Here is a 1,153,433-nt window from a genome sequence, read left to right as displayed (position 1 = left end):
CATTCTAGGGTGCTGGAGGGTATCATTTCCTGAACACTTTTGGAATTTTTGTGAAATATGACTATGACTAAGGTTTGACTCCAAAACAAACTGTCTTGGTTGATTGTTCATTCATTCATTTATTTACTTTAAAAAAATTTTAATGAACACCTTCCTGTTGTCTACCGTTTAAAGCAATAGCTTTGCATTTTTTGTTCCCCAAGGAAAGTATAAATCAAAGCTGACAGAAATGTAACATGAAATGGGGCTGGGAGCCAGTTTATTTATTCAACCAAGCTCAAGAGATGTTTGATACACCCTACTGTGTGCCAGGTACTATAGACACAGGTGTGTAAGGGCAAGAACACAGTGGTCTCTTTCCTTGGTAATTTCTCTGGAGTCTCATAGGGTTGAAGTGGTGGGGAGGTGCGCTGGACCAACGTGAGACTAAGGTTTGAATATGGGCCTCACCATACAAAAGTAGGAGACCTAAGGAGGGTTTTGGAATATTCTGTAGGCTCAGTTTCCTCATCTGTGATAGAATACATAAGAACATTTCTTTCTTTTTTTTTTTTTTTGATACAGAGTCTCGCTCTGTCACCCAGGCTGGAGTACAGTGGCGTGATCTCAGCTCACTGCAACCTCCACCTCTCAGGTCAAGCGATTCTACTGCCCCAGCTTCCTGAGTAGCTGGGACCACAGGCAACCACCACCACACCTGCTAATTTTTTGTGTGTTTTTAGTAGAAACAGGGTTTTGCCATGTCGGCCAGGCTGCTTTCGAACTCCTGACCTCAGGTGATTCCCCCACCTAGGCCTCCCAAAGTGCTGGGATTACAGGCGCGAGCCACCATGCCTGGCCTAAAACATGAGAACATTTCTGAGTGCCATTCTACACACTGTGCTAAGCACTGCACATGCATTACCTCCTTTGATCCATGTAACAATCACGTGAGGTAGGTTCTTTCTTCTCTCCATTTAATTGACGCAGAAACCGAAGCTCAGAAATGACAAGTGCCACTGGCATTGCAATCCTGCAGAGGGCTCCCCTTCATTCTCCAAACTCCGAGGATAGGCACCTGACAGGAACCTTAGAACCATTGGACAGGGTGGTCTCTAAACCCTTCTGGCTGCTCATCTCTCTCAGTAAATATATGAAACATGTCCTCATCAATCATATTTATTTAGAAACATATATGTGTTCTGCCAATAATTTGTATAGCAGGCCGGGTGCGGTGGCTCATGCCTGTAATCTCAGCACTTTGGGAAGCAGAGGTGGGTGAATCGCTGGAGTCCAGGAGTTCAAGACCAGCCTGGGCAATATAGCAAAACCCTGTCTCTAAAAAAATTAACCAGGCGTGGTGGTGCATGACTGTAGGTTCATATGCTGTGGAGGCTGATGTGGGAGAATCACTTGAGCCCTGGGAGGTTGAGGCTGCAGTCAGCTGAGATTGTGCCACTGCACTCTAGTCTGGGTGACAAAGCTAGACCCTGCCTCAAAAAACAAAATTTATATAGCAAATACTATATTTTTGTTATACTTTGTTTTAATACTAAAGGTTAATTTCTTATCTTGGATAAAATGAAATATACATAGATAAGATTAAGAATACAAATATAAATAAAATTACTACCTACCCCCTGATGTGTCATGGAGCACTTGGAGATCACTCACCTAGACTGTTTTACAGAGGAGGACACAGAAGCCCAGAGAGGCCAAGCAACTTGTCCAAGTTGCTCATTTGGGATAGGCCAGTGGGGAGGTTTGTCCTCCAGACAATGTAGGGCAATGTCTAGAGACATTTATGTACAGGAAGGTGAGAGTGCTGCTGGCATCTACTGAGTAGAGGCCAGGGATGCTGCTAAACATCTTATAATATACAGGACGGGTGACATGGTTTGGCTGTGTCCCCACCCAAATCTCAACTTGAATTGTATCTCCCAGAATTCCCACATGTTGTGGGAGGGACCTAGAGGGAGGTAATCGAATCATGGGGGCTGGTCTTTCCCGTGCTATTCCCATGCTATTCTCATGATAGCACTCCATTTTAAAAGGGGAATAGAGAATAAAAGTTCAGAAAATTTGCAGCCTGATGATGCAGTAGAAAGGAAAACTCCATTTTTTGAGGAGGAATTCAAGCCAGCTGCAGAAATTTGCGTAAGTGACAAGGAGCCTAATGTTAAGTCTCATGAGATCTGATGAGTTTATCCAGGGTTTCTGCTTTTGCTTCTTCCTCATTTTCTCTTGCTGCCACCATGTAAGAAGTGCCTTTTGTCTCCTGCCATGATTCTGAGGCCTCCCAAGCCATGTGGAAGTGTAAGTCCACTTAAACCTCTTTTTCCTTCCCAGTCTTGGGTATGTCTTTATCAGCAGCATGAAAATGGACGAATACAGTCATTTGGTACCAGTAGAGTAGGGCAGTGCTGAAAAAGTAGCTGAAAATATGGAAGCGACTTTGGAATTGGGTAAAAGGCAGAGACTGGAACCGTTTGGAGGGCTCAGAAGAAGACAGGAAAATGTGGGAAAGTTTGGAACCTCCTAGAGACTTGTTGAATGGTTTTGACAAAAATACTGATAGTGATATGAACAATAAGGTCCAAGCTGAGATGGTCTCAGATGGAGATGAGGAACTTCTTGGGAACTGGAGTAAAGGTGACTCGTGTTATGTTTTCACAAAGAGACTGGCAACCTTTTGTTCCTGTGCTAGAGATTTGTGGAACTTTGAAGTTGAGAGAGATGATTTAGAATATCTGGCAGAAGAAATTCTTAAGTAGCAAAGCATTCAAAAGTTGACTTGGGTGCTGTTAAAAGCATTCCATTTTAAAAGGGGAACAGAGAATAAAAGTTCAGAAAATTTGCAGCCTGATGATGCAGTAGAAAGGAAAAACCCATTTTTTGAGGAGAAATTCAAGCTGGCTGCAGAAATTTGCGTAAGTAACAAGAAGCCTAATGTTAATCCCCAAGACCATGGGGGAAAATGTCTCCAGGCCATGTCAGAGACCTTCATTGCAGCCTCTCCCATCACAGGCCTGGAAGCCCAGGAGCAAAATGTGGTTTCATGGGCCAGGCCCAGGATCCCCGTGCTTTTTGCAGCCTAGGGACTTGGTGCCCTGTGTTCCAGCCACTCCAGCCATAGCTGAAAGGGGCCAACATAGAGCTTGGGCTGTGGCTTCAGAGGGTGGAAGCCTCAAGGCTTGGCAGCTTCCACATGGTGTTGAGCCTGCAGGTGCACAGAAGTCAAGAATTGAGGTTTAGGAACTCCGCCTAGATTTCAGAAGATGTATGGAAATGCCTGGATTCCCAGGCAAAAGTTTGCTGCAGGGGCAGGGTACTCATGGAGAACCTCTGCTAGGGCAGTACAGAAGGGAAATGTGGGGTTGAAGCCCCACACTGAGTCTCCACTGGGGTACTGCCTAGTGGAGCTATGAGAAGAGGGCCACCATCTTCCAGACCCCAGAATGGTAAATCCACTGACAGCTTGCACCATGTGCATGGAAAAGACACTCAACGTCAACCTGTGAAAGCACCCAGGAGGGAGGCTGTACCCTGCAAAGCCATAGGGGTGGAGCTGCCCAAGACCATAGAAACCCACCTCTTGCATCAGCATGACCTGGATGTGAGACCTGGAGTCAAAGGAGATCATTCTGGAGCTTTAAAATGTGACTGCCCCACTGGATTTTGGACTTGCATGGGCCCTACAACCCCTTTGTTTTGGCCAATTTCCCCCATTTGGAATGGCTGTATTTACCCAACACCTGCACCCCCATTGTATCTAGGAAGTAACTAGCTTACTTTTGATTTTACAGGCTCATCAGTGGAAGTGACTTACCCTGTCTCAGATGAGGCTTTGTACTGTGGACTTTCAGAGTAATGTTGAAATGTGTTAAGACTTTGGGGGACTGTTGGGAAGGCATGACTGGTTTTGAAATGTGAGGATATGAGATTTGGAGGGGCCAGGGGCAGAATGATGTGATTTGGTTGTGTCCCCGCTCAAATCTCAACTTGAATTGTATCTGCCAGAATTCCCAGGTCTTGTGGTGGGTACCCAGGGAGAGATAATTGAATCATGGGGGCCGGTCTTTCCCATGCTATACTTGTGATAGTGAATAAGTTTTACAAAATCTGATGAGTTCATCAGGGATTTCCACTTTTGCTTCTTCCTCATTTTCTCTTGCTGCTGCCATGTAAGAAGTGCCTTTTGTCTCCCACCATGATTCTGAGACCTCCCCAGCCATGTGGAAGTGTAAGTCCAATTAAACCTCTTTTTCTTCCCAGTCTCTGGTATGTCTTTATCAGCAGTGTAGAAACAGACTAATACAATAGCCTTTCACAACAAAGAATTATTCAGGTCAAAATGTCAACAGTGTCAAGCTGAGGAGCACTGCTATAGACCCTAAACTTGGACTGAGATAAGGGTATGGTATCTTGGGCTAGATGTTATGTTTGGATCTGATCTCTGCCACTTACTTCTGACCTCCAGTGTTTTCCACCACAAAAGGGTTAATAATACCACACTGGGGAGGTTGTAGCATTAAATTAGATCCTTTCTGTGTGAAAGGCCAAGGGTTAATTCTCTTCCTGTTCTCCCATGCCCTTCTCCTCAGTGACCTCAACTTTTTCGTGAAGTTGACTTATTTCTCAGAGTGACTGTGAAGGATCGGCTAAAAGCCATCCAGATTTGGGAGCCACAGAAGCATGCTAAATGCCGACGATCCAGACCAACAGGGTTGAAGAGTTCTAGAGCTGGTTTCAGCCATTTGAATACCTGAGTTATCTAAGTTAGGGTGTGAGTGTTTGTGGAAAGGATAAATTTCAATTTGTCTACAAGAGGAATCTGAAATCTCACTCACCTCTGCAGCCCTTCCTTTTCTTTGAAACTTTCCTGTTCCACTACTTGGAAATCTTTCCTTCCTCCAGCCTCCTCTCCTTTCTTTTTTTCCTTCTTTACTCCTTCTTTCCAATGAACAAACTTCAGACACAGAAGGAAAACACTCCCAGCCATCTGTGGCTGGGAGACAGACATGTAAACTGTCAGTTACAATCAGGTGTCCCAGGTACAGAGAGGGCACCAGGATGAAGGTAGATGATGCTATCTGAGAATGGAAGGAGCATTTGAGAAAAGGTTCTTGGGGGAGGTTGCTAGAGCTGCAAGTCCGCCTCCTCCCACCCATTTCTAACCAGGTCAGATGCTTCTGCTACTGGTTTTTCAGTAAACTGTAAGCATCATGTGGTCAGGGACTTCTATTTTGTTCCCCAATATAGCCTCAGAGCCTAGAACAGTGCCTGCCACATAGTGGGTACTCAATAAATATTTGTGGAATCAATCAACAGTATTTTGAAAAGTCACTAGGGATTCACAGAGCAGACCTAGAAGGGAAGGGAAGGGCATTCCAAGCACAGAGAACAGAATGAAAAAAGGCAGAGGAATGATGAGAATTATGAAGGATACAACAGGAAATGACATGGGGTGTGGTCAGCTGGGGAGATGGGACCACATGTGAACTGGTGGAAGGGGGCCTTGTGTGTGCATGACAAGGCATTTGAAGTTATCTCTGGATTAGATAATTTGTTTGCAGGGAAAGTTTCGATTGAGAATGAAAATGTCTAAAGAGAGCATGACAGCATTCATTCAGCAATATTTATTGAGTACCTACTAAGCACTAGGCACTGTGCTGGCCTCTAGTTCTTGAGAGGGTTATTGCATTAGTCCAGAAGAGAGATAGAAGGGGCCAGAAACAATGAGGATGCAACCCAGCAGATAGACTTACCCATTACTGCGCACTTGCTCGCTACCTAAACTGGAAGTCAGGTGGGAGGGGGGCTTTCAGGGGAAAGGACATGACAAAGAGGACTCTGAGGTTTTAAACTATGGTAACTGACAGGGTGCTGGAGTCAACAATGAAAATAGAAACTACAAAAAGAAGAGTTTGAGTAGGAAGGGACTGTACAATCTTGAGCCAAGTCCTTCTGTGAGCCTCAGTTATTATTTTTAATATTAACATTAAATCATGATTATATGCCAGGCATGTATGAGTGCAGGGATTCCCAATCCTGGTCGGTGGCCTGTTGGAAACCAGGCCACACAGCAGGAGGTAGGTGGTGGGCCAGTAAGCATTTACAGCCGTATTTACATCTGTATTTACAGATGATCCCCATTGCTTGCCTGAGCTCCGCCTCCTGTCAGATCAGTGACGGCATTAGATTCTCATAACAGAGTGAACCTTATTATGAACTGCATGCAAGGGACCTAGGTCGTGTGCTCCTTATGAGAACCTAATGCCTGATGATCTGGCACTGTCTCCCATCACCCCCAGATGGGACTGTCTAGTTGCAGGAAAACAAGCTCAGGGCTCCCACTGATTCTACATTATGGTGAGTTGTATATTATTTCATTATATATTACAGTGTAATAATAATAGAAATAAGGTATATAGTAAATGTAATGAACTGAATTCATCCTGAAACCATTCCCCTACCCCAGTCCGTGGAAAAATTGTCTTCAACAAAATTGGTCCCTGGTTCCAAAAAGGTTGGGGACCTCTGTATTAGGGGCTTTACATACCCCATTTCATGTAATCTTTATAACAGCCTTGTAAAGGAGATATTATCTCCCTCAACTTACCAATGCCTCAACTAAGGCACAAAAGTTTAAAGAATCCAAAATTATGGAGCTCATGAGGGGGTGAGGGAAGGGGCAGTGTTATTGATGCTAGGTCTATTGACTCCAAACCCCTTCCTTTCTCCCTATACCCAGCTCAAAGAGGGCGGCTTCTGGCACTGGCCTCTGGCTACCAGCTTTAATTCTGAGCTGTCCATACTGTTTCTTGACCACCCTCCAGGCTCTCTAGGTCTGGTCTGGGGCAATGGGATAGGGACACTTTACTGCTGAAAACCTGCATTGTTCTCAGGGAAGATATTCCCCACAAACCATTCTCTCAGTTGAGCCTTGAATGGAGGTCAAAGCCAACTCTTGCACTTCAGTCAGGAGACTCCTTCTTATAAGTGTGAAGCCTTAACCCAGATGTGGCTGTGCTGGTCTCTAAAGCGGGGGTGATTAATAGTACATCTCAAGTTTGTTAGGAGGATTAAATATGTATTGCACGTAGAACATCTGCATTGTGCCTGGTACATAGTAAGCACTTAATACATGTATGAGGCAGTAGAGTGGGATGTCAAGCACACAGGGTCTCTGGAGGCAGTTTGCTTGTCTTCAAACCCCAGCTCAATCACAAGTTCCATCTCCCAGCTTACTATCTATGAAATTTAGGCAGATCTTAACTTCTTGGTGCCTTTGTTTCCTCATGTGTAAAACTTGTATAATAACATCATCTACTACATAGGGTAGTTGTAGAGACTAAATGAGTAGAGACTAATGACATACAAAGCACTTAGAATACTGCCTCTTACCCCCTCCTTACTTTTGAGGTTTGGATCCTGATCAAGCAGGAATCTGCCTAGGACTTCTGCCCCATGCTGTTCTCAGAAATCAGTACCTCTATGAAAAGGAGTTGCCAAGAGCAGGTTTGGATAGAGGAGGTGACTAGCCTGAGAGGAGGCATTGATTCATTTTTTTCTTCCAGCATTTTGCTGGGTGTTTAATTTGCACCATGTTAAATGCTTAGGTGCTAGGGATGCCACAATGATTAAAAGATCAACACCCTCCAAAGAGCTCAAGGTGGAAAAACGGGGGAGACAGGAGGGAGAGAGCAGTTGCAATGCTGCAGTGCATGCGAGGAAGACATGTTACGGCCTCACAGAACACAGAGGAGGGAAAGTTTAATCCTGCCCGGAGGATAGAGTGACCTTTGACCTCAGCCTGAAGGCCTGGTGTATTAGCGTGGCAGGTGGGAGAAAGGGGCAGGAGTGTTGGTTAGGAGAACAGCATTTGCAGTGATACTGAGAGTTAGCATGCTCGCTAGCATGTTATTTGCATTCGCTAATAGGAAGTGGTGGGTTTTAGTATCACGATGATGGATGATGACAATAATAAAGATAATGCTATCCTTGAGAATGGCTCCAGGACATGGAGGTGAGGAAAGCAGGAAAGATCTAAAATCGGAAGGAGGAGCCAAGATGGCCGAATAGGAACAGCTCCGGTCTACAGCTCCCAGTGTGAGCAATGCAGAAGACAGGTGATTTCTGCATTTCCATCTGAGGTACCGGGTTCATCTCACTAGGGAGTGCCAGACAGTGGGCGCAGGTCAGTGGGTGCCGTGCACCGTGCGCGAACCGAAGCAGGGCGAGGCATTGCCTCACTCGGGAAGCGCAAGGGGTCAGGGAGTTCCCTTTCCTGGTCAAGGAAAGGGGTGACAGACGGCACCTGGAAAATCGGGTCACTCCCACCCGAATGCTGCACTTTTCTGACAGGCTTAGGAAACGGCACACCAGGAGATTATATCCCGCACCTGGCTTGGAGGGTCCTATGCCCACGGAGTCTCGCTGATTGCTAGCACAGCAGTCTGAGATCAAACTGCAAGGCGGCAGTGAGGCTGGGGGAGGGGCACCCGCCATTGCCCAGGCTCACTTAGGTAAACAAAGCAGCTGGGAAGCTCGAACTGGGTGGAGCCCACCACAGCTCAAGGAGGCCTCCTGCCTCTGTAGGCTCCACCTCTGGGGGCAGGGAACAGAGAAACAAAAAGACAGCAGTAACCCCTGCAGACTTAAATGTCCCTGTCTGACAGCTTTGAGGAGAGAAGTGGTTCTCCCAGCACGCAGCTGGAGATCTGAGAACGGGCAGACTGCCTCCTCAAGTGGGTCCCTGACCCCTGACCCCCGAGCAGCCTAACTGGGAGGCACCCCCCAGTAGGGGAAGACTGACACCTCACACGGCCGGGTACTCCTCTGAGACAAAACTTCCAGAGGAACAATCAGACAGCAGCATTCGCGGATCACGAAAATCCGGGGTTCTGCAGACACCGCTGCTGATATCCAGGCAAACAGGGTCTGGAGTGGACCTCTAGCAAACTCCAACAGAGTGCAGCTGAGGGTCCTGTCTGTTAGAAGGAAAACTAACAAACAGAAAGGACATCCACACCAAAAACCCATCTGAACATCACCATCATCAAAGACCAAAAGTAGATAAAACCACAAAGATGGGGAAAAAACAGAGCAGAAAAACTGGAAACTCTAAAAAGTAGAGTGCCTCTCCTCCTCCAAAGGAACATAGTTCCTCACCAGCAATGGAACAAAGCTGGATGGGGAATGACTTTGATGAGTTGACAGAAGGAGGCTTCAGACGATCAAACTACTCCAAGCTACAGGAGGAAATTCAAACCAAAGGCAAAGAAGTTGAAAACTCTGAAAAAAATTTAGAAGAATGTATAACTAGAATAACCAATACAGAGAAGTGCTTAAAGGAGCTGATGGAGCTGAAAGCCAAGGCTCGAGAACTACATGAAGAATGCAGAAGCCTCAGGAGCCGATGCGATCAACTGGAAGAAAGTATCAGTGATGGAAGATGAAATGAATGAAATGAAGCAAGAAGGGAAGTTTAGAGAAAAAAGAATAAAAAGAAATGAACAAAGCCTCCAAGAAATATGGGACTATGTGAAAAGACCAAATCTGCGTCTGATTGGTGTACCTGAAAGTGACGGGGAGAATGGAACCAAGTTGGAAAACACTCCGCAGGATATTATCCAGGAGAACTTCCCCAATCTAGCAAGGCAGGCCAACATTCAAATTCAGGAAATACAGAGAATGCCACAAAGATACTCCTCGAGCAGAGCAACTCCAAGACACATAATTGTCAGATTCACCAAAGTCGAAATGAAGGAAAAAATGTTAAGGGCAGCCAGAGAGAAAGATCGGGTTACCCACAAAGGGAAGCCCATCAGACTAACAGCGGATCTCTCGGCAGAAACTCTACAAGCCAGAAGAGAGTGGGGGCCAATATTCAACATTCTTAAAGAAAAGAATTTTCAATCCAGAATTTCATATCCAGCCAAACTAAGCTTCATAAGTGAAGGAGAAATAAAATACTTTACAGACAAGCAAATGCTGAGAGATTTTGTCACCACCAGGCCTGCCCTACAAGAGCTCCTGAAGGAAGCACTAAACATGGAAAGGCACAAGTGGTACCAGCCACTGCAAAATCATGCCAAAATGTACAGACCATTCAGACTAGGAAGAAAATGCATCAACTAACGAGCAAAATAACCAGCTAACATCATAATGACAGTATCAAATTCACACATAACAATATTAACTTTAAATGTAAATGGACTAAATGCTCCAATTAAAAGACACAGACTGGCAAATTGGATAAAGAGTCAAGACCCATCAGTGTGCTGTATTCAGGAAACCCATCTCACGTGCAGAGACACACATAGGCTCAAAATAAAAGGATGGAGGAAGATCTACCAAGCAAATGGAAAACAAAAAAGGCAGGGGTTGCAATCCTAGTCTCTGATAAAACAGACTTTAAACCAACAAAGATCAAAAGAGACAAAGAAGGCCATTACATAATGGTAAAGGGATCAATTCAACAAGAAGAGCTAAATATCCTAAATATATGTGCACCCAATACAGGAACACCCAGATTCATAAAGCAAGTCCTGAGTGACCTACCAAGAGACTTAGACTCCCACACAATAATAATGGGAGACTTTAACACCCCACTGTCAACATTAGACAGATCAACAAGACAGAAAGTTAACAAGGATACCCAGGAATTGAACTCAGCTCTGCACCAAGCGGACCTAGTAGACATCTACAGAACTCTCCACCCCAAATCAACAGAATATACATTTTTTTCAGCACCACACCACACCTATTCCAAAATTGACCACATACTTGGAAGTAAAGCTCTCCTCAGCAAATGTAAAAGAATGGAAATTATAACAAACTGTCTCTCAGAGAACAATGCAATCAAACTAGAACTCAGGATTAAGAATCTCACTCAAAACCGCTCAACTACAGGGAAACTGAACAACCTGCTCCTGAATGACTACTGGGTACATAAGGAAATGAAGGCAGAAATAAAGATGTTCTTTGAAAGCAATGAGAGCAAAGACACAACATACCAGAATCTCTGGGACACATTCAAAGCAGTGCGTAGAGGGAAATTTATAGCACTAAATGCCCACAAGAGAAAGCAGGAAAGATCCAAAATTGACACCCTAACATCACAATTAAAAGAACTAGAAAAGCAAGAGCAAACACATTCAAAAGCTAGCAGAAGGCAAGAAATAACTAAAATCAGAGCAGAACTGAAGGAAATAGGGACACAAAAAACCCTTCAAAAATTAATGAATCCAGGAGCTGGTTTTTTGAAAGGATCAACAAAATTGATAGACTGCTAGCAAAACTAATAAAGAAAAAAAGAGAGAAGAATCAAATAGATGCAATAAAAAATGATAAAGGGGATATCACCACCAATCCCACAGAAATACAAACTACCATCAGAGAATACTACAAACACCTCTATGCAAATAAACTAGAAAATCTAGAAGAAATGAATAAATTCCTCGACACATACACTCTCCCAAGACTAAACCAGGAAGAAGTTGAATCTCTGAATAGATCAATAACAGGATCTGAAATTGTGGCAATAATCAATAGCTTACCAACTAAAAAGAGTCCAGGACCAGATGGATTCACAGCCGAATTCTACCAGAGGTACAAGGAGGAACTGGTACCATTCCTTCTGAAACTATTCCAATCAATAGAAAAAGAGGGAATCCTCTCTAACTCATTTTATGAGGCCAGCATCTTCCTGATACCAAAGCCGGGCAGAGACACAACCAAAAAAGAGAATTTTAGACCAATATCCTTGATGAACATTGATGCAAAAATCCTCAATAAAATACTGGCAAACCAAATCCAGCCGCACATCAAAAAGCTTATCCACCATGATCAAGTGGGCTTCATCCCTGGGTTGCAAGGCTGGTTCAATATAGGTAAATCAATAAATGTAATCCAGCATATAAACAGAACCAATGACAAAAACCACATGATTATCTCAATAGATGCAGAAAAGGCCTTTGACAAAGTTCAACAACCCTTCATGCTAAAAACTCTCAATAAATTAGGTATTGATGGGACGTATCTCAAAATAATAAGAGTTATCTATGACAAACCCACAGCCAATATCATACTGAATGGGCAAAAACTGGAAGCATTCCCTTTGAAAACTGGCGCAAGACAGGGATGCCCTCTCTCACCACTCCTATTCAACATAGTGTTGGAAGTTCTGGCCAGGGCAATTAGGCAGGAGAAGGAAATAAAGGGTATTCAATTAGGAAAAGAGGAAGTCAAATTGTCCCTGTTTGCAGATGACATGATTGTACATCTAGAAAACCCCATTGTCTCAGCCCAAAATCTCCTTAAGCTGATAAGCAACTACAGCAATGTCTCAGGATACAAAGTCAATGTACAAAAATCACAAGTATTCCTATACAGCAATAACAGACAAACAGAGAGCCAAATCATGAGTGAACTCCCATTCACAATTGCTTCAAAGAGAATAAAATACTTAGGAATCCAACTTACGAGGGATGTGAAGGACCTCTTCAAGGAGAACTACAAACCACTGCTCAAGGAAATAAAAGAGGATACAAACAAATGGAAGAACATTCCATGCTCATGGGTAGGAAGAATCAATATCATGAAAATGGCCATACTGCCCAAGGTAATTTATAGATTCAATGCCATCCCCATCAAGCTACCAATGACTTTCTTCACAGAATTGGAAAAAACTACTTTAAAGTTCATATGGAACCAAAAAAGAACCTGCATCGCCAAGTCTATCCTAAGCCAAAAGAACAAAGCTGGAGGCATCACGCTACCTGACTTCAAACTATACTACAAGGCTACAGTAACCAAAACAGCATGGTACTGGTACCAAAACAGAGATATAGATCAATGGAACAGAACAGAGCCCTCAGAAATAACGCTGCATATCTACAACTATCTGATCTTTGACAAACCTGAGAAAAACAGGCAATGGGGAAAGGATTCCCTATTTAATAAATGGTGCTGGGAAAACTGGCTAGCCATATGTAGAAAGCTGAAACTGGATCCCTTCCTTACACCTTAAACAAAAATTAATTCAAGATGGATTAAAGACTTAAATGTTAGACCTAAAACCATAAAAACCCTAGAAGAAAACCTAGGCATTACCATTCAGGACATAGGCATGGGCAAGGACTTCATGTCTAAAACACCAAAAGCAATGGCAACAAAAGCCAAAATTGACAAATGGGATCTAATTAAACTAAAAAGCTTCTGCACAGCAAACGAAACTACCATCAGAGTGAACAGGCAACCTACAAAATGGGAGAAAATTTTTGCAACCTACTCATCTGACAAAGGGCTAATATCCAGAATCTACAATGAACTCAAACAAATTTACAAGAAAAAAACAAGCAACCCCATCAAAAAGTGGGCAAAGGATATGAACAGACACTTCTCAAAAGAAGACATTTATGCAGCCAGCAGACACATGAAAAAATGCTCATCATCACTGGCCATCAGAGAAATGCAAATCAAAACCACAATGAGATACCATCTCACACCAGTTAGAATGGCAATCATTAAAAAGTCAGGAAACAGCAGGTGCTGGAGAGGATGTGGAGAAATAGGAACACTTTTACAGTGTTGGTGGGACTGTAAACTAGTTCAACCATTGTGGAAGTCAGTGTGGCGATTCCTCAGGGATCTAGAACTAGAAATACCATTTGACCCAGCCATCCCATTACTGGGTATATACCCAAAGGACTATAAATCATGCTGCTATAAAGATACATGCACACGTATGTTTATTGTGGTACTATTCACAATAGCAAAGACTTGGAACCAACCCAAATGTCCAACAATGATAGACTGGATTAAGAAAATATGGCACATATACACCTTGGAATACTATGCAGCCATAAAAAATGATGAGTTCATGTCCTTTGTAGGGACATGGATTAAATTGGAAATCATCATTCTCAGTAAACTATCGCAAGGACAAAAAACCAAATACTGCATGTTCTCACTCATAGATGGGAATTGAACAATGAGAACACATGGACACAGGAAGGGGAACATCACATTCCGGGGACTGTTGTGGGGTGGGGGGAGGGGGGAGGTATAGCATTAGGAGATACACCTAATGCTAAATGACGAGTTAATGGGTGCAGCACACCAGCATGGCACATGTATACATATGTAACTAACCTGCACATTGTGCACACATACCCTAAAACTTATAGTATAATAATAATAAAAAAAAATTTTAAAAAAGATCTAAAATCGACACCCTAACATCACAATTAAAAGAACTAGAAAAGCAAGAGCAAACACATTCAAAAGCTAGCAGAAGGCAGGAAATAACTAAGATCAGAGCAGAACTGAAGGAGATAGAGACACATAAAACCCTTCAAAAAATCAATGAATCCCGGAGCTGGTTTTTTGAAAAGATCAACAAAATTGATCGACTGCTAGCAAGAATAATAAAGAAGAAAAGAGAGAAGAATCAAATAGATGCAATAAAAAATGATAAAGGGGATATCACCACTGACCCCACAGAAATACAAACTACCATCAGAGAATACTATAAACACCTCTACACAAATAAACGAGAAAATCTAGAAGAAATGGATAAATTCCTCAACACATACACCCTCCCAAGACTAAACCAGGAAGAAGTTGAATCCCTGAATACACCAATAACAGGCTCTGAAATTCAGGCAATAAGTAATAGCCTACCAACCAAAAAGAGTCCAGGACCAGACAGATTCACAGCCAAATTCTACCAGAGGTACAAAGAGGAGCTGGTACCATTCCTTCTGAAACTATTCCAATCAACAGAAAAAGAGAAAATCCTCCCTAACTCATTTTATGAGGCCAGCATCATCCTGATACCAAAGCCTGGCAGAGACACAACAAAAAAGACAATTTTAGACCAATATCCCTGATGAATATCGATGAAAAATCCTCAATAAAATACTGGCAAACTGAATCCAGCAGCACATCAAAAAGCTTATCCACCACGATGAAGTTGGCTTCATCCCTGGGATGCCAGGCTGGTTCAACATATAAAAATCAATAAATGTAATCCATCATGTAAACAGAACCAAAGATAAAAACCACATGATTATCTCAATAGATGCACAAAAGGCCTTTGACAAAATCCAACAGCCCTTCATGCTAAAAACTCTCAATAAACTAGGTATCGATGGGACATGTCTCAAAATAATAAGAGCTATCTATGACAAACCCACAGCCAATATCATACTAAATGGGCAAAAACTGGAAGCATTCCCTTTGAAAACTGGCACAAGACAGGGATACCCTCTCTCACCACTCCTATTCAACATAGTGTTGGAAGTTCTGGCCAGGGCAATCAGGCAAGAGAAAGAAATAAAGCTTATTCAATTAGGAAAAGAGGAAGTCAAATTGTCCCTGTTTGCAGAAGACATGATTGTATATTTAGAAAACCCCATCGTCTCAGCCCCAAATTTCCTTAAGCTGATAGGCAACTTCAGCAAAGTCTCAGGATACAAAATCAATGTGCAAAAATCACAAGCATTTCTATACACAAATAACAAACACACAAACAGAGAGCCAAATCATGAGTGAACTCCCATTCACAATTGCTTCAAAGAGAATAAAATACCTAGGAATCCAACTTACAAGGGAGGTGAAGGACCTCTTCAAGGAGAACTACAAACCAATGCTCAGTGAAATAAAAGAGGACACAAACAAATGGAAGAATATTCCATTCTCATGGATAGGAAGAATCAATATCATGAAAATGGCCATACTGCCCAAGGTAATTTATAGATTCAATACCATCCCCATCAAGCTACCAATTACTTTCTTCACAGAATTGGAAAACAACTACTTTAAAGTTCATATGGAACCAAAAAAGAACCCCCATTGCCAAGTCAATCCTAAGCCAAAAGAACAAAGCTGGAGGCATCATGCTACCTGACTTCAAACTATGCTACAAGGCTACAGTAACCAAAACAGCATAGTACTGGTACCAAAACAGAGATATAGACCAATGGAACAGAACAGAGCCCTCAGAAATAATACCACACATCTACAACCATCTGATCTTTGACAAACCAGACAAAAAGAAGAAATGGGGAAAGGATTCTCTATTTAATAAATGGTGCTGGGACAACTGGTTAGCCATATGTAGAAAGCTGCAACTGGATCCCTTCCTTACACCTTATAAAAAAATTAATTCAAGATGAATTAAAGACTTGCATGTTAGACCTAAAACCATAAAAACCCTAGAAGAAAATCTAGGCAATACCTTTCAGGCCATAGGCATAGGCAAGGAGTTCGTGACTAAAACACCAAAAGCAATGGCAACAAAAGCCAAAATTGACAAATGGGATCTAATTAAACTAAAGAGCTTCTGCACAGCAAAAGAAACTACCATCAGAGTGAACCGGAAACTTACAGAATGGGAGAAAATTTTTGCAATCTACCCATCTGACCAAGGGCTAATATCCAGAATCTACAAAGAACTTAAACAAATTTACAAGAAAAATCAAACAACCCCATCAAAAAGTGGGCAAAGGATATGAACAGACACTTCTCAAAAGAAGACATTTATGCAGCCAACAGACACATGAAAAAATGCTCATCATCACTGGCCATCAGAAAAATGCAAATCAAAACCACAATGAGATACTATCTTACACCAGTTAGAATGGCGATCATTAAAAAGTCAGGAAAAAAACAGTTGCTGGAGAGGATGTGGAGAAATAGGAACACTTTTACACTGTTGGTGGGACTGTAAACTAGTTCAACCATTGTGGAAGACAGTGTGGTGATTCCTCAAAGATCTAGAACTAGAAATACCATTTGACCCAGCCATCCCATTACTGGGTATATACCCAGAGAATTATAAATCATGCTACTATAAAGACACCTGCACACATATGTTTATTGCAGCACTATTCACAATAGCAAAGACTTGGAACCAACCCAAATGTCCATCAATGACAGACTGGATTAAGAAAACCTGGCACATATACATCATGGAATACTTTTACAGCCATAAAAAAGGATGAGTTCATGTCCTTTGTAGGGTCATGGATGAAGCTGGAAACCATCATTCTGAGCAAACTATCACAAGGACAGAAAATCAAACACCACATGTTTTCACTCATAGGTGGGAATTGAACAATGGGAACACTTGGACACAGGGTGGGGAACATCACACACCAGGGCCTGTCGTGGGGTGGGGGGAGAGGGGAGTGATAGCATTAGGAGAAATACCTAATGTAAATGACGAGTTAATGGGTGCAGCAAGCCAACATGGCACATGCATACATATGTAACAAACCTGCACATTGTACACATGAACCCTAGAACTTAAAGCATAATAAAAATAAATAAATAAATAAAAACCCAAGCATGTGCTCTTCACCACATAATTTGGCCCCCTCTTCCCCAAACCGGACTTCCCTCACCCAGCCCTGTCTCCTTTCCAGATCTCATCTCCCATGGCCCCTCCTTATGTCTTGCTATGCATCTTTATTTTTCCAGGCCTTTGCACGTGCACTTCCTTCTGCCTGGAATACATTTTCCTTTCTACTATGCTCATCAAAAGCCTTCCCATGTGTGGATATCAGCTCAGCAGCTCCTGCTCTTGGAGCCCCTCCTCCAGATCCTGGCTGCTGTTTGCTCCCCTCCTCCTCCCTCCTGTAGTAGCAGGTGTGGTTGGCAGTGTGTGGGCCATGGTGTGTGCCAGGCTGTGGGTGGCTGAGTCTGTGCCAACATTCAACTACCTTCTCTACCTCTTTATCAGGCCCCTGTTAGGTGCCAGGCCCTGGGCTGGGATCTAGGAACACAGAGGTATAAGCAAAAAAAAAAAAAGGCATGTCTTGGCCTTTACAGGGCTTGCAGAGGCTGAGTCCTGTGGTGGAGCATTGTAAGGGGCTGTGAGGTCTCCCAAGAGAAGCCCCTATCCAGGACTGGAGCCCCTATCCAGGATTTGGAATGTCCAGCAGGGCTTTGTGGAGCAAGTGATAGCAAATCTCAGTGGAGCTAGTCAAGCCTTGAGAGGATTAAGAGGGAAAGCAATGTCCTCAACAAAGGGAACAGCCTGTGTGAAGGCCCGGGGGTGAGAGAAAGCTGAGCATGCTCTAGATAACACAGAGATTAGCATGGCTGGAAAGTCAAGTGTGCAGGGCCAGTGTTGCAAGACTACTCTGCAGAGGCAAGCTTTGGTCATTTGACCATGAAAGATTGCATAAGCCATAGGCAGGAATTCTGCTTCTCTTTCATATGTCTATGGGCTCCAGGTGTCTTTGAGGACAGTCTGGCATGGTGGCTAAGAGCCTGCCTTTGCAGGCAGCAGACCGGGGTTTGACTTCTCCATCCACTCTGAGGGGGCTCAGCAAGCTACTTACCCACTCTGGGCCTTACTCTCATCTTTTAAATAGGATTAATAATAGCCACAACTTCCTAGGGTTTGGGAGAAGACTGCATAACTTAATAGAATGAACACACTCCTGGGCACATAGGAAAAGCTTAATTCATGTGATTGTTATAATGATAACAATAATATCCTGTATTATTGTTACCACTGTTACTGTTCTCACTATTTTTATTATTGGATCTGAATAATCTCTGCCTCTCTAGTGGTGGCACCCAGAACACCTGCCCACATCTTGGTCCTGGGGAAAATGGGCAAAGTCCAGCATTAGAGAACAACTCCTTTGCCCTCCACAACTCTGTGTGGGCCAAAGTATGAAATATCTGTGGCTGGGTGGAATATTCTGGCAGATGCACTGAACACAGGACCTGGATGCTATGTGAACACGGCAGCCTGGCTGGGAAAGCTGCCTGTCAGCCAGGCTCACTTCTCCCCTTAAATGGCATTCTCTTTCTTGGGGAAGAGTTTACCCACTCAGCGTTAGTGATTCCTATTCTCCTTGCAGGATGCTTGGACACATGCTGTGTTGCTAATTCCTTTTTGTGGTCCTTCCTATTCAATCCATTTTACTGCCCTTCTTTGAGGGCCTTGAGCCCTAGAGAGCTAATGCCTAAGAACTATAATACATCACTCAGACTCCCTTATCCACTAATTTCTAGCTGGATTTGGTCAAAGGGAAGCTTTGGTGGGAGATAGGAGGCTGGGAGGAGAGAGAACCCAGGGGTCTATGCCTCCTTCCTTCCTGAACTCCTTTCTTGCTGCAGTCCCTGCATTGGCTGTGACCAGTATGGTGGTAACTCCCGGGGCGGGGGTGGGCAGGTTCTCTTTCTTAGCTCCAGCTCTCTCAGCCATCCCAGAACACATTCCTTCACTTCCCCTTCCCCCATAGAGAGGTACGGGCTTTCCACTGTTGCTAGCTTGGGAGTGCATCAACTTCTCTTGCTGGCTTCCTTCACCTTGCCCTGACCTCTAAACACAATCCTGTTACTAAATTCTTTTCAACTAAGCCCTTCTGTGTAAGACTTGTTTCCTGCCATGATTCTGATCAGTACTTCCACGGAGGGTCTGCAAAGTACCTTAGAGACACTCCACCCTCGCCAAGAGCAGAACACAAGTCTGCCGCTCTCTTTGCCCCCTGGTATCTTGGTGCCTTCCAAGAAGACAGGCAGAGGTCCCATGTGGGCACTTCTCCCATAGGCCCTGCCTATTTGACTGCAGAGCTGCAGAGGAAGCAGGCTCCATCACAGGGGGCCTCAGGGGCCATGGGGGTGGGGAGGTTGTGATTTTATTGCAAGAACAAAGACAAGTCATGGCAGATTTGGGGGCTGGGAAGTGCCATTATCTGATTAGTAATTTTAGAAAGATCGTTTTATCTTTCAAGAGCAGAGCAGGTTCTAGAGAGTGAGTGCAGCCCAGGGAAGATATTTAGGAGACTGATGCAATAGTTTCTATTTGAGATTATGGCATGGCCACCATCAGAGACATCTGCCACCTCCATCATGAAGCCTCTGCCAATCACTCCACTTTGAATGAAATTCCTCCTTCCTTTTGTGTGCCCCAAACTTTGTTGTAGCATCTATCGCAGTCAGCCCCTGAGACCCTCTCCTCCTCTCTAGGGTGAGTTCCTTGACCTCAGTGCTCACTCACTCCCAGGGTTCTAAGCTTACTGGGCAACGACATATCACTAAGCTGGCTGGTACTCTCTAGGCAAATGCAAATGGCTCAGAAGGTATAACACATTATGCCATCATCAACTATTAATATCTAATATCAGATCAGCCGGCATCATCTTGTCAAACTAGAAAAGAAAGTAAACTTCTGCCAAACATCTGCCATGTGCTGGGCCACCTTCCAAAGATGCCTCATTCAATCCACCAGCAACCTGGGCAGTAGGCACCACTGTTCTCATCTCACAATGTGGAAACCAAGGCCCAGAGGAGTGGCTGCCCAGCTTGTGAGTGACAGAGCCTGACTCAAACCCAGGTCTCCCTGTTTATTACAGAGGCAAATCAAGAAACATGCTGTCAGAAGAATGGGCCAAGGCTACTGAGGAAACTGGGCCTAGAAAGGTTAATTTGGATAATAACAAACAATTACAAATGGACAATAATGATATCTAGCTTCACACACTTTGTTGATGCCAACTGTCACCCACTGCTACAGCAGAGGGGCATGCTCCTGAGGCTGGGTTCCTCACTATTAGCTGTGGGACTGCACATGCACTTTACACTGCCTACTCAGGTTAAACATTACCTCCTCTAAGAAGCCCTCCTGGACCTCGCAAGTCCTGGATAGGTACACATGTATTTGCCTACATAGGCCCTTGTAGTTGCCTCTACATACTTACATATGAGTGTATATAAATATACCTTACACTCTCTCTTTCTTCATATGTATGGGATACATATACACATACATATATAGATATATACATACACATATACACATACAATATACATACATATATATGTATATTGTATATATATGTGTGTGTATATATAGTATATATGTATATTGTATGTGTATATACCTAACTAAAGCCTCAAGACTTCTGTTGACACCTCAAAGAGGGCTTGAGAGCTGTCCTCTATGCTGAAGACTGCAGAGAGGTGGAGGGTATAGACTTGTTTTCAGTGTTCTTGAGGGGGAAGGCCCAATAGGTGAAAGCTGCAGAGACATCAATTTTGATTCAGCCCAAGGAAAAACTTTCTAGTAGCGAGAATTTCCCCAGGATGCAGCAGGCTCCCTGGGGGAGCCTATGAGCGTGGGCTGGGAGAGGCAACTATGGAGAAGGCTACACTTTAAGTGGTGTAGGGAGGAGTGGGAACTGGATCCCTCTAATGGGGTCTTCTAGTTTCGTGATTAGGGGCTCTTTTACCATAACAAAACCATTATTTATTAACCTTCTATGAAGCGCTTAGCTCCTTACAAACATGAATTCATTCAACCTCACATTGGCCCTGCAAGGTAGATATTATCCAGTTCATGGATAAGGAAATGAGGCTCAGAGAAGTGGTGTAGCTTGCTCATTAGAAATTGGCATAGAAACATGAGCTGCATCTTACACTAGAGCTCCGTAGAATAAACCAGCTGCCCCCACTTTCCTCCAGCAGTTAGGTTCATACAAGTTTTACCCATGTCAGCAGCACAACAGAGTTCATTTGGTTTTGTTTTCATGTTCCTTTACTTCCTCTCCAGTATCTCTACCTTTTTTATGCTGAAAGTTGGCCAGCAGTCCAGACCATCAGATCTAATCTGCTCTGGGGGAGTAGGGGCCTGGCCTGGGTCACAGGCAGTCCCCAGACTGGGTGGTGCCTCCTGAACCCTCTTTATTCCTTCTAGAAGGAATACACTGTTTACTACCTTGTTCCTGGACCTCTAGACACATTTATAAAGCCACAGAACCTGGGAGGGGTAAGGAGGTTACATGAAGCGTGGCAGCTACAGCTGACAGAAGGTTTCAGAAAGTCCTGTCGCTTCAGTTTCAAGTCTGACGAAAGAAAAAAAAAAAAAAAAAAAAAAAGCTAAGCAAAGCCCAAGGAGGCTGCCTGCCAGGAGTCTGTGAAACATGGCCCAGGCCAAAGCCAGTGTCAGCCAAGAGGGAAATTACAGGCCTTAAATGGCAGACAAGCCTGCAAAAGCCTCCTAGAGTTGTGTTTGGCAAATGTTTGTTTGCATACATGTTTGTTTGTGTGGATGTGTTTTTCAGCATGTTTTTTTTTTTTTTAGTTATGTATTTAGCTCTAAGATCGTTTTTAAAAACAATGTCAAAATTGTACTTTAAAATAATTTATTCCTGGTGAATATTTGGAGCAATTCCATTCAGTTTAGTTCAAGTCAGCAACTATTTACTGACAGTCTATTCCATGCCAGGCACTGAGATTGGCACTGGGCATCCTGGGTTGCTAAAGGGGCTGCCCCATCCTGAGCTAGCTCAGTGGCTGCTTTAGAAAAAAGTCATCCCAAATGCCCATCGATGATAGACTAGATACAGAAAATATGGTACATATACACCATGGAATACTATGCAGCCATAAAAAGGAATGAGATTATGTCCTTTGCAGGGACATGGATGAAGCTGGAAGCTATTATCCTCAGCAAACTAACACAGGAACAGAAAACCAAACACCGCATGTTCTCACTCATAAGTGGGAGCTGAACAATGAGAACACAAGGACACAGGGAGGGGAACAACACACACTGGGGCCTGTTGGGGGAGGGGAGTGGGGAAAGCATTAGAGAAAAGAGCTAATGCATGCTAGGGTTAACACCTAGGTGAAGGGTTGATAGGTGCCACAAACCACCGTGATACACATTTACTTATGCAACAAACCTGCACATCCTGCACTTGTACCCCAGAACTTAAAAGATAAAAAAATTAAAAAATTAAAGCAAACAACAAACAAACAAACAAAAGTGATAATCAGGTGAGAGAATGAGGAAGAGGAATAATGTTTTCTAAATGAATATAATAGTTGGCTTTATTTTACAGTAAACATGTAGTTTCAAAAATATTAAAAACAAAGCACAGACAACTTGACAAATTACCATTTGTTCCACCACCTAGAATTAACTAATTTTTATATTTGTCATATTTGAATTATACATTTGTATGTGTATAAACATTTTTGAAGTGTTATTAATAAAGCTGTGGTTCTCCTCCAAGAAAAAAGAGAAAAAGAAACATGCATGGATAAGAATCCCAGAGGACCCTTGGGCCCAGATCATTTCAGTCTGGTGTGGCTGGGACAAAAGAGGGAGAAGCCTTAGTTCTTGGGGGAGAAGGAGTCAAGTAGGACTTTATAGGCATACAAAGGTCTGGAGGGGGCCCTTCCAGGTACAGGAAAGAAACCTAGGGGAGCTCATCTGAAGGTCAGGGATGGATTACTTGCTCAAGGTCCCACAGCTAGAAACTGGCAGCCTGAAGATTTGAACTCAGGTCTGTCACATTCTTCTCCACCCCAGCAAATAAACCTGAATGTGAAAGCTGTGTGATTTGGCTGGAGGGCTATGTCCAGCCTCTTTAAATCCTTCCCACCCCTTAAGGACTAGCCAACTCTTACAAATTCTCAGTAGGCTAATCTAATATCCACTGCTGAGTTCCTAGAAAATATGTGCCTCAATATTGCTCGTTATCTTTTAATGAAGCTATGCTTTTCTCTTCAACAATATAAATACATATAAACATTTATTTCATTTTTAAAAAATAAAATAAAGATTTGTGGTTTTCCACTCTATGTCATGACAATGTTTGGCAAAAGAGATAGGAAGAATGATAAAGCCATCTTCATGGGTAGAAATAATTTTAAATTCTGTTTTACTTCCCGTCACACACAGCAGGTACTCAATAAATACCTGCAGTGCTGGCCTGGCTAGGCTGTACTTTTTTATGACAGTGTATTAGTCAGATATTGCCACCATCATGCTGGGTAACAAACCACACGAAACTCAGTTGCTTACAACTACAAGCATTTATTTTTCTCACTGAGAGTTGGCTGGATGCCTCAGGTTCAAGGTGCAGGCCCAGGGCTTTGGGTCAGTTTGAGTCTGCTTCTTTTGTCTCATTCTGGGGGCCAGGCTGAAAGAACCTCTGACTTGCTCTTTTCATGGTGGTAAATGAGACATGAGACAGGAGCAGAAGCAAGAGATAAGTAGAAACAGATCAAGCTTCTTGAGGTCTCAGCCCAGAACTGTCATGCTGTTGTTTCCACCCCCATAACTTTGCCCAGGGCAAGTCAATGGTCAAGCCCAATATCACTGCACAGGAAGACACATTTGCCCACTCTAGGGGGATGCACAGCAAAGTCAAATGGCAAAGGGTATAATTCTAAAAGAAACAGAACACGAAGAACTGAAGAAAGATTCTAGGATTTGAAGGTAGACTTGACTTCAAATCTGAATTATCATTTACCTGCTTTGGAGACTAGAGAAATCGCTTAACCTTTTTGCATCTGTCTCCTCATCTGTTCTTACCTCTCCGGGGTGTAATAAGACTATTTCCCATCCTCACTTACTGAGTGCTGACAATGTACCACTCACTGAGCTTAGCGTTTTATGAACATCATCACACATAAGACAGGTAAGGTAGGAATCCATCTCCCATTTAATAGATGAGGAAACTGAGATTGATAGATGTTAAGTGACTTGCCCAAAGTCACACGGCTGCATTCAAAGTTTCATGCCAGGTCTGTGTCACTTCTACTTAATGTAAATAAGGCGTGTACACTGTCTGCCACATAGAGGGTCCTTGTTTCAGGTGAATTTCTGTATCTTTCCCGCTTAGAGAGTCCTGGAAACTTCTAGGTCGCTGGACTTTTACTTTCTGATGAACTTCACCCAAGCTGATGTGACCAGCTACCATCACCCAAGTTTCAAAGTTCATTGTTGCTTAAAAAAAATAAGGCTATTATTAGCAGCAATCAGAGGGCAATCACATTTCCCAGTCAGGAGTCTTTGGGAGGAAGGATGTTTGAAGCAATGCCTGGATGGTGTTTGTGGTGCCACATGTCTGGTGTGGAGGCAAATTTCGTAACGGCCATGCCTGTCAGGTGATGCCGAGACCTCTGCTCAGAACAGATATCTTTCCAGTCGGGAGTGGCTGCTCTGACATCGCTGGGGAAGGACAGCTGGCAGCTGCTCTTTTGCAAGACTTGATTCATACAGCATGGAAGATACTAGTAAGAGCAAGTCTTTAGATAAGAGACCTGATTTAAATCAGGGTTGTGCCTCTGACTGGCTGGGTGGCCTTGGCCCCTGGTGATGCTGTTTCCTCTGCCTGCACACCTCCTCAGGGCCAGCTCTCCACCTCAGTGTCACTTCATCTAGGAGATCTTCCCTGACATTCTCAAGCTAACACACTGGACACCCCCAGGCCCTGCACTTAGGTGATCTTATTTGCTTGTTTAATTGGCTGTCTGCTACTAGGATAAGTGTTGTTTGAGAACAAGCCCTGATCAATGTTTGCCACTGAAATCCTACTTCCCAGAATGATGCCTAGTGCATAGTAGGCACTGTAGGAACATTTATTTATCTAATGAATTCAGTAATAAACTACTAAAGCATACTGTTGATTTGTAACCTTTTGGTGGTGGATCCAAGATTGTCTGTGCTATGGAAGCCCCTTGGCTCTAAATCCTTGCTAATCAAAGTATGGTCCTTGGATGGACCTACATCGTCTTAGGGCAGCCCAGTAGTTTTAACTGTGCAGATCCTGAAGAGGTACTGGTACTGCTTGAACAGTATACCATTCATTGAGATGGACAGATGATGATCTATTTGTTAAGAAATAAGTTGTCAAAACCTTTCTAGTAACTAGCTTAAAGAGCATGCCAGATGCCCCATGGTCCCCAGGGCGATTTTTTTTTTTTTTAAACTATCTAGCAGGAGAAGGGGATGAGCCAGTGCTTATTGTCTAGTCTCACTTCTGGTCTGTGAGGCAGATATTATCATCTCCACTGTATGCAGGAAGAGGGTGAGGTCCAGAGAGATTAAGTCACTTGCCCAAGTTCACACAGTTGGGAAGAGGCAGAGTGGGGATATCCCCTGTGCATCAAGCTGACTCTCCCAGGAAAGCTACACTTCTAACTCTGACAGTAAAACCTCTGCCTTATTCCACATTCTGTCCTTAAATCCTCTTCCCACAGGAAAAGCTACATTCTCTGAAGCACGTGAATGGGCCCTTCTGGATCTTCTACTAAATATATACCCCATGGCTCCCTCCATTCTAGCCATGATGGCCTGATTTCTGTCTCTTGAATACACCAGCTGATGCCTGTCCCAGGACCTTTGCAGTTCCTCCTGCCTGCAGAGTGTCCCCCAGATCTCCCCATGGTTGCCTGCTTCTCATCATTCAGGTCTCACTCTGTGTCACTGCTTCAGAGAGACTTTTCCTAAACACTCTAGGGAAAGCAGTCCTCCTCTGCCACCAACAAACATTCATTCTCATTCCCATTTTATTTTTTTTTCCATATCACTTAATTTATGCTAAATTACCATGGGCATTCATTCAGATGTCTTTTTTCTCTCCATTAGAGTGGATGTTCTTTGAGGTCAGAGTTCTTGTCTGGTTTGGGTTTGCACTATTCCCAGGCTAGTGAATTGCAAGGATGATTCTAACACATTCTTGTGTTGAGATGTTTTTGTATCCAGTGAATTTATATCAGGGCTTGCATTGGCTTCTTGTCTTCAGAAGGAGAGCAGACCCTTGTCCAAGTGTCCAATCATGCTTCAGCGTGTCAGAGGGGCTCTGATTAGCTGTTTGGGTGGGGTCTTATCAGGGTGCATGCAATTATCCATGCAATTCCTGACCCCAGGAGGAAGTGATCCTTTTCATCATTTGCACCCTGATAGGACCCCACCCAAACAGCTAATCAGAGCCCCTGTGACACCCTGAGGCATGATTGGACACCTGGATAAGGGGTCTGCTCTCCTGCAGATGAGAAGGCAATGCAAGCCCTGACATAAATCCACTGGATACAGTAATGTCTCAACACAAGAATGTCTTAGAATCATCCATACAATTCACCTGAATTTGCCCTTGAGTCTATGCTTTCTGAGGGGAGGGATAGTGTCTACTTTCCTTACTGTCAGCACATGTCATCTGCCTACCTCCTTAGAAGGGAGCATCTGGTAGGTATTTGTTCCTTCTCTGACCTCTCTGGGTCTCAGCTGAAAATGTTAACAATGATAGACATAACTTTTGAATGCCTTCGTGTTTTTCTCTGCTTGAGTCAGGTACACAAAGGAAAATAAAATTAAACCAGAAAGGAATGGAGGGAACCCATCTTTTCTTTCTGTTTGAGTATGCCAAAGCCCAGACTTGGGATCTTGACCTGGAGGAAGCCACCCAATTGCTGGACTCAGAATGACCTGATTTCTGCTTTTTATAAATAGGAAGTCCCATTGTCCATTTAGGCCTCAGCATTGTTGAACTGCCCCGTTATATCCACACCTACTTCTTCTGTGGAACGTCCAAAGTGATACAGAACTCTGTACACCCCACTGAGTGGGCATGGAACCCAGCTGTACACCTCCATTGCTAGTCTTGAATGAGTTAGCTCATAGAGATGGAATTTGCAAACTAGTCTCTGAACATAGTCTGGCTCCTAATAGACCACCTTTCTAAATGATGTGGAGTTCTGAAGCATTTCTTGGACAGTTTGATCCACGTTGAGTGGAGAGGGACAATGGGTTGGTCCTAGAAGGTACTGAGGGCCCACGCTCTGTGAGATACTTTGTATACATGATCTTTAATTCTCACAATAGCCTTTATTATGCTATGCATTTTACAGATGAGGAAGCTGACGCCCAGAGAAGCTAAGTTACTGCCTCACTGCCTCACAGCTAGTAAGCAGCAAAGCCTAATGCTTGGTCTTCCAGTCCAGACTTAAGTTTAGAGCTGAGGAACTCCAGCTTAGATGCTAAGTGGCTTGGCTGAAAGGCCACATCTCCTATTCCCCTGATAAGTGGCAGAACCAGTATCTAAACCCAGATGCTTTATTCCCAGACTCTAAGCTGCCTGTTACCCTACACCACCTTTTCTTTGTAATAATGTGGGACTCAATTTGCCTAAAGTCACATGGAGAATCAGAGGGAGCTTCAGGACAGGGCCAGCTCTCTTGACTCCTGGTTTAGTGTTTCTTCCTGAGACCACATCACCTGTCTGCCCTATGCACTGACATGGAAAAGCATTTCCAGAGAACGGTCTCAAGGCTGATGCCAGAGGACAAGGCTGATCCCTGAAGACTCAGGCTTCTTTCAAGGCCAGTGGAGTCACCCTACGAAGGCTTTTCACCCTCCTCTAAAGCACTGTTCCTGTGTTTAGTCTGGTCTGCCTCCAGGGGCAAGATGATGGAATGGATAATTGCCCTGGACAGTTTCTGTCACTTGAATGCCAATCTGCCATTGTGTTTTCCCTTTGCCAGAGAGTCTTCATAGCTGGAATAAAACCTATGACATAGGCACTGGAGGAAAAGAGAGACTGTCTACAATTCACACCAAATAATTGAGGGGATGGAGTGACTTCCCTAGGAAGCCAGACTGAATAGTTCCTACAGTCTCTAAAATCAGGGAATTGCAGTCTTGGAATGATGCTTAGCAAGCTGCCTTAGTTCAGCTGCTATAACAAAAATACCATAGGCTAGGTGGCTTATGTTATTTCTCACAGTTCTGGAGGCTGTAAAGTCTAAGACCAAGTTGCCAGCAGACTCAGGGTCTGGTGAGGGCCCACTTCCTGGTTTACGGACCGCCATCTTCTTGCTGTATCCTCACATGATGGAAGGGATAAGGGACCTCTCTGGGGTCTTTTTTATAAGGGCACTAATCCCACTCATGAGGATTATTCCCTCATGAGGGTCATGCCCTCTTGACCTAACTACCTCCCAAAGACCCCACCTCCTGATACCATTACCTTGGAGTTAGGTTTTAACACATGGATTTTGGAGGGACACAGACATTCAGTCTACAGCAAAAGCCTAAGCAATTGCAGCTTAATAGCTAGAGTCAGGTCTGAGTTCCAATATTCTTCTGCCTCTTCCCACTTACTAAATTATACCTGTAAGTATAATAATAATAATACTGACTTCTTAGGATTGTTGTGATTTTTAACATGAAATAATATATGTGATATGCCTGGCCCAGAGAAGACAAGCAATAAAGAGCAGTGTGTGTGTGTGTGTGTGTGTGTGTGTGCATGTTTGTGTGTGTGTCTTCCTCCTTACCACTTCACTGTGTGTACAGAGAAACTAGAGCCAGAGACAGAAGTTGTGACATATACAGACACGTGGGAGTTAACAGCAGAGCCAGGACTTGAAGACTTATCTCCAGTCTCCCAGGCCAGTGTTCTTATTTCACATCATAATAACAAGGTTGCAGTTTGTTAAACATATCCCTAAATTGTGGGCCTCAGAAGCATAAAAAAGACAATTTTCAGAGAGCATAAAGGGAATATATCAAAATGAAATTGTTCTTCAAGCATTCTGGCATCCAGAAAGTACATTTGAGTGGTATTCCTGTATGGTCAGGGCAACAGGAATGTGGCTAGATTTGATTGTTTTCACTCAATAGAGAACTAAACTCAACAGTTTCCTTGTACCCACCTCCACTCCCAAGACCAAAGGATTTTAGCCAGATGTGGTCTGAGAGAAAGTCAAGAGCAGAATATAGGCACACCATGTACAGGCCCTGGAGCCAGCCGGGGCAAGCTTTATCTATGAGATAAGGACTGTGAGTACACCTTGTAGGCTTCAGTCATTTTGTTCTTATTAAAAGGAATATTCCAGAAATGACTTTATTTTTCAAGGCACACAGCTTTTTCACTGGTCTCTGAGAACACTTTAGAGGATGACTGTCTTACAAACCCATGGATAATTTATATCACATCACAATATAAGAATGCAATTTGTTAATCATATTCCCAAATGGATAATTGACATTTGAGAGTCAGGGACAGGGCCACAGAATACTGTGCCTTCTGAACAATCAATGAAAGTGTTAAACACAGCTTCTGTTGGCTCATTGACCTTCAAATCTTCCTTCAAATGATGCCTTTTCAGTGTGGTCTTCCCCGGCCTCCCTATCTAAAATTGCAAACCCACAAGCATACCCTATCACCATTCCCTGATTTATTTCTTATCTTCAACAGTTAATATTGCGGGATATGCTATATATTTTACTTACTTTGCTATTGCCTGTGAAACTCCACTATTCATTTAACAAAACTCATGTGCTTTAACTGCTTTACAAATATCAGCTCATTCAATCCTCACAATAGCTATAAAAGAGAATACTACTATTGCTCCTTTAGATAGATGAGGACACTAAGGCACAGAGAGATTAGATAATATGTCCAAGGTCACACAGCTCACAAGTGGCAGAGTTATGACATGATCCCAGGAATCTGCCTCCTGAGTTCTTATTCACACCCACTGTACTGTTCTGCCCAATACAATGTGAATTGCAGAAGGGCAGGGGTTTACCTGTTTGATTCATTGCTGTATTAGTGCCTAGAATAATACCTGGCATACCATGGTGCCCAATAATTATTTGTTAAATTAAAAAATGAAGGAATGGTTAAACAGAGCTTATTGTATTCCACTTCTTTAAAGCTCTTCATCCACAGATACTACACATAGACAGCCACTCTCTATTAAGCAAATCTCCGGATTATAGGAATCCAGAGGGACAGGTGGAAACAGCATGGGCTTTGGTGTCAGCAAAAACAGGGGAGTCAAAATCCCAACTCAACAATCACACGTAGTATTACCTGAGCTGTGTGACTGTAACAAATTCACCTCATCTCTTTCAGCCTTGGTTACCTCATCTTTACAATAGAGAAAATAGTGTGTTCCTTGTAGGATCATGTCTTATGGTGAAAGGTAAATGTAGATAAAGGGCAAGCACAGAGCAGGTATCAGTAAATATCAGCTCCCTCCTGCATTGGGAAGGGATGGAGGGAAGAGAAGTGAACTTCATCTCTTTTGCTGAGCAAGCACTTATTTTTCAGAGTGAATATATCAGGGTTAGGGGAGGGGAAAGCAAAGAGGATCAAGAGATGGAAAAATTTCACTTTTCTTCTCTACTACAATTAAGACTGGAACAATGTCAGCCTAAATGAACAATCTATTTCTTTGCATTCCCAGATAAAGTCATATTGACATCACTCTTTTCTCATCTGTTATCTTATTAAATTTGGTTTCCTATAACATAAAACACTGGCTCTTCTGAAGTAGTTTTCCATATTATTGAGCAGGCAGGGGGATTTTAATCTATCTTCCACCAGAAAACAAAGTCTGCTTTTAATTAGGGAGGACAAAGGTACACATCTCACATTCAAGTTGCCCATTCTTCCTAATTTGTAGGCTTAGCTCTTAAAACTCTAATTATTTGTCTTACTTTTAAGACTGTTTCCTTCTAGTCTTAGTCAGAGATTCTAATGTGAAACTAAGAGTCCCAGGCTCAACAAGTTATTTCTGCTTTCTGGATTTGGTGAGCTCCTTGACATCAGATTTGCACTGGAGACTTCCACAAATGACCACAAGAAAGATGTTTCTCTTTCTGCAGGGGGAGGCCCCAGGTCCTACTATATGCTCTGTCCTCTTTCTGGGGCCCTTCTGCTGCTCACACGTGAACATTGCATGGCAGCCCCAGTCAATTAATTCTAAATCTCTGAACCAACGCTCAATCTTTGCACATGCTATTCTTTCCTCCTGGAACACCCTTCCCTTACCTCCTCTGAGCACAGAGACCAACTTGATCCTCAAGATTCAATGTGGATCTTCATCTGGGATGACACCTCTGAGGGGCCTCTGAGGTGTTCCTTCCTAGCATATCACCTTTCTTATAATCTCCAAAAGTTCATGCTTTTCTCTGTGAGCTCCTTCAGAGTAGGCACTGTGTCATTCATTTAAGTATGTTTAAGCCTCACATAGGCCTGGTTTATAGCAAGTTCTCAGTGAATGATTTAAAGAGACATGCCAAAATTTAACCTTGATGTTCCAATGAACAGGGAGCGGAGTTCTCAACAGAAAGCAGTAGGATGGGGGGGATAGGGTGTTGACGGTTTCCTGGGGGACCCTTTGGGCTAATCTGATCCAGCCCCCTTTATTCTGAACATGATGAAATGGCAGCTTAGGGACATCCCGGAGGCTGCAAATGTTGTTGGCAGAGCTGAGGTTTTCTGATTCTCAGTCCAGTACTCAGCCATGATATCAGGGTGGCCCTCACCCTCATGAGGCAGCTGCAACAAAGACACAGACAATGGAGTGGGGAAAGCCGTCGAGGGACAAGAGACAAACTGGGTTTGAACAGAAATCACTGGAGTGAGGCCTGCTGTCTTGGCAGCAGACTGCCTGGCAGACTGGAGGGTGCTAATGGCAAGAAACCCACAGGGAGGATGATGGGGAAGAGCTCTGGGATGGCAGACTTGAGCTTTGTGGGTCAGACCCATTGGCCTGAGTCAGCACAGGAACCAGGAGAAAGCGCCACAAAAACGCCCTCAAATCAAAGGATTCTTACTCTTCGCAGCTGGCCATCTGGCCAGACGTTAAGAAAAGTAGACCTTGCAAAAACTCTCTAGTAAGAGGAAGTGGTTTGAATTTCCTCCTTAAAGGAGGATGCTTCATTTAAATAGAATTCAGTGGAATTAAGTGCAAGAGGGAAGCACACTGAGCCCTCTGCTTGGACCTTGAAATTGACTTCTTGCAGCAAAGAAGGATCCAGAAATGACTTCCCAGGGAACTAGAGGATGATTTTTACCAAAGGATCTCAACTAGGGTAGGAATGGGTATAACGGAACATTTCCACCCATTGAGCACCTGTTCTGTGCTGGATGCTTAACTCAGTTAGTCCTTCTGACATTCTCACCAAATCCCAGTAGAAACTCAGGCCCTCGGAAGGTAAGTGATTTACCTTACAAAGAACACACAGCCAGGCAGATCTAGCCCTGAGATGAACTCCACCAGACTGCTGTATGAAAGTTTGCTCCCAAAGCCAGCCAACACTTTTAGAACTCTCCGGGCCTCAGTCTAAGGGAGCTTCTCTTATCTGTGAGCTAACACTCACCAGCCTGTCCCCTCCTCTGCTTTCCAAAGCTCAGTTTTGCATAGCTAACTTCTTTAGTAGCTTAGAGAGATCAGACCATAAGTGCCCTGAGAAAAGGAGCTGGTCCCATTTATCTCTGTCTTCTTGGTACCAACTCAGGCAAGTGCAAGGGATCACAGAGATGTTTGGAAAATAATGCCTTCTCCTGCACCAGGGTCTTTCTGAGTAGTAGCTCATCTTACTCTTACACCAAATCAATGGGGTAGGTGATGTCATCTCCATGTTTGAGATGGGGAAACTGAGACCCTTGAAGGGATTGATTTTCTTCAGTATGTTGTTTGATTGCCTTTTAAAAATAAAAGTATTTCCTGAGCATGATGTAGTTAAGATATTTTATGATGCTTTTGTGCAAAAGTGTCAGGTTTATGTGTTTTTCTAAATCAAATAAATCTGGCTTGCCACCTCCACCCCCAATTTGGTAGGAAACTCTATCTGTTATATGGGGTAGGGGTTGCCCCAAATCCTGGGGACTTACAAAGAATGGAGTTTAAGATAAGGGTCTGTCTTTAGTCTTCAGCATAAAGATGTCCCAACTATAAGGGTGACATTAACAAGCTTATACTTCTGAATCCTTCATTGCACAGGCTTCTTCTGAGGGGGATCCTAGCAATGTGTCCATGCTGTCAGATATTATTATAAAATTTGCCAAAATATAATATTTTAGTCTCTAAGAGTGAAGATTGCCATCTCCTTCCACTCCTACATTGTCTCCATCACACTTCCCCTCCTGCTGAGTAACGGAGTGGCCATAGGCATTTTGTATTTGTAATTGTTTTCTGAAAGAAAGCTCTCCAAATTGTATATGCTTCAATATCCTGGCCACTGAGATAGACATTAAAGCCTTAAGCAATAAAAAGGAAAAAAAAATCCATGCTGGGTATGCTGGCTCATGCCTGTAATCCCAGCAATTTGGGTGTAAAATGTTTAAACTGCTTAGAGCCATGGGAGGCCAAAGTGGGTGGATCACCTGAGGTCAGGAGTTTGAGAACAGCCTGGCCAACACAGTGAAACCTCATCTCTACTACAAGTACAAAAATTAGCCAGGTGTGGCAGTGTGTGCCTATAGTCCCAGCTACTCGGGAGGCTGAAGCAGGAGAATCGCTTGAACCCAGGTGGCGGAGGTTGCAGTGAGAAGAGATTGTGCCACTGCACTCTAGCCTGGGCTACAAAGTGAGACTTTGTCAAAAAAAGAAGAAAGAAAGAAAGAAAGAAAAAACAGAAAAGAAAAGAAAAAGAAAAAGAAAAAAAATCCAAATTCCCAAAGCAATAATAACACATGGTGACCCTGAATTCTTATACATTGGCTCACCTAGAGAATTTTCTTTAGGATAACAGATTCTCTTTATTAAAATATATCTGTCCTATATTCAAAAGTCTGTAGCCAAGGGGGATTGTATGAGAATGGAGAGTCTACATCTACTCCTGCTGTGCTGTGCTGTGCCCCATTTAAAGGGGACAGTTCTCCTAGCCCTCCTGCTGTGCTAGTCAAAGGCCAAGGGCAGCTTTCCCTGTAACTGCTAGAACCACATCTCTGCATGTGAAGTCTTTTGGCTTTTTCTTTTGCTTTTCCGGAGGTTCTGCCCCTTCTGGGTTGGGATGCTATATGGTAGTAGGATGCAGTTCCCCATCTTTGGAAACAGCAGCCACTGTAGTTTATTTTGCCATCTTGGAGAATCCCTGCCAGATACGGGCCATTCCACCTTTTCAACCTTAGCACCAGTCTTGGCCTACCCTTCTCCTTCTGGAATAATGGATCTCTCTTTAAGCAGAGTAATAAGGGAGAGGATATGTAAGCATTGTTTAGACCGTCAGAAAGACAAGAGTGTCCTCCTTCTCTTGGAGAGTTTGAAAAGGACATTCTTGCCATGGAATATAAGCAAGCAGACCAAAAACTAAACATATAAGCCAACAGCACAAAAACACCATTCCTTTTTTTTAAAAAAATTTTATTTTAAGTCCCGGGACACATGTGCAGGACATGCAGGTTTGTTACATAGGTAAACATGTGTCATGGTGGTTTGCTGCACCTATCAACCCATCACCTAGACATTAAGCCCCGCATGCATTAGCTATTTATCCTGCTGCTTGTCTTCCTCCAAACCCCTGACAGGCCCCAGTGTGTGTTGTTCCGCTCCCTGTGTTCATGTGTTTTCATTGTTCAGCTCTCATTCATGAGTGAGAACACGTGGACACCATTCCTTTTTAAAAAATCACCTGCCTTGGTATCAATCTTACTGGGAGCTTAAAGACACCACTTTACAAAGACATTGAGAGGTTTGTGTTAGGGTCATCGTTTTACCTGTGAGTTTAGCAGAGGATGCTGAGGCTAGAAAGAAAACACCCAAGGAGAAGGGCACACAGCTGGAGGGGAGCGTGCTGCTGCTCTGCCCAGATGCGTCTGACTCCACTACCCAGGAGTTTCCTTTCCCCACACTGGGAAGCATTGTTCGTAGATGAACAGCCTTCCTGGAAGAGGTGACACTTGAGCTAAGTCTTAAAGAACAGAAGGCTTTCTGCTGGGTAACAGTGGTGGGAAGGCCATGATTGAAAAGGGTTAAAAAGTGTAGATGCTTTTGTAAACACAGCCAGGCAACAGGGTCAAGCAACAGGGGTGAGGCCAGTGGTGAAACAGCAGACGTGGTGGATGTGGTTGTTTTTAGTCTCTTGGATGAAGTTCAAAGCAAAAGTCCCTGATATCCCCTGGAGAGAGAACATCCAGGTTGTGTTCCTGCCCAGAGCCGAGTAAACAGGATTATTGGAACCTGCGGTGGCCTCAGCTGGACACACTGGCTGCAGCCTGGCTGGCGCAGAGGGAGAGAGTGACAGGGAAATGGCTGAGATTAGGAACTGCCCTTGCCTCTGGACTTGGGTCTCTGAGGAAATGCCTCTGTTGGGATAACCTGTCTTGGGCACTTGGAATCTGTATTTCAGGTCAGAAAATATGCATAGCCTTTGACCCACCAATTCCACTTCTAGGAATACAAGAAGGAGAAATAGTTGCTGATGTGTGAAAAGATATATGTACAAGGATGTTCAACGTAGTATTGTTGATAATAAAAAAAAATTGGAAGCAACTTAAATATCTCAGGAAACTTATAGTACATCTATATGACAGAAAAATTTTAGCCTTTAATAATCATGTGGTAAAAGACTATTCGTTGATATGAAATATTTAGAATATTTTGCCAAGTTAAAAAAAGGTTATAAGACAGTATGCACCATCTGCTCTCAATTATGTAACTATTTATCATGATGACATTTACTGAACACTTGCCATGTGCCAGCCATGGCTCTAAGCAGTTTAAACATATTTGATCATGCAACAAGTTTATGGAGATTTCTTATTATCTCTATTTTACACATAAGGAGACTGAGACACAGAGCGTTTAAGTAATTTGTCTAAAATCACAGCAGTAAGTGGCAAAACCTGCACGTGAACAAAGCATTCTAGCTCCAGAGCCCAAATGCAAACAGCTAAGTTGCCATACTCTCTTCCTATGTGTGTCCACATTTCTGTGGTTTCTTTGATTTTCTTTCTCTTTCTTGGAGACTTTACACCCAAACGTTAGCTGTGTGTTAAGTAATCCCCTCCTAGGGCAAGAGCAGACAAATATTTTCATGATGGAAGTGAATATTGCTGCCAGTATAGGCTCCAAAGGACATTTACACCTTGACTGCAGAGAACACACTACATGCCACTTAAGATCTTGTACAGGACAAACACAGCAGTTCCCCAGTTCACTTATTCAGCAAAATAATGATTAAGTGCCGGTTCTGCGCAGGCTCTGTTCTAGGCTCTGAAGATCAGCAGTGAATAAGGCAAGGGACACAAGGCCAATTCTCCAATAAGACTTCCATCCTCATGGGGGAAGCAAGGAGGTAACCAGTAAATAAACAGCCAAGAAAAATATCAGCTGGAGTTCAGTGTTCTGTAGAGTACTGCAATTGGAATGGTGCCATAGGGTGGGATCGTGGGCTTAGGAAGATGACCTTTAAGAGGAGACATTTGAGCTAAAACTTGAATGACCAGCAGTAGAGACACACACACACATACACACACACACACACACAGACACACACACAGGGTGGCAGGGAAGCAAATCCAGCAAAATGTTAACATTTGGGAAATCTGGATGAAGGGTACAACACAATTTTTTGTATAAGTGTTGTAACATTTCCATAAGTTAAATAATTTTGGAATAAAAAGTTAAAATATGTCAAAATAAATATATTACAAATACAAAGAATCACTCTACATCTAAGGAAATAGAGTTGGTAGAGCTTGCTGGTGAATGCCATGTGGTGGGTGAAGAAATCAAGAGGAAATAGATGATGCTGGTGCCTTTGACTAAAGTAGGGTGAGGCTGAGGTATGAGGTATGGGGAGAAAAAGCAAACACCCTTTTCTTTGACCCAATAGTCAGTTTGCAAACTACCATACACTTATCTTCTCAATGGGTCTTCTCCTTTTTTTTTTTTTTTAGAGATGGAGTCTTGCTCTGTTGCCCAGGCTGGAGTGCAATCTCGGCTCACTGCAACCTCCGTCTCCCGGGTTCACGTCTTCTCCTGCCTCAGCCTCCAGAGTAGCTGGGACTATAGGCACCTGCCACCATGCCCGGCTAATTTTTTGTATTTTTAGTAGAGACGGGGTTTCACCGTGTTAGCCAGGATGGTCTCGATCTCCTGACCTCGTGATCCTCCCACCTCGCCCTCCCAAAGTGCTGGGATTACAGGCGTGAGCCACTGCGCCTGGCCAGTGGGTCTTCTCTTACCCTCCTTTGAATCAGGTAGGATTTTTTACTGATGAAGAAACTGAGACCAAGAGTGGGGAAATGATTGTATGTGGTGTCATGGTGACTAAGTAGCAGAGTTAGGTGCCAAAGTCAGATCTTCTGAATCCATGAAACTAACAATCTCCAAGGCTAAGTGACAGGAGATACATCATGTATATTTTCCACTACTCTAAAGTAGAATAAATGTTGAATAGGCTGGGCAATAATTGGCCCGTGGAAGACGCAGGTAACTCAATCTGACTATGTTGTAGAGGGTTGGTTGTAACACTCTCTTTCTTAGAAACTATCAAGGATTCCCAGTAACCCATGAACCATTTTAGTTCCCAAGAGATAGTACAATGCTGTAGACTGCAACTTGACTTATTGTGACGCTAAGTTATTATTCCATTTTTATTATTTTATAATTATTATTAAAAATAGAGGTAAACCACCTACTCCTCTCAAAAGGTAGTTAGGAGAATCAGCATCCAAAGGAAATAGTGCAAATGAAAGGGTTTGTGGTCTTCAACACTCGGTTAGACGACCTCCTGATGGGGTCTTAGGGTCATGTTCATTATCTCTGAGTACATTGCAAGTGCTTCAGGTTGCCTTTGGAGGTCACTCCTGTGACTGGCTCAGCTTCTGCCAATTTGGAGACCAATTTAAAATTCCAAGACATCAAGAAAACAAACCCAGGATCTTAGAGAAAGGGAGTATCAACTAACACTAAAGTAGTACCTGCTAAGTGCAATTTAGTGACATTTATCACTAAGTAGCACCATTTGACCCCCCACTCCAACAGCCTCTTGAGGGAGCCCCATTAACTCAGTTTTAAAGGAGGAGAAAACTAAGACTCGAAGTATTAAACAATGTGGTCCCATGCTAGCAGTGAGCCTACAATGTCTAAGCCAGAGCTTGCACCCCTTTCATGGCACTACATGGCCAAATAGGCCCTTTCTGGTCCCAGAGATGAAGGTTAACCAATGTGCAAAAATAAGTTGCCTTGGAATCCACCCTGCTTACAGGTCCTCATTACCCTAAATCAATGATCTGCATGATTTCATTGGGATGGTATGTGTGCTTGATTTATATTGGCACAGATCAAGCCATAAATTGTGCCTATGGACCCATCAAAGTCTTTTCTCACATTGAAGATGTTTATAGAAACAGGAAACATGGCCTTTGCATGAACATACTGGTCCTCTCTATGTCAACATCATCATAAATAGACGTATCCAGGATCTCTGCCTGGACTGTTTTCCATAGATACTCAGCAAACCCATGAGCTAGGTCGTTATTACCAAGGAGGAACAAAGAGACCCTCCCTTGTTCCTAGAACTTATCCTGACAAGAGGCCCTCTTGACTGAAGACCAGAAAAAATGCCATGGCCCACATTCCACCCCTCTCTGTTGTTAGCAGCAGTGCCTGGTCCTTTAAGATGTCCCTCCATTCTTACAGCTTTGAACTTCAGGCTCCTAACCTGGGAGTCCAGAGTTGTAGAGCTGTTCTTTGCTTCTTGTAAAATGAATCTACTCTGTGGACTCAAAACACCTTCAGTCTTACTGTTTTTCCCAGTTTGCAAAGCTGTCCCACCCTTTATCACAGTGGACTCTGGCAAGACTGTATAAGGGGGGCTGTTGTCAGTATCTCATTTTGCAGATGAAAAGAATGAGGCAGAGAGAGAGACAGAAGGGTCTATTACTCGACTTTGAATTTCTCACACAGCTGGCATTAAATTCCTCTTCTCAAGAAACTTAAAAGTAGTTGTAGATTATTATCACCAGAGCTGTCAATATCTGTATCTGCAAGAAACTGCCAGAAAACAGCCAGTATACCTGTAAAGGGTTCAAGCTAAATAGAATTTATAAAGACACTATTACAGAGGTATAGGCAGAGTTAGGAACTGGCACCCAGGAACTCACAATAGCAGGGAGCCGTTAGCACCTGCGATGGGCTGAATCATGTTCCTCCCAGACTCACAAGTTGAAGCCCTATCCCCCAGTACCTGATAATGTGACTGTATTTGGAGATAAGGTCTCCATACGATAATTAAATTAAAATGAGGTCATTAATGTGGGCCCTAATTCAGTATGACTGGTGTCCTTTAAGAAGTAGAAATGTGGACACAGATATGTAGAGAGGAAAGACTATGTGAGGACACAGAGAGAAGATAGAGGCCTCAGAAGAAACCAATCCTGTCAACATCTTGATCTCAGATTTCCAGCCTCCAGGGCTGTGAGAAAATAAATTTCTATTGTTTATGCACCCAGCCTGTGATATTTTGTTATGGCAGCCCTAGTAAACGAACACATTCCCTTCTAAGCTTGAAAGTCAGAGAGAGGAATTAATGGCTCACCCCTCTCCTCCCAGCCTCTGATCTCCTGCTAAGGCTTCCCATGGGCTGAACCCAACTGAAAACCAGATAAGGGTACAATTAGGATAGGATCACAGCAAGAGCTCTGGATAAGGGCTAAGCAGATTCTTTCATTCATTCAACAAATATTCATCAAATACCTGGTGCAATTGTACCAGGAGCTATTCTGGATGCTGTGGATATAAAGATAAATAAGATAGAGTCCCTTGTCTTCAATGGTCACAGTGTGACATAGAAGGAAGATTCTGCTATGTGTTCTACTATGTAAGTGCCCCACTGTACAATGTAGATTACATGCTGATAATTGCTGTTTGAGCATGATGCTATGACTGCAAAGAGGAGGGGTTACTCACTCAGTCAGGGTGGCAGGAAGACGGCCACAGAGGAGGTACACTCTAGTTGCCCCTTGAAGGATGTGCGAGATTTTACGGAGAGATGGAGGGGAAGGTCATGCTGGGTGGAAGGACATGCAAAAACCCAGGGATGTGTAAAGCGAGGAATCCCTTTGGAAAGAGAGGCTGAAAGATAGATGTAAACCCTATGTAGTTAAAATCACTTCCTAACTGTGCCACCTCACAATGCTATGCTGTCTGTGGTTGGGGCACTAATTTATACCTGTTGGCCACATGGTTCAGTGGCAAGAACAGGGTTCTAGAGCCTTGGGCTCAAAGTCCATTGCCAGCAACTGTTCACCATGTGTGGCTTAGGCAAGACACTCAACCTTTCTGAGCCTTTGTTTTCTCTCTGGTCAATTAATCAGCCAGTATTATTGTGTGTCTTCTCTGTTCCAAGCCTCAAAGCTATAGGGATGTTTGGTGCTGCCCTTGGGAACCTATAGTGGCGGAGGAGGCAGACTCTACACTGAGCCCCTCTGTGCATATGGAGTGGCTTCCAGGGCTGGGCTCAAAGTGCTCTGGGAACACACAGGTTAACGCACTTCCTCCGTACTTCCCAGGGATTTGGAGGGAGTTTGGAGAAATAACAAAACAGGAAATGCTTGTAAACTGCTTCTGTTATTGGGTGGCAGTCATGGTTGCTGACATTTAGGTGAGGGTTGTTTCGTTTAGGCATTCTCATTGCACTCCCTCATCATCCCTGCCTTTGCACCTTGGCTCACACTATGTCCACTTTATACTTCTCTGACTGTGTAAATCCTATCCATCTTCATGATCAAGGTCCAGACCCAACTTCTCCAGGAATCTTGTCCAGAGCATCACAGGCCATAGGAATAACACCCTCCTCTTAACTCTGCTACATTTGCAGGCTCATTAGGCATTTATGCATTAGTAAAAGACAGTTTTGTGCCATTCCAAGAGTGGTCTAAAAACTATCTGGATCAGAGAATTCTGGAGCTGGATGAGACCTTAAAAGGCCATCATCAAGCCTCTAGTCTTATTCCAAGCTAGTACACATGGCAACTAGAGTGAGCATCCTATAATACAGATTGGAGCATATGTCTCTCCTACTTTAAACAAGGTGACTCTGCAATTGATTGCCCAAATGGGGATACTTTCGAGGGTGAAAGGTAATGCTGTTATTATAATGCTTGGACAACAGGCCTAAACTAGGATGACACCAAGGGCTAAACTAGGATAACACTAAAATTTGGGCACATAGTCCCTGTGTGACCTGCTGACCTCTCCTGTACTCCAGCCAACCTATAGTTTCCCAGCATCTGATGGACAACTAGTAGTTAACCAAATGTTCCTTGCTTGTTCTGGCCACTCTGCCTGGGACATGCTGTTCCCTTTGCCTGAAATGCCATCCTCCTCACTCCATCCATTTCATCCTTAAGTCTCAGGCTAAGGGTTGCCTCCTATGTGAAGCCTTCTGACCCCTGGGCAGAGGCATCTGCTTCCAACATATTTTGTTAGGTCTCCTAGCATGTGGCATAGTTATCTATGAGCCAGTCAGCTGCCACCACTGGACTTGGAGCCCTCAGAGGCTGTGTCTCATTATGGTTGTCTCCCCCATTGCTTGTCCAGGGTCTACATCTGACCCACTGTAAACACTAAGTATTTTTTCATTAATAATAATGACAAATGAAATACAAGATTATGACACATGAGATAGTGCACCTTTGCATTTCTTCTTCTGGATTGTCACTTCTTTCTTTTCCTATTGAACTTCGGGTATGTAGGTCAGACACCCAGTGAGGGCAAACTTCTCAAGCATATCACATCGTGAAGACTAAGGCTTATTCCAGGGAAGCTGCTATGGCTCCAGCATTTCCTGGAGCTTCAGAACCCAAGGCATGTGTCTCCTAGAGGGGCAAATATTCACCTTGTAAGTCTACATACATTGTGTAAAACTAGTCAAAACTCTTTCAGAACCAGGTGAAGAGGATGAGTGATGGAAACAGGGACTGGCTCATAATGGGTGCTCTAGTCCATGTTTGTTAAATAAACCAGAGCAAGAAGACATGGAGGGAAGGAAAAAAGGAAGAAAAAACAAGATGAATTTTCTTATTTGGCTCTTAGACTAAACTTAAATGTCACTTTACAAAAAGGGAGTTGGCAGAGAAATAGACAGAATCATAAGAGAAGGAAAAGGAACCAGCTTTTGTTGGGTGTTTATAATGTGTTTAATGGACCAGGCATTTTGTTTATGTGATCTTACTTTAATTTAAATGTGATACCACCCCACCAGAGCAGATATTATCATCTGAGTTCTACAGATGAGAAAATTTGAGCGCAGAGAAGTTAAACAGTTTCCCAAGGCCTTATAGGTTTAAACTGTGGGTCTAATGAAATCAAAACTAGACTTAAACCCTTAAACCGGAGTCTCTGTGACTTCACCTCCCCTGATTTCCCCACATGAGTGAGATGTCTGGAGTCTCCCAAAGGGACTTCTTACAAGAGTCACACCCATTTGGATCCATGTATTCTGAGTGATTTTGTTTTTAGAAATCAGTCTCATTGCTTCATAATCACAGTTTATAGGTGCCATGAGGACAAGGGCTGTGCCTTATTGATCCTAGTATCCCAAGACACTATCACAGTGCCTTTCCCCACCAGGAATGCTCAGACCATATTTACTGAAGGCCTTAAGTCAGATTCTCTGGCTTTATATAGTTGATCCACCCCAACATGCTCAATTCTCTGAGTCTTCTGATTTCTTCCTCCCTTCTCGCCCCTGGCTTGTCTACTTCAGTTAGTGTGGGCCCCTAGCATGGCCTCCTGAAAGATCCCCACACCCAATCTAGTGGCATATTGAGACTGTCTCTCAGGGTCCTTACCATGTGTTAAATCCTGTGTAACACTACCGAGTGCTCCCATATCAATAAATTCTCCATTATTCGACTGTCTATACCATCACCACCACCCCCTGCCCCCGCCCCCACCCACCACCCCCATGTCACCCATCTTGGATCCTCAGGATCCAGTTCTAGACACACACTCCTGGCTCCTGCCGGTGCAGGTTGGCTAGGCCCTACAGCTCCTTCAGGGTCTAGTTCCTTTCCTGGAAGCCCAGCAAGTCCCTGGCAGAATTATGTTGTGACTCGATCCTCATTTTTGGTCTGTTGGCCTGGAAGGGGAGCAGAAGTGTTCTACCTTGCCAGGCAGAGTCCTCTCTGTCATCTTCAAGCAAGGAGGAAGAGTTAGCCCATAATTGGGAAGACTGAGCCACTTCTGCAGCCCAGGAGGTACAAGCAGAGCTGGAATGTCAACATTCTCAGGTTCTCAAGGGCTTCAACCCAGATATTCTTAGCCCACATCTAAGGGTCCCACACCTCCTGACCAGGGACCTGGCCTTCGTCTGTCAGGATGGTAAATTAGACTTTCATTGAAACTCTGCTACCCTTGTAATTAAGTCATGGCCTGATTCTCAGCTTTTCCTGCCCTCCAACTGCAGGAGATAAGAATATGCTGTCAAGGAGGCCCTCTGACTTTCACACTTTGTCTTAAATTAGTGAATAATCACTTCAAGCCTGCACGACTTTCTCCAATACACTGATAGCACTCAGCAGCAGCATCTCATTCCACCATCTTAATAATTGTGCTTTCCTCCATAGCTCTTGAATATCTGATATATTACACCTGTGGGTGCCTTTCCTTTCACTATAACCCCATCTCAGCTCCCTAAAAGTGAAAATTCTCCCATTTGTCAGGCTATAGCATGCCAGGTTCTATCAGTACTCTCCCTGCTCCAGAGATGGGATTTTAGTTGCCAGCCAGACAGCAGGTGATTCAGCTCCAAAATCCCAGTGTAGAGCCACTCTTGGTACCAACTGTCTTAGGATGAGGTTCAGTGCCTTGGGAAACAGACTCTAAGGCAGATATTTGCATGCAGGAAGTTTACTGGTGAGTGCTTCCAGAAACACCAGCCATGAGGGAGTAAGCAAAGTAGGATTAGGTGGAGGGAGAAGTTGAGCTGGGATGCAGCAGTCAGAGGCTCTGCAGTTTGGATGGTGCTTCTGAATTGTCACAAATTGAGGCCAGGGGACCAGGTTCTTGTACCTTTGACATCAGTCCATGATGGATATGGACTGCCAATAGAAACCAGGCATAGCTTTGCTTGGGGGAGTACCATTCAACCAAGAGTAAATCTTGAACAAGAAGAACTGTGAGCTGTCAGTTACCAACACTATTGGCAATTAGGGGAATGATCTTAGTTGGGCATCTGGGCAGTACTCTACAGCATTCTCTACACTGGATGAATAGATGGATGAATGAATGAATAATGAATGAATGAATGTTCTGCTTGTCTTCCTAACTACTTTGGAAATCCTGAGAAAAGGACTTTGATATTCTGTGGTCTTTTTAGACCCAGCAGTGCTGGTTGCCCAGTTATTATAATTGTTGCTTTAGCCTTAGAAAGAACCTTTGAAAATGCCGCTGTAATTTAATTTACTTATTTTCCAGATTAAAAAAAAATCAAGGTCTAAAATGATTAAATAATTTGCCTAAAGCTCCACAGTAAGTTTGTGATTCAGCCTAGACTTCATAAGTATTTTATCAGACTCAGAAACAGAGGTTTAAGCACATGAGGATTTCCTCTATTGTACAAAAGAAGTCCGAAGTCCCAGCGTTGGTTGAAGGCTCTATGGTTATCAGGGACACCCCCATTCTATCACATGGCTTCCATCCTCAAAGTCACCTCAAGGTCCAACATGACTTCAGAGATCCATGAAACACATCTGGTTTTAGCTTAGCAGCAGGAGAAATCAGGAGAAAGCAAAAGGACACTTTACTATTCCTTTCGAGGAGCCTTCCCTGAAGCCCCACTAGCCCCTTCTGACTACACCACCCTTGAGCAGAACTTTGTCCTGTGACTTCTCCACCTGTAAGGAGAGCTAGGAAATGTAGCTTTATTCTAGATGACAATTTGCCCAGTAAAGAATAGGAGTTCCGTATTGCAACACAAAGGGGAAAACAAGTATTTGGTAGGTAATTTACAATCTCTAACATATTGGTTATTGGGCTGTTACAGAAAAGCATACATTTCGGAACCATACCTGGATCGGTCTCCTCCTACGTGTAAGACTAGCTTAAAGTTATTTAACCTCTAGACTTTTAGTTTCTACATGTGTGAAACAGACAACAATCCTTATCCTCACAGATGTATTGTGCACGAATGTGTGGAAAGCACCTAGCACAGTGTCAAGTATTTGGATTGGTAGAATGTCTATCCCTCCTACTCCCACATTATTGAATAACTTGGTTAAAACTTAATGGCATTACACCCCATTGTCCTGTTCAAATAAACCTGAAGAACAGTTACTATTTTGTTCTTGGAGCATAGTGTGATTGAGACACATGTCCAAGCTTTCCACCCATTTGCTGGGTATAGTTTAAGGGGGAAGAATAGAAAAGTCTGTTTCGATACTTTCCACTGACTTTTCCTTGCATTCAGGTGGAGGCAGACAGACAAAACAAAAACCGTTCCCAGAGAATTTTTGAAATAAAAGCCTTTCTTCTCTATTTTATCCCATTCAGGAGACCAGATCTGAGTTCACTTGCTGGGCAGATCCTCCCCATGCAACACAGCCACTGCTTCCTCTACGCAGACCTCCCTGCTCCTTTGGGTGGCTCAGCCCCTCAGAGAGTTTATAGTTACATTACTGAGTTAGACCCTGTGCAAGAAGCTGGGGATATAGACATGTGGAAGTAAAGGTTTCTGCTTTTGAACAACCCCAGTCTAGTGAGAGAGACCAATATGTGAAGAGATAATATCACTTACTTTAATTGGATGCTCTATAAAAGGACGTAGGGGGTACAGAGAAGCTCCTAACCCAACTTGGAGCAGGAAGTTCATTGAGGACTTCTCAGAGGTGGTTATGTTTAAGCTGCATCTTAAAGGATGAAGAAGAGGGCAAAGCAGGGAGAGAGTATCCAAGGAGAGAGAACAGCAAGGACAAAAGCTTGGTAGAATGACACAGGAGTGTGTTAGAAACTGCAAATTGTTTCATAATAGTTAGATTATAAATGAGGACATAGGGAGGCTTCATTATTGGAAGGGTCATTGGGTCTGACATTTGAAGTACCAATGCTTTGCCTCCAAGCCACCTCTCTTCATGAACTCTGGAAAGCAGTGACCTCCGACATCAGTGTTGGTATTCAAGCAGTGGCAAATGGCAGGGGATACAGCATAGTAAAGCTGCTGTAATCATTCTGTAATTGATCATTGCTAGAGTCACTTTTAGTTTTAGGATTCTGTGATTCAGGATGCTGCCAGAGCACTTTTTTATAGATGTGTCATCTGAAAACATCTGGCCTTGAGTTTCTTTGTATTCTCTTGGCAGTTCCTAATTTTCTTTAAATAGAAAATACACAAGAAAATAGATGAGCAATTTTGAACACCTACATTGTAATAAACAGCTACTTTCACATGCCAGCTTCTGTAAGCCTCACAGGTAATTGTGATAAAAATGACTAGCCTACATCTTAATAGATAATGAAACTGGCCCAGAGAGGTTAAGTGACATGCCTAATGTTACACAGCTGGTGAGTAATGGCATGGGGAGTTAAACCTAAGAGCACCTGACTCCAAGTCTCTGCAAAACTTAAGATGCACCATCTTGGCTGGGCGCGGTGGCTCACACCTGTAATCCCAGCACTTTGGGAGGGCAAGGAGGGCGGATCACGAGGTCAGGAGATGGAGACCATCCTGGCTAACATGGTGAAACCCCGTCTCTACTAAAAATACCAAAAAAAAAAAAAACATTAGCCGGGCGTGGTGGCAGGTGCCTGTAGTCCCAGCTACACGGGAGGCTGAGGCAGGAGAATGGCGTGAACCCGGGAGGCGGAGGTTGCAGTGAGCCGAGATGGCACCACTGCACTCCAGCCTGGGTGACAGAGCGAGACTCTGTCTCAAAAAATAAATAAATAAATAAAAGGCACCATCTTAATGTCCATCCTGGGTAAGACGGAACTTCATTTTACTCCTCTCCTTCCCTCCTTTCTTCAGTTTTAAATCATTGCTCTTTGGGAAATTTTTCCTGCACTCTCACCTTGAAATTGAGACAGTAACTGAGAATTCCAAAAGAGACAGCCTGAACATGCTGAGGTTCAGTTTTCCCTAGGAGACTGGGGATTTATTTCATAATTCACTCTTTTGTTAGCAAATTCTTGCCACAGATGGTTTTTAATGTCTCAGTATCATAGAAGGTTGGACTTCGGTCTACTGTAAACCAACCCTCATTTTTGTACATGTGAGGACATCAAGGCTCAAAGTGGAGCAGAGGGTTACACATGGTCACTCAGAGAGTAAGCAGAATTTAATGTAATTTCATGAGAATGTTGCTTTTGGATTTATTGTCTCCCTTTTTCTAGTGGATTTTTGGCTCCAGGAAAAGATGCAATAAGCGAGGCATGAGCCTAGACATGCAGACTTTTGGCAGGAGTTGTTGTGCTAGTTCAGAAACTGGTATAAAAACTTTAAAGGGGGTGGGAGAAGATCATCAGGTTTCTGCTGACTTGGGATCATCAGAAAGTCAACTCTTCTCAGCATGAAGCACTGTACCGAAGGAATGTGTAGGACCATGTGGGTATTGCAGAGAATTTTATGTCTCCAGGAGGAAAAGAAGCTTATAGACCATTAAGTACAATTTTCCAATTTTGCAAATGAGCAAACTGAGGCTCAGAGAGGTGAGGTGACTTTTACATAGTCATAAAGCTAGGGAGAGGCAGAGCCAGGATTCAAATCCAGTCCTTATGAGCCAGAAAGGCTCTGCATCAGTCACTAGAGCACCAAACACTTGGGTTCAGTCTCTGGTTCTGCTGCTTTCAAGCTTTGTGTCTTTAGTAAGTTGCTTAACATCTCTGAACATCAGCCACCTTGTCAATAAAATGAGGTCAGTGGTCTATACTCAGAGTGTTGCTGTGAGAATTAAATATTACTATTACATAGGTGGAAGTGTCTGGTACATAGCAGCTATTCATTCTGTGCCAGAGCCTCCCACCCCACCCTGAAGCCTTGGAAATATTCCTTTGAGGCAAGGGAGATAGTGAGTTGTCACCGGTTATTTTAAATATAAAGGTGTCAGTTAGGAAGTCAGTGTGTGAAAATGCCTGGTGTTTTGAAGAAGAAAGAAGCAGCACAGTGTTTCTGGAGCATAGGTGTGAGCAGGAGTCCATGGGGCTGGAGGAACCAGCAATGGGCAGAGCCTGGTGGAGTGTTTTGTTGTTGTTTGCCATGTGAAGTAGCTTACACTTGGTCCTCTATGTGAAGGAAAACACAAAAGGTCTTAACCCAGAAGAATACCTGGATTTGCATGTTTTAAAGGGCCCCATAGAGACTGTGTGTCTAGGTGAGAGCGGATATCAGGGAGCTATTAAGAAACTATTATAATTGTCCAGGAGAGAGGCAGTAGGGCCTGAACTGGGGCAGAAGCAGTTAATGTGGCCTAGATGGCAGAGACAGGGTTTGGAAATCTAGATCAATAGGGTTTGGAAACTAACTTAATGTAGAGGGTAAGAAAGAAGAAAGTATTTACAATGATTCCCTCTTCTGGCATTAAAACATAAAAACTTCCACAGACCAAAGTTACGATAAACAAAGTGAGAAAGACAAGAGACAAATGGGGAAAAGTATTTGCTACGTATATGAAAGATAATAGACTATATACAAGTATTAACTAAGAATATCAATAAGAAAAAGATTTTTAAAAGTCTAACAGAAAAGAACTGATATAAACAAATAAATCCAGAAGAAGAAATATAAATGGGCAGTAAACTTTGGAAAAGAAGCCCAATATCACTAGTAATCAGAAAAATAAAACACTGAGGTGTCACTTCATACATATTGTCACATACTGAAAAATCTAATGATACCAACAGTTGATGAGCACAGGAAACAGTGAAAAGACTCAGACATTGCTGGTGTAAGTCTAAATTGTTACATCATCACTTTGGAGAACATTTGGGCATTATTCAGTAAATTTGATGATAGGTATACTCTGTATCTCAGCAATTTCACATTTAAGTATATATTGTGGATAAGCTCTGCATATATTCACAGAGAATATGCAGACAAAACCCAAGAGCGTATCAATGGAGAAATGCATTGTAGTATATTCATCTCATGTAAGACTTATAACAGTTAAAAATAACTGAGCTGGGACATTCTGGTTTTAGCTAGTGAGCACACTCTAATCTGTCTCTCTTACTACTGACAACTAAAAAGCCTGGAGAGAATACATAAGGAATTATCTGAGGACTCTGACAAGTAAACAATAACAGGTGGGTTGGGAAGGGAAATAAAAACTAAAAGCACAACTGATACAGGGGTGTAATTAGTCAGCATTCTCAAGAGAAAACCAATAGGATGTATATATATATATTTTTTTCTTTATGTGTGTATATATATATACACACACACACATAAAGATATATGTACATATATACACACATACAGATGTATCTATAGATATATATCTGTCTATAGATATAGACAGATATATATCTATATATCAAGAGAGATTTATTGTAAGAAATTGGATCATGTGATTATAGAAGCTGAAAGGCCTCAAGATCTTCAGTCAGTGAACTGGAGGCCTAGGACAGATGGTGGTATAGTTCCATTCTGAATCTGAAGGTCTGAGAACCAGGAGAGCCACTGGTGTAGAACCAGTCCACAAGCTGGTAGCCTCAAGACCTAGGAAGAGCTGATGCTTCAAGTTTGAAGGAAGGAAAAAAACAATGTCCCAGCTCGAAGTCAGTCAGGCAGGATGAGCTCCCTCTTATTCATGGGAAGGTCAGTCTTTTTGTTCTATTCAGGCCTTCAACTGATTGGATGATACCCATACACACTGGGGAGGGCCATCTGCTTACTCAGTCTGTCAATCTAAATATTAATCTCATTCACAAAAAACCTTGTAGACACACCCAAAATAATGTTTGATCAAATGTTTGGGTACCCCAATGCCCAGTCAAGTTGATACATAAAATCAACCATCACTGGGGGGTTAAGTGTCCTGAGGTTTTCTCCTGCTGCTATATCTCCTAGCTTAAACGCTAGGGCAGCCTGGATCTCTGAAGTGTGCAGTAAACATGGACAGAAAAACATCAAGATGAACTCTCTCTTTCTGGCTGGAAGACTGGGAGGGCGGGCCCTTCAGGACAAAGACTGTAGGGGTACTCTCATTTCATTTTACTTTTTTTATTCTCCTAGCTTGGTGCCAAAGCCAGACTTAGTCATGAACTATACTCCTGCAGCAGTGGTGGCAACAGTGGTTCTTAGGCAATAAAAAGTGTAAGAGAAAATTCTTCCCGCTGACCAAAGGAACTGGGAAAATAGACCCCTGTAGTCTAAAGACTGTGAAGCAGTCTCCATTATTTTGTTCCTCCTTTTTCTAACTGCTTCATTCTCAAAGTGGACACAGTTGTGAAAAATGTCTGACAGCACAGGAGGCTAAAACCCTGGCTTTCTATCCAGCACAACAGGAAAATGTGACCCTGCATAAGGAAGAGTGGGGAAATCATAGAGAAGAGGGAGATGGAAAAAGAGATCTCTTAAATCTGGGTATGAAATCCTGGGCTCACTCGCAGGATTCACGTACAAGGAACTGACCCACAACAGTATAATGAAGGCTTTGAGTCTGAACTACAATGTGAACCGTTTCCTAGGCCCCAGACCAGCCCCTGGATAGTGTCCACATGGGGCAGACCCTAATAGCACTGCAAAGGCTTTGAAAATGAAGCTAGCATTAGAACCTCATCCCACAAAAAGTAAGTTGGGAGTTGGGGTATGAGCCTAACTCTTTTAATTGCTTTAGAAAAAAATCAACATTCTTCAGAGAATTTTTTTTTTTTTTTGAGACAGAGTCTCAGTGCAACACCCACACTGGAGTGCAATGGAATGATCGCAGCTCACTCCAGCCTCAACTTTCCTAGGCTCAGGTACTTCTCCCATCTCAGCCTCCCAAGTAGCTGGGACAGCAGGTGCACACCACCATGCTTGATTAATTTTTTGTATTTTTTGTAAAGACAGGGTTTTGCCATGTTTCCCAGGCTAGACTCAAACTCCTGGGCTCAAGTGACCTACCCATCTTGGTCTCCCAAAGTGCTGAGATTACAGGCAAACCACCACACCCAGCCTCTTCAAAGAATCTTAACAGGACCTAGAGAATTATACATAATTCAAATGTCTAAGATACAATTCAAAATTAATCAATACACAAATAACAACAACAACAAAAAAAAAACAAGAAAATCTCACCAACTCTCAAAGAAAAAAGACAATCAACCAATCAACAGACACCAACACCAAATTGACCAAGGTGCCAATGGTGGAATAAACAACGACTCTAAGAAACTGTTATACACACACACACATACACACCTCCTCCACACACACACAAATATAATTAAGCTCCATGAAGTGGGAGAGAACATTAGTGAATAGTGAAACGAAAAGATGGACACTTTCAGCAAAGAAAATAGAAGCTATTGAAAAAAATGAAAATTTTATAATGAAAAATACAATGATAGAAATAAAATAATTCGCTGAAGGAGATCAGTAACATAATGGAGATAGAGTCAGTGAACTTGAAGATGAGGAATTAGGCTGGCCATCTTTTCCTGTAAAGGAACAGATAGTAAATATTTTAGAATTGAATGACCATAAACTATGTCATAACTCCTCAGCTCTACAATTATAGCATGAAAACAGCCATAGATCATATGTAAATTAATGGAAATAGCTGTTTCAATAAATCTTTATTTAATGAACAGGCAAGCTAGATTTGTCCTGTGAACCACGGTTTTCTGACCACTGAGATAGATCAATAGAAGCTATCTAATCTGAAAAATACAGAAAAGTAACTGAAAAACAATAAGCAGTCTCAGGGACAAGTGGCCTGATATCACAAGATGTAACATTCATGTCATCAGAGTGAAATGACAGAATGATAGAAAAGAGAAGAAAGAGATTAGTATTAGAAAAATATTTGAAGAAATCACGGCTAAAACTTCTCAGATTCAGGGGAATTCATGTGGAGGTCAAAGTGGAAACAGGTGTGAGAGGTCCAGCAGAAGAAAACACGGCTGCCAAAGTGTTTGAGTCCATAGGCAAGTTTGGCCTGCTCTAAGCTGTTGCAGGAGGCGTGGTGAACTCTGCCTTATATAATGTGGATGCTGGGCACGGAGCTGTCATCCTTGACCGATTCCGTGGAGTACAGGAAATTGTGGTAGGGGAAGGGACTCACTTTCTCATCCTATGGGTACAGAAACCAGTTATCTTTGACTGCCATTCTTGACCACGTAATGTGTCAGTCATCACTGGTAGCAAAGATTTACAGAATGTCAACATCACACTGCACATCCCCTTCCAGCCCATCGCTAGCCAGCTTCCTTGCATCTTCACCAGCATCGGAGAGGACTATGATGAGCGTGTGCTGCCATCCATCACAACTGAGATACTCAAGTCAGTGGTGGTTTGCTTTGATGCTGGAGAACTAATCACCCAGAGAGAGCTGGTCTCCAGGCAGGTGAGCGACAACCTTACGGAGTGAGCAGCCACCTTTACGCTCATCCTGGACGACGTGTCCTTGACATATCTGACCTTCAGGAAGGAGTTCACAGAAGCAATGGGAGCCAAACAGGTGGCTCAGCAGGAAGCAGAAAGGGCCAGATTTGTGATGGAAAAGGCTAAGCAGCAGAAAAAGGCAGCTATCATCTCTGCTGAGGGTGACTCCAAGGCAGCTGAGCTCATTGCCAACTCACTGGCCACTGCAGGGGACGGCCTGATCGAGCTGCGCAAGCTGTAAGCTGCGGAGGACATCGCCTACCAGCTCTCACGCTCTCAGAACATCACCTACCTGCCAGCGGGGCAGTCCGTGCTCCTCCAGCTGCCCCAGTGAGGGCCCACCTTGCCTGCACCTCCACGGGCTGACTGGACCACAGCCCTGATGATATTTAACATCGACTTCCTTCTGCCCCCACCCCAGAAATCACTGTGAAATTTCATGATTGGCTTAAAGTGACGGAATTAAAGGTAAAATCACTTCAGATCTCAAAAAAAAAAAAGAAAAATTCTCAGATTTGATGAAAGTCATAGATTTACAGTTTTAACAAGCTCAAGAAACCCCAAACAAGATAAATTCAAAGTAAAATACACCAAGACACATGAAGAAACTGAATACAATGAAAAACATCTTGAAAGAAACCAGAAAACATTGGGGAACAATGATCGCATATTTCTCATCAGAAACTGTGGAGACCAGAAAACAGTGAAACAACATTTTTAAAGGCCTATGGGAAAAGAGCTGCAAACCCAGAATTCTATATCTAGTGAAAATATCCTTCAGGAGCGAAGACAAAATTAAGATATTCTCAGATAAAGGAAAATCAGCAAAATGTTTACTAGTAGACCTGCTGTAAAATAAATGCTAAAGGAAGTTCTTCAGGTGGAGAGGAAATGATAAAACAACAAAAATACTTGGACTTTAGGAATGAAGAAAGCATAAGATAAAAAGAGAAAAGATATAATTTACCAATATCTGGAACAAAAAAGAGGCTATCACCACAGAACTCACAGATTTTAAAGGATAATTGATATACTATAAATAACTCATAAATTTGACAGCTTAGATAAAATGGTCCATTTTCGTAAAATACACAAACTACCAAAACTCACTAGTGAAGAAATATATGACCTACGTAGTCCTATATTTACTAAAGAAATTGAGATTATAGTTAAAGACCTTCCAATGAAGGAAAGTTTAGGTCCAAGTGGTTTTACTGGTGAATTGCACCAAACATTAAAAAAAAGTTAATTGTATATAAGCTTTCAAAAAATAGGGAAAAGGAACATTCTCAACTCCTTTTATGTGGCCAGCATTATCCTGATACCCAAACCAGACACAGCACAATAATATAAAATAAAATTAAACAAAATATTAGCAAATCAAATCCAGTAGCATATGAAAAGGATAATAGCTCACAACCAAGTGGGATTAATATGAAGAATGCAAGGTGATTCATCATCGAAAAAAATCAAAGACTGTAATCCACCCTATTAACAGACTAAAGAAAAACTACATGATAATAGATGCAGAAAAAGCAATATCTATCTATGGCAGACTCAGCAAACTAGGAATAGTAGGGATCTTCCTTAACATGGTAAATGGCAACTACAAAAATAGAGTACATAATTCTACATGAATAAATCCCAAAGATAAAATGTTGACCAAGAAAGAAAATTGCTGGATATTTATAGTATGATATCATTTATATAAAGTTTTGCTATATGCAAAATTATTACAATTGCTTATGGATAAAGTATAAATGTTTGCAAGGGAATAGCAAACATTAAAATCAGAATAGTGGCCACATCTGGGGAGTGACAGAAGGGAATAGGATTGGAGATTGACACACAAGGAGCCGCAGCTTTACTGTAATGTTCGAACTCTTCTTAAAAAATCTGAATCAAATATGACAAAATGATAAGATTTGAAGAGCAAAATGAAAGAGACATGACCATTCATTACATTGTCTGTATTTTCCTGCATAGTGAATATTTTATAGTTTATTTTATTTTATTTTATTTTATTTTATTTTATTTTATTTATTTTTGAGAAGGAGTCTGGCCCTGTCACCCAGGCTGGAGTGCAGTGGTGCAATCTCGGCTCATTGCAACCCTCTGCCTCCTGGGTTCAATGATTCTCCTGCCTCAGACTCCACAGTAGCTGGGATTATAGGCATGCACCACCACGCCCGGCTAATTTTTGTATTTTTAGTAGAGACAAGGTTTCGCCATGTTGGCCAGGCTGGTCTCGAACTCCTGACCTCAGGTGATCTGCCCGCCTCAGCCCCCCAAAATGCTAGGATTGCAGGCATGAGCCACTGTGCCCAGCAAGTTTTTTAACTATGTAAGCACTATATATTTAAAATATATGAACACTCTCATAAAAGCGTCCTCAGGATCTTACGGAAGCACAAAGCGTAGGGGAGGAGGAAAGAATAGGTCTTCGAGGGCTTCCCGCAGGTGATGCTAGTAATTCTTAAACAGTTACCACATGCCAGGTAATGCTCTAACTTCTAGAAGTAGTAGCTTACTTATTTTACACAACAACCCTATGAAGCTTGCACACCTATCCTCAGTTAGAGATAAATTGAAACCCAGAGAGGTTAAATAACTTGCTCCAAGTCAGAAAGCTAGAAAATAAGAGTTGGGATGAAAACCAGGCAGCCTAGACCCAAATCCTGAACTGGTCAACCACACGAACAATCCACTGCAATGCTTTACTTTAGAGCAATTACTCTGTTTGCTGTGTGGACAACAGTGTAGACTCAGGCAAGGCTGAAGGCAGGGCGATAGTGGGCCCTTTTTGCTTATTGATTTTCTTACTAAATTATTTATTTATTTATTTATTTATTTATTTATTTTGAGACGGAATCTTGACCCGTTGCCCAGGCCGGAGTGCAATGGCAGGATCTTGGCTCACTGCAACCTCTGCCTCCCGGGTTCAAGTGATTCTCCTACCTCAGTCTCCCAAGTAGCTGGGATTACAGGCCTGCGCCACCATGTCCTGCTAAGTTTTGTATTTTTAGTAGAGGAGGGCTTTCGCCATGTTGGTCAGGCTGGTCTCAAATGTCTGACCTCAGGTGATCCACCCCCTCGGCCTACTACAGTGCTGATATTACAGACGTGAGCCACCGCACCCAGCCTCCCTACTGGAATCTTATATATTCTTAATGCAAACCTTTGTGTATTTTATATATTTAGCAACTACTTTCCCATTCATGCCTCATCTTTTCTCTTTGTTTGTGGTGGCTTTTGTATATAGAAGTTTTTACTTCCCTCTGGAAAATGGAACCTGATTCAGGGGTGAAAGAGAGGAAAATTCAAGAGAGGTTATAAAAGTGGAGGAAATGGTGAGGTTTGGTGAACATTCCGACCTCCTTGTTTGCAAAGCAGGCTGGCTAAGCAGCGAGAACACTTAATTCTCTCTGCCGTGTCCATGACTAAATTTGTCTTCTGTAGTTTTTGAAGGCAGCCTCACGTTTGGCTTTGCATTTCCCACGACACCTACACAGCACCTGAGGGCCTGGGAGGCTGGTTTACTCCACACCTAGAAGCCAAGGACTGGCCATAGTTTGAGACATGATCCTCACTACCGGGGCAGGGAAATGAGGAAAATACTGGCAATGGAGTGGGGTTCTTATAAAGCTCAGTTTATTCAGTTGAATAAACTTTCTTTTATCATGCATGTGTGTGTGTGTGTGTGTTTTTCCAAAGGGTATGTGGTTAAAATTTCTTTTTATGCAGGGATAGTGGCATTAGATCATAAATTAATTGATTTCCAATGTTCTCATTTTGCCAAATAAAAAGTTGGCAACACTCTATCGATGCCTCGAAATTATTTTTATATTTTTCTGCTCAGTTAAATTAAAAAAAATATTTGAGAACAACTGTCATAGACAAAAGAGCTTTTAAGTCTCAAAAACATGTGTTTTCAGTTGGGTCACATATATATTAGTTCTATGACCAGAATGCAAGTTACTGAACTTTGGAGAATATTGGTTTCTTCACTAAAATGGGATAATTACACCCACCTTAGGGAGATTGTAAGGATCAAATGAGAGAATATCAGTAAGGGGCTCAATTTCACATATGGTTCACTTCTGGTTTATTTTTCTGCCCTCTCCCTTCCTGGCAGGCAGGGACTAGATTTTACTTGCATGCTCTGACAATCATTCAGTTTAGACCTGGATCATAGTAGGTGCTCAAAAAATAGTCTGTTAAAAACCACCATGAGATGCCATGTCACAGTCATTAGAATAGAATAACTACCATCAAAAAGGACAATAACAGAAAATAACAAGTGTTAATGAAGATGTAGAGAAATTGGAATTCTTGTGCCTTACTGGTGGAAATGTGACATGGTGCAATTACAGAACAAAACAGTATGGTAGTTTATCAAAAAATATTGGATTACCATATGATTCAACAATACTACTTCTGGGTGTATACCCCAAAGAAATGAGAGTAGGGACTTGAACAGATATTTGTACACCCACATTCATAGAAGCATTATTTATAATGGAAAAAAGGTGGAAGCTACTCAAGTGTCCATTAACAGATGAATGGATAAACAAAATGTGGCCTATACATACAATGAAATATTATTCAGCCTTAAAAATGAAGGAAATTCTGAGATATGTCACCGCATGGATGAACCTTGAGGACATCATATTAAGTAAAATAAGCCAGTTACAAAGGGGGCAAATACTGTATAATTCCACTCCTATGAGGAGCCTAGAGTAGTCAAGTTCATAGAAACAGGAAGCAGAATGGTGGTTTTGAGGAGCTGGGGAAAAGGAGAAATGGAGAGTTATTGTTTAATGAGTATGGAGTTTCAGTTTTGGAAGATGAAGAATGTTCTGGGGATGGATGGTGATGATGGTTGCACAACAGTGTGAATGAACTTAACGCCATTGAATTGCACACCTAAATATGGTTAACATGGTAAGTTTTATGTCTATTTTTCAACAATTAAAAGTAAAAATTTAAAATTTAACAAAAACGTTTAATTGTCTGTTAAATAAAAGAGCTAATGAATGAATGAGGAGAAGGATAGAGCCAAGAGGATGCCTAAGGCAAGAAACTTCCAAGCAAGGAAATAGCAAGTGTGTTTGCTCAGCCAAAACCAGCTAAGGGGTTTGCTCACCTGCTGTAGGTAAGAGAGGGGGATGGCAGAGGAAATGAGGGCTGAGGTGTTGCCAGGGGGCAGATCATGCAGGGCTGTACAGGATTTTGCCTTTTATCTTAACTGAATATGATGGGATGTGATGGGAGGAAACAGGTAAGAGAGTAAATGAGTCAATGGAAGTGAGGAAGGAGTACTAGAAGTCCAGAAGTGTGTCCAGATGCTGAGGGCCTAGAGCAGAGGTTCTGTGTCCTCCACTCCCCAAGCACACACCTGCTCTCAGGACTGAGTTGACCCCTGGAACATCCCAGAACCCTGGATTATCTGATCAGACCCCTCCACCCTGGCATGTCCTAAGGATGATTTTGCCTGAACAGGGGAACATGTGTGTCTTCCCCAGTGATGGCTGGGGCTCTGGCACAAATGCAGATCATTACTCTTGGTTTCTAATGTGGGAGGAGGAAGGGTGAAGGGTGGAGGAGGTGTTTCTTTTATCACACAATTAGATTAGAAACTGGCTGGCTGCTCAGGGCAGGGTTCCACCCAAACTAGGCCTACAGGAGAGTTGTCCTGCTGGGTGGCCCCATCTCACTCTTCAGGGGCTTAATGTTTTTAGACCTGACTTCTTCACTGTTCAAATTCTTGAGAAAAGGCATATAGTGTGGTTCACATGAAAACTCAAACCAGATTCCAAAAACTCACTTTGAGTCCTCATATCATTCATGTATTCATTTATTAATTCATTCACTCATCCAACATTTACTGAGCACCTACTATGTGTCAAACACTATGCCAGGCATTGGGAATACACACATAGACTCTAACCTTGAGTTGCTCACAGAATCAATGGTGGAATAAAATAAACCTTGAATTATACTACAGTGAGTTAAGTACTATGACAAAACGGTAATAAAAAAATAAAACTAAGTTAGCCAATATTTATTCTTACTACATACTTACTATATGCCAGGCATTGCTTTAATTGATTAGTATATATGGACTTATTTTTTCCCTAGGCAAACCCTATGTGGTGGGCACTATTATCAGCCCACTTTATAGATGACGATAATGACTTACCAAGAGTATTAAGTGGCAGGCACACAATGCAGCTAGAGACTAGGGCAACCAGGAATAGCCCTGCTTATAACTCTCTGCTGCTTCTAGAGGTATGGGAACATAGAGAAGGATTGGCTAGGTATGTTTCACAGAGAAGGTGATGACTGGCCTGATTGTTGCAGGATGAGAAGTTGGCCAATCAGAGGAAGATGGGGGCAGAAGATTGGTGAGGATTTTCACCCATCGAAAGTTTCAAACAGAACTGTAAGTGAAAAGCAGGGAAGCATGACAGGGCATGTGCATTCCAGAGAATGCAAGAAGGGGAGAAGCAGGAGATGAGCTGGGAGAGAGGGCCTGGGCCAGGATGCCTGGTGAGAAGGGAGCTCATTTCTTTAGGCACTAGAGTCCAATGTGCTTTTTTACACCTGAAGTGATGTGATCACAGTCACCACTTTAGGATTTTTGCAGGAGATTTATTCATGGTTTGGGTGGACTAATACTAGCCCATATGTGAATCACAATAAATTCTCTCTGACCTGGTGATTCTCCGTTTGTACCCCCTTCCCAACCAGATCTGTTCTCTGGTCTGCACTGTGCCATCTGCACTGTGCCATAGAGAGGTTAATGCCCCTGATTGCCTCGGGGAACTCCTTTGCCTCCTATCTTCCAGTTGGGTTTAGCCAGTGGTAGGCATCGGCAAGAGATTAAAGGGTGGGAGGAGAAAGAGGTTGGGAATTTCCTCCAGCTCTTTCCCTGCTTCCGTGCCAGGGTCTGCCAGTGGCCGGGTTCCTCTGCAACCGTCGTTCCTGCCAGCAGCCCCTCCTCCATGGCTTCAGCAACATCTCGCCCTCTTCCTGACCTTGCAGATTCAGGGTAGCAATGGTTCCCTGGTGTTGCAAGTCTCTGAGTGCTTCAACATCTCTTATTGGTTTCCTTAGCTCTGTCCCTATCCCTATAAATTGTTGTCCCTTCATCAAATCCCACTTCCAAGTCCGCGCTGCATGAGCCTTCTTTTTCTTGATCATAACTAGTCATGCTGAGAACTTACCTGATACCAATTACCATTTATTGAGTACCTACTGTGTACTTGGGGCTTCAAATGCATTTTTTTTTCCATTTAATTTTCACCACAGCTCCATGAGTTATAGACCATTTATATCCATTTCAGGAATCCCAAAAACAAGGCAGGCATACATTTAACATAGATGTTAAGTAACTTGCCCAAAATTATATAAGCCTTTTGTCCAGAGTTACACAGTTAGTCAGGAGCAAAGTTAAAATTCAAACCCAGGTCTCTGGACTCTAAAACTCATCCTCTTTCTGTTGCTCTGCGGTCACTGAGTCAATTCTTATAAATGCTTAATTTGTCAGACTCTGGAAAACCAGTAACGGTAGCAGTAGTAAAATCTCTAGAGGAAGAGGGGATAGGGTATTCCGTGGAGACTATAGGTCGTCTTGAGGAATGGTGGATCTTTAAGTAAAAGTTCCAGAACTTTGCCATTCCTGCATTGGTGGAAAACACAATGGCAGGTGATTCACCAAAATATCCCTTGCTTCACAATGTGCAGTTCCTCTGTGGAGGGGAACTTAGCCCTTACTGAGTTCAGAAAGAAGAAGAAACTCATCCATCCAAGACCCACAGCAGAAAGCATAAGGGTTTATTTAGAGAGAAGAATTTTATTATTTTTAAAAATCACTTGTGGGCTTCTGCACCAAAGCGTAGGAAAAAGCATGTGTTGGTTGCCAAGGGTCAAGGGAAACCACCTTGTTTTCTTGACAGCGCTGTGGCTGAAACAGCCCTTCCCAAAAACAATACGTGGGGGGAAGAAAGGCAAAACCAGTGGGAGGCCTGAAAATGCTGTGGTTTGCTTTTTATTTTATTTTTTTCCAGTGTCTTTGGGGCTGAAAAAGGCAGTGGAATGAATACTACAACTAGTTTAAAATGCAGTGCCTCTTGCACTGGGAGCTCCGGGGGCTGCCCTCACATGACTCATGCCTTCCCCAACTCACCTCAGACCTCTCGTCCAGGCCCATCTGTCAAGGATAATAACAACAACACAGAAGTGATGCTGCCTTCACCTCCACCGTAGACTACAGCGGCTCTTTCTGTTTCCTAAAACTCTTTCATAGTCTAACAAAAATGGCTGCCTTTCTCCTAAGTGCCAGGCTCCTTACTCTTAGGATTTTATCTCATCTGAACCACAACCTTTTGGAGACATCATTGTTATGCTCATTTGACAGATGAAGAAAGCCAGGCTCAGATGATTAAATACCATGCCCCAAATCACACAGCAAGGAGACAAGCTGAGATGTGAAGTTGGTGGTCTTATGCTTCAGAACAGTTCTGGGAATTCACGTTGTCTTCTCATTTTCCAGAGGAGAAAACCAAAGTAGAGAGGTGGAGAGGATACTACAGACCAGGGCTCAGGGTGGCCCAGGCAGTGCTATCTCCAGGCACATGGTTCTGTCTCCTGAGGCTGTGACTTATGACGGTGCCAGACCATCAGCTAGACAAACCACCACCCAATGGGCCACTCCAGCCAATTGCAAACCTTTGGCTTCAGAACCAAACATGTGTCCACATTGGCTCGGATATATCCACAGCCTTGCCTTGTAATGCCATCGGGCCCTCTGTATATTTTAAAAGCAGAGGCCTCAGACCTCCAAAAGGCCAAGGGTTGCTTCTTGAATCTGACCTAAAAGGGCCTAACCTCAAGGACAGATCTGAATTCACCTGACATACAGCCCCAGGAGGAATCACAGAGAAAATGCTCTTACCTGGAACACCTCTACACAGACTGTTGCTGTCCTGCATGCTGCTTGCATTGAACTATGTCATTCACCAGCTGTGTGTCCCCAGACAAGGTACTGAACCTCTCTGAGCCTCACTTTCTTCAGAGGACCAGTTTAAGTTTTCACAGTCAGGAATTCATTCTTTCTAAAAACCTGTGCTAAGGAGACATGGCAAGATGTTCTGGGTCTACAGAGACATGGGCAGAACTGGGTCAGAAGAGCAAAATGGATACTAAAGCTCTAAACCTGCCCACCAAGGTTCATAGTTTATTTTAAATTGGGGCTGTTTTGTGTCATTGCAAAGGAGGGTGAATATGCTTACAGTTATAAAATTCTGCTCTTCTTTCACAGAATTTCAGAGTAGATGGGTTGGTACAAGCTATCTTGTCTGACCACCTCCACATGGTATAGAGATTAAGGCCAGGAAAGGGAAGCCCTGGCTTGATACCTCACAAGGGCTTGAACCCAGACACAGTGCTCTTTCCAGTAAGGGTCACTGCCAATCTAAAGAATTCTCTCATCTGCATATTGGACTAGGAACCTCTAACACATAGCACTTTTCTGAGGATAATAAGAAAAAAGGGATAGGAAAATGTTTTGTACACAAATGCAGTACATGTCTGACAAGAGGTATTATTAATTTCAAATAGTCATGTGATGCTTCTTCAGTGACGCTGAAGAAGGGACCTGTGGCAGGGCTTCTAGGAGGTATGGCTCAACAAGTGTGCTTTAATTTGTCTTTAGTCAGTATACTGACATTATTTAGAAAGTTTAATCAACGTTGAAGGTAGAGAATATCTGATTTGTTTGTCAAAATGAGTGCCTGCATGTTGAAAGATATGGGTTACCAAGAGTCCCCAACCTGCATGTCTATAGGAACCTGGAGATTAAAGCCTGAAAGTGAGTGGTAAGAATTAAAATCTACCTCCTTCATTATGTTGATGGCTATTTTTTTTTTTTTTTTGAGACGGAGTTTTGCTCTTGTTGCCCAGGCTGGAGTGCAGTGGCGCAATCTCGGCTCACTGCAACCTCTGCCTCCTGGGTTCAAGCAATTCTCCTGCCTCAGCTTCCCGAGTAGCTGGGATTATAGGCATGTGCCACCACGCCTGGCTAATTTTGTGTTTTTAGTAGAGACATGGTTTCTCCATGTTGGTCAGGCTGATCTTGAACTCCCAACCTCAGGTGATCCCCCCACTTTGGCCTCCCACAGTGTTGGGATTACAGGTGTGACCCACCGTGCCCAGGCGGCTATTTTTTTTTTTTTTTTTTTTTTTTTACTGCAGGGATGGGCTTCATATTTTCTATAAACCTTGGGTGAGCCCATCCAAAAATGTATCTTCAAGTCTGATCTAGCCTGTGGGCCACCTCTACTATTGTAGGTGTTCATATCGTGTAGTTTCTTTCCTCTGCACTATTGGCATCTTCTTCCCTTTGTCCAATGGACACCATGACCATGTTACCATGACTTAGCCCTGAGACCAGGGTGGCAGGCCAAAGATGTTGGAAGGCAGAAAGAACACACACCCGTCTGGTGGCTTAAGGATGGATCTCAACTCTGCCTGCCATCTACTAGCTGAGCAAGGGACATAAACTCTCTGATCAAGCCTCGGTTTCATTTGTAAACATATATATATAATACCCACCACCCAAGGTTGTGGTAAGGAATAAATGAGATGATAGGTATGAAAGGTTCAGCCCATAGAAGATGTTCAAATATGGTAGCTTCTTTCTACTTATTACAAATCCTACCTACTGTTCAAAACTCGATACAGGCTGCAGCCTCTCCAGCCTTCTCTGACCTCCTCAGCTCACGGGGCACTTTCTCTTCTGAATTGCATTTGCCCTTCATGGCTTGTGAATTAGTAAACAATCCTTGGCATTACTAGGCAACTTTTCATGTGTATGTGTGATATATTGCCACAATTTGGTCATCAGCTCCTTAAAGGCACTTTTCTCCTTCTCATGAGCTTAATTCCTTATCTTTTACTGTTGAGTAGGCACTGCCTTGTGCGAAATTTTCTCATAACAACCATGTAAGGGAGAGGGCATGCACCATGAACTGGACACTCCGATGAGGCAACTGGCTCACAAAGTTGGATAGCTGGAAAGAAATCAGTAAACATATAGTGTTCACGGTCACCAAGCAGACCAAGCAAGATAGTGTGGATGATCAAACTTAATCCCACTTCCACTTCCGTAAAAATAATGCAAAGTGCAATTTTCTGAGGGAAAGTGCGGTTGGCTAAAAAATGTCCCCCTAAGATATCAGGTCCTCATCCCTGAAAGCTGTGATTATTTCCTTAAATGGAAAAAGGTGTGATTAAGTTAAGGAGCTTGAGTTAGTGAGATTACTTTGAATAGTCCAGAGGGGTCCTAAATGCAATCACAAATGCCATTTTAAGAGATAGGCAGAGGGAGATTTGACACAGACAGAAAAGAAGGCAATGTGTGGAAAGAAGCAGAGAGGGAGATTAGACTGCTCCAAAGCAGCCATGGGTGCTGAATCAGAGAAAGAGATGCTACGCTGCTGGCTGTGAAGATGGAGGAAGGGGCCATGACCCAAGGAATACAAGGAATGTATCTCTAGACACTGGAAAAGGCAAGGAAATTGAGTCTCCCCAGGAGCCTCTGCAGAGAGTGCGGCCCTTCCAACACCTTGATTTCAGCCCAGGGACACTGATTTCAGACCTGTGACCTCCAGAACTGTAAGAGAACAAATGTGTGTTGTTGTAAGCCACCAAGTTTGTGGTAATTTGTTACAGCGTCAATAGGAAACTATGACATCAAGTGAGGGGGAAAAAATAGCAGAAATAAAGAAATAAGAATGAGGCATGGAACTAATGTGGGGGATTTGAAATAACCCTGCACAAAATCTCCACAGACCTGAGTGCTTGTCTCAGTAATTTCACCAGCTGGCTATTTCATCTTGAGCAGATCACTTCACCTCTGTGAGCCAGAATCTCCTCATCTGTAAAATAGGATAAAAACCTACCTGTCATATGTAGATGCTCGAAAAAGGGCAGCTGCTATTACATTAATATTAAAGAATGACAAAACATGGCCGGGTGGTGGAGGTGGATTCTAACTCTCCTTTCGTGGAACGCAATAGCTGAACCGATGTGACCCACTGATGAAATTCAGTAGGAACCCTCTATACTCTACAAGGAGAGAAAGAAGTCAAAAGATAGAGATGTATTAATTTTATGTTTTGCCTTCATACTTTTTCAACCTTATACTTTCATTTAGGTCTTTGGCTTTTGCCCATCCCAGAAACCTGTTAAGATGGTATGCGACTTAGCACAAAATTATACATTTAGTCATTTCAAGTTTAAAAAAGAAAATATTATGCCTATAGGTGATATTCTGCAGTGACCACCAAGACCCCAAGACTCTTCCCATGAACCTGTCTTTGAGCCACTGGTAGAACCTAGCTGACACTCTGAGATTGTTCTGCCACCTACTAGCTGGGTGAGCTTCGGGAAGATCGTCATCTGCTCTCTGACTCAGTTACTTCGTCTGTAAAATGGGAATACCAGCTTCCTCAAAGGGTGCTTTTGTGGAGAGGTTAAAATAACACAGAGAAAGCACTTAGCTTGAGCATATATAGTCAGTGCTCATTAATTAGTAATTTCTTAGCACTATGATTGTTATTATTGTTACTCAGCTCTCAGGGAACCTAATTAACTGTAGTAAAATTTCGACTCCTGTATTTTTCAACCAGTTAGCTTCTGTAGGCAGGAACCTTCTGTTACTCAAACAGCAGAGCTTAGTGATTAAGAGAAATGAAGGTAGAGGCTGTAGTTTGCATTCTATTCTCACCGTTTATTGTGTGGTACTGTGTGATACTGAGCCAATCACGTAAACTCTGATCCTCCGCTTCCTCATCCTCATCTGTAATATGAAATGATAATGGTATTTATCTCACAGAATTGTTATGCGGAATATATAATACAGTGCTTTTGAAGCTGGCATACGCAGGTAGTAGGCACTCAGTCAATATTCAATGAATTAAATTCCTTCACTTGAATTTCCATTTAAAAACACAGAAAAAAGTCTACAGATCTGAAGCAAAGAATGTTATTGGGCTCTTCACCACATGTGAAAACTGCAGCTTGGTGCCCCACCCCTGTGCTCATTTTATAAGGCACAGGGTTTTCAGTTATTCTCAGTGTTTCTAGGAGGTTGACTTCTCAGGAAACGGTACCTGTCTCTCCCAGAAACCTGAGGTGTTTGCCTGGAGAAAAATCCCTTAGCCAAGAGACCGTTGTGACCTTTCACAGGCAAATTTACTCACAGCCTAGGGCGGGAAGAGGCCTAGGGAGCTCCCCTTCCAAGGGCACCGGGCTATGGGAATTTCCTCCAGGGCCTTCCTGGGCCGGCCCTGGCCGCGCCTCACTGAGCTCCTTGCAGTTTCTGTCAGCGCTGAAACTGCTGTGGAAAGTTCAGCTCGAGAAGAGGGAACTAGGGTGTTTTGCTTTTTTCTTTCTTTTTGAAAGTTGAACAACCCTAAGACTTGATTTAGAAATCTTAACTCAAGCCAAATGCTTTTCTGATGGGTGACCACCCCAAGGAGCAACCAGGCAGGGTACTTTGACTTTGCAAGGACACTGACACTGGCAGGAGCCAGATCTCTCCAGAAATCAAACGGCGCAGGTTCACACGCCACCAGGGACGTGTGCTGGAATGTTGCTTTGTTTTTGACTCTGAATTTACAGTCTCACTCCTCCTTCCCCGCCCCCTGGAACGCGATTTATTATTGTGCAGACCTACTGGCTTTTCTCCAACTTTATTTCTTTTTTCAGAAATGAACAAGGGTTTTACAGCTCCATAACCTCTCCAAAGTTTGTTTATTCTTCCCTCTGTATAGTGTGGGCCATGTTCGTTCCCTGGGAAAGTCTCTTCCCTAATTATTTTCACATTTCAACAGCTTTTGTTTCTTCTTTCTGTGAGGTTTATGAAAATGCTGATGGTGGATTTGCTTCAGGCTAAATTGTACCGTAAACATTTTCTCCTAGGCACATGGGAGCCTCGGTGACTGGGGACCATGTTGCTATTCCTTATTGTGTACCATGCCAGAAGGAAATTTTAAAATCCTGAAATACTCTTTTTGATGGCTGGAAGAAAAATAAGTAAATTGGTAATACAGAGAAAATCTGCTAATCTTGTACAAGGAATTTTGGACAATATCATGTAGGTAAGAGCCAGCTGTGAAAAGGGCTGCCTCAAACGCTGAGCTTTCATTTTAGGTTGAGCTCTTTCTGCCTCCAACCACAGACTGAAATTTGTTGTGTTTTAAGGAAATAAAGATTTTTAAAATGAAAGGCTAGTATGTTTTAGCAAAATCTTGGGATTCTGGGATAGGTAAATGTTTGTTTCAGGCAGAAGGTGTAAACCTAATCTTGATGTCTGCATATTCGGTTTGAAGACTGAAGAATCTTTCTACCAATAGCAATCCTGAGTTCTAGGAGACATGGAGGCTCAAAAAGATGGTGTATAGTTTCTTTCTCTCATCGTTATATGGTTCTCAGTGCCTCGCTTGTTTCTGTACAACCTCTCCCTCCATCCACCTCTGGATAGTGCTACCACCTATGGCTCCAGGAGCTCAGATTCATGTGTCCAGGCTGCCATAGCATCTCACCTGATATCAGACAGAAACCTCAAACCCACTCTGTTCAAAATGGAATTTTTGCTCTTTTCCCCAATCTGTTCTCTCTCCAAATTCCCCACCTGGTGACACCATCATCCCCAAAAGCCCTTGCAGGAAGCCTGGAGTCCTTCTAACTCTTTGCTGTCTTATCTGATCAGGCCTTGAGTTCTGTTTATTCTATCTGCCCAATATCTCTCAAATTTGTCCACCTTTCTCTTTCCCCACAGCCATTTGCCTCATTCAGACTCTTACTGCCTCTCACCTAGACCAGTGCTACAGCCTCCTTGCTGGTCTCCATCAAATCTCACTCTCTCTGCCCCCCATGAAAAGAATCTCCTCCAGAGCTACAAGAGTGTTCTGACCGCAGTATCATTGCTTCCCTGCTCAGAAACCACCTATGTTCCTCTCACCCTATGCAGCTGGTCCAAGACCTGGAGCGTGGCACTCAGAGCCCTCCCTAAGCCAGTCCCAGGCTTGCTCTGCCACTCAATGGCCACATCCACATGGCCTTTGACATGTGGCCACTCCCTGAAACACTTGCCATGCTCTTCTGTGCTTCATGCTGGTCCCTTGACTTAGGGTGCTCTTCTCCCTCTTCTCTAGCTGAAAAAACAAAACAAAACAAAACAAAAAAACACCCTCCTTATGCTTAAAGGCCCGATTCAAACCCCAGCTCCTCTATGAAGCCTTCCTGAATTCCCCTAAGCAGAGTGCTGCTCCCTCCAAGTGTTTCTGAAGCAGCTGGTACACATCTTCACACTATATCCCTTCTACCCATTGTAGAGTCTGGCCTATGGGAGAGACTTAAGACGGACATAGGAGGCCTTACTGAGCCTGTTTCAAGAGAGGCCCATGTGGGGATGTGCTCATGGTGATGAGGGTGAACACATGGCTTCCAGTATTGCTTAGAAAACCATGGATAGAGCTTTGTCTAGGTCTAAGGGTGACTGAGGAGACTGGAACAGGGCAGGGGCTGCTATTATAGGCAGCAAATTGTGTCCCCTTCAGAGATCCCCTTGGAGAATAAAAGGGAAATCAGCTTGGACCTCCCTTAACTCCAGGTGCCGCGGATTGTCTGGATCCTCCTGCCACCAAGTACCTCCATCCCCTTGGACCCATGTAGGGTCAAGCCTAAATTTGTCATGTCCCTTAAACATGAGGAATTAAAGTAAGGGCCAGCCTGGCTCAGGCTCCCACCTCCCCCGACTCTGATCTGGCCCTGACTCAGCTTCTGTTGCATAGGTGGAAGTCCCAGGATGCTTCCAAGATGATCCCACTTGTGCCTGTTGGCACATGTTTCATTTAGGAATAGGATAGCAAAGAGGCTCTGGGGTTGAGGGCAGGGGTCCCCCTGCTAAGACTTGAATGAGACAGTAAGGATTCTCAGGTCTGAGAGGCCTAAATTCCAGTGCTTGATTCACTCATGAAAACTCACTCTTCAGAGAGCCTATTCTATGCCAGGGATTGAAGCCAGCATCCTTGTCGTACAAGAACTCTTAACTCTGTGTGGGAGGTGACTTCAGGGGTCTACCCAACCCCTGTCTGTATGATAGGGATTAGCACCCTTGCTCTGTTTGCAGTACAGGGGTGTGAGGACCTGCTCTGTAGACCCCTGGGTCAAAGTTAGGGATGCGACATGTGCCAGGTGCAGTGTCTAGCACACTGTGGATGCTCAATAAATATCCGTTGAGAGCATGAGGATAAATGAATGGTTTCTGCTCTCAGCCTTATTGGGGAAGGGCATGACCATTTACAGAACACCCGCTGTGCTTCACTGATGTCACAGCAGCGGGCACACAGCTACAGCTAGGCCTTCCACCACACTGTCTCCCTCTGGGTCTTTGTGTGCCTCTGATGTCTTTTTCTTGCTCTCATGATCTCTTTTCTCTTTGCCCACTTCACTCTCACTCCTATGCAGGTGTCCACCTCTCTCTCTCTCTCCCTCTCTCTCTCTCTCTCCCCTCTCGTATTTAAAAGTGAAACAGCAGGGCCAGGCGTGGTGACTTATGCCTGTAATCCCAGCTGCTCGGGAGGCTGAGGCAGGAGAATCACTTGAACCTAGCAGGAGGAGGTTGCAGTGAGCCAAGATCGCACCACTGCACTCCAGCCTGGGCAACAGAGCGAGACTCTATCTCAAAAAATAAAAAATAAAAAGAATAAATAAATAAATAAAAGTGAAACAGCTTTGGGGCTGACTGGAGTTGGATGTAACCTGGAAGTTCTATGATTATACACTCCTTTGAGGGCTAGGATCCAGGTCAGTTTGTTCACCACAGTGTGCCTGACACCTAGCATTAGAGGCCATATTCAGTAGGAACCCCAAATATTGTTGCATAAACACATCGGTTTATATATATATGGGTGAGGAATGTATGCTTGGGAATGCTGAGGGGACCGGCACAGAACCAAAGAACACTGAGCAAGAAGCTACAGTTTTGCTCTAGCTTGGGTCTAAGCTTTAAGAGATGGGTTGAAAAAATTCCTTGAGGTTTTTAGAATGTCCAGCCAAGCTCCCTGTGTGAGAAATCTGACCGAGATTGTGAGTAGAAGCTTCTCTCCGGAATGAAGAGGCTGTGTCTAGAAGCACCATCTCTGGGTTTTATCTCTTAGAGACATGAGGACCTGGGGAGCAGGGGGCTCTACAGAAGCCTAATGTTTTAGGAGCACGTAATGCAACATTCCTGACCTCAAGCAATAGTCAGCTCATAAAGATCTTAACTGTAATAGGGGTCCCTCCTCCTATTCTGCTCTGGTTGGTCGCATCAACCTGCACAAGTCCCCACTCTTTAAGCCCTATCCATCTGTTAAATGAAGGGTGCAGGTTAGATGATCCTTAAGGCTCTGCTGCTCTTGGATTTGTGAAATTAGCTGACGGATGAGCTGGGGATTTAAATAGGATTCCATGCCAGGGGCTTTTACCTTCACAGGACAATGGAAAACTAGGCTCTGATTGATTTCATTGCCTGCAGCACTGAATATGCCTGAGTTGCAGGCTGACTCATATAGGCCCTTCTAGAAGAGCTACTGGCCCAGAGAGGACGCTGCCTTCACTCTGAGGGTGGTCACCAGTACATGTGAGTATGAGCGTAGAAATCCAGGTCTCTGCAGTACAAGTGTCCATAACGGGGGAAAACCCACAAATATTTCACAACTGTCAGAAAAATAGTACTTGGTAGCCTATGCATGTTTATATTTCCCCCTTCAAGTGGTCCTCCCGCCTCACAACACACATACATGCATATGACCACAACTAATGCGATCAGGCAGTGTATACCTCCTAAACCACACACGTCCACATGCGCTCTTGTGGACATGCAACATACTTACATGTGTTACTTGGACACATGCTTTTGACATATATAGAGATTCTATGTGTTCCACACACATGCATATCCTGCATATTCAGACATTCCATTTCTGCCCTCACCTACTAGCATGTCCCAATCCCTGGAATGTGGCAAAAGGGAATAAAGGATGCAGATGTAATTAAGGATGCTAATCAGCTGACTTTATCTGAGTAGGCCTATGTAATCACAGGAGTCCTTAAAAGGTGGAGGAAGGAGGCAAAAGAATCAGCATCCAGAAGAATCAATGTCCAAATGTGATGTGAGAAAGACCCCACCAGCCTTGGCTGACTTTGAAGATGAAGGAAGGGGCCATCAACCAAGGAATGCAGGCAGCCTCTAGTTGAAAAGGCAGGAAAATGGATTCTTCACTAGAGCCTCCAGAAAGCAGTAAAGCCTCCCGCTGACTTGATTTTAGCCCAGTGAGACCTGTGTCCAACTTCTTACCTCTGGAGCTGTAAGATTATTAATTTGTGTTGTTTTAGGCTGTGAAGTTGTGGTAATTTGTTACAGGAGTGATAGGAAGTGAACACCCACAGAATCAGACAGAGTCCCAACCTCATGAGTCTATGGTCTGAGAGAGGAGACAGGCACGAAACCAGGTGCTAGACGACAGAGTAAGAGAGGCCGCAAAAACACAAAGGAGGAATCCCCAACCTACACTTGGGCATGGAGGGAAGATTTCCTCGTGGAAACTCCATAAAGGCAGGGACCAGTATTGACCCAGGTCAGCAACACTGACCACTGTATCTGCACACACCTGATGCCGATAAGTGTTTGCTAGGGGAAGGAAGGAGGGAGAGAGGAAGAAAGGCAAGAGAAAGGCCAAAACTAGGACCCAATAGATAAATAGGATTTGAGGTGGGCGAATACAAGGTGGAGTGAACTGTCTCAGGCAGAAGACCTAGGGCTATTTTGAGAACTAAGTAGAGTTTCCTTTGGCTGGGACACAGTGCCCCACGGGGAACAGGGAAAGATGAGTAGGCAGGGCACAGATCAGGAGGAGCCTTATCAGCTATAATTAGACATTTGGCTCGTATCCTACGTGCAGTTGGTGCATGCTCACTCTCGCTCGCTCTCGCTCGTTCTCTCTGGTTCTGTCTCCCCACCCCCACCCACTTGGGTGATATTTTAACATCTTTTAAATGAAGCATGTTTGTTTGATCTCATTTATGCTAAACAATGCTTATGGAACTATTTCCTCTTGTTCCCCAGGCCATACTCTTGTCCCTACCCTTCAACAATGATTGAGGACCTAGCTCCTCGGTTATCATTTTGGGTAAGATGGGCCCAGCCAGTGGACAATAAGCACTGGATCTGTAACCACAGCCATCTGGGTTTGAGTTCATACTCCTTCATTTCCCAGCTAATGCTTACCTCTTTCATCCCTGGTTTCCCTGTCTGGAAAATGGGTCCAGGACAGTGCCCACCTTAAGGGCTTGTTGCGAGAATCAAAAGAGCTAGTTCATAAAAGTGCTTTGAAAGGGCCAGATGTATCCTGAGTAGTCAATGGCAGTTGTCTACCACAATCGACACTCTTTGTATAGTTATTATCAACCAGCCATAACTATTGTTACATGTTACATGAGTTTCCATGGCTCTCCAGATCTCCCTACCCTTCTGTACCCACCTCTGCACCCTAGGAGGCCGATCTGCATGGGCCCCATCAATGATCTCCCTTGCCTTCTAGCTCCCAATTGTGCCCAGCCTTTGCAAGTTACCAGCAAGAGATGCAGGGAGTGGCAGGAGAGTGAGGATGGGGGATTTTTTCTCCCTGCTCCCTCCTTTTAGGATTTTGCTAGGGCTTGGCTGCTTTCTTCTCATGAAGGCAGCCTCTTTTTGGGGAGCCCTCTCCCTACAACTCCCATCTTTTTGTTCCAGGAACTGCTCCCTCTTCTTGCATTTTAAGAGATAGGGAAGGTAATGACTCCCTGCTGTTATAAGCCCCAGAGTTTCCTTTGCATCTAAGTAAATGATCTTTTCCTTAAATTCCCTCCAAGTTACACAGTTTGAGTGTACCATCCATTTTTTGCTAGAACACTGACTGAGACAACTTTTTTTTCAAATACTGGGACTGCTGGCTTCACAGACCGAGACTTCATCCAGATAAGGAAGCCCTTGTCCCTTGTCCCACTGGTTAGCTCTAGAACATTCAGCAAGGTGATCACATTGTCACAAGACCACTTCTTTTTCATTCTGCATGAAACTGAAAATGTCAAGAAAATTTCTAAGTTTAATAGACAACATGATCATACTCCAGACTAGAAAATGAAACCAAAACCAATTGACCTAGGCAGAAAGTTAGGTTGTAACGGGTTTCCTGCAGCCAAAGAGCCATGAGTCACAGCAGCTGGCTCAAGGCTGCGAGGGGAAGTAAAACACTAAATCTAAGGACCACTCTATTCACCCTACAGTGACTGCTCTTTTTCCCTCCTGCCACGGTCCAGGGTAGGAGATACTTCTCCAGGCTCTCACTTATGGGGGCTTTCCTGCTCGCTACATCACTGAAATGGAATCTCCTAGTGGCCCTTCTCCCTCTACAGCTCTGGTGTTACACTGAAAAACTAGAAGGTCAGTCCCTTTTATATTTACCCCCATTAAGGTTGCAGGAGCCCAGCATGTCCCCATAGGCCTCCTTCTCCATTCTCCTCTTCCCCTTGTTTTGTGCCTGGTTTGTTTCCTGTCCAAATTGGGTCCTCCTTTTCTAGACCATGAGCTTGCTGAGGTCAGGGAATGAGTCTTCATATCTTTAGTACCCAGTTCAGAGCCTGCCTTTAGGGAGTGTTTACTCTAGCACTGTGGTTAGGCAAAGAGATGTGAGTTTGAGTCTTGGTTTCCTTAGTCTTTTATCACTCACTTCTCAAATTAAGCCATTTGTATCTTTTTTCTCTCTCTCTCTCTTTAGAGACAGGGTCTCACTCTGTCACCCAGGCTGGAGTGCAGTGGTGCAATCATAGCTCACTGCAGCCCTGAACTCCTGGGCTCAAGCCTTCCTCCTGCCTCAGGCTCCCAAATAGCTAAGACTACAGGTGCACATCAATGCCTCTGGATAATTTTTTTTTTTTTAATTTCTGTAGAAACAGGGTTTCACTATGTTGCCCAGTCTGGTCTCAAACTTCTGGCCTCAAGCAATCCTCCTATCTCAGCCTTCCAAAGTGCTAGGATTATAGGCATGAGCCACTACATTCAGCTACTGCTTGTATCTTCTGATTCTTGTTTTGATACCACTGACCTTAGGTAGGGTATTTTATCTTCCTGAATTTTATTTTTCTATGTGTATAAAGGAGATTAAATTATCCTTCTAATAGGCTTGTTGTGGGGATTAAGTGAAATAGTGTATACAAAGTTCTTAGCATACTTTGAAGCTATTATTTTTCTTATTATGCTAGTAAATAAAACTTTCTGGAATTAGAGACTCACATGCCTGTTTGTCTACAGTTTCAAAACAGACAAGGGAAAAAGAGAAACATCAGAAAGTCTGATTAAAGTAGAAGCATCATATTTCATATTTCTATCAACGTATCCACTGTGCTTGGTAAGTGGCAGTCTCTCGTCCTGTAAGAGACTTGGGCTTTGAAAAGGGCTTTGGATCTCAGATCTGTCGACATGGGCGTTGTCATGAACCTCAGCTTCCTCATCTCCAAAACTGCTATAGGCCAGGCAAGGTGGCTCACGCCTGTAATCCCAGCACTTTGGGAGGCCAAAGCAGTTGGATTGCTTGAACTCAGGAGTTTGAGACCAGCCAGGGCAACATAGTAAAACCCCATCTCTACCAAAAATACAAAAAAAAAAAAAAATAGCTGGGTGTGCCTGTGGACACAGCTAACTGGGAGGCAGAGGTGAGAGGATTGCTTAAGCTCGGGAGGTGGAGGCTGCAGTGAGACAAGGTCATGCTACTCCACTCCAGTGTGGGTGACAGAGCGATACACAATCTCGAAAAAAAAAATGGTATAGTAATAGCCTCTGCTTGAGGTTACTCTTTCACTGAATGATAAGTGAGCACCTACTGTGTGTCAGACATTACTCTAAGCTGTAGATACAGCCTCAAAAAAGACAAGCTAACCCCTGCTACCATGGGGCTTATATTTTAATTGGGAAAGGGGCTGGAAAAGACAGACAATAGACAAATCAATAAATTCATTAAAAAGCTAACTTCAGGAATTGATAGGTGTTATGGGGAGAATGAAAGAGGACCCTGGGATATAGAATGACTTTGTGGGGGAATCAGGTTGGGATCCCTGGGTCAGGTGGTCAGGGTGGGACTCTCAGAGAAAATGACTTTTGAATTTAAATAAGAATGAAAAGAAAAAGCCAACGGTAGGCAGACCTGGGGACAGCCAGTGCAAAGGTCAGAAGTGAGACAAGGTCATAGGGTAACGAGGGTTAAAATAAGGTGGTGCGGCCTAACTGGCCAGAACAATGCCTGACAAAGGTGCTACTTTCCCCAATATCTTCAAATCCTTAAGGATCTACTGTGTGCTGGTGTAAGATGCAGAAATCAGTAAATCATGCTACTATCTCTAAGAAACTCATGGTGTAATATAGGAGAAAAAAATACACCATCAAAATAAATGAATCAAGACCAGGCAGATGAACATAACTGAAAACAAGTGATAGCAACCTGGGAGATGACATAGACATGGATATGGATATGGATATGGATATGGAAATGGATATGGATATGGGTAGATATGGATGCAGGTACAAATGTGGATAAAGGTGGGGATGTATGTTGGGAAAGGCAGTCTCTTGCATGCCATCTTTCCACCCCTGCTTGGCCACCTAAGAATGCGCGTTGGGCCTGGAAGACTTCCTTACCAAGAAATAAAGAATCCTCAGCCTGTGCTGGACTTATCACCTTTTGTGGGAATATCTTTTTCTGTTTGTACTCTTTTGCTTTGCTTAAGGGCATGCATCATATGGCACTTAGAAACTTCGCTACTGTATCAGTCCTTTGCAGGCAGGGGATGGGCCCTTCTGCTGCAGCATAAGAGGGGTCATTCAATGGCCTGTGTCAGCTACTGGGATGGACCTGCTGTCCATGGGATACTGACACCCACTAGTGAAGCAGATCTTGCTCTGTCTCTTCTCTGTGTGAGTAAAGTCCTGTTCCATCCAGTGCTTGACTGTGTTGTGTTTTTCGTGGCAATTTCAATACCAACATGCAGTGGGCACAAGCGCTTAGACTTCTACTCCGGTTAATAGGAAACAGATACCACTTGCTTGCCAGTTGGATGTGGATATTGGATGTGGATAGATGTAGATATCAATTAAAAGAACAAATGAATACGTGATTGAATGAGTGAATACATATAAGGAGGGAGAGGGTTGGGTCAGGGTAGATGAGAAGGGGGCTGAAGGAGGCAGAGGTGGGCAGAGGTGGTGATGTAGAAGAGGTGTTCACCACTGGGAAAATTCCAACTGGGCTGGAGCAGAGGATCCTTGTATGGAAATCATGTCTGGAAACTAGCAGAAGACCAGTTATGGACAATTTTGGCTTTGCTTTGTGGGCCTATCATGCTATTTATACTTATATGATTAACAGACATTTCTATAACATACCAGACCTGACAAAGCTGCTACAATACACCTGAGTTCATATAAGTATGTATTGTTTCTCCAGTTTCCATTGGTAAAGGTGCAGTGCAGAAAATCGTTTTCTGCCCTTTCTCCGTGGCCACTTTGAGGTCAGAGATTGTGTCTTAAATTCAACAAGAACAGAACTGGGATAGTAGAATCTTGTTTTGTTGTGTTTTTGTAAAAAACATAAAAAGGCTCATTTTAGGCTTTAATAAAAGAGGGGGCCTGGAGGCATCACTGGTGATGGTAAAAAAAAAAAAAAGCCATAATTTTATGTCTTTATAAGATTTTAAAATGTTAAAATCAAATTATGAGACATAAATCAGGATGTTCAGAAAAAATCATAAGAACCCTCATGATGTTTATCAATGAATGATCCGTTTGATTCTGTGCAGCCTCATGGCCAAAACCAAGCACAGAGTTAGTCAGATCACTGATCTCCTTTACACATATGATCTTCTTGGGGGACTCTGTTTGGCAAAGGAAGCTTTGGGGAAAGCTCATATAAACCACTGAGTATAGTCGAATGATTTAGACCTGAACACTTTTTAAAGTAGGAGTTATCTGTCCACTAATAAATATTTTAGTAAAGTGTCATGGAACATGCAGTTTTTTTTTAAGGTGGACAAATAATTTTATTTTGTGCATGCAAATACACGTCAAGTACTGCAAACTTTTTCCATCAATTTTCTCTCAAACACTGAAAATCATGATGCCCTATTTTATGAACAGCCAAAGCTAGTATCTCTTCACTTCAGTGCCACAGCAAAAACATACAGAATTCACTCTTTGCTATTCACTATCATCATAACCCTCGTTGTTTCATCTCTGCCCTCCCCTCTTATACAGCCCTTATAAATTCTAGTCTTATCCCATTTAATCCTATTCCTATAGCACAAAGGCAAACATTACAATTTGGAAATTCAAATTGAAATAAATGGCATAGAATTTATTCCCATATATATCCCCCATTTCATTATACAGAATTATTTTAAGTTATAGTTAAAACTATGACTATAAACATGCAGTTTTGAGCGATATAACTTGCCAATAAATATTCCAGGTTAAATTAGTTGCCAATTATATTACTAAAGTTACCAGGAAAAGAACTTGAGCTATTGTAACGGTTATGGGCTATGAGACACTTACGTTTTTGTAGTTGCCAGCTCAAAATAAAGTTTCAGAAGTATTGATAGTAAGCCACCCTTGCTGCCAATAATTTGATAGACTATCACTTATCCATTTAAGTAATAAGTTTAGTCAGAGGGAAGATTCTTTTTTTATCATCTCTGTGGGAATGTGGGATGGGACACCTTTGTGACTTATTATACAACCACGATAGGTAGGAACCAGTGCTGGCCTTTGTAGTCTCAGGGTCTATATGAAGACAGCCTCAAAAAATGATGCTTGTTGGTGATGCCAACAGAAGGTTGCAGCTCTTCAAAAAAAAAAAAAAAAAAAGAATAGGTCTGGGCATGGTGGCTCATGCCTGTTATCCCAACACTTTGGGAGGTTGAGGAGGGAGGATTGCTTGAGCCCAAAGTTCAAGACCAGCCTGGGAAACATAGCAAGACTTTGTCTCCCCCCCCCACAAAAAAAAAAAAATAGCCTGGCATGGTGGTGTATGCCTGTGGTCCCAGCTACTCGGAAGGCTGAGGTGTGAGGATCTCTTGAGCCTTGGAGGTCAAGGCTGCAGTGAGGCATGATTGCATCACTACACTCCAGCCTGGGTAACAAGGCAAGACCCCCCTCCAAAGAAAAAATAATCAGGAAGTGAGTTTATTTTGCTTTCCCCTTGTGTAGTCAAATTGATTTGTGTTTGAGGCATGTGAAAGCTAAATGCCTGGCCCTGTATAGGTCATGAGTCATCCCTATATCCTACAGTTTAACAAAAGACAGCCCTGCCTGTTCCCTTCCCCTCCCCATGCCCACCACTGAAATCATTGTAGAGGTAGTGGTCTTCTAGTATGTGACCCTTGGGCTACAATATCAACAGGTTCTAGGCCATATTTCCTTCACATCCACGTAATGAGCCCCGAAACCCAAGTGTCCTATTTTCCTTGAGGACATCTAGACCCAAAGCATCCTCATTTTGGAAGCCCAGGGACTGTGGAGTGGGAAAATATGCCTCCATTCCTCTCCTTCACATGTGTTTTTAGGTTAAAAAAGGCAGGTGCAAATCACAACTGAATATGAAGCCTCAAAAGAGGCCAAAGCAAATCAACTTAACAAAAATAACTTCTTATCACCAAACCTGGAGAAAAACTTCAGCTGTGGCACCTCCAAGCAATGACCACGTCCCTGGCTGACTTAAAAGCCCCTTCAGGACCTCATGTTGATTGAATCCCCATGATTTAGCCTCAGGTGAGGGCTGAGTGGGCTGTTCTTGAGCCAAGTGTCTGTGGTTGTGGATAAATATATTAATATCCTAGCAACTTGCAAAAGCCAAAGTACCTTAGACAGAATTTGTCTTGCATTCTCTTAACAGGAGAGCAGGTTTGAGATGGAGATCTGAGGATATTCTGAGCCAAGCAAAGAGGTTCTTGGTAAATACACAAATTCATTTCCTTCTGGTCATGCTTGGCTGCCCCTTGCAAATTGGAGTCATTTTCTCGTGCGGCCTTCTAGTGTTCTTCTGAAATTTGAGGTTTGCTCTCTGTTTTCAAAATGTAGAAACCCATCTCAGTCATCCACCAAGCTTTCACTGAGCAACCAGATGCAGGCATTGTGCAGGGTTATGAAAGTGGAGATGTTTAAGACATGGTTTCCACCTTCAAGAAGTACACTGTCTAGTCAGGAAGACTCACTGCAACATCCAGACTCAACTTGCTACACCCCACCCTGGTGTCCTCCCACTTGCCCTTTCTTCTACCTTGATGGAATGCCCTTGGCTCTCTTCCTCTTCTCTTGGAGGCTTCTCTCCACCCCCACCCACAGCTGAGTTGCCCACACCTCTGGGATTCTCTGTACTTTGGTCACACATACATTTCACATTTTCACCGAGCATGAGATTATCTGATATCCCATTTATCACTTCTTCCAGACACATTCCTTCAGCCTGTAATGGTTCCTGGCACGTGACAGGCACACGATCATTATTGGTGGAATGAATGAGTGAATGAATTCACAAGAAACATATGGCACTCAGAAACCTCAGGACCTCAGCTTAAATTCTAGCTCCAATGCTCATGTGTTGAGTGAAACTGACTGAGTTATTTAAGCCTCCTATGACTCATTTTTTCTATTTGCAAAATGGGAATAAGGGTTGTTGTGATGATGAGCAAATTCTTGTTTACTGCTTATCAAAATGACTGCCAACTGGTAAGCGCTTCATGAAGAGTAGCCATTAAAACAGTTATCACTAACAGACATCTACTGAATCCCGACTGTGTGCCAGATAATGTGCTAGACACTGAGGCTACAAAATGAATAAAGTAAGATGTGTGCTTTCAGTGAACTCCCAGCCTGGTTGGGAAGATAGATGTTAACAGAAATTAAAAGGCTATCTTACTAAGTAAGTGGGATGTTGGGAACATGAGGTGGGGCACCTAACCCAGGCTGGACCAGATCAATGAATTCACAAGAGAAATGGTACTGGGGATCATGAGAGCTAAATGGAAAAGTCAGAGTCAGAATCTTTAAGGCCTTCCCCAAACCCTGCTCTAAATATTCCAACATGCCTAAGTGTTTTCCTTTCCTTATAAATCCCTTCCTCTAGCCATATTGCTGATTATTCTTATTCTGTGAATTACATAAGTGTATTGTTTTACAATTTACAAAAAATTTCCACACACCGTGTGTCACTGGATTCTCCCAACTTCCCTATAAGACAGATAAAGCAGATAATTTAATATTTAATTCATGGGTGAAGAAGCTGAGGCTCTGAGAAGTCACACTGCTTCTAAATGATACTAGCTAGACATAACCCCAGGGGCTGACGCTAATTCTGATGCCCTTTCAGCTCCCACAGCCTGGACACTCATAACAAGCCAGGAGCCCACCACCTCTGTTCCTTTGCCACACAGTGCCCCCTACCTGGAATGCCATCCCTCATCCCTCGTGTTTGTCTAAATCTTTCTCTTCTTTGAAGTCTCTGTTCAAACCTTAACTGCCTCCCCCTGCCATCTAGTCTCTCCCCTGTCCAGACAGCCTATAGGGGTCTCTTGAACTCCTAGAAGGCCCACTCTCTAGGCTGAAATAGGACTCTGACATCCTATGGCGGCCTGTTTATGGTTCTTTTCATGTGCCCATGTCTGCCTCCCCAACCTGGCTGTGAGCCCCTGGAGGAAGAAACTGTGTCTTACTAATCTCCATGGTTCGGATATAGGAGATACTTAGTAAGTGCCTGTTGATTAAATGAATGGTATCAAGGTTTTTGGTCAATCTTCTGTTTAGGCTGACAGAAACATACTTGTGAGAGAAGGAGACTAGCTTTTACTAGACAGTTAGGCCCTGAGTGCAGAGATGAAAGACATAGTCTCTGCATCAGGAAGCACCAAGTCTAATCAAGAGACAGCAAGTACATAGATAATAACTGTACATATTGGAAAGTTTCAAATACAGTACAAAGTACAAGGTGCAATTGGAGAACAAAGGCCATGGGGGAGGAGGGAGTAGAAGGAGGAGATGAAAGCAACAAGAGGAAAGAGGGAAAGGTGAGGTCTGAAGAAAGTCTTATAGCGTGAGTAGAAATTGACCGGGGGTACAAAGGGTGGCAGAGTACAAAGTACAAGGTGCAATTGGAGAACAAAAGCCATGGGAGAGGAGGGAGTAGAAGGAGGGGATGAAAGCAACAAGAGGAAAGAGGGAAAGGTGAGGTCTGAAGAAAGTCTTAGAGCGTGAGTAGAAATTGACCAGGAGTACAAAGGGTGGCACGATGGGATATAGAAAGGGGCTCCATGGTCTAGAAGAGTAACAGCAACAAGAAGAATAAAATAGCCCAGAGGCATGAGAGGAACTGAAATCAATATAAAACTTTCTTGGGGGATTATTTAAATACCATCCTGAAGTCCAGATAGATTCTACCTCCTGGATGGTTGGATGGACGGATGGATGGATGGATGAATGAATGGGTATTATGAACATTCATGTAACAAGAGTAAAGAGGGTATAAAGAGGACGCATAGGTAAAAGATGAGCTCTTGATTCCGAATATTAGAATTGTTGTTATTAATAGCTATGCTTTTGTGTTAACAAAAGCAATATAAGTTTATTATTAAATAACCAGGAAATAAAGGTAAGTGATTTTTAAAGTTGCTGTTAATCCCTCCATCCAGATATAACCACTATTAACATATTTATGTTGGCCTTTCCACGCTTTCTTTGGTGTCTTTCTATCTTAATCATTTGTCTGTCCATCTAACTATACATTTGTTTACATATCGATGATCTTTTTATTCATCCACCCATTCATTTATCCATCTATACTTTTCCAAAACAAACATAGGCTCATTTGGTGCTTTACATTTTGTAACCAATTTTTCTAACCAATTTATTGTAAGAATCCAGTTATTTCTACCTATTTTTAAGTCAAATGTTAATAGCCACATAATATTCCATCCTATGAAAGTACTACACTTGGTTTAATCAATCCTTTCCCCCTTTTGCAGTTATCAAACATATTTTAATGAAGATTGGTGCTCTTCTTTTGGGCCAAAGTAACAGCAAAGGGGTTACCTTTCTCTAAAGTTTATGAGGCTCTGAGTTGATTGACCAAAACTTGAACTTGATATAGGGTCATATTAATCCTCTGACATAAATCAGCTGCCTCCTGAAGTGACGTCTCTATCTCCACTGTACCTTTCCCTGGAAATGCCAGACAGGGCAGAAGGGCCTCCCCGACAGTGCAGGTAAATTAGTGCAACCATCAGCAATCACAGGTTATCTTCTGCTGATGGAGTCTGACAGCACCAGCTTTCCCACATCTTCACAGAGCTGGTGATGCAGAGCTGTCAACTAACACAGCTGCACGGAAATGCCAACGGTGGATTTATGGTGTGAGGCAGTAACTTTGTGACCCCCAGGTGGAAAAACAGATGCCTTTGAAATAAGATCAGTCAATGTGGCAAAATGGGAGAGGGAGGCACTTACCTTATAGTAAAAGAGAATCCATCCTACCACTTCCTTGAAACTTCAGATCTTCAATGGCTCCGTATTACTTACAGGAAAAGTCCTAAGCTTTTCAGTCCAGCAAAGAAGTAATGAATGTAGTGGAACAAGGACTGGCTGGAAAGCCAGAAGCTATAGATTCTAGCTGCTGTTTTGCTACCCACCAGTAGTGTGACCTGGGCAAGTCACCAGTTCTTGAGTTTATTTTCCTCCATCTCTAAAATGATCATACATAGATAATGTCAGAGTGTTTTGACAAATGAGTCAGTAAAAAGTCATGCATCATTCAAAAATCATTTACTGAGGGATTTAATGTGCTGAGGGTGGAGTTGAGCAAGATAGACCAGCCCCTGACTAGGGAACTTGCACTCTAGGAAGTAGGAGTCAGAACATAAAATAATCAGTAGACTATGGAACAGTGATCAAGTGCCGTGTTGAATACAAAGTGTTGGGGATGGTAGAGACCAACGTAGTGCCCGGGTTGGGTTGGGTGGTCAACAGATGATGACCTAGCAGCTATGGTTGGATTGAGAAGCTAAACAAGCCACAGAGAATCTGGGGAGAAAGAATTCAGGCTGAGGGATAGCATAAGGCCCCACAGGCAAAGGTGAGCTTGGTGTTCAACTAACTAAATGCATATTTACTAAGTGTCCTTCTGCTAGATTCCAGGGATTCAAGGACAAGAATACCAGAGTCTCTGCCCTCACTAAGCTTAGGGTGGCCAGGCGCAGTGGCTCACGCCTGTAATCCCAACACTTTGGGAGTCTGAGGCGGGAGGATCACTAGGTCAGGAGATCGAGACCATCCTGGCTAACAGGGTGAAACCCCGTCTCTACTAAAAATACAAAAAATTAGCCGGGTGTGGTGGCGGGTGGCTGTAGTCCCAGCTACTCAGGAGGCTGAGGCAGGAGAATGGCATGAACCCAGGAGGCGGAGCTTGCAGTGAGCGGAGATGGAGCCACTGCACTCCAGCCTGGATAACAGAGCGAGACTCCGTCTCAAAAAAAAAAAAAAAAAAAAGCTTAGGGTGAAGGAAGCAGATGATTAAACAGATAGACCTTTTGCAGTATGATGAGCACTGTGATGATGAAGCAGAAATTTGGAATGCTTCTGGGAAAATGTGACAGGAGCTTCTACCTTAGCCCAGGAAGCTCAGGGAAGCCTTCCCTGAAGAGGTGCCCTGGAAGCTGAGATCAGATCAAGCAACATCAATTTTTTTTCAAAGCCATCATGGGACTTGAGTTCTAACCTACTGATGGTCTACCTGCCCATGCACATTCTTTGGCCACACCTGGGATTCTGCTGAACCCTAAGTGACTTTGCAGAAATTCTTTACTCATTTGGAGGAAGCCCAGGGCATTGCAAGGAAAATAGATAAGGTTCATTAAAGCATTCAAAAAAATATGTTGTCATATTTATTATCACTTACTGGTGTAGTTCTCAAACTTGAGCGCACATCGCAGTCCCTGGAAGTCTTGTTGAAACACAGATTGATGGGCCTCATCCCCTGAGTTTCTGATTCAGGAAGTGTGTTAGTCCATTCCTATGCTGCTATGAAGAAATACCCAAGACGGGGTTATTCATAAAGAAAAGAGATTTAATTGACTCATAGTTCTGCATGGCTAGGGAGGCCTCAGGAAACTTACAATCACGGCGGAAGGCAACTCTTCACAGGGTGGCAGTAGAGAAAATGAGTGCAAGCAGGGGAAATGCCAGACCCTTATAAAACCATTAGATATTGTGAGATGCACTCACTATCACGAGAACAGTATGGAGAAAACCACCCCCGTGATTCAATTACTCTACCTGGTCCTGCCCTTGACACGTTGGGATTATGGAGATTACAATTCAAGGTGAGACTTGGGTGGGGACACAGAGCCAAACCATATCAGGAGGTCTGGGTAGGGCCTGAGAATTTGGTCAAGCAAGTTCTCAGGTGATGTAGATGCTGCGAGTTGGGAAACCACACTTTGAGAACCACTGACTTTGAGTGCTTGGCATTTGGGACATAGAGGTGGTTTTCTAATTCCCCTTAAAGCTGGTGGAGGGGAACAGAGAGAACAGAGCTAGGGACTGGAGCTCCCAGGCCCGTCCACTTGAGGCCCTCTCCAGCCTGGTTTCTCCTTCAGAGATTTTATAGCCAGCAGACCCCAAAGTACAACATCTAGCCTTGCTTTGGCATTTGTGTTCTAATGTGTAAATAAACTTGAAACTTTTCCTAATCTTCTGAGGAAAAAGTAGAGGGGTGTTTGCCAAGTACTGTGGTCTGAATGTTTATGTCCCCCAAAATTCATATTCTGAAATCCTGACCCCCATGGTAATGCTATTAGAAGGTGGAGCCCTCAGGACTGGGATTAGTGCCTTATAAAAGAGGGCCCAGAGAGCTAGCTAGCCCCTTGTACCATGTGAGGACACAGCTAGAAGGCTCTACATATGAATAAGAAAATAGGCTTTTGCCAGACATCAAATCTGCTGGCACCTTGATCCTAGACTTCCCAGCATCCAGAACCATGAGAAATAAATTTAGTCTATGGTGTTTGTTACAGCAGCCCAGATGGACTAAGACTCCAAGCCAAATAAACAAGCTCCAAATGCACATTCTCATCTTGTCCTCTTGGGTAGTTTTCTCTCAGTTATTTTTTTCTCAGTCAGGGAATTGCCAAAGTCCATACTGATCCCCTACTGGGTCACACTCCTCAAATACCACTCTGGTCCAATGTGGCCTCTGGACTCTGATGACATCAGGATAAACCCACACAGGTATCTTGTTGTGAACAAAACCCCAGCCTTGCAATCGCATAATTCTCAGTCTGAATTCCAGGACAACCGCTTAGCAAGGATCCTTTGTGAGAGCTACTTGAAAGCTCTTTGAGCCTTAGAATAGTGCAGGGAGGGGCAGCAATAGCTCCACAGGATTGTTGGGATAATTACAGAAGACTATGAATGTCATACCTTTGGGTATAGTAGGTGCTCGGTAGGTTAGGGATGCTTACAACAGTCTGTCATTTAAAGTGGTCCTCGACATAGAATTGCTAGCTCCAGGCCCACCACCTTCTCCCATATTTCCCCAGGCCTCAAGGGTCCTCAATGGGTGATGGTGGGGTTATCCTGCCATGCCTACTATGCTTTCTTCCAGGACACAATTGCAGGCCCTTGACATCTTTTGCCTGGGTTATTGCAACAGCCTCCAGAAGGACTCGTCTGTCTCCATGATACCCCTCCATCCTCCTCTGCATCATCACCAAGGGAATCTTTGTAAAGCAAAGGCATGATCATGCTTATCACCTGGTGGAAACCCTTCAGAGACTCTCCACTCCCCAGAGCAGGCACCACATCCTTAGAGTCTACAGAAGGCAGGAGGAAACAGAAATGAGTGCCAGGTCCATAGGTAGGCAATGGGGAGCAGTGGGGATTGCGGTGAAATGGAGCTTGGCTGTCTAAAGGCATGCAAACTCAGAATTCTGTAAAACCTTCTATGGGCCAAATAAAGTTTGTCCTGAGATTCCGTGCCTGGCCTTGAGTACCAGTGTGTGAGAGCTGGCCTGGCAAATGAGGTATAAGCTCCTTAGCCGCGCTAACCAGTTTCAGCCTCCTTCTTGCTGTGCCCCACCTCACTTAAAATTCATATAGCGACCAAACTGTCTGCAGTACCTCCACACCTGCCATGCTGGTCCTCAGCCATGTCCTTTGATCAAGTCTGGAAAGCCCTTCCCTTGCTCTTCACTTGGTGAATGAAGAAGTCCTGCTCATCCCTTTAAAACTCAGTTCAGGCAACACCTCCTCCAGGGAGCATTGTTTCGCACCTATTCCCAGTTTTTCCATATGGATATGTATCTTCTCCTCGTGTCCCAACAATATCTGTTGCCTTTCTTCATCATTATAAGTGGCAATGGCAATATAATTGTCTCTTTTGTTGCCTCTGTCTCCTCTGCTAAGGTGTAAGCACCTAATATCAGGGACCAAGTGTTAATGACCTTTGTGTCTAGCAATAATGAGGTGTTCAATGATTGTTAAACGAATGAATGGAGAGGCAGGTCCCCCTGCCACCGCGCCTCCACTCTCCCATGAGGTAGGAAGCGATCTGAACAGTGAGTGGCACAGCAGCCACCTGGGAGAGGCATAAGACTGGTCACCTCTCTCTCCCTTTCCACCACAGGAATGTGTTGAGGACAGTACAAGCAATAAGAATTGGGGAACAAGAACGCCTTTGACTTCATCTCTCAGCTGTTACAAACTGTCCCCTATTGACGGTTCAAATTTCCAAGAAAGATTCTGATCATCCAGTGAAATCACCCAGGCTCCAGTGGGGCAGTGGACCACACAAGCTCTCCCCAGCTGCCTGCCAGACTTCCATTGGCTGCTTGTAGGCAGAGGCCCTTCTTTGCTCCAATGAGGACAGGTGCATCTGCCAGAAAACATGGCACCTTCTATGGATAGAAACTCTATCTTAGTCGGTTTGGGCTGCTATGACAAAATATCATAAACTGAGAGGCTTATAAACAACAAATATTTATTTCTCTCAGTTTTGGAAGCCGGGAAACCTAAAATCAAGGTGCTGGCAGATTCAGTGTCTGGTGAGAGCCCTTTCCTCATAGATGGCACCTTCTATACATCCTCACATGGCAGAAGAGGCAAAGATGATCCCTTGGTCCTTTTGTTTTAATATAAAGATACTAATCTCATTTATGAAGACTCTGTCCTTGTGACCTAATCACTTCTAAAAGGCCCCATCTGCTAATACCATCACATTGGGGATTAGGAGTTCAACATATGAATTTTAACCAGGGGAGGACACAAACATTTATATCATAATATTCTCTAGGAAGGTCTTTGACTGGCAAGTGTTACGCAGCCTGGGTGGTGTAGGACTTAGGGCCAAGATTAGGTAAGCTGAGTGAGGGGTCTTGGGTGCAGAGTTTAAGGAGGGGTCCTCTTAGAGTCATGTAGGTGCCTCATTTGCCTCATCCTAATTTCACCCCTAACGGCTAATTTCATGCATGACTTGAAGGCAGTCACTGTCTCTCTGACCATTAGTTTCTTAACCTGTAAAATGAAGGGGTCAGAAGACTATAAGGCCTGTTAGGTTCTCTGGGTTTGAAACTGCTGCATTGTTCCATAGCTCCTGAGACACAGCTCACCCTCTCCATCCTACCCACTGGACTTTTCCCCCTTTGTCTTAGGGGGCTGCTCATCTGTGTAGTTAGTTTCCCCAGTCATGCCTGGCTTCACTGTCAAGGGCTCAGTTCACAAGCCACTTAGCAAAGGCAGTCATGAAAGAACAACATAGCGTCTGTTCTGGGCTTTCGCGGAGGACGTGCTCACATTCCTCCCCTCAAAGCAAAATTGATCGGCCATGACCTGGGGCCACACCAAAGAGAAGGAATCATTGGGGGCTGGGGTGCCATTCGGTGCCCAGATGAGGTCAGTCACCACATGGTCCTCAGTAGCCTCGAGGAATGAGAGATATTTGACTCCCCTATTAATCACCTGGAAGAGTTATGAATATCTTGGGTTAAAGTGACAGTTTGCCTCTTGACAGGAAAGGGGCCTAAGTTCTGACTCCCACTTAGAAAAAGTTCATGTAGTTTTGTTCCTCCAAGATAGAAACAGAGGACCATAGAGATGGGGAAGGGGAGAAATTGAGAAGGAGCGAGAAGGCGAGAGGGTGTTGTTTATCCAGTTCAATCTCAGATCCCACACTTGAGCCCAAGCTCAAAGGGTTCAGTCAGTCATCCTGAATATGGAGACTTCTCCAAGGGGAGCTCTTTTGATTGTTGGGTAACAAAAATTATTAGAAATATTTTATTTTTATGTATTATATCTATAAATATAAATCTATATAAATACAGATGTGATATATAATATAAATATATTAGTCAGTGTGAATGAGGAACAGGTCAATTTCTCCTCCAAGTAGTTGCCCTTAAAATCTTTGAAGACATTATCATATTCCTCCTGAATTTCTTATTCCCCATACCAAAAAAAAAAAAAAAAATCCCACAAGGTCAGGAGCTTGAGACCAGCCTGGCCAACATGGTGAAACCCTGTTTCTACTAAAGAATACACAAAAATCAGCCAGGCATGGTGGTGTGCACCTGTAATCCCAGCTACTCAGGAGGCTGAGGCAGAAGAATTGCTTGAACCTAAGAGGCGGAGGTTGCAGTGAGCCAAGATTGTGCCACTGCACTCCATCCTGGGCAACACAGTAAGACTCTGTCTCAAAAAAAAAAAAAAAGACTTGTAATATAAGGAAGGGGCCAGGTATGGTGTCTCACGCCTGTAATCCCAGCACTTTGGGAGGCCAAGGTGAGCAGCTCAGTTGAGGCCAGGAGTTCAAGATCAGCTTGGCCAACCTGGTGAAACCCTGTCTCTACTAAAAATACAAAACTTAGCTAGGTGTGGTGGTGCACACCTGTAATCCCAGCTACTTGGGAGGCTGAGGCACGAGAATTGCTTGAACCCGGAGGCAGAGGTTGCAGTGAGCCAAGATGTCACCACCACACTCCAGCCTGGGTGACAGAGCGAGACAAGTCTTCCAGGCAATCCCAACCCCTCTGTTTCACCTGGTCCCCTTCTTCTGGAATCACAGTGTATCAGTGACCTTCATACGGTGTTGGTCCAGAACCATACATGGTTATGCAAGCATGGAGAACAGAGCAATCATCTCTGCTTGCAGATGCCATTGGGTGATGAGAGAGCCAGAACAGAGTCCCATTCTGCTGATCCCCAGGCACCTGGGATGATGGAGAAAACACCAATAAGCCAGCAAGAGAAGTGACTAGCCTTCCCAACATGCAAACACTGTGTGTGGAATTTACCATGTTTGTATCATCACTCAGGGACCACAGACCATGCATCTAAACACCACCAGTATGTCCATAGACGCAGAAGCACTGACCAAATGGATGTACTATCCCCTGACTCAAACCAGTGAAAATTACATGGCCAATCTTTTAAAAAGCAAGTAGTGGGCCAGGCATGGCAGCTTACGCCTGTAATCCCAGCACTTTGGGACGCCGAAGCAGGCGGATCACGAGGTCAGAAGTTCAAGACCAGCCTGGACAACATGGTGAAACCCTGTTTCAACTAAAAATGCAAAAATTAGTCAGGTGTGGTGGTGGGTGCCTGTAATCTTAGCTACTCGGGAGGCTGAGGCAGGAGAATCGCTTGAACCTGGGAGGCGGAGCTTGCAGTGAGCCAAGATCTCACCATTGCACTCCAGCCTGGGCGACAAGAGTGAGACTCCATCTCAAAAAAGAAAAAAGAAAAAAAGCAAGTAGTTAGTAGCGTAGGGGGAAAGTCCTGGATAAGAACTCATGCCTCTTTGATTTATACCTGTGTTGCCTAAACTGTCTTCCTTTCCTTGATGACTAATATATATGTTAGCTGCTCAGCTTTTCTTTATACTACATTTTCAGGAGATGCACACTCTTCCCTCACTTCCCTTAGCCTAAAGTTCTGGAATAATTATCCCTTCATTTCATGTGATACCAGATTTTGCATACTTCTTTTAGTGATCCAATGATTCCCTCTTTAAGATATATATTAGTTCTATAAATATTACACAATATTGCTATGGAAATGGAAAAAGACTGTTCTTAACTTGTCCCAATAGTTTCAGCTCTCAAACTATTTATTTGACGTCTCCTGAACTTTTATCCTAAACCTATATCTGAAGCTTATATCCAAAATTGTCAGCTACCCCTATCCAAAGGGACCTCTCCCTTGGGGATCCCACAGGTACCTGAAATTCATCATCTCCCCTCCCCTATCCATTCCTCGAATTATTTGCCACAATCAATGGTCTTACGACCACTGCTGATCATAGCACTGGACAGTTGAAGGAGAAAATTCACATTCCTTGAGCATCTACCATGAAGGTTAACAACCTGCAGTGAAAATATCATCCTTAGTTCACAAATAAGAAAACAGGGGCAGATTCTGTCATGCCCCACATCTAATTCTCCAACAAATGCAGTGGGAACTCATACAACTCAATAGCAAAAATACAAATAAACTGATAAAAAAACAAACAAAAACCTAATAGAGATTTTTCCAAAGAAGATCTACAGATGTACAACAGGTGTATAAAGGTGCTCAACATAACTAATTATAAGGGAAATACAAATCAAAACCACAATGGAACATTAACTGGAATTTGTTAGGATGGCAATTATAAAAAAAGACAAGAGTTAACAAGTGTTGTTGGCAAGATTGTGGAGAAAAGGGAACCCTTGTATATTGTTGATGGGAATGCAAATTGGTATAGCCACTATAGAAAACAGTATAGAGGTTCCTCAAAAAATTAAAAATAGAATTAGCATATGATGCAGCCATCTCATTCTAGGTATATATCTAAAGGAAATAAAATCACTATCTCAAAGAGGTATCTGCACTTCCACATTCATTCCAGCATTATTCACAAGAGCCAAGATACGGAAACAACCTTAATGTCTGTCAATAGATGATGGATTAAAAAAAGACATGCTATACAAATTTATACAATGCGATGTTACTAAGCCATAGAAAGAAGGAAATCCTGCTATTTGTGACAACATGGATAAATGTTGAGGATAATATGCTAAGTGAAATGAATCAAACACATAAAGACAGATATTATGTGTTCTCACTTATATGTGGAATCTAAAAAATTGACCTCTTAGATGTAGTGAGAAGAATGATCACTGCCAAGGCCTGAAGGGCGTGAGGGAAATAGGGAGACATTTGTCAAAAGGTACAAACGTTTAGTTATAAGATGAATACGTTCTGGGGATCTCATGAATACCACAGTGACTACAGTTGATGATACTGCATTGCATACTTGAAATTTGCTAAGAGGATAGATCTGAGGTATTCTCACCACACACACACACACAAACAGTAACTACGTGAAGTGATGGATATGTTAATTACCTTGATTGTAATAATCATTTCATGATATATATTAATACATACATCACATCATCACTGTGTACACCTTAGATTTATACGATTTTTATTTGTCAAACATACCTCAATAAAACTGGGGAAAAATACAAACAGAAAACCAAATGCAATGAACTCCACTTTCCAAGTGCATCTAGAATTTGTGTGCATCTTCATTTCCAGCATAGCCACCTTGGTTCTGGCACCGTCACCTCTTGCTGCAGTCATTGCAATCACTCTCCCACAGCTTTGTCTGCTCCCATCATTGTTCCTCTAAAAGCTCAACTTTGCAGAGCCCCAGAGAGAAGTTTTCAGGGGATTTAAATCAACTCTGAACTGGATTTCCATCTTATTTAAAGCAATGTCCTTTCCACCGGACTCAAGGCCCTGCATGATCTGCCTCTAGTTGTCTTGGAGCTCATCTCCAATTGCTCCTTCTCCTGCCTCCTGGTGCTGCCTCAGACTCTCCAAAGTGCTCTTGCCTAAGGGCACTTGTACCTTGCTTCTCTTCTTCACCTGGAACACACTTCCCTCAGACAGCCACATGGCTTGCTCCCTCATTTAATCCCCCTGCTCAAACTGTGGTCATTCCCCTGACCACACTCTACATAAATTGTCTATCCTCTCCTTTCCTTCCCTCCTCATCTCCCCACTGAATTTTCCTCCATGACACATCAACAGCTGACATATGTAGTACATTTTTGTTTGTTGTTCAGCTCCCCTCATCAGAATGTAAACCTCATAAGCTTATAGTCTAGTGAAAAAAACTGTTTCATGTGACAACTAGTAGGTGCTCAATAAATAGTCAATGAATGAATGCATAGGAGGCAACTGGAAAAGCAGGGAGTGTCCAAAATAGTATGGGATTCAGAGACAATTTCCAATAACAATTATTGGAGGGAAATTCAACTTGGAAGGCAGCACTAATTTGTAGAACAAGGAAGGGAGTCATGAGGACTGACTTCAACTGCTTGAAGAGCTGACATACAGAGTAGGAGCAGACTCACTCTGCATTTTTCATAAAGTAAAACTCCTAAGTAGTTTTCCAGGCCAACAAAGTGGGTGTGGCAGGCATTCAAGACACAGAGAATCATATGAGCCCTGTGTCGAGGCTGAGATTTGGAAAGACGTGGCTTGTATGTTAAATACCAAATTAGTCATATGCAGCTGGAGGGGAGTGGTGGTCCATGAGGTCAGAAAGATAAACTGGATGGGCTTTTATTGCATTCATTTATTAATTCATGAGAGTATCAAATGCTCTACATTTAATTAGCACATATTATCTCCCAGGCTCTGTGCTAGGTCCTGGGGATATAAAGCCTGTAATTTAGAAATCCTGTTATTGAAAGATAAGAATGAACATTTGTCAAGGCCTTAAAGGTCTCTGTATATAATAGGTACTCAAAAAAAAAAAAACTGGATCCCTGAATGCTGGTGTCTGAGTCCATTTGGCTACTATAATAAAATACCTTAGACTAGGTAATTTATAAACAATAGAAATTCATTACTCACAGTTCTAGCAAATGGAAAGTCCCAGATCACAGACTTTATAAAGGTGTCAGCAATTCAATGTCTGGTGAGAGCTCTCCACTTCATAGATTCATAGGGAGCTTCATAGTGCTCTCTACTTCATAGATTCATAGGGAGCTTCATAGCGCTCTCTACTTCATAGATTCATAGGGAGCTTCATAGCGCTCTCTACTTCACAGATTCATAGGGAGCTTCATAGCGCTCTCTACTTCATAGATTGCACCCTCTTACTGGGTCATCACATGGTGGTGGAAAACAAGCCTCTTTCTATGAGGCCATTAATCCCATTGATGAGAGCAGAGTCGTCATGACCCTATCACCTCCCAAAGGCCCTGCATCTTAATACTATCACCTTAGGAGTTAAGTTTCAACCTATGAATTTTTGGGGTGGAGGGCACACCAACATTCGAAGTATAGCAGGAGGCTATGTTTTTCTAGTTAATAATCATATTAATCCTATGAGGCGAATATAATTATGCCTGTTTTAGAGGTAAGGAAACTAAGATTTAGTTTCCTGACTTCATATAACTCATATGATTCTGGGCCATGCTATAAATCTAGCTCTGTCTCACATCAAAGTTTTTGGGTTTTTCCCCGCCCCACTATGTCCTCTTGTCTCCTCAAAACAGCTCAAACTCTTAGAAATAACTTCCTAGACCAGAGAAGTAAAAACAGGAGGGATGGATCCACTCTACTCATACAGGAAGGTTTTGAGTGGGGGCCTTAAAGGATGAGTCTCTTTAATCTCCCTGGCCCAGTAGTTACCAGAATTGCCTTGCTATCAATCCCTGGGGAGCAATAGGCACTGTTGTTAAGTGTGCCAGCCTTGGGTTGCACAGTCTGGAATTTGAATACGAGTTTTCCCCTTGATTAGCTATATGACCCTGGGCATATCACTTAATCTTGTTAAACCTCAATCTTCTCATTCTTAAAATGAGGACTAAAAATTATACCTCTGGGGTGCCCCTGTGGCTCACATTTGTAATTTGAGCACTTTGGGAGGCCAAGACAGGAGGATTGCTTGAGCCCAGGAATTCAAGGCTACTGTGAGCCATTACTGCACTCTAGCCTGGGCAACAGAGCAAGACTCTATCTCAAAAAAAAAAAAAATTACACCTCTAATAGAAGATCACTATGAAATTAAATTGGATAAATCATGCAGAATATTTAGCAAAATTTCTGGCACAAAATAAATGATCAATGACTCTTAGCCATGGGATGAAGAAGATAATGGTGATGAGGATATTCTGGCTCCAGGTGACAAAGTCAAGGACATATCTGGCTGATAAAGTCAGTTTAGCAGCTTCCATTAAGAAGTTATTCAGAAAAAAAGCTGGGACCCTGTCCTTTACAATCCCACAGTGAAATGTACTGTACTTAAGGAAGGGCAAGGAGGAAGGAGAAGTTCCTATCCACACCACAAAGCGAAAAAACCCAAGAAGAGTTTGGTTTTGCTCTGTTCTCAGTCCTTTTTAACTGAGTTTTCCTTTTTAAAAAAATACTATGGCCTTTGCCTGAGGCCTAATCAGGATGCCTATAAATGTGCATATTTATGGATGTTAATATAATACACCTTATAAAGTTCCCTTTGCTTTCAGATGCTGGTCTGCATTTTGTGCATGTCTCAGCTATGTGCTGGGTGGCTGCTACAATATTTCTGCTGAGGCAGGCAGAGTACACCCACCCAAATGCATTTCATCTAAATGTAGTTTGGTCTGGGACATCTTGGTAATCAGGGAAGACAAAGCAGATTCAAATCATGTGAGAGGCCACTTTCCCAGCGAGCTCAAACATGCTCTGCTGATAGAAACCACTCCACACAGGGCATGGGGGTGTGACTTTGTGGGGAAGAGGGGGAGGTGGAAGGATTGGGGTCACGTTGTGACAAGGAGGTGAAGGTTTGTTCCAGCCAAGGGGTCTGTCTGGGATGCCAGCCACGAGGAAAGCAAGCTTCAGCACAGATGTCTGTGATGTGGAGTAACCCCACGTATATTTCAAAACGGATTTCCTGGGGGAAATTTTTTGGGAATTCACAATATGTTGTTAAAACCAGGCAATCCTTTGAGGTTTGTTATTCTTCTTCTAGGACTCTGTAATAGTCACCGGCAGGAAAACCCAAGGGAATGACTACTATGACATCTGATGGTGAGACGGCGGCGTTGGTTGAGGGGAGTGAATGGGTTATATCTATTGAAAATCTACTATGGGTTTTTCTTCTTTTTTCTCTGATTATCACAGAAGAGGTTACTAAGTTTCAGAAAGAGGCAGGAATTAGTGCTTGGAGACCCAAACATCCTAGAAGGACCCTGGAGATCCTTTGTGAAGTTGAGAAGGAGGGAGATTATTGTTTAAGGTAGCTTCTGAGTTGTGCGCCAGGCATTGGAAACTAAGCCAAGGACACAGCCAGCCAGTGAGCAAGGCCTGCTCCAGATCATTCCGGGGAGTTCTGCTCTAGTTTAGAGGGTTGTTCCAGGTTCCCTCAGTGGTGATTTTGGAGGCTTCAAAGGACTTCCCAGTAGAGATGAGCAAAGAGAGGTCATCCCCATTCCCTTGAAACTGATTCAGCCACGCCTTTCATGTCAACCTTCTGCACCAGTTGAGCAAAGCAGTAATCACACCCATTCAAGTCTTCTAAAGGGAAAGAAATCACCATCACTTGTCCTTATTCTGTTGCACTGGAAATAGATTTGTCAGATAAAATATAGGATACCCAGTTAAATTTGAATTTCAGATAAATGATAAAACTTTTTTGGAATAAGTATGTCCCACATGTTGCATGGGACACACAAACTTGATCTGAAATTCAAATGTGACCAGATGTCCTGTACTTTTATTTGCCAAATCTGACAATTCCTTCCACAAGTCACTAGAAACATCTCATAATTGTGCCCCCCTGCAGGTGGTAGGAGGTACCATGTCATAGCACAACCTGCAAAAAGTGGTTAATGATAGAACATGGCACTGAGGGGTAGTGAGCCTCTTGTCACAGAGAGCTTACCTGGCTGTTTTCATACCTTCCCTGCACTTTTAATCCCTCACTCCTCAGCTCCTAGGTATAAGGAGCATGAACCCTGAGGGAGGTTGCTTGGATATGAATGCTGGTTAGCTGATGGCCTTACATTAAGTAATATAACCTCTCTGTGTTTTCTAGTTTGCTCATCTGTAAAATGGGGGCAAGAGTAGCAATTACCTTGTAAAGTTGTTCTGAAGCTTCAAAGTGCTTAGTTCAGTGCTTGGCCCATGGGGAAGGAAGAAAAGATATTAATTATTACTGTTATTATTCCCTGGTACCTACATACAAAAGGAGTTGGGCTATTGAGAATCATGTGATCATGTCAAAGCTGGGGCAGAATTTAAGGTCTCAGAAGCCATTGCTGAACCACTGCCACTCAGAGAAGAAAAATATTTTGGGAGCATTTAGAGGAACTCTCTTGTTTTAGAAATGAAAACTCAGGCCAGAAAGGCCAAATGGTTCGTTCCAAACTTCACAGGTGGTTGAGAATAAGATCTTGGGGTAGAACGGCAGATACAGATAAAATAACCCAAAGGAATGGTGGAGAGCCTTTTGCTAGGACTCAGTAATTTAAATCACAGAATTACAGGATTTTAGAGCTACCAGAAGTAGGCAAGAGAGAATTTGCCCCAGGGCCGGCCTAAAGCAAGACACAGACATAGGAGTCAAATGTTATTGGGGTTCTAGTCCCAGTTCTGCCCTGGTGTTTCTTACACATCTTTTGGCAAGTCCTTACCTTCCCTAGCCTTCAGTTTCCCATCTGTACAACGGAGATAATCATCTGAGCTCTGTCTGCTTCCTCTGGCTATTGCGAAAGCTTTGGAAGGAATGACACCTCGGCTGCCTCCCAGGAACTAACCATCCCACTCTGCCCTTGTGGCCTCTCCCCAGCTTGTCAGATTGCTGCCTTCCTTCACGTCCTTGGCTTCCAGCCCTCACAGGCATGGGATATCTGGGCCCCAACTGACTGATGACCAGCAGATTCCAGTATGTGGGGTGAGGGTGGGGAAGGTTCATTCTTGCTTGACTGGCCTGCATTGCCCATCAGCCTAGATTCAAGCCACGCAAAGAAGGCCTCTGAGCTCAGCTCTCAACTGATGCTTTTTGAATTGAGCAGAGTGACCTTGCTGAAAAGTAAGTCTGATCATGACACTCACCAACTTAACCCTTGCCTACAGGTGTTAACCTGGTCCCCCATCTGCGTTACCACTTATTATCTCTCACTCAGACTATTAGACCTCAGCTTTTCTGTGCCCACTACCCCTGCTCAAATCCATTATTTGCATAGTCACCAAGAGAGCCGTCTAAAATAAAAATCCAATGAGACTGCCTCCCCTCTTAAAACCCATTATTCACTGCAGGGATTCTTTTCTTGTGTTTTCTTTTTTGAAACAGAGTCTCATGGTGTTGCCCAGGCTGAATACAATCGTGCAATCATGACTCTCTGCAGCCTTGACATCCTGGGCTCTTCAAGCAATCCTCCTGCCTCAGCCTCCCAAATAGCTGAGACTACAGGCACCCACCACCACATCACACTCTACAAAAAATTTCTGTTTTTTTGTAGAAATGGGGTCTTGCTATATTGCCCAGGGTGGTCTCAAACTCCTGGCTTCAAGTAATCCTCCTGCCTTGGCCTCCCAAGGTGCTGGGATTACAGGTGTGAGCCACCACACCTGACCAACTGCAGGGATTCTTTATTTGAAGATCATGGATAGGTTTCAGGAAATATGTGAACACCCTGAAATGTATACCCTAGTTCTGTTTGTGTAAGTATTAACTTTGATCAGATTTTCAGAGAGGTCTGTGACCAACCTGCTGCACTAAAAAATGTTTACAAACCACTGCTCCACAGGATAAAGTTCAAACCTCTCAGTCTAAAGGAAATGCAAAGCCATTCATGACACAGTTTTTACATACACCATCTTCATTTTGGATTTCTCAGCCCCAATTGCTCAAACATATCTTGCCATTTCTTATCTCCTTGCCTTTGCTCAAGCTGTGTCCTCTGTCTTGAAGATCCCCTTTTTCTCATTCTTTCCAGGGACCTCCCTCCCTTGGTTAAGTCCCAGTTAACTAGTATAACTTCATTCAAGAGTTTCTTCTTCCAGGAGCTTCCCAATATGATTTGGCTGTGGGCCCCACCCAAATCTCATGTTGAATTGTGATCCCCAGAGTTGGAGGTAGACGTGGTGGGAGATGGTTGGATCATGGGGGTGGTTTCTAATGGTTTAACACTGTCTCCTAGTGTTGTTTTGTGACAGAGTTCTCACAAGATCTGGTTGTTTGAAAGTGTGTAACACCTCCTACTTCGTGCACTTTCTCTTTTTCCTGCTCCACCATGTGAAGATGTGCCTGCTTCTCCTTCACCTTCTGCCATAATTGAATGTTTCCTGAGGCCTCCCCAGCCATGCTTCCTGTATAGCCTGCAGAACGGTGAGCCAATTAAACCTATTTTCTTTATAAATTACCCAGTCTCAAGTATTTCTTTATAGCAATGTGAGAATGAACTAATACACTTCCTCTGACCCTCTCCTCCACACCCATGCTGGGGAGATGTTCTTCCCTGGGATCCCACAATGGACATCCATCTGGCTCTCTAGAATTGCACTGTTCACGTAGTGCTCACAGAGATGAAAGCTCTTTGAGAACAAGACCACACATTATCGCTTTCTTCCTCTCCTTTTCTCAAGCAGTGGTTCTTGGGGACTGCAGCATCTCACCTTCATAGAAACTCAACACTCAGACCTCACCCCAGACCTACTGAAACAGAAACTCTGAGGTTGGGGCCAGTGAGCTGTGCTTTAACAAGCCCTGCAGGTGATCCTGATGCCCGCTGAAGCCTGGGAACCATAGTCCTGAAAAAACGTCCCTGGCTCTTGTCTGTTCTGTTGTGATAGCTCCTAACTGGGCTTCCTGCTTCCTCCTCTGTCACCTTCCAATCTATTCTTCATCCTAGAGCCAGAATTATCTTTCTACAACATGGAAGGAAGGGCCCTCCTCAAGAGCCTTCAGTGGCTTCCATTTGCACCTATAATTAAATCCTGATCCCTCACCATGACCTACAGGACCCTGTGTGACTTGGCCCTGCATCTCTCCTATGCTGACCCCCTACCACCAGGCACGATGGTCTGCTTTCAGCTTCTCAGGTCAACCATCCCTTCTTGCCTCAGGCCATGTGCTGGGATGGGGAGAGGAATATGGGTGAGTCATCTTCTCCATCCTTGAGGAGGTATAGTCAACTAGGGGAGACAGATATGGACACAAATAGACATGCAGTTCATAGAAAGCAAAGTAGCAGGGCTGTGCATATGGTACAGAAGCAGCAAAGACTCATTCTGTTTAGGGACTTTTGTTTTGCAGTGATTTCCAACTCTGCTTCTAAAGTTTGAAGGTGTAGTTTTTCTTATTCGAACATTCCAATACTAGGCATTCCATTGCCCTGAGCCTCAGTCCTGCTACTGCCATTCAGAAGCTATGCCCACCATGCAGTGGCATTGGAGGGAGTACACGAGGATATACATCAAACGTGCCAAGCGGAGGGCAGGGTCTCTGCAGGGATCAGGGACTCCCATGTTTCTGGAGCAGATTCAAGTTTTGATGTTGTGGGGACTTACCCTTCCTGAGCTTCAGTGGGAAACTAAGTATCCCCTGAAAAAACTGAGGTGTTAAGGAGGAGGCTTGAGGTTGGGCCTACAGCAAAAGAAAAGTTCCCCTCCACTTTAAGAAATCTCCCTCCTGTGGGTGTGGTAGTGAATGTGAAAGTAGAATCTGCCTCCTGGCCCCTGCACTTACCAGAAGGGGCAGTGGTACTTGCAAAGGAGTTACAGAAAGAGCAGCAGCTGAACAGGAACTGGGGCCACCGGTTCTGGGAAGCTGGGGCTTTGGGGGCAGCACCTGGCAGACCCCAGTGTTTACAAACTTCAGGAGCACCTGAACCCCAGCCTGTGTTAGGCACAGAGCAAATTGTGGTGAGCTACTGGCACAAGTCCTCTGGAGCCAGAAAGTCAGACAGAAAGCCAGGATAACTCCTCTAGGGCCCAGGGCTCACAGTTCCCTGGACAAACAGCCTCACTGTGGCCTCTGGGAAAAGGTGGGAGGCAGAGCAGGCTGGTGGGTTAGATATTCATTCATTCATTCCCAATTTCCTCATCTGTGAAATGGGGAAAGAAATTCCTTCCATGTCTACTTGGATTGTATATAATGGGGAAGGGTAGAGAACGGGTTGCTATGGAGACCAAATGAGATAATACATTCAGTTATTCATTTAATATACACTAAGCACCTGCTACGATAAAAATAATAATGGGCACTTATTGAGTACCTAGTGTACGCCAGGCACTATGCTAACTACTTTAATCCTCACAATCATCCTCCAAGGTAGCTGCCCTGATTTCCATTTACAGATGAGGAAACTGAGGCTCAGAGAGATGACTTGCCCAGATCACACAGCTAGTCAGTGGTGGATCTGGGATTTGAGAGCCACAGTGTTAAATGGGGCTCAAGTCTCAGCTCCTGCACTAGAGTCAGGGATCTGCAAGGTCAGGAATTATCATTTACCAATCTCTGAATCTTCAGTGCTTAGGCCATGGCCTAGCACATACTAGCTGCTCACTAAATGTGGGTAGGCCTCTTGCATATCTACAAGACAAGGTGAGATGAAGCAGTCTGGTGGGGAAGTCAGGGAAGCAAACCAGCAGCAGGTGATGTAACAGGATCTATAGCAGATGTGCCTTCAGAGAGCTCCCTGAGGTTTGTGCTGGGTCACACTGTGTACCAATCAGGGTCCCAACAGTCTGACAGCTCCCAGGAAATAGCAGATTTCAAGGAAGGATTATATGCAAAGGTGCAGATATAGAAGAATCACAAAAGAGAGAGTAGGCACTTAATAGCTCCTGAACTGTTCTCACAACTCTTTTTTTTTTTTTTTTTTTTGTTTTGTTTTGAGACGGAGTCTCGCTCTGTCGCCCAGACTGGAGTGCAGTGGCGCGATCTCGGCTCACTGCAAGCTCCGCCTCCCGGGTTCACGCCATTCTCCTGCCTCAGCCTCCCGAGTAGCTGGGACTACAGGCGCCCGCTACCACGCCCGGCTAATTTTTTGTATTTTTAGTAGAGACGGGGTTTCACCGTGTTAGCCAGGATGGTCTCGATCTCCTGACCTCGTGATCTGCCCGCCTCGGCCTCCCAAAGTGCTGAGATTACAGGCGTGAGCCACCGCGCCCGGCCTCTCACAACTCTTAATAGCTGCTGAACTGTCCTGCAGAGTTGCTTTCCTTAGGAGGAGCAGTGAGGAACATGGCCAGTTCAGTGACGTTGCAAACAGTGTATTAAAGGAATATCATACTCTCTCCCTTCCTCTTTTCCCTCCCTCTGGTCTCCTGTGGCTCCCTGTTGGCCAAACCCAACTAGAAACAGAAGGTTCAAGAACCCACCAATTCAATCCCCATAGATCAACTTCTTGAATACAGAGCAGATGAGGAAAGGTAATGTATGGATCTAGAGGGGCAAATGAAAGGTATTCTGCATGGACCATGATATAGTGTGGATGTGTGTCCCTGCCCAAATTTCACATTGAAATGTATCCCTTATGTTGGAGGTGGGGCCTGGTTGGAGGTGACTGGATCATGGGGGTGGATTTCTCATAAATGATTTAGTACCATACCCTTAGTTCTGTCTTCATGATAGCAAGTTTTCACATCTTGTGAGAGATGTCATTTAAAAGTGTGTGGCATGCTCCCCACTCTCTCTCTTGCTCCTGTTCTGGCCATGTGTTGTGCCTGCTCCCCCTTCGCCTTCCACCATGATTGTAAGTTTCCTGAGGCCTCCCCAGAAGCCAAGTAGATGCCAGCATCATATTCTCTTTACAGCCTATGGAATCGTGAACCAATTAAACCTCTTTTCTGTATAAATTACCCATCCACAGGCATTTCTTTACAGCAATGTGAGAATGGCCTAATATGGACTGGAAGGATATGCAGACTTTTCCTGGAAAGCAGAGTTGAGGAAGGACATCCCATGGAGGGAAAGAATGTGCAATCTTTTTGTGTGGAATGCTTAGAACATTCTAAGTACTTTGGCATAGCAAAGGCATAGGGAATGAGAGACAGCATGGTAGGAAATAAAAATGTGTTCAGAGAGTGGCAGGGGCTGGCTCATGGAGAGCTAAGGCAGGGAGCACTATTCTGCAGGCACAGGGAACCATGAAGGGCAGTTAAGTATGGACTTCCTATGACTGCAGAGTGGGTAACGATTCAAGGAAAGGGAAGGGGTCTAGAGGCAGGGGTCTCCTTGGGAGGCTACTGCAACCATCCTACAGAGATGAGGGTGAGGGTCAGAAGAAGCAGAAGCCTACCCTCTCTTAAGCAAGATGAAGACAAACCAGACCCGTGGGCTCCATGGAGGCTGGATCTACATCACCATAATGCCATTGCCTTCCTTCAAGGGCAAGTGAGGAACAGGTATGGCTGCTGGTCAGCCCTTGCACTGGGCTAGTGCTCAAGACCAGAGTGAGGTCTTAGTGTCCTGGGGAGAGTTCTGGATTAGGTTTCTTTTTGGGTTGAGGGAGGTTGTGAAGGGGACTTTGGGAGAGATTGCAAATCTGTAAATGGGCAAGGCTGCCTTGACCACTGAGAGAGGAAGAGAAGGATACAAGAGATCAGAAGATTAGAAGGAGCTGGCTTTGTTCTTAGAATATGTGGGAGGCCATGCTCAAGAGAAGAAATGGATGCCGAGAAGGGAAAGTGTGTGCATCTGACACTAGGAAACAAATTGGAAGAAAATTGGTAGATTGCTTTGATTTTTTTTTTCTTTTGCTAGTGTTAAAAATCATGGAGAACTGGGAGAGAAGGAGGGGAGTAGGGGAGACTGGGAGGATCAGAAGCAAACACTTCTGAGGTAATAAACAACCTGAAATGCAGAGAGGCTGGGAGAATAAGCAAAGATGAAGGTGTCTGCATTCAGAGCACATCACAGAAGGGCTGATGTTTTAGAGGTGAAGCATTTTTTTAGCTTCCAGGGATTATTTTGGGGGTTATGGTTTTTTCCAACATTGAAGTATAATAATGTCTGAATTTCTTGCAATAAGTTAGGTGACAAGTAATAACACGGGAGGTGGCATAGAAAAAGTAATACTTTACTTTAGTACAGCAACAGAACAACACCTTACATTGGGGCAGATTAGAACTGGGGTGAGGCTTGCAGATCTTACTTCTCCTTCTAAGTGGGGAAACTGAGGTCCAGTGAACAGGAAGTATCTTGCCCCAAATTATATATATACACTCCCACCTTCATTTGACCCTCATAAAGTATTTGGTTGGTACAAAGGTAATTGCAATTTTTGCCATCACTTTCAATGACAAAAACCACAATTACTTTTGTACCAACCTAATACTTTAGGCCAATATGGAGAGGAGACAGTATAGCTGAGGGGTTGGCAAACATTTTCTCTAAAAAGACAGATAGCAAATATTTTGGGCTTTGGTGGGGGGGGTGTCACATATGATCAGTGTTGCATATTCTTTTTTAAAAAAAAACAATCCTTTAAAAGTGTAAGAGCCATTTTCAGCTCACCAGCCATACAAAAATCAGGCCATGCAAAAACAGGCTGTCCAAAGAAAAACATGGTATTGAATTTTGACCTGGGTTTGAATTTTGGTTCTGCTGTGAACAGGTCATGTAACTTTTGGCAAGTTAATTAGACTTATTTTCCTTCTCTGTTAAATGACCACATCTACCTCACCAGCCTCCTAGGGAGACAGAAAGAGATATGTCTGGTCTCAAATCCTAGCTCTGCCATTTGTTTTCAGTGTGACTCTCGCTAATTAAACTCTCTGTCTCTCAGTTCCTTCATCTGCAAAATAAAGATAATAGTAGTACCAACTTTATATGACTGATATGTGGATGAAATGACCTATGTGTAAAACTCATAGAATAGTTTCTGCCATGTAGAAGTGTTTTTTGTTTTTGTTTGTTTGTTTGTTAGTTTTGAGACAGAGTCTCGCACTGTCGCCCAGGCTGGAGTGCAATGGCATGATTTCGGCTCACTGCAACCTCTGCCTCCCAGGTTCAAGCGATTCTCCTGCCTCAGCCTCCCAAGTAGCTGGGATTACAGACATTCACCACCACACCCGGCTAATTTTTTGTATTTTTAGTAGATATGGGGTTTCCCTATGTTAGCCAGGCTGGTCTCGAACTTCTGACCTCGTGATCCGCCGGCCTTGGCCTCCCAAAGTGCTGGGTTTACAGGCGTGAGACACTGCACCCAGCTGCCATGCATAAGTTTTACATAGTAATAAGTATTTCTTTTGTACCAGGTACGTTATATGTTCATATAACATTATTAGTATAACATAATATTTATATTATATTAAACACATATTTATATTGATATATTAATATATGACATTATTATAGGACATATAATACATAATAAATATATACAAATATTTATATATGGTATATATGGTAAATATATACTTCTATATTTATTAGGAGCAGTGAGGAACATGGCCAGTTCATCAAATTACCAATATTTGATCAATTTTGACCTACAAAAATGGGAACTTCAATATATATTATAATATATACAATATATTATATAGTATAATCAACACATTATATAATTAACACATAATTATATATAATATATAATACATTATATAATTAATATATAATGTATTGATTATACTACATAATGCATTTTATATCTTACAATGTATTTATATTAATATTATATCAATATAAGTATAAGTGGATATTTATATTAATATTATATTAATATAAATATAAGTGGATATTTATATTAATATAAATATATGTGGATATTAATATTATATAAACACATAAAGTACCTGGTGCAAGACAGATACTTGGCAAATAGTAGCTAACCGCTGGGCGTGGTGGCTCACGCCTGTAATCCCAGCACTTTGGGAGGCCGAGGTAGGCAGATCACCTGAGGTCAGGAGTTCGAGACCAGCCTCAACATGGAGAAACCCCATCTCTATTAAAAATACAAAATTAGCCAGGCGTGGTGGTGCATGCCTGTAATACCAGCTACTCGGGAGGTTGAGGTAGGAGAATTGCTTGAACCTGGGAGGTGGAGGTTGCGGTGAGCCGAGATCACGCCATTGCACTCCAGCCTGGGCAACAAGAGCAAAACTCCGTCTCAAAAAAAAAAAAAAAAAAAAATAGTAGCTAACCATGGCAGCCACTCCCAAATGAGAAATCAGACTTTAGAAAATTAAGGAAGGTTGGGCCATATTGTAATGGCCTGGTCACGCCAGAGTTCACCTACAGTTCACTCTTAAGTCTGTCCTGTAAGATGCAGCAAGTAAGAGCAGCTGCATGAAAGTAAGCTCTGTTTCTCTGCCCATGTGCGGGGCTCCCACCTCCATCAGATAAGCACTTGTGTAACCTAAATCTATTTTGATCTCAGTAGAGATCTGTGTACACATGCACACATTTGGCAGCCATGGGCTACAGCCGTGGTGCTCTTGCTTGCGATTCGAGCCATGTTATCAATACTTATGTGTGTAAACTTGAGAGATCAAAGCTATCTTGGTTGGGAAGGCTAATATTTAAATTCCAGACTTGCAGGCACAGCACTGAAATTCCATGGCTCAAGATCAAGTTCATGTATAAAATCAAGTCAAGCATTTGTTTGACACAGTTGTAGGGCTCTGGAGTGTGGGTGAGGTTTGAATTCAGGAGAAATTTAGGGGCCTGCCCAGAATGGAATTCTGTGAAATTCTAGCTGTGGATAGTTTTTAGGTTCAGTGATTTGTGTGATCGTAATTAGAGCAAACACATCTTCACGGCCCAGCTTTGGTAATCACAGAGATGTTTACAGTTTAGAAATAACACAAATCTGTAGCTCTCAAGCAGTAAGATCTGGAGATACCACCACTTACCTTGCAAGGCAATAGAAAAACTAAAGATACTGGACATAACTTTCGGAAACCTAATAGGCTCTCAACAAATGAGAGCTTTGTCTTTATAATTGTCCCTGCCATTCCCATTGTTCCGTGTCTCTCACCACCCTGGAACTTGTAGTCCTTGCAGACCAAGGACTACATCCTTTTGTGATAGCAAATTATCTTTTGTCTTCTGCCTACCTCAATGAACCTTTGGTGAGTACATTTCACAGGCTGAGTAGAATGTAAGGCTCATTGTGAGGGCAAAGGTGATTAAGATAGGCCCTCAAGGAGATGTGTCTGGCCATGGGTCACACATACTCTACTACTTATAATGCCATACAAATGACTTGGAAGCAGAGTAAACCCAGGTCTGTAGATTCACAGGAAAAGGAAAGATTCAGTCTTCTGGTAGTAGTGGATTAGCTTTCAAAGGGGAGCTGAACTCTGACTCCTTCTGTAACATAGTGTAACAAATGGCCAAGAAACCCAGGTTCAATTCCTGGCTCTGTCACTTTTTGAACTGTGTCATCTGGAGCAAATAGTTTAACCTCATTGAAACTTTAGTTTCTTTGTCTGTAGAATGGGGATGTAATTATTAGTACCTACCTCATGGAAGTGTTGGAAGAAAAAAATGAGATAACCCATGTAGCACTGCTCCCCATAAAGTTAGCACATGCTAACCCTATTTGGCTACCATCATTATAAAAGGGAATCAACTTAACCCTTCATCTTAAAAACATGGTTTTCTTTTCTTATTCTGCTGACTTGAAATCAAATTAGTCATATTTTACATCCATATAACACCTTTAACACTTTTACATTAAGTGGAAATATATAAAATTGCCAATATTTGATCAATTTTGACCTACAAAAATGGGAACTTCATAATAGCTCTCCAAAGCACCCTCTTCTGCAATGGCTCATTTGATCTCCACAACAACTCTGTGAGTGTGTTGACTCCTCTGGGATTTCCTCCAATGACGTTTTTCTAAAAGATTCTCCTCCCCTACTTCACACAGATGCAAAGACATTATCACAGTCAATAGTTACTACTGTTTGGTCCAAGGGTAAGCATATGGCCTAGCTGGACAAATAAGTCCCTTCCCTGAGATTTTACTTGTTTTTCTCATTAACTCATTTTATTTTTTGAGCAGAACCCTAGAGAGTTTTGTTAGCTTTTTTCCAGGAACTAAAGTTGTTGGATATTAAACACTGAATAAGTTGGTTGCTATGTTTTCTACCACTGATTTATGCAATTAATATTTATTGAGCACCTTCTATGCTCCAGGCACTTCACTGGGTGCAAGGGATACAGAAATGCATAGGATTTTTGCCTTCAACATATTTTATTGTACTGAGAGACTGAAAGTAAGCAAGAAAACAAATAAATAAGTTAATACAGAGTGTGATAAATGCTGCGCTGGGACTATGTGGAAAGAACCAGGCTGTATTGAGAGTGAAGAATATCAATACACTGATAGAGACAGAGATGAAGTTGGAAGGAAGACTAGTGAGAATTGAGCCTCTGGCTCCAGCAGCACCTGAGGTCCAGCTCTGTTGCTGTCCCTCCAGCACCTGGATCATTTTGTTCTTCCATGGATTTCAAGAGCTGCCAAGATATTTCCCTCATTGTTATAGTTGCATTGAGTTAGGTTTCTGCCATTTGCAATCATAACAGTCCATTCTGATACAGCAATCTAGATGGGAGCGCTTCTTCTTCTCCCTGTATAAATGGTGCAAGTAAGGACTTCTTTGGGGAAGTGGGTATGAAACTTGAGCTGCATCAGATACTTTTTGGATATGATGCTTAAATGTAAATCATAAATAAAATGTAGCCTGGGATGTTGCATGGGATTAAAAAATAGTTCAACTATAGCTGGGGTCATTGCTGTCATCAGCGTCTTTGACCATTTTTTATGGTCAACAATATTGAACGGCTGATAGGATCAGAGTATATCTGAAAGCTGCAAAGGACTTTAGGGATCATTAAATCAGATCTCATTTTAGAGATATTGAGAGGGAGGCCCAGAGCCCACACATGACATATTCAAAGTCACATAGCTTGAGAGCAGCCAGGTAAGATTTGAACCCAGGATGCCTGACTCTCAGTTTATTCTCAGGTTACTATTGACTGATCTATTCATTCATTCAACAAACATTTTGAGAGCCTATTGTATGTCTAGGTGCTGGAGCCACAGCGGTTCCTGCTCTGATAGAGTTCATTCTGACTGGGGGAAGAGAGACAACAAATAGAAAATCTGGTGGTGCATGTTGGGAAGAACTTGAAACAAGATGATATGAGAGAGTAAGACTCTGTGTACAGAGGGGAGGGAGGTCATGTTATTCCAAATGGAGCGGTCAGGAAAGGCTTCTCTGAAGAGGTGTCATTTAATTCAAGATCTGAAAGTACAGGTGAGTCAGCCATGTGAAGACTGGAGGGAAGCATATTCCAAAGGGAGGAAATAGGTGATGAAAAAGCTCTGGCAATGGAATGATTTGCCCAGTTCGAGGAACAAAAAGAGCGCTGGTGTGGCTGAAGCACAGTGAGAAGTGGAGAACGGGATGGTACCAACTGAAGTTGGAGAAGTTAGCAGGGGCCAGAGTGTTGCTACCAGGGCCAAGGTAAAGGCCTGACTTTTTATCCCACGTGCAGCAGGGAGCCATTTGGGCATCTTTGAGCAAAGGAGCAACATGATCAAATTTGTTTTAAAACATGATTCCAATCACTTGCTGGACAACGGAGAATAAAAATAAAGAGTTAGCGGTGCAGACAAGAATGCTGGGAACCTGGACCATGGAGGTAGAGAGAAGAAGATGAATTTGAGGGGTGTCATGCAGGTAGAATGGATAGGACTTGCTGATGGCTTGGGTCTAGAGAAAGACAGACTCATGATCAATTGCTAAGTCCCAGGCTTTTTTGTCTTAAGAAATTAAATGGATGGTATTACCATGCACTGTGGGTAATTGGGGAAGATGAAAGTTTGAGGAGAAAATATAAATCAAGAGTTCTGCTTTGCATATCACTCTACACCCTTGTGGTCTATATTTAAGGTCAAAAACAAAACAAAACAAAAAACCTGAAAAAGAATCACTAGAAAACCTTAGAGGATAGAGATCATGGACTGCTCTCCATTACAACACAGCTAGCCATCTGGTTTTCTTATCTGCCACTAATTAATCAATGTGAAGCAGCCAGATAAGTAATAATTACCATTATAACAAACCACAGAAAGGTATCCAGAGATTGCCAAGAGGTCCATCCTAGTGTTAGAAGCAACCAGGTCAAACCCCATCAGAAGATGCCTAGTCAGACTGGGAGGGACATTCCAGGCAAAGGCACAGCTTGTATTCCAGAAGCTCAAAAATGGGCAGGAGCACAGTGACCTGGAACAGAGAGATAAAGGGATGCTCATGAGAGATTTACACTGTAGGATGATAGATCAGCATTTTATGTTGTAAGTGAGAGGCAAGTACAGGGAAATATCATCATGTGAAACAGCTGGGAAGAAAAACAGACTCATTCATTTGTTCATTCATTCATACATTCATTCAACAAATTCTTATGGAGCCCAATCTTTGTGCACAACTGTTCTAGGTACGAGAACTAACAATGAACAGAACAAAGGGGTGTGTGATCCAGTCCTTGCTCTGTTCACTGAGCTCTGCCCAGCGGCTGGTTGCTTTCACACGAGGAAAACCTTTTTTTCTGCTCTCTTGGCACAAATTGCTGGAGCTGAATGTACCAGGGTGGGTGAAGGGGAGGATGAGGTCAGAGAGGTAACAGGGCCAGGCAAGCCATTGTCAGGATTTTGGATTTTACTGTGTACGGAATGTGTTTGCCAGAACAATGCGGGAGTTGCAGAGAGAGGTGTCCTGTGTTTGTTCCCAGTCTTCCTTCATTCACCTGCACCTGCCCCTGCCCTGCTTTGGCCAACATGTTCTATGCAGGTAGGTAAAAAAGTTGGAAATTTCATTTCTTTCCCTGTGTCTCTAAGATGACATCTATCAAACCTCTGATTCTCTTTTGGTTCTTTACAGAAACCCCACTTGAAATTTTCAGGTAAGATGGGGAGAAGGGCAAACCTATTGTTTCCTTCAAACCTAGTAATGTCGAAATGAACCCTCTCTATCGGCAGGGTGGTTTTGCTGATGAGACAGCTGCGGTTTGGGGAGTGTGATATCAAGGAAAGCAGTGTCTTGAGTCTGTCACTTTCTCTCTCTGTCCCATTGGGTAAGTCGGTTCTCCTTTCTGGTTGAGAAGGAGAGGGTTTGGGACTCAAACTTTATTCTTGTTAGTTTCCTTTCTCCTCTAATATTCCTTGAACACTTGTCAGTTTTTTCCATCTCAAAAGTTCCCCTCTTCAGGCTTTGAAATGTGTGAACTGTTGAAAAAGACTGGGAGGTGCAGAGTGAAGAGGGAATGGGGGCTGGGCAGGCCTAGAGGGGTCCAGCACCAAAGAGCAGCCAGAGCCCCGGGGGGCCGTCTTGGTGACTGCTGGGGAAAGTACTAGCTCTCCTCGCAGAGGGAGCTCTGACAGGCTCAATCCAAACCAGATGTGCAGCAGAGAGAGCACAGCCTATTACAAAGTGTTGTGAAATGGCCCAGGGGAGGTAAATAAGCAAAAACAGGCCAGTTGCCTAGCAGCACATACAACAAAACAAGCAGCCAATCCATTCACATTGGACAGGGCAGAATAGCTTTCTGCAGTAGGGAAAAAGAGACAGGGAGGGTTTGAGTCTGATGAGGACCCAGGAGATCTGCTCTCCAGCAACCTGTTCCCACTCCCTCCAGGCCACTCCTATGCTCCGGGGTGGCAGGGCTGCCACTGGACCTGCTCAGCCTGGTTCCACAGCCTCGGGGGCTTTGCACCTGGCTAACCCACAGGGTCATGGTCAGGGCCTTCTCCCCAGTGGTGGATGGTTGGGGTGAGGGCTGTCTGCACCCACTCCTGAGAATGGTGCTTGGCTGTATCCACTAGGAGGGGACAGGACTACAAAAATCTGCTAAAGTTCTTTGACAAGGTGCTTTACATGTGACTCTCCGTCATTCATTCCTTCATACGCCATGTATTTCTTGAGTACCTTCTATGTACCAGGCACTGTGACTGACTCCAGGAGGAGACGTAAAGGAAGAAAATAGAAACACTCTTTGCTCTCTAGGGATCTACAACCTATAGGAGGAGACAGAAATTAATAAGGAATTGCACAATCAAACGCATGATTGTAAATCATGCTAAATGCTTTAAAGGAAAAGAAAGGGGTTGAGGAGTTGGATTCAAACAAAGTATTCTGGGCAGGCCTCTTTTAGGAAGGTAAGTTGAAACTTAAAGAATGAGCAGGGATTAGCCAGGTAAAAAGAAGAGAAAGGGAGTCCCCAGAAGCAGGCAGGCAAAAAGGCCTTGAGGTGGGGAAGAGGTGGCTGCTTGGGGTAAATTACAAAAAAGAGAGTGGGGCTGGAGAACTGTCAGTGAAGAGGGTGGTGAAGTAGAGAGGGAGGCAGGGGCCAGATCATGTAATCCTTTCCATGAGAAAAGGATATGAGATTTTGTCCTAAGTACAATGAGAAATCTTTGGGGTTTATTTACTGATGACAATATTGAGGAAGCTTCAAGAGTCCTGAGTTGATCAGATTCACTTTTTAAAATTAAAAAAAAAGTTGTGAGACAGGGTCTCTGTTGCAAGTCTGGAGTGGTCTGATCATAGTTCACTGCAGACTCGAACTCCTGGGCTCCAGCAATTCTCCTGCTTCAGCCTCCCGAGTAGCTGGGACTACAGTCATGCGGCACCACACCCAGTAGATTAACATTTTTAAAAGATTGCTCCTGGGTACGACATGGCAATTCTGAAAGGGAATGAGAGAGGGGACAAGAGGGAGGGGTTAGGAGGCTAGGATTTTAGCAAAGTAAAAGTGTAGAAGTCCATAAACTGGCCCAAGGTCACAGGCAGAGCTGAGATCCAAGCCTGGACCTATGTGGTAACCACCAAGCTAGTGTCTCCAGGTTTCTGCCTCCCAAGACTAACTTGCTGGAGCTGTGGAAGCCACCTCAGCTCCTCTCCCAAGGAGTAAGTGTGTGTCTCCATCAGAGCTGGGGGGTAAGCAAGCACTGGCCTGGAAAGAACTCATTATGACAGTAGCTAGCCATGCCTTGCTGTCTGCCCCCCTCTGTCTGTCTCTCTCAAGCGCTGTCTCTCTCTCATACACACACACACACACACACACATGCACACACACACACATATACACACACAAATACTCTCCCTTCATTGTGACTCTACTCCTCCTACTCTCCCAGAACCTGAATTGAAAAAGCACTTTTTCTCCAGCTTCTCAGAATTTTCGGTAGTGTCAAATGTTCTCAGGGAATTCTTTCAGAGAAGAGCTCTTTGCAAGCACAGAATACATCCCAGTTGCTTTTGTAACCTCAGCATGAACTAGTGGTGACAGGTGACAGATGGACCATGAGTCTGGGAACTCAGTTTTGATTCAGGCTTTACAATGACTAGGTGTGCCTTACAAACTTTTTAAAGTGGGGACAAAAATGCTACTTGCTTTTCAGGATTATGAGGATTAAGTGAGACAATGTAGTATAGGAAAAGGCTTTGAAAATAGCAAAGCTGTGTATAAATATTCATTGTGATATTGACACAGATTCTGATCAATCAAAAGTTGCACCTGAATGGATTGGTGTTTTCCTGTCTCCCCACCTGTGACACACCTGTGCACAGAGTCAGGGGTGCAGCCCTTCCTTCCAGCATACACCTAATCCAGCTACCTGTCTATACATATCCTGCAGATGTTAAGCACATACAGGACTAGCCCTCCTTTCTTACCATGCACACCATCAGCTTCATCCTCTGCCTGCTTCTGTTCATATCCTGGCAAAGGGAAATGAGAAAATTCTGGTCATCCCATAGCATCAAAGGCTTCTTTCCATAATATTACAAAATTCTACTAAATCGTGATATGGTAAGATATAATAATAAAGTGTTGTATTTGGATTATCTCGATGATTCCAAGATATTAGTCATTTTTGCTCCACCTTTGTTATTTTTGCCATATATGGGTATCATCATGTTATATTGCCGCCGATGCGCTTCAACGTCATTCAGTGTAGATTCAGTGAGCTCTGCAAGTCTGTGTCAGCGTATTAGTCCATCCATTCTTTTTTTTTTTTTTTTTTTTTTTTGAGACGGAGTCTCGCTCTGTCGCCCAGGCTAGAGTGCAGTGGCGCAATCTCGGCTCACTGCATAGTCCATTCTTACATTGCCATAAAGACATACCTGAGACTGGGCAATTAATTTTTTTAAAAAGAGGTTTAATTAGCTCATGGTTCTGCATGCTGTACAGGAAGCATGGCTGGGAAGGCCTCAGGAAACTTACAATCATGGTGGAAGGCAAAAGAGAAGCAGGCACGTCCTACATGGCCAGAGAAGGAAAAGAGGGTGAAGGGGGAGGTGTGATACACTTTTAAGCAACCAGATCTCATTAGACTTACTCACTATCACAAGAACAGCAAGGGAGAAATTCAACCCCATGATCCAATCATCTCCCAAACCCCTCCTCCAAAACCGGGGATTACAATTCAACATGAGATTTGGGCAGGGACACAGACCCAAACCATATCAGTTTATTTTATTCTACACCATGGATGTCTAGTGACCCTAAGCAGGAAAACACACTGCTGGAGTATTAAGCCAGCATTTACTCAAAAGGCCACTCCAGAGCCATTTCAGTTACTTTCATCTCTGTTCAACACCAGAAGTTTTATTAGTTATCATAATAGAAATTATAAATAGGGCTTTGTTAATGAAATTAATGATTTTAAAGATACGTGGGTTAGGAGATTGTTTTGTTTTGTTTTGTTTTGTTTTGAGATGGAGTCTCACTCTGTCACCCAGGCTGGAGTACAGTGGCATGATCTCAGCTCACTGCAACTTCCACTTCCTGGGTTGAAGCAATTCTTCTGCCTCAGCCTCCTGAGTAGCTGGGACTACAGGTGCGTGCCACCATGACTAGTTAATTTTTGTATTTTTAGTACAGACAGGGTTTCACCTGCAGGGAGCTTTTTACCCTTCACTCTTTGGAATGATGACTGAAGCTTAATCTTTAAACAGTTGAGTCCAGCCACTGATTTAGAGCATTCTAATTGCTGCTATGGTGGCCATGACAATGGGCTCCTCAGATCTCAAACTACATGGAGCATAAGTGCCCTCATTGCTGGGCACTGGAATCCATCTCTGCACCTGCATCTGGGCCATGCTCCCACTGCTGCTCCCAGCCAATCACTGAGCACTCTGGGAGTACTAAAATAGGTCAGGTCCTGGGGAGATCGGGGGCTCCTCTGATGAGCCAACATTAGCTCAGGCCTCCCCAACAACATTGCCACACTTCTCTTAGAGGTGCACTGCAATCTAGACCCTTAATGCCCAATTTCCCTTCACTAATTCCCCCTCTCTTCTGCACTTGCATCACTTGCATTCTCTCCCACACTCCCAACTTCCTTTCCCTTGTGTCTCGTAGGCACTTTCCCTAATAAATTTCTCACACATTGAAGCCTATCTGGTGTCTGTCTGTTTCTCAGAGAACCCAGATGAGTGGTCCCTGGAGTGATCTGAGAAAACAATAAGATGATGCAATGGTCTGAATATTTGTGTCCCCCAAAATTCATATGTTAAAACTTAATTATCAAGGTGATGATATTAGAAGGTGGGGCCTGTGGGAAGATGATTAGGTCATGTGTGTTCCACCCTTACAAGTGCCCTTATAAAAGAAACCCCAGAGAGGCAGCTAGACCCATTTCTACCATGTAAGGACACAGCTTCCAGGGTGTCAGCATCCTGTCACATGGCAGTGAATGCCCAGTGGTGGCAGGGTCACCAGCAACATTGTAATAGATTGTTCTTGACCAGCATTGGGCTCTGCTTGATATCCAAGCCTCACCTTTGTGCCTTCTTGTTGATTCTGTAAGATAGATACAGGGTGTCCTAACACACATAGTGCCTTTGTATGGGTTTCTTAAAGGCACGTCCCTCTTAGTAGATCATTAGAAAGAAGCAAACCTTTCTTCAAGCTGAACACAGCTTTCACTCACCCTCACCCAGGAAACTTTCTGCTGGACAAAACCTGCACAACTCTACTTGGTATCACTAGCTATGCAAATACCACTTCAATTTATTTTTTTCTGTTGAATTCAACAAGAATTTGTTTGTTTGTGGCTGCATTTATGTGTTCACCCAACCTCACTTCCTTTTCATCCTGGACACACAGCTGACTACATTTCCCAGCCTGCCTTGCAGTTCTTTGGCTCTGTATAACTGAATTCTGGCCAATGGAATATGAAAAGAAGTGATGTACTTCCAGAGCTAGCCCACAAAAACTTCCCACTTCATCAGCTATTTGCTCTCTTTCCCCAGCTGCTCACTGATGTCACTTAGAGGAAGGCAGGGGCACAAGATGGGAGGACCCAGAGCTCCTGGTTCTTAAGTAAGTACATAGAACACAGCCCCTCCTGCCTCGCAGTCCCTTCATGCCGAGAAATAAAGTTGTACATAATGTCCAAGCATTGACACTTTGTGTTTGCCTGTTAAACATGTTAACCTACCATGACAAATACACTGTTTGCAAACAAGAATCCTGATTAGTCCTGGTCTCCTTAGGTTACTTAATTTTGTCCGTGTCTTGTCATCTCAATTAACTTGTAAGCGCCTTAGAAATGAGAGCTAGGGTTTGAAATATACAGTTTTTCTTTATTTAATACCTAGCTCAGGGTATGCCTGTGGGTAAATTAGAGCCAGAAGATTATTTAGAAATATGTATTATTTCTCTCTGCCCCAGTTTCCTCTCCAACAGCATATATTTCACTAAAAAGGAAGACAGAAAGAGAAACAAACTAAGGTTTGGAGAAAGTAAAATCTTAGAAACTGAAAGAATATCAATGGAATATAATTATATACAACTGCTGGTTCTTAAATCAGTTTTCTATATTCACTGATTAGGAAAATAAAGTTGGAAAAATATTTTCTTTTCATCCTTCCATAGTTTCTCAATAAAAGAAACTTCATTCGTCTTCTATCGCTGCATAACAACTTACTCCAAAACTTACTAGCTTAAAATAACAAACGTTTTTAATCTCAATTCTGTGAGTCAGGAATCTGGGTGTGGTTTGGCTGAGTGTCTCTGACTTAACGTCTCACAAGGTTGTAAGCAGTCAGCTGAGGCTGCAGTCTTATCTGAGGGCTATCAGGGGCAGGGATGGTGATCTGCTTCCGAGCTAACTCATGTGTTTGCAGGCTGTGGCCCCACAGTATGTGGGTCTCTCTATAGGACCACCTAATAATCCGGCAGCTAGTTTTCCCCAAAGTTGGCAATACAAGAGAGAGTACCTAAGATGGAAGCTACAGATTTTTTAAATAACCTAATCTTAGAAGTGGCATAATCAATCCTGCCATGAATGCTAGCATGTAAGTATCATTGGGGGCCATCACAGAAGCTACTTACCTTAGGAACGTTCTAGAATTTTTCAAAGAACCTTTATAAAAGACTATTGGAGTTTCCTGAGCTCTTTTCTATACCAGTTCTCCTCCTATTTCTTCTCCAAACCTAGCCTAATATGTCCATTTGTGCAGTGGTTCAGGATACAGAAAAAACACTTCGCTTACCTTTAAGAGAGAATTTGACATAAAGAATTGTTAACTAAGTGCTAAAGAACTATAATAACAAAAAGAGTAACAAGTGTTAGCAATTACAGGAAATAGTTACAACCCCTACTGCTGAGGAAACAAAAGGAGAGGTTAGAATGATTAAAAGGCAGAAACTTGAAGGATTAGCCCCAGAGCACTCGAATACAGGTCACAAATGCATAGCAATTGCTCAGCTGGTGCTGAGGTCTCTGGGCTAGGAAGAGGAGTTCTGTGGAGCTGGAAGCCAGACCTCTTTGGAGGAAACTCCAGCAGCTATGTTGGTGTCTCTGAGGGAATGCAACAAGGCTGCTCCTCCATGTATTGGAAAACTGCAAACTGGACTCAACTGGAAGGAAGTGCTGCTGCCAGTGTGAAGAAGCCAGCCTGAGGTGACAGAAACGGAAGCAAACAGGAAGCAGCCAGTCTTTTCTTCCTCCTGCTGTCATACGGTCTCTCTCGAGCATCCCTTGGTTGGCAGGGCCTAAAAGGGAGCTGCTGACAAAGAAGGAATTTGGTTTGTAGAGTCCCAGCCCAGTGTCTCAAAACAGAGTATGGGGGTGAAAGAATTTGTAACTGAAACTGAGAGATAATATCCTCATCACTTGTACATGAAGCCATCCCCAATTCAAGTGACAGTAATTTGGAATATTCTTTAATTTCCTTTAATGCCTCATAATAATAATGTGTTGACATCTGTACGTCTCAATACAGTACTTTCAAGCCGTTATCTTGTTTAATCTTGTGAGAATGACAAAAATCATTCTTTCCCCATTGAAGACAACAGTGCCCAAAAATGTCAATCACTTGCTGAAAGATGAACAATATACAAATGGTAGACTTGGGATTCAGTCTCTCTGATTTCAAGCCCGGGATCTTTTTACTATATCGTACTGTCTCCTCAAAATGTTCATCAAGAGCCCTATCCTTATTAGTAAATCCTCAATAAACCAGAAATGAATTCATGCAAACACCTTTACTTATGATCATTTAAATTCTCCTTGAGTGATAGAAATTTCTAGGATTCTCATTCATTCAACAAGTATTCAATGAGCACATTCTAGGCTATAAACTCCTAGGAGAAACCATTTAAAATAGGATAGGGTATATGCAAGAGCAGAGTCTGCATCTGGCCCTCTCACCTGCATGCTTGAGGTGGCAGAAGATAAAATCTCCCTCTCTCCTGTGTACCTTGGGCTAAGGATTCTTCTCTGGATAGCCAGGACCCAGTTGATCCTGAGCCCCCATTGCTAAAGAAATTCTCATTGTTCTTGGTTCCATTAGGTCACTCTTTGATGTCACAGGACATTTTCTAGGGAAAACATGCACCAAACTTTCCCCCTAGTAAGTGGGCAATGGCCCCACAGAAAGATTAAAGAGGAAAAAGCCCCTATTTGGAAAGCCCCAGGTGACTAGATTTCTGAGCCTGTATTTTCATTCTCCCTTCCTTAGCTCTGTGAAGATCCCTTTCTGAAGTCACCATAACCTCTAAATCCCCATAGAAGAATACAACACAAAGAGCTCTGGTCCTCCACTTAATATGCCCAAGCTTGCCACCTTGTCATCTACCACACTGGGGTGTTGCAGTGACTTTGAGCTAGAGAAGAAACTTTAACTCCTTCCAGAAAACATACTGGAGGCACACTGGGCAGGGACAGCTGAAGGCCGTAAACTTTTTTATGGGTCCTCATATTCTTAAGTACTTTGCACCATTAACAATAGTTCTTTTGGGAGGTAGAGTTACCAGGGCGCTTCCACGTTCTGTGTTTTTATATTTCTGTATTGTTTGATGGTTTAACGACCTATGATATGTGTAATTTAATAAATGTGTATATAAGCATATATTTAAACCCTTTGGAGCTGTTATTGTTACTAAGAGAGTATGTGATACACGGAGACCAGGAGTGGGAGGGAGCTTTTGAAATCATATATAGGCCCTACTACTCCAACTGTGTAGCAGCATTAGCTTCACCTGGGATTCTGTTAGAAATGCAGAATCTCAGGACAACCCTGGACCTACTGAATCAGAATCTGCATTTTAACAGATGCTCAGGTGACTTATATACATATTAGCAGTTGAAAAGCCCTCATGTCATCGAGCCAAATTCTGGATTTCACTGTGAAGGAAACAAGAGGGGTAGAGGGAATCACTTGCCAAAAGTTCACACAGCCTATCAGCACCAGAAGTAGGACTCCAGTTCCCATCTTTAGAATCCCAATAATCATGACTTCAGGCTGCCTCTCCAGCTTGCAGTCTTCCTAGAAGCCAGGCTTATTTTTCTGTGCTTTATAAGAAAATGTCTTCTAAGTCTCAGGGTAACATGGAAGGTGAGCCTTAGTCCTTTAATACAGCTCAATATGGCTAGGTAAGTTAAGGCACTGGCAGGCTGGGAACTGGGCTCACCAGCCCTGGATTAGGCCCCGAATCATATTCTCATAGTGTTTGAGAGAAAGCTCAAAGTGGATTTAGGAACAAGTGAGGGTGGAAAAACAGGTAAAGCTAGTGATGTCAGGGCATCTCTGGAAATTCAGGGAGGGGCAGAGGAAAGGTTTGGGAATCCCTTACGTATCGCTTTGCATTTATACAGGTGGCAGATGAGTCAAATGGTGGCTGGTGTGTTATGGAGAAGGGAATTGCCTATAATTGAGTTGCGAATGCTCGTACAAATGCTAAGCAGGCCAGCTGTTTACAGAGTTTGAATTCTGCTCCCTCACGCAGATGGAATCATCCCAGCTTGTTGGCATGTCTGGGGTCTATAGTGTTGCCCCCTCCTCTTGATCTGAAAACATGCTCAGATTGGGGTATGTCTGATTCAAGAAAGGGCTGAGTTCAGCATCAATCAGCAAAGGGGCCAGAACATAAGAGGGCTCCCCAGGGCCCCAGAGCTGGAGTTGAGTCTTTGCCTGAGACGTTGGGAGATACCAAGGCCAAAGGTGCAGGCTGAGTGAAAAATACACAGTAAAGGCAAAGTACTAAGCATCAGAAGTTCTGCCTGAAAATTAGCTCACAGGGCAGGGAATGTGCACCAGGGAGAAGCAGCCAGTAGGCAAGAATGATGTGGTTAATAGCTAAGAGGTGGGTTATGGAGAAAAGTGCAATTCTGGCTTCACCAGCCTCTGGCTATGTGACCTTGGGTGAGTGACTTCTTTCAAAGGCATCACACATCCAATTAATGGATAATTATCTCAAGGTAATGTCATATCTTTTTGTTTAATGAAACACTGACTCTTGTAAAAAGTTGAATGTAAAGTCACTCCCTCTTTTCTGAAGCACAGTTTTGTTTTTTTTTAAAGGGGGAAAAAACAAAAACAAATGTTGCCTTTTATTCAGACACACAGATGAACTTACTCAAGGTTTTAGTTAATAAGTGATAGAGTGGGATTCAACACAGTCTCACATCAGAGTCCAAATTCAAGCACAAAGCTATGGTGTGCATCATCATCAGGACTAAGTTTAGGCATCACCTGCCCAGGCCTTCCCTGAGCAGCCCAGGCCTTCCCTGAGTAGCGCATCCGCTTCCCCATGCGTATGTGTGGCCCCTGTGAGCAGCCCTGCTCTGCCTTCCCCAGAGCTGTGGGCTTCCCTCTGTAAGGAAGGAAAAATGCCTTTTCCTCACCATCCTGGGTTCAGGACTGAAGCTCCTCTAACAAAAGACGGATTACAAGAGAAAAACATACTCATTTATTTAATGTAATTTATATATATTTATCAATATATTTAACATTTTATGTGACATGGCAGCCTTCATAAGGAAATGAGGACCCAAAGAAACAGTTAAATCTGAATAATTTTATGCTAGGCTTGATGAAGTATAGACAGCCATAGAGAAATATGATAAGGCAAAAATGGTATGATCTAATGGGAATAAATTGAGGAAACTTATCAAGGCTGGTTGTTCAGATTCTTCTCTGTATCCCTGTGTCTTCAGAAATCAAAATGTTCCCTTCTTCCAGGTATAAGGAAGGCACCTCTCACAGGGAAGTCTTATGATTTGCTTAAGTGAAGGCCAAAAATTCTTTCCTAGGTTTTAAGACCCACTTCAGGGGAGAAGAGCACAGGAAAGTCAGAGTCCCCTTCCTGCCTTTGCTGTTTTCTTCAGTATGCCCAGGTGCCATATTTTGGGGGTAGTGTGTCCTGAATCCCATCACCTCACAGAACTTAGCACACTGAGTTGTAAATTGCATAGATGATCCTTTGAGGGTCAACTGTGTCAACTGAGCTGTAACCACAGCACTTAATGCTGCAGCTGACACATAATAAATGCTCAAAAATATCTATTGATTAGCTATATACCTTCGGGATTTGAAAAGTTTACTATGCCAGATATGGTGGATTGGCAGTCAAAATACATCTTATCTTCTTTCTAGTATGTATCCCCAGTGTGAAATCTAGAGAGAAATAAGATATGTCCTAGACTCTCTCACAGCTAAGCCAGCTAAGCAATGGGTGAGAACTAGGCTTGGCCAGTCAGATGCAGGAGCACAAATTCTGGAATGGAGGAGTGAGGGGACACACTTCTGCTGCCTCTACTGCACCTGTGGCCAACATAGTTGTGAGAGTGATTGGTTTTTCTGCAGCCCCATCAGTGGAGGGCCCAGTGCTGGGTCACTTGCTTTGTGGGGACCAGGAGGCAAGGCACTGAACATCCATTCTGTTGGTACAGACTGTATCATACATAACATAGCTCTTCCAGGTTAGGGCAGTGCTGAGGTAGTTTTGGAACCAAAGCTTCCATTTCACAGAAGGTCCAAGGAAAAAAATAGAAGATCCCTGTATTGCCCAGGGCTTTGGAATGATTTATAAAAGCTCAATTCTACAAGCTATTTTAATACTAATATATTTTAATTAGGACATTGTGTTGGCTGACTTACCAAGATAAATAATGGACACTTAAACAAAGTAAAAGTTTTTTTCTCTCTCACATAAAATTATAAGCTGGTAGGCAGTCCAGGGGAATATAGTAGCTCTATCTCCCAAAGATATTCAATGACTTAGTTTTCTTCTTTCTTGGTGTCCTATTAACCTCTAGAGTGTTTCCCACCTGAAGCTTTTTCCCACCACCAGATCCCATCATCCAGTATGTGGGAAGTAGGGGAGTAGAAATGGAAGGCAAGCAGCCTCCTTTTAAGGAAATGACTTAACACTTATGTGTTACTTTTACACACATCCCCTTTGCCATAATTTATCCACAGGACCATATCTATCAGCCAGTGGATTGGCAAATGTAATTGCAATGTAGGCAGCCACATAAATGCCCAGCTAAAATGTGGAAGGGGATAAAGTCCTAGTCTTGAAAGGAAGGAAATGGATATTGGTGAATAATAGTCTCCTGCATAGTTGACCAAAAAAAAAAAAAAAAAATTCTGTCCACCTTAAACTAGCTAGAAGAATTAAATATACTCTCTGTAACTGAAAACTGTTACAGTTACTTAAACTGATATCAAGAGGGGCTTTCACCTTGTGTTGGGCTAGAATTAAGCAGTAGATGTGGAGCCCACTTTGTATCCTAAAAGTCTCATTAGCAAAATGAAAAGTAACATAGAATTAAAATGTGGCTTTTGAGAAACATATAATGCAGTTGAAAAATCTAAGTTAACACACAAGAATGGCCTTGCAAAAAAAACAAATAAAAAAACTGAGTGTTACACCTGAAGGTGAGGTGAACAAAGAAGTCTTAGCCTGACATGTAAGTAGTGTTGATAGAAAATAAAGATTTCAGGTCATGGGATACTGCATAACCAATTCTATTTTGGAAGAGGGTGACAGAAAATATAGGCAGCTCCTTGTTACAAGTAAAATTTAGCTGAGAGGCAGGTGCTAATATTTGTCAGGTGCTTATATTTCCAAACACAGTTCAGTAGTCCCCCCTTATTTGCAGTTTTGCTTTTTGGCAGTTTCAGTTGTGGTCCAAAATATTACAAGGAAAATTATATAAATAGATAATTCCTAAGTTTTAAATTGTGTGCCATTCTGTGTAGCATGATGAAATCTCACGTAGTCCCACCTGGGTCTTGAATCATCCCTTTGTCCAATGTATCCACACTGTATATACTTCCTGCCTGTTAGCGACTTAGTAGCCATCTCAGTTATCAGATCAACTGTTACATTATATCACAGTGCTTGTGTTCAAGTAACCCTTATTTTTCTTAATAATGGCATCAAAGTGCAAGAGTAGTGATGCTGGAATATTGTTATAATTTATTTTATTACTAGCTATTACTGTTAATTTCTTACTGTACCTAATTTATAAATTAAACTTTATCATTGATACATGTGTATAGGAAAAACTCTAATATATAGAAAGTTCAGTAGTATCTATGGTTTCAGGCAGCCACTGAGGATCTTAGAATGTATTTCCCAAGGATAAGGGGGGACTACTGTCCTACATATTCACTTAAGTTTGTATTTTTCCATTAGCATCTGTGAATATGAATACCTCAATACACCCTCCAGCACCCAATAAAGAAGGCATTATTATTACCATTATAGTTGAGGAAGCTGAAACAATGAGAATAAGCAAAGCAACTTTCCCAGGGTTATCTGGGTCATGTAAGTGGTAGGGCTGGGTTTCACACCCAGGCAATCTGTAGCCTATGCTCTTCAGCACTTCTATATATGTGTTCCATGCTTACCTGTGACTACAGTTTCCCTGTTTTGTCCCCTAAGACAACCACTACCAGCTCCAGATAGAAGACTTGAAAATGCACCAAAGAATCTGGACAGTCTGTAGGTGACCTTGTATATGACTAGTTACTATGAATAAAAAAGCAGCAAGACTTCATCAACGCCTATTCTTTTCTTTTCTTTTTTTGAGACAGAGTTTCGCTCTTGTCACCCCAGCTGGAGTACAATGGTGCGATTACAGCTCAGTGCAACCTCCACCTCCCAGGTTCAAGTGATTCCCCTGCCTCAGCCTCCCGAAGTAGCTGGGATTACAGGTGCCCGCCACCACGCCCAGCTAATTTTTTGTATTTTAACTTGAGACAGGGTTTCACTATGTTGGCCAGGCTGGTCTTGAACTCCTGATCTCAGGTGATCCACCCACCTTGGCCTCCCAAAATGCTGGGATTACAGGCGTGAGCCACCACGCCCAGCCCATCAATGCTTATTCTTTGCCCATTACTATACAAAGCCTATAAGATGTGGTCCCTGCCCTTGAAGAACTTAAATATTCCCTAAAAGTAATATGAGGTACACAACCATTAATCTGGGGGCTAGATAAAAACCTACAAATTCCTTAACAAATAATTAAGGAGTAATGACTCTATACCAGTCCCATGGTTTTATGAGACAAAAAAACTGACAGGATTTCTGCCTTCCTAAGGCTCAAAATGCAATGGCTGAGATAGATATTTAGTAGTTACAAATAAAACACGCAAGTGCATTAAATTGTATGTAAATAGTTACAGTGTGCAGTAAGAAAAATGGCAGGGGGGTGTTTGCTTAGACTTTTAGATGATGCAATAAAATAGATAAAAATAGATATTTCAAAGCTCAAAAGTTAGAGAAGGGAAAATCCTACATTGCATCAATAAAGGTCCAGCCAAGAGACAGAAATATCAGAGAATGGAAAAGGTATGTTTAGTCTCAGCTTTGAAAAATGAAGAGGAATTAGACTGAGAATTGGGGAAGAAGATTTTGTACCAAGGGAGCAGCAAGTCTAGAGTCCCTCAGGTGGCACAGAGCTCTGTGAATTTAAAGAACCCCATGAGGGCTGCTGTAGCCAGGATATAGCAATTGAGGGAAAGAGTGGTTTAGGCAAGGCTGGAAACATTGGAAACCAAACAAGGTCTTGCAAACCGATCAAGGAGTTTAAGTAGTTGTAAGTGCAGTAGGAATCCATTGTAGGTTTAGAAAGAGAAATGATTTACGATTAAGACAATCACTCTGGTTGCAGTAGGCATGGTTTATAGATTTAAGACTGAAATAAGGAAAACCAATTAAAAGCTTTTGCAGTACTCCAGGTCTTTGGATGCTAAATTTCAGATACTTTTCACAAACCACAATGTGTACTTCGAGATGCTGCAGCTAGAACACTGCAAACCACATTTCAGCTTGACTAGCTAGTTACCTGCTGAGCTCAGCCCATGGGGGCCACAGCAGGAGGCTGCACACCCGGAGGAGAGAAAGAAGCGATTGTTCCTTTCTGTTTGCTTCCTCCTTTCTGTTTACTTCCCGTTCCTATGTTCATGAGCAATGTCTCTTCACCGTGGCAGCAGCAGTTGTTTCAGGAGCAATGGTTAAATCCAATTTGCAGTTTTTCTAACACTCACAGAAACAGCCTCATTGTGCCCCCTCAGTGACACTAACCAATCTGAGCCCCCTCCTCAGAGATCTGGGTCCCAGACCAATGAGACTTGTCCTTCGAACTCAGAAACACTATCATCAGCCGGGCAGTGTCCCTTCTCAGAATCTGAGTTTCATCTCTGCAGGGCCTTCTCTCCCATATTTCTAAGTTTTAATAATGCCAACCTCTTTCTTTGGTTGTCCCAGTCCCAGAGGCAGCTGCTTCCTGTAATTGTTGGCTCCATGATACCTTAGCATTCTCTTTTTGCCATTTTGGTTGTTGAGTTCCCAGGCAGCAATTCTCTATATTAAATTCTCCATGTTAAAATAACTGGTATAGTTTCTCTCTCGGCTGGACCTTTACTGATGCAATGTAGGATTTTCCCTTCTCTAACTTTTGAGTTTTGAAATATCTATTTTTATTGTATCATCTAAACGTCTAACCAAATAAAAGGGCAGACCCAGCCATGGAATAAGTATAAGTTTTGTAATCAGAAAAACAGCAGAGCTACTTACTGGAAGTATGACTGTGGGTCTGACCCTTAACCTTTATAGTCTTAGTTTCTGCATCTATAGAATAGGTGCAGTAAACCTCTACTTCAAATGGTCATTGTGATGGACTGGCACAGGCCAGGCACATATTAGGTAAACAATTTGTGGCAGCTATTATTATTAAAGTATCTCTCATAGAAAGTGTTTTATTTTAGATAATTTATTCAACAAATATTTTAGAACATGCCCTGTAAGTGTTTTCTTCCTGTTCTCTCCTGCCCCCCTGCAGGTGCCTCTGACTCATGACTTCCTCTCTCATAAGTGTTCCTCGAAGTTTCCTCCCTACACGTTTACTTGCCTCCATGTCCTCTCTCCAAAACCAGAATCTTCACAGGGTCAGGAAGAAAGCACTCAACACAATATCCAACATTTTGTATAGATCCAATCATCATTTGTTGACTAACCTCTGCTTGCTAACTGTTCACTACGGCTTTGTCTGGCTTCATACATCCTCTGAATACCTTGGCTTCCCTTGGGATACCTCATGATGGGGCCAAAGCATCAGGACAAAAGAGCAGAGCAGAAAACATGCAAAGAAGACACTTCCCACCACACTCCACGGCTTCCTATTCTCAAGGCCAGTGGCACTTCAGCAACCTGCTTCCCTTTAACTCTGTCCAGCTGGAGCCCTCTTCTCAGCCGCCCAGGGCTGGTAGCGAAGGCCCATTTGCAGTTGATTAAGGAGTAATTAGCAAGCCCAGTCAGGATCATTAGCATTTCTATGTTCCCACTTGTAAATAATAACTGGTTTGAGTGAGGTGATTAAAAAAAAAAGAACAGCTGGTGGGAGATTTTAGAAATTTACCTACAGGTCCAGCTGAAGTGCCCCCTGGGAACCCTTGGGAGCCTCAGTAGTCCAAACACCAGACAGATGCCCTCTCCCTGCCCCAAAACTATCCTTAGAGGGAACAATTGCAGAGACCTCTACACCCTCCCTATAGCACGAAAGTACAAATGTCTCCTCTCCTAGTAAGAGAGGGCATGGTCATAATAGAGAGGGAAAAAAAAAAAAAAGGAAAGAAAAGAAAAGAAAGAAAAAACCCAGATTTTGGAGTTAGGCAGACATGACTTGAAAACTCAGCTTCTACACTTACTAGTTTGGTGACCTTGGGCAAATATCAGCTTCTTTATCAGAAACATACTCTTTGTCCTTATGGATGGAGTCTTTCTTTCTTTTTTGTAAACAAATCAAGACGGTATTCAACAGTAAACAGATGAGTAGTTTGTTCAAGGAAAAGAAAGGAGAGATGAGCAGGTGGAGCCCATGGAATCTTTAGGGCAGTAACACAGTAATCTATATGATACTGTAATGGCCAATACACAACATCATGCATTTGTCAAAACCCATAGAATATATCCAAAAGAGAGTAAATCATTTTACCAAAAAGACACATGTATGTTTATCACAGCACTATTCACAATAGCAAAGATATAGAATCAACCCAGGTACCTACCAATGGTGAATTGGATAAAGAAAATATGGTACATGTATACCATGGAATACCACACAGTCACCAGAAAAAAGAATGAAATAATGTCCTTTGCAGCAATATGGATGCAGCTGGAGGCCATTATCCTAAGTGAATTAACACTGGAACAGAAAACCAAATATCGCATGTTCTCACTTATAAGTGGGAGCTAAATATTGGGTCCTCATAAAGAAGGCAACAATGAGGCTGGGCACGGTGGCTCACGCCTGTAATCCCAGCACTTTGGGAGGCCGAGGCAGGGGGATCACGAGGTCAGGAGATCGAGACCATCCTGGCTAACACGGTGAAACCCTGTATCCACTAAAAATACAAAAAATTAGCCGGGCGTGGTGGCGGGCACCTGTAGTCCCAGCTGGGAGGCTGAGACGGGAGAATGGCGTGAACCTGGGAGGCGGAGCTTGCAATGAGCCGAGATCGCGCCACTGCACTCGAGCTTGGGCGACAGAGCGAGACTCTGTCTAAAAAAAAAAAAAGAAAGAAAAAAGAAGGCAACAATGGACACTGAGGACTACTAAAGAGGGGAGGCATGGAGCGGGGCAAGGACTGAATGTCTATTGAATCCTATGCTCACACCTGGGTGACGGGATCATATGTATCCCAAACCTCAGCATTATGCAATATACTCATTAAATATACCTGCTCAAGTACTCCCTGCATCTAAAATAAAAGTTGAAATAATTTTTTTAAAACAGAGAAGAGATTGTGTAAGTCATTGTAGTTGAGGAAGAAAATATATTCATTTCAATTAAGAGATCTAGCCTTAAATTTTGCCTTTGCTAGTTGGCAGCCTTGTGACTTTGGACAAGTTAAATAACCCCCCTGAGCCTCAGTTTTCTCATTTGTAAAATTTAATTAGAAATACCCTCAATTATCTACTTTCACGGGGTTATTACAAGCTTTAAGTTTTATAATGTACCTTAAATTTTAATAAATTGTAAAATTTACACCTCAAGAAAACCCACAAAAAGCCACAGGATGTACATCACAAAGAGTGAGCCTCAGTGTAAACTATGGACTTGACTTAGTAATAATGTAATATTGGTTCATCCATTGTAACAAATGTAGTACACTAATGCAAGATGTTTATAATAGGGAAAACTAGGTGAAGGTAGAGAAGAGTATATAGGAACTTTATACTTTCTGTTCAATTTTGCTGTACACCTAAACCAGTCTAGAAAAAAATCAAGTCTACTAGTGATTCTTTTTTTCAAGGAATACTTGACTATTCCTTACCCCAAATAGCCTAGCCCAGTGCCTTTCAAACTTTAACGTACATGTTAGTCACCTGTACTGCAGGTGACTTTGTAGGTCTAGAGTGGTGCCTGAGATTCTTTCTGCCTTTCTAACAAGGAACGCTACTGATCCATAACAACACTTGGAGTAGCAAGGCTCAAGATTGAAGCAGTAATTGTCTAAGTAAAGCGACTGGAAATGATGGGTACTCCACAAAGTGGGACACTTGCTAATAGGATTCCCTTCCCTACCATTGTTCAGTAACCTTAGGATCAAAAGAGACCCTAACACTGGGCTCTGCGATTAGCTAAATGAATACCCCAAACGTTAGGGACTTTGCACTTAAAAGACAACTGAATCCATTTAGGAATAATTCCCAGATAAGATTCAAGTCACAGACAGGTGTGGTGGCTCATGCCTGTAATCTCAGCACTTTGGGAGGCCGAGGTGGGGGGATCACAAGATCAGGAGTTCAAGACCAGCCTGACCAACATGGTGAAACCCCTGTCTCTATTAAAAATACAAAAATTAGCCAGGCATGGTGGTGCTCACCTGTAATTCCACCTACTCCAAAGGCTGAGGCAGGGGAATCGCTTGAGCCCAGGAGGCGGAGGTTGCAGAGAGCCGAGATCCTGCCCCTGCACTCCAGCCTGGGCGACACAGCAAGACCCCGTCTCAAAACAAAACAAAACAAAACAAAACAAAAAACAAAAGATAAGGTCACCCAGTTAAATGTGAATTTCGGATAAGCAACAATAATTTTTTAGTATATGTCCCACATAAGCGTGTTCCCCCAGGAACCAATTCACTTAACCAAGAGAATGCCTCTTTTTGGTCACTTTCTTGTCCTCCCCTTCTTCAGGAGCAAGTGACCAGTAATGACCGTGTGAATGGAAATACTGAGCATGTACAGGAAATGCTGCTATTCATTTCTATCAAATTACTATTAGCATGGTGTACCTGACTTCATAGTTTACAAAACACTTTTACATCTTTTAGTCTAGTGTTTGTCAAACTTTGACATGTATGCAGATCACCTGGGGGATCATGTTAAAAATGCAGATTTGGGCTCAGCAGTTCTGAGGGTTCACATCTCTAACAAGCTCCAGGGGGTCTGATATTGCTGTTCTGTGGCTCATATTTTGAGCAGCAAAGGTTTAGATATTCCCAGATGATAGATAGTCTGTATCACCCCCATTTTATAGTTAAAGAAACTAAGGCTTAGATTACATAGACATTCTCAGGTATACGCAGAGATGGAGGAGGAAGGGGCGTGGAGCGAAAGCGAAACTCACCAAGATGTATGTCAGGCTCTACCATATATCTGCCTCTGCAGAGGAGAGAAACCCTGGGTCTGCATCCCTTTTCAGTCCTTCGCAGGCTGCGTGATCTTGGAATAATTATTTGGCCTCTCTGAATCTCTGTTATCTCAAAAGTAAAGAGGTAGGGTAAACCTCTCAAAGGCTTCCGTGAGAGGCTAATGAGATCTGTGAAATGTTTATATTCTGTAACAGGATACAAGCGGTAATAATTGTTTTATTATTATTATTAAATCCTGAATACAGCCCTTTAGAAGGTTGTTCTAAGTAGTTTACATGTATTCACTACTCCTCACAACACCCTTGAAAACTAGGTACTATTGCTATCATCTGCCTTTTACAGTAAACTGAGTCATATAGAGGTTATGTGAACTGGCCAAGGTTACAGAGCTAGTAGGAGCAAGATATGGACTCTGGCAGTCTGCTTTAAAGCCTATGCTCTTAATCTCTAGCTATGTTACTTCTCTCTGGGAGTTATCCCCATCTCTCCCCCTGCTGGTTTTATAGATAAGGAAAACGAGGTTCAGAGAATATGATTTTTCCAGTGGTCAGTCATATAGCAAGACTGTAAATGTGATGAGAGCTCAGGCCACAGACAAGTACCTACTGAGTGCCATGCAGCACTGAGGGAGAGGTACCTACTGTGTGCCATGCAGCACTGAGGGGGAGGTATCTACTGTGTGTCATGCAGCACTGAGGGGAAGAGGAAGCCTGGATCTACAGAATGAGGGAGTAGAGATGGGTTGGGCAAGGGGAGAGGGGCAACGACTCAATTTGGCAACTTTAGTATAACCTTCTTTGTCAGGCAACCCTACTGATGCTTTGGGAAAGGTAACCAGTGACTTCCGAATGACTATGAAGCTCTGAACCCGCTTTCAGGAGGTGAGGTTGGCAGGACATCAGACTCTAGGAAGGAGTGACTGAACTGAACAGATGAGCTGCTCAGCCTGGTCAGCTGGTGTTTGCAGGGTGATCTAGGAAAGAGTTCCTGACTCCAACCATGCTAAGAGCAGTGGACTCAGACAGACTTGTGTTTGAGTCTTAACTCTCCCTCTTATTACTAAATGACCCTGGGCCTGTGACTTGACCTCTCCATGCCTTGGTTTCCTCATCTGTAAAATAGGGATAACAATTGCACCTGTTCCAGAGTTCTTGGAGGATACATGCGATCACTCATTTATTATTATCGTGAAATAAGAGATCTCAGGAAAGCATTTACCATGGTGCCTCAAGTAAGCTCTCAATCAACAAGGACTGTGGGTCAGAAGGATAAAGGAAATACATTTCTGTAGTAATGGAGCGGTGGGAGGAAAAGACCAACTGGCTGAAGCCATTAAAACTCACCGTCAGTAAAAGTGATTTGCCTACTCAAATCTTAGAGTTGGGAAACTGCCATTTCCCTAACAAGAAGATGCAAATCAGTTTATTTGCCTGTGGGGACTGCATTTCTTTCTTCTTCTCCTTCCCCAAAGACATCTGTTGTAGGAGAAGAAATCTCAAGTATGCTGAGTAACTGCTTTGTGTCAGGTCCTGTATGGAGATCTTTCTTTTATACCCATCTAACACCTTTTCCAGGATGTAAATTCTACTAACTCCATTTTATAGAGGAGGAACCAAGTCTCAAGAGAGTTTGAGAGCTACATCCAACATCCTAGGCTCTGGAGTGATACATCCTGGATTCAGATCCACTTCTGTTGAGCCAACATCAAGACTGGTGGGCTCCTTCCAAGGAGTCAAAGCTCTCCCTGGGCCCAGCCGGTACTCACCAAGGCTTCTGCGATGATACCACTAGGTGCCAGATGGTCTTGAAAGCACTTCATCTATGGGCACTCAGTCATTTTCCCATAGGCCAGGTGGTTACGTTTTATTAGCCCCACTTCACCCCTGAGAGGAGGCAATTGAGTTAATTATTTGAGCTGAGAGCCCCTTGGTGGTATCAGCTGAGATAACTATCGCAGCTCCTGGCTGCCAGCCCTAACCAGAGCTTTTGTTCATTATCTTCCCTCAGAGAAACTCAGCACTCAATTGCTCATTAACATGATTTGGATAATTTTCTCAACAGCCCTCCAGTGGAGCAGCTAAAGGAGAAACTGTAAAAGCCTGTGCCATTCAGATTGCCCCCCACCCCCAACCTTGCTCTTTCTTTCTTAAGTAGTGGAGAAAGACAGATCTGCATTTGAATTCTGGCTAGGACATTCACTTGCTGGGTGATCCTTATTATTTCCTCTCCCTAGGCTCCCCATTCCTCATTTGTAAAATGAGAATATAAATACCACTTGCTTCATGAGTTGTTTCAAGGACTAAACCAGAAGGAAGTTAGCAAGAGGGAGGGAGGTTGGTTGGTTTATGGAGTGCCTAATGGGGAACAGAAAATGCAAGGACAATATTATTTGATCATCACAATGATCCTATGAAATTAAGAAAAGGAAACTGAGTGACAGAGCGATTTACTCAAAATTTTACAGCTAGCAAGTATATGTAAGGGCAATGATTCAAACGCAGTCTGGGTGACAAAAAAGCCTAACCTATCACTCTCATTTGCTCTTCTTCAATGTTCCTTATTCAATTTTTTGGTTCTTTATTCTCTTTCATTCTTTCTCATTCACTCTTATTTGCTCCCTTTCTTTCATTCTTAGTCTTTCCTATTTCCCTATATAACCAGCTAGAAAAAAGGAAAGATAAAAGATTGGACAAAGATATAGCAGTCCGGGTAGTAGATGAGAGGTCTGAGCCCTGGTCTTTTGTGTAGACTCTGAGACTGAGAGAGAGACAATTAGAGATTGGGTGGGTTAGGAAAGCAAAGAGAGTCTTTCCTGTATGGATTTACATTCCGAGGGTCAAGGCCAAACCCAAGGTGAATATTTAACCCCTGCAACAACTCCTGTAAGTAAAAAAGAAAACTCCCATCTTTTTCTTCTATCTCAATTTCATAGGTGAGGCTCAAATCTCACTTAGAGCCTGAGTTCAAAGCTCTGGCTCTGCCACTTTAGCAATGAGACTTTGGACAAAGCCCTCCACATCCCCTGAGTCTCAGTTTCCTCCCCTGGGCATGGTAGAAACATCCCTGCCCCCAGGATTTAGGTGAGTATTAAACTAGATCAGGCAGGTGCAATGCTCAGCGCCCTGCTTGGCACCCAACAAGTGCTTGGCAGTACTAGTCTTTTCTGCCCTCATTAACCCAGTGACTAACTTATAACCCTGCTTTCCTCAAAACTCTTCTCCAACATAAAGGTCTTTTGTAAATGTGAACTTTTCCCTTTCTGCAGACTTCCCATGGTGATCTGGCCCCTTTAACTACAGAGATGTCAAGGAATCTTTGTGAATCAGCCGTCAAGTGTGGGTTGCTTGACGTGACTGTGGGGTTAACTTACAAGTGACTAATTTTTGGAGGCGAGATTTTGTACCCTTCCCACTGGTAGCACCGTGGCTGGGTGTAATTACTTAGCTGATGAGTTTACTGAGGGGCTCATTAAAGTTTCAGTATTAATATCCATATGAATACTTTCAGCAAAACCTTTTGTTCTTGGAGTAGGGGATGTGGGAGGTAGTTACAGGAACTGTCTTGCTTTTCCAAATTTAATTGTCTAAATACAGTGCTGCCTCAGCAATCCAGGACATTTTTCTCACTCTTCTTTCTTAACAGACCTCTGCCAAAAGCCTACTTTGGCAACAGGAATGATTAGTTTGTGTTTCAGTAAACTTGCTGCATCAGAGTCACTATCCCAGCAGGGGCAGGGGGAGTTGAAATGTGCTCTATTTAACCAGTTTGAACTGTTATTTATTCGAATTGAGTCTGGGGCAGATGTTGTGGGAGTTTTTGATAAGAGGAACTTAATGGCTCATAAGCAAGTCATCTCTCTTTTAGCAGATACTTTGGACTACACATGAATGTCCTAATCACAGTCTCCCTAAAGGTAGATCAGCCCCCTTTCCAGAGTCTGCTGAATTACTCACATTGTTCAGAGCACTCAGCATTCTGCAAAGCTTTGTTAAATTAATCTTCACAACAACACCCAGGAGGAAGAAGTATCATCAGCACTCTCATTTTGCAGGGGGGAAACTAAGTCTCAGAGAAATTAAGGAATTTGCCTAAGTTCACATCGAAATAAAGTGGGAGCATCAGCATCTTACCCGGGTTTGTCTGATTTCAGAGCCTGCGCTCATACTCCTCTGGTATTTGCAGCAGTTTTGGGGCTTCTGGCACACCACTCTCAGGCTTGCACAGGACCATGGATTTTATAACTGGAGGGGACCTGTAGTTAGGGCAACCAACCGTCCTGGTTTGCCTAGGAATGATGGGGTTCCTGTGACGTGAGACTTTCAGTTTTCAGGACCAGTCAAACTAGGATGAGTTGGTCACCCTATGGGATGAAAGGCTGCTGAAACTACCAAAAGAGATAAAAAGTGAAAAAGCTTCTAGACTAATATGAGGTATTCTTATTACCTTTTCCCCTCTAAATTTGCAGATGAGAAAACTGAGGCTCAGAGAGGAAAAGTGACTTACCCAAGGTCACGCATCTTATGAGTAGATGGAGCAGTAATTGGAAAACAGATCTTGGGATTCTCAAATCATTTCTCTTTTCCAATAAGGGAGGCTGCAGAGTTCAAGCCAAGGAGCACCTATTGAGCTCCTACTGCATGAGCAGTGAAGCTGTGGGTTAGCAAATACCCAGGAGAAATAGGAGGTGTCCAGGTAATGCTGTCAAGTAGAACTTTCCATGATGACGAAAATGTCCAATATCAATGCTGTCCAACACACTAGTCACTAGCCATATGCAGCTTCTGAGTACTGAAATGTGGCTAGAGTAACAGATAAACTGAAGTGTTCTATTTAATTTTAATTAATTTTAATTTAAATCGTCATGCATGACAAGTCGCTACCACATTGCAAAGCACTGGTCAAATGGATATGATTAGTATTTCAGAAGCATTTTATTTCAGAGAACAGATTCTGTAGTGTGCACATTCTTGAAGAGGAAATGCTTTTTTTTTTTTTTTTTTTTTTTTGGAAGGGAAGATGGGGCAGAAAAGAAGTACCATTCATGGATGGCATACTGACATACTGAATAGCAGCACTGAAGTTAACATTGCTCCCTTAGTCTTCCAACAAGCTTGTGCAATGGGCATCATCTTTCCTAGTTTATGAGTGAGGAAAGTGAAACCCACAGGAATTCAGTAAACTGCCCAAGGTCTTATTTGTAGAATGGGAATTTGAACCCGGGTCTGAATCTAAATCATGTCCTCTATCCCATGCACTACCAACTTGAATGTACATATGAAACATCTGCAGATCTTGTTGAAGTTCTGATTCTGGAAGACTGTGACTGGTGATTCTTCCTTTATAACAAGCTCCCAGGTGATGCGAAGTCTGTGGCTCATGGGCCACACATTAGCCAGAAAAATTCTCTCTCTTTTAATAAACCAAAACTTCCTCCCTTCCTTAACAATCAAGAAACACCAGATACCTACAGAAAGGAGGATAAATTACAAGTTGTAAAATAATGATTAAAGTTCTGAGAAAGAAAGTGTGCCCTTGTTGACTTGAAAGAGGGCACCTTCCCCATTGGGCAGTGGAGTGGCTCTTCACCAGGCGAGGTTCACCTGCCATCCAGTCACATCTCAGTTTCATCAGATAATGCAAAATCAGCCAGGAAAGGGTTTTTAATCCAAAGGGTGGGGTAGTCTAAAGAACATGTGTTTTGGAATGAGGCTGGTTTGGGGAAGAATCCCAGTTCTTCCCCTCTCCAGTGATATGACTGTGTATGAATCATCCATCCCTCTGAGCCTCCATTTTCACCCCGGGGAAAATGAGGATGAGCATTTGTAATTCATGGAGATGTATTAATAGTAAAGACCAAGAGAAATCCTATGTGTAAAGTGCTTGACAGAGCGCACACTTAATAAATGAGTGTCTCCTCTGCCCCTCTTTCTCCCTGGCCCTCTCGCTCGTTCCCACCCTTCCTGTTTTTCTCACCTCTTTTAGGAAATCTTCTCCAAGGGCAACTCTGAGTGGTGAAGAGAGGATGGAGTCAGTTGACTATAGACCTTGTCCCAGTCTACTACTTTCTACTATGACCTCCAGCAGGGCTGGGAGCTACACAGGCCAGGGACTTTGTTTTCTTCCCGGTCTTCCCTCAGGGCCCATCACAGAAATGCCTTTAGGCCCTCTTCACCACCTCACATCTGCATCTCAACTCTAGGTGGGAAACACAGAAAAGAGAAAGAGAGAGTGTGTGTGTATGCGAGAGCACTAGTCTCATCACTAAATTGTCGGTGCTGAAATCCAAATAACTTTAATTTTAAAAATTAATTATGTGATCTCTTTGACAGGCAGCAGAGTTCATATCAAGGGCCCATGTTTTAACTGAATATAACGATTTTTTTTTTTTCACCTTGGAAGAGTCTTAGAGGCAAGATTAGAATGTTAATCTAAAAGGAGTGCAAATTTCTTCAACCATTCCCACAGAGGAAGGTGAGCTCAGACTCACTTTCATCTGTCCCTCTCCCCCATGTGCTTGGCCAGGGAAAGGGACCGCAGGAGGGCCCCTCAGTCTCCCAGACAGCTGACTCTCCCTGTGTAAATAATTCTAATGCTCTCAGTTATTCACTACTCATCTGAGCCACCTATTGAACTATAAGCTTCAGAATTAGCTTTGTACAACCCACACCCAGCACAGGGTCTGGCATTTATATGTGTTCATAAATGCAACAAATAAACATTAATTAAAATGCATTGATTTGTTCAGTTTTGTTTATACCTCTGTGGTGGATTGCAATATTGATTCCAATTCTACAACCCACCCACTGCCATCTTTTCCACAGCTAAGCCCCCTCCACGCTTCTACCATCCATACACATGCACTTTCTGATGCTGTAGGTTTCGGGTGAGACCAGAAGAACCTCAATTATTAAAAAAAGAGCTTTAAAAATGCCCCCCTTTTTTTTTCCTCTTTTAGCTTCCCCACAAATACCCCACCCTCCTTTTTTTTTTCTAAATTTGAGACAAGGTCTCACTCTGTTGCCTAGGCTGGAGTGCAGTGGCACAATTTCAGATCACTGTAACCTCCACCTCCCAGGCTCCAATGATCCTGAGTCAAGCAATCCTCCTACCTCAGCCTCCCAGGTAGCTGGAGCTACAGGTGCACACCACGGCACCCGGCTAATTTTTGTATTTTTTTTTTTTTGTAGAGATGGAGTCTCACTACATTACCCAGGCTGGTCTCGAACTCCTGAACTTGAGCTATCCTCCTGCCTTGGGCTCCCAAGGCGCTAGGATTACAGGTGTGAGCCACTGTGCCCAGTAGTTTTCACCTTTAAATTTTAAAGGTTAATGTTGCAGGCCTCAGGCATGACGGACAATGAGCAGGTGAAAAACCAATAGAAAAGTGTTCAAAAACTCCTGTGTTAACTAACAGGCTTCTGAATGTATCACTGTGGTCCACAGAGAAGGCTGGAGAAAGTAGCAAGAAGATGCTATGTCAACTACTACAGCCTTAAAACAAAGGTGGTGTCTATGTAGCTGAAATTTTTCATATGTAGCTTGTGTTATTTTTGTTTAATCAAGCAAATAAGAGGGTTTTTCCATGGCAAACAAACAAACTCCAATGCATACCTTCTTTTCTTCTTTTTAACAATGAATAAAAAAGGAAAGAAGGTACAGTTCTAAATTGACCCAATTTATTTTTCTTTTCTAAATGAGATTAAGATAAAAGTTGGAGAGAGGCCACTCAGATATGCTCAGAAATGATAGCTCAGCTTCTAACGGTTACTCAGCTTACATCTGATTAAGGTTTTCTGTAAAACAAAATTGTTCCTCATACCAGGCCGACTGGACCTGGACAGCCCTAGTCTGGGTTCTGGCCTCACAGTGCTGGGTCTCTCCGGGGCCCAGGCTAGGGACTGGAGATCCTGAGCTCCTGTCATTTCCCTCCCCTCCTTCCTTCCTTCCTTCTCCCCTGGCAAAGACTGTATCCTGTTGCTCTGAGCAAGGCCCAAGAGAAAGGCCAGCAACAGGTTATTGTGCTGGGAAGGAAGACAAATGAGTCCCTTTTCTGTGGGGCTCCTGGCATCCTGTTGGAGGAAGGAAAGGACAATGCTTTGAGGGAACTGGCTTTGCCGACCCCCTCCTGGCAGGCTCTCCCCTCTCCTTTCCGGTGTACCGTTTGTCAGCCCCAAAGCCTCCACTTCCTGAGTAATCACTAGATGCACGTGTGAGGTATGTGGTTCCCCCATGCCCAAGGCAGATTCCTGGCCCCACTTCAGGAAGTGCAGCTCAAAGAGCCCTGGACCAGGACCCTGAAACAAGGGAGAGTCTTGGCTCCTCTCTCTCTACCAGGGTAGCTATTGCCAGATCATTTCACATCTTAGGGCCTCTGTTATGGCAATTGTGTAAGTGCCTTCTGCACACTTGAAAATGCCCCCTGCATCAGGGATTCCCACACCTGCCTGTGCATCTGAGTCACCTGGGGAGCTCTGTTGCCATGCCTGGACTCCAGGCAAAACAAGCAGACACTCCATCCCCAGAAATGTTCTGTGGTAATTCCAGTTCCCCTGAAATTAAAAACAAAAAACAAACAAACAAAAAAACTACCCTTCCTATCCTCTTACCTAGCTCTTTCCTATCCCCCTTCAATAAAGTGGTGGATTGATAGGTACACAGATACAAGAAGCAGTAAGGAGTAGTGACTAGGAGAGTGAATTTCAGAGACAGACTTCCAGCAATCAAAGCCCAGATCCACCACTAGATATGTAAGCTTGGGTAGAACTTCGAACCATTAGGTGCTTCCTTTTACTTATCTGTAAAATGGTAATAATAATAATATTACTTTCTAGGACTGTTGTAGGTTTAGGCTAATATGTTCAAAGCCTTTAATATAGAATTTAGCTGATCAAGGATACTATATAATGGTTAACTATTATTATTATTATCCCAGAGGTTCATTGAACATACAATGAACTTTTTTTTTTTTCTGGACCTAATATCAAGCCAAGCACTGGCGACTTAGGAATGAATATGACACATTTCCTGCCCTCAAGAAGTTTTCAGGTCAGTAGGGAAGTCAGACTTATGAAGAACCAATTCTAACAAAATATTGTTACAGGATGGATCCCCCTAGGAAGCAGGCTCAGAAGGTGTTTAGCACTCAGGATGTTCTCAGGGAATGCCTTGAGATGAACACTTGTGGAAGAGGAAAAGGCCACAATCAGGACTGGCAGAGCGAGAAGGCAAAGCATGATGCAGGCTCTAAAACTATCTTGGCCAACCCCACCAACAGCTCTGGAACTAAAATGACCCTTCAGAGTTGTCAAAAGTGAAGCCAAGAAAGCCAGAGCTCTTTATACTCCTGTATCAGTCACTGGATGTAGGTTGCTACAGGAAGGAGTGTGACTTGGGATCAGCCATCTCTTCCCTAAAGGTTGACAGTACCTCAGGAACTAGATTAACAAGTTCTTGATTGAAAAGGGATCTGGAGCCAGATGCAGTGGCTCACGTTTGTAATCTTAGCACTTTGGGAGGCTGAGTTGAGCGGATTGCCTAAGCCCAGGAGTTCGAGACCAGCCTTGCCAACACGGTGAAACCCTGTCCTATCAAAAATTACAAAAATTAGCTGGGCATGGTGGCACTTGCCTGTAATTCCAGCTACCTGGGAGGCTGAGGCAGGAGAATCACTTGAAACCAGGAGGTAGAAGTTGCAGTGAGCCAAGATCGCACCGCTGCACTCTAGCCTGGGTGACAGAGTGAGACCCTGTCTCAAAAAAAAAAAAAGAAAGAAAAAGAGAGAGAGAGAGAGGAAGGAAGGAAGGAAGGAAGGAGATATGGGAGATGCATCCCAGTGTCCACCTCAAATCTATAAGGTCAATTTTGATGAAACAACAAAAAGTACAGAGAAGAAGATGAGTAGCTAATAATATATATTTAAAACCCTGATATTTCTATGGCATTTTATATTTTTCAAAGCATTCTCTTAGACAAAAGCTTACTCATGACTTCCAGTCTAGGGTCTTGAGGTAGGTTGGGAAGCCATATGTTGTAAAGGAGAAAGCTTTGGATTTGGAGCAGAGAGGACACCGTGAATTGCAGCTCTGCCGCTGTCTAGCAAGGAGTCTTATGCATGCCTCTCATGTTTTCTAGGTCTACTCTGTGAAAAGGAAATGATCATACATAATTCACACATTTGCTGTACGGATTTAATTAAATGATAGACAAAAAGTAGAGTGGCACAAGTCAAAAAATAGTAACAACAAAAACAATTTCAAAATAAGCAACAGCAATAAATGTTACCTACTATTTTACGAATGAAAATATTGAGACCAATAAAGGTAAGATACTTTCTTAAGAACTCACAGTCAAATGTAGGTACATCCAAGACTGTAACTCACATACTGAGATCAGTTTCATGTGACCTCATAGCTTGTCATCTTACCTATAGAACCCACAGAAGTTGATGAACCTCTGAGGGATTGATTCAGGTGTTTTGTTTGTGATTAACATTGGAAGGAATCTTAGAGATCATCTTGTCACCTTCAGAAATCCGGAGCTTCATGTGGCCCAGTCTTTGCATTGACTAGAATATAAAGAAGCATAACCCAGTAGTAATTAGAAACAAATTCTCATTTTCTCTTATGTCCTTTGAAAACTTTAAGAAAGCTCAATTCCCAAAAAACATGTCTCAAGAAATCTTTCTTTCCTTACTAATTTATTGAATTTGACTGTTGTTGCAGGACCACATCCTCAGCAAACACACTGGCACTCTTTCTCAAACTTCAGCCTTCAAGGTGCTATTTTCTTTCCTATATCTCCTCTCAATTCTTTATAATGTAGATGAACTGAGTTTCTGTCTTCTGCCTTGTATGGACTACCTCTCCTGCTTTTGTCTACGCATATTTCACATAAAGCACCACAAAAATCAAGGACTCATATTAGCAAAGATAGAAATCTCCATAGATGGACTGGGTTCATGAGAGAGGAGGAAGGAGAATGGGGCAGAAATGGTACTCAAAATTATTAACAATGGATATAGTAAAGTGTATTAGTCCATTTTCACACTGCTGATAAAGACACACCCGAGACTGGGAAGAAAAAGAGGTTTAATTGGACTTACAGTTGCACATGGCTGGGGAGGCCTCGGAGTCATGGCGAGAGGCAAAAGGCACTTCTTACATGGTGGCAACAAGAGAAAATGAGGAAGAAGCAAAAGCTGAAACCCGATCATATCTCGTGAGACTTATTCACTATCACAAGAATAGCATGAGAAAGACCAGCCCCTGATGGTTCAATTACCTCCACCTGGATCCCTCCCACAACACATAGGAATTCTGGGATATACAATTCAAGTTGAGATTTCGGTGGGGACACAGCCAAACCATATCATAATGATACCTATGAATCAGAATAGATTAGCCAAGGAATTGGATTAGGGTCCTCAAGGCCCTCTAATGTCCAATGACTTAACCACTGGGCGGCTGACTCACAGCGGGGTATGGAAAATCCTGGAGTAGAGTCTGGAATGGCTGAGGTAACAGAGAATATTCAAGGGACTCAGGGCAACAGAAATCTATCAATTGGTATAAAAATATTTCAATTTTTACTATTTTAACAACTGGTGCAGCCTTACAGGTACATTGCAAACTCTCTCCAAAGCCTGAGCTCTTACCACCACCCCACATTCCCCAAAATGCATGCAAGGAGTCTGACTAGGGAAAACCGTAGCACGTTTCCTCTCTTCTCTCTCTCATAGGCATTATAGTATACGTAGCCTTGGAATCAGAAGACCAAGAACATACAAGAGAACATAGCCTTGGAATCAGAAGACCAAGAAACAATTTAACTCTGCCCCTCTAGAGCTCTGAGAACTTGGGCAAGCCTTTTACCCTCTGTGAGTTTCAGTTTCCTCATTTATTTAATTGAAATAATAATACAGATCACCTGAAATGTAATGAAAATTAAACATCCTTATGTAGGTGAAACCAATTGGCAGCATGCCTGGAATATAGTGAGTGCTCATTTGGTCTCTTGTATTTTCTTTCTATACCCTACTTCTGTTCCCTTGGATTCATACACCTGAATTGGAAACACCCAAAGTCAAAAAGAATAAGAAAAATCTTTAGAAATGTAGCATATTACCAAGATCTGCAAATTTCTGCCCGGAGCAGATGGTTCTAATAAAGAAAGTCGGATCTTATGTTGAGTTCTTTTCTGTCCAAGAATAGAAGACCTTCCCTCTTCTCCAGTAGTGAAGAATAGGATTCATCAGCCTTGGGGGCAAAGTTAAAAACTTGCTCTAGAAAGTGGCCTGGATAGTCAGAAACTGCTTAGACTCACTCCATCTGTTCTATACACATACACACACCTTTGTTTGTCAGTAAAATATTCAATGAGACTTGATAGTCCAATCCTTTGAAACCAGAATAATATTTGAAATTTTGATGATTTTGTCTAACTGCTAATATCACTTGCAGGTCATCAGTGTTTTACATCCAACAAACTAATGGTCATTTGCTGCTTTATAAAGAGCCGATATAATTTTGTCTTCCTTGTTATTAAAGGATCAAGCAAGGGTGTTTCTGTACCAGTTCAACTTTCCTTATTTACTTATTAGTCAGTAATATTCAAGAAAATCCTAGTTTTAAAAAATGTCATTACATGTTAAACTGTGGAAAGAGTCACCATCATTTGAATAAATCTTGAGTAAGCCCACTGTATTAGTCCATTTTCATGCTGCTGATAAAGACATACCTGAGACTGGGAAGAAAAATAGGTTTAATTGGACTTACAGTTCCACATAGCTGGGGAGGCCTCAGAATCACGGCAGAAGGTGAAAGGCACTTTTTACATGGCAGTGGCAAGAGAAAATGAGGAAATGCAAAAGCAGAAACCCCTGATAAAACCATCAGATCTCATGAGACTTATTCACTACCATGAGAACAGTGTGGGGGAAACCACCCCCATGATTCAAATGATCTCCCACCAGCTCCCTCCCACAACATTTTGGAATTATGGGAGTACAATTCAAGATGAGATTTGGTTGTGGACACAGAGCCAAACCACATCAGCCACTCTACTATCATGTTCTTAAAAAGTTATGTTTGTGACACCCACGTATGCAGAATTACTCTATCAGTTAAGTGTATTTTGTAGAAAAGTCAGTAAGAAACCTGCTTTACTAAGAACAGAAAGAGTCATCTGTAAATAATAATATGATCATTGTCATTTACTGAATACTTATTATGTGCCAAGCTACTGCTATTGTGCAATTGAGTTATTCTTGTCTGCTTCCCAGAAAAGACAATACACTGAAAACAGCAGATGTTGCAGCAGAGAAAGAGTTTAATAATCACAGGGCAACTGAATGAGGAGGACAGAAGATATTTCTCAAATTTGCCTCCTTGAGAAATCAGAAGCTAGGGTTTTTCAAGGATGGTTTGGTGGGCAGCAGGGCTAGAGAATAGAAAGTGTAATTGGTTGGATCGGGGATAAAATCATAGGGTGTCAAAACTGTCTTCTTGGCTGGGTGCTGTGGCTCATGCCTGTAATCCCAGCACTTTGAGAAGCTGAGGAGGGTGGGTCACCTGAGGTCAGGAGTTCGAGACCAGCCTGGCCAACATAGTGAAACCCCCGTCTCTACTAAAAACACAAAAGTTAGCACGGTGTTAGTGGCACACACCTGTAATCCCAGCTACTAGGGAGGCTGAGGCACAAGAATCGCTTGAACCCAGAAGGCAGAGGTTGCAGTGAGCCGAGATCATGCCACTGCACTCCACCCCGGGTGATAGAGTGAGACTCTCTCAAAAACACCAAAAAACTGTCTTCTTGCACTGAGTCAGTTCTTAGATGGGAGTTACAGGACCAGTTGAGTCAGTTTCTTCGCATGGGTTACCAGTCCAGGTGGTGCCAGTTGGTCCATCAGAAAGGAAGGTCTAAAAAATATCTCAAACACCCGTCTTAGATTTTACAATAGTGACATTATCTAAAGGGGCAATTGGGGATGTTATAAATCTTATGACCACTGGCTATGTGACTCTTGAGTAATAAGCAGTTCCAAAAGGCAGATTATAAAACATAGCCTGGTTACAGTTTAACAATACCTGCATCTTAGCAGGAGAAACAATGACCAATTAGAGTTTATGCCTACATCTCAGCATAATTGAGGCCCCCACCATAATTCTACCTTGTGGCCTTTCATTAGTTTTACAAAAACAGCTTCAGTCACTGAACAAGAAAGGGGTTAGTTTTTGGAGGAGGCTATTATCATCCTTAGTTTAAAATTAAAATGTAAACTAAATTCTTCTCATAGTTAGCTTGGCATACAAGTAGGAAGGAGAAAAGGTAGCTTGTGAGGTTAGAAGCAAGACTGAGTCAGCTATGTCAGAATTCTCTCACTTATAATTCTGCAAAGGTGATTTCACTACCCAATATTAGTAGTGAAGGGTGTAGTAATGGAATGAGATAGAGAAATTTACTTAATGGAACACCTTTCAGGTGGGCTCTGTGAGTTTAGAAGGAACTTTAATAGGTGGCTTAGCGTGGAGGCAGAGCTGAGATCCCTAAAGAGTTAAACAGCTTCTAAGGAGGCTCTGCTAGTTCATGGAAGCACTTTGTGTTTGTTGAGTAGGATGTGTGAGTTTAGATGTAAAATTCAGTCAAGACTAAGAAGCGGTGAGAGACTGAAAGGATCCTGGAAGAATTTGAAAGTTGGAGAATGGAGCTTTGCATGGTAGACAGATGAGCTAGTTTAGGGGCAGCACAGAAAATAGATTTAGTAAGTATATGAAGAAAGATAACAGAGGATTCCAAGTTCTTGATCTGGAATGTGGGATGTAAATTACCTCTTCTGTCTCCCTGATAAGATCTCCAGCAAAATCCATTTTTGGTAGAAATGAATTTCTTCTGGAGAGTGGAAATTAGCGCTGAGACCTGCATAAAGTTGAGGCAAGGGTGGGGCTGCAGGTGTGCACTGCCTACATTTGGGAAATAATAATTAAAATGATAACAGTAGCAGCTTCATTGCTGAGCCCTCATTAAAGTTAGGATCATTGTAGATCTTATCACAGTTAATCCTCATTGCCACCTCTTAGTTCAGTGGATTATCCCTCATAATATAAATGAGGAAACTACAGCTCAGAATGTTTAGGCAACTTGCTTAAGGACATTCAGTGGTATGTGGAAAAGCTAGAATGAGGACAGAGTCTGTCTAACTTTAAAGTTGTCTGCTCCTATTCACTGCTTTGTTTCCTCGTTAAAGGTGGAGGTGAGGGGCAGGCATATAGATTAAGCAGTAGCTTTTCCAAGATGTACCTGCTATGTGGGACAGTCAGAGTGTTTGACTACTTCCATTCCTGGATCCCTGGTCTCTGGTGTCCCAGGAGAGCCTATTGATTTCCAGGTACCTTCCTTATAGGTTCTTGGGAAGATTATATAAGTTAATGCATGTAAAATATGCTTAAAACAATGCATGGCATTGGACATTCCCAATAAATGTTGTTCATTATTACGAAGAACTTTACAGACATATTCTCATTTAATTCTCACAAATGTATGAGGTAGAAACTATTATCGCCATCTTACAGAAAATAAAACTGAGAGGCTAAGTAATTTGCCTAGGTTCACACAGAAAGAAGGCTATAGAGCATGAATTTAGCCCCAGATTGAAGGATTCCAGACTTGTCACTATATCCACTGTTCTCAGCTCCTTCTCTCTGACTCTAGCTCCCAATGTTTCTGAAGTCCACTTGTGATTCAAGCATTCATGCCAAATTAATGTACAAATTGTGAACTTCTAGATCCTGCTTCACTCCATATTCCAAGGAGCCGGAGGCTGAAGCCAGCAAGTCAGGCTCCTCTAACATCCCACCTTCTGGCATGAATGTGAGCATGCAATGTTTAGTCTATTGTTGGTTTCCAGCAAGTCTGAATTTCAAGTCCTTTTGCTGGAGGATTACAACTTAGGAATCCAGAACGAATGGCTTTTCCAAAGCACTCCTGGTCACATCTTCTGCACTTATTCATGCTAAGATATTTTATCATGTTACTTATCTCACGTGATGCAAGTAAAAATCTCTGTTATCATGACATCTGAGTTTAAGTAACAGGCGACTCAGAGGTGTGGTGTGCATAGGCATGTGAATCACATTCTCACCTCCCAAAAATTTGTTTTGAAGTTCAGAACTGTTTGCAATGACCACACTGAATATTCAAAACTATACACTATAGTTACAGTTATTCTAAACTTTGAAAAGGACACTTGGAGGTATGTGATAATGGATTCTGGAGTCTAGTCATTGACTTTAGGAAGATGAATCCCACTTCCTTCACTTACTAGATGTGTCACCTGAGACAATTAACCTTATCTCTTGAGGCCTCCATATCTTCATTTTCAAGAGAAAATAATAATAGTAGTAATATTCTTCTTAAGGCTATTGTGAGGCTTAATGAGCAAGTGCATGTAAATGCTTAGACACATGATAATAGCTTGATACTGATTGTCTGTTATTAGGAGCCAATAACCCATGATTCCTCTGGGAACTTAGTAATTTGGATAAAAACAACTAGCACAATGTTTGGCACAGAATAACTACTCAATAAATGTTTGTTATCAACAGTGTTGCTGTTGTGGTTGATCTTATCATTAAACCTGAATTCTTTTACCTTTGATTGATTGATTGATTCATTTGTTCCTAAACCTGAAGTGCCTTCTCTGTGTTAGACATTTCTCTTGACATTGGAATGGGTCAGTCATCATTCCCGGTATCAAGAAGTTCACAAAATCATGAAGGAGAAAGATCAATGAAGAGAGAAAGGTCTTAGATGCCTCAATTAGAATGAAAGGGTATACTGGGGTCAATCAGGGAGGGAGATTGGTAGACATAGTAATTTCTGTATCAGGAAGAGAGACCAGGAAAAACTCCACTAAAGAAGGCACTGAGCTAAGGTTGAAGGAAGTGTGGATGGTCACTGGAGACAGGGTAAGGGGGAGGGCCACTTCTGGTGGGCAGCCTTGAAATGTAAAGCAGCACGTGTTGAAGTTGGCAAACAGCAGAAGGTCCAGACTGACTTGTATATAGGTACAAAAACATAGTAAAAGACTCAAATGAGAATATATCTGGATGAAGCATAAAAGATCCAAGGGTGAAGGCCCTCTGTGCACAACAAGGACTGGGGTTCCATCCCAAGTGGAGAGACATTGCCTAAATTAAAGCTGGGACATGAAGTGATGGTCTCTGTGATGGTCTCCACATTCTAGAGAATGGGTGGAGGATGGGTTGGAGGGGTCCAGATGGGGAGAACAATCCTGAGAGATGAAGAGGACCAGTGCTAGGGCAAATAGAGCAAGGAGAAAGAGGGGAGAATAGACTTCCCAGGCTTTGCTAACTGCTGGAATGCAGGATATGAGGCTTAGGCAACTAAATGGATATTCACACCATCTACAGGGAACACAGGAAGGCAAAAAGCAGGTCTCATTTAACAGTGATGAGTTCAAGTTGGAAAATATTAGGACAGTAATGCCCAGGAGACAACCACCAGGCACTGATGTACAGTAGCATCCTGGGAGCATCCAAGTCATAGACAGGTTATCATCAGCATGTAGGTAGTTTGAAGCTGAAGCTAGCTGAGGTTATTTAAGAGGAGACTGCTGAGTTTATGAAGAAGAGACATGAAGATAAAACCTTAGTGAATCCTGATATTTGCTAAGCTGGATAGAAAGCAATGCCCACAAAGGAGACTGATGAAGAAGGATTGAGAGTGGTTGGAGAGAAAAGTTGGGCATGATGGCATGGAGCCCAACTAAGGCCATGGTCTTGGGCATCAGATAAGAGTAGACTTGAGTCTAGGTTCTGCCACTGTGAACTCTGTGAGCTTGTGCAACTTAGTTCACATTTGAGCCTCTATTTCCTCTTTGGTAAACGGAAACAACAATGGCATCTAGTTTATAAGATCGCTGTGAGGATCAAGTGAGATGTTGCAAGTAAGATTAAAAAAAAAAGTGTCCTGCAATTACTAAGAGTGTGGTAAATGTTAATGAATCAGGAGAATGTGTCACAGAAACACAGAAGGGAAAGAGTTTTGAAAAACTGACCGTCAATACTAGAGATGTCAGAGAGAAAAATCAAGTGAGAAGAGGCCTTAAAAGTAACCAGTGGTGACAGGTTCTGCTATACCCTACACCTCAGCATCAGGCAATATATCTTTGTAACAAATCTGCACATATACCCCCAATTCTAAAGTAACAGTTGAAAAAGAAAAAAACAGGCTGGGCATGGTGGCTCACGCCTGTCATCCCAGCACTTTGGGAGGCCGAGGCAGGCGGATCATGAGGTCAGGAGATCGAGACTATCCTGGCTAACACGGTGAAATCCCGTCTCTACTAAAAATACAAAAAAATTAGCCGGGCATGGTGGCAGGTGCCTGTAGTCCCAGCTACTCAGGAGGCTGAGGCAGGAGAATGGTGTGAACCTGGGAGGCAGAGCTTGCAGTGAGCTAAGATCATGCCACTGCGCTCCAGCCTGGGCGACATAGTAAGACTCCATCTAAAACAAAAAAAGAAAAAGAAAAAGAACAAAACACAACAGAGGCCATGAGGTTCACTCTGCCTCTGTGGGAGGAGCTGCAGTCACATGGTCCAGAGAAAGGTGAAGAACTGGTGCCACTTCTTTAAGCTGCCATCTCACATCCACAAACGGCTGCTACAGTCAGTTCATAGTGCAAGATGGTGGAACACACTCAGTACACTTTAAAAATAACAATATTCCTCCCCTGACTCTAAAAGTAATACATGCTTATCATGAAAAAGTATGAAGGGGAAAATGAAAATCACCATAATTCCATCTCCTCACATGATCCCTGTTCGGATTTTGCTGCATATCCTTGCAATGTGCACATCGGGTTACGTGCTCAAATAAACAAAAGCATAGATTTATATATAATGAAAGTGAGAGCATTCTTTATTTGGTTTTGTATACTACCTTTTTCACTTAATCTAATTTTATGAGCTTTTTCTTGCAGGAGTAAATATTCTTATCGAATAAAAAATTAAATAAATAAAATGTAAAGTTTAAAAAGGTGACCAGTGGATTGGGCAGTTGGAAGGCCAGTTAATGATTTTAGAGAGGACAACTTCAGTGGCACCGCACCCATAGAAGCCTGTTACAGTGGTTTCTAGGAGTAGGGAAAGGAGCTTCAGTGAGACCTAGTTCCTCATTGTAGCTTTATTATTAGACACAGGTAGAGTATATGTCCTACCCTGATTGGAATCACTCCATCCCTGGATGATTGCAAATAATCCCACCAACCTCCAGCCCAAGTGCCTGCCCTCCCCTCCCATAGCTCCTCCCCATGTCCTAACCCCATCATGTTTCTGGCTACTTGTCCAATGCCACCCTCCCTGCTAGAATGTAAGCACCACAAGAGCAGCAGCTGTGCAGGCCTTGTCCAATCTGTGATGGTTAATTTTATGGATCAACTTGATGGGGCCGTGGTGTGCCCAGACTACACATTATTTCTGGATATGTCTGCAGGAGTACTTCCAATGAGACTAGGATTTGAATCAGTGGACTTAGTAAAGCAAACAGCCCTCCCCAGCCTAGATGGGCATCATCTAATCCACTGTGGGCCTGAATAGAACACAAGGCAGAGGAAGGAAGAATTCACCCCTTTTTTTCCTCCCTCTCTGCTTGAGCTGGAAGCTGATCTCCTCTTCTCCTGCTCTCAGACTGGGAATGACACCATTGGCTCTCCTGGATCTCTGGCCCCCAGACTTTTAGACTGAATTACACCCCCAGCTGTCCTGGCTTTCCACCTTGCAGACAGCAGATTATGGGACTTCTCCATCTCTGTAAGCACTTGAGCCAATTCCTCATAATAAATCTCCTTTCATATTGGTTCTGTTTCTCTGCAGAATCCTGAATAATAAAATATCTGGGTGCAGAAGACAATGAGTAAGAGAATTCCAGCTAGAATTTCAGCTAGTGATGAAGGTTGTGAAAGAAACCTAAGGGTGAAATGGGGTAGAGAGGGGTCTGGGGGTGGAGGAAAGCATTAGCTGTTGTGGGCAAGAAAGACCTTGGTGAGGAGGTTGCTTTTAGCTGAGAGAGGCAGCCATGCAAGGCTCCTGAAGGAAAACATTACAGACTCTGAGACCAACAGGCTCAAATGTCCAGAGGTGGGGACCAACAGGACCTATTTATGGAGAAGAAGGAACCAGAGAGTAGAAGGCCACGAGAGAGGTAGGAGACAAGTCTGAAGGAGAGGGGCCAGGCCTCATTACTTCTGTCATGGGCTCTCAATTTCCTTGCAGTGGGAATGTCCCAAAGGCCACTGATACACGGACTGAGCGGACTTCACGGACGTCACATCAAGTGTCACCCCTAGCAGTGGAAAGTCTCCTCGGCTCCGTGCTGATAGCTGCAGACTCACACCCCTGACCATCCACTGGCTTTTTGGCTTTAAGGACCCAAGGCATGTGACAAGAGATAAGCATTGCACTGAAGGTCTTTGTGTTTCACTCTATAAATGGAAAGAGGAAGAAAGACTTTCCCCCCACTTTTTATTTGTAAAAGTGTCAAAGCTACAGAAAAATTGCATGGATAGTACAATGAGTACAAGTTCATCAAGCCACCAAGCAGCCCACCAAGGGTTCACACTTGGCAACATTTGCGTGCTCTCTCTCTCCTGTGTGTATGTGTGTGTATTTATTTTCAATTTTTTTGCTGAACCATTTTAATACTAGTTGCAGTCATGATACTTCGATCCAAATACTTCAGCATGGAGCTTCCAAGAACAAGGAAACAAGAATATTCTCCCACATAACCACAGTTTTCACACCCAGGAAACTTAATACAATACTATAATCTAATACACAGTCCAGATGCAAATTTCCCCAATTGTCCTCAAACTGTCCTTTAAAATTGTTATGTTTATCCAGGATTCAATCAAGCATCATGTATTTTAACTATCATTATTTTTAGTCTCCTCAACTAGAATTCCCAGGTTGTTGTGTTTGTTTGCCTTTTGTCTTTCATAACAGTAAAATGTTTGAAGAGTCTAGGCCAACTGACATGAAATATCTCCCTCAGTTTGGATTCATCTGCTTATTTCTTCTTGATTCGATTCGGGTTAACCCATTTGGGCATGAATACTAGATAGGTGATGTTCCTTCTCAGGGCCCGACAGTATGCTCTATCATTGGTGATATAAATTTTGATCACCTGGCTAAGTGATGCTCACCAGATTACTCCACTGGGGATGTAGCTTTATGCCTTTGTAGTTGATAAGTAATCTGTAGAGTACTATACTTGGAGACGGTATGAATATCCTGTTTCCCAGCATCTTTTCATGCAATGGTTTTAGCTCCATTGATGATTTTTGTTTGAATCCAGTATGATAGCCATGCTGATTTTCTATTTTTAGAGTTCCTGCTACATTTCCATATTGATATTCTTTAGTAAGAAAGAGCTTTCCTTGTCACCCACCTCCAGAACATATCCATTCTTGCACTCTTCGTGCTTGGGTTACACTGTTCAAGATTCAAGTTCCATCCAAAATCAAAGTCCAGTTGGTCCAGTTTAGGAAAGGGTGATACAACTTAAATGGACAGTTCCACTAAGTCTGGAGGAAGAGGTCATTCCTCAAAGAAAACGTGAAGTGCAATTATTAAAATCAGGAGAAAGGGAAGCCAAGCAGACAAAAGCAACAGCTGTCCTTAGAGCAAGGAGTTAATATTAGCGGGACTTCTTCCCATCACTGTGTGAGACATCTTAGTTCTCAAATAGCCATAGTTTAAAAAGGATAGGGGTTTAGTGCTCACAGCATCCCAGACTGTTATCTTATGCTTCCTTGCATGTGGCCTTCATTCCCAAAGTTACTTCATGGTCCCCGATAGCTCCTCTAGCTGAAGTTTTCACCCCCGTATTCCAACCAAAGGGAGGCAGCGGAAAAATGGGAGAAAAAGAAGGCCATGCCTTGGTACTTTAAGGATATTTCCTAGAAATTGGACATGCCATTTCTGCTGACCTCCCGCTGTGCAGAACATATTCATGTGGCTATCCCCAACTACAATAAAAACTGAGGAAATGTTGTCTTCATTCCAGACAGTTGTTTGCTCAGCTAAGAACTAAGAGTTCTATTTGTTTTTGTTTTGTTTTTTTGTTTTTTTTTTTTTGAGTTCTATTATTATAGAGGAAGGAGAAAACTAAACTGGGAACAATTAGCAGTCTCTTCCCTGGATTCCACAAGAAACATGCTAGTAAGCTCATTTTAAAGGTGAAAAAAAAGATAAAGCTTAGTGAAATTAAACAACCTGAAAAAAGTCACACAGAGAGTAAATTATTGCATCTGATTCCAAAGAACTCTGTGCTAGAGTAACTCTAATTTTTTTTACATTCAGTCCACATCCTGAATCTACATATCAGTATAGTTTTGTTAAATTACCCTCTTTGGGGATTGAGTTGCAGCCTCATGACATAATGACTGGTGATATCAGGTCCTTCTTAGAAACGTGCTGTTCATTTCTGGCTAATGTTCCCTAGACAATCAGCACAGATACTGAAACCCTGATACATCCATGGCAGTGACAAAAGATGCAGATGGAAAGTAGAATGACAGTGGGTGTGTGCTGGAAAGCACCCCAGCCTGGAAGGCTGGATACCAAGGTTCCCGTCCCAGTTCAGTTACTCACTAATTATATGATCCTGGTCAGATCATGATCCACTGTTCCCCAGTTCCCTCCTTCATGTATTCCCTCCAGTTCTGATTCTGTCTCATTTTAGGTAATATCTGCTTGCGTGATGAGTCAAACTGGGATCTGGATCATAAAAGTATTTAAAGCCTTCACTTTTCTATGCTATGCTATTATAGAATCTGTTGAAATTCCAGGGCCTGGCTTGCTAATTGGGTTTACATTTTGCTTTTATAAAACCCCACATGATAAATAGGAAAGGTTCATTAACCAGGAGCTTTATAACAGCAGGAATCATGTTTGGTTTTCTCATCATTATATCCCCAACAACTGGCGCAGCCCCTGGTACACGATGAACTCCAGAATATCGATTTACTTATTGACTGACACAGACAATGTTATTGCTAGATGTATGTAACAAATTATTCTCTTTCTCTCCCTGCCCAAGAGCAAGCATGAGCTTCAAGGGAAGGAATAAGGAAACCAGGATTAACACAGCACTTATTCTGCAATTTACCTCATTTACTTTTCATAAAAAGTCTTCAAGAAAGATATTACAATCCCCTTTTTGATTGATGAGAAATCTGAGATTCAGAAGGATGAAGTAACTTAAGATTACATAACTTTAAATTAGAAATGTTCAGAAATTATATGAAGAAAACTAAAACACACCTAAAAGACATAAAAGTAGACGTGAACAAATAGAAAAATATCTCTGTTCTTGGTTCAGACATCTCAACATTATCAGTCAGCCAGTCTACCCTAAGTTAATTTATTAATTTATTGTAATTCTAATAAAAATACAAAAAAGCTGTTTTTCCTGAAGCTAAACAAGCTGATATTAAAGTTTGTATAAAAGGCCAGACGCGGTGGCTCACACCTGTAATCCCAGCACTTTGGGAGGCCAAGGCAGGCGGATCACGAGGTCAGGAGATCAAGATCATCCTGGCTAACATGGTGAAACCCCGTATCTACTAAAAATACAAAAAAATTAGCTGGGCATGGTGGCGGGCACCTGTAGTCCCAGCTACTCAGGAGGCTGAGGCAGGAGAATGGTGTGAACCTGGGAGGCGGAGCTTGCAGTGAACCAAGATTGCGCCACTGCACCCCAGCCTGGGCGACAGAGCGAGACTCCATCTCAAATAAATAAATAAATAAATATTTGTATAAAATAAGAATGCAAAAAATGGCTAGGAAAACACTGAAGGAAACTGCTAGAAGACGGCACTAGCCCTACCAAATATTAAAACATCTATAGGTTAAAATAGTGTAACACTGCTATGTGAATAGGCATACCAATAGACTAGATTAGGAAGTCCAGAAATAAACCTAACCACATATGAAGTTCAAGAATATAATGAAAGTAATAACTCAGATCATCAGGACAAAAATGGACTTTTTTTCAAACTTTTTTTTAATGATCAGAAAAAAATTGACTTTTTAATAAGTGGTATTGGAACAATTAGTTAGACATTTGAAAAATATAAAATTAGATCTATTCCTTGTACCATAGGAAAAAAAAATTCCAAATGCATCAAAGATCTAAATGTAAAATAAGTGAATAATACAAGTATTAGAAGAAAACATGGACAAATTTCCTATAAGCTGACTGTTGAGAAAGGGTTGCTAACTGTGACGCAAAGTCAAGATATGATAAAAGAAGAAAATTGATAAATTTGACTACTTAAAAGATTCAAAAAACCTTTTGCATGGCAAAATACCATAAGCAAAGGCAAAAGACAAATGACAAATTTGGAAAAAGTACTTACAATGCAAATCACAGATAATTTCTAACATATAAAGAGATTTCAAATCTCAAGGGGAAAAACAAAGATTGTATGTAAAAAAACATGAATAGATGCCAGAGATATATGCATAAATGAGCCACTCCTGCTAAGAAATGCTGTGGTAGGGAGCCTCTAACAAGGTGTCAATGATCTCCACCTCTTGGTATTCACACCCTTATATAATTGCCTTCACTTGATTGTGAGCTGGACCTAGTGACTGTCTTCTAATGAGTAGGATATTGCAAAAGTGATGGGATGTCACTACTCAGATTAGGTTACAAAAAGTCTGTGGCTTCTGTTTTGGGTACCTCCTCTCTTTCTCTAACTCATTTGCCCTGAGAGAAGCCAGCTGCCATGTTGTGATCCACCCTCTGGAAAGGCCCACAATGTCTCCAGTTGGCAGCCAGCAAAAACTTGAGGCCTTCCAACAGCCACATGAATGTGCTTGGAAATGGATAGTCATCTTTGAGATGACTGCATCCGCAGCAGACACTTTGATCTGCTGTTTTGAGAGGCCCTGAGCTAGAAATACCAGCTAAACTATGCCTGGATTCCTGACTCACAAAGACTATGAGATAGCAATCTTTTAATGTTTTAAGCCACTACATTTTGGGACAATTTGTTATGTAATGATAGATAACTAATACAAATGCAAATTAAAACTACAGTGAGATACCATTTCTCACACATCAGATTGGCAAAAATTCAGAAGCAAAATTCAGTAATCCTACTTCTAGAGTTTTACCCTAAAGATACACAACCAATAATACAAAAATACATATGCACAAGGTCATTCACTGAGGCATTATTTGTAATTGCAAAAACTACCTAAATGCTCAAATGTGGGAGATTAAGCATACCTACAGTGGCATACTATTGTTTCAGTTATCCATTGCTTGGTAACAAACCACCTCAAAACTTACTGGCTTTAAACTACAACTTATTATGCTTCATGATTCTGTAAGTTGACTGGGCCCAGCTGGGTGGTTCTCTTGGCCATATGAAATAGGTTGAGGTCACTCAGCTGGTGCCGGAACACACAAGATGGTCTCTTGTTCTCCAGGACCACTCTGCATGTGACCTCTTATCACCCAGTGGCCTATCCTGAGCTTCTTTACAATATGGTAGGTGCCTTCCAAGAGTGAGAAAACAAAATCCAATGGTCCTTTTAAGGTCTGAGCATAGAAGTCCCAGAACATCACATGTACCACACGCTATTGCTCAAACAGTTCACAAGGCCATCCAAGTTCAAGGGAGAGGAAATAGACTCTACCTCTCCCTAGGAGGAGCAGCAGATAATTTGTAGCTCAGAGGAGCAGCAAATAATCTACCACAAATACGCAAGTGTAAAAAAAAATAAGGAACATTTCTATGAGTGCACCTGGAGTGATTGCCAGAAAAAAAGCAAAGCGCAAAAGTATACATATAGGATGCTACCTTTTGTGAGAAAAAAAGAAGAAATAAGAAAACTCATATGTATCTATCTCCTTACTTTTGCAAAAAGAAACACAGGAATGATAAATCAGGAAACAATAAAATTGGTTACCTGCAAAGCTTGAGAGAATGAAGGGAGAACAATTCTCTGAGTACACCTTTTTGTATAGCTTGACTTTGGAAGAATGTTAATATTCTACAGATTCAAAAAACAAAGTTAAATCAACAAGGAAAAACATAAAACTGAATACAAACAGAAACAAATATACCAAATAATTACTTCAGATACTGGAGAAAAACAAAGGCTACTGTAAAAGACACTATTGGTACAATTTTAAAAACTAGAATATGACCTATATATAAAAGTGTTCTATTAATTTTAAATTTCCTGAAACTTCACTGGGGTTATATAAGAGAATACCTTTGTTCTTAGGTAGTATATACAGAAGTATTAAAAGGTATGCTATATGGAGCATGATATAGGCAACCTACTCTTAAATGGTTCAAAAAATACATTATATATTATTATATAATTCAGTCATGCGCTGTAAATGATATTTCAATCAACGGTTAGCCACATACATGATGGTGTTCCCATAAGATTATAATACTGTTTTTGTTGTGGTTGTTTTTTGAGACAGAGTCTCGCTCTGTCACCCAGGCTGGAGTGCAAGGTTGCCATCTCAGCTCACTGCAACCTCCGCCTCCCAGGTTCAAGTGATTCTCCCTGCCTCAGCCTCCCGAGTAGCTGGGATTACAGGCACCTGCCACCATGCCCAGCTAATTTTTGTATTTTTAGTAGAGACGTGGTTTCACCCTGTTGGCCAGGCTGGTCTCAAACTCCTGACCTCAGGTGATCCACCTGCCTCGGCCTCCCAAAGTGCTGAGATTACAGGCATGAGCCACCTCTCCCAGCCTATAATACAGTATTTTTGCTGTATCTTTTCTATGTTTAGATACACAAATATTCACCATTGTGTGAAAATTGCCATGTATACAACAGTACAGTGACATGTTGTACAGGTTTGTAGCCTAGCACCAATGTGCTATACCATAAGCCTAGGTTCACAGTAGGCTATACCACATAGGTTTGTGTAAGTACACTCTATGATGTTCAAACAACAACAAAATTGCCTAATGCCACATTTCTCAGAACATACCTCCTTCGTTAAGTGACACCTGACTGTATTACAGAGTGTCCCACACGTCTTAGTGCAGATTTAACTTTTAAAGTTTTCAAAATATAAATGCTACAACTCACAAACAGTATCATTTTGAAATTTACTTGTTTCTTTTAATTCAGTTTTGTGACTTCTGAATAACCTTTTTATTTTAATATTTTTATTTCAGTGAATTTTTGCCACCTTCAATGAGAAAGACTGAAACAAAAAACTCAGAAGAAAGAAAGAGACTGAGATAGCAAATATGACAAACCATTAAAAATTCGTGAATCTGTTATGGAATACTATGCAGCCATAAAAAAGGATGAGTTCCTGTCCTTTGCAGGGACATGTATGAAGCTGGAAACCATCATTCTCAGCAAACTAAAACAGGAACAGAAAACCAAACACCGCATGTTCTCACTCATAAGTGGGAGTTGAACAATGAGAACACATGGACACGGCGGGGGTGGTGGGAACATCACACACTGGGGCCTGTCAGAGGGGAGGGGGCTAGGGGAGGGATAGCATTAGGAGAAATAACTAATGTAGATGATGGGTTGATGGGTGCAGCAAACCACCATGGCATGTGTATACCTATGTAACAAACCTGCATGTTCTGCACATGTATCCCAGAACTTAAAGTATAATAATAAAAAAAGAGATTAAAAAAATTGGTGAATCTCGGCAAAATGTACACAGGAGTTTTCTGTACTGTTCTTGCAACTTTTCTACAGATTTGAAATGTTACAAAATTAAAAGTATTTTTAGAAAAAGAGTATACAGTTGGAAGTGACTGAGGCATGTGTGTTTTTGTACCTAGGGTTGTCTGATACCAAAGCTCAAGTTCATTCTACTTCGTGGCACTGCCTTTCATTTTGAGCAGGAGAATCGGGTTTGCACAGACTCGTGCTTTCTCTAATCATTAAGACAAAGGATCATAGGCACAGTGGCCAGGATTGGGGAGTCAGTTTGCAGCCTTGGAGAAAATGAAGGAAAAAGGCCCCCTCCCACCACCCTTTGTCTTTCAGGGACTCACTCTTCAATCCACTGAGCTAACCAACTCCAGACCTTTCCCTAAAGAGAACCATGTAATAGGCATGTAAAGCGATGAAGGGATTGTTTTGGAAACTTGTGTAAATAGCTCTTTGGGCAGGAGAAAGATTGCCAACACCTGCTATTTGTTTTCTGGTATTTATTAGAGCCACCCTGTGAAGGACCTCTAAGCTTCCTGGATCTTATTCATTTATCTGAGTTCACTCTTGGTTCAGGGTCAACATTTTTCAGGGCCTGGAAAAAGCTGGCAAGGATCAGAGGAGGGTCACTGACTCCGGGCTTTCAGTAGGTGAATATGGTTCAAAGAATGCCAAGTGGATAACAGTGATCTTGAAGCCAAATTTGGTTGCTCATGATGCTTTTCCTAACCCATCACTTTCTATTCCCTTCTCCTTATAGTTATTTATTAATTCATCCATCCATCTATCCATCTATTTACCCACTAGAGTAATAATTATAATTAGGCGGCCAGGCACAGTGGCTCATGCCTGTAATTCCAGCACTTTGGGAAGCCAAGGCGGGCGGATCACCTGAGTTCAGGAGTTCAAGAGCAGCTTGGCCAACATGGTGAAACCTCATCTCTACTAAAAAATGCAAAAATTAGCCAGGTGTTGTGGTGCACACTTGTAGTCCTAGCTACTCAAGAGGCTGAGGCGGGAGACTCGCTTGAACCCGGGAGGTGGAGATTACAGTGAGCTGAGATCACACCACTGCACTCCAGCCTGGGCAACAGAGCAAGACCCTGTCTAAATAAATAAATAAATAAATAAATAAATAAATAAATAATAATTAGGCCCACATCAAAAAAGGCATTGTGCTAGATGCTGGGAATACAGTGATGAATAAGACTGCTCCATGCTCTAGGAAGAGAGAGGGACAGACAATTTTGTACAGCAAGGTAAGTGCTGTCATAGTCATAGGTACAGGGTACCATAGAAGAGGGGTACCCAGCCCAGCCTGGCGAGGTAAATCCAGGGACATCTTCAGAGCTGGGTCTGAAAAATGGTGGGACTGGTGGGTTAGAAAGAGAAATACCATGAGCAAAAGCATGGTAACCTAAACCGTTGCCTTTTCAAAGTGTGGTCCATTGATCAGCAGAATTAGCATTACCAAAACTTATCTAGAACTGTTAGAAATGCAGAATCTTGCCCCCCTCAGACCTCCTGAATCTTATCCTGAATATTAGTAAGATCTCCCAAGGAATTCCTAAGCACATTAATGTTTGAGAGGCATTGGTCTAAACACCATTTCTTGGGGAAATTACCAGTGGCTGATAGGCATCTTGTTCTCAGTCCAGGGCTCTCTTCCCCCAGCCACTGTTATCTCCTACTGCTGACTTGAAGATTCAGCTCTGGGCTCTCCCTCCACTCCCTAACTTGCTTCAGACACCAACATCCCAGCCACCTTCAGATTTCTGAGCAGTGAGTTCTTCCCCCTGGGAGAGTTGCTAAGTCTAGTTTTCTTTTAGTTATAACACTGTCTGTACTTTTTGACCCAGTAATTCCATTCTGAGGACATTAGCCCAAAGGGAAAAAAAAAATCCAAAAGAAAATAGTCATTTGTAGTCAGATGTTAAATGTTTACCACTGTGTCATCCTCAAGCACAAACAATCAAAGGAGAAACCTCCCAAATGCCAAGCAAGCAATGGTGTAGGGGTGGGGTGGGGAGCTGGTTGTTTCCTAAGCACTCTCAGGAATAGCCAGGGCTCAGGTCATGATGTCATGGGAAGTGTCCTGGCTGGGAAGACAGAAAACCTGGGTCAAGTTCTAGTTTTGCTACTCCAGAACGGATCCCCTGGGGTAAGCCCATTCCTGTCTGAGGGTTTCAGGTTCGTCTGTGATCTCTAAACTTTAACATTCAGTCTGTGTGCATTGGTGGCCCCAGATCCTCCCAATATATGCCTGCCCTTCCATGCAGAAGGGCAAGTCTCAGAGCACAGACCCTGGGAGAGGCGACCTAGAGACAGAAATGCAAGCGAAACTGGCAATAACTGCAGGGAGAGAGCAGAAAAAGAACACGTACTGAAGCCTGTGCAGACTCTGCGATACTAATAAAAGCTAATGTTCACTCAAAGCTTACTGTTTGCCAGATGCTGTTTTAAGTGCTTTTGTATGAATTAACTCACTTAATCTTCAGATCAACACTATAAAGTAACAATTATTATTCTCCCATTTTCCAAATAAGGTTCAGAAAGGTTCAGGAACTTGCCCAAAGACACTCTGCTAGAAGGGGCAGGGCCCAGGGTTGAACTCTCATGGTCAGGCCCCAGAGCTCACACACTTGACCTCTAACCTTGTGCTCCTCCTCACCATGATTGCTGGACCAGCATCATCACCATCCTCTGGAGACTTGCTAGGAAGACCATGCTCTCCAACCCACCCAATCAGAAAGTGGGGGTGTGGTACAGTGGGGCCCTCTGGTTTTTTATATTTATTTTATTTTATTATTATTATTATTATTTGAGACAGGATCTTGCTCTGCTGCCCTGGCTGGAGTGCAGTGGTGTGATCATGGCTCACTGCAGCCTCTACTTCCTGGGGTCAAGCGATCCTCCAACCTCAGCCTCTCAAGTTGCTGGGACTATAGGTGCAGGTGCACACCACCAAACCCAGCTTTTTTTTTTTTTTTTTTTTTTTTGAGAGACTGGGTCTCACTACGTTTCCCAGGCTGGTAGCAAACTCCTGGGCTCAAGCAATCCTCCTGCCCCAGCCTCCCAAAGGCTTAGATTACAGGCATGAGCCATTGCATCTGGCCTAGATCTATTTTAACAAGCTTCCCCCACTCCTCAAGTGATTATCATGTATGATACATTTTGAGAACCTTGCTCTAGATACTAACTGCTTTCAGTAACTCATAAAATTTTTTATAATTAAGGATAATTAACACCACTATTTCACTGAGGCAACTGAGCCTCAAAAGGGTCTCATGCTCATGGGTCAAACAGCTAGAAAATAGTACAGCCAGGATTTCAACCTGAGCCCCCTATGCCCAAACACTGGCTTTTTTCACTATACCATGCCCATGTTCAGTACCTCTGCAGAAATCAGTTTATCCAGAAGTAGAAGAGAGGGAGAAAAGAGAGTGGGAAGGCACTGGCCCTGATACCAGAGGAGGGTGAAAAAAGAGGATACATGTGGAAAAATTGGCCAAACCTCATCTCTTTGGTCATCATGCCCCTAAAGTGGTGGTGGCAGCTTGGTTCTGCCTTGTTGGGCAACCTCATGTGTGCTGGGCTGCTGATTTTCCTGGGCCCCATGCATCGGACCTATTTTTAGCTCAGCCCCGATGGGACATGTTTGCTGGGTATTGCCAAATCACAAGAACAATCACACCCTAGTAGCAGGCAGGCTATGCTTGGCTCACAGACCATGCAGGGCTGTCTGGGCATGTACCCAGCCTCCGCCCAGATGCTGGTCCCACCTGGACCAGCCCTAGGTGGGAAGAAAGAGATTCCAGGGGAATCCGGGCCATTGCAAATCCTTTCTCTAGTCACAAGATGCTGTTGCTGAACAGGATCTCAAAAATCCAAGAGGCCCACAGGGGCACTGTAACTTATTGCTGGTCACCCAGACAGTGGGTGGTAAGGTGGAATTCAGAATCCCAGTCTTCCTGACTTCTTTTCCCTATGCCGTACAATCTGAGTTCTCCAATATGTTTGTTTATTTGTGTTCTGTCTGCTTCTGCTAACCAGAAAAAAAAAAAATTAGCCAAAGAATGCCAATACCCATTGTAACAGATGGAACCTCCCAGGAGGCAGTTTGCAAATGGAGACAGCAAACTGGCGACCCCAGGAGGTGGTTTTTTATGAACAGCATTAGGGATCCAGTGGCACTGGTAAAAGGAACAAAAAGTATGCCTCACAATTGTAGGCAGCACTTTTATGCTAATTTCCCCCCCCCGCAAGTGTTAAACGTTTGCTTTCCTTTATTAGCTAATATCACAAGTTACTCAAGAGAGAAGAGGGGCCAGATGTTTCATTATTATTAATTATAAAGATATAAGTAATGATAATAACTGCTGTCTTTGGTGTCAGGCTTTGTGTTTTACATTCATCAGCTCATTTAAACCTTACAATAATGTCGTGAGGTGAGTAATACTAATATTAGCTTCATTTTACAAATGGAGAAATGAAGGCTCAGAGAGGGTAAGTCACTTGCTCAAGGTCATACAGCTGGTAAGTGTCAGAGCCAGGCCCAAGAGCTCCAAAGTATGTGAGCTTAAACTTATGGAACACCCCTTTTAGAAAAGAGGAGACTGGTTGGGAAAGCAGAAGACAGATGGACAAACAGATGTGACAGCTGCCTTCACATAGCAAATGCTTTATTTTGTAGAATGAAGAATAAGCAAGACCTGTTTCCTGAAAACACCAGAGCAGCTACATAGAAGTTACAGGGTTGCACATGTCATTCAGTGTAATAAATGACCACTGTTGACTCACAGAGAAAGTTGTTCAGATGGTAGCCCCCATCTCTGGAAACGCACATCATAATTGCACTAGGTGACTATCTAGTCCAGGCCTCTCTTCTACTCCATTGTAAATGAAGTAGAGAGAGGCCTGGACTAGACAATCCCTAAAATCCCTTCCAGCTGGGGGATTCTACAGTTTGTGAGCATTTAAGCATCTTGAGGGTAGATATGGCATTCAATAACTCTCCATGCTCCCCAGAGCATATGGCACAGGCCTACATAGGCAGTGGTAAGAAAATGTCTGCTGGTGTTCCAGTAATATAATCACTTTCCTCTGCCTGGTCCTCAAAATGGGAGATCAAGGAGATCTCTCTTTGCCACGCTAGCAGGTCTCAATTCCAGCAAGTGGCAATAAAGCCCTCATTTCTCAGTCTCCCTGAGCCCTAGCCCTGGCAATTTGAAACACAGAGGAGGACAAAGGACTAATATCTGGCTAATGGGACATAAACAGAACTGCAGTGTACAAATTCCAGGAAGTGTCCTTAAAGGGGAGAGGGTACCCTTCCCCAGCCCTCCTGTGCCATGCTGCTGTCTGAAAAACAGATATGACTAAAGCTTGAACAGCAGCCATCTTCAGTGATGAGATGGAAACCAAGAGTTGAGAAGGGCAGAGCAATAAGATAGAAAGAGCCTGGATCTGACAATCAGGGAGCTGCCATACTAGGCCTGTGCTGCCTACAGGATGAGACAGAGAAGGAAGCTTACCATTATTTTAGGTGTTCTGTTACTCCCAGTGGAATCCAATTCTAATTCTTATAGAGTTGAAAAACATTCTGAACAACCAAATGAGCGAATAATTGTGAAAGTAAATCTGAGTAGGCTATTGAGATGTACATAATTATAGAAGAAGGGGAGAAAGGGAAAGGGAAGGAGAAAGCAAAGAGAAGGAGGAGAAGGGTAGAAGAAGAGGAGGAGGAGAAAGACTAGGAAGAAGAAAAGGAAGAGGAAAAGAAGGAGGGGGGGAAGGAGGAGGAGATGATGATAATGACAGGCATATGTCTTGCTTACAACCAGACTACAATATTCCTGGAGTCCAAGGTAGAAAGAATGCTACATTCTCACTGCCACATTACATCATCATTACATCTCACCTGAAATGTTGGGTCGGCTATTTGGTGTTTGTCTATAGTCTTCTTCCCTCTCCTTGATCCATTCTGCCAGCTATTGCCCAAGTCTTCAATATCACTCCCTTGCTCAAAATGGGTCCAGGCCGACTTTGTGTTTCAGATGAGAAAAGGAGCCCTTATTCTGACGTTTGCCAAAAATCTATCATTTCTGCCTTATACCTACTTCACACCCCTAGTCCTCTCACAAATGGTCTGTTTCAGGAAGAGTAAATTATTCACTGCTCCCCAAATGTACCTGCTAAATTCCTGCCTCTGTCCCTTTGCTCCCACTGGTCCCTCCACCTGGGATGTCCTTTGTCCTCTGAGTGCTGACAGCTCAACTGTCCTTCACAACTCTGGTCAAATGCCCCCTTTTCTATCAATAACTCCCAACTCTCCTTGCCCCAGCTGGAGTCAATCTCCAAAGCCCATACATGTTTTAGTATGCATGACTGCCTCTTTGGACCCCCACACTAAAGCCTGTCTGTAGCAGGAGGACACAACATCAGCAGAAGGAGGAAGTGGGGGAGGAGAGAGTGTCTTTCTCTGGGGCTAATGATTATGACTGGCCACCACTCCAACTCCATCTGGGATTCCTCATTGCCTCTTAGAGAAACAGTCATCATCTAGCCTTATCTTTCTCTTTATTACTGCAAAGATATCCCTGGTCAGGTAAACTAAATTATATATCCTAAGATTTTTCCCATTCGACATTGTGTATTGCTGTGGCCTCCATATGTAATCTTCTCTTCCACCCTGAAGACTATTCCCATTTCTCAAGGATCTACTCCAGTTTACCTTCTCTGTGGAACTCTGAGCTATCTCAGTCCTCTATGAGCAATCTTCTCCATAAGATATTATCTCACTTTTTTGAATTACCTCTTATCTTACAGAGGATTTATTATGTTCTTATATTCTTTCCTCCATAGTATATATCCGAGTTTTTATATTTGCTAGACAGTAAAGAACATGGAGCTTTGAAATTAGACAGACTCATCATTGGACAAGATATTAACTTTGCTCAGGCTCAGTTTTCCCATCTGTAGAATAGGGATTTTAACACCTGCCTCGCAGAGTAGTCATGAAGATTAAATAAGAGAGTCTGGTACTCAAAGCAAGGTTAGCAGCACCTGCTCATGAGAATGCGGCAGAAGCACAGAGCCTGACGTGAAGGAGGTCTTTACCGGGGATGGGGAATTACTGAGCTGTTGAATTGGAGGCTCCTGCTGGAGTCTCTGAAGTTTGCTGGGTGTCACTGTTTGCAGCTGTACAAGTTAAGTGAGTGTCACTGTGATCTTGAAAACACTTGAACAGGATGGGCTTGGCTGTAGTGGAAGAGAAACCCTGTAACTTTCAGAGATAACCTCAGGGAAGAAGCTTCTCCTATGCTCAGTGAAGGCCCTGGGACAGACTCACGTTCTGGAATATCCCAAGCTTCCTTGTCACCAGGAAGCTGAGGAGAGCCACATGGAAGTCCTCCTTAATGTGGGGAGGCTGGTCTAATAAGAGACAGTCGAATGGGAGGCCTCAGGGGAAGTGGGTTGACTGTTGCCCAGTACTCTGTGCTGGTCAGTCTCCACTCAAGGAGTCAGGTTCTGTCAGTGCCACATGCTGGAAGAGGGGCATGGATCCATGCAAGGCTTTAGAAGAGGAAGGCAGCCTGGGGAGAGGATTAAGACACCATCCTTTGGAAAAATGTATTGAACGAGGCATTAAGTCTAAAAAGAGGAAGTTCAGCGAGCATGGGTTCTACTGACCATATTTGATGTCCACATGGGCAGTCATGTGGACATAAACATGTGAAGTGGGCCCAATGCAGGAGACAGCCGAAAGTGATGAAAACAGACTCAGAGGCTTCTCAGCACATCTGACTCTTACACGTAAGGATAGGGGTCTGGTGTTGCAAGATCCTCCAACTTTTCTAGAGAATATTTACCTCTGGGTTAGTTTGTTTGTTTTTCATGAAACCTCACAAGTTTCATTTGAGTAATTGATTCAAAAGCTTTCATAGCTCTGCACCAGCCAACACTGTGCAGACCAAACAAATCATATCTGTAGGAAATGAGTGGATGCCTGGGCTAACAGTTCACAATCTTTGGATGAGATGCCCTCTAGGGTTGTTTCTAAATTGTACTCTCTAGTTATAAAATAACCCACAAATTTAAAATTGATTGACTCAAATGGCAGGTGTTGGCATCATGTGCCTTAGGAAAAGATGCTCTGTGGTATTTCTAGTGTCCACCATTACTGTTGCCATCAGCCAAGGCAGAGAGATTGAGAGCACATGTTCTGGAATCAGACAGACTCGGGTTCAGATCCCAGCTCTGTCACTTTCTAGTTCTGTGATCTTGGACAAGTGATTTAGCTTCTGAGCTCAGATTCCTCAGCTGCAGTTGAAATAGTAGCTGAATTTATTGTTTAAAATGTGCCACACACTGATGTAAGTAATTGCTAAATTTTAATCCTATAAACAACCCTCTAAAAGTGGACAAAATCATCATTATGTTCATTTCACAGATGAAAAAACAGGCACAGAAAAATTCAGGGATCACGGCTAATAAATAGAGAGCTGACATGCAAATTCAGACACTCTACCCCCAGGTTTGTGCTTTCAACTGCTTTACTCTACTGGCTGGAATCAAAAATAAGGGTGGTAGTGGGAGTGTTCCCCGGGGTTCTCATGAGAATAGAAATGATGATATACGTAAAAGAACTAGCTCAATGCCTGAACATACTAACAATACATTTAAAAGATGCCTACTATTATGTTATTAACCATTTCCTATGTTCATCCTTATTCCCTCCTCCTTTAATCTACCTTTGACCCAGTTTCTCTGTCTCTCCATTTCTCTTCTCTATTCTAATTATTACAGTAAGGATCATTTTAACACCCAGCTCTGAACAAATGCCCTCTTTATTTACGACCAAGCTATGGCTTATTCCTGTTCACCTTTCTGCTTCCTTCAATCACTCCCTAGCCCCTCCCCAGCCTTTTTTGTTTAATCCCAAGGATTATTTAGCAGGTAAATCTATCATTAGGTAATGTTTTAATAATATGTTTCCCATCAGATAAATGGATATTACGTATTCCCTATAACCAGCCATGCTCTATGGTAAATATTACCTTAAAAAGGAAATTCATGACTCATGATCAACTGAACACCCAACTGGGAAGCTGGGGAGCTCCCATCTATGAAAATTATTATTGTTTGATAGATTTTTAGCCCACCTGCTCCCTGAGGGTCCTCTGAGTCATGCTGTACACATGAGTAGCATGCAAACTGGCAGGGGCTGGTTAGTTAGGGATGAAGTCAGGGTTATTTAATAACCTGTATTTATAGTATCTACTTACAAGGGAAAAATCTCCTCTGTTTTATGCAGGTACCTCTAATCAGGAATTTGCTGGCAACACACACACACACACACACACACACACACACAGAGACACTCACACTGGAACCCACACTTCACCTGCCCCAGCAGGCCAAGGGTGATGGTTCTCAGTTGCCTTCCTCTATCCCACTAGGGAGCTATGGGAAAGATGCTCAGGTTTGGCAATGGTTTATGCCTAGTATGAACCCGCCTCCCATCACTTACTTGCTGTGTGACTCCAGACAAGTAACAAACCCTCTAAGCCTCAATTTCCCTGCCCACAGAGCTATCATGTGGATTAGATCAAATAAAACACTTGGTACATAGTAAAGTGCTCAAATTTTGGTCCTGCTTAGGGGGACATAGAAGAATGTGAGCCTTGGGGAAATTCTGCTCCAGGACAAGAGCAGCCATATTTTTGAGATCATGTCTGGAGAGAGATTAGGGTCCAAACATTCTAGAACCATCGGTTGTCTGTCTACTTTGTACTGATAGGACTGGAAACAACCTCTCCTCCATCATCAAGGCTGAAATTCAAGTTACCTCTCCTTGAGCACTTACTGCTTACCAAGGACTGGGATCGATAGGTGTAGGGTCATTTAGAGATGAATATCATAGTTTCCTTGCTACCACAGAGCTCAGAGGCTAATCAGTGATTCCCTAAGTTATGTGTGATGTCTGGATCACCCGTCTCAGAGTCACCCTGATTCCTGGGCCCCTACCCCAGACTTCTTGAATTACAGTCTCTGGAGGTGGAGCCTCTGGGTCTGCATTCTCACAAGTTCCCCCAATTAATTTTATGTACACTAAGGTTTGAGAACAACTTGCCAGCAGCTGGAAGCATCTAAGATTTATTATGGATTGACTGTTCATTCCTTCATTCAACAAATATTTGTTGAATGTATTTCTCTGCTAGGCACTGTGCTAAGTGCTTTATGTGCATTGATTCATTTAATTCTCTCAACATATCTATACAGCAGGTGCCATTAACTCTATTTTTCTAGCCCAAGAGCTAAGAAAAGTACATACTTAACCTGACTATGTTAAGTATCATAACAGAGATACATAAAATGTGCTCTGGAAATTCCAAGAAGATAGAAATTGCACTTAATTAAGAAAGGTAGTGCAAGCAAGGAAGATTCTAAAACAGGACAGATCAAATGTCATTCCAGCTGAGTGGCATGGTTTTAGATTCCTTCAGGGTGGGTAAGTCGCTACCTCACAAAAAAAGCCAATTTACTCACAGGCACAATGGTTACAGATGCCTGTGAGCCATTCCACAGAGATATTTCTATGTTCACAAGGCCTTTCAGTATCAGGTAAGTTTCTCAGACACATTTGAGAGTTGAATAAAGATATTCATATGCACTGTGAGGGAAGTATTTAATTCTTCCTTTTGATTATGAGGGGAAGTGAGGTGTTTTTAAAACAAGATGTCATTCTTCAACTATTTCGAATAAGAGAAATTAATTTTCTTTAAATAAAACGAAGTTAGTAAGTACCATATTTGTTGTTACAGAGCTATAAATGTGATATCAGGTAGACAAGGATTACAAAGAGAGGAAGAATGTTGGAAAGGGTGCGGTGAAATGGACATTCTCAAAACTGCTGAAGTTGATGAAAGGGTAAATTGTTACACCATTGCTAGGGGTTATTTAGCAATATGAATCAAGAACTCAAATGAATATTCATATCCTTGACCTTTATGATTCCCATTCTGGGAAACTCTCCTAAAGAAATAAGCAGAGACTAGGATACATCGAGATTTACAAATCAGAATGCTCTCCCTCACACTGTTAATTTTTTTTATTTTTTAAAGTCATTAAATCAGAAGCAGTTTAAACATCCTACAACAGAGATTTGTTAGGTAAATTATTGTAAATTCACATGATAGATGTGAGACAAAATGTAAGCTCCATCGGAGCAGAAATCTTTGTCTCTTTTGGTTACTGCTTTATTTCCAGAGCCTATCACAGTGCTTGGCACAGAGTAGACACTCAGCAAATATCTCTTGAGTGAGTATAACATCATAGTTAGGCATGAGTACTTTGAAGTTGGACCTTCTGTCTCTCAATCTACAGTTGTGGCAACTTTTCCTCAGTAGCCTCATTTGCGAAATGAAGGTGAACATACAACCTTTTTCATAGGATTGTGTGGAGGACTGAAGGGCATGATAAATACATAAGGTGGCATGAACACAGAGATATTAAATAAATGTTAGTTGCCGTTATTATCCATGGAGTCGTAACATTCTCATGGCTAGTAAAAACTTGTATGTCAACTGTACTCAGGGAGATTCAAAATTTGCAATAGAAAAGTACAAATATATTTATATTTAAAAGACTAAATGGATGCCTATTAAGCATGGTTATCTGTGGGCCATGAGGATCACCATAATTTTCATGAGCAGATAGACAGTGTGCCTCTGAAAGGTCTCTGGCTAATGCCTAAGTTTAATACATCTATACCTTAGTCTCTACATTCATAATCTCAGGAGGAATCAAAGCAATTCAACAAAACGTGGAGAAAAAAAAGAATTGTGCTGTAAGCAATTATTGGAATGGAAAACAGAAGGGCTTTAAAAACTTTATTTACATCAAGCCCCATGTTTAGTGTTGATTCTTGATCTTTGTCTGCTCGCTGATAAGAGGCCCATAAAATGAAATTTCATCCTTGGCATGCTTCTAGCATTTGTAGATAACATCTGTGAATCTCAAGGAAAGTCTTATCATTTGCTATTTCCAGGTTTTTCCTTAAGCAATTCTATGGCTCTAGACAGAGCACGCACCCAGACCACCTTTCCAGAACTTTGTCTAACAAATTTGATTAGATCTTGTCAATCTAAAGATTCCAAAGGATAATTTGCATTTTTAGGACTTGCCACAAAACTTCCTGGTGGCATGAGCAACTTATAGTAACCTGTAGTTCAGAGCAGTGGTATTGTCTGCGGTGACTTAGGGCTTTAAGGAGTTACAGACAGACATCACAATATGAGGTTATTTTTCCCAGGCCACCAGCTTTAAATGCAATCTGGGAACCCCAAGGAAGGCTTATGACAAAACTGTAGTTTTGTAGTTCTGCCCGTACTGCAGCATTGTGGGGCTGGTGGTCCAAACTTTCCTTGTGCTCCAAGTGTGGGCTGTGGGGATAGACTGGGAGATAGACCAGTCCTGCACAAAGAATTCAAATGTCAATTACTGAAATCAAGGGTGAGAGACCTCTGGCTTAAAGGACATTTATTAGAATATACCTAGGTAATTTAGTAACCACAAAACAAGCAGCATTTTTTTTGGTCTGTCTTCAGCTGTCTAAGAATTCGAAGTAGGGAAAGTTTGGTGAGGGGACGTGCTAGTTGAAATACAGATTACCAGGTCCCAAACCAAGACATTCTTCTTCACTGGATTTGGTGTGGGCACAGTTGTTTGCATTTTTAGTAAGGGTGCCAGGTGAAACACACAAATCTAGGAAAACTTTCTGTAAGAAACTAAATGTTCTGCTAAAAAAGTCACTCCAGTTGGCTTTTGGGGCTATGTAATTATAGGTGCTGGGGCTCCTCTTGATGGGAAAGGGCAAGAAAGGATGAGATTTACATTTTTCCCTTTTACAACATAATAGGACTAGAGAGTTTTCCCACCGTCAGCTCCTGTCAGAGTCTTATGTCCTTGAATTGGGGAGAGAAAGGAACAAGAGCCCAGCCCAATGGAAGCAGGCTGCAGCCAAGAGCGAAGGGGGCAGTGAGTCACTGCCTTCAAGGGGCGGAGGATGACTACCACTGACATGCTGTCTGACATTTAGTCTTAATTGTTTCCTCTCCTGTGATGTGACTTTCCTCTTTTATCACCAAAACTTTGGTAAAATGCTCTGTACAGAGCAGTGTCGTGTTGGTGGTGCATTGGGAGGTAAAAGAGAGAGGAGCATGCAGGGATTTTCTGGTGAAATATGCTAGAGAGAACTGGGACAGCCATGAGAAGCAGGGATGAGGGAGTGAGAAATGGGTGAGAACTGAGTTGGATGAGTTCATAGGGTGAGCTCCAGAAACTTGAGTGCACCTCTCTTGGGAACTCTTGGGAAGCCTTCTGGAAACTTTGGGTTTGTGGAATATCATTTATATACAAAAAAGTGTTCCCATTTTAAGTGTATGGTTGAATCATTTTTGACAAATGTATATACCTATGTAATCACCACCACAATCAAGAAAGATATCCACCATTGTCACCTAAAAATTATCTTTCTATCTAGCCAGTTGATCAACCCTAGCCACAGACAACTGCCAAACAACTTTTTAGCACTGTAGATTAGATTTGTCTTTTCTAGAGTTTCATATCAATAAAATTATACGGTATATACACCTTTGTATCTAATAGTATTTTAGGTTCCTCCATGTGGTTGCATTTTTCAGTAGATTGGTTGGTTGAATTATTTGATGAGGAGTAATGTGTTTACCCATTCACCTGTTGATGGTCATTTGGTTGTTTCCAGTTTGGGAACTGTATCAATAAAGCTGTTATGAACATTTGTATACAAATCTTTGTGCGGACATACGTTTTTATTCTCTTATGTAAATAACTTTAAGTGGAATTGCTGGGATGTAAGATAACCACATGTTTCACTTAACAATTTCCCAGAGTGGTTATACTGTTTTAGTTACCACCAGTACATATGAGAATTTTAGTTGCTTTACACCCTTGTCAAAACTTGGTAGTATCAGTCTTTCTAAATTTAGCCATTTTAATGGATGTGTCCTGATGTTTCGCTGTGATTTTAATTTTCATTCCTCTGATAACTAATAATATTAGGCACCTTCTCATGTGTTTATTGGCCAATCATATATCTTCATTTGGAAAGTGCCTGTTCTAAGTTTTTGCCCACTTAAATTTTTTTTTCAGTCTTTTGATGAGTTGTAAGAGTTCTTTATAAACTTTGAATACTTGTCCTTTGTCAGATTTATCTATGACAAACATTTTTCCCAGACTATGAAATGCCTTATTATTCTTTTGATTCTGTCTTCGGAAGAGCAGTTTAAAATTGTAAGTCCAATGTTTTCATATTGCCTACTTTCCATTGAAATATTTGCTAACATAAAGATTGTAAATATTTTGTTCTGTATTTTCTCCTGGGAATTTCTAGTTTTAGATATAGATATAGATTTAGATTTAGAGATTTAGATTCAGATTTAGATCTATGACCCATTTCAAGTAATTTTTTGTGTTGTGATGTAAGATATTAAGTTGATGGTCGTGTTCCTGATCTTAGGATGAAGGCATTTATTTAGTCATTCACCTTTCTGTATGTTAGTGGGTTTTTCACAGACACCCTTTATTAGGATGAGGAAGTTCCCTTCTATTTTTAGCTCTTGAGTGGCTTGCCTTTTTAAAGTAATAAATGGATATTGAATTTTATAGAATGTTTTTTCTGCATCCATTGCAGAATTTTTCTCTTTTTTCTGTTAATATGTCAAATAACATTAACTGATTTGTAAATATTAAACCAACATTGTATTTCTGGAAGAAACCCTAGTTAGAGGTGGTATATTGTCCTTTTTTATATATTGTTGGATTTTATTTACTACTCTTTAAAAGGATTTTTACATCTAGGTTCACAAAGGATATGTTTGTAGTTTTCTTTTTTTCATAAATTCTTTGGCCTTGATAGTAGGGTAAGGCTAGCTTCATGAAATGATTTGTGAAGTGTTCGCTCCTCCACTCTTTTGTGAAATAGTTTGTGTAGGACTGGTACTATTTCTTCCTTAACTGTTTCATAATTAACCTTGGAAGTCTTTATTATTATTTATGGAAAGGTTTTAATAATGGTAACAAATTCTATAATAAATTTAGAGCAATACAGATTTTCTGTTTCATCAGGAATCAGTTTTGGTAGTTAGTCTTCCAAGGAACTGATACGTTTCATGTAAATTGTTTAATTTTTGGCACAAGGTTGTTTATACTATTACCTTATCATTTTAATTTCTGTAAGATGTGTAATGATGGCTCCTTTTTAATTCTTTTTATTGAACATTCATATCTTCTTCCTCTGCTAGTTCATGACTCTACTAGAAATGTATCAATTCATTTATCTTTTCAAAAACTCAGCTTTAGGATTTGGATTCATTGATTTTTTTTCTAAGTTTTATAGTCTCTTTTTTTTTTTTTTTTTGAGACAGGGTCCTACTCTGTCACCCAGGCTGGAGTGCAGCGGTGTAATCATGGCTCACTGTAGTCTCAACCACCTCCCAGGCTCAAGCCATCCCCCATCTCTGTCTCCCAAGTAGCTGGGCTGAGACTACAGGTGTGCACCACCACACCTGGCTAATTATTTTTTATTTTTTATTTTCTGTAAAGATAGGGTCTCACTTTGTTACCCCGGCTGGTCTTGAACTCCTGGGCTCAAGTGATCCTCCAGCTTCAGCCTCCCAAAGTACTGAAATTACCATGTGAGCCACCATGCCCAGCCAATTTCTGTTCATATATGTATTATTTTCTTCAAATGTGTAATGATACACACTTGAGTTTAAGTCTATCTTCTTTTTCTAGCATCTTAAGGTTGGTCATTGATTTTGGACATTTCTAATTTTCCAATATAAACAAAGCCATAAACTCCCTGGTCACTGTCTTAGCGGCATCCCACAAATTATAAAGTGAATTTTCGTTTTCATTCACTACAGTGTGTCTTCTAATATTCTTTGTGATTCATTTTCTGATCATTAGTTATTGAGAACTATCTTATATAATTTCCAAATATTTGAGGATTTTTCCAGACATGTGCCTAGAAATAGGATTTCTAACATATTCTTACTGTGGCCAAAGAGCATACTTTAAATAGTTTTAATACTCTAAAATTTACTGGGACTTCTTTTATTGCCTTGCATATAATATATCTTAAGTGTTCCATGTGCACTTAAAAAGAAGGTATATTCTGATATTGGTGAAATTTTCTATAAATATCAATAATATCAAATGGTTAATAACTTTGTTAGAGTCTGCTATATTCTTGCTGATTTTCTTTATATCTATGATATCAATTACCGAGAAAGAAGTATTGGAATCTTCCAGATATTATCGTAAATTATCTATTTCTTCTTTCTGTCAGTTTTTGCTTCATGAATTTTGAAGCTCTGGGGTGGGATTTAGGATTATTGTATCCTTCTGATAAATTGATCCGTTTATCATTATGAAGCATCTCTCTTTATCTCTGGTCATGTCATTTATGCTGAAGTCTACTTTGTCTGTTATTATTATAGCCATTCCAGCTTTATTATTATATTTTCACAATATGTTTTTTCCACCCCTTTATTCTAAGACTTTATATTTCAATAGATTTCTAATAGACAACATATTGTCGAGCTTTGCTTTTTTATCTGATCTTAAAATATCTGTCCTTTGAGTGTTTCAACTAAGTTTAATTGAATTTAGCAATACTGTGGCGCTTCACATTTAATATATTTAGCAATGTTGTGGTGCTTCAGTGTACCATCTTGCTTATTTGTATTTTTATTAGTCCCATCTGTTCTTTTTTCTTTCCTTGTTTTTTCCCACCTTCCTTTGGATTGAAAGTTTTTGTATTATTCCATTTTATTTCTACTACTGTCTTATTAGCCCAGTATTTTATTTTATTTTACTTTTAGTTCTTGCTCTAAGGCAGGGGTTAGCAAACTAAAGGCTGCAGTCAAATCTGACCCATCGCTTGCTTTTATAAAGTTATATTGGAACACAGTTGCACTCATTCATTTATGTATTGCCTATGGTTGTCTATCTAGCTGACGAGTTTCATGCTGCGATGGCAGAACTAAGTAGTTGTCACAGAGACCATGTAGCATGCAAAGCCTAAAATTTCTACTATCTGGCTCTTTACACAAGTTTGCCAGTCTCTGCTCTAGGGTTTACTATAGGTTTCCTTAACTTATTACAATCTACCTTCAAATAATATTATACCACTTCACATATAAAAACCTCTCCTGTCTTTTGTTCCACATTTTACTTCTGCATATATTATAAGCTTGCAAATATATTATTACATTTGTTTTGAAGGGCCCATTTTACATTTCCTTGCACATTTACCATACCTTGCACTCTCCATTTCTTTTCTATATCTAAGTTTCCATCTGCTGAAATTTCCTTTCTGTCTAAAGGATATTCTTCAATATTTCTTATAGTTTAAGTCTGCTGGCAACAAATTACCCCAGCTCACATTTGTCTCCAAGTATTTATTTAATTTTATTGCTGAGGAATATTTTTACTGGATCTAGAAATCTAAGCCAACAGTTTATTTTGTTCTTTCATTCAGCACTTTAAATAACATGGTCCATTGTCTCCTTGCATAGTTTCAGATGAGAAGTCCGTGCTTATGTTTTATCTTTGTTCCTCTATACATAATGTGTCTTTTTTCCTTTGGTTACTTTTAAGATTTTCTCTAAATTGTTTGTTTTCAAAAATTTGGTTATAATGTGCTCCGGTGGAGTTTTTGTTTTCCTATTTGAGGTTCATTGAGCTTATATTTTTCATCAAATTTGGAAAATTTTAGCCATCATGTCTTCAAATATTCTACTGTTTTCCCTTGCCCCAGCCTCTCCTTCTGGAACTTTATGTTACATCACTCCAAATTGTCCTACAGGTCACTGAGACACTGTTCATTATTTTTTGGATCATTTTCTTGCATATGATTCATTTTGGATAGTTTCTATTACCAGACTTTGAGTTTACTAATATTTTCTCTTGCAATTATACTTTCAATCTTTCCAGAAGATGTTTCATTGGCATATACTGTATTTTTTTAATTTCTAGAAGTTTCATTTTGTCTTTTTAAAATATATCTTCCATTTATCTCTTTACTACATATATGTTTATTTTTTATCATTTCGACAGAGCTTAACAGCTGTTTCAAAGTCTTTATCTGCTGATTCTATCATTTCTATGATTTTCTGATTGATTTTTCTTCCTGATTATAGATCACATTTGCCTACTTTTTGGCATGTCCAGTAATTTTTTATTGGATACTGAATATTGTGTTTTGAGCATCTGGATTTTCTTGTTGTCCTTTAAAGACATTGAAGTGTTTCCTGCCAGTTAGACAAGTTACTTGTTGATCGGTTTGATCCTCCCAAGGCTTGTTTTGAAGATTTTTAGGGCAAGTCTAGAGAAGCAATGACTCTAGGGATAATCCCACCACCAAGTTATGACACTTCTGTGGTCTCTACTGAAGGTCCAGGTGATCCGTGAGGACGTTCCGCTCCTGCTGGTTGGAGTTTACATGTCTCTCACTGCTGTGATTTTTGGGGATTATTCAGTCTCCAGCTCCCCATTCATTGCCTGGCCTCATGGAGTTTTGCCCTAGGCATGCATGACCTAATATTCAGTAAAGACTCTGAAGTGTTTTTTCTATGCAGCTCTCCTCTCTGAAACTCTGCTCCACTATTTTGAGTCACTTCAGCCTCCCTGAACTAAATCTCTGTCCTCAACTTAGTGAGACTGCTGAGCTCTGCTGAGGATTCCTCAACCTGCCATGGGGTACAGAATGAGATCCCAGGCAGAAGGCCAAGGGCTTACCTCACTTTTCCCCCTTTTCTTAGGAATCAAAGTATTGCACTATCTGTTGTCCAACATCTGAAAACAATTGTTATGTCATTTTCGCCCAGTTTTCTTTTTGTTTATGATGGGAGAATATATCTGGACTTTTGTCATTCCATCATGGCCTGAAATGGAAGTTCCACTATTACACTTTTATTTATACATAAGAGAGAAGGGCAAGCCTCAAGACTGGAGGCAGAGATAGTCATGTTACAACAACCAAACAAGATGAAAAAGCTAGGTTGGTCTGCATTAATAGAGGTATGGTGTCTGAAACAAGGAAGGTGATCATCCCACTGTTCTCCACACATGACTGGACTTGTTCATTTATTCATTTATTCCATAAGCATGCTTTGACTGCATGCTTTGACCACCTCCTTTGTCAGCTTCTGTGGTAGGCACTGAGGATACCATGTTGCATGAGATATAGCCTTTGTCATTAAGAAACTCATAGACCAGAAAGGAATAGGCAAATAACATGGAAATAACAATGCATCATGATAAGGATTGCAGTAGAGATAAACCCAGAGGTTATGAGAACCCGAAGTGGAGGATACCTATTCCAGCCTGAGCAAGGGTAGGGGAATCAAGATGAACTCTGTGGGTAAGGATGGCTTATGAGTAAAGTCCCAGTGGATGAGTAAGAAAAAAAGCATCAACTGAAGAAATTGAGGGGAGTTAGAAGTAAAGCACACATATGCAAAAGCTAATTTAATTTCTTCTGGGAATTGGAAGCATTTCAGTGTGGCTGAAGTGCCACAAGGGTAATAGAGGAATGGGGTGAGATTAGGCTGAAAGGAGATGTAATGGATGAATAACATAAGGTCTCATTAAAATTTTAAACTTTATCCTAGGAGAACTGAGAACTATTGAATAGTTTGCCCAGGTAAATAACATGGTCTCATTTATGTTCTGGAGAGATGTCATGGAAAGATGTTTGGAAAATGAGGCTCTAGGGGGGAAATAATAATCCATCAGGCAGCAGTAGCATTAATGCAGGCAAAAGATGACATGGGCCTGAGCTATGTTATTGGAAATGGGAATCAAGAAAAGTAGATGAATGAGAGATATTTACAGCATAGTCAACTAAGCTGGAAGACTGATTGGATATAGAATTAAGGAAGAGGTAGCCATCATAGATAGCACCCAGGTTTTGACTTGGAAAGCTAGAGTATTCTATTAAGAAATACCATATTCCTTGGTTTTGTTAGGATCGACTCTTGTCTTGCCATCTATGTGATTTCAGGCTCTTCGTTGCCCCGACCTATGCACTTCCTCTGGATGTGTGAGTTTGTTTCCTGTTCTTAAAGTTGCCTTCCATCTCTTTCCTCTTCTCACAGTCAGAATCTGTGTGAGCCAAGCTCATGGCTTCTCTCCTGGCTCTGTCTGGGTCACCATGTCAGGTTCCTTCTTGGGTCTGTCTCCCCAGCTGTGTGCTCTGGACTCTAATCTCCACTGTTACCATATTTCTTCCTATGACTCATGGAATGTTGTGACATAGAACTGACAAAATAATACTTGGAGATCAGAGCTAGAAGGGAGTTAAACCTTTTTGTGGTACAATATACCAGTTTTTCAATTGAAAAAAATGAAAACATAGTTCCATCATGTCATTCCTACATTCACTGAGCATATGTTGATTTTACTACCCTGCCTGGGTCAAACAGGAATAATCAACAATTATAACTCTCCCATATAGAGGTGGATCTGTAGGTTCTTACAGCCCTGTGTGAGGTAAGAAAGATGGTGATTTCCTTCTATTGTGGATATTAAGAGTAGGGAATAGAAGGTTCAAGCTATAAAAAATAGACATAAAAAACAGGAGAACTGATCATGAAAGACTGATGGGACTGTGGCAAAGACTGCCAATCATCCTATAATATTGGTCCTCCTCTTTTTTAGTAAAACAGCCTTCAGTTTTTAGGTTGAGTACACGGCCCATAATAAAATCCTTATACTTAAATGGATGTGTCAAAGTCCGCACATAGTATAGATGATATATTCAAAGTAGAATAACTCCAAGAAGATTGATTTATAAAGGGGCTAATGACTGAGATTGGGTATGGAGAAACTTTAAGAGTAGTGTAGTAAGCAAAGCTCATGTCAGTGAGGCTGTTGTTAACTACTTTGGGGCCTCATGGGATGGAGAGAAGGAAGAGTTACCAGAACCTGGAAAAAGAGAGAGTCAAGTAGTGTCATTCATTTTGCACGGATCAGTTATCTTGAGTTGAGGGACAGAGCCAGCCAATGCAACCTTAATGGGAGGGATCCAGAAAAATAAATACCCTGACCTCACTCTTCTCTTTTTCTGATCTCCTGCTAGAATCCCTACTGTCTGAGCTAGAACCATAGAAGCCAAAGGTTACAATAGCCCACTGATGTGGTTGACACATGCCAACCCACAAAGACAGACAGCAGACGATGAGGAGTAGGCAGTGCATTTGGGGAGGCAAATGGAAGATAATTGGCATATGGGAGTTATGTAACTAAGCAGAAATGGTGTGTTCAGCTTCTGGGATACATCTTTAGAGGGAGGAGCATGTCTTCCTCCTTCCTGTAAGCTAGAGTAATGACATGATGCCTGAAATTTGAGCAGCCATCTTGGTCCACAAGATGAAAGCTCCATCCTGAGACTGGTGGAACAAGAATCCCTGAGGGAACCTGAATCCCTGAGAACTAGGCAACTAGACCTGGTTGCCTACATTCCATTGAGAGAAATAAACTTGTACTCTTTTTAGGCCATCGTTATTTTGGATTTTCTATCACTTGCAGCTGATGCAAATCCTAACCAACTCAGAGACAAAACAGGAAATTCTTTTGGACTACATTGGTCATAATTTTTTTTTTTACTTGTAAGCATCTAAAATGGACTTCTTTTGCTTAAGCAAAGGAAACATTTATTGGAAGAATGCTGGGGGTGTCTCAGAGAATCAAAGGAAATGCTGAACTACCAAGATAGGAGGACCCAGGGCAATTCTGGTTTCTTGAAATTCTTCATGGTCTCTCTTTCACCCTTGAGGACTGCCACAAACATGACTCTTTCCCCAGCAACTCCCAATCTCTTCAGCAACTCATTTCAATTTTCATATTTCTATTAAAGAGAATCTGACTAAGGTAGCTTGGGTCAGGCTCTGGTGTCTCTGTGGGTTAAGAGGTCACAATACAGACAGGGCCATTGCAGGGGCACCTGAAATTCTTAAAGCCATGGATGCGTAGTGAGTCGGTCACCCCAGGAGGTGTGATTCAAAGTGAAAAAGGCACCAACCTCTAAAACATTTGTGTAAGTATAGTGTATCTCCACAATGAAGTCACAGCTCTTTGAGAGCACGTTTCATGCTTTTTCTGGAAGCAACTTGGACAACAAAAATGCCTGGTTTATAGTAGATGCTGAATAAAGGATCATTTCCTTTCACTTTCCCCCATAATCCCTGATATTACAAGTCTCATTACAGGAATAGGGGTGGCAACAACTGAAAGCCAGAATGTTTTGTAAATTTTGTGCAACCAGATTCACCAAAATTCTCAATATCTACCATATGCCAGGCGTATATTGAATACAATTGACAGAAGAAAATAGTAAATGTTTTTAAGAGCTCACAGTCTGGCAGGGAAGAGAAGCATGTAGATGACTCACAATAATAGTGAGTTATATGCTGTAGTAGAAATAAGTATAAGATGCCTTAAGAGTATAGGGGAGAGAGCAACTGAGAGAGTTGGAAGAAGTGACATTTGAGGTGGTGTGTGTGGATGAGTAGGAGTCCTGCAGGGATAAAATGGATGAAGAGAATTCTAAACCAAAGGAATAGCATGTTCAATGGTACTGAGGCATAGAAATGCTGAGCTGTCTTCAGGAAACAGCTAAAACCTTCATGTGAATAGACTCCTAGGCATAGACTAGAACCTTATTTAGTCATTTGATAATAACAATTGAGTACCTGTACTGTGCAGGGTTACTAGGGGGTCAAGGAAAAATGATAAAGAAAATGTGGTATATATGCATAATGGAATACTAGTCAGCCAAGAAAAATAATGAAATTATGTCTTTTGCAGCAACATAAATTGGAGGCCATTATTTTAAGTGAAACAACTCAGACACAGAAAGAAAAATACTGCATCTTCTCACTTACAGGTGAGAACATAATAATGTGGACTCACGGGCTTAGAGTCTGAAATAGTAGACACTGAAGACACAGAAAGGTGTGGGGTGGCAGGGGGGTGGATAATAAGAAATTACTTAATGGGTACAATGTATGTTATTCCAGTAATCGATACACTAAAAGCCCAGACTTCACCACTACACAATATATCCATGTAACAAAATTATACTTATACTCCATAAATTTATACAAATTTTGTGTAACTTTTGTACAAATTTTGTATAAATATCAGTGCCAGGCACTGTGCTATGGATTTTACATGTTATCTCATTTAAACTGAGGCTGATCTACAATTCTTACAAAGAAAAATGAGATGTACTTCTCACCTTCAGTGGGAAGGGCAACCACAATGACTATGATTAGATGAGTGCAATACCAGATGGGGACAAAAACTTTCCTGTGAGTTTTTGGGGGAGTTTTAGGGGAGGGGACATGATCTATGGACTCAGGAAGAGGAGCCCAGAGCTCTAGGCATGGGTTGGAGATTTGAATGCCATGCAAAAGCTGCTTCAGTTTCTTTATCTTGCAGGTCATGGTGCCCTCTAAAATTTTTCATACATGTTTGTTAAGCAGGAAGGCTCATTTGCAGAGGTTGCTTTAAAACCTTCTGTCTCAAAAAAGGACAATCCCATTTGTTTTATACTTGTTTGCCAGGCACTGTGCTGTGGATTTTACATGTTATCTCATTTAAACTGATGCTTATCTGCAGGTGGAGAGGGCTGTGTGGCCAACTTTGGAGGTGAGCAAGGCAGAGAACAGAGAAGAGTGCTGTGTAGTGTCGGTGGGGATGGATGGGCATGTTAATGCTGTTTTATGTGTAGGGTGCAGGGAATTAAATTCTCACAGTTCAGAGAAAGGTTCCTGCCTTGATCAAAATGGCTGCTATTCATTGAGTATGTATGATGAGTCAAAGCCTTAATTACTCCATCAGCCAGAAATATGGTGAGCTGCAAATCACTTCAACTACCTACAGTCCACTTGTCTCAAGCTGTGAGGAGTCCAAGAAAAGCAGTCCAACAATACCACCAAAGACCCACTCATCGTTATTCTAAGACAGCTGTTGCATCTCCAGGTCTCTTTTCCCTATTCCAAGAAGGAAGAAGAGGAGAAGAAAGGCTTTTACCAAAAAGGTTTGGCTTTCTTATTCAGGACCAGATACCCTTCCCTGAGACTTATGCTTACATTTCATTGGCCAGAACAATGTCATGTGGCCACCCCCAGGTGCTAGGGAGACTGGAAAATTGAATGTTTTAATAGGGCATATGTGCTGCCTCCTCCACCCTAAATTAGGCATGAGTCACTAAGGAAGAAGGGGGATATGGGTAGCAAGTAGGCAACATATATAATCTCATTCCATGCTTCCAACAGTTCTGTGAAGTAAAGTTATCTACATTCTACAGATAGGAATATGAATGCAGAGAGGAAAGTAAATTGCCCAAAGTCACCCAAATAGTGAGTCATGGAATAGAGATTTTAAAACAGGCCTATATCATTCCAACTGAAAGGATTATTTTATGATATCATCCTGTCTCCCTTAGCTGTGTGACCTTGAAGAATTTACCAAACCTCCCTGAGCCTCAATTTAAGATCTGTAAAATTAGAATAATCATCCCTGACTCAAAGCTTCTTGAAGCATCAAGTTACATGCAAAGGGTTGGAAAGGATTATATCAATGGGACCCCAATTATTATTGATTTACCGTTTGCCAAAATGTCTCATCTAAAGTTGACAAGCAATGAAGGTTCTCTGAACACAGCTTGAACTTTGGTATTTGGGGTTGGCACCAGTAAAATCTCTTCACTGGCATTTCCTATTTGGGCCTCATTATGGATTCCCAGGAATTTCCACTGGCTGGATTTCCTTTGTCCACCTCAATAGCTGCATATGCAGATGAGTTATGAGCCACATTCCACAGCAGGTCAGATGAAAACAATGTGCAAACTATCCATTGTAGCTTTCTTGCCTTCTTTCCCCATGGCTGCTCCCCAACTAGAGCTAAACCCAGGCTGTTCCTTAGACTGTGCTTCTGGTGCCCCCTCCCAAGATGGAATAAACTGTCTGAACACCAAGGAAGTCATCCTGCTGCAGACGCACCACAGCTCACATGGTTTCGTGCCTCTCGGATTGGGCTCTTGTGTGCCTCTGCCTGGAAGGCTTTGCCGTCATTGTTCTCCCAGTCAAGGCCCAGGCAAAATCTCAGGTCTCCCATTTCAGTGACACCTTTCCCCGCTCTTCCTGGTGGGATTTTGTTGTTGTTACATTTTTTTCTCTATTACCAAAGGGCTTTGTCCATACTTGTGTTACACATAACACTGTCATCACATCAAGAGTCTGGCTTTGCTTTTACTGGACACCAGGATTTTGAAAAAGAACAAATAAAGTAACAGTGATAACCCCAAAAAATGTGTCGCTGTGGTATGAATGTTTGTGCCCCTAGCCCCCAAAATCATATGGTGAAATCTTGACCTTCAAAATATTAGTATTGGTATTGGTATTAGTATTGGTATTAGGAGGTGGGGACTTTGAAAGATGATTAGGTCATGAGTGTGGAGCCCTCATGATTAGAATTAGTGTCCTTATGAAAGAAACTGAAGAGAGCTCCTTTGTCCCTTCCACCATGTGAGGATACAGTTAGGAGGTGCGATCAATGAGGACGCATGCCCTTGCCAGACACCAAATCTGCTGGCATTTGATCTTGGACTTCCCAGCCTTCAGAACCATGAGAAATAAATGTTTGTTGTTTACAAACTACCTAGTTTATGGTATTTTTGTCATAGCAGCCCGAACACACTAAAACATTCATGTACATTATAATAGAAGAAAGGAAGGATGAGATGGGAATCAAAAATGTAAATGAAAAAAATTATATTCTCCTTTCCCTTCCCATCTGTATCCCTGACAGCCACTTAGTTATTTCTCTGGTGTGGCACAAGCAAGGACCAATCCAAGCAGGCAAAGAGCTAGAGCAGAGTGCTAGAGGCCTCCTGTGCAGCCAAGGTTCATTTTCTTAGGGCTAGAGTCTGGTCATCTTTTTGTGTCAATACATACAGACCTATTCTATTTGTTTTCGTTGCTCCCTAACTATTGCATGAATATACCATGAAATTTTTAGGCCATTTTCCTACCTTGGAAGCATCCAGTGTTTCACTGTTACAAATGTTGCTGGAATGAATCTGCTTGAAAACATATTTGTGAGCACACGTGCTGGTATTTCTGAGTGATAGAATCCTAGAAACAAGGTTTGGGTGGAGACTCCAAAGTTGCACTCCCACTTAATAGGACATAAGCATACGCGTTTCCTCAAAGCCCCACTGAAATCAGATATTGTTGATTGTATTAACTTTTGTAAACGTTGAAAAACTATCTCATTACTTAGTTTGAATTTCTTTAATGATCAATTCAGTTCAGCTTTGTTCTATATGTTTATAGGGGTTTTATTTTTCTCCTGTGCTGCGACTACTAGCATCAGGATCTTGATTGCAATAATCAGGGAGTTCCCCTCAGTCCTGAGGCCTGACTCCAACAATACCCCATGAAATTTTTCAACACAAGTGTATGTGAGAAGAACACAAGAATTTGTTAACAATGGCTGAGCCAGCACTCTGGGATTAGAGCCCCAAGAAGTTTTCCTTTGCCGTTTACTGGGCATATCCATGTGTGACAATCACATGTACCATTCACTGAGGTTCTAGTGGCAACTTCTAGACCAAACACTTTAAACATGTATTAAGGGTCTTCTGCTTAGGTAGGGAAGGGAAGGGTCTTACGTTTTCTAGTTTGGGGGCTTTTGGGGCTTTGCAGGGTTTTCTGTTATTTTTTTGGTTGTTGTGTGCATTGCTGTTGTCTTTGCTTTGTGCCAGTCTGGCAGAGTATCTTCCATGTGAAATGATGTCTAGCTCTGCAACATTCTGATGGGGGATGTCACCTTCTCAATTCAGAGCCTTTTCTATTAAATACGGTCCATTGCCTTTGCATAAGAAGTCAATTTTATTTCATTTCAAATTCAAGGAGCACCTACTCTGTGCTAAACTTTGGGAATACAAAATTAGATCACACTAAGTCCCTATTTCAGGAAAGCCTCCAGTCTGGTGGAGCTGAAAGGGAAATATCATGGTCATATAATCAAGACGGAGTGATGCTTGGGATTCTCTGGGAAGATAGGACCAATGCCCTGCTTTCCAGTTGCTGTGATCTGAGTGTTTATGTTCTCCCCAAATCCATATGTTGAAATCCTGACCCCCAAGGTGATGGCATTAAGAGGTGGGGCCTTTGGGAGGTGATTGTATCCTGAGGGCACAGCCCTTGTGAATAGGATTAGTCCCTTATAAAAGAAATCTGGAAAGATTTCTCACTTCTTCCATTCTTGTGAGTTTACAGTGAGAAGATACCCATCAATGAGAAAGCCTTTACCAGACACCAAATCTGCAGGCACCTTAATCTTGCACTTCCCAACCTCCAGAACTATGAAAAAAAAAAAGTTTGTTGTTTATAAGCCACCCCATTTATGGTATTTTGTTATAGCAGCCCAAACTGACTAAGATACTAGTGAGCAGGTAATAGAAACTCTATGTGCCTCAGTTTCTTCATTTGTAATACATAGAACATAATAACACAACTGATAAAGTTATTACGAGTACTAAATGAATTATCCAAATAAAGTACCCAGAGCATGTCGTGTAGTAAGTGATCAATGTGTTAATTTTTAGTGTTATTATCACTGTTTTTCTTAAGTATTATTATTATTATTATTATTATACTACAAAAAGGGATCTCACTCAATCTAGAGGTTACTGGAGAAGGTGCTGGCAGGGTCAAGTTTTGAAGAGCAGAGAAAGTGGATTTAGCCTTGATTGAGAGATGAAATGTTTTATTTATTATTTTGAGGTGCACAGTGACAACAGGTTGGACATTTAACCTCCATGATCTCATATACAAATGACAATGCTCAGACAGAGAGGTCACATAACTTGTCCAAGGTTACATAACTAGTTAACTGTTGGTGTTAAGACTTGAATGTATAGTATTTTTATTTCCTCTATTTTATAGATAACAGTGAAGTGCAGAGAGGCATTGGGGATCAAAATTTAAATCCATGTTTCTCAAAGTCCTGAATCCATGTTCTTCCCACTACCCTAAGCTTCCCACCTAGCGGAATATATTCATCTTGTTTCTTTCAGATGTTGCAACAAGACATTAGGCTTCTTTACGATTTGGTTTTCTTATTTCTAAATCGGGCCTCTCCACACCTCTCCTCTCTGCAGACTGCCCCTGTTTCAGCCTCCAGGAGAGTCTGTGACAAGGAGTGGGCTCCCTCTGCAAGGTGCTTGGATTCCTCTGAAGAAAGAAAGCAAGGAAACATGAAGTATGGTGATGGTGGCATTTTCAAGGGCGGGTGATGAATGGAAACTTCCTGACATTTCAAGCGACAACATCTGAAAGGAAATGGAATTTTCCTGAAGCACAGGCAGGAGGTCTGTGTCACAAGCTATTGATTTGGTGTGCACATCTTGCATTTAATCTGGTGATTAATTTGGAGGGAGGCTGCATGCATGCTGGGCTTTCATTTAGTGAGTTTAAAAGCCCACAACTTCTGATTTATTTTGCTTCATTCATGAGGAGCTGTTTTATTGCGAAGGGTTGAATGACAGGTTTCCTGGCAGGCTGTAAAGACAGGTAAAATTTAAATAAGGAACATAAAAACTTTCAAGACACTCTATTTATCTTTTGTAACTTATTGATCATACCTATTGAAGGCTGGTTGACCCTCCGGGAATAGTTCAGCAAAGAAAAACTATTGAGCATGTTAAGCTTGCCAATCCCTTGCTTTTCTTTTTCTTCATTTAGAGATGAGAAAACTAAGGACCTAAAATAAGACTTCACTTGCTAAGTCATACCATGAGTTGGAACTGAAATTAACTCCTAGCTCTGCCCTGTGACTTCAAGACCACCAAAATACAAGAAGTATGTGTAGAGCTCGAAATATGTTCCTAAAATATTCAAAGTATTTTAATAATAAATTGAGAATTAACATAAGCACTCTCTAACTAACATCTTATCAATGGCTCCCCATTGCCTGAAGAACAAACTTTAAGAGCCAGCCTCCACTTACTTGGCAAGTTCCATTTCTTTTCCCCCTTGAACTCACCTCCATCCATATGAAATGACTTTACCTTTTCCCAAGTAGAATATGGTCCTTCTTATTGCTGGGCTGATGCAAATGCTGTCCACTTGCCTGGATGTTTTTCCTGGAAGGAAGTAAAGAAGGGAGAAAGGGAGGAAGGGAAGAGGGAAGGAAGGACCGAGAACATGGGTTTACAGCTCATTTTATTAGCAGGCATTGCCTCTTTGGGTTGGTGCTCATTCCAGCAATTCAAACTACCTCTGACCCACAAGAATTTTAATTTCTCTACTGTGACTTTATCATTTACCTGAGGTTCTCCCATTGTAATCTTTGGGTATGACATGGCTCCACTTATTCCAAGAAGTTACCATATTTCTCTTGGCTAAAGCTCCCCAACTCCTAAAAACCCAAGAAACTCTCTCTCTTTGATTCCTTAGTAGGTTGGAAAAAATCTCCCCCATCTATAACACATGGATTCCAAGAAATCAAACCAAAACTATACTGAGAGGTTCTGAAGGGGGAAAATGTAAGTGGGCCTCATTATCTTGAAGGATGGTGCAAACTCAAACAGCAGGCATTTCCCAAAGGGGCTGGGGACACATGCAGAACATGATATAAAAATGTCAGATTATTAAAGAGTAGCTAGAGATAACAGGGTCAGGGTTAAGGGTGAGCATGGAAAACATGTCTTAGACTGTGTGTTGGCATCATGGAAAAGAAAATTCTAAGATAAAGAGTGGAGGAATGGGATATTGGAAGAATTGAAGAACAGGGCACTTTGTTCATTTAATAGCACATTTTATTGAGCACCTACTATGTAACAGGGCCTGCTCTGTGAGCTCAATATGCAGGAGGAAAGAAAATGTGATCAAAAGACAGCTTTTAATGGAATTCAGTCTCATGGAAATCTGGACTTCAACTTCAGTTCTGTCACTCATTACCTTTTTGACCTCACATTGTTTGTTTCAGTTTCCTCATTTGTAAAATATGTGTACTCTTTTCTGTGTCTTGATGGCCTGCTATGCTGTTGTACCAGGAGCCGTGCTAAACCCTGGACACAAAACAGTGAACTAGACAGACACAGTACCTGTGCACGCCTACCCTCACCCACCAGAAGCTTATTGAGTAAAGGCAGGGACTGACATGTTACCACAATAAAGCATTTGCTGTGGGAAGATCTAGCAGAGCTGAGATGGCATTTCACATACATGGGCTCTTAGGATTCAATTAGATAAATGATTTTAATGGGCCACCATGATTTCTACAAGAGCACAGGCTCTAGAACCAGACAGCATGAGTTCAAATTCCAACTTCGTTAGTAAATCCCAATTATTTACTAACTATATCATGTAAGGAAGTGTCTAAGTCTCTCTTTTTTCTCATCAGTAATAAGGGGATAATAAGAGTAATTAATTCATGTAGTTGTTAAAAAGATTAAATTAGTTAATATATGTAAAAAGTTTAAAATAATATCTGGCACAAAAGTACACAATTAATAATAATTATTATCTTTATCATTATCATTGACACAGACCCTGGCTCATGGTGGGTGCTCACAATTGCTAGTTCCTGTCCTCTGCTACATGGCTCTTCTTAAAATCCCATAGGCCTAGCAGAACAGTGGCCCATGTTTCATATTTCATCATATGTCAAAGGCCCAAATTGGTAACTACAGAAAGGATTGTTCTCAGTATCACTTATAATTTATTCCTGTCTGAGCAAGTTGCCTTGTTGAGCCTTTGAAGAGCACAAGGGTCTTCCCTGTAGGGTGGACTAGAGACTAAAGTAAGATTGTCAGGGAATTAGAGCCACAGGAACAAGAGAACCTGGAAAAAAAAACTTGGGTCCCAGATGGATGACAGCTGGCTGTCTTCAAGGAGACCCTTGGAGGAAAAGGCCACATTTTGTCATTCAACCACAAGCATGGTATTTGGAGTCTTATACACTTGGGGTCACTGCTTGACTCCACACTTACAAAGCCATGTAGTCTTCTGGGTCATTTGAGAGTTGGGAAGGATCATGTCTACATCATATGATTGCTAGGAAGGTTATATGGAATGACTAGTTTTTAAATGCCTGGAAGTTAATAGAACTATTGTCCAGCCTTGTCATCAAATAATGATGCTGACATTATCCTTAGCACTGAGTGGTACTTATGGTACTGATGGTCAAACAAACTTCCTCCTCCAATGCTAGTAAGACTAGTATACCCTACAGAAAATAAGGTCTCAGAATTAGGGACCCAAACTCCATGAATACAGGAACTGGTGAGTCTTGTTTCTTGTTGTATCCCCCAGATGATCCTCAGCGTTCAGCAGTAATGCAATAAATGCTTCCTGAATGGATAAACTGTAAGAGGGACAGGCATAAAAATGTAGCATGTTTGGAAAGAGGCCAGCATGGTAATGGGACTCAAAACCACATTGTATAAGGCACATTGGTGGAAGTCGGGCCACACAACTAGTGATGGAAGACTGGGGCATTGAGGTCTTCCGAAAGACGGTTGTATCAGTCAGGGCTTAACCAGCAAAGCAGAATCACAGGAGAGATGGTTGGTTGATTGACTGATTGATTGACTGATAGATGAATGAAAGGATGAATGATAGATAAATGCATAGATAATTAAATAAAATTAAATAACTTATCATTATTATTGTTTCAAGTATTATTAATTATCCTATGCAATTTGGGAAGCTGGCTAAGCCACAGGGAAAACAATCAGGAAGGGAAGACGCACAGGGAAGAGAGAACAATTGCAAGTCCAGCTGCACTTGACACACTCAAAATCAACTGAATAGGAACTTTAATTACATCTGCAAATCCCCTTCACTGCAGCACCTAGATTAGTGTGTGATTGAATCCCTGGGGGATGGTGTGCATATGCTATAAAGTGGCCTCTGCCTCCCATCCAACCTGCAACTCTCATGGAAGACTATTTCTTATGGCCCACCCTAACCAGAAACAGACAAGAGAGGGAATTCTGGTGTGGGTGGCTCGGCCTAGCCAAGCTGATGTTTTTCCTCTATGTCCCAAAACATTGATGTTTTTCCTCTATTTCCCAAAGCCCTCACAGTAGTCATAAGGAAAAGGGAGCAAATTCCTGTTCCTCAAAGACAGAACAAGGCTTAATGGGTGGGAATTTTGAGGAAAAGATATAGACCCATTTGAAGAAAGAACTTCATAATAAGTGAGAATAGGTGGCTAGAAGAGGTGTGTGAGCAGAACTGAATCCTTGATATTGGCAGAATGGTTGGGAAGGTGACCTGTAAAGAATCCTCCCATTCCCAAGACTCTGAGCCCACAAATCAGAGACATAGGCTCTAGGGCTGATACCACTATTCACAGGCAGGCTCAGACACCATTGTATGACCCTCTGCGTGCCAGGCACGGTGATAGGCACCATAAGACCTTAGGCAGGAAGACCAGATGATGCCTGACTCACTGGTTTCAACATCTAATGAATCTTTTCCTAGGGATTGAGAAGGTGCTGCCCACACTCTTAAAATTACATCTCAGCAAAGGCATGACAGTTAAAATCATGTATGCCAATCTGAGGCAGCACCAAATTGGTGGGTCACATGGCCTAGGGAAAGAGCTTAGCCTGCACCTCTTGGGCAAACACACAGGCAGCTTGATTGCATGTGTCAGTCTGCAGTGAAGCAAGACTTCTAAATTCTGTGTGAGGATATTGATTCTCTCCAAATTTCAAAAATAGTTTCTACGCCCCTTTCACCACTCAATACGTTTGCACCTGCTGTCATTTCCTCTTCCTAAACTGCTCTTCTAGCCTGTTCTAGGTATCTACTGTCGTGTAACAAGGCACCCCAAAATGTGGTGGTTTAAAACAAACAAACAAAAAAAGTCATGTATTTTGTTCAAAAATCCGTGGTTCAGGCAGGCTGAGAGGGAACAGCTGACACTCAGTGTCAGCTGCGGTGGCTCAAAGGCTGGGGGCTGGAATTATCCACCATCTCCATCTATTGCTGTGATTTCTCCATGTGGCAGCTACAGGGTCGCTGGACTCCTCACATGTTGGCTCAGGGTTCCAGAGGGGTATATCCTGAGAGAGAAAGAGCTAAGCAGAAGCCTTATGGCCTTTTGGTGACCCAGCCTCAGAAGTCTCATGCATCATTTCTGCTACACTGTCTGGGTGGAAGGAGTCACACGCCCCCACCCAGATTCAGGAGAAGGGAACACAGACCTCCACTTCTCTGTGGGAAGCATGCCGGTCCCATTGTAAGAGCATGTGGGATGGGAGATATATCTTGGTGAGTCCATCTTCGGAAAGTACAATCTGCACCTACTCTTTTTCTATCTGAAAAACACTTCTTATATTTCAAGACCTAACTCAAATATCCCTTCTTTAAAAAAAAGCATCCCTAGCTCTCCCAGAGCAAGATACCTCCTCCCTGCAGCCCTATAAGCACTTTGTATGTCTGCTTTCAAAGTACTTTGTACCCTAAAATGGCATTCTTTGTCACTTTCTGGAGACTGTGAACCATGAGCTCTTCAAGGTGTGTGGTGGTATTTCTATATCCCAGGCTTTCAGCATTGGGATAATGCTTACTCAGGAAATAGTTGTTACTGCAGGCTAAGGTTTCTCGTACACCCTGGACTATCTACATCAGAATGCCTGAGTGCTTGCTCAAAACACAGACTCCTGGGCCCACATCCCTCTAGGTTAGACCCAGGTGAGACTCAGTGCCCTATGTCTCCCTTAAATGGCTCAGTCCCCTGGAGGAGGTGGCAGAGGCCATAGAAGGGAGAGAATCCTGGTGGTTGCAAAGTTGGTACATTATTTTACCCTCTACCAGCAGGCTCCTTCACCATCCCCACCTCCTCCTTGGCTCTCCCCACCCCCTCCTTGGCTCCCCCAACCCCCACGCATCCTGTCACATCCCAGATCAGAACCATTCTGGAAGCAGTATTTGCTAGTTTGACATTTCAAAATAGCATCATGGAAGCTAAAGATAGCTAGGTTACAAGGGAGGTTAAACATCTTGCCAAATGACACTGAGCAAATTAGGTCTTCTCCATGTTGATCCAGAGAGTACACTGATGTTTTTCCTCTATTTGGAGGAGTAGAAGCATTGGACGAAGAGGAGAAAAGAGATTGAACCAAGAGCCAAAGCGCAGAACCTGTCTCAATTCAGTGGACAGTAAAGGAGTGCATGTATTTCAAAGTCTCAGTTACCAGACTCTGCTTTCTCTAGTTGTCTGAGACAGAAAGCCTGACATAGTAAAACCCTGCTCTCCGGACTATCTATACAGCCCCTGTGTTCTCTTGTGCATCTGGCTTCTGCTCAGACAAACATAGCCAGGAGTTATTTGAGTTGAGGAAGCAGTTTGTGCATCTGAGACAGTTAAGAAAAAAAGTCACTACCCTTTTACTTCCTTTTCTTTTCTTCCTGTCTCACCACATTTCAACTAAATTTTCCAAAGCCACAAACATATGACTGTGGATGTGCAGAGTTGGAGGCCAGAGCCTGGGGTCTATGGAGAGACACGGTGTTCCCCAGAGATCAAGCATTTACGAAGACGTCAGCTTGTATAAATAATAACACATACCATTTAGGAACTGTTCACCATTTGCCAAGGACTCAGCTAAGCCTTTCACATACTTTACTGCATTTACTATCACAATAATCCTACGAGTTAGGTAGCATTATCCTCCCATTATAGAGGAGGGATTGAGGATCAGGGAGGTTAAGCAACTTGCTTTGGGTGCCATAGCTAGTAGACTACAGAATTGAGATTCAGCTCAGCATGTCTGACTCCAAAGCCTGCTTTCTTCCCAACCATGTTAGATCATCTTCCTTTAAAAATGTAGACAAGGGGCTGGGCGTGGTGGCTCACACCTGTAATCCCAGCACTTTGAGAGGACAAAGCAGGTGGATCACTTGAGGTCCGGAATTCAAGATCAGCCTGGCCAACATGGTGAAACCCCGTCTCTACTAAAAATACAAAAACTAGCCAGGTGTGGTGGTGTGCACCTACAGTCTCAGCTACTTGGGAGGCTGAGGCAGGAGAATCACTTGAACCAGGGAGGCGGAGGTTGCAGTGAGCCGAGATCATGCCACTGCACTCCAGCCTGGGCGACAGAGTGAGACTCTGCCTCAAAAAAAAAAAAAAAAAAAAAAAAAAAAAAAGAGAGAGAGAGAAAAGAAAAAGGTAGACAAGGGATATCCCCACTGCATGCTGTGAATTAAATCCATTCCAGGAATCACACTGGCCTCAGAGAGGGGAAGAGACGCCCCTTGAGATAGATAGGCAACCTCAGGTAGAGTGGAAGGCAGGGAAACTCACTCTCAATGACTCAGCAGCCCAGCCCACTGTCTGGCCTTTTCCCCATATCACTGATATCTACTGAAAGGATGATCCCTGCTTGTGTCCTGAAGCCCCAGGGGTAAGTGGCAACCTGAGTCACAAGGGACAGATAGAATGTCAGGGTTGAAGTGACTCTCTGCCTCACCCACTCTGAATGTGACTGCCCCTGCCTATGCAGTGGTGGTGGTGCTGTCACAGCCGGAACATGTTGGCAGAGAGGTGGGCAGAGTGCCTGAGGGGGCAGGGTGCTGGTCATCTGGCTAAAAACAGGGGCTGGGGGTAGGGAAGGCCACTCAGTTATGCCTTCCTTTGGTTCCAAGCTCTATAATATGATTCAGGGGCCTCCCATGGCCCCCTGCCTTCCCAGCAAATTCACTAAAAGCAGAGGGAGGAGGCACTAATGGTTTCCACATTTAGGGCCCTCTGCAGTGAGGCCTTCCAAGCTCTGGGGCAAAGAAATCTAACCTCACCAGCGCTCTGAGTAGATCCCTGCTCTGTGGAGTGCAAACGTGTTCATGGAGTACCTCTTAAAGGTGAGGGTCTTAGACCTTGTGGGCAAGACCCTGAGAAAATGACAAACCAGCAAACAGAGAAGCAGCCTGCCCAGAGCTTACAGCCGGTGGCAGAGACAGAAAACTTACCAGAAAATTACAATATGGGGTGAAGAGGACTGTGGGTGCAGTAGCAACAGAGGAAGGCACCTCTTCCTCTGTTAGGGGTTTGCCCAGCATGGTGGCTCACACCTGTAGTCTGTAATCCCAGCACTCTGGAAGCCAAGGCAGGCAGATCACTTGAGGTCATGAGTTCAAGACCAGCCTGGCCAACAGGGTGAAACCCTGTCTTTACTGAAAATACAAAAATTAGCTGGGTGTGGTGGTGCATGCCTTAATCCCAGCTACTTGGGAAGCTGAGGAAGAAGAATTGCTTGAACCTGGGAGGCGGAGGTTGCAGTGAGCCGAGATCATGCCACTGCACTTTAGCCTGGGCAACAGAGGGAGACTTCCTCTCAAAAAAAAAAAAAAAAAAAAAAACAAACAGGGGAGGGCTCAAGGGAAGCATCTCTGTGTTAGTGACTGAGCCCTGCAGGCTGAAAAAGAGTTACGGCAGGGAGGGGTTTGGAGATGCAGGCAACAGGCACAACAGCACATGGAAAGAGCCAGGGAAGGTGGGTGGGTGAGGATGAGGTGGCCAGAGCACAGGGTACAAGGGCACAATGTGTGAAGAGGTGAAAGGAGAGCCAAACAGTCGGAAAAATCTTCAGGTCTTGAAATCCATCAAGGACGGCAATGGAAGAATTATAAGCAGGCCCGAGATAGGAGATCCATTTAGAAATACCAATCTGGCTTCTGAGAACAGCTGGGACATAACAAGATACATGCAGGGAGAGCTGTTAGGAGGCTGAAGCAGTGATTTGGGGCAATAATAGTGGTGTTCTGGAGGAGGGCGGCGGCTGTGGAGATGGACAGGAGCATGAGGGTAAAGGGTGTGACGAGGCCAAATCAACAAATTATATGGTCCTTGCTTTCAAGGAGAAAAAAATTTTAGTTGAAAAAAATCTTTTCTCTCTTAATTCATCCCAGTTTTCTGTGACTAGAAGGACACTTAGAGGTCACTTAGTTCAATTTTCCCCTTGCAAGAAGTCCAGGGATTTTGAATTCCTTCATGCACACAGGGAGTGGGTGAATATTAGGCAGCAGGGGGAATACTCTGGGTGGGCAGCTGAATTGGACACAAGCTTTCTCAAAGTTCCAGAAATTTCCGGACATAGAAGTGTGTATTCTGCTGGCCAGGCCCATGGCTCCAGGCAAAGGGGTGGTTTTGAGGTGACACTTCCTCTGCTGGCTATGATGGAGCACTCTCCTGCCCTCCCCAGGCAGAACCCCCAGCAGGGGTGGGGGGGCACAGAGGCTGGCATGAGGCTGAGGGCTCCTTTCTGCCAACAGACCCAGCCACAAGTGCTTGCTGAGTGACTGCCCTGTACCCAGCCTTGTTCCTGGAAACTGCTGTGATAACACTCTCTGGGTGAGAACCAAGATTCGCTGACCTTTTACATAGGCTGAATCTCCAGGAAAAGGTCATTCTTTTTGGAGGTTGTTGAAAATTTAATGACAGCAATTCCTTAGGCTTGTAAAACCCTTTTAATGTTCTCAAAGCACAGACAACAGCATCTTCTCTTACACTGAGTGGTGTTTTACAGTGTAAAGCACTTACACAGTGACATGCTTGATCTACAGGAAGCCCTGGGAGGGACGCAGAGATCATGGGCCCTAGAGCCCAAGTGACTTCAGTTCAAATCTTTTTTATTCTACGCCTCGAGGCTGTGGGGGTGTGGGCCTTGTTTTACCTCTTTGAGTGTCTTCCTCTGTAAGATACATATAATATACAGTCATGTGACAGTTAACAACGAGGATTCATTCTGAGAAGTGTGTCCTTAGGTGACTTTGTCGTTGTGGAAGCATCATAGTGTGTACTTACACAAACCTAGATGGTATAGCCTACTACACACCTAGGCTACAAATCTGTACAGCATGTTACATTACTGAATATTATAGGGGATTATAATACAATAATATTCATGCATCTATAAATTAATAGAAAACATATTATAATCGTATAATCATAAAAATATGGTACTATAATCATGTGGGGCCACCATCATATATGCAGTCAGCCATTAACCAAAACAGTATGCGGCACACGACTGTACCTATTTTGAAATGTTACTATAAGCATTAAATAAAATGATGCTGCCTGGCCCAGTACTCAATAAAGGCTAGCTTCCTCCAACTTGTTTCCCACCCATTCCCATATTCCAGACAAGGACATATCTAGGGTTGCCACACTAGAAGTGGTACCTGGCACATAGTGGGTCTGAAATAAATGTTAGTTTCCATTTTCCTCCCTTTAAAGCCCTAAACTAAAGCTATTTCTTCCCTGGGTTTTTCCTTACCCAGCCCCTGGTATTTCCTGGAAAACCCCTTTGACAATATCACAGAGCCATGGAGCCTCTCCTTTGAGAAACGCCCATATATATATAAAGAGGCACCACACACACCCTCTCACCCACACAATTTTGCTTATGATTTTAAGAAGTTCAGATTCCCTGAAGCTTAATTTAGAAGCCTGTGATAGCACCCATATGACACAAAATATCTTCTGCCACAAAGTACAGTTCTTCAGTTATCTGATTTCCGTTTGTAGATTAAAAATTACAAGGAGTTGGAGACCAGCTTTTCTTCTTGTCCAAGTCTGTGTTCTATATGGTGACTGGAGGGTGATAAATACACGGTGAATGTTAATTTAATGCCTGGGTGGACAAATGGATGGATGAATGGAAAGGTGGGTGGGGAGGTGGATGGGTGAGTAGGTAGTTGAAGGGATGGTAGTAGATAGGTGGGTAATTTGGGTGGCGGAATGGATAGGTGGATGGATAACGTAGGTGGATAAGATGGTAAAGGGGTTGCCAAGCTCAGAGAAAGGCCCAGGCAAGCAGTGAGAAGATAAATTAGTGGTCATGGGGGATCTTAACACTCCTGGCAGAATACGTCTGATATAATCAGTAGAAAGCATGGGATCTGGAGGGTTCAAAGCAGAGAATGAGTGGAGAAAACAATGTATTAGCAGGTTGGGTCTGAAGCAGGGCTCTTAGCTGGGTGGAACAGGAAGAATCTGAGTCAGAAAGCCAAATAGGAAACAGGGCAGGAGATAGGGGAACTCCTAGCCAAGAAAGCAGTGCTGATGCTGAATGGAAAGCAGAAGCTGCAAGACCTGTTTCTAAGGAAAAGTGGAGAGTGGACAGGATCCAGGGGGTAAGGGAGAGGACTGAATAGAGACACAGGAATTCATGGCATGTGGGATTCTCTGAGTCATAAGTTCAACGATCATTTGTTGAGTTCTTCCTGTGTGTCAGGGGTTGTTTTAGGCACCGAGGATAAGTCCTTGGTGTCAAATAAGAAAGACAGAAACATTAATAAAAGTTGAGATTTACGGAGCATCTGCTATGCACCAGACACTATTCTAAGGGTTTAATGTGTCTCTTCCAAGCAACAATTGTATGAAGGAGGTATCATTATCATCATTGCTTAACAGTTAAGGACACTGAGGCACAGAGATAGTAAGTCACTTCCCCAACACAACTAGTTAAGTATCAGAGCCAGGATTTGAACCCAGTTTCTAGGGCCTATGTGCTTCTTTGCTGTGCTATTCTGCTGCCGTTAAATGAATAATTAAACAATAGTTGTACTGCAGGGTGATGAGAGATATGATGGCAGTCTTTACTGGTTACTGCGGGACACAGAGCGGAGGTGGTAATTGACTTCGGTTGAATGGGTCTAAATGGGTTTTAGGGAGAAGACTCTTTGAAGCTGGATTTTGGAAAATGAGTTTCTTAGGCATCCCGTAAATAAGGGGTGAGGTTTAAAGATGAGGAAATGAGGAGAAGGGCATTCCAAGCAGAGCAACCAGCCTGTGCAAAGTGCACAAGCACCGAGGCATGAAACAGCAGGGACCTAGGCAGGAAACCATTAGTAGTTCTATCAGGCTGTTTTGCAAGGCTAAGAGCTGCCAGGAGGAAAGACATGCTGCCTACTGGGAATAATGCTTAGGAATGTTCCCCTCAGCCTTTATAGAAATATATGGTGTTGAACAGGCTTTTTATCTCTTTTATCATCCTGAATAACCCCAACAAGTAGGAAAGTCAAATATTAAGACTATTCCTATTTTGGGACTAAGAAAACAGCTTGGAGAAGTTAAATGACTGGTCTAAGATTACACCTCCAGTGTGTAGCAGAGGCCAAACTAGATCCTCTGACTCCTAACTTTAATAATCTGGACACAATGGCACACAAAACATTTTGATGAGTGCTGCTAGTACAATGAAAAATAAGATTGAGTTCTCAGTTTTCTGCTACAAAGGCAATGATGAGGCAGCTCAGATCTGCAAAGGACTGGATATGAAGCCTTGACAGAAAAGTAACCACCAAGATTAATCAACATGAGCGCAGCACTTCACAGTTTGCAAAGCACATTTACATACAGAATCTTAGTTGACATTTATGGAGACACTGTGGCAGATTGTACAAATAATGTTCTTGTTCCCATTTTTCAGATGAACTAGATATACTAATTGATTTGTTTAAGTCACACAGCCTGTAGGTGATAGATTTAAGACTCAAATTCAAGTCTTTCTAATGCCAAATGTATAATACCCATGGGGGCTGTTAATATAATGGCCAATATTTATTGTGTGATTACTATGTGCTAGTTGCTATGTTAAATGCTTACATGCAACATTTCATTTCCCTTCTACAAATATGCCATGAGGTAGATACCTGCTTTAAAATAAAGAAAATTGAAACTCAAAACAGTTAAGGTCCCGTAGCTAGGATGACCAGCCAGCCACCACTCAAAGCCCCCTGCTTCTAGCACTATGCAATGTTGTCTCCATTGTCTTTAGTCTAGTCCACCCGAGCTAAAGAAAAAAATACTTTGAGCTTTTCACAAAACTTGTGTAAAAGCAGGTACATTTGAGGATAAAAAGTTTAACTATTTTATTCAAAACTCTTTATTCCCTTTGTGAATGGTCCAGTGAAAAAGGCCAAGCTTTCCATGTTACCTGCGAGGAAGGCCCAGAGAGGTCATGAGACCTAATCAATAACACACAGCAGCACCAAATTCCTAGTTCAGTGCTCAAAACTTTAAACCCCAAAAGCCATTCAACTCCTCCTCCCTCCCCTCTGTCTTCTTTATGACCTGGCCTTGTAGGGTAATGGGAATGAGCATGGAAGACAGTCAAGCTGGGATCTGAATCCTGGACATAGAATTTACCAGTTTTAAGCACTTGGACAAGTTGCTTTGTGTCTCAGCCTCAGTTTTCATAGCTATAAAATTGTTATATAACATTTTTTTTTCTTTTTTTTTTTTTTTTGAGACGGAGTCTCGCTCTGTCGCCCAGGCTGGAGTGCAGTGGCGCGATCTCGGCTCACTGCAAGCTCCGCCTCCCGGGTTCACGCCATTCTCCTGCCTCAGCCTCCCGAGTAGCTGGGACTACAGGCGCCCGCTACCACGCCCGGCTAATTTTTTGTATTTTTAGTAGAGACGGGGTTTCACCGTATTAGCCAGGATGGTCTCGATCTCCTGTCCTCGTGATCCGCCCATCTCGGCCTCCCAAAGTGCTGAGATTACAGGCGTGAGCCACCACACCCGGCCTATAACATTGTTATATACTATTATTCAACTTGAGGGGGGAATTGAAAAGGTTAAATGAGGTAATGTCCATCATTCTATGTCATTATTTTGTTTTAATTCCTTCCTAGCATTGAACACTACTTATGATTATTTTATTTGTTCATGAGTTTATTGACTTTCTACCTTTGTCTTTCCATAGCTGTTCTCCAAGTGTCTAGAATTGCAGTGATTAGCACAGTGGCCACTAGCCAATGTGGCTATTAAGCATTTGAAATGTTCCTAGCAGGAATTGAGATGTGCTGGAAGTGTAACATACATACGAAGTTTCAAAGACACAGCATTAACAAAAAAAGTAAACGTAAAATATTTTATTGATAATTTTTATATTGATCACATATTGAAATAATATTTAGGGCATATTGGGTTAAATTATTAAAATTACTTTTACCTATGTCTTTTTACTTTCTTTAATGTAGCTGCTAGAAAATTTAAAATGTCGTATGTAGTTAATATTATTGCCATCGACCAGTGCTAGTCAAGAACAATGCTGGCACATACTAGGTGCTCAATAAATAGTTGAATGACTGAATATTTTTCTTTGAATGAGTGAGTGGCACAAAAGTGAAAGTATGTGAATAATAGTTTATCTCAAGTAGGTGACCTCCATAGGATAAAGCTGTCTGCTTTAGGTTAATAAACTAATTCTGGTTGAGGTGTTAATAGCTGATAACAGCTTAACTTGTTGGCATGAATCAAGGTAAGATGTACATTTTAATTGCAACTCTCTAGAAGTCAGATAAAAGTAGGCTTTTTAATTTTACTGTGAGGTCTTCCAGAAGCAAGGTTCCTTCAGATTAAATTAAAAAAAAAAAAAAGAAGAAGAAGAAGAAGAGGGAGGGGACAAATGCTGGGAATGGGGATGGAACAGAGGAGGGAGGGAGATGCGGAGAAACTTCAGAGCGGCAGGTGCCTTTGTTTTCCGTTACCTGCTAAGTCTAGTCCCTTCCAGGGCACACAGTGGGCGCTTAGTAACTGTAGAAAGAAGTCGAACGAAATCGGAAGGGGGAGAGGCAGAGGCCACAATCAAGACACGGAAACGACAGTCAGTCGAGGCAGCAGAGAGGGTTTCACGCGGGCCAGCGGAGGCGCAGGGCAGTTGGGAAGGGAACTTGCCACGGGGCGGAGGGGCCGCGCTCCCCACCAGCGCGGCGCGGGGGCTGCGAGCAGCGGGAACGGACCTGCCCCGGGTCGCAGCGGTTTTTCCCGGGCGGGGCTGAGGCTGCAGGGAGGCGGGCGTGCCGGCGGAGGGTCACGGCCTCGCCGCCGGGACTTTCCTGGGGTGGAGGTGGGAGCACGTAGGAGCCCTGGCCTTTCCAACTTCCCAGGTCAGACTGGGGCTGGGACCACCCTGCGCGCCCTTTGATGCAGGGAACCAACCCAGTGCTAGTCCGCCCTCGCAGGGACCTGTCCTCTCGCCTGACCTATGAAGTCCGTCCCTGCCTCCAAGGCTCCAACAAAGTCCTTCTTTCCCCCAGAGTAGCAGTTCTCAAACTTGAGTGCATCAGCATCACCCAGAGGCTGTATTCAAACACGTTGCTGGCTCCCTCCATGGTTTCTGATTCTGTGGGTTTAGGGTGGTGATGCTGATTCCTCTGGTCAAAGGACCATCCCTGGAGAGCCACTGCCCTTTAGGTAACGATTTTCCCCTCATTTTTCTTCTGAACTCGGTCAGCACCTTGTTCAGCCTCCCACTGAGCCTGGAACCCTTGACAGCTGGGGAAACAGGTGCGTTGCTGCTAAGCCAGGAGGACACCTAGGAATCCCAGCTTCCAATCCAGGGCGTTTTCCTCTGCATTCACTGCTTCTTTTACTCTCTTGGGAGCCTATGTGTGGGATCCAGAACAGGGCAGAACCCTGAGTAGTAAAAGCTGAACGGGAAGCGAGGTTAGTTAAATCCAACTGCAGGAGAGGAAAAAAGAGTCCTTTTCTTCAGGAGAGGAGAGGGTACACAGAGGATGCCTGTCCATTGACCAAACCTGCCCTGAGCATCACCATTGACGCTTTCGTTCATTCAAAAAACTAAGTTAATTGAGCAGGTGCTCTATGCCAGGCACTGTCTTGGTATGGGGTATAATGAAGGAAATAAAACCGAGATCCCTGTCTTTGGAGAACATACTTCCTAATAGGGAGATTAACAGTAAACACAATAAAAGGTAAATCATTGAACATGTTAGAAGGTAGTAACAGTTACAAAAAGAAAAACAAAAGAGTAGGGTAAAGGAGTGCAATTGGAGTTGCAATTCTAAATAAGATGGTCAGGTAGGCCTTACTGATGAGGTGAGTTAAGATAGTAAGCCATAGGATAGCTAGGGGAAGAGTGTTTCCAACAGGGGGAACAGCCAGCGCGAAGGTCCTGAGTCAGGAGCATGCCTGGTGTGTTTGAGGCTCACCAAAGAGGCCATTGTAACTGGAGTAGGGGCAGGGATGGGGAAGAAGCTGAGTAGGAGATGAGACCAGAGAGGTAAAAGGGCGGGCAGGAAGATGTTAGAGGGCTGGCCCAGCCATTGTTAAAGGATTGACTTTTACCCTGAGATGTTCCTCCAATTTGATTTACTGTTTTGCCCTAATGATTCTTGCCTCGTCCTTCTACAAAATCTGCCTCAAAAACAGCCATTAACCATCCCCTGGCTCACAGCTGGAGCTTGTTTTGAGAATGATACTATTTTCATAAGTTGGTGGGCCCCAACCTCTCAGATTTGGGGCTTGCAAAGGTTGCAATGACCCTTTCTGACCTGCAGATTAGAGAGTTGGTAATTCATATTTGCTTTCAGCATTTTTTTTTAAATCTTCTCTCATCATTCCCCATACCTCCTCTGGGTTCTTGTTCCCCTGACGTACCTGCTCCCTGAAGCTTCCCAGATTTCTAGAGCAGCACTGTCCAATCAAAATATGATGTGAGACACATAATTAATTTTAAATTTTCTAGTGGCCACATTAAAAAAAGTAAAAAGAAACAAGTAAATTTAATATTAATTACATATTTGATTTAACCCAATATACCCAAAATATCATCTCAACATGTAATCAACATAAAAAGTTAACACATTATCATACATATTTTCTTCTATACTGTCTTGAAACCTAGTATGTATTTTACATTTATAGCCCACCTCAATTCAGCCTAGCCACATTTCAAATGTGTCATAGCCTCATGTAGCTAAGGATTACCTGGCCAGCACAGTCCTAGACTACTCATGTTCCTCCCCAACTCCCTCTCCTTAATATAATTTCTGCTTCCAGACTGAGCTGACACTTCCTTCAAGAAGCCTTCCTTGATCTCTCTACTTCCTTCATATGCCTATGAGAATGAAATGAGTTAATATATGTACATTGCCTAGGATAGGTACTGGCACATAGTAAACAATGGAAGTGTAGCTATCATTATAATACCATTTACTATGGTTGTAATAAACTGATCAGTTGTGTAACTATTACTTCACATTTTTCTCTCCCTGTTATGCTCAATGGTCCACAAGGAGAAAGGACCCTGCCTGCCTGTCTTTTTCGTTGCTCTTTTTTTGGGACCTGGGTCTGGCACAAACAGATGAATATTCAATATAAATGTATTGAATGAATGAATGAATATAAGGAAGTATGCTTGGGGTTAAGCTTAAGCATTCTAATTCTAATGTTGCAATGGATTAAAATCATAATCCTGGATGACAATGGTATCAGATTCCATGTTTATAGAGGTTCAGACTAGATCCTAAAGAGAAATGAAATCTGGTCTCAAAAAGTGAAAGAAAAAAAAAAAAGACAAAAACAGGATGGTGTGGCAGAAAGGGCCCAGACTTTGAATTCAGATACACCTGGGTCTGAAGGCCTGCCACCTCACCTACTATTTGTATGGCTTTGGAGATGTTACTTAACTTCTCCAAGTCTCAGTTTTCCCATCTGTAAAATGGGATCTGATCATCTCGTTGCGTTATGTACCTACATGTACAGTAAGTTTGTAAGTGGCAACAACACAGGCCCTAATCTCGGCTCAGGCACACTCAGTGAGGCTACTTAAGCTTTCTGTACCTACTGTGTGTGTGTGTGTGTGTGTGTGTGTGTGTGTATTCTTTTAGTAGTTAATGAGATATGATACTTTACATGTAATATTTTCTTTAATTTTCATTCAACAGCATGTGATCTTTCTTTTTTTTCACTCCACCTTTCCCCCATCAAATGAGGAAGGAAAGCTCAAGCAGTTTACTATTTTGGGGAAATTGTGCCATCGTGCCTAGTACATAGTGTGTATCAGACTTAAGAAAAGGACAAGAATGAAACTATTAAAAAAATTTCTCCAACTGGCAATTAAAAGACAATGGGAAAACTGCTTCTATGTTTAAGAAAAAATAATTTAACTCTTAATTTTATTGCCACTTATCTACTTTTGACCATATATTGAGGACTCCCCCCACCTTCCACCACCAGTGGAACTGGGGAATAAAACAACAAAGATTGAAGATGTGATGGAGAAAAGAGTGGAAACAACTCAAGACAGTGATGAAGGGGAATCTCATGAAATCATCTGTGTTGCAAATCTAGAGAGGTATGATGTACCGCAGTGGAGTAACTGGATGGATGGAATTCACCTAAAAGGAGATATTCAGGGAAAAACAAAACAAACAAAAAACAAAAATAAAAACAAAAAATGCTCAAACTATTACACTAGGTTATATATATACATATATATTTTTTTCTTTTTCTCTTCCTATTTTCCTTTTCCATTTTACGTGTTTCAAATTTACAAATAAAAATTGTAGATATTAAAAAAAAAAGAAAGAAAGAAAAGGCCCTTGGGGAAAACTGTAAAACTTGCCACTTTAGTCTCCACACCCTTTCAGCCTTCTTCAGCCTTCTTCCAGAAAGCCCTCTCTTGTGCCATGTTGGTTCCTGGAATTTTCTTCTCTCTCTAGTTCTCATAGATGAAGTAGTTCCCAACCACACTCTATGAATTTTGCTGCTTGTTGAAGAGGAATGCCAGACACCTAAAAAGGGTTGGCACTTGCAGCTCAGCAATCTCAAAGCTCTCTATAAGAGTTAAAAGCACTCTGCTACAGGGCTTTTTCCATTACATCCTTAATGTCCTTTAATGCATTTTTCCCACTAGACCCCTGAATGTTATGGGCAGATATAGCCCATGTCTATCTCTGGATCTGAGCCGTTAGCAATCAGCTGCACACACAGTAGGTGTGGCTAAACCTGTGCTAAATGCATATGTGAATGCATGATGCATAAGTGACTGTGATTGCTTCCCCACCAAAATGCACAGAAGACTGACAGATGTGTGCGGTGAGAAGCTAGAATGGGAGGAGGTTAGTTGCTTGTTTAAAAATGAAACTGAACAGGCTGAGAAGCTTACTCACGCATCTGCTTTCCTTCAGTGTCCTCTGGGGAGGAAGGGGAGGGAGAGGGGGAGTTGGGAGCCTAGGAGGGCTGACAAGGTGCCCTCTTCAGCACTGAGTCAGCAACACCCGGCCCTGTGGACACAGGATGATCCTGATTTCAGGGGCTGAGTCACATGAATAACTGGAATAGTTGTTTAGATCATAATGAATTCCCAGAACCTTTCCAAGCCAACCAGCAGGCACAGGCTCTCTCCCTACCCGCAGCACTTTCCAGCTTTGTGACTTAGCAGAAAGAAAGAGGCCGAGCCTGGATCCTGGGAGGGGACAGGCTGCAAGGGAGTAGGGCACAGGAATCCTCACCGCTTCCATTGCCAAGCACTGCAGGTTGTTTCTGGACCTTTTTGTGTTTCAAGGAAGATGCTGAAAGAGACTGGTATTGCAGGCATGAATCCTGCACAGAGTGCACAGCTGTTGTGTTGCCGGGCAAATGTATGGGCCAGGGCCCTGGCACCTTACAGTGAGTGGTTAGGGTGTCAGTGATACTAAATGCCCTGGGAGTCCAGTAAAATATCCTCTGTGAAATGTCATTAGAGGTCTGTGTACCTTGGATGAAACAAGATATCTAAACTCTAGCCCTAGAAGAAACTGTATATGAGAGGGGGACGGCTAGCCTCCAAGGGATTTGGGAATGATGCAGGATTCTACAGGTTGCATCTTCTAAGCTGCAAGTCAAGAGCTCAGCATCTCCCAGAAATGCCTGTTCTGAGCTCCATGGAAGTCCTACGTGAGTGCCTTGTCCAAAATATTGGCTCAGTTCAAAATTTATGTCTCAGTGTTTCCTTCCTGAGAGTATCCAAAGAAGATCTCAGCCTTCTATGATTTTGCTCTCCCCTCCTTGATATCACATCCACTATGAATGTCTCACCTAGGCCAGTGAACAGACCCTATTGCCACATTATTCATGTTTATGTTTGCTCTAGGGCAGTGGTTATCAAGCTTGAGCACACATCAGAATCATCTGGAAGACTTATTAACACAGATTTCTGGGTCCCACTCCCAGAGTTTCTGATTTAGTAGGTCTGGGATAGGCCCTACATTCCCAATAATACCCAGGAGATGCTGATTCCGCTGGCTCCAGGATCACACTTTGAGAACCCCTGCTCTAAAGCAATGTTCACAAGTGTATTTTTAGATCAAAGACCCATTGGAGAATCTGTTGAAAAGCTTTTCTACCACTTCCCAGTAAACAATACACAAATGCTAAAAAATCATTAAAATTTCTTTACAATTTCAGGGTTCACTAGATTTGCAGAAATTCATCCATGAACTTCTGGGTTAAAAATGAAAACTTCTGATTCTGGCCCAAACCAGAATTAATAAGTGGGATGAAGATTCATAAGGTACAGGAAAGCAGATTTTAACACTAATCAGAGGAACTGATTGAGCAAAGTAAGCATTTGTTTTGTAAAACTAGACTACCTGGTTTCAAATCCTGGTTCTGCCATTTGCCAGCTGTGAGCTGTGCTGCAGTTTTTGCATATGTAGACTTGGAATGACAATAGAACCTACTTAGTTCGTACATGCAAAGTGCATAGAATAGAGTCTGGTGCATAGTATAAAAGCAATAATTGTTCCCAATTTCTTTAGCTTGATTGACTCCTATTGAGTCAACTTCCTGATATATTCCAGGACTTCTCTACACCATCCCAGCATCCATAGATCTAGTTTAGGTACTATGTCTAGTCTACTATATGGCAATATCCTCCCAAGTGTTCCCTTTATTCTGTTTTCTCCCCTTCTCAATGCGTCCTCCAGACAGGATCCAGAATGACCCTTCTAAAACTCATCTGCTATAGTTTGGATGTCTGTCCCCAGAAACCTGTTAAAATATGATCCTCAATGTTGGAGGTCAATGTTGAAGGTGGGCCTAATGGGAGGTGTTTGGGTCAGGGAGGTGGATAGCTCATGAATAAATTAATGCTCTCCAGCATGGAGAGAGGTGAATGAGTTTTGCTCTGTTACTACTGCTCTGAACTGGTTGTTTAAAAGAGTTTGATCACTCCCCTCTGGCTTCCACTCTTGCAATTTGATCTCTGCACATGTAGGCTCCTTCTTGCCTTTCACCATGAATAGAAGCAGCCTGAGGCTTTCACCAGGTGTCCAGTCTTCCAGCCAGCAGAATCATAAACCAAATAAACCTTTTATTTATTTATTTATTTATTTATTTATTTGAGACAGAGTCTTGCTCTGTCACCCAGGCTAGAGTGCAGTGGCATGATCTCGGCTCACTGCAAGCTCCACCTCCTGGGTTCACACCATTCTCCTGCCTCAGCCTCCGAGTAGCTGGGACTACAGGCGCCTGCCACCACACCTGGCTAATTTTTTGTATTTTTAGTAGAGACGGGGTTTCATTTCACTGTGTTAGCCAGGATGGTCTCGATCTCCTGACCTCATGATCCACCTGCCTCGGCCTCCCAAAGTGCTTTTGTTTGTTTTTTAAGAAATTTCCCAGTCTCAGGTACTTCTTTATAGCAATACAAATGGACTAAAACACCATCTCATTTTGTTGTCCTTCTGCATGAATCCTTCCAAAGGTCCCCCATCACTTAGGAGAAAGTCTGGGCTCTTGAGCATGTTATATGAGGCCTGCCTTGACCTGGGCCCTGCCCCCACTCAAATAGCATTGTTCACTCTGCTCCTTTTTCTCCCTTCTGTTTCTTGTCTGGAAGTGCAGGATGGTTCTACGTGCACTATGCTTGCCTTGTCTAACACATAAGTTTACTCTGCCCTAAATGTCCTTTAGCCCTCTTTAAGGCAGACTTCTACAGGATATTCTTCAAGGCCCAATCTGAGTGTTTTCTCTGCACTTTGTTTGAATCTCCAGATAGAACTGGTCTCTTCCTTCTTTGTGACCTACCGTGCCTTACATAGTGTGCATAAGTTTGTGACAGACACTGTTAGATATTCCCCCAATATCCACTCTCATCTTCTATACTATGAGTCCATTTTCCAGACTTCCTTGCAGATAAGGTTCTGGATGCAAATTAAGTTCCACCAACAGTTACACACATACAGGATATGAAGCAAAGCAAAGTTTCTTGCTGCTTCAGATATTTTCTATTGGTGAACAGAGTTGTGGAGACATGAATTTTTTTTTGCATCATATTCTAGCAACAAATCGACACTTTTACAGTTGTCAAGAGTTAGTTTTAATAGCAGCAGTAACAGCTTCCTATGCTGGATTGCTGATTCTTAGAATGCAAGTATGGGTATGTTACAGATTCAAGAATCTAAAACTCAGTAGTTCAACAGTTTTGGGCTACTACAGTCTCCCTTCCTGATGGAGCACAGGTAGTAGCTGTCTCTGGAAGTCCTTGCTAGAGCCTACAATCCACTCTTCCAGCCCTTGGGATGATTTTATAAATATCTAATCCCCCTGTTAAAATCCTTTCTGCTTGAAATACCTAGAATGGCTCCCATTTCTTTGGGAACTAGTAGTAGGCCAAGACTGTGACTCATTTATCTTGGTATTCTTAGTATTCAAAATTGTCAAGACAGGCTTCTGGGAAATGAACCCCTTATTCAAAATTGCCAAGAGAGGCTTCTGGGAAGTGAACCCCTTAAAGAAGTGGGCAGACTGGCCAGGCGCAGTGGCTCATGCCTGTAATCCCAGCACTTTGGGAGGCCGAGGCGGGCGGATCACAAGGTCAGGAGATCGAGACCATCCTGGCTAACACAGTGAAACCCCATCTCTACTAAAAAATACAAAAAATTAGCTGGGCGTGGTGGCGGGTGCCTATAGTCCCAGCTACTTGGGAGGCTGAGGCAGGAGAATGGCATGAACCCAGGAGGAGGAGCTTGCAGTGAGCTGAGATCGCACCACTGCACTCCAGCCTGGGCCACAGAAGGAGACTCCATCTCAAAAAAAAAAAAAAAAAAGAAGAAGAAGAAGAAGTGGGCAGACCACTAACCTAAGTTGGAGAAGGGCTTGTCAGTGGACTCAGGGCAGGTCATTTATCTTCATTCACCAAATGAAATTTGAGTACAGAGCTGCTCTCAGACCAACAAACCAGCAAACATACACACCACCAGCAAAACAAAAAAAAATAGGAATTGAAGGAATGACTGGAACCAGCAGTCAGGAAGACTCAGACCCTGCTCCTCATGGTGGGAGCATGGTAAGGAGGTACTGTCCTCTACAAGGGCCCATGACCCTCAGGGGACCTGTCAAGAGTCCAGGAGAGGAGAGGGAAAACTCCACCTCCCTAAGGAGTAGCTCCAACCAGCTTATGAGTCTCTTCAGAAAAACTGTGAAGAATGGAGAAAACAAGTATGGATGGGCCTAGCACAGCCTCAGGGTCTGACGCACACATAGCTGGAGACCAGAGGGGTTGCTAAAAAATCCATGCAGGAAAAAATCCATGCAGGAAAAAATCCATGAGCTTTGGATTGTGATGAAATCCTAGGTCTGTACAAATCACTTTGTTATCTGAGACAAATTCTCCAAACTCTGTGAGCCTCTATCCCCTCACTCATAAACTGAAGATTATAATCTTTATTCCAAAGGACTGTCATGAGGGTTGAAGGGGAAGATGTGTGAGACTAGGCCTAGCATAGGGAGGGCCTGGCACTTTCTCAGCCCTCAGCAAGTCCTCTTTCTTATCCTCACTCTCTGGATGTGCCTTAAACTCTGTCTGGTATTATTTCTAGTCTTCCCACTTTGCTCTATAAAGTATTAATTTACTGCAAGGCACAGTGGCACATGCCTGTAGTCCCAGCCACTTGGGAGGCTGAGGTGGGAGGATCACTTAGGCCTAGGAGTTCCAGGCTGCACTGAGCTATGATTGCACCACTGCACTCCAGTCTGGGTGACAAAGCAAGACCCTGTCTCAAAATTTTTTAATTTAATATTTTATTTTGTTTTTTTGTTATTTTGTTTTGTTTTTTCGTTATTTTGTCTGAAGGTAAGGCACTGAAGTTTCTGTGAAGGGTAATTTCTCAATCCACTCATTTGTCTGAAAAGGTTTGGGGCAGGAAGTAAGATTCCCGGAAGTTTTTAAGCACAGAGAGGATGGGAGGTAGAAGGGAGCTGTTCCAGGAAGATTGCTCCTGCCAGCTGGAGAGAGAGTGCATAAGTTGTCCTCGCAGTCTCTGTGTATTCATGTAGTCTATGCTCATCAGCAGGGCTATTAGCATTTGAGTCTAAGCCAGTCTTTCTGTGGCGTCTTGCAGGACTCTGGGTTTAATGCAACTTCTCCTTCCATTGTGCCCTTTGTAATCTATGCCTTTTTTGTGTGTGAATTTCTCCACAAAAGGAACTAGATTTCCACTTAGTGAGAGAAATGGCTGTCTCACATATCTCACTGACCTTTTCAGTACAATATTTCTCCTCAGAGTAGAGAATACCAAAATTCTACGGAAAAGGCCTAAGCCCCAAAACACTAGGAGGACAATGCATTTTTGTTGTTGTTGTTTTAAATGAGACTATGATATTCAAGGACCCCTTGGACCCTTCTACAAAGCCAGCTGTTGGGCTCGTCCAGGATGGGTAGGCCTCAGGGAATGAGCCTCACAGGAATTAAAGGCATGAAGAAGTAGCCCCTGGGAGGACTGTAGTGATGACACATATAAAACCTCAGTGACATCAACCACAGAGCAACATCAAGAGATGGCCCCAATACCTGTTTGAGGGTGGAAATCAGAATGAGGAAGAAAACCACCATGACAGGGCATCCATTACATGCACAGCATTGTATGGCAGGGGCTTTTGTAGCTCATGCAGACTGGGCATAAAACAGTTAAGCTGTCAAATCCTGAGCTTCTGCAGCCACCGGGAATATTTGATGTTACTGCACAGGAAGCATAACCTAGAGTGAATAATTCCCGCACAGCAGGGGAGCCTTTTTTCAGGTTGAACCCCGTCTGGAAGCTGCTCTTTTCTTGTCAGAGAGCCAGGGGCAATAGCTATTGCCCGAGTCTCCCAACCCTGCCCTTCCCCCACCAAGAACACAGCAAAGGCAGTTCAGCTTCCATGGAAACTCACGGGAAAGAGTAGAGATCCAGAGAGCTACTACTAAGCTTTTTGCACAATGGAGGGAAACAAACCTTCTTGTTAGCTGTTGATGACCATCTGTATCTTAAGCCCCTGCGGACAGAGAGACTGGGAATTCTCTACCATTGCTTTAAAAAACAACACACATTTTTTAATGACCATTTTGTTTTTGTTTTTGTTTTCTGTCTGAGCAAGATATAAACAAGGAGGGACTCAGAAAGGGATGAGGGCAGTGGGAAAAAACAGGATGTCCAAAGAAGAGGAGCCTCAGATCAGAGGGTTCCTGAATCCCTGGTGAGAGACTGGTACCACAGCAGGTAGTATTGGGGTGTGTTTATGTATAATAAACCTCTTTCAAAAAGTGTATTTAAGGCTGGGCATGGGGGCTAATGCCTGTAATCCCAGCACTTTGGGAGACCAAGGCAGGCGGATCACTTGAGGTCAGGAGTTCAAGATCAGCCTGGACAACACGGTGAAACCCTGTCTCTACTAAAAATACAAAAATTAGCCAGGCACGCTAATTTTTAATTAATTAATTTTTAATAGGTAGCACACTCCTGTAGTCCCAGCTACTGGGGAGGCTGAGGCAGGAGAATCACTTGAACCTGGGAGGCAGAGGTTGTGATCTTGGCAGTGAGCTGAGATCATGCCATTGCACTCCAGCCTGGGTGACAAGAGCAAAACTCCATCTCAAAAAAAAAAAAAAAAAAGAAAGAAAGAAAAACAAAAAAAAAAGAAAAGTGTATATATTGTATGTACAAAAGGGAAGAAGAGAGAAAATAGGAAATAATAAGCACAATGCCACTCTAGATATTTTACATGAATATCTGGCATTGAAGGGATTCTAATCATTCTTACATTTGTTAAAGAAGAGTGTTTTGCTTATTTTTTATAGAAATACTAGGAGGTAGGTTCACTAGGTCCACTTTACAGACAAGTTACCTTAAAGCTTAGGAACATTAACTGAGTTGCCCAAGGTGAAATAATTTATCAAGCAGTGGAGCTAGAATTCATGTCCAGATATACCTGATCATTTCCAAACTTGTGCCCTGTCTACTAAACCACGTGTACCTCCTTCATATATGTTGTAATTTGTAGAATATCCTCTTTGAGAAAAGGAAGCAAATTCCAAAGGGAAGAGCTAGAACCAATAATAACAATAAAATGAAACTACCAAATGTAGATAAAAGGGACAAAATATTTGAAGAAGCAAAGAAGAAATGTAGATGGCAAACAAGCACTGAAAGGATGTCCAACATCATTATTCATTAGAAAAACACCAGTTAAAATCACAATGAAATACCTCTGCATACTTGCTAAAATGGCTAACATTAGAAAGACTAATTATATCAAGTGTTGGTGAGGATACAGAGCAACTGGAACTCTCAAACACTGCTGGTGAAAATGTAAAATAAAACAACCACTTTGGCAAACCATTAAGCTGTTTCTTAAGAAGTTAAACATACACCTACCATGCAACCCAGACATTGCATTGCTAGATATTTATTTAAAGTACATATTTACATAAAGACTTGGACATAAGTATTCACAGCAATTATAATTGTGCTGTGATGTATACCACCATACATAGGAGCAGTCATATAATGAAATAATAGTTACATATAAAAACAAATTATTGATCATAGATGGATCTCAAAATAATTATGCTGAGTGGAAGAAGACAGAAAATAAAGAATATATACTGTATGCTATCAATTACATAAAATTCTCAAAAATGCAAATTGATCTATAGTGACAGAAAGGAGATCAGTGATCACTTAGGGATTGGAGTGAAAAGGGAAAGGGATAGATTACAGCAACATGAGAAAAGTGTGGGTGGGGAGTAATGGATATGTTCCTTCTTATCTGAAGTGCAGTGATGTTTTCATGGATGTAAACATATGTCAAAACTCATCAATTTGAACTGGCTGTTGTATGTAAGTTGCACCTCAAAATATTGGTGGAAGTAAGCTGCCAAGAAGATGCAGTAGTAGGAGATAGGAGGGGGAAAAAAAGCAAAATCCTGTAAGTTACCTAAAAAGAAATACAGTATAGTAGGTAAGAACCCAAACCATAGATTCTCAGTTCAACTTTAAGCAAGGCACTTAACTGCCTATTTAAAATGCAGATAGTAATAGAACCTACTTCATCAGATAGTTGGGACAATTAAATGACTCATGAACACAAAGCTTTAGACCAGCGCCTGGCATATAGTAAGGAATTAATACATATTAGCTATTATTATTGTCACACAAATTACTTCATTTCATCCAAAGTCAATAGTTTCCCAATAGGAGAAAACTTAAATCCCCATCCAGCTGCCGACTCCAGATGCCAGTGATTTTCAAGCCAAGTTGTCTGGTGAATGCTGATTCTTCCTCTTTAACATAGCTCACTGAGACTTCTTGAAATTTTGCAGCCTACATAATAAATAATGCACCCAATAATAACTACCCAATATATTAATTATCCAAAGGTCATGAAAATAAAGGATACGAAGACTCTCTTAATGAGGGCCGGGGAAGCAACATGATACTGAGTCACCAGGACAGAGTGTCCTCTGGATTCTGTTGGATCACTCACTCTCATTGATATCTGTTTGTTCCTTGACCAGTCATTCAGGCCACCCTGGGTTCTACCCCCCTGGGAAAACTTCCTTTGGCCAGTGTCAATCAGTGCCCAAACCAAGAGGAAAATTGAGGAGGATTTCATTATAGAAGACTATACCACCTGAGTAATTCATTTCTATTTGGATCATGAATGTGGACTAAGGGCAGCTTTAATGTTTGAACAAACAACCACAGGTCTCTGTTTACCAAGCTTGAACATTTCTTGCAGTACAATTGTTTTAAGTCCTTTGTCATCCAGACCTATTGATTGCATGGGGAGGGCACAGAAGACACATGGACTCAGTTTGCTGGCAGCCAATACCAGAAAAATTAGCAAAGTTTCATTTTTGAATTTGGATCTTACTTTTGTAGCGTCAGTTTCTCAGCATCAAATCTGAGGACTCTGTACATCTCTCTAACTCTTAGCTTATTGGCCTCTGCCTCTAAGTTTGAAGAACAAAAGGCTGGAGTAGTGGGGCAAAGCTAATATTTCCTACCATGTGGCTGCTGTCTCCATTTCACTATTCATCTAAATGTGCATTTTCAACTTTTCCAGACACAAGGATACAAGAGCAGAGTGCTGAAGCAATCTTGGAGCATCAGGTCTCCTTGATTCTTCTGAATCCTCCCAGACATCCAATATCCTAATCGATGCACTAACAAATATTGAGGCTGTATTCTTAAGGCACTTGCTTATCTGATTCTATGGTTCAAATTGCCAACTACAGGCAGAAACAAATTAATTCTTTAAACAAAGCTGTAAACCTACCCAGCTATTCTCTATCTGCTATCAAATGAGCCAAAATCAATAACTTATTAGAAGTAGGAAATATTTTGACATTTTCTATCAGGTCACCTAATGTTCCTATTTTATGAATAATGCTCTGAGTTCACAAAACGCAGAGTTTAGCAGACAACTGACAATTCTTTAACCAACTGATTTTCATACCACCTAACAAAGATGGCAAATATCCCAATTCCATATGGCAGCATCCTAACAACTCCCTATGGGGGGCTGTCAGTGGGAACGTTCCACTTCCAGTACCCATTTCTCTACTAGTCAAAACTCCTTTGATGGGAAGTGACAAACACCCATCTGAAATAAGCTTAGGTAAAGGGATGACTTATTAGAAGGATATAGGAGACCATATATACCTGAAGGGGGAAAGCATAAGACCTCTGAGGGCAGTGACTCCCAGCTTAGTCCATTGCTCTATGCTTGATGCCTGGAATCCAGCCTGTTCAACGTTAAATGAATGAATGACCAAACTGCAGTAAAGGCAGGGTTGCCACTTAGCCTTGATAATAGCCAAAACTAGCACTGAATGCCTCAAGAAGACAGAGGAGATAAGACTTTATGATAGATACTTTCTGGGTTGTCTCCCCAGCCCCTCTATTCTCAGAACTCCCCTGCTTCATCATATACATGATGTATGGGGATCAGCCCCAAGAAGCCAAGTTCATACTCTGTGATCCTTCTGTGATCTGCACAGAGCTGGTTGTTACACCACTGGGCACAAGATCCAAGTGTGGCCAATCACATCTACTCTTGTAGAAATTTGTATTGGCTTAAGATTCAGTCTCTTCCCTGGTGGTTAAATTTGTTACATATAAATATAGATGATGACAAAGTCTATTTTTCAAAGACTTTGAAAAAAAGTCTGTTTTTTCAAAGATAGAGAAGTATGAAGCACACAGAACAGCAAACATTGGAGAGAAACAGATTGCCAAATGCATTTGAGATCTTGGTTTTAGGCCACTGCAAGGCTCAGCTAAATTCCTGTATTTATAATAAGGGTGTCATGAGACACCCTTATTCCTATAACAGTTGCCTCTCATTCTTACAAGTTAGCTTCAGTTCTTTTCTGATACTTTCAACCAACAAATACCTCCCACTAATAAAAATATGAACACTAAGAATTCTGGAAGTAATAAGATTTGCCTGTTGTCTTAGGCTAAGACAAAGATAGTCTTAGCTTGACTGCCACTGGAACAAAATACTTTAGACTGGGCAATTTATAAACAACAGAAATTTATTGCTCAGAGTTCTAGAGGACGGGAACTCCAAGATCAAGGTACTCCTCAGTTTGGTGTCTGGTGGGATCCCATTTCCTGGTTCATAGATGGCACCTTCTATGTGTTGTGACATGGCGGAAGGGGTGAGGAAGCCACTTCAGGCCTCTTTTATAAGAGCAGTAATCCCTTTCATGAGGGCAGAGCCCTCATGACCTAATTAAGAGGCCCTACCTCTTACTGCCATCACCATAGGGGTTAGGTTTTAACATATGGATTTTGGGGGGACACAAACATTCAGACCATAGCACCTGTTCATTAGAAAATGGACAATAAATATCATAGTCTTTACTGCACTCTCACTCCAGAGAAGTACAGAATATTAGAAGTGGTTTTGGCTACAGATAACAGAATGTCAACTAATAAAATCTTAAGAAACAGAGAATTTAAGTATTGAATTTAGGAGTGGGGAGGCAGAGAGCTCCCAGATTTGATGCTAGCCCCAACAGAATTCCCAAGTATCCAGCCACCCTCAACTTACTGGTTTTCTATTTTTGTGCCTCTGGTCCTAGAGGGCCACCACAGATCTGGGCATCCTGATCAACATTCAGTGGCAAGCCTGGAGGGGCAATGCTTGCCTCCTGTTGTATGGCAGGCCAGATATGTTCCTGGCCCATCAGAAGCCTTCTTCTGGATGCAGTCTATAAGCCACTGTGATGGATGAGAAGAGCCCAGGATGGAGGTGAAAGTCTGGAACTGGAATCTGAGCCCTTATTTTTCTGACTCACTGTTTTACCTTGGAAGAGTCACTGAAGTTTTCTGCATCTCTGTTTCCTCATATGTTTAAAAAAGAAAGCACTTAACCTTGGTGGATGTGAAAAATAAATTAAATAATTTCTAGAAATGTGCCTAGTTCAATACATTGAAACCCACCTACATTAAAACCTTTCTCAAAGTAGTTTGAGCCTTTTCTTCTTTCTTCCTTTCTACATCCTAGTTCAAGGCCAGTTCAATAAAATCATGGGCTTTATAGTCAGGCAGATTTCATTTCAAGTCCTGGCTCTAACATTTATTAGCTATCTGACTCATTCAAAAATACTTACTGGGCACCTACTACGTGCCAGGCACTGTTCTGCCTGCTAAGGATACAGAAAAAAAAAAAAAAAAAAAAAAAGAAGGACACAGTTCTTGCTCTTTACAGCTTAAATTCTAGTTTGTTCATTTTAAAATAAGGATAAAATCACTTACATTCTATTGTTGCTATAATGATTAAATAACAACATTTATGAGGAAGATTTATGAATAATAAATGCTCCCCAATAAATGCTAATTCTCTTCCCTCCTTCTCTTTTCTAAACTTTGAAGGATGCTGGGAAAAGTATTAGGTTGGATGTTAGGAACCTGGCATTCTAACCCTAGCCCTGCCATTAACTAGCTGTGTGATCTCAGGCAAATGTCTGAGCCTTTCTGGATCACAATCATTTCCTCCATAAAAGAATAATGTTGTACTAAATAATTTGTAAGAAACCGTTTGTTAGGATGGGATTCGGTACTTCTCAAAATTAGTCATTAATCTTGATACACTGTGGAAGAGTAGGTATATTAGACTGTGTTGTGATTCAAAAACAAATTTATAGCTAGCATTCTTCAAGGGCTTACTAGGTCCAAGCTGTCCAAATCCTTAAAGCTTTTTGCTTTAATCTCACAACAACTTCATGGGGCAGGCATTCCTACCTTCATTTTATATGAGCAAACTAAACCTCAGAGAAGTGAATTTGGCAAAGTCACCCAGCAAGTCAGAGGCAAAACTGGTATTGACACCAATGTCTGACTCAAAAAGCCATTCTCTGTGCCCTCCACTGTTACTGGATAGTTGTCAGAGCTTGTCCTAAGACCAATCGAACATACTTAGTGGCTCCATAAATTAATCAGTATGTCATGTGGGCAAAGAGTGACTCCTGCATGGTTCATCCACGGGAGACACAGAACATAAGCCTGGCTCCATTCTGTTCTCCGGCTCCTATTCTTGGCTTCCCCACAGCTGCCTCTCCCTACAGCCATTTCTGTGGATGAGTCCACGTGATTGATGGGAAACCAAACATTATTGTTCAGGAATGATGTTTTTTCAAATTGGACAGCTGCTGCTTGTTTGGCTGGGAGTTTGGCAAGTGTTTAAGTATTTCAATTTGTCATGGTGGTCAGACCTACAGGAAATAATTAGGTGGTCATGGCAACCAGCATCCCAGGCACACCACAGTGACACCCAGGAGGAAGCATTGAATGGAGAGTCCAGACATTGACTCTGCCCTGAGTACTCTGGCCTCAGGTTCCTCAGCAGGGCTGCCCCTTTAGGTCTAAAATCTCTCAATAGGAGAATGAAATACCTAATTCTATCCTGAAAGATATAGGTCTTAAGGGACATGAAGACCAAAACTCACACTAAGCTGTTAAAGACTAAGGAGTGGGGACAGAAAAAAAATCTCAAGTGAAACATCTGTTATGTGCCTGGAGCTGTGCTGTGTGCTTTATACTATTGTTGCAGTTAATCCTCACAACATTCTCCTTTGGACAGAGGAAGAAACTGAGGCTTGGAGAGGTGAAATGACTTGCCTACGATCACATAGCTAGATAGTAAAGGAATTAGGATGTGAACATTGGTCTAGCTGATCCTGAAGCCTTGCTACAACACCTATACTAAGTGCCATTAGGACCTTTCCCAGAAGCACCTGCTGCTTGAGGTATAGAAAGGGGCTGGGTGGAAGACACTAAAGTGTCTGAAAGGTGATGTCATTATTTGATGTCCCCTCCTCTACACTGCCCACCTTGGTGGGAATCTGGCTTCTGGTGTAGCTCCTAAATCATTCTTGCGTAGGCTATACCTCTCTTCTTCACCTCAGTTATTTCAAACCCACGGTCTCTCTACAGTATTTCTGAAGTGTCCTAGGCAGTACATTGAAATTGGGTCTGAGCCCAACTCTTTCTTTCTTTGCCTTATCGGAAAGATGACAGAATCTGCCTGATGTTCTCCAATTCCTGGATTATATATCTTACCTCTGACTCAGAAGATGAATTGATTGTTACCTTATAGATCTTTGAAAATTACTGTGCCTCATGGGCAGGTTCAGAAAAATCCCAATCATCAGTGATTTTTCTCCCTTTTCTGAATTCCTGCAATTTATTTAGAGTCTCATAAGATTATCCTTTACGGGGTGAGGGCAGCTCATCTGCCACTTCATGCCCAGTAAGCTCTACACCCCCAAACATCTGAGGTTCCCTAATAGAGGAATCAGAGCACCTGCCCTTGACTCCCGTTTCCACCACTAACTCATGGTATTACCTTTGAAAAGCCAATGGACATGTGTGAAATAAAATTCTGTCAAACTACTGAAAATGTCTTTCAATTCTAATATTTGGTAATTCAAGTCTTCCTTCTAGTAAGCAAAATTTCAAATTCTATTTGAAAATTAAGATTATTCAACCCATTCCTCACTTCAGAATGAAGAGTATCACCTCTGAGATTGATACAAATTCACAGAATTTTGCCCCAAGGTTTTGATTTTTCTAGCTCACATTTTTTTTCTCTGTGTTCTGCAGAGGTAATTTACAGATTTCTAGAGAGCTGTCTTTCTGCCTCCTGATGAATAGGATACTAGATGAAGGGCAAATAAAAATGGTGATGATGCCAGTGAAGAAAGTAAACAAGTTAAATGATACCTTTAAGGAACTGAAGACAAGGGTTGCCTGAGTCATGCTGCCCTTGCTATTACTATATTTCACTGTGTTTTGGCTGCATTGGATGACGGTGTCATAGGAAGGGCATAGCCTTTGGATCTGGCTCTGTCTCTTCAGTAGCTGCATAATCTTAGACAAGTTACCCAGCACTTCCAAGCCTCAGTATCCTTTTCTGTTAAATGCGAACACTGGTATCTTGATGGTTGTTGTGAGGATCAGGGATTAGATAAATACAGTGCAAAGCATTGAATCTTAAGAGGTATGTGCTGATGTATTTACAGGTGAATTGACATGATGTTTGGGATTTGCTTCAAAGTAATTGGTGGAGATAGACAATTGATTTTCCTTCTGTTTTTTTTTTTAATTTAACTTCTTTTTTTAACTTCAGAGGTACATGTACAGATGTGTTACACAGAAACGTGTGTCATGGGGGTTTGTTGTACAGATTATTTCATCACCCAGGTATTAAGCCAAGTACTACTAGTTATTTTTCCTGATCCTTTCCTTCCTCCCACCCTCTGCCCTCCGATAGGCTCTAGTGTATATTGTTCCCCTCTATGTGTCCATGTGTTCTTATCTTTAGCTCCACTTATAAGTGAGAACATGTAGCATTTGGTTTTCTGTTCAAATTTTAATTTGCTAAGGATAATGGCCTCCAGCTCCATCCATGTTCCTGCAAAGGACATGATCTCATTCTTTTTTATGGCTGCATAGTATTCCATGGTGTATATGTACTACATTTTCTTTATCCAATCTGTCATTGATGGTCATTTATGTTGATTCCATGTATTTGCTATTGTGAATAGTGCTGCGATGAACATACGAATGCATGTTTCTTTAAAATAAAAAATTTATATTCCTTGGGGTGTATACCCAGTAATGGGATTGCTGGGTCCAATGGTATTTCTGTTTTCAGGTTTTTGAGGAATTGCCACACTGTCTTTCACAATGGTTGAACTAATTGACACTCCCACCAACAGTGTATAAGCATTCCTTTTTCTCTGCAAGTTGCCAGCATCTGTTATTTTTTGACTTTTAAGTAAAAGCCATTCTGATTGGTGTGAGGTGATATCTCACTGTGGTTTGGATTTGCATTTCTCTAATGATCAGTGATGTTGAGCATTTTTTCATATGATTGTTGCCTGCATGTGTGTCTTCTTTTGAAAAGTGTCTGTTCATGTCCTTTGCTCACTTTTTAATGAAGTTGTTTGGGTTTTTTCTTGTAAATTTTTTTAAGTTCCTTATAGATGCTGGGTAATTAGACCTTTGTCAGATACATAGTTTGAAAAAGTTTTCTCCCATTCTGTAGGTTGTCTGTTCATTCTGTTAATAGTTTCTTTTGTTGTGCAGAAGCTCTTTAGTTTAATTAGATCCCATTTTTCATTTTTTGCTTTTGAACACAATCCCATTCACAATTGCCACAAAAAGAATAAAATACCTAGGAATACAGCTAACCAAGGAGGTGAAAGATCTCTACAAGGAGAACTACAAAACACTGCTCAAAGAAATCAGAGATGAAATAAACAAATGGAAAATCATTCCATGTTCATGGATAGGAAGAATCAATATCGTTAAAATGGCCATGCTGCCCAAAGCAATTTATAGATTCAATATTATCCCTATTGAACTACTATTGGCATTCTTCACACAACAAAAAAAAACCCTGTTTTAAAATTCATATGGAACCAAAAAAGAGCTTGAATAGCCAGGGCAATTCTAAGCAAAAATAACAAATCTGGAGGCATCACACTACCTAACTTCAAACTATGCTACAGGGCCACAGTAACCAAAACAGCATGGCACTAGTACAGTAACAGACACATAGACCAATGGAACGGAATAGAGAATCCAGAAGTAAGGCTGCACACCTGCAACTATCTGATCTTCAACTAACCTGACAAAAACAAGCAATGGGGAAAGGATTCCCTGTTCAGTAAATGGTACTGGGATAATTGGCTAGCCATATGCAGAATATTAAAACTGGATCCCTTCCTTACACCATATACAAAAATTAACTCAAGATGAATTACAAACTTAAATGTAAAACCCAAATCTATTAAAACTCTGGAAAAAAAAAACCTAGGCAATACCATTCTGGACATAGGAACAGGAAAAGATTTCATGAGGAAGATGCCAAAAGGAATTGCAGCAAAAGTCAATTGAGTTTTCAATAAGAGAGTCAAGAAAATTCAATCATTTAAAATAATATTCTTTTCAACAGATGGTGCTGGGACAACTGGATGTGCCCATTCAAAAGGATGAGGTGGGACCCTTACCTCATACCATGTACAAAAATTAACTCAAAATTCATCAAGAACTAAATGTAAGAGCTAAAACTATAAAACTTTTCTTAAAAATCAAAGGCATAAATATTTGTGATTTTGTATTAGGCAAGTATGTGTTAGATATGACACTACAAATATGAGCAACAAAAGAAAAAATAGATAACTTGGAATTCTTCAGAATTAAAAACTTTTGTGCTTCAAAGAACACCATCAAGAAAGAGAAAAGACAACCCATAGAATTGAGAAAATATTTACAAGTTATGTATCTGATAAGGGACTTGTATCCGGAATATATAAAGAACTTATACATCTCAATAATAAGACAACCAATATAAAAATGTGCAAATTATCTAAATAAATATTTCTGCCAAAAATATATACAAATGGCCAATAAGCATAACACAAGATGCTCAGCATCCTTAGCTACCAGGGAAATGCAAACAAAAATCACAAGGTGATGCCACTTCACAACCACTAGGATAGCTATAATTAAAAATACAGATAATAACAAGTTTTGGAGAGAATGCAGAGAAACCAGAACACATGTACACTGCTAGTAGGAATGTAAAATGGTGCAACCACTGTGGAAACCAGTCTAGTAGTTCCTCAAAAGATTAAATAGATATACTATATAGTGCAGAAAATTCTCTCCTAGGTATATACCCAAGATAAATGAAATATACCCACTTGTATATGAATGTTCATAGCAGCCTTCATCATAGCCAAAAAGTGCAAACAACCCAAATGTTCATCAACTGATAAATGGACAAATAAAATGTAGTTTATCTGTACAATGGAGTATTATTCAGCAATAAAAAAATGAAGTAGATATATGCTACAACTTCAAAAACATTATGCTAATTGAAAGAAGCTAGTCATATATGCACATGTATGTTTATTGCAGCACTATTTACAATAGCAAAGACTTGAAACCAACCCAAATGACCATCAATGATAGACTGGATAAAGAAAATGTGGCACATATACATCATGGAATACTATGCAGTCATAAAAAAGAATGAGTTCATTTCCTTTGCAGGGACATGGAGGAAGCTAGAAACCATCATCCTCAGCAAACTAACAAAGGAACAGAAAACCGAACATTACATGTTCTCACTCATTAAGTGGGAGTTGAACAATGGGAACACATGGACACAGGGAGAGGAATATCACACACTGGGGCTTGTTAGGGGGTGAGGGGAAAGGGGAGGGAGAGCATCAGGACAAATACCTAATGCATGCAGGGCTTAAAACCTAGGTGACAGGTTGATAGATGCAGCAAACTACCATGGCCCATGTACACCTATGTAACAAATCTGCACATTCATCACATGTATCCCAGAACTTAAAGTACAATTAAAAAAAAAAAAGAAGCCAGTCATAAAAGACCACATATTATATGATTCTATTTATGTAAAATGTCCATAATGAGCAAATCTATAGAAACAAAATAGCTTACTGGTTGCTTAATACTAGGGGGAGGGAACTGTCATGGGGGTAATAGAGGATACAGGATTTCTTTTGGGGAAAATGTATGCTCTAAAATTACAGTGATGGTTGCACAACTCTGTGAATACACTAAACACCATTGAATTGTACATTTTAAATAAATAAATTGTATATTATGTGAATTATGTCTCAGAAAAGCTGTTCTTAAAATAACCTGGGTAAGGGTGAGACAGGGGAGTGTAGGTGAGCAAATAAAGGAAACAAGATTGACTAGGATTTCACCATGCTGAAGCTTGTTAATAGTAAATGCAGGTTCATGATACCATTCTCTCTACTTTTGTGCATGTTTGAAATTGCCTGTAATAAAAATAAATATAAATAAAAAACAGAAGACCATATTAGACTGTCAATAAATGGCATTGTTATTGTTACATCACAGAGCCAAGCACCAAATTTAAGAACTGAGGCACATACCCCTGAATAACCTATCATACAATTCCCAGTTTTCCTTTAACTTGCCTAAAGTCTCTTTGCAGGATTTGTCACTTTTCTTTCCATCCTGGCTCCAGAGGGACAGAGAACAACTGGTCATAGACATAGAAATAGTTCATAACCCTGACTCAGCCCCTTCTTTATCTCTCTGTGGCCAGTCAGCCACCCACTCTTGCCAATTTTCCTTCCAAAAGACCGTTATGTTTACCCATCCTTCATACCCACTGCCACTTATCTAAACCAAGCCCTTTGCAAATTCCACCAAGATCACAGCAACAGCTGGTCTTCTCCACAGCCTCACGTAGACTCCCAGTCCCACATCCAGTGCCCATCTCTCCTGCATACCACCAGCAGACTCTTGGCATGTGTGCCTGTATGTGTTCCTCTCCCCTACTCAAACATTTACAGGCTCTGTATTTCTTATGGGTTTCCATCATCTGATCTCATCCTATGAATCCAAACATTTTTCACCATTTCATAATTTGTACCCATTGCTCTGACTAGCACTTCCACCCTCTGTGTTCATTCAAGAAACCACGTGCTTCAGGAAAGGTGAATCTTGTTTAGCCTTACTGAACTATGTTATTCCATTTTTCTTCCCAATGATTGGTTTGGGAATGAGGGTTGGATGGAATTCTGGAGAGTAATGCATGAGAGGGGGAAACTCTTCTCTCTGGACAGTAATGCGTGAGTTGGGGAAAACCACTTCTCAGGAAAAAAAATATTGCTCCTAAGAAAATATGGAAGAAGAGACAGAGCCTTTCCCCTGCCCCCCACCTTCAGATCTTTTGGCATTGAGGAACAAAATACGATGCGTGGAACTGCTGCAGTCCTCCTGTGACCATGAAGACAAAGCCAAGAGAATGACAGCGATGTTGTTGATCTGGAGTCACAAGTCACTGAACTGCTGAATTAAACCAGTCCTGGAACTGGGCTACCTCTGCCCATCTTGCTAAATGAAATAATAGCTGTCTTTATTATACAAGGCAATTTTACTTCAAATTCTAAAACTTCTGTGAGCCCTCGCATTCCATAGTCCTGTGACTTCAGTTTAGGAGTCAGTCAGGCTCTGATTTCCAAGCCTCACTCTGCCCCTCATTAGCGCTGTGAACTTGGCAAGTTACTCACCTTTAATAGTCCAGAGCGTCTCAAACTTTGGCTTGCATCAGAGTCACCAGGGGGGCTTATTAGAACATAGATTTCTGAACACCACCCCTAGAGATTCTTATTCAATAGGTTTGTGGTGGAACGGGAGAATTTGCTTTCTGACAAATTCCCAGGCAATACTGTTGCTCAGAGGACCACACTTTGAGTAACACTGTCCTGCACTTAAGTTTGCCCATCCATAACATGAACGTGAGAGGTATTCTGTAGCAGGTTTTATGAGGATCAAGCGTGATAAAATAGGTACAGTGCTTGGCACAGTGTCTGTTGCAGAATTATGGCTCAGAGATGGTAGCTATTATTATTAACTTGGGAAAATGTTCATCTTGAAGTTGAGGGCTTGGTTTCTGCAAATTCTAGGTACAGACTCATTTTTCTGGTGTTCTGGGGCCCTGTGTAGCAGCCTTTCCCAGACAAAAGAGCCAAAAGAAACCTGTTGACTGGGAATATTAACTAGGTGGCTGTGGGAGAATGACATGAGTGATTTGCTGGGATTATTGAAAATCATCCGAAATACTGCTGGTTGAGAAGCAGACGGGAGGAAAAATGGCCTTCACTTATCAGCCCCCCATTAAAATGTTTTGTAGTGTGTCTCAGCATTATCCAAATGATTAAAGAGGTGAGACCTTGAAAGGGGGTGGGGGTGGGAACAAGACTGGCCAGCTTTAAAAATGAGGAGGCAATAAAAGATTAGTTATTAAATAAATGAAGTTCAGGAAATGATCCAATGTCTTGGGAGTGTTCAATCACAGGAGATGGGAGGCTTCTAACCTTGTAGAGTCAAAGTAAATTCACAGAGAAGCACATTACCTGAGGCATGCCGTTCTGTTGTAGTTTCTCAGGATAAGGACAAATTTAAAAGTCTGAGAAACACGAACTTTATCATTTTTTATGAATTCTTCTTTTCTCTAAAATGCCTGATATATCTTACCTTTTAAAAAATTTCCCAGCAGTAATGTTTCTATTGCTGTAGTCATTGATATCTGTCATAAACACAGCCACTTACAGAGTCCTTAATGCATGCGAGGCACTATGCTAAGCATTTAACTACATTATTTCATTTAATCCCCTTAACAATTCTATGACACAGGTTCGTCTTCATGCCTTTCACAGATGAGTAAACAGCTTCAGAAATGTGAAATCATTTGAGTCATATGGCTAGTAAAAGTGACTTTAAGCTGGACCCAAATGGTACTTTAACCTTTCAAATTATTTGTATCTGTATTTTCTCAATTTATTCTCCCCAGGAAGTCAGGTAGGTATTTAACAGTCCCGTTTTACAGATAGGGATCAAAATATTTAGAGCATTTAAATGACATCTCCAAATGTAACTATGGATTTGAAGTTGTGAAATCAGAATTAGAACTCAGGGTACTCTCTCTACTATATCATACTGCCTTAGAAATTGTTTTTAAAATTATTTTTAAAGGTAATTTGCATGATACATATATTTATAATTCCTTTCCCATGAATAAATGAGACAAAAGAGTTTCCAAAATCTTTTGTCATATGTCGGTTTCTTATAGAGTTCACCTCCATTTTCATTTTCTTTCTCTATTTCTATTTCCATTTCCGTTTCCTTCCATTTCCAGAGTAGGTTTTACCCCTCCAAGCAGGTCGTTTTCTGACTTTCCTGTGTATTTCAGGAGAGCTTGAATGACTGAGTCATAGATCTTTCTCTTCTTTTTTTTCCCCTATATTTCTTTTTAATTAGTCCTCACCACCTGTGACTTGCAAGAGGTCAGGTATTATTATCTCCGTGCAAAAGATGAGGAGATTGAATCAACAGAAAGGTTAAGAAACTTGTCCAAGTCCACAGAGTTAGTGAGTGTTCTTCCTGATCTTAAAGCCTGTACCCTATTTAATTATTTACTTTGAATTGGCCAGAAATCTGACTTTGAGAACAGCCTGTTTCTGCCCAAGATCAGAATAATCTTAAGCAAATTTCTTATTTTCTCTGGTCTCAGTTTCCTCTTCTGTTAAATGGAATTTCTCTAAAGGTTAAATGAGATAACGTGTGTAAAGTATTTGCCACTGTGCCTTCAGTAGAAGACATCAACAAAAGTAGATTGTGTGTGTGTGTGTGTGTGTGTGTAGATATTACATACGTATGTTTATATATCTTTATATATACCTATATAGTCATTATCATTATGTATTGTCATTATATAGTGTTGTATGTTTTATGAGCCTCATTTGTTTTAGAGTTTAAAAGACTTTTAATTGAAGTATAATATACATACAGAGAAGTACACATATAAAGATATGGCTTGATGAATTTTCACAGAGTGAATAAATCTTAGCAATGAGCACTCAGATGAAGCACCCCGGGGCCCCTTCATGCCTCCTTCCAGTCACTATTCACCATCACCATGCCACTAACCTAACCTCTAGCAGCATAGACCACCTGTGTCTACTTTTGTACTTTATATGTGTATAATCATGCAGAATTATTATACTCTTTTATGTCTGGCTTCTTTCATCAACATTATGTTTGTGACATTGCATAGAATTATAGTCTGTTCATTCACATGTTGTATAATATCCATTGTGTGAATATACCTCCATTTATTTATTCTTCATGGGCTGATTTCAGACTTTCAAAACACCCTGTGAGCTAGAAAGCAAAGTACTGCTATCCTCACTTAATAGATGAAGAAACTGAAGTTCAAAGAGGCATTTTCATTTGTGAAAGTTCAAGTAAATCATATGAGGGCCAGGCCCAAAACTCTTGCCTCCTAATTTCTAAATCCCAATTTTCAAATCCCATGCATTGAACCACACATTTCCATTAGGTGTGCAGACTCACCCTCCAGATAAGCCCCCTTGGTACTCCTGAGGATGAGTTATCCTCCAGCTGCTGATTCAGGGAGAGTTTGGGAAAGTCCTTAAGGGATGCTTTTGTTGATTTTCACATATAGTATTAGGTTGTTAAGTAAGAAGGGGCCGGGACTGGGCTAATGGAGAAACTCATTCTAATTCTGCCGTTGTCACATTGCTGTGACTCACTGGACAAATGTTCTCATTTTGGGGGGGCCTTTGTTGAAAGGAGAAAATGTATGTGAAGACCTTTATCAAGGGGAAGTGAGTAAGGGAAAGGGAAGACAGTTTGCATTTGCTGGCCCTGATCCTGCTCTGGAACAGGGACAACCAGGGTGAGCAAAACATCATCCCTGCCTTCAAGGAGTTCTGCCTGGTAGAAGAGAGTGAGAAGTTATGACACCTGCAATACAGTGTGAGAACTACAACAGGGGCCTGCAGAAACCCAGAGCCTGGGTGCCAGACCCAGCCTAGCAGGTGGCATCAGGGAAGATTTCTTGGGGGAGGAGATGCCTGAGCTGAATTTTGAAGAATAAATGAACTAACTAGCCAGGCTCTGACATGTGGGAAATTATATTCTAAAGTAGTGGCTATCCATTCAAATCATCTGGGAAACTTAAAAAAATACTAATGATTGGGTCTTCTCCAGAAGAGTTTCTAATTTAATTGGTTGTGAGTGGTACCCAGGCACTAGTATTGATTTGAGCTCTCTGGCTGATTTTATTGTGTAATCAGGGACCATGAAGATCAGCAGAAGAAACTGCTTGAGTACATTCAGGTTGGCTAAACCACCTTCCTCTTTGGGAAACTACTAGAACTTACTTGTTCCTGAAACAAGAAAGGTAAAATAGAAGGAGTTATGAGATGAGGATATACACAGGATCAGATGAAGAAAGTCCTTGTCTGTGAGCTAAAGACAAGGTGATGGGACAACATTAAGGATTTTAAGCAAGGGAATAACATACCAGATTTACATTTTTATGTGGTCAAATATATATAATAAAGTTTCTCATTTTAACAATTTTTAAGTATAATATTCTGTGGCATTAAGTATATTCACATTATTATACAACCATCACCACCATCCATCTGCAGAACTTTGTCATCTCCAGCTGAAACGCTCTACTCATTAAACACTAATTCCCCATCCTCCCCTCCTCCCAGCCCCTGGAAACCACAATTCTACATTCTGTCTCCATGAATTTGACTACTATAGGTACCTCATGTAAATGGAATCAACATTGTTTCTTTCTTTGTGACTGGCTTATTTCACTGAGCACAATGTCCTCAAGATTCAACCATGTTGTAGCCATGTGTCAGAATTTCCTTCCTGTTTAAGGCTGAATAACATTCCATTATACATATACCACATTTTCCATGTATTCTGTAATTGTGTGTATACCACATTTTGTTTATCCATTCATCCGTCTGTAAATACTTGAGTTGCTTCCACCTTTTGGTTATTGTGAATAATCCTGCTGTGAACGTGGGTGTACAAATATCTGTTTGAGTGCTGCTTTTAATTCTTTTGGGTGTACATCCAGAAGTGAAATCTCTAAATCACATGATAATTCTATGTTTAATTTTTTGAGGAATCACCATACTGCTTTCCGCAATGGCTGCACAATCTACTTTCCCACCAGCAGTGCACATTCTAATTTCTCCACATTCCCACCAAACTTGTTATGTTCTGGATTTTTTCTTTTTTTCTTTTTTTTTTTTTCTGGAGCGCAGTGGCACAATCTCGGCTCACTGCAATCTCCGACTCCCTGGTTCAAGCAATTCTCCTGCCTCAGCCTCCCAAGTAGCTGGGATTACAGGCATGCACCACGATGCCCAGCTAATTTTTTTATATTTTTAGTAGAGACGGGGTTTCACCATGTTGGTCAGGATTGTCTTGATCTCCTGACCTCATGATCTGCCCACCTCGGCCTCGCAAAGTGCTGGAATTACAGGCATGAGCCACCCCACCTGGACCTATGTTCCGAATTTTTTTGATTTTGTTTGTTTGGTTGTTTGTTTGTTTGGTTGGTTGGTTGGGTTTCGTATACTAGCCATCCTAATGCGTGTGAAGTGATATCTCATCGTGGCTTTGATTTGCCTTTCCCTAACATTTAGTGATATTGAGCATCTTTTTAAGTGCTTATTCATTTTTTGAATATCTTCTCTGGAGAAATATTTATTCAAGTTCTGTGCCTAGTTTTAAATTGGATAGTTGTTTTGTTGCTGAGTTGTAGGAGTTCCTTATATATTCTGGACCTTGGTTCTTTATATGATGTAGGATTTGTAATTATTTTTTCCCATCTTATATGTTGCCTTTTTACTCTGTTAATAGTGGCCTTTCACACACAAAAGTTTTTAAATTTTGATGAAGTCTAACATCTATTTTTTCTTTTGTTGTGATTTTGAGGTCATATCCAAAAAATCAATGCCAAATCCAATGTCGTGAACATTTTCTCTTATGTTTTCTTCTAAAACTTTTATATTTTTAACTCTTTTGTTTAGGTCTTTGATCAATTTTAAGTTTGAATATGGTGTAAGGTAAGGGTCCAGCTTCATTTTTTTGAATGTGGACAATCAGTTTTCCCAATACTATTTGTTGAACAGATTGTCTTTTCCCCCATTGACTGGTCATGACACCCTTGTTGAAAATCACTGGACCAGATATGCAAGGGTGTACTTCTGGGCTCTCTATTCTACTCCATTTGTCTATGTCTATCTTTATACTTTTATAAGAGTACATCACTGTTTTTTGTATGTGCTTTTTTTTTTTTTTTTTTTGAGACGGAGTCTCGCTCTGTCACCCAGGCTGGAGTGCAGTGGCGCGATCTCGGCTCACTGCAAGCTCCGCCTCCCGGGTTCACGCCATTCTCCTGCCTCAGCCTCCCGAGTAGCTGGGACTACAGGCGCCCGCTACCACGCCCGGCTAATTTTTTGTATTTTTAGTAGAGACGGGGTTTCACCGTGTTAGCCAGGATGGTCTCGATCTCCTGACCTCGTGATCCGCCCGCCTCGGCCTCCCAAAGTGCTGGGATTACAGGCGTGAGCCACCGCGCCCGGCCTGTATGTGCTTTTTGTTTGTTCATTTTTTTAAGAGACGAGGTCTCGCTCTGTTGCCCAGGCTAGAGTGCAGTGCTGGGGGTAGCTCACTGCTGCCTTGAACTCCTGGGGGATCCTCTTGACTCAGCCCCCCTCATTGATGGGACTACAGGCATGAGCCACCACCCTTGGACTCACTGTTTTGATTACTATAGTTTACCATAAGTTTTGAAATCAGGAAGTTGAGACCTCCAACTTTGTTCTTCTTTTTCAAGATTATTTTGACTAGCTGGGTTCCTCAAGATATCAGACACATTTTAGAACGGATTTGTAGGAAAAACATCCAAAAAATTTCTGCAAAAAATGTCATTGAGATTTTGTTATAAATTGCATTTAATCCATAAATTGCTTTGGGTAGTGTCAACGTCTTAATAATAGCAAGTCTTCCAATCCATCAACACAGGCTATCTCTCCATTTATTTGTGTCCTCTTCAATTTCTTTCAGCAATGTTTTGTAGTTTTCAGTGTGTATGTTGTTTGTTTCCTTGGTCAAGTTCATTTCTATTTTATTATTTTTGTGATGCTACTACAAATAGAATTGTTTCTTAATTTCTTTTTCAGGTTACTTATGTTGAGTTTATAGAAATGCAATTGATTTTTGTGCATCAGTTTTCTATCTGGCAACTTTTCTGATTTATTAGTTCTAGCAGTGTCCTGTGGAATTCAGAGTTTTCCCTAAATCAGTTCATATCTCATCCACTAACAGATACAATTTTACTTCATCCTTTCCAATTTGGATACCTTTTATTTGTTTTTCTTGCCTAATTGCTCTAGCCAGGAATTCCACTTCTATGGTAAACAGAAGTAGCAAAAGCAGGCATCTTTCTTATTCCTGATCTCAGAGGAAAAGCTTTCAGTTTGTCACCACTGAGTACGAGGTTAGGTGTGGGTTTTTCATGTATGGCCTTAATTACGTTGAGGTATTTTTTTCTATTCCAGTTTTATAGTGTGATTTACATTTACAAAAATACTTTGGCTGTCAAGTAGAGAATGGACTGGGTGGAGATGAGCTGATAGTTGAGAGACCTTTTAGAAGCTGTCGTAATAGTTTAAGCAAAAGATGATGTAGTTACCAATTAGAGTAGTATTAGAAAGAAATGGAGAGGAGGAAATAGTTATGAGAAACTTTTAGGAAGTAATGTTAGTAGAATGTAGTGACTAATTGGATATGCTAGAAGGTAAGGTTCAAGGATGCTTTCCAGGTTTCTGACTTGGGAAACTAGAGAGGGGTTGTTTTATGAGGAATGATGATGAGTTAGTTAAGGATGAAGCACTTGGGGACAAGCAATTAGAAGAGTCATGAGCTTGAAGAGAAAGGCATGGTCCAGGGATGGAAATTTTTGAAATATTTCCACCCAGGTAGTGGTCAAAACCATGTGTAGGGATGGGTTGAGCAAGAGATACAAAAACAAATGCCTGGAGGGGCCAGACAGGCAACAAGCATAGTGGATGGTGGCTGATGCAATACCCCAGGGGAGCTTACGACCTGGGGCAAATGAGTTTGCAGGCCCTAACCAATGCAATCAGCCAAGCAAAGCAGACTGCTGGTTTCTGTCCTGGCCCCATCCCGTTCCATTGTTCTCCCTTAAGAACATAGAGGGAGGCCGGTGCGGTGGCTCATGTCTGTAATCCCAGCACTTTGAGAGGCCAAGGCGGGTGGATTACCTGAGGTTGGGAGTTCAAGACCAGCCTGACCAACATGGAGAAACCCTGTCTCTACTAAAAAATACAAAATTAGCCAGGCATAGTGGTGGCGCATGCCTGTAATCCCAGCTACTTGGGAGGCTGAGGCAGGAGAATCACTTGCACCCAGGAGGCGGAGGTTGCGGTAAGCTGAGATGGTGCCATTGCACTCCAGCCTGGGCAACAAGAGCAAAACTCTGTCTCAACAACAAAAAAAAAAAAAAAAAAAAGAAAAGAAAAAAAAGAAAAAAGAAAAAGAAGAACATAGAGGATAGGTTCCATCATCTTAATGGAATTTCAGGGAATATGTCAGACCACTGGAGAGGTAATTTGAGTCAAGAGAGGCCTCCCTCTCCTCAGCACATTTGACGTCATCACAGAGGCAGACGTGGCTCCAGTTGCAATTGGCTCTGCTCTTCACTGTGTTCCTTAGCAGCATTGCTCAGAGCAGTGACCGCCAGGAGCTAAAGTTGAGGAGCCTGGGGGGCCTTAATAGGGAGAGCCAAGAGATCTCAAGGCCAAGGCCAGCAGGCCTGGCTCCTGTTTCAGGGCCTGGAAGCTTAGTCCTTCAAAACGTCAACATATTAATGACCTGCTGAAGGCTTGGCTTTCCATACATGGGACATTTGGAAAGAAAAGGTTATTTTTGTTGTTGTTTTTAATACATAAATAACACAATCTGACTTTTTAGCACAGCAGAGAGGTCTGAGCAGCCAGAATAGGAAGACCCCCCACAGGGGTGAATTTCTGAAGCCAGTTCTTGCACGAGCCTGAAGCTCCAGGGGGACTCAGGCCCGAGCAGCCAGAGGTCAGCATCTCTGTTTCCATTTTTCCTATAAATGGCAGTCCAACTAGGGCAGGGGAGCAAGGCAATTGGCCTGGATTGTTGGAGTTGTTTGTTTGACCTGCTGGATTGAACAAACTTAGCATGTCTGTGATTTTGCCCTTTCGATGGCAAAATCTATGTGGACCAGACAGGAGATTTTAGGAGGCCCTTTCTGGTGGCAGAAACAATCAGCTCTATTAAGCAACCAGCAAGCAAACACACTCATTCTTCAAAGCCTGGCTCAGATGTCATCTTCTACATTCAAACCTTTTCCATCTCATGCCTTTAGGACCCCATAACATTTATTTGTGTTATGTGCCTCACTGGGCCTCACTTTGAGCTTCTCAAAGGCAGGAAGGGTCTGATTCTAATTCTACATGTATGTGCTTTAGGACCAAGCTAGGTGCCTTGTACACACCCAGTGTTTGAATGAATTAATGCATGGCTTAACATTTTATTAATGTAGTGTTCCTTCCTTCACACTGCCAACTTCCTGTGGCTCCTATGTAATCTTTCTTTCTTACAGCTATTGTATTAGTTTCCTAGACATGCCATGACAAAGTACCACAAAGAAGATTGGCTTAAAGAACAGGCATGTATTGTCTATAGTCCTGGAGATGAGAAGTCCAAGGTCAAGGTGTCCATGGGGCTGATTCCTTCTGAGGGTTATGAGGGAGCATCTGTTCCAGGCCTGCCTCCTAGCTTCTGGTGGTTTGCTGGCAACCTTTGGCATTCCTTGGCTTATTGATGCATCTTTCCAATCTCTGCCTTCCTTCATGTTCATGTGGCATTCTCCCTGTGTGCATGTCTAAATTTTCTCTTTTAATAACGACAACAGTCATATTGGATCAGGGCCAACCCTATTCCATTATGACCTCATCTTAACTCATTACATCTGCACTGACCCTATTTCCAAATAAAGTTACATTGTAAGGTACTGGAGGTTAGGTCTTCAAATTCTAAATTTGGAGAGGACACACACCTACTCATAACAGTCATGATTTACACCTGGCAATTTTCAAAGAGCTGTCCACTCTCACAGCCTTCTTGAGGTTAAGGATTACATCCTATTCTCATGAGGCTGAGGTATCTTAGAAGGAGATCTGCTCTAAAAGGACAAGTGACTCCTATTTCTTTGCCTCAGTTTTCTCATATTTAAATCACAAAGTTAGAGTAAATAATTCCTTGAGCCTCTCTTAGATCTGAGATCCTTGGATTTTTCTGGAAATCAGTGTCCCAAGGCATGCTGTCTTTTCTAGGAGTTCTCTCATCTCTAACTAGCAGCAACCTGACCACTAGAATACCTTGCTCTTTCTTTTGCTAATCTGTTTTATGTCTAAAACTTATATCCTACCCCTTTCTTGGCCTCCTCGCTCTGGGGTTCTCATTGCCCAAGATTTCACAACTTAGTTAATAAAAGTACACTTGTTGGCATTGTCATTGATCAATGGTATTTCTCATTTTTTATTCAGTAATGTGGACAATCTCACACAGTTTGTCAATTTACGATTTTTGCTGTGTGTATGCAGAGGTGCACTCATAATTTAATTTTGAAAAACCTTGAAGAAGATGTTATCCAAACGGACGAAAGGGAGTTCATGGTTGTAAAAATAATGATCTAGCCTTCTCTGACTCTCTGCTGTTTTAAAGAACTACTACATCTGGCATCTGTCCAGTATTGGTGTGGCCTGAACCCATTTTATTCACCCATATGAGCCACTTCTTTTCTTTATGCATGTTTCATTACAGGCACATTGTATATATCTATGTGTGTTTTTCTGTGCATATTAATATTGTCAAAAGACAAAATTACAACAAATTTAGAGATCCTAATTGACTTTCGTTTGTTTCCAGAATTGGGCAACACCTCATTCTACAAAGTAGTTTCAGTGTTCCCATAAGCCGAGCAGAAGATGGTTTTATAAACAGAAAGGGGCCAAGCAAAGCAGAAACAGAAAACAAAAAGCAGATTGGTTGTTTCAAAGTTACTTTCCTTATAAAGGTCAAAGCTGGCCTTATAAAGGCCAGCTAAAACTAGCTTGTTTGAGGGTTTGGCTATTATTTCTCTCTCTGTTGATTTATCAGAAAGTCAGATAAACAATTTTGTCTCAGCTTGGTGATGTGGAACTTTAACATGAATGATTCCATTTTGGTTTGGTCTTTTGGACCTGGTACAGGAGCTCAGTCCAAACCAATGGCCTCCTATAAATTTTATTTAAAATTATCCATTTCTCCCTTTATGCTTTTGTTTTTGATACACTTTACTCCTGACACATGGCCTTTCTCCATCATCTCCTACTCATCTACTAAGACTCAGCTAAAATGCTACCATCTCATGAAGCTCCCTCTTACCTCCCCAAGCAACAGAACTTACGCCATTGCCTGAATGCCATTGTACTGTATCTGTACTTTTCTCTGGCACTTACTCACTTTCTACTTTGTACAAGCGCACTCAGCTTCACTACTTTTCAGCTCTAACTCTCAGTAGGTCAGTTAAACTCTCAAGCCTCAGTTTATTCATCTGCATGATGGGAACCATAATACCAACGTCTAGAGTAGTTATGAGAATTAAGACAATAAATGTGAATGTCCTAGAACACAACAGATTCTCAATACATATTAGTTCCCTCTCTCACCCCCCGTGTCAGGGTTTGTGTATTTGCTCAATTCTGCATCCCCCATCACCCTCTAGAATAGCTCCTGGCATTTTTCTGCATGCTTAATTCGAGATGGATAAATTAATGGATGGAAGGTAAATTACATGGCCTATGAGAAAAATTGCTAATACTTTGGGTTAATACTTTTACCCAAACAATATCAGATTTGAGTCTTCATCAGTGAAAATCCTAATCTAATTAGTAAGTAAATGAAAGCACTTTATGGCCTCTACTTACAGTCCCCATCCCCCAACCCCACCACACACATATACTTTATTTTTTCATTCACTCCTGCCCAGATACTCAGCTGCCTCTTGGATGCTTTATTCAAGCCTGTCTTTCTCCCTGGACTTAACTTATTCTCTATATTTCCTCTTCTTTCTCTCTCCATGTCTATCACAATTTACCTGTTTCCTGTGCTAATCACTTATAGCTCCAATTATCACAAAGAAACGTCTTTATTTGGTGTTAGGAAGGGCTTAATGATGTGGTAGCCAGCCTCCAAGAGGGATCCTAATGAGCATCACTTTCTGGAGTTTATGCCCTTCTATAGTCCCCTCTCATATTGAATAAGGATTACTTTATGGCCAATAAAATACTCAGAAAATGACAGTGTGTGATGTTGAGGCAATGTCATAAAATACATTGCTGCTTTCACCTTGGGCTCTAGGATTGCTCCCACTGGGGGAAGCCAGCCACCATGTTGTGAGGACACCCAAGCAACCCTGTAGATAGATTAATACACAGAAAAATTAAGGCCTCCTGCCAACAGCCAGTACCAACTTGCCAGTCACATGAGAGAACCACCATGGAAGTGGATCCTCTAGACTCAGGCAACCCTTCAGATGACTATAGCCCAGTCCAACACCTGATTCAATCTTATTAGAGACTTCAAGCTTAAACCACCAGCCAAGCCACTCCCAAATTCTTGAGCTACAGAAACAGAAATAATAAATATGTATTTTTGTTTAAGGCCACTGTGTTTGGAGGGGATTTGTGGCATAGCAATAAATAACTAATATATTGGGTTACCCTGATGCTACTGAGTCCAAATAGTAAAATTCCTGGATTCCAGGAAGCATAGGTCCAGTGAGGGAGAGATTGGGAGCAGATGGAACTATCAAAGCCTCTCATGTCTCCACAAGTTAAAAGTAGGAGATCCTTCAACCACTTGGTTAAACTGCATGGCAGTATCCACAGGAGGTAAACATGTACAAATCCTAACACTCAGAAATTCCACTTGCAGGTATGTACCCAGTGGAAATGGGTTCGCCAAAGACACATGCAAGAATGTTTGTTAACAGGATTATTGATAATAGCCAAAACCCAGGAACAACCCAGATGTCCATCAACAGTAGAATGGATAAATACATTGTAGTGTATTCATGAAAACACTGTATAGCATTGAGAAGAAGCAAGCAAGCTATAACTACAAAAAACAATATGGATAAATGTCTCAAATAGTGCATAGAGTGAAAAAAAAAGCCAGTTATAAAGAATATCTATTTGTGATTCTACTTGTATAAAGTATAAAACAGCAAAATTAGTCTATAATGTAAAATACCAATTATACTTAGGGGACATAATGAAAGGGGTTTCTAGGCTCTGAGAATCTTCTGTTTTTTGTTTTTTTGTTTTTTAACTGCTAATAGCCTGGAGACAGATTCTCATTTGAAAAAAATCAGTGAACTACACACTTAGGATTTGTGTACTTTTCAGTATGGATATTATACTTCAATAAACAATTTACTTTAAAAATCTTACCAAGTTTTAAAAAGAAATAGGTGTGCCTGAGAGCAGCACATGTTTCAAAAGGGTCTTGCTTTATATTGAGGAAGGAAGTAGGGGATGAAAAATTCCTAGTTTACTATTAACTTGCTTGGGCCTCACTTGCCCAATAATAATAATAATAAAATAAGTTAATATGTATTATGTACCAACTATACTTAAAGCATTATGTCTGGCAAATAAGTATGGCATTTTATTTAATTTCAAAACAATTTTTTCAAACAGGTAATATCATACTCATTTTACAAATGTGGAAGCTGAAGTCAAGAGAAATTGAATAACTTCCCAGAGTTACAACATGTACCAATGTCATAGGCTACACTTGAACCCCTATCTCTGGTTCCTAAGACTTCATTTTTTTCAACAATTTCATTATTATGCTAAAAAGAGGGAGAGTAAGTAATGTTTTACATTCCTTTAGTACATGATTAAGATCTATGCATATTAAATCTATATGTGCATGTATGTATATGTATATATTATGTATGTATGTACATACCTGCTTATAGGTGTGTGGGTGTATATGAGTGCTCACATAGTAAATTATGTAAACTAGGCTCTGCCGGCCCAGTGCCAAGATCTACAGGGAAACAAAAAAATGTAAAGATTTGCTAGAATGGCTCGAATATTTGACTTTTGGCGTTGTGTAATTCAAACACCTGAATAAACTCTCTGTCTGATTTTCACCCATATATTTACTCAGTACAGATACTAGCTCTGGCTCAGTGATCCAGTGGGTGAACTGATCAGCATTCCTTCCTGTAATGCTCTCCTTGCTTCTGCTATTTCTGCTTCTGAACTTAGAATAATAAAACTACCAAATGGAAGCTGGGCACATGGTCACCCAACTGGAGACTCCATTTTTCATCTTTCCTTGCAGTGTGGGGATGTGACGTAGGGTAAGTGATGCCTGAAACCTCCAGGTTACCCTCTTTAAAAACAAAGTCCCTTATGCTGGACTTGCTTCTTTTTCTCCCTGCAGGCTGGAAATGGAATAAGACAGTAACCCAGCCTCAACCAGAGATGAAGCCAACACTGTAGGAATGGTGCAGAAACAAGTTGGAAGTCACCTGGGGTGCCCTGTGGAGCAGAGCCACCCCACTCACCTGACTACATTCCTCTGGACTATTAGGTAAGAGAGAAATAAAGTTCTATTTCACATAAGTCCAGTGTAGGGATCCCTGGTACACTTACCCCGTACCCTACCTAATGCTTGTGGCTTTACAGGGCGGGCGTTAATTCACACCAACACACGAACAGGCACCTTGGGCAAGAACTCAGTCCTCAACAGCCGACTGAATTCCCAAGTGAGAGACTGCTCTGCAGGAAGCAGCCTCAAAGGGACTGATAACGTCCCCGTCATAGCTTACAACAGTCTCATATCCACCTTCTTCTTTGATCCTCGTCACAAATATATACAGTAAAAATTAACTATATTCTCATTTTGTCCAAGAAACCAGTTCTTGAACAAGTTTCTTGCTTATCTGAGTAAGGGACATGAAACAAAGCTTGCATCACTCCTGGTCTCCCCAAACAAGGAGCTCCGTGGCAGCGTGAGGCTACATGAAGGGAATCCTGAGAGTGATGCCCTTCCCCTCTTGTTGCAAAGCAACAAAGTTCACAGTCAAACAGCCTCAACAATACTAATGTAAAATGATACAGGAATTTAAGTGACCTTACTTTAAATCAGCCTAGCTCTCTCTCCTTTGCCAACTTTGGATTTAAGTTGGCATAACCAGGCAGCCTTATGCCTGTAGCCCAGATTTTGCCCATTGAAGTCATATTTTTATATAATTTCCTAGCCTGCAGCACACTTACATTCTCATTGTTGTCTTAGGACAAACCTATGAGGTAAGTATTTTTCTTTTTCCCATTTTTTTACAGATGGAGAAACTAAGGCTCAGAGAGGTTAAGCAACTTGCCTCTGGTAACACAGTAAATATATGAGATCATCAACATTAAATACTCAATATCTTGCCTGGCCCTTCTGAAGTGCTTAATAGCATGTTAGTTACTGCTATGAGTAGTAGGAAGGGATGTAAATTGAAGTCCCCTGGCCTTAAATCCACTATTCCACTGGGCCTCTGTCCTGCCTGTTGCTTTCCCTCCTGTACTTGAGTCTGCCTTGGTAACCTACCCAGCAATTATGATGGCCTCCCTTACATGGTACTTTTCCTGTGCCAGGAACTGTTCTACATGCTTTCCAGTTATTAACTTACGTCCATGCCCTCCAGCCAAAAACCACCAGGAACAAAACTGTAGTTGAACAAAATTGAGCTTATTGATGTGTTGCAATGAGGGAGAAATCACGTCATAGAGATTCATGGGGTGCCTCAGTAGAGGGTATTAGAAAGCACTTACATGATGTGAGCTTGAGTTAGGTGATAATGGAGAGAGTTTAAGGAAGTGGGGGTTTGCTCTGTATTGGGTGCTGCCAGGAAATGGGGATGATCCTATGATTGAGTATTTTAATGAATCTTATCTAGAGGGAGAGAAGACTAGAAGGAGGCCTAAGAAGTCCTTAGTAAAGAAGCAGCAATCACTCATATTAGTTGGGAGATGCAGATATTTGGTATTTTTGTGGTTTGCACAGTGACCCTGTTTTTGTCTGTGCTTGGCAAAAAATTATAAAATAGTCTTTTTAAAAATTTTGTATCACTTGTGAGATTATTCATGTTCCATGGGAGAACACCTCAACCTAGCCATGAGTGCCAGGCCAGCACCCAACATGGAGGCCTAGCTTTCAGTGCTGGGTCAGTTCATAGTCCTGTGAGAAGTCAGGGAGTGCTTTTCTCTTTCTCATTTATTTAATCTCCATAACGCATTTATGGGTTCAATTCTATTAATATCTCCGTTAGATAGGTGAGGAACATGAGACACGGAGGACTTAAGTAACTTGCCAAGGACACACAGCTAAAACCTGAGAAGCTCAGGTTGGAACCCAGGTGATGTGGCCTCAGAAATCTTCTCTCTTAACCGCTATGATACCCCGGACCTCTGCAGTTACCCCAAGAGGGGTCCTGCTTGATTCTTTCTTGGCCTCATTCCATCTGTGAGCCCTTATCATCTGCCCTTGGTGGGGCACACCTGCCTATTGTGGACCATATGCTGTTGAATCTCTGGCTTGCTTGGGTACACACATAGCTGGATTCCAAGATCCACAGTGGGTCAGACTTATCGTCTGGAAAATAGCTGAAATTCCTGACACTGACAGCCTGCCTGTAGCATTCGTTCCTTCCCATCCCAAACTCTCTGCAAACCTACTCCACCCGCTGTGTTGGATACCCCCACCACCACCCCTCATTACTCCCCAGTGACCTCCCCACCCTGGTGAATGAGAATTCTTTCTGGAGGGGCTGAACTTTAGGCCTGCCCAGCCCCAGCTGCCTGTTATGACATCCTAAAAGAATCTGACTAAGGCCCCCGGGGTGTATGTTAGACACTGCCTGCAAGCTTGGAGGCAGTGTGGCCTAGAGGATGAGCTAGCTGAGTTCCCACTCAATAGATAGTTACTCAGCAAGTTACTTAACCTCTCTGAGCTTCACCAGCTGCAAAACTAAGGGCAATTGGTGTTCATCTTGTAGTGTTGGTGGAAGGGTCAGATGAGACAATGTATATTTATGTGTAAAGGCATATTTGGGGAAGATCTCCTACACACAAATGCTCTGTATGCAGTATTTTTTTTTTGAGGGGGTGGGAAATGAAAAAGGGATTAAGTTTCACCTCTGTGTTGATATGGAATACAGAATGAGCAAGGGAGGGCATAACAGCTATAAACTGTGCTATGCAGGAGAAGTCCTCTGTAAATACTAATCTGCTCCTCTTCCTATAAGATAGAAGTAGCATCCGATTAGGGGCTACATCCTAGTGATTAGGAGTGTAGACCCCGGAGTCAGACTTCTGTGGTTCAAATCCTTATCCCATCCAATGCTAGTTGTGTGACCTCAGGTAAGTTACTTAATCTCTCTGGGCTTTCGTTTTTCTCTTCGCATATGAAGCAGGAATAACACCGTGCTTTGCACAAATGTTGTGAGCATGCAGGGAGCTGACTTCTGTGGAATGGTTGAACCATGACAGGCTTTCAGTCAATGTGGGTTCCCTTCTTTACCCCCCTACCCTGCTAGGGTATTTGCATTTTAAAAGAGACTGAAGGGAAAAGGGCAGCCTAACTCCTAGGCATGAAGTGTTAACAAAGCAATTTCACGCTGCAGGGGACTCAAGGAAGGCAGCTACTCCTTGACCATACCACAGTGTAATCACCTATTGTGAGCAGTACAGTGTGGGGCTAAATCCTGCCAACATGGGATCACTGGGGAGTTTCAGTCTCTGAAACACCTAGTAATGGAAGATATTGAATTTCATGGAAAGTGTTTTGGAGTTAACATCAGAATATCTGCGTTCTTCATATGATGCCACCATTTTGTGGCATTGAGCAAGTCACTCAACCTCCATCATTTTCTTCTCTCCCTCCTCAATAGCAGAAAGAAGTTTCTATAACCCAGAGGTAAGGCACTTTACTTTTGTTTAGTCCTTACAATAGCCCTCTCCAGTATGTAATATCATTAACCCCATTTTACAGATGAGAAAACCCAGGCTTACAGGGCTTGAGGGGCTTGTCCAAAGACACGCAGCTAATGAGCAGCTGGGCTTTGAACCTATGCAGTCAGACTCTAGTGCCTGTGACTTTACCACGAGTCCAAGCAGCATCTTAAGGTTTCCATGTCCTGATCCAAGCCCTGGAGAATACTTGCCCCCTGTTTTCTCCCAGGTAGTTCTAAAATGAGATAGGCCAATGGATATGACCATGATGTACTTTGTTAACTGCGAAATGTATTGCCGAGATGTGATGCTGTCCTGCTTACCGTGGCTATGAAGGGCAGCATTAGCACAGAAGCCTATAGCATGGATATTTTAGAAGGGCAGATTTCAGATATAAGTGAAGATGGTCTTGCCACAGTGAGACCATCTTGAGTGAGCTGGGCTGTCCCTACCTCCCCCAGCAAAGGAAAGCAGCAGGGGGATTCATTCATCATGTATACAGGACCTGAAGTTCTTAGACCCTGAAGCTCCTAGCACAGGGCTGGAATCAGGACAGGTGCCCAGTTCAGTGAGGTCCCCTCCTCTTCCTCTCATTGGATGCTCTCCAGCCACTTCACGTTTCCACTTCATATTCAGTAAATTCTCATGTTTCTGTGAGGTTACCAGAGCCTGACTTGACCTGAATGTAGTTTAGCCAACTTTATCACAGCTCAGGGGCTGGGGTGGATATGTAGAGAGAACATTTTTCCTGAACTCTGGCTCAGACTCCTTCAACATCTGTTGAAAACAAGGGAGTTTACCACACAGCCCTCTCACAACCAAGTACTCAATTAATGCTTGGCTCCCCAGAGCCACTTTTCTGAAGAAAAATACCAGTGTTTAATTTTTCTTCACCTCTGTCCATCTTTCTGAGAGAAGGACTCCTGAGGCCAATCATGGAGAAAGAGTCTTTGGTGTCCCCCCTGCTGTTTGTTGTTCTAATAACCTGGGCCAAAGCATGCAGAATGGGCTACTCAATGCACCCCAGTGTGACCTCTACCCTATAGGAGTGGGGGATGGAGGAGGGACTGGGGTATGGAATGATTAACAAGAGAACAGAGGCTCTTCATGAACTTCTGTGTCACAGCCTTGCTCTGAGAGGGTAGGAGAGCCCTATTTTCCCAGGAAATGGTATGTTGGGGCATGATGGGGGAAGGGGGATGCTATGATTGCCACCAGGACTTTCTCAAACTTTTAAGATCTTTCGGGTTGTAGATGTGGTCAACCCAAAGTGTGGTCCACAGACCAGAAGCACCACCATCACCTATGTGCTTGAGATCATTTGGAGTGCAGAATCCCAAGCCCCACAGCAGCTAACGCAATCAAAATCTGCACCTGATCAAGACCCCCAGGCGATGCTTGGGCACACTCAAGTTTAAGAAGCACGATCTAGACAAGATTGACTCAAAGCTCCCAGCTGTGTTCCATGGAAGTTCAAAGCCCTAAAGTGGGTTCCATGGAAGTCCAGATCCCTCCCCCAAATGTCTGTGAACTCCCAGGGGGCTTGCAGTCTTGTAGTTTCCTCTGGAAACAACTGCCTTTCTGCATGGGACAGTGTACAGCTTGTGTTGCCCTCCCCATTCACTTGCTCTGTCTATTCCATGTCAACCTGGATGGAAAACTAACCTCTTCTTCAGTTACCACCAAAAACCAACTCATACAGAGCATTTATGTATAGGAGATTTTCCTAAAATGTGCTAAGAAGGAAGAGTGAAACAAAATATGCACTTTAACCACTTTATATTGAACACAAAATACCTCTGTTCTTTGACCACAATACAATAGACAATTTTCACTGGCCCCTTCACCCCAGATAATCCCTACCCTTCCCCACCTCCCTGGATCATCTCTCACCACCTCTCCTTTTTGGCCCCTCTCCATTCTTCTTTCCCTGACTCCTTCAGGAGCAAAACTCCCCTCATTTCCTCATACAGGGCAGTAATGAAATCTTTTTTATTGTCTTTACAACATGCTCTCAGGGTCCCCCTTCTGTCCTCTTTGCCTCAAAAAGACAACGCCTCACACCCATGCTCTGAGGCATGATTCACAGGGGCCAAGAGGTGGAAGCAGCTGGAGTGTCCATTGACAATGAATGAACAAACAAAATGAGGTCTGTATACACGAAGGAGTACTATTCAGCCTTAAAAAGGAAAGAAATTCTGACACATCCTACAGCATGAATGAACCTTGAGCACACTACGCTAAGTGAAATAAGCCAGACACAAAAGGACAAATATTATAGGATTCCACTTATATGAGGTACCTGGAGTGGTCAAATCCATAGAGACAGAAAGTAGAATGGTGGTTTCCCAGGGATGTGGGGTGAGGAGAATGGGGAGTTAATGTTTAATTGGTACTGATTTTCAATTTTGCAAGATGTAGAAGTTCTGGAGATTGGTTGCACAACAATGTGAATATATTAAACACTACTGAACCATATACTTAGAAGTGGGTAAGATGGTAAATTTTATATTATGTGGGTTTTGTTCACCACAATTTCAAATTAAATTTTTTTAAAAACTTGGGCAAGGTGTTTATTCCTTTGAGTCTTAGTTTCCTCACTTCTACCTTGGAGATGAATGTGTCTATTCTCCTCTAACTACAACTCACAAGGCTGTTTTCAAGCTCACATGAAGTGATATTACTGAAACACAAGAACAAAGGGATTTCTTTCTCAAGAGCAATTCCAGTGCTGAAGTTGAAGATAACTCACTTTTCTTTATAGCTAATGTGGCTTCCATTTCCCCTGCCCATCCTTCCCAACCTCCCCCACACTTCTTTTCCTCTACCATCACTTTAATGTTGTTGAGTCAATGTTTATTCCCTCCCTCTTTTATGCTGCTATTCTCCCTGGGATTTCACTGAATCTCAAAACTTCAAGTACCATCTGTGGCCAGATGAACAACAATATGTAACTCCCATCTAGCTCTCTTTCCTAAAATTCAAACTAATATATCCTACTGAATTTATCCCCTATGCACCTCAACTCAGCATGCTCAACATTGAACTCAGATGTGTTATTTTTCAAAGGTTCATTTCTCTCTTGTGTTGTTGTCAGAGGCAGCAACAGTGTGTTCATGGCTCTACTCCATGTATCTTCTTCATTCCAAGACCCAGGTTGAAGGAACAGCCCATATTTGGGACATGCTATTATTGTGGAAGAGAAAAAAAAAGACATGGCTGAACCTTGCAAATGGTTCTTAATGTTTCTGCTTGTACTTGGCCTAAATCATTCCCATTTAGGTACCATTGGCTAAAACAAGTCATATACCCAAGTCTCGTGTCAGTAATATGGAGAACTACATCCCTCCTCCAGAGAAACACTGAAAGTCACAGGGTCAAGTTTAGGATGCAAAATTCTTTTACCAGGAGGAGGAGTAAAGAATAATATCCAATCACTACGGACACACTGCCTGTGTGTGAGGCTAGCTCCATCTGCAGAAGGGCTACAGTTAGAAGAGTACCCAGATCTCCTCCAGCAGGAACTTGAGGAGGTGCTGACCTCCTGAAAGGAAGAAACTGAAGGCTTGTGGGAAAAGTGCTGATCTCATGGGAAAAGAATATCTGAAAGAGAATCCTGCCTCAGCCACTCCAACATTTAAAATGGCTTAGGAAAATAATTTCATATTCTGGGCCTCCTCTGGAGTGTCTTTCACTTGCCCATGGCCTTCCTACAAGAATCTACAGGAGTGAGTTCCCAGCAGCAATGTTAGTACATTGTGACCTCACTTCTTGACAATGTTTGATTGGATTAGGGGAAGGCTCTTGACCCAGGCTAGTCAAACCAGAGGTCCATCTGTGGCAATGCAGAATCCAAAAAGAGAGGTACAAGTTCAATCTACCCTGTGGTTGGCATAATAACATATGAATTTGGGAGCCTGCCATTCCTCCAACTATATGTACTGAGTAGCTGAGAAAGCCAATCTGCAGAGAAAAATAACTAAAGCTAAGTAGAGAAAAGGGGAGAGAAGAAGAGAGGCCACATTGCTTGGGTTCCCTATGGCTTTCTTTGTTGCAGTTGTTGTCATTTTCGGGGCTCTTCCCTGTAACTCATTCATGAACTTCAGTTTGATAAGTCATACTTACATCTTATGATGAATTTCTCTATTTAGTTTATACTAGCATTAGTTGGTTTCTGTTGCTTGCAACCAAAGGAACTTGGAGCAATTCACATTCACCTTTCTGAGCATTAGTTTGTTCACCTGAAAAATTACGATAGTGATGCTGAGTTACAGGATTGTTGAAAGCATCAAATGGATGTGGGAAATGCTGTAAAATGGAATATTATTGCAGGAAAGAGATACCATGGATGGAACAAAATGGCTGAGAGAGAAATTTTGCTCTAAACTTTTTAAAGGCTGATTAGAAAAATAATGATAGAAACTAACCAGTAATTTATCAGAATATACCAGACACTGTTTTAAGTATTTCATTCATGTTGACTTCTTTAATATTCACATCAAGTTCATTTTGCACAGGTTTTATTCTTATCTTCCATTGTGCAGTTGAGGAAACTAAAATGTAAAGGAGGTTTAATAATAGGATGTAAAAAAAAATTAACTGGGCGTAGTGGCGCATGCTTGTATTATCAGCTACTCAGGAGGCTGAGGCAGGAGAATTGCTTGAACCTGGGAGGCGGAGGTTGCAATGAGCCAAGATTGTGCCACTGCACTCCAGCCTGGGCAACATAGCAAGACTCCAACTCAAAAAAATAAAAATAGTAAAAATAATAAGATGTAAGAGGGACCTAAAAGCCAAGGTCACATAATACTAAGTGGCAAAGTAATATTCTTGGCATTTATATCTATTTTCTAATCAGTAAAATGGCACAAATAATAGATATTCCGGGATGGTGCTTTGAGAATAAACTAAGATGTCTTCATGATATATATGGCCCATAATAAGAGATAATTAAATAATCACTTTCATAAGAATAGTCATCATAAAGCTATTTCCTTGTTGCATTGCAAATGAAGAAAATAAGACATGAAATTATGAAGAGATAAATTTCAAATAAATAAAAGGCAATTATGTTTACACAGCGGGAGATGGACTCTTAAAGCCAATTAACCCAAGTGAGGAATAGGCTTGAAAATCTGTAGTACTTACCATGAAACATGGCCTCAGGCAACCTCAGATTAACAGCTCTCTGGCTGACTCTTTCTAGGGCAATGAATACACCCAACTCTGCAGTACCTGTTGTCAATACAATCTGTTTTTTCTTTTATTCTCAGCCTTGAAAATGGCATGTCTCCACTGATATAAAGTAGAAGGAGACAAAGACACTGAGAATTACTATATACTACTGTATCTTGGAGGTTCTGTGGGCATGATGTCATGTTATAAATGAAAAATGGGAGCTCTAAGAGGTAAAGGAACATGGCTTCAGTCTAACAACCAGTCAATGGAAGAGTTGGATATCAAATACAAGTCTTTACAACCTCAAAGTGCCAGCTTTCCTACCCTCATACCTTGCGATTCCTTGTTAGGTACCTTAGCTGCTTACCAAGTTATCTAATGTCAATAATTCAAAACAACCATAAACATTTATTATCTCACAGCTGCTGTGAATCAGAAATTCAAGAGCAGCTTAACCAGGTGGTTCTGGCTTGGGGTTTGTCATGAGGCGACAGCTGAGATATCAGTCAGGTCTACAGTCATCTGAAGGCTTGACTGGGGCTGGAGGATCTGCTTCCAATTGATATGGCTGGCAATTTGGTGCTGGTTGTAGGAAGGAGGCCTTGGTTCCTCTCCATGTAGGCTTCTCCATAGGTTGCTTGTTTCCTCACAGCATGGAGGCTGACTTGCCCCAGAGCAAGCAACTGAAGAGAAACAGTGCCAGGTGGAAGCTATCCTTTTTATGACCTAACCTCAGAAGTCACATAGCATCACTTCCACCACATTTTATTAATTAGAAATAAATCTCTAAGTCTGACCCACATTCATGGGAGGGAAACTAGGTTTTGCCTTTTTAAAAGGAGGAGAATTATGGACTTGATTTAAGACCACCACACTTCGCAACATGAGAATGAACTGGCAGCTCTGGAATGAGTTACCTGTCCTCTGCTTTGAAGGAGTCAGAGGCTTCCAATATGTGTCAGGTTAAAGATCAAAATCCTCAGCATGGCCAACAAGGTCATGCATGCTCTGCCCCTTGCATGCTCTTAGTCTCAAACGAGGTCTTTCCTCACTTTCTATCAACACTTGGACTACTTTTATTTATCCTAAAATGCCATGCTTTTCCCTGCCTGAAGGCCTCTGCAGAGATGTTTGCTTGGCCCTCTGTGCCCTCTCTTGACTTCCTTTTGCCTTGTTAACATTCACACATCCTTCAGATCCTGTCAGAGGCTTTCATAAATCTTTGGATTGTTCTAATAACATTTTTTTCATTTACAGTTAGGTATAGGTGTGATCATTTGACCCATTTGTTTTTCCTACTAGTTTTTAGTCTGTATTGAGACTGCATCTATTTTTTACTCACTGTTATATCCTCAGGATTTTGAATACTGCTGAGCACATAATGTATATTCAATCAACTAAAAATGTGTTGAATGAATGAATGCCTAGACAGCGTTCTTCTCATAGCTGGAGGTGTGCAAACACAAATGGTCCCATCTCTTTACAAGTGTGTTTCAGGGGAGATTTTACCATCCAATCAGGGTTGACTGGATGACTTTTGAGGTTCCTTTACTTCAGAAGAGTATTTGAAATTCTGTTAGTCTGTGATCCTCTAGTCTCCACTCACTGGCCAGCAAACTCTGCCTCCTTGGCTGACTCACCTGTGGCCCAGCTCTTCCCGCTCCAAAGACACACCCTCTCATGAGGTAGCATATCTTAGGCTGAGCTAAGATAGGGTCACATCAAGCACAAGGAAAGGCTGTTTTGGAAGCCTCTGGGAACAGCTGCCTGGTGCTCTGAGGGGGCTGAAGTGATTGGGTCCTCTGTGACTCCTTTAAGAAACTTTACAAGGTTAAGCTTTGTTCTAAAAATAAGCCCACAAGGCTTTTTTAAAAGCTTCTAAAACCATATGTCCACAACAGCCATTTTTTGAAGGGCCAGTGAGCCTTTAAAACCTTCAAAACCCACTACTTGGCCTGCCTCCCATAGTGGGGAAAGTTCAATATGTGGTGTATTTAAAAACAGACCTGCTTTTAAGTCTCTAGAATCTGCACCTGAAACATTCTGCTCCTATCAAAGTGGTTCAAGATGGAGATCAGCAAGTATGAGGCTTGTTTCACATTCATCTGGAGGCCACATTCATCCCACAGTGAACAATGACCCCAAATAGCCACAGAGCTGCAATTAGTTGCCTATAGAGAGATTAGTTCAAGTCATTCTTTCCTGTTGACTCTCTTCTCCCATAGATATCTTCATACTATAGCATGTTGTGGACAATTCCATTAAGTGCATAGGCACACATACACATACACACACACACACACACACACACACACACACATACACGAACCATGGTGTGTCCAAGAAAAATGTCCACCCAGATGGAGTGCTTATCTGATTGTCAGTAGCAAGTAGGATGGAGCATTCATGTGTTAAATTGCTTTCTCCCTTTCTTTCTTCTCTCCCTTCCTCCCTCTCTTCCTTCTTTCCTTCCTTCATTTCTTCCTTCATTTTTCTCTCTCTTTCTTTTTTTCACTTCTTTCTTTCCCTTTCATTTTTTGACTAATGTAAGAGCCAATCATGTGCCACATACTGAAAATCTACATTTTGATGGGAAAGCAGGGATTAGAGGTTAGTGGGGAGCAGTAGAAAGGATATCTTGATTAATCAGAAATGCACCCTCCCCAAAGACATGTTACGATTTGTAGAGGGTTGGAGAGGGGTGGGGATGTGGTACGCCATATTCCAGGCTCCTTGAATGCTTCAAATCTCAATAAGGAAGTTTTTAAATAGATAAGGAAACTGAGACCCAGAAAGGTTAACAGTATTGTGGATGATCCCTCGGGTCTATTAGCCTCTATGTATACATGTCTTGCTGCTTCCCTAGCAGAAGAAATCTAGCCATTTATAAACAGCTTACCTAGAGTGGGGACAGGGCTCAGTGTTAAGAGAGGTATCAGTATGACATCATATGGGTGTGCAGAGGAAAGCAAAATCCCTTCCAGCTAACAGGACCAGGGAAGGTCCTAATGTAGCTCACTGGGGCCATGGTAAGGTGGATTATCTCTTCCCTAAACCAGAGAGCTCACTTCAGTCTTCTTTCTGTGCAAGTGAAATATCTCCGGTTTCTTAACAAACATCAAAAGTCAGGCTGGGCACAGTGGCTCATGCCTGTAATCCCAGCACTTTGGGAGGTCAAGGCAGGAGGATCACTTAAGGTTAGGAGTTCGAAACCAGCCTGGCCAAGATGGCAAAACTCTGTCTCTACTAATAACACAAAAATTAGCTGAATGTGGTGGCGGGTGCCTGTAAGCCCAGCTACTCGAGAGGCTGAGGCAGGAGAACCTCTTGAATCCTGAAGGCAGAGGTTGCAGTGAGCTGAGATCATGCCAGTGCAGTCCAGCCTGCGTGACAGAGCAAGACTCCATCAAAAAAAAAAAGAAAAAAAGCCACCCAAGAGAGATGATTGCCTACTTACTTCCACTCAGTTAAAGCATCATCAGAGGGAAGGTACCAATCCTTCTTCTATGACATTTTGACAGATTCTCACCCAGCTTGTGCTCACATCCCCAGTGACAGGGACCTTACTACCTCATAAGGTAAGACAGTTCTGGGCAATTTAGACTATTACTGACTTATTCTCTCTGTCAAGCCACAATCTGTCTCCCTGTGTTTCCACCCACTGGTTCTATATTCTGCAGCTGGAACATCAAACTGGTTGACTCCTATGATCATAATAGCCCTACAATACATGAAGACACTTTTCACTTGCTCCCTGGATGCTTCTCTTCACCAAACTAGACATCCCTGATTCATCCTGGTATAAAGAGGTAGTATGATGAGGTAGAAAGTACATTGATTCCAGAAAGGGACTTAATATTGAGGCATGAATCCTGGCTTCACCACTTAAGAATTATAGATCTTTGGGCAATTTATTTCACCTCATGAAGCTTTAGTTTCCTTATCTGCAAAACAGTGATAATAGTATCTATCATAGAGGGCTACTGCAGAGATAAATTGAAATAATCTATGTGAAACTATTATCAGAATGCCTGGAGTAAAGGAAGCATATAGAAGATGTTACCTAGTGTCAGAGGGAAATCCTGAGAATTGAAGTATTTCTTCCGTTTGGGTGCAGAAAACAATGAGAGGAGAACTCACTTTAAAGAATCATGGCACTGAACAGGTTCTTGGGAACCCACAGCAGTTGTGTGTGGACTGAAAGTCTCAGGTGCATTCTTTGTTTTTTTTTATTTTTTGAGACGGAGTCTGGCTCTTGTCCCCCAGGCTGGAGTGCAATGGTGGGATCTCGGCTCACTGCAACCTCCACCTCCTGGGTTCAAGCGATTCTCCTGCCTCAGCCTCCCAAGTAGCTGGGACTACAGGTGCCCTCCACCACGCCCAGCTAATTTTTGTATTTTTAGTAGAGACAGGGTTTCATCATGTTGGCCAGGCTGGTCTCGAACTCCTGACCTCGTGATCTGCCCGCCTCGGCCTCCCAAAGTGCTGGGATTACAGGCATGAGCCACCGCGCCCGGCCAAGTCTCAGGTGCATTCTGAACTAGCCCCAAGAGCAGAGATTCTCAAATTTTAGCATCCACCATAATCTCTTGGAGGGCTTGTTAAAACAGAGTGCTGGGACCACCCTCAGAGTTTCTGATTCAGTGAGTCTGGGGTGGGACCTGAGAATCTGCATTTCTCACAGTTCCCCAGATAAAGCTGATGCTGCTGGTCCAGGGACCACGCTTTGAGAGCCACTGTCCTGGAGCTTAAGAGGAGATATGTAAGAAGTTCACAAAAATTTTCCTGAGCACTGTGCATGTGCATTTTATATCTTATCTCAACCAGTCCCCCAAACAGTCCTTCAATGGACCTATGTAATCACTTCCTCTTTAGAGAAGAAGAAATTAACATTGGAGGTTCATTAACTTGCCCTTTTGACACAGTCAGTAGTGGAGCTGAGGTTGAAATCCAACACTGACTGCCTCAAAATCTGTGCTCCTAATGCCCATTTAGCAAAGGAGTAGACTGAGGCACAGAGAGGTTAGATCTTACCTAGGTCACATATGTAATAGGTAGTTGAATTGGTTTTTAATCCAGGTCTGTCTGACTTCAAAATCCAAGCCCTGAACACAAGCTTCTGTATGATAAAGAGTATGTTGAAGGCCATATTCATTCCAGCCTGGAGCCTCGACGTGTACGCTGGTACATGATTTTCATTTTGTCCTTTCCTCTTTGCTTGACTTCTTTAGGTAATTGACTTCTTTCTTGAGGTACTTGATGGGGCAAACCTGGTCTTCCTGGTGCTCGAATGACCACAGAAGAATAACTTAGAACAGGCAGTTCTTCATTCTTCCTCAGCTGGTGTTTTTCCTTCAGCGTCTGGAAAGAAATTCGGCCTCTGCACACTTTAAATTGGACTATCAATTACTTGTGCTTTGAATATGCAGAGCTCATTAGGGCTGTGTTGGCCGCAGGAGAGCACCTGGACAGGGAAAAGTAAACTTGCCTCAGCTATTTCAATCTGTGCCGCCCCTCCGGAGTGGAGCCCAGACTCAGGTTGCCAGGCAGTAATGCAACCAATTATTTCTGTCCTCAGTTACTAGGTCATAAATCCTGCCCTGGCATGAAGTCCCTGATTTCTTATGGAAGAAGGTTTAGTTTTAGGAATGACTCTGCTTTCTCAGTATGGGGTTGTACAGACATGCAGTGGTTAGGACTCTTGGACTTGAAGTCAGAGTGTTGCTGAGACCTCATTATGGCCCTGTCAATAACCAGCTGCATGTAACCATCACATTCTCATTCTATTCCTCAGCTATAAAATGGGGCCAAGTACCTCCTAAGTTTTGCTCAAGTGACACTTGTTCGAGAAAAGAGGTTAGGCATCTGTAAGAGACAACTGAGGATAGTTGGGTTTATGTGAAGTCCCTGGTTTGGTTTTCTAAAGGGAAAGTGCTTCTAGAATCCCATACTCTTTTCTGCTCTGGGGCCTTTGCACATACCTTACCCAGAATGTTCTTCCTTCAGCCCTTTGTATACCTGAATTATTCACACTCTTCTCTTAACCCTTCAAATATCACCTTTTCAAAGATGCCTTCCCCAGTATCCTATCCAAAGCTTCCTTTTCTCTCTGTGTCCCAGTTACTCTCTAAAACACCACCCTCTTTCTATCCTTTTCAACATAAAACACAACATGTGCTTATCTTGTTTATTTCTTTGATTGCATGATTGTTATCTAATGATTTCATGTGCTACCAGGTTGTTTATATGCGACCTTCTGAATGAGCATTTGCCTGCCCTCTCAGTGAACTGCACTCTCCTGAGATTGAAAGGCCTGCTCTTTAAAAGCTGTCTTGTAACTGCTCATCTGGGCAATTCAGGTTTTTCAAACTGAACCACCAAAACAAAATGCAGAAGAAAATTGAGTGTTCTGGGTGACACCTGATCTAAAGGTCTTGTATTCATTAATCTAGCTTTATTGTTTTTATTCATGGTCATTACGTGCTATAAATTTGATCTATTGTTTTAAAAATAAGTAGCAGGGAAAATTAAATGAAAAAAGATAATCCTTGCTTTGAAGGAACTCAGTCTAAGAGGCGAGATACACAAAGTAGCAGACAATCACAGGGCAATTTGGTAAGTTTGCTGATAAGCGTAGCAAAACTACATAGAGACTTTCAAGGTGAAGAAGCATGGAAAAAAATAGCATGAGCAAAGGCAAAGGTGAGAAACAGCATGGCATGGTCAGAAACTTACAAGTAGCTCAGTGTCTGCTCAGTGTAGTGGAGGGAAATGGAAAGGAATGTGTTTCAACAGGTCATCAGGAGCAGATGAACAAATACCTCCAGGCCTCACCTCTCCATTGTGACTTTGGGTTATGGCTGTTTGTTTACTTGTGTATAGTCTGGATTCCAGCTTCTGGGTCTGCAGTACCAAGAAGAGTGCCTGCCCAGAATCAACACTTGGTTATTTGTAGAATGAGTTTTGAATAAAAGGACCAGTTCTCAGGGTTTAGGGAACAGGTGCAATGAAGGCAGCAGGTGGCAGAGATATCTGCATGGTTGGCGACAGGGACAACCATACTGGGGAGAGATGAAAGGAGTTTGCACTTTGATTGATGTGTAAATACTTCACAAGACTTGGCCCAACAATTTGGCCAAAATAGCACTGAATGTAGAATAATAATCCTAGCTTTACAGGTCATAATCAAATATCATTAAAATCTGGTAGATAACACAGAATAAAGGAAAGTTAGAGCTATGATTTTGTAATTCCCCCAAAATGTTATTATTATATATATCAGCATCTAGGTTCAGTTGTCTACCACAATTTAATGGCTTTACTAATAAACAACTAAATGAACAAAAGGATCTTTTGGTAACGAAGGTTAAAAATTCAGGATTTGGAATCAAATAGATTCAATTTCTGAATACAGTTTTGCCACCTTCCATGTGACTTTGAGACAAGCTAACCTTTCTGACTTTCAGGTGTTCTTTCCATAAAATAGGCTGAAAATACAAATTTTATTGTGGTAATTAAGTGACGTATATTTCTATTATCTGCTGCTGCCTATCAAACCACCCTAACATTTAGTGGCTGAAAACAACAATGAATGATTAGCTCTCATAGTTTTGTGGGTTGGCTGAGCTCAGCCAGGCAGTGCTTGCTTAGAGTCTCTCAGGTAGTTGCAGTCAGATGTTGGCTGGGGCTGAAGTCATCTGAAGGCTCGACTGAGCTACATGTCCAAGATGGTGCACTCATCTGGCTGGCAGTTGGTGCCAGCTGGGAGGTCAGCGAGGCCTACGAACTGAGGCACTTAAACATCGCCGTTCTATGTGTCATGGATTGGATTGCCCAAAGCACTGGGGCTGAGTTCCAAGGAATAGTATTACAAAGACCCACACGAAAGCTTCAGCTTCTTGTGAGCATGCCCTGGCTCACAGATCATTATTTCTCCCATGTTCTGGTGGTCAGGTAAGTCACTGAAGCCAGCCCAGAGTCAAAGGGAAGACTTAAGTTAACTTCACCTCTTGATGTAGGAACTGGGAGCAGTCATCTGTGGATACTACCAACCACAAAGCACATGGCATACCATACACACAATGAATATCAGTTCACTCTGCCCAATTTTTACTTTAACTCATTACTTTTAAAAAACCTTCAAATATGTATTTTTAGAAAGTTCAAGCTGAGCAAAATTGGACTTTAAAAATGGTCTAAGAGAGTCTTCTCTTATTCTACAGATGGGAAAACTGGAGCCCAAAGGATGGAAATACTGAACCCATGGGCTCTGTCACTAGACTGCATCCCAGGGCCTCAACATAATATATTCTTAGTAAGTATTTGGTCATGAAACAAATAGTTCTGCAATTTCTTTGCTGTTTTAAAGTATTTCCACATATACTACTGAAAGGTAAAGTGAGAGAATGGAAAGTTCCCAGATTTTGAAATGAATAGATTTGAATTAGAATTCTAGCTCTTTTTACTTCATGATTTCAGGCAAGTTGGTTAACTTCACTCAGCCTCAATTTTTCTAACTCTAAAGAAAGTCTAATAAAACATAGGTTACCAGGACACTGTGTGTGCTGAGGTCAAATAGCTGATACAAAACAAATGCTCAGTTTTGGCAGCCATTTTTATTTTTTAAGTTTCACAAAAGCCCTGTGAGGTGGGCATTGGAGTCCCACTTTACAGATTGGGAAACTGAGCTTTAGAAAGAGTGGGTGGTTTGTTTTGTATCACACAGCTAGCAAATGGCAGCTGTAAGATTCGAAATTGAGCTTTGATTCAACTGGGGAAGTACCTTCCTACCAATCAACCCCAGACTCACTGCCCACACACCCACCTTCACGGTCTTCTTTAAGAAGCAGAACAGAGATCCTGGGTAGAAACAATTTTCTAAGCAAATTCATATTCAGGATTTTTTCCATGAAGGGAATGCAAATTTCCAAATATCATAGTCTGCCCAATAATCTAACACTTTAGAATTTTTAGTTTCCATGTTTCTTTGATCTTCAATAGCACATGAGATAGGAAAGGCAAAGATTATCATGACTATTATATAGATGAGAAAATTGAGGCTTAGTTTTAGCAAAAGGACTATGGCTATATGACTATGCTGGGAAGAGAGTGCTGATCATACTCTTTGCCATTGGATACATAGGAAATGAAAAATTAAAGGGAGCACAGAAGATTTTGACTATAATCCTTTCATCCTCATTAAACTGGTATCATAACTACCTTTGATAAGCCAGTTGTGAACCTTGTCAAAAATTACAACAGCCCTGGAGGGAAGGACATAAACAGTGGGTAATTAGAACAAGAGTGAGGCAGAAACCATAGGGGAAGGAAAAGGAAACTAGCTACTCAATGGACAGGCTCTGGCCAGCCCCCAAAGGAGCTGCCCTCCTTAATCCACTGCGCAGGGAAGGATTACTCCCTGGTCCCCCACCCACCCACTCACCCACCCCTTTTAATTGCTGATCCCACTCTTCATGCAGATGTTAACATCTGCCCCTGAACTCAACAAGGGGCCAGTCATTGGAAAGAAGGCTACTCCCATCTGTGCATGGCACAGGTTTTAGAAAGGTTATTTGGAAATATGTGCTCTAGGTCCCATGAGAGAGTCACTTGAGAGGAAAGTCAAGTCACTTGACTTTGTTGTTTTTGCTGATTGTTTTTTGGGTTGCTTTCCTCCCCATCTACCACCCCTTCCCCTACTACCAAGAAAATGCACTTGAGAGTCTCCCTTTTCCCACCCTTTTTCCTCAAAGCAAAATCAGTAATTTCAACAGTTTCCCATTTTCAAAAGGTGAAAAAGCAGAATGATGGCCAGGCGAGTTCTCTGGCCAGGAAGAAGCCCAGCTGGTATACACCATTTTTCTGCACTTCCCCCGGGCAGCCAGATGACTAGGATTCAAGGACCAGCCTACCACTTTCCAAGCTGTTTGCCTTGGACAAATGACTTATTGCCTCTGAACTTCACTTTACTCACCTGTAAAATGAGGAGACTCCAGAAGAATGAGAAGATTCCATGAGATGACTCCAGCAGATCCATTTCAGAAAATACTCTGCATGTGAAGTTATTACAAGGAACTTGGCAGGCACACTCCCCTTCACCTATGGGGCTTTTCTTTTTTCTTCCATGAGAGCTTCTACCCAGATATGCAGATAGAAGAAATGTATTGGTCCCAAAGACAACAATGTCTGTGTAGCAGGATTCAAAGAGATGAAGGGAGGGGAGAACAAGCCTTTCAAATTATAGCAAGTGGGTGGTCTTCAACTGCTTTTGCTTCTTTTTAAAATTCCAGATCATACTGGGGTAACCTATTATAAAGAACCCTGTCCTGGAATCCTGGAAAAGAGGCCCTGCTAGGAGCTGACCTTGGACAAATCACTCCCTTCTCTGAACCTCACTGTTCAGGGGGCTAAGAACAGAGGGTCCCTAAGGAAGAGTGTTGTATGAGAACAGTCTCCTCTCTTGACCCAAGTAAACCTGGCTTCAAATCTCAACTCCTGTGGCTGACTAGCTGTATGACCTTGACCTTTCTCAGTTTCCTCATCTATAAAGCAGGATTAATAAAAGGTACCTATCTAATATGACTGTTCTGAGAATAAAATGAAATAAACTACATAAGTGATTTGACATTGTGCTTGGTTTACAGTAGGTGTTTAATAAAAAGAAATTGCTATATTATTAAAACTGTCATCATCATTATTGTTGTTAGTCTATAACCTGGAATTTCAAAAAGGCTCTACTCCTGAGTTTTTTGTGCTCTTTAAGTTGAGGTCAGTCTCAGCAAGGTGTGTTCTGAATGGCTACATTCTCCCCAAGGGTCACACACCACCACCGGAGAGGGTGTGCATCCCATCTGGTGCACAACTTAAGAAGGGAAATCATGCCCTCCTGTGTCCTTTCTCCAGAGCCTCCTGTTTTCCTCCTAGCCTTGCTCTGCTGGCCCAGGTTTAGGAGCTGGAGCTGCTGTGCTATGGGCTTACACTGGTCAGGCAGCCAGGAGGAAGAGGAAACCAGAATAAACATGTTTTGCAAGACTAAGTTTGGTTTAAATGAAAGCAATTCTAAATAAGGACAATACAGTCTTATAGAGCCAGTGCCTGGGCCGCCTGTTGGCAGCTTCCTCTAGAGGGGTTTGCCATGGAAAATCAAAGGTCAGACTGATAAGCTGAAACTGCCTGCAGCCAGGCTGGCAGGAGGCTCATGACAAGACCTCCTCATCCGGCATTTGAATCCATCCCAGGCCAGAGGATGTGATTACAGAGGCAGGGAATCCAAGGACCCAGTCTGGCCTCCAATCCTAGCTCCTCACTCACTCTCTATTGTAAACTAAGGCAATGATAAACATTGCCTATCTATCAAAAAACAAGAAAAAAGAAAATTGTTCTGGGTTCCTATGAAAATAAAAAGAGATATTATGTCAATGTGGTTATAAACTGTAAAGTGATTTGCAAAGCTCAAGAGTTAGAAATAGGTTTTAATAGTTCCCCTGCCTGCTAGCTGTGTGACCCTGGGCAAGTTCATTTATTTTTCTGAAACTCAATTTCCTGTTTTGTGTGTTTCGTATTTCTCCTGAATTCTAATGATTCCAGGATTCATCAAAACAGGAAAGTATAATAACTTGGTTTATTAGTTTCCTGTGGCTGCTGTAACAAATTACCACAAACTTGTTGGCTTAAAACAATAGAAATGTATTCTCCTATTGTTCTGGAGACCAGAAATCAGTTTCACTGGTCCAAAATGAGAGTGTCTTCCCAGATACTCTAGGGGAAAATCTGTGCCTTGCCTTTCTCAGCTTCTGGTGGCTGCCAGCATTTCTTGGCTTGTGGCTGCATCACTTTGACCTCTACCTCCATGTTCAAGCTGTTTTCTCTTCTGTGTGTAGTCAAGTCTCCTTCTGCCTCTCCCATATAAAGACAATTGTGATTTCATTTAGGACCAACCTGGGTGATCCAGAACTAACTCCTCATCTCAAGACCCTTAACTTAAATCTACAAAGTCTTTGCTAACAAGGTAACTTACAGGTCCCACAGATTAGGACTTGATACCTTGGAGTTCCATTATGCACCCTTAATGAACTTCCCTTTGATTATTAAAGAGATGGAGAGTCTCAAAAGGATCTCATCATTTAAAAAAATCTCGAGATGGAAGCTGAGAATCAGGAAGGGACTATTGAAGCATGTCAGAAATAATAATGTTGAAATTCTTTATATTATCATGCCTTGAAGAGAACCCCATCTTAGTTATCTCTTTATCCCAACCAAGAGACCTAGCAGAGACACTCAAAAAATAAATGAATGGATGTATGGAAATATATGCATATATTTGCACTTCATCTTGAGTATGGCAGAGTGGTTGTGTGAACAGATTGAAATTAGATGACCTGAGTGAAACCCTTGCTAGTTGTGAGACTTTGGACAAGTTATTTAATCTGAGAGGCTTTAGTGTTCTCCCATATAAAATAAAAATAATTGTATGATCTACCTGATAGAGTTTTGCAAGGATAAATGAGGTGATCTGTGTAAAGGAATTTGCACAGTACCTGGCATGTTATAACTTTTATATATTAATTAGATATTATTAACTTTAAAAGTTCAAGTTTAACATATCATTTGTATATACCAAGAATTGGCTAATTTTGGAGGAGAGGGGAAGATGACTAATTTAGGGAGAAATAAGGGGACTAGAAATATATTTTCAGACTTACGCTAAACAATTCCACGAATTGTTTTCCATTCCATCTTCAACCCAGATTCTACCAAGACCAAGAATGAGTTTTGTCTCTAGGTTTTATTCCTTGGTAAAAGACTTCGATGAACTGAAGTCTTTATTTTAGGAATCACTTCATGCAATAAATATATTCTGAGTACCTATGACCAAGAACCTTTCTGAACTCTCTTCTTCTGGAATGATAGGAATAAGGCAAAGGCTGGACTAGACATTAAGAGTGCCATACAGCTACTGTATGGTATGGCTCTAAACCACAATTATGGCCCAGGTGGTCAGATGGATTTGGGTGAGTACAAGATTGGCAAATGAAAGAATCGTATCTTCGGGAGTGGCTGGCAACATGGCCGAATAGGAACAGCTCCGGTCTGCAGCTCCCAGCAAGATCAGTGCAGAAGGTGGGTGATTTCTGCATTTCCAACTGAGGTACTCGGCTCATCTCGTTGCAACCGGTTAGACAGTGGGTGCAGCCCATGGAGGGCGAGCCAAAGCAGGGTGGGGCGTTGCCTCACCTGGGAAGCACAAGGGTTGGGGAACTCCCTCCCCTAGCCAAGGGAAGCCATGAGGGACTGTGCGGTGAGGAAAGGTGCATTCTGGCCCAGATACTATGCTTTTCCCATGGTCTTAGCAACCTGCAGACCAGGAGATTCCCTCGGTGCCTACACCACCAGGGCCGTGGGTTTCAAGCACAAAACTGGGTGGCCCTTTGGGCAGACACCAAGCTAGCTGCAGGGTTTTTTTTTTTTTTTTTTCATACCCCAGTGGCACCTGGAATGCTTGTGAGACAGAACCTTTCACTGCCCTGGAAAGGGGGCTGAAGCCAGGGAGCCAAGAGGTCTAGCTCAGCAGATCCCAGCCCCACAGAGCCGAGCAAGCTAAGATCCACTGGCTTGAAATTCTTGCTGCCAGCACAGCAGTCTGAAGTCGACCTGGGACCCTTGAGATTGGTGGGGGAAGGAGCGTCTGGCATTACTGAGACTTGAGTAGCAGTTTTCCCCGCACAGTGTAAACAAAGCCACCAGGAAGTTCGAACTGGGAGGAGCCCACCACAGCTCAGCAAAGCCACTGTAGCCAGACTGCCTCTCTAGATTCCTCCTCTCTGGGCAGGACATCTCTGAAAGAAAGGCAGAAGCCCCAGTCAGGGGCTTTTAGATAAAATTCCCATCTCCCTGGGACAGAGCACCTGGGGGAAGGGGCGGCTGTGGGAGCAGGTTCAGCAGACTTAAACGTTCCTGCCTGCTGGTTCTGAAGAAAGCAGCGGATCTCCCAGCACAGCACTTGAGTTGTGCTAAGGGACAGATGGCCTCCTCAAGTGGGTCCCTGACCTTCGTGTCTCCTGACTGGGGGACAACTCCCAGCACGGGTCGAGAGACACATGATACAGGAGAGCTCCGGCTGGCATCTAGCACAAGTCCCTCTGGGATGAAGCTTCCAGAGGAAGGAACAGGCTGCAATCTTTGGGGTTCTGCAGCCTCCCCTGGTGATATCCAGGTAAACAGGGTCTAGAGTGGACCTCCAGCAAACTCGAGCAGACCTGTAGCAGAGGGGTCTGCCTGACTGTTAGAAGGAAAACTAACAAACAGAAAGGAATAGCATCAACATCACCAAAAAGAACGACCACACGAAAACCCCATCTGAAGGTAACCAACATCAAAGACCAAAGGTAGATAAATGCACGAAGATGAGGAAAAACCAGCATAAAAAGGCTGAAAATTCCAAAAACAAGAATGCCTCTTCTCCTCCAAAGGATCACAACTCGTTGCCAGCAAGGGAACAAAACTTGACAGAGAATGGGTTTGACGAATTGGCAGAAGTAGGCTTCAGAAGGAGGGCAATAACAAACTCCTCCAAGCTAAAGAAGCATGTTCTAACCCAATGCAAGGAAGCTAAGAACCTTAAAAAAAGGTTAGAGAAATTGCTAACTAGAATAACCAGTTCAGAGAAGAACATAAATGACCTGATGGAGCTGAAAAACACAGCACGAGAACTTCATGAAGCATACACAAGTATCAATAGCCAAATCGATCAAGTGGAAGAAAGATTATCAGAAATGAATGATCAACTTAATGAAATAAAGTGTGAACCCAAGATTAGAGAAAAAAGAATGAAAAGGAATGAACAAAGCCTCCAAGAAATATGGGACTATGTGAAAAGACCAAACCTACCTTTGGTTGGTGTACCTGAAAGTGATGGGGAGAGTGGAACGAAATTCAGAGCCGAATTCTACCAGAGGTAAAAAGAAGAGCTGGTACCATTCCTTCTAAAAATATTCCAAACACTAGAAAAAGAAGGACTCCTCCCTAACACATTTTATGAGGCCTGAATCACCCTGATACCAAAACCTGGCAGAGACACAACAAAAAAAGAAAATTTCAGGCCAATATCCCTGATGAACATCGATGCAAAAATCCTCAATAAAATACTGGCAAACCAAATCCAGCAGCACATCAAAAAGCTTATCCACCATGACCAAGTCGGCTTCAGCCCTGGGATACAAGGCTGGTTCAGCATATGCAAATCAGTAAACATAATCCATCACATAAACAGAACCAATGACAAAAACCACATGATTATCTCAATAGATGCAGAAAAGGCCTTTGATAAAATTCAACACCCCTTCATGCTAAAAACTCTCAATAAACTAGGTATTGATGGAATGTATCTCAAAATAGTAAGAGCTATTTATGACAAACCCATAGCCAATATCATACTGAATGGGCAAAAGCTGGAAGCATTCCCTTTGAAAACCAGCACAAGACAAGGATGCCCTCTCTCACCACTCCTTTTCAACATAGTATTGGAAGCTCTGGCCAGGGCAATCAGGCAAGAGAAAGAAATAAAGGATATTCAAATAGGAAGACAGGAAGTCAAATTGTCTCTGTTTGCAGATGACATGATTGTATATTTAGAAAACCCCATCGTCTCAGGCCCAAATCTCCTTAAGCTGATAAGCAACTTCAGCAAAGTCTCAGGATACAAAATCAATGTGCAAAAATCACAAGCATTCCTACACACCAATAATAGATGAACAGCCAAATCATGAGTGAACTCCATTCACAATTGCTACAAAGAGAATTAAATACCTAGGAATACAACTTACAAGGGATGTGAAGGACCTCTTCAAGGAGAACTACAAACCACTGCCCAAGGTAATAAGAGAGGACACAAACAAATGGAAAAACATTCCATGCTCATGGATAGGAAGAATCCATATTATGAATATGGCCATAATGCCCAAAGTAATTTATAGATTCAGTGCTATCCCCATCAAGCTACCATTAACTTTCTTCACAGAATTAGAAAAAACTACTTTAAATTTCATATGGAACCCAAAAAGAGCCTGTATAGCAAAGACAATCCTAAGCAAAAAGAACAAAGCTGGAGGTATCACACTACCTGACTTCAAACTATACTACAAGGCTACAGTAACCAAAACAGCATGGTACTGGTACCAAAACAGAGATATAGGTCAGTGGAACAGAACAGAGGCCTCAGAAATAACACCACATATTTACAACCACCTGATCTTTGACAAACCTGACAAAAACAAGAAATGGGGAAAGGATTTCCTATTTAATAAATGGTGTTGGGAAAACTGGCTAGCCATACGCAGAAAACTGAAACTGGACCACATCCTTATACAAAAATTAACTCAAGATGGATTAAAGACTTAAACATAAGACCTAAAACCATAAAAACCCTAGAACAAAACCTAGGCAATACCATTCAGGACATAGGCAAGGGCAAAGACTTCATGACTAAAACAACAAATGCAATGGCGACAGAAGCCAAAATTGACAAATGGGATCTCATTAAACTAAAGAGCTTCTGCACAGCAAAGGAAACTATCATCAGAGTGAACAGGCAAACTACAGAATGGGAGAAAATTTTTGCAATCTATTCATCTGACAAATAACTAATATCCAGAATGCACAAGGGACTTAAGCAAATTTACAAGAAAAAACAAACAATCCCATCAAAAAGTGGGCAGAGGATATGAACAGACACTTATTTTATTTATTTACTTTTTTTGAGATGGAGTCTCGCTCCGTTGCCCAGGTTGGAGTGCAGTGACATGATCTTGGCTCACTGCAAGCTCCACCTCCTGGATTCTTGCCATTCTCCTGCCTCAGCCTCCCGAGTAGCTGGGACTACAGGAACCCGCCACCACGCCCGGCTAATTTTTTGTATTTTTTAGTAGAGACGGGGTTTCACCATGTTAGCCAGGATGGTCTCTATCTCCTGACCTCATGATCCGCCAACCTCAGCTTTCCAAAGTGCTGGGATTACAGGCGTGAGCCACTGTGCCCAGCCCAGACACTTCTGAAAAGAAGACATTTATGCACCCAACAAACATATGGAAAAAAAGCTCATTATCACTGGTCATTAGAGAAATGCAAATCAAAACCACAGTGAGATACCATCTTATGCCAATTAGAATGGCAATCATTAAAATGTCAGGAAACAACAGATGCTGGAAAGGATGTGGAGAAATAGGAACTGTTTTACACTGTTGGTGGGAGTGTAAATTAGTTCAACCATTGTGGAAGACAGTGTGGCAATTCCTCAAGGATCTAGAACCAGAAATACCATTTGACCCAGCAATCCCATCACTGGGTACATACCCAAAGATTTATAAATCATTCTGCTATAAAGACACTGTATGTGTATTGCAGCACTGTTCGCAATAGCAAAGACTTGGAACCAACACAAATGCCCATCAATGACAGACTGGATAAAGAAAATGTGGCACATAAACACCATGAAATACTATGCAGCCATAAAAAAGGATGAGTTCATGTCCTTTGCCGGGATATTCATGAAGCTGGAAGCCATCATTCTCAGCAAACTAACAAAGGAACAGAAAACCAAACACCACATGTTCTCACTCATAAGTGGGTGTTGAAAAATGAGAACACATGTACACAGGGAGGGGAACACCACATACCAGGACCTGTCAGGGGTGGTGGCCTAGGGGAGGGATAGCATTAGGAGAAATACCTAATGTACATGACGGGTTGATGGGTGCGGCAAACAACCATGCCTCGTGTATACCTATGTAACAAACCTGCACCTTCAGCACATGTATCCCAGAACTTAAAGTAAGGTAAAATAGTGTACCTAAATCAAAAAAAAAAGAAAAGAAAAGAAAAGAAAGAATAGTATCTTCATCAAGGAGAACTAGAAAAGATAGCAAAACCTAGATACCAAATCCCAAGGGAACAGAAGGCCTTAGAAATGACAAGAAGTTGGATGAGATGAAGCGCCTGGAATCGTTGATGTTGTTGTGTGGCTTTTTATGTGCTTGATTTGTTTGAAAGAGCAGGCTGCATTTAAAGGACTTATTTTTCAAGATTGTATGCTCTACCAAGAAAACAGACATGTACACAATGAATTTAAGATGCACTATTAAAAAATGTCATTTTAGAGATGCAACAGGGCAAGGATAAAAAGCAAAAAAAAACCCAGCTCAAAAAGAGAGAAAGAGGATGAGTTAGCGAGAGTGTTCCAAAGAGAGTTACACTGTTTCTTGTAACCTTTCAAACCATCCTTTGAAGAATCAAATATGAGAGGCCTCGAGAGATCATCTGACTTACACTTCTGCCTTCAGGGGCCTGGTTATCCCCATTTTATAGATAACATTGCTGAGGTGCAAAGAAGCACAGGAAATGGTGTTGGAGTGAAAATGATACAAAGGTCTTTCTGCTTCTTGGTACTGTTTCCTTCAAGACAGGATAGATAAGGAGAAAATACAAATTTTAAAATCATAATTGTTAGATCCCTTGTCTCAGCTAAAGTATAATTTGAGGGTGACAGAAAAGACAAATAAAAATGAGATAAACAGATAGAAATGTATTTCTGTGTTGTATAAAAGAAATTTAGAGATACTTGTAGACAAATGTTTGTATTTCACAATACCTAAAATGTGGAAACAACCCAAACGTCCAACAAATTAATGGATGATCAAAAGGTGGTATATTTATACCATGGAATATTATTCAGCCATAAAAAATGAACAAAGTACTGATACGTGATATAATGTGGATGAGCCTCAAAAACATGCTAACTAAAAGAAAACAAACTCAAATGGTCACATATCATAAAATTCTGTTTGTATGAAATGTCTATCATTGGCAAATCCATAGAGACCCTGGAATTGAACAGAGGTGACATCTGTACAGTATAGTACATACATTAAATGCACTGAATTGTGCACTTTGAAATGGTTAATGGTTAATTTTATGTTATGCAAATTTTACCTCAATTAAAAGAAATCCAGAGGTGAGAAATCAGAACTGACAGGCAGCTTTCTGAAAACGCTGGGGCAGGGGGCATCCAGGCTCTTTCTGTCTCGAAATTCTGCCATCGACAGGTTTTAGCTTCTACCTCATGGTCCAAAATGGCTGCTCAGACTCTAAGAATAGCAATTGCATTTCAGCCATCAGGGAGGAAAAAATAACAGCATGGGGAATGAGGGAAGGATTCTGAAGAAGTGCCGTAAAAATTGAGATTTTGAAGAATGTGAAGGAATTAGCCAAGGGAAGAATGGCAAGGAAGAGCTTCCCAGAAAAAGAAGTGAGAGGGTGCAGGTCTCAGTTCTGAGAGGGTGGTGGGTGGAGGAACCAAGAGAAGCCCAGCAGGGCTGGCACATGGGGAGTGAGGGGGAGAGGTAGGCATGGACTGGATGACCCAGCCAGCAATAGACCCTGTCTGGCTCTGAAAATCTATTACATTTCCTCTCACCATCTTAGTTCTTGGTCATTTTTACCACACTATACTTCTGAGCCTTAAGGAAATTGATTCAATTAAAAAAAAAACTGAATGAGAAAAGAGTTTGGAGATGGCCTTTGGTATGCATAAAAGCACACATTTTATCTTCCAGGCAAGTACTTTTTGAAGTTATTTACCTCTCAAAGACAGCTGCCAAGGACCCTATGATTCAAGGGTTCTCTCCTGCCTCCTGACAGTGTGTTTTACTGCTGCCCTTCCAGAGGTCTTCTGCACTGTCTCCCTCTTTCAATGACCTCATTCTCAGTGCCAGTGAGAGCCAAGGTAAATCGTGCAGACTTACAATCAGGGCCAGCAGCTGAGATGTGAACTGGCCATTTGTCTCCCCAGGACCCAGGGGAATGGCATTTGGTAGAATGAGGAGGAGGAAGCTACTGCCTTAGGTCACCCATGCCCACTACTCTTTTTGTTTTGGCTTTGACAGGATCTTTAATTTTATGTGCCAGGGGGCACAGCTGGGGCTAGCCTGCCCTGGCTGAACCTTGTAGGGCTGAGGAGAGAAAGCAAGGACTGGCTGAGCTCATCTGGGGCTCTAGGACACTTTGGCATGCCCTGAAGATGTCACAGTTTGTTGTGATGACCAAGAATGGCTGAGCTGGAGGACTGGAGTCTTGGATAGGTAATAAGATTTTCCCAAGGGCAGACATTGAAGTTTGAGGTACCCTGGTCAGCTCAAGAGTTGCAGGTGATATCATTAAATGTTTTTTTGTACTAACCCAAGAGAACTCCCTCCAAATTGCTGGATTTTCACCAGAAAATTTGAAGACAGAGGATTAAAGAAGAAATAAGCATGCAAAAATCAATAGAGGATGAAGACTCTATTGGGGCTATGTATAAGACAGTGTTTTCCAGTGAGCTCTCATCTGAGAATAATAGCTTCTACCAATTGATTGCTAACCATGTGTTTAATCCTAAGTGCATTATATGTTTAAATTCATTTTGTCATTGGCACAATGCTGTAAAGTATTATGATTGTCTCCATTTCACCAGTGAGAAACTAAGGCTTAACAGGTGATGGGACTTGCCCAAAGTCACCCAGCTATTAAGAGATGGAACCAATATCAAAACCCAGTTATGTATATCCTCAAGGTCCATGTTCTTAGTCAATATCCTTTACTATTTCCCTTTAAACTCTACTAACCAGCATTCCCCTCTTCAGGTAGACATAAAATCATTTTTCATAGTGCTGGAAGAGATTTGAAGAACTCACCAAATTCCCATTTGATTAAAAATAGAAACAGGGTAGCTGAAGACCTGCGATGAAGGTTGCCAATTGACAGAAGGTCAAGGAGAAGCACAGCCTTCTACCTCCTGCCACCTCGCAGTGGTCTGCAAAGCTCCTGATATAGGCTGGGTAGTTTCCATTCGCTCCTGCAAATTCACTCTCCAGCCTCAGTCTCTGTGGGGCCCAGGAGCCTACCACCCATACACCACATCAACTTTCTGGATTCCAGTCCAATTTGGCATAGGGAAGGTATCCTCAAGAGAGCTGAAGGCAAGAGAGAGAGAGGTTAGGGTCTGTATTCCCTGGTCTCCTTGTGTGGGGCCACAGGTTCTCAGTGGCCATGTTCCTCTAACAAAGGCCTTGACTCCCATCAAGCAGTCCTCTGCCAAATCCCCAGCATAGCTCTTGCGCTCTCTAAGGGCTCTGCTACCCACCCCTGGTACTTCACCATCCTGTGTTTATTTCCCTTAATTCCATCCATATGTTTGTTAATAGTCCCTTCATCAAACTCTTCTCAGTAACCTCATTTGAGTGGGATGTTTCCTGTTAGGACACAGGGTAATTCAATACTAGAGTTTTAGGTGTGGAAGGGATGTCACAGTCTTCTACTCCTGTGGTTTTCAAACATTTTATTTTTACCTGCATAAATCTGGTAAGAACCTCAGTTGTGAAATCAATAAAGTTCTGGAAGGCTGTGGAACCCTGCCTGCCTAGAATTCCACCCAAAACACCCCTCTTCCCTGACTCCCCCAAACTCCTCTGTGAAACCCAAGGATTATAGAGCAAATGCTCCAAAACCGGCTGACCTAATTCAAATCCCTCACTGTATATGAGGGGAGAAGGCAGTTGGCAAAGTTTCCAAAGTGTCCTTTGTTGGCCTGAGTGGGTCTGATTTATGCCCTAGGCCTTCAGCAACAGTTTGCCTCAATATCTTCCAAAGTGTAAAGTCCCGTAAATCTTCCCTGAGAGCAACAACTCGACCGCCAGTTCATGTTATACAAACACACAGAAATGTCATTAAGGCAACAAACAGCCCTGCTGGCCCCGGCAGAGGCCTTTTCTGCCAGGCTCAAGTTACTTAAAATCAATATTTGAACAAGGACAAAACCACATGTTTTCAAAACCAAATTAGAAGGGTCTAATACCAGGCCTGGAGATGTGGTTACATCACGCGCATTCCAGCTGGCCCCTTGGGCCTCTGCCGTTGGGCCTGATCAGCCTGCCCAAGCTCCTACCCCCTGATACAGTCACTGGACTTATTTTTCCTGAGCATCTGACCTCACCAGACAGGTGACACTGAGGAACAGAATAAGCAAGAAATAGCAACTTTCACAGAGCCAAGCACAGGACCTGAGTTTACAAACCAAAGCAAGTTAGCTGTGTTCACTCATTCAATCCTGTCTTTTATTCCAAACCTGCATGAGACTCTACACTAAGATCTGGGCATCCAAAAGTGTACCAACTCATGACACTCTGCTCTCAGGGGATTCGCAGTATAGTGTGGAAGGCAGAGAACGCAACGGGACATTTCAATGCAGTAAGACAAGTGCCAGTGTTTCAGGTAAGTTCAGGGAGCTGTGTAGGCACAGGGCAGGGACAGGTAACCAGGGCCTGATTGAGGAACTGTCCGAGAATGTTTCCCATAGCAGATATGCCCAAAGGAACTCTGTCTAACCTACTATTCTGGCTTTGCTATATGTCATGTCAGGCCTGGTGGAGGAAAGGGTGGATGAGAAGAGAGAAAACCTCTGCCTTCTCCCAGAAGGACCAGGTGTGTGAAAAAGAGTTTTAGCTTCTACCTGGGAAGAGCACCTGATCCGATTGGTGAATTGGGATGAGAGCTGAAGCATGCCCAGCTCAGCATCTCTGCCCACTCTCTTTTCAGAGCCAGCCGGTCCAGAGAACCCCCAACACTGTCATCCCCACCACCCATCGTCTGCTTGAGTAAAGGTGGCTGTGAGTACAGGCTCCATGGCATAAGCCTCTGGCATGGCCCATTCTCAAACAAAATTCTCTTTGAGCCACATCAGGCTCTTCAGGTTCAGCATTCAATGACTCAGCAATGGAGTCATCATCTTTCTTAGGATAGTATTCCGGGCCTTCAGGATCCTGCAGGTGACTGCCACCTGTCTGTGCTCTTCACTTGCCCAGCTCCACTGTGTTTCAGGACACGTCTTCCCTGATGAGTCAGTGAGCTCTCTTCTGTCTCCATGCCTGCACACACATCAGTCCCTAAGCTGGAAATGCCTTCCCCCATCCACAGCATGAACCCATGCTCTCCTTTAAGACTCAGTATAAGTGTCCCTTTCCCCAGGATGCTGTCCCTGGTTTTCCTCCACTTTCCCCAGGCAAAATGTACATGTTCTATCCTCCATGCTCATTTAGAATTTAGCTATTAAAGTATTTGACCCTTTGCTATGGAACTGCTTATTTACTTGCCTGTCTCTCATGGGTGTAAGAATTGTATTTTGTTCACCCACTTGTTTCTTCAATCACTCATTTCATTAAACTAACTTTGATTGAGCTCTACTCTAGGCCAGGTACTGGACTCTGGAGGTACACAAAGAAAAAGACAATGATCTCACCTTCAAAGGATTTCTTGTCTAATAGAAAAAATTAAGACACATTTCTCTCCCACAAAATAGAGAATACACGAAAGGAATCTACCTAGAGGAGTGAGATGGGCTTCACAGAAGAAGATTTCATTTCAGCTTAGTGGTGAAGGGAAGGTAGAATTTAGCCAAGCAGATTCTTAAAATTGCAAAAGAAAAACAAAGAAAGAAAGAAAGAAAGAGAGAGAGAGAGAGAAAGAAAGAGAGAGAGAGAGAAAGAACGAAAGAAAGAAAGAAAGAAAGAGAAAGAGAAAGAAAGAAAGAAAGAAAGAAAAAGAAAGAGAAAGAAAGAAAGAAAGAGAAGGAGAGAGGGAGGCAGGAAGGGAGGGAGGGTAAGGAGGGGAGAGAGAGAGAGAAAGAGAAAGAAGGAAAGAGAGAAAGAGAAAGAAAGAAAGAAAGAAAGAAAGAAAGAAAGAAAGAAAGAAAGAAAGAAAAAAGAAAGAGAAAGAAGAGAGAAGAGAAGAGAAGAGAAAGAAAAGACCTAAGCAGAATTAAATAGCAGCCATGACCCAGAAGCCTGAAATAGTCCATCTTATTTAGGAACTTGCAAGTGTGTAGTTCAATATGGTTGTGGAAGCAAATGCAGGGAAGTGGGACAGAGCAGGTCAAGTACGGTGGGAGGAGAACAAGGAGAAGCCATAAGCAAGGGCTAGGCCTAAGCTGGGTCACGGAGGGTGAGCCAGGTTGTGTGCATGCCACGTTAGGGAGCCTGTACTTTCTTCAGTCAGTTGTTGAAGGCTTTCAGGGTCCTAGCTAGATCTGTGAGCTAGGAAGATCATTTGCCTCTGTTTCCCCAGTGCCAATAAGACTAAAAGTTTTATAAACATTTGATGCTGAATCTGAACATTGTCACCTGTCCCAAGACACTGCAATTTTCAAGAGGCCAGGCCACTCTGCCATGGTGGGGAGCAGTCACCTTCCTCTGGTGGGATCAGAACTACAGGCAGTCCTTGCCTTTAACAACTTGAATTCCATTCAAAGTGCTGCTTAATTAACACCCAATCCTCAGTTCTCACTATGATTACCTAGACCATACATGTATTAGTCAGTTTTCATGCTGCTGATAAAGACATACCTGAGACTGGGTAATTTATACAGAAAAGAAGGGTTTATTGGACTTACAGTTCCACGTGGCTGGGGAAGCCTCATAATCATGGTGGAAGGCAAGAAAGAGCAAGTCACATCTTACATGGATGGAAGCAGGCAAAGAGAGAGTTTGTGCAGGGAAACTTTGCCTTATAAAGCCATCAGATCTCATGAGACCTATTCACTATCACTAGAACAGCACGGGAAAGACCTGCCCCCATGATTCAATTACCTCCCACAGGTCCCTCCCACAACATGTGGGAGTTCAAGATGATATTTGGGTGGGAACACAGCCAAACCATATCAATATATTACCCAAATAAGGACAGGCACAGCAGAAACCCTTTCTTACCCTTTTACCCTCTCCCTCTGTTCATCAATCAGCACCTGAAATTTCCATGTATTCATCTCCCAAATCATCCCTTTCCTCAGCATCAGGCTGTTTCTGTCAGATGTTAGTCTTCTGTGATAGGCAGAGTATCAGAGTTCCCCAGAGAAATAACAGGGCATATATGTGTATATTTGTATGTGTGTGTGTGTGTGTATACATGTGTGTGTGTCTGTGTGTGCATAGAGAGTGAGAGAGGAGAGAGAGAGCATTTTTTTTTAACTTTTATTTTAGGTTTGGGGGTACAAGTGAAGGTTTGTTACGTAGAAAAGAGATTTTGTATAAGGTATTAGCTCACACAATTATGGAGGTGGAGAAATCCCACCATCTGCCATCTGTAAGCTGGAGACTCTGGCAAGCTGGTGGTATATAGTTTGAAGACCCTAGAACCTTAGAGCCAAGGGTGTAGATTCCAAGTCTGAAGGCCTGAGAACTAGGAGCATCAGGGGCAAGAGAACACCAGTGTTCAGCTCAGTCAGTCAGACAGAAGGCAAATTCTACCTTCTTCTACTTTTTTGTTCTATTCAGGCCCTCAAAAGATTGGATGACTCCCACTCACTTTGGGGAGGGCTGTCTGCTTTACTCATTCCACAAATTCAAATGCTAATTTCCTCGGAGACATCCACAGAGACACAACCAGAAATAATGCGTAACCAGCTATTTGGGCACCTCTTGGCCCAGTCGGATTGACACATAAAAGTAATCATCCCAGGCAGCTTCTGAAATGGTTCCCAGTGACCCTTTGTGTTAGTTTACTAGAGTTGTCACAACAGAGTCCCACAGGAATTGAGTGGCTTCAGCAATAGAAATTGACTGCCTCATAGCCTGGAGGCCAGAAATCCAAAATCAAGGTGTTGACCTTCTGAGGTCTGTGAGGGACAATCTGTTTCAGGCCTCTCCCCATGGCTTGTAGATGGCTGTCTTACTGTTTATATGTATGCATTGTTCTCCTTGTATGCAGGTCTGTCTCTAAATTTTCCCTTTTGGTAAGGATACCAGTCATATTGGACTAGGGCCCACCCTAGTGACCTTGTTTTAACTTGATTACCTCTGCAAAGACCATATGTCCAAATAAGGTTACATTCTGAGCTATTGAGGTTTAGGACTTCAACATATGAATTTAGAGAATTAGGCACAAAGTTCAAACCACAACATCCCCCTCGTATTTCTGCTCGTGTATAAATCCCCCTCCCTTGAGTGTGGGCTGGACTAATAGACTTGCTTCTAAAGAATAGAATATGGCAAAAATGAGGAAATGTTGCCTCCAACATTAGGTTATAAAAGAATATGACTTCCATCTTTTTAGCATGCTCTCTCTCTCTCTCTGGTTCTTCTCACTAGTTCTGTTTCAAGGAATATATCACATTATGAGCTGCTCTCAGGCCACATGAGAGCACCTAGCCACATGACAACAAGATGGCCTCCAGCCAATAGTCAACAAGCAACTGAACCCTCCAACCATGTGAGCTTAGAAGGCTCTTCTCTTCAAGTTGAGCCTTGAGATGACTGCTGCCCCAGCCAAATCTTGACTGTAGACTGTGACAGACCCTGACAGATCCAGCTAAGCCACCCATTGATAAGCCAGGCCTGGAGGAATGTTGTTGTTTCAGTCCACTAAATTTGGGGTGATTTGTTATGCAGCAATAGACAACTGATATATTCTCCATCACCTCAGACCCAGCTTCTCTCTCTCTCTGCCTCCACCCTGCACCCTTTGTAACCTCTTTATGACTTACAAATTTCCCCAATTAAAAACGTGTTGTAATTCACCACTGCTCTCAGGATAAAGAGCAGTCCCCATCTTCATCTTTAGCTTTGAAAGGCAAGATAATTTGCTTTGAAGAAGACAAAATTGGGTTCAAATTATGGCTCTGCTATTTACTATTAGTGTGACTTCTGTGCTCTATTCCTTGTCTGTAAAATAGGGATACTAATTTCTTATTGAACAAATACTTATTGAAAGCAGGCTATCTACAGGATTATGCTAGGTGCAAAGGATGCAATAATTAATAAGAAATAGTCTCTACCTTCAAAGAACAGAAACAAACAGTTTAATTTATAACTACCATAGAGTGCATTATGTGCTATGACAAAGAAAATAAAACAGACTAAGAATAATTAATGTGTACTGAATTCTTACTGTACAAATACTTTAGATGTATTTATGATGTAATCACCACAGCTGTCCTATGAGGTACTGTTAACTCCATCTTACAGATGAACAAACCGAAGCTGAGAAAAGTTAACCAACTTGCTCAAAGTCACACAAATAGTAAGTAGGGAGACTAGATTCAAACTCCGGTTTATATCACTCCAGAGCTCTCACTTTTTTTCTAATATGCTATGCCGTCTGTGATTGATCTCACAGTTGGGGCCTCAAGAAGCAGACACCAAGATTAATTTTGGAATACAAAGTGTTTAGTAGTAATGAGCACCTGTGCAAGGAAGAGGAAGGAAGCAGGATTGAGCAGAGGGAGAAGTTGAACCTTGAAGCAAGCTTAACCAAGGCTTAGCTAACACAGCAAGGGACTCCAGTGCTAACTGCCCAACGGTGAAGTTTTCCTCAGGCTAAAATGGTTAAGCCTTCATGCCGCTGACTTGCTCAATACCAGTGGGTGCAGGTGCGTGATTCCAGGAAAAGCATTTTTCTGTAGCTCAAGCTGACCCTGGAGGAGCTGACAGCTGTGATGCCTGCTGACCATACTCCTGGCAACGGGACAAGCCCATGCAGAAGTCCATATATATCACAATGGGTGGGCACATAAATCAGATACAGGGGCATAGGGAGGACTTCTAGGGGTAGATGACACTGACTCCTGAAGGAGTGGGGGAAAGGCATTCAAAGCTGAGAGGTAAAACCAGGATAAGAGTAGGTATTTGAATGGAGAGGGGAAAAAAGATAAGAAGCAAATAAAGGGATAGCCACAATACTTCTCTACCTTTCTGAACTCCTGCGCTTTCTCTTGTCATCATAATCCTGGAAAGATGAAAGCCTTGCCTTTCACATCGCTGTCCCCTCTTCATTAAGCTCACTTCCATGAGGGTCTCCTAAGTGCTCCCTCAGGACTTTTTGTCCTGCACAGCCCAGACTCCATATAGGATGGGTCTGGAAAAAATCAGCAAGCTGGGCAGATGGCGAGGAGCACAGTTTTCAGAAAGGCCCTTTCTGGGTGGACAGGTGCCAGGAAATAGGGCATCGAAAAATTCTAGAGGAGGTTCAGTCTGCTGGGTGGAACTATGAGACTCTGAGAGACTATGGTGACAGTAGGTCATAGTCTAGAAAAAAGAATGTTACAGGTTCTGGCACTTAGCTGAGACTTAATAATTATTTGTTGATGAATTGATGTCCATTTGCGAATTCTTTGACAAGGAAGGGATGGCACTGACAAGTGGATAAGCCTAGAGATTCACAGCATCAGGAGATACTAGGATGCCTAGGTCAGTGATCAGCACCAGATAGGACTCTCTGCAAATAACTGAATCCCTGTCAATATTTGAGTTCAGGCTCCTGGGGTTCAAGACAGTGACCACATCTAGGAATAAAGAAGAAGCACGATCATAACTGTGGTGCCAGGGGTCAGAATAGGAGCAAGTCATTCATTTGTTACACCATACATCCTGCCTGCATTTATTCAGCCATCCAGACACCCATCCCTTCATCTGTACTTGAAATCTTTACATGGAAGATAACACTTGCTATGGCCTGAATTTTGTGTCCCCTGAAAATTTATATGCTGAATCTTAATCACCAAGGTGATGGTATTAGAAGGTGAGGCTTTTGGGAGAAGATTAGGTCATAAGGATGGAGTCTTCATGGATAGGATTAGTGCTTTTGTAAAAGAGGCCCAGGAGAGACTCTTGCCCCTTTTGCCATGTGAGGACACAGCAAAAGTCAGCAGTCTTCAACCCAGAAGACAGCCTGCACTAGATACTGAATCTGCTGGCTCCTTGATCTTGGACTTCCCAGACTCTAGAACTGTGAGAAATAGATTTCTGTTGTTTAGAAGCCACCTAGTTTATGATATTTTGTTATAGCAGCCTGAACAGACTAAGATAGCATTTTACTTCCCCTTCACTCCCTTCTTTCTCCTGCCACAGATATTTTACAGAGAATAGATTATTAGTAAGACAGAATAAAGACATACAGGCTGTAACAGCACAAAAATCCATGGAAGGTTGCTGAGAAAGTTGGTCAGTGTTGACAGGAAAAATGCTGATTTGGTGTGTTGATACACCTAAAGCTTTATAGATCTAACGCTGCCCCTCCAGGTTGAAGCTCAGATTCCAGGCAGAGAAAGAAGTAGAGGTAAGAAGTGGGTACAGAAAAAGAAGGGGAGATACAGAGAGGAAGAAAAGCCTCAAATGTCTGTGTGAATTGGGCTCAGAAGTGGAAGATAGTGAAATGAAAAATAAATGTTTCACACCATCGCTATGTATTACCAGATTTAAAAAGGATTTTCACTCTGATTATGAGATATACCCACAAGCTCTTCTAGATCTTTTGTCCATAACTAAGACCAGCCTTTGCTGGGCACTGCAGATACTGACATGGATTAAGATGCAGTCACTGGGCCAGGCGTGGTGGCTCATGCCTGTAATCCCAGCACTTTGGGAGGCCGAGGCAGGAGGATCACCTGAGGTCAGGAGTTTGAGACCAGCCTCGCCAACATGGTGAAACCCCCATCTCTACTAAAACTACAAAAATTAGCCAGGCATAGTGGCACATGCCTGTAATCCCAGCTACTCGGGAGACTGAGGAAGGAGAATTGCTTCAACCCAAGAGGTGGAGGTCGCAATGAGCTGAGATTGCACCACTGCATTCCAGCCTGGGCAACAGAGTAAGACTCTGTCTCAAAAAAAAAAAAAAATGCATTACTCTTCTAGGGTCACTCACAGTCTAAGGGAGATGGCAGACAAGCAGATAGGGAAGTGTAAGGGAGGATGGCTGTGATGATAAGTCGTGCACCATACCTAGACATGGACTTTCAGGAAGACTTCGCAGAGCAGGTGTGATGGCTGGGGAAATGAGTTTTTGAAAGATGGGTTGGCGTTATCCAGACAATGAAAAGAAGAGGTAATAAGACAAGAAGAATAAAATCCTTTTTGGCAGAAGAATCAGCTTGTGAAAAGAGCAAGGGGCATGAAAAATTTGTGGTAGTTTATTATGGTTGAAGAAAAGGTATGAGTGAGAAGGACAGACAGAAACTACGGCAAGAACTAGATCATGAGGGACCTGTGTGCCAGACTAAGAGTTTAAACTTTATTCTGAATGCTATGGGGAGCCACTTAGAGAATATTCCACGGAATTGTGATCTTAAGTCACTGAGATGGAACTACTGGAATTTCTTGGATGCCTCCAACAGCTTACCTCTGGGTCCTAGTTTCTGATGTCTGGCCTGAAATTCATGCAGTCTTTGGCTTCATTCTTCGCTTTGGGATCAGAGAGTGGACTCATTTCCATGGTGCTGGGCCATTGGGTGGAGCCTTTATAGGTGGGGCCTTCCAGAAATGGGTGACACCCATGATGTCAGAGGGGTGGGGCATGGGGGGAATGGAATGGGGTGTAAACAGCTGCTATCACTATCCCCCCTTCTTTCTTAGTGAGAAAATACAAACCATTTCCCATGCTGCTGAGCAAGGATTCCTTTCAGTTCTGGAGAAGTTGACTCTTTTTTAATACCCAGATTATTTATAGAGACTGCAGAGTTGTGAAAAGACCTCAAGCTTCATGGTCAAGTGATCTAGATTTGAATCCTGGCCTGGTTATATGCTGTGAGAACTTTAGCAAGCTAGTTACTTTCTCTGAGCCTTAGTTCCCTTAGCTTTAAGATGGAGATAATAATGTCTCTCTCACAGGGCTAATAAGAGCATCAAAGAAGAAAATATTCATAAATTTTTGGCACTACATATTAGTTCTTCCTCCAGATAATTTTCTTCTTGTGGTGTTTTTCTCTCTTATTGGACATCCAGGGCCCACTGAGTCCAGCTTTTCTACCCCAATGATAGAATTTTTAAAACATTACATGAACATTTGAGTGTCATTGACCAAACTAAAAAAAAAGTGGCTCATTTCTTCGTTTATTTTAGTAAACTGCACTAAGTCAGGCATCATGGATTTATGAAGTTGCAAAGAACCTGATACTCAAAGTAGAAAGACCTGATCTACTATCTCTGTCTGCACCTTTGGCCAAGTCACTTTTCTGAAAAATGAAGTTCCTTCCAGTCTTGACGGTGTCCAGAACAAGCTAATAAACTATCAGATTCCAGGAAGTTCAGTTTACTGGGGGAACAGGAGGCTAAGAACCAAAGGGTGACCTCTTTATCAGCTAAGTTCTGTGAGTTTCCAAGCAGGCCTGCAGATAAGGAAGAAGAAATTCTTCCATGGGAAAAGAGTTAAAAAGTTTATGCTTCAAGAATGAATCTTAAAATATTCCAAAAATGTCAGAGAAGAAACATACCCCAGGGGACCCCCCAGGACGAGTGATAGAGGAGAACAGCTGGACTTGCCACATGCTGAGCCCTGTGCAGTCCCCAGACCGAATTTCAAAGAGCTGCTATGTATGGTGCAACACCAGGGTAGGCCTCCTCCTGTGTTGTGTCTCTCCCTGCTTTCTAGGTGCAGAAGGCCTTTCCCAGGGCAAGCCTATTGACATTGTATCCAACTTCTGCTTAATACATAAGAGAGCTACCTTTGGAATCACACAGACATGGATTCAAAACCCAATTCTGCCACTTACTGTGTGACTTTGATGAGTTAGTACATCTCTCTGATCTTCCATTTATTCAACTATCAAATGGGAATACATATTTTTTCCCTGAGATTTTTGAAAGTGAGAACTCAATGAAATAATGTTATAAATCCTTTAGCCCAGCATCTTAGGAGGAGCTCCATCAATGGCAGTGAATAATTTGGGAGAGGACAGCTGGGTGGAATGGCCTTGTGCTTCATGCATGGCTTAGGCCCTTTCTGAATCACTCTGTGTCCCAATGGATATATCTAAATTATGAAGTTAGCTTTTGTCTGCTAGACTAGAGGTCTCTAAGACGGTGGGAAGAGAGGCATCAATTTCTCCCAGCAACATAAAGGGAGAATGGGAGCTTCCAATAGGCGAAGCTGCCAAGAAAGTAGGCCTGGCTACTGAGCCTGAATATCGTGCTTCAGCTGGGCCGGTGCTGGGAAGATAGGGTGTGAGGGGAAGCTCTATGAGATTCTTTCGGCAATCATTCAACAGCTCTCTACTGTGCACCTGCTACATGTCAGCCACTGGTTCCAAAAACTTGAGATACAATAGAGAACAAGTCATTGTCCTTGCCTGCTTAGAGCTAACTTTCTGGTGGAGGAACAAAAATTAAACAAAAATAAATAACTGGCATCTTTCAGGTAATACTTATTTGCATGAATCAGGCAAGTAAGTTCTCAGAATTCTGAAGGGAGACGGCAGGGCAGAAGGCCTGACAGAGACCACAGGTTGGCAGCAGCTACTAAGAAATCTGTCCCTGGGTGGGCATTGGGGCTGGCAGCAGGAGAAATTCACAGTTACTGGGGTTGGAAGTACAGTTACTGATGTCAGACAGCTTGAGTGTGAGACTTTGCTCCACTAATTACAAACAGTGGGCCTTGGGCACATTACTTAACCTCTTAGAGCTTTAGTCTCTTGCTCTGTAAGAGACTAAAACACAATTTACATCTGTGGTTACTATGAGGATTAAATGAGATGATCGATACAAGCATTTAGTACAACACCTAGCACAGAGTAAATGCTCAATAGAGGTTGACTATTAATTATATTGTTATTATCCTACTAAATAAGCATGGCCAGAATATTCAGGTTTGTCTGGACTGGGATCCTAATAAAAAGAGTGGCCAGGTGCATGGCAAGGATCCCATGACTAGAGCAGGAGCCCAGTCCTAGATCCAGAGGTGAGTGGGAGAGGGTGGATGTGAGGGAGGAAAGAAAATGGGATTCCAGTGGTTAGTGCTAAATATGAAAACTGGGTTCATTTGGCAGCAGAGCAAACAGGAAGAATTCACTGGCAACCTAGGGTATAGAAAGAGAGAGTGGAGATTCAAGACAAAGAGAAACTAGTTATAGCTCATGTTGATTGAACACTTCTTTGTGCTAATCCTTGTGTAAGTGTCTGACATGCATGACACCATGTAATAATAAAGCAGTTCTCTGTGGTGAATATTACTATTCTTCATTTTACAAATGAGGAAATGGACTCAAAGAGAGTGTAACTTATCTAAAGTCAACCAACAGGCAAATGGTTTTGAACCTGGATTTGAACCCAGATTTAGCTAACGTCAAAGCCCAGGTTCTCAGCCAGAAAACCATCATGTTCTTCCCCAAATCCACTTGACCTTCTTCCGTCAGGTTGGTTGTCTTCATTCAAGTGACAAACATTTACTAAGCATCTACTTTGTGGCAACTGCTTGCAATGGGCTGACCTGGATTGGAATCCTCAGTCACTCTTGTCAATATAGAGAGGAAGATGACACAATTGAAAGAGCCCTGCCTCGGGAGTCAGACAGACCTGGTGACTAGTAAGGTGACATTGGCAGTCCTTGACACTCTGTTTTCTGAAAACCTTCCTCAAAAGATATCATGCAGGCCAGGCGCAGTGGCTCACACCTATAATCCTGGCACTTTGGGAGGCCAAGGCGGGCAAATCACGAGGACAAGAGATTGAGACCATCCTGGCCAACATGGTGAAACCATATCTCTACTAAAAATACAACAAAATTAGCTTGGTGTGGTGGCATGCGCCTGTAGTCCCAGTTACTCGGGAGGCTGAGGCAGGAGAATAGCTTGAACCCAGGGGGCGGAGTTTGCAGTGAGCTGAGATTGTGCCATTGCACTCCAGCCTGGGCGACACAGCGAGACTCCATTTCAAAAACAAAAACAAACAAACAAAAAAACAAACAGATACCATGATACCATGCATATCTAGGTATGCTGAATTGTATTGAAAATGGTGTCAAATAAAGAATCTAGGCCTCTGAGTTAGAAGACCTGATTATAAGTTTCAGATAAATAATTTAGTCTGCCAGAGCTTTAGTTTCCTCCATTATAAAACCAAGGCTTAGAATTAAAAGCCCAAAGACACCCTTCAAAGATGACAGAATGACCTTGAATAAAAATCTTTGAATTTAAGTCTCACCTTTACTGCAAATCTGCTCTGAGTTTGGATGATTCACCCCTTACCTTCTACCCTATTCATCTTTCTTAATTTCTTTGCTAAATAGAGAGAATTGATTCTTCCAACATTCAGTAAATGCCTCAAGTTGTGACTGTTTCCTTTCCTACATCCCTTGAATCACTGGAACTGGGAGATCCATTATGTATCCTCCTTCATGCATTCTACCCACTGCCTCTGCCCTCTCTAAAAATTTCCCAGCTTGGATTCTCATCAGACACCTGCCAGCTAACAGAATGAGTGCCTCAATCCTAAACAGGGGATCTTCAGGGACAATACATCATCCTCTACAGTTGTACTACTCAGATTCACTGGCTTTATATAATAAGTTTAACCCAACTTGGAACAGATCTTCTGGGATTATGATTATTTTCTTTTCCCAGGAAAGCTTACAAGAGAAAGACGAGTAGGATGAGCAAGTCCCTGCCACTGCAGTTGGTCTCCCAGCTGCCACAGATACTCATCAGTTTCCTCTCCTTACTCATTTCATATGCCCCTCACCCTCTTGCACCTCTGCTGATATGGATGGTTTAAGTGGGAGGGCAAGGGTAATCCAGACCCTCATCCGCGAGGATTCTGAGCCTCTGGTCATCATATCTACTTAATGCCAAAATTGAGCAAGGAGTACAAAAGGATGCCGCAGTGAATCCTCTGGGCATCCAACCTATTCTTCCCTGCCGACATTATGTAAAAGCAGCTCTACTTTCTACTGATGGTCAGTCAAAGAACCATGACTAAGGTCGTGACTGCTTTCCTTGCCTGCTGGTCTTTTGGTGTAAGGAGCCCAAAGTGACCATAAGATTGTGAGAGCTTAAAGTTTAATGGGATTCTTGAAGTGTACCTGGAGGGAAACCTTCTTCCTTTGGAAACCAGAACCTCCAAATCTTCAGAGTCCAGAGTAGGGGGGATAGAAAGCACAAATTCTCCCAGTTGATCATTAGAGGCAGTGGTAAGAAAGATGCTCCTAATTTTACTCCTTGGCTCATGGAGCCATGAATTCTACCTACTGGGGACATAGTACCTATAGTTGTTATTGATGTAGCATGTTCATTGCATTCTGGAAGATGATGCTCAAAGGTCCCATCTGAAGTATGGCACCACAGAAAATTCTCCAAAAAGCCACTCCTTCATTCTATCAGAGTGACAGCTTCTAAGTCATACAGTATATGATAGGACTAATGAATCCTATCATGTGCCACTGCCTTCTCTCCTTTGCTATTAAGTGGGTTTCTCAGTGTAATGTGATATTATGCAAAATCCCTTGTTGATGGATCAAACACTCTGGAAATTCTTGAATAGTAGTTCTGGCCAAAGACCTACAAGCAGAAAAGACAAACCTATACTTAGAATACATGTTGATTCTAGTCAAGATGAATCTCTGCCCCTTCAAACTTAGCACCAAGTGGCTGGGTGGTCTTTTCAAGGACTGATGCTATATCAAGGCATCAGGGTTGGTCTCTGATGCTATCTAGTTGGACGTTTGGCAGCAGCAATAGCTATATCAGACTTTGTGAATGAAATCCCATACCATTGGACAAGACTGATGAATTAAATGGGGTTATGATGGAGGTCGCCACCCCGGCCTTCTTCAGGTTTTCAAGGATGACTCTAATTTTCTCTATTGTTCCTTATCTTCTTGGGATAGAATATTGTTTTAGATTTACTACCTTGGCCAACAGGAGGTTAGTTTCAGAGGCTTTCACTTAGCCTTTCCCACTTTGATAGCTTATTCCACAAGCCAAGAACCCAATGTGGGGATTTTGCCAACTACAAATTACACTCATTCCAATTATACATTCAGGGACCAAGAAAATAGGTACCATATGGGTCTATGGACCCAGTGGACATACTGCGAGCTGAACCTGGGCCAGGACTCCATTTATTCAATAGTGGTCTCCATATGCCCCTACTTTAATAGGGAGGCCTTGATAATGCTTCTGATTCCAGGGTGAAAATGTCAACCCATAACTGTGATCAACAGTCTCTGAAATACCTGCATATTCCCCTGTTCCCAGTATATGGTTACTTAAGTAAAAGATTGTAGTTCCCTTTGGAGAGGTTCTGGGGAAATCATTAACAAATGCACTTCTTTAGTATTGCAGGGATTTTTTTTTTTTTCCTCTCAAGGATCTGGCCTTTTCTTTAGTCAGTGGATTCTGAATCTGTGTATTAACTCAGATTGAGAAACTCTGATCATTCATCCTTGACTCTTCTGAGTACATATTGAGCAATATAAGTATTGCCTGTGCATCTGTCTTGTTTCTAAAAATACTGTGTTCTATTAACTGTTTCTATGGCTCTTTGCAGGCTGATCCTCCTGATCTTGCTACAACAACTTTGCTTCTGATGGTTAAGCATCACCAAGTGATACCTGTTATTTGAGGATTCTATCATCCCCATTGCTACCAGGGAGCCAAGTTCTGTGACACCATCTCCTACCATTAGCTCAGACCTACGTAGAACAGCCAGCTGAGCTTTTCAATAATGTATTTCTTCCCATTGCCTTGGTAAACAGAGCATATTCTGATTCCTTCTACAAAATATAATTGGCTGGGGGCTTTTCTTGACTTACTATGTCCACTCCAATATACCCACTTCTTTTTGATCCTTCTTCTACCATCTTCCATGGCTGTTCTGTTCTTTCTACTTTACGTAGTGTTGCCTGACACTTGGATGAAGCTTCTAGACCCATGATAGCAGGATCTTAGTATCATCTCCTAGGGTCCTTCCCAGAGTATTAAATTCTGCACAACAGTATAGTATTCTCGTATCAATAAGCTATCATTTTCCCACTTTATGTTCTTCTTTCCTTGATCCATCATTCTTTGGATCTAGGTCTAAATGTCCCCTTCCAGTCCTGCTGGTTCATATTGTCTGAGATCTTTAACTCTTTCTAAGATATAGTACCTTCCCTCCCTAAGCATACCTAGCACATCCTCAGCTTGGTTATGCTATGACTGGAATCATTACTGGCCTGGTGGCCATAAGGAGAAGAGGAGGTAGATTTTTGTGGGCAATGGGGGATGGGGAGATTTCATCTTACAAGGCAGAGGCTTCTGTATTATCTTCAAGTGAAAATGGAGCACTATCCTTTAACAAAGAAAAGTGTTCCGGCCGGGGGCAATGGCTCATGCCTGTAATCCCAGCACTTTGGGAGGTAGAGGTGGGTGGATCATGAGGTCAGGAGATTGAGACCATCCTGGCTAACAAGGTGAAACCCCGTCTCTACTAAAAATACAAAAAATTAGCCAGGCATGGTGGCATGCACCTGTAGTCCCAGCTACTCAAGAGGCTGAGGCAGGAGAATCACTTGAACCCAGGAGGTGGAGGTTGCAGTGAGCCGAGATCACACCACTGCACTCCAGTCGGGACACAGAGCCAGACTCTGTCTCGGAAAAAAAAAAAAAAAAAAAAAAGGAAATTGTTCCATTTCTACAGGCCAAGAGGATCCAGAGACATTTGGGGTTTCTAGGTTTTAGTGTGCATTAACTACATTAACCTAGATGTTTTCAACCCAAGTCTCCTTCCCAATCAAGGGCCTGACCTTGGTGTAGCCAGCTTACTGTGGTTGAGAATCCAGTCTCCTCTAGAGCTCTGCTACCTTTATAGTTAAGTCCCAGGCCGGAGCCTCAGTTTTTTCATCCTCTGGCTGCAGTGAGTGTTGCTTCATATGCTGCCAAGAAGGACTTCTGACTTCCACATTTTGTCATACACTGGTGATTAATCACCCCCAGGCTTCATTATGCATTTTTCCAATGCATTAATTACACACATCCAATTCCATTGTCCTTATAATTACTCTTTCACCCAAACTTGTTAAATGCCTGAGATATTGCAATGACTATTGCATTCCCTTCCACTGGTATCCTACGCGTTTCACCACTAATTAACAATTGCACCACTGGAGCATGCCAAGGCTATCAGGGCTTCACATACCATCAGTGATAGGATCCTCAATGCCACCCAGGATGCCCACTCAGGGTTATTCCCATTGACAGAAGGGGTCGGGTCTTTAAAAACCTGCATCAACAGTCAGTGGATGTGAACTGCCCCTGGAAAGTAGGGACAAAACTTGATTGAGACAGTTCCTTCAGTTGAGGGCAGTTCCAGCGAAGGGGTGCAGCTTCCAGAAGCTGAGGGAATAAATGCCTGGGTCCTGATTAGGCCAAACAACACATTAGCTATAATCCCTTGAAACTATAGGAACATGCTCACCACCACCATCCAAACTGCAAGTGTCTGTTCCGAGGTTATCCTGCCAATAAGCCTTCTGCTCGGCACTTTCTGTTCCCCTTACTCAGCTGCATTTTTCTCCCCAGCACTTACCTCCATGCGAAACTCGTGTTTACTATTTATCTCCTACCATTAGATTGTACACTCGAGGCTTATGGTACCATACCACCTAGGGGAGGGCTTGGCACAGGGTAGGTCCTCAACAAACAAAGGAAACCAAATATCTGTTATGTACCTACTACATGCACCTCACTGGAATTGCTGTGAGGATTAAAATAAATCTCACATGTGAAGGTCTACACATAGACACTCAATATAAATATATATATATGCAAATGTAAGTAAAGAGACATTTGTGCATATACACTACAAGTAGCATTGGAATAAAGAAAAGGACTTTTCTTTGCAGAAAAAAATACTGAAATTTGAGCAACTCAGCATCAGTGAACAGAGGCCAGAAGAAATGGCTTGCACTTGTAATTTCAATACTGTGGGAAGGCAACACAAGAGGATTGCTTGAGGCCAGGAGTTTGAGACCTGCCTGGCAACACAGGGAGACCCCATCTTTACAAACAATGTAAAAATTAGCCAGGTATGGTGATGTGCACCTGTAGGCCTAGCTACTCAGAAGATTGAGGCAGGTGGATTGCTTGAGGCCCAGGAGTTTGAGGCTGCCACTGCACTCCAGCCTGGGCAATGGAGTCTGTCTCTCAAAAAATAAGACTCTGACTCTCAAAAAAATAGTAAAAAAAATAATAAAAACAAAAAATAATCGGCATCAGTGAAAAGAGACTGAACTTCTTGCCCAGAGATTAAGTGCAGGCCTTGACTCTCTGTAAGGTAGGAACATTTAGGACTAGCTTTTATTTCTTCCAGCACCAGCATTTAATTGCTGACTTAACAGGGGCTCAGGCCTATAAAAGATTCACCTTGTTTCTCTGAATGTATACATTATTTACCGTAGGGTCTATAAAATATTTACCCATTTTCTCAGCCGGCTGCACTCTGCTCAGCCTTGACTACCACACTGCTGCCTGAAGTTGATCAAATAGATGGCTGGCACCTCTCCAGAAACAGACCGAGCAAGCAACTAGAAAGGGACCATATTTTATGCATTTGTCAGAGCACATAGCAATCAAGGGTGCTGAAAGGCTTTCTGAAAGTACTGGGGAGCAGCGGGGGAGGGTGCTTAATCCTGTCCCACCTCACCCACCACCTCTACAATGGGACTGCCTCTGCCACATCCAGTACATTCATCTATTCAAAATGCACTTACAGAGCACCTATTGTGTTCTATAGATCTTGGGCAGATGGTTAGGAATAATGAAAATCTATATCCCCTTGATGGAGGAAACAAAAACGATGATAAATTATCAGGATGAGAAGAGCACCCAGGTATTGAGCTCTCTCTGCATGTATCTTGTGTAAAACACACGGCCTTGTGAGCCAGATTTTTGGTTGAAATTCTTTCTAACTATCACTCATGAGTGTATATCCTTGGGCAAGTTCTCCAACCTCTTTTTGGCCCAGTTTCCTCAGGATATTAATAGTTCCAATTTCAGGGGATTACTGTGGGGATTACATGGATATTAAGCACTGAGTATATGGTGCCTGGCATGCAGAAAGCACTCAGTAGAAGTTAGAGATGAGGAGGAAGGGGAGGAAAATCCTTAGGACAGTCCCATGTGGTAGATGTATTGTGCACCCCCTTTTACAGATGAGAAACTGAGATTTAGAAAATTAAATACTTTGCCAAAATTCACTTATATGTGGTAAAAATCAAAATTCAAGCTCACATCTGCCTAATTACAAAGACTGTACTTGTATCCACTGTTCACATACACATACACAAGAACACATACACACACTGATATGGTTTGGCTGTGTTCCCACCCAAATCTCATCTTGAACTGTAGCTCCCATAACTCCCATGTGTTGTGGGAGGGACCCGGTGGAAGACAACTGAATCATGGGGGCAGTATCCTCCACACTGTTCTCGTGGTAGAGAATAAGTCTCATGAGATCTGATGGTTTTATAGGGAGAAAACCCTTTCACTTGGCTCTCATTTTCTCTCTTGCCTGTTGCCATGTAACACATGCCTTTTGCCTTCTGCCATGGTTGTGAGGCCTCCCCAGCTATGTGGAACTGTGAGTCCATTAAACCTCTCTTTCTTTATAAATTATCCAGCCTTGGATATGTCTTTATCAGCAGCTTGAAAACAGACTAAGACACACACATATATGAAAATGTGGCATAGCCATCATGTGTACCATGGTTTGAGTGACACTCCCAAGCCCCAATGACATTAGATTTTCTTATTTGCCCTTACAGAACCCCTTTCAATGTCGCCATCATGATTATAATAATTTATTAATTTGATTATTATTTGCTGATGTCTGAGTCCCTCCCTACACCATATGTGGGAGGTAATATGTATTCCCAGTTCCTGAGTGAATGTTTTACATGTATTGTAATTTATCTTTTGCAACAACGCCCATATATAAAAAATATTTTTCTCCCATTCTTTACTAACAAAACTGAGGCTCAGATAAATGAAATAACTCATCCAGTAACAGCTAAAAAATGGGAGAATTCAGATTTTAACCCAGATCAGTCTGATTCTGAAGCCCATGCCCTTTCCATTGGACCTCATTGTCTCCCTGAGAAAAGAACAAGCCCAGGGGCAAGGATAGAAGAACAAATTCCTATAAATTAAGGGCCACCATGTCAGACATTATGTGAGATTCTTGGTCAACACTGTGTCTTTTACTCCTCACCACAAATTTGTGTTCAAAATAAGGTTTCTTTGCTAAAACAAGGTTCTTGCAAACTCAGGTGCAAGCTCTGCTGGAATGAGCTGGTAAAAAGCAAAAAGAGGCTGTCTCCAAGCATGAAGGACATCAGGGAAAGCAACAAGGAATCAAAGACCTTTAATGTGTCTATTCTCTTCAATAATGGTGTGCAAAGAGTACGGCCAGCTCAGGTGGGGATCAGGTGAATGCCGATGTCAAAAGCCCAGTCCACGGTGAAGGAGTGTAAGGGAGATTGGGAATGAAGAAGGATGTTTTGACCCCACCACTTTGACTCTGACTCACGTCATACTTCTTCCTTGCTGTAGTAATGCTCTCTATCCTTTGCTTTAAGAAAGCACAGATGCTACTTCTCAGTCTTATGTTCAATGACTTTTGGATCCTTAATGAACACTACTGGTAGAAATACCTGATGCAAAATATAATGGATGAAAATCACATGTAGTAGAATGTTATTGACTATGAATTAACAAAAATATCAACTCTTCCTAAACAAGAATAGAATTTGAAACTGAATTTTATAGAATTAATGTTCACAAAAGAAAACCTGAAGGGACAGAAGCTATACTCAGTTCATCATGTAAAAAATACTGATTAATTCATAAAATATTTCTTTCACAAATTATAAAGAAATATTTTATTATAATAAAATTAAAATGGGAAAAATCAGAAATGGCGAACTGTGCTGTACAGAAATTCAATCAAAAATACAAACTGAATCAATCATAGTTACTCCAGAAAGTATTTGATTCATCAATGTGAATATAATTTTCATGGAATAATTGTCTTATGAAGTCAGAGACAATCTTGGAGCCAAAACTAAGGTCTCCAGACATCTTATTTATCTTACTCAGGGTCTTGTACTGTGCAGGGAGCTTTGCTTATGTTATCGCTAATTCTTATAACAATACTTTGTTGTTGGTTTACAGTCTCCCAATTTGTAGATGAGTAAAGTGAAATCCAGAAAGGCTAAGTAATCTGTCTAAGGTCATACATGATTTAATACTACAGCCAGGATTATTTGTTAATCAAAACAGAATACTCTTCGCATGAAGTGATGGTCATTTGCATCTTCCTTCCTAGAGTTCAGGACATTTTGCAAGGGGTTGGGGAAGATGTTGAGACAGGCATGGCTGTGCCTCTTTCCAGGTGGAAATGCTGAGACCCCAGGAGAGAAATGAACTATCCTAAGGTTTCAAATTTTATAAAAACCCTGAGCTTTTTCTGACCCCCAGTCCACTACCCTCTTCATTTGATGAATTGGTCTGGTCATTAGTTTTGTGGTGGTGTTTTTTTACAAAAAGAGCAGACATAATATAATGCCATGTTTTAAAAAGCAACCAGAGGCAGGGAGCCACCTGCTCCAAGAAGTGTAGATTTGTATGGGATGCAAAGTGATTTATTCATAGCATTTAGAGAATTTTGTCTCCCCTTTCCCCCAACCACCTTACCTAAAGTAAAACTATAGTGCAGAAATGTCCAAAGTAATATATCCTTCCAAGAATAGCCTCTGCTCCTTGAACTTGCCATTTAGCACTCAGAGAGTAAAGGGAAGGGATATAAATTGGCCATTTAACATCATAATACAATGTTTTTATCTCATCACCAGTTTCTTCATGAAACAAATATCTTCTGTCTATTCAATAACCAGCTAAACTTGGGGATTCATGAGGAAGAGCCCCAGACACATTTCAGGCCTCTGGGGGAAGGCAATTGAGTGTTTTCAACATGATATGTATTTGTTTTAACCCAAATCAGTAAATCTTACTGATTTTATTCATGTACCTGTCATGATACTTAGTGTTCTGTAATGTGGGAACAATTTTACAGGAATTCTTGAGTGACCAACTGCCCTTGCAGACAGGACTGAAGGGTCTTCTAGCATGTTGTGCTTTCAGTTTTAAAACTGGGACAGTCTTTGGCAAACTGAAATGGTTGGTCACTGTCCTTGTTCACCTTGTATTACTAGCACCCAGGCCAGTACCTGCTATTCCCACTAGATTTCTCAGTGCCTTGATTTCCTTTTCTATGGAATGGGAACAAAAGGGACTTGTACTTGTCCTGTCTCATTCACAGGGCTACTATGCTGTATAGTAAAGCTGAGGAAGGATTGTTGTTGTTGTTGTTGTTGTTATTTTTTAATGTCTTCCAGTAAAGTCAAAGAGAATTTAAATAATCTCCAAAAACTACAGTTCAGATTGTTCAGTTTTTGATTACTAGAACCACACTGTATTGTAATGCAGCATACAGCACAATGCCTAGCAGAAAGAAGATGCTCAAAAACACAGATGAATAAAAATAAATAAATAAGAATAAAAGAATAAGTAAATGGATAGTTAGGTTAGCAACTATATGAATGAGTGTAGAGTGATTAACTAATTCTGTAGAATTATTTTCAGAGCCAGAAGTTTATTTAATCCAACCACTACATTTTTCAGAGCGCACAGTCAAATAACAAATTCTTGGCAGGGTCAAAATTAAAATTTGGTCATCTCAATATATTAAAATATGGAAACATCTCAGCAAATTTTCCTCATTTTCCCCATTGAATCTTTTTCCCAGCACAAGAAACTTCAAGTCAGCCAGTAGCTTACAGCTCTTCTTCCAACAGAAGCTTGAAGGCCTCTCTAACAGTAAAGCCATTTGGTTTGAGTCTCCCTATATGCCAGGCCTGCTCTCACCCAGTTATTGGATCTTGAACCAGCTTCAAAGAAATAGCTGAGGAACTAGAGGAGATCACCTAGCAGCCTGAGTCATTGACAGACATAACCATCAGCATCAGGAAATTGCAAGTGTGTTTTGCCAGAAGGCTGCACCAGCTAGAACTCTCAAACTGATGTTTCTTCTCCCACCCTGCCTTTCTTAAATTCAGTCTCTTTCTATGCCCCTATCGAACTATCCTCTTGTCTTCATGATTCTTTGGTTTCTGTCATAGCTGAGATTCCATCGACTATGAGCAACTTGCAGACAGGGACCTACTACTCTGTTCATCTCTATATCCTAGCAACTTAGCAACGTGCTGGTAGAAAGTAGGAATACAATGAGAGAAAGAAGAAAGAAAGAAAAAAAGAAAGAAAGAAAGGAAGAAAGGAACAAAGAAAGAGGAAGAGAGAGAGAAAGAAAGAGAGAAAGAAAAAAAAGAAAGAAAGGGAGGAAGGAAGAGGGGAAGGGAAGGGAAAGGAAACGGAGGGGAGGGGAGGGGACGGGAGGAGAATTTTATGCCTCAAAGTTCCAAAAGACACAAGAGTCACAGCATCTGTGCCTAGCCCAAAGTATAATTTCAACAAATGTTGAATAAATGTGAAATAATGAATAAATGATTGATATAAATAAGTATCATTAATTGATTACTGATTATGTACCAGACACCAGCTAGGAACATTGTATATGTTCTTATTTAACCATTTCAACAACCCTGCTCTATCTTTTTCTCCCTAGTGCTTAGTACTATCTAACATACCAATATTTCACTTATTTACTTTATTTACTATTGATCTGTCCCTCAAGAATTTAACCTCCATGAGGGCCAAAATCTTTGTTTTGATGCTACCCCTGTCTACAAGAGTACCCGGAACCAAGTAGATATTCAGTAAATTTTTGTGGAATGAATATTATTATACACTCCTTGCAAAACAACAACAATAACAACAACAACAACAAACCTGAATTTAGAGTTGCTTAAAAACAAAAAATCCCTGCTGTTGTGTCAGGCACTCCAGAGATTTCCATACTTTTGCTGAAAACTGGTGACTACATTGCAAGAGAGGTATTATCATTATTCTAGTATGGTGGACACTGAGACACAGGAAGAGGAGGTCACCAGCTTGAAGTCAGACAGCAGCTCATTTGATAAAGACTGAATCACCATTCAAGCCATGGGGAACGTGGCTAAGAAGCCCTTGCTCTCCCTATGACCTCAATCCACCTTGCAATGAAAAATGCTGAATCAGAATATTCATGTAGAAGATGTTGTCAGCCACCTGAAAAAACAGGAAGAACCCATCACAACCCAAGTCAACTCAGCAAGACCTCATTGAGCAAAGAGCATCCCTTTCACATTAACAGTGCAATACATGCTGAATGCAGGAGATTAAAACAAAGTTATTAGGAGGAGAAAGACATGCCAATGACTTGAGCACTTAATGAGATGCCCATCGTATCTAGAAGTAAGCAGTTTCCCAGAGGATTATTTGATGTGAAAGGAATAGTAAGGAGCTCCTTAGTGGCACACAGACACATCCTCTCACGTACACACCTGCTCAGGGCTCAGCAAAAGACAGTGCGTAAATGTCTGGAATATTACATAAAAGCTGTCTGCCCAACCAGTCAAAGCTATTAAAATCCATCTCGCTGAAATGAACCCTGAGAGCAGGTCAAACAAATCTAATTTTTATTGTTCCTTAAGGACATGGCTGTGTCGGAGACAAAGGAGAGAGGCAGGAGGCCAGTTAGAAAGAAAAAAAAAAAAACCCTAAGAGGCCTTAAAAAATTAAATGTTCAAAAGAGCCGTGGCAGGCAAGATAAATGATATATTACACTGCTGGTTTAAACCTAATTGATGACTAATGTTGTAATGCATCTGAACCTACACTGATCTATTATCCGTCTGGTCCAGGCTGAAGGGACACTGCAAGGAGAAAAATTGCTAACCATTTTAACCTGATGGAACTTTAAAAAAATAACCGGTCCAGTTACTTTAAAAGATAAATGACTGGGTGGTGACCTTTTAATGTATATCAGGGTCTTGCAATGCAAAATCAAATGTTAATTAAATAGAATCCAGTGCTGGGACAATGCAGAAAAAGTGTGTTTTAGAGCTCAAGAGGCCATGGGGAATTGTGTTGTTGGGTTCTTACAAAATTTTTCAAAGAAACTACCAATAGAGAAGAAATAATGATAGATCACATAGCAATCATTGAAAAAGCAAATATACACACAAACACCATTTGGATAACACCTACATATAGGTTACATAAAATAGCATGTTGACACAGCTAAATTACAGTCATTGAAAGGGCAGGGCGACCAATAGAGTTGCTTAAATTCACTGGGATAGGTCAGAAAGGCTTTATTTTCCTGATCTGCCATAGCTTCCACACAATTTTCAGAAGGAAAAACAAGCAAATAATGTAAGAACATTTCAAAAGGATTCAGTGGCCAGCTTGAAAGGATTTTCAGTGGCCATGTCTAGCGTAATGTTAGCCACAAAATCGTGAATATAAAAATTATAATCAGACACTAAAGTTAAGTATCTATGAGTTCATACTGATATAAAGGAATAAACATATGAATGAATGAAAAATGAGAAGGAAAATCTCTTTGTTAGAGTAGAATTCTAACTAAGAAATGTTTAAGAAAGAAATGAGGAAAATAGAAATCACTATTTGGCAACCAGAAAGTAATTATTGTTTCAGGCAAGCATCTTCAATAGATACTAAAATTAGTGAACAACAAAAAAATGATGAGAAACAGAATCTTCACAGAGGCCCACAATATCTCCACTTTGACAGCACCTTAATGAAGGGATCATAGTTAACATCACCAGTAATGGGACAAATGGACACCATGTGCCTTCTGATATAATGCATTTAGAAAGACACAACATCATTTCATCATATTCTTGCTAAAAATGCAAAACCAGAATTTAATTATGAGGAAACATCAGACTAACTGAGGAACAATCTACAAAATGGTCAGTTCTCAAAAGTATTAAGTCATATATTACATATCAAGTCAAAGAATGACTCAGGAAATGTACCAGATTAAAGGTGATCAAGGAGACATCACAGTGAAATATATTGTGTGATACTGGATTGGATGCTGAACCAGAAAAAAAGGATATTTGTGGGACAACTGGAGAAATTTGCATTAAGGCCATAGATTAGATACTAATATTGCATCAATGTACTTTTCCTAAATTTAATTATTATACAATGGATATGTGAGAAAGAAATTAACATTTGGGGAATTTGGATAAAAAGGTAGACAGGAAAGTTCTATTTCTGAAACTTTTTTGTTAGTCTGAAATTATTTCCAAATGCAAAGTTAAAATTAATATGTAGAATGCCATTGTTATGCTTTCTTGGAGGACTCACACCCAGCTTCATTCTTCCAGGAGCCGTTCTCTTCAGAGGTGGGAAGAGGCAGCACCAAAGCCAGGATGCCCTCATTCAATTGGGAAAGGAAGGAACCAGGAGCAGAAGGAGGTAATCACTTTGAATCAAGTTAATCAGAGAAGGTTAAATACCATAAAGAGGCGTGAGCAACTGCAAAGCTGCTTTTGCTCATGTGGTAAAAGTACAGGGGCTGAAAATGGGCCCACTGAGAACAGCTCTTTTCTGACAGTGCCTCTGGAGAAGGAATCATCATTAGGAATTAGAATCATAATTATACCTTTTATTTTGCACTAACTCCGAGATTAGTCCTTGTGTTAATGTCCTTCATATATTTTCTCATTTAATTCTTATAAAAGCCTCTGAGGGAAGTATTATCCACATTTAAAGAAATGGAGAGGAAACACACTTGTTTTCTAAAGTAGACTGGTTTTGCTAAAAGACAGGTTTTGCAATTTGGCAATGGGTGGAAGTATTGGCTCTAGAGTCTATGCTTATTATTATCATTATTTTTTAAAGAGACAGGTTTTTACTCGGGAGTGCAGTGCCAATAATAGCTCACTACAGCCTTCAACTGCTGGGCTCAAGCTATCTTCTGGCCTCAGCCTCCTGAGTATCTAGGACTACAGGTGTGCACCACCATGCCCAGCTAATTTTTATTATTTTTTGTAGAGACAGGGTCTCTCTATGTTGCCCAGGCTGGCCTTGTATTCCTGGCCTCAAGCAATATTCCCACCTCCACCTCCCAAAGTGCTGGTATTACAGGTGTGAGCCACTATGCCCAGGCTCTGTGCTTATTACTCTTCACCCTGGTGTACTACACAGCCTCAGCAAGAATACAGAGCCCAACTCCAAGTGACTTTCAAGAATTCCAATTAGATCTGAGCTAAAGCTTAGGGTAAAAGTTGAAATGTGAAAAAGAATAAAAAGAAGAATTTCTGAGCCAAACATACAAGTATATAGGCAACGATATTGCAGGGCCATTTCATCTGCATAGGAGACCAATCATTTTTAGCACTTAGTTAGAACTTCACTTATTTCACACTATTAATGTGCTAATTGCTAACAATCCTCCTCTTAAGTTAACAAAGATTTAGTGAATGTGTTCTTCTGAAAAAAAAAAAAAAAAAAAAGCTAGGCCTCTGAAGGGTAGAAGGATAAAAGTCACCCATTTGGACCTATCGTGGGCAAGCCATGTCAAGATCCACCATAGCAGTATCTCCTTTTCACTTTCCTCTCTTTCCTCTTTCTCCTCATCTTTCCTCTCCTCCCCACCTCCTTTTCCTCTTCATTTTCTTCTTCTTTCTCCCTATCCTCCTTCTCTCCTCTTCCTCCTTCGCTTTTTTCTCCTCCTCCTCCTTGTCCTTTTTTTCCCCCAAACTGGAAACACAAAAAGGGAAGAATTAATTTTAACTGAAAGATTAGGAAGGCTTATAGGGTGAATGGAGTCTTGAACAAGGAGTGGGAACTTGACATGCAGGGATGAGAGAAAAAGCTTTTCAGGCAAGGAACTCAACTCACTGGAACAAAACTATACGAGTGGAAAAGTTCAAGGAAATAGGAACTAGTGTGCCATGGTCAGGATGTATGTACATGGGATGATGAAGGGAAGGAGTAAGGAACAAGGAGCACGGGGGAGAGATGACAGTGACAAAATTAATGAATCTTTGGTGAGGTAGGCTGGGGTCTATCCTGGAGAGGCTATTAATTTCTTCAGGAGGAATCTGCATTTGACCTTCTGAACCAAAAAGAAGGTCACTTGTGGGAGGGGTAAGTGCTGAATAGGTAGATGCCTTATCGTCCTCGATGACTTGAATCCCATTCCTGAAGGTCTGGCTCAGGAATCTATGTTTAAACACTTCAGGAGAGTCTTACAAACACTAAAATGACCCCATGAGACCTCTTGGGCACAGAATAATATTGTTACATGGCTTCTAAAGTAAAAATTATATGTGCTGTCCTTTAAAATTCCCTGTAATCCAAACCCGTTTTAACTTAAACTGGTTGTCTCTCTGCTTTGTAAGAATCAGTAGGGTTTACTCATAACGGCTCTTTTCCATGATATATTTTGACGAAAAATGGATGATATGAGTGCCCAAAGGTAACAAAATAAGAACAAACAGTCTAGAGAAGAATTATTAGCTTTCCTATTGGTGTGGGAGCTGACAAATGAGCTGCCCTGCACAGAGGCACTGGCCACTTTCCACACTGGCCATGACCACTCCAGCTCCTGGACCACTGGCTGGAAAGGTCAAAGTCATATTTTATGAAGCTCAGCTAGTTCAACGAAAACAACTTGTTGAAAAACCTCAAGTACTCTGTAAATAGATTTCTAGGGTTTTCTTGAAAGGTTTATGAGAACACCATGGATTTGTACTGTTATGTGAGTAAAAGGACCAGAATGCACCCTTTGAAGGGATATACGTGACTCTTTGTAAATCTGTGCTTAGCTACCCAGATAAGAGCACAAGCTTTGGGGTCAGGAAGACCTGGATTCAAATCACAGGTCTTCCATTTATTGGCTGTATGCAGAAGCAAGTTTCTTAATTCCTCTAAACCTGTTTCCTTGTGGTTATAATGCCTAGTTCTCAAGGTTACTTGGAGGACTGTTTTCCCCTGGTATTTGTACAGCTCACACCCACACCTCTCTAGGTATTCATTCAATTGTCCTTCTCAAAGAGGCCTTCCCAGCCTCATATTGAATACTGCAAACAATCCCCCACTATCCCCTAACACTTCTTATCCTCTCCTCATGCTTTCCTTTTCTCCTTAGCAGTTACCACTATTTTAATACACTATAGATTTTACCATTTTTATATCCTTTATGTCTATCTCCAACACTAACATTTTAACAACACAGGGGCAGGAATGTTTGCCTGGTCTGTTTACTGCCATGTTCCTTGTGCCTAGGACAGTGCTAACATCATAAGCTGAAAACATCTTTGTTGAATGCATGGATGGGTGATTAAATGGCTAATCAAGGGAAACATTTCTGGCTTAGAGCTTTTGGTCAAGGTGGCTCAGTGCATTCATGCTTCCACTGCCTTTGAGTGTCAAATATTCAGTACAAAAAAGAAAAAAATTAAAAACCTAACTGTGTTATATAAGATGTTAACATTAGGATAAGTTGTGTGAAAGGTATATGGGAACTTTCTATACTATCTCTGAAACTCTTCTGTAAGACCAAAATTATTTTAAAATAAAAAGTTTCTGAAAATCACAGTTAAAAGTAAGATAAGCACCTCTGTGGTCTATAAATAAAAGAAAACACATAGCACTAATCAGGAAGCCAAAGGTGTGCTCTGCAAGGCTCTTCACCTAACTATCCAAGACAGCTGGCACTTGAATTTCTGGGGCATTGAGAACCAAATGTGGCAGGGAACCAGACTGACTATCGTGCACTAAAACTGAACTAGTTTTAGTCCTAGGGGAGAACTCTCCTATCCACAAAAGGAGGCTTAATGTCACACCACCTGTTGCCCAGGGTTGGGGTTTCTATAAAGCTCCAGCAGGGAGCAGAACAGCTGTGCAACTAGGACTTGAGCCAAGCTAACTATGATTGGCTCATAGAGAAGGGTAGAAAAGCAGTATTTGAAAAGACAATGAATGAAAATTTTTCAGCATAGAAAACAGACCACTGGACTGAGACTGAAAACACAAGAGGGCCAAAAGATAAATAAAAATAGAACTATACCGACATAAAAAGTGCACAATATCATGGATAGAAAGAATATCTTCTAACCTACTATAGATAATGGACAAATTACCTACCACAGAATGACAGTGAGTCTGACAGCAAGTAATTCATTAGCAGCAATCTCTGCCAGAAGAAAACAGACATCTTCAAAATGTTTGAGAGGAAAATATTTGACTTAGACTTCTACACCCTGTATTACTGTCATTCAAGAGTGTATGAGTTTGCTAGGGCTGCTATAACAAAATATCACAGACCAGCTGGCTTAAACAATAGAAATTTATTTTCTTACAGTCTTTCAGGTTAGAAGTCCAAGATTAAGGTGTTGGCAGTTTGGGTTTCTCCCGAGGCCTCTCTCCTTGGCCTGCAAATGGTTGGATTCTCACTGTACCCTCATATAGTCTTTTCCCTATGTATGGACATCCCTGGTGTCTGTTTATGTGTCCAATTTCCCTTTTCTTAAAAGGGCACTGGTCATATTGGATTAAAATATGGTCATATTGGATTAAAACAGCCTCATTTTAACTTAATCACCCCCTTTACAGGATCTAGCTCTAAACAGTCACATTGTAAGGACTGGGGGTTAGAACTTCAACATATAAATTTGGGGGTGGGGGAGAAACACAGTTCAGACCATAAAAAGAAGTAAGAAAAATAAAATCATATTCAGATTCACAAAAGAAGAGTATTTTCTACCTATAAAGACTTGTTTTAAGAACCATCAAATGATATTCATTAGTAAGAAGAAAAAAGAAATAAAATGGTAAAAATATATTCAAAAAGTAGTAATCAAAATAATGGTAAATGAATTAAATTAATTTATTAAAAGCTAGAGATTATCACATTAGATTTTTAGGTCTTTTGGCTATACACTTCATGAAAGGGACATATTCAAAACAAAATGGCCCAAAGATTGAAACTAAATTGTATGAAACAAGATGTAACATATGAATCAAATAAAGCTGGTAACGATATTAGTATTTGACCAAAAACAAATTAAGAAAAAAAGCATTAGTAAAAATAAAAAATACTAGATAATAATGAAAAGAACCTCCTCCAGGAAGATATAACAATCATAAACTTGTATTTACCTAATATTGACTAAAAACTTATAGGACAAATACTGACAGATCAGCAAATCTGTAGTCATAATGGGAAATTTAAAATCATATCTCTCAGAGATGATTTAACAATATTCCATATGTATACATATGTTCAATCTTGAATATATATATATGTATATATATTCCTATGTGTATACACACATACACAGATATGTGTAAGTATCTAACATGCACTTCCCCTAGAAAGTTCTCTCTGCCTTTTGAATCTGGTATATGCCTTTCCAACTTCAAGGTTGAATTCTTCTTGGCTCTCTTGGACAAAATTAATCATTGTAACACTGAGGTCCCTTATTATCTTCTACATACCTCACATAGGACTCATCGCCATATTTGTAGAAAAGTACCTATTGATTTCCACTAGACTCTGTTGTCAGGTACTAGTGTGCTAACCATCTCCGTAAATCCAATGCCTGGCACATAGTACATGCTTGGTAATTGTTTGTTGAATGAATGAATTCATAGTCCTTGCCCTTAAGAAGCTCACAAGGTAGAATAATAAGCAGCTGATAGCCACTGAAAAAATCTAGGTACTGAGCATTATTTTTTCTTTTTTTTTTACCTTAAGTTTTGGATACATGTGCAGAACATGCAGGTTTGTTACATAGGTAAACATATGCTATAGTGGTTTGCTGCACCTACCAACCCATGATCTAGGTATTAAGCCCCGCATGCATTAACTCTTTGTCCCGATGCTCTCCCACCCCTTGCCGCCCATGACAGGCCCCGGTGTGTGTTGTTCCCCTCCCTGTGTCCATGTGTTCTCATTGTTCAGCTCCCACTTATGAGTGAGAACATGTGGTGTTTGGTTTTCTGTTCCTGTGTTAGTTTGCTAAGGATGATGGCTCCCAGCTTCACCCATGTTCCTGCAAAGAAACATAATCTCATTCCTTTTTATGGCTGCATAGTATTTGATGATGTATATACACCATGTTTTCTTTATGCAGTCTATCACTGATGGGCTTTTGGGTTGCTTCCATGTCTTTGCTATTGTAAATAGTGCTATAATAAACATACATGTGAATGTGTCTTTATAGTAGAATGATTTATACTCCTTTGCATATATACTCAATAATGGGATTGCTGGATCAAATGGTATTTCTGGTTCTAGACCCCCGAGGAATCACTACACTGTCTTCCACAATGGTTGAACTAACTTACATTCCCACCAACAGTGTAAAAGTGTTCCTATTTATCCACAGCCTCGCCAGCATCTGTTATTTCTTAACTTTTTAATAATCGCCATTCTAACTGGCATGAGATGGTATCTCATTGTGGTTTTGATTTGCATTTCTCTAATGATCAGTGATGTTGAGCTTTTCTTCATATGTTTGTTGGCTGCATAAATGTCTTCTTTTGAGAAGTATCTCTTCATGTCCTTTGTCCGCTTTTTGATTGTTTTTTTTCCTGTTAATTTGTTTAAGTTCCTTGTAAATTCAGGATATTAGACCTTTATCAGATAGGTAGATGGCAAAAATTTTCTCCCATTCTGTAGGTTTTCTGTTCACTCTGATGATGGTTTATTTTGCTGTGCAGAAGCTCTTTAGTTTAATTAGATCCCATTTGTCAACTTCAGCTTTTGTTGCAATTGCTTTTCGTGATTTCATCATAAAATCTTTGCCCATGCCTATGTCCTGAATGGTATTGCCTAGATTTTCTTCTAGGGTTTTTATGGTTTTGGGTTTTACATTTAAGTATCTAATCTATCTTGTGTTAATTTTTGTATAAGGGGTAAGGAAGGGGTCCAGTTTCAGTTTTCTGCTTATGGTAGCCAGTTTTCCCAGGTGCTGAACATTATTCTAAGTGCCTTACAGGTAATATCTCATTAGTCATCCTTATGTTAGCCACATGCATCAGGAATAAGAATTCCTTTCCCTCCCTTGTCCAGGTGTGTGCTCACCATTGCTCCATCTGTGAGGGTGCACCCTTCTATAGAAGTAAATTGCCTTGCTGAGAAGAAAAAAGAAAATTTGATATTCTAGTGCTATTTCTTTTGTGGCACTGAAACTTTATAACAATTATGAGGTAGGAGAAAAAGATTATCTCCCTTTACAGACATAAAAAACTGAGACCAATAAGCTTTTATAACTTGCCCAAAGTCATGTAGTTGATAAATGGCAGAGCCAGGATTTGGCCCCAAATTCTCTGATCTCAGAGTCTGAGCTCTTCACCATCATACTATACTACTCACATTTTGTATATAAAAACACAATCACTAACAGAAAGCAGTATTTGCCAAGTACCTATTGAAATGAGTAGATAATAAATCCGATGCTATTATGCTAAAAAGATTAGGTGCATAAATTCTTTTTTTTTTTTTTCAAGATGGAGTCTTGCTCTGTCACCTAGGCTGGAGTGCAGTGATGCAATCTTAGCTCACTGCAACCTCCATCTCCCAGGTTCAAACAATTCTCCTTCCTCAGCCTCCCCAGTAGCTGGGATTACAGGCACTTGCTACCACACCCAGCTAAGTTTTTGTATTTTTAGTAGAGATGGGGTTTCACCATTTTGGCTAGGCTAGTCTCAAACTCCTGACCTCAAGGGATCCACTGGCCTTGGCCTCCCAAAGTCCTGGGATTATAGGCGTGAGCCACTGTGCCCGGCCTACATGCACAAATTCTTATCTTGACAAACTGTGAAATGACTCTCACACCTTTTTCCTTTCCCTGTGTCCTCTCCCACTTCTCTGGAAGAATATGTTGAACAGGAGATGAGGGAGGAAGTCAAGTGACCACTTTCCTCAGAGTCCAGCTTCTCTGTGGGCCTGGGGTTTACTCCAGAACCCTACTGGCTGCCTTACAATTCTACAGTCTCAGCAAGAATTTTAGAGTGATGCCTGTGACTTTCAGACCATGAGCTTGCTGCTTCTCAGTGTTTTTAATAGGGACAGGAGGGATGAGTGGTACTAAGGGTCCATGTAGACAATTGGGCGGCTGCTACTCTCATCTGTATTGTCATGTTATCCAGAAAGTTCAGCTGTAAGTCAATAGATGGATTCTAAGAGGGAGCCAAGAACGCCATATACTTCTAAACTCTCATCATAAAAACATTGTGAAATACTTTATATTTTTTGGTGCCTGGATTATATAAGTCATAAACTAGCTTATATAAATACACAGACATAGAGATACACAGTTGACATCTGAGGTTATTCTCAATGAAATCAAGAAGAAAACAGTACTTTATTTGAGCAGATATGTATCAGTTTCTCTGAGGCCTGGGAGCCCTCGCACTCCATCCCAGCATCACTGAGAAATTATTATACTGCTTACAATGTCTATTGTGTTGTTTGATGGTACATTTGATCACAGTTTATGAGACAATTCACCACTGAATAATTTTCATCCCAATGTAGAATCTGAAGATGGTCTAATTTATGCCTAACTTCAAAGCTGGAGTGGTTGAGGGCTGTAGCTGTGGAATCAAGCAGTTAGCGGAATGAACATTGTAAAGACTTTGATTGTAAAATTTGGAGTGTGAATTCCTGGCCAGCAATTTAACATCAATGATCTCTTTTTAAGAAACTCTCAAAAAGCCCCTCTGGTTTTTTAGGTAGACCTTTCAAAACTCAAAATTGGTGAGAGTGATAATAATCAAAATAGCAATTCTCTGTTTGGGGTAGACAGAATTATAGTATGTATTACCAGTTTAATCCTGACAAGCCCTTTGCTACAGCTTTATTCTTCCCATATCACAAATGAGAGAAATAAAGTTCCCAGAAAAGAAATAATTTATCTGAGCAAAATCTTATAGTTGTTAAGAAGCAGTAGAGACAAAACTTAAACCTTGATTTTCTAGTATAATCTAACACCCTTTCCACTATAGTAGAGTCTGTCTCTGTCTTGTACCCTACTTTGTGGTTACTTCTAACTGCCTTCAGATGTGGGTCCCTTAGCCAAAAAAGTAGAATCTCTGCTGTTTCACAAAAGCAGAACAATTAGAAGATACTCGAGTTGACAAGAGTCTTAGAGAATATCTGGTGCTATCCTTTTGCTTTAAGATGAGAAAACCAAGGCCCAGAAAGGATGACTTGTTGAGAAGAGAGCCAGCATCAGAATCTAGACCTCATTTTTGGTCTTTCTGCTTCTCTCTGACATTTCATCAGAAATGTTTTGCCTCCAAACTCCTGACATTGTATGTATTTACTTGACCTACATTTACTCATCACTTGTTATGGGACATTACTCACTGGGGAAACGAAGATTTATAATACAGGAACTCTGTATTCTCTAGGAAAGATAGATGCATAAATAATTATACTTGCTAAATTGGAGGTTTACACAGATGAAACGGATTGGCAAAGAAGCCACAATTAATTAGGCCTATGGAACAAGGGAAGACTTACCAAAGAAAAGCTGAGTTTTCAGGGAAGAGAAGTTTGTTAGCCAGATAATGCAGAAAGGGGTTTTGCATGAAGAGGGAGTTATTTGTGTAAAGGAATGAGGGCTGTGAGAAAACACTGAAAGAATAATGCAAGTTCTGAGGTATGGCTGATCACAGGACACTCAGAGCAGAGTGGAATGAGAAGAGAGTGGGGTCAGTTGAAGGCCTCATGTGTCAGACCAAGGGACGCGGGCTCTCTCTGCAAGAAAGTAAGAAACTATTGAAACATAAAAGGCAGAAGATTTAATTCACAGACCAGCTCTTTCAGGTAAATATTATTGCCCCCAACTTTGGAGATGTGGAAACTGAAGCTAACAGCATAAATAACATGCTCAGGCCACCCCACCTTTTTGAGTGAAAGCCTGGACCAAGACTCAGACACTCTGAATCCAAGTTCCAAGTTTTTCAGATGTCAGCATGCTGTCTCCTAGAGCAACCACTTTTGAAAGCAAGAAACTCAGTCCTGAGGTCATTCCAAAGATGTACGACATGGAGCATACAGAGGCCCAATAGGACTCCATCCCCAAGGACACGATCAGCCTGGACATTGCTTACTTCCCATAGCCTTTTATTCTCTTGGTCTGCAGTTTTTATTTATTCTCCCTCTGGCTTCTGAAACACAAACAAACAAAAACAGACACACTTTTTCCTCTGCCTATGACCCTTGGGGGGTTTATGTTGACAGGAATGATACTAAAATGCAGTGGGAAGAAGGGGTACTCTCTCCAGACCTTAAAAGAATAGCTCAATAAATTACAAAAACACCCTGAACTATTTCTCTCTCTCTCTCTCTCTTTCTCTCTCTCCCTCTCTCTCTCTCTCTGATTATCTTCCAGAAAGGACTTTTATGTCTAGATTCCTTCCCAGGAGTGAACATTGCAAGCCTGCCCATTCTACCTGATTCTGGGGCACAAACCAAATTTTGTCTACCCTTTCTGCTAAAAATAAAAAGTATTTATTTTATGCTTCCTTTCCTCTGTGACATAATGTCTAATTTCTGCTTTTTTTTTTTTTTTTTTTGGTCATAGAAATGAGAGACAAAGAACCCAGATCAGAAATGAGTTTTAATAGCAACTCAGTCCAATGTTTTGTATCTACAGCACCTAGCACAATCATATGCGGGCAATTCATTGACAGAGCTGTCTAACCTAGGGAAGATACTCAATACTTGTTAGCTAAATCACCCAAATGCTTGATTCCCTCTTCTAACATCTCAGGTAAAAACTGGAAGAAAAATATATACAGAGAGAGATTATAATAGTCATATATATATGAGAGAGATTATAATAGCGATTCACACGTTATTGCACAACTTTTTAAAAATGTAGGAAAATACAGTTTAGAAAATAGTAATTACTGGACTCTAGCCAAGATGGCCAAATAGGAACAGCTCCAGTCTACAGCTCCCAGCGTGAGCGACGCAGAAGACGAATGATTTCTGCATTTCCAACTGAGGTACTGGGTTCATCTCACTGGGGACTGTCAGACAGTGGGTGCAAGACAGTGGGTGCAAGACAGTGAGTGCAGTGCACTGAGCATGAGCCGAAGCAGGGCAAGGCATCGCCTCAACTGGAAAGTGCAAGGGGTCAGGGAATTCCCTTTCCTAGCCAAGGAAAGGGGTGACAGATAGCACCTGGAAAATCGGGTCACTCCCACCCTAATACTGCACTTTCCGACGGTCTTAGCAAATGGCAAACCAGGAGATTATATCCCATGCCTGGCTCGGAGGGTCCTATGCCCATGGAGCCTCACTCGTTTCTAGCACAGCAGTCTGAGATCAATCTGCAAGGCAGCAGTGAGGCTGGGGGAGGGGCGCCACCATTGCCGAGGCTTGAGTAGGTAAACAAAGTGGCCGGGAAGCTCGAACTGGGTGGAGCCCACTGCAGCTCAAGGAGGCCTGCCTGCCTCTGTAGACTCCACCTCTGGGGGCAGGGCATAGCCAAACAAAAGGCAGCAGAAACCTCTGCAGACTTAAATGTCCCTGTCTGACAGCTTTGAAGAGAGTAGTGGTTCTCCCAGCATGCAGCTTGAGATCTGAGAACAGACAGACTGCCTCCTCAAGTGGGTTGCTGACCCCCGAGTAGCCTAACTGGGAGGCACCCCCGAGTAGAGGCAGTCGGGCACCTCACACAGCCAGGTACTCCTCTGAGACAAACTTCCAGAGGAATGATCAAGCAGTAACATTTGCTGTTCACCAATATTCGCTGTTCTGCTGCCTCCGCTGCTGATACCCAGGCAAGCAGGGTCTGGAGTGGACCTCTGGCAAACTCCAACAGACCTGCAGCTGAGGGTCCTGACTGTTAGAAGGAAAACTAACAAACAGAAAGGACATCCACACCAAAACCCCATCTGTACGTCACCACCATCAAAGACCAAAGGTAGATAAAACCACAAAAATGGGGGAAAAACAGAGCAGAAAAACTGAAAATTCTAAAAATCAGAGCACCTCTCCTCCTCCAAAGAAACACAGCTCCTCACCAGTGACGGAACAAAGCTGGACGGAGAATGACTTTGACGAGTTGAGAGAAGAAGGCTTCAGACAATCAAACTTCTCCGAGCTAAAGGGGGAAGTTTGAACACATAGCAAAGAAGTTAAAAACCTTGAAAAAAGATTAGATGAATGGCTAACTAGAATAACCACTGCAGAGAAGCCCTTAAAGGACCTGATAGAGCTGAAAACCACGGCACAAGAACTACATGACAAATGCACAAGCCTCAGTAGCCAATTTGATCAACTGGAAGAAAGGGTATCAGTGATGGAAGATCAAATGAATGAAATGAAGCGAGAAGAGAAGTTTAGAGAAAAAAGAATAAAAAGAAATGAACAAAGCCTCCAAGAAATATGGAACTATGTGAAAAGACCAAATCTACCTCTGATTGGTGTATCTGAAAGTGACGGGGAGAATGGAACCAAGTGGGAAAACACTCTGCAGGATATTATCCAGGAGAACTTCCCCAATCTAGCAAGGCAGGCCAACATTCAAATTCAGGAAATACAGAGGACGCCACAAAGATACTCCTCAAGAAGAGCAACTCCAAGACACATAATTGTCAGATTCACCAAAGTCGAAATGAAGGAAAAAATGTTAAGGGGAACCAGAAAGAAAAGTTGCGTTACCCACAAAGGGAAGCCCATCAGACTAACAGCTGATCTCTTGGCAGAAATTCACCAAGCCAGAAGAGAGTGGGGGCCAATATTCAACATTCTTAAAGAAAAGAATTTTCAACCCAGAATTTCATATCCAGCCAAACTAAGCTTCATAAGTGAAGGAGAAATAAAATTCTTTACAGACAAGCAAATGCTGAGAGATTTTGTCACCACCAGGCCTGCCCTAAAAGAGCTCCTGAAGGAAGCACTAAACATGGAAAGGAACAACTGGTACCAGCCACTGCAAAATCATGCCAAGTTGTAAAGACCATCGAGACCAGGAAGAAACTGCATCAACTAACGAGCAAAATAACCAGCTAACATCATAATGACAGGATCAAATTCATACATAACATTATTAACCTTAAATGTAAATGGGCTAAATGCTGCAATTAAAAGACACAGACTGGCAAATTGGATAGAGAGTCAAGACCCATCAGTGTGCTATATTCAGGAAACCCATCTCACATGCAGAGACACACATAGGCTCAAAATAAAGGGATGGAGGAAGATCCACCAAGCAAATGGAAAACAAAAAAGGCAGGGTTTGCAATCCTAGTCTCTGATAAAACAGACTTTAAACCAACAAAGATCAAAAGAGACAAAGAAGGCCATTACATAATGGTAAAGGGATCAATTCAACAAGAAGAGCTAACTATGCTAAATATATATGCACCCAATACAGGAGCACCCAGATTCATAAAGCAAGTCCTTAGAGAGCTACAAAGAGATTTAGACTCCCACACAATATTAAAGGGAGACTTTAACACCCCACTGTCAACATTAGACAGATCAATGAGACAGAAAGTTAACAAGGATATCCAGGAATTGAACTCAGCTCTGCACCAAGCGGACCTAATAGACATCTACAGAACTCTCCACCCCAAATCAACAGAATATACATTCTTCTCAGCAACACACTACACCTGTTCCAAAATTGACCACATAGTTGGAAGTAAAGCACTCCTCAGCCAATGTGAAAGAATAGAAATTATAACAAACTGTCTCTCAGACCACAGTGCAATCAAAGTAGAACTCAGGATTAAGAAACTCACTCAAAACCACTCAACTACATGGAAACTGAACAACCTGTTCCTGAATGACTACTGGGTACATAACGAAATGAAGGCAGAAATAAAGATCTTCTTTGAAACCAATGAGAACACAGACACAACATACCAGAATCTCTGGGACACATTTAAAACAGTGTGTAGAGGGAAATTTATAGCACTAAATGCCCACAAGAGAAAGCAGGAAAGATCCAAAATTGACACCCTAACATCACAATTAAAAGAACTAGAGAAGCAAGGGCAAACACATTCAACAGCTAGCAGAAGGCAAGAAATAACTAAGATCAGAGCAGAACTGAAGGAAATACAGATACAAAAACCCCTTCAAAAAATCAATGAATCCAGGAGCTGGTTTTTTGAAAAGATCAACAAAATTGATAGACTGCTAGCAACACTAATAAAGAAGAAAAGAGAGAAGAATCAAATAGAGGCAATAAAAAATGATAAAGGGGGTATCACCACCAATCCCACAGAAATACAAACTACCACCAGAGAATACCATAAACACCTCTATGCAAATAAACTAGAAAATCTAGAAGAAATGGATAAATTCCTGGACACATACGCCTTCCCAAGACTAAACCAGGAAGAAGTTGAATCTCTGAATAGACCAATAACAGGATCTGAAATAGAGGCAATAATTAATAGCTTACCAACCATAAAAAGTCCAGGACAAGACGGATTCACAGCCAAATTCTACCAGAGGTACAAAGAGGAGCTGGTGCCATTCCTTCTGAAACTATTCCAACTAACAGAAAAGAAGGAATCCTCCCTAACTCATTTTATGAGGCCAGCATCATCCTGATACCAAACCCTGGCAGAGACACAACAAAAAAAGAGAATTTTAGACCAATATCCCTGATGAACATCGATGCAAAAATCCTCAATACAATACCAGCAAACCAAATCCAACAGCACATCAAAAAGCTTATCCACCATGATCAAGTGGCCTTCATCCCTGGGATGCAAGGCTGGTACAACATACAAAAATCGATAAACATAATCCACCATATAAACAGAACCAATGACAAAAACCACATGATTATCTCAATAGATGCAGAAAAGGCCTTTGACAAAATTCAACAATGCTTCATGCTAAAAACTCTCAATAAATTAGGTATTGATGGGACGTATCTCAAAATAATAAGAGCTATCTATGACAAACCCACAGCCAATATCATACTGAATGGGCAAAAACTGGAAGCATTCCCTTTGAAAACTGGCACAAGACAGGGCTGCCCTCTCTCACCACTCCTATTCAACATAGTGTTGGAAGTTCTGGCCAGGGCAATCAGGCAGGAGAAGGAAATAAAGGGTATTCAATTAGGAAAAGAGGAAGTCAAATTGTCCCTGTTTGCAGATGACATGATTGTATATCTAGAAAACCCCATCGTCTCAACCCAAAATCTCCTTAAGCTGATAGGCAACTTCAGCAAAGTCTCAGGATACAAAATCAATGTGCAAAAATCACAAGCATTCTTATACACCAATAACAGACAAACAGAGAGCCAAATCATGAGTGAACTCCCATTCACAATTGCTTCAAAGAGAATAAAATACCTAGGAATCCAACTTACAAGGGATGTGAAGGACCTCTTCAAGGAGAACTACAAACCACTGCTCAATGAAATAAAAGATGATATAAACAATTGGAAGAACATTCCATGCTCATGGGTAGGAGGAATCAATATTGTGAAAATGGCCATACTGCCCAAGGTAATTTATAGATTCAATGCCATCTCCATCAAGCTAGCTAACAATGACTTTCTTCACAGAATTGGAAAAAACTACTTTAAAGTTCATATGGAACCAAAAAAGAGCCCTCATTGCCAAGTCAATCCTAAGCCAAAAGAACAAAGCCGGAGGCATCACGCTACCTGACTTCAAACTATACTACAAGTAACCAAAACAGCATGGTACTGGTACCAAAACAGATATATAGACCAATGGAACAGAACAGAGCCCTCAGAAATAATGCCACATATCTACAACTATCTGATCTTTGACAAACCTGACAAAAACAAGAAATGGGGAAAGGATTTCCTATTTAATAAATGGTGCTGGGAAAACTGGCTAGCCATATGGAGAAAGCTGAAACTGGATCCCTTCCTTACATCCTATACAAAAATTAATTCAAGATGGATTAAAGACTTAAATGTTCGACCTAAAACCATAAAAACCCTAGAAGAAAACCTAGGCAATAACATTCAGGACATAGACATGGGCAAGGACTTCATGTCTAAAACACCAAAAGCAATGGCAACGAAAGCCAAAATTGACAAATGGGATCTCATTAAACTAAAGAGCTTCTGCACAGCAAAAGAAACTACCATCAGAGTGAACAGGCAACTTACAGAATGGGAGAAAATTTTTGCAACCTACTTATCTGACAAAGGGCTAATATCCAGAATCTACAAAGAACTCAAACAAATCTACAAGAAAAAAACAAACAACCCCAACAACAAGTGGGAGAAGGATATGAACAGACATTTCTCAAAAGAAGACATGTATGCAGCCAAAAGACACATGAAAAAATGCTCATCATCACTGGCCATCAGAGAAATGCCAATCAATACCACAATAAGATACCATCTCACACCAGTTAGAATGGCGATCATTAAAAAGTCAGGAAACAACAGGTGCTGGAGAGGATGTGGAGAAATGGGAACACTTTTACACTGTTGGTGGGACTGTAAACTAGTTCAACCATTGTGGAAGTCAGTGTGGCGATTCTTCAGGGATCTAGAACTAGAAATACCATTTGATCCAGCCATCCCATTACTGGGTATGTACCCAAAGGATTATAAATCATGCTGCTATAAAGACACATGCACACATATGTTTATTGTGGTACTATTCACAATAGCAAAGACTTGGAACCAACCCAAATGTCCAACAATGATAGACTGAATTAAGAAAATGTGGCACATATACACCATGAAATACTATGCAGCCATAAAAAAGGATGAGTTCATGTCCTTTGTAGGGACATGGATGAAGCTGGAAACCATCATTCTCAGCAAACTATCACAAGGACAAAAAACCAAACACCACATGTTCTCATTCATAGGTGGGAATTAAACAATGAGAACACATGGACACAGGAAGGGGAACATCACACACTGGGGCCTGTTGTGGGGTAGGGGGAGTGGGGAGGGATAGCATTAGGAGATATACCTAATGTTAAATGACGAGTTAATGGGTGCAGCACACCAACATGGCACATGTATACATATGTAACAAACCTGCAGGTTGTGCACATGTACCCTAAAACTTAAAGTATAATAAAAAAAAAAAGAAAACAGTAATTACTAGGTCAAAGTCGAGTTAAGAAAAATAGAATCACTCCAAATAATTCAATAGAGGAAATGTAATTTGAGGAACTAATTCCATATGCTTTCAGAGAGCTAAAGGTGCAAACATGGAATAGAGGGGCAACCCAGAGACCCACTGTCACCCTTAAGGGTGGCAGGATGGATGAAAGAAGTGCTATGATCACTAAGAAGCTACCAAAGCCACATAGAGGGAGATGAAAACATTGAGAAGACACAGCCTGGACATGCTGCCTAAGTAAGCAAATCCCATTCCCAATCTCTTTCCTAGTGCCTTCTGTTGGCCATTCCTCATGGAGTGACAGAAAGGAGGAATGCATGAGAAATATAGTTTGCAGGGTTCAGCCCCTTGCAATACAAAGAAGATCACAGCAAGTGGTGAATGGATCCAAGATCAAGAAGAAAATGGCAGAAATCGATATTTATAACTTCACTTTGAAAAGAGAGCCACAGTTGACATTCTGGCATATTTACCTTTCATCTTCTTTTTATATATTTTTCATGTGCATAATGGAGGTCATACAGGTTTTGCAAGTCGATGTTCTTTTTTCTTCACTCAGTATTATTTCTTGTGTTTTTCCGCATCATTCAAAATTTTATGAATTTGGATGCATACTATTGCATTTTATGGAGGTACTATAATTTATGTAGTCATTTCTTTATTATTGGACACAAAAAATGTGTCCATCAAAGCAATCTTTTAAAAAAAGACCAAAATTGGAATACTTAACAGATTTCAAGACTTATTATAGAGCTACAGTAATTAAGACAGTGCAGTTTTGGTATTAAGTTAGAAAAACAGAACAATAAAATAGATTATAGAGTCCAGAAATAGATCCCCACACATAGGGTCATTTGACTTAAAGCTTTGCAATTCAGTATGAAGAAGACCATCTTTTCAATAAATAATGCAAGTTTTCCTTATTTTCTACATTGACACTCAGTTTACATTTATATTGAATTTATATTGAATATCAGTGTGGAAAATAAAGGAAGCTTGATCTTTACCTCAGGCCATGCACAAAAATTAATTTAAAGTAGATTAAGAACCAAAATGTGACGTCCAAAACAGTCAAGCTTCTAGCTGAAAATATAGAAGAATATCTTCCTGGCTTTGATATAGGTAAAACGTATTAAATAAGACACAAAAAGAATTTACCCTAAAAGAAAAAAATTATAAAATTGATTTTATTAATGTTGGGAATTTCTGTTTATCAAAAAGCAAATAGGCAAGGCACAGAGTTAAAGGTGCAAACAGAGGCTAGAGAAGCAACCCAGAGACCCAGGTTGGCATTATTTATAATACATATATCCAACAAATCACTCATACTCAGAATGTATAAAGAACTCCTTCCAAAATTAAATAACAAAAACACAACCCAATTTTACAAAGCAAAATTATCTAACAGATATTGCACAAAAGAGGCTGTTCAAATGGTCAAGCAGATGGAAAGGTGTTCAATTTCATTAGCTATAGGAGAGAAATTCAAGATAAACCCACAATTAAAAACCATTACAAACCCACCAGAATGGCTAAAATTAATAAGCCTGACAATATCAAGTACTGTCAAAGATGTGGAGTAACCGGAACTCCTCTTATAAATTAGTGATGTCATTGTAAATTGGTTCAAGCGCTTTGGAAAATAGTTTTTTAGTATCAATTAAAACTTGGATACAGCAATTCCAATTCTGGTATTTACTTATGAAAAATAAAATGATATATTCATTAAAGACATGCACAAAAATATTTAGCAACTTTATCATAATGGCTGCATACTAAAAACAACATGAGTATCCGGCAGGAGGATGAGTAAGCAAACTATGATAGATTCATACAATGAATGACTGATTCATACAATATAATAGAACACAATAATATAAAAGAACAAGCTATTGTTATACACCAAAAATGGATGAGGCTTACAAACATTAAGCTTGATGAAAGGATTAGTCACAAGAGAAGGCCTACTATATGATTTTCTTTATATGAAGTTCTTGAAAAGGCAAAATTAATCTATGTTGATGAAAATTAGATAGTAATTACTTCTAGGTATGGACTATTGACAAGAAGGAGGCATATGGAGTACTGGAAAGGTCCTATAGCTTGATATGGGTGGTGGTTACATGGGTATATTTATATTTAAAAATGTATTGAGCTAAACACTTTAAATTTATTGAGCTAAACACTTAAGATTTGTGCACATTGCTGTAAGTAAATTTTACCTTTAGAAGTATAAAAATATTTCCCAGGATAAATAATATGTTAATGCCTACCTTTGTGCATAGATCTTAACCCATATATCTGCCTACATAAATGGTGAGGCAGTGTAGTATGGTATTAAGTGAGCCAACTCTGAAGTTAGACTGTATGGGTTTAAATTCTAGCACTGCAAATTGCTACCTGTGCAAGTGTAGGCATGACATGTCAACTCTACTTTCCTTGCTTTTTTCCTCATCAGTAAAATGGGACAATAATAGTACCTACCTCACAGAGTTAATGAAGTTTAACTGTTCAACTACCTGTAAAGCACTTAAAATAATTGCCTGTACAGACTGTACAGACTACGCACTGAGTTGTGTTAGCTATTAATCTCATTTTTAGTGAAATTCTGAGATTAAAGAATAAAGTTTGAAGTTTCTTGATATGTCACAAAAGTTCTTTCCAAATAGTTTATACTTTAATCAGCAACCTCTGGAGGCCCTGGCAGATTATCAAATGAAACAAAGTGTGTTCAGGTATTACTGAATGCTAATGTAAAACAACAAATCATTTTAATTAGGAAATAACCACTCAGACTTGAAGCTTTTAGGCAAGCACAAAACAATGCTGAAGGCGGCTAGATATGGAGATTTAAAACTAACTTGCTCATGTAAACTTTTTGTTTCACAGATTCCATCTTGAAATTGCTGTCACTACTTTGGCACTTGCTTTTCATTCTGAGCCCTGTTCCTGTTGATTTTCTTCCCCAGTCCCCTCCAACTTCTACTACTGCTTCCTGGCCATCCTCTTATCTTGCCCGGCACTATTCATATGCAGTCTCTATAGCTACTATCAAGTCTTTTTCTTAAATAAATGGTGAAAAAGGGAATTCCAGGCAGAGGAATTAGCACAAGCAAAGATACAAAGGAGAACTTTTATTAAAGCTCATATTATAACTAATCTAGAGACGACTTAAAGTATATGGAAGGATGTGCATAGGTTACATGCAAATACTACACCATTTTATATCAGGGACTTGAGCATCTGCAGATTTTGGTGTCTGAGGGGTCCTGGAACCAAACCCCCATGGATAACAAGGGCCAATGATACTTAATAAGTATTTGCCAAATGAATGAGGGGTGTGTGTGTGTGTGTGCAAATGCACATGACTGTGTGTGCATGTGTACCTAGGCCCCTTGAAAAATTATAAATGCCAGATGTGCTGGTTAATCTCCATTTGCCCTCTCTCCCAGATCCATTCTTTCTGGGGTTTTTTGCCTAGCTCTATGTTTTGGGAGGCTAACTTTGTCAGGTTACATCACATTTGCAATTGGCTTCCAGTTGAGTTCAGCCAATGGGAAGCACCAATGGAAAACAGGAAAACCAGAGCAGAGAGAGGCTGAGACGTTTCTTTGCTGCTCCCTCCTTGCTTTGGTGCCCTTTTTCTGGCAGCAGCTGTGACCCTCTTCGTGACCCTCTGCAGCTCTTGCTGAAAAGGTGCCTCTCCATGCTTACTGGCTTATCATACGCTATTTCTTCCCTGCCCCCTTTGGCTTTAAGGGACACAATGGCTTCTCACCATTAATATTCTCAGGGTACCTCAAAATCCATTGTTTACTTTCTTAACTTTGCCTTTATTAGTCCTTCATTACAGTCTCTCCCTTTAGACCATAGGAATGAATTCTGATTCCTGCAGAGAACCTGACAATGCACTTTAAAAATGAAGATTGTTTGCCTCTCCACCCCCCAGCTGCCAGCCCTAGTTTAGGGGGACTCCCTGATGCCCAGCACTTACTGCTCTACTTACTGATCTCTCTTCGCCTACTGGACAGTGAGCATCTTGAGGGCAGAGAAAACATCTTCTCTATCTCTGCATCCCCAGGCTCTAAGAGAGTGCCTGGTCTACACTAAATACTTAATGCAATAGTTATTGGTCCCCCATCTCATCTGTAACATGAAAGCACTTAGGCTGAACCATCTCTAAAATCATTTTTAAGTCTTCTTAAGCAAATAAGGCAAAGAAAATATTCTTTTCTCGATCCCCCCAACCCCACCCCCACCCTTCTGGAAGCATTGCCCAAGAAGATGCAAACACATTTGCCTTTTCTGGGATGATGTTGAAGTTGTCTCTCAGGGAGTAGATGCCTTAGGAAGTCCATACTGAGCAATTTATATTGGAGAAAAGATTTACCACAAAATATCACAGTTCAGATCAGATTTAATAGACCCATAAATGGCCGCTTAACAAGGACATTTGGTTACTGTTACATTAAGTTTCCTAAGGGACTTTGTTCTGTTCTACCAAAAGCCTGCAAAGAGCTATAAAGCACAAGCCTTCCAAATTTGATAAAAGAAAATTCAGTTCTTTTTGGAAATTGTTATTCTTAAGTGACAGTATGAAAACAAGCCTCAAATGTTTTCTTTTCCAGGCACTTCCTTCATGTATTTTGGAGAAAGTTTGGCCTAACTTACAAGGAAACCCCTTAATTGTCCCTTAAAAGTAGAATTGCGTCATTGTGGATAAGACATGGTGTTCAAATAGCTCCCTGGGGGCTGAACTGTGGAAACTCAGCAGGATTTTAATTGTAAGCAGACAATTTGTTTTGGATTGTATGCAGAGCATGAAAATGTAACTGCTATAGGATCTAACAACATATAAGGGGATTAAAGTCTAGTGTTTCTCCACTGCTTTACTTCTTGGTTCCAGCCATCTTTGAGTGATGAACTCATCCTCTAAGGTTATTCTGGGTCCTTTTGAAAATCTGAAATATATCACTTATTAGATCCTGAGCACTCTGAAAGCAGTGCCAGTCTTACTCCCTCCTATATGGCCAGTGCCTAACGCTGTGCCTGGATCATCTGTACCCAATAAATTTAGTATAATTCAGCAACTTTAAGACATACTTCTTTCTATAGTTTAAAAACTCTAAAATGGGAATGCCTCATAAAGTTTATTAATCAGCTTCTCCTTTCTCAGTGGTACATGAAATCATGATGCATATTGCAGTTGATGATATCTTAGCTTCTGCGAAATGTGGAATGCTGAAAGCCTATGGTGAGCCAGATTCTGTGTCAAGTCCTTTAATGCATTATTCATTACACCACAGGATAATAACTCCCTATGGTAGGTATTATTATCTCCATTTGAGAGATAAGGCTCAGAGTAGCGTAGTCAATAGCCCAACCTCACAATTTCTGCTTGGAAAAATGAACTCAAAGTCTGCTACCGAGGCCCATAATCTTTCTATTAGATTGTGCTGTCTCCCAGCGGAAACTTTAGATAAATATATTTTAGAATCAATATGTTAAAATCTAGGATCCTTCATTACAGTTTTAATTTCATTTACCCTGGTGATCAACTCAAGCAATAAATGCCATCCCAATGGGCTCTCAAAAGTGGTCAACATATATTAACCAGTTTGTGTTCTTAGTGACAGAGTGACAGAAACCCATCTTAAACCAAATAAAACAAACGTAGAATGCACTGAAGTATCCATGGGTATCTCACAGTTCCAAGGCTGGGTGAAGGTTGGATATAGTTGGGGCTCAGGAACAACTGAAACCTGACAGCTGGCAGGTTGACCATGTTGACAGGACAATATCTTATTTCTGCTTCTATGTACAGCTTCATTCTTCTCTTTTGCTGTAGGCTTATGTTTCACACAAATCAAATCCATGGCTCTTGACAGCTTCAGAGAGCTGTATCTTAGAGCTTCATCTATAGGAAACAGGTTGATACAACTCTTTCTAACCCAAACCTAAAAACCCCAAGGAACCCACTCATTGGCCCAGGGTCCAAGTCTATATACCCCTGGACCAAGCAATGAGGCCTCAGCTGTAGTCACACTTCATTAAGGTGGTCAATCTTACAGTAACTATGTGAAGGGAGGAGGGGGAAAGAAGGGCAAGTCTCAGAAAACAACAGTAGTAGGCAAAAGTCCCTGAATGTCTGTTTTTTGAAGCCACTAGGAATGTCTGGAAGCCATGTTTATAGATCAGCAAAGAAAGGAAAAGTATTTCCATCTGTGGAGGCTGGTGAGAAATGGAATTTAAGATAGGCCGTAAGGATGGTTAGGATTTGGCTATGTGGAGATGGGAGGAGGGAACTTGAAAATAGCATGACAAATAGTCATGATAACCACCCAAGGAAATATGTGCATAATTATAAATTAAAATCAGTGGTAAGGAGGAGATATATATAAGTTAGGGGCAAGAAGACTTGACTTTGTCTGAGGGATTAGGGACAGCTGTCTTGAATAAGTGACATTGAACAGGCAATCACAAGGTGAAGACCGAGATGCTGGAAAGAGCAACTCTAGGCGGAAGGAAGACATGTGACAAAGATCCTGTGGTTGAGGGACCATAGCAAGACTGTGGCTCTAAAAGGACCAACCTACTTCTAATCTTTCTGGGTCTCAGTTGAAGACCACAAGACCCCTTTGTGCCATCCCAATCAGGTAACTTACCTGCTTACAGCTCTTCTCTTACTCCCTACCTACCACCTACTGCAGCACTTCCCAACTGCCCTAGCATGCACTGCCCTGCCACAAGGGGCTTACAGTCGCTTAAGATACCAGTCTTCTCCCTGGGGCCAAGCATCCTTCTCCATTTACTCTGGTGTACCCTACAAAACCAAAAATACAACAATTTTCTATGTGTACCATAGTGGTTCATTTTATGTGTGAACTTGACTGGGCTAAGGGATGCCCCAAAAGCTGGTAAAACGTGATTTCTTGGTGTGTTAGTGAGGTTTATTTTTGTTTTGTTTTGTTTTGTTTTTAGACGGAGTTTCACTATTGTTGCCCAGGCTGGAGTGCAATGACGCTATCTTGGCTCACTGCAATCTCTGCCTCCTGGGTTCAAGCAATTCTCCTGCCTCAGCCTCCTGAGTAGCTGGGATTACAGGCATGTGCCACCATGCCTGGCTAATTTTGTATTTTTAGTAGAGATAGGTTTTCTCCATGTTGGTCAGGCTGGTCTCAAACTCCTGACCTCAGGTAATCTGCCCGTCTCGGCCTCCCAAAGTGGAGGGTTCTTCCAGAAAAGATTAGCAGTTGAATAGTAGACTGAGTAAAAAAGATGTCCCCTCACCAGTGTGGGTGGCACCATCTAATCCCTTGAGGGTCCAAATAGAACAAAAAGATGGAGGAAGAACAAATTTTCTTTTCCTTCTTGAGCCGGAACATCCATCTTCTCCTACCCATGAACATTGAAGCTTTCGGTTCTCAGGCCTTCAGACTCTGGGATGTGGACCAGTGAGGGCACGCTCCCTCCTCCAATTCCATCCCCATTCCCTGGGATGGTTCTCAGGCCTTCAGCTTTGGGCTAGGAGTTATCACATCAGCTCCCTTGGTTCAGGCGTTCAGACTTGAACTGAAGTACTGAATTACACTACCAGCTTTTCTCAGTCCAGCTGGCAGACAATATATCTTAGGACTTCTCAGCTTCCAGAACTACATGAGCTGGTTCCCCTATGAAATATCCTCTTCTATCTATCTATCTATCTATCTATCTATCTATCTATCTATCTATCTATCATCTATCTTCTACTGGTTCTGCTTCTCTGGAGAACCTAATACTTGTACCATGATGTGATAAAAGCTGAGAATCACTGAAGAAAATAAAACTCAAATACCTAGTTTACAACTTAGGTTTCCTCTTTAATTTCACTTCCAGGCATATTCATCACAATCTTTTAGTTCACCTTCCTAATGTAAGAGAAGTATATGAAACTTGATGATGACCTAGTATAATGCACCTTTGACCCACCTTCTGTACTTGCTTTGAGATTGACATTTCTAGGTGCCTCACAAACTAATTCCTGGTGATACAGACCTTTGTCTACACTCTCCTCTTTTCTATGCACAACAGCCATAACAAATTTCTTTCATATTTTTCTCCCAGAACGCCCACCACAACATCCCCATCAAACAAAATTATTTTACACATCTGTACCTTTGTACTTATTCCCCCTTCTTGGAATGCCCTGATCCAAAGCCCTTGGAGCCCTAGTGCTGAGGAATATTAATAAATATCATGAAAAAATAATTAAATATTATTGTATTTGTGAACAAAGAAGATTAGGCCCTAGGTTGAACAGGGTTAAATGGTGCCTTCACCACAGAATTTCTCAGAGCTATAGACAGGGTACGTTGCAGTGTGAATTTCTAGGAAGGGTATTTGGTATCCTGGGTTTCTCCAAACTACTTAACCACAAAGTCATTGTCGGTAGAACATCTGTGGGAGTAGAAATGCTCCCAAGGTCACATAGATGAGAATATGTGGATATGTGGGATTTGAATTTAGGATGGAAAGAAGTAGAGAAGAAAAAGGAAAAAGAGAAGGAGACAGCAAAGGCAGACGAGAAAAAGGAAGAAGAGAAAGATGAAGAGCCCTCTCCAAAATCTGGAAATTTGCCAAGTTGTCCCTATCTATAAGTAATTATTTTCTTCCTTGGCAGAGTCCCCCAGGGTTGGGCTGTGTGTGGAGGGTGAAAAATACGCAAACAAAGCCTGTCCTACTGCCAATCAGAGGCAGGCCTTGTTAGTAACCATCCTAGTGGGTGAGGAGTGAGTCTCTGCTTTCCTGTCAAGTTCCCAGCTGCAGGAAGGATTGCCGGCACTTACAACTTGGCTGTGATGATGCCTTTTGCAGCACCTTTCCTTCCTAATCTCAAACAATAGCCCTTCTTGCACTGATCAGAGTTCACTTAAAGAATAAGATTTAAAAAGCAGGTGACCGTTCGCATTATTACTTGATTATTTTACCAGAATTGTGTTTGCCACCAAGTTGAAATTAGTGTTTTAACCACTAGAACCAATAATATATTAATTAATGTTATTAGTCATGATTACCAAATATTAAGCATCTTCTATGTATCAGGAACAGTGCAAGGTAATGTGCTTAGTGAGTATTCAAACAATGGTAGCAAGATTTTTATAAGTATGCTTTCTTTGTCCTCATAACTGTATGACCTGCTTTACCAACTTGGGGTTCAATTAATGTCACATTATTATTATTTAAAATTAAGATGAGCTTAGCTCAGACTCCCCTCTCTTTTTGCTTCCTCCTTTTAAATTGCTTTCTTAATCCAAAAGCCCAGTACTATTTGTAACACCCCTGTCATCAGAAGACTGATAAGGTTCATAAATTTTAAAAGGAGAGCTTTATTTTTCATAGTGTTGCAGCCTACAGGGTGGACACTCTGACAGGCTGAGAAGTGTAGCCTCTGGTCAGAAGCCAGAAACAGGCACCTTGAGAGAGAGGCAACGGGAACAGGAATTTATGCTGAGCAGAGTGACAAAATACACATATTTAATAAGCTGTTGGAGGAGTCCTAAATACTTATGAAAGGAGAAGTGTGTGCATAGCAAGTAAGCTTCATGCTTCCCCAGGGAGCCCATGTTAAAAAGGAAATGGTTGTGTTTGCATGATCTGAGGGTGGAATTTTCAGCCCTCTGACATTAAAAGGTGAAAAAGAGGATATGAAAAACCTTACTGCGCGTTCTCCATAGACTGGCCAGAACCACTCTATGGTTCTCTTATCATGCCAAATATAAGGGGCAGTGTAATGCAGTTGGTTATCAGTGATGGAGTCTTTTAAAAGCGCTGGTTTCTGCTTAGCCCTTAGAAAAGAAACCCTAATGGCAGTTAGCAAGGGAGGGCATATAATGAGGTGTGCCTGACCTCCCATCCCAAGTCATGTCCAAAAACTCAGTTTTCAAGGTTTCTCTGGGGTTTACTTGGCCAAACAATGGTCCTTTCAGTCAGTTGAGGGGCTTAGAATCTTATTTTTATTCTTAGTCCTCACAGGGAAGTTAGGAGAGTCTGGTCTGTCTATGAGTGGCTCTATTTTCAGTAACTTTAGCTTCTGACACTATTACATGAGGTCATCATCACAGTCTGGTCCTTTCTAGTTATTTTCATTCTCACTTTCTGCCTCAGTGATATCCAGCTTAGTCCCATTCAAAGGTGCAGGAGATCTTTTAAAGAAGGACAATACAACTTTCCCAGTGTTATTCTTGGCCAAAGGTGCTCCACACAGATGCTCCCAACTATCCTCAAATCATGCCCACCAGCAGAATCACAGGCCACATATGTGGTTGAAATGAATCTTCTTTTGTGACCATCTAAGTGCTGGTATTAAACCTGTATCATCAGTTCAGAAATGTCCTCATAGGTAGATCCTGTTAGGAAACCTCTGTGTCCTTTGTGCCAGTAGACTTCGGCTGGGGCCATCTGTAATTATTGGAAAGAGTGTAATAAATTTGAGAATCCAAAGAAAAGTCCAGATCTCAAGTCTTTCATGCCCAGGACCATTTGGGTTTCTATGCAAATTTGCCTACTTCTATCCAAGTGATCCTCTCAGCATAGCAAGGCAGGCAGCCTGTCTAAGCAATAGAAGATGATTCTTACAGAATTCCTTCCAGTTGTGGGTCCCCACTGCCTTATGTTTGCAACTTAGAAGGGCCATCAAGTGAAGGCACTTTTCTAAGAACAAAGAAGAAATGACAGTTTATTTTTAAAAATCTATTTTGTATCCACCTAATCAGGCACTCCACTATAGTTAGACTTCTATCCTCTGTCTGGCTTACTGGCTCTTTCTCTTTTTCTAATGCTCTAAATGTGAGTTCATAACCCTCTGCTTTTTTTTCTTTCACTTAGCAACTGAATCCCAGCTCCTAGCATCGAATGTGACTCTACAAGTCTCATTCCCTTCCCTGAGCTCTGTTGTGTACCACCCTCCTGGAGTCTGTCACTTAGATGGTACCTGTATTAATCCATTTTTGCATTACTATAAAAGCCTCTATAGTCTCTATCTGAGACTCTAGTAATTTGTAAAGAAAATAGGTTAATTGGCTCATGGTTCTGCAGGCTGTACAGGAACCCTGGTACTAGCATCTGCCTGTGATGAGGGCCCCAGGAAGCTTACAGTCATGGCAGAAGGCAAAGGGGAAAGCAGCACATCTCCTGGGTAGAGAGGTAGGAAAGAGAGAAAGGGGAGGTGTCACGCTCTTTTAAACAATCAGATCTTGGTGAACTCAGAGTGAGAACTCATTCATTACTGTGACAATGGCACCAAACCATCCTGACGGATTCACCCCTATGGCCCAAATACCTCCCACCTCCAAGACCAGGGATCATACTTCAACATGAGATTTAGAGGAGACACATATCCAAACCATATCAGTACCCAATACACTTTTATTGAATACATTCCTTATCTCTAAATGCCAAAGAATGTCTTCCATTTGTATACCCCTCTTTCATCAGAAACTAAGCCTGTCTAAAACAGCTTTTCTTCCGATAGATATCGACTCTTTCCAAGTATAGTCAGTGGTGCCACCAATTTCTCAACCACATTGCAAGTCTGGAGGAGCATCTTGGTCAATTCCTCCCTTCCACCTACTGATCTACTCTGGCCAGTTTCCTTATCTGTAAAGTGGGGAGAATATCTACCTCCTAGGACTCTTGTTTAGACTAAATGTGTTAACATGTAAAAAGCACCAGAACAATACCTAATATATAGAAGCCAATACATGATAACTATTATTATTTTTATATTTAGAAACCAAAATTACTACATATGGTGTGACATGGAACTTGTTATAGACACCCTGAAGATATAGGATGGACCCCCACCCAAAATGTGGTTTGCACAAGAGTGATGGCATCACACATGCCCCAAGAGGGAATGAAAAGGTTTGTAACTCATATAATGAGGCTTTCTTGGGAGGGCAGATTACCTTCAGGCAGGTAAGAAAGTGGCTTGAGAGAGAAGGAAAAGGAGACTTGGGGTTTATATGGTGGCTGGGGTGTGGCTAAGGTGAGGGTTCCCATGCATGGTTTGAGTTTCCCACTGTGGCAAAGCAGGGGTTACTGGTCTTTCTTACCAGCTTGCCCAGATGTGAGAAAAAGGAGAAGAGGGAGGATAAGGCTTAAAAGCTGTCAGCAGTGTTAAAGTTTATGAAAGGCCATTGTTTTGGACTGAGCTTCTGCACTGTTCCAACAGACCAGACCAAACCAGAAAGGATGCATTCATGTAAGGTGCCATGCAATCAAACTAAACTCTGAAATAGAGCAGTTTAAACAACAAAACAGGAGAATCATAGCAACCAACCAGAAGGAGCCATTTACCTGAGCTGCATAATGGAGTCCCTCTAATTTAATCCTATAAGAAAATAACTTTGAAAGGACCAATTCTCTTTTCATTCTCTTTTCCTGCTTTCTTCAGCCTTTTTCTGCCCATAAAACTAACCCCCTCTGCTCAGTTCATCAAAATTCTACATTCTAGAATCATAAATAGAAGCCGATTCAATCTTTAAATTTGTTGCAATTTTGTCTTTTGACAACAATCAAACATTACAAAAAAGTAGAGTCAGACTCTTCGTCACAGAAATAGTAGGGCAGATCACAACCAATCAGCTACAAGATATTTTCAATTTTTCATTTGAATGGTCTTTAATATGCATTTCCTCCTTCCCCTTCCCATAATCTTGATTGAAGATCCTAATCATTTCAACTATAAGTAACACAAACTCTCTGGCTTCTCTATCTCTATTTGTCCTTTCTTCTCTTGCCCTTCCTGCTCTCAACCATCTTTTTGCCAACGTAATAGCTCAAAGATGAGTTTTCCTTCTCTCTGCAAAGTTTAAAGTGGTTTCCCATTTGATGGTTTTGAAACACACTCCAAAAATTCTTTGACACCCTCCCCGGAAAGAGGCAAGGTCTATGTCCCCTACCCTTAATTCTGTTTTAACCAATGAGGTACAGTAGAAGGAATGTATGTGATTTTCCAAACTTGGTCAGTAAAGGCCATGTAGGTCTACCTGATTTTCTTAGGATTCTTCCCCTGGGGGAAGCCAGATACCCTCTAAGAGGTCTGACTCCCTGAGATCCCCATGTTATACCGGGTATGTGCAGGGTCTCCTGTTGATAGCCTCAGCTGAGCTCCCAGCCGGGAGCCAGCATCAACTACTGCCATGTGAATGAGCCATCTTGGGCATCCAGCCCAATCAGCCTTTAGATGGTTATAACCTCAGCAGGTATCTGACTGCAATCTAGGAGAGACCCAAAGCAAAAACTTCATAGTAAGCCCTTCCCAAAGTCTAACCTACAACACTAAGTAAGTTAAATGGTTACTGCTTTACATTTCTAGTTTTAGGTAATTCATTATGCAACATTATAACTGAAACACCCTTATTTAGGCATGAAAAAATTAGGACTGCCAACATATATATATATTTTTAATTATAGAGAAAAATAAAGTGAACACATGTCCAAGATCAATCTAATTCATGAATGAAAAAGCACATTTGTAAAGATCATCTACAAAAACGTGTGAGACACTGGTGTTTATATGCACTGAAGAAGGAATGCTGGATGTGTCTTTATAATAGAAAAATTCATGTTCCTTTGGGTATACACCAAGTAATAGGATTGCTAGGTTGAATGGTATCTATATTTAGGTCTTTGAGGAGTTGCCATATGGTCTTCCACAATGGTTGAACTAATTTACACTCCCACCAACAGTGTATAAGTGTTCCTTTTTCTCCACAAACTTGCCAGCATGTTATTTTTTGACTTTTTAATAATAGCCATTTTTATGGGTATGAGATGGTATCTCATTGTGGTTTTGATTTGTATTTCTCTAATGATAAGTGATGTTGAGCTTTTTTCCACATGATTGTTGGCCACATGTATGGCATGTCTTCTTTTGAAAAGTGTCTGTTCATGTCCTTTGCCCACTTTTTAATAGGGTTGTTTGGGATCTTTTTCTTGTAAATTTGTTTAAGGTTTTTATAGATGCTGGATATTAGACTTTTGTCAGATGCATAGTTTGCAAACATTTTCTCCTATTCAGTAGGCTGTCTGTTCACTCTGTTGATAGTTTCCTTTGCTGTACAAAAGCCCTTTAGTTTAACAGATCCTACTTGTCACACATGTATGCATATGTTCACTATGGCACTATTCACAATGGCAAAGACATGGAGTCAACTTAAATGACCATCAATGGTAGACTGAATAAAGAAAATATAGTACATATACACCATGGAATCCTATGCAGCCATAAAAAAGGAGATAATGTCCTTTGCAGGAACATGGGTGGAGCTGGAAGCTGTTATTCTTAGCAAACTAACACAGGTACAGAAAACCAAACATTGCATGTTCTCATTTATAAGTGGGCTCTAAATGATGAGAACACATGGGCACATAGAGGGGAACAACACACACTAGGACCTATCAGAGGGTAAAGGGTAGGAGGAGGGAGAGGATCAGGAAAAATAACTAATGGATACTGAGTTTAATATCTGGGTGATGAAATAATCAGATAATAAACCCCCATGACTCAAGTTTACATATATAACAAACCTGCACATGTATCTCTGAACTTAAAATAAAAGTAAAAAAAAAAGTTGGAATAAAATTGCTGGGTTAAACACAAAACTTGTCAATGTCCTACAGGGAAATAAAATCTTAATCTTTGCGGTTACTTTCTTCCAAATAAAATTATTTGCACATGTGCTGGAAAAAATCTATAAGTTATGTTTCTTCACAGACTCTGGACCTTAAACAACAGAAAACACTGAGTCAAACAATAGTGCACTTCCACAGAGAATTAAATAATCCTTGGGTATGGCTATTACACAATGCACTCCAATGTAATATTGAAAGAACACACAGCTAACAATTTGTCTAAGTTTTTAATATTTTTAATAGGATCTACACTAGATCTCACCTTTTCATAAAGGTCTTTTAAAGGTTGAAAACAACCCAGGTACAAGTGGTGAAGCAGTGGAGATTCAATCTCCGTGACAGACAGTGAGAAAGAGATTTTTAAGGGAGGAGTCTATCCTAGCACCTTCAAATGACATCATGACATCACCCGTCTCCTCCTTGTATTGTGACTGTCATTTAGCAAAATTTGTGGTTTTCAAATATTTTGGGGGTTGGAGAACCAACTGGGTATCTTTCCACTGGAAATAATGGGACTCTTAATAGTGAAGAAGACTGTGTTTGGGAAATGTCCTTAGAATTGGATTTTCAGATTCCATCACGGAGTGATGTATTTAATCTAAGCAGGAAATATTTGCATGGAAAAGCAGAGCATGCACAGGACTAGAAATCCCTTTTTCAAGCTACCACTTAGTAGCTGAATCACTTCATCTCCCTAAAAGCTGGTTTCCTGAGCTGCGAAATGGGGCCAATAGTACTTTTCTTACTCAGAGAGAGCTTTGGAAATGGGACAGCTCTGTTCACAAGTAAAGGATTACTATTATTACCTATGTGAAAACACAAATGGTAGAAAAGGAAAAAATTCATTCAAGTAGCTTGCTGTGTCAATGCAGCCCCGCCCAACTGGCTAGACCAAAAATTTTTAGTGTAACTGACTACTACCCATGGAATTGCCTGAATGAACATGTTGTTTTGACATCTACTGACAGGGGTAGCTCCAGAAATCCCCTCTTTACCCCAGCAATGACTCATAAAAAGGGCTCAGAAAAAAAACAAGAATGAGCTGGGGAAGTCTCCTGAGGCTTTAGCAGACTGGGTCAAAAATTGAGCCTCCAGGAAGGAAGGAAGTGCTAAGGCAGGCTTTGGATTTGCACAGAAGTGAACTGAAACATTGGCTCTGCCACTGTGTGGCCCTGTGATTAGGAAAGTGCCATACTCTCTCTGAGTTTAGTGTCCTCACCCAAAAAAATGAAGAAAATAAAACTAATTTCAGTGAATTGATGGGAAATTTGAAATGGTGACAGAAAAATATCAGAGATTTCTTCATACGGTAGTTAATTAAGGAAAAACCCAAATTCCCATCGGTGGCAGAATGAGTAAATGCATGTTGGTATATTCACATAAAAGAATATAATCAGCAGCAAAAGAAATAAAGTTCAGCTCTACGCGTCAGAGTAACTGAATCTTTACAATGTAATAATAAATATACATGTCTGAATTATGCATCCAACAAAGGAGTAACATCCAGAGTCTACAAGGAACTCAAACAAATCAGCAAGAAAAACAAACAAACAAACAAAAAAAAAACAGCAAAAAAACCCCCAAATAAAGCTATTGAAAAGTGGGCAAAAGACAAGAATGGACATTTCTCAAAAGAAGATATACAAATGGCCAAGAAACATGAAAAAATGCTCAACATCACTGATCATCAGGCAAACGCAAATTAAACCCATAATGAAATACTGCCTTATCTCAGCCAGAGTGACCATTAAAAAGTCAAAAAACACTAGATGTTCTAATGCTATCCATCCCCCCTCCCCCTACCTAATGTAAATGACGAGTTAATGGGTGCAGCACACCAACATGGCACATGTATACATATGTAAGAAACCTGCACGTTGTGCACATGTACCCTAGAACTTAAAGTATTAAATATATATATGTATATACACAGACAAAAAACACTAGATGTTGGTGTGGCTGTGATGAAAAGGGAATGCTTATACACTGCTGATGGGAATGTAAATTAGTACAACCTCTATGAAAAACAGGATGGAAATTTCTCAAAGAACTAAAAGTAGATCTACCATTTGATCCAGCGATCCCACTACTGGGTATCTACCCAAAAGAAAAGAAGTCAATATATCAAAAAGTCACCTGTAAATGTATGTTTATTGCAGTATAATTCACAATTGCAAAGATGTGGAATCAACTTAAGTGCCCATCAACTGAAGAGTGGATTTAAAAAAATGTGGTATATATATATATATATATATACACACATATATATATATATATATATATTCCATGGAATACTACCCAGCCATAATAAAGAACTAAATAATGTATTTTACAAACTGGAGGCCATTATTCTAAGTGAAGTAACTCAGGAATTGAAGACCAAATGCCTCATGTTCTCACTTATATGTGGGAGCTAAGCTATGGGCACGTAAAGGCAGACAGAGTGATACAATGGACATTAGAGAATCAGAAAGCAGGGGGATTAGGGAGGTATAAAAAATTACTTATTGGGTGCAATGTACACTACTTGGGTGATGGATACATTAAAATCCTAGACTTCACCACTGTACAATCCGTCAGTGTAACCAAAAACCACTTGTACCCCTAAAGCAATTGAAATTTTAAAAATTTAAATAAAAATAAATAGTATATATATTATATATGTGTCTGTGTATATATACACAAGCATATATACTTAGTATATGTATATGGTCTATGTAATAGTATGTCTGTATAAATGGTATATTAAAATAAGGAGATAGACATAACAGGAGTTAGGAGAGTTAGAAAAGGGGTTAATTTGAATGGGAAGACAGAGAGAATGGAAGAAAAGGAACACGTGGGAAAGTAGAAGTACGTGCCAATGTTCTAGTTTTAATGTTTGGTGGCAGGTTCATCAAATACAATATTTATGTTATTATTAATAAAATAAAAGGTGCACATAATGAGAGTATATCATGAACTAAAAGTTGCAATTAATTCAATTCTGGTGCAATAACAACACAGAACAGTCATGCTAAAAGTACTGTTGTTTCCTTTCTGCGTTTCTTCTCCTAGAATTTTTTTTTTTAAGGAAAAGTACTTTTTAAAATGTAGTTCATTTTCTCCACACTGTATCCACAGTCTTTTGTCCCGTAAGTCTTTAATTAAAGCTAAGACAATCATTGGTTTAGGCATATTTAATGGTTTCTATCTTTGAAAACTGCATTCTTTATAAAGTTGTTTGCTTCTCATCTTCATAATCAGTCTTTCTAACTCCTATTTCCCACTTGTTTATATAATGGAATAAGGTAAAATGCAATAAGATATTCAAATAACTGAAAAGAAAATGATATTGTACAGGCAAAATAAAGTCAAGAGCAGAGCCTACACATAGGTCCTTCACAGTCTCACCCTGATATGGTTTGGATGTTTGTCCCTCCAAATCTCATGTTGAAATGTGATTCCCAGTGTTGGAGGTGGGGTCTGCTGGGAGGTGAGTGGGTCATGGGGACAGATCCCTCATGAATGGTTTAGCACGATTTTCTTGGAGATAAGTGAGTTCCTGTTGTAATAGTTGTTTAAAAGAGGTTCTTTAAAAGAGTGTGGCACCTCCCCCTGTTTCTTGCTCTCACTCTGTGATTCGTTGACTCTCCTTCACCTTCCACCATGATTGAAAGCTCCCTGAGGTCCTCACCAGAAGCTGAGCAGATATTGCTTCCATGTCTGTACAGCCTGCAAAACTGTGAGCCAGTTAAACCTCTCGTCTTTATTAATTACACAGTCTCAGGTATTCCTTTATAGTAACACAAAAATGGACTAATAGAAACCCCAAACTCAGATTCATCTCTCAACACAATTTCCGTCTAGTCTAGTCATACTGAAAGTCTTACTCTTCCCAAACACATCATAACAGTTTATGCCTCTATTCCAGCCCCCTCTGGAATGTCTTTATCACCATTTTTTTTCTCTCTCAGAAAATTCCTACTCTTTGTTGAGAACCACACTTAAATATTACTTCCTCTGTGAAGTATTCCTGAACGCCCCCAGGAGACTTTGTTGTTATCTCCTCTATGCTGCTATATTACTTGAAAAATACCACTATTGTAGCCTTTAAGACAGTTGTTGTAATCATTTTGTTCACACTTGGCCCCTCTAACTCCTGTAAGGAAATATTAGAACTACTTCACTCAGAAGCGTCGACACTTTACAGAGTATAAACAAAAACTTGGGTGACTGAGTGATTATTATATTAAATATTGCATACCTCTTCTTCTTGCTGGCAATTCTTCAACTGTGGTGTGGTGCTAACTGCAAGTGCTCAAGAGATCAAATGTCCAAGAGGAAGTTTCTTGGAGAAGGGTTTTTTGTTTTTTGTTTTTGTTTTTGAGACGGAGTCTCGCTCTGTCCGCAAAGGCTGGAGTACAGTGGCGCGATCTCGGCTCACTGCAAGCTCCGCCTCCCGTGTTCATGCCATACTCCTGCCTCAGCCTCCCAAGTAGCTGGGACTACAGGCGCCCGCCACCATGCCTGGCTAATTTTTGTATTTTTAGTAGAGACGGGGTTTCACCGTGTTAACCAGGTTGGTCTCGATATCCTGACCTTGTGATCTGCCCGCTCGGCCTCCCAGAGTGCTGGGATTACAGGCGTTAGCCATCGCGCCTGGCTGAGAAGGAGGTTTTATGTGGAGCCTTGGAAGATAAGAAATACATATATAGAAAAGGGAGAATCCCCTCTGCTGACTCTATCCGTCTCTAGTTGTTATCTTTCTTCATCTCTGTCTGGAAGACTCATCTTCATCCCAGCAACAAACGTAACTGAGTCCAAATAGGGAACAGATTACTGGCTTGTGAGAGAGCCTCACAGGAACCATGCAAGCAAATACTTGTAGACACAACTTTTGCTGGCCTGGGAAAAGCTTCCGGAGAAGGAAAGCTGCAAGATATTTTTAGGTTACTTCTATTTGATGAAATATATTGCCTCTTCTGAAATGTGTATGGATGGGAAGGAAGGGAAGTCAGTGTAACTAATTCAGATAATAAGAGGGGTCAGTTAGGCAGTGAATGCTATGGGAGCTCCTATTAAATAATATCCTGCTATTCAAGGTGAAGCATACTCATGAGCAAATGCTGCAGGCTATTAAGAAAAGATAGCATGGTGTAATGACTAAAGTTCGGGAGTTGGTATTATATCTGAGCTCAAATCCATGTGTCAGATACCTAGCCAAACAACCTCATAAGTAACCAAACTTTTTTGACTATTTAGTTCATCATTGATTAAATGGGAAGGAAATAACATCTACTTCATAGAATTGTTGTAAGATTAAAGGAGATATAAAAACAATCAGTACATTAGAAGTGTTCAGTAAATGGTAGCAATTACTGTTATTTAAACTCTGAGTTTCTGTTTCCTGGAGAAGAAAATATGGTGAGGGGCAGACAATATTACTTACTTCACAGAAGGGTTAGATGAAGAAATCTTTAGTTAAAATATTTAGGATAGTATTTAGCACATAGCTCAGCATTCAGTGAATATCTGAATGAAGATAAAATGAGGAAATTGATCTAGGGTTTCTTAATTTTTTCAGGAGTATAAAGCTAGCTGTGGACCATTTCTCTCTCTCTCTTTCTCTCTCTCTCTCTCTCTCTCTCTCACACACACACACAAAATTTTGAATAAAATTTTAGTGACTCTCTGAATTCTATTAAAAAAAATGGCATCCCTGGATACCCAGGTTTAAAAATCTCTGATTAAAATAAAGATATAAAATACAGGCTACAAGAAATGAAGACTGTGTAGGTGATTGTTTCTTCCTTTGTTTTAAGAGAATGAGTCCATTATTCATTTTTAAAACTCAATTAACTGAGTTAGGCACAGCCTTAAGTGTAAATTAATAAACCCCTTTTGTGGAGGACGCAGGAAACAATGGCAAATATTCAATCTTTACTCTTCAAAGTTGGACTGGTTTATTTTCTGCCCTTTTTGAACGTGCTATAGATTTTAATCCCCTTTTGGCCTTTTCTTTTGAAGAGAGCTAATGGAATTGTACCCCCTCTGTCCTCATTTTCCATTCCTCAACATGTCTGGGCTTTTGCCTCCAAAGGTTAACATTGCTATGAAGTAATGTAATTCTTTATTGCTATTTAGACAGATTTATTCAGAGCTCTATCTCCACAGACATCTGTAAGCATAGTGAATGTGACATCCAGAATTTCCCATTGGGGCTGGTATTATATTTATAGTAGCCAAACTCAAAACTAAAAAACAAAAGTCCTCAAAACCTCCATAAATTTGGATTTAACTAGAATTGAACAACAATGTGTTTCAAATATTTTTCTAATTAGGATAGGAAAATGCCTCTGAAGTAAGAAAGTTAGGCATTGGTCTAGCCACACATAGAGATGAGCTCAGTTTCAATTAATTTGCCTTACATTGGAGCACTGAAGTTAACCTTACCCATCATTTCTGGGTTGGATAAAATGTGCAGATTCATAGAGTCACAAACACTGAGGTTTAAGAAAGACATTAAAATGGCATTCATGTGCTCATAGCAAGCATCAGTAATTGATCACAGCACAATTTCTTCCTGAAAGAAAGGTAGCCACTATCAATCATTTGGAACTGCCATGGGAGTAGAAACCTATTTGCCATATCTGGTATTCTAAGGAATGCACTTAGGAAATATTCTTGTCACCATCTCCACAGTCAAGACCCTCTTATGAAAAGGACCTACCAGTGGTCTGTTCCATCTTGGGGCTGTAGAACTTTCTTATATTCAAACATCAAAATCTACCTACTACTTTAAAACTGATTTCCTCCTGGGGGGAGAGGGGGACAAAACACATCTAATCCCTCTCCCAGTTAACATTCGGCAGGCTCTTTAATTAATTCCTTCATTTACTATTTCTTGAGCATTAACTATATCATAGGCACTATGCCAGACAGTTGGGGTATCATGATGAGCAAGATAGATCCCTGCTGTCACAGAGCTTCTAACTCCCCAGGGAAGAAGAGATTTGACGACAGCCATGATTCTTCTGGTCTCCTGGCTAACCACTCCCAATTCTGTAAACACTTGTATGAAGTGCCTTCACTGTCCTGCTCAGGCTCCTCTAAATTTGCTGTAATTGGTCTAGGACCCTCTCAAGGGGTGTAGCCTAAATAACACCAGGAGGAAGGCTGGGAAGAGTAAGGCTTGTCACTTCTGGCCCAGATTAAGTAATTTTTCCTGTGAGTTCCTGAAGTCCTCCTCCTCATCAACCTTTTATCTGATTCCCCAGCTGCTCTATGGGTAGGAGATGGAGGGCAATGACTAGACAATCTGAATGATCTGGAATGGTTATCAGTTTCAGCCTGATTTAGGGCATTCCCATTATAGGTATACTTACTAATTGAGACCCTGGACTTCCAAGACCAACAGACCTGTGCTTGAGTCTCAGCTTTTCCACTTACTAACTTAAGCTAGCAAGCCCAACTTTGTGAGTTTGTGACCTGTGCAGTCATATGTGGTTGGGGGTGGGGGTAGGTGAGCAAGCTCAGGAGAATTCTGAATTTGGTTTAGTGCTCTGCTATCACTGTCTTGAAATTTCTAATAATTTGCTAACATGAGGCTTTGCATTTTTATTTTGCACTAGGCACCACAAATTCTATAGCTGGTCATGTAAGCAAGTTACTTAATGTCTCTGAGATTTAATGTCTTCATCTAAAAAACAGGGGTGATGATGCTACCTACTACACAGGTTCTAGTGAGTTTTATATGCGGCAATGTGTACTATGCCTTTCCCTAGTAATCCCCCCACCAATGTAAGTCAATGGAATTTTTATTTAGAATATCTGACATGAAATATTCTGAATTTAGTATATATGCTGCCAAAGTGAGTATTTCTAAATTCTATGTACCATTAATTACTTTTTTTTTTTTTTTGTACTTCTTCTATTCTCCTAGCTATATAATAGATGTTTGGGAAAGAGGAGTTAACTTTTCTTTTTAACTGGGCATCTGATTTCTTTGGTTGCCTGTGACAAAAATGGCTTCTGGCTAACTTATGCAAAAGGGAATTTTTGGAATGATAACATAATTGCAAAACAGACAAAAACAATAGCAACACTGGAGAATCAGGCTTGGAGAGACAGCTTCCTTCCGAGGCGGAAGAGTTTTGGCAGCGGTAGAAAGCATGAACTCCTACCATTTTCAGTCGCTTTGTCACTCTGCTGAAGATTCACATTCCAGAGATGGGTATCCATGGCATGGCTTGGTTCACATGCTCACCTCCAGGCTAGGAAAAGGCTGGGCATGTAATTACAGCAGTCCTATAGACTACGGGTGGAGGGGACTCACCAAAATATAAATGACAGGCTGATATGAAGGGGAAATAGGTCCAGAAAAATAAAAACAAAATAACAAATCTTCTGAGTGCCTGCTATATACCTGGTGCTCTGCTAGGGGCTTTCATAGAGTATTCATTTACCTGACATACAGTGCCTAATATGAGTTGAGCACTCTGTAAACACTTGTTGAATACACGAATGAGTGAGTGAATTACTGAACCCTCGCACAACTCTTAGAAGTAGATATTAGTCCCATTTTACAGAGGAAGAAACCGAAACTCAGGGAACTTAAATAGTTTGCTTAAAATTATACAACTAGCACGTAGCAGAGTTGATATTGAAACCCGGTTCTCATTCCAAAGCTTATGATTGTTATGCCACTGCATGCTGGCAGCCTTTCTTAAGGTATATGTGGGGACTGCTTTAAACCTCTGTACCTTCTGCTGTGCCTCCCCAAATCACAGGAGCTGATGGATTCTAGAAAGTTTATCTGGGCCGGGGAAGGTTCATTTTGTGGTTCTCTACTAATTTCAGAAAGGAATGTGTCACAAGGCATGTGACTCTGAGTAAGACACCTGAATCTCCTCAACATTAAGTGGGTATAATATAATAATGGTTATCTCCCCATAAAGTTTTCAGTAGATTGGTGAAGAGTATGTTTATAAAGCTCTGGTATAGTTCCTATACATGGAAAGCCCTCAGAAATGACAATTAATCGATAGTTTCAAAAAAAAGTATAGAGAAACAGGAAGAAAGTGCTGGGGGAGGCATCAGGTTTCAGAAAGTTAAGACTCCACTAGATAAACTATCATTTTACATATATCTTAGAAAGAAAAAGCATTGTCAATTCAACTATGACATACTGTATTACTTCATTTCCATTTTGTATTATTAATACTGAGAAAATATTTTTTAGACTGTAGACATAACTTTTAAAATGAAAATCTCTTTTAGACTTTTTCAGACATATACTCTAATCATATATCGCCCCTTTGTATATGTAAAAAGGAAAATGTAAGCAAAATTCATTAAGACTAAGACTTCACATTTTGAATGGTTCACCTCTTCTGAAGCACTTTTTAACTCAGTTATTGATGTGTTTCTCCTCACAATATTGTCAACTGAGCCATCAAAAGTATTGAAGAATGCAGAATTTCTTTAAGGAGTGCTACACTGTTGTCTTGGGAATGTTCTGTCAAGCCACTGGTATCAATTCACAAAATTTGATGCTGATGCCATCTTTTTTTATTTTACTCTAAGATACCAGTGGAAGTTTTCCAGACAGTAACTGTAACTTGCATTTGTTTCTCCAAAGGTCTATAGGTGGTTTGTTGATTAAAACATCAATGGCTTTAGTTGTCTAGTCATTCTGTCCAAGAATTATAACCAAGTACTTGTAGGCAGGTAGTGACGCTATAGCATTGGTAATTTGACATAATCGATTATAAGGTATGCCCTGATTTCAACTATGTTAAATGTTAAGTAAGAATGTGTATCTTAGTCCAGGTGTGGTGGCTCATGCCTGTAATCCCAGCACTTTGGGAGGCTGAGGTGGGTGGATCACCTGAGGTCAGGAGTTCAAGACCAGCCTGACCAACATGGTGAAACACCGTCTCTACTAAAAATACAAAATTAGTCGGGCATGGTGGCACATGCTTATAATCCCAGCTACTCAGGAAGCTGAGGCAGGAAAATTGCTTGAACCTGGGAGGCAGAGGTTGCAGTGAGCCGAGATCACACCATTGCACTCCAGCCTGGGCAACGAGTGAAACTCAATCTCAAAAAACAAAAAAACAAAACAAAACAAAAAAAATGTGTATCACAGAATACATGAAATATGGCTGTAGAAAAGTTCTGGGAATTAGATGTTTTCAGGACTTGTATTCTATATCTTGCTTTGTCACACTAGCTTATGACTTCAGAAAATTTTCAAATGTTTGAAGGTATAACCTTGCTGAATCCCCTCACTTCACAGATAAGAAAACTAAAGTGCAAAGAAGTGTTGCAACTTAAATTATCCAAGGACACTCTGAGTAGGATAGGCTGACTTGGGTTCCTCTGTCCTGTTCATTCTGCTTCACTGTTTCCATGAAAAAAGGATTATTCCAGAAGAGTACAAAGTATTGGCAATAATTTGCGCTCTATCTAGAAGCTCCACAATGTTCTCTAATCACTCACTATCTATTCTGGGCATCTCCAACTGCTTTAGTCTTTCTTGGCCTTTAAATCCCAAATCAAATGTCACCTCTGTTGGGATGTGTTTTTTTTTTTTTTCAAGAGCCCTTCCCATTCTTTATCTCCCCAAGCAAGTAATTGCTCCAGGTTTTGTGGTTCCACAGCACTTAATTCCTAATACTCTCATAAAAATCACCACATTGTTAGATTTTAATTTGTTTCAAAATCTTTTTTAAAAACTTATCAAAAAATCTCAAACATATGCAAAGTAAATAGAATAGTTTAATTAACCTGTGTTCCCATCATACAACTTCAACTATAAACTTCCTGCCATTACTAATTCTTCTATACATCCCATCACTTTTTATCCCCAAGTAAATTATTCATTTGATGTAAAATTTATATATAATGAAATGAACAATTACAAATAGATATGTTCATGTAACTCACAAACCTATCCATGTTTTGAACATTTTCAATACTCCAGAAAGTTTTCTTATGTTCCTTCACAGTTTGGCTCCCCCAACCTCTTCTACTCTCTCAAGGCAATTCTCAAATGACTTTTTTTCCACTATAAATTAGTTTAGATTGGATTAGACTTCACATAAATTATAAATTTAAATTAGTTTAGATTGGATGAAAACATCACATAAATGCAATCACATAGATATGTGCAAAGAATTTCATTAAGATGCTTGCATAGAGGCACCCAGAACTGGTGTTGTCCACGAAAAAAGGACCAAAGCAAAAAATAGATAACCAGACTTCACATAGGACATCTAAAGGAGAACACTGGAATTCAGCAAGGAACTGAGAAAGACCCTTCGAGGCATAGAAACTTGAGATAGCAACATAGAGAGGGAAGTGAAGCAGCTAGACAGAAGCAACTCTGAGGCAAGAGAGACTCCTCATAGCCAGAAGAGGTAAGTGGGAGATCCCTAGCAGTCCACATTCCACCACATATGCCTGCAATTCTGAGTTAAGAAGAGTCTTCCAGCCCTCAGAGGTCATGAGCCTAGTATAGGAAGCTGCCTGGAGTCCACATGACTGCAGTCCCAAAGAAGAAATCAACACTGCACCCCCATCCTCTGGGGCCCAGGCTGCTGCAACATGGCATTATTTTGAGAACAAAGCCACCACTAAATCCTGCCCTGGGGCTCAATAGCTCTAGCACTTCCACATCCCTGGGGAACACTCTGACATCCCCCCTAGAGATACCCAGAAGGATGCAGCATCACGAAACCAGCTGGAATCAGCAGTGCAGATGTGACCTTGGCACCTGACTCCAGGCAGTACCCTACATCCCAGTGCAAAGGCAGTTCAGTACATCAGGGGGATTGCCCCAGGACATAAAGACCTGAAGTACACATTCCCCAGAATCTGAGCGGTATCTCTCCACTGACAGTGGCCCTGCACCCTACAGTGGCAGGGCTGCTGCATGCCTGCATGTGCCATCCAGAGACCCAAAGACCAGACTGCCCAGGGCCCACTGCACTGTCCAGGACTTAAAGACCAGCCCACCTGGGGCCTAATGCCACCACCTGTGAACCTGCCCCCTTCAGGGGCAGGGAGACCACATACCCATGCGTGCCCCTGAGAAACACAAAGCCCAGACTGCCTAGTGTCCCTGTCCGCAGCAAAAATGCTTCACAGCCTTCACAAACAACCACAGCCTAAGCCACTAAGAAGCTCATAGGTACCACTGACATTTATTATAGATGAAAAAATCATACAAAGACTATACTGCACCCACCCAGATCCAAAGCCAAAGTACCCTACTCAACTGACACTATAGATACATCTACAGGAAAAGAATCATCCCCTACAAAAGGTACTCCATAAAATTGGAAGAAGCAACTGTTACATCAGATGTATAGATATCACTGCACGGATATAAGAAACATAGAAAAACAAGGAAACATGATACTTCCAAAGGAACACAGTAATTCCCCAGGAGCAGACCCAAAGAAAGGAAAATCTATGCAATTCCTGAAAGGAAATGGAAACTAATTATCTTAAGGAAATTCAGTGAGATACAAGAGAACACAGATAGATAATACAAAGCAATAATAAAAACAATTTATGACCCAAATGAGAAATTCAACAGAGACAAATATCATAAAAAGGAACCAAAGAGAAATCTTGGAACTGAATAATTAAATGAATAAAATAAAGAATATAATTGGGAGTTTCAACAATAGATTAGATCAAAAAGAATAATTTCTGAACCCAAAGACAGGTCTTTTGAAATAACTCAGTCAGACAAAAAGAAAAAGACAAAGGAATAAAAACACATGAAGAACACCTACATAACATATGGAATATCATTAAGTAAACAAATATTCAAACTTTGGGAGTTCCAGAAGAAGAAGAAGAGATGGGAAAAGAGAAGAGATCTTAGTCATAGTCATAAATTCTTTGCTTGACCAATGTCCAGAAGAGTTTTCCCTAGGTTCTCTTCTAGTATTTTTAAAGTTTTGTGTCTTACATCAAAGTATTTAATCCATCTTGAGTTGATTTTTGTATATGTTGAGAGATAGGGGTTCAGTTTCATTCTTCTGCATATAGCAATCCAATTCCTCCAGCACCATTTATTGAAAAGGGTATCCTTTCCCCAATATAGGCTCGTCTCAGTATTCTTTGTCAAAGATCAGTTGGCTGTAAATACGTAACTTTACTCCTAGGTTCTCTATTCTATCCCATTGAACAATGTATCTATTTTTATACCAGTACTATTCTGTTTTAGTTACCATTGCCTTGTAATATAACTTAAAGTCAGGTAATGTAATGCCTCCAGCTTTGTTCTTTTTCCTTAGGATTGCTCTGGTTATTCAGGCTCTTTTTGGTTCAACAAATTTTTAAAAATCAAATAATATCAGTGAAATAAAACTAGAATAAAATAAAACTGGACATCAGTAATAAGAAAAACTTTGGAAACTGTACAAATATAAAACAATTAAAAATATTCTTCTGAACCACTAATAAGTCTATGAAGAAATTAAGAAGTAAATTAAGAAATGTCTTAAAACCAGTGAAAATAGAAACACAACATACTGAAGTCTATGGGATACAACAAAGGCATTATTAAGAGGGAATTTTACAGCAATAAATTCCTACAACGAAAGAGTAGAAATTTCAAATAAACAACCTAATGTGCACTTCAAGGAACTAAAAAAGCCAAAACAAAGCACACATAAAATTAGTAAAAGAAAAGAAATAATAAAGATCAGAGAAGAACTAAATAAAAGAAATAAAAAAATAAAAGACCAACAAAATGAAAAATCAGTTTTTGAAAAGATAAATAAGATTGACAAACTATTAGCTAAATTAAGAACAAAAGACAAAAGATCCAAATAATAAAATTTCAAATAAAAAGGGAGAGAATATAGCTGATACCATAGAAATACAATGTACCATTAGAAACTGTTATGAACAACTATATGCCAACAAATTGGAAAACCTAGGGGATAAAATTCCGGGACACATATAACCTACAAAGAGTGAACCAAGAAGAAATAAAAAACCTAAACAGACCAGTAATGAGTAACAAGATTGAATCGGTAATAAAACATCTACCAACCAACAAAGAAAAACCGAGGACCAGATGGCTTTACTGCTGAATTCTCCTGAACTTTTTTTTTTTTTTTTTTCCTGATTGCCTAGGCTAGAGTGCGATGGTGCAATCATAGCTCAGTGTAACCTCAAACTGCTGGGCTCAAGCAATCCTTTTGCCTTAGCCTCTCAACAGGTACATGCCACCATGCCCAAGCTAAACATTTAAAAAATTTTTTTGTAGAGATAGCATCTCACTAAGTTGCTTAGGCTGGTCTTGAGCTCCTGGCTTCAAGCAATCCTGCTGCCTCAGCTTCCCAAAGCACTGGGATCACAAGTGTAAGCCACTGCACCTGACCCCGCACTTTTAAAGGACTAACACCTTCTTTAAAAGGTATCATTCTGAAAAGCCAGTATTACCCTGATTCCAAAAGTAGACAAAGACACAACAAAAAACTTACAGGCCAATATTCCTGATGAATATAGTTGTAAAAATTCTCAACAAAATACTAGCAAATCAAATCCAACAGCACATCAAAAAGATTACAGACCATGATCAAGTGAAATTTATCTCAGGGATGCAAGGATTTTTCAACAGACACAAATCAATAAATGTGATATATCACATCAGCTGAATGAAGGACAAAAATCTTATAAACATCTCAATAGATAAAAAAAGCATTTGGTAAAATTCAACATCTCTCTATGATAAAAATTCTCAACTATTAATAGGTGAAGAAGGGACATATTTTATCACACAAAAAAACTTTATGCTAACAAAAAAAACCACACAGCTAACATTATATTGAATAAGGAAAAGCTGAAATCTTTTTTTCTAAGAACCGTGACAAGACAAGGATGCCCACCTTCACCACTGTTATTTACCATAGTACTTGATGTACTAGTCAGAGCCATTAGGCAAGATAAAGAGATAAAGGGCATATAAATTAGAAAAGAGAAAGCCAAATTGTTCCTGTTTGCAGATGACATGATCTTATATACAGAAAAACCTTAACACTTCACTAAAATACTCTTAGAACTGATAAACGAATTCAGTAAAGTGGCAGGATACACAATCAACACACAAAAATCAATAGCATTTCTAAACACCAATAATAAACTGCCTGAAAAAGAAATTGAGAAAGTGACCTCATTTATAACAGCTATGAAGAAATAAAATACTTAGGTATAAATTTAATCAAGGACGTGAAATACTTAGGAATAAATTTAGCCAAGAACATGAAAGACTCACAATAAAAACTATGAAATGCTGATGAAAAAATTTGAAGACATACAAAAAATAAAAAGATATTCCATGTTCATGGATTAAAAGAATTAATAGTGTTAAAATGGCCATACTACCAAACGTAATTTACAGAATCAGTACAATTCTTATCAAAAGACCAGTGACATTCTTCACAGAAATAGAAAAAGCAATCCTAAAATTTGTATGGAAACACAAAAGACTGAATAGCCAAAGTAATACTGAGCAAAAAGAACAAAGCTGAAGGCATCACACTATCTGACTTCAAAATATCCTGCAAAGATAGAGTGACCAACGCAATATTGCATGGTATAAAAACTGACACATAGACCAATGGAACAAAATAGAGAGCCCAGAAATAAATTCATGTATTTACAGCCAACTGATTTTCAACAAAGGCACCAAGAACATTCACTGGGGAAAGAACACCCTCTTCAATAAATGATTTTGAGTAAACTGGATATCCACATGTAGAAGAATGAAACTAGACCCCTATCTTATATCATATACAAAAGTAAACTCAAATGGATTAAAGACTTAAATGTACCAGCAATACATAAGAAGTTGTTACTCCACATTTTTTCCTGTATTCGTTGTTGTCAGTCTCTTTAATTTTAGCCATTCTAGACATTGTGTAGTGATATCTCACTGTGGTTTTTATTTGCATTTCTCTGATAAGTAATGATATTGAAAAGTTTTCCATGGGTTTATTGGTCATTCATGTATTTTCTTTTGTGAAGTGTTTGTTCAAACCTTTTGCCCATTTTTATAATTGGATGTTTGTCTTTTTATTACTGAATTATAGACATTATTTATACGTTTTGGATTAACATCATTGGCAGATATATGTTTTGTGAATATTTCTTCCCACTCTGGCTTACCTATTTATTTTATTATCAGTGTCTTTGATAAAGTTTATATTAGTGAACTTTTATTTTCTGGTTGTTTCTTTCTGTCTTGTACAATTTGCTTACATCACTAGTCTGTGGGCTCCTATAGTGAATGAGTGTGAATATTTTTTTCTTGTGCCCTTAGCCCCAGCATAGAGCCTGACTTATAGATGGCCCATAAGTGTAGTATTAAGTTTGTTGGGAGTAGGAGAGGAGGAAATATGTTTCCTTTTTTTTTGCCTAGTATCTTTTTAGGGAATTATCTCCCCTCACCATTCAGTCCTTCTGGTTAAGATAAGGCTTATCTCATTCCAACCCATCGTTAAGTGTGGGCACTTGATCCAAACTAGGCCAATTGAAGCCTTGCTCTGCACTCTTGTAAGAAATATGAGTGTAGAGGTATCATCACCCTCCTACTACCAAGATTTAGAAGGACATTGTGATGGTAAAGCAATTGCTTGCCATCTTTGCTTTCACCCAAATAATCCTACTTGAGTATGAAGTCAACACAGAAGTTAAGAGATGGAAAATGGAGAAAAAATGATCCTTGAAGACATAATTGGAATCCCTGGATTCAGCCTTTCCTGAATTTCACTTCCCTTTGAAATGCTCAGTTATATAAATCAAAGCTTTTTGGTTTATGTATTTGTTTAAGCAAATTTGAGTTATATTTTTATTTCTTGCAACTCAAAAAGTCCTGCCTACTATACTTCCTAATAATGTAATCCTTCCCCTAATTAACATCTAATTCTCCAAATCTCCAGAGGATTTTTTGGAGCTGAAGGAGATGGGGTGGAAAGCAATATTTGTAATTATCTCAGAGTGTGTGATCAATAAAACAGGAGTCCTGGCTTCATACATTATGTAGCACTGTTAAAAATCATAAACTTTTAAATCATGATATAAATTTAAAACAAAACTAATTATAATGTTCAGATCATGGAAAGACCTGCTACTATTATGTCCGAGCATACTCCTCACTGTCATTTTATTTCTATATATTGTCATCAAGTATCTGATTAATGAAAGAAACATGAATCCTTGAAACAAGCAAATTCATTTTCTCTTTTAATAGTAGAACACAAGCCAGATGAAATCTTTTTTTAAAGACTCTGTCATATAAAACTGACAAAAGTAAAGTTGTTCTGGTTAAAGATGCATGTGTGTATATATATATCTGTGTATGTGCATATATTTGTATGTGTGTACATATGTATCTATGTGGTCTGAGTACCTATGTGTATGTGTGTCTACATACAATTGTGTATGTTTATACATGTGTGGTATAAAGTGAATGAGACTGTGTGTATATTTACATATATGTGTGTATAAGTGTGTGTCTATATCTCTATGTGACTGTATTTGCATCTGTGTCTATATCTCTATGTGCTACATTGTGGCTTAATTTGCATTTGTGTGTCTGTGTGTGTTTGTGTGTGTGTGTAGTGTAAGTATGGGTTTGTGCCTGTGTTTGTGTCTGTGTGCTCTGTGTTTGTGTCTACATGTGACTTTGTGCAAACATGTATGTGCCTGTGTTGTATGTGTATGCCTGTAGGTATATTTGTGTGGCTGTATGTGTGCATGTGTTGATGTGTCTGTGGTAGATGGTAGGGAGAAGGGTAAAGCTACACTATCCTATTCTGTACTTGGTGCAAATTATGAAAAGTGCCCTCTCTGGTAGGACAGAGCAGCCTCACAGGCAAAGGGATTGGCCAGCAGACTGGGGACTGGGTTTCAGTCCCCACTGGCCCCCTCATCTGGTATCTTAGAGCAGAGGGCAACTTGGTGAACATGAGGGGTATTTTGGAAGACCTGAAGTCCATTCCGTCTCTCCTTTGTTGTGCAGGCACCTTCCCATAGAACTCAGTCTGAAAACTGATATTCTCTAATTGTCCCAAAGTGACACGATTCCAGAGGCGTTCATGGCAGAGTTCCTCTACCTGAAGTCCAGGAACTGCAGAGCCTCCAGGGGGCTCCTTCTTTGACTCAGCCTCAGGCCTTCAGCATGCCTTCCCGCAGGTAGACCTTCTCTCATCTCCCTTTTTGGAAAGCTCAAGCCAGAGAGTCCTGCCTTAGTGTCCTACGGCCTTAGGCTCGCTTCTGCCACCTGTGGCCTTGTTGTGGAAAACACGTGTTGAGGTTTAGGGTTGCATATTGCCATGGCTCATTACATGGTTTGCAGTTTTTAAAAAATGACTCATGACTAAGAGGCTGTGGGGTTGTGATTGGGTGGTGTTAGTGGAGAAAGATATGGATGGTGTGGGACTAGTTTAGATGGAGAGTGAGGTCTTGGAGCCGGAAGTGGATGAGCAGTTCAAATGTGGAAGAGAAAACTGGTGCTGCATGTTGGCTCTAGAGGGATCATTAGGACTTAGATTCCTTTGAAGCCTTCACATCCCATATGAGCTGCCCACTTCAGCTTCTCAGCAGAAACTCCCTCTTCAGCAGTCTGACTTGTAGTGTCTTGTGATAGATGACCTTGGGCAAGTTGCTCAACCTTTGTAAGCCTCTGTTTCTTCAGTAATAGCCCCTATTTACTCATGTGGGTGGTTAGGAGGAATAATGACATAGTCTATGTGATGACCTGGGAGCACAGGGCTCAGTGAATATTGTTGCAGCCTTTTCTCCCCTTTTGCTATACCCTCTTCTTCCACCTCTGGATGCCCATAGCACTTCATCTGCCCGTAGTACAGCATCCAGCTCTGGCCTAGCACTTGGCAAGTGCTCAGTAGTCAGTAGATATTTGTTGAGTGAAGAGTTAAAAGAAGTCAGGCAGGCAAACGGAGGGAAAATAGTAAGTAGCAGACAAGTAATAAAGTAAGTTGAAACATTTTCCCACCTTTGGAAATGAACTAATAGCATCCTTTGATATGAAAGTTGAACAAACAATGATTTTGTATCTGTAAAATGTAGCTGTAGGTGATGGTCAGGGTCGGGAGCTCAGTAGGCACTTCTGATTGCTGGTTTCCTGTTTGTGATCATCTGCCAGGTCTACAGTGGACCACTTCAGTTTTCCCTTTGATATGACAGGGTGAATTTGGAAGAGAGAGAGTGTCTGTATGTAATGGCACCTGTTCCTGCCAGAGGGTCAAGTTTCAGAGAGGCTTAAAGGAATCTAAATGGTGAAAGAAAGAAAGGAAGAAAGATAGGAGAAAACAAATCTTATTAGTAATGAGAGATGCAGTAGGCAGGTAAGGGCTGTCATCACCATAATTATATACCAGGTATTAATCACTGCTATTATAGAGCACAATGCTAGCTGCTGAGATTGTGAAGTAGAATTCCAGGTTTTTGCCCTCCAGAGGCTTCCAATCTAGAAAATGGAATTGGTTAGAAGATGAAGGGGTATCAAACATTATCTGTCTGTTGAGTACTGTGACAAATGCTTAAAGGTATTTTGTAAGATATAATCATTCTCCAAGGAGAATCTAAGGTTCAGAGAGATTAAGAAACTTTCTTCAGCTCATCCATCAAACAATCTGTAGAACTAGGAGAAGGCCCAAGTCTGTCTGGTTCTAATGGCATTGTACTGTCTGTAGGCCTCTGAGTAAGAGCATCAGGGCAAGCATGTGAAAAAGAGAATTAACTTGACAAGCTATCCTAGGTTCAAGGCCATGTAAGTAATATTTGATGATTGTTGCAGGAATCCTACAAGAAAAGAGATTTATTGAGATAGAAAGAGGAACTTTACAGAGGAGGTACATCCTCAACTAGATACTGATGGCAGAATATGAATCCAATAAGAATGAAGGGAGAGGCATTTTAGGTGGAAGTAGGCATGGTATGTGCAAAGGTGGGAAGTGGGAAAATTTTCACCTTCCGGGTTTCCGTTATGCAGCACGGAGTACCAGAGAGAGCACAACCTGCTCCAAACTTACTAATAGTGCTTCCCTAGCCCAGTCACCCAATTTCCATAAACCTCGGTTTCCCTATCTGTACAATAGTTGTGATAATAGGCACTTCATAGAGTTGTTGAGACCAGAAACAATGTGTATAATGTTATCTGCCTCTTCAAAATCCCCACTCTAAATTAAACTTCAATCAAAATCAGCTTCCCTCTCTTACAGTTTTCTGTTTTCCTTTCTACTTGCACTTGAATCAACTACATATTTGTGTGTTTATTTCTTTAATGTGTTTCCTGACTGTAAGTTCCATGAGGACAAGGAAGATATCTGTTCATCTCAAACACTATCTCTTTAATGCCTAGAACAGTACTCAATAAATCTTTGTTGAATGAATGAATACATAAATGTAGGAATGAATAAATGAATAATAAGATCTATTTCTGTGCTATGATTCTAAGAATCTTAGGGAAAATATCTCTTTTCTCTGGTAATGGGCAGGTTGCTAATGCAGGAAAAGCTTTCATGGAATGCAGTTAGAGCATTACAGGGCCTCCATAGCTTACCAGAGAAGCACCATGTCTCCTCTCTGTCTACTATATGGAACCATCTCTGAGCAGGAAGGAAATTATACAAACTTTCAGCTCAGCTGGTTCCAGAGTTTCACAACCCAGCTCTGTCTTGCTTACATCTGACGTGCTACTTCACTGGTGTGACCTCCAGTGTGCTTAGTGGATAATGACACTGCATAATCCCCATGCTGCCCCACAATGACCCTGAGTGATGTCTAGACTTTCCAGTAATCAAGTCTTATAATTCAATGCAATGCAATAACCTTTTATGTATTGTTGGGGAGGAGAATAGGGAATACATAGATGCACTGATAATTACTAGGCATTTGATATACGGCCTGTGATAGGGATAAGGGCAGGAAACTAAAGGGTACAGAGGAAGCTATGTGGCCCAGCCTGATGTGAAACAATGGATGTATGGTTGGATAACATTTATATATTTTCAAAGTGTGATTATATATTTCATCCCTTAGTCTCCCTGTAGTCACGGGGAAGTATAGATAGCATTTGCATTATTTGTTCTTATTATATATAGAGAGAAATTGAGGCAAATGAGGGTGGTCCGGGACATAGATCTGGTTTCAGTGGCTGTCTTAGTCTGTTCTGTGCTGCTATAACAGAATGCCAGAGGCTGGGTAACTTATAAAGAAAAAAAAATTATTTCTCACAGTTCTAAAGGCAGGAAGTCCAATATCAAGTTGCTGGCATCTGGGGAGTGTCTTCTTCCTGTGTCATCCCATGGCAGAAGGTGAGAGGGTGAGAAAGGGGGGTTGGGAAATCAAACTTGCCCTTTTATAATGAACTAATTCCTGTGACAATGGTATTAATCCATTCATGAGGGTGAAGCCTGCATGGCCTAACCACCTCTCATTAGGCCTCACCTCCCAACACTGTTGCATTGGGGATTAAGTTTCCAATACATGCTTTCTTGGGGACACATTCAAATCATAGCAATGGCAGATATGAACTCATGGCCGTCAGTTTAGGGATCTTCTGAACCACACTGTCATTAGCCCTTATGTTGGACAGCAGTATGAGCATGCTTGCAATTTCACAATGTCACAGAAGGTGGGGGACCTTCTATAAAACGTCCTCTATGCACTTTTGTGATGGAACATCAGAATACAATATATTAGTGATACAGAAGTGCTGGGAAGTGAAGGGTGTGTCCCTTTAAATGATAGGGAAGGGGGCAGGGACATGCGTATGTGTGCCCAAGGACCTAGGTGAGGACAGGCATAATTTTGTTTTCCTGCCCAAATATTGCATTTCCCAAGACAACCCTGGCCTGCCACACCCCCATCCTGTGCTATAAAAACCATGAGACCCTAGCAGGTAGACAAACAGGTGGCTGGACGTCGAGAGGAGCACATCAGCGGAGGAACACGCGGGCAGCTGGACGTTGAGAGAACACACTTACGCCAGCAGGCCACCAACTGGCAGAATGACATGGAGTTTGGCTGGGGCAGTGGGAGGAGAGCCTGGGCCGCCAAGCGGCCCGACACCAGGGGAAAACCATCTCCCTTTTGGCTCCTCCACCTGCTGAGAGCTACTTTCACTCCATAAAACCTTGCAATCATTCTCCAAGCCCACGTGTGATCCAATTCTTCTGGTACACCAAGGCAAGAACCCCGAGATACAGAAAGCCCTCTGTCCTTGCAATAAGGCAGGGGTTTAATTGAGCTGGCTAACACAAGCCACCCACGGACGGCTAAACTAAAAGAGCACCCTGCTACATGTGCCCACTGGGGCTTTGGCTGTAAACAGTCACCCCTAGACACTGCCGTGGGGTCAGATCTCCACAGCCTACCTGTCTGTATGCTTCCCTAGAGGTTTGTGCAGTGGGGACTGAAGAAGTGAGTCACACCCACATCGCACGCCCTGTGAAGGGGACAAGGGAACTTTTCCCATTTCATTAGGAGTTGGCAAACTAAGGCTCATGGGCCACATTGTCCATTGCCTGCTTGTGTAAGTAAAGTTTTATTGAAACATAGTCATACCTACTCATTTACTATTGTCTATGGCTGCTTTTACATTACAAAGTTGAGTAGTTGCAACAGAGAGTGTATTGCTCACAAAGTCTAAAATATTTACTATCGGTCCTTTACAGAAAAAGTGTGTCACTCCCTGGAATAAATGAATCAAATGGAAGTAAATGGAAAAAAAAAAAGGATTCATTCATTTGTAATAGGCAGTGTATCATAACTGAAAAAGATAGTGAAAATTGGTTTCAGACAAACCCAGGTAAGAATCTCACCTTCGCCACTTGGCTGGAAAACTCTGAACAAATTATTTTTACTCTTTGGGCCTGTTTCTGCATCTATCACCTTATAAGGTTGCTGTCTGAGAATTCTACTATACAATGTAATGTATCTGTTAGAGTGTAATATATCTGTTATTAGGTTTGACCTCATACAATAGAAACACAAAATAAAAGTGTCTTACACAGGACAGCAGTTTTTTTCTTTCATGTGGAGGTCTGGAGGGCAGTGGGTATTGATTGGTTCAGTGCCTCCTGCATTAGGAATCCACGCTTCTTTCACTTTGCTGCTTTGCTGTGTGTGGGTTTCATTCCTGAGGTCCTTTCATGGTTCAACATGGCTGCTGGAACAAATAAAAAATCAAATACACAAAAGCCCAGAGAAAGAGCCATCCACAGAGGCCAGGCAACAAATCCACTTATTCAAGTCTAGCCAAGATGAGACCCCCTTGCCACAGTGCATGAAACCAGCATATTCCACTTATTCCATTCTTGGGGTACGTTGAAACAGATCTGGAAGCAATGTCTTCTGTGTATTAAGCATCTAACACTTTACAAAGCATTTTCATATGTCTTACCACATTTGTTCTTCATAATGTTCTGAAAAGGTAAGATGAATACATCTTATTATTCCTATTGAACACTTGATTCACACAGCTGCTAAGTAACAGATTCCAACGAGTCTATAGCTAGGTCTTTGGGTATGTTGCTGGTAATGAAAAGGTGAACAATCATGGTGCAGAAGAAAGAAAATGAGCCAAACCAGGATCCCTGGTAGAGTTGTAGTGCAAAGACTGGGGCTAATTGTGTGGCCTCAGCCTCACTGGGCTGTTCTCCTCACCTGTAAGGCCAAGATAAGAACACTTATTTACTTCGGGGTTGTTGTGAAGATAGCAGACAATCTTAGTGCACCTGCCACTTAAGATCAGTTCAGTGAAATTATTACCTTTCACAGGTGTGTCTTTGGAAAATCACTTCCCTTTCCTGGATCTCAGTTTTCTTTTCTAGGAAAACAACATGTTTGGACTCAGCGACTGCTAAACTGTCTCCCAAACCTCGAACTCCCTCAGCCTGGGATCCTGCCATTTATGAAAATAGTTCGGATTGGAGCTCAGGTTGGAATTCTCGCTTTAGTTGCTTGCTAGCTGTGTGTCCCAGTAAAAGCGAAAAATTTCGGATTCCCCACATCTGTAGAATAGGGATACATAACATGCAGCTTATTAGAAAGGGAAGGCATGTGAGAAATAAATTAGGTCCGTGTCCAGTACCCACTAAATTGTAAAAACTTCTCAAAGGCAGGGACCCATCTGTTTTGTAGATTTACAGAATGTCATACGTTGAAGTACGGGGGTTCGCCACGGGATTAGAAAATTTCTGTAGAGTAAGGAACAAGACACAAGGTAAGCATTCAAGAATTGTAACCATGCAATATTCTTATTTCTTACAGCCGCCTACAACAGTCCTGGTGTTTAGTAAACGGTCTGACACACACACCCATCCGGGGCTGCGGACAGTCCGCCTGGGTAAGCTCCGCAAGGTGAGTCCCCAGAGCCGGGAACTCGCAGCCTGAGCAGACGCAGCGTAGCCGATCTTGGGTCCGCGCTCCTCCCGCCTTGCCCAGCCCTGCCCGCGGTTGGCTAGGCCCCAGGGAACGCTGCAGCCGCGGGGTGGGCAGGCGACGGCCAATCCCACGCCCGGTTCAAAGGGCCAATCAGGCCGCGCTTTACAGGGGCCGCGCTTTACAGGGGCCGCGCCGGCGGGGGCGGGATCGCGCGCGAGGCGGGGCTGTAGCCGCCCCGGGACCGCCCTGCTCAGGCGCCGTGGGGTTCGGCGCGGCTACGTGCAGAATCCGTCTAGCTAAAATGTAATTTCAGATTGGACAAGTACTGTAAGTGACCCTCCTCTCAGTCCCACGTGGGCGCTGGGGCTTTTGCTGGTGCGCAGGCTCTTAGCGCGCACGCCCAGAAAGAGGCTTCTCCAACCCGGCCCGGCCCTTCCTTCCCCTTTCCCGCAGTCGTTGCCTCCTCCTCCCCTGCCTCCTCCTCCCCTTCCTCCTCCTGGCCGCTTAGTCTCACACCCGCCGGGCCGTTGTTCCCGAGACGTTGTTGAGTCCCCTGTGTCCTCTTCTGGGTGAGGCGTCCGGCCACTTAAGGGAAGGGAAGGGAAGGGTCGGCCTTGACTGCATCCCCAAGGCTGCCTGTTAGGTGTCTGGAACCCGTGCTGCTTCCTCTCCGATCAGTGCCCACTTATATGTATTCAGTACTCTTTCTCTCCTCCCCTTACCCTTGTAGGACATTTTCCTGGCATTTGAGGAGCCTTTAATTCACGTCTGGCTACCGAAGGCATTTTTAGGCTAGTGTTGCTTGTAGATTTAAACGCTTCCAGCACTTGTGATAATGTTTGAGGCACAGCTGAGTTTAGATGAGATAATGCTGTTTGGTTACAGTTATCCTGAGTAGAAAGGCCTAGGGGTATCTTTTCATTTTTAGCCGTTTCCTTTTTATTTAAAGATTGACAAGGGGCCGGGCGCGGTGGCTCACGCCTGTAATCCCAGCACTTTGGGAGGCCAAGGCGGGTGGATCACGAGGTCAGGAGATCGAGACCATCCAGGCTAACACGGTGAAACCCCCGTCTCTACTAAAAATACAAAAAATTAGGCGGGCGTGGTGGCGGGCGCCTGCAGTCCCAGCTTCTCGGGAGGCTGAGGCAGGAGAATAGCGTGAACCCAGGAGGCGGAGCTTGCAGTGAGCTGAGATCGCGCCACTGCACTCCAGCCTGGGGGACAGAGCGTCTCAGAAAAAAAAAAAAAAAATTGACAAGGTGCAAAATGGTGAATTTCCCTCATCATGGGCTGTTTTCCACTAAAGCACTTCTGTGTCTTAACACAAATTTCTTCCCTGAAGAGTCAGTCATGACATGACCAAAGTCTGAAAAGCAGTTAATCCTTAGGTTAAATTTTAAAGTATGAGACCAGGAGGGGTGAGGTGCTTATTCTTTTGACTTGTAAATCAGAATGAAAGAAGGGAAAGTCTTTTATTTTGTGGCTGTTATTTAAATGGTAGAGTTTTGCTTTGTATAGTTTTTGCTTGCTTTTCCTCTTTTTTTTCTATGATCCACCACGTGTATGTCCTGATTTTTTTCCTTTTTAACTTGCTTGCTGGATTTTCCAGCCAGATGACTGCCGCTTGGTCTTCTGGGAGTCTCCTGTTAATGGGGCCCTCATGCTTGGCTCTTGACCTGATGGCCACTGGCCTGGCTCTTGGAGGACCTCCTAGTGGGAGGCCCAGAGCACTGTTATTAAGGATGATTGGGGGAACAGATCACAGGGGGTCAGCTGGGCCTGGAGATCAATTTTGAGGGGGAGGGAGGTTGGGAGCCTGCCTGGCTGGATTTGGAAGTCAAAACATGTGTGCTGGGAGAAGGGCATAACCCCAGAGGGTGGAGAGCCATGTCTTTCTGGATAAAATTAATAAGTTTACTGGGAGGAGGCTGGGCCTTCCAGGCTGTGTTAGTTTTTGTTGTGGGCCTTGGCTTTTCCTGGAATTTGGTTCCCTTTTCCTAACCTTTCACTTATTAGTTTAAATAGTTCCCTTTACCTAACCTTTCACTTATTGATTTAAATAGTTTAAATCACAGTCAATTACCAGCTGGTTTTTAAAACAATTTGAGGTAATGAATCTTGCCCTTAATCTCCTAGCCAGAGTGGAACACCCTACCTCCACCCCCAGGGGGATTTGAAATGATTATTTTACCAGAACGTGCTACAGAGATCACTTACCTTCTCACCCGCCCACCTTTTTTATAATGGAGGGACATAGAATCAACCCAGGTGGTGTCAGAGATCATCCAAATCAGTTCTTCATGTATTCATTTGTTCACTCATCTTGTCCACATACTTTGGGCCCAGAACTGTGGTAGTCTCTGGGAAAGTGCAGATGAGTAAGACTTGGTCTCTGCTTTCAAGCTTTCATCCAGTTTGCTTCAATCCACTTTGATGAGGGAGATTATGTGATAGTGAGATGAGTACATTGAAAAGGTATGCCGAAGACTCCCAGGAGTTGAGAGAAGGGCAAATGGCTCAACCTGGGGAAGCCATTTGGGGAGGACTTCCCAGAAGGGAATACTGGAGCTGAGTTCCAAAGCCTAAGTATGAGTGGGCTGGAGAAAGAGCGAGGGATTATATGAACCGGGAACAGCATGTGCAGAACTACACAAGCATGGCACATGGTTGATTAGGATGGCTGTGCAGGAAAGGCTAAGTTGGAAAAAATCACCTGACAGGAGGCTGGGGAGGGTGAAGGCCAGGTCAGGAAGGGTCTGGTGAATCATCTTAGGGGAGTTTGAAATATATCTCCAGGGCAAACAGTGATACATACTCTCAGGTTTATGTTATAGAAAATTAATTCTGGCTGCAGTTTGGAGAATGAATTGGATTGGCGAAACCCGGAGAGAGGTAATTGTAGTAATATAGGTGAGAGACGTGGTAGGGTAATAGTTATGGGAATGGAGAGAGATTAGGAAAATAGAATGGTTAGGAATGTTATAAAGTTTCAGTGCCACAAAAGAAATAGCACTTGAATATCAAATTTTCTTTTTTTCTTCTCAGCAAGGCCATTTACTTCTATAGAAGGGTGCGCCCTCACAGTTGGAGCAATGGTGAGCGCACACCTAGACAAGGCGGGGCGGGGGGGGGGGGTCTTATTCCTGACGCACGTGGCCCCTGTTGCTGTGTCGTTCCCCTATTGGCTAGGGTTAGACTGCGCAGGCTAAACTAATTCCAATTGGCTAATTTAAAGAGAGTGACGGTGTGAGTGGTTTGGCGGGAAAAATGGTTATGGCAGAGCAGGAAATCGGAATGAGTCAGGGTGGAGAATGAGCAGGTAATCGGAATGAGTCAGTGAGTCTGGGTGGAGCAGGTGATCGAAAAAGCTTGCTTTATGAGGACGTTAAGTTTAAAAGTAGAAAAGAATTGAACATACTGACATATTGATTCTTTGAAGAGAAATTTAGAGCTCATATCTAATGGAAATTAATTACTGACTGAATGTAGGGATAAGAAGGAATGTAGTCATCAGTAGGTGTTCTTGAGTGGGCTATTTTGTAGCAGCTTTAGTGAGGAATAACTGACATCCGATAAACTACGTATTGAGAGTGTCTAATTGGAGAAGTTTTGTTATATGCATATGTCTATGAAAACCATCATGACCATCAAAATAACATACCTAATAACCCCAAAGATTGCTTGTGCCCTTTTTAATTCCTCTTTGTATACCCTCTAAGGTAAAGTATGTATTAAATCTTTCGTCCATTTTAAAAAATGAGCCTTTTATTTTCTTTTTATTGAGCTTTGAGAATTCTTTATTCTTATCATAAGTTATCACGTGTAACTTGCAGATATTTTCTCTTATTTTGATGCTTGTCTCAACAGTGTCTTTTGAAAGCAGTTCTTAATTTTGATGAAGTCTAATTTATAATTTGGTTAAATAAATGTTACCAATCTGAATTATAATGGATCATGCTTTTTGTGTTTTATCTAAGATATCTTTGCTTAACCTAAGGTCTCAAATATTCCTCCTATTTTTAAAAGAAGTTTTGTCATTTTTGGTTTTATATTAAATCTGTGATCATTTTAAGGTAATTTTTGTATAGGACATGAAATATGGAATCAGGTTTTTTTTTTGCATATGGCTATCCAGTTCCAGCACGGTTTGCTGAAAAGCCTATCTTCATTGAATTGCCTTTGCACCTTTGTTCAAAAATCAATTTACCATGTATACATTGGCCCAATTTTGTGTTTTATTTTGTTCAGTTGATCTCTTGTCTATTTTAATGCGAACACCACATAGTCTTATAAATACAGCTTTGTAATAAGTACTGAAATCAGGTAGTATAAGTCCTTTAATTTTGTTCTTTTTAAAATTTGTTTTGATTATTCTAGGTTCTATTTCCATATGAATTTTATAATCACTTTGTCCATCTCAAAATAAGGCCTATTTAGATTTTAACTGGAATTGTATTGAATGTATACATTAATTTGGGGGGAGAATTGACATCTGAAATACCAAGTCTTCTGACCCGTGGACATAGTATATCTGTTCATTTATTTAAGTCTTCCTTATTTCTCTAGGCAATGTTTTGTAGCTCTCAATATATAGGTCTTACACATCTTTGTTGGATTATCTGTAGGTATTTCCTATTTTTTGATGATATTGTAAATGATATTAAAATTTTATGTATTTTAAAAATTTAATTTCCAGTTGTTTTCTTGTTACTGGTATATTGATTGTGTATCCTGAAATCTTGCTCATGTGCTTATTATTTCTAAGAGCTTTTTTGTAGATGCCATCAGATTTTCTATTTAGGTGATCCTGTCATCTGTAAATAAAGATAGTTTTACTTCCTTTCCGATGAGATTGCCTTTTATTTTTCTTGCTGTATTCCACTAGCCAGAACCATTGCTTTGCATAGAACTGATGAGAGCTGACATCTTGCCTTCTTCCTGATCTGAGGGAGATGCATTCATTTCTTCATTATTAAGTATGATGCATGATGCTAGTTGTATATCTTTTGTAGATATGCTTTATTAGGTTTAGGAAGTTTCATTGTATTCCTACTTTACTGAGAATTTTTTAAAGGAATAATGGAAGTTGTAATTTTATTGTTTTTCCTGTAAATGTTGTGATCACTCTTTTTTTTTTTTTTTTTTTTTTTTTTTTTTTTTGAGTTGGAGTTTCGCTCTTGTTGCCCAGGCTGGAGTGCAGTGGCGTGATCTCGGCTCACTGCAACCTCCATCTCCCAGGTTCAAGCGATTCTCCTGCCTCAGCTTCCCGAACAGCTGGGATTACAGGCATGCACCACCACACCCGGCTGATTTTGTATTTTTCTTTTTTCTTTTTTTTTTTTTTAAGTAGAGATGGGGTTTCTCCATGTTGGTCAGGCTGGTCTTGATCTCCTGACCTTAGGTGATCTGCCTGCCTCAGCCTCCCAAAGTGTTGGGATTACAGGCGTGAGCCACTGCGCCCAGCTGATCATTTATATTTTTAAAAAAGATTCTTAATGTGGTGAATTACATTTATTAGTTTTTTTTCCAATGTTAAATCTTGTGTTCCTGAGATAAACCCTATTGGTCAGGGCATATTATCCTTTTTTTATATTGCTGAATTTTATTAGCTGAAGTTTGAAGAATTTTTGTATCCATCCTTATGATGGATATTGATCTATAGTTTTCTTGTATCAGCTAAATACCTGACCTCTCGGTAAATCTGGCCTCGTAGAATGAATTAGGAAGTATTTCTTCCATTTTGATTTTTTCTGGAAGAGATTATGTAGAATTGGTATTTTTGTTTCTTAAATGTTATTGCAGCACTATTCACAATAGCAAAGACATGGAATCAGTCTAAATGCCGGTCAATGGTAGATTGGGTAAAGAAAATGTGGTACATATGCACCATGGAATACTATGCAGCCATAAAAAAGAACATGATCATGTCCTTTACAGCAGCATGGATGGAGCAAGCTGGAGAACATTATCCTGAGCCAGCTAACACAGAAACAGAAAACCAAAAATACTGCATGTTCTCACTTATAAGTGAGAGCTAAACAATGAGAACAAATGGACACAAAAAGGGGAACAACAGACACTGAGATCTACTTGAGGGTTAGATCTACTTGAGGGGGTAGGAGGAAAGAGGATTAGAAAAAAAATAATTTATTAATATAAAAAATGCAAACCTAAAGTATTTAAATAAAATTGAACTTTATTCAGTTTGTTGAAAGTTTAATTGAATCTTATTAAATAAGTTTTAAAAAATAAAGCCATTCACAATTCCAAAAAAAAACCCAAAAAACCCTGTTTAGTAGGATTCACTAGTGAAGCCATCAGGGCCTGGAGTTGTTGTTTTGGGGGCAGGAGGTTAAATACAAAGTCGTTTGATTACATAGATATAGGATTGTTCAGGTTATCTATTTCCTTTTTCCCCCAGCTTTATTGAAGTATGACTGATGAGTAAAAATTGTACATGCTCAAGGTGTGCAATGCAATTTGATATACATTGTGAGATGATTACCACAATCAAGCTAATTATATCCATCACCTCATGTACTCTTTCTTGGTGTGGTGAGAACACTTAAGATTTACTCTCTTAGCACATTTTAACTATACAGTAAATTATCAACTGTAATCACTATGTTGTACATTAGATCTCCAGAATTTTTCTAATAACTGAAAGTTTGTATTCTTTGGCCAACATTTCCCCATTTCCTCAATCCCTGGTAACCACCATTCTCCTCTCTGCTTTAATGAGTTGGACTTTTTTAGATTCTTCATATAAGGAATATCATGCAGTGTTTGTCTTTCTGTTTTTGGCTTATTTCAGTAGGATGTTGTACTCTTAAGTTCATCCGTATTGTGGCAAATGGCAGGAATCTTTAAGACTGAATAATATTCCATTGTGTATATATGTATGACATTTTCATTATCCATTCACCCATCTGTGAACATTAAGGTTGTTTTCATATCTTAGTTATTGTGAGTAATGCTGCAATGAACATGGGAGTACAGCTATTACACCAAGTAGTGATTTCATTTCTTTTGGATATATATCCAGAAGTAAGATTACTATATCATATGGTAGTTCTATTTTTATTATTTTGAGGAACTTCTGTACTGTTTGCCATAATGCTGTACCAATTTACATTCCTACCAACAGTGTACAATGGTTCCCTTTTCTCCATATTCTCATCAATACTTATTCTTTGACTTTTGATAATAGCTATCCTAATAGGTATGAAGTGATTTCTCATTGTGCTTTTGATTTACACTTTGCTGATGATTAGTCATGGGTGAGCATGTTTTCATATACCTATTAGGCATTTGTATGTCATCTTTGGGAAAATGTCTATTCGAGTTCTTTGCCCGTTAAAAAAAATCAAGTTACTTGAGTTGTATACATTTTTAAAAATATATTTTGGATTTTAAGCCCTTATTGGGATATATGATTTGTAAATATTTTCTCTTTTAGAGGTTGCTTTTTCATTTTCTCAATTGTTTCCTTTGCTGTGCAGAAACTTTGACGTAGCCTCACTTGTTTATTTTTGCTTTTATTGCTCGTGCTTTTGATGTCATATCCAAAAAATCATAGCCAAGACCAATGTCGAGGAGTTTTTTGTTGTTTTCTTCTAGGAGTTTTAATGTTTCAGGTCTTATGTTTACAACTGTAATCCATTTTGAGTTGATTTTTGTGTATAGTATAAGGGTTCAATTTCATTCTTTTGCATGTGACTATCCAGTTTTTCCAACACCATTTATTTTCCTTTTCCCCATTGTGTATTTTTGTTGCTTTTGTCAAAGGGTAGTTGATTGTATATGGGTAGTTTATTTCTGGGTTTTCTATTGGTTCCATTAGTGTATATGTCTCTTTTTATTCCAGCACCATATTGTTATGATTATTATAGCTTTGTAATATAATTTGAAATTGGGAAGTGTGATGTCTCCAGCTTTGTTCTTTCCCAAGATTGCTTTAGCTATTTGGAGTTTTTTGTGGTTCCATATGAATTTTAGGATTGTTTTTCTCTATTTTTTTTTTAAATGCCATTGGTATTTTGATAGAAATTACTTTGAATCTGCAGATCACTTTGAGTAGTATGGTTATTTTAGCAATATTATTTCTACCAATCTGTGAACGTGGATATGTTTCCATTTATTTGTGTCTTCTTCAGTTTCTTTCATCATCGGTTTATAGTTTTCAATATACAAATCTTTCACCTCCTTGGTAAATTTTTTCCTAAGTACTTTTTCCTTTTTGATGCCCTTCTAAGTGAGATTGTTAATTTCTTTTTGGGGTAGTTCATTGTTAGTGAATAGAAATGTGGCTGATTTTTGTTATGTTGATTTTTTATTCTACAGCTTTATTGATTTAATTTATTAGTTCTAACAGTTTTTTGGAGTCTTTGGGTGGTTTTCTATATATAACATCATGTCATCTGTAAACAGACAATGTTATCCCTTCCTTTCCAATCTGGATGCCTTTCATTTAGTTTTCTTTTGTAATTGCTCTAGCTAGGACTTCCAATACTGTGCTGAATAGTAGTGGTAAGAGTGGGCATTCTCTCTTGTTCCTGATCTTAAAGGAAAAGCTTTCGGCTTTTTGATGTTGAGTATCATATTGGCTTTGGGCTTGTCATATATAGTCTGTATAATGTTGAGGTGGATTCCTTCTATATCTAATTTGTGATAGTTTTTATTGTGAAAGTATGTTGAATTTTGTCAAATGCTTTTGCAGAATCTTTTGAGATGATAGTATTTTTATCCTTTGTTCTGTGAATGTAGTGTACCACATTTATTGATTTGCATATGTTGAACCATCCTTGCATTACAAGGATAGTTACTTACTTGATCATGGTGAATGATCTTCTTAATGTGCTGTTGAATTTGGTTTGCTAGTATTTTATTGGGGATTTTTGCATCTGTGTTCATTGTGGATATTGGCCCGTAATTATCTTTTCTCATAATGTCCTTGTCTAGCTTTAGTTTAATGGTAATGGTAATGCTGGCCTCATAAAATGAGTGTGGAAGTATTCCTTCCTCTTTAATTTTTTATAAGAGTTCAAGAAGAATTTTATTAATTGTTTAAATGCTTGGTAGAATTTATACTCTACCCAATTCCCTCTGAGTTATGAGGCTTTCTACTCTGGCTGTTATGAATAGAACTATTCCTGGCCTTATGTGAAGCCCACTGATTTGTTCTCTCTAATCCTTTTTGGTGCTTCTGCCTCAGATTGTTTTCACATATAGGTGCATTAGTACGGATGATTAGTACTCTCCTGAATACTTGGGGAGTACCTTTGCAATTCTCTGGCATTCTTCTTCTGTGCAGCTCTCTCCTCTCTTGCCCAAGATTCTAGCCTTTTTGTTCTCCACAGACTTTCAGCTCTGTCTCCTCAACTCAGGGAGACTGCTGGGCTTGGCCTGTGTTAGTCCTTTTTGTGCCACAGTCTGCAGACATATCCCAGGGATTAAACTTGAGCCATTGAAGGCCTTATCTCATTTTTTCCCATCTCTGTGTGATTACTCTGTTGCCTGATGTCCAATGTCATGAGAATCTTTGTTTTCTATTTTTTTCCCCATTGTTTTAAGCAGGGAGGTAAATATGGTTCCTGTCACTGCATCTTGGCTGGAATTGGAAGCATTCAACTAGAATTTTTGAGGAAAATATAAATAAGGGACTATCTAAAGATGTGAGGAGGGGATTTTTGAGGTACTCAGATACCAATAATAAAGGGGAACTTTTACCACTTCAAGGTGCTAAGAGCATGGTGAAGGAAGTATATCAGAGGGAAAAACATAAGCTATACCTAAATTAGGATAATTTTCAATAAAAGAACTATTGAGTAAGTGAGGGCAGCCTGAATGCCTGGGTCTAGTAACAGTAAGACTGTTACATCCTTAGACCCAAAGGGGTGAGGGAAGGACTGGTTACCAGAACCCAAAAGGAGAAATCGTGTGGAGAAGCCTGCCTGGAGAGGATCTGTTATTTTAGCCCAAGAGAAGCAGCTGGCCCAGGCCAACTCTACAGGAAAGGAGGCCTGACCTTAGTCTTCTCCTTCCTTTGAGGCTTCAGCTAGAGCTCTCCATTGCTCAAACCCAACTAGAAGACAGAGGATTAGAGAGTCTTGGAGATCCAGATTATTGTCCCCAGGACAGATAGCAGGGAGGGAAGGTAGAGAATGGATATGTAGTTGGGGAGGAATATACAGTGACATATGTATAGAGTGCACTTAGGAAGGATAGGAAAATCAAATAAAAATTGTTCAGGCTAAATATATTACCAGTCCCTTGACCATCTAGATTTGGGGCTGAGCTATACTGAAATCCATTGCAGATTATGCTGAGAGCTGAATAGCTTGGATTCTGCTAAACAGGCCATGGGAGAGAGATTAAGAAAGGACTCGGTTGCTGACTGGATATTGCAAGATGAAAATTGAGAAGAAGACAAAGTCTATAAAATGAAGAATGAGGCCAAGCACAGTGGCTCATGTCTGTAATCTCAGAACTTTGGGAGGCCGAGGTGGGAGGATAGCTTGAGCCCAGGAATTCGAGACCAGCCTGGCCAACATGGCAAAACACCATCTCTATAAAAAATCTAAAATTATTGTGTCATGATGGTGCATGCCTGTAGTCCCAGCTACTCGTGAGGCTGTTATGGGAGAATCGCTTGAGCCCAGGAGGTCGAGGCCACAATGGGCTATAATTGCATCACTACACTCCAGCCTGGGTGATAGAGTGAGACCCTGTCTCAAAAAAAAAAAAAAAAAAAAAAAAAATCAAGAGTGATTTAGACAGATCAAACTCAATCTAGTTAACCAAATATTGGGATTGTAGAATTATGTGGCAGCTTTGACATTTGAATAAGGCTATTGTTAAGATCTTTAAAAAATTGTCATGTGACATAGTAGAAAGAACATAGGATTGAAATCCTTCTCTGTTATTCACTGACTCTATGACCCTGACAGGTGACCTAACTGCTCAGAACCTTGGTTTCCCATCTAAAAGTTGCAGAAAAGATTAGCAAGGCCATCTAGTAAGTCACTGGCACCACATCTTGCACAGAGTAAATGTTCATAAGAAATTTATTGATGTAAGATGAGGGTTGGCTCAAAATATAAGTAAGTCTAAAAAGCATTTGGATTCATGTGAAGGTACATATTGATAAAACACAGATAACACTAATTCTAGTGAACCCTTAAGGGAAGAATAGTGTATTTGACAAGGATTACCTCAAAGTTCCCCTTCAAAGACAGTTTGTGAAGAAGCCCCAGCTCCCTTTCCCTTCTCCCTTAAAGAGCAGATTATTTTTTATGTTAGTTAATTAGAACAAACTATAGATAATTTGTTCCTATCAAGAACAACTTATCCTTGTCAGAGATTGGATGCTGGGCTGGATGGGCCAGTGAGGTGTCCCAGCATGTGTTGCATCCAGGGGGTCTCCAGGAAGGGAGAGGGAGAAGGAAGACTTCCTGTGTGCTTACTGTGTGCAGCTAGCCCAGCTTACCTCATCTCCATGCAGTGTCATGTGGAAACATGGGTGACTGAAGATCATTCTAGTTAAATATGGTCAGTGCCTCTTAATGCTGCTGCTTCTCTTTTTATTTTAGAAAAAAAGCCATGTCATGGAGGAAAGTTACAGGAACTTAAAATGTATAGCATGGAGAAAAGAAGACCCAACAGGAGGTCATGAGAGTCATCTTAAAACATTTGAAAGGGTAGCCCATGTATAAGGGTAAAAAAGGCTGTTTGGATGATCCTTTGGGATAAAAATTAGGACTAGAGGGTAGGAGCTATACTAAGCACAGTTCAACTCAATACAGAGAAGGTCTTCCTTCCTATTACTGTAATAGCTGCTCATTAAGAACATTCAAACAGCACAGAGAGGGACAGGTAAATGGCCTCCAAACCTCCACTATATTTCTTTTTGCTGGATGTCATTGCAGTAAGCAGGTTTTGTGTGTGTTTCCTGAAATCTTTTATGATAGGTCTTTATACAATACAGTGGTTCTCAAACTCATAGCATCCATCGGAATCACCTGGAGGCCTTTTTAAAGCACAGACTGCTGAACCCCACCCCAGTGTTTCTGAGTCACTGGAGCTGGAAGGGGGCCTGACTTTGAATTTCTACCAAGTTCCCTGGTGATACTAATGCTGCTGCTCTTCTAGAGACCACGAATGGCCCTGTTAAAATTTGAGAAAATAAAACTTTGAGAACCACTGTATTGCATGAAGAAAATAGAGCTTTTGCTCTATTCTTTATTAAAAAATAATACAAATGGCGTCATACTGTATCATCCAAGAACTTGCTTTTTTAGTTAATAATATATAATTAGCAGCTTTCTTTTTTTCTCATTCAACAGCTACTGATGTATCAATTTTAGAAGTCCCCTATTAATAATCATTTAATTTGCTTCTAGAGTGTTTGTGGATATGTTCTTGCCTTTACAAAAAAAGGTTGTGGTGGATTTTTTTTGTATCTTTTTGGTGAGTCAGTGCATAAATTCTTAGAAGATAAATTCTTAGAAGTTAAACTGTTGGGTAAAAGACTTGATTTTAAAAATGGATAGATAGTACTAAATTATTCTATCAAAGATAGAATCACTTTTCTATGAAAAGTGTATGAAACAGCCTGTTTCCCCACACTTTTGCCAAGTGGGTATTATCAAAATTTTCCAGTTCCTGTTTGTTAGTTGTAAAATTATATCTTAGTGTTGTTTTGATTTATATTCCTACACTATTTGTGAGTTGAAAGATTCCTATGTATTTATTTTTCTATGAACTATAAGTTTGTATTCTTTGCATTACAGGTAGAGGGAACAGTATGAACAAAAGCACCAAGCCTTCCTTTGAATAGTTTCTAGTAGTTTTGTAGCATTGAAGTGTGAAGGTTGAGGTTAGGGAGAGAGGCAGGGAGCTAAGGTTAGAAAGTCAGGCAGGGGCCTGAGCTTAGAGGTCCTTGTGGGTCAAATAAAGATATTGGGCTTTATTTTGGGCAGAAGAAGCATTGGTGCTGTTTAAGCTTGTACTTTGGTTCGTGGTACTTTTGACAGAGCCATGTTTGTGGAATGGTCAAGTCTAATGTTTAATCTTCAAATAATTCATTCTTTAGTCCTTTCACCTTCGGCCTTAAAGCTACCAGATCAGGGCCAAGCGTGGTGGCTCTTGCCTGTAATCCTCCCAGCACTTTGGGAGGCCAAGGTGGGCAGATCACTTAAGGCCAGGAATTCGAGACCATTCTGAGCAACATGGCAAAACCCTGTCTCTACTAAAAATACAAAAACAAATTAACTGGGTGTGGTGGTGTGTGCCTCTAATCCCAGCTACTTGGGAGTCTGAGGCAAGAGAATTGCTTGAAACCCAAGAGGCAGAGGCTGCGGTGAGTGGAGATTGCACTACTGCACTCCAGCATGGGTGACAGAGTGAGGAAAAAAAAAAAAAAAGCTACCAGACCAGGCTTCATAAACTGGTAAACATAAGAATGGGCCAAAGACTTCAACCCATCTGTGGCTTGGCATTGTCTCTGAGGGGGGAATTTTGCATGATCTCATGGAGAATGGATTTTGTTGCTTTATCTGATATTGTCCTCAGCTCCTCCTGAATTTGCCGAGATCTTACAGCAGTCAGTAAGGTTGGTGAGTTCTTTCGTTGTTTTAATTTGAGTGACTTTCTGGGAAAAACTGTGGATTTCGGCCAATATGCTAATGATAATAGCATTGCTTTGAAGGTCTTGTTCTGTAGAAAATCATTTCATAGTTAATTATGTCAGCAAATCAACAGCAACCTCTTGAAGAAGAAAGCAGTGAGGGGAGAAACTATATGTATATGTTTAAATTATTCAGAACTCAAAGAGAGGTCAGGAATTCACATTTCAAAAGGAGGAGTCTATGTAAGAACAAATCATTAAATTTGCATATCATTTCCCCATTATGGGCCTAGTTTTGTAATTGGCATATTAGGGATTAAAATGAAATAACTCTGCATTTAGAATTAGGAAATGACTCCCCCTGTCCCCCGACTATCTCCCTTTCTGTCTCCAGGGTCCTGGCACAGGAGTAAGAAACTATCACATTTAAATGTCTGCATTTAGAGAACTCAGGGTGTCCGTCGGGTTTGTAGAAGATGGACTGACTCTGTTGATTCCCTTGTCGGGTGGACCCTTTCTCCATCGTCCTTCTCTCCTCAGTGTGTGTTCCTATTTAAATGGAGCCCCCTGCTTGGGAGGGAGACTGCTCCAAAGAGGAGCATGGTGCTTCAGCCACAAGCCACATAGAAGGCTTGCTCATAATGCTGCTAGAACTCTGCAGAGGAAGAAAGTTTTTTAGGGTCTTTTAATTTTAAGAGATATTTGACTATTTTATATATTAATAATCCTCTCCTCCTTCACAACCCAGTAATTCCCCTTATTACTACATTACAATACATTGTGCTCATACGAGGAAGGTAGGGAGCAGAGCATTTTCAGTTAATATCTAATGTTTCCCACAGTAGGATTTATCGTGACATCAGGTAGTCTGTATTAACTGGATCATGGAGAAGGCATTTCTAATGATCATCTGAGAAGGCTTCACAGGATTAACAGATTTGAAACTTCATTCTGTGTGTGCCCAGGACACAGGCAGCTTGGTTAGTGTGGAAAGCCAAGTCATTTCAGGGATGGTAGAAAGAGTTCAGCTCTAGCTGATAACAAACCTGAATTTTTTTTTTTTTCTAAAGATTCTTTTTTTTTCAATATTTTACTATAAGTTCCAGGATACATGTGTAGAACCTGCAGGTTTGTTACATAGGTATACGTGTGCCATGGTGATTTACTGCACCTATTGACTGGTCCTCTAAGTTCCCTCCCCTCGTCCCCCCACCCCACAACAGGCCCTAGTGTGTGTTGTTCCCCTCCCTGTGTCCATGTGATCTCATTGTTCAGCTCCCACTTATGAGTGAGAACATGCGGTGTTTGGTTTTCTGTTCCTGTGTTAGTTTGCTGAGGTTGTTGGCTTCCAGCTTCATTCATATCCCTGTGAAGGACATGATCTCATTCCTTTTTATGGCTGTGTAGTATTCTATGGTATATATGTACCACATTTTCTTTATCCAGTCTATCATTGATAAGTATTTGGGTTGGTTCTATGACTTTGCTATTGTAAACAGTGCTGCAATAAACATGTGTGCATGTGTCTTTACAGTAGAGTGATTTATATTCCTTTGGGTATATACCCAATAATGGGATTGCTGGGTCAAGTGGTATTTCTGGTTCTAGATCCTTGAGGAATCGCCATACTGCCTTCTACTCTTCCACAATGGTTGAACTAATTTGCATTCCCACTAACAGTGTAAAAGCATTCCTATTTCTCCATAGCCTTGCCAGCATCTATTGTTTCTTGACTTTTTAATAATCACCATTCTGACTGGCATGAGATAGTATCTCGTTTTGGTTTTGATTTGCATTTCTCTAATGATCAGTGATGTTGAGCTTTTTAAAATACATTTGTTGGCTGCGTAAATGGTCTTCTTTTGAGAAGTGTCTGTTTATATCCTTTGCCCACTTTTTGATGGGGTTGTTTCTTTTTGTCTTGCAAATTTGTTTAAGTTCCTTGTAAATTCTGGATATTAGTTCTTTGTCAGATGGGTAGATTGCAAAAATTTTCTCCCGTTCTGTAAGTTGCCTGTTCACTCTGCTGATAGTTTCTTTTGCTCTGCAGAAACTCTTTAGTTTAATTAGTTCCCATCTGTCAATTTTGGCATTTTTTTGCAATTGCTTCTGGCAAACCTGAACTTTAATATGGCTTTGTCCCTCTAAGGGCTTTGTGACTATCAACAGGATATTGACTCTTTCAACATTTCAGTTTCCTCATGTAGATGGGAGAAACAACATATACTTTGGTAGGTGTTATAAATGTGGATTCTCCTCTCCTTTTCTCTGTAAAGGGAATGGCTTGGTAGGTCAACAGGAGAAGGCATTATAAACAAGTAAATGTGCTTTATTGGAACACAAGGGTTGAACAGAACCCTTGGGAGGGTGTAAGCAGGGTTTTATGGAAGATGGTATGGGAGATCTGAAGTTTAATTTCTTTAAGGGGATGTTTGTTGGTGGAGTTTGGGGATGTCATTTGATGAGTCAGATTTTTTCATCCATGATATCTTTAGGACCTGTTCTGTGCATTTGGCTTCAGCCAAGTTTGGGTTTTATGTTTCCCTTGTGACTGCTGTTGGACATTACCTGTGTGGCTCTTGGAAGGTTATGGTTTTTGGCCACTATTCAAGATGGTTCACCATCCAAAACTGGCTCAGTTTGGATTCTTGTGGCTGCCACATTGTGAGGCACACATGGGGATTTGGTAGGTTCTGTCTTTTCTGCCTTTTGGAATCCAACTTTAAATTTAAAAGGATAGCCAACTTTTCTACTGTCTTTCTGATTTAATACCGTGTCCCTCTTCCAATCATCTCTTGTTAGTCTTTACAAATGGGCTCAGTAAAGAGCATAAGGATCCCCAAAACCCTGAAAAATACTGAGTTTCTGACCTAGTTGGTCAGAACTGTTGGAACAGTAATGAGAGCAGTAAACTGGTACCTCCATTAACTGCTGACTTGTTGCTGTGTCCTCACATGGTAGAAGGGGCAAGAGTCTTCCTTGGGCCTCTTTTATGAGGATACTAATCCCGTTCATGAGGACTCCTTTTTCATGACTTCATCATCTCCCAAAGGTCCCACTTTTTAATACCATCACCTTAGGGGTTAGGTTTCAACACATACATTTTTGGAGGACACAAGCATTCAGACCATAACATTAGACTGTCAGTTTGTTAAAATTAGAGATAATGTATTTTTCAGCCCCTTATTCCTAGCATCCTGGCATAGTGAAAGCACTTAATATTTGTTTGTTTACTGGAAATCAAGCTGTTAGATATGGCGAGAATGCCTAGGTATAGATAACACATATTAAAAGATGTGGGTGTCAGCAATTGCAAAAATGTGAAAACAACCTAAATGCCCATCAATCAATAAGTGGGTAAAGAAACTGTGATATATATATCACACACACACACACACACACACACACACACACGCGCGCACACACACACACACACACGATGGAATACTACTCAGCCATAAAAAGGAATGAATTAATGGCATTCTCAGCAACCTGGATGGGACTGGAGACTATTATTCTAAGTGAAGTAACTCAGGAATGGAAAACCAAACATTGTATGTTCTCACTCATAAGTGGGAGCTAAGCTATGAGGATGCAAAGGCATAAGAATGACACAATGGACATTGGGGACTCAGTGGGAAAGAGCGGGAAGGGAGTGAGGGATATAAGACTGCAAACAAAGTTCATTGTATACTGCTTGGGTGATGGGTATATCCAGATCTCACATATCACCACTAAAGAACTTACTCATGTAACCGAACACCACCTGTTCCCCAAAAACCTACGGAAATTTTTTTTTTCTTTTTTTTTTGAGACAGAATCTCGCTTTGTTGTGTTGCCCAGGCTGGAGTGCGGTAGCGCAATCTCGCTCACTGCAAGCTCTGCCTCCCAGGTTCACGCCATTCTCCTGTCTCAGCCTCCCGAGTAGCTGGGACTATAGGTGCCTGCCACCACACTCGACTAATTTTTTGTATTTTTAGTAGAGACGGGGTTTCACCGTGTTAGCCAGGATGATCTCAATCTCCTGACCTCGTGATCCGCCCGTCTTGGCCTCCCAAAGTGCTGGGATTACAGGCGTGAGCCACCGCACCTGGCCTAATAAAAAATTTTTTTTAAAAGATGTGGGTTTCAAGAGGTGATTCAGTGTTGGAGGCGAAGGTTGATTTGAGGCCCACACTTTGAGTAAGAAGGCTGTAGAGTGTCTTTGGTGATGCTATACTGTTACACCCAAATTTTCCTTCTGTGCCTCCCAGTGCCATTGATTCTTTCTGGTTATAAAGGAATTGCCCTTTTAAAGGGCTCTCTGTGCTCATTATTTCCTTTAATCTTCACAACAATTCCTTGGAGTAGTTGTATAGAATTCATGAGTCTCACACCTGTGAAGAGAGACATCAGTGAAGAGACTTACCCCAAGTGAGTCAGTGGTAGACACAGATGGGACAAGCATCTGGTTGACCCTGATATTGATTTATTTTTTAGTGTTGTGGAGAAGAATTGTCTTCATTTCTCCCAAATGCAGTGACTATTTGTTAGTCCATTCTTCAGCTCCTTATTGAGTACCTACTGCATACCAAATTTATTTGTGTGTGTATGCACTGGGGATACAGAGGTGGATAAGATAGATGCAGCTTATGTCTTCAGTTGTCAAGACACAGTCCTGCATTGCTTAGCAGGATGACTTCTGCACTCCGTGTTGGAGCTTCTTTTGAGAACTTCTGGGCTCAGAGACTATGTGTGTGATGTTGTTTTCTCATGTTCTATGGTGTCTGGATCTTCAGAGCCTGTTAGCCAGCTGGCTCCAGGAACCTATGTGTCATGGGTTCCACATGTGAACTTCTTGGTACTGGGGCTCTTGAGGTCTCTCCAGTTGGTGACAGGAAACATTCCAGGTGTGAGTGGCTGACCCTCAGAGTAGAGAAAGGGTTTTGTTGGTTTGTGTTTTGTTTCTTTGGATTTACATCTGGGTTTCTGAGAACTGACATTTTCATAATCTGTTCCTTCTCTGCATTATGTTAATAGACTTTTCTGGGGCAGGAAGAATTTAGTGGATGTCATTTGTTAGCCAAGGTATATGTCTGCTTTTTTTTTCCTTCTCCCCTCCTCCCATCAATCAAAGGATTTCTTAGTTTCTTATCTGTGAATCACTCAGGCTTCCACTTAATTGCCAGTTCAGTTTCCTCCTTGCCCATCCTCCCTTCTCTTTTCTCCTCTCCTTCCCCCACTTCTTTTCCCCATTTCCCTTTTTTCCCTCTCCCCACCACACTTCCCTTTCCTTTCCCCCTCTTTTCCTTTTCCTCAGATTCTTTTGAATTTTTCTTGATCTGCAACAAGCCAGGTCCTTTGTTAGGCATTAGTGTTAGACATCAGTGATGCATAAAAGATTGTTCTGCTCTTCCAGGAGCTAGATAAGGGCCTGGTTCAACTTCTCAGTATTCAGGGAATGGATTCCCTGCTTACTCCCTTCCTTCCTTTGGATGCCACAAAATGAGCACTTGACTGAAAATATGCTTATACGCGTTTTTACAGACTACGCCAAGCCACAGGTATGTCTAGATGAAAAATGTGTTGTGCCATTGCTACAGACTCTAAAAGTTTGGGGAACCATGGAAGTGTTTGGGTTTCTTTTGAGCCAGTCTTGGCAACCTTAAAACTTTTAGAAATGTCTCCCCTTGGAGGGAAAGGCTGAAAAAGAACTGAAGAGGAGGCCTTAAGAAATTTTCATGTTTAGAGGTAAAGTTTTGGTTAGCAAGCTGGTCTTTTCTTCCTATGTATTGTTGGTAGAGCCCATAGAGAAACAACTATTATTGCCAAATCAGCTCTTTCCTTCTCATTTCAAATTTTTCCACCATCTTAGAGCATGTGAGAATTGTTGAAAGTGGTATTCAGTCATTTCTATTAAGACTGAGGTGGGCAAGCTTAACTCATTGTTCATCTTTTTTCTTCCCAATCTTAGCAAATCCCTGATTGCAGTATAACTAACTAAATAAATTGCACAGGACTTGTGTACATCAACTCCCAGCAAAGTCCAAAGATCAAAGTTGAAAGAGGATACTGAATTCCTTCCCAGATTTCTGGGACACTGCTTCTGTGCACTGTCACCAAATAAATCCTGGAGGAGTGGTGCCTTAAGAAATAGGATAAGCTCATCCACTCCTGGGAGATTGTCATCATAGGCAGCAATCTTAATGCTCTGAGATGCTTCAGAGGGAAAGAAGGGGAAAAGTATAAAAGAACAATCCCCACATTATCGGTTTTTAGCTCAGTATTTGTAGTTTGTACCCCCTTCTTAGGATTGCTAAAATCCGTTTGCAAAGGACAGCCCTCTATTTCCAGGTCCCCTTTTCCTTTTTTCACGCTGCATTTGAGCAGTTTGCACATTTGTTGAAGAATCAGCCACAAAGTCTGTGGTTTCCTGTGGCACATTTCTAACAATATTTATACAGGCTATTATTTAATGAACTGTATAAATATTTATACAGAACAGTCTTTTGATCATAAATAGGGGCTAAAAGTCAGTCCAGTCCATGCTGAGGACTTGGACAGGAGGCTGTTTCTGTGCTTTGAAATGTCTTGTAGACTGAGAAGTTAGGTATGTCCCAGGACTTGTATGCAGCACAGCTTGAATTTCTGTTATTTTTCTTTCTCTTGGCCATCCACAGTCCGTGCCCTCATTTCTTTCCGCCTGACCACCCTCCCCATATCCCTAACAGCTGTTTTCTTTTTAGAGTATTTATCTTTGCCTAAGAAGAATGAAATGAAACCCCAGTTCTGACTCTCACCATTCATAATGCGGTCTTTGGAGTCACACTGACTTAGCCTCAAACCCCAGCCCCTCTGCTTCTGTGCCATGCGACTTTAAACAGCTTCCTGTCTGAGAACCTCACTTTCCTTAGCTGGGAAATGGGGCTCATACTGCCTACCTCACAGGGTTGCTATAAGGATTAAATGAAATCATGGAGTCACATGGTGATCTGCAGCTCAGAGCTCAACAGATATTTCTTGCTGCATTTGTTGTTCTTATTGAAGAAGTAATCAAAGGGTTTGGCTTTCAGTTTTAGCTGGATGTTGTGGAAGGAGCCCTAAACTTGCCGCAAGAGACTGTGGTTCAAATCCTGATGCCATTTGCTGTTTGTGGCACTTTGGGCAAATTACTCCACCCTTCTGAGGTATAATAAAGTGGTGATAGGTTTACCAAACTGATTGGGTTTCTGTGAATGAGATTAACATTATGTGGGAATAAGTGACACGATGATGATCCTTATCCTTGTTTACTTTACAAACTAGAAAAAGGAATAATGCTTTCCACTTTACAGTTACTTTACTTTTTGAGGCCAAGGGGTACTGGTTGCATAAGATTAGGAGTCTAGGACGCAGCAGATCATATTCATGACCCAGGAACAAAGGGCATAGAGGGGGAAGAGCAGGGGACCTATGATGCAGAAAATCCTTTGCTGGAGCTCACAGGTCGAATTTCAGGGAAGCTGCCCAAGGGCTTGAACATCCCTGCTTTCAGGTTCCAGGTATGGAAATAATCACAGAGGTCAGTTAAAACTATAATAATGGGAAAAGTGGTGAACCTCAAATATGCAAGTAGGATCTATTTCATAGAAAAACATGAACTGGGTGATGTGTGTGAATGACGCTGGGACGGTTTGACTCTTTGCTGCATGGTGCCCTGGTAATAAGTTATAGAAATCCATATTTTGCTAGAAGCAGGCCACCTGATGTTGTGGAAGGGTCAGTCTCTGAAGATGAACAGCCTGGGTTCTGAGTCAGCCAACCTTAGGCACAGCAGGCAGAGGCCCCCAGCAGAGTCCTTGACAAATGGGCATTTAGTAAATAGAGGAATAGCAGGAGGCAGTGGAGCATCCTGAGAAAGGTTAGGGCTGATGGAACCGGAGGGAATGGATTACTGTCAATTGTATTACTGCCTAGTAATATGGCATACTGGAGCAAGTTACTTTGCCTATCTAGGACTTATTTTCCTCATCAGTAAAATGGGAGTGATCATAGTTATTGTCTTCAAGAATTGTGGTCAGGCATTGTAATCAAGCTGCTTAGCAGAATATCAGATATGTGGTAAACATGGTACCTTTTTTTATTTCCCCAGTGATGAATTTTAAAGACATCCATTCACTGAGTTACAAGGACTTACTGAGCTCCTGCTGTATGCCAGGCACTGGGCTTACAGCTGTGACACAGGCGGCAGCTGGAATTAACTGTAATCATACAGCTCCATTCTCCATGTGAAGGGTGGGCTCCTGCCAGAAACCAGAACTGGAGCAAGCCCAGGGCTAACTGTAGAGTGGAAATCTGCCTCTTTGGGTTTTACTGGAAAGGAATCAGGATGTGGGTAGGGTGGTAAGATGATGTATTTTATCATATTACTCTCTTCATCAGAGAGGGAGTCAAAAGTGAGGAACCCAAGCCTGAGCACGTGGGCCAGCCCCATGGGGAATCTGTCTTGTCATCGGGGCTGGCTGGAGTAGAGACAAGTCTGGATGCTGGCTGGCCAGGTCTGTGTAAGCCAGGGTATTGCATAGATTTTTCATTTCCTATTTATTTCTTTGTTTCTTCCTAAGCGTTTATAGTAGTCTTGCAAAAGTCTTGCCAAGGGCAAAGAGTTGTTAACATGCTAGGATCAGTGTTAAGGAGCAGCACCCCGGGGGCCTTTGCAGTAGAGACAGTGGGAAGCCAAGAGAGGGGATTCCAAGTAAAGTAAGCAGCTGTGAGAGGTTGGTAGAGGGAAGGTAGAGTGGCTAGCTTCAATCTTCTTCCTGTTTGCAGCTAATAAAATTGAGGAAACTCAGCGAAGGCATTGCCCCTATTTTGTCAATCAGTGTATCCTCAGCAGGCTTCCTGGTGTTACTGTCTTCTGCATTTCTTCTGAGTCTCAGATGTCACCGATTGCAAGATGCACCATTATTTATTATTACCATGAAGTAAGAAAGGAAATGATACCAATTAATTGTAACATACCATTGATTGTAAGGTTCGCACTGATTTTAGAGAAGCTAAATATGGAAAAATGAGTGCCGTAGAATGAATAAAATGTGGTTGTAAAATGAATAAAACAGGCATGGACCTGTTCATCCTTGTTTCTATTAATTCATTGATTCAGTTGTTCATTCAGTAAACATTTACTGAAAACCTATTCTGTGCCAGACACTGTGCAAGGAGCTTGGGATACAGAAATCAATAAGTTTATTTTTTTCAGATTCAGTTAGGAAGACAGACATGGAAAGAAAAATAAAATTGTGATTCCAGAGTGGTAAGTTTTAAAAGAAAGCAGGGACAAGATACCATGTTGGCATCCTTTGTATGTATGCAAGGGGAGAAAGGGAAGAAAGCCTTTTCCAAGGAGAATTGATGGCTGACCTGGGTCTTAAAATATAATTCAGTGGTCACCAGGCAGACAAGGAAAGGAGAGAATTAGGAAGGGATGAGCAAAGGATTGGGGCAGCCTTTAGCAGCTGGGGGCAATTGAGAGCTTATGAGGAGTTTGAGGATGTCTGTAGCCTGGGGTGAGAATGAGCAGGACTGTATTAGGTGGGGCTGGATGGCAGGCAGAGGGAGCCTGTGGAAGGTGTGAGATCCTGTGCTGAGGCCCTGGGGTATATCACAGCTCAAAGCTGGTGGTTTTCAGTTGTCCTGAGAGAGGGCCTAGCAGAGGGACTGCTGGGGGGAAGGGCTGGAGGGTGGGGCAAGGGCGATCTTTGCTTCAGAGCAGCTCTGTTTTTATCTGTTTTGTTTTCTTCAAATAATGGCTTGAAGAAAAGATATCACTGTTGAATGAATGAAGGAATGAATGATTTGAAAACTGGTGCTAATGGTCATATGGAGGTCCCCAAGGGGAATGTAAGCAAGGGAGAGAAGTTGAGGTTACACACCAGTGGAGGTCTGACGAAGCTCCGATGAACGGAGCAAATGTTACTACTGTAGCTTCTCCATTTTATTTTTCACCTGCTCATGAGCCACAGAGCCAAAAGGGGGACAATTCTGTTGGGAAATCATTGTGATTAAGACAGAAGCAATTACTTTTAATGAAGTTTTTATTGTTTTATTTGTTTTTTACTGGAGTAAATATCTAGGAAGCAGTAACTGAACATCTGCTGGTTGATTTTCTTTCAGAATCTCCATGTTTGACTTGGCTAGGGAAACATTTTCTTTCTGAAGTTGAAGGATGCAGAAGGTTGCCCAGGTTGAAATTAGACTGTGGGTGGTAAGACTGCCTTGAGCTCACCTGGAGAGTTGTAAGGCATTCATCTGCTCAGTTGTGTTGGGGGCTTGTTCTTATTCTTTCAAAGCCAATCTGGAAAATAAAAGCCTCTATGAGATTCCATGTCATGCGGGCTAATCTGACCAAAGGGACTTAGAGCAGCCATGAAGGCCAAGGAATTCCTGAATGTTCTCTGGTCAGATTTCCTTGTAACTCACAAGGGGTCTGTAAGGAAAACAGATTGTCTAACTAATTCCTGATCTTGTCTCCTCGGGGTTCCTTCCCAATTCCCAGTCACTTCATGACAAAGCTGCAATATATTTGCCTCTTCTCCAAAGCTATACGGAAAGCTTTTAAGAAACAAAGGAAAGAGCATGAGACTTGGGATTGCACAAATATGGGACTTTAGGTCCAGGCTGCCCCTGAATGAAGCTGATTAAATTCCTTAACTTCTCATAGACTTGCTTCTTAATCAGTGTAGTGTATATCATTATAATAATGTACATTTACTGTTTGAATTTATGAGTAGACCTAGCTAGCATTAAGCAAAAAGTTACTTATCTCTTGGAATCTCACCTTGACCACCTGTAAAACAGAGATGTAAATAGCCTCACCTTCTAGAGTCATAGTGAGGAGTAAAGGGGACATAAGCACTTTTCACAGTGCTTGCGTGTAAGAGGTACTCAGTAGGTAATTGTTGAATGAATGACTGACTAGGAGGACAAGGTTCCTTTTCAGTACCTTGGCTTCTGTTCTTGTTGATTGAAATTCACTGAGAAGAAACTCATCTCCATTGCCTCCAGATTCTAAGTTCTCCTACCACCCTGTACTTGCCCTTACAGCACTCATCACAACTTTGCCTAAATAATTATGTATTTAAATCCTGACTCTCTCTCAAGAGTGGAAATGCCATGTCTGAGGCCGTATCTGTGCTGTTCACCCACCATGTAGCTCAATGTTTATTAGTATACTGTTATCACTAAAAATGTTTGTTGGATGAATAAATAACAAATGGCTACCGGTTAGGTAGCAGTACCTCTTTTATTTCTACTTTTGAGATGTTTTGTGACTGTCTTTGCAGATCCACTTGGTCTTCATATGGTTTTTACACTTGCTTACTATAGGTGGAGGAACTGCAATGTCTGGTGGAGAACAGAAACCGGAGAGGTACTATGTGGGTGTGGACGTTGGAACAGGCAGTGTCCGTGCAGCTCTGGTGGACCAGAGTGGGGTCCTGTTGGCTTTTGCAGACCAGCCAATTAAAAAGTGGGAGCCCCAGTTCAACCACCATGAGCAGTCCTCCGAGGACATCTGGGCTGCTTGCTGTGTTGTCACAAAGGTATGGGCAAAACTGGTGTTCTCTCCTTGTTCATGTTCCTACCTGCTGAGTGTCGTGTGTCAATCTGGTGCCGTAAACAATGTTGGGGTAACTTTAGATGCAGAGGTAAGCAAGACATAGGCCTTGCCCTTCAGGAGCTCACAGTCTACTGGCAGAGACTGATAAACAGCTAATATATGGTAAGAGCTGGGATCAAAGTAACTATAGCTGGAGCTGGGGAAAGAGCTAACCGGAGGGGGCTCAGGGAAGACAGGACAGCTTGAGGTGTGACCACATGTGGAAGAATTCACTGATCACCTTATTAACATTTACCACGCCTTTAATGTGTGCCAAAGGCTGTGTAAAATGTGTTAACTTGCACTGTGTAGTTGCATCTTCACATGACCCTATAAAGGTAATACTGTCACTACCCCTATTTTATTGAGGGAGAAATGTAGGCACAGAAAAGTTAGGTAACTTACTCAAGTTCACACAGTAAGTAGCAGAGGCAGGACTAGAACAAAGCAGTCTGACTCCAGAGGTGCGCTCTTTTTTTTTTTTTTTAATTAAAAAAAATTCAATGGGTTTTTAGGGAACAGGTGGTGTTTGGTTACGTAAGTTCTTTAGTGGTGATTTCTGAGATTTTGGTGCACTCATCACCCAAGCAGTGTACACTGTACCCAATGTGTAGTCTTTTATTCCTCACCACCCCCCAGCGCTTTCCTCCGAGTTCCCAAAGTCCAATTGTATCATTCCTATACCTTTGCCTCCGAGGTGCACTCTTAATCAGTGGACTCTGCTGCCTTCCAAGTGGACAAATGAGGATGAGAGGAACTGCATTTTGGGCAGAGGGAATAGCATATGCAAAGGCATGGTGGCACGAAAACATGGTGTGTTCTGATAAAGCAAAGAAGTCAGATTAGAGTGTCTCCCATATATGCCAGGCATATGTTCACCCTGAGTGGCCTTGGATTGGATGCAGCCTGCTGGCTTGGGAAGGAAAGCAATGCTTCACAATTCTTGTTTGTTTTTAAAGTTTCACTTGACTGTTTGATTTTATGTCTTGGTGATCAGTAATGACAGAGATCCTTTTGTCTTTTTTTCCATGGGGAAAAATAAAGTCCTGGATTCCTTCTTTTCCCTGTTCCTAGTTTAGTTCCTTAAATATTCATGAGGTGCTTGGTAATTTGCAGATGGACAATTCACCATTCTGTCCCTATTGATCAGTCTGTTTAAACTTTAATGAATTCTGGGCTGCTGTTAGTGCCCCCAGAGAAGAAGGCAGAGAGAGGAGGGAGTGGGTAGGCAGTACCAGAGCATTATACAGGAATAAAAGAGGGATGCATCTTCTCTTTTGCCCATTTAATTTTCCTCTCCTCTCCCCTCCTTTCAGCCCCCAATCTGGTAAGAATCTTCTACTCTTTGCACTTGGGCCTTCTTTCTTCTTTTAACATACAGCCTTGCTTGCCGTTAAGGAAATTATCAAGAAGAAAATATAATCCCCTGATGAAAAGCTACTTTAAAAAAGGTCTACTCTAAGTACAGCTGGTTTAATGGTAGATTTTTAATCATCTCCCTGTGGTGGCCAACTTATCATCTGTTTGAGCCCTGTTAGCTGCATAAGTACCATGGACATATGTCGATAGCAATGCTATTGCCCTATAGCAAACCTAAATGAAGCCCTTGGGTCTTAGGCGATTCTCCTCACATGGAGTATGGATATGTGGGCATGTGCCAGAAGCCACAGGATAAGCATGTTACATCTATGTGGAACATCATTGCTGGTGTGAGGCTTAAGGAGGGAAGCATTTTTATGTTAGAGAGATAATAACACCATAGGAATGAGAGAGGTAGGTGACCTGTTATAGAGCACAGATTCTGCAGCCAGACTGCCTAGATTGACATCCCACTTACAACGTTTATTAGTTTGTGATCTTGGACAAGTTACCTAATGTTTCTTGCTTCAGTTTCCTTATCTGTAAAATGGAAATGACATTAGTACCTACTTCCATAGGATTGTTGTGAGGATTAAATGAATTAATGCACATAGGATGTCATAACATTGCCTAGAAATGTGTATGGGTTGTTTCCTATGGTGGTGCCGATGGTGACAGAAAATGAGCAGATTATAGAAGATAGTGAATTTCTAAGATAAAATACTGAAAAGTCAAAGTCTACGACGGGGGAGGCGCTTCTTGGGAATATTCATTCACTCTCCTGGTTAGGGTTCTTTCTGTGTAAGACTTTGAGAAACACTGGTCTCTAGGGCAAAGGGTGGCATCAAATATGTCCTGGTCTGTCTTTTCTTCCTCATGGACTCCAGGAAGTTGAGAGCTTCAGAGCAGTTGTTCTAATTCCTTTTCCCTAAGTCATTCACATTGCCTGAGATGACTTTCCTCTTAGTTAAAGCAACAGTAAGGATAATGTGGTGTCAATGATGATGACAAAGACAGCTAACAGTTCTTGGGCACACTGGTCCAGGTACTATACTGAAGAGCTTTTACCCATCACTTCATTTTATCCTTACAATAACTACTTTTTAAGGTAGTTTTGATTGTTCTCTCTGTTTTGAAGATAGAAAAACAATGAGCTTTGAAGAGGTTCAGTAAGCAGCCTAAGGTCTCCTGAATTAGAAGGGGACGCTGTCCCTGCCACTGCTACTGCTCTCATGCTCTGTCCCTTGTCTCTCTCCAGCCATATCTCCCTCCACATGACCCTACCTGGAATTGATAAGAAGCAGCCTGAAATGTTTAGATTTTCTACACATGGGGCATCATGAGGTTACCCAGGATTACGAGTGCCTTTACCTGGTTGCCTGCTCATCTGGGAAGTGTGTGCCCCCTCAGCAGGGGTTATATCTAGTTTATCTGTATTTCTCTAGAATTCTTTGCTTGTAGTGTGTTCAATTAATGTTTGTTGAGTACATAAATGAATGATATATCTCTGTGTTTACATTGTCTGGAATACTCTTCTCTTACCTTCCTCACCTGCCCAACTCCCACCTTATAAAGTAAGCTTAGGCAGGGCGTCTTGGCTCATGCCTGTAATCCCAGCACTTTGGGAGGCCAAGGCGGGCGGATCACGAGGTCAGGAGATTGAGACCACCCTGGTTAACATGGTGAAACCCCGTCTCTACTAAAAATACAAAAAAAAAATTAGCCAGGTGTGGTGGTGGGCGCCTGTAGTCCCAGCTACTTGGGAGGCTGAGGCAGGAGAATGGCGTGAACCTGGGAGGTGGAGCTTGCAGTGAGCCGAGATCGCGCCATTGCACTCCAACCTGGGAGACAGAGCGAGACTCCGTGTCAAACAACAACAACAACAACAACAACAAAAACAGTAAGCTTAAACATTCCTGTCTCCTGAGTGTCTTCCTTGGTGACTTCTGACTGTCTATGCCCTTTTTTTTTTTTTACCAACCTCAGAAGAAAGAGAGGGTGAGAAGCCCCTCTCTACTGTCCAGAGCCCACCATCTTCACCCAGATTACTTTCTACTCCTTATCTTTGCATTTTACTTGTTGGCTTGTTTAACCCCTTATAAACTAAGAGCTGAGCTCTTAGAGAGATTCATCTTTGTGTCTCCAGTATCTAACACATTGCCTGGCACAAATTAGGTGCTCAATTAATGGCTGTTGAATGAATGTTACTTAGAGCTAAAAACAAAGAGACAAAATCCAATCTAGCATTCCTTATCTTGTTTCAGTGTCACTGTGGGGCAGGAAGGACAACTATTCTTCCTATTTGAAATATGAGGAAATTGAGGCTCTGGAACTAACAAGTATTAGAGACAAGACCAGAACCCTGGTGAGATGGCTCCAAATCTTCCTCTCTGTCTTCCTCCCTACATTCCCTAAATTTGGCAGGTTTTATTGGGCTGGTAAGCAGCACACCTAAGAGGTTTTATGGAAACTCACAAGTCATAGAGGTTATATGCAGTCCATGATTTTAAAGGTTCCTTTATGGAGCCACAAATCTTAATCATTCCAAAAAGGCGAGAACATTTCAAATTAGTGCATGATTCATACTAAACTTCTCTTAGGAAGAAGGAGAAGATAAGCTGGAGGAATCATTTAGCCAACAGGTGTTTGTTGAGTATCATTCTTTCATTTAGTCTACAAACATTTATTGAGCACTTAACTATGTGCTATGCTCTTTGCTAAGCATTGGAGCATATTAGAGGAGAGGTATACAAGAAGTCTGCTGCTTTTAAAGATGAAACAGCTTAATTGTATGAGAAAAATAAACAACACATATGAAGCCAGTAAAGTACCATTTTGTTCTGTCTTGGTGCTATCTATATGAGTAGTGGTTGTTGGGAGGGGGACAGAAGAAAGAGTAGCCACATGTGGGGTTGAGCAATAGTGTTAACCTTATATTCATAGAACCATTATAGTTTACAGTGCATCTTCATTTTCATTTGATTGCTGTTGCAGGGTGAAGTAGGGAAGAAGTTGTTATTCCCATTTACATTTGAAAAACTGAGGGCCAGAGAGTTAAGTGATTTTCCGAAGGTCACACAGGTGGTATGTGATAAGGCAGAACTCAGATGGGTCAAACCTATGCATTCTCTCTATCTCTAGCACCATATACCTTTATATTTTGCATGGAATATTATTCCAAGAACCTAACTGATGTCTTGATATTCATTTTTCTTTTCTCTATTCTTGCATTTGAAGTGGTTTTTTTTCCTCTAGTGCTAACTGGTCATGTCACTCTTTTGCTACAACCCTTCAACATCTATCACTCTACTACAGGCATAATGATAAATTCAGTTCCAGACCACCATAATGAGGTGAATATTGCAACAAAGCTCACATGAATTTTTGAGTTTATCAGTGCATATGAAAGTTATGTTTACATTATATTGCAGTCTATTAAGTGTGTAATAGCATTAGTCTAAAAAAAGTATATAACTTAATTTTTAAAAATTGCCAAAAAATGTGTTAATGATCATCGAAGCCTTCAGTGAGTTGTAGTCTTTTTCCTGGTGGAGGGTTTTACCTTGATGTTGATAGCTGCTTACTAATTAGGGTGGTGGTTGCTGAAGGTTAGGTGGCTGTGGTAATTTTTTTAAGTAAGGCAATTTTTTAAGTAAGGTTTGCTGCACTGATTGACTCTTCTTTCACAAAAGATTTCTCTGTAGCATGCAATGTTGTTTGATAGCATCTTATCCATGGCAGGACTTCTTTCAAAATTGGAGTCAGTTCTTTCAGACCTTAGCCTTATCAATTAAGTTTATGTACTATTCTAAATTGTTTGTTGTCATTTCAACATTGTTCATATCTTTATCAGAAGTAGATTTCATCTCAAGAAATCATTTCCTTTGTTCATCCATAAGAAGCAACCCCTCATCTGTTCATATTTTATCATGAGATTACAGCAATTCAATTTCATCTTCAGGGTCCACTTCTAATTCTAGTTCACTTGGTATTTCCACTACCTCTGCAGTAACTTCCTCCACTTAAGTCTTGAGCCACTCAAAGTCATTCATGAGGGTTGGAATTAACCACTTCCAAATTCCTGTTATGTTGATATTTTGACCTCCCATGAATCGTGAATGTTCTTAATGGCATCTAGAGTGGTAAATCCTTTCCAGAATGTTTTCAATTTACTTTATCTAGATCAATTAGAGGAATCACTATCTATGGCAGCTATATCCTTACAAAATGTAATTCTTAAATAATAATACTTGAAAGCTGAAATTTCTCCTTGTTCCATGGGCTGCAGAATGGATGTTGTGTTAGCAGGTATGAGAACAACATTCATCTCCTTGTGCATCTTCATCAGAGCTCTTTGGTGACTCGGTGCATTGTCAATGAGGAGTAATACTTTGAAAGGAATCTCTTTTCTTTGAGCAGTAAGTCTCAACAGCAGGGTTAAAATATTCAGTAAACCATGCTGTAAATAGATGTGCTGTCATCCAGGCTTTGTTGTTCCATTTCTAGAGCACAGGCAGAGTAGATTTGGCATAATTCTTAAGGGCCGTAGGATTTTTGGAATAGTAAATGAGCATTGGCTTCAACTTAAGTCACCAGCTGCATTTGCCCCTAACAAGAGAGCCACTTGTCCTTTGAAGCTTTGAGGCCAGGCATCGGCTTTTTGTCTCTAGCTGTGAAAGTCCTAGATGGTATCTTCTTCCAATATAAGGCTGTTTTGCCTACCTTAAAAATATGTTGTTTAGTGTAGACACCTTCATTGATTGTCTTACCCAAATCATCTGTATAACTTGCTGGAGTTTCTGCATCAGCACTTGCTGCTTCACCTTGTGTTTTCATGTTATGGAAATGGCTTGTTTACTTAAACCTCCTGAACCAACTTCTGCTAGCTTCAGACTTTTCATTCTGTAGCTTCCTCACCTGTCTCAGCCTTTACAGAATTGAAGAGTTAGGACTGTGCTCTGGATTAGGCTTTGACTTAAAGAATGTTGTGGCTGGTTTGATCTTCTATCTAGACCATTCAAATTTTCTCCATATCAGCAATAAGACTGTTTCACTTTCTTATTCAGGTGTTCACTGGAGTAGCGCTTTTAGTTTTCCTCACGAACTTTCTTTTGCATTCACAGCTTGACTATTTGGTGCAAAAGGCCTATTTTTTTTGCCAGTCTTGGCTTTCCCTATGCCTACTTGACTAAGCTTAATCATTTCTAGCTTTACATTTAAAGTGAGAGACTATGACTCCTTCTTTCACTTGAACATTTAGAGACCATTGTAGGGTTATTAATTGGCCTAATTTCAAAGTTGTGTCTCAGGGGGTAGGGAGCCCTAAGGAGAGGGAGAGAGATGAGGAATAGCTAGTCTGTGGAGCAGTGAGAACACACACCACATTTATCTATTAAGTTTGCCCGTCTTATATGGGTGCAGTTTGTGGTGCCCCAAAACAATTGGAATAATAACATCAAATATTATCATTAGCAGATATAATATTAATGAAAGTTTGAAATATTGTTAAGAATTACCAGAATGTGACACAGACATGAGGTGACATGAGCTGTTGGAAAAATGACACTGATAGACTTGCTCTTTGCAGAGCTGCTACACACCTTCAATTTGTAAAAAACGCAATCTGCAAGATGCGGTAAAGCAAAGCACAATGATACCAGATATGCCTGAGGCATACCTCAAACTGCAGTTTTAGTTCCAGACCACTGCCACAAAGCAAATATCTCAATAAAGCAAATCACATGAATTTTTTGATTCCCCAGCATACATAAATGTTTTGTTTATGCTGTACCGTAGTCTATTAAGTGTGTAATAGCACTGTATCTAAAAAAATACGTACCTTAATTAAAAAATACTTTATTGCTAAAAATGCTAATGAAGTGAGCACATGCTGTTGGAAAAATGGCAGCAATGGACTTGCTCGCTGCAGGGTTGCCACAGACGTTCAATTTGTAAAAAATGTAATATCTGCAAAGTGCAATAAAGTGAAGCACGATAAAATGAGGTATGCCTGTATTTGGGTAGAACTCAATCCTTAACATGGCCTTCAGGGCCCTACATGGCCTGTCTCGACTTGCATTCCTGGCTCATCTCATGATGCTTCTCCTGGCTCTCTGCATTCCAGCCACACCTTCCTTCTGTCATGTCCTCAAACATGCAATGCTCCCTCTAGCCTAAGAATTGTTACCCAGATTCTTTCTTCTGGCTGCATGTCCTTCCTACCTTCCACCAGCATATCTAACTCCTGTTCATCCTTAGACCTAAGCTATCCAAACCAATAGTTGCTGAACCCACAATGCTATTTAAATTTATAGTAATTACAATTAAATATAATTAAACATTCACTTCCTCTTTTGCTCCAGCCAAATTTCAAGTGCGCAATAGCCACATGGTGGCTATTATACTGAACAGCACAGATATAGCACATTTTCATTATCGTAGAAAGTTCCATTGGATATTGCTGCCTCAAATCTTAATTCAAAAGTTAGTTCTTCAAGGAAGGAGCATTTTCTCTACCAATACCACCTCCAACTAAGTCTTATTTCACTTATTAAATGTTTTCACAGTGCCTTGTACGTCTCTTTCATAGAACTCCATGTGGTTCATGAATCATTCATTTTTTGTTATCAAATAATAAAATCATTCTATAAATCAAGAATAAAATACCATAAAATGAAACAAAATAATAAGATATTTCACTTTTTGGATTAATGTATGTCTTCCCTACTAGATTTTATGTTTCAGGAGGGCAGGAGCTATGTTTTGCTTACCCAGAGCCTGGGTTATATTAGACCCAGGAAGTGTAAAAAAAATGAAGGGTCAAAATAAATTGAGAGCACTTTGGGAGGCCCAGGTGGGCAGATCATGAGGTCAGGAGTTTGAGACCAGCCTGGTCAACAATGGCAAAACCTTGTTTTTACTAAAAATACAAAAATTAGCTGGGCGTGGTGGTGCGCGCCTGTAATCCCAACTACTGAGGAGGCTGAGGCAGGAGAATCACTTGCACCTGGGAAGCGGAGGTTGCAATAAGCCGAGATCGCAGCACTGCCTTCCAGCCTGGGCGACAGAGCAAGACTCCATCTCAAAAAAAAAAAAAAAAAAAGAAAAGAAATTGAGACCTCCCTACTTCTACCCACTGGAGAAAACTTGAGAAAGGTTGTAGGGCAAAAAGTGACTCTTGAACTCTTAAGAGAAGACAATTGGAACTGGAGGAATAGAATGGTCAGAAGCGCTGAGATGGGAACGTCAAGGATCCAATCCTAGCTGGAATAGGTGGTTTCTAATAGGAAGAAGGAAAGAGAGGCTAGAATTGACGATACAGGGGTAGGTGAGACAGCTGGCTCAGACCAATGGGGAGCTCCTCTAGAATCATCCTGAGTTTGAGATTGACCAGTCTTGCAACAGATTCAGAATGGCTGGCAGAGAAGAAACTAAATTTAAGGATGTCAGGAGGCAGACATCCTGATGAGTTTCAGAGGCTGAGATTTTTTTTTTTTTTTTAAACTATAAACTTTGGGAAGACTGGGACCATGTCTCTCTTGACCAGGATATGTTCTCTGTGTCTGGCACATATAGGTGCTTAATATTTTTAATAATAAATGGCTAGATTAGACTATTGGCAGAGGAATAAATAGGAGGGCTGAGACTGAGAGGCTTTAGGAAGGCAGGCATAACTGGACTTGGTAACAATGGAGAGGAAGGAGGTAGAGGCTATTTGAGTTTCAGTTCTTGGCAGAATGTTGGGGTCCCTGATATAAATGAGAGTATTTGGCCTTTATTTCATCATCTTATCATCAAATGGCAATACCATACCTAAGCTGGGATGCTATGTAGGTAAAGGATTAGGACTGGGTTTATTTACTTCACTGGTCACTAGAGTAGCTTTTACAAAATTGACTGCCTTCAAGGGCCTTCCAGGTAATGCACGCCCCAACATAAGCTGTATTTGTCTTCTCGCTGTTCCCCCTCCCAGGACCTCTGCGCTCGCTGTTCCCCTGCCTGGAACACTCTTCCCCCAGATTTCCATGAGGTCCACTCCTCATGTCCTTCAGGTGTATCCTCAAATTTCACTTGCATCTTGCATAGGAACCACCTCCTCCTTGCATTCCTAATCCCCCTGAGTAATCACTTTCTAGTATACTTTATCTACACTATGTAATTTATTTGATTTATTGGGTATTGTCTATCCCTACTAAAATGTAATCTCCAAAAGAGCAAGGATTAAAAAAAAAAGTTTTTCTCTCCATTGTTTTTCCAATACCTAGAAGAGAAAATTCTGCACAGCCTGACCCTAGAAGGGGCTTGATTATTTTCGCTAAGGACTTATGGCTAAGTGAGTGATTGAACTGTGTAGCCAACAAGTAGTGATGGAGCCTGAGGGAACTGGTGATTGCATAACTCCTCGTACGCCCCCAAAGCTGACAAAGGCATTCAAATCAAGATTTAAAAGAATACAGTACCTGCCACTCAGAACTCTACTGCAAGCTGGATTATGTCCATGAAGCCCCAGGCTTTGACCCTTGCTCTAAATAGAGCTAAGGATAAAACCAGGTATGCATCTGACCCTCCAGTTCTCAGTTTGGAGGGTTTCTAAGAAACACCGTCTCCCCACCCAATATGGCAGATCTTGCTGATTTAAAACACATGCAGAATTGAACCATTTCTCACAATAAGAAGAAAGTGATACACAATCCCTTCCCCAAATATTTGTTTGCTGCCCCATAGCTATGAGTTGACAGTTGTTAGACATGGAACAGGTTACCAAATGAGGTTGCAGAAATCTCTTTCTCTGGAAATTCTTTAGAAGAGCAATGTGCTTTCTCTCTAGCTAGGGAAATTCTCTTGATTCCAAGCTGTTAGAATGAGATTACTAGGCTGCTTTCTTCTTCCATTAATAAGAATATAAAAAAGAATTCTTAGGTCACCAGGTCAAGCCCCAGAGGCCTTCTGGGTAGTGTGACTCTGACAGTCATCTTTCTGGGATGGTTTAGGTGGTGTGGGGTGAGGGGTTGGGAATGGCAATGTTCCTCAGCTGTGGATGAGCATGATCATAAGGCACTTCCTTATAAGGCTGGGGAAATAGTAGTGGCTACCTAGCTAGATCAGGTTTAAATGCATGCCACAATTACTCTTCCAGTTTCTTGTGAGAGGTCTCTGTTTGAAAGATAGAGACACTGAGTCTTTGTGACTGAAGGCCATGATTGTAATATTGAGCACTCTGTAGGTCTGTAGAGGGGATTCATAACATACATTGAAGAAAATATTTTCCTTGCTCCTACTAGGTTACTCCCGCCATGATTCTTAGAAAGATTTGAGTCTATCCAATTTTTTCTATTCCTATTCTTTTTGCTTGTCATTTTTATATGTGCTTACATGACACAGCAAGCATGCTGTGCTTTGTACATAAAAACATTCCAGGAACACAATAAGGCATTGAGTGTATTTCCTATCCTATTTTCTATAAAGGTTTACTGGTTTCAAAGTAATTTCAGACTCCACTGATCCCATTCAAAGCCCTTGATTCTTACTTGGGAGGTATCTCTCACTCAGGAAACTGAGGCTCAGAAAGTTGATGGAGTTAGTGCAGGATTACCTGACCCAGAAGTGGTGGAGTTGGCACCAGAAGGAAGTTCTTTGGACACCACATCCTGTGTTTGTTTCTACTCCCAAACTGCCTTGTGGTATGGAGTTTGAGTCATCTATATTTTCTCACCCAAGTCCTCTTTTGACTAACTGCAGACCTGTGTGAGATGGGCTTACCCAAGTCAGACATGTACTTTCTGGGCACAGAAGCCAATTGGGCCACATAGCAAGTAGATGTTAGGGCTGGGTGATTGATTGATTGGTATCCCACGTGGAAAGATTTGAAGCAACCAATTTGCTCTAATATAAACTGCTACTTACTGTGCACTGATGCCAGATGTTGAGCTCATCACACCTTATTTTGCTGAATTCTCATATCATTGGGAGATGCAGGTTTAGGTAATAGTTTTGTACTGCCAAGGAAGCTGCTTATCTGACTTCACAAAGTTATATAACTTGGAAATAGTAGAACCAGATTTCAGACTCAGGTCTTCTGCCCCCAAAGTTGCTGATTTAACTGCTATCCAGTGATTTCCAAGCCAAGTTGTAAGGACATTCCAGGCAGAAATAGCCATACCTGTAAATGCTATAGAAACATGAACCAGCAAGGCAAGAGAGGAGTTGCAATGGCTAGAATTGTGTAACTTGCCTTCAGCCACGTAGCCATGGTGGCAGAGCTAGGATTTGAATTCAAGTCTTTGTGACTCATTGTCATGAGGCCATACTGCCTGTCAGGAAATGGGTTTGGTTCTCACACTGTAAGTCTAGATTGATCAGTGTGGTGAAGGCATCTGGGTATTCACCTGGTACTGTGGGTCAAGGTACTACCAGCAGTCACAGATGGGTCAGCAGCAAGTGTTCTCCTCTAGATCACATGTCCTTTCCACAGGATGAGTCTCTTGGGCAACAGGAAATTATCTGATGACAGAGGTGAGCAGTATGGTATAATGGAAAGAAAATAGACACTGAGTTTGAATTCTGGCTCTGCAGTCTACTGGCTGTGTGACAAGTGCAAGTTCCTTAACCTCTCTGTGCCTGCTGTTCACCCTTTCCCTCCCCAATCATCCACTTTTTTTTTTTTTTGAGATGGAGTCTCATTCTGTCGCCCAGGCTGGAGTACAGTTGCGTGGTCTTGGGTCACTGCAACCTTTGCCTCCTGGGTTCAAGCAGTTCTCCTGCCTCAGCCTCCCTAGTATTTGGGACTACAGGCACATGGCACCACACCTGGCTAGTTTTTGTATTTTTTAGTAGAGATGGGGTTTCATCGTGTTGGCCAGGCTGGTCTCAAACTCCTGACCTCAAGTGATCCACCTGCCTTGGCCTCCCAAAGTGCTGGGATTACAGGTGTGAGCCATTGCACCCGGCCCCACTTGTTTTTCGTGAAAAACTAATATTAAATGTTTCTTTTGGAGGGCTTTGTAAGGATTAAATAATATGTATGTCAAACACATGGCACATAGTAGATGTTCAATATATGGCAACGGTTTATTAATATGACTTGAAAAAAATTACTGCTTTTCTTTTTTGGACATTTCTCATAATTATGTGAAGCTCTTGTTTGAGGAACGTGTTAAATAGTAAGAAATGGAATTCTAAATTATAAGTCTGGTATTTCCAAACAGGAAAAAAATAATTATATATTTTAAGGTGAATTTCACTCAATGAGGATGGACATTTTTGAGTTGACTTTTATGGGATTTAAAAGGTTGTAGTCATGTTTTAAATTAATAGAAACTGGTCGCTCATGCTTTTTCTATAAAGGAAACCATAGAAACAAAAATAAAAAATAGAATTAATCGATAAATCTGTTACTCTACAACTTTAAAAATTATACGAACAAGTGTAAAATCTATATCCTCCTCCTGCAGTTCCACCCTCAGGAGCAACCACTATTAACAATTTGTTGCATATTCTTTTTTTTAAAACCTTATTAATATATCATGGATGTCTTTCCATTTTATCTTTCATAGCTCAACTCGTTTTAAAAGTATTTAACAGCTTGATGTATGATTTATATATCATAAAAGCCAGCCATTGTAAATGTATAATGTTGTTATTTTGTAAATTTATACAGTGGTGCAATCATCACCTACTCCAGTTTTAGAACACTTATTACTCCAAAAGTTTCCTTACACCTGTTTGCAGTCAACCCCAAGCCCCAGTCAAAGGCGCTTTCTGTCTTTATAGGTGTTCTTTTTAGAAATTTTATATAAATAGAATCATATAGCATGCTTTCTTTTATATCCGGCTCTTTTCACTTAGCATAATGTTTTTAAGGTTCATCCATGTTGTTACATATATCAGTAGTTCCTTTTTCTTGCTGAGTAGTATTCTGTTATATGGATATACAATACTTTATTTAACAGTTGGTTAAACTGTGATGGATATTTGGTTGGTTTTCAGCTTGGGAATATCAATAATGCTGCTATGAATATTCACATACAATTCTTTGTGTTGATGCATGTTTTTATTTTATTTTATTTGGTTTGTTAATATTTTGTATTATAGGTAGATACCTAGGACTGAAGTTGCCGGGTTGTGTGGTAAGATGTGGCTGTATTTTACATTTCCATCAGCAATGTATAAGGGCATCACTTTCTCCACAATTCTCTAACACTTGGTATTGTCAGTCTTTATGATAATAGTTATTCTAGTAAGTGTGCAGTGGTATCTTATTGTGATTTTAATTTGCATTTCCTTAGTGACTAATGATTTGAGCACTTTTTCATGTGTACATTGGCCATTTGTATATTTTCTTTGCGGAAGTGTCCACATCTTTTGCCAATGTTATCACTGGGTTGTTTTTCCTCTTATTATTTGAGTTTTAAAATATATTTTATATGCAAGTATATTATCAGATGTGTTGTTTGCAAATATTTTTTTCCAGTCTGTAGCTTGTCTTTTCATTTTCTAATTGTTTCTTTTGAAGAAAAAGATTTTTAAATTTTGATGAAGTCAAAATTTTTTCTTTCGTGGGTCTTGCTTGCTTTTTATAAAATCTTCATCTAACGCAAGGTTGCAACAATGTTCTCCTGTTTTCTTCTACACATTTTATATTTTTAGTCTTACATTTAGGGATGTGATATGTTTTGAGTTAAGTTTTGTGTATGGTGTGAGGTAAGAGTCTAAATTCTTTTTTGCATATAGGCATATAGTTCTAGCATCACTGTCAAATAGTCTGTCCTTTCCCCCATTAAATTATATTGGCACATTTACCAAAGCCAATTGCCATAAATGGGTTTACTTCTTATATCTCTGTTCTATTGATTTATAAATTTATCCTTATACCAATACCACATAAACTTAGGAATGCTAGTTTTATAGTAAGTTTTGAAGTCAGATAGCATATATTTTCCAAGTTCTTTCTTTTCAATTTTGTCAGTTTCTACAAATAAGTAGATAAATAAATAAATAAAACCTGCTAGTTTTTTTTTTTTTTCACTTTAAGTTTTGGGATACATGTGCAGAAAGTGTGGGTTTGTTACATAGGTATACATGTGCCATGGTGGTTTGTTGCACCCCTCAACCCATCATCTAGGTTTTAAGCCCCACATGCATTAGGTATTTGTCCAGTGCTCTCCCTCCCCTTGCCCCGCACCCCCTGACAGGCCCCAGTGTGTGATGTTACCCTCCCTGTGTCCATGTGTTCTCATTGTTCAACTCCCACTTATGAGTGAGAACATGCAGTGTTAGAAAACCTGCTAGGATTTTAATGGAGTTGCGGAGAATCTGTAGGTTAATTTGAAGAGATTACCATCTTAACAATGTTGAATTTTCCATTTTACGAGTGTGACATATTTCTCCAATTTTTAGCTCTTCATAGCAATGTTTGGTAGTTGTCAGAGTATAGGTCTTGAACTTCTTGTGATATGTTAATTCCTGAATGTATTTGTCAGGTTTCTCCAGAGGGACAAGGCCAGTAGGAAATATATATGTATATGTACTTGTATGTATATGTGTATATATATATATATATATATATATATATATGAAAGAAAGTTTGTTAGGGAGAATTGGCTCACATGATTAAAAATGTGAAGTTCCACAGTAGGTCATCCGTAAGCTAGGGAATGCCAGTAGTGTGGCTCAGTTCAAGTCCAAAAGCCTTGAAACCAGGGAAGCCAACAATGCAGTCCCGAATAAGTCTGAGGGTGAAGGCCTGAGAGCCCCAGGCAGGCTGCTAGTGCAAGACCTAGAGTCCAAAGGAAGATGAACCTGGAGTCTGATGTCTAAGGGCAGGAGGAGAAAAGGTGCCTCACTGCAAAAGGGAGAGAGGGAGGAAGTTAAGCAATCTGAGTATCCCCCTTGTTCCACCTGCTTTGTTCTAATCACACCCATTACTGATTAGATGGTGCCCACTCACATCAAGGGTGGCTCTTCCTCTCCCAGTCCACTGACTCCACATGTCAATCTCCTCTGGAAACACCCTCACAGACACACCCAGAAACAGTGCTTCACTAACCAGCTAGGCATCCCTCAATCCAGTCCAGTTGATATCTAATATTGAGCATCACACTGAGTATTTCACTTTTTGATGCTATTGTGAATGGGATTATTTTCTTAATTTTATTTTTTATCTTTTAGTTGCTATTAAGTAGAAATCCAGTTGATATTTATATGTTAGTCTTGCATCCTCTCATCTTACTAAAATTGCTTATTCTAGTAATTTTTTTAGCTTATAGATTCTTTAGGATTTTCTGCATATGAGATCATGTCATCTGCAAAGAAAGACACTTTAACTTCTTTTCTAATCTGTATGCTTTTAATTTACTTTTCTCACTTTATTGCCATGGCTAGAAGCTCAAGTATAAGGTTGAATAGAAGTGGTAAAAGTGAATATCCTTGCTTCATTTCTGATGGGGGAAAGCATTCATGTTACCATTAAGTATGATGTTAGCTGTAGGTTTTTGTAGATGCTCCTTATCAGGTTGTAGAAGTTCTCTTCTATGTCTGGTTTATTGAATGTTATATTTGGAGGGTAGGGGTTCTTTTTTCTGCATCTGTTGAGATGATCATTTTGTGTTTGTACTTTGTTCTGTTAATGTGCGTATTCCATTAATTAATTTATGGATATTAAACCACTCTTGCATTCCTGGGATGACTCCACATAGTCATGGTATATAAAGGAAAGTTTTACATGCTGGAAGGTTTGGTTTGTTAATATTTTGTTAAGGATTTTTACTATGTTCATGATAAATATTAGTCTGTGGTGTCCTTTTCTTATGTATTTGCTTGACTTTGGTATCAGGGTAATACTGGCTATGTAATATTTGTTGGAAAGTGTTCCCTTCTTCACTGTATTTTAGACAAGTTTGTGTAGCATTGGTACCATCTCTTCCTTAAATGTTTGATAAAATTTCCCAGTGAAGCATTTGGACCTGTAGTTTTTTTATTTTTTGTGGGAATGTTTTAAGCACAAATTTGATTTTTCAGAAAAAAAGTGCTTCTCAATTTTTCACATGGCTTTGGCCAATTTCCATAACCCCAAAATGGTGGTTTTTGATAGTTTTGTCCAGTTTATTAGTTTTATTTTGCTAAGAGGATTTTTTGACTTCACACCGCCACACCCAGAAGTTGCCTCTCTACCTCTTTTTAAAAAAAATCTGTATAGTATTTCATTTTACAAACATGCCATAATTTATTTAATAAAAATAGTTTTTTCACTTTTAAAATATAGTCTGAGCAGTGCTGAAGCTAACCTTCTTCTATATATAACTTTACTTACTTTTGCTAATAAGATACGTGCATTTTTAATTTTAATAAATGTCAAATTATTCTCCAAAGTTTGTTGTCATTAATTATATTGTTAGAATAATCTCCAAGAAGGTCCACTTCTGCATATATTGCCACTACGATATACAGGTTAAGCAACCCTACTCTGAAACTAAAATGCACCATAATTCAAAACTTTTTGAGTGGCATTGTGACGCCACACATGGATGTCTAAGATAGTAACATTTTTGTTTTCTGATGATTCAGTGTACATAAACTTTGTTTCATGCACAAAATCATTAAAAATATTGTATAAAATTACCTTCAGGCTATGTGTGTAAGGTATATATGAAACATATATGAATTTTGTGTTTAGACTTGGGTTTCATCCTCAAGATATCTCATTATGTTATATACAAATATTCCAAAATCTGAAAAATTCTGAAATCTGAAATGCTTTTGATCACAAGCATTTCAGATAAGTAATAACAGCCTGCAGTATTAATCTTTTATATTTTTGCCAATATGAAAAGCAAACAGTTTGATATCTTTTTGTTTGTACTTATCTAATTGGAGGTGGGAATCTTCTCATATGCTCTTTGACCATTTCTTTTTATTTTATGAGGTGACTTTTTATTCCTTTGCTTAATTTCCAATTATTTTTAATTATTATTATTATTTTTTTTGAGATGGAGTTTCGCTCTTGTTGCCCAGGCTGGAGTACAATGGCGTGATCTCGGCTCACTGCAACCTCCGTCTCCCAGGTTCAAGCAATTCTCCTGCCTCAGCCTCCTGAGTAGCTGGGATTACAGGCACACACCACCATGCCTGGCTAATTTTCGTATTTTTAGTAGAGACAGGGTTTCACTGTGTTGGCCAGGCTGGTCTTGAACTCCTGACCTTGTGATCTGCCCACTTCGCCCTCCCAAAGTGCTGGGATTACAGGTGTGAGCCGCCATGCCTGGCCTTAATTTCCAGTTAGTTTGGTTCTTTTTTTCTTATTTATAGGATCTTTTGGGATTATAGTGATACTAAATTTTTATCTGTTTTATGTTGTAAAGATTTTTTTCTATTCTGTCATTTCCTCCTTCTAGTTGTAACTGTTTTCAATCTTTAAAGACCCTGGTGTTGTAATTTATGTTTTTATTTGTTTTTAAAACAGAAAGTTGTACAAGGGATTGATTTAAACCAAATTCGAGGACTTGGGTTTGATGCCACGTGTTCTCTGGTTGTTTTGGATAAGCAGTTTCACCCATTACCAGTCAACCAGGAAGGTAAGACCATGTCTCTTCCTTTTCCCAGTGGTGGGATACTTGGCTGATTAATCCAATGGGCCCAGGTGGAACAGGAGGGCAGGCGTCTCTTGCTGCTGATAGTAAAATTTAGAGGTAGAGTGAAGTGACACAGATCATGTTGCAGAAGTCAAGAGCTTGGAGAGCAGTTGGTATGAGTGGGGTGGTGTTGATGCTGGATTAGGGGGACTTGGCTTTCTAAAACTCAGGAGCCACAGTGCAGAGCTTGGTAAAGGAAGGACATGAGATTGTTAGCTAGGAGTGATTAACCTTGAAACACACAGGTGGTTTTGATGTTTTCTGAGAAGAGAGTGTCAGTGCTTGCAGTTTCTTTGTATACGATATTCCTATTCCGTGCTTATCTGAGTGGATGAGCCAAGTCCTTTGAAAGGAAATGGAACATGGTAGACAGGGCCATGTGACAGATAGAAGCTAGAAGCAGATGGCCTCTCTATTTTCAGTAGCCAGGCCAAAAGACATTCACATTAAATGGTGTTGTCCTAATAGACACTTGTGAGTACAGAAATGAGCTGTTTGAAATGTAAAGTGCTACTTGGGTCCACCATCAGAGATTTTTCACAGCAGATAAGGTTGTCCCTTTTGGGGAATTTTAGCCAATAACGCTTGTACTGGGGTTACAAACCCGAAAGTCTATTAATATATTAATGTAATAATTAATACATTAGTCAGATGGGTAATGTAAATGAGTAATAGGCCAGGTTTGAGAAAAACCACTGCACCTGTGTGAAGATAAATTTCAACTGATATTTAACCTTGTAATGAGCAGACGACATTAGGGAGCAGTGGAGGCTGCATTGCACTGGAAATTGCATGCTCCATCTGAAGGGAAGGGCCAGCTCTAGGCATTGTCAGTCAGCTGTTGCCAAGATAGCCATTGCAAACATATTTGGGGCTAGATTCTGTTAGAGAACTCTTGATTCTGCACACTGTTGCAGCAGCATCTTTCTTAACTATTGGCTATGAGGTAGTAGGGTACATTGATACACAGTGGAATTAGAGTTAGGTGGGGACTCTGATTGTAGCTCTGCTGTTGCTGAGCTGTGACACCTTGGGCAAGCCACTTAACTCTGTGTTTCTCAGTTTTCTTCTCTGAAAGAATTTGAATGAATCAGTAGCTTTGCTGTGAGAATTTAGTGAGAGACTGATACTTAAAATGCTCAGAAAAGTTTCTTCCATCAGATGATGAATTTTTTAAGTTAAGAGAATATTCCGGTCACTACTGTGGACCTAATGTATGAAATAGTGATTATTATAATTATAAGGACTATAAATGATCATCTATTTGCATCCCTTTTCACTATAAGTGATCACTATAAATAATCATAATCACTATGTGCTGAAAATGGATGCAAATAGATGAATGATTAGAGCACAGTGGTAATGATGACCATTTTCTGCACACACACACACACACACGCACACACGCACACACACACTTTTTTCCCTCTTCTTGCGACATTTATTAACACCTCCTGTGTTCCAAGCCCTGTCTTAGCAAATGCTGGGGCTTCAAAGATAAATCAGGACGGTTCTTTTTCTTGGTGGCTGTTCATTGGCTCAGTTGGCACTGTTCTGGCCCAGGACAGGGCAGCCTTGTTCTGAGCCATTTCAGAAAGCAGAGACCAAAACTGGGTAGAGCAAACCTCAGCTCTGCAGCAGCAAGCATTCACTAATTACAAGATGTGGCCAGCCACAGACCTGGCCGTTTTGGGAGGCTGTCAGTATATCTTTTATGGGCTTTATTTAAGTAAAGGTCAGGCGATTGTCTGTTCGGGATGCCATAGATCAGATGTCTCTTACTGCTGATAGTGAGATTTAGAGGCAGAGTGTGGAGGCTAGAAATCACCGTCCCAGAAGTTAAAAGCCTGGAGAGCAATTGGCACGAGTGGGGTGGTGTTGGGGGCAGAGTTAGAGGGAACTTGGTTCCATAAAGCACAAGAGCCATGTTAGAGAGCCTGATTTTGGGTGGGACTTTAGATACTAAGAGTCCTGTTTCAAGGATTTTGTATCATCTGATCTGCTAAAATACATGTTTATTTATTTATTTTTATTCTGGCTGTGCATTAGTATCAACTGGAGATCTTTTTAAAAATTGCCAATTCATGAGCCCTACCCTCAAGATTTGTATTCACTTGACTTGAGGTGGAGCTAGGGTGTCAACTTTTTAAAAAAGTTTTCTCAGTAAGTCTAGTATGTAGAGAATCACTGGGCACAGATTAACGGAGAATTAAAATATTAGGAACAGAACACTTGAAGTGGAAGAAGACAGTTCCTTGTTAAATTTGCTTAAATATGTACCCTCTTTGGATGCTATTTTTCTTTCATTGTAGGTAGAATGGCTTCCTGTTAACAAATCCTCTATTAAAAAGGTAACTAGGTTATCACTCTAATTATAAGTGTTGAAATAACTTTATTCCACCTAAAAGGTTAAAGTGTACCCATTCATCAAATGCATCCAGCTGTAGGTGCCCTCATCAGTTTCTTGCCTTTCAACAGATTGTATTAAGGTTAGATCTTTTATCTGAAGTGGATTATCCTGTGCAAGAAAATGAAATTAGAATTATAAAGGTGGTTTGAAGGTTCTTTAGAGACTCCTACCTGCATGGCAGCGACCAACTCTTGATTGGCTAATGGGAGTAATTATGAGGAGCAGAGAGTGGGGTCAGGAAGATTCCAGATAACCCTAATCATGCAGATAACCTAAAACCAAACCCATAAGACCAGCAAAAGTATTGCCGTCTTTAGATGTTAACCAAAAAATTATAAACGAATAAATTAAGTACAATAGTTTAAGAAAATTCAGCATTAGTCTATGATAAAATAGTCTCATTTGCCTTTCCTTGTTTGACTCTTCTTCCTTAAAGATCAGAACAGCCCCTGGGCTGGACAGCAGCACAGTTGCTGAATGCTTCCTACCCCTGCCACTGACCAAACTCAGAGCCTTACCCTGATTGTGTCATCTCAGCCATAGGAGCTCTTGGGAGGGAGAGGAACAAAGGGTGATAATTGGGGCTGGGAGAGGGAGTTATGACCTAGTCTCCTCTGTGCAACAGATACCTAATGTTTAGATATTTTTGCTGATTCATAATAATTTTTCCCCTCAAGTATGCCTGCAACACATTCTGTGAACATAAACATGTATTTTAGCAAGGTATTAATTAAGTGAATATATGGATGAATAATCTACCCTTAGGTAAAGTGAGGTAGCTCAAATGTAACTTTACCTCCAATTCTCTTAAACGACAACATTTTTGTGGGTCTGTGTTCTGTTTCCCATGCTGCCTTATTGTATAGAACCTCTTTCTCACTCTTTCCTCACCTGCCTAGCCATTGGCTAGTCATTTGAAGAATTAAATAAACACTTTCCTGCCTTTTGAAAGCTTTCTGTGCAGCTCCAGGCTCAGCTAACTAGAGCCTGCTCTTTGCTCCTCCTCCACATTCCCATGTCTGGTACTCTTGTTCTGGCAGTCAACACACAGTATAGACTCTTTCTCCTGCAGACATATGCTGCTTAAGGGCAGAACTGTGGCACATTCTTCTTGATATCCTAGCATCCAACACTGTGCCTTGGCATGTAGTAGATGCTCAATAAAAGATTAAATGAACTTTCAGTTTTCCATAAGAGCTGAAAAAAATTAACTTCTCAGTTTTTATCTAAAACGAAAATTATAAATTATTAATTCTAATACAGTAATGATTCTGTACAATTTTCATTGTATTGTTCTGACTGCATTTTGAGAGCATCTTTATGTAGAGGCAGTAGTAGCTGATTGGTCTGTCTTTACTATAGGCAGAAGTTTAGCAATAGGTATTTTTACCTTAAAGTAGCTGTAGATTTGTTCTGTACAGTACTTAAGAAACAATACTGATATTGTCCCCTTCAACACTCACCCACCCACACATACACCCACATCCTGATTCATTGATGGTTGTGGAATAGGAGCTGGACATCAGTATTTTTAAAAGTTATCAAGGCGACGCTAATGTGCAACTAGGTTTGAGAACTAGAGCTTTGAGCACTTCTGTTAGATAGAGGAACAATTCTGTTTACAAAAAATTCTTTGACATTCCTGTGGAAGGTCCCATGTACTCTGTATTATTTTCAAAGTATTAGTATAATGGTTTGTGGAGCTTTTGTGGGAGGTGATATCTTTCCAGTTAGGCAAACCAGCAACTGAGCCCCTGCCTTGTTACGCCCATAACCTTATTTAGGTATCTTCTTACATTGGCTTTTTTTGTTGTTTTTTTTTGGTTTTAATTTTAAACATTCTTTTCAAAGATGTGGAAGGGTAAAGAAAGCAACATCTTCCTATTCGCCTACCACTGAGGATAAACATGAAATTTTGCCATATTTGCCTCAGCTCCTTTTATTTTAAAAAAAGATATTTGTAACTTCAGCTTTTCACCTCCTGCAGGTAACCATTCTGCTGTAGTTGCTGTTCTTAAACACATTGTTTTTGTGCTTTTACTACATATGTGTATACCCACAACAACAAACAGTATACAATCCTTCCTCTGTATCTGAGGGGTACTTGTTCCAGGACCTCCTTAAGACCATAACCCACAGATACTCAAGTCCCTGATGTAAAATGGCATCGTATTTGCGTATAACCTATGTACCTCTTCCCATGTACTTCAGATAATCTCTAGGTTACTTATAATACCTAACGTTAGGTAAATACTTGTTATACTATATTGTTTAGGGAATAATGGCAAGTAAAAAAGTCTGTACACATTCAGTACAGATGCAACCATCCATTTAAAAAAATATATTTTCAATCCACGGTTGGTTGAATCCACAGATGCAGAACTCACAGACATGGAGGGCTGACTCTGTGTTTTAAAGTATCTCAGCTGGTGTCCTTGTTCATGTTACTATGTCTAACTCTAGTTTATTCATTTAAGAATTGATTTATCTGTTCTCTATGCAGATCTAGTTCCAAAATACACTTTGTGCATTTCCCAGCTGTGAGACATTGGGTACGTCTTCACTTTCAAGAGTCTGTCATTGAAAAACAGGGGTTAAAAACCTGTATCAGAGGGTTGTTTTGAGGATTAAATGTGATGATATGTGTAAAATGTTTAGCACAGGGCTTGGGAGACAAACACACATTACAAACATTTACTATTAGCAAGATATGTAGTGCTGCGGTTACTTTGCCATTAAATAAAATAATGTGTGAAAATATAATACCTGGTTTGGTAACTGCTGGGTTTCTTTTCTCTTTGCCCTAATAATCTCTCGGGTATATTAATTGCTGTTCTGCAACTTTTGCCATCAGAGGCATCAGAGGGCTGTTAAAGGATTTCTGGCTTGCCCATTGGTACAGGATGAATTAACAGAGGCTGGGGAGAGAGAGAAGGAGTTACTGTGTGGACTACAGGGTGGTAAGGCAGGATATGAGGGGCAGTGCTCCTTTTCCAGCTGGTTTTAAATTCTCCTCCTTATGATTTTCTCCTCCTGAGGGCCTACTTTCTGAGAAGTACTTGCCATATCCTTTATGTGCATTATCTTTTGTTTAAAAACTTCCTGAATTATACATCTTCATCTGTAACTGTATCTTCATCTGTAACTAGCATTCCCTGTTAGATCTGCCTAATTCCAAAACCCATGAGCTTCCCACGCCAGCAAACAAGCCAACCAAATGAGGAAAAAAAAAACACCTAAATAAACTAATTTTAATTAAAGTGACCAGAAAAAGTGGGAATATGAGCAGTTAAATGCCATTGTGTAGCTATTAGATGTATTATACCGTCAAAGTATTTATCCATATTTAAAGGAGACAGATCTTAGAAAGTACTGTCTTAGTCTTATTTCATAGACACCTTTCCTGAATGTATGTCCAGAAAAGTTTTTCTAGAACAGAAGGGATAAGAAAGGAAGGGAAGAATTTGAGAGAGAATACTTGATAATATAATTAATTGGTAGATGTTTTCTGCTTTTAATGTAGACATTTATTCTAAGGTCATGGTCAGAGAACACATGACTGGACGGGAAATTCCAGGCCTGGGGACAGTGCTTTCCTCAGCCTTGCTGGTGTCCTTTCATTTTGCACACTCTTGATACATAAAATTATAGAAAGTACATAGCATTTTGATCTTGGGAATCCATAATTGTTCCCTTGAATTAGAAGGAAGAGAATGTGTGTCCATCTGCATCTCCCTCTCGTTTCTGCTAGGGGATTCCCATCGAAATGTCATCATGTGGCTGGACCATCGAGCAGTCAGTCAAGTTAACAGGATCAATGAGACCAAGCACAGTGTCCTCCAGTACGTCGGGGGGGTGATGTCTGTGGAAATGCAGGCCCCGAAACTTCTGTGGCTGAAAGAGGTGAGTGCATAGGGTCTAAGAGAAGATACCAACAATAGTAGAGGATTCCTGTTACTGTGGACCTGTAGGTACCAGGCACCCTGCTAAAATCGGTTATGCTTGATTTTTCCCAGCAACTAGGAGGAAGGTTGATCCCATTTTACTGATTACAGTGCAGTTAAATCACACCTGTTTTTATGTGCCTAACTCATACTAGGCACTGTGACAAGTATTGTACACATTATCTCTTTGAGGGCCAACGACCCTATGAAGTGTTTGTGTGTGGTGTTTATTTTAGGGTGTCTGTTTTGTAGACAAGAAAACGAATGTTCATAGAGATAAAACAACTCACTCAAAGTGACAAAGTAAATATGTGACAGAACCAGAATTTGAACCTAAGACTGGCTGACTCCAAAATCATTTTTTTTAATTTTAAAATGTTTCTTTTGTAGAGACTTGGTCTCACTATTTTGGCCAGGCTGATTTCGAACTCCTGGCCTTATGTGATCCTGCAAAAGTGATATGATTATAGGTGTGAACCACTGTGCCCGGCCGTCCAAAATCAATTCTTTTTTTTTTGTTTTGTTTTTAAGTATCAATTTCTCTTTTAATCTTAGATGTCGTGGTGGAAGGAAAAATCAGTTAGCAAAGAAGCAATCTCAGAAAAAGTGTATCTTTTTGATGCCTTTATGCCTTTTTTTTCCTCTTTTTTTTTCGGTTATTCCTTTTTTTATTATTATACTTTAAGTTTTAGGGTACATGTGCACAATGTGCAGGTTAGTTACATATGTATACGTGTGCCATGTTGGTGTGCTGCACCCATTAACTCGTCATTTAACATTAGGTATATCTTCTAATGCTATCCCTCCCCCCTCCCCCCACCCCACAACAGGCCCTGGTGTGTGATGTTCCCCTTCCTGTGTCCATGTGTTCTCATTGTTCTGTTCCCACCTATGAGTGAGAACATGTGGTGTTTGGTTTTTTGTCCTTGTGATAGTTTGCTGAGAATGATGGTTTCCAGCTTCATGCATGTCCCTACAAAGGACGTGAACTCATCATTTTTTATGGCTGCATATTATTCCATGGTGTATATGTGCCACATTTTCTTAATCCAGTCTATCATTGTTGGACATTTGGGTTGGTTCCAAGTCTTTGCTGTTGTAAATAGTGCCACAATAAACATACATGTGCATGTGTCTTTATAGTAGCATGGTACTGGTACCAAAACAGATATATAGACCAGTGGAACAGAACAGAGCCCTCAGAAATAATGCCACATATCTACAACTATCTGATCTTTGACAAACCTGACAAAAACAAGAAATGGGGAAAGGATTCCCTATTTAATAAATGGTGCTGGGAAAACTGGCTAGCCATATGGAGAAAACTGAAACTGGATCCCTTCCTTACACCTTATACAAAAATTAATTCAAGATGGATTAAAGACTTAAATGTTAGACCTAAAACCATAAAAAGCCTAGAAGAAAACCTAGGCAATACCATTCAGGACATAGGTATGGGCAAGGACTTCATGTCTAAAACACCAAAAGCAATGGCAACAAAAGCCAAAATTGACAAATGGGATCTCATTAAACTAAAGAGCTTCTGCACAGCAAAAGAAACTACCATCAGAGTGAAAGGCAACCTACAGAATGGGAGAAAATTTTTGCAATCTACTCATCTGACAAAGGGCTAATATCCAGAATCTACAATGAACTCAAACAAATTTACAAGAAAAAAACAACCCCATCAACAACTGGGCGAAGGATATGAACAAAATCAATTCTTTTAATACCCAGTATTCTATTGGAGTTCAGAGAGGTTAATTACCATTCCAATGAGAAAGCAGCCGAGGTGGGATTTAAGTCCATATCTTCTGACCAGAGCTTTGCTGTTCTGTACACTTTTAGCCCCAACTTATTAATATTTGGCCTTGTTGACATCTTAGGCTTTCCCTTTCTCATCCCACCTGCACTCGAGTTTCTCATCCTTAAATGATACGGCAGTCTCTGGTCAAAGCACTTGCAGGTGGCTCCCATTTCCAGATGTTAGGACTTCTTTCTGAAGTGTGGAGAATGGTGATGTCAGCTTAATGGTTCCTATTAGAGATGGATGTGTGAGAAAGTTCAAGTCCTTTGGGAACCTCAAGGACTTGAAAACCTCTAGGTGGTCTGGAGAAATAGAGAATCCATCTAATGAGCATGACCTGCTGTGATTCATTTACTGGCTCTGAGATTTCAGGTGGGCTGAGTCTTCTATTACTCAGATTGTAAATGGAGATGGGGAGAGCTTAGGTTGCTGAGAGGGTGCTTAAGGATTGCCATCACGGGGCAGGAGAGTGGTAGGAAAGAAGGGCTTCAGCAATCAAAGCAGGCTTGGCTTTTTAGCTATTTTATATATTGAGCTGTTTTGTAAGTTTTAATCTACATAAAGGCTTCTGTGGTTGCTAAGAGTTTGAAAACAGAGTTTCTTAGGAGTCAGGAGTTTTCAAGAATCTAATTCTGACTCTACTGTCAACAATTGTATGCTTTGGTCAAAGCACTTCTTACTTCAGGCCTCACTTTCTTCATGTATAAAGTGGGAGAGTTGTATTAACCAGTTTGAAAACCTGACTCGGGTATATACTGAAACACAAAATTGGAATATAGAAGTGTTCTGCGCTGCCCCGTACCCTGCTTTGAGTTGTATAAGCATTAGTTGATTTTAATCCTAATGGTCTGTGCCTGGTAGATAGCACAGGAAACTGATCCTAAGGAGGTTTTCCCAAACAGGTGATAGAGCCAGAATTTAAATCCATGTCTGCTGGGCTCCAAATCTCAGCTTATTCCATCATGTCATGCAGTAGTAAAATCCCTCTGTGAAGCATGGCTCTTGGCGTAGGACCAGGAATGATGGCAGTGGTCTTCTTCAATTTGGCCTAAACTTGTTGCTATATCAACAAGTTTGGATTGGATATATCACCTTTTTTGGCAACACAGAAAGAAGAGTTATACTGAGTTAAGCAAAGAGGATTGGGCGGAGGGTCATTGGTTCAGCGTCAGGGCCTTCTAGAGCACTTGCCATGTGGCCAGCTCCAGCCTATATCCCAGGAGATCTAAATGCATATCTGGCACGAACCTCTCAGGATTCTTACCATCTCGCACTTGAGATAAAACTGCACTGAATAAATCCCATAGGAAATAGTTAAAGTCTAGATTACATGGCAGTGTTTGTGACCCTCTGAGAACATCTTATATTAATTTATTTTAAAAAATCAATTTTCTTTCAGAATTTTCTGAGTAAGCCTCTAGTGTGGGGTGTGTTTTGGTAAGCATGTACAGGAATTCTTGCTGAGAATTCCTTTGGCTTTAACATGATTGCAAAATCAAAATTAAAGAGATTTCTAAAGTCAGTTTTAGCATCTTCTTAAAGCCTGACCAGGAGGGCTATAGAGCTTCTCAGACTTCAATGTGTAAATGAATCACCTGGAGATCGTAGGTTCTGATTCAGTAGCTCTGGGATACGGACTGAAAATTTGAGATTTTGTATTTCTAACGCAATTTCACGGGTGATGCTAATATTAGTGGCCTGGGAACTTGTGAAACCACTTTTAATTCCAAAAGCTCTGCTCCCCTACCCTGAAAAGCATCCACTTTTGGGGAATCAGGGAATGGTACCTTTGTTTTTAATGCTATGATGGGAGACACAGGAAAGTTTGATAGCTTCAGTAGAGCTGCTCAAGTGCCCGTTCAGAATAAAAGCATGAGATTCTGTGTTCTAAGTTCATCAAGCTGTCATTTGTTTACTCCTTCTTCATTCTTTAATTCTTGGAAGTCTGTACTGAGCTGAACTATGAACCAGCAACTGCGATAGGCACTGGGGACATGGGGACAATAAAGACTCAACCTTACCATTGAGCAGCACAGAGTCCACTAGGGATAGTGGTAGGGGAGCATAAGGAATGGGGTGGATGCAGGAGTGACATGAAAACAGAGCCATCAAATGTACTATGCACTGTGATATAGCAATATACAAAGTGCTTTGGGAAAAAGGATTTGCTTCCCAGAGGCAATAGTTTGACAGGAGCCTCAAGATATGAGTAGAGGTTTTGCCTAGCAGAGAAGATAGGAAAGACATTCTGAAGAGAGACTGTGGTTCATCTGTGGTATGGTAGGTGAGTCCCAGGGCATGAGCTGGGGTGCTTCAGCAAGCATAGCAGGAGATGAGGCCAGGTAAATAGTCTGAGTTTGGCTTATTAAGGGCTTATTTGGTGATAGGGATTGGTTGATGGTTGTTAAGCAAGGGAGGGGCTGACTTAGGTAACTGGCAGACATGTGGAGACTGGATTAGGGTGAGAAAATGTGTGTGGGGGAGTAAGAACTAGAGTTTTCTCATTCCCCTGATGATAGCACTCTGATGGCTTTGCATTGCTCTATTAGATAAATTCCAGAAACTGAAACATGGACTAGAAAATGGTGCATGATGTCATTTGTACCTCTTCCTCTCTCGTCACTGTTTGTCTTTTACATCCTAGCTCACTATATCCCATCTACAGGAATCCACTTAGAGTTTTTTGTTACATGAGTCTTGGCTAGAGGTTGGCAGACTATGGCACCCAGGCCAAATCTGGCCTACTGCCTGTTATTGGATGGCTTGAGAAAGTGTAAATGGTTTTACATTTTCAAGTGGTTAAGAAAGAATCAAAAGGATGATATTTTGTGACTTATGAAAATAATATGAAATTAAAATTTTAGTGGCCGTAAGTAAAGTTTGATTGGAACACAGCCACACTCATCCATTTATGTGTTGTTTATGTCTGTTTTCACACTACAGTGACAGCTGAGTAGTTGAGACAGAGACTATGTCGCCTACAGGGCAGAATATATATGTACCATCTGGACCAACAGATGAAAAGTTTGCCGACCCCTGGTCTTGACAATGCTGAGTCTTTCACCCACAGTGTTCTTCCCTCTACTCACTGCTGGTTCTTCCTCATCATTTAGGTTTCAGTTTTATTTTTGCTCTCTTGAAAAGCCTTTCCTGATCCTCAAATACATCAGAGTCTCTTGTTATTACACTCTTAATTTTACTTCATTATATCTTTCATAAATTGTAATGCTACGTCAATTTTTGTGGTGATTTATATAATGCTTGCTCCAACCATTGTAATCTGCAGGAGGATAGAGATCATATCCACCTCGTTCTTTGCTATGTCTCGGTCCCTAACCAAATGGCTGGTGCATAGTAGGTGCTCAGTACATATTTTCTGAATAATTTGAATGACTCAGTAACTCAATAAGGGGCTGTTACAGTACTCCATGGGAGAACTAATGAGACCTGAATGAGGCACTGTGAGATGGCAGGAGATGGGTCCTAGAAATTTTTAGAGGATAATATCAATAGGACATTGACACTGATTGGCTGTGAGGAGTGAGTCAGATGGAGGAGCCAGAGCTGACCACTCACTTCGTTATTGCTGTCATTTATCTTCTCCTTGTCCTTAGCCTAGAGTCAGATGTCAGAGGGAGTTGGGCAGAATTTGGGGTTTTATCTGTCTTGAGATGTTCTAGGACCACCATAGCTCTTGGACAAAGTCACCTGGGTCCTAGTCCTGCAAATATGGAATTTAATCGTGTCCTTTTCATTTAAAGTTTATGTGTTTCAGGTTGACATTTGTCTCCTTAATAAGAATTGTCAGATAAAAGGAAAAATGCCATTTGAATTTTTCATAACCCCCAGCAGTCTGGCTTTTCCATTTGGTCTCAATGATTCTGACTCTCATCTTAATGAAGGCCAAATGTAAATTAAGTTCTGTCAGGCTTGAGCAGCTGGGGTCTCCTATCTTTATAAACATGAAACATTGTAGGGTTAACAAGGTGCAGACTGAGGAAGGTCAAGAGAGTTGCTGAGCTGATGTGGATCCTGACAGCTCAGTGTTAATGGGAGGTAATTAATGTGGCTTGTAGGGGCTACATGGAGATCTTCCAAGCTGTCTTTTAACTCATTTCCTCTTTTGCCATTGTCAGCAGAGCAGAAAGCTAATCATTTTATAGTTTGAGATTTTCCTCGCTTATTCCAAAGTTCTGGAACCAACTGTCTGGAATGTCACAGGATTTTGTTGATGGATTCAGGAAATATACCTGCTGCTTCTCTCTCCCCTGTCCGTGCCCCTGTGCTTCTGTCCTCCTGATAACATACTGGGAAAATGAGGAAATGATTCTCCAATTGGTAGATTCTTTGGGGGAACCTGGGGGTTTGGATGGCTAGAGAGTTGGTTTGATAACTTCCTGCTAGCTGTGGAAGCTGTCACTTGAGTGCTTTGCAGTAGGAACTGCTGAAAAGAAAACCCTGCTGCAGGTCAGGGAAGCTTGGTTCTTCTAGTTCTTTCTGTAACATGAGAGGCTGGACAAAGCTAATTTTTAAAACCTTGTTTGGCCTTATTTTGTCACTCTTGATGACATAATAACACCTTTTCTCTATCTTAAACCTTAGTCTAATCTTGAAACTTCATGAGAGATAGACAATATAAGTTTCTTTCCTTGAAATGCCATCATTTAAATAGATGGCAGTATGGTGGAAACTAGTCTTTCTTAGTTAGTTACTGTCTAATTACTATTCAACTGTGTTCATCAGGTCTTAACAGTAGCACTAATACAAGATATTGAGGAACTTTGGGAGATATAACACAAATCTATACAGAAAAGTACAGGATTTGGAGCCAAACTTGCATTTAAATTTTTCTGTACCACTTACCAATTGTGGGATCTTGGACAAGCTAAAATCAACTTCTCTGAGTCTCAGTGTGCTGAGCTATAAAATGAGGACAATAGTATCAGTCTTGTAGAGTTATGAGTTAGTGAGGTATTTGTAAAGTGGCTTATATAGTAGATACACAAATGGTACTTTATTTTCATTATCATTGTGTTTAAAAGTGCTTGTTTCTACTGATGGGCATTTTAGTAACATCCTATCACTAACTGAGATAATTTTAAAGACTAAAATATCTTATTTCATGGGGCTGGCCGTAATGAGTGATATGTTTTTTCCTGTTTTATTAAGGAAAATTCTAGAAACCATCATCAAAGTTTCTAGAGACAATCATAGAAAATAGAGAATAGAAGAGCACAGAACATATTTTCAGTCATTCATTTATTTGAATCACCCACATCCTATGTGTAATACCAATTCCAAAGGCAGCCAACTTCAAGCTGTAAAGCTGATTAACTTACTTGAGTGCCTTCTACTTGTTTCCCTTGACATTTACCAGTGCTGCCAGTCTCAGAATGTTTTTACTTCACAAGTTATTTTATTTAATCTTTACAGCAGTCTGTGGGACAGATATTATCTCTTTTTATATTACCAGATGAGGAAACTGAAGCTCAAAAAAGTTAAATAACTGACTCGTGGTCTCATACTATGTAAGCAAACCCATGTCAAGAGCCACACCATTAGCTCTGTTCCCCCATCTGCTACCTTATGGGAACCTGTGCACTTTCAGTGTGGGAATCCAGAAGTGGTCTCTGCCACCAAGAAATTACAGTCTAGTTAAAGAATAAAGATACAGAGCAACCAAGCAATAAGAGCAGAACAAGAAAATAGATGAAAATAAGAGCTAAAGTGTATGTAGTGCTTGTTAATACATCTGGTACTTTTCTAAGCATTTTACCCATAATTCATTTATTTCTCACAGCTACCCTATAATTATTGTCTTTTTCTTTTCTTTTCTTTTTTTTGAGACAGGGTCTTGCTCTGTCACCCAGGTTGGAGTACAGTAGCACAGTCTTGGCTCATTGGAACCTTTGCCTCCCAGGCTTGAGCGGCTCTCCCACCCCAGCCTCCTGAGTAACTGGGACTACAGGCACACACCACCATGCCCAGATAATTTGTGTATTTTTTTGTAGAGTTGAGGTTTTACCATGTTGCCCAGGCTGGTCTCAAACTCCTGAGTTTGAGTGATCCACCCACCTCGGCCTCCCAGAGTGCTGGGATTACAGGTGTGAGCCACTGTGCCCAGCCCAATTATTGTCTTTTACAGATGAGGAAACAGGCACAGAGACTTTAAGCAACTTGCCCAAGGTCACTCAGCTAATAAGTCGCAAGGCTGGGATTTGAACTTTGGCATTTCACATCCAGAGTACGGGCTTATCACCATTTTGCTCTACTGCCTCTTTCAGCGTTTGCTTTGCAGGCTTTGCATAAACTAGTTTAGGGAAGAAATTTGTGGGTGATGGCTTCGGGAGGATCTGAGGCTGTGAACAATGGTCAGTAGCTTCATTGTTTCATTTAAGAAATACTGAGTGTCTCCTGTGTGAGAGGCACTTTGCTGGGCGCTGGAGATGCCAAGGTGAATGAGTGGGACAAGGGCCCTGGGGTAGGCTTCTGGGAACTTAGAGTCTAGTGTAGAGAGGCAGAAAATAGACACACACAAAGTGATTTTGTTTTCTGGAAAATGCTACGAAGGAAAAACACAGATGAACAGATTTGGCATAGCGAGTGTGGGCCTCTCTTGGGAGTTTTTGTTTGACCTGAATGATGAGATAGGAAGGAGGAGCAACAGATTCACTGTGGGGGAGGAAAGCACCTCATGAGATCAGCAAAGGAGGTCAGCTGGGCCAGGAGGGTATGAGCAAGGCACAGAGGCGTAGGAGGGGGTTTGGCGAAGTGGGCAAGGGCTGCTGCATGCAGCCTTGAGGCCAGGGGCAGGAGTTTGAGTTTTATTCCAAGATCAGTGGGAAATGGTTGATGGGCTTTAAACATGGGTGTGACACCGTATGTTTTATGACCTTAAAAATCATTTTGGCATATGTGCTAGGTAGATAGTAAATATTTGTATAGCAACAACAAAGTTCATACTGTTTTTTTTTATTATTATACTTTAAGTTTTAGGGTACATGTGCACAACGTGCAGGTTTGTTACATACTGTAATGTTAAAGGGAAGAAAAGTTAGAAGACCAATGAACAGTCTTATAAATACATTTGTTTAAAGAAACTATCAGTATGGAAAAAAAGACTGGCCATATACACACAAGAAAACATTAATACTGGTACACTGTTCATGATTGGAAGAGTTTGCTACTGTTTTAGCACAATGCTCATGCTTTTATTACTTAGTAATTTTCCATTCAAAGCTTGTAGTCATAGCTAACCTTTCTGGTTGACAACACTTCATTATTGAGCAAGGGATTTTTTTTTTTTCTTTTTGGGCTTATTTTCCTAAAAAGCAACATGCTAGGGACTTCACAGGCAGAATTTTATCTCTGCCCTTTAGTGACACAGTGTAACAGCATGCTGTTTTACTGTATCTGTGTGGCAGTATGAGGAAACCAAGACTCAGAGGACTTAAGTAGCATCCCCAAAGCTACACAATAGTAGGTTGTAGAGCCCAGATTCTCAGCTAGTCCAGTCTGCCTCCAGCTCCTGGGATCTAACTATTGCCTCTCACTGCCTGCTTTTAAAGGGCACTCATTTCTTCCCACTTGCCAGGGCTACAGGCTGGCAGACCACTGGCTGAATCTGGTCCCCAGACAGGTTTAGTTTGACCTACCATGTGCTTGGAAAAAAAAAAAACAATTTTAAATTAGTTTCCAATATTTAAAAATTGAGAAATTTTATCTGAAAATTCAGATTATTTGTTTTCCTGAATAAATAATGAAAGAACTTGGCAATACAGGGTCCACACTTCCATGCAGAAGGGAACGGCTGGAGCTGAATAGGGGCTGCCTTCTTCAGAAGGGGTCGGCATTCTTCATTTTGCAGCAGTCCCCACCCAGCCTGCTACACTCATTTCCTTTTTCAGCCCTACCCCTCTGAGCACTTGAATTTGAGACTTAGGCTGTGGGAATTTGTTCAAGGAATCTATCATTACTTTTCCTCTAGCAAGCGCTTAGAGAAATGGAAAGGCATTCGAGATGGCGAATTTCTTGGTCCAGGGCTCTCATGATTCCATGCCCGTATTCTCTCACACCTCTGGGTCTTTGCTCAGGTTTTTCCTTCTGCCTGGCAAACTTATAGTAATTTCTTCCTTCACCAGGAAAACTTATAATAATAGTTCAAAACCCAGCCTTCACTGCCTCCAGGAAGCCTTCCTTGACTTAGGGTCCTACACTCTGTCCCCTGTGGCATTCTATGCTTATCTCTACCCTAGAATTTATTGCATTACATTGTGCTGTATTTATCTCAGTGTCCCTAGCCTCCAGAGCAATGTTTAAATTCTAACATTAATAACTTATTATTTATTTTGATGGGTGGATGAATGAGCAGATGAACTTATTAAATCATCTCATGCCATTTTTGATGGCTAGGTGCGTTTGTCCAATCATTTCATTCCAAACTAAAGGTTCACTGTATGCCCAACATAAGTTAATTTTCTCTTCCTCATTGTGGAAAATGAGATTTGAGCATTACTGTTCCTTTCCATCCTAGAGCCACCCCTTGGCTGCAGTCCTGTTACCGGAGTCACAGCTTATTTTGTATGCAAAGTGAAGGCTCTAGACTGAGACAGTAACTCCTCTGGGCCTCTCCACTGTGTCTTTGGACTCCTGTGATGGATACCACTTTTAAGTTGCTCCCTTCACCCCCCAGGAGAATCCAAGACTCATCTTCTCAATAAAAAAGACTTTCTTTAGAATGTTTATACCAGGGCCCTGTATATTGGACCAGATTCCTCCCAGCCTTTGAGGAATGAAGACAGTATTGTCAGCTGCTGTTAGGGCATGTGTTGTGGATTTTCTCTCCAGGGTGGGTACTGGACTTGTAACTAAATACACAGAATGTTGAGGCTGATGGCTTGCCTTCATCTACCTGGACAGTGAATCCTTTCCTTATTATCCTGTATTTGCATATTTGATTTATACCAAATATGTGTTGCATTCTTTTAGTTTTATAGTCCAGCAAAGTAATTTTTAAAAGGCAGACAAAAGAAAAAAAAGTTGTTGGCCAGATACCTTGTAACATTTAATAAATGTCAGCTATTATTATAATACTTTAAAAAATTTTACTTTATGGCTATGGCAGACTTTCATAAATATTTCCTTTATATGATCTATGACATGACCTTGTGGGATAAATATTACTACTTCTCACATTTTACAGATGAATACAAGCCTCAAAGAAATGAAATGACTTCTCTACAGGTATCAAATCTTGGTGAAGGTCCTTTGGGCTTAAACTGGAGCCAAATGAAGTCCCTTGGATCTTAATGAAGGTTCTTTTGGCTTTAAATTCTGGTATATGTGTGTGTGTGTATGTGTGTGTGTGTGTGTTATTCTGCTGTGCCATGTTTCTTCCTCATTTGGGTTGGTGGATTTTCAGCTCCATAAAAGCAGGGACCAAATCTATCTTTTCATACCTTACTGTTTTATATCCCCAGAGCCAAACACAGTGTTTGGCATTGAAAAAATACTCAATAAACATTTACTAAATGAATTCATGTCCCCTGGCCAGCCAGGAGCCAGCCATGTGACTGTAGTGCTGAAGACCACATGCCTGGCTTACCTGTTGCCAGTCTTCCTGACGGCTGTGCAGGGATGTTGGCCACCTCTAGGAGTCATTAGTGTAACCAGAGAGGTGCGAGGAAGGATTGTGAAGTTAGGCTTGCTTTATGTCCACATGGTATGATTCTGTGTCGATCAAAAATTGAACAAAATTCTTTTCTCATAGTGGCTAAAATGGAAGTCACACTTACTGGAGGAAAATACGATCTTTATAGAAACAACACTGAAAAAGACAATGCATTTAATGTGTGTTGTGATACAGTAACTCATAGCGTGTAAACTGTCAACTTGGAAATCTAGAGGCTCAGGGTCAATGGATGTCCACTGATGCAAGGAAGGTGGCAGGCTAGAAGTCCAAAAAGGTGCAAAATGGTATTCTTTTGGAGGAGTAAGTAAATCTCATTTCTCTGAACACCTGGGCTGTTTTACTTTCTTTTTTCCTATTATCCAAAGTGACCATAATTGTTCTGTTATTGTAGGGATGTATTCATTTAATCAGTGAAACAAACTTTTGTCTGGTAACTACTAGGTACAAAGTACTGTGCTTGGTGATGGGGAGGAAAAGAGGAAGCCAAGCTCACCCTTTATCTCAAGGAATTCCCATATCTAGTACCAACAGCGAGAGGCTGTGAAAGCCATTACCCACCCTGCCACCCCCCCGCCATGTTTTATTATCAAAATTTCAAACATACAAAAAAGTTGAAAAACTTTTACAGTGAATACTCAGAGCCATCACCTAGAGCCTGCCATAGACATTTACTGTCCTTGCTTTATGACTTATGTTGTTTCCATCTGTCTGTTCCTCTACTCAGCTTACATTTTTGGAATAAGTTGGGAGATTGTTACACTTGGGAAGGCAGTTTGAAATATTAAAAGTTGTTTACATTTCTGAAATATTAAATAAGTTTTAGTTAAGATATTGACTTTGTTTTATTGCTATCTACATACATGGCCAACACCTGTACTAGACTTTATTAAATATCCACTGTGTGCTTTCAAATCTTCTATCCCATTTATTCTTATGAAAATCCTGTGAGGTAGATGTTATCACTTGCTTTGCAGATGAAGAAATTGAGGATGGAGGGAGTTAAGTAGATTGCCACTTATCAACTTTACTACCTCTGGCAATGTTGGAATGCAAACCCAGGTTTCTGACTCTAAGAAATGAATTTGAAAAATTATTGTAAAGGTTAGCTGGTCAAACACCAGCCTTTATCACACAGGTACCCCTGTCTACAGATAAGACATCATTGGAGCTTACCTAAGTAAAGCAAAGCAAGCAATTAGAAAATGAGAGCTCTCTTATTTTGCTGATTAGTTATTCATTATTTTCTTAATAATGACTTTATTTTTCTATCATTTTTAGTATTATTACTTCACTTTGATTAGAGAAAGCAACTTCTGATGGTTTAAGTTAAAAATCCCAGATAACACATTTGTTTGGCATAAATTTTTAAGGTAAATATGAACTCTAGAATAAAACGTTATCAAAGTTATTAAAAGTTTAGCTGTTCAAAGTTAGACTCAAAATGAAAGAATCATACTTGAGACTGGGTGAGATCTGTTTCCCACCACTATGCAAACTCTGACCCAGGGCCTCTTTTGTTTGTGTTCCAGCACATTATAGTTACCTCTCCAAGAGCTGACTTTGTCCTCTTCTTTGCATTCCCCTGAGGTATTTGTAGTGAGAAAGAATGACTAAATGATGGAATGAGTTCATTACCTCTTCTGAACCCAGGGGTCTTGGAAGTGCTGACACAGCTAAGACCTCCCTGGAGGCTTGTCTGTTCATCCAGAATGGCCACTCTGGATTCCTATAAAGGCTCCTGTCTCTCTGAATCCTCCCTGTATGGAGAGGCTATGGATTAGATAAACTTCAGAGTGTTTAGTAATAAAAACAAGCCTGATCTCAACTCTGTGGCCCTGTCAATACCCATACCTGCACCCTCTTGAAAAGCTACATCAGTGTAGCTTCTAGGCTTGTAATCTGAATGATCAGTGTCTTTTGGCTCAAAAATGCAAAGTGAAGGAATATTCAGAGGAAATTAGAGAGCTGCCTAAGTGGCTCTATCCTACCTGGCCTCCGTTTCTCATTATGGCTTTGCTAAAGGGTCTGAACCGTGGCATGGACGTACATTTTTTCTCAGTAACGCCACATGTGTAGAGTATTGATGCTTACCCAAGCAAAGCAAAACAAGCAATTAGGAAATACAGTCTCTCTCTCATTTTACCGATTAATTATTCATAATTTTATTGATAATAAGAACTTTATTTTTCTATCATTATTATTATTATTTCACCACTGATTAGTGAAAATTATTGGTCCTGGACTATCACCAGTCCCTGTTCTGGCATTTGGGAACAACCGGTGCATGTAAGCCCTGAAACTCTCCTTCAGTGCTGGCATTCTGTGAACCTGAGAGAGATGAGAAGACAACCAGGGACTAGAGTGAAGACTGCTGCAGTTGTCTTGGCATGAGGCTGTGTGGCTTGGCTTTGGCTGGGAGTCACAGACAAGCCCACGGACCTGAGAAAGAGAGTGAATCACTGTACAAGTATTTATCGAGCACCTCCCATGTCCTGGGAAGCAGTAGCTGGAGAGTGGTGAAGGAGTACTGAGTTTTGGGGTTCAAGTGGCCAGGGCTTTACCCCAGGCTTTTTACCTATTATCTGCATTATCTGGGCAATTCAGTTCACTTATGGGCCTTAGTTTTCTGTCTAAAAAATTGTGTTGATGTACTATTATGTATCAGAAGGTATTTGATAAATTGCAGAATGCTGGTGGTAGTGATAGATTTTCAGATGATAGTGACAGAAGAAGTTGATTGTTGGAAAGAAAATTAGTGAGGTCTATTTTTCATATACTTACCTTTAGAGGCAGGTAAGAAATCTAAGAGTGAAGGGAAATGGAATTCACATTGTTTGAAGGGTAGGAAATTTTAAAAATAGTGCTTTTTAATCGTCCGGAAGACTTGGGGAGAGGGTATTATTCCTGTTTGAGTGGGTGGGAACAGTCTGAGAGACACTTACCTCATGCAGCTACTGAGTGGGTAGAGCTGGGGCCCAGCTCAGATCTAACTCCAGCCTGTGCTGTTTCTACAGCAGCTCAGAAACCAAAGTTCAGGGGAGCAGAGGAGCTGGAGACAGTTAATCCATCCTGAGGCCCCCCTGAGTAAATGCTTCCAGGGCAATTCCACTTGCACTATTATTAATACCTTACAGGGTGTCCTTCACAAATTTCTCAGAATGATGGCTGTAAAAATGGGTGTGTGTTTTAGAAATAAAAATATTGTGGTGCTAACAAGTTCCTGCCGGAGTTGTTCAAGGACGTTCATTCATTCAGCAAATATTTATTGAAAATTTGTTTTGTTCCAGGCACTTTGTTAAATATTGGGAATATAGCAGTAAGGAAAACAGAGTCACTATTCCCAGGATGCTCATATTCTAGAAAGGAGATAAGAGATAAAGTCACAGTACAGCATTAGTGCAGTGGGAACTTGGGTTACTCTAGAAATACAGCCCAGTTAGGATCGAGGGGCTGGGGGAGGTAATATGTAGGTTGTGGGCCAGTGGATGAATTGGAATTGGGTAATAAGCAGTTGAGGTGAGGCAGTTTGTAAAAGCTAGTCTGGTGGCAGTCTGAGGAAATGAGACCTCCGTGGGGCTGCAAATACAGTATAGTGAGAGCTTAGACTGCAAGAAGCTCTGTGAGTCCGTCAAAAGTTCCTTCAAGTCCCTTTTATATATTCCATGCTATTAATTACAGGATTCTTTGCAGGGGTGAAGGGGGACCTCATGGGATGGAGCCAGTTCACCCTAGCCACAATCAGAGAAAGGTCAGAAGCTATTTGTGACATTTTCCCCGACTCTTCTATCTCAAAGACCTGGACCTGAGAACTGCGGAGAAGATGAGCTTTGAGCACTCACGTCCTCACTGGGCAGACAGAGCAGCTCTCCTCATTTCAGTTGTCTCAAGACTAGACAGTGTGCCTGAGAATAAAGCAGTGAATTAACCCCACTTGTCCAAGAGGGTGGGACTGAATACTAGACAGGGCCCTTTCCGCCTCTCTTGGGTGGTGGGGGGTGGCGTGTGACTCAGAGGCAGTGACATCAGCCATGACTTCATTCATCCAGAGGAAAGACAGTGTGCAGACTGCGAACACGGCTGGTTTCTGCCCTCCCTTCTCGATGCTTTGTCTTGCTGGGGACATTGTCATGGTCCTGCTGTTATTTCCCACACATTTTATTCACGTCTCATGTTTAAGCTGTTCTTTTACTTCACCCCATTCTTTTTGGTCTCTTTGTTCATCTTTTGCTTTTGTCTTTATTTTCTTCTTTCTCCTCTTCTATTTAATTTTTCTTGTTTCATTTTCTTTCCTGTACTTCTTCTCTTTTGTCTCCATTTTCCATTCTTTCCGTTTGCTCTGTCCTTTCTCTTCCCTCTGTGTCAGAAATGTATACAGGAACACATCCTCCTGCCTCCTATTTCTTCTCTCCTCTGGGCTTCCCACTAGGTTATTGCTGTCCTAACATTCCTAAAACTGTGTTCACAAAACACTCTCCACACAAGGACTGATGGTGGCTCCCATTCTTTTCTGACTCAAGTATCTAATACAAGTCCAGATTTACCTCTTACTGCATCTCAACACAGGTCTCTCAGACTGAGCTTCTCATAGTTCCTTCTCCATGGCCATGGATGCTGCTGATGCTTCTGCCTGCACTTTTACTCAGGCCATTGCCTCAGTGTGGACTGACCTCCATCCCATCTTCCTCAGTCTTTGCCTTCCCTCTACACACATATCTGACATTGCCTCCTAAGTAACCCCCTTACTTACCTCCTTCCCACAGCACTGTCTCCTTCATGATCATACAGAATCCATAGTTTATAAATTATGTATTTTAGAACTTGAATTATTCTGTACTATTTATACATTCTTCCTGCATGTTTCATATGCATAGATTCTTTGTTCCACCTAGCCAGTAACTAACCTGAGGATAGGAAGTATATTCCTGCCTTTCATCTTCTATGAGCATACCTAGCACATAGTTGGCCACAAACCAGGACTGACAGACCATTTTTTTGCAAAGTCAAGAAATATTTTACTTGAAAAATAGTTATTTGATGCTAATTCTGGGGAGATAGATGCATGAATTATAGTTCTTTCCTAAAAAAAGAGCTAAGGGTCTAGTAGAAGAGACAGACCCACACGTAATTTGAGAAGAACAAGGATTGTGGAGGAAACTAATGTTTACTAGGAGTGTACAAGGATGGGCACATGAACATGTATAATCTCACTTAATTTAATTTTGGCTAACAATCCTATGAGTTAAATGTTGCTACCAATGAACAAAGTGAGACTCATAGACATTAGGTGATTACTAGTCAGAAATAACACCACTAATAAGTAGGAGAACCAACATTTGGACTAAGGTTTGTCCGACTCTAAAGCCCCTACTCTTTCCTGAAGAGGGAAAGATGTAGTGAAAGTGACATTCTAAGTAATAATAACAATCGTAGGTAAAAAGTGCTTACTATGTGCCAGGTGCTGTAAACAGATTACCTATATTTGTTCATTTGATCCCCCATCAACCCTATGGCATAGGCACTATTATTGTCCTCAGTAATTTTTATAGGATGAGGAAATTGAGATGAAGAGTAGTTGAGTAGATTGCTCAAGGCCACATAGCTACAGAGTACTAGAGCCAGGATATTCACTCTTGCATTCTGGCTCTGGAGAAGAGGCAGCAGAATGTAGTGAGGCCCTCTACATAGAGTAGCATATTGCATGATCAGAACTGCTGTTGGACCAGTCTGTTTGGAGAATCAGGGACTGTGGAGATGCTGACAGGTGAAGGCGTTGAGAGGTGAGGCTAAAGAGGAAGCCAGGAATCATCACAAAGGACCAGTGCCCTCCTCAAGGACCCGTGACAAAACATGCAATAAATTTTCCTAGAAATATTTTCTGTGAGGTTGGACCGTTAGGGATCCATCATAAGGAAGAGTTTAAGTTGTGGTCTTATTCTACTACTTGAGTTGTGAAGGAACTTTTGACTTGTGGCCTTTGTCCATGCCCAGCGGGAAATCACAGTGGAACTCTGCAACAGTGGTGTAAATGAACAAGTAAGGATGCACATACCCAAATAGACTCCAAAGAAATGCCAGTTGAAACAGTAAAGTACGCCTGTCCATTACGGGTTGGAGATGATTAAGTTTGGGTTGAAGGACATTTGGGAAGAAATAAGAAGGGGCATCTGTGTGAGCCAGCTTGGAACAGATGCCAGGTTATCCTCAGGTGTCCCAGAGCGCTCAACATTTGATGGAGCACTCTCCCCACTGCAGCCCCCCTCTCCATTGGTACTTGGCAGCAATTCAGTGGTGCTGCACTGACCTGGGAGTCCAAGCCAGGAAGTGAATGAATCCATTTTCCAATTAAAATGAAACTTCTCCAAAGGACCTGCTAACCCTGAGAGAAGAAATTTATCTTCCTGGCAGTCTGGCTTGCCTAGAATATGTCTCTGCTCCTGAAACAGACTGAGAAAAGCCATTAGCTTGAATGAAAAAAGAGAAACTGGGACAGTTCTTATTCACAACTTCATTCATTTATCCATTCATTCGTTTTATTTCTGCAGACTTTAATTTGGCTTCCACATGTCTGCTCATTCATTCATTCATTCATTAGCTAACATGACTCATCATCTATAGATCAGACAAACTGCTGTGTCCTAGGGTAGAGATATTTAATAAAAAACATAGCTCTTGCCTTTGAGGAGCTTTCAGTCTAGTGAGAGAGACAGACAAATGAACAGATGATGGGAAATGCAGTGATAGGGATATTCACAGAGTACTATACGGGCATAGCATAAGAGCATCTAACTCAGCATAGGGATGTCATGGGTGATTTCATGGAGTAGGAAACACCAGAGTTGAGTCCTAAATGTGTACACACATAGACATATACACGCTATTGCTTCTGTTTCTCTGAAGAACTCTAATACAGGGTGATGAGGTGGGCACCTCTTCATGAATTAATTGGGAGTTGAAATTAGAATGGTGGTTGAATGTAAGGAATGAGAGAAGAGGTAGAAGATGACTCCTTTGGTAGAGGTAGAAGATGACTCCTTTGGTAACTGGATCAACTGGCACTGGAAATCAAGGAGGAGGAACACACTTGGGGGAAGATAGCAGATTCTGTCTTGGACGTGTTGAGTTGGAGGTACAGTGGGACATCCAGGAGACATGTCTCAGAGGAGAGTTTGAATTGGAGTTTGAGATTTGGCATGTTATTCAGCGTGTAGTTGGTTGGAATCACAGGAGTGATTGATATTTCTCAGAGAGCATGGGAACAGTGAGAAGAACATTTGGATGAGGTAAGATCCCTGGGGAGCAGCTAAAGAAAAGAGCAGCTAAAGAAAAGGAGCCCATGAAGGAGACAGAAAAGCACTGATGAGAAGGGCGTAAGAAGGTCCCGGAGAGTGAGAGGTTGAGGAAGACTTCCTCATTTCTCCCCTGGTCCCAGTCTTTGACTTTCTTTCATGTCTGCTCCAAGACCTGTTCACCCTTTCCAAAGCCTTCTCTTCCTGTTAGGATTGTCTCCCTCTCTCCCATAGGTGGTACCACCCACAAGGCATGGCTTGATCCAGGTCACTGTGGCATCTCTCTCATCTCCTCCAGTAAGAAATGCACTTCTGCATTATATTATGTTTTAGAGAGGCAGATGACTGAATTCAAACATTGGGCTGGGCATTAGCGATGCAAAATTTGGTCTGACTTTCCATTTACCCGTTGTGTGGGACCTGGGGATAGTCTTGGTCCCTTCCTGGGCTTTAGGTTCATAATCTGCAAGCATAGTTTTCTGACTCCTTGCCTTGCCTGCCTTGAAGAATTATACAGGTCAGATGAGATCATGCATGTCAAAGTGCTTTGAAAACTGTGAAACTCTGTAGCAGAAGAGTGAATCTTGTTGACTTATCAGGCACTTTATATTATTTCATTTAATTCTCACAGCATCCTTGGGGGAAGATGCTAGGAATGTGGCTTTGAGGAAACTGGGGCTTAAAGAAATTAATTTACCTAAAGCTACACAGCTGTTAAGTGGTGAGGACGGCAATCAAAATCAGGTATGCCAGACTCCAGAGTTCTTAGACCCCATCTACTTCAGCCTTGTTTTCCTAATACATACAGTGGTGTCACACTCCTGGGTAAAGTCAGCTTTGCTGAGTATGATGAGTTTTCATTAAAATGATAGCATATTTTATGGTTGGGAAATCAACTCTGGTGTGGATTATAAGTTTTTCTTTTCGTACAAGAAGAGCAAAGCCCTTCAGGGGGAGGAAAGTAGGGGAAAGGGATGCATATAAATCCAGTTTTTGAAAATTAAATAAATTATACAGTGGAATTATTTCATTTTACAAATAAATTCTATGATGTTACCGTTAAACAAATCCTCATCTAATGGGGGTAATGTGTCTTGTCTATTCAGGTTTTTGTTTCTTGGGTCTTTCTCGGCAGTGACATAAATATTTATTCCACTTGATGTTTAGGCCTCTGCTTGCATCTCTCCCCGGAAGCCTTTAGAAAAGCCTTTAGAAAAGCCTCCCCAGGTCCCAAACCCTTTCCCCCCTCTGAGCCGTCTGTGATTACTCATTAGAGGCAGATATATGGCCACACACAAAATATTACAATAATGTTATGAGGCTGACTCATCAAACCTTGGTATCGGGCTTATTACGTTATTGTCATATATCATCTTATTAATTATCTCTTCCTTTGTGTACATCTTTCTCTCGAAAGGACCTGGCTTTAGATTTTCTTACATCTCCCGAAACTCTGCATTTTGTTTTTCATGAGTTAGACTTGGCTCTTGCCCTTCAGAAGTTTGTCATTTCGAGGTAGATTTAGGTATATCAATGAATAATTAGGGTACAGCATGGGATGGAGAGGTTCACAGAAAAGGTGACATCTGAGCTGGATTTGAATCAAGGGCAGAGGTTTGATAAAGGGAGAAGATGGGAAAGTCAATTCAAGTAGAGATACCAGCTGAAATAGAGGCCTGGAAATATGAAAGTGTAATACATTTGGGAAAGTAAAAGAGGTGAGAACCAAATGGAGGGTGTTAGGAGATGAGCCTAGAAAGTCATCAGCATAATGATCACAGCCAAGTTGGAGCCAGGTTAAGAGTCCTGAGAGCCAGACTACAGAGTTAAAATGGGATTCTAGGCCATGAGGAGATATCGCACCATCTTTAATAAAGGAATGGAATGGGAAGCTTTATGTTTTTAGAAAGATGCCTCTAGTAGTGCAGACCTCTCAGCTTATCTGCCTATCTGACTTGAAATATTTCTGATGTTCTGTCTCTGGGCATGGGAGTTTGAAACACACAATTATTTTATTCATTCTGAGAAGTTTCTGGCTGAGGTTTATGACCTACTCCATGCTTCCAGTGTCATATTTCTTTTAAGAATGACATTGAAGATTACGTCTCTTCCTGAAACTCTTTTCTCTCTGGGCTATTGGCCTGTGCCCTAATTTGGAGTCTTGAACATAGAGTGAGGATAAGGTCTTGCTCTTTCTTGGGTAGTTGTGCTGGAAAACAACAGCATGAGTACTTGGAATGTGCAGGCAGTACTATTTATTGAGTGGGGAATTAGGGAGCTGTTCCCTCCCTTTTGTTTACTGCTCACAGCAGATAACCCAGATAGAATCCCTTTGCAATTACATAGTAGATTACTTGGATAATCCTTTGTAACTGGTCATGCCTATCTTCTCATGTTGCCCCTCAACCCTGGTGTCATTGCAGTAGCTGCCTCATTTCCCTCACGAGTTCCCTCGGTGTCTAGAAGCAACAGAAACCTCACAGCTTCCCTGGAGTGGGAGGGAAAGGGTGAAAGCTACTTCTCTCTGTCCTGAGGCTGGCAGGGCGGCTGCAGCCTTGAATCTTGGACATACTGCCCTACCTCCGCCCTCTGCTTAGACCCACAGCTGTGTGAGCTTTGAGTAGTAGCCTCCTCCCAACAAATGCTGTGGTTTGATGAAGTAATAATTTTTTCTTTTTTTAAAAAAAAGCTGTTCTCTTTGGTTGCTTTAAGCTGAGGGATTGCTTAACTCAAAGGATTGTTGTTGGAATGCAGAAGGCTTTTGTGCCAAGTCATATAACCCAAATCACTTTTCTTTTTTTCTTGAAAAGACTAGTTTTTGTTAGTTGCCTGGTAACTGGAGGATAGAAAGACTTAACTCGTTCAGCACAGAGAGCTCCTAGTTTGAACTCTATTAGGCCATCACCTAATGAGATACATCTGAAATTGGTGTGTGTCGAGGGCCTGCTCTTTGCACTCTCTAATCCATGCAACGTTGTGCATGGGAGATGATAAGTACATAGGAGTTACAAGAGCTGTCCAGGATTGAAATTGTACGGAAATGTGCTTAGAAGGGCTTTTGTTTGTCTTTTCTTCTGTAAAGAGTGGCAATAGCTTCCATTATGACATTTCCAAAAGGCCCAAAATCACACCTCTGATTGGACTGGGAGGTTCAGGGTGGTAACTGTGGCATAGTGGAAGGAAAGAACATTTACTTTAGAGCTGGAAGCCCTGTGACTTTGGGCTAAGCCCTTGTGGTCTGACCCCCAGTTCCTTAATGTGTGAGTATTGTGTATTACCTACACGCCTCTGCACCACTCTGTAGATTAAATGAGAACACTGTTGTAAACTGTGGAGGACTTAGAGGACGATCACTGTGTCCTAATGCAGGCCCAGTGGTTACAAGTAGAGAATTAATTCAGTAAGATTGAGGCCTTTGGCTAGGATTGTATGGGCCAGAGAGGAGGAGGGACAGAGAGATTTTTCTGCAGAACTAGACTAAAAATCCATCTATGGGGGTAATGTGCTCTTGGCCAATATGGCATTTGATGACAAAGCACTTGTGAATCAGGTAGCCTAATATAAAAAACTGCATGTGGCTGGGCACGGTGGCTCACGCCTGTAATACCAGCACTTTGGGAGGCCGAAGTGGGTGGATCACAAGGTCAGGAGTTCGAGACCAGCCTGGCCAACATAGTGAAACCCTGTCTTGGGGAGGAGCCAAGATGGCCGAATAGGAACAGCTCCGGTCTACAGCTCCCAGCGTAAGCAACGCAGAAGACGGGTGATTTCTGCATTTCCATCTGAGGTACCGGGTTCATCTCACTAGGGAGTGCCAGACAGTGGGCGCAGGTCAGTGGGTGCAGCGCACCGTGCACGAGCCGAAGCAGGGCGAGGCATTGCCTCACTCGGGAAACGCAAGGGGTCAGGGAGTTCCCTTTCCTAGTCAAAGAAAGGGGTGACAGATGGCACCTGGAAAATCGGGTCACTCCCACCCGATACTGCGCTTTTCCAACGGGCTTAAAAAACGGCGCACCAGGAGATTATATCCTGCACCTGGCTCGGAGGGTCCGACGCCCACGGAGTCTCGCTGATTGCTAGCACAGCAGTCTGAGATCAAACTGCAAGGCGGCAGCGAGGCTGGGGGAGGAGCGCCCGCCATTGCCCAGGCTTGCTTGGGTAAACAAAGCAGCCCGGAAGCTCAACTGGTTGGAGCCCACCACAGCTCAAGGAGGCCTGCCTGCCTCTGTAGGCTCCACCTCTAGGGGCAGGGCACAGACAAACAAAAAGACAGCAGTAACCTCTGCAGACTTAAAAGTCCCTGTCTGACAGCTTTGAAGAGAGCAGTGGTTCTCCCAGTACGCAGCTGGAGATCTGAGAAGGGGCAGACTGCCTCCTCAAGTGGGTCCCTGACCCCTGACCCCTGAGCAGCCTAACAGGGAGGCACCCCCCAGTAGGGGCAGACTGACACCTCACACGGCCGGGTACTCCTCTGAGACAAAACTTCCAGAAGAACGACCAGACAGCAGCATTCGCGGTTCACGAAAAACCACTGTTCTGCAGACACCGCTGCTGATACCCAGGCAAACAGGGTCTGGAGTGGACCTCTAGCAAACTCCAACAGACCTGCAGCTGAGGGGTCCTGTCTGTTAGAAGGAAAACTAATGAACAGAAAGGACATCCACACCAAAAACCCATCTGTACGTCGCCATCATCAAAAACCAAAAGTAGATAAAACCACAAAGATGGGGAAAAAACAGAGCAGAAAAACTGGAAACTCTAAAAAGCAGAGCACCTCTCCTCCTCCAAAGGATCGCAGTTCCTCACCAGCAATGGAACAAAGCTGGATGGAGAATGACTTTGAGGAGTTGAGAGAAGAAGGCTTCAGACGATGAAACTACTCTGAGCTACAGGAGGAAATTCAAACCAAAGGCAAAGAAGTTGAAAACTTTGAAAAAAATCTGGATGAATGTATAACTAGAATAACCAATACAGAGAAGTGCTTAAAGGAGCTGATAGAACTGAAAGCCAAGGCTTGAGAACTACATGAAGAATGCAGAAGCCTCAGGAGCCGATGCGATCACCTGAAAGAAAGGGTATCAGCAATGGAAGATGAAATGAATGAAATGAAATGAGAAGGGAAGTTTAGAGAAAAAAGAATAAAAGGAAACGAACAAAGCCTCCAAGAAATATGGGACTATGTGAAAAGACCAAATCTACGTCTGATTGGTGTACCTGAAAGTGACGGGGAGAATGGAACCAAGTTGAAAAACACTCTGCAGGATATTATCCAGGAGAACTTCCCCAATCTAGCAAGGCAGGCCAACATTCAGATTCAGGAAATACAGAGAACGCCACAAAGATACTCCTCGAGAAGAGCAACTCCAAGACACATAATTGTCAGATTCACCAAAGTCGAAATGAAGGAAAAAATGTTAAGGGCAGCCAGAGAGGAAGGTCGGGTTACCCACAAAGGGAAGCCCATCAGACTAACTGCGGATCTCTTGGCAGAAACTCTACAAGCCAGAAGAGAGTGGGGGCCAATATTCAACATTCTTAAAGAAAAGAATTTTCAACCCAGAATTTCATATCCAGCCAAACTAAGCTTCATAAGTGAAGGAGAAATAAAATACTTTACAGACAAGCAAATGCTGAGAGATTTTGTCACCACCAGGCCTGCCCTAAAAGAGCTCCTGAAGGAAGCACTAAACATGGAAAGGCACAACTGGTACCAGCCACTGCAAAATCATGCCAAAATGTAAAGACAATCGAGACTAGGAAGAAACTGCATCAACTCACGAGCAAAACAACCAGCTAACATCAAAATGACAGGATCAAATTCACACATAACAATATTAACTTTAAATGTAAATAGACTAAATGCTCCAATTAAAAGACACAGACTGGCAAATTGGATAAAGAGTCAAGACCCATCAGTGTGTTGTATTCAGGAAACCCATCTCACGTGCAGAGACACACATAGGCTAAAAATAAAAGGATGGAGGAAGATCTACCAAGCAAATGGAAAACAAAAAAAGGCAGGGGTTGCAGTCCTAGTCTCTGATAAAACAGACTTTAAACCAACAAAGATCAAAAGAGACAAAGAAGGCCATTACATAATGGTAAAGGGATCAATTCAACAAGAAGAGCTAACTATCCTAAGTATATATGCACCCAGTACAGGAGCACCCAGATTCATAAAGCAAGTCCTTAGAGAACTACAAAGAGACCTAGACTCCCACACATTAATAATGGGAGACTTTAACACCCCACTGTCAACATTAGACAGATCAACGAGACAGAGAGTCAACAAGGATACCCAGGAATTGAACTCAGCTCTGCACCAAGCAGACCTAATAGACATCTACAGAACTCTCCACCCCAAATCAACAGAATATACATTTTTTTCAGCAACACACCACACCTATTCCAAAATTGACCACATAGTTGGAAGTAAAGCTCTCCTCAGAAAATGTAAAAGAACAGAAATTATAACAAACTGTCTCTCAGACCACAGTGCAATCAAAGTAGAACTCAGGATTAAGAAACTCACTCAAAACTGCTTAACTACATGGAAACTGAACATCCTGCTCCTGAATGACTACTGGGTACATAACGAAATGAAGGCAGAAATAAAGATGTTCTTTGAAACCAATGAGAACAAAGACACAACATGCCAGAATCTCTGGGACACATTCAAAGCAGTGTGTAGAGGGAAATTTATAGCACTAAATGCCCACAAAAGAAAGCAGGAAAGATCCAAAATTGACACCCTAACATCACAATTAAAAGAACTAGAAAAGCAAGAGCAAACACATTCAAAAGCTAGCAGAAGGCAAGAAATGACTAAAATCAGAGCAGAACTGAAGGAAATCGAGACACAAAAAACCCTTCAAAAAATTAATGAATCCAGGAGGTGGTTTTTTGAAAGGATCAACAAAATTGATAGACCGCTAGCAAGACTAACAAAGAAAAAACGAAGAATCAAATAGACGCAATTAAAAATGATAAAGGGAATATCACCACCGATCCCACAGAAATACAAACTACAATCAGAGAATACTACAAACACCTCTACGCAAATAAACTAGAAAATCTAGAAGAAATGGATAAATTCCTTGACACATACACTCTCCCAAGACTAAACCAGGAAGAAGTTGAATCTCTGAATAGACCAATAACAGGCTCTGAAATTGTGTCAATAATCAATAGCTTACCAACCAAAAAGAGTCCAGGACCAGATGGATTCACAGCCAAATTCTACCAGAGGTACAAGGAGGAACTGGTACCATTCCTTCTGAAACTATTCCAATCAGTAGAAAAAGAGGGAATCCTCCCTAACTCATTTTATGAGGCCAGCATCATCCTGATACCAAAGCCTGGCAGAGACACAACCAAAAAAGAGAATTTTAGACCAATATCCTTGATGAACATTGATGCAAAAATCCTCAATAAAATACTGGCAAACCAAATCCAGCAGCACATCAAAAAGCTTATCCACCATGATCAAGTGGCCTTCATCCCTGGGATGTAAGACTGGTCCAATATATGCAAATCAATAAATGTAATCCAGCATATAAACAGAACCAAACACAAAAACCACATGATTATCTCAACAGATGCAGAAAAGGCCTTTGACAAAATTCAACAACCCCTCATGCTAAAAACTCTCAATAAATTAGGTATTGATGGGACGTATCTCAAAATAATAAGAGCTATCTATGACAAACCCACAGCTAATATCACACTGAATGGGCAAAAACTGGAAGCATTCCATTTGAAAACTGGCACAAGACAGGGATGCCCTCTCTCACCACTCCTATTCAACATAGTGTTGGCAGTTCTGGCCAGGGCAATCAGGCAGGAGAAGGAAATAAAGGGTATTCAGTTAGGAAAAGAGGAAGTCAAATTGTCCCTGTTTGCAGACGACATGATTGTATATCTAGAAAACCCCATTGTCTCAGCCCAAAATCTCCTTAAGCTGATAAGCAACTTCAGCAAAGTCTCAGGATACAAAGTCAATGTACAAAAATCACAAGCATTCTTATACACCAACAACAGACAAACAGCCAAATCATGAGTGAACTCCCATTCACAATTGCTTCAAAGAGAATGAAATACCTAGGAATCCAGCTTACAAGGGACGTGAAGGACCTCTTCAAGGAGAACTACAAACCACTGCTCAATGAAATTGAAGAGTATATAAACAAATGGAAGAACATTCCATGCTCATGGGTAGGAAGAATCAATATCGTGAAAATGGCCATACTGCCCAAGGTAATTTATAGATTCAGTGCCATCTCCATCAAGCTACCAATGACTTTCTTCACAGAATTGGAAAAAACTACTTTAAAGTTCATATGGAACCAAAAAAGAGCCCGCATCACCAAGTCAATCCTAAGCCAAAAGAACAAAGCTGGAGGCATCACGCTACCTGACTTCAAACTATACTACAAGTCTACAGTAACCAAAACAGCATGGTACTGGTACCAAAACAGAGACATAGATCAATGAAACAGAACAGAGCCCTCAGAAATAACGCCGCATATCTACAACCATCTGATCTTTGACAAACCTGAGAAAAATAAGCAATGGGGAAAGGATTCCCTATTTAATAAATGGTGCTGGGAAAACTGGCTAGCCATATGGAGAAAGCTGAAACTGGATCCCTTCCTTACACCTTATACAAAAATTAATTCAAAATGGATTAAAGACTTAGACATTAGACCTAAAACCATAAAAACCCTAGAAGAAAGCCAGGCAATACCATTCAGGACATAGGCATGGGCAAGGACTTCATGTCTAAAACACCAAAAGCAATGGCAACAAAAGCCAAAATTGACAAATGGGATCTAATTAAACTAAAGAGCTTCTGCACAGCAAAAGAAACTACCATCAGAGTGAACAGGCAACCCACAAAATGGGAGAAAATTTTCTCAACCTACTCATCTGACAAAGTGCTAATATCCAGAATCTACAATGAACTCAAACAAATTTACGAGAAAAAAACAACCCCATCAAAAAGTGGGCGAAGGACATGAACAGACACTTCTCAAAAGAAGACATTTATGCAGCCAGAAACCACATGAAAAAATGCTCATCATCACTGGCCATCAGAGAAATGCAAATCAAAACCACAATGAGATATCATCTCACACCAGTTAGAATGGCGATCATTAAAAAGTCAGGAAACAACAGGTGCTGGAGAGGATGTGGAGAAATAGGAACACTTTTACACTGTTGTTGGGACTGTAAACTAGTTCAACCATTGTGGACGTCAGTGTGGTGATTCCTCAGGGATCTAGAACTAGAAATACCATTTGACCCAGCCATCCCATTACTGGGTATATACCCAAAGGATTATAAATCATGCTGCTATAAAGACACATGCACATGTATGTTTATTTCGGCACTATTCACAATAGGAAAGACTTGGAACCAACCCAAATGTCCATGAATGATAGACTGGATTAAGAAAATGTGGCACATATACACCATGGAGTACTGTGAAGCCATAAAAATGATGAGTTCATGTCATGTCCTTTGTAGGGACATGGATGAAATTGGAAATCATCATTCTCAGTAAACTATCGCAAGAACAAGAAACCAAACACCGCATATTCTCACTCATAGGTGGGAATTGAACAATGAGAACACATGGTCACAGGAGGGGGAACATCACACTCTGGGGACTGTTTTGGGGCGGGGGGAGAGGGGAGGGATAGCATTGGGAGATATACCTAATGCTAGATGACGAGTTAGTGGGTGCAGCGCACCAGCATGTCACGTGTATACATATGTAACTAACCTGCACATTGTGCACATGTACCCTAAAACTTAAAGTATAATAATAATAAAAAAAAAAATCCACCTAGTTTTCATCAAAAAAAAAAAAAAAAAAAAAAAAAAAGAAACCCTGTCTCTACTAAAAATACAAAAAAAAAAAAAGCAGGGCGTGGTGGCATGCACCTGTGGTCCCAGCTACTCGGGAGGCTGAGGCAGGAGAATCTGTTGAATCTGGGGTGCAGAGGTTGCAGTGAGCTGAGATCACACCACTACACTCCAGCCTGGTGATAGAGTGAGACTCCGTCTCAAAAAAAAAAAAAAAAAAAAAAAACCAAAACAAACAAACAAAAAAAAAACTGCATGGGATCCTCACAGATGCCCGCTGGCATCTCAAGGTAAGGGATCAGGCTTCTGGAAACATTTCCTCTCATTCAGTCCTTATTTCTCTTTGCTGGCCTATCTCCAGACTTTTCTTTTGTAGAGAAAGCAGAGAATACTGCTATCTTCCCTTCTGAGACCATGTGCATCCTTAAGAGTACCTCAGACTTCCCACAACATGTTATTTCTTGTTGCTCATCCCACAAATATTTGTTGAATTACTAGACAAACTGCTCAGCTTCATCTTCCAGTTCCTCTTATGTGAGGAGTACTTCAGAGCTTATAGAGGGCTTCCACATGTGTTATCTCCTTAGAGAGGAGAGGTTGGACTGGGATCTCCAGCTTTGATTGGTGACGGTTAGTGTGGTCTCAAAAAGAAGGAACGCCGGGACTCCTTGCTCCTCCTATTCCCAGTGTCTCTTTTTGGCAAAAGGCTTGAGTTCTTTGTGACATTCTACTTGGGTTCCATTGTCCCACAGTGGCTGGTTGTGTGGCTACAGGCTAAAAGCTGTTGTTATGTAATGTCTTTAATGACCACACACAAGATCTAAAGTAGTTTTTTTTTTTTTTTTTTTTTTGCCTGAATTTAAGAAGATTGTTGTGCTTTGGCTTGAAGCACTGGTTGTTGCTGCGGTGGTTTGGCGGTTATATCTGGTCACTGGCCTTTGATTTCTGGAACCTTTAGAAAGAGGCTGCCTTTTCTCCTCTCCCTGACCACTGATTGCTGAAACCACAAGACATATGGAAATAGATTTCAGGGACTAGCCAAAAGGCATTCTGGTAGTTTGACTCACATCGTTTCAAAGGCTACCATTTTCTGACTGTGGCTTGTTAGACCCTATACAGAGATACTACTAGTTCTTAGCTGTGTTAGGAATATTTAGTATCTTTAAGTTTTGCTTGATTTAACATTAACATCTTAGAATGGGCATTCAAAGAGAAGTTTAGGGCAGGTCCCTTTTCTAGACACAAGCTTTCACCTAGATATTTAGGAAGTTAAAACAACAAGAGTAACAGAATCAACTTGATACTTTGCCTTTTAGATCTGAACTCCTTTGATATTGTTTTGATAGGGCCAGCACTTGGGATAGTACCGTTTATCTGCTGTAAATAGATGTTGGTGTTTATATAGTAGTGTTAGGGAAGCACTATGTAGGAGGAACTCACAGCATTCTGATAAAGGCCAGTTGTATATAAAATAGATATAATAATACCCAGGACTTTTGTGTTGCTCTAAGGAGATAACACATATGGAAGCCCTTTATAAACTGAAGCACCCCTCACATAAGAGGAATTGGAAGGTGAAGCTGAGCAGTTTGTCTAGTAATTCAACAAATATTTATTGAGTGCCTACTGTGTGTTACCGTGCGGCAGGTACTGAAATATGCCTCTTTTGGAACTTCTGCATTGTTGCCTTTAGGTTCCCAGAGATACTCCTATGCTTATAATTCCTTTTATAGCTTTTTGGAGAGGGAGTAATAGAAACCAGGACATGGAAAGTTATCTGGATGGTAGGAAACCTTTCTTGCTAGTTCCTCTGTCTTCTTTACTATTCTGTTTTTGAAATTCTACCTTTTCAGGTGTTTGACAGAAAATGGCCACTTCATGCTTTTCAAGTTTATCTCACCTCCAGTTCCATTCATAGGCAGAAGTGAAATGGTTGCATTTGGGTCCTGATTCTAAGTTCTTGGGAGAATAAATCTGGTTGGTACAACTAGGTCACATGTCTAAACCTGGTCCAACCAAGTGCTTGTAGTAAGGGGATGAGAGTTAAGTAGTTTCTGCTTGGCAGCTGAGGGTCCTCTCAGTTGGGGTGGAGAAGAGGAGACAATCATCCAATATCATGGTGAACATGACTGACAAGATCCTTGACCTCACAGAGCTTATAGTCAGTCTGTCAGGAAAGAAAGACTTTTGTATTAGTCTGGTCTTACACTGCTAATAAAAACATACCCAAGACTGGGTAATTTATAAAGGAAAGAGATTTAATTGACTCACAGTTCAGCATGGCTGGGGAGGCCTCAGGAAACTTACAGTCATGGCGGAAGGAGAAGCAAACACGTCCTTCTACATTTGGTGGCAGGAGAGAGAAGTGCAGAGTGAAAGCAGGGGAAGCCCCTTATAAAACCATGAGATCTTGTGAGAACTCACTCGCTATCATGAGAACAGCATGGAGGTAACCAATCCCATGATTCAATTACCTCCTGCAGTATACCTCCTATGACACTTGGGGATTATGGGAACTACGATTCAAGATGAGATTTGAGTGAAGACACAGCCAAACCATATCAACATTACACAAATGATTGTGGGGGTGGTATGGGTTGTATGACAACTAGACCTAAACTAACAATATGACTTACTGGCTTTGATTTCCAGGAGATCCTGGAAACCCCTTCAAGGAATGGTGGTGTGTAGGGTTAACCAAATGAGGAAGGGGATGATGTTGATCCTGGGAGGGCACAGGGTGGTGGGTGAGGAATGAATGTTTTAGGCAGAAATGGCAAAGGAAAGAAAATGCCCAGCAGTAAGAAAAAACCTGGCCTTTTTGCAATACAGAGAACCAAATCTATAAAATGTACAATGGCTTGCTTATGTGGCCATTCTCTTTGACTTAGACTGGAAGTTCTTTGAGGGCAGGGACTATCATCTTTTTTCTTTTTCTTTTTTTTTTTTTTTTTGAGACGGAGTCTCGCTCTGTCGCCCAGGCTGGAGTGCAGTGGCGCGATCTCGGCTCACTGCAAGCTCCGCCTCCCGGGTTCACGCCATTCTCCTGCCTCAGCCTCCCGAGTAGCTGGGACTACAGGCGCCCGCTACCACGCCTGGCTAATTTTTTGTATTTTTAGTAGAGACGGGGTTTCACCGTGTTAGCCAGGATGGTCTCGATCTCCTGACCTCGTGATCCGCCCGCCTCGGCCTCCCAAAGTGCTGGGATTACAGGCGTGAGCCACCGCGCCCGGCCACTATCATCTTTTTTCTATTGCCTTTGTAACCAGTTGGCATGTGGAGAATTTTATATGGCAGGGGACATTTAGTTTCATTGGGCAGTTTCTGAGTACAGCTTCTTTCCAGCTTATATCTGCTCTGAAATCTTATATGTCCATCACCATTCACTGGGAAGATGGATTGTATACCTTACAGACTGTGCTTTTGATATGGTTTGGCTGTGTCCCCACCCAAATTTCATCTTCAATTGTAGCTCCCATAATTCTCTCATGTTGTGGGAGGGACCTGGTGGGAGATAATTGAATCATGAGGGCAGTTTTCCCCATGCTGTTCTCGTGGTAGTGAGTAAGTCTCACAAGATCTGATGGTTTTATAAGAGGTTTTCCCTTTCTCTGGGCTCTCGTTTCTCTCTGTGGTCTGCTGCCACGATTGTGAGGCCTCCCCAGCCACGTGAAACTGTGAGTCCATTAAACCTATTTTTCTTTATAAATTACCCAGTCTCGGGTATGTCTTTATCAGCAGTGTGAAAATGGACTAACACAGCTTTCTATCCTTCCAGGTTGGCAAAGAGGGTGTTAAGGGAAATTACGGTCATTTTTGGAAGGATCAAGCATCGTCAGTTTTTCTTTCCTGTATAAGTACTGCTTTTATATTATTCCTACCCCCACCAAGCTCCTGAACAGATGTTTCAGTGGGCATTGTTGGCTGTGCTTTTGTTTTGAAAAATTTGAAACATTATTGAAAGAGGAGATGGTAGAAAAACCCCCTAATTGATTCTAATATATATTTAATTTGGCAGAACTTGAGAGAGACTTGCTGGGATAAGGCGGGACATTTCTTTGATCTCCCAGACTTCTTATCGTGGAAGGCAACAGGTGTCACAGCACGGTATGTTAATTACAAGTTGGATTGTGTTTGCGTTCTTCCATTCTTGGATGTCTGTATATATATTGCTTTCTTAACTCTCTTTGACTGGATATACTTTTGGTACATCTGCATGTGATTTTGCATACATGAAACATCTTGAATCTATCTTCGACCTCCACTGCACATGCCCAAACACTGTTGTTCCTAAGAGCCCTGGAATGGGAGTATCCAAGGTGAAGACCTTTCATTAAAATTGGTCATATTTGAAGGAGATATGAAAAATCCAGAGTGAAATGTGGGTTTTTCCAAAGGCACTTTTTACATGATGAATAAAAGGAAAAAATAAACACACAGACACACACACACACACACACACACAAACAGTCATGCATTCCTTAAGGACAGGGATACATTCAGAGAAATGTGTTGTTAGGCCATTTCATTATTGTTGCAAACATCATAGAGTATACTTTCACAAATCTAGATGGTGTATTCTACTACATACCTAGGCTGTATGGTATAGCCTATTGCTGCTTGGCTACAAACCTGTAGAGCATGTTACTGTACTGAATACTGTAGGCCATTGTGCACAATGGTACTTATTTGTATATCTAAACATAGAAAAGATATCATAAAAATACAATGTAAAAGATAAAAAGTAGTATACTCATATAGGGCACTTACAATGAATGAAACTTGCAGGACTAGAAGTTTCTCTGGGTGAGTCAGTGAGTGAGTGGTGATTGAATGCAGAGGCCTAGGATATTACTGTACACTTCTATAGACTTTATAAACACTGTACCTGTAGGCTACACTAAATTTATTTTAAAAATTTGTTTAATAATTGTCCTTTGCTTACTGTAACATTTTTTACTTCATAAACTTTTAAACTTATTGACTTTTTTGTAATAACACTTATCTTAAAACACAAACACATTATACAGCTGTACAAAAATATTTTCTTTGTATTCTTATTCAATATGCTTTTTTCTTTTTTTTTCATTATACTTTAAGTTGTAGGGTACATGTGCACAACCTGCAGGTTTGTTAATTATGTATACATGTGCCATGTTGGTGTGCTGCACCCATTAACTCGTCATTTACATTAGGTATATCTCCTAATGCTATCCCCCCGCCCCCACCCCACAACAGGCCCCAGTGTGTGATGTTCCCCTTCCTGTGTCCATGTGTTCTCATTGTTCAATTCCCACCTATGGGTGAGAACGTGTGGTGTTTGGTTTTTTGTCCTTGCGATAGTTTGCTGAGAATGATGGTTTCCAGCTTCATCCATGTCCCTACAAAGGACATGAACTCATCCTTTCTTATGGCTGCATAGTATTCCATGGTGTATATGTGCCACATTTTCTTAATCCAGTCTATCATTCATAGACATTTGGGTTGATTCCAAGTCTTTGCTGTTGTGAATAGTGCCACAATAAACATACATGTGCATGTGTCTTTATAGCAGCATGATTTATAATCCTTTGGGTATATACCCAGTAATGGGATGGCTGGGTCAAATGGTATTTCTAGTTCTAGATCCCTGAGGAATCGCCACACTGACTTCCACAATGGTTGAACTAGTTTACAGTCCCACCAACAGTGTAAAAGTGTTCCTATTTCTCCACATCCTCTCCAGCACCTGTTGTTTCCTGACTTTTTAATGATTGCCATTCTAACTGGTGTGAGATGATATCTCATTGTGGTTTTGATTTGCATTTCTCTGATGGCCAGTGATGATGAGCATTTTTTCATGTGTCTTTTGGCTGCATAATGTCTTCTTTTGAGAAGTGTCTGTTCATATCCTTTGCCCACTTTTTGATGTGGTTGTGTTTTTCTTGTAAATTTGTTTGAGTTCTTTGTAGATTCTGGATATTAGTCCTTTGTCAGATGAGTAGATTGCAAAAATTTTCTCCCATTCTGTAAGTTGCCTGTTCACTCTGATGGTAGTTTCTTTTGCTGTGCAGAAGCTCTTTAGTTTAATTAGATCCCATTTGTCAATTTTGGCTTTTGTTGCCATTGCTTTTGGTGTTTTAGACATGAAGTCCTTGCCCATGCCTATGTCCTGAATGGTATTGCCTGGCTTTCTTCTAGGGTTTTTATGGTTTTAGTTCTAACATGTAAGTCTTTAATCCATCTTGAATTAATTTTTGTATAGGGTGTAAGGAAGGGATCCAGTTTCAGCTTTCTCCATATGGCTAGCCAGTTTTCCCAGCACCATTTATTAAATAGGGAATCCTTTTCCCATTTATTGTTTTTCTCAGGTTTGTCAAAGATCAGATGGTTGTAGATATGTGGCGTTATTTCTGAGGGCTCTGTTCTGTTCCATTGGTCTATATCTCTGTTTTGGTACCAGTACCATGCTGTTTTGGTTACTGTAGCCTTGTAGTATAGTTTGAAGTCAGGTAGCGTGATGCCTCCAGCTTTGTTCTTTTGGCTTAGGATTGTCTTGGCAATGCGGGCTCGTTTTTGGTTCCATGTGAACTTTAAAGTAGTTTTTTTCCAATTCTGTGAAGAAAGTCATTGGTAGCTTGATGGGGATGGCATTGAATCTATAAATTACCTTGGGCAGTATGGCCATTTTCACAATATTGATTCAATAAGCTTTTTTCTATTAACTTTTTTTTCAGTTTTTAAACTTTTTTGTTAAAAGCTGAGATACAAACATACACATTATCCAAGGCCTACACAGGGTCAGGATCATCAAGATGTCATTAGTTGATAGGAATGTTTCAGCTCCATTAATATCTTATGGGACCACTGTCATATATGCAGTCTGTTATTGACTGGAATGTCATTGTGTGATGTATAACTCGTGTGTGTGTGTGTGTGTGTGTGTATATATATTTTGGCCTCTAATATTAACTAGGAGATACATTTTTCAAGGAAGCTGATTTAACTGGATGGATGTGTTATGTACTTGTTTGCTTTTTATGTAAATGTACCTCAGTTATCCCATACTGTAGAAGTATATATGTTGAAGTCAACAACTATTTTTCAGTAAGTTATGAATGTTAAAAATAGAGCATATGCTACACAATGGAGACTTGTATAAAATACTCATTGAGTGTGAAATTGTGGCTACTATAATTAACAGAGTGAGTGTATGTGTGGGGTTATATAGACAGGTTGGACATGAAATCTTTAAGTATGACGAGCCTCTTGTCATGATGACCTCAGATTTAAGGAGATGCCTAAGGTCAAGGCAGGTCTTCTCATCTTGAAAAAGATTTAGAATCTGGGTTGAACAAACCTGTGAAGAAGGGAATCATTTCCCAGAGGATAGATAAACCTCTAGTAATTAGGGAGGCACGTATTGTATCTTAAAATCAGCTTATTCAGAGAGGGGTCAGATCTTACCCTCTTTCCTTCTTGTTTGAATTCAAGGGAAGCCGGAAATAGCAGTACCATTTCTCCTATCTCATTCTTTTTTGTAGTGAGTTGATAGGGTGTGATAATTCAGCAGCGGGGCTTCCAGCAGGGAGACAGCAGAGAACATTTCAGAAGCATGTCATTCTTAATGTCAGCAACCCCGAACCTCCTTGCGGTGAAACAATCATTAGCCAAAGGTCCTGGGGCAGAGAGATGCATATGCTTGTGAAAATGGCCTCTGCAAACCTCAGGTACATGCCATCTCTGGCAGGAGGTCCCTGGAGGAGTGGTCTCAACTTTACCCTGGGAGGTGTAATTAGTCACCATTATGGTTATCATCAGTGGGGAGGGCAGTGTGTAGGTGAAGATATCATCTTGGACTTTCCTCTTTTGGTGTGATGTTAATTGTTCAAAGTTATTTCTGAGAGAATCTTTCTCTAGGTTTTTTCATCATTGTACATCCGTGAAAGAAATGTTTTGATCATTTTGGCCAAATGGTCTTGTTTGTTAGTCAAGCAGTGCTAGTTGTCACGTGTATGGGCAATACCCCATTGGCCTCCAAATCCAGAGGACTCAAAGCTGGAACAAGAGATGGAGGAGAACATGGCTTTCCTTCTCTTTTTCTTTGATATTGTACTCAGCGCTTTGACTGCCTCCCTGATTCTTTCTGATGGCTCTGGGCATTCTGTGTCCCATTTCCTGGTTTCTGGTGCCATATTCAGGCACCAAGGAGAGGGCTTTTTGAAGTTAGCTGTGGCTCAGATAAAGTGCAGTGGCATGCATACACACGGTGGACTAACAATATGACTTACTGGCTTTGATTTTGCCACACCAGTTGTGTGACCTTGGGCAAGTCTCTTCCCTTCTTTGATTGTCACTCTTTTTGTCTATAGCATGGGGATTGTTATATCTATCTTGCAAAGTTCTTGTGATAATCCTATTAAAGCAATTTTTCCAAATTAGTTGGATTATAGGAATTACCTGAATGATTTGTTCAAAACATGTATCCCCAGGTCTTCTAGTTTTCAGCCTAATGAATCAGAATCTCCATGGGAGATGTGAGAATTTGTATGTTAACAAGTGCCTAGGTAGTATATGATCAGGTAACTTTGGACAACACTGCGTAACAGAATATACATGAAGGTAGGATGTGACTCTGAGTGAGAGACTGGAAGTGTTTTAAAGGCCTAATGAATTTTTTGAATTTAAAAGTTGTAAACAAAAAATACAATTCTAAGGCCCCCACCATCTGAATGGACCCCTTCTCTTGGCCAAAGGCATTCCAAATTTAACCTGAAAAACCAGTTCAGGCCATGATGGGAAGGGTGTGGGTAAGACATTCCCCCTTATACAGTCCTCCCTTTTGGAATTCAGGACAAGCCAACCAATACTAACATCAACAAACCTTAAGTCTCATAAGAAATGTTTACAGTCTATTCTCTCTGAAGCCTGCTAAGTGGAGGCTTCATCTGCATAGTAAAACCTTGGTCTCCACAACTCCTTATCCTAACCCAGACATTCTTTTCTATTGATAATAACACTTTCAACCAATTGTCAATCAGAAAATTTTTAAATGTACCTACGATCTGGAAGCCCCTGCTTTGAGTTTTCTCACCCATCCAGATCAAATCAGTATTAACCTTACATGTATTGATTGATGTCTCGTGTCTCCCTAAAATGTATAAAAGCAAGCTGTGCCCTGACCACCTTGAGCACTTGCCATCAGGACCTCTTGAGGCTGTGTCACGGGTGCGTCCTTAACCTTGGGAAAATAAACTTTCTAAATTGATTGAGATTTGTCTCAGATACTTTTGGGTTCACAAAGTGGAGGGCGTCTTGTTAACTTATCAGAACATGCTTGGGGGCTTCTAGCCTTGCCTATGACAATCTCAAACCTTGAGGAAGCAGAAAGTTTAATGCTCAGAAATGATTTATTGGCTGTCTAATCATCCCTGCCATTTTTATTGGCTGTGACACTCATGACTCATTCTATTTTCATTAGTATAAATTAATCATCCTGTTCCCCCACCCACCCCATACTTGTGAGCACCTTCAGAGACCTCCCTTCCCATTTCCCTCTCTTCCAGAGAGCAAAGCCTGTGGACCTTGGGTACCAGGTTCCTCTTGCAAAGGTGGTTGCCCTTTCCCTTGGCCCACTTACAGCTTGCATCTGTGTTTCTCTCTCTTATTTACTCAATATTTCTGCCTTCTCTATTTCTACTTGCATATCAAGGTGAAACAACCCCTCTGAGCTTCCTTGATTGTAGATGGAAATAATGACAACACCTGCTCCATGGGGTTATTGTAGAGAAAGCTTCTAACACAATGCTGAGAAAGCTTTTTAAAGGTATTAGCGATTTCATTTAGTTCCCTTTCTCTATCAGTTTTGGCAATGAGTCTTTACATTAAGCATAGAGGAAAGAGGGAAATCCTTGTGGTCAGACTGATCTGGTTTCAGTGTCTCCATCATGTGCTGTCTGTAAGAACCTGGAGCAAATTATTTACCTCCCTGAGCCTTATTTCCTCTTCCATAAGCCCTCTCAGGGCTATTAAAACAGTTCTCTGGGTAAAACCTCTAACTGCTTTTACACAATAAAGCGTTCTTTTAATAAAAAAATCCACATTGTCTGTTCTCTTTTCTAGAGTAAGGAAGATGAGGGTCTGAATTTGAATATGCCAATTCCAAAAAAACTTTGGGTAATAAAACACCAACTTGGCATCCTCTGGGCCAAGGAGAGATTGAAATTTGGTGTTTATTTGGCTCTTACATGTGATTATTTTGGGAGGCTTTGGGGAAAATGAGTGCCAAAAAGGCTAGAGGGTCTTTTTTAAAAATACGTTTTAGTAGAGTCAAGACTAACAAGTGATTGAATTTCACCCTGTCTTAAAGCTTTCAAACTTGTTTTTGGCAATGACAGTGTGTAAGAACACCTCCTCCCCTTTCTCTCTTCCTTCTCCATTTTCCTCTCCTCTCTTTCAGGTTTTATTTTTGTTTTTTTTTACCCATTCTCCCCTTTTATTGTTCTCATCCTCCGAAATATGGCAGCTACTTTTCTTTATCTGGGTCACTGAGAAAATCACCATTTGGCCCATGATTAGTTTGTAATTCAGCTCCATTCTTTTTCTTATATTAATGAAAATAATTATTGCTATTTTTGTTAATAATAATAATGGTAATTATCACTTATTGAGTGCCTTTCCTTTATCTGTGCTAGGCATATTTAGCAAATGTTAACTCTGTTAGTCCTCATGACCATCCTTACAGCAGGTGGTGTCATTACCGCTTTGCAATTCAAGAACTGAAGCAGAATGCTTTAGTAATTTGCCACATTCTTGCTATTAAGTGGGTTACTGTCTACAATTTTGATGACATGAGAAATGGGAAGTCAAACATTTGAATAGTAGAAATTTTTTAATAGTCAGAAAAATATATGTATAAATTCTCCCTCTAAAGAGATTTGAGGTGACTAATAATAATAATATAAGAAAAAGTCGTACAAAATAGAAAAAAATCAGAATGGAGTGAAAATAATGATAAGATAACTGAGCTGAAGCTAAGAGCTTTAGAGAACCTTTAGAGAATTCATAATTTCTAATAAATTTGTTTCCAAGCTTCCCAGTGGCCAAAGCAAAGACAGAGCTTGATCAAGATTAACTGAGTGAACAGATAAAAACTTTACTGCTGTTCAAGGGAAGTAGAACTTTTTCTAACATTGGGAGCCTGAGAGAAATTAATCCTAGATGATCAAGGGTAGACAATATAAATTATTTAAAAGTATGTGCTATTAAATTTAGTTATAATTTTGAACAAAATTTTAATTTTAAAATAGTTTCAGGATTATAGAAAAATTGTGAAGACGCTACAGAATTCCCATATACTTGATGTCCAGTTTCTCCCATTAATATATTATTATGATACATTTGTCATAATTAATGGACCGATATTGATATATTATCATTAATAAAATTCCATACTTTATTCCGATTTTTTTAGTTTTTAACTAATGGCCTTTTTACCATGTTACATTTAGTCACGCCTTCTCAGGCTCTTCTTGGCTGTGATAGTTTCTGCGTCTTTCTTTCTTTTTGATACCCTTGACAGTTTTGAAGTGTATTGGTCATGTATATTGTTGGATGTCCCTCCATTGAAATTTGTCTGATGTTTTCTCATGGTGAGACTTGGGTAGTTTGTTTTTGGGAGGAAGACCATAGAGATAAAATACCTTTCTCAACCTATCAAGCGAACACACTCTTACCACAACTTACCACTATTGATGTTCAACTTGATCACCTGGCTGAGATATTGTCAGGTTTCTCCACTCTAAATTACTCTTCCACCCCCCACCCCCCACCATATTGTACTTTTTGGAAGGAAGTCACTATGCACAGCCCACACATAAGGAGTGGGGAGTAGTTATGCTTCATTTTCTTGAGACTGTAGTATCTACATATATTACTTTGAATTATTCTTTATGGGAGATTTGTCTTGTCTCAGTTCACCTTTTTTATGGCTTTGAACTAAAATAAATTATTTACAAGGCTTCTTATGTACAAACAAGAGACACTGTAAGTAAGTTTGGTTTACTGGTTAAATGTTAGAATTTCTGAGACATTTCTGTGGCATATGCGAAAACAGGTTTGAATTTCTATAATCTTAGGTTTATTTTTTCTTATATTTCTTTATATTAAATTTACATATTCTACTTACTCATTTTACTTTTCCTCTCCCCTCCATTATAATGTATAATTCTGTATGGGTTATTAGTAAATATTCTACCTTTTCCTTTAAAGAGATGAATTCATGGCTTTTAGAAACTGAAGTCTCTTTAAAGTAATTATTATGTTTCTGATGTGTGTGGTTCTCTGTGTTTTGGGTTTATAAGGGATATTATTGTATTGTTATTCATCTTGTGGGTTTTTACCAATCTGTCAGGAGATGATTATGTTGGGTTATTGATCTGTAGTCATTTTCTAAATACAATTCATAGGATCTCAAATACAAAACCATTATTTAGACTCTTATTCTACTGATTTTTCTTTTGTTAAAAAATTGGAAATATGCTTTGTACAACTTATTTTTTTACTTAATGTGTTGTATTTTTCATATTAATATATAAAAATATTTTTGACATCTGTATAGTATCCTATCCTATGTCAGTATCAATTTTGTCAAGGGTTTGGGCTTGAAATGGGATCTTATTTTAATTTGCATTTTTGATTATTGAATGCAATTAATTTTTCTTATATTTATCATCCACTTATTTATGTATGTCATTGTCAATTACTAATTATGACAATTAGTGTTATATATTTCAATGATGTTTATGTCAATTGCTAATATTTGTATTGGGAGTTCAGTGTTTTCTTCAATTTTGGTGAGAATTTAAAAAAAATTTTTTTGCAGTATAATTTCCAGAAAAATTTAAACCTACAGAAAACTTGAGAGAATGGCATATTGAACACCCTTATACCTTTTACCTACATTAATCAATTACTAACATTTTATTACTTTTGTGCTCTTTAGTGCACACCTTACCTACCTCTGACACACAGACCTGTAATTATTTTGCTGAACCATTTGTAAATAAATTGCAGACCTCACAGTATTCTCCACCTGAGCCAATACTAACGACATTTTCCTTTATAACCACAACATCATTATCACACTTAAGGCAATTAAAATTAATCCTCATACTCCCTTACAGGTATCCCTGCTGTTAAGGATTCAGAAGGCCAGTCACTCTTTCTTGCTATTGGAGTTCTGACTGATAGAGACTACATTAAAACATATTAGCTAAATGAGGAGTGAAAAGTTGTCTTATTATCTCAGAAAATACTCTTTAGCCTCTAGTGTATAGAACTTCTAATATACTAGATGGATAATACAGCTCAGAAGTGCAGTTAAACCCCGTCTGCATGTTCAGGTATGTGTACATACATAGGAGTTGGGGCAGGAAGGAAGACCCGATTTGCCAACCCTATCTCAAGTCTAGCAGCTTAGCAATATGAATCCAGACCTGCTTGGGTATGATTACCACATGGCAGTGGGAAGCCATGCTGGTCACACTTGGGCATAGGAGGTGAAAGTGTGAACTCATTATTATCACCTTTTCTTTAACACAGTGACCCTTAAAATGTGGCTTAATCTATTCCAGTCTCTTAATGATTACATGAATTTCCCTTACCGTCTTGGAGAAAATTGAGTAAGAGGATGGGGTGCAAAGTCAACTCTGTGTCCTCTGGTGCTTCTCTGAGTGGAGAGAGGAGGTCGGGTGGAAGTCTCATTCTCCCCAGAGAGCAGAGGCAGCAGCAGGAGAAGAAGGGAGAAACTTGCACCTTAATACCTGCCTGCCTGTGGTGACTACAGTCCACATCCCTTCCTTGGTACTTGGCCTCTTCATCTCCTGTCTCATTTGTATATCTGAGATAAGAGTTGATTTTTTTAGAAAACATCTTTAGATATATATAGTATACATAATTACATATAATTCGCATACTATATGATTCACTAATTTAAAGTATACTATTCAATGATTTTTGCACATTACATTACTTATTTTTATTAATTTTAATAATACATATAGCATAAAATTTGCCATTTGAATTATTTTTAGGTATATAATTCAGTGTCATGAATTACATTCCTCATGGTGTGCAGTCATTACCACTATCTATTTCTAAAACTTATTTATCACCCCAAACGGAAGCTGCTACTATTAAATAATAACTCCTCATTTCCCTCTTTACCTATCCCCTCTTTTTTTTAGACAGGGTCTCGCTCTGTCGCCCAGGCCGGAGTGCAGTGTCGTAATTTTGGCTCACTGCAACCTCTGCCTCCAGGGTTCAAGCGATTCTCCTGCCTCAGCCTACTGAGTAGCTGGGACTACAGGTGCGTGCCACCACGCCTGACTAATTTTTGTATTTTTAGTAGAGATGGGGTTTCACCATATTGGTTAGGCAGGTCTTGAACTCCTGACCTTGTGATCCGCCCACGGCTGAGTGAACAGATAAAAACTTTACTATTTTTATCCCTCCCTCTCCCCTCTTAAACTCTAATCTACTTTATGTCTGCTATGAATTTGCCTATTCCAGATACCCCATTTAAGTAGACTTATATAGTATTTATCCTTTTGCGTCTGGCATATTTCACTTAACATAATGTTTTCAAGGTGTGTCTATGCTGGAGCATGTGTCAGCCTTTCTTTCTTATGACTGAATAATCACATCCTATTGTGTGCATATACTACATTTTGCTTGTCCATTCATCTGTTGATGGACCCGTTGGTGGACATTTGCATCGTTTCTACCTTTTGGCTATTGTCAATGATGCTGTGGCGAACATTGGTATATAAGTATCTTTGGGTCTCTGCTTTTAGTTCTTTTTGGTGTATATCTAAGGAGTGAAATTACTGGTTCCATAGGGTCATTCTAAGTTTAGCTTGGTGAGGAACCACCAGATGTTTCCACTATGGCTGCTCCATTTTACATTCCCACCAGAAATATATGAAAGTTCTAATTCCTCCACATCCTCCCCAGCTCTTATTTCCCTCTCCTTTAAAAAAATTATACCCATTGTAGTAGATATAAAGTAGTCTCTTATTGTGGTTTAAGAATTGATTTTTTAAAATACTAGAAATCTGTGGGATGAAAGTAAAATTGATTGAATTTATATCATCCTAGAAGTAACTTTTTTTGGCAAGGATACCCCACGGAGTGTCATAAAATTAAAAATTAAAGGTGTCTGAGAGTAAGGGGAGAAGCACAGTTACTTCTGATGTGCTTGATGCTAAAGCTCCTTGATTTGCATTGTTTTATGGTTGTGTCGAAGGATGATTTCTCAGAACAGTGGTATTTAAAGCAGCTCTTCTAAGTTCTAGGAAGGATTCAGTCATCCTCTCTCACCAGCTTATTTTTTAGTATATTTAATAGTGCTGAGAAATAACCAGTAAATATTAGATATTCTTTACCCTTATTTTTGAGAAAGAAGAGTGTTTTCACTCTCTACAGAAGAAATATCCTTATCTCTTCACTAATGATAGTAGAAATAATAGGCATTTCAAAATAACAGTTAACTTAAACACATAAGGGCTCATTCTTTCCTGTAAATAAATATAGGTATATGGAGTCTTCGCTACTGTGATTTCCCCATAAAGTCATCAAGGACACTAGCTTTTTTGATGTTTTTTAGTCCTGAGTTCTATTTTCAAGATCACCTCATGGTCCAAGATGGCGGTTGAAGTTTCCATTATCAAGTCCACAGTCCATGTAGCAGGAAGAAGGAAGTGGGTGTGGTGCATACAAAGGATGTGCCTCACATTGGAGTGAGCCTTCTTTAAACAATCTTCTTAGAAGATCTACGTCATACTTGTGCTTGTATATTATTGACCGGCAGCTAGGTTTATAATCAAACTGAGGTGAAGGGGAATCGGGGCAGTGTAGGCTTTTATCTGGGTGTCTTCCTGTCCAAATATTGGGGTTTTCTTACTAAATAAAAAGGGATAATTGATATGGGGTGGGTAAAAAGACAATCAAAATCATAATTTCTCAGCAAATTACATTGACCAGTATCACAGACACCAATTTATAGTCCAATGATAGTCACAAGGAAAAGGGAGAAGGTGGTGATCATGAGGGAGATAGTATATAATCTGAGCAATGTAACTCACAAGTTTCATTATTCATTCATACATTCACTCATTCACTTATTCCTTGCATATATATTAGTAGAGCATCTGTGAGGCATTCTCTCCCTAATCCAGTAATTGATAGGTACACATGTATTTGACTATTCAAACCCATATAAGAGCCAAATCATCCTTAGTTCAAAGTTTTGCTCTGCCACTTTTAAGATAAATCCGAACTCAGTTAAATAGCTTGTGGATGGGGTGAGGAAGAGGGACCATTTAGAAACCTAGTAAACCTGTGGTTCGATGACCTTTTTCTCCACCTCCTCCCTGGCTTGGGGATTTGATTTTGGCTACCTGTGGAGAGAGTCATCCACTGAGGGGTCTTAGAGACATTGTGGGGGTGAAGAAATGGGTAGGTGCCCAGGAGATTTCAGGCCAGCCCAACCTGAGTTCAGAGGCTTAAAGTCCAGGGAGGGCGAGAGAGGATGAAGCATGCTGGGTCAGTCGGGCTGGAGGCAGTGGGGGAGTCAGAGGGAGTAGGAGGAAGTAGGAGGTGCTAACATCATGAGAAGCATGAGTTAAGGCACAGGTTCTCAGGGACTGTGCCTTGCACTTGTACTCACTTGTTACATCACTGACTGTCCCTCTCTGCTACATTGAGGCAAAGTCTGAGGAAGGTTGAGGTTGCTTCTTTCTCTTTTCATTAGTAAAGCAAATCTGGATAGAAAAGGGTGAGAAGCCCCATCTTTGTCCTTTGGGGGAAAGGGTAAAACTGTGTGACCTTGACGATTATGATGTGCACTCTTCACTGAGAACCACTAGTCTGAATCTGTTCCATTTCTATAAAGCTTTTTCCCCAGTTCTCTGCTGTGTACATCTAGATGTGGATTTTATGTGGCTGAAAGATGATCTCTAGCATGACTGTCATTTTCCAGCTGAGCAGCAGTATAGCTTTTCCTTTACTGAACAATTTTCTCTGAGACCTTGAATCACTTTTGGAATTTAATTTCATTTGCTCTTTCAATATGATAAAGTAGAACTCTCTCTGAATTTGATTCCTCACTTACAAATAGATATGATACTATATTCTCTGTTGAAAATGTTTTGGAACTGTGAAGATGCTAGAGAGTTAGATCTCGTGTTTCAGGGAACAGAACTGAAACTCAGAAGGGTTTCATTCTGAGGGTGAAGCCAGTGTGTGGAATAAGAGTTAAATTTTAAGGGGTACATTCCTGGATCATGCCTTGTTCAGGGGTCTTTTTCCTGACCCAAGAAGGCCTCCCTCAGGATACAGTGGGCATCTCAGTCTTTGTGAACTCTTAAATTCATTTCTTACCCAGGGTGGCTAACTCTGTCAGTGGACTATTTTGTGAACTTCATACTTTCGGAATATGTTATACTTATGTGATTCTTGGTAGTCTCAAGAACCTTGGTAGAGGTTCAAATCAGTCAATCTGGTTAAAGGTATCAGTATTCAGTCTTGGAATCAAGTGGCACTAGAGTTCTTAAGGCTTGGCAGTTTTCAGGACCTACATCACAAGATACAGAAGTGGTGTGGCTTGGAGCTCGTAAGACTCGTGTCTGGTCCAACCAGATAACTTGGGGCCCCTGGCACCCATATCAGACTTTTCTCATCTGCAAAATGTGCTGCTTGGAGTGGGTGATTTATTTAATACTTCCCAGGCCCAAAGTTCTGAGTCTGTAAGATGTAATGGGGTTGACCAGCATCTCCTTTTGGATTCTCCTTTAAAACTCATTCCTTTGAAAGGAGATTGCTAAAGTCAAACCTTAGAATCCAACCCTTTGGGCTATGATTTAATGTTAAAATGCTGTATCCTTTCCTTTCCTCCTTTTTCTCCTTTACTACTTCTATTTTGTTTCTTTTTCGAAAATATACCTTCTTTTAAAATTTTTCTTCATTTTTCCTTCTTCTCTGTAAATTATCAAGGGCCTTTGAAGAGAATTCTTACATGTTATTAAGAAATTGCAGTCAGGGAGCCCTCTGTTCCCAGATCATTTAGAAGATTGCTTTTCCTTTTGTTAAATACAAAAAATTGTCAACCTGTATTGTTAAAATGTGCCAAAAACTGCATTCACCAATAAAAAATGTCAGCTCTCATTATTGCCCAGATATTATTCTTTTCAAAAGCGGAGCACTCTTGCCAGGCTTTCTAAACAATCTTCAGCTCATTCATCTTCCTGGTTTTGTTACATTTTGAACCTCTCTGGGTCTATATAAGGTGGCAGCCTGTCTTTTAAAAATTAATGGATTCCAAATGCCATTCAAACCTATTTCCGCCCTTAACCTCCTCCTCTTCTCCACAACCCTGCCTGTTAGGAGTCTTATGTTCTGTATAAATATTGAGCTGGAGATAGTTTCTAAAGAGGTGTTTGGACCTTTAATTAACATTGACAGCCTGTCTGCTTAGGATTTTGCTCTGCTGTCTCCATGGAAAAGTCAGGTAGGTCAGTATGTGGGGGAGGGACCTCTGCAGTGGATGTGTTCCTGGCGGCTGGCCCTAGAGACACTGCACTCTGAGCCAACCGTGAAGTCATTTTGAATTTAAGGAGTCTTGCTAATCCAAGGCAATGTGTCTTAATTTGACAAAGTAAAGGCTGCCCGATAAGCAAGCCTCACTACAAGTTCTGTGAAACAGGGGGTGTTTGTAAGTTTAGATTGTGCTAGAGAAATGTGGTGATGTGGAAGAACGGGCTCATTTTCTCCTGTTTACTCCCTTTCCCACCCCATCCCCCTCCTCTCTCCCTTCTCTCTTACTTACTTTGGCCCAAATCAGCCCTGCAGTCTGGCCTCTGCAGTGGCTTGATGTGAAATTTGAGAAACATATGTAGTTTTCTATTTCAGGAAAATGATCTCAGGGATTGAATGTGTTTTTTTGTTGGCTGTTAAGCTCTGATCTTGCCCAGTGTGGTTTTTTGATGATGGGAAAGAGGCTTCGAAGTGCTTTTTATCAGAATTTCATGTAATAAAACTTAAGGTTTGGTTTCTTTATTTTGGCCCCCAACCCCCTCCCAGGCTCAGGACACAATGTCGTCTATTCTGTCAGAAGTGGGAAGAAGTACACATTGTTCATATTACAATCACTTCTTTGCTGCTTGCACACACATATATAAGAATGGCCACTGTGTCTATCCTTCACAAAAGCTATTTTAAATGTAGTTCAGTGGAGGACCAAAGGTCTGCGTAGTGTCTCTTACAAAGGAAAAGGGATCTGTTGGGGGAAAAGTCTGCCTTTGTTTTGCCTTGGAAGGGCCAGTATTTTTCTTTGTTCTAGAGGTAAGTGCCAATAATGGGCCTAGTGCCCTATCAAGCAAACTTCATTAATCCAGCCCTGCAAAGGGTACACTGATCAGTGCCACTGCAGCCTGTCAAGAGGAGGGCTGGGAGAGTTAGGCAAGTGGGCCAGGGCAAGGCTGGTGTAGGGAGTGGCTGAGAGTTGGGAGACTGGAGATGGACTCATGGTGGACTTTTCTGTTAGGTTCTTTCCATGTTGGCTGCATGCCTATTGCCTCTGAAGGTCCGCATCAGAATAAGGTATGGCCCCAGCCCTCAAGGAGCATCTTGGGTAGTGGTGGGAAAAGGTTCCATGAGCTGTGAGTGTCCGTTACACGTGAGCATCTTAAAGACAGTAACATGCCTCTTCATTTTTGTCTCCAGGGAATACTTGCTCAGTTAATAAGAGAATGATGTGCTATGATGGAGGTCTTCACAGGATATGCAAGGATGCAGAGAAAGGATCTACCTACCCCAGACTTCGGGTGGGGTGAGAGGGAAGAAGGAGAAAGCACAGGAAAGGCATATCCAGAAGGAAGAGAGCTCACATTTCTGGGCATTATGCATGTTGTCCTATTTGATCCTTACAATGTTTCCTTTTTACAGAAGAATAGACTGAGACCCACAGAGGTCAAAGAACGCATTCAAGTTCACACAGTTGCTGAGGAGCTGAGAGGCTGGATCTAGACCTAGGTGTGCATGACTCCAAGGTCACTTGCTGTGGTCCACGTTTTTAGCAGAAGAGAAAGGATGAAAACCCTAGTTCTTCTCACACTGCACTCATCTCTGCCCCCTTTTATTTGTCCCATAGCGAACTGACCAGTTTCCTTTAATCTTGAGGTCTGGTCTTCATCAAAATGTTTTGGAAAAGTTTGAGAGATTGTCAGGCAAGGGAGAGGCAGAGATGGTCATCTCATGAAGTGAATGCAGCAGAGTCTAGGCTTCAGGGCCCTTCACTTGCACAGGGAGTTGTAGAATGTTCCAGGTGGGGAGGGGTTGCAATCAGAAAGCATTTCTGTATACGCATCTCTGATCTCAGATAAAAGGGACCTACATCCTCAAAGCTCAAGGTATTTGTTTTTAAACTTTTTTCTTACTGTAAATAAATATTCACTATTGTACTTAATCTCATATTCATAATTGTATTCCTTTTCTTAAAGAGCCTTTACATAAAAGCTTCAGGCCCTACAAAATCCGAGAGCATCCTTCATGGAGGAAGGATAGTAGACTCGAGGGTGAGTGGTTGAACTTTGGCTCTGGTGTAAAATGCCCACCCTGGGACTTATTGTGTGACCTTGAGCATGTTACATACCATTTCTGCACTTCATTGTCTTATTTATATTTCATGGGCTTGTTGCGGGATTGAACAGGTTCATGTGTATAAAGCTCATAGTACAACCTGCTAAGGACTCAACATTAGCTATTCCTGCTGCTGTTTTTATTATTTTTTGCTGGCGTCTAAGACCTAGGCAAATGGAGCTAAATACTATTGTCTACCATTAAAATATTCACCTTCTGGAGGGAATAGTGCAAGGGTAACTTCAGATTTGCATTGAAAAACCCATGGACTATCACTTTACATATTTATTTCCTTACCATCTTCAACCCCTATCCAGACAGCTCCAAATGCACATTATTCAGAAAATTGGTGATATTTTCACAGCACTCAGACTAAGCTCATCTCCTGCTGGTCCTTATCACTCACCAACCTTTCAGCCACATCAGACATCTCCTCAATCTCTGGGCAAACCAGGCCTTTTCATGTCTTCTTGATTTGCACGTACTGTTTCCTCCCCGCAGAGTATCATTTGCCCTTTTTTCTGCTTGTCAACTGCTATTCACCCTTCGAGACCCAACTTAAATATTATTTGTGAATTTTGGGCAGTTACACAGACTCTTTTGGGCAGTTACACACTACTGTTTCATTTTTCCTATAGTTCTTCAAGAACTTCTCTCATTGTAGTGTAATTATTTCTTGACATACATTTTTCTTCTAACAGCCTAGGAGGTCTTTGGATGAAGATACTACAGTCTATTCACTTTTATATCCCCGGTACAGAGTGCATGACACGTGTTAGGTGTTGAGAAATCTGAGAAATCAACTGGGAAGAGTTTTTTTTCATACCATTATATTTTAAAAGCTGTAATAGTTTGTTCCAGAAAAGTTATATTTTTCCCTTGGTGTATATTCTAATTTAAAAGGTGTTTTTAATGCCTGATTGATCTCCAATCTGTAATGACTTTGTAGTATTTTCTTTGTTTCCCTGCATTCAGCCTTCTGATTTAAGCAGATAATGCTTGGAAACACCTGTTTAAGTTGTATCTTCTTTGCTAGTTGTAACTTCATGAGTACAGGGACCATATATGTTCTGTTCACAGCTCTATCCCCTAGTCCTAATACAGTGGTTGGCAGTTCTAGAGGTAGAAGAAATTATAATAATAATAGTGCTTGTATTTTATGCTTAACAGAGCACTTAACATGCTGGCCACTATTGTGAGTATTTTAGATATATTAACCCCTTCAGTCCTCCCAATATCCTTATGTTATATGTATTATAATTATCATCTGTTTTCTACAGATAAAGAAACAGACTCAAAGAGGCTAAGGAACTTGCCGGTGGTCACACAATGATTGGCAGAGTTGGGATTTTAACCTGGGCAGTCTGGCTCCAGAATTCAGGCTGTTTGCCATAATGGTTCCTTGCCTCTGATTAGTACTAATTAGCTTAGTACTTGTTTGTTAACTAATTATTAAAGGAATCCAACAGAGACCTATTTCTCTAATGTAAAGAGTTCATTCATTAGGCAAATAATCACCCTAAGCCAGTTGTTCTGGAAGTATGGCCTTCAGACCAGCAGCATGAGCAGCATCACTTGGAAATACATTGGAAATGCAAATTCTGTGGCCTCACTCCCACCCTACTCAATCAGAAACTCTTGGGAGTGGGACCAAATAATTTGTGTTTTAAAAAAATCCTCCAGAAGAATCTGATGGATGCTAAAGTTTGAGAACCACTGGCCAAGACTCAGCCATTTTCTCTGGAATTTTACCCCTGATTTTTGCTTTTCTTTAGAAGTCATAATTTTGGGTGTCTCACTTTTGCATACTCCTGATTTTTGTGACATTAATGTGGGGGCTAAGCTCTAACCTCAGTGAATGTTTTTGCTAAGGTTTCTGAGAAATTTTGAAGGTTTCAGGTGTGTCTGTAGCTTGACAGTGCTTGTTTCTTTTGATTTTTTTTTTCCTGTGATAGCTTTTAGGATCAGAAAATCTAAAAAATATAGTACCTCCTCCATTCAGCCCTGCTGTCTCAGACTCCCCTAACTGGTGAGTGAAGAAGGAGCCCAGAGATGCAGGGATAACAGAGAAAGGGGAAGTAGCAGAATCAGTGAGTGGGGAATCAAAGTTTGATGTTATCACACTTCCTAGAAGTGGCCTCAGGTCCTTTGGACTGTTGGTTTACAAATGGTAGAAAAAAGGGACACTGGACTTCAAACTGGACTTGGAATCCCAGTTCAGTCTCTCTATCTATGTGATTCTAGGAAAGTAATTTTTCTGAGCAACAGTTCCCTCATCTTTAAAATGGGGATAATATTACTAATGTTTTAATGATGTGAGAATTTATGGAGATGCACGATGAGCACTCAATTCATGCTTGTTGTATCTATACTGAAGGAAGCTGTAAGAGATAGAGTTAGTCACTAGCATATTTACCAGCGAGTGTTCTAAGAAATGGATTATAGATTTTGCAGAGCAACAAGGAATCCACAGCATTCCAAAATGGCTGGTATTCCAAGGATCGAAATTCTGGGAGGTTCAGTTGCAGAGAAAACTAGGCACCAGTTTGAATGCATTATGTCTTGAGTCTGCTTTTTTTTTAAAAGAAAGGTATCTAAAAGTGATTTAACAATGTCAGGATTTAGACTTAAGTTTTTTTCTGTTAAAGAGGCCATTGCTGAAAGTCAAGACCCAAGGACTGTACAAATGTTGATGCAACTGTCAGAGATACATGGTATTTGACCTTCTATTAATAAAGACAAATTATTGCATTTCTGTGATATTTGAGTCTGCAGGAACTTCCCTTAATTCCACTGGTATTCCATTCCACGGCTACCAGGGCTGCTGGGACAAGGGACGTGGCGTTGTGTTTCTGATTTACGAGGTGGAATATTAGTCTGATTTACTAAACTGAAAGAGCAGGTTCAGATAACAAACAACATAGTGAAACTTCCTGAATAACAGCCACAGAAACAACTCATGTATTTGGTGGTATCACAACAAGTTTGGCTAGATTTATCCACAGACTAGAATACAAACCATGGAGGAAAGAAAGCAGGTAAGCACAAGTAAATAGAGGGCAAGGCAGATACTAGTGGACTATACTGGATGTAGGAAGACTTTGAGGAAGGCTTTTTTTTGCAGACATCTGCAGGGCTTAGGCAGTGAAGTGTTTGTTGTGACTATTTGCCAGCACCATCCCACTTCACAGGTGGGTGGTTCCTTTTCACCAAGATTTTAATGGCGGGTTGTGCCCCATAAAAGGGCGGGGCAGTATACCCTGTATTAGTTTAAAAAAGGTCTTAGCTTACACGGGACAGCATTTTTACTTTTTACCCTTGCCTTTGCTCATTCCCAGGGAGTACTTCAGAATCAGCCCATCTAAGCCTCAGACTTCAAAGGGAGCTCATTCCTATTTGACAACAGTCATATCCATTTTGCCAACTCTTTGACCTTTGAAATAGCATCTACTCAGTCAGGTCTGACCTGTCAACTGTCTGTAAAAACCCATCCAGATCAAGAACTTGATATTTTCAAGAACACATCTAAAGGATGGGGGCCCTTCTAATTTTGTTTCTCCAGGACTTGTTTTGGGAGAAGCCAGCTGCTTCTTCTGGTCTTAATGAGATGGGATTATAGATGGGTTGAGTCTGTGAGGCCTCAACTTACATGATGATCCTGTGTCCTTTTATTATAGGTTGCACATGTTTTAGCCACTCATGGCAGCATTTTTCTCCAGCTACAGTCAATTTTGTCTAATTATTGTTGATCATGATTTTACTGTAAAAGTTTTTTTTTTTTTTTGAGACATGGTTTCACTCAGTCAGTCTGGATTGTGCAGTGGCACAATCTCAGTGCACTGCAACCTCTGCTTCCCAGGCTCAATCGATTTTCTTGCCTCAGTCTCCTGAGTAGCTGGGACTACAGGTGCACGCCACCACGCCTGGCTAATTTTTGTATTTTTAGTAGAGATGGTGTTTCACCATATTGGCCAGGCTGGTCTTGAACTCCTAACCTCAAATGATCCACCTGCCTCAGCCTTCCAAAGTTCTGGTATTACAGGCATGAGCCACCATGCCCAGGTTGTAAAAGTATTTTTAAAAAGTGTTTTCAGAGGCCATTTGCCATGGGAAAATGGGATATGTTGACCTTCCTGTTTACCTCCATTTGTGGGCTTTTGGTTGTGAGCATCAGTTCATATCCAGTTTTGGGGACCACTCTTGGGTATACTTTAAATAATTCAGATGTTGAAATTTTTCAGAATGAGAAAATCTAGAGAGAAGTCCAGTTTGATTATACTAGAACCTCATTTGCTGATTAAATTGTAAAATTCCTAATTGCAACTTGGTCATGTCTTTGCAAAATAGTAATAATAATATTAACTTCTATTTATATAGTGACTGTCTTCTCAAAGAACTCAAAACAGTGTCCTTTTCTGTATCCCTGCTATTCCCAAAACATGTTTGTGACAATGTATGTGGCTTCAAAATGTGGATGTATCATTATGAAAGATAAATGCATGTGGTGATGGTATTTATTAGAATCATATGTTATTGGAAGTACCTAACATTGGGTGTAAAGGAAGCCTGGTCAGGTTTCCAATAGAGATTTACAACTGGGCCTCTTTGTATCTCAGTTTCTTCATCTGTATAGTGGGGATAATAGTTCCTATTTTATAGAGTTATTGTGATGATTGATTGTGTTAATACATTTAAAGCATTGACAGAGTAATGCTGGGATAGTCCTCACATGCTATTGTTTGCATCAGTTTTAGAATCAGTCTAATAAATATGAGTTTAAATACCCCTTTGTCCCTTGCTTGTTGTGTCGTCTTGGGCAATAACAGTAACAGTCAACACAGATGCTATTTATTGAATAATAGCTTATATGTCAGGCATTATATTAGGCCCAGGATATAAGTGATTATTTATCACTTATTCCTTTAACTTTCTTAAATAGGTATGATTATACTCATTTTATAGATGAGTTAGGTAAGGTTTAGAGAAGTTAAGAAACTTTCCCATAGTAACAGAGTTAGATTACTGGCAAAGCGGACTCTCTGAATTCTTGTTTTTGGTTACCTACTTAGGTTCCCCTGAACCACAGTTTCATCATTTGTAATAGGGATGACAATAGCTCTTTGTAAGGATTAAATATTGTACATAAAGTATCTAGCGCTTACTGTGCATTCTTGATATACAATGATATTATCCTCTCCAATTAGAGCTTTCCATATAATATAATTTTTTTCTTTGTGTTCCTTATGCCATGCATATATCTTTAGAGATTAAAAGACACTTCTTAAGAATGGATTCTTGCATTTCTGAGAACTTCAGAATCACACTTGTGATCTGACACAGTATATATACACTCAGGTATTGATGTCTGTATGTGTACTTTCCATTCTGTTCAGTCTAGAAGTGTATAGATGCTCAATCTGGGTGCTTTGTAAGGAACATCACAAATGTTCAAAATCGTGGATGGACTTGAACATGAAAATGCCTTGGCCTCAAAGTTTTGCTTTTCTGTTCTCAAAGTTGTTGAGGAAACTGGCTTAGTTAAAGCTAAGTGTTTAGAAACCAAGTGTGTTTTGGATGGTAAGGTGGAGTCAGCATTATATATATTAATACATTTTTGGTACCAGAAACAGCAACAATCCCTTAGTCTGGTGTGTGCAGATGTAATATGTTTCATGATATTTCAGCCTGTATTTTCTGTCTTAATAAGTGAAAGCACTGCAGAATTGGGCTGCAGGCCACTGCCCCATTTCTCTCCTTTTGTAGTCAGATCTCCCTTGTGAATGATAAACACCCAGTCCTTTCATTTATTCACCCATTCACTCAACCTCCTACAATCTAAGCTGCATGCTTACCAACTACCTTAAAGAACACCAGTGATTGCTTATTGTGACTTATGTCATAAATATGTATTCTAGACATGACTTCTCACCTGAATATCAGTGTCACATCCTTCATAGCCTCAAAACTTTGAGGAAATATCCTCTTATGGCATACTTTAAAATTTGTAATTTTAAAGTAAGCACAAAGTATGTTTTGAGACCTTCATTTTTTTCTCTAACAATTCTGTTTTGTTTTTTTTTTTGTATTCTGTATTTTTTGTTAAGTTTATATCAGGATGATTTGTCATTAGTGTTCTTGTAACATATTTTGGAGTTTTCCTTGTGCAATGTGGAAATAGTAAGGTTGACATTCTGCTTTTAACTCATCTTTATAAACTATGAGGAATTCCCAAATAGAATGTTTCCTTGAAAGACTCTTGACATAAGTAGAACTAAACCAAATATTTTATATAATTATTTTTATTTTTTATTTTTGAGATAGGGTCTTGCTCTGTCACCCAGGCTCAAGTGCAGTGGCGTGATCATGGCTCACTGCAGCCTTGACCTCCCAGGCACGAGCAATCTGCCCTCCTCAGCCTCTCAGAGTGCTTGGGATTAAAGGCATGAGCCACCATGCTTGGCCTCTGTAATTCTTAATTATTATTTTATATATGTTATGAGTATGAGAACTAAGCAGTTCCATAAAGATGAGAATTATAATATCTCATTTTTGTAGTATTTTGCTTTGTATTATTTGACATTTTATAAAAATTCATAGTCTCAAAAAATATACAATGTTCTTCGTCAAGTAGCTAATACTCTCTTTCTTAGTGTTCGGTTTAACTATTAATCTTATCCTGTGAAATTATTTTAAATTTCCTAATAATTGGCACATAATAACAGTTTTTAATGTCAGCATTGATAACATTTTTCTGTCATAATATTCAACTAAGGGATGCATCTTCAATGTATAAAGCCCATAAGTAGGTTTTTTCACCCTAGATTAGATCTAAATTGCTTACCTGTTTTTGGAAGTGCATATTATGTTATTAACAATAAATTCCAAACTGCTTTGTATTACTGACATTGTGACAATGTCTTGATATGATGGAGACCCTTGCTATCACATTGTCATTGATCATGCACATTGATCATGCCCGTGTTGAAATAGGCAATGCCGAAGACAGACCAAAGACGAAACTGGTAGTGATTTTGGTGAACATTGTTGCCATGTTAAACTTGAGTATATTTCTTGTTGAACAACCCCATTTTAGAGATACGGAAAATGTTGTGAGGCAGAGATATTAAGTAACCCTGCCCAGAGTCGAATGGTTAATAAGTCCTTGCCAGGATTTAAGTGATAAAACAAAACTCATGCTTTTAACTACTATAGTCTTGTAAGCCACTCAACAAGTATTGGCCAGTTAAACTAATGAATTCCCTCAAGGAATTGATTCTAGTAATAGAGATAAATAATCAAGTCATAAATCATGACTCAATGTGAAAAGTCTTGTGACTAAGGAATGAACAGTACAATAAAGGAAACATGAGGAACAGTGAATCGTGGTAGGATTATGGAGAGGAGGAGGAAGGAATGGGGGAGAGTGGGGCCTCAGAGAGGTGCACCAAGACTGGGGCCCAGGCCTTGCTTCCAAGGTACCATGGCGTTCTATGTTTTTCCTTGTCTTGGGCATACTATTCAGTGTTTCGATTTATTTACTTGTCCTTACCTCCCACTAGGCTATAAGCTTTCTAACTGCAGAGGTAAATTGTGTGTCTTCATCACTTAGTGCAGGAAGTGGTAGCTAATGAGTTGGATATGTAGGGGCGAGTACAGTGGACAGGTGAAGTCAGGACATGATGGACAAAAGCATGAACATGAAAGAAGATGTGAACATTCGTTGCCTCTTTAGGAAATGGTCGACAGTGTGGAGTGGACAGAGCACGGACATGTAGCTTGGGGTATTGTGAAGGGATGGGTCAGCCGTGTATACTTATCTACCATGGTAAAAAGTGATATTATTAGATTTCTGAGTGCTTGCCTTTCCCTAATGCATCTTCATGTCTTTAAGGACAAAGATGTAGGACCAAGAGTGGGCTACATCACAGGAGATGAAAAGATCTGTTTGCATATTTGACCTCTGCTAATTATCAGCAGTGTGATAGTAGGCGTGTCATCTGACATCATCTTGCCTGTTGCATAGTAGACATTTGGTAAAGATTTGTTGAATGGATTAATTAATATAATTATATGTTTTTGCGGACTCTGAAGAATTTGAGATACAGCTATATAAAAGAGTTACTATTTATTGGTACATATTGCTTAGTATTTGGAATAAGCTTGGTAATTATTCACTAAGCAGGAAACAGGGTTTAGGGATTTCCAGGCATTAGGGACACTGAGCCTTGAGACAGGGTAGCAGCTCTGTGGTTCAGAGTGACTGGTCCACCAGGAACAGAAACAAGCTAGTATTGGGAGGTGAGGGAGTAACATTCCTTGGGAGGATTATTTGGCAAAAAGAAGTAAGAATCATAGGGGCATAGGGTCATGGAAAAGACTTCATTCTTAGTAGAGCTCTGGAGTACCCATCAAGTCTGGGTGAAGATGCTTACCTCCCTGAGAGGGCAAGCATCAGGAAAGCCTGGGTATGGGGGCCCCGGGCTCCTGAGGCCCAGGACTCATTGCTAGGATACAGATTGCACTGTCAAGCCCAGACTGTCACGTGTGAGTCTAAGCCTATTGTTTTGGGGCTTGCCATGGTCTGGATGGGGCCCCTCTTAAAGGTTATAGAGTTGTGGAAGAAAGGGACTGACACATTTTGATAGTCAAAGAGTAAAAGAAGCTATGAGTTACCAGTGTGCTGGATGCTTCTGAAAGCGTTTGACAAGTGCTTTTTGAGTTTTTAAATTAAATTACTTTTTTATTTTTGTCTTCCTCTCTATAAATCATACCAGAGAAGGTAACATTTTTCTCTATACTGACTTTGACAAGCCTAGACTATGCTTTGTCTATGTCCAGTGTACAACTGTAGAGAACCCATTCATTTCTTTACTCCTCACATATTTAGTAAAGTCCGGCTGTGTGCCCTGCCTTTAGGGGACACTGAGCAGAAAGCAGACTCGTCCAGACGATTGCATTGCAGTATAATTAGCACCATAACAAGAGTCTGGCAGATTCTAGTCTGTAGTAGCAAAATGAAGAGCAATCAGGTCTATCCAGGGAATGAGGAAAGACCTCACAAGATAGGAAGTGACTGAACTCGGGCTTGAAGGATGATCAAGAATCTGCCAGGTGGGTATGGGGGCCACCTGGCAAAAGGACAGCATATGGGAAAGCAGAGGCATGAAAGACCTTGGTGCATCCACAAAGCGTTGGGCACGTGAGTCTAGCCAGATCACAGGTTGTGTGTTGGGGAGCATTTAGAGAAGAGAACACAAAGTCCTCACGTGCTTTACTCAGGCTTTGGGCTTAAGGAGTGTTTCTGATGTGGGCTCTGGAGCCAGACTGCATGGCTGTAAGCCCCGGCCTCTCTGCTTCACACCTCTGTGATCTTGGACAAGTACCTTAACTTTCTGTTTCTCAGTTTCCTCATCTCAGATGATAATAGGACATGCCTCACAGGGTGGTTGTGAGAACTTGAATAACATCGTAAAGCACTTCAAACAGTGTCTGGCACATCAGTTGTTATTAATAATAATTATATAAGATAAAATTATATAATTCATAATGATGATGTTTAATTTGTAACCTGTAGTCAAAAAGTAAAACCAAATACAACTTGTAAGGGAACTGGATGCTTCTGGAAGAGTTTGATAAGTGTTGTTTGAGTTTATAAAGTAAATTACCTTTTTTACTTTCCAGGTAAAAAAATATACCTTTGGGAGGGGAACAACACACACTGGAGCCTGTCAGGGCGGCGGGGCCACAGGAGGGAGAGCATCAGGATAAATAGCTAATGCATGTGGTGCTTAATACCTCAGTGATGGGTTGATGGATGCAGCAATCCACCACGCACACATTTCCGTGTGTAACAAACCTGCACGGCATGCACATGTATCCCGGAACTTAAGAAAAAAAAATACATTTTTTCTTTCCAGGACAGCGTCAGTCCTTAAGAGGCTAGCTCAAAGACTAGAGGAAAAATAGACTACTAAATAAATCAAAATTATTTAGTAGGGTATAGAGTTATCCATAAAGTGCTGGGGGTCACTAATTATTAAAGCAGATAGAGCACAGGTAGTTGTTGAGCGTAGAACAGCCCAATCAGAATGATGCCTCAGAAAGGCAGCAGTTGGCCTCCCAGAGTGGAGCATGGACTGCAGCAGGGGGCTGAGGCTGGAGGGGGAGAAGTGTTGAACTAATTCAAGGGATGTTGGAGGGCTAAACCAGTGTCTCTTCTGCTCAGATTTAGCAGAAGAGACAGATCTGGAAGCTTCTGGTAAGGTAGGCTTGATTGAGTTTGGTGAGAAGTTAGATGAGGAGGGTGAGAACCTAGCATCTGGGTGTCAGCTAGATAGATGCTGCTGCACCACACCAATGTCCGTGTGTCTGGGTACCGAGGTGGTGTTCAGGACAGGTCTTCTCCACATACTGCCGCTGAGCTCACATCCACGCTGTGCATGCTGGGCTGAGTTCTCTTCAGGCTGTTTTCCGCTGACTTAAATGCAACACGTGATGATGAGCATATTTACATAATGTATGCCTGGTGAAATCACGAAAGATTGGAATTTCCCATTTTAATTCCATTTTAAAGATGCTTGTTAAGCAAAAGGATATAATTCATTTTTCAAACTGCTGAAATGTTATTTGGCCTCTTGAATCAAAGGCATTCCGCAAGTGTTTTCTTTATTACATGCCTTAAACTTTAATTAGAATTTAATTATAAGATCCTGAAGGCATGAGCAAGAGGAGCAGATGGGATAGTAAAAGCAGCTTAGTGAGGGAGGATTAAAGATTAAAAGTTGCTCGTTAATGGCATAAGAAATGAACAGAGAGCTAAATTACTATGCTTTTGTGCTATCCTGATGCTTTTTCAATTCTGTAACTTATTCCTGGTTGCAGGTTTTTCAATTCTGCAACTTATTCCTGGTTGGAAGTTGAAGAATCTCACAAATTAGATTTTTAATTTTTTGAGTTGCTAGAGTAGATTTGTACATAGAAAACAGGTAAAACCTGACAAAAAGGTGTTTTATGGCTAGTAGCACCTTGTACAATAATTTCTGCATTGTAGGGGCTTAGTGGTATTTACTGAATTGAACTAAAACTTACATCATCTCACTAGTAAACATCGAATGAGCATAAAATAAGATTTTTTTTTAGAGATGGATGGGGAAGGTGTGAGTCTATAAGTCCAGGCTAACCTGTCCCATGGAATGTTAGATACCTACTCAGGAAGGTAACTTGTATGAACCTCCCACCTTTAGCCTACCCCCCAGTCGACCTTAGTAATTTGCCCCACTTGGTTGGTTGGCTAGAGGAGTGGTAGAAATTTGGTGTGGGAAACACTTTGAGACTGCTCCTCATGTCACACAGTGAGGATGACCTGCTCTGCTCTCTGGTGCTATATTACGATGATCTCCCGTTAGGCTAAATTATTCTACTTCTTAGTGCTTTTTCCCTAGCTTTTTTTTTTTTCTTTTTGAAATCTGATATTTAGAATCCTCTTCCCCACTTAATTGCAAGCTCAATAAAGAAAAACTAGAGAACAATAAGATAGAAAAGAAGACAAAAATGTAGTGAAACAAAAAGCATTCTATCTCCTATTTTCCAGGAACAAATGCTTTTTAAAAAGCTTTTTTAAGCCTGTTAATAGACAGTTGATTCTTCATTATTTGCAGATTCTTTGTTTGCAAATTTGCCTACTTACTAAATCTTATTTGTAACCCTCAAATCAATACTTGTGGCACTTTCACAGTCATTCGCAGAAATGCTCAGAGAGGAGGATAATTTCTGAGTCTCTCGTCATGCGTGTTCCTAGCCGATGGCAAATAACACAACACCCTGCCTTCTTGTTTCAGCTCTCATAGTGTAAACAAGTGTCCTTTTCGAAGTCTACTAGTGCCATGTTTTTCTCATTTTTGTGCTTTTTGTTGGCGATTTCACCATTTAAAATGCACCCCAAGCATTGTGCCAAAGTACTGTGTAGTGTTCAAGTACAGTGCAAGAAAGCTGCGATGTGCCTTACAGAGACAATAACGTGTGTTAGATAAGCTTCATTCAGGCAGGAGTTAAGTGCTGTTGGCTGTAAGTTCAGTGTTATTGACTCAACAATATATATTAAATGAGTTGTTTTTAAGCAAGAATACACATGAAACAGGGTTGCGTATTGATGAGTTGGCAAAAATATAACTGGAGGCTCAGAGGAACCTAGCCCTGTATTTCCCTTAGGAACAATGGTCCAGTGTTCCCTAATTTAATGTTTTTGGAGACTACCAAAAATAATAAGGTCAGCCATGTATCTTTCTCCTTTTCTCCTTGCTCTTGCTTGATCTTTCCATCTCTTGTTACCTCAATCTGTGTGTATATGATATGCATATATTTACTTAAATTATATATGCATATATTTAGCAATTATGATATCACATGATACACGATTCTGCGACCTGTCTTTTAACTTATCAATTGTGTTGGCCTTTGGGCTGTTTGCACTGAGATCCATTTGTCACCCTTGCCCTGCTCTGCAAGGGTGCTGTGTTACAGGGGGTTGACCCCTGCCCCCTGACAATTTGCCATCAGTGGGAGATGGCAAGGCAAGAGAAAGAGAAGCTGGAGTATTTGTCCCTCCCTCTGTCTGCCTTGGGCAGCATCTCTGGCAGTGGCCCCTCTACAGCTATCCCACTTGCAGGTTGGGTCCTCCATGGCTCTGTCATCGGCTGGTTGGTCCTGGGTCTCGAGCTTTAGCCCTGCCTTCTTCCTTTGTCCTTTTAGCTGATGGGTGGAAGAAGCTTCCTGCTGATGCTGATCTCTGAGTTTCTTCCTTGTCCCCTGGGTAGAGCATCAGATTTAAAAGCCAAGGCAAGACAAAAAATGAGAGAATGGTAGCAAAGATCCAACACTTTACAAGACCGCCTGAGAAAAGGGAGGAGGGGGTGGTTCGACACCAGGGCCTGCACACTGAGTGTGTGATGTTGCAGCTCTGCAGGCACAGATTAAGCAGCTAAGATGCCATCAATGCTTGGAAAGCAGCCGGTGCCTCTTGTCCTGAGCTTATTTGTCTGGAATATGATTCCCTTGAACCTGACTAGCTCATCCACGGGGAGAGAGAAAAAAAAATATTCTGATAATTATCCTGACCAGGCTCTAACAGGGCCTCCTTCCCTAGGGTATAATTTTTTCTGGCCTCTTTCCATTCACTTCTTCACATTAGGACCCTTTTCCCCCAGAGTGTGAGATTCCCTGAGGGCTCTAAAAACTGGAATGCTATACAGCATTTTAAGCCCCCTGTGTTGGCACAGTCCTTATTAAAAATGTATTTTCCTCAAGCCATGGCTGCACCCCCTGAAGTGTGGATTAACAGAAAGGCCTTCAGAGCTGGAAGACATTTTTGAAGAACCACTGTACCAAGTGGCATTAAATATTTATTGCCTACTACATGTAAATTGTTCATCATCTTGTTTTAACTCTTGGACCAAAAGGTTTCTCATCTGCTTTCTGCTAAAGTGGAAATCACAGGAAAGGTACTCTTTACTTTGCTGTGGTATTTTGTTTTCCCAGGAATACGGAATATTTCTTTGTTCTCATAAGTAATACTAGAAAAGATTGCCTTGACTCTCAGCATTTCATTGGGAGGCCATGTGGTGTCATGATGGAGAAAAACTCGAATTCTGGGGCAAGTGCAGTGGGCTTTGCCACCTGGAAGCTATGTTGGCTTGAGAACCTGATACCATTTATGTTTGTTGTGCTGGAAAAATGGGACATTGCATAAATAGCAGTTAGCACAATTCCTGGCACCCAGTAAGTTCTCTCTTTCTCCTAGGTCTGCTATTTGGGACTTTGCAAATACATTTCTAAGCAACCTAGAATAAAATATGCTATTAATATGCTGTTAATAATAACCAAAAGCACTCAGCTTAATCTTTACTTATTAAATAAAACTGAAATGTTGCTCAGACACCCTTTGCTGTTTTTGGAATGCCTTTGTAAACACTTTTGATCTTGCTTAAAAAACATAACAGCATTTCAAAGGCTTATCTTAGCTATTCTTATTCATACCTGAAAACCTACAGAGTTTGGATAATTTTGGCACACATGTGTGCACGCATGTATATGTATAAATATTCTGTCTCTCTAAATATATATGTATATGCAGGCACATGTATAACTCTTTAAGAAATGTTTTTCTAATGTTTAATTTTCTTAAAGTCTGTACTTCACATCATTTTTTTCCCCAGAACTGTTTATCCTCACTCCAGACATGACCCTTGGAAAGGTGGCAGAAAAAACAAACGGCTGGTGTGTTTTGGGGCAGTCTGCATTCCTTTTAACTCTCTGAGACCAGGCTTATGCATGGGCTTTCAAGCTATTTGTCCAGAGGCCCAACCACTTTGATTTCTGCTTGAAAATTAGCCTGTTGTTCAAGCTCAGGAGAGCTTCCACAGAGCTTTCTTGGGTTCGCGAACTAGAGATCTATGAAGTGTTTGCTTTTATTTGTAACTTTAACCACGGCAGCCTTAACTAGACTTTTGTTTTCTTATTTAACTTTTATCCATGTAACCTTAACCTAAGTTCTTTTTCAAATCTCCATCCTCCCCCATCTCACAATTTCTAATCCCTCTTTTGTCCTTAGATTTTTCCTTCAAAGTCAGGATATGACATTTATATCTATGCTTTAGGAAGTATCTGAAAGCTAACATACACATGGAATTATGATTTTTTTCCTGGGTTGCTTAGGAGGATTAAACAAAGGTTTTAGAAGGCAGAATTCAGAAAAAAATTGATAGAAGTTGTGCTGCAGCTTGGAGGGGAGTGTGGATTTTAGAAAGCATAAGGACACTTTCATTTGTCCCTTTCATATGGACTTTTATTTCCTCTGCGAGAGGCCCAGGGGCCTGGCCTGTGGATGGTTTAGACAGGAAAAGACTGAAGGGATAACTGCTTCCAGACCTTCAGCCTTGAATGTTCAGCCATTATTCAAGCCGTTGAGAAAGGGAGCAAGAGGCATAAGGAGGCTTCGGGAGTTTCCATGCAGCTTCTCTGAGTTCCAGCTTGTGTGCATTGTTCTCCAAATGTGTCCCCAGCACTACTGAAAGGACTTTCATACCTCAACTAACCCTTATTGCAAGCCTGTGAAGGAACAGTTATATATATATATATATACACACACACATATATATATATTAACAGACAAGGCAACTAAAGCTCTGGGAGGTTACAGAAACTTAAGGCCTAAGTAGGGTTACATTGAGACCAGATTAATCAGTTAGTAGATTGTCTTTCTATTTCATCATGTGCTTCATTTCCTCCTTGGTTTACATGACCCTTCTTTGGAAATTCCCTTCTGGTAATATCTTAGTTAAATGAAATAACTAAGTTTTATGGAGTATCCATTATGTGTTAGGCATTGTTTTATGCAATATGCATCTATGTAGTGCACATTCTGATAGGAACCATGTGAAGAAGGTGTATTACCTCCATTTTAGACAGGAAATCCCTGCAATACAGAGGGTTAGGTAATTTGCTCAAGATCACACAGGACACAGTAGGTGACACCAGGATTTGAGCCCAGGTCTGATTCCAGAACTTATGCCATGCCCACTACACCAGCCGTCCTTATTAGGAGGAAGGCCATTGGTATGAGGCCACTCGAAATAGACATGGTAGATATGTGGCAATCAATGCAAAGGTGTTGTCTTTCATGCTCTGTTGCAATCTCATTTCATTTCTAGCATTATAGGTATTTAAAGCAGAGGTAGGCTTGCTTTCTTAGTTTCAGTTTTCTGAGAAAAAAGATAGTAACAACAATGATGATGGATCTTGTTACCATATGTGAATATCTGTGTGTACTAGGCACGGTACTTGGTCTTTACACATGTTCTTCTAGGTTAACCTTATGACAACTCTGTGAAGTTTTCTCAAATTTATATCTGAGAAAGCACTCAGAAAGGTTGAGTCACTTGCTTGCCCACGTCACACTACTAGTAAGTGGAGGAGTGAGGATTTGAACCTAAGACCTCTTACAATAAAATTATGTTCTTTCCACTCAGTATATGGGACATGTATCCCTGGGGGCACATGTGAGAACTATAATTGGTCTGTAAGATTATTGATGATGGTATAGGGATAGGGTGTTAAAGAACATTGATGCCCATAGTGAAAAAGTAATTCCCTTTCACTTGTCCTACCAACCATCTGGTTACATGAAAGAGGAAGTCTCAGTTAGGTGCCAGTATGCCTTTTACAATTCTAACAGAGAACAGGGCTCAGACTCTGAGGCTCGGGCAGGTAATTGAATCTAGAAGACCATGATGACGTTCTTTTTTGTTTTTATTGTATTTTAATATCTTCTCATTAAAAAATATTATAATGTGTTCGTATATACAAAATAAATGTAATGTATATATAAGGTAAAAAGAATAATATAATGAGTATCCATGTACCTATCACCTATTGAAGCATTAGATTAATTTTAGTTACTATGGGAACCTTCTGTGTCACTCTTCCCATCCCAACTTCTTTCTTTCTCTCCTACCAACATCTTACATAATCATTGTATAACTATCAAAATCAGCCAGTTAACATTTACATAATACTATTACTCAGTCTACAGACTTTTTGCTAGTTTTGCCAGTTGTCATACTGTTTCATTTCCTGGACCAGAATCTAGGATCACACAATACATTTACTAGTCATATCTCCTTTGTCTTTGGAATAGTTCCTCACTCTTTTTGTCTTTCATGACCATGACATTTTTGGAGTCTGGTCAGGCATTTTGTAGAATGTCCCTCACTTTGGGTTGGTCTGATGTTTCCACAATATTAAATTCAAATTATGTGTTTTTGGCAGGGAAGCTACAGAAATGATGTTGTGCCTTTCACAGTGCATCACAGCAGGAGGCACATGATGCCGATTTATCGTATCACAGGTGATGTGAACTTTGGCCAATTTGTTAAGGTTGTGTCTTCCAGTTTATCCACTGTAAAGTTACTATTTTTCCATTTGTAATTAATGATTACCTTGTAGGGAGATACTTTGAGATTATGTATAATATCGTGCTTCTTATACCTTTGTCCACTAATTTTAGCAACTATTGTAAATTCTTGCCTGAAACAATTATTCCTGTGGTTTTTCCATATGGTGTTTTTCTATGATTATAATTCTTTCTATATTTATTAACTGGAATGCTTTGTAGGTGGCTTTCTCCTCGCCACACACTTATTTATTCATTCAGTTGTTTATTTGTATCAGTATGTACTTACAAATTCTTATTTTATTGTCTGGATTATAATCCATTAGTATCGTTATTTTGTTTTGCAAATAGTCTTTTTAACCAATGGGGATCCCTTCAAATTAGCTTTTCTATCTTTCTGACATGTCTCCATCTTTTTTAAGGCACATTTTTGCTTTCTGGTGCCAGAAGATACCACTTTGTGCTTTACTTGCTCCAACCCTGAGAGAAGCCTCCTCTTGCTGTTCTGCATCCATTCCTCTCAGTCACTCCTTCACGCACTATAATATGATTTCCACTCTCCCCAGTGCACTGACACTTCCGTCACTTAGGTCATTGCTAAAGCAGTAGATATTTTAATTCTTCTATTACTGCATATCAGACATCTCTTGGCCCCATATCAGATCTTCTCAGGAGAACAGTAAAGGGAAATCGTACCATCTCTTGTTCCAGCTGCCGTGACCAAGTTTGCATAGACTCTGAAAAACTTCCTACAGTATAAGCTGACAGTACCTCACCTCATGCTGCATGCTTTTCCATAGGGCACCCCACGAGGTTCCATGGGGTTTCCTTGTGGTTGCTACCTCTGGATCTCACTCTGTTCCCACACATGTACAACCTGGATAGAGAATTAATGCCTCCTTTCTCTCTATCGTGGATGGTTCTGAGATACAGTTCATGTGGCTTGGGGTGTGGAGAGGTTGAGGATGATCCTATGGGATAGAGAACGAGTCACTTCTAGTGGGGCCATCTTGATACCACAACTTCATCTTGCCTCCCCCTCCTTATTTGTTTTATTCCCTTTGTCTATCAGTCCTCTCCTTCTCCCTAAGATTGCACTACCTGATGCAGTAGAACCCTCTTCCTTGGGTCTGCTGTCTCGGGGACCCAGGAAAAGATGTGCAGTGTTTAAACTCCTTCTCTATAATCTCTTAACTTTCACACTATCACATTTTCATTCATTTATTCCAATTCATTCATTCATTTACACCTTATTTATTGAGACTTTCCCTGTGTGAGACATTGTGTACAGGTAGACAAAAATCTTGATCTTATAGAAGTTATTGTATTTGGGGGAGCAGAAATAACTAAATAAAACCAATTCAGCTGAATTATAAGTGCTTTTAAGAAAATGCAACAGGGAGAGGGCAGAGAGTGGGCCACGTGGGGCCTGGCACTGTGATGGTTACCACATACACTCTGAGGAAATAACATTTGAACTGATAAGGGGTCAGCAAGAAGAAATGGGCTGAGAGAAGACTGATCTATTCACAGGAAAGAGGAAGTGCAAGAGCCCTCATTTTCTGTTTTGCACTAGAACTGCATTCCTATGATTCTTCAGATTGTGCCACCTTTCTTCCAACTCCCATGCATTTGCACAGATTGTTTCTTTGACCTGGAATGCCCTCTCTGACTTACCAACCTGGCAGATTTCTAAACTTAGCTCAGATCTCATCTAAAGCAGCTCTCCACCCCCAGGGACATTTTAAGTGCTTTTTCTGTTGTTGGTGTGCTGTGCTTTGAGCACAGTATTCATTTATAATAGTGATGTCAGTGTACGTCTTAGAATTGTTCACCTGCATCTCTCCTTCTTGGACTAGGAGCACTCTGAGGGCAGGACTATGTTTGTTTCCTTTGTATTCCCAACAAAGTGCTTATAGGGATTTAAATCTATTTATTGATGAGTTGGATGGATGAATGGATGAGTACATGGGAGAAAGAGGAAAAATGATATATGAATTGAAATAAATAAATGAAAGAGCCAGTGAATAAATGACAGTGACCTGACCTTAAGGCGTTGTCTTGTTTGTGGGTGAGACAGGAGTATAACCATTCAGAGTACTGTGATGAATGCTTAGAGATTCTCAGTGCATGAATAACAGTGGCAGTCAGCAAGTTCTGCTCATAGATGCATATTGTTTCAGCTATTTCATGCTTATTTATTTAGTTTTTAAGAAATTCATTTAGGTACCAAACATAAAAAAAACCCAGACTTGCAGCTTTCCAGATTTGGGGCCAGACACATGCCTGTAATCCCAGCACTTTGAGGGGCCGAGGTGTGCGGATTGCTTGAGGCTAGGAGTTTGAGAGCAGCCTGGGCAACATGGCAAAACCCTGTCTCTACAAAAAATACAATAATTAGCTGGGCATGGTGACACATGCCTGTAGTCCCATCTCCTTGGGAGGCTGAGGCATGAGAATTGCTTGAACCTGGGATGTGGAAGTTGTAGCAAGCCGAGATTGCGCCACTGTGCTCCAGCCTGGGCAATAGAGTGAGATTTCATCTCAAAAAAACCCCAAAAAACAGATTTGGCAGTGCTGGACCTTTTACATGGAGCTGGGGACAAAAATCTGCTGGAAAATAGGAAATTATTAGAATAACTAACTGTATTAAAATATGTTGAATTCTTCTTGTCATGACTGTTTTGACATTTGTTTGTACTAGTTAAGGGAAAATGAAACTTCAGGTTGACAGCCTTTACCTTCCTTGTGCCATAATTAATTTGCTCTATTCTGTTTGTTCAGGAAATTCAGCTTTTGAAGGCCCAGAAAGAGGACTGGGGGTGCAGGTGGCAAGGAAAGGTTGATTTGTGGTGACCTGGCATACTGTATTCCATCTTTAAGTCCTCACCACAAGTAGGCCTTTATCCAGGTTCTTGTTACCTGGAAATGTGTGTTCATTTGGGGTATCTAGATCAGGCAGGACTTCAAGGAAGGGGATGGATAATGCACTTAATCTTCATCTTCACATAAGGATAGCTGCTCTTTATCTTCTCCCTCTGGAAGCTGCCATTGTGAGGCAGCATTAAGGTGGGAGAGGACCCTCTGGAGTTCATCCAGAACCCTCTGGGGGCACCTGTGTCCCTTCTGTTTGTCAGTGTATCAGCCATGGATCCTGCGTGAAACAGGTGGCACATTTAAATGGGGTAATCTGAGAAGAGTGGACAAGTGTAGGGAAACCACATGGATAGTGCAAGATGCTTGGCTATCTAAAGTGGGGCTGGTACTCTCTCTGGGCCTAAGGAACAAGGAGAGGGGCTATGAGCAGGCCCTGGGGAGATTGTTTTGTGGAGGTACTTACCTTTGTGACCTTTGGTGGAGAGCTGCAGCCATCCCACACTTTCTTCTAGTCCACTGATATCCCTCTGTGTCCTCCATTAGCTGAACCTGGCTGGAGGCCAGAGGCAGAAGGGCCCTCTGGTGTGCTCCACACCCATCAGCATCCTGGCTTACAAGGCAGGGTGGAGAAAGTTAGAGATTGAATTTGAAGAGCACATGGAAGATGTCTGGGACATCTGGGCATTCTTTCTGTGTGGTTGGTTCTTGTGGTCAGATATTTGTGGAGGAGTGAGGTGGTGGTGGTAGTGGCTGTGCTTTGGAGTCAGTGAGTCTGGGACAGGATCACATCTGCCCCACTCGCTAACGGAGTAACCCTCAGCTCAAGGTCAGCAGGCACCGATTTCTTTGCCATCTGGTGGGGCCAAGGGCAATGCCTATCTCAAAAAGCTTTGGGAAGATCAAAAACGAAAATACTTAAGTGTTTTTTGCAGATTTGGAAAAGGCTGAAAGAAGCTTTATTAAAATGTGAGCAATATACCTCAATAAAGTTGTTTTCCTATATAAGACAAATAAAACTGTGTTGTGATTTCACAACAAGTGTTGATTTTTTTCTTCATTATATTTTTCTGTATTCCAGATTTTCTGTCATCAGAAAACCAGACATCCATAAGTGATATTTAGAAATATGTTAGTACTGCCTTCAAATTATTACTGTTGGCTAATATTGCCTTCTCTGGGTTACTGAGGTATGTGAATTCACAGCTGCAGCATAGCTGACTTGACTATGGACAGACTAGAGTGAACATGTATGTCATTTCTTACGATGTGCCCATGGGTTCAGGTCTAGTGTCCCATCCCCAGGAAGCCTTTGGCCCTTCAGATGCTTCTCCTCTGAGCTCCTGCAGCTCCTGGGCTGCCCCTAGCAGTTATCACACTGTTTTGCAGTTTTCTCCTCCACTAGACTGTGGTCTCCTCTAGGTCCAGGACTGAATTTTATTCATCTCCAGGTCAGTGTCTAGCATTGTCTTGTAAATACTGTCTTTATTCATGTTGCCCAGCTTCTACTACATGGCTACTGGAAGTTCTCAAGCTCATAACACCGTAGCTTCTATGACAGAGAGCAACTGACTGTGCTTTCCCCTTTCTGTTTTCAAAGCCCTGGGAAAGAATTCTGATTAGTTTCATTTGGGCCAAGTGTACCTACATCCCTTATTGAACCAACTATACCCATGGAGAGGTATATTACAGTGATCTCAGCTTTGGTCAAGTGCTCATTCCCAGAGGAATCTGTTGTGTGGCCAATAGGGTAGGATCTGTACAACTATGACAGGTCTTACTTAAATCAATTAGTTACAGTGGAGAAGAGAATGAATCAGTTAGGAATGCTTTCAGCTGCAGTGACAATGCAAAAAAGCTTTTATTTAAATCAGTTAGTTGCAGTGGGGAAGAAGCATGTATCAGGAATGCATTTGCAAGGGAGCAAAAATTGGTTCTTGGGGGATGAAAAAGATCTTAGATATTACAATCATTTGTGGCCTTCTAAAGCCCATCCTTATGTAACAGCATAAGTAGATACACAATCTGTCTGTGGTATTGAAATTTCACAGTGGCAGGGAAAAGGAAAAGACTGTCTGGAAAGGGTCTTTAGTGGGGGTGATAGTGAAAAAAAAGTTTGAGAGTGATTTATAATGATAATAATCATACCTAACTTATTTAGTAGTTATGCACCAGGAACTGTTATGAATGCCTTACATATACTATATTAAATCATTTCACCATATATCCATTTGACAGTGACCAAAACACAAATAGTCTTGATTACCCACTCTCACACCCCTAAATTACAAGTACAAAGATGATTTGACCATGTCACCTTCAGCATATCTTTAATTCTTTGGACTTTTCCCTCATGCTAGCTGCCTCATGGTTGTAGGATAGTTGCTGCATCTCTGGACATTACATTCTCCTTTGATGCTGGAAGAATTGGTGAGAAGAGCATGTTGAGATTTTTTGTTTTGTTTTTTAAATGAGAGGAGCAAAACCTTTCCCAGGAACCTTCTCTTCCTACTATACTTCTGCTTAGGTCTTATTGGCTGGAATTAAGTCCCATGGCCACTCTTAGCAGCAAGAAGCAGGGAAAGTGGAAAACAAGATTATCATGGTTGGCTTAAACCTGCACATTCCAATATGACAGTTACTAGCTATATGGCTATTTAAATTTTTTTAGAGAGATATAATTCATATACCCTAAAATTCACCATTTTATATATACAGTATAGTATTTCTAGTATATTCACAGGATTATGCAACCATACCCCAGTATCCGATTCCAAAACATTTTCTTCGCCCTCAGAAGAAATCTCATATCCATAGCAGTAAGTCCTCATATCCCTCTACACCTAGCCATTGGCAACCACTAGCCTACTTTCTTTCTCTATGGATTTTCCTGGACATTTTGTTTGGCTTCTTTCACTTGGCATAATTTTTTCAGGGTTCATCTGTGTTGTAGTATGTACCAGTAATTTTTTTTATCAGTTCCTGTTTTAATTGATAATACTCTGTTGCATGGATGTATCCTATTTTGTTTATCCATTCATCTGTTGATGGACATTTAGATTGTTTCACTTTTTAGTTACTGTGACTAACGCTGCTGTGAACACTGATTGATGTACAAGTTTTTATATCAACATAGTTTTGATTTTTCTTTGAATTCTCTTGAGCCTATTAGAAGGAGTGGAATTGTTGGGTTTTATGGTAACGCCATGTTTAACCCTTTGAGGAAATGTCAAACTGTTTTCCAAAGTGGCTACACATTTTGTACATCCTGGTAGGAACATGTAAGGATTCCAATTTCTCCACATCCTTGTGAGCACTTGTTATTTTTTGTTTGTTTTTATTATAACCATCTTAGTGGGTGTGAAGTGGTATCTCATTGTGGTTTTGGTTTGCCTTTATGTAATGACTACTAATGTTGAGAATATTTAATGTGCCTATTTTCCATTTGTATATATTCTTTGCAGAAATGTCTGTTCGGATCATTTGCCCATTATAAAATTGGATTGTCTTTTTATTGTCGAATTATAATAGGTACTTAAATTTAAATTAATTAACTTTAAGTAAAATAGAAAACTTAGTTCCTCAGTCATACTGGCCATATTTCAAGTGCTCAGTTGCTGTGTGTGGATAGTGGCTACGTTATTGGACAGTTGCAGATAAAGATAATTTACATGATTGCAGAAACTTCTGTTGGGCAGCACTGGCTTAGAACCACCATGATTGATCACTTATAGCTGGGCATATGACTTCTTTAAATAAAATTGAGGTTTTGTTAAGCTAAGGAAGGATTGGTACTCCAGAAAGAGTGAGGTGTCCTGGTCCCAGAAAAGGAGGTTATGCAGACTCAGTATATAACTCCTAAAGATGCATCAGAGTTTACCAAGGGAAGAACTGGGGCAGGGGTTGAGTGGGAGGGCAAAATTCTAGACCAGGGCTTGGCAGATGTCTTTTGCAAAGGGTCAGATAGTAAATATTTTGGCTTTGCTGACTATATGATATCTGTTTCAACTATTGAACTGTAACCAAAAAGTGTCTGAGACAGATTTCAATTGATTTAGAGAGGTTTATTTTGCCAAGGTTGAGGAAGCACCCGAGAAAATAAACACAAGTTACATTAGGATCTGTGACTGGTGTTTTGTCCAAAGAGGATTGTGAGGACTTCAGGATTTAAAAGGGAAAGAGTGAGCAGGAAGGGAAGGAGGAAAGAAAAAAAAAAGTTTGAGGGGCATAGGCGATGAGGCAAGTGGTTACATTCTTGTGAGGCTTTGATTAGTGCTCACCAAATCCACAGTTTACATGTGAAAAGAGTAGTGGGGGAAAGTCATTTATGCTCAGTAAATCTACATTTTACATAAGATAAAGGAAGCAGGTGAAGTTACAGCAACGCATTTGAGAACAAAAGGATGGCAGTTTTTTGATTTTTTCTTTTTTGTGTGTGTGTGTGATTCAGTTCCCAGGCTTAACTTTTCTCTTTAACATAGTGAGTTTGGGGTCCAAAGATTTTATTTTCCTTTCACACAACTTTGTCCTTATAGTGAAAAAGCAGCCCAAGACAGGCCATAAATGAATGGACACGGCTGTGTTCTAATGGAACTTTATTTACAAAAACTGGCAGCAGGCACATTTGGGCTACAGGCCAGGGTTTCCTAGGGACAATACATAGAAAAGTATGGAAGCCAGAAGGGGCCTGGCATACTGAAATAAAGAGAATGGTAAGATGTTTGGTATGGCTGAAAATTGGCTGTAGGAGCTATGGCTGTAGAGAAGGCTAGGAAGAGAGACTGGAACCAGATTATAAAGGGTCCGCAATGCATATCAATGTTGTTTTGTTCTGGTTGGTGGTGGTGGTTGTGGTGCTAGTGGCAGTGGTGGTTTTCTAAAATCCTCTAAGTGGCAAGAAGCCGTCAAATATTTTTAAGTAGGACATTATATGATTATGGCTTTTTAGACAACCCTCTGGCAGCATTGTGAAAAGAATATTGGAGGAAATGAGGCTAGAGGTAAAAAAAAAATACCAGTTAAGCTTTGTATTTTGTATTAAAATAAAGATCTGGTAATTATCTTGCTAATTGCATCAGTAGAGACATAGACCACCAAGCTGATAATTCTTATCCTGACTAACCTACTCACCATGAGCTGGGTAAAAAGCAGTATTGATTTAAATGAGTTATGAAGAGTGGGGCTTGGATATGCTCTTTTTATATCCCAGGGGAATCACCCTGGAAACCTAGAGAACTGGTTCCAAGTATTCATCTGAGAACATCTGTGACTCTCAGAAAGTTATGAGATTGGAGTTGTACGGGGAGACTCGCTGTGGCCTTGGAAGAGTTGACTTCTAAATGGGGTAGTGAACTTATTCTCCGTGGCTCAGTTCTAAAAGGCCCTAAGAGGAGAAAAGGATTCTTGATGAACTACTAATTGATGATTTTAGGTCCAGAGTTAAGCATAATATGGAGGTTTGCCTGAGAGTGTCTGCCGTCAGTGAAGATGAATTATCCATGTGGGCTTAGAAAATCACACATGCAAATTATGTGTCAATGGATTTTTTTCAACATGCTAATCCTAGCCTTTGAGTACACAGCATATTTTCAAAGCCAATTTTGCAAACAACTCTATGGTAAATGCTGCTAAGCTGTTGATAAGTTGGCTTTCCATTTGTAAGCCTATTAGTTCAGAATCTTCTGAAGTTTAATTCAAAATGAGATAATGTGTAGTGATTTGACAGTTTTCATTCTGTGACGATGCTCTTCAAGAAAGCATCTTGGCTTGTTCACTAGTTGAATCCTCACCAGTTCCTGAAATTATGAAATGTAAATTTGTTATAAGCAGCAGCTTTGGGCCCTTCACAAGGCAGAATTGTACCTTATCCCTGAGTGGAAATAAATGAACATCTCATGTGTGTAGCTTCTCTCTCTCTGTACATCCTGACTCCAAATGCTGTGAAGCACCAGAAAATGTCTCCTGAATCTGATTTTGGGTGGCTGGATCAATGTCCAGAGGGAATTAGGAATTTTTCCAATGGTGGTACAGATAGAGGTGATAACATTAGAAAAGACTGACCCTTTGACAAGACCCAGATTAGTGAAGTCGTTATTCCCAAAGAGGTGGGTATGTACTTCCCACGTGTTGTGAAAACAGGGCTCTATTACCTTGCCAGCAATACCCCAAAGGCAGAGGCTGTATTTGTCCTTGGATCTCAGTCTTTGACATTGTTTTGGGAAGATATGACGAGAGGCATGAGGAAACCTCATCCATTTTGTGAGTCCAGTGTACTTAAACAGTAGAGACTGACTCCAGGGCATTTGGAGTTCACAGAATTTGTCAAATTATTTTTCAAGCTTGTAGGGTTCAAGACTTCCCCAAATGTATTTTTCCAAGTGCTTGTACCCTGGTGTCCATTAAGGGAAATGTACTCCATATGTTTCTAATTCTTCTACCCTGAAATGATCAAAATATTATATTTCTGAGATCTCTGAAGTCTAGAAAGATCCTTTTCAATTTTTTTTTTTCTCTTTGATGACACTAACAGAAATGGGTGATCCCAGTAATGACAAAGAGGCTCAGATTCACTCCCAAATGCCCGGCCACCAAGAAGCTTTGGACATAAGTATTTTTTGGGGGTATTTGTGCCAACTGCTGTTTTAGGACATGTTTCTGATAATGCTTTACACTTACCAGAAAAGCTGTTTTTGAAAAATCCAGTGTTGTCTTACAATCATTAATTTAAAAAAAAAAGTTTCCCAAGTATTTTCTTAGAGCAAGGAGATCTCTTTCTGATGAAGAATACACTCTAGCATAAAAAGCCACTTAGGTGGACCAGTTTCTTTGATTAACAAAAGTTACAAAGGGGAAAAGAAGAGTGTTAGAGAGGATACCTGTAACAAAAAGAGACAGGAGACATATGGAGCAATCGTGGTGTGTCACCCTTATTTGAACCCTCATTCAAACAACAACTGTTAAGAAACGTAAAACATAGGAGGCATATATCAATACAGAATGGCTATATGATGATATTAAGGAATTATTCTTTTTAATTATGATATTGATAATTAGCTATTTTTTGAAAGATACCTCCTTTTATAGATACATGCTGAAATATTTACAGAAAAAATTTTAAAAAGCCTGGAATTTGTTTAAAAAGAATCAGGGTGTGGTATAGTTAAAACTCCTCCCTCCCTCCGTCTCTCCCTCTCCCCCTCTCTCCCTCTCTCCCTCTCTCCTTTTCTCCTTCCCTCACTCCCTTTTCTTCTTTTTTCCCTCCCCTCCTCCTTCCCCTCCTTTCTCCCCCACTGCCCCAGCTTCTCTTCCCTTCTGTTCTCTTTTTCTGGCCTTCATTTGGGCTGACAAGAAGAGGATGCATGTTTTATATCAGGTTGGCAGGTATACTTGAGATACATTGTCTTGGCAATACAAAGGCCTGACATTTCCTAGGGACCCAGATGGGTATTGTAGATGTTTAGGGCATGTCTTGACCTCTGAGTAGCCTTCCTGGGCTTGAGGTCACATTTGACTAGACTACCACCCCACAGTCAGCCACTGTGGTCTGTTTTTTAAAAACGTTGCCATGATGAGAATGTGAAGGATTTGGGTTGAAGTTAAGGACACTTCCTTTTTATTATTAGTCTGGAGTTTTAAAGGAGATAACTGGGATCCCACCCTTACTTTGTTACTTTGATTTGGAGTCAGCTCTTGGCTTTGAGAGTGTGCTGTGATATTGGTCTGATGTAATCATTGCCTATGTAGAAAAAGAGATTAGATCACTGGATCCCAAACTAGCCTCAGAAAGTAAGTCATTGATGGCAAGAATCACCTGGAGAAATTTTCAGTTTAATTCTTAAAAAATTTAGTGACGATACTTGGATAACCCTCTGGGAATTTTGATTCAGTAGTCCTGGGTAGAAATAGAATCTAAATATCTGTAATTTTATCAGGTTTCTACATGATTCTCATGTTCCAATAGTTAGGTGATTTACCAGGTTCAATGCCTTTTAATAGATTCAGTTGCTCAGGAGCAGATTGAGGTTGTATTTCCGTATAGTCCTACCTTGTAAAAAATGGATGTGTCAAGTTATTTGTTGGTGTTATTGTTTTTAATTGTTATTTTGACTTGCTGGGCTGGGCGTGGTGATTCACGCCAGTAGTCCCAGCAACTTTGGGAGGCTGAATTGGGTGGATTGCTTGAGCCCAGGAGTTTGAGACCAGCCTGGGCAACATGGAGAAACCGATCTGTACTAAAAAACTGGAAAATTAGCCAGGTGAGGTAGTGCGTGCCTTTAGTCCCAGCTACTCAGGAGGCTGAGGTAGGAGGACTGCTTGACCCCAGGAGGTTGAGGCTGCAGTGAGCTGTGATCATGCGCTACACTCCGATTTGGGTGACAGCGAGACCCTGTCTCAAAGGAAAAAAAAAAAAAGATTACTTGCTTATGAATAAGACCTTCCATATAGCAGTTATTATATAAGCACTAGGTAAATATTAATAAATGGCAAATACTAAAAGGAAAGACAGGAAAAGGAAAGGCAACTGATATTTATTGAAGGCCTACTATTATAGTAAACTTGACTCATAATTTATATTTTCTTCTTTAATTTTAACCTTGGCATGCAATGATTATTACCCAATTTTGTATTCAGTAAAATTAAAGCCCAGAGAAGTTTAGTATTTTTCCTAGAGTCACATAGTAAACACGTGGCAGCAGGGGTGTTTGGATACTGTTGTGCCAGGCAGCCTTTCTGAACACTCCAGCCTATTTCTCAATTCTTTCTTGGCTCCAGAGGATTGTGTAGCAGGAGAGGAAATCTGTTCAGAGATCAGGAAACTGGACCAATTGGGCAAGCTGCCAGAGCTTCCTTTACTGGATTGTACCAGCAAGTTTGTTTTTCTCTGTCCAATACTGGGTAAAGGTCCCACCGAAAGCCTTTGTCTCTGCTCAGAACGCCTGGTATGATCTCTGGGAAACTATTTGGCAAAGGAGTGTGGCAGCTGAAGCACAGAAGCCTCTCCTAGGTGGTTCACCCATATCTGATTTTCTTTTTCTTTGGCACCTTGTAACAGACCTGAGAATGTTGAAATTTTGTGCCAATGTGGACACCATTCAGCATGTCAGATTTCTCTGATACTGTGAAGATCAAAATGTTGGATGCAAAGGAAAAGTCCCAGCAATAGATTCCAGCCCTCACTGCCACTTACCTGGTATATTACAACAGCCTCCATACTGGTCTTCCTATCTGCAGCCTGTCCTCTGCTTTCCAGCCCACTTTTCTCAGGGGGATCCTCTTTCAAATAAAGGTCTGATTATGTTCCTCCAATATTAAACCCCTTCAGTGACTCCCCAGTTCTTGAGGAAAAAATGCTGAGTCTCTGAGCATAGCACTGAATACCCTTCCTGGTCTGGCCCTGTTTCTCCGCATGCTTCTCCCACTCCACCCAGCTTCCGGCAGGTCATACTACCGTGGCTAACCAAAGATGCCTTGGAAGCCAGGTACTTTCATGTCTCTGTTTCTCCAGCTGGAGTTTCGTTCCTTCTTTGACCTGCCTGGCAAACTCCTATGCATTCTTTGAATCCTACTCCTTCATGAAGCCTTTCAGCAGTTTCTTTCTTAGCACAACTCTACCACCTTGTCTCACCTGTTCACAGACATCTGCCTGCCTCCCTCTCTAGGCTATGGTGCCCTCCAAGGGGAGGCAAGGTGTTGTTTTCAAATCATTCACAGTACTTACTACATAGGCCACTTACAGTCGGTGTGTAATAACTGAAGGAGGACTTGAATGAATAGGCAAATAAAGGTGGTTACCATGATAGGCCGAGATCTGAAAAGAAGCTAATAATCAATGCATGAAGATGTGTGAGGAACTTGTGTGTCTTCAGTACCATTCTAAATACCATACAAATACAGGTGCCGCCAGAGTGCTTGCACATGGCAGCTTCACAGCCCATTTGAGAAGTAGAATTAATACATGTGAAGAATGAGGCCGGGCACGGTGGCTCACGCCTGTAATCCCAGCACTCTGGGAGGCCGAGGCAGGTGAATCATGAGGTCCAGAGATTGAAACCGTCCTGCTCAACATGGTGAAACCCCGTCTCTATTAAAAATACAAAAATTAGCTGGACGTGGTGGCACACACCTGTAATTCCAGCTACTCGGGAAGCTGAGGCAGGAGAATCGCTTGAACCCGAGAGGCAGAGGTTGCAGTGAGCCAAGATCGCGCCACTGCACTCCAGCCTGGCGACAGAGCGAGACTCTGTCTCTTAAATAAATAAATAAATAAAAGAAAAGAATGAGTAAGAAAACCAAGAAAATATGCAATTTAGTTCAGCGTGTTTGGTGCTGGTAATACTTTATTTTTCATGTGTCGATTTTTGATCTCCACCTTGCACTGTGAACTCCCTGAGGACAGGGAGTTTGTCTTGGCAATTATATCTTCACACTTGGCATACAGTAAGTGTTCAAGATATGTTTGTTCAATGAATAAATGGATGATAGGCACCATTCAGTGCTGTTTAGGGTCAAAGGAAGGCATGATTTGTGTGGGTTGAAGTGGTCAAGGAGGGCTTCACACATAAGCCAGTTATGAAGGATATAGGCATTGAAGAAGCACTAAAACTGGTTGTGAGCTTTACTCTTCAGAGAGTCACAGTTTTAGAAAAGCTCTTGCTCTATTGGTAAGAATATGGGTTTTAGACCAAAGACATCTAGAATCAAAGTTGGACTCTTCCCCTTATCTGCTATGTGATCTTGAGATCTCTGAGTTTCAGTTTCCTTGCCCATAAAATGAGATCAATATTACTTCCCTTAGAATATGCTTGTGAGCCATAAAAGCGATATCATATACAAAGCATGTAGCATAATGCCTAGCATACATTAGGCTCTCAATAAATGGTAAGTAAAAGCCGATATATAGGTATAGTGTGTCTGAAATACCCGGGAAACATGGATTATTTGGATGATGTAGTAACATTTGATTAAATTTGCATGATTATTATATTGGCACATAACAATTAGAATTATAATAGATTCCAGTATTTTTGTGGCCTTTTAAGTGTGTTTTGGGGATTTCTATCACATTTCTTTACTTTTTTAACATTGGAAAATTGGAAATGGATATTTGCCCCCAAATTGTCTGATATATAGATCTCGCCCTTCCCATTACACTTGTGAAGGGAAGGCTTTTCTGGCAGGAGGAGCATAATGCGTAGAGGAGGGAAAGGGAAATGAGCTTTCCATTTTGGTAGAAAAATTAGAGCTACTCTTCCAGTGACAAACCGCATTGCTTGGCTTTCCTTCTGCAGGCAGTGCCTCATGCCTGTGTTCCTATAGACATTGGAGTTAAAGCTCTCATTCATGGTCATGATTCTCGCCTCTGTCTAATTCTTCTACTTCGTCGTGTACCATCTCTCCTTTTCCCACTGTTTTCCAGACACCTCTGCTTCTTTTGATTTCCTTGAGCATGTCAAGTTCTTTTCTGGCCTATGTTCTTTGAATTTACTGTTCCCTTTGACAGACATTCTTTTCCTCTGGCTCTTTTCATTTTTCAGAAAATCAGCTGACTCCTTACCCTGTGGTGGTATTGGAGCCAAATAATGGAATTGATTTTTCAGTGTTTATTCCACATAATTCCAAGGAATATGATTTTAAGAGTGTTCATTATTCGTATTTTTTTTAATTTTTGAAATTGAATAAGTTTCAAATACGAAAATTTAGCAACATAATACAAAACTTTTCTCTGTGCACCACTGGAGTACTGCTTTTGAAATCAATTCTCTCTGTCCTGGATTACCCTTAGAGCTCCTGTCTCCTGCATGGAGGAGGGTGGAGGGCATTTAACATGTCCACCTCTCACCCCATTCTACCTGAGCTTCCAGCACCACCACCTCTGGGCAGTTCTGCTTTTAGTCAGCAGCTCCCAGTTCCCATAATTTTGACTTCTGTCCTTGCTAGTCCAGAAGAAATGGCTCTTCTGGGATTGAATTCCTCCCTTTCCCCAGCAGAAATGGATTGGGGCAGAGGAATTGCGGAGCTCCATGGCATAGAGGGTCCTGGAAGGCTTGTCATTAGGGTATCCAGGGTGGGAAGGGGAGTGAAGGGAGGGGAAGGAGGAAGGAATTGAGTTGGGAAGAGTCAAGGAGGAAGAATGAAGTTGCTGACTGATGTCTGGAATAACATTATTTCACCCTCAAAAATACCAGTAATTCAGGACTGAAAAATAAATTTCACAATATGTTTTAATTTCAAAAAGTGATAGTGTATTTGACATTCTTATCCAGCCTGGTCTCACCTCAGGAGTTCCCCCATTGGAGAGGCCATCCCTGAATTTCTAACTCACAGGCCTCCCCTACGTTAATATATTTATGTCCTCCTGGCACTTGTTTACTTTTTACTTGTTTACTTTTGCTCCATGAAGTCAGGGACCTGCCTGCTTGCTCCGCAATCCCTAGAACTGTGTCTAGAACCTTAGTTGGTTGCAGTAAATATTTGTTGAATGGGTGGATGAGATGGTTGTAGCAATCTAAGTTGCTTTGGATGAGATTAACACTGAAAAAAAAAAAAAACTGGTTGCCTGCAATTCTGTCAGCCAGTCCAGGCAATGCTAATACAGCTTTGATTATTATGATCATGATTATTATTTTGTTTTGAAACCTTTTTCAGAGGCCAAGCATGTTGGGGACTTGAGGGACGTAAAAATCTTTCAACTGATTATGCCACCTGCAAACAGGATAAGCCTGACTTTCTACCTCACCTACCTCTTGCTATCACAGATATGAATCAACGAACACACAAAAAAGGTTTTCAATTCTCCCTTTGGAAAGAGGGCACATTTAATATTCTGAGTCAGGCAAGGAAAGACTCTAGCCACAAAGACAGCTGGGAACTCAGGTCCATAGCGGGCACCCAGGACGGAGGTGAAGAGAAGGCGCCTCCCTGTCTGGTGACAGCAGCTGGGGCCCTTGCTGCCTCCCTCCCCACAAAAATCCAGTTGGGACCAGTGCATGCTGGGAATCTGCCTGCCTGACAGAAACAGATGGCCTCAGGTGGTGACTGATCTCTTGGTGACACTAACTGCATAGCTGCTGCTTTACTCATGACCGAATGAGACACGAGATGGCGGAGGTAAGAGTTGGTTACCTTGCCCTCTCCTCCTCAGCTGAAATGACTCACATTGCTGTAGCTTAAATTTTAGTCCAGGCTCTCTGGACTCGGGGAATTTCTTTTTGCTTTTGCTCCTGAGAACCAGAGTTCTCCAGGAATATCTGTAGTCTCTGTCTTCAATTAAAGCATTTGAGAGATGCTTTATTTTTCCCCTTTCCTCTGTACCTGTCACAGAAGGGGGCCTGTCTGAATAAGATGGCACATAATCTGCTGAGTGCAGCAACCCCTCTGTGCAGCCTCGAGGAAGAAGACAAGGCAGTCAAAGTACCTTCCATCATTTCCTGGAAAATGTGTCGGTAGCTTGGAGAGGCAGAGTGGGAGATGGAAGTAACACTGCATGAGGAGTTAGGTGGTCTATGTTCAGGGGCCAGGGTTGTCACTTACTAGATAGGGGACCTTTAGCCAGTCACTTAACTCCAATGGCCTTCTGCTTCATATCATCTCTTATGTAGGGTGGTGGGACTGGATTAAGGACAGCAGATAGATTAGCTCTCAGTCTTACTGATTGGAAGTTGCTGTCCAGAGTACAGTATGGGGGATGGCTGGGAAGCCCATCTCAGCTAAGTGAGAAAGAGCAATCAACTATTGATGTTTGCCAAGTGTGTGACAGTGGCACATCTGCCTGCTATTATGAGACTTGATGGTCATTTCTGCCTCTGTGGTTTTATGATTCCAAGTGTCCTGCAAGTGATTCTAGAGGAATCATGAAACATTTTCTGGTCTTAATAATTACTCAGGGATCTATTAACAATGGTGAGGAACATACTCACAACCAGACTTTCATTGAGAGTTTACCATATGTATATTATATCACTTAACCCTCATCCTTATGGCTAGGGAAACTCAGGCTCATAGTGATTAAATGACTTGCCCAAGGTCACTCAGCTAATAGGTGATGGAGCTGGAATTCAAACTCTGGTCTGTCTGGCTCCAGAACCGAAGCGCTGAACTGCCACCCTATACTACTTCCCAGTTGGAGAATACCTCAGTACAATAATTAGATGCCAGTGTGTATGGCTTTGCCTATCAGTACACAGAAATCAGAAAGGTGATTGAGAGATTCATTAACGCCTGCTTGCCCAGTTCTTTTGAGCATATCTTATTTGAGAAAGGTGCACGTGACCTTGGGTCAGTTGTCTAACTCTCAGTCTCAGTTATCTTATTTGAGAAATGGGGCCATAGCTTTTAAGTTAATAATCCAGATAAAACATCCTATAGTGCCCCAGATGTCAGTAGCACTCAGTACATGTTCATATTATGTTGCCCCAAGGTCACGTGGCTGGGAATTGAGCCGAGGACTGCCCACCTCCAAAGTCTATGATGGCATCTTTTGGTTTTGGTACAAGTGAGTCCTGAGTGGACCACATGGCAGCATTAGAGGTGCTTTTGAATACGAAAGGTGGCATGAGGATCCCTCTCACTTATGTCTGTTATGTTGTCCAGAACTTAGTGAAAATCCTGGTCCTTACCCGCTAGAGTGAAAAAGGAAGGAAACCTTACCATTCTTTCTGTGTACCTTTCTCTGGCTGGGGCTTTCTCTGGTCTAGGTGTGCTCAGCAAATATGACAAGTAGCAGGCCACTCATTGTGACCATGCCCATGTGGCAGACAGCTTTCTTCACTTTCACGCAAATGAAGTACAAGACAATCACATGTATGGCTGCACTGAATGTAAAAGATTAAAGAGAAGTGATATGCCAAATAGATGAGTGGGAGTTGACGTTTAGCAAAGTAAATCTCTTGGTGGCCCTGGTAAAGTTAATTTCAATAATTCTGGTTTTTTTTTTCATCTTAGAAACTTAGAGGTTAAAAAATAATAAATATACATGAGATTTAAAGTGTATGTGGAAACAGAGATCTTCAGAGGACAAGTGGGATATTTCTTTATAGAAAGAGTTTTCCCTCTTGATTTTTTTGCTTGGTAAGTTTCTTTCAAATCAACTGAATTCATTTGGTGCTATTGCTTTTCTTTTGTGAAAACGATTCTGGGGATTTGATCAAAACCGACATGAAAATACAACCGTCAAATGGTAAATATCAGGGAATCTGGAATTTGCATTTTCTAGGCTAAAGTAATTTACTGCCCAAGTTTGCTGTCTCCTCACTCCCCCAACACATGTACAACTCTTAAATCTCATTCCCCTCTAGGCTCCTTCTCTCTCAGTTTATTTCCAGCACACATGCATATGCATCCATGCCTACACAGGTGTGCACATATGCATGTATACACACAGACACACGACACACACGTGACACACATATTTTACTCTGTGCTAATAAATAGGCCAGTATTGGCTAGGCTGGGCCTCAGGACTGTCTGGTTTAAATCTAAGCTGCCTGGGAGATCTGGAGTAATAAGTGAGTGACAACAGGTGCAGATTTCGTTACACCCTTCTGAACTCAGCCCATAGTTCTTTCTTTGATTCTTTTCACCCAACACCCTTGCTTCAATTGTGTCCAATACATTTTATAGCTGCATGATCCTGTTTCAGAGCTGAAGGGAGAGTTTTCCCTCCACTTGGCTAAATGGTGCCTAAGTCAAAACACCACTTCCTGCCCACTCCTCACACTTTAAGAAGTAATAAGGAATAAACCCCAGGCCATAAGCTGTTGCTGGGTCCTGTATCTTCAGTTTTGCATGTGAAGAGCTAATTTTCTGGTCCCATTTTAGAAAAGCCAAGAATTAACTTGCAGAGAATTAGCCATAATTGGGGAGAATATAATTACTTGGCTTTTTCTGCCCTGTGATAACTGGAGCCACTGGCAAATCTTTCACAGCAGTGTCAACACCTACTTCTATTTAAAACAAAGTATTGTACCAGGGGCCTTGAAAGTCACATCTGAATGTTCTCTGTGGTACATTTTGGTCCAAACCACCCTGAATGTTGGAGTTGGATTCATTTCATGTCTTTTTTGGTGTAAAATCCCGGTGCAGGGAGACATTTCATATTACACTGGAAGACATGAATGTCTTTTGCAGGTGTCAGGTATGCTCATGGGCCCTGCATGCATACTTAAGGTTGGGTCCAATCGGATCTTTTTAGGAGCAGTCTGTGGTCTAAGCTGAGAATTGTTTCTCATAAGGGCCCATTTTCTTCTAGCATTTTTCTGTTTTGAGACTTTGCCCAGCTGCCTCTATTCCCTAGTATGTAGACTTAATAAAAAATCTCTTGGTTCACAATAAACATGGAAAGGAGATGGTACACGTTTTCCATTTGCTAGTAGAGGTTTACCTGAATACAGTTGGTCATATATCTCAGTGCCATCAGAGTACAACAAAATGTCATGCCTTCCCATGATTTCAGACACCACTCTTCAGTAATGACTTATCTGAATATCAGCCCTGTACCTCTCCTGAGCTCCAGCCTTAAGGGCACACTTTTCATTGGGTAGCCCTACCTGCTGACCCATAGACACCCTAGGCTCAACTCATTTTCCCTAAATAAATTTGCTTTTCTTTCTGTGTTTTCTATCATGGTAAAGGTGCTGTGATCCAATAACTCAAACAAGAAACCTTGATGGCATGCCTTCCATATCCATTACTGTTAGCTAAGTGGGGGACAATCTATATATTGCCTCAGATATCACTGGGATCCATTGCCCTCCTAACTAGGCTCCCTGGGTCCAGTCATCTTTGCCTTTCCTCCAACTTCTCCCCCATGTCACCTACCTCCTCTTTTCTCTACCCCCACCAAAACAGTACTTCATACATCCCTAGTATTGTCTTTAAATGTAAATCTGATATTATTTAACTATTTGAATTCTTTAGTAACATCCCACTGCTGGCAGGAAACAAGTCCTAACTTCCTAGTATAAGGAATATAAGGTCCAATGTGATCCAGCTGCTCCCTGACTCTCCAGTCTTACCTCCTGTCACACTACCATGGATCAATCCCCATGGATCCCTTTATTCTCTTTCAACTCTGTATTTTCGCATATGTGACTTTCTTCTGCTAGTAATGCCCTTTCTTAATTGGCCTGTACCTTTGACTCCTACACTTCTGTATTATTAGGCTATAGCACTAGATGTGGCTTAATAAAGTTAGATTATTTGTTTATCTGATAGTCCGGACATAGATGCTTTCCATGAGATCATCCAGGAACCCAGGTAGCTTCTGCATTGGACTGTGCTTAACATGATGCCCCTTTCTGCATGATCCAAAGTGGCTTTCAACCACAGCTTCCTTCAAGGCAGCAAGATGGAGAATAGATGAAGAAGGAACACACCTTCTCCCTTTTGGTGCTGTGACTAATAAGAAATATATTTTTAGTTTCTGTTCCAGGTTTGTGACACAGAGCTCCTAAAAGCCTTATAATTTCCAGAGTGATCAACATTCTAGGAGTATCTTTTGTTATACTATTTAGACTTTGACTCTGGCTCCTAACAGAGCTTCTAAATCCCTTGGGGTTTCCTAAGTGCTAGAGCATCTTTTGCTTTAATGAGGCGACTCTCGGGCTCCTGGATAACTTCAGAATGGGAGTTGGTCAGAATGGGACTTGGTCACCAGAAAGACCATGTGATGAATAGCAGCTCAGAATTTTCAGCCCTACTCCCCACATCCACCCAATCCACCAGGAGGGGAGAGAGGCTGGAGATTGAGTTAATAAGTAATCATGCCTATGTGATGAATCATCCCTAAAAATCCCTGAAAGATGGGGTTTGGAGAGCTCCCGGGTTGGTGAACAAGTTGAGGTGTCTGGAGAGGGCATGAAAGCTCCCCACCCCTTCCCACATACCTTGCCCTATGTACCTCTTTGTCTGGCTGTTCATTTGTATTTGTATTCTTTATAATAAGCCAGTAAATTTAAGTAGAGTGTTTCCCTGAGTTTTGTGAGCCATTATAGCAAATTATCAAACCTGAAAAAAGGGGGTTATGGGAACCTCCAGTATGTAGCTGATCAGTCAGAAGTATGGAAGGCCTAGACTTTCGATTGGCATCTGAAATGGGAGCAGTCTTGGATTGAAGCCTTAACCTGTGTGATCTGCCCTTACTCCAGGTAGTTAGTTTAGAATTGAACTGTGGGACACCTGGTTGGTTTCTGAAGAGTTAGAGTATTGGTTAGTGTGGGAAAATCCCTCACACACGTGATGTAAAAATTGTTATGAGTATGCAGAAAAAAGTTTTTCCCCTTTAGTGGCAGTTTCCAGAGTTTGTAAATATCTCTGCTTCCCAATCTTTTGTGCCTCCTGTCTGTCTGGTACTCCACCTCTGTAGTAATGGCAGCAGCAGCAATTCTAGTAGTAGTCACAGTGGTGTTTCTCTAGTAGAAGCTGTAATAGTAGTAGGAAGAAGAGGTGTAGGAGTAGTATCAGTATCATAATTTCCCATTCCTAGTTTCAGAAGAGATTGAAAGGCTAAGTGACATGCCTGAGGTCACATAGTTAATAAGTAAACGGCAAAGCTATCGTTCTGACTGGGAGCTCTCTTACTTCAGAGCTCACCACTAGACTGTGGGTAATTTTCAATCCAATCACACTAAATGACAGTTATTTCCTTACATGATTACCTCTCCCACAAGATTCAGAACTTCTTGAGGAAAAGGACATATCCAACTGACCTTTGTATCTGTAGAGCCTAGCTCCAAGGCTGGGCGTATCCATCAGTTTTAGACATTGAAATCAGGGTTTCTTAACCTTGGCACCATTGACATTTTGGGCCAGATAATTCTTTGTTGTGGGGCTGTCCCATTGTGCATGACAGGATGTGTGGCACCATCCCTGACTTCTACCCACTAGTTGCCAGTAGCACATATCCCCACCCCCAGCCAGATAAACCAAAAATATCTCCATACATTGCCAGCTATCTGCTGGGAGACAAAATGTCCCTGATTAAGAACCACTGATTTAAATTAAATGAAGGCCAAGGAGCCTTGAGTAGTGTTCATATCCGAAAAGGGCATTTTCAGAATTGTTGAGGCTGCTGGATCTCTCAAAGATGATGATGTATTTTCCAGGCCTCATGTGTCTGGAGCACAGGTTGCCTGTGGTGGTGGCTGCAATGATCTCAGTGTGCCAGGCCTTCACGGGGAATACCAGAGAGGGTCCCTCTGGAGCAGCTCTCACTGGGTCATGGAGACCATCTGTCTGGCATGGTACCACCTGGCAAAATCTCTTTGCCTTAACCAAAAATATGCTTTTGTAAATTTCCTGGCAAAGCAGGGGCTGCATTCTGTTTCCTGATTTCTCTCTTTTATTTCCAGATGTGTCACTGGTGACACATAGAGCCCAATGAGAACTCTGTTGGAAACTCAAGTTTCTCATTCTTCCCCAGCTCCCTTGTCATGATTTTCCCACCGTCTAAGCCAGTGTGGGTTACGTTACCCACGTGCTGGTTAGTGCTTGGATGTCAGTTTTCCTTTTTAAATTCTAGATCTGTAGCATGCTTTAGGGAGGAAACTTTATGGCTTGTTACACAAATGGAGTTAACCCTTCCCTGCTTTGCAGTGTTTTTGTTAGTGACAGAGACATGAATTCAAGATCTGCCATTTATTATTTCTTTCATTTTGGACAACATGCTTAGCTTCTTTGATCCTTGATTTGTTTACCTTCAAAACAGAGTAACCTACCTGTCCTGTCTACCTCCATGGGATTATTATTAAAACACAATAAGATAATCTGCTCAAAAGGCTTAAACTCCCTAGTATGATTTACTATCAGTATACCTTTTGCACCCAAGAAAACTCTACAGTATCATTGTTCATGGGCACCAAATTGTAAGTTCAATTAAGGCAGACTTTGTGTCTTTTTCTGCCAGTTTCTAGGACCTAGAAGGTATTCAGTAAATATATGGTGAATGACAGTATGAAAAAAATTGGGAAGTCAGATTCTGTGGTTCATTGTACCAGTGGGGGCTGGAGGGAGGTAAGTGAATGGTTTGTGTGGCTTTGTGTCATTTGTATTTGTGACAGACATTCCAAGCAATAGCATTTTCAAGGGTTCACAAGTGAGTGCCTGCAGAGGCAGGACACACTTAACACTCTGGCAGATATGCGACAAGACAGGGTAGGGAGGGACCCAAGGGAACTAGAGAGGGCATACCCAGCTGTCTTAGTCCTTTTGGGCTGCTATTAAAAAATGCCATAGACTGGGTGGCTTATAAACAACGGAAATTATTTCTCACTGTTCTGGAGGCTAGGAAGTCTAAGATCCAGGCCCCAATTTACTCCGTGTCTGGTGAGGGCTCACTTCCTGGTTCATAGGTAGCCATCTCCTCTGTGTCCTCAAAAGACGGGAGGAGTAAATGAGCGTTCTGGGATCCATTTTACAAGGGCTCTACTTCTTCATGACCTAATCACCTCCCAAAGGCCCCCCCCACCTCCAAATACCATCACCTTGAGGATTAGGTTTCAACATAGGAATTTTGAGGGGGGATACACACATTGTCTATATTGCCAACCTAAAGACATTCACAGTTACACATTTTGAAGTCTCTGCATCAGCTAAACAAAATATGTCTTTCGGCCAATTTAAGTCTTCAGGCAAAAATTTACAACTCCTTATTGACAGAGTACCTAGTATAAATACTGGGACAGATGCGGGGCAGATAAAGATGAGGTGCTCAGGATCCAGCAGCAGTGATGGACAGGAAATTAGTGAGACAATGAGAATATCCAAGATACATGGAGAGCTTAGCCCAGCACTGTCCAATGTCCTTTACAAATGACAACTTGTATTTAATCCTCACAACAGCCCAATGTGAGTTAGTGGATATTATGTCCCCTGTTTTATAATGAGGACCCTAAGGCACAAAGAGGTTGATATTTTGCCAGAGGCTTTGAAGCCAGTATCTGGGGAATAATAAAATGCAACGTGTATGTCCAATGACAAAGGAAACACAGAAGCCCCCTCTTAGATCTCACTACTTCTACTCCTACCCCTCCAGCCCCTCCATTTGAAGATCCCTGAGGGATCTGAAAATGCAACTTTGATCGTGGCACAGACCAGTCCTGAGGTTGGTGCAGTGACATCCCCATGCCACAGAGGCCCTGTGCCTTCTGGACGCTGCCTCTCTTGCCAGCCTTGCCTGCCCCTCATGCTCTATGCTCCACTTCACTTGCCCAGACAGACAAGCACTTTGCCCCTTTGCAGCCACTCTCCCCTTTGCCTGTGTCTCCTTGTTATGCAGGGCCTTTCTTATTCCTCAGGCCTCAGCTCAATGTAACCTCCTCAGAGTGGGCCTTTGCTGCCCATGCTGCCCAAAGATGGCCTACTGGGTCACTTTCTTCTTTGCCACTTGCTTATTTCCTTCCTCACGTGTGTGCATGTGTGTGTGTGTGTGTGTATTTTCTGATGCCTCCACTTGACTGTAAGCTCCAGGAGTGCAAAGATTTTTGTCACGTTCACTGCTGCATCCCATTGCCTGAGACAGTGGCCAGCATGAAGGAGATACACGAGAAAGCAATGTGTGTGCACTGAGTGAGCGAGCACATGGGAGGAGCTGACTTCATGGGGCAGATTCAGTCAGAGAGACTGTGGCTGGCCTGGTGTCACATTGGTGAGAAGTGGCACAGTCGGGATTTGAACTGATCACGACAGCATCTCGCTTGAATCCCATCATTGCCTCCCTACCGCGCTCAGGTTGGACTCCCTGGTGTTTACCATGGACAATGAATCTTGATGTCTGGCCCCTGTAGCACTTCTAGCCTCTTACCCACAATTGTCTGCACATCCTCCCTTGCCCCTTTCTATCTGCACTGACTTCACCGTCCCTCAGTCACCCCACCTTCTATCTTTCCCTGCTCTTCCTTATGTTCTCTTCCCACGGTAGGCACCCTCTGCCCTTCTGTTTCATGGGGCTGTCTCTTCATTGTCCCTGAAATTTGAACTTCAGTCCTCCTCCCCCCGCAAACTTTTTCCAAGCCCGTGGACTAGACTAGAACCTCCTCAAGTGCCCCTCATTGCATTTATCATGGTTGTAACTCTATAGTTATTTTTGTAATTTATTGTCTTTTCTGGCTTTTCTGCCCATGGCCCCTACAACAGCAGCATGTTCATCTCATTCTTCTTCTGCCCTGGGCTCGTTAGGTAGGAGGTGCTACATAAACGTTTGTCAAGGAAATGAATAAATGAATAAATAAATGAATAAATTGCTGGATGAATGAATGAGAGTAAGTGAATGAAGAGTTCCTGAATTTGCTTTTATGCCACCTCCCTTCTCTGGGAAATTTCACACAGGATAGGATTTCTCTGGCATAGAGCAACACTTCTCTTTGTAGATCTCAGCCTGTGCCTGGAGACTGGGTAAAGTTGAATGACGGGGTGCAGGAAGCCTTGTGTTGTCTTGTCACAACACAGGAAGGGAAAGTACTTTGGCTTTTACTGTTATAAATAGGACTAAAATTAGCTCTTTGGGGGTGATCTTTGTTTACCACTGCCTAAGGCCACTGTCCTTGGAGAAAGGTCAGGAGGTGGGTGTTTACAAGTTCTGTCCAAACTCTCCCATGACACTATGCCACAGGCCCTCATTTCCCTGACCCATTGTTAATTAGAGCAGAGGAAGAACTTCAGATGCTGAGTTTGTCTTTGAAGAAGGATCCAGACCCTAGGATGTCATCCTGGAGACTTTGCTCTTCCTTATCCTTCATACCTGGTCCTCCACCTTCCTGACAGTTTCTCTTCTTCCTCATGGTTATTGGGAGATAGAATGGGTGGCAGATTTTTATTGTTTCCTGAGGAGCCCTGTGCTTTAATTTCCATTATGTGTGAAGATGTCTGCCATGACCACCAGATTGGGTGTTCTGCTAGATTGGTGTTTGAGAGCCAGTTGTAGACAGAGTCAACCAGAATATAAAAAGTGTGAGTGCAGAGATAAACCCACTCCTGCCCTATAACGACAGTAACAAAACTGGCCCAGTGGTAGAGCTCTCATCACAGGCCAGTGCTAAGCACGCAGTCTGCACCCCTTTAGACTGGCCCATTCTCTGGAAAGTTTCAAACATACACAACAGCAAAGAGTATAATGAAATCCTGTGTACCCATTACGTGTAGGGGCTGAAAATGTATTTGCCTTGATCCTGCTTTCAAAGCAGTGGGTCTAGTGACTGCTTTGGGGGAGGAGTTAGGGAAGTGCTTAACTCATGTTAACACTGATATTATAAATTTACAGAATGCAGCTCGCCCTGGAGATTATATCTGGTTATATATGTGCACATATCAGTGATTGCTATAGTCCCCTGGTAAGGGGATATATATTTAACTTAAAATGTTCTGTTTGGAGTTTTTACATAAATGTCACTAAATACATGAATATTTCAGACCCCCTTCCCAGTCTACAGTAGTATTGGGTTAAGGGAACTAACTGTTTTGAGGGAATCTGAGCCAATTTAGTCTGGCAGGAAAATCATGTAGTGATGTAGTGAGGCCCACATGGCCTCTGACCAGTCAGGGAGAGATACTGAAGTTTTACAAGAGACCATTTAATGAGAGATTATCCATAAAACTTGATGCACAGATTTCAGGAGAAGTCTTTTTAGTACTTATGTGTGTGTGTGTGTATGTGAGTGTTTAAATGTGGCAGGCTAAAGTGAAGAAATACGACTGCTACTGATAGTAGCTATTGTTTATTGAGGGCCAGTATATGGGTCAGTTGCTGTGCCAGGAGGTCCTTTGACTACAGGCTATTCCTCAACAAGGCTTTTAGTTCATTGTTATTACCACCATTGTAGATGTGAGAAAATGGAGAGTTTCAGAGAGTTGCCCAAGACTATTCACATAACAAGTGGCAGGGCTGGAATTTCAATCCAAGTTAGCCTGTTTGCAAAGCCTTTGCCCTTTCCATTAGACTACACAGCATCTTAAAATATTCTGGCTGCTTACTTGAGAGGTAAGTATCAGTTTGGAACTTACTCACTTCCTTCTTTGTTTCAATATACAACCCAGAATGCTTTACAAATTCTGCAGAATTAGCCAGTGCTCATGTTTAGGCATATCATAGATTTTTTAAAATGGGTAATGTTGCTGTTCCTCTCCTTGTGCTTTGGAAAAAATTTTCAGAGTTCGATACCTATTGTGACAACTTTGCTAAACACTCAAAGTGCCAAGTTCATCTTGTTAGCTGTTCTTCCACCAGGCAATCAAAACTCACGTTAGTTCCCTGTGGATTCATTATAGTCCCCGGGAAACCAAAAGTTTTGCCTGTGTTTGGCACGTACCAGTTAATTGCCTAAATTGTAACTTCTGAGTATTAGGAATTATCTTAAAAACTAATACCAAAATTTGGTATGATGTATTTCAATTGAGGGGGAAAATATTTGGAAATGAATTTATTTTGACTCTGGGGTAATATCTTTTGCTTCACATTTAGAAATTTACATACTGGGTTACTTCCATGACCCAAAACAACTTTCAAGTTTTCTTATTTCCTCAGTACCCCTAGCTTTGTTCTAGATGAGGCGAGTCTCTGTTCCAACGCATGATTTAAATATACACGGTTCTGCACCTTTGTCTATAATGTTTATAATATTTACTATCTTATGAATTTTTTATATCTACTTCATAATCTACTCTCTCCCTCTATTTTTCCTTGCACTTGACAGCCCAACTGGATGTTGTCTCTTAATTCTTTGTCACTTCATGGCAGTTTATAATTCTTTAATGTTACTTATTATATTTCAGCTACACTGCAGTAATGGTTGGGCCCATTTTCTCTCCTCCAGCATACTGAATGGGACTGTGTCTTATCTCCGTGTGCCTGACACCTTGCATGGAATTTGCACCTCATAGCCACTCAGTAGATTTTAATTAATTGAAATTTAAAAGGGAACTTGTGTGGTTTTGTTTAAACAAGACCATAAATTAGAAACAACTATTTTCATGAATTTGAAATTCCCAGAAACATTATTCTTTAATACTGTACTTTTGTCGAGACTGAAGAGTTTGGCTTTATAGTAAATGAAATGAATCACAGAATCATTGAACCAGAGTAACAACAATACTAATAAAAACACCAGAAATCATCTGTGTAATCCATTCCTCTCTCTTAATGCCAGACAGTTCCCCAGCCACCTTAAAATGATAGAACTCTCCTTTCCTTAAAGATCCTTTTAAAGAAGACTGTCATCTTTTCCCATTCCACATCATCATGTCTTCTAGCCCTACAAGTTAGGCAGCTTCTCCTCAGATGATCGAAACCCTCCCTTACTGAAATTTATGCTTATTGCTTTCATAAAAATGAAAAGCAGCTGCTTTTAACTGAAAATAGTTCTCTTCCTAAAGATGGTTATTCCATTATTCCATATCCTTCTCTTCCCTAGGCATAATTCTCCTTTCCATCTGACATTCCTTTTTGTTCTATATTTCCAAACCATTGAATACTACTCTCTCAACTTACGGTTTTTTGCCGAAGAAAACTTGGACTGGGTGTGATTAGTAAGTGATCGTTGATTTTAGATGTACTGAGAAATATGTCTCACACCATTAAAACTAGTCGATCCAGCCAGGCTGGTGGGTAACTGGAATACTGTGACCTCAAATGATATGTGGTGGTATCTTTTAAAGCCTGCCATCAACCATTCCCATCTCAGTTTCTCCAGTTGCTTAATTTATAAGACATAATTTATTTGTTATAAACTGCTTTGCAAGGTTCAAAAAAAAAAAAAAAACGGAAATGATACACCAGAGAATTAGATTGAATTTAGGCCATTTCCCCCCCTCATATCTGGTTTTTAAATAAGCCCTAAGAGTGCTCTCAATTAGAAAAACACATGGTAATTCTAAAGGAGATAAAAAAGGAACATGTACACTCCAAGTGCACTTTTATCTTTTCATATTTAAGAAACCCCACAAAGCTCCTTCTTGCAAATTAAAGAGGATAGCAAGCAGGCAGCTTTCTTTCCTCATTTAGTTTAGCAAGCATATTGATTTACATTTGAGTAGGGGCCTCTGATCTCTTTTGTTTGTGGGTGGCTTTGTTTGTTTTTAATATGAACTCATTTGAAAACTAAGCTTATGGACTGAGTTGCAAAGGTAGAGCTTCAGTCCAACACTCAAAGTAGTCTTCCTATGCAAAAATAAAATAGATATTTATGTATGTGGTAGTAGGTCAAAGAAGACATCAGTGATAACTATTGATTCAGTAAATATTAAACATCTACTATGTGTCCTCCTTACTAGGAAGACTAAAATATAGAATGTACCATCCTTGCATCTAGTGTGCAGTGTAGTATGGGAGAGAGAAATAATTTAGCAGGTGATCATATGCAATAAATGCTATGATAGGAAGCAATTAAGGCACAGTGGAGGGGCAAATAACACACCTTTGGATGAATTCCCAGAGGAATTGACACCAGAAGGTGATTAGGATTTACCAAGGTTAAGAAAGGTGAAGGTGTTTCAGGAGTGCGTTACCAAGTACAGAAGTGAATGGAAGTGTGACCCATTCAAGATACTCTTGAGTTTGTTTCAGCCAGAGAACGGGCAAACAAGGGAAAACTTAAGTACTCTATCCTGGGTTCCTCAGGATGCACACTTGAAGGACGTTTTGCGTTTTTCTCTGGTATTTGTTTATTGAAGTTCTCAGAAGCTCCACAGAGCTAATTTCTGTAGCCTTTTGTGCTCCCATAAAGCTTTATATATGTACCCGCATTTAAAACTTTCTTACAATACTTTTTGCATTTCCTCCATATGTCTATTTTCCCATCTACCCTCTGAGCTAATCAAGGGAGAAGACCTAGTACTCACGTCTATCTATCTGCAGTGCCATGCTGAGTGCTTGCAGAAATGTGTTTGGGAATCAGTGAATCTCTCTATGAATGGCTAGAGCATTCTAAGTGGTTTTGCTTCTAACTGTGCAGGAGGGCACAGTTTGGGCCCAATATTGGTTTGCAAATTCAAGATAAGAACCAAGAATTTGATTCTTAACTCAATTTTATGTTGACTTGAGCAGGCTGAACTGGGTTGCTTATGCCATTATTTCATTTAGTTCGGATAATGGCTATCAAATTAGCTGACAACCCATCTCAGTTCCCTGTAGTATTCTTAGCAGTGTCTTAAAGTGGGTTTTCATTTGAACATTTCTTTATTATATTTTCTTTCTCAGAAGTAGCTAAGAGATGATGATGATGTTGATGCTGAGGAAAACAATGGTAACAAGAGCAGCTGCTTTTTATTGGGTATGTGCTATGTGAATTAACCGTGCACTTAACCTTTTAATGAATTTATGAGATAATTACTACTGTTACCTTCTTAACAGATGAAGAAAATGAAGAGCAAGGAGGTGCTCTTACTCACTAGTGAATGATGGCTTCACCATGTCTGATCCAAACTGTACTCTGTAATGCCTTCTTCATAGCAGCACTAAAATCTAAAAGTCTGGAAGAGTCTTTAGGAGATCAGTTATTCCATTTCACATCTGGGTGCAGGATTATGCTTGAACTGAATGCCTTGGTCCACTGCCTGAAATGTATCCTCTACAACCTTTGTCCACCTGGTGAACTCCTACTCATATTTCAGGACTCACAATTCAAGCTGCTACTCCCAAGTGAAGCTTCCTTAATATTCCCAGGTAGAGTTGCCCTCTTCCTCTGTTGTTCCTATTAAATATCTTGTATTTCACTCATGAAATTCACCAATCATGCAGAGGGTATGTTTCTAGAGGCAGTTTGTATAGTTGTTAAAGGCATGGACTCTGCAGCTAATTGTTTGGGTTCCAACTCTAGCTCTACCCGTATTAGCTAAATAATATGGTGCTCTCTTCCCCTGACAGACTGTTAATTCCTTGAGGCCAGATAATATTTACAAGAATTTCTTAAATGGCTAAGTCACAAAATTGTCATGTTTTTTACCTTAATAACAAGTCTGAATGTATCCTCCTTCTGAAGAGCTGATGTATTGTTTCTGCTGGTTTCTGCATCTTGATCCCTGAAAGATATTGAAAACCTAATTTTAAGGCCATTTTCCTGTTTGTTTGTTTTCGTTTTTGTTTTTGTTTTCCATTTCTGTTTCCTTCCCCTCTTTTCCTGTCCTTCCTTAGAGACAGGACATCTTGAAAGCTACGAAATCTTCAGGTCTATACTTCTACTTCACCAACTTCCTTTTAATGTTTTTACCTCTTTGTCTTGTGTGGAAAATCTTAATCTGACTCTTTCTGCTTTGTGTCAAAGGGATACTGTTCATGTTAAAATTCTCAGCTCTGAGAGGTATGTGAGTAGGCCGTTCCTTGGGTGATGGGACAGTTGACATCATATCTGAGAAGAGCATCACCATGGTGCCCTTTACTTGTGGCCGTTGTCATGATGACAGTCATAGCCACCTGGAGCACAGTGGCCTGACAAAGACAGGAATAGGAAGAGGGAAATAATTCGTCCAACACTTTTGTATTTTGCACAATGGGAAAAGAGTGGCATCATTTCTAGATCCTAAACCAAAATTGATAGAAAAAGAAGACTAGAATCATAAGATCTGCTAAATATTCTCAGGGGCTTGAAGTATCAAATATCTGCAGATGGTATCACTGAGCAAAATCAAGGAGAGCAGTTTAGGATTTTTAGTATGAGGGAAATGATAATGCTTTTCAGTACTTCTTAGAGTTGTCAGTGTCTCATAAAAGATAAAGAATATTTGTTGAGTGACCACAACTTGCTGGGTACTGTGCTACACTACAGTATAGTATAGTTATTACTGAGAATTTGTAGAGATAATCCTAGCTTATCAAGGAAATATTTGTTTTATAATTTGTTCAGGTGCTTATTTATATTGAAGAATATTCTCAAGTTAAGATGATTTTTTTAGATACTCCAGAGGCCAGAATTAATCATAAAGGGCCCTAATAGCCAAAAAGAATTGAAATGCACTAGGCCAATTGGCAGACACTGTTTCAGTCTGCTCTCTTTCATCCTTTGCCAGGAATCGTACATTATCTCTTTAAGGCAGAGCAGCATTGGATGACCATATATTAATATGATAACTTGCTTTTCCTTACTCCCCACCCCCCAACTAGTGGCTTTAGAATAGCTTTGCTATTTTTCACTTATTTCTTGCCAGTAGCACTAGATCCCAGGCTTACCGATTATGCACACTTTAGATAACTTTGGGTCAGCTCAGTACTGAACAAATGGCAAGTCAGGAATGCCATTAAGACTGAAGAATGTTGGAAGATAAGGATTATATAGACACCACTGTCCTTTTATACACACTGTGTTGTCCTGTAATTGGATAGGCCAAAATGAGTTGACACTGGAAGAGGTATTTTAATATTGGAGCTTATAAAATGTTTAGAAATGTTTTCCTATCTGAGTCAGACTGAGATAGGTATGTATGTTTTCTGTATCTTCTGAGTGACACTGGGAAATAGTTATGATTGGGAATAGATCTTGGTACCAATAACCTCATATATACACTAGGGTAGACCTTGCAGAGGAAGCTGGCACCAGGGCATGGGACCGTGAAGCAAAGGGGTTCAGAAGAACTAGAGAGTGGTCCAATAATGAGTCTTCAGATGGCCAGAGGCAAAGGCTGAGATCAAGCCTCAGGTCCAAGAAGCCAGAATCATAAGCCTGAAATAATTGAGTGAGAAACCCAACATTACTAGAATGGAGAAGAGGCTAGGGGAAAGGCAGGAGCAAACCCAAGGGCTGGGGGTCTGAAGATGTTACCATCACAAGGCAGCCCCATTTTAATGGCCTCTAGCCACAGGGTTTGCCATTAAAAACTGTAGGAGTAGACAGATGCTTGATGGAAACCCTTGACCCCGGGTCTTTGCTCCCTTAATGAAGGAATCTAAGGCAAAGTAGAGATTCTTTTTTTATCATTTAAACTTTATTTTTAATTGACAGATAATAATTGTACATATTCATGGGGTACATAGCGAAGTTTCCATACATATAATGCATAGTGATCAGATTAATTAGCATATCCATCTCAAGCCTTTTTCATTTCTTTGTGTTGGGAATGTTTAATATTCTCTTTCTAGTGATTAGAAACTGTATAATACATTATTGTTAACTGTAGTCATCTTACAGTGGTATAGAACAGGGCTCCCCAACCCCATGGGGTTCTATACCACTGTAGGATGACTAGGGTTAACAATAATGTATTATACAGGTACTGGTCTGTAGCCTGTTAGGAATCTGGCTGCACAGCAGGAGGTGGGCGGTGGGCTAGTGAGCATTACCACCTGAGCATCACCTCCTGTCAGATCAGCAGTGGCATTAGCTCCTCAAAGGAACAGGAACCCTATTGTGAACTGCGCACGCAAGGGATCTAAGTTGCACGCTCCTTATGAGAATCTAATGCCTGATGATCTGAGGTGGCACAGTTTCATCCCGGAACCTTCCTCCTCGCAACCCCCCACCCATGGAAAAATTGTCATCCACAAAACTGGGTCCTGGTGCCCAAAAGGCTGGTGACTGCTGGTATAGAACAGAGTTTATTTCTCCTTATCTAGTTGTAATTGTGTATCCTTTAACAGATCTCTCCCTATCTTTTTACATGTCCTTTGATACCATAAGCTCTATGGACACCCTATAATATTTCTTCATTATACTTACCCTTCATAGTAATTACTAGAGTGAGCTCTTCATGGATTTTTCTCTTTTACTAGACTCTAAGCTCCACGAAGGAAGAGATAATATCTGTGCCTGGTACATAGTAAGAGCCTAATAAATATTTTTGGAAGGAGGGAGAGAAAGAGGGAGGAGGGAAATAAATGGCTCTTTTGCTCCTTTTCTTCATGCCAGGGCAACACTCAGCTTCTGAGGTATGCACAGCAAGGATCTTGCTGAGATGGATGTGGCCACTTGCTGCCTCACTTCCAGCCCTGGGCACATGCAGTTCTTTCCACCTGGTGCAGTCCTCTTCCTCCCTGCTCTGGCACTTGCCTCTGCTTCCACTTCTGCTGCTTCTTCTTTTTCTAGTCTCCTGCAGCCTAATCATCCTCTTGACACATTCTTTCTTTAACCATCTGAATGCCTTCAGTATGGTTCCTGTGAGCTCTGAATGTTCTGGAAACCATTGTTTTGTTTTGATAATTTTGAATATTTTACTCTTGCTCATTATGGATTAACTTTACAGCTGAACTCTCAAAACCAGACTTCATTTTCCCAACTTGAGAGAACATCTCATTGTTGTCCCTGTGTCCTTGCCTATGGCACACATCTCCCGAACACCCTTTTTTACCAGAACATCCTCACAGCAAACCTAAGGCAGCTAACTGCTTTCTACAGCTCTGTGCTTCTTGACCTGTTCCATCTGTTTTATTTTCATATTTTTCCTTTGTTAAAAAAAGGAGATAACAGACAAGAAAAACACGAGAAATTAAATACCTCAAAATTACTGTACATTTTCACTTGGAGTAACCAGTCTTTGTAATGTTTTGTAAATATCTTTCCCTGAGTGGGCCTGAATAAGCATGTAGTTAACAAGCATGGACTTTTAATTGATCAGGGCAGGTTTTGAACTTCTGTCCTGCTCTTTCCTAATGATACAACCTCCAATGACTTAACTTCTGAGCCTCAGTATTCTCTTCTGTGAAATGGAAATACTAATAATAGTATCCTCACAAGTTTGTTGTGATATTCAGTAACCCACATAAAATTTCTATGCATAATGCCTGGCGTATAATAGGCACTAAATAAGCTGTCACTTGTTTTCTTTACTTTCCTGCTTTCTCTCATATTGCCTCTAATTAGTACCATCCTTATTTTTTAGGGGACAGATCCAAATCCGTGAATCCAGGGGCTTCATCACGATCTTGGAATATTTTGGTGGCAACTTTAAGATCTTTTGTTTTCTGACTCTTAGATCTCTTTCTTTTGGTGGCATGGGAAAATTCCCTCAACTCGATTATTTATTCAGTTCTTTCATGCTCCCCATATTGTCATGGCCACGTTTGAATCATGTTATCGGCAAGTCTGACCGAAAAAGCAATTTAATATTGCCCTGTGTTGCATCATTGCATATATTATTTCAGCCTGTCACGGGCCTGTCAGCAAGTCTTGATGAAGTACAGAGCCAATAGTAACAGGCCTGAAATCTGACAGCTCTTTAACAGAAGCTGCTCCGATTGGTGCAGTGGTATTTCTTCAGAAATTAAGGCCTTCTTGGTCTCTTTGTTGATACAATTAGCAATCCAATCTGAGTCATTTTATCTCCCAACGAGCTGTATCTTCAGGGCTGGTAATTCAGTCTGTTGCATGGCTTGGAAAAACAGAGCCATCAGAGGCCTGTGATGTACCAAAGGCTGCAGCCAGGAATATCTTGGTAATTTATCCCCACTCTCAGCTCTAATTATTCTGTTCTTCACTAGCTGGTTCGATTGAGACTCTCCAGGTTCAGCCTTCCCTAAGCAGAGAACAAAAGGTTTCCCTTGAAAGTTGGGGCCTGGCAATGTCAGTACAGTGAGCTGCGTATAAATAATGCAGCAGTGCCGGCTTCATTTTTATAAAATCTTGGTGGAGAAATGCATGAAAATGATCAGGCCCCTGGAACTCAGCAGGCATGTGCTTTTGATGTGCGCCTTGCTCTGAGTAAAAGCAGGAGAATAAAAAGTTCTTGTTTGTGCTGAGGCTACTTCATGGTCTCTGGCTCGGATTTTGGTGACCCTTTCGCTTTGTTTCTGATAGAGTCTGGAGGCTCCTACCTAACTAGGAAAACTCTGATATGTATATAGAGGGAAATACCTTCAGTAACTATTTTCTGATTGAAACTAAAGATGATGAAAATAAAGATGGTGATTATAGTAGCTTTACTTATATTAGCTTTACTTACATTCTCCCATTTTAATCTTCCTAAGGTTAGAGTTATCTGGCTAGGCTATTTTCTCTATACCCTCTGCTCTCCCAATTAGCCTTATATCTTTTCTTTTTTCTGGTCAGATTCCCCAAAAATAAATATTCAGGGTGTGAATCTAGCAGCCAAAGCTCTGGGAGCTGAGTCGGGGAAAGGAGCTTGAGGGCTGGCCTGCAAAAAAGCAGATACTGAATCAGTCTCTTTTTGTCAAGATACTCTACCCTTACCTGGCCCTTTTACCGCACCCTATCTAAGGGTGGATGCTATGGTTTGGCTGTGTCCCCACCCAAGTCTCACCTTGAATTGTAGCTCTGGTAATTCCCATGTGTTATGGGAGGGACCCAGTGGGAGATAATTGAATCATGGGGCTGTTTCTCCTCCTGCTGTTCTTATGGTAGTGAATAAGTCTCACAAGATCAGATGGTTTTATAAGGGGGAAACCCCTTTCACTTGGTTCTCCTCCTCTCTTGTCTGCTGCCATATAAGACGTGCCTTTTACCTTCCACCATGATGGTGTGGCCTCCCCAGCCACGTGGAACCATGAGTTTATTAAACCTCTTTTTCTTTATAAATTACCCAGTCTCAGGTATGTCTTTATCAGCAGTGTGAAAATGGACTAATACATTGGACCTTAGTACTTTTCTTCCGTAGTGTGGGAGAAGTAGTACCCTGGTTGCTAATAGTGAGGTCACATGGGATCTAATTACTTCCTAAACATACTTTTTGTACCATCTGCTGTTTTTAGCCTCACTTTTATCCTCACTTTCAGGGGTGGTGAGCACCACCACCTCCTGAACTTTTTGGGTCTCTGTAGGGTAATCATTTTGCTTCTGGGTTTTTCCTGCTGCTGTTTAGGTTTTACCTTTCTCAAGTCTACCAAGAGAGTTACTACTACCATGGTTTTTGGCTTTTAGATTTTCGATGCTGTCATCTTCTATCCTGTTCTCATTGTGGGTTTTTGCCTCTTTGAAACATTCTTGTACAACCATTTTGTTGGAATTTTTAAAGGGCACAGAGTTCAACACGTGTAGTCAATCTGGCATCTTTAATCAGAAGCCTCTTTTTGTTTTTGTACTTTTTGAAATAGGAAAGAAGGTCTGCTAGAGATCTGGCATGCATTTGTGTTTTGGGCAGTAGGTGGTGGGAGGAATGTGAGGTAGGCAAAACCAGGAGAGCATTGTTGGAAGGCTCTCCTGGTTCCATTGAGGTTAATGGTCTATGCAAGGAACCCAGTGTTCTGCTTCATGCACTCCAGGAGTCTAACTTTTGTCTCTTCTCCAGCCTGCATACAGAGCAGTATCTAAAGATCTAGGCTTTATAATAGAAGCCATTAAAAAATGATTAGGAACCTGAAAGCTTCCTTCTATAACTGAGATCTGAAGGTTTTTATTCATTCACTTAATTAACATGCATTGTGCTCTCAAAATTTGCCAGAGTAGCATTGTGCTTATTCATCCATATAACTGGATGAAAAAGGCAGATATGGACCCTGCTGTGGGAGGTTGTGGCCTGACCTTATATACTGAAATTTCCAGAAGGCCAGATAGAGCATCAAGAAATAAAATAAAATAATAACATTCTTTTATGATAATGAGATAGATCCTTCAGTGCCTCCTGGTCTTCCCCACTCATACACACTCATGCCTAAAATAGTCCACGGTTCTGGACTCCTTTAGTGGGCCAGATCCTTTCATCACCATGGGCTGCTGAGACCACTGGAATTTCAGGCAAACCTATAAAACAGGGGCAGCTTTAGGTGACCACATTCTGTCATGAATCCTTGATTTCATATACAGTTTTTGCATTACATGTTTGCTAGTCCTAGGCCAAAACAAAAGGAGAAAAGATCTAATTTTAGCTGAGTTCGAGTTGCCTTTCTAAAAATTATGATTTCTTCTTTATGAGTCTTTTTGGTGAATTGACCCTTTTCTCAATATGTAATGTACCTGTTTATTCCTGGTAACATTTCTTGTTCTGAAGTCTACTTTGATATTAATATAGCCACCTCAGCTTATTATTTGTATCTGCATGCCTTATCTATTTATTTATTTTTTGAGACTGAGTCTTGCTCTGTCCCCCAGGCTGGAGTGCAATGGCACAATCTTGGCTCACTGCAACCTCCACCTTCCAGGTTCAAGCAATTCTCCTGCCTCAGCCTCCTGAGTAGCTGATTACAGGCGCACACCACCACGCCCAACTAATTTTTTTTTGTATTTTTAGTAGAGATGGGGTTTCACCATGTTGGTCAGGCTGGTCTTGAACTCCTGACCTTGTGATCCACCTGCCTCAGCCTCCCAAGGTGCTGGGATTATAGGCGTGAGCCACCACACCCAGCCGGCATGCCATATTTTTGCATCTTTTTACTCTTTGTCTTGCATTTTTATATTGAAAATAAGTATTTTTTGTTCGTTTTGTTTTGTTTTGTTTTTATCCAGGCACTGCGACTCACCTCACACCTGTAATCCCAGCTACTCACAAAACTAAGGCAGGATGATTGCTTGAGGCCAGCAGATGGAGACCAGCCTCAGCAACATAGCGAGACCCCCATCTCTAAAAAATAAAAAAAGAAAAAGTAATCTGGGCATGGTGGTGTGTGCTTATAGTCTCAGCTACTTAGGAGGCTCAGGTGGCAGGATTCCTTAAGCTCAGGAGTTAAAGGCTGCAGTCAGTCCTCATCATGCCACTGCACTCCAGCCTGTGTAACAGAGTGAGCTCTTCTCTAAAAAGTAGAATAAGTTTCTTTTAAACTCCATATAGTTGGGTTTTATTTTTATTCAGCTTTATTATCTCTGCCTTCGCACTAGAGATTTTAGGTCATTTACATTTATTGGTTGGGTTTTAATCTATTTTCTTTTTCTGTCTTCCATATATTCTATATAATTATTCCCTTTTCCTGTATTCTCCAGATTACTTAAATATTTGTTAGTATTCCATTTTATCTCTAAAAAGTTTTACCTCTTGCCAGTTTCTAATATGCATCTTTCACTTATCACAGTCGACCTTAAAATAATTTTGATGCCTCATTATATATAATACGCTTTCATATCTTCCTGTGATTTGTGCTATTATTCTCATATGATTTGTTCATGCATTGGATTGTATAAAGATTTAAATTCAACTTTTTAAAAGAAATTTAAGAAGGGAAAATTTATGTCTCTTGTATTTACTCACATATTTAGCAGTTCTGATACTCTTCATTCCTTTGTGTGTGTTCACATTTCCATTTGGTATCTTTAACCCATGTAGTTTCTGCATGAATTATAAAGTATTCTCCTTCTCCCTCCTCCTATATGAGTATACAGAATTGAGTTTGTTGATTGTATTAACACCCTTTAATTCCCCAGTAGTAATAATAATAGCTATTATTACTCTTATAGTTTACATGTCTCTTCACATTCTGAAAGTACAATCACATATTTAAATAGAATTGTCTTTTTTCAAATGCTTTTTAAATTTTAGAAGCTCTTGTTTCATATATTTCATACTACATTGTTTGGTTCCTAAAATATTATGAATGGTAGTTTTCTTGGATTGAGCATTTTATCATTATGAAATATTCTTCTTTTCCTTGTTAAATATTTTTGATCTTGATTCTACTTTGATACTTATATTGTCATTTAAAAATTTTTTTGTTTGTATTTGTTGTAGAACATTTTTGAAAGAAAACTGAATCACATTTTAAAAAATCTGAATTATAAACAAGGTATAGCTTAATTTTAACCACAGTATGATTAATCTTATCTTTTAACTGGTTGTGGAATTCAGCCCATTCACATTTGATGAAATACTGAGATAATTGACCTTATTTGTTCCATCTTATTTTGTTTTCTATTTATATTACATCACTCCCCATTCCCTTTCCTTTTTGTTTTGTGTGGTTTATTGGTTTCACTGGCTTGTTAATTTTTTCTTTATTCCCTTTTATTCCTTGTTACTTTGAGAGTTCTACTAAGTGTTTTGTTTCTACTAGTGGTTACATTCTCATTCCTTATAACCAACAATAAACTTATGTTCTGCCTAAACATGTATATGTATTTCAAGGAACGTTTTCTGTGTACCCCTTCTCTAGACTCTTACTTAATATTTGCTTACTTAATGTTTATTTTCAGTTCCAGACTGTTACTAAGTTTTTGTTGTTGTTGTTTGTTTTTTTTTTGTAGAATAGCAAGCCTATTGTATTTTAAGAAAACTCAATATTACAGATTCCTGCTTACATTATTATTATCCACTTAGATTTCAATACATATATGCATATATTTTTATGCATATATGTATATGTTTAAGCATATTATGCACATACATGCATATATATACATACATGCATGAAAGAGACACACAGAGTGAGAGAGGATCTCAGTGTCTACTGGTTCCTCTAGTCTTTGATTTCCACCATATTGAGAAAGCTGCTCTGAATCAATTGTTATTTGGTTATACTCTTTCTCAAGTATTGTCCTCAGACAGTGCTTATGAGAAGTTTACTTTTTGAATCCTTGTGTGTTGAAAATATTTTTTTTGCCTCTTACAGCTAAATAATATTTTCTCTGGGTATAGGATTCTTTAATCAGTTTCTCGTAATAGTTTGTACATTATTCTAGTGTCTTCTACATTCCAGAGTTGTAGATGAGAATTCCCTTAGCTAGGATTAATCCTTTGTAAGTAACCTATTCTTTCTGTCTGGAAGCTTGTATAATTTTCTGTTTACTCTTGAAATTCAAGTGTTTCCTGGATTTACTTCCTGGACTTAATGAGACTTTTAATCTGTGGGCTTAAATCTTACTTCAGTTCAGTATAATAAAATACCTAGCCCTGTATTCATTTAATTACAGTATCTCCCTCATTTGTTCTTTTCTTTTTTATTTTATTCCTTTTCTCTCTCCTAAAAAACACACAATCTGTTCTGGAATTTCTGTTATTCTCATGTTAGGCTTCTGGAATCTGTCCTCCAAGCCTCTTATCTCTTCCATCATTATGTCAATCTCTTTGTATCTTTGCTACTTGTAGTAGCAAAGTGGGAGAGATGGTGAAATGAATGAGCAAAGACAGTTACTATGGTAAATTAAGATAAAGATAAAGATAAAATTCAGATGTCATATGTCATATTTCATTTACTTGGTCTTCCAGAGCATTAATTTGATTTTCATTAATGTCAGTGATTTTTTAGTTCTTCTGTGGAAATTTTAAACTTAAAATCAGTATTTATGCTTCCAGAAAGAATTTTTTGCATTCTTCTGATTTCTCATTGTTTTCATCATTAGAAGATTCTACCATATTTTTCATCATTTCTACTTCTGTGGGACTTGCCTCTTGTAGATGTTCTATGTGGTCTCTCAGGTGAACTACTCCCATTAAGTTAGTTAATGTTTTTGTTTTGCCTACTCATTGATAAATGCTATTTTGACTTTCATATAGGTTTTTAGTATCTATTCTGCATTAACAAGTCTGAAAGCAGTGAAAGGTACATCAGTTCCTGCCCTGGCACTTGGGCTGGCAGTCACCCAACCGGCCAACAGCAAGTGGCCCCTTCTTTCTTCTTAGAGCACCCTTGGTGGAAGCAGCACTCCTCTCTAGCTGCCAATCTTAGAAGCAACTCGGACTGCCAGTGTAGCCCTGACTCTGTAGGGCCCCTATCTCTAATTCTAATTTTACAAACCTTTGGATGGGGGTGACTAGTAGGTACAGCTTGCCTAAAGGTGAATAGTTATCCAAAGAGGGCAAGTTGCTAAAACACTTCAGGAAATGTCAAAACTGGTCTTAATAGAAGACTCAGGGAGGGGTAAGCCCTTTGTTCTGCTGCTAGTACCTTGCCTTTACCCACTAATAATATGAACAAAGTCCTATGTTTTCTTTCTCTCCTGGAGAGTTTTGGAGTACCTGTGGCTTCAATTGTACTCACTAAACTTTACCAGTTCTGCTGCTTAATAGCACGTCCATATTACCCATCAGTTTGATTTAAAGAAACTCAATGAATTGGACCCTAATATTGTTTGAATAATCCCAATGAAGGAGGGAGTTGCCAGAGGCATCTGTAGCCATAAAACTTCTGTAGTCATCTTCACTCCAGGCATACTCTCTTATTTTAACTTCTTGTAAAGACCAAGACATCCCTAACTTTCCCTTTATTGGGGAAAAAATCTGCTTGGAAAAACTTAGTTATGCTGTGAAGTGTTGAGTTTTTAAACTATTGCTGTATTATGAACCACAACCAATGCTTGTTAGTTTAATACAGTAATCATTTATTTGACTCATGGACAGCTCATTTAGGCTGTGCTGTGCTAGGTGATCCTTCTGGTCTCAGTTGGACTCACTCACTGGAGTCTTGGCTGACTGATCCACGTTGATCCAAGACAACCTGGGGGTATCTGATCCAGATTGAGCTCAGCTGGCTATTGCCCTGCTCCATGTTTCTCTTATCCTCCTCATGGGACCAGTGGACTAGCCTAGAATGATCTCATGGCAGTGCCAGAGGTGCAAGAGAACAAGCAGAAACACATAGAATCTCTTGAGGCTCAGACTCGGAACTGGCATGCAGTTACTTCTGCTTCCTTATTTTGGCTAAATTCAGTCATGTGACAGAATCAGAAGTCAGAGGTAAGGAATCAGAATCAGAGGTAGGAAAGGAAGCCCTGCCTACAATGTGGGGGACAGGAGGAGGAGGGTGCAGTACTACAAAGTTACATGGCAAAGAGTGTGGGTATGTGGAGACATGAAGACTTAGGGCCATGAATTCAACCTTTATCAGCTGTTGAGAAATACAGTGCAATATTTTAAACTTACAATGGTACCTCAAGAGAGAGAGCCACGAGTTTAGCTTGGAGGTAGTAGAGAAACTTTCACAGAGGAGCTGACGTTGGAACTGGACCATAAGGACAACCTGGAGTTTACCAAGCAGACAAAGATAGGTGAAAGGATAATAATCCATTAAGATGGAAGGAAAAGTCAAAGTAGAGGCCCAGCACTCTACAGACAAGAATGGGGACATCTGGGGATTTAGGAGTTACCCTGTGTGATTGGATCATTGGAAACAATCCTTCTATACTGCCTTTTGCTCCCTAATATTACTCTTGCCAGGGAGCTATCGTACCTCCCCAAAAGTTGGAATTTCAGATGTCATATGCCAGGAGGAGTTAGCGTATTGTATACTCTTCAGAACATGTTACATAGGTGGGCTGCCTTCTCCACTTATTAAAGATGTATGTTGCTTTAAAAACCGTGAATAATTTAGCATGTTTCTAGAAGTGCTCACATTCCTTCAGTATATTTATGCCACTTAGCATAGCTCAATGTGTTCTGCGATCTGTGCCACATGTAAAAAAATCATTAATGATAAGTGACATTTGTTGGCTTTCAAAAGACATTTAAGCCTCACTCAGTGCTACCTCCTCTATGAACCCCTCCTTGATATTTCCTCCCTGTCTCCCACCAGATTATGTCAGGTTCTTCCGCTAAAGGCTTTCATTTCTCCCTCTACTTCCTTCAGAGTATTTATGGCTGTTTGTTAGTATATGATTTTAGTTGTGATTATTTGATCAATTTCTGTCTCCCCAATTAAACTTTCAGCTTCTGTGACTGCAAAAGACTAGATATTTTGCATACCACTGGTTTCCTGGATCCTAGTATAGTGCCAGGATCATAGTAACTGAATATTAAACATTTATTAAGTGAGTGAGTGAATGCATGAATCTATGTGAATGACTGAATGAGATACATCTAGACTATTGTCCTTGTGAGATAGGTTTTGGGTTATCTTTAAAATTGCATGAGCTCCCAGGTTTACCATTTACCTACCATGTAATGGACAAACGATTCATTCTTTAATGTTTCCATTCAGTCGGTGTTCATTGTGGCTTGTCATAATCCTGAATGTGAATGAGGTATTTGTGATACAGAGAAGAGTAAGGCTGATTCTGTGCTGACGGAGTTGCTGGTTTAGTGGGAGAGATGGTGAAATGAATGGGCAAAGACAGTTACTATGGTAAATTAAGATAAAGGTATGTCCAGATTGGAACTTGGAGAAGAAGCTTTTCACTCAGTCTGCCCTTCATTGGGGCTTCCTGAAAAAGGACAATCTGAGCTGAGTCATGAAGGCTAACTAAGAGTTAGATGCATAATGGGGATGACTGTTCTAGGAAGAATGAAGCAAGAGGGTTCAGTACACAGGGAAGTGGGAAATCAAGGCTCACTATAGCAAACTCCAAATAATTCAGTATTGCAGAATGAGAAGGCAAGGGTGAGGATGGCCAGAACGGAGTGACTGTGGAGATGGACACAGTCATATCACAAAGGGTTCTTTAAGCCCTGCTGTGCATTGGACTTTGTCCTGAAGTTAGAGCGTAGCAATTGAAGGATCTTAATCTGAGATTGACATAAAATATTTTATTTTATAAAGTTTGCCCTGGGCACAATATGGAGAACAGATTATAAGGCAATAAGACTGTAGGGGAGCAATATGAAGAAGCAGTTACTTACCCGGCATGATAAGGGCTATGGTAGAAGACATACTCCATGCTCTGGGAAATCAGAAGAGGAGTGCCTAACCCAGAACTGGAATCTCAGCCTAGGCTAAAGTAAGACTTTGAATTATCATGGTGAAGAAGCTGGGATGAGTTTTCCCAACAGATGGGGGTAGGGCAAAGGCACTGAAGTACGTCAGAACATGACTTTCTTCAGAGAACTGCAAGTAACTTTTTATTGTTAGACTACAGAATATTAAGGGTAAATTGATGAGAAATGTAGCTGGAAAGCATCTAGTGTTCAAGTCTTCCTCCTATTAAATATTGCCTTAGACTGGGATGACCATACTATTTATTATCTCCACCAGACACTTTAAAAACTTTTTTTTATCATAGAAACTTTTGAACATGTAGCGAGAGTAGTATAATTAACACCCATGAACCCATCACTCTGTCCCAACAACCACCCATGACCAATCTTGCCCTTAGCCACATGCCATTTACTTCTCCTTCTCATGTTACTTAAAGCGCATTCCAGATACCATGTATCTTATACAAACATTTTCAGTATGTATCTCTAAATGATAGGGAGCCTTTTGTTAACATAACCACAACTACCAATATCATATCTACAATTTCATAATTTTTTTTATCAAATAGCAAGGTTATAATTTCTAATTATCTCACAAATGTCATGTAAACATAGATGTAAATACAAATATTCATATACAGATTGTTTAATCAGGATCCAAATAAAGGACTGAAACTTTTTTTTTTTTTTTTTTTTTTTTTGAGACAGAGTCTCACCCTGTTGCCCAGGCTGGAGTGCAGTGGCACGATCTTGGCTCACTGCAACCTCTGCCTCCTGGGTTCAAGCAATTCTTCTGCCTCAGCCTCCCGAGTAGCTGGGACTAGAGGCATCCACCACCACGCCTGGCTAATTTTGTATTTTTAGTAGAGACGGGGTTTGACCATGTTGGCCAGGCTGGTCTCCAACTCCTGACCTTAAGTGATCTGCCTGCCTCGGCCTCCCAAAGTGCTGGGATTACAGGTGTGTGCCACTGTGCCCAGCCAGGGCTGAGACTTTTGAAAGTGAAGGAAGGTACTATCCGTAATTAACAGGTATCCATGGAGACTTTTTACCTAAGCAAGGATGTGTCATTATCTACACTGGCTTATTCCACTTCTTTAATACCTCTGCAGATACCTGGACGGGTATTTTGCAAAATATAAAGGAAGCCTCACTCATATGATCAGTTCTATCTATATCTCTTCTATTTTCTTAGGTCTCTCTGCTCCCTGGTGTGTAAGTGGACATATTCAGCAGAGAAAGGCTGGGACGACAGTTTCTGGAAAATGATTGGTTTGGAAGACTTTGTTGCAGATAATTACAGCAAAATAGGTAAAAGAATAAAACATCTGTAGAGTGATTATGTGCATTGGAGGATCTTGATGGGTTTGTTGTTATTGTGGTTTGTATGTTTCTTGTTTTTGTATGCATGAAAATACAGGAATTAAGTTCACTTTTTCCAAGACAAATGAGTTAATTATGATGGGTAGGCCATGACTAGTAGGCTCTTGCCTTAAGATTTATATGAACTGAGTAGAGATACATGCTATGAAAATCTGCATTGAAATATAGAATCAGAAATTGCGCTGGGCGTGGTGGCTCACACCTGTAATCCCAGCACTTTGGGAGCTGAGGCAGGCAGATTGCTTGAGCCCAGGAGTTCGGGACCAGTCTGGGAAACATGGTAAAACCCCATTTCTACAAGAAAAATACAAATGTTAGCCTGGCCTGGTGCATATGTCTGTAGTGTCAGCTACTCCGGAGGCTGAGGTGGGGGGATTGCTTGAGCCTGGGAGGCAGAGGAGTTTGCAGTGAGCTGAGATCGTGCCACTGCATGCAGCTTGGGCAACAGACAGAGCAGAACTCTGTTTTGAGGGGGAAAAAAAAATGGGCTAGACTGAGGAAGATATTTGCAAGGAGCAGCTTGGGAATGGCATACTCAAGGGGCTGTGTATGGACTGCTTCCAGTCAGTACTACGAAAATAATTTTACAAATTAGGTTCACAGGACAAGGCAAGGCTGTGAACAGGTAAAAAATAAAGCTAAAAGATCAATATTAGAAAATCTAGAAAAAAGCAGAAACTAGAACGAGTCAGTGGCTCCTAACTAAGGCCTTAGGGTCTCAGACTAAGGCCTTTTATGTGGGTGGTAAAGTACATCTTCTATGTCCCAAGCACATTTCTCTGTGCTTGTATGTACCTTGTTTTATATATTTCTCACAACTACTGAAAAAAGCACTGTTGCATGTTTACAGATGAGAATCAGAGAGATTAGTAACCTTGCCTAACCTGGCATGGAATCAATAAATGGTAAGTCAGGATCGAAATTCTCCCAATGGGAGGACCTAGAAGGAACTAATATTTTACTGGAACACTAATTTCAGCTTCAGTTACCTAATGGTTTAAGTGATTTGTAAAATGTATATGCCCTCCAAAAAATTAGTTGTTTTTTGCTGAATATTCCCATGGTATGTTGTTAAACATAGCTTTATTAGTGTATATATTGATTACCTGTATATGTGTCTTGATTCCTCACTAGACTGTGAGCTGTTTGACATAAGGATTTTCACTTATTTACCTTTGTATTTCCTGTCCTAGCACAAGGCATGGCATATTTTCATATCTCAGTGACTTTTTGATTAAAATATTGAGATGCTTGGTACTAGGAGGTTGGCACTCTTTCCTTTAAAAATCTGTAATGATATTTACTGATTTTAACATTATCTTTGGCAATTGGGTATAACTTCAACTCTGATTTTCTGATTATTTTTATATTTTTCTGCTCCTCTTTCCTGCCTCACACATGACACATGTTTAATTAGTATATTAGCTCTGCTAACGTAGCAGTATCTACAAGAAATATTCATTAGAAGTCCATAATGTTAATCTAGCAGAAAATTTCCAGAGTAACTTTATTAGATTTTTTCCCTGTTAAGTTAATGGATTTTTAATGGATTTCCTAAGGAGACATATCATTAAGCAGAATATTGCTGTACGTGAATTAGAACTTACCCATTTATCAAAATTAATTGTGTGATGTTTCCTTTGATTTTCGCTTCTGGACACTTGAGCTTGTAGTTTCAGTCTGAGCCCAAAGTAGAAGATATTTAAGAGGCTGTTTATTCTCAGTTGTGACTTTCAGAAACTCCTCTGGAAGCTACCTGTAGACATTCTTTAGCAATTCTTGGAACTATGAAAGATGAATCTCAGAAGCCTCCCTATGAAGTGTTAAACATTTCCAGTGGCCTCATTGCCTGTCAAGATGTGGGCAATATAGTGCGAAACCTTTTAGCAGATTTGAGCATTGAGCGTCCTGGATTTGAGCATTAATACAATTACCATAATTTGCTCCATGTGGAGCTTTTAGCCAAGCCTTTACCAGGCTTCCTGGGCCCATGCAGTAAATAAATGCTTTCCGTGAAAACTGAACACCTCAGCAACTGATGGTCTTATGGAGGAATATTTTTAAAATGAATTATTTATGAAGTGTAAGTTAAGGATCAAATGCAATATTTATATGGTGCATTTCAAGGACAGGAGAAAAAATTTACAGCGTTTTAAGTAATAACATGCAAGTTTCTAAAGCTAAAATGTTACTACCTAATGCCTTCTTTCAAGGAGGTATTTGGATGGCTTGGTTTGGGAACATTACACAAAGTAAGGAAAAATAGTTTTGTGCATCAAAAGAATATAGTAGAAATTTCTTTACAATTGAATAGAAATTTCTTTACAGTTGAAACTGTACAAGTTGACTTAATGTTCAGAATTGATGGAGAAAAACGAAACAGATTTTGGGTAGGAGATTATATAGCCCTACTGACAAAATGATCTGTGTTCAATGAAATGATCCAACAAACTGATCTGTGTCAATAAATTTTGACCTTTAATTCCACATGAATAATTCCCCAGTTACCTATCTAATCCTAAACATCTATCAAAAGCAAACAGGAAGGAAGAGATCAGCAGGGAGAAAGGACCTTAGGAAGATAAGCAACATCCCACCTGTTCTAATTGATTATCCAGGTGCCATTTCAGCATGCTGTGGTTGCCTTTTTAATTCCTGGGAAAATCTCTTTGTTCTACTATTGGGGTAGCCCACTTTATGAAAAGTCGTGTGTGCAACATGGCTGAATTATAGAGTGATTATCTGCATTACTAACAGGGTTTGTCATATAAAGGGATTCAGTGTATTAGCTTATAGATCATTCCTTTATTTGGGACCAGGGAAGCCAGGCAAAGAAAAATGTAAATTCCAAGTCCAGGAAGTTAGTAAGTGTTAAGTGAGAGGCAGAAATGAAGATAAAGGGCAGGAGACAGTTTCTTGAGTGGAGGGAGGCTGCTTTTTAAATGGGTTTGCTCGACCCGGGAAGCACAAGGGGTGGGGGAGATTTCCCTTTCCTAGACAAGGGAAGCCATGACAGACTGTATCTGGAAAATTGGGACACTGCCGCCCAAATACTGGGCTTTTCCAACAGTCTTAGCAAACGGCACACCAGGAGATTATATCCTGCGCCTGGCTCGGCGGGTCCCATGCCCACGGAGCCTTGCTCTCACTGCTAGCACAGCAGTCCGAGATCGAACTGCGAGGTGGCAGTGAGGCCAGGGGAGAGACTTCCACCATTGCTGAGGCTTGAGTAGGTAAACAGAGCAGCTCGGAAGCTCAAACTGGGTGCAGCCCACCACAGCTCATCTAGGCCTGCCTGCCTCTGTAGACCCCACCACTGGGGGCATGGCGTAGCTGAACAAAAGGCAGCAGAAACCTCTGCAGTCTTAAACGTTCCTGTCTGACAGCTCTGAAGAGAGCAGTGGTTCTCCCAGCACAGTGTTTGAGCTCTGAGAACTGGACAGACTGCCTCCTCAAGTGGGTCCCTGACCCCCGTGTAGCCTAAATAGGAGACACCTCCCAGTAGGGGCCGACTGACATCTCATACAGCTGGGTGCCCCTCTGGGATGAAGCTCCCAGAGGAAGGATCAGGCAGCAATATTTGCTGTTCTGCAGTATTTGTTGTTCTGCAGCCTCCGCTGGTAATACCCAGGCAAACTGTCTGGAGTGGACCTCCAGCAAATTCCACTTTATGAAAATTCCTGCAGCTGAGGAACCTGGCTGTTAGAAGGAACTCTAACAAACAGAAAGGAATAGCATCAACACCAACAAAAAGGACATCCACACCAAAACCACCATCAAAGACCAAAGGTAGATAAAACTATAAAGATGGAGAGAAACCAGAGCAGAAAAGCTGAAAATTCTAAAAACCAGAGCACCTCTTCTCCTCCAAAGGATCACAATTCCCTGCCAGCTACGGAACAAAGCTGGACGGAGAATGACTTTCACGAGTTGACAGAAGTAGGCTTCAGAAGGTCGGTAATAACAAACTTCTCCGAGCTAAAGGAGGATATTCAACCCCATCGCAAGGAAGCTAAAAACCTTGAAAAAAGATTAGATGAATAGCTAACTAGAATAAACAGTGTAGAGAAGACCTTAAATGACCTGATGGAGCTGAAAACCATGGCACAAGAACTACGTGACACATGCGCAAGCTTCAATAGCCAATTCAATCAAGTGGAAGAAAGGGTATCAGTGATTGAAGATCAAATGAATGAAATAAAGCAAGAAGAGAAGTTTAGAGAAAAAAGAGTAAAAAGAAACGAATGAAGCCTCCAGGAAATGTGGGATTATGTGAGAAGACCATATCTACATTTGATTGGTGTACCTGAAAGTGACGGGAAGAATGGAAACAAGCTGGAAACACATTTCAGGATATTATCCAGGAGAACTTCCCTAACCTAGGAAGGCCAACATTCAAATTCAGGAAATACAGATAACACCACAAAGATACTCCTCAAGAAGAGCAACCCCAAGACACATAATTGTCAGATTCACCAAGGTTGAAATGAAGGAAAAAATGTTAAGGGGAGCCACAGAGAAAGGTCACATTACCCACAAAGGAAAGCCCATCAGACTCACCGCGGATCTCTCAGCAGAAACTCTACCAGCCAGAAGCGAGTGGAGGCCAATATTCAACGTTCTTTTTGTTTTGTTTTGTTTTGTTTTTTATTTTATTTTATTTTTTTCTTTTTTTATTATTATTATACTTTAAGTTTTAGGGTACATGTGCACAATGTGCAGGTTAGTTACATATGTATACATGTGCCATGCTGGTGTGCTGCACCCATTAACTCCTCATTTAGCATTAGGTATATCTCCTAATGCTATCCCTCCCTCCTCCCCCCACCCCACAACAGTCCCCAGAGTGTGATGTTCCCCTTCCTGTGTCCATGTGTTCTCATTGTTCAATTCCCATCTATGAGTGAGAACATGCAGTGTGTGGTTTTTTGTCCTTGCGATAGTTTACAGAGATATAGATCAATGGAACAGAACAGAGCCCTCAGAAATAACGCCGCATATCTACAACTATCTAATCTTTGACAAACCTGAGAAAAACAAGCAATGGGGAAAGGATTCCCTATTTAATAAATGGTGCTGGGAAAACTGGCTAGCCATATGTAGAAAGCTGAAACTGGATCCCTTCCTTACACCTTATACAAAAGTTAATTCAAGGTGGATTAAAGACTTAACCGTTAGACCTAAAACCATAAAAACCCTAGAAGAAAACCTAGGCATTACCATTCAGGACATAGGCATGGGCAAGGACTTCATGTCTAAAACACCAAAAGCAATGGCAACAAAAGCCAAAATTGACAAATGGGATCTAATTAAACTAAAAAGCTTCTGCACAGCAAAAGAAACTACCATCAGAGTGAACAGGCAACCCACAAAATGGCAGAAAATTTTCGCAACCTACTTATCTGACAAACGGCTAATATCCAGAATCTACAGTGAACTCAAACAAATTTACAAGGAAAAAACAAACAACCCCATCAAAAAGGGGGCAAAGGATATGAACAGACACTTCTCAAAAGAAGACATTTATGCAGCCAAAAGACACATGAAAAAATGCTCATCATCACTGGCCATCAGAGAAATGCAAATCAAAACCACAATGAGATACCATCTCACACCAGTTAGAATGGCGATCATTAAAAAGTCAGGAAACAACAGGTGCTGGAGAGGATATGGAGAAATAGGAACACTTTTACACTGTTGGTGGGACCGTAAACTAGTTCAACCATTGTGGAAGTCAGTGTGGTGATTCCTCAGGGATCTAGAACTACGAATACCATTTGACCCAGCCATCCCATTACTGGGTATATACCCAAAGGACTATAAATCATGCTGCTATAAAGACACATGCACACGTATGTTTATTGCGGCTCTATTCACAATAGCAAAGACTTGGAACCAACCCAAATGTCCATCAATGACAGACTGGATTAAGAAAATGTGGCACATATACACCATGGAATACTATGCAGCCTATACACCATGGAATACTATGCAGCCATAAAAAATGATGAGTTCATGTCCTTTGTAGGGACATGGATGAAATTGGAAATCAACATGCTTAAAGAAAAGAATTTTCAACGCAGAATTTCATATCCAGCCAAACTAAGCTTCATAAGTGAAGGAGAAATAAAATTCTTTACAGACAAGCAAATGCTGAGAGATTTTGTCACCACCAGGCCTGCCTTACAAGAGCTCCTGAAGGAAGCACTACACACGGAAAGGAACAACCAGTACCAGCCACTGCAAAAACATGCCAAATTGTAAAGACCATCGATGCTAGGAAGCAACTGCATCAACTAATGGGCAAAATAACCAGCTAACATCATAAGGACAGGATCAAATTCACACATAACAATATTAACCTTAAATTTAAATGGGCTAAATGCCCCAATTAAAAGACACAGACTGGCAAATATGATAACGAGTCAAGACCCATCAGTGTGCTGTATTCAGGAAACCCATCTCATGTGCAGAGACACACATAGGCTCAAAATAAAGGGATGGAGGCAGATCTGCCAAGCAAATGGAAAAAAAAAAAAAAGGCAGGGATTGCAATCCTTGTCTCTGATAAAACAGACTTTAAACCAACAAAGATCAAAAGAGACAAAGAAGGCCATTACATAATGGTAAAGGGATCAATTCGACAAGAAGAGCTAACTATCCTAAATACATATGTGCCCAATACAGGAGCACCCAGATTCATAAAGCAAGTCCTTAGAGACCTACAAAGAGATTTAGACTCCCACACAATAATAATGTGAGACTTTAACACCCCACTGTCAATATTACACAGATCAACAAGACAGAAGCTTAACAAGGATACCCAGGACTTGAATTCAGCTCTGCACCAAGCAGACCTGATAGACATCTACAGAACTCTCCACCCCTAATCAACAGAATATACGTTCTTCTGAGCACCACATTGCACTTATTCCAAAATTGACCACATAGTTGGAAGTAAAGCAATCCTCCGCAAATATGAAAGAACAGAAATCACAACAAACTGTCTTTCAGACCACAGTGCAATCAAATTGGAACTCAGGATTAAGAAACCCACTCAAAACTGCACAACTACGTGGAAACTGAACAACCTGCTCCTGAATGACTACTGGGTAAATAATGAAATGAATGCGGAAATAACGATGTTCTTTGAAACCAATGAGAACAAAGACACAACGTACCAGAATCTCTGGGACACGTTTAAAGCAGTGTGTAGAGGGAAACTTATAGCACTAAATGCCCACAAGACAAAGCAGGAAAGATCCAAAATTGACACCCTAACACCACAATTAAAAGAACTAGAGAAGCAAGGGCAAACACATTCAAAAGATAGCAGAAGGCAAGAAATAACTAAAATCAGAGCAGAACGGAAGGAGATAGAGACACACACACACAAAAACCCTTCAAAAAATCAATGAATCTAGGAGCTGGTTTTTTGAAAAGATCAACAAAATTGATAGACTGCTAGCAAGACTAATAAAGAAGAAGACAGAGAAGAATCAAATAGATGCAATAAAAAATAATATAGGAGATATCACCACCGATCCCACAGAAATACAAACTACCATCAGAGAACACTATAAACACCTCTATGCAAATAAACTAGAAAATCTGGAAGAAATGGATAAATTCCTGGACACATACACCTTCCCAAGACTAAACCAGGAAGAAGTTGAATTCCTGAATACACCAATAACAGGCTCTGAAATTGAAACAATATTTAATAGCCTACCAACCAAAAAAAGTCCAGGACCAGACAGATTCACAGCTGACTTCTACAAAGAGGAGCTGCTACCATTCCTTCTGAAACTATTCCAATAAATAGAAAAAGAGGGTATCCTCCCTAATTCATTTTATGAGGCCAGCATCATCCTGATACCAATGCCTGGCAGAAGCACAACAAAAAAGAGAATTTTAGATCAATATCCCTGATGAACATCGATGCAGAAATCCTCAATAAAGTACCGGCAAACCGAATCCAGCAGCACATCAAAAAGTTTGTCCACCATGATCAAGTTGGTTTCATCCCTGGGATGTAAGGCGGTTCCACATATGCAAATTAATTAACATAATCCATCACATAAACAGAACCAAAGACAAAAACCACATGATTATCTCAATAGATGCAGAAAAGACTGACAAAATTTAACAGTACATAATGCTAAAAACTTAATAAACTAGGTATTGATGGAACATATCTCAAAATAATAAGAGCTATTTATGACAGACCCACAGCCAATATCATACTGAATGGGCAAAAACTGGAAGCATTCCCTTTGAAAACTGGCACAAGACAGGGATGCCCTCTCTCACCACTCCTATTCAACCATAGTGTTGGAAGTTCTGGCCAGGGCAGTCAGGCAAGAGAAAGAAATAAAGGGTATTCAATTAGGAAAAGAGGAAGTCAAATTGTCCCTGTTTGCAGATGACATGATTGTATATTTAGAAAACTCCATTGTCTCGGACCAAAATCTCCTCAGCTAATAAGCAACTTCAGCAAAGTCTCAGGATACAAAATCAATGTGCAAAAATCACAAGCATTCCTATACACCAACAACAGACAGACAGAGCCAAATCATGAGAATTCCCATTCACAATTGCTACAAAGAGAATAAAATACCTAGAAATCCAACTTACAAAGGATGTGAAGTACCTCTTCAAGGAGAACTACAAACTGCTGCTCAATGAAATAAAAGAGGACACAAACAAATGGAAGAACATTGCATGCTCATGGATAGGAAGAATCAATATCATGAAAATTGCCATACTGCCCAAGGTAATTTATAGATTCCATGCCATTCCCATCAAGCTACCAATGACTTTCTTCACAGAACTGAAAAAAACTACTTTAAAGTTCATATGGAACCAAAAAAGAGCTCACATTGCCAAGACAATCCTAAGAAAAAAGAAAAAGCTGGAGGCATCATGCTACCTGACTTCAAACTATACTACAAGGCTACAGTAACCAAAAGAGCATAGTACTGCTACCAAAACAGAGATATAGACCAATGGAACAGAACAGAGCCCTCAGAAATAACACCACACATCTACAACCATCTGATCTTTGACAAACCTGAGAAAAACAAGCAATGGGGAAAGGATTCCCTATTTAATAAATGGTGCTGGGAAAACTGGCTAGCCATATGTAGAAAGCTGAAACTGGATCCCTTCCTTATACCTTATACAAAAATTAATTCAAGATGGATTAAAGACTTAAATGTTAGACCTAAAACCATAAAAACCCTAGAAGAAAACCTAGGCAATACCATTCAGGACATAGGCATGGGCAAGGACTTCATGTCTAAAACACCAAAAGCAATGGCAAGAAAAGCCAAAATTGACAAATGGGATCTAATTAAACTAAAGAGCTTCTGCACAGCAAAAGAAACTACCATCAGAGTGAACAGGCAACCTACAGAATGGGAGAAAATTTTCACAACCTGCTCATCTGACAAAGGGCTAGTATCCAGAATGTACAAAGAACTCAAACAACTTTACAAGAAAAAATAAAACAACCCCATCAAAAAGTGGGCAATGGATATGAACAGACACTTCTCAAAAGAAGACATTTATGCAGCCAACAGACACATGAAAACCTGCTCATCATCACTGGTCATTAGATAAATGCAAATCAAAACCACAATGAGATACCATCTCACACCAGTTAGAATGGCGATCATTAAACAGGAAACAACAGGTGCTGGAGAGGATGTGGACAAATAGGAACACTTTTACATTGTTGGTGGGGGTGTAAACTAGTTCAACCATTGTGGAAGATAGTGTGGCAATTCTTCAAGGATCCAGAACTAGAAATACCATTTGACCCAGCGATTCCATTACTGGGTATATACCCACGGATTATACATCATGCTACTATAAAGACACGCGTACACGTATTTTTATTGGGGCACTATTCACAATAGCAAAGACTTGGAACCAACTCGAATTTCCACCAATGATAGACTGAATTAAGAAAATGTAACAGATAGACACCATGGAATACTATGCAGCAATAAAACAGGATGAGTACATGTCTTTTGTAGGGACATGGATGAAGCTGGAAACCATCATTCTGAGCAAACTATCACAAGGACAGAAAACCAAACACCGCATGTTCTCACTCATAGGTGGGAATTGAACGATGAGAACACTTGGACACAGGGTGGGGAATATACACCAGGGCCTGTCGTGGGGTGGGGGAATGGGGGAGGGATAGCATTAGAATAAATATCTAATGTAAATGACAAGTTAATGGGTGCAGCAAACCAACATGGCATATGTATACATATGTAACAAACCTGCATGTTGTGCACATGTACCTTAGAACTTAAAGTATAATAAAAAAAAACATACAAACCTATTATACTTTTCCCTTCTTAAATTTATCCCTTTCTTTGATCTTACATTTCCCTGTAGGCTACATCTTGTTACTGTAATTCCTTTTATTATAGAGTTACTACAATAATTGTCTTTTACTGCCTCTACTTCCTATGATGACATTACAGTTACACTTTCTTCCCCACCACTGTACTGAAATTAAAAAAATAATAATAAAATGGATTTCCTCCATCCCTATGAGACTGTACTTTGGGTGTCAGATGACAAAAACACAGTCACTTGGCACATTTTAGATACTGATGAAATATTCATTGAATGAGTAAATATATGTTTGAATTAAGGATTTGATTTTTTTTAAGTCCCTTGTTGGCTTCAATTGTTTCTTTCTTGTTTTTTTTTGTTTTGTTTTGTTTTGTTTTGAGATGTAGTTTCTCTCTTGTTGCCCAGGCTGGAGTGCAAGGGCACAGTCTCGGCTCACTGCAACCTCTGCCTCCCGGTTTTAAGTGGTTCTTCTGCCTCAGCCTTCCGAGTAGCTGGGATTACAGGCATGCGCCACCATACCTGGCTAATTTTGTATTTTTAGTAGAGACGGGGTTCCTCTATGTTGGTCAGGCTGGTCTCGAACTCTCGACCTCAAGTGATCCGCCCCCCTCAGCCTCCCAAAGTGCTGGGATTATAGGCATAAGTCACCGCGCCCGACTGGCTTCAATTGTTTCTAAACCACAATGGACTTTCGTAAATTTTTTGAATTAAATAATACTACTAGCTAACAGGCAATGAATGTATTTCCTTAATTCGGTGTTCACTGTCATCTTTCATGAACACCTTCTATATAAGACGGGTCCCTGCAGAAGATACACCCTATGTTGAGTGATAGTGCAATTCTATTTCATTCCTGTAGCAAATCTCTCAGAGACTTTTCTATCTTAGGAAATATCACAGACTCCTTCACAGAAGGAAAACAAGAATTAATCTTAGAAAGGTTGGGCATTTCACTTTTTCATAGAGTAAAATAAACTGAACATTAAATGAAGCTACACTTTAGATATTTTTGTCACGTAGGCTAAAAATTTGTAAGTAAAGAATCTTGGCCGGGCGTGGTGGCTCACACCTGTAATCCCAGCACTTTGGGAGGCCGAGGCAGGTGGATCATGGGGTTAGGAGATCGAGACCATACTGGCTAACATGGTGAAACCCTGTCTTTATTAAAAATACAAAAAATTAGCCAGGTGTGGTGGCAGGCGCCTGTAGTCCCAGCTACTTGGGAGGCTGAGGCAGGAGAATGGCGTGAACATGGGAGGCGGAGCTTGCAGTGAGCCAAGATTGCACCACTGCACTCCAGTCTGCTCCACTGAGCAAGACTCTGTCTTTAAAAAAAAAAAAAAAAAAAAAAAAAAAAAGGATCTTGACTAATGAACTAATGATAGGTATATGCTGGGGACATAAATGTGCCAGCGAACAGAGCCACCTCAGGCAAGGGTGCAGTATTGGCTTTGGTCACACTGAATCAAAGTTCAGGGATCTTCTGCCTCTTGTTGGAATCTGGCTAGACTTTGGAACCTGCACAATACTGACTTATCCACCCACTGGCTGGCCAAGAAGCTGAGACAAAGAGAAAAGAAGCCACCTATACTTGCCTGAAGCAAGCTGCACTTGATCAGATTGATTCATGAACTCAGAGCCCACAGGCTCAAGAAGAAAGCATTAGTTCTTTTCTGCTGCTATAACAGAATACTTGAGGTTGGGTGATTTATAATCAGCAGAGATTAATTCAGCTCATGGTTCTGGAGGCTGCAGTGCCCAAGGGTGCCGATAACTTCTGGGCATCTGGTAAGGGCCTTCTTGCTGCATCATCCCATGGCAAAGGGTGCAAGATTGTGGGACTGCACACACAAGAATGAGAGAGGGCAAGAGGGGGCTTGGCTTTATCAGAAGTGCCTCCTAAGACAATGGCATTAATCCATTCATGAGGGCAGAGCCCTCATGGCTTAATCACATCTTAAAAGTCTAACCTTTTAATACTGTCATAATGGCAATGAAATTTTAACATGACTTTTTGTTTTAATATGCTGAGCTTTTATTCATTTTTTTTTTAACTTTTAAGTTCAAGGGTACAAGTGCAGTTTTGTTACATAGGTAAACTTGTGTCATGGGGGTTTGTTTTACATATTATTTTGTCACCCAGGTATTAAGCCTAGTACCCGTTATTTTTCCTGATCCTCTTCCTCCTCCCACCCTTTGTCCTGCACCCTCCCAAAGGACCCAGTGTGTGTTATCCCCCTCATTGTGTCCGTGTGTTCTCATTCTTTAGTTTCCACTTAAAAGTGAGAACATGTGATATTTGGTTTTCTGTTCCTGTGTTAGTTTGCTAAGAATGATGGCCTCTAGCTCCATCCATGTCCCTGCAAAGGACATGATCTTGTTCTTTTTTTATGGCTGCATAATAGTCCATGGTGTACATGTACCACATTTTCTTTATCCAGTCTACCATTGATGGGCATTTAGGTTGATTCCATGTCTTTGCTATTGTGAATAGTGCTGCAGTGAACATACATGTACATGTGTCTTTATAATAGAATGATCTATATTCTTTGGGGTATATACCCAGTAATGAGATTTCTGGGTCAGATGGTATTTCCATCTTTAGGTCTTTGAGGAATTGCCACATTGTCTTCCACAATGGCTGAACTATTTCACACTCCCACCAACAGTGTATCAACAGCGTTTAAGTATTCCCTTTTCTTCACAACCTCACCAGCATCTGTTATTTTTTGACTTTTTAATAGCCATTCTGACTGGTGTGAGATGGTATCTCATTGTGGTTTTGATTTGCATTTCTCTAATGATCAGTGATGTTGAACTTTTTTTCATATCAATATGACTTCTGAAGGGGACATTCAGACCATCACAGAGATACATGCCAAGCCCTCATGAACTCCACTTCAGGACTGTGGCCCCACTTCCCATTTAACATGGCCTCATGGATACTATTATACAATCTCTTCAGTCTCAGGGATCCAGCTAAGTGATTCCTTCTCCCATGGATGGAATAAGGGAGATTATAAAAGCAGGAAATGGGAGCATTCACACCAATACTACCTCATTTTAGGGGAAAGAAGAGGAAATTCCCTTTTGTAAACAAACCATAGAGGTTTCCACCAACAACATGCATTATGTCCAGTGCTGGAAGCCTGAATCCAGTGATGCCATCCATAGTTGTGGGTGTTGTAAAATCCTTTTAGGGCAATTAATATTCAATGTTCTGAATTTTTCCAGTAAAAGTGGACATGTTTACAAGGATTCATCTCTTCATTCTTTATAGTGTTTGGCTTGTTTTTCATTTTGATTTGAATGGGCCATATAATTCAGTTATTTCTGTCCTCAGAGCTTTGCTGAAGTGCTGCTTCATCTTTGTATCATGTGATATAAATGCCAATTTTACTAATTTATATTGAGAGCTCTGGAGAAATCTTTAACTACAGGTAATCCCAGCCTTTTCTAGGTTAAATGGGGCCCATCACACCATTACCTCCCCTCTCCTGAGGGAGGCTTATATGGTTTGGCTCTGCATCCCCACCCAAATCTCATCTCAAATTGTAATCCACACATATATCAAGGGGGAGACTTGGTGGGAGGTGATTAGATCCTGGGGGCTGTTTCACCAATGCTGTTCTCTTGATAGTGAAGGAGTTCTCAGGAGATCTGGTTGTTTGATAAATGTTTGGCATTTTCCCTGCTTGTTCTTGCTGTCTCCTGCCTTCCTTCCCCCTCTCCTTCCACCATGATTCTAAGTTTCCTGAGGCCTCCCAAGCCAGGTGGAACGGTGAGTCAATTAAACCTCTTTTCTTCATAAATTACACAGTCTCAGGTATTTCTTTATAGCAATGTGAAAATGGAGTAATATAGAGGCCATCCCTGTGGGTACTCTGGACTGAGATTTGCCTTTGCCTGTCACCCTGAGCTTTTGATCTTACCTTATCCTCTTATTATCCTTCTCTTCCCTGTCTAAGTGACAGAACCAGGTCTTCACAGTACTTGAAGGCAAGTACCTATCCTCTGAGTATTGATGCCTTATTTTACTCTTTAATATCGAATTTCTGCCTGATAAAGAATGACTTGGAGGTCTCCATGCCAGTTAGCCATCCATCCAGTCATGCATCCAGCCAACCACACTCCCCAAGTGTCTCCTGTGTGCCAGGTGCTGGGCTAAGTCCTAGGGATACAAAAGTGAATTCATCATGGTCTATCCCTTTGGGGATCTCATGTCTACTAGGGGTAGGGGCAGGTAAATGAATCAGTAATCTCAAGGTTTTTCAGTAACTCTACAGATGTCCAAGATGCCATGGAGAAGCAGAGCAGGCAGTCACTGGCACTGGTGGTGGTATCAAGGAAATTTTCTTATGAGGTGGCATTTTATGTGTCTGGAAAATTGGAGTGGTAGTGAGAAGTGACAGCGTGCTGGCAGTCCTCACAGCCCTCGCTCACTCTCTGCGCCTCCTCTGCCTGGGCTCCCACTTTGGCGGCACTTGAGCCCTTCAGCCCGCCGCTGCACTGTGGGAGCCCCTTTCTGGGCTGGCCAAGGCCGGAGCCGGCCCCCTCAGCTTGCGGGGAGGTGTGGAAGGAGAGGCGCGGGCGGGAACCGGGGCTGCGCGCAGTGCTTGCGGGCCAGCGTGAGTTCCGGGTGGGTGTGGGCTCGGCGAACCCCGCACTTGGAGCGGTCGGCCGGCTCCACCGGCCCAGGGCAGTGAGGGGCTTAGCACCTGGGCCAGCAGCTGCTGTGCTCAATTTCTCGAGGGGCCGTAGCTGCCTTCCCGCGGGGCAGGGCTCGGGACCTGCAGCCCGCCATGCCTGAGCCTCCCCCTGTTCCGTGGGCTCCTGTGGGGCCTGAGCCTCCCTGACGAGCACTGCCCCCTGCTCCACGGAGCCTAGTCCCATCGACCACCCAAGGGCTGAGGAATGCGGGCGCACGGCGTGGGACTGGCAGGCAGCTCCACCTGCAGCCCCGGTGCGGGATCCACTGGGTGAAGCCAGCTGGGCTCCTGAGTCTGGTGGGGACATGGAGAACCTTTATGTCTAGATCAGGGATTGTAAATACACCAATCGGCACTCTGTATCTAGGTCAAGGTTTGTAAACACACCAATCGGCACCCTGTGTCTAGCTCAGGGTTTGCGAATGCACCAGTCGACACTCTGTATCTAGCTACTCTGGCGGGGACTTGGAGAACCTTTGTGTGGACACTCTGTATCTAGCTAATCTGGTGGGGAGGTGGAGAACCTTTGTGTCTAGCTCAGGGATTGTAAATACACCAATCGGCTCTCTGTATCTAGCTGAAGGTTTGTAAACACACCAGTCAGCACCCAGTGTCTAGCTCAGGGTTTGTGAATGCACCAGTCAACACTCTGTATCTAGCTACTCTGGTGGGGACTTGGAGAACCTTTGTGTCTAGCTCAGGGATTGTAAACGCACCAATCAGCCCTCTGTCAAAACAGACCACTCGGCTCTACCAATCAGCAGGTTGTGGGTGGGGCCAGATAAGAGAATAAAAGCAGGCTGCCCGAGCCAGCAGTGGCAACCCACTCGGGTCCCCTTCCACACTGTGGAAGCTTTGTTCTTTCTCTCTTTGCAATAAATCTTGCTGCTGCTCACTCTTTGGGTCCACACTGCCTTTATGAGCTGTAACACTCACTGCAAAGGTCTGCAGCTTCACTCCTGAAGCCAGCGAGACCACGAACCCACCGGGAGGAACAAACAACTCCAGACGCGCCGGCTTAAGAGCTGTAACACTCACCGCGAAGGTCTGCAGCTTCACTCCTGAGCCAGCGAGACCACGAACCCACCAGAAGGAAGAAACTCCGAACACATCCGAACATCAGAAGGAACAAACTCCGGACACGCCACCTTTAAGAACTGTAACACTCACCGTGAGGGTCCGCGGCTTCATTCTTGAAGTCAATGAGACCAAGAACCCACCAATTCCGGACACAGTAGTTTACCAGAAAAGAGGGGAAATGGCTTCCAAGGCAGAAGAAACAGTGCAGGCACAGACATGGAGGCATGGAAGAGTGCAGAGTGTGTGTGAACTGTTGGGTGTGGCCAGAGCATAGTGGACCTGAAGCAAGGTGGAGAGGAGTAGTGGTGGGCAAGATAGAGTTTATGGGGGGCTAGTTTCTGATGGAACTTCTAACTTTCCTCAAAGATGGGGCCACCGATTAGAGACTCAACATGGCAGGAGTCACTCTATTCCTTTCAAGAGATGGTTCTAATTACTACTCCTGCCAATGCAGTAAATAAAACTTGAGGGCAGTAGGAGCCATTTTAGAATATTTGTGGCTCCTATGAAGCTGTTTGTGTGTCGGGGCGGACGGCAAGCCCATTTCTTTTCTTTTCTTTTCTAAAGTCACATACCTTGCCCCTTAGCTATCCTCCCTTCCATAAAGGTTTGTTGTGAAGCTGAAATGTGATATCAGATGTCACAGGGCAGTGTGGTTTACGAAGCCTGTAGAAATGTTAGTTCTTACCAACTGTAAGTACACCTTGGCACCTGGAGGACAAGAATATTCACTCCTGCATCACTCTGTTCCAACTGTGTTCACACTCCTTAGATTCGCAGAAGGACTGCTTTCAGCTGCTGGCCCTTCCAGGAATAGCCCTAAAGAGCCAGAAGGGCAAAGGAGTAACATTGACCACATCATGGTGATACAAGGTAATAACTTTCAGAGGTTTTGCTGTGGAAATGTTCCTCCTTTCAATACGGCATCTGAAAGATAATTGGAAGTCCCCCAAAAGTGAGGTCACCCCCAACTTCTCTTCCTACTGCTGGAGAATCAGCGATTGTCAGAGCTGAAAGGGATCATAGAGATTTTACTGTAATGCACTCATTTTATAGACAAAAAACTGAGACTCAGGGATGTGAGGTGAATTTCCTTGGTCCTGCAGCATTTTAATGATAGAAATGAGACCAGAAACCAGGTCTTCTGACCCTTAGTCCTGTGGTGGTTCTACTCCTTCCTGCCACTTCTCTTGTTTGAGTTTTTTGGCAATGTGAGGACATTTAGCCAATCTGGATACTGACATTTGAATGAAGCTAACCACTAGAAGAATGTCAAGGAGGGAACGATTTACATAGGTAAATTTACCCAATCCATTGTCCAATCTTCAGTCATGCAAATGTAGGAACTGGACTTTGCCCAAGTCAGAGACATTTGGATCTAGGAACACACTGATCAAGCCCTTAAGTGACTGATGTAGATAAACGAGAATAAATAAGTAATAAGTTCACAGTTGCCTATGTTAATAGTTAAGAGATTGGTCACCAGGGTCAGATGGACTTGACTTCAATTCTGACTGTCATCCGTAATGAAATTTCTGCCATATGTAACTTTGGGTGAGTTACTTGATCTTTCTCAGCCTCAATTAGTATATTATGAAGATTAGTAAGTATATCATGAGGATGAAAGGTAATAATGCAGGTAAAGCTCCTAGCATACAATAGATCTTCAGAAAATGAAAGTTCTTACTACTATAATGATTGTCCATTCCTCTGAATTCAGATTTCTCTCTAGGTGATAGATTATCTGCCAAAGACCATAACCCCTTGAATAATCCCAGGTAATTATTGCCAACTTCTAGATTTGGAATTTTTTTTTTTTTTCTGAGCTTCTTCCTTGGATTCACACAACCTTTTTCCAACCAAGATACAATAAAATTAATTAGATTTCTGCTTCTAAATTATAATCACATTTCATAATCACAAACCTTCCTTGAGAGGCATCTTAATTGGAATTAAGGGTTTTCCTGAATTCGTCAGGTCCACATGACTGGCAATCTTTAGCTTTTTTTCCATGAATAGAGGGGTGCATATCCACAGGCAAATAAAAAAAATACAGGATATGTTGGTTAACAATTAACTAGTTAATTAATAATGGCTAATGTTCCTACAGTGCTTTACAACTTAGAAGAGTTTTTCTTTTCATGCACTATTGTGCTTTTTTCTTCCACCAAACTTGTAAAATAGGTTTGATTTCAGTTTTACACTTGGGGAAGCCAGGATTGATGAGCTTTGGTCTTTTCCATCTCAGTAGAAGGTGTCACAATTCTCCCTGTCATTCAGGACCCAAACCTAGAAGTCATTCTTAATGCTTCTCTTCTTCCTCTTACACCTTACATTTAATCCATCAACAAGTACTTTCTGCTTTGCTCCAAAGTGGACCCTGAATGAGGCATTCCTGCCCCTCTTCACTATTAGTATCGTAGTTCAAAGTAGTTTTATTTCTTGCTGGATTTGTGTGCTAGCCTCTTAAATGGTCTCCCTGTTTCTGTCCTTCCCTCTGATAATCCATTCTCCACACAGCAGCCAGAGTGATATTTTAAAAATGTAAATCAGATCATGTTACTCTCCTGCTTAAATTCCTCCAGTGGCTCCCCATTGCAGCTGGGAAAAAAATAACTCCTTGCCATGTTCAACAAAGTCTTGCGTGATCTCTGTCTGACTTTTATTGCTTACCATGCCCCCACGTAGTCACCATCCAACCACAATGACCTTCTTTTTGTCCCTCAGACATTTCCAGTGTATATAGCTTTTGCGTTAACTCTGCCTTCTGTCTGGCATGGCCCTTCTCAAAATATTCACATGGTCTACCTCTTTCTCTTTGTTCAGATCTCAGCTTCAATGTCATCAGAGAAGAGCTTTCCCTTACCACCCAAACACTCTCTTCTACTCCAGCAGTATTCTGTTTCCCTGTTGTATTTTATTCTTAACACTCATGACTATCCAAAATCAATCAGTCTTGTCTGGATGCTTTATAGGTATTAACTCGTTTAATGCCTTTAACCAGTCTAGACAGGTACTACTATATTCATTTTACTGATGAGGAAATTAAGGAAAGGAGAGGTTAAGTAAGTTGCTCAAGGTCACCCAGTAAGTAATGGAATCAGAGACAGGTCTGCTCCAGATCCTGCACATCTGTCCATGTAGCTGCAATCTCCTGGCCTGGGCTGCGTTGATACAGCTGCAGTTCTCAGACTAAGTTCAACAAGAGTCCCAGTCCTAGTCCAGTGATGCCTGAAGTCACATGTTTCATTCTGGGCCTCACATTCATGAAGACCACTGACAAAAAGGCCCCAGGGCCCCCATGAAAAACATAATTTAAAGCCAGTGAATTTGAGAAGCAGTTGAGCAGTTTTGGGTTTTCTCATCAAATTACCTGTCCAATGTCAAAATATTAGTAAATTATAGATCTAGATTTTAATTGAGTGTTGTCTGACATTCCCTTCCTCAGTGCTGACTTGAGATTACTCAAGATGACAGAAGAAAAGTGCTGCCTCAGAGGTTCTTTCCTCCCTCTCTGTCTTTGAAAAAGCACAGGGAGAAGAGGGCTGAAGATGTGGCTGTCCAGTAATTGGAACCATCTCGGCTCCTCTGAAATTCTAGGAGAAGAATAAGTGAACAGTATGATATCTTGCAAAGCTTCATGTGCCTTAATCACATTAAAATTCACAATTCAGTTTTGGATTTATTTTTCCTTGTTTTTTGAAAGTTATTGACTTGGGACTTGCTTCTGGATCTCAGTTGGACATCTGACCTCATGCCATTATTGTCACCCATTTAGAGGTCATTTATTTCAGTGTTCTTGAAAGGCAGCCATTCCCAGTGGTTGGCCTTCTCTATTGCATGTGACACATCGCAGCTCTTCTGCTTAGCTTTTCTTGGTCACACAGCTATCAGGTGGTGACTTTGGCCTCCAGTGTGGCCCTTACCTCTGACTTTGTAGCTCCTCTGCAGTACTCTTCACTCTGGTTCTGTGGAGTTTTGACTCCGAGATACCCATGACCTTTTAAGTTTCCCAGCACCAGCTAACCTTTCTGAGAATCTGCATCAGAGGGCTGCAGTGGTCAGGGTGGCAGGTCACCAGTTGACTAATGGCCTCCTCCAAGGTTTGCTGGCAGACACTGCGTTGCCATGAACCCTATTGATCCCAGAAGTTTGCCTGCTGCTTAGACAGTCTTTGCGGGCGTGAGGAGGTAGTGAGTCATGGAGCCACCACCCCTGCTACCCATCTGTTCTTGTGGTGAGGAGAACAAAGATGATCTCTTTGTGGTATCATAAAACCTAGAAAGACATTAAAAATTCCGTTAAATTTTCATACCCTTTTAGCTGTTGAAATGTACAATCTATTACGAGGGGGGAAAAACCCACTGTAATTTTCCCCACACTGCCCTTACTTCAGAGGCTACTTAAGGGACCAGGTAATGATTTTACGATGTTTATTAATACTTCATGTTCTGCTTCCCTCCCCCATTCATTTATCTTTAAATTGAAAGCACAGAAACTGCCAGGGATCTTTAAAATCCAGAGTTTTTGCGATGTCATAGGTTGTTGTGTTATGGATATTGTATGTAGAGATCTATTGTTGACTCAGAGCTGGGGATGGGGTTGGGGGTGGTATTTATTTTTAAAATGCACTTTGGAGTAATGGAAATAACATGAGTTTTGGAGCCAGATATACATGAGTTTGAATCCTGGCCCTGCCATTTACTACCTTTGTGACCAGTATCAAACAAGTTACCTAACCTCCGAAGGCCACTCAGTTCAACCACTTGCCAGATTGGGAAAGTAATACCTCTCTCTGAGAATTTGGATGACCTCACACAGAGACCTCTCAATGCAGGCCTCGTGGGAACAATCTTATCTTATCCGGATATCCAGATAATTTTTAGTTTTTCTTAGTTGTTCTGAGTAATTACTTTTATTTTCTCTGTCTCTCATGGGTATCATGTGGAGTAACTGTCAAGATATCCCTCACCCCTTTGGTTGCTTGAGAATTGACAGCATATTGAAGCCTCATCTATAGTAGATTTATAAACTATGGTATAAAGCTATAACCTCACCTCAATTTATTTTGTTCCCATGTTTGGTTTATTTAATCTTTGATCCCACTTACCTCATTTTATATTTGCCTACTAGTTATAAGCTGTCTGAAACATTTTATAACATAGCATGTAGAAATATGTCTGGAACATAGTAGGTACTCAATAGATATTTGGTAAATGAATGAATAAGTAAGCATTAGAGATACAGATATAATATGTTTCAGAGGATAATTAAATAAAAGAGGTCAAGATAATGAGTTTGTGCCTTTGAGATATCCAAATAAAAACATAGAGTAGACATTTGGATCTATGCTAGGAAAAAAGGCTAGAAATAGAGATTTGGAAGTCATAAGTGTAGATGATATTTGAAGCCATAGATATGTGTGAGAGACTCTAGAGGGAGAAGAGAAATTTCAGTACTTTAGAGGCCAGGTAGAGGAAGATGTGCCTGCAAAGGAGGCTAAGGATGTACCTGCCAAGGGCAGGGAGATAATGAGGAGATTTTAGAAGGGGAGGGAACAATCTCCAAGGATGCTGAAAAAGGAAGGGAGATAAGGACTGGACACTGTTCATTTGATATAGTGACTCGGGGACCTTAGTGAAAGTCACTTGCTTATAATAGTGAGGCAGAAGATAAAAGTTGTACAGCAGCCACAGCTAACACTGAGCACAGATGCTGTGCCAAGTGCTTAATGTGGACTGTTACATTACAACAACATGAGATGTGTAGTCATCTCACCCCATTCCCATTTTTTACAGAGGATAAAAATGAGGCATAAAGAAGTTAATCACCCAAGGTCATATAGCTGGGTTCAAGCCAAGACAGGTGTCAGGACTCAGAATCACAGTTGAGAAAATGAAGCCAGAAAGTTTAGATAACTCAAGAAATTTGGTCAGAGTGTGGGGGGAGAGAGAGAGAGATGGGGTGGTCACTAGGGGAGGAAGACGGTTGGAAATAGGTAGAGTGTTCCACTGTTTGGTTGATTGATTGTTGGAAGATGGAGATTTGCTTGAGCATGTCTGATTGCTGATAAGAAGATTCTAGTAGTGAGTGATGGGTTGCTGATACCCAGAGAGAAGGGAGAATCAGTACTGTAGGTCCAGAGAAGACAGGCAGGATTAGCCTTGGAATACAGACTTTCTATTTTAATAGGTAGGAAGAAGACAAAAATGGTACAGCTCATGGGAGCAGCATGTGCTCGGAAGTGGGAAGTTAAGGGATTTCCCTTCATGAGGCTTCTGTTTTCTTTGTGAAGTAGAAAGTGAGATGATCTTCTGACAGAGTGGTAGCCAAGTGAGAGAGTCAGAATGTGTAAAAAATGGAAAAGGTTTAAAATAGAAGTACAGAGGATCGGGGAAAAGATGATTAGAGAAAACTTGGAGGATTATCAAATGGTACACAGAACCATGCTTAGGGGTCGCCATGAATTTATTATAAATCTGCCCTGTGGTGTGATTTTCTCCAGCAGCACTCAGCATCTGGTTGTAAGCACACAGGAAAGGGTTGTTCTTTTGTTTTATTAATCTTAATGAATAGCAGTAGTCTGTTCTGCAAGTCCTTGACACCAACCTCTTTTCTATATGCTGTGTCTAATCTGTTACCAATTGCTGTCAGTCTTAGGCTCCAAATACGTCTATAATTCATGAACTCTTTCCACCTCAAAATGCTACCAAGCCTGTGTTCCCATAATCTCGCAACTGGATTATTCAACAGGCTTATAACACTTGTCATTGAATGGAAACTTGCCTTTTTCAGTCCATCCTGAACACTGCAGCCAGCATGAACTTCTTATAATGAAAATCTAATCTAATCCTGTGACCTCCCAGCATAAACCTTCTCAAGTCTTCCCAATGCTTTTAGGGCAAAAACCAAAAACCCAATTATGGTCTCCCCTCCTTCTGGCACCACTGTTTCCATTGATCTCTGACCTCAGTTGCCCTCTTTTGGTTTTCTGCACACGATACCCTTCTCACCGCAAGATCTGCTCTCATGGTCTTGTTTTGCTTCCAGTATCGAGTCCATGTTCCAGGAAGAAGGACAAGGACAAAGGGCAAAACTATGGACTTTGCTTCTGTTCCAGTGTTAACTCTGAAACCTCACTCAGTCTCTTCTGCCTACATGTCAATGGCCAGAACCGTATTACATACTACTACCTGCAAGGGAAGCTGGGGAAAGGTCCATTTTTTGCCAGTCACATTTCAGCCTTCAATAAAATGAGAGTTGTGTTATTTAAAAAGAAGAGGAGGAGGGGCACTAGGTAAGCGACCTGGAGTCCCACCTTCAATGAGGAAGTGTTTTCTAGGTGAAGAGTTGAGTGAAGGAGATGCTGACAGAAGTGACAGCATGAATACAGTTTAGTGCTGAGCAATATGATGTGGGAAGAAGGTGCTGGAACACTGAGTTTGAGGCAGGGAAAAGGGAGGGAGGAAACAGAGAAGTAGGCAGGGATCAAAAAATCATAATGCCCTTCTATTCCAGCTGAGGAACTTAAACTTCATCCCGTGTGTTAGCCTCTAAATGAGGTCTTATATGCCAGGTGATGTCAAGCAAGATGGTCTACTGGGTATAGAGGAAAATGTTGGTATTTTTATTTATCTCCATTTTTATTTCATTTTGTTTAAATTCTACTTTTAGGTATGCATCTTGACATACACACATATAATTTATAAGTTCAATAGTACATTATATACAATTTATAAGTAATAAATAGCTATGTTGGGAGTCTATCTGAAGACTTTTTTCTTAGTGACTTGCACAGTCAAAATGTTTAGAGACTATTGCATTAGGCATCAGGGAACTGTTAAAACATTTTAAACAAGGAAATGATGTGATCCAAATTGAATATGGTCCAATTTGCCTTTTCTTTCCCCTATAGAGTTCTTTAAATTTTTAAAAATTTTAGAATGTTAGTACTTAGAAAGAAACATTAGGGAGCATCAACCCTGTGTCATAAGTAAGATAACTGAGGCCCAGGAATATTAAATAATTAGAACCATTAATTTGTGGCTGAGCTGGAGCCCCATCCAACCTGGGTCTCATCTTCTCCCAGTGGTCCTTTGTGGCCCTGTGCGAGTGCTTTCTCTCTTCCTGAATGCATGTCCCTATTCTTCAGCAAATACTCTTCTCATCAGAATTATGACATGTGGGAATCAAGAGGGGAGTAAAAGGGCATATTTCTAAAAAACGTGGAAACCAAGAAATCTGTTTTGTAAAAATGAATCACCTATTTAGCCTCAGGATTCTGTTGACTCTTTAGCTGTCAACATGGAAGTCTCTAGGTACCGATTCCTGCAGGTTCTGTTTTCATGATGCCAGACCCATCAGCAGTTTAACTGAGACATACCGTTGTACAATGTCATTATTTTAGGTATTGTATTTGCAAGGCCAGCGGTCTAAGTAAGAGATTAAACTGAACAGATTTCTGACTTGGTAAGACAGAGACTTTCTAAGGGGTACACTGCCCCACTTTATCTTACCCCTGTGTATATGAAGAAACACATGTTTACCCATGAGAATGTGTATGTATTTGGATCTATTTCACAGAGTATCTTATAAAAACCGATATGAAAAGAAAGTCTGATTTATAGATTCCTATTTCCTGACATTGTGAATACTAGTTCAGGACTTTGCTAACTACTTTTTGACCAGTGTGACTGATTTATTTCCCCATGCCATCATCAACCCAGCTATGCAAGTACAGGAAGACAGGGTATCTAATAACCAGATGGTGAACAAGATCTGTATTCTCTTGGGTATACTAAGCTATTCTGAAAATTCAGTTTATAGGGGTACAGACTAAGGGTTATATATCTCCAAACAAATGTGTTTGTCAAGTTGATGATCATGTTTACCAAGATCCTTTTATCACCAGCTGAGTCCTCTTTTAGTGGCTTAGGTCACCCTGGAATTATTTCAAAAACCAGCCTGATGTTTAGAACCTCCTGTGGGCTCGGGCTTGCCAGACACAAACCTAAAATGAAGCCTGTAGCCTTCATGGTAGCAAACTGTAACCTCAAGCACAATTATATGAATCATGGACAAATGTTTTCACTTTCAAGCAAGTTTTTGCCCCAGCAAAAATGGCCACTTATTTAAGAGGCTGCATATTTATATATATATAAACAGTTTTTGGACATAAGAATCTTGACTATTATTTCCCACGGAGAATTACAGATTTATACATGTGTGTCTATGTGTATATATATATGTGTGTGTGTGTATATACATATGTGTGTGTGTGTCTGTGTGTATATATATATAAACACCATATTCTGTGTCTTTTATATATAGTATCACTTGATTATTATAATTACCATGAAGTGCCATTGTTCTTCTCATTTTATAGGTGAGGAAACTGAAGCTCAGAGAGGTGAAATAACATCACAAAGCTAAGAGGCTGTACATTTGGCACTTTTAAAATTATCTAGTTATTACAAAAGTTGATCTTCAGAAAACAAACTTAACTGACATTTCCTTTTTGGGCCCCATTTTCTACTCTGTGAACTGAGGATTGAATTCAGTGATTCTCAAACCAGAGCATATGTCAGAACCACCTGGGGGGATTCTTAAAACACTGATTCCTGGGCCTGCTTAGAGTTTCTAAATCAGAAATTCTCGGGAGCGATTAAGAACTGGTGTTTCCAATAAGTTCCCAAGTGGTGGTTCCCAGCCACACTTTGAGATCCATTGGAGTAGATGATCTCTCAGTGTCTTCCAGCTGTTACATCCTGGAGGGTCAGCAACCTGCCATACTTCATTGGTGTGTGACCAAAAATACTGCTTCTTCATGGAGTGACTTTCCTACTACTTTTGCCAAGTTTGTTGGTTAGCCAGGAAAATTCTCAACATGAATGGAGGAAAATGCTGATGAAAATCACTCCTTCCTGTATTTATTAACTCATTTGCCAGACTAATATTTACTGAGTATACCCTTTGCAGATATTGTGCTACATACTGGAGATAGCACATGTGAAGATACTCAGCCCCTGCCTGCGAGATGCCTATCAAATATGGAGAAAACAGATGATTAATTTATTGTTATTACTAAAAGGGAAGTGCTGAGACCTATGAGAATAAAATACTTCTCTAGGATTTGTGATTATGACTTCAAACTTTTCCTAAACAGGCCTATTTTCTACTGTGGTCTTAAGTCATAAATTGTCTATTCTCTGTATCTAGTTCGATTCTGTTCTTAGCTTTTTGAGGTATTTCTTTATTGGGGCAGGTCAGTAAGTGGCATTTTCATTTATTTTTTACCAACCTAAGCATTACCTTCCTGCCCTAGATGAAACCTTAGCTTTGTTCAAAATTTGCATTTTCATTTTTAGCATATGGTGACAGTTTAAATCAACAGCAAAAGCAGAAACCCTTGTCTAAAGCAATTTCCTCACTGTTATTCCAACTTCAGTGAAATGAGAAGTCCTGGGGAGATGAATTCAGATTGTCTTCTCTACTCCCACCCCTTCTCCTAACAGTTTGGCTTCTTGAAAAAAAATAAAAGATGAAGGAAGCAGGGGTCTTGAAGGGAAGATGTCTACTGTAAAAAAATAAGGAAAGGAAATAGTGTACTGATAATGGTTATCATTTGTTGAGTGTGCATTATATGCCAGGGACTGTCGCCAAACATTGTACATGAATTAGCAGGTAAACTTCCCCAGTAACCAATGAGGTACAGGTACCATTATTATCTTCCTTTTACAGATATGGAAATTGAAGCTCACAGAGGGTAGATAACTGTCCCAAAGTCTCATGGTTATTTGATGGTGGAACAGGAATTCAAAAGCAGGCCTGACTCCAAAATCTCATGCGTTTTACCAGTAAATTAGATCTCCAGTCATTTCAATCCATGCATTTTTCATAGGGATGGTGCTGACTCATTTGGCTTCCTGGTTTTCTGACTCATCTCACTGAACAGGGCCAGATCCGACATGTCTTCTGCATTCTCCCTTATATCATCTTTCTCCCTGCTCCCTTTTCTATTATGGTCCACCTACTCTGTCATCTTCTTTCCATGGGCCTTAAAGGAATACCTTCTTGTGGACTGTCTCTGTGATGCAGTAGAAATGTGGTAAGCTTGCCAGGGTGTAAAAAGTGCATTTGTTTAGGACTGTAATGTTTATTTGAAAGGGACTTTCAATCACAGACATGACTTTTTTATGAGCCTCATTATATATCCTTGTGATTGGAAAAATGCATCAGTAAATAATGCCTCCATGAAGAGTCACTCTCACTTGCATTATTTTAAAAGATTTGGTAATAAAAAGTACTCAGATTATTGATAATCCATAATTAATATGAAGTAAATAATGTGTGTTTTCAAATAAAATTCACCATAAGTGATGAGAGTATATGGGCTTTTATATTTCTTTGTAAGTCAGAGACTTATAAAAGATAGGTTATCCATCACTAAGGAATATGTAGACACATTAATTTTAGCATTCAGTTTTTTTCTCTCTTTTCTAAAAAACATGACTCTACTCTTCAAAAGAAAGAGTGGTTTTATTATTTTTCCAGCTCTTTAAAATGGTTCAAAAATCTTGGCCAGCAGACATCTTTTTAAAAAATCAATTTTTCAATAATTTAGAGTGAATCACACCCATAGGGGTGATGTGCTTTCAAAATAATTAAAGTAGAGGAGGCAGGATTATAGATCTTGAGAAAATGTGCTTGGAAAATGTCCTTTGATTTGTTGTGAACCCCAAAGCTTTGATAAAATAGGATAGGACTGGAATCAACTTCTGAATTTTCTCACTAGCTAGTGGCATGTTACCAGTAGTCCAGAGAATGCTGAATGCCCATCTAATCTACACTGTCATCCCTTTTATTAACAAAACTTAGGCTTTTAGGGTACATCAGGGTCTTTCATTATAGACTACATTTCCCAGCTCCCTTTGCAGCTACACATGTTCATCTAAGTTTTGGCCAATGAGGTATAAGCAGATGTGTCCTGCGGGATTCCTGAGACGTCTCCTTTAAGGAGATCAGGCAGTGGCCATCCTCTTTCCCTCCCCTGGGTCAGGTAGGTTGGCTGGTCAGGTAGGTTAGCAGTGATTTTGGATAAGGGGGACAGGCGCCATACTCCAGGGATGGCAGAACAGTGAGCTTTTGTGGAACTTCCATACCAGCCTTGGATTCACTACCTCTGGACTTTGTTTATATGAGTAGGAAATTTGTTTATTTGTTTTTGCTGTTGTTTTTGCTTTATTAGAAAATCACTATTTTTTAGATTTGTAGCTACACTTAATCATAACTAATAAAAATGGTGACTCATAAGGTTTGGGAAAACAACAGTTAAATTAAGGTAGTAAGTTTAGCTATCATTATTGAGCACCTACTATTTACTAGGAACTGTTCTAAGATCTTTATTTGTAATAGCTCACATAACTCATTCAACAGTCTTTCTAAGAGACTTACCCCCATTTTACAGATGATCAAACAGTCACAGAGAGGTTAAATAACTTGCCCAAGATCACACAGCCAAGCCAGGAGTTAAAATCTTCAGTCTATCTCTTGAACTTTCTGTAAATCACTGTGATGAAGTGACTTGACAACATTCTGAAAACAAGTAAAACTGGACCTAAACTCCAACTTTTCCCTATGTAGGATACCTGTCTCCTAGACTTGTTGCTAATTATGTGAGTTGGCCTCTGGCACATCACTTAGAGCCCCTGTGCCTCAGACTTAACACTAATTAGAGGCATGGGACAATACCTCACCATTGTTTAGTATCCATTCTGAGCCTGGCACTGTGCCAGACACACAGATGTGTGAATGACAGCCCACCCAGAGGGAGACCATGCGTTGGTCAAGGAGACAAGGCCTGAACACTTAAGAAGAGCCAAGGAACAGCAAGGGAAATGCAGAACCACAATGTCACTACATCCAGGAGGGTTCTTGGTGCTTGATATGTGGCTGGCAACCAGTGAATATCCCTGGAACCAAGTGACAATGCATGTTAAGTGCCCTGTGAGCAGGCAGAAATAAATGTTGTGAATCAAAAGAGGAGGGGAGCTTTGGCATCTAAAGGATTCAGGGACACATGGTGAGTGCTTTGGTTCATGTTGGTTGTGCCAGTAATTGAAGGAGTCTTGTAGTTGGTAAGATTTGGGGAGGTGATGGGAAGTTAGGCTCTTCCCCCTTCTGGCTTTCTCTGCCCCAGGGCTAACAGGGCTAGTTCCTGGAACACTCTTTGTGCTCCCCTGCCTTGGGTCCTACACACAGCTACCTACCTGTCAGCTTGGGATGCTTTCCCAGCCTTTCATCCTAGCTACCTTCTTATCCTCCTGGTCTCAGAAAAAAATGACATGACCTATATGGAGTCTCTCCTAAGTAGACCACATCCCACTTACTTGCTCTACTGTGTGGTGAAATCCCATCAAAATGGAGGATATAGTTCCAAAGTCAGTGCATACTGTGAGCAGTGAATCAGCCAAGAGAATCCTTGAAAATCCCTGAGGGAGCTATCTCCACAGTGGAAACTGATAAGCTATCTCCAGTAAGTCTAACACATTAATTCCAGTATTTCTTTTTTCCCTGTTCGAGATAGCTGTCCTATTTTAAAGTCTAAATTGTATGAAAAAAATCTAGGTTACATGTAGCCAAGCTATAGGTTATACACTCCAAGGAGTCTCATGTACATAGACCATGATGGGAGTGACACACCCCTGAGGTTTTTCAGTGTATATAGAACTGTACACAGTGGAGGTATTAGGGTCAGATGTAGCAAAAGGAGATATTCACACTAAAAGAAAATAGAAACCGAAGCCAACCCAGGAAAGAGCTTATTTACACTCCATTCTAGGGTTGAGCTCCCTGTGTAGGATGGTGAAATAAATCACTTGCATTATTTATATTGTTTAATTTCTCTCTGCATCTCCTTCATTTGCTTCCTGAAGCCTATGTACAGTTGACTGTGTGTGTCTATCTCTGCAAACCACAGATCTTCACTTCCTATTATAACACTTATCACATTTGAATTTTTCATGGATTGTAATTATGGGTTGAATGTGCCTGCCAGATTATACATTCCATGAGGGCAGGGGCCATGTCCATCTCATTACCTGCTGTGGCCCAGCACCTGCATGGTACCTGGCACACAGTCTTTCCAAGCAATTCTGTCCTAGACATTGTTGTGGCTTTCTACTCACCCGCCTTCAGGAAGATCCACCCAACTTCTTTCTCAGTTACTCAGCATTAAGATCTGTAGTTGCTGAGGCACTCAGTTAAGCTTAGGGTGGAGCTAAAACCTGCCTGGGCTGGTGCTTCTCTGATACAGAAACCCCTGAAACTGATGATTATCCAGAAATACTTGATCTCTTTGGGGGCCTGAGGAGCTTTGGACCACCTTAACTCATCACCTCCTTAAGCTCCCCTACCTCTAAATGCTCTTCTCACCGCTCGCACTCCCACCCCCTCCCCCTTGCCCCAAGGCTCCTCCTCAGCCCAACTAACTGAGGCTCTTTCACAATCCTGGTAACAAAAGCATCATCTTTGTTTTAATTTTTTCTTTTATCTTCAAAAGCATCTAAAAGTAAAAACAACTAAAGAAAAGCCAGAAAGTGAATGAAGCAGAAAAACAATTTCAGCACTCTGATACAGTACCCCAAAACAATTTTAGTTCACTTTGCCTTTTTTTGTGCCATTTTAACGCAGTTGAAACCATGCCGTATATGCCAGTGTGTAGTCTGCAGTTTTAAGGTGACATTATTGCATATTCATATTTTCATGATATTCTTTAGAAGCATAATTTTAATAATGCCATAATATTTTATTGAATGCTGTAATGATATTTTTAAGCCTTCTATTAAGGTTGGACACTTAAATGTTTACCTTTTTTTCTCTAGTATGTAAATATTATGGTACAAATACACAAAAATACTGCAGGGAACCTTTTTATTTTCTGCATCTGACAGACTGGCAGAAATGGAATTACTAAGTAAAAAATACAAACTCTTTAAAATAGATTTTTATTTCAGGTGATACTTAATGCATATTTAGTGTAAAAAACTTAGAAAATACATAAAAGTATTTCATCCAGCATTTACCTCCAAGAGATGGCTAATTTTTTGTATATTTTCTGTCTTTTTGATGTATGTGTATATGTGTGTGTATATATATGTATTATGTATATATTATATATAAATGTGTATTATGTATATATTATATATGTATCTATAATAAAATTTATACTATATTGATATATTCATACTATATATGTATCATTACTTTACACAATTGAAATACTTTATATGCATATTGTTAAAACTCTTCAAATATACAGCTTTTAATTTACTGTGTAACGATTTTTAAAACAACACTTCTCTTGTATCATTTAAATTTTTTTCTGATTTCTTCTATTTTGTTGTATTTGTATACATACCTTGTCAGCATTTTATGTTATTCCTTAGGATGGATTCCAGTAATGGATTTACCAAGTCAAAAGGTATACATTTTTAAGGCTCTTGGTGTATATTGTCAAGTTTCTTTCCAGGAAGATTTTGCCAAATTGCATTTCCAACAGTCCATAAGATTATAAAGCAATGGAAAATAGCATGTCCTTTCTGTTTTAATTTCTATCTTATTAACTCTTAGTGAGGTTGAACTTTTTCCTTATATGTTATTCATGTATATCTTCTTTTGTGAATTGTCTAGATACTTAAAAGGCTAAGAATATTTGGAGGTTATTTTTAAAAAATAATTTTTTATTTTTAATTGATGTTTTATACATATTTAGGGGGTACATAGTGATGTCACAGTACATATAATGTGTAGTGATCAGGTCAGTGTAATTAGCATATCCATCATCTCAAACATTTGTCATTTCTTTGTGCTAGAAACATTCAATATCCTCCTAGGTATTTGAAAGGATATATTATTGTTAACTATAGTTATTCTACAGTGGTATAGAATACTAGAACTTATTCCTCGCATCTAGCTGTAATTTTGTGTTTTTTAATAAATCTCTCCCTCTTCCCCTCTTCCTCTACCATTCTCTGCCTCTAGTATCCTCTACTTTTTACTTCTGTGAGATCAAGATTTTTTAGCTTCAACATGTGGGCAAGAATATGCAGTGTTTAACTTTCTGTTCTTGGCGTATTTCACTTAATATAATGTCCTCCATTTCCATCCATATTGCTACAAATGACAGGATTTTGTTGTTTTTTATGTCTGAATAGTATTCCATTGTGTATGTATATCACATTTTCTTTGTTCATTCATCTATTATTGGATACCTAGGCTGATTCATATCTTGGCTATTGTGAACAGTGCTGCAGTAAATGGGAGTAAAGATATGTCTTTGGTATACTGATTTTGTTTCCTTTGGATAAATGCCCCAGTGGTGGGATCAGTGGATCATATATTAGTTTTGTTTGTAGTTTTTTGAGGAACCTCCATACTGTTCCCCATAATGGCTCTTCTAGTTTACATTCCCACCAATAGTGTAAGAGTCCTTTTTCTCTGCATCTTCACCAGCATGTTATTTTTTTGTCTTATTTTGATAATCACTATCCTAACTGGGATAAGATGATATCTCATTATGGTTTTGATTTGCATTTCCCTGATGATTAGTGATATTGAACATTTTTTCATATTTTTGTTGTCCATTTATATGTCTTCTTTTGAGAAATATCTGTTCAGATCATTTGCCTTTTTTAAAAAATTTATTTTTAGGAGATGGGATTTCACTCTGTTGCCTAGACTGTAGTGCAGTGGCACAGTCATAGCTCACTGCAGCCTTGAACTCCTGGGCTCAAGTGATCTTCCCACCTCAGCTTCCCAAGTAGCTGAGACTACAGATGCACACCACCATACCCACCTAATTAAAAAAATTTTTTTTGAGACAGGGTCTTGCTATATTGCCCAGGCAGGTCTTAAACTCCTGGCCTCAAGTAATCCTCCAGTGTCAGCCTCCTAAGTCTCTGAGATTACAGGCGTGAGTCACCATTTGCCAATATTTAAATCAGGTTGGTTGTTTTTTTCCTGTACCAGTGGTTGAATTCTCTGTGTATTCTGGATATTAATGCCTTGACCAATGAATAGTTTGCAAGTATTTTCTCCCATTCTATAGGTTGAATTTTCACTGTGTTGATTGTTTTCTTTGCTGTGCAGAAGCTTGTTAGTTTGACATAATTCCCTTTTTAAAAATTTTTTCTTTTGTTGCCTGTGCTTTTTAGATCTTTTTCATAAAATATTTTCCCTGGCCAATATCCTGAAGCATTTCCCCTATGTTTTCTTCTAGTAGTTTTATAGTTGCAGGTCTTGTGTTTAGGTCTTTGATCCATTTTGAGTTGTTTTTTGCATAGAGTAAGAGTTGGGAGTCTAACTTCATTCTTCTGCACATGGATATCCAGTTTTCTGAGCACCATTTATTGACAAGACTGTCCTTTCAAAGCCCAGTGAATGCTGTTGGTGCTTTTTTCAAAAATCAGTTGGCTGTAGATAGGTGGATTAAAGTCTGTGTTCTCTGTTCTTTTCCATTGGTCTGTGTGTCTGTTTTTCTGCCAATACTGTGCTGTTACTGTTTTGGTTACTAAAGCTTTGTAATATACTTTGAAGTCTGAAAATGTGATGCCTCCAGCCTGCTTGCTTGCTTCCTTTCCTTTCCTTTCCTTTCCTTTCCTTTCCTTTCCTTTCCTTTCCTTTCCTTTCCTTTCCTTTCCTTCCCTCCCCTCCCTCCTCTTTTCCCTTCCTTCCTTCCTTCCTTCCTTCCTTCCTTCCTTCCTTCCTTCCTTCCTTCCCTCCTTCCTTCCTTCCTTCCTCTCTTTCTCTCTTTTTTTCTTTCTTCTTTCTTTTTTGCTTAATATTGCTTTGGCATTGTGTTTTTTGTGGTTCCATACAAATTTTAAGGCTTTTTTCTATTTCTGTGAAGAATGTCATTGGTATTTTGATAGGGATTACATTGAGTGTGTAGGTTGCTTTGGGTAGTATGGTCATTTAATAATATTAATTATTCTGATGCATGAGCATGGAATGTCTTTCCATTTATTTTTATCCTCTTTAGTTTCTCTCATTTGTGGTTTTCCTTGTAGAGATCTTTACTACCTTGGTTACATTATTGTATTTAATTATTTTTGTAGCTATTGTAAATGGGATTGCCTTCTTGCTTTGTTTTTCAGCTAGTTTGTTGTTCATGTATAAAAATGCTACTGATTTTTCATGTCAATTTTGTATCCTGAAAATTTACTGAATTTGTTGATCAATTCTAAGAGTTTTTTTGGTAGAATGTTTAGGTTTTTCTATATATATGACCATGTCTTCTACAAACAGGGATAATTTGACTTCCTTCTTTCCAGTTTAGCTGTTCTTTTTTTTTTTTTTCTTGCCTAGTTGCTCTGGCTTATTCAAAGGTTGTTGACACATACATAGATACCTATTTTAAAAGAGTGGCATGTGAGAAAAATACAGGAAATAGAGCCCAATAAGATATGAATATTTGAATTTGCCGATCCAATCTTTCATATAGGACTATAAGATTTAACTCTTAAAACTTCAAAATTTTTCTGTATGTACTTTCCATCTTGTAAAGTTATAATAGACGCGTGTTGTTCTTATTGGAGTCAATGAATTGGGCTCTGTCATTTGTTGAGATATCATCCTTCTGGCTCTGGAGTTCTGTAAGAAAATGACAATATATTTAGGGTGATAAAGCTAATATCTCAAGTCTCAATTGTTTGAGAGCTAGTTATCAGATTACCTTTCACTTCTGTTCCTATCATTTTGATAATAACTATTGTTCATTTATTTATGTACTTATTGTCTGGTACCCCACTATAATGCGTCCATCAAGAGAGCTTACATCTCTCTCAGTAGTCTGTTTCCTTCATTTCCTCCAAATTTCCATTAACTTTTTAATCTGTTTGCTTATTTGGGTTTCTGTCTTTCATATTAGGGGCTCTCTTCAGATGATAAGGTGATCCTTGGCTGTCTGTTTCATGCTTGAGAATGGGGTACTAAAAAGATGACTGGGAGCTCTATACATGCATAAGGCTTATCAACAGTGGTTTGTACTTGTACGGTGATCTGGATGGCTTGTTTAGAAGGGGAAATCCTCTGCCAGTATTTTTGGATTTTTTCTGTTAGTTTAATTAACATCCCCAGAGCAAAACTTTCAATCTTTCAATATCTAATTGCAGAAATAAAGCCTGGCTGCTGGAGTTCAAGGGGCTAGCATAGGAAAGAGACTAGATGACTCCAGTAGATATTATGAAAACTTTCACTAAATCCTCCTTTTTCACTTTAACTTTTTTACTTTCAGCTGCCTGGTATCCACTATCTAGATGCCTTCTGTTTGTCCTTTCCAGGTAATAAACCTCGAGTCTTTTGCCAAGTTGACAAAAGGGATGGTCACACCAGTGTCAAGTCAGTACTGAGTCTGCCTTTTTATTAAACAGGCTTTCAGCCAGTTTTACTATTTTCAGTCCCTCTTTACTCTCACTTCTAGAGATATCATCTGCCACCAAATTCCTAAGCACTTTGGGGTTCTATAAGGCAAATTGAGTTACTTTTTAGCTTTCGTCACAATCAATTAAGGCTTCAGGTTGCTTCACATTGTTAAATTGGTTACCATTTATCTTTTTACTTTTTAACTTTCATGATTTTGTTGCTGCTATTATTTTCTGTCATATTTTTGTCTTGATGGGTTTGTATATTTAAAAAAAATACCTCTTCCATGTCATACTCATTAGGATGGCTACTATTACCAAAACACACACACACACACACACACACACACACACACACACAAACAGAAAGTAAGTGTTGGTGAAGATGTGGAGAAATTGGAAACCTTGTGCAGTGTTGGTGGGAATGTAAAATGGTGTGGCTGCTGTAAAACATGGTGGTAGTTCCTCAAAAAGTTACAAACAATATTACCATATGATCCAGCATTTCATTTCTGGCCATATACCCAAAAGAATGGAAAGCAAGGACTCAAATACATGTTTGTTCACCCACGTTAATAAAGGCATCATTCACAATAGCTAAAATGTGGAAGCAAACCAAGTGTTCATTAGTGGCAGAACTGATAAACAAAATGTGATATATACACATAACAGAATATGATTCAGCATTAAAAAGGGAGGGAATTATGACACATACTATAGCATGGATGAATCTTGAAGATACTGTGTTAAATGAAATAAGGCAGTCACAAAAGGACCAATACTGTATGATCCTTCTTATATGGGATACATAGAGTAGTCAGATTCATAGAGATAGAAAGTAGAATGATGGTTACCAGGGATTTGGGGGAAGGGGGAAAGGAGAAGTTAGTGTTTAATGGATATAGAGTTTCAGTTTTGCAAGATGAAAAATGTTCTAGAAATGGGTGGTTGTAACGATTTCATGATGTGTGAATGTACTTAATACAACTGAATTGTATGCATAAAAACAGTTAAGATAGTAAATGTTATCTTACATATATTTTACCACAATTAAAAACTTTTTAAAAACAATGAAAAATAATTCCACTTTACGTTTATTTTATTCTCTTCTTGGGGGAGATAGAGACTAATTAATGTATTCAATATGTTGCTTAAAATTAAATCTATTATTTCTTAGTTTACAGCTAAGATGAGCCTTTTTAGGGCTAAATCACTTGCCCTGGTCACAGATCTAGTCATTGGCAGCCTAGGGTTTGATTCAGTTCTGGGAGGAAGGCAGGGTTTGTATCTGCTGTGATACATAGATCAGTTCGATTCATTCTTTCATTAGCCAGCATTAGAACACCTTTTTCATTCCAGCACTCTTGAAGGTAGCAGTAAGCAAGACAGTAAGGTTACATCACATTACCATGTGAGATGGAGATACCAGACAGTAAGCAAGTATATACATAAACAAGACAAATGCAAATGTGGCTAATTGTTATGATGGAAATAAAGTGCTCGCTGAAATGTGGGTAGGGAAGGCTTCTCTAAGGAGGAGACTTCAGAGTTGTGACATCAATGTGGAGATGGCCTAATCAGTGTGAACATGTGGGCAGGAGTGTTCCTGGCAGAAGCAACACCAGGAGCAGAGGCCCAGGGCTGGGAATAAGGTTGGCATGTTTGAGAAGATAGAAAAGACCAGTTTAGCAGAATGTACTGAGGAAGGGGAAGGACAAGTGATGGGGTAAGAGGTGTAAAAAATGCAGAACCTTGTGAGCCTTGGAGTAAAGCAGCCAAAGCTTTCCTAGGTATACAGAAAGCCACTAGAGGGGTTTCAAAGGGAAATGATGATTTTACTTTTTAACATTCTGTTGGCTTTCACTTTGTATCTACTGTATAGCAGATGGTAGGTTGTAGATACCAGAAATGCAATATGTAATACTGTTGCCCACAAGGAAATTATGGTCTGGTGAGGAAGAAAGAGCAGAGAGTGCCAGAAAAATATAGCAGCATATTCCACAGTGTACACTTTGGGGTACTAGAGGTGATTTTTAGGAAACAAAAATTCTTTATAGTAGAACAATTTATATTCCTTTGGGTATATACCTACTAATGGGATTGCTGGGTAAAATGGTTCTTTGAGAAAGAAGTTCTCTAAGTTCTTTGAGAAATCACCAAGCTGCTTTCCACAATGGCTGAATGAATTTATATTCCCACCACTAGTGTATAGGCATTCCCTTTTCTCCACAACCTCACCAGTATCTGTTATCTTCTGACTTTTTAATGATAGCCATTCTGACTGATGTGAGATGGTATCTCATTGTGATTTTGATTTTGATTTCTCTAATGATTAACACTTTTTCATATGTTTGTTGGTTGTATGTCTTCTTTTGAAAAGTGTTCATGTTATTTCCCCATTTTTTAATGGGGTTATTTTTCGCTTGTTAATTTGCTTAAATTCCTTAAATATTCTGGGTATTAGTCCTTTGTTGGATGCATAGTTTGCAAATATTTTCTCCTATTCTGTAGGTTGACTGTTTACTCTATTGATAGTTTCTTTTGCTGTGTGGAAGCTTTTTAGTTTAATTAGGCCCCATTTGTCAATTTTTGATTTTGTTGCAATTGCTTTTGACATCTTCATCGTGAAATCTTAGCCAGAGCCTATGTCTAGAATGGTATTTCCTAGGTTTTCTTCTAGGGTTTTTATAGTTTTAGGTTTTATATCTAAGTCTTTAATCTATCTTGAATTGATTTTTATATATGGAGTATTGATTTTATATATGATTTTTATATATGGTATACAATTAGGTATATAATACCTAATTGTATTTCCTAGGTTTTCTTCTAGGGTTTTTATAGTTTTAGGTTTTACATCTAAGTCTTTAATCTATCTTGAATTGATTTTTATATGTGGTATAAGGAAGGGGTCCAGTTTCAATCTTCTGCATATGGCTAGTTATCCCAGCACCATTTATTGAATTGGGGGGAGGGGTCTTTCCTTATTGCTTGTTTGTGTCAACTTTGTTGAAGATCAGATTGTTGTAGGTGTGTGGCTTTATTTCTGTGCTCTCTATTCTTTTCCATGGATCTGTGTGTCTGTTATTGTACTAGTGTCATACTGTTTTAGTTACTGTAGCCTTGGAATATAGTTTGAAGTCAGGTAATGTGGTGCCTCCAGCTTTGTTCTTTGTGCTTAGGATTGCTTTGTCTATTCGGGCTCTTTTTTGGTTCCATATGAATTTTAGAATAGTTTTTTCTAATTCTGTGAAAAATGTCATTGGCAGTTTGATGGGAATAGCATTGAATCTGTAAATTACTTTGGGCAGTATGGCCATTTTAATAATATTGATTCCTCCTTTCCATGAGCATGGAATGTTTTTCCATTTATTTGTGTCATCTCTGATTTCTTTCAGCAGTGTTTTGTAATTCTCGTTGTAGAGATCTTTCACCTCTCTGGTTAGCTGTATTCCTAGATATTTTTATTTTTTGTGTCACTATTCAAAATAGCAAAGACATGAAATCAACCTAGATGCCCATCAACAGTGGACCGGATAAAGAAAATATGGCACATGTATACCCTGGAATACCACACAGCCATTAAAAAGAATAAGATTTTGTCCTCTGCAGCAACATGAATGGAGCTGGAGGCCATTATCCTAAGCACACTAATGCAGGAACAGAAAACCACATACTGCATATTCTCACTGGTAAGTGGGAGCTAAACACCAAGTACATATGAACACAAAGGAGAGAACAGTAGACACTGGGGCCTACTTAAGGGTAGAGGTTGGGAAGAGGGTGAGGATCGAAAAACTACCTGTAGAGTGCTATGCTTAGCAGCTGGGTGATGAAATAATCTGCACACCAAACTAATGTGACACGCAGTTTACCTGTGTAACAAGCCTGCACATGTACCCCTGAGCCTAAAATAAAAGTTAAAAAAAATAAAATAGATGAACAAATAAATAAATAAAATGTGGTTACTAGATTGATTTTAAAAATGTCTACAATCAAATCAGGTTGGGGATTCATATTTGATATTTCCTTAGAGATTCTCAGTGCACACCAGCATATTAAAGTCCCAATTGTTACATCACAGAAACCTGTGTACTTCGTTCAACTTTACATTTCCTAAATTTATTTGCACAAATAGCTTCTTTCAAATAATACCTTTTAACATCTTTTTAAACTCTTCTGGGAAACACTGATTTAAGGCAACAAGACAATTATATGTTAGGTGTTATGGCAATAATGAGGGGGGCCTAACTACCACAACTCTGGGTGTGAAACAGGTAAGCATTCAGGATTGCCTTCCTGGAGTAGGTGACCCCTGAATTGCTTCCAGAAGGAGTAGAGAGGTTAGCCTTGTGAAGAATAGAGAAGGGTATTTCATAGAGAAAGAACTGCCAAAACACAGATATGTAGACCCAAACATCCCACATCATCATCCTTGGAAAATAGATTTACAAATTTCCAGCAGGAAGAGGAAAAAAAGTGCTTGAAGTGTGCTGGTTTCTCACCTTAGTGGAAATAATTGCTTAAAACAACAGCCAGAGGCTGGACACGGTGGCTCATGCCTGTAATCCCAGCACTTTGCGAGGCCGAGGCAGCAGATCAGCTGAGGTCAGGAGTTTGAGACCAGCCTGGCCAACATGGCAAAACCCCATCTCTACTAAAAAATACAAAAATTAGCCAGGCGTGGTGGCAGGCACCTGTAATCCTAGCTACTCAGGAGGCTGAGGCAGGAGAATAGTTTGAAGCCAGGAGGCGGAGGTTGCAGTAAGCCGAGATCATGCCACTGCACTCCAGCCTGGGCGACAGAGCCAGACTCCGTCTCAAACAAACAAAGAAACAAAAAAACCAGAGTAGAATGCAATTCTCCTCATCTGGATTTCAGCAAGAATTGCCCATTTCTGTTCAGCCGTAGGCCTCCATCCTCTGTTGCCAGTCTGTTCTTCTGACTCTCACCTGTCTCCTTTCTGCACACAGAAGGCCAGAGAGAATGAACAATTCTTCCCCATGTCAGTTGGCTCACCCTTCCTGGAAGTGTGGATTTCCTGTTAGTACCTGCAACTCTGTCGGCACTGCTATTTCTGTCTTTGCGTTGTTTCAGAATACTCTCACACTGCTGCCCCATTTTTCCGTACACAGTCTTCCAGGCCCTTTTTTGCACCTGATTTTTGCCAGGCAGCATAATTAGAGGATGTTACATTTCCCTGAAAGAGCATATTCTCATGGACAGCAGGACACAAGGGAGTAAGAAAGCTTCACAGATGCTGGAGGGTCTCCCTCCTGTACCCCAACCTGTGCCACTTGGTATAACAGGATTCTACATGAGTTAGCTTTTCTTTATTGTTATTAGGAGATTAATACAAATTGACCTCATTTATTTAGTGCTTACTATGTACCAGACACCGTACCAAGAATTTATTATCATTCAATTTTCACAACCCTAAAATATGTGTATTTTACAAATGAGGAGAAGGAGGCTGGCGAGTAGCTTGCCCAAAGTCATTCAACTCAGAAGAGAGGCCATCGTTTAATCTTAGATTGTACTTGTAAAATTCACACATCCAATACATAATGCCTTTAAATGTTCTCATTGTTAACATTTATTTTCTTTGGATTCTGTGCCTATTTCTGCTTATGTCTCCGGATTACCTGGGAGCTTTTAAAAATAAGAATCCTAGGGTTCCACTTTATAACCATTGACCAGAAGTCAAGAATGGGGCCCAGGAATTGCTATTTTCAGAAGCTCCCTAGGTGACTCTAATGCAGGGCTCTTCATACCTTGGTGTGCGTCAAAATCACCTGGTGAGGGAGGATGGCTGGGCTCCACACCACAGTTTCTGCTTCAGTAGGTCTAGGGTGGGGACTGAGAATGCACACTTCTAACAAGTTCCCAAATGCTGTTCATGCTGCCATCCTAGCACTTGAGCATTTTTCCCAATATGTGTATGATCCCCCTCCCCCACCAACTGGGTGACGTAGATAGAACTTTAAGTGTCATTAAGTTATGTCATGTTTTGAATCTTTCTCTGCTCGATTTGCACGTCAACATGAGTGAGGGCTTCAGGGATTTTACTCCATCATTTTGGCTAAATGCCAACTTGGCAAATTCCACTCCTCCCCCGGAGGGACTGCAAATGCCAGTGTCCTCCTTCATTCAGGAGTGAGGTCATTGTCTGTGTGGTTAAAAGTGGACACTTTCTGCTGCTTCTGCTTTTGCACTGTAGTAGAAGTTTCAAGGAGCTCTATTTTACAGTTCCAAATTACCATCCCTCCCCTCTTTAATGCTTCCAAGATGGATAGTCTCTCACCATAGGTTAATGTTTAGATTTGGATCTCTATTTCTCAGCCCCCCAAATCTGGATGACCCTCTGGTGCCAGAGCTGTTGCATGTATCACCCCTGGACACTTTCTTCTCTGCTTGAACCAGAGAATAATTATATATAGTAGTTCCCCCTTGTCCATGGAAAATACCTTCCAAGACCCCCAGTGGATGCCTAAAAACATGGGTAGTACTGAACCCTATGTATACTATGTTTGTTTGTTTGTTTTTTTTTTTTGATCTGATAACTGAGAGGATTACTAAGTGGACGACAGGGAGGTAGTGCCTACAGCATGGATTTACTGGACAAAGGGATGATTCACATCCCAGGTGGGACCAAGCTAGATAACGTGAGAATTCATCACACTATTCAGAATGGTGTGCAATTTAAAACTTATGAATTGTTTATTTCTGGAATTTTCCATTTAATATTTTTGTACTAGAGTTGACCATGAGAAATTGAAACCATGGAAAGCGAAACTGCAGATAAGGGGAGACTGCTGTGCTAGAGTGCTATAGAGGATTTCATTTGGAAAAAAAAAGTGTTGATCCTGGAAAAAAAGTTTAAGAACATAGTCGTATTCCATTTCTTCATATGTTTGAGATATTTCTGGCTTTGGTGAAACATAGGCTAGGAAAAGAACCTAACATCTTATTAGTGTAACTGAACAACAGTAACAGCAGACTTAGCCTTTCTTCCTTATGTGCAACATTACCTGTGACCTGACTCTTGAAACATAGCTGCTATTAAAGTACAAGTGAGTCATGCATAGCAGCTTCTCCTTGCCCAGTTAATTTCTCTGTAAAATCTTTACTCTCTTTTATTCATGTATGTATGTATGTGTGTGTGTGTGTGTGTAAATATATATATATGTTTGTATTTCCCTTTAAGGATTTCAAACACAAAGACCCTAGTCATTTGATTGTCTCTGTACTGTCGAATTTTGCCTACAACCCTGACTGTAGAGACACATTGTTACCTGTTTTCCATATTCTGTCTAGTAAATGCTTGGTTGTCAGGACAACGGCATAGAAGGTGGAAGGTCATTGATAACCACGTGAATTCTTTAAACAAACATAATCAGAGCAAATTCCAGAGTATGCTTGAAAGTAAATTTAAGGAAGAGCAAAGGTTTCAGACATATCCTTCCTTTTACAAACTTGATATTCATCTTTAAGGATCAGCAACAGTTGGAGTTACTCATAATTTTATTTAAAATCCTGAATAAAGATATCACCTTAGTTTTATGGTACGTTTGTCATTCCAGCTTGTTAGGCATGAATGTGTTATTACTGGCAGAGCCCCTGGAGGACAGGCAGACACTGTGGTTCTCCATGGTCTCTCAGTACCAGGCACAGAGCAAGCACCCAATACATATTATAGGAATAAATGATCTCAAATCTTCACAGTGCCTCTTATAGATGGCTTTTATGATATATATCTGCAGAGAAACTGAATTCAGGGATTTTAAGTGCCTTTTTTGCAAGGCCCTTAAAGTTTGGGGAAGTAGGTGCATGGAATTAGAACTCAGATTATCCTGACTTCTAAGATCACACTCTTTTCATTGTAGCACACTGCCTTCTTGTCAAAAAAAAAAAAAAAAAAAAAAAAAGGAAGAAACATGTAAAAAGACAGACCATTTCTAAGATGAAATGTGTGCTTTTCAAAACAATAGCAGAAAACTTTCTTCAAAGGTAAAATAGATGGAAATAGAAGAAGAAATAATATGTAATTTAGCGTTCATTGAGGATAAGCAATTAATCCTGCCCTCCAGGGGTGAATTTATGTCTAGCCTATTTGCACATGAAAGTACAAGTTGGGCTTCATTTCTATGCAAGTAAGACATCTGGTTGGGAAGTGAAAAATTTTGTCAGTTACCTGAATCATGTTTGGTCTACATGATAGAAAAGCCCCTGATGTCTTCAGATCACCAGAAGACATTTGGCATTGTATGGTTAACACCAGATCCACTGACTGAGTGGTTCACCTGAGAGTTGCTGTTTGACATCCTGTAGATTCACGCATTGTTAGGAGGCTTTTACCATTTTGTAAGTCAGCAGTTTGCAGACAGTAGTCCAGACGAGAAACCAACGCTGGCCCTTGGCAAAGTGTTCACTGGTGTGTGATGCAATAAATACATGAGGTCATAAAAGGAAGTGTATTTACCTTAAAAAAGAACATCCTTTATTTTGAGATCCTCTGCTTCCTATGTTTGTAGTGATACAATTTTGTGTCAAATAAATCCTCATTGTAAGATTTGGTTTTAATGAGTAAATGAGACAGGATAAAAAATTGAGAAACCTATATAAATCCCTAGTTTTCTTTATGTGATCTTTGTATTTGATTGTGAAAAAAAAAAGCAAAATTGTAGAAACCACTGCTTTAAACCTTGTAATATTTTTAGCACAATGACACCTAAAGTATTTTCATGTATTTCCCAAGTTTTCCTTTTCCTAGAAGTGGGGTAACTCTCCATGGTAGAACTGTTTGCATGGGTCTTGAAAGCATTGGACATCTTAACAGTCAAGTATTTTGCTGACAAAATAATGAATTTTCCTTTTGAAACAAGCGTTTTGTTCTTAAAATAACTCTAAAGCGAACACCTTATGCACTTTTAAAGCATTTCCCTCTGAAGGCATGCCGTGGAGACATGACCATAGGGAGAAACTTTTTGTGCTAGAAAACTGAATTCCACCACTGTGAATTTTTTAACAGCTTTCACAGGTTCTGCAGTTTGCTCTCATGACCCCAAAAGCATATATCTCCACATGCTGTAACATCAAGGATCTCTCCTCAAGCTTTGTAAGCTCAGCCAGAATGAGCTGAGTACCCTCTGTGTGTCAGGCGATGTCCAATACACTGGGAATAGGGAGTCATAATAACCATAATTTTATCTGACTTTTGTCTAGCATTTGTCATGTGGCAGACAACATGCTAAAACACTTATTTGCATTATCTTGCTTGATTCTTATAACCACTCTGGGAGAAAAATAACATTATTATAGCCTTTTTACAGGTGAGGAAACCGTTGCAGGGAAGTTAAATCACTTGCCCAAGGTCACAAGCCCTGTGAGTGATAAAGCCACCACCATCCAAGCCTGTCCACCCCCTAACCTGAACTCCCAAGTGCTATGCTAAACCACCTGCCTCTTATGGATATATTATCTACAAAAAGAGCTCTGCCCTCAAGGCGATTATAATCTAAATTAGAAGAGGGAAGCACAAGGGAAAAAGCCATTATGTAGAGCAGAATGATGTAATTCCAAAAAACATGCTGTGGGATTGTAGAGGAAAGAGTGATTAATTATGATCTACCCAGGGAAGGCTTTTTGCATGTGGCCTTAGGCTAGGTGAGAACAAAATAGGGCACCAGCAATTATCTAGAGAATTGGGTCACTGTGGGTGCCAAAGTGGATGATGATTTCAAGCTAAAAAGACTATGCTCTGAATAGTTCAGAATTGGCCGCCCACACCCCTGGAATCTGTTGAATTTTTGCCAACTCCCTTGTTCTCTTTGTGACTTATTGCTCTGGCTTAGATGAGCTTCCTACTCCAGGTGGGGGAAGATGCAGGATGGCACTGCCATAGCAGGGAGTGCTGACAACGTGGAAGAAGACTTCCTTGAGTCAGGAGCTCTGGATTCAATCTAGACTCTGCTCCCACAACTGGTTGACTCCAGGGAAGCCACCTCCTTCTCTGGGTTCAGTTTTCTCTACTGTAAAATGTATACACTGAAGTCGATGGTCTGTATGGGCCATTCGAAATCCCGTGTCTCTGTTTTTGGAACAGAGAAGGAATCAGAGGAGAGGACTGGAAGAAGCTAAAAGATTCAGCATGTTCGGATTTCATGACTCTTGTGGTTTTGTTCCTAGACAGAACCTACCAGGGGAGCCTCCTGCAAATGAGGTGGTCTTCCTTTTCTACTCATCACATTCTATGCCTGCCCTCTCTAACCTACATGGTATAGTAGGAAGACGCCATACCATGGAGTCAGAGAATCTTGGGCTAAAATCCTGACCATGTCCCATTACATAGTGACTTTGAACAAATTATGTAATCTTTCTGTGCTTGTATTTCTACAACTGTAGAATAATAGGTTGCAATACCATAGACTCTTCATGTAGAGAATCTAATTCTATTACTATAAAATCTAATTCTAATACCATTGGTTTGGTGTTAGCAATGAAGGTGATAGCAACTGAAAAGTAAGAAGAGCAGTGACTAAAAGCTCATAGGTTTTGATAAATGGGCACTATTACTATTATAATATTTATTGTGTTAAAATACAAATTATGTACAGCACTCCTCTGAACACTGACCTACAGTAGTTACCAGTTGCTTGTTGGACTTCTTGAACCAGACTTGACCAGGCAAAGAGAATTTGAGAACCTCTATTTCACTAAAAAGGTGGTATCTACAATATCTTGCCACTGTAGCATCGGCTATGTGTAATGAGATGCTTGGGCCTGCTGGTGATCACCTATTTTCTAGCTATACGCATTGGCTTTTGTGGTGTTGCTATATATATATTATATATATACATGATATAGATATAATTAAATGTTATATTTAATTAAAATAAATATAATTTTAAATTAAATATAAGGAACATGAGAGTTAGCAGGAATCATGGGTGAAAAAAATATATATAATAACACCACAAATGCATATATATAGGTTTTTGCCCATGATTCCTGGTTAACTCCCATAGCCCTTATTATAACATTGGGGCACTTGAGGCCTCAGGCAACAGTCTCTCTCAGTGACCCCCTCTGGTCCTTCTTCACCTGCCCAAGGTAGGATGCTAATTTGATTATGGATCAGAAGACCCTCATTCCAGAGAGGGTCCTGCCCCATAGCCTAGTGGAAAGAATGCTACACAGAGAGGCCAAGAAAAGTCTGAGCAGATAGTCCTTGCTGGATTTAGATCGTATGCTTTTTGTCCAATCATATTTTTACATGGTTGTCAATCATGCCTGTGTAAAAAAGCCTCCATAAAAACCCAAGAGTACAGGGTTTGGAGAGCTTTTTGATTACTGAATACATGGATGTTCCTGGAGGGTGGAGTGCCCAAGGAAGGCATGGAAGCTCTGCGCCCCTTCCCCCTTACCTTGCCATGTGCATCTGTTCATCTGTATCCTTTGTAATAGTATTTATAATAAACCAATAAACGTGTTTCCCTGAGTTATGTGAGCTGCTCTAGCAAATTAATCAAACCCAAAGACAGGGTTGTGAGAACCCCAACTTGAAGCCAGTAGTTCAGAAGTTGTGGAAGGTTGGACTTGCCACTGGTGTCTGGGGCGTGGGGTTGGGGGCATTCTTGGGGACTGAGCCTTCAATCTGTGAGATCTGATGCAATCTCCAAGTAGATAATGTCAGAATTGAACTAAATGACATCCAGCTGGCGTCTGCTACAGAATTAAGTGCTTGCTTGGTGGTTGGGAGAAACTCCTACACATTTAGTAACAGAAGTCACCTTCTATGTGTATGATTGCTGTGGTGTAAGACCAGAGGAAAAACATGATTTCAGAGTTTTTCCCTCAACAGCCTTGAGATACTCCATTGTAATAAGATAGAGAGATGAAAGTGTATTACTGGTAGGATTATGTTAGAAAACACATTTCTTGTCCCAGTAGCATTCAAGATCAAGAGTTAAACTTAATACAGTCTCTTCTCTTTACTCTCCCAACTGATATTCAGCTTCCTGTGTGAGTGTATGTTTAATGTTTTTGTCTAAATTAATTGATCTTTGTCTTATGATCTCTCGTTTTAAAAAAACTAAGTTCAGCTAAATGAACATTGCTGAGAACCTATGTTCTAGACACTGCTGACGTTGTGCTGAGGGGAAGTGAATATAGAGGTAAATAAAATAATTTGAACTATTCTCTGTCTAGTGGGAAAGAGAGATCGAGGTATAAATAGGGGAAAAAATAAAACACAACGTAAGGGTCATACTTTTTAAGTTGGATTAAAAATATGTGTGTGTTTCTTTATTAAACACCTCTTATAGGCCAGACTATCGGGCCAGGGATATAACATTATATAAAACTCAGTCCAAATTGCATAGGTGTCTACAAGATGTAATAACTACAAGATGGCATAAGAAGAGGTATTGGATGGGAATAGTGTCGACTAGAAAGTAAGCTACTTGAGCGTAGGGGCCTTAACTATCTTGTTCCTTAATGCATTTTTAGCATTTGAACAGTGCTTGGCTCGTATCAGGTACTCATTAAACATTTCTGTAGTAAGTGATGAGGCTATCATAAAGTTTTGTTTCCCCACCCCTAAACCAGATTGTAGGTTCAGTCTGAAAGGACTCCAGGACCCTCTCTGCTGGTAAGACATGGTGCCACTTTGTACTCTCCCAGCCAATCTGATTGGCCTCTTGACTTTGGCAAAACTGAGCTGGGGGCTGGCCCCCAGTGCCAAGCACAGAGGAAGCAGGGTCACATGCCACCCATGCCCAAAGCTCTTTCTGACATTTCCATGGGCCTGGAACCAACTCTCCTCCTGGGTTTCATCTCATTATATGTGGGAAGACAAAAGAACACTGAACCTTCCAGTTAATTCAACACCCCGCCCCCACTTACCCCTTCCTGGAGAGGATAACAGTTCTGTTGACCATTATAATGCATTTTCTGTCTCCCAGCAGTCCACATAGTCATTAATTTCTGCTGCTGACATCAGGAAAGAGGATTATGTGTGTGTCTGAAACTGTTCCCAAAGTGCTCATTAGTCATAGATAATTGAAAAACTGGTAGGGGAAGATTTGGTGTAATAGGAGCCCCCGCCTGTGAAGAGGGACTGCAACCACCAGATAATTGTAGATTCCAGCTTTTGACCACTCAGACTGAATCTGCCCATCCAAATGGGAATTCAGCAGACTTGAGCCTAAGAGCTCTCAGAGTGATAGTGTTTTTACATACCCAGGTGAGGGTGTGTACACCGAGACAGAGACAGCCAAATCAAGAGAATAGGTGAACTGCCCTTGGGTCTCTTTCCTGCCTTCAGACTGTGGAGCAGTGTTTGGAAAAAGTGTCCAGTATTCTCCTTTATTTTGTTTTTATTTCAACGTAAGATTGTTTTGATCACAAAAGACATACAAGGTCGTGGGATATAAGAAACACAAACATTAGAGAAGAGTACCCTACACTGGATCCCAACCCATGCTGTGACAAAATTCTAGGATTTTTCTGGAAGTTTATGTGCTTACATTTTTATATCCTTTTCTTTAAAAAAAAAAAAAAATCACATGATCATACTAAGAATACTATTCTGCATCTTGCCATTTTTTCTGAATTTATCTTGGAGTTCCAAATCTATACCTTAATTCAAGTTCATTCATTTTAATGGCAAGGTGGGATTCTGACCAGATTTAAGGGGGAAAAACATCTTTTAAAATATTATACAAGAGGCTGGGCATGGTGGCTTATGCCTGTAATCCCAGCATTTTGGGAGGCCAAGGTGGGTGGATCACTTGAGGTCAGGAGTTCGAGACCAGCCTGGCCAACATGGCGAAACCCTGTCTCTCCTAAAAATACAAAAATTAGCCAGCCGTGCTGGCATGTGCCCGTAGTCCCAGCGACTTGGGAAGCCGAGGCATGAGAATCGCTTGAACCTGGGAGGCAGAGGTTGTAGTGAGCTGAGATTGTGCCACTGCACTCCATCCTGGGCAACAGAGCGAGACTCTGTCTCAAAAAAACATTACACAAGAAATGTAGACCAATTAGAAATTAGAGGAAAAAAGAAAAAAAGGAAAGAAAAAAGAAATCACTCATAATTCCTCCACCCAGAGAAAACCTATTTTCTGTATTTTTTTCCCCTAGGAATGTATTTTTACAAATAGTTCATCTACTTTCATTGTTGTTGTTCTTACAGCTGTTAAGAGAAAACCTTTGGGCAAATTAAATTTAACAGTTTAACTGTGCAAAGAATGATTCATGAATTGGGCATGTCCCCAACCAGAATAGGTTCAGAGAGACTTTTGCTCAGCCACATGGTTGAAGAGAAATTACGGACACAAAAAGGGAAGTGAGGTACAGAAAAATGGAAGTAAAGTACAGAAACAGCTGGATTGGGTACAGCTCTGCATCGGCCTTATTTGAACAGAGTTTGAACAGTTGGCCGCCTGTGGGTGGTTGAAGTATGTCTTCTGTGATTGGCTGAGACTCAGCTTCTAGTTACAAGAGTAGGTTACAGTGTGTTTACAAATCCAGTTAAGTTACAGTCACTGTGTATGAAGAAACCTTTAGGCTGAAGTTACAAACAGACACCTTTAAGTTAAACTTAATTTAACAAAAGGAAGTCATATACTGCATAATGTTTTGCAGCCTCTATTTTTCACTTGGTTTGACTGTTTTAAATATAAAAATTATTCCCCAAGCTTTTCTTTACACTGTGTGTTTATCTTCTTTTTTATTTATTTAGTTTTTTGAGACGGAGTCTCATTCTTGTTGCCCAGGATGGAGTGCAGTGGTGCAATCTTGGCTTACTGCAACCTCTGCCTTCCTGGGTTCAAGCGATTCTCCTGCCTCAGCCTCCCAAGCAGCTGGGATTACAGGCAACTGCAACCATGCTTGGCTAATTTTTTTTTTTTTTTTTGTATTTTTAGTAGAGACGGGGTTTCATCATGTTGGCCAGGCTGGTCTCAAACTCCTGACTTTGTGATCTGCCTGCCTCGGCCTCCCAAAGTGCTGGGGATTACAGGCATGAGCAACCACGCCCGGCCACATTTATCTTCTTAAAAACCCAACCTGAGCACTTACAGTCGTGCCCCTCTGGGCAATTCCTTATTGCCTGGCCACGCCTGAAGCCCTCCGCTGCCTCTTGTCCCGTCTGTTCCAGTTCTCTGTTCCTCCTTGTTCCCCTTTTTGCTACATACTAAATGCCTCAAACACACCATGCCCCTCAGGGCTCCCTACAGGAAACTCACTTTTTGCTCTGCTGTCATCCCTTTCCCCGGAGCATGCCAGCACTGAAACCACCAATCTCCAACTTGCCTTTCCACACAGGCTTGAAAGTCATCTTCACCTTGAAGGCTGTATTCACTCTACTAGCCACCCTAACTGGACCCTCCACAGTTCTCTGGGAACACCATGTACACATTTCACCTTTCTAGCATTTTCTACATGGCCCTAAGAGTCTTAGTTTTTCATCATCTTTGTCCCAAACCACAATATGAGACCTCAGCACCTAGATCTTAGCACATGGTAGATGGAAATCTATGCAGGCAATCATTAGTTCTATTGTTTCTGAAATGTTTGTTAAAATGCATGAATGAATGCTTGAATGAAGCCTAGAAAGAACTGCAAATGCTCAGGCAGTGAAGTCTTGATTTCTGGGAAAAGCAATGCTGCGAATAATTTAATTTTATGGTGAAAGAAAAGCCAAACAAGGATTATATTGGGAAAAGTTGTCAGGAGGCACTAATGTTTGCCTCTGACAGCTCTAGTGCCCTCAATGTACCTCTGGCTGATAAACTTAGAGTGTGATTTTGAAGGGGTGATTTCTCAGGGATTCTCACCTATTTCTATCATCCTCTCTCATGCCAAGCTGTTTCATTTTGGTCTCTAAATAAACAAAGCTCCTTCCTGCTAGGAGTCCAGATAGCCTATTCCTGAAGGCTGTGGTTCCAAATGAAAAATGGGATATTTGTCCTTGTATATATTTATTTTCATCCCTAACCACTGGATTGAGTAGAAGGCTGGTTCACTGCTGTAGGTTGGGTTTTCCAGAAGCAAAGGCTGAGACAGATTTGGGGGGATAAGGTGTTTATTAGGGATGGTTGGCTGTGAAAGAAGGAAGAGAGAGAAGGACTGGGTAGAGGGAAAAGAGCTGAACTGAGGTGCATTCCTGCAGCACCTTGGTGAACTCAGCAGAGTCTCTGGAGTGAGTGGTGTCTATCAGAGCCCTTCTGCCTCTGCTTTGCAAAGTCACCAGGTGCTGGCTGTCCTGGGACGTGCATCACCTTGGGAAGGCAGCTCTCTGCAACTGAGGCAGGCCCTGGAACATCTGGCAGCTGTCTGCCGACTTTACTCCATCCTTAAGGGGGAGTTTGAGCCATGGTATCTCAGTCTCTACCATGCTTCCTATATCCACGCAACCACTGTGACCTGTTATTTCTTGTTCCATGGAATCTCTTCTGTCTGCCTCTGTTTCTACATCTCCGTTACCAATATCTCAGTGAAGATCCTTATATTCTCTCTCTTTCTTTGATTACTGAAATAGATTCACACTATTTTCCCTAACCCCAGTCTATCCTCTGCTATAATACTGCCAGAGAGTGCTTAAAAAAGCACAAGTTTAATCGCTTTCCTCCTGGTTTAATGCTCCTTTAGTGGTTTACAGTGGGCTTCATGATTAAGTTCAAACACTTAAGTATGGATTACAAGGCCCTGCATCCACTGCCCCATCTGCCTCCCCAGCTTCCTCTGTCCTTCAACACCCACCCCCTACCAGTTCACACCCCAGCCTATGTTCCAATTTACCTAGCCCTTTTGATAGTTACCTTAGGGGCCCCTTCTCCCTTTTTTCTGTCCTTGCTCAAGACGCATCCTCTGCTGATGAAGCTCCCTGTGGTCCTATAGCCTATGATTAGACCCAGATCTCCTGTCTGCATGCCCAGGACTCTCTCTGCCTCGCAGTGGTCTGCAGCCTCATGTTCTGAGCCTAGAGGACATAGAATCAAATTAAGCTCCTTTACCAGCTAAGGTTTCTTCCTAAATTACTATAGAGAAAACTTGGAAGAGTGCCCCACCCTGCTAATCCTGTCTAGAACCTTTTTTATAAAAATTACACCTTTTATGTTTGTGGAGATTGGGGGTGAAGGTGGAACAGAATTTCCATTTTGACCTTCCTATGAAAACCATTTTTAAAAAATCTCAATTTAGTAGGCAAGATTTCTAAACGGTGCTCCTTTTTCTTTTTCTTTTTTCTTTTTATTTTTTTAACATACATAATGCTTGTTCTAAAAATACTTCTCTTGATCCTTTCATCCATTCAGAACCCATTTTTAAACAACTTTTACTCCAAAAGGTAATGTAATGAATAAGAGCAGAGGTGTGGATATCAGTCAGAGTAGAACCCATGGCCTGTCTTCAGCTCTTAGGCTGTCTCTAGGGTGTTTATTTTTCTTCTGTAAACCACAATTTTCCCATCTGTCTGTGAAATGGGGGTAGTGTGGGTCCTATTGTACCCTTCACAGAGGGTTAATATGAAAATGAAATGAGAAAATGCATGCTATGTCCTTAGTGCAGTCCCTAGCATGAAAGTGCTCAGCAAACTGGAGTGCAGTCTCTCCTGTGTTAGATACTAGCCATAGTGACATAATTAAGATATTGTCCAGAACCGTATTATACAAAGCCAAGGACACTGCTCTCTTCCAGGTTTCTGCTACTTTGGCATTTGAAACAGACTAAGATTTTCCTGTTCTCTGCCCCATCCTTTGAGCATCTTAAACTTATCCTCCAGACCATCAGTGTCCAATAGAAATATAATATGAGCCACATATGTAATCTTAAATTTTTTAGTAGCCATGCTGAAGAAAGTGATACTAATTTTTAATGTATCTTATTTAACTTAGTATATTCAAATTATTATTTTAACATGGAATTGATATAAAAATTATTGAGGTATTTTACATTCATTTTTCCAGATGAAATCTTTGACATCTGGTGTGTATTTTCCGCTTAACACCTCTCAATTCAGACGCTAGATTTTTGTTAGAAATACTTGATTTAGATTTCTTAAATTAATCTAGAAAAAGTAGATTCGCATACCCAAGTTGTTCCGAACATACTTAAAAGTTTTTCAGTAACTGAATTTAATATCAGTTTTTAAGTTGAAGTTAAAACTAAATAAAACTAAATAAAATGAAGAATTTAGTCCCTGAGTTACTCTAGCCACACTTCAAGTGCTCAGCCCACATGTGACTAGTGGCTGCCATATTGGACAGCAGAGTTCTTCTAGAAGTCACTGCAGAGGTTTCAGTCTTACTCTTCTTAGCTAAACTTGTTTTCATATTCAATTGTAGATAGAAGCTCTTAAAATGGATAAAAATGGTGTCGTCGAGGTGCTTTGATTCCATTTAGAGGAGGTTGGTTAAGCTGTTCACTCTCTGACCCCTCTCCCAACCTCCACCCTCACCTCTACCCCCAGAGGTCCTGGAGCACCTCTGCCCAGTCCTTGAGCTCCATGGAACAATTAACAAGTGGCATCTTAGCACTCAAAAATTGCTGATCATGCACCCAGATTCTATCTTGGGGCTCAAAGGGGTCTTAATATATCTATGAGTCAACTCCTAGCCCCTCCCTGCAGTGCAGAAATACTATAGAATCCTTGGGGGATGAGAGAGGGCTCAGGCTCTGTTTAACACCTAGGAGCAGATGGATCATTTCATTCTATTCTGTCTTATGTGGTTCTCTGGGTTCTTATCTTGTCTTCCTAACTAGGTTGGGGGCAAGGACTGCTTTTTACGGCCCCACAGCACCCACACAAAGCAAGACAATCAATTCTTAACTGAAGGCCTGACTGATTGCAAGAATTCAGGGTCACTTGAAAAATCAGGGTCACTGCATTGCACAACTCCAAAGAACATCATTCAAATTGTATTATATGGTTGTGCAAGTGGCAGCCTTGTAAAATTTGCAAAGGTTTAGACTGGAGTGTTTTTTCCAGCTGAGAAAAACTTTTTAACTAAGTATTTGTTGGTACAAAGTACACCTTTTTCCTCTTATCCTCTGCCAGGAAGCAACTGAAAGAGTAAGTTTTCTTGACTTAGGAATATACGTTCATTAGAGAGGGTGTATGGATGTGTGAACATGTGGGTTTACGTGCGTTTAAGTAGGTTAGTAGATCTGCTGTGTTAGGAAGCCCATTTGGAATGGTTTGAGCATTTAAACCTTGTATTTAAGAGGCTACTGTGTTTATATTCCTTTTGAAATTTCCCATTTTCAGAATCTTTATCTGGTTTGAATGATGCTTTAGAGTTCCTTGTTTGTAAAGCTCCACAAAGCATGACCCATAGGTACCAAGCACGTACACCAAAGTCACTGGATGAGCAAAGGGACTCTTGATGACTGCATGGTTTTTATCTTTGCAAATGCAGAGGAGGGAGGAGAGAGCAAAGAGTTTCTCTTAAAAAAAACCCTCTGTTTACTTTTCTGTTTTTCAAACTGATGGTGTTTGTTTTTTCTCATGTCTACCCAGGAAACCAAGTGCTACCTCCTGGAGCTTCTCTTGGAAATGGGCTCACACCAGAGGCAGCAAGAGACCTTGGCCTTCTCCCTGGGATTGCGGTCGCAGCTTCACTCATTGATGCCCATGCAGGAGGACTAGGTAATCTCTTATTTGTTGCCTACAGCCAAAACCGTATTCAAATGGAATATTCCCTAGAACCGAAGACACTCCTTTTCTGTTTTTAAAGCAAAGGTCAAGGACTTTGGTGTTTCAGGATATAATAATGAAAAGCCTTTTTACAGCTAGGCATTTGGATAGAATTATAGAACTTTTCATTAATGATAAAATTTATTTATAATTGTATTAATTTCTTTATACATGGCAATAGAAAAAAATGTATTTGAATAACTTTCTGCATAGTTCTTTTGTTTACTGAAAATTCAAAAAAGATATGTTAATTTCTTGCCACACTTAGCTCTACTGTTTTTTTGTAAGGTACTCCAAAACCCTTATAAGTCTCTTAGATTTATTTTAATAATATATTTGGCTTATGTCCTGTATCCAGTTCCTTGGTTGCAGTCTTGATTTTATCTTGTACATAAATCTCAAGCCTTTCATTCATGTATTCATTTGTTCATTCACAAAACACCCGTTGAACACTTACCATGTCCAGGCATGGTGCTAGAAGACAGTGAACTTAAAACAAAACCAAATAAAACCAAAGTCTCTTCCCCAGCTTTTAATGGGAAAACACACAGGGAAACAAAGAATTACAGTAAAGAAAGATGACTTCCTCATCCTTATTGCAGGTTGTGTGTGTTTTTTGCAGGGGAAGTTGTTCTGGTTCTCAGCATCTCTCATCTCAACTGTAGCCATATATTTTTTTCCTAGCCTTTCATTCTAACAATGTTTTGTTTTAAACTATGATTTATAATTCATGAGATCAATTTAGCAGGACATGACCACTGAATTTGCACAACAGAATGGAACAGAATTGAATAGAACAAAGTGGAAAACATCAGAGTACCTTTCACAAAGTAAGGGAAGGCACTGCTTTGTGGAGCTGTGTTTCCATTCTATGTGTGTATACTTTCAGACACTTCCATACTCTGCCCATGCATTTACACCTCTGTGACTTGGCACACATGTTCTTTGTCCAGAATGATTGGTCCTCCACTTCTCCAGCTGGCTAACTCCTCCTCTAACTGCAAGACCCATATCAGATGCTTTCTGCTCTGCATAGCCTTCCATGAAACACTCAGGTGTATTTAGAAATTCTCTAAATCATGCTTTTTTTCAGCAAACTATTTGAAGAAATGATCATATTGCATTGTAATTTCAAATATATCTGCTGGTCATTTCCATTAGAGTGTGAACTCCTTGAGAACAGGAACATTATGTTATCTGTCCTATATCCTTCATGCCAAGCCCTATGTCTGGTTCCTGTAGCTGCTTATTAAGTTTATTAAATGAATAGTCACATTAAGGCAAGAATAAGGTGAAATGGCTTTAAACAGTAGAGTGAAGATTAATCTGTTTTCTTATGCAACGGATTATTAAATGGTGCCTTGTTCTACATACTACATGGACTTCCAGAGCAGGATCGCTCTCATCAATCTATGGACATGTCTGTCCTGTTCATCTCTCTGTCCTCAGGATCTAAAACAGTGCCTAAGAATTAGTAAACAACTCATAATATATGTAGGTTGGTTGAATGCTATGTAACATAGTTCTGAGTACAGGCAAGGTTGTTTCTCTCCAAATACTTTTCATTGTGAGCAATGTGTGCTTTTGATTGGAATGTTAAGATTTTGGTTTTTACATACAAGCACAGAGAGAACTTGAGGTCTAGGCAGACATGGAGTGTTTCTATCCCCTAGCAATCCTGACATTCCAGATCATGTGTGAGGCCACAAAAGCTTTCTCTGTCATGCTTTTAAAATTATCCCTGGGGTGACAGTGTCAATCATCCACCCCTACCTGGGTGACAGTCACTTGGCTGGGACCGGCATATGCTGAAAGAAAGAGAACTGCTGCTTGAAGAGCCGCAGGCACTACAGTTTCCTTGTCAGTTTCCCAGACTTCCCTCAGGGACGTGCCAAAACACACCTTCTCATTTCTGCCCAGGACTCACTATGTCCTCCAGGAGGGGAGACTGTCAATGACCCTCACCTTTTTCCTAAACAGAGATGTTCAGTGGCAGAAGTTTTACCCTTAGAAGCTTTGGCTTAAGCCTTTTGTTCCCCGTAAAATGCAAATGCTTGTAAGTGATATGGTTTGGCTGTGTCCCCATTCAAATCTCCACAGAGTTGTATCTCCCAGAATTCCCACATGTTGTGGGAGGGACCCAGGGGGAGGTAATTGAATCATGGAGGCCGGTCTTTCCCATGCTATTCTCGTGATAGTGAATAAGTCTCACGAGATCCGATAGGTTTATCAGGGGTTTCCGCTTTTGCTTCTTCCTTATTCTTTCTTGCTGCCACCATGTAAGAAGTGCCTTTTGCTCTTCGCCGTGATTATGAGACCTCCCCAGCCATGTGGAACTGTAAGTCAAATTAAACCTCCTTTTCTTCCTTGTCTCAGGTATGTCTTTATCAGCAGCATAAAAACAGACTAATACAGTAAATTGGTACCAGTAGAGTGGGGCGTTGCTGAAAAGATACTTGAAAATGTGGACACAACTTTGGTACTGGGTAACAAGCTCATAGAGGGAAGAGACTTGCCTTGTCTCTGATGAGACTTTGGACTGTGGACTTCTGGGTTAATTCTGAAATGAGTTAAGACTTTGGAGGACTGTTGGGAAAGCAGCTGGGAGGGAGGCTGTACCCTGCAAAGCCACAGGGGCAGCGCTGCCCAAGACCATGGGAACCCACCTCTTGCATCAGTGTGACTTGGATATGAGACCTGGAGTCAAAGGAGGTCATTTTGGAGCTTTAAAATTTGATTGCCTTGCTGGATTTTGGCCTTGCCTGGGCCCTGAAACTCCTTTGTTTTGGCCAATTTCTCCTGGAATGGCTGTATGTACCTAATACCTGTACCCCCATTGTATCTAGGAAGTAACTGACTTGTTTTTTATTTTACAGGCTCATGGGTGGAAGGGACTTGACTTGTCTCAGATGAGACTTTGGACTGTGGACTTTTGGATTAATTCTGAAATGAGTAAAGACTTTGGGGGACTTTTGGGAGGGCATGATTGGTTTTGAAATGTGAGGACCTGAGATTTGGAGGGGCCAGGGGCAGAATGATAATGATTTGGCTGTGTCCCTATTCAAATCTCAACTAACTTATATCTCCCAGAATTCCCACATGTTGTGGGAGGGACTTAGGGGGAGGGAATTGAATCATAAGGGCCAGTCTTTCCCATGCTGTTCTCGTGATAGTAAGTCTCACAAGATCTGATGGGTTTATCAGGCTTTTCTGCGTTTGCTTCTTCCTCATTCTTTCTTGCTGCCACCATGTAAGAAGTGCCTTTTGCCCTCCACCATGATTATGAGACCTCCCAGCCGTGTGGAACTGTAAGTCAAATTAAACATCCTATTCTTCCCAGTCTCAGGTTTGTCTTTATCAGCAGCATAAAAATGGACTAATGCAGTAAGTTAGTAACTTTCCCCCATATTTTTGTTAGTGGAAAGATAGAATAGTTTTTTTTTTGTTTTAACGGAAAGATAGAATAAGAATCTTGGATTCTTTAAGGCCTGAACTTAGATGCCAGCAGTGGCTGGGAAGGGCACAGGAAGGTGATAGTCCATGATGACGGGTTGATACAGACTTACTTAATATATGTTGACTATGTTTTATCCTTATTATGCCTTCTTATGCCTCTTTCTTTACCCTTCACCTTACAGCCAATCCAAGAGTTGGATATCTCAAAAACATTAGGAGGCCTGGGAGCAAATGTTTCCTTTCATTTCTACCTTTCCTATACCCCTATTAGGATGTGGAGGTGAACAGATGCCTGAAAATCTTGAAAAGGTTGTCCATGGGTCCAACTCTATATTAACTAAATATAATTGAGTGAATGCAACCTGTCAGTGATTGGTCTAGGCACTGGAGATTATTAGCAGTGAACAAGTCAGGCAAAGTCCATTCGTTTTGGAAAGAAAATTCTCATTGTTCTCCCCTGCCTGCATGTTTGTAGCTTAATAGTATAGGTTTGGGACAGCTAATCCCTGAGACATATTGTGATGCTATGACAAGGGCACTCAAAATGGAATTTTAAGTTCTGGATTTAGATTGTGTTTCTGCCTACAAATATGGTGCTTCGCAGAACTTTTGTCTCCTGTTATGCAGTGAGAGAGTGAGAGACAACAGAATGCAGGATTCACTACTTTGTGATTCTGTATAGGTTGAGGTCAGTAATAGCCTCAAGAACTGGCTAAATGAACCCTGTGTTAAGAGATTTCTGAATGTCAAGTACAGACCCAGCTTTGGATTCGGAATTGCCACCCAGGAAGAGGCCATCCAGGCCTCTCACCAACAAACCCTGACAACTGTAGTCACTTCAAATGCTGACCTGGCATGGCCTGCTTGAAACCCCACATTCTGACTAGTATGAGGGGTCAGCACTCTGCTTTAGAGAAATACCCCTGGACTTTCATTCCCAAGGGAGGCCTGGGATGGGAGGATAAAGATCAAAGAAGCAAGCAAAACTCAACCCATGCTTTTCCCAGTTCTGGAAAAAGAGGAGGAAGGGCTTTGTGGGAATAAAAATCAATGATAAAAGAACATTTTGTTCTTAAGGTGCTGGTTAGTAAGTTCTCCAGCAGACAGTCAGAAGATAGGAGTAGCTTTGTTTGCACTTTGTGGGGGTGGTTCTGGCCAGGGCTCCTGCTGCTGATATTTTTCTAGCTTATAAAAATAACATTAACTTTTTTCCAGGTCTTTTCTTGGCTCCAGCACCCCAACTGCCCTGAAAGGCAATAACAACCTGATTTCTGTCTCAGGCCCTTCTCCTCTCAGTTGCTCTTATCTGTCAGACAGACTCCTGATTATCCATCAAATCTTGAATCCTTTTCTCCTCTGGGAAGCCCTCCCTGACTTCCCAAGTTGACTTAAGCACTCTCTTTTTCCCCCACTGTGTCTTGCGCTTGCAGGTTTGTGTGTGCCATATTGCCTCATCTACTAATTTATAAACTCTTAGGGCACCCTGTTGTTTCATACTCCCACTGCAGCAGCCTGCAGAGTGCTTTACATATGGAGGACCCTTAACACATGCGTATTTAGTGAATGAGTGAATGAATGAATGGCATTCCCTCCATGAGGAACGGATATTACAACTGAGAGAGAGAGTAACCTCTCATTCAAAGGCAATTGTCCCTATACAATAGTTATACTTGGCTCATTTCTGCAGGAGCAAAAGTTTGGGTTCTTCCAGATGTTTGGAAATCTGTCTCTTTTTTGCCCTCATCACATTACCAAGTTTCGGCCAAGAGCAAGCTTTGTTCCTTGGTTTAGCCCAACTATTTGATTACCAATATTGGATTATTTGGCAGATGTTGAACTGGCTTAAATTGCTCATCTGGGCCAGATATTGAATTGGTTTAAACTGCTTATTTCAATTGCAGAGCCAGGCCAAAATGAGGATTTTGAATTTATTTTCTTTTTAAATGGAAGAATTTATTGAGCCAGTCTTGCAAAAAGGGCCTTTGGTTCATGCCCTAGAACAACACATAGTTTGTTCCAGTAAACAATAAAACATGCCAATTACATTTCTCACCATTATCAGTGTTCTAGAAGACAGGATAAAGGCTGCGATCTAAAGGCTGCGACTTTAGATAATGTGATTTGGGGGGAACATTTATTTATAAGTAGTATATATACTAAATGTAGCATGATGGATAAAGAGATATACTTATTGGCAATAGTCCATTGCGTTTGTAAACTTTTGATTTATGAAGCATGATATGGTTTGTATCTGTGTCCTTACCCAAATCTCATGCAAATTGTAATCCCCAGTGTTGGAGGGGTCCCTAGTGGGAGGGGATTGTATCATGGTGGTGGATTTCTCATGAATGGTTTCGTATCATCCCCTTGGTGCTGTTCTCATGATAGTGCATGAGTTCCCTTCAGATCTGGTTGTTTAATAGTGTGTTGCACCTCCCCACTCTCTCTCTTGCTTCTGCTCCGGCCATGTGAAGTGCCTGCTTCCCCATCACCTTTTGCCATGATTGTAAGTTTCCTGAGGCCTCCCCAGAAGCTGAGCAGACACCATCATGCCTCCTACACAGCCTGCAGAACCTTGAGCCAATTAAAACTCTGTCTTCTATAAACTGTTCAGTTTCAGGTATTCCTTTATAGCAATGCGAGAATGGACTAATACAAAACACATCTATGTTCATTATAGAATTTGCTCCTTATAGCAACTTTGTAGTGAAGTTAGGACAGGTATGTGTTCCCTCATTTTTCACAGCAAACAGCTGAGGCTCAGTGTATTATAAACTCAAGAATAGATATTTATCTTACACTTAGTTCTTAAGGCAACTTTATACATACTATTATTCTATTTGTCAGATGAGACAGTTGAGGCTCACAAGACTACCTAACATTCTGAGCTACACAGTTAAATGAGAGATGCGTGACTTAAGCCCATGCTTTGTGCACACTTATCACTGTGTTATAAAGAATGGCCTATGTATTTAAACGTGATCCACTCTGCTCTTTAATTTGACCCTAAAAATGTGAGCAAGTAACAAATTTTGAAAAAGGAAAGTCTTTAATATTTATTGATGACCCACTTTACTAGTTCATGGGGTTAGACAGTGACTATGAGAGAGAAGTGGACTTCTGGGAATTTGTATTCTAGTAAAGAAAATAGACAAGTAAATAAACAGTTACGGTTACTTGTGCCATGTATGGAAGGCTTTGGAAAAACATAAAATGGGCCTAAAATTGAGACTTAAACAATTATTAAAGGATTCCTAGAGGGAGTGATGTCCAGTAATCTAATTATGACACTGCTTTCCCTGTTATTGCTTCCTGGTAAAGTGGAATTTATATATTTTTTGCGACTTTTAAACTTCAACTAGGCTTCATTTCTAATAATAAAATAATAACATTGTTAATTAGAACAAATACAACCACCACTCTGACTGGTACTACTATGATGACCATTTCTTACATGTGTCCTATGTGCCAAGTACTCTACCTGATACTGCTCAGACTTTATATCTTGCTCCTCACAATAAGCCTACAAGGTAGAGGTTGTTTCCCCATTCTGCACGAGGGAATTGAAGGCAGAAAGAATAACGTTTCCACAATCACATAACTAATCTCATAGCAAGATTTGAAATTGAGTGTGCCTCCAAGGTTCATATATCTTTTCTCTAGGCCAGTGGTTCTCAACCAGGGGTGATTTGACCCCTCAGGGGACATTTGGCAATGTCTGGAGACAGTTTTGTTTATTGCATCTGGGGAAAGGGAAATGGCACTGGCCTGTGGTGGGTAGAGGCCAGGGATGCTGCCAAACACCTTACAATGCCCAGGCCAACCCCCTGCAACAAAGAATTATCCAGCTTCAAATGTCAAATGTCAGTAGCACTGAAGGTGAGAAACCCTATTCTCTCCTGGAACACCTCCAGCGATATTATTTCTCTTCATCAATTCAGCTTATTTCTATAGAAGCCAAAAAGCAGCCCACAATAAGGGTTTTGCTGATACATTAGTACTTTGTTGAAATGTGTTTTGTGAAATTGACTCTTCAGTGAAAGTAGTTGTGAGATTAAGAAAATAATAGAAGTGAAGCCTGAGGAGTAGGGAGGACAAGATGGTTTCTAGCTCATCTATTTCAGAGTCAAGCCACACGGGACCACTTGGCTGTCTTTCAGCACATCATGCACATTCCACCTCCTTTCCTTTGCTACTCATCCATCGGCACTCATTCTAAATGTTACTTTGTGGAAACATCTCCAAATTTAATCCATTCTTAGAAAAGCACCAATCACTCTCTATGCTGTATCTGTGAAATACTTTACAACTATTTCAGTTTTTTCACCAAATCATGTTCACGTTTGTATGCCCATCATCCAGCATGAAATCCACATAGCTGGTCTTCACTAAATCAATGTAATTATTTAATTACTATTATTAGTAATTAAGATAATAAATATAAGAGGGTTTTGAAAAATCCAAAATAAGAATTGGTAAATATGGGTGAGGGAGACTTTAAGAAAATATAGATTCCCATGCCCTACCCTGCTGAGGATGCCTGGAATCTTGTTCTAAGTGTGGAAAATGTCACCTGGTCCCAGAGGAGACAGCCTGGGGGGATGAGTTGGCACTGAGGACACTGGGGTCAGAAGCAGTATTGATGTGTTTCTGCCAAGTAGGCAGATCAGACCAGAGCAGAACCGTGCTGCGCAGGAGCCAGGCCAGGCGCTGGCCAAAAGCTGGGGGCAGGAGGGAGCTTATCCAAAATGGGAGAGAATATGGATCCAAAGAGGCAGACGGTCTGCAAGAAATTGGGGGTGGGGGGGATTAGAAATGCAGATAAAGTCATGCCGTGGAATCTGGAAGGAGAAAACCGTGCCAGTCCCTGAGCAGATAGAGCAAGGACAACTCTGGGAGTTCCTGGATGTGAATCACAGAGGGCAGAGGAAGAATGTATTCATGGGATTGCAAGTTTATTGTTTTAAGTTGAGGTTTGGTTTAATGCGACCCACTACTGCCTGAGACCTCGGCAGTTCATGAGCCGTGGCAACAGCTCATGTGATGGAGGGAGGGGCAGAGAGCATACGTGGGGGGAAGGATAACTGAGTTTCCTGTTCCCAGGCTCCAAGGCTTTCTTGGAGTGCTGTGATTCTCTGGACTGCAGAAGGCTGGCCTTAGCTGAGAGACCAGACTTTGACTCTGTGGAAGAAAACCGAGAGAATCCAGGGCCTGGTGCTATTGCCAGCTCCCCATGTGTCCCCAGTTTTTAAATCTTGTGCCACATGTCAGTGTATATGGCTGTGAACCTGCCATGAAACCATAATATTTTGAGTTTAATACATACACTCCTGTTTGGATAATGAGTAATCATAGGCTTTAGAACTAAAAGGCTGCTCAAAGATTCTGTATACCAAATTCTTCAATTTGCAGATGAGAAAACTGAGGCCCAGACAATGGTGAATCATCCAAAGTTACCCCAGCATATTACTTTCAGAGTCAAATTTAGAATCTGAGTGACCTAGTTCATCAGCCAGGGTCCCCGCCCCATTGTACTACACTGTCTCCAGATTAGGAAAAGGGAATGACTCCTGATTTGTTATTCCATTTTATACCTTATATCCCATTTAATGGCCACAGGCAGCTTCACTGGTGGTTATTAAATAGGTAATTTAGTTTTCCTGAGCCACACTTGAGTAAATCTCTTTGTTTTGTTGTCACAATCTACAAAAAGCTCCAAAGAATCTCCTCCAGAGCTGGAAATAATAAAAACACCTGCTATTCGAGTTCCTTCCAAAGAGCTCAAAGCAGTTATTTTTATTTCACCTACCAATCGTTGAATACCTATGCTGTGCCAAGTGTTTTGCTAGGTACTTGACTGTTCACTATTGTCAGCTCACAACCACACTGTGAGCTACAATTATTTTTGGCCTTTAACATACAAGGAAATGAAGGTTTAGGAACCTGCCAAAGGTTACATTTTAATAAATTATAAAGTTGGGTTCCTGGACCCACCGATTGCAGAGCCTATGAGCTCTCCCGTGTTGACCTGGCTAGTGAATCTATTTGTGTGTAGGTATGTTTGTGCCTTTACTTACGTTAGCGCATACTTACACCAATGCATATTTGTATCTATAGTAGAAGATAGAGCTTCTGCTTAATATCCTTCTGGACGTTTGTAGATCTATTTTATGGATGAGAAAGTTGAGGCCCAGGGTGGAGAAGTGACTCTAATAAAGTGTATTTAAAGCAGCACAGGAGTCTGGGTTCCATCAATCATGGGGAATAAGGCCAGGCTTATTAGATCAGGGTAGGAATGGGATGCGTAGCTATTGGGGTTGTGTGGTGGAGAGATAAACAATATTAATGTTGACGTTAATTTTGTTTACTAAATTTGTTAATTAATGCTTACAATCTCAATCTCAAAGATTAATCTTAATCTTTTTGTAGTGACTTGCTGTTTTTAAACTACCCTTGGAATAGGGAAGGTATTTTTACCTCCCACGAATGGTTGAGAAAACTGACCTTCGAGGAGGTGAAGGGATTTGCCTAAGGTTACAGGACCAGGAAGACTGGATCCAAGACTCAAACCCTTATTTGTGTGCCTCTGTCTTCACATCAGCTTTGGTGCAACCCTTGCATCAAACAATGGAAAAGTAGTACCTAGTAAATGGAGCAAGGTGTCTTATTCTGTGCCCAGAGCCTCTCATTTTAAACAAGCTCTGATCATCTCATCTACTACAGAACTGTATCTGGTATTCTGGGGCCATTTTTAAACAGAAGGTTTCACTTATTCTCTCCTGTATTAGTATATGGCCGAGAAAATGAGCTGAGCTGATATTTTCCTTTGCTGAACTGGGGAACAAAAACAAAAAAAACACACAGTAATCCAGCCACTGGTTCTGACACTGCCAAGCACCTGTTAGGAGGACTTCCTACTCCAAGTTCAAAAGGTACAGACTGCTAGAAAAGTGTGTGTTTGGGGGCCCAGAGTCTAAGATTGCACTTGCGTCACTGGCTGCAAGAGTAGGATCAGGTCCACTGTTTTTCATGGCACAAAAACTCAACAGATAGTGCTTCACATCCATATACTGTTTCTAAGCACTAATGTTTACTTTGGGTCTTGCACATCAGCAGCTGATGGTGGGAAAATACACATCTCTAGTTATTGCCCCAAGGCGGCAGCCTCACATCTAAACTGCTGGCTTCTTCCTTATTATCTCTCCACAGGCCTGGTTCATTTCCTTGTTTTCAGTTTTCTCTTAGCTGTGCATTCATATCAGTCATTGTAAAGAGCAAAGGGAAATAATTTAAAAAATTTTCCATATGGGCATCTTGAGCATTGCCTCAGTACACTCTGTAGCTAGTATAGATATCTGGGGAAACTAAGAAGGAAAATTTATTTGAATATAGAAAAATCATACTAGTCTCCAGTTATATCATTCAACAGCAGTCCCCCCAGCCCACCTTTCCATACCTCTAATCTGTATCTGTGCTTTGTACTATGACTCTGATGTAAGAGTTTGGCTCTCTGAAGATGGTAAAAATTTAAATGCTTGAGGTAAACACAGTAAGATAGTTAAAAACACATTACTGGTTCCGTCAGCTGTCTCTGCCCTTGGAAGTCATCTGACACTGATGGCAGCAGTGACCCATCTGGAGCAGCCACTGCGAAGATGCTGGCTGCAGTAGAGGAATGCACTCCGCAGAGCTGGCTGGGGCCAGAACAGGTGGGAGCCCTGTCCCCTACCAAGTTGGCAGGGTGGGAGCCCCATGCTCCCAGGCACAGCTGCAGCCGCCCAGCTGCGGCTCTGGACCTGGGCATCCCTACGCTCTCAGGGGCCCAGGAAGCCCCCCTTCCTTTGCAGACTTGGAAATGCTTGCTCCTACTCCCTGGCCTCTTCCCATTGCTGGCGCCTGCTCTGGAGTGGGGCAGAGTTGTGGCTGAGCCCAGTGCTGTCACAATCCAGCCAGGTGTACATGCACTTGAGGTGGCGCTGACACGCTAGCCCCCTGCCACCTTGGCCCTCTCTGGACCTTGGGCGCCAACGAGCATGGCAGGAGCTGAGGGCAGCTCGGCTCAGGCCTGCAGGTGCCTCAGTAGGAACAGACTGGGTGGCGGGTTGATGGCAGGAGGAAGCAGACAGGCTCCTGGGCAGAAAGGAGCGGGTCCCTGGTGAAACCCCACCTTCAAGCCAGGGACAGTCCGAAGCCTGGTGGCTGGACTGCCAGTTCCAAGTGGAGTCTGTGGCCCAGAGTGAGAACTTGTGTTGCTTTTTCTGGGTCCACCCATGGCTACCCATGGACCAATCAGTACTCATTTCCTCCCTTCTGAGCCCATAAAAATCCCTGGACCCAGTCAGACACGGACAGACTCAGGACTACCAGCTGCAGGAAGGAGCTACCCACTTTGGGTTTCTCCACCCATTGGGATGACCTGCCTGCAGAAAGGAGCTACCCACTTCGGGTCTCCTCTCCACTGAGAGCTGGACACTCATCTAGACGACCTGCCTGCAGAAAAGAGCTACCCACTTTGGGTCTTCTGAGAGCTATTCTGTCACTCAATGAAGCTTCTCTCCACCTTGCTCACCCTGCAGTTGTCTGTGTATCTCATTCTTCCAGGTTGTAGGATAAGAACTCAGGACCCACTGAATGGCAGGACTGAAAGAGCTGTAATACAAACAAGGCTGGAAACACATCCCTCCAGCTCACTCGCTACTTTGTGGGCAATGAGGAGAGAAGAGCTGTGGCCCTTCATGGAGCCCAGACCTACGGGCTCCCCAAGCCAGGGATGTGACACTGTCTTTAAGGCTTTGAGGTTCATGGCATCTCCAAGCCTCCAGGTGCCCGTGTTCCCCTCATCCAGATGCGGGTGCCCACAGCAGAAGCCCCATGCAGCACATCGGATCCAGCTGCAGCCTTGCGTGGAGCTGGCACCTGTGCCAGCGCCTGTAGCTGCCTCCCCTGCCACAGCAGCTTGCTTGTCTGGTTGTGTGCAGTGGCCAGACTCTGCACTTGCTCACCCACACACCCCTCACTGCTCCACGCCTGGGTCACCCTTGGTAGGTGTGGGATCCGGGATGGTGGCGTGAGCTGAGCCCAGCCTGCTGGGCCAAATGGGTGGAATGAGCCCAGCAGGCACGAGCAATACTCAGGCAGAAGATGCCACCAGCCACAGAGGTTTCCGGCTGGCAAAGTGACACCCCGAGGATCCCATGACAGTACTTCATGCCTCAGTTCCCCCATCTGAGAAATGGGAATAATAGTACCTCTTGCATAGATTTGAGTAATAAATGAGCTTTTATTTGTAAAGCACTTAGAATAATGTCTGGCCATACTCTGTGTGTGTTTAGCTATGATTAATGTGATTGCAGTAAAGTTACATTATGAATAGTAGCAGTGAGCAAGAGAAAATCAAAGATTTATTACTTGATTTACAGGTAGATGACGTCTTCCTTCTGTGTGTCAGGCATTGTTATAGGTATGTTAGATACAGTGGTAAACAAAGCCAAGCTCCTTCTCTTATAGAGCTTCTATCCAACTGGGGACATTCATAAACTCCCATTTAAACATATATATTTATAGGTATATGTAAGTATACATATATGTATTGTATGTGTACATAACTGTGTGTCTCTGTATATGTTTGTGCATATTTATAAGTGTCTTCATACACATGTGTTTATGCATGGATCTGGTATTTATACATGTATGTGTATTACATGTGTATATCTGTATGTAGTTGTGCATGCATATGCATCCATGCCTGTGTCTGAATGCGTGTGTGTATGTGTATATACTGTGCATGCACATGTTTGCATGCCCCTATTTGTATGTCTGTTTGTGTGTACATTTATGTGTGTGTCTGATTTGTGATGTGTTTATGTGTATGTGTGTATATTCTAATGTTCATGAGTGTATATGCATGTGTCCGTATATATGTATGTGTATATGTGAGTGGATATGCATGCATGTGTTTGCATAGGGTACTGCTGAGTGTTATGGAGAATAGTCCTGATTAAAGTGATGGAAAGTTCCAGGAGGTGCTACTGGTATACAGAGATCAGGAAAGCAGTCTAGAATGGGGACATTTGAGGAAACATACCTTAATGAAGAGAGGAAATATTTCATTGTGTAAAAAGCAAGGCAGAGATTTTTTCAATCAGCAAATATATGTTGAGCACATACTTTGCCTCAAGCATGTGCTGGGCACTGGGAATACCAGGATGAAGATGACCCAGTCCCTTCTCTAGATGACTCAGCAGCTGGTGGAAATGGGAGATCTGTATTCAGAAAAATCCTAATACAACTTGCATACTGCTTTTCCAGGCGGTGAAAAAATGTTACAAGAGTATAGGGAATGGATCAGCCAGCTCTTCCAGGACAAGTTAGGAGGTGAAAACTCCTAGAAAGTGAAAACTTGGATAAGCCTTTTAAGAAGCAGTAGTAGAATGTGCAGAGGCTCAGGGACGTTAAAATGCCCTTCATAATCAAGGAACATTTTGGTGTGGCCACCTCGCCATTCAAATGTGCGAGAGGGGCAGCGAGAGGCAGCCGGGAAGACGGAGCCTGTGTAGCACACTCTGACTGGAATCAGACTGCCTGGGTTCAAACCCCTGTTTTGCCACTTGTTAGTGAAGAGCTTACCTGCTCTGTGCCTCAGATTTCCCTTCTGCAAATGGGGATGGGAATAGTGCCTCACAGGGTTATTTTAGAGATGCCTTCTCCTGACACATTGTAAGCACTCAACAAGTGTTAGCTACTCCCAGTTGGAAGCTAGAATGTAAAAGGCCTTAAATTCCCAGCCAAAGAGATTGAATGCTAAAATTAATTTCAAGCAAACCTATCTGTTCAAATAGCTTTCTCAGCACTGATTTTGATGTGAAAAATATCTGGAATATTCTTCGTTATCAAGCATGTGCCTTGGTAGTGTAATTACAGTTTTTAATACTAATGGATGATCTTCCATTAAAGTAGTAAAAAGATACCATCTCATTTTAAGCTTAGAGCAAAAGCTTACTTAAGTGAAATTAAGCAGATATTTATTTTGTCAGGCTCTGGGGAGGATTCCGAAATTATTTGCTCCCTACTAGTGCCTAGCGCTTTATCTTTGCAACCGCACTTACCCTGTAGAGTCATAGTTGGACAGGAAACTGTATTCCTGCATCTCTACCTTCAGTGTTTCACGATCACTGTTTCTCATCTGCCAGGCCTGAGGGTGGGCAGTGCTGATTTCACTGTCTCATACCCACTTTTCTTTCTGCCAGTGTCTTTTATGAGAGCAATTTTATCTCTGCCCCTTTCTCTTCACCCCATTGTCTCTTCTCCAGTCTTCAAACCCAAACATATTCACTGCAGTCTGAGCTGCTGAATGTTCTTCCAGAGCCCCTTAGGATTTCTGCACCCATACTTGTAAATGTTTGCATCTTCATTTTGTTGGTGGTGATGACAAATTACCCCACATAACTTGCCTCTGTTCCCGTTTTAGTTAGAAATTACTGTTTACTGGAGACAGAATGGAAAATGTATGAAGGGGCAACATGAGAAAATAGGTTATTTTGATTACTTCCAATCATCCATCGTTAATCGAATTCATAATATAGATAACCAAATAAAAAGATTATTTCAATTTAAACTTAGAATGACTTATAGGTTTTTTTAATCTGATTTCCATTCTTATTACTTCTTGCAGCAGTTTTCAAACTTGAGTGTGCATAGGCATTCATGGAGCTAGTTAAAATGCGGATTGCTGGGTCCCCACCACCGCAACTCATTCTGATCAGTGGCTTTAACTGGGGCCTAAATATCTGCACTGTATCCAGCCCACACATGAGCCTGATGAACTTCACCAGTGGTACCTTAAAAGATAGCAAGAGGGGAAGACTAAACTCAATGTTGTTTACCATCAAAAACTGTCTGTACATAATCCAGAAAGAGCAAAGTTGAATCCAGGCTAATTGAAAGACTGCATTTTAAATTTTTTGTTTCAAAAGTAGAGCAATAAAGAGTTTTTCCAATGTGTTATACTTCCCATGAGCTGGATACTACCTGTTTACCTAGATGCCACTTAATGTGGACAGCAACTTTTATGGCTGTGCACATTCTCACCACCCCCATTTAAAGAGAGGAAGGAGACTCGCTTAGACTCAGGCAGCTAGTGTGGTTGAACAGAGAGAACCTTGGTCTGTCTGGCCCCAGCTTGCTCTCTCTTACCATTATATAGCTTCACCCAAGCCAGCGTTAACAGCTGTAGATGATTTTCTTCTAATATTCTAAAACCTGAAGACATGGGGCATCTTTCAACCAAATGCTCAGCTCTAGGGAAAGCTAAGCCTCTTCTATTTTGTTGAAAGAGAAAGTGTTAGGCTGTCGATCTGTATTGTTACAGGTCCCTGGGCTGGATTTAGCCTCAGGAGTTAAAAGTATATCAGCCTTGTGACTCACCACCATGAAACCCTCAGATGGGAGTCTCCTACCAGTATCAATAATATGAATGAAAACTTTATATGCCTTTGGATTGAGGCCTCTCACAGCTCAAAGTTGTAAAGAAAAACCCATGCAATTGGATTTTGTGAAATATATTAAATATGCCCAGTAATGTGGCTCTTCAAAGGAATTTATATACTGTCTGCTTTACTGTGGTGTATCATTATAGCTCAGCCAAATGCGTGGCCTAATAATTTGTTTCCCTTATGCATATCCATCATTAAATGTAACATGCAGACAATAACTATTTAAACACCTAAATAGATGATTATATAGCTGTCTGTCCCACTTAGACTGTGAACTTTTTATGAACAATGGAATCTAGTCATCTTCATCTCTGTAGCTCTTAGCTCAGTAAATGAATGAATATATGCATGAATGAATACATGCGTGAATGAATGGGTTTGCTTAACATGCTAAGCACTAGACTAGTTACTGTGGCAAATACAGTGATACAAAGAAATAGAGGCAGATGGATTGAGTTCTACAGGAATTTTAAAAAGGGAAGAATCACTTTCAGTTGAAACAGTGAGGCAAAGAAAAGACAAAACTACTAATATTTATTGAGGGACCTTCCTGATAGAAATATGCTGGAGAGTCTACATGTATAATCTTCACATGGACTCCAGCAGCTTGCTCAAGGTCACACAGCTGGCAGTGAGAACCCCCTGAGGTTAGCTACCATGGTCCTTCCGGGAAGTGGGAAGGGATAGCCTTTGAATGAATCTGGGAGAATAGGTGTATTCTCCACTGGAAGCAATGAAACGTAGAGTATTCTGGATGGAGAGAATAACATAAATGGAGGCACTGAGATGAGGTCGCGGAATGGTAAGCATTTCAGTTTGGCTGAAACCTGTGATATCTCTAAGGGATTCCTGGAAGAAGAGGATATAATGATCAAATAGGTGGAGATAGATTGGGAGTCTGTCCCATCTGAGTACCGTTTTGGAGTTTGTGCTTCCTCTTTCTCCCTGGAGGCATTGGCAAATCATTGAAGGTGATCTCAAGCCAGAGATTCATTTTAAGCATGGCTTTGTATACTTTTATACACACTAGTTGGGGGAAAAGGCAAAGAGGTTTCCTGAAATAGGTGTTGGCAGTGGGGCTTGAAAAGAAGATAGGGAGTTTGACAACTTTTTAAAACAAATCCATGCATTAGGCACAAGTTATTTAAAATTTTTGATGTTCTTTATATTCTTCTAGCTCTTTCTATTTACATAACTATTACTAAATTAAATGTATAAAAGTATTTTTCCTTTTTAATTTGAAATAGATTTCATCTCATATTTGGCAGAAGATAATAATAACTTGTTAACTTCAAGGCAGTCAGGGTAATTCATCCAGTCTCAAACTGGGCATTCATTTAAATCTATTGTCTTAGTTGGAGATATCTAGTATACTCACTCATTTAAAGTAGAGCCATAAATCCTGAAGTTAAGTAAGCAAAACAAAAGGCCTCCCAAAGCTGAGAAAACACTTGCCATAGAGTGCACATACTGTAGGAAAGTACAAGGATTATTCTCCGGCTGTCACCCAGCACTGCTAACTTAGAATTATAGATAAAATATGCTGTAATTTTAATAATTAATAGCTGACTATGCAAAAATATTATTTTCTCCTAGCTTCAACCAACAGGTAACATATCTGCCTTTCATGTCAGGTACTGTGCTAGGTACTAAAGATATAAATATGAACAAATTATAGTCTCTGTCCTCAAAGAGCTCCCATTCTGATTGGACAAACAGGCAAGTAAGCCATCCGAGTATGATGTGGAAAGTGTCTGATAAAAGCATGTCTGGGCTATTACAGGAGTCTAACCTCACTTTACCTGAGCAAGTTAGTAAAATTCCCTCCCCTTCCCCCAAAAATGATTGGTTTGACACTTAAAGATGAATTGGAGGGAGAAATAGGAATTTATCAGATGGACAAGACGGCTAGGCAGGAAGGAGGGTGAGAAGGAGAGGGAAGCAGAGGGAGGTAGTATGCACCAAGATCCAGAAGCATGAGGGTACCCCTTTGGCTGCAGAATACCGAGTATACTATAGTGTAGAGTATGCTGAAATAGAAGTGTGAGAGATACATGTGGGGACAAAGTTTTTGAGGGCCTTGAACATCATTTAAAAGGGATTGGAATTTTTATCCTTAAGGTACTAGCTTGTAAACAGAAACTTTAGAGGCAGTGAGGTTAATGGACCAGACGACGGGACTGTTGTAAGAGACCTTGAATGCCAGAACTGACGCAGTTCCAAGGCAGTATCAATGGAATAAGAGGGGACATTAAAAAATTAAAAATAGGCTGATGAACAGTGATGGGGTCCTTTAATGCATGGGCTTAAAGTGCTACATATATAGCTCTCTGAAGCAAGAGTGCACTGGACAATGATGGCATGGCACTATTTAACAGAAGTAAGCAGAGTCTATGTGTCAGGAGGATTGAGTGTAAGTCTCAAATCTGCCCTTACCAGTTATGTAACTTCTACAAGTCACCTCTTTAAACCTCACTTTTTTATATAGGTGTGAAGATCAAGATTCATGCTTTTTCTTCTAATATATCCACTTTTATATGCCAAAATTTTCCTACTATTGAAGTGGTATTGTTGGAATAAATGTGATCACAAATAGAATGTATTTAATTCATTAATTTATTCACTTGCCATTTATTGAATTTTTTTTTTCTGGCAACAATGGGCTGTCCTCTTGGTCCCCCAAAATAAAAAGCTGGTGAAAATTAAATGTATCCACATATTCAACTCACAAGGCACCAGAGAGCTACTAAAGGACTTGAGGGGCCAAGATCAAAAGAGAAGCCTACAGAGCTGGGTTCAACATTTCCACCCTTTTATACGCTGAGCATTTACTGACTTGCTGAGATTTGGACTCAACATTTCCACCATTTTATAATACACTCTGAGCATTTGCTGAGTTGAAACCTGCAACTCAGAGGCCAAGAAGCTAAACACCAGTTTGGGCAGTCTGCAGGCTGGAAGTATATATATTTGAGTTTGGACATCATTGAAGAGGGAGAATACTAGTAAATCCTCTAGGTGTTATTTGGGACCCCAAAAGTCAGTGTAAACTAAAAATAGACAAGCTTTACAAAGGCCAAAGCCTGGGTTTGAATTAAATTAACATCTGATTAAATTCAGATCATCTATCCCTACTTGAGCTAACTGCAAGAAGCAAGGTTATATCCTTTCTAGAGGTAGGTAACATAATCAGAAGCTCAAGTTATAACTAAAAGGTTTCATGTGTAATGTCTGCATTGAGTAGAAAATAAGCATGTAAAATATGAATAATTTCAAAAATCAAGAGTAAAAACAAAGCCACAGAAAAGTCCATATGCTGGTGGTATTTGACATGAACTCTAACATATCTGTGATTAATATGGTCAACAAATTATAGGAGAAGATGGAGAATTCAGCAGAGATCTGGGAAGTAGAAAAAGAAATGGGGATTCTAGAATTGAAACTAATAACTGAGATTAAGAACTGACTAAATGGAGTAAAGTCAACAGCATACAATATAATTGAAAAGAGAATTAGAGAACTGAAACATAGATCTGAAAAATCTATTTATACTACAGCCAGTATGCAAAAGGATGGAAAATACATGAAATACACAAACAAGTATGAGATATATGGAGCATGGTAAAGAGGTCTAACAGAGGTGTAGTTGGAGTCCAAGAATGAGAGAAGAGAGATAATAAATCATACATAGAAGCTATATTTGAAGACATATTGGCCAAAAGTTTTTCAAAACTTATAAAAGAACTCAAGTGAGTTATTTTAACTTTTGAATAATCAATTAATGCAATTCCATATTAAAAGGATGCAAGAGAAAAATTAACAGTTGTTTACAAATGCTTTTGATACAACTTAGCACATATTCATGATTTTTTAAAAAATCATGGCAAACTACGAGTAGAAAGGAACTTATTTTGATTAAGGATATCAACAAAGAAAAAAACATAATGCAAATATCATACTTAATGGTGAAATATTACAATGTTCCAATTCTTACCACGTTTATTCCACAGGGCCTATCTAGTGCAACAAGTCAAGAAAAATAAATGGAAAATATAAGAATTAGAAAGAAATAAAGCTAACATCATAGATGATACAATTATACACATATAGAATGTCAAAAGAATCTATAGATAAAATATTAAAATTAATAAGTAATTTAGCAAGGTTGCTATTGCAGAAAGTCAATACAAAACTCTATTTTATTTCTCTAATCCAGAGGCAACCATTTAGAAAATAAAAATTTTAGGGAGGAGCCAAGATGGCCGAATAGGAACAGCTCCCGTCTACAGCTCCCAGCGTGAGCGACACAGCAGACGGTGATTTCTGCATTTCCGTCTGACGTACCGGGTTCATCTCACTAGGGAGTGTCAGTGAGTGGGCGCAGGACAGTGGGTGCCACGCACCGTGCACGAGCTGAAGCAGGGCAAGGCATTGCCTCACTCTGGAAGCGCAAGGGGTCAGGGACTTCCCTTTCCTAGTCAAAGAAAGGGGTGACAGATAGCACCTGGAAAATCGGGTGACTCCCACCCGAATACTGCGCTTTTCCGACGGGCTTAAAAAACAGCACACCAGATTATATCCCGCACCTGGCTCAGAGGGTCCTACGCCCACGAAGTCTCGCTGATTGCTAGCACAGCAGTCTGAGATCAAACTGCAAGGCAGCAGCGAGGCTGGGGGAGGGGCGCCCACCATTGCCCAGGCTTGCTTAGGTAAGCAAAGCAGCCTGGAAGCTCGAACTGGGTGGAGCCCACCACAGCTCAAGGAGGCCTGCCTGCCTCTGTAGGCTCCACCTCTGGAGGCAGGGAACAGACAAATAAAAAGACAGCAGTAACCTCTGCAGACTTAAATGTCCCTGTCTGACAGCTTTGAAGAGAGCAGTGGTTCTCCCAGCACGCAGCTGGAGACCTGAGAACGGGCAGACTGCTTCCTTAAGTGGGTCCCTGACCCCTGACCCCCGAGCAGCCTAACTGAGAGGCACCTCCCAGCAGGGGCAGACTGACACCTCACACAGACCTGCAGCTGAGGGTCCTGTCTGTTAGAAGGAAAACTAACAAACAGAAAGGACATCCACACCAAAAACCCATCTGTACATCACCATCATCAAAGACCAAAAGTAGATAAAACCACAAAGATGGGGAAAAAACAGAGCAGAAAAACTGGAAACTCTAAAAAGCAGAGCGCCTCTCCTCCTCCAAAGGAACGGAGTTCCTCACCAGCAACGGAACAAAGCTGGATGGAGAATGACTTTGAAGAGCTGAGAGAAGAAGGCTTCAGACGATCAAATTACTCCGAGCTACGGGAGGACATTCAAACCAAAGGCAAAGAAGTTGAAAACTTTGAAAAAAATTTAGAAGAATGTATAATTAGAATAACCAATACAGAGAAGTGCTTAAAGGAGCTGATGGAGCTGAAAACCAAGGCTCGAGAACTACGTGAAGAATGCAGAAGCCTCAGGAGCCAATGCGATCACCTAGAAGAAAGGGTATCAGCGATGGAAGATGAGATGAATGAAATGAAGTGAGAAGGGAAGATTAGAGAAAAAAGAATAGAAAGAAACGAACAAAGCCTCCAAGAAATATGGGACTATGTGAAAAGACCAAATCTACGTCTGATTGGTATACCTGAAAGTGACGGGGAGAATGGAACCAAGTTGAAAAACACTCTGCAGGATATTATCCAGGAGAACTCCCCCAATCTAGCAAGGCAGGCCAACATTCAGATTCAGGAAATACAGAGAACGCCACAAAGATACTCCTCGAGAAGAGCAACTCAAAGACACATGATTGTCAGATTCACCAAAGTTGAAATGAAGGAAAAAATGTTAAGGGCAGCCAGAGACAAAGGTAGGGTTATCCTCAAAGGGAAGCCCATCAGACTAACAGCGGATCTCTTGGCAGAAACTCTACAAGCCAGAAGAGAGTGGGGGCCAATATTCAACATTCTTAAAGAAAAGGATTTTCAACCCAGAATTTCATATCCAGCCAAACTAAGCTTCATAAGTGAAGGAGAAATAAAATACTTTACAGACAAGCAAATGCTGAGAGATTTTGTCACCACCAGGCCTGCCCTAAAAGAGCTCTTGAAGGAAGTGCTAAACATGGAAAGGAAAAACCGGTACCAGCCACTGCAAAATCATGCCAAAATGTAAAGACCATCGAGACTAGGAAGAAACTGCATCAACTAACCAGCAAAATAACCAGCTAACATCATAATGACAGGAACAAACTCACACATAACAATATTAACTTTAAATGTAAATGGACTAAATGCTCCAATTAAAAGACACAGACTGGCAAATTGGATAAAGAGTCAAGACCCATCAGTGTGCTGTATTCAGGAAACCCATCTCACGTGCAGAGACACACATAGACTCAAAATAAAAGGATTGAGGAAGATCTACCTAGCAAATGGAAAACAAAAAAAGGCAGGGGTTGCAATCCTAGTCTCTGATAAAACAGACTTTAAACCAACAAAGATCAAAAGAGACAAAGAAGGCCATTACATAATGGTAAAGGGATCAATTCAACAAGAAGAGCTAACTATCCTAAATATATGTGCACCCAATACAGGAGCACCCAGATTCATAAAGCAAGTCCTGAGTGACAGAGAGGCTTAGACTCCCACACATTAATAATGGGAGACTTTAACACCTCACTGTCAACATTAGACAGATCAACGAGACAGAAAGTCAACAAGGATACCCAGGAATTGAACTCAACTCTGCACCAAGCAGACCTAATAGACATCTACGGAACTCTCCACCCCAAATCAACAGAATATACATTTTTTTCAGCAACGCACCACACCTATTCCAAAATTGACCACATAGTTGGAAGTAAAGCTCTCCCCAGCAAATGTAAAAGAACAGAAATTATAACAAACTATCTCTCAGACCACAGTGCAATCAAACTAGAACTCAGGATTAAGAATCTCACTCAAAACCGCTCAACTACATGGAAACTGAACAACCTGTTCCTGAATGACTACTGGGTACATAACGAAATGAAGGCAGAAATAAAGATGTTCTTTGAAACCAACGAGAACAAAGACACAACATACCAGAATCTCTGGGATGCATTCAAAGCAGTGTGTAGAGGGAAATTTATAGCACTAAATGCCCACAAGAGAAAGCAGGAAAGATCCAAAATTGACACCCTAACATCACAATTAAAAGAACTAGAAAAGCAAGAGCAAACACATTCAAAAGCTAGCAGAAGGCAAGAAATAACTAAAATCAGAGCAGAACTGAAGGAAATCAAGACACAAAAAACCCTTCAAAAAATTAATGAATCCAGGAGGTGGTTTTTTGAAAGGATCAACAAAATTGATAGACCGCTAGCAAGACTAATAAAGAAAAAAACAAGAATCAAATAGATGCAATAAAAAATGATAAAGGGGATATCACCACCGATCCCACAGAAATACAAACTACCATCAGAGAACACTACAAACATCTCTACGCAAATAAACTAGAAAATCTAGAAGAAATGGATAAATTCCTTGACACATACACTCTCCCAAGACTAAACCAGGAAGAAGTTGAATCTCTGAATAGACCAATAACAGGCTCTGTAATTGTGTCAATAATCAATAGCTTACCAACCAAAAAAAGTCCAGGACCAGATGGATTCACAGCCGAATTCTACCAGAGGTACAAGGAGTAAGTGGTACCATTCCTTCTGAAACTATTCCAATCAATAGGAAAAGAGGGTATCCTCCCTAACTCATTTTATGAGGCCAGCATCATCCTGATACCAAAGCCGGGCAGAGACACAACCAAAAAAGATAATTTTAGACCAATATCCTTGATGAACACTGATGCAAAAATCCTCAGTAAAATACTGGCAAACCGAATCCAGCAGCACATCAAAAAGCTTATCCACCATGATCAAGTGGGCTTCAACCCTGGGATGCAAGGCTGGTTCAATATATGCAAATCAAAAAATGTAATCCAGCATATAAACAGAACCAAAGACAAAAACCACATGATTATCTCAATAGATGCAGGCCTTTGACAAAATTCAACAACCCTTCATGCTAAAAACTCTCAATAAATTAGATATTGATGGGATATATTTCAAAATAATAAGAGCTATGTATGACAAACCCACAGCCAATATCATACTGAATGGGCAAAAACTGGAAGCATTCCCTTTGAAAACTGGCACAAGACAGGGATGCCCTCTCTCACCACTCCTATTCAACATAGTGTTGGAAGTTCTGGCCAGGGCAATCAGGCAGGAGAAGGAAATAAAGGGTATTCAATTAGGAAAAGAGGAAGTCAAATTGTCCCTGTTTGCAGATGACATGATTGTATATCTAGAAAACCCCATTGTCTCAGCCCAAAATCTCCTTAAGCTGATAAGCAACTTCAGCAAAGTCTCAGGATACAAAATCAATGTACAAAAATCACAAGCATTCTTATACACCAATAAGAGACAAACAGAGAGCCAAATCATGAGTGAACTCCCATTCACAATTGCTTCAAAGAGAATAAAATACCTAGGAATCCAGCTTACAAGGGACATGAAGGACCTCTTCAAGGAGAACTACAAACCATTGCTCAAGGAAATAAAAGAGGACACAAACAAATGGAAGAACATTCCATGCTCGTGGATAGGAAGAATCAATATCGTGAAAATGGCCATACTGCCCAAGGTAATTTACAGATTCAATGCCATCCCCATCAAGCTACCAATGACTTTCTTCACAGAATTGGAAAAAAACTACTTTAAAATTCATATGGAACCAAAAAAGAGCCCGCATCGCCAAGTCAATCCTAAGCCAAAAGAACAAAGCTGGAGGCATCACGCTACCTGACTTCAAGCTATACTACAAGGCTACAGTAACCAAAACAGCATGGTACTGGTACCAAAACAGAGATATAGACCAATGGAACAGAACAGAGCCCTCAGAAATAACGCCGCATATCTACAACTATCTGATCTTTGACAAACCTGAGAAAAACAAGCAATGGGGAAAGGATTCCCTATTTAATAAATGGTGCTGGGAAAACTGGCTAGCCATATGTAGAAAGCTGAAACTGGATCCCTTCCTTACACCTTACACAAAAATCAATTCAAGATGGATTAAAGACTTAAACGTTAGACCTAAAACCATAAAAAGCCTAGAAGAAAACCTAGGCATTACCATTCAGGACATAGGCATGGGCAAGGACTTCATGTCTAAAACACCAACAGCAATGGCAACAAAAGCCAAAATTGACAAATGGGATCTCATTAAACTAAAGAGCTTCTGCACAGCAAAAGAAACTACCATCAGACTGAACAGGCAACCTACAAAATGGGAGAAAATTTTCACAACCTGCTCATCTGACAAAGTGCTAATATCCAGAATCTACAATGAACTCAAACAAATTTACAAGAAAAAAACAAACAACCCCATCAAAAATTGGGCGAGGGACATGAACAGACACTTCTCAAAAGAAGACATTTATGCAGCCAAAACACACATGAAAAAATGCTCACTATCACTGGCCATCAGAGAAATGCAAATCAAAACCACAATGAGATACCATCTCACACCAGTTAGAATGGCAGTCATTAAAAAGTCAGGAAACAACAGGTGCTGGAGAGGATGTGGAGAAATAGGAACACTTTTACACTGTTGGTGGGACTGTAAACTAGTTCAACCATTGTGGAAGTCAGTGTGGCATTTCTTCAGGGATCTAGAACTAGAAATACCATTTGACCAAGCCGTCCCATTACTGGGTATATACCCAAAGGCGTATAAATCATGCTGCTATAAAGACACATGCACACGTATGTTTATTGCGGCATTATTCACAATAGCAAAGACTTGGAACCAACCCGAATGTCCAACAATGATAGACTGGATTAAGAAAATGTGGCACATATACACCATGGAATACTATGCAGCCATTAAAAAAGGATGAGTTCATGTCCTTTGTTAGGGACATGGATGAAATTGGAAATCATCATTCTCAGTAAACTATAGGAAGAACAAAAAACCAAACACCGCATATTCTCCCTCATAGGTGGGAATTGAACAATGAGAACACATGGACACAGGAAGGGGAACATCACACTTTGGGGACTGTTGTGGGGTGGGGCGAGGGGGGAGGGATAGCATTGGGAGATATACCTAATGCTAGATGAGGAGTTAGTACGTGCAGCGCACCAGCATGGCACGTGTATGCATATGTAACTAACCTGCACATTGTGCACATGTACCCTAAAACTGAAAGTATAATAATAATAAAATAAATAAAAATGTTTAAGTAGCATGGTTTACAATAAAATAAAAATATTAAGTACCTAGGAAGGAAGATGTGTAAGACATCTATGCAGAAAGGTATAAAACATTGAGAGTAACTAAAGAAGTCATAAGTCGAGGGATATATGATGTTCATTGATTGGAAAACAGTATTATAAATGTGACAGTTTCTTCCCGGTTGTTCTATAGATTCAGTGTACTTCAGTTCAGCATTCTAGCAGATTTGTGTGTAAGAGGATGGTAATTGGTAGACATCCTAAAACTTAGATGGAAAGGATCAATAATAAGACAATCTTGAAAAAGAACAAAGTTGGGAAAACTCCATAATGCCAGATAGCAGAACATATTACGAAGTAATTAAGAATGGTATTGAGGGAAGGACAGACAACCCAGAGGAAAATAGATTAAGGAGCCCAGAAACAAACTCACACATGTATGGACAGTTAATTTGTGGCAAAGATGCCGTTGCCAGAGCTGTAAGGAAGCAATGTATTTTTCAGTGAAATAGTACCCTGCTGATTGGTTATCAGTATGGCAGAAATTGAATTTTGGCCCTTCTCCTTATACTATGCATACAAATACGTTCCAAACAGATTAAAAACTTAAGTATGAAATTTAAAAAAAATAAAGTTCCTAAAATACAAGGTCTTCATGACCTTGAGATAGACAATTTTCCTAAATAGGACATTAATGTAGGTACAACCATAAAGAAAAGGATTGGTAAATAAGACTATGTTAAAATAAGAAACTTCTTTTAATCAAAAGCTTCCATTAAAAGAGTGAAAATGCAAGCCACAAAGTGGAAGGAAATAGTTGCAATGCATATAACAAAAGATGTGTATCCAGAGTATATAAAGAATGTCTACACATTAATGAGAAAAGAACAATTATGTTGACAGAACAATGGTTAAATGTGTATAAATGTGTGCATATATACATTTGAGCAGCTTTGCAGAAAAGAGGATATACAAATGGACAATAAGATACGAAAAATTGTCCAGCCTTGTTAGTCATTAGGAAAGTCCAAATTAAAACCATACTATGATATCACTACACACCCTGCAGGTTGGCTAAAATCAAACAGTTTGATAATGCCAAGTATTGATGGGGATATCAAACACCTGAAATGCTCCAGCATTGATGTGGAAATATGACCACACTTTGGGAAAGAGTTTGGCAGTATCCTGATAGGCTATGATTCAGCAGTCCTATTCTTAGACATATATCCAACAGAAATGTGTACCAGAAAAAATACATATATAGTAATACATGTAAAACCATTATTTGCAATAGGCAAAAACTGCAAACCCCCAGTTCCCATCAATAATAGAATTCATCAATGTTTGCTATATTCGTGGAGTAAAGGATTATATGGCAACAAAAATGTACAAAATATTGCTACATGCAGCAGTGTGGTTGAATCTCACAAACATGGGTGACTGAAGCTGGCACAAAGAAAATACACTGAATGGTTTAAAAATTAAGCAAATCCTGTGGTGTAGACATCTGGACAGTGGTTATCTCTGGCAAGGCATGGTGTTTGGAAAAGGGCATGAGGTTTATTTCTTGATCTGGATAGGTGTGTTTACTTTGTAAGACTCCACTAAATTCTATACTTAAAATTTGTAGCTTTTTAATGTAGGTTATACTTCATTGATAAGGTTTATTAAAAATATCAAAGGCTCTGGGCCGCCCTGTGCTAGGCACTGGGAATGCAGACATGAGTATGAAATAACCTGGCTCTGAAGAACGGAGAGGAGGAGGTGAGTGGTAATTAATAAACAATTAGAGAAGGAGTTTGTTAGAAGTGAAGTCAGGGTGTGTCACTTTATACATCAGCACACAAAGGAGCAACTCCCAACTCAACACACTTCCTGCCTGTATTAGGTGCTTCATAAATGTTAAATTCTACTCCCACCTTGCTATACTCATAATCATGAGTAATCAAGTAAGGGAAAAATTATGTTAAGAATCCTCTTTTTTAGTGCACAATCCATGTTAGTGATAGTGGTGGCAAGTAGGCTTTTTTATTTGTCTGTTTGTTTGTTTTTTGATGTCTTTAACAGTGAGCCTTCCTCAAACAATGTATTAGATAGAATTGCAACTTCCTCAGCTGAAATTAGTTCATCAGTGATTACTTTCTCCATGGAATGTTAATACATTGAGTTTCTCTTGTATATATAACCAGGGATTCTGAGCCTCTTTCATCTCTGCCTTGGGCCACACAGCCCCATAGAAAGATGATGGAAGGGAGAAGAAGGGAAAAACACCTGCCAGCCTGCCAGAATTTCGGCTATAGATTGGCAGGCAGACAACTGAATGGAGGGAGGATATGGACAATGAAAAGGACCATCTAACTTGAGGGCACAGTGCCCACCGACAGCACAGCAGGTGCTGCCAGGCCTGTACAGAGCTGGAAATCCTGGCAAGATGGTAGCTGCTCCATCTTGTCTGGCCCAGTTACTGCCTCTGGCCCATGCTGAAGGGAGTCTGGGGAGTTACCATTCCAAAGAACTCACAAGAAAACAGAACTGACTTGGATATATTCCAGGTTTGCCTAGTGGTACTTCAAAATGGTAGACTGAATGTTATTTTAAAAGTCATTTTAAAATTATTTCCTTTGAAATACAGAATTTAATAGGAGAAAAATCAGAAGGAGAATGAAAAATAATATGGATATGCAGAATATATCCGAAAGAAATGTGTACTTCAATGTACCAAAAATATGTACAGGGATACAGATAACACCATTTCAACAGCTTAATGGTTAGAAAAAAGTATGATTTCTGGAGCCAGACTACCTAAGTTTATATTCCATGCTGTCACCTACTGTCTTTGTGATCATGTGTCAGTTACTGAACATGCTGAGTCTAAATATTTCATCTCCAAAATGGGCATCATCATAGCAGTTGTAAGAATTAAATAAGTTAATTTACCTAAAACACTCAAAGCAGCACCTGGCCTGCGTAAATACTACACAACTACTAGCTGCTGCTGCTGATAACAGCTAAGCCATTTTTGTGGCTGAGAGTCAGCAGCCACAGCCAGGGTGGAGGAGATCCTTCTAATCATAAGGTCAGAGGAAAGAGGGCCTCAGTAAAGAAGGCTTCTTAGGCCCATACAGCCCGAATTACTTCTTGCCAAAAGACTTGTTTGTCCTCTCTTGAAGCCATGATTAGTCTGCCTCTGCCATGTCGTTGGCTCCTCAGGAGATCATAAGCTCTTTGAGGACAGAGATTACATTTTTTTTCAAGTATTATTTCCCCAGCAGTGCTGAGCACAGTACCTGATGTAAAGTTGTGCTCTGTAAATGTTTACTGAATTGAATCCTTCTAAACAGAGGAGGGAGATACTATTAATCAGGGCTGAACGTGTGACAGCACTGTTCTCTCAAGCCAAGACTATATGTATGTTCTTTACTTTTTTTTTTTTTTTTTTTTTGAGATGGAGTTTCACTCTTGTTGCCCAGGCTGGAGTGCAGTGGCACGATCTTGGCTCACTGCAACCTCCGCCTCCCGGGTTCAAGCAATTCTGTCTCAGCGTCCCGAGTACATGGGATTACAGGCATGCACCACCACGCCCGGCTAATTTTGTATTTTTAGTAGAGATGGGGTTTCTCCATGTTGGTCAGGCTGGTCTCGAGCTCCCAATCTCAGGTGATCTGCCTGCCTTGGCCTCCCAAAGTGCTGGGATTACAGGCATGAGCCAACACACCTGGCTTTTTTTACTTTTAAATCATCATTTCCCTTTTAGAGATGGGATGTCAGAGGCCCAAAAAACTCAGTTCATTTGCGTGAGGTCATGTAAGTGGTGATATCTGGAAGTGTCTCCCTCAAAGTCAGTGCCCTCCCTCACAGGCACGCATTCCCTAAGGCACCTAGGATGGGCACAGAGAAAGGAGAACCAAGCTTGGCTGGGGCTGCTGTCCAGAGAAGGTGGGCAGGTGTCAAGAGCAGGTGCAGAGGTGGAGAAGAGAGCTAAATCTTGTCCTCAGTAGAAGCAGAGATGTCATTTCAACTGCAGGTTTTGAAAAATGTCAGTGCATACTTCATGAGATTTTCTGAATTCATTTTTACTCTCATCTTCTACACTATTTACCTAAGCTGTTGTTCTCTTTGAAACTATGTCAGCCACATGTCATTCATTGTGCCACAACCCTGGGCTTTTTATCCTGCTTAGGGTTTTGTTTTGTTTTGCTTGTTTTTTCTCCCCAGCTGCTCTGCCTATCACTTAATTCTCTGAGCCCTCTGGCCTGAGTCTTATCCGGTGGTGTGGGTCACCTTACAATCCCATTTCTAGTCTCCTGGGAATAGTGGTGGCAGGCGAGGGATAGAATCAACATCCAGGTTCAGAATCTATTTGTCTTTTTGGTCTTATTGTCCAAAGCTTGAGTCAAGGATAAATTAATCAGTCTAGATGTGGGAGAGCCCTCTAACCCTCCCCAGGGAAAATCCTAGCCTTTATAGAAACTTGGCCTGGTTTTGGCTCTCAGAGTTAATTCCAAGCTGTGAAGAATCTGTCAATGTTCAACTAACCCCGACAAAACCTTTGGAAGTTTCTGTTGCAACCGAAACTCTTATCACAGGAGGTGGTACTGAGCTTGGCATCAGAGGTTGGAGAGAGAAGAGAGCTAGCCTGCTAATTAATATTTTTTTTCCTTAAATTTCAGGCTTTTTTTTTTTAGTTTAAATGTTCTAAAGAACCTGTCCTGTCACTTCCCATCTCTTTCCTGGTGTTTTCCTCAAGCATCTCACTGGTTTGTTTTATGTTTTTGAGGGGATTATCTGGGGTGCTGATTACTTTCCCTACCTTCAAGGAGCCTTTGAATAATTTTATAAATGAGACCATTTGTCTAGGGGCAAGAGAAGGTTGCTGAAGGCAACCTAGTCCTGCTTTCTCCCAAGAGAAATTGTACACTAACATTTGTTTAGTAGTGCCTATATCCCAAGTACAAGGCTCTTGCTTTATACCTAGGATGAGCAACTATTCCAGTTTGCCCCAAGATAAGCTGGGGGGTTTCCTTGGGTCCTGGACCTTAAATAGAGTGTAGAGGAGGAGAGTTATCTTTTCTTCTGTCTATCCTAGGTTCATAGCTGGGGCCCTTTTAACAAAAGATAGATTAACAAGAGAGAAGCATACACATTTATGTAATATGTTTTATGTGATATGGGAGGTATCATACAGAAATGTAGACCCAGAGGAATGTAGACCCAGAAATGTTAGGCTTGATGAAGAGTAGACAGACATGGAAAAATATGATAGGGTAAGAAGGGCATGATTTAATTGTAATAAACTGGGGAACTTAGCAAAGCCTGTTAGTGCAGTTTCATCCGTGTGATCCTTCATCTCCAGATACAAGGATGGTGCTTTCCTTTGAGTACAGGGAGGGCACCTCTCACATGAGGGTCTTATGACCTGTTTCAGGGGACAGTCAGAAAATCCTAGGTTTAATGACCTGCTTTAGGGGAGAATGGTGGGGGAAAGGTAAGAGTGACCTCTATGCCTCTATGATTTTCTCAGATACCTTCAGCTTAAACTATTCAAAATACGAACATGCCATATTTTGGGATAGCATGTCCTGAACCCCATCAAGTGCAGATACCAGGAAAAATGACCCTGTAAAGGAAATGCCATTATTTCCACCTTACAAGTGAGAAAAGTGAGGTTCGAAGAGGTGTGTTCACTTACAGAAGTTTGCACAGGAAACTGGTGGTGAGAAAGAATCAAATATAGATCTGTCAGACTTCAGACCCAGAACTTTACACCAACCAACTTCTTCAGAATGCAGAGTTCCATCTCCTTCAGACTGTGTAGCTCAATAGTTTTGTACCATCTCGCTATTTTTCTCTACTGTGTATTTGACTTTGTCTCTTTTGTCTCAGGGTGTACTTGAAAGCCTTTACCTCCCCATCTTCCTTCCCTGATGGCTGATATACTTCTGCCTCACCTGCTTTAGGAGCCCCTGCCTCCAACCATCCAAACTAGGTCAGGGGCTGGGGCTCCTTCCTTCTGTTAGACTATTCAGATCTGAGTCACTGGTCACTCGCCTGTGTATTTTTCCACCACTGCTAGACTGGGATCTTGTAGAATACAAGGAAACAACTTTCATCTTTAGATTTCTAGCACCCAGCATAGTTCCTGGCTTATAATTGGGGATCAGTAAATAGCTGTTGAATTAATCAATTTATAAATTTTCAGGAAGCATTTGTGTGCCTTCGAGTCACAGTATTTGATCTATTTAAGGACTTATTCCATAAGATGCATTTGTGATGCTTAGGCCAGTTCTCTTAATTTTTTTTTCTATTTTTAATTTTTACAAAGTAATTTTTGTGTGTTAACTTGGCTGTTTGGATTAGATTTCAACCTGATACTTTACCATGCCTGATGTCTGAGAATGAGAAATTGTCTTTTCTGAAGTCATAGATGATAATGTCCAAGTAATCTAGAGGCTGTGTTGAAGTTGGGAAGAAAGGAATTTCTGACATCAAGTTTTTGCTTTGTCTTCACTGTGGATTTTTCTAGTTTTCTCTAAGTCTCAAATTTCCAAGCTATACATATTAGCCTACCTTTGAGATTTGATCTTTCTGGGTAGGAAGGAGAAACAGAGGAGTGAGACCCAGTTATCAGAAGGTCTGTTCTTTGTTCTCTCCACTCCTCGCTATACAACCAGCCTCTTGAATTGGTTTCTGATTGCTCTAAGTCATGGAGGAGTGTGGCATGAAGACAGAAATGATGAATGCCATCCCAAGTTAAACTGCAGTATGCATGGTGCTACATGTAATTGTGGCTTTTCATGAAATAAGCAGATTTTGGTTTATTCTTAATGTTTAAAATGCTAGCCTGGGTTATACCTACTACCTGGTACCTCATTTTCCTTATTCCTTTGGGCCCCCAATTATTTTGTCATCAGTTGTATAGTCAAGGACAGAAAACAGATGTTCCAATCAATCTAAGTAAACCCAAATAACTCTGGCAAAGCACACACCGTGCTGAAAGCAAATGAACTGTTATGCCAAGCCTTGCTATTAACACCAAAGATTGGAAGTTGTTGGTAGTAACATCAAAAATGGTGAAAATATATTGAGTAAACTGTCCCAGACATTGTTCCACTCAGTTAATCTCCGTGATAGCCCTATAAGCTACATTCTATCATCATTCCAGTTTTATAGATCAGGAGACTGAGACATAGGAAACTTAAGTGATTTGACCTACTTGCCAGACTTGAAACCAAGCAGTCGAGTTCCAGTGCCCTTGCTTTGAACCATTACGCCCTAACTAGTTCATATATCTAGTAAATGTCTGTTTACATCTCATGTAGAAAAAGACCTTCCCTATTATCTTTCTTGCTCTGCAGAGGGTGGGAGGGTTGGGGTGGGGAGGGGGCAGTGGCAGTGTCAAGGTGTGTAAAATTTCTCTGTTGACTTAAAACATAGGATTATTATTATTATTATTATTATTTGAGACAGAGTCTGGCTCTGTTTCCCAGTGCAATGGTGCGATCTCGGCTCACTGCAATCTCCGGCTCAGTGCAAGCTCTGCTTCCCAGGTTCACACCATTCTCCTGCCTCAGCCTCCCAAGTAGCTGGGACTATAGGTGCCACCACCACGCCCGGCTAATTTTTTGTATTTTTAGTAGAGACAGGGTTTCACTGTGTTAGCCAGGATGGTCTCGATCTCCTGACCTCGTGATCCACCCTCCTTGGCTTCCCAAAGTGCTGGGATTACAGGCGTGAGCTACCACACCCGGTGCAGTAAAAGTAAACCTACTTTAGGATTTAGTTGGGGTAAGTTCTAGACCACATTTCTTTCAAGGTCAAAGCAATACTTCATGAAACATTGGGATTACCTTTTTGACTTTTTTTTTTTTTTTTTTTTTTTGAGATGGAGTCTCGCTGTGTGGCCCAGCCTTGAATGCAGTGGCGCGATCTCGATTCACTGCATCCTCCACCTCCTGCGTTCCAGCAATTCTCCTGCCTCAGCCCCCTGAGCAGCTTGGACTACAGGCGCGTGCCACCATGCCTAGCTAATTTTTATATTTGTAGTAAAGACGGGGTTTCACCATATTAGCCAGGCTGGTCTTGAACTCCTGACCTCATGATCCACCTGCATCGGCCTCCCAAAGTGCTGAGATTACGGGCATAAGCCACCATGCCCGGCCACCTTTTTGACTGTTTTACTCCCCTTCATTTGCTAGGCTTGAGGTTAACCCTTTGGGTTTGCTTTAGTGGCATTTTGACAGTAAGTCCTGAAAGAGATCTGAGTTCAGCTATCCTATTGTCTAGGAATAGTTGGAGTTCTTGTAAGTAGTTGAAAAGAAAGGTACTAGCTTCTGTGAACTCCACGAGATAATGTAGGATAAGGTAGAATTAGAGTCAGGTAGATCTGGGTGTGATATAGTCCCACCCCCAGGTCCCCCGCAATTTAGTAGTGTGGGACCTTGTAGAAGTTGCTTGAAAAACTTTACTCTCCTTTTCTCTATTTGTAAATCAAAGTGATAATAACTACCTTGCAGTATCACTGTGGGAATCAAATATGATAATATTTGCAAAGTGTCAAGCACAAAGCAATCTCCCAATAATCAAGGATCTTAGAACCTTTAGTCTTTACCAGTGATTTTTGACAAGGTATGTTGTGAGGCTCCAGTAATTACATTATTACCCATGAGTTGTCACTCAAAACCAATCAATATTTTTCACCTTTATTCATATTTAAGACACGGAGCCTTTGTCCGTGATTAAATGTGCTATTGTTACCTAGAAAATGTCTTGTGCTTTACTAGTATGTGACTTCTGCCACACACATTCATTTATTCATTCATTCATTCATCAACAATAACAACAAAAAATAGTGAGCCACTGCAGTGTGAAGACTTGCCCTGGCCTCCGTTTGCTTATAGTGTAGTAGAGGGATTTGTTTGTGTTGTCTGTGCAGACACACAAACTACAGTTACAGTGACAGAATCTGTAGAGAGTCAGAAGATGGGCTACAAAGGAAGGAGGCTTGGTCGGTTCTGCTGGTCTGGGGTGTTTTGGGGATGTGGGGAGATGTGATCAGGAAAGGCTTCTGATGCTGCACCTGAGTCTTCAAAATGGAGTCCGTGTTCCCCAGGATTGTTATGGGATGAGGTGTATTGGTGGAAAGGATATCCTAGGCAGAGGGAGCAAAGTAAACAAATGCTTAGTGGCAAGGACCACCAAATCACATTCAGGAATAAGGAGAAAAGGTCCCAACCATATGGAACCCTGCTCATGCCAGGCAATTCTGCAGGTCGTGGATGGCGTATCTCCCATTTATTGAGTACTGGTGTGTTCCACCTAAATCTCATTTAATTCTCACAGCAACTTTGTGGGTAAGTATTGCTATCCAAATTCTTCAGATATGGAAATTGAAGTTCTAAGGGGTCAAGGCACCTTTGCCCAAGGGGATGAAAGAGGGATTCAAGTCTAACTCTGAAGAAGTAGATAAACAACAAAAACAGCAATAACAATAATAAAAGTAATAAAAACAGCAAAGGTTCATATAGTACTAGGCATGTTTTAACCTGTACCGTTCAATATAATATCCACTAGCTATATGTTGCTACTTAAATGTGAATTAATTAGGATAGAATAAAAAATTCAGTCCTCAGTTGTACTAGCCACATTTTCAGGGCTCAATTGCCACATGTGTCTGGTATCTATCGTATCAGACAGTGCAAATATAGAACATTTCCATCATCACAGAATGCTCTTATTAGCACTGTTATGGGTACTTTACACCTATATTAACATATATAATTTTTATAATCTGTGAGGAGGATACTATTCATATTGTAGAGATGTGGAAATTGAGGCATAAGGAAGATAAGAAACATAAAGAAGATAAGAAATCACATGATGAATGAGTCCTTATTTTTAAGCACTGTGCCATAATACTAACCCAATATATTGTGTTCTGTTTAACATAAATGAATGTTAGTCAAAATAATGGACTTCAGTGTCTGCTTGTATGTAGTCTGGTGTTAAGTCTTCTGCAGAGAACACGTCTTTGATATGATTCTTATCCTTCCAGAAGCATACAGTTGTCAATTTGCATGTATAAAGCTGGTGGTCACTAGAGAGTCTTCTCTGGAGACCTTCCTCTCCAGGAACTCCAGAAACCTCCCAGCCAGCTTTGGCAAGAAACTCACTGGATGGGATTCATCAGTCAGTTCATTCATCCAAATGACTGAATCAAGAGTCTCAAACAGATGTAGTCTTAAATAATGTTCAAAACCCTTCTTATCCTTTTTGATACTTCAGAGAAGGTGCCTGAGGTTGTTATTAAAAGAGAATCTTTTTCAAGATGCCAACACGTCAGACTCAAAGACTGAAAATCCTAGTTGAGTCCAACTTCTACCTCTAAGTTACTAAATAAACTCGACTAAATTACTTCACCTTTCTGAAATTCAATTTCTTCAACTGCGAACTGGAAATAAAATACACATATCACAGGATTTTCTAAGGACTAATTGAAGGTTACAGTGTTCGAGGATACTTTGCAAGCTATAAAGTACTTTATATGGCTATAAAGTGGGAGATAATTATAACACAAATGCGAGAACTCAGGATGTTTTTCTTCTATATAACCTTGTAAGCTTTCAAAACTGCCACAGCGTGATAAATTATAGGAAAATGTACTCTTAATCATAACATTTGCAAAGTCTCTTTTTTATTTTACATAAATATAGTAGGGACTCAATGCTTGGGTGGAAGTATTGTTGGTTGGATGAATGGGAGAGATGAAGGGAGACAGCATATTAAATAAGAGAGCTGTTCATGAAGTTTTAAATGTTCCTTTTTTAACATTCTTTTTAAACATTGCTTGATATGAACTATGTGTGTTACATGGAGGGTTGGGAGACATTTAATTCATTGAGTTAGCCTGTTTTTCTGCTATTTGTTTTTTAATTCAACAAACATTTATTGAGCAACTGCCATCAGTTGGGCATTGTGCAAGTTTCAGGGAAAACACAGTTGATGATGTCACTATTTTTTTATGCCTGTTTCTTCATCTGCTAATTTTTCTCCTTAAACATTTTGAGGATTGCAGAATAAACTGACACTGGTATGGTCATATGAAGGGCCCCAGCGGTACCGAGGGCTGCACTTGTGTCAAATTGTTTCCTGATGTACACATGCAGCCTGTGAGTTCTCTGTGGATGGCAAAATATGTTTCTCTGGAAAGAAGAAAGCTCCTCCCACCTTTTCTTGCTTTTCCCTGCTTGTCTCTGAACCTCTTTTCTCGGGGATAGCCCATCAAAGCACTGTGTGGCCAAAGGAAAAATAAGATGTCAGCTCTCTGACTCATGTGGTCTTGCAGTGAACATCAGCTATGCATGGCTGCTGAATTGGGGTGGACATTAGGCAGAGTGTAGAGAACCTCTTGAGGGGAAATGAGGCCAGTCCTGCCCAATATATATAATTTTAGGTAAGGAGATACCTCAGCTTGTATTTTAGGAGAAGCACTGTGTATATACTGAGAATGGCTGAGGAAGGACCTCCATTTGTAATTCATTTCTCTCATTGTGGGGATGAGAGAACCAGTTCAAACTTTTAGGCCATTTGTGGCAGAATTGGGGCTGAAACTCTTGTTTTTCTAACTCTTAGCCCATGGCTCTCACTGAGTTTCATGGTGAACTAGCACTTCCAAGTATGTTTTCATTATGTAAGACAATTATAACATCATAAAGTGAGGAGTATAGAAAGAACATAAGCTTTGGAGTCAGACAGAACAAGGTCAAATCCTGGCACTGCTTCTTAAATCCATGTGGCCTTGGGCAAGTTACCTGAACACTCTGCTCTGTTCTTCTACTTCTGCATCTATTAAGAGGAAGAAAGAATGTTTACCTTTTATGGATGTTGCAAAGATTAAATGAGAGAACATTCAAGGAGCTCAGCACAGTACCCAGCCTATCTTTGATGTTGATATGTTTACTAGAAAGGAAGAATCCAGTTGTCTCTTGAGAGGGGGTTCAGATGATGATGATGGTGATGATGGTGGTGGTGGAGAGAGTGATGGTAGTGATGATGGTGACAGAGCTACCATTAAACATCTCTTTTTAAGCATTTCTGCAATATCACAACAACCATTTGATGTTGTGATTTTCCTCATTTTATAGCAGATCCTTCTGTCTCCAAATTCCCTCCTTTTCTCATAATAGCACACTAGTTCTCAGGTTCTAAGTCAAGATATAGCAGCAGTGAATCTGCCAACCCAAGAAGAAACAAATAAATATTTCCTACACATTTCTTTTTCCTTCATTTTAATTCCCTTTTCGTATTGACTGACCCTGTAACATTAACTTTGCCTGTACTTTATGTTTATGCAACCAGTAAATGTGGGTGATTCTCAGGAATTCCTTGAACCTATTTATGATACTGTGGAGCAGCGTGGCCAACTCCTTTTCTGTCAAGGATCTCAGAATCAATATATTTAAGATCCCAAGATTTTGAGATGTACAAATAAGTGAACATTGACTGCCTGGCTATTGGATTTTTATCTTAGAGAAAAACCTGTGAGTCTTGGTGGGGAAGAACCAGCACTTTGGAATCAGATTACCTGAATGTGAATCACAGCCCAGTTCCTTGTGAGCTGCGTGACCCTGGTGAAGTTACTACTCATTTCTAAGCTTCGATTTTCTTATCCATAAAATGAGGATAATACTAATACCAATGACATTAGTTTGTTGTAAGAATAAAATGAGACATGTATAGAAAGAGCATGTAAAAAGAGCTCAGTTAAAATGAGCTCATATCTTGGGTTATTCCTGTACAAAAGCCTTTGTGCTCTGAATGGAGAATCGTATCACTCAGGATTCACTCAGCAAAACACAAACCACTCTAATTGTTTAAAAAACCAGTAACTTAATACCCAAAAATGGCGATCCTGACGATGGAGGAGCTGAGAAGGGCTAATTCCCTATGAAGCAAATCAGAGATCAGTGAAATGGAAGCAGCTACCATCCCCAGGCTGGAGGGACTAAGGAGGGAGGTGGTGTTCTCATAGTCTGAGGGCAGGGGACACCAGCCGATGCTGGAGCCATGGCAGCCGTGTCAACAGAGCCCGAGTGGTGGAGGGGAAGCAGCTGCTGCCTGGCACAGAAGAGAAGTAGATAGGCTCTTGCTTCCCCTTGCCTGCAGGGGTAGCCCCACAATACTGAGCAGAGCAGGGGACTTGATCTGAAAACACATAGGCCAAGGATTCTTGCAGGCTAAAGTCTCAGACTTCTATCGCCTGGTTGTGGATATGTAACTACTGTGATAACTAACACAGAAAGTTTGGAAGAGTCTTACTTCCCCCTGTTGCTAGACCTCTGAACAATAGCAGAGATTCACAGGTTGCTGTGCCCCAGAAGGTAGAATTTGGAAAAAGCAGTGGAAAACCCTCAAAAGCTGTAAGAGGCCTGTCTCTGGCCTTTTTCTCACATTACTTTCTAGCAAGGGCTGCTGCTGAGCAGCCAGTGCCTTCAGTATCTGGGGATTTGTGGCCTGATGAGACATTCCCACCCTGCCGTTTACCTGGCTAACTTCTGCAGAATTGAGTATAGACTGAACTTCCTTGGGCCCCTATAGGTGGGTTCGCTGCCTTTGTGGCCCCTCCTGTGATACACTGATTTCCCTGCACTGAAATGCTCCATTTAGGCTTCCGTCTCCTTCCCACCAGACTGTGAGCAGGGACTTGTCTTCTTCATCCTTGCATCCCCAAGCATTTGTACTCTTACTTCCTGTATTGAGCTAGCTACTGTGGTAGGTCCTGGGCTATGCATGTAAGTAAGAGTGCCAGCTACTAGCAACTGGATCCCTTCCTTACACCTTATACAAAAATCAATTCAAGATGGATTAAAGATTTAAACGTTAGACCTAAAACCATAAAAACCCTAGAAGAAAACCTAGGCATTACCATTCAGGACATAGGCGTGGGCAAGGACTTCATGTCCAAAACGCCAAAAGCAATGGCAACAAAAGCCAAAATTGACAAATGGGATCTAATTAAACTAAAGAGCTTCTGCACAGCAAAAGAAACTACCATCAGAGTGAATAGGCAACCTACAACATGGGAGAAAATTTTCGCAACCTACTCATCTGACAAAGGGCTAATATCCAGAATCTACAGTGAACTCAAACAAATTTACAAGAAAAAAACAAACAACTCCATCAAAAAGTGGGCGAAGGACATGAACAGGCACTTCTCAAAAGAAGACATTTATGCAGCCAAAAAACACATGAAAAAATGCTCACCATCACTGGCCATCAGAGAAATGCAAATCAAAACCACTATGAGATATCATCTCACACCAGTTAGAATGGCAATCATTAAAAAGTCAGGAAACAACAGGTGCTGGAGAGGATGTGGAGAAATAGGAACACTTTTACACTGTTGGTGGGACTGTAAACTAGTTGAACCATTGTGGAAGTCAGTGTGGCGATTCCTCAGGGATCTAGAACTAGAAATACCATTTGACCCAGCCATCCCATTACTGGGTATATACCCAAAGGACTATAAATCATGCTGCTATAAAGACACATGCACACGTATGTTTATTGCGGCATTATTCACAATAGCAAAGACTTGGAACCAACCCAAATGTCCAACAATGATAGACTGGATTAAGAAAATGTGGCACATATACACCACGGAATACTATGCAGCCATAAAAAATGATGAGTTCATATCCTTTGTAGGGACATGGATGAAATTGGAAACCATCATTCTCAGTAAACTATCGCAAGAACAAAAAACCAAACACCGCATATTCTCACTCATAGGTGGGAATTGAACAATGAGATCACATGGACACAGGAAGGGGAATATCATACTCTGGGGACTGTGGTGGGGAGGGGGGAGGGGGGAGGGATAGCATTGGGAGATATACCTAATGCTAGATGACGAGTTAGTGGGTGCAGCGCACCAGCATGGCACATGTATACATATGTAACTAACCTGCACAATGTGCACATGTACCCTAAAACTTAAAGTATAAAAAAAAAAAAAAAAAAAAAAGAAACTGTGACCGATTTTAAGGACAGTATTGGCAAATATTTCTGTGCTCTTGGAGGAGAAGACCCTTATTGGCATGACATGTCAGAAACCACAATGAAAGAATTATTTTAACTTGCATTCATAAAAATTAAAATTATTCATTAAAAACATCGTGAATGAAATTAAAAGTCAAAATGTAAGCCAGAAAATTATTTACAATGTATGTGTCAGGAAAAGACAATACCCTTCAAACTTTGAGAGTTTACATCAGAAAGAAAACAGCAAATGACATGATCCAAACTTGATAAAGGACATGAAAAATAGCCAGCACTTAGTATGTTTTCTGAATGAATAAGTAGCCAACAGCACATGAAAATGTGTGTAATCCATTTGTAAGCAGAGAAATGCAAACTAAAACAGTAAAGTGTCATTTTCACTTCAAAAAAAAAAAAAAAAAAAAAAGAAGGGAGGCAGATGGGATATGTGATGCTTTAAAATTACCCATGTCTTTTGTGCTAGGGAAGTCCATTGCATGAGACTATTTAACAGGGAGAATCGTCTGTTCTAGAGGGTCAGGGAAGCCCTATAATTAGGAGTCGGCCTGACAGCGAGGTTGGGGGAATGGCATTCCAGGCAGAGGGAAGAGCAAATGTGAAGGTCTTGAGGTGGGAAACAGCATCGAGGAGTAGAGATTGAGAGCAAACGTGGCATTGCGTGGGAGCTGACGAGGTCAGCGGGACCTGTTCTCTCCTGTGTCCAAGTCTCTGCATCCTGCCTGAGCACTTTCCACCCCCAGCTTTGTGTTGTAGTCCTGCAAGTCTGCGTGTTTGTGGCTTCCACATCATACCTAGTATATATCATTTTGTGCATAGAAGGGGCTTGTTGGATATTTGAACAAATGAATACAATTCCAGGCCCTAAAGAGTCTTTCTAGCTTTCTTGTCACATTTGTAACTTTAGTTGCCCTGCAAGTATCAAGGAATACGAGCCCTATGGGGAAGAAGCCTGAATTTATACCATTTATGGGAAACCCTCTGCTATTTGGCATTCTGTTACTAGGAACTCGCTCTCAGTCATTCTCTCCTTCACAATTGGAGTTCTGCGATAAGTAGTAGTAAGAATGGTGACCTAGGGATGCCAAAAAGATTCAGTCATCAGACCGTCCTTTGCTTTTGCTTCTTTGGGACTGAGATGTGATGTGTTAAACCAGATTCCATTTGGCTCCGCTCCTTCTTAGCAGTGACCTTGGGCAAGTCAGTTAACCTCTGCAGACCTTAGTTTCTCCTCTGATGTCTAGCATTAATAATATCTATGATAGTGTTAAAATGAGACCATGTATGCAAATATGTAGCATAGTGCCTGGTATTTAGTGAGCACAAAATAACTGATAGCTGCTGCTTTTATTATGACAATCACAATTACTGCCATTATTATAACATTGGGTGCCATACATTGACCAGAACAAAGCAAAAACTGAGCAGGCTTCCGAGGTTTCCTATGCAGGCAAGTATGCCCTTTGGGTTTCTCCTTGAGACTGCCCTACACACAGGACCCTTCCTCCATGTTGTTTGACTATTAAAAAGAAGATTTGTTAATGCTCATTTTTAGCTTTCTCTCCCTCTTTTTTTATGTGTTAAAGAGGATTTGTTTTTGTTTTCCTTTCTCACAGGAGTGATTGGGGCAGATGTGAGAGGGCACGGCCTCGTCTGTGAGGGGCAGCCAGTGACGTCACGGCTGGCTGTCATCTGTGGAACGTCTTCTTGTCACATGGGGGTGAGTCCACTGAGCACAAAGGCAAGGCCACCACACAGCAGGAGGTAGCCTGGAAGGAGACCCTGAGTGCTGGCTTCTTCACCCTTTCACTTCTTTCCTCTTTTCCCTGCCTGCCCCTTGTGCTTTGTCTAGCCAGAAGCCCAGCTCCCCACTCTACCTCCCTTGCTTAACATTTGCTGGATCTTTTTCCAGGGGCCAAATTCTTAGTAAGCATGAAAAGGATTGAGTGCTTTCTTTGACGTCACCCTGGCCAGAGAGCCCAGGCATGAATGGTGACATCTGATCCTAAGGTGACAAAGTCTAGCTCCCCCAGACTGATCTGTCCCTAATGGGTAGCGGGGTCTCCTTGGCAAAGAGTGTCTGTTTTCCTTGGCCAGGGAACTCTCTCTCAATCAATATAAATCCATCTCCCTGGGAGCGTCCTGATGATCTATAGAATTAGCCTGCGTATCATGACTTCAAAAGAACACTGATAAGCAATTTTCACTTTGTTAATTTTTCTCCATGAATTAGTGGAAAGGCTTTCTCTAAGATTGCAGTTAAAATTTAGTGCCTGCCCTAAAATTTATATCTTCTTTAAATGCATGAGTCTGAAAGCATTCCATTCCGATAAGTACCCATTTCTACCATATTTTTATTTAAAAGTCATTACTCTGTTAAACTTAAATCGACGACTCTTTGGAATTTTCCCAGATAAGTATAATAGAGGGCAGAGTGGGGGAGGAGCAGGGAGATGAGCAGAGATTAGAGCGGGACACAGCCCAGGGCAGAACCAAAGCAGCTATGGAGGAAATTAAGTGGGATGTGAGACTGTTTTGCAACTGTAGGGACCCCTGAGCCTTTTTACCATCAGATATTCTAGTTCAGTTGATATAAATACATGTACTTATTTATCAATCCCTGCTCTTGTGCTAAACTGTGGATATAAGAATGACATCGGCTCAATGGGATGAGATGAAGTTATAACAGGTATTAGAATATAATGTGAGGCCCCCCAATGTAGATACAAATTGAACTCGTGATACTAAGCATCTGTTATGTGCCAAGCAATATGCGAGGTATTCTTGCACATGGCATCCCATTTTGTATGGCTGAGGGAGCCAGCCCGAGTGGTTTCCAGTCCCACTTCCTCAGTTTACTAAGTGTGGGCCTTTGGGCAAGGTACTTAAACTTTCTGGGCCCCAGATTCCTCATCTACAATATGTAGAGAGTGACAGCACCTGTCAGAGTGCTGCAAGAATTAAATGAGGTGATACTAAGTGCTCCACATGCTGTAAGCACATCACAAGGGCTCACTCTTAATCACTAGGACTGTTGTTGTTACTGAGCAGAAAGCAAACAGTGGCTGACTCTGCCTGGGAGGGTGCAGGGTGATAGAATCTTCTTGAGGTGACATTCGTGCTGGACTTTAAGGAAATAGATTTCCTTCTGTTTGTCTGGGCTCTGGGCAGTCTTGAATGGTATTTTTCTAAGTTTAAAAATTGCAGCATATTTGGCCAGACACAGTGGCTCACGCCTGTAGTCCTAGCACCTTGGGAGGCCGAGGTGGGTGGATCATCTGAGGTCAAGAGTTCAAGACCAGCCTGGCCAACATGGTGAAACCCCGTCTCTACTACAAATACAAAAAATTAGCCAGGCGTGGTGGCAGGCACCTGTAATTCCAGCTGCTTGGGAGGCTGAGGCAGGAGAATTGCTTGAACCCAGAAGGCAGAGGTTGCAGCGAGCTGAGATAGTGCCATTGCACTCCAGCCTGGGCAACAAGAGCGAAACTCCATCTCAAAAATAATAATAATAATTTCAGCATATTTCTTCTGCTCAGCAGCCCTTTTGTAAGGCTCAGCTGTCCCTGAAGGGAGAGATCTGCAGAGGCCTGAGGCCTCTTTAAGCCAGAAGGCACCAGCCCAGGAGCCAGCCCTTCTTTCCCTTGATATGAGTCTACACTTGTTAGATTGTCTTCACTGAATACTGATTTAATCCTGTTTAAATTATCTCTTATTTTCACAGGGATACATCTAATCAGGCTTCTCCTGGGAGATCTGAATCTCAGGCATTTTTACCCCACTCAATTCAGATTTCTGAACAGAAGCAAATCTAAATGGATGCAAGTGTCTCTGTGATGGCCTGCTTCTCAGTCTTACTGTCTCTTAATGGAGATGAGGCTGGCTTTCCCTACCCATTTATTGTACACATTTGGGACCTAAAGCATAGAAAAGTCCAGTAATTTTCCCAAAGTCACAAAGCTTTGAAGTTCTTGAGCTAAGAACTCAAATCTAACTCTGATTCCAAAGCTCATACTCCTCCTTGCCTCCCTGAATTGTGCATGAAGATGATGTACCCATAGAGGAATGGTGAGAACATGGGCTTTTACATTGTCCAGAGGCAAGCTTGAACATCTGCTCATGCATGTTTTGGCCCTCTGACCTGAGTGAGCTACTTAACTTCTCTAAGCCTCAGATTCTTCATCCATCAAATTAGGGATAATGATGCCAGTCTCACAGGGTTGTTGAGTAACATGCATTATGTAGGTTTGTACCTAGCACACAGCAGACACTCAAAAATGGTGGAGATTGTTATTAAACTTTCCTAGTGATGTAAACGGCTCACATGAAGCAACTGTTTGGGCTTTAACGAGTTTGATGGGCAGCTGCAGTTGGTTGCGATGAATGAGGGCCATAAAAGGCCAGTTTATGATGGCTGTGTTGTGCTGGAAATAAAGTCCCCACCCCCATCCTGCTTTGTACTTGGGAGTGGGAAGGGACCCTCTGGGCCAAGGGGATTAATCATCAGCTTTAATGTTATGTCACGAGGGCGAGACTGTGGTCATGCTGGCATGGGAAAGTGCCTTTGATCTCCTCAGGTGCTGGGAACCCAGCAACAATAACACCTTTGTGAGGTCTAGGAGAGGTGCAGGTCTGAGGAAACACTCCCAGGGAGACTCAAGGACCCCCTTTGTTGTGGTTCTGGCAAATAAAACCGCCACTGTGAGGAAAAATTAACCAAACAGAACACAGGGACCAAAGGGGGTTGTGGGCTTTTCAAAAAGTGGTTTTCAGCATGATCTGAAGGATCCTCTTTCTTCCTGTCTGCTTACTTCTGATGTTTCCAATTTAGTAGATTGAGACAAAATTCCCAGGAACGTTTTGTGCTTGATCCAGGTTGCCTCTTTCTAGATCACCCAAAAAGAATAAATGAATGAACGAATGACCACGTAAGTGAGTATTGGTAAATACTTAGAAGCTTCGTACCTCCAGGTTCCTGTTGCTTCCAGGAATCTGGAGAAAAAGCCTGAGGTTGAACATAAGACATGTTAATAAGGCCGTTGATATTTTAGAAGATACAAGCATGGGCTGCACATTTATCTTCCTTGTGGATGATTTAATTAACAGGGGGAAAATGCCATTCTTTTTTTCACTCCATGAAAGCAGAGCTGCTTGTTCAGAGTTAATTACTACCAAGTCACCAAAACCCCAGATAATACACAGCAGGGGTTAGCCAGAGGTTGAAAAGTCATGGGGTAAGATGGAGCTGATCCTTGCCATTGTACCGACATCCTTTTCTTGAGCTGTCAGGTTGGGTTGTAACTTGGCAACTTGTCTTCCAGTTAGCATGTCAGATGGGGACAGGACCCTGGGGGGTCGGGGTAGGGAGAAACACTGAGGAGGTAAGATTTGAGCAGAACAGTACCTGAAGAGAGCTGGGAACTACATCTGCATCTTAAATCACTCAGAACTGAAGTTTTTTCAGTCTTAATATTGAGATAGTGGTTCTCTGTCATTGAATGGATGTGGAGACTCAAAGACATAGGCTCATACGCTGCCCCCACCACTTACTGTGTGAATTTAGGCAGGATGCTTCATCTTTCAGTGCCTCAGTTTCTGCATCTGTTAAATGTGAGTGATAGTATTTACCCATAAAGTTTTGTTCAGGTTCAAATTAGGCCATCTTTGTAAATGACTTGGCACTGTACCTGGCACAAAATACCAAATATGATATTGTTATTAAAAATGAGTTGTTAATCACATGAACAATCCATGTGGTTATGGATTAGAATTAGAGACATCAGTATGAACTCATATTGGGGGAACCCACCCCCAATATTTCAACGTAGGTTCTTTCTATTTTCTGTAAGTGTCAGCCGGCTGAGAAATAAAGAGAAAGAGTACAACGAGAGGAATTTTACAGCTGGGCTGCTGGGGGTGACATCACATATCAGTAGGACCATGATGCCCACCTGAGCCTTAAATCCAGCAAGTTTTATTAAGGATTTCAAAAGGGGAGGGGGTGCAAGAACAGGGAGTAGGTCACAAGATCACATGCTTCAAAGGGCAAAAAGGAGAACAAAGATCACATACTTCTGAGGAAACAGGACAAGGGCAAATTCAGAACTACTGATAAGTGTCTATGTTCAGCTGTGCATGTATTGTCTTGATAAACATCTTAAACAACAGAAAACAGGGTTCAAGAGCAGAGAACCGATCTGACCTCAAATTTACCAGGGTGGGTTTTTTCCCCACCCTAATAAGCCTGAGGGTACTGCAGGAGACCAGGGCATATTTCATTCCTTATCTCAACCACATAAGACAGACACTCCCAGAGTGGCTGTTTATAGACCTCCCCCCAGGAATGCATTCCTTCCCCAGGGTATTAATTATTAATATTCTTTGCTGGGAAAATAATTTAGCGATATCTTCCCTACTTGCACATCTGTTTTAGGCTGTCTGCAAGAAGAAAAATATGGCTCTTTTTGCCAGACCCCACAGGCAGTCAGACCTTATGGTTGTCTTCCTATGTTCCCTAAAATCACCGTTATTCTGTTCTTTTTCCAGGTACACTGATTTCATATTGTTCAAACACACATGTTTTACAATCAATTTGTACAGTTAACACAATAGCGGTCCTGAGGTGAAGTACATTCTCAGCTTATGAAGATAACAGGGTTGAGAGATTAAAGTAAAGACAGGCATAAGAAATTATTAAAGTATTAATTTTGGGAACTGATAAATGTCCATATTAAAATGAAATCTTCACAATTTATGTTCAGAGATTGAAGTAAAGATAGGCGTAAGAAATTATAAAAGTATTATTTGGGAACTGATATATGTCCATATTAAAATGAAATCTTCACAATTTATGTTCCTCTGCTGCAGCTCCAGCCAGTCCCACTGTTTGGGGTCCCTGACTTCCTGCAACCAACTCATATTTAGTTTAACATAGATGCAGATGGATGTATATAGAAATAGTTATGGATATATATACATATACAGGTTAGTAAACACATATTTATTTCCTGGCTCTGTTAGCTGAGATGGTCTAGAAATAAGGATACCTCAAGAGCTAGTTTTTACAAGCACATAGTGTCCAGATCATGGTATCTAATACCATTATCCAATACAAAGAACCAGGACTCCTTGGAGAAATAGTTGATTTTAGGATTGGAATAGGAAATATACAAGATGAGCTTGGAGCATTTGCAGTGCCAGAAAGTTAGGAAGTTCTCAACAAAAAAGATGAGAATATGTCACAGGGAGCCAACTGTGGGAGCTCCCACTAGCCAAAACTGGAACAATTTAAGCAGTAAAATGAAGTATTATGAATTATAACTCAAAGTATAACATAAATATCCATAAGACCATACTGACAAAAATTATTTTGAATAAATAAATCAATGAAAAGAAGAGAGACATCTCCCATGCAGAAAGATTCCAAATAATTTATATAAATGTTCCACCATCAAGGAGGTGGAGCATAACTTTCCACTCCTTAAGTGTGGGCTGCACATAGTGATTTCCTTCCACAAAATATGGTATGGAAAACGGGGGAAGAGTAATTTTACATTAGAGAAATATGAGAAACAGCATCCACGTGACAAGGTCAACATCAACAATGATAAGTCATGTTGATAGTATGTACCCTTGATATGATGTAATGAAAATGACACTTTGTCTCTGTTGTGTTCATCCCCCAATCCTATAAGCCCAGTCTAATTACCAGGAAAACACCAAACAGATCTTGGTTAAGGGACATCCTGTAAAATACTTGACCAGTATTTCTCAAAGCTGTCATCCAGGTCATCAAAAAACAGGGAAAGTCAGAGAAACTATCACAGCCAAGAGGAACCTAAAGAGCCATGATAACTAAATGTAATATGGTATCCTGGATGGGATCCTGGAGCAGAGAAAGAACATTAGGTAAAATCTAAGGAAATCTGAATAAAGTATGGTCTTCAGTTCATGATAATATATCAGCGTCATTCACTGTGACATATATACTTGACAAGATATTAATGATAGGGGAAATGTAACTGGATGTGAAGTATATATGATCTTTACAACCATCTTATATTGTAAAACTATTCTAAAATTTAAAATTTATTTTAAAAATATTCATTAACTATTCACTCATAAAGAAAACTTTTTTTTTTTTAATTTACCTGGCTAAGTGCTAAAAGTCTTCAATAAGATAAAATGTCATGCCTGCCTTCAAAGAGCTCAGGCACATTGAGAAAGACAGACAGAAAAAGGAGATACTACAATACAAAATGGTAACTACTATAGTTAATGCATGGCTGGAGTGTGGTGGAAATAGGAAGAAGGGGCTGTCCCAAGTCTTGGGTAGATGAGGAGGTTTTCCTATAGGAAGAGATATTTGCAGGATCATGGCTTCCCCGCCCCCACTGAGACACTGTTCCTGCCAGCCCAATTTCTGTAGTAGGCCCTTTCCTCAGTCTTCTCCACTTTGTTTTTCTTTGCTGTGTCCACAAAGCCTCACAGCTGACTTCCCCTGAGGCCTGAGCAGGATGTGGGTGTGTATGAGCCCTTTGGGAGGGCACCACAGGGAGACAGCACAGTCATGTATTATGAACTGATGGTCTTCTGTTACTAGCTGAGAAGAGTGGGCAAGTGGGACCAGTTTCTCTGTCATGGTCTCTTTAACAAGTGACATTGGCAGAAGTTACCAGAGGGGTGGAGTGGGATGGGATTCCACACGGTACAGTAGACCACTGTTACACCTAACAATGAAAGTGCTGAGGTGCTGCTCAGAAGGTGCCTCGCTTCCTCTTTGTTTACCAGGACCTGTTGTCGTCAGCCCTCTAGGAACCAGCATTCTCAGGACACTCTCTGTGTCAAGACTAGCTCTCAGACTGCATGTTTTGAAAACAAAGTATATGCTAGGCATTGATTCGGCGAGGAGAGGGTTGATGTGGTTCAGTGGACAATGAGAGACAGACTGTGCACTCAAGAAGCTCAAGGTAGCTTGTTTTTCAAGACATTTGAGAAACATAGAAACATTGTACTGGACTGAGTATGTTTAATATCTCTGACCCCAGGCAGTAGCACCCTTTCCTCAATCCTCATGAGGAGATAAGCAGTAATACTACTTGTTACCATCTGTTGACCACGGACCATGTACTAAGCACCTTACTAAAACTTTGTATCATGTAAATAGCTCAACAATCCTACCAAGTAGGCACCATTACTGTCTCTCATTTTACAAGTTAGGAGACTGAGGCAAAGAGTGGTTAAGTGGGTCACACAATGTGTAGGAATGCAACACTTTGAGCCCTCTAGAAGACTGACCAGAGAGTCCTTCCTCCTCCCTTTCAGCTGTATAGCTTCCCTCAAAGGCCTAGAGGAAAGGGAGAACAGACTCAATTAAAAGGGCCAAACATGAGCAAATGTTTAAATCGACATTTCACCAAAGGAGAAATTTGAATGAAAAGCACTGGTCATTAGGGAAATGCAAATTAAAACCACAGTAAGATTCTCTACTACTCCTACTCATCTTAGAATGGCTGAAGATGTGAGGAACTGTAGCTCTCACACACCACTGGTGGGAATGTAAAATGATGCAACCATTTTGGAAAACGGTTTAGCAGTTACAAAGTTAACATATTCCTACTACGTGATCTAGCCATTCCACTCTTACAAAAGCATGTATCCATACAAAAATTTGTACAGTAATGTTCATACCAACAAATAAAGCTTTGTAATAGTCCAGCACTGGAAACAACCGAGATATCTTTCAAGAGTGAATAGATCAACTCTTGGTGTATCAAGAGAACGAAATACTACTAAGCAGTAAAAGGGAATGAACCATAATATAAGGTACAACATGGATTAATCACACAAAATAATTATGCTGAGTGACAGAAGCCATTAATTCTTCCAGGCAACCTGCAGTCTTTTGTGGAAAAGTGGGCTCAGGCCAGCTGATAGGTAGATTCCCCCTAAAGGCTTTTGTTCCTGGCCTTCTGAGATGCTTTGTTTTACCTGACTTTGCCATGTTCCTGGTGGACTTTCAGAAACATGAGGTCAGATATCCCTGCCCAGCTTTTATAGAAATGGAATATCTGGATCACAGGGTAGATGTAAGTTTTAAGAAACTGCCAAACTGTTTTCCAAAGTCATTGTACCAGAAACGAATGCAAACTTTCTTGAATAAAAAATAGTTCCATAATTTAAATTCTTGCAAAAGCAAACTAATATATAGTGACAAAAAGCAGATCAGTAGTTGCCTGGAATCATGAAATGGGCACAACAAGGGCCAGGAGAGTAGGATCAAAAAGGGGCACAAGGAAAGATTTGGGTATGTTTATCTTGATTGTGGTAATAACTTCACTGATGTATGCTATGTCAAAACTTTCCAAACCAGACATCTTAAATATGTACAGTTTATTGAAAGCTATTAGCTCAATAATGCTTTTTAAAAACAGAAAAAAGATCGATTTTGTATCTGGAGACTTTACTGAAGTTGCTTATCCACCTAAGGAATTATAAGGCTGAGATGATGGGGTTTTCTAAATATACAATTATGTCATCTGCAAACCGAGATAATTTGACTTCCTGTCTTCTTATTTGAATACCCTTTATTTCTTTCTCTTGCCTGTTTGCCCTGGCCAGAACTTCCAATAGTATGTTGAATAGGAGTGGTGAGAGAGGGCATCCTTGTCTTGTGCCGGTTTTCAAAGGGAATGCTTCCAGCTTTTGCCCACTCACTATGATATTGGCTGCGGGTTTGTCATAAATAGCTCTTCTTGTTTTGAGATATGTTCATTCAATACCTAGTTTATGGATTGTTTTTAGCATGAAGGGGTGTTGAATTTTATTGGAGGCCTTTTCTGCATCTATTGAGATAATCATGTGGTTTTTGTCATTGGTTCTGTTTATGTGACGGGTTACACCAATAATAGAGAGTCAAATCATGAGTGAACTCCCATTCACAATTGCTACAAAGAGAATAAAATACCTAGGTATACAACTTACAAGGGATATGAAGGACCTCTTCAAGGAGAACTACAAACCACTGCTCAAGGAAATAAGAGAGGACACAAACAAATGGAAAAACATTCCATGCTCATGGGTAGGAAGAATCAATATCGTGAAAATGGCCATACTGCTCAAAATAATTTATAGATTCAATGCGATTCCCATCAAACTACCATTGACTTTCTTCACACAATTAGAAAAAACTACTTTAAATTTCATATGGAACCAAAAAAGAGCCTGTATAGCCAAGACAATCCTAAGCCAAAAGAACAAAGCTAGAGGCATCATGCTCCCTGACTTCAAACTCTACTACAAGGCTACAGTAACCAAAACAGTATGGTACTGTTACCAAAACAGATACGTAGACCCATGGAACAGAACAGAGGCCTCAGAAATAACACCACACATCTACAACCATCTGATCATTGACAAACCTGACAAAAACAAGGAATGGGGAAAGATTCCCTATTTAATAAATGGTGTTGGGAAAACTGGCTAGCCATATGCAGAAAACTGAAACTGGACCCCTTCCTTACACCTTATACAAAAATTAACTCAAGATGGATTAAAGATTTAAACATAAGACCTGAAACCATAAAAAACCTAGAAGAAAACCTAGGCAGTACCATTCAGGATGTAGGCATGGACAAAGACTTCATGACTAAAACACCAAAAGCAATGGCAACAAAAGCCAAAATAGACAAATGGGATCTAATTAAACTAAAGAGCATCTGCACAGCCAAAAAAACTGTCATCAGAGTGAACAGGCAACCTACAAATTGGGAGAAAAATTTTGCAGTATCTCCATCTAACAACTGTTCAGAAATCAGTTAGAGAGCCTCTGGCCTTAGTGTCTTTGGGCTCTAACCACAGAAAAGCCACCCTTCAGACCATGCTACGTTTTTAGAGCTGTGTTCTCTGGGTGATGTCTATAACAGCACTTTACAGCTTCCTCAGAACACCAAAGAAAACGTTCCCCAGAGGCAAAGGGTGTGGCCTGGGCCTGGGGGGCCCATGTTTCACCCAGGACCATGAGGCACTGCACAGTGTTTGTTTGTTAGAGGAGCAGAGGATGCTCAAAATCATTAGTCGTTAGGGAAATGCAAGTGAAAGCCACAGTGAGATCCACTCCACACTTACTAGAATGGCTGAAGTTGTGGTGATAATGTGGGGAACTGGAACTCACATGCCACTGGCAGGAATGTCAAATGATGCAACGACTTTGGAAAACATTTTAGCAGTTTCGTAAAACCTACTCTACCCTGTGATCCAGACATTCCATTTCTATAAAAGCCAGGCAGGGATATCTGGCCCCATGTTTCTGGAAACCCACTAGGAACATGGCAAAGTCAGGTGAAACAAGGCATCTCAGAAGGTCAGGAACAAAAGCCTTTAGGGGGAATCTATCTATCAGATGGCCTGAGCCCAGTTTTCCACAAAAGACTGCAAGTTGCCTGGAAGAATGGTGTAAGTTCTTCCTCTAGAAGTAGAGGACGAAAATGGTGCAGCTGTGTTTTAGCTCCCTCCTGATTGGCAGCATGGGTTCTTCTCCCAAGGGTACAAGGGAATGGGGTGGGATGGGGGTGGTATATGGGAGTGGAAAGTTCTGGAGGACTGCCTTGATTAGCAGCAATGACAATAACAGCTAATATTTATTATATGTTTATCATGGTCTATTTGGATTTTTTTAACCCTCATAATAACCTTATACAGTTGTCAGAATTATCTTACCAATTTATGGGGACTGAAACTGAGGCTCAGAGAGACAAGTGACTTATCCAAGGCTGTCTAGCTAGTAAGTCCTTTCTTTTTTTTTAAGACGGAGTCTCGTCGCACTCTTGCTCAGGCTGGGGTGCAGGTGCGCCATCTCGGCTCACTGCAAGCTCTGCCTCCCGGGTTCACGCCAGTCTCCTGCCTCAGCCTCCTGAGTAGCTGGGACTATAGGCACCCGCCACCATGCCCGGCTAATTTTTTGTATTTTTAGTGGAGACAGGGTTTCACCGCGTTAGCCAGGATGGTCTCGATCTCCTGACATTGTGATCCACCCGCCTAAGCCTCCCAAAGTGCTGGGATTACAGGCGTGAGCCACCGCGCCTGGCCGTAAGTCTTACAGATAGGTTTGCCACTCAGGCAGTTGGATTCCAGAGCTCAGACTCTCAACAATAAGCAGAATGATGAGACACAGGCTGTGGGATGGGTTGACCATAAACACACGTGTTTTGTGGGAATGAGGTAGAGTGATTACACAGCAGATCTTTCCCAGAGCCTGATGAGAACTGCACAGTTAAGGCTGGATCACAGCTAGACCGCAGTGCTTTCATTTTCCCTTTTTCCCAGTCTTCCAAATCACTTCCTTTCAAGAAGCCACCAGCCTAATGATAACAATAAAAATAAACAACATCACTTGTCACCATCATCCCTTGGGAAGAGAGTATTTATGAGACTCCCTATTTAATCTTCCCCTGTTCCCTGCTGCGTTGTGGTCAAGTACCAAATTTGGCAATGTGAAGACATGCGGCTGACTTCCCAACTCATGAAGATGTTTTTCTATTTGTTTGGAGAGCATGATGAAGACCACATTGATTTTTTTTTTCCTTTTCCTATTTACCACACATCTGTTGTGTGGGTGATTCTGATATTGTGGCTGCTGAGGGTTACCTGGCAGTATCCCTCAGTAAGAGGAGAGGGTTTGTCCTTTTCCAGAAGTTTGGTGTGGATGAAATAGATGATGAGGCAGTCATGGTGGAGCCCTAACCAAGCATTGGGTCCCGTGCCAAGTGCCTGCATGCATGAGCTCATTTAGTTCTACATACATTTAGTTCAGAGGCTTTAGTATTTATGCCTTGTTTTTCTCTTAGTTTTTCATCCTCTTCTCCTATTCTGTTTGTGTGTTCCAAATGTCTGTTTTTTCATACGTTAATTACATTTTTATATCTTTTGAAAGTACTCTTAAGAGCTGTCAGAAGTTTGAGGTAGTTTCTACTCTTTCACTTAACCAATGGTTAGAGCCCCAGGAGAAATAACAGTGAGATCAAAGATCTCAGAAGAACCAATGGGAAGCTTTTTGAGCAATCAACACTGAAGGAATGAAATTGAAAGTCCCTACCTAATTAACCATCAGTGGCTCCCTACTGCCAATAGAAAAAAAAAGTTCAGATGAGACAATGAGTGGACCTTTTGGCTGTGTTCTTATGGGTTTGGGATATATTGCATTAGAATAGAACCGAAGTCTTAAATCCTAAATGAAAGTTACTGTCAGTTATACTGACAGTGATACTGTCATGTATGTTGTAAATCTTTTTGTTGAAAGATAATTTACATACCATGAAATTTATCCCCTTTCTTGTATTTTTAAAACATCTAGAGAACTGAGTATAGTGATGTTTGAGAAAGAGGAGACTTACTGCCCATTTTTTAGGTTACATTATGGGATGATACTAGTGTGTGGTCTTTATTACTTAGGGAGATAACAGAAGGATATCATACAATAGTACATTGCCATTTACTTGCATGTACCTGACACATAATAGGTGTCCGTTAAATAGTAGATATATACATGAGCATAAGGACAGACAGAAAAATACCAGTTAGCAACTGTAAAGGTTTGTTGGAGAAGAAATCGTGCCATACCTATTTGATTTCTGTTCTCTGATGGAGTGAAAGGCTGGGCAGAGAAAGGGAGATACAGCATATAAACCACCAAGTTATTGGTCAGGCCTTAGGTTCTTTCCTTGATTAACTGACCCTTCCCACATGCCACAGCAGCATTGGTTAAGTCAGTCACACAATTTTATCTGTGCACAACCGAGTTGTCCACTGAATTATACCTCAAAGCAGGCCAAAAATATATATATATATAAAACTGATGGAAAAGCATTAAGAACAGCTAATTGCCAATTTGTATTTGGGCTGTTTAGTTGATCGTTGTAGCCTTGTGTGGCACCAGGCAAAGACTAAGCCACAATTCTGTTGGTTGAGGAAATATTTAACTGGAAGATGCTTTTGAAAGAATGATCAGCTACCCAGGTACTATTTGACATACAGCAGTCTTGGGGCTTCCATGACTTATTCTCCTATCATCTGTTTGCATGATAAAATTACAGGTTTCCATGTAACCTTTAGCAGATGTATTTGCTATGATCTTGGAAGACAGGGCATAGGTTCTCTGGAATTAAGGGAATGGCCCAGGAAAAAGAAGAGGTGCCCACAGATAAAATGGTCAGTTATTTTTATATATGTGTGCATTCTTCTGTGGTGTGCAGAACACCAAATTGCTTGGACCTGTTTATTCCCACAGACTCACAGTCAAACTGGTCCTGAATATTAAATCTGATGGTTTCATTCTCCTGATAAAAATCCTTTGTCGATAAAAAATCCTTTGTCAAGTCTCCTGAATGCTAGCTAGGCATACGAGATCCAGCATTATTGCCCCTGCCCACCTCTGATGCCATTCCATGCTATCCCTCACCATTCATCCTATGTTCTAGCAGGTGCATCTGCACACGCTTGTTTGAATTCTATGGAACCAGAGATGTTTGAGCATAGAGAATGACCAGATTTTAGGCAGTTAATACTGTATATATACAATATAATGCATAACACTGCCAGTGAAGTTTGGAGCAGCACCTGTAATCGTGCATATAATATCTCTACAGTAAAACATACGAATATTCACACCAAACAGGTTAAATCAGCTTTAAATGGCTTGATCCATTCAGATCAGATTTTACCATCAAATGAATTGTGAAAAAACTTTTGGTATTTGAAATGCTTTGGGTTGAAGAAGTGTGGTAGACCTGTACTTGCTTTTCTTGAAAAGAGCCTGTGCTCTCTTATTCATCTGGCCTTTGGGCATGTTGTTTTCCCTGCCTGGAATGGCCACATCTCCCTCTGCCTGTTGAGTAGCATCATTACTAGAATCATCATTGCATATACTGAGGATTTACTATGTTGTTACTCCCAGCAAATTCTATGGTCGGGGGGCGGGGGGGGTGTTCTTATTGTATTACATCCCCCCAGTGTTTAGATGAGGAAACTGAAGCTTGGAGAGGTCACAGAGCTAGGAAGAGGTAGAGCTGAGGTTGAACCAAAAAGTACGCAGACAACAAACCTTGGGTTCTTAGTTACTACACTGTCCGTGTGTGCGTCTTCCCCAAAGGTCCAGTTCAGGTGTCACCTTCCTAAGGCCCTCTTCCCTTCCTCCACCACGTTTAATAGATTATGACTCCTCTGGGCCTTCACAGCTGTTTATGCATAGCTCTGGTGCACTGCTTGCCATTCTCTGTCTTTCCCATGAGCCTGAACTCCTTGAGTAGTTGGGGAAAAATATCTACTTCAGTGTTCTATCTCTAGGGCATACAGTAGGTAGTCAACACATAGTTTATAATTAAGTTAAAGTGATATGGTAACAGATAACAATTTGTATCATCATTAAAATAAATAGTAAACACCAAATCACAAGTTCAAGGATATAAAATTTGAATTTACAAAAGAAAAAAATACTCAGAAAAAAAAAGGCTGCTCATTTTTATGCATGGTATGTAAAGAAGAGGAATTTGGGGACAACAGTTCAAGAATGGGCAAGGAACACATTTATACTTAAAAGTTATGACAGCTAGGATTTATTAAATACTTCACATGTGACGGTTTCTCTGCTAGGCATTCTGTGTATAGACTTTCTAATCCTCACAACAAATATGTAAGGCTAATTGTCGAATCCCTGAATGGACAAAAATTATAGCTATATAAGAAAGAGAAAGATATGGTAACCATGTCTTAGATCAGAATAAAAAGAACAAAAGGTAATGATCCTAATATATTCAGATTTAACAGAAATTAAGCATCATTAGAGGACAGTCACATAAAATTGCACAATAGAATATATTTCCACATCTGAGAGATGATGGAATTGAGGTCAAAGAGATTACAGGCTAGTATGTGGTATTTTATACCCATTCCTTGAATTATGTTAACATGGTACCAGAAGTATATCTTGCTGTCCTCCTCAGAACTGGGTGCAGTTTTGAGCTCTGCTTTTGTAAAAAGCTGTTAGAACCTGAAAGAACCACATAACACAGCTGTAATATTCAAGAGAAAGTGGGTCCCATGAACAAAGATTGAGATTGTTCAGAGAAATGGGGTGGTTCTGATTGCTTAATAGAAACCTCATGGGTTGGCTCTATTATTTTCTTGTTTATGAAAGTTTTTGTGACCGTAAGAGCTAACTTTTCCTTGGTGCTTTAGAGTTTATTAAACGTCTTATGGAATTTGATGCTCAGAATAACTAAGTGAATCAGTCAGAGCAGATGTTTTCTTTTTTTCAAATGAGACTCAAAGAAATTAAGTGATTTGTTCAGTGTCCCACAGCTAATAAATGATAGGGCCAAGACTCAGATATGTATCTGAGCAGACCCCTGAGCCATGTCCACTGCAATCTTGCAATCCTTGGTTCATCTTCATTTACTCAAATTGAAGGATCCTGCGGCTGGTGAATGTCTGGTTCATTGCAGAAGAGTTCCTGGTTCCTTGTCTCTAATTTCCATTGTGACTGTGAATTCTCCATTGAGCTGCAAGCCAGTGACTGTCAATTAATGTGCACAAAATATACCTGGGTAACTGTTTTAAAAATGCAATTCCTCAGGCCCCTCTCCCACAGGGTCTGATTCTCTAAGTCTTGCTGGAAGGGATATATGAGAATCTGTAATTTTAACATGTGCCCAGGTGATTCTAATGGAAAACTTTCAAAAAAACTGCTTTAAGCTCTTTCAGAGTAGCAATTATATCTTTACTTCATTGTTTCCGTAGTGCCTAGCAGAGCACCTTGTACATAGACAGTACTCTAAATTTACACTTGATGAATATAAGAGTGAAGTAAATAAATGTAAAATTAATGTAAAATGAAGGAAAACAAGTTTGAGAATCAGTCAGTTCCTGCCAGATTTGGGGCACACTGAGGAATCCCTTTATCTCCATCCTTTCAAATAAAATATCTCTTGGTAGGTCTGGGTAAGACATACTGAGAAGTCATGACTTGGACAAAGTACCTGGTAGAATCTGCCAACAATTAGAGATTGTGGAATTCTTATTTTCTCATGGAAAGCAGGATGGAGTGAAACAGTGAGAGATCCTGTTTGTAGTTCTGTGCAGACAAACCCAGAAACCAGAACGCAGACACACCAGGACGCAATAGGAAACCACAAAGGCCTGAGATCTTTCAATGTAAATAGGAAGTCAGAGTTTACTTCTGAACCCACAGTGCCAAGCTGAAGTGCAGTGTTTAATCCAGCTCTCTACCCAGCCCTTCCTTGAGCCTGGGCACAGATGAAAGATGATGATGCCACCTGGGTAAAAGCATTCAAAAATGTTTGTTCTGATCAGGTCTTGGAGTGAGCTTCTTTTGTTTGTGCCAGTGAATAATTTGGGACACAGGTGCACTTTGCATTTGAAAGCGTTAATTGGTCTCCTTGGTTTTCCCTGCCATGATATTTGAAGCCACATCTTCCTCCACAAAGTAATCTTAATCCATATACCTTCAAAAAGCACTTGTCATGGACAGCCGTCTTTCATATACCCCATCTGTGGACCCCTGGGTCCAGGTGCAGAGTAGTGGAACATTGGTGATGCTTAATATGTACTCTGTGTTCATTGCATTGACATCTGTAATCTCATTTGATTACTACTATTACACTGGGAAATAATTAATAGGATACGATCATCACCATTTTGAAATAAGGAAAATGTAGTCTGGTAGAAAACACATGGATGTTAAAGTTAGGCAGATCTGTGTTCATGTCCAAAAGACTTAAGCTTTCTTACCAGACTGCTTTATTTTATATGGCCAGTTGTTTAGAGCATTCACTCTGTGCCAGGTACTGGAGAGAAAATGGTGAGCAGTAGACCTAGACTGTACAGTGTAGTGGAGGAGATGAATACTCAGCAAACAATTACAAAAATGTATAATTACAGACCTTGATAAGTGCTTTGCTTTCATACCCTGCTGGGGGAAGTATAAATTGGGCAGTCACTTTGGAAAACAGTGAGGCATTGTCTGATCAATTTGACTGTGCACATGCCCTGTACTCTACCAATTCCATTCCTAGGTAGGAAGCTGGAGAAACAATTGTACTTGTGTACCAGTAAGTGCCCAGAGACAAGTAAGTACAAGAGTATTCATAGCATTATTTTTTATAATAGCTACAAATTTGAATCAACTCAAATTTCATCAATAATAGCATGAATAACTAAGTTGTATTATATTCATACAGTGGTAGACATACTTAAAATGTAGGAACTACAGCTACATATGACAACATAGATGGATCAAACAATTTTAAGTGAAAGAAACAAGACATAAAAGAGATACATACAGAATTATTTCATTCATAGAAAATTCAAAAAGAAGCAAAAAAGACAATGTCTTTTAAAAATGCCTGCAAAAGCACTAAGCTTAGAAAAGACAAGCAAGGGAATAATTACCACAAATATCAGGACACTGGTGAATTAGATGGCTTGGAATTGCAGGTTGTTGAGGTTAAAAGATGCTTTCAGGAAGAGCTTGAGGGAACTAGCATTTGCTTCTGAAGGATACATGAGTACTTAACAGTTTTTTTAATGTTCACATAAGTTTTATACACTCCTCTGTATGTATGATATGTAAGTGCTAGAAAGCAGAGAAGCTATCAGAACATAGAGCCAAGTGCCATATAATTTGGGTGGTCTAGAAGGCAAGGCAGTGATGTTTGAGCTGGGAGATTTTGATTAGGTAACTAAGCAGAGAGCCTGACGGGGAGGGAGTAGGGTTGTGCATGGCAGTGGTCAAGAGAAAAAATCGTTCAGAAAGAGAGTACAGAAGAATGAGCAGAAGGAAATTGGCAGCTTTGGTGTGGGGCAAGAGAGAAGAATGCTACAAGTAAAGGCTGGAGAAGCAAAAAGGGGTAGCATATGCTGGGCTTGTAAGCCTTCTGAGGGATTTTAGTCTTTTATGTAAGAGAAACTGAAAGGTTTTAAGCACAGTGGATAAGATAATTGAATTACAAAGGATGGAAATAATTCCAGTTTGGAGAACAAATTGGCAAGAGACCTGAGTGGTACTAGGATACTAGGAAACCAGAAGAAGACTGGGAGTCTGTGTGAGAGAGGATATCATACTAACTTGTCTCAGATTATGGTGGGGGAGATGAGATGTCGATATATTGGAAAGATGTTTAGAAGATAAAATCAGCAGCACTTCCTTGGTGTGAAAACTGTTGAGGCTGCAGGGCAAACACAATAGAGGCTTATTAGGTATCTCACCCAAACTTCTAAGATGAGCTGCTCCCCAGTGAGTAGAGATATCTGGAGAGAGAGCAGTAGTCGTTCAGGCATTCCTTGGACAGACTGGATTCACTAGAGAGAAACATTTTTGGTTTGCACTGTCAGCTTTGTTTTTAGGTTGTTTTAAATATTTTACCCTTGTCTCTTACGAAAGGTCTTCTCAAGAAGTAGCCATGTGGACACGATATTGCTTTGGTAGTAATTCTGCCAAAAATGCCTGACTTGAATCTGATCATGAGGAAATATCAGAAACCCAAACTGAGGGAGATTCTATAAAATAACTTGCCTCTAGTCTTCAAAAATGCCAAGGTCATAAAAGAAAAACTACAGGAAGATTAAAGGAGACTAAAGAGACATGATATCTGAAGGACATGTGTGATGCTGAATTGAATTGGAGAAACTTTTTTAAAAGTTTTATTGTAAAGGACATTTAGTGGATAATAGATGACATTCTAATAAGATCAGTAGATTAGATAATAGAATTGTATCTATGTATACTTCCTGATAATTGTATTATGGGTATATAAGAGAATATCCTTGTTATTATAAAATACACACTGAATTATTGAATATTTTGGAGTAAAAGGACATTATGTCTGCCACTTTCAAATGGTTCAGAAAAACTACATACATATACACATATGTGTGTGTGTATATATATGTTCATATATATACACACATATGTATGTTCATATATATATGTTTATGAACAATATGTGAACAATATGTTTATGTAAAACATTGGGAAAATCTAGGTGAATATTATACAATAATTCTTTGTTCTATTTTTACAACTATTTCATAAGTGTTAAATCATTTGTAATAAAACATTTTAAAAGTGTTTTTTAATAGAAGGAAGTAGTCATGTGAAGGCCATGCTTATATTTGGCATAACCATGAGTTAATATACCACTCATTGTGCCCCATATAAAATCCCACTTGAGAATTTATTTTAGAATTTACCATTTGGAAAAGTGTTGTTCAATCTGAAATGGTGTATTTTCATCTTTCCAGTAATAAAAGCTATATAATGGATTACATTTTTCTTCTGGCCCTGGAAGCCAAGGAAACTCAGAGTTAAAAATTTAACACTCAAGCTAAACTGTTGAGCCTTCTACTGCATAGCATATTTCCATTCTTCTTTTTGTTGTAATTGTCTTGCATTACTGTTTCTAGTCACTCTGTACTATATTATCTGTGTATGTATGTTTGTGGGAGTGGTAGATAAAATATCTCAAACTCTTTGTATTAGTTTCCTATGGCTGCTATTGTAGCAAGTTGCCATGCACTTGGTGGCTTAAAACAACACACATATATTTTCTTATGGTTCTAGAGACTAGAAGTTCAAAACCAGTTTCACTCAGCCAAGATCAAGTGTCAACAGGGCCGTACTCCCTCTGGAGGTTCCAGGGGAAAACCTGTTCCTTGCTTCTTCCAGCATCTGGTGGCTGCTGGCATTCCTTGGCTTGTGGCCACATCATTCCAGCCTTGCCTTCTGTGGTCTCATTGCCTCCTCCTCATCTGTGGTCACATCTGCCTCTCCCTGTCTCTTACAAGAACAGTTATGATTGCATTTAGGCCAACTCAAATAATCCAAGATTGTCTCCTCATGTCAGGATCCTTAATCACATTTGTGGGTCCTTTTTTTTTCTTTCTTTTTTATTTTTTTGCCATATGAGTAACATTCATAGGTTCCAGGGATTTGAACATGGTGATCTTTTCAGGAGCCATTATTCAGCCTACCATACCCTTTATGGAAAGAAGTGACATTTAAATGTGTTTTTTAAGGTACATAAAAATAAAGTATTAATTTATTTGGAAAATATAAAGTACTTCTGCACTCTGTGTATAGTGAAGGAACAAAGATAAAAGAAATCAAATTTCTATTTAGTGATTTTTCATTGCTTTTATGAATTACATTGAATTTTCTATTATATTTCCTATTTGGTTATTTCTGGAATAGAGAAATATATTTGACTTTTTTTAGAAAGTAAATTATTTGTTAATATGAATGAATAATACCTGTGAGATTTCCAATGAAAAGAAGCAAAGTTTTATACATCAAATTTGCTTCCAAATGCTAATATACTAAAATCAGTGCTAATTATGTTTAATATAGGTTGCTGAGAAAAATAGTTATCTTTTATGGTTTTTAAAAAGTGTATGTTAATTTATTTTTGTCATTTATTTCTTACTGACAAATGCAAATTGTATATATTTATGGGGTTCAATGTGAATTTTGATATACTATATATTGTAAAATGATTAAATCAAGCTTATTGACATATTCATTACCTCACATACTTTTTTGTGGTGAGAACATTTAAAATCTACTCTCTTAGTAATTTTCAAATATACAATACATTTTTATTAACTATAGTCACCATGCTGTACAACAGATCTTCAGAACTTATTCCTCCTGTCTAACTCAAGCTTAGTACAATTTGGCCAACATCTCTGCTTTACCCCTTGGCAACCCCACCCTGATAACCAACATTCTACTCTCTACTTCTATGAGTTCAACTTTATTAAGCTTTACATATAAGTGAAATCATGCAGTATTTATCCCTCTGTGTGTGGTTTATTTTACTTAGCATAATGTTCTCCAGGATCGTCTGTGTCGCTGCAAATGACAGAATTTCCTTCTTTTTTAAGACTGAATAGTATTTTGTTTTGAATCTATGGCACATTTTCTTGATCTGTTGATGGACATTTAGGTTGATTTCATATCTTGGCAATTGTGAATAATGGTGCAGTGAACATGAGAGTGCAGACATCTCTTCAACATATTGTTTGCATTTCGTTTAGATACACCCAGAAGTAGAATTGCCTGATCACATGGTAATTTGTCATTTTTTTGAGTAAACTCCATACTGTTTTACAAAATGCCTGTACTAGTTTACATTCCCACAGATTTTTAAAAAGTTAATCTTCTACCCACTAACCTTGCTAAACTTTCTTATTTTTTTAAAATGTGCATGTATTATATATGCTCTGCATGCATTATAAATGTTACAGTAATTTTCAGGTACAACACTAAATATTCTCATATGGTTTGGATGGTCAGTGAAGGCTTCTGTAAGGAAGTGACATCTGTGATATTTTGGTTAGGAAAAAAGTGGTCCAAACATAGAGGACAGTATGAGCTATATATACAAGATCATATCATCTGCAAATTTTGCTTCTCTCTTCCCTTCTTTATATCTTCTTTTGCTGTTAATTTTTGTCTAATTGTGTTTTCTAGGGCCTCTGGTATTATGTTGAACAGTTGTGATAAAAAGCATTCTCACATGCACACATATGTTTATTGCAGCACTGTTTACAATAGCAAAGACTTGGAACCAACCCAAATGCCCCTCAATGATAGACTGGATAAAGAAAATGTGGCACATATTTACCATGGAATACCATGCAGCCATAAAAATGAATGAGTTCATGTCCTTTGCAGGGACATGGATGAATCTGGGAGCCATCATTCTCAGCAAACTAACACAGGAACAGAAAAACAAACACTGCATGTTCTCACTCATAAGCAGGAGTTGAACAGTGAGAACACATGGACACAGGGAGGGGAACATCACACACTGAGGCCAGTCGGGGGCTAGGGGGAAAGGGGAGCAAGAGCATTAGGACAAATGCCTAATGCATGCGGGGCTTAAAGCCTAGATGACGGGTTGATAGGTGCAGCAAACCACCATGGCACATGTATACTTATGTAACAAACCTGCACGTTCTGCACACGTATCCCAGAACTTAAAGTAAAATAATAAATAAGCATTCTCATCTTATTTCTAATCTTAGAGGGAATGTATATAAAATTTTTCCAGTGAGAGTGATATTTGTTAGAGATTATCTACAGACAGACAGACAGACAGACACACACACACACACACACACACACACACACACACACACTTCCTTATGAAATTGAGTAAATGATCTTCCAAAGCATTCAGGGCAAATAGCAGCCCATGTTTTAATAACCCTAAGAATTATTTTATATGATAGTCCCATTCCATGGCCATGGAGCTCTGTCACTATACTGTGAACTTCTCTAGGGCAGGAACTATTCATTCAGCATTGTATCCTTACTCTGAACTTCTCTAGGGCAGGAAACTGTTCACTTGCCATTGGATACTCAGTATCTAGCACAATGCCTGTAAGTTAGGCATTCACTATCCATTCAATGAATGAATGGATGGATGGACGATAGTTAATATCTGTTTCATTCTCAAAGCTAGCAAATTCTTTTTTAGCATGAGCCAAAAATATCACTACTTTCCATTTTCTTTATTCAAATGAGTTGAGCTCATTTTGCCGCCATCCTTACCTCCTCCCAGCACCTGGTACAGTCAGTAGTCATTTGACATATGAAGGAATAAGTGAATGAGTCAATCACAGAGCATTCTGCTGCCAGTTAATAGACTTTGCCCCTAAAGATTCTGAACTTTATTTGAACTGAAGCCAGGTGGTTAAAGATGATTTAATCAGGACAAAAATAAAATTCTACTCTCTTTAATGGAATAATTGTTTATTGCATTTTCTTCTTAAAGTTGGCCATTCATCTCCTTAAAGTTGGCCACTGTCTTTCAATTTATATATGTTGTCCATGAATTATTGAAAGTGATTATTCTGAATTAAGCCAAAATTATTCACAAAGAATTGTCTTGGTATGTGACTAGAGGGTTCAGAATTCCAGTATTACTTGGAGAGAGGGGTTGGGTATAGTGGTAAACTTAAAGTTTACCTGCAAAAAAACAGTGTTGAATGCCTGAGTATGGCAAATCCAAAAAGTAAGTATTTGGATTTATTGGTGAATAAGGAAGAGAGGTTGGTTATCAAAAAAAGAGCAGTTAAGTAGGAATATGTTAGTAGTTTTAAATACTTTATGATGGCTCTAATCATATATGTACTTCCTATTTCAAAAGGTATTTCATTTCATAAGTTAGAGTAACACCCAATATTAGAATTTCAGTGTCCAGAAATTGATTACCTTTTCCTGACTTGGAACTCTCTGCTCAAAAGCCTTTGATGACTCTTCGTTGCCTGGAGAGTAAAAATTTATTTAGCCCTAGCCAGCGCTGTCCACCTGCACTCCTACCATACACACTCTCTGTGTCAGCCACATGTAACAGAATCTTACCATAGGGCTCTTCCTGTCTTGGAGGTTTCGAACAGGCCCCAGAGCCCAGACCACCTATGCAGAGCTTGCTAAAAGATTGTGAAACTTGTGCTAAACATCACCCTGAGGATATAAAAGAGGTGGAAGAAGTCAGAGGTCAAGACTAAGGAAAGAGGCTGAGGTTGATGATTGTATCTGAGAGAGTAGAGCAAAAAGTGAAGACAAGGAAAAGGTGTGTGGGTCCAGCACAAGGGAGCCAGCTGGGGATATCTTAAAAGGAATCCCATCCATAAGGTTCAACTAGAGGAGCAGAATGATCCCAGAGCAGGAGTTGATCACCTGAAGGCCAGGACTGAAAGGGAGTTGTGGGCAGACCACTGGACGGAGAGATAGATAGCCAGCTTTGGACAGGCACCACACCCTGAGGACATAATGAAGCCAGATAACAACGTATATGCATCAAGTGAGACCTTCCCCAGGCACCTTGACCCCTGTATGGAGGAACCCCAAAACACCCAGCTGTCCAGCAGGAAAAAGTAGAAGGAGGAGAGAGAGAAGCCAGCAAGTCCCCTTCTTGAAGTGTGTATACACTAAGCCTGAAATATACTGTAGCTGCAGAAGGGAGAATTTTCAATTAGCCAAAATGGGAGTTTTAATTATTATAATGGAGTGTACATATTTACTGCTAGAAGCTGGCCTGAGGACTTTTATAATTGAAGAGTGTAGGAATACAGTGGATCCCCCTGAAATTTCATCCCAGGAATGAGGAAGAACAGTTCGTGGAACAAATTTACCAAGGAGAAGAGAATAGAGCTGTTTTTTCCCGCATACCCATAATGGTACTACAGATCCTTCAATAAACCAGAACACACACAAGGCTGGGGTTGTCCTCTCGTCCCTCTCCTACATCAGCAAATCTGTCTCTACGTAATCATGTAAGACTACAGCTTGCTTTAATAGCTCCCATCTTAAGAATGGGAGGGGGAGAGCGAGGTAGAAGAAAAACCTTGACCTTATATTTCACCCTCCTGTTCCCCCATTTATTGTCTTTGCCACACTGCTTCTCAAGTGCTGTATAATCCCATTCCTCCCCTCCCACTCTCTCTTGAGCCCAATCAGACATTTGTACAAACTTCTCCATGAAAATAACCCTTGACCATTTGTTTCGGGCTCCCGTGACCAGGGTCTGTGTTCCCAAATCCAGTAGTCCTCATTCAGATCGTTCTGTTGGCAGCATTGGGCACAGCTGCACCCTCCCTTCTCAAAACCCCTCACTTGCATGTAGTTGACTCTTTGGTCCCATTGTCTAATTGCTCTCCATCACCAGTTTCTAAATTTTGGAAGGCGTTAAGCCTCTGCCCAAGACCTCTTCCCTGCCCATTTCCCCTTGCTTCTTCAGTGACCTCATTAAGAATCAAAGCTTTAAGACACCATCTGTAGAGTATGACTTCCAAACATATATCTCCAGCCTGACCCTGATATCCTAATATATTTAATCACCTACTCAGCATTTCTTCTTGGCTTTCTAATAGATACCTAAAATTTAGCATGTCAAAAGCCTAATTCCTCTCAGCCCCCAGGAAATCTCCTCTCACTGTCTTTCCTAGAACATGAAAGAACAATTCTATTCGTACACTTGCCCATGTCAAAACACCTTGAAAACATCCTTCATCCCTCTCTTTTTCTCATATTCTGCTCCAATAAATGCTGTCAGTTCTACTGATGGAATCCACCAATGTGGACCACCTAGTTCAAGCAGTTGTGCTCCCTCTCCTGGTTTATTGACACAGTCTCCTGACTGTCTCCCTGTTTTTACCACTGGGCCCTGGATTCTGTTCTCACAGCAGCCAGGGTGGCCTCTTGAAAACTTGCCTCAGATTATGTCATTCCTCTGCTCAAAACCTTTCAATAATTTTGCATTTCACTGAGAATTAAAGCCAATGTCCTTAAAAATAAAAGATCTGTTCTTCTTACTTTTCAGCTCTCATCTTCTGTCCCCTTTCTCACTGTTCACACCACTGCAGCTGCCCTGATTCTTTGCTATTCATGTAAGATAGCAAGCACACCTCTGCCACAGGGCCTTTGTTCTTGCTCTTATCTCTCCACCTGCATCACTCTTAACTGCATGCTTCACTCACTCACTCCCTTCCAGTCTCTGCTGTAATGTAACCTCATCATTAAGGTCTATCCAGACCACCCTCTATTAAAATAACAACACTTGCCTTCACTCACTGCTTAACCTCTCTATCCTTCTTTATTTTTCTACACACCGTTATCGTCCTATGCTCCACTGGATTGTAAGTTCCATGAAGACAGGACTTTGTTTTTTCACCACTGAATCCCCAGCCCCTTGAAAGTGCCTTGCATGTAATAGACTCTCACAAATAGTTCTCAAATGGAGGGTGCTTCCTAACTTGCTTTAGCCTTTCCACATGCTGTTCTTTCTGGCAAGAGTTGCTTCCCTTTACCCCCTGCCTTGTTACACCCCAGCCCCAAGTGAGCCTGTTAGAATCCTGTGCATCCTCTCAGACTCCAGTTTCATACAACCTCCTCTGTGACACTGCCTGAGTCAGATTTAATTCCTCTTTCCCCAGAACTCAAAGTTTTCAGTTTTATTTTGCTTTAATCAAGTTTGTACCCTTAACCACTACATTGTGTGTCTTTCAGACTCTTGTTCTTTCTTGATTTTAAGGTTTTAGAGATGACAAATTCAGCAACCGCAGGTCCTTCTCATGTTGTAGAATTGTAAAGTAGCTGTTTTTTAACCGCATGCAACTGTATGAATCTTAAACCTAGAATTTTCAATCCGTCTATTCTGCCGCATGTATTTTCATTTCTCCTTCTTTTTCTACTACTTCCTCTTCATCACAAAAAAAGTCCCAAGCACATATTATATGTTATTCATTTTCTTCAAACATCTTTCACTTAATAGTTTAGAGAAAAGCCCATCTATTCCATTGAGTGACCTTTCCTATGACTATAGAAAGTGGTCAGTTTTTCTGTCCCTTGGCCTGTTTAGCAGTTGAAATGCACCTGACAGTTTGTATTACAAAGCTAAATGGTGGTGGCCAGTAAGGAGTTTGATAAACTTTTCACATAATTTATACATAGGGGAAATGACACTGGCTGTTGAGCACATGAAGTCATTTTCTTTCTTCCCTGAAATGCTTTGGGGGAGAAGACCAATCAGTCATCTTAGTGCTGCACCTCCATAGTGAGATCTGCATTAGGTTTTTGACCAAGAAGACAGTAATATTTTATGACAAAACTTGGAAAAGTTAAAAATTCACAGATGAACAAATGCTTTTTCTCATTATTTATCTTTTTATTCTTTCCTATTTTTATTCCCTGAGACCATTTGCATGAGGGGAAATTTAATCAGGATCCCTAGTTGAGAACATTTCTATTGGAGAAAATGGAACCTGGATATCAAATTATCTCACAACTTCTTCTGAGTGACATACACTGAATTTTATCTTAAATAGCTTGTTTAGAAGCTATTGGTCACCAGCTTAAATAGCACCTTTTCATTATAACATTGCTTCTGTTGTTGCATTCGTAACATTTTATTTGCTAAAAATGTGTTAACTGTGTGTCTCTCCCATCAGTTCTTGAGCTTTGGAGGGCTGTGGCTGTGGCTTATTCATCTCTCCATACCCAAAGACTAGCATGTAATAGACATACAGTAAAAATGGAAAGACTATATTGAGCTGCAGTCTACCCTGTCCAATTAAAAGTCAGTGGACATTTGTTGAATAACTGCTATGTGCCAGGTATTTTGAAATATTTGGTGTTATTTAATCCTTATAGTGACCCTAAAATGCATTGTTATCCCTTAGTTATAGATGAGAGAAAGTACATAAGTGATTTACCCAGCTAGTAAGTAGCAGACCTGTCTTTGAATGCAACCCATGTAAAGCAAAATTTTCTGTCCTTTCTCCTTTATTAGAGCTTAAGTGATCTTTCAGGGACCGATATGTTTAGCTATCAACTCTGTAATAACATGAAAAATATTTATTTAGCTGTGATGATCTATTTGATAAATTGTCAGAGTGATAGACCCAAAAACAGCTTTAAAGATCATTCAGCCTGTAATCCCAAGGTGGAAAGATCACTTGAGGCCAGGAGTTTGAGACCAGCCTGGGCAACATAGTGAGACCCTTCTCTCTTAAAAAGAAAAGAAAGCTGGATGTGGTGGTGGTGGGTACCTGTAGTCCCAGCTACTCAGGAGGCTAAGGCAGGAGGATCACTTGAACCCAGGAATTTGAGGCTGCAGTGAGCCATGATCATGCCCACTGCATTCCAGCCTGAGAACAGAGCAAGAACTTGTCTCAAAAAAACCCCCAGAAATCATCCAATTCAGTATTCTAATTTCAGATGCAAAAATTGAGTCCCAGAAGGGAAAAGGTCTTGGCCATTATTTCTTCTGTCAGTTGGAATCATGTTATTCTTCTCCTTTTGCACTGTCCTCACAGTAATTACTTTTAAATCCTTAGCAAGTCTGATTATCCCCTGCATGGTATGGCCTGTGATGACCTCTCCAGCCTCACGTTGCACTATTACCCCTCACAGTTTCTGTCCTTCATCTGTGGCATAGAACACACTCTGTTCTCTGCTTCCTGTCCCTCTGCCTATAGCACCCTTCCCTCTACTCCTTCTCCTAAGTCCTACTTACCCTTCACATTTAGCTCAGGCATCTAATATCCTCTCGCTGGAAGCTTTCAGACTAGATTAGGTGGTGTATCTATGTGCGTCCATGGTACATACCTCTGTCATGGTGCGTATCCTTCTGTGTTTGTTGTTAGTTAACTGGCTTATGTCTTCCTTGCTGTGAATTCCTTGAGGACAGATATTGCAGAGCATTCATTTCTATATCACCACGGCCTCATAAAGCTCCTCACACAAAGTCAGCTTTCAGGAAATTTTGAAAGAAATAATCACTCACTTGGATTCAGGTCTGAAGTGAGGCAAACATTAGAGATGTGATAGTGTTGAATACTCATCTTTTTTGATATTTTGAAGGCTCTCCCATGCTTGAGGATCCAAAGGAGTTTACCATTTTGTAATGCCACAGATGTGTACTGGTGTCTGTAATGCTCAGGTCCCATCCTTGAGCTTCACCAGGAACATCTGTAGGAAGATCTGGCACAGGCTATGTGGAGAACCTCCTCACCCCATGCTGATGATCTCATAGTATCTGGTCACTGCCACTAAGGAAAAATAAATGCCTGCAGGTCCTTTTATACCATGATGTAACTAACTATAGGAAGTGTCCCTATGCAACATCTTTCATCTTACCTGAATCAAAGCTTCAATGAATGAAGTTCTCTTCGGCCCATAATCCTGCAAGAAACTGGTAGGATGATGGCATTGGGAAGCTATAAGGGTGATTCTGACTTCTCTGAAATGACATACATTCCTTGTCAATATTATGTCAGCGGAAAACTTGCTAGCCTTAGAAATAAAAATAAAGGTCTTATTTTTTACACTGACACTTTCAATCTAGGTAAACTTGAATAATTCATTTGATATTTCAGAGGCTTCATTTCTTCATCTAAGAACATGAGGATCTTTTCTACTTTATGGAGGTATCTTGAGGATTGGTTGAAGTAGTGAGCATGAAAGGTCTCTAGAAAACCTTGGTTGTTTAGACATGTTTTAGGGACATTGAAATGGACTGCGCATGGAGGAAGCTTAATGGGGGGCACACCTGAGGGGCATTTCCTCAATGGGAGAGCACCTTTGCCCTTCACAACATTCACACACCCCTCCTGGGTATTGGTGCCAGGCTAGTGCCCTGATCTGAGTCCACCTCTGAACAGTCACCCTCACCAAGATACCCCGAGCCAGGAAAGCCAGTGGAGCACATCTAAGCCAAAGATGTCAAAGAGAGTGAGGAGTGAGAGGTCCAAATTCAACTGGAGAACCTCAAGATGAGACCTGTTATGAATGAGAGAGAGATGACCGTGCAGGGTGGAAGCAGGTCTGATGCAGCTGACAGCTAACCACTGCTGCTCGGAAGTGTCGACGGCTCACCACTTATGTGTTGGCTTTTGTTCCTGGACTACTCAGGTGGTTTAAAAGACCAGGTGAAATTCAGGCAATAATGAATAGCTTACCAACCAAAAAAAGTCCAGGACCGGATGGATTCACAGCCGAATTCTACCAGAGGTACAAGGAGGAATTGGTACCATTCCGTCTGAAACTATTCCAACCAATAGAAAAAGAGGGAATCCTCCCTAACTCATTTTATGAGGCCAGCAACATCCTGATACCAAGCCTGGCAGAGACACAACAACAACAAAAAGAGAATTTTAGACCAATATCCCTGATGAATATCGGTGCAAAAATCCTCAATAAAATACTGGCAAACCGAATTCAGCAGCACATCAAAAAGTTTATCCACCATGATCAAGTGGGCTTCATCCCTGGGATGCAAGGCTTGTTCAGCATACACAAATCAATAAACATAATCCAGCATATAAACAGAACAAACAACAAAAACCATATGATTATCTCAATAGATGCAGAAAAGGCCTTTGACAAAATTCAACAACGCTTCATGCTAAAAACTCTCAATAAATTAGGTATTGATGGGACGTATCTCAAAATAATAAGACCTATCTATGACAAACCCACAGCCAATATCATACTGAATGGGCAAAAACTGGAAGCATTCCCTTTGAAAACTGGCACAAGACAAGGATGCCCTCTCTCACCACTGCTATTCAACATAGTGTTGGAAGTTCTGGCCAGGGCAATCAGGCAGGAGAAGGAAATAAAGGGTATTCAATTAGGAAAAGAGGAAGTCAAATTGTCCCTGTTTGCAGATGACATGAATGTATATCTAGAAAACCCCATCGTCTCAGCCCAAAATCTCCTTAAGCTGATAGGCAACTTCAGCAAAGTCTCAGGATACAAAATCAATGTGCAAAAATCACAAGCATTCTTATACACCAATACAGACAGAGAGCCAAATCTTGAGTGAACTCCCATTCGCAATTGCTTCAAAGAGAATAAAATAGCTAGGAATCCAACTTACAAGGGACGTGAAGGACCTCTTCAAGGAGAACTACCAACCACTGCTCAATGAAATAAAAGAGGATACCAATAAATGGAAGAACATTCCATGCTCATGGGTAGGAAGAATCAATATCATGAAAATGGTCATACTGCCCAAGGTAATTTATAGATTCAGTGCCATCCCCATCAAGCTACCAATGACTTTCTTCACAGAATTGGAAAAAACTACTTTAAAGCTCATATGGAATCAAGAAAGAGCCCACATTGCCAAATCAATCCTAAGCCAAAAGAACAAAGCTAGAGGCATCACGCTACCTGACTTCAAACTATACTACAAGGCTACAGGAACCAAAATAGCATGGTACTGGTACCAAAACAGAGATACAGACCAATGGAACAGAACAGAGCCCTCAGAAATAATACCACACATCTACAACCATCTGATCTTTGACAAACCTGACAGAAACAAGCAATGGGGAAAGGATTCCCTGTTTAATAAATGATGCTGGGAAAACTGGCTAGCCATATGGAGAAAGCTGAAACTGGATCCCTTCCTTACACCCTATACAAAAATTAATTCAAGATGGATTAAAGACTTAAATGATAGACCTGAAACTATAAAAATCCTAGAAGAAAACCTAGGCATTACCATTCAGGACATAGGCATGGGCAAGGACTTCATGTCTAAAACACCAAAAGCAATGGCAACAAAAGCCAAAATTGACAAATGGGATCTCATTAAACTAAAGAGCTTCTGCACAGCAAAAGAAACTACCATCAGGGTGAACAGGCAACCTACAGAACAGGAGAAAATTTTTGCAATCTACTCATCTGACAAAGGGCTAATATCCAGAATCTACAAAGAACTCAAACAAATTTACAAGAAAAAAACAACCCCATCAACAAGTGGGTGAAGGATATTAACAGACACTTCTCAAAAGAAGACATTTATGCAGCCAAAAGACACATGAAAAAATGCTCATCATCACTGGCCATCAGAAAAATGCAAATCAAAACCACAATGAGATACCATCTCACATCAGTTAGAATGGCAATCATTAAACAGTCAGGAAACAACAGATGCTGGAGAGGATGTGGAGAAATAGGAACAGCTTTACACTGTTGGTGGGACTGTAAACTAGTTGAACCATTGTGGAAGTCAGTGTGGCGATTCCTCAGGGATCTAGAACTAGAAATACCATTTGACCCAGCCATCCCATCACTGGGTATATACGCAAAGGATTATAAATCATGCTGCTATAAAGACACATGCACACATATGTTTATTGTGGCACTATTCACAATAGCAAAGACTTGGAACCAAGCCAGATGTCCAACAATGATAGACTGGATTAAGAAAATTTGGCAAATATACACCATGGAATACTATGCAGCCATAAAAAATGAGTTCATGTCCTTTGTAGGGACATGGATGAAGCTGGAAACCATCATTCTTAGCAAACTATCGCAAGGACAAAAAACCAAACACCACATGTTCTCACTCATAGGTGGGAATTGAACAATGAGAACACATGGACACAGGAAGGGGAACATCACACACCGGGGCCTGTGGTGGGGTCGGGGGAGTGGGGAGGGATAGCATTAGGAGATATACCTAATGTTAAATGACGAGTTAATGGGTGCAGCACACCAACATGGCACATGTATACATATGTAACAAACCTGCACATTGTGCACATGTACCCTAAAACTTAAAGTATAATAATAAAAAATAAAAGACCACATGAAATGACCAGGCTTGGGCAATTCAAAGCCTGGAAAAAAAGTGGTAGAGAGGGGGATTTGGGGAAGAGTAGATAGACAGAATGAGGTGACACATTGAAGGACTTCTTAGAGAAATGCATTTGAGGAAGAAGCAGCCAAGATGGCCAAATAGGAACAGCTCTGGTCTACAGCTCCCAGCGTGAGTGACGCAGAAGATGGGGGATTTCTGCATTTCCATCTGAGGTACTGGGTTCATCTCACTATGGAGTGCCAGACAGTGGGCGCAGGACAGTGGGTGCAGCGCACTGTGCATGAGCTGAAGCAGGGCAAGGCATTGCCTCACTCAGGAAGCACAAGGGGTCAGGGAGTTCCCTTTCCTAGTCAAAGAAAGGGGTGACAGATGGCACCTGGAAAATCGGGTCACTCCCGCCCTAATACTGTGCTTTTCCAATGGGCTTAAAAAATGGCGCACCAGGAGATTATATCCCGCACATGGCTTGGAGGGTCCTGCGCCCACGGAGTCTCACTGATTGCTAGCACAGCAGTCTGAGATCAAACTGCAAGGCGGCAGCAAGACTGGGGGAGGGGCGCCCGCCATTGCCCAGGCTTGCTTGGGTAAACAAAGCAGCCGGGAAGCTCAAACTGGGTGGAGCCCACCACAGCTCAAGGAGGCCTGCCTGCCTCTGTAGGCTCCACCTCTGGGGGCAGGGCACAGACAAACAAAAAGACAGCAGTAACCTCTGCAGACTTAAATGTCCCTGTCTGACAGCTTTGAAGAGAGCAGTGGTTCTCCCAGCACGCAGCTGGAGATCTGAGAACAGGCAGACTGCCTCCTCAAGTGGGTCCCTGACCCCTGACCCCCGAGCAGGCTAACTGGGAGGCACCCCCCAGTAGGGGCAGACTGACACCTCACACGGCCGGGTACTCCTCTGAGACAAAACTTCCAGAGGAACGATCAGACAGCTGCATTCGCGGTTCACGATAATCCGCTGTTCTGCAGCCACTGTTGCTGTTACCCAGGCAAACAGGGTCTGGAGTGGACCTCTAGCAAACTCCAACAGACCTGCAGCTGAGGGTCCTGTCTGTTAGAAGGAAAACTAACAAACAGAAAGGACATCCACACCAAAAACCCATCTGTACGTCGCCATCATCAAAGACCAAAAGTAGATAAAACCACAAAGATGGGGAAAAAACAGAGCAGAAAAACTGGAAACTCTAAAAAGCAGAGCACTTCTCCTCCTCCAAAGGATCGCAGTTCCTCACCAGCAATGGAACAAAGCTGGACGGAGAATGACTTTGACGAGTTGAGAGAAGGCTTCAGACCATCAAACTATTCCAAGCTACAGGAGGAAATTCAAACCAAAGGCAAAGAAGTTGAAAACTTTGAAAAAAATTCAGATGAATATATAACTAGAATAACCAATACAAAGAAGTGCTTAAAGGAGCTGATGGAGCTGAAAGCCAAGGCTCGAGAACTACGTGAAGAATGCAGAAGCCTCAGGAGCCGATGTGATCAACTGGAAGAAAGGGTATCAGGGATGGAAGATGAAGTGAATGAAATGAAGCGAGAAGGGAAGTTTGGAGAAAAAAGAATAAAAAGAAACGAACAAAGCCTCCAAGAAATATGGGACTATGTGAAAAGACCAAATCTACGTCTGATTGGTGTACCTGAAAGTGACGGGGAGAATGGAACCAAGTTGAAAAACACTCTGCAGGATATTATCCAGGAGAACTTCCCCAATCTAGCAAGGCAGGCCAACGTTCAGATTCAGGAAATACAGAGAACGCCACAAAGATACTCCTCGAGAAGAGCAACTCCAAGACACATAATTGTCAGATTCACCAAAGTTGAAATGAAGGAAAAAAATGTTAAGGGCAGCCAGAGAGAAAGGTCGGGCTACCCACAAAGGGAAGCCCATCAGAATAACAGCGGATCTCTTGGCAGAAACTCTACAAGCCAGAAGAGAGTGGGGGCCAATATTCAACATTCCTAAAGAAAAGAATTTTCAATCCAGAATTTTATATCCAGCCAAACTAAGCTTCAAAAGTGAAGGAGAAATAAAATACTTTACAGACAAGCCAATGCTGAGAGATTTTGTCACCACCAGGCCTACCCTAAAAGAGCTCCTGAAGGAAGCACTAAACATGTAAAGGAACAACCGGTACCAGCCACTGGAAAATCATGCCAAACTGTAAAGACCATCGAGGCTAGGAGGAAACTGCATCAACTAACGAGCGAAATAACCAGCTAACATCAAAATGACAGGATCAAATTCACACATAACAATATTAACTTTAAATGTAAATGGACTAAATGCTCCAATTAAAAGACACAGACTGGTAAATTGGATAAAGAGTCAAGACCCATCAGTGTGCTGTATTCAGGAAACCCAGCTCACATGCAGAGACACACATAGGCTCAAAATAAAAGGATGGAGGAAGATCTCCCATGCAAATGGAAAACAAAAAAGGCAGGAGTTGCAATCCTAGTCTCTGATAAAACAGACTTTAAACCAACAAAGATCAAAAGAGACAAGGCCATTAAATAATGGTAAAGGGATCAATTCAACAAGAAGAGCTAACCATCCTAAATATGTATGCACCCAATACAGGAGCACGCAGTTTCATAATGCAAGTCCTGAGTGACTTACAAAGAGACTTAGACTCCCACACAATAATAATGGGAGACTTTAACACCCCACTGTCAACATTAGACAGATCAACGAGACAGAAAGTTAACAAGGATACCCTGGAATTGAACTCAGCTCTGCACCAAGCAGATCTAATAGACATCTACAGAACTCTCCACCCCAAATCAACAGAATATACTTTTTTTTCAGCAACGCACCACACCTATTCCAAAATTGACCACATAGGTGGAAGTAAAGCTCTCCTCAGCAAATGTAAAACAACAGAAATTATAACAAACTGTCTCTCAGACCACAGTGCAATCAAAGTAGAACTCAGGATTCAGAAACTCACTCAAAACCGCTCAACTACATGGAAACTGAACAACCTGCTCCTGAATGACTACTGGGTACATAGTGAAATGAAGGCAGAAATAAAGATGTTCACTGAAACCAACGAGAACAAAGACACAACATACCAGAATCTCTGGGACATATTCAAAGCACTGTGTAGAGGGAAATTTATAGCACTAAATGCCCACAAGAGAAAGCAGGAAAGATCCAAAATTGACACCCTAACATCACAATTAAAAGAACTAGAAAAGCAAGAGCAAACACATTCAAAAGCTAGCAGAAGGCAAGAAATAACTAAAATCAGAGCAGAACTGAAGGAAATAGAGACATAAAAAACCCTTCAAAAAATTAATGAATCCAGGAGCTGGTTTTTTGAAAGGATCAACAAAATTGATAGATCGCTAGAAAGACTAATAAAGAAGAAAAGAGAGAAGAATCAAATAGATGCAATAAAAAATGATAAAGGGAATATCACCACTGACCCCACAGAAATACAAACTACCATCAGAGAATACTACAAACACCTCTACTCAAATAAACTAGAAAATCTAGAAGAAATGGATAAATTCCTCGACACATACACCCTCCCAAGCCTAAACCAAGAAGAAGTTGAATCTCTGAATAGACCACTAACAGGCTCTGAAATTGTGGCAACAATTAATAGCTTACCAACCAAAAAGAGTCCAGGACCAGATGGATTTACAGCTGAATTCTACCAGAGGTACAAGGAGGAAGTGGTACCATTCCTTCTGAAACTATTCCAATCAATAGAAAAAGAGGTTATCCTCCCTAACTCCTTTTATGAGGCCAGAATCATCCTGATACCAAAGCCTGGCAGAGACACAACCAAAAAAGAGAATTTTAGACCAATATCCTTGATGAACATTGATGCAAAAATCCGCAATAAAATACTGGCAAACCGAATCCAGCAGCACATCAAAAAGCTTATCCACCATGATCAAGTGGGCTTCATCCCTGGGATGTAAGGCTGGTTCAATATACGCAAATCAGTAAATGTAATCCAGCATATAAACAGAACCAAAAGCAAAAACCACATGATTATCTCAATAGATGCAGAAAAGGCCTTTGACAAAATTCAACAACCCTTTATGCTAAAAACTCTCAATAAATTAGGTATTGATGGGACATATCTCAAAATAATAAGAGCTATCTATGACAAACCCACAGCCAATATCATACTGAATGGGCAAAACCTGGAAGCATTCCCTTTGAAAACTGGCACAAGGCAGGGATGCCCTGTCTCACCACTCCTATTCAACATAGTGTTGGAAATTCTGGCCAGGGCAATTAGGCAGGAGAAGGAAAGAATGGGTATTCAATTAGGAAAAGAGGAAGTCAAATTGTCCCTGTTTGCAGATGACATGATTGTATATCTAGAAAACCCCATCGTCTCAGCCCAAAATCTCCTCAAGCTGATAAGCAACTTCAGCAAAGTCTCAGGATACAAAATCAATGTGCAAAAATCACAAGCATTCTTATACACCAATAACAGACAAAGAGAGAGCCAAATCATGAGTGAACTCCCATTCATAATTGCTTCAAAAAGAATAAAATGGCTAGGAATCCAACTTACAAGGGATGTGAAGGACCTCCTCAAGGAGAACTACAAACCACTGCTCAATGAAATAAAAGAGGATACAAACAAATGGAAGAACATTCCATGCTCATGGATAGGAAGAATCAGTATTGTGAAAATGGCCATACTGCCCAAGGTAATTTATAGATTCAATGCCATCCCCATCAAGCTACCAATGACTTTCTTCACAGAATTGGAAAAAACTACTTTAAACTTCATATGGAACCAAAAAAGAGCCCGCATCGCCAAGTCAATCCTAAGCCAAAAGAACAAAGCTGGAGGCATCACGCTACCTGACTTCAAACTATACTAGAAGGCTACAGTAACCAAAACAGCATGGTACTGGTAAGAAAACAGAGATATAGACCAATGAAACAGAACAGAGCCCTCAGAAATAACACCGCATATCTATAACTACCTGATCTTTGACATACCTGAGAAAAACAAGCAATGGGGAAAGGATTCCCTATTTAATAAATGGTGCTGGGAAAACTGGCTAGCCATATGTAGAAAGCTGAAACTGGATTCCTTCCTTACACCTTATACAAAAGTTAATTCAAGATGGATTAAAGACTTAAACGTTCAACCAAAAACCATAAAAACCCTAGAAGAAAACCTAGGCATTACCATTCAGGACATAGGCATGGGCAAGGACTTCATGTCTAAAACACCAAAAGCAATGGCAACAAAAGCCAAAATTGACAAATGGGATCTAATTAAACTAAAGAGCTTCTGCACAGCAAAAGAAACTACCATCAGACTGAACAGGCAACCTACAAAATGGGTGAAAATTTTCGCAACCTACTCATCTGACACAGGGCTAATATCCAGAATCTACAATGAACTCAAACAAATTTACAAGAAAAAAACAACCCCATCAAAAAGTGGGCAAAGGACATGAACAGACACTTCTCAAAAGAAGATATTTATGCAGCAAAAAAACACATGAAAAAATGCTCACCATCACTGGCCATCAGAGAAATGCAGATCAAAACCACAATGAGATACCATCTCACACCAGTTAGAATGGCAGTCATTAAAAAGTCAGGAAACAACAGGTGCTGGAGAGGATGTGGAGAAATAGGAACACTTTTACACTGTTGGTGGGACTGTAAACTAGTTGAACCATTGTGGAAGTCAGTGTGGCAATTCCTCAGGGATCTAGAACTAGAAATACCATTTGACCTAGCCATCCCATTACTGGGTATATACCCAAAGGACTATAAATCATGCTGCTATAAAGACACATGCACACACATGTTTATTGCTGCACTATTCACAATAGCAAAGACTTGGAACCAACCCAAATGTCCAACAATGATAGACTGGATTAAGAAAATGTGGCACATATACACCATGGAATACTATGCAGCCATGAAAATTGATGAGTTCATGTCCTTTGTAGGGACATGGATGAAATTGTAAATCATTATTCTCAGTAAACTATAGCAAGAACAAAAGACCAAACACTGCATATTCTCACTCATAGGTGGAAATTGAACAATGAGAATACATGGACACAGGAAGGGGAACATCACACTCTGGGGACTGTTGTGGAGTGGGGGGAGAGGGGAGGGATAGCATTAGGAGATATACCTAATGCTAAATGACGAGTTAATGGGTGTAGCACACCAGCATGGCACATGTATACATATGTAACTAACCTGCACATTGTGCACATGTACCCTAGAACTTCAACGATAGTAATAATAAAATAAGAAAAAATAAAAATAAAAAAATAAAAGAGAAATGCATTTGAGGCAAAGCCTCTTTTCCTCTGTGTAGAACTGATGATTGGGTAAAATAGAAGAAATCACACATATACACCCTGATGCTGATCTAGAGCCCAGTAGCTCCAGAGAGCTAGGGAAGGCCCCACTCTGTGTGGGACATTTATGTGGCCTGTGACCACAAGAACCATCGGCAGCAGAACAGGTGATGAGCATTTGTTGAGTGAATCAAAACAGAAATGAACCACTGTGCAGGTTCAGCTGAGTTCCCCTGAATGCATCCTTGAGAGGGTCCTCAGTGTGTTTGTGGACATCTAGTTACAAGGCAATCAACATATAAATGGGGATCATCTTCCCATCGCCTTCAAGAAAAACAGAATTCTATTTCTGCGTGTCATGAAGGGTTCTTTAGGATCTGACACATACCTGCCCTTCCACTCGGAGGTCTGACATTTTATTTTCACATCTGCTCCGTGGCTGCCTGTCTTTGGGCAAGTTACATAACCCTGCTAATCCTCAGTTCCCTCATCTTTAAAATGGGGCTAAAGATACCTATCTCACCGGCTTGTGATAATTATTAAATGGGAAAGTGCAAATAAATCCACTGTATTTTCATCACACATATGCCAATCCAGCATTTGTGATTTTTAAAAATTCTTACTGTATAGTTTACCTTTCAGCCAAACCATGCCTTCTTCAAGCTGATATTATACTAAGAACTTTTATCTTTATTGAGGTGCTTATCAGAATATCTTGCCATTCTTGCATTAACTGTTAGATATCCCAACTGCATGGGAAACAAGGACAAGGACAGTATCTTTTTCATCTCTCTTTTTCACAGGACCTGACACATAGAAGGTGCTCAGCTGAATGTTTGCCGAAGGGTCATGTGAAGTGTCTCTGTTCTGGAGAATCTTGATTCCCAAGAGCCCCAGATACTTCCTGGCCCCTACTCTCCTATCCCATATTAGGCAGCTACTCTGTGTCAGAAACTAAGCCAGGGGCTCTGCACAAAAGGCTGTAGTTCATAGCTCTGCAACCCTGGGGGGCAGCTATTATATAAACTCCTTACAACAATTAACACAAATCCCTCAAGTGTAAACATCTGATGTCTCTTTACCTTCAACCCACTAGGGACACAAATTGAGAACCCAGCAACCCTCATCTGGCATGCTAAACTTAAGACCTGGATTTCTTCCACCTGCACCTGCTGCGTTTGTAGCCATCCCCTCCCCTCTACCAGCACCTTTGTTGTTTGTATCTTACCAGGATTAACCATACTAGTCTGGACTCTGAACTCAGAAACATGTAGATTAAACATTTCCTAGCTTAAAAAAATAGAGTGCAGAAAGTTAAATAATTAGCTCTCACATGTTGATTATTTACTATGTGAAGGCAGTATGTAGGGTTTGTCTAACATTGCCTCCAATTTTCCCAAATATCCTGAAAGGTGAATATTCTTGTCTGTCTTTTACATGGGAAGAAGCCAAGATTCAAGAGGGCCTCATAACTTGCTGCATGAATCTGTGATTCCTGACCTGGGTTCACCCCAACACTGCTTCTTCCTGGCACCAGGCACCCAAGGAATCAGTTCCACTAGCCCCCACGCCTCAGCAACCAGCACTAGGCATGGAGGGGTGCTTCCTCCCACCAAGGCTGAGTGCTCAGTCACACCGTATGAGAGCAAGCCAATGAAATGGAAAAATAGCTCTTACTCCTGACTCTGACATCTGCCCTGCAGGTGAGAGCCAAATTCTCAAATTGCCAGGCCAATGGCAAATAAGCCCACACTATGCACAGAGGGTATCAACACACAGAGGGTTCTGCTGGAATTCACACATCCTGGAAGCCAGGCTGACCCTGGTAGACAGTTTCATTTTATCTTGTCTTAGCCACATGATGAGTGGAGAGAGAGAAGGAAAGTGCACAGATCTCCAGAAATGGGGTTTGGGTTCACTCTTGAGAATACCTCTGGGCAGTACCCTGACCCTTGGGCCCCTCTCTGTAAACACACAAGAACAGCTAAAATGTCTGGAAAGGGGAAGGGCTGGTTCCACTGATGCCCCTGCATTCATTGAGTTTCCTGCTTCCCAAGTAGCTGAGAGGCAGCTGGATATAAAAGGAACAGGCTTTGGAGTCAGACCCAGATCAAATCCCCATTCTGCTACTTGGTACCTGTAGGACAATGAGCAAGGCTTTGACCTTCTGTGAGCCATGGTTTATCTGTAAACTAAAGGAAATGGTAGATTATCGTGAAAATTATAGATAAGAATATGAAACAGCACATAGTAGCTGCTTGGCAAATGTTAGTTGCCTTCCCTCCCTTTTCCCCCACTGCATTCATTTGCAATGCCTTTTAAAAAAAAAATGATAGTAAGAGCAATTATAATTGGCACAGGTTGCTTTATGAGCTAAATATGTTACAGATCAATAATACACAATCTCTGGCCTGGCGCAGTGGCTCATGCCTGTAATCCCAGCACTTTAGGAGGCCAAGGTGGGCAGATCACAAGGTCAGGAGTTCGAGACCAGCCTAGCCAATATGGCGAAACCCCATCTCTACTGAAAATACAAAAAATTAGCCGGGCTTGGTGGTGAGCAACTGCAGTCCCAGCTACTTGAGAGACTGAGGCAGAAGAATCCTTTGAACCCAGGAGGCAGAAGTTGCAGTGAGCCGAGATCGCGCCATTGCACTCCAGCCTGGGTGACAGAGTGAGACTCCATCTCAAAAAAATAATAATAAATAAATAAAAACCACAATCTCTATTTAAGCCACTCTCACAGGACTGACTGTACCCTATATCATGTCATATATTTGACAGACAGTTGCTTTTCTTCCTTTTATTCTTCTAAGGAAGTCCAGATGGGCCCCAGATACATGTTCATACCCTAGATAGCCTATTCCAAGGGTTAAAATCAGGCCTGCTTCACATCGAAGGCATTTTGTTATGATCTGTTCATAACAAAAGCTGCCTCCTGGCTGTTGCCTACAGCTGAATACTGTTACTCTGAAGCCATCATTTCATTTGTTTCTGATTGTTCTGCAGTGTTTACATACCTTACATATTAGCGTGATCTTTTATAGAGTACAGGCAGAGGTTAAGCCCTCCCGGATCCACTTTCCCTCTGAGGGCTCTTTCTTCTTTTTTACTGTCCCTTGACTCTGTGTTACAAACCATTTCTCTTTTATAGAAATTCATTTAAATAGAAAAACAATTTTTAAGTGTTTTCTTTTTTTTTTTAACATGAGGCTCACTTAACATTTTTAGAAAATGTTGAATATGGAGAAGAGGGAAAAGATACCACCAAAATGTGTGATTTTTTTTTTCTTTTTTCCTGACATAGGAAAATCCCATTACCTCTCTTGAATTTACCAAGGGACATATTCCATTTAGGGCATAGAAGGACCTGGGCTGCCTCCAGACCTAATGTGGAAGAAGGTGCTGTCTGCCTGCTATTTCCTTGCTTCTCCTTATTTCAATCTTTTTTTTTTCTCCAAAAAAAAAAAAGTGTCTTAGGAAGGATATGGACTTGTGAGTCAGATTTGGGTCTAAGTCTTGGTTCTGCCCTATGTGTAATCCCAGGAAGGAACTTGAGTTGATTTTCTGAAGCTCAGTTTCTTTTCCATTAAAACTGGGAGTGACTCAGGCTTGCCTAGTATCTTAGCTGGAAGAATGTGTGTGAAACTGGCCCACCTTTCACAGATAGGTCACCCTGCTGATTGCAGTGGTTTCCAGGCACCCAGGCCTGGGAAGGATTCACAGGCCTAGTCCAGACCTGGCAGGAAAGAGGCTGTGAGCAGTTCTGCCTGCCGCAGATGTGCTGGCACATGTACTGCCGTGTGCTGCCCCAGGTAACATATCAGGTGGCTAGGGAATGTAGGCTTTCAGACCCTCTCTCTTCAGTTCTCTTCTGCTGACTTCCTCCCATCCAGCCATCGTACTTTCTTAATCCTGTCATCAATCCCCTTTGTTATAGAGAAGATGGAAGGGTTAAATTCCTTCACCCTCATCACTTCCACTGATATTTGATAAACACCTCTCAGTTCATAATACTTTTGCACTCAAGCAGGGGAGCTACCCAGGTGTCTATGGAAAGTTTTGAATTCTTTTTGCCTATTCAGTTTAGTCTTCTCATTTTCTATCTGGCCAAAAATGGAGAAAGTGTTTTGAAGGTCAGGATTCTTCAGGTCTAGACTTGTAGGGATGTATCCTGAATTCCTCTGAGCTAAGCCTGAGAAGCACGAGTGGGTTCTATTGGGAAACACTTCCAAAAGGCAATGATTGATGCTTATGCACAGAAATTCTGACTTTTAGTAAAAGATGCTTGGATATAAATCAAGCAGGGCTCTCCTTGCCTTTATACAATATGCGGTAAACAGGGTAAATCCTCAATTTTACTTATGCCCACTGACAGATCTTACAAGTAGAAATTAACCCATCTGAGTGATCGTGTTGATTCTTTCTCCCTCTTCTCTAGAGCCAGTATAACCTCTGTACTGTACTTCAGAATTCTAATCAAGATAGTGTCAAGTCTTTTAAAAAAAATTAAACCCCCACATGAGCTCCAATCCATAAATAAGAAACTCACCCTGGCTTGTATGGAGGTGATGATATTAACACAGGCTACATTTCTCTGGGTCACTGAATGTACCCGGCACTGTACCAAGGCCAGTAATAGACTGTGCCACATTTAATGTTTACAGATCTGTAAGAGAGGTCTTATTTGTCCCATTTTTCAGATGAACACCCCAAAGACCAAGGTCACACAGCAGAGACTCTCGGCTGGAGACTGCCCTCAGGCATCCTTTTAACGGAACTCTAAAGTCTGCAGGAGGGAGCCATTTTTCCTACCAGCCAGTTTAGAATCAAAAAAGAGCATTGGTTTTGCCGTATTAGAGAACTAATTCATAATTAGTACTATGCTCACTCCTGGAGGATTTGACAGAAATAGAAGATATGGTTCTGACTCAGGATCCACCTCACTACGTGATGTCAGAGCAACAGAGCTAAGACTGCAACTGATGAGTATTGTGCAGATGGAGCACGCTACCTCCTCGTTAGCTCTCTCCCCTGCACCCACTCTGCCCCACCCACTCCTCCTCCCTTGCGTGATCCATAGAATGGACCAATATGTGTTTACCCACCACAGATTGTTTGGATTGTGAAAAATGCATGATATAATTTTATATCTTTGAAGGCACACAGCTCTCAGAGCTTTCAAAGCTGAAAACCAGTCTGGGCTCACTGGAGCCAGTTAGGCATTTGTATATAGAAGGCCAAGTGTGGCTTCTTGTCTACAGGAGAGAGAAAATGTGGAGGAACTTTTGGGAGGCTTCAGAGTTTTTTGGCTATTCTCTCTCTCTTGCAAAGCAATCTGGGTGCATTAACTATAAATGAATGAGAAACATATGGATTAAATTTTATCTGTGATCACATATGAGTTTCAAGAATGATAAAGAATAAGGAATTCAGTGTTTAAGGAGTCCAAAATACTTTGCAAGTAATTCAGGACATTGCAGGCAACATTTGGCTGCCTCCCTCTATCCAAATTTGAGGACTGTTTGGTAGGGTGACAGACCTGCTCAGTGCCCTCCCCACCCACTCAGACTGCTAAGCCTCAGGAGATACCTGTGGATAGGTTTTGTGTGTATCTTGTTTTGCTGAGACTGAAATAAAGAGATTGGGTTTCTAGGAAAGGCAAACTCTATGAGAACACTCTTAACCATTTTGAAACCCCCAAATAGAAGAGGAAAATTTGGTAAGCCCGATCTTTATTAACCATGTCTTGCTTACAGATAATATTAGATGTGTTTTATATCCTATTATTGCCCTTAATGTTAGTGTCATTGTCCTGTTAATGATAATGGTAGCCATGTCCTGCACTTGTGTGGTGATCTAATTTACAAACAGGTACACATTACCTGTTAATACACATTACAGATGTATTTGTAGAGATGTACACTTACAACATATGCAGAGTATGTTATGACAAGCTACTATACAGGAATTATAGAGTTAAGTGAAGATGCAGGCAGGAGTACCTAACCCAGCATTGTGGTAGAAGTCAGGGTTTACGGAAGGCTTTTCAGAGGAGATAACATTGAGTTCAGTCCTACACATGTTCGTTTGTTTGTTTGTTTGTTTGTTTTTGAGACGGAGTCTCACCCTGTCGCCGAGGATAGAGTGCAGTGGCACGATCTTGGCTTACTGTAACCTCCACCTCCTGGGTTCAAGTGATTCTCCTGCTTCAGCCTCCCAAGTAGTTGGTACTACAGGCACGTGCCACCACACCTAGCTAATTTTTGTATTTTTAGTAGAGCCAGGGTTTCACCATGTCAGCCAGGCTGGTCTCAGAACTCCTGACCTCCAGTGATCTGCTGGCCTTAGCCTCCCAAAGTGCTGGGTTATGCATGTTCTTAAAAGAATATGAATAAGTAAGTGGCTGGGTGCAGTGGCTCATGCCTGTAATCCCAGCACTTTGGGAGGCCGAGACGGGCAGATCACTTGAGGTCAGGAGTTCAAGACCACCTGGCCAACACTGGTGAAACCCATCTCTACTAAAAATATAAACATTAGCTGGGCGTGGTGGCATGTGCCTGTAATCCCAGCTACTTGGGAGGCTGAGGCAGGAGAATCACTTGAACCCAGGAGGCAGAGGTTGCAGTGAGCCGAGATTGTGCCACTTCACTTCAGCTGGGGGACAGAGCAAGACTCAAAAAAAAAAAAAAAAAAAGGAATATGTATAAGTTAGCCAGGGGAAAGCGAGAGGGAGTGCCCTCTAATCAGTGAGAGAAGAATTTATGAACACTAAGAGTTGAGAAAGAAAACGGCACAAGGAATTTCAGGTTCACTTAAGTCTGGGGCCTAGCTTGTGATGGGCTTGGTGCAATAAAAAATGATGGGGGCAGAGGATTGGGAAATGATAACATAGGGGATTTCAGGAGACAAAAAGGTAAAAGCTAGATCAGACAGTCTCATATGTCGTGGCAAGCTGCTCAAGGACTTTAGTAAGGAGAATGATAGAATTAAATTTGTGTATTAGATCATTTTGGTGGAGGTATGAAAGATTCTCTGAGTGACGCTTAAGAGAGTACAGGATGGAGGACACTATTTGGGTCAGGGAAACGAGTTTAATCCAGTTTCATCACCCTTGTAATAATCCAAGCAAGAAATGATGAAGGGCTGGACTAACGTAGTGGCAATAGTTGGAAACAGGAAGACTTGTGTTTGAAAAATATTTGACAGAGCACCGTGACCTACTGTGGGGCAGATGAGAGCGATGAATGATCAGGAAGTCAAGAATGGTATCCTGAGACAGAGATACTTCTGACATGTCAAAAATATAACGTGCCATCCTTCATCCCAGAGCTACAGAACAAGACATGTCGATTAGCCATCCAGGTCAAAGGTTCCATGTGGAGCTCAGGAGCAAGGCCTGAGTGTGGGATAAAAATTGTCATTGCACACATAGGACTGGATGAGCTGACCCTAAGAGATGTAGGCAGTGAGATGAACATAGGAGAGAATCCAGGAGGGAAGAGAAAGAAGAGCCTACCAAAGAGACGAAGCTGATAATGAGTAGAGGCTGGACCTGCACCCAGCTCTTTGGACACCAAACTTTTCCACTGTCCCAGAAAGTTGCAGAATTAAGCTATCTGTGGCTTAACATGCCTTGAGAGCATACTGTGTCCTAGGATCTTTATACACATTACCCCATCTAGGACTTAGACACAGCTCTGTGGTTAATGAGACGATCCCCATCGACAGATAAGGAAACTGAGTCTCAGGTCAGCAAATGACCTAACCAGAATTATCCAAGTTTGTCGGACTCCTAAGTCTGTGCTCATGTTACTAAACCATGTTTCTGCCTTTAAGATAAGATATGGCTCCTCACTATTTCCTGGGAGAGGCAGACATTAACAGCTATTTACAATTCAATCTGAGAAATGTAGAAATAAAGGTGAATGCTGAGAGCCCCCATTCATAAACAAAATTCTCTATGCTTTTTTTTTTTTTTTGTACCATGTGGTGATCTAGGAGTTGGCTGGATTGTGTATAAATGGTTTTTCTCTAGTAAGAAGATAGCACCGTCCATTTGGAGGGTGAGATGAGCCACCACGGAAATACCCGGTCCCACACATGCCTGTGGCTACCCTCTAAAATTCCCAACCTGGCCGGAGGCACTCAAAACAAAACCTCCTGTTCCCTCCCAGGACGACTGGCGCCTGGAGCCTGCCTTTTGCCCCTGCCAGAGGCTTAGGCCAGCCTCGGAGTGATGGCGTTGCAGGGAGGCAGAACAAACAGAGCTGGAGCAGCTCCCCACTCTGAGTCCAGTCATCTCTCCCAGAAGAGGTGTGAGCAGGCTTCTGGGCTTTGTCACCACAGGGAAACTCGGCTGACGGGCACATTGCCTTAGATGAAACTAAGCCAATGGCATGCACTCATGGAGCCAGCTTGAGCATAGACAAAAAGAGAGGCAGGAGCACATGGAAAGAGGCTTCTAATCCCAGCTCCATCATTTCTGATCTTTATGATCCTGGGCAATTTGCTTACCCTCTTCGTGCCTGTGTCTTCAGCTATAATATGGGCTGACTGTGTTTGACTCTATAGACTGTCAGGGTAACTCTAAGTCTGAATGCAAATGTACACCTACAAGTCACTTGATATCTGAGTTATGCCCCAGCCCATACTGAATTCCAAGTCCCCCTAGATTATAAACTTCAGGAGGACGGAGACTACATCACTTATTGGCTCTGATGTCTGTCTTTCTATATCTTTTCATATTTAAAACAGTAGTTTGAAATCAGTGTGTATCCAATAATATTTACTGAATACTTAATCAGCTAATGTAAGATGTTTTAGATAGTAGCCATTAAATACAACTCATGAAGTTGACAGAAAAACCCACAATAATCTTGGCCACAGGTTATGGAGCAAAGCAAGTACTAGGGGTACTACCAACAGAACAAAGTAAGTACTTCAAGAAGCCCCAGGAGTTAGCCCAAGACAATCCCATGAAGCCCAGGCCATGTGAGGGCAGAGTCTGTGTTGAAATAGCTAGCTGAAGAGTTCTGATTGACGAGCTGGGCTAGAACAACTCAGCTTCATGAAATCTTAGAAAACCTCAAAGACAAAATAGATATTAAATATTTCTAGTCCAATCAATTGATTTTATAGCTGAGGAGAGTTAGTTATAGAGAGGGAAATAAGTTGGTGGTTCATAATTTGGATCCTGAAAGCCCTCCTCTTCTATTTACTAGCTATTTGACCTCCTGCAGCTTCTATTTCCTCATCTGTGAAGTAATATAATAATAGGACCTCTCTCATTGGGTTGTCATGAGTGTTAAATGTGATAATATATGTGAAGAACTTAGAAGAGTCTGTAGCATATGATAAATGCAAATAACTCTTAGCAATGACTATTTTATTATTTCTATATGATTTATTATTATAATTGTTAACTGATTTAAAGGCTCATTTCAATGGGTTTTTTTCCCCAACCATAATTGTTTTAAAATTGGATTTTTGAGAATCAGTAGGATCTGTTGATGCAAAACTATACCCATCCTTCAAACCATGCGATCTTTTATTTAAAGTAAAATGCAGAACTTTATATGGGGCCCTCTGAAATCAAAATGTGTTTACAGCTTCATGACTCTGAGCCTTGTCTACATGACTGTTTCTGCCCGGGCTGCCCTTCCTCTCTGCCCAAGCAAGTATGTCCTCCTCGTTCAAAGCCTTGCTTCAAGGTGGCCATCTCTGTGAAATGCTCTCTTTTCCCAGGCAGTGAGTTATTCCTTCCTTTGGGCTCGTACTGCACTCCTCTCTTACCTTTTTGTAGCACTTGCCATGTTTTGTTGTTATTTTTTTATTTCTACCTGGCTGCCCTGTCAGATTAGGAACTCCCTGAGGTAAGGGACCATGCCACTTCATTAGTAGTAGTAGTAATAGTAATAGTAATATTTTGCCTTATTGTTGTAGCTTTATTGAGCTCAGTGTCTGACATACAGTATGCAACCAATGTTTTTATTACTGTTTTTGAAGTTTTTATAATGATATTTATATCAGACACAAAGAGTACACCAGATGTCTAAGTACAGTTTAAACAAAATACCAAAATGAACACCAGTATTCCTACCACCAAACCTGTGAAAGAGAATATTGCCAATACCTTTTAAGTGTAAGTTTTTAACTGTGTAAGTAAATAAATGTTACCTGTTTTCTTAATTTTGCTTAGTGTTTTAGCTCTTTGAGGTAATTTTGAATCTTGATTTGAACATGTCCCATAATAAGCTATTTTTCCAAGTGTTAGCATCTGAAAATATAAGCTTTTCTTCTGTATCATCTTCTACTCCATTATTAAGCATATTGATTAAACCAAGACCAAGGACAAATCTAGAGACCCCCTTACATGGTTGTGATTACTATTGCCTGTGGTTGTTCAGCCAGTCACCTGACTATTCCGTCATACAAGCCTCATTTCAAGGAGAGCTAATGTTTATTTGGTGTTTAACATATAATAAACCATTGATATGTGACAGCTTACTTAATCTTTACAAAAGTCCCCCAGCATTCATGCATTCCTCCCATTTTGGAGTTGAGGAAACTGAGGCTCAGAAAGGCTACCTTACGTAAGATCACCTAGCTGAGAATTGGGCAGAGTCAGGACTAGAATCACGATGGGCCTTTGTCCCGACCCATATTTTCTCTTCTGTTGTTCACTGGTATATCAGGGAACACTTAATGGAAACTTTTTAGAAATGAAGATTCCCTAACCTACTTGTCATCAAGGCCAGAAGGTTATGTTCAGTTTGAGTAAGTCTGTGTTGGCTCTAATGGCCCTTGCTTTCTGCTCTTCAAAACAGATGAAAGACTCAAAGAAGTAATGGTAGCCTAAAATTAAGACTATAATTTGGCAGAGACAAATATAGAACCTGATGCCTGACTGCTTTCAGTTTTTGTAACACTGGGCATGTTATTTAACTCTCTGCCTCAGTCTACATATCTGTACAATAGGAATAATAACAGAATTTTAAAGTGATTTAATACCTGTAATATGCTTAGAATCAGGCCTTTACTAAGTACACAGTAAGTCTCAACTATTGTTGTTGCTGCCAACAGTGCCGTTATTACTGGGAAGTCAGTGTCCTGCATGGACACCTGTCATCAATGTAGTATGATGAGCTCCCCTTCTTTAGGGTCATGGAGCAGTCTCCAGGCCAAGACAGCCATCAGCATGGAAGGGGCTTTCACAAAAAGATTTTTAAATATTTAGGTTTGTTGCAAAAGATTAAACAACACATAAGTACACAAGTATACATTCTTTCTCTCTCTCTCAAAACAAACTAGGAATTCCTAGATTCTTCTAAGAACACAGGGTTTGAGAGTGACTGGAAGTACTCTTTGTTTCCTTGCTTTACACAGGATGTCTGAGGAGAAGCATGTGCTATTCCAGATGAGTGGGCACAAACAGAGGTCAACTCAAAACTTTCTCCCTGGACAGAGCCAAGCAAAACCATACTCTGACATTTCTGAGCAGCAAAGCAGCAAAGCCACAATCTTCTAATGAAGTCTTGCTGCAGCTGATGCAGTAACATCCCCAAACTGTGGGACAGGGGATGGGGAGAAGGGAGGTGAAGTGTATCCTTCCTAAGCAATTTATGCATACAAGTAAAGAGCATTATCATAGAGTTTGAGGTCAACATCTGCCTCAGTTGAAATCCCATCGTGGTCATCCATGTACTAACCATAGACAACTTACACAACCTCTTGGGGACTAATCCGTCAAATGGGGCCAAGAGTTCTGGAGGCAAGGGGCTGCAGGACACAGAAAGAGATGACTTGGCTTTGGCTCTACCTGTGCAAACCCTGGGTCCTAAGTGGTAATGAATATGGTCTGCCTCATTCATCTCAAAGAAGCTCTGGGACTTAGGAAAGCAATTTCTAGAATTGGCACGTGATAAAATTTTCACTGGGCAAAGAAAGGCAGAGTGGTGAAAATAAGTACCAGTTAGTATGCTCTCCTTGTGGCTGGAACATTCACCATAGCTCACTCGTGCATTCTTTCTCTCTCATACACACCACACTCACACTCACCCACCTGAATAATTTCCATGCATGTTTTAAATCTTAATTCATGTACCATTTCCTTGGAGAAGCATTCCCTGTCACCTAGACTGAATTAGGTACCTCCCTTGTGTGCTCTCTTACTACCTTTTGGCTTTCCCTCATTTACTTCTCACAGTTGGTAATTACATATTTGTGTAATGATCTGATTAATATTTTTCTTAAGGTAGCCAGTTGCCCCAGTTTGGCTGAAACTGAGGGGTTTTCCAGAAGGCAAGACTTTCAGCGCTGAAACTGGGAAAGTCCTGGCCAAACCTGCGTAATTGTTCACTCTGGTCTGCTTCCCTCTCAAGATCGGATGCTCTTTGAGTACAGGCACTATGCTCTTGTTCACCATTTATCTCTGTGCCTGGCACAGACCTGGACTGGGAACTCAGGAAACATCTGTTAACCAGTAAAGAAGTAAATGTATATGTTAATCTAAGCTGAACTTACTTTTCTTATGAAAGCCTATCTTTTTTCTCCCTGAAATTATTCTATTTTGATGTTAAAATATCCCTTTTGAAAAACTGTCCTTATTTGACAAAATTTAAAGTTCACAATGTTATGCTGTTTTTGTTTTTTGCCTTCCTTCCCCCCCTTCCCATTTTGGGGTTGGAAATCCTACTGATTTGAGGAATCACTTGTTTAGTAAAGAGAGAACCGGGGTAGCTGAGGTCAAGACAAATAAGGTCTGTCCCCATGCTAAAATGCTAGTAATCACTTCTGTATCCTCTGGGCCTAGCACATTACCAAGCACATAGTAAGGGCTGAGTAAATATTTGTGCAATATATAAATGAATAGATTTTCTGCCCAGCCTCAAGACCTGCTGGAATACAACTTGTATGCCTAACTCCCTTTTCTTCCCTACCCTCTAGCTAAACATTTCTGTGACCATAAATATGACTTCAGCATTCCTTACTGCTGAATAGATGAGAAGCATGTACCACTGCAGATGAATGAACACATGGTCTATCCCCACCTGTTCTAGTTCATCTCTTTAAATGCTTTCCTTACTGTTGAAGGGACTGCTATGGTCTGTTAAAAAATAATAATAATAATAAAATAAAAAATTAAAAAAAAATGGCACTATCTTGATTACTGAGAGCACCTCTCTTACTCACATGGCTTTGTTCAAGCTCCTCCCTCTACTTGGAACACCTGTTTCACTTTAGCAAAATCCTACTAGTCTTTTCAAACTTAGCTTATGTCCCTTTCTCTAAGAAGCCACCTCTGTACCCTTCCACTTGTCAAAAGTAAAATGAGAACAAGTTAGGGAAAAATTTGAAAGTTTTCTATCTTACAAAAGTACCAATTGCCATCAGCAAGACTTCAAGTGGTAAGAAGCTCACCTTACGGCAGTTACAGTGCAGTTTATGAAGCATTAAGGAGAAAGTATTTTGACCTTTTTAGTCATTGGCTGTTATGTATTAACATTTTTTTTTCAGGGGAAACAGGACTGTTTAAACTGATTTGTCTATAGTTGATTGATTTAATTTTCCTGAATCATGCTGGCAAGGACCTAAAGCTTATGTTTTAATTTCATCAAATCATGCTGACAGGGAGATAAAGCTTATGTTTTATGCTTTGTTTATAATGAGAGCTAGCAACTCTGGGAAATCAGAATGACTTAAGTTTTACCACTTGACTCTGGGCAGTTGGCCTTGGGGTATATATCTAAATGGCGGCCTCTATCTTTGTATAATCTTTAGTACATTCCTCACCTCCTGTGCCCATCCACAATATTTCGTATTTTGTCTTTACCATCTCATGAACCACACTATATTCTATTTGTCTGTTTTTTTGTATAGCTCCTCCACTAGATGGGAGCTTCTTGAAAGTAAGAACTCTGATTCATCTTTGTGTCCCCAGCACCCAATAGGGGGACAGGATTGCTATTAGGTAGCAGTACATATTTGTAAAAGGAAAGAAATCTATCAGTTATTATAGTCCCCCAAATGCTAAGTTACAGACAAATAGAAAACCTTAGTGACAAACAACAGTAGACATTTATTTTTGCTCACAAGTTTGTTGGTTGGCTAGGTGAGTCTGATGATCTGGGCTAGTCAATGCTGGTCACCTACAAATATTTGCTGATGTTACCTGGGTTCTTTCATATATCTGGGACATCACCTGAGACAACTGAACAGACTCAGCTCTGTTGCACATCTCCTGTCACCCAGCAGCCTTGTAGGGCATGGTTTTGTGGCCAAGTTTGAGGAGCGAAAGACAGAACAGAAGCACACAGCCCTTTTGAAACCTAGGCTTGGAAAACTGGCCCAGTGTCACATGTGCCTCATTCTCTTGGCAAAACAAGTCACAAGACTGGCATAGATTGAAGGGGTAGGGAGATAGACCCACATCTCAATGTGAGGAGCTGCAAAGTCTCATTGCAAAGGGTGTTGACACAGGAAGGGTAGAGAATGGGGACCACCTTTGCAATCTCTGCCATAGTGAGGGAGCCAACAGGGAAACACCTTATCAGTTTCTTTCCAAAATGACCATTTTTATTACCTTAACATTTAAATGAATTTATCAGGAAAGTTTCTAAAAAAAGGAGCCATGGCCTTTCTTGGGAGAGAGTGACTTCCCCACCATAAAAGGCATTCAATAAGAAGCTGAATTCCATGGTCATAGAAATATTAGGAGGAGAACCCTTCCCCTACCCCTGAGAGTCAATGTTTTCACATATTTTCCATCTTTCTTTCCAGATCAGCAAAGACCCGATTTTTGTACCAGGCGTCTGGGGGCCTTATTTCTCAGCCATGGTACCTGGGTTCTGGCTGAATGAAGGTGGTCAGAGCGTTACTGGAAAATTGGTAAGTTGACACTTTCTCAATAGGGTCATGGATGTTTTTATGTCATTGATTAGTCCATTTTGTCACATGACCCATATACCCAATATCTGGAGGATTTGCAGACCCCTGAATCGGGGTGTACTTTCTCTTAGTGCACAGCCTAACATGTCATACACATGCAGCATATGTTGCTTAAGGAAGAAGTGTTACAGCAGGCAGTGATGACCAGCCCTTCTTCTCACCTGATCTTTCCTTACATCAATCCATTTTTCTCAGAGTGATGAGAGTGATATTCTACTTAGAGAAAACGACATGTTACTCCCCAGCCCAAATCCTTCAGTTTTCCCCATAGCCCCTTGAGACATGGCTCAGATAATATTCTGGCTGCATTATACACTTCATGGTCTATCCCCTCCAGTCCCACACATGTGCCTGTAATTTACACTAGGTTGCTCTCCTCACAGCTTCTCCATGCCTCCTGTCATTGCACTTCTCTGTCCCTTTATACAGGCTTCTTTCCCTGCTTGGGGAGTTCTTTACCACCTCAATAATTTTACTTGTCCTTTAAGATCCAACTCCAGCTCTTAGCACACTCTGTTATTCTTATTGGTTACTAATCCCCTTTTCTAGAACACTCTGAGTTCCTTAAAGACAAGGGCCATGCGGTACACAGTGGCTCATGCCTATAATACCAGCACTTTGCGAGGCTGGGGCGGGCAGACCACCTGAGGTCTGAAGCTCAAGGACAGCCTGACCAACATGGTGAAACCTCATCTCTACTAAAAATACAAAAATTAGCTGGGCTCGATGGTGGGCGCCTGTAATCTCAGCTACTCAGATACTCTGCTAAGACAGGAGAATCACTTGAATCTGGGAGGCACAGATTACAGTGAACTGAGATTGCAACACTGCACTTCAGCCTGGGCGACAAGAGCGAAACTCTGTCTTAAAAAAAAACCCACAAAATAAAGACAAGTTCTCTTTGTATCCACCTCAGTGCCAGGTTCATAGAAGGTACTTAATACAAACTTGTTGAATTATTAAGGTTGTCCAATAGGGGAGACAGAAGATTCATAAAAGTGAGATGAGTGCTGTAACAGAAGTACACGGTACAGAGTTGGCACAAAGCTAGGTTAGGAAACTCTTTACAGGGGAGAAGGCATTGGTGCTGAGCCTTAAAAGATAAATAAGGACAAACCAGGTAAAGGAGGGTACAGATAGTCTACTTGGTAGGAAACTTGTATGGGAAAAAAGACATGGAAGTGAAAAATAACGGCTAATTTGAGGGTAATGGCAAATAGTCCAGAAGTTCAGCTGTGGCACAAACTATTCTTAGAAAAATGGCTTACAATAAAAGTTAGAGAGTAGGGCAGAGACCACATCCCTGTAAAACATGCTAAGGAATTGAACTTCGTCTAGCAGACCAAGGGGAACCAGTGAAAGGTTAGAAGAGTATGTGGACATGTTCATAACTCAGTTGTAAAAATCTCTGCTTAGAAGCCATGAGGGTAAAGGCCTGAGGACACATGGCCAGAGGCAGGGAGACTAGTTTTAGTACGTTAGTCAACAGACAAAAAGCCACAAGGACTTGAATGAGGACAGTAATAATGATGACTGGGAATTGAGGTCAAGAGATTGGCAGGCTTCTGAGAGATCAAATGTGGAATACAGAGAAAGTGAGACCTAGGCTCGGTTACACACACTCACATTTACTGTTAAATTGAAAATATCTGCTTATGTTATGATGTGATTTGCCTACCAACTCTTCTAAATGTTCAGCCAATTGGAAATGATCTTATTCAAAGCTGGATGTGTATGCAAATATCTGTGAGTTTACATTTCTTAGTATAATCCTATTTTATACATGACTGCCTCAAATTATCTTTCAAAGTAAATGGAAGCATAGGTGGGTAGATGGATTCAAAGGGCATGTTCTGTACGTTACTGTTGTGCCAGGCTACAGAAATGAATTAAATGAATTGGACCTCATCAGTCCCTGGTTTTAAGGAGCTCATACTTGGATGGGGAATCCCTGAGTATGAAATAAATCATGTTTGATTGGTCTCAGTAACCAGTGCTAGAAAAGTTGAGAAGGAAGACATCATCTATGGCTACAGTACAGTAGAAATGCAGCCCACTTTATATTCTCCTATTTAAACTTGTGCTATGTACTTAGTCAACTTATTTTATTTTACTTTCAGTTCCGGGATACAAGTGCAGAACCTGCAGGTTTGTTACATAGGAATATGTGTGCCATGGTGGTTTCCTGCACCTGTCAACCCATCATCTATGTTTTAAGCCCTCCATGCATTAGCAATGTGTCCTAATGCTGTCCCTCCCCTTGCCCCTAACTCCCCAACTGGCCCCAGTATGTGTTGTCCCCCTCTCTGTGTTCATGTGTTCTCATTCTTCAACTCCCGCTTATGAGTGAGAACATGCAGTGTTTGGTTTTCTGTTCCTGTGTTAGTTTGCTGAGGATGATGGCTTCCAGCTTCATCGATGTCCCTGCAAAGAGATCTCATTCCTTTTTATGAAGGCATAGTATTCCATGGTGTATATGTGCCACAATTTCTTAATCCAGTCTATCACTGATGGGCATTTGGGTCGGTTCCATGTCTTTGCTATTGTAAATAGAGCTACAGAGGTCCAAGATCGCCGAATAGGAACAGCTCCAGTCTACAGCTCCCAGCATGAGCGATGCAGACGACCAGTGATTTCTGCATTTCCAGCTGAGGTACCAGGTTCATCTCACTGGGGCTTGTCAGACAGTGGGTGCAGGACAGTGGGTGCAGCCCACAGACCATGAGCCGAAGCAGGGCGAGGCATCGCCTCACCCGGGAAGCACAAGGGGTCCAGGAATTCCCTTTCCTAGCCAAGGAAAGCCATGACAGATGGCACCTGGAAAATTGGGTCACTCCCACACGGCTACTGCGCTTTTCCAATGGTCTTAGCAAACGGCACACCAGGAGATTATATCCTGCGCCTGGCTCAGAGGGTCCCACGCCCACAGAGCCTTGCTCACTGCCAGCCCAGCAGTCTCAGATCCAACTGCAAGGCAGCAGCGAGGCTGGGGTAGGGGTGCCCACCATTGCTGAGGCTTGAGTAAGTAAACAAAGTGGCCTGGAAGCTCTAACTGGGTGGAGCCCACCTCAGCTCAAGGAGATCTGCCTGCCTCTGTAGACTCCACCTCTGAGGGCGGGGCATAGCTGAACAAAAGGCAGCAGAAACTTCTGTACACTTAAACGTCCCTGTCTGACAGCTTTGAAGAGAGAAGTGGTTCTCCCAGCACAGGGAATGAGATCTGACAATGGACAGACTGCCTCCTCAAGTGGGTCCCTGACCCCCTCAGTAGCCTAACTGGGAGACACCTCCCAGTAGGGGCCGACTGACACCTCATACAACCAGGTACCCCTCTGAAACAAAGCTTACAGAGGAAGGATCAGGCAGCAACATTTCTGCAATATTGGCTGTTCTGCAGCCTCCACTGGTGATACTCAGAGTCTAGAGTGAAACGTCAGCAAACTCCAACAGACCTGCAGTTGAGGGTCCTGACTGTTAGAAGGAAAACTAACAAACAGAAAGGACATCCACACCAAAACCCCATCTGTACGTCACCATCATCAAAGACCAAAGGTAGATAAAACCACAAAGATGGGGAAAAAACAGAGCAGAAAAACTGAACATTCTAAAAATCAGAGCGCCTCTCCTCCTCCAAAGGAACGCAGCTCCTCACCAGCAACGGAACAAAGCTGGACGGAGAATGACTTTCACAAGTTGAGAGAAGAAGGCTTCAGACGATCAAACTGCTCCGAGCTAAAGGAGGAAGTTCGAACCCATGGCAAAGAAGTTAAAAACCTTGAAAAAAGATTAGATGAATGTCTAACTAGAATAACCACTGCAGATAAGTCCTTAAAGGACCTGATGGAGCTGAAAACCATGGCATGAGAACTATGTGACAAATGCACAAGCCTCAGTAGCCGATTTGATCAACTGGAAGAAAAGGTATCAGTGATGGAAGATCAAATGAATGAAATGAAGCTACAAGAGAAGTTTAGAGAAAAAAGAATAAAAAGAGACGAACAAAGCCTCCAAGAAATATGGGACTATGTGAAAAGACCAAATCTACGTCTGATTAGTGTACCTGAAAGTGACGGGGAGAATGGAACCAACTGGGAAAACACTCTGCAGGATATTATCCAGAACTTCCCCAACCTAGCTAGGCAGACCAACATTCAGATTCAGGAAATACAGAGAACGCCACAAAGATACTCCTCGAGAAGAGCAACTCCAAGACACATAATTGTCAGATTCACCAAAGTTGAAATGAAGGAAAAAATGTTAAGGGCAGCCAGGGAGAAAGGTTGGGTTACCCACAAAGGGAAGCCCATCAGACTAACAGCTGATCTCTCAGCAGAAACTCTACAAGCCAGAAGAGAGTGGGGGCCAATATTCAACATTCTTAAAGAAAAGAATTTTCAACCCAGAATTTCATATCCAGCCAAACTAAGCTTCATAAGTGAAGGAGAAATGAAATACTTTACAGACAAGCAAATGCTGAGAGATTTTGTCACCACCAGGCCTGCCCTACAAGAGCTCCTGACAGAAGCACTAAACATGGAAAGGAACAACTGGTACCAGCCACTGCAAAAACATGCCAAATTGTAAAGACCATCAAGGCTGGGAAGAAACTGCATCAACTAACAAGCAAAATAACCAGCTAACGTCATAATGACAGGATCAAATTCACACATAGCAATATTAACCTTATATGTAAATGGGCTAAATGCTCCAATTGAAAGACACAGACTGGCAAAGTGGATAAAGTGTCAAGACCCATCCATGTGCTATATTCAGGAAACCCATCTCATGTGCAGAGACACACATAGTCTCAAAATAAAGGGATGGAGGAAGATCTACCAAGCAAATGGAAAACAAAAAAAGGCAGGGGTTGCAATCCTAGTCTCTGATAAAACAGACTTTAAACCAACAAAGATCAAAAGAGACAAAGAAGGCCATTACGTAATGGTAAAGGGATCAATTCAACAAGAAGAGCTAACCATCCTAAATATATATGTACCCAATACAGGAGCACCCAGATTCATAAAGCAAGTCCTTAGAGAACTACAAAGAGACTTAGACTCCCACACAATAATAATGGGAGACTTAAACCACCCCACTGACAACATTAGACAGATCAATGAGACAGAACGTTAACAAGGATATCCAGGAATAGAACTCAGCTCTGCACCAAGTGGACCTAATAGACATCTACAGAACTCTCCACCCCAAATCAACAGAATATACATTCTTCTCAGCAACACACCACACCTATTCCAAAATTGACCACATAGTTGGAAGTAAAGCCGTCCTCAGCAAATGTAAAGGATAGAAATTATAACAAACTGTCTCTCAGACCACAGTGCAATCCAAGTAGAATTCAGGATTCAGAAACTCACTCAAAACCACTCAACTACATGGAAACTGAACAACCTGCTCCTGAATGACTACTGGGTACATAACAAAATGGAGGCGGAAATAAGGATGTTCTTTGAAACCAATGAGAACAAAGACACAACATACCAGAATCTCTGGGACACCTTCAAAGTAGTGTGTAGAGGGAAATTTATAGCACTAAATGCCCACAAGAGAAAGCAGGAAAGGTCTAAAATTGACACCCTAACATCACAATTAAAAGAACTAGAGAAGCAAAAGCAAACACATTCAAAAGCTAGCAGAAGGCAAGAAATAACTAAAATCAGAGCAGAACTGAAGGAAATCAAGACACAAAAAACCCTTCAAAAAATAGATGAATCCAGAAGCTGGTTTTTTGAAAAGATCAACAAAATTGATAGACCGCTAGCAAGACTAATGAAGAAGAAAAGAGAGAAGAATCAAATAGACACAATAAAAAATGATAAAGGGGATATCACCACCGATCCCATAGAAATACAAACTAACATCAGAGAATACTATAAACACCTCTATGCAAATAAACTAGAAAATCTAGAAGAAATGGATAAATTCCTGGACACATATACCCTCCCAAGACTAAACCAGGAAGAAGTTGAATCTCTGAATAGACCAATAACAGGCTCTGAAATTGAGGCAATAATTAATATCTTACCAACCAAAAAAAGTACAGGACCAGACGGATTCACAGCCGAATTCTACCAGAGGTACAAGGAGGAACTGGTACCACTCCTTCTGAAACTATTTCAATCAATAGGAAAAGAGGGAATCCTCCCTAACTCATTTTATGAGGCCAGCATCATCCTGATACCAAAGCCTGGCAGAGACACAACTAAAAAAGAGAATTTTAGACCAATATCCCTGATGAACATCGATGCAAAAATCCTCAATAAAATATTGGCAAACCGAATCCAGCAGCACATCAAAAAGCTTATCCACCATGATCAAGTGGGCTTCATCCCTGGGATGCAAGGCTGGTTCAACATATGCAAATCAATAAACGTAATCCTGCATATAAACAGAACCAACGACAAAAACCACATGATTATCTTAACAGATGCAGAAAAGGCCTTTGACAAAATTCAACAACCCCTCATGCTAAAAACTCTCAATAAATTAGGTATTGATGGGACATGTCTCAAAATAATAAGAGCTATCTATGACAAACCCACAGCCAATATCATACTGAATGGGCAAAAACTGGAAGCATTCCCTTTGAAAACTGGCACAAGACAGGGATGCCCTCTCTCACCACTGCTATTCAACATAGTGTTGGAAGTTCTGGTCAGGGCAATCAGGCAGGAGAACGAAATAAAGGGTATTCAATTAGGAAAAGAGGAAGTCAAATTGTCCCCGTTTGCAGATGACATCATTGTATATCTAGAAAACCCCATCATCTCAGCCCAAAATCTCCTTAAGCTGATAAGCAACTTCAGCAAAGTCTCAGGATACAAAATCAATGTGCAAAAATCACAAGCATTCTTATACACCAATAACAGACAAAGAGAGAGCCAAATCATGAGTGAACTCCCATTCACAATTGCTTCAAAGAGAATAAAATAGCTAGGAGTCCAACTTACAAGGGATGTGAATGACCTCTTCAAGGAGAACTACAAACCACTGCTCAATGAAATAAAAGAGGACACAAACAAATGGAAGAACATTCCATGCTCATGGATAGGAAGAATCAATATCATGAAAATGGCCATACTGCCCAAGGTAATTTATAGATTCAATGCCATCCCCATCAAGCTACCAATGACTTTCTTCACAGAATTGGAAAAAACTACTTTAAAGTTCATATGGAATCAAAAAAGAGCCCATATTGCCAAGTCAATCCTAAGCCAAAAGAACAAAGCTGGAGGCATCACGCTACCTGACTTCAAACTATACTACAAGGCTACAGCAACCAAAACAGCATGGTACTGGTATCAAAACAGAGATATAGACCAATGAAACAGAACAGAGCCCTCAGAAATAATGCCACATATCTACAACTATCTGATTTTTGACAAATCTGACAAAAACAAGCAATGGGGAAAGGATTCCCTATTTAATAAATGGTGCTGGGAAAACTGGCTAGCCATATGGAGAAAGCTGAAACTGGATCCCTTCCTTGCACCCTATACAAAAATTAATTCAAGATGGATTAAAGACTTAAATGTTAGACCTACAACCATAAAAACCCTAGAAGAATACCCAGGCAATACCATTCAGGACATAGGCATGGGCAAGGACTTCATGACTAAAACATCAAAAGCAATGGCAACAAAAGCCAAAATTGACAAATGAGATCTCATTAAACTAAAGAGCTTCTGCCCAGCAAAAGAAACTACCATCAGAGTGAACAGGCAGCCTACAGAATGGGAGAAAATTTTTGCAATCTACTCATCTGACAAAGGGCTAATATCCAGAATCTACAGTGAACTCAAACAAATTCACAAGAATAAAAGAAACAACCCCATCAACAAGTGGGCGAAGGAGATGAACAGACACTTCTCAAATGAAGACATTTATGCAGCCAAAAGACACATGAAAAAATGCTCATCATTACTGGCCATCAGAGAAATGCAAATCAAAACCACAATGAGATACCATCTCACACCAGTTAGAATGGCAGTCATTAAAAAGTCAGGAAACAACAGGTGCTGGAGAAATAGGAACACTTTTACACTGTTGGTGGGACTGTAAACTAGTTCAACCATTGTGGAAGTCAGTGTGGTGATTCCTCAGGGATCTAGAACTAGAAATACCATTAGACCCAGCCATCCCATTACTGGGTATATACCCAAAGGATTATAAATCATGCTGCTATTAGACACATGCACACGTATGTTTATTGTGGCACTATTCACAATAGCAAAGTCTTGGAACCAAGCCAAACGTCCAACAATGATAGACTGGATTAAGAAAATGTGGCACATATACACCATGGAATACTATGCAGCCATAAAAATGAGTTCATGTCCTTTGTAGGGACATGGATGAAGCTGGAAACCATCATTCTCAGCAAACTATCACAAGGACAAAAAACCAGACACTGCATGTTCTCACTCATAGGTGGGAATTGAACAGTGAGAACACATGGACACAGGAATGGGAACATCACACACCAGGGCCTGCTGTGGGGTGAGGGGAGTGGAGAGGGATAGCATTAGGAGATATACCTAATATTAAATGACGAGTTAATGGGTGCCGCACACCAATATGGCACATGCATACATATGTAACAAACCTGCAGGTTGTGCACATGTACCCTAAAACTTAAAGTATAATAAAAAAATAAATAAAATATTATAATGATGGTAATATTAATTGTAATAATTGTAGCTTACTGAGTATTTTTTTGTGAGAGGGATTTATAGACATAATTCTGTTAAACTTTGAATGATAGTCGTAATTACAATGCCTAATATTATTTTGAAGGCTTGTTTCCAATCTCAGTTCCAAGAACTTTTCATGTATTATCTAATTAATATTCTCAAAAGTCCTATGATCATACCTATAGATACAGTCATTATCTGTATTTTATAGTTAAGTGACTAAAGGTAGCAATTACAGCCTGGAGAGTCTCCTCACCCACCACTGATGGCCTTTTAATATATTTTATTTACTACTCACCTTTCCTTACCATTTACTAATTCTTGTTTATTCTCTTGTAAATTCCAATCTCTGGTTTTAAAATACATCATTGTCACATAGGACATGATAAGAAAAAGTTGCATCTTTTTTATTCCCGCTTGCATATGCACATCTTCTCTAATAAGCCACATCTGAAGGTGTCTGCTCCAGTAGTACATTGTCCATGGTTTCAACGATGCCACACAGTCATAAATACACCACCTAAAGCATAAGAGATGGGAAGTGAGAAAACAGAGAAAAAGGAAAGTAAAGGAGAAGAAACAATAGAAAAAAAGAGAAGGAAAAGAAATGAAAAATATATTAAAAACCATGGATTTAAAAAAAAGATATTTGTCTCATTTTTACAATTAAATGCAGATCTTCCATTACAAAGCAATTATTTCATTCTAAGTATGTGAATAGATTTGTATTTTTTAAAAAAATATTCATCTGGTTATCCTCAGAATGAAGGAAAAGAAACAGGACAGGATCTTTTGATATTTACTTCTTCTTAGAAAACACATGCTCCCTTCCTAAGGATGATTGATTTTAGTTTCATCACACATCAAGGCCTGTCTCATGCTTGCCGATATTCTCTTCTGAATAGTTGTGCAAAAAAGCATTGCTTTTTCCCCAGACTTTGTCCACAGAACACTGACCCCGTGCAGTTCCTACATCCAGATACTGAAGCTTATTTCCAGCTGGACCTTGGCCATCACCCTTTCCAGGTGCTCTTCTTTGTCTCACGTGGAGTGATTTTTATTGGGGATGGCATTGGGTAAGGAAGGCTAAGACAAGTTCCTAAGCCACTGCTATGGTGGCATTGACTTTCTGGAACAATTGTGCTTGGATTGAGTCACAAGGTCACAATGCAACAAGTTACTATGTGCTCTTGGGATTTTAGGATGTATACATTGTGAGTGTCTATCTGCCTCCTGCGTCATTGCCAAGGCTGGGACTAGCCTCAGGAGGTCACCTATGGAAGACATTCTGCTATAAATGGGTGTATGGAATGACTTGCAGTGTGCACAGTGTAGTACAGGTTATGGAGATAATGATTTCATGCCTTCATTCATTCACTCCTTCCATCGCGTTACAGAGATTTCCTGAGTGATTCCACTGGGCCAGCCAAGAATACGGTCACTCCAGTCATCCACCATCAAATAAGAAAGTTGGATACAGAACTGATCATTATAATTTATTGTAGGACATAAAAATAGATAGTACAATCACTATAGCCTACTGGAAAAATAGAGGCTAATACTGAGTACCTATTATGTACCAAATATTTTTAGGCCCGTTAGGATTTGGTATTTCATCTGATCTTCACAGCATGTGTATGTGGTCAGTGTTGTTATATTAGTTTTACTGATGAAGAAATAGGCTGAGAATGTCAAGGTAATCTGATCAAAATCTTACAGTTATAAGTAGGAGAGCCACAATGCAAACCCAAGCTGGCCACCAGAGGCCCAAGATCTTTCCAAAACTGAATCTGACTTTTGTGGAGGTGCATTTCTGAGTTTTTCTTTCAGTTCTCTTGTAGACTTCTTTGAGAAGCAACTGTTGTCCGTTAACATGACATTCTCTTTAAGTGTCTTGAAACAAATACAGTTGGCAGGCTTTGTAAGGCCATGGGAGAAAAATAATTAAATACAATAAATTAAATACAATATCTGAAATACATATATAGTAGATGGGCCTAAGAGCTGATTGGAGATGACAAAAGTGTCCTCAGTGAGAATGAGACTTAGACTGGGAGACTTAGAGAGAAAGAGAGAGAAAGAGAATATGAATGAGAATATACACTGAAAAAATTAACACGCTCAGTCTCTCAGGGGCATGGGAGACAATAGCCAAAGGTCAATTAGCATTGACACGATCTATGTACAGATGTAGGTGTGTCCCCAGCATTTCACATCCACTAATTATAATTACTTCATGGATACAAGGACTAACTCTGCAAAAACAAATGCCTCCCTGTTCCCTTCTCCTGCCCTGGCTTTTGCTTATTTTTTGTATACCCACCTGGATTGCTACACAACTTCCTAATTGGCTTCTTGCCTGTAATCTTTCCCCCTCTAATCCCTTTGTTGCATTGTAGGTATAGAAGTCTTTCTGAAACAGTTATGAGTCTGTCACTTGTGATAGCTCTTCAGTTGTCATTAGAATAAAGTCTTAATTCTTTAGAGTGATGTTTATTTATACAGCCAGTATTTACGGAGTGCTTACTATATTTGAGGTACTGTTCTGAGTGAGAAAGTAGCAGTGAGTAAAACAGCCTCTTCTGCACTCTCCTGCACTCCACCAAGACTCCTGTACCCTTCTCAAGCTTACATTCTAACAGGAGGAGACAGATAATACACAAAAAATAAATAAATTCCACTTTATGGTATAAGTTATTAAGACAAATAGAGGAGGTAGCTTGTGAGTTCAGATGGGAAGGTTGTAGTTTTAAATAGGGTGGTCAGGGTAGACCTCACTGATGTGACAGTTGAACAAAGAATGAGGAAAGGAAGGAATTTAGCTATTTTGAAACCTGGGGGAAGAATATACCAGGTCAAGGGAACACCCAGTGTAAAGATTCTGAGAGGGTTGCTTGCCTGGGGTATTATGGGAATAGCAACAAGGTCACAATGGATGCGGCAGAGTGAACCAAAGTGAGAGTTGCAGGGAACAAGTTCAGAGAGGTGATAGGGTCTACATTATTGGCCACAGTAATAGTTTTTACTCTCAGTGAAATGGAAACCATTGGAGAATAATGAGCGGAGGAGTGATGTGATATGACAGGTTTTCAAAGAATCATTCTTACTGCTGCCTACTGTGTTGCTGATTGTTAACTGGGGAGTGGAAGTAGGGGGAGGGAAGCACAGAAGTCAGAAAGAGGCTATTGTAGTAAGCCAGCTGAGTGAGGAGGATGATGGCATGGAGCTGGTAAAGAATGGTTAGAATTTGGATATATTTTGAAGGTAGAGCCACCTTCAAACCTTGACCTTGACCTTCACACCCTGATGGATTAAGTGTGAAGTGTGCAGAAAAGAGAGAGGCCAAGGCTTGAGGAATGTAGCATTGCTATTAATGGGTGAAGGTGGATTCAATGTTATGGAGTCAGAGGGAGGAAGGAGTCAAGAATTACTACGTTTTCTGATGGTAGTAACTGATCCCCAAAGTTGACCCTCCATTATCTTCCTTCATCTTAGTAAAGAGTACCATCATTTATATTTTTATTAAAGCCAAAAAATAAAATGAAAAATTAGGATTAATTCTTGACTCTTCCTTTCCCCTCTCTCCTCACATCTAATCCATCAGTAAGTCCTAAGGGTTCCACCTCCAAAATATGTTGCCAATCCATCTCTCTCTTTTCTTCTCTTTTCTTTTCTTTTCTTTCTTCCACTCCTAGCACTGTTGGGCAAATCACCGTGGCACTTTTCCTCTCCTGGTCTATGTAAAGTATATTTTTTGTACACAGCATATAGTTGGGTCTTGCTTTTCAATTTTATGATCTCTGAATTTTACTTGGGTTGTTTAGATACTTTATATAAAGATAAATATGATTTGATTTACATCTTTCATTTTGTTTTTTGTTTTCTGTGATCACGTCTGTCTTTCCTTCCTGACTTCTTTTGGATTAAATGACTATTTTTCAATTTTAAGAATTCAATTTTAAGTTATCTATTGGCATCTTGGCTTTCTACACATCTTTTTGCATTATTTTTTAATGGTTGCTCTAGTAATTATAATAAATATCCTAAACTTTTCAGCCTACTTTGAATGCATATTATGATACTTCATGAAAGGTATAAATACCCTTCAACTGTGTAGTTCTACTTACCACTCCTATCCCAGCTCTTTACGCTGTAGTTTGTGTGTGATATCTACATATGCTATAAACCCAACAATGAAATAGTTGTCATATTGTTTGCTTTAAACAATGTATTAGTCTACTCTTGACTACCATAACAAAATACCACAGGTTGGGTGGCTTAAACAACAGACATTTATTTCCTTACAATTTTGGAGGCTAAAAGTCTGTGATCAAGGTGCTGGCAAATGCAGTTTCTGGTGAGGGCTCTCTTCCTAACTTGTAGATGGCTGCCTTCTGTGACCTCACATGGCCTTTTCTCAGTATGTGTATATGAAGAGAAAACGGTTGTATTCCTTCCTTTTCTTATAAGAACACCAGTTATATCAGATTAAGGCCCCACTGTCATGAGCTGTTTAACCTTAATTACCCCCGTAAGAGCCATATCTCTAAATACAGTCACATTTGGGATTGAGGCTTCAATATATGAATTTGAGGTGAACACAGTTTAGTCCATGTCAAAGATACATAAATGTTTTAAAGAAATTCTGAGAAATAAACCATAGTCTTTTGTATTTACCTACATAATTACTGTTTTTATTGCTTTTCCTTTCTTTCTGAAAATTTGAGTTTCCATGTGATATCTTTTCCCAAGCCTAAAGAACTTGTCTTAGCATGTCTTACAGTGCAGGTCAACTGGCAAAAGACATTCTCTCTATTTTTTTTCAATGCATTTATTTTATATGCTGCCTTGAAAGATATTTTTGCTCACTATAGAACTCTTGATTTACAGGGTTTTTTTTTTCCATCAGCACCTTAAAATGTTAGTATTTTCTATTCTGACATTATTATTTCTTATAAGAAGTCAACCATTATTTTTGTCATTCTTTCCCTTTATATAATATGTCATTTTTTTCCTCTGGCTGCTTTCAAATTTTCTCTTAATCTTTGGCTTTTATTATGGTATGGCATGGTCTTCTTTGGATTCATCTTTCTTGAATTTGTAAGTTGATTCCTTTCACCAAGTTTGGGAAATTTTCAGCATTTAATTTTTTTTTGTTTGTTTCTTCTCCTTGCTCTCTTCCCTCTTACTATGACTCCAATTCCACATATATGGTACCTTTGGTTATTGTCTCCCATGCCCCTGAGAGACTCAGGGTGTTAATTTTTTCAATGTATATTCTCATTCATATTCTCTCTCTCTCTTTCTCTCTCTCTAAGTCTCCCAGTCTAAGTCTCATTCTCACGAGGACACTTTTGTTTGTCATCTCCAATCAGCTCTTAGGCCCATCTACTATATATTTATTTCAGATATTGTATTTAATCAATACTATTACATTTGCATTTTAATAGTTTGTTTCTTTGCTGTTTCCTCTCTGTTTAATAACTGTGAGAATATTTTTCTTTTACATCCTTAAGCATTGTTAAAATACCTACTTTAAAATTCTTATCTTCTAACACCTGTGTCACCTCAGATTTGGTGTTCACTAAGTGGCTTTTCTCTTAAGTATGGATTACATTTTCCTGTTCCTCAATATGTACAATGATTTGGGGTCATATTTTGGACATTGTGATTGACATATTCTAGAGACACTGTATTATTTCTGTTTCTCTTTTGAGTATTGATTTTTTGGTTTAGCAGGCAGTTTATTTGGCTGAACTCAAACTTCAAGTTTTGTTACTCTCCTGTGATGAACATGTCCTAAAATCTCTGTTGCATTATTTTAGCCTTAGCTGGACTACTTCTGGTGTTCCCCTGCACATGTAATTGAGAGATCATCCAGAAATTAGGGTAGCATTTATAGGCACAGTGTTGCATTCCCTTTCTATGGCTCTCTCTTTCTGACATCCCCTCCACAACTTACTTCCTAGCTACTATGGTTGCCTTGAACTCTAACCTCTCATTTCTTAATCAGAAAGACTGTGTATTTCTATCTGAGTATTAGTTATCTTGCATGCCACTGACTGGGGTCCACCCATGGGCAAAAATGTATAAAATCAGGAAACACACAAAGTACTGTTTTTTCCTTCCTTGTGTCTACTCCTCTCCAGTTTCTACCTGGTTTTGGCCACTTTCCAGTGTCTTCAGAGAACTATTTGCTGTATTTTGATCAGCATTTTTAATTGTTATCAAAATGTGTCTCATCATTCATTCATTAGAGATGTCAGCATTGCTCTAGGCACTGAGGAGTGGAAAATAATGATGCTCTTGCTTTGAAAGAGCTCAGAGTATAGGGTAAGAGACAGACATATAACTAAGGATTGTAAAAGAACTTGATAGATGCTACAGTAGAGTAAGGATAGAAAATATCTGTGCCTTATATTCCCATTGCCAACCTGTGATCTTTGTCTGCATTTCCTATTCTCCATGCCTGGTCATCTCCCTGTCCTTCATACATTACCAAATTTTTCTTAACTTTTCATCATTTTTCTCTCCAAATCAAAATAATTTTTATGGCCTTTAATCTAATAAAAGTATAAACTCTTATGACATTCAAGACACACTGTCTGCCTTCGCCCTCTTTATTCATCCATATTTTCACCAGTTTACTAATTCTGTAATTTAACCTACAGTAATCCTATGACCAATGTATGCACAGCACAAATAGATACAAATGCAAAGTGTGGTAAGTGCCACCAAGGAGAAGTACATGGTGCTATCTGTGTTTTTCCTGTGGTTCACTCATCCCACATTTATTCCACAAACCTTTATTAACCACCCATGATATGCCAGGCATGAGGCTAAACCAGTCCGTTACCATTCAAATCATATATGTCTTTCCATTTTCATGTCTCTACTAACCAGCCTCCTTTCTGTCATGCCTTGCCTCTAGCCCTTTACTCCTCCAGACTCTACGTATTTATGGCCTCTCAGCTGAAGCTTCACCTACTCCAACTGTATAATGATTGCCAAATGATTGATCTCTCACTTTGTGCTGCTATGCATCATAACTATTTCTTATTTTTCAGTGTATCTCCGGAACCTAGGTGCACAGTTCCTGGAGGCACATTAGGCATTTAGTAAATACTAAATAACTGCATTCATGCTTACACCACACATGCTAGGTTCTAGCTCACTCCTGGAAGCTCATTTAAATCTCTCTTCTCTGAACTCCTAAAGCACTTCCCATAAAAATTAACATCAAATCAAGTAATGCCTCTAATTATCCATTACTGTTCCCAGTGAGTTTATCTTGATGCTCTCAGTGGATTGCAAACTCAGGGGATCCAAAGTGTGATGAGGATATGCTTCATCACAGTAATGCAAAGTTGAACCTGAAGGAGATAAATATTCAATAACTGCATGAGTTTTTTTTTTCATTGAAATGACCAATGTCTTTGATATCATTTTGAAACATTTCCACAAAAACTGCACCAATGGTATTCAACAACTTATACCTGCAAGTTCAGTAGACAATATGACGTGGTGGTTAAGAACAAGGTCTTAAAATATAGAGACCGCAGTTTGAGACCTAGATTTGTCGTTACTTTACTGTGACCTTGGGCAAGATATTCAATCTCTTTGAGCTCAGTTTCCTCATCTCCATAATGAAGAATAGTATCTTCTTCATAGGAGTGCTATAAGGAATAAATGAAATAGAGTAATGTGTGTACAATGCTTAAGTTAGTACTGATGTATAGGAAATGAGTCAGTATATTTCACGTGATATCATTTATACTACTGTTGGCACTATAGTAGTGTATTAGTCCATTTTCATACTGCTGATATGGACATACCTGAGACTGGGTAATTTATACAGAAAAAGAGGTGTAATGGACTCATAGTTCCACATGGCTGGGGAGGCGTCACAATCATAGCAGAAGGCGAAAGGCATGTCTAACATGGCGGCAGGCAAGAGGGAATGAGAGCCAAGTAAAACAGGAAACCCCTTATGAAACCATCAAATCTCATGAGACTTATTCACTACTACGAAACAGTATGGGGGAAACTGCGCCCATGATTCAGTTGTTTCCCACTGGGTCCCTCCCACAACATGTGAGATTTATGGGAGTTACAATTCAAGATGAGATTTTGGTGGGGACACAGACAAACCATATCAAGCAGACACACTTAACTTCCTAGAAATCCTGTTTAAAAGGAGGCCATGGAAGTTCAAAACAGTTTAGTGACTTGCACAAAGTCACTCAGCTAGTGAGACTCAGAGCCAGAACCCAACCCTGGCCTCTGTGTCTCCTGAACAAATTATCTTCTTTACACAGCCCTAGCTCTCAGGAAACATGCTCAGAGAGCCTATCCCTGTGCAGCCAAAAGAGCAAATCTTTTCCTTGTTGGAATGAAAATAAATCTATCAGAATGGTTGTTTTAGCATCCTAGAAACTCAAGTAAACATTCAGAAAATATACAGATGAGGTTCAGGAACTCAAGCACGGTGTTGCTTGGGTGTGTTATGGCAAGCAGAGTAAATGCATGGAGAAACATTTCGGTCCCTGATACATATTTCATACTATTTTGTTTAGAGCCACCAAGTGGATTAAGGAATAAGATCCTAGACCTGGGACTTCAAATGAGAGGTGATTATCTGCAGAGCTCAGACATTTCTGTCCTTGGAGAGCTGTGTTTCCCATGTGATGATTGTTCAGTCAGGAGAGTTTCTCCTGACAGGTCTGGGGCATCTCAATTTTTTTTAACTGAGGGTTTCAAAAATTTTTTTTAATGAGGGTTTTTTCAAAAACCCTCATCATAGTCTCTTGCATTCAGCTTCTCCATTAGTAAGACACAGTGAGTAATTCAAGGTTTGACATTGCCCAGGGATGACAGCCTAGATCAAGAAGGGGAAATGATGTGATCCAGAAAAGGTTGGTGCTTTTAACACTCAGACCCCCCACCATTTGACATAAGTTACCCTTTCTTCTCATTCTTGGGCCTGATGCTAACCTGCTTCTACCAGTTTAGCCTTGGAAATTTCATTTCTTTTTACTCTTCTCTCTAAACTTCTTTGTTTTATGTATTTAAGAGGCTAGCAGTAGGTTAAATCAAAGCTAAATTTCTTTTAACTGAGGCACTCTTGCTACATTGGCATTTTAATGTTCTTGGAACCCGTATGGACAAAGAGTTGAAAGAAACATATACTCATTTTAATATAAATTTTTCTATCTTATACATAAATTAAAGAAGCTATAAAATTGACCCATGTCTCTTATTTTTCAGATAGACCACATGGTACAAGGCCATGCTGCTTTTCCAGAACTACAAGTAAAGGCCACAGCCAGGTAACTGCTGTCTCTGTTCCCTCTAAAATTTTCCTTGTGTGACTGTATTGAGAGAATTCACGTTGGGCAGTTGGGTGATTTTCAGATCCTACAGACAATGAAAATGCCTATTAGTGCTTGAAAGATAGTCACCTGGATGATCCAGAAGATAGATGTATTAATTCTTTAAATGAGGTAAGAGAACTTAGAGAACCTAGAGATACCCCAAGAATATACCCAGGGACTATAGATAAGAAACTCTGATGTAGAAGAAGGACCATGGATTCTGGAGTCAAAACTTCTTAGTTTCACATCCCAGCCATACTCCTTAATAGATATAGGACCTTGAGCGAGTTACTTAACCTCTTTATGCCTGTCTCTTCATCTGTAAAACTGAAGATAATAACTGATATGGAGTGATTTCTAGAATATTTTGAAGCAAGCTGAGTGCAAAAAAAATTTACGATATACTCCCTTTCATGTAAAAAGAAAGACATAGGAAAATACATGTGTATCTGTTCATTTTTGCAAAAGAAATACAGGAAGTAGCCAGGTGCGGTGGCTCACTCCTGTAACCCCAGCACCTTGGGAGGCCGAGGCGGGCAGATCACGAGGTCAGAGATCGAGACCAGCCTGGCCAACATGGTGAAACCCCATCTCTACTAAAAATACAAAAGTTAGCCGGGCATGGTGATGTATGCCTATAATCCCAGTTACTTGGGAGGTTGAGGCAGGAGAATTGCTCAAACCCGGGAGGTGGAGGTTGCAGTGAGCAGAGATCGTGCCACTGCACTCCAGCCTGGGCAATAAAGTGAGACTCCGTCTCAAAAAAAAAAAAAAAAAAAAAAAAAAAGAAATACAGGAAGTTTAAACCAGAAAATAATAAGATTAGTTACCTACAGGGGGTGGGTAGGAATGGGGTGGAAAGAATGTGGGAATGGGACCATGGTAGTAGGAAGAAATGACACTTCTCTGAGTATACCTTTTTATATAACTATAACTCTTAGAATTATTGTCATGCCTCATGTCCCTGATACCCTGATAAAATAGGTGATAGATAACCAGGATATATGTGTATGTTGGCATGGGCAAAATGAAATGCACACAGTAAAAACTGAACCTACTGTATTACAAAGGGGGTTGGGAAAAGAAAAGAAAGGAAAAGAAAAAAGAAAAGAACCTAAGTAAATTTGGGAAAGAATATTTTGACTATATGCCATATGGCTAAAGAGAAAAATAACCATCCATAAATATTATACTGTAATTGGTAAATCTGTTTTTCATTGGTATATGTTAGCTATAGTGACAACTCTTTATGTGTATGCTACAGTTGAGTGAAGAAATCAATATATTGTGGATAATAAGAGCCAGGTTCCTCACAAATGGGAAAAGGAGAAGGTTAGAATGAACCTTATGGTGTCAATATCAACTTATGATTTTATATATATATATACACACACACACACAGCTGGATATAAATATAAGTAAATATAGATATGTATATTCATGCGTGAATATACATGCAAATACTTCCTAGGTCTCTCTGCTGAGATGGCTTGGAAGCAATGACACGATAGTAGCAATGTGTGTACCTAGCTCACAGGTACTGGATTCTAAGTACCATTCTCCCATTTCTCCAATAAAAGTAATCAGGACTTCTTAGAAAGATGGCTGAGTCTACGCTGCGGCAGTAAAATTATGGTGCCAGAAAGAAAAAAGTTACTCAACAAGGAATTGTCAAGGTACATTGGAACCAATTTTAAGAATCTCTCAGTGGCCTACTCAGGATAAAATAAACAGTAATAGCGTAAAGTAAGTCCATAAGTAAATAACTCCATAAGTAAACTACTGAAGAAGGAAATAAACGAGGAAGAAATGACAGGTCTTCCTCTTCACTGTCAGAACAGTAGCCTTACAATTAATAAATGTAGAAGAAATAATGGAAATAGATAATCAACATTAGGTAAACACTACAGAGATAAATGTTGTAGGCAAGAATCATTAATGGATGCTAAAATTAGTGAGTAAAAGTGGGAAGCAGGATATTTTCATAAACCCAGAGGATTTCAGCACAAGATACTGAGTAATAGCTAGAGGAAAATAATAACTTTCCAGTAGTATATAAGTATGGAAGACACCACCTTACCCAAGTGATTAAAGTAAACAACACCAGCAATAACATGTAGTGATATCATGTATCTCCTTTTATGAGGCACCGATAAAGATACAACATCATTTCTGCCATGTTCTTGCCCAAAATGATTAAACTCAGTGTAAATATGGGAAGCATCAGACAAACCTAGATTGACATTCCACAAAGCTATTAGCCAGTTTGCTCCAAAGGAAAATTAAGAAACTTAAATACTGAAGAACTGTCCTAGATTGGAGGAGACTTAAGGAGGTACTACAGCTGTAAGCAGTATATAATCATGGATTCAACTCTGGACCAGAGAAAGGACATTGGTGGAGGAAAACTGTTGAAATTCAAATAGAGATGAATAGTATTGTTATTTATTGCAATTTCTTAGGTGATGAGTAAAAGGGAACTCTGTGTATTATTTTTGTAACTTTTGTGTAAATCTAAAATTATTTTGAAATAAAAAGTCTAAAAAATAATAAATGAATGGATTTTCATGCTGATAATGCTTAGTTGTCAGGCTGTTTAAGTAAAGTAAGATATTTTTATAGAATTATCAGAGAAACCCATGTAGCTAGCTAGCACAGGACAAAAGAGAGATAGTCTAAGGTGGCCACTAATAGACTCTGAAACCAAATTGCCTTTGCCTCAGCTTTGTCGCTTATTCACTTTCTGTTTCTGGGCTATTTACTTAACCTCTGTGCCTTAGTACCTCACTGTAAAGGGAATAATAGTAAACATTTCATAAGGTTATTGAGAAAATTAAATGAATTAGAATAATGGGTGATACAGAGTGATGATTAAGAGTCAGGCTGTAATAGGTGTTCAACTAAAAAAATGGTAATGATAAAAATTACTGTTGGGGAACATCACACACCGAGGCCTGTCGTGGGATGGGGGGATAGGGGAGGGATAGCATTAGGAGGAATACCTAATGTAAATAACGAGTTAACGGGTGCAGCAAACCAACATGGCACATGTATACATATGTAACAAACCTGTACATTGTGTACATGTACCCTGGAACTTAAATAAAAAATGAATAAATAACTAAATAAATAAATAAATGATTGTTGTAGTTAGTATATTAGACATTTCCGTTCTACTAAGTGACTTACATTCTAATAGGATCAGCACACCTACACAGAGCAGAATAAATGCATACTGTAGTAAAATATACGTAGTGTGTTATCAGGCTGTGTAGAAAAGGAGGACTGATTTTGACAAGGAGTTTAAGAAAAGCTTCATAGGCATTCCCTTCTAGGAGTCTTTAGTTATAATGCCATTGCAATTAGTCATTAATTACAATTACCATTGAGAGGGATTATGTCACATAACCTTACCAACTAGCATATTAGTGGCATAGAGACCATATAACCTAGAAAAGGGATTCCTGATTTCGGATCATCAATGAACCTCTTTAAATTGTGTACTGTTCTGCTGATTACATAATTCTGCATGTATTTCTGTGAAGGGACCATAACGGTCATTATTTTCTTAAAGGGTTTAAGCATTTATAAACCACTAAGCCAAAGAAAAGAGCACTAAATTTATAGTCTGGAGACCTGAATCCAAATCTCAGCTCCAACATGTATCATTGTGTGAAACCCATTTTCTTCATTATAACATAGGATAGTAATGGAGCATCAACCCGAAACACCTCTAAGGATTTATTTTGAGTTTAGAAGAGGTAATATATTTGACGGGGCTTTGTAAACTGAATTGTGACAATGATGATGACCACTACTACTCTGTTAGTCCATTCTTGCACTGCTGTGAAGAAATACCTGAGACTGGGTAATTTATAAAGGAAAGAGGTTTAATTGACTTACAGTTCTGTGGGCTGGGCAGGCATCAGGAAACTTACAATCATGGTGGAAGGAGAAACAAACACATCCTTCTTCACATGGTGGCAAGAGAGAGAAGTGCTGAGCAAAAGGAGGAAAAGCCCCTTATAAAACCATCAGATCTCATGAGAAGTCACTATCACAAGAACAGCATGAGGGTAACCACACCCATAATTCAATTACCTCCAACCAGGTCCCTCCCACAACACATGAGGATTATGGGAACTAAAATTCAAGATGAGATTTGGTAGGGACACAGCCAAACCATATCAACTACTACTATTACTACTAATGATTTTAAGAGGAGGAATTTTGGTGGTGGTTGCTCTGGGTTCAAGCAGCATACGTCAGTCATTCATACCTTGCCTGCCTTCTTATGGAAAGCATGGAGGAACAGCAAGGACAGGGACTGTGAATTAGAGTCCTTGAGTTCTTGTACCTGTTCTGCCCTGAATGTCTCAATGACTACTAGATTCTTCATCCATAAATTACAATAATGATACCCTACTTACTTCATTTTACAGGCATTAATAGGATGAAAGCAAGTCACAGGAATGTCTGTATATGAACATTTCAGTGTGTAACACAAACTTACTGAATATTTAGTTTTGCAATGACATACTCTAAACTTCCAGAACTTTCTTCTATAGATAAACTTCATTTGAGTAGCTTCTGTTGCAAATCATAATAAAAAGAAGAAAGAATTTATGGATTACCATGCAAACTCAGAGAAACAACAGTATCGGGTGGTTCAGAAGCAGCAACTTACAGAATTCAGTGATGGAGTCAGAACTGGATTTAAATCCCACCTCTTTTGACATAACTTCAAAACCACTTCCAGCTACTTTCCTGTATTTCTCCTTCTGTTTAGAGTGGAGTTTCTCCAAAGCATCGCCTGTACTCTTGGTCTCTACTTCTCCACTTCCTACTCCTTCCTTGCCCACTGCAGTTTGAATTCTGTCACCATCAGCCCCCGAAACATTTCATATTAAGGTTATCAGTGACCTCTATTTTGCTAAGTCCATAGGATGTTTTTTATTCCCCTTTCTTTAGTTCTCAGCAGCATGGGGCATCAGTGATCACTTTTTCCTCCTTTTAACATTCTCTTTCCTTGACTTTCTGGAATGTCACCCTGTCTGTTTTCTCCCTATATCTCTGATTCCTCCTTCCTAACCACTTTTCTTGAGTTTATAGTTCTTTTCTTGACCATTAACATTAATTTTTATCACAGCTAGCTTCCTGGCCCTCTTCTCTCTTTGCCATCTCTTCCAAGATGATCTCAGCTATGCTCTTGACTTCATTTCTGTCTATATTTTGATGACTCTTTTATGTCCAGCCCAGATACTTAGTAGGTATTCAGTAAATGTTAGTTCGGTTTCCTTCCACTTTTCTTTTATTGTCTTACAAAGGAAAGTGCATCTGTGTCTTATTAGATCTATGAGTACAATATTCTAAAACTATGGGACCCTTTATGCTTCCAGTCTTAGAAAGAAACAGGCATAGCTGTTTTTGAAATGAAGTTAGCTGTTTGGAAGAGTGGACAAATCCTTCTGAATCAAGAACCATGTGTCTCTTTTGCTATGACTTGGGGCTTTCTGAAAACAGCAATGCAGGTCACCCCTATCTCAGAGCTTAGGGTCAGCAAATCCTGTTTGAAACTGTGGAAACAAGTGTTGATAAACAGATTGAGTATTTTATACTCTTGATTTACAATAATCCTCTTAGGCCCCATCTCTGAAGAGAAGTGTTTTGCAAGCTTATAAATTAAGTAAACAAGAACTGGATGTGCCCGTACATGTAACTGGTAACCAAAGTTTCTCTTCATGTGGGGCCAAATTTGCAGATATTTCACTCTTTAGCAGAGATCACCTTATGTCGATCATAAATTTTGACTCTTTTCCTCTAAACTTGATTCTCTTAGAGGTTCTTAACTAACAGTGTCTCTGAATTAGGTTCTGGTGACAACAGGGTTTAGTGAGAACATTTTGGCATAATCCACAAGTGCTAGATTCAAGGTTGGCAGCAAAGCAAAACTTAAAATCCAGGGTCTGTGGCCCATCTGTCTGATGAGTATCTTTTGAGCATTTGTGATACATGAATGAACCGAGCAAACAAAGTCTTTGCTTTCATAAAAATATACACACACATACATATATATACATGCAGTACATACATGCAAATATGCATACTATATACATATACACATATGCATATATACAGATATAGCCAGCCATTGATAAATGCTCTAAGGAAAATTGTAGATAAATAAGGAGATATAGAGCATTGGTTTCAAAGCCCTTAATGTTGTCTTTGTTGTGCTAGTGCACATTTTTTTCCTCAGCCTTTCTTTTTTCCTGCTTTCCCTGAATTTTTCTGTTATTCCTCTGAGGACAGCTAATTTTTCTTGATCTGATTTATTCCTCAAACTTCTTTTGCTTTTGTAATTCCCATAATCCCACTAAATATCAATTTCTTAAAATTCACTAGTCCTCTATATCGCGAATCGCAGATAGATTTAAAGCTTCCCATTAAAGGCTGTACAAATCCCCCTCAAGCAAAGAAAGGGAAAAAAAGGACAATAACATTTATTAAGAATCTGCAGTATGTTTGGCACTGTGCTTAGTGATAATAGTTTCACGTATATTATCTCATTTAATTCTAGATGAGGAAATGAGGATTATTGGGAGCTCTCAAACTTCACTTCTAAAAATTTTTCTCTCTTTCCATTCTGCTGTTTTGTATTGTGAGTCCCCTTTTTGCCTTTATGACTTTTTAAACCTTGGACCGTCATTCTGATAACTGGGGCGTTGAGTCTATCACTGAATATTTACTTAGCCTTCCCTGAGCTAGGACAGTCAGTGTGATAATATTAACACCTTTCATTCCCCCATGGTATACAAAGATAATCAGTAAATTCTTGATGGCTCTGAGTTCAGAAAGATTTCTTACAGAAATTAGCTGGATATTATTATACATTTCTTTTTTTTTTTTTTTCTTTTTTCTTTTTTTTTTGAGACGGAGTCTCGCACTTTTACCCAGGCTGGAGTGCAGTGGCACTATCTCAGCTCACTGCAAGCTCTGCCTTCCGGGTTCACACCATTCTCCTGCCTCAGCCTCCTGAGTAGCTGGGACTACAGGCACCTGCCACCGCGCCCGGCTAATTTTTTGTATTTTTAGTAGAGACGGTTTCACCGTGTTAGCCAGGATGGTCTCGATCTCCTGACCTCGTGGTCCGCCCGCCTCGGACTCCCAAAGTGCTGAGATTACAGGTGTGAGCCACCGCGCCCAGCCTATTATACGTTTCTTTGGTTTCTGTTTTGCATGCAAATAAAAGAAAGTGCTCAGGGCATTGGGGTCTTCTCTAGAAGACCAAGGGTCTGTGCTGATTTAGGACATAAATCCTCTTATTTTCTACCTCCCAACTGGTTACCAGTAGCTCAGCACAGTGCCTGGTGGCATAGGGGCATGTGTAGGGAAGTCATAAGATGCCTGTTCCTTTGCCCTGTCCCCATCTTCTGTGTATTCCAGCATGTCTGGAAGGCTGTGTCCATCTGAAGGGTTTTAGATAGGTGTGGGAGTAATAATCAAGGTTGCATTGTAGAAGAACCAATCAGGAAAGAGTACAGAAAGCCTGATTGGACATTCTTAGTTGAGTTGTCTTTGGACATCTAAGAGGAGGCATTTGAAGAGTGGTTGGATACTTGACCTGGAACTCATAAGAAAGAAATGGACAGGAGTTAAGGTCATATATTTGGAAGTCCTCAGCACTAGATGGTAACTGGAGCAATGAGAAGAGGTTAGGATCATCCAAGAGGAGATAAAGAGTAAGAAAATGGTGAAAGACAGTAGATCTCTGGAAGACGTCATATGTTTAATGAACAAGTGAAGAAGGAGAAACAGCCAAAGAGGAGGGAGGAAAATCAAGAGAGAATAGTGTTTCAGAAACAAGAGAACAAATGAGGAAGGAGTGGTCAAATGATGTAAAATGCCCCAAATGATTCATCGGCATTAACAACAAAGAGGGTATTGTTCCTCATGGTAGTACCAGTTTCAGTAGAATGGAGCAGGCAGAATGCATAGTGTATTGGGTTAAGAAGTAAGGAACTAGGCCGGTTGCAGTGGCTCACACCTATAATCCCAGCACTTTGAGAGGCTGAGACGGGCGGATCATGAGGTCAGGACATCAAGACCATCCTGGCCAACATAGTGAAACCCCGTCTCTACTAAAAATACAAAAAATTTAGCTGGGCATGGTGGCACACGCCTGTAGTCCCAGCTACTCGGGAGGCTGAGGCAGGAGAATCACTTGAACCCAGGAGGCAGAGGTTGCAGTGAGCTGAGATCACACCACTGCACTCCAGCCTAGTGACAGAGCCGACTCTGTCTGGAAAAAAAAAAAAAAAAGAAGAAGTAAGGAACTAGAGACAGGCAATATGGAAGCTTCTTTTCTAAGACTTTCTCTTATTGGTAGAAAAGGCACAAGTATATTTTGTTATACCATGTATTCTGATTTTTTGGTTTAAGAGTATGACCACCATACTCTCTGGGCAGCCTGTGAACCCGTAGAATTAGGTGATTTATGGAGAGGGAGAGGACATGAGAGATTTCAGGGATGTTGTCTGCATTTAAGATTACAAGCAATAGGTCCGAAAAAAAAATCTTCTTTGATTCTTGGATTTTTAAAAAACTAGAAATGAGTTTCTTATGATGGCAAAGAAGAGGAAACTATTTATTGATAAACCTGTCATTTTATAGTGCTCGGGGCTCTATGTTTAATCTTCATAGCAGCCTTTAAGTAGACAGTATTAGCCCCAATAGCAAAAAAGCAAATAGGCTCAGAGAGGGTTTGCCTACCTGATCATCCAGCTGGTACGTGGTAAAGTCACTTTATGATTATTGAAACTATATTTTCTTCATGATACCCAGTGGGATGTGGACAGCAAAAGTTTCTCCTTTTGAGACAGGATATATCAGCCTGGGGTTCATGAGAGAGAGGGAGAGCGATCCACTTGGGATCACAGTTAATATGTGATTCCCTAGCTAGAAGAAGGCAGGCTGCCATTTGAGAAGGAACTGATAAAACATGCAAAATGACACAAAGTCAGAACCAAAAAAGGCATCATGCAAGGTTAAAATTATGTGAATAATGATGTGTATTAGTTTAATGTCTTCCAAGTGCATTTCATTTTGAATGATATACTCAGATAGCACACATGGTAAGGTATAATTGAAAAAACATGTAGGAGAATGGCTGCATTCAAAGAATAAACATACAGCTGCAAGGAGGTTAGGAGTCAAAGGGGTAAGCATATGCCCCATCCCCCAGGGATCTCATTAGTGCATGAGTGGCCATATATGTAGAGGCTAAATGAATCTCACTGTTTGCAAAGACCTGCAGTAAATGAGACAATGACGAATCAATAATAATTAGGCCTATACGTTCTTATTGACCCAGATGTCTGAAACCAAATGCCCTGCTCAGAGATTCCTTGAGAGGCAGAATGAAAAGATTTATAGACATGTGTTTCCAAAAAAAAAAAAAAAAAAAAAAATCCCTTTACTTTAAGAACAGTGGCTATTCTGAAGTGGAAAGTCGCAAGAATTAGTGCAGACTCTTGACTTCTGGCTAGAAAAGATGTTCTCAAGCCTTTTCTTGTGAATGTGATTCCTGTTGGACCAGGAGCAGAGAGAGCAAAGAGATGGATAACCAGGAGGTTATCATATTCGTGTTCGCTGATACGTTGTTCTGGCTGTACCTTGTATGGAGGCTTCAGAGGATCCTTTCCTGAAGCCATAATAGAATCATTCTAAAACAGGGTTTGTGTTTTTAGGGCTTTGATAAATAATTTCTGACCTAAGATACAGAAAGTCCATGGCTTCAGAATCACAAGGAGAAGGGTTTAAAGCTGGACTCAGACCTGTCTCTTCACCTCTTGAAGCATCTTCTCTGTATGTTAGTGGTACCTCCCCAACTGGGCAGTGTTGGAAGGTCTGGTGTACATTTAGGGAATGGCAACTGGTGTTAACTGTAGTTGTTAAGCCTTTTCCCAGTAATATCTTATTCCTCCTAATAAGATCTAAGGAAGAAGATTTTTGCAGATGAGAATGAGCTATTACAGCAAGAAGCAAATAAACTGCTGGTAGGTAGGGCGGTTGGGCTGCCCTCACCTCCACCCTAGTACACATCACACGCACTCACACACACACACATATACATGCATTCACATTTACACACTCACTCATGCTCACACAGAGCAGCTTTGCTTTTCTATATTTTTACATTGAATATTTACATACAATTTTTGTTTAATAAAGGAGTTCTACTGGCCGGGTGTGGTGGCTCAAGCCTGTAATCCCAGCACTTTGGGAGGCCGAGGTGGGCAGATCATGAGGTCAGGAGATTGAGACCATCCTGGCTAACACAGTGAAGCCCCGTCTATACTAAAAATACAAAAAAAAATTAGCCAGGCGTGGTGGCGGACGCCTGTGGTCCCAGCTACTCGGGAGGCTGAGGCAGGAGAATGGCATGAACCCGGGAGGCGGAGCTTGCAGTGAGCCGAGATCGCGCCACTGCACTCCAGCCTGGTGACAGAGCAAGATTCCATCTCAAAGAAAAAAATAAAATAAAATAAAAAAATAAGTAAAGGAGTTCTACTGGTAAATGGGGAAAAAAAGAGAATTTAAAAATCAATGCTCTACTCATTGGTTTGTTTCCCTACACCAAGTACAGGAAACTTTTGGCAACTTCATGGGATCCATGGGATCACTCACCCAATCACAAACTAGAACTAGAAATCACTGAGCCTTCCTTCTAAAACACTTTTAAAATGCAAAGCATAAATAATGCCTTAGGTATCTTAGATATTAACCTCCTTTGGATATTGATTTCCTATACTTTTTTTTCTGCCATTATACAAGCCATGTTTTTAACCTTTAAAGAGACTTCCAAGGACCCCAGTGGGAAGTAGCACAGATGCCAACTACTGCAATATCCACTTTCTTTTGAAATCATTGGTTCAGAACTTTTAGAAAGCAGCATCTTTTAAGAGGGGAAGGTTGACCAGCTTTTCATCTTTGTGTCATGTGGTGTGATTTAACCCGGTGAGGTAGGTGTTATTAAACCTATTTTATGAGTGGGAAAATTGGAGGTCAGAGAGGTTAAGTCACTGGCCCATTTTACCGAGCTAGGAGAGGTAGTACCAAGATTTGAACTGAGTAGTGCTCTCATGCCCATCATCTTCTCTCCACCTCCTCTTCACCTGAACATGTAAAGAATGAAGGAGTTGGTTTGACTCCCTCATTCTACACATGAAGAAACTGAGACTTAAAAAGGAGAAAAAAAACCAGGTGAGGTGGCTCACACCTGTAATCCTAGCACTTTGGGAGGCCGAGGTGTGTGGATCATCTGAGGTCAGGGGTTTGAGACCAGCCTGGCTAACATGGTGAAACCCCGTCTCTACTAAAAATACAAAAATTAGCTGGGTGGGGAGGCTGAGGCAGGAGAATCGCTTGAATCTGGGAGGCGGAGGTTGTAGTGAGCCGAGATTGCACCATTGCACTCCCACCTGGGCAACAAGACTGAAACTCCATCTCAAAAAAAGAAAGAAGAAAGAAAAAGAAAAAACGTACACAATGTCATCTGGTGGGTTTAGGTTGAAAATCAGGTCTCTAACTCCTGATCCTAACTGCATTTATGACATTCAGTCACTTTACTTAGCAAAATCCTATCCTGAGTCTGGGAACTTATAATTTCTCTCCATTTATCAACTCATCATCATTATTACAATTAGGAATACTGATTTTAATAAATTATTGACATATGACCAGTACTGTACAGTTTACAAAATACTGCGCCTTCACATACATAATCTTCTTTGATCTTCACAATAACCCTATGAGGTAAGTTGGACAGGGATTATGATATCTGTTTTTACAGATGAGAAGAGGGTGGTTCAGAAAGTTTGAATAACTTTCTCATGGCCATGCATCTACTAAGAGTAAAGCCATTCCTGGATCCAGTCTTCTGACTCCAAACCTTTCTACTAGGATGTGGCACCTTTCTTGGTGATAGTACAGTGTGATTTGAGAGTACAGTGGGCTAGCTTCTCTGAAGCTTTTAGGAGCCTGCTTACTTTCCTGGATCTGGAAGTACAAATGGTTTCTTTCTATAGAATGATTTGCTCCCTGACCCTATCCCTCTTTTAAAAATACAATTCACTTCTCTTCCAGATGCCAGAGTATATATGCATATTTGAACAGTCACCTGGATCTGATTAAGAAGGCTCAGCCTGTGGGTTTCCTTACTGTTGATTTACATGTTTGGCCAGATTTCCATGGCAACCGGTCTCCCTTAGCAGATCTGACACTAAAGGGCATGGTAAGTAACAGCTAGTCCTTGCACATGGGTGAAGGCAGGCCAAAGGGCTACAAAGTTTGGAAGAAGCAAAGTGAGGAAAAAGGAAAAGAAAAAAATAAAACAGGCCAACAGCCCACTGGCTTTGTGCAGATGCATTGCTGTTGCTGCTCCCTGGGATGAGCTGCTGAAAGTTTTCATTGTTTCTGAGCCAACCTTGAAAGCGTTAAAAGCAGCATTTCCTAGTTCAGCTACTGCTGCCTCTTTGTCCTGTGGAGTGGCTAAAAGTCATGCCTATGTAATTTTGGCATTTATATCAGTTTGTAAAGTCAAATTTTCCAGCTGCATCTTTAGGTTGCCCAGCAAATCAGTAGTAAATATTACCACCCATGGTCTTGCTGGCCACAGCCACACATCTGCCTAGGCTCTGAGTCAGGGCTGTTCAGACTCTACACTAATATAGTTAGGATTTCAGATTAAACTTTGGTATAAGTAACTGTAATTTATAACTTATGTTGGAAAATAAATCCTGCTCTTAGTGCCCTTTAGGGTCACTTCCTCTGTGGATATTCTAGGCTCTCCTAGAGGGGCCAGATGAACTTGGTGGGAGAACTCTCAACCACCCCAGTTGAGATATAAAAGTAATAACATCTTAGACACCAGGAGAATCATGTTTGAGGTGTGATGAAGCAGGTTAAAGGTAGAAGAGGGACCAGGTGAGGCCACAAATAAGAAAATAAGCCATGAATGCAGGAACCAGGAAAATGTCATGAAGCTGAGAAGGTGAGTGTGAGGTACATTAAGGCAGAGTTCAGAATGGAGGCTGTAAACAAGGCAAGGCTTATGCAAAGGAAAATGCGTAACAGTGGAGCAGGCCTGATGGAGTCAAGAATTCAAGACTCAAACTACTACAATTTTGTGGTTAGTTTTATTGAGATTGTTTTAAATATTTTTATGATGCCAGCAGGAAGACCTGAAATTTATTTTCATTACCTAGTTGACATGATCAACTTCTATTACTAAAAGGGAGTCATGGTGAAAAGAAAAGAAAATTAGACATGACAAAGGTTATGTTGATCTGGAGTCCATGAAGCATGCCTACACAACAAATCATGAGCTTGGTGTCCTTTTTTATAGAGGCAGAAGAATAATGTCCAGAGAGGGCCATGTGGCAACAGACCGCAACTAGAAAGTCATACTTTCAGATAACCAACTCTGTCTGTAAACAGGGGGTAGGGGAAGAACACATTTCATATGGGTACAGAAATAAGTGTCTTAATTAGAGACAAATATCTGAAGCCAAATAGAGCTAGATATTTAAAATGTTGAAGCAGTTAAGAAGCTTGACCAGTGTTTTAAATGACCCCAAAACAAAGCAGTGTTGCATAGTAAAATGGTCATTGCTCTGGAGGTCATTTGTTGCTTTAGATAAAACTGACCTGGGAGCCTTCCCTAGCCAATGTCTGTCATACCCAAATTCAGTACCCAGCATGTCAGGCTTCATGTCTCCCAGTAGCTTTTATCCATTTTTTAAAACCAATCCTGACATCCAAGACCTAAGAATTATCATCAGAAGGATATTCTAATACAGTTGACCCAAATGCAGAATGAAATTCCAAAGAAATCAATGGAGTGTTCTGAAGAATTCTCATATCATGAGAATAAGTATGTATGCACCAAAAGGAACTTCTTACATGGGGACATATTCCCAGTTGTATCTAAAAATCCTGGGTATGTTTACTTTTTAAAAAAGTTGTGTGTTTGTTCACATACCTCATATATCACTTGGTAGTTCTTGGCAATGATTTCCCTTTATAACTGTCCTTGGGTTAGGCTGCAATGGAATAGTTATCACTCCATGAATTTGCATCATAACACTGGAAGGAGAAGATGACCTAAATAAGATAGAAGGAAGGCAATTCTGAGCTAAACACTTCACCCCAAATCTCCTTCCTTCAGTCCAGTTTTGGAAAACATCAAAATAATGACCCTGAAATTCTTCTGTTATGTTATATCCTTTTGCTGGAAACTACGATGATGCCTATCTCCAGCACTCATTCAGCAAATATTAATTGGGTTCCTATTGTATGCCAGGCACTGCTGTAGATATGAGTAAGATGCAACAATACCTACCTTCATGGAGTATGTTTAAAGTTGGGGGTGGGCGAGTGCTTGAAAAAATGTTAATAGGAACTAGCAGGATAATTCCAATAAAGCAAGATCCATGTACAATTTCTTCTTTTGGCCCCTAAAACATTTCCCTGGACACAGAGTAAGTGCTCAGTATATGCTTATTTATAATTTGTAGGCAACATGGAGATAATAAAGAGGTCATTTGTTGCCTTAGATAAAACAAACATATGAAGAATTTACTAATACCAAATGAATTAAATGGCTACTGACACTGACTATCCATATCGTAAGTATTTAATACCAATATTAATTTCCAAGTAAATGAAGATAAACTCCGATTGTATCATAATTATGAGACTGTTTATTCATCAAACAAATACAGGCCCTGTTAACAGTTGTTGGGGGATATAAGAGTAGCTAGACACAATCCCAGCCCTCAGGAATATCACCATCTTTGGGAGGCAGACAAAATATATAAACAGGGAATGGAAAGATAGTATTAAGCTCCAGATGTCCTTCACTGTCCAGAGCTCTCCAGATGCATGGAAGACGATTGCCCAACTTGGTCCCAGTGGTCAGGAAAGCTCCAGACAGGAAGTAACATTGACACTGAGTGAAGCTGGGAAGGGGGTTTGAGGCCAAGGGAATCATAGTATGTGCAGTATTCTAGAGGGAAGAGAGCATGGCATGTGAATGTCTACAATTTTGGCTCCTTGTATCATTGTCTAACCAATGATAGATTGCCTTTAGCATTTTATCTTAATAATAAAAAAAGAAAATTTTCTCGGATTTCTCGGAGAACCACTGGATATCTGTATATTCCGGCTTTGGCAGCGTTGCACTCTCCCAGTTCTCTACTCTCCCCTCAGGTGACTCTTTTCTTGCGTTGTTAAACATTTACCCATTCACTGTGTTTTTATTGAATACCTGCTATGTGCAGGCCTGTGCTAAACCCAGGTAATACAAAGAAAACAGAAAAGTACCTGTCCTAAGTTCACATAAAAGTAGGGGAGGTAATTATTGTACATGTGTGTATGTGTGTGTATATAATCATTTTACAGTGTGATCTCTGTAATAATCAGTGCAAGCTGAAGGAGATGCTCAATACATGTCTGACTTTGAAATTGTTTTTATGTGGCATTGGGCTAGCAAACCCTGATGCAGCCTTTTTCTGCTTCTCTTGAAAATATTTGTAAAAATGCAAAAAAGTCATGAATTCATGCAGGCCTTAGGAATTAGGATGGTGTTCAACTAGGAAAACTAAAATTGGTATTCCCAATTATATGATGAATGCAACTTGTTTGATAACATCATATATGACATAAGAACAAAGTCATGTGTGATCCACTGTGGAAAGAGTTTGGACCTCGCCACCTTCTGCTCCCTTGCATAAAAGCACAAGGTTCTTTTAAACCTGAAAACAGCATAGCTATTCCTCTACTTTACTGCTGATGGTTGGGTTTTTTGTTTTCTTTTTGGAAAGCAGCCAGTGAGTTTAAATTCCTAGATCCCCCCACAACCCTGTTCCCAGCCACTCTTTCAGTTCATTCCATTTGAAAACTGCCAGCTCAAGAATCCACCCAAGCAGGAAGTGTGAATTAGGAGGAAGGGTGATGGCTTGCATTCTAAGCATCTGTTAATGGGGCAGATGTAGGAAAGGCCTTAGTAGTTCTGTAAACTTGGGAGGAAGGGTGTAGTTTGCACTACTAGTTCTAGGCTCCGAAAGCCAGGCAGTGCTGATCTACCTCTGTCCAACAAAGCTACAGAAAATAAAAACTGCTGTACTCTGCCAATTGGCATTTAGCTGTAGATCTGAAGAGACAAATTTAAGTATACAGTGAGTGGGGATAAGAGCAAATCATGCCTGTGCGTGGTGGCTCACGCCTGTAATCCCAGCACTTTGGGAGGCCAAGCCAGTTGGATCATGAGGTCAGGGGTTCAAGACCAGCCTGACCAACATGGTGAAACCCCGTTTCTACTAAAAATACAAAAATTAGCTGGGCGTGGTGGCGGACACCTGTAATCCCAGCTACTCAGGAGGCTGAGGCAGGAGAATTGCTTGAACCTGGGAGGCGGAGGTTGCAGTGAGCCGAGATTGTGCCACTGCACTCCAGCCTGGGTGACAGAGCGAGACTCCGTCTCAAAAAAAAAAAAAAAAAAAAGAGCAAATCGTGTGTACTGTATGCTGGGAAATACTGAACATGTGTACCTGTCTAGTTAGCATAAATGTTGAAAAATAATGGCCCCTTAGAAAAACCATTACATACGGCTGGACACGGTGGCTCACGCCTGTAATCCCAACACTTTGGGAGGCCGAAGCAGGTGGATCACGAGGTCAGGAGATCGAGTCCATCCTGGCTAACATGGTGAAACCCTGTCTCTACTTAAAAAAATACAAAAAAATTAGCCGGGCATCGTGGCGGGTGGCTGTAGTCCCAGCTACTCGGGAGGCTGAGGCAGGAGAATGGCGAGAACCTGGGAGGTGGAGCTTGCAGTGAGCCAAGATCACGCCACTGCACTCTAGCCTGGGTGACAGAGTGAGACTCCGTCTCAAAAAAAAAAAAAAAAAAAAAGAAAAGAAAAACCATTACATACAAAGAAAAAATACCATTGTGAACACTTAAAGGAAAGCCCTCTTGAAAATTATTTACTACTGAAACCAAATGAAAATGTTAGAGAACTTCGTGGTATATTCAATAGAATATTTTTAATTTTTTTTTAAGAGACAGGATCTTGCTCTTTGTCACTCAGACTGGAATGCAGTGGTGCAGTGGCCTAATCAGAACCCACTGTAACCTTGAACTTCTGAGCTCAAGCAGTCCTTCCATCTCAGCCTCCCAAGTAGCTAAGACTACACAGGCACATGTCAGCATGCCCAGCTAATTTTTAAAATATTTTTTGTAGAGATGGGGTCTCACTCTGTTGCCAAGGCTGGTCTCAAACTGCTGGCCTCAAGCCGTCTTCCCACTTCAGTCTCCCAAAGTGTTGAGATTATAGGCATGAAACACTGTTCCCAGCCAGAAATTTTGTTTCAAGGCATATCTCTATGAAATAGTCCAGAAACTTATTAGGAAAGAACAAGTTAAGATGAAAGGACAATGGAATGAGAAGAAAGGGGAAATGGCAAAGACCACAAGACAACTAAAAATGCAATCAAAGAATTAAAACCTACATTGAAAGCAATAGGGAGTATAATTTTCACTGAAGAAAATAAGATCAAGGCTGTCATAAGACATAACATATGTTTTAAATTTACTCTATAGGAAAAACATTTTGAGGATAGGAGCAATGGCTTATTTACTTTTTAAAATATCAACAGTTCTTAGGTCAGAAGCTGGCACCAAATAATTGCCTTATGGTCAAACAGTTATTTCAATCACTGTTTGCCAAATGAGCAATGAACAGTGACCTGCCCAAAGTCACAAACACAAGAAGTGGCAGAGCTTGCCTTTTAGGATGCACACCCCATCCTTTTAGGATGCAAACTCTGGACTTTGCAAAATGCATGGAGGACTATTAAGAAAGGGAGTTTAAACATGCATTACACATGGTTTCATAGTGAACCATGTTCCTTAAGCTAGTCCTTGCTCTTCTGTTCTTCTGACCACCAACCTTGTGGCTTATCCTCCCACTTTTACCCTAACCGTGGTCTTTGGATTTAAACTCTGACCCTGTCTCTTCTCAGTAAGGTACTAGTTTCCTTCCCACCCTAACTGACTCAGATTTCAAAAAAAATAGCCACTCATGGTTTGACCTGGTTCTAATGCCTTCCACACTAGGTGCCTACCTTCATAAGTAGGAACAGGACATAACCCAGGAATCTCTTCCTTATGCCTGATAGTATCATTTTCTTTTTGTTCTGGTAACAGTTGACTCCTATCATGTGACTAGCTGTTTCATTTTTCTTTTGATGATACAATATCAGCACTGAAGACTAAAGAGAGGTGGAGGAGGTGGGGGATGAGCAGCCTAATAGCATGGCTGGACTAGGTACCCCACTATGTAAACATTTCTCCTTTCCAGTTGATAAATGAAGCACAGAAAGGTGAGGGCTACACATACGATTATTTAAAAGAAGCAGAAGCTTAAGTAATAACAGTCGGTCTCAAAACAGTAAGCGCTGATGATTTTAGGTTCATTAAAAACAAGACAGACACGCCCCCCCCCCACCCAAAGAAAAATGCTTACTTTTAAAGTAAGAAAATGACATGGTCACACATAAAGGTAGATGAATATAGGCTGGGTGCGGTGGCTCACGCCTGTAATCCCAGCACTTTGGGAGGCCGAGGCGGATGGATCACGAGGTCAAGAGATTGAGACCATCCTGGCCAACATGGTGAAAGCCCGTCTCTACTAAAAATACAAAAAATTGGCTGTGCGTAGTGGCACACACCTGTGGTACCAGCTACTCAGGAGGCTGAGGCAGGAGAGTCGCTTGAACCCAGGAGGCAGAGGTTGCCGTGGGCTGAGATCACGCCACTGCATTCCAGCCTGGCAAGACAGCGAGGCTCCATCTCAAAAAAAAAAAAAAGATAGATGAAGATAAATACTCACCATCAGGAATAGTTGCATGTTTTAGGGATTTTTTTGGTGGTTATTTTTATTTTAAATGTTTTGTTGAATGGTTTTTACCACTGCAAAGCAGTAAAGAGGGCCCAGGTTTTGAAATCGGACTTATGTTTGAACTTGTCTTAAAGATATACCAGTGTATTACCTTTGGCGGGTTAACTCTGTGCAGCTGATCTGCTCATGAGGAAACAGGAGTGGCCCAGGCTTCTTTGCAGGGTCACTGTCAGCGCCAGACAGTAGGTGTTGGCACGATGGACAGACAGCACAACAATGCCCTTGAATTGGCAGCTCCTGCTTGGTGGCCTTTACTTGCATCTTTACGAGATGGCCAGCAGGATCCTGTGTGGCTTTTGAACCCTGAGCAGCCAGCCATGGGCCTCCCACTTTAGCCCCAGAACTGACTGGACTCACCAGCCCAAACAACCAGCCAGAGAAGCCCACCAGTCCCTTGGTCCTCACAGAAAGCAAGATTCATACAGCTCTTGAGATTGATCTTCTTTGTTCAAGTCCTTGGCCCTCAGTTTCCTCATCAATACAACAGGAAACTCAAATGTGGTGTACCTTATGGAATAGCTAGCGTTGTAGGAATTTTCAAAGAGCCCTTGCCGTCTCGTATATATGAGCAGTTTCTATTCACAAAAAATTGGCGTGGCCTTTGTTTTGTGGTGTTTGGGATTTTTAAAAATTATTTTCCTGAAATAACCACTCAACCACTCAACAAAGCAATGACCTTGGAGACATATCAGGCCCTGAAAACACACCAAATGCACCCTATTCATCATTGGTTGAAACATGTTTTCTCTGCTTCATGTTAAAAGTACAGAACTACCCAGAACAAAAAGTGATTTTCTGCTTCTTTGAAGAGCTGTGACTTCTAACATCAGAGCGTATGCTACTCAAACTGCTGGAGAGGTTGAATGCTGCTCCAACAACTCTTCAAAGCAAACACAGAGATAGTGTGTATGTGGGAGACCAGGAGAGAGTCAGGGAGGAAGCACTGGGAGATCTTAGCCAGTTTCCAAGGGACTGAATCCCAGCTAGCTGTAGGCATCACTAAACAGATCCAGATGTGGAAGGAGTCAGCAACTCAGGGTATCTGCAAGAGCTCAATAGAGAGCAGAGGTTGCACCCCTGTGACTTTTCCGATAGGGAGATGGATGATAGAGCTGGAAGCTCATGAGCTAATTGAAGTAGCTTTCAAGTGATGTATTTATAAGCTTTGGAAACACATGGTCTCTTTGATATGAGTTTGTGGATGTTTTTGCTGTTATTTAACACTGATTTATTCAGACTTTTTTTTTTTTTTTACATATTTTTGCTTATGAAAAATCAAATCCTATAACAAAGCTTAATATCCTCAGTGTCTTTACCTGGTTTTCTGATTATATATATATAATCACAATACCAAATTGGTGTTTTCCAAATTGGTCACAAATTTTACTGAATATATATATATGTTTTACTGAAAATACATATTTTTTATTTGTATATTTATATATAAATTTACATATTTATATTTTATTTAAAATATGTATTTTACTGAAAAAATATATATATTTTACTGAAGTGACTAATTCGCCAGCTGGTATTGTGATTTTTAATAGGTACCATTTTTCAGGCACCTGATGCACCAGGCACCATGGTACATGCTTTCCATGTATCATCAACAACCTTCACAACAACCGTGCAAGACAATGTTGTTGTCCCATTTAAAAGAAGAGAGAAACCGAGGCTCAAGGAGTTTAAGTAGCTTACTCAGAGGAGAAAAGGGTATAAGTGGAACGGGAACCAGTCAATTCAAACCTGGGTCAATGACATTCTTTGGGGAAAAAGAAAAATAAAAAACTAAATCTTTGTCATTACTGTTGTTTTCATTGCTTCTGCTTTGTTTTTAATGTGCCTGGCATCTTTCTTTTTCATTTTAATGACTTTTTAAATTCTATCACAGAATCAGACTCCTTTCTTACTGCTCCTTTATCTTTCCTATATACACTAAACAACAAGTAAAACCAGGGAATGGACTATGGGCAGGAGTGTTTCCCAAGGTCATGTGGCATGATAAAAGACTGAGGGGCGAATCAGGTGGAATCTACTGGGAAGGTCCAAGACATAAACAATGCAAAGGAACTAAGGCCAGAGGACCAAGGATAGAGTCCATTGTGTATAATGTTGGTGTGCAGACCCAAGACAGGGTTAGACAACAGCAAGTATGGGCCAGAAGAGTTGTACAGACCAGCTTCGAGAAACAGCGTATGAGCATATCAAAATGGCTTAGACCTAAACCCTCAGAAGCAAGGCAAACAAAGTGTGAAGGGCCTTTGGGTAAACAGCAAACAAAGTAGTGTTGTGTGGTGTAGAATTCACCAATAGAGTAAGGTCATGAGGGGCAGTGTCCATCCATCATTTTTGCTTGCTATAATAAATTACACAAATCTAGTGGCTTAAATTTATTCTCTTACAGTTCTGCAGGTCAGAAATCTAGGTTGGTTCTACTGGTTCCTCCGTAACCAAAGAAAGTGTTCACAAGGCCAAAATCAAAGGTTTTTATTGGAAGGTTCTGGGAAAAATCTGCTTCCACACTCATTCAAGTGGTTGACCTAATTTAGTCCCATGCAGTTGTAGGACTGAGGTCTCTGTTTCCATGTTAAAGGTCAGCCAGTGGTCCTTCTCAGCTTTCAGAGGCCTCCGGCATTCCTGGGCCCACCACCCCTGCCACCATCTTTTAAGCCAGAAATGATGGGTCAAATCTTTCTCATGCTTTGAACCACTCCGATTTCTATTTCTGCTTCATCTCTCCTGTCTTCCTCTTCTACTGTGTCGCTTGACTGACTCCTCTGCTTTTCTCTTCTGCTTTTAAGAGCTCCTGTGATTACTCTGGATCCAACCAGAGAATCCAGGATAATCTCCCTATTTCAAGGTCATCTGGCTATTAAATAATTCTATCTGCCCAGTTCCTTTACAGCAGGGCCTCAGTTAGTGTTTAATTGAATAACCAGGGTACAGAATATTGAGGGGACATATTTAGGATTCTGCTTACCACATTGTAGTAGCACAGTCATCTGCATTTCTCAAATGTGGGTGGGATTTAGGCAATGGCAAGTGTTAGCCTAGATTCCAGACACTTACTGAAACCTCTAAATATTTTTGGGAAGATTTGTCCCCCTTTCTCTTCCAAGCGGGTGATTATCTCAGACCTGTCCTCCAATGTCCCTTTTCCCTCTAGAGGCTTCCTATAAATCTTTCTCTGATCCTCTTCATTGCCTTGTCCATCAGCTCCACCTTCATTATTGACTGAGCAAGCAGAGCATTTCTGCCTCTCCATTGTGTTCTGGAAAGCTTTCAGTGAATTCCCCTGAGCCTTGGATACCCCCATCAAGCTCTGATGACCATAGAAAAATCTCAGGACTTGTGAATCCCATTTTCTTGTCTTTTGTAATCTTTTGAGATCCCTTGGGAAACTATTTTTAAGCCTTTTTTTTTCTTACTAATGTGTATAAACACTTCAATTCCTTTAACAACTAGGAAGGAAAAAGTGTAATTGCTAATACATTTATTAATAATCTCAACTATTTTAGAACTTATGAACCTATAATTTATAATACCAAGGTTTAGAGCAGTCATTTCTACAATTTATTGTGCATTAGGACTGTGGTGAAATGCAAATTGCTGGACCCACACCAAAGGTTCAGTAAATCTAGAGTAGGATCCCAGGAAACCTACACTCGACTAGGATCCCAGGAAAGAGTTGAGAGAGGTGCTGTAGTTTAGACAGCTACTAAGTTGCAAGATTTAAGCTGAAGTCCAGGGTGGACGGTAACCATCTGTCTCTTCTTTTTACAGTGAATGGAAGTGTGTAGGTTGATAAGTACTAAGGCTTCCTCAAGGAGTTCTTGCAAGAGTCCCCCCACCCTGTGTCCCTGGGCACTCAGGGGCTTCTCCATACTCCTGCATGCCTGTACCTTTAACATTATGGTCCCAGTGCTGATGAGCAACTTCTGCCCTGGCTTCCCTACACTGAACAGTCACTAGTCTCCAGTGCCCCTCATTAATATCCTCAGTAGTACCCACAGCATGGTGAAGGAGATACGTTACTCCCATATCCCAGTAAATGAATGGGATTGAGCCTTTCATGCAATTTGAGAGAAAGAGAATGAACACTTATTAAGAGAAAGGGAAAGAAAATGAACACTTATTTTACTTTTTTAAGTTTACTTTACGTTCTGGGATACATGTGAAGAACGTGCAGGTTTGTTAAATAGGTATACATGTGCCATGGTGGTTTGCTGCACCTATCAACCCGTCATCTAGGTTTTCAGCCCCACATACATTAGGTATTTCTCCTAATGCTCTCCCTCCCCTCCACCCCACCCCACCCCACCACAGGCCCCAGTGTGTGATGTTCCCCTCCCTGTGTCCATGTGTTCTCATTGTTCAACTCCCACTTATGAGTGAGAACATGTGGTGTTTGGTTTTCTGTTCCTGTTAGTTTGCTGAGGATGATGGTTTCCAGATTCATCCATGTCCCTGCAAAGGACATGATCTCATTCTTTTTTATGGCTGTGTAGTAGTCCATGGTGTATATGTGCCACATTAAGAAAATGAACATTTAAATGCCACCTCTTTGCACAGTTGGCACCATAAGAGTTACAGGAGTATGTAGCTCTTGTAGACTCAGTACAGCTTACTGAAAAAAGTAATTTACTTTGCAAATGATACCTCATGTAATCCTCACAAAAATAATTTGTGGTATTATCTCTTTTTTTGTGGATGAAAAAATTGAGCTCATAGATGTTACAAAATTCATATAGTGTCATGCAGCTAAATTAGAGAAAATGTCAATATTTAAACCCAGGTGCCTTCCTCTAAAGCTCATTCTTTCAATTGGCATACACCTCTAACCTCGAAAATCCCAATATTTACATAAGTGCTTTATATTCATAATCTAGGAGGTTAAAATTAGGCAATGCAGTTATTTGCATTGTTTTGGCCATTATATATAGTTTTCATGCACCCTAATATTAATTGTAAGAGCTTTCTCTTATAGTTCTCTTCATTACACAATATCCAAAATAGATAAAATGTGCTTACCCTTGCAACTCTCACATCGGGCTTCCCTACACATTTGTCTGTCTCGCCCAAACATTCAAAATAGGCACAGGCACATCAATAAACACACTCCTTCTACTCATGCTTCCTCTCCACTTCCTCTTGTTGGAACCATTCAGCCTCCAGCTAGGGAATCAGTTCATCTGGCCTATCCTAGCCTTTTCAGCCATTTCAAAGCTGTGCCTCTCCCAGGACTTCTTTGGCACTCCCAGGGCACTGTCACCACCTCCCTTCCAAGACAGCTCCCCGAGGGTCCTTTGTAGCCTCTCAAGCAGTCTTCATGGCACTCCTTGCAAAGTTCCGTCATGGGTTGACTGGGCTGAGGTCCCTGGTATTTGAGAGAAAATTAAATGGACTTAACGATCATCTGCATATCAGATGAGATGTCAAGGAAACAAGGACCTCAGACCACAGTGTCTTTGCACTTGAGAGATAAATATCTTTCACTAAGTCACATTTCAATACCATGGCTCTAGTGTTAGTGGTGAGGGAATACTGGAAACGGTTGTGTGAGAATTGTGTTTGTGGCTTCCCTTTTGATACTGAATACCTTCTATATTATGATCCATGCAAGAAATCTCTTCTAGAATTTCTTCCCAGGAATAATTTTGTCTCCCTTCAAGGATAGCTATGTTTTATTTATCAGAAAAAAGCTATTTCACCCTCATGTGTCCCTTTTTGCCATAGCTGCTAGCAAGCTCAGGATTTAAATTTAGTGCTCAATTACATTGATTATATCATTCTCAGTTTCTGGGGAAAAAAATTATCCTCCCGTTTCTGCTCTATGATTTCTGAGCTCTGGAGGCACTGGAAATTTAGAGAAGGGTCCATGATATCTTTTTGCATGAATACCAATGCTTTTTGGAAATTCTCATGGATGTCTGCTGGGGATTAAGCAAGTTAAATCCAGCTATGTCACACCCTTTCTTCTCTCTTATGGATTCTTACTAATTGAGAAGGATATCAGAACCCATTACATTATCAGTATTATTATACAAAGCACTGGGGTTCCTAATAAATATTGTTGGGGGAATGCATCTTATATACAAAGTCATATTTTACCCCCACTCCCAACAAAAATCATCCAAATCTGGTCTTTAGGAGTGGGTCAGCCACACAGAGGATCATGGCTTAATCCTCTTCCCATTGATGACCAGAGAGAGGAAGCCAAAGGGAGGCAGCCTCCTGGACAGGCTCTAGAACAGTGCACTAAGCCATGGCCCAGCAACTTCCCTAGGAGACCTAATAGCAGAGGTGCTGTTGAGGCCAGGCCAGTACAGGAGAGACAGAGAAACCGTGTGTGAATGGTGTTCATGACTAGTGATCATTGCCAGGACCACCTCATGCTAGCATGGTGCAGGCAGCTCACAGAAAGTGTTCAGCTCAGGGATGTTCAGCTCATGACTGGTGTTCATGACTAGTGATCATTGCCAGGACCACTGCATGCCAGCATGGTGCAGGCAGCTCACAGAAAGTGTTCCACTCAGGGGGCTATGACCAGGCTGAAATCCTGCTTACTCTGCACCTTTTTATAATTCATACTCCCAGATGGGGTGCCTTTTTCAAACCCAAGACAAAGGCTCTATATGAGGTACAGGGACCCTTCCTTTTACCCTATTCTCATAAAAGCCACTTCTCTGATGAGAAAGGGTAAGTTTAGGGATGGTGGAGGGCAGGTGGCAGCATGGAGCAAGTAACTAAACGTGTTCTTCCAGTGTTCTTTTCTCTTGGGGCATGGTCTCCTCCTCTCTGATTGTGTGAGGAGCTGAGGCAGTAAACTTTGTCCACCTGTACTTGTAGAATTTAACAAAGAAGGATAGGACATAAGGAGAGAAAGTGGTGTCTAAAAGGTGAAAAGAAGCATTGAATTGTCACTGGTTCATAGTTCACAGTGCTGAGTGAATTGTCACTCAGCAAATATTAACTTAGTGCTTACTATGTTCCAGGCACAGCACTGGACATTAGAGCTTTGGTGAGTAAGACGAGCAAAGACCATCAGAACACCTACATTCTGGTGTCCATTCTCTGTGTTCCCTTAGGCACATTATTTCCTCACTGTGAAATAAAGTTCCATAATGTCAGCATTGTTCATGTTCTCTCTGAGTTCCAGAATTCTTACCATATGCTTAGGTCTCTGGGAAACTTTGTGAAGGATGTTCTTTCACAGTTAATGGCTTAGGATGATTCAGCGCCAGAGTTCTTCTCGTGTCTCTCATTTAAATTTTCCATCTTCTTGTGTATTAAAAATCAAAGCCATCATTCTAATCTGATTGCCCAATTATTTGCCAAGAAAAACTGTCAGCAGGTAGCTCTACTGAATGTAGGAATCCCCGCATCAACAGACTTAGATAAATAATTCAGCATAGCTGGAGCATAGGATACAGAGTGAGGAGGGACAAGAGTAAACACTGGAGAAGAAGCAAGGGCGAGCCCAGGAAGAAGCACATGAGACAGTGAACGCATTTCTACTGTGAAATGAGGGCAATGGGGAGAACATTTTACAGGGAGTAACACGATCAGATTTGCATTTAAGAACAGTCGATCTAGCTCTAGTATGGAAAGGAGCACAATTAGAAACAGTGAGATTTGCTCAGGGCCTCTGTCAGCAATTAGGAAGGACATAATGGTGGCTTGAATTAAGGAAGGGAATGACAGTAAGGATCAAGAAAAGGAGATGCATTCAAAAGAGATTTGGGAGATCAAATGTACAAAACTTTGAGACTGCTTAAATATGGGAAGACAGGGGAGGTCAAGAAAGATGGCTTCTGGCCAGGCGCAGTGGTTCACAACTGTAATCCCAGCACTTTGGGAAGCCAAGGCGGGTGTATCATATGAGGTCAGGAGTTTGAGACCAGCCTGGCTACTAAAAATACAAAAAAATTAACCAGATGTGGTGGTATACATCTGTAATTCCAGCTACTGGGGAGGCTGAGGCAGCAGAACTCCTTGAACCCAGGAGGTGGAGGTTGCAGTGAGCCAAGATCACACCACTGCACTCCAGCCTGGGAGACAAAGCAAGACTCTGTCTCAAAAAAAAGAGGGCTCCCAAGTTTCCTGGTTTGGGTAACTGAATGGTGCCTGTGCACTGTCATAAGCCAATTGCAGTGGGGTTCAGGGTGAAATCTGGAGAGAGTAATTAAATGGGGCCAGAGAATATGAAGGAAGGGACCTAGGTAGACCACTCAGCTCCCTTATTTTGGTGCAAACTGCATGTCCATACCTGGTTGAGCTCAGGACAACACACACCATAGGAACTGAGTAAATGAATGTTGGTGAATTAATTTTATAATGTGATAATCTAAAGTGAACTATGGTGCTGATGCCCACAAAAGTTGGGCTCGGCTTGAAGAACCCAGCAGCCCTCACCCTTTAGAAATGTCCCAAGAGAACACCTTGATGAGTGGGAGACATGAAAGCAGGACTGTGAGCAAGTCCTGATGGCATACAAATCCAGCATCCTGTTCAGTTCTGGACTCTCTCAGAGATTGACATACTCCATATAAACATCTGATTCTGATTGACTTTAATGGGATCCCCTTGCAACCCACAGATTCTAAGTTATCCCCTAGTAGGTATAATATTTGTAGGAGACATATTATTTTACCCTGGATTGAACACTGAATGCTGTTACACTGAAGTCTGACAGTAGCAGAACTCAAAACAAGATCATCTTGTACTAGAATGCCACTGTTACGTGTTGATTTCTTGTAAGCCACAGAAAATAGGTATTTGTAAGAAAAGAGAATGTTTTAAAATAAAAAGTATTTAATTATCATCTAAGAAATATCAAACATAATCTTCCTGTGGTATTTGTTTTGTTTTTGTTTAAGGTCAGGGTATTTTCTTTTGGGGAGGAAGGAATAGTTTTTCCCAGGTCTGGAGATTAAACAACTTAATAGGCATTTCACGTTCCGCTCACAAAAAGGGGATTTGCATATGAACTTGTTTCGGCAAGAAAACACATCTGAACGTATTTCATGGGAACTATCTTTATCCACGGCAGCTTCTTTTGACCATCTTCTTCTTTTCTTCCCTTCATCCCTGCAGGTCACCGGATTGAAACTGTCTCAGGACCTCGATGATCTTGCCATTCTCTACCTGGCCACAGTTCAAGCCATTGCTGTAAGATACTGTAATGCCATTTTTAAAGAGACTTAGAGCCATCAGTATACTCTAGGCCACTGGCTCCCCAAGATACAGCACATGCTTTTGTGACAGAGATTCTTAATTAAAAGATTGTTTGCAAAAAAGAGATTCTTGTATGTCTGGAAGGAAATGTTGATGAAAGGCCTCACCTGCTTTAACTAATAACTTCACATAACAAAAAGCTGAAAGGAGTTAAAATCTGTGAAGATTATACTTGTCATTTATCTAATTTGTCTTCTAAATTTAATTAAATAGAAGCAAGCAAACAGATGCTATGTATGCTTGCATTAAGAAAAGTTGTTAAGAATGTCTGATTTATAAAATACATTATATTGTTCACTTTGCAAAAGGATTCATGATAGGGGTCCTTTAAATAGTAAGCTTCCTTAGAACATGAAAGTGTTTGTTTTTAGATAATTAGCTGCTTAAGTGAGGTTAGGATGATTAGGGAGGAAGAGGGGAATTTAAATCTGAAATGTTAGGAGTTTCTACACTAAAGATAAATCAAAAATGGAAATGAAATCCTAAAAGCTTAACCATTGTCTAAAGAATCTTCTTATCTAGAGGTGGCTATGGATGGGCTACAAGAGGGTTCTAATCCTGAAATCACATCCAGAAGGTTGTGTGTGTGCATATATTACAAAGTGCATTTTAGGAGAGTAGATCATGGCTTTTGGGGTCTCACAGCAGGTATGTAACCGAAATGAAGTTAATCCAGTGAGGCTTAGCCACTTCTGAAAAGAGAATAGGAATTAACAGAAAGGAAAAATCAGTTTATCTAATTTTAATTCAAAATTTATTTTTCAGTAACACCTGTTTTAAGCAAATATGTTTAATGCTATACATACATATATGATATTCAATTATTCTGTTTCTTCACACAACTGTTTTCATAACTTTATTCCTTTAAACTATATGTATATTTATTCACACCACCAACAGAAGTGCTTTTTTAATGCTCAGATTTGTCCAGGCACCATGTATGTGCAATAAAGAATGGAACCTTCCAGATAGTAATAATACTAATACTGAAGGGATATAACTTCTTTAATGCAACTACATAGAAGTATGGAATCAGTCAACTTGATTAAACAGCGCTTTTAGATTATACACTAGTTTTACTATATCTTCCTGAAGCAATTTTCTTATTGATCTAATAGCTTGGCCAATTCAGTGAAATCAGTCAAATATCTTTATGCATGGAAACTTGGTCAAAAGCACACAATTCTGACATCTGTAAAAATGCAGGAAATGAATAGTAAGATGAAAATAGAGAAAAAAAGTGTGCATCAGTAGTAAAGATAATTATTTAGCTGTCCTGTTTTATAATAATAATGATGATTATGATGATAATAATAAGTGAATTAAGAGGGTGTTTTGTTTTTGTTTTTTGTTTTTGTTTTTGTTTTGTAACAGAGTCTCGCTCTGTTGCCAGGCTGGAGTGCAGTGGCGCGATCTTGGCTCACTGCAAGCTCCACCTCCTGGGTTCAAGCGATTCTTCTGCCTCAGCCTCCCGAGTAGCTTGGACTACAGGCACATGCCACCATGCCCAGCTGATTTTTTGTATTTTTAGTAGAGATGGGGTTTCACCATGTTGGCCAGGATAGTCTGGATCTCCTGACCTGATGATGCACCCGTCTCGGCCTCCCAAAGTGCTGGGATTACAGGCATGAGCCACCGCACCTGGCCGAGTTAAGAGGTATTTTATAGGCCGGGCGTGGTGACTCAACGCCTGTAATCCCAGCACTTTGGGAGGCCAAAGAGGGCAGATCACGAGGTCAGGAGATCGAGACTATCCCGGCTAACATGGTGAAACCCCGTCTCTACTAAAAATACAAAAATTAGCCAGGCATGGTGGCAGGAGCCTGTAGTCCCAGCTACTCAGGAGGCTGAGGCAGGAGAATGGCGTGAACCCGGGAGGCGGAGCTTGCAGTGAACTGAGATCGCGCCACTGCACTCCAGCCTGGGTGACAGAGTGAGACTCTGTCTCAAAAAAAAAAAAAGAGATTTTATATGTGCCAAGCACTGTGCTAGATACATTACACACATTATCTGATTTAACCTTACTACGTAGATATTATAATTCCTATTCCACAAACTAGAAACCTAAGGCTCTGTGTGATTAATTAACTTGTGCAGGGCCATATAGCTTGTGGCAGAGGTGGGATTTGAACCCCCAGCATTCTAAAACAAAATTAGACATGTGAAGTACAGTCATCTGCTACATAACGTTTTGGTTAACGAGGGACTTCCTATATGATGGTGGTCCTATAAGATTATGATACTGTATTTTTACTGTACCTTTTCTATGTTTAGATATGTTCAGATACACAAATATTTACCATTGTGGTACAGTTGCCTACAGTATTCAGTACAATACCATGCTGTATAAGTTTGTAGCCCAGGAGCAATAGGCCATACTATATATAGCCTAGGTATGTAGTAGGCTATACCATCTAGGTTTGTGGAAGTACACTCTATGATGTTTGCATGACAAAATCGCCTAACAATGCATTTCTCACAATGTATTCCCATGGTTAAAGGACATTTGACTGTATTGAGGAACTTTATTTTCAGATTTGTTAATGTTATTGTATAAAAGAGTCATATAGTAGAATGAATAGCTTATATTGAAATGAATAATCTTGGAAAATCAGAGTGGTGTGATATTCCCCCTTTTGAGCACATGCTAAGAGGAGGACACGAAGGATGAGGCCAAACAGGAGGGACCAAGGGGCACCATCACATAGTGGTAATGACAGTTACCTTTCATCAGACACGACTGTGTGCCAGGCACCAAAGACAGTGCCTTGCCTACTGGTAGCTTAACACTGTAACCCTGTAAGTAGGTGGGTTTGTTCTCATTTTACAGACAAGGGGAGGACCATTTGCCAAGGTCAAACAGCTAGAGTATGGTAGTTGGAATCTGAACCTTTCTCCATCTCACTCCCAGGCTTCTGCTCTTTCCACTTTACCATGCTGCATTTTCCTTTGATCTGTTTGTAAAAGCTACATGGGTGAAATAAGCTTTCGGATATTCCTAAGAATCGTTTTTACTTAATATATATTAGAAAATATCATTAATTTGGCCAGGATTGTCTCACAGAGGTTCCTTTCCTGGTAAGAGTACTGCAGCAGAAGTCCAGAAATGTATAAATGAGGTTAAACTTAATGCAGGCAGGAGAGGGGGGAAAAAAAAGCCAGCTACATTTTCTCAAGTACCACACACTTGGAAAATCAATCTTGTATTTAATGGGCCGTACATGTATTAAAAGCTATCATATTTATTCTGTCCATTGTCTTAATGACCTTTATAATACCATGAAAGGAAGGCATTTTAAGACAGAGATTTTTTTCTATAAGCCTTTTTTGTGGAGTCAAGTGAATTGTGAGGGGTTCAGTCTGTTTTGCAAATGTATCTGGATGCGCTGATCTTTTAGGCAAAAAAATGTGCATTTTAATGAGGTATTCTGATAACAGATATTTTCCCATAATGTTCAACTTGGGGGAAAAAAAATGTTGTTTCATTAGCCCTGAATATTGCCGGAGCACTTATTTGTTGTCGGTTAACTGAAAGTTAAGCAAATTTCTCTCTATATATAGTCATATCTTTGGGTGCTGTTTTGTAGGGGTGAAATGAAATTAAAGAGGATTGTAATCAAGTTAACTTGGGACTGTGCAAAACCCTCCATGAAGTAAAATTCTCTCTTGATCATGCTTAATTGAAAGACCTGTCAACCACCCGGTTTATCCATAGCCTGTTCATCTATAGTTTTCTTTGCAGAACAGACCCTTAAAAGGTACTATTTGCATTTGAAGTCTCTTGATTTGCATTCGGTTCTGTACATTCCCAGTGGAATAGCCTAATTTTAATTTAAATTTCTCTGTGAAAACATTTTTTCCAGAAAGGTGAGCACAAAATCATTTTCACACAAAGCCCTTTGGTGGGGCATTTCAGTAGGGTGGAGTATTACACAGATTGGAGTCTGGGACACCGAAAGGGAAGGTCCTCTAAGGAACCGCCAGACTGAGTGGGAAATTCCAGCCGACAATACCACATGGGGGAGAGACAGGCTGTCTGTCACAGCCCCTCTCGAGGGAGTGCCTCTCATTCGGATCATTTCTTTCCTTTTCCCAGGAAATGTGCTTTGTTTTATTCTTGTCTCGGGCCTGCTAATGGCATGCCCCTAGGTCCCTGGTTTTAGAAATATCAAAGATACCAGTTTTTCCTGACATTTCCATACAAATTAGGAGACAGCAATTCTCCCATTCCATACAGACTGTATTGCTTAGTCAAATTATATATCTCCTAAGTGGGGAAAACAATATGCAGGTTTCACATTTGCCTTAAGATTAGAGATGCTATTAAAGTGCATAGCAGAGTGCCTAGCGTATAGTTGATAACCAGAAGAACTCTCCTTGTACGCACCTTTCGTGAGCTGGACACTCTTCTGCAAGTTTTACGTTTGCTGACTACAGCAGCAGACTTGTGTGGTAGGTATTACTAGATTTCATCAAGCCTAAGACCACATTTTTAATTTTTTTGCATGTTGACATTTCTGACAATCTATAGAATTTTTAACTAAATGAATATGATACTATTATTCCCATGGCAAAAAAAAAAAAAAAAAACGGCAATTGAGTTGTAGAGAGGTTAAGGTACAAGAAATATGTGAAATGCCTAAATGCCAGCCTGGGTTTTTTGAATTCAAAACTCATGCTCTTAGCTACTGCAATTCATGCCGTTAGAGCAGACTGGGGTTGCCCAGAATCCACAGGCATCAAATGATCCATGATGGACTTCAGGCATCTGTAGACCTCCTGAAATTATTTATAGTACTATTTTGTATGTGACTTTTTTTTTCTGGGGAGGTCAGTAGGTTTTGGCATATTCTCAAGGGGGTTCATGACCCCCCAAAAAGCTTAACAAAGAACATCTGGGAATAATCAGCCCTAGTTAGTATGTAGGATCTGGCCTTATATGGCACAACATGTTTGAATTTTTTTAAACACACTACATCTGTAGATTGTTTATGGAGGCCCAGGTTTTACCTAATCCATATTTTTACCAGATTCATGAATAGCTTCAACAAACCCTCAAGACCTCTGGGCTAGAACTGCTGTGCCTTTTGCTCCTGAACTGCCCCTGTCCCTCGTGATTTATGCCAAACCTATTAGGATTTCATGTCCTGTGGTTCCCAGATCACCCTCTGACCACTTCTGTCCCCAGGTTCCCCCATCCCCTGGGGTGACAGCTCCCCAGACAGCCTTGTCAAAGGAGGCTCCATTTGCCCTCTACCCCCAACCCCCCCTAAGACGTGAGGTCAGGGCAGCATCCTGCTGACTTCCAAAACCCTATTCCTTTTTTTCTTTTTGAGACGGAGTCTTGCTCTATTGCCCAGGCTGGAGTGCAGTGGTGTGATCTCGGCTCACTGCAAGCTCCGCCTCCCAGGTTCACGCCATTCTCCTGCCTCAGCCTCCCAAGTAGCTGGGACTACAGGTGCCCATCACCACGCCCAGCTATTTTTTTGTATTTTTAGTAGAGATGGGGTTTCACCATATTAGCCAGGATGGTCCCGATCTCCTGACCTCATGATCCGCCCTCCTTGGCCTCCCAAAGTGCTGGGATTACAGGCGTGAGCCACCGCGCCCGGCCCAAAACCCTATTCCTTACCTTGGCTAAACTCCGATTCTTCTTGCCCTCAGCTAAAACACCTCCTCTCCCTCACTACATTCCTAGGTTTCAACCTGAACAATACTGTCACACTTTCACTAAAAACCAAGATATTGGCTCATGCCTTCTTCTTGGTGGCTGTGCCATCTGTGGAGACACATTGGCCTCCCAGATCCTTGACTTTCTTATCTCTTCTGACTTCTCTTCCCTCCTTTTTAGCAATTCACTCCCAGGTCTACACTTAGGACTGTGACATCTCCCCAAATTGCTCAATCTCTAAACATTTCAAAGACTTGCTACCCACCAAAAAATCCTCTTCCTCTATTTTTTCTGGAGCCCCTTTCTCAAACATCACCATGTGGCTGCCCCCTTATGGCCACATCACAGTTCATCTTTTTGTTTTTAGTCCTTATTCCAAATAAATTTTGATTTTCGAACTCTAGTTTTTGAACTTTCAAGTAAATTAAGATTTTTCAGATGTTCAACTATCCTATCTAAAACTGAAGAATTCTACATTAAGATTCACTTCCATAACTCTAAGGCAATAATGGTTTTTACTGAGTTTAATGAACTTAGCAAGACAGACATGAGGATAATGCATATTAGGAAGATATTAATGCACAAGAACTGAGACACAAGGCTGAATTGAAAATATGGTGAAGCCCTGAAACAACCAGGGAATGGATTTGGCTCAGAAGTCTCCTTTTAGAGAACCACTACCTGGTTTCAGGGAATAGCAAAGGTAATTTTAGCCCTTAGCCACCCTGAAGCCTTGGATCTCACCTTCTTTATGCAGTTAGAGCCCTCTTTCCATGATTCTGCTGCTGGATTTTTTGGTGCTTTTTCTGAGGAAAAAGCCTTTAGTTCCCATTTAGTAAAGGAAGACTGACCAAGATACCATTGACTCTGTTTCAGAGTACTATTGCAATCACTGCTAATACAGGGCCTGGGCTATAGTAGACACTCATTAAATATCTGTTTGAATGAACTATGTTACCATTAACTGTGTTGACATTGTCAACTGTTTTTGTCAGTGTTGTGTAACTACTGATAGAAGCAAATGGTGTAATTAAGAGGGTTTTGGAATCAGTCAGGCCCAAGTTGAAATTCCCACTCTGCGATTTAATTAACTGTGTGATCATAGACAACATAATCTCTGTGAGTCTCAGCTTTCTGAGATAGTGTATGTAGAGCTTAGTACAGTGTCTAGCACTGAGTAAACATTTAAGAAGTGTTCCCTAGTGTTTACTTTTGTGACTATACTGATGCTATCTTCTGCTTTTCCTTTCAAGTTGGGGACTCGCTTCATTATAGAAGCCATGGAGGCAGCAGGGCACTCAATCAGTACTCTTTTCCTATGTGGAGGCCTCAGCAAGAATCCCCTTTTTGTGCAAATGCATGCGGACATTACTGGTAAGTCTGGGAAAGAGGAGAGAAGGTCACTTTTTGGCTTGGCAGCAAATGGGCATGGCCAAGTTCTGGGTGAAGTGAGAATAGGAGGATATATGCGGTATGCCAGATTATTAAAATAACCCTGAAGTCTTTATATTCACAATGGAGAAAGTGACTTCTATGACATCTTTATATGCATGATGGAGAAAGTGATTTCCGTGTATATCCAACCATTGAATAATGGTGAGAAATAACACGAGAGAAGTTGGCCAGGACTAGATCTTAATTCAAGCGTTTACACAACAGTTTTGAGTACCTCTTCTGATCCACACATTGTGGAGGATATTGAAGATATGAAGATGAATAGGACATGATTCTTGCTCCCCACCACCCAGGAACTCACAGTCTATTGAGGAAGGGAGACAGCAAACAGGCATATTAAAGATAGTATGGCAAAAGCTTGGAGTGAGAAAACTACAGGGTATCATGGAAACGTAGTGGGGCACCTTGTCTGGTTTGGGACCTAATGGCAGCTCAGGGCATGTGGTCTGGAAGAAGTGATAAGAAAGCTGTCTTGAAGAAAGAATGCAGAGGCTGGATGCTATAGGACTGTGGGTATGATTGCAGACTGGGAATTTGAGCCCTAAGACCCTGAGATCCTGTGATTCCTTCTCAGCTCATCAGAATCAGGGATCATAATAGAGATGCAGGGAATCACAAATAATGGGCTGAGCTCTTTGTGATATCAGCAGAAGGATCCTTAGCAGAGCCCCTAGGACCCAAGGAAGGGGCCCCATTGGCAGGAGGCTTTCTGTTGTCACAGAGAGTGGCCTGGACCTCTGTCTCTCTGGACCTGATACCCTCACCCCTTTTACTCCTTGCCCCTCTAGTGTCTCCTGGGGACTGGAGACCCATTCTCTCCCAGGACCCATCCCTGGGTGGCCAGGTACCACCAGGGCAGGGCAAGGGGAGGGAAAGTGGGGGAGGATTGTACCCATCCCGTAGTCCCAACTCCAGCCTGATAAGAGCCCACTTGACCCTACCTCCATTTATCATTATCCTTTGCTGTCCCTCATCCCCTACTTTCTTACCTCTGACTTCTGGGCAGGTCAAAGTCCCTGCCCCATTGTATCCTCCATCCCCCTCCAAGCCACACAGATTCCTGCAGATGACAGCCTTGTCTAACATGATGGACGTAACTGATCTTTGCACATCATGAGATGAAACTAAGTAAGTCACTTATTCCCAGCTTAGAGATAAGCAGACTGAGGCACAAGTCTGAGGACAGTAAGAAAAGCATATAGTCAGCCGGGCACGGTGGCTCACGCCTGTGATCCCCACACTTTGGGAGGCCGAGGTGGGCGGATCACCTGAGGTCAGGAGTTCGAGACCAGCCTGACCAATATGGAGAAACCCCATCTCTACTAAAAATACAAAAAAAAAAATTAGCCAGGCGTGGTGGCGCATGCCTGTAATCCCAGCTACTGGGGAGGCTGAGGCAGGAGAATTGCTTGAACCTGGGAGGCGGAGGTTGCAGTGAGCCGAGATTGCGCCATTGCACTCCAGCCTGGGCAACAAGAGCAAAACTCCATCTCAAAAAAAAAAAAAAAAAGCCTACAGTTTAAGGGCAGAACTATTGGGATGTGAAGTATAGAAAGTATTACCATTAACCAAGCACCTACTATGTGTCAGTGTGAATCACGCTGTAGACACTTAATCCTCCCATACCACCAAAGGTAGAAATCGGTGCCCCCATCTTACAGACAAGCAAGTTGATGGGTGGGTAGGTGAATTAAATTGGCTATCTAAAGTCAAACAGCCAGTATGGGGCAGGACCAATATTGTAACTGTGGTGTGTCTGGGCCCACCGTCCCTTTGTACTGTACTGCTGACCCAGGTTTCTTGACTTTTCTGCCAAGTTTGTAACCAGTTGATGATGACCCCACTTTCCTGAGATGTCCAAAACCCTATAGAAGTGGGCCGTTCAAAGCAGAAGGAGGAAAGACATAAAAAGAGCCCAGATTGCCTTATAATTGTCCTCAGGAGAAAAACCATAACATTTTATCTAAAAATCAGCTGGCTAGTTCAGATAACATTCAAGCTTAAAATTTGATCTGTGACATTCCAATTTCTAGACTTCTTTTTTTTTTTTTTTTTTTTGTATTTTTTGGTAGAGACAGGGTTTCACCATGTTGGCCAGGCTGGTCTTGAACTCCTGACCTCAAGTGATCCACCCGCCTTGGCCTCCCAAAGTTCTGGGATTACAGGCATGAGCCACCGCACCCGGCCCCAATTTCCAGCCTTCTGATAGCCAAAAAACTTCCTATCTGGATGCAAGAGGAAAGATGAAAGTCAGCTTTGGAGAACACAATACTCTAGAAAATGGGAAACAGGGCCTCCCAGAGCAGAACAGCTAGCTGCGAGTGACCCCGGCACTGACTCCGCGCTGCAGCCCTGGACTTTGTGAAAAAGGGGCATCTTCCAGGCCCTACATCCCTGGGCTGACTCAGAAGCACGGGGGGTAGTGCAGCGGCTTCACAGAAAGTTCTGCTTTGGAAACTGTTCTCCTCTAGGCTGTTGAATGAAAAGGCTGTTAATCGTTATTTGGATTCCGATTGAAACTGGACCTTTTGTCTCTAACTATGGACCAGTTACAGTTCCAGACAAAGGGACCTTTTCTTTAGCCTGGAATTCCTCTGCCTTTGGAAGCCTGTGACTGACAAGTGATGGCAAAGTGCATCTGCCTTTGAATGCTTTGGGTTCTGCTAAACTCATTAATGCATCAGATAAAATAGTTCACATTCCAGCCAAAGCTGCCCTCTTCCTCTCCTTCACCCAGCACTCAGAGAAAAGAACACATTTGCATTTGTCCCTGTAAAAGGCACGTACACAAGCAGCCAGTATAGAGGTAGTGTCATTGGTGCCTTTAAACATTGTATTGCTCTAGTTTTCCTACAAAGACAGAGTTAGGGAGGACTGTCGACCTGGAACATGATTCTCAGAAATGCATGTGAAAAACACATTGGAATTTGGGAGATTTTTTTGGAGATAGTGTGGAACAGTGGAAAAAGCAGATCAGCTCTGTGACTTTGGGCAAGTTACTTTACCTCTCTGAGCCTCAGTTCCCTCTTCTGAAACAAATCAAAAAACATTATCATCTCCCTCAGGTAGATCACTGCTGAGGAATAAATGCTTGCGAGTTTGTGAGCATCAAACTCTGTGCCTAGCCCAAGTAGGTGATCAGTAAATGTCAGTTCTCTTATTCCATCTAGGAAGCCCCATGCCAAAAAGAAAGAGGGGCATTTGAGGGGGAAAAAAAAAAAAAGCAGCTTATTATTTTGAAAGTGAATCTTCGCCATGTTGAGAACAGCCTGCTCTGTACAAGCAGGGAGAGCGGGGCCTTGCCAGCTTGGGAAATGCTGTCTACATGAGGAGGAAGAACCTCCTTGTACCCTGGTCATTTGGTTAACTGTGGTTTCAAGAAATACTTGGTATGTACTAAGTAATTGTTAAGTTTCCCCCACTGACTTGGGACTAAATGTTCCTTCTTCTAAGTTTTATTTTTTAGTACTGGTAGTTTCAGTAGGGGTTTCCCTCTTCTGGTCTTACTCATTATTTTAATTATTTGTTCTTTCATTTATTCACTCAAAAGCATTCTCTGTGCACACCAGTGTGCCAAGCCCTGAGGTTGGCACAGGGATGCTAAGAAGAACAGTAATGTCCAGCCAAGAGGTTCTTTATAAAACACAGAAAAAGTGCCCTTGGTCTTATGACCAATATCCAGAGTGAGTAGAGTGGGAACCCAGAGGACAAAATGTGTCGGTGTCAGTCAGGTCCAGGCAGGGAACACACTCCAGTTAGGTTAACCGGAGGGAAGTTGAATAGTCAGTGTACAGAGCTGTGGGCAGGGTGCTGGAAGCCCAGACAACCAAGAAGTACCTTGGGATACTAACAGTGTTTCCACCCCTGGGCTCACAAGGGTGAGGATAGGGAGCAGGCAATCTGAGCCTGGTGGGATGTGTGAAGAGGGCAGCCCAGCAGAAGCTTAGCCAAGGATGAAACCAGAGGGCAGGGGCCCACAGCTGTGATCCCCACTGGCCAGTCTCCCAGGCTCAGAGTAGGTGGAGGGAGGAAGGGAAGAGGTGGGATTGGTCTTAGAGGCAGATGGAAGCAGTGGATTGAGTTCACCCTGGGTAACAGGTGTGAGGAGAGACTTCAGAAGTAAGGTAAGCTTTAAGAATAACAACTAATGCTAATTTAGTGCTTTCTCTAAGCCAAGCACCATTTTAAGAGCCTTATTATAATAGCAGTTTTAATTCTCACAACAACTCTATGAGATAGGCGGAATTTTAACCCCATTTTTCAGATGAGAAAGCTGAGGCACGGAAAGATTAGGTAACTTGCCTAGGATCACACAGCTAAGTCAGTGGGGAAGCCAGGATTCAAACCCTGGCAGTCTGGGTTCAGAGCACTTTGGGCAGCAACTTGAGAGCTGATAGGGGATTCACCAGGTTCACTCACATCTCTGGTTCGCAAGGGGAGGGGCCTGTGAGTAGTTCCTCCCTGCTCACAACTCAGGGAGCTTTTGGCAGGGTAGGAAGGCCCGGGAAGTGAATGGTGTTTGGAGGCACTGTCTTCAAAAACGTCCCAGGTCCATAGAGAAGGCTTGATGGTCATAGTCGCACACCCATCTGTACCATTCCTAGGATTCTTCAACGGCTTGCAGTGCTCTCCTGCTGGTGTCAGCACAGCCCTGCAGTGTGGCCTGGCATCTGTCCTTCCCCTCTGGATGGTTGATGGGAACCTTTATTGTCCCTTCCCCACTTATCCAGTTTTTAGTCCAGGTCTAGTACATGCATAGAGGCTTCACTTGCCATCTACCTGAATTCTAACAGTAGCAGCCATCATTTCTCCGGGGCTTACTGTAGGCCAGGAAATATGCTAAGCACCAAGTATGTGCCCTCTCATTAAGCCTCACAACACACCTGTGTGGTACATCTTATCATCATCCCCATTTTGCATTTGGGATGATCCCCATTTGCATTTGGGAACCAAGGCTTAAAGAGTGTAAGTGACTTACTGGACACAGAGCTAGTGGAACCAGGAAATAAACTCAGGTCTGAGCTTCTCCCAGCATTCCCACCCCACCTGACACCATGTTGGCAACATCTTAAGCCCTGGCCCAGTTGAGAGCTGGTATTCCTAAATTCTCTGGGGTGTCTGTGGGAATTTACTCCCCTGCCCTTTTTGTCTGGGTAGCTGGAGGAAAGAATTGAGTGGGGGAGGTAATGGGATGTAGAGAGAGTGTCTTCTCAGACAAGATAGGAAAAGAAATCTAAGCTTTGGGAAAATAACTCTTATGGCTTGAGTAGAAGACAGTTTTTACACCACCAGTTTACCTCTGTAAAGTTTGCTGCCATCTCCCGATTAGCAGACTAATCTATACATTATAGACCTAAGAATCCTAAATTATTTCTATTAATCTTAAACCTACCATGAACCCTCAACCTCTGGGCATTGGCATATGGAGGGCTCCTCCCTGCCTGGTGGACTCCTGCTCACCCTTCAGATGCCTGTTTAAGCCTCATCTCCACCGTAATCTGTGATGACCGCTACCCCAGAAATGTAAGTGACTCATCATTCAGTCACTTACCATGTGCTAGATACTGGTCTAAATGCCAGGGATTCCGCAGTAGTCAAAACAGAGTCCCTACCTTCAAGTAGCTTAAGTTTTTGGAGGGGAGACAGACATTAAACAAGATAAGTAAGTAAAATACAATGTTGGAAGGTGGGATGAAGCAGTTAAGGGGGTAAGGAGTGTTGAGGGAAGTTGTAATTTTAAATCTGATGGCCAGGGAAAGCTCAGTAGGAAGGTGATGTTTGCAGAAACACTTGAAGGATGGGCCGGCAATTAGCATGTGGGCATCTAGGAGGAAGTGTTCCAGACAGGGAACAGCATGGGTAAGGGCCCCAAAGCACACTCAGGAAGCAGCAAGGAGGCCAGGACTACGTGGCTGGAAGGAGAAGAGGAGGATATCAGAGGGGGAGAAGTGGGGCCAGATCTGGGAGGGAGAGCCCCTTGTCAGCCACTGTAAGGGCTGTGGCATGCACCCTGAGAGAGGGGAGAAGCCCCTGGAGGGATGAATCACACCCTCTCTTGCTATCTCCTTTCCCTTAGCACATCTCAGTTAGAGAACCAACCCCCTCCGTAGCCTTCATCTCTCTCATCCATCTCCCTCTGAAACCTGAATAGCAGAGCACAGTCCGATTCATCTCAGTATTCCCTCAGCCAGCAGAGCACTTAATAAACATCAGTGGATCTGAACTTGAATCAAATGGCAGGTAGCAGCTTGCAGACGCCTGAAAAACCTGGGCACTGAGGTCTCGTGAGTTGATATATATGGTGTTGCTTCCCTTGGGCCCTTGGCTACTGCACCAGCAGGCACAGGCAGTGAAATCTTTTAGAACCAAATAATCCCAAGGAATAAGGAAGGGAGGACTGCGGGGAGTCGGGCGGGGGGCCTGCTGCTGCCCTGATGTCAGGTGTTTTTGCCACTGCGGCTGCTTGTTGGCTCCTCACACTCCCCTGGCTCTGCTCCCTAACCAAGGTGTGGCCTTGTCCTGCGCAGGCATGCCTGTGGTCCTGTCGCAAGAGGTGGAGTCCGTTCTTGTGGGTGCTGCTATTCTGGGTGCCTGTGCCTCAGGGGATTTCGCTTCTGTACAGGTATGTGAAGACCAGGGGGTGGGCTGTGGCTCCTCCCCTGTCTGAGGCCATCCTTCCTCTTGACAGCAGCTCGCATTTTACAAAATACACACAGGATATAATTAAGAAATGATAGGTTCCAGCCAGGGAAAGCACAAACACTTCTAGCCTCAGACATATTTATTGCAGTTTTCATTTGACTTGGCCTCAGTTCGTGTTGGTCGTTCTGTTTTTCAGTTGTTTTTTTCTTTCTTCTTTAAAATACCTTTTAAATTATTCCTTTTAAATTTCCCCTTGACCACTTTTCTTTGAGCACATGAAACAGGTAAGGCTCAAAACTTCAGTGTTTCATGTGTATTTCAGATTTTTATTTGCTTATGTCAACCTCACCATTTTCCAAATACCTTGAAGGCCTCTATCAACAAGAGACACAAATGAAACTGTCAGTATTAAATAAAAAAGGAATTAAAAGGGAAAATAAGGAACAAAGATATAGGAAGAAGGAAACAATTTGGTGGCTGTGATTAAACACATAATTTGGCTCTGAGCTTCCTGGCAGGCAAGACAAAAAAGAACACATGATAAATTGCATAATTCTTACTTTCAAAAAGAGGAAACATACTAGTTTCTGGTGAGAGGGAAAACTTTTCCTCCCACCAAATTGCGAAAGACTTTGCACACATGGGGCTTTGTGGAGAGGTTTTGAGTGCTAAAATAATACAAGGTAAACAATGAATGTGGTATGGAAGCTAAGAGCATACAGGCTCTGGCATTAGACCACCTGGGGTCAGATCCTAGCTTGATTACCTACCAGCTCTTGTGGCCTAAACAGTCTTCTCTGTACTTCCACTCCTTTATCTGTAATAGTAATTGACAGCACATCGTGAGTTCTGTGTGTCAAGCATGCTCATTTAGTCCCTGCAACAGCTCTATTATCCCCATTTTATAGTTCAGGAACCTGAGGCATAAAGGAGTTAAATAACTTGGCCTAAATGAAACAGCTAGTAAATGCCAGAATCAGGAAGTCTGGCTCCCACTTCTCAACTGAACGTTCAAGAGATATTTGTTCAGCAAAGCAGTAGAGTGTCCAAATGACTTGCCCATGGTCTCAAGCTTAGGACTACAAGCCAGGTAGCTAGTAGCTCAGTAATTAGAGCTTTGTTTATTGTGAACCTCTTATGTTCCAGACACTGTGCTAGGTGCTTTTTGTATAATCTTCCTAATACCTATAACAATGCTTCATGAGCCACAGAGATTGGGCAATAGAGATCCAAAACTTAAGGGTACACTGTTGGGAACAGACAGATGTAAAAGTGTGATGCTGTTTGTACTGCATTTTGGAAAATGTGGTACACTACACACTATCCAAGCCTCTGAAACTAATGACTGTGAAATCTCCCTCACAAGGAATTAAATCCACTCATGAATTCTTGTGGGTTCTGAGTGAGTCTTTAAACAAAGATGGTATAGTTCAATTCTTGACTTTTTCTGGATAGTCTCGTCCTTTCTCAAAAATAGCACATGGAGATATTCGTTGTTGAAATATCAATGAATTGTCAATTATTATTTTAGTGTATCAGCTGACGGAGATGTTCTCACAATTAAATATCTTGCCCTTCCTGTGGCAAATTATAATAGTTAAAACAGGGGGGATGCTTACTAAGGTTCTGCAGAGGTTACTCTGTGTTGTGAACTGAATATTTGTATTCCTGCAAAATTTGCCCTGACCCTCAATGTGGTGGTATATGGAGGTGGGTCTTTGGGAGCTAATTAGGGTTAGATGAAATCATGAGGGCAGGAGCCTAGTCTGATGGGTTATGATGGTCTGATGGGCCCTTATACAAAGACACCAGAGAGCTTGCTTGTTCTCTCTGCCATGTGAGGACACAGCAAGAAGTCCATTTCTATAGGCCAAAAGAGGGCTCCCACGAGACCCTGACATTGCTGGCACCCTGATCTCAGACTTTGAGCCTCCAGAACTGTGAGAACATAGATTTCTGTTGTTTACCCAGTCTATGGCATTTTGTTATAGTAGCCTGAGATAAGACACCTCATTTAACCTTGACAGTCATCCTGCTTGCAGGATGCATGTTTTTATCCTTCTGTGATAGGAAGCCAAGCTTCAGAGATGTTTTAAGTAATTTGTCCAAGGCTACACAGAAAGGGCAGAAGCAGAATTGAAATGAAGGTCTCTCTGGATCTATATCTTATCCTGTCATTCTTTTTCTAATTTGTTCGATTTGTTTTTTCTTTAAAAATATTTTCTGGCTTCTTCAGTGTTCAGTGGTGTATTTTCTGAAAAGAAATGCCATAGGTCACAAACCAGGAGATAGTCTGTAGCTCAAACAGAGAATAGCCTGTCAAGATGAGGCTGCTGTACTAGATACATCATACCATGACTCATGGCTTCATTGATATCTTATTCAAAACTGGGATCTCCAGCTCCAAAGGAATTCCACTCACATCTTCCCCTAATGGGAAACTGAGCTTAATTCCACACTGACGTCTTGACTACATGAGATTTGCTGTTAGTCTTCTGGAACAGAATCTAAGATATAGTAGATCAGATTTGGAACTGATGACTTGAGTAGCAGCTGCAAGGCTCACAGCATTGTAAAGACAAGCTCATGTCTCCTATTCAACCCAAGGATGTGTGTGCCTGTCCTGATCATTTTCAGGAGACACAATCTAGTAAAGGGAGCCCCCAGCTGAGAGAGTCCTGAGGTCTTATCTGTCATCACTTACCTGACAGACTCCCCATAGTCTGGAGCTCTGTGCTTGCTTTACTGTCCTCAGACGATGTCACTTGTTCTCTCTGGGTGCTTGTTTTATTTGTCTGTTTTATGTATTTTTTTAATGTTTAAATAAGAATTGCCACCCATATGGGACTATCGAGATAAAGAGCCTTTGAAAGTTCCAGTGACCTCTCAGGTGTAATCAATATCATTAGAATGATAAAATGTTTGGAACTGCTTTGGAAATGAAAATGCATGTAGACTTGGCATCATTTGCTCCCCTCCAAAGAAGAGGGGCCAACCTTTGTGCCCCAGGTCTGAGGACCAGCTCCAGATTCTGGCAAGGTGAGGCAAAATTGAATTGCTTTCTTTCTGTGATTCATATTTTCAACCTGAACTTCAACACAGTCTTTTCTTTGAACTTCAGAGACCCTGGCTTGGTTTGCAGGGTACCTGCCTTTCCCTCCTTAAGAAAGTTGAGCAATTCCTGCCAGCACCTCAACTATTCCAGCAAGTCAGATGTTTTATCTTCTCATGGACCACACATCTGGTGGTTAGATGGAGGATTTCACTTCTTATCTAGATAGGCCAATTTTGGTAGACTCAGCCAGAGTCACCTCCTTCAGATGCTGGGAAGGCTGGGAAGAATCTAGAGGACCCAGACAGTAGAGGTAGGAAAAACTTTTATGTGCTTGAGGAGACAGGGTTTTCATAGGCCCCTGAATGGATGATTTTCAGCCAGGGGTAGAGTCCTATACCTTTCTTGGGTGATACCAGTGGATCCACAGCTGTAGATTTTACTTGTAGCTTTTGTAGACTCTGTGTATCTCAATTGCGGGAGAATTTTATCAGGGGAAGGGAGACTGGATGGAATTTTCTGGTGGGCCCTTAATGAAAGATTGGCCAACAACAAGATCTATTGATATTGCAAATTTTGAAACATGCTGACAATTCCTAGCTTCCTTCTTTTGTTCTTTTATCCATTCAGATTCTCCTTCTCTTAGTTTGTCTCTGTCTCTCTTCCCTTGTCCTTTCCTGCTCTCTCTCTCCCTTTAGACATCTAAAGTCTTCTTACTATTTCTTTGTCAAATTCGGATCTCACAAAGGATACTGACATAGCCATTTGTTCATTCTAAAGAATACAATGACTAATACTATCTTAAAGAGTTGTCCCTCTTTAGAAAGGGTGTTTTCCTTTTAGTAGTTTTCAAAACTGTGTCTTTACTAAAGAGTACAGTCTCCTTGTGGACAAGTATTCTTGAAGGCAAATCATGATCAGCTTTATATCTGCGGTTTAATGAAAAATATGGAATCAAGCCACAGATATGCTGCTCTCACAGTAAAAGTTTAGCTATTGAATAGGTGGGAGGGGACACAAAGAAGGCAGTTCACTTCCCCTCCCTTTACTCTTAGGAATGTGGAATCCTTGTAGTCTTGACCTCTGTGACCTTTCTACTTGATCCCTCCCCCATCATCAGTAGAGTACAAAATGATCCTCTATAATTCTGAATATCTTGGAAAACAAATCATTGTAATTAGAAGCTGAGAGTGTTCCATAACACTTCTCTAGGCTCCCAGGTCCTGGAAAATCAATAAACTGGAAAAAAACTAAGTTTATGAAATATCACTATGCTTACACTTTCTAAGCACAGACAGTTAAAAGATTCTAAGAAATACAAGGACAAATAAATAAAACAAGAAGCAGTTTCAAGTCGTTGTGAGAGAAAACTCAATCAAATGGCAAAGAGACAGCAACATGAAATGGCTCTCCACTTTCTGTTTTCCTTCAGGCCCCCTGCAGATGTCATTAGCTTTCTGTAATTTCTTATCTTCAGGGGCAGTTTTTATTCAAGTCTATTTAGACAAAACAAGCTTTAATTCCAGCAGTGCTATTTGTCTTGAACCACCACCCCCCACCCTTGAAAAAAAGGAGCGGAGGAAGCATCTGAAGCAAAAATCAGTAAAAGGAGACAGTGACAAGAGATCAAAATGCATTCAGCAGTCATTTTAAGGGGAGTACCAGTGTAAAGAAAATAAGCCCTTGGAATCAGCCAATTAATCACAGACCTTCCTTCCTCCCACTACTGAGTGTTGCCACCCCTGTAAACCACTGACTCCATGCACTCCCACCATCAACTTTCCCTGTCACGTTCCAGACAGACTCCTGTGTCTTCAAGACCAATACATGTAAGTGGCCAGTTGAGAGCTGTGATTACTCACCCTTTCTGTAATGTGTGCCCACAAGATAAACCATCCATGCTGACCGCAGTGGTCTACCCTTGAGGTCATTCCTTGCAAACATCCTCATTGCTTAGCTGAAACCTCTACTTCTGTTCTTTTTCATGAAATTCACTTCATTTAGGGCCAGTTATACTCATCACCTGTTATGCATTTCAGAGCCTATGATTTTTGTATATAACATGTCTCCCATTCTATTTTATTTTGTAAGAGTCAACTTTCTGTAATTTTTTTTTAGCTCTATTTGGCTTTCTGTCACAATAAATAACAGTTTTGCTATTTGCAAAATAAAGCTGATTATCATTATTTTAGTTTCCAGAGGTTAGGAAAAACTGAAATACTGTAGATGTTCAGAAGTATGAAATCATCCCATTTCTTGGTGCATTCAATTTAGTTTACTTGCATTTTTTTCTTTGTCTGGAATACTAACATTTCATGTTCATTGGGGACAAAAATAAGAAAATTTAATTAAGATGAATGAAAATATGAAAACATTGATCTTGTTATCCTAAAATAACCTATTTTAAATTATTTACTTATTAACTGTTTAATATTATGGTTTCTATTCTCTTAGTCTTTTTGTACATATTTTAAAATCATTTTATACTTTTAAATTACAAAACGTATTATACAATGCATAAAGTTTTATCTTTTTAGACCTTTTTCCTATACTCAAAAATATGTAGTAAACTTCCTTATTTGTCATTTTTGTAGGCTGCATAATTTTCTACCTAATAGAATATATTATAGCTTATTTCACCAGTCCTCCAGACTTGAATATTTAGGTTTTCTCCATTGTTTTAAAGAATGCTGCAACTGACATCTCTGTTACTAAATGTTTGCACACATCCTAAATTATCTCTATAAAATAAAATTAGAGGCATATAATTGTTCAGGCAAAAAGTGTGCCCAGCATTTAGGGTTCTGATACATAGTAATAATTTATACTCCCATCAGTAGTGTCTGAAAACTCAGGGTTTACATTTCTTGTATATAAGGAATCTCTTGCCATGGATTTTAGTTCCATTTTAGTTCTATTTAGCTTTCATCCCCAGGCCTCTTATAATCCTACTTATTTCACATATGGTCCTGATATTATCAGCTTTTTTTTAAGTAGCCTTTTGCCCTTTGCTGCTTAAGCATGTGTTTCTGGATGAGATTCTGATTCCTAATTAAATAGATTCAGATTACTGATTGAATTTTCTGAGTATCCTGTCCCATATGTCAATGTCCCTCAGAAAGTCAACAGAAAACTTTGGAATGGTATAATAATTAATAATTGAAAGAAGAATTCAATTAAGAATATGAAGTTGGCCCTAACATTCATTATTCTTATTGCCACACCTGGTTAACAATACATTCCTTTTTTTTTTTTTTAAGAGTTTTTTCGACCCCTCCAGAAAAAAAAAAAAAAAATAGAATAAAACAAAAATAGATCAGGTTCTGATTAATTATAAAACCTCTGGTTCCAATCCAGTTTGCAGAATGATACCATGGGTATAAAAGTCAAAACATTAGCTGAAAATTGTAATTTTTTAAGGAAATTATTTCAATATAAGATACACATCATTTGACTCTCTTGTTCCTTACAGAGTGATCCAAGAACAGGACCTATTACTTTCCATCCATTGTCATTCATAGACCCCTTGAAGCAACCCAGTGGTTGGTAGCAGCAATCTTTGTGCAGATGAGGACTCTGAAGCTCAGAAGTGTTATATAACTTGTTTAATACAAAGCCCACGCTCTTTGTATTCCATCAGACCATATCCTATAGATACATATACATTGCTAGGGAAGTACACTATGGCAACTGAGACACCTCTCACAAGGTGGTATGGCTTATAAAAAATAGCATTACGTATTTGTCATCATTGCTTGGTTGAGTGTCCAACACAGAAATAAAAATAAGCAGGGTGCCCTCTTTGGTATGGAAATATTCTAATTCATTTCCCCAGAGAATGACCATACTCACCAGTATTATTTTGCTCTACTTATTTGCTTTTAATCATAATATATGCCTGTTTACTTTTTGTAGCTATAAAAAGGTAGATAAAAGAAGCACTTTAGGTAGATATAAAAAGCACTTTAATTAAGAACATGAATTAAAAGATACTTCAATAATGAAGTACAATAGATTAAGGAGTACTTTAATAGATTAAAATAACTTGAATTAAAAGATACTTAAATGCTGTTGTTATTAACACAAAGGTTTAGGCTAACAAAACGCATTTTCCCAAATATCTCTCTCACCTCCCCCCACAATTTTTATTCAGGAATGTAAGAATTGGGCTTTTATAAAAGCAACCAAGGGCTAAACATCTACTAAGTTCTTAGAAACTTTGAAGGATTACAGAACTCTCTTTCTATAATAAGGTTTACCTGTTTGACTTGATTTTGTTCAAGATGGCATTTCATACTGGTGTAAACCTAAACAAAAATGTGTAAGATTTATCTCATAGGAAGACGTGCCTGTAAGTAATTAATTCCTCACTCTAATTACTATTTATGCCTTTACTTTTTATTGTAAACATTCTTGTTGGAATAAACTAGAAATAGGTTTTTTTTCTTTACACTAAAATAACTCATGAATAGCAATGAAATCCATGCTGTATAATATTCAAATGAGAGATCAGGAAAGACAAGGCTTTTAGTTAAATCAGTAATATTCTGTGATGGGGAAAATTGCCTTGAAAAATACACACACACACACACACACACGCACACACACACATACATACTACTAGAAAAAGTTTGAGGTTCAATTCAGAGTGTGGAAGGTACAGTGTCTTAAAAGAGTTTCAGTTGCAGCATTTAGGCAGATGATCAAGAATATGCAGAAGAAAACAAAAGAAATCATAATTATAGTTTCCTAACAGAGGTATTTGATCCTCTGCAGTGAACCATAAAAAACTAGCGTGGGATCAGAATCTTGAGTAGCATGTATTTAATTGTATGCATTTCAAAGAAATTTGAACATTTTTAAAAGTTATACCATATTAAAAATTGTATATAAAGACATTTTCTATAATATTATAATAATTTTACAAATGAGGAAACAGGGTTAGAGAGAGTAAGTGAGTTACCAAAGCCAATGGCTAGAAAGTGAGAGAGGCAGAATCCAAGTACTAGCCTGGGATTCCCAAACCAAGGACTGTTCAGCTCAGCCATAAGTGGAAATGGATTCTTATGGGGCTAAGTGATTACCATTATTTTAAAAACTAGTATCAGAAATAGATGACAAGAATTTAAATGTATATCAAAATATCCCTTTGGTAAATGTTAGTGTCCTCACAGGTAAACAGAGGGCACCCTCAAATTAGAGCAATTTGAGAGGGTTTAAAAGAGGGACTGTTTACAAAATTGCAGTCATAGAGACATAGAGAAATCACAGGGAGAATGTGACCCTGGGGTTTGTAACAGCTGGGCCTGTAGAGGCGAGGGAAAAGTGCAGTTACTGGATGCCCAGAACAGAGGGCTGTGTGGAGACTGCACAGTGACCCTGGAAGAAAAGGGCTGCACTGTTAACCCTATTCTCCCTCTCTCTAATCTCCTGCCTGCCTCACCATTGGCTGGAATCAGAATCAGAGAGCAAGGGAACCTGTTGATGTATTCTGTAGAAGGCCACATCTCTAAGCTCAGAGGAGGGTGGGACGGGATCTTCAGAAGCACTTGGAGACATTCAACTGAGTCACCCAGCCTGGACTATTCAGAGCGGTCTGCAGACTAGAGGGCAGTCTCTAAATGGTTTGTTCAGATTTGCTATGAAACAAGGAACTTGCATCAGAATGTAAATCAATTATGTCACCAAGTGTACTGTTTAGTTCAGCTGTCATTTTATTCATAGCAAGATGTTCTCAATGAAGGAACCGGTGTGCTGGCTTACATCCTGGGGCAAACTCCTTTCACCACAGATGGGCCCTTTGAATAGCACTAAACTAGATTCCTTGCTGTGTAGGTAATGATAAAAACGCTGGAATCCCTTTCCTTGTTTTGATTTTCCTACCTTAACTTCTGCTAAAGAGAAGAAAATGAGTATTTTTCTGTACCTACCCTGAGCCTGGCACTGTGCTAAGGTACTTTAGATGACATTTAATTCTTGCAAATTAGATTATTCACTTCATCTTTACAGACAAGAAACAGGGCCAGAAAGTTTAAGTAATGTGCCTGTGGTCTAGCAAGTGAGAGAGCCAGCACTCAAATTCAGATCTTACTCCAAAGTCCATGCCCCTCACTGTTTGTAGGCTATCCCAGGACTGTGCTTAAAATTATCTGACATTAACACCAAGAAATAAAGCAGGGTTGTTGGGGGATTGCCTTATATGGAGACCTATGACTATGTTCTGTATACATATGCTATGCATGATTCCTGGGAATAGATACAACCCAGCTCCCCCCAAATCAGATAGCATTGTTTGTGAATACGATGTTACTCCACGTTACAAGGCCTTGTCCAGTCCAGCCAGCCAGGTCAGAGATGAATTCAGTTTGTTTCTAAGTGGCTGTTGTCTGTTGCCATCTCTTTTTAAACCTGGGAGGTCAGGAAGAAGATAGGGAGAAAGAATTCATGAGAGGGATGCATTTCCTTAGAAATGTTATTAATTGGCTGGGCAAACCAAGAGAAGGAAATAAAATAGCTGCTCCTTACTAAGTAAAGGCATCTTCTTCCCTTATCTCATTAAAAATTAAAAGCACTCTTGGTTTAAGTAGGGCAAATTAGTAATTAAGTGCTATATAATGAACTTGTATAAACAGAATATTGAAGGGGAAGCCAAATTAATCACTCTGCTGGCTTGTTTTTGCCCCCATTAATGCACCTTTTACTTAGGTCCTTCCTGTGATACCAGGATGCATTTTCTGCTCTCCTCTGCTGCTGGAGATTGGGTGGGCTGTGATAGTTGGGCTGACAGATGACAGTGGACTGGATCTGGAAAAGTCGTGTGTAGGGGCCTCAATGGCCGTTTCATTTTTTAAGCCAAGGCTCATCAGCACAAGCCTACATGTGACAGGAACAGCCTTAGACAGTAGCAGGGCAAGGAAGAATTAGACACAATGTCGGTACCCAAGGAATTCCCAGTCTACTGGTGGCAGGAGGTTGGGCACAGATGGATACAGTTATGAAAAAGTCTAAGGTGTAATGGCAAAGACTATTTCCTTGGACTCAGATCTTGGCTCAGCTACTTACCTTGGGTGAGCTACTTAGTTTCTCTGTGTCTCAGAGGCCTCACCTATGAAAGATTCCATTGCAATTACTCTGCAATGGAATGATGGAGCATTTGAGGAGTGACTTCCACTGTCTTAAGAGGGCTGGGAAAGTCTTCCAGAGGAGGCAACCTTTGGCTGGTGACGGAGCTAGAACTCAGGGTACCGTGGGACCCCACAGGCCTATGCTCCTCATCTTTGCAGCATAGTGCCTCCTCTGAAAGTGGAAGAAGGAGCTTGGGCCTCAACCCAGGACAAATCTCTCTCCATTTCAGCTCAACATAGTAAATATTAGTAATAACATCTGGATCCTCAGTCTCGTGATATGTTAGCAACTACCTGCCAAGTATGTGGGGTGAGGAGTAGAAAGAGTAAGTGAGCTGAGTCCATCACAGGCTGGGTAAGAGGAAATCAAATGGAGCAGCAGAAAGTAGCCCTCTAAGTCACCTTGCTGAACCTCACGGTGATGGCATCTCCTCGGCTTGCTAGCTGTGTGAACACACCTGGCTGGGCAAGCTACTTAATTTCTCTGATCTCAGTTCCATATTAACTGACCCCATTGAGTTTCTGCAAAGATTCTGTGAATGAAAGCACATTTAGCACAATGCCTGTTCAGCGGAAAAGTACTATTATCATTCCCTGTGTTCATTTGATCTTCACCACAACTCTATGAGGTAGGTGGCATCATTGTGCCACTCTATTAAGCAAGAAATTGAGGCACCAAGCTATTGAAAAGCTCGCCTAAGGTCATCTAGAAGGTTAGTGGCAGAACGATGGTTTAAACTCAAGTGATCTGGCTCCAGCCCTGCCCTCTGCGTATCCCCCACAGCCCTTTGCTTTGGAGGGCACCTATAGCTAGGTTTGCATGTCACATGCTAGAAATAGGGTAGATGCTTCTCAAGGATGTCCGGACCTCTCTCTCTCACTACTGAGGAAGAAGTTATTTCCTTCTGCTTGAGGGAATGGTGGGGCAGAGCCTACAGCTGTGGTGACCCTTTGACGGGTGGGGCAGGTAGAGCAGGCACAAGTGACTCACCAGGGAGCATTAGCCCTAGGATGCAGTAGGAATGCAGCTGCTGCACTGATCTTGGCAGTTTTGATTAGCGAACAGAACAATTTATTTGTCATTCATACTCTGCTTCCATAAAGGATTTAAGAAAGCTTACAGTAAGTGACTAAATAGTTACTGGAATAAAACTCACAAGTTAGAAATGATATAAAAAGAGGAAAATACACATATATATATACATATAAACATGGGAAGATACCAGCAAAGGACAAGGTGATTTGATTCTGTATCAGGTAGGAGAAAAAAATACTAGAAAAGTATTAGTACTAATATTTGTATTCAAAGTACTGCCAAAGAATGTTGAAAATCAGATTGTTTTAATTCTGGATTGGTGAGTGCCACACCAAATATCTATGGGACAGATCTGGCTTATCTATGGGTCTCTGATCTGGACTAGGCAGTTATTATTTTTTTTTTTTAAATGAGGTCTCGCTCTATTGCCCAGGCTGGAGCGCAGTGACATAATCATGGCTCACTGCAGCCTCAAACACCCGTTCAAGCAATCCCCTAGGGGGTTACTTTGACTGAACTTCAGGCAACCAAGGCAAAACTGGGAAAAGTGTCAAGTCATATGGAGTCAGAGAATTATACCAATTCTTTGAAAGAGACCACATTTTTCCTTATACCAAATTCTAAAATCATTATTTCTTTAAAAAAGAACTTAGAAATCCTTCCATGGAACTCTTATAGAAGAAGGCAGAATTCATTATATACCACCTTGCTGAGAGCCCAGATCATAACATTGAAACCTGACTTCGGGTCTAGGATAGGCTGGGTTTATAGCTTTTTGGAGATGTCACTTGACTCAGGGATAGAACCAAGAGTACCCAGTTTGGTAGATAGATAGCATGTCCCTTCACCTTTTTCCATGAATATTCCTTCCCTTGGCCAGCTTTGCAAACAAAGCTGTGTTACTGACCTAGGAGTGTCTCATAGTACCTCAGTACTAAAGCTTTTTACAAGCCTGGCATCAGAGAAGTGCTAAAATGAAGCACCCATCAATCGAGAAGGGCAACAGATGTTGAAGCATATCAAATATCAGTAAACAGCAAGCCCACAGAGACTGCTGAACTTGGCATCCTCATAGCAAAAATACCCTGTTGCCTTTAAGAGAGAACGCTGTGGACTTTTATAAACCACATTAAGTGATGTATTTTTTTCTCCATTTGGACAATTGCTACCCTATGAAATATTTTCCCTGAAAGATGGTCTGCTATCCTCTATTATTTTTTTTAAATCTCTACTTTTTTAAGGGCAAACTTAATGCTCACAGAGTGTTCTAGGCTCTCAGCCCTGGAAATATAGGTCTCCAGAAATTGAGAGGAGTTTCATGTTCAGCTTATCTAGTACCCTCTCTTTTACTATTAGCAGTATGATTCATATTATAAGTAATAAATCGGGCTGTATTTCAATCCTGTAGCTGTGCACTAGATTAGTCCCTTTACCTCTCTAAGCCTGCTTACTCATTTGTATAAAAATAAGACTATTAAGAACACATACCTCATGCAATTGTTGTGAAAATTAAATGAGATGATATGTAAGAAGTATTTGGCACAGTTGCTAGTATGAATAAACTCTCAATGAGAGGTATACAAAATTATAGCAATATTTATGATGATATCTATCATTACTATTAGCTGACTATAAGTCACATGCTGTATTAATGCTTTACATATATTACTGAAAGGTGGCTGGGCTGGTCCTTTGCCTGTTTGCTCTCAGAGAGTGCTCCTTCCCCTGCTCTGCTGTGTGTTACACTTCCTAGGCTCTCTTGCACCTGGCCTCTGAGCAGGCTTGGCCATTGGGAGGTAATGGTGGGAGAATGACTGATGTGCAGGCAGAAGTCAGGTCATTTCTCCCCTTCACTACAGCAGCAGCTGCATTTTCTGTCTGATTCCAGCTCCCAGTCTCTCTCAGATCCCAGTTCTGGCCACTCAGCTTTTCTTTGGTTTCCGTTCTATACTGACATTCCCTGTTCCTGGCTCTAGTCACACCACTGCCTCCTGTCATCCCTTGATTCCTAAGAGGAGTAGCATCTGTCTGCTGTCGGTAACCTCTGTGTGGCTTCAACAACCTGTTGGGCTTCTAGGTCTCTTCTGTCACTAATGAAACTAATTTCTTTTTTTTTTTTTTTTTTTTTTGAGACACAGTCTCACTCTGTCGCCCAGGCTGGAGTGCAGTGGCACGATCTAGGCTCACTGCAAGCTCTGCCTCCTGGGTTCACGCCATTCTCCTGCCTCAGCCTCCCGAGTAGCTGGGACTACAGGTACCCACCACCAGACCTGGCTAATTTTTTTTTTTTTTTTTTTTTTTAAGTAGAGATGGTGTTTCACCATGTTAGCCAGGATGGTCTTGATCTCCTGACCTCATGATCCACCCACCTCGGCCTCCCAAAATGCTGGGATTACAGGCGTGAGCCACCACGTCTGGCTGAAACTAATTTCTTATATTTAATTCCTCCTGTTCAAAGACCTAGAGTAGGTCTTTGGGCTACCTAGCTAACTTGACTGGTAGTCCAGCTACCTGACTGGACTCTGACTGATATCATTGCTTTTAACTACTAAAAGAAAAGGTAGTCCTTATAGAGAATTCACTTCTCCTCCTCTCCCTGTTGGAGTGAGCCAAGCCAACTGGAGAAGGGATGGCTGGTTATCATGGAGAGACGTTCACTTGGACTAAAGCTCAAAAGACAATAAATTGACCTAAGCATCTTTGATGAATACTGCCTATACACCCAGCTGAGTTTGGCATTGAGGCCAGGAGCCTCAGGTAGCTTACCCCCTCTCTGAGGAGACAAGATTCAAGTACAAGTCATAGCCAAGCACACTACAAGATAGTGTCTAGTCAGAAGGAATAGGAACTCCTCTTTCTTGAGCCAGAGCCCTGGACCATTCACTATTCTAGGTAAGTAACTATAATAGATATGTGATTATTCTCACATGCCAAATGAGGAAATGGAGGCTCAGAGAGGGCAAGTGATTTACCCAAAGTCACACTGCAATTAAGTAGTGGTCTTAGCAGCTTAAGTCTGTATGTCCTAGAACCTGTTTATGGGACTCATATCTGTTCCTCAAAGTTTTCTAATCTTTTTGTCAGTTTCAAAGCAGATAGTAAGAAAACTACATACATAATTCATATTGCCCTGGTCTTGTAGAAATGACCTTACAGAAACAATATTCAACCTTGTTCACCTAATTCTCAGAACAGGTTTATGTGGAAAGTTTATTGTGTTCATTTTTTACAGATGACAAAGCAGAATCAAAAAAGTAAAGGAATTTACCCAAGTTCATACCGAACGTTCATATTCAACCTGGAATTTGAATGCAGGTTTTTCTCTCCCCAAGCATATGCTCTTTCCACTTGGGGATGTCCAAGAACTGAACCATATGTAGTATAGGACCAAGTGTTTTGTAGAATTTTTTTTTTTTTTTTTTGAGACGGAGTCTCACTCTGTCGCCTAGGCTGGAGTGCAGTGGCACAATCTTGGCTCACTGCAACCTCCACCTCCCTGGTTCAAGTGATTCTCCTACCTCAGCCTCCCAAGTAGCTGGGATTACAGGCACCTGCCACCACACCTGGCTGATTTTTGTATTTTTAGTAGAGACAGGATTTCACCATATTGGCCAGGCTGGTCTCGAACTCCTGACCTCAGGTGATCTGCCCGCCTCGGCCTCCCAAAGTGCTGGGATGATAGGCATGAGCCACCTCGTCTGGCCTAGACATTTTTTTAAAAGGTTGGGGAGCAAGGCCAGGTTCCCTATCTTCCAGGAACAGACAGTTGGGTTAGAGAAGTATATATAAAGTGACCTGAAACCAGAGAGTGCCATTGCATAATCTACTCTCTGGTAGTGACTACCAGCAGGAAAGAGTAGCCTGGCTTTGTGTAAGAAATGGGGCTTGAAATGGGCTGGAGTGGAAACATTAATTTAGGACAGGCAGAGAAGCAGCAGGAAGAGGGATTTTTAGATAAAGGTGTTGGTGAGAGCAAAGAAACAGATGCAGACAGAACGGAGATCAACGTTAACTCCTGGGAAGGGTCCCAGTTCAGGAGTAGTGAAAAAGAAAGTTGGATACAGGTAGGGGTTGTTAACCACAAACAGATCAATTAGGAATTTGATCAGCAGTCTTGGGAGTACTTTTTGCTCAGTATTCCCTTATCCTTTAACTGTCTTTTAAAAAAATGTTGCAAGCTGATAGTCTCACTTTAAAAAAAACATTAAGTCCTTCTTAGATAATACTGCTTTCTGCTTAAGAAAAATAGCTTTTTAATTAGTTCAGCCTGTGAGTAATAATAAAAGTTTATTACTTATCTCTCACAGTTTTGAAGAGTCTCTAAAATAGAAGGGAATACTCTTTAAATGCCCCTAAAATGCTATCCTCTTTCACTACAGTTCATTTGTGTATAGGGTGTTATAAAATCACACATTTGAGAATTTCAGGATGGAGAAAGCACCTTCTGAAGCAATGTCATTGAGAGATGGGGAGCAAGCCGCTTTCTGCCAGCTCAAAATCTACTCCCTCCTCCCTCCCCAGCCCCTCCCTGACACCTGGGCCTAGAGGAGCCTGTGTGTTGGATAGAGTTGACGGCAGTGAAATTCCTACCAAGTTGGCCCTTTCAGTTTCACCGTCAGTGTCTCTGATGAAGAGGGATCTTGACAAACCAGACTGGTTTGGATAATTGGACTACAGCAGTTGTCTTCATCTCAGTAAACTGACTAACCACTACAGAGGCTGGAGGAGAAATTTATAGAAAATCCTAAAATGGAAATTGAAGCAAGTGTTTCAATGACTAGGAAACAACAGGCTTTAGTGAGGTTCCAGCATATTATAGTATGGTGGGGTGCTGGGACTCCTGTCTTCAAGGGGCCCCTAAAAGTGATAGAGGGGATTCATTTAGTATGCACCAGCTGCCATTTAAGCACTTTGTGGTTATTGGCTCACTTAGTCCTCACAACGGTCCCACGAGATCCTGATATTAGTTGTACTTTGCACACAAGGAACCTGAATCACCAAGAGGCCATGCGCTTTCCCAAGGTTACATAGCTGGTAAAAGGTGAAGCTCAGATACAAACCCAGATTTTCTGACTCTGTGGTCTGTTCACTGTAAATACTGAAACCCATCTCTATAAAGCTCCTTTGGGAAACTCATCTTGGTGAGGCCCACCTCTACACGGCCCTACCCCCATGTGCCCATCTCTTGCACCGCCCTTAGATGTTGCCGTGTTTGCTGATCTCACTCAAGTGTGAGCTTCCATATAAGGGTCCAAGTCTTACTCATCCTTAGGCAGTAGTCAGTGCTGGATACATGTATGCTGTACCAGACTGGAGGTGAAGTTTTACAGAGACTTTGTAATCTCCCTGAAGCTGGCTAAGAAGGCAGCCGCCTGTGACTAGTTACACAGAAACCCAGCCACTTAAAGCAGTGGCACTGCTGGGGATGGACTTAGATTTAAAGTCACTAGCGGGTAAAATCTGACCTGTGTCTCCAGAAACAACTTTACTTGTGCACATTAGCTGTGACTCTAAACTGCTGCTTAACGGTTCTCACTTGCTCTAATTTTTCAAAGACTGACTCCCCGGTCATTAGAGTCTGTTCTGTTACTAGTAACTCAGTGTATGATCTGGAACAAGAGGTCTACCTCTTTGGGCCACAGTTTCCTCATCTTTAAACTGAAAGAATCAGATTCTGGTTTTCAAAAATGTAAGGCAGTGGAACCTTTGGGAGGCCAATATATAAAACAGAAGGTGAACTGTGTCTCTGGCTTATCCATCACACCCTCTTTCCCCACTGCCTGGCAGCCTTGGAGGGTCTTTGCTGAACATAAGCACTGGACTAGATCTTTCCGAAGGAAATAACTCAAAATATTATAATGTTTAATAATGATACTTAATAATTCAATAATAAAGTAACTTCAAAATAGCCTAGCCTACCTTGAGAAAAGCAGGTTGGAGGGCCCTCACCATGGGATGACTGTGCCTGTCTGTGTTACTGTCAAACATTGTGTGTTCCAGGCAGGGAGGGGTGTCAGCTCAGCCTGATAATGTACAGTGGATTGGGGAAGCTAAAGCCTCTGGGCCTCATTCTCCTTGGCTGGAAACAGACTGCGTGTCATGGCACTGGTGAATTAGAAATTCTATCCAGCCACTCTTGGAGATTGATTTTTCTGTCTGGGGATCTGACCTCTTGCTTCACTAGCAGAGGGGATCAGACTGTTCTGGGAGGAGTCAACGAGCTGGCCCTCAGAAAAGCCTTCTCTTTCTTTTTTGTTCTTTTTTTTTCTTTTCTTTTTTTTTTTTAACTGTATGTTTCAAAGGGAAAGTCTGATTACTTTGGGGACTTAACACTACCAGTTTGAATTCTTCTTGGTACTTAGAGCCTTAAGATATCCATACACCCCCACATCCGTCCTTTGTGCTAGAAGATTACTGAAGATTTAATTCCATTTATGTCATTGGATTTGTAAAAAACCCCTTTTGGATTCAAAGATGAAGGCCTCACTTACTTTATTTTTGTCATTTTCACAGACCCCTTATGTAAATGCCTCAAGAGTAAGAATCTTGCTCAAGTGATTTTTGTATCTCCAATGGCTAACAAGGAGCCTGACATAGAGTAGCTGCTTAGTAAATATGTGTTCATTCATTCAACAAATACCCCCGAGGTACAACGATAAGAAAAATAACTATAGTCCTAATACTGATCACCTCTGCAGTTGACTGGAAGAGACAGTTAAAAAGATAAGTACAAATAAATATATCTTGGGTTAAGTGCTATAAAGGAAAAGAACAGGTTCAATGGAAGGAAAAATTAGAATTGTTGATACATGAATGGAAGTAAATGACCCGGACTTCCAACTCTAAATCTCTGTCTCATTTCACCTCTTTGTAAATAATCATTGCTATTATGTTAAATATCACAACTACTGTCATTTCTTGTTTACCCACTACATTCTAAGCTTGGTGCTGACATCTTTGTATTTATTATATAAAATTCTCAAAATAACCCTGCCAGTTAGGCTTTCTTATCACTTATTCCAAATGCAAAAACAAGGTCCAGGGAAGATAATTATGTAACTTGTTCATGATCCAAGAGCTAAAAGTGTCAGAGATGAATTGAACCAAAGTTGGTCTGACAAAGCCTCTGTTTTAAGCAAAAGGGAAAAAAAAATTCTCATTAACTCCAAGGATTATCATCAGGAGTCCAACAGGGTTCCCAATTTGGGAACTACTATATCATTATCATATGGCAAATGGTCCACTATGTTAGATGAGAGGACAAAAAAAAAAAAAAAGTGGGGGGAGAAACTTTGCTGTAGAGTGGGAGGGAAAAAGAGGAAGATAGTCTTCTTGCATGGGCCGTCTTATCAGCTTAGCAATAATAAACTATCACCATAGCAACAGGAAGTCTAATTGATGGCAGATGTTGAGCCACTTTAAAAGCCACGCCAACTGAATGCCAAGCTGATGCTGTAAACCTCTCTCCTCTGCCGCGGCTAGACTAATCATGCTATGGTCATATTGGAGAGACCCATCTTTCAAGGGTGGAACAAACTCTGGACTTGGCATCAGAAGACGAGTCTGAGCCTCACATCTGCCCGTGCTGAGCTCTGTTGCCTTGAGCAAGTCAGTTCATCAAAAGTAGAAGATAGTTATCATTAATTTTATCATCATTATTACTACCAGTAGTAGGAACTCTCTGAAATTCAATTTCACAATCTAAAAGATAGATAATATTTGTGTAAGCATTGTCAGAAGGTTTAAATGGAATAAAAGATGTGGAAGTGCTTAGTAAACTATAAAGTAATTCACAAATATAAAATATTAACACCAAGAGACAGCTTGACGTGCTAGAAAGAGTTTGCATTGGAATCAGACAGATATGGCTGCTTACAGACTGCTTCATCTGAACGCATCACTTACATGCTCAGCCTCAGTTTTCTATCAGTAAAATTTCTTAGTGTAAATCTGTAAAATGTTCTACCCATCTTATAAACCTGTGGCTTAATTAACCTCTCCACACTTCAGTTACTCCTCTGTAAAATGGAGGTGGCACTGGCACCTCCCTCATAAGGTTGTTGTGATGATTAAGTAAGTTAATACAGGAAGAACATTTAGAACAGTGCCTGGCACAGTCAGTGTGTCATACATATTAATGGTGGTAATGGTAGAGGTGGTGGAGAAGAAGAAGAGGAAGGTGAAGAAGAGGAAGAAAGAGCAATTGAAATCATATACGTGCATAGAACTGTGAAAGCTGGTGGTAATGGTAGTGGTGGTGGAGAAGGAGAAGAGGAAGGAGAAGAAGAGGAAGGAAGAGGAGGAGGAAGAGCAGTTGAAGTCATATACGTGCACAGAACTGGGAAAGCTGGCCAGGCTCGGTGGCTCACACCTGTAATCCCAGCACTTTGGGAGGCTGAGGCCAGTGAATCCCTTGAGCCTAGGAGTTTGAGACCAGCCTGGGCAACATGGTGAAAACCTGTCACTACAAAAAATGCAAAAATTAGCTGGATGTGGTGGTGTATGCCTATAGTCTCAGCTACTCGGGAGGCTGAGGTGAGAGGATTGCTTGAACCTGGGAGGCAGAAGTTGCAGTGAGCCAATGTTATGCCACTGCACTCCAGCCTGGGCAACAGAGTGAGACCCTGTCTGAAAAAAAATAAATGGCCGGGCGCGGTGGCTCACGCCTGTAATCCCAGCACTTTGGGAGGCTGAGGTGGGCGGATCACAAGGTCAGGAGATTGAGACCACGGTGAAACCCCGTCTCTACTAAAAATACAAAAAATTAGCTGGGCACAGTGGCGGGCGCCTGTAGTCCCAGCTACTCGGGAGGCTGAGGCAGGAGAATGGCGTGAACCCGGGAGGAGGAGCTTGCAGTGAGCTGAGATCGCGCCACTGCACTCCAGCCTGGGCTACAAAGCAAGACTCTGTCTTAAATAAATAAATAAATAAATAAATAAATAAAACAAAATACTGAAAGCTCCATGTGATACAAGTGAGGACCTCCATAGTCAATGTCAAAATACTTTTGGTCAGTTCGTGGACTGGTTCACATGTCTTACCAGTTTTCTCAAAGTTTCCATTGTCTACATAGCCTTTTTTGTCATGCCCAGTATGCATGCCTGCTCTGATCCTTGGCTATGAAGTTTTCAATGGGAAAGGGACAACCAGGACAAAGAATTGGTAGAAACCATGAGAAATATTTTCTCAGAGACCAAGGTCTCCACAGGCCAGGATTTCTCAGAGTCTTCTTTGATATATTAAAAAGTATTTCTGGAAAAAATTAGTTTGAAAACTGCTATGATGTTCAAGATAACTAGGTGTCTTTTTTTTTTAAAGAGATGGGGTCTCAATGTGTTGCCCAGGCTGGACTCTAATTCTGTGCCCAAGAAATCCTCCCTCCTCAGTTTTCCAGGTAGCTGGGACTATGGATGCACTTCACAGTACCCAGCTCTAACTAGGCGTCTTCATAGCAAGGCATCTGTTAAGACTTTAAAATGTAAACATGCATTGTGAATCTCCCAGGTTGGATAGGCATAGAGAGTATGGTGTTTCCCAAATTTACTTGATCGAAGAATTAGTTTTTCATGGAGCATCTTACTTTGCTAAAGTTTCAAGTACCAAAATTGGGAAATGTTGATGTAAGCCCATAGCCAAGACAATCAAGCATTAAGCATAGTACCACAAAACAGGTTTGAAAACTCCTACTAATCCTTCCATCAATTCATGTATCTATTTAACAAATTAAAAGAGTTCTATATGTGACAGTGACTATGTGCTAGATGGTGGAGAAAGAATGACAAGCAAGACTAGTATATTCTCTACCCTTTCAGAGTTCTGGTGGGCCTACTGGGGAGAGGGAAAAGTTGCCCACTAATTTTATTGCAATGACAAGTGAAAAGATGGAGAGGACAGGTGCCATGACACCGGGAGCAGAGGCTTCTTACCTAACCTGGTGGGTCAAGGAGAGTTTCCCAGGGAAAATAACTTCTAAGTGGAGACCCAAAGGAGGAGTTACAGCTGTAGGACACATAGGAGCTTGCAACACACTCGCCCATGCATTCCATGTTGTATCCTCATGACAACCTTTCTTGGTAGATGCAATGAGAGTGGTAAAAGTTACTAAGTGGTCATTACGACCTAATGAGTTCCTACTCAATGAGTCAGGCACTGTGCTAGGCATCTTACAAATTTATTGCATATAATCTTGACGGCAATGAGCAGTATCCTCAGTTTACAAATGAGAAGTTGAGGCTCATGGGAGATAAGTGGTTTCCCAACGCTGTACATGTAGTTAGTACAAAACCAGGACTTTCAGATCTGCCTGATTCCAAAGCCCATTACACTGTGGTCAACCAGTGCTGGGCCTGGACCATGGCTGGTCCATAACAGGGTTTTTACTAGTCAGAAATACAGAAGAGTAAGCAGAATGTCATGAGTTCTTCCTTAAGCTAATTTTTTTCTTCTTAAATGACATATTATCCTGAGATGTCCCCCTCCCAACCATTTGATGTAGAAAGTCCTGTGGGTTTTTTTTTTTTATATATATTACTTGTCAGAGAAAACTTTGAGCTTCTTCTTAGCAAAATAAAAACTTTCTAACCATATGTCAGTCTCCCAAGTCATTTTGGAAGTGTTGCCATCTATGAAATCTAAAAATCATGGAAGTTCTGTGTATGCAACTTTCTAGAACATATTCCTTCTAAAAGTGAGAGAAATATGAACCAGCACATTGCTGTGAGTTCTGCTGGTTCAAAATTGGATGAGTTGCTGAATTCCATGGGCACCAGCAGCCAAAAATGGAGATAAAATAAGATCAAGTGTCATCTTCCAAAATGTACAGACACACCACCAGTGACATTCAGGCATTCTACATCCTGGTTTATAGACACCCTTTTTCTAAGTTTTAATAGATAGTAGAAAAGTACCTAGCATTAAACCTGGGTTTTCATGAACATTTTTCCCTAGAAAATTTTAAAAAGAAAGAAAAGTTTTTTTCCCAGGACTTAAAGAAATATTTTATGACTAATCAATACTATAGGTAGTACTTGGGAAAAGAAAATAATTGTGAAGATAGGACCTGAATTACTAAAATGTGTGAAATAGTACGATAATATGTATAAAAGTGCCTCATGCATAAAAGGCCCCAGTAAATGCTTTCTTCCTTCCTGATTCACATGGTGAGCAAGTGGCGGGGGCCCAGGACTAAACCTCATAGCATCAGACTCCCAGTCCAGTGCTCCTTCCAAGATGCCTTTCAGTTGTTTTCTTTCTGTCTACCTACCTCACACTGTGTCCTTCATCTCTCTGTCTAGCCCCCAGGAAAAGTGCAGCAAGTGCAGGTATTTCTGAAATGACGAGTGGCTTGCAAAAAGGATCTGATGAGTGTTAATAGTAAGCAATGTGTACCTAAGAGTGTAGACACTATTAGCATTTGGAAAAATAGGAATCTGAACTGAGAACTGGAAGGGCCCTTAGAGATCATCCCACACAAACCCTCTTTTTACAGATGAGGAAGTTGAGACCCAGAAACGGGAAGTGCTTTGTGCATGGCCAGAGAGCTCGTTGCTGATCAAACCAGGACGAGCATCCATATGAAACACACAAATGTAAAATTACATGAAAAAAAAAAAAAAACCCTTTACCTCCAGATATGCTGCTTTCCAGAAAAGTGGCGAGGAAATACCACAAAAATACCTTTACTTCAAAAAATTTGAAAATGTTGAAGGTCATGCTTCATATTGTGCCAGGCAAGAGAACATTGTACATAATTGTAAATCACCATTGGAGGAGGTGGTTCTGGTTGTATTCTTTTGTTTGTTTGTTTGTAATACACATAATATAAAATTTATCATCTTAACCATTTTTAAGTGTACAGTTTGGTGGTATTAAGTTCATTCACATTATTGTGCAACCATCACCACCATCCATCTCCGGAACTCTTTTCATCTTGCAAAACTGAAACTTTACCCGTTAAACAATAACTCTGCATTGCCCCCTCCCCCAACCCCTAGCAACCACCATTCTACTTTCTGTCTCTGTGAATTTAACTACTCTCTAGATACCTCATATAAGTGGAATCATACAGCATTTGTCTTTTGTTGACTGGCTAATTGCATTTAGCATAATGTTCTCGAGGTTTATCCATGCTGTAGCACGTATCAGAATTTCCTTCCTTCTTGGTTGTATTCTTAATGCAACATAGCTTGTTCTCTGTGGTCTGCTGATTATAACCATCGTCGCTGTGAAGACTTTGGCGTGCTTAACATTTTTGTGACTTCTTTCCAGTGGGGGAAATAGATAGCTCAGTTGTGGATGATAGCAGCAATGGGAAGCAGTATTTGAGAAGAAATCAGACTCTCTTCTTCCAGTCTTTTGCAAGTAGGTGACACAAGAGGTAAACAGAATTGCATGCTGTGCCCCTCCACATCACCCCCTATTTTCTTTGTTTCTTCTGCCCAAGGCTTCAGTCAATCAGAGAAGCAATGAGAGTTGAAGATTTTAAAAGTGGGTTTTCAAATAAGACAAGCTTGGGTTCCAGTCCTACCTCTGAAACTTACTAAATATGTGATCTTGGGTAACGTGATTGAACTCTCTGAGCCTCAGTTCTGTAATCTGTACATAGAGATAATAATACTTTTATCAAAAAAGCATGCCTTTTTTTTCCTTCTGATTGATGAGATGCTTTCTGTATTTTTTCTGGATTTAAACATAGTTTCCAAAGTTAAAATATTAATAGTACTTTTCCCTGTCCCATTGGGTTGTTTAGAAATGTAATGTGATATATGACATTTTGGCCTCTCTGAGATGTCTTGTTCCAGCCCAAAGATTATTAGAGAACCTCATGTCATTTGAAAGGAGAGAAAGATAATTTATTGATAAGGTTCTGCATGTCATATGTATCATTTTTTTCTCATCAAAAACACTGAGTAGAACTCTATTATGGTACTTGGTCCTTTACTTCATACTTTTCTATCTTCCCAGCTAGTCAGAACCACGCCCACCCCGCAGTTCCCACCCCTTGGTCAGTACCTAGCATTATGCCCAGAAAAACTACAGATGCTTCTTCACACTCCCCTCCAACCCCCACACCCCCATTACCAAAGTGTTTCTATAATGCTCTGGGAATCAGCATCTCAATTCCCCCATGGCCTCATGGTTAAACATACCATTCATTCGACCTCTCAACTGTGACAAAGAAAGAAGCCTGGGTGTAGAAACTGATTTCAGCTCCCCTCTGAAGTTGGGCGTCTCTCTTTGCTGACCACTTGGGAATTTTTTTTTTCTTGCTTCTGACCCACCTCTCCCCTTTCTTTTGATAAACAGGACAGCTGCCCCCAGAGGGATGAATCCATTACCTTTCACCAGAGTTGAGTTCATTTTCCATTTTATGTTTCTGTTTAAGGAGAAAGCCCTTTAAAAGCGCAGCGCATACATTGAGCGCGTGTACTTAATTTTTAATATGTGTGTGCCCACAGCCAAGAGAACAGAGAACCTTAAATAATAATGAAACTGAATTGTACATGTCGTATGTTTTATGTGGCACTGATTCCTAAATATGCTCCTAGCAGCCAGGTATTATTTAATACATCCCCATTAATCAAGCTGCCAAATCTAAATGAAAACCATGTTTAAATATGTTTAATAAGATTATAGCTTTTGGTTGAATATCAAACTAACATAGCTACATTTTTCCTTCCAGCCAGCTCTCATTTACTGTCTTACATTTTTATTCTGAAAGCTTTTGTACTATCAAACCAATCTTGATTATAAAACAAATTATACCACAAACTTTTAGTATCGTGAGCTTCAGCTGAGTCCCTCAGTGTAAATGTTAGGAGAAAGAACAGTTCTGAGATTTTTTTTCTGGCTAAAAAATGATATTTTTCTTCTTCTTGGGGTGAGCCTTTGAGTTTAAAAGGAAATTAAAAATTCAATTAGAGATACTAAATTGTTTGTAGCTTCTGTATTAAATGATGTCTGTCTTTTGCATAGTTATTGAAAGTGTTTCATATTAAATGTACTTTTTCTTTTTGACGGTTCGGGCTTCTGTTAGTTTTGCAATAGTGACACCTAGGGGCTGTAGAGAACATTGCATGGGCTGCTAAAATCTCAAAAACAATCCCTCTGCTCTTTTGCCATGGATAGAAAAAGTATTTGTGGGTCATTGGGGCTGATGGAGAAAGAAGGCACATGGTACCCTGGGCGAGGTAGGTTTCCAGTTCTATTTACCAGGCTTCCAATATGCAAACAAAAAAAGGAGGTAAATAAAAAGAGGTTTTTATAAAAATAACGAACTAGCTGAACTTGGAGTAACATACAGTATTCTAGCAGATTTTTAAAGTTATTAATAAAACAGCATCGTATTTATTAACATGTTTAATTCTTGTTCTTATTTGCAACAGTTTGCCTGCTGTTCTTGCCTTTGTAACAGGCATGTCCCGCGTTGATTGCAGAGAAGTGATGACTGCATGTGGTGCTTTGACTTGTTGTTCTGTGCGAATGTCTCGCTTCTCACATCTCCAATTCTTCTATTTGCCTTGTTCAATATTCTATATCCATATTCACCCTTATAAAGTTGTCATTGAGACTTTTAGCCTATTTGTTCTCTCCACTGACATCATTATTTCTTCTAGCTTCTCAGAGCCCTTACATTTTCTCCATGTTTATATGGCTTGAAGCTTTTAAATTCTTGATCAAAGCAATCATAAATGTGTCTGTTACAAACACATTAAAATTCTTCGATTATATAAAAACTGACAAGCAAGTCTTATAAAACTGTTTTTGTACTACATTAAGTTCAAAATAGGTGGCACATGTTTAACTTTGTACACTGTAGGAATTCTAAGAATCATTTCAAAAAGAAAAAGCAAATACAGTGCACAGCAATGCATATAATTCTTATAGACCAGTATTACCTATCTGTCATATCTCTCTGTAAATAATGATGGTGACAATGATGATAGGCAAAGTTTATTGATGTTTTTTATATGCCAAGCACTGTTCTAACCACTTTGCATGAATTAACTCAGTCACCATGGGACAGGAACTGTTATTATCCCAATTTTTACCCACATTCACAGAATGCTTCTGTGTTCCAACAAGGAAACTTCAACAAAGTAGTGCATGAGCTTATCACAGGTCATGTGCAATAAGAGTTTATGTTATTAGTTTTTCCTTGAACTGCTTGGGAGTCAGTGTCACTTTTCTTAGCCCCATTAGCCTGCCCTCCCTTTGGAGTGTGCACGTCTCCTTTACTGTCTGATACCTGTCTGCTTTCCTCACTGAGTGTCTCTAGCTTTGTCTAGCAACACCTGCCCTCATAGAACTTACATTCAGTTGGGAAGATCCTAAGAAACAGCAATCACAACAAGTAATATTGATTTCAGGTAACAAGAAATGTTATAAAAGAAAGCAAAGTGATATCAGGGAGCAAAAATGGAATGACAGACTGGGTGTGAAGGGCTGGCTTTGTGAGCAGGAGAGAGGCCCTCCTGAGGAAGGGATGTTCGTGGTGAGTCCCAAATGACAGAAAGGACAGCAAGTGCAAAGGCCCTGGAGTGGGAATGAATTGAACATGTGTGAAGGAAAGCAAAAAAAGCAGGGAGGCTGGAATGTGTTGAGTAAGGAGAATACTGTGGGGCTCCTCTCTCTTTCCTTTCTCTGCTGCCAACACTTGTGTTTTCTGTCTCAGACTCTAGTTTCACTGAATTCAAAGAAATGGTTTGGAATTGCAAAATCCTGAGATGTCATCCACTGGGAGTGCTGGGGATAGGGGGACACGTGCAAGAGAATTGGCCTAAGAAAGGTTATACCCTGAGTATCTTCCATATATACCCATAGCCCCACACATTTTTATCTTGCAAAGTCAGTTAAGATGAACATAAGGCAGAAGTGGAATCCCAGCACAGTTCATCCTCAGTGCTCCACAGCATGGAACAGACCTTGGATATCGTACTTCACACAAGTTTGGTGACTCTTTTTTTATGTCTGCCTCTCCACTAGACTGGAAATTGACTGAGGACAGAGCTTATGTCATAATCATTCTTCAGTCATTTTTCTTTCTTGCATTCATTTTATCAGTAAATGCTTCTTGAGTGCCATCTGTGTGCCAACCACTCGTACTAGGCCCATCTATCTCTGCTTGGATAAAATTCCAAGCAAGAAAGATACAGTCCCTGCACTCAAGTTTCCAACAGTATTGCAGAAGAGGCATACCATAAAATAGCATCATACAGTGTGCCGTGCCTCAGCTTTGGGGAGGCAGAGAAAATGTTCCAAAGGAAGTGACAGTTGAGTCCAGTCAGGACTTGGAAGTATAAATAAAGGCGAGCATATGTCTGTATGTGTGTGTGTTTCTGTGTGTTTGGAGAGGGGTATGCATGTGTAGTGGGCCCGAGATGGGAGAGAATGTGTGCAGAATTTTAAACCTTGGGAACAAAGGATTCATGAACTCAGAGGTGAACTCAACTGTGTACTGGATGAAAATGTGAATGAATGAGTACATGAATGTATAAATGAATGAATCAGTGAGTGAGTTTTTCAGAGGCAGCTCATGAAATGGAGATTGTATTAGCGTGTTTTTACACTGCTATAAAGATACTACCTGAGACTGAGTAGTTTAAAAACAAAAAAAAGGTTTAACTGACTCACTGTTCTGCATGACTTACAGTCATGGTGAAGGGGAAGCAGGCACCTTCTTTACAAGGCGGTAGGAGAGAGAGAGCAGGGGAAACTGCCACATTAAAACCATCAGCTCTCATGAGAACTCCCTCACTACCATGAGAATAGCATGGTGGAAACAGCCCCCATGATCCAATCACCTCTCACCAGGTTCCTCCCTCAACATACGGGGATTACAATTCGAGGTGAGATTTGGATGGGGAGACAAACTATATCAGAGGTATAAAGCCAAAAGGCATTTTTATTAATTTACCCTGAGAAATCACTATTCCAAATTCTGCCCATTATTTCCATGTAGGCAGACTCATATGGAGACCTATATCTTTATCAAAAATGTGCTTGTCAAGTAGATTATTCAGTGACTTATTGGGAGAAAAGGCTAGGCATTCATCTTATTGTAGGGATGGCTTTATCAATGGAACTGCATATAGCTGATGGCCAATATTCATCTTTATCCTGAACATTGCTTAGATGAGAACTATGGGGTAAACAAATGAGTGAAAAAATAAGTTAAAACGTCAAGGGTGTGCATAGAAGAGAGAGAGGCTGTTAATGTGGTCTAGATGCCAGAGGTGGAGAGCTGGCTTGGAAAGTAGGGACTAGATTCTAGTCTTTGCTGTACTACTATCTTGTGTGACATTGAGCAACTAGCCATCTTCAAACCCGTAAAGTGGAACTATGCCAGGCAATGTCTAAATTTAGTCTCTATCAGCTCTAGAATTTTGTGTTCATCTTAGTTATACCTGCTGAGGAGGGAGAGGTATTGAATGTGTATGGACACCAGCTGGGCAGCTTCCTCATGGTCCCTGGATGACAGCTTTGTCCTGGGGCACTCACTCCTCCAGAGTACCTTAAGAAGCTGTCCTAATCTGCCATACACTTGGGAGGGTTCTGGCTGTTAACCACCTATGTTGGACACACTGCTGCTATTCTCCTTCCCCACTTTTATCTGTTATTCTAAAGTGATCTGAGAATTTGGCTATTCCTGATGTTGCCTTTTCTTATACTCCACGTAGGGAGCCTCTGCTCAGAGGGTTATTCGTAAAAATTAATGAGATACATGTAAAGCAGCCAGAACAGTACCTGGCACATGAAAAATAGTTTAATACTATTTGTCATAATTATTCCTGCAGCCCTTCATTGTTGCCTTTCTTCCTCAGGTATTTTCTGCCTTGTTCTCCAACAAGCACAAGGGATACAGGGGTAAATAGGATACCATCTCTGTGCTGAGGGGTTTTGTCCAGTGCTATTTACTGAGTGCCTTCCATGTGCCAGGCACTAAGGTTAAATCATTAAGCCCCCACCACAATCCATTGCAATACTCATTATACCCATTTCATCTTCCAGGAAAGTGCATCCCAGAACAGAAAAGTCATGTGACATTCCCAGCATCACACAATTAGTAAATGGCAAAGTTGGAATTGGAGCTCCAGTCTCACAGACTCCAAATCCAGTGTTCTTTCCACCATGTCACCCAGCTACCACAAGGCTGCCATTGCACAGTTTTGAAAGGACAAAGAAGCAGCAGTGCATGATGGAAGTCAGCATAATGGGAAATAAGCTCTCCTTCCCTGGGCATCTACCTCTAACTTGCAGAAGAATAGGAAGGCTAGTCTTGTGAGCCCAGCTCCCAGCAGTCCTTGCTTTAGGCCATCTGAAAAGGATCTGTCTTTAAAAGCAAGGAGCCAGAAAAAATAATTCATACTAAAAACAAACTCTGTCATGAGTCATTTGACTTTGCTTTCCCCTGAACACATAGTTTATGTCTTGGGTGAGCTAAGGCTAAAGGAACATCTGATAATGTTTTAGGCTAGCAGAGCCATTATTTAAGGAACTTCACATCCAATGTGTGCCCATTGGACCCTATGGTTTAAATCAAGTCTTCTGCTTATGGGGCCTGACAATTTGTTATTCTTGTTGTAGTTGTATTGGAGTGTGATTGTGTACATGTTTTATCAAGATGACAAGAATCACTCTGGTTCATTATTCAAAAGTTCTCAGGCTGTTGAACTAGCCTATGCAGTAGTTACTCTGAGTATGTGCGCTAGACAGGAATGTGTATATGTGCGCACATGTTCAGATGTGTGAGCACTTACAGAAAGAGAAGAGAATGAGAGAAAGGCAGATTCCAGCTGAGCATCTTACCATTCCTATCAGCAGAAGAGCGACCCAGCCCTGGGGCTGGGTCAGAGGATTTCTCAATCCTGGGAGAACAGCAGATAACCCCGAGCACAAAGCAAGTGTTTCTGTCTCTGTTGCCAACTTGCTTTTCTTTAGATCATTGAAAAATGACAGGAATACACTTACTCTGTAAAAGCACGAACAATGTAGGAATATAGAGTAAAAGCAAAAGGCACAAACCTCTCCTGATCCCAAAAGTAATCACTATTATGCGTTTTGTATGTCAGTCTTACATTTTTTATGTATTCACAGACATATATATACACATATATATCATATAGTAGAGATTGTATAATAGAATACTATACTGTTTAAATAGTAGAGGATGAAAAAGAGATAACTTTTTTTATCTACAAGATACTTTGGAATATATTAATACATATAAAGCTGCCCCATGTCTATTACATGCTGACAGTAATTCCAGAATCTGCATATATAAAAAACTGTTTAACCAATGTGTTGATAGACCTTTAGGTAGTTTCTAGTGTTTAGCTGTTACAGAGACACAAAGATCATTGTTGGTGTAGTTCTTTATATACAAATATGAGGACTTCTTTTAGAGAAATACAAAAAAAAGTGGAATTTCTAGTGGAAGGATTTGTGCATTTAAAATTTTGTTAGCTGTGGCCAAAATGTCCTCCAAAAAAGCTGTCCCAATTCGTATTCCTGCCAATGATGTCCCTGTGCCTTTGCCAATGCTGGATATTGTCAGTTGTTTAATATTTTTTGCCAATTTTCGGGCAGAAAATGACTGCTCATTGTTCTTTTCCTTTGCCTTTCCCCATTACTAGTAAGAATGAACATTCTCTTTATACCCATCAAGTACTTTTCTGTTAATGGCCTATTAATATCTTTTCTTCATTTTCCTATAGGGTTGTTTGTCCTTTCCTCATTGATTTAGAGGAGTTCTTTATCTGCTCTACATACCAATTCTTTATCTATCATTACATACTGAAGACATTCTTATAGTATGTCCCTTCTTATCTACCTTTGCTTACAATATCTGGTACCGGAGTTTTAAAACTTCATAAACTTTTATCTGTGAATCTCTTTATGACATCAGAATTTCTTGGAAATGTTCCCTTTAAACTATTTCTTTACTTGAAGCTGTGTTTTTCAGACTGATAATGTTTTAGACTTTTATGTGCCCAAGAGTAAACTTTTATGTGCCCAAGAGTTTTAGACTTTTATGTGCTCAATAAGGACTGAGGAGGTGAGTGTTTTACCAAGGGCAAAGCTGAGATCAGAACATACCAGGCTGGCAGGTCCCTGTGTTTGTTAAAGACATTCTTAGTAATTTTATCATTAATTATGGGGAAATTCTAAAACTCCATTGGGATCAACCACAGGCAAATGAGATGCTGCAAGAAGCTAGACACTGAGCATGCAGCCTGAAGTCATCTGAGCGTTGGATCATAACCAGCTTCCTCTACTTACCACTTGACTTTGAGACATAACTTTGCTTCTCTGAGCCTTAGTTTATTTCTCTGTAGAATGGAGCTAATCACAACTTCAAATGACTATTGTGAGGTTTCACATTTCCCATGTTTCAGCACATGGTATCTGCTCAATACATGTTTGCTTTTGCCTTTTCTGGTTAAACACCTTTTTTCCCCTGGACCTTTGAATGCAACTGGTCATCTAAAACTATTGACTTCCATCTCTTCTGAGGATTTTTGTAGCCAAATGGTGGAGGCATATCTAGCTTGAGAGTCTGAGGCAATTTCCTGATGATACATCTCAGTGGGCCTAAAGGAAACGAAACACCTACACCATTGCTCAATGCTGGAAAATTCTCCACAGTGGCTGACCCCTTTAGGAGGAGGGAAGCCAGGGCTCTGGGGAACAGCTCCTGTCTACGTGGGTGGAGAGTTCTTTCTTCAAGCATTGTAGATCGTAAACTCACTGAGCCTCCTGCCTGTACAGGAATAAATTTCCCCTGCCTTTGAGATCATCTCCTCTTCTCCTCACCTCAACCTGGCATCCTTCTCTTCTTAAGGCAACACAGCACTAGAGGCTGACTGCCCAGCCTCTTGAGCCAGACTTCCTGGAATTAAAACCCAGCTCTGCCACTCTTTACTTGTGAGGCCTGGAGCAAGTTTCTTAATTACTCTCTGCCTCTGTTTCCCTGGCTGTAAGATGAGAGTGCTAATGTTATCTACCTCACAGAGTTGTTACATGGGTCACTATTTATAAAGTACTTGGCACATAGTACAGTATTCAGGGAGCTACTATTAAATCATATATGGTATCTGAATTTGGGCTTCTCATTTCACAGCCAATTGACTTTGGATAATATGCTTACTCCAAGCTCAGCTCTCTAATTTGTAAAAAGAGTATGAAAATATCTACTTCATGGGATTGCTGGGCAAGTCAAATGGGATAATGTGTGTAATGATTGTAGGTACTCAAGAGGTTACGGTAGCTACTGTGGTGATGAGTATCAGAAAAGACAGGAATGAATATACAGAGACTATCCTAATTCTCAAAAGCCAAGAGACTGGTAGAATGTGGCCTCCACACTCTTAGCCCTGTGACCTTAGACCTAACCTCTTCAACATTCAGTTTCCTGATCTGTAGAATTAGATTGACAATGGTGCCTACCTCTAGGTTCATGATGAAGAAGGAGTAATAAATTGGGTTCATAGAAAGTGCTTAATAAAATTAATTATTATTGTTACCTGTATCTCCTGTCCATTTAAGGGAAGATTCCTATTTGTAGTCAGGGGTCCCTGGGCAGAAGTGATGACAGCACAGGCAGAGGCCTGCACCCCCTGCCCTCTCCACCTCTGGGACTGTAGCACAAGGTAAGAAAGAGAAGCAAATCTAAGGAAGGGAAATTGAGATCAAAGCCTGGTTTCTATGGATCAGGCCAAAATGATTGAGGGAGAGAGAGAAACACAACTAAGGATGTCCATCAGGATTTATCTGCAGCAGTGTGTCTCATTTTAACTCTTAAAACAGTTTTGTTGGATAGGTACTATTATTTCCAGTTTTGCCTAGCGAAACTGCCAGCTGGAGAGGTTAAGTGACTCGCCTAAGGTCAGATAGCTAAAAAGTAGAAAAACTGGGATTTGAGCCCAAGTCTGTCCAACTCTAAATCCCTAATGATATGCTTTTAATACATGCCTTGCCTCTGCTGGGAATGACTCAGAGGCCAAGCTGTAGGAGGAGGGGGAGAGAGGGATGACTGTGTTTCTCAGGGTGAACAGAGTAGGCAGCCACAGGGGCAGTAGGCCCGGAGCTGACAGGCCTTCATGTAAAAATTTGGAAATTTTGCCTGAAAGACAAGAGAGTGTTTTCAGCTGAGGCCGTTTTCAACTGTACCCTGTGTACTAGGCTGAGGGTAAACCAAAACACAGCCATAAATAGTTCTCCACAGAATTCTCGTCACAACAGCCCACTGTATTCCTTCTGTTTGGAGATGAATGTTGAAACACCATGCATGAAAATGGCTGAGGCTGTTGCTGTTCATGAAGTCTAGTCACAGCCCATTCAAATGAAGCCCCCTTGGATGTGAACAGAGATACGAGAATCAGCAGATGATCAGCCATCATGGACTCTCGACAAATGGCTTTGCCCAAAGAATCGGCATCCGTGGACTTCATACAAAGCAGGCCTTCCCAAAGCCTCTGTTTTGAAGGGACCCAGTCTGTTTGAATAGGTGTTTACCCACTTGCTACAGAATATGTTTGTATACCTGTTCTTTAATTTAAAAAAGTATCAAAGCTAGAAGGGACTTTAACAAGTCATCTAGTCCAATGCATTAACAAGTCATCTAGTCCAATGCATTTAAAAGAAGGGGACATTTGGTTCCAGAGTAGGAGGTAACTGTCCTAAGGTTATATAGAGAGAATCTGAGATGAAATCCAGGGCCTCCTGTTTCTTAGTCTAAAACATGTCTGACTCTGCCCTTGTGAATGCAGCCAATACAGGGACAAAAAATCTTTGGGCTTCTCTAAAGGGAGGGACTGCAATGTGTTAGAAATGGGAAGGAGGTTATGTTTGCCCTTGGTGCTTTCTACCTTTCCCATCTATTCTTTTCCCCCCATTTCATTTTTTTTTTCCTCATCTGTCAGAACTAACCAGTCTAATGTTAGTTTATTTTCAGTTTTCAATCCCTAAGAATCAGACTCCCAGATTTCCAGAGTTACTGCTGTTTACCTATTTCAGAGCTTTTCCCTACTTCAACTGGGCTGCCTTTTGAACAATGAAAGGGACCCTAGACCAGGGGAATACCAGGCTCGGCCCCTATTAAGTGGGTCTCCTTGGTTAAGACATTGCCTACCCAAGTGTCAATTCTCAATCTCTAAGGTGCAGGTGAGAAAGAGGAAAGGGACAAATAGTAATTGATCACCTGATACATGCTGAACTCTAATTATATAACCAGATTTAATCTTTAAAGGAGGTTATGTGAGGTGGGTAGATATTATTATCTTCATTTGCAAATGAGGAACTAGATTTCTAGAAAGGTAATTCACGTTCTCAAAGCCATGGAATCAGAAAGGGAGAGAGTTGGGACCTGTACCTAGATTTGTCTGAAAATCCAAAGTACAGGTTGAGCAGCGCTAATTTGAAAATCTAAATCCAACATGCTTCAAAATCTGAAACTTTTTGAGCACTGATATGACACCCAAATGTCATGCTCAAAGGAAATGCTCATTGGAGCATTTCCAGTTTTGGATTTTGGATTAGGGATGCTCAACCAGTAATTATTTAATACAAACATTCAAAAATCCAAAATTAAAAATACTTCTGATTCCTAGAATTTTGGATAAGGGCTCAACCTTTTAAACTAAACCTGTTTAAGCTGTTTCAAGTTTGCCAAGTAAGAGAAAGTGAGATGAATATATGTGTTCATACACGCACATACACACACACACACACACACACATGCATACACGTCCTCACTCTGTAGTAATCCATTTTCACACTGCAATAAAGATACTACCTGAGACTGGGTAGTTTATAAACAAAACAGGTTTAATTGACTCACAGTTCCACATGGCTGGGGAGGCCGCAGGAAACTTACAATCATGGTGGAAGGTAAAGGGGAAGCAGGCACATTCTTCACAAGACAGCAGGAAAGAGAGTGAGTGCAGAGGAAACTGCCACTTTTAAGCCATCAGCTGGCATGAGAATTCTCTCACTATCACAAGAACAGCATGAGGAAACCACCCCCATGATCCAATCACTTCCTACCAGGTCCCTCCCTCAATACGTGGGGATTACAATTTGAGATGAGATTTAGGTGGAGACACAGAATGAAACTATATCACACACACACACACACACACACACACACGAAGAGTGCTTTCCAAACTATGAAATGCCGCCCACAGGTGGACAATTAGCCACCCAGTCCAAGCCAAGAATGAAGTGGCTGTCACCATGCCACAGCCATCACGCAAGGAATCTACTTGCAAGTGAGAGGAGCAGAGGAAACATTTAGAGGCAAGCACCTATCAGTTAGGTCAGTAGTTCTCAAATGTCACTGGAGGGCCACTGCAGGCAGGGCTGGCTACAATTTGTATATCCCCCAATTTGTGGGACCCAGTGCAAAATGAAAATGTAGGTCCCTGACCAGGGACAGGAAAGTCACTCCTTCCAACAGGCCTTCTGTCTCAACCTATGGCTGACAGGTGACTTCCAAGGCTTTCCAAGTTCTACATGGAACCCCTCTGTGTGTTGTCAGCCTGACACTCCATGGCAGTGGTAGCCAGCTGGGGTCACTGCCTTGACCCACCCTGAGACACAGGGGGCCCAATGTCTGGCCTGACTCTTTCCACACCTATGCTCATCTTTATGAGGAGAAGAGCAAGAGTAAAACATGCCCCCACCCCTAGCCATGTAACCCTGCTACTAACTCACAGATGTGTGGTCAGCAGTGGGATGGGGCAGCAGAAGACAGGGAGTGGATGGCCAAGAACTGGCCCTGGAGACTAGCCCCATTGTTCCATCAATTTTTCACCTATAAAACACAGATTCAAAGATAAAATAGGATTCCTTATTTAATAAATGGTGTTGGGAAAACTGGCTAGCCGTATGCAGAAAACTGAAACTGGACCCCTTCCTTACATCTTATACAAAAATTAACTCAAGATGGATTAAAGATTTAAATGTAAGACTTAAAACCATAAAAACCCTAGAAGAAAACCTAGGCAATACCATTCAGGACATAGGCATGGGCAAAGACTTCATGACTAAAACACCAAAAGCAATGGCAACAAAAGCCAAAATTGACAAATGGGATCTAATTAAACTAAAGAGCTTCTGCACAGCAAAAGAAACTATCATCAGAGTGAACAGGCAACCTACAGAAGGGGAGAAAATTTTTGCAATCTATCCATCTGAAAAATGGCTAATATCCAGAATTTACAAAGAACTTAAACAAATTTACAAGAAAAAAGCAACCCCATCAAAAAGTGGGCAAAGAATATGAACAGACACTTTTCAAAAGAAGACATTTATGTGGCCTACAAACATATGAAAAAAAGTTCATCATCACTGCTCATTAGAGAAATGCAAATCAAAACCACAGAGATACCATCTCAACACCAGTTGGAATGGTGATCATTAAAGTCAGGAAACAACAGATGCTGGAGAGGATATGGAGAAATAGGAACACTTTTACACTGTTTTTGGGAATCTAAATTAGTTCAACCTTTGTGGAAGACAGTGTGGTGATTCCTCAAGGATCTAGAACTAGAAATACCATTTGACCCAGCAATCCCATTACTAGGTATATACCCAAATGATTATAAATCATTCTACTACAAAGACAAATGCACATGTATTTTTATTGCAGTACTATTGACAATAGCAAAGACTTGGAGCCAACCCAAATGCCCATCAATGTTAGACTGGATAAAGAAAATGTGGCACATATACACAATGGAATACTATGCAGCCATAAAAAAGAATGAGTTCATGTCCTTCGCAGAGACATGGATGAAACTGAAAACCATCATTCTCAGCAAACTAACACAGGAACAGAAAACCAAACACCACATGTTCTCACTCATAAGTGGTAGTTGAACAATGAGAACATATGGGCACAGGGAGGGGAACATCACAGACTGGGGCCTGTCAAGCAGTCGGGAGAAGGGGAGGGATAGCATTAGGAGAAATACCTAATGTAGACAACGGGTCGGTGGGTACAGCAAACCACCATGACACATATATACCTATGTAACAAACCTGGATGTTCTTCACATGTATCCCAGAACTTAAAGTATAATTTAAAAAACAACAACAAAGAAAGAATTGAAAGAAATTGACTGCAAACAACTAATGCCCAGCTTGGGCTCTTTCTGGATAGAGCTCTGTGCATTGCACGGGTGTATTAGTACATTTTCATGCTGCTAATAAAGACATACCCGAGATTGGGCAATTTACAAAAGAAAGAGGTTCCATGTGGCTGGAGAGGCCTCACAATCATGGCACAAGGCAAGGAGGAGCAAGTCACATCTTACATGAATGACGGCAAGCAAAGATAGAGCTTGTGCAGAGAAACTCCCATTTTTAAAACCATCAGATCTTGCGAGACCCATTCACTATCATGAGAAGAGCACAGGAAAGACCCACCCCCATGAATCAATCATCTCCCTCCAGGTCCCTCCCACAGCATGGGGGAATTCAAGATGAGATTTGGATGCGGACACAGCCAAACCATATCATTCCGCCCTGGCCCCTCCCAAATCTCATGTCCTCACATTTCAAAACTACTCATGCCTTCCCAACAATCCCCCAAAGTCTGAACTCATTTCAGCATTAACTCAAAAGTCCCCAGTCCAAAGTCTCATCTGAGACAAGGCAAGTCCCTTCTGCCTATGAGCATGTAAAATCAAAAGCAAGTTAGTTACTTCCTAGATACAATGGGGATACAGGCATTGGGTAAATACAGCCATTCCAAATGGGAGAAATTGGCCAAAACAAAGGGTCTACAGGCCCCATGCAAGTCCAAAATCCAGCAAGGCAGTCAAATCTTAAAGCTACAAAATGATCTCCTTTGACTGTGTCTCACATCCAGGTCACACTCATGCAAGATGTAGGTTCCCATCATCTTGGGCAGCTCTGCCCCTGTGGTTTTGCACGGTACGACCTCTCTCCCAGCTGCCCTCACAAGCTGGCATTGAGTGTCTGCAGCTTTTCCAGGCGTGCAGTGCAAGCCATCAGTGGATCTACCATTCTGGAATCTGGAGGTCGGTGGCCCTCTTCTCTCAGCTCCACTAGGCGGTACCCCAGTAGAGACTCTGTATTAAGGCTCTGACACCACATTTCCCTTTGCACTGCCCTAGCAGAGGTTCTCCAAGAGGACCCCGTCCCTATAGCAAACTTCTGCCTGGGCATCCAGGTGTTTCCATACATCTTCTGAAATCTAGGCAGAGGTTCCCAAACCTCAATTCTTAACTTCTGTGCACTGGCAGGCTCAGCACTACATGGAAGCTGCCAAGGCTTGAGGCTTGCACCCTCTGAAGCCACAGGCCAAGCTATAGGGACGCAGGGCACCAAGTCCTAGGCTGCACACATCATGGGGACCCTGGGCCCGGCCCACAACATCACTTTTTCCTCTTAGGCCTCCAGGCTTGTGATGGGAGGGGCTGCCATGAAGACCTGTGACATGCCCTAGAGACATTTTCCTCATTGTCTTGGGGATTAATATTTGGCTCCTCGTTACTTATGCAAATTTCTGCAGCCGGCTTGAATTTCTCCTCAGAAAATGGGATTTTCTTTTCTATTGCACTGTCAGGCTGCAAATTTTGCAAACTTTCCTGCTCTGTTTTCCTTTTGAAACTGAATGCCTTTAGTAGCACCCAAGTCGCCTCTTGAATGCTTTGCTGCTTAGAAATTTCTTATGCCAGATACCCTAAATCATCTCTCCCAAGTTCAAGGTTTTACACATCTCTAGGGCAGGGGCAAAATGCCACCATTCTCTTTGCTAAAACATAACAAGAGTCACCTTTGCTCCCATTCCCACAAGTTCTTCATCTCCGTCTGATACCACCTCAGCCTAGACCTTATTGTTCATATCACTATCAGCATTTTTGTCAAAGCCATTCAACAAGTCTCTAGGAAGTTCGAAACTTTCCCACATCTTCCTGTCTTCTTCTGAGCCTTCCAAACCGTTCTACCCTCTGCCTGTTAACCAGTTCCAAAGCCGCTTCCACATTTTTGGGTATCTTTTCAGCAACACCCCACTCTACTGGCAGCAATTTAATGGGTGACACACTCGTGCAGCTGGTCCCCACTGCAGGTCCTTCACAAAGCTTCACTAGTCCATGAGAAATGAAACAATAAGGACAGGGTATTGAGATTTTAACAAAATTAAATGTAGACTATTTAAATGATTCTCCTTTATTCTGATATCATGATAACCACTTTTTTGGTATTAAAGTCTCCTTTTGGTTATGAAATAATGGTGAGAGTAAATGTGGAGCAGTTGCTTTGTTTAAAGTCCTTATATAATCAAATAAAAAGCTGACAATTATGTTGTAGATCTCCAAAAAGTTTGAATACTTTATTGGTCCAAAGTTTGAGAACTCCTACTCTAAGACTTTCAAGAAGATGGCCCTTCCCACATGTGGGGCTGGAACCTCTTCCCCTTTCACCATCATCAGAAAGGCTTCCACCCTGGATACAATTAGTATTTGTTGCATACTTCAGTATTTTCTAGGTATATCTTTGCTTTTTGGAAGTCTAAAACATCTGGTAGAATCTTTCAGAAGAAGCAACACAGAATAGAGGCATTAAAATCAAAATTTGAAGTCTGAAACTTCTGTTTCTTACCATCATTAAGAGAGAAGTGCCCAATGACAATCATTTCTCCAAACCATCAACAGCTCCTTGGAAATGAAGTGGAAGGGTGATAATACATCCAGGACAGACCTAGCTAATGTCTTAATCTTGGCATAATTATTAATAATAACATTCCCTTTCCTTCCAAAAAGTGTCTAGGACTCAAAGGTGAGTTCATTGGGATAATAAACTATGGCCACCTTAAATGAAGGCCCCTTCAGCTCTCCTGAGCCAGAAAGTCCCAAAGAGCCTGCTCTTTCCCTGGGCAGGAAGCCATGGTGACCAGTGGAAGGATTATGTCTGTCTTACCAGAGGCCTGGGTTGGGTGCCAGCATGAAGCCTGTAGGATCTACTTAGATCTGGGACTTCAAAGACCTAGTGGTGGGTGAATCTTTGTGGCTTCCATCATTGCTTTGTCTCTGGGAGCATCAAGTTGAAGGCCAAGCTAGTTTCTTTCCTTTGATGAGGGAAAATATGTCAACACAATGGTCCACTGAACTCTGGGAATAGACAGACATGCGGTGTCTTTGGGGGATTATAGCCTAAATGGTTTTACTCTGGCACATGTGGAATTAAATATAAAACAAACAGCTGATTGCTGTTAAATTCACATGCATAAAAACAACCATTACTATGTCTTCTCAGCTACAGTACCAGAGAGTCCCCCTAGAATCAAGCAGTTATTAGATGGGACTTCGGAGTGAGTGTAGAAAAGAAAAGGAGGAGGAGAAGGAAGAAAATGAGGAAAAGAGGAAGAGGAGAGAGAAATAACAAGTCAAATAGGTGGAGAGTTTTGAAAGTTACAAAGTCTGTGCCATTTAGCATGAGTTATTTTTCCTTTTTATTCCTTGTATTTGACATATGAAAAGAAATCTTTGCTGATACTGGCTTCAGATTCTCAGGTTTAAGTATGCTATCCTTGACCCAGGAAAGAGTTACATGCATCATACTTCCGAGGCCTTCAAACAAAGAACAACTTGGAGCAAGCTTGAGAGTTTGCAGGGCATTTTGGTGACATTTCTGGATGCCCTTTGTTTCCCCCTTTCAAGAAAAGCCCTTTCTTTCATTGCCTTCTCACGTAACAGCTTGGGATTCTTGTCCCTCCCAGAAATGCATTTGAACTTGCTGGGTTTGTTAAGAGTCAGGGCATGAAGCATTTTTCCATGGTAGAAAAGTTCTGGCATTCCAAAGCAGAACTAATGTGGGATTTGGGAAGCTTGCCCTATTTGTGCACTTAATTAGAGCTCACCAAAAGCAGCTGATCCATTGGTACCATAAAAAACCAATGCTGAGACCAAGGAAGGCTAAGACTGTGAGTACCCTTAGAGGGTGGTGAACATGAATTCCACACCTGTTCCCTACTGACTGGAATCAGGATTCAAAGGCAAAAAGTTGTGTGCTTTCCAGCAACATTCATTGGGATCCGCAGCCCAATTTAATCAATTGATAGGTTGCCAGTGTCTAAGTCAAGTCCCGAAACACTTGGTTCCCCTTGGGTCAATGAAATTTGGTCTTGGTTCTAATACGAACTTTAAGTTGACTAAAAATGGCTGAGAAAACTACTGGTTTTAGAGTCAGTCAAGCCTGTGCTCTAAATCTGACTCCGCCACTATGAGATGTCAGATCTTGGAGAAACTGTTCAGTTACTTCTGAGCTTTAGTTTGCTTCCCTGTGAAGGAACATACTAACACTTATTCCATGGGTCCATTATATACACAACAGCCAACATTTGTTGAGTAATTACTATGTGCAGAGCACTGTGCTAAGAGCACAGTCTATGTTAACTTTTTAATCCTCATACAGACCTAAGGAAATAGATTCTATGTTAGAGATTGGCAAACTACTCCCCACAGGCCAAATTTTGCTTACTGACTGTTTTTGAAAATAAAGTTATATTGAGACACAATCACATCCATTCATTCACATAGACCCTATGGCTGCTATTGTGCTACAACTGCAGAGTTGAATAATTGTGACAGTGACCAAATGGCCCATAAAACCTAAAATACTTACTATCTAGCCCTTCATAGAAAAAAGTTTGCCTCTGCTTTAAATTATCTCAACTTAAAGATGAAGGAAATAAGCCAAAGGTATTAAAACCTATTTTAAGTAGGTTGGCTGGGGCCACAAAGCTGGTAACAGGTAGGACTAGGATTTGAATCAAACAGCCTGACTCCAGAACTTGTGTTAGTCACCAGTATCTTATATATAATATATATGAAATGCCTAGCATAGTACCTAGCACACAGGAGATACTTAATACATCTGTTTTATTAGCATGGTATTCCCTTTCTTTTTACCTCCTTTCCCAGTTTCCTATCAATTCCAGTTACCTTTTGCTTTTCTTCTGCAAGATAATTCAGTTAAGCATATTTCTGGCCAATTCTATGCCCATGATCTCAGTCTATCCAACAACTCTATGAGGTTGGTATCATTATTTTCATTTAAAAGATGAAGAAACTACATCTTGATCTCTGAGCTCCCAGGAATCTTTGCACTCCATTTGGGGACCCTCAGAGGAAACATTGCTAGGAACTTTTGGAACATTTGTTTTATGCGGCAAACTAGCATTAAAGAAAAAAGAATCTCAGTGGCTGCTTGAGAAAGGATTACAATCTAATTAGGGAGACAAAACCAAAATACTGAGACAACAGCAGGCATTTTAAAGTAAGTTATTTAGTACAGACGGTAAGTGAGTGTGAATTCAGAGAGCTGGGAACAAGAGAGCGGACAGGGGAGGGGAGGGCTCTCAAGTTTCCTGGTCAAATGTGAACTGTGCCTTGAATGACAGACCGAATTTAAAAAGGAGAGGCTCAGATTCAGGCATGATGGAAGCGGGAAAAGGAACCACAGATTTCCTGCAGAAATGGAAGTGAGAGCTCTCAGACGGACAGGATCAGCAAATCCCTGGGAATTGTAGAAAATCAGAATGAGTAAATAATGTGGTGACAGATTCTACAGGATTTTGAAGGCCAGATAGAGGTACCTGGGTTTCAGAATAACAATAGTGATCATCATAACACTTAGGTGCAGGATTGCTGACCACACACATTTCACATATACTCGCCCTTAACCCTCCTTGTCCATTCTGTGATGTAGGTATCATCCTGTTTTACAGATATGAAAATTGAGGCTTAGATTATAGCAATCAAAGGTTGATGGGAAAATTAGAAATATTCTGCTTACTTAGTTCAACGGTGCAGAACTTTTGTGTTGTTACGTTCTTCCTTGGAAACATGTGCTTGTCGTTGAGATTTTATAGGGTAATCTATATACCCTATAAACCCATTTAATATAATCATAGGTTCTGCTTGTTCTAATACTGTTACCTATAAACAATTCCCCATGGACTCAGATGGAAAGTGCCATGAATTAAAGACCTTACACTACCTGGACCAGTCTGATATTGCCCACCACAGGCAATGGGCAGCTATGGCATGGTTTAGAGCATAGGATACCATAATGAAAAGGATCAGTTCTTTCAACAAAAGCCGGATGGGAAAGACAGGAAGGAGGAAATCGTGTGAACCCAGAAGTGTGATATTCGATGGAGAGGCAATCCTGGGATGAACACCCAGAGCTTGGGTTTGGAATGGCTGAAGAACATATGCCAAGAAGAGAAGGCACACATGTAGATTGAGAAGGCCATGACCAGCACTGCTTAAGTCTTACCACTTAGCCATAGTTGAGGGACATAAGACTTGAAGTATGGAGATTTAGGCTCAAGTCCTAGTCTCACTGCTACTGGCACTATGTGAAGAAGGAGGGAAAAGGCCAGAATTATATGCTGATTGAGTTATGCAATATATTGTGTCTTCCCATCAATAGCACTTAAGTATTTCTGTGTGCCAGCACTTTCTAATTTCTCTTCTAATTGCTTAACATATATTAACTTATTTAATCTTCAGAGAAACCCTATTAGATTGGGGGTATTATCATCTCCTTTGTGTAGCTGAGGAGACTGAGGCACAGAAAATGTTAAGTAACACACCTATGGTCACACAGCTGGTATGTAGAGAAACTACACTTTGAACCCAGGCAGTTTGGCCCCTGAGTCCATGCTCTTACTTACTGTCACATTACCTCTCAGGAGAAAACAGGGTAGGTGTTACGAGCCCAGTTTTACAGATGATGAGACTGTGGGTCCAAGACCATAAGGGATTTGACTAAAGATCAGACAACTAAACAAACTGTTATGCTGGCATTTGAACTAGGTCTTCCTAATTCTGATCCAGACATTCTTTCTATCAGATCACACTGCCTCCTGTTGGTGTGAAAGCATTTTACAACCATAAACCTCCTCCTGTTTATTAACACATTATTATGATAGATATAAGGCTTCTCTGATTCAGTAGGAAAACTAAGGAGGTAGATCAGCCAAGCTCGTGGATGGTAGTAATAAAGGGCTTGCCTTCTAGACGGTGACTCCCTCCAGGAGAGCCAGCAACCAGTTCCTAACCTCTGTTTCTTGCAGTTCCTACAGAGCCTGGCATGGGGTGGAGGGTGGCTCTCTACAAATGTTTGTTAAACACAACTTGTTCCAGATAGAAGCATGTGAGGCTCTCCACTACCACCAGTGGCATAGCAGGCACACCCATGCATTAGCGACTTGCCCTCTGCCAACTCCTGGGATGGTGATATGATGATGGTTCTTTGTAAGCTTGTCACTTGTCCCTCTTCCAAAGTGAGTTTACCCAGAGGAGCATTCTGAGGTTGAATTTGTCCCATACCACCCCTTCACCTACACATTGACACTCCCCGCTGTATACCATGGGGTCAGAGACCTCGCACTACAAAGGCCCCTTGCCAAGCCTGGTATTGCTTGCAGCCTGTCTGAGGCTTTCACTACTTTCCCCCAGACTCTCAGCCCCTGGCCTCCTGGCTCATGGCCACTGCCAGTGCCCTTAGCTTTAGCTTCCTGACCCCCATATAACTGACACCCAGGACCACTTCACCAGCTTCCCTCTCAGAACAATTGACTTTTGCCCCTGGGGTACTTATACCTCTTTTGTTCAAGGTCACACCCCAGCTCAACACCCAGGATCCACCCTGCCAGCCTGTGTGAGAGCCATCCCCACTAGACTTTGAAAGGGACTGGACAGTGTGTTCAGCCACCTTCTCAAGGGCCTGTCCCTGGCAGCTTTACTGGTCCCACCTGTTCCTAGCCTAGGAGCTGCCAATCCAACAAGATGAGGCTATTCTGGGAAGAAGCAGGAAGACCTCTTCACCCTAATTGAGTCTTTCTTAACAAAGAAGTCAACAGAACTTTTTTTTTTTTTAAGTGTTTTAAATACTGCACAGGATGCTACAGCAGTTAAGAGCATGGCCTCTAGAATCAGAAGGATATGAGTTAAAAATCCAGTTCTGCCACTTGCTAGCCATGTCATCCTAGGGAAATTACTTAACCTTTCTCAACCTCGGTTTCTCATTTGTAAAATGGAGCTAAAAAAGGCCCACATTACTAGGTAATCATGAGAATTCTGTGAAATGATATATGTGAGCATATGTCACAGCATGTGACAAGCAGTAGATGCTCAATAAATGATAGTTATTATCAGCATTATATTAAATATTATTAAAGTATCTTTTAAGACTTTCTGGAGACATTTCATTCAGACATTTATTCAACAAACATTTATCGAGAGCCTGCATTTCTCCAGATCCATGCTGAGTGCAAATATGGGATGTATAATTATGTTTATAAAAAAGAGCAGTGCATGTTAATCACTTACTATAGGCCAGACACTGTTCTAGGCATTTTAGGAACATTCTTTCATTTAATATTGATAAGGGCCTTGCAAGTTGGCAGAAATTATAATTGTCATTTTAGAGATGAAAAAACTGAGGTTCAGAGAGGTTTTCCCCAAAAAGACATGACCTGTGATTGAGTGTGGCATGCATCACCCTTAAATAAACCAAAATATTTTAAGTTCAAGTCCCCACTATTGAGAGATCCACAATTTACTCCCATGTAGTAGAATGCCTTTATATAACTTTCTTGTTAAAGTCAAGGTCAGAGCAAAGTGGTGTGATTTCATCCTCATTGGTAAAAATCTCTGTAAGAGGTGAGTGTTCTCGTGCCTTTGTTAGCATGCCAGCAATGAGCCTGGCGTCTTTCCTCTGATTACTGGGGATTTCATCATCATTCAGGATACCTTCTCTCATTATGTGGGACTGAAAATAGAGATAGAAAAGGCAACAGGTAAGGGGCTCATAGTGAACTCACCCAATGCATGCTTTGCAAGTTATTTTGTTTTTTAAGCAAGTCCCAGTCATGATCTTGCTTTCGGATTCATGCCTTATGCCTGTAGCCATTGAAAGCCAAGTATGTCAGGGGGAAAAAAAGGTCCTTCAGTTAGCTGAGGTTTTATTCTGTTTCTACTTTGGTGGTTTGAAACTAATTACAGACTCGGTTGTGCCTACATGTGCAAAATGAAATGAGAGTTTGAGCCAATTACTTTAATAATGAAGAGAGGAAAATCCACTTTTCTTTCCATTATCTAAAGATTTCAGGCATATGTGAGTTTTATATATGTATATATTAAATTATGTGAAAAATTGGCCTCAAGCCTTCATTTCACTTTGCCTGTCTAGAAACAGACTCAAATTTTGTTTCAGAAAGGAGATGACATGCCTTAGGCATCTTCCAGGAGACTAGAGGGTCTTGTTGTAACAATTGCAGCTAAGATTGATTTTCTTATTGTTATGATGAATACTTGTGCCTGCCTGGGGGAGGGAGGTATATTATGAAGGATGACTTTTAAAAAAAAGGCTGGAATACCTAGAATAAACTTTAGGAGGAAGTTTCCACTCATATTATTTATTCATTCATTTATTTAGTTCTTTTCAGGACCTGCAAAGCCCTCCTGGCCTGGTGCTCACTCCCTTTCTAATTTCATCTCCTTCTGCCACTTGTCTAAACTGCCCCAGCAGGTCTGGCTTCGTTGCTCTCTTTCCATTCACTGAGCACACTTCCAACTCAGGGCTTTCAAGCTTACAGTTCCCTCCGTGTAGAATCATCTTTCCGTTGATTTTTTCATTGTTCACTCCCTCATTCCCTTGGATCTCTGCTCAAATGTCATTTTATCAGAGAGATGCCATTCCTAGTCACCCTATACAAACTGCCTGCTCCACGCCTACCATTCTCTGTCCCCCTTGCCCTACTTGATGTTTTTCTCTCCCTAGTGCTTACCACCATCTGTGTGATATATGTGCATGAACTCATGTGTTATTTTGATAAACATGACCATATATTTTATTTTAATAAACTTTATTTTTAGAAGAGTTTTATATTTACAGAAAAATTGTGAAGATGATACAGAGGGTTTTTCTTTTCTTTCCTTTGGTTTTTTTTTTTTTTTTTTTTTTTTTTTTTTCGAGAAGGAGTCTTGATCTGTTGCCTAGGCTGGAGTGCAGTGGCACAGTCTTGGCTCACTGCAGCCTCCACCTCCTAGGTTCAAGCAATTCTCCTGCCTCCGCCTCCCAAGCAACTGGGAGTACAGGCGTGCACCACCACACCCAGCTAATTTTGTATTTTTAGTAGAGACAGGGTTTCACCATGTTGGTCAGGCTGGTCTCGAACTCCTGACCTCAAGTGATCCACCTGCCTTGGCTTCCCAAAGTGCTGGGATTACAGGCATAAGCCACCACACCCAGCAGATACAGAGAGTTTTTCTAAACCACATACTTAGTTACCTTTATCATTAACATCTTACATTAGTATGGTGTGTTCGTTACAATTAATGAACCAGTATTGATACATTATTATTATTTTATTTTATTTGTTTACCAGTTTGGAATGCAATGTATTTTTAAACAGAGTGAAAGACACCTGACAGGTAACTGAACAAGTTAGCATTAGCTGGGCCCGAGATTAACCAACTTGTATCAACATTCACAGACTTCTGCAGATTCCCTGAGGACAGCAATATCCAATAGTGTTTACTTGTTTTGTGAGCACAGTAATAGAAGCAAAGCGAGACCTTTGTTAATTAAAGCACATATTTTATGCAGATTTCCTTAGATTTTATCTAACATCCCTTTTCTATTCTAGCATCCCTTCCAGGACACCACGTTACATTTAGTCATCATGTCTCCTTAAGCTCTTCTGGCTTTTGATGACCTTGACATTTTTGAGGAGTACTGGTCAGATACTTTGTAGTATGTCCTTCAGTTGAGATTTGTCTAATTTTTTTTTTTTCATGATTGGAGTTTTGGTCTTTTGGGAGAAAACAGAAGACTGACAAAGTACCATTCTCATCATATCATATCAAGGATACTTACTATCAGTGTAACTTATCGCTATTGATGTTGGCCTTGGTCACCTAAGGTAGTGTTTGTCAGGCTTCTCCACTATAAAATTACTCTTTCTCCTTCCTTTTTACACTGTACTCTTTGGAAAGAAGTCACTAAACACAGCTCAAACTTAAGGAGTGAGTGAGAAGTAAGTTATGATCTACCTCCTCATGGGAGGAATATCTACATAAATTTGGAATTATACTGTTTGGGAGATTTGTCTCTTCTCATTTGTTTATTCACTCATTCATCTGATAACTCATACATATTTATATTTTTGGTTATAATCCAGTACTACTTTGTTTTGTTACTCAGTTGTTCCAGTTGTAGCCATTGGCAACTCCTCAGTTGGCTCCTATGACCCTTTGACCTAATCCCATAATTGTGTGTCTTGTGAGGTTTTAAAAAATTATTATATTCTTTCTTTCTGGCACTACAAGGCACTTTAGGCTAATTTTGCATATTTCCTGCTCCAGTTCTGGAATCAGCCATTTCTCCAAAGAGTCTGATTCATTTTTCTTTTTTTTTTTTTGTGTGTGTGTGTGTGTGTGTGTGTGTGTGTGTGTGTGTGTGATGGAGTCTTGCTCTCACCCAGGCTAGAGTGCAGTGGCACGATCTTGGCTCACTGCAAGCTCCACCTCCCAGGTTCACGCCATTCTCCTGCCTCAGCCTCCCGAGTAGCTGGGATTACAGGCACCCGCCACCATGCCCGGCTAATTTTTTTGTATTTTTAGTAGAGACGGGGTTTCACCATGTTAGCCAGGATGGTCTCAATCTCCTGACCTCGTGATCTGCCCGCCTCGGCCTCCCAAAGTGCTGGGATTACAGGCGTGAGCCACCGCACCCGGCCAAAGTCTGCTTCTTGTTACTGGAGACTGGTGGTTAGAAACCAAGATTTGGGCACTAAGTGTGCTCATTGCTCTTGGGCTATTGTCAATGCTTCTTGGCCCTCCCAGCTGAAAGAGCAAGGAAATGTGTGTGTACCCTAACCCATGTATATACCCATATCTATAAATATTTCTCTGTGTAATCATCTTTTTGATATTAAGCTAAACATGAATTCACACTGGTTTCCTACTGTAATCTATTGCCACATGGATCATTCTAACTCTCTCTCCTTGCTTATATTTAAATTCCCCCTCAAATAATGAGAAATCTGGCTCCCACCATCTGCCATCCATTTACTTAATTATTCAATTTCAGTATACATGTATAGAAATACCAGAATTGTTAACTCATACCATTGCAGAATACAACTTTATTAACTGGAAGACAGTACTTATATACAGTTTTCTTGGCATTTTCTTGTTTTTTTTGGGGGGGGTTGGGGGTTTTTTTATCTTTAGTTTTTCAGACTCTACTAATTTCTGAAGTTACTTAGGTCAGCACCTTAATCACCCACCACACAGAGTGAGATCGTTTTATACACTAGTAACACAGTTACATTGTTTTTGACATACTGCATTCCATCATGGGATCCCCCACCTCCTGAATTTTAAAAATTTACATACAGTAAGGTTTACTTTTTGTACTCTAACATTCAGTGGTTTTGATAAATGCATAATGTCATGCATATTCAATTACAATATCATATAGAATAGTTTCAGCACCCTAAAAGTTAAAAATCCCATCTGGGCATGGTAGTTCACACCTGTAATCCCAGCACTTTGGGAGGCCTAGGCAGGTGGATCACATGAGGTCAGGAGTTCAAGACCAGCCTGGCCAACATGGCAAAACCCCATCTCTACTAGAAATACAAAAATTAGCCAGGGATGGTGGCAGGGGCCTGTAATCCCAGCTACTCAGGAAGCTGAGGCAGGAGAATCGCTTGAACTTGGGTGGTGGAGTTTGCAGTGAGCCAAGATCGTGCCACTGAACTCCAGCCTGGACAACAGAGCAAGACTCCATCTCAATTAAAAAATTAAAGTTAAAAATCCCCCGTGTTGGCCAGGTATGGTGGCTCACGCCTGTAATCCCAGCACTTTGGGAGGCCGAGGCAGGCAGATCACGAGGTCAGGAGATCGAGACCATCCTGGCTAACACAGTGTAACCCTGTCTACTAAAAATACAAAAAAAAAAAAAAATTAGCCAGGCATGGTGGCGGGTGCCTGTAGTCCCAGCTACTCAGGAGACTGAGGCAGAATGGCGTGAACATGGGAAGTGGAGCTTGCCATGAGCAGAGATTGCACTGCTGCACTCCAGCCTGGGCAACAGAGCGAGACTCCATCTCAAAAAAAAAAAAATTCCCCTGTGTTTTACCTCTTTAACTTTCCCTCCTTTTTTCCCAACTCCTTGACAATCACTGATCTTTTTATTGCCTCTATAGTTCTACCTTTTCTAAAATGTCACATAATTGGAATCTTGCTCCACATACTTTTTTAGCATTTGGCATTGTTCGTTTTTTTATTTTAGCTATTCTAATAGGTTTATAGATGAATGTCACTGCTGTTTTAATATGCAATTTTTAATGGCAAATGATGTTGAGTGTCTTTATATATATTATGTGCCATCTATATATCTTCTTTGGTGAATCACATGTTCATATATTTTGCTTACTTTTTCACTACATTGCTTGTTTACTTATTGTTGAATTTTAAGAGTTCTTTGTATATTCGGATACAAGTTTCTTTATCAGATATGTGTTTTCTTCTAGTTTGTGGCTTGTCTTTCCATTCTGTTAAAAATGTCTGTTGCAGAGCAGTTTTAGAATTTTAATGATCCAGCTTATCAATTTTTTTCATGGATTATGCTTTGGTTTTGTATCTAAACTTATCACGTAACCCAAGGTCACCTAAATTTTTTCCTGTTATCTTCTAGATGTTTTATAGTTTTGTGTTTTACAATTACGTATGTGATCCACTTTGAGTTAATTTTTGCAAAACATCTAATGTCACTGTCTAAATTCATTGTTTTGCATGTGGACATACAATATTTCAAACATGACTTGTTGAAAATATTACACTATATCCTTTGAATTGCCTTTACTCCTTTGTCAAAGGAGTTGGAAAAGGAATAAATCAGTCGACTCTATTTGTGTCTATTTCTGGATTCTCTCCTTGGTTCCATTGATCTATTTGTCTTTTCTTTCCCCAACCTTACACTGTCTTAATTATTGTAGCTTTACAGTAAGTCATGAAGTTGGGTAGTGTCAGTTCACTGACTTTGTTCTTTTTCTTTAGTATTATGTTGACTAATGTAGATCTTTTGCCTTTCCATATAAATTTTAGAATCATTTTATGGATACTTAAAAATAGTTCGCTGAAAATTCAATTTATTTATTTCATCAGAGTTTTGTAATTTTCCACATATAGATTCTGTGTACTTTTGTTAGATTTATACCTAAGTGTTTTTGTGGGGGTTTTTTTGTTTTGTTTTGTTTTGTTTTGTTTTGTTTTGTTTGTTTTGCAGCATGCTATTTTAAGTGTTATTTCTTAATCAAATTCCATTTTTTCCCTGATGGTAATTGCTAGAAAGAAATTGACTTTTGAATATTAACCCTGTATCCTATACCCTTACTTGTTTGCTTATTAGTTCCAGGATTTGGTGGTGTTCTCATTGGGTGGGTTGGTTGATTTGTTCATTCTTTGTGATTTTCCACATAGACATTCATGTCATCTGAGAATAAAGACAGTTTTCTTTCTTTCTTTCCAGTATGTATGCCTTTTCATTTCTTTGTCTTTTTGCACTAGCTAAGACTTCCAGTACAATCTTGAATAGGAGTGGTGAGAAAGGACATTCTTGCTTTGTTCCTGATCTTAGTGGGAAAGCATCCAATTTTCCGTCAAGTATGATAATAGCTGTAGAGTTTTTTGTACATGTTCTTTATCAAGGTGAAGAAAATCCCCTATATTCATAGTTTGCTGTGAATTTTTAATTTTTAATCACAATAAAAAATGATTGTTAGATTTTTTTGAAATATTTCTCCTGCATTTATCAACATGATTATATAATTGTTTTTATTTAATCTGTTGATGTAATGGATTACATTGACTGATTTTTGAATGTCGAACCAACCTTGTACACCTGGAGTAAATCGTATTTGGTTGTGGTATATAATTCCTTTTACACGTTGTTGGATTGATTTGCTAATATTATATTAAGAATATTTTGCATCTATATTCATGAGAGAGAGTGGATTTTGGCTTTCTTTTTTTAATGTCTTTGTCTGGTTTTGGTAATAGGGTAATGCTGACCTCATAGAATGAGCCAGGAAGTTTTTCTTCTGCTTATTTTCCTGGAGGACATGATAAAGAACTGGTATAATTTCTTCCTTAAATGTTTGCTAAAATTCACTAGTAAAAACCATTTGGGCCTGGCACTTTGGTTTTTGGAAGGTAATTAATTATTGATTCAGTTTCATTAGTGGATACAGCTCTATTCAGATGATTTATTTCTTGTGTAAATTTTGATAGTTTTTGTCTTTCAAAGAAGTAGTCCATTTTATCTAAATTATTTTTAGTTGCCAATGTTAGTAATTTGTAACTTCTCTCTTTTTATCTTGATTACCCTGGCTAAAAGTTTGTCCGTTTTATTGCTCTTTCTAAAGAACCAGCTTTGGTTTCATTGATTTTTCTCTATTGCTTTCCTGTGTTTAAATTCATTGATTTATGCTCTAATTTTTATTATTTCTTCTGCTTTTTAAAATTTTAATTTCAACTTTTATTTTAGATACAAAGAGTACATGTATAGGTTTGTTACATGGGTATATTGTGTGATGCTAAGGTTTGGGTACAGATCCTGTCTCCCAGGTAGTGAGCATAGTACACAATAGGTAGTTTTTCAACCCATGTCTCCCCTCCCTCCTGTCCCCCTCTAGACATCCCAGTGTCTCTTGTTCCCATGTTTATGTCCATGTCTGCTCAGTGTTTAGTTCCCACTGACAAGTGAGAACATGTGGTATTTGGTTTTCTGTTCCTACATTAATTTGCATAGGATAATGGCCTCCAGCTACCTCCACGTTGTTGAAAAGGACCTGATTTTTTTCTTTTTTATGGCTGCATAGTAATCTGTGATGTACATGTTCCACATTTTCTTTATCCAGTCCACCATTGATGAACACCTAGGTTGATTATATGTCTTCGCTATTATGAATAGCATGGCAGTGAACATGCGAGTGCATGTGTCTTTTTGGTGAAATGATTTCTTTTCCTTTGGATGTATACCCAGTAATGGGATTGTTACATTGAATGGTAGCTCTGTTTTAAGTTCTTTGAAAATATTCACAATTAAAATGAATTACCTAGGAATATACTAACGAAGGAGGTGAAAGATCTCTACAAGAAGAACTATAAAACACTGCTGAAAGAAATTGGAGATGATACAAATAAATGCCAAAACATTTCATGCTCATGGATTGGAGCAATCAATATTGTTAAAATGGCCATACTTCCCATACAGATTCAATGCTATTCCTATCAAACTACCAACATGATTTTTCACAGAATTAGAAAAACCTATTCTAAAATTCATATGGAGCCAGAAAAGAGCCTGAATAGCCGAAGCAGTTCTAAGCAAAAAGAACAAGGCCAGAGGTATCACAATACCTGTCTTCTGCTTTCTTTAGATTTAAGTTACTATTTTTCCCCTCCTTGTCTCCGATGTCTCTTTTGCCTGAAATTAATGTAACTACTACAACTTTATTTTGATTAGCGTTAGCATTGTGTAGCTTTCTGCATCCCTTTACTTATAACCTATCTAAGTTAAAAATGGGTTTCTTTGTAGGCCTTATTCTTTTAATCATTTCTGGCAATTTCTTTCTTTTAATCAGTGTATTTAGACAATTCACATTTAAAGTGATTATTGATATAGTTGGGTTATTATCTACCATGTTTGTAACTATTTTATATTTGTAACATTTATTCTTTGTTTACCTTTTTTTTCCTCTTGGCCTTTCACTGGTATTCATCAGGCATTTTATGTGATTTCATTTTCTCTCCTCTCTTAGCATATCAATTATACTTCTTTTTTTAAAAGTTAGTAATGTCCCTAATGTTTGTAGTGTACATGTTTAATCTAAGTCTGGCTTCAGATAACGCTATACCACTTACATGTAGTGCAGGTACCTTATAAGGAAGTACTTTCAATTCCTCCTTCCTATCCATTATAACATTGCTGTAATTTATTTCATTTATCCATTTGCTATAATTACTCAATATATTGTTACTATTGTTACTTTAAACATATAATTATAGATCAAGAGTAAAAAAGTGAAATATTATCATTTACCTTCATTTATTTCTTCTCTGATGCTTTTCTTTTATGTAGGTCCAAGTTTTTGACCTATATCATTTTCCTTCTCTCTGAATAACTTTTTTTCAACATTTTTTATAATGTAGATCTCCTTTCAATAAATTTTTATTTGAGAATATCTTTCTTTCTCTTTCATGTTTGAAGGATAATTTCATTGGGCATAGAATTCTAGGTTAGTGAGGTTTTTCTTTTAATACTTTAAATATTTTACTCCATTCTAGTTTTATTTACATGGTTTTCTGAGAAGTCCATTGTAATTCCTATGCTTGTTTCTCTACAGATTAGGTGGATTTCTTGCCCCCTTTGGCTTCTTTCAAAATTTCCTCTTTGTCTTTGGTTTTAATTTTGATTATGATTTGCTCAGCTTTCGATATTTTCATACTTATTCTACTTTGTGTTCTCTGAACTTCTGGATCTATTGTTTGGTGTTTCTTCTTTATTTTGGGAAATTCTTAGCCATTATTACTTCAGATATTTCTTCTGCTCCATTCTCACTTTGTTATCTTCATATTCTAATCATGCATATATTATATGTTTTGAAATTTTTCTTGGGTGTCCTGGGTGTTTCCCTCCATTCTTTTTTCTTTTTGCATATCAGTTTGGGAAGTTTTTAACTGATGTATCTTCAAATTCACTGATTCTTTCCTTGGCCTTGTTAAGGCCATCAAAGGCCTTCTTTGTTTCTGTTGGTGTTTTTATTATTATTATCATTATTATTATTATTATTAGGATTTCTTTTAGATACTTTTTTAGCATTTTCGTCTCTCGTTACATTGTCCGTTTGTGCATAGTGTTTACTTTTTCTATTAGAACACTTATTAATCATAGTTGCATTAAATTATCTGATAATTCTAACATTTGTGTTATATCTGAGTTGGGTTCTGATTCTTGCTTTCTCTCTTTGGACTGTGTTTTTCTTGCCTTTTAGCATGCCTTTTAATATTTTGTTGAAACATGGATATGATGTATCTGGTAATAGGAACTGAGACAAATAGGTCTATATGTGACATTTTGTGTTAGAAATTGAACTGTGTTTAATGTTTGTTATAGTTGTACATGCCAGAGGCCTCACATTCTTCTATTGTCCTTATTTTTTCATCCCCACTATTGTCTTTGGCGTCCCTAAGATCTCCTCCTTAGATAGAGTCTATGTCTTGCTGCTCTTTGAGCTGTAATTCACTAATATTATACTGGGGTCATGTCGATGTGGTTTTAAGGTATGGGGAAGGAAAAGCATTCTATAATCTTTTGATTATATCTGTCTTTTAGTGGGACTATGTCCCTGAGCTATGACCTTCATAGATGTTCTTAGGCCCCTACTCCTTTAGGTGAGACAGAAGGCTTGCAGGCACTAGAGTTGAAGAGATGTCCTTCCCCTGTGTGCAATAGGCTTTTGTAAAGTCTCTTCCTCTTAAGAGGTCTTTGTTATGGAGAACTCTGTGTTATGGAAAAACACTGTAAAAAATATTTTACAGTGTTTACGCTTTCCCTCCCCCTGCCAGAGCCAAGAGGGGATCATTCTTGACTCTTTGGATTCCTGGAGGTAAAACCAAAGAAAGTGTGGGCCCCCTTCCACTAAGACTGTTACCCTCAGGAGTTGCTCGCTTTCCTATTAGTCCACACTCAGCCCCCAACACTTCAAATTACCACTGAAGTGTCCCTACCAGTTTATGACTCCAGCAGCTGCTCCTCCAAGTAAGATCTCAGCTGTGACTGTCTGGGTTGTCCTTTCTCTTCAGATTTCAGGGTGATAGTTTGTCCTGTAACTTCAGTTCTCTTATGGATCCAAGAAAAATCACTGATTTGCAGTTTCTTAGCTTTTTTTTTTTTTTTTTTTTGGAGCAAGGATGGGATAAATGACTTACACAGTTTTTACATGTTGGAGCTATAACCACAAGTCTCTACATGTCTTTAATGTACTTGCTGACTTTCCCTACTGGAATGTAAGCTTATGAAAGCAGGGGCCATGTCTGTTTTATTCATAGCTACAGCTTCATTAGCCAGAATAGCACCTGACTCAAAGTAAGCAGGCCAATAAATAGTTGCTAATAGACTAATTAATCTCTTGGCAGTCATTGAGCATATTGTTATACCAGGCACTGTGCTTAGTGTGGAAAGACATCAGGTGCCTACATTGTTACAGTGGTGTGGGGGTAGGGCATGGTGGACATACAACTAAAATAACAATAAACCACAGATCAGAGAATAGGGAAGTTTTAAAGCACTGAGGACACATACCTCATCTAGCCCAAGCAAGAGGGAGGTAGAGGTAAAGCATTGCCAGAGAAGAAAACCATCACCTGAGTTGAGTTGTAAACAATGAGTCACTGTTAGCCTGTGTAGTGGAGAGGGACCCAGCCAAGGAGACAGCACAGACCTGTCAAAGTCCATGTCGGACAACATGCAAAGTGATTTACTTAACCCACCTCATGAACGTTTAGTAGCCCACACAAGGCAGGCCCCTGTTAACTCACAGGTCAGGAAACCGAGCCTCAGACAGTTTAAGTGACTCGACAAAATGTCACCAATGCTGAGTGATGGAGCAAGTCGGCTTGAGGCCAAGGTCCATTTTCTCCCTGCTACAAAGATGACTAAGCACGACTCAGAGTCTGGTGGAGGAGCAGAACACATAAACAGTCTTTGATGATACCCATGCTCTTTTGAATTTGCTCTATTGTTGTTCATTTTCTTTAAGATTTCAGCCCTAGAAGTAGCGAGCTGAAAATCAGGGCTGCTTTGCAAATGCCCACAAACCACTGAGGGGAGTTTTGTCAAAGAAGGCGGGAAAGAAAAATAAATGTGGGCTTCTGCTCTTTAAACCTCAGCCCAGTGAGGCAGACTTTCCCGGAATACTTCAGGCCTCTTCAAAGGCCTATTGTGGAAAGTGTCCAGATGTGCGTGGAAAACCTCACTGGGAAGCTTCCCAGTGAAGAGGCCTTTTAAGCATGAACCGAGATGAAGGAAGCTGACGCCATGAGTCCTATCAGGTGGCCTGTTTTCTGAAGGAGCCCAGATTTTCCCCTAACCTTAAGAAGGTTGTAGGGGGTTGGGTGATTAGCCAGTTTGTATTCCTTTGATTACAGGAAGCAGTGGGGTTTGTTGTTTTTTGTTGTTGTCTTTCCTTTTTTTGCTGAAGTGAGAAGAGGAGATGGGGGTGGGGGGCATTCTCCATATGATTTATCTACCTGTAAGTTGTTAGTGACAGTCTGGTCATTCCTCCAGCATACCTTGTGAGGGCCAGGAGGGATTTCTGGACTGGATAAAGTTGAGGCACTGAGTAAGTCCTGCTAGTTTCTATGATGATGCCTCTGAGTGTTCTAAGAGTCAGAATCCCCTGGAATCTGGCTCTGATCCCCTGCTCCGAATCCCTGTTTAAGCTCTCTTCCCAATGCCCTGTTTATCCTAGGTTTGAGGCCCCATCTTCCTCTTGCTAGATACAGTTAAGCCAGAGAGACCCAGATTTAAATCCTGCTCTCTCATTAGCTGTGTCATCTTGCACAGAGTAGCATCAGCCTCACCGAGCCTCAGTTTCCTCATCTGTAAAATGGAGGTAATACCAGTCCTGTCATCATCCAGTTGCTGTGAGGATTAAATGAATTGCTGAGTTGCCGCACACAAAGCATCTGGTCCAGTTCCTGGCACAGAGTGAGGGTTCAGTTTATTTTCATTCCTTTTCTCTTTAATCCAGTTGTACAAAGAGGCAGAGCTGTCCCATTTGACCAGAGAATTTTACTTCTGTAGCTCTTTAAATTCTCTCCCCGCCATGTACATATGGGCTTAGCTAAGTATTTTGAGATCACAGTGTATTTAGGGGAAAGTCCTTTTGGCTACAGCTAAAATTAGGCCTCTCTTGTGCTCCTCTGTTTACCACCCCCCTTCCTATTTTAACTAATTAGAGGCATTGACACTAAGAAACACTTGAGAAAAGTTGGAAGAACAGCTGGGAGTTGTTCTAGATACAAGCAGCTGCTCCCTGTCAGCATGCAGGCACAGAAAAGGATGATCCTGAATGGGGAAATGCAGGGAGGGCACCTCAGAGATGAAGATGAGGAATGGCAAAGTCTGTCCATGTTGTGGCAAACTGAGCAGGGTGGAGTTCTTATCACTCTGTCCTCTACCTTCTGCTGAGAGAAAAGGGGGGTCAGAGATACCAAAGCAGATAGAGGAAAGGGGGGCAAGAAAGGGGAAGGGAAGGAAGGTATTCAGGAGCTTAGCTAGTTGGTTAGTTGATTACTTTATGCAGACCACTGTCGCCCCCACCTAGACCACTGCAGTATCTCCTAACTGGTCTCATGCTGCCGGCTGCTTTCCTGCTGGAACCAGAGAGGTCACAGGAACATGCAATTCTTGCACCCTGAAATCCCCGCGACGAGCTTCCACCATGGAATTTAGACAAAATTCCAAAACCCATCACATGGCCCCCGAGTACCTGGATGCACCTTCCCCCTGTTCCCCGTAATTGTTACTGCTCAGTCCTGCTGGCTTCTGTTCATTCCGTCTGCTTCAAAGGCCTTTCTCTCCTGGAGCCAGATTGCCTGAGTTTAATCCAGGTATCCCTACTCGCTACCACTACTTACAGGCCTCTCCATCTCCCTTCCAGCCTTAAACACCTACTGAGCTCCCCTGGAATTCCCTGTCCACGTCCTACACACTCTCCTCATGGAGTCCCCGGGCCTGTGCACCCCCAAATAAAAGTTTCTGTGTTTCCAGATGGCCATGGTGACTGTGCATAAAGCCTAGCAAATGTGCATCAAGCCAGAAGACATGAGCCCTTTGGAAAGGTCTCATGTCTTCTGGCTTGATGCACATTTTTGTGTCCCCTGCCCCATCTCCTCCTCACTACCCTCGGGAAACTGGGTGATGTCTCTGTGGGAAGGCCTGAGCCTCAGGCTCTGTATTGATTGTCCAGTGCTGCATTTAAACTTCCTGACTGAATATTCAGAACTTATGCTGTTTTTTTGTTTTGTTTTGTTTTGTTTTTTGTTTTGTTTTGTTTTTTAAAGCAAGCACCTTCACATCTCAGGTGTAAATGCCAGATCTTCTAACACTTACAAGGACAAATTCATTTCTTACTAAATAGTCAAGCTTAAAACCCACATGACTGGCTGATGTAAGCTTTGGCCTGGTCTGTGAGGAATTTTTGCAACATTATTTCTCTTGATTTCTTTCTTTGTTGCTGCTGTTCTCAGAACAAGGCAAGGCTGAGGTTCTCCTTCTCAGTTACTCCATGTCCCTGAATTAAGCCCTGTGAGATCTAAAAACAGGAGCTCTGTGCACACAGCCGTAAGGACAAACCCTCACTCTGCATCCCCCTAAGTGGGCCACATGCCTAAGCCCAGAAATCTAAGAGTTACTTCTAACAACTTTCTCTCCCTAACACCCTCATCTGGTCTGTCACTGAAGCATGTTTTCTGCCTCCTGAGCACCTCTCATATCTGGGTGATAAGAGAGCCACCTTGATGTCCCCTGGCCCTTGCTGACCTCAGCAGAGCCTTTGGGTGACAGTAGCTCTGGCTTCCCAGGGCCCTTGGAAAGGAGACTGAGGGGTCCGCGTGGTATGGCCCTGCCTGCCTCTTGGTTCTGTTTCACCCACACTTCCCTACACTCTTATCTGCTCCAACCACACAGCCTTTCTCATTCCTCAAGTATCAGTTTTCTTTTCTTTTTCTTTTTATTTATTTCAGTAGGGTTTTGGGGAGCAGGTGTTGTATCGTTACATGAATAAATTCTTTACTGAGACAGGGTCTTGCTCTGGCGACCAGACTGGAGTGCAGTGGCACCATAAAAGCTCACTGCAGCCTTGACCTCCTGGGCTCACGTGATCCCCCCATCTCACCTCCCAGGTAGCTGGGACCGCAGGTGTGCACCGCCACACCCAGCTAATTTTTTGTATTTTTTTGTAGAGACGGGGTTTTGCAACATTGGCCAGACTGATCTAGAACTCCTGGCTCAAGCAATCCACCCACCTTGGCCTCCCAAAGTTCTGGGATTACAGGCGTGAGTCAAGTATCATTTTTCGTCCTTCCATATGGCCCTTTCCTTTGCTAGACACATGCTTCCCCCTCCTTCAGCCATTAATACCTGTGCATCCCTTGAATCTCAGCTAAGCTATGACATACATGAAGCATACATGCATATAGACACAGACATACATACCATTCAACCTAACATGAGGTGATTGAGGAATGCCGAGACCCTCCTCTCCCCTCTCAGTGCCCTGAAGCAGCCCCTGGGGGAGGGGATGGCCCTGGTCCCTCCGACTCTGACAGGGACTGCCCTCCCACAGAGAGAGGAAGGCCTTGGGAGCTGGTTGTGGGCTCACCTCTGTGGTACTGCTCTTCCTCCTGCTTCTGAGCAGAGAAGGCCTGGGGGCCAAGGTGCCCAGGGGCTGTGGACAAGATCCTTTTATGCTCTGTCCTTGCCTCTAATGTGACAGATTATTTTGTAATTACCTGGCAGAGATAAGTTTGGTTTCTGCAAATAAACTAGCAAAGATTCCTGCCCAGGTTATTAAACACAGCCTTGACTCATCTATCTGGTCATATCCAAAAACCTTAAAAGAATTTTTGTTCTTCTGAATTTCACTCTCCAAGGCACAAAGACCAGGTGATGGTGGGCAGGGGCAGAGAGAGGGATGGGAAGACTTCTCACAGTGATTCAAGAACATTCACACACACATACACACACAAAAACCTTCACTCTCCCCCTCTCCAACCCCACCCCACTCACTGCACACATGTCTTGGCCCCCTTGAGAATCCCTTTTCCATAGACAAGCCCTCTGAGGTAAGAGGTTTAGGCCTCCTTCCTCCTTTAGTTAACATCTTGTCCCCACAGAACCGCATCCAACCTTCCATTTTTCTCCAACTTCTTTAGCTCATGAGGAAGATTTACAGCCTGGGAGTCAGGAGCCCCAAGTTCTAGTCCTTGCTTTGACACCAGGTGATATTGTGGTCTTCTCGAGTATTGTTGGTTCACTCTTATGAGAGCATTCTCAGACCTGTGGCATTTTCACCATTGAATCCACTGTGCACAGAGGTAACCAACATTTGTGACACCTGCTGTTTGCAAAACACTGAGCTAAGAATTAGTGATTACTTCTCAACCCACCATCTCTACAAGGCAGCTATGACTCCTGTTTTATCTATTTATGAAGGAAGACAGAGCTTAGCAAAATTAAGAATGCTGCTCAGACCCACAAACAGGTAAGATTAGAGGCAGGTTTCAAAACGAGGTCTCTGTCTCCAGAGTTTCTGCCATCACAATAAGCTGAGTCTCAACTGTACTATAGAAAAATAAATCAAAATGACATTTTAAGTATCATCTCTTTTATTTATGCATTATGCAGGAGATGGAACTCTTTTCTTAGATTTTTTTCCCCCAAATATGCTGTGCTCAGGAGCTGGGAAAAGGGAAAACACACACCCTGGGACCTTACACCCTGATATGCTTTGGCTGTGTCCCCACCCAAATCTCATTTTGAATTCCCCCATGTTGTGGGAGAGACCCAGTGGGAGGTAACTGAATCATGGGGGCAGGTCTTTCCCATGCTGTTCTCATGATAGCTGATAACTCTCACAAGATCTGACAGTATTATAAGGGGGAATTTCCCTGCACAAGCTCTCTCTCTTTTTTTTGCCTGCTGCCATCCATGTAAGGTGTGACTTGCTCCTCCTTGCCTTCTGCCATGATTGTGAGGCCTCCCAGCCATATGGAACTGTGAGTCCAATTAAACCTCTTTCTTTTGTAAATTGCCCAGTTTGGGATATGTCTTTATCAGCAGCGTGAAAATAGACTAATATAGTAAATTGGCACTGGGAGTGGGGCACTGCTGAAACGATACCCAAAAATGTGGAAGTGACTTTGGAACTTCGTAACAGGCAGAGGTTGGAACAGTTTGGAGGGCTCAGAAGACAGGAAAATGTGGGAAAATTTGGAACTCCCTAGAGACTTGTTGAATGGCTTTGCCCAAAATCCTGATAGTGATATGAACAATAAAGTCCAAGCTGAAGTGGTCTCAGATAGAAATGAGGAACTTGTTGGGAACTGGAGCAAAGGTGACTCTTGTTACGTTTCAGCAAAGAGACTAGCGGCATTTTGCCCAAGCCCTAGATATTTGTGGAACTTTGAACTTGAGAGAGATGATTTAGGGTATCTGGCAGAAGAAATTTCTAAGCAGCAAAGCATTGAGGAGGTGACTTGGGTGCTGTTGACAGCATTCAGTTTCAACAGGAAAATGGAGCATGAAAGTTTGCAAAATTTGCAGCCTGACAATGCAATAGAAAAGAAAACCCCGTTTTCTGAGGAGGAAGTCAAGCCAGCTGCAGAAATGTGTATAAGTAACAAGGAGCTGAATGTTAATCCCCAAGACAATGGGGAAAATGTCTCCAGGCCATGTCAGAGGTCTTCATGGCAGCTCCTCCCATCACAGGCCTGGAGGCTTAGGAGGAAAAAGTGGTTTTGTAGGCAGGGCCCAGGGTCCCCCTGCTGTGTGCAGCCTCAAGACTTGGTGCCCTGAATCCCAGCTGCTCCAGCCATGGCTGAAAGGGGCCAACATAGAGCTCAAGCCATGGCTTCTAAAGGTGCAAGCCTCAAGCCTTGGCAGCTTCCACATGATGTTGAGCTGGCAAGTGCACAGAAGTCAAGAACTGGGGTTTAGGAACCTCTACCTAGATTTCAGAGGATGTATGGAAATGCCTGGATGTCCAGGCAGAAGTTTGCCGCAGGGACGGGGTCCTCTTGGAGAACCTCTGCTAGGGCAATGTGGAAGGGAAATGTGGGGTTGGAGTCCCAGCCCAGAGTCCCTACTGGGGCACCATCTAGTGGAGCTGTGAGAAGAGGGCACTGACCTCCAGACCCCAGAATGGTAGATCCACTGACAGCTTACACCATGTGCCTGAAAAAGCTGTAAACACTCAACACCAGCCCATGAAAGCATCTGGGAGGGAGGTTGTACCCTGCAGATCCACAGGGGCGGAGCTGCCCAAGACCATGGGAGCCCACCTCTTGCATCAGTGTGACCTGGATGTGAGACATGGAGTCAAAGGAGATCATTTTGTAGTTTTAAGATTTGACTGCCTCGCTGGATTTTGGACTAGCATGGGGCCTGTAGCCCCTTTGTTTTGGCCAATTTCTCCCATTTGGAATGGCTGTATTTACCCAATGCCTGTACCCCCATTGTATCTGGGAAGTAACTAACTTGCTTATTCATAGGCAGAAGGGACTTACCTTTGTCTCAGAGGTGATGTTGGACTGTGGACTTTTGAGTTAATGCCAAAATGAGTTAAGACTTTGAGGGACTTTTGGGAAGGCATGATTAGTTTTGAAATGTGAGGACATGTGATTTGGGAGGGGCCAGGGGCAGAATGATATGGTTTGACTGTGTTCCCACCCACATCTCACCTTGAATTCCCCCATGTCGTGGGAGGGACCCAGTGGGAAGTAATTGAATCATGGGGGCGAGAGCAAACTGAGGACCAGAGTGGTTATAAAACTTGTCTGAATTCATACCATTTACAAAGTAAAAGAAGAGTCTATAACCCAGGTCTCATGAGTCCTCAGAATCAACCAAGTCAAATAAGCCCCCCTATTCAAAAAGAAGAACCTTCAAGAATATTAATTTTGTGCCCATCTAAAAGCCTCACTGAGCTGTGCTAAAGGTAATAGGCATTGAAGAAAACGTTCTCACAGAAACTCCCAGCTGCAAACACAAAGAAGCAGGTCTCCAGGGAACAGGGTAAGGATTGTCTGAAGAGATCTATGCTGGTGAGATTACAAAAATCATAATATATGAATAAATGAACATATGGAAGGAATCAGCAAAGCCCTCTCATTCTTCCCGTATGTAAACTCGGCCTTTGCCTAAAGTCATTAAGTAAACACAGATGCAGCCAAACCAGGCACCAGATGGCAAACAAGAATTGGAATAAAAGGTAAAGAAATCTTTTGGTGTTTACTCAAAGATGGGGAAAAAAACCATGATCCAAAATGCTGTGGTTTCCCCAGAATGGCCACCTGGAGTCACCAGGGCCCGAAAGTGACCAAATAAAACAAAACAAAACAAGAATAATCATCATTGGGAAGTTGTAGGAAAACCGCTGCTATCTTCTGTGAATGGAATCCCATGTCAGAAGAAACTGATTATTATGGGAAATGAAATAAATGGTTAAATCAAAGTACTAGGACCAGAGAGCAACAGGAATGTGGCAAGATTCCACTTTTGCTGGGCACTCACATCTGTCCAGAGCTTTGTATTCTTGGCCTTATATAATCCTCACAATTACCCATTAGGTATTGGCCAAATTTTATAAATGAGGAAATTCCATAAATGGGTTAAGAGAGATTAGGCCCCAAGGTCACACCACAGGAATGCCATCCTAGCTGTGGCCAGTGCTTCTTTGTCCATTCCCAGCTTCGTAGCTCTGATTTCAGTACCAGATACAGGGGAATCCAGGCACATTCTCTCTGCCTTTCCTGCCCAAACCACTGGACCTAAGTAAGAAGGTCACCTGGTCAGGTACTGCCTTGAAGGGAGACCAGAACAGACATGGAGTGGGGAACAGAGCATTCCTGAAAACTTAAATTCACCTTTATTTCACAAAAGACACCCTTGCACATGCCTCATCCACCTCTTAGCTTGTACATTTGCCATGAGCACCAGTAATGAAGGCAGTCCTTGTGAATATTTGCTTTTCAGTATGCATGAGTTTATATATTGGGGGTAGAAAATTCCAATAATGTTTCAGCTTCAACTAAAAGCTGTATCTTGTTCTGTCCTTGCCTCTAACCTGACAGATTATTTTTTAATTGCTTGGTAGAGATAAGTTTGGCTTCTGCAAATAAACTAGCAAACATTTCCTGCCCAGGCTACCAAACACAGCCTCACCTCACCTATCTGGCCATATGTAAAAACGTTCATTCAAGTAAGTTTTGTTCTTTTGAGTTTTACTCTCCCAAGCGCAGAAACTGGGTGGTGAGGGGTGCAGGGGTATGGGGAGAATGGTTTCAACCAAACCATTCATTGCTTGCAGGTGGGAAGGTAAGGTGGAAAATGCTTTCCAGCTAAACAGACCTGTCTGCTAACCCTACCACTAACTAAACTTGCTCTCTTGGGCAGGCCACATTATGCTTTGAGTTTTAGTTTCTTTCTCTCTAAAATGTACGTGGAAGGGCTGTTTTCAGAATTTTTTTTTCACTTTCCTCTTACCCATCTTCTCTTTTTCTACACGGTCAATCTCCACGTGGCTGTTTTATTTTTTCCCCATTGTTCTTTAGCAAAGATTAATCCAGGATGAATTCAGCTTTGTGGACACTATAAATCAAAGCCATACAACCATAAGGCAGGCTTCTACCACTCTATACTAATTGTTACCAGTCTCTTAGCCCTGGTTTCTAGTTGGGTTTGGCCAATGGAAAGCCCCAGCAGGAACCTGGAGAATAATGAAGTTGTTTATTCCCCCAGCGCTCTCCTTGCTGGGTTGACGCAGGTTAGCTACATCCATCTACCATCCTTCTACAATGGACCACAGTTCCTGTGTGTGGCCCTTTCCCTACAATTTTGTGCATGATGGGAACCTCTCCTCCCTCCCTGTCCTCCTTCAGGCTAAGAGGTTGTAATGGCTCCTTACTGTTGGTAATCATTAGGTACTTGTTTCTTTTCCTAAACCTTTTTAAAGGAACTCTTCTTGAAGCTTACTTCAGTTACCCAATGTGAGTGTCCATCTGTTTCCTAATAGGAACCTGAATAAATATATCACTTCAGCTCAATTTCCCATTTTCTACAATGACTATTATCAAACTTTGCCAATTCCCATCCCCGTCTTTCCTCTCATGTTCAGAGAGATGACCTCCTATTTATTCTTAGCCACCAACTAACTCTAAGAGAAAAGCCATTAGAAAGACAACTGCCGTTAAATCTCCCAGCTTTCTTAGATCCGGTAGTGAGCTGGGGCTAGCTCAGCCCTGCTCACAAGAGCATATTGTGCACATCTCTTCCCAGCTTCACATCCATTCTGTCACATTCAGAGCTTGAAATTGGTCAAGATGGAAGTATTTACAACACAGAAATTGGCAATTGATAAAATTAGGGCTTTCTATTGATTATTTATCAGTATTATTTATCAGCACACCACTGCTTATATCCAGATACAGTCTTTTTCTCCTTCACATTTGTTACAATGAAAGACATGGCCCACTTATTATCAGAGACTCTTTCATCTCCTACTGCCTCTAACAGCCCACTTAATTCATTATCCATTCACTCTGTATTTAGCTTCTTCAATACTATCTCCTTCTCATCCACATTTAAACATGCTCTAGACCTGTGCTGTCCAACAGTAGCCATTAGTTAAATGTATTTATTGAAACCGCGAGATGTGGCTAGTCCAAATTGCAATATGTAAGATATACACCAGATTTCAAACATTTTGCATGAATAAAAGAATGTAAAATATCTCATAAATAATTTTTGTATTGATTACTTGAAATGATATTTGGGGTATAATAGGTTAAATAAAAACATATTAAAATTAAATTCACCAGTTCACTTACACTTTTTTAAGTGGGTACTAGAAAATTTAAAATTACTTGTGTAAATCATATTATTTCTGTTGGATAGTGCTGCTGTAAACCTTTCATCTTAAAAATAAAATCCCTGGCTAGGCACAGTGGCTCACACCTATAATCCCAGCACTTTGGGAGGTTTGGATCTGTGTCCCTGGCTAAATCTCATGTTGAATTGTAATCCCCAATGAGGAGGGCCCTGGTGGGAGGTGATTGGATTTTGGGGGTGGAGCTCATGAATGGTTTAGCACCATCCCCCCATTGGTACTACATAGTGAGTTCTCAGGAGATCTGGTTGTTTAAAGGTGTGTAGTACCTCCCTCCACTTCCTCCTGCTCCAGCCATGTAAGACATGCTTGCCTTCTGTCATGATTGTAAGTTTCCTGAGGCCTTCTCAGAAGCAGAGGCCACTATATACAAGAAGAGGCTTCTTGTATAGCCTGCAGAACCATGGGCCAATTAAACCTCTTTTCTTCATAAATTACCCAGTCTCAGGTATTTCTTTATAGCAGTGCGAGAACAAACTAAAGCAGGAAGATTGCTTGAGGCCAGAAATTCAAGACCAACCTGGGTAACATAGTGAGACCCTTTCTCTAATAATAATTTTTTTAAAATTGCCAGGCGGGCGAGGCGCGGTGGCTGACACACTTTGGGAGGCCGAGGCAGGTGGATCACAAGGTCAGGAGATCAAGACCGTCCTGGCTAACATGGTGAAACCCCATCTCTACTAAAAAAATACAAAAAAATTAGCCAGGCATCATGGCAGGTGCCTGTAGTCCCAGCTACTTGGGAGGCTGAGGCAGGAGAATGGCGTGAACCTGGGAGGGAGAGCTTGCAGCGAGCCAAGATCGTAGCACTGCACTCCAGCCTGGGTGACAGAGTGAGACTCCATCTCAAAAAAAAAAAAAAAAAAAAAGCCAGTCGCTGTGGTGGTTACATGTAGTCCCAGCTGCTCAGGAGGCTGAGGCCAGAGAATCAGTTTAACCCAGAAGTTCGAGCTGCAGTGAGCTATGATCATGCCACTGCACTCCAGCCTGGGTGACAGAGCAAAACCCTGTCTCAAAAAGTAAAGTAAAATCCCTTCTTCTGCCTATCAGCTCCCCTAGTTGTTGCCTCTCATGGTCAAGGATGCTTTAAAAGGTATCTATCCTCACTATCATGATTTTTCTCACCACCACCCCTGCCTCCTTAACTAAGGCAGATCTTCCTTCCACTACAGAAATTCCACCAAAATCATGCTGCCTCAGTCATTAGTGCTGACCCAAGGCATTGCTGAGCCCAAAGGGCTTTTCAACCCCTACTCAGCTTTAGCCTTGGCAACATTTTGCAAAGTGGAGCACTCCCTTCATTGAAACATGCTTCCACTGACAACATATTTTCTTGATTTCCCTCCCGCTGTTCTGAATGTTTCTGCACAAATTCCTTTGCTAGTTTTCCTTTCTCCTCTCCCCAATATTATATGGTAGTCTTATACAGGAATCTGTCCATCTCATCTGCTTCTAAGGATTCATTTACTATTTATATGCCAGCAGGTCTACACCTATCTATATAACATCTTCACTTAAAGGGCTCACAGCCATCTCAATCTAAGCATATTAAAATCTGAACCCACCATCTCCACCTCTGCTTGCAAAATTGGCACTGTTCCCATACATGGCACCACGTGTCCTTACTCACTCCTGGCAGCACCTCAAGGACATTCTGAGCCCACTCTGTCTTTCTGCTCCACATCAGTCTCTCATGGTGTCTTTCTAAATTACATTTTATGTCTCTTGAATTCTTCCACTTTGCTTTAATTCTACCATCACCATCCTTATGTCTCACCTGGACTGCTCCAAGGAACTCTTGAGTGGTTTCCTTGCCTCCACTTTTACCATTCTTTAGTTTATTCTCTACAAATCTACCAGAGTGATCTTTAACAAACATGAATAAGATCACTCTTGCTTAAAACTCTCCAGTGGCTTCTCCTTGACTTTGGCATAACTCAAAACCTTTTAACATGATTTACAGGACCATCCAAAATCTGACCTCTCCTTCATCTATAGCTTCATCTCCTATATGCTTTCCCTTCATTTTATCCAGTCATCTTGGACTTCTTTAGGTCCTTTAAATGTATCATGTTATCTTTACTTAAGGCCTTCAGATATGCATTTCCTTCAGTCTGGAACCTTCCTCATCAACTTTCTTTACCCAGCCAACTCCTTGTCAACCTTCAACTAGTTCCATAAGTTTCCATAGTAGTTTTGTCTTCCTCTTCCTCTCTCCTATGATCACCGATGTTTCTCGAGTAGGCTTTAAACTTCATGAGGTCAGGGACCAGAGCTGTCTGGTTGCCTCCTCTATCCATGGTGTGTAGCACAATGCCTTGCACACAATAAGTACTCAATAAGTATTTGGTTGCACAATAAAAATGACATTATCTGGCTCAAACTTCCCATTTTGAGAAAGAGGAAACTGGGATCCAAAGAAAGGAAGCAACTTATTCAAAACAACAGAGCCCAGGCTAAGATTAATACAGGGTTGGAGCCTCCTAATTTCCAGATCTTTTTTTTTGTTTCCAGCACATCATGTGCCTATCTATAATATGGTAACCAGAAGGAAGCAGACTGGATTCCCTGTGTCTTGTAAAAGCCGGAGCAAGTTCTTATTTGTAAACACAGCTGACATAGTTGTTTTCTTTGTTTGTTTTAAGTAAAAGGACTGGAAGTACAACCCAAAAATAAACTTTGTGTTTCCAAACCAAGAAGCTTCTACAGCTTTTATCCCCTGCAGCCTCCTTTCTGTCCATTGTTCATCTTCCTTCCCTTCATTAACCACAGGCATCAGCTGATATTCAATGTTGAATGGTCCCTGCATTCTGTGTTCTTTATCACTCCCCTGCCCAGGCAGCATGTCACATGCAGCAGCAGATTAGGAAGTGCTGTCTTTAAATAGTATCACTCAAGAGAACATTACAAGATCCTGTGTAGCGCTGGGGTGGAGATTGATGTAATAATTTTTAGAATAAAAATAACTCACATTTTTGAAACTATTAGTTTGTGACTGGCACTAATTTCAGTGGTTTGTATGCATTTTCTTTTTTAACTTTATGAGTAATTATTTCTATTACTTCTATTTTACAGATGAGCAAACTGAGGGACAAAGAGGTTAGTTAAGGCCCAAGCCATTCTCTTTTGTTTGAGACAGTCTCCCTCTGTCATCCAGCTTGGAGTGCAGTGGCGCGATCTCGGCTCACTGCAACCTCCGCCTTCTGGATTCAAGCGATTCTCCTGCCTCAGCCTCCCGAGTAGCTGGGATTACAGGCACCTGCCACCACACCCAGCTAATTTTTGTATTTTCAGTAGAGACAGGGTTTCACCATGTTGGCCAGGCTGGTCTCGAACCCCTGACCTTAGATGATCCACCCGCCTCAGCCTTCCAAAGTGCTAGGATTACAGGCATGAGCCACTGCGCCCGGCCCACCCAAGCCATTCTGTTAGCTAGTGAAAGAGTCAAAGTTCTAATCTAGCCAGTCTAGAGCCTGTGATCCTAACTATCTGACATCTGACAATGAAGAATGTGTTGACCTGGCAGGAAATACCAAAAAGTACAACTGAGGGAGATCCTAAACTTGCTTTATACAGATATCCTGGATCCTACCCCTGATTCATTCATTAATTCATTAATCCATTTACTCATTCCTTTAATTCTTTCAACATGTATTTATTACATTTTTGCATTATTTATATCAATTTGGGGGAATACAGAGAAAGTTAATGGCTTCTACCCTTTGACATCTCACAGTCCAGTGGGGAGACGTAAGAAAACAGACATTTATCCTACTGTGTGCTGAATGATAAGACAGAGGAAAATCAGGGGGCTTTGGGAACATGGAAGAGATTATAAACACATAAAGAGAGTTTAAAAGGGCACCACAGTGATTTGCTTTGGACCTGCATTCCACACCTGTCACTCTATCCGTCTGACCTCTGCTCTCTCTATGCTCCTGGCTTCTAGCCCTTCTCTTACTTTGGTACCATCCTTAGCCTCTCAACTCCTGGCTTCAGATTCGATGTCTTTGCTTGACTTTTTCCTCTGGAAGTTGGTTTGGAATGGATTCTGGCTTGGCTAGAGGGTTTCTGTATCGTAAACAGTCTAAGGCCAGCTCCAAAGTCTAGGCCAGAATATCTAGGCCCCACTACCAAAATGGCTCTCGCTTAGAAGAATTGGAGATCCAAAAGCAGGGAACTTGAAAGAGCATGGAGGGATAGATGGATGGATAGATTCCTTGCCTCTTAGCTTCGATTATTCACCTGCCTAAACCCAGAGCAGTTGGCCTAGTGACTAACCAACATCCCTTGCAGCTCAATCATTATTCATTATGTTAATATTATCACACATTTTGATTCTTTGCTGTCGATTTTGTTTCTGATCTGCTGGCCAAAAGATCATCATGGGAAGGAATTAATATTGAAGCAGGCAGTGCAAATTTCAAAAGTGTTCAGACCCTGAGGGCTTTCATGATATTTCACTTTCTTGAGTTGCAGTCTCCCATTGGCCTGCTCCTTCTGAAGCAGATTTTGTCCCTTGTAGCCATAAGTGAAGCATATCCTGGCTAAATGTTTCTGTGGACTGAAGGTAGCTATTGAATTGGGCAGTTAAGAGAATATTGCAGATTCTTGTCGGTAAATGACACAAAAGATGATGGACTCTAAGCTAGCTATGGAAGAAATTAGAGCCAGACAGGACATATGAATTGAAAGAAAATGAAGTGATGGAGATTCTGGAAGTTACTTTAAAGTGGAGAAGGACATTTGATAAGAATGATAGAGTACATGAGAGAATTGGACTGAAGGGCAATGGAATTCAGAAAGTGGCTGTTGGTATATTGTAATATTCATAAGTATAGCAGTCTCAAGGGGGGCTGTGGGAGTTTTGAAGTGAAATGGAGATGAAGGTCCCAGAGGTGGAAACATTTTGAAACCGTAACAGTGGAACATTGGATGGGTCTTATGAGCAGATGCTGAAGTTGTCCAGGACAATGATAAACCTCCAGGTAGATAGGGAGGCTTGTGATCTAGGAGCCTTAGCCTCATTTAACATGGGGACAGAAACAAGAGGCTGACAGTGACAGCAGTGAGATGCAGGGGAGACATGTGTCATTGTGTCTCCATCATTAGGTGGCATAAACCTCAGAGGAACAGGCTTTTTTGCCTGCAACTGGAGGAATACTTGTCTGGAAATGATAATGAGGAGGCCTGAGAATAATGACTGTTATCACCTTCCCCAACCCACCTGAAACATACACACATGGCAACACTTACCTTTCAATAAAGTTTCTGGGAAAATAAAGTTTATTTCAGTTGATAGGTACATAGAAATAATAACAATATCTGCACTTTTAAGCATTTAGTCCATCCAGTAGGCCTATAAAATAGGTATTAAAACTTCCCTTTTTTTGAGACAGCATCTTACTGTGTCGCCCAGGCTGGAGTGCAGTGGGACAATCAAGGTTCACTTCAGCCTCAACCTCCCAGACTCAAGGGATCCTCCCATCTCAGTCAGCCTTCTGAGTAGCTGGGCCTACAAGCACGTACCATCACACCTGGCTAATTTTTATTTTATGTTTTTGTTGAGATAGGGTTTCCCTATCTTGCCCAGGCTGGTTTCAAACCCGTTTCAAGTGATCCTCCCACCTCAACCTCCCAAAGTGCTGGGATTACAGGTGTGAATCACTGCATCCAGCCTAAAATTTCCATTTTTAAAATGAGGAAATTGAGATTCAGGATGTTCATGGCAGAACTAGGGTTTGGATTATGATCTAAATATCACTGAAGTCTTTGTTTCACAGCAAATGTTTAAAAGTATAGGTTCCAAAGCCACATGTTTTCTTGTCTTTGAACTGGGAATATAAACTAGGTAACGTATTTAATAATATAGTGCTAGGCCATAGTAAGTACTCAACAAATATCAGTTGCCATTATAATTATTGTTATTGAGTTATTATTATTATTTAATTACAGCTCACGGCAGTACTATATACCTTCTCAGCCTCACATATCAGCAAGATCATATTTTTTTCCGGTCAACAATAGATTATTAGATGAGTGACAGCTTGCAGTTTTGGAATCTATCATCTGTCTGATGCTTTTAGTAAGAAGCTTGCTATTTTTACTTTGAGAAAATCCGTAAGAAGCAAGTCAAACTCATGTAGATGGGATGAATACTTGCTCCCTATTCATGTTTGGATCCAACTCTTTTGCAGCCAGGCCATATATTAGGACCCCACCTCAGAGTATCACAACAGAGATTGATGGCCTTACCTAGTATAAAACCACTCCCCTGTGCCGTATTTGCCCATGACTGAATTGGAATGAAACTTTACCTTGCTAGGAAAACACTGTGTGTATATTCTCTGTCGGAGTGTGCTGAGCGAAACCCTAATAGAATGTACCATGGGGAATAAGGAGTAACTTGTCAACTGAGAGTTAATCAGAAAACCACATGTGCACAAAACCAACAGATTGCAGAGCTGGCAAAGACTTTAGAGATAATTTACTCCAACCCCCTCATTCTACTGATAAAGACAGTGAGTCCCAGGGAGGGGAAGGGTCTTGCTCAGGGTCATACAGCTGGCAGTAATTTTGTTTGTTTCAATAATTAATATGAACAGTCATTCTATACATCAGTGAATCCACCTTCCTGCCTTTGTAAGCACAATATAATGACCATAATTGAATTTGTCTTTGACAGTGAAGAAAGCAGGCTTTTAGGGCTTTACAGGGCCCCAAAGTCATCAGAAGAAGATAAATTGTCATGAACTAAAGCTGGAGATCTGCCTATTGACTGTGAGCTTCTTAAGGAATGGGCCTGGTCTTATTCATGAGCTAAAGCAAGTTTCAAATCCTGGCTTAGCCCTTTACTAGCTTAAGCAAGTACTTAACCTCTCTGAGCCTTTATTTCCTCATTGTAAATTTAAATAATAAGACCTTCCTCAGAGACTGTTAGTGAGGATCAAGGGAGGCAAGATCTGTATACCAGTACCTTGCGTAAAATAGGCATTCAATAAACTTGCACTTTCACCTTACATTTAACAAATGTCCTGCTAAAAGCTAGGGATACTTCAAAGAAAGGAAAGCCAACGACTCCACTTTCATGGAGCTTAGATTCAGGAGGGAGGAGAGCAGAGGTGAGGACCACAGAGAAGCAGGCAGACAATAAACAATTAAAAATATAATTTAGATGATGATGTGCTATCAAGGGTTATGAGGAAAAGAAAATGAGATGATGTCATAGATGTTTAGGAGAGTGCACTGCTTCTGCTAAGAGTGGCCAGGGGCAGTCTTTTCAATATTATGTTTGAAGAGAACCTAAATCATATGGAAAAAGCCAGACAGTCAAAGATCCTGGAGAAGACCATTCCTGAGAGATCCAGAAAGGCCTTAGGCAGGAGGAAGGTTGGTATGTTCAGCCAGCAGCAAGATGTCCAATGTGTTCCCAGCATGGCCAGCCCAGTAAGCAGGGCATGAGATGAGGCTGGAGACATCTGCATAAACTCCATCCTGAAGTTCTAGTCCACCCTATGACATTTGAGTTTTATTCAAAAAGCGATGGAACACTGTTGCAAGGACGTGTTAAAAAATAAATATTGTTCTTTGTCCCTAGTTCCTGGCACACAGCTTCTAAAATTCTTGGAATCCCTGCTAAAGCTAGGGATACTTCAAAGAAAGGAAAGCCAAGGACTTCACTTTTATGGAGCTTAGATTAAGCTCCATGTGTATGGTAATGAGATGACTGATGGCTGAGAGCCCCTCCGTAGCATCAGGATGGGGGCTGGTCACCAGAAAGACCAAGGCATGATTAGAGGGTTGAACTTTCAGCCCCTCCCCTGACCTTCCAGAATGAGAAAGGGGCTAGAGATTGAGTCAATCACCGATGGCCAGTGATTTACTCAATTATACCTAAGTAATGAAACCTTCATAAAAACCCCTAAATGATGGGGTTTAGACAGCTTCTGGATTGGTGAACACAGGGAGGTATTGAGAGGATGGCATGCCTGGAGGAGGCATGGAAGCTCACTGCACCACTGCACCTCCCTCCCCTCATACCTTGCTCTATGTATCTCTTCCATTTGGCTGTTCCTGAATTTTAGCCTTTATAATAAACTGGTAATAGTAAGTCAACCGTTGTCTTGAACTCCATAAGCTGATTCTAGCAAATTATCAAGCCGTGGGGGGTGGAGTTTGTGGAAACCTCCAATTTGCGGTCAGTTGGTCAGAAATACAGGAGACCCAGGACTTGTGATTGGCATCTGAAGTGTGGGCAGTCTTGCTGGACTGAGCCCTGAAGCTGTGGGGTCTGACACTAACTACCTGGGGTTAGTGTCAGAATTGAATCAAATTTAATTGTAAGTCATGCAATTGGTGACAGGAGAGTTGGAGAATTGGTGAGTGTGAGGAAAAAACCCATACATTTGGTGTCAGGAGTGTTGTAGGTAAAAACAGCCCAGAGAGATAAAATCATTCATTGATTAATTTAACAAATCCTTATAGATTAACTATTCTGGCCAGGCACAGTTCTTGGTGTGGTGCATGAATCCAATACACACCCCTGGCCACATGGAGCTTGCATGCTAATGGGATAATAAATATCTAAAGTTTATGTAGCATTTACTATATGCTGGCATTGTTGTAAGTGTTTTACCTCAAATAACTCACATGCTTCTCATAGCAGTCCTATGAAAGGCATATTTTTATCCCCATTTTCAGATGAGGCAACAGGCATGAAGAAATTAAGTAATTATTCCGTGATTATACAGCTAGTAAATGTAAAACTCCAGTTTCAAATTCTGGCAGTCTGTTATAGTCAGTCTGTTATTTTAATCACTGCCCTCTATTTTCTCTGCTTCTGAAAAATCACCTAGACTGGTCCTGACTGCTATAAGGGGAACCAAAGTGGAAGTCAAGAGACCAGTTAGGCAGTAGTGGTCAGAGAATGGGATACTGGAATTTTCAACAACACTGAGTAGATATTATTATTCCCACTTAATAAATGGGAAAACTGAGCTTTGATTCACACATCTGATAAGTAGCAGAGCCTGGATCCAACCCCAAGCCCATTTATCTCTAAAACCCAGTATCTTTCTGCTAATGTCTCCATTTCCTCCAGAATTATAAAGCTTCCACTCCTCCCCTCCTTTATGACCAAGAGACCAATTTGAGGTATGTTTTAGAGTCAAAATTAGAGGACTGGGCATCTAAAAATTTTTTTTTTCACTTGGTAGGCATTTTTATAATTGAAAATAAAATAAAATATAAATATACTGACACGCAGTTTTGTTTTCTCATTTTCTTTTGCAAACTTTAAATTGAGATATAGTACACATAAGGTGAAATACAAAGATATTAATGTACAGCTTGATGAATTTTGATGAAGTATACACCCATATAGTCAACACTCTAAAGATATGTAAATGTGTGCACGTAGTGTACTTAAAATTATAAATGAGGTGCCAGTTTTCATATCATGATTAATGATAAAGACCTCTCCCACTCTCTTTTTCTCTCATCCCTTCCTGCTTCTCAATTGATATTTTTGTCTCCAATTCATGGGGGTTACACAGAATACCAGGTGCAGGTCAAAAGATGACTGTGTCAAAAGGAAAAGAAAGCAAAATAAATAAAAGAACAACTAGCCATTTCTTAATGCGTGTTGAAGGAAAGTCACATTGATATATTTTCTGTTTTTCTATGGAGGGGTCATGTGCCTCAGCCCACACATTAGCATGTGAACTTGTTGTTCCAGTCAAATGAGTCAGAGTTCCTCAGGAAGGCAGATTCCTGTATTTTAGAGCTATGTGTCAGCATCTGTAAAAAAAAAAAAGGTACAGTGTCCTGTATTGATGCATCTCACTGATACACACGTGCTCGTCTCACTCCAGGTAATCACACCTGCTAATAAGCAGCAGAAGTAGGATTTGAACTCCAGCCTAGGGCACTCAAGAATCAGGCTGTTTTCATGACAGGGAGAATGGTACCACTGAGTCCGAATGTAGGGTTTGCAATGGCCTGGAGTCAGAAGTGGGCTTGAATTCTGGTTTTACTACATAATGGCTTTATGACCTTGGGAAAATTACTTATATTATCTCTATTTTCAGTTCCTTTATTCACAAAGTGGTGATAGATGATCTGTGTCCTAATGTCCTTTTGAGGGTTAAAAAGATCATGTACTTAAAATAATCAGCACAGCACAGAGTACAAAGCTTAAACCAGTAAAATGGCAATGGCAGTGGTAGTCGGCCCCTAAGTCAACAGACACCACAGTGTTTTTTAACCATATACCCCCATCAGTTAAAATAAATTTTGAGTATGCATCCTCAGTACATGAAAACCTATTTATGAAAAAGCATGATGTGCTATACTGTGTTCATAGATTATTTACTCTATAAAACAAGTGAAATATAGCTGAACCAAAGTATTTCCATTGTGTTTACCTGTCATGATGGCTTCATGCTAATATTAGCAACATGTAAAAGTACACTATATGTCTATGGCCAGGTGTGTTTTTAATAATTTTAAAATGATTTTTGATGATTTTTAAATGATTTTGTATGTGCCTATGTATCAAAATCTAAGGCAATCTTCTTGATAATTTTGATTATTTTCCCAATCCTTGTCTTATTTGACTAGGTCTTCATTGTTTTTACCTTACAATATGAGGAGCTAGTACTGAGTAAATACATCACCATTTTCTTGTTTACTTGAATCTGAATGGTGAACTGGTGATAATTATCTCCATCACGTGCAAATCCATTGACTGAATCTTTTTTAGCTGCTTGTCCATTTTGTGAGGGTTAGTTTAAACTAGTTAATACCTATTAATCACTAACCTGGAACATGCAAACGACAACATGTAGCAATTCTGGAAGCTGAGGACATATAAGGGAGTGCCATAGGGCCACCCCTGGAGTTGCAGAGCTCCCACTCTCCTCACAAGAACCTCACACATCTCATGTGACTCATGACTGACTGATGTGTGGCCAAACTGATAAACTGTCTAGTAACAATCCATATATTAAATGCTGTTAAAGTGTAATTAATTTCTTAAGACCAAAAAAGTCATATAAATGGTGCTTCCAGTATTTTCTTCTGGAATCTTAATGAGAATTCCCTGGAGTTTATGGATGCCACTTAAGAAACACTGCCATCACTTTTTCCTTTGGCAACTCTGCAAACACTAACCAAGCACCTGTAAGTGCTAGGACTGTGCTAGACATTAGGCCTACAGTGATGTGATTTCTGCCTTCTGGGAGTTCATATATAGCTTGTTTCCACCACACTAAGTTCTGCTATATTCTCCCCTATAGATGGTGACTCTGGAATTGCCCAGCTTGCAGTGCCCTGTAGTACCTTGGGCTAGACTACTGACAGTCTTCCCCAAAAGGCTTAAGCCCATTATTCCCCTTCCTCAGGGTAGGGGAGAAGGTACTAGATCTTCTGCTCCCAAAATTGCCAACATCAGTAAGTCTACCACTCATGGAATCCACATCTTTTCCAAGGGTACTGAAGAACCCATGGCTTCCTTTAACCTCATTTCCCTGGTAACTAACTCCAACATGGCCTACAGCCCTTTGGTAGCTCCCAGGCCAGGTCATTACAGTGAGAATTGGGTGTTTCCCCTGCCCACATGCAGGCCTGGCTGTTGCCAGTGCTGCCACAAGAGAAGTGGTGAGCAGTGTGTGCTGATTGGTATCTCAGCCTCGACACACCAGGGAAGGGTCAAACCCATGAATGCAGTCTTTCATGGCCGTGGTACAGGGCCCCTATTTTTTCCTCCAGAAACCCTTCACTTGCTTTCAGAAGTGATGATCAAATGTGAACTTTCATGGTTTATTTATAGCTCTGCCTTATAGAGAGAAAGAAAAGAAGTGATTAAAATGCTATTTTACAAAATATTTTGTTTTTAAAAAGCTTTCATTGTGTGGGCAAAAGGAAAAAGAAAAGTCACTGTATTCATTGTGCTGTCTAGACTCTCAAACAAAGAGGGTAGCGTGCTGCAAATTAAGATTGTCCGGCTCCTGCCTGCTGACAAAAAGTATGAATTTGGAGGCCAACTTCAAATAAACCCTTTGGAACAGAAATATATTGTGGGGGTGACTATATTTAGCATGTGTCAGCATTTCCATAATAAATTCATATTGTTATGTTGTGGTAATTTCAGATTTACTGAAACCAAGTGGGATCATGAGATTTCAGTTTTATGTTAATTATTTGGAGAAATTGAAAAACTCAGCAGTGCTGTTTCTGATGACAGCACTGATTCTCAGGGTATTCTCCACGTTGTGTCAGGGACCCATAATGAGCCCTGCCTTTCAGGAAAGGGGAAGGTGAGCCCGAGTCATTTTGACTGTCTTTGTAAGCATAACTTTAAATATATATATATGGCATTACATGTTTTCCCTACAAATACAAAATTAATATATGCCACTGTAGAAAATTTAGAAAACACAATAAGAACTTGACAAGAAAAAAAAATTGTTACCCATGCTATCCAACCTGTTAACATTTTAATATATATTGATCCGATCTTTATTATGCATATATAACTTTTTATATGCATATCTTGTTTTTAACTTGTTTTTAACAAGTTATATGGAACAAACAAAAAATTATGTAGCACAAACATGATTATTGAGATAGAATAAAAAATTATAACTTTATTTTCTATTCTCATTATCCCTTTGCATTTGTGCAGTAGAGCTAGTTTTTCCCTGCTCTGGTTAAAAATCCTGGTGGTTCCATTACTTTTTTAGATAAATATAAAGTCACTTAGATAATATAACCTTTATGGTCCTTTAAGTTGTGAGATGAAGCCAAAATTCAGAAATTCAAATATCAAAGAATATGTAAAGGTAAAGGTAAGATGTTTTCCAGTTCTTCCAGCTGGAGTCTGCCAGAAACGAGACATAGCCCTAATCAGATTCTTCTTTCTTCCTCATTCACTTTCTCTCCAACATATTAGCTTTTTTCTTGTTCCTCTGAAATGGTTAGAGAGTATAAGGGAAGAAAAGTTAGGGGTGTAGGAAAGTTCTAATCTGATCAGTACTGTCATAATGGGCTTCATGCTCTCTTAGCCTTATAGGTGTTTACAGCTAGCTCTGATTCTCATAAGGCACATCATAGATTTTTGGGGAGACCCCCTGCCTCTGAAAACCTCTTGCCTGAAATATTGTTGTCTTGGTTAACACCTGTCTATTCTCATAGATTGCTTACTACTCTTCTCTTAATTCCTCAGGAATCCTTGTCCTTTTTTTTGTTTGTTTGTTTTGGTTTCTTTTTTGTTTGGTTTTGTTTTGAGATAGAGTCTTGCTCTGTCTCCCAGACTGGAGTGCTGGAGTGCAGTGGTGCAATCTCGATTCACTGCAACCTCTGCCTCCCAGGTTCAAGCAATTCTTGTGCCTCACCCTCCCCATGGGACCACACGCACATGCCACCATACTTGGCTAATTTTGTATTTTTAGTAGAGACGGGGTTTCACTATGTTAGCCAGGCTGGTCTTGAATTCCTGCCCTCAAGTGATCCACCCACCTTGACCTCCCAAAGTGCCAGGATTAAAAGCACGAACCACTGCAACCGGCCCAACCTCATGCTTCTTTATGGTGACTGCTCCACCTCGTTAGGCGGCCATGTTGGACAGGATCTGAGAACCCCTGGCAGCTCTCTCACACATGGGCCACTTGGGGTCTATGGGAAACCTTTGTCTTTGGGATCTGGACAGACTCTGGCAGTGCTGGTTGATCCCAGGGTAACCTCTACTTCACTTTTACACTGCAGCTGTCAGCCAGCCTGTCTCTTCCAGACAGGAGTCACACACAAGCCACCATGTGCCACAACCTCAGGGACATGCAGCAGATTCTCTGCTGGTCTGTGTCCTCCTGACTCCTGAAGGGAGAGGATCCCTTCATACTTCACCCTGGAAGGAGGCCTGATGTGCAATAAACCAACAGCTCTTTCCTAAAAATCCATCTCTGTCTGATCTTCCACATCAATGAAAGGTTTAAGAGTTGATTAATGGGTCCTCAGGCACCCTTCTTGCACATTCTTCAGGGTGGTCTGTTTCCAGTTCACTTTGGTATCTTATATCTGTCATCTTTAGATCTCAGCCAAAACTTCCATTTTAACATTCCGTCACGTGTATTATCCTTAAGTTCATTCATTCCGTAGACATTCCCTGAGTGCATACGATATGCCAGATGCCGAGTTTGGCAGTGAAAATAATTATAACAATTCCTGCTTTAAGGCGCTCACAGTCTAGTTGGGGAGGCTGATCTGTTAACAAAAAAATATGGTGCCATGTCATAAACGCTATGATAGACGGAAGCAGAAGTTGCTGTTGGAGCACATAACTCAATATAGGTGGGAGGCAGGCAGCGGGGATGAGTCAGAAAAAAATCTCAGTAGAGCTGATACCTGAGCTAAGTTTAACATTTAAATCTGTACTTTCTGAGAAACAGCATAACCTCTTTTTAAACCATTGAAATCTCTCTTGCTGATGTTTGCTTCTCAATTTATTTTTAAAACAAGCAAAGGTAATGTGGAGAAAGGAAGGAAGAATTCCCTGATGTCTGCCGTTTGTGTGCACATCTGTTGCAGTGGGAAGGAAAATAACATTTATGGAGTACCTTCTATAATAGAAGTTTCCTGGATCCCACCCATGAGGGCGATCCTGGAATGTTGTCTCAAGTGTGGGGCCAAAGCACAGCCAGGAGGAGCATTCCCTGAGGGCAGTTTGAAGATTCAGAGCTGGCAATAGAAGGCAAGGTCCTCCCTAAAGCACAGCAGAGCACAACTCAAGGAAGAGACGAAAAGGACAAAATAAGAATGAGTGGCACAGTTGATGATGGGGATTGCTGAGACTGTCTCAACAATACCCCGGCTTGCTCTAAGGGAATCAGGACTTCGTCTTTGAAGGAAACTGTTCTGGGGTAAGCAGAGCTCTTAACATACCTCTGCTAAGTGGAATGGCAGCATGTTCACTAAGATGTGTTTGACTGTTTGGCCCTCCACAAAATGACTCCAGACAGCCCTTTTAGTCTTCCTCTTTCTCCATGGTTTCTTTGTCAATAATTTTTCTTCATTAAAAAAAATCTCCTCCCTACTTAAGGCTGCCATTTCTTTCTGTTGTCATTGTGCTGGCTACTCTTAGCATCTCTGATCTCCCAATCAGCACATTCACATCCATTGAGAGCTGGGAAGCTAGATGTCTAGTTCAGAATGCACATGCTATCCTTGTGGAAGAGTCCATAGAGCAACCTAGCAGGAGTGGAAATTCGTGTAAGCTAGCAGATGAAAGAACCATCAGGTTACCTAACCCTTGAATAACTACTGAAAGAAGTTTATCCACTTCTAGCGTAGTATTTATCACACTCTATTTTGATCACAGTAAATGTCTTTTCCACTCTATAGTGAGCTCTTTGATGAAAGGCCCATGCAGTCTTCCTCTCTGTATTCCATGTAGATTGAGTGTTATGCTTGGCACGTGAAAGGGAGGCAATATGTTTTATGAATAGTCCAGGTGTCGAGACTTAGTAGTAGACAAGTTCTTGCCCTGTGTAGCTTACATTCTGGTTAGGGCAAGGAGTGGAGAAGGCAGACAATGAACACATAAACCAGTAAATATACAAAGTGGCAGAAGGAAATTAGTGGCATGCAAATCAGTCAATCAGTCACAGTAAGGTGGCAAAGATGGTCAGGGGAAACACTTGGAAATGTTTTGAAGATACCCAGGGGCTCTCATATTCTGTATGGTATTCAGATTTTTTTTTTACATTTTTTCCTCCCTTACTAGTATGTGAGTTTCTCCAGGATAAAGAGTATGTCGTATGCAAATCTGTATCCCTAGCAGAGTGTGTGGTACATAGTAAGTGATTAATAAATGTGTAGAATAAGAAGTTGTACACATGTGATCCCAGAATGACTGCATCCTTAGCAATAGGAATTCAATAGCCGTTCCTAAGACTGAGCCTATGCTGTAGAGCTTTGTCGTGCTGTTGCTTGCAATCTTCCCTGGCCAGGTCTGTTGGACTCCAAAGTTTACTTTCTCATGGCCTTAACAGCCTTAGGAGACTGCTTAAGAAAACCTTAATCTTCTGCTCATATGGGAGCCAAAACAATCCATGGTTAATCTTGATGCTGCACCTACCATACCATGTCCACCCAGATGCTGTAACATGTCATCTGCCTGAGTGCCCCATTGTAAAGAAAAGAATGTCCTGAAGTCACATTCCAGAACTCAAGTCACTTAGACTCAGCCCGGAGGTCTCAGTATGTACTCACAACTTCAGAGATTGCTGGAAAAAGAGCTGAAGTTGAATTGGAGAGGTCTTAAATATTTTATCCTCAAGTACAGGTGCAAAGTGAGTTCCATTCCGTGATTGCTATCTTTAGGGAAGTAGACAAGGTACTCAGCGGCTGGTTATGTTCCCTGCTTCTGCCCTGTGTCCAGATAGTGAGGAGGGGAAATAATTCTTCCCACTTACCCCTGGAGGCAGTCACAGAACTGCTTTGCCTTCTGGGTTGTTTATGCCCCAGAGGCCTCAATACACAAGTATTTATTAAGCCCAGGAGGTGTGGTCATAATTGAAACTTTAAATGTTCACTGTATTTTATTCTTATTTTTGTGTTTTATTCTTATTACCAGAGAAAAGTAAGTTGAAAAAAAAGAGGACTAACCAAATATCTTAAAGGGAAGCAAATTCAAATTAGAATGTTTTGCCTGTGACGAGCCTCGCTTTGGATTTCGCTTTCCAACTCAGCTGTCTATGTTGTTTTCCATTTAACAGGAAGCAATGGCAAAAATGAGCAAAGTTGGGAAAGTTGTGTTCCCGAGACTACAGGATAAAAAGTAAGTGTGTATTTTTTATATGTACAGTGCTAAGGAAGTGAGCACATACAGACACACATGCAACTATAGATCTGGAATAAACTCAGGTGGTCAACTAATCCAGTCCTTTAATTTGTGGTTAAGCAAACTAAGTTCCAGGGAGGTAACGTCACCTTCACTTACCTAAGACTGCAGAACTATGTAGGGCCAGAGCTGGGGGTGAATGTAAGCTTCTGAACTCTCAGACCAATGTTCTTTTTCCCAGGTAATTGGCAGCAAATCTGCTCTTCTCTGTTCTAAAGTAGGGATCTCTTATATCTCCATCAAAGGACCCAGTAGCATCTGCTCATTCTTTTACTCTTTGTATCACTTGGCATCAAAGGCTAAAAAATGACGTTGGGCAGTATTTTAATCCCAATTCAACAAAATATTAGTTTACTGAATTCCTGCTATATTCAAGGCATTATGCTGGGCTCCAGGCAGGTGTTACAGGGGAATAAAACACAATTTAATTTAGGCACATAAGATTATTTTAGAACAACGGGATAAGTTCCACAATTGAAGTATTGCCAGGTGACAAAGTTGCCCAAGGAAGAAAGAGATGGGAGCCTGTAGAGATGAGAGAATGCTTTTGGGAGGAGGTTATGTCCAAGCTAACTTTAAGCACTTGTAAGAAATTGGTAGACAGGCCAAGGCAAGAAAGAACATTCATAGTAGAAGGAATAACATGTACAGTTATAAAAGTGGGAGCAGCATAGTACATTCAGGTTACTATAAACAACTCATAATCCAGAAACACAAAGTATGAGATGGGGAATGGCAGGAAGTGGGACTAGGGAAGGATAGAATTGGGTAGGGGGAGGTCAGCTCATAAATACCTTGGAGGCCATGCCGAAGACCTCCAACCTCATCCTAAGGCAGAATAGAGATGCTGAATTCTAAGCAGTGGTGAGATCTGGTCAGATGCAGATCAGAAAAATCCCTCTTAAAGGATCCATTACAGGGGGCTCAGGGTAGAAATAAAGGGTCCAGATAAAAGGCTTTTTCAAGAATCCAGGCTAGAGATGTAAAAGACCTCTATTAATTTGCTGGTAGTGATTTTGAAGATGAAGGGGCTGTTGTGGAAGTGCTTTTATAATTTTAGGAAAGTATTCGAGGTTAAGACCTAAAAGCAAATTCCACTTAACATGATGAACAGGCAAATGTGCAGATCCCACTGAAGCAGGATCAGTATTTAACAGAATTGGAAATGTTCATGGAAAAGCAATCCACTTTCTTTTCATTTCCTTTAACTTCACATAGAGTCAGGCTGCTAACCCTCCAAATATAAACCCTTCTCTAAAGGCCAGAGTGGAAGGTACAGGCATTGCGTAGGGGAGCTCCATGCAGGAAGGTGGAGAGATCTGAGTTCCCACTGGCAGTAGGAGCTATGGGCTGCTGTCCCTGTTTCTGTTCCCTGGAGGCAGCTGGAGCATCCCTCTTTTTGTGAAATTAGAAAGATTGTCTTTCTCCATCTCTTCCCTGACCCTCCCAAGACTTTTCAGGGAAGTTTTTCAGTTCTTTCCGTAAACCCCACGTGTTCAGAGAGTCCTCCGCTGCTTGCTGGGAGCTGGCAGCTGGCAGCTGTTCTCTGCGAAGGAGGCGGCACACACGGTGCTTTAGCACCATCTGCAGGCAACCCAGAGATTTGCAAGGAGACGGGAGAAGCCATTTTCCTTCTGAGCCAACCTCATCTCATTGCCTAATAGATCACACTGTTAACGATGTGGGACGACATTTACTTAGGCCTCTGCCACACAGAAGCAGGGACTGAGTTGAGGCACATTTTGAAGAGAGGGGATTCAGCTGATTTTAAAATTCACAGTCACGGAGAGTGTAATTTAGTGACTATAGTTTAATAAGTAAATGTTTAGGATGACCCCAAATTCCATTATTATGCCCAGTCCAAATTTATATGTGGCTCTGGAAGAGTCACTTAAACGTGCTTTGAAAAATTTGGTGCATTGAAAGACACTATCAACAGAGTAAAAAGGCAACTCACAGAATGAGAGAAAACATTTGCTTATCATACATCCAGTAAGGGATTGATATCCAGAATATATAAATGTATAAAGAACTCCTAAAACTCAACAACAACAAAAAAGCAAAAACAACCCAATTCAAAAGTGGGCAAAGGACTTGAATGGATATTTCCCCAAAGAAGATTTATAAATGACCAGTAAGCACGTGATAGGGTATTCAACAGCACTATTAGGAAAATCAAAACTACCGTGAGGTACCACCTCACACATTAGGATGCTACTATTTTAAAACAGAAAACAACAAATGTTGGCAAGGATGTGGAGAAATTGGAAGCTCTGTGCATAGTTGGTGAGAATGTAACATAGTATCGCTGCTGCAGAAAACACTATGGCCATTCTTCAAGAAATTAAGAATAGAATTAACATGTGATTCAGGAATTGTATTTCTGAGTATATACCCAAAAGAACTGAAAGTAGGGTATGGAAGAGATATTTCTACATTCATGTTCACAGCAACATTATTCATGATAGCGAAAATCATGAGAGCAACCTAAGTGTTCATTAGTAGATGAACATATAAATGAAGAATGATATGTGCATACAATGGAGTATTATTCAGCCTTAGAAAGAAGCAATTTCTGACATGCCACACATCAGTGAACCTTGAGGATATTATTCTAAGTGAAATAAGATAACCACAAAAAGACAAATACTGCATGATTCCACCTATGTAAAGAATAAGGCCAGTGCACAAAGTTGTGGCAAAGTTGTCAGTATTAACATTGTAAATCAAGTGTGTGTGAAGGGGTGCTCACCTTAGCTCCCTTCTAGCAATTTTGAGATTCTAAAGTCAAGAAATCTATCTCATGTAGTGAAAGAATTCCTTACCGTTATATTGTCACAGAGCATCATTAGTAGGAGCAAATTGTTCCTAAAATAATTCTACAACTAATAAATTTGGATGCTCATAGAGTAGGTTTTAGTAGTACCTACATATAGCTATATTGATGATAATATTAAAATATTAATTATCTAAAATTTAGCAACTAGCATTTATATCACTTATTATGAGTCAGGTACTGTTCTAAATGCTTTTCATTTATTTCCACATTTAATCTACAACAGCTCTGCTGAAGTAGATCCCATAATTATCCCCATTTACAGATGGAGAAATTTAGGCAGAAATAGTTTAAGTAACATATCCAAAGTCACACAGCTAATGTTAGGCCACATTAAGATTCCAACCCAGGCTTTGGAGTTCGCCTTTTAACCCTGTGCTTGGCCCCGTCACAACTCCTACGTTACCAGAATGCTTACAGTCTAATAAATATTGGGTAGGGGACTCCTACTGACATAGCTATGTGTGACAAGTAGAAGTCCCTGTGTGTATCCAAGGTTACTCTTACAACCTCTCTCTGCCAATGCACAACTTTGCACCAAAATTTCATAATGAAGACTCCTTTTCAGAGCACCCCAGAATTGAGCAAGACATGCTAAACTGGCTTCTTCATCCCCTCACCCCGTGTCAGCTTCCCAACCAAGAGGAGTAAGGACAAAGTTGCAAGGCTGCAAGTATAATTTGTCTCGGTTCCTATTATTCCTTTCAGGATTATGATGCCAGAGCAGCTTCAGCTGTTCTGCTGTCTGATTCATGGCCAATACCAGTTCTAACAGGTCTAACCCAAAGAGTCAGCCAGATAGGACAGGGAGAGCAACGGCCACTGTGAGATGTCTGGAAGGCGAGCACAGCTCTAGAAAAGGCATTAGCTACATTTCCATGGGGTTTTGCTCCTGGATAAAGCAGGTCACAAGGGAAACCTAGATGTGGAATCTGCAAAAGGGCAATTAAAATGTTCAGTCTTTGTCCTTGGTCAGGCTGTGATTTTAGGCCAGTCATCAAACCTGGGGCTAGTTATATAGGAAATACTTATTGAAGCTGGCAATGTGAAAGAGTCTCCATTAAGTCCGGCCTTTTTGTATATACAGTAGAAGCTTTGAAGTCAGACAGACATGAGTTTGAATTCCAGCTCTGCCAGTTTTTATCTATACTACTTTGTATATGCCTCTCATTTAGGAATTTTTTTTTTTTTTTTTTGATGGAGTCTGGCTCTTTCACCCAGGCTGGAGCGAAGTGGTGCAACTCAACCACTTCACAGTGAACGGGGGACGGTTCACTGCAACCTCCGCCCCCCAGGTTCAAGCAATTCTCCTGCCTCAGCCTCCTGAGTAGCTGGGATTACAGGCATCCACCACCACCATGTCTGGCTAATTCTTGTATTTTTAAGAGATGGGGTTTAAATGTTCTTATTTCTACATTGGAGATAATAAAACTTCATCCAGGTCACATATAATAGGTCTGAAACATGCTAATTCATTGCCCAGGATGCTGTAAGCATTCAGAATCTAGGTGTCAGCATCGCCACCACACATATATTCCCATTCTTCTAAATGTACAGGGAAGCCCTGTGGCAGTTTTGTCTTGAGATCATTCAACATATTTATATTTCTCCCACAGATACTATGATAAGAAATACCAAGTATTCCTGAAGCTGGTTGAACACCAGAAGGAGTATTTGGCGATCATGAATGATGACTGAACAGGGCTTGCAGGTGCTGATGCCAGAAGCTTCTGTGCCATTGCATTAAAGACTTCTGTCATTTGATCCATGTTCAAGACCCTTGAGGTATTGTTTCATCATTTCTGTATTGTCTTTCAATAAAGAAAACAAACATGTGCAACCAGAATTAGAGTCTTCATTTCAAAATACCACTATTATTTAGTTTCAGTTTCCATACAGTCTCCATTATAGTAACAGAAGTTTCACATAGGGTCATAGGATCTCACATGAGACTAGACCTTGGGGGCTATTCAATCCAGGGAAGGCCTGTACTTTTTTTTTTTTTTTTTTTTTTTTGAGATGGAGTCTCGCTCTATCGCCCAGGCTGGAGTTCAGTGGAGCTATCTCGGCTCACTGCAAACTCCGCCTCCCAGGTTCACACCATTCTCCTGCCTCAGCCTCCTGAGTAGCTGGGACTACAGGCGCCCGCCACCGCGCCTGGCTAATTTTTTGTATTTTTAGTAGAGACAGGGTTTCACCATGTTAACCAGGATGGTCTCGATCTCCTGACCTCGTGATCCGCCCACCTCGGCCTCCCAAAGTGCTGGGATTACAGGCGTGAGCCACCGACCTGGCCTGAATATGTTAATAGTACCTACTTTACAGGATTATAATGAGGACTAAAGGAGATAATGCATATAAAGCACTCAGCTCAATTGCATGGTCCATGCCTGTGTTATTACAGGGCTCTGCTCCTAGAAGATGCTCAAAATAGTAACTGTAGTAAGCATGGAGAAGGGTGAGCACCCCAGTTATGAAGGTCAGCTCTGCAATAGCATTCCACAGTATCCAAAGGATAGAGGGACCTTAGGCATAGCCCCGAGTGAAGGTGGGTGTGCGTGTCTGATCTAGCTGGCCTAAAAGCAGAAGGAAGCCCAGTGCATTCATAGATCCTAGCCAGAGGTTGCACTAGGGATAAAGGAGGATTGGTGATCACTACAGAAGAGGAGTCGGGTATTGCAGGATCTAAGCAAGATGTCAGGTCTATGGTCAAACAGGCTTCAGCTGCAAAAGCTGATTATCACTCACTGAGAAACGGGCAGGCCTGGACCTGCTCACACAAAACCCTGGTGAATGCGGTGGTTGTCTGTGGATACAAAAGGCAGACATAAAAGCATGAATAATTACCAACTATCTGCCAAGTCCTTGTTGTATGTCCTCTCCAATCCTCCTACAGCACTGTGAGGTAGGCAGCATTATCTCCACCTTATAGTTGAGAAAGTTGAGTTTCAGAAAAGACATAGTTGAGAAAATTGAGTTTCAGAAAAGATAGACACTTTGCCCAGAGTCACCAGATGGTAGCAGAGATAGGATTCAAATCCAGATCTGCCTGGATGCAGAACTTTAGGTATCACCCCACTGTAACAGCTGGAGAGGAATCCTGCCCACCACCTGCTCTTTAGTTGCAGTGCTCATGTTGTTGATTGCCAAGCTCCGGGTGCTGGCCATTCTTTCAAGCAAACTCGTATCCAAACCAAACCTGACCTGAGTTTTCACTGCTTTATAGAGAAAGGAAAACACACAGAAATTAGGCAAAAAAACGTGGCAACACTAGGACACCTTTGGCATCTCAACAGTGAGGAGCAGCTTGATAGAAAGGAGAAGGGCTGAAAGACCTTGGGCAACATAGCTAACCTGTCTAAGCCTCAGTCTTTCCCTCTGTGGTGGGATCATTCTGCTACCTACCTCCTAGGGTTGGTGGTAAGGATTCAGTGAAAGAACTGTGGATAAAGCCCTTAGTACAATGCCTTTCAGACAATAGGCACTCTACAAATATTGTTTCTCCATGGTTCTCTCTGCCTCCTAGCTAGGAGGTTAATCCCTAAGAAAATCATTCTGGTTCCTACTATAAAGCCACCGTGTTAGGAAAAAATATAAATGTCTATATATAATTCTATTAGAAACCACGTGTGGCTCAGTAATAAAAATTTTAATCACTCCAATACACACCTCCTTGCACTGAGAAAGAGGGTTTTATTTAATACATGCATGTAAAGTATATTTAGCTTTGATGAATAAGAATTGCAGTGTGGCCAGAGTGGTTTGTGAGATTTTTGTTTTGTTGCCTACTGAAAGCTTTTCTTTCAAGTTAAAGCCAGACTTGCTTAGCAAATCATTTTGCCAAGGAACGCATTACAGGTTTTAAATTTTGACCAAAAATACTTCCCATATGCGAAGAACATAAATATGGCTTTCAAAAGAGCCAAAGAGAACAAAAGCTGGGGGAGGTGAGGAAGAAAAGACAAGAATGACAGAATGGAGTGGCATGTTGCAGAGCTACAGTAAACTACAGAACCCGATGCCACAGTGAGCTGGAGTCCCAATGAGGCATCCAGAAGGGATGCCCTCTCTTGTGAAGATCAAGACTGGGCATTTGATCTTTATATTCAGAGCATAATCTGTGTTGTTGCCAGTTGCACTGGGGAGTGTAAGTTCCAAGAGGAGCAGTAAAAATATTGTAAGGCAACCCTGGAAACGCCCAGCTTTAAGAATGCACCAAATCAGCATGTGAGTTAACAAGCTAGAATGCTTAGGTTTTAATATCAACATGATCTGCTATTTCTCCCAGGCCTGAGGATAATCACGTTCTTTAGATTTACTTACCTGCTTTTTTCTTCACCCCCCACCCCCCCCCCCCCCCCCCCCGGCCACCGGCCTGTGAGCTCTTGGAGGGCTCAGAGTATCTTATAGCCTGTTCTCTGCACCCAAACAGTTCTTGGCACGTAATGGGTATTCCATAAGTGAATAAATACACAAACACAAGATGTTTTTCTGCAAAAAAAAAAAAAAAACACTGGTAGAACTAAAAAAACTCACTTTCAGGTCAATCTTCTGTACGTGTTAATATGCCTTAATTTAAGCAACTGTCAAATGCTTTAAAATGTGTTTTAGTCACTAAGGATTTTTAAAAATCATGCCTTATACCTAACAACTTGCTTTTTTAGTTTTTTATTGCACATAATACACACATGCATAACCACACAACTTCATTTTGGGTTGTAGCTCAAGCTGAGAACCTTTTGCAAATTTTCCATGTTGTTACAGACTATTTCCTGTATGATATCCTATGGGAAGCCAGAGGTGTTGTAATCCAGAAACACCCATTGTTCACCAGGACTGCAGGACACATGCTTTCAGAATTCAAGGGCATAGTTACAAATAATTACCATCAAGAATTTAAAATGAAGGACATCGTTGCTAAACAAGAAACTAATGACTGAGTGGAGCTGTGTAATGTAATTATACTTAAGATGGGACTTCTGACGAATTACAGAAGAATCTTTGTGCTGTCTCATGTCTCCATAAATACACTTAACCGCTATTGACAGTAATAGGAGGGAGTCTTGAATATGAAAAGCTTTTTTTATCCTTTTATGATTTCTAGAGGGAAAACTTAAAAGAACAATTATATTTTTAAAAAAGATGTTTCTCCCAGTACTTCTGAATATTTGACAATCCTATAAAATTTGTAAAACTAAAGTAACTTTAAAAGCAAAGACTTCTGCTAATAAATCCCGACTTCTCAATTTAGCTTTAACTTGCCCATTAATTTTGTGGTCGCGTTTCATTATGCACAGAAAATCATTTAAAACTACATATTAGCATAAGTGTTTTCTAAAGACCTAATTTTTATTTAAGTCCTGCCTTAAGCCATGATTAGAAGTGCTTCCTTATTAAAATCTAGAGTGAGCCTGCCTCCCTACTGCATAATTGTAAACACATTTGAAATAGAAAATGATTTATTTATTAGTGTCTGTTATTTAGGCAAAATCAATAGGGATGCCTTCCATTTGAATACTTCTTTACAGTTTCCCTATTGATTGCACATACATTATCTCATCTGCCCCTTATAATAAATTGGTGGGGTAGGCCTGACAAAGTGGGATCCCAGTTTACAAATACCCAAACCACATCTCCTAGAGTTTAAGTGACTGGTCCAAGATTGCGTAGCTGGAACACAGATGCAGAACCACTCCGCTGCTTCTTCCTAAATAAATTAAATTAGCTTATTTGTGCAACAGCAGATGATTCATTAGTTTCCTAATTACTCTCTCTTCCCTGCTTCCCTTCATTAACATGATATATAAATATCTAGGAGGCCCCTTTTGAAACTCATTGGTTGATCAAAGTACTGAATTATTTCTATTGGCAAGCAAAGGTAAAGTGACAAAGCCTTGAGCCATGGAATCATTGAGTCCTGCATTCAAATCACAGCTTCATTACTTACTACTTTACACAGTTTATGAATTAATCCATGCCAGTTAACCTGTTAGTCTTTGTTTCTTATCTATCAAGTGGGAGAAAATCAAATCTGCCTCATGGTTAATGTGAGGATTAAATGGGAAAATATGCAAAGTGCCTGGCATAGTACCTGACATAAAGTAGAAGTGTAACAAATATCAATTTTTCTCCTCAACTAATACATATTTATTATATAGAACTTCTAGAAGTATGGCTTCCAGTCAAGTTGGACCACTTTATATCCAGTATTCTACAGGTAAACGTCTGTGTTCCATCAACAACACCAACCGTTACTGAGCTCTTACTATGTCAATAGTGCTGGAATGGTCCCTGTTGCATGGCGCACACAGGGGCCAGCATTGGGTTGAAGACGGAGGGAACATATATAAAGAACTGAGAACCATGGAAATCTTGTGTCAGTGGCCCACTGAATACCACCACTGATAGGTGTGTGTGGAATGGCTCATGTGGAAATAATGAAGGCTGAAACATGTCCAGCCCCGCCTTTCTCAGCTCTGCTAAGCTGCAGGTACTCAAAGTCTTTTGTCAGCAGCTTCAGCTTTATTCCACCTAGAGGAAACCTAGCCTGAGGCAGGCAGTATGGAACGTGCAGTTCAGACCAGCCTCAACCCTTCCCAGCCATTAGGACTGGAATTCATCTTTCTGCCACGAAGCCCTGAGCACCTGGGGCCACACCAAATGGCAGCTTTCTCCCCGAAAGTACAAACATGTTTGCCCAGGCTGGTTTGAACCCCTTGATACTGCCACACTATCCTTACACTAGGCACAAAGAAAAGTAAATATTGATTCTTCTCCCTTGGTTTGCTGTATTATTTCTAAGCCATTTGTCAAAGTGTATTCCTCACATTACATTTCATTCTGTTTGAAACCCTCCCAGACTCAGGCCTCCTGTACTGATCTCATTTCTGGCTCACCACTTCCTTCAAATTTGACTTTTGAAACTGTATCTCTGGGTAGAACCTTGGCTGTCCTTTAAGCATAGGTTAAATTTTCCTTCATGCTAGTCTGACTTATAAGTTATTTCTCCCATCCCGTCGGGTCCAGAAAGCCCTATCTCAAGTTAAACCATATGGAAGGCTTATCTACCTACACCCAGCAAAGAACTGACCCGTACATATCTGATTTGCCCTCCAGTTTCCCTGCTAGGGCCAAATGTTAAGTGAAAGGCTATCTAAATGGAATCGTGATACGTTATCTAGCTTTTATCAGCTATCTCCCCCAAGGGCCAAATCCAGTTCCCTATAATTCTCCGGCCACCAACTTGGGCCTTGTTTTAACCCAGGCAGACCTCCCAGAGAAAAATCCAAGAGCCTTAAACCATATTTTGTGTTTAGAAACTCCTGTGCCAACCACTCTTGATGTGAGTGACAGCTATTGAAGATGTTCTCTGAATGGTTCCTGATCCATGGCATGAAATAGTATTTCATTCTTTGGTCTCCTTGTGGTTGAAGGATCTTGTGACCAATCTGTTTAATGAGCTGTGAGAAATTATGTGTGTTATTTCCAGACAAAGTCTTTGATTGTCAGTGTGAGAATCCTCAGAGCTTTCTTTTCTCCTACACGACAACCAGCAAATGTTCCACATGGGGATTCTCCCTCAGCGTGGGTTCCAGAGAGAAGATGGCTGTAAGCAGAGCCCCTAACCAGTGCACAGTGAACATGTGTCTTGGTGAGACATACACTTTTGTTTGTTGAAAACACTGAGGTTTTAAGTTTGTTTCTTGCCTCAGCATAATCTATCCTATCCTAACTGATGTACCTCATGCCATGAGGGCCACACTGACCTATATGGAGGCTAAATTTGCTGTGATCAGAACAGCTGGCTCAGTCTTGCTTGGGGCAAAATTTGCAGTTAAGTGGATCCCTCTAGTCCCAAATCTGAACAACTCCATTACGCTCCCTTTCCTGACTAGCATGTGTTGTGCTCCCAATCTCACAAGTCAGGAGAGCACTCTCTTATTCTATGCTAGGGTTTCCCAAGAGAAGGTTTATTAGTGGGAATGGTGTTTAGGTGCAAGTAATAATAACCCATCTGACAGCTAAATTGATAGGATAAGATAGTTGTTATTTACAGGGACAGGCAGCCATCAAGTCAACTTGAGGATTCAACAGTTCCATCAAAGAGCCAAGCCCTTTTTATCTTCCTATTCCTCCAGTCTCCATCAGCTAGCAATTGACCTCAGGTTTGTTACTTCTGATTACAAGATGCTGACATCTCTAAAGGCATCTTATTTTCACAGCATCCAAAACACGAGAATCTTCTCTGTATGCCATCCTTTTTTTGTTTTGTTTTGTTTTGTTGTTGTTGTTGTTGTTGTTTTTCCTGATCAAGGAAGAACCTCCCAGCAGACTTCTCCTTAGGTTTCATTGGCCAGATTCTGCATCACACTCCAGCCACTATGGATTGCTAAAACTGGCATAGAGAACTCATGATGCCTTCTCCAGGACTGGGCATATTGCTGTTCCAATGAAATCATGGTTCTGTTAAAAAGGGAGGGAGGGAATGGCTTTTGTGTAAGCAGCTAACATTATTTACCAAAATAACACTAGATTTCATTTTTAAAAAAGAGCCATGGCCAACTAAGTTTGGGAAACACTGAGTTAAATATGTCTTGTTACTACAGAATATCTTATACTAATCTTGTAATATACTCATGTGCATTGTGAGCTTCCTAGAGAAAAATTACCCGTGAAGCATTTCCCAGACTTACTCCTTTAGACAAGTTTTTTACAAAGCATTTTGTTGCACATAATGGAACAACCACAGTATTTCGAAGGTTAATTAACCAAATCATCATGTTTTCACCTGAGTTGTATAGATGTTTTTCTTTCATGTTATCTGTTGGAAGGTTTATTCAGCAAAATGATAGCTCCTATTATTAAAATTTTGGTTATCTAATTACAGAATTAAAATGATATTCACTGCTATAGAAATTATTGCCTTACGAATGAATGTTGCTAATTATCAATGTTTAAACTAGTCATTAGAAATAGGCTCAAAAAGACCTCTACTTGGAAATATAAGAAGTTTCAACTGAAAGTTGTCCCTTCAGTTAAATTAAATTGTAGCTCCAGACCATGGGTCAAACTAACGGGATAGCAAGTGTCACATTAACTAATTATTAACTAATAATTAATTAACTAATAATACAATCATGCATTTCTTGTTATATTTTTAAATTTAGTATTTCCATCCATTCTAACTTTGAAGTCTTCCTTCTCTATCCTGTATTCCATGTAGGAAACTCCCTAGTAATGTATATCAGGCCAAGAATATCACGCCTCTCCAACTTACTTCCCCTCCTTGTGCACACCCTCACCCTAAACCATACATACAACACAGACAACATTAACATATTATTAGGTCTTTTGCTAAAAAGAGTAAAAAGTTATTTCCTTAAGATCAAGCAAATACTAAAGGATAGTGTAGCTAACATTAGCTATTTTGTGACATGAGTTCTTAATACTAAATGTCATGAGTTCCATTAAAGTTGTGCTGATTTAAATTTCAACCTTGTATAGATATTTTAATATCATTTTGACAATATACTTCTAAGCTGTTTATTTACTTTAATGGTTTTGTAAGAAGTTTCTGCATACACTACAAGATAAAAACTTGTTACAATTAAAAAGGATTTGAAGGAACCATGAAGTTATTTTAACAGTAAACATGTTTATTTTTTGTATAAATGTGCATTTTCCTTTTTTACATCTATGTAGTAATTTTTAAAGTATAATTTCTGAAACATATGGCTTAGCTGTTCTACACAGGTGCTACATAGAGCTGGAGAACATATTGTGCTTATATGTATTCAAGCATATGTTTCAATCCTACTCTTTTTACAATAAACATTTCATCGACTTCCTGCTATTTATATCAGGAACATGTATTTGGCCTTGATTTCACCTGCTCTTTTTGTAGAGAGACTTACAAAGAGACTCTGGGAGGTTATGGAATCTACAGGAAATAAATACAATGTCGATTTTGTTACAAGGTGATTGAGTTGGTAAGGAAGTGGTTAAAAGATAAACCTTTACGACTGTAAGTGTAGAATGAGATAACAATGTGTTACTCTTTTCGTTTTTTTCTGATTATTTTACTCTCCCCAAAACCCTTTTACATTTGTACAAAAACTTAACTCAGTGTTTAAAAAATATTGTTTCTCATACTGTAATCACAACTCTAGTTTTAAGAATAAACAGTTAATATACCAATAAGAATAACTAATAATAATAGTAGCTAACAGTGGATAAGTGCTCACCATGGGCAGGCTCTGGTCTATGCCTGATCCCACTTAATCTTCATAACAAACGGAAATGATCAGCACTGTTATTTATATTTTGCAGATGAGGAAAACGAAGCACAGAGCAATTGAATAACTTGCCCAAGATCACCCAAGATGTCCGGCTGAAGTTCTTAACCATTACCTTACACTAATCAACAGCAACAATAAAAATAACCACCTTTCTAGGATGCAAATTATGTTCCAAGAACTTTCATTATTTCATTACATCTGCATAGCCCCAAGAGTAAATAATATCCTGTTCTATTGAAGAAGAAACTGAGGTCCCAAGACATGAAATTACTTGCTCAAGGTCACACACTGGTAAGTGGCATTAAACCACCTCCTATAAGTGTCAGAAGATAATTGGGGCTGAGGTGGAGCTGAGATTTTAAAAATATCAGTGGTAGGAGATAGACGATGTGATGCCCCATTTAAACTACATGGCAGTGGTGTCCTACGACTAGGAGAGGAGAGGCGGGAAAAGCTGAAGTCTCATGAAATAAAAATCAAAATAAAAAGAATGCTTGGTGATGCTATTAGTATATAGTCCCCTTTTGACACTTAAAAAATGCTCAGAAAGAGTGAAGATTTACTGCTAGAGGGGCTATGTTTTTAACTCTTTATACTCCAGACACAAGCTGCACTGCTATATAGTCAGCAAATGTTTTTTAGGAAAGGGCTAGATAGTAAATATCTTTTGGCCTTTCATATTATTTGATCTCATTCGCTACTGCTTAACTCTGCCATTGTAACAAGAAGGCAGTCACAGACAATATGTGAATGAATGGGCAGAGCTGTGTTCCAATAAAGCCTTATTTACAAAAACAGGTGGTCCTGCAATGTGGCCTGCAGGCTGTAGTGTGCCAGCCTCTGCTCTGGCCTCTGGGGTGGTGGCTTTGGGAGTATTGAGGACCAGTCCCCTAAATGCAGTCATTGGCATTCTCATAAGTGTAGTGCAAACAGCAAGGCAGTGGGGAAGTTCCTTTTAGTAGCTTTCGGGGCACTAGATATGAACCAGATGGAAAGGAGCGTGACTTTGGGAATTATAATGTTTTACAACTCCCAAATAAATGTATGATTTGAAGCAGAAGAAGACTCAGTAATAATGGAGTTTGGCACTTATAATGAATGACCAAGTGAACATTGTATTTTTATCTCCAGACAGAAGACACATGTGGATTTAACTGTCCCAAGCTCTCTTTCAATTCTCCATCAATTTTCTGCCCTCGGTTTTTTGCTTTTTTCCTGTTTAAAATGAGTTTAACATGTGTATCAATCAGTCTGAACTTGATGTGGTATATTCATTAAATGGTTTCATTTTTCTGCTTTCACAGCCCTCAACTCTGTGATGTCAAAATTCCCTTCTCCATAGGTAACAGATCCTACCTGGCTACTTTTCATTATTAAGGTACAGTATACCTAAATTTATACTAAGTTGTGGCATAACTACAAAGAAAATAATTCCTTCAGTTTTCAAAACTGTACTTTTATCTTCCCGTACCTCATAGGATATATACCAAGGATGCAATTAAATACATTTAATAATCTTATTCTTAGTAATAATATTAGTATTCATATTTAAAAAATATACTAGGATATATTTTTCATAAAGCAAATGTTTATGTCTTTAGAAATCAAGATTTTTAGCCTGAAATAAAAGGCATACAAATATAAAAAGTTAAAACACTATAATCTTTAATTTGAATAGGAAATACCAGTATCAATTTTTTGTTTTTTTTTTTTTGTAAAATTGCTAGCTCTTTTCACCAAGAATACATAGAAGCATTGACAGGCCAATATCAATTAGCAATCAAAGGGTAAAGATGTTAGTGTCTAAATATCAAAAAAAATCGAGTTCCCTTGTAGAAACTGCCAGCACCATATTGAAGATGAGAAATGTACAAGATAAGCCTGGGATATCTCGTTGTAAGTGAGAGCAAAGAAGCCATCAAAGACCATTGCATCACACTAAAATAACATTAGGGCCAAGTTGAAGGATCTTCCACTGACCAAAGGCAGACAATTTTGTATCAAAAAACTATGACTACAATGGATAAATATATGTGTGTGTTTATATATGTATAAACATTCATGAGTGGTCCCTAAATATCAATATAATTTATACTTACCCACTAGATAATTCTGCAACATACGGCTCATCAAATTAGATATTCTGCAAATATGTTCAGCCAAATCCTTCTACCTGCATCTAAATTTACAGTGATATCAAACTATAATTTTCTTTAGAGGAATCCATATTCCTCACCAGAAAGGAAGAATAAAAGGCAGTTTTCTCAAATTTGAAGAGCACAAGGAATCATCATAGTTGCCATCCAAGTTTAGATCCATAGTGCCTCTAACCTAAGGATTCTCACCCCTAGCTGCATATTGGAATCAGCTGGTGAGCCTGTGCTTTACCTCTAGAGATTCTGACTGAATTGTTCCGGGATGTGACCTGGCATTGGTATGTTTGAAAAGCTCCCCAAGTGATTCTAACATGCAGGTGACGTTAAAAAAAAAAACAACACTAAATCTGATGATGGCTTTAACCTCATGCTACCTGTGGGAGGAGGCCCTGTGGAACAGGAATGAGCGGGACCATCCTTCAGGAAATGCACCTAAAAACACCATCACCAACCATAGCAAGTCATGGAATGCCAGACATACCAGATCAGATCCTACTACCTATTTAATCTCCTAAAGAAACACTGTAAGGAATATACTGTTATCCGCATTTTTGTAGATGAATACTTTGTTATTTATTTAACCAAGATGTTAAATAAATAAATTACCAGTGGTCTCAGAGCCAGTAAATAGTGAAGCCAAGACTCGTACTAGGTCTGCACAAATGCAAAATCCATGCTCTTCACCATGCTGCATGCCAGGTACATCTTCTTCCTGAGTCTTAGCTAAGAACAGGCTGCTGTGTAGGTTGAGCAGATAACTGTTCAGTATCAGCCTGTGGTGATGCATTTTTCATTACTCTTCATCAAACAGCCACCTCTGGCGACGGGAATACTGCCAAGGCTGCTTTTACAGGAGAGGTGTAGAAGACAGAGATGACTGAGACTTACTTGAGAGTACTGCAAATGACTACTGGTTGTTAGAACCATTACCTAATGTTAGTATTTTAAAATAAACTACAAATTGTAAGGGAAGGGATCAATATTTTATGACTACAAAATGCTACTTTCAGTAGAAAATCTAGAATTTCTATAAAGGAATTGCTTAGGGGACTTAACATGGTGGAAAGGAGAAGCTAGCCAACTTGTAATAAAACTGCTTTTACGAAGCCCTTTCCATAGGAAATGTGAACTGTTTAGATCAGAGAATTGAGAGGTAAAGTCAGCAGAAATTGTGGAGGAACTAAAGCCCCCACCCTTAATCTACTTCTTGTCACTGCTACTGTCCCTCAGACAGGCAAAGATGTTTATGTAACCATCTGATTGGGGTTGAAAGGAATGAATTGGCTCCTCTGCAGCTGTAATTTGTGATTGTAATTAAATATTACCCTTCTTTACCTTTAAAAGACATCTCTTGGTATCAAAAAATTTTGATTACAGTGGATTAATAAATATGTGTGTATATATCCATGAGTAGTCCTTAAATATGAATATATTTAATTTATACATACCCATTAGATAACTCTGCAAGATACTAGTCATCAAATCATATATTCTGCAAATATATTCAGCCAAATCCTTCCACCCTGCATCTAAATCTAGGGTGGCATCTTCCCATACACCTTCACCTCTTCCACTCTTGGAGTCTAGGTTCTTACCACATCTAACAGCTTCTTGGCTAGCCTTTTTGCCTCCATCTCTCTGCCTGACTATTGTTGCCAGTCTCATCTTAGACTCGCCAATCCCATCTTTCATTTGGTCTCCTATATTTTAAGGATAAAATGAAATAAGAGGAGGTCCCTGGGTATGTGCTACGTGGGTGTGTGGAAGTAGAGTCCTACCTCACTATGGTGGAAGCATAAGAAGCTGAAAAATAAATGCTGGAATTATACCTGCAAGGGATACTGAGGTCAAAGGCAAGACAGCTGGCCAAGCCAGATTGTTCTTCCAATGGGCCAGGTGAGCAAGGGATGTAAGGTATGGAGCCCAGGTGAGGAAGACAGAAAGCAAGAACTCAAGTGAGAGGTAGTTCATATGGCTGCCTCACTATCATCTTCCAGAAAAAATGCTCATGATAGTAGTGTCTTTTTGTATGAAGTCCAGCGAGTATGCCAGGTGTACTTAAAGGGGCTGGAGTAATGTGGATACCCCTGACTCCAATACTTGGCACACTTAGGCAGAAGGAGCTCTTCAGCCCACATAACCCCCAATGGATGCGACGCTGGGTCTGGCTGTGGCATCACTGAGATTCCAGGACCTTCTCCTCCCATCAGATCTTTCCCTTCCATCAGGTCCAGTTCTGTCCAGGACTCTCCATAAGGCAGTGGTGCATGATATACGCCTAAATGGGCTCTCATCAGCACGTCCTCCTTCTAAGCTTTGCAATGATCTGAAGCCCAGGCCAGGTCACAGCACACGGACCCTATAACCAGTAATTAGGAAAGCAGCCGGCGTTTCTGTCTATGGTAGCACTGAAAAATCTTTTCCCCTGAGTTTAAGTCAGGCTGGAAGACAGGGAATTCCATCGTGCCTTTTGTTTCTGTCAGAGTCAAAGCAGGAAATAGCTGCCAGCTGAGTATTCATAACAGGGATTTAAAAACTCGGAATTAATTACACAGAAGTGGAGGAACTGAGAGCCAAGCATGGGGTAGTGAGGCAACCCAGAGAATCATAACTGAAGGGAACCACTAAGACCCTAGGCCAGAGGGACAGAGGAGGAGGCAGTGTTACTGGCCCCTGGGCAAAGCTGGCATCCTGGCAGGACTGTTCCGGAGATAGCACTGCTGGGGAGTTGCTGCCCAAGACAGAGAGGGAGGGGAGAAATATTCCAACTTCTCCCCTCTTCCCTCCCTCTAGTGTCCCACCAGTGCCTCCCACTGGCCAAATATGCAGAATTCAAGGGTCAGTCCCCTGAAATACTGAGCACAGCAGGAGAAAGTGAAGAACCAATTTGAAGGCAATATGCCCAGTAGAGACCAACTGCCCTTGTTTGTCAACCTTCACCACTGCTCCAAACACAAAGCCCTCATACACACTTCCATAACAGTATCACTCCTGGCTTACATGCCCCACAATTTTTCCTTATCCTTCTGCCATCCTTGTGCCAACCCACCAGCTATGCCTTACAGAGCCTCCATTCCACTGTAAACAAACTACTCTATGTCCTGCCTTTTCTTCAAATATTCTCTCTGACTTGAATTCAATCCTGATTCACACTTAGCAAAAAGCCCTGAATAATTTATTCACTCATTCAACAATGTCATATTAAATGGAAATTATACCCATAATAACTAACCTTGCATTGTTGTATGTGTTTTATATATATTAAGCCCTCCAATTCTTGCAACAACCTTATGCCCCTTCTATAGATGAGGAAACTGAGACAAGAAGTCCTTGAGAAACTTGCCACTCCCATAGTTCATAAATAGCAGGGCCAGAAATCAAACATGCATCCAGCCTCCAGAAACCACAGTTTTACCCACCATACATCACTGTTCCAAAAATGAATATAGAGCAGTGAGCAACAAATAAAGTTTAGTAGAAGAAGACATTTTAAAATTTTCATTTTGTAATAATTTTAGTTTTACAGAAGACTTGCAAACAATAGAGAGTTCCATATACCCTTCACATTGCTTCCCCTAATGTTAACAACTCATACAACCATACAGTATTTATCAATACTAAGAAACTTTCATTGGTATGATGCTACTAACTAAATTACAAACTCTAACCAAATTTCACCAATTTTTTGATTAATGTTTTCCTTTTCCAGGATCCAATCCAGGGCACCATGTTTCATTGAATCATCATATCTCTTTAGTTTCTCAGACTTTCTTTGTTTTTTGTGACCTTGACACCTTTGTAAATTATTGATTAGGGCCAGGCCTGGTGGCTTACGCCTGTAATATCAGCACTTTGGGAGGCTGAGGTGGGTGGATCACCTGAGGTCAGGAGTTTGAGACCAGCCTGGCCAACATGTTGAAACCCTGTCTCTACTAAAAATACAAAAATTAGCTGGGCATGGTGGCGGGCATCTGTAATCCCAGCTACTAGGGAGGCTGAGGAGGAGAATTACTTGAACCCAGGAGGCGGAGGTTGCAGTGAGCCGAGATCACACCATTGCACTCCAGCCTGGGTGACAAGAGCGAAATACCATCTAAAAAAAAAAAAAAAAAAAAGGATTGGTTAGGCGTTTTGGAGAAAGTCCCCGCATTTGGGTTTGTCTGATGTGTTCATATAAGTAGACTAGAGTTCTGAATATTTTGGACAAATGACATATTGGCAAAGTGCCCTTCTCACCACATCACATCAAGGATACAAGCTATAAACATGAGCTTATCATTGATGATGTTAACCTTATTAATTTAGTTAAGGTGATACATGGCAGATTTCTCTGCTGTTAAGTTTCTATTTTTCCCTTTTCATATTCTGTTAGTTAGAAGTGAGTACTAAATCCAGCCCTCACAAGGGAAGCAGAGTTAAGCTCTACCTCGTGGAGGAGGCAGCAACTACGTTTATCATTTGGAATTTGGCAGGAAATATTTATCCTTTCTCCTCCATTTATTTATTTATTCAATCATTTATCACTCAGTAAACATTCATGAATATTCATTTTATTTTTTAGGTTATATTCCAATACTGTCATTTATTTTGTTTCCCTAACTGGGGCAACAAGTTAGAGCTCCCACTGCCTAGCTTTGGCCAATGGGAGCTTTTTCAGGTTGACTACTGTGCCCTTTTCACATGTCCCCATTTTGTTGAGCCCTTCCTTGCATTCTGTCACTACAGAATGCTCCAGGCTTATCTTGGATTTTCCCACCCCTGCCCTAGAATCAGCGATTTCTCCAAAGAACACTGGTTCCTTTTATTGGAGAATGGTATCAGAAACCAAGATCTGGGTGCCGGAAGTGCTTCTAGTTTCTCTCAGTGGAAAAAGATAGAAAATACATGTATGTATATATACTAACCCACGTATATATACATAAAAAGACTTCGAATAAATGAAAGCACAAATGGGTTGTTATAAATGCTATGAAGGAAAATACCAGATTCTTTATAAAAGGGTTATAGATATGATTTAATACAAATGGGGTTAGGTAGAAGTCAAGATAGTCTTCCCTGCAGTTAAATACTTAAGGTGAAATCTATTGAATGACTAGGAATTAGCCAAGTGAAAGGGCAGAGAGACAGCAGTACAGGTAGAAAAACCATCATTTAAAAGAACACTAAATAGCAGGTGCTCAAAATGTTTGAAGAGTTGGATGAAGTCCATCGTGGTGAGAGTGGAATGATCCAGGGGATACGTGACCACAAGGGGGCCAAGGCTGGATCACATAAGACCTTGAAGGCCATGATAAGGAGTTCAGATGTTGTCATAGTGTAATGGAATGCCACTGAAGGGTTTTTAAAAGAGGAGGGAGGTGCATTCTACTTCACATAGAGTTGTAGAATCATGTAAAGTAGAAACCTCCTCAATTTCCTCAGCTCCTCAATCCCCACCCCACCACCCATAAGCTTTTCCCTGCAGGCACCCATCTGCAGGAAGCTTTACAGTTGGCCACCTCACTCTGGTCCATACCAGAGTCTTATCTTTCTGGTCTTTAGATTTCACCAGGCCACAACTATAAAATGACTTACATGAAAAATACTTGTATACTTTTATTATAAAATTTGCTGTCATTTACATTATTTGTTCATTCACTCAGTCTTTTCTAGGAACTATATCTGATGCCTCCCAGAACTCCAGGATCTACTAAATATTAAGAACAGTGTTTCCCTCTATTCCTCAGCTGCCAAGGAGCTCATGACTACATTTAATATACACACAATTGTATTTTCCTCAGCTATGAAATCATGATAAAATAGTTCTTGCCTTCCCTTTCATTCATTAGTTGCCTTTATAGTATGCTAGAATTATTTTATTATGCCAGTACTTTTAATGTAAGCTAATTGAAGATTTTTTGAAATTAGAACAGTTTTACCATTTTTAAAAATTAGCAAAAAAAAAAAAAGAAGTATTTTCCGCCACTTGATAAAGGACTTTTCTCTTTAACACCAGTAACAGCCTCAGCATGAGGATTCTGGTAACAAGGAACCCCTGAGGTTGCTCTGGTTTTTTCTGAACAGCTCTAATTACTGTAAAGTTATTAAATGTTTATTGATTGTAGAACCAAATGAATAAACAATGGTCTGTTGTTCTACTAAGTTCAAAACACATTAAGAAAACAATTTGTTTATTAAAAGCATGGATTTTTAAAAGCATGGATCAAATATAAAAATAAAAATAGAAGGGTTTTATATAATATGTAAAGTAGTACTAATAGAATGCAATAAAGACAAATAATTATCCCCAGAGGAACACTATTACAGGCAGGCTTGATAATGATTTATTTTTTCTTTCCTTTTGTGATAATTATTCACTCATTGGTACTAAGAGATGCTGACAGTTCACTAACAAGATGATTGCTTTTGCTTCACATATTCTGTGCTTTCCTCTCATTTTAGTCCTAAGACAAATTATTCAATTACTTTCAGGTGCTAAATTTGTTTTAATAGTGTCTATTCTATGTAGATATATGATTCTCTAATTTTAATAAAATTAGAGCAATTTTATTTTGATATTTTAGAAATATACTGAATGCCATTTAAAATGTTAAGGAATTCTTAGTTTTTTCACCATACATAAATTTAAGTTTGGAAGTGAAGTCAGAATAGACTTGAGACTTAGATACCCAAGACTTGGATCTGAAATGAAGCCATACCACATACTAGCTGTGTGTGAACTTGGACAAATTAATTAATCCCTTTGGGTCGCTCTTTTTTTCAATTTTAAGGTAGAGTTGGTGGTAATCACTTCTCTACCCAACTCACTGGGTTGTTATGAGGTTCCAATGAAACAATGGCTTTGCACACCATAAAGTTCTTGTCAAATATCGGTAATAGTATATGTATTCACTTATTTCAAAAACATTTGTCAAACACCCACTCTATGCCCGGCACTGTGCCCATGCCAGAAATGTGCAAATGTTTGATTAGAAGATTATGAAGATGATTAGGTCACTGTCTCATAGGTTTAAAATGTACACATCTTACACCAACATAACAACATGAATATATAATACAGTTACGATATTTCTTCCCATTAAGGCTTTTGATTATATTTTGCTCATTTTAGAAGTAATAACTTTATTCTAACTTTGTCATAGATATTATATACTGAATGTAATTAATTAAACAATGTAGTTGAAAATCTTGTAAACAGGATACAATATATAATTCTATTATTTCTAGTTAGAAAAGCCAGAAACTGGTTAATTTTTTTTCTTCGAGACAGGGTCTCACTCTGTTGCCCTGGCTGGAGTGCAATGGCATGATCATGGCTCACAGCAGCTTCAAACTGCTGGCCTCAAGCAATCCCCCTGCCTTGGCCTCCCGAAGTACTGGGATTATAAGCATGGGCCACCATGCCCAACCTAATTTTTTTAACCAGTGAATTCCAACAGGTTTTATGTTTAGTTCCCAGTGTTGTCTCTTATTGATTCTTCTTATTTCGAACTGACAGTGGGCCCAGACAGAGTTTTAATATAAATTGTCATGGGGAAACACTCTTGAGATCTTCGGTGTCTTCTGTTTTTGAAGAGTTTGTTTCAGAGTCAAGCAGAAACAACAGTATGGACTCTAAGTGCAAGAGAAATGTGTGCTATAATTACAAAGACAGCAATGACATATAATTACTACAGGGGCAGCAAGAGGCAACAAGATAATAGGCTGAGTTCAATCATTCAAAAAATACTAAATGAGCATTTACCAATGTACTTTGCTAGTGACAGGGAATACAGTAGTTAATGCAGAGCTGATACTCACTTCATGGAGTTTAGAGAAGTGAAGAAGAGTTCAGAAAAGTTAGAGTGAGTCTTTTTTTATTTTTATTTTTAGAGACAGTGTCTCACTCTGTCACCCAGGCTGGAGTGCAATAGTGCAGTTACAGCTCTCTGCAGCCTTGATCTCCCAGGTTCATGCAATCCTCCTGCTTCTGCCTCCCAAGTAGCTGGGACCACAGGCACAGGCCACCACACCTGGCTAATCTTTAAATTTTTTTGTACAGACAGGGTCTCACTATGTTGCCCAGGCTGGTCTTGAACTCCTGGGCTCAAGCAATAATCCTGCCTCAGCCCCCCAAAGCAGTGAGATTACAGGCATGAGCCACTGTGCCCCACAAGTCTTCCAAGCAGAGAAAATAGCACCTGGGAGGGCTGTGGAAGTAAGAAGTATGGTGCCTTCAAATTACTCCTGGAGCATAGAGGACATTTACTGAAGTGTTCTGTATATCTTTGTATTCCTCACAATATCAGGAATGGGTTGTCCACAGATATTTTTGAATCTATAATAAATGGTGAACACCAATGAGCATGGCACCATTGGGTCTGCCAGTCCTCCTGGAGCATGTCTGGTTCTGAATGTCAGAACATTAATATTTTCATTGGGAAAATGTGAGTCTTGATAGCACTACACAGAATGATAATGGAAATATAATGAGGTGATAAAGGAGCAAACTTTAAAATGTAAAAACATCATCAAATGTTTGTTGTTCATCTTTGAAACAATTGGAACAGTGGAAAGAACATGGAAAAGAACAAAATCAAGGAAGATAATAGATTGAAAGGGGTCAGAATCTTGAACATTTTCTTAATTTTAATTCTAAAATATGTCAAAGAATAGAATGTTTCTGAAGCTGAAATAACCATATCTGTGTCAATGTCAGAGTCTCATATACTCAACTTGGGGAGAAACAGAAAGTGCCAGGCTGTCAGCTTAAGCAAGGCTCACAGACCAATGCACCTGAATTTCACACAACAGAATAGAAGGTGACCGGTTTGCTTAAAGAATATCTTAATGATGCACATCAGCCAGTTTTGATACTTCCCCCACAGAATCAAACTCTTGATTATATACTTATACACACATAGGGAGATATGTATGTTAAAAGGAAACTTGTTAAAGCTTTATCTTGAGTTATGAGAAAATATATGTGAAAACACATACTCTATAAATATTTATAAAACTATAAGAAACTTATACATCAGTAACATTTTGATAACTATAGTGACTCATGTCATTATAATCTTATGGGCAAAGCTTCTTTAAATTGTTCTTTGGAAACCTTCACTAAATGGTCTTGAATAGAATCCAAGTCTTGAATTGCTTAAATTAATTCCACTCTCCTGAATGGTGTTGTAGTGCTGCTTCAGGATATTAGATAATGGAATTGTGACCCTACAGCTTTATTGGAGCTAATCATATTAATAAGGCCAAATACGTCTTTATCTAGGATGAAAGAACCAAATAGTATAGCACTTAAAAAAAACAACCATTGAGATATCCTTGGAATAATGCCACAAATTTAAGTCTGGGGGAGAAAAAATAATTATTAGAGGACAGAGTGCATTCACATATTGCTCAATTTGCCATTTACTTAAGTACTTGAAGTTTGGGAAGCATTCAGACTATAATGATGCTCATCACATACAAGGAGCTTGGGTTAAAAGCTTTCTGAATGTCCTCTATTAAACACAGTAGCTGCTCTCCATAGGGCATTACCATATTAAAGATCCTACAATATTATCAGTTAATTTACTGGTCATATTACACCAAGCATATCAAATTGGTTTTAATTCTTCTGCCAATACTAATTGATTGGTAGTGGCTGCTGGGTTACAAAAAGGCTGTGATTGTAAACAAACTCTAAAGCAGAGATCATGGATATATGTGTTTAGGGGTGGAACTGGGGGGTTCACAACCCCTATATAGTGACAGTAATGGCTCTCTATTACAGAAAAGGCTGATTAAGCATAGGCTCAAGGTTACAGAACTATTTATTCATTTGTTTATCATTCACTTCATCAAAAATGATACGGAAGAAAATATAGGTAATATACAGTGATAAAGAAATCAGGGCAATTGGAAAGTAAAATAAAAAATTAAGACAAGGCCACTAAGAAATACAAGCTATAAAATCCTGCACACTTAGGAAAGGGGACTTAGAATTTGACTCTAAGTTTCCTGATAGTCTAATTGAAAGTGGAAGGCATGATCATTTACAAGATTCGGGCTGTCTTAAATATAAGGCAGGTCCTATACATAAAATGTAAGACAGACATTCTGGTATAAAAGAATGTAAGTGGACCTAGAAGACATGAATTTAAATCCTAGGTCTGCCATTTAGGAGCTAGGTGACTTTCAGCAAGTTATTTAAACTTGACTACTTCAATATCTTCATTTGCAAAATGTGGATAATAATGCTGCTTCATGAATTGTTTTGAAATAAACAAAGAAGTAAATATGCTCTTTATTTTTTGTTTGGTCACCTAGATCCATTTGCCTTGCTTTTCTGTCCTACTTCCTGTCCTGGGAGGTTGACCCTAAAAACTGTGCCACCCAGGCTCCCATTTCCCTCTGGCTTTCTATTTGGTTCAGCCAACCAGAGGTACTCTCTTCCCACTGCCTCAATACCAACTGTCTAACTGTAGCTGCTCTTTTTATGACTACAACTCCTGATGGGCAGTTGCCTTATGTATTAGTCCATTTTCATGCTGCTGATAAAGACATACCAGAGACTGAGAAATTTACAAAAGAAAGAACTTTAATTGAACTTACAGTTCCACGTGGCCTGGGGAGCCTCATAATCATGGCGGAAGGCAAAGAGGAGCAAGTCAAGTCCCATCTTACAAGAATAGCAGCAGGCAAAGAGAGAATGAGGAAGTTCCAAAAGCAGAAACCCCTGATAAAACCATCAGATCTCGGGAGATTTATTCATTGCCACGAAAACAGTATGGGGTAGACTGCCCCAATGATTTAATTATCTCCCACTGGGTCCCTCCCACAACACATGGGAATTATGGGAATACAATTCAAGATGAGATTTGGGTGGGGACACAGAGCCAAACCATATCATTCCACACCTGGCCCCTGCCAAATCTCATGTCCTCACATTTCAAAACCAATCACACCTTCCCAATAGTCCCCCAAAGTCTTAACTCATTTCAGCATCAACTCATAAGTCCATGGTCCAAAGTTTCATCTGGGACAAGGCAAGTCCTTTCCACCTATGAGCCTGTAAAATCAAAAGCAAGCTAGTTATTTCCTAGATACAGTGGGGGTACAGACATTGGGTAAATACAACCATTCCAAATGGGAGAAATTTATCAAAACAAAGGGGCTACAGGCCCCCTGCAAGTCTGCAATCCAGCAGGGCAGTCAAATCTTAAAGCTCCAAAATGATCTCCTTTGACTTCATGTCTCACATCCAGGTCATGCTGATGCAAGAGGTTCCCATGGCCTTGGGCAGCTCCACCCCTGTGGCCTTACAGGGTGTAGCCCTGCTCCTGGCTGCTTTCATGGGTTGGCGTTGAGTGTCTGTGGCTTTTCAGGTGCATGGTGCAAGCTGTTGGTGGATCTACCATTCTGGGGTCTGAAGGTCGGTGGCCCTCTTCTCACAGCTCCACTAGGTGGTGCCCCAGAAGGGACTCTAGCCCCCACATTTCCCTTCCACACTGTTCTAGCAGAGGTCCCTTCCACACTGCCCTAGTATACATCTTCTGACATCTAGGCAGAGGTTCCCAAACCTCAATTCTTGACTTCTATGCACTCACAGGCATAACACCATGTGGAAGCTGCCAAAGCTTGGGCTTGCACCATCTGAAGCCATGGCCCAAGCTCTACGATGGCCCCTTTCAGCCATGGCTGGAGTGGCTGGAACTTAGGGCATCAAGTCCCTAGGTAATGCACATAGTTCAGGGACACTGGGCCCAGCCCATAACACCACTTTTTCCTCCTAGGCCTCTGGGCCTGTGATGGGAGGAGCTGCCATAAGGACCTCTGACATGCCCTAGAGACATTTTCCCCATTGTCTTGGGGATTAACATTTGTATCCTCATTACTTATGCAAATTTCTGCAGCCATCTTCAATTTCTCCTCAGAAAATGGGATTTTCTTTTCTATCACATTGTCAGGCTGCAAATTTTTCAAACTTTTACGCTGTTTCCCTTTTAAAACTGAATGCCTTAAACAGCACACAAATCACTTCTTGAATGCTTTGCTACTTAGAAATTTCTTCCACCAAATACCATAAGTCATCTCTCTCAAGTTCAAAGTTCCACAGATCTCTAGAGGAGGGGCATAATGCTGCCAGTCTCTTTGCTGAAACAAAACAAGAGTCACTGTTGCTCCAGTTCCCAACAAGTTCCTCATTTTCATCTGAGACCACCTCAGCCTGGACCTTATTGTTCATATCACTATCAGCATTTTTGTCAAAGCCATTCAACAAGTCTCTAGGAAGTTCCAAATTTTCCCACATCTTCCTCTCTTCTTCTGAGTCTTCCAAACTGTTCCAACCTCTGCTTGTTACCCAGTTTCAAAGTTGCTTCCATATTTTTGGGTATCTTTTCAGCAACACCCCACTCTACTGGTACCAATTTACTATATTAATCTGTTTCCATGTTGCTGATAAAGATATATCTGAGACTGGACAATATACAAAAGAAAGAGGTTTAATTGGATTTACAGTTCCACGTGTGTGGGGAAGCCTCACAATCATGGTAAAAGGCAAGGAGGAGCAATTCTCATCTTACATGGATGGCAGCAGGCTAAGAGAGAACGAGGAAGACACAAAAGTGGAAACCCCTGACAAAACCATCAGATCTCATGAGACTTATTCACTCCCATGAGAACAGTATGGGGAAAATGCCCACCGGTTCCCTCCCACAACATGTGAGAATTATGGGAGTATAATTCAAGATGAGACTTAGGTGGGGACACAGAGCCATACCATATCACCTTCCATGCTGTCAGCTATAGGTGTGCACTCTCTTTCCGACTAGAGCCCTGATTGATAAAATGAATATTTATAAAGTGGAAGAAGTTGGAGAAAATAGAGTCTCATTTTTAAACCCCTACTACAGGCCCTGCACAGAGGCAGGCATCCTTATAGTGGATATTCAATAAATGCTGATAAATTTGAAGAAAAGGGAATAAGACAAAGTAAAGCAGATTTCACAAAAATCTGAGACACAAGATTCAGATCCTTTGCATCAGATGATCCCATTTCCCAAATTTGGAATGTGAACAGAAGAAAGAGAGACAATGAGGATTGTCTGTGCAACTCAGCAAGCCTGGAAAACAACAACAATGCTAGTATGTATGGAAGACATAAAATACTATTCTAGGTTTAAGTAAGATTTAAAGGAAAATAGTACAGTAAAAGGCAAGTACATGATTTTTCACTTGTCATTTTGTGAACTTGCGTGTAGAGTGGAAGTGAGCAGACATGAACATAATTAATGGAATGGCCATTTTCCTTACATGCCTAACCATCTTTTTGCATGATTTACAATTTTCAAATGCTATTCCCTCAGAAAAGAAATTTTACCTTGTTTTCACAAGAAAAGATCAAGTTGAAGAATGACTTTAACAATAAAGTAACCAGTGCCCCCAAAGTATATTATTCACAGTGTCTAGCACAGGCACAGTGAAAGGTTCATGGGTATCCAGCAAATTCTGTTGTTGGTCCTGGAAACCAACAAAGTCAGATATTCAAAATGCCTTTCTTGTTTACAAAAAGTATTCTACTTGTTATTGTTGTCAGGAGAGACCCCTTCACTCAGATCCTCTTTATTGAGAAAGCAGAAAACCCTCATAAAAGCATCAGATGTTTAAAAAAATTTTTAAATTTCTCTTTTGAGCCCAAGCTTCTTGTTTGTTTGTTTATTTGTTTTGTTTTTTACAGGAGAATGGAGATGTCTTGGATTTTTTGTGCACAAATTGTCCTCAGAACCAAACAAAATAACCAGCATAGGAGAGAATTCACAAAGTAAGAGACTCATAAAGTAAAATGTTTTGCTTTCCTTTTTGCCTTTTTCATCCTGCTTTGTTTTTCAACATGTGTAAATCATTCTGTTACTATAAACTTAATAAAGAAGTAAAAGAGCAAAGACCAAAATGTAATAATGAAATAAAGTTTTTATCAGTTATAATTTTTTGGCATGATCAGGTTATCTTTGGTGTACACTTCAGGGTTTTGTATTTCAAACACAACTCTTCTTAAAACTTTTCATGTGTCCCAGATGTGACCTAGTTTCATTCTGGGAAATGAATGCTGAGTGTTGTACAGACAAGTCAAACAGACATAGCTATTTTAGGAGCCATTAATGTAGTGCTTATAAAAACCAAATATGTAAACCCACCTGGCCAGGAAAACCTTTACTGAGTATATACTTTGTGCTGAGTGATATTCCAGGCTCCAGAAATGAAAACACAAAGGGCAAGACCCAATCTTGAAGAGCTCATAAACTAGTAAAAGAGAACAACAAACATGTTACAAGGCAAAAACAAATTACAAATGTAAATAATAAAGCCAAAGCATAATAATGGAAGCCTGAAAAAGGTAAAGAAGTATTACATAAAATGGAGCCATTTGTTCTGTCTTAGGAGAGCTCAAAAAAGCCTTCACAGAAGAGGTAGAATCTGAGCAAATTCAAAAGTTTAAAGTCCAGTTTGGAAATTTTCTTTCAATTAAGTCATGACGTGTTTATGGACAAATATCCACTTGAATCAATAAGAAAAGGAAAATGACTAGCATAATGCCGCACATAAAATAAGAATTAAAATGTTTCTGCTCTCTTCGTGTACTTTTAAAATTAAGGTAAAATTCATATAACATAAAAATCCACCCTTTTAGTCATTTTAAAGTGTACAATTTTTTAGTACATTTTAAAGTGTACAATTCAGTGGTGTTTAGTACACTCACAATGTTTTGCAACCATTACCACTACCTAATTCTAGAATATCTTTATCATCCAAAAAGAAACCCTGTGCCCATTGAGTAGTCACTGGCCTTTCCATTTACCCCGACTCCTCCAGCACGTGACAACCACTAATTTGCTTTCTGTCTCTATGCCTCTTCTGGACACTTCATATAAATACAACCATACAATATGTAGCCATTTGTGTCTGGCTTCTTTCAGTTAGCATAATATTTTTGAGGTTCTTCCTTGTTATAGCATGAATCAGTACTTTATTCTTTTTATAGATGAATAACATCCCATTGTATGCATATGCCACATCTTGTTAATCTATTTATCAGTTGGAGGACAGTGGGTTGTTTCTACATTTTGGCTATTGAGAATAGGGCTGCCTCCATATTTGTGTACAAGATTTGTCTGAACTCTTCTTTTCAATTATCTTAACTATATACCTAATGATATGGTTTGCCTGTGTCCCCACCCAAACCTCATCTTGAATTGTAGCTCCTATAATCCCCACGTGTTGTGGGAGGGACCTGGTGGCAGGTAATTGAATCCCGGTGTCTGGTTTTTCCTGTTCTGTTCTTGTGATGGTGAATAAGTCTCATGAGGTCTGATGGTTTTATAAAGGGCAGTTCTGCAAATGCTGTCTTTCCTGCCACCATGTAAGACGTGCCTTTGCTCCTCCTTCACCTTCCGCCATGATTGTGAGGTCTTCCCAGCCATGGGGAACTGTGAGTCCATTAAACCTCTTTTTCTTTATAAATTACCCAGTCTTGGGTATTTCTTCATAGCAGCATGAGAACAAATGAATACACCTAGGAGTAGCATTGTTGGGTCTTATGATAACACTAGGTTTAACTTTTCGAGGAACCACCAAACTATTTTTTTTCACGTTGGCTGCACCATTTTACATTCCCACCAGCCATATATGAACGTTCCAATTTCTCCACACCTCACCAATATTCATCACATTCTGTTTTGTTTTGTTTTGTATTGTTTTGTTTTGTTTACTTTTTCCCATCCTAGCGAGTGTGAAGTATCTCATTGTGGTTTTCCTTTGTATTTCCCTAATGACTGATGATGCTGACTATCTTTTTATGTGCTTACTGGCCATCTGTATATTTTCCTTAGAGAAATGACTATTCAGATCCATTGCCCATTTTTGAATTAGGTTGTCTTTTGTTATCGAATTGTAAGAGTTCTGTATAAATTCTGGATATAAGTCTCATCAGATCTATAATAGGCAAATATTTTCTCCCATTCTGTAAGTTGTCTATTTTTTTGATAAATCACCCACTCCAGTGACATAGCCACCATGTGCTCACACACGCCTCATCAGGGGCCCAAGCACCAGCCCATTCCAGGGTCCACTGCCAGTGACCCTGTTCATTCCAGCAGCTGAGTCACTACACACCTCACCCAGAGGCCAGAGGACTGGCCCACCCAAGGCCTGCCACTGGTGGCAACCTCACCCACTCCAGTGGCCAAGCCACTGAACATCTGTGCAACACCCAAGACCTAAGTACTGGCCGACTCAGAGTCTGACACCTCTGGAAACCTCACCCACTCAGAAACAGAGCTACCAAAGGCCTATAGCCCTCTCAGGGGCCACAGATCTGGCCCACTGGGGGCCCACTACACTTTGCAAAGCCGCACCATAGCCTCCACAAACTCTTGCAGCCTAGGCCGCTGAGGCACTTGCAGACACTGCTAACATTGAATACACCAAACAGAATCACACAGAGACTACACTATTGCACCCACCTGGACCCAAAGCCAAAACACTACCCAACCAACACTAAAGGACAAATCTACAGGAAAAATTATTTCTTTATGAAAGTTGCTCGATAAAATGAGACAAGACAACTGCTACACCAGATGTGCAGATATCAACATAAGGACACAAGATGTATGCAAAAGCAAGGAAACATGACACCTCCAAAGGAACATAATAATTTTCCAGTAGCAGACTCCAAAAAAGAAAATCTATGAAATGCCTAAAAATGAACTCAAAATAATTATCTTAAAAAAACTCAGTGAGATATAAGAGAATACAAATAGATCATTCAATGAATTCAGGAAAACAATTATCATCAGAATAAGAAATTCAACAGAGATAGGTACTATAAAATGGAACCAAACAGAAATATTGGAACCGAAGATTTCAATGAATAAAATAAAGATTACAAGCAACAGCTTCAACTACTGACTGGATCAAGAAGAAAGAATTTCTGAACTTGAAGAGAGGTCTTTTGAATAACCCAGTAAGACAACAAAAGAAAAAAAGAATTAAAGAGAATGAAGAGGCATACAAGACTTCTGAGACATTAAATGAACAAATATTCAGATTATGTAAGTTCTAGAAGGTGAATACATAGGAGAAGACATTGAAAATATATTTAAATAAATAACAGCTGAAAACTTCTCATATCTTGAGAGAGATAGGGACAATGTGACCCAGGAAGCTCAGAGATTCCCAAATAGATCCAACACAAAAGGCTCCTCTTCAAGGTAAATTGTAGTCAAACTGTCAAAAATCAAAACAAAGAGAATTCTAAAAAGAGCAAGAGAAAAGTGTCAAGTCACATATAAGGGAAGCCTTGTCAGACCAACGGAAAAATTTTCAGCAGAAACCTTATAGGCCAGGGAGAATGGGATGATATATTCAAAGTACCGAAAAAAAAAATTTCCAGCCAATAATACTACACCCAGCAATTATACCCTTCAGACATGAAAGAGAAATAAAGTTTTTCACAGATAAGCAAAAAAAGAGGAAATTTATCACCACTAGACAGGCCATACAAAAAATGCTTGAGGGAGTCCTAAATCTGGAAGTGAAAAGACGATAGCAACCAACATGAAAACTCATGAAAGTATAAAGCTCACTAGTAAAGCAGACACACAAAGAAGAAAGAGAAAGGAATCAAACATTATTACAAAACAACCAAACCATGAGAAACAATAAGAGAGAAAGACAGGGACAAAAAAATGTAAAAAACAACCAGTAATTAACTAAGAAAATGACAGAAGTAAATCCATACCTATCAATAAAAACTGTGAATGTAATTAGTTTGGATTCTCGAATTAAAAGACATGGATTAGCTGAAAGGATAAAAACAAAACAAGATCAAACTATATTTTGTCTACAAGAAACTCACTTCACCTGTAAAGATACACATAGACTGAAGTAAAAGAATGGGAAAAGATTCCACATAAACAAAAAACAAAACTGAGCAGAAATAGCTATAATTACTTATATCAAACAAAATAGATTAAATTTAAGTCTAAATACATAAAAAAGAGACAAAGAGGGTCATTACATAAGGATAAAGGGATTAATTCCATAAGAGGATATAAATTCTAAATATATATGCATCCAACACAACAGCACTCAGATATATAAATAAATATTATAGTTAAAGGGCGAGATACACTGCAGTATATCAATAGGTGGAGACTTCAACACTCCACTCCTAGCATTGGACAGATAATCTATACTGAAAATCAACAAAAAACATAGGACTTAAACTGCATTATAGACCAAATAGACCCAACAGACATCTGCCAAACGTTTTAACCAACAGCTGCAGAATACACATTCTTCTCATCAGTATATGCAACACTCTCCAGGATAGACCACAAAACAAGCCTCAATAAACTTAAGAAAATTGAGATCATATTAAGATTTTCTTTAGATCACAATCGAATAAAGCTAGAAGTCAATAACAAGATGAACTTTTGAAACTGTGTAAGTACCTAGAAGTTAAATAACATGCTTCTGAATGATCAATGGTGCAATGAAGAAATTAGGAAGAGAATTTTAAAAACCTTTTGAAACAAATGAAAATAGAAACACAATATACCAAAACCTATGGGAGATAGCAAAAGCAGTTCTACCAGGGAAGTTCAAAGCAATAAATGACTACATCAAAAAAGCAGGAAGTTAAAAAAAAAAAAAAAAACTTCACTAACGTAGCACCTCAAAAAATTAGATAAACAAGAACAAACCAAGGCTCATATTAACAGAAGAAAACAAATAATAAAGATTAAAGCAGACTTAATGAAATAGAGACAAAAATACAAAAGATTGACAAACAAAACAAACAGTTGATTTTTTGAAAAGAGACTAAGAGAAAAAGAAGATCCAAATAAATAAAATCAGAAATTAAAATGGAGACCTTAAAACAAATGCCATGGAAATACAAATAATCATTCCAATTTGCCAACAAACAGGAAAACCTAGAGGAAGTGTGTAAATTCTAGTACACATAAAATCTGCCAAGACTGAACCAAGAAGAAGCAGAAAATCGAACAGACAAATGGCAAGTAATAAGCATCTCCCAACAAAGAAAAGCTCAGGACCAGACGACTTCACTGCTCAATTATATCAATATTTTAAAAGAGAACTAGCAACAATTCTTCTCAAACTATTTCAAAAAAGTTAAAGAGGAGGGAACTGTTCCAAATTTATTATATAATGCCAGTCTTATGCTGATACACAAACCAGAAAAGAACAGAACAAAAATGAAGACTACAGGCCAATGTCTGTAATGAACATAGATGCAAAAATCCTCAATAAAATACTAGCAAACTAAATCTAACAGCACAGCAAAATGATTATACACTATGATCAAGGGGGATTTATTTCAGGGATGCAAGGATGGTCCAACATATGCAAAGCAATAAATGTGATATATCACATCAACAGAATGAAAGACATAAAACGTCTAAATAGACACAGAATCATCTCAATAGACACAGAAAAAGTATTTGACAAAATTCAGTATGCCTTCATGATAAAAACTCTAAACAAATTAGCTATACAAGGAACATACCTCAACACAATAAAGCCTATGTGACAAACTCACAGCTAATATCATACTAAATGGGAAAAAATGAAAAACTTTTTCTCAAAGAAATCGAACAAGACAAGGATCCCCATTTTCAACACTCTTGTTCAACTAGCATGGGAAGTCTTAGCCTGAGCAATAAGGCAAGAGAAAGAAAGAAAATGCATCCAAATTGGAAAAGAGAATGTCAAAATGTCCTTGTTTGCAGATGACATGATCTCATATAGAGAAAAACCTGAAAACTCCACCAAAAAGTCTTAGAACTATTTTAAAAACTCTTAACATTGCACGATTAAAAAAATCACCATAGGAAAATCAGTAATGTTTCCACACACCAATAACAAACTAGCTTAAGAGGAAATCAAGAAAACAATCCTATTTACAATAGTTACAAAAAAGACACCTAGGAATAAATTTAGCCAAAGAGGTTAAAAATTTTTACAATGAAAACCACAAAACACTGATGAAAATAATTGAAGAGAAAAAAAACAAATGAAAAAAAATTCCATGTTTATGGATTGGAATAATTAATATTGTCAAAATGCCCACATAACCCAAAGCAATGTACAGATTCAATTTAATCCATATCAAAATGCCAATGGCATTCTTCATAGAAATGAAAAAAAAACAAACCCTAAAATTTGTATGAAATCACAAAAGACCCCAAATAGCCAAACTAATTCTGAATAAAAGGAACAAAGCTGAAGCCATTATAGTTCCTGCTTTCAAATTATAATACAAAGCTATACTAACCAAAATAGCATGGTACTAGCATCAAAACAGACAGATAGACCATGGCAAAGAACAGAAAACAGAAAAATGAATTAATGTACTTATGGCCCACTGATTGACAAAGGTGACAAGAATATCCACTGGGGAAAGGACAGACTCTTCAAAAAATGGTGCTGGTAAAACTGGATATCTATATGCAGAAGAATAAAATTACACCCTCTACTTCTCACCATATACAAAAATCAACTTGAAATGGATTAAAGACTTAAATGTAAGACACAAAACTATAAAATCACCAGAAAAAAAATAGGAGAAACACTTCTGAGCAAAGATTTAATGATGAGACTTCAAGAGCACAGGCAACAAAAGCAAAAATGACAAATGGGATTATATCAAACTCAAAAGCTTCACTGTAACAAAGGAAACAATCAAGAGAATAAAGAGGCAAGGGATTAATATTCAGAATACAGAAGGAACTCAAACAATTCAACAGTAAAAAAAAATCTGATTTAAAAATGGGCAAATGATCAAAATAGACATTTATTTTTTAAAAAGACATACAAATGGCAATGTATATGCAAAAGTGCTCAACATCACAAACCATTAAGAAAATTTAAATCAAAACCACAATGAGATATCATCTCATCTAGTTAGACTAGCTGTTATTAAAAGCACACACACAAAAAATGCCGGCAAAGATGCAGAGAAAAGGGAACTCTTATATTCTGTTAGTGGGAATGTAAATTAGTATAGCCATTATGTAAAACAGTATGGAATTTCTTCAAAAAAAATGAAAATAGAACTACCATATGATCTAGCAATTCCACTATTCGTTATGTATCCAAAGGAAAGGAAAACCATATGTTGAATTGTGATCTGCATCCCTGTGTTTATTGTGGCACTATTCACAATAGGCAAGATATTGAATCAACCTACATGCCCATCAGTAGATGAATGGATAAAGAAAATGTCATATATATATATGTGATATATATATATATCACAATGAAATATTATTCAACCATAAAAAAGAATAAAACTCTGTCATTTGCAGCAACATGGATCATCCTAGGAGATATTATGTTAAGTGAAATAAGTCAGACACAGAATGATAAATACCACATGTTCTCACTCATAATGTGGAAACTAGAAATGCTGAGCTCATAGAAGCAGAGAGTAGAATTGTGGTTACCAGAAAAGGGTAGGTAAAGGAGGGAGTTAGAGAAGTTAGTTAAAGGATACAAACTTACAGCTAGATAGGAGGAATAAGTTCTAGTGTTTTATACACCTGTGGGATGACTACAGTCAACAGTAATATCTTATAACATTTCAGATAGCTAAAAGGAGGATGTTGAATGTTCCCAACACAAAGAAATGATGGATGTTTGAGATGATGGATATGCTAATTACCCTGATTGATCAATACACATTGTATGCATGTATTGAAATGTCACTCTGTACCCACTAAGTATGTATAATTATGACGATTTCAATTAATTTTTTTGTTTTTAATTTTAATGAAGTTTATGTTATCTATTTTTTCTTTTGTTGCTTGTGCTCTTGATACCTTAGCTAAGAAACTATTGCTTAATCTAAGGTCATGAAGAGTTACACCTATGTTTCCTTTCAAGAGTTGTATAGTTTTAGCTTTTACATTTGAATTTTTAAATCTGTTTTGAATTAATTTATGTATGTGTTATGAGGTAAAGATCCAAATCCATTCTTTGCCATGTAGACATTGGTTTGTCCAAGCATCATTTTTTGAAAAGACAATTCTTTCCCCCATTGAATGGTCTTGACATCCTTATTAGAAATAAATTATCCATAGATATATTGATTTCTTTCTGGACTCTCAATTATACTCCAGTGACCTATATATCTACCTTTATTCCAATAGTACACTGTTTTGATTTTTGTAACTTTGTAGTAAGTTTTGAAGTATGGGTTTAAGTTCTTTTTGCTTTCTTTTTCAGGATTTTGGATGTCCTGCATCTCTTGCAATTCCATATGAATTTTAGAATCAGCTTCTCTATTTGTTCAAAAAAGAAGTTGAAATTTTGATAGAGCTTGCACTGAATCCGTAGATCAATTTGGGGAGTATTGTCATCTTAATATTATATCTTCCAATCCATGAACATGAAATCTCTTTCTACTTATTAAGGTTCTCCTTAATCTCTTTCAGCAAAATTTTATAGTGTTCAGTGCACAAGTGTTACAATTTCCTGGTTAAATATATTCTTAAATATTTTACCGTTTTGATGTTACTCTATTTTTATTTTTCTGTTTGTTTTTGTTTCATTTGTTTGTTTTTGAGACAGAGTCTCACTCTGTCACCCAGGCTGGAGTGCAGTGGCATGATCACAGCTCACTGCAACCTCTGCCTCCCAAGTTCAAGTGATTCTCCTGCCTCGGCCTCCTGAGTAGCTGGGACTACAGGCGTGCACCATCACACTCAGCCAATTTTGTATTTTTAGTAGAGACAGGGTTTTGCCATGTTGACCAGGCTGGTTTTGAACTCCTGACCTCAAGTGACCCGCCTGCCTCAGCCTCCCAAAGTGCTGAGATTACAGGTGTGAGCCACCACACTGGGCCTGATGTTATTTTAAATGAAATTGTTTTATGGTTTCTTTTTCAGATTGTTCATTGCTCGTATATATAAATACAATGGGGCTTTATATACAATACAGACATCCATTGTAGAAATACATGGAGTTTTGATATTATATTCTGCAACTTGGCTAAATTCCTCTATTAGCTTGCTATAGTCTGGATGTGCGGCCCCTCCAAATCTCATGTTGAAGTATGAACTCTATTGTTGAAGGTTGGCCTAGAGAGAGGTGTTTGGGTCATGGGAACAGATCCCTCAAGAATGGCTTGGTGCTCTCCTCACAGTAATGAGTTCTCACTCTATTAGTTCATATAAAAGCTGGTTGTTTAGAAGAGCCTGGGGCCTCTTGGTGGCTTCTCTCTTGTTCCCTCTCTCACAATGTCACATGCCTGCTCCCCCTTCCTTCTGCCGTGAGTATAAGCTTCCTGAGGCTTCACCAGAAGCCAAGCAGATCCTGGTGTCATGATTGTACAACCTGCAGAACTGCAAGCCAAAGAAAACTCTTTATAAATTACCCAGTCTCAGGAATTCCTTTATAGCAATGCAAAACAGAGTAATGCATAGCTTTAGTAGTTTTTTGTTTGATATAAAATCATGTCATCTGTGACTAGAAATAGTTTTACCTCTGCCTTTCTAATATAGATGCCTTTTATTTCTTTTTCTTACCTTGTTGACCTGGCTAGAACGTTCAGTATAATGTTGAATGGAAGTGGCAAGAATGAAAATTCTTGTCTTGTGCCTGATATTACAGGGAAAGCTTTTGGTCTTTTACATAGAGTTTGACGTTAGCTATGGAATTTTCCAGATGGCCTTTATCATGTTGAGAATGCTGCCTTCTATTTCTACTTTACTGAGTGTTCCCATCATGAAAGACTGTTGAATTTTGTCAAATGCTTTTTGTCATCAGTTAAGATGAATGTGTGGGGTTTTACTCTTTCTTTCATAAATGTTGTAATATGTTGATTTGACTTCTTTTCATATGTTGAACCACTCTTGCATCCCTGGAAAAAATTAGTCATAACGTATAATCCTTTTAATCTAGTGTTGAATTTTGTTTGCTAGTATTGTGTTGAAAATTTTTGCATCTATATTCATAAGGGATATTGGCATGCAGTTTTCTCTCCTTGTCATATCTTTGTCTGGCTTTGGTATCAGGGTAATGCTGGCCTCATAGAATGAGTTGGGAAATATTTCCTCCCCTTCTACTTTTTGGAAGTTTGAAAAGAATTACTCTGCTTCATAAAATATTTGGTAGACTTTGCCAGTGAAGCCACCCAGTCATGAGCTTTTTTCTGTTAGAATTTTTGATTACTGATTCAATATCCTTACTTGTTTTAAGTCTATTCAGATTTCATCTTGAGTCAATTTTGATAGTTTGTGTGTGTGGTTTGTGTGTTTCTAGGAAGTTGTTCATTTTGTTTAGGTTATATGATTTTTTTTCACATAGAAATGTTTATAGCACTCTCTATAATTCTTTTTATTGTCATAAGGCTAATAGTAATATTACCACTTTCATTTTTTATTTGAATCTTCTTTTTGTCTTCATCAGTTGAGGTAAAAGTTTGGCAATTTTGTTGATCTTTTCAAAGAACAAAGTTTAGTTTCATTAATTCTCTTTATTGTTTTTCTATGTTTTGTTTCATTTACCTCTGCTCAAATCTTTATTATTTCAGCCCTTCTGTTTGCTGTGGGCTTAGTCTGCCTTTTTTTTTTTTTTTTTTTTTTTTTTGCTAGTCACTTAGGAAGGTTAGGTTATTTATATAAGATTTTTTTTTAACGTAGGCATTTAAAAGTATAAATTTCCCTCTGAGCACTGCTTTCATTGTATCTCATAGATTTTGGTATGTTGTGTTTTCATGTTCATACATCTCTATTTTCTAAATCCCCTTGTGATTTCTTCTTTGGCCCATTGGTTATTTAAGAGTATGTTGTTTAATTTCCACATATTTGTGAATTTTCCAGTTTCCCTTCTGTTATAGATTTCTAATTTCATTCCAAAGACACTTGTTATGGTTTCAATATTTTAAAATTTATTGAGATTTGTTTAGAAGTTTAACATATGGTTCATCTTGGAGAATTATCCGTGTGCGCTTGAGAAGAATGTGTATTCTGCAGTTGTTGAATGGAGTGTCCTGTACATGTCTCTTAGGTATAGTTGGCATGTAGTGTTATTCAAGTCCTCTATGTCCTTGTTGATGATCTGCCTAGTTGACTTATTCATTATTGAAAGTGGAATATGCAACGTCCTACTCTTATTGTTGAACTGCCTACTTCTGTCTTTAATTGCCCATCTTTGCCTCATATATTTGGGGCTCTGTTTATAGGTTTATAATTGATATATGTTCTTGATGGATTGACCCTTTATTATTATGTAATATCCTGATTTGTCTATTGTAACAATTTTTTCTTTTTTCTTTTTTGAGATAGGGTCTTGTTCTATTGCTCAGGTTGGAGTAGTACAGTGGTACAATCACATCTTACTATAGTCTCAACCTCCTGGGCCCAAGCCCACCTGCCACCTCAGTCTCTCAAATAGCTGGGACCACAGGTAAATACAACTAAGCCCGGCTAATGTCTTTATTTTCTTTCTTTTTCCTTCTTTCTTTCTTTCTTTCTTTCTTTCTTTCTTTCTTTCTTTCTTTCTTTCTCTCTCTCTTTCCTTCTTTCTCTCTCTCTCTCTCTCTCCCCCCCCTCTCTCTCCCTCTCTCTCTGTCTCTCTCTCTCTCTCCCTCTCTCTCTGTCTCTCTCTCTCTCTCTCTTTTGAGATGGGGGTTCCCTATGTTGCCCAGGCTGGTCTTGAACTCCTAGACTCAAGTGATTTTCCCTCCTTGGCTTACCAAAGTGTTGGGATTACAGGCATGAGCTACTGCACCAGGCATAATTTTTTTCTTAAACTCTATTTTGTCTGATAGTCATATATTTACTCCAGCTGTCTTTTAGTTAGTGTTTGCATGAAGGAGCTTCTTCCATTTCTTAGCTTTCAACTTATTTTGACTTTGAATCTAAAGCAAGTCTCTTATAGACAGCATACAATTAGATCATGTTTTTCAATCTTTACTGCCAACATTTGCCTTTTCATTAGAGCTTTCATCCATTTATTTTTAATGTAATTACTGATAAGGTAGGATTTTTGCCATTTTGCTATTTGCTTTCTATATGTTTTTTTTTGCTCTTTAATTCCTTTGTTACTGCCTTCTTTTGTATTAAATACGTATTTTCTAGTATACCTTTTTGATTACTTTCTCTTTTCTTTTTCTACACATTTTAAAGTTGTATTCTTAGTGGTTGCCCTGAGGATTACAATTAACGTTTTCATTTATAGCAATCTAGTTTCAATTCAAGTTAGTTTCAATTGTATACAAAATGTTTGCATGTACACAGCTCCATCCCTCTCTTTATGTTGTTATTGTCACAAATGATATCTTTATATGTTTTGTATTTATAAACATAGATTTATAATTTTTGTATTATGCAATTGGATTTAAATCACATAAGAAAAAGTGAGGTTTATAAACTGAAAAGACATTAATACTGACTTTTGTATTTATCTTCATATCTACTTTTACTGCTTTTTTTGTATTTTTTCCTTTTCTTTTTCATTTTTCATTTGTTTTGTTGTACCTTTATTCTTTCCTTCCTTATTCCTTATTTTCTTGTTTAAAACATAGGTAGGAGAAAAGAGAAAAGTGCTTTTTGCTTAGGATTGACTTGGCTATTTGGGCCCCTTTTTTTTTTGTTCTATATGAATTTTAAGATAGTTTTTTCTAATTCTGTAAAGAAGTCAATGGTAATTTAATGAGAATCATGCTACCTGACTTCAAACTGTACTACAAGGCTACAGTAACCAAAACAGCATGGTACTAGTACAAGAACAGACACATAGACTAATGAATCAGAATAGAGAAATCAGAAATGAGACCACACACCTGCAATCATCTGATCTTTGACAAACCTAACAAAAACAAACAATGGGGAAAGGATCCCCTATTTAATAAATGGTGCTAGGAGAAGTGGCTAGCAGTATGCAGAAAATTGAAACTGGACACCCTCCTTACACCATATACAAAAATTAACTCAAAATGGATTAAAGACTTAAATGTAAAACCCAAAACTATAAAAATCCTAGACGACACTCTAGACAATACCATTCAGGACGCAAGCAAAAATTTCACAACAAAAATATCAAAAGCAATTCAATAAAAGCAAAAATTGACAAATGGGATCTAATTAAACTAAAGAGCTTCTGCACAACAAAAGAAACTATTATCAGAGTGAACAGACAGCCTACAGAATGGGAGAAAAATTTTGCTATCTATCTATCTATCTATCTATCTACCTAACAAAGATCTAATATCCAGAATCCACAAGTAACTTAAACAAATTTACAAGAAAAAAATAAACAACCCCATTAAAAAGCGGACATTAAAAAGTGAACATGAACAGATCCTTCTCAAAGGAAGACATACATACGGCCAACAAACATATGAAAAAAAGCTCAACATCACTGATCATTAGAGAAATGCAAATCAAAACCACAATGAGATACCATCTCACACCAGTTAGAATGGCTACTATTAAAAAGTCAAAAAACAACAGATGCTGCAGTGGTTATGAAGAAAAAGGAATGTTTTTACACTGTTGGTGGGAGTGTAAATTAGTTCAATCACTGTGGAAGACAGTGTGGCGATTATTCAAAAACCTAAATGCAGAAATACCATTTGACCCAGCAATCCCGTTACTGGGTATGTACCCAAAGGCATATAAATCATTCAGTTATAAAGATACATGCATGCATATGTTCATTGCAGCACTATTTGCAGTAGCAAAGTCATGGAATCAACCTAAATGTCCATCAATGATAGATTGCATAAAGAAAATGTGATACATATATGCCATGGAATACTATGCAGCCATAAAAAGGAATGGGATCATGTCCTTTGCAGGGACATGGATGGAGTTAGAAGCCATTATCCTCAGCAAAGTAACACAGGAACAGAAAACCAAACACTTCATGTTCTCACTTATATGTGGGAGCTGAATGATGAGAACTCATAGACATATGGAGGGGAACAACACACACTGGGCACCTGTGGGGTGGGAAGAGCATCAGGAAAAATAGCTAATGGATTCTGGGTTTAATACTTGCGTGATGGGATGATCTGTGCAGTAAACCACCATGGTACCCGTTTACCTATGTAAAAAACCTGCATATCCTGCACATCTATTCCTAAACTTATATTTTTTAAAAAAAGAGAAAAGCGTTCTTTAATATTATTTTAAGTTGAGAAGCTTATAATGTTATTGGTGATTAATCCTTTCCCTTGTCTTTGACACTCACATACTGTGTTACAAATATGTCTCCATGTTATTTATTTGTCCTTTTAAGATGCAAGTCCTGCAACTTCAACTGGATGTTAAGCATAATAGGAGTAGAAACTCTGCCTTATATTTCTCCACATTTCTAATGTCAAAGGAAACTCTCTTTTGTAGAAGATATTCAATATGTGGTTGTTGATTTTGTACTAGACAGCTTACCTCATTTCTTCAGGCAGGCAAACTATTATTGTCTCCATTTACAGTGAGAAAACTGAGAGCCAACAGAGTTCAGGAACTTGACCAAGATCATAATGAAGAGGGGACAAAAACATGTTCTTCTGTGCTTTGTACCCAACATTGTTTCTCAGGCAGCTTGTTTCAGTTATCTCTTACAAGCCTACAACAAGCTTTCCCACCACCAGCACTAACTTCTGGCAACAGATAGTACTTGTAATGAATAATCCAACTGAAACAGCATTCAGTTTGAGATTCTATCTGTTCTTTTTGAATAAACACTGAAAGCAAATGAAATAGGAAATTGTTTCCCACAGACTTCCTGAGCAATAGGGAGAAACATTTGAACCCTATTCTCAGCCGAAGGACAATGAGAGGGTGGCTGTGCATGCAGATCATGCTGAACAACTTCAAGTGAAACACAGAAGACAGCATGACCAAAGTTTGCCCTTCTTGAAACTTGAAGTGGGTGAACTGTGTCTTCTCAGCCCTCAGACCTACTTGCTTGGCTTGGAGAATGGCCTTTGGTAGTAGAAGTCACAGATGAAGTTTTTAGGATCAAACAAATAAGGGTTTTAATTTTGGGATATCTATAACACAAGCAGTAACTTTGAACAAGTTACTCCCTCACTTGCAAAACTAAGATTTTTATGAGGATTAATGTCAATCATGTATGTGATGGTGCCTGGAATAGAAGAAATTGATGTTACCTTTCTTTCTTCCTCCATGGGCCCTCTAACTTCAGCATTGCCACCATTACCCCTTATGAAATAAATAGGCTGATAAATATGTTCACCCTAAAGCCTAAATGACTATGAGGTTCAATATTATAGTTTTTACAAGAGTAACCCTATTTTAACAGGTGACCAAAATCTCATTTTCAAGGAATGAAATTATGAAATGGAGCCTGCTTTGCTCATAGACATCCAGGCTTACTAAACATCCTTCCCTACAACATGGAACCAGGGATCCTTGGAGAAATGGCTGAGTCCAAGATAGGGTCAATGAAAGTACAAAATGATCCTGTAACATCCTGTGCCTAGAAGTACACAAAAAAACAATGGATTATGCAAAAAAGATGCAGAAGCCAATGTGAAGGCATTCCCACAGGCTGAACTTCTGAGGGACTGATGATTAAAATGACTCATGTCAGGAATGGATTATAACATGCTGAATAAACATATATTTAGAGTCCATATTTGCACTTAAAAAAATTAAAGGTGGATATGAAGAAAGAGGAAAAGCTATTTTTGTAGAATAATGCCAACTAATAGATATAGAAGGAATAGTGGAAATAGAAAACCACGACCCTTTTACACACCATAGTAATACTTGATTCTGATAATAATTATTAATGGATGCCAAAGGCATTGAGTGAAAAATTGGGGGTAAAAATATACACACACATTCTCAGATTATTTAGTAATAACAATGGAAAAATATCTTTACAATGGAGAGATCTAGTGGACATCATTCTAATCAAATGGTAAAATTTAATGTCCTTAGTAATTAGACAATCTAGTACCATGTTATTGCTAATGTGATACACTAAGCTCACAATATAATCTCTTCCAAAAATAGTTGAACCAAATCTGATCACCAAGAAACAATCCGACAAATCTACTAGACTCTTCAAAAATGTTGCTGTCATGAAAGATCTCTCTCTCTCTCACACACACACATGCACACACACACACACACACACACACACACACACGGAGTGGAGAACTGACCTAGATCAGAGGAGACTGAAGCAACATGTCAAATACAATGCATAATCCTGATTCCTTGACTTTGAGTCCCAGAAAAAAGAAAAAAATAATTGTGGACAATTAGGTAAATTTAAAGGAGTGCACATTATACAATACTATTATGTCACTGTTAATTTTCCCAACTATATAATTCTATGTAATTAGATCAGAGAATGTTCTTATTCTTCAGAGATATATACTGAAGTATTTAAGGGCTAATGGTAATTATTTCTGTTACTCTTGAATTATTTATATGCATCCCTCTCTCTCTTTATCTCTCTATCAATGTGGTAATTATAACCTAAAAATGGACTTTGTACATTAAAAAAATACAGCCTCACAGGTAGGCCAGTTATTTAATCCGAATGGCCAACTTAATTATTCTTCAGAAAAATTTGAGGTTTATATAAAAAAATGGGTAAAAATAATTCAAGCTCATCTTCAGATACAAAATGCCAAAAGCTTAGCATATTCAAGGGCCCTGACTCATTTACTGTAGTCATGAACCTTCAGTCAGTAGATTCTTCAATAGGTAATCATTAATTTCACTCATCTAGACACAATGGATTTTCTTGTTTCACTGTGTTGAACAAAAACAATGCTGACTCCCTGAAGAACTATTTCAGTAACAAGGGAAAATACAGAAACTGCAATGATTGAAGAAGGATTGTATATGTTATGTTTTATTTGCAATGATTGTCTTTAAAAATCAGCTGTGATCTCCCCAAGGATGAATCTCTTCTTCGCATCTGGAAAGAGGTTTTATGAGGTATGCAATTTATTAGTTGTATGAGCTTGGGTGCCTCTTGATGCATCAGTTCCCTCATCAGTAAGATAAAGTTGAAAAATATTACTTACTTTATCAGGTTGTTAAGGATAAATGAATTAGTGTAAGTGAAGTACATTGAATAGTGCACAGCACCTAATAAGTGCTGCATGTTTTAGCTATTATTGTTTTTTTTTATAGCTTTATGATTGGATATGTTCTCAGTCACCAATTGTGTTCATACAAAACTTTTTTTTTTTGAGATGGAGTCTCGCTCTGTTGCCAGGCTGGAGTGCAGTGGCATGATCTTGGCTCACTGCAACCTCCGCCTCCCGGGTTCAAGTGATTCTCATGCCTCAGCCTCCTGAGTAGCTGGGACTACAGGCACACGGCACCACACCTGGCTAATTTTTGTATTTTTAGTAGAGATGTAGAGACGGGGTTTCACCAGGCCAGGATGGTCTCGATCTCTTGACCTCATGATCCTCCTGCCTTGGCCTTCCAAAGTGCTGGGATTACAGGCGTGAGCCACCGCGCTTGGCCAGGAAACTTTTTTTTTTTCTTCTTTCAGACGGAGTTTTGCTCTTGCTGCCCAGGCTGGAGTGCAATGGCATGATCTCGGCTCACCACAAGTTCTGTCTCCCAGGTTCAAGCGATTCTCCTGCCTTGGCCTCCCGAGTAGCTGGGATTACAGGCATGCGCCACCATGCCTGGCTAATTTTGTATTTTTAGTAGAGATGGGGTTTCTCCATGTTGGTCGGGCTGGTCTTGAACTCCTGACCTCAGGTGATCCACCCGCCTCTGCCTCCCAAAGCACTGGGAAGGAAATCTTTTTATAGTGGCAAGTCCTTTAATGAAATGTGCAGCTCCCTCTTTTCTGTATAAGGCTAGGTCCTACCCAGTAGTTTTGTTTTTCATTATTTCTTGGTCGTTTTGTTTTAAAGATCTTTGGGGAATATTCCCAGATCACATTAGGAAGTACTCATTTACTGGGTTAAATCGTTTCAGACATTTTACTAGCCATGAGCTTCAAGGAATTTTCTGCAACAGCGTTTAGTAAACCCTTTGCACATCTTTCCTGGCATTCCGGAACATTTTTGTTCTTTGTTCTTATAGCCCAATTTGTTAATGCTTATGATTAAGAAGCCCCCTTTTCTAGTGTCCATAAATGATCGGATAAACTTCTTCCCTCTAACATTTTGACGTTTTAAGATGTATTATATTATATATAAGTTATACTTATCTAACACATGGAGGGAAAGCAAGATATTCTAGCTCCTTAGGCAAATATCACTTCAATGTATTTTCAACTGATATACGTGTAGAGGCTTCAGAGTACCACATTTTGTAATGACAGTTTCAAATGTATTTTTCTCAAGCGATAATAAAAAATAATCACTATTTCTAACATAGTGATCTCTATCATCCTTAAACATTATGTTCTTATTAAACCTGTGAAACCAGTCTTGTGAATGTGACTGTATCTATTTTCCATACATATAATATAATTAAATAATTTCAATTTTTAAAATATTAATTTTCAACACACCTAAAAACAATAGGAGCAGCCAGGCATGGTAGCTCATACCTGTAATCCCAGCACTTGGGAGGCTGAAGCAGGAGGATTGCTTGAGCCCAGGAGTTTCAGATCAGCCTGGACAACATAAGAAGACCGCATCGCTACAAGAAATGAAAAAATTAGCTGAACATGGTGGCACGTGCCCATTGTCCCAGCTACTCAGGAGGGAGAGGTGGGGGGGATCACTTCAGCCCAGGAGTTTGAAGCTGCAGTGAGCCAGGATCATGTCACTCCACTCAAGGGTGACACAGTGAGACCTCGTCTCAAAAACAAACAAACACCAATAGGAGGTACCCTTTGTTATACTGTAATTCTTGCTTTTTAGAGACAAACATCTGCGGATGAAATGATTAGACACTCACTATGTGTCACTGTTTGGTCTTTGTTTTAAAAACCTGCTTACATGGATTAGAAGGATTTTTGTACATAAAAAATAGGTCACCAACTGAATGAGAACCATGGATCATCTCTTCCAACAGAGTGTAAAATGATGACAGGTCTTGTGATTCACTCAGATAAACTGAGATATAAACTCCATGATTTATATGTTTAAATGATGCTTTAGATTGGTTACATTATCGGTACATTTTTACTAAATGCCTATTTTTACTGTTGTTTTTAGGTATTTGAAAATAAATGCTACATTTACCTTGCTATTTAAAGTTTTTCTCATCGGAGTTATTAAGGACAAGATAAATTACGTGCGATTATGTTTGATTTAGAGCTTTAGGGTGAGTTTACATATGCTTAATAAATGAAATGGTTACATTTATTTTTACTTAATAAATGGCAAGCTAAACACTCTTCCCTGTAAGTTTAAAACATAATTGATAAGATTACTCAGTATTGTGATATATCTTTTTTGTAACTTTTGTTTCCCCAGGAACCTGTCTTAAATCCTCCAAGGTGTCATTCATTTAGTTATTTGACACTAAGCCCTTAAGTGAAATTATAACTATGGCTAAAATCCTTCCTCATTTTGGAGGCTTCTAATCCAAGAACCAAAGATGCCAACATTCTTCCTCTGTGACTATTTTAACTTTGTGGTTATGATACCTATTGCCACACTTTCAGTCCTACTTGTCCACACTTAAACACCATGCTTTCCCATTCTGAGTGATGGCACCCTCATCCCCACCCAAAGCTACTGTGGGTGCTACTGCCTTACAGAGTATACTGTGGTGTGCTGCCTGGATATTTCCAGCATCTTGGAGTGCTTTCAGCAGACAGCCATCAGCCATCAGCCTTCTTCGTGAATTGCCTAGGCTGCCACGTCACCTCTCTAGGGCAGCCCACATGCAATGAATGATTTGTCAACATGGAAGCGTACAGACCAACTCCCCTCATTCAAACTTGGAACAACTTGGAAGGACCATTCCAGCTTCAGCACTCCCCAGGGATAAGTCAAGACTTTCATTGAGCCTGCACCACAAGCTGCTTTCTCCCTCTGCCCACTACTTCTTCCTTCCCTCCTCTCTCACAGCTGTTATTCCCAACAGCATTTCTTAATAACCCTCCAACATGCTAATCTCCATCTCAGGGTCTACTTCCTGGAAAATCCAATTTACAACAGGCTGCAATAACAAAAGTCCTTGAAGTTAAGATTTTTTTTTTCTGTTTATGGTACAATTTTAAAATCTCTTGCTCTATGGATGCGCATTCTCTAGTGACAGAGATGCCGTCTCCCTTAATTTGAACTTGCACTTGGCTTCAATTTCTCCATTGAATCCTTAGAGTAATCTCTCTTTGGGCAGCCCAACAGGTTGGCAATAACATCTCTTGGAAGTAAAATGCATTAAAAGGCAGTTTCATTAAGTGATATAAAATCCATGTAACTCAAGTCTTCAACAGCCCTAGAAGTAAAATTTCCAGTATCTCATACAGTTCCTAAATGAATATTAATTTCATAGCAAGAGTGAGTTTCAAGCCAGCGTGAAAAATAAATGAATATTCATTTTTACACACAGTGGGAAAGAATCCACATCCTTGATCACCTTTCTCCAGTCTCTACCTTAATAGTTATGCTGGCTGAAAATATCCATAGGATATTTGTCCCTATCTTCCCAGTCCCATTACCTAAACGTTCAGATCCAAGTCAATTATGGTCAAGGTTGTTCCATTAACAGAAAGCTAAATCTTACCCATAATGTCTGGGATTGGTCTTGCTTCCCTAAACCCTAGTATGGTATTTGATGGAACTCAAATACACCTTAGGTATTTGTGCCCACTGTGTTTACAGGTCTAAGAACAAGGAGGTGTTGTAAAACGTCAATTTTCATTCCTGTCTCTCTTTCTGTGACTCTGCCTAGGGCATATAAATCTCCTCCCTCGGGGCCTGGAAACTATGATTCCAAAGTACCTCCCAGATTCTGAAAATTGTCACAGCTGCTGCATTCAACTTCTTCTGAACTTTGATATTGACTTGAGGTAGCCTGAGTTTGCTATTTGCTATAATTCTTTGCATATTTGATCGCAGACCACTCTTGTGGGCATCATCCAGAAAAGCAAACTAATCCCTATGGTGGATCTCATATCATTCTGGCTACCTCTGTCTCGGTTGCTGAGATTGAGCCTATGTTGCAGTTCTTTCCTTTCTCCCTCTTTCTTCCCTCCCTTCTTTTATGCCTTCATCCTTCCTTCCTACCTTCAACATTTGCAGGACATGTGTTTGGGGGTCTGTGGAAGGGGAAGCTTTACCTAAACAATGCTGTCAGAATTCTCTGTGTGTGGGTTCAATAATTTCCTTCAGGAATGAATGCTTTGCTGCTGACGTCCAATTGCACTCTTTGCTGCTGACATGATCTCTCTACTAGCATGACTGCAGGAACTGTATGTCTAGATCTGCATCTGTCCAGGTCAGAGTCGTCTAGCTGATATCCATTCTGAGACATTCAGGGTTACCTAGAAATCAGCAGGAAAGCCTTAGAATTCTCAGTTTCTTCATTTCATCATTTGTATGTGTAAGACACAGATATCTTCTTTACAAGTAGGGCCTACTGCAGTTCTATTTAAAGTGCCTAGCTAGGGATTTTCTCCTCTTATCATTTATCTATTTACTTACAGACCAACTCAGAACATAAAATCTCTTTCTCATCCTTTTTCCCCAACACACACAATAAAGTTTGTTTTAAGTAAAAAACAAATATTCATCCATTTTGATGAAATTGGAAAATACAAAAAGACAATAATTAATTACCATGAATAACGTTTACTAATATTTTAATTTTTTTTCAGGTTTCTTTTCAGTGCACACATGCACACACACGTGTGTGGTGTAAAGAATAGCTAAAATGTATTGAGCAACTACTATAAGCTAGGATTTATATTAAGCATTTTACATATATTTGACCCTCACAACAACCGTAAGAAGTCATGTGGAAAGAATTGGTTTTGTTTTTGTCTGCAGGCACCATTCCTCCTTTCAATGGGCAACAGCTCTGTGATCTCGCCTTAGGCCTGCAATCTATGTGGGGCAGCCAGTCTAGGGCTCTATCCTCTTCTGGGAAAGGGTTAGACAAAATCCCAAAACAGGCCAGTCAGATGCTCCCCCTGGAATTGGAATCTTGAACAGAATGACACAGAAAGACTGAGCAGCCATTTTATCCTACTCATCCAGGTGGTGGTATCCTGAAAAGACTCCCATAGTTTTTGCTACCTAGATCCAATGAGCTATTTTGGGACCTGCACTTTCCCATGCTGGGTTCTTCAGCTCTTCCTCTGAACCTGTGAACCCTCTTGTATTCTTCCAAAAACATTAAAAAAAAAAAAAAAAAGCTACCAGGTTTGGTTTCTCCCACTTACCACCAAAAATATTCCTAATCAATACAGAAATACACAGAAATATACTAGTATTATCCCAGCTTAGAGAGACTGAAACTGAGCTTTAATGAAATTGTCATTTGCTCAAGATCACCCAGGCAATAAGAAGTGATATCAGGTCTCTATAACACTAAACTTTGGGCTTAATTTTAGCCAACTCTCTTCTCAATGTCCCTCTGTATGGATGCATACGCATGCACACATGCGTGGGCACACGTGTGTATGTGTGCATGTATTCCTATATATATTCTTCACAGTTGAGATTCTACCATATTCATAATTTTAAACATTTTCAGGCTTTACTCCTTTTTCATGACAATAAAATCACGGTAGAAAATTTCAAATTCACTGGAAATTACAAAGAAGGTAAAACTCACCCATTATTCCAATACCTAGACATTATCATCATCACTATCAACATCTTGGTATATTTTCTGTAGTCTCTTTCTTTTTTTCTCTCTCTGGGGGTGTATGTATACAGTATATATACACACACCCAGGCACACCCAAATAGGGATCCACACATAAATATATATTTACATACATACATTTATTTATTTATTTATTTATTCAAGGTAATGACGGGTTCTCTCTATGTTGCCCAGGCTGATCTCAAACCCCTGGACTCAAGTGATCCTCCCACCACCTCAGCCTCCCAAAGTGCCGGCATTACAGGCTTGAGCCATTGCACCTGGCCCATATATTTATGTATATGTTGGGATCTATGCTGTATGCACAGATTGCATAATGGCTTTTTTTCTTAACATTATGTGATAAGCATTTTCCTGAATAAACTTATTTTAAAATATTTTAATGCCTATGATACATTTCATTGTTTAAATATAACTTCTGTGTTTAATCACTTCTCTTTCAGACATTTAATAGCTGTTTCTTTTCCTTTTTGCTTGATAAATAGTACTGCAATCAACAACTTTGTTGGCATATGATTATTTTCTTAGAATAGATTCTGAAAGTGAACTTACTGGCTTAAAGACTTTGAACATTTTAAAGGCTCTTGATATATATTGTCAAAAAACTTTGTACCTATTTATAATCCCACAGCTAGGGTTTAAGAGTTAGTTTCATTCAACTCCCCAAACATGGATGCCAACTTCTAAAGAACTGATGCCAATTTAATAGTTGGAAATGATAACTTATGTTGTATTTGGCATTTCTTCTAAAGTCTTTTTTTTCTGATTATAAAGTAATATAAGCTAATTGTAGAAAGCCTAGAAAATATGGAAGATTAGAAAAATAGTCATTTTTCATTTGTATATAAATATAACAACAGTTTTATGATTATTCCTTTGTCTTCTTCCTGTGTATATATTAAAATACATACATAATATTTATAATATTGAGGTCATATGGCTGATACTTTCATCTAAATTTTATTTAATAGTATACATTGTGACAACTTTCCTGAGTTATCAAATATTCTCCAGAGCACTGAATCTGCTGTAAAATATTTAGCCTTTCTTGCTTATTGGGCATTGTATCAATCGATTATACAATTGATCAATACATAGCATTGCCATACATATCATTGTTCAAAGCCTCCAAATGCACTTCTGATTATTTCAATAGAATTTATGACTGACGTAGAATAAATTGGAATCATGGGTTTAAATGATATGGATATTTTAAAGTTTCTTGATAAAAATTGCTAAATTTTTCCTTCCCTGATAATTTACTCTCTATAAAGTCCAGAAGCATAACTTAATTGCCCCCCCCCAAGTTACTCTCACGAATTATTTTATTTGAGAAATTTGGTCACTTGTGGCTCTCAGTGATAAATATGTTGAGAAGTTCCCGTATGTATAGATGATAATAGTAACTCATATTTACAAAGTTTATAATTTACATTTACCATGTATGTTTACATTTTAATTACAATGATCTTAGGAATGTGGAGGTTGGGGGCTATAGGAGAGCAGCCAGTGGGGAATAAAGTCAAGATTCAGACCAGGTCTTCAATTCCTAAATCTTGTAGTTTTAATTAAATCACATTACCAATGTACCTAGTTCCAGCATATAAAGTGACTCCAGAGGCGTTAAGAAAGTTCTGGAATAATGTTAAGGGAGTCAATAGCAAACGTACATACTGTATTTTTAGAATAAGACTGATTTACACTTGGGGGCTTTTAATTGCAGTCGTCCATCAGTTTTAAATTTTCAGTGTCTAAATATAAAAACGCAGCAATATTAAAAAAAGCCAGCTGTTTCCTTACTCAGAGCATGAATTGATGAGTTTATGAATGAGTGAAGTGACAGCAAGACTAAGAATAGTCTAGCCCTTTTCAATCACCTAAGCCATCTATCAATACCTTGGAGAGCTTCCAATTTCAGGTCACCTCCCCCGACCCCCCTCCACCCCATAACATTCTCGGAAAAAGCAAATTTTCAACTGCCAAAGGAAAATGGATACATTAATATCTTCCATGTTTTTCAAAACATTTCGTTTATTTTGCTACTTGAAAACGGTCTTCCCTTTTGCCCCATGTAAAATAAAATTGCTCATGATCTATGGTCCCGTGAGAGCTTATTTAAGGAGCACTGACGGATTTTATTTTCGTTATTAATGTGGCATATTTGCCACGTGTGCAAATGAAAACATCCCTTTCCAATGAGTGCCTAGGAGGAAATCAGCTCTTCCTTCCTCGAAGAGTTTTAATTCATGGGTATGATCTATTTCTTTCTTTCTTTATTTTGTTTTATATATTTTTTAGAGACAGAGTCTCGGTTTTTTGTCCAGGCTGGGGTGCAGTGGCATGATCTCGGCTCACTGCAACATGTGCCTCCCGGGTTCAAGCGATTCTTCTGCCTCAGCCTCCTGAGTAGCTGGGATTACAGTCATGTGCCACCACCCCCGGCTAATCTTTGTATTTTTAGTAGAGAATGGGTTTCGCCATCTTGGCCTGGCGGGTCTCGAACTCCTGACCTCAGGTGATCCACCCGCCTCAGCCTCCCAAAGTGCTAGGATTACAGGCGTGAGCCACCTCGCCCAGCCGGTAGGATCTATTTCTGAAGACAATGTGGAAGCAGAGTGTGGGGCCCTCCACAGGTGTAGCGAGGCGGCGTGCTACCGCGAAGAAGGAGGGAAGACGCCTGAGCCCAGCCGGTGCCCTGCTGCCCCTCTGCCTCTTCGGCCACTGGCGCTGTGCAAGCTTCAGCCTTACCAATCCCCGCCGCGCACGCGCGCTCGCTTCCCGCGCGCAACCTCCCACCCCCGCCCTCACTGCACCTGCCAGGTCATAAACCTCTTCCCACCCACTCTCACTCTCTACCCAAGGCTCAGGCTTGTCTCACGTTGATTGGCCAGAGCCCACGAGGGCACGTCCAATCAGCAATCCCTCCTGCGCAACCTACGCCGGTTCTTCCCGCCCCCGCCCCGCCCCGCCCGCCCTCCCGGGTACCTACGGTCTCTGTGACTGGTGCGCGGCCAGGTCACTCAGGGCGGCGGGGCGAGGTGTGCGGGAGTGGGCAGGACGGGTGGGAGGAGGGGAGGGGTGGGAGAAGGCGGGGCTCAGGTGCCTGGCAGCGCGGCCGGGGCCCAGGAAGGGGAGGGGGCGAACGCTGGAGCGAGGCGGGGGCGGGTGAGGAGGGGGTGACGCCGGACACGTCGACAGCGCGAGGGTTCGCGCGTCAGCTGCGCGGGTCGGGCCTGGTACCGAGCTTTCCTGGGGGCTAGCAGGTCGTGGACGCCGGCTCCTGGAGGAGAGCCGGGAGGAGGGAGGTGAAGGTGTCCGCGGCGTCGTCGACGGCGGCGCCGGCCATGGAGGAGACGCAGCCGCCGCCGCAGCCTAAGCTGCCCCTGTGCGACAGCCTCATGATCTGGGTGAGTGCGAGGAGGCGAGAGGGCGAGGGGGCCAGGGGGCCGAGGCGAGGAGCCTGGGGCGCCCGGTTCTCCCAGGTGAGCTGGGGCTACCTGCACAGGGTCCCGGCGCGCCCTGCCCTTCTCACCTCGTGCCCTTGACCGAGAGAATGCCACCTGCGGGTCGACGGGCAGGTGTGTGGGCGCGGGTTGGTGTCCGGGGGTGGGGGTAAAGGAAGCTCTGGGAGCGTAACAGTGGAGGCTCTGGTCTCAACCAGAGGATTCGACCTGCCTGGTGTCCCTAACAGCTGGGATATGAACCAAGCACCCATCCTCTTTTCTCCCCGCTGCCCCATTTTCTCCCCCTGAACAGCGCCCGAGCCCTCCACTTTCTGGATCGCCGACTCTCTTGCCTTGGTCCGCTTGGGCGTGAAGACCCTTTCCGAAACCTAACCCTGCATCCTCAAACTACCTTGCTCTACCTGGACACAGGTGGCCAGGAGGTGGCTGGCTGTTTTAGTTCCCGGACCAATGCTCCTTCAGGACTCTAGAACATCCGATTTTGTAGAAGCCGCTTCAAAGAGATGTTTGTATTTCCCGTATGGAGAAAAAGATGTGTTGGGAGTCGGGGGTCGTTTTCCCTTTTTCTCGCTGGCCCTCTCCTCCTCTAAATGGACAGCATTTTCTTTAAAGAAAATGAGTTGACATTTTTCTTTAGGATTTATCTGTGTTTAGGATTTTTGTTAATTTGTGTTGGGTCTGGACAGGCATATCTGTCCCCAGATTGTTCAATATTCCAGTCAGCAAAATGACATCCCACCTCTTAGAGTTACTGAGATATCAGTGCTGGCATTCAGGTGTGGTTCTTAACCCATATTGAGTAAGGATGGTGTTTGATGAGCCACAAGGTGCTGTTGATGATGCTCATCCCAAACCAGTTGTTTAGTTGCGTGTAGGGGAGTGTGTGCAGATGGAATGTAAACAGACGGGATCAGGAGGCTGTAATCGGTTGAGATTCCCTAGTGATCTAATGCATCTAATTCCAAAGAATGAGAAATCTAGGTTTATGGAAATGTGTGAAGCCTATTGGAAATAGCCATAATTAAAAGCATTTACACTTTGTAAGTAAATAACTTTTGCTTTTAGTGGAATGCAAATATTTAGGGTTTGTGAGTTAAAAGCAATTAGCTAACTGTTCAGCTGAATTTTCATTTGAAATAGGTATTGGGGTGGAAGTGCTGTATTTAAGACTGTCGTAGAAACAAGGCAACATTACTTTTAATGATTTGTTTTGTTAAAACAGACTAATTAAAGGGTGTATCCGAATCTGCTACATTATTGTAAACCTCAATTGACTGAAGTGTTAAGCTTAGTCTTTATGATGTCATTGACTTACATGTGAGGTGGTGGAGAAGCACAGGATTTTCTTTTGTGTTGTAATATTTTAAAATATTATGTGACTGTATCCACTCTTTTAACCAGAATTTATTGACATCCAATGTTGAGCTAGGCACTGGGGAGGACCGGAGTGGTAGCCAGAGCTGTGTGTAATTACAGTGGAAGGTAAAATTCCGTAAAAGCTGCAAATATGTTGTAAACCAAATGATAAGGAATCACAGATAACAGAGTAAAATTGGTCGTTTTCTTCAGTCCTCTCTTGGGCTGCTGAGCACTGTGGAGAAAATTGAATGACCGTGCAAACTGTTGCCTCTACTAATGCTGTTACTGTCAAACGCACCTTTTCTCCTAACATTGCCCATACTTAAGAATAACCAGACAGTTTCTCTCACATTCCTCTTAGCAAACCTTTATCAGTATTCTACCTGAGCCCCCAACTCTTCTTCCTCTGGGGCAAATGACCACCTCCTTATCCTTGGCTCTGGCTTTAGACTCCATCCCTTCCACCTCTTTTAAAACGTTATTGTATCATTTGTTCCCTTTCTGTATTTACAACTACTTTCTCTCCATTGGCTCCTTTCTCTGTACGTATAAACTTGCTGAAATATTCCCCTTTTTTAACAGAGAACAAAGAGCCACTATTCCATGTTAAAGTCATACTGTATTTCCCCTTTCCTTCACAGTAAAATTTGAGTTGTTTTATTCTCACCCTTCATGCTTCACTCTCATTCAGTCTTCAACCCACTACCCTTGAGTTTCTTTCCTCTAAGACTTTCACTTCATTACCAGTTTGCTAAATCCACTAAGTGTTATATTACCATTTTCTTACTTGATGGTTCCGTTGTGAAATTATCTTGTCTTGGTTTCTGGTTATCTTGTCTGTTGCCTTTTCTTTACCTCTTTAGATGATTTCCAGTGAAGTTTACTGTCTTTTTTTTTTAATTAACTAATTATTTTTGCCTTTGCCAGCAACCGCACTGTTGATCTTACCTCACCTACCCAACTTTCTCCAAACTCACCTCAAGCAACAGTTCTTCAAGCCTATCATGCTGCATTGACTTTCTATTTGTTGAAGAAGCTAAGCTGTTTTAATGCATCAGGGATTTTTTTCCCTCTACCTAGAATATTCTCTTTCTAGTTCTTCCAGTGGTTGGCTGCTTCCGTCATTCAGGTCTTGGGTCAGATGTTGCTTTTCAGGGACTCTTTGTTACAACCATTTCTAGTTTGTCTCCCACCCTTATCCCACTGTAACCTGTTAACCTCTTTCTGTCTTATCTATAACACAGTACTTTCTAAAGTAATCCAGTTGGCTTTTGGGATCAGAGCTCTTACATGACCTATTTTCTGCTCTGTCCCTAGGAGAACACTGACAACTATTGCCAATAAGACACCAAATCAAAGTGGTGATAGTAAATATCATTGCCTTGGTTCTGACCTCAGAGACTAGTGTTTCACCATTAAGTGTGATATAGCTTAGTTTTTTATAAATACTTGGGAGTGAATTTTTAACTGGGTCATAGAGGATTGTTGGATTTCAGCAAGTAGAAATCAGTGGAAATTAGTTCTCCAGACACAGGGAAGAGACACTAGTAGTAAAACAAATGGTCTCCTTTGGCTATAGATTAAAGGGAGATAGTGGAACACACACATTTGTCATGATAACCCTGGCTCAGAGATAGAAGATTTAAAAAAGTTATGATGGGGTCAAATCATGGAGATAAGACAGTTGGGAATAACTCTTCTGTCAGCGCTAGGAGGAGAATGGAGCCAACATCAACAGAATTAGAGAAGTCATCAAGAAAAGTTAGTTATGTGAAGGAATGCCTCTTGTGGCAATTTTTTAAAAATTGCATTTTATGATTTGGAACTCACCGTCTTAAAATAATTGGCTCTTAGAAATGTTGTACTGCAAGCAGAAAATTCAGGGCAAAAGGGTAAATGTGGGCATCATTTACATGTTGGAGGACAAGTATGAGAGTTTGAAGAAATGTTTGTATAAAGATAAATTTAATTCTGCTACTTGGTTCTGTGACATTGGAAATTTGTTTAATATCTTTGGACCTTACTTTCACCAATAAAATTAGAAGGTTGGACCAAATATATTTAAATGTTTTTCTTGGGTCTTGCATTCTTTGACAGGCAGATGAAGGAAAGAGTAATAATTAATATATGCCTAAATTTAGAAAATTATTAAAACCTCAATTATTTTTATGAAGATCTTAAAACTCAAAGCAATGGTTGTTCTTTTTGTAAGGAGGAGCTGGAGGAGGAGAATATGAAAATAAAGTTGATCCAAGATTGAGTTTTTGTTGGCTGTTGGTTGTGAAAACCCCATTTTCCTTGATTTCTGTGACATTTATATTAAAGTAGTTTAGGAACAGCATTTCCACATTTCTGATTATTTGTTTTATTTAGAAATATAGAAGAGAGTAAGGTAATTATTTGCCAGAACACTGTGTTTAGCGGTAGACACCTGTGGAAACCCTGTCTGTCTTTTTTGGGTCACTCACTAAAAAGACTTAATTAGAAAGAATACATTTTCTTTTGTCTGCTTTGACCTCACTCGCCCCAATAAGCATTTTTTTTTTTTTGAGGTGAAGTCTCACTCTGTTGCCTAGGCTATAGTGCAGTGGCATGATCTCGGCTCACTGCAACCTCCACCTCCCGGGTTCAAGGGATTCTCCTGTCTCACCCTCCCTAGTAGCTGGGATTACAGGCATGTGCCACCACACCCGGCTAATTTTTGTATTTTTAGTAGAGACAGGGTTTCACCATGTTGGCCAGGCTGGTCTCGAACTCCTCACCTCAAGTGATCCACCTGCCTCGGCCTCCCAAAGTGCTGGAATTACAGGCATGAGCCACTGCACCCAGCCTCCCCACTAAGCTTTTTAATTAATTCACTCTTCTTGGTTGTAAGCCTTTCAATTGAGTGAAATCAAATTACATTCTGTTTTCTAATTTATTTTGCAGCTATTTTAAGAACTTCTCAGAGACACTCCAATGTCCATGGCAGGAAGGAGGGGAAATTGATTTTAATCTGAACATAGTGGTCATGGAGGTAGTCCCTTAGCATGTGTACCTCTTATTTTGCCTAGTATTCTGTGCCTCCGAAATTGTCCTTTTAAAATCATGAATTGTGTCAATTTTGTAAAAAGTTAATGATGTAACTTCTAAGTTACACATTAAAAGTTAATGTTTAAGTTGGAAGGGCTGAAAAGTGGAAGTCACAGTTTACTTTCCTTTTAAAGATGCCCTAATTCTTGGAGTTTCTCTTCCCTGTACATCCACCCAGTTGCAAAATCCTTCTTATTTTGTATTTTAAATATTCCATTAATTCATCATCTCCTCTCAGTCAATATTATGCTGATTCCCTCTACTCTATTTTTGTCATCAGAGCCATTGCAGGAACCTTCTAACTGGTCTGCCTGACTCAGGCATAAAGCTACTCTGTGTCACTATCTGCTCTCCAAAATATGCCAAAGCATGTTACTCTTCTTTATTACTTTTCAGTGATTTTTCATCACCCAGAGCAGTGGTTCTCCAAAATTGACATATTTAAGAATCAGTTGGGGATTTTCTTATTTAATATGTCTAGAGATTCTGATACATATTGTTTCTAGGCCCTATACTTGGAGAAACCCTGACTCATAGCTAATGTGCTAACAGCTGTTGAGCTTATGCCACATGCCAGGCCCTGATATAGGTATATTTGCTATTTCACTTAATTCCCCAACCATCTTGTGCGGTAGAAACTACTCTACTGTTTCCTATTATGTAGATAATGCCATTAAGTGTAAAATAAGTCCAAGCTTCTTGTCATGGCCCTTTGGAGTCCTGTCTCTTTAACCCTGTTGGTTGTCACCCCTTCCCCAGCCTTCTTTGCACTGCAAATCCAGTGATACTGAACTGCATGTTCCCTAAAAATAATATCTCTTCTCATGTATCTGTACTTTTATCATATTCCTATTTCCTGAAGCTTTTTTTCCTTGACTATTTCTTTACTTAGAAAATATGCTACTCTTCCCTCTAGACCTTCCATTCAGAAATCATCTCCGAGAAGCCTTTCCTAAATGCAAACCCTAATTAGATTAGTTGACACCCATTTTTTGCAGAACATTTTGTGCATACTGTAATCATGGGACTTACCATATTGTCTAGAAATGATTTATGTCTCTTCCTCCTCTCCTTAACTTTTGACTGAAGCTTTAAGGGTAGAAACCTGGTGATTTTCCTTTGTAGCCCCATCATGTACCACAGTGTTTCACATAGCGTAGGAGCTTAGTAATAAGTGTCTCTGTGTGTTTTGAAAATAACTGGCTAGGTTTAGTTTGCTGGTATCATTCATCTGTGTTGTGTTAGATAATGGAGGTCTGAATCTCCAATTGCCAACTCTGAAAATGCGCAGAACCATTAAAAGTGAATTATGGCGGGAGATAATTTTATTGGATTAAGATAGTTAAATAGTAAACTAAGAAATTATTAGTGAACAGTGAAATGGGTGAGTATGTGTGGGAAAAGAGAATCATAGTATATTTAACTTAAGGTGTTTATAGGTTGAGATTACCTTTCTAGAAAGTTTATGATCCATTTTAGCTCTGATGTAATTTGCTTTCTAAATTTTTTTCTATCTCATATTTGCTTATTGTAAAAAGAGGTTATTATTCCGCTTCTCTTCAATATATACATGAATATTTAACAGATATATGTGAAAAGTTAGTATACCTAAAGCCAAAATAGATAGAAACAACTTGACGTGATAGATAGGGCTTGATTCTTCAAGACGTAAGGCCAATTTTTAGATAGGAAACAGAAGTCCTGTCTTATTTCAGAGCTCATGGATAAACTGTAAGTAGCTTTAGACTTGACATTTCTAGCCTTTGTTTTTCTATCAAATGATGTGAGTGAAATTTTAAGTTGCAAATGTTGGGTTATCTTTAAGTTCTTTTTCTGATGTTCTGCTAAATATAGACAAAACACAAGACTAGAGTTATATACCTGGTTTTGTATTATTCCAAATTATGTATTACTTATGCATGGCATCAATATGTTCTAATGTCCTAGGCATGATTTTGTGAAATGTTTAGTTTATTTTTATAAAGTTACACAGCCATAGAGACATATTAGCATAGTTCCATTTGTTTGTCTGGGTCTACATTTAAACAAAACAGGACCATGTTTTTTTTTTTTGTTTTTTTTAGCTGTTTTCAATTTATGTTTGCATTTTGTAATGCTACCTTGTAGGTATAAAGAAGCAGTAAGATCATTTGCTTTATGTCATTTTAGCTGCAGACATTCAATACTGCCTCACCTTGTCAAGATGTCAAACAGCTGACTAGTGGAGTTGCCATGGCACAAGTTCTTCATCAAATGTGAGTAGTGGTCAGACTCTCCCTGAAAAGCATTGTAAACCCAATACATACCAAGGAAGAAAACTTGGACTTGAATTCCAAAGGTTGTTGCAACTTTATCTTACCCAGTGACATATTCAGGAATATGGCACCAAGGCGTTCTTGCAGGTAGGGAACAAAAAGTTTACCACCTCATTATTCCTGGCTTGTTCATAGAGATACATCTTAATTGGATATATGATCAGGATTCTTATTTATTCAAGTTAACTTATTTTAAACTTGTTGTAAGCATGTTCACACTATTTTAAAACTATAAAAGAAACAAGTTAATGATACAATTGCTTATGGTGTTTTCTTTGGTTGTACTGTTGTCATTTTAAGGTATCCGTGCATGGAGATTATTATCTTAAAAATTATTGAAGCATAAAATATTAGATTTTGAAAAAATTTTTAAAGAATTAAATTTTAAAATGTATTTCTGAATTAATAGTAGTTTATGAGTTCACCAATAATGAAATGAGGAATGAATGAAATTTGAAGTCACAGGTACTGGGAAACTTTAATAAAGTGGTTGTGTTTAGGCTGGACCCATTTTATGTAATCATATAATATCAAAAGTTTCTAAATCCATTTTTCCCCTAATATTTGCCAACATTGTGTAAGGGTTAGGGTTACAGTCTGTAATATGAGCTGCACCCTAAGTAGGACAAACAAGGCCAATTCTGCACTCACAATTTATTAATTAATAATTATAACAACTTTATATTAGCTTACTTTGAGACCAGAATCCTATCTCGTCTTCACTGTTTTATAGTCAGATTATTTGTCACCATCATCTTGTAAAGATTTGCCATGATTTACATTGAAAACCCTTTAGATGGGTTAACAAAAATCCTATGCCTGTCTTAGAAAAACAATTAAAATGATATAAAAATCCTACTTGTTTAGAATCTTCAAAATGATCTCTTGCGAATAGACTGATTTAATGGTTAATTTATGATTAATACTTTAAAAGACAAACTTAACTAACATGTTAACTTTTGAGGAGGTTGACAGTTATTGTAAAATATACCTTACTCCCATTCTGTCTTAAAAATATTTCGTAAATGTTTGATTGGCCGGGTGCGGTGGCTCAAGCCTGTAATCCCAGCACTTCGGGAGGCCGAGGAGGGCGAATCACAAGGTCAGGAGATCGAGACCATCCTGGCTAACATGGTGAAACCCCATCTCTACTAAAAATACAAAAAATTAGCCAGGCATGGTGGCGGGCGCCTGTAGTCCCAGCTACTCGAGAGGCTGAGGCAGGAGAATGGCGTGAACCTGGGAGGTGGAGCTCACAGTGAGCCGAGATCCTGCCACTGCACTCCAGCCTGGGTGACAGAGCAAGACTCCGTCTCAAAAAACAAAAAACAAACAAACAAAATTTTATTTATTTATATCTTAATTGATTTTGAAATGATTTAATTCATCAGAGCCAAACATTCTGGACATAGTTCTTTTCTCATGATTTGAGAAAGTCATCATTGTTTTTTGTCACTAGAATTTATGCCTTGCCTTCTTCTCATCATGCTATGTTGTGAATATTGGTGTAGATGCAGCAACATTGTGGTTGGTATGAATGTAAGGCTGGTATGCATTCACTCATTTCAACAGTCCCATTCAGAGCTGTCCTTTCTATATGTTTTGGTGGGCTTTGGTAGCTTTATGCCAGAATACAATCAAAAGAAACCTGTTTTTACCATGATGTGATGCATATAGCTCTTTGACCTCCTATGCTCTAGCACTGGACCTGATGTTTGGAGTAGAGTCAGTAAATTTTAGCTAATTTTTCCACGGTCTGTTGGATTATGCTGTTAATGCTGATCTTCCCTCTCTGTGCTTTCTCTTTATTTCTTCTTTCTTTTGTCTGTAACAGTCTTCTAAGAGCTTTTCTGCAGTAACAATAAAATAGTCAATCAGAAATTCTCTGTCACCATTAACAAATGGCCAGTGCCCTAAAATTAACCCTAAATATCTCTCTCTCTCTCTCTCTCGTTCTCTCTTTGCTTCATTCACTTGATTTTATATGTTCTTAGGTGTCTGAGCCTCCTTATCATCCAGGGGCTACTTTTTATTTATTTTCTTTTTAAACTCCTTTCCAGTTTTGGAACTTTTCAGAAGTCTGGATCCTGGATAGTGAGATGTAAAGCATACATTTTTCCTTAGTTGGACCAGTATGTCCTATTCCGATTAAAAGGTTAATTTTACCATATGTCTTTGAACATTTCAAAGCACTTTAAATATGTTACAATTTTTTTTTTTTTTTTTTTTTTGAGATGGAGTCTTGCTCTGTCACCTAGGCTGGAATGCAGTGGTACAATCACGGCCCACTGCAACCTCCGCCTACCGGGTTCAAGTGATTCTCCTGCCTCAGCCTCCTCGGTAGCTGGGATTACAGGCGCATGCCACCACGCCTGGCTAATTTTTGTATTGTTAGGAGAGATGGGGTTTCACCATGTTGGTCAGGCAGGTCTTGAACTCCTGACCTCATGATCCGCCCACCTTGGCCTCCCAAAGTGCTGGGATTACAGGCGTGAGCCACCGCGCCCAGCTCAAATATGTTATAATTTTTAACATATTGCATTGATGACTATTGTGGCTGACATCGTGTCACATCAAAATTGTTACTGAAGGTAAGAAGAGAAATTCTGCTTTTTAAGGAAGCAGCAAAATTTAACCAATAGTTTTTTTTCTATTTACTTGAGGCAGATATTTTTCCAAATAGTAATATCTTTATAAAGTGGTGTCTAAACTGTTTAACTTAGACATGAAGAGTCATGGAGTTATTGCTAGGGTTCTACAGTTTCTTAATTATTATCTTCAATTTGAATATGTAGCACATAACTCTCTTTTTCAAATGCATGTAGAAGCTTCAGTTATTTTAAAAACACATGGGAAAAAACTATACAACTGTGTTAGTTTCCTAGGGCCACTGTACCAAAGTGCCACAGACCAGGTGGCTTAAAACAGCAAAAATCAATTCTCTCACACTTCTGGAGGCTAGAAGTTCTAAATCAAGCTATTTTCTGGGCTATGCTCCCTCCAGAGCTTCTAGGAGACGATTCTCCTTTGCCTCTTCCAACTTCTGGTAGTCCCAGGCATTCTTTGGTTTGTGGCAGTGTATCTCTACTCTGTCTTCACATGGCCATCTTACCTCTGTCTGTGTCTCTTTTCTTATAAGGGCACCAGACATATCGGATTAGGGCCCATCCTAATTCATTATGACCTGATCTTACCTTTATTACATACATGAAGACCTTATTTCAATCACAATCACAGGGGTTAGGACTTAAACATATCTTTTTTGATAGTACAGAACAACTGTAAATAGTGCATGCCATATCTTCAAAAGAAAGGCTTAGCTTCTTCACTTTAAGCACCAGTTAACCTCTCTGTTCCTATTGTCTTTGACTAAACTTTTTTTTTGTAAGAGGGAGAAGAATGAGACAGATAATGTAGGATATTCAGAGACCTTAAGAATCATGCATTTATTTGCTTATTCATTTAGCAGATATTTGAGCATTTAACATGATAAACCATGATAGCCAACATCTGAATATTTACTAAATAAAAGCATCATTATAGAACTTATTTGACTTTCTTTCATTTAAAATTTACTAGTTTAGTGAGGTAGATGTTTTTACCTTCAATTTATACAAGAGGGCAGAGGTATAAGTAGTTGAAATTGCTTTTGGAAGTTAAATGATGAGTAAATAACAAAGCTAGGATTTGCATCAGTTTGGTCTGACTCCAAGTTCAGTGCTCCCAACCAGCTGTAATCATTGAAATGTATTGAAGTCATCCCAATAGATTTTTACTTTGCAGTATTAATAAAATGAAAGTCAGTTGTGTATAAAGTATAGATAGATGTCCATATAAGTATGGACATAAAGTGTAGATAGTTATGTGTACAGTATAGATAGATGTCCATGTAAGTATGGACATCCATCTATGGACATCTATCCATGGACATACTTACATGAACATCTATCTATACTTTATATACAACTGTCCAAAATATAGACCACAGTTTAATGGGTTAATAGAGAAGATTTCTGGATATTTCAAGAAGAATAGGCTCTGGGTATACATTGAAGTGACACAACTATATTGTTTATAGTAACTAGTAGGTATTTCTTACTACCTGAATTCAGTTGGTAAAACTGTGGAAGATAAATACACCGGATGGAGTTAAAACGTAGTAATTCTTAGTTTTATTAGAAAATAATTGGACCATATTTTGGTTCATTAGTCCTGTGTCCCCTTTCTTATTTGATATCCCTTGAGTGTTATTGAAGTTCTGGGAAATATAAGAAAAGGAGCTAATTATTGGGGGCCAAGACTCTAAGGCATGTAGAGGTTGTAGAGGTTGCAGCGCAAAAGGAAAAAAAAAAAAGAGATGCCCTGAGATTTCTGAGGTTGGAGATCAAGTTTAATAGTGGAAAAGGTTGACTGCCATTATAGTTGTTTGAGAAGGGTGAATTTGTGTATAAGAAAGCAGGAGATATATTTTTACTAAGTTAGAAAGCATTTCTCTGGGCTAAAGTTGATTTGAGATAGAAAGGAAGATGAGGAGGAATGTAAGACAAAAGGAATTATCTTGGAAAAACTAGAGAAAAATACATTACATCTAGATCCAATTTCTAAAGGTAATTATAGCATAGAATCACATACTTGGATTTTTTTAGGGTCAGTTAGAAGACTGGGGTGGTAGTCAGGGTTGTCCAGAGAAACAGAACCAGTAGAGGGTGAGTGTGTGTGTGTAATCTTTGTCTCAATATACACACATGTGCACACACATGCAGATTCTTTTTCTTTTTTTGAGACTGAGTTTTGCTCTTGTTGCCCAGGCTGGAGTGCAAAGGCACGATCTTGGCTCACTGCAACTTCTGTCTCCCGAGTTCAAGCGATGCTCCTGCCTCAGCCTCCCGAGTAGCTGGGATTACAGGCATGTGCCACCATGCCTGGCTAATTTTTTTGTATTTTCAGTAGAGAACGGGCTTCTCCATGTTGGTCAGCCTGGTCTCAAACTCCTGACCTCAGGTGATCTGGCTGCCTCGGCCTCCCAAAGCGCTGGGATTACAGGCATGAGCCATGCGCCTGGCCCAAGATTTTTTTTTTAAGGAATTGGCTCATGTGATTGTGGAGGATGACAAGTCTAAACTCTGCAGGGTAAGCCAGCAGGCTAGAGACTCAAAGGGCAGCTAGAGTTGGAAAGCCATCTGCTGGCACAATTTGCTCTTTCTTTGGGGGAGTTCAGCCTTTTTCTTAAGGCCTTCAACTGATTGGATGAGACCCACCCACATTATGGAGGGTAGTTTGCTTTATTCAAAGTCTACTGATTTAAATGTTAATATCATCTAGAAAATATCTTCCCAGCAACATCCAGATGGGTTTTTACCAAATATCTGGTTACTGTGGCCTAGCCAAGTTGACACATAACATTAAACATCACAACTGGCGTGACTCTTCTGGTTAGGAGTTTTTATTACTTAATCTGATATAAAAAGGAAGTGAATTGGACAGTTTTGACTCATTAACTCGATTCATTCAGTCATTTCAAGTAAATACCTGGTTAGCAGTGTAGCATTTACACATTTAGATAAATTGTTTCGGTAATTGCAGACTTGGCATCTGGGAATAGTTGAGCACAACTAATATTAATCTGCTCAAAAGAAAATGGTTATGTACAATTATTATATGTTGATTATGAATAAAAAATAAAATGATTACAAATTCCAAATAAATGAATTGAAAATAGTGAAGCCATTTTTTTTTTTTTTTTTTGGTTATCATAGCCAGAAGAGTTATCTTCTGGTTTTAGAACATATGAGCAGAAAGGTTTCAGTTTTGCGTTCTTAAATTCAAGTTACAACCTTGGAAAAGAAGCTCTTTACTTTTTCCCCTATTTTAGTTGGCATACCTGTAAAGTAAGAATTTAGATGAGACCTTTAAGACCTCTTCCAGCATAAACATTCTGTGATTTTGAAGTTGTTTTACCCTTAGAACATTTATCACATTCTCCTTCGAGTATAGTTATTTGTGCTTTTTACTTTTCTCCTTTAATAACTACTTCTCTAAGAGTCAAAAGGGTAAATTATCTTCATATTAATCTTGCTCAATTCCTTACTCAGAGAAAGCATCTAGATATTTGTTTAGAATAAAGTCTATTAATGTAGTTCACTATATATGGTCAAATGTTGTTCTTCAAAACCTTATTAAATACACAAAAATTTAGTATAGCAATTCTTTGTCTTGGCCATCAGTATCAATATGGGACTTTGCTTTTCATTAAAACTAAACTTGTCTTTGTAGACTTCTCATTTAAACTCATTCTGCTTAATTCTACTCAGTTGAATAGATTAATTTTGGGCCTTGCCATGTGCTATTAATAGTATCACTCAGGGCAAATTACTTAGACTCTCTCATCCTCAATTCCCTAAATAGTAAGACTGGAAATAATAATGGAGTATTTGCCAAGTTACCATCATATTTAAATGAAATAACTTGGAACAATATCAAGTGCTTGATACAGAGTAGACACTCATTAAAATGTTGGTTTTTTACCTCTTCACGGTTGTGACTTTTGCATCTTCCTGGTAGCAGGGCACCTAGTATTAAATATTTAGTAAATGTTTATTAAATTGAAGGTGCAAATAACTTAAATAACTTAATATGATAAATTATTGCTATATAAGTAATATTCAGTATTGTTATTAAGGATAGGCTTTAAGACATAAAGTAACTTTCTCTGTTGGCTCTATTTAATTTTTTGTGTAATAAAAACATTTTCATCTTTAGTATTTTTGTTGTTGTTGTTTCAGTGATGCAGCTTGGTTTAACGAATCTTGGTTAAGCCGAATTAAAGAGGATGTTGGGGACAACTGGAGAATAAAGGTATGCAGAACAAATGGGAGAAGCACTTGATCCAAACAGTGGTCCTAAAGTTAGCACTAAGTTAACCAAATCTGTTTTTCAAATTAACTTATAGTACTTTTTGTTGTGTACAGTTTGAGTTTTAACACATGTATTCTCTCATGTAACTACCATCATAATTAAATAGAAAATATTCCTATTAACCAAAAATATGCACTTCAGGCCCATTCTCTATTAATCCCTACCCCCAGCCTTGCCCTAGGTAACTATAGATCTGTTTTATGTTACTATGGAATTCATTTCTGGAACTCTGTATAAATTGAATCATATAATATGTACTCTTTTTGTCTAACTTCATTCACTCAGTGTAATTTTTCAGTCTCATTCATGTTGCCTGCATTAGTAGTTATTTCTTTTTTTGCTAAGTAGTATTTCATTAGACTGATATTTTATGGTTTGTTTAGCTATTCACTTGTTGATGGATGTTTGAATTTTTATCATTTTTGACTATTGTGAATACAACAGCTACAAACATTCATATATGAATCTTTGGATAGACGCATATTTAATTTCTCTTGGGTGAATTTCTGGGTGGAATTGCTAAGTTGTGTAAGTATGTGCTTAACCTTATAAGAAACTGCCAAACTGATTTTCTATTTTTAAGTCAGTTTTGTTGTGTCTTGTAGGACATTTGTTTCATACAGGATGTATGATTTGTTGATACACAGTCCTTAACTGAATTACTGTGCTAATAATGTGCTAATAACTGATCTTTAATGATGTTTCCTTTTCTTTTCCTGCTATTGGTTATTTGTGTTTTTGAATTTATTTTCCTTGATAAGTCTGGCTAGATGTTTTTCAATTTTACTTATTTATTTTTTAAAGAATTAGCTTATGTTTTCTATTCCATTGATTTTTCTGATTTTTATTATTTCCTTTCTCTCACTTAACCTGTTCTTCTTTTTCTTGCTTCTTAAGGTGGAAGCTTAAATAATCAACTTTAAACCCTTTTTTCCCCTAATATTAACCACCATCTTAGCCACACCCCACATATTTTGACAGACTGTTACATTATTTTCATTCAGTTCAAAATATTTGGTAATTTCCCTTGTAAAGTTTTCTCCTTTGACCTATGAGTAAATTAGAAGTAGGTAATTCAAATTCAAAATATTTGAGGATTTTCCAGTTGCCTTTCTTTTATTTATTGGTTTCTAATAGATCTGAGACAATACTCTGTATTGAGAAGTTATTTTGCATTTATTGAGTCTTATTTTATGACCGAACCTATGGTCTGTCTTGGTGAATGTTCCATGTGTATATGAAAACAGCATGCATTCTATAGTTGTTATATAAATATAAATTTTGTTAAATTTGTTGATAGTGGTATTTTCCATATCTTTATTGATATTTTGTCTTATTATACTATGTGTATAGTGTAGTATAGACTCTGTAGAGAGCCCTTAAATCTCTAATGATGATTTCGATTTTGTTGATTTCTCCTTTGCATTTTTTTGCTTTTTACTTCATGTATTTTGAATTTCTGTTATTAAGTTTATTACACACTATATTTCTTGTGTGTTCTTGAGTGAATTCACTTATTATGAAATGCTTTTCTTTATCCCTGGTAATATTCTTTTATTTGAAATCAAATTAGCTCTAATATTAATGTAGCCACTACAGATTTTTTATGATTATATTTTTCATTAGTATTTCTTTTTCCATTCTTTTAATCTGCCTATGTCTTTTTATTGAAAGTGTTTCATGTAGACACCTAATAGTTGGGTCTTACATTTTTATCCAGTTTGACAATCTGTATTTGATTCTTTATTGTAAAAAACCTTCTATTTCTTACATTCATGTTTTTGTTCAAATCCTTGAACATCTTTAAACTAGAAGTTTTAACATTGTCTCAATTCTTTTATCTTTCATTTCTGAACCCATGTGTATTGACTGAGTTTTCTCCTAATTTTGGTTCCCACTTTCCCGCTTCTTCACATGTGTAGTAATTTTTTAATTGGATGCTAAACATTATGAATTTTATTATTGAATGCTGATTTTTTTTTTAAGTTTTTTTTTTTTTTTTTTCCTGAGACAGAATTTCACTCTTACGCCCAGGCTGGAGTGAAGTGGTGCAATCTCAGCTCACTGCAACCTCTGCCCCCCAGGTTCAAGCGATTCTTCTGCCTCAGCCTCCCGAGTAGCTGGGATTACAGGTGCCCGCCACCATACCTGGCTAATTTTTGTATTTTGAGTAGAGGCGGGGTTTCGCCATGTTGGCCAGGCTGGTCTTGAACTCCTGACCTCAGGTGATCCAACTGCCTCAGCCTCCCAATTAAGTATATTCTTTTGAGGAGTGTTGAATTTTCTTCTTGCAAGCAGTTAAGGTACTTGGAATCAGTTTGATCCTTTAAAGGCCTATTTTTGGCTGTTGTGGGGGGCAGAACTAAAGTTATTCTTTCCTTTAGGACTAAGGTAGACTCATTACTAAGCTGTGACCTTTTTGGGGGTCTTTAGTGAATGTTTTGTGCATGTAGCATGGTGTCTTCATTCTGGCTAGTGAGAATTTCAAAAATTTTTTGGCCTGTATAATCTTTGGGAATGGTTCAGTTTATAGTTCCCTGGATTGTTATTTCTTTGGAAAGAACATTCAGTTTCACCCATCCACATGCAAACTGGTATTTAGCCAAAGAGTCAAAGGAACCATTTTACACAAATCTCCAGAGCTTGCTCATTCCATAGCTCCCATCTTTTCATCGTCTGCCCTGCAAATTCAAACTGCCCAGGCCTTCCTGAACTTCTAATGTCTTATCTCTTCAATCGGTGAGAACATCAGGCTTGGTGTTTGGTTTCCACCTCCCTATGCTGTAGTCTGAAAATTGCCTCAAGACAGAAAGCTTGTACTAGTGTAGGGCCCATTTTCTGTTTGTTTTCATTCTTTCAGAAAGCAGAGTTCTGTACTACTTACTTGTTGTCTAAAGCTTGCAAACAATTGTTTAATGTATTTTGTCTTATTTTCTAGTTATTAGTGACAGGAGAGAAAATCAAAACCCAGTTAACTTGCTCATGACTGCAGCTGGACATGCCCGTGTATAAATTTTTAAAGTGGGCCCTTGAGTTCATTGTGACCCACTTTAAATAGAATCACCCTACTTAACTAAACACTGATTAAATCTCTGATGGTTAAAAAGCATCATGTGTTTGTATTTATAGAACTCTATTATAATGTTTTTGTTGTTCTTTTTAATTAGGGGAAAGTTTTTATTGTCTTTCATGCTGACATAACTTTTCTTTCATTATTAATCTGAAATAAGAATCTCTTATTTTTTTCACATTAGGCCAGTAATGTAAAGAAGGTCCTTCAAGGAATTATGGGTTATTATCATGAGGTATGAAAACCATCTGACTTTGTTTAAATGCATCATGCTATACGAAAATTACTTTAAGACTGAAAAATCACTTGGTTTTTTGTTTATAATATTTTACTGGAATGTAAGTCATAATTAGAACATGTTTTATTGTCATTTTTATAGAATGTTCATTTGTGAAAATAAGCTTGGATATATTGATTTGTAAGATAACATTGCTTAGGTATTGATACTCTCCGAATTGATTTTCAAGTAGAATTACCTTCATCTTTAATATATTTGATTTTGTGCAATACTATAAAGTAGACTTTATAATTACTTGAAATAATTTTCTATTTAAAGCAATATTTTGACATTTCTTCCCAGCATAAACAGTAGCAAAGACATAAATGAGATTATGCTCATACAAGTAAATTGGAAAAAATGCAAAATAAAAGTAGTATTATAAAGTCACTTTAGATAGTACATTAGTCAAATAGTTTTGTTTTTTCTTATTCGCATCATAACAAGTTCTCTAGTAGGGTTTTTGATATGAGAGTTTATTGCTGAACGATTGGCAGCTTTTGAATGAATTTTCCATTAAAGAATTTTTGTTGCTATTTTTTAAAGTCGTCACACAATTAAACTTGTAATTTCTTCCCAAAATGTTTAATATTCTCTAAAATTTTTCAATTTATTAAATACCTAAAACTAATTCTGAAGCTGTTTTAATGCCAAGAACCCTTTTAATCAGCTAAAAAATAAGAAAAAGAAAGATAAGACCAGGAAAAAAAATTAATCCATTAGATTTGTTGCTCATTTGTAAAAGTACAGTGATTTACATTGTGTTTCTCTGTTAATTGATTATATATGAAAATATTATGAATATTCTTTGGCTTAACATATGCTTATTATTTAATGGACAGGCATAAGTTTTATCATAGTAGACTAGGCCAAGTGCTTCTTAAGTTAAATTCTTCTCTCTGACAGTGAAATCAAAGGATATTTGATGTGAAACCAAAAGGAAATATAGTGCTTTTGGTTGGTTACTCAGAATTTTGGAATGTTGCCTGAACATTGCTAACTGGTTTTAATAATTATTTATTTGTCATTTGTTATTTTATCTGAGTTGTTTCGTGAATTTATAATTTATTTTCATTGTAATATTAAATGTAGCAAATTCTTTGCAGCCGACATAAATGAGTGATCTAATTTATTTTAATATTGTAGTTTTTGGGGCAGCAGATTTCAGAAGCACTTATCCCTGATTTAAACCAAATAACCGAATGTTCAGATCCAGTGGAGCTTGGGAGGTTGCTCCAGCTTATTTTAGGTTGTGCGATCAACTGTGAAAAGAAGCAAGGTAAGTGAATTTCAATCACTTGAGGATTTCTACTTTCTAGAAACTTTCTACATTGCTATATAAGCTAGCATTAAATCGTACTATTAAAGCTTGGCAGAAAGCACCCTGAAACATAAACCAGAAGATCTGAATTCTAGCCCAACTCTGTCGTTGAAAAGTGGCATACCTTGAGTGTCCTATTTGTACCTGGATTCTGATATTCATATTCAGTGGCTAAATTAAATGTATTTTAGTTTAATTAGTTTAATATACCCAGTACATAAGATTTAGTGGATATTCAATAAAAATTGTACTTATTCATTTGATACATTATGTCTATTTTACATGTAAGAACCTTATGTGGATTCAGTTTTCATAAATAAATATTCAGCTACTAATTTATAATTCAAGTTTCTTCAGATAATATTCTGCTCCTTTCAGAAGCATATCTGTCCAATATATCCTGCAGATAAGTGGTCTAATGATATAAATGGAATTGATGCATTATATTGGTATATCCAAACACAGTGATCCATATTTTGCTGAGTACAAAAGGATCATATTTGGTTGCATGTAATGATGAATGATGAACTGAACAGGCCCAGACCTCCTTCCCTTGAGGGCTTTAATCGGTTTCGGTGGTGAGACTTTTGACGCTGATGTTTTTTTGCATGATTCATCCAAACTTGTTCTTAGTACACCACCTTTATGAAAGAATAATGTTGAGTGCTTAAGTTTGCAAAATGCAAATACTTCAAGCCAGGGCCTTGGAAAACATTCAACATTGTCTAACTAATGAAGAAAGGATATAAGCTGGGATAAATTTACCTACAAACTCTGAAAGGAGAAAAATAAAACAAAATACATGAAATTAATTGTAGTTTATCAATTATAAAAGGACAGTGACTAGGTGTCAGAGAATTTTTATATTAGTCCATCTCTACTATTTACTAGAAGTTTTTTTCTAGGACAAGCCAGTACTTCTCTGTAGGCTTTTATTTCTCACTTATAAATAAAGTTAAAGATCTGTATATTGGGTTTTTCATAAAAGCAGGGACATTTGCTCATGGAAGGTTAAAACTTCTCTAAATATTTAATCACAAATTGACAAGTAGTAATTTATTTATAAATCTAGTACTTTTTTGTTGTAATCATGATTATTTTTATTTTTTCATTGATTAATGCTTTGTTAATATTTTCATTGCTGGTTATTTGTAACTTATTTTTGCTTAATTAATCTTAACCAGGTTTGTAAGTTTCGTTAGTCTTTTTTAAAAAGCCAACTTTTGGCTTTGATTCTGTTTTGTTTTTACTATTTAGTTTTGTTGTCCTCTTTTATCTCATACGTTTTTCTTGTGGATTAATCAGCTGTTCCTTTTCTAAGCTATAATTGACATTTTAAGTGGTAATTTTGCCTTAAAGTGATTATTTTGTTGCATCCTAAAAATTTTAATATTATATGTAATATTTTCATAATTTACTTCTAAGCACTATTGAGCAATTTTGTCCAGTTTTAAAAGGAATTCAATTCCTAGATACATAACTTTTTAAAAGCTTTCACACTTTTGTATTTTGCTGTATGAATTGATTTTTAAAATGATTTCAAGGTACTGACTGCAACAATCTCAATCTTGAAAGAATGAATTCATTTGCTTAACAATACTCAGTTTATCCTGGTGAGGAAGGAAGACATACTGGTGGACAAATAATGTATTTACATAAAGGATTATCTGTGGGTAGATGAATTTTTATAGTCTATTAATTTGATGGCTAAGGTACTATGTGTAAAGAGTAGATTTTTTTCAGATTTGATTTTTTTAAATCATAGAACATATTCAAAATATAATGACACTGGAAGAGTCTGTTCAACATGTGGTCATGACTGCTATTCAAGAGGTAAGTTATATCATGTTCCTATGAGTATAAAAATCCTAAACCAAATTATACAAAACTTTTCATACTTTATGCTTTTCTTTTTTAAAAACTTGCTCTTTGTTGTAAGTTTACTTCCCCTTAGCTAGTGGGTCTTCCTTTTTTACCCCCAAAAATATTTTAAAAGGCCTTTAAGCCCAATTTTAGTACCTCTGCATTTTAAAAGCTGGTTAATAAATTAATATTATCAAGTCTCTTTAAATAAGTGGTCCTCAACCTTTTTGGCACCAGGGACCAGTTTTGTGGAAGACAATTTTTCCACAGACCCGGGGTGGCGGGCAGGGGGAAGGTTTTGGGATGAAACTGTTCCACCTCAGATAATCAGACATTAGATTCACGTAAGAAGCGTTCACAGTGGGATTTTTGCTCCTATGAGAATCTAATGCTGCCGCTGATCTGTCAGCAGGTGGAGTCCAGGTGATAATGCTCTCTTGCCTGCCACTCACCTGCTTCTGTGCAGCCCAGTTTTAACAGGCCATGGACTGGTGCCAGTCCATGGCCTGGGGGTTGGGGACCCTTCCTTTAAATAACTTCAACTAAGCAGGAAACGCAGGATAAACAGTCTCTGACCAGAACAGTCTCTGACCAGACAGGAGTTTTTCTTTTTTCTTTTCTTTCTTCCAGTTATAACAATCTTTCCTGAATTTTTCATTTATATATACCATATGCATTTTCAAAATGTTAGATCTGTGAGCAAATATGGTGGTACTTAGGTTTAGTTTTACCAGGTAAGTTGGATTAAAGCTAGTCTAGTTATCTAAGTTGAGCCAGGAAGGATTCAGAATTAATGTGGTGCAGTGTTGATTCTTAATATCAGCCTAAAAGGCTGAGATGGATTGCAGAGGAGGCTTCAGGAAAAGCAGACTTTGGAAGGGGCATGACTTAGAGGGAGACATCATACAGGACTTTTGTAGTCTGTACTCCCTGAGTTTGCATTGTTGGTTAGGATTCAGAGCATCCCTGTACGTAAGTAAATCTGCCTTTCATCTCAGAGTTATTTTACAGGATCTTTTTTTCATATAATCGTAACTCCTACTTTTAAAATGACTTCTCAAAAAGGCTGCATTAAAAAAGTATTAACTTATAATGTATATGAATCCCTTTAAAAATTATTTAATGTGTTCACTCTTCATCAGTAATATGTCTTTTAGGACTTGTATTGAAATTTGTCAGTACACAAGTATTTTGAATATATCTATGTATTTAAAGCACAATTTACTTATAGTGTCCTCACTAATATGCTTGAATTTGTGTTAAGTTAAGGCTCTAATAAAGTTTTTATCTGAATAGTGTTCTAAGGATCCTCAAATTAAGGCAAGGAAAAGCTAAATATAAATCATTTTACTATCCTTTCAAGAAAATATATTTTACTTCATAAACATCACATTGTTATACTTAATTTTATTATTTTAATTTCCTAGTTGATGAGTAAAGAAATATTGAGCTCTCCTCCAAATGATGCTGTTGGAGAATTGGAGCAACAGGTGAGTATTTTAGTATGGAAGAAAAATGTTGAAAGCAATATTAGGGTTTCTTTGCCAATTACTCTCATAAGGCTTACAAAGAGAGCATATACAATAATATTTTCTTCCGTGAAATTTGGTTTATTCTTCTGCATGATCCCAATTGAATGGCAGTGGTGTTGGTCTCCAGAGACTTTTGTGATCATGTTGAAAGAGTTGAGTGGCATTGAACATTCCTTCTGACACTTGTATATTTGGACCATGCTGTATGGTAACACAGTGAAATAGAGGACAATTAAAAACAAACTCTGCTAAGTTTTAATTTATTTAATAATGTAATTTTTTTCACTGTTGCTATCCTCTCACTTGATATTGAAGAAATAGCTCAAAGGCCCTGTACTCAAGGCTCCTTTCCTTCAGGACTGTTTTACAGGGGGAAAAGACACTCTTCTCCCATTTATAACCCAATCTGGGTTATAGAGTAAAGGGTAAAAGGAGAGGCAAATGCATTAAGTACTTTTTCTGTTATATTTTTAAACACTTCTTCTTTTATGAGTGTCGCCAGTCATCTCAAGAAGTATTTCAAAAGAAAATGTTTAAAGAAATAATTTATTTAAATGTAAACATGCTGTGTTTTTTCCTAAACATTTTTCTGTAATAAAAATAAACAATGCCTTCTCTAATACTTGTAAAAATATTTTGCAGGGATTTACATAAAATGTAGTTCTGTGGGACTGTAGCCTTCAATGTTAATGAGGTCATGTAAAACAAAGACGACAATTTTTTTTATTATTATTATACTTTAAGTTCTGGGTTACATGTGCAGAACATGAAGTTTTGTTACATAGGTATACACGTGGCATGATGGTTTGCTGCACCCGTCAACCCGTTACCTACATTAGGTATTTCTCCTAATGTTATCCCTTTCCTAGCCCCCCACCCCCCACAGGCCCTGGTGTGTGATGCTCCCCTCCTTGTGTCCATGTATTCTTATTGTTCAGCTCCCACTTATGAGTGAGAACATGTGATGGTTGGTTTTCTGATCTTGAGATAGTTTGCTGAGAATGATTGTTTCCAGCTTCATCCATGTCCCTGCAAAGGACATGAACTCATCCTTTTTTATGGCTGCATAGTATTCCATGGTGTATATGTGCCACATTTTCTTAATCCAGTCCATCTTTGATGGACATTTGGGTTGGTTCCAAGTCTTTGCTGTTGTGAATAGTGCTGTAATAAAAATACGTGTGCATTTGTCTTTGTAGTAGAATGATTTACAATCCTTTGGGTATATGCCCAGTAATGGGATTGCTGGGTCAAATGGTATTTCTAGTTCTAGATCCTTGAGGAATCGCCACACTGTCTTCCACAATGGTTGAACTAATTTATGCTCCCAACAACAGTGTAAGAGCGTTCCTATTTTTCCACAGCCTCTCCAGTATCTGTTGTTTCCTGACTTTTTAATGTTCGCCGTTCTAACTGGTGTGAGATAGTATCTCATTGTGGTTTTGATTTGCGTTTCTCTAATGACCTGTGATGATGAGCATTTTTTCATATGTCCGTTCACTGCATAAATGTCTTCTTTTGAGAAGTGTCTTCTTTTGAGACACTTTGCCCATTTTTTGATGGGGTTTTTTGCTTTTTTCTTGTAAATTTGTTTAAGTTCTTTGTAGATTCTGGATATTAGCCCTTTGTCAGATGGATAGATTGCAAAATTTTTTTCCCATTCTGTAGGTTGCCTGTTCACTCTGATGTTAGTTTCTTTTGCTGTGCAGAAGCTCTTTAGTTTAATTAGATCCCATTTGTCAATTTTGGCTTTTGTTGCCATTGCTTTTGGGTTTTAGACATGAAGTCTTTGCCCATGCTTCTGTCCTGAATGGCATTGCCCAGGTTTTCTTCTAGGATTTTTATGGTCCTACGTCTTACATTTAAGTGTTTGATCCATCTTGAGTTGATTTTTGTATAAGGTGTGTGGAAGGGGTCCAGTTTCAGTTTTCTGCATATGGCTAGCCAGTTTTCCCAACACCATTTATTAAATAGGGAATCTTTTCCCCATTACTTGTGTGTGTCAGGTTTATCAAAGATCAGATGGTGGTAGATGTGTGGTGTTATTTCTGAGGACTCTGTTCTGTTCCATTGGTCTATATATCTGTTTTGGTACCAGTACCATGCTGTTTTTGTTCCTGTAGCCTTGTAGTAAAGTTTGAAGTCAGGTAAGGTGATGCCTCCAGCTTTGTTCTTCTTGCACACAATTGCCTTGGCTATGTGGGCTCTTTTTTGGTTCCATATGAAGATTAAAGTAGTTGTTTCCAATTCTGTGAAGAAAGTCAGTGGTAGCTTGATGGGGATAGCATTGAATCTATAAATTACCTTGGGCAGTATGGCCATTTTCACAATATTGATTCTTCCTACCCATGAGCATGGAATGTTCCTCCATTTGTTTGTGTCCTCTTTTATTTCATTGAGCAGTGGTTTGTAGTTGCCCTTGAAGAGGTCCTTCACATCCCTTGTAAGTTGTATTCTTAGTATTTTATTCTCTTAGTAGCAATTGTGAATGGGAGTTCACCCATGATTTGGCTCTCTGTCTGTTATTGGTGTATAGGAATGCTTGTGATTTTTGCACGTTGATTTTGTATCTGGAGACTTTGCTGAAGTTGTTTATCAGCTTAAGGAGATTTTGGGCTGGTAGGATGGGGTTTTCTAAATGTACAAACATGTCATCTGCAAACAGAGACAATTTGGCTTCCTCTCTTCCTATTTGAATAGGCTTTATTGCTTTCTCTTGCCTGATTGCCCTGGCCAGAACTTCCAATACTATGTTGAATAGGAGCAGTGAGAGAGGGCATCCTTGTCTTGTGCCAGTTTTCAAAGGGAATGCTTCCAGTTTTTGCCCATTCAGTATGATATTGGCTGTGGTTTTGTCATAAATAGCTCTTATTATGTTTAGATACGTTCCATTGATACCTAGTTTTTTGAGAGTTTTTGGCATGAAAGGCTGTTGAATTTTGTTGAAGGACTTTGCTGCATCTATTGAGATAATCATGCGGTTTTTGTCATTGGTTCTGTTTATGTGATGGATTACATTTATTGATTTGTGTATGTTGAACCAGCCTTGCATCCCAGGGATGAAGCCAACTTGATCGTGGTGGATAAGCTTTTTGAGTGCTGCTGGATTCGGTTTGCCAGTATTTTATTGAGGATTTTCACATTGATGTTCATCAGGGATATTGGCCTAAAATTCTCTTTTTTTTGTTGTAAGACTCATTTCTTATTAGGTAAATTCAAAAAATAATTTCCCATATCAGTGTATATGTGTGTTGTGAGAAGAGTATATTTTTCTATTTTTCTATATTTGTGTCAAAACACGATTTACTAAGATTTAGGACATTTTGTATTTCAGCTTAAAAGAGCCTTGGAAGAACTTCAGGAAGCACTAGCAGAAAAAGAAGAGCTGAGGCAAAGATGTGAAGAATTGGATATGCAGGTACGGGAAAAAACCCTGAGCTGAGAAAAACTTCCTCTTTAAGTTTACAGAAGATTTTTATTGTAATTAATTAGTTAGCACTATGTTTTGTAGATTAGGTTTAACTTCATGGAGGTAACATTAAAAGCATTTCTTATAGGATTGAATATTCAAGTATGAATTTCATAAATATTTTTCTCTGATAGTTGAAATTTGCTGGCTTAACTTTCTTTGAGAAAATCACTCTACTAATTTTAAAATTTCAATTATTTAGATAAGAACTCAGTTTTCATTTTTGTAAAATGGGAAAGTTAAAGTTTCTACTTCATATTGTGTATGTGAGTATTAAGTAGAGGTAATTTATGGAAGTATTAAGTGGTACCTGACACTTCCCCCCGAATAAATTCAAGTACATGTTCATATTTATGTATGTAGTCTCTTATGGCAAATTTTTGCTAACATGTATGTATATATAAACGTGTGTATATAATCTTGTATTCATATGCACATGTATGTTAAAATGAACTTGGCATGAGCAACAATAGTTAATGGTTAAGAGGTTAGATTGTCAAACCAGGCTACCTACATTCAGAACCTGGCATATTACTAGCTGGTTATATGCTCCAGGCACATTACTTAATTATCCTGTACTCCAGTTTTCTCTTTTGAGAAATGGAGTGATGATAGCATATATCTCCCAGAGTGGTCGTGAGGGTTAAATGAGTTCGTATATATAGCACTTAGAGCCTGGCACAGAAGTGCTGTGTTTATTGTTGCATATGATGTTACTGTTACATCAAAATACAAATGTGCATATTATGCAATTAGTCTAGAAAAAGGTGTACAGAAGGTTAAGTGTACCTTCATAATATGCTGTATGTAAATGGCATTTTTTTGTTTGAATAATGAGCTAAATTTGTAGTTGATTCTCTGAAAAGTGTAAGGGCAAGGAGCAAAGGTGTGGTAGCATTATCCTTGCTAGAGGAAGTAAATATCTAAAATGACAGGGCTAGATAATGCTTCTAACCCTTAAGCATTTGGAAATAAAGAAAAGGAAAAGACTTGGTTAGGGTGACTAGTCACTTAGGGCAGTGGGAGCACTAGAATTCAGGTCTTCTAACTTCATCTGTAAAAACCAGTCCTCTGTATTTGAACGAAGTAAGTGTCTCAAGTAAGGGAAATTTAATCTGTTCTCCTTCGCACCTTTCCTAACTACATATTGTAACATACACCTTCAGACACATGCAAAGTACCTGAAATGTGTTCATTTTAAATGGGATCATATTCACCCTGTAAAATACCTTGTAGGAAAAACAGAAGATTGAGCCATTCAGGTATTACCATTCTCTTGTAGGATCTACGTACAGTCTTCTGAGAAATTCTTATTCAATAAAGAACACAAAATTCTACATTTAAAGATTTATGTGTTTGTAACAAATAATAAAGGATATATGATCTGGTTTTAGGTGAAAAGTGCAGAAATCCCAAACAGAGAGAGACAGAGACAGGTGCAGATTGAACTTATCACCATGAGAGCTTGTTGAAGGAGATGCCTGGAACCACCACCCAGTGTTCCAAGTCACGGTTCTGGGGTGGGAACAAGGAATGTGCCTGTCTCGCACCCTTCTTACTCATGTCTGTGCCAGAGATGGCTCTGGAGCCACGTTGAAGCATATGGATAGGAGCAAGATTGGTTATTCACCAGGTGTTCAAAACTAAAATTTGCCCTTGGTCCTATTCTTTTTTAGAGGAGTCCTACCCAGTTTTGATGCCTGAGGGTGTTGTTTTTCCTCTGTCAGTCATTTTTTGACAGCCCCTACACTCAAGCTAGAATGAGATATTCTTTTCTTTGTGCCCTACCCTTACCCTATAGTGTACTTCTATCAAAGCACCTTCAACATCTTTTACATAATTGTTTACATTTCTACTGTAAGGGTCTTGGGGGCAGAAACTCTTTATTCTTTTTTGTATCTGAATCACTTAGAATTATTATGCATGACAGGTAATAGTAGTCACTAAACAGCTTACATAATAGGCATGGATGCATGCATTGAATTTGGGAATAGAAAGTTATTTCATTATATTGTCTGCCCAGGGACAGTTTCCCAGACTTTGTAGTTCTCATTTAGAAGACAGTAACTTGCCTATATACTGTGTTCAGGGCAGTCACTTGATGTTAATTTCCTATTAGTTCTTTGTGTCAATGTGTAGTCATATTTACATAACTGGATTGAATTACATGTTTTGAAGATATGGATAGCAAACTTATTCAGTAATACACTGGAAATCAGAATAGGTTAATCAATGGTTTTTCAAACTAATTCTTAATCATATGTAAAAGTTCTGGCCTTATCAAAAGACACAGCCTTAGCTATACATTTTTAAAGATTTTTTAAATGGAAAAGAAGTAGAACCAGGAGAGAAAATCATGCATGTTTTAAAAATATGAGTAAAAAAAATTGCTCCAGGTACTGATAATGATGTGGTTCTACACTAACATGTTTTTATTCGTTTTAAATCATAAGCAAATAGTTTAAATGTACAAATGGAAACAGCTTAGCTTTTTGTTATTGATTCATTAACCAAATGTGCTTATTTCTTGAATATGTGATATGTGACTGATAATTTTATACTCTCAACCTATCATGATAACTTTGAACATATGTGTGTATATTTTGGCTTAGTAGGTGACATCATTCTAAAAATTAGTTTATACCTAAAAGAGGAGACAAATTAATTTTTTGAAGTTTCATTTGTGCATCAAATTTTAGAGACTTGAAAACATTTTCTTCCCCAAACAAAGGCAGGCATAGCATTTTAAAGATATAGTTACTCTATTTTCTCCATATGTGTATTGATTTGATTTCTTTTCTTTGACTTACATCTCCTAGACTCTGAATTCTGCATTCAGAAGGATCCTTAGAACTCATCTAGTATGACAGACCAAGCTATTTAATGGCTTAGTCAGATCTAGAATCCAGAACTCTAGATTCTAATAAGAATTTTTATTTTTTTGTTTTTTTCTACTGGTGCTTATGTATGTGTATTTGTTTCTTAGGTGACTACACTTCAAGATGAAAAGAATTCACTGGTTTCTGAAAATGAGATGATGAATGAAAAACTTGACCAGTTGGATGGCTCTTTTGATGATCCAAACACAGTGGTTGCAAAAAAGTATTTTCATGCACAATTACAACTAGAACAATTACAGGAAGAAAACTTCAGGTAGCATTTTTAATGGAAATCATTTTATGGAGTTCTGTCTATTATACCAGTAGCAAAAAGTCACAGTATTAACAGCTAATTACTAAGCATTGTTAAGCATCTTTAGGATACTGATTAAGCTCCTGAAAATACCAGATGGTATAAGTGGTTCCTGTTATCACAGGGCTAACATCCAGTTAGGAAGTGGGAGATACACATAAAAACAAAACCATTTAAATATGTGTTAAGGACCAAATCAAGGCCATAGGACAGCCAATAGGAGTTCAAAGCAGTGATTGCTGAAACCTGGGGAGAACAAGGAGTTTCTCAAATAAGATAGGTAACCCTGTAATAAATGGAAAAAAATGTAAATCGTAAGCCAAGTAGGTGCTTTTCATTTTAACTTGTATATTTCTTTAACAAAGTCATGTATCCTTACCTTTAATAAACATTGATTATCTTTTGTGTGCTTACCACTCAGCCATGAACTATAAGACCTTGAGGACAGGCACTCTAATTGTACTATACATATTTTTTTGTTACTTAATTTTGATATAACTTCAAACTCCCTAAAAAAGTTGCAAGAATACTACAAGGAACTTCTTTACACCTTTTACTCAGATTCAACAATTATTTTACAGTTTTCTCCATTTGCTTTAGCAGTCTCTGTATATAGTCATATAATTTTCATATTTTTATCTGAACCATTTGAGAGAAAGTTGGACACATGTCTCTTTACCCCTGTATATTTCAGTGCATATTTCCTAAGAATGAGGACATTCTCTTATAAGCCACGTTATTTTCACATTATTGTGAAAAATGATATAACCATTAAAATTGGGATCTTTTTCTGGACTCTCATTTCATTTCTGTTAGTAAATTTGTGCCTGTATGACACTATATTAATTACTATGGTTTTAGAGTATGACTCTTGAGATCTGGTAGTGTAAGTATTCCAATTTTGTTCTTTCTTTTTCAAAATTTGTTTTGGCTATTCTAAGTCTTTAGCATTTTCCCATAAAATTGAGAATCAGCTGATCAGTTTCTATTAAAAACCTTTTCAGGATTATGATTTGGATTGTATAATTGATATCTTAACTATATAGAGAATTCCTATCTATCAATGTAGTCTCATTTATTTAAATATTTAATTTCACTCGGCAGTGCTGTATTGTTTCTAGCATAGAAGTCTTGTATGTCTTTTGTTAATTTTTTACCCAAGTATTTTGTTTTTGATGCTATTGTAAATGCAAATTCAGAATTATTGTGAAAATTTGCTGCTAATCTGTAGATAGATGTACAATTATATATTGAAACTTTGATCTTACACCTTGAAACTTGTATCTTAAATATATTGAAACTTTTATATCTTGCAAAGTTTCTAAATTCACTTATTGAGCTGGTAGTTTGTTTAGATTTAAAAAAGAAATCCTTAGTCCATTCCTGCTGCTTTAACAAAATACCTTAGACAGGGTAATTTATGAACAATAGAAATCTACCACTCACAATTCTGAAGACTGGGAACTCCAAAATCAAGGTACCAGCAGATTCAGTGTCTGTTTGAGGGATTGCTCTCTGCCTCCAAGATGGCTTCCTCTTGCTGAATCCTTAGGTCCCTTTAACCTCTTTCATAAGAGCACTAATCCCATTCAAGGGGACAGAGCCCTCATAACTTAATCACTTCCCAAACGGCCCCACCTCTTAATACCACCACAATGGGGATTAGGTTTCAACATGAATTTTAGAGGAACACAGACTATGGAATCTACAGTCATTTCATCTATTAATAGAACTTTACATCTTCCTTTCATTATTTCTGTCTTGTATTTATTTTCCTTGCCTTGCTGCAAGAGCAGCTGTCATTGCTTTTTTCCTGGTCTTAGAGGGATCATGTGCAATTAGGATCCATCAAGTATGATGCTAGCTGTAGAGTTGTTCGATGTGCTTTCTGTCAGATTGAGGAAATTCCCCTTGTTTCCACCCTGCTAAAAGTTTTTTGTTTTTGTTTTTTTTTCAATCATGATTAGCTGTTGATTTTTGTCAGATGATTTTTCTGCATCTTGAAAAGAGGGTGTAGCTTTTCTTTTTCATTCTTGTAATATATTGATTGATTTTTGAATGTTAAAAACCTACAGTCTGGAGATAAACCACTTTGTTCATACTTTATTATCCTGTATATGTGACTAGATTCAGTTAATAATTTGAAAGAATTTTTATAACTGTCTTTATAATAGATATTGGTCTAAATTTTGTCTCTTGTAATGTCTTGTTCAGGATTTGTTATCAGAGTTCTACTAGTCTCATAGAATAACTGAGGCATATTCTCTGTTCTTCTGTTTTCTGAAAGAGTTTATGTAAAAATGTTATTTCTTTCTTAAATTTTGATACAGTTTATCAGTAACACAATTTGGACCTATGGTTTTCTTTGTGAGTGGGTTTTTCCTGACAAATTTAATTTCTTTAATGGTCATAGGACTTTTCAGATTTCCTATTTCATCTTGTATGCAGTTTGGTAAGTTGTATTTTTCAGTGTATATGTTTATTTAAGTTGTTGAACTTATTGACATGAAGTTCTTCATAATATTCTCTTCTTATCCTTAAAACTCAGTGTCTATGGTTATTTAAGTTGTTGAATTTATCGACATGAAGTTGTTCATAATATTCTTTTTTTATCGTTATAATGATTCTGGCAGATGTGATGATACACCCTTTTACATTCCTGATATTGCTTGGGTTTTCTTTCATTTTTCTTGATCACTCTTGCTAGAGGTTCATCAGTTTTCTTAATCTTTTCAAACATCCTTTATTGGCCTTCTATATTATTAGTTTTTGATTTCTTTCTTTATACTTAACTTTGGCTTTAAATTTCTCTTCTTTTTCTAGCCTCTTAAAGTTGAAACTTAGATCATTGATTTTAATCCTTCCTTCCCCTCCCTCCCTTTCTTCCTTCCTTCCTTTTCCTTCCTTCCTTCCTTCCTTCCTTCCTTCCTTCCTTCCTTCCTCCCTTCCTCCCTCCCTCCCTCCCTCCCTCCCTCCTCCCTCCCTCCCTCTCTCTCTCTCTCATTCTTTCTTTCTTTCTAACATAGACCTTTAAAACTGAGAGGCACTGGTTTACTGTTGTCCCCCAAATTTGATTGCTTGTCTTTTTGTTATTGTTTAGTTTGAAACTTTTTCTAAATTCTGTTGTGATTTTTTTTCTTGACTTGTGGGTTATTTAGGAATGTGTTGTTTAATTTACAAAGATTTAAAGCTTTTCTAGACTTCTTATTGCGACTGATTTCTAATTTAATTAACCTTTATTATTAGAGAACATGTTCCATGATATTTCAGTCTTTTGGCATTTATTGATACATATTTTATTCATCATATATTTTATTGTGTTGAGTGTTATATATGCATTTGCATATATAGTCATGCAAGTTATAATTATCTAATTATAACAAATCATGGAAGTTATAAATACTTACTTTTTTATTTGTTCAAGGCTTGAAGCTGCAAAAGATGATTACCGTGTTCACTGTGAAGAACTTGAAAAGCAGCTAATCGAATTCCAGCATAGGAATGATGAATTGACTAGTCTTGCAGAAGAAACAAGAGCCCTGAAAGATGAAATAGATGTTCTTAGGTATGGCATGTCTTAAAAAATATAATTATGCCATTTCTGAGCTATTTAGTCAATTTGAGTATTTCATATTTTAATCAGGGATTCATAGGATTATTCCTGTATATCAAGTATTGATCAGTTTTTAATCCAGGCTGATAGTTTTAACTTCTTTTATGTTTGTTGTTTGGGCTTGCAGTTCATGGATAATACTCAATTTTTATTAGGACATTTTCACATTAGAACCCATAAACCCAAAATGAGACCTTTAATTAAAATTTTATAAATGGAGTACGTATAGATACATTTAACTTGACCTCCCTGTACCTATCATATTTTGTGAAATTTTTGTGTAAGGAAATTTTTGTGTAAGGAAATGTCAATCCATATTTTGACATTTGATAAACTATAGATCAAATATAGGCAAGAATCCTAACTTTTTTTGGGGGAGGATTGTCATTTGGCAATATAAAGTTTATATTTACTTTTTTCATGTGAAATGTTACTCAGTGAACAGTCTGTCCACGTGATCTTTATTTTTTTTGTTAATTTTTCTTAATTATTTTTTGTAGTTCTTAATACTCATTTGAAACAAAATTTGTGTAACCATTAATTTGGACCTGCTTGCGATAGTGAAGTGATTTGGTTTATTTGTTTGTTCGTTTATTTATATATTTAAGTCAGGTAAGCACAACTCCAAAGGGAAGTGCTTTGCCTGACAAGTTTATAAATTTAATCAACGTCCTAAATACAGTTGAGTCAAATACTTGGAAGGAAACTATGCTGAATGTTGTACACAAAGGAAGGTTGGCCTGTAAGCTGCAGAGCAGCTGAGTTGTTTAATTTTATGTACAAATCATTATTTTTTATTCATTGTGCTAATATATGAAACAGTTTGATAAATTAGTGTGTCAGATTTGAAGCATTTTTATTTTGATGGCTTTATACCAAATAGGTTGAACTTTAAATGGATTTAGGCTAGAGTCTGTTTCCAAAGTTCTTACAAAGTTTACAATTTCCTCTTCTCACTCACTCACATTTACTTTTCTTTTTTCTTTTTTGTGATAGTTTGGAAGATTCATTTTATAGCCAGAGTAAAATTATGAATATATACTAGTTTTTATACAGTAATGCTTAGTCTTTATGATTATAGGGCTACCTCTGATAAAGCAAATAAACTGGAGTCAACAGTTGAGATATATCGTCAGAAGCTACAAGATCTGAATGACCTTCGCAAGCAGGTGAAAACTTTACAGGAAACCAACATGATGTATATGCATAATACAGTCAGCTTAGAAGAAGAATTAAAAAAAGCAAATGCAGCACGTACACAATTAGAAACATACAAAAGGCAGGTAAGAAACATCTTAATTTTTAATTGATAAAATTGTAAGAGTTTAACTTTGTTATTCCTTTTGATTTCTTAAGAATGGTAAAGAAATTGAGAAGCATTGCATGTAATAAGCTATGAACTTATTCTGATGAATTTCTTTCTTTAATTTTAATTCAAGGATTGATAATTGAGTTTGAGTTATCTGGGTCTTTTACCTTTTTACTGCCTCCTGAAATTATTTTTTCTTTTCAGATTTTATTGTTTATTAGCATTTCTGGTAAGCAGGGTTAATGCCTTAGAGAATGGAGCCGTAACCTAAATTCTGTTTTGATGTTTACTAAATAGCATTAGGAGGCTGACTTTTAATTTCTTTGGCAAAACTATTATTTGAATATTTTTAGTTTTATGTTAATTCTTATCTATATGTTATTTTCCACAAGTATTTAGAATTAGACTGCAATTTTAGTGTAGATATTTATTCCTAATCAGTTTTTCATTTACTCAATTCTGAAAGACTATTGAGATTTATACACTTATATACTTTTAAGGATTTTTTTTCCTTTTGTTTCTGACATTAGGTTCAAGATCTTCATGTTAAACTTTCCTCCGAATCCAAGAGGGCAGACACACTAGCGTTTGAAATGAAGCGGCTTGAAGAAAAACACGAAGCTTTACTTAAGGAAAAAGAGGTAAACATAGATATAATTGATAAGGAATATTTCATTGTTCTTTTAGTTTTGTAATGCCCTTGCTGTTTCTATAATCGTGGTGATGTCTACCAGTTCTCTCTTCCTCCAGATTGAATTTTTTGACATAAAAGTGTCTTGTAAAAATGACTTACATCTTCTTTCAATTTTTTTAGTTTTCTTCACAATGTTAGATGAAATGGTAGAGCCAAGGTCATAAGTCTCAATGAATATTATCTAATTCTAGACTGTCAGTTGCTTGGGATCAAGGACCATAGATAATAATTTTGCGATGGCTTTATTAAGATTTAATTTACTTACCGTAAATTTCACCTAAGGTGGTTTTCACAAGTCATTGGTTTTTAATATATTCACAGAGTTATACTACCATCATCATAATCATACTTTAGAACACTGCCATCACTCTAAAAAGAAACCTCATGCCCATCACCGTTTACCCTGCACTCTAATCCTCTCAGCCCTACTCTTAATAACTGTTAATCTACTTGCTATCTACAGATTTTCCTAGTCTTTCTGCAATATGTAATCATACACTTGGTGATTTTTGTGACTGACTCTTGCAAGGTTCATCAGTGTTGTAGCATATATCAGTGCTGTATCCTTTTTATTGCTGAATAATGCCGCATTGTATGGACATACGGCATTTTGTTTATCCATTCACCAGTTTATGAACATTTGGGTTGTTTCTACTTTTTGGCTGTTATCAATAATACTATGAATGTTTATGTGCAAATTTTTATTTAGATATGTTTTCATTTTTCTTGAGCATATATGCAGAAATGGTATTGATGGGTCATATGGTAACCATGTTTAACTTCACATCCTTATCATCACCTATTATCTTTTTGATTTTAGCTATCCTAGTGGATATAAATTGGCATGTCATTGTGTTTTTGATTAGCATTTCTCTACTGACTAATGTTGTTGAGCATCTTTTATGTACTTATTAGCCATTTGTATATCTTCCTTGGAAAAATGTCTCTTCAAATCCTTTGCCAATGTTTTACTTAGGTTATATGCTTTTTAATTATTGAGTTGGAATAGTTTTTTATATATTCTAGATACAAGTTCCTTGTCAGGTATATGATTTGCAGTTTTTTTTTTCTATTCTGTGTGTTATCATCTCACTTTCTTGATGATATAGTTTGCAGCACCAAGTATTACATTTTGATGAGATCAGAGTTACTTGTTTTTCCTTTTGTTGCTTGTCTTTTTTTGGTGATGTTTCTAAAAAAAACCACTGTGTAACCTAAGGTACAAAGATTTACCCTGTGTTTTTCATTTAAACAGTTTTATGGTTTTAGCTCATATATTTAGTCTGTGATCCATTTGGTATATGGTGTGAGGTAGGCATCTGGCTTTATTCTTTTGTATGTTGATATCCAGTTGTACTAGTACCACCAGTTGATAAAACTATTCTTACTACATCGAATTATTTGGTATTCTTGTTAAAAATCACTAGGCCATGATACTTTAATGGTATATACATGTCATTATACATTCGTGAAAATCCATAGGGTGTATAACAAAAAGAGTAAACTGCAATATAAATGATGGACTTTAGTTAATAACAGTGTATCAGCATTGGCTCATCAATTCTAACAAATTACCACACAAATGCAAGATAGTAATAATAGGGGAGACTGAGAGTGAGAAGAGGGTAAGAGGAATGTAAAAGAACTCTGTATTTTCTGCTCAATTTTTCTAAAAACCTAAAACTGCTCAGAAAATAACCTCCATTAATAATTAAAAAAGTTTAAAAATTCGTTTGACCATAAATGCAAGGGTTTATTTGTGGTCTTTTAATGGTTTACTACTGGTCTCTATGTCTAATCTTATGCTAGTACCACACTCATATATTGATTATTGATTACTGTAGTTTTGTAGTTAAGTTTTGAAATTGGAAAGGGTGAGTTTTCAAACTTTATTCTTCTTCAAGGCTGTTTTTGTTATTCTGATTCCCTAGCATTTTCATGTGAATCTTGAAATCAGCTTGTCAATTCTTGCAAAAAAAAGGCAGCTGAGATTTTTATAAGAACTTCTTGATCTATAGATTAATTTAGAAATGTTGCCACTTAACAGTATTAATTTTCTGATCCATGAATGTGGGCTATCATTTCATTTATTTAGATCTTAAGTGTCTTTCAACAATGTTTTGTAGTTTTCAGTGTGCAAGACTAGCACCTTTTAAACATGTATTCCTGTTTCATTCTTTTTGTTGTTATTTTAAATAAAATTATCAATATCATTTTTGGATTTGTTAACTGCTAATATGTAGAAATTTGATGGAGTTTTGTGCATTGATCATGAATCTTCCAGCCTTTTTGAATTTGTTTACTAGTTATAGTTTTTTGGTAAGTTTCTCAGGATTATCTATATGTAAGATTATGACCTCTGCAAATAGAATTGATTTTACTTCTTTATTTGCAATTCTGATAATTTTTATTTTTCTTGCTAAGTTGTACTGGCTAGAATTGTCAGTACAATGTTAAATAAAAGTGGCATGAACAGATATCATTCTTTAGGTTCTGATCTTAGGGGAAAAGCATTGAATTTTTCACCATTATGTATGATACTAGCTGTGAGTTCTTTGTTTTCGTTTTTGTTTTTGGATGCCCTCTACAAGGTTGAAGAATTTTCCTTCTATTCGTAGTTTGTTGCATGCTGTTATCCTAAAAGAGTATCGGATTTTGTCAGATGCTTTTTCTGGATCAGTGAGATGATATATAGTATTTGTACTTTATTATATTAATATGATGTATTACATTGATTTTTTTCATGTTAAACCGATCTTGCATTATTGAGATAAATTCTACTTGTTCATAATATATACTTTAAAAAGTATATTGCCAGATTCAGTTTGCAAATATTTCATTGAAGATTTTTCCATCGGTATTATAAGGGATATTGGTTTGTAATGTTCTTGTGAGGTCATACCTGGTTTTGGTATCACTGGCCACACAGAGTGAGTTGAGAAATTTTCCCTGCTTTTTTACGTTTTGGGAAAGTTCATGAAAATTGGTATTAATTCTTCTTTAAATGTTTTGTGGAGTTCAGTTTTCTGGGCCTGAGCTTTATTTGTAGGAAGTTAATAAATTACTAATTCAATCTTTTTAGTTGCTCTAGGTCTATTCAGCTATTCTATGACTTCTTGAGCTAGTGTTACTAGTTTGTTTCTTTCTAGAGATTTGTCAATTTAATTTATGTAATTTATTGGCATACAGTTGTTTATTGTTATTTCTTCTTTATTTCTGTGAGAAACAAGAGAATTTTGCTAAGTAGTGATATCCTCCCCTTTATTTGTGATTTTTGTAATTTGAATTTCTCTGTTTTTTTTTTCTTGGTTAGTTTAGCTAAAGATTTGTCAATTTTGTTGATCTTTTCAAATAACTAACTTGTGGTTTTAAAATTTGTTTTCTATTCTCTATTTTATTTATTTTTACTCTAATTTTTAATAATTCATTGGTAAAGGAACACAAATTCCTTTGTATATAAGTTTTTTTTCCTAGTTAAGATAGAAAGTTAAGTTATTGATTTGGAATTTTTCTTGATTTTTTTTAATATAGATACAGCTGTAAATTTACCTCAGGATTTATTTTGCTACATCCTGTGTTTTGGCATATTGCATTTTCATTTAATTCTTTTGAATTTTTTTTCCCTTATGATTTCTTCTTTGACACATTGGTTACTTATGAGTATCTTGCTCAGTTTTCACATATTTGTGAATATCCTAAATCTCCTTGTGTCATTGATTTATTTAATTCCATTGTGGTCAGAGAACATACTTTGTGTGCATTCAGTCCTTTTAAATTTATTGAGCCCTGTATTATGGCCTAGCATATGGTCTGTTCTGCAGAGTGTTCCATGTGGATTTTTAAAAAATGTGTATTCTACTGTTGGGTAAAGTATTCTATATATGTCAGTTAGGTCTAGTTGGTTTATAGTATTGTTCAAGTATTCTACCTTGCATCGTTGTGTATAGTTCTATCTATTATTGAAAGTAGGATACTGATATTTCCAATTGTTGTTATATCATCTCTTTTTCCCTTTAATTCCGTCAGTTTTTACCTCATGTATTTTAGGTCTGTGAGGTTCATTTATGTTTGTAATTGTTATATCTTCCTGATAGATTGATTTTTCTAATGTCTGTCTTTTTTCTGGTTACAATATTTATCTTAAAGTCTGTTTTGTTTAATATTAGTATAGCCCTGTATCTTTCTTTTGGTTACTGTTTGCATCATTTTTTTCACCCTTTTATTTTCAAACTATATTTGTGTCTTTTATACTAAGATCTATTTCTTTCACCTAGCATTTACTTGGATCATTTTTAATCGATTCTGCCAGTATTTGCTTTTCAATTGGAGTTTGGAATCCATTTACATTTAATGTAATTACCGATAAAAATAGCATTTAGGTCTACCATTTTATTTTGTTTTCTGTATGTCTTTTTTTCTCCTCCATTTTTCTACTACTGCCTTTTGTGTTAGACATTTTCAATACACCAGTTTAGTTCCTTAGTTTCTTTTACAAGTTTTTAAAAGCTATTTTCTGATGGTTGTTATGGGGGATTACAATTAGCATCTTACCTTGAAACAATCCATTTAGAGTAAATGGTAAACCTAATTTCAATAGTATACTGAAAACTACTCCAAAATAAAAGCTTTTCCTCCCCTCTGCTTTATGCTGTTACATCTTTATACATTATAAACTCATTAATACTGTTTTATAATTAATGCTTTATACTATTGTCTTTTAAATCAAATTGTAGACTAAAAGAGTTAAAAATACATTAATCTTAAATATATATATATATATATATATATATTTTTTTTTTTTTTTTTTTTTTTTTTTTTGAGACGGAGTCTCCCTCTGTTGCCCAGGCTGGAGTGCAGTGACACGATTTTGGCTTACTACAACCTCTGCCTCCTGGGTTCAAGCGATTCTCCTGCGTGAGCCTCCTGAGTAGCTGGGATTACAGGCGCATGCCACCATGCCTGACTAATTTTTGTATTTTTAATAGAGACGGGGTTTCACCGTGTTGGTCAGGCTGGTCTCAAACTCCTGACCTTGTGACCCACCTGCCTCGACCTCCCAAAGTGCTGGGATTACAGGCATAAGCCACCGCGCCCAGCCATTAAAATATATTTGTGTATATAGTTACCTCTGTTGGTGGTGTTTCTTTGGCTAAATTCAAATTTCTCAGTAGTGTCCTTTTATTTCAACCTGAAGGACTCCTTTTAGTATTTTTCTATAGAGAAAGTCTGCTAATGATACATTCTCTTTTTTTTTTTTTTACTCTTGGAAAAATTTCAGTTCATCTTTCATATTCAAAAGATGTATTGCTAGATATAAAATTCTTGTTTGACAGTCTTTTTCTTTTAGCATTTTATGTCATCCTACTGTGTTATGGCCTCCATTATTTGATGAGAAATCTGCTGTTAATCTTATTAAGGCTCCTTTTATGTGATGAATCCTTTTTCTCTTGCTGCTTTCAAGATTTTCACTTTGCCCTTGGCTTTCAGCAGTTTGACTTTGATATATCCAGGTGTGTGGATCCTTTTTAGTTTATTGTACTTTGAATTTGTTGAATTTCTTAGAACTGTAGATTGATGATCCAAGGTTGGAAAAAATTTGATTTCCAGATTTGAAATATTATATTATTTAAATGTCAGGTTTTCAACAAAAATGCAAGATATACAAAGAAACAGGGTAGCCTATACATGGTAAAACAACGACAACAAGCAGTCAACAGAAACAGCCAGTGAGGTGTGCTAATAGGTGGATATACTAGACTAACACAGAGAGAGCTATTCGAAGTATGTTCAAAGAACTAAAGCAAACCTTTTATTTTTCTTTTAAACAAAAACAAAAATAACACTTTATTTTAGGTTCAGGGATACATATGAAGTTTTGTTATATAGGTCAACTCATGCCATGGGGATTCGTCGTAAAGATTGTTTCCTCAACCAGGTATTAAGCCCAGTACCCAATAGTTATCTTTTCTGCTCCTCTCTCTCCACCAACCCTCTGCTCTCAAGTAAACCCCAGTGTCTATTGCTCCCTTCTTTGTGTTCATGAGTTCTCATCATTTAGCTTCCACTTGTGAGAACATGTGGTATTTGGTTTTCTGTTCCTGTGTTAGTTTGCTAAGGATAATAGCCTCCACCTCCATCCATGTTCCTGCAAAAGACATGATCTTGCTCTTTTTTATGGCTGCATAGTATTCCATGGTGTATATGTACCACATTTTCTTTATCCAATCTGTCATTAATGGGCATTTAGACTGATTCCATGATTTTGCTCTTATGAATAGTTCTGCAGTAAACATTTGCATGCATGTGCTTTTAAAGAATAAGGAAATTTTATAACTTTTCATAAAATTTGGCAAGTTTTTAGCAATTTTTCTCTTCTTCTGGGTTTCCTGTTATGTGTATATTGGCATACTTGATGGGAGTCCTACAGCTCTCTGATACTCCTCTGCTGAAGTCTGCACTGAGCCCATCTAGTTATTTTACTTTATTTTTTTGAGACATGGTCTTGCTCTGTCATCCAGGCTGGAGTGCAGTGGCGCAGTCACGGCTCATTGAAGCCTCAACCCCTTGGGCATCAAGCAGTCTTCTTGCCTCAGTCTCCCTAGTAGTTGGGACTATAAGCACACTCCACCATACCTAGCTAATTTATATATATATATATATATATATATATTTTTTTTTTTTTTTTTTGTAGAGACAGGGTTTGCCATGTTGCCCAGGCTGGTCAAGCTCCTGGGAATCTGCCCACCTCAGCCTCCCATAGTGAATTGTTTGTTTGTTTGTTTTGCTTTGCTTTTTTTTTTTTTTTAGACATGGGGACTCACTGTGTTGGCCAGGTTGGTCTTGAACTCCTTGCCTCAAACAATCCTTTCACCTTAGCTCTTAAAGTACTGGGATTCCAGGCATGAGCTACCACAACCAGCCCCTATAGTGAATTTTTCATATCATTTATTGTTCTTTTCAACTCAAAATTTCTAGTTATTTCTTTTTAATAAATTCTCTTATACTCTCTTTGGTGAGACATTGCTATAATTTCTTTTAATTCTTTACAAATGGTTTGCTTTAGTTCTTTGAACATACTTAGAATCGCTCTCTCTGTCTTAGTCTAGTCTGTCTACCCACTGGCACTCTCACTGGCTGTTTCTGTTGACTTCTTTTTTTTTTTCACCCTGTGTATAGGCTATTCTGTTTGTGTATTTTGTATTTTTGTTGAAAATCTGACATTTAAAATAATATAAAATTTCAAATCTGGAAATCAGACTTTTTCCATTCTTAGGGTTTATTGTTGTTGCTGTTTGTTTTTTTAAGTGACTTTTTGGGACTAATTCTGTAAAGCCCACATTCTTTATGTTGTGTAGCCACTGAAGTCTCTGCTCAGTTACCACAGTGGTTAGTTCGTGATTGGTCAGAGATTACCATAGATGCCTTGAGTCTTTGGTAAAGGCTGTGACATTATGTGTGTTATAAAACACCTTCAGTGCTTAGGCAGTTTGAAATTCTGCCTTTGCCTTCCTGTTTGCTCAGGGCCTCATGTTTATCCAGTGCTGAGACAATGCGGGCCCTCTCATGTCTTTTCTGGGCATGTGCACAGCCCTGTACTTGGCTGACCTTTGAGATCTCCGGGAACATGTCAGAGCTTTTTAAAGATTCCTATGGGCATCTTATTTCTCAGATCTTTCTTGCAAATTTTTGGCCAGGCTCTTGTGTACCATAGCCATTATCACAGCCTTCAGTACCTGTGGTGGCAAACAGTTGCTGATGATTCTATTTGCCAAATGTCTCGGAAATATTTCCTGCAGAGCAAGCAGTGAATCAGGTCAAATCATGAAGAGCCCCTACAAATGGGATTTAGGAAGCTGCAAGACAGGTTAAACAGTGACAATTCTCTGTGGATGGGGCTTTTTAAGGGAGCCCCATATCCATCCAGTCTGTGCCCATTCTGGTGGCTGCTAGAGCTGCTGGTTTTCACAGCTACAGCAATTGAAAGGCTGCTTGTTTTCAAGGTTACTGCAGAGCTGGGGAGACGGGAATCGTAGTTAGAAAAGTTAAAAGAGCAAAAAGCTTGCTGTTCTAACCAAGGTTTAGCAGGATTACTTTAATAAATGCTCACCAGACTGTTGTAGGCCTTTGGTTTATTCCCAGAATTCTGAAATAGTTGATAATGACAAATGTGCTAGTGTGTGCATTACGTTAACGGAGGAACAGATTTACAGAGGTCTTTGTGCCTGCTCCTGCTAGATTTCCAACTTTAGGGTTCAGAGATCCTTAAGGCACCTACGGACCCCTTGAATCAGTTACCAGTTTACTGCTAAATTGATTTGAAACACGTAATGGACTAATTAGGGCTTTGTTTATTGACTTGGAACGTAACAGCATTTAACACATGATTTTATATTCAGTAGTACTTTTCAAGTTCTGGGAAAATGATTTAAACATGAACGTTCTGTTCGTAACCTAGAAGTTTGTCATTGGTGTAGGCTCTAAAATAAAATAGTCAATGATATGAGGTACCAGCTTGCTGTCCTTGGGAAATGGTGTTTTTCCGCCAATGTGTATCTCCAGGATACTACTTACCACTTCTTCCAGTTGAGTTTCACAACAGTGGTAAAAAGAAGTAACTAGTCTCCAGCGTCTCTTACACACCAACCTATATTCTAGATCCTTGACTAATACCACCTTTGTTATTCAGAACACCTTTGCAAGGGTTTATGTATCGGTATTCCTATTTTGAAGTTATAGATACTAAAGCCAAAGAGTTATATAAGTTGCCTAAGATAATATAGCTAGGAAGTGGTGAAATTGGTATTCAAACCATGGTCTTTATGCCTCCAAAGTCCATGCTTTTTTATTACCCATTGCATATCTGTCCTCTGTTACATAATTGCATTCATTTTGTTCAAAGATAACCTATCTGATGGGGAAGTCAAAACCATGTATAAAGACACATACTATTTATGTAACTTAATAGAAAATGAGCTTCTTAAAACTAAAACATTGTCACTTAAAATTAAGCAACAATTATTAAACTAGTTAAGATAAATTGTAAGCATAAAGTACATTGTTTATAGGCAGAATTAAATACTTTGCTGATATCAACAATTCTTTTCAGAGACTAATTGAGCAGCGTGATACTTTGAAAGAAACAAATGAAGAGCTTCGATGTTCACAAGTACAACAGGACCACCTAAACCAAACAGGTTAATTGTGTTAGATTTAGAAAAGTTTCAGCCTGGGCAGCATAGTGGGACTCCATTCAACAAAAAATAAAAACTTAACCTGTCATGGTGGTGCATGCCTATAGTCCTAGCTCTGGGAGGCTGAGGCGGGAGGATCACTTGAGCCTAGGAGTTTGAAGTTGCAGTGAGCTATGATTGTACCACTGCACTCCAGGCTTGGTGTGAAAGAGAAAAAGAGAGAAAGAGAGAAAGGAAAGAAAGAAGGAGGGAAGGAAGGAAGGAAGGAAGGAGCACGGGAGGGAGGGAAAGGAAGGAAAGGAAAGGAGAGGAGGAGGGAGGGGAGGGGGAGGGGAGCAGGGGATTGGGTTTTTGGACAGAGAGAGACCCTATCGAAAGAAAGAAAAACAAAGGGAGGGAGGGGGGGAAGGAGGGAGGATTTTTTAAAATAGTTGAAATACTGAAATGCTAATTTATTTTTTGTTATTTTTTAGATGCATCTGCTACAAAAAGTTATGAGAATCTTGCTGCTGAGATTATGCCAGTGGAATATAGGTAAATTTGTTTCATAATTTGATAGAATTATATTTAATATTATAATTTTTTTTGTTTTTTTGTAAATGTCTTGGCCTTTAAAAACTTATTTTATGACTCATAGAGCTGAAAATTACTGTTTGATCTACTTAAACTTTCTAAATCAGATTATTATTGCTACCACAACAATTTAAAATTTTATCAGAAGTAAAATTTCACAAACCTGTTGAATAACATATTTTAGTTTTTATAATATGACATGACCCCCATGTGCTATGTTATAATTGCTTTAACTAGGGAAATTTAAGTATATACTTTAAAGTTAGGAAATTATTAGAAAACAAAAATCAATATGATTTCACAAGCCTTTGATGGGAGAAGTGGTAAATGTATAAAGGGAGAAAAGTTACTTATCTTGCTTAGTGGGGAGTCAATCATTAACTTAAAATTAGTAATTTAAAAAATAGCCATATGAGCTTTTTTTTTAGAGTTATACTATTGGCATTCAGAAGAACAAAAAATGAGATTAATTGAAATTAGTTGCTTTTGAAGAATGGGATTTGGCAGGGGAACAACTAAGGGAGAGTATTACTTCCCTATTTAATACAAATAATATTAATATCAATAATATTAATAAAAAGTTGCATTTTTTAAAAGTACATGTAAATCTTTAATAAAATTTTTTTCAGAAACAAAAGATCTAGAAACTTTCTTATTGCCATTATAAGGTATATATTAAAATTTTGCTCAAACTATAGTTTCTTAAATCTATTGCTTTTCTTTTATGTGTTTTCTAAGCATATACTATTTGTTTCCTTTAGCGAATAGTTTCTAAATTACCAAAGTAATATAATTTCTATTATCTCTTCAGGAATGGCATAATAACAATTTAATGATTTATAGCATAATCCTATATGGTACCTATAAAATTTGACTGCTTTTTTTTAAAGGCACAGTCTTGCAGTTTACATAATTTTTTCTTAAACACTTTCAGAAGCTTTTGTTGGAGTTTAAGAGTTTCATACCCTACCAGCTGTGCTAGCTGGTCCTGCTTGCATCTTAAAATGGTAGCTATTGAGTGGACAGGAATTTCCTTTTTTTAACTAAAGAATATAATGACTCATATTTTTAAAAATTAAAAAAGATTTTGCTTTGTAACATCAGGGAGGTGTTTATTCGACTGCAACATGAAAATAAGATGCTTCGCTTACAGCAAGAAGGCTCTGAGAATGAACGTATTGAGGAACTTCAGGAGCAGCTAGAACAGAAACACCGTAAAATGAATGAACTGGAAACTGAGCAGAGGTGATATGCTCCTTAGTAATTGAAAATCTTGGTGATTTTATTACTAAGCCATAAAATCTTGATTCACAGAAATGGAAAATATTATTGTAGCTAAAGTAATTAGAATTACCTAGAAATAGTTTAATATTTTTGTTAGTAGTCTTTCATCACTATAAGCTTCACTCTGTGAAAGAAGTCAGGTGATTCATTTCAGTTATATTTATAAAATATATGGATAATCCATTAATTTCAGCATTCTTGGTTAACCAGGCTACTTATTCTTTTTATTCTTTTTGAGACAGAGTCTCCCTCTGTCGCCCAGGCTGGAGTACAGTGGCGCGATCTTTGCTCATTGCAGCTTCCACCTTCCCAGTTCAAGTGATTCTCATGCCTCAGCCTCCTGAATAGCTGCAATTAGAGACATGCACCACCATGCTTGGATAGTTTTTGTATTTGTTTTCTTCTCTTTCTTTTTTTTTTTTTTTGAGACGGAGTCTTGCTCTGTCACCCAGGCTAGAGTGCAGTAGCGCGATCTCGGCTCACTGCAACTTCCGCCTCACGGGTTCAAGCAATTCTCCTGCCTCACCCTCCCAAGTAGATGGGACTATAGGCAGACGCCACTACGCCTGGCTAATTTTTTTTTGTATTTTTAGTAGAGATGGGGTTTCACCATGTTGACCAGGCTCATCTCAATCTCCTGACCTCATGATCCACCCACCCTGGCCTCCCAAAGTGCTGGGATTACAGGCGTGAGCCACCATGCCCGGCCAATTTTTGTATTATTAGTAGAGATGGGGCTTCACCATGTTGGCTGGGCTGGTCTCGAACTCCTGACCTCATGTAATCCACCTACCTCAGCCTTCCAAAGTTGCTGGGATTACAAACATGAGCCACTGTGTCTGGCCCACCAGGCTACTTATTCTTAAATTTCATTTAGATATGTTCATAATTCAGAAAGTTTGACAAATGAATAAATGACAGTTTGGCTTTCTACTGAAGTCTAGTGCATAGATAAGATCTAGATTGTGGAATCAAATTTAAATCCCACTTCTAATTTAACTTATTAACTGTTTCTGGACAAGTTACTGAAACTTACACTCAGTGTCTTCAGGTGTAAATACAAGTTGTTAGGAAGACTACAGATAATGAGCTTAAAGCAAATGATGTGCTTATGTGGTATCAATGAAGTGCTCAAAACTTATTATAATATGCTTTTCTAAGTACTTTTTTGCTATTAACTCAGTAAATCCTCATAATAACTCTATGAAATAGTAACCATGTAGTAACCAATAGCTCTTTTTCTATGGATAAGGAATATGGATACAGAGAAGTTAAATAACATACCTAAAGTTATACACCTAGTAGTTCTGGATCCTCCATAATGAACTCTCTGTCAATCTGATTACTGAGTCTTTACTCCTAACTACTATGGTAACTTCCCTGTTATAAATGGTGTACTTACTATAAGGGTATTTGGATTTATTTAACCTTTATTGAATCCCAGACACCAACAGAAATTTTAGACATACTTGAATCTTACCTTTCTCAAACTTGTGTGTAACTTGTGTGTATAAGGTTACATAAACAGTGGTTAAAAGAAGAATAACAATTTAGTTTTCTAAAGAGACCATTAAATATTACTATTTTATTCAGTTCAATACCAGTTGTTAGCACTTTTCTGAAGAGACCATTAAATATTATCATCTTACTCAGTTCAATACCAGTTGTTAACACCTTTCTGAAGAGACCATTACATATTATCATCTTACTCAGTTCAATACCAGTTGTTAACACTTTTCTGAAGAGACCATTACATATTACTATCTTATTCAGTTCAATACAAGTTGTTAGCACTGGGGAAATCATTTAAGCTTTTAAGGAATTAACATAGGAAAGCAGACATGTAAATAGATAATTGCTATATTATGTGATAACTGCAACAGTGGAATATTATAGCAGGCAGGTGAGTGTGTATGTGTGGATACACATAGAGGGAGAGGGAGATACTAACTCTTGCTAGTAACTTCCAGTGGAAGTAACTCTTAAGCACAGTTTTAAAGAATGAGATTTTGCCACGTTAGAATCTGAGTTAGTTGCTAGTGGCACTCCCTTTAATTTAAATTTAAAAAAACTTGTGGAAATGATTGGAAAATGGTGACCTTCCTCTTCCAATACGCTGTGAAATCTGAAACAGAAGATGGAAATCTAGTTTTCATTCATTAAAAATACAACTGTAGAAAAATTGAGCTGGTTTTCTGATTTTTCTACCAGTGAGTGCGGTGTAGAAATGTTTTTGCCACCGACATTTAAGTTCCTTAAAATTTTAAATGTAGGCATATATACTTTCAGGAAAAAAGTTTTCTTTTAAAAAGTATTTTCTTAGAAGTAGCCTGCCGTACTTCATATTGTACCTAGGCACAGATAATTATTCCGCATTTGTCATTGCTATAAACATATTTTTTACTTAAATTGCTAACTGAATGTACCTTTGTAGATCCTTAACTGCTTTGACTTTCAATACAAGTAAATGCTTATAACCCATCTTACAATAGGCTGAGCAAAGAGCGTATTAGAGAATTGCAGCAGCAGATTGAGGACCTCCAGAAATCTTTACAGGAACAAGGTTCCAAGTCTGAAGGCGAAAGTGTAAGTAACTTAGAAATTATAATAATTCTGCTGTGTATGGCTTTTCTTTAATAGATCATGATGCCCAAATTAATCTTGTATTGGAAAGTACAGCCCTTATCATTGAGAATAGCCTTAAATACCGTATATATCTGCATAATAGATGCAGTGATTTTGCCAACTTGGAGCCTGTCAGTTGATCATCTACATTGGAAGGTGATTTCTGTCTGTCCTGCTTCAACAGCTATACCAAAGTTCGTGATGATTCTTAATCATCATTCAACATCATTTAGCAGCTATACCAAAGTTCATGATGATTCTTGATTGAGAGCATACTACAATTGAGGCCTTCATAGTTCTGCTGGAATTCCAACAGGGCTGGCCTGAGAAAAATCCAGATGAGAGTAATTAGCAGTCAGAATTGAGGAAACCTTCTAATAGGAAAAGAGAGAATGGGAAAATGATTTCTACCTAAAGATCATGCCAAAAATGGATTATACCCGTCTCTGAAGGACAGAAACTTTAATGCAGCCTTGGAGGCATCACTCATTTCTTTCTCCTTCCTTAATGATTCATGGCCTTACCGTTTTCTGATGCATTTTGACAGCAGCTATTGTGAGAGCAGAGATAAGAGGATTTAAAAGAGATCAAACTTAGCCAAAATCTGACTATACCTAGCAACTTTTCTATAGTTTGATCTTTTTATGTGAAGAGAAAAAGAAGTAATGATTGAGGGATTGTTGTACTTAATTAAAAATAACAAGAAAAAAGGACTAGATATGTGTTAGGGATATCTTGATTGATTGAGATTAGATAAAATGCTAGGTGATTATACCTGTGTTGATGGGGGAGGAAACTTTGCAGAGTAAAGAGATGAAAAGGAAAATTGAAAGAGTTGCATTTTCTTTCTGTCTTTTATGTGCTTTATATTATTTTCTTTTTTTTTCCCTGGGGGCTTGGAAAATAGAAATCGTCTCATGCATGGCGGCATCTCATATGTGCATATATACGGTATTGTAAACTTCTCTAATACAAATATTATTTTAAGCCATACTAGAGAATACTTTTAAAATGAGGTATTTTGGGGGGAGCACATTTTGGCTGGCAGTGTTTTAAAGATAAATGTCTTTATTATTTTAATATATTGGTATCCAACTTGTATTTCAGATTATATATTTTAAATACTTCACCTATACAATAGATGCGGAACGACTATTGCAATTTAAAGTACTGTTTTTTAAAAGAGGAAATTGTATGTTTAAAATTTTGCTTTTTAACAATATTCAGTTGCTTCATTTTGGTGTTATTAAAGTATTTACAACTATAATAAAATTTTATTATAAAGATAATTATTTTAGATATTTAAGTTTGTTCCTCATAAGAGGCCCAAAATCTTAAAATTTTTATTCTGAATAAATGATTTTTAAAATATTTTAATGTTTGATACTCCTCAGTATATCACATTCAGCTTGCATTTGGTGTTTTTCAAGTTCAGATTTAATTTTTATTACATTCAGAAACATGAGGCATTTTTCTTTCTGTTTTTGTACCTTTTTACATTTCATTTTCTATTTTTCCTTTCCTTTTTGAAGTAAAAAAAGAACCTAAAAAGTTTATGCTTCTTAAAGTGTGTTATTGGAAATACAAATTTTAAAAATATTTATAATTTTGCCTGGTACACCTTCAAAAGGAGGTAAAGAGATTTCGATGTCTGGAAAATTGACCTTTGTCAAGATAGTCATCTTACAGCAATTTTTTTTAAATTTTATAGTCCAGCAAATTAAAGCAGAAGTTGGAAGCTCATATGTAAGTAAAACTGATATTTCTTTTCAAATATGAGAAGGGAGGGGTTGTAAAAGCCTCTAAAGTTAATCTCCTTTTCGGATTTTGTCTAGAAAAGCAAATATCCTGATGCTAATTGATACACCTGCTGCAAAAGTGAAAAGCATGCTAAAGATTCAGCCTCCCTACTACCCCCATCCCAAACTCCTACATCTTTCCGTTGTTAATATCATTTGGAAAGTTTAAAAAAACAGATTAACTATCACAACTAGATTATATGGGATGTTAAACCTATAAAATATTTTACTTTCTTAGGAAGCAAGGGTGGCAAGGGAAACAATTTAACCTTTTTGGCACCTGCCGTGTGCCTGACTGTTTACATCCTCATGACAACCCCTGCAGTCAGGCAGATAGTATTCCCATTTCACAGATGAGGAACCAAGGGTCAGAAAGCAACTTGCCCAAGGTCCACAAATGTTATATGGCAGAGACCAGTCTCCATGCTTTTTCTACCTCTTAGGGAAAAACTCACAGAGGTCCATGAAGAATTACAGAAGAAACAAGAACTCATTGAAGATCTTCAGCCAGATATAAATCAAAATGGTAGGTATCTGTGAAAACTTGGATCAGACAACAGTATATCTAAGGACTTACCCTTTTTTATTGAAGGATGCAAGGTCTATGTGTAAGTTTTTGCACAATGTGTAGATACATATATTGTAAATAAGGACTATGATAATTTTTAGTGCTGAAGTCATTAATAAATGATATATTATTAAAGCAAAAAATCTAATAAAATGAATTGATGGATATATGGGAGTATCAAACATTAAAAAATAAGATTAATCTGGAAATGTGGGTAAAAATGATTTCAAATCAGATTGATATAAACTTTAAAACATTGTGTAGAAATGCTTTATTTTTCTTGTGGTTGTGCTTACTGTAGGGTATATTTGCTATTTATACTTGATAGAAAGGAGAAAAAGAACTAAATAAAGCAGATTGTAGATATTTTTAAGGGTCAAATAATAAAAGATTGAGAATGTGTTGGTTGTATTTCAAAACTTTTAGATAAGAATTCACTACAAAGAATAAATAACAGGCTTTTCTTTTAAGTTATCTTATCAGTCTTTAGAAAATAAATATTATAAATATAATTTTATGTGAGGATGAAGTATTTTAATAGGTAGTAAATATTAATAACTGATTATGTTTCATTTTATTTTTACTAATAGTACAAAAGATCAATGAACTTGAAGCTGCTCTTCAGAAGAAAGATGAAGATATGAAAGCAATGGAGGAAAGATATAAAATGTACTTGGAGAAAGCCAGAAATGTGAGTGACTTATCTTTCGGAGCTCAAGACTTTGTGGCCTGTGTTTTAGCAAGGCTCATTTCACCGGATTTTTCTGCCATTCTTGTATCTGTATCTAATCACTTCTCTATTAACTGTATTGCCTTACCTGTCAGGTTTCCGTAGTATTTCCCAATCAGTTCTCATACTCTTAGTCTCACTCATCAGTGTCAGATAAAATAGGCCATAGCTAATAGGGACTGTTTAGACAGACTGTCGTGATGTCAGAGAGAGTGATGGCTATAATGTATGGAATCTTTAGTTCTTGGCAAAATAAGCCCAGAATTCTTATTTGCTAGAATCTTTGCAAATTTTCTAAGAATATAATTTTTCTAGAAACAGCAAAATGGATATTTTATCTTTTGTAAAAGTTTAGCTTTTTAAATGTATTTGAAATTGTTGTAGCATTTAGTTTGAGATTAGATAGTTAAACGCTTTTCAAATGTTCATCACACTCAAGGTTTAAAAAGGTAGCGGTTTACTTCATAGTCACATTGAGTCCAATCATAAATGGGGAAGGGGCACTTCTCCATGTAGTCATTCAGAGTCCTAAGCTGACAGAGGCTCTGCCTTCTTCAGCATAGGGATCCCAGGTTCACTTGACCTTGTCCAACTAGGTCAAATGAAGAAAGACAGCCTAGATTGCATAGGAGATATGTAATGGGCGAGGCCTGAAAACAGCATAAATCACTTTCACTCCCACTTTGGAGCGCAGGCATGTGACCACACTACATTTATGGAACAGACTTTGCAAAAGTAAAATAATGCCTACATAATACTTAGTTGTGTGGGATATAACAGAGTTTACTTAAGCATTATCCTACTATTGGAAATAATCTGTATTCATTTCCTTTTCCTTTCTTGCTCCTATAAATAAGACTATAGTCAACATAATTATACAGAAAGCTTTCTCTTTATTTTGGTTTATTATCTTAACCTTATTTCCTAGAAATGGAAGTATTGGGTCATAGGATAAGATCATAAGATGCTTGATATGTATTTCTAAATGACATTTTAAGAGGACTATAACTAATTGAACAAAACCATGACAATGAATACCACATTTTTGCCACCATTGATTAATATCATTTAAAAGACAGTTGCTTGCTTTCATAAATATGATTTTTTTTCCCATTACCTTATTTGGGGCAAGAGGTTTAAATAATGGTTAAGATACTGGCTAAAGTAATAACATGTCCTTGTAGAAAATTCAGAAAATATACAAATCACAACCATTTATCACTTAGAGATAATAAACTATGATTTGCTCTTTGTAATTAAATTGATATAAATTATTCAATGTATTCTGCTTTTATGGTGTGCATTCCATGAGGGCAGGCACCACGTCTCCCATAAATTGCTGAATCCTCATCTGCCAGTATCTACCACACAGTTGTCACTCAATAAATGATTTTTGGATGAATGAAGGAGCCACAATAGTATTTTGGTATTTTACCATCCAGTCTTCTTCTTTTTCCTCTATAAATGTAGATGAAATTTTCCTAACTCATTAAATAATTTTAAATATTTTTAATAGTTTTATAATTACATCATGCAGATGTCCCTGTTTGAAATTTATGGTTTTTGCTTGAAATATATTCTTGACATTTCTGAATTGGTTTTCTAACAGATTGCTATCTCCATAGTTTAGCTGAATCTCTTTACTACATTCTGGTCAAACATATCTTTTTACTCAATTTTTAGTAATAACATAAATGCGATTCAGCACCCTACCTTTTGCAAATAAAATCACCAGCATTTATTATATTGATCTTATATATTGAATTACACTTGACTGGATAATAATAGTAAAAAAGATTATTGCTAAGAATTTCTTCTGTGTGTTGTTCTTACTTTATAAAATCAGTGTTTCTTAGAGTTATTGAATTCATTTTGATTTTTTTAAAAATTCTCAAGTCAAATAAATATAGAAAGGATTATTTCAAGACTTTAATGCCTAAAGTTTGAGTATTGAAAAGGCTAAATAACTATTTCCATGTACTGAGCCTTGGAGAAGGGAAATTTGTTTTTGGAATGGGGACATTTATATTTTTGTACTGAATTTTTGTACTGTTTCTTGTATATAGAATGAGTTATTTTTGTTATCCCAATTAGGATTGTAAAACAAGCTACAGTTAGCTCTTGGATGACTTTGTGGATTATTTTCCACCTTACTTACACAGTTTTTGTAAGATATGTTCTATATGTTTTAATACTTTAAAATATAAAGTGAACATAGTATTTTTTTCTTTAAACAGGTAATAAAAACTTTGGATCCCAAGTTAAATCCAGCATCAGCTGAAATAATGCTACTAAGAAAGCAGTTGGCAGAGAAAGAGAGAAGAATTGAGATTCTGGAGGTAAAACTTTTATATTTACTCATCTCTTAATTATTTTATAGAATCCTGGTAATTAACTGCTGTCATATATTTGTCATTAATGATCAAGTTTTACAAGAAGTTAAAAATGTCATGTTTTAGCACCCAGTGTGTTTATTACAAAGCATCTCACTGGCCGCCCAATAGATGCTCTGTGTGTAGCTCATATACCCTGTTTATATGCAGCGTTGTAGTTGTAGCTCTTCTTGTCAATAACAGGCATTATATGGCTATCCCTGACTTTCTAATAGAGACCTGCTATAATGTTTCTTTTAAAATTATGCAAATATGATTTCATCTGGGGGATATAAACCTGACCTTTACCGTTTAAAAAAGATACTGTGTTGATTCAGTCAATCACATTTTTCTTGTCTTCAGCCGTTTCTCACCTGAACCTAAACAAACTTATTAATAGTGGAATTTCTGGGAGAAGGAAGTACTCACAGAATTCCAGTGAACTCCTGAACTAAAGTGGAATTCTTACCTATTAATCATGCAAAATTATATTAGTAATGGCATGCTCTCATTAATTAGCTGAGTCTTTAAATTTTAAAGATATTTTTGTGTTAGTGGTTATATTATTTTTATGAGCCTTAGGTAAGTATGTCACTATGGAATTCTGTATTCTTAGATTTATAATTGAGCACGTTCTGGTTTCCTTTGCAAAGTGTTTTACAAAGCTACTGTATTTAATACTGTAGTGAGATTTGATGCTATTCTTGAAGTAAATATATACTTCCTTTTAATAACATATGCATAATTGCAGAGCCATATTGAATTCTACATACTGGCCTTGAAATTCTCATAAATGGTACTCAGTTTCTTTTTTTTTTTCTTTTGATATGGAGTCTTGCTCTGTCGCCCAGGCTGGGGTGCAGTGGCGTAATCTCAGCTCACTGCAACCTCCGCCTCCCAGGTTCAAGCAATTCTCTTGCCTCAGCCTCCCTAGTAGCTGGGATTACAGGTGCATGCCACCACGCCCAGCTAATTTTTGTATTTTTTGTAGAGATAGGGTTTTGCCACGTTGGCCAGGCTGGTCTGGAACTCCTCACCTCAAGTGATCCGCTCTCCTCAGCCTTCCAAAGTGCTGGGATTACAGACGTGAGCCACCGCACCTAGCTGTATTCAGTTTCTTTTTAAATCATCTAGGAATGTTATATTTCAAAGAAATGCACTCTATTTATGTGCCTTTTTCTTGGTATTTGAGCAAGTAGGTATGAACTGTGGTAGAAATATTTTTATTTAAAGACTTAAAGACTTTAACACCCCCTCCTCCCTACATCCATAGTACACCACCATTCTTCCTACATCCATAGTACGACACCAACCCAATACGCCCTTGCTATCAATGCTTGTCCAGGCTATGTTGTGTGTTCTCAAAAGTACTGGGTAGGGAGATCTGTCTGAAGAAATGCTATTCTTGAAATTCTAAGTCAAATATCTCTTTATTAAACTTTCCCTGTATTCCTTAGGGGAAGTTTAATACTGTCTCACTCTCCACACTGAGTCCATGTACTTCAAACTCATGAATTTATTCCACAACAGCATTGGTTTTCTTTTTGGTACATGTGGATGTGTCTTGAGGGCAAAGCCTATCTTTTATCTCTGTACCCCTAACATTAAATATTACATAAATCAGAGGCCAGGGTTGCAGCATTATTAGTAACTTCTTGTCTTAAAATAGTTACTTCTCCTCTCTGGCTCGCCATCTTCTCATCTATAAAATGGTGAGACTGGGATTGGATAATCGCTGACATCTAAGTTGCTCTGTTTATGTCCCAGTGAAAGTCAGTGAAAATATACAACATCATTGATGTTTGAAATGTACATCCCCAACAGATATGATGAGAAAATAGTCCCTGTAACTATAAGACTCTGAGGAAAAGCTTAGGTTAAGTCACAGCACATGGGCATTTAATTTGTGCGTATTCATCTAGACACACACTGCAAAAAGTAAAAAGGAGAAATGTAATGTAAATAGCAGAGGCTGTTCTATCTGCCATCCCTCTTGGGAATTCTGTGCCTGGAGTGAATGTGAGTCTGAAGAAGGGCATCACCTCTCTTTTGGGCTTGGTTCATATATACTTTTTGTATCATGAACATTCTATGTATCAAGATAATAGTACTTATATAAACCAAACTATATCTGGTACTCAGGAAAAGTATGTCAGTCTCTGTGATGGCACATAAATATGGCTATGGAATCTAGTATACAGGCCACCAACAATTAAGAGAGAAAAATTTGTATTAAACTTTATAGGCAACTTAAAAAGATTTTTCCAGAAAGATTCTTTCTCCTTAGTTTTGACCCCTCCACAGGTGCAGCTCTGTTTCGTTTACCTAAGCCACTTGTTACTTTTTTCTCTAGATATGGTGGGCAGTAGCCTTAAAATCACTAGTTGTGTATATGTATGTTTAAATCATTCTCTTCTACCTATAAATTTCTTGAAATAAAGGTTTATTAGTCACAAACCTTATTCTTTCCTAAAGGTGTTGGGCATGCATTTGTGCTTGATTCAGTTTACATTTGACTACATTGTGTGCCTCACAAGTGCAATCTTTAGATTCTCTCAATAATGAACATAGTGAAGAAATTATTCTATCTTTAGTAATTTGGGGTAATTTCTGGGATTTTAATTGTTCTCATATCTTTTTTCCAGAGTGAATGCAAAGTAGCAAAATTCCGTGATTATGAAGAAAAACTCATTGTTTCTGCCTGGTATAATAAGGTGAGCTGAAGTTCAGCAAATGATTGGATGAGAACGGTGTTTAAGCAAATTTTTTTTTGACCAAGTACAACATAAGAAAATATATTTTATTTTATACCATAAACCAAGACATAGCATGTTTATGTATATGACTGAAACAAAAGTTACCCTGTGTATTGCACTCAGATATTTTGTCATATTCTCCTTTAATGTTGATTCTAATCCACTAACTTGATATTGTGACTCATCAGCCTTTAGCTGATACGTATGAAGCACAGGTGTAATAATTCATAAACCTTTTTAAAATTGCCTTATTTGAGCTGAAACATTCAATTTTTGCCCATTAAAGGTTTCTGAAGAAATATGAAGATCTGTGTAATGCAAAATTAAATGCTTCTAGTTACTCAGTATTTATTTTAACATCCTCTAAAGCCTCAGTGTGTCCTTTACTGTATTTATTACTTTATTTTTTTTATCCAGGGGTTACTCTTCCTATTTGTCTCTTTGTCCTACCAAGGAGAAAATAGCATAGTTTGAAATGTGTTTTATTTTGTCATTGGTAGTGTCAGTAGGATATTTTCAAGAGTAGCATTTCATGATGTATATGGTTCTTTTGCATTATTCTAGTCAGCCAGAATAGGCTATTATCTACTTTTATCTCTTATTTATACAAAGGCATATCACTTTATAAACTTCCCATGTGTGAATGCTGTGCTCCACCAGAAAGCACTAGTTATTCTTCCTGAAACATGGCTCATGCTTTCATGACACCATGCTTTTCATCTGAGCTCTTTCCTTTCTTCTGTTGGGTAAAATATTGCTTAAAGGGCCCTGAAGGAAATTATGTGTGAGGTATTCTCAGAACTTTCTCTCATGAGTCAGTCATCCTAGTTGAGATCAGTGACTGTGTATTATTTATTTGTTCTTCCATGACCTCTTAATACATAAATCAGTGAAGATATTGTAGCCAGGTAGTCCATGATTGATTCATTTTTTTCAGCCTATATTTGTTGAGCATCTAATATCCATGTACTGTACTAGTTACTAGTGATGCTAAGTTCAGTAAAATTGTGTTATGTGGTCTAGTGGGAGAGTAATGACTTCCCTTATAAGAAACTCAACAGCCAAAATATGGTAATTTATCAGGTATCAATATTGAGATAGACTATAGTAAATTTAATCTATACTGGTGGTTCTTAAACATTAACTTGCCTCAGAAGACTTGCTAAAACACAAATTGCTAGACACACTGGCAGAACTTCTGATTCAGTAGGTCTGGGTAAGGCCCCTAAATTTGTATTTTTAACAAATTCCCAGGGATGCTAATCTTGTTAATCCGGGGACCACCCTTCAGGAACCTTTGATCTATGCCATTCTGTTGTGACATGTCTGCTCATAGGTGGTACAGTGATGGCCCAAACACAAAAATTTGTTATAATTAAGTCTAATTCCAGGCCATTCTTTTAAGTTACTGTTTTAAATAATTTTAAATTTAGTGGATTAAATAGAGAAAATGGATTTTGTGCCTTCTTACTAGCATTACCATTTCATAGATTAATCAGCTTCTGAACCCTTATTTTCTATAAAAATGAGGAAAGCCTTAGCTTTATAGGTTGGTTTTAAGGATTAAGTGTCTTTATGTGAGAAGCACTTGGCAAACTCTCTTTAGTCATGTTAAATAAAAAATATATGTATTTTTTTTTCAGAGTCTAGCATTCCAGAAACTGGGGATGGAATCTAGACTTGTGAGCGGTGGTGGTGCCTGCAGTGACACTGGTGCGTGCACTCCTGCGCGGTCTTTCTTAGCACAGCAACGGCACATCACCAACACCAGAAGAAATCTCTCTGTTAAAGTCCCTGCTACAACATCTGATTAAACTGCAAAAAAAAAAAAAAAAAACAAAACAAAAAACCCACATAAAATAGAAGTGTCCTTAAAATATTTTGTACCTTTCAACTAACTACCAGATTGAAAAAGAGTTTATGATGCGGGATATCAGGTATTTTAAAATCAACATGCATCAAATTAATTTTGCCAGTTGACTTTAAAAACAAATTATAGAATTAGCCATCTCTCTGAGGGAGCACATTTGAATAATTGGAGATGCAGTTATACACACATTTCAAACAAACATTTGTCTTTTGAGAGTATTATAATTTCAAATTGGCCTTGTATATTTTAGTTAAATGTTTTCAGTTGTATTAGTAACTTAATTAATTTTCAATAGCTATTCAGTAATACTTAATCTTAGAACATTAACTGGATTTGTTTAATCTTTTTTTGTTTTTTGTTGATTTATATGAAAACAGTCGTGAGGCAGGGACATGGAGAACTATGCAAGGGTGATTTCTTTGACTTAATATATACAAGGCTTTACTTCTGTCCCCTAATTCTTCCATTGAATGTGTACCTCTACCTTGTCATGTCATGGAAGATACAACATTTGGAAGATCTGACAATTGGAATGACTTTGGAATAATAAAATTGACTAATTGGAAATTTTGCATATTCTGAAAATCTAATCTCATAGTTCTAATTTGTACCTATGGCAAATAAGGGCTTCTGGACATCATGTTTAAAATGTTAAGCATAAGAAATAAACTGACATTTGTAATAGGTGATTTTCTGATGGAAAGCAAGCAAAATATATATATATATATATATATATATACTTTTTGTGAAATGTCTATATACTTTTTAAGGTAATTAATGAAGATTTCAGTTATTGCTTTTAAGCATAAAATTGTATTTAGCTTCTGCTGAAAAATTGTATCATATAATAATTTTGCTTCATTGAAAAGGGATGTTGCAGTGATGAAACAAGGTGGGATCAGTTTGATTTTGTTTACTTATTAAGGAGTTTATCTTGGGCTCAGTTTGTGGTATTCAGTTCATTTCTGCCCAAAGCTCTTATTTTCAAAGGTGTTACTTTTGAACTTTTGGGGTCATTTTTAAAAGTTAGCACTTTTGAATTTTAGTTGTGTTAAATATGTGCTGTCGTATATCATAGCCATGAGCCATATATGACAATTTAAATTTAATTAATTATAAACTCAGTCTCTTGGTTGCACCAGCCACATTTCAGATGCTCAATAGCCACATGTGGCTAGTGGGTACCATATTGGACAGGGCAGCTATAGAATATTTCCATCATTGCAGAAAGTTCTATTGGATAGCACCATAATCTTTTTATAGTAACTTGGAAATACTATTTGATATTAGATGTTAGACCACGAAAAGAAGAAAAATATTAGGACTATTTCAGATATAAAAAGGAACTGAATTGTGACATAATTAGCATCTTACATTCCATACAGTTGAATACCTTATGCTGTGACAACCATAGTTAATCATTTCAGTGCTGTTCAACATACATACCTATCAGCAGTGTGTTTAGACCAGGGGTCAGCAAACTTTCTGTGAATGGACAAAGAGTAAATACTTTAGTAAATGTCTTAGGCTTTGTGGCCTACATGATCTTTGTTGCAAGTACTCAACTCTGCCATTATAGAGTTAAAGCAGCCATACACAATATATAAACAAAATGGGCATAGTTGTATTTCAGTAAAACTTTATTTACAAAGACAGGCGGTAGGCCAGATTTGGCTTGCATGCTGTAGAGCTGTGGTCTAAATTTTATTCATAGACTTTCTTTGCAAATACAGTGTGAGTATTGTTCCATTTACAGTGTTATTATTTTTTAGATACCTGGTTTTTAGATTCTTGCCTGGTAACTTTTTACTGAAAATACAAGAATTTCATACTGCATTTGCATCTCCGAGATTAGGGAGCACCTGTCAGGATATTTTGTTCTATCAGGGTTACTTCTGTTGACTACCTCTTAGATTTTGATACAGTTATATTGTTGAGTTTCATTTTCATATATTCTTGTAGTGTCTGCTTGCCTGTGACTTCTGGTAAAATAAAATAAGCCTTTGAAAATATTTTAGCATGGTATTTAACATTTTCTAAATATTATGGCATTTTGGCATATTTTAGTCAGTGAAGACATCTGCCCCTTTGGTGTTTCTACTTGCTTATGATTGAGATTTTACAAGCCCTTCAAACTCCGTTTTAAAGGAATTTATTGTAAAACATTAACTTTAATAAATTAGTGTTTTCACAGATCAGATCATTATACTTGGAATTTCTAAATCATGCAATTTCTGAATAAGGACATAAGGCTAGATTCATTTTTCTTAATAGAGAAAAAGGAAATTTCTGATTTATCACTTTTCTAGTTGATAAGTAGGATTCAAAATGTTTGATATGTAAGTATTTATATAAGACTAATGTAATTTAAAGTTCTGTATTATTGTGATTAATCATACAGAAATTCAGGAACTGATCAGAAGTGAGATTCTTTTCCACATCTGGTTAATGTAGTGAGTTGACACCCTGTGGGTGGTAAAGCATTATAAACATTTCATCTTGAACCATGATTTATACACATCTGTGTTATAAGGGAGGCTTGAGTACATATACCAATGAAGAGATATTCAGCATTTGTCTATTTGATAAGGAATTAAATGTCCTAGTGATTATAAAGTAAAACCACAGACCAATTTGCAAATGATCTTCAATGTTAAGCACTTGCTCTAAGATTAAAATTCCTGTTCTTTTTAAGGTTAAGGGTGTGTACGTATGGCAGTGATGTCTATGTTGAGATTAACTTATGTATTGAGGAAAATTTGAAGTTTATTTTTTCGATGAATAAGGCTGTCAAATGATTTAGTATAGATTAATGACATCTTTTTTGGAAATATTAAAGTGAGTATTCCTCATTATGTCATCATTTCTGATAATTAGAGTGCTAATTTGAATGTTAGATAATGTTTCCACATCTATACCTATTTCTTTCTAGGGCACATCTGACCCTGGGGCTTGGGGATGGCTTTTAGGCCACAGTAGTGTCTGTGTTAAGTTCACTAAATGTGTATTTAATGAGAAACATTCCTATGTAAAAATGTGTGTATATGAACGTATGCATACATTTTTATTGTGCACCTGTACATTGTGAAGAAGTAGTTTGGAAATTTGTAAAGCACAAACCATAAAAGAGTGTGGAGTTATTAAATGATGTAGCACAAATGTAATGTTTAGCTTATAAAAGGTCCTTTCTATTTTCTATGGCAAAGACTTTGACACTTGAAAAATAAAGCCAATATTTGATTTATTTTTGTAAGTATTTAGGATATTATTTTAAATAAATGATTGTCCATTATCAATATAATAGTTGTGAAATGATTTAAGTAAATAAACTTTATGCTTCTGTGTCTGTTGATTTTGATGGGTTTTTAGTGGGCATAAATGCATGTTTATTTGCTGCATTAAATAGAGGACTGAAAATATGTAGGTTTGTAAAGAAAAAGTAATTGCATTCTTCTAATTTTGTTTTTCCTTTTAATTTTTTGGGGAATGAAAAGATATATTAAATGATTTGGGAATATGTCTTTTTATGTCTCCATTTTCACCTCTGGAACCTAGACATCTTGCATTAACACGGAATCAAAACATTTCTGGGGCCGGGCGTGGTGGCTATGCCTGTAATTCCAGCACTTTGGGAGGCCAAGGCAGGCAGGTCACTTGAGGTCAGGAGTTTGAGAACAGCCTTGCCAACACGGCAAAACCCTGTCTCTACTAAAAATACAAAAATTAGCCAGGTGCAGTGGCAGGCGCCTGTAGTCCCAGCTACTTGGGAGGCTGAGGCACAAGAATCGCCTGAACCGGGAGGCAGAGGTTGCAGTGAGCTGAGATTGTGCCACTGCACTCCAGCCTGGGTGATAGAGTAAGACTCTGTCTCAAAAAAAACAAGACATTCCTGGGTAATATAATTTTAGAGACTGCTATTTATCCCTGAATATCCATTCTACCCCTCTTAACTTTAGTGATGGAATCCCATATTTTAGCTTGTTACATTATTATCCAGGAAAAAAAGAGAAAACCAAAACTGTGCTTCCCAGATTCCAGTATAACTAGGTGGGGTACAGCTTTGTTCTAGATATCTGGCTTGAATGTATGCAATTCACATTCTTCTGAAGTTCCAGGGGATATGGAACTTTCAAGCTTCTCTCATTGTCTTTGGCTTTTGACAGCTTGACTATCAAAAAGATGATCAGTTGTGGATCTAGGTGTTGACTTCTTCAAATTTATTCTATTTGCAGTTTATTGAGTTTGGATCTGCAGACTAATGCTTTTCATTAAACTTGGGAAATTTTTGGCTATTATTTCTTGAAACATACTTTCTTCCTCTTTCTATCCTTTTCTCTGGTACTCTCATTATGCACCCATTTATACTTGGTGTCCCACATGTCTCCAAGGCTCTGCCCATTTTTCTTCATTCTCTCTTGATTCTGCTCCTCAGAATAGATCATCTCATTGATTTATCTTCAAGTGTATTGGTTCTTCCTCTGCCAGCTCAAATGTGCTGCTGAGTTCCTCTAGTGAATTTTTTGTTTCAGTTATTGTACTTTTCAAATCTAGAATTTCTAGTTAGTTGCTGTTTTTTATTTCTGACTCCTTATTGTGATTTTCTGTTCAGTGGAAAATCATTTTCATATTTAACTTAATTCTTTATCCAATAATTAATTCTTAGGCTCATAGAACATACTTAAAGCTTTTGTCTAGTAAATCCAATGCCTGGGCTTCTTCAGGGACTGTTTCTAGTAACTTCTTTTTATCCTGTCTATGAGCCACTGTTTTCTGTTTCTTCACATGATTCATAATTTTTTATTGGAAATTTGGCATTATAAGTAATATGTGGAAACTCTGGAAATCAGACCCTGCCCCACAGTGTATTATTGTTACTGTTACTGCCTTTTGTTTAGAGACTTGAACTAATTCTGTAAAAATTCCATTCATCATGTGCAGCCACTGAATTCTGTGCTTTTTAAGCAAAGTGTTCAGCTAATTTTGGACAGCGGTTTCCTTAAATGTTTTGAAATAAGTCTCTCAGCCTTTCCCAAAGGGCTCTGCGTGTGTTTTGCATTATACCTTCAACACTCCAGCAGGTAGTTTACAGTTCTATTGTAACCTTAGTTTCTTGCTTACACAGACCCTCACAGTCAGCCAGAGATGAGAGATTCGAGTCTTTCCAGGTCTTTGCCTGGGTATGCATGTAGCCCTCACATGTGCATGGTCTTCTAGATTCCTAGGCATATGTTAGAGTGTTAGAAGCCCCGGTGGGCATCTCTATTTCCAGTTTATCCTTTTAATCCTCTGTTAACTCCAACTTGTATTGCTACCTTGGGTTACTGTAATGTTGCACAATTGTCACTGATTTTTTTTTTTAACAAATGTCCTGTAGTGTGGTTTGCACAGAATCAGCGTTTAGTAAGGTAAAACAAAGACAAGTTCTGAGAATGGGGCTTTTCAGGGAACTGCCAGAGAGGTCATATAATGACAACTTTCTGGGAATGGGGCCTTTGGGTGCTCTAAACCCATTCTGCTCCCTCCAGTGGCTGCTTGATCACGGGTATTCACAGCTACCATAATTGTGAGACTGTTGCTTTTAAGGATACTTGAGATCTGGGGAGAGGAGAACCGGCATAGGGCAAGTTAAAACAGAGCTCCCTGTTTTTACTGAGAGCAGCTCTTCTTTTTTTAAACAAATGCTCAGGTTGTTTTGAGACTTTGTTTAATTTTCAGCATTCTGGAAATGTTGATTTTGATTATTTTTGCTCACGTTCTCAGTGCTTTTATGGAATGGATTTTTGGAGCTCCTTAAGTTACCATTTCAGAAGCTCTCGCCACAAGTCAGATTTCTGAAAGTAGGAGTGACCTCAGTAACCAGTATTTAAAGCCCACCTTTTCCAGAATGTGAAATAAGAAATATAGAGGTTCATGGCTTGCTGCATGGCTACGGAAAATTTATGGCACACTGCAGCATTAATGTCACTTGGCTGCTTGCTCTCCCCTACCCCTCACCTCCACTATGTGTCCAACAAACATTTCCTGAGCATCTGCTATGCATGAAACAGTTACTGAATGTGTGTGAACAAGACACAGTCACCTCTGAAAAGCTCATTTTAATTGGGAGATTATATGGAAATAGGAAATAAAACCTTTTAAATTAAATTCTCAGGGAATGGAGGAAGGAGCAACTAACCAAGAGTCAAGAAAAATGTCACTGGAGAGCTAACGTTTAGGCTGGCCTTTACAGGATGAATAGGAGTCTGCCAGGTATAATTAAACATTTCTTGCAGAAAAACTAGCTTCTGTAAAGACATGATGAAGGCTCTGGCCTATTTAGGGAAGTAATAGTTCAGTACTTTGGCAGGAGAAGTACTAAGAGATGTAATTCAAAAGGTGAATAGATTTCAGATCATAAAAATTACCATATGTCCACCTAAGGAGCATGCCCTTACATATGGCTATGCAGGCCCTACATCAGGGGTGTCCAATCTTTTCAATCTTTTGACTTCCCCAGGCCATGTTGGAAGAAGAAAAATTGTCTTTGGCCACACATAAAATACACTAATACTAACAGCGATAGCTGATGAGCTAAAAGAAAAAAAAAAAAGAAAAGAAAGAATCTCATGTTTCAAGAAAGTTGTCTAATTTGTGTTGGGCCGCATTCAAAGCCATCCTGGGCCGCTTGTGGACAAACTTACTCTACGTGATCCAACTCCAGAGGGCACCATTCACCTAGACTACAAGTGAATGGCAGCCTGGAGTTTTACAACACAGCAGCCATACTGAAGAATCTGTAATTTATCCTGTAGTCAGCAGGGAGAATATCTTGTTTTGTGGACACAGTGAGGAAAAGATCAAATTGCCTGGGGAAAAAAAAGGTCTAGAAATAAGTTCTCCAAATTGTATAACAGCATAACTGGATGCTTCTCTGAAATAACCATACAGCATTACTACTGTAATTGATGATTATCATATCACTTTGATCTCATGTTTTCACAAGAAATACAATGCAGGTGTATCTGACAGCATAGGGTAAGTTATGCTGCAGTAATTTTGAAATTTTAGTTTATAACAAAATAAATAGGTTTATTTCTGACATCATACATTCATCTTGAATAAGCTGTGATTCTGCTTCCTGTCTTTGTCACACTGGACAGACTCTTATCTAGAACACTGGTGGTCTCATGGCAGAGAGGAAACATGTTGCACTACTAGCCAGCTTTCAAGCACTTAGAAGTGGCTCGTGGAACTTTTGCTCTCATTTTATTGATCAAAGCCAATCACACGGCCATTCCTGAATTCATGAAGGTGGTTATACATAATCATCCCACAGGGAGGAGCACCACAAGGAGAGGCACCTCAGAGGGGGACAGTGGACTTTTGACCAGTTATATATTCCACCTCAGCAGGTGTTATTCTATTTTTCAGATTAGGAAATTTCAGGAAAGTAAAGTAACCTGTTTAATTCACAAGCAAAAGGTAATAAATGGTAAAAACCAGGAATGGAATTCAGGCCAGCTTAGCTACAAAGATCCGACCTCCAGTTCATCTGACTCCCAGTGCTACCCCGCTGAGTCTTTTAATGTTGTTTTGTGTGCATCAGAGCCCTGTGATGTCTTTGGACTTCAGATTATTTTGGCAAAGAGAAGCCTCTGTTCTGACCCTGATTGTTATAACCAACACCATCAATGACAGAGCCAGTCTCTGAAAGTGACCCTTTGTATTTGACCCTTTCTTCTTGCTTAGCTTAATTCCTTGTCTGTTTCAAAAGAAGAAAAGGTTCTTAGCTTTCCAGAGCAGAACAAATAGCTCATGGTGAATACACAAAAACTGTGTGACCCAGAAAGTACAAAATCTTCATCCAGGGCATCAGCCTGTTGTTGAGAAACAAGCATGGGGAAATGGGCTAGGTGGCACCACTCCAGAAAGCCAGCTGGGACTGAAAGGGTGAGGTAAGACAGGAGCCTGTGCTCCTCCACTGCATTTCTGAAGGATTGTAATAGAAGTTAACATGAGGGCTGTGAAATAGGTCATGGGGTGAGATGACAAGGACAGAGGGGTAGTGGCGGAGATCTGACTTCTGGTGATAGGTCCCACCTAGCACCAACCCACAATGAATCCACTGATTTTGTTCATTAATTCACTATTAAACACTACCATGTTGCAGGCACCGTTCTTAATACTGTGGACTCAGAATTGAACAAGACAGATACTGCTCTTGCCCTCAGGGAGTGTAGTGTATTAGTTAACTATTGCTGTGTGAAAATGCACCTCAAACCTGAGTGGCTTAAAACAGTAACCATTTATTTAACTCACAAATCTCAGGTTGGAAATTTAGGCTGGCTCAGGCAGTTCTTGTCTGGGCTCACTCATGCAAGTGCATTCAACTTCCAGATTTGCTTGGATCCAACTCATCTCAAGTCCTTATGCACAGCTCTGGAGGCTGGCCAGCTATCAGCTAGGGCAATGTGATGGCAATGATGAAGCCACATGTTTCTTATCCTGCAGCAGAGTAAGGTGGACTTGTTTAAATGGTGGCAGGAGGGTCCCAGAAGAGCATGCAGAAGCACACACAGTCTCTTCAGCCCTGGGGTCAGCCAGGAAAGTCATTTCACCACCAGGCCAGCCCCAAGTAAAGGAGACTGTGAGTAGATGCTAGCTCGTGAGGAGAGAAGTTGTAAAGTCATATTTCAAGGGTTGTAGACACAATGAAGGGAGTTATTGTAGCCTCTTTTTACAGATATATATAACTCTCAGCCAGACTTAAGTTCCATGAAAAACACAACAGAGTGGAGAGACTTCTGTTTCATGCTGTGACAGTTAACTGGACTGGACTAGCCCTTCTACCACAAGAAAGACCAGAGAAGTGGACAAGGTAAATAAACTTTTCCAGATATTGGAAAGCTGAAAATGCAGAACTGTTTCCCAACAGAGAGGACCAAATGAAGTGAGCTCTACAATATCTGGCTTTCTCCCTGGAGGGATTTACTAGACTCCATTTCAAGAATCAGGGAAACAATCAGAACACAGTAATCTTGGTAAGATGAGAAAATAAATTGGACCTTAGGGTGACTGACATGGCTAGAATTTGTAGAATAGAGAAAGGTGGAAGCAACAGCAAGAAAGAGCTCCAGAAATCTTGAAAGAGATCAGCTGAATACCAACCTCTGCGTGTGTAGAGCGGGACTCCATGAGGTTGGGCAAAGGACATCTACTAGAGAGAAAACACCTACCAGAGAGCTATAAGCTTAATGATTGCCATAGCTTTTTAAAAATTATTTTTTATTATGTTACTTTAAGGTCTGGGATACATGTGCAGAACATGCAGGTTTGTTACATAGGTATACATGTGCCATGGTGGTTTGCTGCACCTACCAACCAGTCATCTAGGTTTTAAGCCCTGCATGCATTAGGTATTTGTCCTAATCCTCTCCCTCCCCTTGCCCTGCAACCCCCGACAGGCCTCAGTGTGTGATGTTCCTCTCTCTGTGTCCATGTGTTCTCATTGTTCAACTCCCACTTATGAGTGAGAACATGCAGTGTTTGGTTTTCTGTTCCTGTGTTAGTTTGCTGAAAATGATCGTTTCCAGCTTCATCCATGTCCCTGCAAAGGACATGAACTCATTCTATTTTATGGCTGCATAGTATTCCATGGTGTACATGTGCCACATTTTCTTTATCCAGTCTGTCATTGATGGGCATTTGGGTTGGTTCCAAGTCTTTGCTATTGTAAATAGTGCTGCAGTAAACACACATGTGCATGTGTCTTTATAGTAGAATGATTTATAATCCTTTGGGTATTTACCTAGGAATGGGATTGCTGGGTCAAATGGTATTTCTGGCTCTAGATCCTTGAGGAATCACCACACTGTCTTCCACAATGGTACTAATTTACACTCCCATGAACAGTGTAAAAGCATTCCTATTTCTCCACATCCTCACCAGCATCTGTTGTTTCCTGACTTTTTAATGATCATCATTCTAACTGGTGTGAGATAGTATCTCATTGTGGTTTTGATTTGCATTCCTCTAATGATCAGAGATGATGAGCGTTTTTTCATATGTTTGTTGGCCGCATAAATGTCTTCTTTTGAGAAGTGTCTGTTCATATTCTTCACCCATTTTTGATGGGGTTTTTTTTTATTTTACACGTTGTACAAAAATTAACTCAAGATGAGTTAAAGACTTAAATGTAAAACCTGAAACCATAAAAACCCTAGAAGAAAACCTAGGCAATACCATTCAGGACATAGGCATGGGCAAAGACTTCATGACTAAAACACCAAAAGGAATTGCAACAAAAGCCAAAATTGACAAATAGGATCTAATTAAACTAAAGAGCTTCTGCACAGCAAAAGAAACTATCATCAGAATGAAAAGGCAACCTATAGAATGGGAGAAAATTTTTACAATCTATCCATCTGACAAAGGTCTAATATCCAGAATCTACAAGGAACTTAAACAAATTTACAAGATTACCATAGCTTTTACAGGGCTGGAATTAGCCATATTCATTGAGAGTGGATATAACTCATTGAATATCTCAGGCAGTCAGTAGAGACTCCGAAAAAATCACTCTTTAGGAGCCCTGGAATGGAGGCTACTTTAGATCTACTCTAACAAAGCTTTAAAATGAGCTTCAAAAGGATTAAGGTGTCCTACAACTAAATTAACTGCCTATTAAAATAAAACTTAATACTCTGTAAAGGAAGACAATGAAAACACTCAACAATGAAAAACTTACGTAATAATTACTAGACATAAAGAAGTGGAAATATGTGACCTGTAACAAGGAGAAAAACTCAGTTAAGAGACACAGACAAAGACAACAGACAAGGACTTTTAAATGAATAGTATAAGTATATTCAAAGATCTAAAGAAAAATAACAGAGAAATAGAAACTATTTTTAAAAAGATGCATTGATACTTCTAGAAAAATAAAATATATGAAATAAAAAAATTAATGGGTGGGCTTAATGACAAACTCAACACTGCAGAGGAAACTAAGAGTGAACTCAGTTGAACTTAAAGACAGAAACTTGAACAGAAACTATCCAAACTAAAGCATAGAGAGAAGAAACGCTGAAAAATATTAACAGAACCTCAGTGGCCAGTAATTCAACATCAAGGGGGCCGCATATGTATGACTGAAATCCCAGAAATATGGGAGCAGGGAGTGGGTTAAGAAAAAGTATTTAAGGAAATAATGGCCACAATTTATCCAAATTTTCTAAAAACAATAAACTCATAAATACAAGAAGCTTAATAAAGATAAACACCAAGTAAACGATACCAAGATACATTATTACCAAATTGCTGACAAGTAATGATAAAGAAAAAAATCTTAAAAACAGCTGTAAGACAAAAGACTCCTAATAAATAGTGGAACAAGGATGTGAGTGATTGTGGCCCTTTCATCAGAAGCAACATAAGCCAGGAAACAATGAAATGACATCTTCAAAGTTCTATAAGAAAAAAACCCTGTTAATTTATAGTTCTATATATGGTGAAATTTTTATTCAAAAATGAAGGCAAATTAAGACATTCTGTGATGGAAGAAAAAGAGAGGAGAAGGGAGAAAACCTGGGGAGAATTCAAGGCACAACATATGGTGGTGGTTTTCAAGAATAAGTGAGATGGAGAGGAGTCGCCTGGGGGACTTCGTCAACATATATCCTTCCCCCAAAGATGGCTATGCAGTGATGGCAGTGGTGAAAGATGATGTTGTGAAGCCATGTGTATTTCAGAAATGTTTCCTTTGGTTTTCATAACCCAGTGGGGACCACTAATGTCAGTTGATTTTTATGTTTATGATCCCCCATTTCTCACTTTCATCAGCACTGGAATGAGCTCTGAGAAGGGATGGTTCTGTATCTCCCTTCGTTAACCACTATCTGATTCATAGTATGTGCTCAGTAAGTGTTTGTTGAATTGACTTAAAAAGACTATTAATGCGAGGCTTGGTACCAAAAGCACAGCTCCATTTTCTCTTTCCAAGTAGAAGAAGAAATTCATAAGGTTTGGTTTTTCCACAGTTAGGGAGATACCACCAGCATATGGGGGTATTGAGGAAAGCAATGCAATTTTACCAAGTGAGAAAACATTATTAGCTATATTATAGGATACTGTCATACATTCAAAGCTAATCAGAATAAAAGGAAGGAGCATCTTCCACTGCAGATGTACTTGGAACTGTACTTTCAGATAGTTAATGGCAGAAACACCCATGTATATGTGTGATAGAGTAAAAATAAAAACGTGGCAAGGAATCCTTCATAGTGAGTGTCACAGCCCAGCAAAGCAGGATCCAGTGTTTGCCACATTTATAGCCCTGTCCTCTTCTTGCTGTTCACAGCACTGACCCTGAGCCACAGCAGGATCCTGAGGTGTCCTGTGAGTCATGTATCCACTCCTTCATTCAACACAGAAAGAGAAATATCACTCATTAGGGTCTCACTGTGGGCTGGATATTATATTTGTAACAGGATATCAAAATGGGGTTCTTCATCTCTCAGTTTCACATGGAGTCCCAGTTACTGCAAATAGCACATGCCAAGTGCTATTAAACCCACAGCTGTAAAGTAGGGCACTTGAAATCCTATGTGAGACTTGCCACAGGGGCCTCAGATAACTGTTTTTGTCACCCTTACAGCCCATTGCCTACATTGAGGACTAATGGAAGAGGCAGAGAGGCTTCTGTGGTGAGGAGTGACAAAGACTTAGCTCCTCTAAACCCTCTAGGCATTGACCTTGGCATCTGTCCATGTTGGGCCTAATGGCCCAGTTGCAGCAAGTCAGTTTAGAGGCAACCCCTGACCCCTCGATATCTGATCCAAATATTCATCCCCCACCCTTGGTACCTGATCACTCGGGTTTGCCTTCAGCAAGAATCCTGTCCAGTGGATTTAGCCAGAATCTGTCCTTACCCCACAAATTTCCTCTTAGGTTTTCCATCCCCAACCCAGCTTCTTGGCTATAAATACCCACTTGTCGTCCATACTGTATTTGGAATTGAGCCCAGTTCTATACTGAAATCTCCTTTCCCCTATTGCAATAGTTCCTGACTAAAATTTGTTTTTACTGCTTTAAATGCAGTTCAGCTCTGGTTTTCATTGACAGGCAGATCCTCCTGACCTCCCACCCGTCTCCCACAAAGCAGGAGAGGTACATGGTTTCCCCTCACCAGCTGAGAGGCTTCAAGCCAAAAGGGAGTTACCTGTGCTCTATATTTCTCTGGGGAGGCAAGAATCAGTGGCACACAGACACCTGAAAATTCCTCTAGGCAAGAGGTTGGGTGAGGCTCCAGTGGTAGCTAAGGAGTGGAGGCTCTGTTGGAGGAGACCGCACTGCTTCTCACACGGAGACAAGGGTGTGGGACTACATGTGGGCCCCATGGCACAGCCGGCGTGGGGTTGTCTTGGATCCCAACAAGAGGAGTCCTGGAGGGATAACATATCCTGAAGAGGAGCTGCACTGGCAGATGCCCCAGAGTGGGAGAGCAACGTTAAGCTAAGGAAAAAACACTGTCCACGTCAAAGGCGCTGCACATGAAGGGCCCTGGTAGGATGGGGTGGGTGGTGGGTGAGGTAGGAATGCCCATGAAGGAGGGAGCACTGGACCAGAGAGAAGGGCTGGGGAGCCCCTGCCCACCCAGCCTGGAAACCTTCCAGTTCTAAAACTGAGTTGAAGGAAGCTAAATCAGTGAACATATGGAGTTATATGTTGCGGGAAGTCAGGGACCCCGAATGGAGGGACCGGCTGAAGCCATGGCAGAAGAACATAAATTGTGAAGATTTCATGGACACTTTATTACTTCCCCAATCAATACCCTTGTGATTTCCTATGCCTGTCTTTACTTTAATCTCTTAATCCCATCATCTTCATAAGCTGAGGAGGATGTATGTCGCCTCAGGACCTTGTGATGATTGCGTTAACTGCACAAATTGTTTGTAAAGCATGTGTGTTTGAACAATATGAAATCTGGGCACCTTGAAAAAAGAACAGGATAACAGCAATGTTCAGGAAACAAGAGAGATAACCTTAAATTCTGACCACCGGTGAGCCGGGCGGAACAGAGCCATATTTCTCTTCTTTCAAAAGCAAATGGGAGAAATATCACTGAATTCTTTTTCTCAGCAAGGAACATCCCTGAGAAAGAGAATACACCCCTGAGGGTAGGCCTTTAAAATGGCCGCTTCAGGGGGCAGCCATCTTTTATGGTTGGGCTGTAGGGATGAAATAAGCCCCAGTCTCCTGTAGCACTCCCAGGCTTATTAGGACAAGGAAATTCCTGCCTAATAAATTTTTGGTCAGACCAGTTGTCTGCTCTCAAACCCTGTCTCCTGATAAGATGTTATCAATGACAATGCGTGCCCGAAACTTCCTTAGCAATTTTAATTTCGCCCCAGTCCTGTGGTCCTGTGATCTCGCTCTGCCTCCATTTGCCTTGTGATATTCTATTACCTTGTGAAGCACGTGATCTCTGTGACCCACACCCTATTTGTACACTCCCTCCCCTTTTGAAATCACTAATAAAAACTTGCTGGTTTTGTGGCTTGTGGGGCATCACGGAACCTGCCAACATGTGATGTCTCCCCCGGACACCCAGCTTTAAAATTTATCTCTTTTGTACTCTGTCCCTTTATTTCTCAGACTGGCAGACACTTAAGGAAAATAGAAAAGAACCTACATGAAATATCGGGGGTGAATTTCACCCAATATCTGGCTGAATTTCCCCCAATAGTTATATAAATTGTATATTTATTGGACTGCAAATTGTAAGGACCAAAATGACACATGAAGGAGTATGAGGACATGGACGTTTGTCATATCAGAAATGTAATGAGCCTTGCCTGAAATTTGATTCAGAGGCAAAACAGACATAGTTTACAGACTGTGGTGGCAGGATGGGGTAGAAATAAAGCCACTTTTGTCTTGCACTCTAATGAGCCTTATTCCCCTTCATTCTGTTACACAGACAAAATTTCATGTTTTCATATTTACCCTTATTACCACGTAGTGAGGTACTGTTTTAGAGGAAGAAATTGGAGGCTTGAAGGTTTACATATCTTGCTCAAAGTCACAGTAAGGGGCTGTGGAGTGACAAATCAGGATAACCCTGGACACTCATACCTAATACCCTGTCTCTTTCCTTTTGATGGCTTAGAAAAAACTTGGCTCAGCAGGCTTGATTGAGCTCAAGGGATGTACAGCTTGACACTAGGGGTGTCCAAAGTTTCCCCATTCTAACAAAGCCGCTTCTTCACCCAGGAAGCTGTTCTTGCTACTTAGTCACCTAGTCAGCCCTGCCTCCTGTCTATAAATATGTAGGGCACTGTATTAGTCCATTTTCATGCTGCTGATAAAGACATTCCTAGGAATGTGCAATTTACAAAAAGAAAGAAGTTTAATGGACTCACAGTTCCAAGTGGCTGGGGAGGTCTCACAATCATGGCAGAAGGCGAAAGGCACATCTCACATGGCGGCAGACAAGAGAAGAGAGCTTGTGCAGGGAAACTCCCCTTTATGAAATAATCAGATCTTGTGAGAACTCACTATCAAAAGAATAGCACAGGAAAGACCCACCCCCATAATTCAATTATCTCACACTCGGTCCCTCCCACAACACGTAGAAATTGCGGGAGCTACTATTCAAGATGAGATTTGGGTGGGGACACAGCCAAACCATATCATTCTGCCCCAGCCCCTCCAAAATCTCACATCCTCACATTTCAAAACCAATCATGCCTTCCCAACAGTCCTTCAAAGTCTTAACTCATTTCAGCATTAACTCAAAAGTCCACAGTCCAAAGTCTCATTTAAGACAAGCCAAGTCCCTTCTGCCTATGAGCCTGTAAAATGAAAAGCAAGTTAGTTACTTCCTAGGTACAATGCAGGTACAGGCATGGAGTAAATACCGATGTTCCAAATGGGAGAAATTGGCCAAAACAAAGTGGCTATAAGCCCCATGCCAGTCCAAAATCCAGCAGAGCTGTCAAATCTTAAAGCTACAAAATGATCTCCCTTGACTCCATGTCTTACATCCAGGTCATACTAATGCAAGAGGTGGGTTCCCATGGTCTTGGGCAGCTCCACCCCTGTGGCTTTGTAGGGAATAGCTTCCTTCTTGGCTGCTTTCACAGGCTGGCATTGAGTGCCTGCAGCTTTTCCAGGCACACGGTGCAAGCTGTCAGTGGATCTACCATTCTGGGGTCTGGAGGACAGTGGCCCTCTTCTCACAGGTCCACTAGCCAGTGCCCCAGTGGAGATTCTCTGTGGGGTCTTCAACCCCACATTGCTCTTCCACACTGCCCTGGCAGAGGTTCTCCATGAGCACTCCACTTTTGCAGCAAACTTCTGCCTGGGCATCCAGGTATTTCCATACATCCTGTGAAATCTAGGCAGAGGTTCCCAAACCTCAGTTCTTGACTTCTGTGCACCCACAGGCTCAACTCCATGTGGAAGCTGTGAAGATTTGGGGCTTGCACCCTCTGAAGCCATGGCCTGAGCTGTACCTTGACCCCTTTCAGTCATGGCTGGAGCAGCTGGAATTCAGGGCACCAAGTCCCTAGGCTGCACATAGCAGAGGTACCCTGGGCCCAGCCCAGGAAACCATCTTTTCTTCCTATGCCTCCAGGCCTGTGATGGGAGGGACTGCTGTGAAGACCTCTGACAGTCCCTAGAGACATTTTCCCCATTGTCAGCTCCTTGTTACTTATGCAAATTTCTGCAGTCAATTGAATTTCTCCTCAGAAAATGGGATTTTCATTTCTGTCACATTGTCAGACTGGAAATTTTCCAAACTTTTATGATCTGCTTCCCTTATAAAACTGAATGCCTGTAACAGCACTCAAGTTACATCTTGAATGCTTTGCTGCTTAGAAATTTCTTCTGCCAGATATCCTAAATCATCTCTCTCAAGTTCAAAGTTCCACGAATCTCTATGGCAGGGGCAAAATGCTGCCAGTCTCGTTGCTAAAACATAACAAGAGTCACCTTTTCTCCAGTTCCAAACAAGTTCCTCATCTCCATCTGAGACCACCTCAGCCTGGAATTCATTGTCCATATCATTATCAGCACTTTGGTCAAAGCCATTCAACAAGTCTCTAGAAGGTTTCAAACTGTCCCACATTTTCCTGTCTTCTGAGCCCTCCAAACTGTTTCCACATCTGCCTGTTACCTAGTTTGAAATTTACTTCTATATTTTCGGGTATTTTTTCAGCAGCACCCCACTCTACTGGTAGCAATTTACTGTATTAGTCCATTTTCATACTGCTGACAAAGACATTCCTGAGAATGGGCAATTTACAAAAGAAGAGGTTTCATGGACTCACACAGTTCTAAGGGGCTGGGGAAGCCTCACAATTGTAGTGGAAGGTGAAAGGCACATCTCATATGGCAGCAGGCAAGAGAAGAGAACTTGTGCAGGGAAACTCCCCTTTATAAACCCATCAGATCACCTGAGACTTATTCACTATCATGAGAGTAGCATGAGAAAGACCTGCCCCCATGATTCAATTACCTCCCACCAGGTCCCTCCCACAACACATAGGATTTGTGGGAGCTAAAATTCAAGAAGAGATTTGGATGGGGACACAGCCAAACCATATCAGGCACTGTGAGGTCAGTCTCCCTCCTGGACCTCTCCTGGGTGCATGCAGCCCCACTATGCCTGACCCAGGCACACTTCCCTAACAACTCAGGGAATCCTGTGTGTCCTGCTCTTCCTCTGCTTTAAGCCCTGCAACCTCCAACCTGGTTTTAAATTTACACTGCAGCATGCATGTGTCTGCATCTCTTTGTAGGAGAGTAGTGGAGAGAAGATCCACAGCCTGAGTGCCTCTTGGTAAATCCATGCTTCATCCACAATACCACAGATCATGTTATGTTGCTTGCACACCATATGTCATCAGACCCCCTGATACAAGAGAAGGGGGTCAGGGGCCCTGGAGCTTCCAAAATAGATGGGGGAAAAAGAGAATTACAAACGTGCATATAGAACAAAATCTTTGTGTGGGACAGGAAGTGCTTGGACAAAACAGGGGCTCATATTTTAGAGCCTCTCCATGGGCTTTGAGAAAAAAGATATTTTATATGGCCAGAAAATTCAGTTACTCACAGTCATCTATTCCCCAAGGTTTCTGGTTAATTGTGCTCACATCCTATTTGGCCCTGGGTTCCATTGCATTTATCAGGTCAGGATGAGTTCCCAGTGGTTTTACACTTATTCCCCCAAGTAACAGGTATGTACTGCCCATCTAGAATCACAGAAAATGCACAGCAGAGTAGAAATGGAACTCAGAGATGACTTCAACAAAGTCCTTCATTTTACAAATGAGGAAACTGAGACACATGATGTATTTTGGCCAGTGTCCATTTGAGTCTCCTACTTGGGTGATCTGATTGGGGAAAAATGGAAGTCCTGGATGTTTGAGAAGTTCAAATTCAGGGCCTCATTTGATTGGTTTTATTCTCAGAATACCACATGGCCTGTTTTCTAGAGATGCAAATTTCTGGTGGGTTACCAAAAAAAAAAAAAAAAAAAAAATGGGCATAGGTGGGGCTCTCACTTCTATTCTTTCTTTTACTAGGGAAGAAACAAAACCTCCTCCCACACATTAAAAACCCAACCATGCCTTCCAGACATACTCTTTTCTTGGCTCCCCAGCTAGATTAGCAGCAGTCAAACATTCCTCCCATCCTTTTCTGTTTCCCTTTCTCACAGTGTCAATTTAATTGGCTTTTCTCTGAATCCCAAACAGCAGGAAGAAAGAGCCCCGTGATTTCATGGCCCATTTTGTTTTAAGGTATTTAAATTATTTAGGTCTAACTGCTTTCTATGGTTTGGGTGTTTGTCCTCTCCAAAACTTATTTTGAAACTTGGTCCCCAATGTTGCAGTGTTGGAACATGGGGCCTAATGAAAGGTGATTGGGTTGTGAGGGCATGGCCCTCGTGAATGGATGGATGGCATTGTTATGGCAGTGGGTTCATTGTTGTGACAGTGGGCTGATATAAAGTGAGCCTGGCACCTCCTGCTTTCTGTCTTTTGCATGCACCTGCTTGTCCTTCTGCTTTTCTGTCATGTGATGACACAGTATGGAAGCCCTCACCAGAAGCTGCCACCATGCCCTTGGACATCCCAGCCTACAGAAATGTGAGACAAATAAACTCCTTTTCTTTATAAATACCCAGTCTCAGGTATTCTATTACAGCAACAGAAAACAGACTAAGACACCACCTTAGGAAAAAGGATCTTTTTATAAGGCTTAGCCCAGGTTCCCTGGGAGTTCATTTGTTTGCATTGGTATTGGGGTCAAAACTTCGTGTACTATCAGTGTTACCTGGCCTTCTATTTCATAATCCTTATCTTCCTTCAGCAGCCACACCTAGAGTGAGTGAGCAGGATTTTGGCATTTCTGTTTTCCTGCTATAAAATACCAAGGTCGGCCAGGCACAGTGCCTCATGCCTGTAATCCCAGCACTTATGGAGGCCGAGGTGGGTGGATCACCTGAGTCTGGAGTTCTAGACCAGCCTGGCCAAAATGGTGAAACCCTATCTCTACTAAAAATACAAAAATTAGTGAGGTATGGTGGCATGTGCCTATAATCCCAGCTACTAGGGAAGCTGAGGCAGGTGAATCACTGGAACCCAGGAAGTGGATCACACCACTGCACTCCAGCCTGGGCAACGGAGCAAGACACTACCTCAAAAACAAACAAACAAACAAACAAACAAACAAAACAGGGCCCAGGGAGTTTAGGCTGGTAATAGCCACAAAAAGCTTACAGTCTAGTTGCAAGAAAAGATCACACCCACCATCGTTAAAGCCAGTGTGAAACAACATGGGAATAAGTGTCTGATGGAGGATTAAAGGCAAGAAGGTATTGTTAAGGATGAAAAATATTTCCACATTTGTTCCTGAAACCTGTTTCCCAGGTTGGTTAATTGTGGTCACATTCCACTTGGCCTTGGGTGTGTGCTTATGTAAACTACAGAAACTGTTTCAATGACACCTGCTTTCCCTGTCTCTAAATGAGGAATAAAACCTGCCCTGCTGACTTCTCAGAGGATCAGTCTGAGACAGAAACAAGATAAAGCATGCACAGTGCTACCAAACTGGGGAGTCTTCATAGCTCACTTCTGTGGCTGCTCCTAGGGCCCACTTTTAACTCTTATCAACTATTTTGCACCACTTTGACTTGAGCTTCTCAACAGGTCAGAAGCAAATACATATCTCACAAAGGAAGCAGGAAGGAGGCACACTACAGATAGAACTTTTATGATGTGTTTTATGGTTTACAAACCACTTAAAGCTCACCATTTCTTTTGATTCTTACAAGAACTTTCTTTATGGAAGGAATCATTATCCTCTTTTCATCTCCTAGATAAAAAGGTAAATTGTTTAGCATATAAATGATTTTCCCAAGGCTAATTTGGACGAGACAGTAGAGCTGGGATTTGGATCTAGTTTTCTCTGAGTCAAATTCCTCTGATCTTTCTTGAAAGTCACTTTCATTTTGTCCCAACACATCTGAGCAGACACCAGTGGTTTCAGAACACATGCCATGTCTTCTTACTTTCCTTGCCCCTTTCTTTCTTAACAATATTACACCCGAGGAACAGCGCAGAGGCGGTGACTGACTGGGGAAATGGTGATACCCATTCTAAACTTCAGGCTCAGCTTCTCATTGTTTGGGGGCCTGAAGGTAAATTTTTGCATAAGGGAAGTGAAGAAAATAAACAGCTCAGTCCTGGCCAACTGTTCTCCGAGGCATGCCCGCTTTCCTGTAAGACAAAATCAAAAGACGGGTTATCTTCTCAGGTGGCATTTGTGCCTAGCAGAGATTGCTATCCTCAATCATATCCCAAAAAAACTGGAGCAGAGGAAGGGCCTGTAGGCCCCAGGGTGTTATGGCCAGCAGCTTATTTAAGTCTGATAACCACTTGGGTTCATCAATGCATAGAAAGCAGAAGTCCAGGAACACGAAGTCAAATGCCATCAGGGGTCCGGCAGGCGAGCTTCCAGAATGAAGTTGCAGGGTGTAGGACCATAGAAGCGGAAGGCGTGGGCTGAGCTAGAAAGGGGATGTTTAGCCTAAGAGCTTTAAAAAAATCATTTAACAAACATGACAAAAAAAGACAACAAAAACAACCAAATATGTTCACTTTTTTAATCCTTAAAAAAATTGTTGAAAATATAAGGAATTAAATGTCAGAGCAGAGTTCCTAAGGTATAAGTCATCTTTTCCCTGTGCCACTTTTCCTCCTTAATCATGGGGGACCTACTGGCATGGGTGGCCCTCTGTATTGTGACTGCTTTGGCCTTCCTCCTTCAATGGTTCTTGTTATGCACAGTGGCCCTTTCCCTTTGCAGGCATTTCTTCTGAAGTGTGGCCCGAGGCTGGGTCCTGGTCTCCACAGCTGACACCTAGCACTGCCCTGACCTTGTCCCACTCCCTGTTATGTGTGGGTGAACTGGAGGCAGAAGGGCAGAGATTCAATTCAGCTTCTCCCACCTCCTAACCACGTGATTGGGGCAAATTAAACAACCTCTCTAGGAATCAGTGAAAATGTACATTGTGCATATTAGTGAAAATGAATATGTGTTTAACATGAGAACTTTATATATTGTGTGAGCTACATGCTGAATCCAAATAAGCTAAATAATTTAATAATTTATACCTCAAAACAAAGTATTTTAAAATGTCACCTAGGTAATAATAAACATAGCTGTACAATTGCTTATTATTAACTTGATCTGGTTAATTCTCAAAAAGCAGGAGAATACAATTTAAAAGATGACCTTTAAAGAAAATCTTTTGGGTGGTAGCATTACTCAAACAGCTTTCTGTATATTACAATTCTTTACTGTGATACTTTCCATAACAAGCCTTTTATTCTGAAATAATTTCAAATGTACAAAAAACTTGCAGAGATAGACAAAGAACTTGGCTCTTCTAAGTTGTTTGGAAGTAAATTGTCTACATTACCCATGAAATCTTCAGTATGTATTTTCTAAAAAGAAGGACATTCTCCAACATAGTCAAAATGCAACCATCCAAGCCAGGAAATTAACACTGATGCATGACCAACATCTTCTCCCGAGGTCCCACTCAGGGTTACCAGTTGTCCCAAAGTCCTTCATTAGAAAAGGGTCCAGTACAGCCAGTACATGATCATGGATTGCATTTAGCTGTCATGTCGCCTTAGTTCTTCAGTCTGGAATAAGTCCTCACTCTTTATACAACTTTCACGGCTTTGGCCTTTTTAAAGATTACAGACCAGTTGTTTTGTAAATGCCTCTCATGCTTCCTCATGATTGGATTCAGGCTGTGGAGTTTTCCATTTTGGGTAGGAATATCACCAAAGTGATACTGTATTCTTCTCATTTTATCCTATCAAGTGCTATACAATTGTGATGTGTTACATTATTGGTAATCACTTGATTAAGGTGGTGTCTACCAAGTTCTCTTGTAAAATTATTCTTTTTCTCTGTAACTAATAAGTACTTTGAGACTATGTCAACAAACCATTCTCATTAAACTGTGATCCACTCTTTTCCATTGCTATTTCTTGACCATATATATATATATTTTTGATTTCTTTTTTAAATTTTTATTTATTATTATTATACTTTAAGTTTTAGGGTACATGTGCACAATGTGCAGGTTAGTTACTTATGTATATATGTGCCATGCTGGTGCACTGCACCCACTAACTCGTCATCTAGCATTAGGTATATCTCTTGACCATATTATTAATTGCTGATGGCTACCAAATCGCGATTTTTAAAATTCTGTCATTTCTTCCACATTTATTAGTTAACACTTTACTAAGGGAAATGCTTGCTCCCCTCCCCATTTATTTATTCACTCATTTATTGATATCAGTTAAATGCATGGGATTCCTGTTTTTATTCAAAGGGTTATAATCTGTTACTATCATTACTTGTTCTGATGCTCAAAATATTCCAGATTTGACCATTAGATGCCCATTCAAGCTGATATTTCCTGACTTTTGGCACAGCAATCTATTCCAGGTTTATAATACTTTCCCTTCCCCAGCCCTGGAATCAGCCATTTTTTCCCAAAAGTCCTGGTTTCTTTTAGTGGATAATAATATGTAGAAATCAAGATCTGGGCATTAGGCATGCTCATTGCTCTCCAGATGTTGTTGCCCCTAGCTTATATCAGTGGGCAGAGCTAAGAAATATATGTATGTATATAATGTGGGTATATGTCCAAAAGTGTGTGTGTGTACATATATAAAATATATATATATACACACCAAGTATATACATATATATATACGCCAAATATATATACCCATATTTACATCTACATTTCTACATTTATTGATTCACCTATTGAAAATCTGAGTTCATTGTAGATTACATCGGATTCCAATCCAACACCACAAAGTTTGATTTTCTCCCTTTCTTTATTTGCAACTTCCTCTCATTATCCTCAATATATTTACTTATTGGATCAGTATCCCTTGTACATAACTTACCTCTCATCACTGCCACAACCACCCTGTGCAGACTCCACCTCATACCATTTGTGCTCTGAGACCAGCTCTCAGCTTCCACCACCCCCTCCCCTATGTGAATGTCCTCCTCACCCCACTTGGGCTACATTACCCCACACAAGTCACTACCACCGTCTCTATTGTGTGTATTTTTAGTAGCTTACTTTCTCCCTAAGTGGTACCTATTCACAGCAATAATTTTAAAAAGCATGAAAAAGAAAGTTATAAAGACAAAACCATAAAATGTTTGTAATCCCATAATCTAGACAAAACCATTGTCAACATTTTAACATATTTCCTCATTGTCCTTGTGGAGATTATCTGTACATCATAACAGATACTATTCCCTATAGTCAATTCTATTTGCCGCTTTTACTGCTTTATATTTTCCCATGTAATTTAATATTCGTGGAAATGTATGCATGCCTAAGTTTTGTCCTTTGTCTGTAACAGGTTACAGACCTAGGAAATAAAGTTAGATCATATATGCAAAAATGCTTAGTAAAGGCAAACATGCTTCATGGTTATGTTGTTATATTATTTGTGCCTGTGTTTCCCAACAGTGTGTGTCTAATTCATCTCGGTTCCCCTCACCTTTATCTCTTTATCCATCACAAATAGTACAATTAGCAACATGCTAAAATGATACCAAGTCAGTTTATTGTAAATACCCAAGATTATCCTAAAAGAATCCATATATCATGACAAACTGGACCTAGCAAGTCAGGAACCAGGGTTAAAGAACTGGCTTCATCAGTAACCAACTGTGTGACTATTAGTAAACCATTCATTCTCGCAAAACTAAACTTATCTCATTTGTCACATACATGAAATAACTTCTCTCCTAACCATGTTACACGGCTAGGCAAGGATCCCAATGCAATGGCAGATATGAATTTGCTTTTAAAAGCATGGAAACTAGGACTGTTAGGTGTCAAAGCTTTGGCCTGGAAGAAAGGATACTTGGCTCCCCTCCCTGGTGCTTCCACAAACTGACTATCACTAACCAACCAGGCCAGTTACCTCAGTAGTAAAATGAGAGAACTGACTTACAATTTTGGCAAAGTTCTTTCCAGCCCTATCTCCTAGAATCTAATGATTTTAACTGGAAAGAGAGGAACTGGGCTCATGTATTTCATAAAGCTGCTTGCTGCTTTGATGGATCAAACAGGAAGAATTTAAATGAGGAAAAGTAAATATAAATTTGCAATAAAAACTTTGAAACCTGTCTTGATTATGCACACTTTAGAAGCTGTTACATCTTCTAAAGTGAGGACTTCGGAAGAGTCCTCTAGAAGACTCTTTACCAAGAATAAAGGAACAGCAAGGAAAAGCAACTGCATGCCAAAAAATGGGCATGTGATGAAAAAAACAGACAGTTGTGTTGATGTTTTGTCAACCCTTTGGATTCTTCAGATTTCTATCTCCTGATCCATTTAAATGGTCCCCATCCTATCACATCTTCTTTGGGACATCCCAGATAAATTGTTTGCCTTCTATGAATTTCATTCTTCTCAGTCAGAAAGAGAGATGGTAAGAACAAAGCAGCCTCAATTTTCCCCTCTCCTTGGATCCACATCATTTGCAATGCGATGTCATAGCTCTTCCCATCAAAAATTGTAGTAATATCCCCTCCCCTTAAACTGGGGCTGGCCTTATGATTGGTGTTGGAAAACATAATGCAATGGAAGTGATGGTGTGTCAGTTCCCAGTCTGGACCTTAAGAGGCCTGTGTGCTTCCATTCTCCCTCTTTTGACCTTATCACCACCATGTAACTAAGCCAGGACAGCTTGCTGGAGGATGAGGGATAATGTGAGAAGGGCCCCACTGTCCCAGGTGAAGATATCCTAGATCAGCCATCAGCCTGTTGACCACTGGCCAAGATCAGAGATATCCAGGGGGCCGAGCCAAGATGGGCAGAGCCACATATCTGACTTATAGACTTGTGAGCAATAATTCATGCTTACTGTTTTAAGCTGCAGAGTTTTGGACTGTTTGTTATGTAGCAATATGCTAACTGATGCATATGTTATGAAATTAGTGAATCTTAGGCCTTTAAATGGGGAAGTAAGCTACATTCTAGTCGTACTAGAGAGAACACTAGACTAGAAGTATAAAATCTTGAGTTTTAGGACCAGTTCTGCAAATTCCTTGAGCATATGATCTTGGATAAGAAAGAACTCTCTCTTATTTTTAGTTATCTTAAATTAAAAGGAGATACCTATCCATTTTCTGCCTAACTATTAATAACTGGGCCGTTGTAATGATTAAATTAGACAATTTTCTTGCAAATGAAGTCTCTAAGAGGGTGCAATACAACTCTCAATAGCAAAGCAGCAGTGAGTCACCATGCATAGTTTTTAAAAAGACTACTGCTAATTCAGATAATTTTTTTTAAAACAGGAGACATGAAGGAACTATGAGAAAGAGGCTTCTGTGATGTGAAGAAATGGTATCCAGGCATCACTTAGCCCAGAGGATCCCTTTTCCTTTTAAAACCACGGACTTCTAATAAGATTCCTCTCATCACAGTTGCAGCTGGCATTAGGTGAAGCATTTTTTGTGGAATGCAGAGGTCACATTTCTAGCATTTCCACATGGATGTTGTGCAAGAGCCAAAGAACAGGAATAATTAATTATAATAACTGGAACATAACAGCCGAAACTTTGTGCTATAATACAAAATTTCAAACTCTTGTAGACAGGAAGACTGGAAGACAGTCCTACATCCTATATCAGCTTTCATATTCTAAGTGAACTGTCCAGTGTGAGCGGAGGTGACAGAATTAGATGAAGAAAGATAAAGACAGCATCGATCATCAGAATCAGCCCAGAGACACCTAAGGCAACACAGCACAGGGGGAGAGCATGGGCTTTGGAGTCACACCAACATGGGTCATTCCGTTTCTGCCCTTTCTGAGCCTCAGTGTCATTCTCAGCAAAATGATCTTGTCTCGGAACATCAATACATATTTTAAATTAACAATAAGCAAACTATCGTGCATTCCACAGCGTGGGTCTGTGTAGTATTTAGTTATTTTCAGTAGATAGTGTTAGCAAGAACACCCACTTTAGTTTTTGATTAATCTGGTTGACATTGATCCTACCTCTGCCAGATGAGTTTTATGACTTTAGTTTCTATACTTGGTTAAGCCTCAGTTTCCTCATCACTAAAGTGGTTATAGTAATATAAACTTTATATGATTACACTAGAACATATGCACCATGGGAGCAGTTTTGTTTTGTTTTGGTTTCTGTTTCACTCATTCATTGTCATATCACTAGGGCTGAATGCTTGACACATAATAGATGCTCAATAAATATTGATGGAATTAAAGAATTGTGAAATTATTTGAAATAATCTATGCAACATATCTAACTCAAAACCTGGAACATACTAAGAAGTTTTGTTATTGATTTTTCAATGTCGTGAGTTAAAAATATATTTTTGGACCTGGCTATCTTAAAAACAAGAGAAAAAAAGAGAGTTTTCACTGCCTCTTCTTTCTTAATTTTCAAGTTACATATTATATAAATGTATTAATTAGATTTTAAAAAATGAATTAAAATTTACAAAGGCCAAATAACCTTTTCAAGGGAGTACTTAGAGAGTAGAATCCAATCAAGTTAAGCCACTGACTGATGCCCATGTGGCAAATAAGTTTCTCCTTCCCCTTGTCCCTCTCTATCTCCTTATTATAAATCAGCTCTATTTCTGTGTGAGTGGGCAGCCCTTAAAAAGAACTGAGGACATTTTAACATTTAGTAAGGATTGCAGCACCCGACCGGGTGCGGTGGCTCACATCTGTATCCCAGCACTTTGGCTTTGGGAGGCCGAGGCGGGTGGATCACCTGAGGTCAGGAGTTCGAGACCAGCCTGGCCAACATGGTGAAACCTCATCTCTACTAAAAATACAAAAAATTAGCCTGGCATGGTGGTGCATGCCTGTAATCCCAGCTACTAGGGAGGCTGAGGCAGGAGAATCGCTTGAACCTGGGAGGTGGAGGTTGCAGTGAGCTGAGATCATGGCATTGCATTCCAGCCTTGTGCAATAAGAGTGAAACTTCGTATCAAAAAAAGAAAAAAAATGGCAGCACCTAATCCTCTTTGTGAGCTGGTGGTGGAGTCTGGATCTCTGTCACCAGTTTTCCAGAGGACAGAACACAGGAAAGCTGAAATCTCTAGCAGAGGCAATGAATGGAGGGCTTAGGAAGTAAGGGCAGGCTGAAGCAATGCCCAGCCTTGGAAATCCCAGGGCTGCCCCCTACAGCAAGATGGAGTGAGTCGCACTGGCCAGGCTGTCTGGAGACATTCCAATGAAAACAAGGGAAAACAGGAGAGAGCAGGGGAGGGCTGGGAGAGGGGCCCTGGACTCCCACACACCTGTTTACTACAACTTACCTATTGAGAAAGGCATAAAGGCTTCCCTTTTCTTAAACTGTCCATTCTCCAGAAAATGGTCCGGATTGAATGTGTCAGGGGTGGCCCACTCTGTGGGGTCCCTGTGCAGCGCCGTCAAATTGGTCAGGATCATGGTACCCTAGAGAAGGCAGCAGAGACTCAGGCAAGGCTTGACCCATGAAAAAGCACACCTATGCAGAGGGGTGGTCATCCTCAGGCTTCCATGCCGGGGGCCTGAACATACTGCCCCACCCTCCCCAATTGTGGTACACAGTCTCCTGTGTCCCCCAACCCAGGACCCTTCTCTTTGTCTGGGACAGCTTTCAAATTAGATTGGATTTCCCTGCTGGGAATTTTAACAAGGATGTCTGGCTACTCTTGACTGCAGGATCGAGCTTCCTTACAGGGACAGGTCAGTTTCGGTAGGGCTTGGAAGGAGGGGGCATGAATGCACTGATGAGAGAATAATCCAACAGTCAGTCTGCACTGTACCAAAACCAGCCCAGCTGCTCAGTGAAGCTATAACGATGGCAGCTCTACAAAGGTAAAAGACATCTCATTCATCTTGGTTTCGCCATTCTCTTTCCTCCAATGTCTAGTACACGGCACCCCACTCCCCACGGTAGGTTTAGTAATAGAATCAGGTAGACCCATGCAAGGAGCCCCTGTCCATCCAGGTACATGCTAAGAAACACAGGAGTTCCCAGAGGGAGCTTTTCCTTTACTCTGTCGTTATCCAACCCATCAGTGAGACTGGTCAATTTTACTTTCACCTCCATTCCATGTCCACCAATGCTTAGTCCAGACTTCTTCCTGGCTTGCCTGGACCCCTGTTATAGTTTCCTAACTGTGCCCCAAATCCTGTCACCCCTTTCAATCTGCTTCACACTCTGGAAGAGAGTGAGCTTCTAGCATGATTTAGTCATGTCATTCCCCACCTCCACAGCCCCCACTGCTCATACCTAGGACTTGACACACTTCAATAGTTACCCATTGCTCTCAGGGCAAAGACTCTTCACCTGGTCCTGGTCTGCACCACTCTCCCCCTCTGCCTGTACTCCCACTACAGGGCTCTTCTTTCAGTTTCTCAAACATGCCATTTTCCTACTTATTTCAACACCCTTTTTAAATGCTATTTGCCTTGCCAGGAATGTTCTTCCTCCCCACTTTGTCATCAAGCTAACTCTTGAAGCTAATCCTCAGCTCAAACATCACTTCCTTTTGGAAGCCTTCCCTGACCACTCCTGCTAGTCTGTGTTTTTATAGACCACAGTGAGTTTTTTCCTTTGGGCAGTTATCATGTTTCTAAATATGTACTTGCATGACTACTTTTCTCAGGGTTGTTTTGCCAGACCTGAGCATTTCAGGTATGTAGTGTTTGTTGAATTCATTCAAATATTAATATATTAATATAATATTACTTCAAGGAATTAATATCAATGATTGTCAATATTAGTAATAACTTTTTTTTTTTAATACAGAATCTCACTCTGTCACCGAGGCTGGAGTGCAGTGTGTCGGCTCACTGCAACCTCCGTCTCCTGGGTTCAAGCAATTCTCCTGCCTCAGCCTCCCAAGTAGCTGGGATTACAGGTGCCCACCACCACGCCTGGCTAGTTTTTATATTTTTAGTAGAGACGGTTTTCACCATGTTGCCCAGGCTGATCTCGAACTCCTGACCTCAGGTGATCCACCCGCCTCAGCCTCCCAAAGTGCTGAGATTACGGATGTGAGCCACCATGCCCAGCCAATAATTGCTATTTTAAGCACTTTCTGTACTAAGTACTGGGTTAAATGCCCTACATGCATGATCTCATTTTACCTCCATGTGGATCTTGTTAAGTAGGTTTAAATGCATTTTTCAGATGAAGAAATTGAAGCTTTGAGAGGTAAAATAATGGGCCCAGAGTCAAAGAGTGGGAGGAGGCAGAGCCATGATTTGAATTAGGTCTATTTGATGTCAAAGTCATAGCTCGTAGACTGTGTAACACACGGTTATTTCAATTTGTCGGTGCCCAAGATGATTTTTAAAGCTGACAAAAATCAGCAGCAGAAGAAGTCAAGCTGGTTTCCTTGAGTTAAATAAATTGCTAGAAAAATGCAAATGGCACCTGGGGAATTTAGACCTCAGCCTTTATCCACTAGATGTTCAATCAGTAAGGAAATAGTAAATGTAACAGCTGCTTTTCCTGGCTCTGCAGGGATAGTAACCAAGTAGTGCCCAATGGGTAAGCTCTTCTGATTCTACTTCTCGAGATTTTCCCCAGGTATGACACACTCAGAGGTACTTAGACAGACTGGAATTGATCCACAGAGGCTGACCAAAGTGGTTAGAAAGCAAGGAAAGGAACTGAAAATGTGCAATGTGAGGAGAGGGCACTAGAGGGCACAGGATAGTTGTCTGCAGAGATCCTAAGAGTGGCGAGTGGAGTGACATCAGAATTCTGTTTGTCGCAGAAACAGAAAATGAAATACTGCATGTTCTTACTTATAATGGGAGGTAAACATCGGATAGACATGGACATAAAGATAGGAACAATAGACACTGGGGATTATTGGAGGAGAGAGCGGGGCAAGGGTTGAAAAATTACTAATTGGATACTATGCCAGTCACCTGGGTAATGGTTCAATCATACTCCAAACTTCAGCATCGTGCAATGTACCCTTGTAACGAGCCTACACATGTACTCCCTGAATCTAAAACAAAAGTTGAAAGAAAAAGAAAGGTTCCATTTATGAGTACAGGGAATTTAACTTAGACCAATTGAAAAAATAATAGGGAGATGCCTTTAAAGTCAAAGTAAAGCAACTCCTGTGAAGGGAGCATGGTGTCTCACAAAGAAACAGAACAGATCTGCTTCCAGATCCCAACTCTTCATAGTTGAGAGATCTCATGCAAACCTAATTTTTCTGAGCCTTGACTTCGCAATCCATAACATGGAAATAACAAGCCTCTTCTGAGTAAACTTACTCTGAGAATTGAATAAGATATTTTGAAAGAGACCACATTGTCCACAACCCATAATCATTGCTTAATACATGTTCGCTCCTTTCTTTCCCTTCCCAGTAATGAATATTGCACACGCTTAGATTGGCTTTCTTATAAGATAATAAATTATACATCTGTCAGAAGCAGTGGCTCACACCTGTAATCCCAGCACTTTGGGAGGCCGAGATGGGTGGATCACGAGGTCAAGAGATCGAGACCATCCTGGCCAACCAACATGGTGAAACCCCATCTCCACTAAAAATACAAAAATTAGCTGGGCATAGTGGCGCATGCTTGTAGTCCCAGCTACTTGGAAGCAACAGAGCGAGACTCCGTCTCAAATAAATAAATACATACATTAATTAATAAATTATACATCACGGGACTATAAGAAATAACTGGAAAAATACCTGTGGGGATATTATGTTAAAAACACCAGCATTAATATGATGTTGTCCCAGGTGGTCTTAAATGTCCTTTCACATTTTAGCATTCTAGAACCCCAGGTTCATGAAGCAGAATTTCCCAAAGTTTGGCAGATCCCTAGTCTGGTGAGATGTTCTACCAAAACAAAGAAAAGTGTTCTGTGATAAAGTCTGACCTAGAACTGCTGCCTGCCACGTGCCCACAGACTCACGATGCACATTAGCATAGTAAAAACACTGAGAGGCCCCACAGGAAAGAAAAGCCAGTCTTTATCTAAACATATTTAACGTAGGGATCCTTCCTGCTCCCCTCCCCACAATACCTATTTATCTAGTTGAAGACTACACATGGAGAAAATCTAGTATTATATCAGGTATAAGACATCTTTTTCTTCCATTTAAATGATTCCTCAGGACAAGAATAAATGTCACTTCTCAAGTTCAAGTTTCTACCCCATCTAAAAGATGGGCTTGAAGATCTGCTTAATTACCTTGGGCAGGTGGTACCCAGCCAAAGTGGTATCAACTGTCACTTCCCTGGGAACGTTCAGGGGGATGATGTTGCCCATTCTCTGCACCTCATGGATGACAGCATTGGTGTAGGGCATGGACTCCCGGGCGGCTGTGCTCGGCTGCTGCCCCTGGCCAATCACTCTGTCAATCTCAGCTTGTACTTTTTCTGGTAAAGAGGGAAGGGTTCTATTACTTTTTAAACTTTTATGCTTTATTATAAAGAGGTATGAGTGGTCTCTAAGATGTCATCTGTTGTATTTCAATTAGTGATCAGGTTGCAAGAAATAAAATGGTTCTTAACCTTTTGAAAGGCTTATTCAGAAAACTACCACCTCTGTAAATCTCCTTGAGCCTGGTTAGGCTATGGGATGGAATGACCAGGATTAACATGGCTAAACTTCATCACATCAGACCCCAGCAGACTTGGTGTCTGGTGAAGACCCACTTTCTGGTATACAAATGGCACTTTCTCAGTGTGTCCTTACACAGTAGAAGGAGTGAGGCAGCTCTCTGGAGTCTCTTTTATAACAGTACTACTCCCATTCCTGAAGGCTAATTACCTCCCAAAGGCCCCACCTCCTAATATCATCACACTGGTAATGAGGTTTCAACATATAAATTTGGGCTGGGGTGGGCCCAAATATTCAACCCATAGCAGATCTACAGACTCTAATTTCTCAGGTAGATATATAAGAGTGGAAAGTGGGCCCTGAGGTAAGACCCATCAGGTTGCAAACTCTTGCTCTACAACATTGATGCTGCAAGTTACTTACACTCTTTAAACCTCAGTTCCTTATTTGATTAGTGAGGATAAATCTACCTTCATCTTAAGGATGTTTTGAGATTCACATGAACTGATGTTTTGAGATTTGTGTGACCAGATAGGACTGCTCCCAGTTTCTTTCATTGGTTGAGTGGTCACCTAGCCAAAGAGAGAAACTGTAGCAGTCTTATCTCTTTTCTCTTTTTCTAGAGTAATAGAGATTTTAGCTGGAGACCTGACTGCCCAGCTAAAGAATATATTTTCCTCACGCTTGTAATCCCAGCACTTTGGGAGGCCAAGGCAGGCGGATCACGAGGTCAGGAGATCAAGACCATCCTGGCTAACACGGTGAAATCCCATCTCTACTAAAAATACAAAAAATTAGCCGGGCGTGGTGGCGGGTGCCTGTAGTCCCAGCTACTCAGGAGGCTGAGGCAGGAGAATGGCATGAACCCGGGAGGCAGAGCTTGCAGTGAGCCGAGATGGTGCCACTGCACTCCAGCCTGGGTGACAGAGCGAGAAAAAAGAATATATTTTCCAGGTCCTATTGTAACTAAGTGTGACCATATTACTCAATTCTGGCTAATAGAATGTAAGCAGAAGTGATGTTTAATCCTTGGAACAGGTTCCTAAAGAAAGGATATGCACTTCCTTCCCCCTTTTGCTTCCTACTGGTGGAAAGCCTATTGGTGAGCTGTCTTACAGAGTGCTAACAAGGGCAGCATTCTAATCACAACAGAGCAACAAGTTGGAAGGAGCTGGGAACCCTAATGGCTTTGCAAAGCCTAGTTTGGATTTTTTTTTTTACCTGAAAGCGAAATAAATTATCATTTTTGAAAAACATCTTATTTGGGGGTAAAATACCCATAACATAAAATTTACCATGTTAGCATTTTTAAATGAACAGTTCAGTAGTATTAAATATATTCACATTGTTAGGCAATCACTCTCCAGAACTTTTTCATCTTGCAGAACTGAAGCTCTATATCCCCTCCCTCAGCCTCTGGCCACCATCATTCTACTTTGTGTCTCTAGGAATTTCACTATTCTTGATAACTCATGTAAGTGGAATCATACAGTGCTTATGTGTTTGTTACTAGCCTTTTTAACTGAGCATGACCCTGGATGCATATACCTAAATATATATATAAAGCATACGTTATGCAACTTCAGATGAAAAAAATAAAGTTCTGTAAACAAACTTACCTTAGTACATGGGAAGCACTCTGATCTTTTCTATTTTTATCTTAAGTAAAAAATATTGGTCTTGATTCACTAAATTGATTTTATGCCTCATTAATAAACAGTTACCCACAATTTGAAAAACTGTATTGTTAAGAGTTCCCACCCCCATATGTTCAAAATTTTCTGGAAGCTGGAGGAAGAAAAATGATGAGAACATCATTCTTGAGTGGACTATAGTCTGTGGGGAAGCTATATATAGATAATACATGATAAGCCTAGTAATAAAGGCACATTACATCATCTCTGGAGGGAGAAAATGCTAATAATTTCCTAGGGGAGCACAGAAACATCTTAGAGAGGTAGTACTTGAACAGATTCTTCAAGAAGAGCTAGGAGTTTACTATGTAGGAAAACTGGGCAAGTAGAGGGAAAAGCATATATCACGACATAGAGGCATAAATATAGACTGCAAAGAAAGTGACGTGTCACTTAGCGAGGCCACCATGGAGGGTAGGTGGGGCCAAGGCTAGACAGGCAGAAGGGGCATATCGGAGGTTAATATATACCAGACTAAAGTGCTTGAACATTATTCAGGAGGAAATTGGAAGGCATCACTTAAAAGAAGGGAAGGACACAACTAGACTTTCACATCAGAAAGTTAACTGTTTCCTGGAACTATCTCAATGTCGACTGACTTCGTTGATTTCCCTCTTGCCTCTGAGCTTCTTGACGACAGGGATTCTCTCTTACATTTGTATTACCTGGGCCCATCACAATTCAGACAGAAAATGTGAAGAATGTGCAGTTTCCAAGTCCTCATCACTCATAACTGTTCTGCCTCTCTTTTCATCCTACAATGCTATCTTCTGACCCCGACTTCAGGCAGCACATCCCAGGAGGCACTATTCTGTCCTGGTTCAGGCTTACTCACCGACATGCTCACCTTGGATTTCTGGGTAGAGGGCCATATAAAGCAGAGCCCATCGCAGAGTTGTGGAAGTTGTCTCGGTTCCGGCAAAGAAGAGGTCCAGGGTGCTGCAGATGAGGTTTTCTTCATGGAAACTTGAAGTAGGATTGCCTGTGTGCTAGAAAACACAATGTTTGATGTTATTTATTGGTTTATTCAGAGGATTCCTGATTGCCGTAACACACAGGGGCTTCATCCTAGGAGGACATTTGGAAGAAAAGGTCCCCAAAAGAAACAGTTTTCCCTTTGGCCTCTTCAGAAGGCAGACTCTTATTACAGCAATATCATTAGCACTGTCCTGCCCCAAGTGCTGGACACCTTTGGATGGATGAAAATCAAGACAATTATTTTCTTATGCCTATAATTTGGGGAAGCTTTTAGTACAGTGAAAGGAGAATGGGATGTGAACGAGACAGATTTGGCTTCCAATATTAACCACTTCAATTAGCAGCTGTGTGACCTAGGGCAAGTTACTTAACCTCTCTGTTCTTCAGTTTCCTGTTTTATATACTGGAAATAGGAGTGCACACCTCTTAAGAGGGCATTATGAATTATATGAATGCAAGGACGCAGAGCAAATACTCAACAAACACTTGTACTGATAACAGAAAAGGCAAATGGAATTTCTCTTATGAACAACAATTCTCATATCTCTTCATTCAGCTTTTTCTTTCCAATTTGAACCTCACTGATTCTACCAACCATTCCTCATGATACTCTGTCATCTTTACCATCATCTTCTGGAAACTTCAATTTGTCCAATGTTGCTCTTAATGTTAATGATCCCTTCCTTACCTGCACAACATATAGCGAGTCTCCTCCTCTGAGGAGAAAACAATACTTCTATAAATGTCATACCAATAAGGTGAAATAAGAGGGAAAGAAATCCGCCATTCTTTCCACTCCAGAAGTAGGACCCAATTCCTGATGTGTAAAGATGACAGTATTGATGCAGTGATATGTGTTAACCAGAGGGGTAACTGTGTTAAAGGTCACGCATCCCATTTGGTTTCCTCCTCACCTCTGGCCTATAATGTTGGAAAGTGAAAGGTACAAAACAGAAGGGAAGGCAAAGCCCAACTCAGGCCTTAATAAAGTTGGCCTTTAAACTCTGGCATCCAACTCAGCTTTACTTGTGTTCTCTATGGGGGCTGCGAAAAGGGTAGGTCATTGGGTCCAGGCCCAACTAATGATAGAACAGAGCTTTGAGGATTAACTGCTATGTTCCCCCTTTGTGTATACCTCCAAATAACAGTAAAGGGTAGGGGATGGGGGATGAAAGGGCTGTATTTGGGCATTCACAGGACCTCAAAACAAATGCTATTAACCCTTGTCTTTATCTCTAATTGCATCATCAATCCTGAGTTAATGCTACCCTACATTTTCTGAAATATTGCCCCTATTTTTACTCCTGTAGCAGGCTGAGTAATGACCCACAAAGATATCCATCCACATCCTAATGTCTGGAACCTAGGGATGTTACTTTATAGGGAAAAAGGAACTTTGCAGATGTGGTTAAGGATTTTGAGATGGGCAGATTATCCTGGAACATTCCAGTGGGCCCAGTGTTATCATAATAGTCTTTATTAGAGGGAAATAAGAGGGTCAAAGTCAGAGAGAAAGAATGTCAGGATGGAAGCAGATACCAGAGAGAAGAGAAGATGCTGTGCTTCTGGCTTTGAAGATGAAGGAGGGGACAACAAACCAAGGGACATAGGCGGCTCTTAGAAGCTGGGAAAGTAATAGAAACAGATTCTTCTCCAGCACCTCCAAAGAGATCCAGCCTAGCCAAAACCTTACCTGTAACCCGGTGAAGCTGATTTCATACTTCTGATATCTAGAACTGTGAGAGAATCAATCTGTGCTATTTTAGGCACCAAGTTTGTGATCATATTTTACAGCAGCAGTTGGAAACTAATATACCCCTATTTGTGCTCTAAGAACAAAATACAAAATGACTTTGGTTTTCTCACCTTTGACATTTCTTTAAGGTAAGCATCAATAAAGTCTCTTGTTTCTGCAGGATTCCGGTCCTTTCTGTGTTTGTCAATCATATGAGAAACAAACAATTTCAGTTTTTTCCAGTTGCTGAAGAGAGTTTGGTGGGGTCCAGGCAGGAATTTCATTATCCATGGAAAGACATTGTAGAGCTAATTGAGAAAGACAAAATAATCATGCAGATAATATGGTGCCATTTTTTCACTTTTTAAGACAACAGAAACCATCTTCTCTTTCCGTCTCTTTTATTTGCTCACACTTAAACCTTGGTTATCCTTGACCCCTCTTTTCTCTCTCACCCCTCTAGCAAAACAGTTCAGCTCTCTGTCAAAAATATATCCAGCCTTGGACCACTTCTCACCACCCCAGCAGCTTGCCACCAAAAAAAAAATACTTATGAGACATCTGGGGACATCTGAGCACTGGTTGAGTGTTTGAAGGCATTAAATAACTATTGTTCATATTTTTCAGGCACAATGGTATTTTATTTTTGTTAAAATGGGTTTTTTTTAGAAATATATGCTGAAATATTTATGAATCAAATAATTGAGGTCTGTAATTTGCTCCAAAATAATTCAGGGACATTGGGAATGTGGTAGTAGGGCATAGATGCAGATACAGTGAAAATGGCCATGTGCTGATAATTGTTAGAGCTCATTGATGAGTACACAGTGATTCATGATTGTATTCTTTTATACACATTTGTAATTTTCAAAAATAAAGTCATTTTTTTAAACCGAGGAAATTTTTTAAAATTTTGATAATGGCATACTGCATAATTCAAGGGCACTCTTTCTACTGAAAACACCAAGAAAAGATGAAAAAGATACATGTGTAAACATTTAAGCACACATACATACAAATCAAGGTAGTGAGGTAGTTTCCAGGATAAGGCTTAGGGGAAGAAGAAAGCCCAGGGTATGAACTCAATATTTGGGGTCAACTTCTCCCCCCTCCCCCCGGCTCCCAGAAATGTCTTCCAAATTTCGAAAAGTCGAAAAGTGTCTGAGGAACCAAGAAACCGAGCAGAGTTTTTGACAAAGACTCAAAGGCTTAGAGGGACAAAAATTGTGGTGCAGGGCCCACCAAGGGAGAAGTGAGTTTGAACTCCAAATGGCTACACTCTATGGAATTAGAAGATTGATGATATTAAGTGCTGGTGGGCAGGCAAATAATGCAATGAGCTTGGCAATCTTTAAACATCTTTTATCTCCAGATACAGATATAAAAAATATGAGTGGATGTAACCACAAGAACACTTGTACAAGAATGTTCATGGCAGCTTTATTCATAGCATCCAAAACTTGGAAACAAATGTCCGTCAGTACAGAACAGATTGACAAAAAGTGGCACATTCATACAATGAAATACTAATCTGCATTAAAAAAGAGCAACCAGCACAGATGAATCTCAAAGCAACTTGCTGAGGAAGAAAGAGGATACAGAAGAGAACCTCTGAGGGAGGAGGGAAATGGACGAGTTGGGGAAGGACACAGAGAGGAGAGACTGAAGGGCAACAGCAATATTGTTTTTCTTTTTAAAAAGAACAACATAGGTGGATAGGCATATGTCATATAACATGTTGTACTTTACATGCATGTTAGAAATGGTTTCTGCATATAAATATTCCATATTAGTTAAAAAACTAAAGTCAATAGACTGATTTCAAATAAGTTTGTGTTGAAATTAGTTTTGAAAGGTTATATTTTAACTTCAAAAACCCACAAAAAACTAAAAGGAAAAACCCATCTGTGGCTGACATTGGCCCCAATTTACTGAACAAAGATATGGAGAGACAGCTGCCTTACCTGGCATGTCTTTGAAGCCTCCAAGTATGTGACTTCATCCAGTAACTTCAGCAGCTGCTGAAACCAACTATCCTGGTACTCAAAGCGTTCTCCGAAGGTGATGGAGCAAATGATATTGGAAACTGCCTTGTTGATCTTGAAATGAGGGTCAAAAGGCTGTCCTGAAGGTGGAGGAAGGGCAAGATGGATCCTTCTGATGGATTTGTCTCCATTTCCTACTGAGAGTCTACTTTACATGGCATAAGACATACCTAGTGCAGAACCATATATGAGGAGCTGGCCACGTGACCTTACACTGCATCTGACATACAACAAGTATTCAGTCAACTCCAGGGAAGTCAAACTGCGGACCAGGGCTTAAATTCAGTAATGTGTTTAGTGCCCATCTTTGTGTATTTACTTCTAAAACTCTTTGAGGACAGAGTTGTTCACTGTTCTATCTTCCATTCCTAGCACAGTGCTGGGCATAGAACAAGCACTTACTCACTTAGTAAGTATCTGTCCAATGAACAAATGGGCCACAGTCTCTCACCTCTGTCATATGCAATGCTCACCGTTCTCCTTTTTTATTGCTTCAGTGAGGTGTTGGGCCTCCTCCTGAATGCGTTCCTCTAAGCTCTTCTTTCCTAAACCAAAGTTCCTTAGTGCTGTCAGAGTGAACCTTCTTTGCTCCTTCCATGCCTGGCCACTTGACATAATCAATCCTGGGAAAAAGAAAGTCAACATTACAGTATTCTGATTCCATAATATGAATATCCAGCAAATGATATGGGAATGTGTATCAGATGAAGGACAGGAGAAGATCATTAAGGCACTTGAAAACTGCCCAGAGAAATAATCCCAAAGCAATGGATATAATGGCTAATATTTACTGATTGCTTGCAATGGCAGGCACTTTAATATGAATTTTGTTGTGCATTATATAATTTAGTACTCATAGAAACTCTCTGGGATAGGTACAATTATTACCACCCCCACCCACACATTTTGCTAATGAAAAAACTGAGGAACAAGGGATAAAGGATAAAATACATTTTACAGGGTCTCACAGTAAGTAAGCAACTAAACAGGTATTCAATTTCAGGTCTGCCTTATTCCAAAGCCCATGCTTTGATTATTAGTTACATAAGTAAAGTTAAGTATTTATGTTATGCTAAACACTAGGAATGCACTAATGGTCAAGACAATGCCCATACTCTTAAAGAGGCTAAGGCTAAGAAAGGCTTTATAGGAGAGGTCCTATCTAACCTGGACATTAAAAGATGATGTAAGGAATCAAGAGATCAAGGAGGAGTGAAAGTTCCATACAGAAAGAAGAGTACAAGCAAAGAAAAAAAAATTTTTGTGTGTTTGACAGACCATCATTTGTTTTATAACACAGGTAATGCCATACTCCTTTCAATTTCTTCAGTTCCAGAGCACTCCTCAACACCTTTTAATATCTGACTATGGCCTGCTCACCCACTGAATTGGTCCTCCTTGTTGTCATATCCAGGGATACCTTTTGACCTCGTCTTACTTGCAGCAGCAGTAGACACTTCTTTCTTGAAATACTGCCTTCCAGTGGTGCTCAGGATACCACTGTCTCCAGATTTTCTTTCTAATTCTCTGCCAGCAACTTCCTATATATTTTGCTGGTTCATCTTCTATTAAATCTTGAAATGGTGGAGTTCTTCAGGAACTTCTTCTTCATCTAAAACCTCTTCTTTTTCTCACCCTATACTCTATTTCTGGGAAATCTTATCAACTCCTAAAATTTTAAATAACATCTATTGATAGTGACCATCTATTTCTGTCCCTGAGCTCCAGAAGCATATATACAACGCTGCCTGCTCGACTTTGCTGACTTAAAGGTATTTTGAATTCGGCATATCCATGATTGAACTCACAGTTTTCTCCATATGACTTTTCACCCATGCCCAACTAAACCAAATACCTTGTACTCTTCTAAGTGTTCCTTCTTTCCATCATCTACCCATTTGAGTGTCACCTCAACACCTCCTTCTCCCTGCACCTACATCATCATGTCTTAAGAGGTGTACCTTCCTGGATATCTCAAATCCAGGTCTTCACTGCTACTATCTTGGACTAACCTACTGTTATTTCCCTACTGCTATTGGACCTTCCTAGCCTGAGCTACCACTGTCTGTAACCTAAAATGCTACAAAAGTCCCTTGCTCCCTTTCTTCTATTCTCTGAATGGCAGCCTAAATGAAACTTAAAAATACACAGTGTAAATATAATTCCCTTCTCTACTTAAAGCCATTCAAGAGCTTCCATTAATGTTAGGATAACAACTAGTATGCTTAACAGGAACCTGCGTGAACTATTCCTAGCCAAGCTCAGTAGCTTCATCTCCCTTTAATTATCTCCTTTTAATCCCCATGCTTGTCATGTTGGCCACCTTTCATTTCTTCAAGTTCCCTGTCCTTTTCACTTCAGGGACTTTTCATTTTTTATTCTGTCTGCCAGATTGTTTCACCAGTTTATTAAATGAATATTTATTTACTTTTTCTGCATCCCAGGACTGCATTAATAAGTACATCCTGAACTTGACTTCATAACACTGTAGGCTTCTATTATAGTTAACTGATACTATTTTTCTTTCTGCATAGAATATAAACTACATAGGATATGGATTTTATCTATTCTTCTCACTGTTCCATCACTCATGCCTAGTACCATGCTTCACAAGGCAGATAATACAGTGAATGGATAAAGAATTAACTGATGAAATATTTCTAAGAATTGAGAAGCACCTTGTAGGGTAAAGAAAGAGAGATCAGACTGTTACTGTGTCTATGTAGAAAGGGAAGACACAAGAAATTCCATTTTGACCTGTACCCTGAACAATCACTTTGCCCTGAGATGCTGTTAATTTGTAACTTTTCCCCAACCTCTTTGCCCCAATCTCTTTGCCCCAACCTTGAGCTCACAAAAACATATGTTGTATGGAATCAATGTTTAAGGGATCTAGGGCTGTGCAGGATGTGCCTTGTTAACAAAATGCTTACAAGCAGTATTCTTGGTAAAATCATTGCCATTCTCTAGTCTTGACAAACCAGGGGCGCAATGCACTGTGAAAAGCTGCAGGGACCTCTCCCCTGGAAGTCGGGTATTGTCCAAGGTTTCTCCCCATGTGATAGTCTGAAATATGGCCTCATGGGATGAGAAAGACCTGACCGTCCCCCAGCCTGACACCCGTGAAGGGTCTGTGCTGGGGAGGATTAATAAAAGAGGAAAGCCCCTTGCAGTTGAGATAGAGGAAGGCCACTGTCTCCTGCCTGCCCTTGGGAATGGAATGTTTCGGTATAAAACCCGATTGTACATTTGTTCAATTCTGAGATAGGAGAAAAACCACCCTATGGCAGGAGGTGAGACATGTTGGCAGCAATGCTGCTCTGTTACTCTTTACTCTACTGAGATGTTTGGGTGGAGAAAAGCATAAATCTGGCCTACGTGCATGTCCAGGCATAGTACCTTCCCTTGAACTTATTTGTGACACAGATTCCTTTGCTCACATGTTTTCTTGCTGACCTTCTCCCCACTATCACTCTGCTCTCCTGCCGCATTCCTCCTGCTGAGATACTGAAAATAGTAATTAATAAATACTGAGGGAAGTCAGAGACTGGTGCCAGTGCAGGTCCTTGGTATGCTGAGCGCCAGTCCCCTGGGCCCACTTTTCTTTCTCTATACTTTGTCTCTGTGTCTTATTTCTTTTCTCAGTCTCTTGTCCCACTTGATGAGAAATACCCATAGGTGTGGAAGGGCTGGCCCCCTTCACACCTAAAAGTGGTGATTTAATAGAATAATAGATTTGAGATTTTCATTTCAATTTTTAAATGTTTCATTATATTTAATGGTAATTTTAAGTGTTCATGCCAATCTGTTCATGCCAATCTGTTCTATCATAGACCAGAAGGCTCAAGATCCTCTGTGTGGCACAACCTTAATGAAAGAGAATAAGGAAATAGCGACAGGAAGAAGCAGCAGCAGAAGGAGGAAGATCCACATCCATTTTCCTAAGGAGAGAGGGTTGGAAGAGGAAAACAGAGAGAACACGTTCCTCTGCTATAAATGGGTAATGTGGTTACTTCATTATAAAAGCATCCAGAGTAGGTTTGGGCAGGGCATGTAGTTTCTCCCAAATCCCAGTGAGGGATGATCTTATCAAATCTTCTGAGGGAGTGACTTCAATCAGGAAATGTGAATATCCAGCTTTCTTTAGTGGCAGGAAGTTTATTATGGGGCTGGTTTCTAGGAGTGTTGGAAAATTACAGTCACCAAGGTGCCTTTAACAGATTATAGGACTATCAACATCAAACACTCACCTTTCGTTGGCCAAGAAACTTACCATTTTTCTTAAATATATGTTCTCGTATAGGGGTCACGGGGCGGTTCCCAAAGTTTTGGTCCATGTGGATAAGGGCTTCTTTGATTAAGGGCAAGCCAGTAATAAGAACTGCAGATATGTCACCAAGCTCCAAGCTAAAAAGGTTCCCATATTTCTTCACAAACTGAAAAATAGTTAAATCGTAACAGTTGAATATGCACATGTCCATGTGTTCAGAAATGGAGGATGTGTGTAGCTGGAGGGGCTCATATTGAGAGGAGTGCGTGTGTCTGTGTCTGTGTGTGTACGTGTGTGTGTGTGTGTGTGAGTGAGTGTACATTGGTCTCACGGGAATGCTTTTATTTCCTTTTCTCCTTCTCTCAACAAGGCTCAGATTCAATTCACTTCAGAATGTGAATGTTTCTTTATAAATATCTATTTATGTATTCAACCAACATGAACTGAGTGAGCATCTATCATGTGTCCCTAGGGCAAGGCATGAGGATAAAACTGTAATAAAATAAATAAGTTCTGGCCATGTGCAGTGGCTCATGCCTGTAATCCCAACACGCTGGGGGGCCGAGGTAGGCAAATTGCTTGAGCCAAGGAGTTTGAGACCAGTCTGGGCAACATAGTGAGACCCTGTCTTTACAAAAAAATAAAAATTAGCTGGGTATGGTGGTACATGCCTGTGGACCCAGCTACTCAGGAGGCTGAGGTGGGAAGGTCACTTGAGCCTGAGAGTTTGAGCCTGCGGTGAGCCATGATCGTGCCATGGCACTCCAACTTGGGTGACAGAGTGAAAGCCTGTCTCAATATATAGACATAGTAAACAAGATTTCTAACCCCAAGCATCCTAGAGTCTAGTGAATAGAGAGAATTCAGCACATCTGAATTCTCACCTGAACACTAATCATGTCTCAGCCACTTAAGAAGGCTGAGACATGATTAGTGTTAATCTGGTGTACCAAGCATGGACTTCTTAGTAAATCATAACTATCTGTTTAACCAAATGAGAATGCCCCCTTCCTAGACTGGGCATAGATAATAGAAACGTATGCTAGATAATACGAGGTGCATTTTAGGGCAGGGGCCAGGCATGGAGGAAAGCCCTCGAGCTCTGGAGTTATGTGACAATCTGGGCTGTATAGTTCAATCGTTTTCGGCTCTTGCGGAGGTTGCTTTATTTTTTGAGCCTCAACTCCCCAGCTATAAAAGGGAGAAAATTATTCCTCTCTCTTAAGGTTCTGTGAGGAAGAATGAGAGCAGCAATGTGAAAGGCACTTTGTTTTCTTGTTCCAGGCGCACAGCCACCCAGTGAGTCTCCGAGGAATGAACGAGCTCTGTGTGCAAAGGGCCGTGGATGCATTCTTATGGTGGCAAAGGGGACAGGAACCCACTGGTGTGTGGGAAGAAGGCACTCATGGTCATGGGCAGCCATTGCTAAGCACCTTTCATATTTTATCTCATTAATCTCACAACCACCCTACAGTAGTAATAGTTCTTATCTTTCAAGATGGAAAATGAGTTCTGGCTGAAACAACACAGCAAAGGTGACAAAGCTATTGAGTGGTGCAGGGAATTTCCCAGGCATTATGTAAGATTTGAGGACAAAGACGTGAGCCCAAGATGGCTCCAGAACCTGAGTGACAGAGTTTAGTGGGAGTGACAGAGTGAAAGTAAGAATGAGTGAGAGTGAGAGAGTTGGGGTGGGAGAGAGAGAGAATGGGGATGTGTATGTTCATGAATGTGCACAAGCGTGCAAATATCTGCAAATGTAGGTTGGAGGACAGTGTACGGTCATGAATCAAAATCCTTCCTAATGTATCTGTTCAACAGAGGGTCCCAGGTAGACCCTGCCCCTGCCTTTTTTCTGCCTAGGTTGTGTCTAGCTGCAGGCAGTGGTAACAATCCGAAGGGCTTCATTTCCTTTAGGTGTTTGTGGCCTCTTCTCCACAATCCAGATGCCTTTGCACTTACACTCCACCATATTCCTCTTAGAGTCCTGTTCCTAATGGTCCCCATCGGAGCAAATACAGTGGATTCAGTCTTATCCCACCACCTTGCTCCCACATTAAAGTCCAAGCCTGAATTCAGTCCTTGTATTCTTTTGGCCCAGAGTCCTCCATCAATCTTTATCTCCTACACAGCATGTCCTGTCTTGCTAGGAAAAGCAGAGCTGAGATTCAATCTCAAGTCAGTTTGCTCCTAAAGTAAGCGTCTTTGCTTCTAAGAAATGGCAGTAATGGGACCATACACATCAAGCAATTTTTTTAATGTACCCTTGCTGAATTCCTGGATGAACTTCTTAGGCCTGACAAGAAGGATTTCTTGACTAATTTAGAACATTAAATAAGGATGTTTTTGGAAGAGCTGAAAAATCTCAGGTTAAAAAGGACTTCTAACTAGCAAAGTATACAGCCTAGAATCTCAGCTTGTACTTGGGAGGGATTCAGAACTCCATTACTATTTACTGAAATAAACTTCCTGAGAATTTTATCTCTACCAACTCTCTGCCACTGCATATTTCGAATTAAACATAACTAGATAAAAAACTTGTATGGTGTTATCAACTGTTTAAACACGGGGTAGGAGCCCTGGGATGAGGATGGCGATGTCTAACAATTCTTACGTGCACCCTGTCAGTCATTTTATCCATTTCTTTAGAAAGATTAAATGACCCAGAGGGCCTCTGAGAAGACTTTGTAAGGCAGGGCACACTTTTCAATTGTATATCATTGAATGAGCCACGAAAAAAAAAAAAAAAACCTTAACAGAATAAAACAAAAGGAGATAAAAATAAGATGCCTTTTGAAAGGCAAAAACAGTCTTAAAATCAGAAATGAAAATAGAAAAAGAAAAGAACTGAAACAGAATCTATAAAAGTCAAACAAAAGCAATAGGAGACAGGAAATGTAATGCTAGGAATAAAAATTCCAAATGTAGCATAAGCATTTAAAAAAGGGTGGAACAAAATAAATGTTTACAGTAAAGAGGAAGAAGTAAAGGATTAGTGGGAGAAGAGACTGAACTATTGAACCATGGCTACCAAGAGATATAAAGTTTACAGAGATTCCACTGAATCTAAGTTCTTAAATTTAATAACCAACAGAACAAAGACATGAAAAGAGGAAAAGAAAAACAGGAAAAGAGTGTACTAATTCACACTCCTACCAGCAGTAGGTCAGAGGGTCTGTTCCCCTGAGCTGTGCCTCTGAGAGTGTGTGTGAGAGTGAGAGAGAGAGAGAGATCCTAAGAGGCACAAAAATGCATGCTGTTTCTGTATTTCTCTGAGGTTTAACATCTGTCCCTCAATCTGGATGTTGTATTTTTAAAGTCGTATGTTTATGTCTTTCAAACATTTCTGTATCAAGGTATTCAACATTTTTCTCATTGATACGTGGAATTTCTAATAAAAAGTTGGAAATATAATTTTATTTTCATTTACATACAAATCTGGAAAGATATCCACCAAGGTCCTATAGAGGTACCGCTGAGTGTATGTGTGTGTGTGCACATGTGCACGTGTGCACGCATGCACAGTGGTGGCAGGATAGGCACAAGGACAGGTAAGATTCTCTCTCTCCTTAAACTGTATTTTAATATGTTGTCTCACTGTGTATGTATTGTTGCCTTTACAGTCAAAAAGCTTTTTTTAATCCAATAAAGAAAAAAAATAAACAAGGAAATGGGAAATAAAGCTTTAAAACAGTGGTTCTTTACTTTTTTGAGTTATAGAATCCTTTGAAAATATAATGTATATGATAGACCTGATCTCCAGTAAACACATACACAGCTATACACATAAAGAGCTTTGCATGCAGTTTCAGGAGTTACCAGTCCTCTGGGGCCCATGAACTCCTTCCAAGAATAATGGTCTCACAGGTAGTTCTTGGGGCTGCGACGGTTTCTGAGAACAGGCTGTGGAGATCAAATTCATGTTCAATTTCACAGGCTTTTATGAGATGCTTAAGAGTTGCCAGGCACCTTCTGGCACTGGCATATTATACATGGAGGTAATACAAAGATCAATATGATATGATGTGTTCCTAAAGTGTCAAAGTCTCTTGGGAGAGACTGACTGTGCAGAAAAAAAATGGAATGCACAGCAGATGACATGTGTTATTATGCTGATAGAGAGGGACATAAAGCTATCGCAAGAAGAGATGATTTTCCACCACAGATATAAGAAAAATATCTTTTTAAAGAGTAGATGGTATCTGAGCCAGATCTTAAATGAAAGTCAGGATGCCACCAAAAAACAGATAACAAACAAAAACCAACAACCCCCAAACCACAATGATAATAAAAAACATGTAGTAAGAAATCAAAGGCATTCTAGGTTGTGAGAACACCATATACAGATGTAAAGGGGAAATGCAGAAGGTGTTTGGGAGCAAGAGAGCTACCTTGTCTGACTGAAGCATAGGGTTCATTATTTAAAGAGCACTGACCATGTGGCAGGTCAATGCCAGGTGCTGGGGAGTGCAACAAGTCCTTCACTTCAAGAAGCTAACAATCTAATGGAGCATATAGATAAATAATCACTTCTCATTATTATCATTCTTTACAATAAAATATTTGATGGGAGGAAGTTAAGAACCACATAAGAGGACCAGGGTTGAGGAAGGCTCCTGGGAAAAGTGTCTTCTCAGTTGATAAGGGAGATGGGAGACAAGGCTGACACGGTAATCTGAGCTAGGCTGAGGAGAGTCTTAATATCAGGTATAATATTTTGGATCTTGTTTGGTTTTCAATCAGAATTCTAAGATGTTTGAGTAGGGGAGGTGATGTAAGGGAGTGCTTAAGAGTTTGGATTTTGAAATTATACAAACTTGTTTGAATCCAGGTTCTGCTTCTTAGTTTCTGTGTGATTTGGGAGAAAGTTATTTAAGTTTTCTCTGTCTTAGTTTCCAAGTCTATAAAATGGGGGGTGTTATTAGTTCCCATGTTTAGTATTGTTGTGATAAGTAATCATAATACTAAAATTAATAATAAAATTATTATGGCTCAGACCATTTTCCCCTATGAAAAATCTTCTGTCCCTTTACTCCATTTAGCCACTTGCCAAAAATCAAAATTTCCTTTAAAATTTAGCCCAATTTCTTCCAACATTCTACAAAAGGTTATCCCCAGGGTTTCCATTCAGTGATCCAAACTCCTTATATCTCATTTGGTTACCAAGAGTGTACAGTATACATTTAGTCATATACAGCCTTGTATTTTGCCTGGCATATGATAAGCACTTAATAAATGTCTGTTGAGTGAATAAACATGTGAGTACATCAATTGTCCTCTAACCATGTCATGAAAAGTCAGGCAACATAAAGTAGATAACGGGTATATGCAGGGAGACCCCCTGAAACTATTGTTACGGAATAAAAGATGAAATGCTCCTGATTATTGTAAATGCAAAATTGCATGCAGGATTGTGTAAAGACAATGCCAGGTTGGGCTGCCAGAATGAGCCAACAGTGCGTGATGTGCTTCCCCCTGTAGAGAGCCTATAAATGGACATGCAGTCAGGGAGGTTTCACATCACCAAGATTCCTATCCCAGAAAAGCAGATGTTCATAGCTCTGGGAATGGAATGCAACCCTTGTGGAGAGCCTATAAATGGACCCATGAGGGGCATCTGTTCACATGGATAAGATAGGGTTATAAACGCCCTTATCTTGCCACGGCTCTTCTAGGTCTCTTTAGGGTTAAGGCATACTCCCTTCTGAGAATTTTTGGTCTAACCGGTTGTCTAGCAAAAGCTGGTTGCAAACAATCAGTAGAAACAGGCCGTGAAGCTAGACAACCGGTTAGACCAAAAATTCTCAGAAGGGAGTATGCCTTAATCCTAAAGAGACCTAGAAGAGCCATGGCAAGATTAACCATGCTGATTAATATCTTGCTAATCATAGGTTATGGATAGACTGTGTTTCTGTTCTAAGGCTCTGTTAGAAATTGCTGATGCACACACTATATTGTAAATTCTTATCTCTGTATACTGTACTTCTGCAAACCGATGTTAAAGAATTACTTCATCCCCATGTGACCATCTCATCTCATAATCAAACAACCCTAAATCCCTCACTAACCTACCCCCGTCCTCACTAAACTTAATAGTAAATGCTGGTATATCCAGCGCACTGGCGGCATCGCAGGTCCAGAAGGTGGTGACCCCCCTGGACCCAGCTTTCACTATCTTGTGTGTGTCTTTTATTTCTCGACCTGCCGATCCACCTGGGAACAAAGAAAGAGCCCTGTTGCATTGCAGGCTGCTGGCCAGATCCCACAATAGGTATACAAATCAAATAGTCTCGGGCTCAAATCCTTATTTGTTATCATTTAGCTGAATAACCTGGGCAGTTCACTGTTTGTTCTCGGTCAGTTTGCTCCATGGTAAAATGGAAGCACCACCAGATCACACCTAACTTGTGTGCCCATCATGAAGATGAAATGAAAACTGACATAAAAATACTTATGTAAGATCTATTAGTTAGTACTTAATGTTTCCCAATTGCAAGAATGTAAATTTAATTATAACTAAATTTCATAACTTAACTCCATTTGTTTTACACCCAGAAACATAAAAATGCAAACCTATATAAAATAAAAATAAATGATGACAGTGTGATAAGAAAATCACAGGGCCAAGGATGAGATCCCAGTCTCAGTTTTGTCACTGGCTAGTTTTGTGACATTAGGCAAGTCATTTAACCCCTCTTTTAACACCTATCTTAGGAATACAACAAAGGTGCAGATCAAGCTTCTTATTCCAGATAAGGTTGAAAAAAAGCATTCCATTTTACTTCTATTAATCATGACACCAATTAACACAGACAAAAATATCTTTAAGAAAAGTCTACTCTCTCTAGCCAGAGGACCAGGAAAAGGAAAACCCAACAGGACAAAAACCATTTAGCCTTTTTACTTCTTTGTTGTGGAGGCAAATACCATGAAAAACATTTGACCCTTCCCAACTCTAAAAGGTCCTACAGCACTGGAGTACATGGATAGTACCTTGTCTTTCAGCCTACTTTGCAGTAATGAGGTAGTACCCTTCTCTGCTGAGTCTGTGAGCTGAATTGTGACTTCTATTCCTAAGCTGAAGTAAAGAAACTCCCTGCAGGAGTCAGAGGGCAAATTAGGCTTTCCAGCCTTCTTCTACAGTAATAAGGAGGTGCACTTCCCCTTGGAGGAGATATGGGCAGATCTCTGACACTCTTCCGTCCGTAGTAAAGCATAAGCTACTATGCCAGAGGGATCCCTGTCTTCTGTTCCATCTTCCTTTTCCCCAGCTTGCACTGATGAGAATGTGAGATGGGCTCCTGTGGGAGTGGGTAATAAAAGTGGAGTAGGCCAGAATAGCACTGCAGAGGCTTTATAACCTGCATTGATATTTGAACTGCCACCCACAAAAGTGAGCATTCAGAATCGAAATAGGCTACACGCTAAAATAAAAGATCTGTATAGTATCCAGGGTAAGTCTTATAACAAATATATAAAATGTCCAGGATATAGTCCATAATTACTCACCTTACCAAGAATCAAGAGAACATCAATTGAGTGAGTTGACACCAACAGTGAGATGACACAGATGTTAGAAATATAGAATAATTAAATATTTAAAAGCAGCTGTTATAAAGCTTTTCCAATAACTATGAATAGTCTCAAAACAAACAAAAAATTAGGAAATTTTAACAAAGAAATAAAAGATAAAGAAGAACCAAGTGAAAGTTTTAGAACTGAAAATACAATAGAATAAATTTTAAAACTCAGTAAAATAGCTCAATAGCAGAATGGTAATGATAGCAGAATCTGTGAATTTGAAGACAGCTCAGAAGAACATATTCAAACTAAACAACACAGAGAAACTACATTGGAAACAACAAAAACAGAGTTTCAGGAACTTGTGGCACAACAAGAGACCTAACATTTGTGCCATCAGTATCCAAGAGTCCAAGAAAGAGAGGAAAAATAATGTGTAGCTGAAAAATATTTGAAGAAAGAGTGGCAGAAGCTCCCCCAAACTGGCAAAAGACAAATCTATAGTTTCAGAAACCCAAACAGGATAGACCCAAAGAAAGTAGCACCAAGATGTATCATAATTAAACCTCTGAAAATTAAACAAAAACAAAAACAAAGAAAATTTCTTGAAGGAAGGCAGTGAGAAAAAGTTCATTACATATGGGGGATAACAATTCAGATGACAGTAGATTTCTTAACAGAAACCACAGAGGCCAAAAAGAAGAAGCATAAACTTTTAAAATGTTGAATGAAAGGAATTGTCAACCTAGAATTCTATGTCCAGTGCAAATATACTTCAGAAATGAAGGTGAAATAAAAACATTCTTAGATGAAGGAAAGCTAAGAGAATTTCTTGCCAGTACACCTGCACTAAAAGAATATCTAAAGATAGTTCTTCAGATCTGAAAGGATATGATAAGCTTGTAACATCAGAAATGAAAAAAGATAAATGAAAAGGGTAAATAAATGAGTAAATACAATAGACTATTATTCTCTTGAGTTTTCAAAATTGCATTTAACATTCAAAAGCAAAATTATAATATTATCTGATGTAGTTATCAATGTATATAGAGATAACACTTACAACAATTATGAAGTAGAGAGGGTAAAGGAACCTAAATGGTTGCAAGATATCTATATTTCACTTGAGGTAGTAAAATTTTTACACTAATAGACTGCAATCAGCTACATCTGCATATCGTAATCCTTAGAGCAATCACTTGTAAAACATAATACAAACAGAGCTGCTAAAAAACACCTCAGATAAATAAGAATAAAATTATTTTTAATATGTTCAAGTAATTCACAGGAAGATAGAAAAAGGAAAACAGAGGCATAAAAAACAGGAAAAACAAAATAAATAATAAAATGGTAGACAAATCTTAATATGTTAATAATTACATTAAATATAAATAGTCTACATTCACCAATTAAAAGACAGAGATTGCCAGAATGAAAAAAAAGACCCAAGTATATGCTGCCTTCAAGAAACTAATTTCAAGTATAATGATACAAGAAGGTTAAAAGTTAAAGAATAGAAATGCATATACCATGCACATACTAATCAGAAAAAAAGTTGTGGCTATATCAGATAAAGTACAGTTTAGGCAAATAAAATTATGAAGAATTAAGAGGGACATTACAGGATAAAAGGATCAATTCACTAAGAAGACATGATAATCTTAAATGTGTATGTGCAAAACAACAGAGTTTCTAAATACATGAAGGAAAAACTACTAGAACTGAATGGAGAAATAGATACTCTCAACTGTCCTTCGAAACTTCAACATTCTTCTTTCAGTAATTGATAGAATAAGTAGATAAGAAGTCAACAAGGATATAGGCAAACCAAACAATATCATTACCCAGTAAAATCAAATTGATATTGAGATCAATTACTTCACCCAACAATAATTTATATCGATTATTCCACCCAACAATAGTCAAATACATATTTTTTCCAGCCTCCATGGCACATTTATCAAGATAGACTATATCTTGTGTCATTTAATCAACCTTAACATATTTAAAAGAACTGAAATTGTACATAGTATGATGTTTGACCACAATGGAGTCAAACTGGAAATAATTAACAGAATGATAACAAGAAAATCTCCACATACTTGGAAATTAAACAACATATTAATTACATAAGGACACAGGTTTGGGGGCTTAGTTTTAACATTCTGTGGCTAATTCTGTCACTTAGTATTACCAATTGGGTATTTCTCCCATAAAGTGATAAAACTTTGTCTATCAATATTTGAGGGCAATATACAGCCATGTGTTTAAAGTACTGCAGGCATGTGCAGGGAAAGGGGAACTACTATTTGTTATGTACCAACTATATGTCAGTACTGACCATTCACTATTTTATCTAATCTTCATAATCACTTGTCACACTGTTGTCTCTCAGCAAGTTACCTGTGCTGAGTGTCAGGAAAACCAGTATTGGTTTCTTGAGATAGGGTTTGATGTCTGCGAGAACTTGAAAGAACTTGGTCACCAGAGTCGGGGAGCCCTGATAGGAGATTATTGTATAGAGGCGGAAAGAAGCTGCATCAAGAAGGGTCCCAGGTGGTTCAGTCAGGAGTCTGAACACCATTTGGCAAAAACTTAAGCAGAGGAAGAACATTTTAAAATTCTTACTTAGTGAGAGTGCACTGCAAGGGAAGGAGGTTGAAGCTGGAGGGCTCACTTAGTGTAGTGGGAATAACTCAGTTGAGAAATGATCAAGATTGAGGTAGTATTATCACCACTTTATGTATGGGAAATGAAGTTTCTCAGAAAGAAAGTATAGCATTTTTAAGGCCAATCATATAAAAGAGGGCAAGGTAATCACATTACAAATAAGGTGCTCCAGTAATGTTTAACACGACAACATGCAAATAGTAAACATTTAATAATATTCCATCCCTAGAAAGTGCAGGTGGAATCATGACAGTTAATGGGTTAGGAAATGAAACTCAAAAGTGGGTTTTACCAGGTTACCAGCGTTAGCCACACCTCTTCCTGCCCTTCATCCCCCACCCCACCCACGTTGCCGGAACGTCCCTTGTGCTGCAGAACAGGGTTAGGGTCAGGACACGCCAGGCACCTTCTCCCGCTCCTACCAGCTGAACCTCCAGGTGCGACTGCTCGAAGTCCACAAGGAAGAAGTTGCCAAGGAAGGGCAGGCGCCAGGGCCCCGGCGGGTAGTTCTTTGGGCGCCGTCTTTTGAGAAAGTCAGCAGCGAGCAGAAAGGCGACAGTGCCCAGTAGGAGAGTCCGAGGATGGACCACTGCCCAGAGGGCAGCCGCCAGAGAGCCCATCGCCGCGAGCATGGCTCAGACGTCCTCCTGCTCTTCTGCGGTCCAAGCAGGCGGCGGTCCCAGCAGGCGACGGTCCCCGCCCCGCCTCGCTCCCAGCCGTGCCCCGCCTCCCAGCCCGCCCCTTCGCAGCACCCTGCGAAGATGCCAGGCGCTGGATTCCCGGGGGGACACGCACCGGTCTCAGAAAAGGCCAGGCTAGGAGCAGTTTCTTTTCTATTTAGAAAGCTCATGGGTTTACTGAGAGCGCCACAGACATTTGAGCCTCTGTTCGGTTCAATCACCGTCTCTCCTATGATTGGAACCGTGCCTGGTAAACAGCGATAACAACAGCAGTACCTAACATTTCTTGGACTCTTACTATATGCCAGGCAGCACATCCGCCTCTTTACATAGATTATTATTTCATTTTGACAAAATTATGAAGGAGAAGCTCTCGGTAGTCTCATCTTGCTGTTGAGGAAACAGAAAAGTTAAGTACTAAGTATGTGGGGAACAAATAAATCCACCCTTCTGAAACACATCTAAACGAGGTCCTGTATTTGAAAGTGTCTGGAAGATTAAAAGGCACTACACCAAAGCTGCTAGCACTGAGCAGCAGCCATAATAAGTGCTTAATTAACATTTGTTGAAGGAATGTCTTAGTTCTGATCCTTGCTGGTTTGCTCTATAAGGCTCCTCTCCAAAGCCCCAAGACTGTGGGACCTCCAGGTTCCAGCCTTTCCTACCATCTGGTGAGTGCCTGCTTGGGTCTCACAAATGGTGAGACTGAAAACATGAAACATAGCTCGGGAATAGTATAGTACACACTCATGCACTCAACATAGAGTCACATATTCTGCTTACAATATTTTATTTTATTTCTTTCTTTATTTTTGAGACAGAGTCTTGCTCTGTCACCCAGGCTGGAGTTCAGTGGCACCATCTCAGCTCACTGCAACCTCCACCTCCCAGGTTCAAGCGATTCTTCTGCTTCAGCCTCCCATGTAGCTGGGACTACAGGCACATGCCACCATGCCCGGCTAATTTTTGTATTTTTGGTACAGATGGGGTTTCGCCGTGTTGGTCAGGCTGGTCTCAATCTCCTGACCATAGGTGATCTGCCCACCTCAGCCACCTAAAGTGCTAGGATTACAGGTGTGAGCAAGAAATGAAATGAGAATTGAAGTCTCTTGTTCTCTTTCTAAGGTCCAGAGAGAAATACTAGTCAGAGCTTAGCTTGTATCCTTCTAGTCCACATTTTCCTGTTTTACTACAGCTGTTATGCATCCATACAATATTTCTAATATTTATATATGATATTTTTACACGAATTATTCTACAACTCAGTATTATGTGTTTGAGATTTATCCTGACTGATATATGTGGCTCTAATTCACTTAATTTAATAGATGGATAGTATTCTATTACTATGCCACAATTTATTTGCTCATTCCCATATCAGTGGACGTCAGGTTTGTTATATCTCTCCTTCCTTTTTATTTTTTGCATTAAAGAATGATGCAGGGGAATGACTTCCATAATGGCAGCATGAGAAACCCCACAGAACCTCTTCCTAGTAAAAAATTGTGATTGCTAAAAATTATTTATAAAACTAAAATAATTTAAGTCCCTGAAAATTGTTCTAAAGGCATACAGTAAATAAATAAATTTTATTTAAGAAGAATCTACTAAACGCTAGTAAACACAGTAAGAGTCTGTGGCATTTGAGCCATAACTCACTCTTTCTCCTAGTCCCCAGATCAACGTGACAGAAACCCCATTCTAGACAGTTATATCCAAGAACACTTTCCCTAGCTCTCAAATGAAGGCTACAGTATCTCCCTGAGAGGGAAAAACTGCCAGCATTTCTTATACCCAGCCCCCAGAATGTCATGTTGCAGAAGCTCTATTCTAGGCAAGACTGGCTAAGAGGTCTAGGGATATCCTCCTCCATCCAGCCCTGACTTGTAAGGCAGAAATAATACCTACCCCGGGCCATAATTGCCCTCATCCCAGCTTTCTCATGAGATAGAGGTTCCACACTGGGAGAGGTTAGCCACAAACACCAGAGATGAATGCCTGAAACAATAGAGATTTTGGTGGTAAGCAATTAATAGGAGGCTGGTAATTCTACGAGAACAAGAGGATAAACCATAGGCTAACTAGAAGTTTACCAAAGTCAGTCAGCACAAGAGTTAGCTAGGAAGAACCCTCTTGGGACCAGAACAAATCTCAAAGTCTGGCCTTAAAGACTATTCCTGAGAAGAAGCCCAAATTTAATTGCATCAAATTGTGAAGTAATGTATGCCCCAAGGCATTGTTGAAAACAGTAGAGCAATCAGCTGGAAGTCAGCAGAGACTGTGTGTAATACCAACAGGGGCAGACAGTTTTAAATACAGAACAGAGAAAAAGTCAAAGACAGCCCTGCTAAAGCCAATGTCGTTGTATTGTGACTGTGTGCACACCCAAGTCCATGCCCTCAGGTAAGTGATGTCAGAGGCTTTACACTGTGGGGAAAATATATTTCACTAAATTAGTCAGTCCTGTCAAGTCAGTAAACGAATGAAAGTACAAACAAAAAGAATTGGGAGAGAAGAGCAGATCATTAGCCATAATTGCCATAATATATTATCTAAAATGTACAGTTTTCACCAAAAAATGATAAGACATGCAAAGAAGCAGGAAAGTGTGACCCAGCACAGGAAAGAAAGTAGGCAACTGAAACTGCCTGTGAGAGAGCCAGATGTCAAACGTAGCAAAGACTGTAAAGCAACTTAATTATAAATATGTCCAAAGAACTAAACAAAATCATGGTGAAGAAAGTAAAGTAAGGTATGAGACAATGTCTCAACAGATAGAGGATATCAATAATGAGATAGAAATTATAAAAAAGTGGAATTTTGAATTGAAAATTGCAATAACTGAAATTTTAAAAATCACTATAGGGGATCAACAGTAGATGTAAAGTAGAAGAGGAAAGAATCAGTGAACTGGAAGATAGCTTGATAGAGATTATGCAACATAGAAAACAGAGACAGAAAAAAAGAACAAACAATCTCAGAGAAATGTGGGACATCACTAAACACACCAGCATATATGTAATCAGAATACCATAGAATACAATGGCGAGAAAAGAGCAGAAACATATTTGAAGAAATAATACCTGTAAAATTTCCAAAATTTCACGAAAAACATTAATTCACGTATCCAAAAATTTCAGTGAGCTCCAAGTAGGATAAATGCAAAGGAATCCACACTCAAATACATCATAGTAAAAATACTGAAAGACAAAGAGGAAATCCTGCAAGCAGCATGAGAGAAATAGTTCATCCAATAAGTTGGAACTCCAAAAAGATTAACGGCCAACTTGTAATTAGAGAAAACGGAGACCAAAAGGCAGTAGGATGATATATTCAAAGTGCTAAAAGAAAAGAAAAAAACTCAGAAAACTGTTAACCCACTTGAGTTGTGTCCACCTGTTGGTTATTGTGAATACTGCTGCTACAAATGAGGGTGTGTAAATATCTCTGAGATTCTGCTTTCAATTCTTTTGAGTGTGTTCCCAGAGACAGAGTTGCTGGATCATATGGTAGCTCTATTTCTTAATATTTGTAGGAACTACCATGCTGTTTTTCATAGTGATTACACCATTTCGCATTCCTAGAAGCTGTGCCCAAGATTTTCAATATCTCCACCACTTCATCTGTATTTGTTATCTTCTGTTATACTATTCATCCTAATATGTGTAAAGTAGCATCTTATTGTGATTTTGATCTTAATTTCCCTAATAATTAGTGATGCTAAGTATATTTTCATGTTCTGGTTGTTCATTTGTAGATCTTCTTTGGAAAAATGTGTATTCAGGTTCTTTGCCAATTTTTAATTGGGCTGTTTAATTTTTTACTGTTTAATTATGGGAGTTATTTATGTATTCTGTATATTAATCTTATCAAATATATGATTTGTGAGTGTTTTCTCCCTAAAAAAAGTGTCAGCCAAGAATCTTATATGAAGCAGATGGTTTATTTTTTTTTAAATGAAGGGAAAAACAGCTATCTCCAGATTAAAAAAATACAACAAATGAGAGAATTTATTGCTAGCAGACTTTAACAAATACTTAAGAAAGTCCTTAGATTGAAAGCAAATGACCCTAGGCAGTAATTAGACACTACGTGGAAACACAAATCGCAAAGTTCATTATGCAATTATAAAAGATGGCATAAATGCGTATTTCTTCTCCTTTCTCCTTTTAACTGCTATACAAAGTATTTCTAAATATGTCTGGTTTCCAGTCCAGTGTCAATGGAGCTTGGAAGTCATCACTCCCGTCTTCGCAACAAGAAAAAAGCTGAACAAACAGAAAGTTAACAACTCTTCTTAGATTGATCAGAAAAGTAAGATAACAGGGCAAACTTTTACTCCTAAAATTAGAGACACACAATCCGGGTAAATGCAAACAATCACAGGTTAATGGATCAGAGCCTAGGGAGCAGAAACCACCAGTACCACAGTAGGAAAATTTAAACTTTAAATTCAAAATTGAAATTTTATATTTAAGCTGTAATTGACAAATTGCTAGATGCTCAGTGTGAATGATTCAGAGTTTAGAAATTCTGGGGAGCCTAGTCTTAGAGGGACCCCATATTATCATTAGTTTTTCCTCTGGGAGCCCAACCAAGTTCTCAGCATTGTATTAACCAGTCCCCCAAATCATTGAGTTGATATTTAAAAAAGAAAGAAGAAAAAAAGCTTGACATTGTGTACATTTTTTTTTAAATTAAAGCACACACATGGAAAAATACAAGTGAAACTGAGTAGAACATATATAACATATTGGCTTAGTATTACTAGTGGGCAGAATAACAGACAGAAATTATCAGATTATTCCCTTTATTAGTCCTTATGCCACCCACATTTCTGAATAAGCCAATAACCCATTTATCAATCATTACTTGTGATTACAACTAAGAAGTTATATTTTCAGCATTAAAAACTGTTGAAAACCTGTTTATCCAAAAAAGTGAACTCTATACATATTAACATAAAATCTAGCTAGAATACTTCTAGGTATTAAATTATATACCAAAAATTTAAAGGAAATTTGAGATAAAAAAGTAAGGCATATTTCCCAAGCAACAATGATAATTTCTTATTTTGCAAATTTCTTATTTCGGAAATCAGGATAATTTGAGATTTAAAAATTTCTATTAGTGATCTTACATCTTCTTCCACAACATAGATACATTGACAACTAGAAGCCATAAATGTTTTTTGAATGCTTTAAGGATTTAGTTTAAACATTAATTGATGTGGTGTATTATTTTTACTAAGTAGTAACTTGGTCATCATAACTTTTATGTTTGCTTAGGATTTATTTTTTATTATATAAAATTTGAAGGTATTTCTGTCATAACTGTAAGCAAATTTAACCTAAGTGTGTGAAAAGTATTCTGAGGTACTCTGTATATTTTTAACGTCCGGAAAGTCTGAAGGCTAATCTATACAGGTATGTTTTAGGATATTCCATAGGAAAAAAATCATTACTTTTACTATCAACCTTTGAGATTTCATGAAGATTTTATTGAGGAGTAATAATACATGCTATAAGCATTGACAAAACTCTGAAAGTTTTTTTCTATAAGATATAAAATAATATCTAAATTGAGTCAGCCATAGGAGATTCAATTTAGAGTGTTTTGTGTTTTATATTCGTCTAATAATGTTCAAATTGCAACTATAACATTTCAATATTTGTCAACATGCTTTTATAAAAGTAAATTCTAAGTTTCTAAGCTTCAAAAAAGTGAAGAAGTAGTAAAAAGCAAAAATTGAGGGAGTTTTTTACTAGTAGACATGCCTTACAAGAACTAGTAAAAGAAGTTCTTTAGAAAGAAGGAAAAATATTTAGGCCAGAAACTCAGATATACATACAGAAAGGAAGAATACCAGAGAAGAGATAAATGAAAGTAAGATAAATATTTTATTTTCTTATTCTATTTTTTTTTTTTTTTGAGACAGAGTTTTGCTCTGTTGCCCAGGCTGGAGTGCAGTGGTGCAATCATGGCTCACTGCAGCCTCTGCCTTCCAGGTTCGAGCAATTCTTGTGCCTCAGCCCCCTGAGTAGCTGGGATTACAAGCACATGGCATCATGCTTGGCTAATTTCTGTATTTTTAGTAGAGACAGGGTTTCACCATGTTGGCCCAGCTGGTCTCGAAGTCCTGACCTCTAGTGATCTGCCCTCTTCACCCTCCCAAAGGATTTTTCTTATTCTTAATTGATTTAGCAGATAAGTTTGCTCCAAGTAAAAATAACAGCAATGTATTCAGTGATTATAGCTTATTGATAAGTGAAATGAATGATGCAATGTTACAAAGAATGCATGGAACAAATCAGAAAAATTCTATTATAAGGTACTTGCACTACCCATAAAGCAGTATAGTATTATTGGAAATGATTTCAATCAGTTGGAAATGTGTAGTGCCAACTCTAAGGCAACCTTAAACAAGTTTAATAAAAGAAATACAATTGATATGCTAAGAAAGGAAAGAAAGCAGAATCATATAAAATGCTCAATTAAAATGACACAAGGCTAAAAATGAGTGCAAGACAGAAAAGAAACAAAAACAAGAGCAATGAGTAGAAAACAGATAAGAATAGGGTAGATATTAACCCAACTACATCAATAATCATTTTAAGTGTCAATAATCTAAATACACCAATTAAAAGATATAGTCTATCAGATGGATTAAAAAATATCCCTTTCAGATTGTTTGTTGTTAGTGTATAGAAACACAGCTGATTTTTGCATGTTGATTTTGTATCCTAAAACTTTGCTGAATTTGCTTATTAGTTCTAACAGTTTTTTGGGGGGTGGTGTGTGGAATCTTTAGAGTTTTCTACATGTAAGATTATGTCATCTGTGAACAGAGATAATTTACTTCAGCATTAAAAAGAACAGACTTAACTAAGGAGACAAAAGATTTGTGCATTGAAAACTGCAAGACATCGCTAAAAGAAATTAAAAGACACAAATAAATGGAAAGACATCCCATGTTCATAGATTGAAAGACTTAATATTGTTAAAATGTCCATATTACCGAAATTAATTTGCAGATTTAATGTCATCCATATCAAAATCCTCTTGACTTGTCCTTTTTTGCAGAAGAAATTAAAAAATATTCTAAAATTTATATGGACCTACAAAAGACCCTGAAAAAGTGAAACAATTTTGAGAAACAAAAACAAAGCTGCAGGCACAAAACTTTCCTAATTCCAAAACATTACAAACTACAGTAACCAAATAAATCTGATACTGGCATAAAGACAGACCTAGAGACCAATGAAACAGAATAGACAGCCCAGAAACAAATCCATGCATATATGAGCAAATGGTCTTCAACAAGGATATCAATACTACATAATGGGGAAAGGACAGTCTCTTCAACAATGGTGTGGCAAAACTGTATAACCACATGTAAAAGAATGAAATTGAACCCTTATTATATAACACAGACAAAAATAAACTCAAAATGGATTAAAAACCTAAACATATGATGTGAAACCCTAAAGCTCCTAGAAGAAAACACAGCGGAAAGACTTCATAACAGTGGTCTTAGCAATGATTTGGATATAACATCAAAAGCAGAGGCAACAAAAGCAAAAACATACAAGTGAGAATATCAAACTAAAGCTTCTTCACAACAAAGGAAACAATCAATGCAGTGAAAATATATGCAAATCGTGTATCTGATAGGGGGTTGATATAAAAATATGTAAGAAATTCCTACAAATTGATAGCAAAAAATCCCCAAATAACCTGATTTTAAATGGGCAAATGACTTGAATAGATATTTTACTAAGGAAGACATACAAGTGGGTGAACAGGTATATGAAATGATGCTCAATGTCACTAATCATCAAGGAAATGCAAATCACACTCATGATGAGGTATCACCTCATACATGTTAAGATAACTATTATCAAAATGTCAAAAGATAATATGGGTTGGCTAGGATATGGAGAAAATAGAATCCTTGTGCACTGTTGGTGGGAATGCAAACTGGTACAACCATTATGAAATATGGAGTTTCTTTTAAAAATTAAAAATAGGATTACCATATGACCCAGCAATCCCACATCTGGTTATATATCCAAAGGAAATGAAATCACTGTGTTGAAGAGATAACTGCATTGCTATATTCATTATCCCATTATTTATAACAGCCAAGATATAGAAACAACCTAAGTGCCTCCTGATAGATGAAGGGATAAAGAAAATGGGATATATATATATATATATATATATATATAACAGAATATTATTCAGTCTTAAAAAAGGAGGACATCCTGCCATTTTCAACAACGTGGACGAATGTGGAGGACATTATGCTAAATGAAATAAGCCAGCTACAGAAAGGCAAATACTGTATGATTTCAATTTTATGTGGAATCCAAAAAAGTTAAACTCAATGAAACAGAGTGAAAGGGTAGTTTACTAGGGATTGCAGGTGGGGAAAGGGGAGATGTTGGTTAAAGGGTACACACCTGCAGTTATAAGACATGTAAGTTTGGAGACCTAATGTACAGAATGGTGACTATAGTTAACAGTGCATTGTATACTTGAAATTTGGTTAAGAGAGTAGATCTTAAGTATTCTCACCACACACATGCACATGCATGTAACTATATGAGGTGATGAATATGATAAGCAGCTTGATATCAGTAATCACTTCATAATGTATACCTATATCAAAGCATCACATTGTTCACCTTGAATCTTACAAATTTTATTTACCAATTATATTTCAATAAAGCAGAAAAACATAAAAGATCACCCAAAAGAAAAGAGAAATAGTTATATATCTAGCAAAACATGTAAAAATAGATATTAAGTAAACTACAAAATTCTGATGAAAGAAATCATAGGAGGTGTAAATAAGTGAAGAGATATTCCACGTACATGGGTAGAAAGACTCAATATCATCAGGATGTCAGTCTGATATCATCTTTTCAGCCTGGAAAAACTTTACTTCTTCTATGTGATGGAGTTTTGTTCTTGTCACCCAGGCTGAAGTGCAATGGCACGATCTTGGCTCACTGCAACCTCCTTCTCCCAGGTTCAAGTGATTCTCCTGCCTCAGCCTCCTGAGTAGCTGGGATTACTGGTGCCTGCCACCATGCCTGGCTAATTTTTTTGTGTTTTTAGTACACAAAAAAGTTTGGCCAGGCTTGTCTTGAACTCCTGACCTCAGGTGATCCACCTGCCTCAGCCTCCCAAAGTGCTGGATTACAGGCGTGAGCCACTGGGTCCGGCCCAGAATATACTCTCTTACACTTGAGATGTGAATATTAATCCACCACTTACCTATGTGCTGAATGTCATAATGGGACTTTTTACAGTAACTATTTCACTAAATTCTTAGGACAGACTTCAGATGTAGGTGCTATTGTCTTAATTTTTAAGATTAGGAAACTGAAGTTTGTGTATTTGAAATCATTTGTTCAAGTTTAAAATGCCAGTGAGTGGCAAAGCAAAAAATCAAACCCATCTGTGCTTGACAGCAGAATTTGTGTTGTTTTCCTAAACTATAAAATCAGGAGTGAATTCCTTTACCCTGCGTCACACGTGAACACCTCTGCTTAGTCTCCCAAAACTCCATAATCATGCCACACTTGCTCTTCCGCCTAGCCCTCTGATTGAATCATCAATTATTTTGAACCATGCACTTTAGCCCCAGTGACTCCACCCTTTCATCTGAATAAATATTTTTACCTTTAAACACATGCACCTTGGACTTCCTTGGGGTGCCGTCTCTAGTCCTTCTATTAATCTAAATCCTGTTCATCTTCAATTTAGGTCCTACTTCCTCCAGGACATTAGCTATTTTTGTACCTTGCTCTATGTTGATTATTTACTTTTGTTTTTTTCTCCTGCTGTCTCTGCCTAGAATAAATATTGAAATTCTGCACAAACATCAAGGGCCAGGTCAAAGGCTCACTGTCCCAGGACATGGGATCAGATATTCCCTGATGGAGTGATATCTGGAACCAGTTTTCAAAGGAATTGTTAACTGGCCAGTGAGGTGTCAAGCAGATTACATACTAACTTTAGGAATAAATGTTCAGTTATTATGGTCACATATCATAAATACAAATTGATTTCTACTCAGAGTAACTCAGGTTACTTATTGGTTTATAAAAAGCAATGAGAGTACTGAATATTAGCTCAGGCATAGGGTAAGCTGCTGTAGCAATGATCCCAAATGCATGTGATTCAAACAGGATTAAAATTTATCTCTAACAGAACATTCCAGAGATTGGCAGCTGGTCCGGCCACCAGACAGGTGGTTCTGTTCCACGAACCCTCCAGGGTTCCAGTTGCTTTCCATCTTGTTACCTCTCCATTTCCTATGATGGAGTCTTTATCCCCAAATGCATATCTGGTTCAACAGCACAACAGCCATATTCTAGTCTATTGGAAGAAAAACATTAAAATGGCAAGCATCTATTTTTTGAAAGCCATGATCTGAAAATTGTCTTCATCACTTACACTCATATCCCATTGTCCAGAATCTGGTAATAATGGCTATGGCTAGTTAGCAAGGGAGACTGGCAAATGTAGTTTCTAGCTAGCAGTCATGTGTCTATTAAAACCCAAGGCATTCTATTACTAAAAGAAAAAAAAAAGGAAAATCGATATTTAAGGGAGTAATTAGTGTTAGCCATAGGCTGTGTGCCAAGCTCATTGGGAACTAACTTAAACACAGTTAGGAATCTTCTTCTTTGGGTTAAATCTGCTTAGCGTTCTGTAATTTTCTTGTTCTATATAACCTTCTTGGATATTGATCTCTTTCTCTAGGTTTGGGGAGCTCTTTGTTATTATCCCTTTGAATAAAGTTTCTACCCCTATCTCTTTCTCTATCTCATCTTTCAGGCCAATAACTCTTAGATTTGCCCTTTTGATGCTATTTTCTAGATTCTTAGGCATGCTTTATTGTGTTTTATTCTTCATTCTTTTGTTTCTTCTGATGTGTATTGTCAAATACCCCATCTTTGAGGTCACTAATTCTTTCTTCTGCTTGATCAACTCTGCTATTAAAAGACTCTGAAGTATTCTTCAGTATGTCAATTACATTTTTCAGCTCCAGAATTTCTGCTTGATTCTTTTTAATTATCTCTATCTTTTTGTTACATTTATCTGATGCAATTCTGAATTCCTTCTCTGTGTTATCTTGACTTTCTTTGAGTTTCCTCAAAATAACTATTTTGAATTCTCTGTGTAAAATGTCACATATCTTCATTTCTCTAGGATTGGTCCCTGGTGCCTATTTAGTTCATTTGGTGAAGGCATGTTTTCCTGGATTGTCTTCATATTTGTGGATGGTTATCTGTCTCTAGACATTGAATGAAGGGGGCCAGCCCCTCCACACCTGTGGGTATTTCTCATCAGGTGGGACGAGAGACTGATAAAAGAAATAAGACAAAGAGACAAAGTATGGAGAAAGAACAGTGGGCCCAGGGGACTGGCGCTCAGCATGCGGAGGACCTGCACTGGCACCGGTCTCTGAGTTCCCTCAGTATTTAATTACTATTTTCAGTATCTCAGCAAGAGAAATGTGGTAGGAGAGCAGGGTGATAGTGAGGAGAAGGTCAGCAAGAAAACATGTGAGCAAAGGAATCTGTGTCACAAATAAGTTCAAGGGAAGGTACTATGCCTGGATTTATGCTTCTCTCCACCCAAACACCTCAGTGGAGTAAAGAGTAAAAAGCAGCATTGCTGCCAACATGTCTCGCCTCCCGCCATAGGGCGGATTTTCTCCTATCTCAGAATTGAACAAATGTACAATCGGGTTTTATACCGAGACATTCCGTTCCCAGGGACAGGCAGGAGAAAGACGCCTTCCTCTATCTCAACTGCAAGAGGCTTTCCTCTTTTACTAATCCTCCTCAGCACAGACCCTTCACGGGTGTCAGGCTGGGGGACGGTCAGGTCTTGCCCATCCCACGAGGCCATATTTCAGACTATAACATGGGGAGAAACCTTGGACAATACCCGGCTTTCCAGGGCAGAGGTCCCTGCGGCTTTCTGCAGTGCATTGTGCCCCTGGTTTATTGAGACTAGAGAATGGCGATGACTTTTACCAAGCATACTGCTTGTAAACATTTTAACAAAGCACATCCTGCATAGCCCTAGATCCCTTAAACCTTGATTCTATACAATGCATGTTTTTGCGAGTTCCAGGTTGGGGCAAAGAGGTTGGAGCAAAGTTACAGATTAACAGCATCTCAGGGCAAAGCAATTGCTTAGGGTACAGGTCAAAATGGAATTTCTTATGTCTTCCCTTTTTACACAGACACAGTAACAGTCTGATCTCTCTTTCTTTTCCCTACAATTGAATGATTAGGTATTTATTGTAGTCTTCACAGTCTTGGCTTGTTTGTATCCGTTCTTCCTGGGAAGAATTTCCAGGTATCTGAAAAAACTTAGATGTTGTGATCGTAGCTGTATCTGCATTAGGGGGCGCCCCAAGCCCAGTAACACTGTGGTTCTTGCAGGCTCATAGAAGTAATGCCTTGATGGTCTTAGACAAGATCTCGAAGAATTCTCAGGCTTACAAGTAAAAAACTCTTGTTCTCTGCTCTTAGTTTCTCTCAAACAAATAGAGTCTCTCTCTCTCTGTTCCAAGCTGCCTAGAGTTGGGGGTGGAGTGACAAAAACACCCCTGTGGCCGCCACCACTTAGGATTGCACTGGTTCAGACCTAATCCAGCCCAGCACTGGATCTCACCTAAGGTCTGCTATAACCACTCCCTGGCTACCACCTATGTTTACGCAAGGCTCTGGGGCTGTAGATGTCAAAGCCAGCCAGGTTTGTGTTCTTCCCTTCAGGGGTCAAGTTCCTCTAAGCCTGGGGCAGGTCCAGAGGTACTGTTCAGGAGCCAGGGACTAAAGTCAAAAGCCTTAGAAGTCTACCTGATGTTCTATTGCACTGCACCTGAGCTGGAACTAAAACCACGAGACATAGCTCTTCCCATTTTTCCCTCCTATTTTCAAAGGCAGAAGAGCCTTATCCCATGGCCAACCGCCACCACAGGCCCATGGAGAGTACTGCCGGGCTACCACCAATGTTTCCTTATGGCCTGAGGGCTTTTCAGTCAGCTTGTGGTGAATGCTGCCTGGCCTGGGACTCGCCTTTTAGGGCAGTGGGTTCCCTCCTGGGCCAAGGAAGGTCCAGAAGTGCCATCCAAGAGCCAAGGCCTGGAATCGCAGACTCCCAAGAGCTCACTTTGTGCTCTACGCCCTGCGGCAGAGCTGGAACTTAAGGTGCCAAAGTGCCCTTTATTTTTCCCTCACTTTTCTCAAGAAGAAGGAGTTTCTTCCCATAGCCACCACCGCTGGGAATTTGCTAAGTCTCTCCTAAAGCCAGCAAGTCGCAGTCTCACCCAAGGCCCACAATTTACTACCTGTGTATTGCTGCTGGTTATAAGGGCCCAAGGACTCTTCAGTTAGCAAGTGATGACTCCTGGACTGGATCTTTCCTTTCAAGGCAGCAAGTTCCCTTCTGATGCAGGCTGTGTCTAGAAAAGTCATCTGGTAGCTAAGTCCTGGAAAGGCGGTCTCATGACTCTGACTGGTGCCCTGTCCTACTGTCTTGCATCTTGGATACCAGCCAAACTCTTAAGGGCTATTAAAATAATGGCCATTACTTTTAATGGCAAAAACCGCAATTACTTTTGCACCAAACTAATAGTACAACCTTTAGGGAAAACAGTATGGAGATTTCACAAAGAACTAAAAATAGAACTACCCTTCAATCCAGCAGTCCAACTACTGAGTGCATACTCACAGGGAAATAAATAATTATATCAAAAAGATACCTGCATTTGTATGTTTACCACTGCACTATTCGTAATAGCAAACATATGAAATCAATATATCTATTGATCTGTTAGTACAATTAGACAAGTGTCCATCAATAGATTAGTAGATAAAGAAAATGTAGTATATATACACAATGGAAAACTATTTGCCCATAAAAAATGAAATCATGTCATTTTTAGCAATATGGATGGAACTGGAAGTTATTATATTAAGTGAAATAAGCCAGACACAGAAAGACAAATATATTCCCACTTATATGTGGGAGCTTAAAAAGTTGACCTTATGGAAGTAGAGAGTAGAATGATAGTTACCAGGGTCTTGGAATGGTGTGTGTTTGGGTAAAAGGGATGAAGGAGAAAGAGAGGTAGCTTAATGGGTACAAATATACAGTTCAGTAGAAGGAATACATTCTAATGTTGGATAGCAGAGTAAGGTAACTATAGTTAACAACAATGTACTCTGTGACAGATTGAACTCTAACACACCTTTTCCTGATGTTTGAGCACTTCAAAGTTTGAGGAGAGTGTCTTCTGCTGGCCTGGCTTAGGTTATGTGCAGTCACACACTGCAAAATGATGTTTCAGTCAGTGATGGCCTGCCTATATGACAGTGGTCCCATACAATTATAATGGAGCTGAAAAATTCCTATCTCCTAGTGATGTTGTAGCTATTGTAATGGCATAATGCAACATATTACTCACATATTTGTGATAATGCTGATGTGAACGGACCTGTTGTGCTGTCAGTCATATAAAAGTATAATACAAATAATTATGTACAGTACATAATGCTTGCTAATGATAAACAACTATGTTACTAGTTTATGTACTTACTATACTTTTTAATCATCACTTTAGAGTGTACTCCTTCTACTTATTAAAAAAAAGTTAACTGTAAAATAGTCCCAGGCAGGTCTTTCAGAAGGTATTCCAGAAGAAGGCACTGTTATCATAAGAGGTGCATTGTTATTGCCCTGAAGATCTTCCAGTGGGAGAAGATGTGGAGGTGGAAGACAGTGATATTGATGATTCTGACCCTGTGTAGGCCTAGGCCAATGAGTGTGCTGGTGTCTTAGTTTTTAATAAAAATGTTTTAAAAGTTTAAAAAAAATAAAAAATTAAAAAAATAGAAAAACATGTATAGAATAATGACATAAAGAAATGAAACATTTTTGTACAGCTGCACAGTATGTGTTTTAAGCTGTGCTACTGAGTGAAAAGTTCAACAAATTTAAAAGTTTATAAATAAAAAAACTTACAGTAAGCTAAGATTAATTTATTTTTGGCGGAAAAAATTATAAAGCCTACAGTCAAGTATAGTAGTGTCCTAGGCCTTCACATTCACTCTCCACTCACACACTGACTCACCCAGAACAATGTTCAGTGTTGCAAGAGCCATTCGTGATAAGTGCCTTATACAGGTGTACCTTTTTTTATTTTTTGTATTTTGTACCGCATTTTTTGTGAAACTTATGTTCTGGCTGGAGGCAGCTGATAATAAACCAATAAATCAAAAATTAAAAATCAGATAATTCAGAGAATTATCCAGAAAAATAAAATAAAGCTATGTGAAAGAAAGTGACTGGTGTCTGCTTGAGGTTTGGTGACCTAGGAGGGTCTTGTGAGCAGGAATAGCAATTTACCCCTGAATGCCAATAAGGAGCCAGAAATAGAGCTAGTTATAGTTGAGGGGAGGGGGAAGCATTCCATGGAGAAGGACTAGATAGTGTAAAGATTCGCCTAAAAGATTCTTCTCCTAAAATGGGAAGAATCTTGGCATATTCCTGTGGCGGGGCAGAGTGGGTGAAGGAGAGGGAGGAGTGGGGCAATGTTTCAGGGTTGGAGGATAGACATCAGGTAGGACAAGGAATGCGTAAGCCAGGGTCAGTTTGGTTTATATTTTAAGTTTGATTAGAAGCCGTTGAAGCTTTTAATCAAGGAGTGACATGATCTGATTTTTTTTTTTCTGCTAAATTTCCTTAAAGATTGTGGACTGTAGGTGTGAGAGCAGAAGTAGGAGAGACAGGTTAGGAGATCATTGTAGTGAACAGGTTGGTGGATGGCATTGGCTTAGATTAGCAGTAGCAGAGGGAGGGAAGAAAAGCAGATGGAATTCAAGAAATGTTTTTGGAAGTAGAGTTAAAACGAGCTTGTTGATGAGAAGAGAGTAATAAAAAATAATGATAATAACAATAATATCTTTTAAGAACCTACTATGTGCTGAGCACAGAGTAACTCACTTAACTGCATAACCATACTCTGAAGTAGGTACTCTTATGAACCCCATTTTACAAAATGAAGAAATTAAAGGTAAAGTATCTAATTTTTAACAACTAAGTAAAAATAGTTAATGTTTCAATTTTGGGTGGTGGTGCTATTTGTTGATACGAGAAAAAAATGAAAGGAGAACAGGTTTAAGTGGAACAATAAAGAATTCTCTTCTGGCCATTTTAAATTTGATGTATTTATTAGTTATCCAAGCGGACGTGTCAAGTAGAAAGCTGATTATTCAGGTCTGATGATTTAGGAAGAAGTATTTTTAGGTCACGGGACTAGATGAAATCACCTAGGAAGAATACAGAGAGAGAATCAAGAGGTACTGAAAGACTCTTAGATCTGCCAAAGCTTAGAAGTAGAAGAGAGGAGAAGGAGCCAGCAAGAGTCCTGAAATAAAGACCAGCCAAATGGAGAAAGAGAGAGGAAACCTTTCATAACTGCTAGCAGGAGGGAGGGCCTGGAAGTACAACTCGTCTTCACCCCTGGTGATTAACTGATGTTTTCTGGGCACATAGATTTCTTGTGAGACAATACGGATGGAGAGAGAGGAATATGTTGTTGGGGCAATGCAGAGATTAGCACGAGTGGTCAGAATTAGACAGGCTACAGGTAAACAAGTCCAGGAAAGTATGGTCTGTAGTTGAAGTTTAGCAAGGAAACAGTCAATTTTAGCAAGTTCAATGAGTATATGCCATGATTTTGGGTTTAGCAAGATAACTGAGTTCAAGAGCTTTCAAAAGTATTGCAGAAAATATCTGAAGCAGTTTTTTCCCCCCACAAAAAAGGGTTGTAGGGAAAGAAGGGAAACTCCGACATCATCACCAAGGATGTAAGAGAAAAGATCTTCAAAAAGAAGGGATTGGTCAGTGTGTTGAATTTGCGGAGAAAAAATGAGATAAGAACAGAGAAGTGGTACTCGGAGTTATCAGTGTGGAAGTCACTGGTGATCTCAGAGTATCTCAGGTGAGTGGCTAGAAAGGAAGCTTGATTGTGGTATGCTGAAGAAATGGGAGTTGAAGTGGAGACAGCAACTAAAGGTAATTCCTTCAAAATGTAGCTTCATATATACATATATGCATTTGTATACTTAGTGGCCCCTTTAATGTAGAAATTGTTGCTTGCTTGCTAGAGATATGATCCTAAGCCTTGCAATTCTAGTTTAATAAAATATCTTAGCCGTTTTTTAAGTATGTATAGATTTCTACAGTTTAAAAAATGACTACATATAATGTCTCATACAATGAGCATTGGTATTGTGTCTAGCTGTCTAAAGTTATAAACAATGCTTCAGAGAAGGTGTTTGTAGTCATATTTATTTATTTATTTATGTATTTTGAGACAGGGTCTCGCTTTGTCACCCAGGCTGGAATACAATGGTGTGATCTCGGCTTACTGCAGCTTCAACTTCCCAGGCTCAACAGATCCTCCCACCTCAGCTCGCCAAGCAGCTGGGACTACAGGCATGCGCCACCACGGCTGGTTAATTTTTGCATTTTTAGTAGAGCCGGGGTTTCACCATGTTGGACAGGCTGGTCTTGAACTGCTGGACTCAAGTGATCTGCCCACCTTGGCCTCCCAAATTACCGGGATTACAAGCATGAGCCACCGTGCCTGGCCTAAAAATTCTTGAGTATGTCTGTAGGACAAATCATAAAAGGAGAACTATTGGGCAAAAGGGTATTTTCATTTAAATACCGATAAATATGACTGGATTTCCTTGCCAAGAGTCTCTATTTCCTATGTACAAGAACATCTGTTTCTTCCTTGCTTGCCAATTCAGAGCTTGTGGTTATTTGCCAGTTGGATTAGTAAAAAATGACATTTAGTTTCAATTTTATTATTATTTTTAATTACATTATTTTAAAGCTCAAAAAATTTTAAATTTCAAAAAATGCATTATTTTAATTGCATTATTTTAAATGCCACTTTAAAAAACGCCATTTGCATTTTTTTTTTTTCTGAAATCATGACCTTCACCCAGATTTCTTCTATTGGGTAGTTGATCCTTTTCTTGTTGGCTTGTATATACCATAATACACTAAGATAACTAGATATTTATCTATTATTTATGTTGCTAGTATTTTCTTTACATTTTTTCTGGTCTTTGAACTTGACTATAGTATTTTTACCATGTAGAAATTTTGTTTTTAAAATGTAGCCAGGATTACCAAACTTTTTTGGGGAGTGGGGCTTCACAGCTTTGTGTCATGCTTAATTGACACTATTAAGAAAATGGTTTAAAAAATGGTTAAGAAACACCATTTTTACTGCAATAATATTATGTCGCCAAATTTTCTCTGAATTCTCTTGTGGTTTAATTTTTGCTGTAATATTTTTGGCCCATCTGACACTATTTTATTATGAGACGAAGAGAGAGATCTAACTTCATTTTTTTTTCTACCATGGCTATTCAATTTGCTAACTAATCTATCTTCTTCCTACTGCTTTAAAATGCTATCTTAATCAGAAAGTAAAATTCTCTCTATCTCTTTCTGTCATCTATCTATCTATCTATCTATCTATCTATCTACTTATCTATCCAGTTAAAACTATTTGGGGCCTCCATGGGCTCTATTGAGCTTTCTGTCTACTTATATGCTAATATGAGCCTTTTTTAAATTATAGAAGCATAATTATTATCTTCCATAAATTTTAGACTTAGTCCCCATACTTCCCAATTTCCTTTTCTTCAGAATTTCCTGGCTATTCTTTAAATTTCAATTTTCATTATACACTTGAGAATCAGCTGCTCTAGCCAATTACGAGAAAAGTCCTGTTGGCAACTTGAATAGGTTCCTATCAAACCTGCTCCTCTCTCAGTCTTCTATATCCTAGAAATGAAAACTCCATCCTTCTGGCTTCTCAGGCTAAGAATTTTGGAATCATCCTATTTTTTCTCATTCTTATACTTCAAGTGTTAATTGGCAAATCTACTTCAGTCTACCTTGTGTATCTATCCAGAAGCCAATCATTTTTCACTGCCTCCACTGCTAGCATCTTTTCACAAATCATCCTTATCTCTCATCTCCATTATTGCAAAGGCCTGCTTTAACAGTCTTCCTGCTTTTATGGCTGCCCTGTGAACATTCATGCACAATCGTGCCAGAGTTTAAAAACAAAATCAGATCATGTCATTCCATTGCTAAAGTACCTGTCTAATGCCTTCCCATCTTACTCAAAGTAAAAGCCACCATCCTCATGATGTTCTGAAAGGCTCTATATGGCTTGGCTTTTGTGATCTCTCTGACTTGATCTAGGATTCTCACCCTCTTTTAGTCTACTGCTGGCACCCTGCCCTCCTTAAATGTGCCAGGTACCCTCCTGACTCAGAGCCTCTGCTCCGTTCTTTCCTCTGCCTGCAAAGCTGTTTCCCAAGATAGCTGTATGTCCTTTTTCCTAATCTCTTTCTGGTCTTTGCTCAGAAATTATCACCTCAATAAGAATTTTTTTCTGACTACTCTGTGTAAAACTGCAACTCCTTTCTTTCCTACTTTATTTTTTTCTTACACCATTAATTCCCATTTAGCATATGACATGCACTGATAGTTATTCTTCCTCTGCTCCCCACACTAGAATGTGAGCTCCATGAGGGGAAAGGTTTTTGTCTGTTTTGTTCACTGCTATGTCACCAATGATCAGTACACAGTAAATATTCAGCAAACATTTGTTGACTGAGTCAAGAGACACAAAATGTAAGGGAAAAATTCACACTCTAAGAAGTACAGAAAATAAAGCAATCTGAAATAGACATTAAGGAATGTCAAATGTTTTAAAAGATGATGAAGAGATTAGATTTCATAAGGTAAAAATGTTAGAGTTTACACATAACAAAATAACTTTTATATTTACAATAGCACCAATACAATTTCTAAATATGAAGATATAATCTTTGAAATTATAATACCTAATGCATATAGTTCTTATATATGCATAAATATAATCTTTGAAATAATAATACCTAATGCATATAGTTCTTATTAATTCCTGGCAACTTCTGAAGCATTTTAAAAGCATTTTGTGAAAAAAAAAAAAAACTAATTTAATTTGAGGAAGATAAGATGGGAAAACGAAGACATAGGGGTGAAGTGAAGGATAGCCCCAAACTATTCATCCATTAAGTGATGAAGACAGGATTCAGACTCATGCAGTCTCCTGACCACTATGCTGTTCTCTCTAGCTACTTTTATTTCTCCACTGTACTATGCTCCTCCTTGAGACTTATTTTTATTTTTTTGTCTACAACATAGAGGTATGAGGTTAGGCTACACAATGTGCTACATTTTGTAAAGCAAAACAGTGCATGGTCTGTCAGTGGCTGCACTGCCAAATCCCATGGAATGTCATCTGTGTAGTTTGAAAACTAAAACACCAAAAGAATAGATTAGTATTTGACCTGGAGAATCCCAAAGACTATTTGGCGAAAACCCATAAAGCATCATTAACTGCAGAAAAAGTGCATTCCCCTGAAGACAGGCAATATAAAACAGCACCCAAGAGTGCAGTTAATTGGAGAGCTTAGGTGAAATCTGAAGTTCTCAGCTGAGCCAGAGAGCTTCTGGGATGCGATGGGGTGAGTCTGCCCCCATGTGGTCTTAAGGTGCAACTACAGAAGTAAGCCAACTCCCAGAGTTGCTAGGAGAGCTTGGCTGTTTTCATGTTTCTTTCCAACCACTATGTCTCCAGATCTAAGGCCATCGATGAGAGTGATCACGCCAGTAAACTTCTAGAGAATATTCATTGTCTAAACTGACTGTATGATAAGGTGTGAATTCCTGAGAAAGCACAGCATTCCTAGCTGTTCATAATCTGGGCCAGCTTAACTTCCCATCCTTGGCTCCATCTAAGGGCATCTTTATTTCCTCCATGAGGGAGGCACACTCATTGCTCTGTGCTTCTGCATGTATAATCTTGTGGGCTGGAATGCCCTATGCATCACTTTCTACTGGAAGAAGTATCCATAATATTTGAAAACTTAGCTTAAAAATTATCTGTAACCCTTGTGTCTCTGCCACCAAGAGCCTGAGTCATTTTGGGAAGAATGCAATGGTTCTTTCGGCTTTGCATCTCCCAGACCCCTAAGATTAGGTGGATTTGCATTTGCACCAGGGGTTGCACAGGATTCTCTGTCAGGATGAAAATGGAGAATCTTCATTTTTCTAGTGAAAGTTGGTGCCCACTAGAAAGTTGGTGCCCTTTGCTTTAACATAGTCTTAATTGCATTTTATTTCAAGAGGTTTAAATAATCAAAACCACCTAATCTGGCACCCTTATTTCCCACCTTGACTACTCTTAAGTGGTCTCCTTGCATCCATTCTCTTCTCCCTCAATTATTCTCTAAACAGTTATGAGAATGGTATGTCCAAAAACTCACAGTAAGAGACTGTTTTATATGAAATCCCCTGATGGCTGTCCATCACTTGCCAGAGTGGCCTTCAGATGTTTTGATTATGCACATCTATTAGTAAAATACTTTGCAGCATGCACCCACAACATAAACTTATTTAGGCATTTATAAATCATATGACTGTACTACTATGGTCATAAATTATTTATGTTATAAAACATACAAAAATAAAAATGAAAAATTAAGATAGAAAAATATTAATACTCATATTGTTATTAGATTGGTGCAAAAGGTTTTGCCATAATGGCAAAAACCACAATTACTTTTGCACCAACCTAATATTAACAGTATACACTACCTTATTGCACTAATAATCATATTTTTGATGACAGCAATGCAATTGGATGCATTTGATTATTTTTGAAAACCTCAGTTAAACCCTGTGTTGTTCTACCTTCAGTTTATTTGGGTATTTCATTTAAAGAACTGCTGTAGCAATATTATCATTATCAAAATTTTTTTTTCAGCATCCTGATGGAGAATGTAGTGCAACCCTTGGTGCAAATGCAAACCCATTTTGGAAAATACTGACTTAAAGAAGAAAATCCAAGCTGGGTGAAGTGACTCACACCTGTAGTCCCAGCTACTCAGGAGGCTGAGGAAGGAGGATGGCTTGAGCCTAGCAGTTAGAGGCTGTAGTGTGCCATGATTGTGCCTGTGAATGGTCACTGCACTGCAGCTTGGGCAACATAGTGAGACCACATCTCTGAAAAAAAAAAAAAATGAAAGAAAAAGAACAGAATTCAAACTCTCCTGATGGCATTCAGAAGTCTTTACAGGCTGATCCAACTCCTCCTTCTACCCTGTCTCTGTTGTTGCCTATATTACTGACATACTTGATCTCAGACCTATTGCACAACTTATGGGTCCATAGAGCACCACATAATTTCCTATTTCTGTGTTTTTGCATGTGCATGGAATGTCCTTGATCCTCTTTGTCTGCTATGGATTTCTAGTCATTTTTCAAAAGTATGGATATAAAAGCTATTTGTCTTTGAGTTTTTCCAAATCCCACCCCTGACTCCTAGAATTGACTGCTTCCTCATGTGGTATTTGGATAAAATCCTTATGTTCCCTTTGACTAAATATACTTATTTTTTAGTGTATTGTATATTTTTGACTTATTTGTATCAATTTACTGTTAGATTTGAGGGAAGAAACTGTATATCCTTGACAACTTTCCAAGTTCATGGAGTTCAAAAAATGTTTGTGGAGTAAATAAGTGAACACCAATATCTTCCATAAAGTCTGCAGGCTAAGTACATCTCTCAGACAATTCCATCATGAGTAAACCCCGGTAACCCCCAATCACTAGAGGGAGCAGGTCCTAATTTCTCTAGTGGGATATCTTGATCTGTGACTGGAAGCTTTTTTTTTTTTTTTTTTTAGAACAAGTGCAAGATTTTATTGAGTGGAAGTAGCTCTCAGCAGATATTTATTTTTCCCTTCCTTTACAGAAGTCTTCTTGCCAGGGATTTTTTTTTTAATGGCTCCAGTCACCTGGAGTATTCTGCTCCACCCTCTCAGTACCACCCCAGGACTGCTGCTATTGTTTGCCTTACTACTTTCAAGGAAGAAGGAGGGGAATATTCTGTTGGCATTTTTGGATGCTCTTTTCTTTTTCCTCCTGTTGTTGCTCTGTATCATCTGACCTGGTGAAAACTTTTGGGAATGGGGAAGAAGCATAGTCCAATTCAAAGACCTGAACAGGTCAAGACTCTCTAACAACTAATGAATTGCACTTTGAGCTGAATGGTCCATTGTCAACTCGGTATTATTAGCACTCCAGCTAAAGACTCTAAGAAGCCATGGACTCCATTTCCGAGAATCTCCTTCCCATACAGTTTGGGTTAGAGCTTACCAATGAGTAGGAGAAACAGGATATTTGGTAGGTATAACGGAAGGAGACACTGCTCTTCTCCAGTCAGTTGCAGCCCTAAGTAGGTACAGGTACAGAATTCAGAGAGGTTCTTTTGTGAGCTGTCAAGACCATTTGCTTTGCTGCAACAGGACAGCACAATCAAGAGCTTCCCAGAGCTCTTCATATTTCATTGACTTGATGGCAAGCTCTTTAGAGCCCATTTCAGATCCTCAGGCTGAATCTTCAGTGTTGGCCTCCCTGACATTTGCTTCCCAGCTTTCCAAGTGGATGGGTAAGTTCTTTACACCTGGAATACTTGGAGATTTTTCTGCGTTGCTAACCAAACTCTGCCATCTCTTGCAGTAATGAGGTAGTGAACAAAGGAGATAGTTGGGCTGTTTACAATGAAGCGGGTAATTTAAATCACCCCCGACCATAGTGGCTTGACCAAAAGCCATTTCTTTGCTCCCAATTCTATGGGCCAGGACTTTGGGCAGAGCTCAGCTGGACTGTTCATCTCAGTCCTGTGTGCACTGCCTGCTGTGGCTCAACTAAGATGGGGAGGTCCAAGACGGTCTCATTTGACATCTGAGGCATTGATGCTGGCTGTCTGCTGGGCACCTCAATTCTCCTCCACATGTCCCTTCTGTCCGCATGGTCTCTGACTGTTCAGTGGTCTAGCTGGAATTTTTTTCCATGTTGGCTGGCTTCCAAGAGGGTGAAAGCAGAAGCTGCCAGGCTTCTTAAGGCCTGAGCCTGGACCAGCATAGCACCACTTCTGCCAGATTCTATTCCTCAAAGCAAATACCCAGCCCAAATGGAAGGGAGGGGAGCTAGATTCCCCTCTTGAAGGAAAGAATGGCAACGTACCTTTGTAAGGAGCATGGGAGGAATTGTGGCCACTTTTGAAAACAATTTCCACACTAGCTAAGGAAACTGACATAGAAATGGTTAAGTTACTTGCCCAAGGTCACTCAGCAGCTAAGTAGCTGGGCCAAAGTTTGACCTTGATCAGTTCAATACCAGTGTTCATGTTCTTTACCTCTACATTCTGTTGCTTTACAACTTCCTTTTTATTTATCTCTGATCCTTCTCCAGACTACATGCTTTTATGTCCAATTCCCACATGGCTTTCAAGGCCCAGAAAAATGTCACTTTCCCTATTTTTCTAAGCTTGAAATAAATAGTCCTACAGCTTAAACTTTCATAGCATTTCTCTTAAGGTTCTTCACATTTAAAAAAAATAATAAAGCAAAAAATCAGATAACTGAAGCAGAACCTTGAGTGTTTTAATATTTTAATCAATATATGTGGTCCTTATCTTCCCTGTAAGCCTGTTAAGAACCCTGTAACTAGGCTTGGGTCTTATTTATCTATCTCTTGGATCATATAGTGTAAGACCAGTACATAGTAGTAATTAACAAATACTAAATGACTGGTCATGGAATGAGCCTACCTTATTTCTGAAAACCCCTTCTGACCTCTCAGTGCACCAAGAAATGTATGGTGACTGAAAGTAAGCTCTGAGGGTCTTAATCCCATCCTTATTAGTCACCAAGGACCCTCCTGTCTTCTCTCCCGACCTTGCTCTTTCCACATGCCATGTCCAGCTAGCTTCTGGCCCTTGGTGTAATACCATATCTTTGGCTCAGCTTTTAACTATCAGTTTTGACATTCTTGTTTTTGACCCTATTGCCCTCTGAGCAGCGCTTTTGATCAAATCTCCTACCCCACTTCCCATCTCTGTCATCTAAACTATGGCTTTGACCACTCTACTATCTTCTTCATAAGATCAGGGGTAGGGTCTGTTTTGTTCATTGTTGACTACCCAATACAAAGTTCACTAAATACTGTAAGGCTAGCACCAAACCTATGCACTTAACCAGGCCCACCCTGGTCCCAAATGAGACTGTGTTTCAGATAGAGTGAATGACAGAAGCATCTAATGAAGTGCTGGGGGCTGCCTTCGTGCTAGGGAGGAGCATGAGGGCAGGCTTCATCAGAAGGGCTTCCCATGAGCCAGTCAGCTGAGTAATCCTGAGGGACGCATGCCTAACATAGCCACAATGAACCTTGTGTCACAGGGGTCAACCAGTTGCCAATTCTCTATGCGTATGCTCTTTTTTTTTTTTTCTAAACTTCCCTGGAGCATATTTGCTTATTTAACTTTCCTTAATAACCAGCAGATGGCTTCTGTCTGGGCAATCATCAGCTGGTGCTTAGCAATGGCAGATTCAAGAGGAGGCATGGGACTTGTTAGGGGTGGGGAATCCAGATGACAACATACAGAATGCCAGGTGAAGTTATCAGGCATTGTCTAATTGGTGTTGGAGGCAGTGAGGGCAGCCAAAAGCGGTATTAGGAAGAACCCTTCCCAGAAGGGGGGAGACTGCTGCTCAGCAAGCCAGGCAGAACCAGAGAAGACAAGGACAACTCCAGAATAAAGACTAGTTATTTTCTGAGTCCTCAGCAGCTGGCACAGTATATCAGAAATACAAGTACTCCATCAATGTATAGCAAATATAAACTGGGAGTCATCATTTATTCATGTGTTCATCCAACAAATATGTGTTGAGTCCTACTGTGCACCAGGACACACCCAATGCATAGAAGCACTGGAGATATAGCAGCCAGCAAGGCATGGTCCCTCCTCTACCTATCTTTTGTTTGCATGAAAATGATTAAGTGCATTCATGCAGTAGAATAAGCAAAATGAATGGTTCGTTTTGCTTTAGGGAAACAGGATCAGGTACACAGTAAGTAAGGCATGGAAAGGATATTCAGCAACTGGAAGAGAGTGAAATGCAAACGTATGTAGTCAGAGAAATAAGTAAGACCATAGAGTTAGAGAAAACCTAGGAAGGTCAAGGAAAAGCTCTCCTCTGGCCTGCCTAGTAGCTCTTCCAAGTGTGGGGATACACATGATGCAAAAGGTCATAGGCGAGGAAGGTCAAACCACTTATGACAACGGGTGGCTGCCCTTTGTGTCAGAGCCCAGGGAAGTTCTCTACTTGAATGCTCACTAAGCCCTCAGCACCTGTCTAAATAAGGCTTGTGATTGGGCTTAGTCTAATTATTAGTGTGGGAAGCATTTAATCATGCATTCAACAAATATTTATTGGGCACCCCCTCTGTGCTAGATACTGTTCTAGGTCCTAGAACTATGGTGATAATGTATATAAACACCATGACAACAGCCTGCTTTATTCTAGAGAAAAAGAGCAAATGAAAAAATGATTATATGATAATATATCGGGCAGTGATAATTGGTATGAAGGAAGTAGCATAAGTTGATAGAGACACCAGTGTGTATATGTGTGTGTGTGTGTGTGTGTGTGTGCGTGCGTGCTTACAGAGGGTGATTACACTTTTCCTGCATGCTTTTAAGTTAGACATGGCCAAGAAGATGTGAGCAGTAACATATATCATAAAGAGCCTCTGTGGGGAAGTGGCATTTGAATGGAGATCTAAATGAATGGAGGCAGTAGGCCACGTGAGGGTATTAGAGAAAGTGATCCAGAGAGGGGAAGCATTGCAAAGTGTTTTCGATGTGGCAAAAATTTGGTAATTCTGAAAAATAGCAAGGAGACTAGTGTGGAGTACAGTCCAAAGGGAAGAGCAGCGGAAGATGAGCCTGTGGTAGTAGTAAGGGTCATATCATGGAGAGATTTTAGGCCATAGTAAGGAGTGTGATTTTATTTTAGGAGTGACAGAAAGACACTGGAGAACTTGGGACCAGAAATATTGTTGCAGTTGATAGCTCTGTGCACAAATGTTCTCTCTTCCTATGGTCACATGGTAGGATTACACCTTCCAGCCCACTTTTAAGTTAGACATGGCCAATAAAATGTGAGAAGTAACATATGTCATGCTTCAGTAAAATCTTTGAGTCAGTGTCTTATTTATCACTTTCTACTTCCCCCATCCTGATATTCACGGAAGTGTGTCACATCCACTCCTCCATCAGCCTGGGTCTCTGGGTGACTGCAATTACGCAGCTCATCTATGCAGTATACGTAGAATGAATGAGAAAAAGGAAGACTATGTTAAGTGCTGAAATTTTGTGATTGCTTTGCTGCACAACTAAGTCTATTGTGACAAATACACATTTAACTTGTTTTACATGTTTAAAAATCACTTTGGTTCAGTTAATACTGTGAGTAATGTACCTATCTGTCTACATCTCCTCCAAACTCCACTAATATGAGAGCAAAGATATAACATTGAACATGAGTGGAAGTGGAGAAAACAGCAGATAATAGATGACAAGACATACAAATGAATGAAGAGTGAACAAAGGAACCTATTTTATTTCAAATGAATTAAATAACCATTTTGAAGGGGAGAAATCATCTAAGGAATACAAGAACATAATACTTAATAATATATCCTCAGTCTTGGTGGGTGGGGGGGGGATGCAAACCAAGCCTAAACTCTTATTAGTAGTTTCATTTGTTGCAGAGATATGGGCAAAACAATTTTTGAAATATTTTAAATATATTATAGGATCAAACCCACGAGTAAATGTGTTAATGTTTTGGGGAACCAAGATTCTCATTATGAAGGAGGAGACAAAAAACTATGGAATGCAGGAAGGCATGAAGAAATCAAGTGAAGCTGGGTTACATTTAGAGGTATGTTTGGCCTCATGATTTCTTATATATTTAAAATGTAGCCAGGCATGGTGGCACATGCCTATAATTTCAGCACTTTGGGAGGATGAGGTGGGCGGATCACTTGAGTCCAGGAGTTTAATACCAGCCTGGGCAACATGGCACAACCCCTTCTCTACAAAAAAATACAAAAATTAGTTGGATGTGGTGACATGCACCTGTAGTCCCAGCTACTCGGGAGGCTGAGGTGGGAGGATTGCTTGAGCCTGGGAGGCAGATGTTGCAGTGAGCCAAGATTATGCCACTGCATTTCAGCCTGGTGATAGAGTGAGACCATCTCCAAAATTAAAATAAATAAATAAATAATTAAAAAAATAAAAAATATGTGCATATGCACGTGTGTATGTATGCATATATATGTATATGAATAAGGATATATATATCCATATATATATCCATATATATCCATATATATATATCCATATATATCCATATATATATATCCATATATATCCATATATATATATCCATATATATCCATATATATATGGATAAGGACGGGTTCTTGCTTACGAGAGAATGCTGAGTGCCAACTTGTAGATAGGAGGGAGGGATGGCCCTAGAAATTAATCATTTAATAATATCATCATAATGAAGACTGGTTCAGGCAAGAATCATCAATGGATGCTTAATCTAAGGGGACATTTTGACAAGGAGCAGGATATTTTCATGATCTTAAAGTGCCTGCCCGCTGATTGCTTTTTACTTGCAAAGAAAAAATAGCAACCATACAGTGAAGATACTGGGCAACACTAAGACCAGGTAATTAAAATAAACATCACCAATGAGGGACACATCCTATGCCTCTGATTTTGGTACCCAGACAACAATACAACATCATGTATGTAGTATTCTGGGCTAGAATGCATAAACTTAATGTATGCATGAGGAAACATTAGATAAAATGAGGAAGGTTCTATTTAAAAAGTGAAGAAGGGGGTTGGCTGTATTCTTCAAAATGTCATTGCTTTAAAAGTAAAGGAAAGGCTGGGGAAATGTTCTAATATACAGGAAACTAATGAGACGACACATGGAAAAATGCTATAAAGGACATCAAGTGTGTGTGTATGTGTGTGTGTGTGCATGTGTGTTTATTTTCTCTGAACCATTTGAGGGTAATGTTGCACACATCATGACCTCATGCAACTCTATTCTCACTTGACTTGTAAAGCTATTACGCATTTATATATACAGAGATGTATACATATGCATATGTTATATGCGTATGCCTACCTAGGTACACACATATATGGGGAGAAAGTGAATGGGAAAGAGAAAGAGAGGAGGCACTCAAATTATAGAACAAATGGCAAATAGATCAAAATGTTAATAGTAAGTGAAAATGGGTAAAGAGTATCTGGGTGTTCGATATACTATCTTTATTCTTACAACTGTTCTACAACTTTGAAATTATTTTCAAATAAAAAGTAAAGAGAAAAAAATTTCTGCAGAGCCATTGTGTTGGTCAGTGCTAGAGATGGTCATAAGGAAGTGTGTGTTGGATGTTCCATCAGAATGTGAAATTATAGTGTGCTCCTGAGTGCAATAAACTCAGACGTATTTTTCATCTGATGATACTTTTGAACTTATGAATATGAGTACAGTATTTTAGAAGGAGAAGAGGACTCTCTTCTCTTTTTTCAATGTTTCAACTTCTGGCTATGTTTTTGTCTTTCTATCCAAACTAATTTTAATAGACGAAGTAATTTGCAAGAAACAACAGGCATTTTCTTGCATTGGTGTGATACAGTGCACAAGTTTTCTAAATGCTAATTAATTCCAACTTACTTTACCTGCTGTTTCAAAGGCTGGCAACTGATATTCATGATCTAAATGACAGCTGTTTCTAACCTCATATTCTTGAAAAGAAATAAGAAAAAAATGATTTTAAAAGGAATGCATCAGTTTAAAACATGCTGGAATTATCTGTTTTTCATTGAGTGGTGGAATTTCTATGTCCCTCCCCTTGCATCTGCTAACTGGTGGAACAACAGGAAAGCTGAAGTAGCATTTGGTGACTTCTGGGTCAGAACACACATGTAGCTTCTGCTTATCTTAGCCATAAGCCACCATGTAAGAGGCCCTATTACCTTCAGGCCACTAAAGTGACCCATGTGGAGGGATCACATGGAAAAGCCCTTAGACTGCATGGAGGGCGATGCTGGCCTATCCCCATCATGCCTGTTCCAGTACAGTTTGACTAAAACTGCATGACAGAGCCCCCCACTTGGGTGCTTCCAGAATTCTTGGCCCACAGAAACTGTGAGAGGAAAGAAAATAATTGTTTTTGTTTTTAAACCATTAAGTTTTAGGATGATTTGTTCAATGCAATGATAGGTAACCAGCTCACAGAGGGAAAGGGGATGGAGGTATTGAAAGACAGGAGACAGTTGAACGGTAGGATCTGCAGAAGGAAAATGGCAGCAAAAAGAAATTCCATTAACATAGCAGAATCTTGGAAAGATCTAGAAGTTGGAGGACCAGCTACCAAGGAAGGTGAGGGTGGGGCATGAGGCTATTTCTATATTGTAAACAAGTCATCCTATTTCCTTTGAGCCAGGCAGTTACCTCTTCTTTATTCCAGCAAAGAATAGGACATATGCTCTGTGGATAAACTGAAGCACAAGAGCTCTGAACTTGACAACACCAGGCATCGCAGACCCTGAGGGAGAGCTGCTACGCTAAAACCAGGAGGATTCAGTAAAGGCCTGTAGTGAAATCCTCACTTCCCTTCTACCCATTCACTCATATCCTCCAATCCATTTTCAAGTGCATCCTTCTTAGCCATGATAAACAAGTAAGGAAAGTTCCATTATGAGAAATATTCACAGACACACAGACAGACACACACACACACACACACACACACCACACACACACACACATGAACATTAATTTCCAGACTGAAAAGGCAAAGGCTTACCAAGTATTGAACTCAATGAATAAAAAAGGCCCACACAATGACACACGGTCTTAAAATTTCAGAGCATTGGGGTAAACAGATTACTCTAAGAGACACCATAGGATGGGAATGAGATGCTCCTCAAAGAATAAAATAGAATAATGGCATTAGCCTTCTGGAAGCGATACTAGGAAATTATGGAGCAATACCATGAATACTGTCTTGGCACACTCCTTAGCAGGATTTAAATTGATGGTAAGGAACACAGATCTCTGTGCTCTTGACAAGACAATATGGTCTCTGAATATTTCTCTCTTTACTGCTAAAAACTGCCTAAAATAACAGTTCTATGAAGGAAGCTAAAATTAGAACTGATTACCCAATTTCTCCTAACAGACCACATCAGGACACGTTCATTCTGCTTTACTACTCTGAACACTGTCCCCAGAAGCCCTGCATTCTTAGATCTTCCCACATTATCCAGACCTGTATCCCTATACATTCTGTACATCCAGATTTGCCAAACATTTCACCTTACCCAATGCCCCAATCCTTCCACTGTGCCCTTTGGAATTCACAGTTTATTATCAACAAAATTTTCCATATCCTTAACCTCTTGTCCAAAGGAGGGCTTCAATTTCTTGCTCTAACTGAAACTAGGTTCTCCTCTGGGAATACCGCCTCCCCCCTAGTCATTTGGTTACAGTTCTGTTAACTGTTTTTGTCCTCCCAGGCCCTGGTATCACTGGAACTGGAAGTGGGCAGGGGTCCTTCTCATTGCCACTTGCCCTTTCCTTCCTAGAACATCCCAGTTCTCCAGAAGCCCCAGTCCCCTCCACCCCAGAGTGCTGCAGTTAGTCACCATCGAGCTAGCTGTCTGCTGCTCTTGTTCATTGACTTGGCATGTAACTTACTCTCTTTTTTTCCACATGTCCTCTTTTCATCATTCTTAACCACCACATTACAGATACGATTCATTCTCCATCCAACACCTTAATCACTTAGGTCCTTAACCTCCTTACCATCAAGAATCTGATCTTCTATTCATGTTAGCCACACTTTTCATGCTTATACTCTAGACCATGCAATTGTCTCTATGTGAACAACCTCCAAAAATCTGTTTTTAGTATCCCATTCTCCTGTCTTTCTAGTTTCTCTGATATATTTTCTTCTAAACTTCACTCCTTGATTGCCTCAATACTTTATGCTCCTGCAATTCATTCACTTACCTTATCTGCCCACTTTTTAACTAGCTTAGATTCTATGACCTGTAATTTTATATATTTTTTGCTTTCCTCCTGTTCATCTGGCCCTGCTCCTAAAGCCATTGCTTTTATGTATGCTCAGATCCCGCTCACCTTCTCAAAGATTTCCCTCCTGCAATTAGGCCCCTTGTCCTTTGCATGATTAATTTCTCCCTGTATGTTGGATGATTTCCTTAAGTGCACAAGCATGCCTTAATATTATGAAACATGAAAAAGAACATCTCTTAACTCCATGTCTCTAACTGCTATTTTCTTCCTATGCTCTTTGTATAGTAAAATTCTTCAAAGAAATCCCTTATGTATTATAGTCCCACCTTCTCCACCAGAATGTAAGCCCTCATTATGGAAAACAGTGTGTAGATTCCTTACATAACTAAAAGTAGATCTGCTATTTGATCCAGCAATCCCAATACTGGGTAACCACCCAGAAAAAAAGAAGTCATTATGTGAGAAAGACACTTGCACACACATGCTTATAGCAGCACAATTCACGATTGCAAAAATATGAAGCCAGCCCAAATGCCCATCAATCAATAAGTGGATAAAGAAAATGTGAGATATATATATATATATATGTATGTGTATATATGTATGTATGTATGTGTATATATGTGCTATATATGTATATATGTGATATATATGTGTGATATATGTATATACATATATACACATATATACATATATATACATATGTATATGTATACACACCATGGACTCAACCATAAAAAGGAATAAAATAATGGCATTCACAGCAACCTGGATGGAGTTGGAGACCATTATTCAAAGTGAAGTAGTTCAGGAATGGAAAACCAGACATTGTGTGTTCTCACTTATAAGTGGGAGCTAAGCTATGAGGACACAAAGGCATAAGAATGACACAATGGACTTTGGGGACTCCGGGGGAAGAGTGGGAGTGGGGCGAGGGATAAAAGACTACACACTGGGTACAGTGTACACTGCTCGGGTGATGGGTGTATCAAAATCTCAGAAATCACCACTGAAGAACTTATCCATGTAGCCAAATGCCACCTGCTCCCCCAAAACCTATTGAAATAATAATAAAAAGAATGCAAGCTCCTGGAAGTAAGGAATGCCTTAATTTGGGCTTTTCCCAAAGCAAACCCCAAGATAAGCACTTGAGTGCAGAGTTTATTTGAAAATTGTAGGGAAAAATGGCAGGAAAGTGCAAAGGTGATATAGGGAAGGGAAAACAGCCAATAAGGATGCATTATTAGGTTAACTATCATAGTGAATGACTAGAGCTAATTCTCATGGAGAAACTCTGGGAAATGGAATAAGACCAATGCTATAGAATTACCCCATCTGAGTGAAGAGAGAGCTGGAGAAATTATACAAATTAACTTTTCTCAGCCATTGGTTGGGAGATGCTGCAGGAAGGTGTTAATTCCACGGCACTTTCAGATGTAGATACACAGGGGAAAGTACACTGAATGGTCCAAGGCACTGATAGTGCCTGTGTACAGGAGGCTTATCAGTCTTTGACCACTGCATACCCAGAGACTAGAGCAAGACTGGAAATTAATAGGGGCTTAATACATATTTTTGGAATGAATACTCAGCCAAACTATCAATCAAGAATAAAGGATTTAGGCTGAGGCGGGTGGATCACTTGAGGTCAGGAGTTAGAAACTAGCCTGGCCAACTTGGTGAAACCCCGACTCTAGTAAAAATACAAAAATTAGCTGGGCATGGTGGCAGAGGCCTGTAATCCCAGCTACTCAGGAGGCTGAAGCAGGAGAATTACTTGAACCTGGGAGGTGGAGGTTGAAGTGAGCCGATATTGTGCCACTGCACTCCAGCCTGGGTGGAGCAAGACTCCATCATCTTAAAAAGAAAATAAAATAAAGGATTTGACCAAAGTGCCAAGACAATTCAATGAGGGAAGAACAGGTTTTTCAACAAATGGTGGAACTGGATATCCATAAGAAAAAGGATGACTTTTGACCTCCACTTCATACTATACACAAAAATTAACTAAGTGAATCATATCCCTAAATATAGGTGCTAAAATGATAAAACTCTTTGAAAAAAACATGGAAGTAAGTCTGCATAATTTTGGGTTAGGCAATGATTTCTTAGAGACAATATCTAAAGCTCAAGCAATAAAATAAAACATGATAAATTGGGCTTCATCCAAATTAAAAACTTTTGTGTTTCAGTGATACCAATAAGAAAGTGCCAAGACAACATACAGAATAAAAGAAAATATTTGCAAATCATAACTGATCAGGAATTCATATCCACAAAGAAGTCACATAACTCAATAATTAAAAGGTAAATAACACAATTAAAAATGAGGAAAGGATTTAAATAAATATTTTTCCAAAGATGTATGAGTGCCCAAGAAGCATTAAAGATGTTCAACATCATTAGTCATTAGGAAAATGCAAATCAAAACCACAGTGAGATATTACTTCACACCCACTAGAGTGGCTATAATAAAAAAGACATACAACTAAGGTATTGGTGAGAATGTGTACAGAATGAAATCTTCATACATTGCTGGTAGGAATGAAAAATGGTGAAGCCATTTTGGAAAACATTCTGGCAGTTCCTCAAAATCTTAAACATCGAGTTACCATATTACCCAGAAATTCCACAGCTATATATAATGAAAAATGAAAACACATGTCCACATAAAAATTCATACATGGACGCTCATAGAGGCATTATTCAGAGTAACCAAAGAGTAGAAACAACCCAATTATCCATCCACTAATGTGGATATTAAAAATGTGTCATATCCATACAATATTATAATTATATAATAAAAATCTGTCACATCCAAACAATAGAATAAAAAGAAATGAAGTACTGATAAATGCTGCAAAATAAATAAACCTCAAAATATTATGCTTACCAAAGGAAGCCAGGCACAAAAGGCCACATATAGTATGATTGCTTTTATATGAAACTTCCAGAATAGGGAAATCCGTAGAGACTAGGATGAGGTAGATAATAAGGAGTGATGCTAGTGATAAGGGATTTTTTTTTTGCAGTGATAAAATGTTCTAAAAATAGATTATGGTGATGGCTGTACAACTTTGGAAATACACCAAAAACATTTAATTGTATATTTTAAATGGGTAAATTTTATGGTATGTAGATGATATCTCAATAAAGCTGTGGTTATATTAAAAAATGAAGGCAGAATGGAAACATTTTAGAAATTCATGTTTCCCAAAAATTTATCATACAGAAATTGCTGCCTAGGAAGTTACTGAAGGATATGTTGCATTGAGTCAATGGGATAAACCTAAAAGTATGTAAACCTATAACCTAAGTAACTCATAATTCTGGGTCCCTAATGTAAGACAGCAGCAAAGGGAAGCCCAGGATGGCAGCCATGTAGCCAGCCTGAGAAGAAACATTGCTAAAAAGGAACCAGAGGAGAAGAGCTCCAATAGGGATGACTCCAGGGGGAAAAAATTCTTTTGGTTTATACATTTTGTCTTGGGAAAAATACCACTTAGAGTAGACTCTTGGAGAGCTAGCAAAGAATTAGAGCTGGTAAGATTGAAAATCAAACAAACAGAGAAATAGTCAATTAACAATTCAAGAAAGACACAAAATCTGTAAAAATGGAAATGTAATCAGAGTAAACTACTAGGCTCAGCAGTGAACAACACTGACATAGTCATAATGTTATAATTGAATAGGGATACAACTGGTGTTGCTGAATTGACCAGTGACAATGCAACACACCAACTAAATGGCAGAGGTGGGATTAAAATCTGGGTATCCTTGAGATTAACATCCACCAGAACACTACGTTGACACTGTAATTCACAAGTTTAAAAGTACATGACATCTGGCTCTACTATAGAGTAAACAAACCAATTATCCCATCAATCTTTGAGAAAAGTCCATTCCAGCTTTGCAACCATCCAGTTTCTGAATGCTTTTCTGTTTTTCTCAACAAGCTGACTCCATTGAGTGAATATGGATGAGACACCATCTTTTTGAATATTTTAATGCTTATGTATTATAAAAGTATTATGTATTATAAAAATTGTTCCCATTTTCACCAGAACATTTTGTTTTTAAATAGCTCTATTGAGATATAATTCAAATACCTATGTATGTATCATCTCACATTGAGATACGCAATTCACCCAATTAAAGGTCATAGTTCAGTGGCGTTTGGAATTACATTCTTAATTTTTTAAGTTGTGGGAAAATATATACATGAAAAATTTGCCATTTTAATCATTTTTAAGTGTACAATTCAGAGACATTAATTATATTCACGAGGTTGTACAACCATCAGCACTATGTAATCCCAAAACTTTTTCATCACCCCAACAGAAACTCTGTACTCGTTAAGCCATAACTCCTCCATCTCTCCTCTCGCATCTTTGGGTAACCTCTAATCAACTTTCTGTGGTTGAAAATTTGCCTATTTTAGATATTCCATAAAAGAAGAATCATACATTTGTCATTTTGTGGCTTACTACCCTTAGCATAATGTTGATGACATTCATCCATGTTACAGCTTATATCAGAACCTCATTCCTGGGCTGGATGATATTCCATTGTACGTATATACTACATTGTGTTGGTCCATTTATCTATTGATGGACATTTGAGTAGTTTTGACCCTTGGGCTATTGTAATTAATGCTTCTATGAACATAGATGTACAGGTATCTGTTCAACCTGTTTTCAATTGAGACACCATCTTGAAATAAAAAATACATGAAATTGGGAGTCAGGCGGCCTCAAGTGTAGCCCTGGATATGTCTATGAATAGCTATCAGGTCCTGGAAAAACAACTCTCTAAGCTGTTTTCTCATCTGCAAACAAGACAGCTTTAACATTTTTTATTAGAACACTTCTAGACACTGGGGTTTAACAAAACAGTTCACATGAAAAGTAAAATTATCTGTTATACTCTGTGAGTAAAAACATATTTTATAAATTAAAATTTATAATAGGAATTTATAAAGCAAGACAATGACCATAGTTTATCATGTTTCAATACCTAAAAAAAATGAAATCAGAGACTACTGATGAGTCTGTGTCTATTTAGCCCATTGATGTGTCTCTTTTTGAAAACACAAGACCAGCCTTTTAATTTTTTTGACTTACTGACAGGCTTAGTGTCTGATCGATCATGGCCAAAACTTATTTAAACTGGTTCAAGTAAAATTTATGAGAAGATATTGGGTAGGTCAAAGAACCTCCAATTTGGATAGAGAATAGGGTCAGATAAGATGCAATCACCTTTCTGGAATGTTTTTAGCTGCAATCTCACCTCTGCCCGGCACTGACAGTGTGGGAACCAAGCGTGTGAATACTACCACAGTACTGGGATGTCAGGCACTAATGTCCATAGAAGCTCACCATCATCACTTTCTGCTACTTACGTACTCCAGGAATGGATTCAGTCAGTGACCGCTTTTTCGCATTTTATGTTGTGAATGAAAATCTCAAAAGGCTGCAACTAATGGCCAGAGCACAGGTCACATGTCTATATCCTAGTTGCAAGAGAGACTGGAAAATTGAGTCCCAGCTTCTAATTTGCAGAGATGGCATGCATAAGATGAGAAGCTCCTTCAATATAGAAAATTTACTCAAAGCTCATTGTTGGCCACCAATTGGACAAATGTCCACTGCAGTCCTGAGTTTTTTCCTCCTGAAAATAAAGGTAAATTCCATATGATAAGCTTGCATTTTAAAAGTTCACAGTCTGATTAATTTAGTAAAATTTCAGTTACATTACAGTTTCATTACAACCTTTCAGATTGTAAACTTTTTTTTCTTGTTTTTCCTGAATGCCATGGGAAACCAATGGAGAGTTTTGAGCAGAGAAATAACATGATCTGGCTTAGCTTTTAAAGAATATCTCTTCACACTATGTGGACAAATTTATATTGGGAGGAGGCAGGAGTAGTACATGGGGCCAGTTAAGAGTCTATTGTAATAATCTAGATGAGAGATGATGGAAGCTTAGGCCAGAATGACATATGAAAGATCACAAGAATAGGTCAGACTGAGGATATATCCTGAGATGAGAGTTTATAGAATCTACTGATAACATAATTACGAGTATATGAAAAATAGAGGAGTAAAGAGTAATTATAATGTGTTAGATGAGCTGAATTGTCATTTTCTGAAAAAGGGTGAAGCAAGTTTAACAGTAGCGATGTTGGTGGAGAATTAGGAGTTCACTTTTGGTACTGTTAGGTTTGAGATATCTCTTAGACAACCAAGTAAAGATATTAAACAGGGAGCTGGATGCCTGCAATTGACAGGAGAGGGTGAGGCTGGAAATATAAACCAGAGGACACTGAATATAGCTGGTATATAAAGCCCTGGGTTAGATGAAATCAACTAGAGAGTGAATGTAGATAAAGAACAGAGTTCAGAGGGCTGAGCCCTGGGCTACTCCAACTCCACGACACAAATACAAGACATTTGTCACATTTGGGAAAAGAAACAGAGCATAAGAGATACAGTGTGTTGTCATCTACTGTCAGAGTGGCCCAGCTTCGGCAAAGTTGACGACATGGACTTTCCTAAGTACCCCTTTCCTGCACTTGCTGTGTGGTTGTCCTGGGATGAACGCTCAGTGGATTGACAGCCCTGACCAGTGGTGTACTTGGTGCTGTGGCATTACTAGGGTGTACCCAAATTCTGTTTTTTTGTTTTTGAGACAGAGTCTCACTCTGTTGCCCAGGCTGGAGGGCAGTGGTGTGATCTTGGCTCACTGCAACCTCTGCCTCCCAAGTTCAAGCTATTCTCATGTCTCAGGCTCCCGAGTAGCTGGGATTACAGGCACCCCCCACCATGCCCAGCTAATTTTGGTATTTCTAGTAGAGACGGGGCTTCGTCATGTTGGTCAGGTTGGTCTCAAACTCCTGACCTCAGGTGTTCCACCTGCCTCAGCCTCCCAAAGTGCTGGGATTACAAGTGTAAGTCACCATGCCCAGCCTGGGTGTACCCAAATTCTGACGATCATGAAGCTTTGTGATTTTATGTTAGTTGAGTAAATTGTGAAACCATTGGTAAGCTCTCTTGTCCTTAGTGTGTGGCAGGGTTAATTTATTTTGGAAGGCTTGTAATGTTTAAGATCTGATGCTACCTTCACATTTATCATAGATCCCACTTGTCCTGTCATTAGTTGGTCCAGGAGCAAGATGGTGGCAGAGAGAAATAGTGGTTAAGCTTGATTCTGTCTTATGGTAACATAAGCTCAGCCCAGACTTTTCATGTTGACTAAACTTTTCATTAGAGCACTCCTCTCCTTCCTCAACTTTATCTCTTTCCAAAGGCCTTCCTGGCAATCTCTACTTATATCCTTTCATGGAGACATTAATGAAAGACTTGGTATGTCCTGGGTACCATAAAATATTTAAAGTTTTTTATGGGATTGTCAAGCAATCCCATGATGTAGATATTTCTTCTTCCTACCATTTCCAGTTTACAGATGAGGAAACTGAAAGTCACGTAGATTACACAGCTGGTAATGGCAGAACTGAGACCCAAACACAGGTCTTTGACTCCAAAGCTGGTGTTCTTTCCACTTTATGACACTGTTTTTGCCTAATGCAATATGAAATGTGCTATGAACAAACATGTAAAAAACTGCTGGGTGGTTGTTGGTGAGGACTAAGTAGGTTTTATGAGAAAAAATGCAGGTGGGGCCAATTAAGAAAACAAAAAGCAGCTGAATTTCTTTAGTAGCAACACCTTTGCCAAAAGGTAGGCATCAGCGGAGGAAGATGAACGTCATCTGTGACTGTCTTCACACACCAGCTAGTTTGGTTGAATTCACTTTGGCCAAGCAGAAAAGGTAAGTGACATAAATTTTCATCCATATCGCTAAACCGAACACATTTGACTGAATTTGTTACTTTCTGGATGGTTGTTTATAATGAAGTCCTGGCCTTTCTAAGTATTGGTGGTGGGTGGTTGAAAGGCACAAGTTCTTTAGATTAAGGAAATCCAAGCTCTTCAGGCAAAACTACTCCTCAAACCAATCATTTTGCTTTTACAATGTATATCCAACCTTCCCTGTTTTTCTCCCCTGAAATATGACCTTGGCCCCCATCTCTGAACCAGCCAGCCTTTGAGCAGATGTAGTTTTATGGTTTAGGCTGAGAACTCCAGACACAAAAGCTTACACGAGTTTTAAGAATGAGTTGAGATAACCACTAAAGAAAGCTCTTGCTCGAGGAGCCACAAAGCCAGGAACAAATCTCCAGGCCATGTAATCACAAGGGGTTTATGCAAACCTCTTAAAAGAGGTTTACACAAATATACATCCAATTTCCTCTTTGGAAAGGCTGTTCCTTTCCAATGAGTCAGTGTTTAACAGAGCTTGGCAAAGCATGAGCCTGTCGGCTAGGAAGAAGATGGGGTTTTAAAACTCGACCTATTCTTTAAAGGAGAAAATAACCCTTAAGCTGCATTAACATGGCCCACCACAAGCAGCAGGGACAGGGATTCGGTTATCAGGGCGTGCTGTGGGCTGTGTTTCCTTTCCAGACTGCTGGGGCCTCTGCTTGCCTGCACCTGCCTTGTTATCTGCCTTCTGCAGACCAGACTTGCCTTTGTGTGTGCCGTCTTTCTGAGCATGTATCCCCGAGCAAGGCTGGGCTTTCTAGGCTCTAATTTTGAATGAGATGGAAAACACACTCAGCAAAGCCTCTGCCTCCTGTGTCTCAGTTATGGGAGCGCAGCTCATTTCATGTCCCTATCTCATAAGAAATAGGCTGCACTGGGTATGGACGTGGGAGGATTACACTGTAACATGCTATTTGCAAGTACTGAAATACTGGCCTTTTAAATAAAATTGTTTTATTTATATTTCCATAAATCTGAAATCAGAATCATTTGTGTTTTAAGATCAAGATCAAAGACTCAACTTTTTCACTATATATAAACACACAAACAGCTGCACGGTCTACCAACCTGGCCAGGTGTGTGAGTCTCACATTTTTCCAGTAAGTCCCCAGGTTTGCAGGTTGTGATATCACAAAGCTTCTATTGCAAGAATTCTCTGTTCTTCCAGACAAGAGGAAGGTAAACTGAAAGTGACGCAGGTAATTGTGCACGGGGATCTCCAGCTGTGGATGATACCATTAAAGGAGACAGAGATAAATCTGAATTGGCTTATTTGAAACCATTCTATAGCTCTCATGAAAAAGTTGGTACTGCCTGACTCTTTCCTTTCCCAGAAAAGTTTCTTTAAAACAGATCTTCAAAGCACCCAAACAAGAGATGAGATTATTTAGAGTCAGATGAAAATATTTGGACTTATTTTATGGCACTGACTTTCCCACATTATTCCCTTTTCCTCTCTCTCTAGTCGCTCTCCTCAAACCCTTGCTTTTTCTGCCTTGCCTCCCCAACAGCCCACCATTCCCCTCTTGGTCCCAATCTTCCCACACACCTAAGTACCTGGACCCTCATGGCTGAGGCCTGCTGTCAGGACGCTTGGAGGGCCTGGAGTCCCACCGAGAAAAGATGAGGCGGTGGGCACATAGCCTGAACAGGGCAGCTAATTGCTGGCTCATACTCCAGAAGATTTCTCCCTCCAGGGAGTTCCTTGCAGAGTATGGGGCATCCCAGTTCCGTTAATCACCATTGGCTGCAGAGCATGAGAAGTTTGTGTGGCTCCATGGACAGTGACACCAGAGGATGGAGCTGTGGGAGGGGTGGACATGTGTAAAAGGCCCGAGGGGGGACCAACCAGCACATGCAGGTCACTGAGACAGCAATTCTGTGCCAGCTTTGTGATGAGCATGTGCCTCTCCGAGCTGCTCCAACCAAGGTTGTAACTCAGTGGTTCATGATGTGTCTGGAATTGGTGGGTTCTTGGTCTCACTGACTTCAAGAATGAAGCCGCGGACCCTCGCGGTGAGTGTTATAGCTCTTAAGGTGGCGCATCTGGAGTTTGTTCCTTCTGATGTTCGGATATGTTCGGAGTTTCTTCCTTCTGGTGGGTTATGTGGTCTCGCTGGCTCAGGAGTGAAGCTGCAGACTTTCGCCGTGAGTGTTAACAGCTCTTAAGGCAGTGCGTCTGGAGTTGTTCGTTCCTCCTGGTGGGCTCGTGGTCTTGCTGGCTTCAGGAGTGAAGCTGCAGACCTTCGCGGTGTTACAGCTCATAAAGGCAGTGTGGACCCAAAGAGTTAGCAGCAGGAAGATTTATTGCAAACAGAGAAAGAACAAAACTTCCACAGTATGAAAGGGGATCCGAGCGGGTTGCCACTGCTGGCCCGGGCAGCCTGCTTTTATTCTCTTATCTGGCCCCCACCCACATCCTGCTAATTGGTAGAGCAGAGTGGTCTGTTTTGACAGGGCGCTGACTGGTGCGTTTACAATCCCTGAGCTAGACACAAAGGTTCTCCACCTCCCCACCAGATTAGCTCGATACAGAGTGTGGACACAAAGGTTCTCCAAGGCCCTACCAGAGTAGCTAGATACAGAGTGTGGATTGGTGCATTCACAAACCCTGAGCTAGACACAGGGTGCTGATTGGTGTGTTTACAAACCTTGAGCTAGATACAGAGTGCCGATTGGTGTATTTACAATCCCTGAGCTAGACATAAAGGTTCTTCACCTCCCCACCAGACTCAGGAGCCCAGCTGGCTTCACCCAGTGGATCCCGCACCGGGGCTGCAGGTGGAGCTGCCTGCCAGTCCTGTGCCGTGCGCCCAGCACTCCTCAGCCCTTGGGTGGTCAATGGGACTGGGCGCCGTGGAGCAGGGGGCGGCGCTTATCGGGGAGGCTCGGGCCGCACAGGAGCCCACGGAACAGGGGGAGGCTCAGACATGGCGGGCTGCAGGTCCCGAGCCGTGCCCCGCAGGAAGGCAGCTAAGACCCGGTGAGAAATCGAGAGCAGCGCTGGTGGGCTGGCACTGCTGGGGGACCCAGTACACCCTCCGCAGCCGCTGGCCCGGGTGCTAAGCCCCTCACTGCCCGGGGCGGGCAGGGCCGGCCGGCTGCTCCAAGTGCGGGGCCCTCCAAGCCCACGCCCACCCGGAACTCCAGCTGGCCCGCAAGCGCCGCGCGCAGCCCCGGTTCCGGCTCGCGCCTCTCTCTCCACACCTCCCTGCAAGCTGAGGGAGTTGGCTCTGGCCTTGGCCAGCCCAGAAAGGGGAACCCACAGTGCAGTGGTGGGCTGAAGGGCTCCTCAAGTGCTGCCAAAGTGGGAGCCCAGGCAGAGGAGGCGCCAAGAGTGAACGAGGGCTGTGAGGACTGCCAGCACGCTGTCACCTCTCAATGATACGCTTATGAAATTTTGAAACCATTGAAGAATTTTAATCTGGGAAAGCTGTTATTATATAACCCTGCATATGAGGGATAAGACAGTGTAATTTCTGAGTCTGATTCCTGCATGTAAACTCCTTTGATTGTAAAGATACTAAATGAAGGCAATAAAAAAAAAAACTTCCATGTTTTTCTTCATTTTTGGCTTGTTGAAGACCGCCCTGTTACCATGAAGGAAGAAAACCATGGCGTCAATGCTACATCAGATATTTGATGATAGTTCTAGTTCTATGTTTTCCTAGCACTTTGGGAGGCCGAGGCGAGTGATCACTTGAAGTCAGGAGTTCGAGACCAGCCTGGCCAACATGGCGAAACCCCGTCTCTACTAAAAAATACAAAAATTAGCTGGGCCCGGTGGCAGGCACCTGTAATCCCAGCTACTTGGGAGGCTGAGGCAGGAGAATCATTTGAACCTGGGAGGTGGAGGTTGCACTCCAGCCTGGGAGACAGAGCAAGTCTCTGTCTAAAACAAACAAACAAACAAAAACAAAACAAAACAAAAAACAGTGCAGTAGACCTGTGGCCCAGTCTGGCAGCAGTCTGCTAGATGGCTGAAATTGATTTGGTGACCATCTGATGTTAGAGCTCATTGAATATTCACTGAATATTACAACTGAATGGAGGACCTCTGACACTACCTTGCCCAGGAGGTGAAACGACTTGCCCAATGACCCCCAGAAAGTTATTGGTAGAGAAAGAAGCCACTCATTTGCATAAGGCAGGAGGATGGGGCCAGTAGTGGGTATTTCAGTAACCCCGAGCGCCAACTCAAGTTGCTATCTAACCTCATGTTGTTCCCAGTAATCCCCCACTACTGCCTCGGGTGTTCTCTTCCTGCTCATCATACCCCTTCCTGCCCATCATACCCCTTCCTGCCATCCCCCCCAAGAGCCTACGGGGCAGCTGTGCCAAACGGGATCACTCTACTTTTGATGCTTGGGCCCCGATATGTTCAAATATGCCTTTTCCTTATATTCTTAGCATAGCTGAAGGAACGCTGGTGGGGAGGTGGATAATGAGGTTTAATTAAAAGCATGGGAGGTGAGGACACCCTTGCCTCTTTCCTGACTGACTTTAGAAATAGCAGTCCTCTGGGAAGTCACCCATCTCACACTAACCTGGCGAGACTGACATTCAATCCAGACACAAACTAACGGCAGCTACGGGGGTGGATTGGGCGGGCATTTTTAATAATTATGATTTTCACGCAGACAATCAGCCACTTTCTCTCTTCCTCCCTCTTCCCACGCTGATCCTGAGCTCTTTGACCGCAGATTTCCTTCGCGTTCCACTAGAGGGCGCTGGAGCCCATGTTACCGCGCTCTCGGCTGGGAGGCGGCGTCCAGGGACAGAAGGAAAAACGATGGGGTGTGTGCCGGATGAAGGCACCAGCCCTGACAGCTCCAGGCCCAGGTCCTCCGTGTGCGCCCCGAAATGCAGTGACTCCTAGGGCTGGAAGGAAAGACATAAAGCCCACCTGGGCATCATCTCTGAGAGAGACACTGGCCAGCGTGGAGGGTGCCCTGCGGGGAGTGGCTGTGTGAGAACCAGGCTGCATGAGCCCTGCTCAGGGACTCAGGACCCTTTTCCTGGGGAAAAGAGGATTCGAGGGCTATGGGAGCCCGCCCTGCTTTTCTGAAGGGCTTTGGTTTGGAAGAGGAAACAGGCTTATTTTATTATATGTGGCTCTAGCAGCAGAACTAGACATATATAATATTTATATATATATTCGATTCGATAATTTGAATAAAGATCTCAGCATTGTGCCTAGCATTTTTTTGAGAGCTCAATTTAAAAAATATCATACTAGCTAACCTTGAACTCTGCTTCTGTGAAAGGTGCTGTGCCATCTCCCATTCATTATCTCTAAGCCCCCGAACAGTCCTGAGGTAAGTGTTCCTCCTCTTATTTCACAAATGAGGCAAGTAGGGTTGAGAGAGGGTGAGAGTTTTGCCCAAGGTCTTAAGGCTGTGAAGTTGCGCGGCTGAAATCCTAAGCCAGGTCTGTTTGCCTTCAGAGCTGCACCTCTGCCAGGACACCATGCTGCCTGCCTGTGTCAATGCGGGGTCTTCACCCAGAGGCCCCCTGGGTCTGGTGAGCTGTTGGCGGGTTTATCTATCACACACAATGACGCAGGGGCACATATGTTGTTCTGGCAAAGGCACGGCACATTTTCTAATGTCGGTGGAAGCAGTGGATGAATAATACAGGGAAAGGGATCAACAGAAGGGGCAAGAGGAGGCCAGAGCGGCATCAATTCCCCTGCCCCCAACAGGGGCAGCAGAAGGTGCAGCTGGCGGGGGCCCTGGAGTGGAGCTGCCAGCCCAATCATCTTGCCGCTGGATTTTGCACAGCTTTCCTTCTCCATTCTTTCTCGTTTTTGACACTTGTGATTATTACCAATCCTGGTGGCGCTGACGCACGGGAGTGCAATGGTTACCATGGCATGCTTAATAGCGAGAGCAGATGTTTGGCAGGCTAACTCCATGCATTCTAAATACACAAGGCGAAAGTCGGTGGAGGGCGTAATTGATTTGCTGACTGCAGTGGGAAGCCAGCCCATGCTTGCACTGGGCCAGGGCGCCTTACCACATACTCTCTTTAACATGGCACACAGTCTCATCATGAGCTGACCCCGTGTAGGCCCCCTGGCCTCACATGTTATCAGTTCCCACCTGCTCTCTCCTCTTCCGCTGTGCTTAACACCTGCAGCCCTCACAAACAAGGGATGTATGGTCTGACTCCAGTCTGAGCCTTCCCACAAGCTGTTCCCTCTACTTAGTACCCCGTGTCCTTCACTGTGTGGACAACACCCACATGTCCCTCAGTTCTCGGCTTGGACATCACTCTGTAACATGTCTCTGTTAAGTCTGAGTTGGAAGGACCACTCTGCCTAACCTTTCATAGAACTTACTGCTGTGCTGTAATTGCTTGTTTAGTTGTTTATCTTCCCAACAGAGTGCAAGTTTCTTGAGTTCAGGAACCATGATATTTACAAGGATAATCTTGACTTTAATTTACATGGAAAATTACATAAAATCAGACTTCCATTCTTTACCCTTAGTGTCACATTTCTTGCAAAACACTTCATAGCTGGTCCTCCCTCCAAACAGGATTATTATGATCTGCATACAAAGTACACTTTTCTACCCCTGAGCCTCTGTTTGTGGCATTGCCCCATCTAGAAACCTGCTCTTCTTCCCTCATTCAGGTCTACCTTTTCAAATCCGGTTCATCTATCAAGATACCTGTCAACTGCCAAATAATCGTATTTGATATACCCTTCCCCAAGCATATGAGGTCACTTCTCAACCATAAACTGCCTCCTTAACACCCCCACTCCCACTGCACACTTGCCCCCACAGCATGCTGTTTGCATCTCTTTCAGGACCCCTGACTTTGCAAGATGCAGCCACTTCCTGGTTATGTGTAACTTTGTCCAAGTTAAATGACCCCTCTCAGCTTCAGTTCTTCCTTTAGTGAAATGGGGATAATCACACCTCCTCCATGGGGTGACTATGTGGATTAACTGAGCTATTGAAGAAAAAACATGTAGCTCAGTGCATGGAACACAGTAAGAACCCATTAAATAGTTGCTATGATTAAGTCACTATTTATATATTTGCCCAGTGTTGCCCATGAGATGTCCCTCCTTGGGTTGGATGCCATAATACCTCTATATCCAGCAGCATGACCCAAGTGCCTGGCTCCTATTGTATCCAACTGAGCAGGTGGAGGAAACTTACTTCACCCTGTTGTGCTCATTTCCTTGTCTGTAAATTGGGGATACTAGATAACTGGGAGCATTAAGTATTGAAGTACCTTTTAAATGATAACGCTCCAAAACAAGTCGAGCTGACTTAAAAGGACTAGTTTAAGAGGAAACACACAGAGAAGAAGTATATCCAATTTCCACTTCACTTTAAAGATTCTGGAGCTGAGGCTAGTTGGCCATTGATTATTGCCCCGGAAACAAAAGTGAATTTGTATACACCTTACCCAAGAGTTCCAAACCAAGAAAAGAAAGGGGCAGAGAAGGGAGAAAAGTGTGTGTGCATGTGTGTGTGTGAGTGTCTCTCTCTCTCTCTCTCTCTCTGTATGTAATTTTGGGGTGGGAAGGGAAAAAAAGACATTTTGGCTTTGACATTATTTTCCAAGAGTCACAACTAAGAGTAAATAAACCATCAGTTTTGTCATTGTGACCAAGATATCAAGTTACTAAAGAGGAGTGAAAAAATGGACATCGAATGGTTTAATGTAAGGTATTGACAAGAGTGAACATTTGTGAAGGTCACAGAGCTGAAACCCACCTGGTTGGAGATGGTTAGATTGAGGAGTCCCTATCATTTTAGTTATACTTACGTATTTGTAGCCTTTCCTTGTGTCTTGATGAAAATCCCCAAATTTTTGAAAACTCTGTTTAAAAAGAAATAACTATGGCTTGCATTTCTCAAATTATGAAGTGCATTTCTTTTCTTTTTTGTTTTTTGAGAGATTGGATTTCACTATGTTGCCAAGCTGCAGTGCAGTGGCTATCCACAGGCACAATCCCACTACTGGTCAGCACTGGGGTTTTGGCCTGCTTTGTTTCCAAACTGCACCGGTTCACCCCTCCTTAGGCAATCTAGTAATCCCTGGTTTCTAGAAGGTCATCACATTGATGCTGAACTTAGTGGGGGCACCCTATGAGCATAGCTTACTGCAGCCTGAAACTCCTGGACTCAAGCAATCCTTCAGTCTCATCCTCCAGAATAGCTGGTACTACAGGCATGTGCCACCATGCCTGGCTAATTTTTGTTGTTGTTGTTTTAGAAATGGGGATCTTGCAATGTGATCCAGGCTTGTCTCCAACTCCTGGCCTTAAGTGATCCTCCCATCTCAGCCTCCCGAGTAGCTGGGACTACAGGCACGTGCCACCATATGTAAAAGTGAATTCCTTATATCACATTTTCAGCAGTTATAATTTGCACCTCTTTTGGGAATTTGCAGGGAAAAAATAACCCCCACCACCAACCTCACGCTCCCTTGATGCTCATGTCTGCGAACCTCAGATATTTTCTAGCTGGTGTGGGCTGGAGCCAGCTGCTTCCCACTCCCTCCCTTCAGTTACAGCTATGTGGAGCTGTGAATGAAGCCTCTTGGCGACTGCTCCTTCATACTTAAGGACTTCCCTGCACCCAGCATGGGCAGCAGCTTCACACGGCTCTGTGGTGTGGAGAGCTGCATTCTACATACAGATTTGTCAGTAATTTGTGACACTGGGACATCTCATCTCACTTCTGGTCCTTGGGCTTCTCATCTGGGGAATGTCAGAGTTGGACTCCATTGTTTCCTGTCTATTCATGTAATTTTTCCTCTTTAGTCTGCTGATATGGTGAATTACATTGATTGGCTTTAGGATGTTGAATCAACCTTGTATTTCCAGGAGAGGCCCCACTTGGTATTATGTATCTTACGAATTGTTGGATTTGATTTGCTGGTATTGTGTGAAGGATTTGGGGTCTATATTCACGAGGGCTGTTGGTGTGTAGATTTCTTCACATTGTCTTTGGTTTTGGTATCTGGGTAAAACATGAGTTGGGCTGTGCTCCTTCTTCCTCTTCTATATTCTGGAAGGGTTCGTGTGGAATTGGTGTTATTTCTTCCTTAAATATTGGTAGAATTTGCCAGTACATTGCATCCTTTTGAAGGTTTTTCACGTTCTAGGCAGCCCTGGATGACCCAGAGTCCTTCGTGATGACTGCAGGTCTTTATTGGGTAAGGATTGGAGGGGTGTCCCACCTCAGACCCTTTAAAAGCTCCCTGTGAATAGGGGAATAGAGGATCCCTTTTTCTCCAAACCACACATGAAACACTCCTCCTCTCTGATTATTTCTAGTGTTATCTCTCCAATCTGCAGGTCACCGTTTTCCCAGTGTGACTTTGAGTCCCTAGGAGACATTGAGGTATGGTGAACTTTGGAGTCAGCAAGAGCCAAACCAAAATCCTTGGCCCTAGCATCTATCAGTTGTTTGGCTTTGGGCCACATTCTTGAACCTTTCAGAGCCTCAGTTCCTGCATTATTACTGGGCATGATGAATTTTAGCTCACAAGGCTGTCGTAAAGATGAAATGAGATAATACTCGTAAAACGTCTGGTGTGGTAGGTTTTGAATGAATGTTGGCCTTCTTTCTGAGGAAATAGAGACAGTCCACTTTACTCAAGCTATCGCGCTCATCTCAGTCAAAAGCCTGTTCGCCCACTTCTGAATCTGGGATAGAGTTTTCTGGAGGGAGTCACATATGCAAAGACAGAATTTATTTATTTATTTATTTTTGCCATCTGTTCAAGAAGACGAATGAGTTTACCTTGAAAACAGCCACATTACAAAGTGATTGGTGGATGGGAATAATTTGTTATAACGCTCCAATTCCGCAGCTTCTTTGCAGGTGGAGAGGATGCTCTCCTCAGTTCCTGGGGCTCCAGAGCGTCGCTTCCTACTGGGAACTGGAGAACAGGCAGCTCTTCCCATTCTAACTAGAGCCTAGAAAGATGGTTCCTTTTGATTGAAAAAAAAAAAGTCATGAGTCAGCTGCTTAGGAAAATGCTTCGCTGATGATATTAGTACATAGAAGCAATTTCATCTGTCTGGGAAGCGCATTTTCAGGAGGCAAGATTGGCAGAGCAGAAAGGACGGGAGTAACGAAGCCGGCACAGGGGCTGAACGTGCTGTTTCAGTTCTGGGCAGCAGAGGGCGATGTTGCCTCCTAATACTAAAATAGGATTTGGCAGGAAGGTGAGCGTGGCAGAATTTGGGAGAAGAAACTTGCCTTCTTACTAGCCATTGTAGAGTTCCACATTTACTTTAAAAATGCCTTTGGTTGGCTTTTTGGCTTTAGTAGGAAGAACAAGGACAAAGGATGGTTAGTTACAATAACAGCTAATACTCTGCATAAAACTTCGTACGAGCCTGGCATTGTTCTATATGCATTTTAGGTATACTAACTCACTAAATTCTCACAATATTAGCACGAAGCAGGTAATGATATTACTGTGACCAGTTTAGATATGAGGAAATAGGCACAGCATGGTTAAGTGACTTCCCCAGGGTCACAGAGCTAGTAATTGGCAGAGCCAGGATTTGAACTCAGGCTGTGTGGTTCCAAAGTCTGTACTTTTAAGCATTAGTAACAACTTGCATTGCACTTTTAGTCCCATTTGATCTTCCAAACAGTTTTATGAGGTAAGTACATTCATGACCCTTTTCTTTTTTTAAAGGAGAGAGAGATACAGAGATAGAAATATATATATATAATAGATAGACCAATAGATGAATAGATAGGTAGAGATAGAATGAACTTTGCTAACTTTGCACCTGAAGTGTTCTAAAGACATTTCAGTGCCAACGTTCTAGGGCTCTATGCCTTATATTACCGGCCAATAACACAGAGAAAGTGTCAGAGAGAGGGTACACAGTTCCAAGCCTTCTGACATCAAGTCTAGTGCTTTTTACTACTATACTATTTTATGGACACCTCCCTCCACTGTTCCTGATTTTGTGGGGTGAGGGGTCAAGAGATGTGGAGGCTTGGTCTCTGCACTACAGACGCCCTGGGCTATCCTGCCTTCCCCCTTCTTTAGCCTTAGCCACAGGATCCAGAAACATGGGATGCAATTGTAGCTCTCTCACTTGGTAGCCAGATGGCCTTGACCTTGGGCCTCTCTAATCCATCTGGGGAAGTGTGCTTTTAGGAGGGATGTTTGAAAGAAGGTAAGTTCTCATTCTTCTAAAGTTTATTTTCAGTAAAACAGATTGGGGTCATATAACATCAAAGGTCTCTTTTAGGGCTAATACTCTATGAAAACACAAGTTTGGTATGCCTGAAAATCTGTTATTAAATCTTGATCTGATTTCCAGGGACCTCACTCAACCCAAAGGAATGACTCGTATTCTCAACCTCAGCACTATTGACATTTTGGATTGGGTAATTCCGTGTTGTGAGGGGCTGTCCTGGATATTGCAGGATGTTTTGAATCATCCCTGGCCTCTACTCACTAAGTGTCAGTGGCACAACCTCCTTGATGTTTGACAAACAGCTGGGATATACCTGAATTATGGGAATCCACAAACTGTGGTAGACCAGGAGGACAGATGCTTTGGGTGAATGATGATGGTGGTGATGATAATAATAAGTAAAATTTTTCCCCACTGGCTATTATGTCCTAGGCCCTATTCTAAGGGTCCAAATGTATTCTCATTTCATCTTCATAACTACTCTACCAATTTGGCATTGTTAACTGCATTCTAAAGAAGAAATTGAGATTTAGCAAGATGATCAAGGTCATACAAAGTTCATAAGAAATGATCTGAGACTCTATTCCCAGGCATTCTCTCATCAATGCTCACACGCTGCTTTCTTCAAGGTGGTCTATACAGCAAGACTCAACATGGAGATCACAGGCTGGCATTGGTCCATGGACTATTTGCTTAGTCTGTGATGAAGTAAATCAATTACATCACTAAGTACACCATTAAGTTCCGCTACTATTTTTTTGTTGCCAGACTTTCTCAATGAAGGAAGCATTGCCTAGATTTACACTCTGACACAAGCTCCTTATTTTCTTGCAGGCAGGGACAGAAATAAAAGTGTTACCTAATATTTGCATGAAATGTTATCATTGACAAACTATACTACTCTCTGTAGTCCTACATGCTTCCTGTAGGTGTGCCTTTCTAGACCTTGTGAGGTACAGAAGAGGCAACATAATGTGAACTATTTCTTTCCAGTTGTGGAAACCAAAGCCCAGACAGTTAAGTGGTTTGCCCTTGCTGTTAAGACAATAAGCTGAGGATCCTAGAATATGAGTTCAAGTTTCCCAATTCATAGTCCACTGCTTTTTCTAAGATGAGACTCTATCTATATTCTGATTATCAGGAAGTGACTCTCTTCCTTTGTCTAGCTCCACATCACATAAAGATCTGAAATAAATTGCTCTTATTTTGTGGGATCATCTATTATATTACATGGTTACCAAAAAAAACATAATCACAATTCTATGGCCAATATACTTTCCATTCTTAAAGCACGAGGCTCTTTTGAATCTCTTGTGTTGTGGACTGAGCCTGGGTTTTGCGATCAGCCCTAGCTCCCTTATTTGCAAATTATGAGACCTTAGGCAGATTTTTAAGCCCCTCTCATCCTTACTTCTTTCATGTGTCAGATAGACATAATCACATATACCTGTTGTGTTGTTGCAGTTATGAAATGATGTATGCATGGTGTATATGGTGCCTGGAAGAATGTCAAACTCATCGTGGGAGCTAAGACAACACAACACTTCTCTTCTTTCTTCTGTCATGTACTTTTCGATTGTTTTCCGGATCCTTAAAACTGTCTCATAACACAGTAACTGATAACAGTGGAAACTAATCTTTATCACTAACGCGCAATCCATCTGGGAGAAAGCCATTTCTTCTTAAATCAGGACCAATCAACAGGGCCTCATGACCCAGCTCTGTCCTGCCATGAGCTTGTAGGAACAGATGGAAAATGGGCTGGGCAGATGGAAAAACTCCATTTTCCAACAGGAATTATTTATTTGTGAAGTTGGAACCACTTGGAATGAATATTTTGAATTAGGGGGATGAAATATTGTAAGATTCACAACAGGGCCATGAAATTAACTAATGCACTGCGAATACCAGCGTCACTGTGAGGCAGGGAGTAGGAATAATAATAGGGCTTTTAAAAAATGGTCCAAACGCATAAATTATTTACTGGTGTGTGTTAATGACTCCCTTGAAGCTGTTCTCCTGATGGCATTATCCCACATGCCCTTCCTAAGAAAGGCACATCTCACTGAAAGTTCCTTTGTCTTTATGATCAGATTATTACAGAACATGAACATTATAAAGTACACAGCTACCATTATGAGATCTGTTCAGTGTTAGACATTGTGTGTAAGGCTTTCTATATGTTGTATCCAACCCTTATAATGCTCCTGCAGAAGAGCTCCTGCAAGGGCCTATACTTTACAGATGAAGAGATTGAAATTCAATATGATTAAATGTTTTAACCAATTTACACAAGTGGTGTGTAGTAGGTTTTCCTGCTTTCACTTTTGAGTCTCTGACCTATCTCCTCAAATGGCCCCCAAGTAATCAAAACATTCATCTGACTACATCACACTCCTTTGCCCCCTGTTTTGAATCTTAGAAGAGCATCAAGGGTCTTTAAGATCTGCTCCTATTTTCTCTGGTTTTGCCTCCTTCACTTTCACCTGGCGTCTCATGTGTGTAGGTAACCATAGTTTACAATTGTCAGAACAGAGAGCAAACTCATGTCTCAGAGTCACTCTTATCTTGCTCGTTCTACCTAGAAAATTCATCCCTGCCACCCAAATACCCCGCCCGATCCCCACCCTGGCCAATTGCTTTTTCTTTCCCAGGACTCTGCTTAGTCCTAAATACTCCAGGAAGCCTTCCCTGACAACAGCTGCCTTTCTCTTACTGTGCTGAGCCATGTGCCTCTCTGCTGTGTCTAAGCACTCCTGGTTTTCCTCACACACAACACTTGCACACCATCATACTCAACAGCGTTAGTGTCTGCCTTCTCTCATAGATTGTGATGTTGCCTTACTCATCCACGTGTGCCCAGTACCCAGCACAGCACCGAGCAGAGTGACGGGTTTGTGTGTGTTGAACTGACAAATGGATGGATGGATAAGAATGACAAATGCTTTGTTCTAAAGTGTCCGTGTGGTATGTCTGCAGTATCTGTGATGGCCTCGTGTCAACGAACAGCTAAGCTATCTATATAGGGATAAGTAACAATGCCTCATCAGGATCCCAGAGACAGCTGAGGGAATTCAAGGTGTTGGCTGATTGGCATTCTCAGGATGAGAGAGATTGAGGCATTAGAAAGGTAGATGAAAATGGACATGTATTTTCTGATCCCCTAAGTACTAGGGAGAAAAGCTACCAACAGACCAATTCCAGGTAAGCGTCAGTATTGGAAGGAAGTCTAGTGGTGTTTGGATAGGAACATTAGCAAGGAAGTCTGGACATATCTTTGGAAATCCACTCAAACTATTCACTGAGGCCTAACACACAGTAGGTGCTCAGTAAATGCTTGTTGAATAAAAAAAGACAGAAATAGGCAGGGCTGAGCTCCTCTTTTCCTTCCTGAGACGGAGAGGCCCACAGTAACTAGAAGCTCCAGAACGAAGCTACACCCAGGCCATTACATGTTCCTCCAGGTGGCCCAGGGTGGGGGTCATCACAGGCCTTGGGGCTGGGAAGATCTGTGATTAAGCCATGGCTATACCACTCTTTTGCCAAGCCTCACCTCTTCATTCATAAAGTAGAAAGAATTCCCACCTCTCGGGGCTGTCACGAGTATTAGATTAGACCACAGAACCTGGCCCACAGCGTGTGTTCAATATTCAGAGTCCCCTTCCCCTTGCCTTAGGTTCAGTGAACCTTGGCACAAGGCAGCAGGAAACAAATCCTAAGCTGCACTGAGTGGGAACAAAGTTTCTTGCACCCTCTGCCAACCTGGCTGTTGGAACAGGGCAAACCTGCTGCTGGAAGCTGGATAATAAGACAGGACGCAGTAGGACTGGCAGGTCTAGCAAATAATGGGCAACAAGAGCTGTGCAGAAGGAAGGCAGGTCTTCACTTCCATCTCCAGTTCCTCCTGTAGCTTTAGCAAAGTCACAGAACTTCTCTGAGTCTCAGCATCCTCATCTGCAGATGGTCACCATTCTTCTTTTGTTCCTCTTCACCCCTGGCTGTTCTGTGTTGTTCTGAGGATAAAGGGCATGCTTGGAAACATGCCCTAGATAACGCATAGGTCATCACAGTTGACCTGGTCAGAAATTCATCCCTCCGGGAGGTAGGAGGAATAATGAGTGGGAGTTTAAAGAGCCTGAGATCCAGCTTACACTCTGAGTTTTGGAGGAGCATCTAACCCAAATGCTCCTTCAAAAGTCAGAGTGTAAGTTGGATCTCAGGCTCTGGAAACTCCCATTGTGCACTGTACTTTGTTTGATGTATGGCAGATAAATGGCAGGGGTTTATTTAGACAGGGCCTTCCAGACTGCAAATCAGCTGGAGAAGATGTTTATGTGGTTACTAGTGTGATTATGGATATAAAAGAGCAGAGACCATGAATTTAGCCTAGGTGTAGTGGTACCTTCTCCCTCCTCTTCTGCCATTGGATTCATGAGGCCAAGACCTGGCAAATTCTCAGATCCTTCACAATCCATCTTGAAAGGGACCACTATTTCCCATCGTGAACAGATTTTCATCCATCCTGAGTCCTTCTCAGGAAGTTACCAACCTTATAGAGTAGCCTACTTCATTGTTCATCAGCTCTGATTGTTAGTGTGTTTTTTCAGATTAATTCAAAATCAATCTCTCTATAACTTCTTCCATTCCTACCTCCACTCCTGGCACCTAAAGAGTGGAATACCTTTCCTACCTGCTTTTCTTTTCCTTTAGTCTCTCTCCCACATGCTGAATTTAAGGGCTTGTGGTGCCATGGCTGAGTAAGGAGTAGAAAGTGTTGTTAAGTAAGGTCAGCCCTGGTGGGAAGAGACGATATGATTTAATTGGGATGGGCTGTTTTTTCGGAGGTTCACACATATGAAGTTCAAAGAGGAAGGTGTAGGTCAGGGTTTGAGATATGGAAAGTTTTATACAACAGGGTACCTTTGATCTAGTTCTTGCAGAATAAAAAGGAATTTAACAGTTAAAAGTAAGAGAAAAGGTATTGCAAGAAGAGAAAATTGCGTGTGCAAAGGCAAAAAGTCAGGAACATGCATAATGTCTTTAGGAAGCAAAGAGTTGTCCATGTGGCTGAAATAAAGATGAGAAAACAGTGGCAGATGAGGCAGGAGGGATGGGCAGTGGTGAGTCAAAGGATGCAATGAGCTGCTTGTTTCTAGCAAGATGTTAGCCAAGCTGCAGTTGGTCTTATTTGGTGAGTGATGGCAGCCATGCAATTAGTATACAGTTTATTTAACAATATTGATTTGATATTCCATATAGGCTATGCCCTACTTGAGGCCCTGACACTTTGGGAGCACAGGGCCTGGGACATAGTGAATGCTTTAAATATGCTTGCTGAATCAGTAAGTGTGGTAGGTGACTTAAAAGACTTAAGGTGTTGAAACTTCACCTAGGAAAGCATTTTCTATAGTGTCTTGCATAGAACACTAGTTCTGAGAACTGCCAAAATGTTATATTTGAAAATAAAAACTACTTTGGTCAAATGAACTTGGATTAAACAAGAAGAAGATGACTTTTTGTTTGGTTTTGTTTTCATTGTGTTAGTCCTTGGGCATTGAGACTTACCAAGGAGGAAGGGATATAGGCTATGGTGTTTCCCAAACTTGAACATTGAACACCTGTCTGGAAGAGCATCACCTGGTTTTAATATTCCAGGGAACACACTCTGAGAGACAGCTATAGGTATCTGAAAGTAAATAAAGAAGCAGAATTGTTTTTGTCATTAAGAGCATGGTGGAAAGACAAAGAGTGGAGAAGGTCCTGCTGCTTCTTAAAATATCTAGCACAGAAGGAACATGTATTACTCCAGTTCACATTCCACTGGTGAGACCTAGCCAAGAAATCATGTCTGTTTGCAAGATGGGCTGTAAATGAAGCCCCTGCTCGACAGCTAATTTCCACCTTCAGCCACCCATTATGAAAGAAGGAGCACAAATTTTGGTGGACAGCTAGCTATCTCTGCCAATTTTGCTGAAGAAACAAAGACTCCATGAATGAGTTGGAGAGGGAAAGCCAGAAGATTCCAAATGGGCATTTCAAGCTGCAGCGTTTAAAAAGCTCTTGTTGGGAATTATATTCTTTTTCCTCCTATTTGCCAGGGTGTATCAGTAAGCTTCTGCCATGGCAACAATCTCGATTCTTAGTGGCTTATTTTTTGTTTATGTTCAAAGACTTGTTTTTGTTCATGTATAGGTTCATGTTGATGTCTATGATGTTGACTTCTACTGTGCTCCATGTTGTCTTTACTTTGGGTTCTAGGCTGCTATCACAGGCTTATCGGTGAAGAAAAAGAGAACATGGGAGAACCACAAAATATCCTTTAAAACTACCATTAGGAATGACATGTTACTTCTACCCAACTTCACTGACAAAAGGCAGTGATCAGGCTCAACAGGATGGAGTTAATTCTCTCACTGGGTGGCAAGTCATAAGTCATAAGTTATGGGCCAAGCCTGATTGACATCAATGAGGTTGGAAAGTATCATTCCCTAAGTGGATGAAGCAAACTTTGAACAATAGTTATTTTGCAATAGACGATACAAGGGACTCAGAATTCTTACCTTGTGGGGTTAGGGCACTGAAAGATCTTATGGAAATGCCCATCAACCTCAGGCAATAGTCACCCCTTCAGTTGTTGTCAGTCACTCATCATGAAATAGAGGATTTATATTTCAATCATGTGAATGTCAGAAGTCAAGTCCTTCTAGCCTGGGGCTGCCTTTAGCATTTCTGGAGTCCTGTCTTCAATACTCTCTGGAGGAGTGCACCCTGGGTGAGGAAAGGATCCCAATCCTGGCTTATCGTGGAAGAGGGGGGCATAGTGTATACAACCTAGGGGTATTGTGTGTGTTGTGGGAGGGGGGGACAGGAAATCATAAAAAAGCATCAGGTGGAAAAGGGATAATATGTGGCTTGCATATGCTTGTCCCTTTCCAGGAAAGGTCATCTGCCTTCACTCACCTGGCAGAATCCAGTTCAACATTCCAGGCTGAGTACAAGCATCTTGTCCCCCAATAAGCTCCCATTGATTCACTCAATTTGAGATGTTTATTCTTTCTGTTGTGCACTCATTACTCTCACGGTAAGTTTAAGAAAGTGCTTATCACACTAGTACAGTTATTTACCTACTTGCTGTCATAGGTGGAATTGCATCCCTGTGTGAAAGTTCTGCTGAAGTCCTAACCTCCAGTGCCGCAGAACATGATCTTATTTGGAATAGCCTTTTCAGAGGTGATCAAGTTAAAATGAGGTCCTTCATCGTTCTGGTGGGCCCTAATTCCATATGACTGGTGCCATATTGAAAAGAGGAAATCTGACATAGAGAGAGACACATACTGAAGGAGAATGTACTGTGAAGGTGAAGGCATAGATCAAGGTCATGCCTCAACGAGTCAAGCAATACTGAAGACATTAAGCCAAGGAAGGGGCATGAAACAGATTCTCCCTTGTGGCCCTTAGAAAGAATCAACCCTATTGATACTTTGATTTTGGGCTTCTAGCCTCCAGAACTGTGAGGTAATACAGTTTTGTTGTTTAAGCTGACCAGTTTGCAGTACTTGGTTATGGCAGCCCTAGCAAACTAATACACTTGCCTACACATCTGTTCCCCTAAATCCACTTCCACCTAATCCCTCCCAAATTAAGTCAGTTCTGGAGGACAGAAATACTGTTTTCTTTCCTTCTTTCTTTCTTTTTAATTATCCCTGATGCCTAGAAGGGCCAGGCACAGAGTTAGTTTTTGCTACAATTATTGATCACATTTTGCATTCTCTTTGGCCACAAGGGAGAGAAAAAAGGGACTAGAAGAGGAACTTGTTTTAGAAGAACAAGTTGGAGCTGTCTGGAAAGCAAAAGAAGACAAGTAGTGAGATCCATGTCCCTGAAGGTGTCCAAGAATATGCAGGCTGAAGGAAACCCTGCTTAGGGCTGGTTCTATGAGAACGTTGAGAAATAGTTTTGCTGGTTGTAATCTTCCAGAGATTGGTCTATTGATCAGTATTTTGGAATCCGGGTGAGTCAGAACCAGGCTAGGTGTCGCCCTTGTGTAGCTGTTGAAGATAGTGTGGGAGAGTGGGGTGTGTGTTTTAAGCAAAAGCTTGGTTCAAAGTGCCAATTTCTCTTCACCAGCTAAGTCTCGATCAGCCTTTGTCAGAGCTCAATCTGCCTGTGAATTTGCCTGGAATCCATTCCCAGCAGCACCATCTGTTTGCGATTGTCCTACCATCTGACCATTTACCCTTTGTCAACTTCCTCCTCCGGGCACTCCCACTGCCAGTTGGAATCCGCCCATGGATTCCACCCATTGTCCATCCTGGATAAACTGAGTCTGGAGAAAGACAGGACAGGAGAGAAGGGAAGAGGTGGGAATCGTTCCAATGTGGTAGCGTTCTTGGCCAAGAGGTGTCTGGGAAGCCCCATTAAGCCTTCACACAGAACCTGGAGAGAGAGCATGTGGCCCAGCCAGAGCCATATTGTGCCCCAGGCAGTCTGATGGCTCCACAAATAATATTGATGCCTTTTGTTTGAAAACTCTTTGTGGAGGTTTCCCATTCCCAACAAACCACGCTTGATGCTGGGCTTCCCGCAAGCCTCTTTGCCTTTTGCACAGTCCCGTGGCCAACTGTGCAGGCAGATGAGGGCCCCCGAATGCTAATGAGGGAAATGGCTGGCATTCCTAAGGCACGCCCGACTCTGGGAACCCCGCCTTTGTTGCTAAGGAACATTGGAACTGTAGCTGAAAGGCTCTTAGAAGAGAGAGGAGTGAAGAGAGGGAGAGAAGAAAGGAGAGCATTTGTTTTCAGAGCTTCACAGTTCTCTGGCCAGCTCCAAAGCTGTCCAATCTCTGATCCCAATTAGAATATCAAACCCCCTGTTATTGTTTCTCTTAATGATCTTGGGAAATTCCTCAGAAGAGTCAGCAAGCACTTAGCAAACTTTTTGGACTGCGCCATCTCTACAGTTGTGCTTCTAGTAGTGTGAACATACCATGCCAGAGTCCTGAAAACCATCTTTGTTCCAGTTCCCAGAAGGCAGTGATGAAGCTGGAGGATGGGAAGAGGGCAAAAAGCTGTTGGGTTTTCAAAATGTACCCGTGGGGGCTCCACTTAGCAGATGATTGCCAGGTGCCCACTCGGCAGTGCGTCTGAGCTCTGCGCTGGTCACAAAGACAGGAAGATCTTGTTCCTGGCTTGCAGTCACCTCCAGACTTGCTGGGAGGGACACACCACACATGCTAAAGAGAATTGTATGGGTTATTTGCTCTAACTGTGGCCAACAGCATTGAGGAACTTGGAGTTATGCAAGACTGGGTTCTAATCCTGGCTCAGTCACTCACAGCTATAAGTCCTTAGGCAAGTACATACACTACCCCGAGCCTCTGTTTCTCCCATGTACAATGGGCATGGTAATGCCAACCTCATTGGTTTACTTTGTGGAGTAAGTACAGGACAGAGAATGAGAGACAGGAATGTGGAACACATATTCTGTGCCCTCCAGGACCACACAGTCGGTGAACCATCTGTGGGCTTGGAAAATGTCTGTACCTGGAAAAGGCATTCAACCATTTGGCCCATTGGATGGGGTAAAATGAAATCCTGTATAAGACTAAAATAAGCTAGTTTCCCTTATGGAGCATGTCTATGTGCCAGGCATAGCGCTGGGCAATTTGCATGCATTATCTCATTTAATATGAATGATGCTCTCAGGTAAGTAGGGACTTGTTCAGGGCCACACAGCTGGGAAAGAGTCTGCCCAGCTGATGAGAACCTGCCTCTGTCATTCTGTGCCCTTTCCATCCTTAAAGCCTGAGGTTTTTGGGGGAGTTGGGACATACTCAATTGACACCAAGCATCTCCAGAGCACACTGAAGGATAACCAGTCCACTACCCACAGACATCCATTTAGGAAGGTTTTTTTGGAGGACACTGGTCAAGACTGACACCAGACTTTCCCAACACAGTGGTTATTAGAAGTTCACAATGACACAGCTCTGAGAAAAAAGGGAGAAAAGTAACAGACTTTCTATAAGTAAACCATGAAGTTCCAGCATAGAGATCATAATGATATTCTGAACCATAATGACTTCCTGGCACTTCTTAGTAATTTTCCATCCACCAACACCCCTCCCCAATGCTCCTTGTCTATCAATTCCCACTTTTTCTTGTTGAATTTAGAGTTGAGCCCAATATCTCTCCCCTACTGCAAAACTCCATTGCAGTGGTTCCTATGACTATTGTGATAGATTTGAGTAAAACCTGCCTTACGATTTTAACAAGAGTCAGAATAATTTTTTCTTTAAGACAGACAGACAGACACACACACACACACACACACACACACACACACACACACACACACCCCTTGGGGAAAAGCAGTGGAGAATTCCAGGAGACGATGCAAAAGCAATTGATACTTGACTCTAGAAGGCAGATACATCTCAAAATTTGTTCTTACTGTAGTAGTGGCCTGACCTCCCTATGCCATTTCACATAGACCGTTGTTCAAAGTACTTTGGAAGCTTCTTGAATGTTCAGCAGCTAAGGGAAGGGACATAAAAGGGTATATCTTTATTACATGCAAAGAACTGTCCAAATGGCATTGCTTTCAATGTTTATAACAATCCTTCAAACAGATGTAATTGCTTCTGTTTTATAGATGAAGGAACTGAACTCCAGGGGGATTAAGCAACTTGTCAAGTCTACCACCCGCTAAGTGCAAGAGCCAGATTTTGGCTATTTTTGAAGCTATTTATTCTTTTTCTACTCTCTGTGGAAATATGGGGGGTAGGGTAGTAGGGTGACTGTGGATCTAGATCTGGTAAAAGTTACCCTACTTATAGAAGTATTCATTCAGCCAAGACTATAGTACAGGTTATGCTTAACCTGTGGTCACACAGCTCTGGTGGCACCTTTCATGCTGCATTCTATGTAAATGCAGCCCCCTGCATTTGTGTAGCTTGGGGATGCTGAGGCTACTTATCAGAAACTATGCTAGATATTGGATATTAAGAACTGCACAAGGTAAAATCATTGCTCTTTAGGGCCTTATGATTTTGTCTAATAACCCCGACTTCAGGTTTAGGATCTTCTTTTACCCAAACTGCCTCTCCAACCCACTTACTCCCAGAGATGAAGGGTAAAGTGAGACCTTCTCAGTATCAGTTGACCAGTCCTTCACAGGAAGCACGAACCTTCTAGCAGATATTAACTGGCACAACCAAACAGCTTTCTTGTCCTCTGAGTCTGTTTCCTCATCTGTGAAACAGAGCTGTGAAACCTGTCTTATTGAATTGTCAGAGATAGACCAAACAAAGTACGTCTGGTTCCTCAAACACAATAGTTGCTCAAGGCATATTAAATTTTTGACCTACTATTCTAATTGCCCTTACTTGGCATTTTGTTAGAATGAGAAAGCCGTGTCTATTTGCTTGCTCTTTTGACCTAAAAGGCAGCCAGAAAGTCCAAGGGTTCTAGAAAGGGTGGTCAGTCGGTTTCAAGAGTCATTTTTCTGGACAACTCAAGGATTATAAAAACCAAAGCCGGTCAGACTAGAAGACCCTTAGAGACCATTTATTTTAGTGGATCCAAATAGTTTTGTTCTTAAGGCCTTGTCTATAAGAGTACATGAAGCACCTCATTTTATAAAATGGATAGAAAGGGATGCTCAGAGGCCTTTCTGTTTGATTTTCCCCTTGACCTAACTTGTTCATTTTGTCTGGCACACAGATTGGAAACTCAGTACCCTGATCACCCAGTATTAGTGATGGTGCTGGGAGCACATTGTCTCTGAAGCTCCAGGCCAGTGTTTCTTCAATGAGCTCATGCTACCTGTATGGTGTGATACGTGTGTAACTGTGTGCTATGTGAGTGGTGCAAAGTCAGGGGGGATGTTAAGAACAGAAGAACTATGGGAGCTGATGGAAAGTTCCACCTGGTTTTCCTGTCCAGGCAGAGCAAAGGATGTTACCTATTCCCAAAACCCTTTGTCCCAAGGAGTCCTTCCTCAAAACTTCTATCTGGGACTTTTGGAAAATACCCCTGGGGACAGTGTAATGTTGTTTAGTTTTGTACTGCAGAAAATATTGGACTTGTTCAGAAAACCTCACTTGAAATGGTTCTTCTACTGCTTAAGATTAAGATAGTGTATTGGTAATACTTTTATTTTTCTTATGGTATGGAAATCCTTCCTAGAATAATGACCAGGAGAAGGGATGATTTACCTATCCAAAAACGATGTTCATAGGTCTACTAGGTTCCAGGCACTGTGGGGAAGCGGCAACATTTAATGTTTTTTTTACTATGTGGAATTGCAGGGTTTGAAACAACATAGTTTGATTAGCAATGTAGGAAAAAATCAAACATGTAATATTAATAATAAGTTTTATTAAAACAGAAGGAGATTCTAAGTAGCTGGGTTCTTGCCACATCAAAAGATGAAACTAGGTTTCCTCTGATCACTTTGAACTGCTTATGAGTGAGCATCATAGCCAGAAAGTAAGTCCAAATCAAAAGCATCTACAATAGCTGCATCGGCCTCCACTCTGACAATGCCTCCGCCACTACACTTAGGCTGGGGAGAAACATGTGTCTGGGTAAAAAGGGAGATAAGGGAAACATCTGTTCTCACAATATGGGCTTGTTATCATAGCTCCTTTAAGTACCGCAGTGCTGGCTCCAAGAGCATATTTTCTCCCGAACGGAATCTGCGCAAGGCCTGGTCGATTTTCTGAGGGCTCAGGGACAGGTTGTAAATGAGATTGTAGTTGTGAATGAGGCGTCTGGCTCGTTCCTTCTCCAGAACTCCTGTGATTGGATTGGGTAGGTGGAAGGTTTTTTAAAGAGGATGGAGGGAAAACAGAGAAAACTATATATTAGCTTGAATGACTTCCAGGTAAAGACTAAATGTTAATACTTTGCAATTTTAAGCTTCTTAAAAATCAAGTGGCATATTAAAAAATATTTATAGCTGTGGGTATGCATCACAGATTTCAGGAAGAATCTGAGGGTGATTTCAGGGGAAAGAGAACAAGATGGGATCCAATAAGATCCATAGATAAATTCTAAAGCAATTTAGGCTTTTCTTTGCAACTTTAAAACTTGTAAGGCCAATTTTTGAAACATTGGGGGTGCCTAGCAAAAGTAATTTCTAATTGTCCTGAGTTCTTTTTATCTTGTTAAAGTCTCCAAACACATTCCTAAACATGCAGGGATTAAACAGCTTATTTTTAAAATGCATTTCTCTAAATGTATTTATAGATGTTCTTTGGTATCTGCAGGGATTAGGTCCATAATATTCCCCTCCCCAACAGTGATACCTACACCCATGGATGCTCAAGCCCCGATATAAAATGGAGTAGTATTTGCATGTAACCTATACACATTCTCCCGTGTACTTTAAACCATCTCTAGATTACTTGTAACACCTAATACAATGCAACTGCAATGCAAATAGTTGTTATACTGTGTTTTAAAATTTGTACTTTTTTTGTTGTCGTGTCATTATATTTTATTTCTATTTTTTAAAATATTTTTGATATGCAGTTGGTTGAATCTGTAGTTGCGGAATACAAAGATGCAGAGGATTGACTGTCCTGTGACTCCCTCCAGCTTGCTGTGCAATCACAGGTGAAGCATCTAACTTCTCATAGCTCAGAGTTTGAATCTGCGTAATAAAGGTGGTAATGTGTATGACTGCAGGATATGCTCTGGTACCCACACATTATATATGCCAATACCAATGTCAGTATGCTTTCCATGTTAAAATTGGGTAGATTTTGATGGCTGTTGGGAGGAGTCGCAGTGTAGACCACGGCATCACTGAAGATCAATAACTCACTCATAAGCCCCTAATTGCAAATATCTATGTGTCAGATACTGTGCTTGGGAATACAGAAGATTTAGAGAATTTTTATGCTACCTCTGGAAGTTCTCTGTCCCGTGGGGGAGAGAAGTTATTCAGAAAATTAACTGGGATACAACAATAATAATTAAACAATATTTAAATATAAAATTTACTATGTTCCAGGAACTGCTCCAAGCATTTCACCAATATTAACTAATTGAATCCTTACAATAACCCATTTCACAGAGGGTGAAACTAAAGCCTAGAGACTGCAAGTCTCTTGATTGCCTAAGGTTAACCACTACAGTATGTCATGGAATGAGGGGAAAGAGATTGCTTCAAGTAGGGGTCATTTTATTTATTTATTTATTTATTTATTTATTTATTTATTTATTTTGAGACAGGGTCTTACTCTGTTGCCTAGGCTGGAGTACAGAGGCACGATCATGGCTCACTGTAGCCTTGATCTCCTGGGCTCAAGGGATCCTCCCACCTAAGCCACATGAGTAGCTGGGATTGCAGGTATGTGCCACCACTCTCAGCTAATATTTTTATTTTTTGTAGTGATGAAGTTTCACTATGTGCCCAGACTGGTCTGGAACTCCTGAGCTCAAGCAATCCTCCCCCTAATCCCTCTCAAAGTGCTGGGATTATAGGTATGTGCCACTGTGCCTGGCCTCTTTTACTCTCCTTCATGTGTGGGAACTGTAAGAGTGATGGTGAAATTCCTTCTTAAAGAATCCAGAGGCAGTGCCTTGTCATTTTGCGGAAAGCCACTACTAGTCCATTAGAGTTGGGCAATGGTAGATACTTATCATCTCAGTTTAAGATACCAAATATTACTCATTTTTAAATGTGCAAGTACTATTGTGCATGGTGCCACCTTCTCAACTACTCTCTAATGGCTATTCTTAACAGTAGGCCACAATAGGTGGGGTCCTAATTTATTCTGTTCTATTCCAGTGTGTTCATTTTCTATTCTGTTCTGGTTTGTTCATTGCCTATTTATTGTCTGTCTCTCTTATTAGAACAGTGGTCCTTTCATTTATGTAAACCTCATTCTTTGAGTTGGCCAATTGCATCTTCGAAGTTTTCTGGATAGGATGGCTGCTCTCAGTCCTGTCTAGCTTTGCTTCCTCTGGCCATTTCTCCACACCCTGCCTCTGGAAATATAAGACATGGATTTGGAATAAGTTTATGACTGTAAGACAAAAAATGACTGAGGTGTGGTGGCATGCACCAACTAAGGTGGGAGGATCATTTGAGCCTGGGAGGTCGAGGCTGCAGTGAGTCATGATCGTGCCATTGCATTCTAGCCCAGGCAACAGAGTGAGGCCCCTGTCTTAAATAAATAAATAAATAAATAAATGTCAAAAGAAGAAAGAAAGAGGGAAAGAAGGAAAAGAAAACAGGGGTAATTAAATTGTGTGAAAATCAATAAAATATTAAGTTCACACAGTATCCAGTACTAGTAAGCACTCAATAATGTGAAATTTTACTATAGGATAATTATAATAATTATGTCATCAACATTATTTTAAAAATATATAAACAGTATATATGTAATTGCTTATTAAAATAGCATTTAGTTTATATTTTAATTAAAAATTAAAAGTTATGTTAAAAAATACATCTAGGAATCACAGTAGTATTTTCTATCTTCTAAGCTTTACCATTGATAGAAGATGCCTAGAGTCAAACAAAAAGTCCACTGAATGAAATTTGTATCTGTCTAATTTACTCTGTCATTAGGGGATGCCCAGAACAGCTGCATAAAATAGCCCTTACAATCCATCTTAGTGTTGGAAAGCCTGTCTTTTCTAACCAGAACCAAAATAAAAAAATAATAAGAATCCTTTTTTTTTGAGATGGAGTTTCGCTCTTGTTGCCCAGGCTGGAGTGCAGTGGCATGATCCCGGTTCACTGCAACCTCCACTTTCTGGGTTCAAGTGATTTTCCTGCCTCAGCCTCCCAGGTAGCTGGGACTACAGGCGCCTGCCACCACGGCCGGCTCATTTTTGTATTTTTAGTAGAAACGGGGTTTCACCATGTTGGCCAGGCTGGTCTCGAACTCCTGACCTCAGGTGATCCACCTGCCTTGGCCTCCCAAAGTGCTGGGATTACAGGCGTGAGCCACTGCACTCCACCATAAGAACCTTTCCAACATCAACTTCATTGTACAGTATACAAAGAACTTTCAATCTTTTATCTCATTTGATCCTTTCTCAAATCTGGGAAGTATGTTTTATTATTATCAGTTTTACTTTGTAGATGAGGAAACAGGTGAAGAGAATGTAAGTGACTGGCTTTTATGGATCAACAACTGGTGGAGTCTGGATTTGAATCTAAATCTTCTGATAAAAAAAAACAAGCAAAATCGTGTGCTCTTTCTAGTATGTCATGGGACTGGGTGTAGTGGGGATTCATGGAGAGGAGAGCTGGGCTTGAATTATGGCTCACCATCCTACTGGCTATTATTTTATCACTTTAAGCTTGGCTTTCTTCTCTGTAAATAAGGATACTAATCCCTTCAGCATGTTGTTGATGTGAGGATTTAGTGATGTAGTATATGTAAAGTCCGGGCTCATGCAGAGGAATTTCTTTAAGGCTCTCATTGCATTATCCCTCCCTGAACTCTAAAACACTTTCTATTTAGCTTTCACTTCACTGGGAAAATTCCAAATGCAACATTCACCCAGACATTTATCTTAACCACTGTTTTTTTTTCTTTAGAAAACATGACCAGTTATTCATAGTCATTCCTTATCCCTTCTCCTCAAGGCTATTTTGTTGACAACCCCCATTAGAGAATAAGCACAGTAGGTTCCCAGAAGCACTGATGTGATGATGGATGGCCTGTCCTCATCCTGGATGGAGAACATGCTGGCCTACATATTTCTTTGCACATAATAAAGAATAGTGATTCATCCATGGGCAAAGCAGATATCATCTGCTCAGCATCTAGAATGGGGCTATGGTGGTCTGCTAAGTACTGTGGGTTAATAAACCAACAAAGTGACCTCAGTTAATCCTCTTTCCTCATTAAAGACAGTTGTAGATTTTCCCAGATCTGGCTGACACATTCCTTGGCTGTTGAGGAACTAATGAATTTCATGGAAACAGAGAAAACAGGCATAAATAGTGAAGAGGCCATGAGAAAGGCATTTCAAATCTGTCGGAATCTGCCTCCAAAGTCAACAAACTCCGTTTCTCCTCAGAATGGTTCAGAAGCATGAGAAAGCTCCCAGTCTTTGGAGAGTGTCTTAGCAACTAAGTTTATGATCCATTATCCACTATCACAAGTAAGCATTTGTTTCTTTAGCAATGTCATTTTTTAAAAAAATGTTTTGTTATTGCTTTTAACCTCATCACCACTCTCATAGCCCTGTTGTGAATACCCAGACTCAGGGTTATTTCAATAATCTTTTCATCTCCTTCTCTCCAGTACCTTCCCTGAGTCATCCATCTCAGCTTTCATTATGCCTTCCTCCGCATGTACGTTTGGATACTGGGTAAAGAATGAAGCCTCATCCTATCCCTTAGGGTTCATAATAGGTTCTCAACTTTACTGTATGTCCAACATCCACCTCCAGTCCTGTCTTGATACTCGCTTCCCATCATACTCATTCTCACCTTCTAACTTTTGCAGGAGATGACTTCAAACTCGGGATGACCTGTCCAACTATCCAAATTCTACCTGAAGTCTCAGCTCAAGTTCTCTCTTTCTTGGAGTCCTTTCTTGGTCCCGAGCCTCGCATTAGATGGTCAGCCTCATTTCATACCTTCACTTTCCTTTTGACTCTTGAACTCTTATTTGTGCCTTCATTTGTCTCAAACTCTTGGGCTCAAGTGATCTTCCCACCTCAGCCTCCCAAAGTGCTGGGATTACAGGCATGAGCCACCATGCCCAGCCATGTAACTTCATTTGTAATACTTAATGCTGTGTTTTAATTTTGTTTGTTTACTGGCAGTGAACTATTGCTAGTCTCTGTGTCTTACCTAAAGGTAAGCTCCTTGAGGCCAGAGACCATGTCTCATCCTTTCTGGTTTTCCTCTTGGTTCAGCCTCTAACACAGTTCTAGGCTCATAACGGATTTTTAATAAATAACTTTATAATTCAACCAGATGAATCTTTCAATTAAAATTTTCAGTTTTTTTTTCTCTTTGGTATAATTATTAAGAGTCCTTGGATTTTGTATGGCAATTATACTTCCTCGTGGTCTAGAATTAAGTTGCTTTGGAAATTCAAAGCAAAACAAAAACACACAAAGAGAATGAAAGGACAGACATTGCTATTGTCATATGATTACTTCTAGATGGTACTAATGTGTACACCAACTCTTCATGAACCACAGTATGTAAGTAAATAAGACAGTTTGGGACCATGTGCTTTTCTATCTGCTCCCTCTTTTCCCAGCACTCTGATGTGGTTCTAGACTTCATTCTCTCTCTCCTTTCCACTTTCCCTTATTTCACTTTCTCCTTCATTCTGCACATAGTCATCAAGGATCCTTCGGAAGTACAACTTCATTACACCACTCCTCTACTTAGAAACTCTCCGTGCTCTCATTATCTTTGAATTGACTCCAAATTCCTTGGTCTGGCATTTAAAATCTTTCAATATCTGGCCCCATTCTTTATTTCCATCTTTATCATTTAATATTCTTTTTAATAGCCCCTATATTGAGCACCCTGCACTGAGCTTCACACACAGCATTTGCACCTTTGCCAGAAAAGGCTACTTCATTCCTTTGTGACCAAACTGCATTTTAAGTTTAATGATCAATTTAACATTAACAAAGCCTTCCATTATGACCCCACCAGGAAGAAATTCACTTTTCTCTGAATGCCCACAGAGCATACTCTAACAACATTTATCACCATCTATCTTGGATTTGGTTATTTACGCACACTGGCTCATGTATTTCTTTCCTCAAAACAAAACTGTGCAAGGTGCCAGGGATAAAAAAAGGAAGATAGTCTACTGGTGAGATGGTAATAAGCCCCCAAATAAAAATATACAATATGTTGCATATGATGATGGATGTTAAAGAATCCTAAGAAGCCATAGGAAAGTTGGCCTAGATCTGTCTGGGAGTCTCAGGGGAATCGTGTTTGAATTCAAACATAAAAGATGTTTAGGTATTGATTAGCCAGGGGACAAGATGGGGAGTTCGTGGGGGTTGGGGTAAGTAGAGAGGAAACAAAGAGCCCAGATGAAAGGCTGGGAGTTAGAAATGGCACAGGCGTGTGCGAGACAAGGCCTGCTTGAGGCAAGGCAAGTTATTCATTATTACTGGGCAGGACGTGCTGAGAGAATATCAATAGTATGAGAAGAGATTGGCCAGGTGGATAGGGACCAGATTTTGCCTTGCTAAGGAGTTTGGAGTTCATCCTCTTATCAGTGGGGTATCTCTGAGGTATTTTAATCAGAGGAATTATAAAATTGGATTGTGGGTTTACTTTTTGGCAGTAGGGTGCAGGAAGTATTGGGAATACAGAGAAATTATAAGCAATCTGGTATGGGATTCCTGTCTGATTCATCTTCATATTTTTGGATTGTGCTCAGCACATTGCAGGGCACATGATTTATATATTAATTATATCATTTGTTCAAGAGGCAAAAGAAAATGAGGTGCCTACTTTTAGACTAGACCACAAATAGAAACCTATGCCAGCTTTACAATTCATACTTCACCTGTGTTACTCAGATCACACAGGTAGAGGGCATTTTCCAGCTTCCTGAACCTGTCTATCCATGTCTCACATTCCTCAGCCTTGTTCTTCACAGCTGGATTCACGAAGGGCTGGGAGACTGGCCTGATCTTTAAAAGTTTCAGAGGATCTTTGCAGGCTGAAGTTTCAGCAGGAGAGCTTTCTGGCTGCAGCTCCTCTTCTGGAGTTTTCTACCAAAACAACAAAAGCATTGGCAACACATTCACCACCCAGAGCTTCTCCAATCTCTTGGCCAAAGATGAGGCCACACAACTAGCAAGATTTATAGCAAGGTTTGAGTTTGGAAAGCTAAGAGGATGAGCTTCAAATCTTCAGTGCCATAAGATCATATCTGCCAAATCTTGCTGGATACAAACATGTGAAGTGTGTGTGTCTAAAGAGAAGGGTGACATCATGATTTTTATTCAGTTTTCATTTTTGACTTGCATGAAGCAAAGAACTTTGTAACTGACTGAGGCTTTTCATGATGTTCTACTCTGTTTTGTACTAGTGGGGTCTGCAGGGGGTAGACTTCAGACAATGCTCATACTTCTTGAAAGAAATACCTCTGGGTCATGAGTGTGAGGTTTTTGACAAAAGATGATCGAAACAATAATGATGTTATCTTAGGCTTGTGGGTCCATTTCAAAGGATGTTAAAGCACTCTTAGTCTGCCAGTCCTGTTCATTTAGCAAAGGAGGCTGGGGCCCAGAAAGTACAAGTGGTTTACTAAGATCACACACATCTTAGAGTAGACCTAAGACTAGAAGCAGGGCATAAAGGCTAGCTCATCTTAGTGTCCTAAACTCATTGCCAGTATAAAATAGAGGTGTTTTAGAACTAAATAGACACATCAGTCCCAGCAGTGCCATATAAGGCATTCTGATCTTTACCATGTGCAGCGAGTGGGCATCTATTATTTGATCTGCCCAGCCCACCTTTTGCAGAAATTGCCCTTCCTGCTGACCCACACAGCTGTGGAAAGAACTGCCATGTTCTGTCTGCATAGTTTAGGACTGGGCATCTAATACAAAATCAACCAAAAACCCATTGTCCAGGAATTTTGGTACTATTTGTGAGAGAAAAATGGAGGTGATTATGTGTGAGATATTGGAACTCTAGCAGGTTTTCCATTTTGTGTACTGCAAATGAGAAAAAGCTGGTCTACTGAGAAAGAAAGAGAGAGAATATGAAGCTGACAACAGAGAGAAGAAAAAAGATATAGGAAGTCTTGATGGTGTTAGAGTCTCTGGTTTTAGTTCATTGTTGCATTTCTGTCCTTTGAGAGTATAATATGCTTCTCTATTCTTCCAATAAATTAAGCTAGTAGAGTTGGTTTTGTTCATTGAAATCTAAATATTCCTAATTAATTCACCATAAAATTATGCCTCTAACTTTTGTATACCATCTGTGTTCCCCCAACTTTCAAATGTCTGAATTTTTCCAATTTTGTACCTTTGTCTCAAACTTCTCGTATATAAGCTGTGAGAATCCCAAAGCCCTAAAGAATTGTAAGTGCAATAAGAAGCCAAATTCTGAGTTGGTTAACAAACATGGATTAAGTTGCTGCTGGGGAATGTAAAGAATTCTTTTGTTTGAGATCATGGAATGCTATATGAAATTGTACCCACATGGATGACAAACAACCAGTACGTCTTAACGGATTCCTATAAAAAGAATTCTACTTTGATAAAATCAATTTTGCGAAAAGCAGAAAGTTTTTATATAGTAAATTAGAATAGTGATTCTTATACTTTTTTTAGAGCATTGGACTACTTTAGAAATCAGATGAAAGCTTTAGAAAATCTGACCAGATTAATGCACATTTGCATACATTTTGATGGATAATTTTAGAGAGATCACAGGTGCCCTTGGATCTGAGAAATTACTTTTAAGTAGTTTTATATTTCTTTAGATAGTTCAACACTCTCTCTTTGACCACTGAAGACAAGGAAAAGGGGAGATTTGTAGGGACCTGAATCAGACTTAAGCAAGTAACTAACAATGTAACTAATACATCCTTCACTGTTTTGGTCCCACTGTATCTGGATGAAGTTCACATTCCTTGGGTGGCACACAAAACCATTTATATTCTAGTTCTTGCTTATCTACCCAGCTAATCTTCTTTTAGTCCTATATACATATCTTCTTCTTTGGCCACAAAAACCTGAAAAATGGAAGCTGTTTTATACCTTTTTGCCATTATAATGTTGTTACTTCTGTTTTAAAAACCCTTCTTGCCATATATGCCTTGATTGTTTGGGTTCTTACTCATTCTTCAAGACTTGGCTAATTGTTTATTTCCTGTGGGACGCCTTCCCCAACAGCGCCAGGCTGGGCAAGAGGTGATTCTTTGTAGCTCCCCATCACAGCACTCCTACTGGATGTTGTCTATGTCTGTTTCAAATATTACCTCTACCAGAGATCCAGAGGTTGAGCCTGTGAGATAGTTTTTAATGTATCTTTGAGGTCTGGCTAGTGGCTGGCACACAGTAGGTTGTCAAGACATGTTTAATGAATGAATAAGTGAATGAATGAATGATTTTCTCAGGGACAATAGGAAACTTGCTTTACCAGACCCCTGCTTCAATTTGCCTTTCTAAAAAGTGGGACAATCAATTCCGTTTGTACAGGAATGTGAGAAGAATCAATTATCGCAGAGATGCAGTAAATTCTTTAAACAAGAAGCAAAATAAAAGAGCAAAGTATATTTTTTATAATCTTATTCACAACAGACTTAACACTCAAGGAGAAAAGCATTTGCTGTTGTTTCTTGCATGGCAAGAGGCTTGCCAAAATGGGTACTATTTTCTAAAATATTTCAACGTGTGAAGTGCATGAGGAGGCCTCCCGTCATTTTAAGATGAATTATGTTCTAATCCGGGCATTTAAAAAACAACAACAGAAAAACTCAGGCTGTTTTTAAATTCTGTCTACAACTTCTCCTGGCTAAATGCTGGGAATATTAAAATGGGTTTTAACTGCTTGCCAGATTTTTTTCTTTCTTTCTTCTTTTTAATCAGAGAGGCTATTACATTTTAAAATGTGGTGTCTGGGGAAAAGGTCACCCTCAGTTTCTGGAAGTTGGAATTAAGATGTTAAAATAGATCTCATAATCACTCTTTATTTTGATGGCAGTTTGTGAATCGGTCACAAGCTTTGGAAGGACACCCAGACGTATGCTACAAGTCCAATTTCTTGGGGCAGGTGGCAAGCCCATCACCAAGTGATGGCAATAGGTTTCTGCAAACCAGCAAGGACAGAAACTAACCCACACTTAAGTAGTTCTTTTGCCTCCTTCTTTGCCCAAGGAGAGTCTTGAAGTCAAAGACAGTCTGACATCAAGGGTTTGGGAGAAAATCAAAACCCACAGGAGCGAGCCCCATCCAGCATCAGAGAAAAGGCCAAGTATCCATGAAAACCTTCCCCCAAACTCTATATACCCCAGGTGCATACCATATGTTCAGTTTTGCTTTGAGACATCTCGGGGACTTCAGGCTCCATTGGAGGGGCAGGGGCTTTCTTTTCATTCTTCCCTGAACAAGAATACAAAAAAAAAGGAAGGGTTTAGCTTGGTCTCTTCATTTAACACACACATATACACAAGGCAACAACAACAACAACAACAACAAAAATGGAGGCTTTGCTCTGTGGTTGGCACTGTGTTAGGTAATGGGAACACTCTGATGAGTGAGAAAAACCTGATTCCCACCCTGGTGGACCTCAGATTTGGAAGTAGATGTTAAACAATGACTCTAAATTTTTATTTAGTTACAAGTTACTATAAAGAAAACTAAAGAAAAATATGAGAAAATAGGAAAGTATTTAAACTTCTTTGGGGGCCGGGGTAACAGTGGTGGGGGTTTCAGAGGAAGTGACACTAATTCGCAACCTGAAGGATTGGTTTTAGTTGTGTTTGTAGCACTTATCACTACTGAAGAGGAGTTATCCAGGCAAAGATGATGGTGGTGATGCACACAGAGCAGAGAGTTCCAGAAAAGCAGAGACAACAACCTGTAGCAAGGCCCTAAGAAAGGCTTTTGTAACTTAGGGAGTTGAAGGGATGTCTTCCTGTGGTCCTGCCTCTTAAGAACCTCTGCCCCTCCTTTTACACACACATGCACCCAAAGGACCAGGCACAACCTTTCTCATCTTCCTTCCTTGCTTCTTTCAATGGTCAGTGGTACTGGACGGGAACAGGTTGAACAGCCTCATCCCTAATCCAGTGGATTCTGTTTTCCAGGTACTACTTGCTGCAGGCTGCTGCCTTCATGAATAGAAGAGATTTCCACAGGATGCAGGAAAAACACAAACAAATATTAAGACCTGTGGAAATCCTCTGAGCCTTATTGTAGGTATCCTTCACTGATCACTCAGTACATTCCATCTGACTTGGTGACTTATTTATTTTGCAAGTCTGCGGATGACTGTACAGCACAGGTTTCTGGGAGCCTCAGCTTTATTATTCAGTGCATAATTCAGATATGCCATTAACAAATGTATATTATTTCTAAATTGAGTCTCACTATTTTTAATAAAAATGATTTAATGAATACATTTTAAACAATGGAGGCAGTGTACCATAGTGGTTGACAGTATAATCTCTGGAGCTAGATGCCTTGGCATTGATTCCTGGCTTTGTTCCTTGCTGGCTGCATGACCTTGAGCAAGTTACTTGTCCTCTCTGTGCCTCAGTTTCCTCTTCTGTATAAAGGGGATAATGACACCTGTAGGCTATTATAAGGATTAAATGGACTAGAAAGTGTAAAGCAAGTACCTGAAACACAGCGACTGTTCAGTGAATGTTAACTAATAGTGTTATCTAGGTAAGGATATTTTTACAAATAAATTCACATATCAATTTAAAAGCCATTTGTTATATGGACTTTTAGCATCACACTTACAAATCATTGTGAAAGTTCTCCCTCAGTTTCTTGATGAAGAAGACATGTGATTTCATAACCTTCTTTGAAGCCCCAGCACCCCTCATTAGAATTAAATACTCAATGAATGCATGTTAAATAAATGATCATGTGTTCTAATACGTAGTTTGAAAAATAAAGTCACTAGACATTTAGTGTCGTTTTTCCAAATTCTTTTCCAATCCTGGGAGAGGAGTGATTTTTCTCTGTGTTTCTTTATCCTCTCATATCTACCCCAGATGCTATATAGAGCAAACCTTAATAGTGGCTAAACGAAGAGTATGATGGCATCCAGTTAGGGTGGCCTTTTGAGGCAGATCTTATTTGATCTGTTGAACGTTTAAGTTGTCACAAGAACCCATCCTCAACTAGTAGCATTGGCTACTGCTTATTTCAACCAATATGTGAAAGAAAAGCTTTCTGTTTATTATAAAAGGTTCAAAATACTCTGAATCATACAGCTCTCCTGTTAAAGGGATTCTTGAAGCAGTACGTGGGGAAAGGGGAGGAGGATGAACAGACAGACCTAACATCTGACCCTGATTCTTCTCTTTACCAGCTTCAAGCTTTTGGGTCTTAATTCTTTCATTTGTGAAATTAAAGAAATTTGCGATAATACTGTGGAGATTAAAGAAAAAAACCTACGTAAAATACCTAACACAGGGAAGATGCTCAATTCAAGGTATTATTATCTGTTGTTGTGTTATTATTATTATGTGCCCTTCAGCAAATCGAGCTTCCCCAGAGAAGAGAAACTAACATTAATTATGATGTCCCAGACATTTTTTGGGACACTGTTTAATGCATTATCCTTTTAAAAATAAGATCTAGAACCTAAACTTTGTCCTAGCCCCATTCCTCTCTACCGTCTGCACTTCTAAAACTTCCATTAGGAAAAAACACATACTAGTCTACTTGGTCTCTTTTAAGCTTCCCTTTCTCCTTCCTAATACCTAACAGCATATAAAAAGGTAATGGCTTGCACATGTAAAAATTGTTTGAAAAACCTGAGGCGGAGCTATTTTTTTTTCTTTCTAACACAGCAAGAAGGATAAATAATAACCATCTGTCTAGTCTGCCAGTTGAAGATTTGTACCAGAGGAAATAAGCCAAGCTGGCTTCTAGAGATTTCCAGGTGTTGGAGGGCCAGGTTTTACAGGGTTTCCAGTGGGTTCTGATAGTTACATAGCCAGCGCTCCTGTCTGCCCTCACTAATGACTTGAAATCAGTAGCCTTTAGCACTGGCTGCATGTTAGACCCACCTGGGCAGCTTTAAAAATTACCAGTGCTCAGGCGTCACACCAGACCAATTAAGTCAGAATCTCAGGAGGTAAGAACCCAACTCAGTACTTTTTAAAAAATTCCCTAGGTGATTCTAAAGTAAAACCAGGATAGAGAGCAACTGACTTTAATAAAAGCTTCTGGCTTCAGTGGGCCTACTGAATGAAGCTTTTGTGAGAAGGAAACTCATATATGTCAAATATCTATAAATGACAGATATTTCCACATCATCTAAAGAATTATCCCTGTGAGGTAGAAATCATCCCCATTTGACAGATGAGGAAACTGAGGCAATGAACGTTTTAGTTTCCTTTTTAAGACAACAGAGGCAGGGTTACGTCTGTGGCTTGAACTAATTCATTCACGTAACAAACATTTAAGTGCTTACTATATGCTGGGCACTATAGGACAGAATCTTTGCTTCATGGAGTGTGCATTCTGATGGAGAGAACAAAGAGATGCATCAAAGAATGTCAGGTAGTGATAAGTGCTATAAACACAGCTAAAACCAATGATTAGGGGATGGAAAGTAATGATAGCTGCCATTTTAGATAGATAATTCATCAATGACCTCTTTAAAGAAGTGACATTTAAATAAAACCCTGAATGGAGGAGAGACAAGAGAGCAAGCTGTGAAAATATATGGGTAAAGAGCATTGGAGGAAAATGTTACAGCAAAGGCTAAGGCCATGAGGCAGGAGTGATTGGTGCATCAGGCAATAACTGAGAGCAGAGCCTGGGTGAGGCAGAATGAAAAGGGAAGAGAAATGGGTGAAGTGTTCACAGGGCTAAAAGGCCCCATGGGCCACACCATGTGACTGAAGCTGATTCGTGTGTGTGTGTGTGCTTCTCAGCATTCTTCTTTTTTTTTTTTCCCCCTCTGGTGTTTCTCTCCTTCATTATCCCCTTCTGAAGACAGCAACTATGTTTTGCTTTGTGGTGACTACTCCTACCCCATCCCAGTGCACTATAGTTTGGTTGGATTGACTCTCCAGTTCCAAGTCCAAGCTTGATCTCTGATTAGTTTAAGCCTATCATGGTATCCCAATCACAGTCTTGGTTCAATGATGGACATAAAACTCAATCTGAGCCTCTATATGAGAAGAAATACTTGCTACAGTTTCTTAGATAGTAAAGTTCTCTCCTTCTTGGGAGAACACCTATCCAAAGAGTGAGCTGTGAGGATGTGATGGCCATAGCTACCATAGCTATTTTGCTATTGTAGAATGTCCAAGTAGTTGAGGGACTACCATATAGAGCCTGAAGATGATGCCAACAGCAGGTAAGGCATATCAGAGAGCCAGAAAGAAGGCAGATCCTTGATTTTGATATTTGAATGGCTAGATCAAACCATTCCTGCAGCCCTTGCTGCTGCCAGAATTTTCAGCTAAATAAACCAAAATCTCTATATTGTCTAAACCAATTGAGTTTGCTTTTCTTTCCCTTCAATAGAAGTAGTTCTAATTAGTAACTAGTATGAGTATTTTTTTTTCCTTAGTAAAAGGGAGGCCAAGCCTTCACCATTTTTCTGTTTTCTTGAGTGATAGGTCTTCAAGAAATGTTTGAGGGGTGTCAATGAGCCTCTTAAGCTACTCCTCATTTCCTTTGAATTTTCCCTTGTCAGCAGTCATACTGGAACTCTGCTCTTTGCTTTCTGCATCATCTTCTTCTTCTCTCTTGTTCACAGGCTCCACAGTGAAGAGATTCAAATTTGAGATCATACTTCATTTTTGTGAAATACTATTTTAGACTTTAGACCTTACCATGTTTAGAGGGGCCTAAGCTCTTTTTATATGTGTCTTAATAGGAGTTCATCATATTTCTTAGATCTGTGGCTTAAGGTCTTTTACTACTTTCAGAAGCTTCTCAGTCATAATTGCTTCAACTTCATCTTTATTCTCTTTCTCCTATTTTTCTTTGACTTCAGTTACATGTATGTTAGATGTCACCATTTCCTATGTGTCTCTTGCATACTTTTTTTTTTCTGACAGCGTCTCATTCTTTTGCACAAGCTGGAGTGTAGTGGCATAACCAGAGCTCACTGCAGCCTCGATCTCATGGGCACAAGTGATCTTTCCACCTCTGCCTCCCAAGTAGCTGGGACTACAGGCATGCACCTCTATGCCTGGCTAATTTCTTTATTATTTGTAGAGACAGGGTTTCACCTTGTTGCCCAGGCTGGTCTCAAACTCCAGGGCTCAAGTGATCCTCCCACTTAGGCCTCTCAAAGTGTTAGGACTATGGGTGTGAGCCACAGCACCCAGACTCTTACATACTTTTAAATGTGTTACATCCTAATTTTTCATCCATGCTTCAATCTGGATATTTTCTATTGAACTATATCACAGTTCACTGGTCCTCTCATCAGCAATGTCTAATCTGTTAAACCCATCTACTGAGCTTTTAAATTTTAATTTTTATAAATTTAAATGTAGATATTCCATTTGATTCCTTTTATAGATTCAAATTCTTTGCTGAAAATTCCCCACCTTGTCATTCATTTTCTTGAACATATTAATTACAGTTATTTCAAAATCTATGTCCTGCTTTACATCATCCATGGCAATTTTTTATTGAAGCTGGACATATTGTTTGAAAAACTTAAGAGATTTTGTATGATACCTCCTTTCACAGAGAGCTTTTCTCCCCCTTCTGTCTGGTAGTTCAGTTTGAATTCCAAGTAAGAGTCTTCGAACAAATATTCTTTTGTATTTTATCTAATCTTCTAGTTATTCTTGCCAGGAGGTTTGGCTTGCTGGAAAGTAGTCTCTCCTTGTCATTAGTGTAAGTCACAGATATTAAGTATTTATGTGAAAATTATATGCACATTGAAAAACAAGTTCCCAGGATTTTTATGATTCTTAATGATATAAATTTTCTAATAAAGGCAGTATATATAAAATGAGTTATTTTAATTAGGTTAGTAGGGCATCTTTGAGTGCAGAGAGGTCCTAGGAAAGAGAAAATTCACAGTTCTACACACCCATAAGGAGTATCTTTTTTTTTGTTTCTGTATAATGCCCCTCCTTAACTTTCATAACATTTACCTGTGGAGCTAAAGAATAGACAGAAAAAAATGGCTCACTCAGTGCTTAAGAGCATTTAGTCATCATAGATCCAGCAGTACAGAAACAAGAAGAGACCAAGACATTGACTAAGTAAATAAGCAGTGAGCTATCACAACAACAATGCAACAGCAACACTACCCCAACTCTGTAGTTCTGGAGAGAGACACGTTGCCTATAAAAATTAGTGATGTGTTGCCTATTTTGTTTGTCAGACTCACAATCACCCTATAAGATCAATAGCGCAGGTTTGCATTTTTCTTTTATATTTTGCCCATTTTAGATATGAGAAAAATGAGTCAGAGAGAAATAAAATAAGTGTCCCAATATAAGTTAGTTATTTAGTTGTGTGAGACTTCAATTTATCTTTTTACATATTTTTCTGCTATTCCATATGCTATGGTCTTAATTGTGTACCCCCACCCCAAAGTTATATGTTGAATCCCTAATCTCAAAATCTGACTGTATTTGGAGGTAGGGCCTTTAAAGAGGTGATTAAGTAAAAACGAAGCTGTTAGGGTGGGCTCTAATCCAATCTGACTGGTGTCCTTACAAGAAGAGGAAATTTAGACCTATAGAGACACCAGGGATGCACACACACAGAGGAAAGCCATGTGAGGACACATCAAGTATCCACCTAGCATCAGAAGAGCTACTGCTATAATGTTTTTCAGCATTCTCAGCCCTAGCCACGTGTGAAACCTCAGGTCAGATGAACAGCCACGTGACATCACTTCAATGGTCTCCTCATTGAAAATATGATGCTTTGTAAGAGATCCAAGTGCAGCCACCTTCTTAGAGCCTTAAATTATGTCGCAGTCCAAGAATCAGCTGTATGGAATCCCCTCTGAAATCCTTCCTCCAGCTGCTTGGCATTTCCGTGGAGACCCTAGAACCATCTGTGTGGTGACACTAGCTACTAGATTCTGATAGTAATACCCCTTCCTCTATGTTCCCTTAGCCTTAAGGTGGTAGCTGCTTTCTACAGTTACTAATGTCTGGATTACCTCCCTGTAGTGGATTGAATTGTGTCCTCCTCAAAAATATGTTCAAGTCCTAATCACTGGTACCTGTGAATCTGAGCTTATTTGGAAACAAGATCTTTTCAGATGTAATCAAGTTAAGATGAAGTCATTCTAGATTAGGGCAGGCCCTACTTAGAATGACTGGTGTCTTTATAAGATAAAGAAGAGGAACACTTGGATACAGAGATATATAGAAGACAGAAAGAAGAAGGCCTTGTGAAAACAAAGGCAGAGATTGGAGTTACACAATAACAAGCCAAAGGAGGCCTGTGGCTACTAGAAGCTGAAACCGGCAAGAAAGAACTCTTCTCTAGAGTGTTCAGGGAGAGTCTGGCCATGCGTACACCTTGATTTTATATTTCCAGCCTCCAGAACTGAGAGAATAAACTTCTATTGTTTTAAGCCACCAAGATTGTGGTATTTTGTATGGCAGCCCTGGGAAATGAATATACTCACCATATTCTTTTTTATCCTTCAGCCTTTGGATACTTACAAAACCAATCCCCTGTAGTAAATTCCCTCTGCTTGAAATACCTAGTAAAGTTTCTTAGGTTTTTCCACTTGGATACAGACTGATATATTTAATCCCGGACACACACACACACACACACACACACACACACACACACACATGCGTGCACATTCAGTACTTTATATTTTCATCCAAAGGGCAATCAGTAAATGGTTGATGGATATAGTAAATAGAAAAACTACAACAGCAGATTAATATCAATGCATATTTTTTCACCTGTCATATTTAAAACTTGCTAATTGCTAAATATTTTCCCCAATGCATCGTTACAATTTTCACTTAATAATATGTCTTGGAAATCTTCCTGTAGCAACCCAGCCATGTTATTTTACAACTGCATCATTTTATCAATTGGTTATTTTGTTAATTTAATTAAATAGCCCACGAAGGATCTTTCTGCTATTTCTGTTTTTAAAAATGTTTACCAAAAAAACCTACACTAAACATATATATACATCTCACAGGTCTTTTTTTTGTGTGTGGAGACATCAGTGGAATAAATACCTAGCTATGAGCTTCTTTGATCTAAGCAACTATGCACCTGAAATTCTGCTAAATAATACTAACTTCCGTAAATGTACTGCATTCATCTATAAGGGCTACCACTAGAGAATGTCTCATGATAAAACTTGGAGAATTGTGCCTTTTATGATCTAACTGGCCTAAAAGAATAGCCATTAAGGTGATTCTCACTCCCGTTTTTCCTTCACTGGGGAGCTATTTACATTTCTGAGAGAAATGAGATGAAACCCAACAAGCAAACCACTCAAACTAGGCAGCATAGTCAACAATAGCTGTGAAAAATGGAAGGTCTCTCTGGAGCAAAAAAATAATGGAACTCACCTGTAGGCAAATCAGATAACAAATCAGAAGAAGCTCTGGTCAGCATCTCAACAAAATTCTGCCATCTGTGCAAGAAAAGGAAACATAAATTGGTGATCAATATGATTGCCCTGAAAGAATGTCCAGTGAAACTCTGTTTATATTGGTAGTGATATTGAATAAGCTTTTTGATACTTCTATCATTTAAGCTCCAATGCAGGAAACAGAAACTACTTTGTATATCTTTATTAAAAAGGGCTTTGATATAGGGAATTATTGCAAAGCCATTAGAAGAGAAAGTTCTAAGTTTAGGGTCAGGCCTCAGCAGATGTGGTCCAGAGATCAGGGAACAGCAAGAAAATCTGGCTGATGTCTCAGTTGCCCCTAGCTATGAAGTTGTCATCAGGCAGTACAAATTGCTTTCTGGCCACTGGAAAATGAAACAAAACAAAACAAAACAAAAAACCACTTGCCAGTTTCTGCAGTTGCTACTGCTGTTGATATAAATAAATAAATAAATAAATATAAACTGTCTCTGTGCCACTGGCCTCTCATCACTGCTTCTGCCTTTCAAATCTCATGAAATTGCATCTCACTGACAGAATTTAAAGCAGTTCTAGAACTTTGTGTCAAGAGGGTTTCAGAAAGGTTCTTTCTAGCCTTCACAAGTATGGAAAGCATTACAACAGAGAAAAAACATAGAAGGGGATAAATATGAGTTCTGAGTGCAAGAACACAATAGTCAGTGAATTCCCAAGTGGAAATTACATTGAGTAATATGTCTGCAAGAGACAACCAGGTAATCATTTAAAGCTTAAAAAGTACTTTAGCAAAACTTTGACATTGAAAATCACTTATATTTGCTTGCCCAGCATCCACCTTCCATTTATATATAAATATGCTCTTCTCTGGGGTGACAGCTACTGGTTTCCTTTTGAATACAGTATGGATGGGACTATGGTATGGTCAAAGTCCCATACCTTGCCCTAGCCAACGTTGTGACCCACCCCCTCTAGTTAATCTCAATCTATTTATCCCTTCCTCCCTTCTTCCCTCCCTCACTTCTTCTCTCTCTCCCACTGTCTCTGCCTTACTCTTTGGTTCTATTCCTTTCTGAAGTTTATTTTTCTCCAATTTTGTGTTAATTCATATCCTTTGAAAATATTTCCTTTTACTTGTGTTAGCAAAAGACAGTTTATGTTGCTAGCAACCAAACCTCATCTAAGTATCTTTATCTTTCTCCATCTTGTCCATCAGAAGAAGTCAAGTGAAAATGAAGAGCAAGTTGGGAAATATATATGCTGGGTTTTTAAAGAAAAGTTCTAATGTCATATGACTTTATTATCTTTAAATAAAATGAGTTAAATAGGTAACTAGTTTATTTTGCTTATACTTCATGAAGGCTTTCCTATATATGACATAACATTTAGAGAAATTATTTGGTCAGGGTAAGTATCACGATATTGGGCTTTGAACATGTGACCTCCAGAGTTTCATGCCACTTTGGGCACATGATTAGATAGATAAGTGATGGATATGCAGGACTGCAAGTCAGATAAGCTGATGACTATATCAGATGTGGTAGGTCTAGGCAGGTAAGAGAAAGTTGAACAAGAAGTAGCAAGCACTTTTGAGGAATATTAATAATTATATAAAGATCTGATATTAGCACAGATCTGCAAATAAACTACAATAGAAGCATCTCCTGTCTTCTACACTTCCTGCAATTTCTTTCCAGACTATTTTAAGAAGTCCAGGTTTATGGCTACAGCACCTTCTGACCCTTTGATGAAAAAAAACACAAAACAACAACAACAACAACAAAAACCTAGATCCATTAATATTTACACATTACACAACATTTATTTTTTCAGAGATGTTAGGAATTATCAGGTAGTGTTCTCTTAGATATCAGGTATGATATGAGATAAGGCCTCTGGATAAAATGACACCAGAAAATTTTCTGCCCATTCTTGATTATATGCTGACAGCAGGGGAAGCAGATTGAGGGAAATTTTTTTAACTATATTGCCTGATTTGAATGGTATAGGACTTACATGACCAATACAATTTTTAAGATCCTTCTAACAAAATATTTCTTTTCTCCCACATTCTCTACATTACCCCCAAGACCTTCAAAGTGCTATTCACAACTTAAATTTGGGAGTGGGTTCTAGTTGCCATAGCAGGCACTATAATTCTAATAACAAAAGTAGGTACCAAACCTCCAATGTCAAGCCAGACAGATCAGGACTGGAGGACAAGTTCTGTAAGCCTGATTCTAGATTCAGGCAGACCTGATTTCAAATCCCACTTTAACTGAGTTTTTCAAGTTAAAATGGCATGGAGTGAACATTCTGAGTACTTTTTGTGCATTATCTCATTTAATTGAGACAACCATCTTATGGGGCATGTAAGTGACTTGTCCAAAGGCACATGGATCAATAGGACAGCAGGGATTTATGCCCTGACTCCAAATCTATTTGAACGTAATGTAACTTGACTTCATTTACATTTTTGTGGTCTTTGCAGTTCCATGGACACAGCTGTAGTGTCTTCTGACATTTATTTTTGCAGAAGTCTGATGTCAGTCTGATTTTTGGTCATTTGTAATTAATTTTCTCTTTATTTGCTTTGGTTTAGTTTTATTGGGTTTTTGGCCTGGATCCCTGAATAATTGCCTTTGTCTTTATAATATAAAAGTTTTGTTGGAATGATGTGAATACATTTTTTCTTAATTTAGCTTACATCACACTGAGTCCCTTCAATCTGTACAGCTGTACCAGCTCTGCAAAGTTTCTTTAGTTGGGACTTCCGTTTTTATTTCTTTTTCCATTTTTTCTAGTTTTCTTTTTCACAATACCAAGGCCTCTTAGGTTGAATCTCTATTCTTATTCTTTCATATCTACTATCCTCATTTTCTTCTTGGTTATTTTTCTCTAGATTTTGTAAAAGCCTCTTAAATTTGACATTACATATTGATTCCTCGTTACCTCTTAATTCTGCTATGAAAGTTTTAGTTTTCTTGAAACCATCCATATTTACCAAAATTCTTTCTAGTTTCTTCTGTTCATGTTTTGTGCTTTTTAAGTTTCATTTTTGTGTCCTTTAAATCTCATTATGTTGATTACTTTCCAATTCATTTCAGTAGAGGACATGGCTTCTTATACTCTACAAAAAAATCAATGGTTTTCTAAATTTTTCTTAGAGTAGATTAATTTAAAAGGTCTGGTGAGATTTGGAGCCTGCAGAATTGTGGCTCCCTTTCCATGTTTTGTAGTGTATATTTGCTTTTTTTTTTTTAAATTAGGGGTTTTGCTTCAAATGAGTATCTGTTCACATTCAGTACAACCCAGCAGATGAGTTGCACTGATTTCCTTTGGCCTTGCTCACTGCTCACTAGACCTGAAGTCAAGGGCAGATGACAACTTCCATCCATTCCTGGTGCCTCTCAGGCATACACCTGGTGCACCTTGGTAGGGCAGAGATAGGATTTTCTCACCACATTTGTTGTATATCACATACCCCATATTGGTATAGTATGCCATAAGCTATATGCTCCTCATCATATACAACTGACAATGATCTTCCTCTCTGTACTAACCTCTACAACTTTATTATCAGATATTACCTTCATCAGATGCAAGCACCATAGTCATATTTTTCCCCTTCCCACCTTGCTTACTTCAACTTTCTGCTGTCATTCTTGATAGTTGAGCTCTCCAAATAGGCACAGAAGAGTTGTGTGTGGTTAAGTGTGTATCCTTGGGCAGGGGAGGGAAGGAAAGGAGATGTGGGGAACCAGAGCGCTCAGGCTGCACAATAAAACAACACTTGTATAATTTTCTGGTTGGTCAAGACTTGGGTCCCCAAATCAAGGGGAAGATTGTGGTGAAGGGATAAAGTATTTTCTGTTTTCTGCACTTCTTATAGGTGGGTAGGGCACAGCTTGGGGCAAGCAACTAATTGATTTTCCCATATTCCGTTTATTTATAGTTAGTGAAGATTTCTTTTGTACATTCTGACACTAGAGTCCCTGTTAGTCAGTTTTTGCTACTCATGTGTTGCTTGTCTCTTTCCTTCTTCATAGAAATTTTAGTTGGGGGTTGTTAGGCAGACGTCATTTTATACAAAAAGCCTTATATATTAAAACAAACAAACAAACCTAAAGCACTAAACACACAAAATGTAGGCTATTTTATTGAAACATCCTTGTAATACTGATGAAGGTAATTTCAGCTGGTATGCTCTTCTATGAGGGTTATGAAGGCTTAAGTCAAAAGGTTTGCTGGTGTTCACCTCCCAAGCCCATTACCTTTCTTTGCCTCCTGAAATGTATGTTCCAGCCATAATGAACAGTATGTACAGTATGTAGTTCTCCAAACTTATTTTTGCTTGGCTTTTGTCTCAGCACATACTGCTCCTTATCTCTGAAATACTCTTTCCCGTCTCTTACCTGGTTAGCTCCTACAAATCCCACCAAGCTCAGCTGAGACATAGTATAGAATATTGATAAAGAGTTAGCTCTGTTCAGACTGCCAGGATCAGAAATTAAGTCCCATGATTTGAAGAATTGCCTTCAGAATCCTGTAATCCTCTACTTCAGTCAAGGGAAACAAAATATGCCAGAAGGAGGAGCCAGACAGGAGGATTACGGAAGAGGCCTTTAGCCTTTAGGGACTATATTAGTTTGCTGGGGCTGTGTTACGGTCTAAATGTTTATATCTCCCTCACATTCATGTGCTGAAATCCTCACTTCCATGGTATTAGGAGCTATGGTCTTAGGGAAGTGATTAGGCCGTGGGGGCAGAGCCCTCATGCATGGGATTAGTGTTCTTATAAAGGAGGCCTAAGAGAGACCCTTTTCTGCTTTCACTATAGATGGTCACAGTGAAAAAAACACCTGTCTCTAAGGAAGTGGACCCTCACCAAACACTAAATCTGCTTCTGTCTTGATCTTGGACTTTCTGGCCTCCAGAAATCTGAGAAATAAATTTATGGTTTTTTATAAACCACCCAGTCAATAGTATCTTGTTATAGCAGTCCAAATGGTCTAAGACAGGCTACCATAACAAAATACCACAGATCACATGCCTTAAACAACAGAAAATTATTTTCTCACAGTTCTGGAGGCTACAAGTCCAAGATCAAGGTGTCAGTAGGTTTAGTTTATTCTGAGGCCTATTTCCTTGGCTTACAGATGGCCACTTTCTTGCTGTGTTCTCTGAGCATGGTCTTTCCTCTGTGCACCTACATCCCTGGTGTCTTTTTGTGTGTCCAAATGCCCACTTCCTATAAGGACAGCCTTCAGATTGGATTAGAACCCACCCTAACAGTCTCATTTTAACTCAGTTATCACTTCTTTATTTTCACTTTTTGGCGGACAGAGTCTCACTCTGTCTCCCAGGCTGGAGTGCAGTGGCACGATCTCAGCTCACTACAAACTCTGCCTCCTAGGTTCAAGCGATTCTCGTGCTTCAGCCTCCAGAGTAGCTGAGACTGGAGGCACGTGCCACCACACCAGCTAATTTTTGTATTTTTAGTAGAGGCAGGGTTTTCCCAGGTTGGCCAGGTTGGTGTTGAACTCCTGACCTCAAGTGATCCTCCCACCTCGGCCTCCCAAAGTGTTGGGATTACAGGCATAAGCCACCATAACCAGCCTATCACTTCTTTAAAAGGCCCTCCAAATATAGCCATATTCTGAAGTACTGGGGATTAAAACATCAGTATGTGAACTTTGGAGGGATACAATTCAGCCTTAACAGCCCTAACAGAAGTAAGAGTCAAAGAAGCCTAACTTTTGAGAGTAATTTATTTAATGTCTCTAAACCTTAGTTTACTCATCTGTGAAGTGGTTCTAAAAGGAAAACCAACTCATGGGGTTGCTGGGACTATGCTGTGTAGCCATGTAGAGCATCTAGCCCCATACCTGGATGTATTAGGTGCATATGCATTAATTCTTTATCCAATCAAGTCAAGGGGTTATTCTGATCATGTAATTTAACCTTGCTACTGAGACGCTCGTTCACTTGCATTGTTTTTCTATGCTTTAACCTTCTTGTTCATGTACTAAGTTATATTCTTTCCACCTTTCAGTTAACTGGGAGAAGTACAGCCCTTCCCTGATATAGAGGCAATAAACTCTGAAATCTAAACAAATGAATTTTATTTTTCCCTTTTGACAGATGGGAAAATTAAGGTTAAGAGAAATTTGTTACTTATCCAGGCTCCCAAAACTAGTGTATTTCAGAACCAGGTCGCCAGCTAGGACTCATGCTGGGTTTCTCCATAGATGGGGGCTGAAGAGGCGGTAGAAGGGCTACACTGGTAAGGAAAGGTTGCTTCCAAGCTCTGGGCTTGTTTGGATCATACCTGCCCCTGGAGCTTAAATGTTTCCCTCTTTGGTATTCATATCTTACATGCCTCCTGGGTCCTGGAAGAGAGGGCAAGAGATACTAAACTCAAATCCAGAACTCTGTTCAGCATCAAGCCCAAGGGTGAAGCCAGCTCTGGAACTTAGGCAGTTTGGCCAAAGCCTCTGTGCCTAGTCATTATCTTATAAACTGAATTTCATAGGACTTGTAGGAGAATCAGTGTAGTGTAGTGACCAAGAGCCAAGACTGAAGGTAGAGAACCTACATTTGACTTAGCCTTATTGATGAATTCATTTATTAGCTGTGTATTGGTTTTAGCCTCTCTGTGCTGCTGTGCCTCAGTTTCCTCACTTGAAAAATAATATACCTACTTCATGGGAAAGTTGCAATGATTAAAAGAGTTAATATTTATAAAGCACTTATTATTATTTTCTGGAAGAGAAAAGGCAGCAGGTCTGATTTCTAAGGCACAGCCAATGGGCAGATCTATACCATATTTCTAATAGCTTGCTACCTAACACTTTTCCTATTCCCTTCAGAAGTAATTGCTGAATCAGACACCTCATGTTTCCTTCATCTTCTAAAATCCTCTGGTTGTTCCTGGGATTAGCAAAACCAGTCTTTTTTGACTTAATTGCACTCTCAGTAATGGGCCAGATGTGTATGATAAGTCCTACTTGTGGCTGTGTCAATTGCTCCCCTCTTTTCATGAAGCTTCCATAGCAGCTTTATTATTTATCCCTTCCCCCAATACAATTTGGCTTGTGTGCATGTGTTTTAAACTGGTTTGAAGCATTTAATTTTGCCAATACAATTTTAGAGTATTAGTTTGCCTCCTGTTCTCTCTCTGCCCTCCTTAATTACCATTTATTGCAAAGTCACACAGAAACATTAAATGCTAATTCTGATTTACATGTTCCTGGCCAAGAACACGGATAATAATTTCCATCCAACAAAACCTGAACTCATTTTACATAAGGGTGATTCAGAGTAGAGATTTGAAATCGTAATCAAGTCTTTCTCAAAATCGCCTTATCCTGGCAGTCATTCACTAATGTCTCTGCTAATTGGTAGGCAAATGGCAAAAAAACAAATCACAATGTTAAAAAAACAACAACAACAACTTTGTAACAGGGTTTGTGAAATTGCTCCTCTCGTCAACTCTCACAACATGACAGTTTAAGGAGGAAGCACAACTCATTTTATTTGGTTAGATGGGGCTAATCCCACATCACCATAATCCCTCCTGATGTTTTATTGATTCTAAAGGACATTTAGTCAGGAAGCAGCTCAGCACTAGAATCCTGCTAATTAGCAAGCAGCCACATTCCAAATGGGTTCCCAATTGAACAGCAGATTAATGGACAATATGTACTAAAATAATGATTCGTGCATTCAGCTTCTAAACTGTGTGTCTAAATTGCATCTTTAATCTCTTAAGGATATAGGTTTGCATACAAAGCCCTTAACAAAATGGATTTAATTCAACAAAAGAAGCTTTAGCCAATGACTGTTTAGGGATGAAACAGGTATATTTCTTATAAATGCAATTCTTTTTTAGTTCTTATGGTTGTGATATCCTTGAACATTTAAAAGTCAAAGACAGGTGAATAAAGAAATCTGTGTGCTTCTCTGATCTGCACAAAAACAGTGAGAAATTGAGAGTGTTGACAGGATAGTAAGTAGCCTAACATTATTTGCTCCGCATTTTCTCTTGGTCTCATATTCCCGATTCTCAGAATCTTGGTTCTGGATCTCAATTTTTAATCAACAAATATCTATTGAGTCTCTACTACATATAGGTATAATGTGAGCTTTGATACTTGCTTTTTCCTCCTTTAGATTGGTGCCTTTTTGGTAGTCTTAATTTTGGCCTTGCAATTTTCTACTTGGCTCTTAGCTCAGTTTTCTGCATTTCCAGCTTAACCACACCTCTCGCCTTCATCCAACCACCCCCAAGGTTTTAAAGAAGGCAGACTCTCATGTCCAAAGCTGGCACAGTGGAAATTCATTGACTAAGCTCAATATCATAACCTCATTATTCATATGTTCATCGATTGATGTGGCTCATAACCTTTACCCTTTATTTTTCTGTATTGCTCTTATCACCATGTGATATGCCATATATTCTAACTTATGTATTATTTATCTTTCCCATTAGAATATAAGTTTCATGAGGAAAGGGGCTTTGTTTTATTCATATCTATATTCCTAGTGTGTAAGAGTAGTGCTTGGTATGTAGTAGGTACCCAGTAAATGCTTGCTAAATAAATGAATAAGTAAATTCCTTAAACATTTACTGTGTACCTATCATGTGCCAATGATATGGTTTGGCTCTGTGTCCCCACCCAAATCTAATGTCAAATTGTATTCTCCATGTGTTGAAGGAGGGGCCTGGTGGCAGGTAATTAGATCATGGGGGCAGATTTCCCCCATGCTGTTCTCATGATAGTTTTCACGAGATCTGATAGTTTAAAAGCGTGGCACGTCCCCCTTCACTGTCTCTTTCTCTCTCCTGCTTTGCCGTGGTAAGATATGCTTGCTTGCCCTTTGCCTTTTGCCAGGATCATAAGTTTCCTGTGGCCACTCAGCCATCCTTCCTGTTAAGCCTATAAATCTGTAAGTCAATTAAAACTCTTTTCTTCATAAATTACCCAGTCTCAGGTTGTTCCTTACAGCAATGTAAAAACAGACTGATACAGAAAATTGGTACCAGGAGAGTGGGACACTGCTATAAAGATACATGAAAGTGTGGAAGTGACTTTGGAATTGGGTAATGGGTAAAGGTTGAAACATTTTGGAGGGCTCAGAAGAAGACAGGAAGATGTCGGAAAAATTTTGAAACTTCCTAGAGACTTGTTGAGTGGTTTTAATCAAAATGCTGACAGTGATATGGACAATGACGTCCACGCTGAGGTAGTTTCAAATGAGAATGAGGAACTTTTTGGGAAATGGAGTAAAGGTCACTCTTTCTACACTTCAGCAAAAACAATGGCATCATTTTGCTCTTGCCTTAGAGATCTGTGGAACTTTGAACTTGAGAGAGATGATTTAGGGTATCTGGCAGAAGAAATTTCTAAGTAGCAAAGCATTCAAGATGTGACCTGGCTGTTTCTAAAAGTGTACAGTCATAAGCATCTAGAAAGAGATGGTCTAAAATTGCAATTTATGTTTAAAAGGGAAGCAGAGCAAAAAAGTTTGGAAAATTTATAGCCTGACTATGAGGTAGAAAGGAAAAGCACATTTTCTGGGGAGAAAGTCAAGCTGGCTGCAGAAATTTGCATAAGTGATGAGGAGCTATATATTAATAGCTAAGACAATGGGGAAAATGTCTCTAGGTCATTTCAGAGATCCTGGCAGCTCCTCCCATCACAGGCCTGGAGGTCTAGGAGGGAAAAATAGTTTCGTGGGCTGGGCCCAGGCTGGGCTTGGGGCTCTGTGCAGCCTCAAGACGTGGTGCCCTGCATCCCAGTTGCTCCAGCTCCAGCTGTGGCAAAAACAGCTGTGGCAAAAACAGGACTCTGTGCCTGTACAGAGTCCACACTAGGGCACTGCCTAGTGGGGTTTGAGAAGAGGGCTACAGTCCTCCAGACCCCAGAATGGTAAATCCACTGACAGCTTGCAACCGTGTGCCTGGAAAAGCCACAGGCATTCAATGCAAGCCTGTGAAAGCAGTCAAAGTAGCTGTACCCTGAAGAACCACAGGGGCAGAGCTGCCCAAACCCTTAGGAGCCCACCCCTTGCATCAGTGTGCTCTGGATGTGAGACATAGAATCAAAAGAAATTATTCTGGAGCTTTAAGATTTAATGATTGCTCTGCTGGGTTTTGGACTTGCATGGGGTCTGTAGCTCCTTTCTTTTGGCACATTTCTTCCATTTGGAATGGGAGCATTTACCCAATGCCTGTACTCCCACTGTATCTTGGAAGTAACTGACTTGTTTTTGATTTTACAGGCTCATAGATAAAAGGGATTTGCCTTGTCTCAGATGAGACTTTGGACTTGGACTTTTGCATTAATGCTGGAATGACTTAAGACTTTGAGGGACTGTTGGGAAGGCATGATTGGTTTAGAAACGTAAAAAGAACATGAGATTTGGGAGGACCTGGGGGCAGAATGATATTGTTTGGCTCTGTGTTCCGACCCAAATCTCATGTCAAATTGTAATCCCCATGTATTGAAGGAAGGGCCTGGTGGGAGGTGATTGGATCATGAGGGCGGATTTCCCCCATGCTGTTCTTGTGATGTTGAGTGAATTCTCATGAGGTTTGATGGTTTAAAACTGTGGCACTTCCCCCCTCGCTGTCTCTCTCTCTCTCCTGCTTTGCCATGGTAAGATGTGTTTGCTTCCCCTTTGCTTTTCACTGTGATCGTAAGTTTCCTGAGGCCTCCCAGCCATGCTTACTGTACAGCCTACAGAACTGTGAGTCAATTAAACTTCTTTTCTTTGGAAATTACTCAGTCTCAGGTAGTTCCTGTAGTTCCTTATAGCACTGTGCAAACAGACTAATACAGCCAAGAACTAGGCTAGATGTTGGAAATATAGTGTGAGGAAAATAGTCATGCCCCTTGCTAGCATGGAGATCACTATGTAGACATTAAACTAACAAATCACACAAATACACACATAATTACAAATACTGATAAGTGTTAGCAAATAAAATGACTGGGTGCCATGAGAGAATACAGCACAAGGAACCTGATTTTGGTGAGGTGGGTAAGGAAGGCCTTCTTCAAGTTGCTCATGAGATAGGGACTGGGAAGAATTTATGTATCTGCATCCCTGAGAATATTTTGAGGGATTACCTCTCTAATTCAGTTCAAGTCAATGTATCCCCAACCCCCAATTCAGTTCAAGTCAATAAATATTTATTGAGAACCTACTATGTGCCAAGCACTGCTCTAGACACTTTGGATACATCAATGAATAAAACAAAGACCCTGACTTCCCCATGGCACTATCATCTACTGTCTGTCAGGGAGATACAGATAATAGCTATACAGATGATAAATCAGCAAATTACCTAATTCATTAGAGGTTGATAAGTGTATAAAAGAAAACAAAAAGAGACTAGCTGAAGGGGAACAAAGGATGGGGACCACAGCTTTAAATAGGGTGGTTAGTGTAGTTCTCATTGACAAGGAGATATTTGAGCAAAAACTTGAAGAAAGTGAGGGAGTTAGCATAAGGATATCTGTGGGAAGAGCTTTCAAGGTAGAGGGAACATTCAAAAGATAGGTGTTAAGGTGAAGTCTGCATAGTGTGTTTGAGGAAGAAAAGAGGCATGGTGTAACTGGAACAGATTAGGGAAAGGAAATTTTAGATGGAGCCAAAGTGATGGGGGAGCAACTCTGATAGAGGACTTTGATTTTTTTTTTTGCCTTCTACGTGTAATAACATACTCTTGCAGTGTTTTGAGCAGAGTAATGATGCAAACACTTTTAGGTTTTTTAATAGACAACAATACCTGTGGGAGTGAGGATAAACTAGGTATAAGAGTAGAAACGAGTTTAGTTAGGAGGTTATTACAGAAATCCAGGAGAAAGATAATGGTAGTGTGGATGGGTGTTGTTAAGTAACAATAGAGGGGGTGACAGGGAACCAGATTCTGGATATGAGTTGATTTGCTAATTAAATAAATTAAATCAATAATTAACAATCTTTCAAAGCAGAAAGCACCAGACCCAGTTGGGTTCACTGGTGAATTCTACCAAAAATTTGAGAAAGAAATTACAGTAGTTTCCCCTTATCCACAGGGTATATATTCCAAGACCCATCGTGGATGCCTGAAACTACAGCTAGTACTGAACCCTATATATCCTATGCACAAATTTCTTTTTCCTTCTTCACAATTGTACAAATAGATTTGTTCTTTCTGTAGATCTTAGACACCTCAGCATACATTTTTTTCCCTCATTAAGTTGAGAGCCTTCATCTTTTTACATAAGAAAGTACTTTACAGTTTATCTTTGGCATATCCAAGTTGCCAGCATTACTACTTTTTTTGCTTTGAGGCTATTAATAAGCAAATAAGCAAAATAAGAATTACTTGAACACAAGCACTGCGATACCATGACAGTCAATCTGATAACCAAGACAGCTACTAAGTGATTAACACAGGTGTAACATATACAGCACAGATATGTTGGATGAAGGGAAGATTCATTTCCCAGGCAGAACCAAGAAGGACAGAATAAGATTTCTTCATGCTACTCAGAACGGTGCACAACTTAAAACTTATAAATTACTTATTTCTGGAATTTTCCATTTAATGTTTTCAGATCATAGGTAACTGAAGTCATAGAAAGTGAAATCACAGAAAGGGGAAGGCTACTATAATTTGTCTTTTTCTCTGTGTGCTTTTAAGGTTTTTTCTTTACCACTGGGTTAAGCAATTTGATTACAAAGAACTTTTGCATGGTTTATTTCAAATTTCTTGTGTCTGAAGTTCATTGAGCTCCTTGCGTCCATGTCTTTATAGTTTTCTCCAAATTTGAAAAAAATGGCAGCTATTATTTGTTCAACATACTTTTCTTCTCTTCATCCCTCTCTTCCTTTTCTGAGATTCCAATTTCCCATGTATTAGGCTGCTGGTGTCACAAGGCCCAGTGATGCTCTGTTAGTTTTTCCTTCATTTTTTCACACTGAGTTTTATTTTACATAGTGTCCGTATCTATGTCGTCAAGTTCATTTATTTGTTATTGTGTTTTATCTTCCATTGCTTCCATAACAAACAGTTTTCTTTCAGGTACTGTATTTTTAAAATAAACCTCATTTTTTAAAAGTAGTTTTAGATTTTATAGAAAAAAATTTAAGATAATACAGAGAATTTTCATATACTTCATACTTGTTTTCCCTTTTTGTCAATACCTTACAATCATATGATACTGTTGCTGTGATTAATGGACCAATATTGATACATTATGATTAAAGTCCATAATTCCAATATCCTTAATTTTTACCTAATATTTCTTTTCTGTTCCAGATTCCCTCCAGGCTATCCCATTACATTTAGTCTTCATGTCTTCTTATGTTCTTGTTGGCTGGGACAGTTACTCAGATCTTCCTCATTTTTAATGGCCTTCACAGTTTTGTGGAGCACTGGCTGGGCATTGTGTAGAATGTCTCTCTGTTGTGAATTGTTTAGTGTTTTTCACATTATTACACTGGGGTTACATGTTGCAGGGGAGAAGACATTGTATTTTTTATCTCTAGAAGTTCTATTTGGATCTTTTTTAATCTTCCTTATCTTTCATTATGTTCATGCCTTCTTGAACAGGAGAAGTGTATTTATAAGTGCTCTTTTAATATGCCTGTTTACTAATTGTGTTATCTGTGTTGTTTAGGAATCTGCTTTTATTAACTTGTTTTTCTGTGAATAATAAGTCCTACTTTTCCTGCTTCTTTTTGTGCTTAGCAATTTTTGTATACATTTTAAAATTGTGATTTTTGCATTGTTGATTGAGATTTTCTGTTCCTTTGAAATTGGGGGACTTTGTTCTTAGATAAAATTAAGTTGCTCAAAAACATTTTGATCATTTTCAAGCCTTGTTAGAGTTTTAAGATTTGTTGAGTTTGTCTGGGGTAATTTGGCACCATTATTACAATGATGTACTTTTTTAAGGTTTCTACTCAATGCCGTATGTGTTACGAGGTCTGCCACACTAGCTGGTGGAAACATGAAGTATTCCCAATCCTATGTGAGATCTAAAAATGTTTCTACCTCTTTCTTTTGGTGTTACCTTTCCTGGCCTTGGGTAGTTTCCTCAAATGGACACATTAGCCAGCACTTACTTGAAGATTTAAGGGTAACTCTTGGAAATCTCCAGAGACGGCTCCCTGGGGATTTCTCACTTCTCTACTCCTCTGTACTGTGCATTTTAGTCTTTTTGGCCTTCTTGAACTCGAAACTCTGTCCCTTTAACTCAGGGAGAATGCTGGGCTCTGCCTGAATTCCCCATTCCTATGCAATAAGCTAGGCTCACTTGCTTTATTTTTCTTCTCCCAGGAGTCATTGTTCTGTGCTGCTTGCCGTTCGATGTCTGAGAATCACTGCTTCATATATTTTGTCCTATTTGTAGTTGTTTAAGGTAGAATGGTAAGTCTAGTCCCTGATAGTCTGTAATGGTTGTAAGTGGAAGTTTCCTGCTTTGTTTTTCTATGGCCAAGAAGACCCTTTGGTCGCAATAAAAGCAAACATTCTTAACTCCATCAAGTGATGAAATCGATTGCTTCACACATAGAACTCCTACTCTAAAGACAGATCTATGTGATTGGCCTCCTAACAGAAGACAGAGTGAATAAAAAATTCAGGCTGCTATCACAAAATGTCATTCACTAGGTAGGAGTCTAGAAAATCAAGATCAAGGTGCTGGCATGTTAAGTTCTTGCTGAGGATGCTCTTCCTGACTTACAGATGGCTACCTTTTGTATCTTCACATGGCAGAGACAGGAAACTCTTATGTCTGTTCCTCTCATTACAAAGACAATAATTTCATCATGGGGGTTTCACCTTTATGACATCATCTAAACCTAATCACCTCCCAAACCAGTCTCCAAAAACCATCATATTTGAAGTTAAAGCTTCACCATATCATTTGGGGAAGGGGTGGTGGATACAAACATTCAGTTCTTAATAAGAGTTGACTTACTTTATTTCATTTTGGTAACCCAAATCTTGATGGTTAAGCAATGTTTCCAGCAGGCTCAGGGTCAGATATAATCCATGCTTCCCACATATAGCCCTGACCTACAAGTTAAAAAAAATAAAAAAGATTTGATGTTTCACTAGGATACAAAATGTTTCAATAGAATACATTTAATATTTGTTTTTTCTCATAATTGGAAGCTATATTATTTTGACAAAGAATTAATACCCAGGAGTACATTCTACCATTGAGATATCCTTCAGGATACCATTTAGGACAAGAATGTGCAACTGAATGCTTACCAGCAAGTTTTTATTCAGTTGACACAGAGGTATACTTCATTACTCAGAAGTCACTGGGGTTTGAAATGCTGATCTTACATTTTTATCAGCCATGGAAGGGGTAGTCAATGCCTATGTATTACACATACTTGATTATATAGGTAAATTGCTAAATGTTTTTGTATCATCCATTTTGATTAGCCAAACAAGCTTGTTGTATTAGCAGGGTTAATATTACTATCTACATTTTATATATGAGGAAACAAAGACCTGGAGGGATTATTTCCTTAATGTCACATAGCTAATAAGTTATGGAACTTAGTCTAGAAACCAGATGCTCAGATAAATATTTGTTGAATGAATGAATGAGGTGTCATTGAAGTTTCCCAAGTTCATAATATGTTCTAAATCTTGTTCTGAACTAGTACAAACTAGTTCAGTTCTCAGGTTGGTGGGTAAGTGACATTTAGATTCAAATATTTCAAACTTTTAGGGTGTAGTAACTTTTGTTGTATATTTAGAATAATGGCTAAACATATAAATGATAGAACCAAACAGACCTTATCTGAGCACAGATCTGCTGCCTGTGATCTCTCTGATCTTGGGAAGTTACTTAACCTTTTTTAGGTCCTACAACTTCATTTACTAAACAAGACTAGTACTTTCTATTTCCCAGGATTCTGTCAGGATTGCATGATAAAATTAGCATTTAGGATAGTGCCTGGTTCTTAGTAGGCATTTGATTAATATTTGATGAAATAAAGAAAAGACAGAGGGAGGAGAGAGGAAGCAGAGAGAGAGGAAAGAAGAGAGAAGAGGGGAGAGTACGGAAGAAGGAAAATAGAGAAATGGAAGAAGGAAGAAGAGAGGAAACAAGGGAGGGAGAGAGAGAGAGGTAGTGGGGTATCAAGGAAGGAAGGAAGGGGAGAAGGAAGGAAAAAAGAAATGTCAAGTTTAATGTGTGGACTATTTACACTAAATTAGACATTTCTAATAGTAACTACGTAAAAAAATGAATATATAAGTAAATAATAGCAGCTACTAAAATTAGCTATTTAGTCCAAACATAACTACAGTTGAGCATCTCTAATCCAAAAATCCAAAATCTGAAACTTTTTGAGTGCTGACAGGTCACCACAAGTGCAGAATTCTACACATTTGTATTTAACACAAACCTCGTTTCATGCACAAAATTAATACAATTATTGTATAAAATTACCTCCAGGCTATGTGTATAAGTGATATACAAAACATAAATGAATTTCATGTTTAGATTTGAAGTTCTGTCCCCAAGATAGCTCATTATGTATGTGTAACTATCCAAAATCCAACAAAACATTCAAAATCCAAAACACTTCTGGTCCCAAATATTTCAGACAAGAGATACTTGACCTGTATTTTTAGTCACTGTTACTATTTTTAGAGGAAGCTCAGTCTAGTGCCTGTATTAAGCCTATCTTTTTATATTGATACTTCAGCCTTCGCAGGGCTTTGTTGACCCTGGAGAGACTGCCCTTCCTGAAGTCTGCCTTTTATCAGCTAACCAACTTATCCAAAGCCCATACTCCAACCATCTCTTTTATTGATGCACTCACAGAGCCACTATTTCCCTGCTCTAACCACCCTGGGGCCAAGTACAGAGCCTGCTGGTTATGCAAGCCAGCCAATCCTAAGCCTGTTTACCCTGCTCTGCCCATTCCCCACAAAAAAATCTCATGCCCACATTCCCCTCACTCTCTCTGCCTCCTGACAGAACCTGGCGCTTCCTCTGGCCCTGCATGGTGTGGCCTGGCCCCGCATGGTGTGGCGTGCCTGCTCCTCTTAGCAACCATGAGAAACAGACTATCTTTTCAGTAGCAGTCATCTCATCTCCTGATCTGTTGGTTTCACCATACCTGAATAATCATAAAACCAACATTTTAAAATGACAACAAAAAGCTCATCTTCGTTTGTCTTTATGAAAGGAAAGACAACCAATCGGGTTTGAAACTTGCATGTTCCTGTGTATAGAGGAGAAATGTCAGGGAAGCTTAAAAGAGGGGGAAAAAAAAAGATTGATTTGAAACATGAAAAAACGAATAGAGTTTGCTAGAAGAATAAGGAGTTGGGGGGCATTCCAGGCTGAGGAAAAGCATGTGTAATTATGGGTGAGAAAGAGCACGGTGCTTTTTAGAAGCAGCATATATTTTGACATTATCTGTTCTGCTATCATACCCCTTTCCAGGCTGGGCAGTAATTATCTGTTATTTGTTGAGCATTTCTACAAGGTGGTGGCTTACTCAGGGCTGGGATTGGGTATCATTCATTTTCTTATCACCATTGGCTAGCAGAGTATTGAAAAATAAAGGATCAATAATTATTGAATAAATGTATATATGGGTGAAAGACGCCACGAATGCATGAGTTGAAGAGTGGAATGTGTATGAGTGGAGGTTGGCAAAAAAATAAAGTTCAAGAGTCAGAGATTGGTCACACTAGGCCATTTTACTCCATAAATAAGAACTGAACTATCTTCATGATTAGAACATATTGATGTATTTTTAAATATCAATATTAAGAGATTATTCTAAAAACAGGTCACCTACTTCTGGCAACACTGAGTTTTGCTTTAGGCTAAAATGAACAGCATATTAGAAATAGTACATCAGGGTTCCTAGAAGCAGACTGATTGATAGCTGCTAAGAACTGACTGCTGCCAGTTAGAGAGGCACAACAGAAACATCTACCAGAAAATCACAGCAATTCCACGTTATTCACGATTATTATTAAGATCCATTAAAACATCAATATTCATAATGATGACCCTTGGTAAGAAAATGTTTCTATGTAGTTTATTCTGTTTAATAAGGAAATGTTTTTAACCAGAAGTAAATAAAATATCTGTTATTAAAAAACATGTGAAATAAACATTCATTTCCCCAAAATGCTCCTTGAAAGATCAGTGCACACTGTCTCAGCGCCCTCTTTTCCCACAGATAGCTCCATTTGCATTTTACCTCTTCATTCTGCTTAAACTCTGTTTACCAAGTTACTAGGAACCTCTGTGGTTTTAAATTTAATGAATACTTTTCAATCGTATTTATAGATGATCTTGTTGCAGCATGAGACATGGCCGATCATGCCATCCTTCTCCAAACTCTCTTTGTTTTTTGCTTTTTTTTTTTTTCCACTCCCATGTCTCCTTTGATTGTTTTGAATTTCCTTTCTTGGCTTCTCTTTGTTTACTACTCCTTAACAATGAGTGCTCTCCTCAGCCTTCTTCCATTCTCACTTGCCATTACATCCTTGGGTGATCTTAACTACTATGAATTCCACTCCATATTGAAAAGTCTTAAATCACTATTCAGTTTTCACCTCTCTACCCAGATCAACGTGTTCAAAACTGAACTCATCACTCCTTCCTCTACCCCTCTCAATTATTCCTTTTCTGTTTCCTATCTCAGAGAATGGCACCACTATCCATCAAGTTGCCAAAGCCAGAACCTTGGGAGTCATTCTAGATTTCTCCTAAGTCAGGGCCCATATCTAATTAGTCATCAAGACTTGCTTTTCTACCTCCTTGATGTCTCCATCCCTCCTGTTACTGCCTTGGCTTAAACCCTCATAATTTCTTGCCTGGATTATTGAAACAGCCTTCTAAAAGGTCTCTCTGCCCCTAATTTTGCCTGATTCTAATCAATTCTCCAAATTTGATTGGAATGCTTTTTTTTCCCATTTGAATCTGATCATATCATTCACTTGTTTAATACCCTTCAATGATTCCTTTGGACCTTCAGTATAAAATTCATGCTCCTTAGAAAGACCCTTCATAAACTGGCTCCTACTTTCCATTCTAAAGTTGACTTGAGCAGGACTTACAGTTTCCTGAATTAGCCATGCTCTCATGTCAGTGCTTTCACATTGCGACTTCTACCGAGAACACTTTTCCCATCTCTTCCCCTGTCCCCCCAAGTTGTTTTTTTTTTTTTTTTTTTTTTTTTTTTTTTTTTTAGATGGAGTCTTGCTCTGTCACCCAGGCTGGAGTGCAGTGGCAGGATCTCGGCTTGCTGCAACCTCTGCCTCCTGGGTTCAAGTGATTCTCCTGCCTCAGCCTCCCAAGTAGCTGGGACTACAGGCATGTGCCACCATGCCCGGCTAATTTTTTTATTTTTAGCAGAGACAGGGTTTCACCATGTTGGCCAGGATGGTCTCCATCTGTTGACCTTGTGATCCGCCCACCTTAGCCTCCCAACGTGCTGGGATTACAGATGTGAGCCACCATGCCCGGTCCCCCTGTCCCCGCATTCTTTGCCAAACTTGCCTGTCCTCTAAGATTCAGTGTTTACATCATCTCCTCTGGAGAGCTTTCAAGTGGGCACATTGGTGTTCCTTCTCTGTGTTCAGAGTTACTGCCGTCATTGCACTGTCACACAGAATTGTGATGACGTATTTAAAACATTGCCTTTCCCCTGAGCTCCTGGAGAACTTGGGAGCCCAAACCATAAAAGTCTGTTGTCCTCAGTGCCTACCACAATGCCCAGAACATATTGAGTGATTATTACGTCAAACGCAAGAATGGGTTAAATATGCCATATTGATCAGAAAGGTGGCTGTTGCATTGGAAGAGGAGAAACATTCAAAGTTAGTAAAAATCTTTTTTATACTTTTAAGGCAGAGCTTCCAGTTATAGAAAACACTAAATATGAAAATAGAACCTGACAAACTACAGAAGGAGGTCTTACAGTCCTGGTCCACTTAAACACATGTCCTAGCTAGAGTCTTGCCACAAGAATGAACTTCACATTCACAAACCCAGGCTAGCAGTAAGGGGACTCCCTCCCAATGATGAGGAAGCTACATGAAAATGAAGCAAAGAGTAATTAAAACAACCTATGTTCTAGCTAGCTCTTCCTGGGAGGCAGGTTTGGGAGCAATTTGGGAGGGGTTTGTGCTATGAAGCAGAAAGAGGATGAGTTCAAATGTTGAAGAATATGGATTGTGTAAAAGGGTTAAACTGAGCCTGCATGCATAGAATGTCTTAGGTTCTACAACCCTATTGAATCTACATCTGACTTGGGTAATAGTTGGGAAAGTTAATAAATCAATGAATGTGTATCCACATTGCCTTGGCAGTCCTGACAGAAACCATCATTGCATTGAAGGTATGCTAGAGGAACAGGATGAGTGAGTCCGCAGAATGAAGATGACAGATACTTTATATGCTTCTATACTGATCTTTGTGGATGGTCAGATTCCATTGATTTTAGTGACAAGACCCATAGAATATCCTTTAAGACTGCATTTATCTATCTTGGAAGTTATAGATGATCTGTGAACCCTCTGAAATGGTGGCAGTCTGGATGTGCTTTAAAATTTTTTTTTTAATCTTTCTGGAGAGAGAGTGCATAGCTTTCATAGTCTGTGATTCTCTCTTCTGCACCCAAAGGAAATTCAGAGCTACTGGTCAAAACAACCCCCACAAAAAAACCCTTTTAACTCAGTCATAACCTTTCCTTGTCCACTCTGAAGTCCCATGTTCAGGAGTAAGGGAGTTGAGGTGTGATAGTGGCTGCTTCTTGTTTCCAATGTCCCTTGGGCTTCAATTTGCCTCATGTTCTGGGGAAACAGAATTCTATTTTACATGCCTCCCAGAACTGTATTATGCTCTGAGTGAGTTCCAGATGTCTTAAGAGATGCCAGATGGCTCACGAAAGGCAGACCAGCTTCAAGGAAAATGTACCCCATTTCCTTGGATCTGAACCATAAAGTTAAGCTTTCAGGGATGGCTGTGGGGAGAAGAACATTCAAGATTCAAGGTCTGCCCTGATAACCAGACCTCAATGTGGCCATCACTTGACTGTGGGAAGATTCTCCTTTCTTAGGCTGTTTTGAAGTGAGACCCTCACCAAACACTGATTTCTTTTTTATAAGAAGGAAAGGAAGCATATTTAGTGAGGGCCTTATAAATCAGATAGTATGCTAAATGCCTTCACATATTTATTTTATTTAATCCTCACATAGACACAGGAGGTAGATATTTGGGACCCAGATTTGCCAGTGGAAAATCTGAGACTTAAAGAGGTTTAGTAAATATATTTTGATTTTCAAGTTGTTTATGTTTCATTCTATGAGTATCATCTGAGAATATTCAAACTTCACCATTGGGTTATGTGGTTTCTAATCTAAGAAAAAATTGCTGCTAAGAATTTTTAGACTAAGAGTCTATTTCTGTAGATCTTCTCACAAACAAGTAAAGGCCACATGTGCTGTGTGGACTTTCCTGCAATGCTCTATTTCTCTTTCTCATGAAATATGCTTGCATGTATAATATTCAAACACACACACACACACACATACACACACACACACAGAGTTTTGCCTTTGCACAGTTGATGTTAAATATAGAAGTTAAAAGAAAAATGCTTTTGTCCTAGAATAAGAACTCATTTTCAGCATATCATGTCCTTGCTCCTTAGTAAATATCACCGTTCTTTTAAATTCTCTGACTCCCTCAATTCCAACCTCTGTATACCTAGATGAAAGGCATTTTCCAATATTTCTAACAGGGATTTTTTGGCCTATAATTTCCAATTCTTTCTAATCTTCTGGAATTCTAACTCTTGTATATTGAACTCAATGGAATCATCCAGATATCTTCTACCTAATGAAGTGCCAATTCTGCCTCTCAGTTTCCATAACTCTTCTGGACTTTGAATCCTGGCCTTGCCACTTGTTAGCTGTGACTCTTGGGTGATTCAATGGGCCTCTTTGAGACTCAGGTTTTTTTTTTTTTTTTTGAGACTGAGTCTCGCTCTGTCACCCAGGCTGGAGTGCAGTGGCGTGATCTTGGCTCACTGCAACCTCCACCTCCCAGGTTCAAGCAATTCTCCTGCCTCAGCCTCCTGAGTGGCTGGGATTACAGGCATGCACCACCATACCTGGCTAATTTTTTTTGTATTTTTAGTAGAGATGGGGTTTCACTATATTGGCCAGGCTGGTCTTGAACTCCTGACCTGGTGATCCATCTGCCTCGGTGTCCCAAAGTGCTGGGTTACAGGCATGAGCCACCACGCCTGGCGAGACTCAGTTTTAAAAATTTATTAAATGGGTATTATAAGGACTACCTAGATTTTGTAGTATTTTGTACAGAATTAACTTTGTAAGTGTTACATGAGATAATGTAAGCAAAGCATTTAGCACGGTGTTTGGCACTTAGTAAAAGTGTAGTGATGATGAGGTGTTGCTAACAGAGTTACAGTAGTAGTGGTAATTATTATTTCACCTGTATCCAAAGAAGCCTTATGATGGGGTTTATTTGGCTGCAGAAGTTCCATGAATTTTTATGGTTCTGGATTATCTTCCATGAAGCACATCTGCACTATTAATTAATGCTCCAAAACAGCATGGTAGCCTCTATTGGCAGTAAATTACATCGGTCCCTAAAATTTGGTTTTGCTAAGGGTTGGGACACCACATGCTGTTCTCATTGGAAGCCAGGAAAGAGTGTGAGAAATAAACATTTGGCCTTGCAAAAATAGTTGTTTTCCATTATGAAATATTATTTGAGTGTTGTCATATTCTCTATTATTAACATAAAACAGCCCAATATAAGTAATTCCGGGATCAATTTCACAATTCCTGTACATTTCACAATTCCTTTTCTGCCTTGTTTTTCACTTCTCAGGCAAAGAAAACAAACAATTGTGTAATGTAATCCACAGGCAGAATACGGATCAGCCCTGTGCCTTATTACTATAGACCCAATGCCCTGAAGTGGCCTTTACAGGGGAACAAATCTGAAATTGAATTTTGGTTACCTTAGGTGGAGGGAGGCAGCCAGAGAACGAGCGATCTTCTTTTCGAAAACTCAGATTGAGATTGTCTATGTTGAGTCTGCCATTGGTTGTCCTTAGTGCCATCTTCAAAATCTCCAACAGACTCCTGTTCACTTCTGGCTGTGAGCTGGAGTGCTGAGGTGGAGTGCTGATTGTAGGGGAAATGGGAAAGGCTATGAAAAGGTTATCCACCCAAGGCAGCTGCATGCTTTCCTACTACATTTCTCAACTTTGCTACACACTATGGAACCAGACAGCCCATCTACGTAGGCCCTCTCAGTCTTGGGAACCTGGTCATGAGGCTGCATGCAGACATTTCATAGCTTAACTCATACCTGCTCCATCTGAGTGAACTCTACCTAATCTCTTTTCCAAGAGGCACCAACCAATCTGACTACAACAAAGGCCAAAATTCTTAATCTATCTTTGTAACTCTTTTTTTTCTAGGTTGAGACAAAAAATAAGCAGTCATAGTAGTTTACTTTATCTGCTTGATTTTACTTTTCTTCAACTCAGATAATTACTGATGACAAATGACATTTCGAAACTGCTCACTGCCACAAGCAAAGCAAAGCAGATTCCACCAGATCCCCATACCAAGAGAGCCTAGTTCCCTGGGAGGAAATCCTGAACCAGCTGAATTTCCTGCATTAACCTTGACTCTGCTCCTTATATCTGAAAAACCCAGAAATGTTTGGGAGTAATTATTTACTTACAGTCTGGCATGCAAATGTACATAAGTATTAAGGTGGTCTGTCTAACTGACTATCGTTATTTTAAATAATAGGTGAAAAGCAACAGGGTGAGATGTTATATTCACTGATTTTATGAAACTGGTTTGATATGTTTACTTATCTAACAGCCAAATGTATTTGTTCCTCCAGATCCAGGTGTACTATTGCTTCCTCTGTGAAGCTTTTCCTGTTTTCCATTGTCTCAAGTTAAACACCAAGTTCCCTAGAGGGACAGTCCATGACATTGCTCAACTTCTACCCATCTAAATTGGGTTTCTTTCAGTGGTATACTGGTAAATCTTTAACAATCAGCTTTGCAAGATAAAGCCCTAATTTGCTGCATTACTGATTTCCCTGGTGTAAATACCCCCACCATGGTTGATTTCAGGCTACCACTGTGACATCGCTGAATGAGGAGTTGGGAAGAGGTGTGCATCATTGGCCCTCATGTCTGGCTCCTGCACACCCCTGATTTATATACTTATTCATAGTGCTTTGTTCTTTTCCTTAATAGGTCTCCTCCAACTTGCAGTCACATCTCTATTTCCTTATTTTTTCAAGTCTGACTTCCTCCCTAGTAGTCTGCTCTAAGAGGTCAAGTCTGTTTTGTTCCTTACTGTTTCCCAGGGATCTTGTACAGTACCTGGAATTGATTCATTTCAGATGTATGTAACTTTGTCCAAAGGTGATATTATTTCCTTTTTTTTTTTTTTGGCTCTAGGACTCTCACACAAGTTTTGGCTCCAAATTATACTATTCTGAACTACTTAATAATATATAATATTTTCCAAAAGTTTGGTACAGAGAAGGAATAGTGGGCACGTGCATTTATTTTGGTCACCAACTTTTGCATGTGCCTTCACCTGTCCAGGGAGTTCCCCAGCTCATGAGACAGTCCACCTCTCACTGTGGCAGAGGAGAATGCCAACTATTTGCTTTACCAGCCTCTCTTTGCTGCAAGGGCACATGACCCAAACACTGTCAATCAGATATCTCTGTTCCAGATCTGAATCATAAGTCTTCCTTCCTCTTTTCTTGCAAGGACAGTTTCTGGGGATAAGAATTCATGAAGCTTTGGTCCCTGGCTCCGTACACTGAGTACTGGATGGGCAGGTGTTGTATGGAACCCATTTACTGCAGCTGGTAGGGCTTCTTAGAAGGCCTGTTGCAGAAATTTATTTCATCTGGTCCAGTTTAGGAGATGAGAGCTGTTGCCACCCCTACTGCCACTGGCAATGCTGGAACCTTTTAAAACATCACAGAGCTACCCTATTAGAGGATCTACCTGACAGAGCATGAGAAGAGGATTTTCCTGATCCATACCTTAATTAACAAATAGCCTGGCTTTATTACAGGCCATCAGTCCTGTATTTCTACAAACATACTGTCTGGTTTTTAGAAAGCAGCACCTTCTCTGATGAGCTCAAAATGATTTCTTCATGCACCTTTTCTATAGAACAGATATTCACGTATCCCTGAAAGTAAATTGATGTGAGCTCTTTAGAAAATTGGAGGTGCCAATTACATTCAACAAATATTATTGAGCATCTTCTGTATGCCAGGAACTATGTTAGAACTATGCTAGACACAGAGTTGGCCAGGACAGCCACAATTCCTAACCTCAAATGTCAAATAAATAACAGAAAATGCCATAACCGCTATGAAGGGGAAGGACTATGGAACTAACAACACAGAGATCTAACCTTATCTAGGTATCAGAAAAGGCTTTCTGTCTAGGACTCATAAGACCTTACATGCCAGGGATTGGCCTTGTTTTCTACCGCATGGTCTATGACCTCTCAGGGTCAAAATTTTACAGTATGTATTATGTGAAGGATAGTTGCTGTTGGTTAAAAATTTCTAGGGCTTTATGGCTCTCAGTAAGACAGTTGCTCCCAGAGTGATATTTGACTGGAATGCCTAGATGGCAGTATTGTTTTCTTTGGAACATGAGCCCTAAAGGAAGAGACTAGGCTTTGTCAATCTGGAATTCACTGTGCCCAGCAAAGTAAGCCTGACAAACAGCTCACATTCAATAAGTGTTGAAGTTATCACAGTGAAACAGGGCATACTGTAGGAAGGAATCAAGTCCAACTGTTGGCCCAAGGACATTTTCAAACAAACAAACAAAAAAAAAATGCTACCTTCTTCCTAGAGTAAAACACTTAACTCTAATGCCATAGCTCTTAACCACCATGCCACATTATTTGCAGCTGAAAAGAGTGTCCTCTAGAAGAATAGTTAAAAATAATAAAAACACTTACATAGTACTTACTATGTACCAGGCACTGATTTTTGGAACTTTGCATTTATTAACTCAGTTACTATTACAAATCAATGAAGTGAAGTGTATCATGCCCATTTTACAGTTGGAGAATGGAACCACAGAGAAGTTAAGTGAAATGCCAAGGTCATATAGCCCCAGAGTGGCAAAGACAATAGTTGAGGCCAGGCTTTTGCAATGGAGGCTATGCTCCTAACCACTGCGATTTGTCACCTTTTTTGGCAAACATGAAAATATTATACTTTATTGCGTTTCATTTCTGATTATATTCCTCACATCTTATTTTTATTTTGAGTAATTTCTCTCCCTTGAGATTATATGAAGTAACTATGGATGCCTGAATCTCAAACCTTTTTTTGCTAGTGCCTGCGACTCAGGAGCTGACTGACTGAACATCTTTTTGGAATCACACTTTATAGATGAGCTCTGCACCCGTACACAATCATTTCTTATTTCATAATGAGGTTTTTCATTTTCACACAGCAACCTCATAAAAAGACACATGCTTGATGTTAAAAAACATATGCAATTGCTGCAAATAACTTTCTATGTTGGCCTGCGCACAAAAAAGAGAGAGAGAGAAAACTCTGAGCACAAGCCAAGTGCTGGTGAAGAGCAAAGTGATTCTGCATCGGGTGAGGTGTTTGAGTGAATGCCTTCAAGATCCCTGCCAGCTCTAGGAATCTAGTGCAATGGACTGACTGCATCCCCTCAAAGTTCCTGTGTTGAAACCCTAATGCCAACGTGATAACATCAGAAGGCTGGGCCTGTGGGATTTGGTCATGAGGGTGGAGTCCTCATGAGTGCGATTAGTGCCTGTCTAAGTCTATTTTGGGCTGTTATAATAGAATATCTGAGATTGGGTCATTTATAAAGAACAGATATTTTATTTCTTCAGTTCACAGGGGTGAGAAGTGCAAGGTCAGTGGCAGGCATCTTGAAAGGGCCTTCTTGCTGCATCATTCTGTGGTGGAAGGCAGAAGGGCAAGAGGGGGCAAGGGTGAGAGATAAACTCGCTTTTTACAACAAATCCACTCTCTTGGTAATGAACTCACTCCTGAGATAATGACATTAATGCGTTCAAGAAGGCAGAGCCCTATGACCTAATTGCCTCCTATTAGGTCCCATCTCCCAGGGCTGTTGTTGCATTAGGGATTAAGCTTCCAACACATGAACTTTGGGAAACACATTCAAACCATAGCAATACCTTTGTAAGGAGAGGCCAGCAAGCCAGCTTGCTCTCTTTCTGCCATGTGGGGATACAGGGAGAAGTCAGCAGTGTGCATCCTGGAAGAACCCTCCCAGAACTCAACCATGCTGGTGCCCTGATCTTAGACTTTCAACCTTCGCTTCAGCACTGTGATTCATACATTTATATTCTTTATAAGCCGCCCAGTTTATGGTACTTTTTTATAGCAGCCCACACAGACTAAGACACCTAGGAACAATACCCTCACAAAAAGGGAGAAGAGTACCTTTGGCTATGAGTGCCATGACTCTCAGTTTTTCTCAGGTCTGCAGCTGCTTTATTTTGCTGTGGATAATCTGATGCTGCACTGTTTAAAAACCAGAGTAGCTTTTCATAATTCACCTGAAAATTAAATGTAAAATAGAACATCCTCATTTAATTTATATGTAAGGAAAGAGGCCTGCTGAGATAAAATGTATTTGGCAAATGTTTACCATCAAACATTTAAAAAAACACTTAAAAATATAGTATCATAATTATTGGTGCTTTTTAGCAAGTATTCTTATTATTTTCCCTTCTGGACAAATGGTAAAATTGTACTTCCTGGTTGTCTTGTGGTTGGGTAAGGCCATGTGACTAGTTCTGGCCAATGAGTTATAACCAGAACCGAGACCCTGTGAGCTAACATGAGACCCTCCAGGACTCTTTTTCCCCTTCTGCTATCCTGTCCAAAAATATCCTAAAGTGGCTATTTCATCATCCTGGGTCCCAGAGCTAAAATGACAACAGTGTTAAGAAGAACTATGGCTGGCTCTATGGAAATAAAAATGAAAAAAAATAACTTTTTGTGGCTTTAAGCCACAAAGATTTTGGGGTTATTACTACAGTACAACCTAACCTCTAGCCTCTCTCTCTCTCCCCACCACTGCCCCCACTCTCTCTCTTGTTCCTTCTCACATATCTTATACATTTATTATATATGATGTATTCAGCAGATATATTTAGATAGATTGAGCAGATATATTCAGATAATCTGAAGACAAAAATTTATTAGGCCAAGTGAAAAATCTGAAGACCTTTTTTCTGCATAGGAAAGGACTGAAGGAATGTCATCCATTTCCACTGCTAAGCTGGATGCCATCCTAGGGACTCTGGTGGACAGACAGCTCCAGGGTAGCAGAGTGGTGAGCAGTGGGAGAGGGAAGCTAGATAGGGCCCCTGATAGAAACTAGGTCTCAGGCCAGAAAATTTGGTTGAACTGAATATTCATATGGGTTGCACTAATAAATCAATGTTGTATTGCTAAATACTTCTCATAAATATATAGCTAATTCTATTAGTTTGCATTTATCACATTACTAAATCCTGAGACTAAACTTGCAAGGTTGGTTTTGGCCTGGTTTTCTGGATGAGATCATTGAGGCATGGGAAGACTTAAGTAGAGTATGCTCCATGTCACAGAGCTAAGATGGTGGGATTAAGATTAAAGTCCAGGCCTTCTTTTTTAAGGTTTGTGCTGTCTATTGCCTTGCTATTGATACATGCTCACTAATGATATTCTTATTGCTATTATTTCTTCCTATTTCAGGGTATTTTCCTCTGGCTCCCTGAATTTAGTGACACTTGGACTACTCTTTATATTCAGACATAGGTATGAGCTTGGAAAATACAATGCCCAAAGAACTCTGGCCCTGTCATTGGGAAACTTGTGTCTTAGCATGGTGTCTGCCATTAATTCTCTGAGTCTCCTAAACAAGTTATTGGACATCCTCTGGGCCTCATTTCCTTAATCAGTAAATTTCAAAGATACTTCCCACTTCTAACTCTCTAGGAAGTTGTGATGACACAAAGCAGATCTTAGCTCAGTCTCAATTCTTACCTTGGGTCCTGCAGACTAAGCTAGCTCATGAATGGACTTGAGTGGGCCCATTTTCTTGAATCTGTAACTACCCTAACATTGTTAAAAGCTGACAATGCAAGTTGGGGCAAGGAGGACCTTTAAAGAGAAATGAAACAGAGCGAAGAGACCTAACTCTATTTTCTATTTGAACTAGAAATTTCTACACATGAATATAAATAAGCTTTTTATCTCAGTAGTCAGGGATAAAAGTTATTTGCAAGAAAGTAGCTAACTTCTTAGTCTTTTACCCTAGTGGGTACAAGTTAAAGAAAAAAAAGGAACCCACACTTCCAATAGTACGATTGCCATACCATTTCAGGAGAACCCCTCTTAGAAAATCTCTGACAAAGGATTTTAACTGTTGGTAACTGTAGAGGGACTTCATGCTTCAAAAAGAGGCGGCTCAGCTGAGATTGGAGAAGAAATCCTGAAGAGATTGGGTCCAGGATCTTCAGCTCTTTCTGAAGCTTTTCTAATAAGTTGGAACTCAAAGGACGTGACTTGAGTTCTCTTCTGACCAGGGCAAGAAGAAAAGCGTCTTCATTTGTTGTCCCACTTGGGCTCTGGCCAATATCCTAACACAACAATGAAAAACAAAGAGCAAGACTCTTCATTCAGCCGGCTAAAGACCAAAGCAAGGAAGCAGAGGCACACTGGGGCTGGTATCTGAGTGTCCACTCGCAGTCCTGGCCTGGAGCAGGACAAGTCTGTGGCACTGAAGGTGAGCATTCAATCTGGTGTATTCATTATTTACAATGCATCAGCTCTCTTCCTTCAGGAGAAGAAAGCAAATCCTAGAGTACATGGTCTGGTAGAAGATGCTTTAACATACATCATTTGCCTTTTACAAAATAACTGCTTTGATGGCATAAGAATTTAGAATAACACATTTTGGAGACCCATTGCAGCTGGGAGTTTAGCATGGGGGATGCAAATCAAGGATGGTGTCTAGACCCTGACTGAGTTAACTGGGAGCATAATGGCCCTTCCTGAGCTCAGCAATCCTAGAAAAGGAGGAAGGTGCGAGGAGCATGAGGAGTTCGGTTGAAATTTTTAAGGTTTGTCTGTGAACTCCTCAGGACACTTTCTGGAAAGCTGACTGGATAAACAAAGTCTGGTGTCCATTTGTCTATTCTCAGACTGTCTTTAATTTTTTTTTTTTTTTTGTAGAGATGGGGTCTCACTATGTTGTCCAGGCTGGTCTCAAACTCCTGGCTTCAAGTGATCCTCCCAGCTTGGCTTCTCAAAGTGCTGGCATTACAGGTGTAAGCCACTATGACCAGCCCTCAGACCAACTTATCATCTGCTCCACATCAAGAAATTGAGTCAACAAATAACACTCCTTCATCTACAATAGACACAACTCAACAACTCTTAGTATACATACCTCAGGTTGGTCAGAGCTGCCTCTCACCATCTGTTCCAAGGACCAGTCTCTAAGCTTTCTCCTGGGAACGCCATGCACATAGGATAAGGACTGGTCTCCGGTTGGTACAGAGCTGCAGTGGACATTTGCTTGACTGGGAATCTTAACAGAACAAGGACAAAGGGAAGCAAGGAGCAGAAGAGGAGGTAGGGAAGAGAAAGAGGAAAGAATGGAGAAAATGAGTAAACCAACCAATTTATTTAAGCACATTCCCAGTTCTAAATGAACTTTAGCCCATATATCATTGAGTCATTGAATCGTCGTGAAGAAATGTTGCCTTCATACCAATTTCAGCATTATACGCTTGACACATGTTAGATAAATATATTCACACTTAGGTATGTCTCATTTGGGCAAGAAAGTGTGACAGGCAAAAAATAATAGGTAGAGCATAAGGTGTTTATAGGCAAATGTGGGGTTCTTATTAGAGATAAGGGTATCATTAGGCTGTTTTAATTAGCAGGTTCAGGAAGGGCAGCAAAGGTAATTGTTAACTTTGACAAGAGATTAAAAAGCTCAGAATATTATACTCTAGGAGTAATGTCACTAAAAGTTACAATAGCATAAATGATAGAATTAGGATCAATAATAAAACCCTGTTCTCTCTTGCCATGGAGCATGGTATATTAATTGTGTTTTTAAATTATTCATATTTTGTGGTGTTTTGACATCTTAAGAAGGTAGGCCTTGCTGGCTGGGGGAACTGCCCCTCCCAGGACTAGCTAATTCCTAGAGATGGCAAACAACTGGCCTGCTAATACATCTTTCATATGCAAACCAGTCCTGAGTTCAAACCCCCAGATACCTCCTTTATTTAACTCTCACACAGCAAGCCTTTTTTTCTCCTGCCTTAAATAAATCCAAGACTAGGCTCCAGACAACTAGGGATAGTCACTATGCCCCAAAGCCTGGGGGAATTATTCCAACTAGCTAGTCCTAAGCTGTTTGTTCTGCCCTGCGTTGCCTTTCCCACCTAAACCCCAGAGAAAGGCTGTGGCTTGTGCTTTTCTCTCCTTGCTCCTCCTTCTGCCTTCTTGAGGTCCTCAAGTAGCCCGATATGGTGTGGAATCCCTGCTTCTCTTGGGAAATGAAAGCAATTAACTCTTTTTTCAAAGGCAATTGTCTCCAAGTATGGTATCTTACCATATCTGATTAAAACATAAACTTGGCACAAATCAAGACACATGGTTATTTTATTTAATTAATTAATTAATTAATTTATTTATTTTTGAGACAGAGTCTTGTTTTTTCACCCGGGCTGGAGTGCAGTGGCAAGATCTCGGCTCACTGCAACCTCTGCCTCCCGGGTTCAAGTGATTCTCCTGCCTCAGCCTCTGGACACATGGTTATTTTTAATACCAGGTAATAGAAGGGCGACATGATCAGAAGGATTCTCTATAAACTACTAAATTGACAGTCATGTTGAATAACCTATCAGTATGAATAGCAACCTACAGATGTTTTATAGTCATGAACATTTTAAGGAAAAACCAAGAGGCTCTCTGGAGTGAGCAGAGTGGGCAAGAATGACAGAGAGTTCTGAATAGGCACAAAAATCACAAGAGTTATTTATTTGGCTCATACTCTGTACAAGGCACCACACGGGTGTCCTGCTCATGTCATTTTATTTAAATCCTTACAACAACAATACAAGGTAGGTAGTACTAGCATCCTTTTACATTTGGAAAGCCAAGTCTTGCAGAAGTTAAATAACTTTATTCCTTCATTTAAAAAACATTTATGGTTGTCTAGTTTGGGCCAGGCACTGTCATAAGCCCTGCAGTGATAAAAAGAGACTCAGCCCCTGCTCTCACAGAGTTTGCTGATGGTGGGAGGCATAGAAAGTAACCATGACAATAGAAAAGGGATTCTAAGGGCCACTCTCAGAATTGTCCATGGTCCACCTGATCTGGACTTGGTGGTCCAGGTCTGAAGGGAATGGCATCTAAATCTAGGCTTGCAAGATAAGTCAGATTTGGATTTGGATAGGCTAACAAGTGGAGAGGGAGGAGGAGAGGACAAGAGGATTACAGGAAGAGTGAACTGGATATAGAAAACCTCAAAGGTGCATGCACGCATGTAAGAGACAAATGATGCTTTCAGAGCATAGTTTAACTTTTGGAAAAGGCAAAAGATAAGCCTGGAGAGAGAGAGGCAGGAGAAAGGCAATGAATTACCTTTAGCCTTGTTAGCATCTACGCTTTATTCTGAGGGCAATGGGAGCCATAAAAATGTTATTAGTAGAGCAATGACTAGAGCAGACTTGTCCAAAGCACTCCCTAGTAAATTGTGCAGATATTTGAATCCTGCTTTTCCCAATTACACTAGGATGAGGGAGATTCACTGTCAGTCCACAGAGCAATTTCACTCTTTTTTTTTTTGAGACCGAGTCTCACTCTGTTGCCAGGCTGGAGTACAGTGGCGCGATCTCGGCTCACTGCAACTTCCGCCTTCTGGGTTCAAGAGATTTTCCTGCTTCTATCTCCAGAGTAGCTGGAACTACAGGCAGATGCCACCATGCCCAGCTAAATTTTTTTTGTATTTTTAGTAGAGATGGGATTTCACCACGTTGGCCAGGATGGTCTCGATCTCTTGACCTCTGATCCTCCTGCCTTGGCCTCCCAAAGTGCTGGGATTATAGGCCTGGCCAATTTCACTCTTTAAAGTATTTGGCTAGGTATTTCAGACATATTGTTCACAGGACAATATGTTTCTTTGCAAATTATTTGCAATATAAAATATTTCCATTTTCAGCCACACACAAATTTTTTTTTTTGCCTCTGAGAATTTATGTGTTTCTATGATAGTGTTTTAAAGAAATGTTATCAATACTTCATCATTCCATGAGTCAAGGTATCTTTCAGTTGCTTTTGTTTTCATTTAAACATGAAAATGTATTAAGTGCCTTTATCCTTGACAGTACAGATACAAATGAACAAGGCAGGTGTGACTCCTGTCCTCATAGTTCTTTGGGCCTAGACATCACAGGCTGAGTCTTTTTGTTTGTTTGTTTTCTGTTTGTTTGTTTGAGATGGAGTCTCGCTCTGTCGTCCAGGCTGGAGTGCAGTGGCGCGATCTCGGCTCACTGCAAGCTCCACCTCCCAGATTCACACCATTCTCTTGCCTCAGCCTCCCGAGTAGCTGGGACTACAGGTGCCCGCCACCATGCCCGGCTAATTTTTTTGTATTTTTAGTAGAGACGGGGTTTCACCGTGTTAGCCAGGATGGTCTCGAACTCCTGACCTCGTGATCTGCCCGCCTCGGCCTCCCAAAGTGCTGGGATTACAGGCCTGAGCCACCACGCCCAGCCACAGACTAAGTTTTCTGGCTTCGCCTATGGAAAGAGGAAAATATACTGTACTCCCTGGAATGCTGTGAAGAATGAGTGTTATGTATTTTAAATATTTTATACATTCTAAAACCTTATGATATATTTATTTGTTGTATTTTGTGTATCTCCCTCCAATAATATGATCTCCATGTGGGCCAGGACTCTGTCTTGTGCCTGGCTGACACCCCCCCACATCAAGAACAGCCCTGAATCTGCTGACAAACTAGAGCAACAGCATGGGAGAATGGGGAGGAGCTCTTGGTGCCTGGGTTCAGGCCAGCTGCAGGCTGGGCTTCAGATTTCTCCCTTGCTGATTTAAGTCACCTGGGGCTGTCATTTTTCCAAAGTGAAGTGTTCCCCACGTGTCAAAAAAGATAAAATGAGAAATTTTATCAAGATTCCCCAGGTTTCTGACCTTGGGATTTGTCAGAGCACCTATGAAGTCTCTAATACCATAGGTTTCTCTCATTTAGTTTACTTTGAATAACAAAATACCGCTTGGGGACCAACACCATAGCCTGAAGTGACTTCAATCAATCCTAGTTGTGTGATGTTTGCCTAAAAGAACTGGTACAAATGAAGCACAGAAATCTAATACAGATTTACTAACTCTTCTGGGGGTGTTGGAACTTGCAAGAGTTGGAAATGTAAACAAGTCTTTTAAAGGTTGCTTATAAATAAAACTATTTTTGAGTGTGTGTGGAGTCATCCACACTCTCTTTCAAGACAAGTGAACACAACAAATCATCTTAACATTATGCAATGGATAGCTGTGGTTTGGGAGAAAATTTCCAGAGATAGCATTAAATGCAGATGTGAAAAGTTCTGTTTCTTAAACAATTTAGACCAAGGTACTGGGGTGTTCTAGAAAGCTGTTAAATGGCTCAAAAATGGGCAGTAGTGATAATGAAGACAGCCATGAGAAACATTAAGTAAAAAGTTGTATACTTTTTTTTTAAGAAATGTAGACTTAGAAAAAAATGTATTTCCAAATTAATATTATATGTAATATGTGATTTTAAATGTGCTTTAAACAAATTAATACAATACATATTGATATTAATTATTTGACTATTTTACTCATATTTGCAACAATGTATACTTTGTTTACATTTTAAAACTTTTAATTTTGGAAACTTCAAAAACAGGCACATGTGGAGATAATAGCATGATGAAACTCCCTGTGCTCATCACCAGGCTTCAGTGATCAACTGACAATCTTATTTTATTTATCCCCACATTACCCTCCACCAGAGATGAAGTGAGCCCAGACAGTGTGTTATTTCATCCACATTATTTCAGCATATGTCTGTAAAGCAGTGGTTCTTAAAGTGTAGTCTTTGGGCCAGAAGCCTCAGCTTCCTCTGGGAGTCTGTGAGAAATGAGAATTATTGAGACCCACCCCAGACCCACTAAATAGAAATTTGTGGGATGGGGCCCAGAAATCTGTGTTTGAATAAGTCCTCCAGTAATTCTGACGCACGCTGAAGTTTGAGAACCACTGCCCCAAGAATGAGGACTCTTTTTAAATACATAATAACATTATAACACTTAAAAATTCCTTATTATTAACAGTAATTCCTCGATATCTTCAAATGTCTCATCAGTGTTTAAAATCCCCCTGTTTTCTGGTAAATCTTATTTTCATAGTTTGTATATTCAAAATATGAACCATATATTGCAATAGGTTAATATCTCTTACACCTTTTAAAATTCCTTCCTTCCTTCCTTCCTGCTTTTCTCTCTTTTTTCCTTCTTTCCTCTTTTCCTTACATCTTTTAAAATTCCTTCCTTCTTTCTTTCCTTCTTTCCTTCCTTCTTTCCTTCCTCTCCTTGCTTCTTTCCTTCCCCCCTCCCCCTCTCTCCTTCCTTCCTTCTTTCCTTCTCCTTCCCCTTCTCCTCCTCCTCCCCCTCCCCTTTCTTCCTTCCTTCCTTCCCTTCCTTTCTTTCTTTCTCTTTCTCTCCTTCTTTCTTTCTCTCTCTCTCCCTCCCTCCCTCCCCTACCCTCCCTCCCTCTCTCCCTCCTTCCTTCCTTTCTTCCTTTCCTTTCATTCTTTCTCTTTTTCTTTCTTTCTTTCTCTCTCCCTCCCTTCCTCCCCTCCCTCCCTTCCTCCTTCCTTCCTTCTTCTTTTTTTTTTTTTTTTTTAATTTTTTCTGTTACCCAGGCTAGCGTGCAGAGTAGCACAGCCATTATTCACCACAGCCTGGCCTGAACTCCTAGACTCAAGCAATGCCCTGTCTCAGCCTCCCAAGTAGTTAGGACTAGAGGTGCACACCACCACACCCAGCTAACTTTTTGTTTTTTGTAGAGATAGGTTCTTGCTAGGTTACCCAGAGTGGCCTTGAACTCCTGACCTAAAGCAATCCTCCTACCTTGACCCCCTCAAAGTGTTGGGACTACAGGCATGAGCCACTGCATCCAGGCTTACATATTTTTAAAATGTCTAGTCTTCCCAGTCTGCCCCTTTCATCATTATTTTTTCTTGCAATTGTTGAAGAAGCTGTGTTGTCTGAACTGTAGAGTTTTACACAGTCTGCATTTTCTGGCACCCCTATGCTGTTTTTAAAAAGTATCATTTATTTCTTGTAAAATAGTAGTTAAATCTAAAGTCATATTCATGTTCAAGATCAATTTTATTTGAGAAGACACTTTTGTAGGTGGTATATTTTCCTATGGAAGCAAATGCTATCTAATTGCCTTTTTTTGGATCATAATTACAGGCAGTCATATGCATTGCTTAATTCCTTTCATTTTCATTAGGGCTTTGCAAAATGGTGAAATTCTTATCCCACCATTCTTCATTTATTAACAGAAATAGTTCTTTAAAGGGAAACGTCCCTTCATCAACTATTACTTCAGATACAGTTTGCATAGAAAATGGCCAAATGAATAAATGCTTGGTTGTTTTATTTACTGTTTTTTTTCAAATAAATAGTTTGTTCCCTAGCATTCTTCAGAGATAACCAATGAGTTTTTGTTTTTAAAAATAATCATTATTAATATATACGTTTAAACATATTTAATGTGTTTCAATCTATTGCAATTATTATTTTTATTGATGCCCAAATTATGTCGCTTTCAACTGTGGGAAACTCTTTAAGTTAGATCCTGAGTCTTTTTTGACCAGTCTTAGGAAGGCTTTGTATCTTCATTGCTTTCGGTATAAGTGGATATTCCAGGCTCAAAGGTGGAATCAGCTCTTGGAATTTTCCTGAACATAATGCAGATGCAAGGCTACTCATTGCTTCAGGCCTAGTCATTGTTTCTAAATTTTTCCAATGGACAGAACTGGGAAATACATTTTTAAAAAGAGTTCATACTGATTTTTCATTTCAAATGTAGGACCATAGGGGTTTTATGTAATTTTATTAATACTCTACCTATATTTTATTTCTTCTATACCCCAAATAGCAAGTCCAAAAAAAAAAAAAAAGAGAAAACCACCAGGATAGTGACTCACTTGCTTTATCACATAAAATATACACACAGAGAATAACAGTATCAACATAATGGTCATTAAAAACATTTAAATATTTTTTCAAGAAATATTTTCTTTACAGTAAATATTCCACTAGGGATATGCAATGAAGTCACTGTGTTTTAAAATCATTTACAATTGTTTCATTCTGTTTAATTTTACTGCCAATTAATATATAGTTAGGTTCATGTGGTCACTCATTTTCAAGGTGGCCCCAGTGATCCCTGCTTCCTGGTTTCATGGCCTTATGTAGTCTCCTTCATCCCCTCAACATTTAATCAAGATTGGTCTATGTGACCAGTGGAATACTGTGGAAGTGATGGTATGTCACTTCTGAGATTAGGTTATAAAAGATATTGCAGCTTCCAATTTGATTGTGTACAATCAATCTCTCTTGGATCACTCATTTTGTGAGAAGCCAGCCATGTCATGCACACCCCTAGAGAGAAGCCCAAATGAGGAAAACTGAGACCTGTGGACACAGCCAGGAGGCCTCTGTCAATAGCCACATGAGTGAGCTTGGAAGTAGATCCTCTAGTTCTGATCAAGCTTTCAGAAAACTGCATCTCTGGGTGAAATCTGGGGTGAAATTTTGCAAGAATTTGAACCAAAATTTCTCATCTAAGCCACTCCTAGATTCCTTTCCCTGAGAAACAGTAGCAGGTAATACATGTTTATTGATTTGAGTGACTAAGTTTTAGGGCAATTTGTTGTATACCAAAAGATAAGAAAACCAGATTTATTTTATTTTGTTTTTGATTTTTACAAATTGATTTTCTTAACATATAATTTTACTTTATAATTCTGTAGTGTAAAACATTTGCATGGTTGCAAAGCCAAACCTACAAAACAAGACATTCAGAGAAGTATGGTTTCTATTTTTTATCCATTCATCATGTTCCATCTATCCCCAAGACATAACCACTTTTTAATAATGTTCTTAATTAATTCCTTCATTTTAAAAAACAAAAGGGATATGTACATAATAGATATATAGATAGATAGATACCTGGTAGAATAATCTATATATATTTTTCTACCTCACTTTTATTCAATTAATAATGTATCTTGTTATATTACTCCACATAATAATATATAATAATACTCATATATACACAAATTCTACATTTCTTTTTACAATTTCATAGTACTCCATGTATGGATGTACCTTAGTTTATTCAAACAGTTCATTGTCTAGGGAAATTTAGGTTGTTTATAATTTTTTGGTGTAACAGGTAATGTTGGAATGTATATCTTCTGCATAAATCTTTTAATATTATATTTTTCAAGTACATCTTTGGGATAGATTTCTCAAAGTGAGATTTTCTTATTAAAAAATGTAGATGTAGTTCTGCTAATTACTGTCAATTTTTCTCCCAAAGCAGTTTTTCCATTTAAATTTTTTTCTATCATTGTAGCAGTGTATCTGTTTCCCCATAGCCTTCCAACAAAGTATATTATCAATATTATGGATTTTGCCAAATTATGTTATCAATTTCCTGGATTTTGCTAATGAGAAATTATATCTCAGGGCAGAATTAATTTACATTCTACTTATTAAAAGCAAGTCCACATCTTTTGATATATTTAAGGAACATTTACATTTGTTTTTCTGTGAACTGCCTGTTCATGTATTTTGCCCATTTTTCTAATAGTATAACCCTTTTTCTTCTCTATTTTAAGCAGAATATTCTATAGATGAGAGATATATTTGTCAATGATGCAAGTTGCAGATTTCCCTCCTACTTTGTCAGGTGTTTATATGCTTTGCTTACAGGTGTCTGGCCATATGGTGAAAATAATCACTCCTTCAGTGAAAAGTATCGTTTTCCTCATTGTATCTGCATTTTGAGTCACAGTTAAGAAAGTTTCCCCTTATCCCAGATGATAGAAGAAATCACTCATGTTTACTTGTACTATTTGTATATGTTTATTTCTTTACACTTAAACCTTTGATGTATTTGGAATATATCGTAATGTACATCTTACGTATGTATGGTATATGAGGAATAGACCCAACTTAAAACTTCTCTATAGCTATCCAATAATGTGTCACTGATTAAAATGTCCATCTGTTTCTTATTAATTTTCAATGTCACCTTTATCATATACAAAATAACAATATGCCAGTGGGTTTATTTCTGAATTTTTCTTTTCAATTTCATTGGTCTTTCATGTATTCATGTGCCAAAACCACACTATTTTAAATATAGAGACTTTTTGTTTTAATATCTGGTAATGGTATCTTACCCATTACTCATAGTGCTGCTCTCCTTTTCAGGGTTTTCTTGACTATTCATGCTTGTTTGTTATTCCAAATTAACTTGCTAATCAATTTGGCTAGTTGTAAAACAAAACAAAATAAAAACCGAACACTATTTTTTTGTTGGAATCCCAACAAATTTATAAATTACCCTAGGGAGGATTGACGTTTTGATGATGTTAACATTTTATGTACAAGAAAACAGCATGCCTTTCCATTTGTTCAAATCTACTCTTGTGTCTTTCTGGAGTGCTTTATATTTTGTTCTCATACAGGTTTGGACATTTCTTGTTAAGTTTATGTCTTGGCATTTGATTTATTTATTTAGTTAATTTACTTCTACATTTATTTGCTATTGTAAATGGTGCCTTTTCCTCCATTTTATCTTCAAACTCATTTTTGTTGACATATATGAAGGCCATTGATTTGTGTTATTGATTTTATAACTATCTAGTTTGCCAAATTATCTTGATTGTTGGTAGTTTTTTCATTAACTGTCTTGAGATTTTAGATGTACAATCTTATACTCTGAAAAGAGTTTTACCTCTTCTTTTCTAAGTAATATGCCTGTACTTTCTTTCTCTTATGTAATTGCATTGGCAAATATCTCCAGGATAACATTAAAAGCCAGTGGAGACAGTGGGCACTCTTAACTTCTTCCAAACTGAAATGAGAAAGTTTCTAGTGTTTTCCCATTAAATTAGATGTTGGCTTTGAGCCAGTATACAGAGAAAGACATTTGGAAATGAAAATGAACAAGCAACAATTCTTACTCTCAGTGGTCTTATAGACTTGTGGAAGGAGACAGATAAGGAAACAGTTTATTTTAATAGTATGGCAACATCTACTGTAGAAGTGTGCACAGATTCTCTTGGAAATACATTAGGAAAGGCGTTTACCTCAGTCTTGGAAATCAGATGATAATGCTTCTTGATAGAGCTGCTATCTAAGTTGGGACACTTATATGGTTAGAAGTTAATCAAATAAAGATGGAGGGAAGAGAATTTTACCCATAAAGAATAGCATGGGCAAAGGATTTGAGGTGAAAGGGAACAGAACTCTATGGAAAAGAATTTCAGTTTAGTGAGATGTGGGGATGAAAGTGAAATAGAGAATAGACAGAGTTGAGCTAGAATGCTAAGTCAAGGAGTTTAAATTTTATACCAGGGAATTGGGATTTAACAAGGGAATTTAAGTGTTTTAAGCAGAGGCTATATCTGATCAAGTGGTTCCTCCTAAAAGAGATAGCATATATATCCCTGCCCCATTCATGTTGTGCTTGGCCATGTGGTTTGCTTTGGCTAATGGGATGTTAGTGGATATGACACAAGCAAAAAGCAAAGACTTAAAATGCACTTGTGTAATTGAGTTTGTTCTCTTAAAATGTTTCCATCAGTATGAGAAGGACATACCTTGAAGAGCTCGCTGGATTCAGAACAAGAAAACACAGAGCAGACCTGAATCAAATCCAGTTTAGAGCCAAGCCCAGCCCAACCCAATTGAGATAAATAAAAGCTGCCTAAGCTCATATCTGTAGATGTGAGCATAAATGATTATTGTTATAAACCACTGAGTTGTGGGGTGATTTGTTACGCAGCAGTGTTTATCACAATAGCTGACCAATACAGAGAGAGAGCTTTAAAGTCAGAAAAGTCAGTTTGAAGATGATTAAAATCTCCCTGGTGAGACAAAATGGTGGTCTGATTAAGGTGATGACAAGGAAAATAAAAGAAAGATAAGGTTTTGAGAGACAGGAAGGAGGTAGAATTTAACGGAATCTGTGATTGGTTGGATGTCAGGGTTAGGGAGAGACAGGAGGAAAGTATGTTCAGGTTTCTTGCTGGTGCAATTGAGAGAGGGGTGAGACCATTCTGTGAGACACAGACCACCAGAAGTACAAGATCAAAGGCTCTGCTTTGAACTTTCTAAATCTGAGCTGCAAATGCACAGCCAAGTAGAAATGTCCTTGACATCTGTCTATTCATCTATAAAATAAAGATAACATCATGTGCCTTTACCTAGCTTGCAGGGCTATTGTGGAGAAGGAACAAGGGAAAACACACAAAAGGGCTTTGAAAAGAAACCTTCCCAATAAACTGTGATAATTATTAAAATTAAATCACTAACACTTTCATTTTCATGCTGCCAGATGCAAAAAGCACACTACAATTTTATTTTTGAAACTGTGCTACTGAGTTTGTTGCTAGTCACACATTCTTTTTTATTCTTCTGAGAGAAGCAGAGCTGATAATTCTGAGAAATGATATAAACAATATGTATTTTTTCAAAAACATACGCATATAAAGCAGAATTTGGAGGCAAAAAGATCCTAGGACTAAGAGTCAGAAAAGCCAAGCTCTTTTCCTGTGAGACCTTGGAGCATTTAAGCTCTCTGGTCCTCTCATTCTTCCTTTGTGAAAGGAAGGTTTGTACTTGTTTATTTGTAAGATATCTCACGTTCTTATATACACAAAATGAGGGATTCTCTTAACATCTTCAGTTTTACTTACTTCCTACCAATGAGACTCTTCGAACTTACTCTGTGATTTGGAAAAGAGTTTCACACTTGCTCGTCCTCACGCATGTTAGCTCAGTCTTTATCAGCAACTTCTCTTTTGGAGCAAATTCAGCTGGTCCAGATTGCCTGTTACGTCCCAGGCAGGAAAGCTTATTTTCATCTATGTGTGAGTGATAAGGATCTAGAAAGAGTTCTGATTGGTGTGCTTCTGTAACTGCGGCAGGATTCCATTTACCACTTAGTCAAGCTGGTAATGAGGGTCTCTGTACCAGGCAACTGTGGCTGCCATCTGGCAGGCCAGCACCACACGCCCGCCCGGCAGACAGAACCAATTAGTCGGTCCCCACACCTCCCACAAGGCCTTCCTTGTTTGGTGGCAGAGTGTTAGCCCCCGCTGAGCCTCCCACTAGAAACCCTGTTGAGTTCTGGGAGGGGAGGGGCAAATTTTCTCCCTGTACTGCCGAGCTAGCAAATAATCCAGATCATGGAGGTCAAGAACAGCTTACCTAATGAACATGCTACCTATGGTAATGGCGAATGCAGAGTCCATGACAGGAATGAGCAGTTTGATGTATTAGGAGGAGTGTCAAGAAACAGATGTCTATATATAAGAGAAAAACTAGAAATGGCTTAAGTGCCCATAAGGCGTTTGTTAAGTGAACTGTGTTATATCTCTATAAAGGAATGTATACAGTTTGGTGACTAAGGACCTAGAACCTGGGCTTGAATTGTGGGTCTGCCACTTCTCAGCTCTATGACTTTAGCAAGGCCTTTGACCTCTCTGTTTCTCAGCTCCCTTAAACATGAACTAAAGATAATAGGAGTTCCTACCTCGCCGGGTGCTTGGGAATAGTAAATTAGTTAATATCTGTAAAGAGCTCAGAATACTGCCTGGCACATAGTAAATGCTATCCATCTAAGTGTTAGTTCTGAGTACAACTCTCACAGAACCATTAAAGATGATGCGTAGGATGATTTTTTTCATGCCAAGCGGAGAATTTTTGATATGATATGAAGTGAATCAAGCAGGATAATAAAGAGTATAATGATTCTTATTCTATATCTATGCATGAAGGAAAAAAGAGGAAGAAAGGAAAAGAAAACCACTAGTTTTCTTTAGTTGATATTTTTCTTCTTATTTATATTCTCCTGTTTTTCAAAAATTGCTACATCGTTATGCTATTTTTATAATTAGAAAGCTCAATAAAAATTTAAGTAAAGAAAAAAAAGAAAACCTAGACAAACATCTTATCTACACACTTATGAGTCACTTTATCCTTTCTGAGTGTTAGTTTTATCATCTATGCCATGGTGGTAGAAATAACAATGGTATCTACCTCACAGGGTTAATTTCAAAGAGTAAATAATAAAATTTACCTCGAAGCAATCAGTCAATAATAAAGTCTTTTATAACCATAATATTATTACCAAGGCCATTCTTTGGGAGCAAAAACAACAAATATATTAATGCCAGAATCTAAATTAGGTTAAAACATTCAGATAAAAATTCACATTTGATCATTCAAATGGATTATATCACCTCTGCAGATTCACTATCTTTTGCTGTAACCAAGGCCTAAATTCAAGGACTCAGCCAAACTGGAGACTAAGAGGCTTGAGTGACAGCTCAATCTGTGTCACTCATGTTTTGGGAAAGTCACTTTCATTTCTGGTCTTCAGTGTTCAACTAGACCTTGCAGAGTATAGCCTGAGGTCCATAGATAGGCTGTTAACCACTCCAAAATTTGATCCTTTGCATGGTTCTTATGAGCAGAAGATCACAAATCCATAGGCATTCATTTTCTCATATGACTAAAGACTAGCTAGTAGCTCAGTGATTTAGAAAGGGCTATTAAAATTACAAACTAAAAATAGTTATGTTAGAGTGTACTGCAGACTCTAATTCAGTATTTTACTAAAATATCTGGCTGTCACTTAATGCTTGGCAGCATTGCAAAACTCCTACTCTATGTATCTGTTTAATTGCAATTTCAGCAATTTTGGAAATGGTACTTTGTTATCAATGAATCATTAGTTTTGTCTTGATTTAGATCCAGTTTTCAATTGCTGCTTTACTTGCTTTTTAATTACAAACTACTAATCATATAGATTCATCATCATCAAGTTAGTTTGTTATGAATTGTTTGGTTGATTGTTAACAGAGTGCAGTGGTATATATTTCTATCAACAGAGTTTGGGGCCTATAATTTTTTTTTGTAATTAGACATGGTTGCATTGTATTTTTAAAATAATTTCTTTTTGTAATGTAAAAGCAGACAGACTCTTACCCTCCAACATGCCCCAACTTTGCATGTATAGTAACAACACTGAGTATCACTGAGCTAACCACAGGCAGAATAGGTTGACCAACTCCATTGGTTGTCATGACCAACTTCTTTGGTGATCATGACCAACTCCGTTGGTGGTCAGCAAAGATACAATATACAAAATGACCCTGAAGTTCATTTTCAGATTGAAAAAAATTGATTCTTACTTCTATCTCATGCAAAATATATTAATGAACATTTGTACAGTGTGTTTTTGTGTGAACCTATGTTTTTATCTATATTTTCCTAATAAATTATCAAGATAAACGTAGGTATTTTTTGTCACTCACATTGCCATCCAGGAATCTGCTACTGTTTGCCCCTGTTAGTAGTTTCTGGTTGTTTTCTGATTTCTGGTTGTTCTCTGGGTGCTTTTTCTCTTTCACATCATCTGGATTATCATTGGTTTGCTGATCAGTGAAGTTAATGGGAACTGGGGTGTCTCTGCTCATCTGCCTTGCATTATCAGTCATTGGTTTCTGATGCATTGTTTGGGTTTCTGTTTTCAAGCTGTCATTCTCCTTGCTGTGAAGAAAGAATTTTATACTTTGTTACTTACAGGCAGACTCCTCATACACTAGGCTGGCATAAGAACAGAAGGTGTGTTTGGTGTTGTGAACAGTGGTAACTCAGCACAGTGGAATGTGGAAGCATAAACATTGGTTATTTGTCTATGCATCATTGACCATAGAGAGAACATGTTATTAATATTATCTTTGCAGGCTTTATCTTTTTCCTTACCCTCTTCCTCATACTCATAATCTATCCATCTGCTCCCAAACCCTTACTGTAAGCAATGGCCAGTATGAAAAATGAACCCTAAAGGTTATCACATTTCTTACTTGTAAATGTAACAGGTATTTTCAGCCTTAGAAAAGAAAGTCAAAACAGTTTGTCAGCTCCAGTTCTGCTCTATGCCTCTCCCCTTGAGACTTCCTTTTCTCCTGGGAGCCTTTCATTTAAGTTTAATACTAGACAAAAGAAAAAAAAAAACTGTAGGATGATTCAAGGAAATTCAAATAACAAACAAAATTAAAGGTTCAACTTTGTTTAATAACTAAAAGTCCTCACACCTGTAATCCCAGCACTTTGGGAGGCCGAGGCGGGTGGATCATGAGGTCAGGAGTTTGAGACCAACCTGGCCAATACGGTGAAACCCCGTCTCTACTAAAAATACAAAAATCAGCCGGGCGTGGTGGCGCACACCTGTAGTCCCAGCTACTTGGGAGGCTGAGGCAGAAGAATCGCTTGAACCCAGGAGGCGGAGGTTGCAGTAAGCCGAGATCGCACCACTAGACTCCAGCCTGGGTGACACGTCTCTAAAAAAATAAAAAATAAAAAAATAATGGAAAGTCTTACAAATCAAAACAGTAACAAGGTACCATTTTAAACATAGAAGACAGATATAATTCTTACAGTGGGTGACCTGACAAAACATTAGGAGTCAAGAAGCTGAAACTCTGACATTGTAGAACAATGTTAAAGCATGTGTATTAAGGAGAAAAATGCAAAAAAAAAGAAAACTCTAAATATTTAGTAATAGGTGGATGCATTGACTATTTCATTCTTTGCTCGTGATAAAGGGTATGAAGTCATTAAAATAGTTATGAATAATTTAATGATACAAGTAAATGTCCACTTATAAAAGTAAGTGAATATATGATTGTCTCAACTGTGTAAAAGGCATGTATATAACGTGTGTGCCTATTCCATGTAGCAAACAATGTGCCAGAAGTTAACAGTATCTCTGGGTGGTAGAACTCAGCGTATTACATTACACTCTATTACACTATATCATGTCAGATTATACTTCATAGTATTATTGTTCTAAATTTTCTACATAGGAAAATACTATTCTATAATCAGAAAAAATAAGTTTCAAAGTAGCTATGCCTTGTACTACATGGCATTCTATAAATTCTAGCTGTTATTTATAGATACAGTGGAAAAGATCCATTTACAAGCATATCATGTTATCTAAATATAACATTCATTGATTTAAATAATACTTGTTGAACTCCAATACTTGTTGATTTGAATAAGACCAAACCATGGGCAATAATTTGAATATATGTATATTGTTATAGTCATCCTCTTGGTGGTGGTAGCACAAGAAGAAAAGAAGGCCTAGGAAAAAACTCTGATGGATACTACATTTAAAGAGGAAAGATGAGCCTTAAAAAGAGCTTTAAAAAAATTCCCGGTAAAGTAGAAGGGAAATCAGGAGACTAGAAGGAAGACTTGGTAGAAAAGCAAGAGGATGTCTCTAGAGAGAAGACAACAGTATTAAATGCTGCTGAGAAAGGAAATTTCTGAAAAGGGTCCATTGGGTTAGCCATGAAGATGTAGTCAGGAATCTTGGTATAGGGAGTTACAATGAGGTAATGTAGGTGGATGCTAGACTGAAGTGGATTGAAGAAAGAGGGGGGACAAGCAATGTAGACAGGAAGTATAAAGACCTGTCTGAAGAAGTTTGGCTGCAAGAAGGGAGAAAGATGGGGTGATGATTGATGTGGAATATAGGGTTTCAGATAAGACTTTGTTATCATGTTCAAAGATGTTAGGGAGTTTAGCCTGTTGAAATGCCAATGGTGAATAGCCAGTTGAACTGCAGAAAAGGAGAGGATATCATTGATGATATAAGATGAACCTTGACAAAGGGAAATGGAAGTCATTGAGAGGACAGACACAGAAGGGAAACCTCAGGGTTAAGGTTGTAGAAAAATAGGTAAGGATGTAGGCAAATTAGTACATTTGATGACAAGATGTTGATCAAATTGCTGACAGCTTGAATTTTCTCTGACAACAAGGTGTGGTTACCTTGGGTCTCATCGGGGAAATGATGGGGTAGAAAGTCTGAATTAAGGGCAGATGGTTTGGGACAGCTGCTATGAAGAGTGGAAGAGGGGTGATCAGAAAAATAAGACAGGTTGGCTGGGCCAACTGAGTGGCCAGTTAAGGTTAAAGACCATTGATTTTTGTGAAATCAATTTGAGAGGGTGAATGGCACTTCACCCAGTAGTCCTCGCAGACATGCAGAGAAGGCAGACAGTGAGGCTCACACAGAACTGGGGCTTTGCCAGACAAACACACTCAAATGATAATAGTGCAAGACGGGAGTATGAGAAGGAGAGTGTATATTTGACAAATAGTTTTTTGCAGTGAGAGAAGACATATATGTTCCCTGCCTTCAAGAAATTTAAATTTCATTTGGTTGTCCAAAAATAATGCAAACAATAAAGCTAACAACTGGTAAAACTATATTGTAGAAATCAGGGTAGTGATTACCTTTGAGGGGAGATGTATAGCCCAGAAGAAAGCATAACGGGGTTTCTGGGATGCTGGTACTATTTTGTTTCTTGATCTGGGTGTTTATTGCATGAGTATATCACATTTGTGAGAACTCAGTGAGTGGTAGACTTATGATGTATACCTTTATGTAAATATAGGTATGTTGTATCTCTATAAAGTATTAAATTGGTATAAAATTTACATAAGTAATATGAAACATACCCAGTTAGCATATAAATAAATGCCAAATGAACATTACAAAGATTCAGTACTATTTGAAGTTCATAAGAAACAGAAATAACTATGGTTTGCAATGGTTACATAAATAATATTATTGCTGAACATTTAACATGACAGCCACGCTATACTTATTTATATACATTAGATTATATATTTCTTAAATCAACCATATAGTCAGGTATTCCTATTATTATTATTTTAGAATGAAGAAATTAAGGCCAGGAAAGTTGATGTGATTGGCCTAATTCTATTTACATGGCTTTTCAGTAGTGGAGCCAGGATTTAAACCTGTCTACTTCATTGCACAGACTCAGATCCTATTGGCAGTAGAGTCAGAGGAAGGTCCATGGAAGTTTGGGATTATGTGAGGAGCTGAAAGTACAGGAGCAGGTAACCAAAGTAGGAAATGCAGGATTTGAAGGCAAAAATGGTCTTTTGGCAGGGAGTTAACTCTTTTGGATAAAGGCAGGGACAATGGATTATCTTTGCTTTAATCACCTTTGAAATCCTTTTGTGGGCAGTGTCAGGACAGAATTGCTTGAGAAATGTAAAATGTATCTGCCTATCTTTTAAAACAGTCCCTGTAGATGTAAAACCAAAAATAACCTGTTAAATCTGTTTCAAGTAAAAGCTGTATTTAAAAAAAAATACATAGCGCTTTGAAAATTATCAAGAAAATGACTCTCTAGCTGAGAAACGGCATGTGTCTGTGGTTAGCACAAACAATTTGTCAACACGCATTGGTTGTTATGTTGTTCACAAACTCACAGTTCTTCCTCCTAGGCTTGTGTACCATCTACCTACATTACTGAAAATAGACATTTGCCATTTCAAAAGAAGGGGGGAAAAACGCCATCAATACTATCTTGGAAGCAAGACACAGCTAGCTTCCGCATATGTACTTCTGACCTCAGCTGCTGCTCTGGGGGTGCCGTGAAGAGTTTAGTGTCATCCAGGAATGAGAGCAATTAGAGAGGATTACTGTGTTCCTGGATGATAAATAAATGAGGAGAAAACTGTCCAGTCGTTCCCTCTCTCACTGGGCTCTTTCTGCAAACCAGCCCATTAGAGTCACCCTCCATTAGAGCACAGAGTCTCAGGGTTAGAAAGAAACATTGCAAAGGCGTCTAGTAGCATCCTCTGCCCAAAGCAAGGTAGGGATCCCCCGCTGGCCCCACCTCCCATGTAACTCCAACTCACCAGATCTCACATTTGATTTGGATTACACCCCTGCCGAGAACATAAAATCTCAAATGAAGGACCCAGGGGGCTCAGCAAAAGGTCACCAGATGCCATCTTAAAGGTCTGCCAGCCTTGGCAGCGACTCAATGCCACCAATTTCCAACTGTGCGCCATCTAACAGGCCCTAAACCCTCTGGAGAAGACAGCCTAGAGTGTGCCAACACAGTGAATGGGGATCTAATTTCAGTAAATGAAAGCATGTTCTTATTTGTAAGTAATAAGAGATAATCAAGACAACCAGACTTTTCTCTTTTTAAAAAGACAATAAAAAATAAAATCGGAAATGGGAGGGGAGTACAGCTGAAAAAGCTCACCAAACTCCACAGGGAAGCTGAAATGTGAAGCCTGTGCTAATGTAGCTAATGCTATTGTGTCGAAGTATGAAGGTTTTTTGTTTCTTTTTCTTTTCTTTTTTTTTTTTTATGTCATGGAACCATACCATGTACTATTATCATAGAAATTTAGTCTTCGAAAAGATCATAAAAATATGTTCATTCAACTCCTGAACCTATACTTGAATCATTTCTTTATCAATGTAATTATTTTAGCTAATATGTTCTATCTAAATGCTTATGTGTGTCAGTCACCACACATAAATTCTTTCATGTTGTGTGACTTTGGGAATATCTGATTTTCAGGTTCTCAGCTGTGAGATGAGAAAAAATAATCCTTATCAAGATAAAATGTATAAAATATTGAGCACCAAGCCCGGTGTTCCTCCAGCAGCCCTCGACAAATAGTAATTTTATGTTAATCATAACTTAAAGTGCTAGCTCCTTTATACACACACTCCTCATCACTCAGGTACAAAGGGATGCTTCTTTCTCTGGAATCCCAAAACTTCCTTTATTGACAGACAAAACTAAAGTTCAAAAAGTAAAGGTTTTGTAGTAGATAGGAACTCAAGAAAATCTATTTAAATAGATAAAAAGAGAGATAATTAATGCAATCTATCTGGCCACCTTGTTATTTACCAATCACAGTAAATACAAATTTTAGAAATCACCCCCCTTTAAAAAACAAAGATTAATTAGTATTAAAAATCTATTCTGATAAAGCAATCACATTCCTCAATTGTGATTAAAAGAAAAACAACCCAAACATTGTTGCATCACGATGTCCTCAGGTGGATTACACCCAAGAGCTTTACAGACAGTGCAGCTTTACCAGTCTGGAGCCAATGTTTATTGGCTAAAATGTAAATCTGGGAACCAATCTTTAATGACTTGAAATGTAATGTCTTTTGCACTTGCATTCTCTCCTATTTCGCTTTTGCATGTCTAAGCAAAATGACTGTGCAACTGCCTGGCCTCTTCACCAATGATCTCTGTGCTGTAGGGCACAGTTTCTGAGCCAGGTCTTCTATCCATACTCTGAGAGGATGCAGCATAAACAGTTCTGTCTCTGCATCATGTCTGGATGCATCCACATGGTCTATGGGAACGAGGAGCAATCATTATTGCTACGTTATTTTGTTTAATCAGGTTGAACTAAATCAGGAATATATAAAAAGATGATGGATTTAAAAAATACTCTATCAATATAAATTTCTTATCTCAAAATCTTAGCTGGCGAAACTAAAGGTGGCCAAATATCATTTAATCTCTTTATACAAAGCTTCCATATACACACATGAGAAGTTTTATTTTGTTTCTAAAACAAAGATTGATTGTAATCAACCTTTCTAATCTCTTAGAAAAATTTCCAATTGACAAAATAACACAGATACCTTTACAGGCCAATACTTCTATCTCTACACCAACATTTTAAATGTCTAATGGTATTTCATTATATAGATATAAAATAGCTTATTTAATTTTTCCTATATTGTTGAACATTAATTTGATTTCCAAATTTTCATTAATTTCAATGTTGCTGCTCTGCTGGAGATGTTTCTTTTGCACCTATATCCTCACCATCCTTCTCAACCCCAGGAAATTGACCTCTGTGGACTTACTCTATCAATGGTGCCCATGAGGCCAGGCATAGTGGCTCACACGTATAATCTCATACTTTGGGAGGCCTAGGTAAGAAGATCACTTGAAGCCAGGAGCTCCAGACCAGCCTGGACAACATGGCCAAACCCCATCTCTACCAAAAAAAAAAAAAAAAAAATAGCTGGGCTTTGTGGTGCACACCTGTAGTTCCAGCTACTTGGGAAGCTGAGGCAGGAGGATTGCTTGAGCCCAGGAGTTCCAGGCTGCAATGAGCTACAATCCCTCCATTGTACTCCAGCCTGGGTGATGGACAGAGATCCTGTCTCTAAGAAAAGCAGTGCCTATGTCTTATGATTCTAGGTGGTTTGGGCCAATGGGTAGCCCTGGCAGGAGGAGGTTCCCTCCCTGCAAGGTTGACTCAGGCTACCTGTGTCTCTTGACCAAAGGTCACTGCTTTTCTCAAGATGGCCCGAGCGGCAGAATGCTTCCTTTATTTAGTTTCGGTAACATTCCCCTCCTCTCCTCTCTTCAGACCTAGTGCTCCTACCAACCTTGCAGCTGCTAGCCGATGATTCCTGCACCATAACTTGCAGTTCTCTTAATCTCAGCATATATCTTTGTAATTAGTCCTTTTTAACTAAAGCCATCCTTGTTTGAGTGTATAATCTGTTTCCTATTGGGACCCAGACACAACACACATTTTTGTGTAAATCTTCGAAACCAAATCATTATACCCATCCATAATCATTTCCACAGAACTGATTCATAGATACAGATCTTATGCCAAAGTACATATACTTTTAAGGCTTTCAATAAGTATACTTTAAAAAACACAGTATCATATGAGTATTTTCTCTAAACACCTGCCAGCACTGGGTATCTCCATTATAAAACATTCCTAATTTGATTTGTAAAAAATAATGTCTCATTACTGTTTACATTTCTTTTATTATCCTGCAGGTTGAATATACCCCCACATATCTGTTGTTCCTTTTTATTTCTTCTATTTCCTGTCTAGGTCTATTGCCAATTATTGAAATGAGGCTGTTCATCTTTTTCCCATTGATTTGGAAAAGCCTTTATGCATGTAGGAGTTAATTATTTTTCTGTCACATATGTTGTAAACAGTATTTTGTTTTTGACTTTGACTTTGTATTATATTTTTTAAACTATATAGAATTCAAATGGCAAAAATAACTGTTACCTCATAGTCTCAATATTTGGGATCAACGGACACTTATAAGTTTTCTAAAACATCTATTTAACATTTGTTTCATAATGCCCTGTATTCTTATTTACAGACTTATGACCAGAACAACAGTATATTATGCTTCTTTATACTTCTCACAGTGCCTAAAACAAACACAAAAACAAACAAAAACAAACAAAAATTATTCCAGGATATTAATACAGAAGCAGTTTAATGCAGTGGAAAGGGCTTAATAGAAGTATGATTTTAGCATACTACTTTATTATTTTGAACTTGTAAAAATGAAGATAAGTATCTTCTGTGATGTTATTGTTCAGTTTTAATGAGAGATTGAGTTCATAGATATTCAGCTATTGTGTAGATTGTATAGTGAGAAAAGTAGTAAACAAAGATAAGGCTTATTGATCAGTTGTTTCTAAAAAATAATAATTGGGATACTTGAATTTTTCAATCACAAAATTTATCCATACTTTATGTATGGACTATCATTGTTCAGTGCTTCCATCTCCTGCCTGGATTATCATAATAACTCTCCAAATGTTTTCTCTCTTTTTATTTGTGTCACTCCCAAGTTACTCACCACTTAACAGACAGAAGCAGCCTTTAGAAAACATAAATACAATGTGAGCAGCATTGCTCTCAATTTTCCAATGGTTTCCCATTCTACATGGAACAAAATCCAAAGTTCCTACTATGGCCCTACTGGCTTCTCTGACCTTATTTCCTGCTCCTCTCCCCATTCCCCACCGTGCTCCACAAAAAATGGCTTTCCTGCTCTTTCTTAAGCATACCAAGAGGCTTTGTTCTGACTATTCTGTCTCCTTAGAATGCTCTTTCATCAGATATTTACATGATTTACTTTCTCTGTAGGTCTGTGGAGTCACTAGGATGGAGGCGAGTACCTGTGGTATCACTTGGTGCAAGCTGGACCTCAGTGGCAGAAAAGCAGCAGGTATATGGGTTCCCTGATCCTGAGCACTGTGCTCCTGGTGAGGGATGGTGTTCTGGTTTTTATGAGTGTGATGGCCAGTACTGAGTGTCAACTCGATAGGATTGATGGATGCAAATTATTGATCCTGGGTGTGTCTGTGAGGGTGTTGCCAAAGGAGGTTAACATTTGAGTCAGTGGGCTGGGAAAGGCAGACCCACCCTCAATCTGGGTGGCACCATCTAATCAGCTGCCAGTGCAGCTAGAATATAAAGCAGGCAGAAAAATGTGAAAAGGCTAGACTGGCCTAGCCTCCCAGCCTACATCTTTTTCCTGTGCTGGATGCTTCCTGACCTCCAACATTGAACTCCAAGTTGTTCAGTTTTGGGACTCAGACTGGCTCTCCTTGTTCTTCACCTTGTGATGGCCTATTGTGGAACTTTGTGATTGTGTGAGTTAATACTTAATAAACTCCCCTTTATATATTATATATATATTTTATATATAATATATAAATTATATATAATATATATACTATATATGTAATATATGTAATATATAATATATATATACACACACAATATCACAACAAAGTGATTCACATACTTTTTTTGGTTTCATGGTGCACATAAAAGTTATGTTTACACTATACTGTAGTCTATTATGTGTGCAATAGCATTGTCTAAAAAAATGCACATACCTTAATTAAAAATAGTTTATTGCTAAAATATGCTAATAATCATCATTATATATATTTTATATATATAAAACTAATAGGATATATATATCATATATAATATATATGTCCTATATATAATATATATCCTATATATAAATATATATTATATATTTTATATATTAAATATATAATTATATATATAAAATATATATTTATATATATAATTATATATTTAATATATATAATATATATTATATATAATATATATTTTATATATTATATATAATATATATAAAAATAATATATTTTTATATATTAAATATAATTATATATTTATATATTTATTATATATAAATATATATTTATTCTAAATATATATTCTAAATATATAATATTTTATATTATATAATATATAATATAAAATAAATAATAAATATATAATATATAAATAAATATTTATTATAAAATACATATAAATATTTAAATATTTTATATATATTTTATATATAAAATATATATATTTAATATATAAAATATATATATTTAATATATATAATATATAAAATATATATTAAATATATATATTTAATATATATATTTAATAATATATAAAATATATATTATTTATATATATCTTATTTGTTCTGCCCCCTAGAGAACCCTGACTAATACAAGGAGGCAAGCATGAGGCAACCTTATACAAAAAGAAAAAAAAATTACCTGGGCTCCAGGCGGTCAACTTAAGTGCCATCGGTTTGTAACAGTAAATGAGAATGTCAGATGCCCAATATTGGGCAAACTTGAGACCTGTGAATAGTTGCAGCCTCTTTTTCTTGAGCAGGGGAGGGAAGAAGATACTATTAGCTTCATGGAGAGTTTAAATCTGGTAGAGCCATAAGCACACGGAGGAAGGCTGGGTTAGTCTTAGCTCACTGGTAGCTAACCTGGGATAATTCTCATTGCATAATTCTAGCTGCTTATCTCTGCACTGTCTCAGTTCAAATGTCTCTTGCTCAGAGACAGCTTCTGGGACCCTTTAAGAGCTGATAGACCCTTATGTTCCTTTATTTTTCCTTATTGCACTATCCCTGCATGAACAATCATTGTTTATCTGTCTATTATGTGTTTCCCATCACTAGAACTTCAGGTACACTTCTGTGTCTCCATGGCTTGGCACTCAGTAGGTGCTCAGTTAATATTTGTGAAAAGGAAGTTGATGGAATTCCATATATACATTAATTTCTAAAACCATTAACTTTAACACTTAAAGGAGTTTAAGACAAGTCACAAAGAATTTATTAATATAAATGGTTTTGGAGGATTCAAAAATGACAGAATATGGGCTTTAGGAGAGTCACATGGGAAAATACCAGAACTTTGCATATCTTGGGTATAAATATCAATGCAAATTACAGGTATAGCTCAGTGATTTGTGGTTTAGTTCCAGAGAGCTGCAATAAAGCAAATATCACAATAAAGTGATTCACATAATTTTTTTGGTTTCACGGTGCACATAAAAGTTATATTTACACTATACTGTAGTCTCTTATGTGTGCAATACAATAGTCTAAAAAACAATGCACATACCTTAATTAAAAATACTTTGTTGTTAAAATATGCTAATAATCATCTGTGAGCCTTTAGCAAGTCCTCATCTTTTTGATAGTGGAGGGGCTTGCCTCGATGATACCTGCTGACTAATGAGGTTGGTAGTTGCTGTAGGTTGCAGTGGTTGTGCAATTTCTTAAGACAGCAATAAAGTTTGCTGCATCCATTGACTCATCATTTTACAAAAGATTTCTCTGTAACATATGATGCTGTTTGATAGCATTTTACCCACAGGGAAACTTCTTTCACAATTGGAATCAATCCTCTCAATTACTGCCACAGCTTTATCAACTAAGTTTATATGATATTCTAAATCGTTTGTTGTCAATTCAACAATGTTCACAGCATCTTCACCAGGAGAATTGATTCTATCTCAAAAAACCACTTTCTTTGCTTATCTACAAGAAGCAACTCCTTATCTATTTGAGTTTTATCATGAGATTGCAGAAATTCAGTCACATCTTCAGGCTTCACTTCTAATTCTAGTTCTCTTATTATTTTCACCACACCTGCGGTGATTCCTCCACTGAAGTCTTGGAACCCTCAAAGTCATCCATGAGGGTTGGAATCAACTTATTCCAAACTCTTGTTAATGTTGCTATTTTGACATCCTCCCATGAATCACAAATGTTCTTTTTTTTAAAAAATTTAAGTTCTGGGATACATGTGCAGAATGTGCAGGTTTGTTATATAGGTATACACATGCCATGGTGGTTTGCTGCACCCATCAACCTGTCACCTACATTAGGTATTTCTTCTAATGCTAACCCTCCCCTTCCCCCAACCCCCCACTGACAAGCCCTGGTGTGTGATGTTCCTCTCCCTGTGTCCATGTGTTTTCATTGTTCACCTCCCACTTATAAGTGAGAACATGTGGTGTTTGGTTTTCTCTTCCTGTGTTAGTTTGCTGAGAATGATGGTTTCCAGCTTCATCCATGTCCCTGCAAAGGACATGAACTCATCCCTTTTAATGGCTGCATAATATTTCATGGTGTATATGTGCCACATTTTCTTTATCCAGTCTACTATTGATTGGCATTTGAGTTGGTTCCAAGTCTTGCTATTGTGAACAGTGCTGCAATAAACATACGTGTGCATGTGTCTTTATAGTAGAATGATTTATAATCCTTTGGAATGGGATTGCTGGGTCAAATGGTATTTCTGGTTCTAAATCCTTGAGGAATCACCACACTGTCTTCCACAATGGTTGAACTAATTTACACTCCCACCAACAGTGTAAAAGCGTTCCTATTTCTCTACATCTTCACCAGCATCTGTTGTTTCCTGACATTTCAATGATTGCCATTCTAACTGGTGTGATATAGTATCTCATTCCTGACATTTCAATGATTGCCATTCTAACTGGTGTGATATAGTATCTCATTACGGTTTTGATTTGCATTCCTCTAATGACCAGAGATGGTGAGCTTTTTTTCACATGTTTGTTGGCCACATAAATGTCTTCTTTTGAGAAGTGTCTGTTCATATCTTTTGCCCACTTTTTGATGGGGTTTTTTTTTTGGTAAATTTATTTAAGTCCCTTGTAGATTCTGGACATTAGCCCTTTGTCAGATATATAGATCGCAAAAATTTTCTCCCTTTCTGTAGGTTGCCTGTTCACTCTGATGATAGTTTCTTTTGCTGTGCAGAAGCTCTTTAATTTAATTATATCCCATTTCTCAATTTTGGCTTTTGTTGTAATTGCTTTTGGTAGTTTAGTCATGAAGTCTTTGCCTATGCCTCTGTTCTGAAGGGTATTGCCTAGGTTTTCTTCCAGGGTTTTTTTGGTTTTATGTTTTACATTTAAGTCTTTAATCCATCTTGAGTTAATTTTTGTATAAGGTATAAGGAAGGGGCCCAGTTTCTGTTTTCAGCACATGGCTAGCCAGTTTTCCCAGCACCATCTATTAAATAGGAAATCTTTTCCTCATTGCTTGTTTTTGTCAGGTTTGTTGAAGATCGGATGGTTGTAGATGTGTGGTGTTATTTCTGAGGCCTCTGTTCTGGTCAATGGATATTTCATAATGCCCTCTTCTGCCCCCACCTTTAGCATGCCAGGGCGCCTCCTAAAATGTGGCATCCAGAATGAAGTGTGCAGTACTCCACTGAGTTCTGTGTAGAGTGAGCCTCCACATCTCTCTGTCTGAATACCCTTGACTCATGCTAAGCTCAAACACAGGCAATACCCAAACATTTATTCCATATAACCATTTCCATGTACACTTCTCCAAAGATAGCCTTTGCATATATTTCTGTTTATTTAATCTTGTTGGTTTTAGCTTATTTCCCTGCCAAGGCTTCTCAGCTTTCTGCTACCTATGGGTTTACAAAAACAATTTGTCTATCTTCCTTTGACTGTGTATTAAAAACTGTTGAATAAGAGCAGGGTCACACACACAAATCCTCCCCACCTCCAGCAAGTTGTGATTATATCAATTGTTCCATCACCACTTTGTTGATGTATCACCTATCTCAACACCATCCAGTCTAGAGTTCTCTGCCTTGTTTCATGCCTTTGTGAAAAAGTTGTGCCCAATGACTCACCAAAATCAACACATACTGTCTTTATCATTCTCTTCATTTGGGCTGCAGTAATCTTGTCAATGATGAGAATGGAACAGTTTGGCATAATCTATTTTTAGTCAATGCATACTTACTCTTGGTGTTTTATTTTCACAACTAATATATTTAATTCTTTGGCCTACAGTTTTGGCAGGGATTGTCCACAAGCCTCTGACTCTGTGATATTATTACTAGCTCCTATCTCCTTTTTGAAAATGAGAATATTTGTCTCCTGTCACATGGCATGTTACTCATCAGGATTGCATAGTAACATCTGGATGTTATTTTAACAGCATGGGCCTTTAGATTTGGATTTATTTAAAGCAACTAAGTATTATCTTTCTAGATTTTTATTTTTCTTGGCAGCCATGTCACTCTAATTTATTTAATAGGCTTTTACCATGTACAATATTTTATCCTCTGCGCTGCGGATATAGTTGTGCATATATAATTTACAGTAAATTGGGGAGACAGAAATGCATAGGAAGTTGTAAGCATGTACTATTCCTTACGGGTGTTACAGGAGCCCCCAGGTGGGGCAGGCAAATGTGGGTCTGGTGGTGGCAGCACGTCATTAAATTTTTATTTTAGAAAGATCACCCTGGCCATACTGGAGAATGGGGCTTCTCAAACTGGAATGTGTGGAGGAGTCACCTGAAAATTCAGGTTTAAAGTAAGATTCTTACTCAATATATCAGGAAGGGAGCTGAGGTTCTGTTTCTAACAAGTTCCCAGCTAAGACTGATGCTGGGGATGCATGGACTACACATTCAGGAGCAAAACTGCAGAGAGTCAAGTAGAGTGTGTGAAGATTAGAGACAGGGAACTATGTTGGGAGGCGGTTACAGTGACCTAGGAGGAAGATCATGATGGCACAAATAAGGGGAAACCTGTTTCACTCCTTGAAGCCCAAACATTAGTCTCTTTTTCTCTTTTGTGAAATATATGTATACTAAATATAAGTATTTTTCTTTGATCTGTGAGCAATTACACAGGTTAACTTAAGGAAAGAGGGAAGGAGGGCTCCATTCCAGTCTTAGTTCTTAATAACCAACCTGGAACTTCAGGGGCTTGCTTTAAGACCACTGAGGCCTTAGTTATCTCACCTCATCTGTAAAATGGGAGTCTGGTTGTTATGGGTTGAACTGTGGCCCTGCCAAGATTCCTGTGGTGATATTCTAACCCCCATACCTCAGTATATGACCTTATTTGGAAATACGGTTATTACAAATGTAATGAGCTGAGATTAGATCATATTGGATTAGGGTGGGCCCCTAATGTAATTGACTGATGTCTTTATAAAAAGGGGCAATTTGGACACAGATGCAGATGCAGGGAGAAAGCCATGTGAAGCTTGGAGATATGCTGCCACAAGCCAAGGAACTGCGAGAACAAGGGGAGGCCTAGAACACATAGGTCTTTCCCTGGCACCTTCATAGGGATCACAGCTCTATGGACAATTTGACTTCAGACCTCTGGCCTCTAGACCTTGAGACCATGAACTTCTGTTGTTCTAAGCCACCCAGTTTGTGGTACACTATTACAGCAGCCCTAGCAAGCTAATATAGTGGGCTGCATCTAAAAGGCTACCTTCAAGTCTGTCATACCATCCCATCATCAACACATGTCTTGCAGGAAATCTGAGCTAAATGTGGTTATACAGAAGATTTCTCTTTTTCTATCCATTATTGATCCATGATTTTCTTTTAATTCAAATTTTCATTTTGGAGAAGCCTTTATTTTTTGATGTTTACTTATGCTGCTTAAGTGGATTTTTATTAATGGATTCAACTTATTCAATCCAAAGAAAACAGCATTTTGAGGCCCTGGTTTATGAGTATAAACACTTTTTGGAAGACAGATTCTGCAGCATGAATGACATGATAGTGGCGGCACTTTCCTTACCTGAGCAACAAGAAGCATTTAAGAATTATTTATTTTTAAACATACAAGAATATTTTAGCAATGCACATCAATTATCCTATGTCATCCCAGCAACAGTAACATGAAGTCTATAGGAAACACAACAAACAAGCAAAATATCCATCTTACTACCTAAAAAAATACCAATTGTTATACTATAATAGGAGAGATAGAACTGCATATTTTATTTTACAATTAATTTAGCTGATTTAATGTGCTCTTTTATTTCTTGGTTCCTGAAGGTTAGAAAACAAAATGGGGAAAGGCACCTTCCTATAAGATAAAGCTAACTTTTCACTATTTTAAAAATTAAATACTACTCCTTGCTTTCTGTTTAAAAACATATTAAGCTCCCTACCCTTGGAAAAAGCAAGGAGTTTGGGAGAGAATAAGGCTAAACAAATAACCTAAATAAGGAATGGAATTAGTAATAATATAGTTTTCCAGGTAGGAGATCTGAGCCAGGTGTCCAAACTAATTCTATTTACTTTTCTTGACAGTGACAGGGATTTGACATATCTCAAAATAATCGCTTATGATATCACAGTGTCTTAGTTTCCTCATCTACAAAACAGACATAAACTGTGTCCTAGGCATAGAATATAAAAGGGACATCAAACATTTCAGAGAAAGAGGTTCGATTTTTTGTTACATTTTTAATATCTATAGAAAGACTTCTATAATAATAGCAGGATTATTTACTAAGCATGTTATTTATAATAGACACTGGAAAGGTGCTTTGCATACTTTTTCTCATTTAATCCTCACAATAACCCTATTACTAGATAGGTGTTGTTTTATCCCCACTTCATATATGTAGAATCCAAGGCCAAAGATGTTAATTCATTTTCCCAATGTCAAAAAGGCAAGAAAGAATCAGACCTAAGATTCAATTTCACACCTCTCAGCACTGTAGGGATCCCAAATGTATGAATCACATGCTGCAAACCTCAGTTCCTGTGCAGTGGCAGACATTACTAACTGATTATAGCAGTCACTTTGGAATCCCTCTAGACCTTACAATACTGATAGTAGGGAAGTAGAACTAATGTGCCTTTCTAAAGCCTTATTAAAGCCTGTACTTCATAACAGCAGTCTTGGTGACCTACATTCAGAGATTTTGATTCAGCAGACCTTGAGCTGGTTCCTGAATCTGTATTTTTGAGGTCTCTCCCAGTGATTCTGATGACAGCTAGGTTTAGCAAAAATTTCTTCTTGCACCTATGTTCAACAATACCATATCTTTGTATATTTGTTCAGTCTATGAGTTTCTGAAATAGAAGATAGAGCTAAGGAAATAATCTTAGGAAGGAAAAGTAATTTTTGACTAGCTATTACTTATGGAACGCCTACTATATGAAAGACAGATCTAGTACCTTCCCTCCTTTTTTGAGCCACTGAAACTCTGTAAGAAAGAGCTAGTCATACTGTTCTGTGCTGAAACATCTGGTGAATATTAGAAATACAGGAGTGTCATCTCTTAAATGTGACTGTGATGGGTTTGGAATAGAAGAAAGAGATCTTAGCCATGATCTGAGAAGCCCAAGCTTAGAGGAGTATCAAATACAAACAGGAGTAAGTGAAAACCTTACAATTTATGATTCTGTATTAATCCTACTCCTTTAATTCACAACAAATTGACTATTAAACCTCCCCCACTCTCCCCAAAATTAGTACATGTGGTAGATTACAAGCCCGATGAGAAAAGGCAGCAGTGCTCCATTAATATTTATAAATGTCGCAATGCTCATATTTCCCATCTATTTGGAAAATCAGCCCAAGTAATTAAGGAGTATGGGGAATTATAAAGATGAAAAATATCAGGAAAACAGTGCACATGGAAGTTATCAACACGATTTTACCTCTACTGTTGCATCTTAATGACTTCGTTTTCCATGGATGGCATTTTTTAAGTTTAAATTTCTGGGTGAAAACAAAACAATAAAACTTCATTATCATCCAAGCAACATAGATATTTTTCAAATATGGACTTACATCTTTGGCTTCTCCACGAGGTATTGAAAGTGTTTACTTCCAATGATTTTCACCATGATCTCAGGCATTGCATCTGATCCACGGGGAGTCTTCCAGGCTGAAGACATGATTCCTTTCAAAATCCCTTCAGATCCCTAGGGGTGAAAATAAGTAAATAGTTCCTCTTGATTTTCCATTAGGGAACTGCATCATCCTTGCCAATAACAACAAGCAATAATAATAGCAGGACAAAGTGTTTCACCTATATTACCTCACTTAACACTCCTAACAAAGGCATGAGAAAGATATTTTTAACTACTATTATCATTTTTGTTTTACTGTTGAGCAAACAAGAAAAATGTAGCTATATGACTTACTCACATCACATCACATCACCAGTAATTAGCTGACTTGGGAATCTCACCTAAGAGGTCTGCACAGCAGATCTACTGAATCATTAGGTGACTCTACCTTCCTGTACTACAAGACATAGGATGGAATTCCAGTGAGGTCAGAGCAGAAACAAGGGCATTAGTGGGACATATGAAGAATCCATATTCAGTTCTGATGTTTAGTTTCCCCATTTATGAGATCAGGGTAATTCTAGGTCTGTTCTCAGGGACTTGAGGGTGAATCCAAGGAGATAATGCATCTGAAGGGAGACTGTACACAAGACAGACAGACTTTTGTTGTGATCACTGATCTCTTTCTACAACAATACAATGAATCTGAAATTGAACTCCTGCACAAGGTGTTTAAACAGAGTGATGCCAAGGGAAAATCAGAAGTTCAGTAAATCTGGCCACAGCTGAACACTCCCTTTTAGAACCACCCAGAGACTGAAAGGCCTTTAGAAATCATTCTACTCCAAAGGCTCCTTCACAGATTGGAAAACTAAGGCCCAGAGAGGGTGTGTTATTTGACAAGGGTCACAGAGGAATGAAGGACGGGACTGTTTCCAGTACTTGGGTCTGATGTCTAGGCCAGGGTTCTTCCCAAAAGTCCAATACTAAAGACCTGCTGTGCTAGGGCAGCCCCTCATCCCGGGGACCTGCAGCCTCTTTGCACCTGTCTGGAATCTTCCAGACCCGGAACTCGTGATCCTCAAATCCCCTCCCTGCCCAGCAGCTGCGTGTCGGCCCTGATTGCCCGGAGAGAACAGAGTCGGGGGGCTTACCGCTAGGGCAGCGTCCCCACCCTGGCAGCTCAGAGGTGCGCCGTCCGTGCTTCTCCCCAGGAAGCTGACACTCTCAGACCCGGGGACGGGACGGGGCGTGGGGACCGAGCCCAGGAATCCGGCCAATCACAGGGCCCGCGTCGCGGGCGGCGCCTGTTCCGCCCTGGTCGCTAAGGACGCTGAAGGCTGTTTCTGGGCGGGGACCAGGTTTTTCTCCACTGCCTAGGCAATGGACCCAGGCTCTGGCTGCCGACGGATGAAGAGCCTAGGTGTTTTTGATCTGTGCCTTCTCTGTTCCTCAGAGATATGCGGGCGTCCTTCTAGAAGCCCATCTCGCTCACCTGTGTGGTCACCCTTGTCCCGCCCTTCCTCCGAAGGCTTCATTTCCCTTTGTGAGTTTGCACATAGTTGAGATTCCAACACAGTAGGTTCAAATCCAGACGTCTCCACTGTATGGCTTGAGTAAATCCCTTCTTTTCCCTGAGATTGTTTCCTCATCTGTAAAACGGGGCAAAATAACAACACTGTCCTAACTGCGATTTGGTGACTAAATTAAATAAGAATATCGGCGGGGCTCAGTGGTTCACCCCTGTAATCCCAGCACTTTGTTAGGCCGAGGTGGGCAGATCACGAGGTCAGGAGATTGAGACCATCCTGGCTAACATGGTGAAACCCCGTCTCTACTAAAAATACAAAAAATTAGCCGGGCGTGGTGGTGCGCGCCTGTAATCCCAGCTACTCAGGGGGCTGAGGCAGGAGAATTGCTTGAACTTGGGAGGTGGACCTTGCAGTGAGCCAGGATGGTACTACTGCACTCCAGCCTGGGCAACAGAGCGAGACTCCATATCAAACAAACAAAGAAACAAAAAACCCAGAATATCATAGATTGATAATAATAACGTTGAGTACTGTCTCTATGCCAGATCCCTATGACAAGCTGGATAACTCTCACCTCACAAGTTAATAGTTATAAACAAAATAGTTTTACTTTATTTTAAAGAGAAAAGAAACAAGTTGGGGTATTGATAAACTACTCCAAATCCTGCAAAAGCAAGTACAGAGCTAAGATTAGAATATAGATCTGCATATCCTACATTTCCAGACAGTTGTTATTATGCTAAAAGAAACTTCAGCTGATGCAGGCAAAGACACTTTAGATTGATTCCCAAACGGTATTGTTATTTGCATCAACATAGGCAGCAGCAGCTCCAGCATCTGTTCCCCTGCCTCCTAACCTCTAGCTGTACTGTGCTTTACAGGTGAATATATCACCCGCTGGCACATGCAGCCAGAGGTGGACAGCACACTCAGCTCCCCTCCAGGGGCTCACTCTCTAGTGGGTGAGACACACAGCCACATTCTATGATATAGAAAGTGTTAAGGGAGCAGAGAAGCGGGGACAGCTCCCTTCTCACTCCTCCCTCCTAGCCTTCACGTTGCTTCCAGATCAGTCTTCCCAAGGCCCAACTCTGACAAGCCCCCTCCTCTACTCAAATGTCTGAAAGATCTCATCAGCCACAGCAGGTGTCTGTGGTTTGAAGACCTTCCACTATCTGACTTCAAGCTAGATCTCTAGCTTGATCTCCCACTACTTCTCCTAGGCTTGTTATGCTGCATCCAATCCAGTCTACTCACTGGCTTGAATCTCCCTTTCATATCTCTGCCTCAGTGCCTTTGTTCACTTTGTTTCCTCTGCCTATAATGCCCTTCCATTTCTCACTGTGTCAGCCTGCCTATCCATTCTTTAAGTTGGATCTCAAGTGATATGTGAACTTGGGAATCAGACACTTTGAGTTCAAATCCTTGCCCTGCTAGTTCAGTGTAATCTTGGGCAAATCACTTAACATCTTTGTGCTTTAGTTTCCTCTTCTATACAATGAGGATGACTTTTTGTGAAGTTTAAGCGAGTTATATAAGAAAGGAACTTAGAACAATGCCTGACACATAACGAACAATATAAATGTTTGCTCTTATTTTTGAAGAAGCCAAACTGGATTCCAGAGCTGAAAGTGGCTTCTTCATCTTATCTATAACTTGTGGTTTCTCTCTTAGGAAATATGTGTGTCTTTGTCTGAGAGTGTGGTATTTATTTGCTTTGGTTGTCCGGGCTTCTCGTGCTATGCTGTAGAGGGCTGAATAATGCCCCTCCCTCAAGATGTCCACCTTTTAATCCCCAGAACTTGTGAATATTACCTTCCATGGCAAAAAGAACTTTACGGATGTGATTAGGTGAAGGAACTTGAGAGGAGAAGATTATCTAAATTTTTCAGATGAGCCCTAAATGTAATCACGAGTGTCTTTATAGGAGGGAGGTGAGAGAGATTTGATGACAGAAGAGGAAGTAAATGTGACAATGGAGGCAAGAGGGTACAGGGATTTGGGGAAGGGATCATGAGCCAATGAATGCAGACGGCCTCTGGAAGCTAGAAAAGGCAAGGAAACTGATTCTACTCAAGACCCCCAGAAGGAATCTATTCTGCTGACCCCTTGGCTTTAGCCCAGTGAGACTGATTTTGGATTTCTAACCTTCAAAAATGTAAGACAATACATTTGTGTGTGGTAATTTATTATATTATCCATGGGAAAATTTAACGTCATGCTATTGAAGGACTCTTCTTTTCTTTTTCTTCTCTGTGTTTGTTAAATATCCAGAACAGTGTCTAGATTATAGTGTGCTCTACAAAATTTTTTGACCAAATGAATGAAGGAGAATAGAACCAAAATTAAGTATTAAAATTTCTCTCTAAAAAATACTCTAATGAAAATGGTACAGGTGGGAGTTTTGTCTACCTAAAACGCTTGCCTATTCTTTCTTTCTGTGAAATGAATGCTTTGTTTGGGAATCTCTTTTCCTATTTCAAGGAGTCCTTGTGGGCATTTTCAATCAAAGTCCTGCTTGATTATACTCTATGGCTTAAGAAGGCCAGAGTTCTTATCAATGACCAATGCACCTGACCCTTGAACAACACAGAGGTTAGGGGTGATGACTCCTCATGCAGCTGAAAATTTGCGTGTAACTTTAGACTCCCCCAAAACTTAACTGCTTATAGTCTGCTGTTGACTGGAATCCTTACTGATAACATCATAAATTAACACATATTTTGTATGTTATATGTATTATATAATGTATTCTTATAATAAAGTAAGCTAGAGAAAAGAAAATCTTATTAAGAAAATCATAAGGAAGAGAAAATGTATTTACTAAGTGAAAGTTATCATCATAAAGGTCTTTATCCTCAACATCTGCACATGGAGTACGCTGAAGAGGAGGAGGAAGAGGAGGTATTGATCTTGCTGTCTTGGAGGTAGTAGAGCTGGAAGAAAATCTGCCTATAAGTGCACCTGCACAGTTCAAACCTGTGTTGTTCAAGGATCATTTGTACACACATGTAGGAGGAAAAAAGTTTATATCTGTTAAGATTACTAGACTGTGAGGATAAGGTGTTGATATCTGTATCAACACATACTGCAATTTTTCAGAGAGGAGGAAGAACTCAGCCAACAGAGAAAAGCAGAGCTGAAAATGGAGCCAGTGTGGAGAAGGAGAGGAAAGCAAAGAGCCTGGATCCAGCTATGCCTGAAATTAGAGATTCCAGAACTCTCAAACACACGAGTAATAAACATCCCTTTTGTTTAAAATATTTTGAGATGACTGTCATTAATCTTTACCCAAAGAGACCTAAGATAGAGACTCTTAAACTTCAGGTTATTAAATTTTATCTATAGGATACAGTTAATTGATTGGATGGCATTTTGAGTTTTCCTATAAATTCTGTGATAAAGCTTGAAGGAGCAAATTGGTTTTGATCAAATTAGTTATTCTACTAAAGACTATCCTTTGACCTTATCTTGACTCCGTAGGTTTTACAAATGCCAACTTGAAACATAGTGGCATTGGTGAGAGGCTTTCTATTGGGCAGCTCTTCTACCAGTTTGATGGTATTCAGGTGAAATCTGATCTATTTTTCAGACCCGAGGGAACTTCTGCTGAGTGACCTTGAACAAGTAATTTAACTCTTTTATCTGTAAGGTGGAGAAAATAATAATTACCCTCTAAGGTTGTTATCAGGATTAGAGATAATGTACCTGGAGGCCCCTGACATGCAACAGGCTTATAATAAATTATATTCTTGTTTATAACAATAGCAGCTAATATTTAGTGAATATTTAGTATGTGCCAGACACTGAGTTAAGAGCTTTTCATTCAACATTCCATTTCATCTTCATAACAACCTTATGAAAAAAGACTATTAATATTCTCATATCAGAGATTAGGAACCTGAGGCTTAGAGAAGATAAAGAACTTGCAGAAGGGAATGTAGCTAGGAAAAGTCTGAAGCACAATAAAATATCCAGGTGTGCCTGACTCTGGAAGTAGCCTCTATAGCCCCTCCAGCCCCTCCTCCTTACTTCCTCTGTGGATGTTAGTTAGCCATTGTTACTACAAATATGTATTAGTGATAATATTTTTATTGCTGCTGTTTTAAGGCTCTTCATTCCTTACAGAATGCAGATTCTGTGACAGAATTCCTAAGGAGTGGTCTTTTCTTAGCTGCTATTTTCTACTTTACACTCTGCTTTATGAAATGACACAACCACGAAACATCTCTCCAGTGGTTTATATTAAACAAGGCAAAACAAAAAGCTGTGCAATAAATGTCTCCATAAGATTAAATACTGTGGTTAAAACTGCGTTCCTTGAATTCAACAGCTTTAGATTACGAGTCACCAGAGAAAGATTCCACAGAAACATCTCCATCCGAGTCAGCGCTCTCTCCTTTCTTCCCAAAGAAAGACAAATAGCTGTAATAAGGGAACCAAAGAATGCCCCCTCCTAAAACTTCAGGATTTTACATTTACCATCAAACAGAGTAAGGAAGAGGAAAAAAAATGGTCTCCAATGTTTTGTTTTTGCCCTTGTAAGTCAAAGTAGAATGAGTTTATAAACAGGAAGCAAAAAAGAACTGCTCTTTTGAACAGTCTAATCTTAGATCTATAAAAATGAGGCATTTTGCAGTGAAGTCTCTTGTCCAAATAGAGGAGAGGCAAATACTGATGTTAAACTGAGATGTATTACAAAGATATGGGGGTGTTACATTTGTTTTTTCTCCAAGAGACATGCAGGACCCAAGCTACTAATCTTTATGACTAATGGGGGACTTCAGGTAAAAAGACAAGCAAAGGCAGGCCGACTTTAAATACAATGCAAATATGGTCAAGTTTCTTTTCTCCTTAAAATGCTCTCTTGGCTCTGGAAAAACAAGACTGTGTAGCATACTGATTAGATGGGCCAACTTTGGGCCCTGTCGTAGTTTTCTAGGGCTGCTATAACGAAGTACCACAAAGTGAGATTGAAGAGCAGAAATGCATTGTCTCACAGATATTGGAGGCTAGAAGTCTGAGGTCAAGGTATTGGCAGGGTTGGTTCTTTCAGATGATGGTGAAGGAGGATCTGTTCCATGCCTCTCTCCTAGTTTCTGGGGGTTTGCAGGAAGTCTGTGATGTTGCTTGGCTTGTAGATCTCCGTCTTTATGTTCACATGCTGTTCTCCTTGTGTGTGTGTGTCTGTGTCCAAATCTCCCCTTGTGTATAAGGACACAAGTGATATTGGGCTAATTACCTCTGCAACCACCCTACATATATATAAGGTCACATTTGAGATCTGATGGTCAGAGCTAGGACTCCAACAAATAAATTGGGAGGCAGGGACACCATTCAACCCTTAACAGGGTTCAATACCTGGTTTCCATTTAATATGATGTTATTTCAGGCAACTACCTTGCCTTTCTGTGACTTTATTTCTTCATGAATAATACCAGTATGTACAATAATGTGAGGATAAAATGAGTTTACATGTTTAGAATAGCGTTTGGTACTGCAAGAGTTTACTGCTATTAGTGTTCTTTCCTTATACATATTTTATGGGGTAAAAGTAATATTTCAATACTTGTGTACAATGTATAATGATTAAATCAGGGTAATTATCATATCCATCGGCTCAAATACTTATTATTTCTTTGTGTTGAAAACATCCCAAAACTTCTTTTCTAGCTGTTTGAAAATACATATCAATTATTATTAACCTTAGTCACCTTACAGTGCTGAAGAACACTAGAGTTCATGTTCTTCATTATGGCCTCTTTGGTTTGGCTTTGCTCACCTCCCCAAATTCATGTCCCACGTTCTCTCCCAACCCATTGAACTTCAGCTGCAGTTAACTGGTGTTCCACACAACCTTCCCTGGAGTTTGATCCTCACGTGCCTCTGCTGAGTGTTTTCGTCATTGTTCTGCCTGAAAGGTCTTTTGTGTGACTCGGTTTCTGACTTTTAAGATCATGTCCGTGTTACTGACCCTGCAAAGGCATTTATCCTCAACGCCCCCAGTCAGATGGTTCATTCTTTTCAGTAAACCAGCAGTTTTATTGAATCTACTATTTCGATAGTAATTATGACTTTAGAATCTTTCTCACCTGCTCAATTGTTGATGATAAATAAATAGTATGTCTTACTCCCCACATAGCCCATTCTGAGCACAGTGATAGTACATAGTATGTGATCACAAATGTATATTACATACACGAGAGAAAATAAACATGATAGATGACTTTTAATAGTATAATGTGATTTTGATAAGCATATTATCATAGCAGCTACTATTTAAGATTTACTATGTGCTAGTCATTGGATGAGGCACTTTATATGTGACACTTCATTTAATTTCAGTAATGATCCTATAAGGGATGTAGGGTATTATTTTCTCTGTTCTACTGATGAGGAATCTAATCTCAGAGTGTTGGATTGTCCAGGACCTTGGTTGTACATAGCTGAAACTCCACTAGAGCCGACTGTAGCAAAAAAGGAATTTCTCATGAAACTAAGTACAGAAATGAACCCAGGCCTCTGAAACAGTCAGGGACTATGGCAGGGAATTTTTTTAGGACTCTTGTCTCTGCTACTCTACGTATCAGCTTCATTTATTCTTCTCTGTAGCACACATTAGCGTTTTCTCATCCCCCAGGCCACATGCTGGGGGATAAAACATGCTCATAAATAAACACCAGAAAGAAAGTCACTAATCATAATTCACAAGTTTCATTTCTACCCAAGGAGCTGGCAAAATCTGGAATTTCTTAGTTCCATTTGCTACAGGAGAAATTATGGTCAGCCAAGCTTGGTCAGGAAATATCTGAACCAGTGAATTGTATTGGGGGATGGAGCTGGTGGGTGGTAGAATCATGTACAAAATTGTTAGTAGGAGCTATTGGAAGAGTTAGTACCCAGACAGTTATAAGGTACAGGAACCCAATAGAGGTTAACCTGATAGGAGGTTGAATAACTTGCCCAAGATCTTACTGCAAATAAATGGTAGTGCAATGATTCAAATTCACATATGCCTGACTCTAAAGCATCTCCTTGGAGCATTATGTTTTAAAATTCTATAGTATAATAATAGTGGCCTGGAAAATGTGGTTGCAATAAAGTTCAAGAGAATGACCACAGAGCAGAAGTTCTAACCACATAAAGACCATCTGGCCACCTCTGCCATTAGCTTACCCTGCTCTAGATTATTAAGAACTTTACCTGCCTTTAAGTTTTAACATCTGTGAATAGAACTACAGTGCTATATACTGAATGTATTCCCCCAAATTTATATGTTGAAATCCTAACCCCCAAGGTGATGGTATTAGGAGATGGGACCTTTGGGAGGAGGTTAGTTCATGAGGGCAGGGCCCTCATGAATGGGTTTAGAGTCCTTATAAAAGACACTTCAGAGTGCTCTCTTGCCTGTTCCACCGTGGGAAAATACAGCAAGAAGAAGACTGTCTATGAACCAGGAAACAGGCCTTCTTCAGACACTGAATCTGCTGCACTTTGATCTTGGACTTCCCGGTCTCCAGAACCATGAGAAATAAATTTCCGTTGTTTATAACCCACCCAGTATATGGTATATTTATTATAGTAGTCTGAGCAGATTAAGACAGAGAATCTCAAGGTTGAAATACACCTCACAAGTTATCGGGTCTGGCCATTCTTCTACCCAGCCAGGTGGAGCATTAATATTCCTTATAACATTCTATCCCAGTGATGCTGAAGGCCTGTGGCTGTATGGTAGAAGAATTAAGAATGCTGATTCTGAGGCTAGAAGGTTTGGATTCAAATCTTGGCTCTGCTAATTATTACCTTGATGTCCTTGGGCAATGAGCTTAGCATTTATGCTTTAGTACCTTAATCTATAAACCAAGTATAATAACAGCAATATCATTCTTTTTTAAAGGAATATTTATAGTGCATTTATCATGTACAAGCCTTCTTCTAAGTGTTTTTTATTTATCAACACATTTATTATCATAATAGGTAGGGAGTATTATTTTTAATTAAGGAAACTGAGTCAGAGACAAGTCAAGTGCCTTGTCCAAGATTTCAGGTAGTGATGGGGCTGGAATTAAAACATATGCAGTCTGGCTACAGACCTTATGCATTATCCACCACGTGATACCATCTCCCTGCTGCTCTTGGAAATAGCAAGTGACGTAACATACATAAAGCAGTTAGCACAGGTCCTGGTACGCTCTACATTCCCAATAACTGTTAGTGCTGCTGATACTCTTCTTTCAGTTCCAATTTTCTTACCACCAGCCCCTAAGCCTAAGGGCCATAAAATCCCCATTTCCTAAATGCTTGTGGGACAAGAAGAAAGCCTGCTCTATTTCCTGATACTGCTTCATGGCCTAGAAGACTGGCCTTGTGTATATGCAGGACTTTTCAATGCCTGATATCCCCACCCACTAATAAACATGGCCTGGTTAGGATAATGCTCTCCCTTTTTTAAAAGGGGAAGAAAAAATGATTGAGTAAAGGAATGCTTCTTGACTCCTTTAGACATCCCCAAGTGGCCCAAATTGATTTTATGATAAAACTTACTAAATTCATGATACTGGTACCTCTACATCTATCAAATATTTATTGAATGTAATTTTAAGGCACCATGGTGAGTTGTTGAGGATACAATGATGAATCAGATTCAAATGCCCCTCTAAAGATTACCAGCCGGAGGGATAAAACATGCTCATAAATAATCATTAGATACAACATAAAGTAAGGAAGAGTAACAAAAAATAAATATGAAAATTCAAAGGAAAGAGAAATTACTTCATAATTGTAGGATTAGGAAATACTTCTTTGTAGAGTTAACAGATGAGTTGAATCTTTAAAAGACAGGTAGTAATTGACATATGAGAAGGGCAACAGATGAGTTGAATCTTTAAAAGACAGGTAGTAATTGACATATGAGAAGGGAAGATAATACACTAAGCAGGGGAATAACATTAAGTGGAGACATAGAAAAGCAAGAAATGGGATGTGGCCAAGGAATCACATCTAGGTTCATTTGGAGAATTCAGAAGACAAAATTGCTAAAGTAGGTTTGGGCCAGATTGTAGAGTTTGAGTATCAGATGACAATGCATATGTTACTTTTGACTACAACAGAGAGATGTATGTGTTAACTTACAATATGAATGAAATAACCTCATCCATAGTGTTAATCAGGAGAGGCCAAGTTACACTGTGTTAACAGACAACACCTACAGCTCCGTGGCTTAAGAAACCAAAAATGCAATTTTCATTCACACAAATTCTGCTGTGGATTTGGGCAATTCTCCAGGATGATTATCCTCCATGTGTTGGCTCAACAATCTGGTCTCTGTGCACCCTACAGCACCTCCCTCTCAACACATGCTACCATGATGCCTGTGGCAAGACAAGAAAGTGCTGGAAGGTTACCCACCTGGAATGAAATGCTTTGCCTTAGGAGAGACACACACATTGTTGCTGCACGCAGTCCATTGGCCTGAATCAATGACAGCCCTATACCTTAAAAAGGGCACAGTCTCCCTGTGCCTGAAAAGAGAGAAGTGGATAATAATGAGCCCTAGTAATGTTAACCACACCCACACTTGCAGAAAATTCACTATGATTCAGAACAAGTTTATATTTACAAACAAAATACAGATATGCATGATTGCTGATATATTATTAACAGAAATTTTCCCATCTGTTGCATTTACCACTTTCAAATAAAGAAAACGTTGTTTACAGTTGATCCACCCACAATACATGTGGAAGAAAGATACCTACTTATTTCCGTAATCTGCCTGTTATTATCTCTAGAATAGCATAAACTGGTGTATGTCAAGTGTGACATAGGCTATGTTGACATGCAGCTGACATGACATTTGGCTTCAGCTGCACACTGCAGTCCAACCATGACAGTTTACCCTCCCTGTTAGAATGTGATGAGAGAGGAACCCATGCTTACAGAATGAAGTACAACTACGTAATGGGTATACATACAGTCTTCCATATATGATACATTGTTCCATGGTCTCAAAATAGCTGAGTTTTACATAGAGTGGAATGTAGAGCTCATAGAATTTAATCAAAAGTGCCTAAACTTTGGAGTCAGCAATGAGTTAGACTCCTAAAGCTACGGACTAATTGCCTGTGACACTGAGCCTCAGTTTCTGCATTTTTAAAATGACATTGATAGCAGAGTTGTAGCAACATGTATTAATGATAATAGCTAAAGTTAATTGGGAGTCTGGTGTCTGCCAAGCACCCACCCACTTTCTTTTCTCCCTCCCTCCCTCCCTCCCTCCCTTCCTTCCTTCCTTCCTCCCTCCCTCTCTCTGTCAGTGGATCTGTCCTCTATTTATCTAATCTATGTAAATCATCAACAGGTATAAGAAAGTGTAGTTAATTCAATTCATATGTAGTAGGAGGGGGCATTCCAGTTTGATCCTAAACTAGGATTTACATGTATCTGATAAATTGAACTGGTAAGTAAAGCCTTAGGGAGCGGATTTATATGACGGATTTTTTTTTCCGGGGGTGGAAAAGGGTTTTTGAAGGAGAAAAATAATGTGGTTTTATGTGGTATCTAGGACAGAGTCTGCAAAAGGTTGGACATTAGAGTGTTTATCTGAAATTTAGGTATCCTGCTCATGTACCCCAGTCTATTCTATACACAGCTACAAGTGGATGATAAAGGAGTGATGTGCGGAGACTCTGAGACACGAGAACACAAGCAGCACTTGTTTGGTGAACAGGTGACAGAGTTACATAAAAGGGAAAAGCAAAAGTGTCTCCCATTCTTTGGCATAAAGCCCAGTGTGGCCTCAACACTGTGAGAATCATAAGGAGTGCAGGTCTGTTGTAGTCTCTTGAGGGTTTGATGCTTTGAGCACTTTGGACCATAGCATCCTTGGCAGGTAATTATAATAACATCCTACTGGAGAACACCCTCAAAGTGTTATTCTCAAGTGGCTTCCATGATATTCCCAAGGGAGAAAAAAAATTCAACCAAAGTACAGTGTTGGTGTGTTGATGAGAATGCATGGAATATCCACTGGTATGCTTTGAAATTTATGGGTGACTATGTTGTTAATATCAGATCCATCGATTTTCACTCAGGGCCTGATATGGAGCTCAGAAAATGTTATATTAAAGAACGAAATAGAATGAATAATTGCCCAAATCCTCAAGTTACAGTGGTGCTTCTTGGTGGAGGTAGTACTGGCATTCTAGGTGGGACATGCTTCATTTTGCAGGACTGTCAAGAACATTGCAGGACATTTAGCAACCCCAGCCCTTGGAAATGAATGCCAAGAGTGCACTCCATTCATTCATTGTGGCTATTAAAACACATCTCCTTCTTTCAAATGCTCCTTGTCGGGATGCTACTGTGTTGAGATGAAAAATTATTAATCTGATGGGACTAAACATTTCTGTGCTGCCTTGGAACCAGTATTTCTGTAGGAAGCCATAAAGCCTCAGTAGAATGGGATCTTTCTCCCACTTTATATGCTGAGCACAATGAGGCTGTGGTTTTCTCTTTTTGCCTTTGCTTACTGCTCTTAAAATCTCATAAAAAGAAGTTCCATTTCCTAAATGCCCGTCAACCAATGGGTGGATAAATAAATTGTGAGATATATATATATATATATATATATATATATATATATATATATATACACCATATATATATATATATACCTGGATGGAGTTGAAGACCAGTATTCTAAGCAAAGTAACTCAGGAATGGAAAAATCTTACATCATATGTTCTCACTTGTAAGTGGGAGCTAAGTTATGAGGACTCAAAGGCATAAGAATGATATAATAAACTTGGGGACTTGGGGGGAAGGGTGGGAGGGGGTGAGGGATGAAAGATTACACATTGGGTACAGTGTACATTGCTCAGATGATGGATGCACCAAAATCTCAGAAATCACCACTAAAGAACTTATCCACGTGACCAAAAACTACCTGTTCCCCAAAAACTATTGAATTAAAAATAAATAAATAACAAAAATTTAAAAAATAATAAGAAAAAGAAGTTCCACTGGACATCCCAGTGTGCTTGTCCAGGGCAATGATTCTCTGCCAAGATCAACTCAGTGTTTTCCTGAGGAACCCATATTTACTCCGTGACACCACTGATTTCTTGGTCCCTGTTGTCAGAAGACTAGAAGCTTCATTCCATTGGATTCCAACTAGTAGAGACTTTGAAACATGGAGTCAAATTGGAGCCAAAATGTCATCTTTATTTATAGCCCAGTAGATATTAAAGATCAGGGCCCTTTGGCAAAAATAGATTTGGGATCTTTTCTACTTCCTCCAAGTTAGGATTAGGTCCTGACTGTGGGTCTAGCTGATTCTGTAGAACAGATGCTGAGTACGTGTACTTAGCCGGGGGCTTGTTGGGTCACAGGCTAAGTCATCAGCAGAAAATAATGGGGAAAGAGAGGCTGTTTCCCTTTAATGTTGGGCCATTCTCCTTGTGAAAACAGGTCCAAATCTACATCAGTTTTCAGGATTAGCATTAACTGCACCTCCCGCTGGGGCGACCTGAGTAAGGGGTAGAAAGGAGTGGAAATTATTTTCTTCATGATCTGAGGTGTGATGGTTAATATTGAGTGTCAACTCAATTGGATTGGGGATGCAGAGTATTGTTCTCCAGTGTGTCTGTGAGGGTGTTGCCAAAAGAGATTAACATTTGAGTCAGTGGACTGGGAGAGCCAGACCCACCCTCAATCTGGGTGGGCACCATCTAATTAGCTGCCAGTGCAGCTAGAATAAAAGCAGACAGAAGAACATGGAAAGACTAGACTGGCTGAGGCTTCCGGCCTTCATCTTTCTTCCATGCTGAATGCTTCCTGCCCTCTAACATCAGACTCCAAGTTCTTCAGCTTTTGGACTCTTGGACTTACACCAGGGGTTTGCCAGGGGCTCTCAGGCCTTCGGCCACAGACTGAAGGCTGCACTGTCAGCTTCCCTGAGGTGTTGGGACTCACACTGGCTTCCTTGCACCTCAGCTTGAAGATGGCCTATTGTGGGACTTCACCCTGTGATTATGTGAGTCAATACTCCTTAATAAACTCCCTTTCATATATACATCTATCCTATTAGTCCTGTCCCTATGGAGAACACTGACTAATAAATACGTGAGGTATAAGTATGGATTATGAAGAAGAAAGATTACTCCTTTTAATACATATGTATTACTTCATTATACCATTACACTTTGTTATTTTCCAATTTTGTCATATAAAACAGGGTCATAAATCTTAGAGAAGTATTTTGCCTAGGCCACCCGGCTAATAAGTGACAGAGCCTGGATTTGAACCTAAGTTTGTCTCACTCTCAAAGCTGTGTGTGTGTATATATAGCATATATGCATGTGTATGTACATATATACTTACATATATAAATATATATCCATATATGTAAATATACATATTTACATATATAAATATACATGTCTATGTAGGTATATATAGTTACACAGATGGAGCTTTTAGTTTTCAATCATCTTGAGACCTCTTAGGATTGGAGATTCAGGCAATTTCATGCCACATACTCTTTAACAAGACACCAGTTGCTTGCTTCAAAGTCTATACATTATGTATTATTTGATATCTTTGCTTCAGATGGCATATTAGTTTGCTAGGGCTGCCATAATGATGTACCACAGACTGGGTGGCTTAAACAACAGACATTTATTTTCTCACAGTTCTGGAGGCCAGAGCCCAAGATCAAGGTGTTGGCAGGTTTGGTTTCTTCTGAGGTCTCTCTCCTTGGCTTGCAGATGGCTGCCTTCTTGCTGTATCCTCATATAGTCTTTCTTCTGTGTGCCTGCATCTCTGCAGTCTATGTGTACAAATTTCCTCTTTTTATAAGGACACCAGTCAGATTGGATTACAGCCCATTCTAACGGCTTCATGTTAACTTAATTACCTCTCTTAAGACCATATCTCCAAATATAGTCATATTTTGAGGTACTTGGAGATTAGGGCTTCAACATACAAATTTTTGGAGGTCATAATCCAGCTTACAACAAATGGGATAATATTAAAACATCAGAAATACCACCTAGGGAGTGGATGGGGAAGAAGAGCTGAAAAAAAAAAAAACCTTTATAGTGTTTCACCAAATCTCTGTTGTAGAAAAGAAAAGTAGAATGAATTAGTCAAGATCACACAGGTATAATAGCCCATTGATACTATAGGCCATCATCCATACTAGGGTCTTCTAGATTTTGGCTGGAATAATGTGTGTGGGATGTGTGTGTGTACTGGGGGAGGTATTTAGATGATTTAGATAGAGAAAATAGAATGGGATGTGTGTGTATACTGGGGGAGGTATTTAGATGATTTAGATAGAGAAAATAGAATGGGGTGTGTGTGTGTGTGTATGCGCGTGTGGGTGTGTGTATACTGGGGGAGATATTTAGATGATTTAGATGGAGAAAATAGAATGAATCAGGCAGGAGAGAAAGATGCCTTTCTGGATCATTTATTTGTATCTTATACTTAAAAATAAAAATACTCTTCTTTCTTTTGCTTCTTGAAACTCCAAGCAACAAAACTGCCAATTTTAATCTAGACCACTCGGTGGCAGTAAAACAGAAATGTCTGCAAAGAAAGCAGAAATCCCTTCAGAATTATAATAAGTTTTATAGACCAAGACAACTGCAGTTGTAAAACATGGTGTATCAATTGGCATATTTGCTGATCAAATCTTTACAATCTTCGAATAGGCTCATAAATACTGGTTTCTCTAGTTTGGCCTACTCATGCTTCATGCTTCTGTTTAGCATGAATTGGATGCTGGATATCTTGGAGGGATGGAAATCCAGCAAATGGTTGAAATATCAAAGCAATATGCCACTGCCAATTTGTTTTCCTGTGATTGAGGGAAAATATACGTACATGCTTCGATTAGAAGTACTACCCAAACAAGCAGAATCTGCTGCATTCAAAGCTGAGCTCATTTCCCACGCACAGCATAGCCCAGGCTGGAGTTAACCAACAGCTAAATCATTTTGCTACTTGATTTTTATAAGTGAGTTCCAACTCGCTTACTATTCCCACAAGAGTCTTATTATGCAGGGATATTTTCATTTTTATAAGTGGTTATTGGCTGATGATAAAATCAGGCTTCATGATAAATACATAAAATTGTAGGGCAGGAGGTAACATCCAAACACACCTCTCATCAAAATGTTGGTCTCATGTGGTCGGTTGAAAAGAAGGCTGAAATGGTTTATGACTGTCAACATTGAACAATGGGGAAACTGAGGTCTAGGTCTTCAGTGACTTGCCCAAGGACATCTGACTAGTAAGTGGCCTAGCTGGACTGTGAAACCCCGTTGTCCACAAAGTGTTGGATGGACTATGGAAGTGGTTACCTTTAGAGACTCATGAGAATATTTGGCTACCAAAGCATGTTTAGCAGCTAAACTCCTCTCTGCTTTGTTTTTGTAGATGGGCACACTGATCGTTTTGGAAACAAGGATGGAAGTCCTTGGAAAGATCGGCATTAATCATGTGGTAGCTGCTTATATTATTAGACAAGGATGCTATCTCTTGTCAGTTAAGAGATTCATTCATGCTTTTCCCCCCAAGATTTCTATAGACTCTTTCTTAGCAAATGTCTTTCATCTTCTTCCTCAAAGCTAGTTCATTGATGCTCTTTGCTCAACCTAGAATTCTCTACCTTTTTGTTTTCACCTAGCTAAATTCTGTTGAGACTGAGTTTGACAGCACTTTTATATATTCCTCAAACACTCTTTCTAAGTACTTTCCCCAGGGGAGAACAGTCCTTTTTTATTATTGGTTGAATGTTCTTTCTATACAAGGCAGACACCGTATATTTTGTTAGTAGCATGTGCATGAAAGTGCTTGGCACATAGGAGATCCTTAGATAATTATTGTCTGAAAGAAGAGAGTGATCCTACCCTTTGCTTTTATACAATGTTACTTTTTTTTTGAAGAGCAATTATTTATTCAGGAATTCTAAATGATATAAAACATTTAATGTATACTATGCAGGATGTATCCTTTATAATCATTTAAAATAACTGATTTTATTTTTAAGAAATACCTCTGTAATTATAAATGTATATATCATCTGTATAGCTTTCAAGCCTATGTAAACTTTATTGCTTATTTTGTTCTACTAATAACTCTTAATCCTCTGCTATATGCCCAACACTATATTAGGTGTTTTTACAGATTGGTGTTAATCTTCAAATCTAAGCAATTCAAATGTAACTAGAGCTCAGAAAATTAAATAACTTGTCATGCAGTCAAAATGTAGAAAATCTAGATTCACATCCAGACCTTCTTCCTCAGAAGTTCATGTATTTCCATTCTCTAGAAGTGAATGAGTCTCAGAGAGTGGCTTTGACATGCCTAAAGTAAGGCCATGGCAGAGCTGAGTGGTAGAATGAATCTGGGATTTCTGGCTTTTACCTAGATGAGAATTCTCTTTTCTGCATCATACCTTCTTCTCTGTATGATGAGAAAAGAAGGTAAGAACTCATTTTCGTGCAGCTGGAATAATTTGGCAGATTTCAAGATTTCATGAGGCCCAGACTTTCCACTGGTTCTATTTACGTTGAGAGATGCATTCATTTGGCAACTGCCTGGGATCCATGTGAACAGCTGCTAACTTGTGGTGTCATATCAGCTCATAGATCTCTTGGTCCTCCTGACTTGAGCCACTGCAGAAATTCAAGAATGGGAATTACAGATTTTGTAATCCATTTCTTTTGTACATAAAAATGCATTTTCCTGCTCTTCCATCCCTTAGTGATTCTCTTCCTAAGCCATTTTGCTGTGCATTTGTCAAGGAAATTTGCCATGTTTCAATTTGAAGACAACTCGAGTAAGAGAAAGCTAAACCACAGAATGTATTGAAAAAATATACTAGAAACAGTTTAAAAATGGGAATGGCTGTATTTGCTCTGTAACAAGCGAGCATTTTAAAAATCAATAATAAGAAGAACAACTAATGGCAATAATGTCTTTCCTGACTCATAGGGATATTTAAGAGTAAAATGATGTAATTGATGGCAAACACTTTGAAAAATAAAAGCACCATGAAGCACAAGATATTATGATTATTATACGATTGTCCTTAAGCACAGCTAAATGTGAGCCTCTGTCTCCCTCAGGACCAAACGTCACCATTGATCAATCATTTGTACAATTCCCAGAGTGTAAAGGTTATGTGCAGGGCTCCAGGCTCTTCCGCTTGTTCTGATCTCTCCATGGGGGTGTTCAGTGGATGTGGCCAAGAGTAAGTCACAACCTCTTTGGGCTTTTGTTCCTATGCCTTTGAGATGAAAATTAGTATTATTAATAATGGCTACCCACAGAGCAGTTCTATGTCCAAGGCACAAAGCATCCTTGGTTGATTATTTCATTTAATGTTTACAATGGCTCTGCAAAGTGCGTTATTTATAGATGAGGAAAATGAAGCCCAGAGCAGTGAAATATCTAGGCCAAATCACACAGCTAGAATTTAATGAGGTGTCTGTAGAAATCCACAATTCTTAACTTCAGGCACACTCAGTGTAGTGGATTGTGTAGTCATAGATTTGACTCTCCAGTATGATTGTTTCTGTCCTGTCTTCTTTGGAGAATTGCTCCTCCCCTGGAACACCTGCCGCAGTATTCTGATAGGGCTGCCAATTTCATGTACGGTAAATGTGACCACATGGGAAAAATGTGACCAGGCTTAGTCAGTTACACTAATTCTCTTATTCTAGTCCTATTAATTGACTTGAGTCCTATTAATTAACTTGAGGGTTAGGGATAGGATGAAGTCTGGCCAATGAGAATCTGTGGGATTTATAGATGCAGAAGTGGAGACAAAGACTTGCTGTCTCCTATAGGGTTGCTAGGTAAGATTAGGTAAACCTCAAGGAGACTGTTTACAAAAGAAAGGATAAAGCCAAAGGCAAGAGATGGAGAGCACTCAGATTGCATCCTTTAAGCCCTAGCAACTTGTGAGGAGAGATCTGCTCCATCCTTCCTAGTTACTGGAGTCAGTAAATACTGTTTTTAAAGCTAATTTGAGTTAAGTTTTTGGCACTTGCAGCCAAAAAGTGTCTGATTAATAAAATATATAACAAAGTACATTTATATATGTTATCTTCCTCGGTTCTCACAACAATCTTATGCCCAATATTCTTATGAATAGCTCTTTCTAATAGAAATAAAATAAAGAACTAGCCAGTCTTGGGACACATTTGATATTCATACTCAGTGCCTGTGCCTCCAGAGATCTTGCATTTTACACAATACCTTGCTAGATATGGAAATACAGCCAGACCTAAAAGCTCATGTGGATGAGCTTTGATCTTACTGCCAAACCGAGGTAGATAATCACTTGGAATAATTTCTTATTTATTTTGTATCATCCAAAAAAGAGTATTCTTGCTATATAGTTTTCTGATTATTAAGGCACATACATGTAAAGGTTCCAAACTTATTTTAATATTATCTTGATTTAAATCTAAAATATATTTTCCACTTTCATGCCTTCTTGACAACATAACTCTAATCATGATTGTATTTTTATTTTGATGACCCAGCTCATAATTTCCTGTTATAACAGATAACACATTTACTGTGTTGCTAATTTAATTGGTTATCTTTCCATTAGATTATAAACTACATGAAAGTAGGCAGCATGCTGTCATCATCATCATAATAATGACAATAATAATATTAATAATAGTCCCTTTTGAATTCCTAGTTCTTAGACCAGTATGTGGTAACTGATAGATATTAACTAAAGGTTTGATTGATAAATGCATGTATAAGTGGACCTGAGTAATTATAAACAAACCTCAATAATTATAATGTAATTCAATTACTAAGGTTTTAGAGGCTATGGAATTATGAAAGATTGGCCATTTAGCCTCAGGGTGCTAAGCTTTTTGTGTTTTAGTCTGCTTTTTAGAGTTGCTCATATTCCTCTCTCTTTTTTCAGATTCCAGATGTTCATACCAGTTTGCAATATGCAATGTGGGCCTGATTTAGGCAGTGTGTGGAAAGGGAAGACAGGTCTCAGTATCCAACAGATTCTGGTTCTGCCCCTTAATATCTGTATGACCTTGAACACACCCCTTAACATCTCTCTACATCACTGTCTTCCTCTGAAACATGAGAACCAATAAGCTACCCCATAGACATGTGATGAGGATTCGTTGAGATAGGCCATAAAAATCACCCAGTAGGTGAGCAACAAACATGTTTTTAATAAGAATTTTCAGAAGGGCAGGAAACTGAATACCTGAAAAGAGGTATGTGAAATCTTGAATACTGGCTTCATGAAAGATGTGCATGGGGGGGAATAAAGATGTCACACAGAGGGGTCTTCAGTGTGATCTTGGATACTACAGGTGTCAGAATAGGGAGATCTTTCTCAATGGTGGAAAGAAACTTTTAAGGTTTGCTTTGAAAGCAAAGGGACATTTCTCTTTAGTTACTAGCACTGAGCACATAGACAAACATGATTTTAGAGCCCCATTGTCTTCACCTGCAAGTTCAAACCCTGAAAACATTTCTCCTAGTGACCCATTTCCAGACTGCTGTGTAGGAAACCACGTTGTTGTATTATGTTTTACTGCTTTTCCTTTATCAAGTGACAACTTCACTGTTCATCAGAGATAAAGGAAGATAAATATTAAGAAACAAATTTGAGAAGTGGGAGAGCCTTAGGTCTTGTTATTTATTTAGACTTGCATATGTCTACATAGATAACAACTGACAATTGTGTTAGCAGTAGAGGATGGAAGTTAAAAATATGATCTGGAAGTCTAACTGAAGAAAAACCCAGAGCCTGATACTTAGGAGTTATTGGACTGCTGAAATTTTATATTTTGTGTGCAAGTACAGGTTATGTCAGTGAATCTGATAGCTAGCATAGCAGAGACTGCTCAAGGTGTATACATCCTTGGCTGTATTGGCAGTTTCTGTTTCTATTTCCCTCTCTTCTTTCCTTTTGACCTGTCTTTCAGTCCTCCTTGTGTATTTCTTTTTCTCTTTCCTTCTTTACCAAACATATTTTGAGAATCATCACATCCCTACACTTGAGCAATCAAAACTTGTTTACAGTACTGTCACATATATTCATTTTGTTTCTACATAGTTTTCATTTTACCAAACATATTAGTATACACTTATTTTGTTTTATTTTAATACATGTTATTACATATAATATATACACAGAAACATGCACACATCACAAGTGAAGAATAATTTTCAAAAAGTACAATGCACCTATGTAACTAGCAGCAGGACCAAGAACGAAGAGCATTTCCTGTATTCTCCTTGTGCTGCATCCTAGTCAAAGTCACTGCTCTTCTGAGTTCCAACAGCTTGAATTGGTTTTGCCTGTTTTTGAACTTGAATAAGTGGAATTGCCTATTGTATACTTTTAGGTAAGGTTTATTTTACTCAGTTATGTTTGTAAGGTTACTCGGGTTGTTGCATGTGGTATAGTTTGTTCTTTATTGTTGCTGTATTGAATTTTTTATCCATTCTCCTGTTAAAAAGCATTTGGGTTATTTCCAGGCTTTTGGGGATCTATAAATTATTGTGTTTGTTTTTCGATATACAGATAAAACAGAAACACATTTCTGTTGGCTGTATGCTTAGGAGCTGAATTGCTGGGTCATAGAGTACCTGTTTTGTTGGCTTTGTTAGATACTGCCTATGGGTTTTTCAGAGTAGTTCAAATAATTTACTCTCTCCCCAGCAGGTAGAAGGTAGCTCCACATACTCAACAAAGTTTGGTAAGGTCAGAAATTTTATACCTAGTCTATTGGATGTGTAATGTACTGTTTTTGTAATTTTAATTTGCATTTTTAAATGTTTAATGCAGTTGAGTACCTTTTCATATGCTTATTGGCTATTTGGACATCTTCTTTTGTGAAATGCCTATTTTGGTTGTGCCTCTTTCTTCTTGATTTGTAGTTTATTATTATTATTTTTTAATCTGGATATGGATTCTTTGCTATATATATGTCAAATATATTCTCCTACTCTGTAACTTGACTTTTTCTTTTTTAAATTAATTATTTATTTTATTTTTTCCTTACCCATAGCCCCCTTATTTGACTTTCCACTCTTTAAATACTCTTTTGGTATATAAGAGTTACTAATTTTTATATAATTTATAATTTCTGTTATTGATTTTGTATTCTGTTTAATAAATCTGTGTTTCTTACCCTAAGACCATAAAAGTATATTCTTTTGTTTTCTCCTAGAAGCTTTAATGTTCTACATTTTCATATTTAGATCTGTATTTCACTGATAATTAGTTTTTGTTGCTTCTTGTTCGGAAACAATTGAGATTTACATTTTTCAATAATAATTTCCAATTGAGTCAGTAGCATTTATTGCAAAGATCATTATTTTTAAACTACACTTCAGAGAAATAACTGTCAAAATCAATTGGCCATATATTGTATCTTTGAACTCTCTCTTCTGTTCTAATTATATATCTATCAACACACCAATACTTCAATGTCTTAATTAATGTAGACATAAACAAGTTTTGAAAACTCATGGGTAAATCTCCCAGTATTGTCTTTTTTCACAATTGTCTTTGCTATTCTTAACCTTTTGCATTTCAACACAAATTTTAGAATCAGATGGTCTTTTTTTCACAAAACAAATTAATAATTTTTGCTGGGGATGTTGAGTGAGATAGTATGAAATCAATAGATCAATTTTGAGGGAAATTAACATTTTTATAGTATGAGTTGTTAAATCCATGAACATGGTATATCCCTCCATTTATTTTGATTTTCTTTAATTTCTCTCAGTAACATTTCATAGTTGTGACTGTGAAAGTCTTGCCTCTTTCATTAATTTTTTTCCTAGGTATTTTGTGTCTTTGATGTTATTGTAAATGATAGTATTTTCTAAAATTTTACTTTCCATTTACTAGTGTTACATGAAAACTATTATGTAATTAATTAATATCAATCTCACTTGTTTCACTTGCTAGTTCTATTTGTATATTCGTTTAGATTGCCTATTGCATACAATCATGTTATATGTAAGGGCATTTTAATTTCCTCTATAGCAATTCTTACTTCTAATTTTTTTCTTGCATTATTGTACCAGCCAAGTCAACAAGTACAATATTAAATAGAAATGGTAATATCAGGTATCCTTGTTTCATTCACAATTTTAGGGAGAAAGTTTTCAGTATTTCACTCTTAAGTATGATATTTGATATAAGTATTTAAAAAATATTATTTGTCCCATTAAGAAAGTTCACCCTATTCCAAGTTTGCTAGGAGTTTTTAGAATAGAATGTTGAATTTTATCAAATGCTTTCCTCTGTTGAGATTACCATATGATTTTATTTTTTATTTCATTAATGTGCTGACTTAAATTGATTGAACTAAAAAAAAACCCTACTTGGCTTTGGTGTATTATCATTTTTGCATAACATTGGATTGGGCTTGTTAATATTTTATTTATGATTTTTATATGATCTTGAGAGAGATTGCTCTGACAATAATACCTTTGCCAAGTTATTGTATCAGGGTTATTCTGGCCTTATAAAGTTAACTCACCTTTTCTGTGTCTAGAAAAATTTGTAGAAGATTGATAATATTTAATTCTTAAATATGTGGAATAACTAACCAGTGTAGCTATCTGAGCCTAGAGATTAATGGAATGCTTTAAATTAGAGATTTAACTTTTTAAAATAAATATAGATTATTTTCTACTTATTCTTTTGTCAAAAGAGTGTAGGAGTTTTTAGAAAATAAATTTGGCAATTTTATTTAAACTTTAACATTTATTGCCATAAAACTATTCATAATATCCTCTCATTATCTATCTTTTCAAAAAGTATGCTTTTTAAAAAAGGGTAAAAAATGTATGTTGTAATATACTCTTTTTTATACCTAGTTATCCTCTTGCTCTCTCTTTTTGATCAGTCTTGCTAGATGTTTATTCATTTTTAATCTAATCATTTTTGCTTTATTTTCTCTATTGTATTTTTTCATTTCGTTATTTTCTGCTCTTTTTTTTAATCTCCTTCCTTTTACTTCTTGAATTAATTACTTATATCACTGAGTTTCGGCCTTTTAAAATTTCTTTTCTAATATGTGCATTTAACCCATTTTCCATTTGCCCCAAGAATACTCACTAGTGGCACTTGCGGCTGCAGCATTTACCCTGAGATAAAATGGTGTGACAAGAAGGAGGTGACAATGTTGTCAACATTCCACAATATACTGTGATTGAAGTAGACAACAGAAATGGAAAGAAAACTAAGAAGCCATGTGTCACTGTGGATTATAACGAGAATATGGGAGCAGTGGACTTGGCTGATCAGATGCTCACTTCTTATCCAATGGAGCACAAAAGGCACAAGGTTTGATATAAGAAATTCTTTTGCCACCTTCTAAACATTGCAGTGCTGAACTCCTACATCAAGAAGGACAATCCTGAACACACGATGAACCATGCAAACTTCAGAATGACCTTGATGGAAAGAATGCTGGAAAAGCATCACAAGCCAAGGCAACAATGTCTCTGAGGTCCTCCGTGTTCTGCTGGTGTCGCATCTCTTCGCCTGTCTGGAAGACATTTCCCCAACAGCATGCCACCAACATCAGAGAAACCGAATGCAGCTGGTGGCTGCAAAGTTTGCTGCTGGCACAACGACGAGAATGCCAGATCACCTTTTGGGCAGAATGTGATGTTCTGCTTTGTGGTGTTGTGTGCTTTGAAATTTACCACATGAAAAAAAAGTTATTAAATAGTGATCATCATATACATTTCTGTTACATGAGGATTAGTGACCAGTTCTGTTTAGAAATAATTCTAAGAACAGTTTTTATATTTTATTTTCACATTGAAAATCAGTCAGACTTCCTTCACTCTCAAAGAGCATATTTACATAAAAAGAAATGAGCACTGGCAGCAAGCTGCCCTTTTTTTTTTTTTTTCTGAATGGGAAGGATACACATTTTCATCTAAGCCTAATTTAGCAGCATCCTGCAAATTTTGTATATTATGTTTTATTATAATTCAATACAAAATATTTTCTAATTTCATTTGTGACTTATTCTTTGACACAGTGGCCATTTAGAAATATTTTGCATCATTTCTAGTTTTAGGGGTTTTCTATTTAGTCTTTTTGTTATTGATTTCTAGGTATAAAACAGTGACATCAGAGGAGATATTCTGTATGACTCTAATTGTTTGGAAGTTGTTGAGATGTGTTTATGGTCTAACATATTGCCAAGTTTGATAAATGTTCTATGTACACTTAAAAAGAAGGTGTATTCTGTCATTGCTTTCACTTGCAGTGAACTAATTTGTCAATTAGTTCCAATGTGTTATTTGTGTTATTCAAATCTTAATCTTTTCTTACTGATATTTTTGTCAGGCAATATGTCAATTATTAAGAGAGTTCTGTTAATATTTCTATGATTGTAGATTTATTTATCCTTTTACTTGTGTCAATTTATATTTCATACATTGTGAAGCTATGCAGTTGAGTTCATTTTAGTAAGCGCAAATTATTTCCTTATTTCATGAAATAGACTTTTAAATTTTTATCAATGTGTTTGCCTTAAAGCCTACATTGTCTGACTTTGGCATGACTACATAAATTTTTTTTTAATGTTTGCATCATATGTTTTTAAAAATTGTGGCAGTAGCTACTTAGCACTTACTCTTCTAGAGTGCCACAGCATTCTACTGAGTGCTTATGAAGGCACCTTGTACAGTTTTCTTTTAATTGACTTGTGGAGCAGGCAGGAAGTGTGGGGAAGTTAGTAGTTCTCCAGGTGCAGTCTTCCACCACTGAGGTATGGAAGTTTCGAGATAAATACCCCAGCTTCCTAATGTCTCAGCTGAGATAACTGTGTTATACATTTTATATCACCTCTCAGTTGTCTATAGCAGAATTCAATTACAGTAGCCTGAAGAATTAAACTGTTCATTAGTGCATCCTGTATTCCTTCCTTTCTCTGTCTGATTTTTCCAGTCCCCTGCATATGATCCTGGCATAACCTAACACTTAACTATAATATTTGCACTCAAATTCTTGTGTCAGAGTCTGCATCTCTGGAATTCCAGCATAAGAAGCCATCCTTTTACTCATCATCTGTCTATGTCTTTACATTTAAAGAGTGTTTCTTACAAGGAGCGCGTTGTTACATTTTGTTTCGTCGAATTTAACAATCTTTGTTTTTAATTGAAATGTTTAGTCCAGTTATATTTAATGCATTTACTAGTATATTTGTTTGTTCCACTTTCTCTATCATGTTTATTATTTTACTATTTTGACTCAATTAACTGATTAGTTATTCATTATTTTATCAGGCTTTTAGTGGATATCCTAGAAATTACAACAAAAATTCTTAACTAATTACAGTCTAATATAAATTAGTATTTTACTAGTTTCTGGACATTGCTAAGATTTAGAACATTTATATCATGTTTGCTGTCTTTCTGATGTTTTTGGTGTGAAGCAATATAACATATACGTTTTAGATTTCGCATAACATTATTACTGTTTTGTAAAGATAAATATTTATTTAGGTTTATCTACTTATATAACTTTTTTCATCACCCTTAATTCTTTCCTACATTTTCATTTCATTGTTTGAGATGATTTTCCTGCTGTCTGAAGAACTACTTTTAGCATTTCTTACAGGGATTCTGCTGACAGCAAATTTTCCAAGGGTTTGTTTCTTTGCTTGTATTTTTGCTTGGCTTTTTTCTTCTTTATGTAAGTAATATTGAGGATTAACTTACATTCAGGAGCACAAATTTTAAGTGTTCAACTTGAATTTTTACACGCGTGTTACTGAAGTCAAGGTTTCAAACATACATAGCACTCCAGTAAGCCCCCTCATACTTCCCACAGAAGTAGCTACTATTCTGTATTCTCCTACCATAAGTTAGTTTTGTCTGTTCTTGAACTTCATATAAGTGGAGTCATGTAATACGTACTTTTCTTTCTGGCTAGGACTGTGATATCCATCTATATTTTATAAATAGTGGTAGTTTATTTTTCTTTATTGCAGTGAGGTATCTCACCATATAAATATAAAACAATTTACTTATTCATTCTATTATTGATAGACACTGGTTGGTTTTCAATTTTGGCTATTAAAAAGAAACTTGTGATAACCATTCTTGTACATATTTTTTGGTAGGAAATAAATAGTTATTTCTGTGGGTACCAAGGATAGCTTTCATCTTAAGTGGATTTTTTTTACTGATTTTACATTTGGGGATTGATAGCTATTTCCCTTCAGTACCTTAACAATAACATCTCTATAGTCCTAAAGCTTCCACAGTTTCTGAAAAACCAGCCATCAGACTTACTGATTCTTTGAAAGTAAACGTGTTTTTTCTTCTTGCTGATTTCAAAATGTTTTTGGTTTCAGATTTTAGTAGTTTTGCTATGATATACCTAGGTGTGGTTTTCTTTGTATAAATACTGGTTTAATCTGAGGCTTAATGTCTTTTATAAATTTTTGTCAATTTTCAGCTGTAACTTTCGAATATTGCCTTTGACTCTCTCTCTCTGCTCCGTTTATATGACTCTAATTATATATACATATATAGAGAGAACTATATATAATTTATATTACAATATGAATTAGACCTTTCAATTATCTCTCATATATCTCTCATATTTTCTGAATTTTCCAGCTACTTTGCTCTTCTTTCTTTGGCTTGAATTAGTTTCTGTTGACCTAATTCCTGGTTAACTGTTGAGTCCATATTGAATTCTTAATTTATATTATTATATTTCTTAGCCATAGAATTTAATTTTATTTTATAGGTCCCTGTTCTCTGATTGCATTCTCTATCTTGTCATCTATTTGTCTGAAACATATTACTCACAGTTATTTTCAAGTTTATGTCTGATGACTCCCCAGACTAGGTCATCTCTGGTTCTTTTCTATTATTTTTATTTTTCTCTGAGTCTTGCCTGTTGATTTGTCTGGCATGTTTAATTGAATGCCAGACACTGTGTATGGGAATTTATAGAATCTCTGAGTGATGTCATTTTCCTCCAGAGTGAGTTCCCCATATCCGCAATACTGTAAATAGAGGACAGATCACTTTAATACAGTCTAGGACTGGGGGATGACTAGAAGCTAGGTCGTGACTTCAGAAAGCTACCATTTGCCTCTGGTTCATCCCATATCTAGAGTGTAGCCTCCCAGGACATTATTTATTTGATTTTTACATTATATCAGATAGGATTTCTTTGTTGCAAGTAAAACAAAAAGTAGCTTAAACACAGTAAGTTTATCATAGAGAGATAGGGTGGTTCTTGGGCTATTAACTCATAGACTCAGCCTGTCATTGAGCAACTGATCTACCCTGACTTCTCTGAAATTATCTTGGCTTTATTTTCATGACTCTTACTTGGCTGCTGTAGTTTCAGGTGTCCCATGTGGCTGACTATATCCTGAGGAAGGAAAGTGAAGTTTATCTTCAGGGGGCTCTATGTGAGAGTGAATAATCCATTTGTTAGATACTTTCTTCCCCCAAAGCCTTGCTTTCATATGCCTCTTTGTCCAGAAGTTTGTCACATACCAATGCCTAGACCAGATTCTGTCAGAGGAAGTGGAATGACCATGTTTGGCTTAGACCGATCATGATTTTCCACTTAGGCTTGGGGAGGATTCATTTCTCTGAACACATAGCTAGGGCACATATGAATACCTAGGCAAAATTGGGGCTTGATGAACTAAGAAAGAGGGAATAATAGGTATCTGTCACAAAGTGAAATAGCTGTTTTTCACATACAGCCATCCTATGTAAGACATATTGCCATCTATCTAGTTTTAATTAGGAGGATTCCATGAGTAAGAGAGTTTAAAAACCCATCACAAAGTTAAGTATATAGTGGCAAAATCTGTATTCAAACAAATATTTTCTAATTCCAAATTTGGGGCTCTTAATTATGCCCTACAGTCTTCTGACTGGGATGTATGTTTCATTTTTTATAACTATTCCTACAAGATATTCACATATACAAATTGAAGTAGACAACACAGTTTTTTTTTCTGGCTTTGCCAGACCTCAACAGATGCACTACAAATAGTTAATCAGGGTGAGAATGTTGTGTGGAGAATGTTACTTACCTATAGATTTAGGATTGCCTAAGACCTTAATTTATATGTATGCATGGCCATTCCTCAATAAGTAATGGACATAAGCCACCTAAGGCCTAGGCATTATAAGGTGTTGCTATGAAGCTGAAACCACAAGGGACCTATTAGATTTTTCACTTCCATTAGCAAATATGATTTGTGTCCACTCCCCATTGCCATTCATAATTCTGAGTTCCACTCTACTTAAAATTTTCCCTCTCAGCTTCAGCTGAATGGTTTTAGCAAGGATCTGTTTCTTTGAGGAGTACCCTTAGAGTGATGGATTAGCAGCCCCAACAGCATTTACTAAGTTGGGAGCACATTAGCCATTTCCATTTCTCTCCTCCAGAATGGAGGTGGAGAGCTCTGCCGTTAGAAGTGGAGAGCAGGCAGCTCTATGACAAAGCAGCTGCAACCACCACAAGTGCCGCCCTTGAGAGCAGCTCATGCCATGAGGTCAGAGGAACAGCATTTTATGTTCCTTTGTAGAATAAACAGAATATTTTTATGAGAAACAAATCTTCCATCTATGATCCGGTTCCCATTAGTGGGTCAAGGCAAGAGCAAACCAGAGAGACTTAATTTACTTAGGAGACATTCAGTATAAATACTATATTCCCTTGTGTGGTGTTCTTGTTCTGTTAGCCTTAACACATGCAAACAAAGATGACTTACTCAAAGTTTTGATATGCCCAAAGACCATTCTTCTTATAACATGGTGTTCCTTTTAGGCTGGGTGTCAAGAAGATCCAGAAAGTCTGCATCAACACAGCATGTATTTTCACTCCATTAAACTACTATACAATCTGTAATTGCTAACCCCACAAGTTTTAAAGTTTACCTTAACATTTGTAGGAAGCAGATGGTTTCCATACACTGCCAACCTGTTGTTACCAAAGCATTTTCCAGGAATTGTTTTCCAACCACAGTCACTAGCATAATTAACCTTTCTATGGATTGAATAAACAAGAAACTGGTCACGAATCTGTAAGAAAGACAAATGTACCATTCAAGACTTAGCCTCAGAACAAGCTCCAGGACACACATATAAAACCACACACAGTGTGATGCATAATCCACTTCTGGTATTTTTTTTTCCAGTGACCTCTATTCTTTCCCTGTTTCTTCCCCCATTTCATAGCATACCCTCCCTTTCTAGCCATGTGGTCACATTTACCTATTTTTATCTGCAGCCATGGATTTGGCTAGGTCCTAAGTTATTTTTTTTTTTCTGTCTGTGGATTTCCTCTTCCTTCACCACAATGTTCCTGGCCTTTCGACTCTCTTCTTTGCCTTGTTTTCTGATATTAATGTCTTACCAATTTATCTTTCTCTCTCTCATTTACATTCCATTGTTTCTTCTGACTTTTTTTTTTAACTTTTTTTTGTTGTTGTTGGAAACAATTACAGATTCATAGGAAGTCACACACACACAAAAATATAGAGAGGACTCACGCTTGCCTTTCATCTAGTTTATTTCCCAATGGTTACATCTTGCATAAGTATACTACTGCTACATAGAAACCAGGTAGTTGGCATTGGTACAATCCACAAAACTTTTCAGGTTTTATCAGTTTACTGTACTCATTTGTGGTGTGTGTGTGTGTGTGTGTGTGTGTGTGTGTGTGTGTGTGTGTGTCTTCTCCTGAGTTTCAAAGGGGCAAAATTTTTAGTCTTCTGCTTGACTTTAGAATGGCTCAGAGTCAGATTCAATAAACATTCATTAAGAGTATGTATGAGACAGTCTCATATAATTAACATGAGCTTTTGAGTGGATCTGCACATTAACTCTTTCAAGAGGAGATTATATTATTCATAATACCTGTGATGAATTAAAAAAGCTTCAGAGAAGTGATATTCCCAAGGTCATCTAAATAATGGTCAGAATTTAAGTCTAGGGCCCACGATGCTGCTCACCTATTCCTGCAGCCTCAGTACAGATCGTAACTTCTGTTTTCATGTGCTTTATTGCTACACTTTGAATGTTTGTCCTCTCCAAAACTCATGTTGAAATTTAATTGCCATCGTAACAGTATTAAGAGGTGGGAACTTTAAGAGGTGATTAAGCCATAAGAGCTCCATTCTCATAGGCAGTGTTGATAACATTATAAAAGGGCAAATTTGGTGTCATCTTACCCTGTCTTTGCTCTTCTGCCTTCTATCATGTGATGCCACAGCAAGAAGGCCCTCCCCTTATGCTGCTGTCTTAATCTTGGACTTCCCAGCCTCTGGAACTGTGAGCTGATAAATGTCTGCTAATTATAAATTACCCAGTCTCAGGTATTCTGCTAGAGCAGCACAAAATGGACTAACATATCCATTCACAGCCTGAAGTAGACTGTGCTCTTGTAGGGGCCCCCTACCTTTTAGCCTCCCTGATTGCTGATTCATAGCTTAGACTTATCTCTGACCAGTGTGCTCTTTGCTTCTCTGATGCTGATATCCAATGTGGGTCAAGATGTCTAATGGCCCATGGTGGTATTTTAAGTGTGGCTTAAATATTGGGAGCACCTTAGGAGGCTCTTCCACACAGGTAGTTTGTTGATTTCCCAGCATCTTGAGGTAGGTAGCATTGATATTACCATACCAATTCTATAGATGAAGTAATTGAGACTGAATTGATAAAAATCAGAATGTTATCCAGAAATGGAGCCTAGAATAAAACTCAGGTCTTTTGATTTCTGGTCAACGTTCTTCATAGTGTTTCATATTATAGTGTGGCAGGATATTTTTCTCTCCATAATCATAAGTATGATTTACTGAGCATCTTATGTGTATCATGAACTATACTAGGCTTTTTACATGCATTGCCTCAGTTTATTCTCATGGCAGTTCTATAGGGTTATTGTTATTATTATCCCTATTTTACATATGAGGATGCACGCTCAGAGAGCATAAGTGACTTAGTGTAAGTCTCAGAGTTAGCAATTAACAAAACCAGAATTAGAATCTGAGGCTGACTCCCAATCTGAACTTGTATTATTTTCTATTTTTTGAGACAGAATCTAGCTCTGTCAACCAGGCTGGAGTGCAGTGGCGCGATCTTGGCAGCCTCTGCTCCCAGGCTCAAGGAATCCTCCCACCTCAGCCTCCCAAGTAGCTTGGACTACAGGCAAGTGACATCATGCCCAGCTAATTTGTTTTTAATTTTTTGTAGAGATAGGGTTTCACCATGTTCGCCAGGCTGGTCTCATACTCCTGGACTCAAGCAATCCATCCACCTTGGCCTCCCAAAGAGCTGAGATTACAGGCATGAACCACCATGCCCGGCCACTTCTTGCTTTAAAGGAAACAAATAATTGTGTAATTTTCTTCCCGACAAAAAGCAAAACAGAAAAGCTCAAATTGTGTGATATAGGGGAGAGATTTCAAACTGTGCATTAAAATTTGCATTATTTATCAATATTTAAAAATTGGGGGATTTCATATAAAAAACTGGATTTTTATCTTTTTATGATAAGTCAACACAACTGGCCACAGAGTCTTGGTCTGCCCTTGAGTCTATGCTTCCTGGTTTGCCACAGTTCCCTGCCAGCCTCTTCCCTCATGTCTCTACATCCTACAGGCATGTGGGTTGTTGCTGACTCTTCATATAATGGATCAAAGGAATGGAATTTGGAGTAGAAGTCCTGGATTTAAATCACAGTTCCGGCATTTCCTGTGAGCCTATGATTCTTAAAACATAATCACAGGTTCCTTAACATTTCTTCCCATCTAATGATAGACAATTTTTTTTCTCCCAACAATATAAAATCAAGAAAAACATAATAGAGTTTTTGATTTCTCCCCTTGAATTTGTGTGAGCTTTTGACTTCTCTGATTAATAAAATATGGGAGAATTATTACATGACTCTCAAGGTTAGATCACAAATGCCATGCTGCAGTACTATCTTTGGGAACTAAGCAGTATACTACCCAGTTCATTGGAACACTATCTTCTGGAACTAACTTGGAACCACTGTTCTTAAGAGGCCATGTGGTGATACTCTGGTCTAAAGTTCCAGCTGAGTCTAGCCTTCCAGACATCCCAGCCAAGGCACTAGACATATGAGTGAGGCCATCCTTGGTCCTCTAAACCAGACCATCTGCCAGGTGAATACCACTGAGAGAGCACAATGTTACTTGGAGAAAAGTCACACAGCTGAGCCCTGCTCAAATACTTAACTGCAAAATCATGAGATATAATAAGATAGTTTTTGTTTGAAGCTACTAAGTTTTGAGATAGTTTTTTTTTCAGCAATAAATTAGACAAAATCCTTAAAACTCTGTGCACCAGTATGAGAATGTATAAAATAGAATGAAGAATAGTAGCTGTCTTGCCCCCTTCATATAGTTAAAAGTGGGAGTAGTAAATAAAAGAATGAATTTAACAACATATTGTATACTGCCAAGTGCTATCTAGATAATGTTATTATGGTAATTGTAAAAGCCCCATAACTTTGTGACAATCTTTAAGCCTTCTTTCAAAGGGGATACAAAACTATTACTCAAAAAGGAAGAGTGAACAGGTTATAGATTTTAATTAGTTGTGTGTCTTGGTAATACACTCCTGTAGCAGCACGGC

The 1,153,433-nt window shown here is 40.2% G+C and overlaps 4 protein-coding genes, 4 long non-coding RNA genes and 1 pseudogene across 58 annotated transcripts; 5 read left to right on the top strand and 4 right to left on the bottom strand.

Moving 5' to 3' along the window:
- Window positions 1–52,457: 52,457 nt before the first annotated feature.
- LOC469337 (prohibitin 1-like) lies at window positions 52,458–53,481 on the top strand (annotated as a pseudogene).
- Window positions 53,482–73,345: 19,864 nt separating this feature from the next.
- LOC134809088 (uncharacterized) lies at window positions 73,346–101,085 on the top strand. 2 transcript variants are annotated; one of them, XR_010153774.1, is made up of 4 exons: window positions 73,346–73,613; window positions 74,481–74,577; window positions 95,272–95,330; window positions 97,247–101,085. It is a non-coding gene; the product is annotated as an uncharacterized LOC134809088 (long non-coding RNA). The 2 variants fall into 2 exon arrangements; XR_010153771.1 differs by having other exon boundaries at window positions 95,272–101,085.
- A 33,458-nt stretch (window positions 101,086–134,543) lies between these two features.
- Window positions 134,544–177,725, bottom strand: LOC129143787 (uncharacterized). Its single transcript, XR_008547652.1, has 4 exons — window positions 177,471–177,725; window positions 140,092–140,232; window positions 135,642–135,863; window positions 134,544–135,132 (listed from the first exon to the last, which is right to left on the bottom strand). It is a non-coding gene; the product is annotated as an uncharacterized LOC129143787 (long non-coding RNA).
- A 164,972-nt stretch (window positions 177,726–342,697) lies between these two features.
- Window positions 342,698–350,069, bottom strand: LOC107966858 (uncharacterized). 3 transcript variants are annotated; one of them, XR_008547684.2, is made up of 3 exons: window positions 349,762–350,069; window positions 348,502–349,320; window positions 342,698–344,757 (listed from the first exon to the last, which is right to left on the bottom strand). It is a non-coding gene; the product is annotated as an uncharacterized LOC107966858 (long non-coding RNA). The 3 variants fall into 3 exon arrangements; XR_001706888.4 differs by having other exon boundaries at window positions 348,502–349,157; window positions 349,263–350,066; XR_001706886.4 differs by having other exon boundaries at window positions 348,502–350,053.
- Window positions 350,070–350,075: 6 nt separating this feature from the next.
- Window positions 350,076–836,645, top strand: FGGY (FGGY carbohydrate kinase domain containing). 38 transcript variants are annotated; one of them, XR_002938170.3, is made up of 19 exons: window positions 350,262–350,446; window positions 374,848–375,062; window positions 392,934–393,045; window positions 399,264–399,415; window positions 432,129–432,217; window positions 511,210–511,325; window positions 566,508–566,636; window positions 609,558–609,661; window positions 663,237–663,344; window positions 681,383–681,444; window positions 693,637–693,784; window positions 709,616–709,690; window positions 716,681–716,801; window positions 723,410–723,504; window positions 807,301–807,362; window positions 811,878–812,046; window positions 820,591–820,850; window positions 821,864–821,937; window positions 836,433–836,645. XR_002938170.3 is itself a non-coding variant. In XM_063801312.1 (17 exons), exons 3-17 carry the CDS (start codon window positions 374,862–374,864, stop codon window positions 811,957–811,959), a joined length of 1,656 nt encoding a protein of 551 aa, XP_063657382.1. In that variant the 5' UTR covers window positions 350,254–350,446; window positions 368,903–369,047; window positions 374,848–374,861; the 3' UTR covers window positions 811,960–812,107. The 38 variants fall into 38 exon arrangements, 37 of the variants coding, with proteins under 37 accessions (XP_024201887.1, XP_024201869.1, XP_063657407.1 ...); XM_063801312.1 differs by lacking the exons at window positions 820,591–820,850; window positions 821,864–821,937; window positions 836,433–836,645 and adding an exon at window positions 368,903–369,047 and having other exon boundaries at window positions 350,254–350,446; window positions 811,878–812,107; XM_024346101.3 differs by lacking the exons at window positions 350,262–350,446; window positions 820,591–820,850; window positions 821,864–821,937; window positions 836,433–836,645 and adding an exon at window positions 350,082–350,204 and having other exon boundaries at window positions 811,878–812,107.
- A 25,768-nt stretch (window positions 836,646–862,413) lies between these two features.
- On the top strand, window positions 862,414–946,710 carry HOOK1 (hook microtubule tethering protein 1). 8 transcript variants are annotated; one of them, XM_001156562.7, is made up of 23 exons: window positions 862,414–862,574; window positions 862,800–862,943; window positions 869,601–869,686; window positions 876,529–876,601; window positions 879,916–879,966; window positions 881,155–881,287; window positions 883,095–883,162; window positions 884,620–884,682; window positions 888,059–888,142; window positions 891,180–891,346; window positions 894,810–894,950; window positions 896,080–896,281; window positions 896,838–896,948; window positions 906,108–906,195; window positions 906,666–906,726; window positions 907,870–908,010; window positions 910,542–910,635; window positions 912,386–912,420; window positions 912,917–912,999; window positions 913,632–913,732; window positions 916,009–916,110; window positions 918,789–918,857; window positions 920,543–921,336. In XM_001156562.7, exons 2-23 carry the CDS (start codon window positions 862,881–862,883, stop codon window positions 920,711–920,713), a joined length of 2,187 nt encoding a protein of 728 aa, XP_001156562.1. In that variant the 5' UTR covers window positions 862,414–862,574; window positions 862,800–862,880; the 3' UTR covers window positions 920,714–921,336. The 8 variants fall into 8 exon arrangements, with proteins under 8 accessions (XP_001156562.1, XP_054539517.1, XP_063657363.1 ...); XM_054683542.2 differs by having other exon boundaries at window positions 862,422–862,551; XM_063801293.1 differs by having other exon boundaries at window positions 862,426–862,551; window positions 869,601–869,833.
- Window positions 941,024–984,350, bottom strand: CYP2J2 (cytochrome P450 family 2 subfamily J member 2). 3 transcript variants are annotated; one of them, XR_010153739.1, is made up of 10 exons: window positions 974,298–974,553; window positions 963,688–963,850; window positions 959,888–960,037; window positions 959,334–959,494; window positions 957,501–957,677; window positions 955,504–955,645; window positions 952,591–952,778; window positions 952,085–952,235; window positions 948,686–948,824; window positions 941,024–941,537 (listed from the first exon to the last, which is right to left on the bottom strand). XR_010153739.1 is itself a non-coding variant. In XM_009459001.4 (9 exons), exons 1-9 carry the CDS (start codon window positions 974,505–974,507, stop codon window positions 941,359–941,361), a joined length of 1,509 nt encoding a protein of 502 aa, XP_009457276.2. In that variant the 5' UTR covers window positions 974,508–974,566; the 3' UTR covers window positions 941,024–941,358. The 3 variants fall into 3 exon arrangements, 2 of the variants coding, with proteins under 2 accessions (XP_009457276.2, XP_009457282.2); XM_009459001.4 differs by lacking the exon at window positions 952,085–952,235 and having other exon boundaries at window positions 974,298–974,566; XM_009459007.4 differs by lacking the exons at window positions 952,085–952,235; window positions 974,298–974,553 and adding an exon at window positions 984,249–984,350 and having other exon boundaries at window positions 941,264–941,537.
- A 53,822-nt stretch (window positions 984,351–1,038,172) lies between these two features.
- C1H1orf87 (chromosome 1 C1orf87 homolog) lies at window positions 1,038,173–1,120,482 on the bottom strand. Of its 2 annotated transcripts, NM_001280395.1 has the most exon segments (12): window positions 1,038,173–1,038,612; window positions 1,045,350–1,045,557; window positions 1,048,823–1,048,902; window positions 1,057,035–1,057,099; window positions 1,072,039–1,072,136; window positions 1,080,113–1,080,278; window positions 1,084,624–1,084,739; window positions 1,086,549–1,086,812; window positions 1,087,625–1,087,765; window positions 1,101,872–1,102,106; window positions 1,119,197–1,119,330; window positions 1,120,353–1,120,482. In NM_001280395.1, coding segments are annotated over 11 exon segments (1,641 nt in total). In that variant the 5' UTR covers window positions 1,119,304–1,119,330; window positions 1,120,353–1,120,482; the 3' UTR covers window positions 1,038,173–1,038,451.
- Window positions 1,120,483–1,120,663: 181 nt separating this feature from the next.
- LOC107966867 (uncharacterized) lies at window positions 1,120,664–1,123,993 on the top strand. Its single transcript, XR_001706905.4, has 2 exons — window positions 1,120,664–1,120,744; window positions 1,123,833–1,123,993. It is a non-coding gene; the product is annotated as an uncharacterized LOC107966867 (long non-coding RNA).
- Window positions 1,123,994–1,153,433: the final 29,440 nt, after the last annotated feature.

Source organism: Pan troglodytes, chromosome 1, assembly GCF_028858775.2.
Source record: "Pan troglodytes isolate AG18354 chromosome 1, NHGRI_mPanTro3-v2.0_pri, whole genome shotgun sequence".
Classification (NCBI taxonomy): domain Eukaryota; kingdom Metazoa; phylum Chordata; class Mammalia; order Primates; family Hominidae; genus Pan; species Pan troglodytes.
This window is presented reverse-complemented; position numbering and strand designations above follow the sequence as displayed.

Bases quoted from the DNA above. Each gene is read 5' to 3' on its own strand.
- CYP2J2 (XM_009459001.4), bottom strand. From the start codon at position 974,507: ATGCTCGCGGCGATGGGCTCTCTGGCGGCTGCCCTCTGGGCAGTGGTC. The intron at 963,851-974,297 runs GTAGGAGCGGGA...ACTATTTTTCAG, and splicing joins CGCACCTGGAGGTTCAGCTG to TTTGTGAAGAAATATGGGAA. The intron at 948,825-952,590 runs GTAATTAAGCAG...TGCCTTCTCTAG, and splicing joins CTGGGTACCACCTGCCCAAG to GGTACCATGATCCTGACCAA.
- HOOK1 (XM_001156562.7), top strand. From the start codon at position 862,881: ATGGAGGAGACGCAGCCGCCGCCGCAGCCTAAGCTGCCCCTGTGCGAC. The intron at 888,143-891,179 runs GTACGGGAAAAA...TTTGTTTCTTAG, and splicing joins GTGAAGAATTGGATATGCAG to GTGACTACACTTCAAGATGA. The intron at 916,111-918,788 runs GTAAAACTTTTA...TCTTTTTTCCAG, and splicing joins GAAGAATTGAGATTCTGGAG to AGTGAATGCAAAGTAGCAAA.
- FGGY (XM_024346101.3), top strand. From the start codon at position 374,862: ATGTCTGGTGGAGAACAGAAACCGGAGAGGTACTATGTGGGTGTGGAC. The intron at 375,063-392,933 runs GTATGGGCAAAA...TTTTTAAAACAG, and splicing joins CTTGCTGTGTTGTCACAAAG to AAAGTTGTACAAGGGATTGA. The intron at 723,505-807,300 runs GTATGTGAAGAC...TCCATTTAACAG, and splicing joins GGGATTTCGCTTCTGTACAG to GAAGCAATGGCAAAAATGAG.
- C1H1orf87 (XM_009458582.3), bottom strand. From the start codon at position 1,119,303: ATGTCTTCAGCCTGGAAGACTCCCCGTGGATCAGATGCAATGCCTGAG. The intron at 1,084,740-1,086,548 runs GTATGGCAATCG...TTTAATTTTCAG, and splicing joins AGAGGGGTTCTCCTGAAATG to GTGAATTATGAAAAGCTACT. The intron at 1,048,903-1,057,034 runs GTGAGTTCCATT...ATTCTTGTTCAG, and splicing joins GTTATCTGATTTGCCTACAG to GGAAGAATGAAAAGAAAGCC.